This window comes from Dermacentor albipictus, chromosome 3, assembly GCF_038994185.2.
Source record: "Dermacentor albipictus isolate Rhodes 1998 colony chromosome 3, USDA_Dalb.pri_finalv2, whole genome shotgun sequence".
In the NCBI taxonomy this organism is placed as follows: Eukaryota; Metazoa; Arthropoda; class Arachnida; order Ixodida; family Ixodidae; genus Dermacentor; species Dermacentor albipictus.
This window is the reverse complement of record NC_091823.1, coordinates 182,957,580-183,849,540: the sequence shown is the minus strand read 5'-3', so window position 1 is coordinate 183,849,540 and position 891,961 is coordinate 182,957,580. Positions and strand designations below refer to the sequence as shown.

Sequence of the window (891,961 nt, the reverse complement as noted above, 5' to 3'; positions counted from 1 at the left end):
TGTTTATTTGCATGACACACAGTAATGAAAGGATGTTTTTAATCATGTCAGTCACCATTTTGTAAGCAAGACCACAAGTGTGTACAGGGTTTGTACAGACGCTTGGAACAATAAACATGAAGAACAGCAAAACAGGCACACAAAAGTCAATGCCAAGCAAGCCAGCCCACAAACAAAATATCTGTCAATTACATTCAAGCAAAAAAACAAGGGTATCAGTTAACAAAATCTCACTCATATGCTTTACTCTGGGTACTGAATTTGTTTTATTGTCCATGAGTTTTCAACAAGCACTCAATTTTCTTCCTGATATAAACCGCCCAAAACTCAGTTTATTTGCTTTGATTCACTGTGCTGCTTAAAACATGCGGTAATCTTCCAGTGCTGCAGAGTTGCCAGGTTCATCGTTGTCAACCAGTGCTGGCAAATATGAACAGAAATAAAAGCTGAATATCCTTGGGAGGTTGGTCTTTATTAATTCAGTATTATACGTCACCTCAACCAGTACAGTTTTTCTCTTCGTCCATACGAACAAGAAGCAATGCTGCTTTTCGCAGCAGTGCATTGTGAACTGCACCTGGCTGTAGTAGCCTGCACGGCCTATTTGCATAGTTGGTAACCCTAAGTTCCTTTCTTTACATCATACTTCCCGTCATCCAAAAGGGCAGAGCAATGTTCCACATATGGGAACTTTATTTCGAGAACTGATTCAATGTCAACGAGGCCATCAGGGCTTGCACATGAAGAATGGTAGCTGTGAGAGACTACAGTGCCTATCCCTTGCGCCTTTTTTCCGGTCTCTAGCTCAAATGCCTCCCTGGCCAGTGGCTCACACTGATTTCCGTGTTCTGTCGCCTTGTTTCCATAAAAAAGTATCATTCAACAAACGAGCCATTGCATTTTCTGGATTAGTGTGTTTGCGCTTTGGCACTTTGGATGTAGTCGAGGCAGTAATTCTGACGCAGCGACATCCTTGCCATACGTTTCCCCTTTGCTGTACTGTGCCTGTTGCCGTAGTTCTTCTGTTATGGCCACTTATTTCTGAGAGAACGCTTTGCAGCCCAGGCAGTTCTCGGGCCCAGCACTGCTGTGAGTACCATGAGTTGGTCGGCACACAGAAGCGGTTGCTTCAGCTGTGCATGGTTCAGGCACAGATTGGTGATGCGGCGGATTTAATGTGAAATGTAGAAGTGTGCCTTAAACACCAGAAAGGTTTTTGAAGTGGTGGGATTGGAAATGCTGAACAAGGGTGCTATGATCTTTTAACTTCTTAAATTCAGGACAGACTTCTTTGTGGGCCCCTTTGTTTTGTGGCACTCCCTTATACAGCTTGAAATCGATCTTGATAATTCCAGGAACATTTTTCTTTTTTCACCGGTTCCACTTCGAACTTTTATCGGTACAAGCGGCACCGGTCAAGCCAAGGCGTACAGCAAACTCTACCTTCTAAAGTAAAGCTCCTGGAACAAAATACATAATATGCCTAGCTTTTCACAAGACAAAAAGCATTTGCATTTTTCAGTACAAGCAGGTTTAAAAGCACAATGGTGAAAATATCCTCTCCCACACAGCCTAATTACAATAAATTTTCATAAAAGAATGTCTGCCTGCATTTTCAGTGCTGTTAGAAGGTGCCATGATCCCTCTTGTCTGGCACCATTAAAGAGAGGAGTAAGGTGTAACATTACTTGAGCTTACCAACGTGGCTGCAAACACATGCAGCTCCTGTGATGTCACTGGATGTCAAGGAGACCCAAGCTTAGTGAGCAGGTAAGTTAAGTGCTCGAGATCTCTGACTTTCACCCTTAAGAAAAATGTGGTCCCGAGAAATGTCTTTGTGTGCCAACAGGCAGCCAACTTTTTTGCTTACCACATAATTGTACGCTTCTGTACTCTTGGTGGCATTCACTTGTTCCAGATCACAAGCCTTAGTTTTCAGAAGCTAGTAGATGATATGATGCTCCTGCACAGGAGGCCAGTTTCATGTCCTCAGCCCAGTTGGTGGTGTTGGATCTGGAGGACAATCCGAATTGCTGTCCCCCAGATATTCGACCTTGCCGTTGGGTGCGGCAGTTGGCCGAGGTTGAGGAGGACTTTGAGATGAAAACTGGAGGTTTATTTACATTATTTACAGTGAGAGTACAAAGAAATTAAGTCATAAAGTCATTACGGGCCAGTAGCAACTCGGACGCTGCGGCCTGTGGTAAGAAGCTCAAAAGAGATGAATGCAGGAATCCTCTTCTGCAGCTCCCATTCTCTGGCTTTTAACCCCTTCGGTGTCTCGAGGTCACGACCTGTTCGGCCAATCGTCTAGCCCACTCATGTGTCGTCATTTTCGGCCAATGGTAGGCGCCCATGCGAGTGCAAGTCACACTCGGCTCAGAGGGTCGCTCCATTGACTACACTTGTCCGAGGGATTACTTGTCTCCTGTATTGCCTTCCTGGTCTGCAGCTGTCGTCACAAAGGCGGATGGGGGGGGGGTCGCTCCCTGGGCTTTACGGTGCATTACAGCTATCGTTGCCTCGCGGCTTGCAAGCGCTCAGCGGGGGCAGGCGGTTTGTTCTCGAGAGACCTTTCCGAGCCGCAAAGCGTCTTTGCTCGGTACCCAGGTTAACTAGAACAATGCCAGAGTCCCGCTACACTTTCGAGAAGAGTCAAGCAGTAGGGCAATAGCTCCACATGCGGCGCACGAGGTAGGGGACGCTAACTTGTTTGGACGTGCTGTGCGTCGGGAACGTGGTAGATGTATTTCTGCGCTCCTCAATTAGGTGTGACGCGATTCGATGTGGTCTGGTGAACTCGAACGAGGCTCAGGAAAAGGTCCGGTATCTAACAGCGGTGTCAGGAATGGATACAGGACCTGCAAAGTGCAAAAGCAGCATTTCATGGCTGCAACAGCATGCGTCCATGGTGGTCAACTACATGCATGAAATGCTACTAGCAGAACAACATTCAATGAAAAATTAAACTAGGCTATGAGTCAGTTAAGATATGAGAGCTACCACTCGTTGCAAATCTCGCGTTGAGGTAGCTGCTTGTGTGTGTCTGTTTCCCTTTATGTTTCTTCCTAGCTGCCTCGCTGTATGTATATGCTTCTGTATCTGTCTGTTTCTATGTACGTCTATTTCTGCGTGGGTCGGTCCGTGCACGTCTTTTTATCTCTGTATGTGTGCATCTGTGCGTGTCTCTATGTGTACGTGTGTGTCTACGGGCTTAGATTGCACAAAGGCCTGAGGTGGGCTTCGTACAGCAGTTCTCACCATGGAACTCCGCACCTAATTCCCAAGTAAATGCCGCGAAAGTGTTCGCACCGCTACAAAGTTCTGACGCTCATGACAATCGAGCTCATGCATAACAGATTGAATTCCGTGCACTGGCGTTAGTGGCCACGACATTTCGCTATACCTTTCAGTAACTATTCGAAACCTTTACGTGTGAAAGCTGGTTTGTGTTGCTTATCGTAACTACTGGCCAGAGGACAAGGGGGGCGATGTTTGTTAAAAAAGTATGCATACATTGTACAGTGAATTCGCCACAGCTGAACTAATTTTAATTCATTCTTCCACCGTCCCGAGACAGCAAACGGACACATCAGGGCATCCGCACACGTGCGCTACGCTTACTCGAAAGGCTTTCAAGAGGGCGGTCGGCGTTCCACTCAACGCGAGCACGGACAAGTTTCTAGACCTCGGAGTTCACAACTCCCTTAACAAGTTAATCGAGGAGCACGACGTTGCGCAATAAGAAGGGTTATCGCGGTCAAAGGCAGGTGAATGCATCCTCGAGTCGCTCAGCATCGCGTACCACACTCAGCATGGAGAAAAGACGGCGGTTCCCGCCTCTGTTCGCGACCGCCTGATCATCCCGCCGCTTCCCAAGAACATGCACCCGACGCACCACGCCGGGAGACGCAACAAACGAGCAAGCGACCTTCAGAAGAAGTTTGGTAACAGCAACGAGGCGGTATACGTAGACGCGGCGCGATATGAAGGAGGGAGAAGCGCACACGCGATAGCGGTTGTAGATCGCCAGGGGAAGTGCCTCGCGAGCGCCACGGTGACCACGGGACACACGGAGGCGGCCGAAGAAGCCGCGATAGCCCCAGCACTGGTCACGGTGCCGAACGCTGCGATCGCGATCAGAGGCTCGCAGGCGGCAATCCGCGGCTTCGCGCGCGGTCGTGTCTCGCGGGAAGCGGCCCGCATACTTCAAATTTCTGACGACGGCGACTCGTCATCGCCCTCGCAACTCCAAAATTCTACGGTCTTCCTCCTCTGGACCCAAGCCCCGCACACTCTCAAGTTCAACAAATGGCCACAGAGGGCGCAAAAATCAACCGCGCGGTAAAACCCCTCAATTTTGCAAAAGTAGCGCCATTCTTAGATCTTTCCGCCACCCCGCTCACCATGGCGCGTCCTCCTCCACGCCTCCTGTCGCCCCAGCCTCCTCCGCTCCCCCATTGGCCAATGTGTGTCACGTGGAAGCAGGCGCCGCGCTTTTGTATATTTTTTTCTTTCCAGCGCACGCCGACCTCCATTGTTGGGCCTGCGCGACGAAAGTACGGCAGGCGGACTGACGGAGTGCGTTAGCGTAATAGAATGTGCAAGGCCGAGAACCTAATTGCGATGCCATGCTGCTGCGCCTGCGGTTACCGCGACAGACACAGCGAGGGCAAAAAGCTTTTTGCTTTGCGGTCCGGTGGGCGCAACGCAAAAAGAAGTGTGGATTAGCAGGATCGGGCGGGCTGACTTCGAGGAAGTGGCAAAGAGCGCACGGCTTAGTGAAATAAGGGCCACGGCTACTCACAACCTCTTATTTTGAGCCTAGTTCACGCCTTCCACTTCGAAAAAGTGTGTGTTCATGCTTTGCGTGGTTTTTAGCGCGTTGTCTGACTCTTTTATTTTCGAATGTGCTCCTTTGTTTCATGTAGTTTCGTCTTGCGGTGAAATGCACGCATCTGCAGTTGGCCTGTGACATAAAAGCGACTTGTTAGCACATTCTCGACGCTTTTGCAAGGCTCACTATGACTCACGATGTAGTCTTTTAGCTTCGAACGTACGCCCGCATGTATTGATTTGGTTTGTGGTGATTAACGTTTTTAACGTTCCGAAGCGACTAAAGCTAGGATGGAGATCGTAGTAGATGGCTCCGGATAACATTATCTAGCTCGCCTGGGGATGTTTAACTTGCACTTTGATCGTAGAGTCGTACGTGGGCCGGTAAATTCCTCGTTGGCGTTTCATAATACTCGCATGCTAGCGCTGCTTTAGAAGTTGGCGCCTCGGCGCGATTGTATTTCTTCAATTTTATTTACTAGTTGCAACAACTTGTCATTATTACGTATTACTGACGGCGCCTCCAGCGTACCAAAGCGACAACGGGAACACCAAAGCTAGAACCAGGGCTGGATGGGGCTCGCCGAAGCCTGTGCATGCCAAGGGGGTATAAGATCGCGGACAGCCAATTTTGTACGCGAACACTCCCTGCGACGCCTGCATTAGTGTAATGTTACGTGCTCTTTAGAGGCTTCCGTTAGCCATTACATGTGCCCTCCTGGAGCAGTATTTGTAAAAAAAAACAACATATCATCACGATTACCAAAGCACCCCGCAATGAAAAAAAAACGGCCCTGTTGCCAGGCGTTGCTCACCGCATACAGCCGGATTCTCTCACGCGCCGATCGAACAAAAGTGTCCTGCAGGTACGCGAATGAACCTACGAAACCACGTACACATACTTTCACGCTGTCAACACCTGAAACTTTAGTAATTACGCGCGTGTTTGAGTACACCGCGTGCTTGCGTCGTGTTTCAGCAACACGAACTCTCAACGTCGCGCGCTTTACGCCTTAAATACGTATTGAATAATGGTCATTTTCTCTATTTCTTCCGCAATTCCAACACGAAATTCTAAAGGCCAGTTACCGACTGACGAAGAAAGATCTCGATTGAAAAAACTGCTCCGCAAGGCTCGAACGAACTTTTGTGCGGATTAGCCATCGTCTGCTACGGCAGGCCCACCACCGGCAACGCCACCGTCGAGGCCGCGCCGAGCGGAGGAGGAGGGAAGCGAATGGCGCTACTTTGGGAGGTTGAATGGCTTTACCGCGCGGCGCTGCTAAAGAAACAGGCATAGTACACCTATTAAAAAGGTTCTCCATTGAGCGCATTATCTCCCGCTAGAGGCGCCGTAGTAAGGGCAATTTTAACCTACAAACTTTCTTTAACAATAACTGAAGCGTTTCTATTACATGACAAAGAGTACAAAATTATCATTCCTAATTTACATTGTACTCTGTATTACAACCTTTGCTGTTTTTTTTGCCATTTTAAACGCATAATAGCGCTCAGCATTATCGACCTCCCACGTGACCTCTGCCTGGATTTAAAATTTTTACCGGTATGTTCGCGTTCACGGCAGGTATGGATTCTTTGGTTCGTACATCGGTTGGTTATGTTGTGCTAACACCAGTTTATTGCTCTTCGATATCTCGCGTTATTTAACTTGGGGTGTAAGCCTGAAAGCTAGGTTTCAGTCGTGAGCCATGTGGAACACGTCTGCATCGAAATGGGAGCCGGGTCCTGCTGCGACTGGGGACAGCAATATCGGTGAGTCGTTTAACATCACTGCTTCAATCGCTATGTAATTTATTCGTCTCGTTAACTTACAGGCGGAGGTAAGTTATCGAACTAGATGCTGCAATACATAAGGGCAGTCAGCACCCTCCGTTGCTGTTTCCGAAATAAACTTTCAGTTGCGAGACCATCATTAAACACACATTCACGAAAGAGAAAGCGATATCGGAACGCGCGTCACATTTTTCATCTCGTTGTAGCCGTAGCCATTGGTGACTGAATAGCCTTATCGATATATTTTTTGTTTCGAGGCCGCCGGCAACTTCTTTTGATCACAGAACCGAATAACCCTTTTATAAACTGAAGCTAATGTACTTAATTTAATGCATTAAACAGTTGCACGCATGATAATTCATCCATATTTCTTACCTGTTGGTTCCAAATGTTCTTGCTGTTCAGGTTGGTTTACCTCAGAACATTTTTGCAGTAGTGAAGCGGTGCATCACGTTCATGCACAAAAAGAATGCATCATTTCTAACAGCTTCATGTATTTCATCTATTCGCTTGTGAAACCAGCAGCGTGATCTCTTCTAGTGTATAAACGTGCGCACAAAGGTTCACATTTGTGATCTTAATAATAGTTAAGCTATTGATATGCATTGTAGTGATGCAGACATCAATTTTACAGAAAGTAACAATATTTATTTACCATGCTGCTTAAGCACCATGGAACAAACAGTGCACATTTGCATGTGTTCTGTAGCCACAAACTGTTACAATGTATATGTCGCACCTTTTCGCATTTCATATTGCAAAATTGTGCTTATTCAATTTCTGATGCAGTCAAAATTTCTGTTCCAGACATGCAGTAATGAGGATGGCACCAGAGCAACAACACATAAAGCAACACACTCCATGCACTAAACAGACGCTGCTGCCTGCTACAACAAGGTCATTGTGTGGACTTTGGCTGCTACTACAAGGTAAACGACACCTGGTACAGAAATAAATATGCTTGATATATGCTGTATTGGCTCGCTAGTATTGAGATACATGTCATTTGTTTGTAGCAGATGATATGAACGTCTGTTCATGTTTACATTTCAACATAATTGGTTGAAACATAAAAGAAAACACTACATGAGTTTGGATAATCTCTGCTGTATCTCATGTGCCACTATTCTGCCCCAACAGAGTCTGTGCCAAGTACATCTTGGTCATCACGCGAACCCCCATCTACACCAACAGGCAGGGGCTGGAGCCGAATTCGCAAGACCACGAACAAAAAAGCCATTCCAGTATAATTTGGATGAGATATCAAGTCTACGGACGACTGTTTCAAGAGTGAAAAGAGCCTCCGCCATCATTCCACCAGCACAGATATTGGCCAAGTCATCCAGGTACCGCAACAACCAAAATTATGTGTCTTCAGATGTACCTGCAACCTCTGAACAAGCACAGATGATGCTGGCCAAGAGTGTTCCGTCAGCTTGCCCTTCCTTAGTGAGCTTCGTGGCCTTGCCAATTCGTGCCAAGTATAATTTTGTTTCAATGTATGCAAGGTTTTTCATTCCACATTTTTGTTAGAGATCATTCCTCTTTCTCATCCAAACATTGAAGGTCAAATGATTCTTTGCTCATATTTAATACCAGTCACTGTCTAGAAGCAAACATATCTTTAGCAGTATTTTCTAGTGTATGTTGCCAAGTGCAATTCCTCTCCTGAAATAACTGATGCGGCATTGGCGTGTGTCTTGCATTACCATTTAGACTGTGTGCTATGGGGCATTTAACTTTTCTTAATGTTTTTGGCTTTCAGTGCTTGCAAGGTAGAGTGGCTTCTTTCTTGAATGCAAGCTTTCTCATTCCCATATTTAATTCCTAGTCTCATTCAGGATTGTTATTCTTGCTCGACAGCCTGTGTTTTTGTGGAAGCTACATTGAAGTGATTGATTGCAGAATCTGCTTTCGCTGCTGTCCAACTTGGTACTAGTCACCGTGTTACATTTGTCATATGTGGGAAGCTGGTCACTTGCATTGGGAAACAGTCTCTCAAGGCAAGCACCTGCTCCTACAGTTCGCACAGTGACATAGGCTGCGAATTTACACACACCGTGGTTGGTGCTCCCCGTTCCGCCCTTTCCTGCTGCTGCCGTGTGCAAATTTTGCTTGTGGCCTTCGATAATTTGGCATCAACAGAGACCTCATACATGATTACATGGTTCTAAGTTTATGAAGTTGATATCCACATGTGTGGAAAGGCCTGCAAAAGTGGCTGCAAAATGGTGATGTCCACAAAACCGACCATGCCCATATTTAGAGAATGTGGGGCACCAAGTGTGAGTTACACATCAGTGGCATGCGAAAAAACAAAAAGAAACATGCAGGTTGGAAAGGCAGTAACGCTAAAATGCCGGGCACTCCATGTCACTGTGTTGGCTGCGGCAGCAGATGCTTGCATCACCCGATTGCTTCGCAATGCAAGTTGCTCATCTTCAATGGCGACTGTCGGTGCAAACACGTGGGACGCACTGTGCAATCTGCTTGCGCTGCTGGTTGTTGCTTGTTACCAGACTACCATGTGCGACGAAGGCAAGCACCATGCCTACAGTCGGACTGTTGAATGTGCCGCAAGCCACCCGTGTGGGTGTATGCTCGCTGTTGTCATGTGGATCATAGCCAATGTATAAATTGAGCATTATGTTAGAGTATGCTGAAGTGATTTGACTGCAGGGTCTTGTTTCAGTGTTGTCCCACTTAGTCATAGTTGCAGTGTTACATTTCTCGGATGTGGCGGCCTGGTCAGTTGCATTAGCCGACGGCCTCTCGAGGTAAGCACCTGCTCCTGCAGTCCGCACAGCGACACAAACTCCCTGTTTGCATGTATTGCGATTGGTGCTCCCTCTTTGTCCTTTCCTGCTGCAGCCGTGGGTAAAGTGTGCGTATGGCCTTCTTTGGCTGCGATTTGGCGTGTACGGAGACTATCATACATGATTACATGGTTTGAAGCGTATGAAGTTGATATCCACATAGGTGGAAAGGCCTGTAAAAGTGGCTGCGAAATGGCGATTCCCACAAAACAGACCACATCCATATTGAGAGCAGGTGGGGCACCAAGTGTGAGCGACACATTAGCGGCCACCGAAAGAACAAAAAGAAACGTGCAAGTAGGAAAGGAGGTAACGCTAGGATGCCGGGTAGTTCGTGTCGCTGTGTTGGCTATGGCAGCAGGTGGCTGCGTCACCCGATTGATTCGCAGTGCAAGTTACAGCGACTGTCAGTGCAAACAGGTAGGGCACTGTCCAATCTGCTCGTGCTGCTGGTTGTCACTAGTTACTAGACCACCATGTGCGATGTAGGCAAGCACTGTGCCTGAAATCGGATAGCTGAGTGTGCTGTAAGTGACCTGTAGTGCGTGAATGCCCACTGTTGTCATGTGGATCTTAGCCAATGTACAGTGTATTGTCTGAACCTTATGCGGAGATTGAATGCAGAGTCTAATTTGATAATGGTGGCCATGTTATGTTTCTTCGATGTGGCGACCTGGTCAGCTGCACGGGCAACAGTTTCCCGAGGTAACCATCTGCTCCTGCAGTCCATACAGTGACAAAGACTCCCAATTTACATGCACCGTAATTGGTGCTCTCCCCATTCGACATTTCCTTCTAGCCGCCGGCAAATGATGCTTGTGGGCCTTCATCGGCCGTGATGTGGCGTGAGCGGAGACCAGCACACGTTATTACATGGTCCGTAGTTGATAGCCACATGGGTGGAAAGGCCTGCAAAAGTGGCTGCAAAATGGTGATGCCCATATTGAGAATGTGGGGCACCAACTATGAGTTACACATTAGCGGCCCCCGAAAGAACAAAAAGAAACGTGCAGGTTGGAAAGGCGGGAACGCTAAAATGCTGTTTAGTCCATATCGCTGTGTTGGTTGCGGCAGCAGATGCCTTGCATCAACCGATTGCTTCGCAATGCAAGTTACGGCGACTGTCGATGCAAACAGGTCGTGCACTGCCCAATTTGCGTGCGTTACTGATTGTCGCTCGTTACCAGATCGCCATGTGCGACGACGAAAGTGAGCAGTTTACGAGCTCGTATTAATGGTTTCAGCGCATCTCGACATGCAAATTTTATTTCTGATCTTATATGAGAAGGTGCACTGCTTTGCTTCTGCCAATAAAGTCGCACGTCCTGTTCACTCACCTGTGGCTTGTTTATATGGGCGTCAGTAGAGGCTATTTAGTCTCCTGGCCATTTAAACGCGGCAGCTGCGGCATGCCACAAAGCCAGCGAGGCGAGCACGGCGCGTACCCAGCGCCCAGCGTACGCCAGCCACCGGTATAAAGCGGCCATATTGAATATCGCACTAAAAAAAAGACATTTCCGCTTCCTGTTTAAGTAGCGTCATCTGTCGGGCCCCCCGCTAAGTTCCATGCGCTGCCACTTCTTATTTTCGAACCACTGTGGAAGGTACAGTTTCCCTTCTCTAAAGTTGTTTCTTTATTCTATGTGGACCCCGGCACACACCGATGTTCCGCTCGCGGGAAACGAGGCGGCCCACGCCACGGCTCGAGGTCTCACACGCCGAGCCGCCGCTGATTATGTGGCCGCCTCCGTCCCCGAGAGCGGGGCATCGGATCTGCCGGATCGGAGCACCACAACAGAAACACAGCAACAAGAAACACACTGGGCGTGGGGCGATCACCTAACCGCGTTCAGAGACCTCACCCAACACTACAGACTCGAAAGACGCACATTCCCGCCACCGCACGATAACCGAGGCCGTAACTTTACGCTTGCTCCAGACACACACCTACCCTAAGGAATTATTGAGGGACTTTAACCGACCCTATAGTCCCGCTATCTTACACCACTGCTCTCCGCGTTTATATCCAACAGACGCGTGTAAAACATGCGGACAGAGAGCAACGCTGCGACACATGCTCTGGCAACAACGGTAATCAAACCAGCTCCGTTCGCGACGCGTCCGTAATCGCGGCCGTTGCCAGAGTAGGAGAAGGCTCGAGCTCGCTCCTTCCCGACGCCGTCCCGGTTGCGGGAGCCGCCGGCGACCTTCTCCGTAGGCGTCGCCGCCGTTGGGAGGCGGCAATCAGAAGTTCAGGGCTGGCAGACGAGCTCTGGGCAGTCCGGCAAGCTGAAGATGCCGCTCGAATCCAAGGACTTCGAGCCGCCACCTGAGACCACCACAGCAAGAACTGCCGGACTATTCTTTAATAAAGTTTCTTCTTCTGCTCGAACCTACGGCATGTCGCCTATTTTCAAGGTGCGAGCCGCTAGATTTTTCCAGGCACTACAACGCGGAGGTAAACTATATCGCGTACTGCAAGGCGCTTACCAGTTCATGACGTATTGTCAGGTGTGTAAATCCACATGGAATAGCCGCAGAACCAATGTTTCCGCATGCAAAGGTAACTCGGACTTACCCGAATGATCCGCTCCGCCTGCGGACGTTGCGCATGCCATAGCCATTCCGATTTGCAGCACAATCTTGCCGGGAAGCTGAAATTCACTAACTAAATTCGCTAGCTAAAATTCACCATCCCGTCCTTCGTGAGAACGTCAAAGAAAGCTCAAAGCGCAAGCAGCGCAAGCACTGCGTCTACCTGCGGTCGCCTCGCTTGGCAGCTCGGAGCCGTTAGAGCAGGTGGCGCCACCGCGCTTTGAAAATGGCGCCACTCAATTTATTTCTGTGTTCTGCTGTATATAAATTTAGAGAAGGGAAACTGTACCTTCCACAGTGCAACGGAAATAAGAGTAGTGGTAGCAATGTGAACTAAACTATGCGATTGAGAGATGGCGCTAGCGGAATCAAACCTAATGTCATCGTCATTATATAGTGAGCAGCATGTCGGCTACGGTAGCGGCTGGTGCGGCTCGCTGTGCATCTCGCTCGCTGGTTTTGGGTGCTTTGTTGGGCGCTTTCGGGGCGTTATTCGTGTTTACGGTATTCTAATATGACTACAGATATCTTCATTATGTCGCCAGGTGACCTAGAGGTATCAACTGGCAAGAAAACACTTCGAACAAGGAAACTTACATTCTTTATTGTCAATGGTGAATGAAGCAGCACATGCCTACAATTTTTGTACAGGTCAGGTGGACTTACTGCTGTCGGTCACCGAGTTTAAAACATACAGAAACACAGAGAGCCATCCATTGAGTTTTCCCATAGTGTCCGGCTAAAGCTGGGAGAAGGAAGCTTCAGATAACAATGTTTATTCTGTGCTACCCTCCTACTTGTATTGTGTACGATGCTGCTTGACGTATATAGTTTGTGTTCAACGATTTCAGCTATATTAAAAAAGAAACATAAAAACGCTCGGCAAAGCTGTACTGCAAGCAAGATAGGCGCGAGCTGCAATGTCCCATTGTTTTCATAACACATTGGCGAGAGGCACGAAGTGCAGGGGAGAGGCGGGGGGGGGGGGACATGTTACATTTTGTTTATTTATTTATTTATTTACAGATACTGTCGGTCCACGTCGTGACCAAGACAGGAGTGGTAACAATATATCAACATACAGAAAGCAGTGAAAGGAACAATAGAATACAGCGATGCAGCTATATATGCCCTATTGTTGAAAATATTCGGACAAACGTTCGGAGAACTGCTCATAGGTCCTTGCGTTTGCAATGTTTGCAGGGAGACAATTCCAGTCACGTGCTGTCGAAAGAATGAGTATTTGTAGTAATCTTTGTGAAATCGATTTTCCTTAACGTGCCTGCTACGTTTATTTCGCACTATGCGGGTCTTAGATTGATTTAAGTACCGAGATTTATCAACAAGTAGCAGCTCATTAATGATTAAATAGAAAGGGCAAGGTCCCTTTTCTTCCTCCTGACATTAAGTAGGGGCAGGTTTGCCCTCGCGTAAAGTAGTGTTACGGCGTCTTGCCGGCGGTATCGGGAATAAATAAACCACAATGCACGTCTTTGAACTTGCTCCAGTTTTGAGAGCAAATCTTTCGAATACGGATCCCACACTTCACATGCATATTCTAATATTGGGCGCACGAGCACATTATAAGCATTCAGGTTCGTGGCTGGAGAAGCCAGTTTAAGGACACGTCGAATATAACGTAATCTCTTGTTGGCTTTCCCGACTACTTTTTTATGTGTGGTGTCCAACTAAGGTCAGATGTTATTAGAAGTCCGAGATATTTGTACTCGGTTACGCGATGAAGTGGTTCACCCTGTAGAGTGTATGTGTATGACAGAGGTTCATGTTTGTGTGTGACGGTCATAAATACAGTACTTGCTGGGTTAAGAGACATCTGCCACGTTTCGCACCATTGTTGCACTTTTCCTAAGAAGTCATTTAAAAGTATCTGGTCACTAATAGATGTCACTTTTGCATATACGACGCAGTCATCTGTGAATAGCCTCGCTGTAACTGTGGCCGATTCTTCGATTAGGCCGTTAATATATGCCAGAAACTACACAGGCCTAAGAACTGAACCTTGAGGCACGCCTGATTTGACGTCAAAGACCTCGGACCTATTCTCATCAATACTGACGAGCTGTCGGCGATCAGTGAGAGAGTTCTCCACCCATTTGACTACAGCTGTTTCTCCTAAAATAGCCTTTAGTTTAAGTAACACTTTTCTATGATTAAGCTTATCAAATGCCTTTTTGAATTCGAGAAAGATCAGATCTATTCATCCCTTGCCATCGATAACTTTGCTGAAATCGTGAACACTTTCTAGTAATTGTGTTACGGTCGACAGACCCTCGCGAAACCCATGTTGATAGTTACTAAGAATTTCGTTCTGTGACAAAAACTGTCAAATGTACTTAGAAACAATATGTTCCAACACTTTACAACAGCCAGACGTTAGCGCAATGGGCCTGTAATTAGCAGTAGACGTGGTGTCACCGTCTTTAAATACGGGGCTAAGAAGATAGTCAGTAAAATAAGCATAGAAGAGGGACTTATTGAGAATAAAGGTCATATAGCGGGGGCCTTCAATAATATTTTTGCTAGTGTGTTTACCAGGGACGATGGAAAGCAGTCAAAATTTGAGGTACGCCAACTGCTACCAGTTGCAGAGGAACTGCGGGTAACGTATGAAGGAATATTAAACTTGCTGCTGAACCTAAATGCAAAGAAACCGTCTTTACTCATTTTCCATTCTTCAGGAAGTGTACCGGACCATAGTGACTTCGTGAAGATAATTAAGAGGTACTTCGCAGTCCATTCAGCATCATCATCATCATCAGTCTAGTTACGCCCACTGCAGGGCAAAGGCCTCTCCCATACTTCTCCAACTACACCGGTCATGTACTAATTGTGGCCATGTTGTCCCTGCAAACGTCTTAATGTCATCCGCCCAGCTAACTTTCTGCCGCCCCCTGCTACGCTTCCCTTCCCTTGGAATCCAGTCCGTAACCCTTAATGACCATCGGTTATCTTCCCTCCTTATTACATGTCCGGCCCATATGCCCATTTCGTTTTCTTGATCTCAACTAAGATGTTATTTACCCGCGTTTGTTGCCTCACCCAATCTGCTCTTTTCTTATCCCTTAACGTTACACCGATCATTCTTCTTTCCACAGCTCGTTGCGTCGTCCTCAATTTCAGCAGAACCCTTTTCGTAAGCCTCCAGGTTTCTGGACCATATGTGAGTACTGGTAACACACAGCTGTTATACACTTTCCTTTTGAGGGATAGTGGCAACCTGCTGTTCATGATTTGAGAATGCCTGCCAAACGCACCCCAGCCCATTCTTATTCTTCTGGTTATTTCAGTTTCATGATCCGGATCCGTGGTCACTACCTGCCCTAAGTAGATGTATTCCCTTACCACTTCCAGTGCCTCGCTACCTATCGTAAACTGCTGTTCTCTTCCGAGATTGTTAAACATTACCTTAGTTTTCTGCAGACTAATTTTCAGAACCACCCTTCTGTTTGCCTCTCCAGGTCAGTGAGCATGCATTGCAATTAGTCTCCTGAGTTACTAAGCAAGGCAATATCATCAGCGAATCGCAAGTTGCTAAGGTATTCTCCATCAACTTTTATCCCCCCTTCTTCCCAATTCAGGTCTCGAATACCTCCTGTAAACAAGCTGTGAATAGCATTGGAGAGATCATATCTCCCTGTCTGACGCCTTTCTTTATTGGGATTTTGTTGCTTTCTTTGTGGAGGACTACGGTGGCTGTGGAGCCGCTATAGATATCTTCCAGTATTTTTACATATGGCTCATCTACACCCTGATTCCGTAATGCCTCCGTGACTGCTGAGGCTTCGACGGAATCAAACGCTTTCTCGTAATCAATGAAAAGTATATATAAGGGTTGGTTATATTCTGCACATTTCTTTATGACTTGATTGATAGTGTGAATATGATCTATTGTTGAGTAGCCTTTACGGAATCCTGCCTGGTCCCTTGGTTGACAGAAGTCTAACGTGTTCCTGATTCTATTTGCGATTACCTTAGTAAGTACTTTGTAGGCAACGGACAGTAAGCTGATCGGTCTATAATTTTTCAGGTCTTTGGCGTCCCCTTTCTTATGGATTAGGATTATGTTAGCGTTCTTCCAAGATTCCGGTACGCTCGAGGTTATGAGGCATTGCGTATACAGGGTGGCCAGTTTCTCTAGAACAATCTGCCCACCATCCTTCAACAAATCTGCTGTTACCTGATCCTCCCCAGCTGCCTTCCCCCTTTGCATAGCTCCTAAGGCTTTCTTTACTTCTTCTGGCGTTACCTGTGGGATTTCGAATATCTCTAGGCTATTCTCTCTTCCACGATCGTCGTGGGTGCCACTGGTACTATATAAATCTCTGTAGAACTCCTCAGCCACTTGAACTATCTCATCCATATTAGTAATGATATTGCCGGCTTTGTCTCTCAACGCACACATCTGATTCCTGCCTATTCGTAGTTTCTTCTTCACTGTTTTTAGGTTTCCTCCGTTCCTGAGAGCCTGTTCAATTCTATCCATATTATAGTTCCTGATGTCCGCTGTCCTACGCTTGTTGATTAACTTAGAAAGTTATGCCAGTTCTATTCTAGCTGTAGGGTTAGAGGCTTTCATACATTGGCGTTTCTTGATCAGCGCTTTCGTCTCCTGTGATAGATTACTGGTTTCCTGTCTAACGGCGTTACCACCGACTTCTATTGCGCACTCCTTAATGATGCCCATGAGATTGTCGTTCATTGCTTCTACACTAAGGTCCTCTTCCTGAGCTAAAGCCGAATACCTGCTCTGTAGCTTGATCCGGAATTCCTCCAGTTTTCCTTTTACCGCTAACTCATTGATTGGCTTCTTGTGTACCAGTTTCTACCGTTCCCTCCTCAAGTCTAGGCTAATTCGAGTTCTTACCATCCTATGGTCACTGCAGGCTACCTTGCCGAGCACGTCTACATCTTGTATGATGCCAGGGTTCGCGCAGAGTATGAAGTCGATTTCATTTCTAATCTCACCATTCGGGCTCCTCCAGGTCCACTTTCGACTAACCCGCTTGCGGAAAAAGGTATTCATTATCCGCATATTATTCTGTTCTGCAAACTGTACTAATAACTCTCCTCTGCTATTCTTAGAGCCTATGCCATATTCCCCCACTGACTTGTCTCCAGCCTGCTTCTTGCCTACCCTGGCATTGAAGTCGCCCATCAGTATAGTGTATTTTGTTTTGACTTTACCCATCGCCGATTCCACGTCTTCATAAAAGCTTTCGGCTTCCTGGTCATCATGACTGCGTGTAGGGGCATAGACTTGTACCACCTTCAATTTGTACCTCTTATTAAGTTTCACAACATGACCTGCCACCCTCTCGTTAATGCTATAGAATTCCTGTGTGTTACCAGCTATTTCATTATTAATCAGGAATCCGACTCCTAGTTCTCGTCTCTCCGCTAAGCCCCAGTAGCACAGTACGTGCCCGCTTTTTAGCACTGTATATGCTTCTTTTGTCCTCCTAACCTCACTGAGCCCTATTATATCCCATTTACTACCCTCTACTTCCTCCAATAACACTGCTAGACTCGCCTCACTAGATAACGTTCTAACGTTAAACGTTGCCAGGTTCAGATTCCAGTGACAGCCTGTCCGGTGCCAGGTATTCTTAGCACCCTCTGCAGCGTCACAGATCTGACCGCCGCCGTGGTCAGTTGCTTCGAGGCTGCTGGGGACTGAGGACCGGGGTTTGATTGTTGTATTCATATAGGAGGTTATGGCCAAGTACTGCACCAGGGTGGTCAATGCTGCTCTGGTGAGGGAGTGCGTTACCGGTTCTGGTCACCGGGATCAGGCCGCACTCCAGGCCTGCTTGTGCAATTTTCTCAACACACGGTTTTTTTTGTATTTTCCGGTGGAGAATTGCGTGGCACCGGGGTTTAAACCACGGTCCTCTTGCACGGGAGACGGATACTCTACCGCCCCCGCAGGAGTTAAATAAAAAATAAATTATGGGCTTTTACGTGACAAAACCACTTTCTGATTATGAGGCACGCCGTAGTGGAGGACTCCGGAAATTTCGACCACCTGGGGTTCTTTAACTTGCACCTAATTCTAAGTACACGGTTGATTTCGCATTTCGCCCCCATCGAAATGCGGCCGCCGTGGCCGGGATCCGATCCCGCTTCCTCGTGCTCAGCAGTCTAACACCATAGCCACTGAGCAACCACGGCGGGTCCCGCAGGAGTTGTACGCCTCGTTTAACCTACAGTGGTGCCCTGTTTGATCAGTCAAGGTTGACCAATCTGAGCTCGGTTATACCGCACGGATGGCACTCGGCTAGAGAACCTAGTACTTATGACCTGCACATGTGTGGTCATACATAATTGAGGATATATATAATTTTTTAGGAGGGTTCCCATACGGTGATAAAAATAAAGGAAAAGACATTAAAAGGAAAGAAAAAAAAGGAAAAAAGGGGGGGAAGGAACATAACAGGCGATTTGAACTCGTGACCCTTGGATGCTGTCCGGAAAGATAGCTCAGTCGGTTGGTTCGTCAGGCCCCAGGTTACTGTCAAGCGCCATAGCTCCTGCTTTGAGCCTCATACTTACGTAAAAAGGTACTGATGTCCGCGATAGTCGATAGTGGTTGGAAGGCATACTTTCTTGGAAAAATGGCGGCCCGAGGAGAAGAGCGAACTCGAGCGGCTTTAGAGACTAGGAAAACTGCCTTAAAATATATAGACTTGAAGGGAAGGCTTCGTTAACAAACTATAACACGGCAATCAGCACTCGAATACGACGAGAGAAATTATTGAGACATGGAACATTCCCTTGAAATAAACATGGTTTGCGAGACAAATGCTTGTAAGTATTGAACCTGTTAAAAGATGAGGGGGAAATATGCGCTCACCGAGAGGGCATCGTCCGCACGAGACCACCACCAGGCACCTTACTGAGACGTGGAAAGCTCTGCGGCCGGAACAAAGCCTCCCTTCTCCGCCGGCCAAGAGGGGAAAACGCGCTTTCCAATCGCTCAAGGTTGCGCAGACATAGTATAACTCTAGCGTCTAGGAAAGCTTAAAAAGGTGCGAGGGCGGCACGTATAGCGTGGGGAGCTAGCCGCCAGAATAGCTATCTCAAGGACTGCTGCTGACGAGGGCGAAATACCTTCGTGTAATTATAATAACCCTAATAGGACTACTTTCGAAAGAACAAAAAAAGGAAACGGCCCAGAAGGCTATACTACGAGAGCTATGACTGATAATTTTCTATATATATATGTATTCATCTCATCTATGGGATCGCATGCGCGCGCTGTTGCTTTGTCTCTGCGTGTAGTAGTGAAGAGAGCCAGTTTAAGGGCGGAGAAGCAGGAAGGAAAGGAAAGCAAAATTGCAGCGCCGTGGTTTAAAAGCGCACCCGTGGTAGAGAAAGGGAAGGTGATATAAGCGTGCGTGGCTATGATACGCACACGACAAACTGCCTTAAAATATTTAGACTTAAGGGAAAGCTTCGTTAACAAACGATAGCACAGCAATCAGCAGTCGAATATAATTATAACCCTAATAAAAATTGTAAATATTCATCTCATCTATGGGATCTAATGCGCGCGTTGTTGCTTTGTCTCTGCGTGTAGTAGTGAAGATAGCCAGTTTAAGGGCGGAGAAGAATGAAGGAAACGAAAGCAAAATTGCAGCGCCATGGTTTTAAAGCGCACCCGTGGTAGAGAAACGGAAGGCGATATAAGCGTGTGTGGCTATGATACGCACACGACAAATTGCCTTAAAATATTTAGATTATTTAAAATTGAAAATATTTAAATTATTCAGCAAAGGCCAATTCTGAGATAAAGATAATGTAAGTTTGGGCGAATGAATAAATATATCAAAGCGATCAAGGCAGAAAGCTGGGCTAGTTGGTGTATCATCATTATTCAAAAGACTAGCGCAAAATAGCAAGGACAAAGACAGAGAAGACGACAGGACGAGCGCTAAACATCAACTGGTTTTTTACTGCGAGAGAAGGTACATATATAAATTTCCTTGGTGCATGCGCACACAGTGTTAAAATAGCAAAATCTCATTCTAATCAAAATGTGGCAGACTGTTCTGTAAGTACATTTTTTCTTTTTTGGACAAGGCAAGTGAGGCCGTGCTGACACAGTTATCACCTTCCCTGTCTATGTGATATGCCTCACAAATCTCGCGCCCCCACCTTGTGCCTCCCCTACCAAGCACACACGTGGCGTCAAACGCAGGCACGCACCCGCATCGCTTACAGTGCATGGCCAAATGGCCGCCCCCCGCTAATGAATCTACTAGCGTTCGGTGCTCTCGTAGCCGTTCATTTAGGCAGCGTCCAGTCTGCCCCACGTAGCATCTACCGCATGAGAGAGGTATGCGGTATACGACCCCAACAATGCAGGGTACAAACTTGCATTCATGTTTTTTGGCGCAGACCGGTTTATGCTTCTCGTTTACGGCTTTGCGCATGCGCACCGGCTTTTCGGGGGCAGTGAACATCACGTCCACGCCGCACTTTTCACCAACTTTTCTCAGCCGGTGCGATAGCTTGTGCACGTACGGAATAGCTGTACGTTTCAGCTTCTTGCAGCTTTTTTCCGCTGCTACGCCAGGACGTCCACCTGCTCTGATTTCTTTCAGGAGGCATTCCGCCACAGCCGTCACGATCTCTTTCGGAAAACCGGCGTTCTGCAACCGGAGCACTTGCATCTGCAAGCTAACCTCAATCTTATGGTGGCAGGACTTTTCGAGAGCACCACGCCGGCAATTTTTTGCAATGCCCCTCTTAACCAATTTTGAGTGAGCCGAATTATTTGCTAGAATTTCCTTTTTTGTGCGAGGCTGATACGACCAGCAGATGTGCCCTGTGCCAAAGTGCAAACACAGCTCGAGGAATTGGAGACATCCGTTCATCGGCACTTCATGCGTGAACCTTAATTTGTCAGAACAATCACCGAAAATTTCTAAAACACTTTTTACAACCTGTAGTTTGTCGCTGTCATTTTCAACATTCACAAACACAATAAAATCATCAACATATCTAAAACACCTCACAACACGTTTATCCTGTTTTATGCACGCTGCCACGCGCTTGTCAAATTGGCCTAAAAAAATTTCACTAAGTGTAGGAGCTATGCAGGAGCCTATGCAAATACCATCTTTTTGCACGAACAACTTGTCGTTAAAACAAATGTAGGTGGAAGAGAGGTAGCACTCAACTAATGCTACAAAGTCGTTTACGGAAACCCCGCTACTATTTTGGAACTGGACAGCCCCCCAGTTTTCAATCCGCTCTTTTACTGCGTCTAACAACTCTGGCTGGGGAATGGAATAAAAGAGCTCCTCAATATCAACTGAAAAGGCAAAATTGGCTTGTGAAGCACCATCTTGCTCACCCAAAAATTCAATCACATCCTTTGAGTTGCTCACACGAAAAGGATCTTCTATGTCTATTTGGCTAAGATGCTTTTGTAGGTATTTTGATACCAGACCTTGCCAGGCTTCTTTCTCGGATACAATTGCTCTGAGAGGAATGCCATCCTTGTGGGTTTTTGCAGAAAAAAATACGTTCAGCCCCGGCATATTCGCAGCTTTTACAGACTTGTGTAGTCCTGTCAAATTGATCTGTTCACACAGTTTGAGTGCCTCTGCCTTTACTTTCCTGCCAGTTCTTTCCAAGGAAACCAAATTCTTTTCAATAGCCTGCTTAGCCTTTTCAAGATACATCGTTTTGGGCAACACGACGAAACCACCCTCCTTATCAGCAGTCAGCAAAGAGAGATTATTCTTCCTGAGGTAATGAATAGTTTTGCCCACCGCTAGCGTTGCCCCAAGTGAGCATGGTTTCCTACTTGTCAGGCAGTCGACACCTTCAGAAATACATCTAGCTTTCTCTTCTGCATCTGCACATTGCCCAACTTTCCTAACCATAGTAAGGACCCCAAGCGGTGTCTCATTAACCTCATTGCAAAATTTAGGCCCGCAGCTCAAAACCTTTTCAACATTATCTGGGAAACCACATTCCGCTAAACACAACACTTTTTTCTTATGAACATCTTGGGAATCCTCTTTTGCTTTTTTTCAAGCACACAAAGATGGTAGGCCAGAAAACCACAGAAACTCGGTAACATTTGCTGCCTCCCTAGCCCAAGTCCTCATCAAGGCGTCACAGGTTACCTGGCAACTTGTCCTAGTCGCGGCATGCACACGTAGGCACGATTGGAAATACCGGATGTGTCTCCAGAGTTCGGCACGGAAGATCTTGGTGATTCTTCAAGTATGTCACACGGACGCTTGGCAGGGATGGAACAAGGCTTGCACTTCTGGCGGTACCAGTCCATTCTTCAGGGCGAAGGATAGCACTCTTGCCCGGTAGGTAGTTACTGCTACTAGGTTCACATATGTAATTGAGGGATCTCGACACATAAAAGAAGGAAGGACAGGGCCCGATGTACGACAAACCCGCCGTGGTTGCTCAGTGGCTATGGTGTTAGGCTGCTGAGCACGAGGTCGCGGGATCGTATCCCGGCCACGGTGGCTACATTTCCATGGGGGCGAAATGCGAAAACACCCGTGTACTTAGATTTAGGTGCACGTTAAAGAACCCCAGGTGGTCAAAATTTCCGGAGTCCCCCACTACGGCGTGCCTCATAATCAGAAAGTGGTTTTGGCACGTAAAACCCCATATATTATATTATTATTATGTACGAGAAATCAAAGCGATCAAGGCAGAAAGCTGGGCTAGTTGGTGTATCATCATTATTCAAAAGACTAGCGCAAAATAGCAGGGACAAAGACAGAAGACGACAGGACGAGCGCTAAACATCAACTGGTTTTTTTACTGCGAGACGTGATGTTCACTGGACGTGATGTTCACTGCCCCCGAAAAGCCGGTGCGCATGCGCAAAGCCGTAAACGAGAAGCATAAACCGGTCTGCGCCAAAAAACATGAATGCAAGTTTGTACCCTGCATTGTTGGGGTCGTATACCGCATACCTCTCTCATGCGGTAGATGCTACGTGGGGCAGACTGGACGCTGCCTAAATGAACGGCTACGAGAGCACCGAACGCTAGTAGATTCATTAGCGGGGGGCGGCCATTTGGCCATGCACTGTAAGCGATGCGGGTGCGTGCCTGCGTTTGACGCCACGTGTGTGCTTGGTAGGGGAGGCACAAGGTGGGGGCGCGAGATTTGTGAGGCATATCACATAGACAGGGAAGGTGATAACTGTGTCAGCGCGGCCTCACTTGCCTTGTCCAAAAAAGAAAAAAATGTACTTACAGAACAGTCTGCCACATTTTGATTAGAATGAGATTGTACTATATTAACACTGTGTGCGCATGCACCAAGGAAATGTATATAGGTACCTTCTCTCGCAGTAAAAAACCAGTTGATGTTTAGCGCTCGTCCTGTCGTCTTCTCTGTCTTTGTCCCTGCTATTTTGCGCTAGTCTTTTGAATAATGAATAAATATATATGGCCACCTTCAGTCAGGAGCGAATTAACTGGAGTCGAATTAACACATGTCTACTGTATTTTAGTGCGTGCACACCTGCATGTTCCTTTGTCTCGAGCACAAGCCTATGCGAAGACTTGGCAGCTCAATTTCGCAACAGCGACCCGCCACGGTGGTCATAGAAGCCAGCAGGGCAATGCTGCCACACTATTTTATGGCAGAAAATGAAATACAGATGAACCCACTAATAACAATATTCAAGTGCCATGAAAATTCCATTGTTATTACCGATAATTGTTATGACCGGGTTGCATAAAAAAAAGAAATCCAAATCGGGGATAGCCAGCTGTTCCAAGAAAACTATAATGGCGGGGAGGCCAGTTCTCCTTCTCACAACCTTCCTCCATCCGGCTTCTGATTGTGTTGACTCGTTTAATTGTTTACCTCTGCTTCCTGTACGCTCCGAACGCGTGTTGTTAACAAGCCGCAGCTGTCGGCGTTCAAGAATGGCACTACTATAACAGCAAACGGGGTCACGGGTGGCACGTGACACGAGCTCCGCCGCGGCATACCATTCAGCATACCTCTTTAAAAACAAATTTGGTATCTCATCAGGACCTGTCGATTTCCTTGTGTTTAGGTTCAGCAGTAAGTTTAATATTCCTTCATACGTTACCCGCAGTTCCTCTGCAACTGGTAGCTCTTGGCGTACTTCAAATTTTGATTGCTTTCCATCGTCACTGATGAACACACTAGCAAAAATGTTATTGAAGGCCCCCGCTGTATGGCCTTTATCCTCAATTAGGTCCCTCTTCTGTGCTTATTTTAGTGACTACCTTCTTAGTTGTAGCCAGGTACCTCTAAAACTATTGGGGGGATTCACGTAGAAAAGTATCTATAGTGGCACCATAATACTTGTCCCTGGATTCCTTCATCATCAACTTTAGCTGTTTACTTAAGTTTGACATATCACGAAGAGCAGAATCATGTGTACGCTTATAAAGTGCCCTACGCCTTTCCACTTTTCTTGTCAGTTGTATGATCTCTCTCGTAATCCATGGGCTGTGCATTCATTGTTTTACGTTTGAAAGGTACATAGCGGCCTATACATTTGTGAACCGTTCGCTTTTTTACTTATTTATTTATAGATACTGCGATCTTAAACAAGATCTTAGCAGCGTGGTACACTAGTAAGTTCACGAAACAATATAAATACAAAAATGGGGAATTGCACTCAAAAATTCTTCAAACAAGCGCTTCACACAAGCGCAAAAGAAAACAGAAGCAAGGAACAGGCGCAAACACAAGCGCTTCAACGTTACATCAGCGATCTTTCCCAATCATACAGTAAAACAGTGCTATCACTGACAATCTCAGCAAGTGAATAAAAAAGTTAAAGATATGTTTCGAAAAGTGATAATGAGTCCTGTGTTACAGTTTTATCGGCCAGCTTATCCCAACCTACTATAGTTCTCAGAAAAAAGGAATACTTGAAGCAGTTGACACGTGTAGATGGAGTTACAGCTAGTGAGTGTCGCTGTCTGGTAGCGTAACATGTTGCATAGGTGATAATGTCAGACGTGTCGATGTTGTAGTGACCATTTATTATTTGGAAAAAGAATTTTAAACGACTTGCACGATTTCTGTCACTTATAGAAGGCAAGCCGCTCCGAAATAAAAGGTTAGTAATAGAACTACGCCCATATGTACTGTAGATGAATCGAACTGCTTTTTTCTGTAAGCTTTCTAGCTTTCCAATATCGCTTCTAGTGAACGGGTCCCATATAACTATAGCATATTTTAAAACGGGGCGGACTAGTGTTTTGTACGCCAATAGACGTACTGTTTGTGTGGCCCATTTTAATAAGCGTCTTAGAAAAAAAGAACTTGCGGCGACAATTTGCTATTACTGTGTCAAGGTGGTTTGACCAGGAAAGATCCTTTGTAATGTACAAGCCAAGGTACTTATATTGCGCTACCTTTGACAAAAAAGCGTTTTCTGTGCCATAGCGATATACCTGTGGCTTCTTTTTTAAAGTTATCCGCATACATACTGTCTTTTCGAAATTAATGCTCATTTGCCATTGTCTGCACCACTCAACTACCTTATTAAAGTCCCTGTTTAACCTAAGTTGGTCTTCTTCCGTTGTTATTTCATCGTACAGAATGCAGTCGTCAGCGTAAAGCCTGATTTTAACAGAGAGGTTAGAGACAATACCGTTTATATATAACAAAAAGGAAAGGGGGCCAAGAACGGATCCCTGTGGGACAGCAGAATTCACAGCAGCTATATCAGAGGTTGTTTTAGTTACAGTAACAAACTGATGGCGGTTTGTAAGGTAGGCTTTAATCCATGCTAATATTTTATCATTTTTAAGCACAGCTCCTAGCTTATGAAGCAATTTAACATGGGACACCCTATCAAATGCCTCGCTGAAATCCATGAATATCGCGTCTGTTTGTTTCCCTTTGTTTACAGTGTTAGCAAAGTCATGTATGATTTCAACTAGTTGAGTAGTCGTCGAAAGGCCACTTCTAAAACCATGCTGCATGTGTGTGAAAACGGTATGTTCGTCTAGAAAACCAGTTATATGTTTATGAATTATATGTTCTAAGCGCTTACAAGATGTTGATGTTAATGAAATCGGTCTGTAATTATTGATTCGAGATTTATCCTCCGATTTATGTAAAGGTAATTTTCCAGTCTTCCGGTAGTGATCCTTCGTTTAAATGACTTCGCAAATAAAATGTACGGATATTTTGCACACCATTCAGCATAACGCTTTAGAAAACAGTTCGGAATGTCATCGGGCCCTGGAGATTTTTTAATGTCAAGCTTTAACAATACATTTAGAATACCCTGTTCCGAAATAACAATGTTGGGAAGGGAAGGCAGTTCAGCAGAAAAGCATGGTAAACAGCCATCATCACTTGTGAATGCACTCTTAAAATGGTTATTAAAAGCAGAACACACAGTTTTTTCATCCCGCACACTTTCGACGTTTATAAAAAAGGTGTCGGAAGACGAAGAGGCGGGCGTCACAACCCTCCAGAATTTCTCGGGAGATTATATGATAAAGTCTGGTAGTAATGTGCTGTGATAATACTCTTTATCTTTGACAATCTTTTGTTTTTCGGACAAGTTATCAATATCGGCTTTCAGTTCTTCGCCGTCCTTCATTAGGGCGCGCGCTTCTTTTTTAATAGCTTAAGTTTCCGCCTTATCTGTAACGTCTCCCGCGTAATCCATGGATTGCGGCGCTCCGACTTCTACACTATTTTAGGAACGAAGCGTTCCACATAATCAAAAATGAGGTCTGTAAAAAAAAAACCAGAGGTCGTTTACACTACAATCAAGGCCTTGAAAATTATCGTAGTTAAAAGCTAGCGCGTCTATTATAGAGTCATCCTGTGCTCTTGAAAAATTTGGAAAACATTGAACATTATTGGTTCAATTGATTAAAGCACTCTTCAACGTCAGGACAACTGCTTTGTGATCAGAAATACCAGATGTTACTGTATATGAGATGCAGTCTTTAATGGTTCCACTGACAAAAAACAAATCAAGAATAGACCTTGAATCATTTTGAATACTTGTGAAACCCTGCACAATTTGTAGTAGATCAAAAGTAAAAGCTATTTCAGTCATAACACTTTCCGCACTTTGAATTGGATATGAAGAAAAAGTTTCCCAATTGATATTTGGCAGGTTGAAATCACCGGTTAATATTAATTTATCTTCTCGCGTTACATATGAATGCATATAAGCTGACAAGCGCTCCAAGTTATCAGCAATGGAGTGAGGAGGTCTGTACAAACCTGCAAGGATATATCTAAAATTATTGATGTATAATTTACAAAATATGCTTTCTACATCCGGAACATCAGGCATTGTCTGCAGCATAATGGAAGATTTATACAGTATAGCAATACCTCCCCCTCTTCTATCCCGGTCCCTACGTAACACTTTATAATTCTTTGGTACGAATTCACTGTCAAATATATCATCGCTTAACCAAGTTTCGGTTTGTACGGCCACGTCGGGTTCTAGTGAAAAAAGCATGCTCTCAAGCTGGACATGCTTATCCACGACACTGCGGCAATTCATGTTAAGGATTGTGAAAGGCCTGCTGTTTGTCTTCTCAATTCATTTCTTTTTAGTAAGTTTAAAGCGCTTATCTTTAGCTTCGTCCCAGCCAAACATTACGCCGTCCATGCTTAACTTATCAAAGAACAACTTCACCTTAGCATTATTTTCTTTTTCCTGTTTCTCACTTAGCCATAATTTTTTTCGTATTTGACGCACTCTGAATGAAAAGTCTTCTGTTACGGAAAGGTGTGTTCCTTTTAACTTTGAGCAAGACCTGAGAATTAGTAGTTTCTCACGATAATCCATGAATTTAATTATCACTGGGTGGCCTTTTATGCTCTTTTTGCCTAGTCTGCTGTGAGACCTCTCCATGCCACTAGCACTGAGCCCCAGCTTATCCTTGAAAAGATCGTCTTGTAGTATTTTTGTTAGGCTATCCGTTGTTTCATTGTCGTGTTCCTGTATCCCCTAAATGATCAGGTTGTTCCGTCTACCTCTATTTTCTTGGTCATGTAACTTATTCTGTAAATATGACACCTGTGTTTGCAAAGTAGCGAGAGATGACTTCACGTTTTTAAATTCTCGTTCTAAAGATTGCAGAACAAACGAGTTCGCCTCTAAACAGCTTAGTCTTTCCTTCTTATCTGTTATGTCTAATTCCATTCTATTTTGATTCGATAATAGGCTATTCATGGTGGTCATCATGTTATTCTGCCCATCAAGTAGCTTCATCAAGAGTTCCTTCTCAGTCGGACCTGGGTTCACCTGAATATCGCCACGTGATAAAAGATTCAACACAAACGGAAACATCAGACAACAGCAGTGGGCATGGCAGCAGCATCAGGAAACGGTTGTCACTACGATAGCACTTCGTAGGTAAGTAACAACTAACCTGAACCGAGAAGCAGAGCGGATTTTGACGCAACATTCCCGAAGCGCTGCTGCCGAGCCCACAGGGGGCAACTTGCAGGGCGACACGTTTCAAAGGCACTGGAAGTCCCACGTGATGTGACGTCACAGATGAAGGCGCAAGCGCAGGTGTCAGGAGGAAAGGCGGGATGTTCTCACTGATCTCGCACATGTCACCATCCACTGACACCTCGATGACGCTGTTACCAAGATTGTGGCAATGAAGTCCGTCCGATGCACAAGCACGGTGCGGTGACCATACTGTGATTAGGGCAGCGAGAACCTGCACCAAGAAGCAGAGCGGATTTTAAAGCATCATTCCCGAAGCGCTGCTGCCGAGCCCACCTTGAAGTTGAAGTTTAACCACAACTCATCGGTATGCGCAGATTCATCTCGACTTATTTTTTCAAACTTCTCAAAAGAGAAGGCTAGTTCATCTATTAGTGCAGTATCATCAGCTTCATTAAACTGTCTGTAATATGAAACAAGCCTGCGGAGCCTTGAAAAGGAACCTATATTTAAAGACAATCGTGCAACCGAGTGATCCGAGATCCCGGGCAGAATGTCAACTCTACAGTATCTCGATAGAATGCTATTACTTTAGAAAAGAGGTCAAGAGCAGATTTGCTATTACCGCAAACCCTAGTAAAATCACGTACTACTTGTGTAAGTCCATGTGAAAAGCACGTATCTATAATTTCTGAGCCTGTGTCGCGGTCTCGCGTGCCCGTTTCCATTCCATCCCATTCAACGTCTGGAACATTGAATTCCCCCGCTATGATAACGTTCTCGTTCTGAACGCGTAAATCATGCAGTTTCTTATTCGGTGCATCAATACTAGCGGCAGTACTACCCGGAGCGTGATATACGCATCCCACAATCAAGGTCGTAGAAGAATTTTGCAACATATTGCTTAAATGTCGGACCGTTTGTAAGGGACCGTCTATTTAAGGCTGCATTTCAGAAAGATGGCAACGCCCCCACCCCTGCTACTGCGGTCATTTCTGGTAACGTTGTATCCCGGAGGGCATATTTCACAATCTCGGACACCGCCATGAAGCCACGTTTCGGTTACAAATATTATATATGTGTGATGCTCAAGCAAAACATGCTCCAGGTCTGCAGCCTTATTAACAAGGCTATGGGCATTGACGTTCAGTAGCCGAAGCTTGCCCGGATGCGTATGTCAGTCATTTAAAGAAGCAGTGGTTCTTGCAGCTGAATTAAACAGGCTGTCAGTCACCGGATAGCGTTGGTTTGAGGCTTCATCCCATGCCCACATAACTCCGTTTCTCTTCATTTTATCATACACAAGTGCGACCTTCTCTACTCTTTTTCTGGTTTCCAATGCGCTGTTCTAAAGGCATTGTCTTTTCCTTCTTACATCATGCGAGAAGTCCTCATTGATGAAACTGTTCGTGCCCCTGAGCTTATTGCGATTGCGTAGTACATCCTTTATTTCTGTGAGGCTTCTCAGGCGCAGAATAATGCATCTTGGTCGGTTTGAAGAAGGTTTTCCAATCCGATGTATACGTCCGACACTTGTAACTGATAGATTCAGTTTCCCCTGCAGAATTCCCACTACAGCCTCCTGCTTCAAATTTCGTTCCGTCTCATTCTGCGCACCTGGAATGCCTCTGATCACAAAGTTATTACTGCTGCTGTGATTCTCTATTTGGTCAACCTTTTTTATCAGTTTTGCCACAGTGGATCGCAGAGTTAACAGTTCTGTTTCAGCCACTTCTACCCTTTTTACCAGCGCAGGTATCTGGGCCAGAGCCACTTCGGCACTAACATTTTTGTGTTTCATTACCGTCATTTCTGCTTTGATTTCCCTTTGCCTTTCTATCAGCTGTAAGAGCAGTTCCTGTGTTTGAGGGCCAGGGTTTGTTTCCACGTCTCCACTACACGCTAGTAACAATACAATGACCTCCCAACAGTCGGCAACAAGTACACTGATTGCCTATGGGCTCGGCAGCACTACAAGACAACGACTTTCATCTCGAATAGAGTCAACGTAGCGTTTCGCACCAACCTGTGCAAACAGTAAGACAGGGTTTAACGTTCTTGTCTCTCCGGTGCTGCCAAGCCCATTGACGGCACAGATAGCTTCCTGGCTCAAAGAAACCACCCCCGGGGTTGATGCCGATGATCTCAGTGCCTTCGCTGTCCATGCACCTTCGGCGACAAATGGCTATTGCGTAGTTCCGAAGATTTCATGAAGCTTGCGCACGTCCAAAGACGAAGCAGCATGTTCCGACGGAGTAACATCATTATCCGCCTGTCCTGTAGCCGAACGAAGCAGCAGCCGCACCTGTGCAAACAGCAAGACAGGGTTTAACATTCTTTTCTTTCCAGTGCTGCCAAGCCCACTCCCACTTACATCACACATTGTCTCATTTTGATATTTCTGCAGCACATTTAGTGTTCAGGTGCGGCAGTAAAAGCTTCGACACCAGTGGAGTACTCGTAGGAAAGCGAGGAACGCTGTGGAGACAACATTGCTTACAAGGACGTCTGCAAGTATTGTGTGATAAACAAGGGCACTAAATAAACATTTTCACGGATCCTTCGAAAATCCAATTTACAGTTTCATGTTGAAAACCGTGTCGGTTTTCGTATTCAAACAAGTCAAAGAGGTTGCAAGGACATGAACATTTCAGCTGAGTAACAGAGGTGAGCAAGGGAAGTTTCAGCCTGGAACCAACGTTTCAATAAGTAAACATATCTGTGAGGGCCATGACAAAGACATATTCCCACGCTGAGGCTTGCCTCGCTCGTTCACTGTTGATTGGCGCAATGTTAAGCCGAACTTAATATGAGAGTGTATTTCAAAAAGTTTTTGGGAACATACTGCTCAGGTTTGTCATCTGCTGTTTTGAAGAGAACTAAAAAATTCTTCTTAGTGATTTCTCATGTTTCAGAAGCGTGGAGTAAACTGGTTGTGTGCTTTTTGCTTTTCTACCTATATCTTACGATGCAGGGCTAGGCTAGTTATTGATTTTCTGCAAACTTTAAATGAGGCTTTTGTATTTAACAATAAAATAATGCACGTATTCAGATGTAGTTCCAATCCTAGCACTTTCTATCATCTTAACATTATCTTAGATTTCATCATGTCATATAAACATCTTGAAGTACACGTGACAAATAACTTTAATTGAAACATTAATATTGTCACGTGGTAGTGACGGTGAAGAAAGAAGCAGTACGGTGGAATACAAAACTAGCTTTTATTGGGCGAACCTGTGCCCACAAAACAGGCTACACTTATAGCACAACGAAAGCGGCGAACACGCTCGGCGATCGTCGAAAATCTGATCAGCGGGTCAAGCGCGTCTGCTTTTATAGATCAGTCGTCGAATGTTCCAGATTAACTGATGGGACCCGCGTGTCTTCCACAAAGTTCTACACCATTCGTGTCACGCGATGAAATCTGATAACACAAGGTTCGGCGACAACAGACACGCGGATAGAAGCGTCGATAACTTTCCAGAAACGTCGGATACATGCAGTCGCGTCCCTCGCTCTGCGATTACAGTTGTTAAGCGGCGAAACGTGGTTGCGCGATAAAGATAAGTACACGTGTCATTACCCCCCTCTTAAAAAGCATCGACCCGATGCTGCAAACAAACGAAAGTAACAAAGAAAAGCACTCGTAGCAAAGAAAACAACAAACTAAGGAAGTTCATCAGCGCCCGTAAAATGGTTTAAGGCGCACCACGTGGACCACTTCAGATCGTGCGCGGCGCCGCTGTGAGTGCGAAATGCCGTCTGGCACGACCTCATAGTCTAGTGCGCCAATACGTCGGATGACCTTGTAGGGTCCGAAATAGCGTCGCAGCAGCTTCTCACTGAGTCCTCGCCGGCGTATCGGGGTCCATACCCAAACACGGTCGCCGGGCTGGTACTCGACGGAGCGTCTTCGGAGGTTGTAGTGTGGGCTGTCGGTACGCTGCTGGGTCTTGATCCGTAGGCGGGCGAGCTGTCGGGCTTCTTCGGCGCGCTGGAGATAGCTAGCGACGTCAACATTCTCTTCGTCAGTGATGTGGGGCAGCATGGCGTCGAGCGTCGTCGTCGGGTTCCTGCCGTAAACCAGCTTAAACGGCGTGATCTGTGTTGTTTCTTGCACCGCCGTGTTGTAAGCGAATGTTACGTACGGCAGGACGGCATCCCAGGTCTTGTGTTCGACGTCGACGTACATCGCTAGCATGTCGGCGAGGGTCTTATTCAGCCGCTCCGTAAGGCCATTCGTCTGCGGGTGGTACGCCGTGGTCCTCCTGTGCCTTGTATGACTGTATTTCAGAATGGCTTGGGTAAGCTCCGCTGTAAAGGCCGTTCCTCTGTCGGTGATGAGGACTTCTGGGGCGCCATGTCGAAGCAGGATGTTTTCGACAAAGAATTTCGCCACTTCGGCTGCGCTACCTTTCGGCAGTGCTTTAGTTTCAGCGAAGCGGGTGAGGTAGTCTGTCGCCACGACGATCCACTTATTTCCGGTTGTTGACGTCGGAAAGGGTCCCAGCAAGTCCATCCCGATCTGCTGGAATGGTCGGCAAGGAGGCTCGATTGGCTGTAGTAATCCGGCTGGCCTTGTCGGCGGTGTCTTGCGTCGCTGACAGTCTCGGCATGTTCTGACATAATGGGCGACGTCGGCGGTCAGGCGCGGCCAATAATACTTTTCTTGAATCCTCGATAGTGTCCGGGAAAAAACCGAGGCGTCCAGCGGTCGGATCGTCATGTAGGGCGTCCAATACTTCTGGACGAAGTCCTGACGGGACAACAAGAAGGTAATTGGCGCGGACTGGTGAGAAGTTTTTCTTCACGAGTAGACTGTCTTGAAGCCTGAAGGAAGATAATCCGCGCTTAAATGCCCTGGGGACAACGTCGGTGTGCCCTTCCAAATAATCGACGAGGCCTTTAAGTTCCGGGTCCGCTCGTTGTTGTTCGGCGAAGTCTTCCGCGCTTATTATACCAAGGAAGGCGTCGTCATCCTCGTCATCTTGCGGCGGCGGGTCAATGGGGGCGCGTGATAGGCAATCGGCGTCTGAGTGTTTTCGTCCGGACTTGTATGTTACAGTGATGTCGTATTCTTGTAGTCTGAGGCTCCACCGTGCTAGCCGTCCTGAGGGATCCTTTAAATTCGCTAGCCAGCACAAGGCGTGATGGTCGCTGACGACTTTGAATGGCCTGCCATATAGGTAAGGGCGAAATTTCGCTGCAGCCCAAACGATGGCGAGGCATTCCTTTTCGGTTGTAGAATAATTGCCTTCCGCTTTTGACAACGACCGGCTAGCGTAAGCTATCACGTGTTCATGTCCATCTTTTCTCTGGACCAGGACGGCGCCGAGGCCTAGGCTACTGGCGTCAGTGTGGATTTCGGTATCGGCGTTCTCGTCGAAGTGCACAAGTACGGGCGGCGACTGCATGCGTCGTTTGAGTTCTTGAAATGCCTCGGCCTGCGGCGTTTCCCACTTAAACTCGACGTCACATTTAGTTAGCTGCGTCAGCGGCTCAGCGATGCGTGAAAAGTTCTTGACAAATCGCCTGTAGTAGGCGCACATGCCAAGAAATCTACGCACTGCTTTCTTGTCGATGGGCTGTGGGAACTTTGCTATGGCAGCTGTCTTCTGCGGGTCGGGGCGGACTCCAGATTTGCTGATGACGTGGCCTAAAAATAGAAGCTCCTAGTAAGCGAAGCGGCACTTTTCCGGCTTCAGAGTGAGCCCTGATGTCCTGATGGCCTCTAGTACTGTTGCCAGCCGCCTAAGGTGAACGTCGAAATTTTCGGCGAAGACGACGACGTCATCCAAGTATACGAGACAGGTCTGCCACTTCAATCCTGCTAAAACCGTGTCCATCACGCGCTGGAACGTTGCAGGCGCCGAGCACAGTCCGAATGGCATAACCTTGAACTCGTAGAGGCCGTCTGGGGTGATGAAGGCGGTCTTTTCGCGATCTCTTTCGTCGACTGCTATTTGCCAATAGCCAGACTTGAGATCCATGGACGAGAAGTATTTAGCGTTGCAGAGCCGATCCAATGCGGCGTCTATCCGTGGGAGGGGGTATACGTCCTTCTTCGTGATCTTGTTCAGACGCCGATAATCGACGCAGAAACGTAGGGTTCCGTCCTTTTTCTTTACCAGAACAACAGGGGATGCCCACGGGCTTTTCGATGGCTGGATGATGTCGTCGCGCAGCATTTCGTCGACTTGTTCTCTTATAGCTTCACGTTCTCGCGCCGAAACTCGGTAAGGGCTCTGACGGAGTGGTCGAGCGCATTCCTCGGTGATTATGCGATGCTTGGCGACTGGTGTTTGTCGAATCCTCGATGACGTCGAAAAGCAGCCTTTGTATCGTCGGAGCAGACTTCTCAGCTGCTGTTGCTTAATCATAGGGAGATTTGGATTAATGTCGTAGTCTGGTTCGGGAACCATGGTCGTCGGGGTAGATGCGGTGGAATCCGATAGGACAAACGCATTACTTGTTTCCAGAATTTCCTCGATGTACGCGATCATCGTGCCCTTGTTGATGTGCTTGAACTCCTGGCTGAAGTTTGTCAGCAACACTTCCGTTTTCCCTCCATGCAGTCGAGCGATCCCTCTTGCGACGCAAATTTCGCGGTCTAGCAGTAGACGTTGGTCGCCTTCGATGACGCCTTCTACGTCAGCGGGTGTTTCGGTGCTCACCGAAATAACAATGCTGGAGCGAGGCGGGATGCTCACTTGATCTTCAAGCACACTCAAGGCGTGGTGACTACGAGGGCTCTCCGGCGGCATTGCTTTATCTTCCGACAGCGTTACTGACTTCGACTTGAGGTTGATGATTGCGCCGTGTTGGTCCAGGAAGTCCATACCGAGAATGACGTCTCGTGAACACTGTTGGAGGATAACGAAGGTGGCAGGGTAAGTCCGGTCATGAATGGTTATTCTTGCCGTGCAGATCCCAGTCGGCCTGATGAGGTGTCCTCCAGCGGTGCGAATCTGAGGGCCTTCCCATGCGGTCTTCACTTTTTTCAACTGGGCGGCGATGTGTCCACTCATTACGGAGTAATCGGCCCCTGTGTCGACTAAGGCAGTGACTGCGTGGCCGTCGAGAAGCACGTCGAGGTCGGTTGTTCTTTGTCTGGCATTGCAGTTAGGTCTTGGCGTTGGATCACGGCTGCGTCGTGTTGAAATGAAGTTGGAACGTCGCGTCGTCAAGTCGTCTTTCGTCGGTGTAGTTTTGGCTTCCAGACTTCGTCGGGACGGCGGCGTGTCGTCATTAGGTCGTCGAGATGGTTTCTTCGTCGTCTTCGTCGGCGGCGGAGGATCTTCGTCAGTTCGACGAACAGCAACCGCACCTCCATCGGTTGCTGCTTTTAGTTTTCCGGGTATGGGCTCGCTGACCGGCCCCGGGCTGGGCCAGTGTATGGTCGGCGCTGCGGCGACAGGTAGCGGCCTGGTGATGGCGAACGGGACGGCCGTCGAGGGCTCCACTGAGTAGCGGCGAGGTAATCGGCGATGTCACGTGGGCGCTCGCCAAGCTGTGGACGCGGCGCGTTGACGGCGAAACCTCGCAATCCCATCTCCCGGTACGGACATCGTCGGTAGACGTGACCCGCTTCTCCGCAGTGGTAGCAGAGCGGGCGTTGGTCAGGAGCACGCCAGATGTCCGTCTTCCTCGCGTAGGTGCGCTGGGCGACGGGTGGTCGTGCTGGCGGCGGCGGCGGCGGACGACGAAACTGTGGCGTGACAGGGCCCTGGCGCGGTCGCGGAGGGGGTCCTTGACGGCGTGCGACGGCGGCGTAGGTCATCGCTTGCGGCTCACGCTGCGGCGATTCAGGGGCTACTCCAAGTTGTTGTTGGAGCTCCTCACGCACGGCGTCGGCAATCGAAGCCACTTGAGGCTGTGATGATGGGAACAGCTTTTGTAGCTCCTCCCGCACGACAGCTCGGATAGTCTCGCGTAGGTCGTCGGCGGCGAGTGACTGAACTCCGGCGTAGTGGGTAGAGCTTGTACGGCGGTTGAATTGCCGGTTCCGCATTTCGAGTGTCTTCTCGATGCTGGTGGCCTCGCGAAGGAACTCTTCTACGGTCTTCGGTGGGCTTCGTATCATTGCGCCGAAAAGTTCTTCCTTCACACCACGCATGAGAAGGCGGACTTTCTTCTCCTCAGGCATATCCGGGTCGGCATGGCGGAAGAGACGTTTCATTTCTTCCGTGAAGATGGCGACGTTCTCGTTAGGTAGCTGCACTCGGGCGTCCAGCATGGCTTCGGCCCTTTCCTTGCGCACGACGCTCGTAAAGGTGCGCAGGAAGCCGGTACGGAAGAGGTCCCATGTCGTCAAGGTCGACTCCCGGTTCTCAAACCATGTTCTGGCGGCATCTTCTAAGGCAAAGTATACATGCCGCAGCTTGTCGTCGGAGTCCCAGTTGTTAAAAGTCGCGATTCGTTCGTAGGTCTCCAACCAGGATTCTGGGTCTTCAGTCGCTGCTCCATGGAAGCTCGGTGGGTCCCGAGGTTGTTGTAGGATAACGGGGGACGCTGGGGCAGCCATTGGGGTTGTTTTGACCACGATCTTCTTTGTCGACTCAGGTAGAAGTCCGTGCTCTGGGGGCAGTCCTTGCAGTCTGCGGCTAGCACGCTGGTCTTCGGCGATGTTAGTTTTGTCCTCGGGCTTTGGGCTTGGATCGCGGCTTTGCGGGGGCGTTCGGTACATGAACGCACAAGCACCTCCACCAGATGTCACGTGGTAGTGACGGTGAAGAAAGAAGCAGTACGGTGGAATACAAAACTAGCTTTTATTGGGCGAACCTGTGCCCACAAAACAGGCTACACTTATAGCACAACGAAAGCGGCGAACACGCTCGGCGATCGTCGAAAATCTGATCAGCGGGTCAAGCGCGTCTGCTTTTATAGATCAGTCGTCGAATGTTCCAGATTAACTGATGGGACCCGCGTGTCTTCCACAAAGTTCTACACCATTCGTGTCACGCGATGAAATCTGATAACACAAGGTTCGGCGACAACAGACACGCGGATAGAAGCGTCGATAACTTTCCAGAAACGTCGGATACATACAGTCGCGTCCCTCGCTCTGCGATTACAGTTGTTAAGCGGCGAAACGTGGTTGCGCGATAAAGATAAGTACACGTGTCAATATTATAAGGAAGAGAACGAACGTGCGTACAGGTTCAGCAGCATCGGCAGCATCAAGCGCGCGGCAGAGGCTCGAGCTCGGGAACTGCTCAGTGCATCCAAGAACCGGCGGTCGGTACGAACCCTAATAAATCTCCCTTTTTAAGTGGTGGAGGTGCTGGGCAACGTTCCATTCTACCATCCTGGAACTCCGTTCTCGGACGCTACCCTCCGCCATGCCGGACGCCGACCAGCGAACTCTTACATCGCCACCCGTCTCTTGTGCTGGCACTGTTCGCCAGCGGGAGCCTCCCATCTTCAGCGGAACCGACGACGGAACCGACGTTGAAGAGGCTGTCGTCCTACGAACGCGTGAGCGTTCACAACAAATGGAATGACTCGGACATACTGGCTTACGTATCATTCTGCCTCGCGGGCGTGGCCAGTCTCTGGTTCAGAAATCATGAGCGGGATATCCGAACGTGGTCGGCTTTCAAGACGTTGATTACAGAAGTATTTTACCGACCCGCCGTCAGGAAACTCCGAGCCGAGCAGCGTTTGCGTACGCATGCACAGGACACGGGTGAGACATTCGCCAGCTATATAGAAGACGTTCTCGATTTGTGCAGGCCCGTGAATGCTGCCATGACGGAAGCGGAAAATGAATTAATATAATTTATTGATAGGAAAAACAGAGAGGTCGACCTGAGCTAGTGCGCTCTAGTCTGCTACTTGGAAAAGGTCAAACTGATCTGACTAGATCAAAAGATCTAGTCGGATAAGATCAAGCACGTCATGAAGGGAATCGATGATGACGCGTTCCCGATGCTTCTGGCCAAGGACCCGCGCACTGCTGGCGACATCATCAGCTTGTACCAGAGCTATGATGAATTACGCAAGCAGCGAGCTCTGACAAGGCGACATCCCACACCAAATGCGGCGTCACTCTGCAGCGTGACCACCGGCCCAGAGCAAGCCTCCCTGATAACCCAAATCAAGGATTTAGTGCGCGAACAAGTCGCACGACAGCTATCTCTGGTGTCCGTCACTCAGGAGTCTGCCAGCACTTTGCCATCTCATCTGCGTAACGTTATCCATGAAGAGGTCGCGGAAGCGCTGCCAGCTGTTCACCAGCAGGATGTCGGGACTACACCAGTCACTTATGCTATGGTTGCTGCAATGGCCCCTCGCACTGTGCCTGTGCGTCGCTTCCAGCAGCCTGTGCACCGCCCTCCCCCTCCCGTCTCCTGGACCACCACTGCCGTCGATAACCCGTGGCGTACGCCGGACAATCGCCCTATATGCTTCGTATGTAGGTATCCCGGTCATGTCGCAAGGTTCTGCCGCCGCCGATCGCAGGCGTTCGATGACGATCACCGAACGCCCTATGTGCCACCTGATTCAAATGCGCCTTACGGACCCTTCGACCCATCAGCAGCGCGCTCCCACACTGATCGCCGTCCTCGGTTGGAACGCCTCCGACCACCCTCCCCACGTCGCCGATCGCCCGTCTCTAACGAAGAGGGAAACTAGACGACGCAGTTCCTGAGGCAAGAACTGCGCAAGTGTCGCCATGCCAAAGTCCTCTTCCTTTACCTGCCAATGTCATTTATATGTTTAGCGAAGATGTCGCTACAGTCGCCCTCGTCGATACCGGTGCCGTTATTTCAGTTATGGATGCCAGTTTTTGCCGTTCACTTCGTAAAGTGACGGTGTCTCTGTCTGGATTGTCGCTTCGAACGGCGAGTGCTCAAGCCATTTGCCCTACCGCTGCTTGTACTGCCCGTATGACCAACAGGACATTCTGTACACGATTGAATTCATAGTTCATTTATAGTGCTCCCACGCCGTTATTCTAGAATGGGCTTTTCTCTCATGCCACGATGTCATCATCAATTGCGCTCGGGCTGAGATTGAACTTTTCCACCTTGGGGACCTGGCCTCCGTCGATGCTCATCCTGCCGCTAAAATTGCCGCGAAAGAAGACACCTGTATTTCTCCGTCCTCTTCAACATTCGTACCAGTCTTCTGCAGTACCATATCCGACGGGACGGTCTTCTTCATGCCCCTCTCATCACTTTTTTACCCGGAAAGCGCTTCCTTTGCCCTTTGCAGCTCATGACCTTGCCACCGGAGTCAGCACGATGCCCATTTACAATCTTTCATCGCCGCTATCACTGCTCCGCCGCGAATGCCTTGGTTACGTCCAGTGGCGTAGCTAGGTCGTCTGGCACCCGGGACCCTATGCTCTTCTGTCACCCCCCCCCCCCTTTCCCCCCGGGTATAGTCGAGGAAGGCGAGGATATCGACAATTTGCGGGTGTCTTCAGACGTATATGACACCTCCCCCCCCCCTCCTGGCCCCGTGCACCCGGGGCCCACGGCCCCCCGGCCCCCCCCTGTTGCTACGCCACTGGTTACGTCGAGTCGGTCGATTCAACACGATTTGTCTCCATCCTCGACGAAGTGCCTCCTACTGCTGTCCCTGAACTGAGTGCCCTCTCTGTACCCGACTCAACATGGACTGGTGTGTTCAGCCCATTCATCGCCGAAGATCCGACGCATTCGCAGCGATCTCAACTTCTCGCAATTCTTCAGCACTTCCGCCGTTCTTTCGACATTGCGCAAACATCTCTCGGCCGTGCATCGACGGTGGGGCATTACATCCACACTGGCTCTCACTTACCGCTGCGATAAAAACCATATCGCGTGTCCGCTACGGAACATCGCGTAATTGCAGACGAGGTCGATGACATGCTCCGTCGAGGCGTCATTCAACCTTCCCGAAACCCATGGTCCTCTCCCGTGGTCCTCGTCACAAAAAAAGACGGTTCCATTCGCTTCTATGTTGATTTTCGACGGTTGAACAAGATTACGCTGAAGGACGTCTACCCATCACCACGCATCGATGATGCTCTGGACTGTTTGCAGGGAGCCGAGTTCTTTTCTTCACTGGATTTGCCGTCAGGTTACTGGCAGGTTCCGATGGCAAAGGCCGATCGCCCGAAAACAACCTTTGTTACACCAGATGGCTTGTATGAATTCACCGTCATGCCTTTCGGAAAGACAGTTCTAGCGCTGTTCGATTCCGCAATTTCTTCCAAGCTGATGATGTCTCGAATATAGATACGCTTTCGTTTTACTTAGATTCATTTTCTGAGAATATTGTAGACGTGCAGGAACTATGGGAACGCTTTAAGAGTATTGCTGATGAATGCATTGAAAAATATGTACCGACTATTGTTAAGAAAAGAAAGAGGAATCCCTGGATTTCGCGGGAGACGCTGAGACTGAAAAGGCAGATCAAGAGGTTAAAAATTAAAATGAAAAAATCAAGCAATGCTTCACCAGATCAACGGCAGAAATTTCTTTCTTTCATTTAAACTTCGGATCCAACTATTTACTGAGAAACAACGTTACTATGAAGAATCATTGGCTAAATTCATCACAGCGTCTCCAGATAGATTTTGGCGGTAGGTGGCACCGAAACATTACCAATGCGATGTATTTGAAGTTGATGGTATTCACTTGAATGATGAAGAAAAAATTGCTAACTTATTTATTGAGCCTTTTCAGTCAGTTTTTACTTGTGATGATGGTGTCTTACCTATGTTTGCGAAGTTTTCGCCCCCTATTTCTGTTGTATCAATAAGCGAACAGGGTATATTCCACATGCTTTTAAAACATGAAGAAAAGAAAAGTTCAGGCCCTGACGATATACCCAACACTTTCCTAAAAAGGTATGCCGAATGGGTTTCGAAATACTTGTACATTGTGTTTTTACGCTCCTTAGAAGAAGGTCAACTCCCGAATGACTGGAGAACAGCCCGAGTAATACCGCTTCATAAACACGGCGCCAAACAGTCTATAAAGAATTACCGTCCGGTCTATTTAACCTCTAACACTTGCAAATTATTAGAGCACATAATACATAAACATATCGTGGATTTCTTAGATACACAACACCTTAACAAAATGCCAGCATGGATTTCGGAACGGGTACTCAACTTGTACACAGCTAGGTGCTACCATCCATGATTTTGCCGTATCTGTAAATAACGTAAAACAAATTTATGCAATTCTTATGGACTTCTCGAAAGCTTTTGACAAAGTATCACACAGTAAATTGTTATTTGAATTAAACAGTATGCTTAGAAACTCTCAACTTGTCACTTGGATATCAGCGTATTTGAACAATCGCCACCAGTTTGTTGCATTCAACGGCCATCAATCTAACCAGCTACCAATGAAATCAGGTGTCCCGCAGGGCTCGGTCCTAGGGCCAGTCCTTTTTCTTATGTATAGTAGAAGACATCTCTGTCAAAATAAAGCTGTACGTGGACGACTGTGTTCTATATGTGGAGGTTAATGATCAATCTGATCAGGCATTGTTAAACATTGATTTTCAGCATGTTGCTTCTTGGTGTAAGCGGTGGGAGATGTGTATAAACTTCGACAAGACCGTTTTCATGCGGATAACTCGAAAGAGGTCTTTATTGTTTCCGTATAATTTTAACAATGTGCTTTTGTCTGAACTGTCTCAATACAAATATCTTGGGCTATGGATTTCAATGTTAGGTGGAATAAACATATTCACTACGTTACAGCGAATGCTTATAGAAAGTTATTCTGTATAAGAAGAACGTTAACCTTGGCCACCCCTGCTGTAAGAAGATTAGCATACACATCCATTGTCCTCCCAGTCTTAGACTATGCTGCTATAATATGGGACCCCTATACAAAATGTAATATTCTGAAACTAGAGCATGTCCAAAAAAAGCCGTACAGTTCATTTATAACAATTTTCGATGCAGTTTAGTCACTGAACTACAAGCTCGCGCTAACCTAATCCCGTTATCCTATAGAAACCGCTCATCACGACTGAAATGTTTATATCAATTAGTTAAGGGGCACAATAAAGTCGGCGTTAGCGAATGGATTACATTTTCTTCCGCTTATTCAACACGCCATAGACATGAACTAACAATAACACCTTTTCGTTCTCATAATGACTCTTTCAAGTATTCATTTTTTCCACAGTCAGAGACTGGAATAACCTCAGCAGCTGTATCGTTCAAGCAGACTCTTTGCCAGCTTTTGCATCCCTTCTTGATGGCTGAAACATAGCTGGTTATTTTATGGTGACTGTCTATATGATATATGCGTTAAGTGTTCCTCTGTTTCATTTGCACATTTGATAAACGCTTAGCTTAACTGTCTTTTTTTGTTCTTTCTTGACTGTGACCTAGGCATGTACATATATTGTGTTTGCCATTATGTTGTATTTTCTCTCATGTACTGTATCCCACCCTGCTAAAATTCCGGTGGGGATTGCAGTATCAATAAATAAAAAAATCGGCCTCGTTGGAAGGTGAAATATGGGTACAGAATGCTGGCATCTGCATAGGTTCTGGTGTTGCATCAGTGCTCAGTAATATTTTAAGTTACGTTGACCAGCAAGTAATCGAAACCTTAGTGGGCTTGCTCTTAAAATTTTCAGATACGTGGATGATTATTTGAGCAAGTTATAACTTTCGCAGAGCTGTCATCAAAATACTGAAGCTATTTAGAGAACAAGAGCGAGGTTGCAACTTAGCTTTAGAAGTTCCAGAAAAAAATTTGCTGCAACTTCTTATATGAGGCTTACTTTTATGTGATATCACGTATGCTGGGGATATCAGTCGAGAACTTCTGAGTACCTTTTTGATTATAGGTGTACCATTCGAAACTGATTAAGTACAGTATTGCCACTCATGCAATTAGAGATGCCCCAACCAAGAGCTATCCTCACCTTATCCTTGAAAGTGTAAGGAATATGGTGACAAGGCTTGATGAGGCAGGTTATCCAGTTTCAGTGGTTTCTTTATCTTGTAAAGGCTGTTTCACATGCTGCGACTGCAACGACGAAAATCGGGGCTGTCGCACGCGTCGCAATGCGATGTTTTTAGAGGGCTCATTTCACATGATTGCGATTTCAACAATGCGACTGGTGCGACGCCCAGGGTTGCTTACTGCCAGGTTTCGTGGCACACGCTGCATAATTCTTTTATTGTAATGAATAAAACGTTTACAGTATAATATTCTTGACTTTTCTTGATTAGAAGCAAATAATATGTACGTTTACTAATTCAAAAACGTTAATTAAGAGTTGTCTTGGAGTGCGCGACGGCGGTTTCGGTAGTTCAGTGCGGCATGGCGCACATAAACAGCTGTTCGCACGTGGTTCTGCGCCGTGTGTTGTCTCATCTGCCTTCTATGACCGTTTCGTTCTGCCTGCACTACAACAATCTCCAAGATGACCTATCGACCAGTTCATATTGCTACCCTCACCGCATATGCAGTATTCGGAATTCGGCTGCCACGAAGCCGTCGTGTTAGCCCAACAAGATCCTCGCGCTACCCGTGCTCAGCGCCAGCTTCTGAAGAAATGATGCGTGTATATTGCCCGTGATTGCGCATATGTGGTGGCTGCTACTAGCCATATTCTTACGCCAAACGCAACAAGAAGCACCAACTCGAAAGCACGCGTGTGCCACTGAACGAAGCCTCAAATGATCTGTGTGATTACGACGTGGAATGAAAATTGTGTTGTGAAATTCAACCTTAGCGCTATCCTGGTTCGTCCATCGCCGTGCTTGTGCTGCGAATATATATATGGGAGCACTCGCTAAATATTTCTAAAGGCGCAAAAGCCGACGCATCAAATGTTTCGAGCAGTTACCGTCACTTTTGTAGAAACCTGTACGTTGTAACATATCCTTCTAAAGGACATGCTTCTCGTCCACTTTGCTGTTCTGTGTCTCGCGCTGGCAGTATACTCGGAACTTCTAACAAGAAGACCATATCAATACGCGCTATTCATAAAGCAGGATCGTAGGTCTGCGGCATTCGCACTTGCCGTAGAATTTTTCAGCTTTCTGCTCAGCCTCGCACTTCTCTCACGGTTAGCCTGTTTTGTGGAAATAAATTTTATTCTTATATTATTAATGTTATTAGATATTATAGTTTCTTCACTGTAATTTATAGCAATCATCCAGATTTCTTAAGCTAGGCATGCATTTACCCTGTATTAGATAAACATTGTTACGACATGCTTATGGGAGTCGTTTCAAACTGGATTGCTCAGCCAGAGAAAGTACAAATGCAAGTCTCAATGTTTATTCGAATTTGGTATTCCTAAACAGATTATATTGGCAGAATTTTATGCCTGCTTGCATTTCCTGCAATTCAATGTTCAGAGCTGGAAAAACTGATTCCTTTTCTTGCTGTCGAAAGGCTGCTTCAATGTCGATAGCGAGCTATAATTATTGATTTCGAAAGTTTTAAGCAATGACTATGTGCCTAAGCTTATCAATGCGTTTTTGTTCCACGAACACAATTAAGTTTTCTCTCTCCCTCTTTTGACAGCCATGGAATGAAACCGTTCACTTTCATAAGTATCAGGATGCAAACATTCTGAAATTTGTCCTGAGCATTTGCTTGCATTCTATAGTGTGCATGTTTGTATCAAGTTCTGGTGTTACAATCGCAGTGATCTACACTTATTGCTATGTTGCAACAAACAAATTTATTTAACTTTCTTTTCGAATATACAATGTACATTAATAAGCAAAAAAATACTGCAGATTCAGTGTACGTGTTGGAATCTATGCGAAGTGAAGTTTTTGTCAAGTGGTCAATTAAATGCGGTTAAAGTAACTGCGATATATACAATTTGTCTTACTTTCAACAATCCAACATGTCATCTTTTGCAAGGTTTGCTTATGCACCGCATAAGTCACAACCTTAATGTCATGTAATCTTTATGCATTACACTGTTCACAAACCATACCGAAACGCAAATGACAGTTAATGTAGATGCATGCTGCGAGACATCAACACAGTGACATTTGTTGAGCAAGGAATGGTGCGAGGTGTATGCACATGAATGAATGACGTGCTTATGTACTTATTTATTTATATACCTCGCAGGCTGCAAGGTTGGAGTATTATGCAAGGAGCAATAAAAAAGTTGTTACAAAAGGAGGAAGGGCACAACATTAAGAAAAAAAGCAGTACCAATACATTGCACCAACTAGCCCAACATATTTTACTGGCACAACATTACACAATACTTAACAAACAATAACAGAAAAAGTTACTGCCCATGCACCCTGTACAGACGGTAAACCTGCGAAGCTGAAATGTGCGGCCCCGGTGTTTATCACTGAGTTAATTCCAATGGTTTATTCAAGTCTTTCTATATTATTGGTTATGTCTGTGTTTCTGAATGAGGTTATGCCCATGTTTGGCTTGGGTTTATCACATTGTTTGTTTGGAATGCCACACATTGCACTTTGCAAGATCACCATCGTGGAAAGTGCAATGAGTGGTTCATTGTGTTAATCCAGCGGGTACATCAAAGTCTTTCTGGATTATGTTACGCACTTGTGTTTTGTAATGCGTTAATCATAATGTTTATGACTCAGTTATGCACTGTAGTTACGAAGTGACACACCGGGGCTGCACATTTCATTTAATTAAATACAGGGACACATTTTCGAACCTCTTGGGAAGTCAGAGAGAGAATGCTGCACGCGCACTCTGCTGCTAGAGAGAAACGACATCACTATCGGTCTAGCCAATGGCCCACCACACCTTCGCTGCGAGATAATAATGACATCATGATCTTGTCTTAACCCCATCCCTCTCTGTGTCCCTTCCCTGCAATAATATGCAGATAAATGTATGTTTGAAATGCATAAGCATTTCTATGTCTACCCAGCATGAAATGTCTCCGTCCATCATGCAAGACGAATGCAATCGCTCACACCCCCTTAAACAATGGCTCATACCCCTACACTACGGTTTTTGGGATCGGACCATGAGTGTTTCGCCTAGGCATACACAGCTTCACTGTAAAAAGAATGAACACCTTTCTGCTAGAGACCAAGACAATCATAAGGTGTATTAACAAATGAAAGTTTATTGAACATGCCGAGTAAATGCTGTTCGACAAGCAATAAATCAAATTTACACAAAAAGCAGAAGCAAGATCTGATGTGTGTCCATACAGATCCCAACAGGAAACGCATCCATCTCTGAATGTGTAACAGTGACCATGCTGACACAAGATTCTCCCAGTGTATTTGCATCTACAGCATCCATAATTTCTCTAGGCAGCCGATCTCCACAGAATGCTAGCTTCTTCCTCTGCAATGCACTCTCCACATCTGAGCGTGCATTGTAGAGGAAGAAGCTAGCATTCTGTGCAGATCGGCTGCCTAGAGAAATTATGGAAGCTGTAGATCTAAAAATGCGGCGTTCATCTTGTCATCACGGCCTCCGTTAGAATGGATGCATTTCCTGTCAGAAAACGCACATGAATTTTTGCTTCTCCTTTTTGTGTATGTTCAGTCTATTGCTTGTCAGCGAGCATTAACTCGGTGTGTACATTAAACTTTTGATTGTTAGATCATCTCGGTTTTCTTGTTTGTCCTATGTGTTCTCTGGTGCCATTTGCAGCCAGGCTATTCGTTTTTTTTAGACTGCAACAAGTCACTTTATTGGCCCTCATGAGACCTTATAACATCTTTTATTTGGCCAATGTAGCAAGAACGTACAGTGTGAAGCAGTAAGAACAGGTTATGCTAACTTCTAATTAAAAGGTTCATTATGAAAATGCAATGATCTATAAAGGTTACCACAAAGTAGTACAACAATAAAACCTGATAAAGACTAGTACTTGATGAAACCAAACATAAAAGCAGGAAAGGGAGAAAATACATATAGATATACAAGTCCAGGGAAAAAAAAACATTGTGATCACCAAGTGTGCATGTGGCTACCTTCCAGGAAACTCATTTTTTTCCCAATGGCATGGAACTGGAAGGATGTGCTTGCATAAGCAAGCTGTCAGTCTGTCTATTGGAATAACAACAGTGTTTCTTGAAAGGTGCTGGCATGCAGGATTGGCAATTGTAATGATTTTTTCCTGCACTTAGAATTTTTCTCTGTTTTCTTTCTGTAGCATTTTTATTTATGTTTGGCTGCATCAAGCACCAATTTTTACCTATCTTTCAAAGATGTCTTTTTTTTCCTGGGGAAAACTCGGGGAAGGCAGGAGATGGAAATTCAAGACAATGAGCAACATGAGAACAAGGTGAAAGTAGGAGCCAACGTTTCCAACCGTGGACCTTGAAGAAGACAAGTCCACTAGTCGAGACGTTGGCTCCTGCTTTCACCTTGTTCTCGTTTTGCTCGTCGTCCTTTCTTTTTCTGGTAATTTGTATAACTCGCCACATTTTTACAAATGAACCTCAGTTGAAAGTTAGTCCTCATCCATATCTAGTGTCATCCTGTTGATACTGCTTCATGCTATGCACTCTTGCGACATTTGTGTGCGTGTGTGTGCACACATGTGGATTTGGATGTGAGATCGGGCCCTTGGGCAGAGGTATCATTCTTCTCCTGTGCAGCCTTATGAATTCATTAACTATAGTGCAACAGAAATGCAATGGACAGGAATGAAGTGAACACACAGAGCGCTTCGTTCTTGTCTGTTGTCTATCTGTTGCACTTTAGTTAATAATTAATACACAGAAACTCTAGTTTTCAGTTATTATGTCAGGCTTATAAGCCCGCTTGTGTCCTGGAATATTTGCATGGCTATGTATCCTGTAATTTCATTTCTGGCCATGTGCTTGCAAGTCGCGTGTCAATCTCCTGATTTTCCTGACAATCTTGTGTGATGTGCAGGCCCAGACAGTTTCTGGTGAATCCATGCAGGGTGTTGTGCAGGGTGTAATCTGCACTACAAGTGCTGCTTTGATTGCTTTCAGTTCAGCTTTTCTAGGTGTAGGATGACCTGGAATGGTACTCACTTATATGGGTTTTAGTTTTATGTAGTGTCATACTACTGTTACACTGCTATTGCCAGATCAGTGTACTATATGTGCCTTATGTTTGCTTGCATCTTCATGATTAGCAACCTCCTCTGTGTGTTTGGCAGTTGCATATAGTCTCCTGGCCTAATTGTTTGCCCCCATAGTTCACGGTATGGGCCTGTTGTGTTTCAAGTTCAGGTACTCCCGAGGTTGTGTTTCTGAAGGGAGGGGTAGTCGTCTTTGCATCTCATATGCTAGCTGGCATAGTATCTTGGTACGAGGTTCTGAGCTCTTGAGACAAAGAATTTGTGCTGCAGGCAGCAATTCTACTCTGTCTAGGTGCTTGTTTGTTAGCTCTTTCTCATAGAGGTCTTCAAGCATGGTACAGTTGGAAAGACCTGTTATTACTACCCGATGCCTGTATTAGATGAGTTGTCTTTTTTGTGTGCTGCAGGTAATTCATACCGTACCATACCTTGGACACAAGCAAAGCATCTGCGATTTTCTATAGTATCCACTCGTCCACCCCCATTATTTCGAGATTATTCTTTTCACCAGGTGTGGAAGTTGCGTCCAGGCATTGCATAATTGTTTCACCCACGTGCTGGCTCTGCCGTCATGGGCTTACACTTGCTGAGGATTTGTGGACGTTGACTTGCGGGCATACTTGTCCAGCTATGTGGATCACAATGTGCAATCTGGGGTAGTTCTTGATTCTAGTTTTTCTTTTTTTCCGACGTCGATATGAGCTGACTTACAAGAAAGTGAGAGGCCAGACTGGCCAAGAAAGTCTGCAGTGTTGTCGAGGGCTTGTTGCATCATTCTTGATTTCTGTATAAGATAGCTTTCACATAGACTGTAATACGACATAGGCTGTAGTGTTTCTTATAGTATGCCCGTGTTCTTGGTGTGTGGTTCTTGGGCCAAATGTACCTCCAACTCTGACCTGGCATTTTCTGTCTGGCAGAAAGTTATTGTTTAAGTGCTGTACCAGAAATGTTTTTGCTCATCGTTCCTCTTATTAGAGCAGCATAAGGTACTGCTGTTAAAGGCCTCTTCACTCTTTCATAAGCGGTATTACACAATGTCCTGCGATAAAGTTTCTGCTGCTTATGGCCCACTCATAACTTCCAGAAGGGACAACTCTTCAAAAAGGTTTTCTTTGTGCCATGTGTGCGACGTAGTATGAGCATTCATGCCTTGACATTTATACATCTGTAGAACCAGCTTCGTGACACAGTACTTGCTATACCTGATCATGCTTATTTGTGCAGTGCTGTTGAACAATACGTATTGATGCAATGAATATTTACGCACTCGAATTATCACGAAAGATGGTTGTTTTACAATTCTGCCCTCTGCTTTCTATTGCTTTTTTATTGGTGTTAGATTTTGCATAAGCATGCCCCCCTATGCAATAGTATTTTGAAGTCTAAGGGTTCAATAAAAGGTGATGAACTAAATCTAAGTGCAAGAGCTTTTTTCTTTTTTTCACCTATGACTCCCATCGAAATGCGACTTCCATGGCTGGCAAATCAACCCCTCACCTTGTGTTAGCAGCAGAGTGCTATAGACACAGTGGCAGGTGAACAAATTGAAGAACAATATTTCTGTCTATAATTTTTTTTCTTGCCTGTATGCAAGTAAAGTTTGGAATAAATTTGTCATTGCAAAAAAAGCCCAGTTTGTGGTCCTTGATTGAATAAACCACATATTGTGTATTGTTGAAATGCAGAAATTTGTTCTAAGATCCTCGGGTGATATATGTTCTTGCAAGTAGCATGGTATTTCATTACTTGTAAAGATAGTAATCACAGCGGATATCGTTATATGGGTTTACACACTAATATATGTGATCACAAACTTATTAGATACTTACTAGAAACATGTAAGGCATGAATGTTTCTGCACACTTGATCAGCTGTGAACGTGCAAGAACTGCTTCTACTGGCTGACTTTACTGCACAGTTTTGATTTACTTTTCTTCAGCGTGTCGTTTTATACTGTTTTATCCCCACAAGAACAGGCCGTTTGCCTGCTTTGTGCATTGTTGCACAAGTTCTACATGATTGTGCAGGAGGGTACGTTGTCACTGTGCCACTATAGCAAGCAATTTACTTAATCTACTAGCTGTACAGTTAATTACCTTGCAGAGCAAGTGTTCATACAGATGCAATAAGGATACGAAGTCCGCAACATAGTCGATGTTTATTGGTATTTGTGCAAGAAAAAAACATTCTCCAGAGAAGAGGTGCAACTTAACGTGCATGTAATATTTTATTCGAGCCACGGATTTAATGCTATCGCAGCAAATTCATTACGATAGCCTACACTTTTGCTCTGTCAAATTTAATAAGAGGCAAGATGAGCTTTCAAGATGCATCGGGAAATTCATGCTTGAAAACCGACAAGAAAATGCAACTGAACTGTACCGCGTTCAGCGCAACGTTGAAATTTCGGGTACTTTGCTGTCTTGTCATTTGCCCTTGCCGAGGTTGAAATGATTCAAGCTGCTCCGTAAGCGCGATTTTTCCATGCTACTCAACAAAACATTGTAGAGACCTCGTCGTCTGCTGGGGATCGAACATCTCTCGCTAGCACTGACAACTCGCAAAGGCGTATGAAGCAAACGTGAAAATGCACTTCATTTGCTGTGTAGCGTGCCAACAAACGCATAGAAATCGGAGAATGCAATCTGCGGTACAAGTTTTTTATTCTCCCTTTGCGTACGTACCGAATTCGACGATCCACGTCTCCGCGCATAGCACTTGTCAAGCGAGACGCCACTTTCCAAAACAAACCGGCGAAATAGCTCCGTTGACAGCTCTCCGCGCAATTTCGACGGAAAATCGCAGCGATCGGTGCGACGGGGCGACTGTGCGACCAACCGGTTGGTCGCAACCGAAAATCGGGGGATCGGCACTGCGACTGCGATTTTCATCGCAAACGACGGAAATCGCACTTCCGGTGCGACGAAAATCGCATCATGTGAAACAGGCTTAACACGTTAATTAAGGAACTTGAAGTGCACCCATGGTGGAAGAAGCTTAAGGAGCAAGAGCGAAACAAAGTTGCCATTATCACGTCTATGCATTGTCGCACAGGCTGAAAAAGGTGGCTTTTAAGTTCCAGCTCAGGATTGGGTTTTATGAAAAAACAAGCTGAAGGGAATGTGTGAAGCAGTAAACAAGCACATTCGTCACAAGGGGTGTCTGAACAGGGAGGACTGCAAAGTGATACATAGCATACAGTTTGTCTCTTGCACGCGAAATGTTGTTTATTCGGTTCCTTTTTCTTGCAGCCTACAAAATATATATCAGTCAGACAGGAAGGTGCTGATATAATAACCGGGCAAAGGAACAAAAGTTGAAGATCGTTAGTCAGTGTATAGAGTCTGTGAAGGAGTACGTTTACCTAGGACAACTAATCACAAGGAACCCTGACAATGAGAAGGAAATTCACAGAAGAATTAAAATGCATTAGATCGCATATGGCGGACATCGTGAGCTCCTGACTGGGAGCTTACCATTATCATTGAAAAGGAAAGTATACAATCAGTGCATTTTACCGGTGCTGACATATGGCACGGAGACTTGGAGACTAACAAAGAAGCTTGAGAACAACTTAAGGACCACGCAAAGAGTGATGGAACGAAGAATGCTTTAAGAGACGGAAAGAGAGTGGTTTGGATAAGAGAGCAAACGAATATAGACGATATTCTAATAGACATTAAGAGAAAAAACGGCGCTGGGCAGGTCATGTAATGCGCAGATTAGATAACCGTTGGATCATTAGGGTGACAGAATGGGTACCAAGGTTAGAACGACAGAAAGCTGAGCTAGTTGGTAAGGATTCATTATGCAAAATAGAAGTGAGGCGTGCAGACAGGACACAAAAGTAGAGAAGTGGACAACACGAACGCCGACTATCAACTGAAGGGAGCACTGAGGCGAAAAAAGAAAGAAGACACAAAACTCATCTGCGCATGCTCAGGAATGATAACACCACGTGTCAATCGGGTGCACGTGCCGGTCTACGTGAGAGATAACTGTTAAGACACTTAATATCTTCCTTATGTAATGTAATCGAAGGCTGACTCACGCACGCACTTCCACCATTATAGATATGCCATGCCTCTACCAAAAGACCCGTATCTTCATTCTTATGCCTGTACAATATCGCGCATTCATCTAACTCTGACGTGTAGTTACAATCTCGGGAATGTAGCGAAAGATTAGAAGGCGATCCACCGATTAACGACCTTCTATGTTCCATTAGCCTCTGATTGATACACCATCCCGTTTGCCCTACGTAGAACTGGCCACAGCTAAGGGGAATTTTATAAACCACACCCATACGACAGTCAGTAAAACTGTTGTTCTTATTGTGCTTCACTGGACAAATATCTGCTCGTTTTTTCCTTTTACCCACTCCTTCGTATTCTGTACGGCAGTGCATATCTTACCTAGCTTATTGGGAACAGCGAAAGCAACATTAACATCATATATACCAGCAACTTTTTTAAGCCTGTGCGACACTGAATGTATATACGGAATAGCCACTACTCCTTTTTGCTATTACTGCTTTCTGTAAGCACGTCCGTCCCTCTCGAAACCGACTTATTTAGGCACTCAGCCACAATGGCCACCGCTACACTAGGATAACCTGCTTCTAATAGGCGCCGGACCTGCGCATTAAAACTGGCGCTCATTTTGCGCATGTAGGATCTGGTGAGGGAAGACTTAAGGCACGACATGGCAATTCCGTGGAGCATAAACTTAGACCAGTAATATCTGACAAGGAAGGTTATTTCGTAATTATGCCTGATGACATGTTTTCAAGAAAAACGATTTCAGCCATGGAAAAAAATTTGCAGGAAGTAAAACTCAAGCCTTCGGTAGTTAAGCAACGTGCGGTTGACCTCTTGTCAAGACATAATCTTGATAGGCTTGTTTGTAATGTCAAGAAAGCTAAATCTCTCACCTTAGAACTGTTTTTCTCGGCCAAGACCCATAAACAAGAAATTCCTTTTCTTGCTATAGTGTCAGAGAAAGGGACGTGGCAGGTCTGTGTCGCAGTTACCTACAGAACTGCCTAGCTTCACTAGCTTTTTCAGACCCCTTTTGCCTACGTAATTCTCAGGCACTAGTTCAGTATTTGAGAGAGGAATATTCTGGCGATTGTATAACATTTATTATAGATATCAAAGACCTGTATTATTCCTTGCCGCATGACGGGTTGCTAAATTCCGTAAATAAGTGCATTAAAGAACAAGTGCAAGAGTCGGCTTTTATTGACAAATGCGGTGTTTCCACGGGAGCTTTTCTAGAAATTATTTCAATGTACTTGAAGTAGACGCTGATTGGGTGGAGAGATGGCATTTTTCTGCAGAAATCAGGCATTTGTATTGGCTCAAAGGTTGCCCCTGTTCTTAGCAACATTTACCTGAGTTAGGTTGACAACTGCTTAGAGAAAGCCTTAGGTGATAGCGTTATCAAGATATTTCGTTACGTTGATGATTACCCGATTTTCTGCAGTAGGGAATAATTCGATTCCGCTGCTACCTCAGTATAAGCTTTATGGGGGAGGATTAAAGTTTACCAAGGAATTTCCTCAGCGACGCGTAATTCAGTTTCTTGACATTTCCTTGATCTTCGAACAAAATCATGTTTGTTGGCAGTACTCCCCAAGATCTTCGAAGCCGTTGCTAAACTTTCAACCCAAGCATTCCAAAGTAGTAAAAAACGGAATTGCCATGTCGTGCCTTAAGTCTTCCCTCACCAGATCCTGCATGCACAAAATGAGCGCCAGTTTTAATGCGCAGGTCCGGCGCCTATTAGAAGCAGGTTATCCTGGTGTGGCGGTGGCCACTGTAGCTGAGCGCCTAAAGACGTCGGTTTCGAGAGGGACGAACTTGATTACAGAAAGCAGTAATAGCAAAAAAAGAGTAGTGGCTATTCCATATATTCATTCAGTGTCGCACAGGCTTAAAAAAGTTGCGAGTACATATGATGTTAATGTTGCTTTCACTGCTCCCAATAAGCTAGGTAAGATATGCGCTGCCGTACAGAATAAAAAGGAGCGGGTAAAAGGCAAGAAACCAACAGATATTTGTCCAGTGAAGCACAATAAGAACAACAGTTTTACTGACTGTCGTATGGGTGTGGTTTATAAAATTCCCCTTTGCTGTGGCCAGTTCCACGTAGGGCAAACGGGACGGTGTATCAATCAGATGCTAATGGAACATAAAAGGTCGTTAACCGGTGGATCGCCTTCTAATCTTTCGCTACATTGCCGAGATTGTAACTGCACGCCAGAGTTAGATGAATGCGCGATATTGTACAGGCATAAGAATGAAGATACGCGTGTTATGGTAGAGGCATGGCATATCTATAATGGTGGAACTGCGTGCGTGAGTCAGCCTTCGATTACTTTGCATAAGAAAGAGATTAAGTGCCTTAACAGTTATCTCTCACGTAGACCGGCACGTGTACCCGATTGACACGTGGTGTTACCATTCCTGAGCATGCGCAGATGAGTTTTGTGTCTTCTTTCTTTTTTGGCCTTAGTGCTCCCTTCAGTTGATAGTCGGCGTTCGTGTTGTCCACTTCTCCACTCTTATGTCCTGTCTGCACGCCTCACATCTATTTTGCATAATGAAGGGTACCAAGAGAAGGAAAGTGCAAAAGAGGATGTCAGAAGATTAGGTGGTGCGCCGAAATGAGGAAATTTGCGGGTGCTATTTGGAATCGATTGTCGCAGGGCAGGTGTAATTGGAGATCGCTGGGAAAGGCCTTCGTCCTGCAGTGGACATAAATAGGCTGATGATGATGATGATGACGACGGCTACAGTAATCCTGTTTTGGATATGCATTAAATGTTGCACATCCGTCTCGCAAAATTTGTAAATGTAATTTTGTATTAAAACAACTGGAGCACACCTGCTACAAAAATAGGCTCATACTTTTCTCATGCAACTTCCCCAATGTAGTTCCACAGACTAAGTAACGCTACTATGCTTTGAAAGCGTGTGTGCTTTAATTTATTTTGAAACATGTTTAGGATAATATATCTGCATACAAGCTGTAAAAAGTTTTGATAATTGCACAGTTCCCACAGTTCATTTTTATTTGATACTCTAATATTCCAACTGTGTTTGTTAATCTGTTCACGTGGCAGGCAATGCATTTGGGGTTGTATATTCAGTTCATCTTAAAAACATCTCTACAGGCGTGCGGGCACCGTTGTGTGTGCTATTTATAACATGCTTTATCAGTGCCTCAATTAGATTTCTGTATCTCGTATGATGATCTCTACCTGTGTTTAAAAGCCTGTACATCATGCTATTTGGTCTTGTATCTTGTAGGTAGCACAGTGGGATCTATCTGCTGCCTACTAGTCTGGTAAAGAATTCTATGAGTCCGGTAGGAATATCTATCACTCTTAAAAGGACCCGTACAACCTATATATCTCTTGGTTATGTAACGATGTAAATTCATTCCTGCTTGGGACAAGCAATGGCCTGCAGTATTCTGAAATAAATAAATGAGTACATATTCCTAAGAGACTTGTAGAAATTTCTATCAGTTTTTTTACCAGGGTACTGATGTTAGGTTTTTAACTAGTGATGGCACTCCAAAGAGACATTAGTGGAGACATTGCCCCACTGGGCACGTGTAGCAGCTATGCACATTGGGGGTTGGGTGGGAGAGATATGGACCGCGCGCCGGCTTGCAAGAGAAGGATGACGTGGCGTTGCGGTGACGCCCTCTCCCCTCATGCAACACCTGGCGCGCTAGAGCAATGGCAGGTGTACCCTTTCACCCGCTCTACTCCATCAAGGCGCGCTCGCGACGTGGTCGCAACCAATGGGATTTGAGGTGCCATTTTGCTAAGACGACAGACACTGGCTTTGTTGCTCAGTGGGCCATTTGTTTAGTCTGTTCGAACAGAAACGGACCTGCCAGAGTTTGGTTGTTTCACGACAAAACACACAGTCATCAACAGAAAGTTTAATTTTATACGTTAAGTTCTTTGCGAGATCTAAAATAAGAAAAATCAAGGGCCTAAACGCTCAGCATTGTGGCATGCCAGAAGTGACAAAAAACAGATTTGTGAATTGGAGTTGTTAACATAAAAATTGTACTCGGTCCTGACGAAAGCAGCCATTGAATTCTAGTAATTGCATCTGCATCAATATTAGGTTCACTTATTCAGGAGAAGGAGGCAGTAGCACAAAGTAGCAGAATGTAAAACGCTAAAAGCTTCCATTCAACGCAAGAACCAAGTTTATTAGAGGAGATCAAGCAAGTGAACATGACAATAGTTGTGTTTTTCATGAGAGAGAAGGTCTCATGGCAACCATGGGGACATTTGTTGTAGAAGTATTGCGACACAATTTAGGATTGTTGTGGAGATTGAAACAAATGATGTGGCATGGAGGCTTGGCGATTGAGGCCGGCAACTGTTCCGCCCAAGTGTCTCTCATAATATTACTGCGGTAGATCACCCCGTGCATTCTGTTCTAGAAGCTTAAAAGGGAATGCTAATCTGTGTAATGCGTCTGTCAAATACCGACAATAGTATGATGCTGATGCGGTGTCAACGATGGCGTGATCGACGATGGGATGGCAATTCTAGAGTCATCACGATTGAGGCATAACGACTGTGGGATGATGAGTGCATGCATGGCAATGACTGAATATCTACTACACAGCCTGAAGGTAGCAGCATCCGACGGCGTGATATTGCAACTAATTTGAAATGACAATGCAATGATGACGACAGATTGAAGACTGTGAACTGTAAACAATGACGCGTCCGCTTGGCAACTGAATAAAAACATTTGAGGACAGCTAAGCATGTTTTATCTGAGTTGTGATTGCGAAAGCTATAATGCACAATTGAATGCCGCTGAGCAGTCCGAGTTTTGTGCTGCGAGTAATCTACCCTAGAGCTACGTTGCGCCCGATCTAGCAAGAAGCAGCAGCCTGCGGTGCCAAAACGCCGCATGCCACCGACGTGCTGTACGGCCAGAGACCAGGAAACAGCAGTAGCCACCAAGGCCGGTAGGCACGCGCAGCCGCTAAGCCCCGTGGGGGGGAGATACGGACCGGCGGCCGGGTTGCGAGAGCAAGGATGACGTGGCGTCGCAGCGACGCCCTCTCCCCTCACGCAACACCTGGTGCACTATAGCAACAGCAGGTGTATCCTTTGACCCGCTCTGTTTCGTCGAGGTTCGCTCGTGACGTGGTCGCAGCCAATGGGATTTGAGGTGCTGTTTCGCTGAGACGACAGACGCCGGCTTTTTTGCTCAATGGGTCATTTGACGCTTTCGCATAAATAAACGCTACAGAATAAAGACGACGTGGTTATGTTGAGATCGCGTTCACGCTTCGTCTGCACGGACCACCCTACCTGTGTAATTTTTGGTACTGGGGCCAATTCTGTACCATGCAAGACACTCAGCCATGAAGCACTCGCAAAGATCAGGCGATAAGCAAAAAACGCTGTGCTTTAAACATGCACCCATAGAGTGCCCCAATATTGCAACCAGCCGATCCGTGCATAGCGAAGCATCCGCATGGCCGCGTTTGCCACGTGGCTGTATCGTGTTTTATAAAGACATGCGCATCATGTTCAAGTCGGCATTACTACGCATGCCCACTAACGACGGAATCAACGAACATGCCCTCGAAAGCTACCCTAAACTTGTTCCCTCTCCTACCCACAACGCATAAATAGTTGAGCAAATAAAGTAACGGGGTTCTGTGCTGACTGACACTTGGCTCGATCGTTTTCTTTGCGCGAACGGCACGAAACATGGTGGCAGGAGTGCGTGGCCACCCGTGATGGAATTTTTAAAGCCTCCTGAACTGTTACGCCTGAGTGGCGACATTGCCTAACAATGGAAGCTTTTTAAGCACAAAATTCGAGCTTTTCCTAGCAGCCTTGGTGCCAAGAGACAAGCCTCAGGATGATAGCACGAAGACTGACCTACTGCTCAGTTTGGGAGGTGAAGATGTGTTGGAAATCTACAATTTCCCTTTCACTGAAGACGCCGAAAGGATGGACTATGCGACCGTTATCAAGAAATTCAATGAGTACTGCGAAGCACAGGTGAATGAAATGCATGAGTGGTACCTATTTCGACGACGAGTCCAAGCAGAAGGTGAGCCCTTTGAACCATTCGCAAGGGACCTGAGGCACCTGGCGAAATCATGCAGCTTCGGTGTAATGGAAAATTCAATGATCCGTTACCAAATTGTATTTGGAACAAGCGACGACAAATTGCGCCAGAAGCTGCTAAGTGACAAGGAAATGACGAATTGTCGAAAGCTGAGCAGGTGTGCAAATCCGCCGAGTTGTCAGATGGGCAAAATCAACTTTGGGCACGCGAACAGCGCCAAGTTGGCGAACAGCGCCAAGCAAGGCCAAAGGAAACTGTTGCATCCGCAGTATTTAAATGCAGTAGGTGTGGTCGGGAGCACGGCTCGAGGAATTGTCCGGTGTTTGGACGCACCTGTAGACGATGTGGAGGGAAGAACCGTTTTGCTGTGCAATGCAAGAGCAACAGGCAAGTGGTAGAAGTCAATGCTGACGAAGACTTTACGATTCTCGACCTCTCGGTACATACTGTCGAAGGCCATCGTGACTGGGTAGCAGAAGCACTAGTAGACAGCAAGCACATCAACTTGAAAGTGGACACCGGTGCACAAGCCAACCTTCTGCCATATGGTATGTACCGCGCACTACAGCCCGCGGCACAAATAAGAGAAAGTAATTCAGTGCTACGCTCCTATGGGGGAGGAATCATCAAGCAGTTCGGGGTAGCCAGATTGAAGGTCACAGTCGGCAAGACGGCGACTGAAGTCGACTTCTTCCTACGTTTACAAAAATACAATTTCACTCTGCACTTTGTTCCAAGAAAGCAGTTCGTGTTGCCAGACCTGCTATCACGTGCCTCTGTAGGAAAACCGCAAAAGGATGAAGCAGAAGAACACATCGAGATTCACGCCATAGGTGGTGTATCGTCACTTGTAAGCGATGCCACGTTAGAGCGCCGGTCAAAAGAAACGCGAAATGACAGCTACATGCATAGTGTCGTCACGTGCCTTTAGAAGAACCAACCTGTGCAAGGGCGGCCTAAGCATTTCGAAAGTGAACTGTCAACAGTAAGCGGGGTGCTGCAAAAAGGGTGCAAGGTCGTGGTGCGAGCCAGCATGCGCCAAGAAATGTTAAGAATCCCTGAAGGCCACGTGGGACCAAGTAAGTGCAAAGAACGTGCGCGTCGTTTCGTTTTCTGGCCCGGTATGGTGTCAAAAATATGATCGAAAATGCTCGGTATGCCATAAGCACGCTTACAAGGAGAACAGCGAAGCTCTTCTTATCCGCCCAGTGCCTGCGCATGCCTGGTGTAGGATTGGTGTTGACATCTTCCAGTACACTGGGAAATCGTATCTTTGTGCATGTGATGCGTTGTCTAATTTTCCTGAGGTTGAGCAGTTGCAGGATACGTCAGCAGCCGGGGTGTGGTTCATAAACTAAGTGCAATGTTTGCTAGACACGGCATACGAAAAGAAGTGTGCACTGACAACGAACCGCAATTCTCCGGCCGTGAGTTTCTGCCCTTCTCAAAAGGATACGATTTCCAGCATGTCACTTCAATCCCGCGGTTTGCACGCTCAAATGGCTTGGCCGAGAAAGGGGTTTAGGTGGTTAAAAGAATCCTTAAAAAAACAACCGAAGGACGAAAATACTTCTGGCTTGGATTGTTCAGTTACAGGACATGTCCTCTGGAAGACGGCAGATCGCCAGGTGACCTGCTATTTGGTCGACGGCCTCGAACGCCATTGCCGGATTTTGCGGAAGTACCCAGCACGTCTGTGCGGTACCATCGACAGACGCAGCAGCCGAGACGCTCCCTGGCTCCTTTGCGGAAAGGACAAGTCGTGCGAGTGCGCGGAGACCGATGGGATAACAAAGCCAGAGTGATGCGAGCGGAGCATACAAGGTCCTACCGAGTAGAGACAGAAGACGGCAAAATGCTGCGTCGGAACCGGCAGCACCTTCTTGCGACAGCCGAACCATTCAGCATGGAGTCATCCACGGACGACGAAAGCGACAGCGACGGCATTGTAAACCAACATACGTCGTCAAACGGAGGTGGACCGGCGATATCAAATGAGACAAGTCCGCTTTTGAGGAGATCAACATGGCAAAGAAGACCGCCACAGCGCCTCCAATACGGCAGAAATTTTAAGCAATGTTCGTAACCCCTCGCAATGCCTTTCGATAATATGTTCACTTTCGTGTTTGTACAGAAAGGAGGATGTATCGTGTTTTATAAAGACATGTGCATCATGTTCAACTCGGCATTACTGCGTTTGCCCCCTAATGATGAAATCAACGAACATGCCCTCGAAAGCTATCTTGAACGTGTTCCCTCTCCTACCCACAACGCATAAATAATTGAGCAAATAAAGCCACGGGGTTCCGTGCTGACTGACACTTGCCTCGATCGTTTTCTTTGCGCGAACGGCACGAAACAGTGGCCATGCTATGCGAGCGTGTGTCTGACAGTAACAATTAAGTAATCAAAAGACTGCTTCCGAATGCATTTACTAACCAATTTGAGACTGCGGCACTTTTATGTTGAACAACTGCTTGTGGTACCATGGTTCCCGCAGATTTTTTGTTATCCAATGCATGTGACGCGTATTTTAGCAGCAGCGCTCGACGTGTTTCGACTACAGCAATATCATTTCAATTCTGCTCGCCACTCGTGGCGGCTGTAGCGTCTTATAGTTATGCAGTACTTTGCTTATAAAGTACAGTAAGTGTAGTTAATGAATTTTATTAGGACGTGAGGTATTATTTTCCTAAATCGAGAACTTTGTCAAATTGAACCCACTTGATTAGATCATGCAACATGCCATAAAATTGATGCAAGCGCCAAAAATGTCGTTTTTGCCTACGTCCACACTTATTGTAGCAGTTGAACACGTACTCTACCTTAACGGGAGACACGATTAAACATTCTTAAAAGCTGTATGTCAGCGATACTAAAGTCACCAGAACTCAATTAGACTTACTATATCCTCATTTTTTTTCTTTTTAATTATGGAAGATCAGGCAAGATATTAGTTGATTCTAGGTTTTCAGTGCTCATGAGTGTGACAGTGAAGGTATTGAATTGCATGTAGTGTAGTGCTAAGAAAACAAGGACACAAGAAGAAACAAAACATAGACATAATTAGGCGCCTGTGTCTGTGTTTCATTTCTTCTTGTGTTCTTGTTTTTGCTGCGCTGCACTACATGCCGTTCCATGATGATCAACGAACAAGCCCACGCTGCCACCCCCGTGTAGAAAAGAGGAAATTTCATTATCCACTTAAACCTTGATATAACAAAGGAGGTAAAATCGGCAATTCGCTTCGTTATATAGAAATTTTGTTTTGAAATTCGATCTCTTATGCAAATAAGTACAGCCACCGATCGATTTTTGTTGCACGGAAAGGGGCGACACACTTTTCTGAATTATCGGGCAATCGAAAAAAAAAGAAAGTTTGAATGAGTAAACAATTTATTTTGACGAATATAGGAGTCTGCGGTAAATCATACGGTTTCATGCCACGTCGATATCTTCACATCAGCGGTACGAATTAAGTGACGCCATATGCTTTCGCGTGCACTCCGCCCCCAAAGCGTCGCCCGGCCGCACTGCGACGACGCTATCATGAAAAGCGCCGGCAGCAGGGAGCGAATGCATCGTCTGCTTCTCGTTCCAAAGGGTCACGGAAACTCGAGATTGCGCAACCTTCAATACTAAACGCGCGGGAAGACAGCTTACATGATGCCACGCCGTCGTGGCATGCCCGCTCTTTCCACATGCAGCAGATTACCTCTAAATCAGGGTGCGCGCTGCGTATATGTGCGCTCAGCCACGCTTACAGCCACGCGCAGTCATGGCCGAGACGTGCGCCAACACACACCCCACTCCGCCCCCTCGCGCGCGCTTGATCGCGTTACCGCGAGCTCGTTTCCCTCCCCCACTTTGCCAATTCTCGCGTGGGAAGGCGGCACTTATGAAGCCACCATCGTTCTTGTCTCGCCGTCGCCCACTTTCACTCGCACCTAAAGCATAAGTGCGCGGGGCATGATAGGAACTTATCGCACTTGGACTTAATTTATACGGAACGTGATGCGGCTCCAGGCGGTTGTTCTTGTCGCGCTGCACGCAGTTTGAGAGGTGCGTTTGCAAGCAGCCGCTTGTATTTCAATCTTTTGACTATCTGCGTCCGCGCCAGTTACCATTGTCTGACATTCCTTTGCGGCAGAAGTGAAATTTCGTTATATTGAAATCACACACAAACACACTTCGTTATACTGAGGTTTTAAATGCATAGTATTCTATGGAGAAGAGGTTAGGAAAAGTTAAGTACTTCATTATATCGAGCATTTCGTTGTATTGAGGTTTAACTGTATAGAGATTTGAATGTGTATACCTTGTTGTGCAGCTCTTGAGTCATGGTTTCCACGTCGCTCATGGGTGCGAATCCTCTTTGCCTATTTTGTACATTATAGCGGCAAGGAATGAACCACAGAAACTGATCTCGGATCAATTGAGGCTACTTACCCAATGTTACCCCAGTTCACTCACACTGCAGAGTGCTGCTAAAAATGACAGCTTTACTAAAGGGACCATGCAAAGGCAGTTTCCAGCACATGTTCAATGTTTTTTTCTGTCAGCAGTGGCAAGGTAGTTATTTTTTTAATCTGCGTTATGCCTGCACCTAGTAATTCACTTGTTCATGTGGTTTACTTCATGTGGTTTACTACATGTGGTCATATCATACTGATTGTACATGAAGTCAAAACTTTATTACTCTGTATTAATAAGAACTCACTAAACAATGCGGAAAGGATATTCCTGCGATCTCTGCGTCCTTCCAAGAAAGTCTCCAGCTCTGTGAAATAAGCTTATTTGACTTCTACACATTTATTGACAGTGTACGCTAATTCATGTGCAAAGGGACTGTGTATTTTAGTGAGTGAGATTGCAACATTTAAGTCATGTAATATTGCCAGTATATTGCTGCAGCAATAAAGTCCTCATCGACAAGTTCGAAAACTAATCATTCCTATAAACAATTGCAGTATGTAGGTTTCTGGGAACCATTATTGTGCTCTATTTAACCAAGAACAATTAAGTTACTGCACGATACGCTTTTGCAAATATCAGTGCATTATAGGTGTGCAAAAAAGAAAAAGACTGTTACTAATTATAAGCAGCAGACAGCTACATTACCATATTCTGGATATACACTTAGTTGTGAAGATTTACTTTCTATCTGCCAGTTGACAACTGCTATAATAAATTATTATATTATTAATAATTACTATTATTATCATATATTATAAATTATAATATATTTGCCTACGTTTAAAGGGAAACACAATATGAAAAGGATGTAGTACTTTATGCCTATCACTCCGGAATATATATGCACCATTTTGCCTACACCATTGGCAAATTCAGGTGGAGGGCCCTGGAAGTTTGTTTCTTAACCTGAGCCATGCTGGCTATAATTCTGACTCGTATGACTCTGTATCTGTTGCTTAGAAAATCTCTCTCGCCCCATTTCCCTCTTGTTCTCCCTTTGGAGGAAGCTCCCTCTTAATGTTATCCTTGTTGTTCCACTCTTGGCCCACATCATTTCATGATCCAGGCATGTAAGGCCACAGTTCCTTGTGCGATGTAGCTCTGACAACATGCATACCATACAGAATTGTACATGAGCCTGAGCCGATGCTTAACCATTCTTCTGATCAACTGTTATATTTAGACTAACATCCATTCCTCTTGCATGACAGTTATATCTGCTTTATTGTCGCTGCTCTCTCGTGTATGTATACCATTTATTTTAACCAATTTCTTCTTGACCATTGAGTCCAATCTTTGTATGTGCTGGATGTTAATTTTTAAGACCTGTCTTCACAATCTATCTCTGCTTCATCCACCTTAGCATCTTCGATTCTAGGTGACTTTATTAAAATTGTTTAGGTTCCATACAGTATTGCTTGTCATGTATTGTCTTATAAGTTTACTAGACAGTAAAAATCTTTCAACTTGACTGGGACCTGTGTAACAGAAATATTATAATGCATCTTTTCAGTTTTTCCAAACTGTCAATGCTGCTGATTCTGTGGGCTGTCCAATTTTTCCATGTTGGCGTTTTCAGTTATCATTGAACCAAGGTATCCATCTTCTCTATGGTTTACCGTCGAGGCTTCCCTTTCATCTGCTCTGAGAAATTGCCATATGTGGCTACCAGATGTGAACAGCCTGCCTCACAACACATGCACATGCTCAGCTACTTTTGCCAACCTTTGTGCTAGATGTTAATCAGCATGAGTAAAGCAGCGAGAACGGGGAATTATGAAATTAAGGCAGTCGTTAGAGCATTAAGGGAAGTCTACTTATGAGGTGAGTACCTGTGAAGAAAAGTATTGAGAAATGTTGGTAATATGCAGTACCTGTTTATTGGTCAATTAAAGTCTCCCTAGCTATTTAATTTATTTTATCATGTGCTGCAAGTTTTAGTTGCAATATGTTTTTCTTAAGTGCTGCCACACTTACTACTAGAAGTTTGAGAGCCTATATTTCTTATTCATTTGGTTCATTTATACCTACAAGCAGCAGTCTTTTCACTTTACATCAGCTATTGAATGCAATGCCCAGATACGTTGTCAGTCTACTTCAGCGGGAGTCACGTACTAACACAGTGAATGATCATGAATCATGCGTGTTCTTAGAAAGGGCTTTCATGTTATGCAGCTGTAAGTTAAGATATGGGATGGTTTTGAAAGCATGTTACGTGGCTTACATGAGAATTCTCTTATGCCAGAAAGCGTACAAATATTTGTGTTTATTTCTGGTGTTCTTCTTCCTTAATTACGTTCTTGATTCAGCGCATATATATGAAGCAAGAGATGCTGGCTTGTTCTTTCTTTACATAAGCAAATTACATTAATCATATAATAGCAAACTTTACATAATTGAGCACACTAAAAGTCACTTGGCGAGCGAAACATGTACTTGTCTCTTTGAATATCCCAGCTTGATGTTTTAGTGTGTGCAGTTCGGAAGTGATTTTTGAGAAGCACATCTGCTACAAGTATATGAGATATAATTACTTAGCACAGCAGGTAGATCCAAGTTGTTGCAGACTGGTACTTACCACACAATGGAAATCTAATCATGTCTTGGGATATTTTGTTTTTGCTTTATTCGCTTTGTTTGCCACAGGCCATCACTTCAGTATGCTTCAGGATTGTAGAGGTGGATGCCGAGTACATATAAGTTGGGGGCTTTGGCATGAACACTGGTAAAGGAAGTATTATTTGTAGAGGTGGATGAATATTTTAACTTTTAAATGTGAATCGAATATTACAGGCTAACTATTCAGATTCTAAGATATTTACTATTCGGCTTTTTTGATCACACAAAACTAGCCAAATATATTGCAATAACCGAATGTTAAAGTTGTCACTATTGTCCGTCTGCTAACAAAGTATCACAAATTATCACAAGTTCCAACCAATGCAGAAACAATGTGGGTTATGCAAGCTTTGTGTTTGATTTCATGGTGGAGGGCTACATGTCAACCCCTGATTTTTGCTTATCTATCATTTAAATTTATTTTCAGTCTATTCATGTATTTTTTTTATAACCAGTGATTTTTTCCATGCAACGTGTCCTTTTACATGTCTTTACAGCAAACAAGTCCTTGAGCAGCTCTGGTGTTCTATTTTCACCACTTCTGATTTTTTTGGCGACAATTTATTTAGGACTTATTTACAGCTAGTCATAGAGCAGTTGTTCCTTCTTAGAAATCTTGTTTGCCAACCAGGCTCTAAAGGTTTTGAGAGGCTGCTTGTGCAGTTTTTGAATGACAAATAGTAAACTTGTGTTTAAAAATATTCCTGATCTTCCTTGATAGCTGTTTTTTTACTTAACAATACAAACATGGTGCTTAACTCCAAGATAAATATGCCTGCTGTAACTGTATGCATCCGTGTTCGGCTATACAATACCTACTATTCCTATTAGAACAATGTGATATTTGCCAACCTCCAATTATTTGCATTGAAGTAGTGAAGAGCTTGACGGCAGCCTGTCTGGTTTGGTCAAAAGAGGCACGGTAAGTAGTTTAAAATTAGATACCAACCATAAAAATGAAAAATAAAAGCTGGTTCAACTGGAGTTTTGTTCACAATCATTGTGAAAAAGGCTTTCATGTGGGAGCCGAAACATCTCATTTTCTTGTCCAATCTTCATTTGCTTATTATTATTATTTGAATTCATCTAGCCCTAAAGAAGAGGCAATATATTTGGAGTACTACGCTTTGCATTTTGTCTCCATTGCCGAGTTTTTTTTTAAGTAACTTCATGCACCACGCAAGTACAACTCAAACATTTTCATTATTTCAAGGACCTCACAAATACTGGAAGTATTCTGCGCTAACATAATTATTTTGAGATTTCCAGTAAATATGCAGTCTTCATAAAAAGTATCTAAATAATTTTGGCCTAAGCGGTTATATATTAACCATGTAGGCTTCATCAACTCCTGACATCACTTGGTTTTGGCAAACTTGTGAGCTGAGAAGCTTGAGCATGCAGCCACTTCCCTCCATATTTGTTTCGATGAAGGCTTGCACTTTGGTGCTTCTCTAGATCCAACCCCGTTTCCTGTGATTACCACTACGGGTTCAAGGCAGGAAACCCTCAGGAAATATTATCGTGCACAAACCTGGTTCTTTCACACATTTACTAAAACAGACATAGAAAGCAAGGATGGCATAGCAGGCACGTTGGTTACAGAAGTACTCTATAAAATATCTCTGTAAGTCTTCACCTAGTGGACATGTCCATATCCTCGTCTGCTGAAGTGCAAATCAGCGGGGGGGGGGGGGGGGGGGAAGCGGGGAGCTTGTCTCCTTCTCATGCATACCGCAGCCCAGCCAATCAGAAGTTCAGCAGCAGATGAAATGGAAATTTCCGCTAGGTGGACACGGAATACACCTCATGTGCTCTGTCCTAACTTTCCACCCTTCCCCTTGTATTTTACTCAGTAAACTACTGGGCCGGTATTTTGTAGCGATGCCTTTTCGAATTCTATGCTTTTTCAAGGTTTTCGCGCTTGGCCAGTGGCCAGAGCGACGGTCTGCCCACATTATCAACGGCATCGGGCGGCCGTGTGTGGTGGATGATAAGAATAGCATAGAATAAGGCATAAGGCATCGCTACAATATAGCGGCCCTGGTTCAGCATGTTGATCACCTTAATAAGTTTTCCAATAGCTGAGCACTTAAAAGGTATACAATACAAATAAGGCACTGTAAATCCAAGGAGTTAGGCTGGCGATTGCTGCTATTGTGTACTATACAGGCTCAAGCACTGCCTCCACCATAGCTTTCTAAGTTAACATTACAGAACTTTGAACGTAGAGAAGGCAGAATATAAAAACAGACTAGCATTTTTCTAATGTGCTTCACCCGCTCTGCGTTTTTGTGTTACTACAGTCAGTATATTCAACCTAAATGAAGTAAAAAGAAAAGGAAATTGGGACACTAATTTCATTTCACTGTCTTTTTAAAGGTGTAGCAAGATTTTTTAATTGCATTACGAGTTGTTACTTATGTTTGGATCTTAATGGTTCATTTCTCATGCTCCAAATAGGGCTACCACTGTTCCCTCATCCACAGCTATCAAGACCTTATGGCAACTTTGGAAGCTCTCTGAACTGAGTAAATAATATGCACTGCATGATTTTCAGGGCTACCTTTAACGTCTATAGTTTCTCATTAAAGCCAGAATCTCTCTTGGGACCACCTTTAAAGAGCTTGTGGTAATGTATACCTAACAAGAAAGATGGGTGCTTTGTAGTGCTAGTATGCTCTAAGTATATTGCTTCATGCAAAAATTGCTGACATGCATGTCTGACAAATACCACGTCAAGCATTGGTGTTTGCTATTTTGCCTTCTGTTTCAATTTCACTGCATCTATACATTTTACCAGTACACCAGTAGGGTTCAAGGCTGTTCTTTAAAATGCTCAAGAGAACTTATCATGATCAGTTCCCCATATAAGTGATTTTGCCGAAGAGAATACAGGAATACAAGCATAATTAGACAACGAGGAATGTGGGTAGGAACACTTTATTTTCAGCACACGTTTTTTTTAATGAACTGCTGTTATACTCCTAAAATCTGTGCATTTAATAAGAGTACACCACTCTGCTTCATCACTCCATGCTAACTGCAAGTATCCTGTACCAGGAAGTCAAACCAAGATGTGGGATGTTCAGTCTGTGAAAATAAAAATGAGTTTGAAACATTAACGTGCAAAAACTAAAGCACACTCAAGAAAATAAACACAGCACAGGAACAAATCCAATGAATTAAAATTACCTTTGAGAGCTAACATATAGTTTCTATGGCACAGTGAAGAAACCTTATTCCTCCAGCTTTTTTGGTGCGCGAGAAAATATGAAAGTGCATGTGTTCTCCCCATTTTGTGTATCTGCCACCTTTTCACACAAAACAAAGATGTCTCGATGCGCCCAACTGTCTTTGCATATCCATTATTCTGCTTTCATACCATGATACCTACAGTTAGAGGCTGTAGTAATGCTTAGCCTAAATGAACCTACACCTGCTACATGCACTGGGCTGTTGAACATGGCATTGTAAGTAACTTGCCAAGGTTGAGTAAGTAAGATGCATGCACAGCGCGTTCATGTGCTATAAACATTTGATCGTGATTTTAGGCGAGATAAATAAAAATAAGGTATGTAAATAAGAACGTTCTCTAATAAGCTATGCAGAAGCGCTCTTCCATTTGGACAGAAGCCGAGCGCAACTGCAGCGAACAAGAAGACAACTTATACAGCATTTAAAATCTAGGTTCTAAATGTGCTACAGATTTTTCTGAATTCGTGGTAGAAAATCTAGGTGTTAAAGGTGACACACATTTAAACAGGTCTCTGTTTGGACTGGTAATGCTATGTGTCGCCTAGTTTGATAAAATATGCCATACCACTCGCCTCCCAAGCTAAGGCTGCTGTTCAGTTGCAAGTGCAAATCACTCAATTATGTCTAGGGCACGCTTGAGCAAAAGGCAGCCAAGATCACTGTGCCACTGAGGTCCATTTCCCGACATCCGATTTCTTCTCAGAAAGCTACCTCTCTAAAAAAACCTTCACAACAAAATAACCCAAGCCTTTCTTGAGAAAAGCCAACACACAGGTCCTTGAACACTAATTATGCAGTGGCTCCTTGCGATGTAATGTAATGTACGTCAGCACCTTACAAAGTACAGAAAAATTTAATAATGGCAGCATGACAGGTATGAAAAAGTAAAGGGATAAACATCACACAGGCTGCCATCAGCGTTCATGTCTCCATTTTTTGTGGATGTTTTACCAGTGAATATATGCTCTAATTAAACTGAGTGTCATAATATTGTCACGATAGGAAAAGCCAGTCAGTCAGTTCTAAGCGAGCGGCCGTTGACAGTTCGTTTTTGCAGCAGCTGCCACGCTCACTTCTTCCTCGACTTCTAGCGTAACTAGTGCGTGCCATTACCCCTCCCTCCAAAAAAAATATAATGTTGGGGAGATGTTAAATGCCACAAGGAAAAAAATAAAACAAATGAGGAAGACATCGGACGTGACGACAGGGGCCGCATCACAAAGTTTGTGGATGAGAGTCAGCGCGAATGGTAGGGCTTCATCCTGGTAATGTGAACAATGTCAGAGGAACGTGGTCTATGGGAGTGGTGCGAAGTGTCGGCTGGAATAACTTCGTAGTTGACAGGACTTAGACGACGCAAAACTATGTAGGGTCCAAACTATCGGCGCAATAATTTTTCTCGTTGACGAGAAACCGGCCTCGTTGACGTATAGGGGTGCAAACCCATACAAGATCTCCCGGGTTGTTTCGATGGCATATGGCATATGCCATATGCCATCGACGTCTCCATGGCATATGTTGTATCGACGAGCATCTTGACTTTGTCGGGACAGAATTCGTTGCCGCGCAAGGTGCCGCGCTGCTTCGGCACGCTGAACAAAGGCGTCTGTATCTGGTGCTGTACGTTGAGACGAAGTTGGTAGGAGCATCACGTCGAGCATAGTGGTGACGTCGCGTCCGTAGACCAGACGAAAAGGAGAAAACCCGGTGGTTTCTTGTAGGGCAGTGTTGTACACGAATGTCACAAACGTTTGTGCCACTAAACCCAAACTAACTAACTAACGAATGTCACAAACGGGAGCAGTTCGTCCCAATTTTTATGATCCGTGGCAACATACATGGAAAGCATATCCGCAATCGTTTTGTTGAGACGCGCAGTTAAACCGTTAGTCTGCAGGTGATACGCAGTTGCCGTACGGTGCGTTGTTCCGCTCAGCTGCAGAATGTGTCAGACCAACTGGGCAGTGAAGGCCATACCACGGTCTGCGAGGACGACAGCGGGAGCACCATGTCGAAGGACGATATTTTTCATAAAAAAGTTAGCAACATCTGAAGCAGTAGCTCGCTAAACGGCTTGTGTTTCGCAGCATCGAGTGAAGTAATCGGTGGAGACAACGATCCAGCGGGTATAAGCCGAAGACTTGGGAAAAGGGCCGAGTAAATTCATCCCGACTTGTTCAAAAGGTGAACAAGGAGGTCGGACAGGCTGAAGCAGACCGGCTGGTTTCAGTGGTGGAACTTTGCGACGCTGGAAATCTCGACAGCTTCTGACGTACTGCTTCGCGGTTTTTGTGAGTTTTCGTCAAAAGTACTTCTGCTTGATCCTCGCGAGAGTACGCGTGAAACCAAGATGCCCGGACGTTGGTTCGTCGTGGCATGCACGTAGAACGTCGTCGCGGAGAGTAGCGGGAACAACGAGCAGGAAAACGTTTGCCGTAGGGTGATAGTTCCGCTTATATAAGATGTCGCCACGTAAGCAGAAAGAGGACAAGTGACGCGCGAACTGTCGTGGGGGTGTGGACGGCTTCCTTCAAGGTATTCAATCAAGGACTGGAGTTCGGAATCTTGGCGTTGCTGTTGAGCAAGGTTTAAAGAAGGAAGAGTACAAATAAAACCAGAATCGTCGTCAGTATCTAGTGGTGCGGGTTTGACGGGGGCGCGGGAGAGACAATCGGCGTCAGCGGTACGTCGCGAGGGGATGGCGTCGGCGGAGAATATTTGACGGTTCGCATGACAGCGGCCTCACCCCCGGAGGTCGCCGTTTTCAGTTTCCCCGGCGTGGGCTTCCACCGTTGACTCCAGCGGAATCAAAGGCGGGTCAAGCACGGTTTGGTGACGCGTACCGACGAGGTGAAGGCGACCGTGACTGTCTTCGCTGTGGGGCAGGAGGAAGCCGGTTACCTTCTAAGTATTGCTCGATTTCGTGCGGGTGTTCGCCATAGCGCGGGCAACGGGCGTCCGGATGGTATCCCCGCAGACCAATGCGTCAGTAGTGGCAGTCGCGATACATGTGACCAGCCTCCCCGCAGTGATAGCACAACGAACTGTTGTCGGGGCCGCGCCATACTGTAGATTTGCGCGGATCGGGATGAAAGGGTGCTTGCGCATTGGTGCGGTGGATCGGACTTGGGGAGCGTCGAGAAATCCCAGCAGGCGGCTGCGAAAAACGGCCCGTCGACGGCGCGCAAGCACGAAGAGCATCCGCGTATGAGAACGTGGGAGGTTCGGGTCGTGTAGGTGGCGAGGGATGAACCACTTTGCCGATTTCTTCCCGAATGACATCCGTAAGAATCGCGGCACTGGGAGGTGCCGGAGCCGATGCATAGGACATCTGCAGTTCTTCTCGAACAATTTGTCGTATTAGCTCGGCAAGGGACTCCCTGTCATCATTTACAGATACGAGAGAGCATGCAGCAGTCATGGTGGTCTGGCGTTCATACTGCGAGAGCCACTGCCGAAGCATACGTTTCATGACTGTTGCCTCACGAACGAACTGAGAGACTGTTGTAGGAGGATTGCGCACGAGGCTCGCGAAAAGCTGTTCCTTTACGCCTCGCATTAACAGACGCACCTTCTTGTCTTCTGGCATTAGTGAATCGGCCCGACGGAACAATCGCGTCATGCTTTCGACGTACATGGCGACGGTTTCGTTTGGCATTTGGAACCTCGAAGACAGTGCCTGTTCGGCTCTTTCTTTCCTTTCGGAAGTGCTGAAGGCTTCGCGAAGCAGTCGGTAAAACTGCAGCTGGTAAACGAGGCTTCGTGGTCCTCGTACCATACTCTCGCCGCGTCTAAAAGGGAAAAGTAGACGTTCTTCAACTTACGGCGATCGTCCCAGTCGTTAAAGGCGGCGACCCGGTCCAAATGGTCCAACCAGCCTTCAACGTCCTCAAAGACGTCGCCATGGAACGGGTTAGGGCGTGCGAGGCGCGTTGAGCATGCATGGTACGGCAGCATTTGGGATCCCCTCTGTTTGGTTTGTGGTAGTTGTTGACATCTTCCTCACGGAGCTTGCGAGGGGACTGTATTGCGGTGGAAGACCTTGGAGGCGACGGCTGCTTCGATAGATTTCAGATGTCCCCGAGGTACTGGCATCGGTAGCTATTGGTTCAGGACCTGTAGGCATACGATGGGTGCGTACCCAGCACTTCCACCAGTTTGTCGCGAAAGGAAAAGCCAGTCAGTCAGTTCTAAGCGAACGACCGTCTGCAGTTCGTTTTTCCAGCAGCTACCACGCACACTTCTTCTTCCTCGACTTCTAGCGTAACTAGTGCGTGCCAATATCACAAAAGCGCAGTGCAAGGGTCTTTACATTCTAAACAGACAAATGTGCTTTATTACGATTCACCGCTATACACCTTGTGTTCTGCAGTGAACGGTCACGTAAGGTTTTGGCTAACTACAGCGGGCGTGTCCTGCAGTGAGGCCTCTTCTGTATTGCAGTAAACGTATTGCGCCAAGAGCTAACCTGGCATGTATGGCTTTAGCCAACGAAAGTTCTCAAGACATCATGCATCCTGCCGCGAAAATCTGCTTTGTTGAGAGTAGAACATTAGGTTGTCGCTGACTGAAACCATACATTACAGATCCGCGAAAATCCTTCCCAATATCGGCATGCTTCACCGCAACACACAAATATGTTGCGGTGATAACGGTGGTCGAACAGGCTGGTGCAAAAGTTTCGACAGGGAAGCTTGCCTTCATCAGGGCAACTACTTTCCTTTGCAGTTTTAATATACGTTAGTCTCCTCCACTCCAAACAGGGGAGATTTAGCTGGACCTTTTCCAAGTGACGTATCGACAAGTGTTTGGTAGTGGCTGGTAGAGATGCAGGAGTCCAAAAAGCGTTGCGAAATTCGGTTCCGTAAGGTTAGCTTCACCGCAGTACAAATATGTTAAGCGGTTAGACATACAAAATGTTTTGCGGTGAAGCATAGCAAGGGTACCTGGCCTTTGATTCAAAGCAGCTTCCGAAGAGGCACGCTGATCTCATGGCTAGTTATGTAGTTCCTCGCATTCAGTGGTTTCCCAGTGACATACAAAATGACATTGATTGACTGTGTTGTAAATGGGCGACGGCACTATATGCTGGTGAAAAAGCGTCATTTCGCTTTCGAAAACTGCGCTCGGCTAGAGAACACCTTGACTCGCATATGACCAAAGCATTTGGACAGAAAACTACGAAATTACGTAGCTATTATGTAAGAAATCAACAGTTCACAAATAAGATGGCTGTGTAAACATTAAATTGCTTGCGAGGTCGACAAACCAACGGTTCAAAGCATCACAGCTACGTCCAAAAAAGCTCTGAAGGCCAGCCAGTACCCTTACTAGGTGCCTCGGCGCGCGTAATGTGTCAGGAGACGGCGGATGCACACGTACATTATTAAGAAACGCATATTGTATTTGTCGCGTGAAAGCGGTCACTCTTCACTTCTGACATGCTTCACTGCAATACTGTTGGGTGCGCTTCACCGCGTAACTCCAGTCTACTGGGGCGAAGCTGACTTCAGGACGCCAATTCAACTTATCTAGCGAGGCAGGTCCGTTTATCACGCTTGGCAACGTTTGACCACATTTCCTGCATTAATTTCGTTTGTTCTTAATTTTCTTATCATAGTGACCCTGTATCACGCAATAGCAGAGCTGGTGCGGCGTCTTAACTGCGTTAGAAAAAGGAAGCATGTATACAGCAGACACGGCGGCATTGGCCAACACCACCTGGATTTTGCAAGGCCTCCGCATCACCTCCTCGCCCAGCACCTACGTCACTGCAAAGAGATGGCCGAGCTACGGCGACGGCTAACTCTGCAGCGTATTGACATGGCGCCACCTAGGAGCAGGTTGACTAACCAGCAGAACGTAGTAGCAGTTCCCGTACAAAGATGTTATTGCCGGCTACTGCGGCATCCTTGACTTGGATCTTACATGGCTATTCTCTCGCGGCTTCGGCTAGTAGGCATCAAAGCCATTTTTCTTTATTTTCGCCACGTTTATATTACCTATGTTATACTTTTCAAAATATTACCAAGGAAACTGTGCACTATGTCTTGCATATTTGCTGCGAATTCTTGCTGCAACAATGTTTTATGTTGAAATTTATTTGCGCTTCAATGCTCACGTTGGGCTATATCCTGCGTTTGTTGGGAACATTGAGACAAGCAGTAAGCACATGGTACGCACATTGCTGACGCAGCTGACGTGACTGTGGACACATTTTCGTGGATGAGCCGGAGACCTGAGCAAGCTGTTTCATCTGCGAAGGCTTCATTTACATGACGGAACTTGTGTACCCTCAGTTCGGAAATGCCTGGCAGTTGCTGCGCCCCAAACTGCAGGTCGAACTATGGCGGTGGTCCGAACAGTGCGAGTGTCCGCGTCTATAATGTTGAATTCCAATGGCACATCCAGATCGTTTTCCTGCTCTGTATGGAGCAATCCTATTCCAATGGTAGATTGGGACGAGCCGCTGATCCCGGATTGCTCCGTGGAGCAAAAATATTTGCCCCGCCGAAATCGGCAGATTTGACCGGAAGTCCTCGTGACGTATTTCCTTCACCCGCCTCTGCTTCCTGTCACAGTCGCCTGTTTCCGGTCGCGGGCAGCTATGGACGGCATGGGAAACGTGGACGCCGCTTCGCGCCGTGCGATTTTGTTCGCGCTCCTAGACAGCTCCGACTCAGACAGTACAATCTCCAAGTCGAGTGATGATTCTTCTGACACGGACAGTGAAATGGGGTGGTGGTTCCAAGCGCTTGTTCCTCTCTCTATTCTAGCGCCCTCTCACTTGATTTTCCTGTACTAAGTGCCCCCGCGGGAGCGCACGCATTCCTTTCGCAGATATGGTGTGAGCAGATGAGAGCGATCTCAGTCGAAGCGACCCGCTCCGTTCGTGATCCGGCCGAGCGCTCGCGATCTACCATTGGAATTCAACATAAGTTTCCTGCGGACGAGACACAAAGGGCAGCGTGGACAAAAGCTATATCTCGTGAAAATTTCGTGCCGACGAAGCACACAGTGGTAAGCATCGCTTTCTTTTCTGCTTTTCAGAACGCTTGTGCTAAAGTTACGTGCTTCGTGCCGCATTTTTTCTGTAACTTACTTGGGAGAGCAGAACCTTTTTATTATTACGTTGCTTGCCGAGTTTGGTTCTCAGTTATTTAGCTTGCCGAATTGTGTGTGCCTGTTCCCTAGGCATAACTGACCCCCGTTTCACTCTGTTTTTAAGTGTGTGAAAAACACTTTGAGAAGAGTGACTTCGTCACGTTTGCATCGTACACAGACTTGAAGACTGGAAAAATTATTGAAGTGCCGCTGGAGCGTGCACGCTTCAAGCCAACTGCTGTGCCCAGTCTTTTTCCCGGCTGCCCGAAATATATGCCTCAACCAAAGCGAACGCGGGAAGCTCCTGCAGAAAAGAAAGCTTGACTCGAAGCAGCATCGGTAAGAAAAGCGATAGAGATTTCTGTTGCTGCGCAAGAAGAAGAAGATCGCAGGAACAAAATTTGCAGTTTTTACGAACTTTGTTGTACCCTTCCGACGCTAAAGACTTAAAACTTCTGGATTGTGATCACTAGACAGTCAAGGGTTTTGTTTCTTGACCTCTCCCTCGACGGTGCTCCCGCAATGCGCTCGTCACTGGGGGGGGGGGGGGGGGGGTGGCGGTGTTAGAGAATAATTCAGGTTGTTACGTTTCGCCTATGACGCGCGGTGTATCCGGCGCGGATTCAACGAACGCCGGGGCTTCGTTCAAAGCGGCGGACATTTTGGCCCGTTCGGAGCGGCCGCGACGCATCCCCGCCGAGCGCGTCCCGGCATGTTCAGTGCCACGTGTCTTTGTGTGTGCGTGTGTGTGTGTGTGCCCACGCTTGTCAAAGCGCGGCAGCCGGGGAGAGGAGCTTCCCCAGTGTGAAGCGAGGAGGTCTGACCGGCGCCGGCCCGGCTGATGCGTCACCTCCTTGTCTCTACATGTCTCTCAGTCCGTCCGTGCCTCGCTGTCACGTGGTGTCATCACGTGACCTTCCTTCTTGCCCGCGATGCCAAGAGTATAAAAGCAGCTGCTCCCGGACGCCAAGAGAGAGGCTCCGATTTCTTCTGTTGAGTAACGTGCTCTCCCGTCTCTCTACTTCGGTCGACCTGACCGCCCGCTCTTTGCGATGCTAGAATAAACAAGTTGTTCTGTTAGCAGTCGCCTCATGCTTTGCTGGGACCTTCGGATGCTTCCAGTGTGCCCCAGGCCGCCAGGCCAACGCTACCCTTGGGGCTTGCGACCCATTTGCAACAACGGGCGCCAACGGTCCGGTTGCAACAACGGGTGTCAGCACTGAGGTTCCAATAGCTGGTGGCAGCGGTGGGATCCTGTACCGGAAGTATGTAGACCGCAGGGGAGTGGAGTTCGATCAGCTGATCGTGCCTCAATGCTATCGTCAGGATCTGTTGCGCTTGTCGCATGGAGGTTCGTGGTCCGGACACCTAGGAGTTAAGAAAACTAAGGACCGTCTCTTGCAAGAGTACTATTGGCCAGGGTGTTTTCGGGACGCAGACCACTTTGTGAAGACATGCGACACCTGTCAGCGGGTGGGCAAACCAGGGGACAAATCGAGGGCGCCGTTGAAGTTGGTACCTATCATTACGGAGCCTTTTAGACGGCTCGTTATTGATACAGTGGGACCTCTGCCGGTAACAGCCACGGGGTACAGACACATTTTGACTGTGATCTGCCCAGCGACAAAGTTCCCTGAAGCAGTGCCGCTTAAAGAACTCAGCTCAGTTGAGATAGTCAATGCACTACTGTCCATATTTGCGCGAGTTGGTTTTCCTGCGGAAATCCAATCAGATCAGGGCACAGTGTTTACTAGCGCTTTGACGACAGCCTTTCTCGAAAGGTGCGGGGTAGGGCTGTTACACAGCTCAGTGCACCACCCCCAGTCGAATTCCGTTGAGAAGCTCCACTCCGTCATGAAGCGCGTGTTGAGAGCATTGTGTTTTGAACACCAAACTGACTGGGAGCTGTGTCTGCCTGGGGTGATGTTTGCATTACGGACCGCGCCGCATGCGGCTACGGGGTTTTCGCCGGCTGAGCTGGTGTACGGTCGCTCGCTGCGATCTCCGCTTCGCATGCTTCGAAACGGATCACTGCCCTCTCCAATGGCTGCAGAACATCTCTTCCACAAATGGCCGCCTCCTGCACTGGAGCCTCGCTTTGCAACAATATTCTTTTGAGGTGCGTTACAAAAAGGGGAGTCTTAACGGTAACGCCGATGGCTTAAGTCGAAGCCCCTAACGTAGGAATAAGACTCAAAATTGTTTGTTAGGAATGTTTTTCTTCCTGAGGCAGGATTTTTAACATATTGCTTTTGTGTAGTGTTTCAAAGTGATGATGTGCTTTGTAGTGCAATTTTCCGATTTGTGGACTCGTTCTGAGTGCTGCTAGACTACTGTAAGGAACTAGGCAGTAGTATAAAAGGGGAAAGAGCCTGGCATGGCTTAGTGAGGGTTGTGCCGTGCTTGCTGACTGAGCGGCTGAGTTTCGGCGTAGTTCTAACGCTTGCTGGGAACGAGAGAAAAATGAGAACTCTCCCGAAGTCACTTTGCAGTGTCCTGTGTGAACCTGAACGTGAGAACGAGGCCTTCTCGGTGCGCTGCGCTCAAGGCCGAGGGACGACCGAATTCGGTTATGAGCATCATCGAGCGACATCCCTCCGGACAGCGGATGCAGTCCCCTGACCATCGGGATCTCCTTCCCCCGGCGGGGCGGTCTGTTACGTTTCGCCTATGACGCGCGGTGTATCCGGCGCGGATTCAACGAACGCCGGGGCTTCGTTCAAAGCGGCGGACATTTTGGCCCGTTCGGAGCGGCCGCGACGCATCCCCGCCGAGCGCGTCCCGGCATGTTCAGTGCTACGTGTCTTTGTGTGTGCGTGTCTGTGTGTGTGCCCACGCTTGTCAAAGCGCGGCAGCCGGGGAGAGGAGCTTCCCCAGTGTGAAGCGAGGAGGTCTGACCGGCGCCGGCCCGGCTGATGCGTCACCTCCTTGTCTCTACATGTCTCTCAGTCCGTCCGTGCCTCGCTGTCACATGGTGTCATCACGTGACCTTCCTTCTTGCCCGCGACGCCAAGAGTATAAAAGCAGCTGCTCCCGGACGCCAAGAGAGAGGCTCCTATTTCTTCTGTTGAGTAACGTGCTCTCCCGTCTCTCTACTTCGGTCGACCTGACCGCCCGCTCTTTGCGATGCTAGAATAAACAAGTTATTCTGTTAGCAGTCGCCTCATGCTTTGCTGGGACCTTCGGATGCTTCCAGTGTGCCCCAGGCCGCCAGGCCAACGCTACCCTTGGGGCTTGCGACCCATTTGCAACAACGGGCGCCAACGGTCCGGTTGCAACAACGGGTGTCAGCACTGAGGTCCCAATAAGGAGTTCCTCGGAGGGTCCCGTCTTCACAAACTTGGAGATGTCTGCGTGCCATCAGAGTTAGAGGATTTAAGGGAGCTTGACCGAGTGCTGCAATCTGTGGAAAAGATGCAAAGTTGTTGTGCTGATAACAGTGAAAAAGAAAAGGAACACCAGCTACTTTCAACTGTGCTGACGCTCCTGGATGAAGTGAACAATGAATATGAGCTCCAAGAACGTCATGGATGGAACTTAGAGGTACTGAAATTTATAAGAAGCCAAGCCGAGCTTGGGTTGAGAAATACGCCACGATATCGACCAGATGTGCTTGTGTTTTCAGGTCTGCTGTATACCATTTCTTCACATGCGTACAAGTTCATCAGAAGTTCTCTTAAAGTTAAGCAGCCACACCCAGACACCATTCGACGATTATGTTCGTCATACCACTTGAATCCAGCTCTTCAGCAGCAAGGTTTTTGTTTTTTGAACTATGCTAAAACTGTCTTGCAAGCAATGGCCGAGCATGAGCGCACTGTAACAATAATGACGGATGAGATCCATCTTCAAACCTATTTTGAATACAAAGCAGGCTTCCTTACAGGTGCCACAGCCAATAGTTCCAATCCAACTAAAACAGCGTATGTGTTCATGTTGCAGAGCCTTTTGTCGAGCAACAACGATGCGGTTCACATTTTACCAGTCGCACAGATCGATGCAAAAGCATTGCATAAATTTTTGCTAAAGCTCATCATTGACCTTGAGTCACTTGGTTTCAAGGTACTAGCAGTTGTTTCAGACAACAATGCTATAAACCGAAAAGCCATGACATTTTTTGCTAGCCCCCCTAGAGCCAGTATTGTTTACCCACATCCAGCCGATTCCTCTCGTCCACTGTTCTTTATTTTGGACCCTGTACACCTTCTTAAGTCGATTGGCGGCAGCGGCAGCATCGAAGAAGCATCGACAAAGTAACAACCTGCCTTTTCGCAGATAACGCCAGCTGTCCTGTGACGTCGCTACCGTGCTTGCTTCAACCTTGGTGGGCGTAGCCCTGCAAGCGTCTTTGCTGCAAGCCCTCTTTGTCCGGATCACGCCGCAGTCTTCTTCAAGCGCCACCATCGACAGAGCAAGCTATAAAGTGGTGGAAATCGAGGCCTGCTTTCACATTGGCGGCAGCGGCAGCATCGAAGAAGCATCGTCAAAGTAACAACCTGCCTTTTCGCAGGTTAGTATTTCGATACTTAGTACTTTTTTTCCCTATTGCTGATGCTGCTGCTGCTGCCAAATTGTGCCAAACCATGTCCTGCAATATGATATGCGCCACTTGTGAGCTAACGCTTACTGTTTCAGACTCTATAATTGAATGTAGAGAGTGTACTTCTAAATTTCACACCGGGAAATGCTCGGGAATCTCGGACACGACAATTAGGTCGAAAGGAGATGCCTACCGCCTGGCTTGGCGCTGCACGTCCTGTAGACGGCAGAAATTGCGTGTGCAACCTAACAAATCTAGTGATGATTCTGACGCGCAAGACGTGCGGCAGTTGTTAATGTCCATTAACGGAAAGCTTGACCAGCTGTTGCCACTCCGAGAGGTAGTTGAAGGCATTGAAGACACTTTACAATTTCTGAGCGAACAGTACGATGAACTGCAACAACGAACGGAGCGAAATGAAAATGAGATCAAGGATCTAAAACGCAGAACCGATAGACTTGGGGGAAGCGAGAGCGATGTCAATCAGCTTCACGCTGAAATTGTCCAACTTGAATGGAGGAGCCGCCGCTTAAACCTGGAATTTCATGGTATTCAACACTCTGAAAAAGAAAACCTGCTCGAAAAGCTAACCGACGTAGCCGTGCAGCTCGAACTTCCACACCTCTCAGAAAATGACGTTGTTTCAGTTCACCGGCTGCCGTCAAAGAAAGAAAAGATACCGGGTATAATCTGTCGCTTCGCGAAACAAGCAGATAGGGACCGCTGGTGGAAAAGCAGACAGAAGTTGCGTAAATCGAAAGAGGATGTATTCCTGCTTGAAAATGTCACGAAAAGGGCCCGCGATTTACTCTTTCAGACAAAGATTGGGCGAAGCGAGCAAACTACAAATATGTGTGGCACAGCAACGGCGGCGTTCTTGTCCAAAAAACCGACGGTGAACGCGCAGTAGCTGTTTCTACCGGGAGGGATCTTGATAAACTCGCTTAAAAACAGTTCTTGATAACGATGGCTTGTGCAAGTGGGGAGACTTACATATTGCCACAAGTATTCAGTCAGCATTTAGGCAAGAAATTTCAGCAATCCTTTAAATGCTTTCATCTAAACATCCGCGCAGTTTCTAATAAGAAAAACGACCTCTCCTTGTTTTTTGAACAGCTAGGACAATCATTTGACACGATACTGTTAACAGAAACATGGTCAATGAACGATGCGGATATTTTCCGTATCTCAAATTATAGTACCTTCTACTTAAATCGGTCATACTCTCGCGGAGGCGCAGTTTGCATTCTGGTAAAGGAAGTATTCGAGTGTGACTTACTGCCCGAACTTTCCGCAACAACAACTGACTATGAAATTCTAGCAATAAGTATGCATAACACCGTTATAGTGTGTTATCGCGCTCCCAATGGCAGCGTTAGCAAGTTTTTTGATAAATTAGAAGAAATCTTTGAGTTTGTTAATAAACATCGGCTTGATTTAATTTTCGGCGGGGACATCAATATTAATATGATGAAAAACGATTCCCCAATTTTGCCATTAGATATTTTACTGAAGGTGAATGATTTAGTGAATGTAATAGACTTGCCCACTAGAGTTACCGAATATTCATCATCTTTAATTGATATTTTTTTTCACAAATATCATCCCTGAAAAAGTTAAGGCGTGTGTATTTGCTTATGACCTCAGTGACCACTTGCCTATATTTATTTGCGCCAAAGGGCACATTCGAGAGAAGCTAGCGCAGCCAATGCACCAGATGCAAAAAATAACCCCGCGCAATTTGTCTATATTTCGGGAACAAATGGAAAATGCCTGTTGGGATGATGTATATAGATCCAACGAAGCAAATGGGGCCTATGAAACATTTCTTCACATTGTCAAATCAATATATGAATCTAGCTTTCCCTCAGTGCGCGTTAAGCCAAGCGAAAAAATTCGGAAACCATGGATTCTCGGACGAATCGCGCATAAAAATGTTCTCTATGGCAAGTTTATTTCAACTAACGATATCGAATTATTCCGCCAATTTAAAGTGTGCCGTAATCGCCTCGATAAAGATATAAAAAAGGCTAGGCGAGAATATTTTGCAAATTTCTTTGCAGCAGCTGCTGGATGCTCTGAGATTAAGTGGAAAAGGCTCAGCTCTGTATTAAGGCATCATCCGCCTATCAGTAAACTTCTTAAATTAGATATTAATGTATAGAATTACCTGGGAAGCGGCTTGCAGATTCACTTAATACATGTTTCGCAAGTGCAGGTAATACGCCTATGCAACCAAATGATCTTAGTAATATTCCGGTTAATAGCAACACTATTTTTCTTAAACCTGTAGATGAAAACGAAGTAATCCACATAATTAAAAATCTAAACAGCAGCAGTGCGAAAGATATTGATGGGTTACAGATAAAACCTTTAAAATACGTTGTCGATATCCTGGTTCCATGCATTGCATATATTTTCAACCTTTGTCTCAGTCAAGCTATTTTTCCCAGTAAAATGCAAGAAGCACGCATTAGTATCCTATATAAAAAAGGCGACAAAAATGACATGAGCAACTATAGTCCAATATCAATTCTCCCTATGTTCTCGAAGGTACTTGAAAAAATAATTTTAAATCGGTTTATGGATTTTGAGCAAAAACATAAACTTCTAAATGAATGCCAATTTGGCTTTCGCAAAGGCCTCAGCACGGAGTGTGCCTTACTTGTTCAGAAAGAGTTAATTTCAAGGGCGATTGATGAGGGAAAACTGGTTCTGGGGTTGTTCGTAGATTTCACAAAAGCATTTGATTGTGTCAATCATTCACTTCTTATTAGGAAACTAATAATAAGTTACCGCGGGAAGGCTGCATCCCTCATCACATGTTATCTAGAACACCGCAAGCAAAGGGTCGGTATTAATGATGAACTCTCTAGTCCACTGCCCGTTTCTTCTGGCGTACCACAAGGCAGTATTTTGGGCCCTTTCCTCTTTAATTTATATATTAATGATATCATTAGTATCAGTATCAAGGCAAACTATATAATTTACGCCGATGATACTGGCATATTCCTGATAAGAAAGTCGGCGGATGAATTAGTTGAGGAAGCAAACTTAATTCTTCAAAAATTGCATGAATGGACACGTAAAAATTGTCTTAAAATAAACACAAACAAAACAAAAGGAATAATTTTTTGAAGCAAAAATAAAAGCGTAATAATTAATACGCCTATATTGCTAAAATCAACTCCTATCGATATAGTTCCGTACTTTAAAACTTTAGGTGTTATCTTTCAAGAAAACTTACCCTGGGATATGCACGTAAATTCCTTGGCGACAAAATTATCTCAAATAATCGGGCTTGTTTACCGTAACCGTCATACACTGCCAACAAAAATAATGATGCTGATTTTCAACACACTGTTTCTTTCTAGTCTAAACTACTGTCACTTAGTTTGGGCTACTACCACACAGGGAAATTTGGAAAAACTTGATGTACTTCAAAAAAAATTCCTACGAGTCGTAGAAAATGTTCCAAAATATGTTCATACACGTGAATTTTTTATAAAATAAAATGTAATGCCAATTACCAGTATGTACGATTATCGACTCTGTCGAGCGTACAAACAAGAAATAAAAAATGGAGCCAGCTTTCTAAGAACACTAGCCGATTTAAAAATCAACATTACAGCATATGCGACAAGGTCCAGAGAGTTTTGGAAAGTAGAAGCCGTCAGAACAACATACGGACAACAAACTATTCGTAACAACCTGCCAAGGTTACTGAATAAATTGCACAACGAAACCACTGGATTGAAAAATACCTCTCTTAAAGCTCTGTATAGTTATTTCTGCCTGCACTAGATTGCTTCCCCTGGCGTTCGCAAATTTTTCCTTATCGAAAACAACTAGTCCCATTGTATAGCTTATATCCTTGGTTTTTTCATTTGTTTAGTTCGTATGAGAAATGTTATTGTTACACCTTGTGTTACGATTATATCTTTCTCACCCTTGTGTTTCTCCTTTTGTTTTTGAAGAGTTGCGATACCGTTGTGCCTATCATTGTTTTTTGTCCTTATTGGTTAGAGATGATTTTTACTATGACCTGTTAGACCACATCTTTCTTTTTCTTCATTTCCTTCGCATGGTTCGCGATGCTCACTATTGTGTAAAGGACATATCTAAGCAATGATGTACTACCTTAGTGCTCGCTAATGCCGCGCAAACGCCAATGCGGGGGCCTGCGGCTTCGTCAAGCTGTCCATGTGGCAGCTTTTTCTGCATGCTCCTCGCGTCATGTACTGATGCAAATAAACATCATTGTCATTGTCATTGTCATCAGGAACAACTGGCTAAACCAGAGAAATAGTGGAAAGTGCATGTATTACCCTGATCCGAGTAGCAATGACCCAAAGCCACCTGTTCTTACTGCATCATTTAAATCTTTGTCTGATTTACATGACGCTGAGCAGAATAACCTTTTAAAGCTGGCACCAACGCTTTCACTAAAAGCACTGAAACCATCAACTATAGAGCGTCAGAACGTTAAGCTGGCTCTCAGAATATTTAACGAATCGACAGTTGCTGCATTGCAATGCTCCATGGTGCAACATGCCAAAGGAATGGCAGATTTCATTAACACCATTTTGACATGGTGGCGAATAGCAAATGTAAAGACACCGAGAAAGGGTCAACGCTTACGTGATGAAATGCAGTATCCGATTGTGTCAACAACATGTCCACAGCTGGAATTTTTGAGAAAAATAACAGAGTGGCTAGACTACTGGGCTAGCCTCAAGCACGATACCCGCCACCTTCCGAAAGAAACGCAGTTGGCTTTTGGCCACACGAGCCACGCTTTGCATAAGATCTCTCTATACTGCCTGGAAGAGCTAGGATGTCAGTGTGTGCTCCTCGGCAAATTTCAAGCAGATTGCCCTGAAGACAGGTTTGGGAAGTACCGCCAGCTGTCTGGTGCCCAATGCCACATCTCGATCAGGCAGATCTATGAGTCTGAGGACAAGCTTAGGCTTCAAAAAGTACTGGACTTGCCTGACCTGGACGTTATTGCACAGCCAGTCCCTACGAAGTTGATTCACTTTGTGGAGAGTTCACCATAGCAGTGACCGATGCTGATGTCGCTAAATATCGTCAGTGATTCCCGCTGTTACATATGTTGCTGGGGATTGTGCACATGTGACAATGAAAAAGCTCACGTGCTTGTCCTGCAAAGAAAACCTTATACTGGAGAACACCAGTTTGGAACTACGAAGACACACTGCTCATTGCAGGTATGACACGAGAAGGACTGAAGTTTCCGTGTGCTGTTGTAGTGAATGCTGTGCTTTGTACAGAAATAGTTCTGGATAAATTGAGGAGTGAGGAGTTGACGTCAAAATTTCTTGCTCTTCCAAATCAGAAAGAGGCCCTTGTAGCTCTTGTGTCAACCGTTCTGCGTGATTCTGGAAGCCTTGATGACCTTGGTGCCTGTAATTCTGGCCACTCGCCAGGAAACGTCATGCACCATATTTTGAGAGCAGCTGCCAACACACCGTTGAATAATTTGTGCAAAACCAAAAATGACAAAACTGTTTTGCAAACTTTAAAGAGCTGAAAATTGATGTCTGTTTGGTTTACTGGCAACTCTTTTTCAGTAGTGATAGATTCTTGCACATCTAGTTACATGGTTATGATAGCTCTGTATTAAGCCATTTTCTATTTTGTTCACGCTCTTTTTATACTAAGCCACTGCTGCATATAGCACTGTATTGGGTGAGAACTTGTGTTCCAAAATGTATCGCTTTTGTATGATGGACATGTATATGTAAATATCTATGCTTGTTGCTGTTTGACACACTGTGGTGGTCAACAAATTGTACATTTTTATTCTGTGCTTGAGGTATATATCTCACCATGTCACACAACTTGTTCACGGCTGCCTTGTGTGTATGTGTGAAGCGCTGAAATAAACTCTTCAGTCCCTGTATTCATTGCATATCTTTTTGAAGTCTTTCAGGTTTGTTTTGAGATATCTGTTCAGCATGAAGTACTTATAGATCAACACATGAGGGGAGCTAACAGTCACCACAGCCGAAGAAAGTGTAGGGGGTAAAGAAGTGGTGGTAAACAATAGGAAGTGAATATGTTAATCATTTTGTGGCTGCAAGGTAAATGACTAGTTATAATAAAAAAGAAACGACATTGTTAGATATGGCGCCGTTCCCTGCGGCTACTTCGAGTTACCCAAACCACTTCGAATCGCAGCACAGCTAATTGAGGAATGCAGAAGCAGGGGTGCCACATTCCTGAGGCAGGACACTTGCAAACAAGTTCATACGCCGCCGGGATTAGAAGGGGCCCTCGGACAATAGAGCCCAATCGTCACCCCTCTTCGCCTTTGAAGAAGGCATTTGCCACCACTGCGGAGCCGTACCACCGGGAGCAGGTGGGCCCTCGTACAATGGAGCATGAGCGCCCCCCCCCTTCTCCACCTTAGAAGAAGTGCATTGCAAGTCTGCGAGGCAAGACCGCAGAGAGCAGCCGGGTGTGACAACGCGATACGGGTGCCAACCATTGGCTGAAAATGGCGTCATCTGAGCGGACTCTCCCATTGGTCGAACATGAAGCGACTTCCAGTCCTCGAAGGGTTTATAAGAAGCATTCCAGAGAGACCAGAGCATTCCCCGATTCCCTGATTGACCTCTCTCAAACTTCTTGCCGCGGGCCGCAGCGTCCGAGTTGCTGCCGGCACGTAATGACTGCACGACTGTTACTCGACTCTCACCTCTCTGTATATAATGTAAAATAAATGCTCCCAAGTTCCTTTCCATCCCGAAGCCCGTCCTTCAACCCCTACATCTGGTGGCAGCGGTGGGATCGCCTCCGAATGCAACAGCTGGTGGCAGCGCTACGGATGAACCTTCGTCGAGAGAGATCCTAAGGAACCGGGAAGAGCGAAGAAGAGAAAGCCTTCGTCGAAAGAGGTCCGAAGAAACTGGGAGTAGCGAAGAATAGCGAGCCTTCGACCCAGGGAGTCCGGAGGAACCGGGAACAGCGGACAAATGAACCGGATGACAGGGTGCTGCAACCGTAAGTGAGCGCGTGGTTTTTTTCCTTTTGATTCGCCAGACTAAAATGTTGTGTGTTCATTTTGATAGTTCTGGGAATCGGGAGTTTGATGCATTGTGTGTTTGCACAAATTAAGGAAAACAGTTCTAACCACCTGTCGGGGCATCTGCCATGGATCTTAGAAGGTTGACGAGGTTAGACTTGTTGTTGGTGTGCGACGATTTGGGAGTTGAGGCGGACGAACGGATGAAAACGCCAGCTATCATAAAGGCGATTAACGATAGTGGCAATGATGACAAAAGCATTGAGCATGCTTGGGAGGTGATACAGGAGCCACGGGAGCGTGAGCGTCGTGAACGTTTGCGGGAGCGTCATGAACTTAGGAGTGAGCGTAAGCGTGAAGAACGCGAGAATGAACGGAAGCATGAGCTTCAAGAACTTACTCTTAGGTGTGAGCGTCACGAACGTGAGAATGAACGCGAACGTGAGTATCAGGAACGTAAGCCAGAGCGTGAGCAAAAGTATGAGAGAGAGAAGGCAGCACTGATCAAAGAGATACAGTATTGTGATCAGTTATTGGCACAGAGACAACGGCTGTCTGAGAATTCTGTAGGAAGTACAGAGCGAAAGAATGAGGAAGTGTCTAGCGGATTTTCGCCAAAAGCCGACGAGAAGAGTAGTGCCTGTGAGATTGGCTGCCGATTCATAAGTGAAGGGAAAAGGCTAGCTGCTAACGATGCCTTAGTGGCAACAGAGGCCGTTAAAGGCCGCAATGAGAGCGACGAGGTGCTGTGCCAACAGATGACTGTGGAGACAGCTAGGCTAGCTGCGAACAAATTGGCACAGTTACCGCGCGTGTGCGTCTCTGGTAATGTTAGCGAGGTTGCTAGCGAAGAAAAGGGTACTGCTGACCCGACAGATGCGAGCACCCATGTCAGGTCAGATCTGCGTGCAGAAGTGAGGTGCGAACTGGACGATGCAATTGAGAGTAGTTCTTGGGATGGCGAGCTCCGTAGTCCACGAGAGAACAACTGCATTGTTCAGGGATCGGTGCGGCCCTCCGCCAGTCTAGATGGCCTAGATAGGGATGATTCAGTTGTTAATCATTCGGACTGTGCGCGTGAGACAGCGATCGATACCGACGGTCTGTGTGCCGATACACAGCGTGACCTGGGCAATGTAGTAGAGGGCAGTTCGCAAGAGTGCGAGTTGTCTAACTCGAGCAAAGCCTGCTGCATTGTGCCAGAGTCGGTTGAGCTGTCCGCCAGTCGAGGCAGAGAGAATATTGATTTAAAGGAAAATCATACTGTGCGGGTAAGAGACCACTGCGGGCCGACGAAATGTGTACCGGCCAGCACGAGGCACGAGAAGGCGACATGAAAGCGAGTGCAAAGAGAAAGCGCCGTAAAAAGAAGCGCGGTAAAGACCGATAGTCGGTAACTAATGTAGCGCCGCCAAAGATGGCGAGAAACCCAAAAGGGCAGGGCGCGAGGAAGAAGGTGCGGTCATCACGGACGATGTTGACGCATCGAAAACGTTCGAGCCACCGGTCAAAGGGGGACCGCGAAGCATGTTCTGCACGGACGCGGACAAAGGGCACGAGGCAGTTAAACTCCTCGTCGTTCCGTAGTTCTTTTCACAGCTCAGCGTGCAGTTCGAAGAAACGCAAGGTGGCAGGACGAGACCAGGTGGGGAGTAGCGACGCGGTCAGTCAAGGTCATGTTGAAAGCGGGGCGCGGGGACGCAAATTGGCAGGAGACCGTAACGTCTTGGGGGAGCTGATAGTGAGTCAGCCCTTTTGTTGTTCCTCTGTAGCCAGAGTAGCTTGTAAACCGCGACCACCTCGGGTCCAGCTGAAAGTATGAGTCAGTCGTAAGCAATCGGGAACGGGAAGCCAAGAGAGCTTCCATGGAATGAAACGTGTTTTGTTTTATTTTTGAACATTTGCAAATTTTCGCGATTTGAGACTAGCATTTCTTTCAATATGTAAGGTATGAGCTCTGTTTATGATTTGTTTGAGAAGCTCGAGATTTGAAAGACGCGTTTAAAGTAAACCTGTAGTCTCGCGAGGTGTTCATTAATAATTATATAGGCTTTCTTTTTTTGTGTGTGTGTGAGTAACCTGAAGGTCAAGGTTATCGTCGAAAGGCCTATGGTAAAGCGCGTGTGTTATTTAACCTTGTTTCTTTTTAAGTGTTTTTGAATTTTCTAAGGTTAAGCGCGTAGATTTTCAGTAAGTGCGTGATTTGCACGGAGAAGCGTTTTTAGTTCCATTAGCACGTGTCCTGTGTGGACGGAAGGAAGCAGATTTATGACTGGGTTGCTCGTTTGTGTTGAGGGCAGCCGTATTCTGACTTCGCTGATAAGTATGCGTGGAACGAGTTATTAAAACACGCATTATTTTAAGGGTTCTGCGGAGTGTGTAAGTCCCGCAAGTTTAATTGTTCGTTTAAGTCACGTGTCCTGTAGGACTTTCAGGGAAGAAACGTGAGTAAGCGTAAATGAAAAGTTTGCCTACAACGCGTTTTGTTTAGTGACCACAATGCTAGTGCGCTTGTGATTACGTGCTTGTGAGGTTGACCAGATTGTTCAGTGGCACCATTACGTGCGATGAGTACGCCACTGCGATAGATTGAAAACATGCTGTTCGTGTAGTTAGGCCACTTAAGTTATGTTCGGCTGTTTTCATTTGTCGTTTGCATCGTCAACAACCCTTTTGTTTTGCAACAACAATAGTACTCTGGCCTTGTCGGCAATCGAGCAGAAATGGATAGCTGTTTGGAAGGGTGGTTGAAACTGTTTTGTCAAAATTGGGGAAATAAAAGATCAGGGTTCATTTTGACTCAGTAATAGCCTGGCGAGTCAGGGGTGAAGAGCCTGCGCTTACACGTGGGGCAGCGCTGTGTTGTTTTGTTTGTTTGACGTATGTTCTCCAAGGCCCAGGATCCCGAAGTTCGTCGAACGAGGCTCGACCCCAGTACCCTGCAGCTTCTATTAGCGTTCCTCATGGACAGCGAATTGAGTTCACCGGCCATTCAGAACAACCGGGGCGAGGACGATCTGTTAGATATGGCACCGTTTCCTGAGGCTACATCGAGTTCCCCAAACCACTTCGAATCGCAGCACAGCTAATTGAGGAATGCAGAAGCAGGGGTGCCACATTCCTGAGGCAGGACATTTGCAAACAAGTTCGTACGCCGCCGGTATTAGAAGGGGCCCTCAGACACTAGAGCCCAATCGTCACCCCTCTTCGCCTTTGAAGAAGGCATTTGCCACCACTGCGGAGCCGTACCACCGGGAGCAGGTGGGCCCTCGTACAATGGAGCATGAGCGCCCCCCCCCTTCTCCACTTTAGAAGAAGTGCATTGCAAGTCTGCGAGGCAAGACCGCAGAGAGCAGCCGGGTGTGACAACGCGATACGGGCGCCAACCATTGGCTGAAAATGGCGTCATCTGAGCGGACTCTCCCATTGGTCGAACATGACGCGACTTCCAGTCCTCGAAGGGTTTATAAGAAGCATTCCAGAGAGACCAGAGCATTCCCCGATTCCCTGATTGACCTCCCTCGAACTTCTTGCCGAGGGCCGCAGCGTCCGAGTTGATGCCGGCCCGTAATGACTGCACGACCGTTACTTGACTCTCACCTCTCTGTATATAATGTAAAATAAATACTCCCAAGTTTGTGTCCATCCCGAAGCCCGTCCTTCAACCCCTACAACATGCAGCTGGTTGGATCTGAGGCCACGACCTCTGAATGGATTTGTTATTAATTAGTTACTCTAAGGCTAACAAATGGGCTTTTTGCTTCCAAAGCTGAGTTAAAAAATAATTTCAGGGAGAAAAAGAACAAGCACGAAGGCTAAGTTCGCCGTGCAGTAAATGACAAAGGCCTGCGGCTTCTTATGCCTGAATTAGCCTAAAAACCATGTGACGTACTCTCGAGGGGTACATCTGTTAATAGCGACATATTAAATAACAGTAAGGCGGCACAAAACACGCGGTATCATTGAAAACAGGTCCTCTGATGGCAGGCGAGAAAAACCGTGTCGGGTGAAGCTGACTTGCAGGCCGATCCCCTGTGCGTGACGTCACGGACACGTGCGGAGGCATTGAGCTAATCTAGGTGGTGTTGCATTGGCGCTTGTTGTGGTGTTGCATTGGCTCTTGGTCCTGTCGTTTGTGTTCTTCTCCCTAAGTCCTGGTCTTTTGCGCCTTGCCTTTACTACTTCAAGCATGAACCAACTAGCCCAAGCAAGAGTTTTAAATGAGTAGTTCTATAGAAGATGACATGGCCCATTCCACATGCCGGCTGCAATTTGACGCGGCCAGGAGGCAAAATATGCGCACAAGGTACCTAACGGTAACGCATCAAACAGCTTACAGCCCCAAGCTTTTATTACACGCATATAGCGTGGAAAGATGAATTACTCACGTTGTAAGTGGGCACGGAATACGGACCACTTTGCAGCCCAACCCGTCCAGTAAGACAGACGCCATGGAAATGAACAGATGTGACATCATGGGTTATAGCGGACGTGGCGTCATAGGTGAACGTAGTCATTTTGGGCACCTTTCGTCTGCTGTGCCCCGGTCACACCAGTCACGGCCGGCACACATCTAGTGAAGCAAGGTTTGGGTACGGGCTAGTTGGTATTCCATGGTATCAATCGTCACTTACAGCGTATACATAGACGAGGGACAAAAAGGACGACGAAGACAAGCGCTCACTTCCAACTGATTTTTATTTTCAGAAACAAACGTATATATCCTGAGACTCTAAGACAAAAGCGCCCCCTACAGAGCGTCAACCCGACATGAGTATGCATTCAAAATTCATGACCTAAGATGAACGAGAGCGCATGGCCGACCTCAGAAAAACCAGTTCTATGTATGTTAATGCAATTGGTGGCTTACTGAGTCACCATCGGCAATCGCTGCTGCTTCAATGTTAAGTCTGGTACATTCATTAGAATGCCTAAAATAGTGGTTCCTTCGAAAATCGGGACGCAGCCGCATTGTGCGCAATGAACACCTAGAAAGCCTTCCCACCCTTTGCGCACTTTATTGATGTGTTTTTGTAAGCTAAGGTTAAGACATCTGCCTGTCTGTCCTATATAAGACCTACCGCATTTCAGAGATATCCTATACACAACACGTTTCGAACAAACTGTATACTTTTTTCTACGATTAATACTGCAAATAATACGTTTCTTTGCAGTAGGATTGTTTCTGACACAAAGCTGGGCAAGTTTGTTTTTTTTTTTTGAGCAGAGAAAGAACGTCGATACCTGCTCTTTGTCCTATTTTTTAAGTTTGTGGGATATTCCAAGAATGTACGGGATAACGGCTGTTTTGTTTCTTCGTTCATGTACCTGAGGCTCAAATCTGTGAGGATCGGTGCTAAACTTATTACGCAGGTTCTCCGAGACTGTGACAAGAAGGTTGCTCGGGTACCCTGCCGCCCTCAACCAAGCTATCTACGAACTGAAACTAGGTTCTATCAAATGATAACATGATTTCGTTAGTGCATTATGCAAGCAAGCCTGAACGATGCTTCTCTTAACGAGTTTTGAATGGGTAGATGCATAGGATAACAAAGGCTTATTAGCTCGCGGTTCGTAGATCCAGCATAGATGTTGCCGGGTAAAAGATAACCTCAAATCTAAAAACCTGAGGAACCCATTCACCTGAAGCTCATGTGTGAGTGTGAGCGGAGATAAGCATTTTACGAACAAAAAGAAAACTTGCCCAGCTTTGTGTCAGAACCAATCCTGCTGCAATGAAACGTAGTATTTGCAGTATTAATCATAGAAAAAATATACAGTTTGTTCGAAAGGAGTTGTGTATAATATACCTCTGAAGTGCGGTAGGTATTATATAGGACTTACAGGTAGATGTCTTAACGTTAGGTTACAAGAACACAGCAATGAAGTGCCCAAAGGGCGGGAAGGCTTTCTAGGTGTTCATTGCGCACAACGCGGCTGCGTCTCGATTTTTGAAGAAACCGCGTACCAGACTTATCCTTGAAGCAGCAGCGATTGCCGATGGTGACGCAGTAAGTCATCAATTGCATTAACATACAAAGAACTCGTTTTTCTGAGGTCACACATGCGCTCTCGTTCATCTTAGGTCATGAATTTTGTATGCAAACTCATGTCGGGTTGACGCTTTGTAGGTGGCGCTTTTGTCTTGGTGTCTCAGGAGACATACGTTTGTTTCTGAAAATAAAAATCAGTTGGAAGTCAGCGCTTGTCTTCATCGTCCTTTTTGTCCCTTGTCTATGTATGCGCTGTAAGTGACGATTGATACCCATCTAGTGACGTAATCGGCGAAGCGAATGGTTCGTATTACGAAGCGTTATAAAATTCGGCCCCAGCTTTTCCTCTATAAGAGAGTATGGATAAACGGCCCGGACTGCAATCCATACCAGTGGGCTGGTGCTTATCACATGTCAGTGAAGTCTTAAAACCTTTATTCAAGTAATTTAAAACAGGTTTGAATAACGTAGGTTTAATAAAGAAAAATTGTCTGTTTATTTTGCAAAAATTGCACGTTAACTATGTTTGAAGATCACTATATTATTACGATATGATTGAGCGATGCTCATGAGCCGCCGCGAGAACGACGAAGTTTTTTGATTGGGGGGTATGTGCCATGGCCACTCAGGACAACAACAACAACCACGGCACGAGCGAGTGTCAGCCTGGCTGCCTGGCTCCAGTGTAAATAACGTGTATATAGCATCTCTCGTCTGTGTCTTTCCACACGTAACATTTCTGGTGGAGGTGCTGGGTAGGCGCGCAATGTGGTGTGAGATACGGCGGCTCTTGGCCTGTTCTAGGTGACGGCATTCTTTTAAAATGGCGTCGATAGTCGACACGTTGCCGAAAACAAGCAAATTGAAAGCGTCGTCGGCGATGCCTTTTAGCACATGTGCGACATTATCTGCTTCGGACATATGATCCTCAGCTTTACGGCTTAGAGCCAAAACATCGAGGATGTAGGAAACGTATGGCTCTGTAGGTGACTGAACACGAGACGCAAGAGCCTTTCTCGCGGCAGCCTTGCGCCCAATGGGGTCGCCGAATAGTTTCCGTAGTTTTTCTTTGAAACTGTCCCAACTGGTTATTTCGTCATCATGTGTTTCGTGCCACACGCGTGGGGTGCCGCCGAGATAAAAGATGACATTGCCGAGCATAATCGTTGGGTCCCACCTGTTATTAGCGCTGGCATTTTCATAGAGCTTGATGCAGTCGTAGACATCCTGTCCCTCCAGGCCAGGGAACACACCTGGGTCACGATGTGGGGCAACCGTGAAGATTGGAGCAGTCGGACAAGCCGAAGCCGTAGTGGAGGCGGGCTCGTCACCGGGAGGCATGGTGAAGAGCTCGGTGCGCCGACCACTTCGGAGTTCCGTGGTGAGGACGGGGATCGCTGACCTCCCAACACTGCTGCTACGTCGACATGTGAGGGTCGACCACGTCAGACCACCACCTGTGACGACGTAACCCGTGTTGTTCGCCGCGAACTCGAGGCCGCCTGTTTGCCAGCCTTCTCCACGCCACCTCCCGATCCTCCAGCAACCACCATTGCGATGATTCAGGCTGTCGTCAGACAGGAATTTGAAAACATGGGTCTGAACACCATGTGTGCCCCGTCTCAACCCAGCGTTCCCCAGTTCTCTAGCGGCATTCCTCCTCCTCGGCAGTCCTTTTCCGCCACATCTCGCCGCAACCCGTGTGATTGGCGTACCCCTGATGACCGGCCGATTTGCTTCCACTGCTGTCGCATCGGCCACGTTGCTCGTCACTGCCGCAACCGATGGCCACCACCTCCTCGAACATACACCGCCGCTTATTCCCGCACCTTTGGACCTTCCGTTCCCTATACCAGGTGCCATGAATCCACTGCCGCTGATGCTCCTGCTCCGAACCTTCGCTACAGCCGCTCGCCCTCACCCCGACGCCGTCAGTCTCATTCGCCCCAACCCCGCCGCTTTTCTTCACCGCCTATCGCCTCCCGAACCCAGCCGGAAAACTAGGCACTGCAGCTTCTGGAGGTGAAGCTGCGTTGTCGACCCTGCCCTCAAATCCTCTGCTCCCGTTACCTACTAGCCGGAAACTTCTTGACATTGACGTTGATGGCTATCCTGTCACGGCACTCATCGATACAGGAGCACATCTTTCTATTATAAGTGCTGCCTACCGACGACGACTGAACAAGCTCCTCACCCCAGCGTCAGCACGCGTCGTCCGCGTTGCGGATGGCGGTACTGTGCCTATCATCGGCATGTGTACGGCATGTGTCAGCATCGCCGGCCGCCACACTCCTGTCCTCTTCACTATAATTGATCATTGCCCCCACGACCTTATTCTCGGCCTAGATTTTCTCTCCGCCCATTCTGCCCTTACTGACTGCTCTTCCAGTACCCTTCGCCTCGAGTTGCCGATGCTCGCAGAACCTTCTGACGCACCCCACTGCCGCTTACGCTCCACCGGCTTTCTTCGCCTGCCGCCAAAGTCCATAGCCTACATTGAACTGTTGTCTTTCCCACCAGTTCCTGATGGTGAGTACCTCGTCACTCCTCTGCCCGACATCCCAATACAGTATGACGTCACCATGCCTCACAGTATAGTTACTATTACTGCGAACCACACTCGCATGCCTGTCAGTAACTTTGGATTGGCAAAGCAACTTCTACCGCAAGGTATTTGCCTTGCCACCATTGATTGTCTCGGCGACCAATACGTGGCAGCGTTATCGACCGATGGTTCTCGCGACCTTAGCATGCCCATTGCGCCAGCCTCGGGCGTCGATCCCAACATAAAGAAAATGGTTGCGACGGACCTGTCCTCTACGCAGGCTGAAGACCTTTGCGAAGTATTATCGTCCTACCGCGATATTTTCGGCTTCGATGATCGCCCTTTAGGCCAGACGCTCGCGGTCAAGCATCGCATTCTTACTGGCGATGCTGTGCCTATTCACCGACGACCGTACCGAGTTTCTGTGTCGGAACGCCGAGTAATTCAAGATGAAGTGAACAAAATGCTCGATAAAAACATCATTGCGCCTTCATCGAGTCCCTGGGCGTCACCTGTGGTGTTGGTTAAGAAGAAGGACGGAACGTGTCGCTTCTGTGTAGATTACCGTCACCTGAACCGCATTACAAAAAAGGACGTCTACCCGCTCCCACGTATAGACGACGCCCTTCACTGCCTGCACGCTTCCAGACATTTCTCGTCTATTGATCTTCGTTCGGCATATTGGCAGACTGCTGTTGACGATATGGACAAAGGAAAAACCGCGTTCATCACACCTGATGGCCTATACCAATTTAAAGTAATGCCGTTTGGATTATGCAACACCCCTGCCACCTTTGAGCGTATGATGGACTCCTTGCTCCAAGGTTTCAAATGGTCCACATGCCTCTGCTACCTCGACGACGTCATCGTCTTCTCGCCAACGTTCGAGACTCACCTTGAGCGTCTCACAACTATACTTGATGTATTTCGAAAGGCGAAGCTGCAACTTAACTCATCTAAATGTCGTTTCGGCCACCGACAAACTACTCTTCTGGGCCATCTAGTTGACGCTTCCGGAGTACAGCCTGATCCCGACAAAACTCGCGCTGTCCGAGAGTTTCCAGTTCCGAAGACAGCCGCAGATGTTCGAAGTTTTGTAGGGCTGTGCTCGTACTTTCGTCGTTTTATTCCAGATGTTGCGACAATTGCTAGGCCCTTAACTAATCTTTTGAAGAAAGGCGTACATTTCTCGTGGAGTACTGCAGAAGCCGCCGCCTTCTCTCATCCTGTCACTCTTCTAACCTCACCACCCATTCTCGCCCACTTCGACCCTGATGCCCCTACAGAATTGCGTGCAGATGCCAGCGGTCATGGCGTAGGTGCCGTCTTAGCCCAGCGTCAGCGTGGCAAGGATCGCGTTATTGCTTATGCGAGCCGCCTCCTCACCACCGGAGCGCAACTATTCCATTACGGAACGAGAATGCCTTCCTGTAGTCCGGGTGGTTGCGTAGTTCCGTCCTTACCTTTACGGTCGCCCTTTTTTCCGTAGTCACTGACCATCATGCTCTTTGCTGGCTCTCATCGTTAAAGATCCTACAGGCCGGCTTGGTCGATGGGCTTTGAGGCTACAGGAATTTTCATATTCCATGGTGTACAAGTCTGGCCGCCTGCACCAAGACGCTGACAGTTTGTCGCGTTACCCTGTTGACGACTCTGACTCCTCCAATATTGCCAGTGCTTCTTGCGTATTCTCTGTATCCCAGCTGCTTCATTTCGCCGACGAGCAATGCCGTGACGCCTACATCAGAACACTCATCGACCGTTTTGAACACTCTCCGGCCGATGCTACTCTACGCCTCTTCGTCCTCCGCGACGGTACTCTGTACTGTCGTAACCTTCATCCAGACGGCTCTGAGTTTCTGCTTGTAGTACCTAAACACCTCCGCTCCACCGTTCTAGAAGAGCTTCACGACGCACCAACGGCAGGACACCTCGGCGTATCTCGAACCTATGACCGTGTACGTCAACGGTTTTTCTGGCCGGGCCTTGCCCGTTCCGTACGACGTTACGTCGCCGCTTGTGAACTTTGCCAACGACGCAAGAAGCATTCCCAGCTCCCCGCTGGTTACCTGCAGCCGCTCGACTTCCCTGCCGAGCCCTTCCATCGTGTCGGCTTGGACCTTCTTGGCCCATTTCCGGAATCTATATCAGAAAACAAGTGGGTTGCGGTCGCAGTGGACTACGCGACCCGCTACGCAGTAACCCGTGCTCTTCCGACCAGTTGTGCAACTGATGTTGCGGACTTCCTGTTACATGATATCATATTGATGCATGGTGCTCCGCGTCAATTGCTTACAGACCACGGCCGCACCTTTTTGGCCAAAGTCATTGACGACATCATGCGTGCCTGCTCAATACAGCATAAATTTACCACCTCCTACCACCCCCAAACGAACGGCCTCACTGAGCGTTTGAACCGCACCTTTACAGACATGCTATTCAAATACGTTTCAGACGACCACCGTGACTGGGACCTGGCTCTACCTTAAATTACCTTTGCTTATAACTCTTCCCATCTCGACACGGCTGGCTTTTCCCCGTTTTACCTCTTGTATGGCCGCGAACCAACGCTACCATTGGACACTGTGCTTCCGTCCACCACAGCTTCAAGTAGCGATTATGCCCGTGATGCAATCGCCCATGCTGACCATGCTCGCCAACTTGCACGCGCTCGTCTACAAGTGTCTCAAGACAAACAGAAACAACGCTACGACCTCCGTCACCGTGATGTCCATTTTGTGCCCGGCGCTCTCGTGTTGCTTTGGTTACCATAGCGTAAAGTCGGCCTTTGTGAAAAACTGCTTTCCTGTTACACAGGCCCATATCGCGTGATACGCAAAGTGACCGATGTCACCTATGAAATCGTTCTATCCACCCCCACTACGTCCTCCGCTGTGACAACCAGTGACATTGTCCACGTTGCCCGACTCAAGCTCTACAACTCTCCATGCACCTTGGATATTTAACAGCACCGTGACGGTGCTTTTGCCGCCGGAGGGTAATATTACGATATGATTGAGCGATGCTGAAGAGCCGCCGCGAGAACGACGAAGAAGTTGGTTGGTGTCCTTGGCACGAGCGAGTGTCAGCCTGGCTCCAGTGTAAATAGCGTGTAAATAGCATCTCTCGTCTGTGTCTTCCCACACGTAATATTTCGTACATTTATAGATGCAATATTTAGCCGCGTTGAGCACCCCTAGCAGAAAAAAATACAAATGTGACAAAACTACAGTAGCTCCACTTGCGCGATTATGCTGGAACGCACCGCGGTTGATTTTTCGCCCTCTGTAGCATAGAGTTAGTAGAACAACTCTAGAGGAAAAGCTGGGCCGGAAAAGTGGGAACCTCTGGGCCGCCACCCTGTTGGTACTGGTCAATGTGGCCAGCGTCAATGTGGCCAGCGTGTGGCCAATGAAAAAAAGAGGCGGATGAAAAATCGCTGCAGCCTTGGTGGCATGTCCACAACACTTTTTTGAGCGATAGCAATCAGTGGCCTGTGATCAGTTTCGACCAGGATCCTGCGACCATACACAAACTGATGAAACTTTTCGCACGCAAAAACTATAGCGAGCGCCTCCTTTTCGATTTGAGCATACCGCGTTTCACTCTCACTCAGAACCCGCGATGCGTACGTGACTGGACGCCAGTCGTTTCCGTGCTTTTGCAATAAGGCGGCACCAATGCCGGTTCCCGAGGCGTCTGCCGTTACCTTCGTTTCTTTCTTTGAATCGAAGAGTGCTAGAAGCGGTGGGTGTATCAGTGCTTCGCAGATCTGAGCCCATTCCTGCGCGTGCGCTGATGTCCATTCAAACACCACGCTTTCCTTCATAAGGCCACGAAGTAATGACGTCTTTTCACTGAGTGAGGGTACATATTTGCGAAAGTAATTCACGACGCCCAACATTCTTCGAACCGCCTGCTTATCCTTCGGAGGTGGTATGGCATGTATGCTCTCAATTAAGTCTGGGCTGGGACGGACACCATTTTTGCTGATCACGTCACCAAGAAATGTCACCTGTGTCACGCAAAATACACATTTTTTTTCATTAAACGTCAGCCCAGCTTGCTCCGCTCGCTTTAGTACGGCTCGAAGCCTTTCATTATGCTGCTCTGTCGAGTCACCCCAGACCAGAATGTCGTCAATGTATACGCGTACTCCTGTCAGGCCTTCGAATATTTCTGTTAACGTCTTCTGGAAGACCTCGCTCGCGGAAGAGATTCCAAACGGCAGCCTTAAAAACCTGTAGCGCCCAAAGGGCGTTGCGAAAGTGCACACGCGTGACGTAGCATCGTCCAATGGTATCTGATGGAAGCCAGCGTTTGCGTCAAGCCGAGAAAAGCACTTTGCGCCCGATATTTCGCTTTCAATGTCTTCCCGGGATGGCATCGGGTAATGTTCCCGCATTATGCTTTTGTTTATGGCCCTTGGATCCAAACATATGCGAAGCCGGCCATCCTTCTTTCTTACTACAACTAAAGGGCTTACCCAGTCTGTAGGCTCGTCCACTTTCGCAATGATAGAGGCCCCTTCCATGCGGTTCAGTTCTTCGCGAAGCGGTTCCTTCATCGCCAACGGTACCCTTCGGGCAGGCTGCACCACTGGAACGGCATCCCGTCGCAGTACCATCTTGTACAGTCGCTTTACGCAGCCGGTTCCGCGAAATAGGTGGGGAAAAGCCAGCTGGGGAGCGCCTTCTTCGCTCGAGTCTACTGCATTCACTGTTTGAATCAGTCCGAATTCCCGACATGCTTTGAGACCAATGATGGCATGGCGACCTTTCTTCACAATAAAAAATGTAACGTCACGTTCTTGGCCGTTTATGCTCAGGACTTCTGTTGAGACTCCCACATGCTTGATAATGCTTCCGTTATATGCCGTTAAAACTGCTGTGCTTTTTCTTAGCTCCATTGCTCGATTGGCACGCCTGAACACAGACAGAGGTAGTAGGTTGGCTTGCGAGCCAGTGTCTACTTTAAATCGCAGTTCTTGGCCGGCTATCTTGCCGCGAACTGTCCAATCTGCTCCCGCGCCGTCAGTTATGCCGCACACGCCGATATTCAAGATATCGAAGTTATCATCGGCCTTTTGTGCTTCGTCGACTTGGTTTATCTGGCGTCTTCTGCAATATGCCGCGAAGTGGTTCTTTTTCTTGCATGCGTAGCAAAACTTTCCGCGAGCCGGACATTCTTCTGGCGCATGAGTTCTTCCGCATTGACGGCATCGATATTGTTTTTTGCTGTCTCGTTCAGTTTCCCTCGTGTACTCTACTTGCAGCCTTTCCTTCGACCATGATGCATTTTGCTGCGCAGAAACTTCGGCTGCTTTGCACATTTGCTCAGCTTTCTGCAAGCTAAGGTCCTTCTCGCCAAGTAACCTCTGCCTGAGCTTTTTGTCGTTGATGCCAAAGACCACTTGGTCCCTTATCATGGATGGTTCAAGCTCTCCAAAGTTGCAGAGTTTCGCTTGCTTCTTGAGATCCCGCAAAAAGCTTTCAAATGGTTCTGCCTCGTCCTGCACTCGAAGGCGGAAAACGTGCCTTTCATAAACCTCATTTCCTTCGGGGAGACAGTACTCTTCAAACTTCCTGACCAAAGTTTGATAATCTTCTTTGTCCTCACCTTCTGCAAACACGAAGTTGTTGTACACGTCCAAGGCATCGTCACCTGCGGTGCTGAGAAGTATTGCCGCTTTTACAGCTTCCTTCCTCGGCTTGTCTGACGACGTCGCTGTGATGTAGAGTTCCAACTTCTGCTTAAACAGTAGCCAGTTTCTTCTCAAGTTTCCAGAAAGCTGCAACGGCTCCGGGGGCTTGACGGCATCCATTCTGCTGCCGCGACAAACGCTTCTGACACCATGTATCGTGTTTGAAGTAATAGACCTAGGCGACTTGTTGCTGAACAAAGAATGACCAACTGGTCGTTTATTCATACGCTTATGTACTTGCGTAGGCACCGAGGGAAAGGAGAGCCAGGGAAAGAAGTGGCAAACGATATCGGCGCACATGCGCGATAGCCCATTCTGATACAACCTATGAAATCGTTCTATCCACCCCCACTACGTCCTCCGCTGTGACAACCAGTGACATTGTCCACGTTGCCCGACTCAAGCTCTACAACTCTCCATGCACCTTGGATATTTAACAGCACCGTGACGGTGCTTTTGCCGCCGGAGGGTAATATTACGATATGATTGAGCGATGCTGAAGAGCCGCCGCGAGAACGACGAAGAAGTTGGTTGGTGTCCTTGGCACGAGCGAGTGTCAGCCTGGCTCCAGTGTAAATAGCGTGTAAATAGCATCTCTCGTCTGTGTCTTCCCACACGTAATATTTCGTACATTTATAGATGCAATATTTAGCCGCGTTGAGCACCCCTAGCAGAAAAAAATACAAATGTGACAAAACTACAGTAGCTCCACTTGCGCGATTATGCTGGAACGCACCGCGGTTGATTTTTCGCCCTCTGTAGCATAGAGTTAGTAGAACAACTCTAGAGGAAAAGCTGGGCCGGAAAAGTGGGAACCTCTGGGCCGCCACCCTGTTGGTACTGGTCAATGTGGCCAGCGCAATTACTATTGACAGAGCTGAAAACAAGTACAGGTCACCTTATGCTTTGTCATCTAACAACGCATATCTGATGGCTTTATGAAGGTGGTACGTTAATATTAAGTTTACAGAAAGCGATCGCTAAGTCTGTGACTTATGTAAATCACGATGTACGCATTCATGCAATAAAGGATGACGCGAATTTCGGTTTCGAATCTGTTTTTTGGATGCGTAGTAGTTTCGTACAGCTTAGGTTTGACATGCGATCGCGCGTCGACATCGGACGCTATGGCACACTCGTGCCTTATGTGCCACCCAAGCCCCGAAGTGCTCTGGCATATACCTTCACAGGTAAGTAAACGAATGTATCTCCTTGTTGAGAATATCACGTGAGTAGGCAGCTCTTGTGGTGCATCACAATCGTTTGAGAAGCGTCTCAAAAGAGCGTTTTTCTACACGCGGAGCAGTGTTTTTATTTACAGGTTTCCCTTCAGTAGGAAATTGCTGGACAGGCGGACCAGCGCACCGGAATTGTACTGGCGAAGCCACAAGCAACTCAAAGAATCAGTTTAATTGTTGCAATTTGAACAATCATGCTTCTACAAAGGCCACACCAGAAAAACAGCCTGATGCCGAGTATTTCTATGCCACGAAGTAATCAAGAGGCAAGTGCCCAATCTGGACGAAATCGACTGCATCGAGACTTAGAACGACAGAAAGCTGAGCTAGTTGGTAAGGATTCATTATGCAAAACAGAGGTGAGGCATGCAGACAGGACACAAGAGTAGAGAAGTGGGCGGCGCTCGTGTTGTTTGCTTGTAAATACTCTACTTTTGTGTCCTGTCTGCACGCCTCCATTTTGCATAACGAGTGCATCAACCCACATATTAATAGAGAGTTAACGTTTTATTAACTGTGCAATATTTTCAACACTTCCTTGCATGCCATTTCATGTGGAATATCTTTTCTGGTCACAAATTTGTGCAGCGAATCTATTTGCATGATCTACTCCGAGCCTGTGGGACCGTTCACTTGCACTTGTTGCTGAGTCTTTTAAATGTATCCATAAACTGCGGATATGCGCATGAGATCCCTTCGAGCATTTTCAAAATTCCATTATTTTAGACAACAGGCACATACGCAATACTGACATAACCTCAAATACCACTAAGCAGCTGGGACACATCTTTGTTGACCATACTCGCAGGTAAAATAAGTAGATCATGTGGACAGCTCCAGCTTATTTTCCTTAAATCAGTGTGTACAGGGGTATGCAGAAATACTTTTTTCTCGCGCACCGATTATTTTGCTGTATAAGCAAGAGAACCCACCATGTTAGTGTAACGTATCTTGTACATCACACTAATATGTGCTTTAATTTACCAAGTGAGATGAGTTACTTTTATGGCTCATTCAGTCATATCACACTGCAAGCTGCATTCATCAATCTTCAATTGGATTTTGCAAATGTTTAATGAAACATGTTTCGCTTTTATGCAGATATGCAATGGCAAGCCCTTCCGTGTGTTCCAAAGGTAAAATTTAAGCTCTAAATTAAAGAAGGCATTTCTAGTCAGAAACAAGCAAAAATGGTGAATGCAGAGTATCAGAAGCACAAAGTATAGAAATTATGAGAAGTGTCGAATGATTTTAAGGAAAGAGTCGTATTTGAAAATGCATGACTCTTTATTGGAGGTCAAGCAAGTCAATATAGGTAGAATACTCTGCAAAATTATGCGAGTGAGGGGATGTGAAACAATGGGTCAGGAAATGCGTTGTTTTTCTGCAAAACAAAAGCTGATTGTCATTACACAAGTCGCTTTAGCATCATGAGACTGCGGCTTGATAAATTGAGAAATAAACAAAAACAACACACGCAAAAATAAAAATGAATTTAATGATGCTCTGTCCACACTGGCATATATAAAAACAAACTAATCTAATGTGGACATATCAGACGCCTTGTGAAACACTAAAGAAAAAAATTAGTTTCGAGCTATGGCACTTGCCGCATAGATGTGGGGGGGGGGGGGGCCTTGCATTAATAGTGATAGTTACCACTGCATTTAGAAATTGAAAGCATTCATGCAGACAGGATGATTCTTTATATTTTTGGCTACCACTTGAAATGCCTCCTCCAAGTGTTAAAATACTGCACGCAGCCATACTAAAGACCTCGCAGCAACACCTGCAGGTAAAAAGCAGAAGCAGTAAAAGTGCTGGTGTGTACTAGCCACTATGTTTGAAAACTTTTAGGCAAGAAGAGTGCAAGAAGCAGACATACCTGCATTTATTTCCATAATTCCCCATTTGAATTGCCTTTTCTTTTTGCTTAGACAATGCCTACGCCTAGCCACAGCAGCTCCCTCATACAGACTCCGCAAACCAAGAGGCCGTGGAGGCAAATGCAGGTAAGAGGCAAGAAGCACTAGCACTGGTATGGACATTCATCTAATTTCTTTCTTTTTCTTTCGTTTAGGCAGCCAGCACACCTCGAACACCCACCTTGACTGCGGGTGTGTCACCTTAGTCGCCAAGGAAACATTTGAGGGAAAGCAACAGGCAATGTGAACAGCCACTTCTCAATGTAAATGATACCCTTTCTCTCGGATGCCTCCAACGCCTCGCCAACCCAGCACACTTGTGCACAAAGACGCAGAGGCAAGAAGCAGTGGCACTGGTGTCGACATTCACCCAATTTCTTTTTCTTACACTGAGGCAGCCAGCACACCTCGAACAGCCACCTTGACTGCGGCTGCGTCAGTAGATTCCTGTTGTACATATGCTCATAATAAACTTCAGTAAATTTGAACTTGATAATAAACTTGAAGGCAAATGGGACATTGATGCATTGTTTTTTTTTTTGAACATTTATTGTACACATACAATACATGCTGTACTTAGCAGTGCTACAAAGCGTATTTTGAAGCTTCCCCCTATATTTTGCACCTTTACGTATGTGCTGTGTGGCCCTCATTGCAGTTCATGTTGTAGCACCTGCTTTGTCAGTGTATTGCACATTGGCTTAAGCTCGTGATATGTACATACTTCTCTCACATATACAAAATAAGGTTCTATGTAGTCCTCAGTGTTACAGCTAAAAATGAAAGTAAACAATCCGATCGTGGATTTGTGTTTATTACAGTGATTCCTATGACAGTTACTGACAAGTTGACAACTTGAACTGGTCAATCCGTCCATAGCCTCCTCTATTTTTCAAAAATAAAGGAGGCTATGATCCGTCATGGCAAGGAATTGTATGTATACATAAAAAAGGGAGTTAACAGGGTGTTTAGTTCGCGGGTTACATTGGTTTCTTCCATCATATTAATATGGAAATCTCCTGCAGAATGCAGGTGTAAGCTGTTATTGCAAACATATTCCAAAAAAGTTTCAAAGAACTGCAAGAAATTGGCAATACTTCCCCCTGGGGGTCGATACAGTAGAGAAAACAGCTCAAGCTTACAATGAATTGTTAGTATTTCATAGTCATCAGTTACTACAGTAAATTGAGGGACAATATGACAATTCTTTTTTGTTGTAATGAACAGGGCCACACCCCCACCTCGTTTGTTTGGACGATTTAGGGAAAATAAATTGCAACCGTCCAAATTGAATGCCATGATCATCATTTCTTCCCCAAGTTTCCGTCAACATGATAGCGCTAAAGGTTAACTGAAATTGTTCCAGAAGAATTGCGACATCATCTATCTTGTGGTTAAGTGATCTTGTATTAATATGTAGAACTGAGTCACTTGTTTAGTGACGTGAGCTAACACACTGGGGAAGGGCAAGCTCCAGATAATCCATATCAAGAAGAAAAAAAAAGTTACTATAAATACAGGCAAGCACGCTACTCTAGCTCAACAACCGCCCTGCCTTACAAAAATCTTATCGATGTCGCGCTCGCTTGGTATGTGCACAACACGTGTTGCGTCGGACTGTCTAGCATACATCTTTCCGGTAAAGGACCACACTGATTTCCATTTCATTTCATATTTCTTTTTCACCGCAAGTGACAGCAGCCTTTTCAGCGTCGGGCAAAGATGCTCATTGACGTACACAGGCGGCGAAAAAGATGTTGAGCTGCTTATGCCCAAGTCTGCATTGGTGAGACGTGCCTTTTTTGGCTTTTCTCAGTACATTATCGCGCTGTACACGAGACTTGAACTGAACAACAATGTGGCTTTTGTTCTCTATTCTACTTGGTACGCGGTGACATGCTTCCATGTCACCTCTAGCAATCGGCTCACCGATGGCTCCACCAAGTTTGCACAGCAGGTCATCGACACATTCGTTTTCCTTCTTAGTGACACCCTGTAGCTCCAAATTCACATTCCTAGGGTACTGCTCACTGCTAGTTACTCGATGCTCTAGATCATTCAAAGAGTTTTTTGGGGCCGCGTTTTCTTGGCGCAGAGTGGCATTTACAGTTTCGAGCTGGACATTTTTGGCGACAACTTCGTCCAGTTTTTTCTTTAAGTTCACGATTGTGTCATGAGCATAGTCGATACTTTTCGTCATGTTTCTTTGCTCTGTTTTCAATTCTCGTATATCATTTCTGAAATCTCTTTCTACAGTCTCGCGGAACATTTTAAGTTCCTGCTGTATTTCTTCCTTAAATTTCAGGCATTCCATCTTTACTTCCGCTTTGAGTTTTGCCATAACAAATCAGTTACTGACTTTTGAAACCGAGGTATGGAAATGACAAACAGATGCGGCAACACACAGAATAGCACTGACAACTTGGCAGCAGCGGCGGAACACTGAACATAAAAATTCGCTAGAAGAAATGCAATTCGCCTAAACACTGACCTGTACAGAAGCAGATAAATTAACACGACGTTCACAATTCCGTCGCCACTGCCAAGTGAAGCAGCCACTGATGGGAATGCTGCTCTGTACTACTGCCTCATATCACGTGACTGTAGCTTGTCACGTGATATGAGGCAGTAGTAGCACGCAGGCACCCGACAGCACGCAGGCGCAGCTTGTTCCACGCCAACCTTGCATTCAAGCTTGTGCCGCTTTGGTGTCACCGGTGAATGAATGCACGTGAGCCTGTACAGAAGCAGATAAATTAACACGACGTTCACAGTTCCGTCGCCACTGCCAAGTGGCGACGGAATTTTTATTCGTATCTACGCGAAAAATTTCCTTTCAAAACTTTCAAACCTGTAAAAAAGTCTAAATAACCTTGGGTCACCCGTGAGCATCTGAAAATGATAAAAAGTAAAAATATCTGTTATCATTCATTTTTGCGCACACGCTCTATGGAAGTGTTGAAAGAATTTAAGAAAGTTCGAAATCGACTAAATGCAGAACTTAGACGTGCTAGAGAAGCCTATTATCGTCGTATTTTTGAAAATGCTAGTCAACAACGATGAAACGCCACTTGGAAGCTCATCAATAATATACTTGGGCGTGAAAATAAACATGCTCTGCCTGAATCCTTAACACTTGGCGGTCGTGGTTTAACTGGCGCATCACTCGCAAATCACTTCTGTATCGTATCTTGGGCGCCGAGCGCCACACGTGTTCCGCGCAAGCGCATTGTATGTCATTACGCATGCACCATGTGCATGCTGTGCAAACAACTTATCTGTTCTTGATAAATACCCGCCGTGGTTGCTCAGTGGCTATGGTGTTGGGCTGCTGAGCACGAGGTCGCGGGATCGAATCCCGGCCACGGCGGCCGCATTTCGATGGAGGCGAAATGCCAAAACACCCGTGTGCTTAGATTTAGGTGCACGTTAAAGAACCCCAGGTGGTCAAATATTTCCGGAGTCCTCCACTACGGCGTGCCTCATAATCAGAAAGTGGTTTTGGCACGTAAAACCCTAAATATTATTATTATTATTATTAGTTCTTGATAAATAGACACACCCATTCCTAAAACCTATATATGTACACATGTTCAATAAATCGGGGTTCTTTCCCCCACTGCCCCGGCCCAGCATGTTCGTCTTCCTAGGCGCTACGATACATGGTGTCAGAAGGGATGCGTAGTCAAGCACGGCTTTGATCTTCGACGGGCAGCACTGTAGGGACTACGTAATGGATTCATTGAGAGCGCCCCGTCCCTTAAACATGACGGGAGAAGCGAGCAAGAATTGGCAGACGTTCAAGCAGAGATTCGAACTCTTCCTTGCGGCATCAGAGCCGGATGACAAGAAGCGATCAGTGTCGCCGAAGACAGCGCTGTTTCTCAGTGTCGCAGGTGAGGACGCCATGGAGATATTTAATACGCTGAGCTTCGCAGAAGGCGAAGACAAGGCCGACTACGCGACGGTCATCAAGAAATTTGACGATTACTTCAAGCTGCAGACCAATGAAGTACATGAACGCTACATATTTCGGAAGAGAGTTCAAAGCCAAGGTGAGCCATTTGAACACTTCCTGCGGGACCTGAAGCAACAAGCACGGGCGTGCAAGTTCAGCGCGCTTCAGGATTTTATGGTCCGAGACCAGATTGTGTACGGAACCAACGACGACAAGGTGGGAAAACAGCTTCTCAGGGACTGTGAGTTGACATTGCAGAAGGCTGAGCACGTCTGCAAGGCAGCCGAAACATCGGCTCTCCACCAAGAAACTTGGGAACGAGGTCAAAAGCAAGTAGACACCATTCGCAATGCATGCTCGAATCCAGAAATGGCGCAAGCCAAGATGTACAAATGCTTCAAGTGCGGACGCACGCATCAGCCTATAGAGACTGTCCCGCGTGCAGAAAATGCAGGAACGTGCAGAAAATGCCAAAGGAGAAACCACTTTGCGATTTGCTGCAGAGCCACCGAGCTGGTCGGTGAAATTCACGATCACGAAGATGACTTCAGCGTCTTAGAGGTGACTACAAGAGCCGTCATAAGCGAACGCGACTGGATGGTTCGAATGAACATCAATAACGTTTCGGTCGAACTAAAAGTCGATACAGGGTCTCAGGTCAATTTGATGCCCGTTGGAATATACAAAAGGATGCGCCCAAGCCCTGAAATGAAGCAAAGTAGCGTGGTGCTACATTCGTACGGTGGAGACACGATCAAACATCTTGGAGTCATCAAAACGGAAGTAACGCTGGGTGACCGAACTGTTCCTCTCGAATTTTTTGTGGTGCGCAAAGGTCGCGCAATCCTAGGCCTACAAGCAACCGAGTGACTTGGGCTGCTCTCGCGCGTCCACAGCGTATCACAGGACGACTGTGAACAAATCGTGAAAGAATTTCGTCACATTTTCACTGGGACAGGCTGCGTGAACAAAGTGTATCACATGGTTCTTCGAGACAACGCCGAGCCAGTCATTCAACCAGTTCGACGCGTACCGTTGGCCCTGACAGAACCATTACGGGGTGAACATGAGAGGATGGAGCATGCCGGAATCATCACAAAAGTCACCGAGCCTTCTGACTGGGTGAGTCCCTTGGTGATTGATAGAAAAAAAAGAATGGGAAAATTCATCTCTGCATTAACCCTCGTAAAATCAATGAGTGCATAAAGAGGGAGCGCTACATGATGCCGCGACGAGAAGATATAGAAGCTGAGTTAGCTGCTGCAACTGTATTTTCCCGCTTAGACACTAACTCTGGATTCCACCAAAACCCTTTGAATGACTCGACATCGCGCATTTGCACGTTCTCTACCCCATTTGGTCGTTACCGCTTTTTACGATTACCCTTCGGCATATCGTCCGCCCCTGAGGTGTTCCAAAAACGCTGAATGAAATTTTCGAAGGCCTTCCCGGCGTGAAAATATACGTGGACGACGTTCTGCTATGGGGCTCGTCGGTAGAAGAGCAGAATGAACGTCTGAAATCTGTGCTGCTAGCAGCAACACGCGCCGGCTTAACCTTCAATCCTGATAAGTGCAGTATCGGCGTCCATGAAATCGAGTTTCTTGGAGATGTCATCGATAAAGCAGGCATCAGGCCGAGCCAGGCGCTGATCAATTGCATGCTGCACATGCCGACCCCAGAAGACAAGCTCGCGGTGCAAAGGATGCCAGGTGTCAATTATTTCGGCAAGTTTCTTCCATGTTTAGCTCAAAGAACAGCTCTTCTGAGGAGCTTGATCAGACAAGACGTTGTCTTTGAATGGACCAATAATCACGAAAAGGAATGGCGAGAACTATGTGACTACCTCAGCATACAGCCCATGTTGTCGGTATTCGATCCGGCCAAAGCAACAAAAGTGTCATGCGATGCATCCCGAGACGGAATCGGAGCCGCTTTGTTACAGTGTCACAACGACACATGGAAGCCCGTGGCATATGCATCGCGAGCGCTTACCGAAACGCAACAGCGTTATTCTCAAATGGAGAAAGAAGCTATGGCCGTGGTCTTTGGCTGCGAAAGATTTAATCATTTCGTCTATAGTCGACAATTTACTGCTGAAACAGACCACCACCCTTTGATCGCTATCTCGCACAAGGCGATTGGTGATATGCCGCCGAGGTTGCAAAGACTTTTTCTGAGATTGCTGCGTTATGACGTTCACTTAAAATTTGTTCCAGGTAAGCAGCTCCTCCTGGCCGACATGCTGTCACGTGCCACAACCAAGACAACGGCCTGCGACCTCGACAGCAACGATGTAGAGGTGCACGCCGTGAGTACGGTTTTCTCACTTGTTAGCGAGAACACATGGAGGGGTCTGGCTGCGGAAACGGCGCGTGACGAACAGCTAAGAAACGTGCTGTGAGATCTAGAAGCTGGAAAATGCTTGGACGGGCTGTGGAAACGATTCGCAGGCGAGTTATCACACGTGAAAGCAGTGTTGCTCAAAGACTGCAAAGTAGTTATTCCGGCTAGCATGAAAAGAGAGACACTGGAAAGAATTCATCAAGGGCACTTGGGAATCAACAAGAGCAAAGCCAGGCAAGACAGTTAGTTTTTTTTTTTTCGTGCAGACATGTGCAGACATGTTCTGTCTGCAAAAAGTATGCATATAGCCAACCTCGAGAGCCTCTACTGATGCGCCCTGTGCCGGACCAACCGTGGTACCGTGTCGGCATTGACATTTTTAAATACGGTGGGAGGTCGTACCTGTGCGTTTACGACGCCCTGTCCAACTTTCCCGAAGTGGAACTACTCAGACACCATGGCCAAAACAGTGGTTGACGCAACAAGTTCGATATTTGCTAGACACGGCATTCCCATAGAAGTTTGTTCTGACAATGGCCCTCAATTTTCATGTCGCGAATTCGCGTTATTCTCACAATTGTACGATTTTAGGCATGTCACGTCTAGCCCGGGATACCCACGTTCTAATGGGTTGGCAGAAAAAGGTGTTCAGATAACTAAGCGTATCCTCAAGAAAACGACGGAAGCGAAACAAAATTTCTGGTTGGGACTGCTCGCTTTCAGGACAACTCCACTCGAGTGCGGCGCATCGCCCGCTGAGCTGCTGATGGGGCGAAGGCTCCGCACAATTCCCGACGTTCAAGGCAACCCCAGTCACGAGGTGATCCGGCGCCTTCAGACAGTCCACTCTAGCGGATCAGTGGCACGCCTGAGCCCTGGAGATACGGTCCGGATCAAGACAGGTGCACGGGACACGAAAGCAAAGGTTCTCAAGCCTGCTGGTTACCCGGGGTCGTATACAGTCGTCACTGAAAACGGCACGGTGTTGAGGCGCAACCGGCAGCACCTGCTACTGACCCGGGAGCCCTTCCGACGCAGCGTACAGGAAGACGACGACGATGACTTCGAGGGAAACTCGGGCCAAAGAAATGGCTCGGCACCTAGCTACACAGAATGTACAGCCCCGGCTATTCCCTCTGAGCCCTGTGCCCCAATTAGTGTCTCGTCCACACCAGCCCCAAGGAGGTCGCTCAGACAACGTCGACCGCCTCAACGTCTGGCCTACGACGAGAACTTCGCGCAAGTGCCTTGAACTAAAGTGCCTGACAATTTTCATTAATGTTATTTTCCCATTTCTTGTTTTGTTTTTCGTACAAAGGAAGATGTATCGTATCTTGGGCACTGAGCGCCACACGTGTTCCGCGCAAGCGCATTGTATGTCACTACGCATGCACCATGTGCATGCTGTGCAAACAACTTATCTGTTCTTGATAAATAGACACACCCCTTCCTAAAACCTATATATGTACACATGGTCAATAAATCGGGGTTCTGTCCCCCACTGCCCCGGCCCAGCATGTTCGCCTTCCTAGGCGCTACGATACAACTTCGACAACCACTTCCTAAACGCAGTAACTCCGTGTAATGAACATATGCAATTGGCTACAGGACGCGGTAATATGAAGCAGAGCATCTTTTTTGATCCAACAGATAAAAATGAAGTGTGTCGGACTTTTATGTGCTTAAATAATACTAAATCACTCGATGCCGATAACTTGCAGATTTCTCCTATAAAACACGTTATACATTTCATCACAGAAGTTCTTGCACATATCTTTAAGTTAGTTATCGAATCTGGAGTTTTTCCAGAAGCTATGAAAAGAGCCAGAGTATCAGTCATTTTTAAGGGAGGCGATCGTAACATAAAAAGTAATTACAGACCTATTTCTGTCCTTCCTGTCTTCTCTAAGTGCCTAGAAAAAATTATCTTTGTTCAAATTACGCGGTTCTTCAATAAATTTAATGTCCTAACAGACGCACAGTTTCGCTTTCGAAGCGGCAGGTCTACTGAAACTGCAGTGCTGACACTGAAGGAAGCTGTAGTTCATCGCATTGAAAAAAACGAATTCACACTCGGTATTTTTTTAGATGTCAGCAAGGCTTTTGATTCCCTCGACCACAGCATTCTTTTGCATAAACTAGAATTAAATGGCATTAGTGGTAGTTGCTTATCTTTAGTAGAATCTTATCCTCAAAACAGATTCCAGAGTGTGCACATTAATAAATGTAGCTCGTCATTCTTACCTATCACTTGCGGTGTACCGCAAGAGAGTATTCTGGGCCCCCTGATGTTCAATGTTTATATCAACGATATCGTGAACACGGACACAACAGTTAAGTACGTAATATACGCAGATGATTCAACGATACTTATATCTGACATTAACCTGCCTCATCTAATATCCAGAGCTAACGACGTACTTTCGGAGATTTCCTCGTGGTCGAAAATCAATAGACTAAAGATTAATCCAAATAAAACTAAAGCTGTAATATTTCATGCTAAAAATAAAATAGTACCTACTCACCAGCCGTTAATTCTTAATTCACAGCAAATAGATATTGTTGATGCGCACAAAATGGGGTTTACTTTTCATCGAACTTAAGTTGGGATGCTCACGTTAATTACCTATGTAGGAAAATCTCATCTGTAACAGGAGTCGTGTCTCGCTGCCGTAGTCTGCTGCCACTCAAGGCCAAACTTCAAATATATCACGCATTATTTAACTCACGTTTAAATTATTGTACGTTGATTTGGGGCACAACAACAAAAAGAAACATAAATAAAATACCTGTTTTATAAAAAAGTATAATTAGCTACATTGGAAACATTGAACGTCTGGGAACCACATGCAAATCATTTGAAAGTTTCAATATAGTTCGGGTTGACAATATTTACTCATACCGCTTGTTGAACACACTCTACTTTTCGAACAGAGAACTCTCGGACTTTATTACAGCCTTATCATGTCTAGAGCGTCGTGTTATTACAGTACCTACAAGAAACACCCAAATATGGTCTATACCGCGATTTCGTACCACTTATAAATATCAAACTTTGGCATACAACGTCCCAACAACACTAAACACGTATGAAAACATAACCAGCTGCAGTAAAAAACAGTTACGTTCTTTCTTTTGTTCTATTGTTTGCTAGTAAAAGATTCAGTATCTACAATTATCTATTATCTATAATATTGCTTGCAAATCGGTTATTAAAAACATATTTTTTTTGCTGCATTTTTAGTGTGTTTGTGTGAGTGTAAATATGCGGTACTATGTGCCGAAATTTGCATATGCATTTTCATGTGCATCGTATTTCAAGTGTATTTGTGTGATTTATGAATGTTATATTACGCAATGTATTCTGCATCTTTTTCATTTTTGCCTTTGTGACAGTGCATCTTAGTCCTTTTCCTTCGCACCTTGTATAGCCGCTGCCATGTAACGGTTGCCTGGGCCTCGTCAAGCCGTTTTTACGGCTTTTAGCCCAGCGGATCTTCCAGCATATTGTCTGGTAAATAAATTTGAATTTGAATTTGTTTGTAGTGGGGGTATAAGATTAGGGCGGTACGAAATAATGTACCAACACCATCCTCTAGACCCATTCCGTTAAGGTACCGTAACAAAGCATATTATGCATAATGTTCATACAACCAACTCTGATATTACTACAAACGTACGCCAGGCGACGCTAGCTACATTTTCCATGACGTATTCGCGACTGCACTGGATGCCCTCCATATTATTCTCGTTAATCGTGCTCACTGCACCGAGGCAAAAGAAAGGTCATGGGCGCAGGTGCCTTTAAAGTATCTCGACCTTGCGAGGCACTGTGCGGGTGCCAGAGGAGCTGTCCGTGCGAACACTCCCTGGCACACACCTGCCTCGGCGGCACCAACCTACATACCGTTCTGCTTCGAGCTTTGATCCCCCCACTGTCCCTTGGGTGCCCTGGAGTTCCTGCGCCGTCTGCTTTATTATAATCTCAGGTGCTCTCCTGAGACTTCCGTTTGTCGGTTACATGTGCCCTTCAGCTGGATCAGTACTTCTAATAATAAAAAAACTACCTATCGTCGCGACAATAAATCACGAAAACGGCTTTTGCAACATACCGCGCCCGTGCGAAGAGAATTACGGAACGCCAACGAGGAATGACTACAGCTTCGAGCTCGTAACCTCGTCGAGTGACACTCTTGCAATAAGTGTGACCGTTTACCGGTCACGCTTACCGGACCGTTTACCGCTTACTGCCGGAAACTTCAACAGGATCATCCCTCGGTTGCATAACTTTCACCTGTACGGCCAACATGGACCACACCCACACCGTCCCGCAACATAGAATAAAGAACCAACTTATAAAGCCCAAACGCACGGCTGCACGCACACATCACCACACTACAAGTGAGACTCCATACTGCTACACTGCTACGGTAGCCGGATTAAAACTGACTACTGCCACCAAGTCTAGCAAGCGTGTCAGGAGCTGGCAACCTCGGCGCGTAGCAACATGACGGCGCTCTTGCGGTTCCCGATTTCAATGCATGGGGACTATGGGTAGGTTGTCCTCTAGAGTGTGTATAGTAGCACTATGGCTCCTCCCAAAGCTGGCGCGTTTTGCGCCTAGGCACTGAGATGGCGCTGAGGTCGAAGTTTGCGAGAAACCTGTGGGTACACAGACTCCACAGGTAACATGCTGCTAGATATATGTGAGAGGCATAACTTAGTTGTCTGTAACTCTACTGAGAAGTGTGACGGGATCATAACGTGGGAGGTAGGGGGTCGACGCTCGACAATAGATTATGCGTTAATAGAGACTTTAAGCCTCTCCGCTATTCCGGAAAACGGGACCGGTTTCGGCGGATTGCCGGACGGGGGCGTAAACGTGAGCTGCCAGAGCGGTGCAGCCGCCTGGTAGCGTAGAGTGCAACCAGACAAACACAGAACTAAAACTGCAGTAACCCATTGTATCCTGCTTCGCTACAGGTGCAAATTTTCGTCAGCGGCGTAATTGTCGACACGATTACGCCACGGTCGAAAATTTACACCAGCAGCTAAGCAGAATATAGTAACTAGCTTTGTGTTTGTGTGGTTGAGCTTTGCACCACCAGCTGGTGCCACCAATCTGGCCGCTTACGTTTACGCCCCTGCTAAACTGGCAAACCGCCTGCGCTTGCCGGAATACCGGACACGCTAAAGGCCTGTAATGCCACATAGGATGTACGATAGATTAGGAGCCACGATTATACATGAACAGGGCTCCAGAAGTATAGGAAGTGACCACAAGCTTATCAAGTTGAGTTTTAAGAGGGAAACTAGAGCACAAATGACGCTTGATGAAATGCCAGATGGGATTTTTTACTCAGAAGAGCAAGTGGAAATAGCGGCCAAACAAATTGAAGAGGAAATATCAGAGGGTATTGAAACTGATTGGACTTACCTAAAGTTAATGAGACTATTTGAGCGTGAGCTAGATAAGGTGCGAGTCAGGAAAACAAGGCAAGAGATACGAAAACTCAAGAGCTGGTGGGATGAAGAGGTTAGGACGGCCATACAGAAACGTCAGGAAGCCTCCAGGGAACCTCCAGGAATTCTAAGAGTAAGGGAGAACCTGAAGCAGAAGTAAAAAGGAAATGGGTAAACTACATAAATTGCAGAAGGGAAGCATCCTATTTGGTCAACGAGAAAATCAAGACAAAAGGGTCCCAATGTGTTATGTTGCTGCGTGGGTCGTATCGCGAGGCACCATCGCGACAAGGCGTATCGGCAATAACCTTTTATTGCCGTCACTAAACAAACACAGAACAGTGGGAACTTGATAACTGCTACAATATATATATTCTTGAGGCCGGGAGAGGGCGCTCTTCAACACAGGGGTTAACTGATGCAGATACGTCATCCACTGAACTCAGCAGCCAGAATCAGTACACAACACTCCTTCCCGCTTAGTTGGTACTCAACAGTCAGCCAATGCCAGCACAAAGTCCCGAAGATGTTGTGGTGTCTTCCGGGAACGCTGCGAACGGCGTGGGCCCGGCAATTCTACACTTTGCTCTGTTGGTGCTGGCTGAGGTGCTGCTATGTCGTCCGAAGGAAGCATGACTGTTGGTTGCGCCTCGGGAGGTAGCATGGCTGTCGGGTTCTCCTCGGTTTCACTGGGATCTGGTGTCTTGCTGCTGCTCATTCCGCCAGGTGAAGGGCTTGACGAAGGCTGATCCTCAGGCTGTCCTTCAGGTACAGTTTCGGCTGACCTCATGGGAATGCTGCTCCGCCGACGAAGCTGGTCCACGTGCCGGCGACACACACGACCATCCGGAAGAGCAACCTCATAAGAGATCGGGCCAGTTGCTCTGGAAATCACAGCAGATACCCATGGTGGGCCCTGGCCGTAGTTACGTGCAAATACAGGGTCGTCGGGCTGGAATATGCGTGGTGTTGGCAGAACTTCTGCCAACCGGGAGGACTTGTCAGGGGCCCGGTCTGGATGCAGCCGATCCAGCATGGTAGACAGTTGGCGGCCCATCAACAACTCGCACGGGGCGCGCCCCGTGACTGTGTGCGGAGTTACACGCTGCTGTAGAGTGAAGTCTACCAAGCGCGTTGCCCAGCTTCCTCGGATTATTCGAGCTAATGCCTCTTTGGTGGTCCGTACCATCCTTTCGGCCTGCCCGTTCGTGGATGGATGGAACGGTGCAGATGTCACTTGGCGGATGAGGTTGGCATCCAGGAACCCTCGAAATTCTGTGGATGTGAATTGCAGGCCGTTGTCTGAAACAAGGGTATCTGGCAGGCCATCAGTTGCGAACAATCTTTGTAAGGTAGTGATTACAGCACTCGATGTCATTGACGACATTAGTATGACCTCCAGCCATTTGGAATAAGAGTCCACCACAATCAAGAAGGCCTGTCCTTGGAAGGGACCAGCAAAATCAATGTGCAGGCGTGACCATGGTGTCCGGGTCGTCTCCCATGGGTGCACAGGTGCCCGAGGCATCTCGGGCCGTGTTTCCTGGCAAGGAAAACATCGCCGGACCCATTCCTCAATGGCCGCATCCATGCCGGGCCACCATACATAACTGCGGGCAAGCGCTTTCATTCTGACGATGCCAGGGTGCCCGACATGCAGAGCTTCGAGGACCCGGAAACGCAACTTCTGTGGAATCACCACACGGTCACCCCACAGTAAGCATCCCTTGTGGGCGGACAGTTCATGTTGCCTGGACATGAAAGGTGTGAACTCGGAACTCGGAGCGCACCTTGGCCACCCCTTCCACACCCAGTTGAGGACACGGGAGAGGATAGCATCCTTGGCGGAGTACTTAGCTACATCGTCTGCATGGACTGGAGATTCTGGAAGTACGTCCAGAAGCATGACGACCTCTGCTTGCGAAGGGTCATCCTGGCACTGGTCCGCTTGAGGCAGTCTGCTGAGACCATCTGCGTGGCCTAACTGTTTTCCTTGTCGGTGGTGGAGAGTATGCTGGTATCCATTAAGAAAAATGGACCATCGTAACATTCGTGGTGAAAGCATCTGTGGCGTTTGCCGGTCTGATGTGAAGAGCCCCAGGAGCGGCTTGTGGTCTGTATGGATCTGAAATGGACGGCCGAATACGTAGTCATGGAACTTCTTTACTCCGGCAACCACAGCGAGTGCCTCCTTATCAATCTGGGCGTAATTACGCTCCGTAGAGGACAAGGTTCTCGAATAAAAAGCGATTGGTGCTTCCGTGTCATCCGGCATTCTGTGACTCAACACTGCTCCTATTCCGTACGGGGACGCATCGCATGCAAGGATTACCGGCTTCTTCTCGTCGAAGTGTGTCAGCACCTGGTTGGATGCCAGTAGCTTCTTCACATTGTCGAACGCAGTTTGTTGTAGGTTTCCCCACAGCCAGGGGACCTTCTTGTCCAACAAACGGTGCAGGGGTTCAGCGACAGTGGCCTTGTGTGGAAGGAATGCATGATAGAAATTGAGAAGGCCCAGGAAGGCCTGCAGCTCGGCTCTGTTCAACTGCCGCGGTGCATTAAGGATGGCTTGCGTCTTGGCCAGTGTGGGGTGGATTCCCTCAGCATCGACTCGGAAACCCAAAAATTCCACTTGAGTCACTCCTAGCTGGCATTTCTCCTTCTTGACCTTAAGCCCTGCATCTTGGAACCGCTGAAGGACCTCTCGAAGGCGACTAAGTAGCTCTTGGTGCGATGCACCTGAAATGAGGACATCATCAAAATATGGAATGACGCCTGGTAGTCCGCGCAATAGGTTCTCCATTAAACTCTGAAAGATGCCAGGTGCGACGCTGACACCGAACTGTAATCGTCGAACGCGGAAAGCACCCCGATGCGTCACAATGGTCTGCGCCTCTGCAGATTCATCAGTCACTGGGAGCTGTTGGTAGGCCTGTGCTAAGTCTAGCTTCGCAAAGACAGTTCCACCAGAGAGGGATGCCAGCAGGTGGTTGACAGCTGGTACCGGATACGAGTGCTGCTGCAAGGCTTTGTTGATGGTGCACTTGTAGTCTGCACAGATGCGGACGTCCCCATTTGCCTTCAGTGGCGCAACAATAGGGGTTTCCCAACGAGCGTGGTCAACCGGCTCAAGGATTCCTTGTGTTATCAGCTTGTCCAGTTCGGCGTCGATTTTCGGTCGCAGTGCGAAAGGAACCCTTCTTGCTTTCAGGCGGATAGGCACAACCTCAGGGTCAAGTGCAAACTGAACGGGCGGTCCCTTGTAGCAGCCTAGCGTCCCGTCGAACACAGAGGCAAAATCCCGGAATATGCTATCAAGTGAGGATGGTTGCTGATCGATGCGTTGCACTCCCGTGATATTGATACCGAGTGCCGGAAACCAATCCAGCCCGAGAAGACTTGGGCGCTCGCCCTTGACAATGACCAGGCGCAATGGGCCGTCAAAATCTTTGAACTGCACTCGGACGGTACCAACTCCTCGTACAGCGATACGGTTTGCTTGATAGTCCCTCATGACAACATCAAGTGGCTGTAGGTTTCTGACACGCCCCTTTGGAAAAATGCGTCTGGCTGTGGCGTCGGAGATAATGGAAAAAGTTGATCCCGAATCCACCTCCATCTGACACTGTGTGCCTTCGATTTTTACACTCACATGTATCTTCCTCTTGGCGGGTTTAGACACTTCGTTGATAGCAGTAACTGCCAAGTCGTCGCAGTATGAAATGTTTGTGCGAGGAGCGGTCTTGAATTTTTGCATCCGGGCTTGATCTTTGGCATTTCGACGTGGGCTAAGCTGCCTCCGGGACCGGCAGACCTTAGCAATATGACCGGTTTTTCCACATTCCCTGCACTGGGCACCACGGAACCGACACAGGCGCCGTTCGTGCGGGCCTCCACAGCTGGCGCAGGGGCCGCCCGCCAATCTCTCGGTGTCCCGTCGCTGAGTGAAGCTCGCACGTAACCGAAGAACATCCTCGGCGGTGTCTTGCTCGCCATCATCGCCCGTCGTCGTCCCTTGATGCACGGGCTCGAAACGTGGCGCGTTGGTAGTTTGAAACGAGGCTAGGCTGGCTTCCCGGGCAATGGCCTCAGCGGCGACTGCTTCCTCGACAGCACTAGTGAAAGACACCTCTTTTTTCGCCAGTAGTCGCCGCTTCACCGTGTCGTTCTGCAGTCCGAACACGAATCGATCCCGTAGCACGGTGTCGCGGTCGTTGAAGTTGCAGTGCTGTGCCGTCGTTCGAAGAGCAGCGAGGTAGGCGGCGGCAGACTCACTTGGTGCCTGGTCGCGGCGATGGAATTCATATCGTCTGGCAAGCTCCGGTAGTTTCGGCGCTAGGCGGTCACGCAGAACGGCGAGGATTGTTTCGAACGGTGTATCCTTCAGCTGGGCCGGTGCCACGAGCGCCCTGGCTAATTGAAAAGTGGCGGGACCGCAGCGGCTGAGGAATATCGATCTCTTCTTGCTGGCGTCCGTAACGTCCTGCGCCTCGAGGAAGAACTGGAAACGTTCTGCATAGTCCTCCCACTCTTCAGGGTGGGTGATGTCCAAAGGCTCGAGCCCCTCCGTTGTGCTGGCCGTCATTGTGAACGAGTACGGACAGGAGCTAGCTTCCTATTGCGGCGGTCTCAATCAGTCCCACCTTCGTCGCCAGTGTTATGTTGCTGCGTGGGTCGTATCGCGAGGCACCATCGCGACAAGGCGTATCGGCAATAACCTTTTATTGCCGCCACGAAACAAACACAGAACAGTGGGAACTTGATAACTGCTACAATATATATATTCTTGAGGCCGGGAGAGGGCGCTCTTCAACACAGGGGTTAACTGATGCAGATACGTCATCCGCTGAACTCAGCAGCCAGAATCAGTACACAACACAATGGCTGTCGGAAGTAAGCAATAAAAAAGATAAACAGGCAGCTAGGAAATTCTGGCAACATCTGAACTCCTTGGGTAATAGGACAAGCCTAGAGCAGAGGTATATAGTAACAGCTCAAGGTACTCGGTTAGAAGGGGAGGAGGCAATGGAGCATATAGGAACCATGATGAGGGAAAAATTTACAGAACAGATAAATGGTACATGCACTATGTCTGAGAGTGATAGCCCGGTCAATCCACTGCTTTCGCTTGGACAAAGAGAGAGGGAAAGGGCCGAGAAGAGGGTACCAAGTAGCACATCGGCAGGCCCGGATGGCATTCCAATTATGTTAATAAAGAAATTGGGCCTGAAATCTAAGAAAGCATTAAGGGAGGTAGTAAACAAAATGCTAATGGATGGTAAAGTACCTGACTAATGGAGCCTAAGTAGGATGATAATGATATATAAGGGAAAGGGGGACAAAGCTGACATAATTAACTACCGGCCTATAACAGTGCCATCAGTGGTTTTCAGGGTGGTTATGCAGATTATAAAGGACAGACTGCAGGCATGGGCAGAGAACGAGGGGGTGCTTGGAGAGCTACAAAATGGGTTCCGGAAGCATAGGAGGCTAGAAGACAATGTGTTCTCACTAACACAGTGCATTGAAATAGCTGAAAAGGAACACAGACTCCTATGGCTGGCTTTTTTGGATATCAAGGGAGCCTATGACAGAGTACTTCAAGAGGGCTTGTGGGGCATTCTGGAAACATTAGGAATGCAAGATGGAGTAACCAATTTCCTAAAAGATATCTGTAAATGTAAGCGGTGATCATACACTGGGAAAAGCAGGTATCGGAGCCTGTAATGATTCGGCGGGAGCTTAGGCAGGGGTGTCCATTGTCAACTCTGATGTTTATGCTGTACCTACAAGGTTTAGAGGCCAAAATACAGCAAAGCGGACTCGGCTTCAACCTATCATTTTTCAAACAAGGAAAATTGATTGAACAGTCATTAGCAGGACTATTGTATGCGGATGATATTGTGTTAATGGCTGACAATACAGAAGATCTGCAGGGATTGATGGACATATGTGCTACAGAAGGAGACAGATTAGGCTTGAATTTCAGCAAAGAAAAATCAGAAGTCATGATTTACAATGATAACATTTGCGGCGAGCATAATATACAGGAGGCCACACCGGAGATAGTCGATAAGTACAAGTATCTTGGGGTGTGGATAAATAATGGCATTGAGTATCTGACAGAGTACGAAAAATATGTAGCGACTAAAGGTAACAGAAGTGCAGCGATTATGAAGAGTAGAGCATTGTGGAACTACAATAGATACGAGGTGGTATGAGGGATATGGAAGAGGTTAATGGTTCCGGGCCTGACTTTTGCCAATGCAGTTCTATGTATGAGAGCAGAGACCCGTCAACAGTTAGAAACTAGGCAACGTGGTGTGGGTAGGCTCGCTCTTGGAGCACATGGCAAGACACCAAATCTTGGGGTGTAGGGGATCTGGCATGGTCTTCTTTCGAGGGCAGAGAGGCTAGTAGCAAGGTAGCATTTGAGGAGCGATTGAGAAAAATGGGGGAAATGCGGTGGGCTAGGAAGGTTTTCAGTTACTGATACACGAGGAATGTTGACACAAGGTGGAGAAAGTGAACTAGAAATTTGTGAAGCAAATATTTGGGCAGCAGTGGGTGACAGGTAAATAATCATCCGTTAAGAAAAAAGTTAAGGAGACAGAAAGGGTGTGGGGTCTGATTTGGGATATCTCACACCGTACTCTTGGGACAAAGGAACGACAACACAGTAGTGCAAACAGTCACAAGGGCATTTATTGCACCTTTCATACATCAATGCCTGATAGCCGAGTTGCTATCCACAAAACATGCCGATGGGCGCGCGACAAATCTAGAAGTCCGACTTACGGCGACCGGAAGCGAGCGAATATGTTCGCCCCATGCTGGATCCCAACGCCTGGTCGTTCGCGTGTATAGTCACGCGAATCGTGGCGCGTTCGAAGGCGGCCACGCGAGGCGGTCTCGCAGAAGCATGGGTGGCGCGCACGCGGGAGACGTCCCCGCGTGCGTCGACCCGCCGGGAAAGAGCCGCGCTGCACGTGCGGCACGCCCGTCCCGGTCCCTGCCTCGAACCCAAGAGAGGAAGCGCCTTCCTTTCGGCGCCCAAGTAACCTCGCGGCGCGCAACACTAGCGCCATCTCTCGCACTGCGCCTGTACCACTCGGACCGCCGTGTGCGGCGAAGCCGCACTACAGGAAACGCGCCATGCGGGAAAAACATCAGGGGAGGCGCGAGGGTCGTGCATCCCCACAAGGGTTATGTGGAAAACAGAGATGCAAACCAAATCAGCATTAGAGACATACAGGAGGTTTAAGCAAGAAATAGCCAAAGAAAATATTGACGATAACTCTAAGGGAAGCTCATTGTTGTTTGAGGCCAGGACAGGTGTACTGCGGACTAAAACGTACCGAGCCAGATACTAGGAGATAGATTTGTTGTGCGGGCGTGTGGAGCGGAGGAGGAAATGGCTGAACACTTGATACTTTCTTGTACACGACTTCAGCCTGCAGTTGAAGGTAATGTGGAACTATTCTAAGCTTTGGGTTTTAAGGACAGTGAAAGTAAAATAGACTTTGAATAGGTAGAAATAACTAAATGGAGGCTATCTGATAGGTGGATAATAACGCAAAAGTAAAGGAGTAAATTCATAGGTATGCACGCATATAGTACCATTCAAGGCTAGGTGGCGCGCCGCCACCGCCCGATTCAAAGGGTTGAGCCTCATCCATCCATCCATCCAGCGCTACGCTAGCCACGCCACCGTGCAGTAGCACTACCAGCGTAGTAGTAGCCGTGAGCATTTGTGTCGCGTTTTCTTGTCGAGTGGTCCTGATTTTCCCCCGTAAGCGTGTGTGCAATATATTGAGTAGTGCGCAAGTTCCATTTCAGCTGCCTTGGGTGTATGGTATGGTGTGGTCGGTGTGGGCGCTCATGTTGCCCTTGGGACCTGCAAGTATGCAAGTAGCGTGGGCTGCCACTCTTGAACGCCAGATTTTTTTTTTCGTTGTCAGAGGGTAGGTGGTGCGTGTGATTTATCTTCGTTAAAATGTGTTAGGACTGGGCAGCCAAATGTCAACTTGTTTCGTGCCGGGATGTGCCAGCGGGTACCGGCGCAATTAACACAGAGAAGAGGAACTTATCTCCGCCGACCGATCCGCTTCACCTTGCAAAGGGGGAGAGAGCGATACCCTGCGCAGACAAAGTGTTGGTGAAAACATGCAAAGTGTGCGACACCCACTTCCAAGAAGGGGACATTGTGAAGTCGTATAAACATATAATCAGCGGAAAAGTGATTGAAATCGAGCGCGGAGTATGGTCTCTCAGGAGTGATGCAGTTCCTACCATATTTACAAATCTCGCGCAGTACTTATTCACAAATCGTAAACTGAGAAAATGTCCGAAAAAGAGAGAAAATGTCGCGACAAACGCATGGGCAACTCAGAGGACACCGTACAAGAGCAACCGGAGCCCGTGCAAATCAGCTGTTTGAATGGTAATGAGTTGGTGGAGAAAAGCACGTCCTTGCGGTGGCTTCGACAGTGGAGATCGGCAGCTCTCGAAGACGAACATGGGCAGCAATCGCAGATTGTTCTTTACGAGGCAGTAATGGAGCGAGACGTATACACAAAACTGAAGAGTGTCGTAGTTCGCAAAGACATGAGCTATATACGTAGTATCTGCCCGCGGAAACTGGCGTCGACGTTGCCCATGTATATGGCAATCACTTAAAAATCACTTAAAAATGTGGGTGAACGCGAGTTTGTGACTGGCAGCCTTGTTTGTACTTCAAGGAAACTGTAGAAAGTATAGTGTACTAGAATAATTACTACAATACTACAATTAATACTACATTATTCAAGTACACTATAGTAGCAAGCATGTGACGCCCCCGAGGCATAATGTTCGTTCGCCGCCAGGCTCGGTGGCCTGCTAAAGTTCGGCAAGCAACATTGGTCACCGCACCGCAATAAACACCGACGATCACGGCTGCTCGCCGGTCAGTCATCGTTCAGCACCACCACGCTGCGGAGCGTTCGTCTAACGGACGGTGCCTCGAGCCATCCCTTGTTCACGAACCCGGGTGGATCGTGACACTGGCGACGAGTACCCGCGGATCGTCCCACGCCGCCGCGAGCGGCGAAACACCGCCCCCCGTTGTTGTCGAAATGCCGCTGTACGGAAGGCTCGAGCTGTTCGAGGGAGATGGGTCCGCCTGGCAAATTCACGAGGAGGACGTCCACGTGTTCTTCTGGGCAAACGACACACCGGAGGTCAAACAGCGGGACATTTTCCTGGCCAGCTGCGGGACCCGCGTCTTCAGCCTCTTGCTCGATTTTCTCAAGCCAGCCACGCCGCACGTTAAGACGCTGTGTGGGCTGCTTGCCATACTGCGCTCGCATTTTAACCCAGCACCATCCACACTAATCGAGCGTTTCCTCTTCAACAACTGTAGCCGCCGGGAAGGAGAGACCGTCGGGCAATTGGTTGCTACGCTACGAGGGTTAGCGAGTGCCTGCGCCATCGGGGACCAACTGGACTCGCTGCTCCGGGACCGTTTCGTCTGCGGCATCAACAACCCCGCCATGCAGACGCGACTCCTGGAGCTTTCCGACCCCCCGCTGGACGACGCCGTGAAGGCAGCGCTGGCAATGGAAGCTGCCGCCAAAGACGCCGGCGAGATTTCCCGTGCGACTGGCTCACTGTCGGCGGAAGCGGCGGTCAACAAGTCGCGACAAAGGGCAGTACCTGTGGTGGCTGTGGTGGTGCCCACTCCCCCTCACAGTGCCAGTTCTCTCAAGCACAATGCTTCACGTGCGAGAAAATTGGGCACCTGCCACGTGTATGTCGAAGTGGGGGGGACGAACAGCAAACAGCAGCAGCAGCCTGATTCAAGCCCAGGTACCACACAAGCCCGCGGCCAGGGTAGCCGTCGCAAGCGTATGCGGTGGGTGCGTGCGGCAGCAGGATCAAGTTCTTCCGCGGCCAAGCTCCACGTCGTGGCCGAGGACCCGCTGATTTTCGACATGTGGCACACAGGCTTTGTACCGTCGTCTGTGCCGTCGTACATGCTGACCGTCGAAATCTGCGGGTACCCCATTTCCATGGAGCTGGACACAGGGGCAGCGTGTCAGTAATGGCCTGCAAACTCTTCATGCGTACTTTCCCCGGCGTGTCCGTCGAGGCTTCGAGCGTGATGCTGCGCAGCTCCTCCGGGCACCTCTCCCAGGTCCAGGGTCAGGCACAGGTCAGCGACAGGAAGGCAACCCTTCCCCTATACTTAACGAAGGGGTCGTCACCGACGCTCCTGGGCGGAAGCTGGATTCATGAACTGGGCGTTCGTCTCCCACAGTACCATGAAGCTAGCCTGCATGTGGTGCAAGACGTCCTCAGCCTCCTGACCCAGTTCAAGTCCCTGTTCCAGCCAGGGGTGGGCACATTTGCCGGCACGACGCCTGGCACCTGTGTACCTGAGGGAGCCCAGCCAAGTTTTTTCAAGCCTCGCTCACTGCCATTCGCCCTGAAGGACGGGTTGTCAGGATTGGGGGCTCAATCCCGTCGCACGTGATCCGTTGTCAAGATTGGAGTCCGGCATGAATTATAAGGTAGCTGGCCCATGCCGTCGTCCAACTTATCCACGCTGAGGACGTTGATGAAGGGAAGGACTGCTTCTCATCTAGAACGAGGAATATGGGTTTATTTACAATATTTATATCAGTCTGACATGACTGTTTGAGAAAGTATATCAGTCTAATATGACTGCTTGAGAGCGAGTTTCAGTCCAACATGACTGCTCAAGAGAAGTGTGTCGAGCATCCGCACAACAGCAGTTTTTAAACACTCGGTCCTCCGGCCATACAAGGCGGCGAACGTTCGTTTCGTCGGCGCAAACTAGCCGCCTCCCGCAGGACGGCCTACGCACATAAAGGCACACACGTTCGAATGTCCGGAGCCGACGTCAGAGGGGCCCCGTAGAACTCGGAGCCGTTCCGGGTAGCGCGTTGGGGAGTTTGGGAACAATAGTTGGCCCGCCGAACTCATTTCCTCACAAAGTCGATTTAGTCACGCTGTGGCTAGAAGTTGGCGGCGAAGCTCCCGGTATGTTGCCGTCGTAGTCGTAAGCGGGTGGCAATCTTGCAATGCAGCTGGCCATTCTTAACAGCGCCGGGAGGTTGCCGTCATTGTCGTAAGTGGGTGGCTATCCTGCACTGCAGCCTGCCATTCTTAACAGCGCCTCCATGGTCCGAAAAATCTCGACTGTCTAGCGCTGACAACCGCTGGGCAGGAAGAGAATGACTGGTGGTCAGAGGGTGATTGATGCCTTGGCTCGCAGCGACCACTTGTGTATTGATGTCACCGCCCCAAAATATCCAACAAGGACAGGCAACTGGAAAATGAACCCCACAACACGGCTCTGCGCCGAGATGACGTACATTGGCTCTCACTTTAGACCCGCTAGGCTTAAAAAAAAACATTAGTGCAGAAACAAAAAAAATGCTGCAATTCGCTATGCCAATTTCTGAAGCAATTTCGTGCTGACAAATTCAGCAATCATGGAAGGAATCCTGCTAAATGAGAGGAGACCTTCTTGGCTTAAAAAAATAACACTAGTAACCCTAAAATTTGGCGGGACCCCCAAACGCAGAATTCAAATTAGCCTGCTCAAACCATCCGCATTGCTATGCAACTTTCCCTTCTTATATCTAACGGAGAAGTTGTACTCTCGGAGAGTGAGGCTCCATCGGAGCAAGCGGCCATTTTTGTGTGACATTTGATTGAGCCACGTCAGAGGACACTGGTCGGTCTCGAAGATGAACTTCGCTCCGTACAAGTAACACGACAACTTCTGGGCGACCCAAACTAAACAAGCGCATTCCTTTTCTGAAGCGCTGTAGGCTTCCTCCCTTACATTTAGTTTACGGCTGGCATAGAGGATAGGATGCTCCTCGTTATCGTCGCCGACCTGACTAAGTACCACGCCCATACCTCTGTCGCTTGCGTCGCATTGAACTACGAATTCCTTTGTGTAGTCTGGCGCGCGAAGCACAGGACGAGAAACCAATAGCGTTTTCAAACTTTGGAAAGCGTTCTCTTTGTCCTTATCCGAGTGTACGTTACTCGATGCTCCCTTTCGGAGGGCGTCTGTTAATGGACTTGCCATTTGCGAGTAATTCAGAATGTACCGTTGATAGTACCCCACAAGTCCCAAAAATGAACGAAGGTCTGTTTTCGTGCGCGGCTGAGAAAATTCTCAAATCGTAGCTATTTTCAGCTCGACCCGCCGTCTCATGCCCTGACCGACAACATGGCCCAGATAAGTAACCTGCGAACAACCAAACCTACATTTTCCCCCTTTCATCGTTAAGCCGGCTTCCCTCAACCGTGAGAACACCTGTTTGAGGTGCGATACGTGTTGTTACCAGCTGTCCGGAAAAATTGCTACATCATCAAGATAGGGCAAGGCGAACTCCTGCAAGTCGTTTAGGACAATATCCAAGCTAAACGGCGCGTTCTTCAGCCCGAAGCTGAGTGCGAGAGGGCGAAAAGTGCCTACAGGCGAGGTGAATGCGGCATAGCGGCTGGCACTTTCTGAAAGGGGAACTTGCCAGCACCCCCGCACGAGATCTATAGTTGAAATGTATTTAGCAGCGCTAACCCTTTCAATTCGTTCCTCAATGTTGGGCATCGGGTACAGCTGATCCCTAGTGATGGCATTTAACTTCCTGTAGTCAACATACGGACGAGGGTCCTTGTTAGGGGTTTCTACGAGTATTAGCGGTGACGGGTAGTCACTCTCAGCGGGCTCAATAACTCCCAACTCTAGCATGCGCTGTATCTCTGCCTCCATAATCTCTCTCTGTCTTGGAGACACCCTGTAAGGCTTTGATCTTACTGGTTCGGTTAATGTCAGCTCAATTTCATGCGTTATTAGATCGGTTCTACCCGGCCGATCGCTGAATCTGTCGAAATATTCCCCTAACACCTCTTTTAGCTCATCTACCTGCTCGGATCTTAGAGCGTGCGAGCTTAGCGAGTGTTCTACTACTTCTTCTAGGCCGATTTCAGAGTTGGAGGTCACCCTATACTCCTTAAACGTGGTACTAGTGCCATCCTGCTCTTTGATGGTATATAGTTAACGACTCCGCTCCGCTCTATATACGGCTTCATCAAATTGCAGTGATATATCCTCACCTCCTTCCTACGACCGGGAATTTTCAGAGCATAGTATCTGAAAGTTTGTGCAACACTTTAACGGGCCCGTCCCAGTGAACTTCAAGCTTGTTCTTTCTTGAAGGTTTGAGGATCATTACCTGGTCTCCGGCGTTAAACGAACGAAGCCTCGCATTCTTGTCGTAATAGAATTTGGCGTTCTTTTGAGCTACTCCCATGTACTTTCCGACTAGTTCTTGGGTTGCGCTTAGCCGTTTCAGCAATTTTAGCACGTATTGAATCACTGTTGGACTCCCCCCTCTTTCCTCCCACATCTCTCTTAACATTCTTAGTGGAGAACGGAGTGTCCTCCCATACACTAGTTCTGCTGGCGAGAACTCTGTCGCCTCACGTGGAACTGTTCGCAAAGCGAACAAAGTTGCCGGCAAACAGTTCTCCCAGTCCTCCTTGTGCTGTTAACAGAGCGCACGCAAAACTCGCTTAAGCACCCACCTCTCTACACTGTTTGACTGAGGGTGATAGACAGAACTGTGTATTAACTTTACCCCGCACTTCTGCAAGAATGTGGAAGTCAGTGCGCTCGTGAATACTGACCCTTGATCTGCCTGAATTTCGGCTGGAAACACAACTCGTGCAAACACTGTCAAAAGCGCGTCTAATACTTCGGTGGAACTGAGCTCTTTCAAAGGGACTGGTTCTGGAAACTTGGTAGCCGGACACAGCATGGTAAACAAGTACCCGTAGCCCGATTTTGTTTTTGGAAGAGGCCCTACCGTGTCTATTACAAGTCGTCTGAAAGGCTCTGTTATTAAGGGCACTACCTTCAGTGGAGCTTTTCATGTCTCTCCTGGTTTACCAGAACGCTGGCAGGCGTCGCATGATCTTGCAAAGTTTTCTACGTCTTTGAAACAGCCAGGCCAGTAGTATTCCATAAGCAATCTTTCCTTTGATTTGTTTATGCCTAGGTGGCCGGACCACCCATTTCCATGACAGAGACTCAAAAGGTCCTCCCTGTACTTAGTGGGTACGACTAACTGATCTAAAATCCTACCCTTTCGATCTCTGTAGTTCCGATACAACAATCTTCCTCTCTCATGTATCGTCACATTGCGCCTAGCAATGCCTTCTTTAGCTGTGTCATGTAATTTAGCTAAGCTCTCATCATACTTTTTTGCTCGGCTGCCAGTGACTCTCTATCCACACGTAAGAGCTGATCAAAGTTCTTTGAGGCTGGTGATAATAACGATCCTGTCTCGCTTGTGAGTGCGTCAGCTTGCTCTTTCTTCAGGCTAGAACTCTGACACTCTAGTGCTACGCTCTCATCGAGCTGGTCAGCTGGCAGGCTCTCCTCAACTGTTTTTTCCCTCGAGCATAGCTCGGATTCGGGTATTGAAGTTATCCCCTTTTCTGCTTCCGCTTGAGGAGCTTGTGCATTTTCAGCCGAAAGCGCCGCGATCTTACGAGCTTGGCCTCGGGTCAATGCTTGTACTATGCCCTCTCCCAGTTTGAGCCCTTTGTCACGCAGTAACTGATTCGAACGATTCGAAAAGATGTAAGGATACTGCAGTGACAAAAATTTGGAAACTGCAGCCTCAGTCTCTAGATCCCCGAATGGTCCATTAATTTTGACTTTGGCCATGGGCAGACACACGCTGTGTTCTTCTACATCCTGTTTTATCCATGCTACTTCTCCGGTGAAGTCATCTACCGTCACGTAAGACGGATGGACAATGTCCATCGTGGTGGCACTGTCTCTTAGCACTCGGCATGGTTTTCCATTAACTTGCAGGTCGTGAAGATATGGACTTAAAAGTTCCATATTCTCATCTTTTTCCTCCACGTAGGAGAAAACTACGCTAGGCTTCCCGCAGTTTACAGCTATATGTCCCAGTTTGTGGCATTTGTAACAGCGAATTGGTCTAAAAGATTCGAATTTTCTTTTCTGTTATTTTTGTGCGGTTTTTACGTTGAGTTTCTCCTCGCTCTTTCCTGCGGGCTTTTCCGCCATGTCTACAGGCTCCGATCGTCTAGTCTGCGCACCCCTTTTGAACGGAAATGGTTTCCGCGGTCCATTTCGACCGTCCAAGTTTCCGTCTTCGGCGTTCAATTTTCTACTGGTTGCGTACTCTTCGGCTAATTCAGCCGCCCTTTCCACAGTGTTTACATTCCCTCTGTCTGGCACCCACAGTTTCACAGCTTGAGGGATGGTTTTGTAAAACTGCTCTAGACACGTGCATTCAATGATCATGTATTTGCTGTCGTACGCTTCCGCGCTTTTAAGCCACTCAACTAGGTTGGCCTTTAAGCTATACGCAAACTCCGGATATCCCTCGCTATCTTTCTTGCCTGTGCTCCTAAACCTTTGCCGAAAAGCTTCGGCTGAAAGGCGGTATTTCTTCAGGAGACTAGCCTTAACTTTTGCATAATCATATGCATCCTGAGCACTCAGTCTGGCGATTACTTCCGCCGCCTCACACGGCAACGTAGACAGAAACCGCTGTGGCCATGCACTCGGGCCGAAGTTCATCTTTTCGCAAGTCCTTTCAAAATTGCTTAGGAACAAGCCTATGCCGGTCCCGACCTGAAATGGCTTTAATAGCCTGTCCAGGCGGTACGATTCTGCCTCACTTGATCGTCCCAGAGCGCCTTCACTTCCTTGAGACAACTCCAAACGTTTGCTTTCAAGTTCAAGTTGCATTTTTCTTAACTCGCGATCTTTATCGCGTTCCTCTCTCTCTCTGTCCCGTTTTTCTCTTTCTCTTTCCCGTTCTTCTCTATCCCGTTCTTCTCTTTCTCTGTCACGTTTCTCTCTGTTTTGCAGAAGTTCAAACCCCATTTCAATTTCTTCCTCACTGGTCTTTTCGGAAATTAGCTCCAATGATTCCGATTTTAGCATTTCCTTGCGCACATCTAGGCCAAGTTCCTCACCAACAATCAACAATTCGTCTCTCAGCAGTGTCCTTAACTCCATGATTGCTGCTTTACTGCCTTGATCCTGCTCTCTAAATCTAGCTAGGAAAACACAACCTAGCTAACACTCAACAATCTAGCTTCCCTACTGTTCTAAACAGAACAACCACAAAATGAAGCCTAGAGAGTCCAAGCAAGAACCAAGCTCTCACCGCAGTCATAGCACCACGTCGCAAAGTCCATCTCCCCCCCGCTGTCAGCCAGTTGTCAGGATTGGGGGCTCAATCCCGTCGCTCGTGATCCGTTGTCAAGATTGGAGTCCGGCATGAATTATAAGGTAGCTGGCCCATGCCATCGTCCAACATATCCGCGCTGAGGACGTTGATGAAGGGAAGGACTGCTTCTCATCGAGAACGAGGAATATGGGTTTATTTACAATATTTATATCAGTCTAACATGACTGTTTGACAAAGTACATCAGTCTAACATGACTGCTCGAGAGAAGTGTGCGAGCATCCGCACAACAGCAGTTTTTAAAAACTCGGTCCTCCGGCCGTACAAGGCGGCGAACGTTCGTTTCGTCGGCGCAAACTAGCCGGCTCTCGCAGGACGGCGTACACACACAAAGGCACACACGTTCGAATGTCCGGAGCCGACGTCAGAGGGGCCCCATAGAACTCGGAGCCGTTCCGTGTAGCGCGTTGGGGAGTTTGGCAACAATAGTTGGCCCGCCGAACTCATTCCGTCACAAAGTCGATGTAGTCACGCTGTGGCTAGAAGTTGGCGCGAAGCTCCCGGTATGTTGCCGTCATAGTCGTAAGCGGGTGGCAATCTTGCACTGCAGCTGGCCATTTTTAACAGCGCCGGGATGTTGCCTTCATAGTCGTAAGTGGGTGGCAATCCTGCACTGCAGCTGGCCATTCTTAACGGGGTTCACCCAGCAGCTGCAGCGGTTACAATGAGGGGGCATCCTGGTACCTGTGAAAACATCTGAATGGGCCGATCCCATCGTGCCAGTCCTCAAGCGAGATGCCAGTGTCAGGATCTGCGGGGTTTTCAAAGCTGCCATCAACCCAGTCGCTACCATCGAGAAGTACCCGCTGCCCCAGATTGAAGATCTCTGGTCAGCATTGTCCGGTGGACAAAAGTTTACCAAGCTCGACCGCAGAGATGCTTACCAGCAGCTGGTGCTCCAGGATGCCTCCCGGAAGTATGTGACTATAACGACAACTTTGGGACTCTTTCAGTACACGCGCTTACCGTTTGGCATGGCCTGGGCCCCAGCCATATTCCAGAGAGAGATGGACAACCTCTTCAGGGGCATGAGGCACGTGGCGGTGTACTTGGACGGCATCCTGGTTACTGACAGCGACGACGGCGACCACCTGCAGAACCTCCACAACGTCCTGGCAGGACTGCAGGACGAAGGGCCTCAAGCTCAAGCCTGAAAAGTGTGTTTTCCTAGCCCCCAGCATTGAGTTCTTGGGACATGTCATTTCCCAGGCAGGCTTAGCCCCAGCTCCGCGCAAAGCTGATGCTGTGCTCAAGGCACCTAAGCCATAGAACAAGAAGGAGCTTCAGAGCTACCTGGGCCTCATCAACTTCTACAGGAGTTTTCTGCCGAACCTATCGCAGCATCTACAGCCACTCCATCTTCTGCTTCGAGATGGTCAACAATGGGCCTGGAAGAAAGCGCAGGACCAGGCCTTCCAGCGCAGCAAGGAGCTTATCACCAAGGCTCCAGTGCTGGTGCACTTCGATCCTGCCAAGCCTGTAGTCCTTACTGTATATGCGTTGCCGTACGGTGTGGGAGCCATCCTGGCATACCGGGACAAAGATGGCCAGGAACGCCCTGTGTCGTTTCCTTCTCGACGGCTTCATGCTGCAGAGCAACGTTACAGCCAGCTGGACAAGGAAGGTTTGGCCCTCATGTTCGGTGTTGAACGCTTCCACCAGTACCTGTGGGGCCGGAAGTTCGATGCGGTCACGGACCACAAGCCGCTGTCGGGGTTGCTGGGGCTTGACAAGGCAGTTCCTGTGCAGGCATCACCTCGAGTGGTACGCTGGGCCTTGAGGCTGGCAGCTTACAGTTACCAGCTGGTTTGCCGGCCGGGGAAGGACCTGGGACCTGCTGATGCCCTGAGCCGCCTGCCCCTGCCAGATGTGCCCGATGCTTTGCCAAAACCTGCTGAAGTGTTCATGCTGGAACACCCGTACCCGGAGGTGCTCTCCAGATCTGCGGTATCTCAAGCGACCAGCCGGGACCCAATCCAGTCTCAGGTGGTGAAGGCGGTGTCCCGTGGAGAGGAATTGGTGCAGCAGGCGTATAGCCACAACGCCGCTGAGCTGAGCTTGCATCAGGGCTGCCTACTGTGGGGTTCGAGGGTGGTGATCCCACAAAGTCTCCGGTGCAGGGTTCTGCAGTTGCTGCACGCGGGTCATCCTGGCGTAGAAAAGACCAAGATGTGGCCTGGCCTGGACCAAGACATCGCTCACTTGGTGTAGAGCTGCCAAATCTGCCAGGAGAATCAGCGAGCCTCGCGTCGTGTGGAAATCGCCCCCTGGCCGTTCCCACAGAGACCCTGGTCCCGCCTACATGTAGATTTTGGGGGACCCTTTAAGGGCCATTACTTCCTGGTGGTGGCGGACGCATTTGCGAAGTGGGTTGAGGTTCTACCTGTCACCACTCCATCAGCAGGCGCGACCATTGCAGCGCTACGACAGGTCTTCGCCGCCCAGGGGTTGCCGGATGTCATCGTGTCTTACAATGGCCCTGCTTTCGCCAGCACAGAGTACCTGGCCTGGCTGACAAAAAACGGAACCCGCCGGATGATGGTTCCGCCGTAACACCCTGCTTCAGATGGTGCAGCCGACCGGGTGGTGCAAACCATCAAAGAAAAGCTCAAGAGCCATACTGGAGATTTCCGAACGCAGATTGTCCGGATACTGTTCCAGTACCGGACCACACCCCACGATGTCACTGGCCGTGCCCCCTGTGAGCTCCTGCTGGGTCAGATGGTCAAGACATCCTTGGACGTCTTGCATCCGGACCTCCGAGCCACAGTGCTTTTGAAGCAGCTGAAACAGAAGGTGCACATGTCTGCTGACCAAGGGTGCCGTCCCGGGCCTTTGCCAGAGCCGGGAGATCCAGTTTTCGCCAGGAACTTCCGTCCTGCCCATCCTGGTCTGCCTGACAGCCGGTGTCTCCTACCAGCGCCTCATCGCTGCTCGTCCGCATGCCAGACGGGGTTATGGGGCACAGACACGCCGACCATGTCAGGGCTCGCCTCGGGAACTGGCCAGCACCCTCGACTGCCACTTCTGAGCTGCAGTCCGCAGGAAGACTAGCAGCAGCACCAGTCGCTTCCAGCGGAGCACCACCCACCTCGGATGCGGCAACCGTAGCCAGTGGTGCAGCACCCGTTGGACCGGTGTCGAGCCCGGCACCACTCACAAGGCCGACCACTACAGACCCCCCGGATGGAGCGAGGCTGCCTCAGGCAGCACCCGGCGTTGCCACACCCAACCCATCAACACCGGTGCCCAGGCGGAGTTCTCGACGGCGGAGGCCACCAGACGGTTACTCGCCTGGATAGCAGGCACCGTCGACCCAGCTAGGGTGGAGGCAGAGCCTCGTATTTAAAACACGTATGTTTGTTTTTCTTTAACGAACAAACTGGGGGTAAGGGAGTGTAGCAAGCATGTGACGCCCCCCCAGGCATAATGTTCGTTCGCCGCCAGGCTCGGTGGCCTGCTAAAGCTCGGCAGGCAACATTGGTCACCACACCGCAATAAACACCGACGAGCACGGCTGCTCGCCAGTCGGTCATCGTTCAGCACCGCCACGCTGCGGAGCGTCCGTCTAACGGAGGGTGCCTCGAGCCCTCCCTTGTTCACGAACCCGGGTGGATCGTGACAGAAACTGCTTAGCTGCGTGAAAAGCATAGAAGAGACCATTGTGCAAGCACAAAAAAAACGAAGCCTTTGGGAACCTTTCCTGGAGGGTTTTAGATGCCCCTGCCAAGACAGGGACAAACTGTATGGGTTGCCCAGAGCGTAGTTTTGATTTTACAGCACAGATTGTACACTTCTATTCGGTCACACAAATGCACTTTTTTCCCGTGAGAAGAGCCAGCAGAACGACAGTGCCAATAAAGCTCGGAGGGAACGTAAAAAAAGCAAAGCTCGTGTGAATGGTAAATGAAGTGGAAAGGAACGTCTCTGAATGTGTTAAAAGTTTTAATAAACTATAATGACACGTCAACTCCTTTATCTTTTACGGGTGAGCATTTTTACTGTCTAAGAAATGTTATCGCTCAGCGCAGGACGCGTCTACATGTATCGGAAGTTTTTAGAATGTTATCGATGCTTCTATCCGCTGTCTGTTGTCGCCGAACCTTGTGTAATCTGATTGCATGCATGCGCGACGCGAATGACGTAGAACTTTGTGGAAGGCACGCGGGTCCCAGCGATTACTCTGGAACATTCGACGACTGATCTATAAAAGCCGACGCGCTCGACTCGCTGATCAGATTTTCGACGATAGCCGCCTGTGTTCGCCGCTCTCCTGTAGCTTTGAGTGCCGCCTATTTTCGTGGGCACAAGTTCACCCAATATAGTTTCGCCATTCACAGTTTTGTGGCCGTATCCTCGACCGTCACTGCCACGTGACAATTATATGATAATACAAGTTGACTAAAAACGTCTCTGTAATTTTTTTTATTTGATAACTATTTATCAGAGGTAGCAGAGCAATGCCAACATGATATCTATTTATCAAGTAGCCCTCTATATGTGCCTTGAAAACTGAGGAGTCGCTTTATGGAACCTCTCTAGCCGACCCTGGATGGTGTATCTCGTCCTTAATAAAATAGGGGGAAATGTTCAAGCTTTGTTCATTCAATTTTTGTAAATCCTGACTTGCGCGATCTCGTTTCCGGAAAACAGGAATAAAAATTACTCGCGATCAGTGTGATATGGAGAGGTAGCGCCACTTTTCAAGCGCAAGTGCGAAGTAAACTCATTTCGCCATATAGATGCGGGAGGTACGAACGCCAGCGCCGATATGCACAGATGATCAATGAGATTCACGCGACTTATACCATTGCTTATAGATGTTTTGATCAATAAACGTTGATTCACACGCCATATGTGTGACAGCGTAGTTTTCTACAGCAGGTTTAAAGCGTTTCAACGCATTAAAAACCAAAAGCGCGAAATGCAGACGCTCGCTCAAAAGCGACTATTCTGCCGAAAACGAAATCTAATCGCCAATGCCCATCCTTTCCTAAATCACTGCTCGTTTGTATGCATACGTGGGCTAACTCCTAAACGTGTACAGCGCAGATAATGACGCCGTGAAGTGTGAAGTTAAACGCCGTGCGAAAGCACAACGGAACACTATGCGCCCGTAGCAGACGACGCGCTTCCTTGGCGCAAACTTCGACAGCAGCGCCGCGGTGGCGGGCATAGAGGAGCGGGCCGCATACTCGCTGCGGGCGCAGCAAAGAGATGCGGAATTGAACTCTCAAGTTCTAGCGATCGCCACAGAGCATAGAGTTACCATACTGACTCTAGAGGACAAGCTACCCTTAGGGCCCATCACGGAGGAACTAAACTAAGGAGAGGCCCTGACGTCACTCTTTGTGAAGCTAAAGTGAAGCCGGAAGTTGGCGTTGCTCCGCCTATCTGGCCAGCTCCCCTCTCTTGTTTACATTTCTCGAGAAACCACGCCGCGCTGCGCGCAACCGTGCTGCTCGGACCCGCGCGCCCCGCAGCAATACTTAGCAATCGTTAGCACGTTAGCACGATTCCGCGAAAGAGGGCAACATTTCCCGCGGATATTCCTCCATCCGTAGCCATTGCCGTGGCGCGGTATACATTGCGTACAGCGTTGCATGCGCGTTCATTTCACGAACTTTAGTTCCTCCTGTCCCACCTGGCCACAGCAACATCCTGTAGAGCACGATCCAGAAAACAAAGCGCAACAAAACACAGAGACCAACGCAAACCTGCCCGCACGGCGCCTTTGCCACGGTATGAAACCTACGGAGCAACACGTGTAAGCGCACAGAAACTAAAGAAAGCCGCCATTGTGGCCCGAAAGGCGTGGCCGCTACAGCAAAGAAATAAACAGCAAGAAAAAGGAGAACCTACTACGTCATTTCCTCCACACTTTTCTCCTATAGCGGGCGGATGGGGTAGGGCCCCTCCTCAGTTTCCTTCCTCCATGGGGCCCATGCATGGAAATTGGGAACCATAGAGTTTCTCACTATAACACCTAGAGGGTAATCTGGCGCCACCGTCTATGGGAGTTTCTTAAGGGGGCACCGTGCCGTCATGGGAATGACGGTATATGTGTCTGCGAGGCTCGTGTTGGCTGGTGTTGTAAGAGGCTTCGTCTAAAACGTGGATATGGCTACGAAAATAACGCGTTCTCAAAGTAAAATCTTCATAAAATGTTTCCATTGACGCATATTACATCTTTACTCACCCACGATGCACGACCAAGCGAAGACAAGCAAGAACAGACGACCAACTGTTTCAAAGCGAGCGCGAACCTTGTGGTCTGTCCTCCAACTTTAGCGGCCCGCTGATACTTTTTACGTAACATGTAGTCGTACACACAATATCAAGTTCTCATAGTTAAGCAAAACATGTTTTCGCGTAATAATAAAGCTAAAACAGCTTTTTACGTGCTGTTTTAGTAGAAAATTAATCATTGTGACAGACGGCACGGTACTTGCCAAGCGCGTCTTCAAGGTGTCCTGTTTCTACGAGAACGATGCCAATTCGAATCCACAAAATACCGGCATTCCCATGCATACCACAGCGCAGCAGCGCCAGATTTCCCTCTAGGTAATGCAGTGAGAAACTCTATGTTGGGAACCACAAGAGCGCCGCCGGATGGGTGGATGGATGGATGGCGGCTGTGCCCTTTGTAACGGGCGGCGGCTGGCGCCACCTAGCCTTTTGCTCCCCCTCCTATTTTTTTCTTTCTTTATATCCTCTTCTCCTTAAACTAGTTTTCACTCCCCTACTCCCCCAAAATAAATATCTAAAAAAGTATAGGAAACATTATCTCCCCGATTTATGTTATTATCTCTCCCTTGACTTCCTCCGCCAACCCTCTAGCCTCCCCTTCGTTACTGCCACTCTTTTCTCGTCTATTTGCCCTCGTTCCCCGGGAAAACCCAATGCCCCTTCCATATCTGCCACTGTTGCCTCTGCCAGAGTCGGGCGAAGGCCTGTGCATCTCAGCACTATATGCTCAGTGGTCTCCATTTCGGCTCCGCAAGCTGTGCACCAAAGGTCCACATCTTCAAATTTAGCCCTGTATGTTTTCGTTCTCAAAACCCCCGTCCTAGCTTCGAATAATATTGAGCTGCCCCGCGAGTTATTAAATAGGAGCTCTCTCTTAATCTCCTGTTTTTGTGACCTATACATAGATAGCGCTGGCTTTCCGAGCATTACTTATTCCCACATTTTTCTTTCCGTCTCCTTCACCTCCTTTCCCATACTAGAACCACTTTGGACCCCCTCCCTCGGCTGTAGGTATCTATTCCTCAGCTTCCTCGTTCTGAGTGTCCAATTCGTGTTCAAACTTTTCATGCATAGATATTTGTACACTTTTCCTGCCCACCTTCTTTTCCTCCAGTGCTGGGAGTCTCTGCTCATATTTTAGCTTGCTTATTGCCTCTTTACCTTCGGATGACGTCCATCCCATGTCCCCCTGCACTCCCTCATTAGGGGTGTTCCCGTGTGCTCCTAAGGCCAACCTGCCTACACTTCTCTGTCTCGCTTCCATGCATGCCTGAACTTCCGATTTCATGCACAGTACTGAATTTCCGAATGTGAGGCCAGGTACCATAACCCCTTTCCATAGGCCCCTAACCACCTCGTACCTATTATAGTTCCATAGTGCCTTGTGTTTCACTACAGCTGAGTTCCTTTTCGCTTTTTCAATCATAATTTTTTCCTGTTCTTCCAAGTACTTTTTGCCCTCGTTTAGCCATATGCCCAAATACTTGTATTTTTCAACATGATCAATCTTAGTGCTTTGCATTTCCAATGGTCCCCCCCCCTTTCTTCATTGTATACTATTATCCCAGACTTCTCTCTACTTAATTGCAGTCCCAATTTTTATCCCTCCTCTCCACAAATGCCCATTAGTTCCTGTAGCCCTACTCGGGTGTCAGCCAGTAGTACAATATCATCTGCATACATCAGTCCGGCTAGTACTTGAGCTACCTTCTGCCCTTCCAGCATATAGCTTATGTCGGTTCCTATTGTGCTCTGTTCTAGTCTCTTTTCCATTTGGCTCATGTAAATCATAAAAAGCAGAGGCGACAATGGACAGCCCTGCCTGAGACCTCTTCTTATTTTAGCTGGCTTTGTAGTTTCCCCCTCCCATGTTATCTCTACCTCATTATCTGTTTAAACTTGTTGTAAGAACTCAATCATCTTTCTATCTAGACCATATTCCCTGAACTGGCTCCATAACTTTTCTCGGTTTACATTATAGGCTCCTCTAATGTCTAAAAAAGCTGTCCATAGCGGTTTCTGCCTGGCTGTCGCTATCTCTATGCACTGTGTTATAACAAATAAATTATCATCTAGCCCCCTGTTCCTTCTAAATCCATTCTGCAGTTCTCCCAAGATCTCTTCCCGTTCTGCCCATTCCTCCATTCTCTTTTTCACCATCTGCATTGCTAATCTGTATATGACTGATGTGACAGTTATTGGCCTGTAGGATTTAATGTTGTCCTTGCTTCACTTACCTTTGTAAACTAATATCATTCTGCTTGATTTCCAGTCCTGTGGAACATCTCCCCCTACTACTATTTGTTCAACAAGTTGTCGTAATTTTAATTTACTTTTCTGGCCCAATATGCTTATCAATTTCATAGGTATGCCATCAGGTCCTGTCGCTGTTCCCATGGGGACCTTGTGTTCAATTCTGTCCCATTCCTTACTTGTCATCCTTCTGTACTCCTCCTCTAATTCTGTCCTGCTGTTCATTGTTCTCCATTTCGCTACGCACTGGCTCTGCAAATGCTGCCTCTATTGTTAACCTAATATATTCCTGAGCTTCCTCTCCCTCTACCTTTGTGCCTTCTGGTGTGGTGAGTGAGTGCTGAACCACCTCTGTCTTCTTACTCTGTTGCCTTATGTGTTCCCAAAATTTCTTAGATGCATTTCTGTCTTTTTTTCGTATCTCTAACATCCACTGTACCCCAACTTTTGCTATCTTGGCTTGAATTAATGTCAATGCTTCTCTTTTCATTACACGGTAATCCTCCCATTTTGTCTCCACCTCTTCTGGTGTGGCTCCCCTTCGCTGCTCTGTGTTTTCTGCACGCATCTTTGCGTTGCTCTATGGCCTCCTTAACTTCTCGGTCCCACCAGCTTTTCGGTTTATATTTTTCCTGCTTACTTCCTAGTTTCCTAATCTGTCCCTTCTCTAGCTCTCGTTTAAACATACCTATTAACTCGTCGTATGTCCATGCCCTTTGCGGTTGCTTGGATACCATGCTTTCAATGTTTTTCACCACTTCTTGTAGCTGCCTGTTATTCAATTTGCTCATACCTTTCCTTTCTTTAGTTTCTACCAGTGGTACTGTCCTTCCAAAACTGATTTTGATTCGTTTGTGATCACTCCCAGGCTTTTTGTACCTTCCTCATCAATTTCCATACATCCCAACCGTTCATACAGCTTGTGGGACATTAGGCAGTAGTCGATTGTCGAGTGGGTGTTATTTCTTTCCCATGTTATTTTCCCGTCGCATTTAATTTCAGTATTAGCTATCACAAAATCATGAGCCTCACAAAAATCTACTAACATCTGCCCTGTTGCATCTGTCACCCCGTCAAAGTATTCCAAATGTGCTTTCATGTCCCTTAGGATGATTATCTCCCGTAGCTAACTCCCTGATGTCCTTGGCCATACATTTGAAATGTTTTGCATTCTCCTCTTTCGACTCATTGCCCGTTTTCAGATACACAACTCCCAGGACTGTTTCAACATTCCCTACGGTGCCCTTGAGCCACATGTGGTCACTGCAGCTCTCCCTTACCCTTTCCCAGTCCTGTCCCTTCACTAGCGCCCCAAGGCCTCCTCCTCTGCGTTCTTTCCTTTTTCCTTTCCTTTTTCTGAAACCCAGGGGTTTCGGCCACTCCATGTACCTGAAAATTTTCCGTTTGTAACTGTTCTTCTATTTCGTCCCACTTAATTCGATTTCTTCCCCCCTGCATCTTGATGAACCCCACATTTACTGCCTTCTTCTTCCTCCTTCGTGCTCCTGTCCTGCCCCTCCTCCCCTGTCCTTTATTTTTTATGTTTTGGCATGCAGGGTCGCCTTGCGTGCCTGCAAAAAAAGCCTGAGCCCTACGACCCACCCTCGTTCCTACCTGCCATACCGCTGGTGTAGTGTAGTGCATGCCATCCGGGCCGAAAGGGGGGAAGTTTTTCCCCCCGATCATTCTGTTCACCTCCACCACATCACACCTGAGGGCTCGCCCCAACTCCCTAATCATTACATTGGCCATCACTACCTGTTCTTCAATGAAAGGGCCCTGTCCCCTGACCTCTGGGACAGTTCACAGGGCAATGTGCACCGCCTCAGAGGTCGCCCTTAATTTCAAACTCCCTCTTGCATCTGTCTGCCCAGCATTCACCCCCTATTCTACAGGACGTCATTCACACCAGCGTGCAAAATGACCAGGCTTCTTCCCTTTCTGTTTTCATTCAGTTTGTTTTTGGCTCTCTCCGCCACAGCTTCGAATCGAGCCCCCGGCATGCTTTCGACCTTCACCCTGCTGTCATACTGCACTGTTCTGAGCAGTGCTGTTTGCATTCGCGATACGTTGGAGCTTCCAACGACCCAGACCTTACCGTCTTCAAACAAATCTTGCCTCCCTCCTGTCTCTCCTCGCCTTCTCTGCCTCCTGTCGTCTCATCCCTCTGTACCTGTATCTCCCGCGGTCCCCACGTTAACGTGTCCGCCCCCCATTCTGTTCCTCTGGGTGATCCTCCCGCTTCCTTTTCCTTCAATTCCTGCTGTGCCTCCCTCTCAGCTTCTCTAACTCTCATCTCTTTCAATTGTTTTTCCAATTGCTGCCGTTTCTCTCGCTCCTCACTCCATTTCCGCTCTACAGCCTCAATTCTTGAGGCCTACTCCCTCTCGACCCTTTCCTCAAACTTTGCGCATTTCGTTTTTTCTTTCTCGAGTTCCTCGTTTGTCCTCGCCATTTCACTCTTTAGCTGCTTCTCCAAATTCTCATCACTTTACACAGCCTGCACACAAAGCCGTTCGCCTCCGCCACGGTTTTGAATGTCGTTTCATCCAAATAACACCATCGCTCACACCTCTCACACTGGACGAGGTCCCCGCCTTCCTCCTTGGCTTTTCTAGCCGGCCGTCCCATGAATTCTCTTGTCCTACAGTTACTGAGCAGTGTAAAAGCGAGGAAAAAATTAACTATAGTACAAACCACTGGGAATCTCTACAAGAATAAAGAGAGCTAGTAAAATAACCAAACCCATGACCAGGGGAAAAAGGGAAAAAAGAAAAAAAGGACACAGAAAGAAACAGACTTTTAGCCCTAACTATTAAACTTTTAGTCCGAAATGTTATGTGTTGGCCACGACCTACTTTATCACCCTACTTTGGCTAAGAGTTCGCCTGGCTTCGCCGTGATCCTATTCTCTGCCACCTACGTTTCTATGCCGGCCCTATCTCCATTCAGATTTCCCGCCGCTGCAATTAGAAATAAAAATCGAAATAGAACTTAGCTGTCGGCATCCGTCCGTCCCGGCTCCGTCTTCGCAGTCTTCGCATGAGAAACCCACGCCATGTTACTACGCGCCGAGGTTGCCAGCTCCTGAGACGCTTGCTAGACTTGGTGGAAGTAGTCAGTTTTCACCCGGCAACGGTAGCAGCGTAGAAGTATGGCGTCTCGCTTGTAGTGTCGTGATGTGTGCGTGCAGCCGTGTGTTTGGGCTTTATAAGTTGGTTCTTTATTCTATGTTGCGGGACGGTGTGGATGTGGTCCGTGTTGGCCGTACAGGTGGCGGTTATACAACCGAGGGATGATCCCGTTGAAGTTTCCGGCGGTATGCGGTTTTCAACGGTCACGCCTGTTGCAAGAGTGTCATTCGACGAGCTTACGAGCTCGAAAATGTAGTCATTCCTCGTTGGTGTTCCGTAATTCTCTTCGCACGGGCGCGGTATGTTGCACAAGCCGCTTTCGCGATCTATCGTCGCGACGATAGATCGGTTTTTTTATTATTATAAGTAGTGATCCAGCTGTAGGGCACATGTAACCGACAAACGGAAGTCACAGGAGAGCACCTGAGATTATAATAAAGCAGGCGGCGCAGGAACTCCAGGGCACCCAAGGGACAGTGGGGAAATCAAAGCGAAGCAGAACGGCATGTAGGTTGGGGCCGCCGAGGCAGGTGTGTGCCAGGGAGTGTTCGCACGGACAGCTCTCATGGCACGCGCAGCAGTGCCTCGCAAGGTCGAGATACTTTAAAGGCACCTACGCCCATGATCTTTCTTTTGCCTCGGTGCAGTGAGCACGATTAACGAGAATAATATGGAGGGCATCCGGTGCAGTCGCGAATGCGTCATGGCAAATGTAGCTCGCGTCGCCTGGCGTGTGTAGTAATATCAGAGTTGGTTTTATGAACTTTAGACATAACACGCTTTGTTACGGTACCTTAACGGAATGGGTCTAGAGGACGGTGTTGGTACATTTTTTCGTACCGTCCTAATCCTATACACCCACTACAAACACACACATACCCCCTTTTTTTATGTATACATACAATTCCTTGCCATGACGGATAATAGCCTCCTTTATTTTTGAAAAATAGAGGAGGCTATGGACCGATTGACCAGTTCAAGTTGTCAACTTGTCAGTAACTGTCGTAGGAATCACTGTAATAAACACAATTCCACGATCGGATTGTTTACTTTCAATTTTAGCTTTAACACTGAGGACTACATAGAACCTTATTTTGTATATGTGAGAGAAGTATGTACATATCACGAGCTTAAGCCAATGTGCAATACACTGACAAAACAGCTGCTACAACATGAACTGCATTGAGGGCCACACAACACATACGTAATTGAAGGTGCAAAATATAGGGGGAAGCTTGAAAATGCGCTCTGTAGCACTGCAAAGTATGGCATGTATTGTATGTGTACAATAAATGTTCAAAAAAAAACAATGCATCAATGTCCCATTTGCCTTCAAGTTTATTATCAAGTTCAAGTTTACTGAAGTTATTATGAGCATATGTACAACAGGAATCTACTGACACACCCGCAGACAAGGTGGCTGTTCGAGGTGTGCTGGCTACCTCAGTGTAAGAAAAAGAAATTGGGTGAATGTCGACACCAGTGCCACTGCTTCTTGCCTCTGACCTGCACGTGCCTCTGCGGCATCTTTGTGCACAAGTGCGCTGGCGTGGCGAGGTGTTGGAGTCATCCGAGAGAAAGAGTATCGTTTCCATGAAAAAGTGGCTGTTCACATTACCTGTCGCTTTCCCTCAAATGTTTCCTAGGCGACTAGGGTGACGCACCCGCAGTCAAGGTGGCTGTTCGAAGTGTGCTGGCTGCCTAAACGAACGAAAAAGGAAGAAATTAGATGAATGTCGATACCAGTGCTATTGCTTCTTGCCTCTTACCAGCATTTACCTCCACGGCCTCCTGGTTTGCGGAGTCTGTATGAGGGAGCTGCTGTGGCTAGGCGTAGGCATTGTCTAAGCAAAAAGAAAGGGCCATTCAAATGGGGAATTATGGAAATAAATGCAGTTGTTATGTCTGCTTCTTGCACTCTTCTTGCCTGAAAGTTTTCAAACATAGTGTCCAGTACACACCAGCACTTTTACTGCTTCTGTTTTTTACCTGCAGGTGTTGCTGCGAGGTCCTTATAGTCGGATACAACTTTAGAAAAAAGGGGAGGCCCCGCCCAGATGACCGAAGCGGCGAAGTCACCGGCCGTCCGGCGCATGACATCGGTCCAGAGTGCGCGCCCATTGGTGGATGCTCGTGTGATCCGCCTCGGAGGAGTAAACGCCCCCTTTTTTCTAAAGTTGTATCCGACTATAGTATGGCTGCGTGCATTATTGTAACACTTGGTGGAGGCATTTGAAGTGGTAGCCAAAAATATAAAGAATTATCCTTGTCTGCATGAATGCGTTCAATTTCTAAATGCAGTGGTAACTATCACTATTAATGCAAGGCCCCCCACATCTATGCGTCAAGTGCTATAGCTCGAAACTGAATTTTTCCTTTAGTGTTTCACAAGGCGTCTGATATGTCCACATTAGATGTGTTTGTTTTTATTTATCCCAGTGTGGAGAGAGCATCATTAAATTCATTTTTATTTTTGCGTGTCTTGTTTTTTAGTTCATTTCTGAATTTATCAAGCCGCAGTCTCATGATGCTAAAGTGACTTATGTAATGGCAATCAGCTTTTGCTTTGCAGAAAAACAACGCATTTCCTGACCCATTGTTTGACATCCCCTCACTCGCATAATTTTGCAGAGTATTCTACCTATATTGACTTGCTTGACTTCCACTAAAGAGTCTTGCATTTTCAAATACGACTCTTTCCTTAAAATCATTCGACACGTCTCATAATTTCTGTACCTTGGGCTTCTGATACTCTGCATTCACCACTTTTACTTGTTTCTGATTAGAAATGTATTCTTTAATTTAGAGCTTAAATTTTACCGTTGGAACACACGGAAAGGCTTGCCATTGCATATCTGCAGAAAAGGGAAACATGTTTCATTAAACACTTGAAAAATCCAATTGAAGATTGACGAATGCAGCTTGCAGTGTGATATGACTGAATGAGCCATAAAAGTAACTCATCTCACTTAGTAAATTAAAGCACTTATTAGTGTGATGTACAAGATACGTTACACTAACGTGGCGGGTTCTCTTGCTTATACAGCAAAATAGTCGGTGCGCGACAAAAAAAATATTTTTGCATACCCCTGTACACAGATACCCCTGTACACACTGATTTAAGGAAATTGAGCTGGAGCTGTCCACATGATCTACTTATTTTACCTGCGAGTATCGTCAACAAAATGTGTCCCAGCTGCTTAGTGGTATTTGAGATTATGTCAGTATTGCGTATGTGCCTGTTGTCTAAAATAATTGACTTTTCAAAATGCTCGAAGGGATCTCATGTGCATATCTGCAGTTTATGGATACATGTAAAAGACTCAGCATCAAGTGCAAGTGAACGGTCCCACAGGCTCGGAGTAGATCATGCAAATAGATTCGCTGCACAAATTTGTGACCAGAAAAGATATTCCACGTGAAATGGCATGCAAGGAAGTGTTGAAAATATTGCACAGTTAATAAAACGTTAACTCTCTATTAATATGTGGGTTGATGCACTCGTTATGCAAAACGGAGGTGAGGCGTGCAGACAGGACACAAGAGTAGAGTATTTACAAGCGAACAACACGAGCGCCGCCCACATCTCTACTCTTGTGTCCTGTCTGCACGCCTCACCTCTGTTTTGCATAATGAATACTTACCAACTAGCTCAGCTTTCTGTCGTTCTAAGTCTCGATGCAGTCGATTTCGTCCACATTAGGCACTTGCCTCTTGATTACTTCGTGGCACAGAAATACTCGGCATCAGACTGTTTTTCTGGTGTGGCCTTTGTAGAAGCATGATTGTTCAAATTGCAACAATTAAACTGATTCTTTGAGTTGCTTGTGGCTTCGCCAGTAGAATTCCGGCGCACTGGTCATCCTAGGCACTATAACCAAGTAAACCATGCTTCCATCTCAAAGTCATACAAAGTTTATGTAGCGTGTTGTACATTATATAACATACTGCAGAAATAAAATTAGCTTTTACACGATAACATTTCAGTATAGCTTCGTTCACTACGCCGCAAGCAAACGCCACTAGTCTAAAGATCGAAGTCACTCCGAAGCCCTGTACTTCCCATCATTCCCATGTAAGTTGAGGCAACGCTCATGTGAACCCCCATAGACACTAGAGCCACATTTCCCTCTAGGATATTTATTTAGAAACTATATGACCCGCACCACCGTTTATAAAGCTTTTTTAGTTTCGAAACTGTTCCTCCCATAGAGTTAGTAGAATAATTCTAGAGGAAAAGCTGGGCCGGAAAAGTGGGAACCTCTAGGGCGCCGCTATAGTGCCTAGAATGTAATAGCCAGTGTGCCGTGCACCCGCTCTTTTCAATGGAGAAGCGCGGCGCAACCTGCAATGAATGCCCACGGTGGCCGACAGAGGTCGCTGCCATACAGGTGGGTGTAAAGGTCAGTGGGTCGCCTCGCATTGGGCGCTCACGGGAAGACTACAAATGAAGCTGTGCAGGGTGATATGGGCTGGACTAGTTTTGAAGTGAGGGAAGCTTGCAGTAAAATTGAGTATGAAGAACGGCTGAGGAATATGGAAGAAATTAAATCGGCTGGGAGAGTGTTCAGGTATCTGTACAGGAAAAACATTGATTCACAGTGGAGGAAAAGAACTAGGAAGCTTACCAGCAAGTATGCGGCCTGTAGGATGGACAACACAACAACAAAGGTCAAGCGGAAAGTCAGAGAAGCTGAATTAATCTCATGGGTGGCGGCAATGGAAAAGAAACCTGCCATGAGTAACTACTTAAGAGGAAAAAACGAAATCAGGAAAGAAACCATTCATGATAACTCAAAGGGAAGCTCATTACTTTTCGAAGCGAGATCAGGATGCCTTAGAACACTCACCTATAAAGCGAGATATAAGAAGGAAGAAGAAGCATGTGCTTGCTGTGGTAAAGCTAGGGAAACTACGGAGCATGTTTTATTAGAATGTGAAGACGTCTACCCAGAGGTCGATTTAGGCACCACTGGCCTCATTGAAGCCCTTGGGTTCAGAGGGAGCAGTGGTAAAGCAAACATGGCCGCAATAGACATTGGTAAGAGGCGACTGGAGGATTGGTGGAGGAAAAGTAGGGAAAAGACAAAAGACGGAGACGTACAAAAGCACAGTTCGCAATAGGCGATCAGAAAATTTGGGCGTGCTGGTTCATAGTGTTTTTTTTTCTTTTTTCATTGTTTAGCCTAGGTAGAATATTAGGCAATATAGTAGCAAGAGCTTGGTGGCGCAACCCACCGCCCCGTTCCAAAGGGGACACTCATAACATCCATCCATCCATGTAAATCCCCTTGATAATTTGAAAGTAGCGACACTCTCCTCCTCACGGCGCTTTCCTCCTCGCCCGCCGGCTGCGCACGGCGCGCTTTTCCTCCTGGGCTCCCGCGGACGGGCCGCGGGATTCTATGGAAGCGTGTTATTTTGGGCCAGTTGCGCGTCCCACTGGGGTTGAAAATTCTGAGAAATGCTAATAACAGCATCGATAATGCTGAAAGCAACGTTTATGAGGAGGTTGGTTTCTTCTTAAAGTCGCATGAACGGGGTATACCGATGTAAAGGGAGCTTTGGGGCGAGTTCTATACTCCAGACAATTTTTCTGACACATGACCAGATGCTTTACTTCATGCGTCTTATCTAGTATTGCTTATGACACATCCCTTTGTGTGTGGCTTATTAAGCGAAAGCCTTAGACCTCTGTTTCAAGGTCCCGTTGTGAGCTACAGAAAATATCACATGACCGAAGGAAGGCGGGAAGCGAACCAAAGCATGTGCAGCCGCGCATAGGAGATGATTAATGATTAGCAAAGTAATGATTGATTAGTGATTTGATTAAGATGAACTCGGGTATATTAAGGAGCGTTAAGGTAGATTAAAGTTGATGAAAGTGGATTAAGGTGCATAAAGGAGGACAAGGTTGGATTAAGGTCGATGAAGGTGGATTAAGGTGGATGAAGGTGCGTTGAGGTGCATTAAGGACGATTATAGTGGTATAAAGTGCATGAAGAAGGATGAGGGTGGATTAAGAAGGATTAAGGTGCATCAAGGATTATGGTGGGCTAAAGTGAATTAAAGTGAATGAAGGACGATAAGGGTGGATTAAGGAGGATTAGGGTGGACTAAAGTAGATGAATGTGGATTAAGTTGAATTAAGGACGATTATAGTGGATTAAAGTGAATGAGAAAGCAGTAGGGTTGATTAAGGAGGATTAAAGAGCATTAAGGAGAACTCTCGTGGATTAAAGTGAACGAAGAAGGATTAAGGTCAATGAATATGGATTATGGTAGGAGGATTATGGTAGTCTAATCGGTCTTAATACTCAATGAACCCTAATTTACCTTAGTTCACCCTAATCCACCTTAATGCTCCCTCATCCACCTTAATACAACCTAATCAACGTACATCGCCCCTAATGCACCTTAGCCTACCATATACGGTCTTAATCCTCCTTTATCAATCCGGATCCATCATATTCCGCCTTACTCCTCCATCATCCACCTTAATACTTATTCGTGCACCTTAATTCCACTTAATCTTACTAATAGTCCCGATCTACCTTAATACACCCTAATCCACCTCTATCAAACCTAATCAAGCTCAATGGTCCCCAATCCACCTTAATCCTACCTAATCGGTCTTAATCCCCCTTTAGCAACCCTAATTAACTTTATCCACAATAATGGACCTTAATCTTACTTTATCCACCTTAATCCTAGTTCATGCACCCTAATCGCTCTTAATATCCGTTCATCAGCCCTTCACCTTAATCCACCATAATCCGCCTTAATCCTCCTCCACCCATCTTAATCTTTATTCGTGCATCCTAATCCTTCTTAAGCCGCTCTAATCCACCTTACTCTTCTTTAATACACTCTAATCAACATTATTCCTCCCTAATCCACCGTATGCCAATCACTAATGATTCATTAATTAACTTGGTCTTATACAGCGGCGGACATGTTTAGGTCACCTCTGGCCTTCCTTGCCTCACGTGATACTTCCAGTTTACAACGCGAACTTGAAACATAGAGATCTAAATTTAGATTCAAAGGGTTCAAAGATTCAATTCAAAGGGAAGCTAATTATAATGAGCTTCCTTTTCAATTATCATAAATGGTTTCTTTCCTGATTTCGTTTTTTCCTCTTAAGTAGTTACTCATGGCAGGTTTCTTTACCATTGCCGCCACCATGAGATTAATTCAGCCTCTCCGACTTTCCGCTTGACCATCTTTGTTGCTGTGTTGTCCACCCTACAGGCCACATACTTGCTGGTAAGCTTCCTAGTTCTTTTCCTCCACTGTGAATCAATGTTTTTCTTGTACAGATACCTGAACGCTCTTCCAGCCCATTTACTTTCTTCCATATTCCCCAGCCGTTCTTCATACTCAATTTTACTGCGAGCTTCCCTCACTTCAAAACTAGTCCAGCCCATATCACCCTGCACAGCTTCATTTGTAGTATTCCCGTGAGCGCCCAATGCGAGGCGACCCACTGACCTTTGGTTCCCATCGAGTCCTGATTGTACCCCTGATTTAGCGCAAACAACCGCATTTCCAAAAGTAAGTCCTGGAACCATTACACCTTTCCGCATACCTCGGAGGACCTCGAACCTATTGTATCCCCATAGCGCTCTGTGCTTCATTATGGCTGCATTTCTCTTCCCCTTTACTGTTATGGTTTTTTCTTGTGTTTCCATATATCCATTGCCTTCATTTATCCATATACCAAGGTATTTATATTCTGTTACCCGAGGTATTTCTTGGCCCTGTATCTCCACAGTCAGTTCACTGTTTTCATTGAATACCATAACACCTGATTTTCTAACACTAAATTTCAAACCTAAACTGTTGCCTTCCTGTCCACAGATATTAGCCAGACGTTGCAAATAACTTTGTATCACAAATCACCCACCTGCACTGCAGCGCTCCTAGCGGCAGCCGCCGGCATTCATTGCATCCGGTGCCACCCGGGAGGACACGGACGGCACACTAGCTGGTATATTCTAGGCACCATACTATTGTGGCTATAACTATACTATGGTTATGGTGGCTAGAAGGGAAAGGTGACGCCAACGGCGGATGGAAGCCGCTCCTCCATTTCAAGCCAGGCGTAGGTGGCGCTGTTGGCCGTAATGCGATGCATGGTACGCGCCGCTGGCTTTGAGCATGCGCAAGGACGCAGGCCTGCCGTGCACGCAACGCGTCGGCCTTTCAGTGATGTTGCAAGCAATGTAGAAGGATCGACATTTGGGCGAGTTGGTACTGGTTGAACATCTTGAAGGGGCAGCGCAAAAAGACGATGACAGAAGGCAGGAAACATCAACCCCAGCGCTGTCCTGTGTGTTTCATGCCTTCTGTCATCGTCTTTTTGCGCTGCCCCTTCAAGATGTTGCAAGCAATGGTTTAGCTCATTCATCATCATCATCAGCCTGGTTACGCCCACTGCAGGGCAAAGGCCTCTCCCATATTTCTCCAACAACCCCGGTCACCGCTTATTAAACTATCTCATTAAACGCTAGTCGAACGTGACTACGGCTGACAGATTGTAATTTTAAGCCGTGGTGGTGCAGTGATTAGGGCGCCCGATTGTTGTGCCCAAGGATGAGGGATGGCATCCCAGCCGCGGCGGCCGCTTTTCGATGGAGGGGAAAAACAAGGCGCCCGTTTGCTATGCGATGTTAGTACACGTCAAAGCACCCCAGGTAGTCGAACTTTCCAGAGTCCTTCATGCCTCCACTATGGCATCTCCCATAGCCTGAGTCACTTTGGCACGTGAAACCCCACAAACAAAACCATTAAAATCGAGTGGTTGCCTGTGCAATACATCTCTGCGTAACACATCGGCGTATCTAAAGCGTTATTCGCGAATCCTTCCAGTTTCAGGAATTGAAGGGTCCGAATGAGTCCTGCGTGGTCAAGATAGTGCATGACGACAGTAGGAGACACCAAAAGAATTAGGATGGAAATATGTTTCGGGTCCGTGCGATTGCATTTTTTAAATAACGTTGTTTATTGCCTCAGGGCATAAAGGAATATGCAAAAAGGAAATTAAAAGGGGTATTAAATGAGAGAAAAGAAGGTTGGCTGTTTTTTGGCCGGTGTCTTCCATTCCTTAAGTTTCAGTAATATGAAACGTCAGCTTACTCCTAAAAAATGTGAATGGGGTTCAGAACAGGTAATATGAAACGTCAGCTTACTCCTAAAAAATGTGAATGGGGTTCAGAACAGGTAATACAAAGCATAGCAAAACTTTATTGCTCATCGTAGTAATAGCAAAGCACTGCACATCGTACATTCAGGGCAATTCAAAATACAAGATACCACATATACACATGCTTCCGTGTAATTTGAAAGAAAAACATTAAACATTGAACACCCACTAAGAAATGGGGAGGCAATGATATCACTTTCCAGTAAATAAAAAGTTAAGACGTTCGACCTTGAAGAAATACGCAACTTAGAGCACCCTCCTAAGTTTAGAGCACCCTCCCTGCTGCCTCGACGACACATAGCCGGGCGTGCAGCCAGGGGCGAAGCAGTGACGCTGCCTCGCGTTTTTTTGCGTTGCAATTCATCTGTTCGGCGAAGTCCGGCACTCACATTAACATGTCAGCAGCGAAACACATATTGCCATAAACGAGAGAACACTTTGGCAGCCGCGAAGAAACAAGAACGCTGCCGCGCCCGCCGGACACCGCGGGAAGCTGCGCACGCGCGCAACCGCGTGACTGCATCGCCAAGCTGACCGCAGCGCCACCGCGGCCTTTGCGGTAGCGCACGAACGAGAGGCTCGCGCTTTCTCGGCGGATATCATATAGCGTCCTCGATCACCTTGCCCCGGTATCGCCCCGAAACCAAAAAGGTGCGCTTTGCACCGAGGGTGGCGCACTGCGGAGGGTCAACATCGAGGACAAAACTGCACCACTGCACCCCGTACAGGGTGCTTGCATGCAGCGCAACTTTACCCCTGGCGCGCAAAACGTGCGCGAACACGCGCGCGCGCACATTTTATTGTTTGCAGGTGCTGAGCATCCGCGGCAAGCGCTCGAACCTTGTCAAACGGCGTGCTCCGACATACTTGGTTGCAAGCAAACACCAATGGATATTATAAATAATCCTGACGACCCGTTCAACGAACCTGTCCACTTTTGGTTGCTCTTCACCACATTGTTTTTTGGATGAGGTCGATCAGCATGTACGTCGTCTTCGCTGTCAGACAAACTTGAAGAAAGCTCATCGATTGCGGCAACTACTAGCGCTTCCTTTCTCATTGCCGACATCTCCACTAGCTAACTCCGCCAACTCTGTTGCAACCGTAGCAAGCCATCGGGCCAGAGCGTCAGCGGTTCTGCAGTCGGCTGTGCGCGCGCGCGTCCCCCAGTGCTTGCTAGGATTGCACCCCGGCGCACCGCCGATTTTCTCGGTGCGAGACGGGGCAACGGAAAACCGCTCCAGCAGGGTGCGCTTCCGGTGATCGAGGATAGTCGGTGCGCACCGGTGCGGTTGATCGAGGATGAAAGTGCGCACCAAGGCGCCCCGGTGCGCACCGGTGCAGGTGATCGACGACGCTAATAGAGTTACTATACTGGCGGATATGCCGGCGCTGGCGTCATCTCCCCCTTCTAGCCACCATACTATGGTTTATCATTAGGGCACACCAGGGTATGCATTCTTGTGCGAGTCTGTTCCCGATTTAACGCCAGAAAATAATTGTTTATTTATTTTGCAACAGCAATAACAACCGTGCACGTACTTATATAAAATACTCATCAAGTATTTATGGAAATAAAAATGTTGTACTGGGAGAAAGTGTTGCGCCCTTGGGCGGAATGCTACAAGTGTCGTCTGCTACGACGCCTGCTCGCTGCAAACGCGACACTTTTCTCGCAGGCGACAGGTACATGCGAACTCTGGCTCTTTCGAAAGACTGCGTCGGCTGTCACGATTGGTGAACGTCTTCAAGTACTTTTAAGCACATCTGCTGTAGTGCTAGCTAGGACGCTGGTGGCCTCCTACGGGTATGCTTCATCGTATAGTATATTGACGTAGCGCTTCCGAGGCATTATGGCATGGCTTTACACTTACCCATGTTGCGACACTAGACTACAGCCAAGAAGCAGCAACCTTTCCTACCACAAGTAAGATGGTGTTCTCAAAGTCCTAAAACACGCATTTCAATGAGCACATAAACGAGCAACGCATATTGAAGCCCTCAATAAAATTTGATTGTCAAGCCACTAGAAGTACAACTGTCTGTGTCTTGCAGCAGTAGTGCCTTCTATTTCCTATTCTGAAGTTTCAGAAAGCATGTAACGCTACAGCGCCAACCCAACAAACTTAACAAACCAAGGTCCAAACGGTCAAAACATGTTCTTTCATCGTTTACAATGCCGTCGCTTTCTCGTCAGGGTCTCGACACCACGCCGCAACACAAACATTAGAGAGTTTTAGTGTAGGGGACGCAAGCGGCTTACGTACGCAAGAACTAGGGGCGACGGTACTGCGCATGCGCAAACAGCTACGTCTACTTGCGTCCTTCGGTTGTTTGGCCTAAAGCCCTTTGATAATTTAAAGTAGCGGCACTCTCCTCCTCACGGCGCTTTCCTCCTCGATTCTCCGCGCCCGCCGGCTGCACACGGCGCGCTTTTCCTCCTGGGCTCCCGCGGACAGGCCGCAGGATTCTATGGAGGCGTGTTATTTTGGGCCGATTGCGCGGCTGAGTGGGGTTGAAAATTCTGAGAAAGGCTAATAACAGCATCGATAATGCTGGAGGCAACGTTTATGAAGAGGTTGGTTTTTTCTTAAAGCCATATGAACGGGGTATACCGATGTAAAGGGAGCTTTGAGGCGAGTTGTACACTCCTGACAATTTTTCCGCCACATGATCCGATGCTTTACTTCGTGCGTCTGATCTAGTATTGCTCGTGACACATCCCTTTGTGTGGGGCTTATTAAGCGAAAGTCTTACACCTCTGTTTCAGTCCCGTTGTGAGCTACAGAAAATATCACGTGACCGAAGGAAGGCGGGAAGCAAACTAAAGCATGTGCAGCCACGTTAAGAGATGATTAATGATTAGTAAAGTAATTGATTAGTGGTTGGATTAAGATGAATTTGGGTGTATTAGGGAGGATTAAGGTGGATTAAAGTCGATGAAGGTGCATTAGGGTGGATTAACGTACATAAAGGAGGACTAGGTTGAATTAAGGTTGATGAAGGTGAATTAGGGTGGATGAAGGTGCGTTGAGGTGCATTAAGGACGATTATAGCGGATTAAAGTGCATGAAGAGGGATAAGGGTGGATTAAGAAGGATTAAGGTGCATTAAGAAGGATTATGGTGGGCTAGGATGAATGAAGGAAGATTAGGGTGGATTGAGGAGGATTAGGGTGGACAAAGGTAGATGAATGCGGATTTGGGGGGATTAAGATGAATTAAGGACGATTATCGTGGATTAGGGTGGATTAAATTGAATGAGGGAGTATTAGGGTTGATTAAGGAGGAAGAAAGTGCATTAAGGAGGGTTAGAGCAGATTAGGGTCGATGAAGGTGGATTAGGGTGCATTAAGGAGTACTTTCGTGACTTATGAATATAGGAGTATTAAGGTCGATGAATGTGGATTCGGTGGATTAATGTGCATTAGGAAGATTATGGTAGACTAATCGGTCTTAATACTCAATGAGCCCTAATTCACCTGAGTCCACCCTAATCCACCTTAATGCTCCTTCATCCACCTTAATCCAGCTTAGTACTCCCAATCCTCCTTAATACAACCTAATTAGAGGGCACGGCAGCGTTCATCGGAACATGTCACATTTTGCTTGGCTCGTTGTGCAGGTGCTCCTTCTTTTCCGGCCGCTGCCATGTTCTGCGCACCCGGCTTCCACAGAGCAGGCGCCGCGGAACCTTCAATCAAGAAATGCTTGGGAGACTGCGACTTCTTCTGACAGTTATCTGGACTACGACAAGCCAATCAGCGTCTCACTGCACTGGAACCACAGGGCAGTGACGTCACCGGATCCCCCTATAAAGGCTGCAATCAACCCCCATGGGCTCAGAGGGCACGGCAGCGTTCATCGGAACATGTCACATTTTGCTTGGCTCGTTGTGCAGGTCAGTTTTCACAATTCATATCATTGCTTACGTACCAGTTGTTACGGTCTTGTGATGCTGCCGTGCCCTCGGACTTGCATAAGCATTCTTGATGATTGTTGGTCTGTGTTCTTACTTCTGTTATGTGGCGATGTGGAAACGAATCCCGGTCCTCGCGGTGATAATGAACCAACACTTAGCACAATCTTGGCAGAATTAAAGAGTCTGAAACTTGCCGATTCAAAGCGCGACGCTACTCTTGCTGAAATTAACGAAAAGCTGTCCAAACTAGACGAAGTTCTCGCGATATCCAAGGCAAACGAAGAAAAGATACTTAAGCTCGAGGAAACAACACAGCACTTACAGAATGTTCTGGCTGCACAGGGAAAACAACTGATAGATTTTGAGGACCGCAGCCATAGGAATAACTTAGTAGTCTTCGGAATAAAGGAAGATGCTAGTGAAACCCGGTCCGATCTTGAAAGAAAGCTTCTTCAAGACATTTGCAGGGACAAGCTAGGAATGAATATTGATTCTCTGGAACGTATACACAGAATTGGCAAAAAACGCTATAATCAACTAAGGCCTGTTATTCTTCGGCTCTACAATTACAACGAAAAAATAGCCGTACTTACAAATGGCCACAAACTGAAAGATTCCGGAGTGTCAATATCTGAAGACTACTCGCAGGCAACTGCAAAAATAAGGAAACTGCTTTGGCAATCCTATAAGAGCGAAAAACGCCCCGGTGATAAAATAAAGCTCGTCTACAACAAACTGCATGTAAATGGTAACATTTATGCGTGGGACGAGCAGAACAACTGCAGGGTATTGCTGCGCAAAGCAGCCCACACGTCCCAAGATTGACGAACAGATACCACCGCACGCGTTGTGGAAAAATCACTTCGACTAATATGTTTGAATGCGCAAAGTTTGTGCAACAAGCAAGACCGGCTCGAACAGTTATTACTCTTCTATGATCGACACGTGGCGATTATATCTGAAACTTGGCTTCATGCCGACATTCCTAATAGCTGCGCCGTACCGCCTTCATACACATGCTACAGAAAGGACCGCACCACGAGGGGCGGCGGAATTGCGATTCTCGTTAAGGCTGGATTGTCTTCTGTCCTTTTGCCCGATGTTTCCACCTTTCATGAAAGCGTTTCGTGTAGGCTGATGTTCTCAGGTAACCAAATAACTATTGTTGGTATCTATAGGCCTCCTGGGGCGGGACCAGTATATCTACTGGAATTATATGATTACCTAGAAAAGTACTTACATCAGAATATTATAATTGCAGGTGACTTTAATCTTCCTCAGATTGATTGGGGCACCATGAAGTTTAGTCCCCCCGATGCGCATAGTTCAGAAGTATTACTTGATATATTGTTAGCGTATAATCTAGTCCAGACTGCACACTCTCCTACACGCGTAACTAGTTCAGCTTCCTCAATTCTAGACCTCATTTTATGTTCCGCAGGCATAAAAAATTGCATTACTGAAGTTTACGAGGGCATTTCTGGTCACAAACTGGTCTACTTTAACTGCATGCTCCCTCGCCAACTGGGAACGTCCACGCCAAAATTACAAACTGTAAAGCATTTTGACGCAGCAGACAAACCACGCATTATGCATTTTCTGCAAAATGCCCTCTTATCGTTTTGTGAGGACGACGTAAATGCGTTGTGGGCGAGGTTTAAATACCTCTGCGATTACTGCATAAGAAACTTTGTGCCGGAAAAAGTAAAGAAACTAGGGAGAACAAACCCTTGGTTAACCCGAGAACTAATACAAATAAAACGGAAGATCAAGCGTTGCAGGAAGAAAAAGAATAAAAATGCGTAACTAATTACAGAATTAAACGCCTCCCTCAAGCTGAGACTGCAAAAAGCAAGAGACAGGTATTTTTCGGAGACACTTGGTCGTTTTGCAACGGAAAATCCTCGAAAATTCTGGCAGTACCTCTCGAATAAGGACAGTAAAAAGTTAGGCCAAGTAACGGTCGATGGGGAAGTTGTCACGGACAAAAAGGAAACGGCAGACAGGTTCAACCTCCATTTTCAAAGCGTATTTTCCACACCTGATGCAAGGATTGATAACACGTCAGTTAGTGATGGCGCAAGCACCATTACCATCTCTTTGGAAGGTGTTACCGAACTTCTATTGCGATTGGATCCGAAAAAATCAGCCGGCCCTGATAACATTCCCGCAGCATTCTTAAAAAGGTATGCAGAAATTCTGGCCAGATTTCTTGTCGTAATCTTTCAAAAATCTGTAGAGTCAGGCGCCATACCCCATGACTGGCGTGTTGCGCGTGTTGTACCTGTAATAAAGAAAGGAAATCCATCGGAAATCAATAATTACCGCCCTATATCTCTCACCTCTATTCCTAGCAAACTAATAGAGCATATTATACTCAAATACCTTAACAGCGTTTTAGACACGAATAAAATAATTAGCAACAGGCAACATGGCTTCCGGCAACGTTTTTCCACTACTACGCAACTAATTGATACACTACATAATCTAACAAAAACTCTCGACAGTGGTGGTCAGGTAGATATAATTTTTATGGATTTCTCCAAGGCGTTTGATAGGGTTCCTCACTCCTAATTAATAACCAAAATGAAAGAAATGGGTATCCCTTCCTGTATCATCGCTTGGGTTATGTCATATTTACAAAATAGAAAACAATATGTGGAAATTGATGGCAACTGCTCCCGCTTCTTAGATGTTCACTCTGGTGTTCCTCAGGGCTCAGTCTTGGGGCCTGTTTTATTTAATATATATATTAACGACCTGTTAGGTATTCTGGAACTAAGCACGTCGGCCAGGTTATTCGCCGATGACTGCATTATCTTCAAAAGCATTCATTCTGTATCCGACCAACTTGTCCTAAATTCGAACTTACAGCTCCTTGCAGACTGGTGTAACAAGTGGGATATGACAATAAATTATGATAAAACCGTTTATTTATGTGCTACGAATAAGATCAACAAAATGAAATTTACGTATGGCATTGGGGACAACATAATTAGTCAAGTGGAAGAATACAGATACCTGGGCGTGACTTTAACATCTGATCTTAAATGGTCATCCCATATCTCCAACATCTGCTCCTCTGCAAGGAAAAAGCTAGGTTTCTTAAAATATAAATTAGGCAATTCTTCAAGCGTACTTAGACTTCAAGCTTACAAATCAATTGTAAGACCTACTCTTGAATACGCCAGCATAGTATGGGATTCACACACCACAATCAACATAGATAAACTAGAAAAAATCCAGAGATTAGCAGTAAGGTTTATATATAACCGCTATAAGCGAAGGGACTCTCCGTGCGCCATGTTACATCAGGCAGCCCTTGAGCCATTGGCTGAAAGAAGAAAGGCTGCCCGGCTGCGCTTTTTTCACTCTTTGTATTTTCAAAAACTAGGCATTCAGCCACAGGATTACTTCGAAAGGGACACAACCAGACCCTCACGACATAAACATAGCCATAACATCAAGCCACTATTTGCCCGCACGAATTTCTTCAAACATTCATTTTTCCCTAAAACAATATCCGACTGGAATTCCCTGCCTCATGACTCACCTCTCCTTTCTTCAACTTCTTGAGAGCCTGTATATAAGTATCTATGTGTATGGCTAGAAATGATGATTACTTATTAACTGTCCGTGGTGTGCTTTTTTGTCTATGTACCTGTGTTTGGGGCACGCACTCTCACAAATTGTATTTGCTTTGTAACTCTGTTTAGTATTGTTGTTATATTTTCTGGATGTAAATCATAACTTCCCCATTGTTGCTGATCCTAAGGCATAGTGCTTACTAACAAATGTATGTACCCACTCCTGCTTGGACCGATCCGGTCTGCAGTATTTTGTAAATAAAATAAAATAAATAATCAACCTACATTGCCCCTAATGCACCTTAGCCTACCCTATACTGTCTTAATCCTCCTTTATCAACCCTAATCCATCATAACGCGCCTTAATCCTCCTTCCGCCACCTTAATCCTTATTCGTGCACGTTAATCCACCTTAATACTGCTTAATATTCCCAATCTATCTTAATGCACCCTAATCCACCTCTATCAACCCTAATCCAGCTCGATGGTCCCTAATCCACCTTAATATACCCTAATCCATTCTAATCGGTCTTAATGCTCTTTTATCAATCCTAATTCACCTTAACCCACATTATTCGACCTTAATCCTCCCTAATCCTTGTCAATGCACCCTAATCTACCCTCTGTCTTAATACCCTTTCATCAACCCTTCCCCCTAATCCATCATAATTCACCTTAATCCTCCTCCACCCAACTTAATATTTGTTCATGCATCTTAATCCTTCGTAATGCACTCTAATCCACCTTAGTCTTGTTTAATGCACTCTTATCAACCTTAATCCTCCCTAATCTACCCTATGTCAATCACTAATGATTCATTAATTACCTTCGGTAATCATTCTCTTATACAAGGGTGGACATGCTTTGAATAACGTCTGGCCTTCCCTGGGTCACGTGACAGTTTACAACGCGACATTGAAACAGAGATGTAAAGGCTTTCGCCTTAAAACTAAAAAAAACTCGATGTTGACTAGCTAAAGCTCATCACCTGCGATACCACGGGTATAATTGCCACTAATTTTTTCAGGTCGCAAAGCAGAATCTATAATGCTGCACTTCAAACTGAACAACATCAGTTAGCAACTTGCGAAGTGATGGAGCCGCCCCAGAATATTAAGCATACTGAGGACAACCGCAACGAAAACGCTGGTGAGCAGGGCGGATTAATGAAAAAAAATTCAGCATTACGGGATGCTTTGCTACGAGCTATAAGAAAGACGCCTCAGCTCGCGAACAACGCTGTTCTATGTCGCAACAAAGTTATTTCGGCCAATGTCATGCAACCACTGCTTCCTGCGCAAGCCGTCACGCTTTCCTTGCGGTATCATAAAAACGGCATAACCATCGTCAGGCTTCTTGCTGCAGCTATATGCGCAACAGCCCGGCATAGCGCTAACACATAGAGCAGGAAACACAGCGTACAACGTTCGCTACGCCGAGCTAAAGCGCCGAGCCAGCTGTGCTCAGGAGGAAAATGGCGCGAAGGAAAAAGAAAAACGCAAGCAAAACTCAAGATCCGCGCGTTTCCAAGGGCAACGGCAGGGAGACCAATCGTCGTGCAGAAAAACGGGGGCGAAGCGCAAGGGGCGAGGAGGTTGCGCGGCGGCGGCAGAGTTCAAAGAGTGTCGCTACTTTCAAACTATCAAGGGATTTTAGTTTGGCCGGCCGAAAACATCGCTGCCCCTAAGTGGTCACGTTACCCACGTCACTCTCGCGGTGTAGGAGAATTTACGAGCAGCTAGGGGGTAGATAATCTAAGAAATCTTTCGCCAAGTGTCGACAGACGTCGTTTTTATATATATTAGAGAGGTTTAGCATGTCCGGTATGCGGATAAACGCAGTTGGGGCAATAAAAACATCGCTAAACGACGGGACGAGTGAAGGGACACAGACAACGGCGCTCGTCCCGTCGTTTAGCGCTGTTTTTATTGCTCGTAATCATGAACCAACCAGCCCAAATGCGTACTCTTTTGCAGTTGGGGCGTTGGGGCGGAGCCATAAAGGCGAGCGTCTTGCATGGTGCATCCACCTGGCGGCGTAAAGCTCAAACTGCCAAAATCAGCTAATATTGCTGTAACCAAGTCTATTTTACTTCGCTGCTGGTGTAAATTTTCGGCACTGGCGTAATTGTGTTGCTGCAAAAATTTATACCCGCAGCAGTGTAAAATACACTTGGTTACTGCTATATTATCTGTTTTTCTCGGTTTGAGCTTTGCGCCACCAGCTGGCAACACCATGCATGGTGTTGAGCGGCCTGCATGCAGGCTGCTCTAATTTATAGCTTTGCCCCAATGCCCCAGCCTGCGTTTACCCGATTACCGGACACTCTAAACCTCTCTATTAACTGCTTTTAATAAGAATAGTTTTATGTGCTTTACTTCATATGCTTGATTTCATGTTTTAAAAAATGATAATGCATCAAAGATCCGACGTTGATGGCGCTGCGAGCGCATGCGACCTCACTGCGGCTTGCGTTTGGGGCCGCTAACCTATAACGTGTTTCTGCTTGCTTACGCAAACGCACCCAAGCGCTAGGGGCCCCAACGCCTTGCGTCCCCTATACTAAAACTCTCTATTGTCCCAGCCGCTCGCCCAGCGCGCTATCGCCACTTCGAGCAACATAACAAAGGCAGAGAGCTTTGCGTTGCACTGGTTGCACTGTCCCACTGCAGGTTATAGCAATTGCGCTGGGAGCGAAACCAAAGCTGCCAAAAAAATGCTTGTAGACTAGTTCGCCAGTCAAAAAAATGAAAATCCGAAGCCTGTACTTTTTATCATTCTCATCATAGAGTTTCCTACGAAAATTACTAGAGGGAACTCTGGCGCTAGTGTCTACGGGAGCTGCAATGGGAGCGGTTGTCCCAGCATGGGAATTATGGGAAGTACATGGATTTGCCTAAACTTCCTCCTTTTTGGCTTCAAACGGCTTTGTGACTTTGTAAACTCGTCATTTTCAACAGTGTATTGCGTAATAAATAATTAAATAAACATCATTTAAATTGCCTGACGGCAGGATTCGAACACAGGGACTTTAGCACAGAAGCCTGATATGTATCGGTAAGCGAACGAAGCGCCCTTATGAATTTATCGCGGGCATGCCAGTGCCTTGAGACGCTTGGCGCGTTTCAATTGGGCCACCTGGACAAGCTCAATCATTGCAATTAATAGCAATTGTACGCGTTCCCAGCGTCTTCTGCACATCGAAGAATACAGATTGCGCTGAAATATACGACAATAAGATTTATACAGCGTAATATACAAAGCCACAAGAACGTTTGAATCCACAAGCACGAAGATCAGACAAATCCATGTACTTCCCATCATTCCCATGGTGGGACAACGACTGCAGTGCCAGAGTTGCCTCTAGTAATTTTTGTAGGAAACTCTATGATTCTCATGTTGGTGGATAGAGACACTGGAAAAAAATTTCAGAGTACCGCATTCGTTTTCCCCGCGCCGCCGACGCGTTCATTGGCCCAACCGTACCATGTGACCACTGAGGTGCCATATACCTTCCAAGCGCCGGGCGGGCCGGCTGAGTTAGAGCGCAGGCAGCGCAGTTTCCCTACGTATTTTTTCACGCTCGCATTTGACTGCAAGCAAATCATGCCTAGCTGCTGCGCCTTCGGATGCAGCAACCGAACTGAGTCTAGAAAGACTTTTTTTCTAGATTCTGACCGGCAAAAATGACCGAGAGCGTCGTTGGGCGTGGTTACACAGAATCGGCCGGGAGAACTTCAAGCCTACAAAAAACACCCACACCTTGCTTGTGCTTTTCGGCACTGTTTTAGAAGATATTTATCATCCCCCATTGTGACCCTTTTTCTTCCCCTCTTCCCTTTCCCTTACGTAGACTAGTAGGCCAGATGCTCCATTATCCGGCCGACCTCTCTACATTTTCCAATAATTAAAATACTTCTTCTTCTAAGCGAAGTGCACGCGGTGTTAGCGATGCTACGAAAATAGGAGTTCATTGCAGGGATCGTTCGCGTCTTGCACGCTTGACGCGGGTACAAGTGCACGCGTTTGTTGCTCAACACACGCGGTTATTCCGTGCTCGTGGCACGCGAAGGCACACTTGTCGCGCGAGAATTCCACGTCCTCACGTGCACGAGGTACTCGCATGATTTCTCCACGCACGTGAGCGCGCTCTCGCCTCGAGTCACTCGACCCATATGGCACTTGTTTTTCGCAGATCGTGACGATCGCAGTCAATAAAAACATGGTCAATACGAGGCCCATGATACTTCCTTCTTTCCACTTATCCTTTGCTCATTTATACATACGCATTTCGAGCTTGAAACCAATGGCCAGGTGGTATTCACAACACATGCTTCAAATTTTGAGCTTGTAAGCCGAGCACATGCAATGAACTGAAGTCAGCATACATATGTTTTATGTTGAAATACTACGGTGCATAACCAAATAATGTTGTGCTTGATGCATAACAGCAGGAAATACAAAACAGAACACCCAGTAGCTTTGGTTTCACTCTGTCACTATGCATGTTACATAAGCCGCTCTAAAAGCACAATAATTTTATACATCGCCTATTCATTCATTCATTCACAAAACTTTATTAGCGTCCTGAAGCCCGGTCTTTTCAGACCGAGGCGGGCAGCGTCCACGTCGGCATCGCCAGGCCGAGCCTTATGGCGTCATCGTGGACCCTCTGGACAGCCCGTAGCTTATCTTGATATGAAGAGCTTGTTATGAACTTGTGCCAGTAAAGCCATTTTTCTTCGGGGTCGGCGAGAGTCGCGGGACAGCCCCCCAGCATGTGTCTGATGTCAATGATGCCATCGCACACGTTACATTCTGTCCTAATTTCTCTTTCTGGGTGAATTTTATTTATGAAATACGGAGTGGGGTACGTCCCGGTTTGCAGTAAACGTAGCGTCACTGCCTGAGCCCTGTTCAATTTTACGTGTGGCAGAGGGAATTGCCTACGCCCCAAGTAGTAATATTTAGTTATGTCGTTGTAAGTTAGTAAGTGATCTTTATGTTCCCCGGAATGGTAGTGGGCGTCGGTTCGGTTCTGACCGGCACGGCAAGCAAGTCCTCGTGCCAGGTCGTTCGTCACCTCGTTGAGGTTGGGCCGAGTCTCGTCCACTTGTCCCATTTGTGCAGGAAACCATCGGATTTCAGTTTTGATAGTTTCGACCTTGTCGATAATTTTAGCCGCAGTCCCAGCTACATAGCCTTTGTCAAAGCTCTTAATTGCTGCTTTGGAATCGCTATAGATGAAAGACCATTTACGGTTCCTGATGGCTAGAGCAATCGCGGCTTGCTCCGCCACCGTGGAATCCTTAGTGAAGATGGTGATGGTGTCCCGTACCTCGCCCCGGCTGTCGACAACCACGGCGGTGTAGGCCTCTTTGCCTTTGACCCAGGCAGCGTCTACAAGGGCCGCCTGTTGTCCTAGCTGTTCAATTTCTTTCAACAAAGCTTTCGCTCTCGCTTTTCTCCTGCTAACATTGTGTTCCGGGTGCATATTTCTCGGGAGGGGGGTGGTTCTGATCGCGTCTCTAAGTTTCGCGCTCAATTCTACCTCGGATTCCTTCGGGTTCATTGATCTATTTGGGTCTGTCCCTATCGCTTTGAGTATAAGCCTGCCCGCTCGCGTTTTCGTCAGTCTTTCCTGCTGCGCCATCTGTTGCGCTTCCGCCATCTCTTCTATCGTATTGTGCACGCCTAGGTTCATGAGCTTCACGTTCGAGGTGCTGATGGGTATACCTAGGGTAGCCTTCACTAACTTTCTGATCAGAGTGTTTAGCTTGTTCAGCTCGGCCTGCGACCATTTAAAGATACCTGCCACGTAGGTGAAGTGAAAGAGAGCGAAGGCGTGCACTAGCCTTAGAGCGCTGTCCTCACCCAGGCCTCTGTGTCTGTTGCTGATTCTCCTTAGTAATCTGATGACTTGGTCCGTCTTGTTGGAAATGTGCTGAATGGCATTCAGGTTTGTACCTCCCGCTGCTATGTGGAAGCCTAAAACTTTAATATTTTCCACCTGCCTGATCGCGGATCCGTCGTGACAGCGTAACATAATCTTGGGTTCCTCCCCGGGGACGTAGCCCCTGGGTCTTCGACCCCTGCGTCGATGTTTTAGGACCAAAAGCTCCGACTTTGCCGCCGAACAGTTGAGTCCCATCTCGCCTAGCGTGCTTTCCACGGCGTGTATGCTCTCTTGCAGTCTGGTCTCCGTTTGGCCTACGTTACCGTTGGCGCTCCATATGGTTATATCATCGGCGTATATTGCAAAGTGTATACCTTCTATGCTCTCCAGTTTCCTCGCGACTCTGGTCATTGCTAGATTAAATAGCATGGGCGAAAGTACGGCCCCTTGCGGGGTGCCCCTGTTTCCCAGGTTCATCGCCTTTGATTTTAGTTCACCTAGCGTGAGGCTCGCTTGCCTACCGCCCAGAAACGGCTTGACTACACTGTATAGCCTCTCGCCCAACCCCAGCTCGGACAGGACCTCGAGGATGGCCTTGTGCTCTATGCGATCGAAAGCTTTTTCGACGTCTAGTCCCAGAATCGCTCTCGCGTGCACCGGGCTAACGTGTATGAGCTGGTGTTTGATCAGGAGCATGGCGTCCTGAGTCGATAGTCCGGGGCGGAAACCGATCATGTTATACGGGAGTATGTCATTTTGCTCGACGTATCTAGTGAGTCTGTTAAGAATAACGTGTTCCATAGCTTTACCTATGCACGATGTAAGCGATATTGGACGTAGGTTATCCAGATGGAGTGGTTTGCCCGGTTTCGGTATGAGGATGGTGTTAGCTATCTTCCATTCCTCCGGATAGTCTCCCTTTCTCCACAGCTCGGTGAAATGATCCGTCAGGAAAGTGATCGACTCATCGTCTAGATTCATTAAGAGTTTATTGGTAATACCGTCGGGTCCGGCTGCCGATCTACTAGATAGACCATGGAGGGCGGCCCGTACCTCACCCTCGGTGAAATCGCGGTCCATTTCCTCGCACGCTCCTCCCATGTACTCCACGCGTTCGTCGCTATCGCCCGGTTGTTCGAGCGGGAGATATTTGTCCACGAGCTGTCTCATGACTACCTCCTGAGTCATGCACTGGCTGACTTGATGTACCAGTTTTGTAATTGCTGTTCTCTTGTTTGACTTAGTGTCGCTCTCGTTCAATAGATGTTTGAGGATGTTCCAACTGCCTCCATGTTTGATTCTGCCGTCTGCCAAGTGGCAAACTTCGTCCCACTGCTGTTTCACGAGCGTTCTCGAATGCTCCTCGATCTGTCTGTTTAGCAACGCTATCTTTTTCCTGAGCTTTCGGTTCAGTCTTTGCGTTTTCCATCTTTGCAGAATGGATTGTTTGGCCTCGATCAGATGCGCGAGCCTACTGTCCATGCTCTCTATGTTTTCTTCTGTCTTAATTTCTTTAGTGGCCTCCCTGAGGTCCTCTTCGAGCTGGTTGATCCAGGTCTGGAAGGACTGTCTGCCCGCTTCTATCGGTTCCGATTCTAGTCTCTTCGCTCTAACTTTCCTAAAAAGGTCCCAGTCCGTGCACCGAAAGGTTCTAGTCTCTTGTTTCGGCATACCTATACCTATGTGTATGATATAGTGGTCGCTGACTAGATCGGTGCCCGAGTTTTCCCAACTAGCTTGTTTCGAGTTGTTGACAAAAGTTAGGTCGGGCGTAGAGTCCCTGCACGTGGACGTGCCACAGCGGGTGGGGAAAGTCGGATCTGTGATCAGGCACAGTCCCAGGTCCATGGCAAGGTTCCATAACCCCTCACCTTTCTTTGTATTCCAAGCGTATCCCCACGCTTGGTAGGGGGGCATTAAAGTCCCCTCCGATGATGAGCGGAGAGCTCTTTGCGACTGCGAGTGCCTTGTTGAAAAGTGCCCTAAAGCTTTGTTTCTTGTAGGTGGGACTGCTATAAATGTTCAGGCATAAATGTATAAATGTTCATACATCGCCTATGTAACTTAGAAAAAAAGTGCTGCGTCACCAGCGGGCATTCCTGCTTTTTTTTTTACACAGGCAGCAAATCTTGGCAGTCTAAGAAAACAGTCATAAATAAGTTGAGAAAAGTAGCCGCTCATGGGAACGCACTAGACAGCCGCGTTCATAAATCGCAATGTAGCAAACTCTCGCTCATTATCAGTGTCAGAAGTACGTATACGTTGCTGTAATCACGCAAATGGCGCATATTGGCCTTCCACAAGATTTAGTGCACAAAATGGTCATCAAAGTTGGTTTTTACGCCTGCTAAGCACAGATCGTCAGACGATCACGGCCAAACACCAGTGCGCACACTGCAGTCGGGGTGTCGTGCGTATACGGCGGACAAAGTCGCCTTGCAGAATCGAGAACGCGCGGTATCCGTTTACAAACTAAATTAGATGTATCCGATTTAGCTTGTGAAATTATACAATGAACGTACGTGCCTGTGACACTGTCAGGGGTTAGTTTCGTCCTGCTTGGAAACATTCAATAGAAGCCGACGGCGGTCCACGATGTTCATGCCCAAAAGCACAAGCTCGCCTCATTCCGGCTCGAAGCGACGAAATGTTTCCTTCGTAGCTCGCTCCGCGGTAGGGGAAAAAAAACGCGTGCATAAGCTCCCGATAGCAGCGCTAAGCTGCTGCCCACAATCGTAGCACAGTTCCAGCAGTAAACACGATCGAAGTGCAAAACAACCACCGGCTGCATTACTTCGCACAACATAACATTTTATTTTCGTTCTTAGCAACCATTATCTCCGGGCACAAAGTATTCGTACATCAGTAAACACTCAACCCGATGTGTCACCGGCGACCTTCCCGCGACGCAGTCATAGAATAAAGACTAACCTTAGAGAAGGGAAACTGTACCTTCCGCAGTGGTACGAAAATAAGCAGCGGCAGCGCATGGAACTTCGCGGGGGGGGGGAGGGCGCCAGATGGCAATGCTTAACACGAAAGCTTGTTTGTTCTTACTCAGTGTATTGAAATATCAAAAGCAGAAAGCAGACCGTTGTATGTGGCCTTTTTAGACATTACAGGAACCTACGACAACGTGGACCGCAACATATTGTGGGATATCCTGGAAGGGGAAGGCTTAGGTAACGATTGTATACAGCTTTTGAGAGAGATTTACCTATAAAATACCGTTTGCGTTGAATGGGAAGGGATGAGGAGCGAGGAGAAAGTTCATATCAACAAGGGACTGAGGCAGGGGTGCCCTTTATCCCCGCTGTTGTTTATGATGTACATGGTGAGGATGGAGAGGGCGATAGAAGGAAGTTATATCGGCTTTAATCTCTCATACCAACAGGCGGGTACAGTAATAGAGCAGAAACTCCCAGGTTTATTTTATGCGGACGACATTGTGTTGCTAGGTAACAAGCAAAGTGATTTGCAACGTCTGGCTAATATCTGTGGACAGGAAGGCAACGATTTAGGCTTGAAGTTTAGTGTTAGAAAATCAGGTGCTATGGTATTCAATGAAAACAGTGAACAGACAGGGGAGATACAGGGCCAAGAAATACCTCGAGTAACAGAATATAAATACCTTGGTATATGGATAAACGAAGGCAATGGATATATGGAAACACAGGAAAAAACCATAACAGTAAAGGGGAAGAGAAATGCAGCCATAATGAAGCACAGAGCGCTATGGGGATACAATAGGTACGAGGTCCTTCGAGGTATGTGGAAAGGTGTAATGGTTCCAGTACTTACTTTTCGAAATGCGGTTGTTTGCAATAAATCAGGGGTACAATCAGGACTCGACGGGAACAAAAGGTCAGTGGGTCGCCTCGCATTGGGCGCTCACGGGAAGACTACAAATGAAGCTGTGCAGGGTGATATGAGCTGGACTAATTTTGAAGTGAGGGAAGCTTGCAGTAAAATTGAGTATGAAGAACGGCTGAGGAATATGGAAGAAAGTAAATGGGCTGGGAGAGTGTTCAGGTATCTGTACAGGAAAAACATTGATTCACAGTGGAGGAAAAGAACTAGGAAGCTTACCAGCAAGTATGCGGCCTGTAGGGTGGACAACACAACAACAAATGTCAAGCGGAAAGTCAGAGAAGCTGAATTAATCTCATGGGTGGCGGCAATGGAAAAAAAAACCTGCCATGAGTAACTACTTAAGAGGAAAAAACGAAATCAGGAAAGAAACCATTTATGATAACTCATAGGGAAGCTCATTACTTTTCGAAGCGAGATCAGGATGCCTTAGAACACGCACCTATAAAGCGAGATATAAGAAGGAAGAAGAAGCATGTGCTTGCTGTGATAAAGCTAGGGAAACTACGGAGCATGTTTTATTAGAATGTGAAGACGTCTACCCAGCGGTCGATTTAGGTACCACTGGCCTCCTCGAAGCCCTTGGGTTCAGAGGGAGCAGTGGTAAAGCAAACATGTCCGCAATAGACATTAGTAAGAGGCGACTGGAGGATTGGTGGAAGAAAAGTACGGAAACGACAAAAGACGGAGACGTACAAAAGCACAGTTCGCAATAGGGGATCAGAAAATTTGGGCTTGGTAGTTCATAGTTTTTATGGTTCTTTTTTCACTGTTTAACCTAAGTAGAATATTAGGCAGTATTGGCCTCGAGCTCCACCACTGGAAAAGCTGGCGCCACCGTCGGCGTGACGTGCTAGGAGGGATCACGTGGACATAGCGGCCGCGTCGGCTGCTTCGGGCGCGCCGAAGCGAGCTAAAAACGAGTTTAAATTCCCTCGTACGCTGCGGTTTTCATTTAGTGGCGAACTTTTCCCGCTTCGAGTGTCTCCTTTACAACGCTTGAAAGCACTACAATAGGTAGTGGCTGCCTTTGAAGGCGCGCAACATGGCAGGCTACTGCTCGGTGCCGCAGGGCCGGACGCACGTAATGGAGGCCGGTGTCGGCCTTATTCACACGTAGCCGCAGGACAAGAAGCTGTGTGAAGCTTGGCTCGCGAAACACAAAACCGGCAGTCATCGGCTACAACTCGGGTATGCAGCAAGCACAGACGCGAGGGAGATTTCTGCTACGGTGCCCGGTCTGCGATGTTCTGGAAACGCGCACTGAGACGCTCGCCTGAGTCCGCTGCCCGACTAATGTCATGACGGTTTGGTCTATGAACTTGTCGATACTATAGATACTGGCAAGTTCAGTGGAGTGGAAAGGCAGCGGTAAGAAGCACATTTAAAGAAAGCGTGGCATATGGTCATGTTTGTGTTATGAATTAATGCACTGGATTACAAAAAAGGAGCAGCGGGACATTGCACGCTGGGAACGCCGATAAACATACAGTGCGACGCAACTCGAGAAGTAGTAATGAAAGGCCAAAGAATTTAGAAGAAAAAAAGATTGCATCGTCGCGACGGCACATCACAGTCCCCGTAGGCGTCGAAGTCTCTACAATGAAATTATTTTTGAGCAGCTCTGATAGCGCCCACGCAACACTGGTTGCCTGTATACTGTCAAATGCTCATATTCTGCGGCCTAAAGCTCATGGCGCGGTGCGAAAACGCGCGCGCGGAGAAAGCGAAACAGTGCGTGGACAAGTTTGCAGACGCGCAGTCGGTCGTTGCGAATCTGCGCGATCGCTGCATTGAGGCTTCATTCTATTACGCTCCATTTAGTTATACAAACACTATAACAACATATTTCACATAGTTTGCTCTCAGCGTTTACCTACCTTTCACGCAAGAAGCCGATTCGGGAGACTCCATCGCGGCGACCGCGCGCAGTGGCGTTCGCTGTACGTATTAGGTGAAGAGATAGCGGCTGTAAACGATTGTGTGCTTTCAGCTTGCCCAAGATTATTATTTAGACAGTAAGAAACTTCTCTCATTTCGAAAGTACTTACGGAAATGTCGGGCAGAGCTCGCGCGTGGTGTTTTCAGTGAGCGCTGACAGCAAAACCTATGAGGAGCGTGCCACGTGATCCCTCATACTACGGCAGCGAGGCGCTTCCGATAGAGGGCGACTCCGTACCTCCTCGCCGCCAATAGTAGCAAGAGCTTGGTGGCGCAACCCACCGCCACGTTCCAAAGGCGACGCTCATAACATCCATCCATCCATGTAAAGCCCCTCAATTTTTCAAAAGTAGCGCCATTCTTAGATCTTTCCGACACCCCGCTCACCCTGGCGGGTCCTCCTCCACGCCTCCTATCTCCCCAGCCTCCTCCGCTCCCCCATTGGCCAATCTGGGTCACGTGGAAGCAGGCGCCGCGCTTTTGTAATTTTTTTCTTTCCGGCGCGGAGCAGACGCCGCGCTTTTGTACATTTTTTCTTTCCAGTGCGCGCCGACCTCCATTGTTGGGCCTGCACGACGAAAGTACGGCAGGCGGACTGACGGAGTGCGTTAGCGTAATAGAATGTGCAGGGCCGAGAACATAATTGCGAAGACATGCTGCTGCGCATTCGGTTGCCGCAACAGACACAGCGAAGGCAAAAAGTTTTTTGCTTTGCCGTCCGGCGGGCGCTACACAAAAAGAAGTGTGGAGTCGCAGGATCCGGCGGGCTGACTTCGAGGAAGTGGCAAAGAACGCACGGCTTAGTGAAGTAAGGGCCGCGGCTACTCACAACCTCTTTTTTTGAGCCTAGTTCACGCCTTCCACTTCGAAAAAGTGTGTGTTCATGCTTTGCGTGGTTTTTAGCGCGTTGTTTGACTTTTTTTTTCGAATGTGCTCTATTTGTTTCATGTAGTTTCGTCTTGCGGTGAAATGCACGCATCTGCAGCTGGCCTGTGACATAAAAGCGACTTTATTCAGGGTGTGTTTTGAGCTCCACCAGAAGTTAGCACATTTTCGACGCTTTTGCAAGGCTCACTATGACTTACGACGCAGTCTTAGCTTCGAATGTACGCCCCCATGCATTGGTTTGGTTTGTGGTGATTAACGTTTTTAACGTTCCGAAGCGACTAAAGCTAAGAGGTCGTAGTGAGTGGCTCCGGATAACCTTATCTAGCTCGCCTGGGGATGTTTAACGTGCACTTTGATTGTAGAGTCGTACGTGGGCCGGTAAATTCCTCGTTGGCGTTTCATAATACTCGCGCGCTAGCGCTGCTTTAGAAGTTGGCGCCTCGGCGCGATTGTATTTCTTCAATAGATTTTATTTACTAGTTGTAACAACTTGTCATTATTTCGTATTATTGACGGCGCCTCCAGGGCACCAAAGCGGCAACGGGAACACCAAAGCTAGAACCAGGGCTGGATGGGGCTCGCCGAAGCCTGTGTATGCCAAGGGGGTATAAGATCGCGGACAGCCAATTTTGTATGCGAACACTGCCTGCGACGCCTGCATTAGTGTAATGTTACGTGCTCTTCAGAGACCTCCGTTAGCCATTACATGTGCCCTCCTGCAGCAGTACTTGTAAAAAAAAAACAATATAGCGTCACTATTACCAAAGCACCCCGCAATGAAAAAAACGGCCCTGTTGCCAGGCATTGCTAACCGCACACAGCCGGAATCTCTCACGCGCCGACCGAACAAAAGTGTCCTGCAGGTACGTGAACGAACCTACGAAACCACGTACACATACTTTCACGCTAACCCGCCGTGGTTGCTCAGTGGCTATGGTGTCGGGCTGCTGAGCACGAGGTCGCGGGATCGAATCCCGGCCACGGCGGCCGCATTTCGATGGGGGCGAAATGCGAAAACACCCGTGTACTTAGATTTAGGTGCACGTTAAAGAACCCCAGGTGGTCGAAATTTCCGGAGCCCTCCACTACGGCGTGCCAGAAAGTGGTTTTGGCACGTAAACCCCCATAATTTAAATACTTTCACGCTGTCAACACCTGAAACTGTGGTAATTACGCGCGTGTTTGAGTACACCGCATACACCAGTTACCGACTGACGAAGAAAGATCTCGATTGAAAAAACTGCTCCGCAGGGCTCGAACGAACTTTTCTGCGGATTTCCTCCCGTAGCGTGTTAGCCGTCGTCTGCTACGGCAGGCCCACCACCGGCGGCGCCACCATCGAGGCCGCGCCGAGCGGAGGAGGAGGGAAACGAATGGCGCTACTTTGGGAGATTGAGGGGTTTTACAAAGGTGCCATGCTTGCGACGGCCGGGCTCTGACTAGGCATCGCCGGCGGCGTTGACGCTTCGCTGTCCGCTCTGTCGTCGTCTGTGAAATTTGCTTGCAGTGTTGGGTCGTCGCGTTGCCACACGAGGAATGGACTCTTCAGATTCAGACTGTTGGATGTAACGAACCATGCCGCCAAGCCGCTCACGTACGTGCTTTGTATCTAGATGCAAAGGCGGGTATCGATCTTGCTCGCAAAAGCTTTCTGTGTTTAAAGCCCCAACTGACGTCTCCCGAAGGGAGCAATGGGCCCGGAATATTAAAGAGGCTGACAAAGAGCTTACCAACGACAGCGTGGTTTGTGAACGGCACTTCGACGAAAGAATCGTCGAAAGGACCTATCGGCACACAGTCAATGGTGAGGTTAGGGAATTGCCGCATGATCGTCCGCCTCTGAAAGAAGACGCCGTGCCCACTGTGTTCCCTGAGGCACCTAAGTCTTATTTCACAACGAAAGCTCCGATGGAAAGGAAAGAGAGAAATATATGTGAGCAGCGTGGACCTGCTGCAAAACGGCAAAAGCTGAACGCAATCAACAGGCAAGACGCCCAGCAAGAAGACGCCGCAGCGCACACGCAGCTACGCCAGGAACCAGATATTGCCTCATATACACAGCACGCCGTGGAACTTGAGCGTGCGTGTCATAATGTTTGCCTACCTGATGCAACATGGAATAAGGTAGCGGTTCCAAGTGAACGTTGCAGTGTGTTTTTCGGAGTCTGTGAGCTCGAGGGCGAGCAGGTTGACCACATCTTGCTGCCGAATTTAGTGAAATTAAAGTCAGAAAGCAACCAACCGGAATTGTTGTGTTGCTCTGTATTCCTCAGGCGCCAATTGCGCTCACAGTGCACTGTTTCTTCGCCGGAGGAAGCGCAGTCAGTGCTCGACAGCACACATGCACTTGTATTGTGTGGAGGCTGTGGCGTGAAACCAAAAAAGCAAGGAAGATATATATCGTTTGCTGGGTGCTACTTTTCCATCAAGTGCACTTACGTACGTGAAAGTAATGGCCCCTGCATTTTTTGCAAATACTTGAGAAAACTGCTGCAGAATGAATGTTCACGAAAGCGACGGAACGGCAGAGAAACAGTTAAAAAAATAATGAATGAAGATGTTCGGTGCAACAGAGCCCTGGCTATAGCATATCCATTTCTACTCTAAATATATAAGCTCTCCAAGGAAAAGAAAAAATTAAATTTAAATGATTTCAACAGTGAACAAAACCTTTGAGAGCGAAAAATAAACACGGTACACGCGAAGCATTGCTTGTTATAAGAGAAAATATTAAGCAGTTTACACTCCAAACAAAGCCCATAAAAAAAAACACTCAAGACACAGTGTGACTGTGCGGTCACGTAAATGGATTAATTCAGATGAAGTTGGCGAAACATGTCAAATCTGGTCAATGCTGAGAAACATTTATGATAAACTAGACGCCACTTGCCAGTTGTGTCTATCAGAAACATTGTGGTTTTCCTTTATGTTAAGTAGCACCTATTCAAATTTTAAACGCATGCCTTTCAACGAACTAATAAAATGACTAGTTCATGTCCTGCTAACACGGACGTGGCGGGTAATTATTGTAAACAAGCTGAAAGTAAAAACACGCGGCCCAACGCGAAACCGGCCAGCGCCGCTGGCACCTGTCGCGCAGCCAGCGCCATCTACTGGGGCCGCCATCTTTCATCGTGCACCCCTGAGCTCCCGCCCGTCACACTAACCCCCCTAGCCACCATTAGCGGCGAGAATTAGGAGTGGCGCCCTCTCGCGAGTGACGTCACAGCCTGGACGCCGCTCGCTCCGGCTCGCTCGGCTGCCGCGCGCGCTCGTTCCCTTCGTGTATGCTTGGGGTATGGGTGGCTCGAGCCGTACGTATTGAAGAATACGTCGGCTTCTTTCAGCTGCCATACCTTAAAGGGCCCCTGAAACGGTTCGGACAAATTTTGTAGGCGCGTAGGGTACAGCTTAAGTAGAACATTCGCACCACAATTTAAGTGAAGCGTTACGTATTAATGGAGCTGCAAGCGATTAGAAGTTACCCTCCTCCCTAGCTATGCTTTTCCTCCTCAACTCGCTCGCCGAGCGAGCGGCGCTAAGCTCCGCCTTCACTGGTTCAGCGTCACGATGCGACGTCACATCGCTCACTTCCGGTTGTTTAGGAGCACGCCCCCTCCCGCGCGAGACCTCTCCGCTAGCCGCTTGGCCGTCGACCGAGAGCTATCGAAGCAGCGTGCGTTGCGAGCATTCTGTCGTAGCGCCAAACGTGTCCGGTACTCCGCTAAAAACAGGCAAGCTGGTCATTTCGGCAAATGACTGGAGGCATAAACTCAAGCTGATGAAGGAACTTTAGCGTAGACGTACGTGAGCAGCCTGATCGGTCTGCACGGTCCAGACACTTGCTGGCGCAGCGCTTAACCAGTCAAACAAAGCGCTAATATTGCTCTAACCAAGTGTAAAGCATTTTAAACATTTATAAATCAACGTGTTGATGATTACACTCCTGCGAAAAATACACACCAGCAGCAAAGAATACACTTCGTTGCTGCTACTGTGTATGGTTGAGCTCTGTGCCACCAGGTGGCTGCACCGTGCAGACCATTCACATTTGCCCTTCTGCTCATCTCGTGGCTCATCCCGGCACAGTCAAGCGGCCAGACCCTGTCCCCTTGCGCTTGCGTTTGCCCTAATACTGGACTCGCGGTTTGCAGGTTGCTAGGTTTGCAGTCCACAAGGCAACAAAGTCGAATCATAGTGCTCGCGAAAAGACTGAGACCGACTCTGACCGCGGAGCTCTCGTCAAAATGGAGTACGTTGTAACACAAGCAGACGACACTTGCTGTGTGCCGGAAGTGCTGAAGTGTACTAAAAAACTATTCTCGTGTATTCTCTTTAAGTTATTTTCTTTTTACAAAAACAAAGTAACTAACATTCCAACTATTACGAGCATCATTTGTTCACCATAAAGTTGGAAAAATTATCGACCACGCGTCCTGGTCAGCCAATCAGATAGCTCGCCCATGTGACGTAATATGGGTTATTTGCATCATATGGGTAGGGGCGGCTTAAAATTCCACCGAGCAGTGCGCTGCGATCGGCAGCGATGTGTATTTTTAAAACCTTATAATAAATTACACGCTTTACGCAGAGCACTTAGATGCATCAATTAATGATCAGAAGAACCTACTCTAACGACTCAGTACGTTTGTAGAAAATCGCCAAAATCGTTTCAGGGTCCCTTTAAACACAGTTTCTTCTTCAAAAGCGTGTGAGTCGAGAAACTTTGCGGCTTGGATATCGCAAGCTAAGTAGCGTTAAAGGGGTCTACTAGGTTTGGCAATGCATATATGCGCCGTGCCTATCGGTAAATTTTGACTAAAAAAGAATATCTGCAAATTCAACGCGCGAAGTTGTGTATGATGCTTCGCTAAACACTTAACATTACTTTAGTATTTAGCTATGAGAGGCATTGCATTTTACGTGGAAGAAAAATTTGGTAATTGGCGTCAACATGTTATCCGATGTTAGAAAGACACTGCCCAGCGAAGCTGTCGTTATGATTCCTATTACACTGGTGTGTTGTTCTATTCAAATATGGCCATTCATTAATGCGTAAAAAAATAGTTACGCGCGCATTTCTTATGAAAAAGTTTGCTGCTACTTTCATCCCCCTCTGAAACAGGCCTCCAAAAAAACGAATTGCTCATGGCTGCTAACACGACGGCGCGTCATGTAGAGTACATACATAGTTAATTCACAAACACCATAGTAGCAATCACCTGAGAGAAAAGTTTCGTTGTTAAGATCGAGAGCCACTCAATTGAAAGTGACGAAATATTTCATAGTGGCCCTCAGTAGCCTTTATCGACAATATGGCACACCCCTGATCACGTAACGGTAGCAATCGACTGTCCGTATGGCGAGGCACGCTATGTTCGCGAAACCCATCAGTTCACTACAACTTACAATTAAAACCATAAAGCATTTTTTACAGCGCCAACTGGAATGGCTAAAGTATTCTCGAGCTACTACACCGCAGCTTAGATTGCCTACAAAAGGAAAATTCAAGCACTTTCTGTCTCACGATGACTCGATCCAGCGCTATTTAATTATACAAACGGATAACTATTCGCTTCGTCGGTACATAAAAGAGAACCTTGCAGGCTAAATTAAGTTTGCTCCAATACAATCGCAAACATTCATAAAAAAGCACCACAAGCCTTGCATATACTTTCACTTGATTTCTGACCCTCCACCGGGGGAATTTCGATATCTTCAATATGTCCCATACTACTAGTCATTGACGCTTCGACTTCTTTCTGGCTGCAGCTATGCGTCCCAGCAGGCATACTTCACTAAAAAAATTGGGCCGAGCAGCCTGTGTCAGTTCGCCAAACAGATTCGTCATGTATATTCCTCAAGCAACAAGCACCAGTAAATTTCTAAAGTGGGTTTGATTTGATTTATTAATTTCCATTTACACACACACATGTACAGAGGAGTGGTAAATGGAGGTGGATGAGGGAAAAAAGCCGCACAGACGCGGCTTGAGGTAACCTCACCCCCTTAGGTACAATATGGCTGCATGGGGTAACACATCAAGCGCCATATAAATTACATTTATATAGTGGCCATAAAACATTGCAGTTATGCAATATATGAAAGAACAGTGAAATATTTCCACAATAACAATGCAAAACACACTGCGGCATTGAAATAAATAAATGACATACACTTGGTAACATAGACAAAAAAGAGGAACATAACATACATTATTAATCATTAACAAACGCGCTCTAAAGAGGTGAGTTGAACGTGTAGCACGGAAAAGGGAATATATATTGGTACATTCCTATTTGTACTCTGTATATAGCTGTAAGCCTTCATTAACTTTACTTCAAATTTCCGCCGCTTAAAAAAAATAAACATGTGAAGAACCCCCTAATGTTGACAAGTGAGGCGTGTAGAATCTAAGCTCCAGTATTAGTTAAATCCCCGTGCTACTGCCGAGCGTTTCTGTGAGGAAATGCGAAAATTCGATATTATACCATGAACTACTCGTCGTGAGCAAACCTGTTTTAGCGGAATAAAATCAACGTAACTGCTGTAGAAGTCATATATAGCCAGCTTTGTGACATACTTTTTGCACCGCGGCAGGTATGGTATCGTAACTGGATTCCTATAGGCTATGCTTTTGCGATTGCTTATCCGCGTATGAAAAACCCGCAATGGGCTGGTCTGCGTCGCTTCGGCTGGCACTGTAGCGTTGCCTTCGAGAGCTGCATTGTTGTCTAAGAAATTAGCTCTTTGAATAAATGTTCGCAAAGGAAGACGTCGTAAAAATATATAAAGGAAGACGTCGTAAAAATATATTTGAGACGACCACCATAAGTATACAAGCAGAGAGAACGAGGGCGAACAAACGAAAACACCGCAGAAAGCGCCCGGACAACGCCCGAACTGTAGCAGACGACAGGCGCGAGTCCGTGCCCTGACGTCACGCGAGCGGCGCTCGCAGCGCCGCTCGCGTTCGTTCTCGGGGCTAATAGCCTGACGCAGTCGGCTTGGAAGGACCCAAGTGGAAGGACCTGAACATCGCCCCCGCAACAATGTGACGTCACATCCTGCAAAAAAGAGCTGTTCTCCTTTCTCACCTTCTCTCAGCTCACGCATGCGCAGCGATCACGGAGCACTCGGGGGCACCGTGCTCGGGGGCGATGTTCAGGTGCTTGGAAGCACGACCTACTGAACTCCAGACCTGCACAGATCTCCCTCCTCCAGCACGCCTGGTCTAGTTCGCCCCTTTCGCCGCTAGGGATATACCGTACGAGCGGAGTGGCGCTAGTTATAACCTGTTCGCTGTCGTCTGCTTCTGCGATCTGTTCAGCGTTTGTCTTGCCATTTCGGCAGGCACAAAGCTCTTGTATTGGCGGTAAATGTATAAATTCACAAATATACAAAAAAACATATTTGCGAATGCTTTGCGTTTGAAAAGTGAAACTACAAGAGGAGGAGCGATGCAAGAAATGTAAAGAACGAGCATAGGTGGCAGCTGCAGTGCTAGATCGACGGCATAAATTTCCCTTTCCTAGCCTCCATAAGAGACTGGAAAAATTGTCTTAAAAAGATTCATACGATAATCTAGATTTTTTAGTTGTTTACAGATAGCCTAGTGTCGTAGATGACATGAGAATTTACTGCTGTGTGCCGTAATGAATGGCAGATGACCGGGTAAAAGTATATAGTAAAAGTATTCACGAGTATAAGTCCTCCGCCCGATATGTGCAATAGGTTGATCGATTCTGTTTCAAGGAAAGGTGAGCATACCTTGTTTTTATTGTCGTTGGTTGCCTAGCTCAGTAGAAAGCTTACAGAAAATAAAGCGATCCCAGTGCTATAAAACGTGCTGCACTGCAAGCCTTAAATCGTCTCACGGGACTCTTTTCAAACTGTAAAGCTAGCTTTTCTGCGTGTTACGGCGGCAGCATAACGGTGGTGCTTAAGATACGTACGCAGTGAAGCTGTGTGTGTAATTCACTTTTTGAACTCACGACGCATTCACTGACTACTTTTAAGAGTTAAAATGAGTGGTAATCGTTCTGTCGTCGAACATTACGGTGGTTTCAAGTTTCTAAAGAGCGCAGAAGCGAATTTTACAACGTGTAGAATAAAACTGTTGTGTACTTTGCGAACTCTATACACAATGTGATTTATAATAATCTGCTTGAAAAAGGCAATAGGAGCGGCTATTTAACCCTATTTTAGAGAGCAGCGGACTACACGCTCCGACATTTTTTAGGTTCGGGCAGTCAACTTTTGGAGCCAAGTGACCGATCAAAGCCTTGTGACATCACTGTCACTGTGTTAGCAGAAATCATCAACTAGACAAGCAGTTCGTCACTACACAACAGCTGCCGTACTAATTACAACGCCGCACAGCCGCCCACCGCGTAGCAGACGAACAGGTTATAAAAGCGCCACCTACGGCCGTCGGTTGAACGAAAGTGGGCGCAAGCTGCTCCCATAGAAGCCGGATATCTGTGCAGGTCTGGAGTTCCAGTAGGTCGTGCTTGGAAGCATATATGGCGGTGGCCGCTCAGTGTTGCCAGTCAAATCCCGACCTTTGCGGTACTCTAAAATTTTTTCCAGTGACTCTAATGGTGGAACGATCGCAGCGCCAGATTTCCCTCTAGTCAATCTAATATTACTAATATGAAACTCTCTGGCGCGGGGCATGGTGCAGTATGCTGGAACCATAGAGTTTCTCACTATACTACCTAGAGGGTAATCTGGCGCCACCGTCTATGGGAGTTTCTTAAGGGGGCACCGTGTCGTCATGGGAATGACGGTATATGTGTCTGCGAGGCTCGTGTTGGCTGGTGTTGTAAGAGGCTTCGTCTAAAACGTGGATATGGCTACGCAAATAACGCATTCTCAAAGTAAAATCTTCATGAAATTTTTCCATTCACGCATATTAAATCTTGACTTACCCACGATGCATGACCAAGCGAAGGAAAGCAAGAACAGACGACCAACTGTTTCAAAGCGAGCGCGAACCTTGTCGTCTGTCCTCCAACTTTAGCGGCCCGCTGATACTTTTTACGTAACATGTAGTCGTACACACAATAACAAGTTCTCATAGTTAAACAAAACATGTTTTCGCGTAATAATAAAGCTAAAACAGCTTTTCACGTGCTGTTCTAGTAGAAAATGAATCATTGTGACAGACGGAACGGTACTTGCCAAGCGCGTCTTCAAGGTGTCCTGTCTCTACGAGAACGATGCCAATCCGAATCCACAATATACCGGCATTCCCATACATACCACAGCGCAGCAGCGCCAGATTTCCCTCTAGGTAATGTAGTGAGAAACTCTATGGCTGGAACGCGCCTTGGTTGATTTTTCGCCCTCTGGCGATCGCTGGAACTTGAGAGTGTAGTTACTTGGTGCGGGGCCTGGTCTCATCCTCCATGCACCAACTGATAAAAGCGAAAGCACCGTAATTACACCCCAACTCATCTGCCTTGCTTGCGTTTCCTCTCTTAAAAACGCCGCGCCCTCTACTTTCCTGTCGGGAATGCTACGTCATGCTGACAACGCGCATGCCGTTCGTGACTTGGAAGTACCGGGAAAAGGAAACGCGGGCAGGACATATGACGGTTATCGTGGTGTGGCAAATATACACCCCCAAGGGTGCAACTGTTTTTAGAGTGTGACTATGCCTCAGCTACGCAATAAAAACGGCCCCTGCCAGCTTTCTGCGGCGCGCTAGATAATCAGCACTGCGTCGGTAGTAGGTATCTGCTGTGGGAAACGTTCCGCTACGCCCCACATACCGGTATTTTCGGCAAATGCTGTTGCCTTCGTTTTCGCTTATGCAGGGTTTGCACGTTCTTGGTGGGAAATCAAGTGAAACCCGTGAAAGAGGCAAGTTCGACTTACCTGTACTCGTGTAACGTTTTCCAACGATCTCGGTGTACGCAAGCCAGAAATAACTTTCGCCGGTTTGCAAAATGAGTACCAATTGGTACTTATCATTCTCGCCAGGCGACTCTGCCCTTCCGACTAATGCCGCGCCACCTGACGGCCACTTTTGCAACGAGCTCGCCCCAAGCGCGGAGCAGTGCGACATCTCTGGAGGACGCGGGATAGTTCTTGGTGCCGTCACTACAAGCCGTGGATAGTACGGATAAAATGTACGTACGCGTTCAAACTACTGGCAGTATCCGGCTACTGGTGTTAGGTAATATATTTCGTCGGTTCCTGTGAAATTTGCAGCATAAAGCACAACACGCTTGTGCGCTATGCTACGAGAAGCAAAAAAAAAAAAAGATGGCTGTACTTGCAAACTTTTTGCGCCTTACGACCGCAAGACATATCAGCGCCCTAGTGACCGCTGTCGTCGGTGATCATTGTACGTGGTATTTTTCGCCATCGCGAAACAGCGGTGCAGCGTGTACGGTGCTTGCGTTTTAAACGGCAAGACGGTGGGCCAGGTCAGCCATGTTTTAGTTACTTGCGCCGCTTGACGAAGGCTGTCAATCACGTTCCCACGCTCGTCGATGCGGACTCATGGTGCGTTGATTGTGTTTCCTTTGATGCTGACACCAATACGGGCTGGCCAGATACCTGCAACACTTCTTGCTGCGCACTCCGGCCGCAATCGCCTCGCCGTGCACGGCCAAAGCGTGGCAAAAAAACTGCGAGTTCACGAGCGACACCTGTCGACCGGCCGAGCAATGTCGGTGTCTGAGCTCTTGCGCTATCTGCGACCTGGCGCTGGCTGGCTCAACTAATTCATTCTGAACGGAATGATGGTGGATTGTGTGTTGTATATCCGCGGATTTGTACCGATGGACATTGTCCGACCGATGGCGTTCCTCTTGTATTCTTCCTCCGTGGCTCTTGTGCGTGCCCGTTGCCAGGCCTAAGCCTTCCATTGCATTTAGCCAAGGCGCGCATTGAAAGGCTACGCTACGTGCGCTCCTCCTGTGCAATAAACTCGCTTTGTGACAGCATTGTTAATATTGAGGTACACTCTCGCCCCAAACGAACGTTTTACCCCACGTTTTACGTTTAATAAAGAGTTAGCAACGTGCATTGATGTTGCACACTCATTGGGCCACCTTCTGGCAACGAGGTGGTGACCGTCCTGCTTCGTCAATGCTACACCTCGAGCTGCCGGAAACGCGTGTCCTCGCTGCATGGCAGTATCGCCGCAGAACATGTCCGCCCGTATTAGGACCCTTTCGAAAATGTTCTTATATTCCTTCAAACTCTTTTCAGTCTCATCATCATCCGATTTTATGTCCACTGTAAGACGAAGGCTTCTCCCAGCGATCTCCGATTACCCCTGTCCTGCGCCAACTGATTCCAACTAATTTCCCAATTTCGTCACACCACCTGGTCTTCTGCCGTCCTCTACTGCACTTCCCTTTTCTTGGTACCCATTCTGTAACCCTAATGGTCCAACAGTTATCTAACCTGCGCACTACATGATGTGCACAGATCCATTTTTTTCTCCTAATGTCAATTAGAATATCGGCTATACCCATTTGCTCTCTGATCGAAACCGCTTGCTTTTTGTCTCTCAATGTTATGCCTAGCATTCTTCGTTCCATTGCTCTTTGTGCAGTCCTTAACTTGTCGTCAAGCTTCTTTGTCACTCTCCAAGTATCTGCCCCATATGTGAGCACCGGTAAAATGCACTGATTGTACACCTTCCTTTTCAATGATAATGGTGTGCTTCCAGTCAGGAGCTGACAATTGTCTGCTGTATGTGATCCAACCCATTTTTATTCTATGAATTTCCTTCTCATGATCAGGGCTCCCTGTGTTTAATTGACCTAGGTAAACATACTCCTTCACAGACTCTAGAGGCTGACTTGCGATCTTGATTTTCCTTTGCCCAGCTATTCATCATTATCTTTGTCTTCTGCATATTAATCTTCAACCCCACTCTTACACTCTCTCTGTTAAGGACCTCAATAATTTGTTCTAACTCGTCTGCAGTGTTGCTGAATAGAACAATGTCATCGACAAACAGAAGGTTGCTGAGGTATTTGCTGTTGAACCTTACTCCTAAGCCTTCTCAGTTTAATAGCTTGAATATTTCAAAAAAGGTGTTTCAAGGCTCCTTTAGTTTAAAACTCCATGTGCAAATGTGCTCATAATTTCTTCTTAACCTTTGTGCGCGGGGAATTGAACAGACATGCTTGCCAGTCAACTACCTCAATACTATGTGACCACTGAATAGCCATGTTTAAATGGAAATGTGCTGCTGCGTAAATGAAGGGGATCTGCACTGGGCGTACGCGATAGAGGTGTCAGGAGGCCAAGTGGTGGCAGCTGCACTCTTCTGGCTCTGCATGGAGTGTGTGAGGGAGAAGAGCATGCTCTGCCCCCATGGTGGGAACTGAGCTCGTACTGGTCTGTAGATTTAGTTGAGGGCTTTTTTGAGTACAGGCTGACTGTGGCTGTTCGTTCCTTACCATTGTGCCCAAATTCTTTTAGACAAGAACCAAAGTGGCATGGTTGCATATGGACAGCCGTTGCAGAAAGCCTTTGCTGTCTTATTTCCACAGCAGTTGCGGTTGTGCAATGCTTGCATGGAGCTAGCAAGTATTGGAATGCAGATCCAGAAGGTCCTGTAATGAAAAGGATCAGAAGCTTTAAATGTGGTCAGCAACAAGACAAGGGGTGCAAAATCAACCCACAAAGGGAACAGGTGTGCATCATTATATTTTTGGAGAGCATAATCTGGGGCTCTATTATGTAAGGATTCCGTTCTATGCCGTTGGCTTGGTACAATGCTAGATCTTCAATGTTGCCAGCCAGTGCTGCATCGGTTTGGTCCGTTTGCTTGCTGCCTTAATTCACGAATTAACGTCAACTGTATGTGAGATGTGATGCCTCTCAGCTTTCCACAATAAGCCGCATTCCTTGCCCACCCACCTTGTTGATGGACAGTTCCCACAAATTGTTTGTTAGAAGCAGTTCCACGATCCGAGGGAATGCTTTATGAAAATCGCTTGTGATGGAATCCAGAAGTAATCATTCTCTTTAGCGCTTCAATTGCATGTCTTGACCAGGATGCAGTAGAACCCGGAATGATCAGATAGGTGTTATTGCAAGTGGCTTAAAGTGTATTGCAAAAATAACTTAGGAAATTACACCGAAGTTGCTTAAGGAAAGGCACCCCTGGAACAGTCAAGCTGGTACTAGCCAAATGTAGTTCTGCTTTGCCATCCACATAGTTTAGTCAGAGCCACATATTTCTAAAAATGTTTGTATTACAAAATTTCTTGCAAGTCTCACCTCGAAAGTGGCAAGCTGAATCGTCTTTCTCACAACAATCAGAGCAGTGTGTAGACTATAAAGGCTGCCCTGTTGTAGACTCGTCTGTAGAGCGTGTATGTATTTTAATTGTTTCTCATTACTGTGTTTAGTCAGAGCTCACCTCAAAAAAAAAAAAAAAAAGCTTGTTTCTGCACTTTAGGCAATATCTCTTTGCTGATAGTTTTTGCTAGTTAAATTTGGACAATATGCTACTTGGTGCTCTGCTGTGGAGCAGTGGCCACACATTTCGTGCTTGGCTGTTTGAAGAGATGCCTAAAAAAAAAGATGTAAGAGCAGTATGAAAGAGAGGCTGTTTTATTTAATTAAAAAAATGCACTCCAACTGAATTTGCACTTGTCAAAATGGGGGCCTTTTGTTAGCTAGTGGTACAATGTCAAGATGACCTATTGTTTCGGTTTACACTGTCATTGTGGAACTGGAGATTGTTTGACACCAGCTTGCTTTGTCATGCAGAGAAAAATAATTTATTGGCTTAGCTTGTTATATATAAGTAGTTACCTGGAGGAGACTTGTTATTGCAGTCTTTGGAAACAGTGTTTAGTGACAAAGTTAGTGTTGACAATTCTGCAAGAATAGTCTCCTGCGAGTTGGAAGTTTGTTCAGTTCGTGATGTATAGCTAGCAAGTAGCCTTGTAAACGTCTATGGGCAGCTCGCTACACCAGTGGCAGGGCACAGGAGGCCTCAAGCGCAGTGACCAACTATGGCCTCGTGTGTTGTCCCTGTGAACACCTCATCATCATCATCATCCGCCCATGCTATGTCCATTGCAGGACGAAGGCCTCTCCATGCAATCTCCAATTACCCCTGTCCTGCGCCAACCAGTTCCAACTAGCACCTGCAAATTTCCTAATTTCATTGCCCCACCTAGTCTCTTGCCGGCCTTGACTGCACTTCCCTTCTCTTGGCACCAATTCTGGGACCCTAATGGTGCAACAGTTATCTAACCTGTGCATTACATGACCTGCCCAGCTCCATATTTTTCTCTTAATGTCAATTAGAATATCGGCTATGCCCATTTGCTCTCCCATCTAGACCACTTTCTTTCTGTCTCTTATTGTGATGCTTAGCATTCTTCGTTCCATCGCTCTTTGTGCAGTCCTTAACTTGTCCTCAAGCTTCTTTGTCACTCTCCAAGTCTCTGCCATATGTGAGCACCGGTAAAATGCACTGATTGTACACCTTCCTCTTCAACGATAATGGTATGCTTCCAGTAAGGAGCTGACAATGTCTACTGTACGCGATCCAACCCATTTTTATTCTTCTATGAATTTCCTTCTCATGATCAGGGTTTCCTGCAAATAATTGACCTAGGTAAACATACTCCTTCACAGACTAGAGGCTGACTGGTGATCCTGAACTCTTTTTCCCATGTATGGCTATTCATCATTATCTTTCTCTTCTGCATATTAATCTTCCACCCCACTCCTGCACTCTCTCTGTTAAAGTCCTCAATCATTTGTTGTAGCTAGTCTGCAGTATTGCTGAATAGAACAATCGTTTCGCCGATGACATTGACATTCTTCCAAGCACTAAGTGAATCGCAGTGGAGAGATTCTGTCTCCTTGTCTGACCCCTTTCTTTATGGTATCTTCCTACTTTTCATGTGCAGAATCAAGGTAGCTGTGGAATCTCCGTAGATATTTTCCAAGATACTTACGTAAGTGGTCTGTACTCCTCAATTATGTAATGCCTCTATGACTGCTGGTATCTCTACTGAATCAAAGACCTTTTCGTAATCTATGAAAGCCATATAAAGAGGCTGATTGTATGCTGCGGATTCCTTAATTACCTGATTAATGACGTGGATGTGATCCATTCTAGAGTATCCCTTCCCGAAGCAAGTCTGTTCCCTTGGTTGGCTGAAGTCCAGTGTTGCCCTTATTCCATTGCAAATTATCTTGGGGAATATTTTATATAATACTGGGAGTAAGCTAATGGGTCTATAATGTTTTAATTCTGTAATGTCTCCCTTTTTGTGGATTAGTATAATGTTTGCATTCTTCCAGTTCCCTGGGACTCTTGAAGTTGATAGACACTTCGTAAGAGAGCCACAGTTTTTCATTTATTATGTCTCCTCCATCTTTGTTTAAACTGACTGTTATTCCATCTTCTCCTGCCGCCTTTCCTCTTGCAGGTGGCGGCTGTGAGCATGGCGGATGCCTTGGAGGCGATGGCAGCATATGCTGAAGAAGCTGCTCCACTGGACGGCGGCGGTGCTATCATCCTCATCCCACAGGTACCCTTCCCATTTTGATGGGCAGATGTGCTTGAGCATTTCTCTTTGTTTAGCATTAGACCGAATTCTCAAGGTGCAAGCACAAACATGTTCCTCTTATTGGTGCCCACCTCGGTTTGCTGGGCACGTGCAGAAGTTCGCTGGTTGTACTGTTGGACGTATAGAATGTGTTGATCATCCACGTAGCTTTTGTCCTGTCGCCGATGCTGCCTTCTGCTGCTGTCCCACAAACAAAAGATTGCACGCGTGGCAAGAGAATGTCGGGCCAGGCAGAACGTTGGGCAGGAACTGATTTAAATATTTCCAATCTTCTAGACATGGAGCAAGTGATGTCATGTCCATTGGTTACATCGACACTGGGGGTGCACTGTACCATAGTTTAAAACCAAAACCTCTTGACTCAGAGATCCGCAACACCACATCATCTTACTTTAGAAAAGGAGAGACACAGGTACTGTGGCCCATAGGAACTATGGTTACTTAGCACGAATTGGCAAAATAAGGGAATGAAGGGACAAGTTGAGCGCTAACTCTTCACTGTTTTTTGTGCACACAGCTACCTTGCATTTATACCAAAGATCCTTCAAACCACGCGTAAGGAATGCGCATTACACCACCCGCAACATTCTTTCAATAAAATGACTCTTGGAGGGTAACTGACATGTCACTAATACAAGACGCCCCAAGTTTCCTCATGTGATGGGCTTCTAATATCGGGGCCCATTTGTGAGGCACATTTGCTTATCCACTGCCAAGCACATCAGTGTAAGCCATGGCTAGACCACATAAGAATTATGGGCAGAAGCAAGCATGCAGTTGCGCGTGAATCACTAGAAGCCTATCACATTAGGAAACTTGGGGACTCTTGTATCATTGACACGTCAGTTACCCTCTTTCCCGCTGAGAGTTGGAAGAATGTTGCGGATGCTGTAATGTGCGGTTTGAAGGATCTTTTAGTATAAATTCGATGCACCTGTGTGCGCAATAAACAGTCAAGAGTTAGCACTCACTTTGTCCCTTCCTCCCCTTGTTTTGGTCGATTTGTGCTAAGTGGCCATAGTTCCTATGGTCGCTTACTAGCCCCTTTTCAATGTCTTGTTTCCTCTTGCAACCAAAAATAAATTAAATGAATGGAGGGAAAAGCCCGCTCCTACTAATAGCAATAATGTGCATAAGCCAATTAAAATTTAAATGAACTGGGGTTTGAACATGTTTTTTTCTTAATTTATTCAATACTGCCGGCCACCTTTTTGTAGCCAAGGCAGGAGTGGGTACATTACGTTTACATAATAATGGTCCATAAAGAAAACAACGGCAGTAACAACTACAACAGAGAACCACATAGGCACACAGTAACGTTACTGCAAAGCAAAACAGAAACAAACAAAACAAGATGCAAACGCCTTACATTCAAATCTGAAAATAAAGCATAAAAAGCCTACCAGTGAAAAACCGAGCACACGAAACTTATTGGCTAGAACTGATTGCTGAAAAAAATGCATCGGGTGATGATAAGGTGGCCACATTATAAGTTAACTTGTTCCAGTCGGCTATAGTTCTTGGAAAGGACAGCTTCTATGTGTTGGTTCTGCACTCAGGCATTATAATTGTTTTGTCGTGTTTGTGCCCAGTCTGTCGGGTTTTGTTGTACTGCATGTCAGTATGGAATTCTATTTCGGTATGATTATTAATGATTGCGAATAATATATTCAGACGGTGCATTTTTAGACGAGATTCTAAGGTGGGATGGCCGGAGCGGTTGAGAAGATCAGACATTGATACCTGTCTTCCATAGGTGTGGTGCATGAATTGCAGTGCCTTTCTCTGAACCCGCTCAATACTCTTTACATTTGTTTTAGTGTGCGGATCCTAGAACATGTCAGCATATTCCAGTAAGGGACGCACAAGTGAAGTATAAGGCACAAGTTTTGTTTTAGTGGTTGCATGTTTTGACCAGTGTCTTATTAGCCATAGTCTTTTGGATGGCACTGAAACTATGTTTTTTAATGTGGGGGCTCCAACTGAGGTACGCCAAGATACTTAAATTGCCCTACTGGTTCAAGAGAAGCGCTATGAATTTTGTGTAAGAATACTTAGAAAATTCATACACCCAAATTCATGACACCCAAAGCGCATATAGTATTTCTAATAAAAAGAACCAATGGGAAAAAGAAAATGTGGGCACAGTAACAACTGGCATCCTAAGGTCCATTCAGTGAGGGCACAAGATCATTCTCTAGGGCATTTATTGTGCAATAATGAACATAATGTTGATGATGAAAATCGTTATTCTCAGGTGCCAATGCAGTGAAAGGTGGTGATGATGATGGTGGTGGAGGTCTCCAGGAGCCTGTTGTTGCAATCCTTGCTTGTTGGTGGCTTTTAAGGCTGTGATCTGCAAATTTTTTACAAAATATGGTTATGATGTGGTGATGACCGCCCGTTCCACTTCTAGTACTGGGACGGATGTTCACCACCAAATTGGCATGACAAGAAGCGCCTTGTCCTGTCTGTATTCCTTCTTGTGTGCCGTCACTATTGGCGCTTCACCTATTGAAATCATTGTTGATTGTTTTAACTGCGTTATTTAAAGATTTGCTACTGACCCCAAGAGCTGTGTCATCAGCATACATGAAGGCATGTGCTTCATTTAGGCCGTTTGGAAGGTCATTTATGTATATTGTAAATACTATTGGCCCAAGTACTGATCCTTGTGGTACACCCATAGTAATGTCAGAGAGACTTGAGGTATGCTCATCGATGACCACTGCTTGTTTACGGTTATCAAGATAGCTTTTTAAAAAGTCTAAGGAAATGCCTCGGAATCCAAGTCTTTCCAGTTTCATGAACAATATGCAATAGTCGACAGTATCAAATGGCCTTCTTATATCTAAAAATACTCCTATTGATATTTCGTTGTTGTTCAAAGCTTCATTGATTACATTAGTTAAAGACAGAATAGCCGTAGTTGTTGATCGGGACTTCTGAAAGCCGTGTTGACGCGGGGAAAGAATGTTATTTTTATATAGAAATTTTCATAATCTACTAGCCAGTAGGTTCTCAAAAATTATGTTTATGCAGTTCAATACTGACATAGGTCGATAATTACCGAAATCATTGGGGTCCCCACTTTTATAAATAGGCGTCACTGTTGCTAATTTCAATATCTCCGGGTATGCGCCCGTGTAAAATGCTTTGTTAAACAATTTAGCGAGAGTAGGTGCCAAGGTTTTTATGTTATTTTTCACTACGGACACCGCAAGAGCATCAAAACCAGGTGCCTTTCCTCTAACAGATTTGTAGTTGCTATTACTTCCTGGATTGAATGAATGAATGAATAGAATTTATTGATAGGAAAGACAGAGAGGTTGACCTGAGCTAGTGCGCTCTAGTCTGCTACTCTGCACTGGGGAAGAGGGAAGGGGAGTGAAAGTATTGGGATGGATGATGATGATAAGAGAAGTGGTGAGTGCTTATGTACATGAGCCAGTTGCCTCGCTAGAGCCGCTTGTCGAGCTTGGTGTCCTGCAGGAACTTTAACAAAACTTTTGTTGCACGCATTGAAATTGCAGTGTTAGGCCATGGGCCGAGGATAGCATCCTCCGACAGTAGTTGTCTGCCAACGCTGGCTAGGCAACTGTCTAACGTCCTTCGCTCCAGCTTATATGCTGGGAAGTCACACAGTACGTGTTGCAGTGTTTCGAGCATCTGGCAGTGTTCACAATCAGGGCTCTTCGATCGGCCGATGAGGTGTGCGTAGCGACGGGTGAAAGCAACGCCGAGCCGAATCCTGTGCAGCAACGATGTTTTGCTCTGTGTAAGCTTCGGGGGCAAACAGAATTTACCGTCTGCGTCAATCGTATGTAGACGTCTGTGAATGCTATCAGAGTGGGCTCTGTAAGCCTTTGTAAGGTCCTGCATGAGTGCATTGATCATGGAGTTGGTGTCAGGTCGCGAGTAGGCAATCCGTACTTCATCAGAGGAAGAGGAGGCCGATCTTGCCTCACTGTCAGCGAGTTCATTACCAAAAACACTACAATGGCTAGGCACCCATTGAAAGGTGATCACGTGGCCACTTAACTCGGCACTGTGATAAAGTTCTACGATTTCCAGCACGAGCAGACAATATGGTCCTTTGTTTAAAAAGTATTTTAGCGCCTGTAGCGCTGATTTGGCATTGCACAATATTGTCCATTTATGGGGTGTCTGCGTTCTCATAAAACGGACAGCCTCCCGTATTCCTGCAAGTTCCGCAGCCGTAGATGTCGATTTGTGGTCTAATCGAAATCATTGTGGGATGACAAATGCGGCCGTTGTGGCAGATGGCGTGACCGAAGCATCGGTATATACTTGTACAGGGTGAGCTGCTTCAAGCCAATGGAGGAAACATGAGATTTCTTCCTAATTCCGGGTATCTAAAGCCTCACTAGTGGTCTTGGCAATGTCCATGGAGGTGTCACGAGGATGTCGGTTGCCTGGAATCTTGCAGGTGCAATGCTTGCGTGACATGCAATAGCTTTAGAAAAAGCACAGTCAAGGTTGATGCTTGGAAGCGTTGACAGTGGATGGTGTGAGTGTCTGGTTAGCAGGCGAAGATAGGTTCGCACAGGTTCACAAGACCTGTATATGTCGATAGGACAAGCCCGTGCTTCCGCTATTGTGCCCTTAGTTGACGTGCAGCGTGGCAAGCCAAGACATATCCGTAGTGTTTGAGCCTGAAGGCTCTCCAGCCTGCGTATACAAGATGACCCCATGTTAGATAACAGACATGCTGTAGCGTATGTAGCCCACAAAAAGTGCCGGGTACTATGTAGCCAAAGGAACATGAATTCCAAGCAGGCAAAGATTGTTCGAACCTACTTTGCATGCCAAAAAGAAGTTGGGTTCCAACCGTACAAAAGTGATGGTTAAATTTTTCACTTACTGATGAAGCATCACATCCCGTAGCTGTCGATGGAGGAATTCATTTTGAAACTGTAGGTTTAATAATAGAGGTTATAGTAGCCCATAATTTTTTCTGATTGTGAGACGACTCGTTGATCTGGTTACTGTAATAGAGCTTCTTCTGTATTCTCATTGCTGCCAAGGCTTTGTTTCTGTGCTCCTTGTATTGATTAAAGTAGTACGTGTTTTCTCGATATTGTTTCGCTTTAGTATGCCAATAATCTCGTGCTTTAATTAAGTTCAGTACGCTCTGTGTCATCCATGGACATATTGGTTGCGCATATCATATCTTTACTTTTATTTGAGCGCACTCTGCAATTGTACCCTTAAGTCTTTCTATTAGCATAGAACAGTGCATGTTAGCGTTTAAGTCGTCCAAGTCGGAGAACGACATGTTGGAAAGTGACAGTTTTTCATGATCGATTCGCTTTGTTGTACTGGAAAAATTTGTCCAGTTAAAATACGTACCGTCAAGACAATATAGGAACGCTATAGGTAAGCGGTCAGCAGGACCTGTAGGCTCCATAAAGGCTTTCAATTGCATTAAAGTTGTATAAAATGTGATCAAGGCAAGTGGAGGTATGGCTTGTAATTTGCCTGGGACCAGTGATAAGATTACTGAACCCATACAAAGACAGTAAGTTTGAATATTCAGTGTGTCTGATACTAAGAGTGTCAATGTACATGTCGCCGACTATAACAGCTTTCCTATTATTTTCGGTCAGGTGGATGAGAGCATATTCTAGGTTATTTAAAAACATGCTACAATCAGTATGCGGGGGACGGTATACGACACCAATGATGACATTGTGCAACTCTACGAAAAACATCTCCGAGTGTCCGCTAGTAGGTCTATTCAAAGAAGAATAAAGCCTGTACCCGAGGGAGTTTCTAATATAGAATCCCACCCCTCCTCCCCTGTTTGTAGCAATTCTAGGACACCAGAGAAAAACGTAATTTGGAACTTTGTAACTTTCACCAGGCTTTAGCCAAGCTTCTGTGACGGCTATGATGTCATACATGTTATTGTGCTGTGCCAACAGCGTAAGGAGAGCATCAAAATTTTTTCCTCAGCTTCTCACATTGCATTGAAACAATAACTGTGGTTTATGTAATCTATGAAAGTTATCAACAGAAGAAGTCGTCAGCTTATTGGAGATATTATGCCACACGGTCTAGGTCAGCCTCCGTGAAGATGCGGAGGACATCGGAGTTTTCTGCTTTACTCATTGATATTTGTCCTCTCAATACCCAAGCATATTTCCAGTTGTGTTGCTTCTTTGCAGCAATCGCTTTTGCCACTAAAAGTTTGTACTCGGTGCATAAGTGCTCATTTATGAACACTGGTGTACCTTCTGTCAGGCCAAAATAGGCTGCAGTAAGACGGGCTTTTTTCGCACATTGAAGCAAGTTGTCACGGTTGGCACAGGTCTTGAATTTGATAATGATGTTAGATTGATTTTTGTTTTTTGTTAGAACACGATGTATGACATAAATATCAGCCATTGTCACCTGCGCAGGAACTGTTGCTGCCAAGGTGGTAACTGCCGTCAGTGACTCATTGGGTGCCCTGGGGATACCTTTCACTTCAAGATTTGTTCTACGACTGTATTGCTGTACTTCCATCAGTGCATGTCTGGTAGCCTGCAACTCTTTAGAGAGGCGGCTGTGTTCACTTTTAAGTCGACTTTGTTCCGTCTTCACTTCGCCTAATTCCCTCTGCACATTACCAAGTGCTTTCTTGAATTCCTTGAAGCTTTTGCTCATAAAATCTGCAGATTTCTTAAGGGAACCAAGGTCATGGTTTAGGTTCTTATCCATGTTGTCAATCTTTGCACTCAACTTCAAGAACAACACAGCAAGTTCTTTCACCGTAGTGGGCGTTTTTTCGAAGACCATTTCGCCCATATTCTTGCTCCCCGTGTCAGATCCATCATCGCCCATAGCTGGAGGACAACCCAGGCACGAAGCTAATATTTAGTTAATGAAGTTGTTTTACACACCTGTAATGCACAAAAGTGCGGGGAGTAGGCCATCGATGTGAGCGTGCCTGGATTGTCCACAGCAATATATACACAGTCGGGGAACATGTAAACTGTCAATCAGACAAAGATACTGTTCCGCCACACTTAAAAAAATAAAAATAAAAAAGAATTCAGACGGAAAAAAAAAATGATGCAAGTATTTGAACTCACGGCACACCCCGCTCACCATGTGGCATACGCTTTCCCAGGCGTACTCGATACGATCGCATTCCATGTTTTTGCTGCGTGAGCTTTGGTGATAAGCTAAGAGCAGCGCCAATCAAGATAGAAAGCAACTTCCACCGCCCTGCAAGAGAGTGCCGACAAAGAGAAAAATGATGCTTCGCGCGCCTCCGTTGCGATCATGCGGCGAAACCGAAACCGCAAAAGGGGTGTTGCCGCAGTCTGCACGACCCGCTGAAGCTAGAAATCAGTTCTATTTATCTCCCCAAGAAGGTAGCACAAATTTCAAATGCTTCTTGTAAATCCTAAGAGGTGGCAGCACCTCCCAGTGAGCATGTATCGTCATTATGACGCGAAATTTCAAACGGACGGTCGAAACCATACCCGTACGGCAAAGACCTTGCGGGACAGAAAACCGCCGCCGTACATGTATGGCAAAAATCTTCAAAGGGTTAAGTGAGGCCTCAGAAGTATACATGACACTCCTCGCAAACAAAGGGACATGGTAACACTTCATGCTCACCAGCAGAACACCTAAATTCAGGAGGAGACAAGGTTCTTGAAGCAAAAGCTGTGACACATTGGTGTCCGCAACAGGACGAAGCTATTCTCTGTTGGACTAGCACTGAATCCAGACGATGGACACTCGTACATTAAAGCTTTTTAGAAGGCAGAGTTCAATGGAGACTTGCTGCCGGAGCGTGAACAGCAGTCGTCGAAGCTTGGCAGCCACAGGCTACATGCCAGGACGACGTTTCACCTCGTGCAGGTAGCCCTAGTTCCTGGGTGCTGACATTCAGAAGGGGAGTCAGATGGTTGCACTTGTAAGGTCTGACGGGAGCAACGGTAGTACTGTACTTGACACTGGTCTTGAAGCATCCTTCGTTGGGGATGCATTGCTTGGAGTAGTTCCGAAGGACGGTGTGATTGTAGAAGTTTCGTCAGTGGTAAGTACTGCTTGAAGTCAGGCAAGTTCAGCAAGGACACGGTTGTGCCGGTGTCTACGAGGAAAGTGATGTTGGCTTTGCCAGATTGTAGGGAAATCTTCAATGCCAAAGGACGGCTGGAGCATTCGTGAACATTTCCAATTGTAACTGCACTGTGCTGAACTTGTGTGACTTTCTTGAGTATTTCTGGCATTATTTGACAGCATCTGATATACTTTCATCAAATGCGCATTTGATGAGTGGCATATTGCTCGGAAGTGGCCTCATTTCCCACATGCGGCACAAGTATGCTTGCAGGCTACGCATGTAGGAAAATTCGCGTAGTGTTGATCGTATCTGCGTAGGTAACGTACACCCGATTCCGATCCGTGTAGGCGATCACCTTGATGTCCACCATCTCGTCTTCTTGCAGACTCAAGTGGGGAATAGGGATGGGTGCAATTTTGCCCACCGCCATGTTGACTGTTTCCCGAGTCAGGTTGGGGAGGACGAACGCCACGTTGTATTTGTTTTATTGAAAGTAACGGTTGGTGGCCATCTTGTGTATCATCACCCTGATAGTCGACCCTTTCCACTTGAATGTTGGAGAACTCATGCATGCCAAGTTCAGTGCGTTCCTTTCTCTTGGCAATTTGCAATGCTTGGTGTAGGGTGAGCTCAGCAGAAGATGCCAACGTTGCACGTGGGACGCAGCAATGCCACTGTAGAGTCGGTCTATCCTGTACCATGGAGTTTGTGCTGGCCATGGTATGTGATCTAGAAACCAAGTCATTGATAGATTCACCAAGCAACCAGTTACGCATCTTGAAGCTTGAGGACTTCATTGATTGGTGCCTTGAAGTGGTTTTCTAAGGGATCCCGTACTGGCTTACGTTTGTCCTCCACATCCTTGTCCTGAGCTGCCTGTGTCTGGGCATCTTGTAATATCCGGTACAAGTCCAGACCTTCATTCAACTCCCAAGCCATTCAGCAGGAGGATCTTGAGAGTGGGCCAGGTGGTGTCTCCACAAGCAACGTTGACATACGCCTCAAAGATGCGGCACCACTTGTGCTCAGTGTTTGCAAGAATAGTGGCGGAGCAATTGCAGAAGTCATGGTAAAGGTGTGGGGTTTTGAGGAATTGCAGCTGGCAAGCGTTAATGCGACATGCAGTACTGCACTAGGCCAAATTAGGCCTAGTGCAGTATCATGCAAAGAAAGCTGTGCCCCTACTCGCGTCCTGAAGAAGCGGCAAAGTGAGCATAAAAATGGCCAAAACGGCTCAGAAAGTCCGTAGGAGTATGAATTGGCTTAAGCAAATGCAGGAAAAACGAAGTGCTAAGAAACTTGCTGTCTGATCACTAAATAGATGCAGCAGTTTTTGCACATCCTTTGTAAAAAAGTGTATGCATGGTGGTATCATCTGTAAACAAAGTGCCATTGGCTGCAAAGACGTGGCACTGCCTACCGCCAGTGCCTGAGTGAAGTGTGAAGTTGGATCACATGCCAGGGAGTCTGCTTCAGCACTGTTGCGTACTTTGTTTTTCATCGTCCATTGCCGCTGTTGTTCTGTTGGAAAAGTATGGGAGAGGCCTTTGCCTCTCCCATACGACGACGCTGTTCAATCTGTTTTCACCTCAGCTCTGTAATTTTTGCATAGGTTTTGCTATTCATTAAGTGAGTTATTTATATTCTTGGAAGACGGCCGCATCTTTAAGGCGGTACTGTCCCTATGGGAAGGGTACGGCTGCTCTGGCGCTGGCATCTTTAAAGGGACAGTGCCATCCGAAGGAAGTCAGCGTGGCGGAGGCGGCCATGGCCTCGCAAGCTGTGGAGCTGCCAGACATCAGGGACGATAAGCAGTCCAGTGCGTCATCATCGATCAGTGGGGACGACACAACTATCGTCGACCCTGACGAGGAAGTGGCTGATATGGCGGAAGGGGACAGCGACGGCTTCAAGGTGGCGAGTCATCGGAAGCAAAGAACGGTCAGAATCCCAGTGGTAGTTTTGCCAACAGAGAAAGGTGTTGATTTGAGAGAGCGGAACCCTATCAGGCCCTTCGAAGCCATTAAAGTACTGCTGTGAGCTGCCCCGATTCGCAGCCGCTTCACCACGCAAGGCGCTCTTTATTTAGATATCGCAACGGAAGAGCAAGTTGACATTCTTCTCCGGTGCTCTCAGATTGGGGACATAAGAGTTAAAGCCCGGCTGCCCCACTCCTACTTGACTAACACATGTGTTATTAGGGGAGAACCAGTGTGGTATTCGGAAAGCGACCTTCTTGACTTCTTGAAACCGCAAGGTGTTCTGCACGTGCAACGTCTCATGCGCCGGGTGGAGACTCAAGAAAAAGAATGGGCAGCAAAACCTACTAACTCTGTTGTGATAACGTTTGCTCCTAACACCGAGTGCCCCGAAAAAATTTACCTCGGTTTTACCAAGCATGCAGTCAAAGAATTCGTTGAACCTCCTCCCCGATGCTTTAGGTGCCAACGCTTTGGGTATGTAGCTAAAGTTTGCATCAAAGATCAACGTTGCAAACGATGCGGTGGCGCCCACGATTACAAAGCCTGCAAGGCAGATTTTGCTTGCGCTAATTGTGATGGTGACCATCCAGCGAGTTTCGGTGGCTGCCCCTTCCGTGTAAGCACCTTACACCGCCGAGTGTCCTTCATTAGTGATCCCAAACCACAACCTACTGAGAAGCGGATAACTGGAAGTGACGAGTTCCCGGCGTTAGATTCGGAAGTTGAGTTCCCTGCGTTAGAGTCGGAAGTTCGTAGCGTGGTAACAAGCAACGTCAGTGAGTGACCTGAGCCTAGCAAGATGGCAAAGTCCTCTGTGGGTGAGTCGGTTGTTCGATCTGCTGCAGCAAAAAGTGTCCAAGTTTCTCAGCGACCAGATCACAGCCAGACTCGACAACATGGAGGATATTCCCTCGCCTCAAAAGAGAAGAAGAAACCAGCTGCAGTGGCCAAGAGTGGGTCCCAGTCTGCAACCTTTGTAGAAGTTGAGGCAGTGCGTACAGCAAAATAAGGAGCTCAAAAATTGGGACCTGTTCGACCTTCTGCGAGTTTTGTTTGAAGTCCTGTGTTCATATGTTCAAGTGATGCAGACTGGCACCCTGAAGAACTTTCTACAGCTCGTTCTTTCCTTTGAGCCCATGATTACCACCTTCGCAGTGACCTTTACCTTATAATATGGCTAGTCTTCTTCAACCTCGTGCAACAAAAAAATCACCGAAAAGTGCCGTTTATTATGCAATGGAACTGCGCTGGGATTATAAGTCGATTAGCAGAACTTAAATTATTTCTGAAAGATATGTGTGTTCCAGTATTAGCCCTCTCGGAGGCTGGCCTACCAAGCGGGAGATCTTTGACTGGATATGTCGCCCATAAGAATTGCAGCATAAAGTCATTTCCCGCAGGAAGTGCTGCCCTATACATACGAAGAGAGATTCCTCATGTGGCTTTGAACGTCGCTGATCTTTGCACCGATAGTGTTGAGGTAGCGGCTGTGAGGATACGGCTTGGCTTCCGAACTCTTTCTGTTGCATCCGTACAAGTGTCTCCGCGGAAGAAGGTAGCAATGGACTTGTTTCTCCAGCAGCTTTGTGACCATTGCCCAGCGCCCCGAATTATCTGCGGGGACTTCAATTACCATCACTCTGTCTGGGGTGACAGGAACACAGATTCCCGCGGATGCAAACTTGTAGAAGTTATCGACAGTTTGGACCTGTGCGTGGCCAATGACGGAAGTCCCACTTTCTTCCGGCCTCCAGCGTCAGCCACATCTATTGACCTAACCTTGCATTCATCTGACGTCCGCGTGAAGTGGTCAACTGCACCTGACCGCATGGGAAGTGATCACTATCCAATTTTAGTGTTTACTGCCGACTTCCATATGCGCGGCTCTAAAATTAGCCATGTTGTTAATTGGGACAAATACAGGGAGCAACTTGCACGTGTTTCTGGTGATGTGATAGACAAAATGATTTCTGGTAAGATGACTGCTACCACAGCGGTCAAGTTGCCTAATCATTTTCCGACTCCGGATTTAAAACTCGGGAACCTTTGCGCAGCACGCAGAAGGGCGGAGCGACAACTGATGCGGAAGAAGGACGACAGATCCTTGAAGACGACCTTCAATAGGCTTAACTCTGCCATTCGACGCCATACGAATAAGCTCTGTAGGTCGCAGTGGGCGTCCTTCTGCGCTAGCTTGACGGTTTTCTCACCGATGACGAGAATTTGGCGAGTCATTGGCAGTCTTGCTGGAGATTCTCGTCCTAGTAAACCTTTCGAAGCGCTTGCACTGCGCAAGCAGAAAACTCTCGTGTGCTTGGCAGAGTAATTTGCAGATGCATTTGTAAGTGTAAGTTCAGGAATTCATCGCTGCGCTCTGCCTGCAACATCTAAGTCTGTGATGGATGCCCCGTTTACACTTTGAGAGCTATAGACAGCACTCAGCAGCCTGCGGCGTCGATGTGCACCAGGTCCTGACGGTATCACCAACCAGATGATGCAGAACCTACCTCTGGAACACCGGAAGATGCTCCTAAGCTATCTCAATCGAGTGTGGGAGACTGGCGACGTTCCTCCTTCATGGAAGGTGGTTTGCGTTGTCCCAGTGCTGAAGCCCGGCAAAGAAATGACAGACTTGGCCTCGTATCATCCTGTATCACTGACGTCGTGCGTGGCTAAGCTCATGGAGAAGCTGACAAGTAAGCGTTTATCTTGGTGGCTCGAAGATAGAAGGGCTCTGCCAATGCATGACTGGATTCCGAACAGGTTTAAGCGCGCAAGATAGCGTCTTGGACTTGATAAGCCATATTGAACATCGTAGAGCTTTCGACCTTTCAACACTAGTTATTTTCCTAGACGTAACAAAGGCTTATGATAGCGTCTTTCAGAGCTCAATACTAAATTGTTTGCAGGCCATGGGCGTACAGGGCTATCTTCTGCAATTCATTCACTCATTTATCGGTGATCGTAAAATTCAAGTGCGGCTAGGAAGTACCACAAGCACCGAAAGGGCGGTATCGCGAGGTGTACCTCAGGGAAGTGTTCTTTCCCCAACGCTCCTTAACGTTGCAATGGCTGGTCTTCCTGCTGAAGTGCAAAAACATTGCAGGCATGTCCATATGTCGATATACGCGGACGACATTTGTCTTTGGTTAACCAGATATCAACACAAGCGTTTAGCTCTGATAGCTCGACAGGCATTACTTTCAGTTCAAAATTACCTTCAAGGTGTTGGGTTGACTCTCTCGGTTGAAAAATCTGGCTTCGTCATGTTTCCAGGTAGAGAAAGAAGGCATGCGCGGCTGAAGATAGACCTTAATCAATCTTGTCTTCGACAATTGAAACACAAGCGCTTTTTGGGCGTTATTATTGACTACCGCCTACAGTAGTGACGAGCTGTGGACTCGGTTGTGACATCGATATCTTCGCGTCTCAATGTGATCCGTAGAGTTGCAAGTGAGCAATGGGGAAATCACCCTTCTTCAATGATCAGGTTGCACGATGCACTAGTGACAAATCGAATAATGTATCAGCTCCCTTTAATTTCCCCATCGGTATCACAGCTGGAACGACTTGAGGTTCTGCACAGAAAGGGACCAGAAAGGGAGCAGTCTGCGGCGTTCCGCAGACTGCTCCCAACAATGCAGTACTTTATGAATCTCTATCGAGACCTCTTAGCTTAGTCGCTTCACAAAGGTTATTGATGCAAATTGGCCGCCTCAAACAGACGGCAGCCGGCCGAGCCCTTCTACAGCACCTTCGAAAGAGATCAAAGTCCCGAGCGTACTTGGCCCTTAATACTCTTGGTTACCTGGGTCTTGACGCTAGAGGTTGAGCTAAGAGGTTAAAACCACCTTGGTCTTTTGCGAGCCTCGAATGTTCATTGGCAATTCCTCACGCTCGTGCTAAGCGGAGTTCTCCTTTGGCGGCAATGCGTTCGCTCGTACTGGAACATCTTGAAACTGAATATACACGTCATCTTCAAATTTTTACTGATGGCTCTGTGGACAAGGTCAGAGGATCTAGTGCAGCTGCTTTTCACATTCCCTCTTTGAAGTATGATTGGTCCGTTTGCTTCACTGCAGTCGTGTCCTCCACAACGGCCGAAAGCGTTGCCATTGAGGCAGCTCTCAAAAAGCTACGATTTTGTACACCTCAACCTGTTGTCATTCTTACAGATTCGAAATCCGCCCTTCAAAGGTTAGAGCACGGGTTCCCTACTGATGCCTTATCTCTAAGCTCCCTACGTTCGGCGCAAAATCTCTGCGTCAAAGGCTTTTCCATACGATTCCAATGGGTGCCATCACACATAGGTATCACAGGCAACGAGATGGCGGACAGCCTCGCCCATAGAGCGCTGTCTGGGAATCCTTTGAGAAAAGTGCCTCAAGAAAAGAGACTCTTCAGAGAAGCGGTGTCGTGCCACTTCAGTTCTTTGTGGAGCTCACCTCACAAGCCATGTGTGGTCAAGGGTCTCAAAAGAAACCAAGCCACCTTACTGCTCCGTATTCGCACGGGCTCTGCTCGTACCCCTGCATGGATGTATAAGACTGGCCTGGCGTTGTCACCATTATGTTCAATGTGTAGTGTGTGCGGTGACATAGATCATTACCTAATGTGCTGTACTGTGTATAACGCAGAAAGGAGGGTGTTATTCGGATCCCTCAAGAACACAGGACTTCCTCACAGTTCTCTTCAGGACATTGTTTTCCCGTGCGGGAACCGGTTGCGTAGGAAGGAGGTCTCTCGCCTTCTGTTAAATTACCTGCAGGACACGGATTTGGCTTCCACATGGTGAACTGAGGAGTGACCATTTGTAATTGGGAGGTCTGTGTCTGATTATGTGATTTATTTATTTTAAGTGTCGCTACGGTGGAGCAATTGCCGGCAGCAACTGCAAGGCTAATCCCACCAGTAGCCTACAACAACTCAACTCAGGCCTTTGCCCTGCAGTGGGCGTAACCAGACTGATGATGATGATGCCACGAAATTTATGTTGGTGGTAGTTTTTTTAATGCAAGAACACTTGTTCTTTGCTATGGTTTTCAGGTTTTAAACACTGCATGAAAATATCCGGCATTCCTCCATGCCTGCCAGTTTTGGCCAGACCGTGTTCTATGTGCTGTTGCAGAAATAGAAATCCTGGTAGCTTATGCAGAAGTTGAGCTGTTAAATCCCTGTTGAAAATTTTAATCCGCCCATATACATGTAGGAAATAACCATTTTCAAGAGCGAAGCAGTGGAATATGCGATGGTAAAGAGCATAGTAGCATACTGTGAATGATGAAACTAACTTTTATTAAGTGAACCTGTGCCCTGAAAGACAGGCTACACTTCAAAGCACAATGATGGCAGTGAACACAGTCATCGATGGTCGAAATCTGATCTGCGAGGGCAAGCACGTCGGCTTTTATACCCGAGTCATCGAAGGGTCCAGAAAAATCGCTGGTGCCTGCGTGTCTTCCAGAAAGTTCTACAATATTCACATCGTGCATACATGCAATCGGATTACACAAGGTCCGTTGACAACAGACAGTGGATAGAACCATTAATAACATTCAAGGAACTTTCGATACATGCAGGCACGTTCTGCGCTGAGCGATAACATTTGTTAGATGGTGAAACGGGGTCACCCAAGAAAGATAAACAAGTACGTGTGTCAATATACGCGACAGATGCAGCCTGTTGGCACAGTGATATATCTCTTTAATTGATGACCTTTATTTGGGTTGAACATGGGAAGGGATCGTGTTGTAGATGTTCAGAATTATTGGTATTCTTTTCTTTTCTTGTTTCTTGCAGACAATGTACATATCTGCCTGTATTGCACCGTTTGGATTAGTCAGATCGTTATCTTCATTGCCTGTGTAACTTGGTGCTTCATATATCTTAGCACCATTGTCGCTGGTCAATAAATCTGTGTAGCAGCTTAATACAGTGCAGAGCCTTCGGGATCAGCCTTTATTAACCTGCACAAGAAGCATAGTCGTGTGTCATTCACATGCACCCCAGTGCATAATAGCACAGATGATAGCTTGGTGTAGTTTTGTGTATTTAGCTTAGCAGATGCTCGAAAAGAAAAGAAAAAAGAAAAGAAAAGAAAAAAACATAGTGCTGCAAAGTGAGGTAAGTTTGAATGAAATTTTTGTTTTGTACTGTAAAACTTGCCCAATTTTATCTTGTGTTTGTGTATTTATGTAGATGACGGCATTTAGCATGAGGATCTACCGTACTGTTGTCTGCGTCTACGTGGTGCGAGCCCATCTTTATTTGCACTGATGATGAAAAAAGTGAAGAAAAAAAAAGACGAGTAAAATAATTTTTTTTTTGTTTTCACTACAGCAAACCTTATCACTAACTGTAACCCAGGCACATCTTGAACACTGACAACCTTTGACAGCAGATTAACTTACTGGTAATGAGATTCTCAGGAGCGATTTTAATTAGTGAATAGATTCTGTAATCTATTCAGGTGGTCAGAAAATTCTGTGACCAGTTTACTTTTGCACAGACCAGGCCTTTTTGCTGCATTCTAGACAAACAATCCGAACGAAATAACAACAAATCCCTGCTTTGATTGGATATATTTCGTAATGAGTGTACTATAAAAAAGCATTTAGAAGGCTCTTAGCAACTTTCTTGTGTTCTAAGACAGAATTCAGTAATATTCAACTACAGAGGCAATGTTTATGAACACTCGGAATAAAATAAACCTCCTAAATCATGGGAAAATATTTCCGCATGCACTCTCTTTCTATGGCAAAGCAATGTCATGGGATCCCACTTTCAACATAAAAGCAATTGTAGCTCCAGCGCTTTCAGCGGTAGCCCTTGCACCCAACATCATTCTTTGAAAAAGCTCCAGGGCTGATGAAATGGGTGGTATTCTGTCACTTGGTATGTGCTCAATGTTGGCCTAGCATTTGACAACGTTGTTTATTGTGAGTCAGTGCTGTTTGTGTCCCATTCTCCTTTCTGTATCCTGTATCGGCAGTACTGTTTTTAAACATTATGGAATACTTTCTTGCAGACTAGTTGGTTCATATAAAGGCTTTCTGTTGTCTCATGAAATAAAGTTCGTAGTCTGCACACTCTGTCCTGTCCACTTTTTCCTTTTCTTGTGCATCTTTTGCAGGGCATTTATAATTGTTTATTTAATGATCTAATGCATTAGTTTATACAATGCTTGGCTATTTAATGATTTACTATTTACTCTATCATGGCTATTTATTAAAATATCAATTTATGTAACAAACTCGCATGACTGATGAATGTCAACATTTTCGAGAATTGTCCCCTCCCCCCAAAGGGCTTTGCTTGGCTTTGCACAGGCATTTTGGGAAAGAAAATCATGCAAGGCTGTGAAAAAAAGCATGTGAAGTCGTTTGTTGAATGCGTAGTCTGGGTGGTTTATGAGACTCCCCTGTTGTTTAAGAAGTGTTACGTCGGGTAGACCGGTAGGGGGGTGGGATGTGAATTGCCGGGCCCGAGAGCATGCCTCATCAGTAAAAAAGCAAAGGAAATGTGCTCATGCACTGGGAAAGCTTCAACTGCGTGCCATTGTTTGCCGTGCTAATAAAGTCGAAGCAGGGACATTGTGCCACATGAGCTCTTGGAGGCTTTCTTTATCAAGCAGAGGGGTGGCATTTGCGTCAGTGACACATTTGTTAGCTTGAGGAAGGGAGAAGCAGGGTTGCTGGAAACGTTACGAGGCCTCGTAAAGTAGTACGTTTCTTTTGAGTATTTCTGTGACGTTTGTGTGGTGCAGGTGTGGACCTTCCTTTCTATTTTTCCTGAGTGGTGTGAGTAAGTGTTTGTGGTGTTCGGCCTTGTCCATGTCTTTTCTTGTGCCCTCTTAAATTTGCTTTATACCATGAACCAACTATCCAGCCACAAGTCTTGCTAAGTTGACAAGGGTTAAGTGTTTTGGATGAGCCTAGCTTGTCAATGCAATACTAGCAAACATTGCTTTGGATGAGCTCAGCTCGTGCATAGCAATGTTCTCACTTTGAAAGCAGTTTGGACGAACAGAGTGTGTCCACTGTGTTTTTATTTTTCCGCTATGTAGATGGCAGAGCTTTTCGAATACAGTGTGCAGGGCCTGGTGTGAGCCGTGTGGCAGGGCTTCATAACATTTCGCACGCATTTGATGGCCTTCTCTAGCAGAGGAAGCATGGTTCAAAACATTTCTTTGGTGTGAAACTTTGTTTCGCGTAAAGTTGATTTTGACGTACTGTAATAGAAATCATTTTCCTAGTTTCTGAGTATCTTTTGTGGCAATGACAAATACATTTATATTGTTTTAGTTTGCAAGCACAAAATATAAAGTAAATTGGTTTGACATGTGTTATAAGTCTTCGGGGGGAAGGGAAGATTGAAAATATGGCTTAAAAAAAAAGAAACAGAATAGTAGTGTCACTTTTTGTTAGAATAATAAAATGTTTAAGGGGTTAATAAGTGAGAAGTTTTCATGTAAACTCACTAGGTTGCAGAGCTGTGTTTAATAACCCACTGTTAGGTTTGTTGGTGCGTTTAGTTAAACATGACATCAGTGAGGTTGTGTACACAAATCCCAGGCAGAGAGTGAACATTAAGTTATGCATTTGGGGAGATATGAAATGTGATTGAACAAGCATATGATGATGAAGCATTGTCAAGAAGCCATGAATGGCACCAAGGTATTGTGGAGAACAGAGATTTGATTCAAGAAGATCCCAGAGTTGACCACCTGTCAATGTTACATGGAAATTTTGAACATGTGAGGCAGTTAGCACAGGAAAATTGCCATGTTACTGAGTTTACAATACCAGGAGATCTGAAAATGAACAGATATCACAAAATTTTTAACAAGCATGTAGGGAAACTGAATGGGAAAATCATTTACCATGCATTGACAGACGAACAGAACGAAACCAGAGGAACAGTTGCTGCTGAGCTTGAGGAACATTTGTGTTAAGCATCATTGACGCAGATAAAATTTCATGCTACCAATATGAATTAGAGCGTCCTCATCTCGAGACTGTTGCATGAGGACTGCACAGCTACTTCGAGATTTGAGATAACCGAATTCACAAAAGTATAAGCCCCTCGCTGCGCATAGAAGAGTCTCAAAGTAGGCGCCAGTAGCCACTAAATTTCTGGTAAAAGTTCAGTATACCAGGAGCTATATGTTAGCAGTACTTTAAGCAGATCACTTTTGCAAGATGTTGTGTTACTTGACGCTTGAAACATCGGGCGTCTACGGGCAACAGCAATCCTCGCACAGAATCTACCAAATGCTGTTGCACGTTAGCGTCGACTATGTCCTTAGTCTAGTCACTCGAAATATATTGAAAGTCGGTCCAACGTTGGTGGTTTGCACTGCTTGACTGTGGGTACCAAGGTGACTTTAAACGAAGCCACATGTTCGCACAGTCATCGCATATACCCGTACACCCAATGTAACAATTTCATTTGAGTGGGATTTTATATACAGTCCCCGATCGACAATTCGAACTCAAGAGGGACCACCAACAATCGAGAGTCCAAAATGCTGAATTGTCCCTAACATAAATGACTTTATGAGAGTGGCTTGTTGGGCTAATTGGTAAATGGTTACACTAGGAAAATGCCAGCAAACTTGAAAGTAGAAAAAATTGAGAAGCAGGCATAGGCAAAGCGACAGGAAGATGGCTGGACTAACAACTGAACTTCATTCATGAAAACGACGTCCTCCAAGTCCGTACTGAACATGCGCAAGGCACAACAAAACAAAAACATGGTCAACACTTTATCTATACACGTCTAAACTTATCAAGAAATAAAAGCTCTTTCTTGGTAAGGAACACAGATTGCGCTTACACCTTTCGGGGCCAAGTTTATAGATGCGATAGGCTTCAATCAGCTTTCTTTTCTGCTGAGTCTTAGCCTTCCCCAAGATTGAAGCGTCACTGAAGATGGGATTACAACCTCACTTCTTACAATGCAGCAGAAGATTACCTCCTGTGCCTGTGGGTATTAAATTCGCATGCTCACGCATCCAATCATTCACACAGCGACCAGTTTGTCCTATGTAATCTCTACCGCATTTCAAAGGAATACTGTACACTACACATGTGTCGCACATGTGGTGCTTCACGACATGCTTGGTATTGCACGTACTATTTCGCCAACTGTGCTGCAAGACCCTCGTGCAAAGTTTTTGCAAGCTTACACGGTGCAGAACAAACCAAACAGACGTCATTTTTTGCTGCTACCTTTTTCAATTTGTGTGAAATGCCATGTACATACCAAGTTCTTTATTTTGTCTCGAACTTCGCGATCCCCCATTTTTCATTTTCAAACGCTTGTACACAGATTCAGCCACTGCAGTGATCAAAGTCTTTGGATAGCCTGCCGCTAACAGTCTCCTCTCTTGCTGGACTGCACTGTTTTGCATTAGATGCATGCAACTCTTTTCCAGTGCATTCGACAAGCTCAAAAAAGCAATTTCACGCTTGACCAGTTTCGAGTGAGCGGATTGGTACGGTAGCAACGTCTTTTTAGTTCTTGAATTCTAAGCCCAGTAAATGTGACCCTCAGTATGAAAGGTTAGAGTCGAATCTAAAAACCTGATGGAAATTTCTTGTGGTGCTTCGTGGGTGAAACTAAGATGTCGAGAGCAATGCTGAAAAGCTGGTAAGATACTGCAAATGATATCAATGAGACAATCACTTCATCTGATATTTAAGAGAACAAGGAAATCATCAACATACCTTAACACGCAGGCAACACGGTAATCGGTAATGGCATCTGAAAGAGACTTGTTGAATTTCGCTAAGAGAATACCGCACAGTACCGGCACAACACTTGACCCTGTACATATACCATTCTTCTGTAAAAACACCTTGCCATTGAATTTAACAAAAGTTGCCGACAAGTAAAAAGATAACAGTTCCATAAAACTCTCAGTCGAGAGGCCGCAACTACCTTGAAAAGAAGTCTCTCCTTGGCATTCAATAGCTTCCAGCAGTGCCACAAAAAGTTCTTAATGTGGAATAGAATAATACAGTTCTTCAATGTCCACAGAAAAGGCCGTATTCGCTGTTAGCGCTCCCGATCTCAAGGCGTCGATCACTACGTTTGAACTGTCAATGTTGAAAGGGTCCCCAGTCGCTACGGCATTCAAGGAATGTTGCAAGAATCTTCCAACAGGCTTCTGCCGTGAGCCTTCTTCTGTCACTATGGTTCTCATAGGGCATTCAGGCTTGTGTGTTTTTGCAGTTAAAAATGTGGAAAGCACATCACCATTGCTCTTCTTAACAGTCTTTTCTGACTTCAGGTTAAGCCTCTTTAGCAGCTCGAAAGCACTTTCTTTTTTTTTTTCACTTTTTCTGGTTTTACTCACACTGCCTTGAAGTTTTTGTTCAAAGCTTCTTTGGCTTTCTTACTGAACGAAGTATTCGGGAGGACAACAAACCCACCTTCCTTATCGGACTGCAGAATTCTAAGGTCATTGTTAACGAGGAATGTACAACAGGCCACATGAGCTTTTCCGAGGTACTAAATATTCATGTGATGCAAGGAATTCACTGAATTAATTGAATTTCTCAAGCGAAAATACGTGGAAAAATCGAAAACTTCTACTTAAGCACAACCTACAGACATGACAGCTCTCAGATTGTAATTTGAATATACGAGGAAACAAAATTCTGTTACGCAGAAACTCAAACAAACCTCTTTTCCAGCGTTTCTACGAAGCAGACCAGAGACAGATAACGTCTGCCATTTGCGCACGCCGGTGCATAAAAAGTCCACAGAGCAGTGTGCCTACTTCCTTGAAAGACTCCCAGATGGCACTCACCTCCACCGCATTGCGGCCTCCGCAAGAGACCGTGTTTCGACCAGAAAGTCTGCCTTCGTGCATAGCATTCGCCGCTAACGTTTCCCACTAAATATTATGGTTACATACGCTGCAGTTGCCGGGAAGCATGAGAAGCAGTCAGGAATCTTTGAATGCTGTTGCGTTCCACTCTTAAAGGCCAAGCTAAGGTATCCTCCAAATTTTCATCATTTTTCTGAGTACAATTTCTGGATGTGCAATTATTTTAGAACACTGCCAAAGTAACCTTGATTCTTTGTTCTTCGCCCTTACTGTCATGTCATTAGGGCACTCCAACAAATGAATTCGTAAGTAGAATAAATGTAGTAAGGCTACCTACACTTAGTGCAGGTGAGTGTAGTGCTGGGCACAGGCTGTGACGTCATCTGCTACACTTGGCTGACTGTAGCCAATCAGAGCAGACTGCGTGTCATCTTCTGCATAAGAAGACAAAAAGTACCTGACTTTGCACGTTGCCCAAAGCTAAATGTACAAGTTTCAGCAACAAAGCTGGACAAACTGCAGCGAGATACATCACAAATACGCACAAAGTCAACTTCTGAATGCTTATACTACAGCGCACAGTCTGAAACAGCCCAGAGTATCTGTGAGTGTGATAATTTTGTCTACTTGGATTAGCTCACCTTCCTCTGTGACTGTCTGTAACACATGGTCACACCAGTGCTTTGCTGTCCGACTCGGCAGCAAACCTTCGCTATCTGTGTATTTGGTACATGCATACTACGTGTTCCTCGTGGCTAATGCACGCGGGCACCCCGACGAAGACGACGCACGCTCTCTGGCTCTTGAGCTGTCGGCTGAACTGGCTAGTGCTGCATTATCCTTTGTAAGTACACTTTGTAAATAGTCCCCATTTCTTATTCCTTCCATCGCATAACATTTCGGTGGAAGGCACCGTTCCCCGTTCTCGCCACAAAGCTTCGCAGCGGCCGCACCGTCCTGCTTTCCACAATGGCTCCCGGTGACGGCACCTCGTCTGCATCTCCTCCTGCGACCCTGACAACCACCTACGATGTCTTACCAACAAGCCCAAATCACTGCTTTACACCTACGTTATAGTTACCAATCTCCGCGATCATGGCATATTCTCCGGCCAAGATAATGTCGACGTTGATGACTGGCTCAGCCTGTATGAGTGTGTTAGCTGAAACAACCGCTGGGACCCTACCATTATGCTAGCGAATGACCTCTTCTACTTGGGCAGAACTCCTCGTGTTTGGTTCCAGACACACGAGGATGAGATCTCTAGCTGGGATGCTTTCAAGGAGAAGCTCATCGACCTCTTTGGAAATCCCACCGGTCGGCAGCTGGCTGCTAGAAAAGAGCTTGCTACCCGAGTTCAATTTTTTACTGAATCATATGTCTCGTACATACAACATGTGCTCGCTTCTTGCCGAAAAGTCGACGACAAAATGGCCGAGGTTGACAAAGTCGGCCATGTTTTAAGGGGATCTCGGACGATGCGTTCAACTTGTTGGTCTTCAACAATGTGTCCATCATTGACGTCATTGTCAAGGAATGCCGCCGCGACATTCCACAGTTCTCCCAGCTCCCTAACACGGCTGCGACGTCGTCTTGTATCGACTTTACTGCTTCACCACCCTTAAATGAGCGCATCACCCTATCGTTCATCGCGAGATCGAGGCTACAAGTCCTGCGCCGTTCCATCCATGCCCACTTGGCCCCACCACTGACCAACTGGCCCCAGCGATCTCTCTCATTCAGGCACTTGTGCAACAAGAATTTGCCAACCTTGGTTTTTCTGCTGCTTGCTCCGTCTCCCGACCTGACACCCAGCCGGTGCCGACACCTACGCCTCGCAGCGATCAATATTCCCCTCCCAGATACTGCAACCCTACCCAGTGGAGAACTCCGGGTGACAAACCCATTTGCTTCCGTTGCCTCCTCATTGGCTTTGTCGCTCGCCACTGCCGCACCTGCTGGACGTCGCCGTATTCGAGCTTCTTTTCCCCATCTCCTCGCCCATATGCCAACCCGTGCTGTTACTTTCCTCGCCGTATGCCTCCTACCTCAGGTGTGTCTGTCGATGACAGTCGTGCTCACTCGCCGTCACCTCAGAGCTGTTGGTCCCCGTCGCCCCAGCCACGCCGCTATTCGTCACCGACCAATTATGGACCCTCCCGGATGGAAAACCATGTCGTGCAGCTCCTGGGGGTAGTGCTGCATTATCTTTGTCGTGTAGAACTCCCCCATTGATGCTCCCAATGGACCAGAACTTACTTGATGTTCACGTCGACGGTGTCCCTTTGATGGCATTAATATGTACTAGAGCCCAGGTGTCCATAATGAGTTGTAACCTCCATCATCGACTGAGGAAGGTTCTCACGCCTCCTACTACTTGAGCTGTATGTGTGGCTGATGGTGGCACTGTTGACGTCACTGGAATGTGTACTTCCCGTATTAGTATCGCCGACCACCACGTTCCTGTTCTTTTTACTGTGCTGACCAATTGTGCCCATGACCTGATCTTCGGACTCGACTTTCTTATGGCGCATTCAGCTTTGATCAACTGTTCTGCCGGTACCCTTTGCCTCGAACATCCTCTACTCGTGCATATTCATGCCGAACTACTGAACAACTTTAGTACAACTGCCTTCGTCCGGCTGCCGTCTAAAGCCTTGACTTTCGTCGATGTGCTATCATCTTTTCCTGTGCTTGATATGCCTCCCAGTCGTCAATTTTGGCCTGACAAAGGAAGTTCTACCCTTAGGCATATCGGTTGCAATGATGCGTGAGATGACCACGGCACGGCCTTTTTAGTTGACGTCTGCTCAGGTTCTCGGTACACAGGCCCATATCGAGTGCTGCGTACAGTGACTCCAGTTACTTATGAAATCGCCCCAGCCAGTACCAGTGCCTCGTCTGCCCCGAATTCCACTGACTTTGTGCATGCTGCACGCCTCAAGCCATATTACTCTCCTGTTATCACCGATATTGAGACGCACCGGGACGGTGCTTCTGCCGCCGGGGATAATGAAATGAAAAGCATAGAATGAAATGAGCTACGCGATTTTGAGTGGATCCAGTAATTGCTGGAAGTGAAGCGTTCTTGGCGTCCCATATAGATCCACATGCGGAATATAATTTAGGGTGAACGAGCATTTTATATAGGTATAGTTCTGTGGATGAAGGTGATCGGGAAAAATTATCGTAGGTAACCCAGCACGTGGTTTCCCTTGTTAGTAACATAGTCAACATGTATGCACCAAGGAAGATTGCAACTCATGTGGATTGCAAGAAAGGTTGCTGAAAGATGATGTGAAGTAAGCAAACTAGCGTTAATACTGACGTAGCCTTTATACTAATGTAAGGGTAGCCCCATCTCATCACTCTATCCCGGCACAGGTAAAGAATTCACTCCATATAAGTTCATTCATTCCATAATAATTTCTAGCTAGTTTTCATACAACCCTTGACAGATTCCCAAACTATATATATATAATGAGCTCCTTCTGTATTAATTTCATCAACTTGTCACATCACTTATGCTTATATTGTTAGATAACATTGACCATTTGACATTGTTACGGAAGGATAAAAGAAGAGAGAGGAAGAAGATCACGAGACGCTGGCTGCTGCATGTTGTTGGTGGTCAGCCATCCTGACTACTCTGACTCATCTTGCATATATATTGTAAATGCTGTCTTTCTACACTCCCAACATCCCCGTAACAATATTATGCCATATCACGTGTTTATGTTAATTCGTACTTGCAATTTTATTAAGCTTGAAATATCCTTGTTACCTATTGTTGCCATTTAAAGTGTTTCTGCACATATTAATATTGTTCGGGACCCTTTAAATATATTGTTGGGCACTGAAAAGTGTAAAAATGCAAAGTATTCTAAAAAGACCATAATAATCTTCAAACATGGACACCGTGTTAAGTTTGCTTAATTTAAGAAGTAAGTCATGCAACACCCTATCAAAAGCTTTAGCAAAGTCCAAGGATATGCAATCAGGGTCAGAGCTGGTGTCGTTATGGATAAAGGGATCATTATTAAAAGCTAATAGCTGTGTTTCACAGGACATTTTCCTGAAACCATGCTGGGAGTTAGTGAAGAATTAGTTGCGTTCTAGAAATTCAAATAAATTAGAATAAATGTATGCGCCTGTAAAATTAAATCTCTGTCTGTGATTATCAAGAAGATGTGCATTACCTGACTTATGGACAGTAACCACTTTCCCTACCTTCCAATCACCGTGAATTGTAGAGCACTCTAAAGATTGAGCAAAAGTATTGTACAGAATAACAGGAGCCTACTTCGATCATTTTCAATATATTTGATGTGCCATATATACTCGCGCAGTGAATGCACTTTTTTCTCCCAAAACACTGAAGTAAACTTAGAGGGTGTGTTTATTATGCAGGGTAAATATTGTGGTAACTTTTTCAGAACAAAAATTGAGAAATAAAATGAGTCTGATTTGAAAAATGCATTGATAATCTTGCTGTAAAAAAATGCATTGATAATCTTGCTGTAAAAACTCCTATACTATTTGCAAACCGTAGCAGAGTTTTTTTCTACTTTGGATCGGACTATCCAGACTTGTCGTTGAGGTTGCTGGCCGCTTCTAGCCGTCTGCTGCTTTTTTCGCATCTGTTGTTCTGACAACCATGCTGTGTGCATCTCTTTCCCCGGCTGACCTGTTCATTGGCATGTCAAAGTTTATTGGTGCCTGTTCAGCATTTCTGTTTTGTGAGCACATAAACTGTCTGTCCCGCTTGACTTAGGGCCCAGGCACACAGTGAAACCAAAGATGGGGGCAGAAGAGCTAGCCATGCGAATTCGACACTATGCCCGGCTATGCTCACTACTACACTGACCAGGGCTGCCCATTATTCACTCTGACTCTCCCATGCATGTCTCGCCTGGCTGTGCATTGTGTGCTCCCGCATTTCATCAAAGTCTGTAAACTGTGTAAACTAACTGTTACAGAGAGCCAATTGCAGTTTTGTTTTTTTCTCTCGAGTGTGCAAGGTTGCAGTAAGAACAGGCTGAGGATTATCTTGGCTGCTCTTTTTGTCATGTCCAAAGCGAACAGCCTGTTCTTACCACATGCTTACTGTCAGTGTTTGCCATCGGCGTCTTAGTCATCAAGACCACAGCCAGTGTGCCAACCACCGCATGCTTGCCACTAGTGGGGATGTGCAGCCTACATAAGTTAGCTGCAGAATTTCATTTACGTGATCTCGGCATTTCTCATGTGACATCATTATTTCCAACTCCACGACGGGCATTGAGATTAAGTGCACTTGCTCTAAACACATGTGCAAGAGTAAAAGGTTATAGTCTCTCTGGAAAACTAAAGTGCAGCCGTTCGATTGTGGGACTGCACAGGAGCAAAGTTGGTAGTGCCAATATTATGCGAAGGAAAACAAAAATACAACTTTTCCAGAGCAAAGTTGGGGCTGCATTTATGATGCAATCGAGTTCATTCATCATCATCAGCCTGGTTGCGCCCACTGCAGGGCAAAGCCTCTCCCATACTTCTCCAACAACCCCAGTCATGTACTAATTGTGGCCATGTCGTCCCTGCAAACTTCTTAATCTCATCCGCCCACCTAACTTTCTGCCGCCCCCTGCTATGCTTCCCTTCCCTTGGTATCCAGTCTGTAACCCTTAATGACCATCGGTTATCTTGCCTCCTCATTACATGTCCTGCCCATGCCCATTTCTTTTTCTTGATTTCAACTAAGATGTCATTAACTCGCGTTTGTTACCTCACCCAATCTGCTCTTTTCTTATCCCTTAATGTTACACCCATCATTTTTCTTTCCATAGCTCGTTGCGTCGTCCTCAATTTAAGTAGAACCCTTTTCGTAAGCATCCAGGTTTCTGCCCCGTACATGAGTACTGGTAAGACACAGCTGTTATAAACTTTTCTCTTGAGGGATAATGGCAACCTGCTGTTCATGATCTGAGAATGCCTGCCAAACGCACCTCAGCCCATTCCTATTCTTCTGATTATTTCCGACTCATGATCCGGATCCGCCGTCACTACCTGCCCCAAGTAGATGTATTCCCTTACCACTTCCAGTGCCTCGCTACCTATTGTAAATTGCTGTTCTTTTCCAAGACTGTTAAACATTGCTTTAGTTTTCTGCAGATCAATTTTTAGACCCACTCTTCTGCTTTGCCTCTCCAGGTCAGTGAGCATGCATTGCAACTGGTCCCCTGAGTTACTAAGCAAGGTAATATCATCAGCGAATCGCAAGTTGCTAAACTATTCTCCATTAACTTTTATCCCCAATTCTTCCCAATCGAGGTCTCTGAATACCTCCTCTAAACACACTGTGAATAGCATTGGAGAAATCGTATCTCCCTGCCTGGGGCCCTTCTTTATTGGGGTTTTGTTGCTTTCTTTATGGAGGACTACAGTGGCTATGGAGCCGCTATAAATATCTTTCAGTATTTTTGTATACGGCAGGCCTACACCCTCATCCCGTAATACCTGCATGACTACTGAGTTTTCGACTACCTGACGCTTGTAATCTTGTAATCAATGAAAGCTATATATAAGGGTTATATATATATAGGGCTATATATAAGGGCTATATATATTCTGCGCATTTCTCTTTCACCTGACTGATGGTGTGAATATAGTCTATTGTTGAGTAGCCTTTACGGAATCCTACCTCGTCCTTTGGTTGACAAAAGTCTAGGGTGTTCCTGATTCTATTTGCAATTACCTAAATGCTTTGTAGGCAGCGGACAGTAAGCTGATTGGTCTATAATTTTTGGTCTTTAGCATCCCCTTTCTTATGGAATAAGATTACCTATGTTGGCGTTCTTCCAAGATTCTGGTACGTTCGTGGTCATGAGGCATTGCTTATACAGGGTGGCCAGTTTTTCTAGAACAATCTGCCCACCATCCTTCAACAAATCTGCCGTTACCTGATCCTCCCCAGCTGCCGTCCCCCTTTGCATAGCTCCCAAGGCTTTCTTTACTTCTTCCGGTGTTACCTGTGGGATTTCGAATTCCTCTAGACTATTCTCTCTTGCATTATCGTCGTGGGTGCCACTGGTACTGTATTGTCACGTGGTCGTGACGTTAAAGAACACAGTAGCAATACTGTGAAAGGCAAAGCTAGCTTTTATTGGGCAAACCTGTGTCCACAAAACAGGCTACACTTAAATCACAACGAGAACGGCGAACACAGTCGGCGATAGTCGAAAATTTGATCAGCGGGTCAAGCGCGTCGGCTTTTATACAACAGTCGTCGAATGTTCCAGACTAATCGTTGGGACCCGCGTGCCTTCCACGAAGTTCTACGCCATTCGCGTCACGCGATGAAATCTGATAGCACAAGGTTCGGCGACAACAGACAACCGAATGGAAGCATCGATAACTTTCCAGAAACTTCGGATGCATGCAGGCGCGTCCATCACTGTGCGATAACATTTGCTAGGCGGCGAAACCTGGTCGCCCGATAAAGTACGCGTGTCACTACCCCCCTCTTAAGAAGCATCGACCCGATGCTGCATACAAACGAAAGTAATAAAGAAAACACCTGTAGTAAAGAAAACAACAAAATAAGGAAGTTCGTCAGCGTGCGTAAAAGGGTTTCAGACGCACCACGTGGACCACTTCAGATCATGCACGGCGCCGCTGTGAATGCGAAATGCCGTCTGGCACGACCTCATAGTCCAGAGCGCCAATATGTCGAATGATCTTGTAGGGTCCGAAATAGCGGCACAATAGTTTCTCACTCAGTCCTCGTTGGCGTATCGGGGTCCAAACCCAAACACGGTCGCCGGGCTGGTACTCGACGAAGCGTCGTCGGAGGTTGTAGTGTCGGCTGTCGGTCCTCTGTTGGTTCTTGATCCGTAGGTGGGCGAGCTGTCGGGCTTCTTCGGCGTGCTGGAGATAGCTAGCGACGTCAACATTCTCTTCGTCAGTGACGTGGGGCAGCATGGCGTCGAGCGTCGTCGTCGGGTTCCTGCCGCAAACCAGCTTAAACGGCGTGATCTGTGTTGTTTCTTGCACCGCCGTGTTGTAAGCGAACGTTACATACGGCAGGACCGCATCCCACGCCTTGTGCTCGACGTCGACGTACATTGCTAGCATGTCGGCGAGGGTCTTGTTCAGGCGTTCCGTGAGACCATTCGTCTGCGGGTGGTAGGCCATTGTCCTCCTGTGCCTTGTCTGACTGTAGTTCAGAATGGCTTGAGTGAGCTCCGCTGTAAAGGCCGTTCCTCTGTCGGTGATGAGGACTTCTGGGGTGCCATGTCGCAGCAGGATGTTTTCGACAAAGAAATTCGCCACTTCGGCTGCGCTACCTTTCGGCAGTGCTTTAGTTTCAGCGAAGCGGGTGAGGTAGTCCGTCTCCACGGCAATCTACTTATTTCCGGTTGTTGACGTCGGAAAGGGTCCCAGCAAGTCCATCCCGATCTGCTGGAATGGTCGGCAAGGAGGCTCGATTGGCTGTAGTAATCTGGCTGGCCTTGTTGGCGGTGTCTTGCGTCGCTGACAGTCTCGGCATGTTCTGACATAACGGGCGACGTCGGCGGTCAGGTGCGGCCAATAATACTTTTCTTGTATCCTCGATAGTGTCCGGGAAAATCCTAGGTGTCCAGTGGTCAGATCGTCATGCAGGGCGTGCAATACTTCTGGACGAAGTCCTGACGGGACAACAAGAAGGTAGTTGGCGCGGACTGGTGAAAAGTTCTTCTTCACGAGTAGATTGTTTTGAAGTGTGAAGGAAGGTAATCCGCGCTTAAATGCCCTGGGGACAACGTCGGTGTGCCCCTCCAAATATTCGACGAGGCCTTTTAGCTCCGGGTCTGCCCGTTGCTGTTCGGCGAAGTCTTCCGCGGTTATCATTCCAAGGAAGGCGTCGTCATTCCCGTCATCTTGCGGCGGAGGGTCAGTGGGTGCGCGTGATAGACAATCGGCATAGGAGTGTTTTCGTCCGGACTTGTAGGTGACAGTGATGTCGTATTCTTGTAGTCTGAGGCTCCACCGCGCTAGTCGTCCTGAAGGATCCTTTATATTCACTAGCCAACACAACGCGTGATGGTCACTGACGACGTTGAATGGCCTGCCATAAAGATAAGGGCGAAATTTAGCTGTAGCCCAAACGATGGCGAGGCATTCCTTTTCGGTTGTAGAATAGTTGCCTTCTGCTTTTGACAGCGACTGGATAGCGTAAGTAATCACCTGTTCGACTCCGTTTCTCCTCTGGACTAGAACGGCACCGAGGCCTAGGCTACTGGCGTCAGTATGGATTTCTGTATCGGCGTACTTGTCGAAGTGCGCAAGTACCGGCGGCGACTGCATGTGTCGTTTGAGTTCTTCAAATGCGTCGGCCTGCGGCGTTTCCCACTTGAACTCCACATCACATTTTGTTAGACGTGTCAACGGCTCGGCGATGTGTGAAAAGTCCTTGACAAAAGCGCCTGTAGTAGGCACACATGCCAAGGAATCTACGCACTGCCTTCTTGTTGATGGGTTGCGGGAACTGTGCGATTGCAGCTGTCTTTTGCGGGTCTGGACGGACACCAGATTTGCTGATTACGTGGCCTAGGAACAGAAGCTCATCGTAAGCGAAGCGGCATTTTTCCGGCTTCAGAGTAAGCCCTGACGACTTGATGGCTTCTAGTACTGTCGCAAGCCGCTTGAGGTGATCGTCGAAATTTCCGGCGAAGACGACGACGTCATCCAAGTAAACGAGACAGGTCTGCCACTTCAATCCTGCTAATACCGTGTCCATGACGCGCTGGAACGTTGCAGGCGCCGAGCACAGTCCGAATGGCATAACCTTGAACTCGTAGAGGCCGTCTGGCGTGATGAAGGCCGTCTTTTCGCGATCTCTTCCGTCGACTTCTATTTGCCAATAGCCAGACTTGAGGTCCATCGAGGAGAAGTATTTAGCGTTGCAGAGCCGATCCAATGCGTCGCCTTGCGTGGGAAGGGGAATACGTCCTTCTTTTGTGATCTTGTTGATACGACGATAATCGACGCAGAAACCTAGAGTTCCGTCCTTTTTCTTAACCAAGACTATAGGAGATGCCCACGGGCTTTTGGATGGCTGGATGATGTCGTCGCGCAGCATTTCGTCGACTTGGTGCATTATAGCCTCACGTTCTCGCCTAGAAACTTGATAAGGGCTCTGGCGGTGTGGTCGAGCACACTCTTCGGTTATTATGCGATGCTTTGCAACAGGCGTTCGTCAAATCATTGATATCGTCGAAAAGCACTCTCGTTATCGTCGAAGTAAACTTCTCAGCTGTTCTTGCTTAATCATGGGAACACTTGGATTTATGTCGAAGTCTGGTTCGGGAACTACGGTCGTCGGGGTAGATGCGGCAGAATCCGAGAGGACAACCGCATTGCTGGTTTCCAGAATTTCCTCGATGTATGCGATTGTCGTGCCCTTGTTGATGTGCTTGAACTCCTGGCTGAAGTTTGTGCGCAACACTTTAGTGTTTCCTCCGTGCAGTCGAGCGATTCTTCTAGCGATGCAAATTTCACAGTCGAGCAGTAGACGTTGGTTGCCTTCGATGACGCCTTCAATGTCAGCGGGTGTTTCGGTGCTGACCGAAAAAACAATGCTGGAGCGAGGCGGGATGCTCACTTGATCTTCGAGCACACTCAAGGCGCGGGGACTAGGAAGGCTCTCCGGCGGAATCACTCGATCTTGCGACAGCGTTGCCGACTGCGACATCAGTGCGATGATTGCATTGTGTTGGTTCAGGAAGTCCATGCCGAGAATGACGTCTCGTGAACACTGTTGGAGGATAACGAAGGTGGCAGTGTAAGTCCGGTCGCGAATGGTAATTCTTGCCGTGCACATTCCAGCCGACGTTATGAGGTGTCCTGCAGCGGTCCAAATTTGAGGGCCTTCTCACGCAATTTCAACCTTCTTCAACTGGGCGGCGATGTGTCCACTCATTACGGAGTAATCGGCCCCTGTGTCCACTAAGGCGGTAACTGCGTGGCCGTCGAGAAGCACGTCGAGGTCGGTGGTTCTTTGTCTGGCGTTGCAGTTAGGTCTTGGCGTCGGATCACGGCTGCGTCGTGTTGAACTAAAGCTGGGACGGTGCGTCGTCAAGTCGTCTTTCGTCGGTGTAGTCTTGGCTTCCTGACTTCGTCGGGACGGCGGCGTGTCGTTATGTCGTCGAGATGGTGTCTTCGTCGGCGGCGGAGGATCTTCGTCAGTTCGACGAACAGCAACTGAACCTCCATCGGATGCTGCTATCAGTTTTCCGGAAATGGGCTCGCTGACCGGCCCCCGGCTGGGCCAGTGTATGGTCTGCGCTGCGGCGACAGGTAGCGGCCTGGTGATGGCGAACGCGACAGTCGTCGAGAGCTCAACTGAGTAGCGGTGAGGTAGTCGGCAATATCGCGAGGGTGTTCACCTTGCTGCGGGGGCGGAGCGTTGACGGCGAAACCTCGCAGTCCCATCTCCCGGTATGGGCATCGTCGGTAGACGTGACCCACTTCTCTGCAGTGGTAGCAGAGCGGGCGGTAGTCAGGAGTGCGCCAAATGTCTGTCTTCCTCGGGTAGTGGCGCTGGGAAACGGGTGGGCGTGCTGGCGGCGGCGGTGGTGGTCGACGGAATTGCGGCGTTACAGGGCCCTGGCGTGGTCGTGGAAGGGGACCTTGACGGCGGGCGACGGTGGCGTAGGTCACCGCTTGCGGCTGAGGCTGCGGCGATTCAGGGGCTACTCCGAGTTGTTGTTGGAGCTGCTCACGTACGGCGTCGGCAATCGAAGCCACTTGAGGCTGTGATCATGGGAACAGCTTTTGTAGCTCCTCCCGCACGACCGCTCGAATAGTCTCGCGTAGGTCGTCGGTGGCCAGTGACTGAACTCCGGCGCAGTTTGTCGAGCTCGTGCGGCGGTCGAATTGCCGGTTTCTTATCTCAAGTGTCTTCTCGATGCTGGTGGCCTCGCGAAGAAACTCGTCGATGGTCTTCGGTCGGCTTCGTACCATTTCGGCAAAAAGTTGCTCCTTCACACCACGCATGAGTAGGCAGACTTTCTTCTCCTCGGGCATTTCAGGGTCAGCGTGGCGGAATAGGCGGTTCATTTCTTCGGTAAAAATTGCTGTGGTCTCATTTGGTAGTTGCACTAGGGTTTCTAATAGCGCTTGGGCTCGCTCTCGGCGTACGACGCTTGCGAATGTCTGCAGGAAGCCGCTTCGGAACAGCTCCCAGGTCGTTAAGGTGGCTTCTCGGTTCTCGAACCACGTCCTGGCAGCGTCTTCCAATGCGAAGAAGACATGTCGCAGTTTGTCGTCGCTGTTCCAGTTGTTAAAAGCAGCGACCCTCTCGTATGTCTCAAGCCAGCTTTCCGGGTCCTCGAATGTTGAACCATGGAACGTCGGAGGCTCCCTGGGCTGCTGCAGCACGATGGGGGATGCTGGGGCTACCATTGGGATGGACTTTGTGGCGATCTTCCTGGTCGTCTCAGGCAAAAGTCTGCGCTCCGGGGGCAGTTGTTGAAGACGGCGGCTTGCTTGATGGTCCGGGATACGTTGGTGTTGTTTTTGTGTTCCGGGCTTGGATCTCGGCTTGTCGAGGGGCGTCCGGTACATGAACCAAAAGCACCTCCACCAGATGTCACGTGGTCGTGACGTTAAAGAACACAGTAGCTATACTGTGAAAGGCAAAGCTAGCTTTTATTGGGCAAACCTGTGCCCACAAAACAGGCTACACTTAAATCACAACGAGAACGGCGAACACAGTCGGCGATAGTCGAAAATTTGATCAGCGGGTCAAGCGTGTCGGCTTTTATACAACAGTCGTCGAATGTTCCAGACTAATCGTTGGAACCCGCGTGCCTTTCTTGAAGTTCTACGCCATTCGCGTCACGTGATGAAATCTCATAGCACAAGGTTCGGCGACAACAGACAACCGAATGGAAGCATCGATAACTTTCCAGAAACTTCGGATGCATGCAGGCGCGTCACGCGCTGTGCGATAACATTTGCTAGGCGGCGAAACCTGGTCGCCCGATAAAGTACGCGTGTCAGTATAAATCTCTATAGAACTCCTCAGCTGCTTGAACTATCTCATCCATATTAGTAATGATTTTGCCGGCTTTGTCTCTTAACGCATACATCTGATTCTTGGAAATTCCTAGTTTCTTCTTCACTGTTTTTAGGCTTCCTCCGTTCCTGAGAGTATGTTCAATGCTATCCATATTATACTTCGTTATGTCAGCTTATGTACCTTACGCTTGTTGATTAACTTCGAAAGTTCTGCCTGTTTTATTCTAGCTGTAGGGTTAGAGACTTTCATACATTGGCGTTTCTTGATCAGATCTTTTGTCTCCTGCGATAGCTTACTGGTATCCTGTCTAACGGAGTTACCACCGACTTCTATTGCATACTCCTTAATGATGCCGACAAGATTATCGTTCATTGCTTCAACACTAAGGTCCTCTTCGTGAGTCAAAGCCAAATACCTGTTCTGTAACTTGATCTGGAATTCCTCTATTTTCCCTCTTACCGCTAACTAATTGATCAGCTTCTTATGTACCACTTTCTTCCGTTCCCTCCTCAGGTCTAGGCTAATTCGAGTTCTTATCATCCTATGGTCACTGTAGCGCACCTTGCTGCGCACGTCCACATTTTGTATGATGCCGTGTTCAATCGTGTTCATTATGCGAGTATATATGGTAATTGAATCACAGCCAGGCGATGATCAAATTTTAACATTACTAATGAGTTTACCATTGCCTACAGAATCAATGATTACAGGATCCATAAAAGGAAAGTTACCGTAAAACATGGAAGGAACAGGCGTGCTTTAAAAAAAAAAACCACCGCCCAAGTACTCGGTACAGATGGTTAACCAGTGAAGCTGAAACATGTGGCCTCGGTGTTTATCACTAGGTTAATCCCAGTGGTTCATTAAATGGCGGCTTGGTAGGCTGCCAGATACTCGGTATGCAATTGCTGCTTGCGCTTGGCTGCACGAGCCTGCTTTTGTGCCCGGACTGCAGCATTGGCACGTCGTAGATGAGCTCATTCCCGGTTCTGCTCGTGGCATTGCTGATAGAAAGCTGCCTGCTCCTCAGAAGTATATATGACATGTGGCCGACCCATTTCAGAGCTGGGGAGAAACTGCTGCGCGCCCGCTCGGCTGTGACGAAGAGCCACGACTTTACTACTGGTGCAGACAATTGCACGCCTCTCTCTCTTTTTGTGCGCATGGGGTTGCACCGAAGGAGCTTTTAGTGTAGAGGTGACAAACGGACGGCTGAACGAATTGGCTAGCCATATACAGCTATCACTGTAAAAAGCAACAAACACATTGTTAAACACAGCAGCATTGGGGAGGAGGTACAAATATGTTATCATCACATGCTAGTTGGATAAGGCAATTGTCCGAGCCACCGACAATATTCCAGAACTTGCACGGGTTATATGTAATAGTTCCGCAGAAACCTGCAAGGTGGAGAGAAGTAATTAGTCTCAATCGTAGCAGTTCTACCAATTGCTACGAATGTGTTGATGTCTGATTTGCCCTTTATTAATTGCATGAGTTAGTTTGCAACATTTCCGGCAAAGTAGTGTTAAACAAATCCTTTGCATGCTTGATGTTGTTATTTTACTGCATGTTTCCTTGAAAATAAGCAGTCCAGTGACGGGTTATTACTTTGCTTAGTGAGACGAGAAAACTTTCTTTTTGTTTGAAAGCTCCTCTAGAGCAGCAATAAACCAGGGCGACCGTGGGTTAGAAATTCTCTTTCGCTCTCGTATGAAGCGTTGAACTAAAGAACCCAATTTATTTTTTATAGACGCACTAGTGTTCCTCAACTCTACGCCTAGTAATATTGCACATGAAATCAAGGAGGAACCGTTCCTTCCACGTACGCCTCGGTTCAACTCTCTCAAAGAACTTCAGTCAGGAGAATGGGGTACCACAAGGGTGTATCTTAACTACTACCCTTTTTATTGTAAAAATTAATTCCCTAGGACAAATAATTGCGAAATCCATTATGTATTCAGTTTACGTTGATGATCTCCAGCCTGCACATCCTCACACGTATCAGCATGTGAGAGGTAAGTACAGTTAACAATAAATAAACTAGCAACATGGGCAGATACAAATAAATTCCAGCTTTCCCCACAGAAAACAGTGGCTGTTATGTTCTCACTGAAACAAGGTTTACAGACTGATCCCACCCTACATATTAATGAATCCGAACTTCCAGTAAACAACGAGCACAAATTCCTAGGCATTACTTTTGACAAGAGACTTAATTTCTTACCTCACATAAACACTGAAAAACAAGGCCTCTAGAGCACTCAACATACATAAAGACCTTTCACGGCATGCCTTCTACGAATTTATCGCTCCATCATACGCCTCTCCGTGGACGATGGGTGTATAGTGTATGGCTCTGACAGATAATCATATTTTAAAACGATTAGACTCGGTACACAATTGAGGTTTACGCTTCTCAACTGGTGCCTACAGGACATTGGCCGTAACTAGTTTGTATGTAGAAACTAACGAACCCCCACTTGCAGACGGACGAAGCATGCTCACATGCTCAACGCTCTAAAAATCCGTTCTCTGCCAAAACGTATTTGTTACCCAATAGTTACCAAGTGCCCATCTAGAATACTATTCACAAACACCCCAGGCTACCAGACCAATCCTCCGTTTTGAAGAGAAATTCCAAGAGTTAGATGTAACAGACACCCTGCCTAATATTTCCCAGAAACCCGGTCCACTGCCACCCTGTTAATGCTTGCCTTCTGTTTGTGACTTCTCAATAACATGATTTCCGAAAAAAACTAATGCCGCAGGAACATATATTGCAAAAATATTTAGCACTAAAGGAAAAATATGGGGAATATACAGCATTTTATACCAATGGTTCCAAAGGTGCACACTACGTGGGAAGTGCTGTGATACAGAATAGCTGGGAAAATGTAGTACGGCTGCCCCAATGTGCATCCATTCTCACTGCAGACAGTTATGCAATTTCTATGGCTGTGGAAAGAATAATAAATGAAAACATTGAAAATAACATCATTTACACAGACTCATAAAGCATACTTACAGCACTTCAGCCTAGGAATGCAGTTCTGCCAATTATCGGGGACATCCTACACAACATAAGAGCCACAACTGGGGAACAAAACATCAAATTTTGCTGGATGCCGAGCCACGTAGGAATCTGTGGCAATGAGGAAGCAGACGAGTGTGCAGCGAAAGCTCGATATAAGAAAATAAAAAAACATAAAAATTCCTTACAGAGACTGCATGAAATTAGTATGCCATAAACTGAAAGAAAAATGGCAGTCCACATGGAACAATCAAATGGACAATAAGCTATGCCTTGTAAAACCCATCGTAAAAGAGGGGAAGTCATGTTCACACCAAGAATGGTTTATCGAAGTTGTCTTATGTCGCCTCTGCATTGGACATGCACACCTTACCCACAATTTCTTGCTGGCAAAAAAAGACAAGCCTGTTTATGACAAATGTGGAGATGAACTTACAGTAACCCACATATTACTCTCATGCAAACAACTCGAGACATTGCTAAAAAAATATTTGACGCCATTTTACAGTGAACACATTCCTTTTCATCCTTCATTGATTTTAAGGGAAGATGCACTGGTTGAGACAATTCATGTTTTTAGCCAGTTTTCTTGAAAACCTTGCTCTCCTTTACATCCAGTGACACACCTCATCTACTTTCTCAAGTCTGAGAAGAAGGCTGAGGCATTTATTTAATTTGTTGGAATCCTCGGGGCCCTCTATTAGAAAAGGACTTTTCGAGGGTACCCAGCTTTTTTTTATACATTATACGTTGTGGTTGGCACATGATAGCCTTAGTTTCTTATGCGCCATTAAACTCAACAACGACATCAAGGAGGAATGATTGCATTTTCGCTATTATTGATGTTACATCTGCTCGACCATAACCTCGAAGTATCTTACTCTTTTTGTTGTGTAAGGTTCGTGCTTTGATAGCAAAGTGGCTATCGTCACCATGCCAGCACCGACAGTCGTGGACAAAATGGTGCCATGCATTTGCAACACCAGCCTGGTTGCTTCTCATCTGGTGTCTGCACACATCGAAACTGTGTTTCAGAATGTAGTTTTGATACCACACTACTGCTATAAAAATGGCTTCATGTAGGTTTCTCTTCACAAGTTATAGACTCTCCACACAAGTTATAGATAATGGCAACATCCTGCACTACCTCCACTCATGAAGCCAGTGTAGGAGTCCCTAGTATCAAAATGTGCAAAGTGTAAATAGCCTTGTGTGAAATGAGTGAAACGGTTGGTACAAGTTGTGGTCGGTCTCTGTGTGCAGGAGGATGGCCAGCCTGTTCTGCTTGGGGAGGCTTTGGTGGGTGGTGGCTCCCAGCTGGTGCTGGGTCAGCTGCAACCACTGCAGCTCGAAGGAAGCAACCAAGTGGCTGCTGCACCATTGGTATTTGCTCCCGTCAGCACCGAAGGCACCCTGATGACCACAGCGGTGCCTGCCACTACCACCGCCCCTACTCAACAGGAGGAGCAGGCCAGCACTGTCAGGTGGGCTTGGCGTCCACTGGCACACGACAGGTTCAGATGCCAATAGCTTTGGCTCAACATGGACAGCATTGTACGATGCTATGGCACCAGCAGTGTTGATCTGGGTTTTGACTGCCTCAGTGGATCGAGTAATTGATACAGTTCTTTTATCAGAAAACTTGCACGAAATATGTGCTTGTTTTTTGTTATTTGGGCTGCCAGTAACTATTTTAATGCAGTAAAACCTTGTTAATTCGAATTCTGCGGGAATGCTACGAAAATTTGTATTATGCTAAATTCATAATAATGAAAGTCAGAAAAAAAGATCGCTCAGTTAAGGCGTATATATAGGCACTGGCCCAGCCTGGCCCGCACTGGCCCAGCCAACGTAACCAGACGTGGCCAATGCGGTCCGGCGTTCTTGACGTTAAGAAAGCTCTTGCTCCATCCACGCATTCGTCGGCCCGACCCGCAATGCATGGCGCGAAGAAAAATAGGTGCAGGTGCCCATGCTGCTTCATCAATGGTCGCAGGCAGCCGTTCAAAGCGGTGCGCAGATTGGGGATTGTTCTATGCATGCTTCGAAGAAAGCAGCGCTCACAGGTACGGTGCGCGCATCTAGAGGGGACGGCATTTCAGCTGGTGCAGTGTAAGTGGCATAGCCTAACTGGCTGCAAGCGACCCGTGCCCAAAATGTCGGACTATAAATGCGCCTTTGCGCCACCGACGCTCGCCGCCGGAACAAGAGCTGTGCTCTAAAATGCATTTGCGAAACACACCACAACCTGCTGCAGTGTTGGTCTCCGTTGTATTATCGTTGCTGCACTGGCGTCGAAACACGTATCGAAGCAATGCTTTCCTTCGAATAATAGCCATGAATCTCAAAGGCCATGCTTTTTTGGTACTGTGAGTGCCGATAAACGTCATAGCTGCCATTTTTTAGACATTACCTGGTGTCGCTTCTCGGCAGAACACCTCGTAGAGAATGAGCATAGCCTCTATGACATTATATGAAAGGAGAAAGAAAAATAAATAACACGCAGTGCCACGCCCATCTTCTTATCTTGAAGGTACTTGGAGAGGGAGAAAACCAACCTGCAACAGAGGTGTTGGCCGAGCCTGGCCTCGCGCAAGTGCATCTCTCTCCATTCGGGCCTAAACAATTGGCCACAGATGGAAAGAGCAAAGCAATGAGGCCAGCACAGTGAAGCCAGCATCGCCAGCATGCTCTTGCACACTAGCACTCTCCCCATCCACGATGGCGTGAAGTTCGAATTATCGGTGGCGGTGCGGATTTCAGGGTTAATTAGCGGGATGCGTTACATATTGCTTTCAGTGCACCCTTGGACGGACCGTGGTGGCCACTTCGAATTACCCGAAACGTTGAATTAATGAGTGGTGAATTAATGAGCTTTTACTGTATATTGAAAGTAGAAAGACGAGTTGCATGGTCCTGTAAGCACCTTGGGACCAGGGTTGGAGTCGAGCATGAGGTACCCTATTTTCCTGAATCTAATGCGCACGTTTCTTCCGCGAAAATGGGTCTGAAAATTGCCTGCATGTTACAGTCGAATACTAAACCAAAAGCGCGTTTGCTTCATTGGCAACAGGCTACCGTCATATCCATCGAACGCAGTGTCATTGTCATCACGAAATGGCAACAGAGCATGATTTTGTGAAGGTTGCTGTCGGTATGACTTAGTGCTCGACTATAATCTTGTGTGGTATTTTTGTCCAATAATTTTTGGACATAATCACTTGTGCAAAATTTTGTGCAGCTCAGCACTCAACGTGCTGGTGTAATTGGCTGCCAGTGTTTCTGGTGCTGTGCCAAGCTCGCTCTCTGCACATGGTGCCAGGAATGCTGTTGGTAGCATACTTTTGACAAGTCTGGTGCATAGTCTCGTAAAAGTAACAGTAGCAGGGTGTCTACCAACCGGGAAAACCGGGAATTCTCAGGGAATTTGAACAGTCTGGAAAAACTCAGGGAAAACTCAGGGAATTTGGACTTCTATCAGGGAAAATTAGCTGTAACTTTATTGAAAGGGAACGAAAGTCGTGTTGATGCTGGCTCCAGTAACAGAGGAATCGCAACGAATCGTCATTGACACCGTGTCGTCGGCACGATGTATTGCCAGAGTGGTTAACGGCCGATTTTCTAGACGCCCGATTTTTCGGACATGCCCGATAATTTGCACGGTTTTGCGGCACCACCACGTACTCCATATAGTCAATGTATATTGCCTGACTGCAGGTCTGAAATGGCATTAATCAAAGCCGCCACCGCCGCTATTTTGATTATCTCGCCGCCTCGAACCGGCACTCTCGCAGGCAGATCCGCTGGCAGCCGTAACCGCCACCGCGGCAACGTTAGGCCTAGCTGCTTCTATGTTCGCTATTAAGCTTCTTGCCGTGCGGTGCCGTGTTTTTCATTGAAAGAATTCGCCGCTGTCACCAATGGCACCGACTCCGCCTTTGTAATCCTCGCGATTGGCTTTGAAGCTCGCAGAGCACAACGCGTTGCGTAATGCCAGTCTCTGAAAGTTAGCTTCGCCTCATTACATTAGTGTTAGGCGGTGAAGCATAACAAGCGTGGGAAGGGGGCAATTGTCACGGGACACAGTATGTATTCCTTAATTACACATGCGTGCACCCCATCTCCTGTCACAGTACAAGCCCTGATATGCCTAATAAGCGTACTGGCAGGCCTTCAGAGCTTTTTCAGACGTGCCTGTGGTAATTTTAGCCCTTAAAGGCAGTTAAAGACATGCAATAATTTTTTTCAGACTGCCCGTTTTCTTTTCAATTTTTTTTTGCGGCCCCTCGGAAGTCCGAAAAATCAAATGTTGACTGTACAACTGACCAAGAGGATGCTTCAGATGATCCATGTGGTGAAAGCGTGGTAGAAGGAGGATGAGAACAGAAAGGACCGACGCACTGAGGAATCAACGGGAAAGGAAGGGTGCCGGCGCCTTTTTGAAGGAGCTTGAGCTAAAGAAACTAAGTGTTGGCTGATGCTGAGACAGAGGTGTCCCTCATCCAAACCAAAATAAATTGTTTAAGCAGTGAAACCCAACACTAAGATGTGGTGTACGGGCTGAGAGTATGTCAGGACAGTTGAGGTTGACTTCCCAGCTGCTGAGAGAGAACCTTAGTTCAGGACCTCATACAGGACCTCATGACAAAGTTCAGGACCTCATACAGATGAGCTTGCTATCAGTTGATAGAAATAGCTGATATTAAAAATATTTACTTATGTATGCATCTCCTTTTCATTCGTATTTGAAAATGTTCGACTCAATTTGGAATGGGCTTTAGCATTTCTTTCGCTGTGCATTTACTAACACTTTCCTTCTCTTTTCTTTCTAAATAAAATAGATATTACTCGTTACTATTCAAACTGGATTAAGTCATTTTTTTTGTTTCAGCATGCTTACTAGAGAGTGACAGCATCTGGCAACGTGGTGTCAGCCTGTCTTGACATAAAACAAAGTTCTGGCTCATTCAGGGAATTTCGCAAAGGGGCTCAGGGAAAACCTGGAAAACTCAGGGAATTTGGAAATGTCAACTTGGTAGACACCCTGAGTAGTATCTCTAAAACCGATCACTCGAGATTACCGTGTCTCTATGCTTGGTATTCGTGGCCAATGGCGAAGATGACGCGCCACTTTCATTGTTAAAGCTCATTAAAAAAAATGTTATGTTCTTTGAAGGTAAATTCTGCATGTCTTCTTTTGTTCTGGCTGGGAACGTGGGGGCACGCTGTATTTTGGGCATGCTGACTGATTATCTTATAAATCAGGTGCTTGGTACATTCAGCTGTGCTTTTATTTTCTTATTTGAAGCCCAAAAAACTAGAGTGCGCGTTAGATTCATGGGCATGTTAGAATTGGGTAAATACGGGTAAATATGGTAGGTCAAGTATGAGACAGAGGTTGCCCTGACAATAAGAATGTGATTAGAGCAGCTGGCGTTACCAGTGGCTTCGCCAGGGATTGCGCAGCAGCTCGATTGTTCGTGTAATCCACCATGGCGCGAAAAGTAGTTTGCAACATTCGAAATTTATCCTGTTGTAAGCTAATAAAATTGGGCCAAGACTCTGGAAAAATTTGTACTAAACTTGTATTAGGCATGACCGTATCACCACGACTCTACTGTGCTATATCCATGGTGCCTACTGATCATATAGCAATGTCAGTAGTTAAACAACGATATAACGAACTTCAATGTAGCGAAATTCTTGATATAGCAATATATTTAGCTTCTTCATGGGACACCATGTATGTGAACCTCAATACAGTAAAACCTTGTTGATTTGTATTTGGCGGGGCCGAGAAAAAGTCCAAATTAACTGAATGTGAAATCATTGAGGGTACCAGGACAACTATAAACAAATGCTTAATACATTAACATGATTTTATTTAAGGAATAAATCTGCGAATCCTGTTTCTACTTAGCACAAAAGCAGTTCGGAAGCCACAATTCTCGTCATCCTGCCATTGACTAGCGGTCGCAGCAGCTTCTGTCGCATTGCAGCTGTGGCGCAAAACCTGCGTCTTCATCCAAGACATGCTTTTCGCTACTGCGTGCTCATCCTGATTACTTTTTCACCAGTGAGCTGGTCAGCAACAGGTCATCGTCTATTGCAATGTAGCCAGTGAATTTTATGCCAGTGTGGGGGCTGCGGCATGGCACTGAGTCAAAATGAAGCTATTGCTCACTGCAGCTGCTGTGAACGAAACCGTGGTCACTGTCGATGCAGTCATGGATGGGTGGCAATCATGCAGTTCTGAATGCACACAGCCTATTGCTGGCTGTGTCCTCTGCAGGCGAAACCTCCGTTGTGATCGACGGCGCAATCCCAAATGCTGACTGAAGTTCTGAAGGCGCACGGCTAACCTGCCCTCACTCAAAACGAAACCTCGGACGTGCAGAGTGTGTACCAACCGGGAAAACTGGGAATTCTCAGTGATTTTAGGGAAAACTCTGGGAATTTGTGCTTCTATCAGGGCAAATTAGCTGTAACTTCATTGAAAAAAAAAAAAAGCCGCAGTAATGCTGGCTCGAGTAACAGAGAGGAATCGTAACGAATTGTTTTTGACGCCGTGTCATCGGTTGGAGGAGTTGCCAGTGTACAGGCAACAACCAATTTTCCGAACGCCCGATTTTTGGGACATGCCCGATAATTTGAACGGCTTCGCGGCATCACCACGTACCCCATAGTCAATGTAATAAGGATGTGTGAAATTTCGGACTCAAGAACCCTTCGGCATCCGATTTTCCAGACTTTCTGCCATAACCGTGGGTCCAAAACAGCATTAATCAAAGCCACTATTGCCGCCATTTTGAGTCCCTCGCCGTCTCGAACCGGTGCTCTTGCATGCAGATCCTCAGGTAGCCGTAGCCACCACCACGGCAACGCTTGGCCTAGCTGCTTCGACGTTCTCTATTAAGCTTCTTGCATTTGGTGCCGTGTTGTTTCATCAAAAGAATTCGCCGCAGTCAGCAATGGCACCATCTCCACCTTTGCAATCTCCGCGATTGGTTTGAAGCTAGGAAAGTACAATGTGTTGCATAATGCCGGTTCCCGAAAGTCAGCGTCGCCTCATCACAGCAATGTTACACAGTGAAGCATGCACAAAGTACCGTAAAAACCCACATATAATACAAGTTTTTTTTCCTATTATTAGCATTCCAAATTTTCGTTTCGTACTATATGCGGATCCAAACAAAAATTTCAGTCAGAAATTTGGGCTAGAAGTTTTGGTTTCGTTATTGCTGCGTGGCTATGGCTTGACTTCGTTATTGCTGCTTGGCTACAGCTTGGTTTCGTTATTGATGCACAGCTACAGCATCGTTTCTTTATTGTTGAGTGCGCACCTTGGCAGCACACGTGCAAACCACACTTCGCGAAGTGCATCTTTTTTATTCCGCATTGAAGGACCAAGATGTCCGGACCACGAAAACAGTACTTGGCTGCTTTCAATAGAAAGGTTATTTGAGCCGTGCAGAACATCGGCAACTGTGCGGCTGGGAGGCAGTTTGGCGTCCCCGAGGCAAGCATTCGCCGGTGTCGTCTACAGAAGGAAGCCCTTTTCGCATGCACCAGAATGCAAAGAAGCTTTCGCAACCCAAAGAGCAGGACCTTCCTGGAAATCGAACTGGCCCTGACGGAGTTCGTATGTCAACAGCGAGTCGCGCATCTAGCTGTGAGCATAGAGCTTATGCAGGCAAAAGCTAAGGAGCTTGCCAGAGAAAAAGGGCTACCGAGCTCCGCCTTCAAAGCGAGCAAGCACTGGATTTATTGCTACATGTGCCATGCTGGATTTTCCTTACGCTACCAAACATCAATTTCGCAAAAGCTGCCCGAATCGTTTGAAGAGCTGCTTCTGGCTTTCCAGCGCCTCGTTATTTCACTGTGCAAGTCTAAGAACTTCCAGCTGGGGTGAATTGGCAATGCTCACCAAATGCTGGTTTATCTGGACATGCCATCGCCCCTCACCGTGCACGAAAAGGGCTCTAAACAAGTTTATGTCCGGTCCACTGGCCACGAGAAAACGCGAGTTACCATCATGTTGACGTGCACGGCAGATGGACGCAAGCTCCCACCCTATGTCGTCTTCAAGTGCAAGGCAGTAGCTAAAGGTGAGTGATGAATCCGTACCATACACAGTGGTGGCTAGGCCAAGACAACGTTTATTGCTTTGATGCGTGTTAATGTAGGCGTTGTGCTAGACTGTTAGAGAGGGAGTGTGAGGAGGAGGAACCGCGGCGATAACTGTTGCCATAAGCTGGCGTGACGTCATCCCAATGTAGCATCTCGTTCACCCTACGGTACATAGTGGTCTGGGGGTTTTTGTGTCCGGCCTGACCGGGGCAGCGCTGGCGTCGGGGTGCTCGGGGCAGCCTCGCGTTTTCTTGGCCCCTGCCCTGATGTCTCAACTACTTGGGGGCTGGCAGTTCCTTCTTGGCGCTCAGGGTCACAGGCTCCATCATCCAGGTCATGCTCCCCGCTCGTGGCTTGATCTGGTCGCTGTATCGATGAATGTTCTCCCCCTCTGGACCATCGGCGTTCACCATGTGAGTGCCGTCTGATGACGTGATTTGGGCTGGGATCCATGGCTCGCCTCATCCGAAGTTCTTTACCCAGAGAGGTTCCCCCGGCTGCAACGCACCAGGAACGTGGCGGTCAACTGGAGACAATGGCACTGCATTGTCCAGTCTGGAACAGAGCTCATAGCCCATAAAGCCTGGGATACGTGGAGTGGAAAACTGGCGTCCAGGCGACGAAATATGCCCGGTGTCGAATGCTCGTCCCTCAGCGTCCAAAAATGTGACTCCCGCCAGCTACCCGGCGATAATCGCCGGCAGAAGTGGCGAGAGTGCCTCAGACGCTTACCAGCCGTCGCGACGATTGGTCTCTGACCGACTTCCGGCAGCCGCCGAACGTTTTTGTGTGTGTTTTCCTTTTTAGTTGGTGCCTCCATCGGAGCGTCCGTCGCGAGGCCGCACTGGAGCAACATAATGTGGCCATTTGCGCTTGTTTGGCTGCGCACTTTTGGTCTCTCTGCGCTTGAAAAGGGCACCATTGATTGTTACAGCCGAATATTGAATGTTTGAGAGCATTAAATTAAGGGTACAAATTTGTGTATAGTACTTATTTTTCTTCTACAAACTTAAGTGACGTGCTCACGAAAAAGATAATTATAAGTGCGGTACAGTTTTCTTACCAAACCTTTCAAAAATTGCAATTACCACAAAATATCTTACTTGAAACATTTATTCTGCGTAAGTATTGATTATTACTCGAAATGCAGAAAAATAAGTGACAGCAAAGGTAAACTTTGCCCATTATTACAACGTCAAATTGCAGTAAACCCGGCGGACTCCAATAAGTACATCTTGGAAGTCTAAAAAAATTGGTGCCGATGTTTTCAATAACATTTCCTTGTTCTAAAAAGTTAACTTTCATCGGGGATGATGGGGTATTCAACTCTTTGAATTTACTGGTGATGCCAGCGTCACTAGAACCGTCACGTGGCTGCTATAAGCTAGCATTGGCTAATCTGAACTAATATTTCGTCTTTTCGCAACTCTTGCTGGTGTTTGATCACACAGGTTGCACTCTTTTCTTTTCCAAGTAACAGGCTTTCATTCATACTCTGGAACATTGGGGAAGATTGTTAATGGCACCCCATCGTTTGTCGACTGAGGCACATCGTGTGGCATTCCGACTGGCTATAGCACACCTCGAAGTGCCGCTCGCAGATTACAGTGGCATCATCCAAATATTTGTCACCACCTTTGATATTTCAGCCCCACTGTTGCAGTATCTTCTATTTAGGGCTGTGAAAAAGACTGTCATTGTGCAAAATTCATGCTCAGGCACCACTTGCTCCTGTTGCTGCCCGCACACTGAAAATATATTGCACTGATCGTGTCTGAGAAGACAAAGCGCTCAACGCATACGGGGATGCATAGAAACAACCCACTATTATTAATACAATCGCTGCCAAGAGTTATTTCCAAAAATAGCAGGTAACAAGAACGAGAAAAGAAATTAAATGTATGAAAGCAAATAAAAAGAAAATGCGTACACTAAATAAAGTAACTTTTATAAATTACTGACTTCCACGTTGCAGCTCGTACATACTGTTGTCGGCGTCCATATAGAAAAGGCGACGCTTGCAAAGATAGCATGCAAAGGGATAACTGAAGCTACTAGGCAAAAAGCCTAATGAAATCCAGAAGGGTACATGGCAAGCTGTATGCCCTGAGTTGAGCGGTAGACAAAACTAATGAGACACATATGGTGACGCACGGCACAAGTGAGCGTCCTATGAGCGCACATGTGACGATACCGTAGAATTCTGCTTCCTGTGAAATGCCGAAAGGCGTCGGAATAGTTTACAGAAAAAGCAGGTGTTCTAGACAACTACATGACACTGCCAAGCGTTGGTAGGAAGAGGACGCGCTCGCTTGGTATATATAGTTGTCGCAGATTGCATGACCGCTCACTCAACATAGCCAGAATGGCGTAAAGCCAGCCTGCTAAAATGCTTGCAGCTCAATGAAATGTGCAAAAATCTTTCGTAAGCGCCTCTATGAAACATTTTTCAAAGTTGTTTAGTCATTAACAACAAATAATACAATAAAAATCCTACTTCTATTTCTTACCCAGAAAAACATTCGTAAAGTCTGGCAACACTGAGAGACATGCGGCGAGCACTTAGCGACGTCCACCTGTTTGTCGCTGCATGTAAGCGAAGCCAGCGAACCACTGGCGTCGTCCCGCTGCATCTATTTGTGCCGTACAATGTTCGCTGTGAAAGAACACTCCATGTATCCCGGGCTTAAGGAGTTCCGCTGGGGTACTGCCCCCGGCCTGCGGCGTTCTTGGGTACCTGTGCAGAATCCTTGCCAAGTGTGTTTTCAAAGACCCATGGACATTCTTCTTGAAAAACTCTTTAACAGTTCGCACGGTGCGTTCCGCGAGCCCGTTGGACTGCGGATGATACGGTGCTGTCCGGAAATGTGTTATGTTACGCAGCTTCATAAACTCCCGAAATTCAGCACTTGTAAATTGTCAGAAACCAGCGTCCGGGGCAATCCGATTGGCCAAACAAGATGCGCTGGGCTTCTATGGTGTCGCGGGTTGTGGTGCTTCTCAGGGGTACTTCTTCGACCTATTTACGATGTGAATTCACAACGATCAGTAGCATGTGCCCATCGATCGGCCCCGCAAAGTCAATATGCAGCCAGTGCTCGCCCGTTTCTGGCCATGCAACCAGGGATTTCTTGGGGGGCATCAGCGCTGCTTGTACACAACTGGGACATGACTTAACCATGTTCTCAATCTCGTTATCAATCCAAGGACACCACAGCAGGGAGCGGCCTAGCTGCTTCATTGAGCAAATACCTTGATGGGTATCATGCAGCAGGTGTAACATTCCCGCTCTTGCGCTGTTAGGCATGATTACGGGATGGCCCCAGTACAGAAGCCCATGACTCCAGGTTATCTCAACATTCTGGTTGAAGTGTGGGTGCAAATGCAGGTCCTTGGGCCCCAAGTTCCTTGGCCATCCTTCCCGTACCCATTTTTGCACCTTTGCTAAGTCGTCATCATGCGAGGTGAGAGCGGCCAGCTGTTTCACGAACATAACACCGTCATTGAGGTTTTCTGGGAGCAGCACATACTTGCCATCCCCGGTTTCTTCCAGGGTTTCTAGCTGAGACGTTGCAGTCGTCGGGAGTCGGCAGAGGGCGTCTGCTGTAACGTTGTCCTTTCCCGGCTGGTGTTTGATGACGTAGTCGTATGCACTCAGTAGCAGGGCCCATCGCTGTATTCGGGTGGCGGCCATCACTGGTACAGCCCTGTCTGGTCTCACAAGCAGCTTATGGTCAGTCAACAGTGTAAATGGCTTACCGAGTAGGTACTATTGGAATTTAGAGACCCCAAAAACTAGAGCCAGAGCTTCGCACTCCAGCTGTGAATGATTTCGCTTGGCTTCCGTCAATACCCAAGAACGAAAGCATATGGGCCGACGCACCCCGTCCCTGACATCGTGAGAAAGCACTGCACCGATCCGATTTGGGGAGGCATCGCATTCCAGGACAAGAGGCTTGCGTGGTTCAAGATGTGCCAAGAAATCAGCGGACTTGAGGAGGTCCTTCACTTTGCTGAACGCCCGTTGTTGACTGGGACCCCACTCCCACTTGGCTTCTTTGTGGAGCAGTTGATACAGTGGCGCCATGGCCATAAATGCATAGGGAAGAAACTTGTGGTAGTACGTTACCATGCCCAGATACGACCTTAATTCTGCGAGGTTCTGCGGCACCTGCATCTGAAGAATGGCCTCCACGTTTTCCAACTGTGGTTGCCGTTCCTGAGCACTAATTTGATGTCCCAGGAAAACCACCTGTGCTCAGAAAAACTTGCACTTGTCCGCATTTAAGGGCACGACATTTTCCCGAAACCGCTGCAATACTTCGTTCAGTGTGGTGCAGTCATTGTGTTTCTCTGCAATGATGACGTTGTCTAAGTAGACCTGAACCCAGGAAGTCCTTGCAAGATGGTCTCCATGCGGCGTTGGAACACTGCCGGGCCGGAAGCCAGTCCAAATGGCAGGCGAGTGAAGCTAAACAGTCCCTTTATGTGTTTATGGTCATAAGTAGCATGGCTTCCTCATCCAACGGTAGCTGATTGTAAGCCTCCCGCAAATATATCGTGGTGAAAACCTGACTGCTGTTCAACGTTGTCAGGATATCTTCTATCCGAGGCAACGGATATTGCTCAGTGTGACAAGCTTTGTTTACCGTGAGTTTAAAATCACCGCAGAGGGGAATGTGGCTGTTACGTTTTACTACCGGCACCACCGGTGCAGCCCACTTAGAATGAGGCACAGGGACACTAATGCCCACGGCCAAAAGGCACTCAAGTTCAGCGTCTACCCTTGGATGAAAGGTGTACGGAACTTTGCATGCTTTCCATAATTTTGGTACCACATTGTCCTGCATCTCAAAGTCTACTGGCAGACCCCAGATGAGACCTAGGCCTGGCGTGAACACGTCAGCGAATTCGGTTACCAAACAGTGCACGTTAACACTGTCCGTCCCGACAAAAGCCATGCACTCACTTGTTGTGTTCATGTTCGGAGCAACCGTGGACTGTCAGGGATTCGTCCGTCGACCAGTTTCCGCACGAAACCTTAAGCTTGAGTTGTCCACGAATGGGAAGCCTTCGCAGGAAGCAAGTCAGTTTCAATGGCGCACCACGCAGCTTGGGCCACGCTGTTTTGTTTTGCTCATAGGTGGGCCATGTGATGAGCGACACTGGTGAGCCTATATCGACCTGCATGTCCACTGGAATGCCCCCACAATTTAATGTGTGTACAATGGGTTGTGGATGTCGACGGGGCTGACATGACTGTGCGCTGCTTTCCACGCAAATATACCGTCAGTGCCTACAGATGTGCTCTCTTCCCGAGACGATAGGGTATTTACCCGACTTGACAGTGTGTGTGTGTGAAGTGATTTTAGGAAAGGAAACGGAAGAGATGAGTGCAGCGCCGTAACTGTCTCTCACAGGAGGACACCTCAACAGCACTGCACGGGGAAGGGGGAATGGGATGAAAAAGATGAAGGAGAGAAAGACAGGACGAACGTGGCAAGGGGAAAAAAAATATGTGAGTGCGGGGCTCAGAGCCGCGCTCTCAAGTGCGTCGCATTGCAGTAGTCTAGCAGTGCCGAAAGAGCGTGCTTCACGATGGACGAGTGGGCTGAAGGGAATAGCAGCGAGGTCGCCGTATCGTAAGTCAGTCCCAGTCACCGATAGACTGTACACAAGTCCGTGCGCTCCACATCGAAGGCAGGGCAGCGAAGTAGCAAGTGGTCAAGCGTCTCCAAATCGGCGCAGTTGCTGCATGCGGGGTCGCCAATTCCCTGCTGCCTGTGTGTTCTAGCAGCCATCCTGTAGCAGCCGACGCGCAGGTGAAGCAGTAAAGAGCGGTCTGCCCGGGAGAAGCCCACGCGGGGGAGGAGTCGAAGTGACGCACCCGCGGCGACGCGCTGGTCCGGGTGCTGCGCACGGAGCGTTCGCAGAATGGTTGCTTTAGCCACGTCGACGCCGCTGACCGAGGTAGCGAGGGGGAAGCGCAGGGAGTGAGCCTGCTTTGCGAGAGCGTCCGCGGCTTTGTTCCCTAGCAGGCCGATGTGCGCTGGAACCCATTGCAACGCCAAATCGCAGCCCTGGCTGACGAGATGGCGGAGCTTTGAGCCGACGCGCTGCACCAACGGAGGTCCAAGGTAATCCTTCGCCAGCATACACAGTGCCGCGCGCGAGTCCGAAAGGATCGCGGCAGAAACAACACTGCGCTCTTGAAGCAGGAGATCAGCTGCTAAGTCGGCCACCGTCGACGACCACACAACACGAAGGCGGCACTGCCGTGTAGCGCAAATATCCGGCGCCGTGCACGCTGCAGCACCAGAACCATCACTCGCCACGGAGCCGTCGGTGTAAACGAGCAGCCGGCCCCCTAGGCGCTCGTGCAGCAGTGCAGCCGTTTCCTGCTGCATAGCACAAACAGCTGTTTGACGCTTGGACTTGACGCCTGGCACCGTGGTGTTTACATCGAGTAGCGCAGAGGCGTGCGGCGATACCGGCAGAGGTAGGAGTTGCGGTGTCGACGCGACGAGTGCGCTTAACTCGGTGGCACGCTGGCCCATGCCCGAGCCCTCGAGGGTGTGGAGGCGACAAACGAGGCGTTGTCCCTGTGGTGAACGTTGAAGGCGCTCGATGTGGTTCATCGCTTGTTTCCGTGCGCGAAGTGAGGGCGGCCAGTCTCCCGCTTCGGCGAGAGTTGCTCCTACTTGCGAGTTGCGAGGAAGCCCGTAAAGTTGGCGAATTACAGTGCGGTGCTCCATGTCGATGGCGTTCCAGTTGGTGGCTATGTCGTTCGTGAGGGGAAGCGCATAGAGTGCTCGCATTGTTGCGACAGAGTTGTAAACTCGAAGCGCAAGTTGCGGTGTACAACCACGACCATGGGCGAGCAGGGAGCGTGCGGCGCCAGCCACCTTCTTAGAATTCTTGGAGAGCTGGGAAACGGCGGCGTTAAAGTTGACCCGGCAGTCGATGTCAAATCCGAGATAGCGCACTTAGTGGCCTTTCAATGAAATCTTTCTCCAGACGGAAACAGGCTCGGGTAATATGACCACACTGTTGACAATTGAAGCATGTTGCCGAACGAAACCGGCAATTTTCTGGTTCGTGCCCTTTTGCTCCGCAGCGGTTGCACGAAATAATCTATGGCCGGTTTCTTGGGCGATAACACTGTCCTCCCATCACATGTACGCTTCCTTCAGAGGTGTGGCTCCTTATCTGCTGCATGTTTGCTTCTGCCATTTCGGCTGATAGCATGATTTCTTCTGCTTCACTCTTTGTCAGCTGTGGCTTCGCAAGCAACTGTCGACACACTACTGCGCTTTGCAGCCCACAGACGATGCGATCTCGCAGCATACGATCCAACGTTGCGCCAAAATTGCATGTGTCCGCCATTTGATGAATGGCAACTATGAAATCTTTGACAAGTTTGCCTGGCAGCTGGTTGCGTGTAGAGAACTTGTAAGACTGTGCTATTTCGTTTAGTTGCGGCGAAACGTGCTGCTGCAACAAAGCTACCACTTGGGCATAAGAAAGCTTGTTCACCTTGTCTGGCATGCATTGACCACTAAGTAAATCCACGGTGTGGGTCATCAGTGCTGCATCCAACAGGGCTCACTTCTTGTCATCCATGACGCCATTGCCTTCAAAGAAGGCCTCCAGTCGAACTTGGTAAGCTGGCCGCTTGTCAAACTGCAGCGGGCTGGCATATCCTCCCCTGGTGGCAAAGGCTGCGGCGTTCTAAGAAGGCGGCCCATTGTCATCGCATCCTCGTCGCCACTGATGAATCCGCACCATACACAGCAGTGGCTGGGCCAAGACGACGTTTATTGCTTTGATGCATGTTACTATAGGCGTTGTGCGAGACGATTAGAGAGAAAGTGTGAGGAGAAGGAACCGTGGCGATAACTGTTACCGTAAGCTGGCATGACGTTATCCCGATGTAGCAGTGAGAAGCTGCCAAAAAATGTGGTCATGATATGCCATGAGAAAGGCTGGATAAACGAGAACCTTGTGCTCGACTAGATAAAGTCCGTCTGGTGTAGGCGTCCTGGCACACTGTTGTCGTTCCCGTCCTTCCTCGTGCTGGACGCATTTTGTTGCCATTTGGCTGGCTCAGTGAAGAGGCTGTTGCACGAATCCGGCACTGAACTCGTTGTTATCACGGGTGGGATGATGTCTCAGCTGCAGCCTTTAGATGTTTGCGTGAACAAGCCGTTCAAGGACGCGATTAAGCATTGTTATACAGATTAGATGCACTCAGGTGAGCCTGCAGTGACGCCGACCAGGCAGCTGAAGCGGGCTTTGCCAGTCACACTATGCAAGTGGATTGTGGACGCATAGGCCAGCATACCAGAGGACCTTGCATGTCACTCATTCAAGAAGTATGGCACCTCGAATGCGCTCGATGGCACAGAGGATGAGTACCTCTGGGAAGATATGTCCGACAAGGAACCATCCGAAGAGAACGCAGATGAGGAAGACCGCGATTTAAGTGCGGAGTGCAATTTAAATAAATGTTTTCCTCGAGTTTTCCTAACTTGTATTATTCGCGGATAAAACTTTTTTTTTCCATTTCACGTCCCAAAAATTTCACCTCGCACTATATGCAGTTTCGTGTTACAGTAAAACCTCATTGAACTTTACCCGCTTAAACAGCAGTTTCGTTTTAATAGTAGTAAAGTCAAATCCCTGACTCAGCAGCCATTGAACATAATGTGTTTTGTATCCACATAAACCGTACCAGCTTATTGCGTACGTATCGGTTAACATGTAGTGTTTCCAATTTTCATTGCGCAAACACGGCAGTGCGTCATCTCCATCAGACGACCCAGCAGAAGCCTCAGAGATCAGCACAACAGGCTCCAAGCGCCCTGTGCGTTTGCGCGTGAAGCCACATCAACATCATCATTTTGGCGCTGTGTCAGAGACCGTTGTGACGTCGTGCAAGTGAGAAAAAGGCATCAGGTGCTTAGCATTGAAGAAAAATGAGACATTGTTCATGCTATCGAATGTGACGCGAACGGTCGGCGCTGGCATGCGACATGGGTCTACTGTTGACTACGGTGTGTGGCATTGGAATGCGAAGAAGTTGCTCGGCAGTGCTGCTGCGATCGCGAAGAGATGGCGGTTTGCGATTGTTGCCAAAGTGTTGCCAAGCGACAGTGCTCAGGACAACACGAAAAGCAACAGCACGGGTGATTCAGGCCCGACAGTGGCAGCAGCTGCACATTACGTCAGCCTCATGAATGCAATCATCGCGACAAGAACAGCACCCTGCAATGAAAAGGTGCCCCACGACTTCTGCAACGCTACCGCGCCTGTGCACGGAGAATATACAACGCCAACGAGGAATCTGCCATGCGAAGGTTTGCCGAGAAGAGGGGGCTGGCTGAAAAGCTGGCTCACAGCTTCAGCAAGTTTGAGGCCACTGTTTTCGCTGCTAGGCCGCCGCGGCATCAAACGAAAATAACATGTTTGTTGCGCGAATAGCGCTGCTCTTCCGCCTCAGCAGAAGGGACCATCGACCTCCGGGCTGGTGGCCTCAAAGGCCCTGTCTACCGGGACGAGGCCTTCTTGTTAAACACAGTGTTTGGAAGAGCGCATGTTGAGCGCCTCACCAGAGGCGATGGGCACAACAACCAGTCAGATGGCTCCGCCCGTGCCTAAAAGCCCGTTTATAGTCCGACGTTATCGGCGCGCGGGCGAGCGTCGTTCGTGGTCAGTCACGCTACGTCGGTTGCGCTGCGCCAGCCGAGATGCCATCCCCTCTATACTTCAACGCGCGCGCCGTAGGCTGCTGTCTTTGGAGCATGCGCAGAACTTTCGCCAAGTCGCGCGCCGTCCGCAAAAGCCGTCTGCGGAGTTGTGTTGGCGCCTTTTTCTTCGCACGCAATGCATTGTGGGTCGACGCTGTCGGCGGCGCCGGCGTGCGAATGGAGCAGGAGCCAAATTTGCGCCGGGGCCGTTGGGGTGCGCTGGCAGCCGCCGGTTACGTTGGCGCTGCAGTGCGTCGGACTATAGAAGGAGTTGTTTTCGTCAACGTAACGTAGCGTGCGCGAGCGCGCGCGCGCCTTACGTCGGACTATAAACCGCCCTTAAGGAGCGGCGAGACTCGTGATTACATCAAGAAAGACAAACCTTGTGTCACGACGCCTGGAAAGGGCCCGTGAGCTAATCTTCATCTCTTAAACACCCAGCACAAAATACATCATCATGGGAACACAAATAATACAATGGAATGTTAGAGGACTTCTCCATAACCTAGACGACATTACAGAACTTCTACACACACATAATCCAAAGTTGCTGTGTGTTTGAGACACATCTGAAACCCACACACACAAACATTCTTTGTCAGTACACCATCTATCGTAAAGACCACAGCGAGGCAAGCGCCTCGTCTGGTGGTGTAGCAATAGTTGTCGACAAGTCTGTAGCTTGTCATCATGTCTCCCTTCAGACACCCCTTGAGGCAGTGTCAGTTTGGGCAATTCTTTTTATGGAATTGATCACTGTATGTTCCATATACATACCCCCCAAATTATCACCTAGGAAAAAGCGATTTTTATAACCTAATTGATCGGCTTCTGGACCCCTACATGCTCTTAGGCATTCTTAATGCCCGCAACGTCATGTGGGAAAACTCGGGATGCGACACGAGAGGTCGTTCCATTGAACATTTTCTTGTAAACTCCGGTGCATGCCTTTTCAATAAGAAGGAGCCAACGTATTATAATCCTCGTCATAATTCACATTCATCAGTAGACCTGTCGATTGGCCCTGCTTCAATTTTCCCTGACTTGCAATGGAATGTAACCAAAAATCTGTGTGGAAGTTACTACTTCCATGTATGTTAAATTTAATACATCAACCCAAATGCTCTCCGCATGTCCCCCGGTGGAAACTAGCCTCCGCCGAATGGAATCATTTTAAGGAATCCATTTACTTATCATGACATCTTATCACCGATTTTAGTATGGCTGACGCAGTAGCGTATTTTACTTGTTTTATATTCAACGCAGCTGAAAAATTCATTTGCAAACACAAGGTCTCTCATGTAAAAGATGGGTACCCTGTTGGAATGAGCAGTGTAGACTGGTACGAAAGAAACAAACCAAAGTGTTGCGTTTACTGCGTCACTCCATGACTGCGGAAAATCTCATAGAATTTAAACTGGTCAAATCACAAGGGAGGCGCACGCGGAGACAAGCAAGGAGAACTAGCTGGGAGGGGTTTCTCTCGGGCATAACATCCTACACTCAAGAAGAGTCTAAAGTATGGAATGGCCTAAGAAAGCTAAAGGGGCAGCAAATACACCCATTACCCTTAGTTGACGACCAAGGGATTACCTTGGAAGACCAGGCCAACATTCTGGGTGAACACTTCTAGCATGTGTCAGCCCCACACAATACACAAAGTCATCCCTTAAATGTGAACAAGTAGCTGAACTTAAGTCACTGGATCATAAATGCTGTCCGAACGAACCATACAACCATTCTTTTGATATAGCTGAGCTTAGAGTTGCCTTGATCACGTGTAAAAGCTCTGCACCAGGAGCTGATAAAATCATGTATGACATGACGAAAAACCTACACACCGACATACAGATGACACTTCTGGCACTTTTCAACTCTGGGCTGCGGGATACCTCCCATCCTCATGGAAGGAAGCTATTGTTATTCCCTTCTTGAAGCTGGGTAAAGACACTTCCTTTGCGGCAAGTTATCGCCCAATAGCTCTTACAAGTTGCCTGTCTAAGCTTTTTGAAAAAATGGTTAATCGACGACTCATACATTTTCCTGAACTGAACAATACGCTTGCTCCCTATCAGTGTGGCTTTAGAGAAGGGCGATCCTTAACTGACCATCTTGTGCATGTTGAAAGAAATATCCATGGCGCATTTGTACGCAAACAGTTTTTCTTATCCATATTCCTCAATATGGAGAAAACGCACGACACAACATGGTGCTACGGAATCTTGCGAGACTTGTCGGGAATGGGCATCGGTGGAAATATGCTAAACTTAATAGAAAGCTATTTGTCAAATTGTACCTTCCACGTAAACATCGGCAACGTATTGTCGCTACCATTTATACAAGAAACTGCTGTAACCCAAGGCGGCTCAATATCGCACACTCTTTATCGTTAATTAAGATGACCACACATCGTGCTTCATTACCACCTGCCATTTTTTGTCCTGTCTACGTGGACAACATTGCAATAGGCTTCAAATCCTGTAACATCGCAGTATGTGAGAGACAAGTACAGCAGGGCTTGAAAAGGTGTCCAAGTGGGCAGACAAAAACTGATTTAAAATCGACCCCCACAAATGCACTTGTATTCTTTTTACAAGAAAGAGAGGCCTGGTTCCAGATCCTTTTGTAGAACTGTGGGGACAACAAATACTTCTCAACAAAGAGCACAAATCCCAAGCTTACTTTCATTCCACACATTAAAGAAAAATATCTAAAAACAATGAACTTACTAAAATTTCTATCCCACACAACATGGGGTAGCGACAGGAAGTGCTTTATGAATCTTTATATGAGCCTAATTTGATCACGATTGGACTATGGTGCCGTCATATATAACTCTGGACACCATGAGTGCGCTAAAGATGCTAGATCCTGCCCACCATCTAGTTATCTGCTTAGCCACTGGCACTTTCAGGACAAGCCTTATTGAAAGCTTCTATGCAAAATCAAATGAAAGGTCACTCCATCTGCAGAGAACTTACATCAGCCTGACATATTTTCTCAAAATACCCTGTAATCATGAACATCCGTGTTCTAATACCATTAACAACATGTGCTACGCTCTTTCGTAATTGTCCCTCTGTAGATGGCCTTTTTCACTGCGTGTGAGGGAGCTTAGCATTGAAATCTATAGCAGTACACTTTCTTTTGCAGTAGAACACGTTGTGGGGCTACTCGGTTTATAGCTTTCAAAAGATGAAGTGCCAACTGAGACAGCACACTAATGAAGAAAGAACAATGTCAGGACATGTATGACTGCGCAGCGGTCGCTGGGGTGGTGGACGATGGTGCAACAACTTGAATTTCTCTTGTTCTATTTTCTTTTCAAGGATTTCACACTCTCTTACCTTTTGGCATGGACACCCAGCAGCCAGACTTCATCATTGTAACCGATAATGCGGTGTGGGGGCATTGTAGTAAGCTACTAAGCAGGTTATTTCACCATAGAAAACACAAAAGTTGACGGCACAGCAGCTGTTATTATTGTTAAAACCGGTGTCGTTATAAGTAGGTTCGACTGGATTGCAAAACAGAGGTAATCGTAGATCACTAAAGGCATTCATGCTGGCAGTGGACAATAAAATAGGTCGATGACGATGATGATTATATTCGAATAAACATGGTGTTTTTATTACATACAACATTCGATTTAAAATCTACTATTAGGTATTTGCACATCCCTAGAATTTTTATTATATTGAAATCGTGTATAAATACACTTTGCTATATTGAAATTCAGATTTCAGATTGTCTACATGAAACTTCCCGGATTTCAAAATGAAAAAAAAAAACCTGATGCATTGACGCCTGCAGTTCGTCACATTATTTTAATCAACTAAATAAAGGCTGGTGGTTGCCGTAGAAATTCAAATAGACTATTTTGTTGGACAGCAATGAGTGACTTCATTTTTGCATACTACACCACGCATTGAGTGCTCCTTTGAGCTCTCTCTTGAGGTGCTGTCATTTTTGGTATTTGTTCAGCACCTGATACAAAACAAGAGGAATCGTTTAGAAAAAAAGTTTTGAATTTCTTGTATTTTGAATGCCTTGAACCGCATGTTTTTATACTATGTTATAGTTCTTTTTTAATTTCATTTTGAAATCGGGAAGGTTGCATGTGGACACCCTGTATATGCTGTGTGGGCAAGAAGCTTTAAAAAGTTGAGTACTATTTTATATTATAATTTTTCTATTGATGTTTATTAGATTGAGGTTTAATTGTACTTGTGGCTGGAGTGCAAAAAATTAACCGAGTTTCCCACTATGGCATGCCTCATTATCAGTTTTGGTTTTGACAAATAAAATCCCAAAACTTAAAATTTTAATTGGTTTCAATGAATATCTTTCAGGGCACAGTTGATTTTTGCCTTCAGCACTTTCTAAAGACTGAGATATCAGCAGCCATCACTTGTGTGGATAAACAAAAGATCCATTTATGAGTGATCCTGTTCATGAAAGAGCATCATGATATGGCGTACCTCAAGGCAGTGTTCTTTGCCCTTTATTGTTTCTAATACTATAACGATTTGCCCACTGATACATCTTCCTACTTACGACTTTTTGCTGATGACTGCATCATTCACCACTCAGTTAATTCTGTGGATAGTCACCTCGCTCACCAAGTGACCTTAACTACATTTCAGACTGGTGTACCAAATGACAAATGACGCTTAACTCGACTAAATGCAAAGTAATCTCTTTCAGTCGCAAGTGTACAAATTCTAACTTCTTGTACCTGATTGATAGCACAATAGTATCTCCGGCATCAACATACAAGTATTCAGCTGTTCACCTCACACATAATCTTTCATGGGCCGCGTACATTCAGAACATTTCTGCCAAGGCTTCCAGATCACTTAGGTATCTGTGCCGGAACTTGAAAAACTCCCTCAACAATGTAAGAAAATTGGCTTACTTAACAGTTGTGCGACCACAACTAAAATTTGCATCAGCTATCTGGTCCCCATATCAAACTGCATATCAAAACGGCCTAATCAGAATGCTAGAATCTGCACAAAATAGAGCTGCTCATTTCATTACGCAGAACTACAGTCCCCATTTGAGCATAACGCAGATCAAACTTGATATCTTTCTCGAACCATTAGATTTTCGTCGTTCCATTTCTCTTTTATGCCTATTTCGTAAATATTATTACAGCACCAGGCTGTCTGCATTACCTCTGAAAGCACCTTCACGCATTTTGTGTCGACTACATAATTAATTTGGCACAAAGCACATGCACAGAAGGACCGAAGCCTTCAATTCATCGGCACTTCCTTGTGCCATTGCTCTTTGGAATGATCTTCCCGACTATCGCATCCATCTGTGACCACAAATTTATTTATTTATTTATTTCAGTACTCTCAGGGCCAGAGGCATTACAGAGGAGAGGGGCATACAAAATCAGCAGCAGTTTTCTTAAATTTGTTGATGTCGGTAATGGCAGCGATGAAGGCAGGGAGATGGTTCCAGTCATTTCCAGTTCGAGGAATAAATGAATTTATACAAAGGCTAGTTTGGCATTGCGGTATTCCTGCCTTGAAGTTGTGGTCAGTGCGTGAAGATATGTAAGATGAAGAGAGGAGTAACTTGTCTTTGAGAATAGGGTTGGTATAATAAATTCTGTGAAAAAGACATAAGCGAAATTATTTACGGCGCAGAGAAAGAACGGGAAGACCAAGTGCAGATTTCATTGCAGATACGCTTGCTGTTCGGGAATAATTTGAAACAATAAAACGGGCGGCGCGGTTTTGAACAGACTCTAAAGTGGTAAATAATGTTATCTGATTAGGATCCCTAATGGAGCACGCATATTCTAGTTTAGGTCTTATTAACGTCCTATACAGATGAAGCTTAACGGTGCTGTTAGAAGCTATGAAATGGCACCGTAAAGGCCAGAATACATGGAGTGAACTTTCACGACGAAGTTCGGGCGGCAGAAAATCTGCCGCGGCAAGACGCCGTATGTTCGTCGGGCTGCGCTACATGGAGCAAAGACACGGCGGCCGCCGCCGGTGAGTCGCTGCATTGTTATCAGTGCGTCTTGGCAGTTTGATTCGCGCTAAGCCACTACTTCAACTATAGACGAGGCAAATGCGCAGTAGTGAAACACATGACACAAAAAAAAAGAACTTTAACGACAACTATTATCGCTTTTGAATTGGGGAACACTCTAAAAACGCGTAAAATTTTGTTTAGAAATGATTTCTAGTGTTTTTTATGTGTTTGAGAGATTCATGTGCCGATGTAGTTTAAAGAAAGCGGCGATGCTATGCGTTGTGGCAATACTTGGCGGGTAAACAACTTTCGGTACCTCCAACTCCACGGCTCTGTTCTGTGGCTCAACGCGCGCGCGGCCGAAGCAAGCAGACCCGAAAGTAGCGCACGTGAGCTTGTCTAACGATGGCTGTTATTAACTTATTAACCGCTTTGGATGCCATGAGTACGAAAAGCAGGAGACCGGCGTGAACGATAGAGCGGGATCGGGATACACGGACAAGCGGGGAAGCCTAGCCGGAAGTCGGGGCGGATAGTGAGCTGATTGGCTCGCTTTGGGGCGCCGCTCGTTTGCCGCTTCCGGTATCGTCGCCGCCCGACGAACTTTTCTGCGCCAGCTGGATCGGCGGCGAACGACGTTTTCTCCGCCGCCGCGCGTTGCGCGTACGCCGCCGGGCGTCGAACGCCGACTATTCGTCGCATATTTGCTCCATGTATTCTGGCCTTAAAAGTCCGAGCGTGCGGTTAGCCTGGTTAGATATGTAGTTCATGTGCATTTTCCAGCACAGATCGTGTTTTAAGGGAATACCCAGATATTTGGACGACAAGACAGATGATAACGGAGTGTTATTAAGAAGATAGCGAGGGGTGTATTCAGGCGGACGGCTGGAAGTATGCAGGTGTTTGCACTTAGTGGTGTTAAGTGTCATGAGCCATTTGCTGCACCATGAAGAAATTGCGTTCAAGTCCGATTGCAAACATGCTTCATCAGAGGGATTAGTAATTGAACGATAAAGCACACAGTCATCTGCGAAAAGATATATATGGGAGATAACATTATCAGGAAGATCATTAATGTAAATTAAAAACAGGAGAGGACCTAACACAGAACCTTGAGGTACTCCAGAAGTTACGGAAACAAGAGATGAGTCATAATCATTAGCTGAGACATATTGACTACGGTTGGAAAGAAAACATTTAATTCAGCCCAATACCTGATCGTTAATATTAAGAGCACCGAGTTTAATTAGTAATAGATCATGAAATACAGTGTCAAACACCTTAGCAAAGTCTAAAAAATGCAATCCACGATAATGTTGGTATCCATAGCACGAAATAAATCATTAGTGAAAGATATCTCTGTCTCACACGAAAAAAATTTTCTGAAGCCATGTTGACATGAATTGAAAAAGTTGTTAGATTCAAGGAATGTAATAAGATGAGAATAAATAATGTGCCCAAGAACTTTACAGGGAACGCTGGTTAATGAAATGGGCCGATAGTTGAGTACTGAATCGTTACTACCTGATTTATGCAATGAAACCACCTTCCCCTCCTTCCACTCAGGAGGGATGGAACAACTCTGTAATGACTGTTCAAAGATTTCACGAAGAATCAATGACGAGCAGGTAGATGTACTTTTCAAGAACTTCGTTGTAATGCTGTCGATACCTGAACAAGATGAAATCTTCTGTCTTCCAATTAAACATGTCACACCAATGGAATCAATGGGTATTGGATTCATGGGTAAAAAGTCAGATGTACAAGGACGAGGGAAAACATTCGGCAACGTAGAGGAAAAGCACGAGGCAAAAAAAATCACTTAACACTTTGCAGCAGTCACTCTGGTGTATTGGAGTCTTGTGATCATTGCAAAGATGTACAGTATTCGGCTTATTCCCGCTGACCACATTCCAAAATTTCTTCGGATTATCTTTAAGAAGGAGCGGGTGCGTGTGCTGGTAGAATTTTCTTTTTGCTTCAGATGTGTGGGGTCTAATGTGGGAATTCTCCCACCGTACTCTTGGGACAAAGGAACGACAACACAGTAGTACAAACAGTCACAAGGGCATTTATTGCACCTTTTATACATCAGTGCCTGCTAGCCGAGTTGCTATCCACAAAACATGCCGATGGGCGCGCGACAAATATAGAAGTCCGACTTACCGCGACCGGAAGCGAGCGAATATGTTCGCCCCATGCTGGATCCCAACGCCTGGTCGTTCGCGTGTATAGTCACGCGAATCGTGGCGCGTTCGAAGGCGGCCACGCGAGGCGGTCTCGCAGATGCATCGGTCGCCGCGCGCGCGGGATGTCCGCGCTGCTTCGGCGACCCGCCGGGGAAGAGCGTTGCTGCACGTGCGGCACGCTTCCCGTCCCGAACCCAAGAGAGCGCGCCCCGTCTCTCCCCGCCGAGGGTAACCCCGCAGCCGCGCAACACTAGCGCCATCTCTCGGACTGCGCCTGTACCACTCGGACCGCCGCGTGTGCGGCGAAGCCGCACTACAGGAGACGCGCTATGCGGGAAAAACATCAGGGGAGGCGCGAGGGTCGCGCATCCCCGCAGATGAAATTTGTTCTTAATCTGTCTTAGTGGTGGCGTAAGCACGCCAGCGCTTGGCCGTTTGGGTTGCCTTGGCCCACCGGATTAGTCTTTTTTCTTGTTGAGCAGGCGCCGCAGACACGCGTTAAACCACAAAGCATGAGAGTTGGATATAATGTGCTTCTGAGGGATAAATTGATTAATTAAAAAATTTACTTTCCCTTTGAATAAGGTCCAATTTTCATCAACATTGCACATGTGGACACTTGGAATGAAGTGAGTGACAAAATCTATTAGTTCGCGGTTTATAGACTCAAAGTCAGCGTTTTTATAGTCTCGGATAAGTTTTGGCATTTTGGTAGCGGGAATAGACGTGCGCTGTTCAAAATAAATGGGGCAATGATCACTCAAACCAGGTAAATATCTTAAACAGGAAACAAGCTGGGCTGTAGCAGTGAGGAGGAGGTCAAGAATGTTAGCAGCTTGCTGAGTAGATCGTGTAGGCTGAAGGACAAGTTGCTTAAAATTAAAATCCAGACAGAGGTTGGTGAAGAGAGAGCACTCAGATGTGGGAGGAGAGTCATGCCAGGTTATTGCTGGAAAGTTAAAATCACCAAGAAGGGAGAGTGGACATGAGGGGAACCGAACAATTGACTCATTTAATACATCATGTAAAACTGAATTAAATGTGAAAGGCTAACTGGGCGGCCGATAACACACACAAAAAATAATATTGCGATATCCGAGAGTGACACGCGTACACATGATTTCCAAACGAGTAGCAATATCTATAACACAACAACTCAAGCCGTCACGTACGGCGATCAATACTCTCCCACCAGTACGCAAGATACGGTCACAGCGAAAAAATTTGAAAACTCTTTCACATTGAAAAATTTCATGGTCTGCGAAATCACTTGAGAGCCAAGTTTCAGTCAAGATAACAATGTCAGCTGAACACAAGTCAATGGCTGAGGACAGGTCATCACGTTTATTACGCACACTGCGCACAATGGAATAAAGGAAGGAAATTGGTTTAGCGACCGGGTAAGCAGATAGCTGTAGCGATGAAATACTATGTAGTGATAATATTCATGGAAGCCAAAACAGATGTGCCTCTGTTCTTGCCGGAACGACTTTCAGCAATGTCTACTTCACAAACGCGATCGGTGGAGGAACATTAGACATAGCACTTTTTCTTGTTGTACAATCGGTTCAACTGCAAGACATACTTCTCTCCCGAAGCCTTACTGAAATCGGCCAACATTTTACGGGACTGGCGCGTGGCGCGACCGAGAAGTCTTCACTGAATGATACTTTGGAATTTTTTAACTTTGTACGTTGCGATATAATCTTTTCTCTTAATTTGGGAGAATCGAATTTAACTATAGTGGGTCAACATTTCTTTGGGACCTAGGAGCCCAGACTGTGAGCACGATGAATACCTTCGTCGGGAAAAGATAGATACAGTTGGTCTGAAAGAATTTTGTGAACGTGTTCTTCAGACTCTGCCCAAGTTTCAGAGCTAGTGTCCAGGATACCCTAGTAAAAAATCAGGTTATCTTGACAGGAGCGATCCTCGAAATTATCTAGCCATGAATTTATTGCACCTGACTCCGCATGAACAGCCTCGGATATGGCATCATTGAGTGCAGGAGCACGTTCACTGTCCAATGACTGTACCTGAGATTTTGCAAGCCTGTACCGCAAGCCTGTTAGTAAGGTCACATACTTTCTGCTCTAGTTTAAGTTCGTTCGCCTTAAGCTGTGTTAAGGTATCCATCAAGTCACCGGGACGGGCATGCGATTTTTCAGACAAGGCAGCAATAGTAGCTGGCACATCGGCATTTGAATTAGTACCATTTGGTCCCAGGTTTGACTCAATGTCGCCTCATTTCATGATCAGCTGCGGAAACGCTTTTCTAAGGAGTGACGTCGTGACTTCGGTCTCTTCAGTGGGTTGGCATTTTTATTCTCGTTGCTATTGCAGTATGCCTTGTTATCTTGTGTATCTTACATCAATTCTTGCATGACTCCTGTTTTTCTTACGATATGACATTCATGTTCATCTTAATCATCATCATCAGCCTGGTTACACCCGCTGCAGGGTAGAGGCCTCTCCCATACTTCTCCAACTACCCCGGTCATGTACTAATTGTGGCCATGTTCTCCCTGCAAACTTCTTAATCTCATCCGCCCACCTAACTTTCTGCCACCCCCTGCTACGCTTCCCTTCCCTTGGAATCCAGTCCGTAACCCTTAATGACCATCGGTTATCTTCCCTCCTCATTACATGTCCTGCCCATGCCCATTTCTTTTTCTTGATTTCAACTAAGATGTCATTAAGTCACGTTTGTTCCCTCACCCAATCTGCTCTTTTCTTATCCCCATTCATGGTACTCATGGTATAATACAATGTTCCTTGTGCCTATGTTTATTTTTTTGTTATCATTTGGTGTGTACAATTTTTCCCTTTTACTTCATGTTTTGCATCTTGCATCAATATTTGATACTTGTTATTATACTGTTTATGCTGTTTTTTGTCCTCCTTACTCAGTGCCCTTGTAGGCCCTGTAAGGTATTGTGAATAAATAAATAAATATCACTGATCTCTTAAATGGATTTCATGATGGTGACTGGGAATTGATTATTTCTGATGGTAGGTTTGAATACTATACGCGAGTGAAATAAGAAACATAGAACTGTTATACAAGAAGGCAACCATAAGCATCGACCGTGACCCACAATGTCGTGTTCTGGAACTAGTTGTTGCAAGTATCGTGAATATTTTTCTGGGCCAGAAGTGGGATGCGAAACACTCGGGACAACACTGGTGGTTCAACACCCGCACCCCTGTGTACAGCGTGCAGCAATGAGCGGGAAGGCATTTCTCATCCCTGACTGTGCAGGTGGCGTGGCTGTCCACACGAATGCGCAAGTCTGAAAAATTGGTCGGCAACTGTACTTATGAAAGGGTCAAGCATTTCGGCATTTTCACTACACCGGCAGCATAATGTGGCACTATAGCTCAAATCCTGTATACTGATGTTGCTGCTATGTGTGGCTCTCTTGAATGTGCAGGCAGGTTGAGCTTCAGGCGGCTGGTGCAGCACCACTCCTGCGCACCGTGACACAGACGATGAAGGTGCGTTGGCTGGATGAGCTGCTGGCACACAAGGGGATCCACTGCCCAATCCGAGACTGCCCCTTCACCTGCCTCGCCATCACAGCCATGGAGAAGCACTATGCACAGTGTGCTGGGGTGAGGGTCATTTTGAATTTGGTACAGTTGACTTCCATTAGTTCAGCCTTGGTGGATGTGACAAAATTGATCGAATTATCTGGCAGATTGAATTAAACAAAATGCAGAAAAAATGCCGCAACATACTTCTGATTCATTTGGCAGTACAGTAGAATCTCGTTCGTACGTTTTGGGGATAAAAATGGAAGAAACGTATTAACTAGGAAAATGTACGACCCGAACCCACTGAAAGCCATAGCACTCAACAGCGGTAGATATCATTGCTACTTACTTGCCATGGTGGCATGGTGGCTTTGGCGTTGCGCTGCTAAGCCCAAGGGTACCGAATCAAATCGTGGCCACGGCGGCAGCATTTCGATGGGCAAAATGCTAAAAACAAAGCCGGGAAAGAAATAAAATTGTCACATCACGTGCATCGTTAATCAGTTAATCTCGCAGCTATGCAGGGAAACAGAGGGTACACTAACAGAGGAGTTTCCATGCGATTGGATAGAAAATGCTTTGCAAATCTCACGTGCTCCTTGCTCTGTTTATCTACCTTGTCAACTTTCTTGACGAAAACAATTTCTTCTCTAATAGTCAACATGGCTTTTGCAAATTCCTTTCTTCCGAGGCTCAGCTGATAACTTTTACTAATGACTTACATGTATATCTTGATAGCAATTTTTTGACTGATTGCATATTTTTGGATTTTTTTAAAGCTTTTGACAAAGTTGAACATGTATTGCTCCTACACATACTAAGCGCACTAAACATTCACCTGTGTGTGGTTCTAACCCATCCTCTTGGAACAAAGGAACAACACAGTAGTGCAAACAATCACAAGGGCATTTATTGCACCTTTCATAGACTAATGCCTGCTAGTCAAGTTGCTATTCACAAAACATGCTGATGGGTGCGTGACGAATTGCGAAAGTCCAACTCACCGCGACCGCATAACGAGCAAATATGTTCGCCCCATGCTGGACACCAACACCTGGTTGTTTGCGCGAATGGTGGCGCTTTGGAACAATCGTGTTCGTCCATTTTGGGGTAGGCCTCGCAAGATGGGTCTCGCAGAAGCATGGATCAGTGCACGCGCAGAATGACCGCGCCATTTGCCGACGTCAAGCCTAAGAGGAGGAGGTTTCTCCTATTTGCGGCCAAGTAACCCCGCTGTTAGGTGGTGTTGGCAGAGCAACACTCGCGCTATCTCTCGTACTACCCTGCAAGCGTAGCGTCAGCTGCCGTAAGGCCACGCGGCGAAGCCGGATTACAGGAGACACTAACTATGCAGGAAAACAACATAACAGGAGATGCGTGAGAGACATACATCCTCACATCCCCCCAACCTTTAATCACTACATATTCTAACTAAACATGTCACACGGTCTAATATCAACGCATGCTTTGCGAACAAAGTAGTACATGCAGCAGTGGCCGTGCCGAGGAAATGTCCGAATGCTGTCCATAACATGCGAGCTGACATTGTCCTTGGGGTACACCGCTGGCGTCCGCTGGTCACAGCAGCAGTTCTGCAGACTCGATTCCAGGCCAGGACTCCGGGAATGGCGACGCAGTAGTCGGTACGAGCAAGCGTCACTTGCGCCGATGCACCCTGCTGGCAAAAGCCGCAGTAGCTGTTGGTGACCGCCGGCTCTTTTCTCTGTTGCCGAGGGTTGCGAGCTGGATACAGTCGCAACCCTGCTGAAGTTGCTGTGCCAAAGTCGCTGTGCCGAACAGGCCACAGCATCGCCATTGCCCAGGGTGGCTCGATCGTACTCTGGGGCAGTAGTGTAGACGATGTGCAGGTAACAGCAAACCAGGGGTGACTGCACTCACGCTGTGTACACTCAGTGTACTCGGCAAATGTTAAAGTAGTGCAAGGGATAGGAATTCTCCATGCGCATCGGCCACGGGGTACAATGTTCAACTTGGCTAGCAAAGGATCGGGCGGCTACTCAGATGCTAAGTTCACGTGAACGCAGCTCGCTTCCTTGAGTTGAATGAGTAATTTCAATTCGTGTGAGGCTAACTAGAATGAGGGAAGCAAAGTGCAACACCTCAACGCCACGGTCCCCCAGGTTGTGTCCCTCCACGTGCGACAGGCAGCTTCGTAAAGCCTTAGGCCGAAAGCGTCGTGACCCTGACAACAACCTGCATCCAAAAAACAACACCCAGAATGGGCGCAAAACATGCAGCCGCGAGGAGATGTCAGCTCTGTTAGGTGGACCTACCCCGCTCAGTGCACACAGCATCCGAGTTGACGGCGCCCACCGTCCCAGACGGTGTCGGAGCGCCCAGTGCCAGGCTGCAATACCAGTCCGCCCGTAGTGGCACCCGTGGCCTGCGGCCACCCGGCTCCCAGAGCCCCGACTTCATCAGAGTCAAAGAGGTAGAAGCTATTAACATAATAAATTCGGACCATCCACGAGGCTTCCGTACTTCCTCGCTTCAGGCTTGCCAAGCCTCGCTCTCCCAGGATGCAGACCTCGTGGCTCTCGCACTGACGAATGTCATAAAAAAAAAAACAATTGCAAAAAGGTTCAGCATGTTTAAAAGTTCAAACACACTAGTACAGCCACCGTCACCTCGCTCAAGAAAGCACGCCATCGACGCTAACGATCAAAATCCATGCTAGCTGTACGCTCGGTTCAAACAAAGGTCTTGAATGAAGCAAAACTATTAAAACTATCATCCAATGCCCCAAGAGCCCCACGTTGGGCTCTTGGGGTTCTCACCCGTGCTCTTGGGACAAAGGAAGGACAACACAGTAGTGCAAACAATCACAAGGGCATTTATTGCACCTTTCATAGACTAATGCCTGCTAGCCGAGTTGCTTTCCACAAGACATGCCGATGGGCGCGCAAGAAATCGCGCGCCGACTCACCGACTCACGGCGACTGGATAACAAGTGAATATGTTCACCCCATGCTGGACACCAATGCCTGGTCGGCCCTAAAGGGGGGCTTAAAAAAATGCGAGAAGGTTGCCGTGACAGCCTGTCAGCTTGAGAAATCCAGAAGAAACGCTGAGGTGAGATCTCCACAAGCATCTTGCCACGTACTTTAAAATTTTGGGGGGTATTAACAATGATGTTTTTATTAAATTGACTTTTTGAAAATGAGTTTTCTTTTTTTTTTTAAGACTTGCGTAGCAGATTTTTTTTCTTATTTTGTATTTTTTGTAGGAACACAATCTCTTGCGGGAATGTTGCGAAGGTAACATTCTATATTTGACACTCTTTTCAAGTTTCCGTGTGAAATAGAAAACACACAAAGGCACATCAAAATTGCAAAACATTTCTCCTTTGGGCCATGTTTGAAATTTTGAAGTATTTTTTTCATTTGTTGACAGCATAAAATATTCATGGAAGTTATTTACATCTAAGCATACTAAAACAAGCAGGAAATGTTTCGACACAACTTTTTTAGTTTGCATTGAATTAGGTCACGAAGCGAGAAAATATTGTAGTAAACAGTCTTAGGACACCTGCTGCACCACCTTCGAATATTTTATTTAGCATGCTAGGAATGCATATTGCGAATAATGTTTTCAGTGCTTTGCAGTTTGAATGTGCCTATGTAACATAAAAATTGGACAGAATAAATATATCAAGCAGACATGCATGTCCCACCTCTCGGGGAATTACCCTACACCGAGTTGTAGGGCACCATCCAGGGACTGTGTTCTTTTTTATTATTTGAAGCTGAGATGGAATACGAGGAGGTGCCTTGCTGTGTGGCACATTTCTGGGAGTTGCTGCTGTGGCTTGGCAATGCGTGTGCTGTACTTGTGCAGGTGAATGGATCTGGCCTGGACCAGTGCCCGTACTGTGAGGCCCAGTTCCTCACCCACAGCAGTGCCCTGCACGTGCACATAGTGGAGGAGCACCCGACTCGGCGCTCTCTCATGCACTCGCACGTGGGCGAGGGACGCTACCGCAAGTCCCTGGGGACCCGACGCAGCAGGGCCCCCCTGCCACCACCACCAACACCCAAGCGACCCTTGCTGGCCCGGGCGCCTGCCACTGCCGGGGCCACGGTGAGCCTCCCAAGTGACTGTGCCTTATTTATTTATTTATTTCAAGCACTTTCAAGGCCCGAAGGCATTACAGAAAGGAGCGGAGTCAAAACAAGGAGTAATGCAGTAAAAATACAAACAAAAAGTATTAACAAAAGGCATTCTGAACAGCAGTGTTGAAGTTGGTGGAGTTGGTGATGAGTGCAATTGATGCAGGAAGGCGATTCTAGTCCATGCTTGTACTAGGGATGAATGAGTCACTCTACCAGTTTGTGCTCCACAATGGCACCCAGATTTTAAGGTTGTGGTCAGTGCGGGCCGAAATATAAGACGGAGGGGCAAGAAGGGTTTCCTTTAAAGGGGGGGTTCAAGTGAAAAACTTTGCGGAAAAGGGAAAGACGGAAACATTTACAGCGTGACGAAAGATCAGGTAAGTTAAGAGTTCGTTTCATTGAGGAGATACTTGCATAGCGAGAATAATTGGATAAGACAAAGCGTGCACCGCGGTTTTGAATACTTTTCAAGAGTAGAAACTAATGAAGACCGAGTCGGATCCCAAATGGCTGAAGCATACTCCAATTTGGAGCAAACTAAAGTTTTGTAAAGAGTTAGCTTCACGGAAGAAGGGGCAGAGCTAAAATTACGGTGCAAGTAACCAAGCATGCGGTTTTACCCGCCGCGGTTGCTCAGTGGCTATGGTGCTAGGCTGCTGAGCACGAGGTCACGTGATCGAGTCCCGGCCACAGCGGCCGCATTTCGATGGGGGCGAAATGCGAAAACACCCGTGTATTTAGATTTAGGTGCACGTTAAAGAACCCTAGGTGGTCGAAATTTCCAGAGTCCTCCACTACGGCGTGCCTCATAATCAGAAAGTGGTTTTGGCACGTAAAACCACATAATTTAATTTTTAATTAAGCATGCGGTTAGCGTTTTTAGTAACATAGTGAATATCTTTCAAGGGTGGGAAATAAAGGGGGAGATAAGCTGTGTCAGAAACCATCTACTACAGTGGTTGTCAAGTCAGCGATAGCTTTCCTGTGTAAACTGTTGCCTATCCCCATGCCATCTGGGAGTCGCAAAACTTTATTGTCTCATGAATGCTGGTACAGCGGAATCTCAATGATACGATTGCGGGTAATACGAATTTCTGGATGATACGAATTTTTCTGAGGTTCCAGCCAAGCCTTATTACTTTGCAACGTGCTAGAGAATGAGAAAATTCTAAAGTGTGCTTGGCGAAAGCCAGACGCTGCTGCCGTCTGCGCTCCGCTTCCCTGGCTTTGCTGTTCGGTGACATAACCAGTTGCTGCTGCCGTCTGCGCTCCAATTAATTCGCTTTGGTGTTAGGCAATATCGCCTGTCGCTGCTGCCGCTTTCGTTCTGTTTCCCTGCCTTTGGTACCCGGCGACCTAATCAGTCGCTGTTGGCGTTTCTGTTTTGCCTCCTTTGATCTCGCATCTGGTGACATGTTCTGTCGTTGCATGCGCATTCGCTCCTTGATCATCTGGCGTTTGGTGTTGAAAGAATCCGGCGTGCGCTGGCGCTTCCCCGAACCGGTTGGCGCGGAATCACTGGGCCGCTTTGGAGCCATGCTCCTCACTCACTCGACTGCAATGAGATGTCTGGCAAAGGAGCAGCCGTGCGGCTGCCACCGCCGACGCATGGCTGACGCGAGTGCACTCAGTATTCTACTGCTACTGTGTGACGTCATGGTTGCTATGCACAACGACGCCTCCCACCGGCGCGCCAGTTGCTAAGGAGGGGAGGTTGCACCGCTGTGCGGAGGAGAGGCCACAGTTGGCACGATTCCAGTGCACAGACGGATGCGATCGCGAGTATGAGCCAAAGCTTTCGCCTTAATAAATACTGCCCCACCGACGGCCGCGAAAGAGAACACTGCGCAGTCACACGATTTCTCCCTTTCTCTTTTCGCGCGGACGTGGCGCCGGACAGCACGGAGGCCGCGACTGGGCGGGAAGAGTTTGAAGCAGTGGCGCATTTGTTGCTTTTGTGCTTTTCCTCCTTTTCCATGTTCCATCGGACGGAATAGCTGCTGTGCTTCAGACCGCGTTCTTTGTGTTAGGCGTGGGCGACGGCGAAGATCCACAACTGACGGCTGAAGCACTGCACATGCTCGAAGTTCTGAGGCGTGCTATGGCCTGTTACGTTTCGCCTACGACGTGCGGTAAAGCCAGCGCGGATGCAACGGACGCCGGGGCTTTGTTCAAAGCGGCGGACATTTTAGCCCGTTCGGAGCGGCCGCAACGCATCCCCGCCGAGCGCGTCCCGGCATGTTCAGTGCCACGTGTCTTTGTGTGTGCGTGTGTGTGTGTGTGCCCACGCTTGTCAAAGCGCGGCAGCCGGGGAGAGGAGCTCCCCAAGTGTGAAGCGAGGAGGTCTGACCGGCGCCGGCCCGGCTGATGCGTCACTACACTCGTCTCTGCATGTCTCTCAGTCCGTCCGTGCCTCGCTGTCACGTGGTGTCATCTCGTGACCTTCCTTCTTGCCCGCGACGCCAAGAGTATAAAAGCAGCTGCTCCCCGACGCCAAGAGAGAGGCTCCGATTTCTTCTGTTGAGTAATGTGCTCTCCCGTCTCTCCACTTCGGTCGACCTGACCGGCCGCTCTTTTGCGATGCTAGAATGAACCAGTTGTTCTGTTAGCAGTCGTCTCATGCTTTGCCAGGACCTTCGGATGCTTCCAGTGGTGCCCCAGGCCGCCAGGCCAACGCTACCCTTGGGGCTTGCGACCCATTTGCAACAGGCCACAGATGAAATCAGCGATGACACGTGCACACGCTTTTATGGATTTGAACAAAGTCTGCTAAGTGACCTGACAAAGAAAAAGAGGCAGAAGGACATTAGAGACTTTTTCTTCAAGAAATAAATGCTTTTTACATACGTGTGCCTGAGTGAGTTCACCCCTGTCTCTTTAATTCAGCCAGTTTTAATTGTTTCGATGATACGAATTTTGGCTAATACGAATTTTTTGTGACCCCGTGAGATTCGTATAATCGAGATTCCACTGTATAATCTAACACTATTCCAATCTGTATTTAGCCCAAATCCACCATTACAAATTCCAATTCCTATGCAGGGGCGTCTGCATCAGCAGGCGTTTGGTGTGTTGTGACACCACATACCTGAGCACATGAAGGTTGGACCCTCCCATGTTTAACCCTGCATGACTTAGCCGTGTCCGGGGTAAAGGTGATCCTGGGGGTTGAGCCGACGCTGAGTGTTTGAACCTTTGAGGCCCCTTGGCAGAGGCAACACACCCCTTTGGCCTCCCAACACATATGCATTGATAACATCTCGAAAAGTACATTGCTGCACGAAAACAGCCGACACATGCGCAAGTTGTACTTCTCCCAAAACCCGTGTGTTATGTCAGTTTTTAATCACATTTTACCTACCCAATAGGTAAGCACGTTCCTTGTAGGTTAAACACAAAGACTTATCACTTGTGATGTAGTGTAAAAACTGGACTATAGGTCGGACCGAATATACCGTAAAAACCGGAATATAGGTCGAACTTTTTTTTAGAAAACTATCGCGAAAAGTCGATCCTCGACTTATATACCGGACATTGGCGGAAAAACTAGGGAAGTCTTGCAACAATGGGCGGATGAAGTAAACAGCCGCCTTCGCCATCGCCATCATCATCAGCGTGGCGTTGGTTCTTTATTCTATGGCGCGGCGACATTGTGGCACCGGCATTTTGCGTTTCCGCTGTCGCACAGTTATATTAATTAAAGGCTGCATTTTCATTTTGTTTCAAAATGAGCGGAAGCCGACGTCAATTCATTGTCGCCTTCAAGAAAAAGGCGATTGAGTACGCGGAAGCCCACGGCAACCTCCCGGCACATCGTGAACTTGGAGTATCCGAAAATAGCACTCGGTAGTGGCGGAGGCAAAAGCAACGTGTTACAACTTGCAGCAACCAAAAGAAAACGTCATTTCGTGGCCGGATCGCAGCGGACTGCAGAACTGGAAGGCAAGGTTGCGTAGTCCGTCCGAGAGCTGCGTGTAAGATTGCTGCCTGTTGTCGAATGCATTCGTTTGAAAGCGGTAGAGATCGCACGCGCCTATGGACTGGACAGCGAGAAGCACTCGTCATCCGACTCTGTTCAAACGTGTTGCTCTGATTCGGAGTAGTGCTTGCGGACTTCGTGCCCTTCTGTGTACTGTACACCCGACGAATTTTTAATAGTATCGCGCGACCGTCGACCTGCGTGTTTGTCAGCACCTTTTATCATCACGGCACGGAGCGGCAAAATAGCGAAAGTAAGGGCATGTGAACACATGCGCGTATCTCGTTTGTTTCGCTGCTCAGCGCCGTTAATACGGTGTTGACAAGCACGCGGGTTGATGGTCGTGCGATACCGCTAAAAACTTGGCCTGGTGTACATGCGAGAGCAGCATTTAAATAAATACTGTCACCATGTGCAACCCGCTGAGTCGCATTTGTTTATGGGTAAGGGTGTCATGTCTTTCGATACTTTTGCCGCTGAAATAGATTTTTTTCATTTTTAGAATTCGTTAGTTGGGGGATCGACCTATATTCCGGTCCGACCTATAGTCAGGTTTTTACAGTAGGTCAGTCCCCCAACTAACGAATTCTAAGAATGAAAAAAATCTTTTTCAATGGCAAAAGTATCCGAAAGACACCCTTACCTTGAAAGAAATGCGACTCATGCACAATAGTGACAGTATTTATTTAAATGCTGCTCGCATGTGCACCCGGCCAATTTTTAACAGTATCGCGCGACCATCAACTTGCGTGCTTGTCAGCACCATATTAACAGCGCTGAGTGGCGAAACAAACAAGATACGCGCATGTGTACACGTTCGCTTACTTTCGCTACTTCGCTGCTCTGTGCCGTGATGATAAGGTGCTGACAAACACGCGGGTCGATGGTCGCGCGATAATGTTAAAAATTGGCTGGGTGTACAGTACACAGAAGGGCACGAAGTGCGCAAGTGCTACTCTGAATCAGAGCAACACGTTTGATCAGAATGGTCCGAACTAGAGTCGTATGACGAGTGCTTCTCGCTGCCCAGTCCAGAGGCACGAGCGATCTTACACGCAGCTCCCGGACGAACTCTGCAATCTTGTCTTCCAATCCTGCAGTCCGCCCACGATATGACGTTTTCTGTTGGTTTGCTGTTCCTGTCTCCGCCAGTACCGAATGCTCTTTTTGGATACTCCAAATTCGCGCCGTGCTGCGAGGTTGCCGTGGGCTTCTGCGCACTCAATCGCCTTTTTCTTGAAGGCGACGGTGACGTGTCGTCGGCTTATTTTGAAACAAAATGTGAAAAAGCAGCCTTTAACTAATATAACTTTGTGACAATGTAAACGCAAATTGACGGTTCCACAATGTCGCCACGACATGCTGGTGCTGATGGCAATAACGAAGGCGCTTCTTTACTTCATCCGCCCATTGTTGCAAGACTTCCGTAGTTTTTCCGCCAATGTCCGGTATGTAAGACGAGGGTCGGCTTTTCGCAATGGTTCTTTAAAAAAAGTTCGACCTATATTCCGTTTTTTACGGTATCATTTTAGGGAGGGGTTAGACTAGATATGGACGGGAAGTCTTAGAAGCTTTTCATACTGGAAATGAGAACGAAAATTGTCAGTGATACGTCCTTATATTTAACCAACAAGAAACGTGCTTACCTATCGGGTAGGTAAAAGGTGATCAAAAACTGACATTGATGTACGGTCTTGGGAGGAGTTGAAGATGCGCATGCATTGGAGGTTATGTGTGGCAATGTGAATTCCAATAAAGTACGGTTGAAAGTCCAGTGATCATCCGTGTCTAACACCTTTTCCTTGTGTACATGTCCTTTGTGTTTCGCTGGTACCCCCTTCAACTTCATCATGCACCAACCCAAGTGCTTGCGCTAATGCACTTTAATGTCATTTCTACATTAGCTTCTCACTTTGGACACACCAAAAGTGCACGTGCATCTGATTCAAGGGTATGTTAAAATTGGGCAAACACTGTGAAATGAATCAGCGGTATGTTTTGGCATTTTTTCTGCATCTTGTTCAATTCAAACCACCAGATAATTCAATCAATTTCGTTAGTCTCATCAGGGTTGAACTAATGGAAATCTCCTTTATATAGATTTCACTAGAATGAAAAGTAGAAATCAACAACACTGGGCATCTCCTTGCTTGAATGTTGTTTGCAACCACCTGTGTGGTTGATTTTACTGCTACTGCAGCTATATTGGTTGGAACCAAGTGCCTTGGTTGTACTACCGAATGCATTGTTCGATAAAGAACAACTGAGCTCTATCTGGTGGCATTGTAGCAGCAGCAGCAGCAGGCCGGTGGGACCCAGTGGGACTGGGAGCAGCGTCGGCGCACCTACTCTCGCTCGTGGGGCGAGCCCATGGGCCCGACGTCGGAGCTGTTCCGCCGAGCAGGCTCCGAGGAGGAAGACCCGCTGCAGCTGCCCCGGTCAGTGATCAACCGCAGTGAGATCACCATGTCCTCCGAGGAGCTGGCCCTGGATGATCACCAGCTACAGCAGGTGGGCTCTTTCGTAAAGTGCAAGGAAACACTAGACTCAGAAAACCAAAGATTGTTGGCAGGGCTACGTTTAAATTTTTTGCTATGATGTCATGGATTTTGATGCCATCTGCTCGGGCCTAGTTCAGTGTTTATCTGTAGAAATGGGCTTCATTGTATTCTAAGAGAGCTATAGACTGCTCAACTTAGTTTCAAGAACATTTACTGAAGCACAATGGCCAAAATGCAAAAAAGGAATACCGTATTTACTCGATTCTAACGCGCCCTCGATTGTAAGACGCACCCATTTACCGTGACCAAAAAATAAATGAAAACCTTGATTGTAACGCACATCCGTTTTCCATGACCAAAAGAAAAAGAAGAAAGAGTACAATATCGCGCACCTCGTGCTTTCATATAGAAATACTATTTTCTCTCATTTGGAAAAAACAGATTTATTCCCAATACACTAAAGTTGAGATGAATAAGAACACAAGTGGAAGTGGCGTACCTTGCCGCCAAGATTTTCACTGCATCGGTACGAGTCGCGTGGGGCAATAGATATCGCTTGTTGTCGCTATCGGGCAACTCCGTATCGCTACCAGCAGACCAAAGCATTTTGTCCTCGGTGCCGTCCATGGCAGACGGGATTGTGCACCATGCATCTTTCACCCATCCAGCAAAGTCCTTCAGCGAGGCACGCTTCATTTTATTGGCGGGCGTAAATTCGTGGCAGCTACTGACAAGCCATTTGGTGTAGACTGCCCAGATTCTATCTTTCACTGGCTTGTTGAAACAATCATCAAGCAGCTGGAGCTGTGATGTCATGCTGCCGGGTATCAAGGTCGGTGTTGCATGTAGCCAGCTTGTCTTTGATGCGTTGGTCAAGGTGGCACCTGAACGCGCCGAGCACAAGCATCCCACGCAGACCCAAACATCCGCTGGGTCTGTTCCGCCAGCTGTTAACAGTCTAGTCAGTGACCAAGTCTGTGGTTATCTAACCTTTTTCATTTGTGCACACAATCACGCCACTAAGAAACACGATTCCTTTTGGGAGCACATTTCATCTTACACTCTAAGAACAGTTTACACCCTTTGGCTTGCCCCTTCTGCCACACAAAAATAATTGTCATCTGCCTTGATGCGTTTCCTTTCTTTATCGCTGCAAGCCCGGAACTTTCCAGTGACGAACGGCACGGGCGTTATCAGAAGAGGCACTCCAAAGGGTGTAAACTGTTCTATGCTGATAACGCGCGTGCCGTTCGTTACTGGAAAGTTCCGGGCTCGCAGCGATAAAGAAAGGAAACGCATCAAGGCAGATGACGATTATTTTTGTGTGGCAGAAGGGGCAAGCCAAAGGGTGTAAACTGTTCTTAGAGTGTAGGATAAGATACGGGGGCAGCTTGTGCCCATCTGCAGTGCAACAAAGCATCGCGGTGACTTTAGTTTTTTTCGTGGCCGAAAGACGAACCGCGCACTTCCTTCGCCCCCTTCATTTCAGCGTTTGTGGTGGCAGGCATGTCAAAGTAGAGCAGCGTCGGATCGGCATTTTCAATCTGTCCGAAGCGGTAGCCATTTCTGTGGCACAATTTCAAAATGTACCGCTGAAAACTGTGCAATTTCTCTTCATATTCTTCGGGCAATTTTTGGCATAATCCTGTCCGCCTTCCAAGAGGAAAGCCTTTTCTTTTCATAAAATTTGATAGCCAGCACCTGCTTGCTTCAAAGTCACTCCGCATTAGCCCTTTCTGTAGGGCTAACTGCATCGCCTGTACTTTGAGTAGATCTGTCGTCACAGGCCACTGTGCCACTCGCTGCTCTTGCACGTATTCTGCAAGCAGCTCTTCTATTTCGGCGAAGCGGCCCTGCTTCGGTCCACTGAAACCCTTCCTTGTTGCTTTGCTGGCAAAAATATTCTCCTTTTCTTTGCGCCAGTCCTGCACGCAAGTTTCGGGAACTCCGAACGCCCGTGATGCGGCCCGATTTCCGTCTGTCTTTGCGCGCATGATAACTTTCCTTTTAACTGCTGCATCACAGTGGACTCAGACACAGTGTGTCTTTGCAGTCGGCGCTTCCATGCTGATTAAATAAATGCAGAAAATGGGAAGACAGGCGGTACACTAGGTTACACGAGCGTCTGGTTACACATACAACATGGAAGTATACACATGGAGGAAGCTACAGCAGCTAGGCTAGAAGCGCGTACGAGGTGGCCATTTTTCGAATGTTGATGGCGATATGGTAACGTGGATTTAGGGTCGTACTCGATTCTAATGTGCATGCAACTTTTGAACCTGTTTTATCGGAAAAAAGGCGTGGGTTAGATTCGAGTAAATACAGTACTTATCACTTCGTGATGTTACGCTGATGTGTACCGGCCCTGAGGTTTTGACACACAATTTAGAAATGGAACTTCAACCGTAATTTATTTTTCTTATAATAAACCTATTACCAATGTAGTTTCTTACAGTGTTCCCAAGAGATAAATCAGGTGTCACCATCTATGTGAGTTTTCTAATGGATGCTGTGTCATCGTGGGAACGACGGTACTATATTTGTGTGTGAGGCCTGTTTTGGCTTACGTTTAGCGAGGCTTGATCTAAAATGTGGATGTGACTGCACAGGTAAAGCTTTCCTTATAGAAAATCTTCATAAAAGGTTTTCATTCATACGTGTTATATCTTTCATTAATGCTTACTTTGAGGCTTTTCTTTCAAGGAATGTGTATGGGTTTCCTTTGTAGCAATTGCTACGAACGGGTGGATGTCTTATTTTCTCTTTAGTAATTACTTTTCTCCACCTTGCGGGTTTCAGCCGAACTCTTACGTCAAACTCTTGCCTTTGCTTTGAGTTGTTGACAAATTCGACTTCACCCTGCCATCTGCTAGCTGCCTGGTTAGCTCAGATGGAAGAGTGGCTGCCCCGGAAAGGCGGTGGTCCCAGGTTCAAGTAATAAATTTTTCTTCAACTATGAGGCTTTTCTTTCGAAACCCGTATGGGTTTCCTATGTAGCAATTGCTACTGCTAATTGCAATTGCTGTTGCGCGTGTACTCGTAAATGTGCGAACAGTGAAGTTCAGTTGAGATGGAGGAATGATGAAGTGCAATCAGGGTGTTGCATCTGCATTAAATCACATGGAAGAGTGTAAAACACTGTGTCATGGTGGGGGGGCACGTGCAGGAAGGTGCCGCCACAGCCGAGTCGGCGGAGGAGCCTCCGGTGGAGACACCCACGCCTGAGACCATTCGCCTGGAGCCAATGCCACAGGCCCGGACCAGCCGGGGCCGGGGGGGCTCCTCTTCCAGGCGGCTTCCTCGCAGCCGCTACCGAGGGGACAATGTGCGCACCATGCAGGCAAGGCTCCTTACCCCTCACAAAAGCACAATGTGCTTGTCTTGCAAACCATGGGCGCCAATATTTTCAGACTCTAGGAATGTATCTCGCACTGCTACATGCTTACTAATAATTAGGACATGAAAAGAAGGGGGTTAGCAAGTGCGCGGTTCGTCTTCCGGCCACGAAAAAAGCTAAAGTCACCGCGGTGCTTTGTTGCACTGCAAGTGGGCACAAGCTGCCCCCGTATGTTATCTTAAGACGGAATATGCTCCCAAAAGGAATCTTGTTTCTTAGTGGCGTGATTGTGTGCACAAATGAAAAAGGTTGGATGACCACGGACTTGGTCGCTGACTAGACTGTTAACAGTTGGCGGAAAAATCACCGAAAAATAAACCTGCAAACGCAAGTGAAAAAAAGGCAAATGCGGCATTGGGATTTGGCACAGTAATCACGTCGGACACAGGGCGCGCTCCTATTGGCTCTTTCAGATTTGAATTCCAACAGCTTTGTGGCACTGCCATTGGCCCGCCCCATAGGCAGAAGGTATAAGGACAGTGAAAATTTTGAATGCCTTACAGGCGCCCGATTCCATAATTCAGACTCTGCCTGGTCAATCGCACACCAATTCAGCCACCGAGTTGGGCAGAAAGAGGGATATTTTTGTCTTAACGTGTCGCCAGAGTGGTTGTCAGCATAATGTCAACGATGCCACGAGTGCCTTTTGAAAACCAAATTAGCGAAGCCTAGTCTACCCAGTAGTCGCCGATCGTGTACAACCCACGTTACAAGCCGCTAAGTTGTATGGACTACATTTGCTGTTTGAGTTTTGTGCATCCAGCATTTGTTACTTTAACAGCCAGCATTGTAGAGAGAACTTGCCTCCAAATTAGTCCATACAAAAAAACATGAATTGCTTATATTTTGAAAAGTACTTGTTGCATGGGAAAACCAATTGAATATTTGAAATCAGCATGTCAAAATACATAAGTGATGGAAGTTTTATCAAATTGTGGCCACAAATAAAACATGAAAATTTAAGTGGGGTGTCCCCCCTAAAGGCAGACGTGGCAATTGAAGTGGTCAAATTGTCAAAATTTTCGATTTTTTTATTTACTTTTTTCGCAGTCCAGGGACCTTTATTTACCTCGTGGTGAAATATTATAACCAAATACGCAGTAGAAATCGAGAAAACAGCACTTTCCCAGAATGCTATCATAAAAACTTTCGGAAAAATTGGGCTTTGGAAGGTCCCGTCGCACGGGGGATCGCCCGCCTAGCCGTTCACGCAGCGCCGGCATCTTGGTATCATTGTAAAGAGGAGAGATCGGAGCTAAAGATAGCCGGAGCGATGTATTTCTCCACCAAAAAAATAAACCTGCAAACGCAAGCGAAAAAAAGGCAAATGCGGCATTAGGATTTGGCACAGTAATCACGGGGGGCACAGGGTGCGCTCCTATTGGCTGTTTTAGATTTGAATTGCTGACGAACCTCTCTCGCACGCATTTGTGCAGCAGCGAGCTGTGCGTTCCGATCAATGTGATTGACAATCGTGGCAGCTTACGCACCTTTTCTGTGATGAGCCCCAAAGGAATCAAGTTTTGAATGGCCCACATGTACGGAAAACCACGAAAGGTGTGGAAAGGAAGGAGCAAACTACTCATAGAGGCAGATATTGCCGAGCTTGTTGACAAGGCACGACCGGCGCACGTGTGTGACTGGGAAAGCGTGCCTGCGTGTGCCTACACAACCATGAGCTATGGTGACGGCCGTTCCGCACGCTGTGGTGAGGCGTGTCCGCAAGTGATGGTGAAGGCACGACCGCGGGCAATGGTGAAGGCGCTACCACGAGCGATGGTGACGGTGTCTCCACGTGTGGTCATGACGGCAACGCGATATCGGTGGAGCAGAAGTTTTCGCGTCAAATATTCAACTACAAATTTCAGCTCCAACTCTCCTTAATGAAGAGGTTGCTCAACAAGAGACAAGCGTGGACGTTTTGAATGCGCTGTCATCTGCCTCTGCACGACGGATGGATGTACAATGGTCAAAAGGGCAACTAAGGTGCACGAAACGGCTGCAAGAACTCAAAGGCTACATCAAAATATTAAAAAAATCACAGGCAAACGACTAACATCACAAGCAAAGGACTAAAATCACAGGCAAAGGACTAACATCCCAGGTGGATTTTAGGTACTCAAAGTAAAGATTTAAATGTTTACAACAAATGAAACCTCAAGCTCCGTTTTCTCAGCTTTCATTTTTTGTGCAGTTGCTTTCAGTCATCCCAGTGCCATTTCAGAAAGAATGATGACGAAATCATCCTATCTTTTGTACTTAGATACTGAAATATTGATGAACGCAATAAAGCTGACTACTCGTAACTGCACCGCATAAGAAAATTTATAATGGGTTTCTTGCAAAAGTTGTTAGTAAGACAATATGCATAGCAAAGTTAAAAAAATATATTTGTGCTCATTTCGGCATTAAAAAAATCAATAGCTTTATTGCGCGGAATGGGCCTTTATGAACATGCGGTTGTGAAAATCTTGGCAAAATTATGGGTAAATAATTCATTTGGGGATGACCATTAAAAGCTGTCAATTGTTGTAACTCGAAAACTATAATAGATAGAGCACAAAACTAACTTCAGTTATGATATCAGCATAACAAATCACACCTGCATGCCAAATTGCACCATTTTATTCCCATAAATAAAAAAAAAAGCTTTCATTGCCACGTCTCTCCTTAAGTGAATAGCGGCACATTCCAAGCCAACCTCTGTGATTTCTGTTGCTCAGGATCTTGTCGGGCAGCTTCAAGTGACACCCACGATCATTTGGCCATTGCAGCGTTGAGAGGGTACCTAGGGCCGTGTCACTTACTTTAAGACCAAAATCCAAAATTTAGACCAAACTATAAAAATAGCATCACCCCCTACAGTAGGTCTTTAGCAATGATGTCATGCATTTAGTTTTTGGTTTAGCAAGACGGAATCATCAAAAAGCCCCGTAACGAGTTTGAAATTAATTTGACTTCAGACCTCAATATTTTTTGAACTGCTACAGCAATCAGAAATATAATTACAGATCTGAAATCAGCATGAAAAATTACCCCAGGCAGTGGAGTTTATTAAAGATTTACCCAAAAATAAGAAAAACATTTTTAGGACCCACTTCCCCCCTTAAGCAGTGAAGTGCTACAAGCAATATTTTGATCCAAAAACATTTCTTACTTTAGGAGCTCATCAAAGTTCAGTATTTGCGATATGTATGGCTATTAGAGAACAAGAGCAAAATCAAATAAAGAAAACTTTTAGGGCAAAAAAAAAATAATCTAGTTGGAGTTCTTACAAGCTTTTGCATATACAGTCACACCCGTATACATCAAATTATTCTTTATATTGAAAACATCTTTATATCGAAAAATTTCTGAACATGGTACAGTTACAATGAATATGTATAGCAAAAGTTACGCTTACATCGAACAAAAACAGCAGCAACTCCCGATATATTGAATGTCAAGCAGCAGAAAAGTGCCCCCAGAAGGTGGCTTTTCCTGGCGGTGGCGGGGAAACCCAGCGGCGTGGCTCCATCAAACTGCTCTCCCTGCAGTGACCGCATTGCGTCGGGCACGGTGAAAGAAGGACAGGCGATCCGATGACGCGGGGCCACAAGAGAGAAACTTGTCTCACTAATGGGGGTGTTCCACGTCTGCACCGCAGCAAGGCAGCACACCTAAGGAGGTTGGAAAGGTGCGAAATTTGAAAGGGTAAATAGTTATAGCTGCAGGTAAAATGCATTGAAAGAAATAAAAACTAATTTATTTAGTGCATCTTTCATTCAATATTATCATTCAAGTTCTTCAGGTGCCGTAACAGACGATAATGTCTCCGACATTGCGGTTGCGTCGCTTGCTCTAGCAGACGGCATTTGACAAAGCCTGGAAGCAGTCGCAGAAAAGCCGTGCGGGCAGACGATAAGTTATCTTTTTTTGTTGCAATATGTGCTTTACCGTTGAGCAATTAGTCATCCTTGTTATCGGTAGGTGCCTAATAATGGAAATAATGGAAAAGGACGAATAAGCAGAATCGCAAAAGAGGGAAGAAGAGAGTTGCCTGGCGGAGATGGATCGAGCCGGACTATGGGCAAAAAGTGTTTCGTTCCAAACTGCAAGAGCGGCAATGACTCGTGTAAAGACAAAGTACTATCGATGTTCAGTGTCCTTAAAGAGAAGAGTCGACTGCAAGCATGACAGGATGCCATACAGCGTGAAGATTGAGTCCTCCAACCAGGCGACTGTGTGCGAGAAGCACTTCGACCCAGTGCATGTGACAAAAGCATGAATGGCATTGCACATTGGAGTTGTTTTAGCCAGCAGAACCCGAAGAGCTTCTCTAGCTAGAGATACTGTGCCGAGTAATTTTCATGCGTCTTCACACTCCACATTCAAAGAACGGTGTTCCGTGACAACTGACGCTTGCAGAGCACTTCCGAAATAAGGAGCAATAGGCAGAAAAGTCAAACGAAAAGGAAGAAACCGAAAGCAAAATGTGGTAAATCGGGAGTCGGCAACTGAAGTGCCAACAGAAGGCGGCCAGAACCAGATCAGCACTGCCAACACAGGACGCCCTCCAGTTGACAGCAAGCGCAAAGCGAAACCTGAAGGCAGTGAAGTACAAGAACTGCAGGCAAAAGTATGCGTCATGCAAGAGACAAGAGCTCAAGTAACTTCTCCGGTGGACAAGGAAACTTTAGCCATAGCAGCTCAGCAGTCTACAAGACCTCTAGAAATTCAAGACTTCAGTGCAGCGTCGCATGACGGTAAGACCAACAGCATCAACTTCAACGCGCTCTTTCAAAATCCTTGTCTCGCCACACTGCCTACAATATTCTGGTCGTGCAATAGGGTCGGCATGGCCGGTGTGAGAAGTTTAATTTTTCTTCATCTTTAAAAAGTTTCAGCTGGAAGTTCCTGCGGGTCCAACAAGCCTGCTTTGATGTTTATGAAAAAGTACCTTGAAGTCGACGACCAGATGAATGCTCGGGTGATTATTATGGTTAAAGCTGTACCTCCAGAAAAACTTGGAATTATGAGTAAGCTGTCAATGCTAAGGGATTTGAACAGTGCTTTGCGCCGAATCAACAAGGTCAATCCCTGCAAAGGTGGCCCTGGCAGACGTATTTTCCCTGATGTACACCCAGAGTATGTCGATGTATCCGGCCACTGGAGGCACAGGGAACGTTGCATGTGGCCAGGACCCAATGAAAAAACTTGCAGTCGCCGTGAGAGATTGCCGGATACACTTCACATTCACCACAAAAGGCTTCTTCGGAAGAAACAAGAGCGCAGGCCATAGCAGCAATTTCGCATACCATCTAGCCCTCAGCAAATGGCAGCCTTAAGGAGGAACGATAAAGCGAACAAAAAGAATGAAAGAGGAATTAATGAAAAAACGGAGTAAATTTGAGTGCAATGTCTGATGCAACAGTGGAGGGAAAACTTAGCAAGCTCGACTTGCTACCAGCTCAGCGAGTGCTCATAGAAGAGTGCTTGTCAGCGGCCAGAGCCACCACTGAAAGGAACTGGTGTTACACTGAATCATGGCTTATGATGTGCCTGCTTCTCCACGTACACAGTCCGACCTCCTACAAGTTGAGAAGAACTTCACTTTGGCCTAGTTGGTGTTTACTGCACATCATATTGACCACAAATAATGATGGGGACAGAGGGAGAGAACACATAAACGGCACGGGCAGTAACCTTAAACTGTTTTATTCACGGCAGCCACAATTCACAATGGGAGACCCTTTTTGACCATGTTTACTCTTTGCCAGAAGCAGCAGACTGTATAGTCTACTACATAACCGGCTACATGTGCCGCAAGCTGGGGAGACACTGGTTTGAAAAATTTTTTTTTTAATTTTCAGTATTTCCAGCTGAAATTTTTATAGAATATGTATTTTTCACAGCTGAAAACAAATATGCAATTAGATTTGGGCTATCACTCCCACATTTCAAAATATTGACTGTTTCATAAACTTACATTCTGCCCAGTCTTTTGACAGCTTTCCCATAAAAGATTGCTATTAATTTGGTATGACAGCGCTCTATAGAGACCAGGGAGTGCAGGGAAACCATAATTTTATTTTTAGCTTCATTGGTTCAAAAGTTATGGCCTTATCAAGTATACTCATCAGAAATCTGAAACTGTTGCGTAATTTTACTGTTGATTAAATCATTGTTCTAAATAAAAGTATCAAAATTTCTTGGTTTTATTGCACTAATGAATGTATAAGCTTTCAAATGCTGCAAGAATTATCAAAATCCAGCCGCTACATCAAAAGATACTGTGGGCAATAGCCTAGGATGTGATAAAAAATGTTGTTTTGAGAAAACGAGAGAAGAAGTTTAGGAACATGGTGAGCATTTTTATTCAATAGGAGAAGGTATTAATCAGTGTGGTGACGATGCTAGAAGCCACCAGGAACGTAGTCATGATCATTTTCCTTGGTGCGCTTTCTTTTCATTGCACGTCTGAAGTTTTCAGCATGTGCATGCTTCTTATCGGATGCCACTAGTCGGCGACTGTCCTTTTCTGAACATCTTTCGGAGGCTACGGCATTCTGCTGCAGGTGCAGTTCATTTAGTATCGCTGCATCTGCTCTCCCTTTGCCTGCATTAAACCTTGCGACTGCTTCGGCCACAGCAGCTTCCACAGTGAAAAGGGAGGCATGTTTGCTCTTTGACACGAGCGACCAAATGACAGAGTGCAGGCTCTCGTTCGGGTTTTGGGTTTTGCCTCGCTGACAACGCTTCAGCAATTTCTTGTCAGAGAGTCGCGTATACACAGGCCGCAAGGCATCAACAACATGCTCAGGCAGGTTGTAGCGGTGCTTTGGAGGAGTCTCCTTCTTGGCAACAGCCCTGTTGTACTTGCACCAAGATTCTTCACCACTTGGGCAATGCGAGTGATTTGGGCTTGCATCAGTAGATGCTACGTGATAAAGAGTTGCCCAAACAGCATTATGCATGGCTTCAATGTTTCCTTGAGTTTTCAAAGCCCATCCATAATATGTAGTGAGCTTCGTGACCAGCTCGCCCGTGAGTTTTCCTTTACCGCCAAGGCTTGGCTTTCCGTCAGCTCTTTGTTTCTGCAGGAGGTTTCGAAGAGCTGTGCCCATGCGCTTATGCACATGGTTGACACAGTCCTCTTTTTCTATTGGCACAAAGCCATATACCTGTGCCTCTTGCAGGCTATTGAAGGCCCGGCTGTCTCCATCACATAACATGGTTGTGTAGCGGAGCCCATGCCTTTCTAATGAGCGGCCAAATAAAATTTGTGCCGCTTCCACCTCCATTTGGCCTGGCTTACTGGAGGTGTTCTTTTGGCATCTGTGGTCAGCTAGCCACTCGGCATACCTTGGATCGTCCTCCTTCGGCCCTAGCTGGCACCCCAAACAGAAGTTCGATAGGACGACGAAGTCAAGCACGTATCCCGTAAATAGCTCGATCACTGTCCCAACACAAATATGAGATGAGTGGCCCCTGGTCAACCAAGTCCCATCAAAGGAAACAGCGATGTTTCCAGGATTTCCGTAGTCCAGATCGGCATACAGTGTTTTCACCGTGCTCGCGCAGTCGTCAATAACGAACGCGGCAGCCTTCTGCGAGGCAGGGTTCATCTTCAATTTAACATAATCTTGGTAGGTCTTCGTATGCATGCCTCTCCGCGAAATATTCAGAGTGGAAAATATATCGTTTAGCGCAGTTTGTCCGTTCCCTGTGCTCATTGCCACGCGAACCGCGAGCACGTTGACTTCGAAAGGGCCGCGCGCCGCGTCCCCCCCTGCTCTTGGCGAGCTCCATACAGTCTTCAGTTCTCCGCACTCATCACAGGTCAGCACAAGTTTCGCGGCGATGCCATATTCTCGGTCTTCTTTGGAGATGCTGCCAGGCCCGCCACACACACGGCAATTCATGCACTGAAGCAGTTCATTCACCAACGCTAAGCTTACGACGGTGAACGGCGTTCCAGTCATCGCGGCTCCTTCAGAGTCTCGAATAAAAGACCGCTTGCGTCGTGTGGCTGACGTCGACGAAAGGTCTTGCCGTAAATCACTCGCACGACACTCGATGGCCACTTTTTCAGCGGCAGAAACCAAGGGAGTGTCGACGCGCACAGCTCGCGTGTGATCTTGGGTCGCCGCTATCGTGTCCGCGATCGCGGGTGTCGCGTTCGTGATAGCGCCGGCACAGCCCGCTTCTTCCGTGTTCTCGGCGGCAGAAGGTCTCACTGGTGATATGCTGCGTGCCCTCGGACGCCGTTTTCGCTTCTTCCCGAACGCATGAACCGTCCGGAACTTCCGATGACCGCCTGCCATCGCACCTATCGCACAGCCGTCGCTTAGGCCTCTTGGCAAGATGGCGGACTGCGCGCCGCTGTTTAGCAGACGAATCCATTGGCATCCAATAGGGAATCAGGAACTGCCCCACGTGATAGAAACGCACCAATAATGTGCGAGTATGAGTTTTTTTTTTATGCGTGATAGCTGTGCCGTTGCCAGACGGAAAGCGCTCTTCCGCTAGGAACAGACAATAGAAGAATGCGTCTTTCAAATGAGACCAAAATGGCCGCGCTACTCGGCGTGGTTCTCAGGCGTTGCGGCGTTGAATATGACCGTTTTTGAGGTGGTTTCGCGAGCGAAAATGGCCATGAAACTGACTTTGAGACCGAATAACTCGACTAATGCGCATTACATTGCTACAGTATTTTAGGAACAGTTTCTTTAGGCCTTATTAATTATGAAAAAAAATACTTCAAAAAATCGATTTTTTAGAATTTTTTTGGCCTCCCAGACCCGTGTCTCCCCTTAAAGAACAAATACATCATGCAAACAATGCACCCATGGGCTGGCAGTCTTACTTGTAAGGTCCGACCGCCCTGAAGCTTGCTTTGTTAACTTGAAGACTAAAGGCAAGCCGATTCATCCCGCCATTCACATCTTTCGCATGCTGCATTCAGCAGAGAGCGTCTTTCAGAAGAATGCTGCAAAAGGTTCTGCATACTGCCTTATGATAGATGAATTGCTCGAGGAGCACAGCTTTTCATTTCCATGCCCTCTGCAGAAGGTCGATGTGGTTGCACATGTTTTGCACTACTATGTCTCTTCGAGGATGAGGCAATACGCCAAGCAAAAACAATCCAACAACAGCAAGTCGCGCAATTCAAAATAGTGGCTAAGCTCGTTTAAAACCCAGCTATGAAGAATGCCAAAGGGATATGTGTATCCTACATCGATGAACTTCCTTTCTCTTGGTTTGCAAGTTGATTCCAAAATGGGTTTCTGTTGCCTCGTGAATTTTGAATAAAAGAAAAACAAGGAAACGATCAGCGTCTCCTATCATGAACATGGAGGACACACTAAGGAGCACACACCGATTCCATTGAACGCTATAAATTGTGGGGATGTGTGACCCTCGCGCCTCCCCTGATGTTTTTCCCGCATAGCGCGTCTCCTGTAGTGCGGCTTTGCCGCACATGCGGCGGTCGGAATGGTACAGGCGCAGTCCGAGAGATGGCGCGAGTGTTGCGTGGCTAACGCCGCGAGGTTACTTGGGCGCCGAAAGGAAGGCGCTTGCTCTCTTGGGTTCGAGACAGCGAGCGGGCCGCACGTGCAGCAACTCTCTTTCCCGGCGGGTCAGCGCGCCGCGGGGACGTCTCCCGCGAGCGCGCGGCGACCCAGGCTTATGCGAGACCGCCTCGCGTGGCCGCCTTCGAACGCGCCACGATTCGCGTGACTATACACGCGAACGACCAGGCGTTGGGATCCAGCATGGAGCGAACATATTCGCGCGGTTCCGGTCGCGGTGAGTCAGACTTCTAGATTTGTCGCGCGCCCATCGGCATGTTTTGTGGATAGCAACTCGGCTAGCAGGCATTGATGTATGAAAGGTGCAATAAAAGCCCTTGTGATTGTTTGCACTACTGTGTTGTCGTTCCTTTGTCCCAAGAGTACGGTGTGAGATCCCCCACATCAGACCCCACAAAATGCATGAAAGGCACAGCATGGTTCATAAGAAACAAGCAGCCTTTTTATTGGTGCTTTATGAACTCTACTATTCACGGAGCCCATTTGTGAAACGCGCAATATTTAATTTTCGTTTGAGTCTATACAACAATGATGGTACAGTTGCAGAAGGGTTGAAATCTGGGCCAGTTGGTACATACTTGAACGAAAAAACCAGTCAAAAACACAAAGGACAAGAGGAGAGGTTCACACCACAACGATATCCAGTCGTTGTGGTGTGAACCCAACACACTGCTTTCGCAGGAGAAATGAAAATGCAGTGTATAGGTGATGACAGGTGGCAACTCTTCGTCTAAACGGAACTTGCAAATTGAATTGTCAGCTACTCCAACAAATATGCTGACTGCGAGCACCGCGTTGAGCAAAATATAACTCGTGTTTCAGTGTGCAATGTACCCCTATCTCTGTGTATGATGTACCGTATTTACTCGCATAATGATCTCACTCGTGTAATGATCGCACCCCTGAATTTTGCCATCAAAATTAGCTTTTTTTTTTATTTCGCGTGTAATGATTGCACTTGTCGCAGCGATATGTCGTGAGCCAAGTCTAACTAATATTGATCGTGCCTACCATCTGTCGAATGCTACGTGAACGACTCTTCAAGACAAACTAAGCGGTCTGCATGCACCAAACATTCTTAAGTAGACTCCTCATTTCATTACTTTCATCACTTTCCGCACTTCCATGACTAAAAAAAAGCTGCACCCAAGCTTGCCTTTATTATGTGTAGGCTTTATAATGGTTGTGGTCAACAACAACAAAAAAGGCGCCTTTCGATTCTTCTCATCTGCACTCGTGGGCATGCAACAAATCGCGAGCGGCAACGATAGTAGTCACGTTTACACTGATACGTTAAATGTGTACCCTATTCATACGCCGACGCTTGTAACACAGCTGAGATATAGTTAGTTAGATATAGTTAGATATAGTTAAATGCAAGACAGATCGCTGATGATTTGAAAGTAGATTGTTTGAATGCACGCAGTCTGTGCAAGCACTTCAATGAATTCTCCGATCTCGTTTCTTCATTCACCTTCCCATTTTCAATCATCAGAGTATCTGAAACTTGGTTGAGCGACATGATAAACACCTTTTCTGCTTTTCTAGTTTTGTTCCTGAATACAGTCGCCGACCGTTTATTCGGACCTCACAGGGACTGCGGAAATGTCCGAATAAACAGGTGTCCGAAAAAGCAGATTAAGAAGAAAAAAATGAAAACTTTTATTTCCACGCACTTATTTGGGCTCGGCAGTAGGCTTGAAGAAATTGTGAATGCGCCGTTGCACGCTGTTCCGTTTACGCGCAATCAGATATGCCTGAATCTCGGAGTGGGTCGTACGGTCACTATAGGCAGCTGAAAGCACAGTCACTGCTTGTACACGCTCCGCATGCGACGGTAGCATAGCACGTGGTGCGTCATCTTCCGACTCAAGAGTCATCGTCCGGCGGTGCAGCAGAAACCTGACGAATGATCTCGCTGTCATTGAGTTCTGTGCATGTCAGCACCTGTGAAACTGTGAAATGAGACAGTGTCCAGAACCACTGCACAGGTCTCGGCAGAACATTTTCTGCGTCAGTAGCGTGCACATCGGAAGGCGACAAATCTTAGCCTCCCAGCACCCGCTTGCCGGCATTCCCCAGCGCAGTCTGCGCGGGCACTGTCGGTGCCATTAGAGACTTGACGCGATGTTGACAGCACACAAAGCAAACACCACCGTGCCGACACGGGTCACACAAACGAAAAAACGTGGCCTGCCCGCAGCGTCGTGCGCGAAGAAACAAATCAGCTGCTGGATTGTCTTGACATGGCTTACTAAGCTGAAACTGGAACTGCTGCAGAGCCACTCTATCGAACCAGGCAGAAACGATGATGATGAGCGGGGATTTCCAGTAGCGCCACTTCGTGGGGCAACAAGGAAGCTCCGTTCAAAATAAAAATGGCGTTCAGCAAGTCGAAACATGCACTCACACCTCCATGCATGCACCGGTCAGGGTCGGTGCATGCCGCTCTCGACTGAGTTGGCTCAAGGACTGTCCGAAAAATGAGACGAGAGGTTGCAAGGTGTCCGAACTTTCGGCAGTTGTTATACATTATGGTTTATGGGGAGAATGGCGGTGCCGCGAAGCTGACCGAATAATCGGGCATGTCCGAATTTTTAGAGTCCGGAAAATAGGTTGGCGACTGTACTCCAATCGTCCGCTCAGCAACCATGGCGGTGCAGCAATGTATATCTGTTCAGATATTACTTACAACCGAAGGAACGATCTTGAACTTAATGTAACTAAGTGTGAAGACGTTTGGATAGAACTTAAAAATGACTTCCTCAACATAGACCTAATAATTGGTTGCATATATCGTTCACCCTCGTCATCAGCAATAGACTTCTGTACTGCTCTCCATAAAGTCATGGGACTGCTAGCAGACGAAAACAAAAATGTAATAATTATAGGCGACATCAACATTAACCTCGCTGATAGTACGTCTACTAATGCTTTACATTATTCTGATTGTTTTGACAGCTTTGGTTATGAATGTTTAATTAAGATACCGACACGATGCACTAACCACCCCATAGGTACATTAATTGACCATGCATTATCAAATCTGGCATATCCACCAGACGCAGGTGTTATAATGATCGACATAACCGATCACTATCCTATATTTTTAAATTTTCACTATACTCATGGCTCTGAAAAAATCACGTACGCGAAGTTTATATTAGACAAACAGTCATTCCTTGACGCCGTGTCGAACCTCGACTGGTCCCCCATCTTTTCTGCAAATGATCCACAAAAAGCATTTGCACTGTTTATCTCTATGCTTAAGTCATGTGTTGATCGTCATTCGGTTCAAGTTAAATGCAAAAAGAAGTACGCGTCGCTATAAAATCCATGGATAACAGATAAGCTCTTAGCTTTAATGCGCAAAAAGGATAATCTTTATAAGAAAACCAAATGACAAACATTTAACAAGAATTTAGCCATTCGGTACAAAAAGTTTTCTAACCAGCTTTCTGCCACATTGAAAAAAGCTAAAAAAGCATGGTATGAAAGAAAAATTTTGGAATGCGGTAAAAACGTAAAAAAGAAATGGGAAATTGTTAACTCCTTCTTAAACAGAGCAAATAATCGTGAAGCTATAACAGAAATTGCATATCAGGGTATGGTATACAAGACCGCCAAAGAAATAGCTGATGCGTTTGCTGATTTCTTCTTTAGCAGCGAGCTACAGCCACCTGCGCATGACAATCCCGTGCCCCAGCGCCTGCCACATTCTTTATTTTTATTTCCAACTACATCTCAGGAAGTTATAAACATTATAAACATCATGAAAATAACCGGCGCCGGCATCGATAACTTACACCCTTCCCATAATTGCACCCGTAATAAGTGATGTCCTTGCAGACATAATCAACGTCATATTTAAATCAGGCAGTTTCCCACAAGAACTAAAACAACGCAAGATCACACCAATTTTTAAGAAAGGCGACCGCTCTTTAATTTCCAATATCGCCCCATCTGTGTATTACCATTCTTTAGTAAGGTAATCGAACAGCTAATAGAAAAACGTTTGACTAATTACCTTACAAAATTTAACATTCTCTCACCATTCCAATACGGCTTTCACTCGGGTTACTCGACCGAACTGGCTCTCGTTGCTCTAACCAATCAACTGAAACTCGCTATCAATGAAGGGAATTATGCAGCTTCAGTGTTTGTAGATTTAAGCAAAGCGTTTGAGATTACTTCGTAAGCTTGAATCATTGGGAATCACCGGCCCAGCGCTCTTGTTACTACAAAATTACTTAACAGACAGAATGCAAGTAGTAACCATTTCAGCCGTTCATTCTAAAACCATGTTCACTAATATTGGTGTGCCCCAGGGTTCCACATTGGGTCCGCTTTTATTTTTATTATACGTGAATGATCTACCTAACTGCCTGTCCTTTTCGAAATGTATACTTTATGCAGATGATACTACTATTATTCATTCCAATAAATGTATTACAACCTTAGTATCTAACCTTAATGGCGACTTACACAGCCTGCTGGAGTGGTGCCAAACTAACCAGCTACAGATAAACCCATCTAAAACATTTGTTGTATTCACTTCCCACCAACGAACACTTCACTACATTCCTCCTATCTTATTGGGCGGAAGTCCTATCCCTGCAAATTTTTCATGCAATTATCTTGGCATAGAAGTAGATAAACATCTTAAATTTACTGAACACATAACCAAACTTGTTACCACAGTCTTCTCTATTAAATACTAATATTACCAGGGTTGCATTAAATAAGAACTTCATTTTACCTAAAATACATACTAATTATGGCAAACAGAGCGTCCACTTTTCATCTATCGCATTCTGGAACACACTACCAATTTACATAAAAACACTTAAATTTCACGAATTCAAGAAACAACTAAAAGATTACATTCTGTTGAATACTGATGCCTAGTACATACTCACAACCATTCTTTCAGGGTGCCTTCATTTCATTTTCATTGCCATACCGTTAGGTTTCTGTTTCTCCCTCACATATACATTCGAGTTAACAAATTCTACTGTGTTCGTCACGTCATCTACGCAGTTACTTCATCAGTTGTCAACGAGATTGTGTTACAGTGCTTTTTTTCATGACATTTATGCATATGTAATTCTTCAATCATGGTATTCATACTAAAACCTGTAATTTTTTAACAATTTGTTGAAAACTGCTGTACTTTTGTTTTACTATGTTTACTTTGTAAAGGAGGTCCCATTGCAGTCTTTGACTCCAGGACCTCCTCCTGAATATTAACAACTTGTAATCATTCTAATGATTTCAATAAAAACCGATTCTGATTCTGATTCTGATTCTGATATTCACTTACCCTTAGCGGAAGCATGCCGTATTAGGATGGTAGTGAAGACAGATGCCGCAGTTTCCACAGCATGCCGGCCATGTGTTTCTATGTCACTGGCAGATAAGTGCGCCCATCTGTTTCCTTCCCCTCAAAGTGAACATGGCTGCGTTATTGCCGTAAACTTGCCAATATTAACAATATTATTCATTACTGATACGGAAGAAACTGTTTCAATGCACGTAATGTACTCACAAGAAGAAAAAGAAAATCGCGTTTGGCGCATTCGGCTTCCTCTGCTGGCAGCCATGTTTGTTTTGGTGTCGCACAGCAAATGCAGGACAAAAATGTCTTTATTTTTTTCTTTTCGCGGGAAATTTAACCCCTTGAGGGTCGACGCCGTAAATATACGGCACCGCGAACAGGTCCGAAAATGGTCGATGCCGTGTATTTACGGCACCATCTGCATGTTTAAAACGCGCGCTAATTTCCTAACTTTTTCTTGCCTGGCATGTGCTGCCACAGTGTGGGAATACATACATGGATTTTTTTTTCTCGCGTCTCTCTCTTTCAGTTTTCATTGTATACTTTTTTTTTGCTCCGGCGCGTCTGCTACCGCTCGCGGGCGCGCGGCGGTTAGTTTCGGTTTTGTTCCGCACGTGGTTTCTGCTTCTTTCGCTCGCAAAACTGTTGGCTATCTCGTTTTTGTCATTCAAAGGGTGACCGCCTGTTACTCGCTCGTTTGTTGCTCACAGGAGTCCGCATACGAAGGATGCCACCGTGCATGCGTTTCCTTTTTTGGCACTTTATTCAGAAGTTTCCTCCCACGGCTGCTCAGGGAAGCAGTACCAAGAGGAGGTGCCACGTCTGCGCCAACACCACTCAGCAGCAAAAACGTCGCAAGGACACTAGGTACATGTGCACTGAGTGCAACAAACCGCTCTGCGTGGAGCCATGCTTCAAGAACTACCACACGCTGAAGAAGTATTAGTGCAAGAGGAACATTTGAGACTTGCAAAAAATTTTCGTGTGCCCATTCTTCTTGTGTATTTTTCTCGTGTGGACATTGGGTATAACAATGTGCCATTTTTTAAAATTCTTATAACTTTATTTGCTATTTTTTATTGTTTTTCATGATAAACAGTTCATATATGCCAACGCCAAACATTTTTTTCTCACTTTACGGTCACCCTAGAAAAATTACAGTAAATTTTTTTCGAAATAGCTCCCTATGAAGAATTTAAATGTGCCACAAAAAAAATCGACCCTGGGTGGTCGCATGTGGCGAAAAAAATCGACCCTCAAAGGGTTAACTGGCGTAATGATCGCACCCCTGGTTCTGCATAAATTTTTCTGACAAAAAAAGTGTGATCATTATGCGAGTAAATACGGTAGTAGTACTGTTGGGTGTTTGTCTCATTTCCCCTTTATCAATTATCTCTGTGTAGTGATGGCATGCTTTGTGTTCGCGAAAATGCCTAACATTTGTTGGGAGCCTACTTTTTGATCAAGTTACAAGGTTACGTAACTAACCTTACTAAGTCTACTGATTAAAATGCTAGACATACTAATTAACCAAACAAATTTCTTAATTAATAACGAACTATGCCAACTGATCTAGCGATAAACTAAACTTACAAATACCGAACTTCACTGAAGCAAAAAATAAGCCTAACAAACAATGCTAACTGAACTGATTACTCAATTACCCTACTAATAATAACCAAGCGAGTTAAATGGCTCACTAAATTGACAAAGCTTATTGACAAATAACTAATCTCATTAATCTAACTTACAACTAATATAATTAAATTGCCCAATAAACTTGCTAGTAACTTACAACCTAATTAAACTAATTAACTAACCAGCAAATCAGTAATACTAAACTAATCATTAAACTAATAACTAAACTAATCTAAAAACTACATTAAAGGGACCCTGAAACGCTTTTGACGATTTTCTACAAACGTACTGAGTCGTTAGAGTAGGTCCTTCTGATCATTAATTGACACATCTAAGTGCCCTGCGTAAAGCGTGTAATTTATTATAAGGTTTTAAAAATGCACTTCACTGCTGATCGCAGCACACTGCTCGGCGGAATTTTAAGCCGCCCCTACCCATATGACCGAAATCACCCATACGATGTCAGTGGGGCGAGCTATCCGATTGGCTGACAAGGGCACGTGATCAATAATTTTTCCAACTTTATGGTAAACAAATGATCTTCATAATAGTTGGAATGTTAGTTAATTTGTTTTTATGAAAAGAAAGGAACATAAAGAGAATGCACAAGAATAATTTTATGTACACTTAAGCACATCCGGCACACAGCAAGTGTCGTCTGCTTGTGTTACAACGTACTCCATTTTCAGGGTGTCTACCGACCGGGAAAACCGGGAAAACCGGGAATTCTCAGGGATTTTGAGTAGTCTGGAAAAAGTCAGGGAATACTCAGGGAATTTGGGCCTCTATCAGGGAAAATTAGCGGCAATTTTATTGAAAGGGTCGAAAGTCGCGGTAATGCTGGCTCGAGTAACAGACAGGGATCGTAATGCATCGTCTTTGACGCCCTGTCGTCGGCTGGAGGAGTTGCCAGTGTACAGTCAACGACCGACTTTTCGGATTCCCGGTGATTTGGACGGCTTCGCGACACCGCCACGTATCCCATAGGGTCAAGGTATCAGAACTTGTGACATTTCCGACGCAAAAACTCTTCGCCGTCCGATTTTCAGGACGTTTTGCCGTGACCGCAGGTCCGAAACGGCAATAACCAAAGGCGCCAGCGCTGCCATTTTGATTACTTCGCCACCTCGAACCGGCACTCTCGCACGCAGATCCGCTGGCAGCCGTTGCCGCCACTGCGGCAACGCTGACCTAGCTGCTTCGACGTTCACTATGAAGCTTCTTGCCGTTGGATGCCGAGCTTTTTATTGAAAGAATTGGCTGCTGTCAGCAATGGCACGGACTCCACCTTTGTGGCCCTCGTGATTGGCTTAGAAACTTGGAAAACACAGTGCGTTGCATAATGCCTGTTCCTGAAAGTCAGCTTCGCCTCTGTACAGAAATGTTACTTGGTGAAGCATACGCAAAAGTATGGCAGTGAAGCATAACAAGCGTGGGAAGGGGCTATTGCCACGGAACACAGTATGTATTCCTTAATTATACACGCGTGCACCCGGTATTTCCTGTCACAGTACGAGCACCGATATGCCTAATATGTGTACCGACAGGCCTTCAGAGCATTTGCGAACGTGCCTGTGGCGGTTTGAGCCCCTAAAGGCACTAAATGACACGCATTTATTTTTTTTCCAACTGGCCGATTTTTTGGACGTTTTCGCGGCCCCTAGGGAGTTTGATAAATCGGCCGTAGACTGTGCAACTGACCAAGATGCTTCAAATGGTCTTTGGGACGAACGAGTGGCGGAAGGAAAACAAGAACAGAAATGACCTACGCATTAAGGAATAAACAGGAAAGGAAGCTTGCTGCCGCTGTTTTGAAGGAGCTTGAGCTCTAAAAATAATGTTTTGGCTAACGCCGAGATGCAAGTGTCCCTCATCCAAACCAAAATAAACTCTTTAAAGCAGTGAAACACAACACTCAGGAGTTGTGCGCGGGCTGAGAGTATGTCAGGACAGTTGAGGTTGACTTACGAGCTGTTGAGAGAGAATCTCAATTGTGACAGAGTTGGGGCCTCATACCACTGAACTTGCTATCAGTTGATAGAAATAGCTCATATTCGAAAATATTTGCTTCTATATCTATCTCCTTTTTATTCGTATTTGAGAATGTCTGACTCCATTTGCAATTTTTTTCGAAGACACTTTATTTGCTGTGCATTTTACTAACCCCTGCCTTCTATTCTCTTTTTGAATAACACAAACACTACTCCTTAGTATTCAAATTGGATTAAGGCGCTTCTTCATTTTTTCCTTGTGCTTGCTAGAGAGTGACAGCATCAGGCGATATGGTTTCAGCCCGTCTTGACATAAAACATAGTTCTGCACCACTCAGGGAAATTTGCAATGGCACTCAGGGAAAACCTGGAAAACTCAGGGAATTTGGAAATGTCAACTTGGTAGACACCCTGATTTTGACGAGAGCTCTGCGGTCAGAGTCGCTCTCAGTCTTTTCGCGAGCACTATGATTTGACTTTGTTGCCTTGTGGACTGCAAACGTAGCGACTGGCAATGTGTCAAGCTGCGACATCGTGTCCCTCTGCAAGGCAGCGTACGAGCGAACTGGCTGCTGCGCATCGGACTGCCGCTATCCGATCGGCGCCAGGATTTGCGCGTTTGTGGCCATCACTTTACACCGGAAGATTACTAACGCAATAGCGTTTCGCGAGTCCGGTATTACGGCAAACGCAAGCGCAAGGGGACAGGGTCTGGCCGCTTGACTGTGCCGTAACGGGATGAGCCATGAGATGAGCAGAAGGGCAAATGTGAATGGTCTGCACGGTGCAGCCACCTGGTGGTACAGAGCTCAACCATACACAGTAGCAGCAACGAAGTGTATTCTTCTTTGCTGCTGGTGTGTATTTTTCGCAGGAGTGTAATCATCAACACGTGTTTTTTATAAATGTTTAAAATGTTTTACACTTGCTTAGAGCAATATTAGCGCTTTGTTTGGCTGGTTAAGTGCTGCGCTAACAAGTGTATGAACCGTGCCGACCGATCAGGCCGCTCACGTACGTCTACGCTAAAGTTCCTTCATCAGCTTGAGTTTACGCCTCCAGTCATTCGCCGAAATGACCAGCTTGCCTGTGGTTACATGAATACAAGACACGTTCGGCGCTACGACAGAATGCTCGCAACGCACGCTGCTTCAATAGGTCTCGCTTGGGGTCGACGGCCAAGCGGCTAGCGGAGAGGTATCGCGCGGGCGGAGGCAGGCTCCAAAACAACCGGAAGTGGACGATGTGACGTCGCATCGTGACGCTGAACCAGTGAAGGCGGAGCTTAGCCCCGCTTGCTCGGCGAACGAGTTGAGGAGGAAAAGCATGGCTAGGGAGGAGGGTAACTTCTAATCACTTGTAGCCCCATTAATACGTAACGCTTCACTTAAATTGTGGTGCGAATGTTCTACTTAAGCTGAACCCTTTGCGTCTACAAAATTTGTCCAAACCGTTTCAGGGGCCCTTTAACTAGACTCATTAACATAACAAACTGTAGTAAGAAAACTAACTGAACAAATAAACTAATTATATAATAACTATAACATAATAACAGTAACTAAAATAACTAAATAAATGTAGCTAACAAATTTAGGTGAACTAATTACTTAACTAGCGAACTAGAACTATATTTAAACGAAACTGATAGCCAAATTATCCAAATGATATTGTCACGTGGTAGTGACGTTAAAGAACACAGTAGCAGTACTGTGAAAGACAAAACTAGTTTTTATTGGGTGAACCTGTGCCCACAAAACAGGCTACACTTAAAGCGCAACGATAGCGGCGAACACAGTCGGCGATCGACGAAAATCTGATCAGCGGATCAAGCGCGTCAGCTTTTATACAGTAGTCATCGAATGTTCTAGACTAATCGTTAAGACCCGCGTGCCTTCCACAAAGTTCTACACCATTCGCGTTACGCGATGAAATCAGATAACACAAGGTTCGGCGACAACAGACAGCCGGGTAGAAGCATCGATAACTTTCCAGAAACGTCGGATACATGCAGGTGCGTCCCTCGCTGTGCGATTACAGTTGTTAAGCGGCGAAACGTGGTTGCGCGATAAACATAAGTACACTTGTCAATATAACAAAATTATTCACTGACCAAACTAATAACCTACATAACTATAATAAAGAAGTATGATTAACTTACTAAGCTAATAAACTAATAACTAACTTAGCTTGCTGACCGAATATAACTAACTTATCTAAATAACTAGACAAAGTGCAAATACAGTCGACTGACCGAAACAGTTTGTGTGAGGAAGGCTATTAGTGCGGAGGGTGGCATGTCAATCATATAACGGTGCTGTTTATAATTTAAGCACAAACGGATTGCACGGTAAATTATTCTGCCAAGAGTTCTCGTTGCATGTTCACTCGGCAAACATGCTGAAATAAATGTGGGAGAGGTGTGATGATTGTTAGTGTTGTGCAGCTAGTGCCACCGGCTACTAGCGCCACCTACTGCTGCCAGCAAAAGAGGCAGCAACGAGAGCAGGGCTGGGGAGTTGGATGACGCAATAAACAGTTCGTTTGGAGTTCGCTGTAAGGTCGGGTCTCGGCTCCACTTCTTCCGGCAATATGTGACATACTGGTGATGAGAATGCACTGAACTGCATGAGCAACCATGCCAACCTTCGGTAGGATTGAAGCGTTCGAGGAGGAAGGTGACGCTTGGCCTTCTTACGTGGAGCGCGTTCAAGAGTTCTTCGAAGCCAATGACGTCATGCCAGCAAAGAAAAGGTCAATATATTTGAACTGCTGCAGGCCTCGTACCTATGCACTACTTCGCAACCTTGTAAAGCCGGAAACGCCCCAAGGTAAAACACTGGACGAGATACTGGCCGTACTTGGCAGGCACTACGCCCACACCCCATCCGTCGTTGTGCAACGGTTTTGCTTCAATTCAAGGGTGTGTTCCGAAGGAGAAGCTGTCAGCCACTTTGTTGCGGCCCTGAAGTGTTTGTCTGAACACTGCAATTATGGAACCGAACTCAACAACATGCTGAGAGACCGAATAGTATGTGGCATAAACAACGCAGCAGTTCAGACGCGACTACTCGAGAGCTCTGACCTCACATTCGAGGATGCAGTGAAAACTGCCCTGGCAATAGAAGCCGCTAAAAAGGATGCCGGTGAACTGTGTGAGGCAACTGCAAGTAGTTTACCAGGTTTGCCGACTCACCAGGTAGCGTCCGCGACTAAGAGCATGGTGTGTTACCACTGCGGCGACAGAAGTCATTTAGCGTCGGAATGTAGACACAGCAAGTCGCAGTGTCACTACTGCAAGAAAGTGGGGCACTTGGCGGTCGTCTGCAACTCGCGGAAGGCCGACACATTGGTGAAGGAAAACACGTCTGCTGTGATCAACACGTACCGTGCAGGTAAACGCTGTTGACGACGCCGACGTGCTCCATGTTCCTCGCGGCGCTGACGTTTTTGACATGTGGCACCTAAGCAGTGAGCCGAATGTGCCGCCCTTCCTTGTCACCGTGGAAATGTTCGGGAAGCCGTTTCCGATGGAGTTGGACACCGGTGCAAGCGTCTCCGTAATGCCAGTAGACAAGCTTCAACGTGTTTTTCCAGAAGTGAGTCTAGAACATTCAAACGTATTATTACGCGGGTTTAGTGGCGAACTAGAGCAAGTCAAGGGCAAAGCAAACGTTTGCATCGGATACAAGGGGCACGAACGGGTCCTTCCGTTGTACCTCACGAGTGACACTGCTCCAACGTTGCTCGGGCGCAACTGGTTCCAAGCTTTGGGCATTGGCTTCGAGGGATTCAAACAAATTAACCAAGTTAGTGATGTCAGCGAACTGATTGCTCGTTTTCCCGAGGTGTTTGCAGAGGGTATTGGCACGTTCAAGGGATTTTCTTCCAAAATTCTTGTGCCTCCAGATGCAGTGCCAAAATTCTGCCAACCATGCCCACTTCCGTTCGCGTTGGTGGACCTCGTAATGCAGGAGATCCTGAGGTTGCAGCGTGAGAACATTCTCGTTTCTGTGAAGACAGCCAAATGGGCAGCTCCAATTGTGTCAGTTCAGAAAAAGAACGGCACAATAAGAATTTGCGGAGATTTCAAGCAAACAGCCAATGCTGTGTCGCTCATGGAAACCTACCCAGTTACGCGGGCTGAAGAGCTGTCGGCAGCCATGTCGGGAGGTCAGAGGTTTACCAAACTTGACCTGCGAGACGCCTACCAGCAGATATCTCTGGATGCTGAAAGCCGTGAATGTGTGACCATCCACACACACTTAGGTCTCTTCCAGTATACACGCTTACCTTTTGGTGTCTCTGCTGCCCCTGCTATCTTTCAGCAAGAGATGGAAAATCTGCTTCGTGGTGTGCCAAAAACAGCTGTGTACTTTGACGATATTGTTATTACAGGCATCGATGACAAAGACCACTGGGCGAATCTGACGATTGTCTTGCAGAAACTTCGGGAAGTGGGCCTTAGGTTGAAGCTGGAGAAGTGCGTTTTCTTCGCTCCTGAAGTGGAATACCTGGGCCACATTATATGCAAGCAAGGTCTAAAGCCCGACCCCAGGAAGGTAGAGGCCATCATCAATGCTCCAGAGCCACAGAATGTGAAGGAGCTTCAAAGCTATCTTGGCCTGCTTAATTTCTACAGACGGTTTTTGTCAAACATCTCAACAAGACTGCGTCCCTTGCATCAGCTGCTTTGTGAAGGCGAAAAGCGGAGCTGGGGGAAAGAGCAACAGCAATCATTCATCACTAGCAAAAGGCTCTTGTCAGATGCACCTGTTCTGGTTCACTATTGTTCTGAGAAACCATTTGGGCTCAGTTGCGATGCGTCACCGTATGGTGTTGGTGCAGTCTTGGCACAGACTGAAGCAGATGGAACCGAAAGACCTGTAGCTTTTACTTCACGTACTATGCTTGCTGCTGAGCGGAACTATAGTCAGACTGACAAGGAAGGTCTTGCTTTGGTATTTGGTGTCCGCAAATGTCATCAGTACCTGTAACTGCTTCACTGCTGTAACAGACCACCAGCCATTGCTAGGACTCTTTGGCTCAAGTCGAGGTGTGCCAAGCCAGGCATCGCCGAGAGTCCTTAGGTGGGCACTCACGCTATCAGGCTATCAATTCAAGCTCGTCTACAAGCCAGGCAGTATGCTAGGCCATGCTGATGCACTCAGCCGGCTACCTCTTCCCGCAACTGAGGTTCAGGACTCTATGCCTGCCAATGTCTTCATGTTAGAACAAGCATACCCAGATGTCCTGTCACCTGCAGTTGTAAGACGTACTACAGCAAGGGATCCCATGCTGTCACAAGTGGCTGAGGCTGTCCTGACTGGGAGTCCTTTTCCGGTAGGTGGAGACTGGGGCCCTTATGCTACAAGGACCCATGAACTTAGTCTGCATGAAGGCTGCCTCTTGTGGGTAGCCCATGTCATCGTTCCCAAGTCTCTGCAATCCCAAGTACTTAAGCTTTTGCATGCTGGCCACCCTGGAATTGAGAAATCAAAGATGATTGCTAGGTCCCATGTGTGGTGGCCTGGAATCTACAATGACATGACGAACCAGGTGCGGAACTGTCCTGTTTGCCAAGTGCACCAGAAGTCTGGCCGGAGGATACCAGCTATTCCATGGCCATTTCCTGAAAAGCCATGGTCCAGGATCCACGTTGATTTTGGAGGTTCATTTTGGGACACTACTTCCTCATGATGGTGGATGCTTTTTCCAAGTGGGTAGAAGTTCACCCTGTTCAATCACCATCTGCAAAGGCCACAATCTGTGTATTCAGGACTGTCTTTTCTCAACATGGTCTGCCAGACATAATTGTTTCAGGCAATGGGCCAGCATTCACCAGCAGCCAGTACGCTGCCTTCCTGAACAGGAATGGTATCCGTCGCATGGTGGTGCCTCCATATCACCCTGCTTCCAATGGAGCTGCAGAGCGGGTAGTACAGACTATCAAAGGTAAACTGAAGAAAAGCGCAGCAGGTGAATTCAGGACACAAGTGGCCAGGGTGTTCTTCCACTACCGCTCAACGCCTCATGAAGTAACAGGCCGTGCGCCATGCGAGTTGCTCATGGGAAGAAGAATCAAGACACCCCTGGATGTCATGCGCCCAAGTCTTTGATCGTCTCTTGAACTGAAGGAGATGAAGCAAAAACTGCATGCGGACAAGGGTTGCCGCAGTGCGCCAATAATGGACCCGGGTGCCCCAGTGTTTACCAGGAACTTCCGGTCAGGTCCACCATGGGTACCTGCTTCTGTTAGCGGTCCTACGAGCTGCGTTTCATCTGAGGTTGTATTACAAGATGGAACTGTGTGGCACAGACAAGGGGACCACATTTGCCCTAACCTTGTACAGCCACCACCATCTGCAAACACTGTGCCTGTAGATCAGCCAACTGAGCAACAAGCAACAAAGCCTGTGGAGCCTGCAGGAGATGCTGCTGAGCCAGAACAGCCCCAACAAAGTCAGCCTCACAACAGAACTGGACTGCCAGCAGCAGTCATCCTATCAGGAGAAAGCCCTATCGCACTGCGAAAAAGTGCCCGGACAAGACGCCCTGTATTCGCCATGACAAGAACTAAAGAGGGAGGAGTGTGATGATTGTTAGTGTTGTGCTGCTAGTGCCACCAGCTACTAGCGCCACCTACTGCTGCCAGCAAAAGAGGCAGCCACGAGGGCAGGGCTGGGGAGTTGGATGACACAATAAACAGTTCGTTTTGAGTTCGCTGTAAGGTCGGCTCTCGGCTCCACTTCTTCCGGCAATATGTGACAGATTTTGACAGATTTCCTCGTGAAAGATTTGCATAATACATCTGGGCCATCTGCCGCAGCCGATTGTTCCCCTTTAAGGCTTACGCCAGTGCCTCTGGTGCCACCTTCTGGACCGCATGGAAAGAGGACCCTGGACATCAATTGCATCGGAAGCTGCTAATCCTACTGCGGCTGTCCCTGCCGAAGATTTCTTAAGCCTTTCTTACGCAAGAAGCTGAAAAACCACTGGCACTGCTTGTGGCATGCTGAAATTAATAATTACTCTACGTAATAAAACCAGAGTTAGGTGCCTCCACAACGAAAACATGCCACATTGACGTCTCAGGATAGTGTATGGCACCCACAATTTTCTGCTGACTGGTGATGTGTCTCCAACCTGTGGCAGACGTGGCGGGATAGTCGCCATCCTTCATGTTTCGCTAGCATGCCAGAAAGCAGAGCGTCTACATAAAAAGTACTTCCATTTATCTTACAGGAAGCATATTCCTCACCATTCGGCAATGTTCCTTAGACCAGAGCCGTTTCTTTATAGTAAATCAGTTTTAAGCTTTTTAATTGATTTTGGTTTATTGAAAGTGATAAGCACAAGGGATTCGTAGTGCATCCTTTTGCAAGAGGCTACTGTTGTGATAGTATCACTTTTTATTGCACATGCTACCAGGCCGTTGTGTTTCAAAGGCTCAGGTAATGCAGTAGAAATTTTCACCACTGACATATTGTAGTACGTATTATTATCCCTTCACAATGTATGTTTTGTGTTTCTAGTACACTTCATTGGTCATTTCCATAACTTTATTACATATGCATTTTACGGACTTTACAGCGCCTGTTTTTTAGGCCCCTTTAAGCCATGCCACAACCAACTCTCAGTAATTCATTACTCTGTTGTCAACTCATTAACTGTGGCCTGGCACTCTTTGGCCTTAGTTGGGCCTTGAGCCACAAATCACCAAATTCATCACCATCACACCTACTTTTTCTAACCTTTCTTTGATATTGGTCACAGCTTCAGTAACAGTTCTGTTTTCATTTTTAGAACAGCCAAGGACATTGTCTGTTGTGCTAATTCAGTGCGAATGGAACCTTTATTGAGGTCCTTGACCTTCTTTAGCAGCTCTTAAAACACATCATCAGTAGCTGGGCCAGGGTTTGTTTCAGCATCCCCACACAGCACTAACAACAAGAAAGAAAAAGGTTCGAGCAGTGCTTTGGGGCGTGGAAGCATGGTAAAGCGAGGGTGATTGGATCTAAAGCATGCATAAGGTAATTTAGGGAAATTGTTTACTTGTAGTACAAAGCAAAAGTTGATTAAGCATCCCATCGTGTTGGTGCCCACTGGTAAAGCGCAGTGGATTGCTGGGTTTTTTCAGTTTTCTTGGTGATCCACTTGTGTTGTGTTTGTGCAGTTGTGGGGGGTTTGAGGAAGGGCTAGATGTTCTAGCCTTAGAAGAATTTCTTCAGTCTGGTTGAATCTGTAGCAGCCTGGCCCAAGTCCTCGGTCAGGCTGAAGGGCAACTGAGCCATCCGGTTACCAGCCAGCCTGGAACTGTATTGCGATGAAAAAGTTGCACAAACAGCCCATCGGGCCTCCAGCCCGCTCTAGTTGGCTGGAGTTGTCTGCTGGGGCTCACAGCACCAGAGTTCCCTCTGGTGATCGTTGTGTGAAATGCAGTGGTGCAGGTGCTTGTGGTGCCGACAGCTGTGCAGTGCAAGGTGTGCAATGCACAGCTGTGGCACCTTGCTCTGCATGCGTGCAATCAAGGAAACAGAAAGCACAAAGTAACTTAGTTGAATCAAATAGACCTTAATATAGCGCTACTGACACATCGTAACACTTACCTTGGCTTGGCTAAAAGACTTGTATATGACCAAACCAGTTGGTCAGGAAGCTACGAATGCGTGTAGCTATTATTGTAGAAATAGTTTAATAACACTTGAGAAAACATGAACCGCAGGAACATAGGCTTGATAAACCAAATATAACTTTCTTACAGCTAGGGCCACACTTGTTGTCTGTTTCCCACGAATGCTGCCATATAATTGGCATATAATTGCCATTGTGCTTACCTATCACTCTTTCCAGCATGTTTCCGGTGAATTACTACATTCTTATTGCAGGTTGAAAAATTTTGATAAAGAATATCGGTTTCGCGAAGCAAGGATAGTAGTTTTATAGGCCTTATAAACTTGTAAACATACGCTTACTAAATTAACAAGAACGGTGTTACCCACACACAGGCAAACATGACCACTTGACACTCGATGATCGCTGACATGTGCTGTCAAAACACTGGCTTTAGGAAGAGTAGCAGCAGCAGCAGTGAGTGAATTGTCCTTCATGCTGCCTCTCGTCTCAATGCAGACTAAGTGGCGAAAACACAGCGCACATGAAGCCATCAGCCCTCGACGCTGCTAGACTCTGTACTTGCCACAGATCACTTTCAAGACGGGGCCCGCGTGGCCACGTCATACACAGCCATCGCAGGAGTATAACACTTTGGCGTAATCTGTTTTGCTTTGTCTGAGTGTATTTGTGCCCTTTGAATGGTTTGGCACCAACTGAATTGTGAGTATTGCCTGTACAGGTGATAGTGAAGAATGCTTCGGGTGCGGAGAGTACGAATGCCCTGCTGCGCAACCCGCGGGTGCTGCAGACCTTAGGTGACCTGGCCGTGAATGCTGCGACCACAGGTGCTTCGGCAACCGTCACTGTGGCCACAGGGGGGCCACAGGTCGAAGAGGAGGACGACGACCAGGCGGTGGTGGCTGTGCACAGTGCGACGGCCTCCGACGGCCGCTACCTCCAGGTGGAGCGAGCTCTCAAAGCACCCACTCTGCGGGTGAGGGTCCACCCACTGGCATTGTCACTTTTGTTTTATTACTTATGCCACTTTTACATGGTCACTTTAATTGTGATCAGGCCGGATCTGGATTGAATTTCTTTATCGCAAATGATAGCTGCTGCATGGTCCAACAATCCGGGCCCAGTTTGGAGGTGGTCAAGTGCACCAGTTGTTGTTAGCCTGTCCAAAGCACTTATCAAATTTGCCTAATAAGCTGATAAAATTGTATTATAAAACAAATCTGGATCAAATTGTTTGATCAAAAATGATCACTGCTGCACAGTTCATTTATTTGGATCAAGTTTGGATGCTGTCAAGTGCACCAGTTGGTGTTATCGTGTCCAAAGCACTTATTGAATTTGTCTACTAAGCTGGTAAAATTGTATTGTACCTGTTTTTTTCTTTCTTTTTTTGCTATATCATTTGTAATTGCGAGTAATAACGTACTAACTTGGGCCAGTTGGTACATGCCGGACATGACTGAGACAGCTGAAGCGCTGACTTTCAACCGATGTTTTATTTGCGCACACTGCAATACGTACAGGAGCTTGAATAGGCAGAAGGGAGAGCAAAACATGCTAAAGTAGGAATACATTGTCAGGAAGATAGCCATGATGAAAAATATAAAAACCACAACTAAATGGTTGCCATCATCCACGTGCCAGATGCACGAGTTCATTGGTGAGGAGAGGCATCGAAGGCATACTCACGCACATATAGTCTTTTTTTGTCAATGCTAAAGGCCTTGTACCGTATTTATTCGAATCTAGGCCGGTAGTTTTTGTAAATAATCATATTCCAAACTCTAGGATCGGCTTATATTTCAGGATTAAAAAAAAAAAAACGCGCCAGTTTTTCATTGAAACTGCTAAATGGATGGATGGATGTTATGAGCGTCCCCTTTGGAATGGGGTGGTGGGTTGCGCCACCAAGCTCTTGCTATTATACTGCCTAATGTCCTACCTAGGTCAAACAATGAAAAAAGAAAAAAAAACACTATGAACTTCCACGCCCAAATTTTCTGATCCCCTATTGCTAACTGTGCTTTTGTACGTCTCCGTCTTTTGTTGTTTCCATACTTTTCTTCCACCAATCCTCCAATCGCCTCTTACTAAATAAATATGGTGCATAGCTAGCGCCGTCTAGAAAAGTCAGTATCGCAGCCGGTACTAGCCGTGCCAGTAGCCAACCGTACACAAGTGAGGTCGCCATTTTTACTTGCGTCGTGTCGGCCATATTGGTGTGCGGCGTGCTGTTATCACAATGGCACCAAGCAGGAGATGCCACTACAGGGCCACTTCCAAGCGGAAAGTTGTGATAGCCACAGAGGCATTGCTGAACCTTCAAGCTGGGCGGGACTTCGGCGTCAACGAGAAAAACGTCCGTCGTTGGAGGGAACAACGACAGGAGCTTTTTGCGTATGCCGCAACGAGGATGGCATTTAGCAGACAAAAGAAAGGCCGTCACCATGAAGTGGAGACAGTTTTGGCCGACTTTGTTCAGACGCAGAGAGCAGCTGCCCTTCCAGTGATAACAGAAGTGGTCCAAGCGAAAGCTAGGGAACTTTCGAGGGGGCGAGGCCTAACGCCAAAGGATTTCAAAGCCAGCCGGGGCTGGCTTCAGAAATTCATGAAGCGCATCGGCTTCAGCCTCCGACGTCGCACTTCAGTCACCCAGAAGCTGCCAAGTGATCTCGAAGAAAAGCTTATAGCTTTTCAGCACTACGTGCTGCAAAAGAGAGAAGCGGCAGGCTAGAACCTTGCACAAATCGGCAAGGCTGACCGATTTTTATATGCCAGTGGCATACACCGGGAATGAAAAGGGTCCCAAGAAGGTGAAGGTGTGTTCTGCGGGCTACGAGAAGCAGTGCACAAGTGTGATGCTGTGCTGCACAGCTGATAGGCATAAACTCCCCCCCCCCCCCTTATATGATATTTAAAAGGAAGACACTGCCTGCTCGAGAAATTTTCCCAAGAAATGTCATTGTGTGGGCAAATGAGAACGAGTGGATGACGGGTGCGATGGTGAAAGAGTGGGTTAAGATTGTGTGGCGACGGTGTCCAGGAGCCCTTTTGACAAAGTACTCGCTCCTTGTCGTCGACTCTTACCATGGGCACTTGACCGACAACATGAAGGCTGTGCTCGCCCAAGCGAACACGGACCTCGCTGTCATACCGGGCGGCATGACGGGCCAGTTGCAGCCACTTGCAGCCACTTGATGTCTGCATCAACAAACCTTTCAAGGATCGTCTGCAGAAATATTACATGGACTGGTTGACTGACGTAGACCACATGCTAACAGCAACGAGTCGCATCAAACGTGCATCGCTATCGCAGCTGGCGGGCTGGGTAGCTGCAGTGTGGGACGACATCCCAGGTACTTTGATTGTGCACGCCTTTAAAAAGTGCAGCTTATCTAATGCGCTTGACGGTACCGAAGATAGTGCACTGTTTGAAGGTGACAGTGACAAGGAACACAGCGACGACGACGTTGAATGAGCTCTGCATGTTCAATTTCAATAAATGCTGTTTGCATATTGTGAACACTGTCCTCGCTTTTTTTGTTCGGCCTACATTCAAGGTAATATATATATATTTTTTTTGTTGGCTTCAGACTTTAGGGGGTCAGCTTAGAATCGGCGTCGGCCTAGACTCGAGTAAATATGGTATATCTGATGTGCACACTGGTCACCATAGCACCTTAGTATTTTGTATTGGTTAAATAATGAACGACAACCACAACAGGAGCTATGTGCAGGTACGTGGCTGCCAACGCACTGCCTCAAGAAATTGGAATGATCTCTGAGGTGGTCATTTACATAACGGCCAGTCTGGCTGATGTAGCATCAACCATGCCATCTCATACACCACATTGTGGCACCAATCAACAAACCTTTTTTATGTGTTCGTTATCACATGTGCGAGGCCCCATGTCTTCCCTATTCACTTTCTGGTATATGCTGGAGAAATTGACTTTTGCCAAAAAAAAAAGAAAAACTACTCCAATGCCTGCCTTATGGCACGTCCCTTTGTTTGTACCATTGCTCTGTACTGAAGGCACTGGGCAGTGGGCATGGTGCATAGTGAATGAGAAGAAGACGACGAGGAGTGCTTGCTTCCCCGTTTCGATATAGCACCGACCTGTTTAAGCCTACTGCTGCAACCTAGAACTAGTGCTGCTAGGTGAACAACCCCATTGCATTTGGTGTAGCTGCTGGGCTTCTCTTCGACATCCTGGAACTCCACAGTCTAACGCTACCACCAGCTGTTGCAACGGATGAACTGGGACCGTCGCAGGCTGCTGCTCCCATGCCCCCCGGCTATCGTCTGCTCTGGCGTCATCCACCAGCGCGATCCAGCTATATTTAGCGGCACAGACGACCACGACGTGGAAGACTGGCTCACTGAATATGACCGTGTAAGCGCCTATAATAAGTGGGACGACCGCGCCAAGCTCACAAATGTCATATTTTACTTGACTGACATGGCCAACCTTTGGTTGGCCATGTGTCAGTGGTCGAGCTCAACGCCAGGACGAGACCTTCACCAGTTATATTGAAGACGTGCTCTCGCTCTGCAAGCGCATCAACTCATCTATGGACGAAGCTGACAAGTTAAAACACGTCATGAAAGGCATCAACGACCATGCCTTCCAGATGCCCGTCGCGAAAAGTCCCCGGACAATTGCTGAGGTCATACAGCTTTGTCAGCAGTACGACGAGCTGTGCAAGCAGCGTGCATCAACACGCGCTGCTCAGCAGAACACTGCGGACCTATCTCCGTTGGATTTCGGCCGCGACGCTGCCGACATCTCTGCTTTAATGCCGGAGATAAAGCAGTTCATCCATCAGGAAGTCGCGCACCAACACTCTCTGGCGAATAGCGCACCCGAGCCGTCGACTGCCCTGGCTCCTTCGCTTCGTCACGTCATTCAGACGCAAGTTGCTGCGGCGCTGCCATCTGCCCCTCCTCCGCAGCCTGCAGCTGGACCGCTAACGTACGCTGACGTCGCCCGGCCTTACGCTCCTCCGGCTCCTGATGCCTACCGGGCCTCTGGCACCTTCCATGTGCCGCTGCCACCTTCGCGTTCGATTGCCGTCCCTTACTCGGCCGCTGGAGCCCCTGTCGTCAACCCATGGCGAACACCTGATAACCGTCCAATATGTTATTCCTGCCATTTTCCGGGCCACAAGGCACGGTTCTACCACCCTCGCAGCTCCCGTTTACTTGACAGTGGGGACACCTCAAGCTACAGGTCTGCTCGACTTCCGCGACAGACCAATCTAACCTTCCTCCGGACTCGTCTTACAGTCGCCTCCCCTTCGATTCACGCCAGTCGCCTTCCCCACGTCGCCAGTCCATTTCCCCAATGGTTCGCCGACCCAGCCCAGCCCGAGAGGAAAACTAACAGTCGCAGTTCCAGAGGCAAGAACTGCGTTTACGTCAAACATTTCAAGGCCTCATTCTGCACCAGCGAACGAAATTGAACTGTCCGTAGACGGCACCATCGACACCAGAGCTTATCGACACCAGAGCCGGCGTTTCTATTATTAGTGAGAAGCTCTGCCGCAATTTGAACAAAGTGACCATTCCCCTTACCTCTCTTTCTCTGCGTATGGCAACCTCGCATCGCATTCAGCCTTCAGCGTCGTGCACAGCCCAGGTTGTCATTCAAAGCGATATTCATGTTATCGAATTTGTCGTCCTACCACGTTCCTCGCACGATGTTATTCTTGGATGGAATTTCCTATCTGTCAATCAAGCTCTTATCGACTGCGCTCGTTGTGAACTTACGTTATCAGTGCCGCGTTTTGACCCTGACGACCATTATTCGCCTAAAGTTGTTGCCGCCTACAACATCGATATCACACCTTTCTTCACTGCTCTGGTTCCTGTGTTGTGTAGCTCTGCTGCGAACTCATCTGTTCTGTTTACGCCGTCGGCCACTTGTGCGCGCCGCCGGAACTTTCTGCTTCCATTTGCTGTCGTCACTTTTTGCAACGGTTCTGCTGTCCTTTATGTGTGCAATCCGTCCGCCTGCCCATCATCCCTACTTTGCGGTGAATGCTTGGGTACCTCTGAAGCTTTCGATTGCGTTCTCCCTGCCACCATGTTTGGTGATACGGCATCACTTCCGATTTGGGCCGTCACTCCTACCGCCGTGACGAATGCCCCTGTAGACGTCTTCGCTCATGTCGTCGACGCAGAACTCACACCTGCGCAGCACACCGAAATCATCAAGCTCCTCCAGCGTTTTCGTGCTTCATTTGACATTGGCCAACCATCCTTGGGCCGGGCATTCACAGTTGTTCACGACATCGACACTGGCCAAGAAACACTATTGTGCCAGCGTCCATATTGTGTGTCCGCCGCTGAACGCCGTATCATCGACCAGCACGTTGACGTAAAAGGTGTCGCATGCTGGTGACGACTATCGGTAAGGCGACTATCGCCGCCTTAACCGAATAACGTGCAAAGATGTCTATCCTCTGCCGTGCATCGGCGATGCCTTGGACAGTCTACAGGGAGCTGAATTCTTTCCCTCGCTGGATCTACGCTCCGGGTACTGGCTAGTGCCAATGGCAGAGGCCAATCGCCAAAAGACAGCCTTTGTAACTCCTGATGGGCTGTATGAATTCACCGTCATGCCACTCGGCCTCTGCAACGCGCCTGCCACTTTCGAGTGAATGATGGACACCGTTCTTCCAGGGCTGAAGTGAAAAACGTGCCTCTGTTATTTAGATGACATTGTTGTTTTTTGCACCGACTGCGTAGCACCTCAGCCGCCTCGAGCAAGTCCTTGCGTTCCTCTCCACTGCAGGACTGAAACTAAATTTGAAGAAATGCCACTTCGGTGCTCGCACGCTTACTATTCTTGGCCATGTAGTTTCAAAAGACGGTATCCTCCCGGACCCCGCGAAACTTAGCGCCATATCCGAGTTCCCTAACCCAACCACCATGAAAAGGCTTCGCAGTTTCATCGGCTTTTGCTCGTATTTCCGACGCTTCATCCATAACTTTGCCTCTATCATCGCCCCCTTGACGCAGCTTCTCGCCAGCAGTTCTGACCTATCAGCCTGGTCCCCGGCGTGCGACGATGCATTCCAAGAACTGCGACGCATTCTCACCTCTCCTCCAGTACTGCGACACTTCAATCCTTCTGCACCAATGGAGATCCATACGGATGCTAGCAGTGTCAGGTTCGACGCTGTTCTTGCACAACGCAAGGATGGCTTCGAAGAGTACGTCGTCACTGTTGCCAGCCGAACCCTTACCAAAGTCGAGGCGAACTACTTGGATACTGAGAAGGAATGTCTGGCCATCATTTGGGCAATCGAAAAATTTCATCGTTATGTGTACGGGTGTCCATTTGACATCGTGACCGACCATCATGCCCTGTGCTGGTTATCTTCATTAAAAGATCCAACTGGTCGACTCGCCCGTTGGGCATTGCGCCTACAAGAGTACGACCTCCGCATTTTTTATCGCTCTGGCCAAAAACATTCAGGCGCAGATGCTCTATCCCAGTCACCCCTGCCCTCTGGTCCTGTCCACTCATCTATTTCCACCTATGGAGCCTTCACCCTCAACATTTCCGACATGCCATCAGAGCAGCGCAAAGACCCATGGATCTCTTCGCTTATTGACTTCCTGTCTAGCCAGTCGCCAGTGCCGATTTCTCAAACGCTCCATCGTCAAGCCGCGCACTTCCCCATTCGGGATAAGCTGCTGTACTGCCGCAACTACAATTTGAGCAGTCGCAAGTGGTTGCTTGTTATACGCCGACACCTGTGCGCCGACATCTGTGCCACGTACCACGACGACCCCAATGCGGCCACGCTGGTGTATTAAAGACATACTCCCGCTTCCAGCTTCGGTACTACTGGCGCAGTATGTACTGCTTCGTTCGCCAGTACGTCCGGTCCTGCCTCATATGCCAATGACGCAAGACGCCACCTTAACATGCCACCGGTCCCTTGCAACCTTTACCGTGCCCCGCGCGCGCGTTCGACCGCGTCGGCATTGACCTATACGGTCCGCTTCCCAACACTTTAAGCGGCAACCGCTGGGTTATTGTTGCTATCACCCATGTCACGCGGTACACCGAAACTTCAGCCCTAGCATCTGCCACAGCAAAGGACGTCGCCAGTTTTTTCCTTGAAAACCTTATTTTACGCCATGGAGCATCTCGAGAATTACTGAGCAACCGTGGTCGCATTTCTCTCTCAAATGTCATTGCAGCATTTGTAAAGGAATGTCGCATCATTCACCGCACTACCACAGCATATTGTAATGGACAGTTAAGGGAATCTAGATACAACTATTTATTGTGGGCGAACTTGTGCCTGGGGGTAAATAAATATCACTGCCGCATTCTAAACGTGAGATCAGGAAGGCCTTCTTCGTCTCTCTCGAGCGTCGCTTCACCTCGTCTTCTTCTTGTAGACGCCAACAACGGCCACCTGCGATGCGAGTGCGTGCGGCGAAAACACATGCCATTATTTCGTCGTCTTTTCCTCCTATACACCGTTGTCGTCTTGAGGGGGGCGCACGAACCTGCACGCGTTGTTTAAATGTTTCTGCCTTGTATCATTATCCCCCCTCCAAAACGCATCGTCCCGATGCGTAAAGCAACGAAATTGTTCACACATTGTCCATACAAAGTGGTATATGGCATAGAAAAGATGTTTGGTCGAATATTCACTGCCTGTCATAATATGGCTTCAGTCTGACCACATGTACAGTTTCTGTGCAACGCCAGCATCATGATGAGCTCACTTATCCTTCTGGCGTAACTTTGTAGTTTAGGGGACTGATGTGGCGAAGTACTCGATAAGGGCCGAAATATCGGCGCAAAAGCTTTTCTGACAGGCCACGCGTCCGCATGGGGGTCCACACTCATACTCTGTCGCCTGGTGCATACTCGACTTCTCTTTGCCGCAGGTTGTAACGGTCCGCGCCGATGTGCTGCCTTTGTTGAATGCGATGTCGCGCCAGCTGACGTGCTTCTTCGGCCCTCTGTGTAAAGTCACTGAGGTCAGGGTTCTGTTCTGTACTGTCGCTGACAGGCAGCATTGCATCCAAGGGTGTGGTAACTGTTCGACCAAAAACAAGTTGGAATGGCGTTACTTGAGTGGTCTCTTACAAAGCGGTATTGTAGATGAATGTCGCATAGGGTAGGATCTTGTCCCATGTACAGTGCTCTAAGTCTACGTAAATTGACAACATATCGGTCAGCGTCCTGTTCAATCGCTCGGTTAACCCATTTGTTTTAGGGTGATGAGCAGTTGTTTTCCTGTGGCTGGTACGAATCAATATCATGGATTGCGTCAAATTGGCTGCGAACTAAGTTCCTCGGTCTGTGATAATAATTGCAGGGGCACCGTGTCGTAATACTATCTTGGTGACAAAGAATTCAGCCACTCCAACGGCCGTTGCACTGATTAGAGAGGATGTCTTGGCATATCCAGTTAGGTAATCGGTCGCTACTACAATCCATCGTTTCCCTGTTGACGATGTCGGAAAGGGACCCAGCAAGTCCATTCCTACTTGTTAGAATGGGGCTCCTGGGGGTTCTATTGGTTGAAGGAGGCCTGCGGGTTTTAATGGAGGCGTTTTGCGTCTTTGGCAATCCCGACGTTCGTACATAATGCTGTACTGAATTCAGTAGCTTTGGCCAGTAGTACTTCGCATGAATTCGGGCGAACGTTATGTTCACTCTTAGGTGTCCTGCTGATGGGTCATCATGACAGGCTTCTAAGGTTTCCGATTGCAAAGCTGAAGGAACGACGAGTAGAAATTTCTCTGTGCTGTGCTCAAAATTTCTTTTGTAGAGGGCGCCCTTTCTCATCACATACGATGACAATCCCCAGCAGAAAACTCGCGGAACATGGACGGGGTGTCCCTCGAGGTGCCTGATGAGTAGAAGCAACTCGGCGTCAGACTGCTGGTGTTTGGCCATCTCAGATGTGGTCACGGCTCCAAAAAACGGAAATTCGTGTCCATCTTTCACAGGAGCAGATTCAACCGGAGCACATGATAAACAATCAGCGTCACTGTGCTTGCGACCTGACTTGTACACGACCGTTATGTTGTATTCCTGCAGCCTCAGACTCTATCTAGCAAGTCGTCCAGAAGGATCTTTCAGGTTTGCAAGCCAGCACAATGAGTGATGGTCACTGATTGCTCGGAACGGTCTACTGTATTAGTATGGTCGCAATTTTCCTATGGCCCATATTACTGCAAGGCATTCTTTTTCTGTGGCTGTTGGTTTCAGCCCTCAAAAGAGTGCGGCTAGCACATGCAATCACTCTTTCCTTTCCATTTTGCCATTGAACGAGGACGGCACCAAGTCCTAAATTGCTGGCGTCTGTGTGTATGTCTGTTTCCGCTTCCTCATCAAAGTGCGCAAGGACCGGGTGGTTTTGAAGTCGCCGTCGCAGCTCATCGAATGCATCTTCTTGTTCACTGTGCCATAGGAAAGGTAATCTTCTTTTGTTAATCGCGTTAACGGCTCGGCAATCTTCAAAAAATTTTTGACAAAACGCCTGTAATAGGTACAAAGTCCTAGGAATCGCCTAACGGCCTTTTTGTCGGTTGGTCTAGGAAACTTGTCTACTGCTGTGGTCTTAGGGTCAGGATGGATGCCTTCGGAGCTAATCTCATGGCCGAGGAAAAGGCGCTCATGGAAGCCGAGGTGACATTTTTGTGGCTTTATCGTCAGCCCTGCTGAACAAATAGCTTTGAGCACAGTCCTTAGTCATTCCACATGCTGAGCAAAGGTGGTAGAAAAAATCACGACATTGTCAAGATAAACCAGACAGTACTGCCATTTTAACCGAGAGAGCACAGTGTCCATCATCCGCTGAAAGGTGGCAGGTGTGGAACAGAGGCCGAACGGAAGTACCTTGAATTCGTATAGTCCGTCTGGTGTCACGAATGCTGTCTTCTCACGATCCCGTTTGTCCACTTCTATTTGCCAGTATCCGCTTTTGAGGTCGAGAGAGGAAAAGAATTTGCATCCCGTAGTCTATCGAGGGTGTCATCGATCCTCGGAAGTGGATAGACATCCCGCTTTGTGACGACGTTTAGCTCCCGATAATCAACGCAGAAGCGCAAGGCCTGATCCTTTTTCTTTACCAGCACCACAGGCGAAGCCCACGGGCTGTTCGACGGTTGAATTACGTCGTCTATAAGCATTTCTTCGACTTGTTTGCTGATGATCTCTCTCTCCTTCGGTGACACTCGGTAGGGATGCTGGCAAATAGGCCTCACAGCTTCGTCGACAATGATACGGTGTTTGGCGATGGATGTTCTCTGGACTTTCGGTGTCGTTGAAAAACATGAGGCGAATTCTCGTACAAGGTTCTCTATTTGCTGCTTCTGGCTTGGTGATAGTGCAGCTTCGATGTTGACAGATGCGAGTGTGGAGTCTACCTTGTCAGACTCCAGTAGTGCAGCATCGGAAGAGCTCAAATCCATAATCTGTTCATAATCGTTAAAGCGGGCAATGACGGTTCCCTTCGCAACATGCTGGACTTCATTTCCAAAATTAGTCAGGAAGACATATGAACACCCGTCACGCAGCCGAACAAAGACCCCTTGCCATACAGATCCCTTTTTCGAGTAAGAGCCCAGTGTTAATGTCTGCTATTCCTTCATAGTCGCTACGTACGGTGCTTCTTACGGTGACAGCTATGTTGGATCATGGAGGTATCGTGATGTTGTCATCTATAATCTGAAGCACATCGATTTGTTCTTCACACTCAAACGTCATCATAGCGTGCTTCGTTGAGAACGACACACAGGATTCCTGCAAGTTGATAACTGCACCGTTCGCCTGCAAAAAGTCCATTCCAATAATTAAATCCCTTGAGCATTCTGATAGGACAGTGAAACTGGCGACGTATGTAAAGCCGCGTATTCCGATTCTGGAAGTGCACCTGCCCACCGGGTTGATAAGGTGTCCACCGGCAGTTCGAATTTGCGTTCCTCTCCAAGGAGTCAGCACTTTTTTCAGTCTTCTGGCAAGTACTTTGCTCATAACGGAATGGTCTGCACCTGTGTCTACTAAAGCAGTAATTTTACAACCGTCTATAAACACACATAAATTGGAAGCTACGTCACTCTTTTCGCAACTGCTCTCGCGTCCGTCGTCATATTTCAGAATCAGCGCTGGAGGCTCCGTTCTTGCGTTGACAGCGGCCTCGCCTCCACAGGTCGCCGGTATTAGTTTTCCCGACGTGGGCTTTGGGGGCGTCGCCTTGGGGAGCTTGAGGATGGACGCGGGCTCGGTGATCAATACCTCAGCGCCACTGTTGACCGAGGTTGGTGTTGCTGTGAAGTCTGCGGGCTTTGGCGTGTTGACAAATACTCCTGAATCTCGAAAGGGCGTTCACCGTTTCTTAGGCAAGGAGCGTTTACGGAAAACTCCCGAAGTCCCGCTCTACGGTATTCGCACATCCTGTAGAGATGACCAGCTTCGCTGCAGTGGTAGCACAGCGGGATTCTATCAAGAGTGTGCCATATGTCAGCCTTCCGGAATCTCGTCTCTGGCGGAGACGGCAAGAACCGAGGTTCGGGTACATGCGCAGTTGCCGCGACGAAAGTACGTCCTGGAGATCCTCTGAGTACCTCAGCATACGATGCCGTCGGCCGTACCGGTGACGACGCTTGCGGCTGTGCTGGCAAGTGCTGTTCGCGGACTGCTTGTCTCACTTCTTCGCGAACCACTTCTGCTAACGAAGAGACCGCTGTGGGGCCGTTGTTCAGCTGTTGCCTCTGGAGCTCTTCTCGAAGCACAGATCATATGAGTTCTCGTGAGACCTGGACGCTGTTCCCGAACATAGCCGACATCGCATCCCTAGAGGCGACGTTCATATCGCGGTTGTAGAGTCTCGCATGCTGTTGAAGAGTCCTTTCCATAGTTGTCGCCTCAGAGTGGAATTCGGCGACAGTGCGTGGAGGGCTGCGAACCAAACCAGCAAAAAGCTCCTGCTTCACACCGCGCATCAGGTGCCGAAGCATCTTGTCCTCGCTCATGCTCGGGTCGCAGTGGCGTAGCCAGAAATTTTGTTCGGGGGGGGCTACGCCACTGGCCCACTATATATATATATATATATGTAGCTGCACGTTGCAGCTCAGCCTCCTCCTTAAGAGGAAGCTTTAGCTCGGGTGCTCCTATTTAATTACATGTAGAAGGGGAATTCGTTTTTCCCTGCAACCACTTCACCAAATTTGAGGAGGTTTGTGGCATTTAAAAGAAAAAGTTTAATTCTAGCGACTACTGGCTTCGAATTTTTCATTTAGGAGGTCAATTATTTATTAAAAATTGGCCAAAATTAAAAATTTTCAGGAAACGACACTATCAAGTTTAAAGCTCCGTGACTCAACAATGAAAAATGATATCACAATTCTGTGAATTGCATCTAATAGTACATCTACAGCGGACAAAATAGATATGTTACACATGAATCTCAAAAAAATTTAGTATTGTGGAAATACGGCTTTTGCAGAACCCTTGTACACAACGTAACCAATTCACGTAAGATACAAATTGACACAGCAAACTTGTCCGCTTTGACTGTTATAATAAATGCCGTTTACAGATCCACAATATCTGTTCTTCATGCATAGCTATTAGTTTGTAAACGCCGTGCTTCTATTTTTTCAAACTTTCGAATTTTCCAAAATATTTTAAACAAAATTCAGGCCCTAAATCGAAGTTCTGTTTCCAACAGACACTAGGATTTAATTTTCTCTCTCAAATGCAACCAATTTCAATAAAAGCGATTAGCAGAATTATCTCAGAAAAGCGTTTCTGCATTTTACAAGTATTTGAATAGGCCGCGTCGGATTGGGCCCGAGCTAAAGCTTCCTCTTAAACAATTTATCGAGGGATCAAATACATGAATAATAACTGCATTGTCATTGCCAAAGATGCTGCAAATAAATTCTTGAAAGCTACGGTCTGTAAATACAAGTAAAATATGTATTTTTTTTCATAAAATATTATACTCTTATGTGCCAAAAATTGTGCCCAACATAATTGACGTCAATGCTTCCATGTTTTTTGTCTATTTATTAAGTAAAGAAAATATCACGCGAACTTTAGAACTATATCAGTTCGAAACCAGGAACGCAGTGCATGCTGCTGATATGAAAAATTAAAAGGCAATGAACTGAACAAGTTGAGGACAAATATCTTAATGAAACTTTGTCATTCAAGAACCGTGCTTACATTCTTGTATATATGCAATGGCCAGTAAAAAATCTCAATGACGCTGTCGTTTGTTCCAATGTATTACGCAGGAGTAGCTGTCCCTTGTCATGTATCGTGAGTAATTGCACCGAAGTTATAGTCGCGACAGAGAGCACGTATAAAAAGCAGGAGTTCTGCAAGATATATGAGGGCAAGTCAAATGAATGAGCCAACAACGGGGTACTGTATTGAAAAGTAGTCTTCATGAGAATTTAGACACTTGTCCTATTGACTAACGAGTTGCGTGATTCCCGTCTTATAAAACTCCTTGGGTTGCTGCTTGAAAAAGTCTGTATCTGGTTCCCGTGAGCTGTTTTTTCGATTGCCCCAAAATGTAGAAGTCGCAAGGTGACAGGTCTGAGCTCTATGGCGGATGTTGCAGCGTTTCCCACTTGAACTTTGCCAGTTTTGTATTAACCACATAAGCGACGTGGGGACAGGCATTGTCGTGGAACAAGATGACCCCATTCCTCAATTTTCCACGTTGTTCGTTCTTGATTGCGACATGCTGCCGTTCTGGCGTTTCACAATATCGGAAACAATTGATAGCCTCTCAAGATTTAGCAAATTCTATCAGTAATGGACCCTGTCGATCGAAAAAAAAGTCAACAACACCTTTCCAGCCGAAATGATGGCCTTTACGTTCTTTGGGCGTGGTAAATTCGAATGTTTCCGCAGTAAGCTTTGCCGTCGTGTTTCAGGCTCGTAGTAGTGGCACCAAGGTTCGTCCCCGATCACAGTTGCAAACAAGAAGTCGTCATGCTCAATGTGATACCCGATCAGATGAGTCAAGGCAGCGCGAGACTTCTCCGTCTTCTCGCGATGGATGAAAATCATGGGGATCCATTGCGCACCAAAGAGCCGATAACCGAGAAGCTCATGAATTATGGCGTGAACCGAACCGTGACTGATGTTCAGACGGTCTGCCAGTTCATCGATGCTTATCCTCCGTTCTTGTTTCAGCAGCTCATGAACCTTTGAAATTGTGTGGGGGGTGATTGCACGATGGTTTTGGCCCGGTCTTGGAATGTCTTTGCAACGTCCTTTGAACCAATTGCTCCAACGCTTCACAGTGGTCAATGAAATGCAGTGTTCAACGTACACGGCAGTCATATGGTGATTAATTTCTGTTTTGGAAACACCTTCAGCTGTCAAAAACTTCGCGACACCGAGTTGTTCAACTTTTGAAGTGTCCATTATGTGACGCAACCATATTCAACCCAGTGTATGAGAGCATTAAAGAACATTTATCATCACACCTGCGTGTCACTTTTGTAAATGAGACATGCCGTTCTCCTACGCGCATGCCTCGCAGATAATGAACCGAACCATTATTGCGCGGTTAGGGTAGGCTAACTTTCATTTGACTCGCCCTCGTACATTAGAAATGCAAAGATACCATGGGATATGCAAATGCGAAAATACGGCTTGATAAAGGACAAAAAAGTGTCACTGGAAACAAAGTTCACTGCATGTATACACAAAACCTCACAACAAGATATTTAAGTATACGTATAAGTCTCCAATGAGTCTATGTATGTAACTGTATAAGTTAACTGTATATAATGCGTCTAATAACTGTATAACTGTAATAACTGTATAATGCGTATATTGACATGAAACTTTGACATGACGGCACTGTAATAAAGAAGTAACTGTATATAATGCGTCAAACAAGGCAAATAAACATGTTGCACAATCATAGATTCACAGAATCCTAGATTCCGCCCCCATTCCATCCACTCCCCTCCGATGTATTGCGCGCGACGGAAGGCGGTGCGCTTGCTTCCTGCTTTTCTCCTTTGTGCACACAAGACTGAGCCACCATCGTCGGCTCACCCATTCCACCTCCCCTCCTACGCTTTCACTCGCACATACAGCATGCAGCGCATGGTCACGATGTTATCACCCTTGGACTTTATACGAAACATGAGGGCGATGGCAGGAATGCGCCTGGAGTGTCCATATAATTGCTTTCGCAATAAAATGATAAACGTATCCGGCAACTGAAGTGTCCCGTCGCCCATTACTTTCCGCAAAAGAAGTATCAAAATCGAACTTTCACCATGCGAGAATTCGCTGCGCCGCAACAGTGTATTTTTTTTCTGTGAGGCGGAGGCACAGAAATGAAAAAAAAAAAAACGCATAGGAAAGTATCTTGGCCAGAATCTAATGCCTACTTCGGGCACCTAATGGGGCTACGAAAGGAATACCGAAGAAAACATGAGGCGCTTGGTCCACTGAGAACCATACGCATACTGCTCAGTATCCTACAGCGGCGAAAAAAGACTTTCCGGAAAGGTTCCGCTCAAGGAATGCGGTGCAATCCTTCGAGTCCCCACAGTGATGGCAGCGAGCGACCATTGTTTTTTTTTTTTTCTCGTCTGCTAGCCAGAAAGCGTACAAAACTCTGTCCGGTGAAAATCCACTCGGCCAGAGCAAACCGAACGCGCACCGAAGTGTACCGCACGGTGGTTGGGACCATACGAGAAAAATGTATGCGCTCTGGTTGGCTCTGGCAGCCCGCGGGTAGGGTAGCGAGAACAAAAAAAAATTGAAGAGGCTCAATGTGTCTTCGCGAATAAAAGTCAAAGTAGAAAAAAATAAATAAAAACGTATTTACTTTGGCTGGCTTTAGTGTCTTGACATGGATGTTCTGCCGTAGGTTAAAAAAAATGCTGATATTTTTTTATGTGACATGACGGCACAAATGAACCACCCCAACGCTTCGTTGGGGTGGTTCTCGCTGCATTGGACCTCGCTGCCTGCTTTGTCAACTCGTCTGCTAGTGTGTTGATTTGGCTTGTCTCGTTGTATGTTCCGATGTAAGACTTTAGAAAAGTCAATAGACCTTTGGCGTCAAATGTTTATAACAACATTAAACCCACAAAGTTCCGCAATTGAAAATTTAAAGCACAACTTTGGAAATGTCAATGCACCTTTCACATCAAGAGCTTATGAGATTTATACCCATAAAGTTTCGCAATTGATATCCATGCGCTCCATAGATTCCGTGGCCTCAGTGAGATGCCACGGCGAGCCCGCTCACCATCAAAGCGCCCTTGAAACGTTGTGCTCGGATGGGACTGCTTGGCGTTATGTGACTCCCGGTGTATGGGCGTTGCCACGAAATCCAGCCCGAGTTTGCAATCTTCGCGGTTAAATGTCTTTTCGAGCGTCAAAAAGACATTCTAGACAAAATCCAGAGTGATTTCCGGCGCCGGGGGTCGCTTTGGTCGGTGGTGCATAGACAGCACGAAAAAATTTGGGGGGGGGGCTGAAGCCCCATAAGCCCCCCCCCCTCCTGGCTACGCGCCTGTTGGGTCGGCCCGGCGGAATAAGCAGGACATATCTTCGAGATACATTGCCACGCCTTCGTTGTTTCGGTGGTTTCTTGCTTGCAAGGCGGCTTCAGCTCTTTCCCGGTGGTCTGTGCTCGGATATGTGGCCAACAGCTCCCGTCGGAAGTCATCCCATGACCGGAGGATAGCTTTGTAGTTTTCAAACCATGTTCGCACACAGTCTTGCAACGCGAAGTAAACGTTGCGGAGCTTCCGGTTTTCGTCCCATCCATTGTAATCAGCGACGCGCTCTATGCCTTCCAACCAGTCCTCGGCGCCTTCGAAAGTGTCGCCGTGAAAAGGCTCGGGCGTTCGCGGCTGATCAACAACGATGCGGGTTGAGGCTGCCTGGGATGTCATTTCAGTATTGTCTGCTGCTGCTATTATAGTCTGCTCCGGCAAAAGAGGAAACTCGGGCGGCTCACCACGTAGGCGACGGCTTGTGCGCTGGTGGACAGGCGTAAGCTCGTTGGGTCTAAGATGGCGTGGTTCCGGGCTGCTTTCTCCAACTCGAATTGGGCTGGAAATAATTGCCCCGCACCTCCACCAGAATTGTAGCGAACAGTTAAGGGAATCCAGATACAGCTATTTATTGTGGGTGAACTTGTGCCCTGGGGGTAAATAAAAATCACTGCCGCATTCTAAACAGGAGATCAAGAAGGCCTTCTTCGTCTCTCTCGGGCGTCGCTTCACCTCGTCTTCTTGTAGACGCCGACAACGGCCACCTGCGATGCAAGTGTGTGCAGCGAGAACACGTGCCATTATTTCGTCGTCTTTTCCTCCAATACGCTGTTGTCGCCTTAAGGGGGCGCACGAACCTGCGCGCATCGTTTAAATCTTTCTGCCTTGTATCAATATCATCCTCAAAGTAATGGTATGACAGAGCGTTTCAACCGCACCATTGGCGATGTGTTGGCCGTGTGTTTCCTCTGACCACTTGAATTGGGATCGCATTCTGCCTTTCATCGCCTACGCTTACAATACCGCCACGCAAAGTACCACTGGGTTCTCCCCTTTCTTTCTCCTTTACGGACACGAACCTTCATGCACTATGGACACGATTCTGCCTTACCAACCAGATGCTTCGGAGTGCACGACTGTTTCTAGAGCGGCTGCTTACGCTGAAGAATGTCGCCAGCTCGCTCATTCGTTCACATCCCAGGACCAGTGGCGCCAAAAGCATCGCCACGATTCCTCCACTACGGCTACAATCTTTGCTCCTGGCTCGCTGGTCTAGTTGTGGGTGCCCTCTACTCCTCCAGGCCTTTCCTCTAAGCTGATCTCCAAGTACCACGGTCCTTATCGGGTACTGAAACAAACATCCGCGGTCAACTACCTCATCTAGCCAACTTCCGTTGGCTTCCGACCAGCGTCGTCGCGGCCAGGAAATTGTCCACGTCTCCCGGCTCAAGCAGTGCCATGACCCCCCTGTGTTTTCCTGTCCTTAGGTCGCCAGGATGGCTACTCTTTCGGTGGGGAGTGATGATTGTACTGAAGGCACTGGGCAGTGGGCATGGTGCATAGTGAATGAGAAGAAGACGGCGAGGAGTGCTTGCTTCCCCGTTTCGATATAGCGCCGACCTGTTTAAGCCTACCGCTGCAACCTAGAACTAGTGTTGGTAGGCGAACACCCCTGTTGCAGCTCATTCTCTGCAATTGTGGCTAAGGCTACTATCATCACCTGATCGTCTGTAACTAAATGGTCGTCGTCTTACAATGGCAGTCAAGATGCTCGGTCGTGATGCATGGATTGTGATTGTCTGGATACGGATCAAGCAAGCTCGCAATTTAAAGTGACTGTGTAGCAGCACTTGATCTGAACAGGGCGCAATCACCATCAAAAGTGGGCATGTGACTCTGGTATTAAACTAAGCTTTGTTGGTGGTCATAATAGCAATTGAACCAGTTACGAGGATGGCTGCTTACTCATAAGGGCAAGTATCGCTATGGGGGCGGTTCTGTCATAGAGTTTCGTACAACAATTGGTCGAGGGTGGCAGCATCTACAGGAGCTGCAAGTGAGGTAGTTCAGCGAGCATGGGAATGATGGTCGTGCATAGATTTGCCCAAACCTCACCCTTCTGGCTTCAAATGGCTTCGGGACTGTAAATTCCTCATTTTTGACAAAGTACTGTGTCAAAAATAATTAAATAAATTAAATTAAAATTGTAAAATTAATAATTAAATAAATTAAAATAACATTAAATTAAAATTGTCCGATGGCAGGATTCGAACACAGGACCCCTTGCACATAAGCCCGATATCGAAGCCATTATGCCATGGGCTCATGCATCGACAAACAGCGTAGAACGCCATTAAGAATTTTTTGCCGGCAAGTCAATGCCTTGAGGCACTTGCTGCGATTTGGCCTCTTCAACAGGCTGAACCGCTGCATTTAGTAGCGAGTGTGCATGTTCACCGAGTCTTCTGCATTTAGAAAATTATAAATTGCTTTGAAATTTAGACTATTGAAAGCAGATGAAGCATAATAAACAAAGCTGCCAGAATGTCTCAGTCCGTAAAGTTTGGCAACTCAAGCCAAAGCGGTGTGCATCAGGCAAATTCATCTCCATTTTGGCTGAACGATCGCAGTGCCAGAGTTCTCTGTATTTTAGGAAACTCTATTGGTTCTCTGTTACATTGCCCCATCCCCTTGGAAAATTTCCTGTCCATGCCCATGCACAAATGCCACATGTTGAAAAATCAAAACAAGAAACAGTTTTGTTTTCTTGTCGAGAATGAAACAATTTCATCCCAAGAATCGGTGTAGTTTCAAGATACTGTTATTCAGATATTTTCAAACAAAGAATGCAAGTTCAATGCATTTTGTTTATAAACCAATGATGTAAAAAATTAGTCTGCAGGCTTTTGCTCGGTGTTGTCCTTCAATATGCTAGATGTTTTACTATGGTTGAGGCCGTTGCAATGCAGGCTGTGGCACGAAGTGCAGGCTTGACTATGCAACACCGGCAGTATAAGCTGTGTTGCACAAATTTAGGGGTTGTAGTCTCAGGCTATCATTTTTGAGAGATACAGTAGACTTTGTTAATTTGGCTTCGGTTAATTCGATCCTTCGGTTAATTGGATCCCTGTCGAAGGTCCCGGTTAGTGCCCATCCATTTTTATGGGCCCCAACTGTTGTTATTTTGATCCTAAAATTGACTTTCGCCGGATAATTTGAACTTGAACAGCCAGCACGCACACACCTGATCTCTACATGACTGCAATAGCAACCTCTTTAGTGGTAGTGTCTGTCTCGGTGGAGCTTGGGGGACAGTGAATACACATCATTTACCTTCGGAAATGCCTATTTCCAGCCTATATAGAATATTTTCAAGCAATAACCGTAGCTCACGATGTCTGCTTATGGTATATACCTTTTATTTATTTATTTTTTTTAAAGAAAATTGACTTGAAGATGGCCTATGCAGCACAGTTGGTGATACCAAAACCACCTTTTCTGGTAAAGACTTGCATGCGCTGCGATGCAGCAAAGGCAAGCACCATCTGGAAGTGTTTCAAGGAAGTGGGTGCGCCACTCCCGGACTTCGAGATAATTACACGTCGGTGTGTGCAAATGGCAGGCAACGTCTCCAGTCTATGCATTGTGAAAGCGCTCGAAGAGGGGTTTGTTTGAGTTTTCGTGTGACAGAATTATGTTTTCTCATGCATATATTCAAATTACAATCCGAGAGCTATCATGCCTGTAGGTTGCGTGTAAGTCATAGCTTACAATTTTTCCACGTATTTTAGCTTGAAAAATTCAATTAGTACCCGCCGTGGTTGCTCAGTGGCTATGGTGTTGGGCTGCTGAGCACGAGGTCGCGGGATCAAATCACGGCCACGGCGGCCGCATTTCGATGGAGGCGAAATGTGAAAACACCTGTGTATTCAGATTTAGGTGCATGTTAAAGAACCCCAGGTGGTCGAAATTTCCAGAGTCCTCCACTACGGCGTGCCTCATAATCAGAAAGTGGTTTTGGCACGTAAAACCCCATAATTTAATTTTTAATTTAAAATTCAATTAGTTCAGTCAATTCCTTGCGTCACATGGAAGGCCTGCGTACGCATGGTTCAAAAATTTTTTTGCCAGAACGATGTCCGACGTTGGACACGGGACGCCGATGCCAATGCGAGATTTTCTGCAACACAGGCTCCTTAACAGTATCGTGTTAGTAAGTCAAGTTGACCACCAAAGACCATGAGGTACTTCAGCACCGTAACTGTAGCACAAGTGCAGCAAAAATGGTGTCGATTCCAACCAAAAACAAGTTTTGACTTCGGTCGACCTTTTAATGGATTAGATTGAAATGTAAAGGTTCCTAACGTAATTTCAAAAAGTGCAGAATTTACTGATAGTATCGTTCCCCACCTGCGGCAAGTTGTTTTTTCCTCCACTTTCATTGCCATTAATTTATTATTTCTTTAATTCAATTAGTTAGTAAAAGTAATTGCCCCTATGTTGTCCTTGGTGTCAGTGTTTGTGGCTTCTGATGCTAAGACTAATAAAATCAGGCCCCTCGGTTAACCCCCTTTCTTGTTTATCACGAGGGTCTCGAATCCGGCAACATTGGTGCCTTCAGGTAGCATGTGTGGGTTTATTGACCGGTTGCCTTCACCTAGGAAGATCATATTCTCATGACGCCTGCAGCAGAAAGGATGTTCCACGTTCGCCGCCAAGGTCTGTGAGTGGTGGCGCTGGCTAACACTCCCAAGGTTAGTTCTAGTAGTAACACATAAATACACAAGAAAGTAGATGAAGAAACCGCACCATGGTAGCTCAGTTGGTTAAAGCATTGCACGCGTAATGCGAAGACGTGAGTTCGTTCCCCACCTGTGGCAAGTTGTTTTTTCATTCACTTTCATTGCCATTAATTTATCATTTCCTTAATTCAGTTAGTAAGTACAAGTAATTTCCCCTATGTTCTCCTTGGTGTCTGTCTGATGGCTTCTCATGATATGATTAATAAAAGTTGGGCCCCTCGGTTAACCTCCTGTCTTCTATTGCTTTGATCCTGTGCTTTGTGCTGTTTGTATTCCATTTGGCACCTCTCTCCTAAAAATCCTGTGTCCTTGCAGCAAGATAAATTCCTGCATGGTAGCGCATGGACACACTTTATATTTCAGATCGACAAGTAGAGTCGTGCGCTCTTCCATAAACTCTGGGCATTCTAGCGAGTAATGTTTTATATCACCATAGCGGGGCAGAACGAACACGTTGATGAATGTGACAGTCCTATTTTGTGACACCACGCTGGTGTTCTTGCTGACTGGGTGAAAACGCGATGTAATAAGCAGGCTTTCAATTGGCTAAGTCCCTTTGTCACACTGGATTGATATGGCGGGGGACCCCAAGGAGTGAAAGTGGTTTACGATGGTTGTCTCCTTGGATGTTTAACGGTGGTACTCTTACCATCAGTCTGTATGCTAGTGCTTGGTGCTCAGGCTGCCTGCTTCTACATTTCTGGACACGCTAATGTGTGATAGAAGCCACTGAAAGTCCAGGTAAACTTCTAAGCTACATAGGTGTTTGGTGCTGCATAAAGGCTGCTTCAGGCATATGTCCTGTTGAAATCTTTACTGGAGTACTTGGAGTGCTGCCCTGCAGTTCCATATCACTACCAGTTGAACTGAGCAAGGTTTAAGTTTATGCTAGGCAGCTTCAATTGCTATACTTTTGTCTCCTGTTGTAGAAACAACCCACTCGATTCAGGCAGCCTAAGCAGCTCCCAGGGGGAGGGTATTACGATGTAGCGGCACGGCTATCACCTCCTGAGCCAGTGAAGAAGACAGCTCATGTGCATGTACCATGAGCACGGAGCAAAAAAGATTTAGGAGTGGAAATTCTGCTTTTTCCAGCGACCAGAAAAGGTCACAAGCCCACTATCATGCTGGCGGCCGGGAAAGAAATTACTGCCGTTTCGGTTGCCAGGGCAACCGGTCGAGCATGCTGCTCCCGTTCGGCCGTACGTGCCTGACTTCTATTGAGGGAACGGCGGAAGTGGCCGGAGAGCGCGCCAGAGCCACCTGCCTGGGTGCTGCATTTTGTTTTTGTTTTTTCGCTGCGGCTTCTACGCACCGCATGGCGCCGCCACTGCATACGGCCCCGTCGGCACATACAACAATTGTAACCTTATCTGGTTGCCCGCGCTTGCTCGCGCTGACGGGAGTTTCACCTCCTAAATGTCTTCTTCCGTGACCATGAGAAAAAAACACTGAAGCTCCGTGGGTTTGTTCTCCATGGGTGAAGGGCTCTGAAAGTAAAATGCAACCAGCGCCACAATGGTCATTTCAGTTTGTAGAATGCCATCTAAAGATTCCTGGTAACGCCGCCAAGCGTACCACACTTGTGGCACAGTCCTTAGTACTGGAGCAATTACAGTCGCCGAGTGATTTCTCGGACTCCGAAAATTCGAACATGCTCGATTATTCGGTCTGCTTCGTGGCACTGCCATTCTCCCCATAGACCAAAATGTATAACTGCCGAAAGTTCAAACACCTTGCAACCTCTCGTCTGATTTTTCGGACCCTCCTTGAGCCAACTCGATCGAGAGCACCATGCACAGACTCTGACCGGTGCATGGTTCAACTTGCTGAACACCATTTTTGTTTTGAACGGACCTTCCTTGATGCCCCACGAAGTGGCGCTACTGGAAATCCCCGCTCATCATCATTGTTTCTGCCTTGTTTGATAGAGTTGCCACAGCAGTCTGCCGTCAGCTTAGTTAGCCACGTCAAGACAATCCAGCAGCTGATTTGTTTCTTTCTTCGTGCACGACGCAGCGCTGCGAGTAAGCCGCATTTTTGATCTGTGCGGCTGGTGTCGGCGTGACGGCATGGTGGTGTTTGCTTTGTGGGCTGTGTCGAGGTTGTGTTGATCCAACGCGGCATACGGAAACATCGCGTCAAGTGTCTAATGGTGCCGACAGTGCCCGCGCAGACTGCGCTGGGGCATGCTGGCAAGCGGGTGCCAGGAGGCCTAGGATTTGTCGCCTTCCAATGTGCTTCCTACTGACGCCAAAAATGTTCTGCCGAGACCTGTGCAATGGTTGCATTGCGATTTTGGACACCGTCTCATTTGAGAGTTTCACAGGTGCTGACACTGCTGTACTGAGATGTGCAGAATTCAACGAAGGCGAGATCATTCGTCAGGTTTCTGCTGCACCACCGCAAGACGACTCCGAGTCGGCTCCGATGACTCCAAGTACAAGCAGTGACTGTGCTTTCAGCCGCCTATAGTGAGCGTACAACCCTCTCCGAGATTCAGGCTTATCTGATTGCACGGAAACGGAACAGCGTGCAATGGCACATTCACAATTTCTTCAAGCCTACTGCCGAGCCCGAATAAGTGCGTGGAAATAAAGGACTTTTTTTTTTCTTAGTCTGCTTTTTCAGACACCCGTTTATTCAGACACCTATTTATTCCGACATTTCCGCAGTCCCCTTGAGGTCCGAATAAACGGCCGGCGACTGTAGATGAGATGTATAGGCTGACTTTAGGAAACCAGCCCCCATTGTGCAACACATATTAGACCCGTGTACATTTCTTTCTTGCTAAAAAATCTGGTGCTCGTTAGATTTTACTTTGTTTAGGAGCCTTATTCTCATTTTTATGTTCGTTTTCTACTTTGGACACATAAAAAGTGGGCGTGTATTTGATTTGGGGTGATGTTAGAGTTGGAAAAATGCTGCCAAATGAATCAGCAGTCTTCTTTGTAGTTTTTTCTGCATATCGTTTAATGCAACACGCAATATATTTGATCAGTTTTGTCGGTCGTGTCAGGGTTGAATTAACGGATGTCTACTACAATAAAACCTCGTTAATTTGGATCGCACGGCACCGAACACAATGGCCGAATTTACCAAATGTCTGAATTAAGGGTATCAAAAAAACAATAAACAAATGCTTACTGCATCAATACACTTTTATTTACTGAATTAAATGGCAAATCCCGTTTTTATTTTGTAAAAAATCAGTGCAGAAGCTGTAATTCTGATCATATCATGACTGATTAGATAGAACTTGTGGTGGCAAAGGTAAAGCGCAGCTGTGACGCTGCGCTTCATTGGGCACGATTTTTACTACCGCACACGCATCCTGGTTATTTTTTTGCCAGTGAGCTGTTCGCCAACAAATCGTCCACCCATCGCAATGTAGCCTCGAGAGCTTTGTACCAAGTCAAAATGAAACTACTGTTTGTTACAACCGCTGTGGATGAAACCGCAGTCGCTGTCGATGCTACTATCGTGAAGGCATGTGCAAGAATAAAAGCTTTAAAGGCGCACATAGCCACGAAGCTGATGATTATGCCAATGCAGACTTCACCGCTTCGTTTTAGTTGGACGCTAGTGCCATTCTTGCGCCTTTGTGTTGCACATTTGCGGCTCTCTGCACTCGGCGATCTCGTAGAGTTGTCGGAATGAACTGATGTGCGGCCATATACGTCCAAATTAATGGGAGTTTGAGTGCATTGAATAATGCATACGCCTACTGGGACCATAGTAAGACGCCGAATTATCCGTTTTTCTTGCTACGGAGGGTCGAATTAACAAGGTTTTACCGTATACTGTCACATTGCAAGGTTTCATGTGACTGAGCACTGGTTGCATGAAATTTTAAGGCCGGCAGCGTCGCTGGCAATGTGTCATGCGAAATCTTGCGAATGTGATAATATCTCAGGAAGTGATCGTGTGAGAATACTGCTCCAGTTCTTTCCACCTGTTCCATTCAGTAATTGCCTGGACAGTTCTTAGCCTAGCCTGTGTGCATGATCTCAAGCACACGGGCTAGATACACCAGACAGTAATGACTGGTTTCTCCTTTTTTTTTTATATGAGCCATTATTCAATAAAACATTAATTATGTACAGAACACTGTTTGGACCGGTAGCTGCTAAGGCTAGTGGCCGGTTCAATACAATAATTACAAGCAACTCAGCCGCAGAGCGTGAAGGGCTGAAGAACAATTGAAATGTATACAACACTATATTACACAACTGTAATAGGCCATGTTTACGAAGTACACACAACCAATTGAAGAGAAAAATATGACACAGAAAGAAAATTCACACGAGAGTTTCAGACAGAGTTTCATTACACTTGTAATAGAGTATGGTTGTCATTCTAAAATTTCTCACCACTTTAACTTCTATGGGCAGTTCATTCCATATTTTGACACCACTGAACTCGATCAGGTGTTCACGACATACATTGTTACATTTGGGCAGGTTAAAATTGCAATTGGATGCTTGCCTTGTACTATGAGAAGGTCAAACAAAGAGGCTTAGCGGAATTAGTGTTTATGATAGTGTTGATCAAGAACGAAGTTTTATATTTGCGCAAGGACCAAAACAATAGTACCTGATTATCATGAACAACGTTGCTCCTGGAATGACCCGAATTAGTAGTTATCGCGGTCAATGGTCGTTTTTGCAGACGAAGTAAAGGTGAGAAGTAGGCTTTATATGTTTGCCTTTAAAATTCGCAATGATATGTGAATGACAGAAAGGATAGTAGAGGGAGCGTTGTACGTTACATTTCATACATTTGTTACATACATTATTAATTTGTTCTCCCCAGTGTAAACGACTAACAAAAATAACTCCAAGGTATCTGAAATTCGAAACTGGCTGTATTAACAAGCTACCAAGAGTAAGTGTCATTAAATTGTTGGTAGTCTTGTACCCAAGTGAAAAATGACGTACTTAGTCTTGTCTACATTAAGTGTTAAGTGATCTTCAAAAAACCAAGAAGACACGTTTTTCAGTTCACTCATTGTGGTTTGAATTACAGGAAGAGATTCTCGAGTAGCAATGGGAGCCGCGTCAGCAGCATACATTATTAATTGTGAAGAGGCAAGAGCTTGTGGGAGATCGTTTATGTAAAGCGAAAACAATATGGGACCCATAACAGAGCCCTGTGGTACGCCACAAGTTATTTCTTTAACATGTGATATTGTCACGTGGTGGTGACGTTGAATAACACAGTAGCGATACTGTGAACGACAAAACTAACTTTTATTGGGCGAACCTGTGCCCACAAAACAGGCTACATTTATAGCACAACGATAGCGGCGAACACGGTCGGCAATCGTCGAAAATCTGATCAGTGGGTCAAGCGCGTCGGCTTTCATACAGCAGTCATTGAATGTTCTAAAATAATCGTTAAGACCCGCATGCCTTCTACAAAGTTCTACACCATTCGTGTCAAGCGATGAAATCAGATAACACAAGGTTCGGCGACAACAGACAGCGGATAGAATCATCGATAACTTTCCAGAAACTTCGGATACATGCAGGCGCGTCCCGCGCTGTGTGATAACATTTGTTAGACGGCAGAACGTGTCGCCCGAAAAAGACAAGTACACGTGTCAATATGAAATCATTAGTAAGTACCCTTTGCTTTCGGGAGGATAAATAACTACTAAAGAATTTAAGTGAGCTCTCTGTAAAGCCATAGCTTCCTAACTTCTGCAGCAAGATGGGATGATAAACTGTGTTGAATGCCTTTTTAATATCCAAGAAATTAACGACAGCTATCTTATTTTGATGCATTGCAGAATTACGAGCATGAGATGAAGTTAATACAGCCGTGGAAGTAGATCTATCTTCTACGAAACTATGCTGCTGAGGTGTAATAATATTATTCTCTTTAATAAATTTTTTAACCAGTTGCGCAATTATTTTCGAAGAGAGTGTTGAGCACGCTCAGTACTGATATTGGCCTGTAACTACTTGGTTGGTTAAGATCTCCATCTTTATATATGGGAACCACTTTGGCAACTTTGAGTATATCTGGGTAACAGCTATTTTCGATGAAGGATCGTACAGGTAGCATAGGTAAGGACCATTGATATCAGTGTTTTCTTTTATTACCCGCATCTGGATGCCGTCAAGACCCGCTGCTTTATTTACTGCCACCCTACTGACAACAGATCTTAAATCTTCCATAGAAATGTCATGAAAATTGCAGGTTACACATGCAGTTTTGAGCACAGGTGAAGTAGATAGCTGCACTGGGAATTGACTAGTAAGGCCAGAACCAACATTAATGAAGTAATCGTTAAAATCATTAGCAACATGTGGAGAGATATTATTCGGTGAGACATTTTGTTTATCTATTCCAATTGTTTCTGACTACCTTCCATAGTTGTTTCATGTCATCTTTGTTTTGTGTAACCAGTTTTGTATAATACAGTTTTCTTGATATTCCAATCATTGCTACTGACTTATTCCTGTAATGCTTAAACTGCTTGCGGTAATACTCATTTGTGTTATTTTTCTTCCATCTGTTGTAGTATGAATCCTTACTCTTCAGAACAGCAAGTATGTCTCGGGTTATTCAGGCGCACATAGGTTCTTCACAATTATGTTTGAGATATTCGCTTGTAGATGGGGCAATTACATTTGTGATATAAGAAGCAGAATTTTCAAATTCAATATTTACGTTGTCACTAACCAGGTTTTCGAAGTTTTCACACTCAAGTAATGTTCTAACTCTCGTATACTCAATACGATAAGATCACTTTGGGTGACTTTGACAAAGCGGTATCATACAGGCTCGTGGTAGGAACATAAACGTGGGGCAATGATCGGCAACAACAGCATCACACACACCGGCTCGCAAATTCATATCAAGATTGCACAACATGTGATCAACGAGAGATGCGGAATGAGTCGTTATTCGTGTTGGTTGGTGAGTGAAGGACATTTCTTTAATTGAATGACTGAAGAAGAAAGACACAGTCACTGCAGTCGTCCAATAATAGGTCAATGTTAATGTCACCGCAGACTACAATGGGATTGTTTGCTGTCGCATGTGACATGAAAATGGTTTCCATTTCAGAAATGAACTTTTGCACTTGAGAATTCAGTGGATCCTAAATTACGGCAATTATGAGGCCACACTGAAGCTTTACAAAAAGGGCTTCAGTTGCTATATTTCTTAACTTCAGAAGTGCAATAGCCAAGTTCAGCTTTGACGGAAAAAGCTATGCCACTGCTTTGTGTAGAGCTGCTCCTAGGCAGCGAAAGCATTTTGAAGCCCGATATAAAAACAAATACCCTTCCTTTAACCATGTTTGCGTGGCCGCAATGACATCGTATCGGAAAGTAAACTGCGACAGGTATGCCAGGAGATTATCAGAATTTTTACGGATACTTCTTAGGTTGCAAAGTAGAACAGATATGTCATTAAACGCAAGCCTGCCTTGCTCTATTTCAGAAGTGGTATATGCCATCAGACTAAACAACTCTGCTCAGGTCCTCTGTGCATGTCACATGAAGTACGTACTTTTGTTCTGTCTGCTTTCCGCATTAAAATTTTGCCGTCGAAGACCCAAGTATATTTCCAGTCTTTTCCTCATTTTGCTGCCAGAGCCTTTCCTAAAAGTAGTTTATTCGCCGGCCAGAGGAGTTCATTGATGAAGATAGGATCATTTACCTCAAAGCCCAGCCTGGATGTGTTTAGCCGGCACTTCTTGGCTCCTAGCAGGACAGGGCTTCGGACCTTCATGGAGGTGAACTTTACAGTGATATTCTATTTGCTTTTATCTTTTGTTGGAACACAATGTATAACCTCTATACCTGGTTCCTCTATGTCTCTTCCTGCTTCCAAACGCATTTAATGAAATCTTCTCCTTAAAACCTTAGTTAAATGACATTGATGGCCTCAACAGCTGGATTCAAAGGTGGATGTTACGGTCTACAATGCATTAGTGTCCTCTCTGTTGCAGTACTGCAGCATACTGTGGTGTATTACTGGTTTAAAAAATTTGCGCAAGCTGTATTTGCTTCAGAAAAGAGCCATACGACATATTGCTGCTGTACATTATGCTTCTTCTACAAAACTTTTCACAAAGTACAAAATTTTTCCAGTGTTCTGTTTATATAATTATAGGCTGATGTCGTGTTATAAAGCTTTTGTGAAGTTTGGTACTGCTACCATAATTAATCTTGCTAAGTTAAAAGCAAACACAAGTGTTCGTCCAACCAGGCACAAAGAAATGTGGACTGTACCCATGCCTAGAACTACTTATGATCAACAATCTTTGTCCTACAAGCTACCTTTCCTTCTAAACTTATTAAACCATGAAGATTTTGATCCTTCGTGTAATGAAAATTGTCTCATTAAACCCTTCGTCCAGTCCATTTATTTTCAGGAATAGCACATCCTTCTGAATTTCTTTTTATCCCTCCTCATATCGATCGCTGCTTTTCATGTTCATGCCATTTGAAGCCTAGGCAAATAAGTTCTGTTTTATGCTTTGCTACAAAATTTTCTGTTACTCGATGTTATGCAATATTTGGCAATTTATTTGAACACTTCGTGCATGACTGACCATCATCCTGCTGTATTGCCAACTGTAACGAGGTTGGGACCTCGTCAAGCTGCTCAAGCTTTTAGTCCCGTACTCTTTCTACCCAAACAAAATAAAGTTGATTGATTGATTGATTGATTGATTGATTGATTGATTGATTGATTGATTGATTGATTGATTGATTGATTGATTGATTGATTGATTGATGCCAGATTTGATCGAAGAGCAAATGGTCTCCATTATGTCAAACAGGTTCTTGTCCTGTGCTAAAGGAACACCCTTTATTTCCAAATATGTCTTCCGACTGTACTGCTGGAGGTCAACCACCTCGCTCCTTACTTCTTTCAATTCCTTTATAAGGCGGTTGTTTTTCTGTTTAAGATGGTGGTTGTCATCTTTTACAGAAGCAAGGTCTCTTCTGAGTATTACCACGGAATTCTTCAAACTTTTTATTCATGAATTTCATTGACTCTTTCACAGTCTCCAGTTCTCTTTCGATCACTTCTGTCAACGGCTCTTTCAGCCTCTCCTCCTTGCCATTGAATCAAGCCTCATCATCCGAAAATGCTTTTGCCAACTCTTTTATTGTGGAAGGTGTCTTGTCACCCATTTCACCAGAAAAGCACACACTAAACACAACAACACACAGAAAACCAGAAACACTTGGAGCAGACCAGGAGCTAGAAAAATGTGGCTAAAAAACCAACATACCAGCACAGAAATGAACAGTGGGTGAGTCACTGCACAACCCTGCAGCTTGCCTGAGGTTATATAGATGCCATGCCGCCTGCTGTCATGTCGTTTCATGAACAGAGCAATGCGGGCGTTGCAGGGGTAAATCTGAGGTGCTCGCAGCTGCACGTGTGAAACGCTGCAATGATAAGGACTTTGTCCAGTCGTCCGCATCGATACTAAAATCTCGAAGATTCCTTTGGTGGGAACTGCGCAGAGATGAACAGCGGGTGAGTCACTGCGCAACCCTGCGGCTGCCTAGTCTGCAACCTTAGTCAGTGCCTGGTCATGGATCCACGCAAAAAATAGGCACCCATTTCCATTCCTTTCCGTGCTGTTAGGCTTCAGCAGCGCTGCTTCACTGAGTGTCTACGACCCAGGTTACAGCTTATGTCAAGCTGATGCATTTGACAGCATATGCAGGGCTTCCAACAAACCATCTTGCCATTTAAAGTAAGAATATGGTGGATAGACTGGTGCAAACTTTCTTCACTGCCACCATATTTAATGACACCGTGCACGCAAGTCAGGTTCGAAAAATTGACCTGCACAACTTTTGGCATCTGGAACTTTGGTCACCATCATGCACGTCTATAGAGAGAAGGTAGTGGTGCCATGAAATTATTATTCAAATAATCGAGCTGTTCCAAAAGCCACTCGGTGACTGTAAACAAATGTCATCTTTGGCTTGCCTTTGCATGAGCAATATTATGGCAATGAACCTTGTTCATTGAATCCTAAACTGTCGATTATGCGCCATTTTAAATTCAGCCTTATTTGTTCACTTCAAATACTTCACAAACATCACATTTAGAAATTCGAGCTGAAGCAAATATTGAATATCCTATTATGTAATTTCATCTATTTACATTGAACATCTATTCTCGATATAACAAACTTTAGGGGACCACAGCAAATTGTTCGTTATTCTGAAAGGTTCTTAGAGTGAAATACCAAAATGAACCATTTCACCTATCAATTCATCAGTTGGCTCTCAGCCTGTGCTGTTGCTATTTTTCATAGATTCTTCCGCCACGCACCACCGAAGCATCATATCGTAATAGTGGTGCACACAAAAAAGAGATGCTGATGTCAAGAAAGCCACTGACAGAGAGGAAGCTCCATATTCCTTCCAAGGAGCAATGTTTGAGGTGCACAATGTTTGAGTGCTGAGGTGTTGTTAACATGGAAACACGGAAACAGAATTACGATTGTTATTCTGAAATGTTCAGTATTCTGAAGCTCGAAGTACTGAAATATTCTTACACCGAAACTATAAGCAGCCAGCAGGAGATTTCTGACAAGTTTGTTAATCTGAAAAGTTTTTTAATGGGGGTGTTCGTAGTGATGAGGTTTCTCTGTGCCGTATTTATTTGCACAATGATTGCACGTTTCTGTAAAAAAAAAAAATTGATGCAAATTCAGGGGTGCGATCATTACGCAGGTTAAATTTCCCATGAAAAGAAACATTTTCTTTTTTCATCTCGCATTTGCTACGGGATGGCAAGCAGGTGGCTGCCGCGGTCAGTGCGGGACACCAAAACAAAAATGGCAGCCGAACGCAATTATTTTTTTTCTCGTTAGTACATTACACTCATTGAAACAGTTTCTTCCGTATCAGTAGTGAATAATATCATTAATATCGGCAAGTTTGCGACAATGACGTAGCCATGTCCTCTTTGAGGGGACAGAAACAGAGATGGGTGCGCTTAGCTGCCAGTGACAGAAACACATGGCAGGCATGCTGCGGAAACTGCGACATTAGTCTTCACTGCTATCCTAGCACGGCATGTTTCCGATAAGGGTGGGCAAATATCTTAGCTGCGTTACAAGCGTCAGTGTATGAATAGGGTACACTTCAAACGTATCAGTGTAAACGTGGCCGCTATCGTTGCCGCTCGGGACATTGTTACGTGCCCACGAGTGCAGACGAGAAGAATCGAAAGGCACCCTTTATGTTGCTGTTGACCAAAACCATTGTGAAGCCTACAAATAATAAAGCCTAGGCAAGTGTGGTTGTAGCTTTTTTTTTTCATGGGAGAGTGTAAAGTGATGAAAGGAATGAAATTGGGCATCTGATTAAGAATGTTGGGTGCATGCAGACCACTTGGTATGTCTTCAGGAGTCGTTCGCGTAGCATTCGACAGATAGTAAGCGCGATCACCATTAGCTAGACTTGGCACACGACATATCGCTGCGACAAGTTCAGGGTGTGATCATTACGCGGGAAAGAAAAGAAATCTAATTTTGACGACAAAATTCTAGGGTGTGATCATTACGCGAGTGCGATCATTATGCGAGCAAATACGGTATTACTTCTTGCTGCAGTATGGAAGGTACCCCAGCTGCAGCAGGCCAAGTTATTTAAAAAAGAAAGGAACTACAAGATACGATGACAGCACTAACAGCATTTGGTTACAGTTGCCTTGTGCTAACTGGAGAAATGTTCTGTTATCATTGTCTAGCTTATTAGCTAGAATATAATTATTAAAACTAATAAATACTTGCATAATTGTGTAAGCTTGAATGTCAAATTGCATGTTGCATTCGAAAGCACATTTTTCAAAAGTTTTCAGCTTGCTATGCTTTCCATAGAACATTTTTTCATGCTTGAAAGTTGCACCTCAGAACATGAATAAGAATTAAGAATGCGAAATGATTGACCACAGCACTCTCAAAAGGGGTTTCAAAGAACTAATGCTATGAGATGGCTGTTTAACAATGTGACGAGGTAGTAGTGCAACAGCAGCAATAAATAGAAATAATTTTTTGTTGTTGCTTTGCTTTAGTTTTATCACCGCCCTAAGGTGGTGCACAATGATCTAGCACGCAGCACTGCCCCATCACTTTTCCACTGCTGCCAAGTCAGCCATGAAGTTGGTTGTTTGAAAGCTCGTTAATGAACGCCACTGTCTCGCACGCGAGCAACACATTCACTTTGCATCATTCCTGACATTTGGCGACACAACTTTGAAATGGGGAAAAAATAACCAGAAGAAATGTAGCAAGCTGGCAATTGTTGAGTGCGATACACAATGTGACATTCATGTTTGCAAAATTATACTAGTAGTTATTAGTTTAGATAATTAAGTTTGACCATTTTGCTAATCCATGATAATAAAAAAATATTCTCCAGTTTGCTCAAGAAGACTGCTAACCAAACACAGTCGGCACCATCTTTATGTCTCGTAGGCCCCCCCCCCCCCCCCCTTTTTTTAAATGCTATGTTTATTTGATAATAAAGCGGTCATAACTATAAAGCAACAGTGCAGTTGGGGGACTCGAAAAGAAGAACGCCCACTAATATAAAGCAATATAGAGTAGCCAATGATTTATTCAAGCTTGGTGGGTATTGCCCGAAATACAAAATAATCAGAAGCTCCCATAACAATTGGTGCGAGTTTTCACCTTTAAGTTCACTTTACAGCAGCTTAAATTTGGCCTTATGGTGTGCCTTCACGGCAGGGCAGAGCGCGCTGTCGTATCCCATGTTTACTCTTCAATTAAAAAAATTTTTGGTGTGGGTTATCGTTATGTTGTCGGTGCAGTGCCAAAGACATAGTATTCGCACTGTTTCAGTAGAAACTTCAGCTGTTCACAATGGTATTTGGTTAATGCACAGTACGTCACAAGATAGGCCGACACGACACTGATGTTGATAAGAAGTCTACCTGATGCCGACAGGTGGACAGGTGGATAGTTGGCAGGCTGTGTCAGTGGGAGGCCTATATTGTTATACTAGTTTGACTAAGACGCAACTGACAGCAGTGAGTTGTCATAGTGTGACAGGCTTTCATGGTGCCACCGCTGACAAAACCAATGTGCTGGTTGCCAAATGAGAACATTGCACCAACAATGCGAATGTTGCATGAAACTGTGCTTGTTTATGTATTTATTGACGCTCAAATTGAGTCGAAACATACTTCCTAAGTTGAAATGCATTATTTCCAGCCCTTGCCAGCTGTCCACATCGAGTTTGAAGCAGCGTCAAATTCTTGCGTTCAGCGCAGCTTCATTAGGCTTAGCATAGCCTACGAGTTCGTCCTCTATCAGCGGACCTGAAACATAGGATAAGCAAGTACGATGAAGGAAACTGCTTTTATAGTTCACTGCTGGGTGTACCATCCTGATGTAAGTCACTCTTAGCATAGTGCAACGCACACACTAAAAGTGGGAAGTGGCGATATGGTGCAGTGCCAACACCATGGTACATCACCGTTCTTGATCAAAGGCTGTCAGTCGTGCTCGCCGGCATTTCCACGAACAATGTGTAAGTACATAGAGTGGTAGATCTGTGTGTATTGTTAGGCTGACGAATTTATTAGAGATTGAGAAACACAGTTTGCCTCTTATGCCAAACAGCCAACAAGTGATGGCTCTTTCGATATTGCAGCATAAACAACATCACTTGATGCCACACGAGTACGGCAGGCATTGTCATTTTCTATTTGTAGCTATACACGCTCTCTAAATGAGTGCTTATGTGTGCAGATTTTGCTCTAGCAATGCACTATTGAACACACAAGATATATGGATGATGAATAACACGAAAGTGAAGGCTTCCTGTCAAAATCAGCAGTACCCACCTCTCCAAAAACAGTGACTACGTGGTCATATTACGTTCTTGCCATTTTCGAAATGCCCTGAATGCTCATGCCCTTTCATCTCAGTGTGATACAATACTTTTGATATGCACAAGGGAAGTGGCCATATATGTTTTGAACATTTTATCATTGTTTTGTGTCAGCGGTGCACGGTTTATACTGTACTTTAAGCGAACAATGAGCGGTGACCATACATGTGCCTATATAAACGCATGTGCCATTTTTGTGTTGCATAAGAACTCTGCACGCAGTATTGCCCCTTTAAAGAGCTATGGCCACTGTGATCAAAATAAAAGCAGTTTTTATCATCCCACTGGCATATGTTCAGTGCAGGTCTAGCAGTGGCAAATGCCCGAACTCTGCTGCTATACGATATGGCTAACCACCGCCGAGCCAAATCGACCCCACCTCGAACTTGATGTGGGTGGTTGGCAACTGCTCACGATCTTGCATTTCAACGTCCTAAGAATGTTTGGGTTCATATTGAGTACGACTAAATAGGAATACCGTATTTACTTGCATAATGATTTGCACTCGCGTGATGATCGCACTCCTGAATTTTGTCGACAAGTTTCTTTTCGCCGCAGCGATATGTCGTGCGCCAAGTTTAGCTAATGATGATCACGCTTACCATCTGTCGAATGCTGTCGAATGCTACACGAACGACTGACTCTTCAAGACATACCAAGCGGTCTGCACGCACTAAACATTCTTAAGCAGATGCCCCATTTTATTCCTTTTATCACTTTCCACACTATCACGAAAAAAAAAAAAGAGCCACAACCAAACTTGCCTTGGCTTTATTATTTGTAGGCTTTATAATGGCTGTGGTCAACAACAACAAAAAAGGGACCTTTCGATTCTTCTCGTCTGCACTCGTGGGCATGCAACAAATTGTGAGCGGCAACGATAGTAGCCATGCTTACACTCATACGTTAGAAGTGTACCCTAGTACCTTAGCTTGTAACACAGCTAAGGTACTAGTCCCCCACCCTTAGCGCAAACTTGCTGTATTAGGATAGTAGTAAAGACAAATGTCGCAGTTTCCGCAGCATACCCGCTATGTGTTTCTATGTCGCTGGCAGCTAAGCACGCCCATCTCTGTTTCTGTCCCCTCAAAGTGGACATGGCTACGGTATTGCCACAGACATGCCAATATTAACAATATTATTCTTTGCTGATACGGCAGAAACTGTTTCAATACGCATGTTGTACTCGCGAAAAGAAAAAAAAAACGCATTCAGTGCGTTCTGCTTGCTCCGCCAGCTACCTTTGATGTGTCCCGCACTGTTACAGCGGCAGCCGCCTGTTTGTCGACCTGTTGTGATCCCACAGCAAATACAAGATGAAAACATTTTTTTTTTTAACGGAAAATTTAACCTGTGTAATGATCACACCCCTGGATTTGCAGCAATTTTTTTGACAAAAAGTGTGATAATGATGCGAGTGGATACGGTACAAGCGTAGGTGCTGTGGCAATTGTGTCATGGGGCGGTGTAATTGTTCAGAGGCACATTGCATGCGACGGGTTTTGTCGGCACAGTTGCACGAAAACCCGTCGTCATATTTTGACGACTTGTGGTTGTCATCATCATCATCAGCCTGGTTATGCCCACTGCAGGGCAAAGGCCTCTCCCATACTTCTCCAACAACCCCGGTCATGTACTAATTGTGGCCATGCCATGCCTGCAAACTTCTTAATCTCATCCGCCCACCTAACTTTCTGCCGCCCTCTGCTACGCTTCCCTTCCCTTGGAATCCATTCCGTAACCCTTAATGACCATCGGTTATCTTCCCTCCTCATTACATGTCCTGCCCATGCCCATTTATTTTTCTTGATTTCAACTAAGATGTCATTAACTAGCGTTTGTTCCCTCACCCAATCTGCTCTTTTCTTATCCCTTAACGTTACACCTATCATTCTTCTTTCCATAGCTCGTTGCGTCGTCCTCAATATGAGTAGAACCCTTTTCGTAAGCCTCCAGGTTTCTGCCCCGTAGGTGAGTACTGGTAAGACACAGCTATTATATACTTTTCTCTTGAGGGATAATGGCAACCTGCTGTTCATGATCTGAGAATGCCTGCCAAACGCACCCCAGCCCATTCTTATTCCTCTGATTATTTCCGTCTCATGATCCGGATCCGCCGTCACTACCTGCCCTAAGTAGATGTATTCCCTTACGACTTCCAGTGCCTCGCTGCCCATTGTAAATTGCTGTTCTCTTCCGAGACTGTCAAGCATTACTTTAGTTTTCTGCAGATTAATTTTTAGACCCACTCTTCTGCTTTGCCTCTCCAGGTCAGTGAGCATGCATTGCAATAGGTCCCCTGAGTTACTAAACAAGGCAATATCATCAGCGAATCGCAAGATACTAAGGTATTCTCCATTAACTTTTACCCCAATTCTTCCAAATCCAGGTCTCTGAATACTTCCTGTAAACACGCTGTGAATAGCATTGGAGATATCGTATCTCCCTGCCTGATGCCTTTCTTTATTGGGATTTTGTTGCTTGCTTTATGGAGGACTACGGTGGCTGTGGAGCCACTATAGATATCTTTCAGTATTTTTACATACGGCTCGTCTACACCCTGATTCCGTAATGCCTCCATGACTGCTGAGGTTTCGACAGAATCAAACGCTTTCTCGTAATCAATGAAAGCTATATATAAGGGTTGGTTATATTCCGCACATTTCTCTATCACCTGATTGATAGTGTGAATATGATCTATTGTTGAGTGGTTGAGTGGATCTTGTGGTTGTAAGTGGCGCCAGAGTCGTTGCTGGCCTAGGTGTCCTGCCCAGGAAGCGTACAGTCACACAAAACAAAAATTACAATGCCTGACAAATGCACAAAACGATTCCAGCTCACTTAATGCATAACGCAGCGTGCCTCTCTGTGCCCTGTGGTGCCCCGACGCCGTACATTTTGTTTCTCGTGGAACCAGCTAAGGTGGCGCCACAGCGTAGTGCAAGAGCCGGATTAAGCTGCTGTTACCAGCAGACATGGAGGGGACTTTACATGTGGCCGTCAGTTTAGCCCACTCATCTGATCCCATGCACAATTGTTGGTAAGGTTGACGAGTGCAAACATATTGCGGGGAAGCTTATGGAAGATGGCGATTCCAAGGATATCCTGCATGTTCCAGAGATCTTCCCTGTGCTTGCTTAAAGGGGGTATTTTTGTATTTAGGCCTATAAGTTACAAAAAATCTAGCTTTGTGTAATTGCATTTTAACATTATGCATCCAATATTCTTTTGATCTGCAAAGCTTTTAATGTCTTATGTGCACATTTCAACCATTGTATATTAATTTTAAAACTATAGCACAGGCGATTTGATTGTTTTCTTCATTTTCTTAAAATACCAATTTCGCACACCCAACAAGCCTTTCATGATAGATCAGTGCCTATCACAGATAGAAGAATAATTATTTTTGCAGCATGAAGCTAGGTTTTTGGGGCACACTACAAGGGAGCTGATTAAAAGATTTTGTTTTACAGTATCTAAAACTTGTTTTTTGTCTGACCACTGCATGGCCATGTTCGAAACACTGAATACAGTCTGCTATACATACCTGCCAACCCTCCTGATTCGCCTATGAGACTACCAATTTTTTACTGAACTTTCCAATTGTACAATCACCGTTTTGTATCTCCTGAAAAGTGGTCTCAGTTCGCGCTATAATGGTTTTTGCGAAAGCGGCACCGCGGAATGTACAGCGATATTGTAATCATCAACATCACCAACAACCGCCACACTAGCACCATCGGTATCATCGACTAAGCAGCCGACTACGGTGCCTAGTAAGCCGACCAAAGCCAGAGCCAATGTAGCTCTTGCATTTCATGCATGCCTTCCTCCATGGTGCATCTTGTTGCTGCTGCTTGTTTGTATGATTAGTGTTGGCTAGGCCGTGCGTGTGTGGTGCACCGTGTAAAGTTACAATCCTCGTGTGCTTGATGCCTAGCCGCTATCAAAGCCCAAGAAACAATATTTGCAGAAGTTTTTGCGATCTTATACTTCTGAATTTCTGTGCTTTTTGACATCAAGAAAAGGAGAACATTTTCATTTTGTACAACTTGTGGATGCGACGTCAGTGTGTCTTACGGTGGCAAAGACGACTTGAAACTGCACGTTTCTACAGCGAAGCATCAAAGCTACGTTCGCACCGATGAGCAGCAAGACAACATAGTGAACTTTCTCAGGAACAACTGCAATGACAGTGTCATATGTGTGGAGTGCCTGTTTACGGGATTCGTCGTTGAACACAACCTACCCCTTAGGTGTCAGCAACCACATTGGGCCTCTTCTACGAAAAATGTTGCCGAAATGCAATGAGGCGAAGCGTTAAATAATGTGGACACAACTCTGAAACGAAACTCTGAAGAATGCCGAGGTGGCCAACCTGAAATCACAGGCATCGCTCTCGAATCTTCATTTCTTTATTCAGAGTTTCCCTCAGAGTCTGCCCCGAGGTTGCAGTGAATCTGCTGAAGACGCTTTAGATGCTCTCGAAGCTGAGTTTGCCACAGTACAGGCATACAGTCTTCAAGAGGACATTCTGAATTAAGAAAGATGAGACGTGCAGTGGTCTCTCGTAGGAAAAATGAAAAACACTGATGGAAAACATGTTTCATTGAGTTGCTAAGGTGATGCTTGATTTACTCGTGATACCGCATAGCAAGGCATAGTGCAAGAGGATTTTTAGCATGGCGCGAGAAACTAGGACTGAATTCCGCTCTCAATGTGCAGCACAACCCGCCAACACCTGCTGCTAGTGAAGGGCCGTCAGTCTGGACCACGTTTTGAGCAAAGCTACTCTGACAAATTTTTGAAGTGAGCAAAGTCTGCTTCTGCAAGGTCCCTGCAAAAGGATGCATCGAACACTGCCTGAAAGTTTGAACGACCCCCCCCCCCCCCTCCTGTTGGCGCAAATAAAAAGTCTCCCGATTTTTTATCTCGCCACGTTGGCAGGTATGGCTATAAAACGAGAAATAATTACCCAATCATAAACGCGCTTCCAGCATTGTGTCTTATGCTTTCTAGTATTGATCTCAGTGCCATATGTATATCTTTGTGCAGTTGTTATTTGTTCATTGTTCTAGAAAACAATAGAACCGTTCCTTTAATTATCTGACAAAATAATGAACGTACAGAAAAATACTTGCATTCTTAGAATGTGAAGAAAAAATTAAACAAGCATGCCACATCGAATAGGCATCAAAAATAAAGGAAGATAGGGCTAAGACCTATTTTGCCCTCTCTTAATGTAGAGCTTCAGTTGTGAATCTGTGTTTTCCTTGCTCTTTCTTCCTGTTTAATTCTAAGATTGATTACTATTGGTCACGTTTTAATTTTTTACCAACATTAATGAAAATGGATCCTCTTTGTATCCACTGGCAAAGCCAATGAATGCAAAAGTGCGCCTCAACTATTCTTTTGGTGCTTGCAGCCGGCTGAGGTGGACCGTTTCTTTGGGAGGCGTGTGGACTGCTCGTGCCAGACGGATGACCTACCTCCGATGCTGCCTGTCCGCCCTGAGCTACCGCCAGCTGGTACGATTGCTCCTCCGGCAATCCTGAAGAGGACTCGCCTGCTGGCACCTGCACAGGCCAAAGTGGCTGGCAGGCCGCTGGCGGTCAGCATAGTCTGTTCAAGCCGTGCCTCGTCATCTGATGAAGAAGACGATGGCGGCACACCAGTCATGCCAGTGAAGCAGCAGAGCCAGCAGCAGCTGGTTTCCCCTGAGGTGCCAACCACGCAGGCTTCAGCCGTTGCAGAGCCACAGCCTTCACAAGTCGAGCATTCGGTGACACTGCACTCAACTGCAGAGAAGACTGCAGCACCTGAGCAGCTGCTGCAGCAGTTTGTCCTGGCAACAGTTCAAGAGGGACCACCACAGGCAGCAGCAGCAGCAGCAGCAGCAGCAGCAGCAGCAGCAGCAGCAGCAGCAGTCCCAGCCCAACCATGTGGTGTAGCAGAGCTGCCATCCATCCCACAGCTGATGGTGCAGCAGCCGGGCTTGCCCCAGCAGTTTCTGGTGCCAGTGAGCCAGGCTGTGTTACTGGGGCAGCCACTGCAGCAGCACCAGCTAGCCCAGCTGCTGGCCCTGCAGAAGTCATTGGCTGCCTCCCAGCCAGCACTGGAAGAGTGCCTGGTGCCACAGCCTATTCACTTGACTGCACTGCAGCAGCAGCAGCAGCAGCAGCAGCAGCAGCAGCAGCAGCAGCAGCAGCAGCAGCAGCAGCAGCAGCAGCAGCAGCAGCAGCAGCAACAGCAGCAGCAGCAGCAGCAGCAGCAGCAGCAGCAGCAGCAGCAGCAGCCAGTGATTGTGCAGGCAGGAAGCTCAACACAGCCTGTGCAGCCAGTCATGCTGCTGCCAGCAGGACAGGCACTGGTGACTCCACAGCCTGTGTCAGTAGGCCAGCTTCCAGCTGCGCACAGCATTAGTCAGAAAGTGAATGAGCAGCTGCCACCTGAAGTTCAGACAGCCACAGTGCAAACAGCAACTCTCGATGATGGTGCTCAGGCTGCTGGAAAGGTGTTAGTGCAAGAGGCAACTTCTGCTCACACTGAGGATCCAGAATGCAGTAAAGAGCAACAGGGTAGTCCAGTCGAGGTAGAGCCCAACACTGCTGAGCAATCAGGGGAGAAAGTGGCAAGCAATGCAGCAGATGTTGCTGCAGTGATGTGCGAGGCACCACTTGTAGCTCCTCCAATACCAGCTCAAGACAGTTCAGCTTGCTTGGATCAACTGGATGTGGTCATAGTAGAATGTCACCCTGCAGATAAGGCATTGGCCTTGGCTGGCAGCTTGCCTGCGGTAATCAAGTCACAAGAAGACTTACAGCAGCATACTTGTAACGGGAGCACATCAGTATGTAACTCTGTCGAAGGTTTGCCTGTTCCTGGAGAATCCACTGTTCCAGCCGAGCATCTCCAAGAGCAGCATCAAGTTCCTGGAGAGGTGCATCCAGTGGATCCTAGGGCTGAGCAAGAGCCCCAGAGGAGATATTGCAAAGAGCTTTGCAACCTGCATTCATGCAATATTCCACAACAAGAGTTTGGCCAGAGCCTGGAGCCCGAACGTCATCTCAGTGTTGAAGGCCAGTCTGCGTCGCAGTGTGAGGGAAGCTACGCTTTTCACTTGCAGGGGCCGGATAGTTCACCGGAACAGGTGGTTCCTCAACACGATGTTGCTCAACATGAGGCAGGTGTGACCTCTGAGGTTGCACTGGAAGGCACAGGTGGAGAATCACTGGCAGCATGTGAAGATGAGGGTGCTGTGGGACAAGGATCTCAAGCCATGCATGCACAGCAGCAGCAGCAGCAGCAGGCCCTGGAACGAAGCACCAATCAAGTTGAGCTAGAATCTAGGAGGCTGGACCAGCAGGATGCCAGTTGTGTGGAACCACTGGCCTCTTCTGCACGATACCCAGGTGCAGCCAGGGTGCCACTGGGGCCAACCACTGTGACAGAAGGAAGTGTGCAGCAGAGTGCTCAAGACGGCAACACCTTCATAGTTTCTAGTCAGCCGCATCCTATGCATGTTTTAGTGCCATCATTGGACACTGCCTCCACAAATGACCAACAAATTGAGGAGCAAAAAGCTTTTTGTTCAGAGGAGATACTTGCTAAGGTTTCAAGCAAAGCATCTCCAGAAACCAGTGTCAAGCAGACATGTCTTCAGCTCTCAATGCCTGAAGGTGTGCCTAGTCATAAGACTCAGGGCAAAGGCATGTCGGAGCAGCATAGCTTGGCCAATTCTTCTGGGCAGAGTGACTCAGAGAAGCCACCTGCTGAGGAAAGCCCTCTCTCTCCAGCAGCTAAAAGATTCAAAGCATGTAAAGGGGATGCTGCTAAACCAGTTTATTTGACGCTTCCTTGTAGCAGGGATGACAGTGATGTTTTCATGGACGATGCAGACTCTGCATCTAGTTGCGAGGCTTTACACATTGTGGAGTCGGTACCTGAAGAAGACGTCAGAAGTATGGGCAGGGCTGGAACTGGCGAGTCGCAGGCTGATGCGGAAGATGCTGCCGGTCATTTTTTAGTGGTTAGCGGAGGCCGTCGCGTGGCGGCCTCCACTTGTGCCCAGATCCCTGTGCAGTTGGTTGTCTCGGACGGGATGCAGCAGCTGAAGAGGCTGGCTTGCAATGTCACCTGTCGCACATTCGAGCAATCGCATAAGAGTTTTCGACCTGGTAACAAGCCCACCTTGCAGTTCACAGTGGAGCTGAAACTGGGCTCCAGATCGTCCACATTGCGCCCACTTGTGAAACCTTGGTCGAAGATTGCAGGCCGACCTGCAGTGAAGCGTCAGCGACCAAAGCGATTTCAACTACGATTCAAGCCAACTTCATTGCCACAACAGCTCAGGCCTCCTGTCATCAGTGCACAGAGAGAGGACGTTTTACCTGTCGCGTCAGAACAGACAACTGTCGCGGACGAGGAGGCAGGCAGCTCTAGCTCCAGCTCTAGTGCTGGGCAGCACCTTGAAGCTACAGGCGAGGTTGCAGGCCGCAGACTCAAGGGGAAGCCAACCAAGCGCAGCCAGTCGCCACCCCTGGAAAACAGTCCACCATCCCCAGAGCCCAAGAGGAGGAGGGGTCGTCCAAAAAAGAATAACAGCCAAGACGTGAGTACATGCAGAGCATGCCATGTTTCGCAGCCAATGCCACAGCTTTGCGTATCAGCGCTCTGTCAAGGTCTTTACTGTTGCAGGGGCAAGTGCATTGTGCCCTGGTCTCCAGTACTGTCAGTAAAGTCAACGAAGAATGTAAATGAGTCCTAAGTATTGAATGTTTGAAAAATAATATTTTTTTTCTTACACTAGTCACGTTAATTCGATTCTGGCTCATATTTTTTTGCTTAATTTGATCCGGACTTAAGGTCTCAGCTGGTGCCCATGCATTTCTATGGGCCCAAACTTTCATTATCTTGATCCTAAAATTGGCCTTTGCTGAATAATCTGAACTTGACCAGTCAACAAGCATGCACCTGACCCCTTTAGTAGCAGCACGTCTCGGCCGAGCTTAGGGGGCAGTGAACACGCGCGATCTCCTGCCGAAAACTCCCATCTTGTGCCTGCCCTAGGAAGAGTTTTAAACAGTAGCGGTAGCTCACAATGTCTGGTAAAGGTATTTTCTTCATTATAATGCACACTTTTCTTTTTTCATTCTTGGATAAAAATTGGGCTGGAAATTGCTGGCACAATGAAGTTGCACACAAAACCAAAACTGCATTCGGGGCATTTCCATATGCTTTACCGCATAAACTATTTGTATTACAGCCATGATTACTTTAAAAATTAAGCTGTGAAGCTAGAAAACTTGCTGTCACGGTGCGGCAGATATTACACACTTGCCCAATTTTCTTGGAAGAAATCGGGTGCGTATTGGGTTGCTACTTTGTTTACAAGTTTTAATGTAGCTTATACATTAGTTTTTTATTTTTAACACATAGAAAGCAGGTGCATGCTGCATTTGGGGTCGTGTTAAAATTGGGCAAAGACTGCCAAATGAATCAGCGGTGTGTTCTGACGTTTCTTCTTAATCTTGTTTTATTTGACTCGTTGGATAATTCAATAAATTTTGTCAGTCCCAGTAGGGTTGAATTAACGGTATTTGACTGTCTTTACATTTTCAAAGATGCAGCGATGGCATAGAGATAGAGGATCCGCTTCGCGTGCAAGAGGACCATGGTTAAAATCCCAGTGCCGCGCTATTTTCTGCCAAATTAAACAAAAAAAAGAATCCGCGTGTCGATAAAATTACATAAACAGGCCTGGAGTGCGGCCTGATCCCGGTGACCAAATGCACTCCCTCACCAGAGCAGGATTGGCCACCCTGGTGCAGTGCTTGGCCACAACCTCCTATATGAATACAACAATCAAACCCCGGCCCTCAGTCCCCAGTAGCTGCGAAGCAACTGACCACGGCGGCGGTCAGACCTGTGATGCAGCAGAAGGTGCTAAGAATACCTGTGTCCAGACAAGCCACCATTGCAATCTGAACCTGGCAATGTTTAGCGCTGGAACGTTATCTCTTTAGGCGAGTCTAGCAGTGCTATTGGAGGAATTTGAGGGCAGTAAATGGGATACAATACGACTCAGTGAAGTTAGGGGGGACAAAAGAAGCATATACAGTGCTAAAAAGCGGTCACGTCCTGTGCTACCAGGGTTTAACGGATAGACGAGAACTAGGAGTTGGATTCCTGATTAATAAGGGTATAGCTGGTAACATACAGGAATTCTATAGCATTAAAGAGAGGGTGGCGGGTCCTGTTGTGAAACTTAATAAGAGGTACAAATTGAAGGTCATCCAGGTACCGCTCATCCAGTCATGATGACCACGAAGTCGAAAGCATATAAGAAGACGTGGCATCGGTGATGGGTAAAGTCAAAACAAAATACACTAAACTCATGGGCGACTTCAATGCCAGGGTAGGCAAGAAGCAGGCTGGAGACAAGACAGTGGAGGAATATGGTAGAGGCTCTAGGAATAGCAGGGGAGAGTTATTAGTAGAGTTTGCAGAACGGAATAATATGTGGATAGTGAATACCTTCTTCCTCAAGTGGGATAGCTGAAAGGGGATGTGGAGGAGCCCGAATCGCGAGACTAGAAATGAAATAGACCTCATACTCTGCGCTAAACCTGGCGTCATACAAGATGTGGACATGCTCAACAAAGTGTGCTGCTGTAACCATAGGATGGTGAGAACTCGAATTAGCCTAGACCTGAGGAGGGAACAAAAGAAACTGGTACATAAGAAGCCAGTCAATGAGCTAGCGATAACAGGGAAAATAGACATATCATGAGAAGCCAACAAACAGAGGGAAATAGGGAAAATAGAGGAATTCTGGATTTCTGGAATTCTGGAACTCAGGAAGAGGACCTTAGTGTTGAAGCAATGAACGATAATCTTATCGGCATCATTAAGGAGTATGCAATAGTATGCATCAAGGAGTAAGCTATAGCAGGAGACGAATGGTCTGATTAAAGAAAGCCAATGTATGAAAGCCTCTAACCCTGCAGCTAGAATAGAACCGGCAGAACTGTCCAAGTTAATGAACAAGCGTAAGGTAACTGACATAAGTAAGTATAATATGGATAGAATTGAGCATGCTCTCAGGAACGGAGGAAGCCTAAAAGCAGTGAAGAAGAAACTAGGAATATGCAAGAATCAGATGTGTACGTTTAGAGGCAAAGCCGGCAATATTATTACTAATATGGATATGATAGTTCAAGTGGCTGAGGAGTTCTGTAGAGGTTTATACAGTACCAGTGGCACCCATGATGATAATGGAAGAGGGAATAGTCTAGAGGAATTTGACATCCCACAAGTAACACCAGAAGTAAAGAAAGCTTTGGGAGCTGTGCGAAGGAGGAAGGCAAATCCGGAGGATCAGGTAACGGCAGATTTGTTGAAGGATGGTTGCTCTAGAAAAACTGGCCACCCTGTATAAGCAACGCCTCATGACCTCGAACGTACCGGAATCTTGGAAGAACGCCAACATAATCTTATTTCATAAGAAAGGGGATGCTAAAGACCAAAAATTATAGACCGATCAGCTTACTGTCCGTTGCCTACAAAGTATTTGCTTAGGTAATTGCAAATAGAATCAGGAACACCCTAGACTTTTGTCAACCAAAGGACGAGGCAGGATTTCGTAAAGGCTACTCAACAATAGACTATATTCACACCATCAGTCAGGTGAAAGAGAAATGCGCAGAATATAACCAACCCTTATATATAGCTTTCATTGATTACGAGATTACAAGCGTAAGGTAGTCGAAACCTCAGTAGTCATGCAGGCATTACGGGATGAGGGTGTAGACCTGCCGTATACAAAAATACTGAACGATATTTCTAGCGGCTCCATAGCCACTGTAGTCCTCCATAAAGAAAGCAACAAAATCCCAATTTAAAAGGGCCCCAGGCAGGGAGATACGATTTCTACAATGCTATTTACAGCATGTTTACAGGAGGTATCCAGAGACCTGGATTGGGAAGAATTGGGGAAAAGAAATAATGGAGAATACCTTAGTAACTTGCGATTAGCTGATGATATTGCCTTGCTTGGTAACTCAGGGGACTAATTGCAATGCATGCTCACTGACCTGGACAGGCAAAGTGGAAGGGTGGGTGGAAAAGAAATAATGGAGAATACCTTAGTAACTTGCGATTAGCTGATGATATTGCCTTGCTTGGTAACTCAGGGGACTAATTGCAATGCATGCTCACTGACCTGGACAGGCAAAGTGGAAGGGTGGGTCTAAAAGTTAATCTGCAGAAAACTAAAGTAATGTTTAACAGTCTTGGAAGAGAACAGCACTTTACGATAGTAGTGAGGCACTGGAAGTGGGAAGAGAATATATCTACTTAGGGCAGATAGTGACCGTGGCTCTGGATCATGAGACTGAAATAACCAGAAAAATAAGAATGGGCTGGAGTGCATTTGGCAGGCATTCTCAGATCATGAACAGCAGGTTGCCATTATCCCTCAAGAGAAAAGTGTATAACAGCTGTGTCTTACGAGTACTCGCCTATGGGGCAGAAACCTGGAGGCTTACGAAAACGGTTCTACTCAAATTGAGGGCGATGCAACGAGCTATGGAAAGAAGAATGATAGGTGTAACGTTAAGGGGAATAAGAAGAGAGCAGACTGGGTGAGGGAACAAACGCGAGTTAATGACATCTTAGTTGAAATCAATAAAAAGAAATGGGCATGGGCAGGGCATGTAATGAGGAGGGAAGATAACCGATGGTCATTAAGGGTTACGAACTGGATTCCAAGAGAAGGGAAGCGTAGCAGGGGGCGGCAGAAAGTTAGGTGGGCAGATGAGATTAAGAAGTTTGCAGGCGCAACATGGCCACGATTAGTACATGACCGGGGTAGTTGGATAAGTATGGGAGAGGCCTTTGCCCTGCAATGGGCGTAGCCAGGCTGATGATGATGATGACATTTTAAAGGGATCCTGAAACGCTTTTTGAACATAATAAGAAAGCATTTTTAATTTACAGACTACACTGCTGCGAACACGTGAGCTAGATATTGCGCTGCATGCACCAGGGAACTTATAGTGTGTCAAAAATAGCAAAAAAATTGCTTGCTTGCTTTTTTGCATTGTCATCAACAGCTACGTCAGAAGAGGGTGCAACCATCGCAGTTGGCGGATTTTGCGATTCTAAGAACATTCTCAGTAATACCGTCCAAGCCCGTTACAACGAATTTGCATACAGTATACTTTTGAATATATCTGACCATTCTTCTTAATTAGTTTACCTTGCTTATATTATCAGTGCGATGAATTCCGTTTTAGCGGACTCGGCTGTAACTTACTATCGGCTACAACAGACAAATTTTGTGAAAAATTTTTTGCACACACTTATTTCCAGCTACTTGCGTAATTTGCAAAAATGCATTTTTTCTTAAAGGAGTCCTGAACCATCCCTCAGGCTTGGTGAAAGAACATTGTCTGCAGATAGCATACGCTGCTGTGAACATCTCAGCCAGATTTTGCAGTCACTGTTGTGCCCTTACAACCAGCCCGGATTCTGAATCTACAAGATGAAGAATTTATCCTGCGAATGCCCTTTGGACAAACCCGGGGCTGCGCCGAAAGGCACAGCGCCCTAACACTCCCTTGACAAGTCAAGATGCTGTGCCGCCAGGCAGCGGCGTCCTGTGGAGGAGCATCGGCGAGCGACATGTTCAAACATGCAACAAAGTGCTAGACAGCCCGGCGCCATATTTCCTTTCCCCTGGAGGTCACCTGGCGCGGCAAACTTGAAGCGGGTGGCCAGCGCGGTTGCTGGTTGGACCTCTCGGACAACCGTTGAGTGCTGGCTTTGTAGTGGGCCATTTGAGTGACAATCGTTTCTCTGGGGTTTATAAGCCCCAACGCTGCCGCCTGGAGAACCGGATCCACCGAAACACCGTGAGCCGAGTGCTGGCTCTCGAGTGGAGTGAGATGTGTTACGCGTTGGAGTCTCGCCGGACGTCGCCGTGCGGGAACAGTTGCGTTTGCTGTTAGCTCTCGGCCCCCGTGACGATCCGATCTTGTCCTGTATAATGACCTGTATATAGTGTATAACGTCCCTTTTGTTGTTCTCACCAACGCCTGACTCAGAGTCTTCGCTACCGACTAGAGAGCTGGCAACGCTCTGTCACGAAAGAGGTGACGAGAGCTACGGGACCACCTCAATGTCGCAACATTGTGCACGGTGCATGGAGCTTCCAAGTGGAGTGTGAAGTCACGTCTTTCTCAATTACTTTCGTTTGAACAGAAGGTATCTCCACACTCTTTTCAGGCTACCGTAATGTCATGTTATAGTAACGGTGAAGAACACAGAACACAGTAGCGAAAACTATGAATCACAAAACTAACTCTTTATTGGGCAGGCCTGTGCACAGAATAACAAATAAGTCAAGCCCAACGAGACATAGTGGTGAGCACAGCCAGCTATCGGAGAAAACCTGATCTGCGGGTCAAGCGTGTATTTTATACATGACTTGTGCAAGGTAACCGCTGGTGCCCTCTTGCCTTTCAGAGAGTACTACACAATTAGTGTTGCACATACAATCTGGTTACACAAGGTTCAGTGAGAACACACACAACAGGTAGAATAAACGATAACATTCGAGTAAATTCCAAATCGTGTAGGCGTGTCTTGCGCTGAGCAATAACTTTAAGTTAGCAGGTGAAAGGCAGTCCCCAAGAAAAGGATAAATAACTACATGTGTCACAATAGCAGATTGCCATACACGGCAGCTATTGGCCAATTGCTAACATCAATCAAGAAGCTGAGTGTCTACAAACCGGAAAAACTGGGAATATGTAGGGATTTTGAATAGTCCAGAAATACTCGGGGAAAACTTGGGGAATTTGTACTTCTATCAGGGAAAATTAGCCTTAATTTTATTCAAAGAAAATGAGAGTCGCTGTAATGCTGGCTCGAATAACGAAGAAGAATTCTAACGAATCGTCTTTGATGCCGTGAAGTTGGCTGGAGGGATTGGCAATGTTCAACTGACCAAGAGGATACTTCAAATGATCCGTGGAGCAAACGTGCAGTGGAAGGAGAACAAGAGCAAAAAGGCCCAACTCATTGAGGAATGAACGAGAGAGGAAGCATGCTGCTGCTTTTTTGAAGGAGCTTCAGCTCAAAAAACAAAGTATCGGCTGATGCCAAGATACAGGTGTCCCTCATCCAGCCGTAAATGAACTCTTTAAAATGTAACATTGAGGTGTTATGTGGTATGTCAGAACAGTTGAGGTGGACTTTCCAGATGCTGAAAGAGTATCTCACTTGTGACAAAGTTCAGGCCTCCTACCAATGAGCTTGCTATCACTTGATAGAAATTCAAAAATATTTGCTTTTGTACACGCCTACTTTTTATTTTGAAGCGAACTATTGGCCAACGCGAAGAACACAACATGAAAGACAAGGAACATGAAGAAATACAAACGAGCGCTTACTGTTTCTTTGTGTTCCTCGTCTTTCATCTCGTTTTATTCATGCTGGTCAATAATTTCTTTCAAGATCATGAATCAACTAACTTGTACCACAAAGTCCTGCTGAGTCATGCTACTTTTTATTCATATTTGAAAATGTTCTACTCGACTTGAAATGGGCTTTACCATATTTTTGAAAATACTTTATTTGCTGTGCATTTTACTAACCCCTCCCTTCTGTTTTCTTTCTTTAATGAAATAAACACTACTCCTTGCTATCTAAACTCGATTAAGTCATTTTTTCAAATATTTTTAACATGCCTACTAGAGAGTGACAGCATCAAGCGACATGGTGTCAGCACATCTGACATAAAACAAAATGTTCTCTGCCATTCAGGGAATTTTACAAGAGGCACCCAGGAAAAACATGAAAAACTCAGGGAATTTAGAAATGTCATCTTGGTAGACACCCTGAATAAGGGTGTTTGGATCAGTGGGCTTCGTTTATTGACACAGTTTAACCCTTTGAGAGTCAATTTTTTTCTCCATATGCGACTGCCCAGGGTAGATTTTTTTTTTATTGCAGATTCCAATTCGTCTGAGGGACCTATCTCAAAAAAAATTTTCCGTAATTTTTCTAGGGTAACCGTAAAGCGAGAAAAAAACGTTTTGCGTTGGTATATGTGCATGCTTATTCATGAATAACAAAAATAAAAAAGGAAATAAACCTATAAGAATTCAAAATTTGATGCATTGTTATACACATAAGGCTTAGCAAATGTGCATATGAGAATATTTCGCAAGTGTCAAATGTTCCTGGTCTTACACTAATATTTATGTCCATAGCTTAATCGAACTGCGTAGGTGAGCGCACTCAAGAAAACGGTGGTTGTGCGCCCGTCAGAAAAGCAAGATGTGTGACAAACTTGCGCTAATTTTCATCTTATTGCCTACCAGAGGCAATTAGTTTTCGCGAGTCTCCAAAAAAAAAGAAGAAAAAAAAGGAAACACATGCACGGTGGCATCCTTCCTATGCGAACCCCTGTGAGCACTAAACGAGCAAGAAACAGGCGGTTGCCCTTTGAGCGATTAGTCGCAAGATAGCCATTAGTTTTGCGAGTGCAAGAAGCTGAAACTGCCCGCGGAACAAAACCCACAAGAACGCCCGCCCGCGCGTGTGCCAATGCACAAGCGGTAGTATATAGATGCTTCGGAGCAAACTAGCTCTAAAAGAAACCGTGCAATGAAAGCCGAGAAAGGGAGGCATGAGAAAAAGATTTCCTGTTTTCCCACATAGTGGCAGCACATGCCTGAAAAGAAGAAGTTCGAAAATTGGCGCACATTTTAAACGTAGAGACGGCGCCATAAATATATGGCATCGACCATTTTGGGCTTTTTCGCGGTGCCTTATATTTACATCATTGACCCTCAAAGGGTTAATAAACATGCTGAAGTAAGCAAAAATCTAAATTTCAAATTTTAATAAGAATTACGTACTTCCAAAAGTATGACTATCATACTATCTTCTGCTAATGCTTGGCCACACTGCTTGTCATTGTCGTAGCCTTTGAGTCTCGCTAATTTCTATTAGTTTGTGCACTCGACTACCCTCAAACCATGTGAAACTGATCAGGCGTACACTTGCCAACATGCTCTCACTCCTAGCTAGACACTGTCATACTTCACTTGATATTGAGCCGTTGCGCAAAATGTGCGATTACAATGTGGCCACTATCCCTTGGTCAAGATGCTGTGGAACAAAGCTGGTCCACACCACATAGCACTGCCACACTGCAGCATATGAGGGTGAGGATGGACTCCATCACTTTCGCGCACATAGCTAGCCTCTATAGTTGCATGTAGCTGCGTTTGCAGTGTAGAGTAGATACCGTGGCCGTTGGTGGGTGCCGCGACGAGTGCATTTACTGAGCTTGCTGTGGCTCGCTAAGGTGCTCTGATTGGTATCTGTGGGGGACGTGAGACTGAAGATAGGAGCACCAACATCTGATGAACACCTCATCTGCTTCCCGAGTTGCACACCCTCAAGGTATGTTACCATCATGGTACGAAGTGTGGTGTCGATCACTTAGTTGATGTGCCTGCTGCCGACGTACTCGCACAAGCTTACATGAAGATTAAAAGCACTTCTTGTTGGGCTAGTTGGTAGCTGTTCATTATAAAATATAAGGACGCCAAATAAACAGACACACACAAGAGAAGAGAACGGGACAGGGCGCCTAAGACACACTCAGAGAAGGGCCCACTGTACTAGAAATATATCTTAAAAGCACTTCTTGTTGGGCTAGTTGGTAGCTGTTCATTATAAAATATAAAGACGCCAAATAAACGGACACACACAAGAGAAGAGAACGGGACAGGGCACCTAAGACACACTCAGAGAAGGGCCCACTGTACTAGAAATATATCTTAAAAGCACTTCTTGTTGGGCTAGTAGGTAGCTGTTCATTATAAAATATAAAGACGCCAAATAAACGGACACACACAAGGAAAAAGAACGGGACAAAGCGCGTTCTGTCCAGTTCCCTTCTCTTGTGTGTGTCCTTTTATTTGTCGTCTTTATATTTTATTTTACATGAAGATGAAGTTTGTTTGATCCTCGAAAATAGTGTGATTGTTGTAGAGGTTAGTATGAAAGAAACTGCGCTACCCATGTCACTCGGTGCAATAATAGCCATGCCTACCTGTCTTTAAAAGTTCTTTATTGTGCATAGTAATAAGGTTACACATAGGGAATTATACGTACACACATACAGAGAGAGCTCCCATAGTCAACATACTGTACAGGGGACCTCCCATTAGAAATGAGTAGGATATTGACACGTGTACTTGTCTTTATCGGGCGACACGTTTCACCGCTGTAAGATTTGTCGGACGATCCCACCGCTGTCAACCAGATGTAGGAGTTGTCGGACTATCTCGCCGCTGCCACCATTTGAAGGAGTTGAAGGTCGTCGAGAGGAACTCAGTGAACAGGATTTATTTACATATTTTACATTTTAAGCAAGATACATTGGCAGTCTAGCACGACTCCCATATGGAGGCCGCAAAAATAACATACAGCAAACAGTTTACGAGCACACAGCTCACTACTACATTTCGAGCATGACAACGAGCACTCAGCTCCCAACGACGAGCACGACACGAGCACACTCTAGCAGCCGGCAAACGCTGCTTATAAGCTCTCCGCTTGACGTCATAGTTCGACGTCAGCGTTCGGCGTCACTCTTCGAGGTCCACGTGGTTGGAGTCCCAGTGGGCGGAAACGTTCGTCCAGTCATTGTAAACTTGCTGCCGCCCCGCAGTACGGCCCACACACACAAAGGCTCACACGTTCGAATGTCCGGAGCCGACGTCAGAGGGCTTCGTAGAACTCTCGGTGCCGCATAGCTCGCGGTGCCGCAAAGCTCTCGTTGTCGACGTCCGAGGACTTCGTATAACTGTGCTCCGTCCCGGGTGGCGCGGTGGAGTACCACATTCCTGAGCTGACCGCACGCCACGTGGCTGTTGGCCATTCGCAGTTCTCCGAAGTGCGCCCCGTCTGGTGGGATTAGAACACGTGCAGCGGGCTGAAAGCTGGCATGTTGCCACCCCGTACGGCCATTCCTAACAGCTCTTCCATGGCCCGGAAAATCTCGCCTGGCCAGTGCTGGCGACCGCTGGGCAGGAAGAGAATGGCTGGCGAGCAAGATGACGGCTTTGCTCTCTGCAACCCCTGCGTACTTGGAATGCCTTCAACCATCTTACAACAACTAGTACAGAAGAGTCGACCCGGCAACACAATACCGCTCAGGGTTCAAATGCCCGGAATTAGCTGCTAACCCAACTGGAAATCCCAAATTTTGCCCCAAAATTTCGTGCCGCCAAAGCGAGCGTTCACGTTCCTCCTGAGTTCGACCAAACCCGACCGTCGCGTTGCACAAGAGTAAAGGTTTACACAGAATTAAACTGAAGGGTTTCAAACACCAATACCCAAACATAACTTAAGCAGCTTAACTTCACGAACAGCCTGTTCTTACCCTATCACAGTGGCGTACTTATTTCATGTACTGCTGCCACTGAACCGTCTGACCAACTCCACAGGTACGTCAATACAGTTGCGCTAGCTTTGTCGTCTCTATTCCAAACGCGTACTTGCGTCGTAGGCAAAAATGTTTTTTTTACGCTGACTCACATTTGTTACTTTAATCCCCACAGGACACGTTCCTCAAACAAACAACCACACTTGCGTAACTTAAGCAACACAGAGGAACCTTTGAACAAATGTGCCTTTTACTAACTAGCTCTTCGCACGAGTACTAGAGAAGTCAGAATACGGCTGCCCTCGACACACACGAGCAACCCAGTCATCAACGTTCTGCTTCCTTCCGTCCGCACAGGACACGCGTATATGGACCTAAGAGCTCTTCTCAGTGCAAATCACGCACTTACTGAAAATCTACGCACTTAACCTTAGAAAATTCAAAAACACTTAAAAAGAAAGAAGGTTAAATAACACACGCGCGTTACGATAGGCTTCTCAACGATAACCTTGACCTTCAGGTTACTCAGGCATACACAAAAAAAGAAAGCCTATATACTTATTAATGAACGCCTTGCGAGACTACAGGTTTACTTTAAACGCGTCTTTCAAATCTCAAGCTTCTCAAACAAAACATAAACAGAGCTCATACCTTACATATTGAAAGAAATCCTAGTCTCAAATCGCGAAAATTTTCAAATGTTCAAAAATAAAACAAAACCACGTTTTCCTACTACGGAAGCTCTCTTGGCCTCCCGTTCCCGATTGCTCACGACTGACTCATACTTTCAGCCGTACCCGAGGTGGCCGTGGTTTGAAAGCTATTCTGGCTGCCGAGGAAGAACAAAAGGGCTGACTCACTATCAGCTCCCCCAAGACGTTACAGTCCCCTGCCAATTTGCGTCCTGGCGCCCCGCTTTCAACATGACCTCGACTGACCGTGTCGCTACTCCCCACCTGGTCTCGTCTTGCCACCTTGCGCTTCTTTGTACTGCACGCTGAGCTTCGAAGAGAACGACGGAACGACGAGGCATTTAACTGCCCCGTGCCCTTTTTCCGCATCCGTGCAGAACATGCTTCTCGGTCCCCCTTTAACCGGTGGCTCGAACGTGTTTGATGCATCAACATCGTCCGTGACGACCGCACCTGTCTTTTCTCCGCGCTCTGCCCTTCTGGGTGTCTCGCCGTCTTTGGGGGCGCTACATTAGTTACCGCATTCCGATCTTTTCGGCGCTTCTTTCTGCGGCGCTTTCTCTTTGACTTCTCTTTCATGCCGTCATCTCGCGCCTCGTGCTGGCCGTTACACATCTCGTCGGCCCGGATCGGTCTCTTACCCGCACAGTCTGATTGATTTTCATTTAAATCAACATTCTCTCTGCCTCGACTGGCGGACAGCTCAACCGACTCTGGCACAATGCAGCAGGCTTTACTCGAGTTATGCAACTCGCACTCTTGCGAACTGCCCTCTACTGCATTGCCCATCTCACGCTGTGCATCGACATACAGCCCGACGGTCTCAATCGCTGTCTCACGCGCACAGTCCGAATGATTCCTAAAATCATCCCTCTCTAGTCTACCTACACTGGCGGAGAGCCGCACTGATCTCTGGACATTGGAGTTGTTCTCTCGTGAGCTACGGAGCTCACCACCCTGAGAACTATTCTCAACTGCATGGTCCAGCTGGCACTTCTCTTCTGCACGCAGATCTGACTCGACATGGGTGCTCACGTCTGTCAAGTCAACAGTACCCTGTACCTCGCTAACGACCTCGATACCATGAGATGCGACGTACACATGCGGTAACTGTGCCAATTTGTTCGCAGCTGGCCTAGCTGTCTCTACAGTCCTCCGTTGGCACAGCACCTCGTCGCTCTCACTCTGGCCTTTAACCGCCTCTGTTGCCACTAAGGCTTCGTTAGCTGCTAGCACTTCGAGTTCACTTATGAACGTGCTGCTACTCTCACAGGTACTACTACGTTCCTCGGCTTTTGACGAAAATCTGCAATCTACTTCCTCACACTTACGCTGCGTCCAGCCTACAGATTTCTCAAGCCGCTGTTGACTTCATGCGTTTAGCTGCTGGAAATCCTGTATCTGTTTCTTTACTGCTGCAATTTCTTTTTCAACCTCCTGCCGTTTTCGCTCACACTCTTGGCGTTTTCGCTCGCGCTCTTGGCATTCTTGCTTAATTGATTCCTGTTCCTGTCTTTTTCTTAGAATTTGGTTACCTAGGTTTTCGATTAGTTTCAAATCATTGCTACTTGCGAGAATGGTTTTCCGAATTTCTGCTTCCGTCAAGTCTTTCTCTACATCTACCTCGAGCTCTTCACACAACCACAACAGGTGAGCCTCCGTCGGACACATTAGGACCATGGTCGCTACTTTAAGCTTTGGCTCTGCTGTCACACAATACTTGTTGCGATACCCATGCAAATCAGAATACCAGTAAAAGATCCCAGCGAATCAAATCCAAAAACACAGAGAAATTGAAGGTTGGTAAATCTTACTGCCAAAACCAAACACTTACCGACTGAAGCAGCACCATATCACCAGTCCTTCCCCGCCGTATCCAGTCAGTTGCAAGAGGTGGTCAATCTCGAGTCGCTTCCAACTTGATCAGGATGCCGGTCGGTCACCATGTGCCAACGTCCGTCAGCTGCTGTTGCTGTCTCCGAGTCGTAGGCCGATTTAGGAGCCGTAAGTCGGATCTAGGAGCCGTAGGCTGATCTCACCACTGCCATTCAGTTGTAGGATTTGTCGGACGATCCCACCGCTGTCAACCAGATGTAGGAGTTGTCGGACTATCTCGTCGCTGCCACCATTTGAAGGAGTTGAAGGTCGTAGAGAGGAACTGGGTGAATAGGATTTATTTACATATTTTACATTTTAAGCAAGATACATTGGCAGTCTAGCGCGACTCCCATATGGAGGCCGCAAAAATAACATACAGCAAACAGTTTACGAGCACACAGCTCACTACTACATTTCGAGCATGACAACGAGCACTCAGCTCCCAACGACGAGCACGACACGAGCACACTCTAGCAGCTAGCAAACGCTGCTTATAAGCTCTCCGCTTGACGTCATAGTTCGACGTCAGCGTTCGGCGTCACTCTTCGAGGTCCACGTGGATGGAGTCCCAGTGGGCGGAAACGTTCGTCCAGTCATTGTAAACTTGCCGCAGCCCCGCAGTACGGCCCACACACACAAAGGCTCACACGTTCGAATGTCCGGAGCCGACGTCAGAGGGCTTCGTAGAACTCTCGGTGCCGCATAGCTCGCAGTGCCGCATAGCTCTCGGTGTCGACATCCGAGGGCTTCGTAGAACTGTGCTCCGTCCCGGGTGGCGCGGCGGAGTACCACATTCCTGAGCTGACCGCGCGCCACGTGGCTGCCGGCCATTCGCAGTTCTCCGAAGTGCGCCCCGTCTGGTGGGATTAGAACACGTGCAGCGGGCTGAAAGCTGGCATGTTGCCACCCTGGACGGCCATTCCTAACACCGCTTAGCAAATGTTATCGCACAGCGCAGGACGCACTTGCATGTGTGGGAAGTTTCTGGAATGTTATTGATGGTTCTATCCACTGTCTGTGACCGAAACTTGTGTAATCTGATTGCATGTGTGCGTGACGCGAATAATGCAGAACTTTGTGAAAGGCGCGTGGGTCACAGCGATTAGTCTGGATGGAACATTCGACAATTGATGTATAAAAGCAGACGCGCTTGACCCACTGATCATATTTTTCGACGATCGCCAACTGTGTTCGCCGCTCTCGTTGTGCTTTAAGTGTAGCCTGTTTTGTGGGCACATGTTCGCCCAATAAAAGCTAGTTTTGCCTTTCACAGTATTGCTACTGTGTTCTTTGTCATCACGACCATGTGAAATCTGGTGGAGGTGCTTTGCGTTCATGTACTGGACGCCCCCACAAAGCCGTGACGACCCAAGCCCTCACGCGGAAGACAACACCAATGTAGCCAAGAACCAGCGAGGTAGCCGCAGGCTGCAAGGACTGCCCCTGGAGCATGGACTTTTGCCTGAGACGACCAGGAAGATCGCCACCAAGTCCACCCCAGTGGCAGCCCCAGCCTCCCCGATCGTGCTGTAGCAGCCCAGGGAGCCTCCGCGGTTCAACGTTCGAGGACCCGGAAAGCTGGCTTGGGACGTATGAGAGTCACTACATTCAGCAACTGGAACAGCGATGACAAACTGGGACATGTCTTCTTTGCATTGGAAGACGCGGCCAGGACGTGGTTCGAGAACCGAGAAGCCACCTTAACGACCTGGGAACTGTTCCGAAGCGGCTTCCTGCAGAAATTCGCAAGCGTTGTGCACCGAGAACGAGCCCAAGCGCTATTAGAAACCCGGGTGCAGCTACCTAATCAGACAACCGCGATCTTCCCGGAGGAAATGAGCCGTCTCTTCCGCCACGCCGACCCCGAAATGCCCGAGGAGAAGAAAGACCGTCGACGAGTTTCTTCGCGAGGCCACCAGCATCGAGAAGACACTCGAGATGCAAAACCGGCAATTCAACTGCCGCACATGCTCGACAATTTACGCCGGAGTTCAGTCACTGGCCACTGGCGACCTACGTGAGACCATCCGAGTGGTCGTGCGGGAGGAGCTACAGAAGCTGTTCCCATCATCACAGCCTCAAGTCGCTTTAATTGCCGACGCCGTACGTGAGCAGCTCCAACAACAACTCGGAGTAGCCCCTGAATCGCCACAGCCTCAGCCGCAAGCGATGACCTACGCTGCCGTCGCCCGCCGTCAAGGCCCCCTCCACGACCGCGCCAGGGCCCCGTAACACCGCAGTTCCGTCGACCGCGGCCGCCAGCACGCCTACCTGTCGCCCAGCGCAGCTACCTGAGGAAGACGGACGTTTGGCGCGCTCCTGACCAACGCCCACTCTGCTACTACTGGGGAGAAGCGGGTCACGTCTACCGACGATGCCTATACCGGGATATGGGACTGTAAGGTTTCGACGTCAACGCTCCATGCCGGCAGCAAGGTGAACGCCCTCGAGACATCGCCGACTACCTCACCGCTACTCAGTGGAGCTCTCGACGACCGTTGCGTTCGCCATCACCAGGCCGCTACCTCTCGCCGCAGCGCCGACCATACACTGGCCCAGCCCGGGGCCGGTCAGCGAGCCCATATTCGGAAAACTAAAAGCAGGAACTGAGGGAGGTGCGGTTGCTGTTGGCCGAACTGACGAAGATCCTCCGCCGCCAACGAAAACACTGAAGAAACTACCTCGACGACATAACGACACGCCGCCGTCCCGACGAAGTCTGGAAGCAAAGAATACAACGACGAAAGACGAAGTGACGACGTGACATTTCAGCTTCAGTTCAACACGACGCAGTCATGATCTGACGCCGAGACCTAACTGCAACGCCAGACAAAGAACCACTGACCTCGACGTGCTTCTCGATGGCCACGCAGTTACTGCCTTAGTGGACACAGGGGCCGATTACTCCGTAATGAGTTGACACATCGCCGCCCAGTTGAAGAAAGTTAAAACTGCATGAGAAGGCCCTCAAATACGAACTGCTGGAGGACACCTCATTACGCCGACTGGAATCTGCACGGCAAGAATTACCGTTTATGACCAGACTTACCCTGCCACCTTCGTTATCCTCCAACAACGTTCACAAGACGTCATTCTCGGCATGGACTTCCTGAACCAACACAGCGCAATCATAGACTTGAAGTCAAAATCGATAACGCTGTCGGAAGATCAAGTGATACCGCCGGAGAGCACTCGTAGTCACCACGCCTTGAGTGTGCTCGAAGATCAAGTGAGCATCCTGCCTCGCTTGAGCATTGTTATTTCGGTCGGCACAGAAATACCCGCTGACGTAGAAGGCGTCATCGAAGGTGACCAATGTCTACTGCTCGACCGTGAAATTTGCGTCACTAGAGGAATCGCTCGACTGCACGGAGGAAACACGAACGTGTTGCTGGCAAACTTCAGCCAGAAGTTCAAGCACATCAACAAGGGCACGACGATCATGTACATAGAGGAAATTCTGGAAACCAGCAATGCGTTTGTCCTCTCGGATTCTGCCGCATGTACCCCCACGACCGTAGTTCCCGAACCAGACTTCGACATAAATCCAAGTCTTTCCGTAATTGAGCAACAACAGCTGAGGAGCTTATTTCGACGATACAAAGAGTGCTCTTCGACGTCTTTGAGGATTCGACAAACGCCACTCACAAAGCATCGCATAATAACCGAAGATTGTGCTCGACCACTACGCCAAAGCCCTTATCTAGTTTCTACCTGAGATCGTGAGGCTATAAGGCACCAAGTCGACGAAATGCTGCGCGACGACATCATCCAGCCATCCAAAAGCCCGTGGGCATCTCCTGTAGTCTTGGTGAAGAAAAAGGACGGAACGTTACATTTCTGCGTCAATTATCGTCGTCTAAACAAGATCACGTAGAAGGATGCATACCCCCCTCCCACGAATAGACGACGCATTGGATCGGCTCTGCAACCCAAATACTTCTCGTCGATGGACCTCAAGTCTGGCTATTGGCAAATAGAAGTCGACGAAAGAGATTGTGAAAAGACGGCCTTCATCACCCCAGACGGCCTCCACGAGTTCAAGGTTATGCCATTCGAACTGTGCTCGGTGCCTGCAACGTTCTAGCACGTGATGGACACAGTTTTAGCAGGATTGAAGTGGCAGACCTGTTTCGTTTACTTGGATGACGTCGTCGTCTTCGCCGGAAATTTCGACGATCACCTCAGGCGGCTTGCGACAATACTACTATAGGCCATGAAGTCATCAGGGCTTACTCTGAAGCTGGAAAAATGCAGCTTCGCTTACGAAGCTTCTGTTCCTAGGTGAAGTAATCAGCAAATCTGGTGCCCGTCCAGACCTGCAAAAGACAGCTGCCATCGCACAGTTCCCGCAACCCATCGACAAGAAGGCAGTGCGTAGATTCCTTGGCATGTGTGCCTACTACAGGCGCTTTGTCAAGGACTTTTCACGCATCGCTGAGCCGTTGACATGTCTAACTAAATGTGATGTTGAGTTCAAGTGGGAAACGCCGCAGGACGACGCATTTGAAGAACTCAAAACGAAGCATGCAGAGTACACCGATACAGAAATCCATACTCACCTTAGTAGCCTAGGCCTCGGTACCGTTCTAGTCCAGAGGAGAAACGGAGTCGAATAGGTGATAGCTTACGCTAGCCGGTCGCTGTCAAAAAGCAGAAGGCAACTATTCTACGACCGATAAGGAATGCCTCGCCATCGTTTGGGCTACAGCTAAATTTCGCCCTTATCTTTATGGCAGGCCATTCAAAGTCGTCAGCGACCATCATGCGTTGCGTTGGCTAGCGAATATAAAGGATCCTTCAGGACGACTGGCGCGGTGGAGCCTCAGACTACAAGAATACGACATCACTTTAACCTACAAGTCCGAACGAAAACCCTCCGATGCCGATTGCCTATCACGTGCCGCCATTGACCCGCCGCCGCAAGATGATGAGAATGATGACGCCTTCCTTGGAATGATAAGCGCGGAAGACTTCGCTGAACAGCAACGGGCAGACCCAGAGCTAAAAGGCCTGGTCGAATATTTGGAAGGGCACACCGACGTTGTCCCCAGGGCGTTTAAGCGCGGATTATCTTCCTTCACGTTTGAAAACAATCTACTCGTGAAGAAGAGCTTCTCACCAGTCTGCGCCAACTACCTTCTTGTTGTTCTGCGGCGCTGCATCCAGAAGTACTGCACGCCCTACATGGCGATCCAACCGCCGGGCACCTCAACTTCTCCCGGACGCTATCGAGGATACAACAAAGGCATTACTGGCCACGCCTTAACGCTGACGTTGCCCGTTACGTCAAGACATGCCGAGACTGTCAGCGACGCAAGACACCACCCACAAGGCCAGCCGGATTACTACAGCCGATCAAGCCTCCTTGCCGACCTTTCCAGCAGATCGGAATGGACTTGTTGGGACCGTTTCCGACGTCCACATCTGGAAATAAGTGGATCATCGTGGCGTCGGACTACATCACCCGCTTCGCTGAAACTAAAGCTCCGCCGAAAGGCAGCGCAGCCGAAGTAGCGAAATTTTTCGTCGAAAGCATCCTGCTGCGACATGGCGCCCCAGAAGTCCTGATCACCGACAGAGGAACGGCCTTTACAGCGCAGGACAACTGCCTACCATCCGCAAACGAATGGTCTCACGGAGCACCTGAATAAAACCCTCGCCGACATGCTAGCAATGTACGTCGACGTCGAGCACAAGACCTGGGATGTCGTAATGCCGTACGTAACCTTCGCTTATAACACGGCGGTGCAAAAAACAACACAGATCACGCCATTGAAGCTGATTTACAGCAGGAACCCGACGAAAACGCTCGACGCCATGCTGCCACATGTCACTGAGGAGGAGAATCTTGATGTCGCTACCTATCTCCAGCGTGCCGAAGAAGCCCGACAGCTCGCCCGCCTACGGATCAAGAACCAGCAGCGTACCGACTGCCGACACTACAACCTCCGACGACGCTTCCTCGAGTACCAGCCCGGTGACCGTGTTTGGGTTTGGGCCCCAATACATCGACGAGGACTCAGTGAGAAACTATTGCGACGTTATTTCTAACCCTACAAGATCATGCGACGTGTTGGTCAACTGGACTATGAGTTCATGCCAGACTGCATTTCGCAGTCACAGCGACGCCGGGCACGATCTGAAGTGGTCCACGTAGTGCGTCTGAAGCCCTTTTACGCGTGCTGAGGAACTTCCTTATTTTTGTGTTCTTTGCTATGAGTGCTTTTCTTTATTACTTTCGTTTGTTTGCAGCATCGGGTCGATGCTTTTTAAGAGGGGGAGGTATCGACACGTGTACTTGTCTTTATCAGGCGACACGTTTCACCACCTAGCGAATGTTATCGCACAGCGCAAGACGCGCTTGCATGTGTGGGAAGTTTCTGGAGTGATATCGATGGGTCCATGCACTGTCTGTGACCGAAACTTGTGTAATCTGAATGCATGTGTGCGCGATGCGAATAATGTAGAACTTTGTGAAAGGCGCGCAGGTCCCAGCGATTAGTCTGGAACATTCGACGATTGATGTATAAAAGCCGAAGCGCTTGACCCGCTGATCAGATTTTTCGACGATCGGCGACTGTGTTCGCCGCTCTCGTTGTGCTTTAAGTGTAGCCTGTGTTGTGGGCACAGGTTCGCCCAATAAAAGCTAGTTTTATCGTTCACAGTATTGCTACTGTGTTCTTTGACGTCCGACTATGTGACAATATTGCTACGGAACAATATGTGCGATCACGAAAAGGCGAGCAGTGTGAAGACGACGACAACGATTAGAAGCTAGCGCGGGCTGTTGCCTGTTGGCCAAGCGCAGCGGATTTTCTTGTAAATATACTTGTACATAGCTTTTCGTCTGCGTCTTCCTACGTAACAATATGTAAATACAAAGCAGCCATATGCAAACACAAAACAATTACTAATATTGTTACGGGGTGTGTAGAAGGCGTTTATTTCAGGGTGCTGGTACTACACATTGTCCTTCTCTTCATTGCTCTCCTCTTCATGTTGTTGCTGTTGATGCTGCTGCTCCACTACCTTTGACGCACTGTAACATGGGTCCTCTCAAGCCTTCGGGGGGGGGGGGGGGGGGGGGAGTCAGTGGGGCTTTCATTGAGTAAACAAATTCAGGCGGGCTACATGCGTGATGTCGGTCTTGCATGACCGTCTTGCACTGGAAGTGAGGCACATAATTCTATAATTCACCTTGCTGAGACGCTCAAGAACAATGAATGGTCCAATGTAGTGAGCGAGCAGTTTTTTACATATATCGCGTTTATGCGCGGGAGTCCATAGCCACACTAGGTCACCCGAATCGTAAGAAGTGACTTGCTGGTGTTGACTATCGTATCGAGATTTGTACTGCTTTTGTGAAGCTAGAGTACGTAATCGAGCGAGGTGCTGAGCCTCTTCCACTTGGCAGAGGGTTTCCACTATACAAGCGTCCTCGTGCTTTCCAAAAGGAAAGATAGTGTCCAATGTTTACCTCAGTGAACAAGCGTGAGGAAGGAAAAGCGGACTGTATCCAGTGGTCTTGTGTTGTGCGGTGTTGTATGCGTAAGTGACGAACGACAATACTTTGTCCCAGTTCTTGTGGTCAGAGCTTACATACATGGAAGTCATGTTCACAAGTGTTCTGTTCGTGCATTCTATCAGGCCATTGGTCTGCGGGTGATAAGGCATTGAGTGTTGCAGGTTGGAGGCGCACAAGCAGAATTTTTTCTACAACATCAGCTGTAAAGTGACGGCCACAGTCGCTAATGATCACTCGAGGGGGACGATGACGAAATATAATGCAATGCAGCATAAACTTTGAAACCTCGCCTGCAGTTGCAGAGGCTAGTGCTGCCATCCTGTAGAACTGAGTCAGATAGTCAGCACATACTGTGATCCAGCAGTTGCCTTTGGAAGAACGTGGGAACGGTCCTATGAGGCCGATGCCTACTTGCTCAAAGGGGGAACTGGGTGGCACCACAGGCGGTAAGAAACCCGCTGGGGCTGCAGTAGGTCTCTTGTGCCCCGAAGGGGCATCTGCATCAGCAGGCGTTTGGTGTGTTGCAACACCACGTACCAGAGCACACGAGGGTTGGACCCTCCCGCATTTACCCATGCGTGGCTTAGCCTTCTCCGGGGAGAAGGGGATCCTGGGGGTTCAGCCGATGCCAGGTGTTTGGACCTTTACGGCCCCTAGGCGGAGGCAACACACCTCTTTGGCCTCGGCTTCACGTAGCCGGCACGCCCGGACTGACCCACCCGGGGGAAATCCGTAGTTGCCTTTTCCTGTCTCTCTCTCTCCCATCAGCCTTTGTCTTTCTCTCTCTTTCCATCTTTCCTGTCTTCTTCTGTCTTCCCTTTACTTCCAATTTTTCTAGGCAGCAAGGGCTAACCTTGTGTGAGTAGCCAACCTAGGTTATTTCATATTTGGTTATAGTGGTAATGTACAGCTGGCATTTGCAGGCAGTGTTCACAGGTCCTGCAGTGTCCCCTTGTAGGACTTCTCGGTGGGTGGCTGGCGTTACTGCCGAAATTACAATCCCTTATGGCTTCTTCCTTCCCCCCATTACCTGATCGCTCCCTCAAGAGGGGGCGCACCGATGGTGTCTTCGAATTTTTTGCCCGTCAAAAAGAAACTTTTCCTCTTTTCCATGTAGTCCACTCCGAAACACCAGACAAACCCGTGCGAACAATCTCACTTTTCCTCGTGTGCAAGTCTCTTACCCAAGTTTTGGTACAGGTTATAAAGCATCCAGGATGGCAAGTGGTGATCTCCTCTTGGAGCTCCGTAACCAGAAACAATATGAAAAGCTACCCAATCTAGTTTCATTTGGTGACGCCAAAGTAACAGTAACTCTGCATCGTACCTTGAATACCACCCGTGGCATAGTCTCCGATGATGATCTCTTGGAGCTGACTGAGGATGAGCTCTTGGAGGGCTTCAGTGAGCAGAACGTCATAAACATTAAGCGAATTAAGATGAGGCGTGATAATGAAGAAATAGTACAGACCAAACATCTGATACTTACTTTTGGCACAAGTGTTCTGCCCAAGTCCATCGAGGCCGGGTTTATCAAGCTCCGTGTTCGCCCATATGTTCCTAATCCCCTGCGTTGCTTCAGATGCCAGCATTTCGGTTGTAGTTCACAGAGCTGCCGATCACGCCAACCTGCACGAAAGGCAGTGCTCATGAGCACACCTCTGAATCTTGTGAAAACTCTCCAATGTGTAAACTGTGAAGGGAAGCACGCTGCATATTCGCGGTCGTGCCCATCCTGGAAAAAAGAAAAAAAAATTGGGATGATAAAAGTAAGAGAAAACATAATTTTCAAGGAGGCACGCAAGTGGGTATCCTACCTGCCCAAAAACACATTTGCCGAAGTGGCACGTCAGGGGGCAGCGCCACAACGATCTCCGGCTGCTGTCCGGCCCACACCCAGTGAGGCGGCAGTGATGTCATTCGCCCCCCCGGCGACTGCAGCTGGCTCTGCTATGTTAACCCAGCAGGAGGGGCCATCTACCCCCTAGCAGGTGGTCTCAAAGGCCTCGTCCAATGTGCCGAGGCCTTCATGCCAAACAAAGCGAGCGCATGTCCAGCGTCTTGCAAGAGGCGATGGACACAACCACCAGCAAGATGGCACCACCAGCGTTTAAGGAGCGGTGAGGCACTCTCGATCGCTCCAAAAGAGGCAAAACTCCCGTCACGGTGCCTGAAAAAGGCCCGTGAGCTAATCCTCGTGTCTTAAACACACAGCACTAAACACAAATAGCATAATGGATACACAACTACTACAGTGGAGTGTACAAAGACTTCTAAATAACCTCGACGACATTAGAGAACTACTACACAAACACAATCCCAAGTTGCTGTGGGTTCAGGAGACACATATGAAACCTACAAACACAAACTTTCTTCACATATACTTCATCTTCCGAAAAGACCGCGATGAGGCTAACGCCTCTGGCGGAGTAGCAATAATAGTGGACAAATCTGTAGCTTGACGACACGTCGCCCTTCAGACAACCCTTGAGGCAGTGGCAGTTCGGGCCATTCTTTTTAATAAATTAATCACTGTCTGTTCTCTTTATATACCCCCGAACCATCATCTCAAGAAAACAGACTTTTACAACCTTATTATCCAACTTGCCCAACCTTACTTACTTGTGGGAGCTTTTAATGCTCACCACACGATGTGGGGAGGCTTGCGATGCGATGCGAGAGGTCGATTAGTAGAAAACTTTTTAAGTAACGGGAACATGCCTCTTCAATAAAAACGAACCGACTTATTATAATATGTATCACGATTCACATTCTTCCATAGACCTATCTATTGGCTCCGCAGATCTTTTCCCTTACCTAGATTGGAGTGTTATTCAGCATCCACACAGAAGTGACCATCTTCCAATACGTTTAAACTTAATTGAAGAACATCAATGCCCTTCATATACGCCTCGGTGGAAGCTAGCTTCTGCCGACTGGGAGCATTTTAAGGAATCGACTTGCCTATCACGAGATTTATCATGGATTTTAGTATTGATGATGCGGTAGCGTATTTTACCACTTTTATCATCGAGGCAGCATATAACTTCTTCCCACAATCAAGGGGTACCTCATCCAAAAGACGAGTTCCATGGTGGAATGAGGGACGCAAGGAGGTGCGGAAAAAACAAAATAAAGCCTGGGGCATACTGCGCCGATACTCCACTGCAGAAAATCTGATAGAATTTAGAAACATTAAATCACGGGGAAGGCGGACGCGAAGGCAAGCAAAGAATACAAGCTGGGAGAGATTCTTGTCCGGCATTAACTCCTACACACAGGAGGCAAAAGTATGGAACGGGCTGAAGAAACTAAAGAGACAACAATTTCAGGCATTGCCCCTTGTGGATAAAGAAGGAAACAACTTAGAAGACCAGGCTGATGCTCTTGGTGAACACTTCGAGCGTGTGTCTAGCTCCGCTCACTATTCGGAGAACTTTCTTAAACATAAAGCAATAGAAGAACTTAAGCCACTGAATCGGAAATGCATCCCAAACGATCCTTATAATCATCCTTTTACCATTGCTGAACTTAAAGCTTCCTTATCAGTACATCGGAACTCTGCACCGGGCCCTCGATAGAATCATGTATGACATGCTTAAGCACCTGCACTCCCACACACAAATCACGCTACTTACACTTCTCAATACTATCTGGGCTGCTGGTTATCTCCCATCAAAGTGGAAGGAGGCTATTGTGATCCCTGTTTTTAAGCATGGTAAAGACACTTCATTGCTTACTAGCTACCGTCCCGTAGCGCTTACAAGCTGCCTTTGTAAGCTTTTTGAAAAAATGGTCAATCGCAGTCTCGTACATCTCCTAGAGTCCAGTAAAATGCTTGACCCATTTCAATGTGGTTTTAGGGAAGGGCGATCTATGACCGACCATCTTGTGTGCATCGAAGTGAACATTCGCAATGCCTTTGTGCACAAACAATCTTTCTTATCTGTATTTCTGGATATGGAAAAAGTGTACAACACAACCTGGCGGTACGGAATCCTGCGCGACCTTTCGGCGTTGGGCATCCGCGGCAATATGTTAACTATTATAGAGAGCTACCTAGAGAACCGTACATTTCGGGTGAAAATAGGTCCTGCACTGTCACGTACATTCATACAGGAAACGGGGGTACCCCAGGGTGGAGTACTCAGCTGCACACTCTTTGTTGTAAAGTTGGACACGCTTCTGCATCATTACCACCAGCTATTTTTTATTCCGTCTGCGTAAATGATATACAAATAGGTTTCAAATCCTGCATCCTCACAGTCTGCGAGAGGCAGGTACAGCAGGCCCTAAATAAGGTGTCCATGTGGGCAGACCAAAATAGATTTAAAATCAACCCCCACAAATGTTCCCGTGTTCTCTTCACAAGAAAGAGAGGCCTGGTCCCAGATCCTTTTCTAGAACTGGGCGGACAACAAATTCCTTTTAATAAAGAGCACAAATTTCTAGGTGTTATACTTGACTCCAAGCTTACTTTCATACTACACATAAAATGTCTAAAAACAATGAACCTACTTAAAATCCTATCCCACACAACATGGGGTAGCGACAGGAAATGCGTGTTGAATCTTTACAGGAGCCTAGTTCGATCACGAATAGACTATGGTGCCATAGTATATCACTCTGCCGCCCCGAGCACGCTAAAGATGTTAGACCCCGTTCACCATCTGGGAATCCACCTGGCCACTGGCGCATTTAGAACAAGCCCTGTTGAAAGTTTGTATGTCGAGTCCGATGAGTGGTCACTCCATTTTCGGAGAATATACATCAGCTTTAACTATTTTCTGAAAGTGCGCTCTTATAAGGAATATCCATGTTTCACAACCGTTGACTTGACATGTGAAACACTTTCTTTGTAATAGACCCTCTATGAGATTACCTTTCTCACTGCATGTAAGAGAACTTAGCGAAGAAATGGACGTCCTATTTCTTGAACATTGCCTAATGCCTGCAGTTAAGCTATTACCACCCTGGCAGTGGCAGGTGATAGAATGTGACATATCCTTTCTAAAGATCACAAAGCACGCTCCTGAGCTTGAAATTGCCATGCATTTTCGTGAGCTTCAATTGAAGTACTCCTGCTCCGAGTTTTACACAGACGCATCAAAATCACATGCTGGCGTATCCTACGCTGCTGTTGGTCCCTCTTTTACTGAATCTGACGTATTGAACCCCATAACAAGTACCTTCACTGCAGAAGTCTACGCAGTACTGTGTGCAGTAAAACATATAAAGAAACTGAAACTTGACAAAGCCATCATAGTCACAGACTCATTAAGTCTTGTAAAAGCACTCATTTCTTCTCAAAAGCATACGAATCCCGTCTTCAATGAACTCTACTCACTCTTATGTAACATCTACTTATCACATAGGCATGTAGTAATATGCTGGGTTCCTGGCCATAGAGAAATCGAGGGAAATATGCTTGCCGACGAGATCGCCAAATCAATAGCATCGCAAGGTATTCATTCTGCTGCTGTCCCTGCCACAGACATGAAGCCTTTCCTACTCCGCAGCCACTGGCAACGCTTGTGGGACGCAGAAACGAGTAATAAGCTTCACCTAATAAGCTGAAGTTAGGTTTCTGGCACCCAACTACGAAAATACGAAGAACAGATGTCCTATTCACTAGACTGAGAATAGGACACACATTTGTCACTCGCAACTTTCTCTTGACCGGTAACAAGCCTCCAACCTATGGTAGATGTGGCGATCGGCTGACCGTCCTCCATGTCTTCCTGAAGTGCCGGCAAGCCGAAAGAGACAGGAGGAAACATTTCCCTTTTGCATACCGCCATTGTTTTCCCCGGCATCCGGCTATGTTCCTTGGTGACGAACCGCTTTTTAAGACCAAAGCAGTCCTCACCTTTTTGAAAGGTTTGTGCTCCATCTTACAAGCCCATTAATTTCGTAGCGCATCCTCTTTCCAGAGGATGCTGCTACGATAGTTTTCTTTGTAAAGCACATGCCTCTAGGCCCTTGGCTTTCAAGGGCTCTGGTGAAGCAGTAGTGCTCTAGACAATTTTAGCACCTCGCAGATTTTATATATTGCATCATTCTTTCTTTATACATTCTAATGTTCATAGTACATGTCAATAGTCATTGCCATAATTTTACTACACATAAATTTTATAGAATATATATAGACTCTTTTAGGCCTTTTACAGCCACGTCACATTAAGTTCACAGAACCCATCAGTCCACTGCGAATTCATTAGCACTAGCATGGTGCTCTTTGACCACACCTGGTCCTTGCGCCATTAAACATCATATATTTATTCATTCATTAGGTCTCTTGTGACTTTGACACTCTGTGCAAGTAGCTACGTATGTCTCTGTTGTCTTGTGCATTTGAGACCAGTAAAATCTCTTTCGCATGGTGGCGTGTCCGCATGGACCCTAAATTACCTAAAGTTGGATCATTGTGCACAACGCGCAAAACAGAAGAGCCGAGGGCTTCTGGCAGCACAAGAAGAAACCATGCATCTGTCACGGAGTTCTTATACAGCAGTCCATCCTGAACACAAAAACTACATGATGTCAACTTTTTCGCAGCACAGGAAAGTGGCTCTCAACTCAGATCATCACGTTGCTATCTTGCGAAGGTTGTGGCATCTGAGAAATCGTGGTGTATGGATGCGGTGATGTGGTCAAAATTGTCAGCGTCGCATTCCGTTGTACTAAGAGGCGTCCGGGAAAGGCAATCTGCATCAGCATGTCATTGGCCGCTCTTATATATAATACAGTGAAGCTGTACTCTTGCAGACACCAGGCCCATCGAGCAAGGCGTCCAGATGGATTGCGAAGATTCACAAGCCAGCAGAAAGAATGATGATTGGTGACTATCGTAAAGTGACGCTCATACAAGTATGACCGAAATCACTGCACCACAAAAATAACAGCAAGACATTCCTGCTCAGTAATCGTGTAGTCGCGCTCAGGTTTGCTTAATGATCAACTTGCGTAGGCAATGACCTGTTCTTTGTCATCCAAGCATTGAACCAGAACAGCACCAAGACCTACTCCACTCGCATCTGTGTGGACTTCTGTTGGCGTGGAAGGATTGAAGTGTTGGATGATCGGTCGTGACATCAGCAGAAACATCAGCTGTCGAAAGGATTGCAGAACAATCAGGTGTCCACTCGAAAATGTCGTTCTTTTGCAGAAGGCTTGTCAAGGGATCAGCGATGTCAGAAAATTGAGGAATGAACTACCTAAAATAGGAGCAGAGCCCTAGAAAGCCGCGAAGTTGTTTTACAGACTGAGGTGGTTCAAATGCTTCAACAGCCTCTGTCTTCATAGGGTCAGGCCTGACGCCGTCTTTGTCCACAATATCTCCCAACGCCAAGGCTTGGCGCTCACCAAAATGGCACTGTTTAGAGTTGAGCACAAGACAAGCCTTCTGTATGCAGCTGAGGACAATGCCGAGACGCATGTTGTTCTCGTGAAATGTGCACCCAAGGATAATAACATCGTCGAGCTAGCACATGCATATCTCCCACTTTAAACCTTGCAGAATAATATCCATGAATCGTTCGAAGCTGGCGGGTGCATTGCACAAGCCGAATGGCATGACATTAAATTTACAAAGTCCATCTGATGTTACGAATACAGTTTTTTCCTTATCCTCTGCATGCATCGGGATTTGCCAGTAGCCGGATCTCAAGTCAACAGAAGAGAAGTAATAAGCCAAATGAAGGCAGTCTGAGGCACGATCTATACGCGGAAGTGGGTAGACATCTTTCTTGGTAACGTTGTTTAGCCACCGATAATCAACACAGAATTGCCAACTGCCATCTTTCTTTTTCATGAGAATGACAGGCGCAGCCCAGGGACTCATGGACTCCTGAAATATCCCCTGGAGCAGGATTTCCTGAACTTGCTTCCCAATTATCTTGCGCTCAGTTGGGGATACTTTGTATGGCTTCTGCCGTATAGAGTGCGCTAATCCGGTATTTATACGATGGCGTGTTCGAGACGTCGAAATTTGGGACGTCTTGTCAGTCTGTGAAATGTGAAAAGTCAAACACTTGCGAGTGTTTGGATAGAACGTCCAATAACTTGTAGCGCTCACCCGTGCTGAGTGACTTGCTCACCATCTGAAGTAGTTTTGAGTCCAATGGGCAGGGATCAAGGGACTAGTCTGCAGCTTCAAGTACAGCCAGTAATTTCGGTGTCTCTTCCTTGAAGAGAGCGGCTACATTCCAGAAGGGAGAAGTATGGGCTGGGTCGCGTAGTTCATTGCCCATAATCTAGAGTCTCCTCCAACTACTGACATTAAACAATGCGGAACCAAACTATTCCTCTTTACACTGGCCGAATGAAGAGTTGCAGGCCAACAGTTGCAGCTTCAAATCTGGCGAGGTTGGTGCTAGAGCAAATGACCAAAACGCATACCTCGTATAGTGGGGGAGTGATGATGTCTTTGGAAACACAAAAGACACTGTCTTGACGTAGTGAGTTCTCCACGAGTCCTGTCATAACCTCATGTTGTACTGAAAGCTCCCCACTTCGACAGTCAACGGTTGCATCACACTCCTGCAAAAAATCGATGCTTAATATAACATTGTGCATGGATTGAGGAATAACGGCAAATTGAGTGGTAAATACTTTGCCACACAAACACACATGTACACTACAAACACCGACTGGGCACAACATGTCACCACTATCACTACGAAACATAGAAATATTGTTCAGAGAAAACACCACTTTTTGTCCCAGTAGGTCTTTAAAATTTACTCGTCACGGAAATTGTTGCCCCAGTATCCACAAGAGCGATTGTAGGTACGTCGTCAGCAAGCACGTGAACTCTGTTTTTCAGCATAAAAACTGGCGGAGGAATGTCGGTTGGCAGCGAATGGTATCCAGCGACCTCACCCCCATCGGCCGCACTACCTAGTTTTCTGGTGATGGGTATAGCAGGCGATGCCGCGGTGATGGAGACCGCAGAGCACGTGGAGCAGGCGGTGGCGTTAAGCTGTGATTGGAGGCTGGTGATGGGTTCTGGAAGCTATTTTGACGAAGTCCACGATTGGTTGGTGGGGGCGAAGGCCATGACGTGGAATAGGGTTGATAATTTTACTGGTACGTTGCACGTGGAGGTTTTTAGAAAGGTCGGCGGCGGTCGCAAATCCTGGTAATGTGGCCAGGGACACCGCAACTATAGCACACATGATGCGGCTGAAATTCACGGTGCTGCTCAAAGCCTTCATTTCCGCCAGCAAGCATGGGGTATCTGTCATGATCGTCATATTCTCTGCACCCTGAATAAGTGGTATGGTACCGCTGTGCTGGATAAGAAGTGCTATGCTGCTGCTCGTTGTTGAAGCGAGACTGGTTCATGGGTTCAGACGGAAGCACAGCTCTACAATCGTCAACATTTGCTGCATTAATAGAGGGTTGCCACGACGCGGATGGTAGTCTGGGCTCGTTGCCTCGAGAATCGCCGCTACCACAACGGCCCATTTCATAGCACTGGAGGAGCTATTCCCGGACTATCTGTCATATCACCGACGACGGATCGGATAGTGTGCTCGGCTTGGTGCAGGACAATGTCGGCACATTAGCCAAACGGCCAAATTTTGGTGCCACGCGACACATCTTCAGTGCTTCAAACGTACGGCAATGTTGGATTACGTTTGCCACAGATGTCACATTTTCTTTGGCTATCAAGAACTGGTATACATCTTCAGCTATGCCCTTAAGATGACCCACCTTATTTTCATCGGACATACTAGAATCCACGAGTCTACATAGCTTGAGTATGTGCATAGTACAAGTCTCGCCAGAGAGTTGGGCCTTTTGGTACAGGGTCTGTTCAGCTCGCTTCTTCCTCTTTGCGGAGTCCCCAAACCACTTTTTCAGTTTGTGGACAAACGTATCCCAGGTCGTAAGCATGTTCTCATGGTTGTCGTACCACATGAGAGCAGTATTAGTGAGCGAGAACACAACATTCAACAGCTGAGCGGTGGAGTTCCAGCCATTATGTTTGCTCACCTGTCGGTACTGCTTCAACCATTCGTCCATGTCCACACCGCCAGTCCCATCAAAGCTTGGTGGCCCCTTGTACAGTTGCAAAGAGGCCGTTGGCCTTGGAGCTTCAGTTTCTCAGGACATGCCTGCTGTTAAGGATGGTGGAAGTCCCGCCAGTCGATGACTGCGATGAGGTTCAGATGGTAGCGATTCCATCGCTGGATGTTTAGATACCCCACACCTCCACCATTCCATTACGGGGTATGTAGAAGACATTTATTTCAGGGACTGAGCACGTGCTGGTGGGTGAGTTGGTTATACATGATTACAATGAAAGCGCCAAATAAAACAATGGACGAAGGAAGGCGACACTGGACAACGTAGGTGTGGACAGCCACGTACGTGGACAGCCACGTAGGCGCCTACGTGGCTGTCCCATGTCACCTTCCTTCGTCCATTGTTTTATTTGGCGCCTTCGTTGTAATTAGTTATTTCAGGGAGCCGTAGGGCAAGTGGGTGCTGGTACTGCACGTTGTCCTTCTCTTCTTTGCTCCCCTCTTAATGTAGTTTTCATTTTTTGTTTATTTATTCGTACTGTCGATCCCATCGGGGATCATAACAGGAAGGGCATACATAGTTATCTTGCAGTGTAACAATAATAATTAGTGCAATAATAAGATTAGACATATTAGACATGCAGTTAGCAGAGGCAGACAATGTAGTAGGCAGAAAAGTAACGTTATACACTGTAATAATGTTATGAAAAAAAAACAACAGGTAATCAACAGTAGAAAATTTACAAAGGTGAACAAAATGGTAGGCATAAATTATACAATAATACAAAGCATTAAATTTAAGAGTAACAAGGGGTAATGAGGTAGTCTGTCAAATATCAATGGTGGTAAGCAATAATTACAACAGGAAAAGAAGTAAACAATTTGCATAAATAAACAATAGTACTCAGTAATGGCAAGTAATACAAGTTATAAAAATGAGGTACACATATACACAAAAGGTAGTAATCCATAAGATACGTTTAAGGTGTCGTTAAAGAAATTGTGATTAGGTACACAATATAATGAAATAAAATGGCACAAAAATAGATGGTGACACAGGTACATCATAATTGTGAAGCACGCAATTCATTTTCGGCTAATGTCAAAAAAGTAGTTAACGATGGGCTGTCTGTAATACTAGGGTCCAGCTTATTCCATTCACATGTCATTAAAGGGAAAAACGAATGCTTATGGCTTTCCGTATGAAATGGGTGTTCGTTTAATGATAGTGAATCTTTATGTCGGATGAGTCGTGTTTGTGCTAAATATTTGGAACTGTCTATTTTCAAATCATTATGAATAAGTTGATACATAAATTTTAATCATGCAAGCTTGGCTTGTTTTTGTAAGGTCAGTATACCGGCCTGTTTTAGCAATTCTGTGGGTGAGTCTGTTAACCTATGTTTGTTGTAAATATATCTTAGTGCCTTCCTTTGAATTGCTTCTCGTTTGTTAATGAGTTCCTTGGTGAAAGGAAACCAAACAACGTTAGCATACTCTAATACAGATCTGACAAATGTGTTGTATGCTAGTAGTTTTGTGTTTGGGGGTGCTAGTCTAAGACGTCTGTTCAGGAAAAACAATTTTTTTTGTGCGGACGAGGTAACGTTAACATAGCGCGCCCATCTGAAGTCGTGTGTTAATGTTAAGCCAAGGTAGTTGTACTCCTTCACTTTGTTAAGTATGGCGTTATTTATAGTGTAGTTAAATTCTGATGCAAGCTTTTTTCTAGTAATTGATAAAATAGCTGATTTTTTTATATTTAAAGTCATTTGCCATTCGTTACACCATTTGTACACAAGTGACAAAGCGTCGTTCAAGGCCACATGGTCATTGTGGGAATTGATTACCTGATACAGAACACAGTCGTCAGCAAAAAGTCTAACATTGACTGGAATATTAGAAGGCAGATCACTAATGTGTATGAGAAATAAAACTGGAACCAGAACACTTTCTTGTGGAACTCCGGATCTTACGCTAGATTTCATGAAATATTGCTGGTTAACTTCTACAAATTGAGTGCAGTTAGTAAGGTAGTCTTTGATCCAGTTCAGAATAGGGCCCTTTCCCAAGGTAAGTTCAAGTTTATAAATTAATTTCTTATGTGTTACGCGATCGAAAGCTTTTGAAAAATCTAGAAAGATTAGATCGATTTGTTTCTGTTGGTCAATACTCAACGATACATCGTGGACAAGCTCAATTAGTTGTGTGACTGTGGAAACTCCTTTGCAAAAACCATGCTGACAATCCGTTAGTATTTCTTCCTGTTCAAGGTGTTTGTTTATGTGTTTTAAGATAATGTGCTCTAGTAGTTTACAAACAGTGCATGTTAGTGAGATTGGTCTGTAGTTAGCGGGTTCTGTTTTACTTCCCGATTTATGAATTGGTTTCACTTTAGCTGTTTTCCAATCCTTAGGGAGGGTACCTGAGGAGATTGATTTGTTAAAAATTATTAATAAGTACTTGGCCATCCACTCAGCGTATCTGCGAAGGAATGCATTTGGAATATTATCAGGTCCTGGTGATTTCTTTGGGTCTAAGTTAAGCAGTAGGTTAAGTATGCCTGTTTTGGTTAATGTGAGTAGCTCTAGTGGCTTATTTCTAGAGAAGCCTGCTTGTGGTAGTGTGCCGTTGTCCTCAGTGAAAACGGAGCAGAAGTAGTCGGTAAGCAAGCCACCAGAGTTCCTGTTATCTTGATTTGACGCTTCGTTGTCGTTACGATTCTTTTGGTTAATGTGGCTCCAGAACTTTGTGGGAGCAGTTTTCAAAAAGTTTGTGAGTGTATTAGTAAAGTAGAACTGTTTGGCTGTCTTAATTTTTGATTTCATAAGTTGGATAGCTGTGCTGAGATTTTCATGCGTAAATTCTAATGGGTTAGCTTTCAGTAATTTTCGCATTCGGTTTACTTTACGTTTCGCATGCATAACGTGTGGGGATGCGCGACTCTCGCGCGTCCCCTGATATGTTTTTCCCGCATGGCTCCTGTCTCCTGTAATCCGGCTTCGCCGCGTGGCCTGCGTGATGCCCGCGGCGGTCTATGTGGTTGGGGCGCAGTGCGAGAGATGGCGCGAGTGTTGCGCTGCTAACGCCGCCTACAGGCGGGGCTACTTGGGCGTCGGAAGACAAGGCGCTTTCTCTTTGGTTCGAGATCGTCAAGCCGTGCGGACGTACCGCGCGGGCGCCGAACCATGCTTCTGCGAGACCACCTCGCGTGGCCTGCCTTCGAACGCGCCACCGTTCGCGTGACCGTACGTGTGAACGACCTGGCGTTGGGATCCAGCATGGGGCGAACATATTCGCTCTCTATCCGGTCGCGGTGAGTCGGACTTCTAGATTTGTCACGCGCCCGTCGGCATGTTTTGGGGATAGCAACTCGGCTAGCAGGCATTGATCTATGAAAGGTGCAATAAATGCCCTTGGGATTGTTTGCACTACTGTGTTGTCGTTCCTTTGTCCCAAGAGTACGGAGGAGAACCCCACAAACGTCATGCATTATTCATGGATTACGCCTAGTAAGTTTCTTTTTTCTAGTTGGTATGTAATTGGTTATACAATGAGATATAATGATGGAAAATGCGAGCCACAGTGTATCGATGTCTGTAGTGCTGCTATGGGAAAGTTGAAAAACGTGTGGTATTCATTAATCAGGTAATCAAGTATACTAGTGTCATTAGCTTTACTATATTCAGGGTAAGCGATGGTTTGCTGAGGGGTAACGCTGTCATGAAGGGGTATAGTGCAATGGGTAATATTGTGATCCGAAATACCATCTAGTAAGCTTAATCTTGTTTCGTCATTTATGAAGTGATTGCTGAGGAATATTAGATCTAGTATGGAATAGCTGGATCCCTGTACACGTGTAGGTTCAGTTACAATTTGTGTAAGGTTGAACAATAACATAAAGTCAAGTAACACATCCGCACAGGGTGAATGACGCTGCATTGTTTGCAAATTCACTTCAGGAATGTTAAAATCACCTGCGATTATTAATCTGGACCCTGATGCATATTGCTCAGTATATTCATGCAATTGGCGCACATTGTCGAGGCCGGAAGAAGGACTGCGATAGACGCAGACTACGACAACAGTATAAGATGCGAAGCACAGTTTACAAAAGATAGCCTCAACACCCGCAACATCTGGTAACATTAAAAACGGGATTTCTTTCTTTACTAGAATGGCCACGCCACCGCCTCGTGTTGTCCGGTCTTTCCGGATGATAGCGTAGTTGGCAGGGGCTGTCTCAACATCTTTAATATCAGCTGTTAGCCAGGTTTCTGTTAGTGTTAGAAAGTCAGGTTCATATGCAAGAATCAAGGCTTCAAGGGAATCCGTTTTCTTTAATATGCTACGGGCATTTATGTTCAAGAAGGGTAAGTCGGATATTAAGTTCGGCATGAACGTAGGCTTCGAGGGCTGTGTTGCTGGTTTTTGGGATCAGGATTGACGGAACCTGGTTTCAAAGGAGCTACATTATTATTTTCTTCGTCCCAGTAGAACATTTCGCCATTGATTCGTAGTTTGTCATAAATTAGATTAATTTTATCTCTGGCTTCTTTCCTTGCTCTGGCAGAATTCCATAACTTCCTCTTAAGTCTCGTACGCGAGGCGAAAAATCTTCGGAGACAGAAAAACTTGACCCCTTTAGCTTGAAACAGTTTCTCAAGATTTTAGTTTTGTCTCTAAAGTCGAGAAGTTTAAAAATTATTGGTCTTGTTTTAATGGTATCCGGCCTGCCTAATCTATGAATACGTTCGATACTTACAGCTTCGAGTTTCAGGACATTTTTGACAATTTTTTCATTTACTGTGTGTTGTAATGTGTCTTAATTTTCCTTTTCCTCTTCTGGCACACCATACACAATTAGATTGGATCGTCTGGAGCAGTTTTCAAGGTCGTGTAGTCTTAGTTCGAGCGTTGAAACGACTTTCTCTAGTTTAGTTACCTTCTTCGCGCAAGACGAAATCTTTTTGTCTAGGGTTGCTCGAGTTTCTTGCCTATTGCGGTTAAACGCTGTTCCTTAATTTCTTTTAAATCCTTCAGGATTTGTTGTTGTTGACCCGGGTTTGTTTCGATATCTCCAGGTAGTAGCAATAATTTGACGAGATCCACCATGTCAAAGATTAGTTCGCACAGCAGCCCAGGGCACGGCAGCACAACTAAACAAAGCTCGTTCGATTGCATGCAATCTTTAAAATGCTTTCTTACCTGCTCGATGAATACAAAAGGGTTGTCCATGTGCCCCTGCGGCCAGCTGCCGTGCCCTATGGCCCGCGGAAATGTGTCGCCCCTTCTTATAGCACGAAGCGATTGATGCACCACCAACGTCGAGTTGAACCCTGGACTGGCGCTCGGAGTGGTCGAAGAAGTATGTCGATAGTGCGGGCTGTTGCTGTGCAATGCCAGCGGGACTGGCTCGGTGGTGTAGTGGTACGGAAGCGGATGCGCAGCCTGCGTGTTGTCCATCTGGAGGCTTGGTGTTTCATCGGGGCCGTGACCTGCGGCTATCAGCAGCAGAGTTGCGGCTATCTGCACGATGAATACGAAAGGGTTATCCATGTGCCCCTGCGGCCAGCTGCCATACCCTATGCTGCTGCTCCACTGCCGTTGACGCACTGTAACAATATAATGTTAACAATACAATCGTTATATTGAGTGAAAACATTTATGGAGCTTTGATTTAAATGTGTAAAATGTGACAGTATCCTAATATGACATGGTAATGAGTTCCTAAATAGTGTGGCTCAAAAATTTTTAGTAAGATTAAGATTAGTAAGGTAATAGCTGTTGGTAGAAGCGAATCGGGTAGATGTGGAGCGTGTATACTGGCTGTTAGTAATTACAGGGAATGGGAGCTTTCTGTTCACAGATTTATGAACAAGTATTCCAAGTGAGTATTTATTCACTTTCTGTAATGATAAAATACTCTTAGACCTGAGCAATGGGGATGCCTCTGATGTGTAGCTGCTACATGTTATGATGCGAATTGCTCGACTTTGGGCATGCTGCAGTGGGGATAATTGTGTGGGATATGTGCTGTCCCATGATGATATGCGATAATTAACGTACGTGTGAGTAAAAGTGTAGTAGAAGGAGATGAGTGTCTTCAGATTAAAGAAATTGCAAACTTTAATTAATATTGCAATCTCATATGCTGCCTTCTTTGTTAAGGATACAACATGGTCACGAAGTTTTCGGTATTTATCTGATGTGACGCCAAGAAACAGTACACTGTCAGTAGGATGAAGTGTGCTAGACGCAAAGGTTAGCAATGGAGACCCTGAGAGAAGCTTTTGTTTGGCTGAGAAAATGACGATGCTGAATTTTGTAGTATTAATGTATTGTCTGTCTAGCCGGCACCAGGTTACAATGTTTGCCGTGTCATGGTTAGCTTGCACATTAATAAAGGAAGACTTTGTCTGAGGAAAAACTGGTAGTGTGATCAGAGAAAAGGATACAATCGGAGGACATTAGGAGCTGTGAGAGGTCATTAGTGTATATGAAAAACAAGAGAAGTCCTCATATAAAACCTGGCGGTACACCAATATTAGTTGTTTTAGGGTGTGAGTAAGTGGTAGATATTGATACAGTATATTCTCTATCTCTCAAATAGTTACATAATAATTGCAGTGCCATGTTAGTTATGCCAATAGAGTCTAATATAGCAGATGTTTTAGAAAGATCAATAAGTAGCACACCAGCAAAATTTCCAGTGTCAATTGCCCGCCAAATATTATGTTAGAAATATTGATGCTAAATCAGTTGAGTATCCCTCCATAAACCCAAATTGATTTGGTGGTAGGATATGAAATTTTGACAAATAACTTGATAAATGTATAACTATTAGTTTTTTTGCCAATTTTACTAAAATACGAAAGTATAGCAATAGGGTGGTAGTTAGATGTTAGATGGTTGTCTCCCTTCTTGAAAGCAGGGTTTATTTTGGCCTTTTCCAAAAAACTTCAATGGATAAATTTCTTTCTTAAAGATAAGGTTCACTGTGTGACAGAATATTCCAGATATTAGACAGTTTTAGTACTGCTTACGTAGCGTACACAATGCCGTTGCGTACGTAAGATCGCTGCGTTCCAGAAAGTGCGCATGTGCAGAACGCAACACGAACGGTACGTGATGCGTACGCGGCCGCTGCGTACGCACGCATCCGATTCTTGCGTGCGTACATAGGGAGCCTTGCGTGCTGCTCTCGTGGTTCTCGTTTGTTCGGGAGAGCGCGAGACGAAGTTTCGCAAAATGGCGGCGTCAAAGGCGACCACCAAAAGGCTGTACTCTTCAATGGCCTACGATTTGGCTTTGCTGTGTGAAGTGAACGCGCAGAAGCCATTCCTGGATCCTGCGCGGTGGGAATGCATAATAAATATAGGAACTTTGTTTTTGAGAAAGTGTTCAGTGTGTGCTGTTTGCGCGAAAGGCTCGACCTGCTTTTGGCGCAGTTCGTCGCAAATGACCATGCCAGCCTCAGAAAGCAAGTACTCAGTTTTTATTTTTCTCGATATGACTCGTGCATTTCATCCGTATTAAAGGTAGAGTCTCTTAAAGGCCGAAATATAGTTCGACGAAGCGGGAACGCACCCAGACGTTACGTCACATTAGCAAGATCAACAGCATCTAGTTCGACCAACGGTTCGACATACTGGAGGACGCGGCCAATGCACTCCGACGTGCCCGGCCTCTAACTCTCGCCCTCTTACGTAGATAGGCATTTCGCTGTACTAAAAACTCTAGCGCGACACACGCTCCTACGTTCCGCAAAGCACTTGCGTGCTGCATTTGTATCATCATGACGCAGTACTAAAACTGTCTATTAAGTATGCTATCATCTTTATGAGAGATGGGCTGAAGCTATCAAGACCTGGCCCTGTATTTTCTAGACTGGAAATGACTATGAATATGTCATCAGGTGTCGCAAGAGGAAGAAGTTATCAGGCACATGGGGTAAGTCTGGGTCAGTTGGTCATCGGCACCCTTGATTATCTGTACAAAAGAAATTAATGAAGGAGTTCGCAATGTGCAAGGGATTGTCAAGGAGAAGGTCCCCCGATTGTGTCAGAACTCTTACGGCATTACGATTGAATTGACCTAAGAAACAGTTCAATACTTTCCATTATTTTTTACAGCATTGCCAGCACACCTAATTTCGCCCAGGCACACAAAGCCCTCCTTTCCCATTGACGGGCATGGCCCCTGGTTGCAGCCGGCATGATGGCAGTGCTTCTGTGTGAGCTCACACATTGGGCCTTCCAAAATTTGCAGCTTCATCTTAAGCAATACAACATTCCGCTTTGTCGGCACCGTCTTCTGTCAACTGGGCGGTCCACTGCTGCTTCCGCAGTGCATTTTCGCGCTCGCTCAGAAGTGGGTGGGGGCCGCTTCGCTTCCCATTTTTTTTTTTTTCTCCTCACGCGCAGCTCAGTTGTGCGTGGATGTGAGGTGGCTAGCGTCATATTGTGGCGGTCGGGCGGAATTCACTGCGCGGTGGCTTACAAAAAGTGTTCTATTTAAATTGAGGACGACGCAACGAACTATGGAAAGAAGAATGATGGGTGTAACATTAAGGGATAAGAAAAGAGCAGACTGGCTGAGGGAACAAACGCGAGTTAATGACATCTTAGTTGAAATCAAGAAAAAAGAAATGGGCATGGGCAGGACATGTAATTAGGAGGGAAGATAAGCAATGGTCATTAAGGGTTACGGACTGGATTCCAAGGGAAGGGAAGCATAGCAGAGGGCGGCAGAAAGTTAGGTGGGCGGATGAGATTAAGAAGTTTGCAGGGACAACATGGCCACAATTAGTACATGACTGGGGTAGTTGGAGACGTATGGAAGAGGCCTTTGCCCTGCAGTGAGCGTAACCAGGCTGATGATGATGATGAATGGTGGCAGATACAAATGTGCGTAGGCACACGTGTCACACTGCCTCGGCATCATTCGTTTAAGCAGAAATTAGGAATGCAAATTTCACGATTATGCTGCATAAATAATGCCATCCTGAAGACAAGGTTTTGATCGCTATATCCAATATACGATGAATAACATATCGTTATGTATGTTTTTTTTTTCTTATAGCCCTAATGTATGAATCGACACTCTTAAGTTGGCTCATTATTATAACTGATATGTTGTTATGTGCGGTATCGCTGCAAGTGGACTGCACTGTAGTAAGAAAATTAGATAATATGTGGTCGATAAGTGTGCCCTATTTATTTGTGGGACAGTGAGTTGGAAGAGTAATTAGGTTTTGATACCTGGTTGTGGTTAAGCTTAATATGGGATGTTTTCTTTGTTCTATTTTTTCTATTTTTATTGTGTCCATTATTCTTTGTCATTCGTGCTATTATTTGATGCATGTTATTTGACGATTCTCTTAAATAAGTGTAATTACACTTCTGACAAAGTACAGGAGCGCAGATTTTTGGGCTAGTTGGTTCGTTGCATCAATCGAAGTTGTAGCACTGGATTGACAGGGACTGTAGCGCACGTCCTGTCGACTTTCATGTCCCTGTCAATCCAGCGCTATGGCTTCAATTGGTGCCTGACGAAGTAATTTGTTTTGTGCACATGTAAGTGCAGATAAGATTTTGTTTGGTCTTCTTATGTTCTTGTTATATTGTTATATGAAGCTGCTATGTCTGCGATGAGAGTGTCTGTCGCTGCTGCTTTGTATTTCGGGGCTGCGGCCAAGTCAAGCCGTTTAGGACAGCCTTTTCTGCAGCTCCCTTGTCTGTATTTCTTGAGGCAGAAATAAATTATTATTATTATTATTAAACCCAGTTAGGCATTTAACATAGTGAATAAATAGTGAGTTGGATGTATCTAAAAGGTCAATATTAATATCGCCCATGATAATGACATTTTTCTGCTAGAATGTTAGTTTCTGCAGCAAATCACCTAGGCCTAAGTAATACGCGCTTCCAGATGATGAAGGTAAACGATAGATGCGACCACCTATTAGGTTTTTCTTATCTTGTTGAAAAAACTAATCATTAAATTTGACCCAAAACAAATTTGCAGTTAGCCAAGTTGAGCGTCAAGTCAGATTGCCTGTGGAAACGCAACTCGGAGGATTAAAAAAAAAGGCAGCACCACCATGATTACTGTAATGCCCCAACCACTGGCATGCGCCGAAAGCTTCGGCGCGCGCTGGCAAGAGAACGCGTCGTTTTGCTTCGGCTGGAGGGAAAGGGTGCGCAACCACTGGAGACAAGCTCCGACGCGCGCCGAAGCTCGCTCCTCGGCTGCGGCGCATTGTTGCTGGACTATTCCGTCTTCATCCATCAAAGTCCGGCCTAAAACAGCCTGCTGTAAACTAAGCTTGAAACAATAAGTTAGTGATCTGTATGTGCTTTTAGATATAAAAAACACGTTTGAATAATGAATATACACCTGCCGCAACAGTTTGTTATTTTTGAAGTAACAATAGTGTACAAAATATCGACATCATCGCTCGCGCGTTGTCTGTCTGCAAGATCGCTTTGCAAACACCTGCACGACGATGCCATATATCAAAAACTGTTGCACCATTTCATTTTTTGGTAGCTTATTGCACAGCCAACTATGTAAGAATTAGGCCTGCAATGTATAACTGAAAAAAATCTGTGTTGGGAATATTGCCATGTAGTAGTGACGGTAAATAAATAGTGCCGGCTCAATCGCAACGATAGCAGCGAGCAATGTCGGCAATCGTAGAAAATTTCATCTGTGGGTCAAGCGCGTCGGTTTGCATATGGCAGTCGTCGAAAGCTACAGCCTATTCGCTGGTGCCCGCGCGCCTTCCAGAAAGTACAACACAATTCGTGTCGCGTATGCAATCAGATTAGCAAGGTTCTTCGACAACAGACAGAACCATCGATAACATTTGCGAAACTTCCGATACATTCAGGCGCATCCTGCACCGAGCGATAACGTTTAACATGTTTTAGCCGGTGAAATATGGTAATCAGATACAGATGAAGCATCCGTGTCAATATAATTATGCTTGTTGGTGCATGAGAGAAATGTGAAAAGTGGCTTCTGAGAAAATCAGCAAAACAGAATTGAAACACCTGTAGCATTCACACACAAAAAAAAAACTAGAATAGCTACAATGTATGTAATTTGTATCTTGTTGCCCCCCAATTCTTGATTCTGCCAAATCTAGCCCATGGAGCACCTCTGTTATTCTAGGTTGTTTTGATGCATCAACACCGCATCCGGAGGCCTTCACATTGAGTGTATTGCTACAAAACGTTTTCACAGTGTAAGGGCCATGTTCTATTGTAACTGGTTTCCACATATCAAGTTTGCCTTTCTTTACATTAATGAAATGACATACCGTCAGATAATACAAGCTTGAAAATTAGACGGTTTTAATAGGAGTCTTTCATTGCCCTTTGCCAAGTCGTACTATTGAAGCACTTATTCGAATGTATGGGAGCAGCTCATTTGCATAGTATAAGAAATATATGAACAGGTTATTTTCACAATTTATACACTTCATCACCAGAAAAAAAAATTGCAGTTTATTGTTTTCAGCCTGCTATGATGTTTTGACTGAGAAAGATATATTCAATTTGTTCTGCGAGGCACGCAATAATTGATGCGGCATATTATTTGATTGCACAACACTGCATACAGTAGCCAGCCATTATTAAACTCAGAAGAAATTATTAGCACAATGCATATGATCAGGCACATAGCATATTATTGCACTTTCTTAATTCATGCCAGAGCGACGACCACAGGCGTCCTTCTCCAACAAGGTCAGCATCCATCGTGCCTCCTTACCATCGGGCTTCACACCCTCAGCATGTTCAACCTCAGCTTTGTGGTGTTTAAAACAACCTCAAGTGCGTCTTACGGTTCCAGGGATAAGAAAGAAGACCGTCCTGCCTACCTTGGCCTTGAAGCAAGCAGCTCTGGATTGTTTGCACACTTTCTACTTTGATCGAGTCCACATATATACGGATGGTTCTTCCACTCAGACCAGCTCCACCAGCGCAGTGGTTATACCATCACGATCACTAAGCATCCTATACAAAATTTCTCACTTGACAACATCGACCGGTTCGGAGCTTGTTTCCCTCCAAGGTGCCGTTGATTATATTAATAACCAACCGGCTAATCGGTGGGCAATATTCTGCGATTCAAAGGCGGCCTTACAATGTCTTCTGTCATCTCTTCGTCGCGGGTCATGTGAACAACTCGTGTCGGAGATACGAGAAATGCACCATCACATGATCATGAAAGGACACGACGTCGTGTTTCAGTGGCTGCCTGGTCATTGCGGTATCTCCGGCAACGACTTCGCTGAAGAAGCTGCTAGGAAAGCCCACGAAGGGGCAACCCTTGTTTCTGTACCTTTATCGCGGACCGATGCAGCCCAACACTTAGGGCAAGCTAGCGCACTCTTTTGACATTGGAAAAGTGGCACACACCTGAATTCACTCAACATCAATTGCATTCCCTCGATCCCTCTATGCAACTGCGGCTGTTACCAGGTCTTCTGTGAAATGAGGAAACAGTGCTGTGCCGCTTACGTTTCGGTGTCACATTCATCAGTGCATATGCATTTTTGGTTGGAATGGCTGATAGCGCCGAGTGCAATGCCTGCGGTGTCGAGGAAACCATAGAACACCTAATGTGCTACTGCCCATCTTTTGAAAGGCAAGACCTCTGCAGAGCTCTCAATCAGCTAGATGGAAAGCCGTTCACCTTGAACAAGATCTTGGTTCACCTTGAACAAGATCTTGGGACCATGGCCTCGCATATCGCAGCTACAAAAGGCCACAAAAGCGCTGCTGCGATATTGGAAAGATACCAGATTGAGTCGGCGTCTGTGATCCAGACTGAGTGACCGACTGATATCCCCAGTGGACTTTCTATTCTTTTAATCTTTCCGTCCTCCTTTCCCTTTCCCCAGTGTAGGGTAGCTAACCGGGCTCAGTCTTGGTTAACCTCCCTACCTTTCATTTATCATTTTCTCTCTCCTTAATTCATGCCCTTTTTTTAATTGCACGAAAACTACTGCACTAAAATAGTATACTAGTACATACTTAAAAAGCACAATTTTATATTACGATAATAGTCAATCATTCAAATTTTCATTGTAGTGCCCAGGAAGAGCTGGAGAGCCTTTGTACTGGTGCACTTAAAGAGCACTATGTGAGACAAAATGTAGAGAAAACATGAATGCAGTAGACAAAAAAATGGAAGATAGAGAAACAAATAGGGAAAAAAGGAAACATGGAAAAGTAAAAGGGAGTTAATCCTACATGATTATCTACAGATACACAAAACACAGGAAATGAACTCTGAAGTATGTTTTGGAGTCGAGTCTTATTAGCACAGTCGTGTAACAAGCCCAGGCAACGAATGTGGAATGCTACCTGGTTTAGTTTTGTGGCACGAACAAATGCATATCATCAAGAAGCTTTAAGGAATGTATAATGTCATGGACCACCTTATACAGGAACAAAAGGTGTCATTAATTAAGTTTTGAATCTAGAGGTGCGAGTTGAAGTATATTTGAGAAGGCTCAACTGTGGTCTCCAGAATGGCAAAAGTGGTGCTTTAAGATAGACATCAATTTATTCTGGATGCGTTCAATGAGGTCAGAATTAGATTTGCTCATTGCACCCCTTCCTACAGAGGCATACTCTAGTAGTTGAAGGCACACAGCAGAATTTCAGAAACACAACAGGTGAGTGGAAATCATGCAATATAAGGCATGCAATTCCAAGAGCGTGAATGACATGTTGTGTAATTATCTATGTGAAGGGAAGCTTAGCATTTTGTCGAAGTACACACCAAGATCTTTCATTTCATCGATCCTAAGGAGTGGGGCATCACGTAGGGTGTATCGAAATTTCACATGGTGCGTTTTGTGCATGTAACTTAATGTCATAGTGTTGGAAGCACTTAAGAGTACTTATTGTTTCTGAACCAGTTTGAGAATGAAAAAAATGTCTTTTTGGAAGTCGATGCAGTGGTGAACACTGTTGACAGTCTGAAATAGTCTGAAATGTCGGCACACAAAGTCGTGCTGTTCATTTATTAAAATGCTCTTAGCACTAAGAGAAAGCGAGGAATCTCATATCGATTCAAACACCTGACACACTGAAGAGGATAGATATAGGTCGGCAGTTAGTAACTGCACATCTAGCACCTGATTTGTGCATGGGCAATGTTCATGCTACCTTCCGAGTGCTAAAAAAGGTACTAGACTAGGGAACTATTGAAGATGCTTGTGAGAACGAGGAACAAGTATGCTTCCATACGTCTTAACCCTTTCAGACACCACTTTATCCTGTTGATTGAAAAGTTGCTTTCACCACATCTCTTGCATCCCCAGAATCGTAGAAAGTGTACAGCTGCAGCAAATATTAACAATTTTCAATTGTTTAGCGAGTTTTGTCAAGTTTACAAAATTTTGACTCCATGCGAAAACTCACTACAGGAACACAAAATATGAAAACATGTACTATTTCGTGTTTTGAAAAGCTTGAAAAGCACTTATCCAGCCACTTGACAATTATGCCTGGTGCACGACATTGTAAAAAACAATGAAAGAAGTGAACCCGCTACATACAACATACTGACACAGAGTAACAACACCCAGCCGTCTACCTTCCCACTCATTTTGTTAAAACGTTCTGCACATTATTCAAAATTGCAGCACAGTTCCAATAATAAGTGTTTCAAGATGTATGAAACACATTTTAAATATCATTACTTTCATCAGTGCTTTTGCTATTGATGCACTCTTTTGCTGTGCCCAATTGTGTAGACAGCTTCTCAAAGGGTTAAGCTCTGTGAAGGAAATACCATCAGCACCACAAGAAAGGGAAAGTTTAAGGCAAAGCTTAAGGCACTTCATATACTTGGAAACGAGGTTTTCATTGACTGTTAGCATACACTGCGCCAGACTGAGAAGGAAGGTTACTTGAAGCATATTTCACATCATATAGCAAACAGAAATGTTCTGCAAAGGCATCAGCAGTGTTCGAGACAACACCACTATTTTCATGAAGAAGACGTACATCTTTGGCACCCCTTTTAGAAGAGAGAGCCCACAAAGCTTCAGAAATATTTTCAATTATGTGTCACGCTGGCTTCAACACAACCAATGTGGTCAAAGTGATGATTCTAATAATAATAATAATAATAATAATAATAATAATAATAATCTTAGTGGTAACTTGGCACACTAGACTAAAAAGAAGGCTGATGCCTGTATGTTAGAGCATCTGATAACCAGCCATCTAAAGCAGGAATTCGCAGGATGCAGAAGACACTTCCCTCCCCTCCACGTGCACACACACTTGCTCAATAACATAGCACGGCACACACGCACACACTCGACAGGTGCACAACACACAGGAGTGCCAATGAAGTCTGGTTCCAAGGAAGGAGAATCCAAATCGCCAGGGGGTCTGAGAGAAAGCTCTGCATGCCAGATATAATCATAGAGTTGTGGTGTCAGGCCATTCAGGCGTGATGAGGGCTCAGGCTGTGCTGACCACTTGTTCAGACGAACCGAAGAAAGATTAATGCTGTTTAGAGAGACGTCAAACACCCTGCAGCATAGACTAGTGCAATGTTGCGTTGGTATTGCAGGGTGTGCTACTTGAGGGGTTTGAGGCAATCCTCGAAGGCTGGCATGAGCTTGTGACAACCAAAAAGACGGGAGTAAAGGGTGCGTATTGTCCGGTGCTGAACAAGCTTAAGTTTGTTAGCATTGCGAGTTTGGCACGGGAACTATGCTGATGAGCAGTACTCAAGTCGTGACAGAATGATAGAAGTGTAGAGTGCTCGGAAAACCTTAGGTCATCAGGGAAGGGAGACACGGGACACAAACCCAAGAAAGGGCCGGTGCTTACATACAGTGCTGGTGACATATGCGGAAAAGTTGAGAGAACAGCTAAATGCTACACCCAGAATGAGAAGGGCCCGAACAGTCTTTATAGAAGTGCCTCCAAGGAAGAAGGTTGGACGTGCAGCAGTTTTGTTGTGGCTGATACGCATGGCAGCACTTTTTACGGTGCTACTACAAAGTTTGATATTGTAGGCCCAGTCGTTCACCTTTACGGAATGTATTTATTGTAAGCACATATGCTGTGCATCGGCATATTGTTGTTGTGGAAGCGTTAACTTGGTAATCAAACACATTCTGCACAGATGCATTAGTAACTTGGTTTTGAGTACATCTTTGTCCTGACTACAATTTATAGTATTGCAGCAAGAAACATTTTAGTAGAAGCTGAAGAGATTCCAGCAGTTTAAGCATACTGACTGCACATAACACTGATGACACCTTTTCACCTTTCCCACAATGCACTCACATCATCTACAGACAAAGAGGTACTGAAATATATAAATGCTAAATGTTAATTAATTGCTACGAGAAATAACTACATTACAAAATTGCACGGCTAGTACTCAAGATTTAATGATATACGTGATAATGTAATTGCAGTGCCACACGCAGAAATGGGACCAGGCCTTCATCACATCCTTTCTGCATTTATCTTTCAACTGCCCCTTATGGTGCCATGACAATATTTGAAAGGTATATTTCATGCCATTTAGCCTTTTGCTCCAGTTTTTATTCCTATAAATAAAAAAGAAAAGTGTGTTCAAAACCTGCTGGCATGTGAGCCTTGCATTGGACCGCTGAGTTGTTATAGCAGCTTGAAGAACAGACCTACCATGGTTTGCACGTCTTTTCTGTGAGTGTAAGACAAGCTTGTGCTGCTGCAGGAAGGAGCAGCAGAAGGCGGCAGCCCTGACGCCTGGAGGAGGAGCTCGGGCCGCCTTGCAGAGGCTGCTACAAAGGTTGGTCACCATCCTTGTGGACAGTACGCAAGGAACCATCAAAGTGAAAGCCACTGTTGCGACACTTCACCAGAGCCCAAGGGCAAATCTTATGGAGGGCACATTGCATGAACCTTGCAACAATGCTAAGGAACATGTGTAACAAAAAAAGCTTCTTTTTTTTCTGTTCTTTTTATCGTTCAGGAAGATTTTTTGTTTAGAGAGGAAGTGACATGGTTGCCCAATTATTCAGATTATCTTTGTAATTGACACTAGGGGGCCAATATGGTTATCATCACAAAAAGAAAACTGTGTGCTAAACTCACAATTTAATCCGAAATATCAATCTGAAATTGCTGCCTCTAAGCTCTTACTGCCAACAGCGACCACCTAAAGAGTACTGAGACAAAAATTTACTATCTTGTTTTTTTCTGCTCTATTAAGTAGCTAATGACTCAGTAATCACAGCACAAACCTCATTTGCTTTGAAGCACGACAGGTGATTATTTGGAGTCTTGTTTGCGGCGACCAGTCCAAGTTACCGGTTCAGAGAGCAATGAGCGGATACACTAGGTTTGTAAACACAGCTAGACGCATGATCACACAATACTGTGATGTGCGCACTCACTGGTGCATGAGCTTCGTGTTGCTAAGTTCATTTGCTACGCCTGCACATGCTTTGCAGTGTCCTCATCATCATTATCATCATCATCGTCATCCTCGAGCTTGCTTTGGCAATGTAGCATATTCTGGAGCAGGGGGGGGGGGGGGGAGGGGGTTATTCTGTAAGAGTCCACCTAGTGGGATGTCCATTTCGGCCGCTGCTGATTGGCTAGGGCCGCTTGTCTCCTCCTCGCTCATACAGCTGCATCCAATCAGCAGCGGCAGAAATGTCTAGGTGGACTCTTACAAAATACCCCCACCCCAGCATGCAACACAGGTGAAATAGACGGAACAGCACCAGGCTTGGAGGTACTTAGTCTCGGAGGAAGATCGGACTGCACTGAGCTCGCTAGGTTTAATTTATATCCGGCAGGCTTGAAATTAAGGGAGCAGATATGGCTGCCCTTCAATGGGGTTCATTCTGCAGGGCCAAATATAGTCCGACGTAGCGTGAGTGCATGCACACACTACGTCATGTTGCTGAGTACAACCGCATCGATACGTTGATGCACTGGTGCAGCCAATGTAACCGGACGTGACCAACATCCTCTGACTTGCTCGTCGTTGAGATGGTTCTTGCTTCATCCGTGCATTAGTCACGCCAACTGCGCCGACCCACGATGCAATGCGTGAAGAAAAAATGGCACCAGTGCCGCTTTGCCAGCAGTCGCAGACAGCTGGTCAAAGCGGCACACAGCTAGTGAATCGTTTGTGCATGCTCCGAAGACGGCAACCGACGGTGGGCATGTTGAAGTATAGAGGGAGTGGCATTTCGGGTGGTGCAATGCAAGTGACATGACTGGCCGCAAGCGACGCTAACCTGTGCGCCGATAACATCTGATTATAAATGTGCCTTAAGTGTCCAGTGATGCGCACAAACTCGGTCCACTTCTGCTGCCTATCGATGCTGACAGAAGCGAACGAGCAAGCCAAGTGAGCTGGCATTCTCTGGGAAACGGTACAGGGCTAGCTCTCTGGCCCTTGAATCCGGGACTGGCGAACCTTGCAGTCATCCGCAGCTTGTAATAAAGAGCCTATATTTGTGAACAAGTTCAACGTCTGCACATTTATGTTGCTTATAAATGACAATACAACTAGTTTTCCTGTACCAGCAAAAAATAAAGCACCAGGATGATCGGAGCAGCAAGGAACTTGCTTGGCGGCCCCATCCCGCGAGGTCTGCTTCGTGGCCATGACGTACATGCTAGCAGCGCTCTCATTGGCTGTGGCCGTCCGACCAACGTGGCAGTTGTGTGACCTGGTGCAACCGCATCCAGTGAGTTGGTCCTCCATGTGGCGTGCAATGCAGCACGACATGCTGTCAGAACCTGATGAGTGTGTTGAGTGTGGCTATTGATGCGAATGGTCGTACGACAGAGCACGCACAAAACCGCATCATGTGTCTTGCACTCATGGCGGGGAAAATTCTGCATCACTATACCCAACCCTCAATGTGTTGGGCACCAGTCAACAATGCAGTGTGCATGCGGCATTGTGCTGTACTCAAACCTTGCGTGTGGTTAGTGCAGCACAGTCGGGCAGATACTGCAGGAAATGTTCCGACGGACACGACAAAAACTGTTGCAGTGACACAAAGAGCATACCACTACGAGCAACAACTAAGAAGAAGAGCACATGCAAGAAGCATGGTAGCCTACACAAACTCATGCCGTAGCATTTTCTCGGTTGTTTCCAGACCCAGTCTGGTATGTCCATTGACCATTGACATAACAGACCCAGTCTGTTATGTCAATGTTGCAAAGTGTTGCGCTTTGCGATTGGCTGCATACACCTACCTTAACATTGATTTTAAATTTGTTCTGAGCTGTATTTGCCACACAAAATGGTCTGAAGTTGTGTCCACTTCAAAATTTTGTGTCGGTGCTCCTTTAAGCATGCCTTTCACAACACCAAGAAGTGTGAAGCCACTACTATGTCGTCTGTTTCGAAACATTCCAAAACAATGCGTGTGCCTTGCTGGACTTGCATTGCTCCGCATGTTCTGGTTCTGGCCCCCAATGGCACAGCAAGCGTGTTGCTGTGGCATTATGCCACAGCAACACCCTTGCAACCCGCGTCCCCCCAACACAAGGGGGGACGCGGGTCTTGAAATCGCAAAAAAATGGTCCAAAATGGCAATTTTCAAAAATTGCGTTTTTGAAGTCTTTAATGTCCCAACTATGCCTCTACAAAATATTATGGCTCAATTCCTACTTAAAGTATAAAAAAACGGCAATTTAGAAACGCCGGTGAGCCGAAATTGAACGCCAAGCGCGAAGGTTTGCCTCATTTTCAAGCTGCCGTAGCTCCGCGCGATGCAAACTGATCGGCGCCATCTTGGTCTCGTTTGAAAGCTGGTTTCCCGCTCTCCATTCTGGCGCCCCTCGGCACGATATGGCATGCTTAGACCCTCGTGCAGCGGAGCGATCGGCACCCGTTCTCAAGCAAGAAATCGTCGCGAGACAGCTGCTGATTGGGTGAAACGGGCGCCTCCTCGAGGCGCAGCCCTCTGATTGGCCGTGACGCATGCTTCGCCTGCCGCGGCCCCGCGGCAGTGTTGCCAGATTTGGCTGTATATAGCCAAATGGGGCTACAGAAAAAATATTTTTGGCGTCGACTTGGGCGAGTTGGCTACGTGGCTATATTTGGGCTACTGAAAATCTGCGACTTGGCTTTGTTTGGGCTATGTGTGGCACCTTAATCCATGCTCCAGAGGTGACTCTCATAAAGTAGAAACAAATCTTGAATGCTATGTTTTAGCTGGCTGAGCCGGCAGAGCGCGTGTGTGCGCGCGAAATGCTCCCCTTCCCCTCAGTGCATCGTTCTCTGAGCCGATGATTTTATACTTGACGCACTTAAATTTGCACCGTGCTTCACCGTGCTAAAATTTACTCCAGCAATGTCGTCTCATCATCGTCTTATCCCGACCCCCAATCGCCGGGCATCGGGAAGGGCCTGGGTGTGGAGGGTGCTTCACAGTACACTGTACTAACATGGCTATGCTGAGAAACGGAGAGCAATGAGGTTGGGCTATCGTGGGGCCGACATGAAAAAATGGAAGCACGGGTAGATGAAACGCTCCAATGTGCCCATGGCGAAGGCGTCTGGTTGAAGTATCGCGCTGGGCGCAGTTTTCGACCTAGTCCGAGTTTCTCATGGTAAGCTTTTTACTGCCATTTTCCTTTGCATGCGAAATGCACTTTAACGCGACAGGCGTTAAGGGCCCCGTGTCGCAGAAAATCCGGCGTCGACGTCATTGTCCGTGCGAGAAAAATTATCGCGAACAACGTAGGCCTTTCGGCTGGCGCATATGCATTAATGAAGTAATTGTTTTTCTCAAAGTAAAATGCCTCAGAAAATTCGTAAAGTACGACTTACACTCAACCTACAGACATGATAGCGTGGAATTGTAATTTGAATATACATGAAAACATCTTTGCTACGCGGAACCCCGAACACAAATCCCTTTTCCAGCTTCCGTTTGAAGTCTTTGTAGTGGGCCGATGGTTTGGGCTAGTTGGTTTTCCATGAGACTGAGTGATGCAGCGTGGAGCAGGACAGGGGACACTGAAAAAAAAAAAAACGAGGACAAGCGGTTACTGCCAAGTAGGAGCAGCGCGCCCCGCTCGGTTCGATACGACACCATACAGATAGATGGCAGTCGCCTCCGCGGCAGCGGCAGCACTTGCCGTGCAAGTGGAATGAAAAAAAAAAAGAACCAGAAAGCTCGCCTTCGTGCATATTGTTCGCTTCCAGCGTTTGCAGGCAAACGATTATGGTTGCATACGCTGCAGTTGCCGGGAAGCGTGAGAAGCACTCAGGGATCTTTGAATGCTATCACGTTCCACTCTTAAATGTGAATAATAAAGAGCTGAGAACCAATTTTCATGGTACCTATTTTTTATTTCAATAGAAAGTTTACCAGTCAGAGTACGTAATCAAGAAGTAGTAACGCGGAAAATGCCATGAAACATTTTTTATCGGAATTTTTTGTTCTGCAGTGAGGATGTAGTCTTTCACTGGCAGCTTGCTAAAAGCGGTGATAGGTGAGCGCGATAGTGATTATACGCCGGCATTAGTGGGAGGCAGACGAGAAGTGCGGCCGTAATTGTGACAAAGTATTCTGTCAAGCAATTCAAAATTCACGCGATTCATTTTTTCCGAAGTGCTAAGTACTTTTGCGGTAATAGCTACGTGTTTTAATTTTTTCCTGCCGAACTGCTTTGGTATTTGAACAGTCAAAGGGAAACCAATCGGATTGAAAACGAAACGACGATTTTACAAGTGATACGCAGTTCAGCGTGTTGCCGTAGCCATGCGTGCGCTTTTGATTTCCGAAGCATAGAATAAAGCGAAAGTTTCTAATATCACAGCAACTGCAACTTTAAGCTATAGTTATGTTGTACTTAATAACAGCCGACTTACAGTAATCGACTACATCCGAAGTACAAAGATTTCATTGCCAGGCTTCGCCACTTACTGGCCTTTAAGATCTCATTTGTGAATTTAAAATTATAATCCCTACTTCAGTCTCGAACAGCATGCCTGTTTCTATCACCATAAATCATGATCAGTTCATTTCAATCAACGTCTCACAACACTTTCTGGCCAGTTGTCCTCCAAGCGTCCTCCAAGTTCTTTGTTTGAGCTTCCGTTCGACATTCCATTCAATAGGTTCTCCCTCAGCAGCAATTCGCTGGAACTTGAGTTTCCGGGGCCAACAAAAAAGTGTTCTGTGGGCAAGCATTATGTAACTGTTGTAGATGTCAAGGGTTGACCTTCACAGCATCACAGACTTTTTTTCTTTTTCTTTTTTTTTAAATGACGGGTTGTACAAAAAGGGGTTACCGTAGTCGAATGTGAAATGTACATACAGATAAAGCTGAAAATAGCAATGGCTATATTTGGCTACAAATTTGTTTTGCTAATTTTGTGTTTGGCTACATTTGGGCTTCAGTTTCTCTAGCTTTGGGCTACGCCGTGTTGTCCGACCTGGCAACACTGCCCCGCGGCCGCGTTGTTCGGCTCCTTCACGTCGTCAGCTTTCGCCTGCACGCACGTCATTTTTCGCGCTCCTCTTTGTTTCCTAGTATTTTTCGTCCTGCCTTTTTCTTAATCGTTCTTGTAGATATTTTGGCTATTGAGTCGCTTCTTTTAACCACGAATTTCTTGCTTTTGCGTGCCTGGTGTCTTTGTTCCGCGTGTCACGATGGCGCGAGACGCGCGCTTGAAAGCAAGCATGCGAAAAGCAGTCAGCAAAAAGAGACGCGCATGGAATAAGAAGAGCGCTACATCGTCGAGAACTACAGCTTCAGCGATGCCGCAAGCTGCTGTGCCCTTGGTGGATGCGGCTGGATTTGACATGTTTCGCCAACTTCATTTAAATTAACCCATTTACGTGAGCGCACAGTCAAACTGTGTCTTGAGTGTTTCTTTATGGGCTTTGTTTGGAGTGTAAACTGCTTAATATTTTCTCCATAAGAAGCAGTGGTTCGCGTGTAGCGTGTTTATTTTTCGCTCTCAAAGGTTTTGTTCAGTGTTGAAATCATTTATATTTAATTTTCTCTTTTTCTTTTCCTTGGAGGGCTTATATTTTTAGAGTAGAAATGGCAATGCTACAGTCAGGGCTCTGTTGCAACGAACATCTGCATTCATTATTATTATTTTTTTTTACTGTTTCACTGCCGTTCCGTCGCTTTCGTGAAAATTGATTCTGCAGCAGTTTTCTCAAGTATTTGCAATGAATGCAGGGGCTGTTACTTTCACATACGTAAGTGGACTTGATGGAAAAGTAACACCCAGCAAACGATATATATCTTCCTTGCTTCTCTGGTTTCACACCACAACCTCCACACAATACAAGTGCATGTGTGCTGTCGAGCACGCTTCCTCCGGCGAATAAACAGTGCACTGTGAGCGCAATTGGCCCCTGAGGAATACAGAGCAACACAACGATTCTGGTTGGTGGCTTTCTGACTTGAATTTCACTAAATTTGGCAGCAAGATGTGGTCAACCTGCTCGAACCTCGAGCTCACAGACTCTGAAAAACACACTGTAACGTTCACTTGGAAACGTTACCTTATTCCATGTTGCACTAGGTAGGCAGACATTATGACACACACGCTCAAGTTCCACGGCGTGATGTGTATCTGAGGCAGTGATATCTGATGTATCTGGCTCCTGGAGTAGCTGCGTGTGCGCTGCACCGTCTTCTTGATGGGCGTCTTGCCTGTTGATTGCGTTCAGCTTTTGCCATTTTGCAGCAGGTCCACGCTCCTCGCATATATTTCTCTCTTTCCTTTTTATCAGAGCTTTCTTCATGAAATACTTAGGTGCCTCAGGGAACACAGTGGGCACGGCGTCTTCTTTCAGACGCGGACGATCGCGCGGCAATTCCACTACCTCACCGTTAATTGTGTGCCGGTAGGTTCTTTCAACGAATCTTTCGTCGAAGTGCCGTTCACAAACCACTCTGTCGTTGGTAAGCTCTTTGTCAGCCCGTTCAATATTTCGGGCCCATTGCTCCCTTTGCAAGACACCAGTTGGGGCTTTAAACACCTACAGAAAACTTTTGCGAGCAAGATCGATACTCGCCTTTGCATCCAGGTACAAAGCACGTACTTCAGCGACTTGACGGCATGGTTCATTACATCCAAGAGTCTGAATCCGAAGACTCCATTCCTCGTGTGGCAGCGCGACGACCCAACACGGCAGACAAATTTCACAGACGACAGCAGAGGCGACAGCGAAGCGCCAACGCAGCCGGCGAAGCCTAGTCAGTGCCCGGCCGTCGCAAGCGTGGCACCTTTAAACACAGCAGTGCCCCTAGCGGTGGCTAAATTTTCACCGCGTTCCGCGCGCTTCTCCTCCAAGGCGCGGATAAGGCGCCCGGCACACTACCCCCCTCTAGCCACCATAGCTAGACGCTGTCCTGGTAAGCAAACGCAAACTAGTGCTTCAGTGGACTGAAGAGGCCACCGACGCTTTCACAAGAGTCAAGTCTGCCCTCGCCGACGCCACACTGCTTAGACACCCAAAGCCAAAGCCCTGTCGCACCCTGCCATCATGACCGACACTTCAAACACTGCCGTTGGTGCCGTTCTGCAGCAATTCATCGACAATGCGTGGCATCCACTCGCTTTTTTCTCCAACAAACTGAAGCCTGCGCATTCCCGCTACAGCGTGTTCGGCCGTGAATTACTCGCTGTTTACCTAGCTATCAAGCATTTTCGCCATTTCCTCGAAGGCCGTGCATTCACTGTCTTGACTGACCACAAGCCCCTTGTGCACGCAACGAATCGTTCGGCGTCCTGTTACTCACCCCGCGAGATTCGACACCTTTCCTACATCTCCGAGTTTACAACAACGTTCCGCCATATCAAGGGCACCGACAACGTTCCAGCCGACGTCCTCAGTCGTGTCAATGTCGTTTCCACATTGACATCGGAACCTTTCATCATCGAGGCCGACTTACTCACCCGTCAACAGCGTGACAACACTGAACTTCGTACACTCCGGAATTCGTCAACGTCCCTGAAATTGGAAGACGTCGTTGTGACCCCAGATGGCACATCCATCGTCTGCGACACTTCTAACGACACACCCAGACCATACATTCCGGCATCCCTTCGCAGACGTCTATTCGAAACCGTGCACAACCTGTCGCACCCTGGCATATGCGTGTCACAGAAGTTTCTTTCCAGTCGTTTCTTTTGGCCTCGGCTAAACGCGCAAGTTCGCGATTGGGTTCGCTGCTGTTTGTCGTGTCAACGTTCGAAGATCCAGCGTCACCCCATTCCGCCTGCCAAGACTTTTCTTCCACCGGATGCTCGTTTTGACACCGTACACCTGGACCTCGTCGGCCCTCTTCCACCTTCGAAAGGTTACTGCTACATACTGTCATGCAGGCACCGTTATACACGGGGCCAGAAGCTACACCTATATCTGATATCTCAGTGTCGTCTGTTGCAGCAGCTTTCGTGTCTACGTGGATAGCAAGGTTTGGCTGCCCATCCACAATCATTACAGATCGCGGTCGACAGTTTGACTCAGCACTATTCAACGAGCTACTCAACTACTCGGAACGACACGTTTTCGCACCACTGCTTACCACCCGCAGTCCAATGGACTAGTTGAACGTTTTCACCGGCATCTAAAGGCCTCCCTTATGGCACATGAATCGCCGGAGAAGTGGGTCCTACATTTGCCCCTCGTCTTACTTGGCATCAGAGCCGCACTCAAGAGCGACCTAGGTTGCACCTGTGCTGAGCTAGTTTACGGCACTCACCTACGCCTTCCGTGCGATTTCTTTGTCGCCACCCCCCAAACGCCTATGCCATCACCTGCCGACTACGTTGCCGAACTGCAAGCTCTCTTCAGCGAGATGTGCCCCGTGCCTACACGTTCACAAGAAGCAAGGTCCCCGTACGTTTCTCCCGCACTCAGCTCTGCTACCCACGTTTTCGTGCGTAACTGTGCCGTGCGGAAGCCTTTGCAACCACACTACTCCGGGCTGTATTGTGTTCTAGAGCGTCGTCCGACGACGTTTGTTGTCAATGTCAACGGCCGATCAGACACAATTGCCCTGGAACGTCTCAAACCCGCCTACATCGAAGCACCCGCGCCATCAGCTCCACCAGTATGCGACGCGACCCTGCTGCATCTTTCGCCGCCGCCAGTGCATGTGACACCCAAGACCAACGCCAAGACACGCCACGTCACGTGGACTTTCCATCGTTCGTCGAACTTTCCTCCTCTCTAGGGGGGGAGCCCTCTGTAGCGGCAGCAGCATCGGCGTCACACGAGGAATGACGTAGACGCTCGCGTCTACACGAGGCACGAGTGGCTGGCACGCTCCGGCACGGGCTAGCGTTCCGAAGGACATTATTAACAAGAATGCTACGCTAAGCGATCGAGTGTTGGTTCTTCCTCTCTTGCGAGAGCCCGACTTTACCCGTCTACGTGGTCGCCCGTCGCCACAAGGTAATGAATGAAGTCGTAACAAGGCTGGCTTCAGAGGCAGCAATTGAAGTGGGAGGCAAGGCACCAAGGCATCCAGCAGGCAAGCTCTCCCAAGTAACAAAGGACGTAATGAAGAAGCAACAAAGAATGAGTGTCCAATTCAAGAGATAAGATAGAATTCGCGGAAGTGTCAAAAGTGATCAACAAGGCGATAATAAGTGATATTCGGAACGCTAACGTGAGAAAGACTGAAGAAGCCATAAAAAATGGACGCACCCAGAAATCGGTACGAAGGAAACTTGACATGGGACAAACCAAGATATATGCACTGAAAGATAAGGCGGGTGTATGCACTGAAAGATAAGCCGGGTAATGTCATCACCAATCTCGAAAATATAGTAATAGCAGGGGAAGAATTTTATACTGACCTGTACAGTACCCAGAGGAATCAGGATGCCTCAGTTAGAAACAGTAATGAACAGGCTACAGAAACTCCTCCTATACCTAGAAATGAGGTCAGAAGGGCCATGCAAGACATGAAATGAGGAAAAGGGGCAGGAGAAGATGGAATAACAGTCGATTTAATCAAAGATGGAGGAGATATAATGCTAGAAAAACTGGTGGCTCTCTATACGAAGTGTCTATCGACTTCAAGGGCCCCAGAAAACTGGAAGAATGCAAACATTATACTAATCCACAAAAAGGAAGACGTTAAAGAACTGAAAAATTACAGGCCTATTAGCTTACTCCCAGTATTATATAAAATATTCACCAAAATAATCTCCAATAGAATAAGGCCAACTCTGGACTTTCCTCAACCAAGGGAAAAGGCTGGCTTCAGGAAGGGATACTCTATAATGCATCCATTCATGTCTTTAATTGAGTTGTCGAGAAATCCGCAGAGTATATTGAGCCTTTCTATATGGCTTTCATAGATTATAAAAAGGCATTTGATTCAGTAGAAATACCAACAGCCATAGCGGCATTACGTAATCAAGGAGTACAGAATGCTTACGTAAATACCTTGGAAAGTATCTACAGAGGTTCCACAGCTACCTTAATTGTGCACAAGAAAAGCAGGAAGATATCTATAAAGAAAGGGGTCAGACAGGGAGGCACAATCTCTTCAATGCTATTCACTGCGTGCTTGGAAGAAGAATTTAAGTTATTAAACTGGGAAGGCTTAGAAATAAAATTGACGGCGGATATCACAGTAACCTTCAGTTTGCCGATGACATTGTTCTATTCAGCAACAATGCAGACAAGAGACAACAAATGATTGAGGACGTTAATAGAAAGAGTGTACGAGTGGGTTTGGTTAATATGCAGAAGAAAGATAATGATAAATAGCCAGGCAAAGGAGCAAAAGTTCAGGATCACCAGTCGGCCTCTAGAGTCTGTGAAGGAGTATGTTTACCTAGGTCAGTTAATCACAGGGAACCCTGATCATGAGAAAGAAATTCTCAGAAGAATAAAAATGGGTTGGATTGCATATGGCAAACATCGTGAGCTCCTGCCTGAAAGCTTATGATTATCATTGAAAAGGAAGTTATACAATCAGCGCATTTTACCAGTGCTGACATATGGGGAAGAGTCTTGGAGACTGACAAAGAAGCTTGAGAATAAATTAAGGACTGCGCAAAAAGCGATGGAACGGACGAATGCTAGGCATGACTTTGAGAGACAGAAAGAGAGCGGTTTGGATCAGAGAGCAGACTGGTATAGACGATATTCTGATTGACATTAAGATGAAAAAATGGCGCTGGGCAGGTCATGTAATGCGCAGATTAGATGGCCATGGGACCATTAAAGTGACAAAATAGGTACGAAGAGAAGGGAAGCGCAGTAGAGGACGGCAGAAGACTAGGTGGTGCGATGAAATTAGCAAATTCGCAGGTGCTAGTTGGAATCGGTTGATGCAGGGCAGGGGTAATCGGAGAATGCAGGGAGAACCTTCATCCTGCAGTGCACATAAAATATGATAATGATGATGATGATCTCATTGTCGTCGTGCCAGCGTTCTACTGCGTTTGTCATTTCATAGATATCACTTCTTCATCATTCCATTGTCACTGCGTCGGTGTCACACATTCGTTTAATGCCACCATGCTCGTGGGTGACCTTCGCAAGCGAGTGCCATAGCAAAGTGGGACAATATCGGAGGATTCGGCATATAGCTGAAGCGATGGAAGTCTCAGAATTACCACTACATGTGTTAAATAAATGTGACTTCAGGAATGTGGTCTGAAGCTACATTGCTCCATTGCTATTTGCATTACTGTCAAAAGTCATGCTGAGATGAGTTCTGCTGTAATATTTTTATCATACTCCTAATGCATCGTTATGACCGATATAGTGTTATATGTGGTATCATTGTAAGTATAGTGCACTGTAAAGGCACTAAAGGGTAATATATAGCGCCCTGGATGCTCATTGTTGTGTCCGATATATTGTCAGAAACGGCATTTTTGTGAGTGGGGTTGACTCTATGTAACACTTTGCCTGACAAGCAGGGTGAATGAGTGTCGGTGGCTTGTCTGTAACTCTCATCAAGCAAGGCTTCCTTGTGTAGCACCTGGACAGGCATGATGACAGTGAAATCATGTGTCTGGTTTCAGGACTCCTTTACTTGCTCTGCATGTGGCAAGATGTTCACCTGCAGGAAAGAAGCATCGCATCACATTCTTCACGCCCATTACAACCTGGTGAGTTTGCCTTGTGAGGCAGCACAGGCTTTCATTTCTCGTAGACAGTCAGATTTCAAAACAAGTCTCCATTGGAGGGAGGGAAAAGCCTTTTCTCTTGACTGGGTACAAAGGCAGCTACTGCAGCTTCTGTTTGTGGGGCATTATGGCAATGCCCAGGGAGCCCTCTTTGGAAAGGTCTATGAACATTGGAGCCTCATTATAAAGAATGCCACAATACAAACAAGTCCAAACCGACTGTTTCAGTGTAACAGTACCCAACTATTTCAGAATAACAATTATTACGTGATATGTTAAAGGGACCCTCAAATGATTTTTACAATTGTGTGTGAGCGTACTGAATCAGTGGGATAGTTATCTCTGAACATAGAATCTCTCTGAATTGGAAGATACAGATTTAAGAGCTCTCCATAAACCTTGTAATTTATGACAATGTTTTAAAAATGTTCATTGCTACCAATCACAGCAGCGCTGCTCTGAGTTTTCAGCTGCGCCGTCCCCTGCTACGTAGCGGTGGCGCATGACGTCAGTCAGGCAAGCTACCCAGTAGGCTACCCATGCAACATCATCGGAAATGGTAGAACCATATCTCTTCATGGAAGCTTACTTTTTATTGCATGTGTATGCATAGAAATTTTCATGCCCTAAAAAAAAATAGACACATGCAATGAATATATATGCATGTAATAGCCCACTTCCGCCTGAAAATGTAGGATCAACTGCTGTAGCTGAGGTGCAGCAGCCGATAAGGTGCGCAGGCATTCTCTGTGGAAATGGATGGAAAGAACATTAATGGTATTAGTGCTGTATTATGTTCATCTTGCACTGCAGCTGTATATAGGGAGCAAACTGCAGTGATGGCACTCTGTAGACGACGCGAGCACTATGTCAACACCTCTTTCTTGGTCAACACAGTGATCAGCCGCAGTTTTGAAAATAAAGGCGTTTTAGCGACAACTGCAGGATCTACATTTGTCAGAGAGCCAGGTCTTGTGTATAATTTTCCTAGAATGGTAGCAGAAAAATATTCTAACAAGCCAAGATCCGAAAAAAAAAAAAGAAAAGAGTTGCAAAGGGCAATTGAATGTGCTTACACGTCATACGTCTGTCAAAAAGCTACCATTTTGAGTTGGATTTCAGCGCAGTAGTACCATCACTATCTCCCACTCTCAGAGTGTGGGTTTGACTTCTGATTTTAGTTAATTGTTCTTTCTCCCCGATTCCTTTTTTATTTTCTCTAAAATAGAGGAAATGTTATATAAATATATGAAACCCGCAACAATCAAATCACTGGGGAACCCGAAAAATTTCTCTTTCGTGGGAATTTCGTTGGCGCAAGGATGAAAGTAAACACAGTGAAATGCTTTCAAATAGCTTCTGATGTATTCCGGATGTTTAAAATTTAGCTTGATGTTTCTCTTGAGTTTAAAATTCTCTTGATGTTTTGGTCCTTGGTGCTCCTCGGCATCCTCTCCATGTCCTCATCATCTTCATCTGTGCAAATGAACTCGTCGACGCTGAGGCCATCTGGAGGCTCATTTTTCACGACACAAAGTTTGCCCCATGTGTCGGTCAGCATTGGCAGCCTTGTGCTGGCATCACTGTGACTGAGTGCACCTTTGGGCAAATCTTCCTCCAGTGCCACTGGATCAGTGATGCCTTGCTGAGTGGCAATGCCTGCTGCCTGATGCCTGCTCAGTGGCAGTGAAACCAGCATGCTTAAAACAATTTGCAATCATGACATGTTGCAACCCATGCGGCGCCCACCATCTCAAGCACCATGAACATGTCCACGTCAGTGGGACACTTGAGCTCGAGGCTCAGCAGCGGACACTGAATCAGCCTCTCTACACGTGACATTGTGAATGACCCCTTGGTCGAGTGGCTGCAGCATGGAAATGCAGTTTGGTGGGAAAAAAATCCAAGCGCACATTTTCGAGCTCCACCTCATCAACGTGATTGGCACTGCAATTATTTAAAAAAAAAAGCACACCGACCTACCTGCCTTCCGCATGTTGGCATCGAAAGCCTAAAGCCAGCTGCCAGATATGGCGCAGGTCATACGTCACTTCAGGTTGGCAATGTAGTGAATGGGTAGCCTACAATTGCCATTGAAGCAGCGAGGCTTCTTGCTTCTGTTGATGACAAGGAGTGGCTGTTTCTTTGTGTTGTCCATGTTAGCACATAACAGAATTGTTATACGCTGCTTTCTGTGTTTTCCCCCATGGCATTTCTGGTCTATTAAGTCCAGGGTCCTCGATGGAACACCTCGCAGAATAAGCCTGTGAGATGAATAACCCTGTCTCATTTGCGTTGTAGATGTTGGAGGGCTTGTACTGGTCCAGTACTTCTTTTTCGGTCAGCCACCACAAGGACATTGTCACCTGATCGACGGCTGCCTGCCTCCCTGGAAATGACTTTGGCCTCTATGTTGTGGCAGGCTCTTAAACAGCTCAACCAGCCAGGGCTTGCATTAATGTTATCGTGCCTGAGCATGCTCACTAAGTCCAGCACCTTCTGTTTAAGTACTCTGTTGGACAGTGGCACTTTGTTGGCGCGCTCTTCACAAAACCAAGCTAACAGTGCCTTGTCTGAGAACACTACAACCATCACCATTTTGTTCTTTGTCCTTGCTCCATTTCCGAGAGCGCCAAAATTGAATGCCGTGTTTTTCAAAATTGTACACAGCAAGCTGCATGCAATTCCAAATTCTTTGGTGATCTCATCTTCTTCCTGTTCAACCTGGGCAATAATTGCAGCCTTATCTTGTAGATTGTGTGGTACAGCACGAAGCAGGGACAAAAGATGCAAGAAAAATGTGGAGAACCGCTTGGTGCAAGGTGTTATATATAAAAAACACGGAAAATGATGTAAAACATATATATGAAAAAAAAAACACAATACAGATGAAACAACCAAGAAAAATTGACGTTGCCATCATCGCTTACTGTTCGTGCTGTCCTTGTCTAACAATGCTAACTCCCTTCGTGATAAGGCCAAGGATGGCTTGCTTACGCACAGGCATTCTTCATGTGCCATGGTAGCCGATTCAATGATGATGCACTTTCGATCATCCGTTTGTGTGAAAATTACCTTCTGTCTTTTCAAACAGAGGGGTGCAACCGCATGCGCTACAATGCAGGGCTAAAAAACCTTCTTTTTCATTCTTAACATTATTCGCATGTTCACTCAGACGATTGTTCATACACCTGCCTGTCTGACCTACGTAGCATGCGCCGCATTTCAAGGGGATTCTGTACACAGCCCTCTGCACACAATCCACGTAACGATTGTGGTGCCTAACTTCACATTGGACTTTTTGTTTCTTGATAGGGGTGCTTTTTCTTGATAACGAACAAAGCTTCTGTGGGGCAGAAAACATAACACTAACACCAACCCGCTCACCAATTTTTTGTAAGACTACAGCGATTTGATGCTTGTAGGAAATCACTGCAACCTTATGGTACCTTTCTGTGGACTGCTCTTCGGCGACCATCGCTTCGCTGTTTTTTCTTTTTCTGCGGATTGCCTCAACTACTGAGACGAGTAATCCATCAGGACAGCCCGGCACTTTCAGGCGTGTTTGAAAACTGCCATTTAGTCTGTGGTGGCAGAACCAGTTTAAAGCGTTAGAGAAGCAGGCCTGAACAATAGCCCTCTTTACTAATTTACTGTGTGCTGATGAGAAGGGCTGGAATAGTTTGTGCGCACGGGGTTCATCTTTCCAGCAAACATGATTATTAGACAACACAAGCTTGAGGTCAAGGAAGGGCACCCAACATCTTATGGCATTTCATGTGTTAAGACCAGGGGGGATAGACATTCTTCAAATATACTGACTAGTTGTGGTGAAGCTGAAAACAACTCCGAGACACCACACTGTAAAGCTATTAAAAAGTCGTCCCCATATCTGGAGGTTCTCGGAACCTTGGTCCCTTTCCTGTGTCCTTTGTCTTTGCTTCGCGCTGTACCACACAACCTAAAATGGAAAGCCCAAACCATCAGCCTTCTGAGTTAATTGCCTTGTAGCATAAAAATATTTCTGCTTTTTGGCTGGAGGTGGCACTTTGGCAGGCTGGCAAAGCAGATGGTCCAATCTCCACACACAGCTCACTCTGGCTACAACTGCACACACCGACCACACTGTGCATACATAATCATGTGCGCAGTGCACAAAACCCGACAAAGCATCATCGCTGTCTTTGTGTGTCGATGCGGATTTGACTAATCAGTGATTATGGATGAGCAAGCCACCGAGGCGATTCCGCTCCGCGTTAGTCCACGCTGTGGTTGCACACGGGATATAAATGTGCCCACTTCAAGGTCACCTCCACTTTATTTTCTTTCTATTTCTTTTTGAAATTTATATTAACTTTCTGGTCGGGACACTACGTAGTACTCACCCATTCCAAAGGATAAACCACGATCATCATTGTCATTGCTGTCGCTTGTTGCCAGTAAAGGCCCTAAAGAAAACAAGTTTTCAAGGTAGCACCGCTTTTCCTTTCCTGCTCGTTTCTCCCTCCAACCTCCTCACTGTCACTGTGCAGAAACACCCCAAGAAAGATAAAAACTAATCGGGGCACGCAGAAAAGGAAAATAGAAATACAGTTGAACCTGTTTAATAACGAATTTGACAGTTTCGTGAGAAGTAGTCATTATGTCAATTGTTTGTTATATATGGACTTGCCCTTAAAAATGCTCAAAACTTAAGTGCACTGAAGGCGTCAGCAGTTAAAATGCGGCCACACCATGGCCTGAAAACCAGATTCTCAGTGTTTTTTTTCCAGGTGCGTACCCATGCCTAGCTGCAAACTCCCATGAGAAACACCCAGTTAAAGAACGAAGTACAGTGTCTAGCGGAACATGACTGTATTCTGCACAAGAGAGTGAAACATTCTAGTTGGCCGGAAGTGTGAACTGCGGCATGCCACCATTCTGCGAAGGTCTGGGGCGTTGTGGGCTCAGCATTGTGACTACGCATTAGCCACACAAGAGCCATAAAGTTACATTATGAAGATCGCTTTGGGCAAAAAAAAAAAAAAAAAAAGATGTTGGAAAGGTAAAATGGCAACGCGAACCGATATCAGCAATTGGCAAACATGTAAACTAAACAAAGCACCGCAAAACTGTGGTCTCCTGATAATGGTGTGGTTTTTGCAACACTGCGTGGCGGCAGCACATGGTGCAGCGTTCTGACCGACGTGGGCCGCGTAGTGTGGTGTCAACAGTAATGCTTGAGTGGCCATTGTTCCCTTGGTGGAAAGACATAGATGGGCCCTTCAAAATCATTGAAACAGGCTTAATGTACATATTGCCACACGGACAGTTGCACAAAAACGAGTGCAACGCCATCATGGCCTCCGGTATCATACCGGCACACACCCTGCACCATGCTAGTTTGTGCTGTATGTGGTATGCTTCATCCTAGGAGGCATGCCTTGAAAACGCAGGGCCTTCGCAGCTTCTGATATCCATGCAAGGTAGTTGCTCGCTCATGTCAAAGGCCATATTATCATTGTAGTAAGACAGGAGCGGGGCGTGCGCTGCCATGCGCCTAGTTTGGTCACGGTTTTGCTTTGGCACTTTGCGTGTGCCCTCTTTTTACCGTGACTGGGTTTAAAGCATTCACTGTAGCAGTACAGTGATTTAGAAAACTTTTGTTATACCTGGAAGCACTTTCAATAGGCAGGGTAAAAAAATCGTAAATGCACTGTGTGGTCATTATAACTGATAGATCGCTATATCTGGCATCGTTATAAGTGGGTTCGACTGTGTTTCATATTTATTTTCACATCGATTATAATTACACTAAACCTGTTTCAAACATTTTGGAAAAACTGTGGGGAAAAAAACATATTAACCAGGCAAACGCACAATACAAAGTAATTTTTAAAATTTGGCAGACTCGCCTTTGTTGACATCTACGTAATGGGAAGCATCACGCGGATTGCTACGGCATGAGGCGCCGACGCGTGTCAAGCTGGTGGTGCACTCCAGCGGCCCTAGACATGTTTTATTGTTTTCCTGTTGTGTGGTGTTTTTTTTTTAATAGGGTGACAGGAAACCAAAACGAAATCAAGCTGGTGGGCGTTGTCGGACACCGCCAAAGTGAAACGTCATGCCCACATCACCCTGCCTGCAGCAAGGAACGAAGGCGCATTTAGATTATCGCTGACTAAAAGTGTGCAGTACGCTACCAATGGCACTACGCACCACGTGCCGTAACATAGATAGGTGAAGATGCTTATCACAATAGGTTTCAACCCGCCGTGGTTGCTCAGTGGCTATGGTGTTAGGCTGCTGAGCACGAGGTCGCGGGATCGAATCCTGGCCACGGCGGCCGCATTTCGATGGGGGCGAAATGCGAAAACACCCGTGTACTTAGATTTAGGTGCACGTTAAAGAACCCCAGGTAGTCAAAATTTCCGGAGTCCCCCACTACGGCGTGCCTCATAATCAGAAAGTGGTTTTGGCACGTAAAACCCCATATATTATTATTATTACAATAGGTTTGGCAGTGATAGCTGTGAACGCAGCGTGTGACAACCGGGCAGAGATTTGCTAGTACTGGAATAGAAACTGCGCGCCGTCGTTTTCATGTGAGATGGGTAGCTGTATACTGTTATCGATAACGCACACCTCGCACCTTTTCTCGTTCACATGGGATCTAGCGGCCGGGAAATGTATACAACACAGTCTACAGCAAGGAATGGTGGCGTGTTTTGGTTATCATCTGTTTGTGCTACGCTTACGATAGCACCGTGTGCTGTGAAACAGATGAGCGATGATGCTTATCACAATAGGATTGGCGGTGATAGCTGTGAATGCCGTGTGCGACAACTCCGGAGAAGATTTCCTGGTACAGTACCTAGATGAAAAACTGAGCGTACGCCGGTGTTCTCACGTGAGACGAGCGGTCAAGTATTGCGGTGCGGCTGGCGCAGCAGGCAGTTATATAGTGTTCTCGACCGTGCACACCTCACACTTTTTTTGTTTACACGAGATCTTGTGGCCAGAAAATGTGTCATACGATCACAGTTTGGTGACGTACTGGACGTTGGTGCCGAAAAATCTTGGTTTCTGGCAACATATGAACCGGTTAAAAATTAGCGTAACTCTATTGGGTCATTTTTTGTGTTCTTGATCGTGAACAGTGGCGCCATGAAAACATATGTAATGGGAGCATATCAATGAGGTCCTACAGTACTTCTTTCATAGAGGCATTATTTCATGCACAGAGTAAGTGTTGATTTAATTTCCAGTACAAGGTGTTATATATAAAGAAGCATAGTCTGTGCATTCTAACAGGCAACACTGTGCAGGTTGTATTTTACCCCGCTAGCCATGGTGTATTGCATGCTTCCTCTTATACGCAGTCTTTAATTAGAATTCACGCTTGTTACTTGCTCTCTACCCCGATCGCAAGAAATAAATGGTAAAGTCAGCCATTGCTTAGTCTCATCTCGTGCTGAAGGCAGCACATTCAGTGTGTTTTGCTATCGTTATTGAAATCAGCTCTTTGTTTTGACGCTGTCAGGTATACGCATATGACGCCAGGTGTAGTAGTTTGTTTTTAACTTAGCAGATAGTGCCACGGCCTTGTACCGCTGTCAAGTGAACAAGTGCCCTTCCAGGGAGCGTACTTTGGGACCTTGAGTGATACTGTAGGCTACGCGGTGCTAAACGGGAAAACAGAGAGCACGCGCAGCATCGTGTAAGAAGTATCTTAAATGAGAAGATGCCGTCAGAGGGCGTGCTGCGGTAAAGCTATGCTTCTTAGGAACGCCGATAGATGGCGCGGGAAATTGACGCCCTTTTGCCTCTGCTTTCCGCAAGGCCCTTCACTGCGCCCTGCTCATGGTGTTAGAAGCACTTTGCTCAAGGCACTGAAATTTTCCGTTTCAACACAGCACTTTCAACAACTTTCGAACGGTTTGTACTTACTGTGAGGTCTGGGCATTTAAACAATGTTAATAATGAGTTGCATGGTGCCGACAAAGTCTCACACTGAAATTGCAATCCACGTGCAGTATGAAACAAACCAGGCGGAGGAATGGGTACTGGCATGTGGTTGTTTCGCTGGCGGTGGTGCAGCGGTGGCGTAGAGGTAGAACACCCACCTTGCATGCAAGAGGTTCGTGGTTCAAATCTCGGTGCCGCGCAATTTTCCACCGGATTACAAAAGAAAAGAAAATCTGCGTGTTGATAAAATTGTATAAACAGGCCTGGAGTGTGGCCTGAACCTGGTGACCAGAAACGGTAACGCACACCCTCACCAGAGTAGAATTGGCCACCCTGGTGCAGTTCTTGGCCACAACCTCCCATATGAACACAACAATCAAGCCCCGGCCCTCAGTCCCCAGCAGCTGCAAAGCAACTGACCACGGCGGCAGTCATACCTGCGACGCAGCAGAGGGTGCTAAGAATCCCTAGCTCCGGACAAGCCACCATAGGAATATGAACCTGGCAACGTTTAATGCTAGAACGTTGCCTAGTGAGGCGAGTCTAGCAGTGCTATTGGAGGAACTAGAGGGCAGTAAATGGGATGTAATAGGGTGCAGTGAAGTTAGGAGGCCAAAAGAAGCATATACAGTGCTAAAAAGCGGCCACGTCCTGTGCTACTGGGGCTTAGCGGAGAGACAAGAATGCACTAAACACATGGGCGACTTCAATGCCAGGGTAGGCAACAAGCAGGCTGGAGACAAGTCAGTGCAGGAATATAGCATAGGCTCTAGGAATAGTAGGGGCGAGTTATTAGTAGAGTTTGTAGAACGGAATAATATGTGGATAATGAATACCTTCTTCCTCAAGCGGGATAGCCGAAAAAGCATGTGGAGGAGCCCAAATGGCGAGACTAGAAATGAAATAGACCTCATACTCTGTGCTAAACCTGGCATCATACAAGATGTGGACGTGCTCGGCAAAGTGCGCTGCAGTGATCACAGGATGGTAAGAACTCGAATTAGCCTAGACCTGAGGAGGGAACGGAAGAAACTGGTACATAAGAAGCCAATCAATGAGTTAGTGGTAAGAGAGAAAATAGAGGAATTCCAGATCAAGCTACAGAACAGGTATTCGGCTTTAACTCAGGAAGAGGACTTTAGTGTAGTGTTGAAGCAATGAACGACAATCTTGTGAGCATCATTAAGGAGTGTGCAGTAGAAGTCGGTGGTAACTCTGTTAGACTTTCAAAGCCCGGCAGAACCTTCGAAGTTAATCAACAAGCATAAGACAGCTGATATAAGGATGTATAATATGGATAGAATTGAACATGCTCTCAGGAATGGAGGAAGCCTAAAAGCAGTGAAGAAGAAAATAGGAATTGGCAAGAATCAGATGCATGCATTAAGAGACAAAGCCGGCAATATCATTACTAATATGGATGAGATTGATCCAGTGGCTGAGGAGTTTGATGGCGTAGGAGTTCGATAGAGATTCGAGGAGCTCGAGAAGCTGCGAAGTGGCTGAGGAGTTCGATAAAGATTTATGCAGTACCAGTGGCACCCACGAACGATAATGGAAGAAGGAATAGTCTAGAGGAATTCAAAATCCCACAGGTAACGCCGGAAGAAGTAAAGAAAGCCTTGGGAGTTATGCAAAGCGGAAAGGCAGCTGGGGAGGATGAGGTAACGGCAGATTTGTTGAATGATGGTGGGCAGATTGTTCTAGAGAAACTGGCCACCCTGTATACGCTATGCCTCATCACCTCGAGCGTACCGGAATCTTGGAAGAATGCTAACATAATCCTAATCCATAAGAAAGGGCACACCAAAGACTGGGAAAATTATAGACCGATCAGCTTACTGTCAGTTGTCTACAAACTATTTACTAAGGTAATCGCAAATAGAATCAGGAACACCTTAGACTTCTGTCAAGCAAAGGACCAGGCAAAATTCCATAAAGGCTACTCATGAATAGACCCTATTCACACTATCAATCAGGTGATAGAAAAATGTGCAGAATATAACCAGCCTTTATATATAGCTTTCATTGATTACGACAAAGCGTTTGATTTCGTCGAAACCTCAGCAGTCATGGAGGCATTTCGGAGTCAGGGTGTAGACGAGCTGTATGTAAAAATACTGAAAGATACTGAAATACTGAAAGGTACTCGAAACCTCAGTGGTCATGCAGGCATTACGGGATGAGGATGTAGACCTGCCGTATATAAAAATACTGAAAGATATTTATAGTGGCTCCACAGCCACCGTAGTCCTCCATAAAGAAAGCAACAAAATCCCAATAAGGAAAGGCGTCAGGCAGGGAGATACAATCTCTCTAATGCTATTCACAGCTTGTTTATGGAGGTAGTCAAGAGACCTGGATTGGGAAGAATTGGGGATAAAAGTTAATGAAGAATACCTTAGTAACTTGCGATTTGCTGATGATATTTGCGATTCGCTGAAGATTATGTTTGCCAGTGTACCAAGAAGCCAGCCTGTATATGGTGAAAGACGTCCCCAGCCTCCTGGCCGAGTTCAAGTCCCTGTTCCAGCCAGGGGTGGGCACATTCGCCGGCACAACGACTGGCATCTATGTACCCGAGGGAACCTGGCCTCGTTTTTTCAAGCCTCGCCCACTGCCACTCGCCCTGAAGGACGGGGTCACCCAGGAGCTGCAACAGTTGCAGCGAGAGGCCATCCTGGTGCCCGTAAATACATCTGAATGGGCCGCCCCCATCGTGCCAGTCCTCAAGCGAGATGGCAGTGTCAGGATCTGCGGGATTTCAAAGTTACAATCAACCCCGTCGCTACCGTCGAGAAGTACCCGCTGCCCCGGATTGAAGATCTCTGTTCAGTATTGTCCGGTGGACAGAAGTTTACCAAGCTCGACCTCAGAGATGCTAACCAGCAGCTGGTGCTCCAGGATGCCTCCCGGAAGTATGTCACTATATCGACAACTTTGGGACTCTCAGTACACATGCTTACCGTTTGGCGTGGCCCAGCCATATTCCAGAGGGAGATGGACAACCTCTTCAGGGGCATGAGGCATGTGGCGGTGTACTTGGACGACATTCTGGTCACTGGCAGCGACGACGGGGACCATCTGCAGAACCTCCACAACGTCCTGGCAGGACTGCAGGACGAAGGGCCTCAAGCTCAAGCTGGAAAAGTGTGTTTTCCTAGCCCCCCAGCATTGAGTACTTGGGACATGTCATTTCCCAGGCAGGCTTAGCCCCGGCTCCCCACAAAGTTGATGCTGTGCTCAAGGCACCTGAGCCATAGAACAAGGAGCTTCAGAGCTACCTGGGCCTCATGAACTTCTACAGGAGTTTTTTGCCGAACCTATCGCAGCATCTACAGCCACTCCATCTTCTGCTTCGAGATGGTCAACGATGGGCCTGGAAGAAAGCGCAGGACCAGGCCTTCCAGCGCAGCAAGGAGCTAATCACCAAGGCTCCAGTGCTGGTGCACTTCGATCCTGCTGAGCCTGTCGTCCTTACCGTAGATGCGTCGCCGTACGGTGTGGGAGCCGGCCTGGCACACCGGGACAAAGATGGCCAGGAACGTCCTTTGTCGTTTGCTTCTCGACGACTTCAAGCTGCAGAGCAACGTTACAGCCAGCTGGACAAGGAAGGTTGGGCCCTCATGTTCGGTGTCGAACACTTCCACCAGTACCTGTGGGGCCGGAAGTTCGAGGCGGTCACGGACCACAAGCCGCTGTTGGGGCTGCTGGGGCCTGACAAGGCAGTTCCTGTGCAGGCATCACCTCGAGTGGTACGTTGGGCCTTGAGGCTGGCAGCTTACAGTTACCAGCTGGTTTACCATCCCGGAAAGGACCTGGGACCTGCTGATGCCCTTAGCCGTCTGGCCCTACCAGAGGTGCTTGATGCTGTTCCAGAACCTGCTGAAGTGTTCATGCTGGAACACACGTACCCGGAGGTGCTCTCCAGATCTGCGGTATCTCAAGCAACCAGCCAGGACCCAATCCTGTCTCAGGTGGTCAAGACGGTGTCCCGTGGAGAGGAATTGGTGCAACAGGCCTATAGCCACAAAGCCGCTGAGCTGAGTTTGCAACAGGGCTGCCTACTGTGGGGTTCTAGGGTGGTGATCCGACAAAGTCTCCGGTGCAGGGTTCTGCAGTTGCTGGACGCGGGTCACCCTGGCGTAGAAAAGACCAAGATGATGGCCCGGTCCGATGTTTGGTGGCCTGGACCAGGACATTGCTCACTTGGTGCAGAGCTTCCAAATCTGCCAGGAGCATCAGCGAGCCTCGCGTCATGTGCAGATCACCCCCTGGCCGTTCCCACAGAGACCCTGGTCCCACCTACATGTGGATTTTGGGGGACCCTTCAAGGGCCATTACTTCTTGGTGGTGGTGGACGCCTTTTCAAAGTGAGTGGAGGTTCTACCTGTCACCACTCCATCAGCAGGCGCGACCATTGCAGCGCTGCGACAGGTCTTCGCCGCCCAGGGGTTACCGGATGTCATCGTGTCTGACAATGGCCCTGCTTTCGCCAGCGCAGAGTACCTGGCCTGGCTGACGAAAAACGGAATCCGCCGGATAATGGTTCCACCGTACCACCCTGCTTCAAATGGTGCAGCCGAGCGGGTTGTGCAAACTGTCAAAGACAAGCTCAAGAAGTGCCAGACAGGATTTCCGGACGCAGATTGCTGGATACTGTTTCAGTACCGGACCACGCCTCACGAGGTCACTGGCCGTGCCTCCTGTGAGCTCCTGCTGGGTCGGATAGTCAAGACCCCCTTAGACGTCTTGCATCCGCACCTTTGATCCACAGAACTCTTGAAGCAGGTGAAGCAGAAGCTGGCTGCTGACCAAGGGTGCCGTCCCAGGCCTTTGCCAGAGTGTGGAGCTCCAGTTGTTGCCAGGAACTTCCGTCCTGGCCCATCCTGGTCTGCCGGACAGCTGGTGTCTCCTACCAGCGCCTCATCGCGGCTCGTCCGCATGCCAGACGGGGTTATGGGGCACAGACACGCCGACCATGTCAGGGCTCGCCTCGGGACCTGGCCAGCGCCCTCGACTGCCACTGAGTTCCAGCCCGCAGGAGGACTAGCGGCAGCACCAGTTGCTTCCAGCAGAGCACCACCCACCTCGGATGCGGCAGCCGTAGCCAGTGGTGCGGCACCCGTTGGACCGGTGTCAAGCCCGGCACCACTCACAAGGCTGACCACTACAGACCCTCCGGATGGAGCAAGGTTAGCTCAAGCAGCACCCGGGGTTGCTACCCCCAGCCCATCAACACCGGTGCCCAGGCGGAGTTCTCGACGGCGGAGGCCACCAGACCGTTACTCGCCTGGATAGCAGGCACCGTCGACCCAGCTAGGGTGGAGGCAGAGCCTCGTACTTAAAACATGGACGTTTGTTTTTTCTTTAACAAACAAACTGGGGTTAAGGGGGTGTAGCAAGCATGTGATGCACCCCCAGGCATAATGTTCGTCTGCCGCCAGGCTTGGTAGCCTGCTAAAGCTCGGCAGGCAACATTGGTCACCGCACCACAATAAACACCAAAGAGCACTTCTGCGGAGCGTCCGTCTAATGGGGGGCGCCTCAAGCCCTCCCTTGTTCACGAACCAGGGTGGATCGTGACAGATATTGCCTTGCTTAGTAACTCGGGGGACCAATTGCAGCGCATGCTCACTGACCTGGAGAGGCAAAGCGGAAGAGTGGGTCTAAAAATTAATCTGCAGAAAACTAATCTAATGTTAAACAGTATCGAAAGAGAACAGCAATTTACAATAGGTAGCGAGGCACTGGAAGTAGTAAGGGAATACATCTACTTAGGTCAGGTAGTGACGGCGGATCCAGATCATGAGGCGTAAATAATCAGAAGAATAAGAATGGGCTGGGGTGTGTTTGGCAGGCATCCTCAAATCATGAACAGCAGGTTGCCATTATCCCTCAAGAGAAAAGTGTATAATAGCTGTGTCTTACCAGTACTCACCTATGGGGCAGAAACCTGGAGGCTTACGAAAAGGGTTCTGCTTAAATTGAGGACGATGCAACGAGCTATGGAAAGAAGAATGATGTGTGTAACGTTAAGAGATAAGAAAAGAGCAGATTGGGTGAGGGAACGCGAGTTGATGACATCTTAGCTGAAATCAAGAAAAAGAAATGGGTATGGGCAGGACGTGTAATGAGGAGGAAAGATAAATGATGGTCATTAAGGGTTATGGACTGGATTCCAAGGGAAGGGAAGCGTAGCAGGGGGCGGCAGAAAGTTAAATGGGCAGATGAGACGACATGGCCACAATTAGTACATGACCGGGGTTGTTGGAGAACTATGGGAGAGGCCTTTGCCCTGCAGTGGGCATAACCAGGCTGATGATGATGATGATGATGATGTTTCGCTAAAGATTGCATATAATTTACTTTTTCTTAATAACGTAAGCCGAGGCTTCAGTAATACGTTGGTATCAATATGATCCCCCAAATTGCAATTCACATGCAGTATGAAACAAATCGGGCAGAGGAATGATTGCCGGCTTGTGGTTCAGTTTTGTTGGTGGCTGCATATAAATATATATTGCCCTAATGACGTAACGCCTGAGCAATACGGTGGTATTAACATGATGTTATAGGACTTTGGAACAGCTACTGGTGCGATCGTGCAGGCTGTCGCAATCGCTTGATGATACAGACTAACCTTTTTTAATGACGCATGTAATATTTTAATCAACTTTGTTTTGAATCACTTGTTCAAAAGCCTCAGTCGTATCGGTTTGCAATTCCCCGCATATTTAGCATAAGATCACATGAACACGTGGTTTTTTCTTCTCAGTTATTGATTGAATTTTAGAATCTTAAGTAAAAAAGAGATACCAGAAGAAGTCATAATATGTTCGATGAAAGCGCATGGAATGCATAACGGCAAGAAAATTCATGCTCAGTTCATTGAAGAGGTTGTGTTTACACAAACTTTGACATTTTGCGAAAGTCGTGGCTCTTTTTTTCATCATGCTTGTTCTTCGATTGCCTGCAGTACTGACGCATGCATAGGCATATATAGTAATGCAGCAACTTCGCCAGCATTTCTTCTTTGTGCGTACTGCAAGGAAACGAAGTGGAAATTGTCCAGCATGGCATCAGTAGTTTTGTCGTATGCGTCCCTGTGAGCTGCATACCTTGCGAACTTTTCCTCAGTGTATTTGAAGAAGTCAAAGAGGTGCATATTGGGTTGCGTGAGCCAGCCCTTGGTTTTGTAGTTCACGAGATCGGCTTCGGACACATTTGCGAAACCTTTTTTTCCCTCAAGAGCATCCTTGCAAATGGAGCAGGTTGTTCCATTACAAGTATTTCTTGACATGAAGCCTGTAACATAGTAGACAAAGCAGTCTACTACAGCTGCGTCTACATCAGGCTCGTCTAAATCGAAAACGTCATCACACTCCCAGCTTCCTTCATCGATGAGCCCGTCAAGCCTTTGCTTCAATTGAAGCAACTTTCCTGCACGTTGCGTTGTTGACCCCTTATGTATCTCTCTCAACGGCTGCTTGCCTTTTATCAGGCATCGTACAATTCCCAAACTTTGGTGAGGTTACCAAAGAATGCAAGCTCAGCATGCAGTACAGCTGTAGGAACGTGGGGAACATTGGGTGTTCATTCTCACCACCAGCTTGCCTGATTATGCCAAAGAAATGCTCCAGCGGGTCTTGATTTATCTTCGCTGTCAATACGTACTTGAAGCCGCAGTCCTTCAGCAGATAAATTGACAGTTCGCGCACAGATTTCAGTGTCACACGTAGGCCTTCGGCAGTTGACTGCATCAAAAAAAGGTCCTTGTGTATTTCACTGCTCACGACCTGTTGCTCCCATGAGTGCAGCCATTCGGATGCAGATTCTAAAACACAGAAATCCTCGCGTTTCAGTTTTAAGCCTTCTGCGGGGAACCGGCCGTTTAAAGTGTAAAACAGATCATTAAAAAAAAATTTTTAACTCGACCGTCGGCTCAACATTAGTTAAACGAGGCACGACTCTCTTTGCATAGAAAAGAATTCCTTTAGCCACGGAATTGCTAAATATCTGAGTGGCAAGCTTTACCCGCATCCTCAGCATGTTGAAGGGGTTTACGGGATTGTATGTTATTTTGGGGCACACCTTTAGCTCTGCTTTGTTTTTGCCATCCGCAATGAACAGGGCATTGTAGCAGGACCACCTTATCAATTTTCCATCTTTCTTCAAAACTTTTTTATCCAGAAGCCTGTTTCTGACGCACTTGAAGAGATGAGGAGTGTTCGACAGTACATACACTTTTCTAGAGCTGTCCAATAGGTGCTCAAAGGAATTAGGGACTTCACCCAGTGCACCAGTGATGCTGAGATGCTTCTACATCGTACGGCTGGTGGATGCACCATCACACACTACTTCGTCGATGAACACTCCAGCTTTTTGCAGGTGTACAATGCACTGGATCAGGAGTTGAGAAAGCAGCGTCCCCTTAGTTGGTCCTTTAGATGCAAACACGGCTACTGGCTGTAAGTAGGCTTCACCGAACGGAGCAAAAGCGAAGATGAGGCCATGATCTGCCATTTCGTTACTTTGATTATTTTGCTCACCATGATCAACAAGGCCGGGGTATGTCATTGTCTGTGAGTTGACAGCCATTTCTTTCCTTAGTTGAATTTCATCCAGGATCAGGATTCCCCTCCACTGGAACGTGGTCTTTGTGGCAACCTTTATCTTGAGGGCTTTAAAGAAGTTTTCATCAAATCTACACTTTTGACCAACCATGCTCATATATTTTCTCACTGTGGTGACACATGGCAAAGGCAATATGTCATTGTTTCGCAAAAAAGAGTATGTGGCCAGGCTTTGTATGTGCAGCAAAAGGCACAACAGAATCCAGTTGTCTGTGTATTGTCTGCTTGTTTTTGATGCGCACCTAGCCGCTGATATACACTCTTGTAACAAAAGCAGCAGTGGTGGCGGTATATCAAGTCCCGTCAGCTCCTCACTGAGTTCTTGCTCCTGCAAATCTGTTAGCTGCTGCATCGCCCACTGCCCCAATAGTAGCTTGTTGCACTTTGCCAGTTGTGCTCGTGATCGCTGAAGTGCTGACCTTGCATGTCGCAAAGCAGAAAGCTTCTGTTGCTGGGCAGGCACTACTGACAACCTGAAACGCTTGAAAGGTATTTCCTACTTGGCTCGCACAGCTCGGCGATCAGCATGGATCCTAAGGATGTCAGCAAGGCCAGAACACAGACGACAGATTGCACCTTGAGACGTTACCAAGTGGCATTTGTTGTGTCTCCAGGTCCTTTGAGAGCCCACAAAAGCACATTTCAGGGGATACATCAAGGAAGTCCTTTAAACTTAGCCCTCCCCTGCACACATCGGTGCTGTCCATAACTTTCAGCATGAATTCAACTTCAAGGCTTGACGTGGCGAAGGGACTTACCCCCATTGCAGTAGAGTCTATCAACTTGTCTAAGATGTAGACTTGGACTGTCATGTCACTCTTGATATGGAGTACCTTCCTGTTAAACAGTATCGATGATCCGTCACTTGTTCTATGCCCCACCGCAGCGTCAATAAACAGACGTCCCTCACTCCTGCTTTGTCGATGAGATGCGCTGCCCATGAAGGCTGTGGTAGGCTAATGCAAAATACTGCGCTGAAAAGCCGTTCGGACAATGAATTAGATGAGTCATTCTCAATGGACTTTGCGACACAAGTGCTATCGTCGGAAGACGTTTCCATGATGTCTGCCGGAGAAACATCTATGTTGGTTGCTGACGTTGGCATGCTGCTGTTGTCACTGCTCGGATTACTCACAGAAGCAGCTGCGGGAAGCCCTGGCCATCTCACTTGCTTTCGAGGGCTTTTAATCTTCCTGGAGATGTAGCTTGGTGACCCTTCGAAAATTGACAGCACAGCGTCTTTCGAAAGGCCCGCTCTTCTTGTCTTCTTGTTCTTGACGGTCATCAGGAGATGACCATCAATTTATGCTGACCACATCTTCAGGATAAAATGAGATGCAAAATGTTTTTCACAAGCTCGATCCGTCCTTTGGAGTATGCAGTCTTTACGAGGTATAGCCTGTCTCCACGCTTCGTCTTGCTTCTTCGTTTGGCGGCTTGCAAAGCGAGCACTGTTGTTTGCAAGACTTGTAGCCACTGTCGCTAAACGGTACAAAACACTTTCCCATTATGCAGGCTCATGAAACAGTTTGAAGGTTGGGACGTACCCGGCAGGCAAGTGCAAAATGCTTTGACAAAGCATGGTACGTAGAAAACACGTGGCGACGGCACAGCACAATCGGTCAGTGATCTTGGCGTGCGTCAAGTGGGCGCAGCGGGCGTAAAGCCCCTTGATAATTTGAAAGTAGCGACACTCTCCTCCTCACGGCGCTTTCCTCCTCGATTCTCCTCGCCCGCCGGCTGCGCACGGCACGCTATTCCTCCTGGGCTCGCGCGGACGGGCCGCAGGATTCTATGGAGGCGTGTTATATTGGGCCAGTTGCGCGCCCCAGTGGGGTTGAAAATTTTGAGAAATGCTAATAACATCATCGATAATGCTGGAGGCAACGTTTATGAGGAGGTTGGTTTTTTCTTAAAGCCGTACGAACGGGGTATACTGATTTAAAGGGAGCTTTGAAGCGAGTTCTATACTCCAGACTATTTTTCTGCCACATGATCAGATGCTTTACTTCGTGCGTCTGGTCTAGTATTGCTTGTGACACATCCCTTTGTGTGTGGCTTATTAAGCGAAAGCCTTAGACCTCTGTTTCAAGGTCCCGTTGTGAGCTACAGAAAATATCACGTGACCGAAGGAAGGCGGGAAGTGAACCAAAGCATGTGCAGCCGCGTATAAGAGATGATTATTTATTACCAAAGTAATGATTGATTAGTGATTGGATTGTCGTTCATGCACCCTAATCCACCCCAATCGGTCTTAATACTCTTTCATCAACACTTCACCTTAATCCACCACAATCCGCCTTAATTCTCCTCCACACACCTAAATCTTTATTCATGCATCTTAATCCTTCGTAATGCACTCTAATCCACCTTAATCTTCTTTAATACACTCTAATCAACCTTAATCCTCCCTAATCCACTTTATGTCAACCACTAATGATTCATTCATTAACTTGGGTAATCATTCTCTCATACAGGGGTGGACATGCTTTGGGTCCCCTCTGGCCTTTCTTGGGTCACGTGATATTTCCAGTTTACAATGCGACCTTGAAACATAAAGATCTAAAGGTTTTTGCCTTAAAACTTAAAGAAAAGCTCAATTTTGACTTGTTAACGCTCATCACCTAGAATACTACGGGTACACTTGCCACTAAATTTTTCAGGGTGCTAAACAAAATCAATAATACTGCACTTCCGACTGAATAACAACAGTTAACGACGTGCGAAGTGATGGGGCCGCCCCAGAATATTAAGCATACTGAGGACAACCACAACAAAAAACGCTGGTGAGCAGGCCAGAAGAATGAAAAAAAGAAATGCAGCATTACAGTAAGCTTTGCTACGAGCTATAAGAAAGACTCCTCAGCTCGCAAACAACGTTGTTCTTTGTCGGAACAAAGTTCTTTTGGCCAATGTCATGCAGCCACTGCTTCCTACGCAAGCCGTCACGCTTTCGTTGTGGTACCATTAAAACGGCATAACCATCTTCAATCTTCTTACTGCAGCTATATGCGCAACAGCCTGGCATAGCGCTAGCACATAGACCAGAAACACTGCGCACAACATTCGCTATGCCGAGCTAAAGCACCGAGCCAGCAGTGCTCAGGAGGAAAATGGCGCGAACGAAAAAGAAAAACACAAGCAAAACTCAAGATCCGCGCGTTTCCAAGGGCAACGGCAGGGAGACCAATTGTCGTGCAGAAAAACGGGGGCAAAACTGGTTGCCGCGGGGGTGACACGCAAGGGGCGAGGAGGAGGCGAGGAGGTCGCGCGGCGGCGGCAGAGTTCAAAGAGTGGCGGTACTTTCAAATTATCAAGGGACTTTAAGCGGGCGCAGTTTCCAGCGCCCTCTCTTGACACATGAAGAAAGAAGAACTCCAAGCGTTCCCTCCGCTAAGCGCGAAACTCGCGCCGCTCAGTCACCTAAGCTGCTTCTTACAGCGTGACTCGCAGTAAACAAAAATGGTAACAGACGAAGATTGAATTTTGTAAAGATGTAGGTTTTAAAAAAAGCCTTCTAAAATGTCGTTTTACATTGTATTATAAATAAAAGGCAACCTAATCTATTTTTACTCGACAAGGAACGAAAAATGTTTCAAAACCGTTTCAAAATACGACTGGCATAGTCAGCACGTGTTCGCACCAAAACATAAACACAAAGTGAATGAAAAAGGTAACGCCGTAGTGCCGCATCACGCTCGCACCGTTAGTTGCGTTCACATTAAATTCGTTTTTTTATTAGGCTGTTTTGCTTCTCATTAAACACAAATTATTTTGTTAAAAAGCTGCTCAACAACTGAAATGAACTCCTGTGTCCTTTTTTTTATGAATTACATTTTGTACCATTAAAACCGCTGGCGGCGAAGCTACGCACTGAGCCAGCAAAGTTCGTTCCATGAACGCACTCTAACCGGAGTGCACTCTTCTGCAAGTGACACACTCCGTAACTACACTTGCCCGACAGGAGTATTAGCCCTGGTGATGCGTTCATGATGCGAAATGCTTTAAAAGCCTAATTGTTGACTGCGTCATTATTTTACTACTATGCTCTTCTACGGTACACGACGATGGTGACGAGGAAACGACAGCTAAGTGCCGAGCAGACGACGTGGCGTGGTTAGCATTTCAGAGGGGAGTTTGCCGCTGATGTCACCGAAGCAAATCTCAAAGGAATCGCTAAGAAACAGTATAGTGCTCTTGAAACAAAGTGCGAGCATTCAAGTAAGCAGGGCCTATACTTACCATGCCGAAACATTTGTTGCTGTGTTGGACAGTGAAACCTTGTTAAACCATAGCTGGCTGGAGCTCGGAAAAAGTACTTACTAAACCGTAGTGCTGCTTAACAGGAATAGTGTGAGACTGCCCACTTACCTGTCAAAACCGGAACTACGAGAGACTGCAATAAAAGGGCAGAAAACATGCAGTATTTATTCACTTCGAGTGACAAAATCTTTAGTTTCATTTGATGCTGTGGCAGGCTAGCAGCGACGATGGCGGCCTCAAACTCATTTAAGCTACGAGCTAGTTTTTCCGCTAGCCCCCTCTTCTTGGCAAACACCCGCATGAGGCTGATGTAACGTGCAGCTTCTGCCACGGTTGGTCCTGAATCGCCCATACTTTCGCTTTCCGTGTAGTCCCCATCACTGTCTTTAGGCAAAACTTTGGCAATAACAGATGGCGAAAAGTTGAACCTCGAAAAGTCGAACCTCGTAGCCGACGTATTTTCGCGGTCGCATCAGCACTGCTATACAACGTCTTCACATTCCAAATGCCACACACCGCAGTCACCGGTACATCCCTCTCACATGCCAGCAACGACTTCTTCGTGCCATGTTCAATAACAGAAACGTTGTCCAATTTTTCTTCTACACTGAGCACCAGGTTTTTGTCCTAGCTTGCACGACACCTCAACATAGGCCACAACGTTCTTCGACTGCCACTGCGCCGAAATGATGTTGATGTTGATGGATGGATATATGCTATGAGCATCCCTTTAGAACGAGGCAGTGGGTTGTGCCACCAAGCTCTTGTTATTATATTGCCTAATGTCCTACCTATGTTGATAAAGAAAAAGAAAAGAAAGGAAAAAGAAACCCACGATGAATTCCCCTAACCAAACTTTCTGAACCGCTATTGTGAACTTTGTTTTTGCATGCCTCTGTTGTTTGTCGTTTCCCTATTTCCACCAATCTTCTACTGCAGACATGTTTACTTTCCCCCTGCTCTCGCTGAACTCAAGGGCTTCAAGGAGTCCACAGATGCCTAAATCGACTGCTGGGCGACGCGGCAAACATAGTAGCCACATTTACACGGATACGTTAAAAGTTACCCTAGTCATATGCCGATGCTTGTAACACAGCTAAAATATTCGGCCACCCATAGTGGAAGCGTGCCATATTAAGATAGCAGTGAAGACAAATGCCGCAGTTTTTGCAGCGCGCCCGCCATGGGTTTCTATGGCACTGGCAGCTAAGCATGCCCATCTCCATTTCTGTCCCCTCAAAGTGGTCATGGCTGCGTTATTGCCGCAAACTTGCCGTTAAAAATGACATTATTCATTAGTGACACAGAAGAAACTGTTTCAATACACGTAATGTACTCATGAGAAGAAAAATAATCGCATTCGGTGCATTCGGCTTGCTCCACCGATTGCCATTTTTGTTTGGGTGTCCTGCACTTACAGCAGCAGCCGCCTGCTTGTCATCCCACAGCAAATGCGGGATGAAAAAAGAAACTGTTTCTTTTTGTGGGAAATTTAACCCGCGTAATGATCGCACGCCTGAATTTGCGTCAATTTTGTTGACAAAAAAAGTGCAATCATTATGCGAGTAAATACGGTAAGAGGCATGCGGCGCAAAAAGGAAGAAGATGATAAGCACATATCGGTCTGAATGGCACGAGCGCTTGAGGCACGTGACTCGAGCTGTGATCGAGGGAGAAGCGCTGCTGTGCTGGGATTATCGACGTGGCTCTGGGCCAAGAAGGTTGTAGTGTAAGTATTGCGCTGGCAGCGGGAGTCATGGAGGTTCGGTCAAGTCTGTGACACTGGTGGTTCAGGGTGTGGACGTTGACCTTGGTGACATTCGAGCGAGGCTCCTTGGACCTGCTGCAGCCTCTCATGGCAGTGCTGGGCACCAGGAAGAATCCCCCTACAGAGGCAGACCAGCATGTATGATAGTCCCCGAGGTGTTTTGCGGCACTCGAAAAAGAAGTAGCGGTGGAACCCAGAATTAGGCCTAACGGGTGAGGATGGGGTGCCACGTCAGCGACGGACTTCGGGACCACTGGCATCAAACACGGACAAGTTGACTGGCCAACACTAAGGCAGCAACGTTTACAGAGTCGACAAGAACACCGACTATAATGGAGATCCGACACGCTTCAGACTCAGAAGATACATGCGATGACAAAAGTCGGTAAGAACTGTCTTTTCTAGTGGCGTCGCAGCCATAGGCTAGGGTGGCCTAATTTTCACGTAGTAAAAATTGTCACGTCGGTGTGGCCACCATGAATGCCATGCCGGGTACGTTGGGCACACCAGGACGGCGGCCAGAGCGACGCATGGAGACGCAGACGAGGACCAATGCAGAGAATCTTTATTACAAGTGCGCCCGCCTTAAATAGGCTGAGCGTCGTTACGTCAACGCCGCCTGAGGGCGGGTCAGATATGGTCAGATACGGTTTCGGTTTTGAAACCGCCGATACAACACAAATGCCAAAGACTAACGTAGCCCGTAATGAGGACATGTTTAGTGATTATCAAGTAGGTTGCATAAGTGTCAGTATTTCTTCATCTTGTTTTAGTTTGCGTGAGTTTTATATTGAGTTTAGGGTAGAGTGTAAATAAAATCTTCTTGCAGTGCTGCTCTACGTCTCCCAACCCCATCTCTTGTAACATCCGCACGCCCCTGAAGTCGGTGACACACCACATTAAGTAGTTTCTCATAGCAGGTTTCTTTTCCATTGCCGCCACCCATCAGATTATCTCAGCCTCTCTGACTTTCCGCTTGATGTTCTTTTGTTGCCATGTTTATCACCATATAGGTCGCTTACTTGCTGATAAGCTTCCTAGTTATTTTCCTTCACTGTGAAGCAATGTTTTTCCTGTACAAATACCTGAAAACTCTCCTAGCTCAATTACTTCCTTCCATATTCCTCAGTCGCTCCTCATAATCAATTTTACTGTCAGCATCTCTCACTTCAAAGCTTGTCCACCCCATATCACCCTGCACAGTTTCATTTGTAGTCTGCCCGTGAGTGCTTAATGCGAGGCGTCCCACTGACCTTTGCTTCCCGTCGAGTCCTGATTGTACTCCTGATTTCAAGCAAAGAACCGCATTTCCAAATGTAGGTCCTGGAACCATTATACCTTTCCACATACCCTAGAGCACCTCGTACCTGTTGTATCCCCCATAGCGCTCTGTTTTATTGTGGCAGCATTTCTCATCCCCTTTGCTGTTATTGTTTTTTTCCTGTGTTTCCAGATATGTACCGCCTTCGTTTATCTATATACCAAGGTATTTATATTGTTTTACCCGAGGTATTTCCTGGCCCTGAACAGTCACTGTCTGTTCACTGTTTTCATTGAACACCATAACACCTAATATTTTAATGCTAAATTTCAGAACTAAATTAACCCTTCCAAGTACTCTCTGTATTTGTGCTTGGAGGCCATTCCAACCTCTAAGTCTCGTTGTTCTGCCGGACCAATGTACCGCCGTGATTTAGGGAAGAAAAGTGGAAGCACTACGTGTTAACCCTTTGAGGGTCAATTTTCTTCGCCATATGCGACCGCCCAGGGTGGATTTTTCGTTGTTGCAGATTCCAATTCTTCTTGGAGACTTATTCAAAAAAAAAAATTACCTAATTTTTCTACGGTGTCCTTAAAGTGAGAAAAAAATATTTTGCATTGGTGTATATGTACTCTTCATTCATGAATAACAACATAAAAAGGAAATAAAATTATAAGAATTAAAAATTTGATGCATTGTTATACATTAGTCCAAGGCTTTGAAAATGTGGACACGAGAATATTTCGCAAGACTCAAATGTTCCTGCTCTTACTCTAATATGTACATCCATAGCGTAATCGAACTGCGTAAGTGCACTCACTCAAGGAAACTGTGTGGTTGTGTGCCCATCAAAAAAGCAAAACGTGCGACAAACTTCCCCTAATGTTCATCTTATTGCCAACCACAGGCACTTAGTCTCGCGAATTTTCGGGAAAAAAAAAAGAACGCAGTGGAAAGCACGCTCAGCGGCATCCTTCCTATGCCCACCTCTGTGAGCACTAAACGAGTGAGAAACAAGCGGTCGCCCTTTGAGCGATTAGTAACTTTTGTAGTAGTAGATTAGTAGCAGTTGTGCAAGCGCAAGAAGCCAAAACTGCCTGTGGAACAAAACCCAAACCGCATTACCACCATGCGCGCTAATGCGTGAGTGGTAGTACATATATATATATATATATATATATATATATATATATATATATATATATATATATATATATATATATATATGAACGAGAAGAAAGGGGGTTAACCGAGGGGCTCGATTTTTACTAGTCATATCATAAGAAGCCAACAAACACTGACACCAAAGAGAAGTTGGTGTCAGTGTTTGTTGGCTTCTTATATATATATATATATATATATATATATATATATATATATATATAAAGCGCTCGTCCTTGTATTGCTCCTTTTCTTTGTCCCTGTTTGTTTGTGCACAAAAAGTTTTTAAATAACGGTAGTACACTTATAGATGCGTGGGAGGAAACTAGCTCTAAAGCAAACCATGCAATGAAAACCAAGAGACGGAGGCTCGCAAAAAAAATTCCCTGTATTCCCACATATTGGCAGCACATGACAGAAAAAAAAAAAAACGATAGGAAATTGGTGTGCTTTTTAAACGTACAGACGGCACCGTAAATATACGGCATCGACTATTTTGAACTTGTTTGCGGTGCCGTATATTTACGTCGTTGACCCTGAAAGGGTTAACTGATCTGTATGCAATAAGCTGGTATGGGTAATGTGGATACAAAACACACCATGTTCAATGGGCGCTGAGTCAGGGATTTCACTTTACTACTTTTAAAACAAAACTACTGTTAAAGTAGGTGGAGTTTAACAAGGTTTTACTGTATCACTGACGCTGGCATCCGGCTGCATCATGAGCTGTTTTGGGGCTCCGATGCTGGCTGCATTCCGCTCTGAACAAAAGCAGGTTGCCTTGAGTGAACTATGCTCTGTTTCATAAACGGCGGTTAGCAGAGCCAAGGCTGCCAGGTATGGGAAAGCAGGTACTTGCGCATGGTGAATATAATCAGCATGTCTGCTCGTACACCATGCTCGTAGTGTTGCACTACGGATGCTGTGGACCTTTCGGTTGCTACAGGCGTTGGTAGCAGTTGACAAAACTGAGACAAAAACATTTTGATGTGTTCGCCTTCCTCATTGGCCAAGGCGCCATAGAGCTGCACGGAACTTCTGTACAGTGCTGTGTGCATTGTTATGCCAGCTGCCATGATACACTCTCAAACACCATCCTATGTCTTGCTACGACTACACCTTTCCTCACAGTAAGCAAAGATCCGACCAGATTATTGGTGCATGCGCACTAGTTTTGAACCTTCTGCAAAATATTAAATGTCACTTCTAGTCATTTAATACATCACATGCAAGCAATGCACCAGTCACAAACACGAATGAAGAATAATAGATATAGTAAGTGTCAGAGTGAGAAGGACGGCGCAAAGAAGAACGAGTGTCACTACCTTGGAAACATTTTGAAGTAGGGACCTTAGTTGCCAGGTGCAACTACTTCACTGCTGTCCTTTTCTAAACAAAAATGGTGGTGGCTACGGAAGTGCGCATTGGCAGTAGTTTACGCAATTTAAGAGCACAACCAGTCCATTTGAGCACCTTTCGGACACTGTTAGCATTACACAAGTAGATAATATGCGGTTTGCTGTTTCAGAAAATTTTTTTAATGTGGGATTGCTGTCAAAAAAGTTTCATTGTCACGAGATATGAAATGCGTTGACTCCTATGGGCATTCGCTGGAGACTCAAAAATTAATCGTTGCAAGGAGAATTTTGTTGCCTCTGGATTTTTTTATTGTAGGTTTCGACTGTAGCCCATTTTGCCACATTCACAAGGCAGTGGCAGCTCTGGCCTAACCATGGCACTGCTTGTTTTTACCGCTGACAGCTATAAAGAAACCTTACGAGCTTAAACGTATGTGTATATTTACATGTTGCCAGGCTTTTACCAAGCCGAAATAATACTATAAGCAGCTACATTGTAGTTTGTACATTGGACATATGCTCGCAGCAATGCAAGGAACACCCAGTGCGGTCTGCTTCATTTTTTCAAGTAGCGCAAGCCAGTGTATGTTGCACATCGTGCTGTCGCATGTCCATCCACCACATGAAGTTTGTCGTGAAGGTTCACTCCTTGTAACACAGGCTTAACGAGAAAAACTGCGTTGGAAAAAAACACGGGAACACACTCGGCTCAAATCAACTGAAAGTAGACCACAGTTGCGTCACCGCATGAAAGAGGCTAGATATAGTGATGGCCGCCCAGTGTAAAAGTTCAGGGAAAACCATGGCTTGATAGGAGGATAATGTTTAACCACTCCGTCAAAAACTGTGTTCTGTTTGTTGCCTGTACAGAGTGTTTGTTTATCTCCAAGAAAATGTTTAACCACTCCTACCTGTTTTATTTTAGTGCACTGACACAAAACTCCTGTGAGAAAGCATTCCTTGAGATATCCATTATGTCTAGGTGCACGTAGGGTACACCTACAATAAAACATTCGTGCTGCAATTTCAATGAAGCGTCTCATAATAAGAGAGCTATGGACAATTAGAAGTTACCCTCCTACCTAGCCATGCTTTTCCTCCTCAGCTCATTCGCCAAGCAATTAGGGTTAAGCTCTGCCTTAACTGCCTCTGCGTCATGATGTGATGTTGTGTCATGTACTTCTAGTGCCTTGGAGGCAGCACGTGAAGGCTCCAACCTTTCTGCTAGCTGTCTGGCCATTGATCCTCAGTGAGAGCTATCCGAGCAGCGTGTGTTGGCATTCTTTTGCAGTGCCAAGCATGTCTGCTATTCTGGTAAACACAGGTGAGCTGGGTGCTTTGACGGATGGACGGAGGCCTGAATATGAGTGGCCTGCAGGGTGCACCTAATATTTCTGTAACCAAATCTAAATCATATTAAATATTTAAAAAGGTGTGTCCACAATTACGCTGCTGCCAAAAATTTACACTAGCAGCAAAGAAGAATACACTTGGTTATTTGGTTACATATTAGCTCTTGGTTTGTCTGGTTGAGCTTTGCGTCACAAGGTGGCTAGGCATCCTTCAGGCCCCTCATGTTTGTACCTCTACCAGTCTGGAAAAACACCCAGTCCACTTCCATTTACTGGAACACCAGACATGCTAAAACTCTATATTGGGGTTGAAATCCCATTGACGGGAAGTGACAGCTGCAAGCGTGTATATCCTGGAGCAGACCGAATGCCAACAGCCTGATGCACTGCCCCCACTCCGCTCGCCTGTTGCCTTGCAAGGAGACACGAAGTTGCAGCTTCATATGATGCCATTCACTGGATCTTGTGGGGATGCGAGACTCTCGCGCGTACCCTGATGTTTTTCCCGCATAGCGCGTCTCCTGTAATCCGGCTTCGCCGCGTGGTCTGCGTGATGCCCGCGGCGGTTGATGTGGTTGGGGCGCAGTGTGAGAGATGGCATGAGTGTTGCGCTGCTAACGCCGCCTCACGGCAGGGTTACTTGGGGGCGCAGGGGAGAACAGGCTGTCTCTTTCCCAGTGGATCAGCGAACAGCGTGGACGTCCCGCGCGCGCGCCGACCCATGCTTCTGCAAGACCGTCTCGCGTGGCCGCCTTGGAATGTGCCATCGTTCGCGTGACAGTATGCGCGAACAACCAGGCGTTAGGATCCAGAATGGGGCGAACATATTCGCTCGCTATTCCGTCGCGGTGAGTCGGACTTCTAGATTTGTTGCGCGCCCATCGGCATGTTTTGTGGATAGCAACTCGGCAAGCAGGCATTGATCTATGAAAGGTGCAATAAATGCCCGTGTGATTGTTTGCACTACTGTGTTGTCGTTCCTTTGTCTCAAGAGCACAGGAGGAGTCACCCACAATTTGCAGTCCACAATGCAAGAAAGGTGATTCACAGTCCTTGCGAAAAGAAATCTCGACACCAACACTGGCTTCGCAGGTCGCATCAACACGAAGTATGTTGTAACACAAGCACACAACACTTGCTGTGTGTTGGAAGTGCTGGAGTGTAGTGATAAATTGTCGTTGTGTATTCTCTTTCTCTTACTTTCTTTTTTTTTTGGAAACTGATTAACCAACATTAGAAATATTATGAACAACATTTGTTCTCCATAAAGTTGGAAAAATTATTTGATGAAGTAACCTGGGCAGGCAGTCGGATAGCTCGCCCGACTGACGTCCTGCGCGCGCACTATGTACATGGTGACAGGGCAGCTGAAAACTCAAGGAAGCGGTGCCGCTGAAATCAGTAACGATGCACATTTGTAAAAACGTCATAATAAACTACACACCTTACATGGAGTTGTGTCACTTAATGATCAGTAGGACGCACCCTAACGACTCAGTACATATGTACGCTGCCATCAAAATCACCTCAATCAACATATTACATATAAAATGAAAGAAAGTTGAGTTCTCTAATAATACTTCATCAATCTAAACTGATTCAGCATTTCTATTTCCTAACAATTGTACCATTTATAACATAAGAAATTTAAAAGTTAATTGTCTACCGGCTGTGCAAGACACCTTGTTGTGCCAGACAATTACTGTGGCAAGAAGCCCATGATAATCCTTCATTGAATCATTGCAACTTGTTCAACTTCGTTATGTTGCCAGGGGATGAAGATTCAGTGCATGCATTACATGAAACAAGCATTTCATAAAACAAGGCCCATCAGCCGGTGCACCTGGTTAAGAAAGGCGCTCACTACCACACTTATGTGCGGGCTTTTCCTGCGGAAGCTGCTTTATAACTGGTATTAGGCATCCCACGACTGCGCTATAAACTGTATGCATATACAGTGCAGTTCACTTATAATGATGCCACATTTAACGATGTATCGGTTATAACTATGAGTGAACTTAAGAGTATCAACTTATGCATAAGGGCTATGAGAAAAAACTGTATACAGTCAAACTCGCAAGAAAATGCCTATCAGTTCGATATAGAGCATAATTCAATATAAGCCTGCTAAAGAATTTGATGTCATAAAAGTACATACCATTTATAACATCGCTTTATTGATGAAACTAGCTTAGTTTCCCATGAAATAGTCCTGTATTTTCTTCTGCTTGGGCAATTTCGGTGCCTGCGCCGCACGCATTTCTCCACATTGTCTAAGGAGTCAGAGCAGCTGAGGCCGCAACCTTCCGCATTCACGCGGAAGCACTGGACTAGTGCGAATGCACCAGTCACCTCGGAGGATGTTTGCAAAGGACCATCGTTGCTTTCCTCATTGTGCCCACTTTCACTTGTGCTCGGTAGGATGATGGCAATGCAGTCTTCGTTTTAGGGCTCTCCCGTGGTCGCGACACCATCATGTTCACTCACAAACTCGCCGACCGTTGGCCCTTCAATAGCTTCCGGAAATTCTGACAGCTCGCTCCAAACTTCGGCAGCACGGGCAATGGCTTCGTCGCATTCATCAGCATTTACAGTCATCACCGAGCACTCTGAAGCCGACACTTCTGAAGCAATTTTGGATGAACCACTTGTACACAGCCTTGCATACGTGTCGGGTGCCACGGGCACTGCGTCACTAGTTTGGCCGCTTTAGTCCTAATCTCCCCCTTAATCTTCAAGATCGTGCTGAGAGTGCTCCTCGGAATCATTCACGCTCTGGGGACATCCGACTTCTCACCGCGTTCGACCCAATTTAACATAACAAAAGGTGGCTCCTGCCGCTTCCTCATGGCAACACTTCGAAATAAGACCCACAAGGTGCAAACACAATGAACTAGAAAAGCAGCGAGACAACTCGTACTTGCCCCATCTTGCACGACGAGGGCACAAGAGCCTCTCACTGGCTGTCTGAGCAAGTGCTGCGGGCGGGCCAGGATCATTTTTTGCAAAGGGGTGTTGACGGCTCGCCCGAGCCAGTGCCGTCGCGGTTGGGAGAGCGGTTGGATGGAGCCACGCCGCCGGGTTTCCTCGTCACTGCGAGGGAAAGCCAACTTCTGGGAGCACTTTCCCAAAGCTTAAAGTTCAATATATTGCGATCCGCTGCTATTTTTGTTCCATGTAAGCGTAATTTTTGCTACATATACTCATTGTAACTATACTGTGTTCAGAAATTGTTCAATATTGATACATGCACATGTTTATCTTTATCGTGTGACCACGTTTCACTGCTTAACAAATGTTATCGCACAGTGCGGGATGCGCCTGCATGTATAGGAAGTTTTTGTAATGTTATTGATGCTTCCATCCGCTGTCTGTGATGGAACCTTGTGTAATCTGGTTGCATGTGTGCGCAATGCGAATAATGTAGAACTTGGTGGAAGGCATGGGGGCCCCAGCATGCCTTCCATTCGACGACTGATGTATAAAAGCCGACGCGCTTGACCCACTGATCAGCTTTTTGACCATCGCCGAGTGTGTTGCCGCTATTGTTGTTCTTTGAGTGTAGCCTGCTTTTGAGGGCACAAGTTCCCCCAATAAAATGCTAGTTTTGTTAATCACAGTTTTGCTGCCTTCTTCACTGTCACTGCTACCCGCCATGGTTGCTCAGTGGCTATGGTGTTGGGCTGCTGAGCACGAGGTCGCGGGATCGAATCCCGGCCACGGCGGCCGCATTTTGATGGGGGCGAAATGCGAAAACACCCGTGTGCTTAGATTTAGGCGCACGTTAAAGAACCCCAGGTGGTCAAAATTTCCGGAGTCCTCCACTACGGCGTGCCTCATAATCAGAAAGTGGTTTTGGCACGTAAAACCCCAAATATTATTATTATTATTATTATTCACTGTCACTGCTATGTGACATCTGGTGGAGGTGCTTTACGTTCATGTACCGGACGCCCTTGACAAGCCGTAATCTAAGCTCGGTTGCAAGGACAACACCGTCTTCCTGGAACATGGAGCAAGCTGCCGGCTACAGCAGCTGCGCCTGGAACACGGAACACGGACTTCTACCAGAGACAACCAAGAAGATCGTCCAGAGACGACCAAGAAGACAGCCCCAATGGCAGCTGCAGCGGTCATTGGGGCTGACCAATAGTTCTGCAGCAGCCCAGGGAGCCACCAACGTTCCGCCGTTCCACATCTGAGGACCCGGAAAACTGGCTGGAGACATATGAGAGGGACGCTATGTTTAACAGCTGGAACAGCGACGACAAGCTGCGACATGTCTATTTCGCAATAGAAGATGCGGCCAGGACATGGTTCGTGAATCGAGAAGCCACCTTAACCACGTGGGACCTATTTCGAACCGGCTTCCTGCAAACATTCACAACCGTCGTGTGTAAAAAGCACGCCCAAGTGCTACTGGAAACCAGAGTATAGCTTTCCAATAAGACCACAGCGATCTTCACGGAGGCGATGGCCCGTCTTTTCCGGCACGCCGACCAGCCACAGGTCAATGCAATGCAGCCGTGATCCGATGCCAAGACCTACTGTATCGCAAGACAAAGAAGCACCAACCTCAACATGCTACTCGATGGCCACACAGTCACTGCCTTAGTGGAAACGGGGGCCGGTTCATCATGATTGGAGACATCGCCGCCCAGTTAAAAAAAGTTAAGACTGCATGGGAAGGCCCTCAAATTCGGACAGCTGGAGGACACCTCATAATGCTGACTGGAATCGGCAAGGCAAGAACTACCTTTCATGACCGGACTTACCCTGTTACCTTTGATATCCTCCAACAGTGTTTACGAGACGTCATTTTCGGCATGAACTTCCTGAACCAACACGGCGCAGTCATAGACCAGTCGAAATCGATAACGCTGTTGGAAGATCAAGCGACATATCGCCGGATAGCTCTCGTTGCCACCACGCCTTGAGTGTGCTCGAAGATCAAGTGAGCATCCCGCTGCGCTCCAGCATTCTTATTTCCGTCGGCACCGAAACACCCACTGACGTAGCAGGCATTATTGAGGGTGGCCAAAGTCTACTACTCAACCGTGAAATTAGTGTCGCGAGAAGGATTGCTGGACTGCACAAAGGAAAAACCAAGGTGCTGCTGACAAACATCAGCCACGAGTTCAAGCACGTCAACAAAAGCACGACAATCGCGTACATCGAGGAAAGTGTGGAACCCTGCAATGCTTTACTCCTCTCGGATTCTGCCTCATCTACCCTGAAGACCATAGTTCCCAAACCAGACTTCGACATAAATCCAAGTCTCCCCATGAGTAAGACACAACAGATCAGAAATCCTTTATGACAATACAAAGTGTTTTTCGACGTCATCGAGGATTCGACAAACACCAGTCGCAAAGCATTGCATAATAACTGAAGAATGCGGTTGACCACTCTGCCAGAGCCCTTGCCGAGTTTCGACGCGAGAATGTGACGCTATTAGGCAACAAGTCGGCGAAATGCTGCGCGATGACATCATCCAGCTATTGAAAAACCCGTGGGCGTCTCCTGTAGTCTTGGTGTAGAAAAAGGACGGAACCCTATGTTTCTGCATCGATTATCGTTGACTTAACAAGATCAGGAAGAAGGACGTACAGTCAAACCTCGATATATCGAACACGGATATATCGAATAATTGCGTATATCAAACAATTTCTATATCACATGGAAAATCGCATGCATTTTTAATTCTTTATTTCGAACGTGGCCGGATCTAAAATGGATATATCGAACTCCGCCGCCCCAGACCAAGTGCGCTCTGTTGACAAGAGGCGAGCTTTCCTGCAACACTATCGAAGATAGCGGCGGCGCGATGGGCGTTCCAGACTGCTGCGTGCGACAGCTGCCCACATCTGTTGCGCCGAGGGTGCCATTTGAACGTAGCGGCATACATACGCGGCGGCTTGGAGCCAGCCACGGCCGGTCTGGGCCGGTCTCGAGGGGAGCGCGCGCGCTCCCCGGCCGCCTCAATCACGCGCGCCCGCGCACCCGCCGTGCGCACGTGATCGAGGCGGCCGTGGAGCCAGTTGGAGCGCTTTGTCGGTGCTGAGCCACACATCATGTGCATTGAGGACTTTGTTGGTGGTGGCGACAGCACCGGAACAGTGGCGGAGTTAACAGACGTGGAGATCGCGGCAGAAGTGACTGCTGAGCGGCCAAACGAAGACGCTGCCTAGGCTGATCCAGCAAGCGCTGATGTTGCCCCGCTCCCGACTGCAACTGAGGCTGTAGCTGCTTTGGCCGTTGTACGCCGCTACTGCGGCGCAATAGCAGGCACTGGACTGTCTCTTGTGGACCGTTTGGACTGTGTTGAGGACGCCGTGGTCAAGCACGCGGTTGCCAATATGAAGCAGGCTACGCTGCTTCAGTACTTTCAGCGAACTAAATAAATACTTTGAAGCTTCATGTGAGTATCTATTGCACCGTGATTGGTTCATTGATTGATTTGCGCTAGTTTTTGACGCGTTTTCTACGTGATTTTATGTATCGAATTCTGGCTATATCGAACTATTTTGCGGTCACCGCGCTGTTCGATATATAGAGGTGGTTCGACTGTATAACCCCCTCCCACAGATAGACGATGCATTGGATCAGCTCTGCAACGCTAAATACTTCTCATCGATGAACCTCAAGTCTGGCTACTGGCAAACAGAAGTCAACGAGAGAGGTCATGGAAAGACTGCCTTCATCAAGCCAGACGGCCTCTCAGAGTTCTAGGTTATGCCATTCGGACTGTTCTCGGTGCCTGCAACGTTTCAGCGCGTCATGAACACAGTGTTAGCATAATTGAAGTGGCAGTCGTGTCTTGTTTACTTGGGTGATGTCGTTGTCATCGCCGGAAATTTCGACGATCACCTTAGGTGGCTTGCGACAATATTGGAGGCCATCAAGTCATCAGGGCTCACTCTGAAGCCGGAAAAGGGCCGCTTCGCTTGCGATGAGCTTCTGTTCCTAGACCACGTGGTCTGCAAATCTGGAATCCACCCCGACCCGCAGAAGACAGCTGCCATAGCAAGCTTCCCATAGCCCGTTGACAAGAAGGCAGTGCGTAGCTTCCTTGGCACGTGCGCCTACTATAGGCGCTTTGTCAAGGATTTTCACGCATCGCGAAGCCACTAACACATATAACCAAATGTGATGTTGAGCTCAAGTGGGAAACGCCGCAGGTCGACGCATTTCAAGAACTCAAACGACGCATCCACTCGCCGCCGGTACTTGCACACTTCGACGAGGACGCCGATTCCGAGATCCACACTGATGCCAGTAGCCTAGGCCTCGGTGCTGTCCTAGTCCAGAGGAAAGACGCACTTGAGCAGGTGATATCTTATGCTAGCTGGTCACTGTCAAAAGCAGAAGGCAATTATTCTACGACTGAAAAGGAATGCCTCACCATCATTTGGGCTGCAGCAAAATTCCGCCCTTACCTATATGGCAGGCCATTCAAAATAGTCAGCGACCATCACGCGTTGTGTTAGCTAGCTAACTTAAAAGCCCCTTCAGGAAAGCTGGCGCGGTAGAGCCTGAGACTGCAAGAATATGACGTCACGGTAATCTACAGGTCCGGACGAAAACACTCTTGACGCCGACTGCCTATTACACGCCCCCATCGATCCCCTACCGGAAGACGACGAAGACGACGACACTTTCTTGGAATCATAAGCACGGAAGACTTCACTAAACAGCAACAAGCAGACCCGGAGCTAAAAGGCCTCATCGAGTATTTGGAAGGGAACACCAGCGTTGTCCCTAGTGCATTTAAGTGCGGATTGTCTTCGTTACCGCTACAAAACAACCTGTTCATGAAGAAGAACTTCTCACCAGTCCGCGCCAACTCCTTCCTTATTGTTCCGTCAGCGTGGCATCCAGAAGTACTGCACGCCCTACGGGACGATCCAGCCGCTGGGCACCTCGGATTCTCCTGAATGCTGTCTAGGGCACAGGAAAGGTATTTATTACTGGCCCTGTCTGACTGCCGATGTTGCCCATTACTTTAAGACATGCCAAGACTGTCAGCAACGCAATACACCACCTACAAAGCCAGCAGGATTACTACAGCCAGTTGACCCTCCTTGCCGACCATTTCAGCAGATCGGGATAGATTTCTTGGGACCGTTTCCGACATCAACATCCGGAAATAAGTGGATCCTCGTGGCGACGAACTATGTCACCCGCTTCGCTAAAACTAAAGCTCTACCAAAAGGCAGCTTAGCTGAAGTGGCAAAATATTTTGTCGAAAACATCCTGCTGCGACATGACGCCTCTCAAGTCCTCATCACCAACACAGGAACTGGCTTTACTGCAGAGCTCGCCCAAGCCATTCTGCAATACAGCCAGACAAGCCACAGGAGGACAACTACCTACCACAGGCAGACGAATGGTCTCACGGAGAGCCCGAACAAGACCCTCGCCAACATCCTAGCAATGTACGTCGATGTCGAACACAAGACCTGGGATGCCGTTATGTCTTAGGTAACCTTCGCTTACAACATGGCGGTACAAGAAACAACACAGATCACGTCGTTTAAGCTGGTTTACGGAAGAAACCCGACGTCGACGCTCGACGCTCGACGCCATGCTGCCGCACGTCACTGACGAAGAGAATCTTGACGTCGCTACCTATCTCCAGCGCACCGAAGATGTCCAACAGCTCGCCCGCCTACGGATCAAGAACCAGCAGCGTACCGACAGCTTACACTACAACTTCCGAAGACGCTACATCGAGTACCAGCCTGGTGACGGTGTTTGGACCCCAATACGCCGACGAGGACTCAGTGAGAAACTATCGCGACGACGCTATTTTGGATCCTACAAGGTCATCCAACGTATTGTCGCACTGGACTATGAGGTTGTGCCAGATGGTATTTCGCATTCACAACGGCACCGAACACGATCTGAAGTGGTCCATGTGGTGCGTCTTAAGCCCTTTTGCACATGCTGACGAACTTCCTTACTTTGTTGTTTCTTTGCTAGGATGTGTTTTGTTTATTACTTTCGTTTGTTTACAGCATCGGGTTGATGCTTTTTAAGAGGGGTTATTGACGTGTGTACGATCGCCGACCATTTATTGGGACCTCACGGGGACTGCGGAAATGTTCGAATAAACAGGTGTTCGAAAAAACAGATTAGGAAAAAAAATGAAGTCCTTTATTTCCACACACTTATTCGGGCTCGGCAGTAGGCGTGAAGAAATTGTGAATAAGCCGTTGCACGCTGTTCCGTTTATACGCAATCAGATAAGCCTGAATCTCGGAGAGAGTCGTACGGTCACTATAGGTGGCAGAAAGCACGGTCACATCTTGTACAGGCTCCGCATGGGACAGCAGCGTAGCACATGGTGTGTCATCTTCCGACTCGGCGTCATCGTCCTGCGGTGCAGCAGAAACCTGACGAATGGTCTCGCCGTCGTGCAGTTCTGTGCATGTCAGTACAGCAGTGTCAGCACCTGTGAAACTGTCAAATGAGTAGGTGTCAGGAATCGCAATGCAACTACTGCGCAGGTCTTGGCAGAACATTTTCTGCATCAGTAGGGAGCCCATCGGGAGGCGACAAATCCTAGGCTTCCCGGCACTCGCTTGTCGGCATTCCCCAGCGCAGTCTGCGCGGGCACTGTCGGCGCCATTAGACACTTGACGCGGTGTTTCCGTGTGCCACGTTGGATCACCACAACCTCTACGCAACACAAAGCAAACACCATCACACCGACACCAGTCGCACAAACAAAAAACGTGGCCTACTCGCAGCACCATGCACAAAGTAACCACGACCTACCGTACAGTAGGTCGTGAAAGAAACAAATCGGCTGCTGGATTGTCTTGACATGACTTACTAAGCTGACACTGGCACTGCTGTAACCACTCTGTCGAACCAGGCAGAAACGATGATGATGAACGGGGATTTGCAGTAGTGCCACTTCGTGGGGCAGCAAGGAGGCTCCGTTCAAAACGAAAATGGCGTTCAGCAAGTCGAACCATGCACTGGTCAGAGTCAGTGCGTGGTGCTCTCGATCGAGTTGGCTCAAAGAGTGTCCGAAAAATCAGACGAGAGTTTGCAAGGTGTTCGAACTTTCAGCAGTTGTTATACATTATGGTCTATGGCGGTGCCGTGAAGTAGACCGAATAATCGAGCATGTCCAAATTTTTGGAGTCCGGAACGGAAAATCAGTCGGCGACTGTACTTGTCTATTTTTATAGGGCAACCACGTTTTCACCGCCCAACAAATGCAGAGCGCAGAGCGCAGGACGTGCCCGCATGTATTGGAAGTTTCTGGAATGTTATCGATGGTTTCATTCGCAGTCTGTCAAGCCTGTTTCACATGCAAGCGAAAATGCTCGCGAATCCTGCCGCCGCGCCGCAGAAATCTGTTTCGAGCGGCGGCGGCGGCACTAGCGGCGGGAGCGGCGAGGTTCGGACAAGTTGGAATTTCATCGCGGCGGCAGAGCGGCAGCACTGCTTCCGAACGGCCCGTCTCGCCACGTGACCAGTGGAGGACTAGTGCGGGAAAGCCTGCGCATAGGGCGATGTTTATTTACTTGCTACGATCAGCTGTGGAGATTCCCACTCTGAATGCCAGGGCGACATCTTGAATTTGCATCCCCGATGCCATGTACAGGGAACGAAGCAAAGAAGTAAAGCTGGCGTATTCAGATAAGCGATTTATCAATAAAAGGCGGCGAACTACCTAGTACCTCAGTCATTGCAAGTCTTGCGCGTACAACGAAGGGCATCGTGAGCGGCCCTTCAACCAGGTCATAGAGCGCCTCAAACTTTTCTGCCAACATCTTATATTACTCCTGAATACACTCGGTGTCGGTGTTCAGGAGCAGTGGCATCTGCACAAAAAATATGGCACAGTAAAGGACTATTTCTGTGCAAACACAACCCACCGCGGTGTGCAACTCGGATTCCTCCTTCCGATTCTCCCAGATAGGTTTCACCCACCAACGCCGTGGAACCCGGAGTTAGAGCAAAGCCTGATTTTTTTAAAGGCGAGCAGAGGAAGATCTGTGTAGAATCCTCATGTGGAGCACATAAATACATCTCTGTTGACACCATGGTTAACACGCTGGCGTCTGTTATGGCAGCGTACCGAGCCGCTCGCGAGTTTGTGCGCCGCATATGCGCATCTTTTTACAAAAACAATACAAAATATAAAAATAAGCATGATTTAGATACTTAAAGTGCAGGATATGTATTTATAAAAATAAAATTTGAGAATCGGGGACAAAGCAACGCCTATATTGATAGTCGCAAACTACCGAAACTGGCTGAAAGTCCCGTTTTTTGCCAGCAACATTGGTATTCGCAGCGGCGGAAAACGCGCGGCGGCGATGCATGTGAAACGAAACCTCGCGAAAAGCTTCGCAGCACCGCGCCGCTGTTCGCTCCATTCGCTCAATCGCTCGCATGTGAAACAGGCTTCACTGACCCTTGTGTAATCTGATTGCATGTGTGCGCGACGCGAATAATGTAGAAGTTTGTGGAAGGCAATCGGGGCCCAGTGATTACTCTGGAACATTCGACAACTGATGTATAAAAGCCGATGCGCTTGACCCGCTGATTGGATTTTCGACTATCGCTGAGTGTTTCCCCGCTATCATTGTTCTTTGAGTGTAGCCCACTTTTGAGGGCGTGAGTTCGCCCAATAAAACGCTAGTTTCATTAATGAAAGTTTTGATGCCTTCTTCACCGTCACTGCTACGTGACAATATATAGAATAATTCGATGTAAACGGGTTCGATATAGTCGAGTTCGACTGTATGTATTTTATTCGCCGTGTATTGGACATATAGATCAACGTTTTGCCTTCTGGATGACGTTTCCCATGCACAACATTTGTTACATTTGCGTTTCTAAGTTCCCCTTGAACGAATGGTGCCGAGCGGGAGTGAAATACTTGCCTACATGAGTTCGTATCTGCCGCCATTATGCCGCAGCACATCCCTATTGGTCACGCAACTCACATTGCAGGTTGGCGCAGCGCAGCACAAGATGGCGCCAGCATTTTCGCGTCCGCATCGCTCTCAATCATGCTCCACGAATGAATGTCTTGTGTGGTCCATGCATCTAAAGAAGAGAAAAAGAAATTGCGAAAAACGAAGCAGTGCTTGCCCTTTCTGCACCCTCTCAGCGGGCGCGAAAATGCGCCGCGGAAGCAGCCCTGAAGCAGTGGAGAGCCCAGTTAGTAGAAGATGGTGCTATCAAAATGCAAAGCTGTTTCACTTCAGACGAAGCTGCAAATTTTGCAAGAACTATGAGCCCGTGCAGGAACACCACGATCATGACAGCTGTAACCAGTGGCCATGCCGATCACTGGCAAAGTGGGCTTTGTGTGCCATGGCCCCCATGATAGTGAAACAAACACAATGGAAGCAGCTGACATTACCGAGCTCTGGGAGCACTTCACTGCTGATGATGAAGCAGGTGGTGCTTCGATAGAGGAGTTTCTAAGTGCAGATAATGCTACCTCATTCACAAAGAGATAGGCATTGGAATGATCATTGTCACGACAGATGGCGGCGTTGTGTGATGGAGGCGACAACAGCAGAGGCAGTGAGGATGAGATTGACAATGGCCCATCTTTGAGAGCGACTCCGATCGAGTCACTCATTGATTTCATGCAAGCTAACTTATTGCCACCAGTGTTCCCGCAGGAGCTAAGCATGATGCACGCTGTGGTTGTGAAATTGAAGCTCTTGCGAGCGCAAGTGCAGATTTTAGCATGCCTGATGCTTGACATCCTGTTTAGTGGTATAAATAAACGTTTTATTTTTCACAGCCTACTTTCTACATATATGTTTAGGACAAATAGCAAGTTTGGTTTGCCAGCTACAAAAATATGTTCATAGCCTCTCTCTCTCTCTCTCTCTCTCTCTCTCTCTCTCTCTCTCTCTCTCTCTCTCTCTCTTATTTTGTTGTTTACGGCACTCTACATTTGATATCGTTCTAAGTAGACTGCACTGTACATGGGACAGACAGAGAGACAGACAAGAAACTTTAATTGGTCCGACTACGTTGTCGTAGTCGCGGGCCGCACCCGCGCCGGGGGTGGAAGACCGTGATCTTCAGCCCTGTCGCAGGTCCTTTGGACAGCCCGAAGCTGGACTTGAAGGTCGTCGCTCTTGACGGCTTCATCCCAGTCTTCTTGCCTGTTGAAAGGCGAGTGGCGCAACGCAGAACATTACCACAGCATGTGGTTCAAGGTGGACCGTTCCTCGCCGCAGTCTGGGCAGCGGGGATCCGCACCCGAAGTGTAGTGGCTCAGCCTTGAGCGAGACGGAAAGGAGCCCGTCTGCAGCATTCTCAGAACTGTACATGGGAGAGTCATTCGAAGGCAGAAAAGGCTGTGTTATAGCCGGTTCTGCACTATAGGCAGTTGCATTATAAGTGGTCTAAGCTATATGTGGTGAGACCAAGTTTCTTGTCTGTAAATTTTCAAGTGCACCCCCAAACAATAAGTTATATTATGGGGTTTTACATGCCAGAACCACGACCATAATTTGAGACACGCTTTATGGGGGACTCCAGAAATTTTGACCACCTGGGGTTCCGTAACGTGCACCTAAATCTATGTACATGGGTGCTTTCGCATTTTGCCCCCATCAAAATGCGGCCACCGTGGCCGGAATTCGATCCCACGACCTTGTGCTTAGCAGCCCAACACCAAAGTGCACCCTAAGTCATGACAATGCATTGTGATATGCGAGGAAACTATTGTCACGTTTTCATTTTTAGGTAAGTATGGCATGGTTGCATGGCACACTGGTTTTGTTGAAGTCGTTTTGATAGCTTTCCCATTTCTCTGGCATTTTTCTACGGTGGAGGATGTGCAGTAACAATGTGGTCACAAGCGCTGCAGTTAAGTGTTGCTTCTCCTCACCGACATTTGTATTGACCAACAGGACACCAGAACAGCTGTGCATGTTCGTGATAGAATGGTGCCATGTGCAGGCACGACTGAATGATGAGCGGCCATTCAGCGAGCAGGAAGTGCGGGCAGCCCTGCGTCGTGCAGCAGAGTCCCTCGACCAGCTGGTGTGTCGGGGCTGTGGAGGAGCCTTCGAGACCTACATGTCTTTCTATTTGCACCGTAGCCGCTGCCAGTCGTCCCTTGGCAAGGAAGAACAGCAGGTGTGTAGTGAGGCTGTGCTCACAAATATGTGTACCCTCCCGCCATGCCAGAGCGTCTGTATAAATGAGGCACCCTGCAAAACTGTTTGGTCTGTAGCCATGTAGTATTAAAGGGAGACTAAGAACAAGCAGGAAACACTACATTGCACTCACTCAACTTTATTTCAGGAAAATGAACTACTGTGAAACCTTAACATAACAAACTTCAGTATAACGAAATTCTCGATTAAACAAAGTATAACTTTTTGTAACTTGTCTATGAAACACCGTGTTTTTTTAACCTCTTATGTAATAAAGTGTGTTATATGCAATATCATTGTAATGAAATTTCAGTGCTGCTGCAAAACAAAACCAAGTCAGCTGCAAAACAAAACCAAGTCAATAAATGGGAACTGTCGCAGACACAAATGGAATCGCATACAGTTGCTTGCAAATACACCTCTCAATTCAGGCCCCACGTGACAGAGAGTGGCTGCTGAAGCAGAGCAGCATAGTAACAAGACCTTCTTGCCATCATGTTCTGTATAAGGTCCAAGTGTGTCGTATGCTGTGGGTGCAAGGGGAAGCGTGCAAGGGTGAGCCAAGGAAAGCAGCCTGATGTGCGCCATCTTCTCACGCAAGCAAGCTGGTGGGGGGCACATCCAGCATGCCTTGTGGTGGCACACAGCCTGGTGCCCTGGCACTCTGTAGAGCTGCACAAAAGTAGTGGGCCCAGTAAATAAGTAGTGGGCCCAGTAAATGAGAAACTTTCTAAACTCTGCCCAATTAAAAAGCCGAGGCCTCAATAGATCCCTGCATACAAGGACACAAAGTATTGTAGTCCTGACATCATAGGTCAACTGCTTCCAATACATTGAGGCCCAATTTGTTAAAAGTATCTTCATGTCAGCAACTCACTTGTGGAAAGCATAGCACAATGATGGCTGGATCAATTTTGATATTGTTTGTTTTGTTATAATCCATAGATTATGCTGTACATCAATCATCATCGTCATTAGCCTATTTTATGTCCACTACAGGACGAAGGCCTCTCCCTGTGATCTCCAATTTCCTCTGCCTTGTGGCAATTGATTCCAATTAGTGCCTGCGAATTTCCTAATCTCATCGCCCACCTTGTCTTCTGGCGCCCTCGACTGCACTTCCCATATCTTGGCACCCATTCTCTAACCCTAATGATCCACCCTTTATCTAACCTACGCATTACCTGACCTGCTCAGCTCCATACTTTTCTCTTAATGTCAATTAGAATATCAGCTATCCCCATTTGCTCTCTGATCTACACTGCTCTCATTCTGTCTCTTAACATTACGCCTAACATTCTTTGTTCCATCGCCCTTTCTGCGGTCCTTAACTTGTTCTCGAGCTTCTTCGTCAGTCTCCAAGTTTCTGCCCCATATGTCAGCGTTGGTAAAACGCAGTGATTGTAGGCATAGTAAGCTTCCAGTCAGGAGCTAACATTGTCTGCCGCATGCGCTCCAACTCATTTTTATTGTTCTATAAATTTCCTTCTCATGATGAGGGTTCCCTGTGAGTAATTGGCCTAGGTAAACATACTCTTTCACAGGCTCTAGAGGCTGACTGGCAATCCTGAACTCTTGTTCCCTTGCCGGCTATGGATCATTATCTTTGTCTTCTGCATATTAATCTTCAACCCCACTCTTACATTCTCTCTGTTATGGTCCTCAATAATTTCTTGTCCCCACGACATCATCCTCGGCTTACACTTCCTCTCCGCAAATTCTGCTCTCATCGATTGTTCTGCCAGTACTCTCCACCTTGACCTGCTTGTTCTGGATCCTGCTGAACCACACCCCAGTCGCCTCAGTTCCGTCGACTTCGTTCGCTTGCCACCTTCAGCACTGACTTACATCGACTTAGTGTCATCCCCACCAGTACCCTACGGTCACTACGTCGCGGCTCCTATGCAAGACGTCCTACTTACACACGGGACCACAGTACCTCATACAGTTTTATCTATTATGGCGAATTGCGTCTGTCTGCCAGTGGTCAATTTTGGCTTGACGACACAAGTGCTGCCACGTGAGATGTCTCTGGCCCAGCTTTGCTCATTCGAGGATAACTCAGGCGTATCTACTGCAGTAGACGACAATTCAGCTGATCCTCCTCTACCATCGCAGCCGGCAACTTGTACCATCGCCGACTTACAGAAAATGATTGTGCCCAACACGCCATCCGAACACGCTCGTGAGCTCTACCATGTTCTGTTTTCCTACCACAATATTTTTTACTTTATCGATCGTCCTTTGGCCCAAGCTACAGCTGTTAAACATCGCATTAATACCGGCGATACCCCTGCTATTCATCGCCGCTCGTATCGAGTGTCACTGGCTGAGCGTCAAGTTATTCACGCAGAAGTTCGCAAAATGCTTGCCAACAACATTATTTAACCGTCATGTCCATCCAATGAACTGTCCATGGGCGTCGCCTGTTGTACTGGTAAAAAAGAAGGATGGCTCATGGCGCTTTTGCGTGGATTATCGGCACCTTAACAGGGTTACGAAAAAGGACGTGCATCCCCTACCAGATTGATGACGCCCTTGACTGCCTCCATGGTGCTCGCTATTTCTCCTCTATTGACCTTCGCTCCGGCTACTGGCAGATTGCCATAGACGATCTCAACAGCGAGAAGACTGCTTTTGTAACACCAGACGGTCTTTATCAATTCAAAGTGATGCCATTCGGTCTATGTAACGCTCCTGCCACTTTTGAATGCATGATGGACTCCCTTCTTCACGGTTTCAAATGCTCCACGTGCCTGTGCTACTTGGGCAACGTTATAGTATTTTCCCCAATGTTTGCTAGGCACCTCGAGCGCCTCTCACCAGTCCTGGACGTTTTTCGTCGAGCCGGTCTGCAACTCAATGCATCGAAGTGCCAATTTGGCCATCACCAGATTACCGTCCTTGGGCATCTCGACGCGAACGGAGTGCAACCGGACCCAGGCAAGATCCAAGCTGTTACACACTTCCCTGTTCCGAAGTGTGTCAAGGATGTGTGCAGCTTCATCGGCCTTTGTTCGTACTTCTGTCGTTTAGTGAAAAATTTTGTGGCCATAGCACGACCACTAACCGAGCTTTTGAAAAAAGACGCCCCTTTCCAGAGGGGCGATAACAAGGCCTCTGCATTCTCGCATGTAATCGACCTTCTCACAATGACGATCGTTCTGGCCCATTTCGATCCTTCTGCACCTAATGAAGTCCGTACGGATGCCAGCGGTCATGAAATTGGCGCAGTACTGGCCCAACACCAGTGTGGCAATGACCGTGTTATCGCTTATGGCAGCATTCTCCTCTCAACCTCGGAGCGCAACTATTCCATCACTGAGCGTGAGTGTCTGGCCCTAGTTTGGGCGGTTGCGAAGTCCTGCCCATACTTATATGGCCGACCCTTTTCTGTTGTCACAGAGCATCGCATGCTTTGCTGGTTATGCTCACTGAAGGATCCTGCAGGAAGACTTGGTCGCTGGGCCTTATGCCTCCAAGAATATTCGTATACTGCCACCTACAAATCTGGCCGACTACACAAGGACGTTGACTGCCTGTCTCGCTACCCGGTAGACGAGCCTGACGACGCCGATGGTAGTACTGCCAACGGCATTTTCTCTTGTGTCTGCCTTCGCTAACTTTGCCAATGAGAAGTACCGAGACCTATCGCTGCGAGCACTCGATGAGTGCTCGCTTCATTCGTTCGCCAATACGTCCTTCAAGGCGGCATTCTGTACAGAAGGAACTTCCTCCCTGACGGATGTGATTTTCTTCTTGTCGTGCCAAAACATATACAACAGACCGTGTTCTTTGAGATGCATGATTCACCCACTGCAGGACATCTTGGGGTAACCCGCACGTACGACCGCATCCGCCGCCACTTCTATTGGCCTGGTCTCGCTCGCTCTGTCTGACGCTATGTTGCTGCCTGTGATCCCTGCCAGTGTCGGAAAACATGTCAGGTGCTACCTGCCAGTCAACTCCAGCCGATCACCATCCCTGTGGAACCGTTCTTTCGTGTTGGATTAGACCTCCTCAGTCCCTTTCCCACATCATCCTCTGGGAACATATGGGTAGCCGTCGCAACTGATTACGCCACCCGATGTGCTATAACGTGGGCTCTCCCTACCAGTTGCACCACTGATGTCGCAGACTTTCTCTTGCGTGACATTACCTTACTTCATGGCGCCCCGGGACAGCTGCTTACTGACCGTGGTCGTAACTTCCTCTCGAAAGTTATCGTTGACATTGTGCGTTCCTGCTCCGCTCCGCAAGCTGACTACCTCATGCCATCCTCAAACCGATGGCCTGACAGAGCGGTTAAACCGTACTCTTACAGATATGCTCTCCAAGTACGTTTCCAAGGACCACCACAACTGGGACATTACCCTTCCTTACGTAACATTTGCGTACAATTCTTCCCGGCACGACACTGCCGCATTTTCTCTATTTTATCTACTGTACGGTCGCGAACCTACCTTGCCCCTAGACACGGCACTTCCTCCTGCAGCGATCTCAACAAGGGAGTATGCGCGCGACGCCATCGCCATTGCTGACCATGCACGCCAGCTTGCCCGTGCTCGACTGGCGGCCTCACAAACCACTCAGCAGTGTCAGTACAACACCCGCCATCGTGACGTACAGTTTTCGCCTAGTGTGCTCGTGCTCCTGTGGTCGCTCTCTTGTCACGTTGGACTTTCAGAGAAGCTCCTTTTGTGATACACAGGGCCCTACCGTGTGCTGCGCCAGGTGACACCTGTGACGTATGAAACTGCTCCTGTAGGTTCAACTTCGTCCTCTCCTCTGGCATCTAGTGATGTCGTGCATGTCGGTAGGCTCAAGGCCTACTACACTGCTTCCGAGTCTAGACTTTAGTCGCTCCAGGGCGGCACTTTTGCCGCCAGGGGTAGTGCTGTGGAACAGTATTTACGATGACAAAGAGGTGAGCAGTGTGAAGACGACGACAGTTAGAGGCTAGCGCGGGCTGTTGCTTCTTGGCCAAGCGCGGGGTATTTTCTTGTAAATATACTTGTATATAGCTTTTCATCTGCGTCTTTCTACGTAACAATATTACCATGCTTATCTTTCAGTGCATACATTTGAATAGCAATGAATAGTGTGCAGAGGACGAGACAGTAAGTCCTTCTTTGGGCTTATAAAAGTGATGTATGTGAAAAATAAAATTTGTTGGAAGTTATAGTGCTTGTACTGTTCGTGTGTGTCTGAATTTTACAGTCTCGTCCTCTGTGCGCTATTCATTGCTATTCAAATCATGCACCAGCAAGCCCAAATAAGCTACCCTGCTGGAGTGCATACATCTTGGTTTGTCCTATGCCAAGTTTCCCATTCACTTATTTGGTGCTGCATCCATTTCTTACTGCTTCTTTAGTTTTTCTCATGTTATAATTTTGAATATCCCTTATTTTCTCCTTGTTGGTCAGTTTTAACAGTTTCACCAATTCTATCTTATCTCTTCAGTCGGACACAGTCATTCTTTCTCCTTTCTTTATTAGGTCCTTTGTTACTTGGGAGAGTTTACCTACTGGTTGTCTTGGTGTCTTGCCTCCCACTTCAATTTGTGCTTCTGAAGCCAGCCTAATAACGGTTTAATTCATTACCTCTATGTCATCTTCATCTCTCTGTTCTAAGGCTGCATATTTCTTTGCAAGTACCAATCTGAATTGGTCTGCTTTTACTCTTGCTGCGTTTAGGTTGGCCTTTTTCTTCCTGACTAATTTTACTCTTTCTCTCTTCAATGCTAGACCTCACTAGCCTATGATCACATCAATACGGTCTCTGAATTTTTGTTTAGACCTATCTTAATTTATATTATAAGGGGGGACATGGGTCTCAAAAATTGAAAATCACACACAAAAAAATCTATTTTTGGGAACTACTTGTTTCAGCATCTCTAATGCCTAATCTACACTGTATCAACGATTTGCCGAAAAAAAAGTGTCCGAAAGAAATTATTTGGTCAGCATGGACAATGAGAAAGGAGCCAGAAATCACGCAGAAACACAGGAATTCACGGAGCTATTTCTCATCTTTCCCGCTACATAGCGCCACCATCTTGGTATCGTTTGAAAGCTCAAAGTTTTGCCTTTTGGTTCCTTGCATCCTCTTCAACGATGGCCACATAGAAAATATGCAAACATAAAACAATTGGTGGCCATTCTGAAGAAGCTCGCTATGCATGCTGCCCTCCTATTGGCTCAGTAGGCCAGCACACCGAGAGGCACCTCTTGATTGGCTGTTGCTAGGGCATCTAGTACCCTAACACTGCCAGAGCAGAACATTCGATTATGGGGAAAGGACCATTGTAGCGGGGCTGCAAAGAACGAGGTGTGTCAACACGGACAAAAACATGTGAGGATGTTTGCAGGTTTGAGGGTAGGAAAATGTCATGCTTGTTCGTGTGAGCCGTCTGTTCACAATGGACGCAAGTTGTGCATAAAATGCGAAGATGTTGGACGAAAGAAGGTGGATCTGAAACAGTCGGCGCAGATATGGGGTTGACAAAGTCACCGGGCAGATGGAGGGTGCAGCCACAAACCATCTCAGCTACATAGCCAGGCGACTTCTGGTTAGAGTGTTGACCAAAGGCCGAGCAGCACGATTGGAAAATACGATACCCAATCCTTTGCGTGAGGCTGAGCGGCATTTACAGCTTTTCAAGTGTTGATGTAGCCGCTCGACGATGCCGTTGGAGGCAGGATCATAAGCAGTTGCGTGAATGCGCACACAACCCAGAGGGATGTTACAGGCATGAAAAGTGCCGAGTCAAACTCTCTGCCTTGAACAGTGGTTACCATTGATCGCAGGCCAAAACGGCTAATCCAGGTAGACAGAAAAGTATGGGCAACTGTGTCACGGATCTCCTCCGGAGAACACTCTGGCCGAAAGATTGGACTAGGCGACAGGTGTACCCACACAGATGCACATTTAATACAACCCACGCGACACGAACAGCAGCACACAAGATACAAAAGCTATCAGTACACACACGAACTGGTAACACTGCCACTAGCGTTCTATTGAGAGTGGTTGGCATTCGTGCTCACGTCTGGTTCGGTGCGGATGTGGCGTGGTGTGGGTCCCGTAGCCGGCGTCGGAGTGGCGTTCGACGTTCGAGGGCTGGCGTCGCTGGAGGCGTCGTTGGTTGCGTCGTACACGCTCCCAGTCCAAGCGCCCGTGAAGGTGTGGCCGATGACGTCGGCGTTGGGGCACCACCCGGAAGGGTGGCAACAGCGGTAGAGACACCCCTGGCCGTAGCAGGTGGTAGCGTCCTCCGTGGACTCCCCGGAACGGGCTCAGGAACGGCAGGAAGTCTGCGGTGCAAAGCCTTAGAACACGAGCTCACCGGAGCACTAGCCGGCGTCGCTCTCTTCCGGTCGAACCATCCCTGACCCGCCGAGTCTCTGCTGCTTTCTTCTTCCCCCCTGTGTCTCGCCCTTCCTCGCCCTTTTATAGCCTTCTTGTTAGTCCACGCAATCCTCCTCTTTGTCTTCTTCTCTTCTCCACCAATCATCGCTTTCCATCTCACCAGATACTTCTCCACCAATCATCTCTTGTCACCTCACTGAGAACTTCTTCTTTATCTTCTTTCGTCTTCGGTTAATCCACGTCATTCTTAACGCCATCCTCGTCGTCTTCTTGAAACCTTTCTTCGTCTACCATGTTAGTTTATCTTCCCTCTTATATGTGACAAACTGTCTCCGCCGTTATGTCAGGCATTGGAGCTGGTTCAGGCCACCGTGTGCACCTATCAATAGCTGTAAGCAAATACATATAACCACTGCATGGTGGCAAAGGGCCAATGATGTCCAAAATAATGGTGTCGAAACGTGCATCAAAGAGGAGGAACTTGCCCAATTGTGGCTTGGTGTGTCGTTGCACCTTGACACGTTGGCACTCCGGACAAGTGCAGACCCAGTCGCGGATACCAGCACCTATGTGCGGCCAGAGGTGATGTTTGGTGATAAGGTGTTGGATGGCGCATACGCCTGGATGGCAGATTGAGTGCAGTGTACTAAAAATAGCACGACGAAGAAGAATAGGAACACAAATGCGGGTACAGTTGAGTGAAACGTCTCACCAGAGTGCGGCGTCGTGGTCGGGAAAGTTGACTTGCTCCAAGCAGAGGGATATTGAACTTCATCGTCGGATGCTTGAGCCACCGCGAGTGAAGACAAGGAAAGGTAGACAGAACTTGTAGTGGTGTTGATGGTAATATGACTGATAGCATCCACTGCCCTGTTAAGGCTGCCTTTGACATAACATATGTCTGTCATGAATTTGGCAATAAAAGCAAGATGCCGGAGCTCTCTAGGAGCATGAGTGGCACTTCAGGAACGTGAAGCTGAAACAAGTGGTTTGTGGTCGGTAAGAATTATAAATTGGCACCCTTCAAGAAAGTACCTCAAATGCTTCACTGCAAAGTAGGCCGCGAGAAGCTCCCGTGCGAAAGTACTGTATCGGTGTTCAGTGTCGCACAACTTGCAGAAAAAGAAGGAGGTGCAGGCCCATGACCATTAAACCACTGACGAAGCACGGCTCCCACTGCTTCCGAAGAAGCATCCACCGTAAGGCTAGTGGGAGCGGTCGTGAAGAATGGTGCAGGAAGGCGGCTTGTGCAAGTTCAGTCTTAACAGAGGCAAAAGCTTGCTCAACGGCTGTGTCCCAAGAAAGTGTGGTAGACTCAGCTTTCAAAATGCAAAGGAGTTCTTCAAGAGGCTGTACCAACTTGGAGCATGCAGGCATGAAACTGCGGTAAAGATTGATGAGTCCAAAGAAACGCCGTAAGCTGCATGTGGAATTTGGTGGCGGGTAGTTGATGATGGCCTGAGCCTTGTCAGGCAGTGTAGTGATACCATGATTGGTGATCTGATGCCCGAGAAAATTGATCTCCAGAACCCCAAACTGACATTTGTCAACATAGATGACGATATCATAACCACGAAGTCGAGCGAAAAGTTGTTGTAGTTGTGCTTGGTTGGTTTCAGCATCGCTGCTGGCGACGAAAAGATAATCTAAGTAGGCAAAACAAAACGGCAAGCCTCTGGTGACTTTGTGTACAAAACTCTGAAAGGTTTGAGCTGCGTTGTGCAAACCGAAAGGCATGCATAAATGCTCAGGAAAGCCAAATGGGATAGTTATAGCAGTTATTGGAATGTCGGCTGGCTCAACAGCGGTCTGGTGATAAGCTTTCACATGATCAATTTTCGAGGATCTTGTTGTGCCGATTAAAAAGGCAGTGCAATCCTGAATATTGGGGAGTGGGCATCGGTCGGGAACAGTGACCGCATTCAATGTGCGATAATCACAACAGGGCCGCCAGTCATTGTTCTTCTTAGGCACCGTGTGTAGTTCTAACGACCACATGCTTGATGACGAATGAATGATTTTTAGTTGCAACATATTCTCGAATTCATTGCGGGCAACTCTAAGTTCATCAGACCCGAGTCGGCAGGGCCAACAGTGAACGACCAGGCCTATGGTAACAATACAATAGATTACCATGTGCTTAGGGGTTTTATCCATCAGAGACTGTGCAGTCATCTCCGAAACTCATTGAATAGAGCTACATATGGTGAGGTAGGCAGTTTGATGAAAGTAGAATTGAGAGCAGTAGCATGCAACAGAAAACCGTTGACTGACAGACCTGTGATGTTATCCACCAGGCGACAATGGCTGATATACACGAACAGATGAAAACGGCTCAAGAAATCAGGCCCTAAGATGGCATAACAGACGTCTGTTATCCGAAATAGCCATGGCAACCTTCTCCTAAGACTGAGACCGAGGGTAAGAGACTTGTGTCCATAAGTTGCGATGATAGAAGAGTTGATAGCTTTTACGGTGGGTGACTTCGCGAGGATGCACCAGTCAATTTTGAACGTAGGAACTATGCTGACCACCGCACCAGTGCCTACAAACAAACGCAGTCCTGTGGTTCGGTCAGTTATATGGAAAAGGTGGCTTGACATATGGCCATGATCGCCTACCGCTGTTATTGGCGACTGGCCTGAGCATTTCCCATGGGCCTCAAACAGGGTGACACACATAGACGAGCCGTGGCGCGAGAACATCAGTGGTAGTAAGATGGGTGGATAAAACTTTATTGGATCTATTGAAATGTTGTTCGGCCCCTAGACGTTCGGGAGCCCCCTGGCCGACACCTCTAGGCAAGCACAGTCCACCAGCCAGAGCTGGTCATCTGAGCAAGTTGCCCGAAGAGCGGCCTGCCACGAGGAAAAGGAAGAGTTGGGAATAGGCTCTACCGCCATGGGCTTGGGGCAGCTCCACAAGCAGTGGGAAAGATCTTCCTGGGGTGCTCGGCAGCTGGTGCGTTGTGGATTATGGTGTTCAGGGTAAAATAAATGTGCCAGTGATAGTATAATAAATGGTGGTAGTAGCACGGGCCCTGTGATGAAAAACTGTGCTCAGGTTGGTGAAACAGCCATTGCATAGAAGGTGGCGTGAGAGGCTGAGTTGGACAACGTCGGTCATTGATGTTGCGAGTGTTTGTCAATGCAGTGCATTTGAGTGCTCAAGATGACAAACCCAATTGTTACGGCGCGCCTTAGTTTAATGTTTACGTAGAGCGATTCCTGATGCAAGTCGGTGACTTGAGATGCGAGCTCTTTTACCACTTACCAAATGAAATCCACTTCAGGAAGTGGAGGGCTGTGGACAGCATTTATGACTGCCGGAGCGGGCACTTACCTCAAGTAAGCTGTGCCAGTGCAACGTGGCAGGAGCCAGCGCCACACCGGTTTCAGGAGGGTACAGGGTTCATGTCCGGTACTCCTTTAGAAACTCAACCGTCTCCTTAGTGGCTGCAGCCAGTGCTGCTGCTTCATCATCGAAGACAGGCCAGTGGACCGCAGTGCCACAGGGCCCAAAGTTGAGCAGAACTCCACGGCCCGAGACGCACGTCTTGGCGCCTGGCTCTAGGTCATCCAGCACCTCGGAGAAGGCGATGGAGATCGACCCGAAAACCCTGGCATTATTGACACCAAATGATCCGCGCTCCTTTGAGCGTGCCCAGGAGGACGAACTTCTTGTAACTGCGCTGGAAAAGGGACAGGTCACCTGAACGGTTATCGCCCCTAATAAAAGCAATCAGCTTTTTAATACATGTCACCAACAACTTGTAAGCTCACACACATCAGTAAATTTTCCCAATTCCATTCAAATGGCTTTCATCATCCATTGGAATTGCAGCGGCCTAATCTACAATCTAGGTGATATCAAACACATTGTAAATAAGTTATCACCAGTAGCATTCTGCCTTCAAGAAAAGAACTTCGGCCACAAAAATACACATTTTTTTAAAGGTTTTACTGTCATGCTACAAGGCCCACAAGCAGTCCAGCCGTCTATCAGGAGGTTTTGCTATTGTTGTCCAAGGCTGTGGTTTTCACCCTTTTATCATTTGAGACTGTTACCATCTGTTCATTGTACATTCCTCCCTATACCCATTCCACTACTCGAGACCTGGAAAATTTAATTGACCAGTTGCCGTAGCCTTTTTAGTTGGAGATTTTAATGTTCATGGCACCCTTTGGGGCAGGGATAAAAATGACCAAAGAGGACAATTTATCGAAGATTTATTTTAACAAACAAAATCTCTCCTTTGAACCGAGGTGTGCCAACCAGTGGCGTAGCCAGAAATATCGTTCAGGGGATGCTCATGTTCCAGCTCGGCCTACTCCTTATAGAATTTGTCGACTAATCAAATACATGAATAATAACTTCATTGCCATTGCCAAAGATGCTGCAAATGAATTCTTGAATGCTACGCACTGTCAAGACATGTAAAATATGTATTTTTTCATAGAAGAATATGTTCGTACATACCAAAAAACTGCCAGAAATAACTGATATCAATGCTTCCACCGTTTTTGTCTATTTAATAAGTAAAAAAAATATCACATGAACTTTAGAACTATAGAAGTTCGAAACCAGCAAAGCAGTGCATGAAGCTGATATGAAAAATTGTGAAGGCCATGAAATTAACAAATTAAGGACACATATTTAATGAAACCTGGTAATTCGAGAACCTTGTTTATATGAGGTCCAAAATCAAGAAAGGGGCTGGCAGATGATTAGCACACTGTGGTATAAAGGTTATAAACAAGGATCAAGTGCCTCAGAAAGGCTGGCCAACGTTTCGATAGGTGGTCCTATCTTCGTCAAAGGCGGCCACGTTATTCTCGGCATGTTAGTTTTAAAGGGTTAGTGCAGTGATGTCACGTGCGGTTGTTGTCTGTGGTGGCTGGTTGTAAAGGGAGAGACTGCAAAGAGAATGAGCGCTGTCACCTGACAACTGTGGGTGTGGTTCCCAAGACAAGGGGACAAGAGCGGGAGAGGGGGAAGGCGGAGAGAAAAGAAAAAAAAATCAAAGGATAGAAAGGGGGGGGAGGACATCAAGAGGGGGAAAAAAAATTAGAAAAGAAAGGAGGGGCATGGGAGGGTGTTAGGGAAGCGAGAGGTTAGGGAGCATTCAGGTATGTCGTTGCCAGCATGCTTTTGTGGCTTTAGAAAGCCGATCAGGCGGTCAGTGCGCGAGTAACAAAAAGGACCTGTTCTACCATTCATTTGGCAGAATGTGGCCTAGCATTATATTGCTGCAGGATAACACTATTTCGCAGTTTTCCACGACGTTTGGATCTGATTACACATTTCAGTTTAGTTCGCAACACATCACAACAGTTCTCACTGTTCACAGTAGGGTGAAATGAACGGCTACCACACCTTCCATGTCTCAGAATAGTGTTAGCATAATCTTACCAGCTTATGGTCGACGTTTAAATTTCTTAACTTGTGGTGATGATGAGTGTTTTCAAACCATGCTCACAGCCTTACTTTCTGGTCCATGATGATGTACTCAAGTTTCATGTACTACATTAACAATTTGCTGTAAAATTGCATCTCCCTTGTGACGATAATGGGCCAAATATTTGTGAGAGTTATGCAACCTTTGTGCCGTATGCTACGCTGACAATTCTTTTGGGACCCACCTTGCACATGCTTTTTGAAAATTTAGCCTGTCTTGTAAGATGGAATACGCTGAACCATGACTGATATGCTAAGCATTGGTGATTTCATCCACTGTGATACGTCTGTTTTCCATCACCATACCCTCAACGACTTTTAAATTGTCCCCAGTCTTTGCCATCGATGGCCTGCCCAATCTTTCTTCTTCACATAAATAAGTTCTTCCCTGTTTGAAAGGCTCTATCCATTCGTAGATCTTGCTTCGCAGTAAAGAACTGTCACCATATTGTGCTTGCATTCAACGAATAATTTCCACAGGTTTAACACCTTCTGCAAATAAAAGACGAATCACTGCCCTCATTTCCTCCATGGTGCAGATCGACAATTGAGCCGCCATGTTTAACGCTATTCTAGTTGTTAGTCGGCGCTTGCGATATGGTTTTGCACTTCTTTGTGTCAATCTCAGTCGCGCTGCTGCGCATTTTGAATAGCTATGAAACAACTCGCCCAAATGAAAATTTTACTGCCCCTATTTGTAGTGGGCTTGTTTTTTTTTGTAGAGGGTGTGGTTAGGACACTAGGGTGAAGAAATGACCTTCCTGCTGGTAGATTGCTCTGCGCCACTCAAGCCCGCAGCACTCGTATATGGTTGGCGCTCCCTAGTTTGTACTCCCCAGGGGCGATGGACGCGTTTCACCATGGTCAATGGGGTTGGATATTTCTCTGTATTCTGGCCCGAGTCTCCTTATGCCATTTCTGGGCCGCTATGTTGCATGCACGTAAATTTCATTTACGTACACGCAACATTGTTCAGAAAATCTCTTGCAGATTGCATGTTCTTTGCAAATGTTTACACTTTTTTCCAACAGAAACGCTAATTGATCTTTATTGTGCATTTATTTATTCACACACAAACTACTGCAATAATATATGAGGTTGCACGTACGAATCTCACCTGAAATCCATTTTAACTCTCCAGTAAAGAACTGTTTGCACGTAATAACATCTAATAATATAGATATCAGCGGCAACGATTTGTTTACATGCTTTAATGTATTAAGTGTACCCAATCAAGTAACTTACAATATTGCGTCTACAGTAAAAGCTCATTCATTTGAACCGCAAGGGGAAGCCGCTTCAATTTGATTTAACGAAAGTTCGAACTAACAAAAGTGAAGGAGAACAACAGTACACTGCAATTTGGAACAAGTAGGGCATGTCACAAATTTGGCATGTCAGAAAGTGACGGTGTGTGCTGTGGGCACACGCAATCTTCAAGTCGCAACTCTGGGTCCGACCACCGATGTCCATCGAAACTAAAGTTAGCCGAGGCTTAATACCATCATAAAGAATCGCGACGGCTGGTACATCTTAAGCTGAAAACAGACGTGCACAACCGATGAAGACTGCCGAGACAAAGACGCTGAACATGTGAAGGTGGCGAAGGCCCCGATTCGTCGGTTCTTGATTGCAAGCGTTGCTGCGATACACTTGATTTGCTGTGTTTTGGTGCTTGCCGCACCATCTGCTGCGCAACATTAGGAGCTACATTGCAAAGCTTCCGAGATTCGCGACGGGCAAGAAGTTTTGGAGGTCACGTAGGCAGCCGCCGCTGCCTTCTGGCCGATCCCGCACCAGTTAGATTTTTCCGATTTTACCTTCTCTCGCCATTCTCTCCGTTCCGGAGGCGATGCAGCCTTGTGTGTAGGCAGTAGGCGCCAAGCTACTGGTACGGTGGCACGTAGGTCGAATTATCCGTGGCAGAATTTTCTCGCTTTCGAATTAATGGCCTTTTTATTCATAGACTTCTGTGGAGCTTGGCTGGACCAAATCGCACAGTTCGAATTATCCATAAATTTGAATTATTGAAGTTCAAATTAACGAGCTTTCACTGTATAATATACAGAATATTTAATGGTAATCTCAACTTATTGTCAGTGTCTCTTCATCAGTCACCTCGAGCAGACGAGTGTACTTCACGCCATTTACTTTTGCTACCTCAAATTAATACTAATTATAGTCACCAAAGTTTGGAATTCAGAGGAACTATAATTTGGAATAGCCTTAATACTAATGCAAATGTAACCCATCTCCTCACTCTTTCTTGGCACATATAAAGAATTCACTCCATATAAATAAATTGATTAAATCATAATTTTTGTCTAATTTTCATACAGCGCTTGCTGATTTTTAACCTATAGATATATAATGAACTCCTTCTCTATTAATTTCAGCAACTTGTCACATATGCTTGTATTGTTACATAACAGTGACAATTTTATATTATGCCATATTACATGCTTATGCTGTTCTGTACTTGCGATTTTATTAATAATCTTGAAATATTCTTGCTACCCATTGTTGCCATTTAAAGTGTTTCGTCATGTAATAATATTGTTTGGGACCCTTTAACAATTTTGTTGGGTCCCGAAAAGTGTAAGAATGCAATGTACTCTAAAAAGACTACAATGAACTTCAACTTCAACATGCTGAGCGCAGGGTGGTCATAACAGAGCAAGCAGGGAATTTCTCCAACAAATTGCACGCTGGTAGGTGTTATAACTCCTAATGAGCACCAGCATGAGTTTGATAAATTGTACTTATTGGAGCATTTTGAGCTCTCTCAAATGCAACCATTCCTGCTCAGATGGACAAACCTACTGCAGAAGTGCACCTTTCTGAAACTCACACATGAGGCTAAATTTAGCTCCAGTTGTGTCGTGTGGCATGACTATTTTAAAGACATTTTTCATTAAGAACTTTGTATTTGAGAGTGGCACAGAGGAATAAAAAGAGACATAGACAAGTAGCCCACCCTTTTTTGTTCTGTGTACAAAACTGGGGACATTTAGACAAACAAAAAAACTGGTTGCAAGACAGAAAGGGTCCTTTATTGAAAAGGTCCTTTATTGCATGAAAATCAGGCAGCTTGACCTTCTTTGAAGTTGTGCTTCCTATCTTTGAGCAGTTGAATGAAAGGTCAGGTGCTCCTCTGAGAAAGATGGCTACCATGTATGTCTAGCTGAATACAGAGGCCACAACATATCTCTGTCGTACCATATGAAAGTTTGTTGTACAATCCAGTTCTAGCTTAGAAATTTGCAATGAGTGAGAATGGGAGAAGTACTCGCCTTGGTGGCACCAGTGGCTTTGGCACTCAGTGTCTGTCACAGGCGCAACTGCTTTTGATCATTATTAGCCTAATACTGTGTGTTAATGCATAGAAAGCGATGTGGCCTGAAGCACCTTGTCAAAATGTGGTTTAGAACATCGGCCAAGTCTTTGGAAGGAATGCATGCCTTGACCCTTAATGGGTGGTGGGACGCACTTTTGGTATGCCTTGGAAATGTCACCTTTCACGTGGTCTGTGCCCTACTTTGTTAAGTTGGCTGGTTGGCCTTACTTCATCGATGCGCACATACAGAGAGCTGACTTTCTTCACGCCCTTGCCTTAGACGGGAGGCGCTTTCCAGGACAAGAGCTGCAGGGGGAGAAAGCGAGCGGCTGCAGCTCAAAAGTCATTCACCTGTTCGGCGTGCAAGCGTGCATTTGGCTCCAGGCAGGATGCCGACACTCACATCCTGAGCACCCACTACAACTTGGTGAGGTTTGCATAGATTTGAAATGACTGATAGAATGCATAGTGTTTTAAAAAGAAAATATCTGTTATTGCATTTACCTGTTGCTAACGCATACTAAGTGGTTCTAAAGTAAAGAATGTACACCCTGAGCTAAGACACTTCCATTTTTTTAAATATAGTGAGAAAAAAGGGGAGGGGGGGGGTAGCATGTTGCAGTTTTTCTGAGCAGGAAAAGTATTTCTCAAATCAACCAATTTTTCAGTACATCTATCACCACAATCATAAACCAAAATAATTCTGCCGTCTTTACCTTCAGCAACTAACATAACTTTTTCTTTTAAATGAGCTTTTGTAATCAAAACTGCGGGTTACCATCCCCACCCTACATGATGATGATGGTGATTTTTGGCATCACCTTTAATATAGGGCAGTGACAAGTAGTCACGTACCCTACTTGAGTTAATCAGGTATGCTATAGGGTCTGTTTCAGTGAAGAAGGTTTGTGCATGTCTGTTGAAAGAAATACATTTTGCTGTCTGAGTCCCCAGGACCGCAAAGTCAATCTTAGTTTTGCTAAAAATATTTTTGCCTCTGCCAAAAAAAATTCTGGAGTCTACATAAAGCCGGAACTGGCTTTTGCAATTTGCACAAAGATAGGATTCTGATGAGATCCCAGAAAAACTATCGTAGCTGTGCACCTGAAAAATTTGGTGACATGCTATGAATAGCGTGCATTGACATAATCGTAATTGCCTTGTTTAGGAGGTCCTGAACCGCCCCTCGAGATTGGTGAAAAAACACAGTTCACAGATAAGCGTCTCGGCCAAGTTTTGCACTCGTGCACGCAGCTCGCAATCGGAGTACAAAGTTGCCTTTCTCTCAAACGCTCTTTCTTCAACAGAAGCCTGCTCCTCACTTTCTCCTGGACGCTTTATTTCTTAATATTTCATTGTTTTTTCTGGGATCTGATTAAAATTCTTTTTTTGTGCAGTTCGCAAAAACAGGTTGCTGCTCAGTGGAGACTTCGGAATTTTTTTTGGCCAAGGCAAACTTTTTTCACAGAACTATGATTGGTATTCTTCAAAGAAATTAAAAGACGTCGGCGGACATGCACAGACATTCTTAACTGACCACTTTGTGTACATGCGTTTCATTCTAGCATTTTTATGCACATCTCCTTAATTTTCTTTCTCTTCCTCAAAGCTTTTCTATCTACATTGTATCGCTACCTATGCCTGTGAGAGATCCGGTCATATTAAATCTCTACCCTGATTTTTTTCAGTCAATACTCTCAACATCTCTTGCTTATCTTGCCTGCTGACCGGTTGATGCTTCTGTTCAATTTAAATCCAAGCACTTCTGGAAGTTTTAGGTTATGTGTGGGTCTCGCTGCATGAATTCCTTCACAATCCATTTGGATGTGCTGAGTGGTCTCCGGATTTTTGTTGGAGCATACACATGCTTCATCTTGTGAATATGCTCCGGTATGTCCTTAGCCAACCAGCTCGACTCTCAAATAGCAAAGCACTGACCTTTGTGTTAGTATACACTTTCCCTTTCTAATTTCTTTGTCCCCGTTGTTGTATATCTCTATGGTCTCTTTTGTTTTCATTCTTTGCATCCAATTCACTGTTTGTGTTTCTCTTACTTTCTTCTTGATGACTCCTGGTTGTCTATTTGCACTTTCAATTACCTCGTACTTGGTTGGCAACTTTCTTGACCTCAGCTTCCACTCTGTGTCCACGCTTTTCAGGTAAAGATACTTGTTCGCTTTAGCCACTCTTTTATTTTGATCGATTTTCCCGAGTCTTTCTTCAAACCTAATATTGGTCTGCGCTTCAATGACTTCAAAAGAAGCCCAACCTATGTCACCCCCTGCACTGCCTCATTTGTGGTTTTACCGTGGGCTCCCACAGCCAACTGGCCTTCCTATCTTTGCTTTACTTCCAACCCCGACTAGATAGCCTATTTCAAGCACAGAATAGCATTTGCAAATGCTAGTGCTGGCACCATTACTCCTTTCCAGGTTTCACGAACTACCTCATATTTGTTGTGGCCCCAAAGTGGTTTATGTTTAATTATTGCTACATCCCACTTTTTCTTTATGTTCGGATTATCTTGGTGGGTACTGAGCATTTATGTATACGCCAAGGTATTTCTTCTATGGGTATGAATTGTTGTTGGATTGACACTACATAATTACTCGTCCCTTCATTGATGGTCATAATTCCCGATTTCTCTCTGCTAAGCTTAAGGCCTAGATTTGTCACTGCGTTGCCACATATATTCGCAAGTGTCTGTAAATCTCTTGTATTGTCTGCTAGCAGCACTATGTCGTCCACATACATCAGTGCGGGGACCTTCTGTTGCACCGTTTGTTCATTACTCATGTATGATAAATCAAACCCTAATTCACTGTTTTCCAGTCGTCTTTCTATGCCCTTAACATAGAGCGGGAACAACAATGGAGACAGAGGACATCCTTGCTGAAGTCCTTGCTGAAATTCCACCACTTCATTATAATTTTGGCCTTCTCATACTATTTTTACTCAGCTTCCTCTATATATCTCCCTCAGCAGCTCCACAAAATTGTCATGTATGACTTCCTGCTTGAGAATATCCCGTAATATTTCCGTGTCTGCATTTCCGTAAGCTCCCTTAATATTGCCACATGCCTTTCGGGCTTTGCATCTGTGCCAGTGGCGTCCGAATGACGGATGTTAACGCGTGTGAGCACTCCCATGAACCTACCGCGATAGCCTCGTGTCTACGATGGGCCCATCATATCAGGCAGGTCAACTCGCGCTATCTCTCGCGATAGTTCTACGCACATTACTTCACAGCCTTTAAATACTGCCTGCAGATGGGGGATGCTCGTTCTTTGTCGATTGCTGTCCATGCTTGCACATGTTGCTGCTATTGGGCTAGTTGCTTTTGGTTATGTGGGGCACAAGTTCGCCTCAATAAATGGTTGTCTTGCTGTGCGCTCGTCTTCTCTAATTACCGGTGTGTAGCACCACTCGTGACAATATCTAGAAATGCTATCCATAAAGCTTTATCCATGCGCTAAGTCTTATTAACCCACTTCAGGTGTATTGAAGCTATCTATCCTTCTATTTATATACAGTTAACCCTCGTTAACACGAACTCGCTTATCTCGAAATATCGGTTAAGTCGAAAGTTTTCCACGCCGCGCCTTCCCCACCCATAGGTGTTATGTATTCGCACCCGTTTATCTCGAAGCATTTTTCGGGCGTAATACGGATATCTCGAAATTTTGACCGGGACGGCTGAAGGCAAAGGCCGTTACCTAAAGGTGATACAGGGTCCGAGCGAGCGCTTGGTTCCTACTAAAGTGCCGAACGCGGTCACGATCTAAGGGCGAATACAAAATTCCCGCGGATGCAGCCGTTTTCGGTCAACCACGTCAAGTAACCTTGGAAGCAGTCACGTGGTGTGCGCCGCTTGCGCGCGGGGGCTCATGGGTTTTATCGGGTAGTCGTGCCACCGCATTTCGCACGTGCGAACGTTATTGTGCGTGTGCGATTCTGCTGTTCTTTTGTTTCGTCGCGCTGTGCGCACGACGCGTTGACTGCGATTTTTTTTTGTTGTGTGCGTGGTGTGTGGTCAACGGACGACGACGATGTCCCGCCCCAAGCAGTGCAAGTCTCTGACGCTGGAGAAAAAAGTCGCGTTGATCAAGGAAGTGGAGAAAGGGGGAAGATCCAAAACAAGCATCGCCAAAGAATTCGGCATCCCCTTGTCGACGCTTTCGACAGTTGTAAAAAATCGACAGAAGGTCTTCGATGGCTTCGAGCAAAGTTTTTCCAGTGAGCGGAAGCGGATTCGGGCCTCGAAATTCCCGGACGTCGAAGCAGCGCTCATGCTGTGGCTCCGGAATGTCAGGGCAGCCAACCTTCCCGTGACAACCCAAATGATGATGGAGAAGGCAGACGCGCTGGCGTTGCAGATGGGCCACACAGACTTCAGTTGCAGCAATGGCTGGTTTGAACGATTTAAAAAAAGAAATAACGTGGCCTCGAAGCCTATCCACGGCGAAAGCGGCACTGTTGATGAAGGGGCTGCAGACACCTGGCGCAACCACCGCCTCGCTGAGCTGCAAAAGGCTTACGCGGACAAGGACATTTTCAACCTCGACGAAGCAGCACTGTTCTATAAGATGCTGCCTAGCCGCACATACACGCCGAAGGGAGAAGCGTGCTCAGGCGCTAAGCAGCGCAAAGACCGAGTGACGATACTTTTCGGAGCCAACTCCACCGGCGATGAAAAACTGCCGCTGCTTGTTATCGGTAAGTCGCTCAATCCAAGGTGCTTCCGAAATGCACGGCTCCCGAGAGATGCGACTTACCGCGCCAATAAAACGGCCTGGATGACTGCAGCGCTCTTTGAAGAGTACGTACGTGCTCTTGACCGCAAAATGGCAAGGGACGGCCGGAAAGTGTTGTTCGTCGTGGACAACTGCCCCGGCCACGGAAAAATCAACAACTTGGAGGCTGTCACGCTGGAGTTCCTGCCTGCTAATATGACGTCCGTGCTCCAGCCGATGGACCAAGGAGTCATTGAGGTTGCTCGCAAGTACTACAGGAAGAGTCTGCTGCGCCGCATTTTGTGTTCTTACGACAGTGGTAAGAAGTACGAAATAGATTTGCTGGGTGCAGTCCACCTGATCGCCGAAGCCTGGCGACAAGTGCGTCCATTGACGATTGCCAATTGTTTCGCGCACGCAGGATTTTCGCGCGGCGAGAAATCGCTCGAGCCAGACACTGACGAGTTTAGTGATTGCGATGAACTTTGCGACGAAGTCCGCAAAGCTGCCGGCTGCGCCAGCGATGCCGAAGACGGCGAACTCACTTTTGAAGAAGAGTAATGCTATGTGCACTACGGAGTGCGCCTCCAACGGACATGGCTATGTGCACTACGGACCTTGTGGCGCCATCTAGGAAGAGCCTAGGGAAACACAATTGTCACGTGGCCACATTTTGGTTTCGGACCGCCGTTGCCGCGCTGGTGGTCGAAAGCACGCATCTGCTGTCACCTACCGTGTGCGAAAATATTGCTTTAGCGCGCTGGTGGTCGAAATTATTTCGCTTCCACCTTCCCTTACGGCGTGATCGGGTGTCCAATGAAATATGGCCCCAGGTATCGTACCAGAGTGGATGGTAGCAGAAAAGGCTTTTTTTTTTCTTTTTACATGCGATATCGACAGCAGTCGCTGCGCTATTGATAGCGAGGGAAGAACGGACAAATATGTGGGCCAGGCTTGAAAGCAGCATTTACATGAGCCTTCCGCGCTATACGCGAATGATTTAGACGTACTTACAGCTACTTAATGGCAGTCTCATGTTGGCTGTCGACGCACGGCTGTAAATCACTACAAAGTGTGATTGCTGCGATTCAGTTTGAGCACAAATTTCTGGATTTCTAATATTTTCTGCATTCCATTCATGAAGTTATTTCATGCTCATCACATTCTGCAAGAATTTCACATTTTTCCGAGGTCATTGTGGGCAGCATGACCCAATTTGCATGAATTGCAACAAAAGATTCAGGGATACAACATATTTATTGGTTTGCATCAGAGTGCGCTTAATAGCAGCCTTTGCACTGCGTACAGAACCACTGTTTCTGCAAATCGGCGCTGGTTACTGCAGCACAGCACCTGGAAAATACATATACGCAAGTGAAAAAAAGGAGAGAAACCAATGCACTATTGTAATGGTGACCAGACTCTCATAATTGCTCAGATAGTTATGTGAACATGCGAGCTGAAATGCATGTTTTTTTCATTTCACTGCAAGTGCCAGGCAATATTACATGACAAAATTTTGGCTGTACATTGTACTTGACTCTCATTGTGAAATTTTTAGGAAAAAAATAAACTACCATCCCTCACTGAGAAAAAGACTTCACAAAAAAAAAGCGTAGCTTTCCTGTGTAAGTACTTCTCAGGCAGCAAAAAAACAATGACATTCATAACTGTAGTCTAACATGTCTTACCAGTGAAACCACTCCAAACAACGGTCACAGCACACCATTTTCAGCGCACCATCATCCTTTTCCTTGCACAGGCCACAGATCCAGAGTGCATTTTTCTTTTTTACAGCAACTGTCATAAAAAATTCAAAGCTCATGTTAAACACAGAAATATGACAACGAGTAAATACTTGTTGCAGTGCATACCTGAGGCCGTGAGCAGGGACCAAGCATCAGGAGTGCAGTACTTCTTTAGCTTTGGCAGGGAAACCCTGCAGTCCAGCAGTGCACTGGGTAAGGCCTCTGGCCTAACTTCAATGTCAGCCTCGTCGAGCTGGCACGTTCCGTTCAGCACACGATCACAAAGGGCTTTGTCAGAGAATCCAGCCAGTAGCACTGGAAAGACAAAATGTAAAAACAAGTTAGGGAATGTCAAATCGCAATGAGTACTTTGTATTTACATTTTGCTTTGGCCTTTTCAGACAGAGACTTGAAAGCCACAGGCCCTTCTTCATCAGCTTCTCTTGCCCGCTTGTATCTGTTTTGGAGGACTCGCTTGCATGGGCGCCCTCGACTTTTTACCTCAGGGAGCTTCAGGTCACAAGCGCTTCTAGATGAACACGGTTGGCTCCCAACATCACTGGTGCAACTATCAGTTTGTCTGCCACACGGTTGTTCGGTTTCCTTTTGGGATACAGGCGATGCGCTAGGCAGTTGTCCGACTTCATGGGGTACACTTGATGTGGTAGGCAAGATGTCCAGCACAGAGGCACTATCTGCCTGCACAATTTCATCCTCATTATGAGGATGTGTGAAACTGGCATCTCTCTTCAGCCAAGAGGCATTTACAGATTCTAAGAACGCAAGGCGCTCTGCAAAAACATCCGGCTGACAGTCGGCCATGTTGTCGACAAGAGCTTTAAGCGCTCTCAATGCGTAGTTGTAGCGCTGATTTCTGTTCATCTTCTCGAAGGAGGGCCCAGGCATAGAGAGTATTTCTGGTGCTTCGTGATTGGCAGCTTCAGAGTTGGTTTCAACAGCCCCACCCATGAACTTGAGTTGGTAAGATTTAAACCAACGCTTATGAACAGCCTTTGTCAGGTCTGGTTTAATGCCAAATTTCACACAAACATATAAAAAATGTCGGCAAAGCAGCTTCATTTTCGAGTATGTAGTGCAACTGCACGCATGATTATCAAGAGAGACCTCGTGCCATGCATCAGTGCAACTCGATGCCACTGCATAAGTTTGCTCAGACACGATTCTGACCTCTGGAGGGTCATCCTGCATCTTGGCCAGTTCCTGCTTTATTATTTTGCAGGCATAAGGTGTTAACACCTTGGCACATTCCTTCTCTACACCCTCAGATTCTTGATGAGAATAGAACTCGCATGTTTTCAGCAGTATAGTTTTGTGGCATGCCTCTTGCTGCATGCTGCTTGACATTTTTAAAATGTTGCGCACTGTTTCATGCAGTTTTGATGATGATGCTAGGACATTCTTTAGTTTTGCATGATGTGACTCAACACGGTTGGTTGTATTATTTCCGCCTGTAAACTTGCGGTCACATAAGTGTCGGACCCACATTTCAGGAATGTTGCCCCAGTTCTTTGCGAAATAGCTCACAGCTTCTTCACTTGCATACCTTTCAAATTCAGCTTTCGCATCATTGTATCTGGCAGGTGTGGGGGAAAGCAGCATTTCATTGAAACTACTCAATAAACGTTCTCGCTCATCTGATGATTTGGCAAGCTGCCCAGCTGCACTCTTGAAGGCCTTGGTGACATGGAATTGGCACAACTGAACAGCTGGTGAACTTGGAAACGTCGTTCTAATGGCATTGATTTCCGTGAAATCTTTGTCCACAACAACCACTTGTGTATCAGCAGCAGCAGGATTCTCTTGAACAAAAGTCTCCAAAAGCTGATTGACAACATGCTGTTGCTCGGATGCAACGAAGGCATATGCGATTACTTGGGTACTTCCGGACCCATCCTGGACAGCCATCACATACAGGGGCATGCGTAGTTTGTTGGTGCGGTAGGTTGCGTCAAGGAGCACCACCTCTGGAAAAGACCTAAATGCTTGCTGCATGTGTGGCGTTTGAATAAAGAGAATTTGCAGCTCCTTATTCTCGTCAGTGATCGACAGCACTCTAGCACCATAAGTGGCTTGGCAGTGCTTTAGTTCTGCCACTAGTAGGCTTGCTTCATCCTCTGTGCGAGTTGCACGCTTCAGATTGTGCAGATCTTTGGCAATCACTGTTTTTCCTGCACATACAAAAAATTAAAACCAAGGCATGTGTAATAATGCAATCAAAGCTTCACAAACTAAGAAAAAAACTCTCGACTACTTACCACTTTGTTCTTTCAGTTTCTGGACGATCATGCTTGGGGGCACATTTAGCTCCATTAAAGGCTGCACGAAGCTGAGCTCTTCAGTGGCGAGCCGCCGGCATTCAGGATATGCCTTGTAGATTTCAATGCTGACTTCATGATTGTGCTGCAAATTAAGTGCAGTGATTTCCAGTTGTTGCGTCGCACGCCTCGCCGCTAATACCAGTTTTACCGGGCAGTCCTTCTTCATAGTCCTGGAGAAAGAACAAAAGTGCCTTTTAAACTTTTTTGCTGTGCCGAGCCATCTCCGCTGACATGCTACTCTGTGTAGGGGAGGGAATAAGAGTCCCGCGCAACACGTAGCTAGGTAAAATGGCGCAGCCGAAGGGTTACGCTAGCGTGGATACTAGGGAGAACGCAGAACCGCCCGAAGGGTTACGCTAGCGTGGATGCTAAGGAGAACGCAGAACCGCCCGAAGGGTTACGCTAGCGTGGATGCTAATAAGAGCCCCGCGCAACACGTGGCCGGCGTGGATGCTAGGGAGAACGCAGAAATACGGAACATAGGTCGTCGCTATACGTACCGTTGGTTAGGACTAGGGATACTAGGGACAACGCAGAACCGCCCGAAGGGTTACGCTAGCGTGGATGCTAATAAGAGCCCCGCGCAACACGTGGCCAGCGTGGATGCTAGGGAGAACGCAGAACCGCCCGAAGGGTTAAGCTAGCGTGGATGCTAGGGAGAACGCAGAACCGCCCGAAGGGTTACGCTAGCGTGGATGCTAAATAAGAGCCCCGCGCAACACGTGGCCAGCGTGGATGCTAGGGAGAACGCAGAACCGCCCGAAGGGTTACGCTAGCGTGGATGCTAGGGAGAACGCAGAACCGCCCGAAGGCTTACGCTAGCGTGGATGCTAAGGAGAACGCAGAACCGCCCGAAGGGTTACGCTAGCGTGGATGCTAATAAGAGCCCCGCGCAACACGTGGCCGGCGTGGATGCTAGGGAGAACGCAGAAATACGGAACATAGGTCGTCGCTATACGTACCGTTGGTTAGGACTAGGGATACTAGGGACAACGCAGAACCGCCCGAAGGGTTACGCTAGCGTGGATGCTAATAAGAGCCCCGCGCAACACGTGGCCAGCGTGGATGCTAGGGAGAACGCAGAAACGCGGAACATAGCTCGTCGCTATACGTACCGTTGGTTAGGACGAACTCCGGTGGCATTAGTCCTGTGTCGTCCCCCGTGCTTGCAGGTGAAAGTGGCGTTTGAAAATCGAAGCTTGCTGTCCAGTTTTACTGCCTCGCGTGACAAATGAGCGTTCACAACATCTATCGACTTCGATGTTTTCTTGACAAATAAAGTATTTGTCTGCACTTGGAAATGCCGCAGAGCAGTGTCAAATGCATCATACGAATCGAACCTCGCACCTGTAGCAATTTCCATGACTAACGCGCTCAAGAACGTCTGGGCAGCGCTGGTCCGCTCGCCAGCGCACAAGAACGTCTGCTGGGCAGCGCTGGCCCGCTCGTCAGCGCTTTACGCGCAAAATTGGCAAGGTGCGGTCACGTGACAAACGTGTTTCCCTAGGCTCTTCCTAGATGGCGCCACAGGGTCCGTAGTGCACATAGCCATGTCCGTTGGAGGCGCACTCCGTAGTGTACATAGCATTACTCTTTGAAGAATACGCGCTCTACGAGTCGGACGTGCCCGTTACCGGAATGTTGTCTGACGCCGACATTGTTGAAATGGCAGTGAACGACGACGGTGATCACGCTGACCAAGAACCACCTCGAGAAGTGCCGACAACTGCAGAAACGAGAAACCTGCTACGTTTGCTCCGCAACAAAGTTGAATGCAGCGGCGGCGAACAACGGCTCATGCGGTGCGTTCAGCAGCTCGAGGACGCTTTTCTCGCGCCGAATGCCAACGCCAAGCAGGCAAGCATCACCCAGTTCTTTTCAAAACAATAAAATTCAGTTTTTTCCTGGGAATTCTGCGTTTTTTGCAAAAGCTCCCCTCGTGCTGTGGGGCGTTTGTTAGCAGTGCTGGTTGTTACTGGCTCTTTCAGTGACCCGGTCACTGAAATTTTCGGCACTTTGCTTAACTCGAAACTCTGCTTATCTCGAAATTTTTCCCGGATTTTACAACTTCGAGTTAACGAGGGTTTACTGTAGTATCTATCTTGTGCTGACCAAGTTGTCCAACAGCTTGGGTCACTAGGTATGTGCTCGTGATGCCGTCGTGGTCATCCCAACTTCGTAATCTGACTCTCATCATGCTGTCGTTATCATGCCTTATACGCAGACCCACTGGTCCAAGTTATCTGGTAGCTTCGGCCACTAGGTATGTGCTCGTGGTCGTGATGCCGTCATGGTCATCACATCATCGTCATTCCAGCTTTTCCATCCGACTCATCATGCTGTCATTGTCAGACAGTTGTCATGCATTCGTTGTCACATTACCATTGTGATGCCATTGTAGTTGTTCCATCGTCATCACTCCAGCATCATCCAACTGTCTTCGTGCTATCGTCGTGATGCTATAATTGCCATACTGACTTTGTGATATAGTAGTCATCACCACTTGTCTTCATCTTATCGTCCTCATGCCGTTGTCATGCGATTGTTGTCATACAGTCTCATGCATTCGGTGTCATACCGTTGTTGGGATGCCATCACGGTTGTTCCATTGTCGTAATTCTAACTTTATCATCCGACACTCATGTTGTCATCGTACCATCATTATAACACAGTCGTTGCCAACCATTGTCATAATGCTGTAATTGTTCCACTATCATTTTACCTGCGTCATCACTTCAGTAACGTTCTGCCATTGTCGTCATGCCCGAGTCATCATACCGGCTTTCTCACTCCACGCTTGTCAATGCTTCACTGTCATTCAATCATAATCATGCTATTGTCATTCACTCATAATTATGCCGGCTTTGTCGTGCCATCGTCGTCATTGTGTTGTCGTCAGACAGCCGCTATCATGCATCCTTAGTTATATCACTGTCGTCACGCCATCATTCGGCTCATCGTGCTGTCGTCGTCATGCTAATGTCGTTATACACTCGTCATCACAACGTTCTCATTCTATTGTCGTGTGATGTCGTCACTGTGTCGTCGATATACACTTGTCATCATGTAGTTGTCGTCATATCGTTGTTGTAATGCCATCACGGTCATTCTATTGTCGTCATTCTAGTTTCGTCATCGGACTCTTGTCATGCCATTGTGGACAAGCCATCGTTTTCACACAGTCGTCGTCACGCCATTGTCGTTATGCCATTGATGTCATGCTGTCGTTTTACCGTCGTCATTACTTTAGTAACGTTATCCCATTGCCGTTGTGCCTTCGTCGTCATACCACCTTCATTAACCGATCGACATTAATCCTTCTTAGTCATTCTACACACTCGTCACCCGCCGTGGTTGCTCAGTGGCTATGGTGTTGGGCTGCTGAGCACGAGGTCGCGGGATCGAATCCCGGCCACGGCGGCCGCATTTCGATGGGGGCGAAATGCGAAAACACCCGTGTGCTTAGATTTAGGTGCACGTTAAAGAACCCCAGGTGGTCAAAATTTCCGGAGTCCTCCACTACGGCGTGCCTCATAATCAGAAAGTGGTTTTGGCACGTAAAACCCCAAATATTATTATTATACACACTCATCATACAGTCGCCATCATGCATTCATTGTTGTACTGCTATCGTCATACCTTTGCGGTTGTGCAATGTCATCCTTCTAGCTTGGTTATCCTGTTTTCGTCATACCATAGTTGTCATTCGCTCGTCGTCATCACATCGTCCTTATGTCGTCATTGTCACACTGTCGTTATATCACTGCATTGGCGTCATACAATCGTAGTCATGCCGCCATGCTCATAAGAGGTCTTGGCAAGCAAGTTCCATAGCAAACTGGGTCAATACCGAAGCAACGGAAATCTCAGAATGGCCACACAGATGTAAATAAGTTTGAATTCAGATAAACGGTGTATCGCTGCATTGCTTGTATGCTAATTGCATTACTATCGACATTCATCGACATATGAGTTCTGCCGTAATTATTTTTCTCTTTTTTTGCCATTCGACCATTTTTAATGGTTCATTCAAGTTTTGCATTTTGGAAAGGCCGTTTCAAGAAAAGTGAGCCTCTGATGCAGTGTATTGTATTGGCAAAACATTGTTGCAATGCTCAAGCTATCTGTGCCTCACCGTTGCCTCATCTGTGCTCGAGGTAACATATAGCGGTGCTGCATGCTCAATTAGGTCACTTGACTTTCCTCCTATATTCGTTGGCTTCATAGTTGAATGCTAGATACATGAGCTCGCGCAGTCCAGCATTTTCAGCTACTTGCATTTTATCTGTTTGGTTTATGAAGGCCCGCGTAAACGATGACCGGCCGTTGACCGCGCCGGAAGTGGTGTCTGCCCTGAACCAGATCAAGAACCGGTTGCGTGGCTTTGACTGCCTCCAGCCAGGCTGCAGCCACTACGCTGCCAGTGCCTCCGAATACCTGCACCACCTCAACATCTGTGGCCCATATGCTGGACAGATTGCAGCAGCAGACCAGGTATACACTGTGTATCTTTTTTAACTGCTGGAGGTGACAGCATTGAGCTGCAGGGTCACTGTGCATGCACACAAGTTTAAGAAAGTTGCAGCAGCGATGCTGACAGGAAAGGGCATATTGTAAAGCATGCTTCTGAGTGAACTTTACTTATTTATTACAACCTGAGAACTTTTCGAATTGCTGATGTGTTTTACATTAGAAAGAATATTAAGTTATGTGGAAGCTGTCCATCAATATTATTATTAGACAGTGAATTGCGAGTACCTAAATTATGCCACATCTTCTTACGAGTGAATGCTTTGTGTTTTGTTAGTGGCTGTCAGTCTTGGCTTTACCACAGTTATAACGAACAAATCTTCAATGTATTGTTGGCACCCGTCAGCATCACCCAGCTTTGGCAGGCACCATCGAGAACAATGTGACACTAGTCCACACTTACTCAGCACCCAAGTCTGACCACACCAGATTTCAGCGCAAACGGCGGAAGTGGCAGTTGAAGCAAAGGGTCCACTGAGTCAGTGCGACGCATCATGTAGGTGAACTTGGAGGCCATTTACAGGTCAAGCTAATCAAGCATTCAGTGTTGCCGTCCTTGAGGTACATGGCCTCATGGACAGCAGCTATCGTGAGCGATGACTCGCCAAAGGAGTTGCATCGTTGGCTCCAGGGACTTCAGCCCTTGCACATACAGTTTGAGTCGGATCATGCTGAGCCAAGATTAGGCCTATTGTACCACTTCATTCAGAACAGTACTGTAGCTTATTGCAAATTTTGTGCACAGGTTTGGTGTGTATGCTTGATTCAGTGCAGGTTTAGCGCATGGGAAACAAGGGCATATCTGTTCTTTATGCCTTGTGAGTCTGTTGTGAAAGGTATAAAGGGGACTGGCAACCACCACCACTACTATACTCGGTTGTGCCGTGTCTGCAGGCGGTGTCCACTATCCGCAACAAGAGTCGGGCTTTGTCCACCCGACCCAGCCAACCCAAGCGTGTGCCCTGCTTCAAGATCAACCTGGATTTCCCTGACGGGGTGAGTGCACCAGGGGCAACACTGTCACAGATCTAAACCTTTTATTTCACAGCTAGAGGTTGCTCTTAACAAATGGTAAAAGCAAATGCGGCTTCCCATAAAAGTAACACTCTCAATGACAAAGCAACTACATAAAAGATGGAAAGCCAAGCACCCTTTTAGAGGAATTTTCTATCTAGTGCATGGACCTAGGCTGCAAAATGTTCATGGCCTTCCATGACATTTTGTTGGCAGCATAGTGGACGGGAAGAGTCTTCACAGCTTTGAAGCAGCAAGGCTTACTCGATCTCGACCACCTGGCATTGCTTTGTGCCTGTTGCATTCACGGGCTCCATCCTTGCTTTGCTCTTTTTCTTGCCAGCACAGTCATTGCCTCGAAAAGTAAAATTGTTTTGTCATGGAGCAGTTTGCAGTCGAGCACTGTCTCGCCCGCATTAACCCTATGAGGGTTCTTACTGTACATGTGCGGCGCCACAGATTCGCCCCGAATAGTTTTTGGTGTACATGTATGACGCTGATCTTATATTTGATAATTGACAGGTATATGAAACCACTGGTTGTTGAGAGGCACTGCATTCTCTGTGGAGTTGCCCAAAGTCATTTGGAATTGTGTGTCCACTCATCAAGGCATACAACTCGCCCTGTATGCCTCCAAGTGCTTGTTCATAAAGTCACGCATGCATAGTCTGCTACGTCCTAGGCATGTGTGCAGGAGATGCTACCTTTTATTTACAGCCGTAGCTATCCTGCTTCTGGTAGCTTAGATAAGCCCCACTGATGTTCAGAGGTCCTAATCAGTTTTCTTTACCATTAGTTGAGTTCCCCTTTCGATATTCCTGTGCACTGAGGTGTGCGCAGTCATGATTGCTGAAGCATTTCTTCTTCTCACTCATTTATGATGCGTTTTTTCATCTGATGAAACATGTTTTTGGGACAACGAATTGATGGCCATAAAGATTGCTAGTGAAAAGGCATCATTTGGAGTGTGATCGAGCTGCCCTGAGCTCGCTGGCCAAGAGCGACTGCACCGAGCTGTTGCCGTGACTCCAAGAACCCCTACTTTATTTTCTCCGCACAATATACGTATCTGGAGGCCACCACCGTCTAGTTACTTGGAGCATGTCTTTTGTGCCCTCTACATCCCCTCTTTTCAGAACCATGAGTTTGTAACAATGCAAAGCCCACCATATAGGTTTGCACAACGGAACAAACTAAACAAGCACACCCTAACAGCCTGGTAATAGAAAACAGAAACCTCACATATGGAACGGAGAGAGAGAAATTTATTTACAGAAAGGCAGAGAGGTCAGTCTGAGCTATAAACATATGCAACAAATCACAAGTACAGTCTGTGGGGTGTTTTAACTAATGGTTCGAAACTAGTGTACCGTCCCTGCAGAAACCCTGAAGGCACAGGTTTAGCTGGTGGGCTGCCGCTGTCATAACAGTCATGCAGCAACTACACAGTCTGTGGTGCTAGACTGTCATTAGCAGCGGCATTGGCAGGTACAGGTGACTTCTGTTGGCTGGTGCATGGGGCAAGGCATTGGTGACTTCTCCCAGGGGTTCCCGCAGGTGTCTGCATGAAGTGTGAGCATGGCATACTTGCCAACCTTCCCGATTCGCCAGGGAGACTCCCGATTTTTTACGAACTTTCTGATTGTACAATCACTGCCTTATATCTCCCGAAAAGTGGTCTCTATTTGTGCAATAATGGTTTTTGCGAAACCGGCACTGCGAAATCTACAGCCACATTGTAATCGTCAGCATCACCAACAACGGCCGCACTAGCACCATCGGTATCATCTGCTAAGCAGCCGACTACGGTGCCTAGTAAGCCGACCAAACGCAGAGCCAATGCAGCTCTTGCATTTCATGCATGCCTTCCTCCATGGTGCATCTTGTTGCTGCTGCTTGTGTGTATGATTAGTGTTGGCTAGGAATCCTCGCGTGCTTGATGCCATGGCACTATCAAAGCCCAAGAAAAGGTATTTGCAGAAGTTTTTGCGATCTTATACTGCTGAATTTCCGCGCTTTTATCATCAAGAAAAGGAGAACATTTTGCATTTTGTACAACGTGTGGATGCGATGTCAGAGTGTCTCTGGTGGCAGAGGCGACTTGAAACTGCACGTTTCCACGGTGAAGCATCAACACGATGTTCGCACCGCTGAGCAGCAAGGCAACAAAGTGAACTTTCATCCGAACTGCGACAGTGTCATACATGTGGAGTGCCTGTTTACGGGATTCCTCATTGAACACAACCTACCCTTCAGTGTCAGCGACCACGTTGGGCCTCTGCTACAGAAAATGTTTCCGAAATGCGACGAGGCTAAGCGTTATAGATGTGGATACAACTCTGATGAAACGCAACTCTGAAGAATGCAGAGGTGGCCAACCTGAAATTTATTTCACAGGCACTGCTCTCGAGTCTTCGTTTCTTTAATCAGAGTTTCCCTCAGCTGCTGCCCCGAGAGTCCAATGAATCTGCTGAAGACGCTTTAGATTCTGTCGAAGCTGAGTTTGCCACACTACAAGTGACAATCTTCCAGAGAACATTCTGAATGAAGAAAGGTGGGATGTGCAGTCGTCTATGTTTGGAAAAAATGAAAAACATTGATGGAAAACGTGTTTCACCGAGTTGCTAAGGTGAGGCTGGATTTATACCGCAAAGCAATGCAGAGTGTGAGAGGATTTTTAGCACGGTGCAAAAAACTAGGACTGCATTCTGCTCACCAATGTGCAACACAACCCTCCAACACCTGCTGCTAGTGAAGGGCTTTCAGTCTGGACCATGTTTTGAGCAAAGCTACTCTAAAATATTTTTGAGGTGAGGAAAGTCTGCTACTGCAAGTTCCGTGCAAAAGGACTCATCAAACACTGCCTGAAAGTTTGAACGAAATGTTGAAAGAGTGAATGCAACCCCCGCGTGCACGAATAAAAAGTCTCCCGATTTTTCATCTTGCAAGGTTCGCAGGTATGGCATGGCCTTGGGGCTGGACTGAGCACAGTGGGCCTTGTCCTGGTATCTTGAACCCATGCTTCCTTCCCTTCTTCAAGTGTGCAAAAATCAGCAGCATGATATCTATTGAAATCCGGTACTTGACGGAACATTTGCACAGTGTTCCTGTCCTTGAAGTTTGCAACCTGCTGCCAATATGGAGCTAACTTTGCTGTGGAAACTGCAAGACAGGTTAGAAGTGAGTGACCCATGAGAAGTTGAGCAGTACTGTAGCCAGACACTCCAGGGGTGTTCCAGTGTGCCAGCAAAGCCAGGAACGGGTCTTAGGCATTCCGGAGCAAGTCCTTGATTGTGCGGGCCATTCACTCCGCTTCATTATTACACTGGGGAAAGCAAGGGCTGATCATAACAAGCCTCATCCTGTAGCTCTTGGCAAATTACTAGAATGCTTTGCAGGTGCACTGAGGCCCGTTGTGACTATGCACAGTATCGGGAATTCCATGCCTGCCTAGAACACTTTGCAGGCAAACTGAGGCCTATTGTCACTACGCAGTGGTGGAAATGCCATGCCTGGCTTCGGCTTCGGCAGGATGAAGAGGTGCCGAACAGTACGGACGTATCCACGTCAGCTCCCGCGTTCTTAAATGTTTTTGGACGTCTTTTCAAGAAGAACCCTGGAGATATATACAGTCGAACCTCGATATATCGAACAGCGCGGTGATCGCAAAATAGTTCGATATAGCCAGAATTCGATATCTAAAATCACGTAGAAAACGCGTCAAAAACTAGCACAAATCAATCAATGAACCAATCGTGGCGCAATAGATACTCACATGAAGCTTCAAACAAAGTATTTATTTCGTTCGCTGAAAGTACTGAAGCAGCGTAGCCTGCTTCATATTGGCAACCGCGTGCTTGACCACGGCGTCCTCAACATAGTCCAAACGGTCCACAAGAGACGGTCCAGTGCCTCAATTGCGCCGCAGTAGCGGCGTACAACGGCCAAAGCAGCTACAGCCTCAGTTGCAGTCGGGAGCGGGGCAACATCAGCGCTTGCTGGATCAGCCTCGGCAGCGTCTTCGTTTGGCCGCTCAGCAGTCACTTCTGCCGCGATCTCCACGTCTGTTAACTCCGCCACTGTTCCGGTGCTGTCGTCAACGCCAACGAAGTCCTCAATGCACATGCTGTGTGGCTCAGCACCGACAAAGCGCTCCAACTGGCTCCACGGCCGCCTCGATCACGCGCGCACGGCGGGGGCGCGGGCGCGCGTGATTGGGGCGGCCGGGGAGCGCGCGCTTTAGAGAAGCGCGCGAAGCGCGCGCTCCTTTCGAGACCGGCCCAGACCGGCCGTGGCTGGCTCCAAGCCGCCGCGTGTGTACGCCGCCACGTTCAAATGGCGCCCTCGGCGCAACCGATGTGGGAGCTGTCGTACGCAGCAGTCTGGAACGCCCATCGCGCCGCCGCTATCTTCGAGAGTGTTGCGGGAAAGCTCGCCTCCTGTCAACAGAGCGCATTTGGTCTGGGGCGTCGGAGTTCGATATACATATATCCATTTTACATCCGGTCCCGTTCGAAATAAAAAATTAAAAATGCATGCGATTTTCCACGTGATATAGAAAGTGTTCGATATACGCAATAATTTGATATATCCGTGTTTGATATATCGAGGTTTGACTGTACCTTATCAGAAATGCAAAGTTTCAAGAAATCCGCTGATACCAGAGTTTTATCAGTGGCTGGACTTTTCGTCATATTCTGAGGCTTTTGCACTAAGATCATGCTGACGAGGGAGCTAGCCCTAACGGATGCAGCCTGCTCTCGCCGTGGCGGTTCAGGCAGGCCTAGGTCTAGCCCCACACTTGTGTTTTCCCATCTCTGTGCACGACTGAGGCGACGACACGTGCGTTCATCGAAAGCGAAGCCATGCCCGTAGTCGTAACTGTGGAAGGTGTGGACGTAACCCTGGAAGATATCAGCGGTGCTGGGTGGATCACTGCCCTCAGCAACCGTAAAAAGCACGAGATGAAGAGGCCGCCATTGCAAAATGGCCAACGTGGCACCATGAACAAGCTGGCTGGCTGCCGCACAGCCAAGGAACCGGCTAAAAAAGTCTGCTGTTGCAAGTAACGGAAGCTTCGTGACTTCCGAAGCTCCCCAAGGAAAAAATTAAGATTATTGTGCGCCCCAAGGGAGGTTTCGACGTATCACAAGCCGATGTAGTACAGTGCAGTCCACTTATAACGATATCGAGACAGACGAAAAATATAATCGTTATAACCGATGATCGCTATATCTGGACTGCAGTTATAAAAAAAAAAATTTTTTCAACGTGGAACATACCTTTGCAGCTCTGAACTCGAATTCGCTACTTGCTCTAAAAAATAGATGATGTAGACAGTAGGCCGTGAAAAACAAACTTTATTTCTAGCGCCAATGACCGTGTCAAGGGTTAGGCGCACCGAAATAGTCCGAAATCTGCACTTGCTTTTGCGGCAGCTTCAGCTTCACAACTGCGGTGTGCATGAATTACAGCTGCTGCACAAACACTGGCGGCAATCCTTTCGCATGCATAAAATCAATTAAGGAGTCAATCGACGACAGTGCACTTTGTGTGGACATCGTGGTCGGGGTCAAGGAGCCACTGTCGATCTCATTGTCACTGTCGCTGATGCCGTCGCCACCGTCGCACAACTTTGCCGTCTGTCGAGACAGCAAATCTGTGGCGATCGCCTCGTCGGTGACCTCATCGCAGAACGAGGCAGCACTGTCTGCAGTCAAAAACTCCTCCACCTGTGTCACCAGTAGGAACGAGCTCCCAGAGCTCGGTTATGTCAGCGACTTCCACCGGGTCGGTCTCAGCGGGTTGGGGAAGTTCGTCCTTACGCATAAAGCCCGTCTTCTTGAAGCAATTGGTGATGAACCACTGGTAAAGCGCCTCTTCAGCATCGGCGTACGAAGGGTCTCTAACCCTTTTCCGCTGATCGGCATGGCCGCTGATAGCTCCTGCCTTCACAATCGTGGTGCTCCCGGTTTTCGAGATGGTTGATATCATTAACTGGACGAGCTCATACTTCTTCACGAGGGCGCTCACCTTGAAGCCGCATCGAGAGTCCTGCAAAATATCCATCTTCGTGTCAAGCGACACAGCTTTGCGCTTTGTCAGCGCCATCTTCGAACTGGGTTGACCCGTTGGTTGCACGCTGCTTCGGTGGCGTCAGCCTGCTATCGCGAGAGAGACGTGGGACAGGCGCCACCGTGCCGCTTTGCTTGTCGCTTTTTTTTTTCTTTCTCTCTCTTTCGGAGCGACTGTGGCCGACGCGCATGAAGCAGCTAGCGCCATCTTGTGGCGCGCTGAGCCTACTCAGCTATTCTCCGGTGCGCGGGCGGGGCGAGACGCGCTGCGCGGTAATGGCGGCAGATACGAACTTACGGAGGTAAACATCGCCTCGTCTCGACATCGTTCGTTTCAGGGAACTAAGCAACGCAAATGTTACGATTATTTGGCACGGAAAACACCGTCCAGACTGCAAAATTTTGATCTTTATATCCTATATGCGGTGAATAACTTATCATTATAAATGTTTTTTTTCCCCATAGACCTAATGCATAAAATGACACTTTCATGTCGACCCATCGTTATAACCGATATATCGTTATATGTGGTATCGTTATAAGTGGACTGCACTGTACTGCTCGCTCAAGCCCTGGCCATAGTGGTGGCCCTGCCTGAGCAGCAAGCGAAGGAAGACACTGTGTGCCCAAACAAGGTACAGAATATTTTAATCGTCTCCACCTCGCACACCTCTAATGCGAGGGCCTATGCGAGGCTAAATAAAATCCATACCAGTTACGGCGCCTACGAAGTTTTGTCATACATCGCCGCCCCTGAGGATCTATGCAAAGGTGTAATGAGGCACATCGACCCCTCTCACGACGAAGGAACCTCTAGAAAAATGATTGTGAATGAAAGAAATCCCACGGCACTAGAAGCCAGACGAATCAAGAACTCTCACATAGTTGTGATTTCATTCAGAGGCATGTGTGTGCCCAACCACATGATCTGCGGCACGGCCTTGCTGTCATACTCTCTATACCGACGCTTGCGGCCACGTAGGCCACCGTGCCGACGTTTGCATCAGCAATGAGGAAGAGAGAAGTAAGTGCCGTGGTTGCAGAAAAGCGAAAGCGGACAATGAAGAACATCAATGCACCCCCAAGTGCAAGGCATGCAGCAGGCTCCACTTCACCGGGGACCGAACGTGCAAAAAGTGCTATCAAATCCCATACATCGCACGACGCCGATAATGAAGGCGCCGGCAAAGAGCAAGGAAGGCACAACTGGACGAGGAGTCTGGCATCAGCGACACAATTGGTGACAGCTCGTCGGCTACACCAGCTTCGAGGAGGAGACATTGAAATCCTGGTCTCGCTCCCAATCCGTCAAGCGGGCTACATGGGCCGATAAGGTCAAGAGAGTGACGCAGCCGTCTGGGAAGAACGCATCAAGCCAGAGCATAGGATCGATTCCTGTATCCAAGCGCTCAAAGTGGAAAATAGGCAACTTAGACGCGAGCTCGCAGTGCTTAAGGAATCCTTTAGCAGCATGAAAGGAAAATTCATAAACCGGCACATGGTTAGCAAAAGTAACCCTGGACCATTAGACGGGCACTCGAAACGCAAAGCGCTCAACCCAGAACGTTTTAGTGACACGGAGGAGCAAGAAGAGGGTGACATAACCGAGGTCAGCGAGACCTCGTCTGCCACTTTGGCTTCCCCTGTCAAAGACGAGGGTAAATTTAAAAAGACCCTGAGTAGGATTATGGAAGTGCTCTCCGCCATAAAGTTGAGAGTAACGCTACTAGAAAGACCTAGGACTCAGCCCAAAAGAAGACAAACAATGCATACTGAACCACTCCGAACTGGATCAAATCCCTACGGGGGTGCCAAGGGTTTCTGAAGATTTAAGTTAACTGATAGGTCAGGTCACTTTGTCAGATCGGTGGCAGATAAGCCACAAGTCATCTTACTGCAGGAGATGCTCCCGGAGAAGGAGATCACTCTATTGGGGTATCACGCAGTAACTTACAAAAGCGAAACGGGGAGAGGCATCGCCACATTGTTAAAAAGAGCATCTCCTTTGTTGAGCACCCTGTTCCAAAATGTCGCAGTGGACTAGAAGCACAATAGATCAAGCTCGTGCCCAGTCGATCGAGCATCACGAATGTCTTTATTCTTAACATCAACAGCTCGCCTGCGGATAGGAACAAAGACTTTATTGCACTATTCCATTTTGTAATCAGGGCAGCCAGAAACATGCCCCTCTTAAAATTGCGTGGGACTTCAATGCTCTGAACACGCAATGGGGATACGGCTTTAACAGTAAGAAAAGCACAAACTTAGCCAGATGTGCAGCCAATTCTAACCACACATTTGTTATGGATCCTAGGTTTCCCACCATAAGGGGTAATTAGGTCAGTCGAGAGAATGCCAGACCTAGCATTTTTCCTAAATATTGAGGGCATTTGGGATAATCTTCAGGAAGACTTGGGTAGTTACCACTACGTTCTCGAAATCACGGTGCAGGTCAAACCCAAACCTCCATTCAAATATGAATACATCGATTGGGATCTTTTCAGGAAAATTCAAGCCAACACGACCCCTTCAAGCGAATCCTTCAAAGATCTAACTTCCGATCTTAAAGAGGCCATCAACAATGCGACCAAAGAAATCAGCACACAAATTGAAGTCCCCGAAATGGACTCGTGGTTAGCGCTTTTCCTGGAGGCCAAACACGCTCTTGCAGAGAGGTGGAAAATGCACAAATTAAATCGCGGACTATGAGCAAAACTGAGGTCAGTAAACAAGGAAATAGAGTGGTATTCCAGACAACTGGCCCTGCTACAGTGAGACTAGACATGCAATGAAACGGACAGTCGCATGAGAAGAGGTAGTACCGTATAATGTGGGATATAGGTCGAGGCAGAATATAGGTCAACCCCCTTACAGTGAAGCAAAGAAGTCAGCATAAACTTCGTTTTATTTATCGGTGCCGCCAGACTCGTCGCCTGCTTATTTGTTCGAGTTGTCTGAACTCTCATCTGAAGACGACTGCTTCTCACTGGCTGCATCCCACAACATGTCATCCTCGGTACCATCCAAGGAGTTGCTAATGGAACACTTCTTGAAGGCCCATACCACCATATCATCAGGCAGCAAGCGCCAAGGCTGCGATACCCATGTGGCCACAGTGGCGAGATGCGACCTGTGCAGCCGGCCGGTTGGGGTCGGGTTGTCGCCAGCCATCCACTGATTATACTGTTCACGGACATGGTCTTTAAAGGGCTTATTAAGCACAACGTCCAATGGCTGAAGTGTTGACATCATGCCTCCCAGAATGATGGCGAGCTCCATCCTCCCGTCGCGGAGTGCCTGCTTTACACCTGTGGTCAATTGCCCGTGAAAGGCAACCAAGACAAGCATGCTTGGACACCGCAGGAGTGCACTGGGTCGCCGATTCCAGACGGTCTTGATCCAATTGAGCATGAGGGCCTCGTCCATATAGCCCTTTTCGTTCACGAAAACGACAACATCCCGTGGGAAGGCCTCTTTTGGCAGCGTCTTCCTCTTGAAGATTATGTATGGGGACAGCTTTCTGCCATCTGCAGTACACGCGAGCATCACCATGAAATGCAAATGCTCGTTCCCGGTTGAAAGAAGCTTGACTTCTTTCGCACCGCGTTCGCACACCATGGTGCACGACGGCATGTCGAACCACACCAGCGTTTCATCAGCGTTGCCGGTCTTTCCCAACACATAGCCATGCTGCTGCCGGAGATGGAGAACACAGTGCTGGAATTCGACCAGCTTGTCCTCGTATGCCTCTGGCATCTTCTGGCAGATTGATGTGCACCGTCGAAATGCGAATCCCTTGCGTCACGTGAAGCGATGAACCCAGTAAATGGAGCCCTTGAATTCTTCCTTGGATATTTCGGATTCTCAGGTGATCTCGATAGCTTTGATGCGGATACGTTTTACTGTCACCGGCAAGGATCTGGCACGATGCTCGCGGACGAAATCCGCCACCTTGACTTCGAGCTCCGGGTGCACCATGCGGCGCCCGTAAAAGACGTCTTCAGTTGCAGGCAGACAGCTTCACTTTCTGCGTTCGTCAGTACCGGACGCTTTTTTCCGAGATGCCAAAGTGCCGCTGGGCGGACGTGTTCCCATGCATTTTAGCATATTCGATCACTTTTTAAATGCGCGGTGAACTGATGTTGAGTACTAGTACTCATTTTGTGGGTTCTCGGGAAATTAGCAATGCCAGGAACAATTGCTGCACAAAATTTAAAGATGGCGTTGGTCCAACTACGTAGGCCATGTCAACGTTGCACCGTGTCGGTCACCATGGAGGCGATAACGATGCGGATGCCGAAATGTCTGTGCTTCTACATGTTGCCAGACGACTATCCAATATAAGTCGAGGGGTGACCTTTTAGTAATATCTTTTGGTAAAAATCTCAACCTATATTCTGCACTATATGGTAAGTGGAATCTGCTTAAAAGCCTCCTCAACGACAAACAGTCCAGGAATTCGTTAAATCTCACCGTCGATAGGCTCATACATAAGCAGATCATCTCGGGCGTCACAAATGAAGCAGTTGTCAACAACCTAGCGCGAACTTACCTACTCGTCAAGGAAGCAGATTCGAAAGGCATAAACGCGCGAGCGGGTTACATGGGGCTAGACACGTGTTCTTCTAAGCAAACGATGCACCCGAGTCCAAACAGTGGGACATTTTCCTGGCCAGCTGCGGGACCCACATCTTCAGTCTCCTGCTCGACCTCCTCAGGAAAGCCACACCGCATGTTTAGACGCTAGTGAGCTGCTCACCATTCTGCTCTGGCATTTCAGCTGGGCACTGTCCACACTAATAGAGCATTTCCGCTTCCACAACCAGAGCCGCCGGGAAGGAGAAACTCTTGGGCAGTTCATTGCTGCGCTACGAGGGTTAGCGAGTGCCTGCACCTTTGGAGACCAGCTGGACTCGCTGCTCTGGGACCATTTCATCTGCGGCATAAATAACCCTGCCATGGAGACGCACCTCCTGGAGTTACCCTAACCCTCGCTGGATGACAGCGTGAAGGCAGTGCTGGCGATGTAAGATGCGGCCAAGGACGCCGGTGAGATTGCGCATGTGACCGGCTCACTATTGGCGAAAGTGGCGGTCAACAAGTTGGCGACAAAGGGCAGTACCTGCAGTCGCTGTCATCATCATCATCATCAGCCTGGTTACGCCCACTGCAGGGCAAAGGCCTCTCCCATACTCGCCAACAACCCCGGTCATGTACTAATTGTGGCCATGCCGTCCCTGCAAACTTCTTAATCTCATCTGCCCACCTAATTTTCTGCCGCCCCCTGCTACGCTTCCCTTCCCTTGGAATCCAGTCCGTAACCCTTCATGACCATCGGTTATCTTCCCTCCTCATTACATGTCCTGCCCATGCACATTTCTTTTTCTTGATTTCAACTAAGATGTCATTAACTCGCATTTGTTCTCTCACCCAATCTGCTCTTTTCTTATCCCTTAACGTTACACCTATCATTCTTCTTTCCACAGCTCGTTGCGTCGTCCTCAATTTGAGTAGAACCCTTTTCATAAGCCTCCAGCTTTCTGCCCTGTAAGTGAGTACCGGTAAGACACAGCTATTACACACTTTTCTTTTGAGGGATAATGGCAACCTGCTGTTCATGATCTGAGAATGCCTGCCAAACGCACCCCAGCCCATTCTTATTTTTCTGATTATTTCCGTCTCACGATCCGGATCTGCCGTCACTACCTGCCCTAAGTAGATGTATCGCCTTACCACTGCCAGTGCCTCGCTACCTATTCTAAATTGCTGTTCTCTTCCGAGACTGTTAAACATTACTTTAGTTTTCTGCAGATTAATTTTAGACCCACTCTTCTGCTTTGCCTCTCCAGGTCAGTGAGCGTGCATTGCAATTGGTCCCCTGAGGTACTAAGCAAGGCAATATCATCAGCGAATCGCAAGTTACTAAGGTATTCTCCATTAACATTTATCCCAAATTCTTCCCAATCCAGGTCTCTGAATACCTCCTGTAAACGCGCTGCGAATAGCATTGGAGAGATTGTATCTCCTTGCCTGACGCCCTTCTTTATTGGGATTTTGTTGCTTTCTTTATGGAGGACTATGGTGGCTGTGGAGCCGCTATAAATATCTTTCAGTATATTTACATACGGCTCTACACCCTAATTCCGTAATGCCTGCATGACTGCTGAGGTCTCGACTGAATCAAACGCTTTCTCGTAATCAATGAAAGCTATATATAAGGGTTGGTTATATTCCGCACATTTCTCTATCACCTGATTGATAGTGTGAATATGGTCTATTGTTGAGTAACCTTTACGGAATCCTGCCTCGTCCTTTGGTTGACAGAAGTCTAAGGTGTTCCTGATTCTATTTGCGATTACCCTAGTAAATACTTTGTAGGCAATGGACAGTAAGCTGATCGGTCTGTAATTTTTCAAGTCTTTGGCGTCCCCCTTCTTGTGGATTAAGATTATGTTGAAGTTCTTCCGAGATTCCGGTACGCTCGAGGTCATGAGGCATTGTGTGTACAGGGTGGCCAGTTTCTCTAGAACAATCTGCCCTCCATCCTTCAACAAATCTGCTGTTACCTGATCCTCGCCAGCTGCCTTCCCCCTTTGCATAGCTCCCAAGGCTATCTTGACTTCCTCCGGCGTTACTTGTAGGGTGTCAAATTCCTCTAGACTATTCCCTCTTTTATCGTCCTGGGTGCCACTGGTACTGTATAAATATCTATACCTAAACCTCAGCCACTTGAACTATTGTATCCATATTAGTAATGATATTGCCGGCTTTGTCTCTTAACGCATACATCTGATTCTTGCCAATTCCTAGTTTCTTCTTCTTCACTGTTTTTAGGCTTCCTCCGTTCCTGAGAGCATGTTCAATTCTATCCATATTATACTTCCTTATGTCAGCTGTCTTATGCTTGTTGATTAACTTCGAAAGTTCTGCCAGTTCTATTCTAGCTGTAGGATTAGAGGCTTTCATACATTGGCGTTTCTTGATCTAATCTTTCGTCTCCTGCGATAGTTTACTGGTATCCTGCCTAACGGAGTTACCACCGACTTCCATTGCACACTCCTTAATGATGCCCACAAGATTGTTGTTCATTGCTTCAACACTAAGGTCCTCTTCCTGAGTTAAAGCGGAATACCTGTTCTGTAGCTTGATCTGGAATTCCTCTATTTTCGCTCTTACCGCTAACTCATTGATTGGCTTCTTATGTACCAGTTTCTTCCGTTCCCTCCTCAGGTCTAGGCTAATTCGAGTTCTTACCATCCTGTGATCACTGCAGCGCACCTTGCTGAGCACGTCCACATCTTGTATGATGCCAGGGTTAGCGCAGAGTATGAAGTCTATTTCATTTCTAGTCTCACCGTTCGGGCTCCTCCACGTCCACTTTTGGCTATACCGCTTGTGGAAGAAGTTATTCATTATCCACATATTATTCTGTTCCGCAAACTCTACTAATAACTCTCCCCTGCTTTTCGTAGTGCCTATGCCATATTGCCCCACTGCCTTGTCTCCAGCCTGCTTCTTGCCTACCTTGGCATTGAAGTCGCCCATTAGTATAGTGTATTTAGTTTTCACTCTACCCATCGCCGATTCCACGTCTTCATAGAAGCTTTCGACTTCCTGGTCATCATGACTGGATGTAGGGGTGTAGACCTGTACAACCTTCGTTTTGTACCTCTTAAGTTTCACAACAAGACCTGGCACCCTCTCGCTAATGCTATAGAATTTCTCTATGTTACCCTCTATATTCTTATTAATCAGGAATCTGACTCCTAGTTCTCGTCTCTCCGCTAAGCCCCGGTAGCACAGGACGTGCCCGCTTTTCAGCACTGTATATGCTTCTTTTGTCCTCCTAACTTCACTGAGCCCTATTATATCTCATTTACTGCCCTCTAATTGCTCCAATAGCACTGCTAGACTTGCCTCACTAGATAACGTTCTAGCGTTAAATCTTGCTAGGTTCATATTCCAATGGCGGCCTGTCCGGAGCCAGTGATTCTTGGCACCCTCTGCTGCGTCGCAGGTCTGACCGCCGCCGTGGCCATTTGCTTCGCAGCTGCTGGGGACTGAGGGCCGGGGTTTGATTGTTGTGTTCATATAGGAGGTTGTGGCCAAGTGCTGCACCAGGGTGGCCAATCCTGCTCTGGTGAGGGAGTACGTTACCGGTTCTGGTCACCGGGACCAGGCCACACTCCAGGCCTGTTTACGCAATTTTATCAACACACGGATTTCTTTATTATTTTTTTTTTATCCGGTGGAAAATTGCCGGCACTGGGGTTCGAACCACGGACCTCTTGCACGCGAGGCGGGTGTTCTACCTATACGCCACCGCTGCCACTTGTCGCTGTGGTGGTACCCATTCCCCCTCACAGTGCCAGTTCTCCCAAGCACAGTACTTCATGCACAGAAAAACTGGGCACCTGGCGCAGGTATGCTGAAGTGGGGGGATGAACAGCGGACAGCAGCACCAGCAGCCCGGATCCAGTCCAATTTCCACACAAGCCCGTGGCCAGGGTAGCCGTCGCAAGGCTACGCACTGAAGACGTGCGGCAGCAGCCTCGAGTGCTTCCGCGGCCAGGCTCCACGTCATGGCCGAGGACCCGCCGATTTTCGACATGTGGCGCACAGGCCTTGTTCCGTCTGTGCTGCCGTACATACTGACCGCCGAAGTCTGCAGGCACCCCATTTCCATGAAGCCGGACATGGACCTGCGTGTCAGTCATGGCCAGGAAACTGCTCAAGCGTACCTTCCCCACCGTGTCCGTCAAGGCTTCGGGCATGATGCTGTGCAGCTATTTTGGGCAGCTCTCCCAGGTCCAGGGTCATGCCCAGGTTAGCATCCTCTTTGGCAACAGGGAGGCAATCCTTCCCCTTTACTTAACCGAGGGGTTGTCGCTGATGCTGCTGGACCAAAACTGGATTCGCACACTGGGCATTAGTCAGATGGAGTATCAAGAAGTCGTCCTACATGCGGTGAAAGATGTCCCAAGCCTCCTGACCAATTTCAAGTCCCCGTTCCAGCCAGGGGTGGGCACATTCGCCAGCACGTTGGCCGGCATCTATGTACCTGAGGGAGCCCAGCCTCGTTTTGTCAGGTCTCGCCCACTTCCGTTCACTCTAAAGGATGGGGTCACTCAGGAGCTGCAACAGTTGCAGAGAGAGCACATCCTGATGCCCGTCAAGGCGTCTGAATGGGCCGTTCCCATCGTACCAGTCCTCAGATGAGACGGCAGTGTCAGGATCTGTGGGGATTTCAAGGTTCCTATCGCTACTGTTGAGAAGTACTCGCTGCGCTGGACTGAAGATCTCTGGTCAACGTTGTCCTGGGGACAGAAGTTAACGTAGCATGACCTCCGAGACACTTTACCACCAGCTGGTGCTTCATGACGCCTCTTGGAAGTATGTCACAATATCGACAACTTTGGTGCTCTTCCGGTACACGCGCTTACCATTTGGTGTGGCCTCAGCCCCAGCCATATTTCAGAGGGAGATGGACAACCTCTTCAAGGGCATGAGGCACGTGGCGGTGTATTTGGATGATATCCTGGTTACTGGAAGCGACGATGAGGACCACCTGCAAAACCTGCATAATGTCCTGACATGACTCCAGGACGCCGGCCTCAAGCTCAAGCTGGAAAAGTGCAGTTTCCTGGCCCCCAGTGTTGAGTACTTGGGATATGTCATTTCCCAGGCTGGCCTAGCTCTGGCCCCCCGCAAAGTTGATGCTGTGCTCAAGGTGCCTAAGCCGCAGAACAAGAAGCTTCAGAGCTACCTCTGCCTGATCAACTTCTACAGGAGTTTCCTGCCAAACAAGTTGGCGCATCTACAGCGACTCCATCTTCTGCTTCGAGATAGTCAGAAATGGGTCTGGAAGAAGGAGCAGGACCGGGCCTTCCAGCACAGCAAGGAGCTAATCACCAAGGCTTCAGTGCTGGTACACTACAATCCGGCCAAGCCTGTCGTCCTGTAGAGGCGTTGCCGTATGGCGTGGGAGCCGTCGCGGTGCACCGAGACAAGGATGGCCAGGAATGCCCTTTATCGTTTGTTTCTCATCTGCTTCATGCTTCAGAGCAAAGCTCTGAGGCACAACAAAGGTTTGGCCCTCATGTTCAGGTTCGAGCACTCTCACCACTACCTGTGGGGCTGGAAGTCTGATGCGGTCACGGACCACAAGCCACTGTTGGGGCTGCTTGGACCTGACAAGGCAGTTCCCGTGCAGGCATCACCTCGATTGGTACGCTGGGCCTTGAGGCTGGCAGCTTACAGATACCAGCTGGTCTACCGTTCGGGAAAGGACCTGGAACCTGTTGATGCACTGAGCCACCTGCCCCTGCCAGAGGTGCCTGCTGCTGTTCCAGAACCTGCTGAAATGTTCATGCTGGAGCATGCGTACCCGAAGGTACACTAGATCTGCGGTGTTGCAGGTGACCAGCCTGGGCCGAGTCCTGTCTTTGGTGGTCAAGGTGATGCGCCGAGGGAGGAGTTGGTTCAGCTAGCTTATAGCCACAAGGCCGCTGAGCTGAGCCTGCAGCAGGGCTGCCTACTGTGGGCTTCCAGGGTGGTGATCCCACAAAGTCTCCGGTCTGGAGTCCTGCAGTTGCTGCACGCGGATCATCCTGCCATAGAAAAGACCAAGATGGTAGCCCGGTCTCACGTTTGGTGGCCTGGCCTGAACCAGGCCATTATTCACATGGTGTAGAGCTGCCAAGTCTGCCAGGAGCATCAGCGGGCCTCGTATCATGCGGAAATCAACCCCTGGCCATGCCCACAGAGACCCCGGTCCCACTTGCATGTGGATCTTGGGGGGCCCTTCAAGGGCCATGACTTCCTGGTGGTGGTGGATGCCTTTTTGAAGTGGGTTGATGTTCTGGCTGTCACCACTCTGTCAGGTGTGACCATTGCGGCACTGTGACAGGTCATCGCCGCCCAGGGGTTGCCGGACGTTGCCATGTCCGACAATGGTCCCATTTTCGCCAGCACAGAATAGCTGGCCTGGCTGACAAAGAACGGAATCTACCAGATGATGGTTCCGCCGTACCACCCTGCTTCAAACAGTGCAGCCGAGTGGTTGGTGCATACCATCGAGGACAAGCTCAAGAAGAGCCAACCTGGAGATTTCCGATTACAGGTTGCCTGGGTACTGTTTCAGTACTGGACTACACCCCACAATATCACTGGCCATGGCCCCTGTGAGCTTTTTCTGACCTGGTGGTCAAGACACCTTTGGATGTCTTGCATCCGGACCTCGAATCCACAGTGCTCCTGAAGCAGCTGAAGCAGAAGCTGGCTGCTGACTGGGGGTGCTGTCTCGGGCCTTTGCCAGAGTATGGAGCTCCAGTCTTTGCCAGGAACTTCCATCTTGGCCCACCCTGGTCCGCCGGACAGGTTGTATCTCCTGCCAGCGCCTCATCCATGCTCGCCTGCATGCCGGATCGGACCACGTAGCACCAGCACGCCGATCATGTTAGGCCTCGCCTCGGGACCTGGCTTGCACCCTCCGCTGATGCTTTAGAAGTCCAGCCCACGGGGGGACCAACGGCAACCCCAGTTGCTTCCAGCAAAGCACCACCCACCTCGGAGGTGGCAAGCGTTGCCAGTAGTGCAGAGCCCATCGGGCCGGTGTCAAGTCCGGCACCACTCTTAAGGCCGGCCACTGTGTACCCTCCAGACGGAGCTAGGCTTGCTCGGGCAGCACCCAGCGTTGCCACACCTAGCCCGTCAACACGAGTGCCCAGGTGAATTACTTGACCGCAAAGGCCGCCGCACTGTTACTCACCTGGATAACAGGTGTTGTCAACTCGGCTGGGACTCGTGTTATTTTGCACATTAAGCCTGGACATATTTCATTTGTATTGACCTAACAAACTGGGGTTGAGGGATGTAACAATCATGTGACGCTCCCTCAGGTGTAATCTCAGTTGGCCCACCAGGCTTGGTAGGCAACATTGGTCACCGCACCAAATAAACGCCAACAAGCACAGCTACTCGGCAGTCAGTCATCGTTCACCACCACCATGCTGTAGGGCGTCACTTCGACGGAGGGTACCTCGAGTGCTCCCTCGTTCATGAACCCGGGCAGATCGTGACATACACGTGTCAATATACAGATATATTTCCAAGTGCATATGCATGTATTCCTGCCCAGAACAAACAGCTCGTGCCGGGTTGTAACATCGTCCTAATCGTCTTTTCAATGATGATAGACCTGCTCTTGGTCAATGAAATAAACATTCCACAGCAATATTGTTGTTTGTACAGGGTGGTCTACTTATTATGTCATCTATGCTTGATGAATTGCCTGCTACCAACCAAGGTGCTGCCCATGTGGGCACAACATGAAGCGGCGAGTGGCGTTGCGGGTTGTGGCCTGCTCAAGTGAGGAAGATGAAGAGAGTGTCTCAAGTGTGCCTGACGCAGTGGTACAGATGTGGGTGACATTTTTCATAGACAAGGCATGTTCGGAAAGAATTGTCTTCTCTGGCTACCAGGTGCCAGGTGAGGTGCCTGTGGAACTTCCACACCAAGTGAGCACTGCAGAGCTTGTGCACACTGTTTTAGCTTCAAAGGATGTCGAGAAGCAACGAATAACCGGCCACGTAAAGGTAAATCTGCAGCAGTGCACCTTTGCAAAGCTAGTTCTCTGGCCAACACATTTTCTCCTCTCCAGAGAAGAGGCCCATGAGGTAAGCAAATATGTAGGCGAATACATGGGAGATTGAGGTTTTCCACCTCTGTGCACGACAAAATTAGTGGGATGGCACCCACTGTCAACTCAGCATCTCTGGAATAGCTTCAGCGCAATGTTCATTCAGAATGAAATTCATATTTGATTTAGATTGAAGGGCACTGACAGAACAGAGAAAGGGCGGCAGAAAACTAGGTGGGGTGATGAAATTAGGAAATTCGTAGGCGCAAGTTGGAATCAGTTGGTACAGGACAGGGGTAATTGGAGATCGCAGGGAGGGATCGTCCTTCGTCCTGCAGTGACATAGACACAAAAAGGAAGTGGACAGGACAGTGCTTGGCTCTCAACTGATTTTTTCTTAAACAGAAAAGCATTCATAAAAAAGATAGTCTTTTTGACACATGCGCAGCAAAGCAAGATGTGACGAAGGGATAGTTTTTTTTTTTTTTACTGCAAAACATAATTTTCGTCACACATGGCTGGTTCTAGCTGGTAGCAGGTGCCAACCAGCATTATGTAGTTGTAAAAGCCTTGACTCTGTACATGGTTCAGCCCTTACTTTAATAGCGCAGGACCAAACCTAGCAACCCAGCTGCTTAAGGTCTCCAAACTCAGTAATAGATTAGTTTGTTTTTGAAGATACAGTTTGAATCGAGGAGATGGGACTACTGATTCTGTGATTTTTATCAAGTTTGGGCAATAAGTGGGCTTTGGTGGTATTGTTCAAGATAAGCCCTGAGCTCGCTGCTAAGGCTCTGCATTGCTTTCAGGTGCTAAAACTCTGTCGCCATTCACAGTTAGCTTGAAGAGCTGGTAATCTTAATTATTTTTATTTTATTTTATTTATTGGAGTACCCACAGTGCCTTCATGGCATTACAGTGGAAGCAAACAAAGAAAAGTAAGAAGACAAGCAGGTGAATCAATACACAAACAAGAATAGCATTAGTAATATAAAATAATTCAACAACCATAAATCATACTTGCAACCAGAAACCAGATAAACCACGCTGTGCACAACATACGTAAGGCACTAGGAAGAAAGAAAATGCATTACAAACAAAGAACTATGTACACGTCTACCCATAAATACAAGCTTGAAGAAAACACTTTTTTGGGGGGGATAACGACTTCCTGCGTTGATCGATTGCAATTGTGAATTATCTTGGGAAAAAGTAACATCTCAATAATATCTTTTTTGCATCTTATCTCTTTAACTTAGAATGTGTGATCCATATGCGAGGTCACAAGAGAAACATAAGTATACATGTCAATGTCCCCCTCTTAAAAAGTATTGTCCCGATGCTACAAGCACAACAAGAGACCGAAAAAGCACACTTGGTAGAGAATAAGTATACCAAGGCAAACAAGGAAACAAAGGCCCAAAGTTCATTAGCGCTGGTAGAACGGCTTAAGGTGAACAACAAGGACTATTTCATATTGTGTGCAGTGTCGCTCTGATTGCGAAATGCCGTCTGGCACAATCTCATAGTCTAGTGCTCCAATATGTTGGATGATCTGGTATGGTCTGAAATAGCATTGCAAAAGTATCTCGCCGAGTCCTTGTCATCGAATTGGGATCCAAACCCAAACAGGGTCTCTAGGCTGATACTCCAGGTAGTGCCGGTGAAGATTGTAGTGGCGACTGTTAATTCTTTGCTGGTTCTTGCTGGAGATGGGCGGTGACGTTGACATTTTCTTCCTCGAGAGTCGAGAGTCGTCGAGCATCGAGAGTCGTCGTTGGGTTCTTTCCATAAACCAGCTTGAACGGCATGGTCTGAGTTGTTTCTTGCACTGTCGTGTTGTAAGTAAAGGTTACATATGGGAGGACAGCATCCCACGTCTTGTGTTCAATGTCAACGTACATCTCTAACGTGTCGGCGAGTGTCTTGTTGAGACATTCCATTAAGCCATTCGTCTGTGGGTGGTAGAAAGTGGTCCTCCAGTGACTTGTCTGGCTATACTGCAGGATGGCTTGGTAAGCTCAGCTGTAAAAGTCGTTTCTCTGTCCGTGACGAGGACTTTGGCACACCATGTCGTAGCAGGATGTTCTTGACGAAAAATTTGGTTAGTTCCACTGCACTACCTTTGGGCAGGGCTTTCATTTCGGCGTAGCGAGTCAAGTAGTCAGTGGCCACTACTATCCACTTGTTTCCAGCTGTTGACATCGAAAAGGACCCCTACAAATCCATGTTACTCTCCTGAAATGGTCAGCAAACAGGCTCGATTGGCTGTAGTAAACCCGCTGGCCTTGACGTAGCGAGTAACGTCGGAGGTAATGCATGGCCAGTACTTCTCTTGCATTCTTGCGAGTGTGCGAGAAAACCCAAGGTGCCTGGCTGTCTTATCGGGGTGCAGGGTGTGCAGGACTTCTTGCTGGAGTGCTGCTGGCGCAACAAGAAGGTAGTTTGCACGAACATAGGAGAAGTTTTTTTCTTACGAGGACATCATTGTGGAAGGGAAACGGACACAGTCCACAGCGAAATACCCAAGGGACAACATCAGTCTTTCCTTCTAAGTACTCCACAAGGCTTTGTAACTCCACGTCTGTTTATTGCTGTTCGGTGAAGTCATCTCCAGTTATTGTTCCTAGGTAGGGTACACCCGGTAAGGGCTCTGGCGGAGTGGTCGAGCGGATTCTTTGGTTATTGTGTGATGTCTTGCAAGTGTTGTTTGCCGAATTCTCGATGACGTCGAAAAGCAGTCTTTGTATTGTTGGAAAAGCCTTTCGAACTGTTGCTGACTGATGGGGAGGCTTGGATTTATGTCGAAGACTAGTTCGGGAACTATGGTCATCGAGGTAGATCCAGCAGAATCTGAGAGGACAAATGTATTGCTGGTTTCCATAATTTGCCTAAGGTATGCAATCGTAATGCCTTCGTTGATGTGCTAGAACTCCTGGCTGAAGTTTGTCAGCATCAGTCGCTTTCACTCTGTGCAGTGGAGTGATCCCTCTTGTGAGGAAAATTTCAGGATCAAGCAGTAGACGTTTATTACCCTCGATGACGCATTCTATGTCTGTGGGTGTTTCAGTGCCAACGGACATGATAATGCTTGAGTGAGGTGCTATATTCACTTGACCTTCAAGCACATCAAGGCATGATGACTATGGGAGCCCTCTGGCAGTATCACGTGATCTTCGGATAGCGTGATTAACTTCGACTTCAGGTCGATGATTGCACCGTGTTGGTTTAGGAAGTCCATGCTGAGAATTACATCTCATGAACACTGTTGGAGGATAACGAAAGTGGCAGCGTAGGTCTGGTCATGAACGGTAATTCTTGCCATACAGATTCCGGTCGGTGTTATTAGGTGTTGTTCAGCTATCTTGATTTGAGGGCCTTTGCATGCAGTATTGACATTCTTCACCTGGGCGGGGATGAGTCCATTCATGACGGAGTTGTTGGCTCCTTTGTCCACAAAAGCGGAGACTGTGCGGCCATCGAGACAGCTCTCGTTGCAGCTTCGTCTTAGCGTCGGATCACGGCTGTGTCATGTTGGCTTGTGGTAGAAGTGTCAGGCCTCCTTTTGTCGGCATATTCTTTTCTTCTAGGTTTTGTTAGGATGGCAGTGTCTCGTTGATGTCAATAGTGTTTACTCTAAGGATCCTAGATGGAAGACAGATGCATATTCAATTCTATGTTAGGTTAATGCGGTGTAAGCAAGTTTATAAAGTTAAATAGGTGCTTATCTAATGTTACGTTTAAGACGGCCGAGAGAACGATTAGCTGAAGCAAAGGCTGTGTTAATATGGTAATACCATGATATGTCAGATTGTAAATGAATGCCAAGGTACTTGTACATTGATGTATTTTCAATAGAGCTATCGTTTAATTTGTAAGATAAGAGTACACGGCAAACACAGTTAGTAAATGACATGGCCTTTGTTTTACTGTGGTTAAGTAGCAATAGCCAGGATGAGCACCATGAACTTATCATGTGAAGGCCCCTCCTTCGCTCAGGGGGTCCATGAGCCACGACCAGCACGACAAAGGACCAGTGGTGCAAAAAACAGAGACCACTTTAATTTACAATGTAACGAAGCACTCAAACAAATTACCGCGTTCTCGCGGCCGATACCAGAAAAGAACAAGGCGAAGAAGCAAACAGCAGAAGAGTGAGGCAACCGAATGTACAGGCAAAAGGGAGCGACGAAAGAACGACCATTATAAACCATCAGCCACCACAATCTTACGGTCTATAACAGAATGCACCAGGCAAGAAAGCAAGCAAGCACCGAACCGGGCGCGCAGACACAGTCACAACAGCGAACGACAAAAGCACTCTTTCACGTGTACACAATGCAAAAAAACACTTTTCCCTTGCTCTGCAGCACGCTCGGAAAAAAACCTAGATGGGCCACGCCCCACCAGCGCCTCAGCGGGCCCGCACCCCCCAAAAAGCACCGAGTGCCGTCTTCGCTGCCTTCTTATTGGGCAGCCCCTTTCCCGGCAGCCCCTGCTCGAGTTCTTACGCTAACGCTATCGTGCGCATGCTCCATGCGACGAGTGCTGTTATGGCGCGCGTTTCAAAGGCTTCCCCCATGCGCGCTGCAGAGGAGGGCCCAAGGACCCGACACATGTTAAGGTCGGATATTAATGTCAGCTGGTTACATTACAATATATGACATGATCATCAGTGAAGAGTATAATTCCGGATGACTTCATTGTCATCGAGATGGATGATGGTTAATATAGAATAAAATAGTAACGGTCCGGTCACACTGCCCTGGGGGACACCAGGAGGGGTATTCTGTAATAGTCCACCTAGTGGACTGCCCATTTCAGCTGCTGCTTATGTGCTGATTGAATGTAGCTGTGCGAGTGAGGAGGAAACAAGTGGCCCCAGCCAATCAGCGGTGGTTGAAATGGACAGTCCACTAGGTGGACACTTACAGAATACCCCCCTCCCCCCCACCACAAATGACGTGTCCAAAAAAATGAGGTGGTGTTATTAACATCGGTGAATTGCACGTCAGATAAAAAATGTTTTATCCATTCTAGAACGTTAGGGCAAATGTTAAGCTGTTCCAATTTGCTCAGTAGCCGGTGATATAGGACATGGTCTAAAAAAGTTGCATTCACTTTCAAACCTACATCTGTGGAAGAATAAATATTACGGATGAAGCCGACACTATGTGTGTCGCAAGAATGTCTTCTTGGAATGTCCTCTTGGAAAACCATGGTGGTATTTGAATATAATGTCATGTTTTTCAATGTAGTTAATGACTTAAGAATGCATAATGTGTTTTAAATGTTTACAGACCACTGGTTAGTGAAATGGGAAGGTAGTTAGCAGGAGAACACCAATTAGGAGAACACTGGACACTGAATCAGCAGGAGAACACTGGACTTAAAGGTCCCCTCACCTGGCCCATAGCAAATTTCGGTTATACACTGGAAGTTATGTGTCTTTAGGGAGCGTTCTGCCACTGAAATTTTTCAAATCAGCTCAATAATAGTCGAGGTAGAAATATCTCAGTGCCGCAAATCTGTGATTTCAGCAGGGGGGCTCCACTGCCAAGCAAGACGCTCTCTCCACTTGCCCCGTCTAGGCTACACCTTAGAAATTCCCTCCCTGCGTTCTCCCATACCAGACCTCGAGGATCGCATGACGCATACGTCACAGGCCCTGCCTTCATTCTTTTTTTTTTCTTTTTTGCTCCTCGCTTTTTTTTTTGTCTTCTTTGTTTTCGTACGCACTTCTGTTGCCGACATCATGCGCGAGCTGTTGTCTCGTTCACACAGCACACGATTTTGCACGCTGTGCACAAGGAAAGATGACTGGCTGTTTGATTCAGTGCTACACAAATACTAAGGCAGAACAAGCGGATCGCACAGCGTCATCATGTGCTGGAACACAGTAGAAAATCCCATAGTTTCTGTACCTGCGCACGTGACCACACGGCCGTGGGAATAAGCAGACGAAGCGGAAGTACATCTCTCTCGCTTCGGTGCGAAATAAAACAAAAAACACGCAGACATTCTGTTTGTGTGTTTTATTATTTCTCTAAACTTCAATTCGTCAATTCAAGCAACAGATCGCACAGATAACAGATGTTGTCTTGAATAATCCTCAAAGTCGAGTGTCACAACGACTGACATCACACTGTGGACAGGATTACGTAGGTGCAGGGGCATTTTACATAACTACCCGGCTTGGAGCATGGCAGCCGCGAGTGAAGAGGGAAATGGCATTTGGATTGAAATTTCAGATGTTTCCGTGGCGCGTAGTGATATAATACTTTGCAGACACGATTGTTATCGCGCAATGTATGCTCTGCGCTTGTCAGCTCAATATGGCCAGACCTGGTGAGGGGCCCTTTAAAGGCCAACTGCAATGAAATTTTCGCCTAAGTAGAAAGTTCAGTTTTAGATCATTTAGACATGCAGTAGCCTCTGTACAAAATCTTATGCTTGAAATACAACTCAATCCATCACAAAGAGCTCGCAAAAATCTATGTTTTTTATGCCGGAACTGAAATAAACATCGCCATTATTGACCGGCAGAAGTGATGTACAGTGAAGAAAGTAGAGAACCAGCACCCGTTCTGTCTGCTTTCCTTGGTTGTGCAGTAAAACGTCGTTAAACTGTACTTGGCCGGAGCTTGGAAAAAGTTTGTAAAAAGCAGTAGTACTGTTTAACCGAAATAGTATGAGATCGCCTATCTACGTGTCAAAAATGGAACTCGGAGAGAGTGCGATGAAAGGGGAAAAAAAATACATGCCGTATTTATTCACTTCGCGCGACAAAAGTGTTATTTTCGTTTGATACCGCAGCACCCTAGCAGCGATAACAGCGGCCTCAAACACACTGAAGCTGTGTGCCAGCTTTTCAGCCAGCCCCCTCTTCTCGGCAAACACTCACATGGCAGATTACTTGTTAGCGTTACATATTCTCCGGGGACGCGCATGGTAGCGCTGCAGAAGTCGTGGGGTGCCTTTTTCATTGCAGGGTGCTGTTCTCGTCACGACGATTGCATCCATGAGGCTGACGTAACGTGCAGCTTCTGCCGCTGTCGGGCCTGAATCGCCCGTGCTGTCGCTTTCCATGTCGTCTTCATCACTGTTTCTACTTGACACTTCGGCAACGATGGCGAAAAGTCGAACCTCGTAGCCAACATCTCTTCATGGTCGCAGCAGCACTATTGAGCAACTTCTTCGCGTTCCAAACGCCACACACCGTAGTCAACAACATATCCCTGTCACATGCCATCGTGGACTTCTTTGTGTCATGTTCGATAGCACGAATGATTAATTTTTCTTCTATGCTGAGCACCCAGCGTCTTTTTTATCTCAGCTTCGCATGACGCGAGTCCCCGCTTCAATGATGCCACAATGCTCTCTGGCACGACATTGAAATGATGTTGATGTTGATGTGGCTTCACGCGCAAAGCACAGGGCACTTGGAGGCTGTTGTTTTGATCTCTGAGGCTTGTTGTTCTGTTGGACCACCCGATGAAGACGACGCACCACCATGTTTGCGTGACGAAAAGTGGACACACTACACGTTAACCGACACGTACATATGGTGGCTAGAAGGGGGAGGTGACGTCAGCGCCGGCATATCCGCTGAGAAAGCGCGATCCTCTCGTTCATGCACTGCCACAAAGGCCGCGGTGGCGCTGCGGTCAGCTTGGCGATGCAGTGACGCGGTTGCGCGCATGTGCAGCTTCTCACGGTGTCTGGCCGGCGCGACAGCGTTCCTGTTTCTTCGCGGCTGCCAAAGTGTTCTCTCGTATATGGCAATATGTGTTCCGCTGCTGACATGTTAATGTGAGTGCCGGACGTCGCTGAACAGATGAATTCCAACGCAAAAAACGCGAGGCAGCGTCACTGCTTCCCCCTGGCTGCACGTCCGGCTATGTGTCATCGAGGCAGCAGGGAGGGTGCTCTAAACTTAGGAGGGTTTCTTCATGGTCGAACGTCTTAATTTTTTATTTAGTGGAAAGTGATATCATTGCCTCCCCATTTCTTAGTGGGTGTTCAATGTTTTTCTTTCAAATTACGCGGAAGCATGTGTAAATGTGATATCTTGTATTTTGAATTACCCTGAATGTATGATGTGCAGTGCTTTGCTATTACTACGATGGCAATAAATTTTTGCTATGCTTTGTATTACCTGTTCTGAACCCCATTCACATTTTTAAGGAGTAAGCTGATGCTTCATATTACTGAAACTTAAGGAGTGGAAGACACCGGCCAAAGGACAGCCAACCTTTCTTTCTCTCATTTAATACCCCTTTTAATTTCCTTTTTACATATTGTTTTATGCCCTGAGGCAATAAACAACGTTATTTAAAAAATACAATCGCACGCACCCGAAACACATTTCCATCGTAATTATTTTGGTCTGTCTCCTACTGTCGTCATGCACTATCTTGACCACACGGGACTCATTCGGACCCTTCAATTACTGAAACTGAAAGTATTCGCAAATAACGCTTTAGATACGCCGATGTGTTACGCAGCAGGTGTATTGCAAAGGCAACCACTCGATTTTAATGGTTTTGTTTGTGGGGTTTCACGTGCCAAAGTGACTCGGGCTATGAGAGATGCCGTAGTGGAGGCATGAAGGACTCTGAAAATTTCGGCCACCTGGGATTTTTTGACGTGTACTAACATCGCACAGCAAACGGGCGCCTTGTTTTTCGCCTCCATCGAAAAGCGGCCGCCACGGCCGGGATGCCATCCCTCATCCTTGGGCACAACAATCGGGCGCCCTAACCACTGCACCACCACGGCTTAAAATTGCGTTCTGTCAGCTGTATTCACGTTCGACTAGCGTTTAATGAGCTAAACCATTGCTTGCAACAACATCACTGAAAGGCCGACGCGTGCGTACACGGCAGGCCTGCATCCTTGCTTATGCTCAAAGCCAGCGCAGCGCGTACCATGCATCGCATTACGGCCAACAGCGCCACCTACACCCGCCTTGACATGGAGGAGCGGCTTCCATCCGCCATTGGCGTCACCTCTCTCTTCTAGCCACCATAACGTACACAAAAAGCTGGTACGGTTAATGCGGATAAAAAACAAATTATGTTCAATGGCCACTAAGTCGGGGATTTGACTTTACTACTTTTAAAACAAAACTATGGTTTAAGCTGGTACGGTTTAATAAGATTTGACTGTATTCCATTCCGGTGTATCAGCAAACAGGTCCTGCACCTCTGCTAGCTTCTTTAGCTATTCGTGCGCTGTGATAACGCTGTTGCACGCCTGCAATGTTCATTTAATGCGAAGTATTCTCAGAGTCCAGCCGGGTTTCTCTATCTGGTTGTCTACATTCAACAGCAGGGCCTCGATGCATTCTGCCTCCGCTTGAAGACCGCATTGGGGTGGCCAAGCTAAAGGTGCAGTATTGTCAGGCTTCACACGGACGCGATCCACACGTGACGCAGTTACGCTATATTGGTGAAAATTGGACACCCTAGTCTAGTGTGGCTGGCGCAGTGATAGAACATGGTCTATTGCACGCTGGGGCAGCTGGAAGAGGGTGCATTGTGTGCTGCCTTGGTTGACCAACAGCATGCTGTTCGAGTTCACTGAAGCGAGTGTGTTGCATTTGTGCCTTAGGAGAACAAAGAAGTGCTCGCTCGCCACGCACTTGTCCACTAGCTCTTTGGCAACAACTGATCGCCGCGCAACTGCGTGTCACGTTTAAAGTGCAAGGTAAAATTTTAGTAATCTTAGTGTCTCCGGCATGACGTATCCGAATTCACTGGCCGCTACCTTGCATGCTAGAAGCACCGGACTCGTCGACTGTTCGGCCAACTACCACCATCTTTAGTAAAGAATGATAAGTAGCTGAGGCTTGACGCGGCCGGGGCTCAGTGCTGTGTGCCTAAACTCACTGCCAGAAAGCCTGACTGCTACCGTGATAAGGCTTCACCCATTTCGCTCTGGCGGCATTACATTCCTGCATGGCTTGCCGCCACATCTGCACCATGGCTTCAGCGCCGCATTCTCTTTATTGACAACTGCAGCATGCGGTTCCTGCTCGTACCTCGCACTGTGTCAGAAAGGATTTCGTTCGTCTATTTCGACGCGTCCGATGTAGAGATGCATGAAATATCTTGAAGATGATGCACTACCAGAAACGATCGCTCAGGAGTATGGTCCTTCAATACAATTTACCTTTGAACATTACCTTTAGTTTTTGTGTGCCATTGTGGCATATAGTACTTACAGCCACCCCGAGAAAGTGTTTCAAATCTTGATGGGTAAGTGAGTGTGCTCTTTAAATGTAACTTGTGCAGCTTCGTCAACTGCAGTTTTCATGCTTTGGGCACGTTGGCATCTCTGCGTCGCACTTGCCAGCTGCGACGCAGTGCATGCTTTCACTCTGAAAGCTGAGACAGGAAAGATGTGTTCGGCCGTTTTCTAGTCAGCATTGTGAACTGCACAGCCATTAGTCATGTTCGAGTGCGTATTCAAGCACCCGATGGCCATGCAACGCATTGGCATTCTTGCAACAGCTCAAATCACGAACACAACAGCGAGAACACATGCTGAGAGAGCCGCCTGTCAACTCGCAAATGATGAGCGAGCAAGGCGCCTGGCTATCTAGGCACAAATGACATAACTGAGAGATCAACGGTTGCGTACGGTTCTTTAATATTCATCACATCCACTTCGTTACTGCTTTGCCGTCAAGTGCACGCATTGTCTGGATAGGTGCTATTTAATAGCTTCTAATAGCAAAATTAGGCAATCACCAGCCCTGCGGCTTTGCCAAGATTACTTTGAGAGTACACACTAAACCGGTAATGTGGAAAGTTGGGCTCGTCATCATCATCATTAGCCTGGTTATGCCCACTGCAGGGCAAAGGCCTCTCCCATACTTCTCCAACAACCCCGGTCATGTACTAATTGTGGCCATGTCGTCCCTGCAAACTTCTTAATCTCATCCGCCCACCTAACTTTCTGCCGCCCCCTGCTAAGCTTCCCTTCCCTTGGAATCCTGTCCGTAACCCTTAATGACCATCCGTTATCTTCCCTCCTCATTACATGTCTTGCCCATGCCCATTTCTTTTTCTTGATTTCAACTAAGAGGTCATTAACTGTCGTTTGTTCCCTCACCCAATCTGCTCCCTTCTTACTACTTAACGTTACGCCTATCATTCTACTTTCCATAGCTTGTTGCGTCGTCCTCAATTTAAGTAGAACCTTTTTGTAAGCCTCCAGGTTTCTGCCCCATACGTGAGTACTGGGTACCTGAGTACATGAGTAAATTTGGGCTAGTTGGGGATTAATCATCATACCGTGGGGGTGAAGCAGCACACTGACAAGGACAAGGTGTAGACACACAAGACTACACAACATTCGCTACACCTGCACCAATTTTATTTCAGAAGACATACTTTATATTTATATACTTGTGCACCTTCAGACATCAAAGATAAGCAAGGCAAGATTAAAAGCTTTTAATCCTGCCTTGCTTATCGTTGACGTCTGAGGGTGCACAGGTATATAAATATGAAGTATTTAATAAAGAGGAAATGAGACATCCACCGAATCGTAGCAATTGCTACAAAGGAAACCCATATGGCTTCCTTGAAAGAAAAGCCTCGCAGTTGAAGAAAAATTCGTCCTGGTCCAGGACTCGAACCCGGAACCACCGCCTTTCCGGGGGCAGCGGCTCTACCATCTGAGCTAATCAGGCGGCTAGCAGATGGCAAGGCAAAGTCGAATTTATCGACAACTTGAAGCAAAGGCAAGTGTTTGACACTTGCCTTTGCTTCGAGTTGTCAATGGCCAGCAAGGAAACAGTTAGGAAAATGAGAGAGTTCAGAATTTATTGCTGTAAAGGTGGCCCTGCTATAGCATCGTATTTGTTTAGAAATACTTTAGCGCTTGTTTAGTGGACTGTTAAGGTTACCAGCTATAATATTATGATCGAAGAGGCCAGAAAGATTGGTTATGGGTGAAATAATATGAGCATCATTTGTTAATATGAAAAGAGTACATATGACAATGTTGATGAGCTGGCTGGCTGATAAGTTGGCCAAGGGAAAAGTCAAGGCATGTTTGAAGAAATGAGTGCTTTTCATGTGGCCTGATGCAACAGATTGCGTGGGCCAGCATATTTCCGGGAAGTTCAGGTCTTCGAAAATGAGTAATGTACAGAGTTAGGAAATTGCATGGTCAAATGACTTAGTAAGCATTTAAATTCAGTCGCAAAACGTGCCTGCACATCAGGAGAGCAGTAAAGTGTGCAAACAATTACGTGAGTAGTGCTGCACTTAAGTGATACCCACACACACTCAAGAAAGGAATCAATATGAATTAGTGAAGAAACAAAGTCCTTTTATATGGCGCTAAGGACGCCGCCTCCTCTTTGCAGTATTCTATTGTAGCGAAAAAAATTGAACTCTGACCAAGCTAAAATAGAGCTGTCAGATATTGTTTCGTTCAGCCACATTTCAGTCAGCTACACAATAGATGCAGAGCATGAATCTACAAGTGATGACAGGTCAAAGTTTAGGCAGGATGGTTCTAATAGTATACAGAAGGAAGGTGCAAACTTATCGGAACTTTTGTCGGCACAGTGCAGAGGCTTTGACAGGCAAGAGGCAGTGCGCGAGGTGGAAGAAAGCAGGGGTCCATTTTATTTTGAGGCACGACTTGGAATACAACCTTTGTCCATAAAGTTCCGAGACCGAGTCCATTAAAAAAATGTGTTGAACATTAAAGTAATTTCTGCAGCACCCCTTTGAAATAGTCTCCCTTGTAGTCTATACACAGCTTCCAACGCTTCTTGAGGTCTTGGAAACGGTTGGAAAACACTTCTTTTGGCAGGGCTGTCAGCTTCTTTGTCGTGGCATCTTGAATGGCCTCCACGCTCCCCATCCAGCAACCTTTCAGGGCACTCTTCACATGAGGAAACAGGAAAAAATTGCATGGGAAGAGGTCAGGTGAGTATGGCGGATGGGGAAGTACAGTAATGCTGTGCTTGACGAGGAATTTTGTCATGCTGAGAGCAGTGTGCGACAACGCTTTATCACGGAGAAGGCTCCATTGTCCCGATACCCATAAGTCACGGTGATGGCGTCGCAGTGCATCACGCATGTGTTGGAGCACATAGATATAAAACTCCTGATTCACCATCTGGCCTTGTGGGACGAACTCTGCTTCAAAAAAAAAAAAAAACAATCATCATCGTCTTTGTTTTGGTCTTCTGTCGCCACACCTTCCTCGACGCCAGAGAGTTTGTGGACCGACATTCGGCGCTCTGCCTCTTTGTTTAACGATTGTATTCAAAACATGTTTCATCTTCAGCAATGATGCTGTCGATGTATGCAGCATCCTTCTCTGCCTCGGAGAGCAAGTCGGCGCTCACTGATGCCTGCGTGTCCTTCTGGTCCTGTGTGAGGGAGTGCGGCGCAAGTCTGGCATTCAGCTTTCATTTCCCCAAGTTCTCATGCAAAATTTGGTGGCATGTTGGCTTACTAATGTCGAGAGCATCCGATAGCATGCAGACGGTGCAGTCTTGCTGTACGATATCCCTGATCCGAGCCACGTTGTTTTCATTCCATGAGGTTGCAGGGTCCCCTGCCTTGTGTCGTCTTCCACCAACGTTCTCCCCGAAACGAACCTCTTGTGCTGCTCGAAAACTCATGCCCCTGATAATGTCTTGTTGCCGTAAGCGTCACGAAGGAGCTTATATGTCTGTGTCGCTGTCTTGCCAAGCTTCACACAGAATTTTATGCTTACATGCTGTTCAAGGTGGATGTCCATCTCTCCGCATTCACTCACAGTAGAGTGCACAGACGCCTAGTTACAAAATATTTTTCTATATGTAGTGCCATCTAGCAGCTACCACAGCAATTAACATAAATTGTTCAGGTTAGCCCGAAAAGATGGCGCTAAACATATGCACCAACATTTGTTTTGGGGAATCATTTCTAGAGGAGAAAATAAATCAGTCTCGAAACTTTATGGACAAGGGTTGTAGGTACAGGATTATTGGCATTCTGATCCCACACAAGACCCCTATGGTTCACGAGCAGTTTATAAATGCAAGACGCACTCGGTCCCCATCCTCCTTTATCGTCCTGGAGAAGTGCCAGAGCCTATGCCGCTGATTGCATACAGCCTCTGAATAGTCGCATCTAAAGCTTAAGTTCGTATTTTTCAATTTGTAGTCATGCGACACAATAGGCTCGACTTCTTTTAAATTGTAAAGCTTTGCTATGATTGGCCGGCTTGTTCCAGCAGCGAAACAGCCAAATCGATATGCTCTGCCAATGGTGGTGACACCCAAGTCGAGTTGATTTCTGCAGAACTCAGTGATGACAAGCTTGGGAGATTCGCAGTTTTCAAATTGTTCATTGTCTGCAACGCCATAAGACAAGGTGTTCGATCTTTGCAATCAATTTTCCAGATTATTGATCTTGTCCTGAATTACAGATTCCAGCTAAGTGGACCCCACCGGCATATCACTGCGTCAACTTTTTACTGTTGTGGGGGTTCCACTCTGCGTGCGGCTAGGGCTTAAAGCGAGCTCCGGATCTAGCCCCACGCAGTCGCTTCGTGGTACGCCCAACCCGTAGCGTGGGAATCGCGGCTACGCCGGGTTCGAACGAATAAGGCATCCAGCGGCGTCAACAGTAATACAGTCAAACCTGGATGTAACGAAATTGAAAGAAGTTCGTAATTTTTCGTTATATTTAGGTTTTCGTTACATGCAGTTTCAGGTTAAGACTGGTAACGATCATGCCAAAACGAAATAAAAATGCGACAGATATCAATTGAAGTGAACTTGCCATTCAAAGAATTTATTTAATGGAGAAAAACTGCGTAATTTTTGCTTGTTTTTGCCCGATCGAAGCCACTACTCGGTGCTCCAAAGAAACTAAAGCATACAGGGCTGCTTCATCGTCCTGCGAGCCGACGAAACGGCGCAGAACGTCCACCGCGTCCATCAGTTCCTTCGCGGTAGGCACCGCACAAGACGTGTCAGGCTCTGACGCACCGTCACCTTCAAGGCTATCTTTAACTGTTTCAACAAGTGCCGCATCAGTCATCTCTTCCGTAGACACGGCGCCGTTGTCCACGAACAAAAAAATCTCACAGTTTGACACCGTCAGGCACCCCACCGTTCATGCGTAGTTCATCCCACGCTTCTGCGACCTCGGGTGGGCTTGAAGGTTCGTCTTCAGGGACTGTGGCTTGAATGGCCTGATTTACCTGAGCCTTGGCAAAGCAATTGGCGATCACTTGTGATCCCACCTCTTGCCACGACGCAGCAAGCATTTGGATTGCTTGGTAGATATCCACTTTGGTCGGCCGTTCAAGGCGGATGTTCAGGAGCATCTTTTGTATCAATCGACGGCGGTAGCAGCATTTAAAGCTGTTAATAATCCCTTTGTCTAAGGGTTAAATGAGGGAAGTGCAGTTAGGTGGCAAATACTGCAGCTCGACGTTCGAAAGCTGTAGGCCTTCCACATGGTGTGCGGAGCTGTTGTCAAGCAGCAAACAAATGCTGTGGCCTTGTCGTTTGACATCTTGGTTGAGCTCCTTCAGCCAGTCGGAAAAAATTGCCCGCGACATCCACGCTTTGGAGTTTGCCACATATTTTACTGGCATCCGCCTTGTTCCTTTAAAACATCTGGGCCGGGCATTGCGGCCAATAACCAATAGGATTCGCTTGTCGCTGCTATCAGTGTTGGCGCAAAGCAAAACCGTCACGCGGAGTTTGCTTTGCTTTCCACCGCAGCAGTCTTCTCCCTTTAGTGACAATGTGCGGCTCGGTAATATTTGATAAAACAGGGCCGTCTCATCAGCATTATAAATGTCGGCAGCTTTATAGTGGCTGAAAGTGCCGGGAAGCTTCTTGGCCACCCACGAGGCAGCAGCATCGCTGTCTGCGGAGGCAGACTCATCAGATATCACCTTTCCGACGACACCGTACCAGCTTTTATATCCTAGTAGCCAGCCGTTACTCGCTTTGAAGTCATCGTGGCCCAGGATGCAAGCGAAATCTATGGCTTTCTGCTGCGAAATCGCGCCACTTATGGGCACGTTTTGTGCTCGTCTGTCCAAAAACCATGCAAACACGGCGTTGTCCACATCAGCATAGGTTGACGTCTTCATTCTTTTCTTCTTGGCACTTGTGCCCGACTCCATCGCAGTGCGGATGCTTTGTTTTGCAGCAAGAATGGTTGACAGGGAGCTGGCTGCTATATTGAAGCGGGCAGTGACATCCTTCTTTTTTTCGCCAGCGGTAACCGCATTCAAAATCAAGAGCTTATCTTCAAGCGACAAAACCTTGCGTTTCTTCACAGCGGAACTCATCGCAACGAACCGACACTGTAACACGGACGTCAACACACTGACGAAGAAGGCTTATCATAAGTGCGCCGCAAGAGACCACAAAGGATGGATGGATGGATGATTGAGGTTCAACCCTTTGAATCACGCAGCAGCGGCGCGCGCCCCCTAGCCTTTAATGGTTGTATATGAATGCATACCTATGTATTTACTCCTTTACTTTTGCGTTGATGTTATTCACCAATCAGATAGTCCCCGTTTAGTTATTTCTACCTGTTCAAAGTCTATTCTACTTTCACTGTCCTTAAAACCCAAAGCTTTGAATAGTTCCCCGTTAGATTCAACTGCAGGGTGAAGTTGTTTACAAGCAAGTATCAGATGTTCAGCCATTTCCTCCTCCTCTCCACACGTCTCGCACACCAAATCTATCTCCTGGTATCTGGCTCGGTACGTTTTAGTCCGCAGTACACCTGTCCTGGCTTCAAACAACAATGAGCTTCCCTTAGAGTTATCGTAAATATTTTCTTTGGCTATTTCTTGCTTAAACGTCCTGTATGTCTCTAATGCTGATTTGGTTTGCGTTTCTGTTTTCCACATACCCCTCTGTCTCCTTAACCGTTTTCTTGACGGAGGATTCCTTACCTGTCCCCCCACTGCTGCCCAAGTATTTGCTTGTCAATTTTCTAGTTCGCTTCCTCCACCTCGTGTCAACATTCCTCGTGTGTATAAGTAACTGAAAACCTTCCTAGCGCACCGAATTTCCCCAATTTTTCTCTATCGCTCCTCAAATGCTAACTTGCTACTAGCCTCTCTGCCCTCGTAAGAAGACCATCCCAGATCCCCCTGCACTCCAAGATTTGGTGTCTTGCCATGTGCTCCCAGAGCAAGCCTACCCACACCACGTTGCCTAATTTCCAACTGTTGCCGGGTCTCTGTTCTAATACATACATAGAATTGCATTGGCAAAAGTCAGGCCTGGTACCATTACCCCCTTCCATATCCCTTGTACTACCTCGTACCTATTGTAGTTCCACAGTGCCCTACTCTTCATAATCGCTGCACTTCTGTTACCTTTAGTCGCTAGATATATTTCGTACTCTGTCAGATACTCAATGCCATTATTTATCCACACCCCAAGGTACTTGTATTTATCGACTATCTCCAGCGTGGCCTCCTGTATCTTATGCTCGCCGCAAATGTTATCATTAGAAATCATGACGGCTGATTTTTCTTTGCTAAACTTCAAGCCTAATCTGTCTTCTTCTGTACCACATATGTCCATTAATTCCTGCAGATCTTCTGCATTGTCAGCCATTGATGCAATATCATCCGCGTACATCAGTCCTGGTAATGACTGTTCAATCAATTTTCCTGGTTTGAAAAATGATAGGTTGAAGCCGAGTCCGCTTTGCTGTATTTTGGCCTCTAAACCTTGTAGGTACAGCATAAACATCAGAGGTGGCAATGGGCACCCCTGCCTAAGCCCCCACCGAATCATTACAGGCTCCGAAACCTGCTTTTCCCACTGTATAATCACCTGGTTACCTTTATAGATATCTTTTAAGAAATTGGTTACTCCATCTTGCACTCCTAAAGTTTCCAGAATGCCCCACAAGCCCTCTTGAAGTACATTGTCATAGGCTCCCTTGATGTCCAAAAAAAGCCAGCCATAGGGGTCTGTGTTCCTTTTCAGCTATTTCAATGCACTGTGTTAGCAAGAACAGATTGTCTTCTAGCCTCCTATGCTTCCGGAACCCATTTTGTAGCTCTCCAAGTACCCCCTCGTTCTCTACCCATGCCTGCAGTCTGTCCTTTATAATCTGCATAACCACCCTGTAAACCACTGACGTCACTGTTATAGGCCGGTAGTTATTTATGTCAGCTTTGTCCCCCTTTCCCTTATATATCATTCTCATCCTACTTAGCCTCCATTCGTCAAGTACTTTACCATCCACTAGCATTTTGCTCACCACCTCCCTCAATGCTTTCTTAGATTTTGGGCCCAATTTCTTTATTAACATAATTGGAATACCATCGGGGCCTGCCAATGTGCTACTTGGTACCCTCTTCTCAGCCCTTTCCCACTCTTTTTGTCCAAGCGAAAGCAGTGGGCTGACCGGGCTATCCCTCTCCGACGTACTGCATGTACCATTTCTCTGTTTTGTAAATTTTTCCCTCATCGTGGTTCCTATATGCTCCATTGCCTCCTCTCCTTCTAACCGAGTACCTTGAGCTGTTACTATATACCTCTGCTCTAGGCTTGTCCTATTACCCAAGGAGTTAAGATGTTGCCAGAATTTTCTAGCTGCCTGTTTATCTTTTTTATTGCTTATTTTTGACAGCCATTGGGACCCTTTTGTCTTGATTTTCTCGTTGATCAAATAGGATGCTTCCCTTTTTGCATTTTATGTAGTTTACCCATTTCCTCTCTACTTCTGCTTCAGGTTCTCCCTTACTTTTGGAATACCTGTGTTCCCTGGAGGCTTCCTGACGTTTCTTTATGGCCTTCTTATCCTCTTCATCACACCAGCTCTTGCGTTTTCGTATCCCTTGCCTTGTTTTCCTGACTCGCGCCTTACCTAGCTCATGCTCAAATAGTCTCATTAACTTTGGGTAAGTCCAATCATTTTCAGTACCGTCCGATATTTCCTCTTCAATTTGTTTGGCCGCTATTTCCACTTGGTCTTCTGAGTAAAAAATCACATCTGGCATTTCCTCACGCGTCGTTCATGCTTTAGTTTCCCTCTTAAAACTCAACTTGATACGTTTGTGGTCGCTAGCTATACTTCTGGAGCCCTGTTCATCTATAATCGTGGCTCCTAATCTATCGTACATCCTATGTGACATTAACGCATAATCTATTGTCGAGTGTCGACCACCTACCTCCCATGTTATGATCCCGTCACACTTTTCAGTAGAGTTACAGACAACTAAGTTAAGCCTCTCACACATATCCAGCAGCATGTTACCTGTGGAGTCTGTGTACCCATCCATATCTTCAACATTCGCATTCATGTCTCCTAATACAATTACTTCACATCCTTTTCCTAGCTCATTGATGTCCGCTGCTATACAGTCCAACATTTTTTTTGTTTTCCTCTTTAGCATTTGATCCTGTCCAAAGGTTTACAAAGCCTAGAAGTGTTTTCTCCCCTGCTACTTTTCCTTTTAGCCATAAATGCTCCTTGCATTCCTGTTTGACCCTTTGACAATTTGTATTTTTATGAATGAGTGCTCCAATTCCCCCACCCTTTCTGCTACCCTGCACTCTGTTGCAGTATTCCCATGCATAATCAGGGTTACAGGGCGGTTGTTCCATGTCCCTAAGATGTGTCTCTACAAACCCATAAACCATTAAGTTCTCCTGCCTTAGTTGTTCTTCAATTTCCTCCCATTTTAGCCAATTTCTGCCACCTTGCATGTTAATGAACCCTATGTCTGACTTAATTTGGCTCTTGCGCTTATTCCTGTCACCTCTCCTACAGTACCGATGTTTGCGTGTTTGTGGCTCCTGCCTCAAATCGTCCATGCCTACACTGCTTCTTTCAGGGCTCTGAGTCCCCCTAAAAAAGCTGTTGCCTGGCGACCCATCCTGCCCCCTATCCTTTTTCCAGTGGCACCACTGTAGTGAATGCCATCCTGCACAAAAGGCCGGAAGCCAGGTTCGTACACGTCCCTGTTGACCTCCATCACTCTGTACCCGAGTCATCCGCTCAGACTCCTAATGACCCGATTGGCCTCAACCACCCTCCTTTCTACCTGGTAAGCCTGGTCCTGGACCTCTGGGATAGTGCATATGGTCACATGCACCCTCCCGGAGGCTTCTCTAAGCTTACTCAGCCCAGTCTCAATGTGCCTCTCAAGGTCCTGGCTCGTCCCCTTAAGCATGTCATTGAGCCCAGAATGCATAATGACCAAGCTGTCGCTCTCCGTGCGGACCTCAACTACTTCCCGTGCCTTGGTCATTGCTTCCGCCATGCCCTTGCCCGCTTGCGCCTCCACCTGTACTCGCCCGTCCGCCTTCACTCTCACCATCACGCCCTGTTCGGCCCTCCCCACATTGGAGTCCGCTGTCACCAGGACCCTTCTGCGTGCAAACTGTTCGACTGCAGCCTGTGTCCGCTGCCCCTCCCTTTGCTCCCGCTGGCGCCCCTGTGGCTGCAGCGTCGCCTCACTCGGGGCGCGTTGTGCAGCTTCACTATAACTACGCCGTTTTACCGGCGGCGAGCTGACGACGGCTTGCTCTGGCTCCCTGCCTCCCACTTCGCCTGTCATAGAATTTCATAGAATGTCATAGAATCAAAGAATTTGTCATAGTAGTGCCACCAAGTGTCAAGCTACAAAATGAAAGCTTAAAGGTTGCTACGCTTGCCACGGAGCGACGCTAGCGGCGCTCAACATCATCATCATCACCGAGATTTGCTTGTTTGCTGCGATTGCAAGCGCTCTGCTCGCGGTTTATTTTACCTTTTGATATAAAAACTTACTTAAACAATATTCATTAAAGTTGCGCACTGCGCGGTCGAATTTTGGGCAAAACATTACAAGATACAGCTCGATGATCTCCGCCGTGAATTCGTTACATCAAGGTCAACCGCCGCAACGCGTTCGTTACATGAAGGTCGCCTGTACATGAGCTTCAATGGGAGATGTGTTGGGGAATTGAAAAATTTCGTAAAATCCAGGAATTCGTTACATAGAGGTTCAACTGTAACGTTTATTGCTATTAGCAATAACGAACACTCGCAGAGAGAGGTCCTCTCAGTAATAGTAGTCAATCGGCTTGCCTCGTTGCCTGGATGGATTAGACAAACGAGATCACTCACAGGTTGCGGCAGGTGCTTTCGTCCAGGCGGTCCAGGTGTTCGGCGTCCCAAGAGAGAGTCTCCCCCGGTAGTGCGCTTTTATGCCTTTTTACCTTTTTGCGAGGGGAAGTCCTCCTCACCTGCGGGATACGTTTCCCTTTCCCGTGAGCCACGTGGGGTTAGAGGGGCACGCACGTCACAAGAGCAACGGAGAAAGGGAGGGCGCATAGTGCCTCTCTCCTTGTCTACGCCGGCTCAACCCGTCCGCCACGTGCAAACGGGATGATGCGAGTACGCGGGAGGAAATGGGGCCGGGTGCTCCCCACATCCTCTTCCCCTTAAAAGAAGGTCCTCGGACGCCGCTTTATTCGTCAAAAATGGCCCAGAAGTCGGTCTCCATCTCCTGGGGCTCCTCCGCCGCATCCAGATTTATGGCCGCCGCCTCCCTGTCGTCGCTATCGGCCACCGCCACAGCATCTTCGGTCGCTCTGCCAGTCGTTGTCTTCGCGGCTGGCTGCTCCGCTGCTGGTGGTTCTGCCGCTGGCTGCTCCGCTGCTGGTGGCTCTGCTGCTGGCTGATTTGCCGTCCCAGCAGCGGTGCCTGGGTGGCCGGTCGCCACGGGGAGCAGCCATTCCGCAAACCCGGTCTCGTGGGCCGCTCGGGCTAGCATGGCCTGGACCGCTCCGCTTGGTGGTCGTGGCTGCGGCGGTGGCGTGCTTGGTCCTCTTGTCCGGAGCCGGTGCAGGGCCCCTCGGTCGTGGCTCTTGTGGATGCGGACCGCGCCATAACCGCACAGTCTTGTATTCGCCGGCAGGGGCAGGCAGGCGCCCTCCGGTCGGCGTCGCGTGGAGTCCAGCCCTGGAAGAGCCGGAACAGCCGTTCCGGAGGCGTTCCGATTCGGGCCCTCTCCTGCCGGCGCCAGGGTCGGTCGGATACGTACCCGCCTGGCGAGTCAACGCCATCCTTTGACGTCCAGGTAGCCACGTCCCGGGTGCCGCGGCTTGGTTGCCTGGGGTTCGTTGCGCCGGTTTCCCTTGGTGGCCCTTGACTGGGCCTCAGACGGAGAGGTCAGGCGGAGAGGTGATGGGTCCCCGAGGAAACGGTGGACGTCGTCCGTGATGAGCCGGCCCTGCGGGCGTTCGGGGTGAGGCCTGGCGACGCCCCTGATAGGTCGAGGGCCCTCGAGGGGAAACCTCAAATAGTGGGCGTCCCACCACAGTCGTCTCGGTGGCGCTTAGAGTTGGCGTCGTGGTCCATCTGCACGGTGGAAGTCAGCACAGATAAGGTTAACTCTCGCATTGCACGTAACGCCTTGTACTCCGCCAGAAACATCAAACGGGCCCGGTAGTGCTGGAGGGTTTCCTCTTGCTACGCAAGTTGTAGCGCGGTGGCGGGCTCGTCATTCGGTTCTGGCTGCTCTCACTCACCGACCGCGGTTGAGGGAGGGTCTGATCTTCATCCCACTGCTCACCACGCGGTACGTAGCGTTTCAAGTCGCATACGTGTACCGGCCCGCCGATTGTCCTCCCTTTCATGTTCTCGAGCCGGTAAACAAGTGAGGAAACCTCTCGCACTTGATACGGCCCGGTCCACTTCGGCACCAGCGAGGCAGCAAACTGTTTGCTAGAATCGCTGAGAACGTGCTGGCGTCGAAACACCAGATCGCCCACTTCGTAGCGGACGTTCCGATGCAAGCAGTCGTACTGCGCCTTCTGTTGCGTCCTAGCAGTGCGAGGATTATGGCATGCTTTGTGTAAAGCTTCCGTGATCTTGGCACGTAGGTGCGTCGCGTATTCAGCTCGTGCTGCAGGCACAATCGATATTCCGCTGCAATCCGCGAGAACTCTATCCATCGGATTCGGCAGCTCTCTCCCCAGGTTGACAGAAGAATGCTCATACCTAGTCGAGCGGTCCACTGTCGATCGCAATGCAAACCCGATCTCTGGAAGGTAGGTATCCCAGTCCTTATGTCTTTCAGAGAACGCGACAAGCATGTGCTTAATGTTGCGATTGACCCATTCAGTGGGGTTCGACTGAGCATGATAAGTTGTCGTTTTCTTGTGCTTAATGCCAAGTGCAGCGCTTGAGTCGGCGAAAACCTTCGCAGTGAAGTACGACGCTTTGTCCGTTATCAACTGCTCCGGAAAGCCAAATCTGGTGAAAACCTCAATCAACTTATCAATGATCAGTCGTACCGTCAGTTTTCGCAAGAGGAAAAGTTCAACCCATTTACTGAAGTGATCTGTGGCTACAAGCAAGAATTTGTTCCTGCTCGGTGTGGTGAGATACGGCCCCATGACGTCACACGCTGCAATTTGCCAGGGAGTCTTGCTGTCGATAGGCTGCATGAGGCCGGGCGGTCATCCACCTCGGGCCTTCTCGCTTTGGCACACATGACATGAGCCGGCGTAGTGCATCAGGTCCCGTTTCATGCTTGGCCAGGTAGTGAGGCGACACAACTTAACGTAAGTCTTGGGGCCGCTCGCGTGCCCAGCGATACACGAGTCGGGAAAGTAGCGTAGCAGTGCTCCTCGCAACATGCGCGGTATCCCTCACTTGTGTCGTCCTCGGTGAGAATATACCTCAGCAGGAGGCCGTTGGGATTCAGCAGCTAAGAATCCAGCGCACTCACAGCATTGCCAACTGATCCCGAGCAATTAGCACCGACAGCAATACCAGCTGCTTCCATGTGTGCGGCGGCCGCACCACCCTGCTCCTGGAGTTAGTCGAGCACTTTTCGACAAAACGGGTCCTTCTGCTGTGCCCCAAACAGCTCCTCTCTGCTGAAGACGACTGCTGTGGAACCAACAACATCTACAAGGTTCACGCTCTTGCCCAGGATCGACGGCTGTTCCACGTCCCTTACTTGGTCCTCTCCATCGCCTCGAACTGGCGCTCGCGAAAGTGCGTCAGCTGCGGCATTGCTTTTTCCTTTGTGGTAGCGCACGGTGAAGTCGTAACGCTGCAGCAGCAGTGCCCAACGCGCCAGGCGGCCACTCGGCTCGCTCAAGCGCCTCAACCAAGTGAGAGCCAGTCTGGAATGAATTTGCAATAAAAGTTCACCAATCCCAGAAAGCGCCTCAGTTCGCCGACATCTTTCAGCGACGGGTACCTCAGTATAGCCTCGAGCTTATCCTTACTCGGCAGGATGCGGCCGTTGTCCAGTGTGAATCCCAACAGCGCTATTCTGCTTGCAGCTATCTGAGCTTTGTTTGGGTTCAGCGTGATACCCGCGGACCTCAGCCTGTCTAGGACGTCTCTCAAGTGGCGCAAGTGCTCCTCGAATGTTTTCGAATAAACCATTGTCATCCAGATATGTGAGGGCATGTTGCCACTTCATGTCTCCTAGTACTCGGTCCATCAAGCTTTGATAAGTAGCGGGAGCTCCGACCAAACCAAAATACATTCTCTTAAATTGAAAGAGCCCCCGGTGACAACTGAAAGCCGTTTTCTCTTTGTCACGCTCGTCCATTTCGACGCGAAAGTATCCATGACTAGCATCTACCGTCGTAAAGTACTTCGCCCCGCCTAGGTTAGACACTAAAGAGGAAATGGAGGATAGAGGGTACGCATCCATCTTCGTAAGCACATTCAGCCCACGGTAGTCTACACAAAGGCGATAGGTATCGTCCTTCTTTGGGACTAGAACTATTGGGAAGCCCCATGGGCTGTTCGACATTTCCACCACGCCTGTGTCGATGAGTTCGTCTAAGGCGCTATCAAGTGCTTTCCGCTTAGTCAAGCTAATCGGCCGAGGATTACATTTCTATGGTGCAGCGTCACCCGTGAATATACTGTGCCTGACTAGCGTAGTGTGGCCCGGACGCGTCGTATTCGTACAACAGTGACGACAGTCGTGCCCGTTCTCTCTCCGGCATATTGACCTCTGACAAGAGCGGGTGCGCTACTCCTCGCAGAACAGTGGCGCACTGTTGTGCCATAGTGCCTCTCTCCTCGCCTGCGCTGATTGCGGTTCGCTCGCTTGGCTGTGGCCGGGTGTGGCCCATCCGCGCCGCGCCCGGAGACTGGCATATCTCTGCTGCCACGGGCGCTATTGCGAAAAGCTTTAAAACACCCGTTCCGTTCTCTCTGTAACCTTCGTTGCCGATGTCTATTACAATGCCCGACTTGACGAGAAAGTCTCGACCCAAAATAACAGGCACTGAAACCCGGGAGATGTACGAGGCGTTGTCGCCTGACACGTTTCTCCCAACGGATCACTAACCTAGCTGCATCGCTTGATTGTGCTGTGCCGGAAGCAAGTCGGACGGTGGTGTCATTATCTCTCAAGTGGATATTGTTCTCGCGGAGATGATGCAACACCTCGTCACCAAATAATGAAGCGCTTGCTCCGGTATCCAATAATGCAGCGAATTTTTTTCGGGCTATCGTTAGCTCGATGAACGGCGCCGGCGAGTCCGCAACACCTCCTACGCGACAAGCCGCAACACCTCCTACGCACAAGTAACTCGATACCACCGGCTATGTTCGACATCGCCGCACGGGACCCAAGGTGGATCACCAGCGGCCTCGCCCGTTTCCCGAACTACGCACTCGGCCTCGGCCTGGCCTGCGGCCGCAGTCTCGGGCGATGTGCCCTGGTCGGCCGCATTGGTAGCAGCGGCCGCTGAAGCCTCGGTGGCCTGGGCGGCCATCGCTCCACTCCGGCCCACCGTAGCTTCCTTGAACTGCATTCAGCGTGTGCCGCTCCTCTAGTCTCGCATCGGCCTCTCGTTCCTGTCACGGTGCGCTGAGTGCGGCATTAGTCGGTGCTTTTCTTAGCGCGTAGGCGTACGGGTCCAAAGTGCGGTCTGATAACTCCCAACTACGCTGGACCTGCTGCTCTGCGAATGATGCTGACGCATCGACTCTATACGAGTGGGAAGTGATCGCGCTGCCGGTCCACGCGCAGCGAGGCTTGAGTGATAACGCCGCGGATGGAGGCGGACGGTATGCTTACGCCGCGAGAATGTCTCCCTGGATGCGCTTCGCCTCGGCGGCGAGTTCGTCTAGGTCTCTAAACCTATGCCCTCTGAAATAGGCCGAGAAAGTGGGGTGCGTCTGCCGTGTGACGCGCTCAACTTTCTCTTCATCGGTGGCGAGAGGGTTCACGAGACGATAAAGTTCGTCCATCACTCGAACATATTCCAGCAGGGACTCGTCCGGATGCTGGGTACGAAGCACCAGCTCTCTCCTCAAACGCCACTCGTAATTGGCCGGAAGAAATTCTTCGCGGAAGTTCACGCGGAACTCTTCTACTGTGCAGCATCGGTGTCCGGTCAGTCGGAACCATTGAGCCCCCTGGTCGGTCAGTGAAACCGGAATTACGGGCGCGACTAGTTCGTCGTCTGAAAGCCCCGTTGCCTGCTGGTAATACAGCAGACGGTCGAAATACTCACTTGCACTCGTGCGATCGTGGTACCCACTGTAAGTAGGCATGTCTACCTTAATCCGTGGTCGCTCGCTCTGCAACAAGGCCTGCATTGTGCCTTGCAGGGCGCCGGCTAAGCTCTGCATGATTTGCAACGCATTTTGCAGCATTGCCTCGCTTGACGGCAAACTCTCACCCAAAGGGCCGGATGCCTTTGCCGTCCGGGTCGAGTTATTTAGTGGCATGTGTGTCTTTGTGCCCGCGTCGTGATGCGGCTAGGGGCTCGACATGGTACACGTCGTATTAGGGTTAACCTCTGCCCACGTGACATTTGCGCTGTGGGGAGCACACGCGCCCATCTTCCCCCGCGCCGTCGCGTCGACAGCCGGCATAGACAGGAGAGAGGCTCACTATTCCCTCTCCCGATTCTCCCTCGCGACGCGCGCGCGCCCTTCCTCCCCGACTCACGGGCAGGTAGCTGACGGGTGAGGAGAACATTCCCCTCGCCCAGGTAAAAATGTACAAAACAGCGCGACCGGGGGAGACCCTCTCTCTCCGAGGTCGGACTCATAACCTGCCGGACTGGAGTACCTGCCGCAACCCGTGAGTGACCACGTTGCCTGACTATCCCGGCCAACGAGGCCAGCCTATTTATTACTATTACAGAAAGGACATCCCTCTGCCAGTGTTCTTTATTGCCGGCAGCAATAAATGTTCTTACAGTTGACGCCGCTGGTTGCCTTATTCGTTCGAACCCGACGTAGCCGCGATTCTCGCGCTACGGGTTGGGTAGTAACACAAAGCGACTGCGTGGGGCTAGATCCGGAGCTCGCCTTCAGCCCTGGCCGCACGAAGAGTGGAACCCTTGCAGCGCCAGCCTGACTGTTCCGCATGAAACACCCAAAGCCAAAGCTGCTGGTTTGTTCAGCAGCTGCCGCCGCGTTAGCAATAGGCTGCTGACTTTGCATCGCTACATTTGAAAACATGAACAAACCTGAGAGGTCAGACAACCCAGCCGCCATTGTTCGCTGAAACGTGGGTAGCCCTAGCACCAATACACACCAGAAGACTCGCCGTGTTGCCGAATTCGATCCACGTTGGTAGCGCCAAATGTGGGGGCTCCACTCTGTGTGCAGCTAGGGCTTAAGGCGAGCTCCGGATCTAGCCCCACGCAGTCGCTTCGTGGTACGCCCAACCCGTAGCGTGGGAATCGCGGCTACACCGAGTTCGAACGAATAAGGCAACCAGCGGCGTCGAAAACGAAACTCGGAGAGAGTGTGATGAAAGGTGAAAAAAACTTGCACTATTTATTCACTTCGCGCAACAAAAGTGTTATTTTCGTTTGATGCCGCCGCGGCCTAGCACGACGACAGCAGCCTCAAACTTACTGAAGCTACGTGCCAGCTTTTCATTCTGCCCCCTCTTCTCGGCAAACACTCGCATGGCAGATTCCTCGTTGCCATTGCATGTTCTCTATGCACGCGGGCAGTAGTGCTGCAGAAGTTTCAGGGGCACGTTTTCATTGCTGGGTGCCAGAGTTTGGAATACTTTTCGTCTGGAATAGAGTTACGTTATCGCGCCCCTGTTCTCGTCGCAACGATTGCATTCATTAAGCTGACGTAACGCATAGCTTCTGCCACTGTTGGGCCTGTATCACCCATGCTGTCGCTTTCCATGTCGTCCTTATCACTGTCGCTAGGCGACACTTCGGCAACAACAGAGGCAACGATGGCGAAAAGTCTAACCTCGTAGCCGACATGTCTTCGCGGTCACAGCAGCACTGCCGAGCAACTTCTTCGCATTCCAAATGCCATACACCGTAGTCAACAGCAGATCCTTGTCGCGTGCCAGCGCCGACTTTTTCGTGTCACGTTCAATAGCACGGACGATGTCTAATTTTTCTTCTATGCTGAGCACCCGGCGTCTTTTTTTATACAAGCTTGGCAATGACGCGAGTCCTCGCTTGCATGGCGCCATAACGCTCTCTGGCACGGATGGATGAATGGATGGCGGCTATACCCTTTGTAACGGGCAGCGGCTGGTGCCACCTAGCCTTTTGCTCCCCCTCCTATTTTATTTTTCTTTTCCTTTCTTTTTATCCTCTTTTCCTTAAACTAGTTTTCACTCCCCTCCTCCCCCCAAGATAACTATCTAAAAAAGTAGAGGAAACATTATCTCCCCGATTTAAGGTATTATCTCTCCCTTGACTTCCTCCACCAATCCTCTAGCCTCCCCTTCGTTACTGCCACTCTTTTCTCGTCTATTTGCCCTCGTTCCCCAGGAAATCCCAATGCCCCTTCCATATCTGCCACTGTTGCCTCTGCCAGAGTCGGGCGAAGGTCTGTGCATCTCAGCACTATATGCTCAGTGGTCTCCATTTCGGCTCCGCAAGCTGTGCACCCAAGGTCCACATCTTCAAATTTAGCCCTGTATGTTTTCGTTCACAAAACCCCCGTCCTAGCTTCGAATAATAGTGAGCTGCCCCACGAGTTATCAAATAAGAGCTCTCTCTTAATCTCCTGTTTTTGTAACCTATACATAGATAGCGCTGCCTTTCCGAGCATTCTTTCTTCCCACATTTTTCTTTCCGTCTCCTTCACCTCCTTTCACACACTAGAACCACGTTGGACCCCCTCCCTCGGCTGTAGGTATCTATTCCTCAGCTTCCTCGTTCTGAGTGTCCACTTCGTGTTCAAACTTTTCATGTATAGATATTTGCACACTTTTCCTGCCCACCTTTTTTCCTCCAGTGCTGGGAGTCTCTGTTCATATGCCTCTGTGCCTCTCTACCTTCGAATGACGTCCATCCCATGTCCCCCTGCCCTCCCTCATTAGGGGTGTTCCCGTGTGCTCCTATGGCCAACCTGCCTACACTTTTCTGTCTCGTTTCCATGCATGCCTGAACTTCCGATTTCATGCACAGTACTGAATTTCCAAATGTGAGGCCAGGTACCATAACCCCTTTCCATATGCCCCTAACCACCTTGTACCTATTATAGTTCCATAGTGCCTTGTGTTTCATTACAGCTGAGTTCCTTTTCACTTTTTCAATCATAATTTTTTCCTGTTCTTCCAAGTACTTTTTGCCCTCGTTTAGCCATATGCCCAAATACTTGTATTTTTCAACAACATGATCAATCTTAGTGCTTTGTCTTCCCAATGGTTCCCCCCTTTCTTCATTGTATACTATTATCCCAGACTTCTCTCTACTGAATTGCAGTCCCAATTTTTCTCCCTCCTCTCCACATATGCTCATTAGTTTTTGTACCCCTACTCAGGTGTCAGCAAGTAGTACAATATCATCTGCATACATCAGTCCGGCTAGTACTTGAGCTACCTTCTGCCCTTCCAGCATATAGCTTATGTCGGTTCCTATTGTGCTCTGTTCTAGTCTCTTTTCCATTTGGCTCATGTAAATCATAAAAAGCAGAGGCGACAATGGACAGCCCTGCCTGAGACCTCTTCTTATTTTAGCTGGCTTTGTAGTTTCCCCCTCCCATGTTATCTCTACCTCATTATCTGTTTAAACTTGTTGTAAGAACTCAATCATCTTTCTATCTAGACCATATTCCCTGAACTGGCTCCATAACTTTTCTCGGTTTACATTATCATAGGCTCCTCTAATGTCTAAAAAAGCTATCCATAGCGGTTTTTGCCTGGCTGTCGCTATCTCTATGCACTGTGTTATAACAAATAAATTATCATCTAGCCTTCTGTTCCTTCTAAATCCATTCTGTAGTTCTCCCAAGATCTCTTCCCGTTCTGCCCTTTCCTCCATTTTCTTTTTCACCATCTGCATTGCTGCTCTGTATATGACTGATGTGACAGTTATTGGCCTGTAGGATTTATTGTTGTTCTTGCTTCCCTTACCTTTGTAAACTAATGTCATTCTGCTTGATTTCCAGTCCTGTGGAACATCTCCCCATACTACTATTTGTTCAATAAGTTGTCATAATTTTAATTTACTTTTCTGGCCTAATATGCTTATCAATTTCATAGGTATGCCATCAGGTCCTGTCGCTGTTCCCACGGGGACCTTGTGTTCAATTCTGTCCCATTCCTTACTTGTCATCCTCCTGTACTCCTCCTCTAATTCTGTCCTGCTGTTGTCAATGTTCTCCATTTCGCTACCCACTGGCTCTGCAAATGCTGCCTCTATTGTTAACCCTAATATATTCCTGAGCTTCCTCTCCCTCTACCTTTGTTCCTTCTGGTGTGGTGAGTGAGTGCTGAACCACCTCTGTCTTCTTACTCTATTGCCTTATGTGTTCCCAAAATTTCTTAGAGGCATTCCTGTCTTTTTTTCGTATCTCTAACATCCACTGTACCCCAACTTTTGCTATCTTGGCTTGAATTAATGCCAATGCTTTTCTTTTCATTGCAAGGTCCTCCCATTTTGTCTCCACCTCTTCTGGTGTGGCTCCCCTCTTCTTCGCTGCTCTGTGTTTGCTGCACGCATCTTTGCGTTGCTCTATGGCCTCTTTAACTTCTCGGTCCCACCAGCTTTTCGGATTATATTTTCCCTGCTTTCTTCCTAGTTTCCTAATCTGTCCCTTCTCTAGCTCTCATTTAAAAATACCTATTAACTCGTCGTATCTACATGCCCTTTGCGGTTGCTTGGATACCATGCTTTCAATGTTTTTCACCACTTCTTGTAGCTGCCTGTTATTCAATTTGCTCATACCTTTCCTTTCTTTAGTTTCTACCAGTGGTACTGTCCTTCCAAAACTGATTTTGATTCGTTTGTGATCACTCCCAGGCTTTTTGTACCTTCCTCATCAATTTCCATACATCCCAACCGTTCATACAGCTTGTGGGACATTAGGCAGTAGTCGATTGTCGAGTGGGTGTTATTTCTTTCCCATGTTATTTTCCCATCGCATTTAATTTCAGTATTAACTATCACAAAATCATGAGCCTCACAAAAATCTACTAACATCTGCCCTGTTGCATCTGTCACCCCGTCAAAGTATTCCAAATGTGCTTTCATGTCCCTTAGGATGATTATCTCCCGTAGCTAGCTCCCTGATGTCCTTGGCCATACATTTGAAATGTTTTGCATTCTCCTCTTTCGACTCATTCCCCGTTTTCAGATACGCAACTCCCAGGATTGTTTCAACATTCCCTACGGTGCCCTTGAGCCACATGTGCTCACTGCAGCTCTCCCTTACCCTTTCCCAGTCCTGTCCCTTCACTAGCGCCCCAAGGCCTCCTCCTCTGCATTCTTTCCTTTTTCTGTTGCACCCAACCCAGGTGTATCCCGCAATCAATGGTGGCTCTTCCTCATCTCTTAAATTGGTTACGGCAACTTCATATACCTGAAAATTTTCTATTTGTAACTGTTCTTCTATTTCGTCCCACTTAATGCGATTTCTTCCCTCCTGCATATTGATGAACCCCACATTTACTGCCTTCTTCTTCCTCTTCCTCCTCCGTGCTCCTGTCCTGCCCCCCCCCCCCCCCCCCCCCCCCCTCCCCTGTCCTTTATCTTTTATGCTTTGGCATGCAGGGTCGCCCTGCGTGCCTGCAAAAAAGCCTGAGCCCTACGACCCACCCTCGTTCCTACCTGCCATCCCGCTGGTGCAGTGTAGTGAATGCCATCTCGAGTCCTCGCTTGCACGGTGCCATAACGCTCTCTGGCACGGCGTCGAAATGATGCTGATGTTGATATGGCTACACGCGCAAACGCACAGGGCGTTTGGAGGCCGTTGTTCCGATCTCTGAGGCATGTTTTTCTTCCAGGCCACCCGATGGAGATGACGCACCACCATGTTTGCGCGATCAAAAGTTGAAACGCTACGTTTTAATGAATGCGTACGCGATAAGCTGGTACGGTTTATGCGGATACAAAACACGTTATGTTCAATGGTCGCCAGTTTGGGGATTTGACTTTACTACTTTTAAAACAAAACTACTGTTTAAGCGGGTGCGGTTTAATGATGTTTTACTGTATTTTTATTGTCGTCAAAATCCTTCTCACTTTTATTATTCAATTTCTAACAAATTGATTGAGCTAGTACCATCATATAAATATCTAGGAGTCGCCCTCTCTTCCAATTTAGCATGGCGCACCCATATTAGTAACATCATTTCAGCATCGAACAAAGCACTGTGTTTTCTTAAGCACCACCTCCGCCTTGCCCCAGCACATGTTAAGTTGCTCGCATATAAATCACTTGTAAGATCTAAATTATAATATGCATCTGCCATCTTGAGCCCATAGCAAGCCTATCCAATCACAGTGTTGGAAGCCACTCAAAATCGTGCCGTCTGATTCATTCATTACTCATATTCATACAAAGTCCGTATTTCATCTTTGAAAGCAGAATATGGACTACCACCACTCTTCTATTGTCACTGAATTGCTAGCCTCGCCCTTTTTCATGTTTTTTATTCTTCTTACAATCAAGCACCATATGTGTGTCGACAAGTGCTGCTTGATTGTGTCTGCGACTGTTTTTCAATGGCATGCATACTGCTTAAGGTTTCAGGGGATGTGGAGTAAAACCCGGGGCCTGTTTCTGACACCCTAAATGAAATTCTACAAAGCCAAAAAGATATTTTGGCCGAAGTTACTCAAATTCAAGAAAAACAAACTTCATCTGAGGCAGGTATAGTGAAAATGCAAACAAGACTCGATTCCATCGAAGCAAAACTCGTGGTCCTAGAGAAATGCCAAATAAGGCTATCAAATATTGAGACTACTATGAGTGATTGTCAGGCGGAAATCGCTGCACTAGCTAAACAAGTCGATGGCTTGGAAAATCAGTCCCGGCGTAGCAACCTGATTGTTAGAGGTATACTGGAAGAAGAGAATGAAAACGAAGAAACATTGCTGAAAAAAGTAAACGACGATGTTTTTGAGGAAAAACTTGCAAACTTGCAAAATTGCATTAATTATCAAAGACAACATAGCATTTTCTGTACTTCCAGATGTGAATGGCGTAGAAGTGCTATGGGTCAAGATAAAATTAGATACACAAACAGTCTTCGTTGTTTACAGGGCTCCAAATGCTCTGGTGGACGTCCTGGTAAATCTACGAACATTTATGGACACCTACCTGCCTCAGGATAGTAGGACATTATTACTTGGAGATTTTAACCTACCTGGCATTGACTGGTGTTCGCAATTACCTGGAACACGAGAAGTGCCTGGTTGTGAGCAGTTACTTGAACTGACTTTTTGTCATAATTTAGTTCAAGTTGTATCAGATTACACAAGGATATGTCCTACAACATCATCCATACTTGATTTAATTTTTGTTTCTGAACGAATACAAAGTTCTGTCTGCGAATGTGAAACACTGGAGGGCTTGTCAGATAACAGGATGGTATTGTTGTCATTAAAGGCATCACCAGATGTCATAAGTACTTCGTCCAAAAAAAGTTTCTTTAATTTTTATGACGCTGATGACGCTGCTGTGATAGACTATCTTGATTATTCATATTCAGATTTTATGCAGCTGTATGACTTAGGTGCTAGCATGGACCAACTACGGGAATTATTTTCGGAATTAGCAGAACGGTGCCTTAATCACTTTATTCCTAAGAAGACTAAGCGCACCAATAGAAAGAATCCCTGGATAACTAGAGATATACTTAATCTCAAACGAAGACGCAAACGTAAGGCTTACTCACCCAACCCAAACCCCGAAAATAAACGATGTATTCGCCGCATGAGTCAGGATTTAAAGAGACTTCTTAAGCAATCAAAAGAGAGATTCCATAATGTGACGCTCACAAAATTTCTTCGTGAGTCACCTGGCAAATTCTGGCGCTATATAAATCTGCCTAAAGTTCTGCACCCTGCTCAGACCTAGGAGAATGCCCATAAGCGTGCCGAAGATTTTAATCTATATTTTTCATCTGTTTACATACGTGATAATGGTATACTGCCTCCTTTTAATGTTGAAACTGAAAGACCTCCTATTACTGATTTACAGATTGACGAGCAAGGTGTTCTAAATCTGCTAACACATATTGACATTAAGAAAAGCCAAGGTCTAGATTGTATCCCTAATGAGTTTTTATATAGATACGCTGAATGGGTATCTAAATACTTGTCCAAAATTTTTCAGTCTTTTAGTAGCGGATGCTTTCCAACTGATTGGAAGCGAGCAAAAGTTATACCGGTTCATAAAAGCGGAAATAATTCTGTTGGTAATTATCGCCCGATCTCGCTCACTAGTACCATTTCGAAGTTACTTGAACACATCATATCCAAACACCTGCTCGGCTATCTCGACCAGCATGATATCCTGTATTATCGTCAGCATAGCTTTCGAAAGGGACTGTCCACAATTACCCAACTGATAGAAAAAAGTTCATGACCTCGCAGAAACAATAAATTCACGTGGTCAAACAGACATTATCTACCTTGACTTTGCGAAAGCATTTGATAAAGTTTCGCACCAAAAATTGTTATACAAGAATAATGCGGTCTTTAAAGATCAAACACTCGCACAATGGTTTTCTGCGTATATATCCTCTCGTGAACAGTATGTAACTGTTAGAGGTTGTCAGTCCAACATACTTCCCGTTGCTTCTGGTGTACCGCAAGGTAACGTCTTAGGCCCACTCCTATTTTTTATCTTTATTATTGATTTACAAAGTAACATTGATGTTCCATTAAGACTTTTTGCTGACTACAGTGTCACAGTACCGTAAATACAGTTGATGATCAGATTAAGTTAAATTTAAACCTGCAGAGAATAGTGAAATGGTTTAACGACTGGCAGATGGAGTTAAACCTTAAAAAGTCTGTGTTCATGTCAGTAACTAGAAAGAAAAATGTTCTTGATTACAATTATCAAATCAACAGTTATATGCTTGAAAGAGTCTATCAGTATAAATACCTAGGCATAACAATTACATCAGATCTACGATGGAATGCCCACATTGGAATTGTCACTTTGAAAGCTTTTAAAGGAGCACTGACACAAAAATTTGAAGTCGAGATAACTTGTGAAATTGATTTAGTTGGTCACACACACATCGTCTATAATATATCAGCGGTGAATATCGCTTAGAATATATTTAAAATCAATTTTAAAGTATGTGCGCGCAGCCAAACGCAAAACAGAGCACCTCGCGACATTGACATCAACCGGGATTGTAAATAGCCAAGAAACCGCTACATCATGTGGCTACGTCACGAATTTTCGTTGGCTGCCATGCGGCTTGCATGTGCTCTTCTCCTCTGTTGTTGCTTGTTCTAGCTGTTGTAGTGGGACGCTCTCCGTGTCGCTGCAACTGCAGTTTTTGTCGTGTACATCAAGATATTTCCCACACTATCAGCTTGACTGCGCTGCCACAACGTTCAACGCCGATTTGTTGCGTCTTACTATTGATTGTGGCCGATGCGAGGGTTTTGAGGTTCGTCCTCGCCATTGCCGGCCGCAATATCTGAGTCGCTAAGTGATTGGCCATGTCTAAAGCGCGAGACACATGGCGCGATTTTCCGTGTGATCTGTAGTACGGCGCGTCGTGTGCGACTTGCCGCATGCGGTGATTCGGGACACATGGTACAAATGAGCGAGCGACGGCCCAGAACCAGCGCCCCTGCGTGGAAGTTCGGAATGCTGCGTAACTTCAAACAGAAAGTGAAAGCAACCGTATTTGCACAGCTATCTTGTTTGAAACAAACGATGACAATATAAACACGTCTATGCGAGCACTGTAGACGTGTTTCCGCAAGGCCGCGTTAGCAGTATCGGATCCGTTGACAGCCGCCGATGGCCAAGAGCCAGCAGGCATAGCTTGCTGGGCCATCGAATCCGACACCGGCTGCACTTGTGACACGATCGCTTGCAGCTCGTATAACGAAGCGCACATGTTAGTCGGCACAACCTATACACAGTTATGCCACGCTTAAATTGCAGCACATTTGATTTCATTGGCGCCGACAGAACCGAATGAGCATGCCAAGCGAGCCTGCGATCGCTGGGAGACGATGTAGGCCTAGCTCGCGGGCCGTCTATCCGAGGCCGAGGGTCCTTGCGATGCGTCCGCAGCTCGCAATAAAGCGCCTAAATTCTTCAGCACGATCAATGCCTGAACATTTATGTTTCTCGTGAGTGAAAATACGATTAGTTTTCCTGGTGCCGTTAGTAGCGATGAATAAGCTGGCTAGTCAGGCGAGCCGCTTCGTATACAGACCATTGCTGGCGCGTCTGCGCTTACCGCGTCCGAGTAGAAATCATGCCAACGATTTACTATTTCGCACCACGTTTTATAACTCACACTCTTTTGAGGTCACTTTACTCTAGAAGTTATTTCGTGTCAGAAACAAATTGTAGCCCATTTATGTGCCGCCGTCAGTGGCAAAAGAGGCCCGCGTTTCAACCAGGGAGAGAAAAAGACATGATCGGAGCGGCGAGGCGCTCGCTTGCCGGCCCCGCCTCGCCGGGTCTACCACGTCGCCATGACGTCTACGCTACCAGTGCTGTCATTGGCTGCGGTCGTCCGACCGATGCGGAAGTCGCACGACAATATTCAGCAAGGGTCGTGCACGCTGGCTGCGCGTCAGAGCATACGTCATGGCTTTTTGCGAACACGTGACCATTTTGTTTACACTCCCGTTTGTCCCGTCTCGTTGCTCTCTGGAGCCGAAACTTCGACTGGTCGCTACAAAAAAGACTGCATATAATTACCTGTCGCGCTCTGAAGTAAATGAGGTTTCATGCCGTGATTATTGGGTCATTAACTACTTATTAAAGCAGAAAAGACCACGTGGATTTTTTTTTGTGTCAGTACTCCTTTAAAACACTACGGTGCCTGCGACGCACTATGCACAGTGCTACTCCGGATGTAAGGTGGCTCGCTTACAAAACCTTAATCAGACCGATAATCGAATATGCTAAGGTAATATGGGATCCTCACACAGCAACTAATTGTCACAAGCTTGATAGGATTCAGTGACTCGCTGTAAGGTTTATCTTTAATAAATACCGTCGGAACCATTCTTCAACAGAACTCTGCCAACAAGCCCAACTACCTATGCTAGAAACCACAACCAGATATGAAAGACTAAAAACTGTTTACCTCATTATCAATAATTATCTGAAAATAAATAAGTCAGATTACTTTGAGATTAAAACTAATGAAACATCAAGGCATCGTCATAGTAAGTTTATCCCATTGCCGACTATAAAAAATAATTGTTTCAAGTTTAGTTATTTTCCCCGAACTTGTAGAGACTGGAACTCTCTTCCAGATTCTGCTGTTCGGTAGACATCATTAGCTGAATTTCTACGCCACTTAGATAATTTCATCTATGGCACTAGCATAGGGTGATGAGGTCAGATTGCTGCTGTATAAGATTGCTGTTCTGATTTCTGAGTGATGCACTTTTGTTTTGTTTATGTGTGCATTTCACTAGATGATCTTTTTTTTTTCTTTACCTAATGTATAACTATGGTTTTCAATATGTTCTGTACTACTTATTTTGCTGTTCAGTTTCGTTTTGTTTTTTCCACTCCTGTTACAGCCCCTGAATGAAGCTGACAGTATTAATAAATGAAATGAAATGTTACAGCCACAGCATGCGTATCCCATCGCAGCAGTCATTCGTGTCAAGTTGCCCGCCCACCACGGCACACTGCTACTATGTTTTCTCCTTCGTTATTTTTTAGAGTAGCTACAGACTGGAACAGCCTACCCTGACATCGTCTCCATCGCTGCATGATCTGCTTTCAAAGTATGCGTAACTGATCATCTTCAATGTTAAATAATCTTTGTCATTTGTTTTTGTTATTCAAAATGTAATCCCACCCCTTATGTAACACCCCCTGAAATGGGGCCTTCAAGGAAATAAACTGAACTGAACTGAAAAGCTCACCTTCTTGAGCCCCCTCGGAAGTTGTTGATAAAGTAGATCTAGTTCCACATGGCCAGACAGATACCCATGCGTTCACCAGATGTGGTGGGTGGGCCATTAGACGATCCGCCGATTCGGCGCATTTCCTTGTGTCACTGTACAATAAGGTGGCCGCAGTGGTCAGGCACATTTCGTCCAGTCCAGAGTTGAAAAGCACAATTCATGAATCCGATGGCAGTTGGCCCAGCGTGAACAGTGTCACTACCTGTAGCAACATGATTGGTAAGCGCGGCCCAAGAAATCCAGTGTTGTGGCGTGGAATTTATGTTAGATCGCTGGAAGATGCCTTCTTCCTGCAGTGGACATAGAAATAGGTTGCTGCTGCTGCTGCTGCTGATGATGATGACACAGTCATACCTACTTAACTATATCAAGGGCCACGAAAATTCCATTGTTATTATTGTATTGCATGAAAGAAAGCAAAATAGAGGGATGGCAGAGCTCTTATAAGAAAGCTATAAGGGCGGGGAGACCAGTGCCCCTCCCCACCACCTTCCTCCATCCGGCTGCTGATTGTGTTGACTTGTTTAACTGTTTAACTCTGCTTCCTGTACACTCCGATCACATGTAAAAAGCGCGGCTTCTTACATGTGGCATTCAAGAATAGCACTGCTATAACTGCCAATAGGGTCAGTGGCAGCAAGTAACATGCGAGCTCCGCTGAGGCATTGTGTCGCTGGCCCATAAAAGGGCCTTTGAAAAAAATGTGAGAAGGTTGCCGCAGCAGTCCTTCAGCTTGAGAAATCCAGAAGAAATGCGGGGGGAGATGGCCGCAAGCACCTCGCCTTACTGGCTTGCATGAGAAAACCCCATGTCTATCATCCTTGCTTGCTTTACGCGAAGTTTGCCGACATCGTTCCCAAAGGCATCCTGGTGCTCATCATAAACAAAGCCCCAAAGTGACCGAATCATCTGCAGGGCCTCCTGCGAGGATGACGTTGAGGCTGCCTGCCCTACTGCGTCATCGCTGCTGTTACTGTCGCAGACGCTACGCGATGCAAGCACGTTTGTGACGATCGCCTCATCAGTTAGAAGTTCTCGTGTTTGTAATGCGCTGTCTGCATGTAGTAACTCTTTGAATGCTGTAGCATTCTCGTCAGCTGCGGACCAAAGTTCAGGCATCACATCATTAGTGGGAGCTTCACAGGCTGCATTTAAGTCACTTCTGCGTCGGACAAAGCACGCTCTCCTAAACCAGTTCCATACCAGAGAAGCACTTACTTCGGACCATGCACCAAAGATAAACTTAATGGCCATCAAGAGTTTGGTTGCTTCCTGCCTGTCCTTGTGGGCATGTCCATCAACAAGACTACCTTGTTTAAGACCCTGCGACGATACCTCAGCCTAAAATTGGCAATCATGCCAGCGTTCACGAAGCTGCGAGCCTGCCGTCTTGTTCAGTGGCAGGGAAAAAACCTCCACGCTTGAGAGCTTAGACATGGAGTGCTGAGCATTAAAATTATCTAGGATGAGTGCCACCTTCCTCTTTGCTTCATATATTGATTGAACTCCAAGAGCCACTCATCAAAAAATTGTGGCGGTAGTATACTAGTATCCTGACAACACCGCGTAAGCAGCGGGAATCTTATCTCCTGATGACAAATGCAGGGCACTTGTTGCTCCCATCCATGTTGACGCACAAAAACACAGTGAGGCTCAGCATGTTGTGTTTGCTGCCCTTACAGGTGTCTTCTTTGAATACACGTGTCTTAGACGGCAACATCTATAAGAGCAGTCCTGTTTCGTCACCATTGTGTACGTTGGTGTTGTCAACGTAGTTGTCAAGGATGTGGGACATCGTTTCCTCCACCCACTTCTGCTTTGCCTCCATGTCAAGCAAAGCTCCCTTGCCGTTGCTGGCTTTGAATACCATGCCCCTCTTTGAAGTGCTGTACCCAGCCGCCAGCTGGCTGGGAGTCCACATTGTTGATGAGTAAGGCAAACTGCTTTGCCTTTGGGGCCAAAATTGGCCCGGTGATGGGCAAGTTCATGGCAGGAGCACTGAGAAACCACTCGTAGAGGGCCTCTTCCACCTCCTTATAGGCACCTTGACAAACATGTTTGCGCCCGTTGTCTATTGAGCAGTTTTCTTCATCAAACTTCTCTGCTGAGCGGATGATTGTCGACACTGTTGGTTGCGATAGCCCATACTTCTCGACCAAGTCGCACACTTCTTTACCGCCTGCGTAGTCTTTCACGATGCGGCACTTCATTTTCAAATCTATATGTAGCAGTGTGCTTTCTTTTCACCGGCAGTGTCGTGCATTGCCAATAATCAGGGGGCAGATCAGCCGTGTTCTGTTTCGGCAGCAAGTCAAATGAGGCAAAGTAACCACGTGCCGAGAAATGACTTCGATGCAGCCAACAAGGGCGTGCATGAGGGACTTAATCCGTTGGCAGAACTATGCAGAATGAGGGGCCAGGGAGCAATCTGAGACCAGAGCAGTTGGTGCAGTCCATTGGTGTTTCGAAGGGTGGTGCGGCGTAGAGCCATGAGCGCAGCCCATTCGTCTTGTGAGAGGTGGAAGAGCGACAGAAGAGAGGAGCGTGAGACTGGCGATGCAAAGAAAGCTCGAAAAGAGGTGCTATTGTATTAGCGCATTGGGTCAGCGGGCGACGGTGCAGCAGCTCGTATTTCTCATTCTTTTTTCTTTTCAAAAATTTTGCATTCCATTACCTTTCGGCCGGGACAACCAGCAGCCAGACTTCATCGTTACAACTGATAGTGCGGCATGTAGGCATTATAGTAAGCGGGTTATTTCACCATAGAAAACGTGCAAATGTTGATGCTGCAGCTGCTTCTCATTGTCTGTGGAGTTCACCCGCGACGCTCACGGCGCGCCGGACGACCACCACCGCGGGTTCGAGCACTCCGAGCCGCCACGCGTGCAGGGCACCGCGCGCCCGCGCCTGCTCCGGCCCGCTCCGTGTGCCGACGCGCAGCTGCGCGCGTACGCGCCCCGCCGGCCCCACAGCTTAGGGGGAGGCGAGACCGCGCGCGCGCAGCAAGGGAGACCCTAGGCAAAGCTCTCGAGAAGACGGAAAGTACATTTATTACACTGGGAGTCAATACAAACAAATGTTTTAGCATCACGTCCTAATATAAATCTGATTAGACAAAACAAAGCCGAATGGTCGCCGGTGGCCGCTAGAATGGCGCGCCGCGACAGAGAGAGAACAAAGAACAAAGAACCCCCAGCAGTAAGAATTTGCCTATCCTTCGGTCAGCGCCTGCCATCGTGCGCCCCCACAGCAGAGAAAAGGGAAATAGAGAGAAACGACAGACGAACAGATGGGGGCACGATCGGCAGACGCTGCCTCAGGACATCGAGACGACGGAAGAGTGCGCGCACGCCCGCCGAGGCCGGGACCCCGACGAGCCGAAGTAACCATCGGCCGGCGGCGGACAAAGGGGGCCGCCGCCGGCAGAGAGGAACATGTACGCACCTTCCGACGCCCCGATGTGGTCTCCACGGGACCCGTCTTGCGCGCGCTTACCCGGAGTGCACGCAAGCCGGGCCCGAATCCCGCCAATATGTCGGCCAATAGGCGAAGCCTGTTGACCTTCGCGTGGGCGGGGTGACAGCAGAGCGACAGTGTTTTATGACCCGCTGCCACCCCGTCCAGGCAAGGAGGAGAGGGACACGGAGCCCCCGGCAACACAACGCAACGGCTTTACACAACCACCGCGAGAACCGGAAACCCCACATCCCTCCCTCCTTAAATGCTCCCTACCAATGCAAGGCTGGTGGCTCCGATGTCAGTCAAAGAAGAAAAGAAAACAAAGAACAAAGAAATAGTCATTACGTTGCCAATACCGGAGCTATCCATTGGCAGTTTGAACCTAAAATCACCAGCCCCCCCAAAACATAAATAAAAAAAGACATCAAAGTAAGAAAAGCACGTTATTAGAATAAACTAAATAGGGACGTCTGAGGTATACAACAGCAACACAAAAGAAAGCCCACACGACCCACGCTTTAACGTGAACATGCACAATAAAAGCATCCACAGAAGAAAATGTAAGAGCAACAATAAAAGACAAACGCTTAGAGACATAATGACAGTCGGACACAAACGCGGACAAGGGAAAATGACAAAATGTTGGCCTATACAATCAATGAAAACACAAGAGAATAACAAACGGTTAAGAAACTGTTCAGAGAATGTCCGCGCTAAATATCTCCGGCGAGCCACGCGTGCGACTCCAAGCCGTTCTAACAGCGTCCGGCAACGGCCTCTGGTGCCGGTGCTTCTGGCAGTGTCCGCTCCATGGTACAGCCATGATCCGCGCCACTTGTCGTGAGCGCACAGCCCCATCCACAGCACCGCCGTCGCCAGGCTTCGATGGAGGTCGACATCACCCGTTGACGCAACACGGCAGCGAAAACACACGCGAAACATTCCCGAAACGCAAAACACATTGATACACATAAATGACTAACATAAAAGCAACACGAACTATACCTAAGGAAACACATACACAAAAGCAAAACGAAGATGGCTAGGTAGGACACTGAGAAACAAGAAGCCTAACGCAGAAACACTGAACAAAGGGAAAACAAGGACCGAGAAAGACGGATAGCAGCCTGCCTGATTGCAGCGAAGTGGATAGCTGAGAGCTTTTTGAAGAGAAAGGGGCGGCTGATCCAAGGTTGTGGATCCGCATAGGCATGCCTCACCTCAGTATAAATGATTACTCCGTCTGAGTTCAGCCGGACACAGTAAACGTGGTCTTCACTAGCGCGATGACATACGACTTCGACGCTAGCGGAAATTCCTTCCACGGACGCACACTGTTCATCCGCGGCACCAATCAAAATTGACTTCGAATACGCGATGTCTATGTGATGAACAGACGTGGAAGGTTCGGCGATAGACGAAGAGTCGCTCCACGCCGGGCCAAGTCACAGCGCGAATCGATTTTAAATAAAACCTTGGCGCTCTGATGACCGTGCGATACTTGCCGGAGTGGCGCTAAATCGCGTTTCTCCGGCGACTGGGGTTACCACCTTAAACGCAGCTTCCACATTGCAGTGTTAGCGGGTGGCACGCGATCTTGATCGGCCGAGCTCGTTGTGACCCCGCAGAGTGAACCCACCCGGGGCAACAGCGACACACGCTGTATCCGGCCCCGCGCGCCCGTTGCAATACCAGCAACGCTACGGCGCCCGCGCCCGTGCAATACCAGCCACGTTCCAGCGCTCCGCCTCCCTGAGGCCGTCGAAGAACTATTTACAATTATATACAAACGGGTCACTCTGCGGTCCCTTCGGCGCTCTTCGGGCCGTTTGAAAAAAAATAGGAAAAGACGATTCCGACACCCTTTGGTGGGGGTGGCGGGTTTCGTTCCCCCGGCTGGCTTCCCACCCGGGCTGTCCTCCCCGTCATCGCCGCGGGGTAGCGGGGGAGCGTCCCCTTCTGCGCGCGCGACGGAGGGATGTCCGGGGCGCTTGCCTCTTCGCGGAGCGGGCCTGTTTCGTGGCCTTTGTCTCCGCTCGGCTATGCGCTGCCAGCTTTGCCCTCAATTGGTGGTGCAGAAGGCACCACCACTAACCGGTCTTCCTAAAGGTGACAGAGGGCATATTAATAGTGCGTCAGCTATCACGGCTTGAATTTTGCGAGGAAAGGCGCGCATCAACTGAGAACTGCCGGGCAAGCCACCGAGCCGCGCCAACAATAGCAAAACCGAGAACTTCTGCAGAGTTAGCCGGCCTTAGAGGCACTGTACCCGAGCAGTCCGCGCAATTAGCAGCCGCCAGAATGGTAATGATGCTAGAGACCCACGAAAATCCGTCGGACTCACCGAATCGTTGAGCAGATGGAAGGACGGAAAAGTCAGCCCTCCCGGTACGAATCGGCGAGACCTCCGGCCCCGCATGGTCTCCACAATCGATGACGACTGCAGCATCTTGGCGGCCACTTGACTCCTTTCCTCGTCCGCGCTTCGCAGCGAGGAACTTCGAAGCGGTGGTCCAATGCGCTTACCACGCTACTTTTACTGAGGCAAGGTATGACAGAAAGAGTGAGAAGAGAATAGACGAATTCGGCACACGGATGATAGACATGGCTCGGTTGACAAAGCGCGTTCGCAACGCAGCCTCTGCAACGCAGCAGCCCGGACCCTCGGCGGCCAGAGGCTGATTAGGCCCCTGGCCCCACGTTGGGCGCCATTTTGTGGTGTTCACCCGCGACGCTCACGGCGCGCCGGACGACTGAGCGGCGCGCCGGACGACCACCACCCCGGGTTCGAGCACTCCGAGCCGCCGCGCGCGCAGGGCACCGCGCGCCCGCGCCTGCTCCGGCCTGCTCCGTGTGCCGACGCGCAGCTGCGCGCGTACGCGCCCCGCCGGCCCCCCCACAGCTTAGGGGAAGGCGAGACCGCACGCGCGCAGCAAGGGAGACCCTAGGCAAAGCTCTCAAGAAACAACAAAGAACATTTATTAACCTGGGACTCAATACAAACACACGTTTAACCCGCACCGCGACAGAGAGAGAAACAAAGAACAAAGAACCCCCAGCAGAAGAATTTGCCTATCGTTCGGTCAGCGCCTGCCATCGTGCTCCCCACAGCAGAGAAAAGGGAAATAGAGAGAAACGACAGACGAACAGACGGGGGCACGATCGGCAGACGCTGCCTCAGGACATCGAGACGACGGAAGAGTGCGCGCGCGCCCGCGAGGCCGGGACCCCGACGAGCCGAAGTAACCATCGGCCGGCGGCGGACAAAGGGGGCCGCCGCCGGCAGAGAGGAACCAGTACGCACCTTCCGACGCCCCGATGTGGTCTCCCCGGGCGCCCGTCTTGCGCGCGCTTACCCGGAGTGCACGCAAGCCGGGCCCGAATCCCGCCAAAATCTTGGCCAATGGCGAAAGCCTGTTGACCTTCGCGTGGGCGGGGTGACAGCAGAGCGACAGTGTTTTATGACCCGCTGCCACCCCGTCCAGGCAAGGAGGAGAGGGACACGGAGCCCCCGGCAACACAACGCAACGGCTTTACACAACCACCGCGAGAACCGGAAACCCCACATGTCATAACCGATATATTGTTAAAATCAGTATAATTTTAAGTGGGTTCAACTGTGTAACTAACAAAAATTATAACATCACTTGCATAAATGTTGGAATTCTGACAGTCAGATAATTTCAGCTCATGCACAGAAATTCTAATTCTTTATTTGACAATGAAATAGACAGTTTGCTAATGCATGCATTACCCTGGCGAGTTACGGGATGTCATGTGACACCACTTTCCTCATCGTCCGACATGCGTGACGTGCAGACCATCCGTTTTGTGGTGCCCACTGATGCTGCAGTGGGCAGCGCATGCTCGAAGTGTAAGCTCGGCACACTCAGTGTCGTTCTAGAAGCCAGCCATGCTGGTTGCTGCAGCCACCGCTCTACTTGCCACATTCGCCCTTCTCCTGAATTAAATGTAGGGATGATGGCAAGGCTCATGGGCGACTGTCACGTCCTCCTACAGTTTCAATGCCATGATAGGCAATCACACATGGGCAAGTGAAAAATATGTGAGGTCACCTGACAACCTTTCCCATGTGATTTGACATTCGTTGCGTGGGTACCATCGCATAGCTTTTGAGTTTACCGCTGGTTTGATAATCATGTCTGCATGGTTGGGAATTACCTATAGGCTGGCTAAAGTTATGTAATGTCACGTGACTCTTTTTCACATGGTCTGAAGTATGCAATGTGCATTCCATCGCAGAGCTTGTTCGAAGCCCTTTCGTTTGATATCCATGTCAGTATGGTTGGGAATCGTGCATGGGCTAGTGAAAGATATGCAAGGTCATGTGACAGCCTTTCCCAAATGGTTTAACGTTCACTACGTGTATGCCATCGCATAAGTTTTGCAATTCCCATAGTGTTTCTAAATAAATACCCTAGAGGGAAGTGTAGTGCTAATGTTCTCCTGAGCGTTGCCTCAACCTACATGGGAATGTTGGGAAGTACAGGCTTTGGATTGACTTCGATCTCTAGACTATTGGCGTTTGCTTGCGGCGCAGTAAACGAAGCTATACTCAAATATTATCATGTAAAATCTAATTCTATTTCTGCAGCATCTTATATAATGCACAACACATTACGTAAACTTTGTATCACTTTGAGAATGAAGCACGGTTTACCACCAGGGCACACCAGGGTACGCATTCTTCTGCAATTCTGTTCCCGATGTAGCACAAGAGAATAATTATTTATTCATTTTTATAACAGCAATAACAACCATGCATGTACTCGTATAAAAATACTCATGAAGTGTTCATGGAAATAAAAATTTTGTAGTGGGAGAAAGTTTTGCATGTTTGAGAGGAATGCTACAAGTGTCGTCTGCTACGACGCCTGCTTGATGCTAACGCGAGACCTTTGTCACAGACAACGGGCACTTGCAAACTCTCGCTCTTTCAAAATGCTGCGTCGGCTGTCACGATTGCTGAACGCTTTCAAGTACTTTTAAAAAGAAAGCACATCTGCTGCAGTGCTGGCTAGGATGCTTGTGGCCTCCTGCGAGCATGCTTAGTTACATTTTATATTGACGTACCCCTTCTGAAGGGGTACGTCATGCCACAACGCCATGCCATGCCATGCCATGCATGCCATGCATGCCATAGCCATAGCCATGTCACAACGCCAGCAGCTGTTGTGGCATGGCTTTGCACTTGCCCATTTTGCAACAGCAGTCTACAGCCAGGAAGCAGCAACCAGTAAGTTTGTGTTCTCAAAAGTCCTGAAATACGCATTTCAATTAGCACATTAATGAGCAACATGCATGAAGCCCTCAATCAAATTTGATTGTCAACCCACTAGAAGTACAACTATGTCTTGAATCAGTAGTGCCTTCTTTTTCCTATTCTGAACTTTCATAAAGCACGTAACGCTACAGTGCCAACCTAACACATTTAACAAACCAAGGTCAAAACAGTCAAAACATGTTCTTTCAACGTTTACGATGCTGTCACTCTCTTGTCAGGGCTTCGACACCACACCGTGACCCAAACATCATCCCAGCTGCGGGCACAGCACGCTATCACCACTTTGAGCAACAGAACAAAGGCAGAGAGCTTTGCGTTACACTGTCCCACTGCGTGTTACAGCAATTGCGCTTGGAGCGAAACCAAAACTGCCGAAAAGTACCTGTAGACTAGTTCTCCAGTCAACAGAATTCCAATCCGCAGCCTGTACTTCCCATCATTCCCATGATAGTTGAGCGATCGCAGTGCCAGGCTTTCCTCTAGTTATACAGTGAAAGCTCGTTAATTCGAACTTCAATAATTCGAATTTATGGATAATTCGAACTGTACGATTTGGTCCGGCCAAGCTCCACAGAAGTCTATGTATAAAAAAGTCCGTTAATTCGAACGCGAGAAGGTTCCCTCACGGATAATTCGAACTACGCTCGCCTGGCACACGGCCTACTGCCTACACACAAGGCTGTATTGCCTCCGAAACGGAGAGAACGGCGAGAGAAGGCAAAATCGGAAAAAAATCTAACCGACGCGGGGTCAGCCAGAAGGCAGCGGCGGCTGCCGCCTCTCCGTTCTACGTAACCTCCGAGAATTCTTGCCCGTTGCGAATCTCGGAGGTTTTGAAAATCTTGTACAGCTGCTAATGTTGTGCGGAGATGGCACGGCAAGCGCCAAAACACAGTGAATCAAGTACGTCGCGGCTGCGTTTGCAATCAAGAACCAACGAATCAGGGCCTTCGCCACCTTCACATGTTCACCGTCTTTGTCTCGGCAGTCTTCATCGGTTGTGCACCTCTGTTTTCAGCTTAGGAGGTATCGGCCGTCGCGATTCATTGTGACGGTGTTAAGCCTCGGCTAACGTTCGTTTCGGTGGACATTGGTGGTGTGGCACAGTCGGACCCAGAGCTTCGACTTGAAGATGGCGTGTGCCCGCGGCACACGCCATCACTTTCTGACATGCCCTACTGCTTCCAAATCACAGTGTACTGTTGCTCTCCTTCACTTTCGTTAGTTCGAACTTTCGTTAATTCGAACTGAAGCGGCTTCCCCTTGCGGTTCGAATTAACGAGCTTTTACTGTAGCAACATGAAACTCTGTGGTGATTCCCATGTGTTTGACAGTCGTGTCAGTGTGTTTGTGAAACATGTGCGCTTCCGACTGTTGCACTAGTTCACAGGACATCCTTTACCATGTGGTGTGACATGCCCTGCATGAGTACTATCACAGAGCGCCTTCGAAGCCCAATCATTTGATATCCATGTCAGTATGGTTGGTAATCGGGAATAGACTGGTGAATGTTACGTGAGATCTTGTGGCACCCTCTTTCATCTGATCTAAGATGTGCTACGTGGTTATAATGACAGAGTGTGCTTGCTCATTCATTTGATGATATGCATGTCAACGGGGCTTGTAGAAAACAAAATGACGAGATGTCACACGACACTCTTTAAGCCTGTTTTTATCAGCTTTAGAAATCAGCTGTTTGTAGCTGGATGTCCCTTTGTTTTAATGCATGTGAGCAAAGCCATCAAATAGCTGCGTTTTACATGACCTGTTCATGGAATAATATGATGTCTATAACAGCACATTATTTCGATGATGTATTGCGCAGGAAAGGCATTTTTGTTGTCACATGACAATGCTCTTCAAGATATCTCTTCGGTTATGTTCGATTGGTGCAAAATTATCGCATTTCGTCATTTTTTTAACTTCCTAGAGCACCTCCACAAATGCATCTTTACCTTGGAATAAATTAGTAGCATTAGGATAAAATAATAAATGTGTGGCACCTAGATTAGTTTGACTTGTGCTTAGATTAATTTGAGTGGGAAAGCCTGCAGTTGGCTAAAAGCAGAATGCTGCTTTCCTTGTGTAGACTTTTTCGTATGCTAATTTTTTGTGATATTAAACGGGCAACAGTATTTCTTGCTTCCTAATTTGAGGGGTGCAATGTCATAATTTCCCTGCACGTAATGTTGTTTTCAAAAATGTGATAATTCTGACCTCTATTTCAAATTGCCTTTGTTGGTGATGTATGCTTTATTTGGTACAGTAGACTCTTATATGATACTTTGAAGGGACAGGAATATGGCAAGTTCCTTTTATTGAACAGCAGCTTTCTGTTTAACCAAGGTTGGTTAACTTTGTGCCTATCGGTGATTGACGAAAGTTGGCGCCGCTCCTATATCCACTATTTGTTGCCTCGTGTACTATGAATTGTGCATTGCAGTTAGTCTGCCAATGGTCTGCTTCTTGCGCACATTGTCAACTCATTAGACTTGTGATGGTATACCAGTCATGTGGCGCCTGCTCTGTTGCAGACAGCGCTGGTATGCTCAAGCTGTCACAAGTCATTCACCTGCAAGAAGGCTATCACAGAACATGTGCTCAAGGCACACTACAATCTGGTAAGTGGATGCTTCCACCAATTAGGCATAGTGACTGTGTAGCATCTGCATCTCGTTCCATTAAGAAAATGTCAAGTATCGCAAACCGCTGATGCAAGGGTTCTGAGCCACACAATAACCGTGTTGCCAAAACTAGATCCAGGGTGTCTACCAACCAGGAAAACCAGGGAAACCGGAAATTCTCAGGGAAAACTCAGGGAACTTGTGCTTCTATCAGGGAAAATTAGCTGTAATTTTATTGAAAGGGAACGAAAGTCATGGTAATGCTTGTGTCCGTAACAGAGAGGGATTGTAACAAATAGCTCTTTTGACGCCGTTTCTTCGGCTGGAGGAGTTGGCAGTCTACAATCAACGACCAACTTTCTGTACGTTCAATAATTCGGACGACTTTGTGGGACGACCACATCCGCCTTAGAGTCAATGTATAAGAATGTCTGAAATTTCGTACGCAAGAACCCTTCGCTGTCTGATTTTTCACACTTTGTGGTGTGACCACAGGTCCAGAACAGATTAATCAAAGCTACCACTGCCTCCCTTTTAGTTACCTTGCTGCCACAGTGAATGCTAGGCCTAGCTGCTTCAACGTTCGCTATTAAGCTTCTTGCCATTCGGTGCCATGTTCTTAATTGAAAAAAATTCTGCGCCGTAAGCAATGGCACCGACTCCATCATTGTGACCCCCGCAATTAACTTCGAAGCTCGCGAAGCATGGTGCGTTGCATAATGCTGGCTCTTAAAAGTCAGTTTAGCCTCAATACAGAAATATTACGCAGTGAGACATATGCAAAGTAGTGTGGCGAAGCATAATAACAGTATGAAGGGGCAATAGTCACGGGACACAGTCATCACCACCGCCAACCTATTTTAAAGGGACACTAAAGCCAAATACTAAGTCGACGTGGATGTTTGAATAGCATTCCAGAAATCTCGCAATGCTTGTTTCGCGTTAAGAACACACTTAGTTTACGAGAAAATTGCATCTGAAGGGTCCGAATGCCTTTTTTTTTTTAATTCAAATCTCCTGCCACCCTACTGGGCAGTGGTGACGTTGCATACGCCATCACCACCGTTTGCTGCCATCATTGAGTAAAATGCCACCCAACAGACGGTGCTACTGAGCCAAGGCAGAGTGGTCGATTCACTGCTGCAGCTGCTTTTTAATCAAGTGGTGTAGACCGTTCGGGTATCCTGGTACTTGCCAGGCAAGTACCAGGATACCCAGGCAATTGAAATGCCAGGCACTTGAAAACACTGTTTAAGTGAATTTTCAAGAAAATGTGGGTTCTGACAGGTTGACACACTCTAAAAAGGTTAGCAGTGCTGCATGAAATGATGATTCCGTAAGCGAGACAATGTTTGCAGGTAGCGAGTTCCATTCGGCAATAGATAAAACTAGAGGCGAATTTTGATAAGCGTTAGTCCTGGCAAATGTAGGTTTTACTTTATGAACATGGTCTGTACGGGTAGAGATGTGGGGAGCGGGAAGAATATGGGCTCGAGCGAATGCAATGTTGCTGTGGTAAAGGCTATGGAAGAAGGTCAACCGTGATAGTTTCCTGCGCATGTCAAGTGAAGGGAGATTAAGTGATTTCTTTAAGGCGGACACACTCTGATATTGAGAGTATGAAGTTAAGATGAACCGCGCAGCTTTATTTTGAACTGATTCAAGTAGGTTCGTGAGATTAGAGTGATGGGGGTGCCAAATTATTGACGCATATTCTAAAGAAGGCCTGATAAGAGAACTGTATGCGCGAAGTCTAGTATCTGTGTTAGCAAGGTGTAAGTGACGTTTCAGGTAACCAAGTTTTTTGCATGCTTTTGAGGTGATGTGTTCAATGTGAGCATTCCAGCTTAAATTCGAGGTAAACAGGACACCCAAGTACTTGATTGAAGATACTGAGTCAACAGTAATACCGCGTATTGTATATTGGTCAGAGGTAGGTCGAGTTATCGAAGCAAATTTTACGTGTTTAGTTTTGGCTATGTTAATTTCCATCTGCCATGTGTCACACCAGTCAGTTAGTTTTGTTAAATCAGACTGCAACACAGAGATGTAGGCAGGGCAGCTTATTTCATTATACAACATGCAGTCATCTGCGAAGAGACGCATTTGTGAGGTAATATTAGTTGCGATGTCATTTATGTATATTAAAAATAGCAGTGGCCCAAGGACGGATCCTTGAGGAACTCCCGAAGTGACGTGAGTACGGTTAGAAAAGCAGTTGTTTCATTTCATTTCATTTCATTTTATTACCTTAAAGACCCCTTGCGGGGTATTACATAAGGGGTGGGTGGTACAAAAATACAGGAGGTTGCCCACTATCTTATTTTGAAGACAGAATACTCGTTACTTCATCCATGAAGGCAGATGAGGTGGTGATGGCAGCGACGTGGTGGGGAAGGCCGTTCCAGTCTTTAGCTGTACGATGAAAAAATGATGACGAGCAGGTAACAGTGCGCGCGCTAGGGCGAGCAACATTTAGTGGGTGGCCTGTGCGCAGCGATATGCGTGAAGGTGGTACAATGTAAGGTGCGTGGCAAAGCCAGCTGGTGAAGAATTTATGGAATAATGATAAGCTCGCGATACGGCGACGGTGCGCTAATGTGTCCAAGCCAGACTCTACTTTTAATGGTGATACGCTGATATCATATGAGTATGTCGAGTGAATGTATCTTACGGCGCGGTTCTGTATGGATTCTAATGCGTTGCTGAGGTAAATCTGGTGAGGATGCCATATGGGTGATGCGTATTCGAGTTTTGGCCTAACCAGTGTTTTATATGCTAGTAGTTTTACTTGTTGAGGAGCGTTGCGGAGATTGCATTTCAGAAATCCCAAGGTTTTGTTAGCAGATGATATGATGTTAGTTATATGCGAGCACCAGTTTAAATCATGCGTGATCGTAATGCCTAGGTACTTAATAGAGTTTACACTGTCGATTGGAGTGTCATTAATTGTGTAGATAAAGCCATGCCGATTACGGCTGCAAGAAATTGACATAGATTTACATTTATTATTGTTTAGTACCATTAACCATTGATCACACCAGGCTGTAATGTTGGTCAGGTCATATTGAAGAGAAATGCAGTCATTACTATGAGTCATTACTATGACGCAATCATCAGCAAACATACGAATCTGAGAGGAAACATGCAATGGAAGATCGTTAATGTATATTAGGAACAGGAGGGGACCTAAGACTGAACCTTGGGGTACGCCTGATGTTACGGGAAGAAATTCTGAGGTAGTATTGTTAACACTGACGGACTGTGATCGGTTACTAAGAAATTTTTTTATCCATGCTAGGACATTGGGGTGGAAGTTCAAGCGAGAAAGTTTTAATAATAAGCGTTGATGAGGTACTTTATCAAACGCCTTTGCAAAGTCAAGAAAAATATATCGGTCACAGTGTTAGTATCGAGATTTGAGTGTAGATCATGAAGAAATGTAGCTAATTGAGTGTCACATGACAGCCCTTTACGGAAGCCATGTTGCGACGGATGAAAAAAGTTATTACTGTCTAGGAAATTCATTACGTGTGAGTATATGACGTGTTCCATTATTTTGCAAGGGATACTAGTTATGGATATTGGACGATAATTTAAGGGTGAATTACGGTTACCTGATTTGTAGACTGGAACGACCTTGCTCTTTTTCCACTCGTTAGGAAGCGTGCCTGATGACAGTGATTGGGAATACAGCAGGGTTAAATACATGGCAGAGATGCGCTTCGCGTTTTTTAAAAGCTTTGACGTGATATCGTCAACACCAGCTGATGAAGATAATTTAAGATGATCAATTAGTGAGGATATTCCATCTGGCGAAAAATTAATATCTGGCATTGGAGCCATGGCAGCAACAGTGAAAACAGGAAAAGGCACGTGTGGTTCGGTGGTGAACACAGATGAAAATGCATTGTTAAACAGTTTCGCACAGTCAATATCAGGTAAGATTTCACCATCTTTCGAAATTCTGACACCAGGGGATGACTGGGGATTGATAACCTGCCAAAATTTTTTTGGGTTACTGCTGAGCATGCGGGGTAGGTCTGAATGAAAAAATGAGTGCTTCTGTTGCCGGATAGCTATCAGGTAGGCGCGTTCAGATACATAGTATTTTTCCCAGGAGCTAGGGCTTGGCCTCAGTTTAGCGAAGCGAAACTGACGTTTCTTTTTGTTTTCCAGTTTCTTTAGTGCGTTAGTGAACCATGGTTTATTGCGATTAGAGTGAAGTAAGGTGGTTGGTATAAACTGCGCAACGAGGTTAGTCATCTTATTTTGGAAGAGTAACCAGTTTTCTTGCATTGAGCGATTTTCAAAACCTAATTCAAATGATTGATAGAATGCAATTAGTTCGCTGTTTATGGTGGTATAATTCCCCTTTTCATACAGGCGAATTGTTTTCTGATCTGAACGACGTACTGTAGGTGAAAATGAGAAAACAGCATGGATTACTTTGTGATCACTTATTTCGCGTAGGTAGCTAATGGAGGACATGCTTTCAGGATGAGTCGTTAGTATGAGGTCTAGTATGTTAGCCGAGACATGAGTTGCACGCGTTGGCTCTGTTATCATCTGGGATAGGTTAAAATTAAGGCAGATATCTAAGAATTCTCTAGCTCCTGTCGTGCTAGTAACTGTGCTAGAATAATTTGACCAATCGATATGTGGGTAATTGAAATCCCCAAAGAGCAAGATGCAAGCATTCGGGAATTTTTCTGTTAATTGGTTCAAGGTGTTATTCAGATGGCGGGGGAAGTCAGGATTAGCGTTGGGGGGACGATAACAGACGCCAAGAAGTAGTAGCTGCGGATTAGCGCGAATGATAAGCCACACAACTTCTTGAGACTGAGTTGTTGAGACTGATTACTTGAAATCGGTTCGTTAGGAACTCCTCAATCCATCGCGTCGTGTTGTAGTCAAGCTGTAGGTTTCTAACTTTCAGTTTTAGTCGATTATGAGGTATTCGGTCGAAAGCTTTAGAAAAGTCAATAAAAATGGCGTCTGTACTAATCAATCTGTGCAATGAAATGTGAATATCTGTTACAAGTTCATAAAGTTGCGTCTGACATGAGCGATTTTGGCGAAAGCCATGTTGGTTATTGAGGAGCAGGTTATTATCGTTAAGATAGGCTATAATGTGAGAGTATAGGATGTGTTCCAGTAATTTGCAGCAGATAGATGTCAGTGATATAGGTCTGTAATTATTAGGGTCTGCTGTGCCACCAGATTTAAATACCGGTATCACTAACGCTGATTTCCAATCTTCAGGTAGGCACCCTGTATCGAGCGATTGCTGAAATATTAGAGATAATAAAACTGAAGAGTAGTGCGAGGTTAATTTTAGAAGTTTAGCACTTATACCGTCAGGACCTGGACTGGTTTTATGAGGAAGCCTGTCAATGGCACGAGAAACACCGTGTTCCGTTATTATGATGGATGAAAAAGGGAATCGAATAGATGGTTCTTCAAGTATGTGAGTGTTATCAAGTGGCAGTTCGTTAGTGAAAACTGCAGAGAAGCATTTGTTAAATAGCTCAGTGCTATCTTTTGTGTTGAGCACTGCTCCGTTTTCGGAAAGTAGTAAGGGAGCAGTGTGATCTGCTTTTGGGTTTACTACTTGCCAAAACTTTTTGGGATCAGTTTTTATCATATTGGGAAGGGTGCAATTAAAAAACTTGTGTTTAGCTTCGACAATTGTTGTTCCTGTATGGCGTGCTATGGTTTTGTAATTTTGCCAGTCTTCTGGAGCATTTGTTCGGGCAGCTTTTCTGAACGCTCTTTTTTTCTTGTTTATACACTTCTTCACTTCGCGGTTAAACCACGGATCGTTCTGCCTTGAGCTGATGGTCATTCTTGGTATGCATGTAGTTTCAACTTCTTTGAGTTTATCGCGGAACAAGCTCCAGTTATCGTATACCGTTCTGTTTTGAAAATTGTTTGCAAAGTCTGCTGTAAATGAGGCTAACATATCAATCATTCTGCCAGTGTCGGCGCGTGCGTAGTTGAGAATGTATTTTTTCGCTTTATATTTCTTGGCAGGTTTCAATGAAAAGGAACATTGCACCACCCTGTGATCTCTTAATTGTTCAAGCACATGTGTCGCAGCAAGGTCTGGATGATTTGTTAAAATGACATCTAGTATGTGATCACCCCGAGTTGGTTCGTGCACGACTTGAGTTAAGTGATGAAAATACAAGGTTTGTAGAAAATGAAGACACTCAGATCTGTTGCAATTATCCTTTAAGGAAGAGATTGACCACTCAATACCTGGGCAATTAAAATCACCCCCTAATATTAGTATGCATTTTGGAAACTGGGATAAGACCTGTTGTAAAGCATCATTGAAAAAATGAACAAATTCCAAACGGCTATCGGGTGGACGATAGCATGCACCAATGACACATTGTGCATGTCCAATACGTGCAGAGACCCACACTACTTCAAGAGGAGAGTCGTGTATCACTAGAGACAGTTGATAGTCATCTTTAATCGCATGCTGCACTGCAGATGAACTTCGCCGCTTACCCCTCTAAATATGATCGAGTGGAAAAAATACCAGCACAACAAAAGAAAGGATGAGAACAAGAAATTTCCCACTGAACAGCTGTGATCCATTGCTAGCGTTGCTCCCACTGATGAGGCTTTGCGGGAAATGATTAGAACCATATCGCCGGCACATTTTCGCCGGTATTTGAGCCCCCTACCGTGCAACAATTCTTCTTCCTGACATTCTTTGAAGCTTTGGCCACTTACACATGCGAAGGATGTTGCTTATTTTGCTCTGAAAACGTGAACAAGACAGAGAAGCACGATAAATTACGCAGCAAACTACGGTGCACGGCTGGCTCCTTTCCCGAGTGTTCTGCGCAAGGCCGCCACCAGTGACGCGACCATCAGCGTGCACTACGTGCATAACCAAGTAATGGATATAATTTTGGCTCCCCCTTCCTTATAACAAGGTCTTACTGTCGCCATACATACAACGGTACAATGAGGTCTTACTGGCCCTTGTTCCTTGCTATTCGCTTTATTGGAAGTGTGCCTTTCACGTGGTTTTGCATTACGAGCTTTGTAATGCATCTGCTTGTACTTTTGTCCCGAGACGTTGAGCTGAATCCTGGACCTCTGACAGAGGCTCAGGTTGCAAAGCTCATGAAAGTTGTTGATGTCATTCCTCTAATTCAAGAAAACCAGCAAAAACTTTTGAAGGAGGTCTCAGTTATCCAGTCAAATCAATGCGAATTCACGGAGAAACTAGATTGTTTGGCAACAAAGCTATCCAAAGTAGAAGAAGAGATTGAGTCCTTCAGAAGCACACAGACAGCTGTCACGAACCTTCAGTCGACTGTAGAATCTCTGACAAAACAAGTTCAAACTTTGTCAGGAAAAAACGACGACTTAGAAAACCGATCTAGGCGACGCAACCTTGTTTTCTATGGCATTACGGACACTGAAAGGGAAACCTGGGATGAGGCAGAAAAAAATATCTGTTTGTGTAGGGATCTGCTTGGTGTGAGCATCAGTCACAGTGATATCAAACGCGCTTACAGGATAGGGCGATACAGCACGCAAAAGCCACGATTGCTTTTTCATCCTACAAAACTAAACAGAAGGTCTTGCTTCAAGGTCGGAAGCTTAAAGAAACAACCTACGCTATGAGTGAGGACTACTCCGCGCAGGTTCGCTTAGAAAGAAGGCATCTAATTTTATTCGCCAAAAAGCAAACTCACCCCTTTAAGCTTCGGTTTAACCGTTTGAATATTGGAAACAGCACCTACATCTATGATAACGAGGCAAAAGAGGTAGTACAGTGCAAACCAGCAAACCCACGAAGTTGACCGTTCTGCGCATGACAAACAAAGTTTGCAGCTTATAATTATTAACTGTCGCAGCATAAAAAATAAAGCTGACGAGTTCACGCTCGTAATTTCACTGCATTGTCAGGACATTATCATTGGCACTGAATCTTGGCTGGATGACGCAGTTTTAAATGCTGAAGCGTTCCCAACAGGCTACACGGTTTATCGCTCGGACAGGACACAGAGGGGGCGTATTTCTACTTGTTTCAGATAACTTGCAGAGCTGGCCGATCGATCTTTGCAACACAGACTGTGAGCTTGTCCTGTGTAAAGTTGCCTCACAAATTGGTAGGACAATTACAATAGCTTCGTTCTACAGGCCACCTGGAAATGACAGTACAGCTATATCTAGCCTGTCTGAAGCACTGGCGTCAGTTTCTTCTGACGTTGTTCTACTGGGGGGTGACTTCAACCTACCAGACGTGTCCTGGGGCGGCAGTCTGCCGACTTATTTTTCAAACTCATCGTTGCATTCTGCATTGTTGGACCTCACAAGTAGCTTCAACCTGACTCAGTGCGTCGAGTCCCCAACCAGGGTTATTGCTCTGTCATCCAACAACCTCGATCTCCTCTTCACAAATGAAGCTGATCTGGTGTCTCCACCTATCTACGTTTCTGGTATCAGCGACCACACTGTCGTTTTAACCAGCGTTTCTTATCCACACCAAAATAGAGCTCGGCTTACTCCAAAACTTATATACATTTACGGTCAGGGAAACTACCAGGCAATGAACAGTGAATTAACTTATTTTCTTCCGGCTTTTTCACAGGTTTGCTCAGAAAAAAATGTTAACATTGCTTGGAGCGTACTGAAAGATAAAATAGTTGCACTAATTTCAGAGCACATACCATCAAAATTTCTAGCTGCCAAACGTCGGAAAGATAAACCATGGATCACCCCAGAAATCCGTCAACTCCTTAGAAGAACACGGCGTCTTTTTCAGAACCTCAAAAAAAGCAAAATGCCAGTTAAATCTGAAAAATTATTTTCTGTCCAGCAAATTTGTAAATCGAAAATTAGTGAAGCGAAGCGTCATTTCTTCAGTACTTTAGATGCAAAGATTCGAAACAATGACAACATTATATGGAAGCTTGCCAAAAAACCAGGAAAGAGAAAATTGGTATACGGTGTATCACGTCTGACAATGGCACAATAACAAATGATGAATTAAAAGCCACTGCTTTCAACGATTATTTCAGGTCCGCCTTTTCCGCTAATTCAGCGATGAGCAATATCCCTTTACCGTCATGCATCTCAGTTCTTCAGGAAATGCCCGATATCACTTTATCAATTCATGGCATTTTTCAAATCCTTACCAGCCCAGACACAAACAAAGCGACAGGTCCTGACGGCATACCCAATCGCGTGCTGAAAGAATGTGCTAGTTCTCTTAGCAATCTTCTTCATACAATATATGTGACGTCATTATCTGAAGGAATCGTGCCGGACGAATGGAAGTTTGCTCATGTGGTTCCTGTCTATAAGAAAGGACCAAAAAATAATTTAGAACAATATCGCCCAATTTCTCTTCTATGCGGTGCTTCGAAAATTATGGAACACATCGTATACAGCAACCTAATAAGGCACTTGAATTCGCAACCCTTTTTTCCAAAGAACAACATGGCTTTCGCGCCGGATTTTCTTGTGACACACAGTTAAGGGGGGATGAGGGTCTTGAAAACTTTTTTTTTATTTCGTAACATATCTTCCTGAAAATTGGCATGCAGATATATCTTTGAATGCTGATCCCAAATATATATTCAGATTTTATATATCTCATCTATAAATGAAGATATTGCAAAATAATTCATCCCACATAGGTCTTTTCTTACGGGCCATTATGATAATTTCTTAATTAAAAAAACTAGTTTCAAAGAATGGCTGTCATTTCCAAGGGCCCACTGCACATCCTAAAGCTAAAGAAATTTTTAAAAAGTGATCATATAGGTCATGAATGAATAACAAAGTAGGAAGAAAAAAACAATGCGGGAGTAATTAGCTTACATCTGACCTAATTGCTAGTCTAATGGGTTTAATGAAAAATGGAAAGCTTTAGGATGTAGTTGAGGTTTCACTGAAAAAAATGATACCTAATTCAATAAAATCAGTTGATGCAAACATTATGAAAAGTTCCGTAAGGCAAAGGCATTTGATCGAAAAAGCAAAGCTGAGAAAATTGCATTCAAAGTTTTGCTTACTCTGCCACTTTTGTTTACCTATCACATGGAAAAATTTAATGCTTTAGCATGCAGCCCAGTCATTACTGAACACAATAACACCAAACTCAAAGAAATCTGTTCATGTAAAGATTGTGAAAACCTCTGTATTGCATTGGTACTTGGCAAAAAAAAAAAAAAGCTCAGAAAGTCGTCTTTACTTGCTGCGCCGACGTTCATTAGCTCGAACTTGCGGGAAGTCGCGGACTTCTTCGCCAATGAAGTTTTAATGTCTGCGTACTTTTCACGCCCCGCGCACTCCGCGCAAAATACCGCGTCGAAGCGTTGAGCACGCGAGCTCGGTTCAACCGCGTCCGTCGGCACCGAAGCGGCGTTCGGAAACGCCGAAGTCGACGTTAGGCTTAGGTCAGCCGGCTCGGCCGCTTCCGACAACACGGAATCCGAAGCGACTTGCAGCGTTTCAAAAGTTAGCATTTTCGACGGGCTTAGTCCAGGCGCATCCACCGGCACTGCAGAGACTTGCGGTAACACCGAAGTTGACACCGATCGGGACTGTCCGGCCGCGTCCACCGGCGAAGCTGTTGTTGGCGAGCTCACTCCAGCCGCATCCACCAAGGCCACAGCCATATCTCTATGCCACAGCAGCTTGCGGCATCACCGAAGCTGTAGTTCTCGACGATGTAGCGCTCTTATTCCATGCGCGCCTCTTTTTGCTGACTGCTTTTCGCGTGCTTGCTTTCAAGCGCGCGTCTCGCGCCATCGTGACACGCGGAACAAAGACACCAGGCACGCAAAAGCAAGAAATTCCTGGTTAAAAGAGGCGACTCAATAGCCGAAATATCTACAAGAACGATAAAGAAAAAGGCAGAACGAAAAATACAAGAGGAATGCGAAAAATGACGTGCGCGCCGGCGAATGCAGACGACGCGAAGGAGTCGAACAACGCGGCCGCGGGGCCGCGGCAGGCGAAGCATGCGTCACGGCCAATCAGAGGCCTGCGCTTCGGGGAGGCGCCCGCTTCACCCAATCAGCGGCTGTCTCGCGACGATTTCGCTCTTGAGAACGGGTGCTTGGGGTGCCGATCGCTCCTCTGCACGAGGGTCTACAGCGTGCCGAGGGGCGCCAGAATGGAGAGCGGGAAACCAGCTTTCAAACGAGACCAAGATGGCGCCGATCGGTTCGCGTCGCGCGGAGCTACGGCAGCTTGAAAATGAGGCAAATCTTCGCGCTTGGCGTTCAATTTCGGCTCACCGACGTTTCTAAATTGCCGTTTTTTTATACTTCGAGTAGGAATTGAGCCATAATATTTTGTAGAGGCATAGTTGGGACATTAAAGACTTCAAAAACGCAATTTTTGAAAATTGCCATTTTTGACCATTTTTCGCGATTTCAAGACCCGCGTCCCCCCTTAACAGAACTTTCTTTTGACATAACAACTGCATTAGATCAAGGTACTAGCTTTGACTGTTTGTTTTTAGATTTCAAAAAAGCATTCGATCGGGTACGGCATGATTGTATAATACACGATCTTCAGCATTTAAAAATTCCCGCTGACCTAATGAACTGATTAGTTAACTACTTCGTAAATTGCAGACAGATAACAGTGGTAAATGGATGTCGCTCATCAGCTGTTCCAGTCACATCCGGGGTACCGCAGGGGTCTGTTCTGGGCCCATTAATATTTCTTATTTTTATTAACGATATAGCTCAGAACATCCAGTCGAACCTACGATTGTACGCAGATGACTGCGTTGTTTACCGCTCGATAAACAATCCAAATGACAGCAAAATCCTTCAAGAGGACCTTAATAAAATTTCGAACTGGTGTACCACTTGTTGCATGACACTAAATGAATCAAAATGCAACTACATGTGCTTTTCAAGGAAAAAAACTGACGTTTTTACAGGCTAAATAATTCGACCATTTCGAACGTAACAGGAGCCAAGTACCTCAGTGTTCACTTCTCAAGCGATCTTACTTGGCAGGATCACATTGCAGAGATTGCCGTGAAAGGGAATAGTAACACACTAATGTTCTTGGCTAGAAATTTTCATCCCTGTCCTCTGGCAACCAAAAAGTTATTATACACGACATACGTAAGGCCTATTCTTGAATACGCATGCACGATATGGGACCCTTATCAGGACGACCTTAAGTACATCTTAGAGCGCGGACAAAACCGAGTGGCACGCTTTATCACTGGGAGCTATCGCAGATCTAGTAGCGTCACACAAATGAAAATACGCCTAGCACTTACGACGTTAGCCGAACGCCAGCACTGCTTGCGTCTCAAATTTTTTCATAAGATCTCTTACAACAATACTGGCATTAATAAATCAAAATAGATGCTTAACCCGCATTACATATCCCATCGCCATGAACAAACCTTAAAAGTAAGGCCAATGAAGTCAAGAATGAACTTGTTAAAATACTCTTTTTTTCCCCAAGACCATCAATGAATGGAATGCTCTGCCTCAGGATACCGTTTCTAAAACATCAAATTCAGCCTTTTTCAATGAAGTGCTTGACATGTGCTCAGTTCGCATGTTTCGATCTATTCTTTTTTTTTCGCGTTTGCTTGCCTACTATATGTATTTCTGAGTGTATATGTGTTCATATGTTCACGTATGCCCGTGTATGTGTATATATGTACATATAGGCCCTTTTTTTTTCCCCTTTTTGTTTTGAGGTATTTATGCTGCCTGCACTGCATTATTCGTCACCGTGTATTTTGTTATGTAATCTTAATTGCAACTGCTTAACACATGTATTATTTCCCCCCCCCCCCCCCCACTGTAATGCTCTCTGAGCGAATGTGGGACTGTATAATAAATAAATAAATGCATTATAAAAATACTAGGTGTCTTGCAGCAGCTTCCTGTTTTTGACATTGTTGCTGTCTGCTCCATCAAATACACTTGTTCTTTACTGCATTGTTCTTGCTGGACTTGCTCTGCTTTATGTTTTTAACCTTTGTTCAAGTATATATATCTTTTTGCCCATTGTATCCACATTTGTGCATTCATTTTGGTCTGTTTTTAAAGCGAAGCTTTCTTTGCCTCTTCCTTTGACTTTCCCACTGCTGCTGCCCCTGTGGGCTGCTGTGGGCTGCTGGCATGCACACTGCCTCGGGGGGCGGTTCAGAACGCATATATAGATGAAAAGCACAACTAAGAGAGGAAAGGCGACTGGAGAAATTCATTTTCACCCCACCGCGTCGAATGCGCAAAATGCCCTCTGGAGCTCCCTGGGCATCGCCACGTTAGCCTCTTGACAGCTGTAATTCTTCTGTGACTCTCCTCAGAAGCATTGCAGAAACTGGAGTGCTTCCCTTTCTGCTAAGGTGCCAGTCCAGAGGGGACGTAGATAGAACTGTAGGGAGGAGGGAGAAGAGGCAGTTCCCATACAAAGGAGGGGGGGGAGGTGACGTGAGAAGGCAAGCAAACCTTACTACTATATGACGGCAGTTGCGGGGAAACTAGATAAGCTTACATTCAAGGTACGGTACAGTACGTTGCTGCTATTTCTGAAAAAATGATTATCATGGAAGTATGTTAGGCTGACAAACTACGCAGGGCGTGCAGAAGCAGAGTTCCATTAATTAAAGTGCACCGCAGGGTCCAGGTGACTCTACGGAAGCAGTAAACCGTCAAATCAATACTTCTGTGCCCGCCACTTTAGCTCTGCAACTATGGCATTGCTAGAGGCCATGGATTCAATCCCAACAGCGGCAGCCGCATTTCAAGGGGGGTGAAATAGAGAACGCACATGCACTTAGATTTTGGGACATGTTAAAGAACATCACGGTGTCAAAATTAATCCAGAGTGTGCCAATACGGATGCCTCATGATCATGATTATGCCACTGCCTCATGATCTGATTGTGATTTTAGCGTGTACAGCACCATTATCTAATTCAAGTTTAATACTTCTGACATAATGGGATGTGCAATGTGAGGGAATGACTATGCTCAACCCTCTTGGAGGCTATGAAATATGGCGCACAATGCCTCAAGCAAACATCTCTCCGTGTGTGTTCTGCATACTATGCAGACAAACAGCAGTGGTGCCCACAAAATAACATTTAACATCAACTCACCACTGTCTTGCTAGACTAAGTGTCGAAGAAATTAAGTTTTAGCTGTCAACATCACTGCTAATTATCATCAATCAAAGCATCCACCATGGAATGGCGAACATTGTCTAACTGCGCGAGCAAACGAACCACAAAGACAGCGAGGGACAAGGACGGGCGCAGACTTGCAACTAAAGTTTATTCCACAAGGTACACATATAAATACACACCCGACATACACCACTGCGCGTGCGTGAAAAAAAAGGAAAGGTAAAAGAAAAGTAAAACCTTGTATATGCGAAACGCGGCCTACCTACGCTCGTCAATAAACCTAATCTCACTGGTATGTAAATAAACTGAGGTGTCACTGACACATTGTTGTCCCTTCTTTTTAATATGGTACGCCTCGAGTAGCTCTCTGGCTCGGCTATCTCGGCAGCGGCACAAAATCTTTGTTTCCTTCATGATCGGCTTGCACGTGCACGCCAGGCAGTGGACAGGCAGGTGCCCATTCGTGTTATTTCTAATAGACAATTCGTGCTCACGCAAGCGCACATTCACACACCTTCCTGTTTGGCCAATGTAAACTTTGCCGCATGATAGAGGTATCTGGTATACTACTCCAACACTGCAAGCTACGTGGGAAATGGAGTGCTTAGTTCCGCACCCTTGGAAGTTATTTTTACTTCTTTCTATGCGCGAGCATAGCCCAGCGAGCTTGCCGGGAGCCGAGAACGCTATCTCAACTCCATACCGTTTCACAACCTTCTTTAAGTTGTGGGAAGTCTTGTGAACATAAGGTACAACTGTCCGTTTCTTATTTTTGCGCTCCCTTGTGTCTTCAGCAACATTGCCTTCCGTCATTGTCTTCTTAAGCACTGCCTCCACTACTTCTGAAATGACTGATTGCGGGAAACCGGCTTCTTCCAGCCTTACAATCTGCTTGTCAAAGCTTTCCTGTATTTTGTGCGTGCAGGACTTCCTTAAGGCTGATAAGATGCACTGGGTGGCTATTGCCCGCTTTACCGTTTGTTGAACAAGAAATTGTTGCCCTACGATTCGGCTCATTCAAAAACGGTAAAGCGGGCAATAGCCACCCAGTGCATCTTATCAGCCTTAAGGAACTCCTGCACGCACAAAATACAGGAAAGCTTTGACAAGCAGATTGTAAGGCTGGAAGAAGCCGGTTTCCCGCAATCAGTCATTTCAGAAGTAGTGGAGGCAGTGCTTAAGAAGACAATGACGGAAGGCAATGTTGCTGAAGACACAAGGGAGCGCAAAAATAAGAAACGGACAGTTGTACCTTATGTTCACAAGACTTCCCACAACTTAAAGAAGGTTGTGAAATGGTATGGAGTTGAGATAGCGTTCTCGGCTCCCGGCAAGCTCGCTAGGCTATGCTCGCGCATAGGAAGAAGTAAAAATAACTTCCAAGGGTGCGGAACTAAGCACTCCATTTCCCACGTAGCTTGCAGTGTTGGAGTAGTATACCAGATACCTCTATCATGCGGCAAAGTTTACATTGGCCAAACAGGAAGGTGTGTGAATGTGCGCTTGCGTGAGCACGAATTGTCTATTAGAAATAACACGAATGGGCACCTGCCTGTCCACTGCCTGGCGTGCACGTGCAAGCCGATCATGAAGGAAACAAAGATTTTGTGCCGCTGCCGAGATAGCCGAGCCAGAGAGCTACTCGAGACGTACGATATTAAAAAGAAGGGACAACAATGTGTCAGTGACACCTCAGTTTATTTACATACCAGTGAGATTAGGTTTATTGACGAGCGTAGGTAGGTCGCGTTTCGCATATACAAGGTTTTACTTTTCTTTTACCTTTCCTTTTTTTTCGCGCACGCGCAGTGGTGTATGTCGGGTGTGTATTTATATGTGTACCTTGTGGAATAAACTTTAGTTGCAAGTCTGCGCCCGTCCTTGTCCCTCGCTGTCTTTGTGGTTCGTTTGCTCGCGCAGTTAGACAATGTTCGCTAATACCTACCAACTCGCCCAACAACAAGTTCTACTAAACTATGCACCATGGAATGCTTCGCTTACATCAATTCTCTCAGTGCATGGGATCTGCATAATCTTTCCAACAAAGATTCTCTGAAAACTCATGCTTACTTACTTGTTATTTATTTTACCTAGTGCTCATAATTGTTCTGCGATGCAGGCACGGGTGAATGATGAGCGTCCTCTGAGCCTGGAGGAGATGAGATCAGCCCTGCGGCAGGCCAGCTTCACCACATCGCGCTTTGCATGCTCAGAGCCTGGATGCACAGCCAGCTTTGCCTCGTACATGTCCTACTATTCTCACCTCAGCCACTGCGGGCCATTCGTCAAGACCTTCTTAAGCAAGCCAGTTCAGGTGTCTTGTCGTCCTGTAAGTTGGTTTTCACATGTAAACAAAACTATTTATTGGCAAGTGAGAGAAATAAAACAGGCAGTGAAATCTCACTTACTTTATATCTCATAATTCTAACAGATTTCAGCTGCTCAGCTCATCCTGGCAAGGTCACATGTGTTTAAATATGGAAAAGTTCGCAAATGGAAACTAAAAACCACGTGGTTATTGACAAGACTCGCTCCTGCCTTTTGGACGAGGCCCTATGTGCGGCTAGTCATCGAATGATGTGTACCACAGAAATTGAGTGGTTTAGCTTTGCATGATATATTAGGCCCACTGTGCATGCACCTGTGCAAGGATGCTTTCTTCATTACTTGTGCCACACTCAGTGCGCGAGCAGTTGTCCTAGTCTGTTTGACTATGGTGAAACGCCATTCCAAAGGAAAGCGAGAAAAGCATGCTACTAACGACTGTGAATGCTTATTGAAATATAATGGCGGCAGCAAGACACTGAGTGCACTCCGAAACAAGCAAGAAGAACAGCAGACACAAAAACTAGGGAAGGCGTCAAACATTGCATACAGTGCGTGCACAGTCTCATCATGAAATCTGATAATTGGGAAGCACGTGTGTGCCGTCAGTTGCGCACAACTGGCACAAAAGCCATTCAAAACAAAACAGATGGGAATGAACCAGCTTATTTCTAGTTGCAGGAGAACAAATTACCCACGTTTTATGGATCCTTATAGATACATAAAATATAGGTAATTTCATCTCATGATTCACTTCGTTGCATAAGTTTTTTCTATTCACCTGGTTTTTTAGTTATTTTGCTTTAGAGTTAAACCTTGATATAACAAAGTCCGTGAACTTGGCAATTTGCTTCATTGCTTCATTGTATTGAAATTTGGCATTTTATGCAAATAGCTACAGTCACCGATAAACTTTTTTTACCTGGAATGGGCCACAAGATTTTCTGAATGATTGGGCAATAAAAAAAAATAATAATTTGAGAAAAATTTTATTTTGTTGAATTTGAAAGAAGGGGACGAAAAATATAGCTTCATGTGGGGTTGGCGATATATTCACAGCAGCAGTACGAATTAAGTGAAGCCAGCCATGCTTTTTCATTCATTCCACCCCCGCAGCTAATAGTGTTGCCTACATTGGGACATCGCTATCATGAAAAGCAGAGCGAATGCTTCATCTGTGTCTTCCTTCAACGCGTCTCTGAAACACGAGATTATGTAGCCCAGAGTGCTAAACATGCAAAAAAACGGCACACATGATGCCACATCATGTCTGAACAGGGGGCGCGTGGGCTGTATATGCATAGCTCGGCCCGAGAACCATGCGCCACCAACGCAGCCTTCATGTGCACTTGATCGCGTTACTAAAAGTTCTCTCCCTCTTCCCCTTGCTCATGCAAGAAAACACCGCTCACCAAGCCGCCATCCTTCTCGAGTGGCGCAATAGAATCTTATTGCATTTTGACTTTAATGGAACATGACACTGCTCCACTTCAGCAGTTGATCTTGGTCGTGCAGTGCATGAGCTAAGAGGTTAATTTGGAAGCAGCCTCTTGTAATTCAATCATTTGATTGAATTACAATCAATAATTGTAATACAATTACAATTTGCGTCTGCGGAAATTTTCATTTATTGTCTCGGCATTCCTTTGCTGTGGAAGCGATATTTCTTTATTTGAAATCATGTATAAACATACTTCGTTATGTTGAGGTTCTAAATACATGGTGTTCTATGAATAAGAAGTTAATAAAATGTAAATACAGTAGCACATCGTTATAAGTTTTGGAAAAAAATGTCAAAAAAAAAACATACTAAGGGGGAAAACGTACAATCCGAAGTAACTAAAAAAAAATTGACAGACTCAATTATTGTTGACACCTATGTAATGCGAACCCTTGTGCAGATCACCGTGTCACGAGGCGCCGATGCGTGTCAAGCTGGTGGCATTCCGGTGGCCTGAAATGCGTTTTGTTGCTTTCCTGTTACATGGTGTATTAGGAGGGCAACGAGAAGCCTAACCGAAATCAAGCTGGTGGACGCCTATGAAAAGTTTGCACTACACTTCCAATGCCACCATGTGCTGCAAAACAGATAGGCAAAGATGCTTATCGCATTCAGACTGGGATACATAGCGCAAAAATTACACAGGGACAAGCAGAACACAGCAGAAATTATCGCAGTAGTATTGGCGGGGATAAATGTGAATGCCACGTGCAGTGACTCTGGAGAAGATTTGCTTGTACCGAAATGAGAAACTGAGTGCACGCTGGCGTTTCCCGTGAGGCAGGTGGGCGAGTATTGCGGTTAAGCTGCCGCGGCAGGCAGCTATATACTGTCCCCGACCATGCGTGCCTCACTTTTTTGTTTTGTTGTTTACACAGGATCTAGCAGCCGGAAATGTATCATATGATCGCATTTTGGTGACGTACTGAACGTTGGTGCTGAAAAATCGTGTTTTCCGGGAACGTGGGAATCGGTAAAAATTACTGTAGCTCTATTGGGTCATTTCTTGTGTTCTACATTGCAAACATTGGCACTGGGTGAAACATACGTAATGGGAACGTATCAGTGTGGTTCTACTGTACTTCATTATCATGTCATCAATCAGGTAATCGAGAAATCTGGGAAGTACAATCAACCTCTCTATATGGCTTTCATAATTATGAAAAGACTTTTGATTCGGTAGAGATACCAGCAGTAATACAGTCATCGCATAATCAAGGAGTGCAGGAGGCATATGGGAAAATCCTAGAAAATATCTACAAAAATTCCACAGCTACTTTGATTCTCCACAAAAAAAGTAGAAAGATACCTCTAAAAAGTGGCCAGGCAAAGCGACACAATCTCTCCAATGCTATTCACTGCATACTTGGAATAATTCAAGCTATTAAACGGGGAAGGCTTAGGAGTAAGGAATAATGGCGAATATCTCAGCAACCTCTGGTTTGCAGATGACATTGTCCTGCTCAGAAACACCGGGGATGAATTACAACAAATGATTGAGTACCTTAACCAAGAAAGTGTAAGAGTGGGGTTGAATATTAATATGCAAAAGACAGATAATGTTCAATAGCCTGTTAAGGGAACAAAAACTCAGGTTTGCTAGTGTCTAGAGTCTGTGCTGGAGTACATTTATCTAGGTCAATTACTCACAGGGGACCCGATCATGAGAATGAAATTTACTGAAAAATAAAAATGGGTTGGAGTGCATATGGCAGGCACTGCCAAATCCTGACTGGGAGCTTACCGCTGTCATTGAAAAGAAAAGTGTACGGTCTTTGCATTCTACCAGTGCTAACACATGGGGCAGAAACTTAACGAAGAATTTGGAGCACAAGTTGAGGACTGCGCAAAGAGTGATAAATCGAAAAATTTTAGGCAGAACGTTAATAGACAGAAAGAGATTGGGGTTTATCAGAGAGTAAACAAGTATAGTGGAAATTGTAGTTGATATTAAGAAAAAGAAATGGAGCTGAGTAGGCCGTGTAATGTGTAGGGCAGATAACTGGTGGACCATTTGAGCTACAGAATGGGAGCCAAGGGAAAGGAAGTGCAGTTGAGTTCAGCAGAAAACTTGATAGGGTTAGGAAATTTGCTGGTGCAAGTTGGAATCAGCTACGCAATTGGAGATCGCAAGGAGAGGCCTTCATCCTGCAGTGGACATAAATATAAAGTGATGATGATGATGAATATGAAATATTTCGTTATACAGTCAAACCTCGATATAACGAAGTTGTATTTGCAGCGGAAAAGGTTGTTAAATCACAAATTTTGATAATTCAAGGTTTTAAAGTTTCAGCAATAAAAACAAATATATATCATTGCTATCAATCACGCGAAACAATCATTGCTATATCTAGACTGCTGTAAGGAAAAGCTGCTAAACAAACCTTTGTAGTTACCAAAACAAATTTGCCACTTGCGCTAAAAGATAGACGTTGTTGAAATTAGGTTATGGACAATAAAACTTTTACTTATGCCTTCAAACAGCATATCAAGCGTTATGCATGCTGAAATTGTCCGAAATCTGAAGTAGCTTTTGCGTGAGTTTCGTGTTCATAACCGTGGTGCCACTGTTTGTTGTGACAACAATCTCTCTGTTGGAGATTTTTTCACAGAACAAGGCAGCACTATCTGCACTCAGAAACTTCATCATAGGACCACCTGTTTCATTGTCAGTAGTGACGTGCATCCAGAGCTCAGTAAAGTCAGCAGTGTTGACCATGTTGGTTTCACCCATCAGGGGTGTTGCACTGGCGCACCCAGCCCGCCTTTTCCATTGATCGGCATGGCCACTGGTTCCAGCCTCCATGATCACTGAGCTTTCAGTTTTCAGAGTCACTGATATTTAGAACGACAGAAAGCTGAGCTAGTTGGTAAGGATTCATTATGCAAAATAGAAGTGAGGCGTGCAGACAGGACACAAGAGTAGAGAAGTGGACAACACGAACACCGACTATCAACTCAAAAGAGCACTGAGGCGAAAACAGAAAGAAGACACAAAACTCATCTGCGCATGCTCAGGAATGGTAACACCACGTGTCAATCAGGTACACGTGCCGGTCTACGTGAGAGATAACTTTTAAGGCACTTAATACCTTTCTTATGTAAAGTAATCAAAGGCTGACTCACGCACGCACTTCCACCATTATAGATATGCCATGCCTCTACCATAAGACGCGTATCTTCATTTTTATGCCTGTACAATATCGCGCATTCATCTAACTCTGGTTTGCAGTTACAATCTCGGCAATGTAGCGAAACATTAGAAGGCAATCCACCAGTTAATGACCTTTTATGTTCCATTAGCCTCTGATTGATACACCGTCCTGTTTGCCCTATGTAGAACTGGCCACAGCTAAGGGGAATTTTATAATCCACACCCATACGACAGTCAGTAAAACTGTTGTTCTTATTGTGCTTCACTGGACAAATATCTGTTCGTTTTCTGTTCCCCAGATGCTATGTAGTACACAGCGAAAGCAACATGCCAGTAAGAAAACTCTCCCCATTCCTTGTAGCCAAATGCCTGAAAGATAAAATCGAACTGACATACAAATCCTCCAAAATGTCTAGCAGGGACCTCCTCCTAGAACTGAATAATAAAGATCAAGTAAATAAGCTGTCTGAACTTACCAGTATAGGCGAGGTGACAGTGACAGTTTCAGCCCACAGAACACTTAATACAAGCAGGGGAGTAATATCTGAAGAAGACTTCATTGGCTTAAGCGACGAGGAACTGCTGGAAGGTTTCCAGGAACATAATGTTACCAAAGTTTAAAGAACAGTAATCCGCAGAAACGACCAAGAAATCCCCACCAAACATGTTATACTCACCTTTGGAACCAGCGTAATGCCTACTTCACTCGATGCAGGTTATGTCAAAGTCAATGTGAGACCATATATCCCGAATCCCATACGATGTTTCAAGTGCCAAAGATTTGGACATGCTTCACATGCATGGCGAGGACAAAAAACTTGTGCTAAATGCAGCTCCAACAACCACCAATCAGAGAATTGCACCTCTTCGCCACATTGCGTTAACTGCAAGGGAGATCACGCAGCTTATTCGCGGTCCTGCCCTTGCTGGAAAAAAGAAAAAGAAGTCATTGCACTAACTGTTAAAGAAAAACTCTCGTTCTTCGAAGCCAGAAAAAAACTGTCGTACCTTCCCCGAAGAGGTTATGCCGATGTGACGCAGGCGGGGGCAGCGTCACAGAGGCCTCCGGAGTCCTCCGAGCCCACGCGCAGTGGTGCCGCAGTGACTCCTCCCACCCCCGTGGTGGAAGCAGTCAGTACTGCTCCACCCTCTTCGACGGCCCTGCAGACACCAGTCCCGCGGGGCCCTAAAATCAAACGAACCCCAAGGCCCGAGGCACGTGCCTCGGCGCCCAACTCTCGGTCCTCCAGCGCCTCAGAGAGAGTGATGGAGGTCGACACAAAAACCTTGGTGTCATTGACACCGAAGAACAAGCGCTCTCTCGAGCATGGTAAGAGGGACAAAATCCCAATAACTCAAAATAAGAAAGCGTTAACCTAAAGGTTATCGCTCATTTGTATTAGCCTTTTTCAATCCCTGTCACCTATACCACACCTCTTAATTTTTCCGTAGTGCCATTTCTTATCCTTTCCCTTTTAAGATGGCTTTTATTATCCACTGGAATGCTAGAGGGCTTTTACACAACTTAGGTGACATTAAAGACATATTAATAAACTTCTCTCCTGTAGCCCTGTGCTTACAGGAAACAAACCTAGGCGAAAAACACAAAAACATTTTGAAAGGTTTCACTGTTGTACAGCGCGACCGTACTCAGGTGAACCGGCTGTCAGGTGGTGTAGCCATTGTCCTGCCAGGCGGTATAGCAGCCAGAGAAGTTCCCATTAACACTCACATAGAAGCCGTTGCTGTCACCGTTTTAGCTCAGAAAACCATCACCGTTTCTTCAGTATACATTCCGCCGCATTTACATTTTACCATAAGAGACCTAGAGTTCATTTTAAACCAGGTACCCGAACCATTTTTATTAGCCGGCGATTTTAATTCACATAACACATTATGGGGTAGTCAAATAACTGACACCAGGGGTCAAACGCTTGAAGATTTTATCCTAACAAATGACATATGCCTTTTAAACACCGGTGCGGCAACTTACTACTCCCTAAGCACAGGAGCTATGAGTTGCTTAGATCTGGCACTGTGCTCTCCATCTCTCTTTGATGATTTTCAATGGAGTGTTATTGACAACCCCTATGGTAGTGACCATATGCCTGCTATTATTAAAAGAAAATCTCCTCCTACTATACCATTAAGACCACCTCGTTGGAAACTCCACCTAGCAGACTGGCCTCTCTTTACTGAAAAGGCCACTCTGGATGACATATCAGATGAGCTAACAATAGACGAAATGAATGAGCGAAATGAATGAGAAGATTACCGCCTGCATACTCACTGCAGCAGAACCGACAATACGACAATCCTCTGACTTCTTAAGAAAAAACCTGAAACCCAGATGAATGTACACAAACAAAAAAACTACAAAACAAAGCGTGGGGTATCTTTCGGCGATACCCAACACAAGATAACCTACTCTCCTTCAAAAAAGCAAAAGCGAAAGCCAGGTACACACGCAGACAAGCCGAAAGACAGTCCTGGAAGAATTATGTCTCGTCAATAAATAGCTCAATAACCTCCAAAAGAATGTGGGATCAGGTTCGTAAGTTTAGAGGCGACTACGCTTCTTACACAATCCCTATACTATCACCTCCAGGCACGCAAACAAATATAGAAGAACAAGCAGACATATTAGGGCAACACTTCCATGATATATCAAGCTCGGTAAACTATTCAGCTGCATTCCTAAACATAAGCAATTAGCAGAAAAACTAAAGCTTCCGACCACAGGAAGTTCAGAAAGGCTGTATAATGCCGCTTTAACACTACCGGAAATCAATAAAGTACTCACAACTGACAAAAAAACAGCACCTGGTCCGGACAGAGTACATTACGCGATGCTTGCTCATCTATCTCCTAATGCAGTTGAAACCTTGCTTAGTTTTAATTATAGCTAAGCAAGGTTGAAACCTTGCTTAGCTATAATTATCTCTTTCTTGAAAGCTGGAAAACCTCCCACAATAGCAACCAGCTATAGACCCATAGCACTCACAAGTTGTCTTGCAAAGTCCTATGAAGCCATCATCAACATAAGATTGACATACGTCCTTGAAACAGAGAACATGCTAGATAACCATTGGTGTGGATACAAGAAAGGTAGCTGCTCAACAGATCACCTAGTCCGGCTAGAAGACGAGATACGTGCGGCCTTTCTACACAAACAATATTGTCTCCTGTTTTCTTTGATTTAGACACAACATGAAGGTTTGGTATCTTAAGGGACTTAGCAGATTTAGGAATCCGAGGTAGAATGCTCAAATGTCTGGCTGATTTCATGTTGGACCGAACATTCCAGGTGCGTTTAGGAACGGCGCTGTCACGTGTATTTATCCAGGAAAATGGTGTGCCACAAGGATGCGTACTGAGCACAACACTCTTTATAATAAAAATGAACTCTGTTAACAAAGTCATTCCCCCCTCTGTTATGCACTCCATATAATATCATTGATGATCTGCAAATAGCGTGCCGCGCCTCAAACTTACAAATATGTGAAAGGCAGCTCCAGATAACAATTAATAAACTAACCGAGTGGGCTGAGAAAAATGGCTTCCGCTTCTCTACTCAAAAAACCGTTGCAGTGCTATTCTCGCAAAAACAAGGATTGTACTTAGACCCGGCTCTAAAATTGAATGATGTCGCGCTGCTGGTAAAACAAGAATATAAATTCTTGGGAGTAATCTTTGATAAAAAACTGAACTTCCTAGCCCACATTAAAACACTAAAGATTAAGGCAAATAAAACGTTGAATATCCTGAAAGTTTTATCTCATAAGCACTGGGGTTCCGACCGAACCTGTCTTTTACGTATTTACCGGTCTCTTGTGCGAAGCCTTTTAGACTACGGCTCCGTGGTTTACGGATCAGCCAGGCAGTCCTACATCCAACTACTTGATTCAGTACATAACCTTGGATTGCGACTGGCAAGTGGTGCCTATAGAATGTCGCCCATTCAAAGTTTATATGTTGAGTGTAATGAACCCTCATTACAGCAGCGCAGAGCATTACTAACATTGTCTTACCTACTCAGAATTCAGTCATCACCGCAACACATATGCTACCAACATCCTCACACAGTGCAACACACGCTTACACTACACAAATAAACCGAACATGATTAGACCACTTGTCCTGCGGTATGAGCAATACTGTCAGGATTACGACATCCCCCACGATGTCCTCCAGGTTGCCAAGAAACCACAACGGTTGGCCCCATGGTACAATTTCACGCAGTTGTGCAACTGAACATTAACACATTTAAAGAAAAGAAACACTCCACACGAACACATCATACAAGAATTCCGTGCACTTTAAGACAAGTAACAAAATCACATGGAATTCTACACGGATGGCTCCAAAACAAAAGAACACGTGGGTGTAGGGGCCGTAACAGAAAATTCGGAAACAAGTATCCGTCTACCAATACATGCTTCTGTTTTCACTGCTGAAGTTTATGCTGTGTGGGTTGTAGTTAAAAAGATTATCACTGGCAAGCACAAAAACATGGTCATATACACTGATTTCTTAAGTACACTGAAGGCTCTAAATCTGAAATCTGAGTGTGAACCCCTGTTAGGGGACATACCAAACATGGTCGCGCCTAACAAATATGGGAGATCAATCCACTTCTGCTGGGTACCAAGTCATGTTGGGATACCGGGTAACGAAGCAGCCGACAGATGTGCATCCATGGCAGCATTCAAAGACATAATAAACACAACACTTCCATATAAAGATAGTATCCGTGCCATTAGGAAGGCCTTAACGTCAAAGTGGCAACACGAATCGGACCATTGTAGAGAAAACAAGCTATGTCTCACCAAACCCGTACTTGGCGATTGGAAGTCGTGTTATCATCAAGAGCGGTTCATCGAAGTAGTTTTATGCTGACTACGCATTGGGCACACACACCTCACGCACAATTACCTACTTACAAAAGAAGACGTGCCAACATGTGAAAAATGCCGAGAACAACTAACAGTCATGCATATACACTCACATGCCCACACATTGAAGTACAAAGACGAAACTTTTTGCACAACCTATATCAAATGCACATACCTTTACATCCTGCTTTAATTTTAGGAGATGATTCGATAATCCCATTACCTGACCTGCGTAAATTCCTAGACGACACTGGCTTTTTAAACAAAATATACATTAACACGGCCTTTCTTCTCCTAAATGGTATTATAAACACCTCGTGTTTGGCGCAGCATAGCCTTAGCTGCTTTTGCCCCACTAAACCACATTTAACCAACCAACCAACCATTGACCCCCCAGACTCCGGCTGTCACAAAACCCGCTGTACGCAGCCCCTCGTCGGCCAACGAAGCGGGCAGAGCTCGTTGCGAGACTCATTCTCCCAAGCCGAGCGCAGTGCTAGCGGATAGGATTTCATGTAATCCTACGATCGCAAGCGCGCGCAGCGAAATGAACCGCTCGCTGCCGCTTTTGCCTGGCAGTTTGTCGGAACGTGAGAAGGCGCGCCTGTCATCGCTGCTGAACCAATTTCATGAGATGTTTACAGATCGACCAGGACGCACCACTCTTGTGCGACACCGGATCGACACAGGCGACGCGCTACCGTGGAAATGCAAACCTAGGCCCATGAGCAGGTCTAAAAGGAAAGCTGTCGACCTCGCAATGGACAAAACGATCGACGTAATCCGCCGATCTAATAGTCCGTGGGGTTCCCCGGTAGTGCTGGGCTCGAAAAAAGATGGCTCCTCTCGTCTTTGCGTGGACTACCACCGACTCAATAAAGTCACTGCGTCACTGAGTCAATGCTGAGCATTGACTCAATCGTGGCGAGCCTAGGTGGTGCACATTATTTTGCCACTCTAGATGCTAGCCGCGGTTACCTGCAAGTGCAGATGGAGCCAAGGGACGCGGAGAAAACCACTTTCACCTCGCATAGAGGCTTGTACGAGTTCACTCACATGCCCTTTGGCTGCTCGGGCGCAGCGACTTTCCAGAGATTGATGGACAGAGTTCTGGGAAGGGCAAAATGGCAATACGCCCTAGCCTACCTAGACGATATTGTCCTCTTCTCTTTCACCTTTGAGGAACAACTCCGCCACTTGGAGGACATCCTCGGAAGGCTGCACACTGCCAGGATCACTCTGAACCCGAAGAAAGCTCAGATCGCAGAGACCCGTGTCTCACTGCTGGGCTTTACAATAGAGCGAGGCCGTGTTTTGCCGAGCGAGGACAAGGTTCAAGCTATCCTCGAGTACCCAACGCCAACACACATACAGGCCCTGAGACGCTTTTTGGGCATGGTAAATTACTACCGCCAATTTGCGCCCAACTGCGCCGCTCTACAGGCTCCCTTGACCTTGTTGTTGAGGAAGTCTACAAGCTGGAGCTGGGGTCCGGAGCAAGATGTTGCCTTCAGGGCTCTCTCTAAAGCTCTTGTGGACACAACCTGAACAGGGAGTTCATAGTCCAAGCTGACGCGAGCGACCTGGGAATAGGTGTGGTGCTGCTCCAAGAGCATGAGAACGTTCTTCGGCCAGTAGCCTTTACCAGCCGGTTGTTGACACCTACAGAGCGTAACTATTCCGTGACCGAACGTGAGTGTCTAGCGATAGTGTTCGCTCTGCGTAAGTTCGATCGCTACATCGACGGCGTGCCTTTTGTTGAAACGGATCACATGGTGCTGACGTGGCTGAAGCGCTTGCGCGAGCCCTCAGGCCGCCTCGCGCGCTGGGCATTGATGTTAAAGCGCTACAACTTTGTTGTTCGCTATCGGAAGGGGAGCACAAACGTGGTGGCCGACGCCTTGTCGCGCGCCCCCGTTTCAGACCCGGACACCTTTGACCGGCACGCCTCCGCGACAACGCTTCCGAACGAAGCCGGAGCCCTTGTCTCCAATGGCACGGAAGGAGCGAGTTCAGGCGGCTGTGCGGCCTATAAGCTGCCGTCGCCGCGCAAAAGTGCATGCCTGCTGGACCCTGTAACGTCCATGGGTATCGCATTCAGTAGACAGGAGCTGCTGGAAGCTCAGTGGAACGACCCATTTTGTCAGCAAATCTCTGACGAGCTCGAAAAAGAGCACAGCTCCGAAAGGGAGCGAGGCGGCAACGCCGATGGGCGCAAATTGACAGCTGGCATTGCTGTTGGCGCCGGGTGCGACGCAGCTGGTATTGCTGCAGGCACGTTGGATTCGTATCTGCTGGATGCTGATGGAGTGCTCCTGCACTATATCCGATCTGAAGAGGCTCTTCATGAGTCCTTTAAGGTGGTGATTCTCCGCAGTCTACGGAGGGCCATTTTGAGCTATTTCCATGACTCGCGGTTGGCCGGACATGTGAGTGGCCGTAAGACTTATCTTAAGTTGTGCTGCTCCGCAACCTGGCGTGATGTTCTTCATTATTTTCGCTCATGCCACGTGTGTCAGAGTGTGAAGCCCCATGGTGGTCAGAGTGTGAAACCCCCCCGCCTCACGCAGCCAATCGACAGCCAGCTACCCTGGCAAATCGCGGCCTATGACATTATGGGACCTTTCCCAAGAAGCCGGCAAGGTCACACATTCCTTCTGGCCATCACAGATCATTTCACTAAGTGGGTGGAACTTTTTCCCCTTCGAAAGCTAATGGTATGCGCCATATGGGACAAGTTGCTCGAGGTATTCACCCGCTTTGGCTTTCCGGCGGAGCTGATGACGGACAACACATCCTATTTCATGGCCAAGGTGTTCGTCGATGTCTGTGCAGCCTTTGACATAAAGCACCGCAAAACAACGACTTATCACCTTCGCACCAATCCGACCAAGCGGATGAACTGAAATGTGAAGCCTTTGCTCACGACCTTTGCCCAGCAACACAGGGACTGGGACGCCTGTCTCCGCGAGATAGGTTTCTCTTTGCGCACATCGGTGAACCGTTCGACTGTGTACATGCCCACTTTCCTCAAATTCAGGAGAGAGCTACCAAACCCTACGGATCGCGTTCTGTGAACCAGCAGCGGGGCGAGCGCCGCTGCGTCAGGTCTCTCTGATTATGCGGTGCAAGTGCGCGCTAGGATGAGCGAGGCTTTCTCATGCCCGCACCAACCTGGCGAAAGCACGCGCTGGACAAAAGGCACAATACGACCGGTCGCATAGAGAGGTACATTATAAAGTAGGTGACCTCGTCCTTAGGTGCAATCACGTGCTGAGTGACGCAAAAAAGGGCATCTCAGCCTCTCTGTTGGCCAAGTGGTCGAGCCCATACCGAGTGGAGACCAAAATACCACCTCTTGTGTATAAGCTGGTGGACTCAAACGGTACACCATCCGGACGTCCAGTGAACGTTTCTGACCTCAAATCTTTCGTTGCCAGAAGCAGCAACTGGGAAGAGGAAGAGAGACAGCAAGCGCAACCGAGCAAGACGGCGGGTCTCAATCCGCGCACTCGCCGGTATAACTTGTGAAAACGCTCTTAGTCACCGCTTCTCGCTGGTAGGCAGAGGGACCTTATTTGTGCCTATAGCGTGAATGCACGCGTTCGGAAAAAAGGCGCTCATTAGCCGAATAAGACGCTTTTTCGTAGTGCGCAGCTTCTGCTGAGGGCCGTGGTAAACCGAAGTGATCTGCGAGCCCGCCGGTGTGAGCTGCGAAAGCGGACCTAGCCTTTGCCTTACTGCTCTCGCCCGGGGAACTCTATCCTCCAGTGGCGCTCGAGTGACATGAAAGGCACGGTTAGTGTTTCAGCGCTGGCCGGAGGGATGCATGAGGCTACCATAAGCCCAATATGCCCCTTTCTGTGAGCCTCCTCCTTCCCTCTGGGAGCCGCCTGCAAAGGTGAATGCGCCAGAACAATGCATGATTGGCAAGCTGACGGATGCAGTGTGAGCTTCGTGTTCTGTGTATGAACATTGTCGTTGGACTGTGAGATTTGCTGTGGGTGTGTTGTTATTTTAATTGAAGTGCGGATTAGTTGTGTGAAGTGTTAATTGTCAGGCTGGTGCTACACAGACGCCTACAATGAACCCGTCGCAACACGTCTCAAGGACGTCGAGCGACTCGTCCAGGTCTCACGAGAGCCGTCGCCGCCGCCGCAGGCACCTCCAGTCGCAAGCCGTTCAGGAAGCCACTGCGGTCATATTCGCTCCTGAAACCACAGCACGACCCGTGTCATCTAGCACTTCTAGCGCTTCTACCACCTCCGTGCATCTAGTGCTTCTACCACCTCCGCACCCTTCCAGGTGTGGTCGTTGCCTGCGTCTCCACAGCCAGGTCCCCGTTTGCCTTCACACCGCCATGTCACTACGCGGGCCTTCAAATCCGGCTCTGAAGCGTCACTTTGCTTCGTGTCGACGAAACAGTGGAAGGAACAAAGAAAGGTGGAGAACGACATGAGCGGGTGAGAGATCCCGCGCATCTTCCGCGGCCGCACGGTATCAGCCATGGTCGAGGCCTCGTGGGGCGGTCATGGCCCCTGACCCTTCATGGCCCTGACCCGCAGTACACGGCAGTGTACTGTGGCGTCTGCGGTGTGCTGCGGCTGTGCCAGTCCCATGACTCAGCGGGGTGCACAAGCTTTACGTGAGGGGGACACAGCCAGCTGCCGGGGAGCCCGTGACGAATCCAGCCACACAGGTGCTGCAGAACATCGACCCAGACGTCAACCCTACCCTGCTGCGTTCCGTTGTTGGCGCTCTCGTCTCGGACCCTGTGTTCGCAGCAACCATCGCTGCAGCTGTCCAGCAGGCGACAGCGCTGGCGCCCCTCCACAGCTCTGTCCTTTTGCCAGAAACCGGAGGCACCGACCCTGCGGGAGAGAGTCTCGACTTCGATATATTCGCTTGAGAAAACATAACAAATCAGACGTCAGCTTCGCCATTGATTCCAGTCGGCTTCCTCATGGGCCGGCCCAAGTCTTCAGGAGGGGGGGGATGTGGGGACCCCTTTTGGACCCCTGTCTCCTGTTCACGCGCGACTGGGGCCATTCGCCCGTGCGATTGCTGGGGACACGCAGTTCCAAGCCTTATTTTGGATAGCGTACATTCCCCGCGGTCGCTGATGCCGGCGTGACGCGGAACCTGCTGCCTGCACGCGCGGCTCACGTTACGCCGTGCGAGAACAGTGCCTGAAGAGCGGGCCCCTCTCGCCCTCTCTTCTGCTCGTCTCTCCTTCAGCATCGGAGGTGCACGGGCGCTTTCGCCCGGACAGATTGACTTTCGGTGCTCTTGGCTGTCGTACGTGCGGACCCGCTTGGTCCCGCGCCCCTCTGAGCAAGGCGGCCCCCTTCTGTGTGGCGAAGCTGCTCGGAACAGCCAACGTGGCGAAGCAGAATTCCCGAAAGCTTTCACCCGTAGTCTGCGACTGCCACCCCAGTGCCGTATTCCTGTATTGTATGCGCATTTTGTACATAACAGGGAATAAACTCCATTCGTTGGTGCCATGACTGGAGTCGTCTCTACGCCTGGCCGATGAGTCAGCAAACCCGCCACGGTGCCCCTTTGCGTGCGCTGAGGAGGGGGGACGAGCTACGTGTCTCCTTAGACCTTAGCTAGCCGGGTTCGGGCACGTTAGCCCGAAGCCCCACGCTGGATATCTGTAAAGTCTCTTTCTGCGGGACACCTTTTGTGTAAAACCTTGGGGAATAAGGTTTACCCTGCATTGCTTTTATTTCTAATGTCTGCATTTAATGCAAGCTTCGTCTAAGCACGGCAAAGGTTGTTGCAGCACGCTACCTCTGAAGCAAAATGAGCTAACATGATCACGGCACTACAGCCGTCTCTAACATGATCACGCACTACAACCTCCTTCCGGACTGCCGCCATGACCGTCTCATCGACACGACAACGGGACATTCTGCGCCAGGACAGCGAACGACTACCCACCAGCCAAGCATCAAAGTACTCAGCGTTGAACATAATTCACCGTACCACGCCACCCTCGCTGAATTTCCCGGTTTGACGCGCCCCAGCGGGTTGCCACGCGATGTGCAGCACACCACCTTGCACTACATCCGGACCACCCCAGGCCCCCCGGTTTTTTGTCGTGCCCGTCGCCTTGCCCCGGACCGCATGCGCATAGCCAAAGCAGAATTTGAAGCCATGCTCCAGGAGGGAATCGCCCGCCCCTCCGATGGCCCATGGGCCTCGCCACTTCGCCTCGTCCCTAAGAAGACCGAAGGCTGGCGGCCCTGTGGGGACTACCGTGCCCTCAACGCCTGCACAATTCCGGACAGGTACCCCGTTCACCACATACAGGACTTCGGCCATCGCATTTCTGGTTGCCACGTTTTTTCCGTGCTAGACTTGGTCAAGGCCTACACGCAGATACCCGTCAATCCGGACGACGTCCCGAAAACTGCAATTATTACTCCTTTCGGCTTGTTCGAGTTTCGCTTCATGAGCTTTGGCTTGAGGAATGCTGGACAAACCTTTCAACGCTTCATCGACGAAGTCGTCCGCGGCCTCGACTTCTGCTTCGTCTATCTTGACGACATATTGGTCTTTTCCCGCAACGCCGACGAACACCACGGGCACCTTCGTCTGCTTTTCCAACGCCTCGACGACCACGGCGTTCTCATCAATGTCCCAAAGAGCACGCTCGGCACTTCAGTCGTCAAATTCCTCGGCCATGAAGTTTCATCAGAGGGAACACGACCCTTACCCGAACGCATCTCAGACATGCAAAATTACCCTCAACCAACCACCGCTAAAGACCTTCGTCGTTTCCTCGGCATGCTGAACTTTTACAGGCGTTTCTTGCCACACGCAGCCGAGTACCAGGCTCCCCTCCAGGATGCCTTGGCCGGTCTACGAGAAAACCAACCCGTCACGTGGACGTGGCTTTAACGTGGCTTTAACGGAACGTGGTTTTAACGGAACCCGTCACGTGGCTTTAACGGGACTTTTCGAAAAATGCAAAGCTGCTTTTTGCACCACCACACTTCTCTCCTACCCTGTGCCAGACGCTCCCTTGGGGCTCTTCACAGACGCCTCTAGCATCGCCGTAGGCGCCGCCCTTATGCAGCACGTAGACAACACCTGGCATCCCTTCGCGTTCTTCTCCAAGAAACTCTCAGCTCGCAAAACGACCCCTTCTGCGGCCAGTCCCACCAACGAAACCACGACCCCCGCGCCGTCGAGTTCACCAGCTTACTACAGAGAACTTCTGGCGATATACGAAGCAGTTCAGCACTTTCGCCACATTCTTGAAGCACAACACTGCACTATCTTCACAGACCATAAACCTCTGACCAACGCCTTCTCTCGGCGCCGCGACAAACTTCTGCGGGTCCAGCAGAACCAGCTCTCGTTCATCGCCCAGTTTACCACCGACATCCAACATGTCAGCGGGAAGGACAACGTGGTCACCGATGCGCTTTCACATGTGGCAGCTATTAGCCCTTCGCAGATAACAGCTGATGTCCTCGCCGAGGCTCAGACTACAGACGCTGAACTGCAGGAGCTTCTTAAGGGCGGGTCCTCGCTACAGCTGCAGCAAGTCCCCATACCTGAATCGACAAAGACTATCTACTGCGACATGTCAACAGCACGAAGCAGGCCTTACGTGCCCCTTTCCCATCGCCGTGGCCTCTTTAACCAGCTACATAATCTCAGCCATCCCGGCATACGCGCCTCTGCACGCCTCGTGGCTGACCGCTATGTCGGGCCCTCCATGCAGCGGGATTGCCGCACCTGGGAGCGCTCCTGCATTCAATACCGGCGCGCTAAAGTCACCAGGCATGTCACTTCACCACTCGGCGCATTCCCCCAGACCTCTGGTCGGTTTCAACACGTCCACCTTGATATCATAGGGCCCTTGCCTCCAGCTGGACGCTATCGCTACTGCCTCACCGCCATCGATCGGTACACTCGATGGCCTGAGGCATGGCCCCTCGAGGGAATCACTGCGGAAGACGTCGCCTCGGCCTTCTTTGGTGGCTGGATTGCCCGCTTCGGGCCCCCTCGCCGCGTCACCACCGACCAAGGACGACAGTTCAAATCGCACCTTTTCCGGCTGCTTGGGCTGACCATCGGGTTCGAACGCTCGCGGACCACCAGCTACCACCCATGTGCCAACGGGATGATCGAACATTTCCACCGACAGTTCAAAGCAGCCATCATGTGCCACCCGGACTCAACCTGGCCTGAAGCCATCCCAGCCGTCACCCTGGGTTTTCGCGCCACCTTCAGGCCCGACATTCAGGCTAGACCCGCAGAGCTCGTCTACGGGGAACCCCTCCACCTCCCAGGCAAATTTCTCGCTGCACCGCCATCCACAACCGGGACGTCAGATCCCACCGATTTCATCGCCCGGCTCCGAAGCACTATCGCTACCCTCCGCCCGTCACCTGCAGCTCACCACTGTAAGACCGCCCCCTTCGTCTTCAAGGATCTGGCAACGTGCTCGTACACTTTTCTCCGCGACGACACCGTCCGCCGGCCTTTACAGCCACCTTACAGTGGACCCTACCCAGTCGCGTAGCTAGGTCGTCTGGCACCCGGGGCCCATAGGTCTTCTGTCACCCCCCCCCCAGCTGTAGTCGAGGAAGGCGAGGATATCAACAAGTTCCGGGTGCCTTCAGACGTATATGACACCCCCCCCCCCCCCCACTGGCCCCTTGCAGCTGGGGCCCACGGCCCCCCGGCACCCCCCCTTGTGGCTACGCCACTGACCCTACCCAGTTCTCCGTCGCGACGACAAAACCTTCACCCTGCGCACTAAAGGGAACGCAGTCCGTGTCTCTATCAACCGGCTGAAGCTGGCCTACACTGATTCCGCCGAACCAGGGAATACCAGTACACCCACAGACGTCCATCCACGACCGCCGACATCGCAGCCTGCTTCTGTCACTACATGCAGCAGACGTCACGTACGCTGCCCAGATTTTTTCAAGCCCTGAGGGCTCTCCACTCCACGGAGGGTGATGTGGCGACACAATCCGCGCATATTTCTGCGCACCCTCCGTCGTCTTATATCACCTGGCCCAGCATAACACAGCTGCACGCTGGACTGCATGGTCGATAAAACATAGCACCACCACCACGTCACCCGAGGTATGCGTCACGGACGGTGGCTATAAAAACAGGCTGCCTGGCTGAGAAAGACGGCCTTCTACCTTCCGCTACTGTGACGAACGTAGCGTTGGTATGCCTGTCCACTGCCATTGTTAGTCGAATAAAGAAGCATTACGTTTTTATGTTGGGATATGTCCTTTGGCAGACACGACATCCCACAGATGTATTCATTAGGTGTTCTAGAGTGTTTGTGGTGTGTTGATCTAGAGCGATTCAAAAAACTTTGTACGGATGTGTCAATGATTTTGTCACCATGAATAAATTGAAACAAAAACTTTAGTTGTCCTAGTTTTGCCCTACTTTGCAGTGTTAATAAACCAGCTCTTTTTAATAATTCAGTCGATGAATCCATGAACTTGTTTTTATTATAAATGAACCTTATTGCCTTCCTTATTGCCTTCCTCTGCTTCCCCCTATTATGAGCTTTTTTGTGTACATAAATCAAACAATACTGGCGTACTCCAGCACTGGTCGAACAAGCATTTTGTAGGCCAGCAGATACAAATCTGCTGGCGCAAGACGAAGGCGTCTTCTCAGAAAGATTAGACGCTTTGGTACTCAGCATATACTTTGATTTCCACTTGAGGCTATGTTGTTAACATGGGTTTCCCATTGGAGAACACGTGTTACAGTGACACCCCAATATTTAATCTGAAATACCCAAGTGAGAGGTGTCATTAGTAATGTAAGTGAAGTCAAATATCTGTTTCTTTCTACTTACTGTTAGCATTACTTATCTTTGGGCATTCAGAGTCATCTCCCACTCCTGACACAAAGAAAAAGTAGAATTTTGTATATGGCGATCATCATTGCAATTAATTTCACGGTACGAAAAGCAATCTTCACCGAATAGATGGATGTTACCATGTAATCTGTAAGGAAAATCGTTTATGTATATTCAAAACAAAACTGGGCCCAAAACACTGCCTTCTCGCACTCCAGATATAATAGGTGCTAAACTGGAAGCTTCATTCTGAATATACAAGAATTATGAGCGGCAGACAGAAGCACACTCACTCACATTCACTCGCACTCATTGAAAAGGTGTGAGTGCCAGTGAGTGTGAGCGAAGGTGAGCGTGAGGGAGGGCCAGTTAGTGTGAGTGGAGATGAATGCGAGCATGAGTGAGTGCCAGTAAGTGTGAGTAGAGGCGAGTGTGAGCGAAGGTGAGCGTGAGGGAGGGCCAGTTAGTGTGAGTGGAGATGAATGTGAGCATGAGTGAGTGCCAGTAAGTGTGAGTAGAGGCGAGTGTGAGTGAGTGTCAGCGGAGGTGAGTGCGAGCGAGTGTGAGTGCAGGTGAGTGGAGGTGAGTGCGAGCGAGTGTCAGCGGAGGTGAGTGCGAGCGAGTGTGAGCGGAGGTGAGTGCGAGCGAGTGTGAGCGGAGGTGAGTGCGAGCGAGTGTGAGTGGAGGTGAGTGCGAGTGTGTGCCAGTGAGTGTGAGTGTGAACGGAGGTGAGTGTGAGTGTGAACGGAGGTGAGTGTGAGTGGAGGTGAGTGGGTGCCAGTGAGTGTGAGTGGAGGTGAGTGTGAGTGCCAGTGAGTGTGAGCGGAGGTGAGTGTGAGTGTGAACGGAGGTGAGTGTGAGTGAGGGCCAGTGAGTGTGAGTGAGTGTGAGTGTGAACGGAGGTGAGTGTGAGTGAGGGCCAGTGAGTGTGAGTGGAGGCGTGGGTGCCAGTGAGTGTGAGTGAAGGTAAGTGCCAGTGAGTGTGAGTGTGAACGGAGGTCAGTGTGAGTGAAGGCCAGAGAGTGTGTGGGTGGAGGTGAGTGCGAGTGCCAGTGAGTGTGAGCGGAGGTGAGTGCGAGTGAGTGCCAGTGAGTGTGAGTGTGAACCAAGGTGAGTGTGAGTGAGGGCCAGTGAGTGTGAGTGAGTCAGTGAGTGTGAGTGGAGGTGAGTGGGTGCCAGTGAGTGTGAGTGAAGATTAGTGCAAGTGCAAGTGAGTGCCAGTGAGTGTGAGCAGAGCTGAGTGCAAGTGAGAGTGAGTGAAAGTAAGTGCGAGCGTGAGTGGGTGCTTGTGTGAGTGGAGGTGAGCGTGAACGGGACTGCGGGGCCTGGAAAAATTATGGTGAGTGAGTGTGAGTGAGTATTCTCCCACACTGCCGACCTATGGTGCTTGTTTATGTTTATCGGGTGACCGCATTTCACTGTCTAACAATTGTTATCGCTCAGCACAGGACATGCCTATATGGAAGTTTCTCGAATGTTATCAATGGTTCTATCTGCTGTTTGTTGTCACCGAACTTTCTGTAATCTGATTGTACGTATGCGCAACGCAAATTGTGTAGTACTTTCTGGAAGACATGCAGGCACCAGCGATTTCTCTGGAGCTTTCAATGACTCATGTATAAAAGCTGACCCGCTTGACCTCTGATCAGATTTTTCACCCATCGCCGACTATATTCGCCAGTGTCGTTGTTCTTTGAGTGTAGCCTGTTCTTGAGGGCACAGATTCGCCCAATAAAATGCCAGTTTCGTTACTCACAGTTTTGCTGCTTTCTTCACGGTCACTACTACCATGACAATATCATACTATATCGCAATCCTCTTCGAGTTTGATATAGTCAGGATTGACTGTATATACATTCACATATGCATTATACATACGGGAATGTCTAAATCCTTAGCCAGCGGCTAGTTTTGAATCCATGCAAAAATAACTAGTCAGGTCACTCGAATCTCAGGTTAGCTTTGAACCCTAACCAGCACTGCTTCACTGAGTGTTGGGAACCAAAGTTCTGATTTCGTTCCAAGTTGATACAAATCTATTTGCAATGGCCATAGGGCTCTCAGTAAGCCGAGAAACCATCTCGCAGTTAAAGTAAAATTGTGGGTGACAAACTGAATGGTGAAAACTCTCTTTATGGCTCTCATGTTTAATGACATCATGCACTGCAGTCACATTAAAAAAAATTGAGCCACACGACTTTCGGTATCTGGAACTTCAGTCACCATCATACGGGGGATGTTCTGAAAGTAAGTTTCGTTATATTTTTTTTATGAGAAGGTCCATAAGAAGAGAAGAGAAAGAGAAGGCCGTAAGCCGTTTTACCACTGTTAACCCTTTCAGGGTCAATTTTCTCGCCATATGCAACCGCCCAGAGCCGATTATTTTTTTATTGCAGATTCCACTTCTTCTGAAAGACCTATTTTGAAAAAAAAAAGATTACTGTAATTTTTCTAGGGTGACCATAAAGTGAGAAAAAAAATATTTTGCGTTGGTATATATGTACTGTTTATTCATGAATAACAACAATAAAAAAGGAAATAAACTTATCAGAATTAAAAATTTGATGCATTGTTATACGCATAGCTCAAGGCTTAGAAAATGCACACATGAGAATATTTTGCAAGTCTCAAATGTTCCTGCTATTGCTTTAATATTTACGCCTATATTGTAATTGAACTGCGTAGGTGAGCGAACTCAAGAAAACTGTGTGGTTGCATGCTCGTCAAAAAAGTAAAACATGTGACAAACTTCCACTAAGCTTCATCTTATCGCCAACCAGAGGCAATTAGTTTTCGCAAGTCTCAAAAAACAAGAAAAGGAAAGAAAATGCACGCATGGCGGCATCCTTCCTTGCACACCCCCGTGAGCACTAAACGAACGAGAAACAGGCAGTCACCCTTTGAGTGATTAGTAACGAGATAGCCATCAGTTTTGCGAGCGCAAGAAGCAGAAATTGCCCACAGAACAAAACCCAAACCGCCGCCCGCCCGTGCGCCAATGTGCAAGCGGCAGTATATAGACACGCCGGAACAAACTAGCTTTAAAATGAACCATGCAACGAAAACCGAGAGAAGGAGGCGTGAGAAAAAAATTCCCTGTATTCCCACATAGTGGCAGCACATGCCAGGAAAGAAAAATTTTGGAAATCAGCGTGCCTTTTAAACAAACACACGACACCATAAATATACGGCATCAACCATTTTGGACTCGTTCGCAGAGCTATATATCTACGTCATTGATCCTGAAAGGGTTAGTGGACTTTGGGACTTTTGGTGCTTTTGTTTTTCGCTCTCCTGTTATGTTTGCAGCATTGGCACAATGCTTTTTGAGAGCGGGGTATTGACACATGTGCTTGTTTATCTTTATTGGGTTACCTCATTTTACTGTTGGACGAATATTGATTGTAGTTGGTTGCTTTATGCGGAGGTTGGTAATCAACTGCTGCACAAGGTGCTTACGAAATTCTGCTTTCACACTCTCTATAATGCTCTGGTGTAGAGTTTGCTGCAAGGATGTGTTGTTTGGCGGCAGAAACTCTAAGCGAACATGCGTCATGCGAACATTCGCAAGGTGAGCAGAGTACTTGTCGAGGACCAGTAAAATTCTTCAGTCATACCTCTTCATTTGGTCGTCGAGTTTGATGGGCCTCGTGGAAAAAAGTTCTCTAGTTATCGAGGCTCGTTCGCTGGCGCAGTAGTTGTACGGTAACAAGATGACATTTTTCATGCAGCGAGGCTTCACTTCTTGCCGATGACGAGCTGTTTAATCTTCTTTGTGCCTGTTGTATTGCAGCAGAGCAGGACTGTCACACAAAGATGCGACTTGTTCCCTCCTTTTCACTGCTACCCTTTGAAGTGCATCGTCCGGTCTGGCAGGAGCTGATAAAAACACGCGGTTTCATCCATGTTGAAAATATCGTCTTAAGAGGGCGATTCAGCCACCTCTACAAAACGATCATTGCGCCAGGAATTTGCGCCTTCTCTGTCAGCAGCCTTTTCCTCAGCCGAGTCTACCTGCTAAGTTATTCCGTTCCTTTGGCAGAAACAAGAAAGCCAATCAGCACTGGCATCGAACCCGGTTGTTTCAAGTACATCGGCAAATTCGCAGCTTTTTCTTTTAGCATTGGGCCAGATGCGGGAACGTTTACATTTCAATCCAATTTCATTTTATTGCCACTCTTGCCATACAAATCATCAAAACACTGACTGAACCCATAGCCAGAGGTTAGTGTGGGGTTCAGAAACAAAAGTACACCATGGCAATGACACAGCACTTGCGTAAAGTGAAAAGCCCAAAATCACAGCGAAAGATAAAAATACAGCATACAATGAGGAGAAAATAAAATAATATGCATTTTACAGTAGAATGAATAAAGATCTGTCATAAACAACTCACTACAACAAACCGAAAGCGACTATCACATAGATCAAATAAGGCTCATAAAGTATGTTCTTAATGTTTTATTTGTTTCGTGGGGCTGTTTTATATCTGGGGGTAAAGCGTTCCAAACCTTGGCTCCTGAAAACTGCACTAATCTTTCACTGTAGATGTTATTATTCAGTGGCAGATTAAAGCTATGTGTGAGGTTTCTTGTGAGTCGAGAAGGAGAGCAAAACAGGGAGGCATTGAAAGGTTAATTATATTTTACTATGTTTTACACACACCACTATCTTTAAAGACCGCAAAAGGTCTAAAGGAAGGATATTTAATAACTGGAAAATTTGTTTACCTGGTTCAGTATACTTTCTCTGTGTTATAAGTCGGATAGCCCGTTTTGTAATCGCCGGATAGGATCAAGGTAAGTGTTGTATGTCAAACCCCATGATTCTACACAGTATGTTAAATGATTGTTACCGTAAGAAGGGCAAAATAAAAGGTACGCAGTGTGTGTGTGTTAAAACAGTCACGGGCCTATAATAAGGCATAACAGCCAGAAGCCAACTTCAAACAGATGGCGCTAATCTGATTTTTCCTGTGAAGGTGTTCATCTAGAATGACACCAAGATACTTAAATGAGTGTGTTCGTTCGAGTGAATGGTTGTTAATGAAAAGGTTAATTTGGTAGTTGTCAATGACTTTTGCTCGTGAGCTAAATACTATATATTTGGTTTTGCTTGAATTAATTGTTAGCTTGTTGGTGAAAAACCAGTTGAAATTTTTTTTTTCAATTCAGCGTTTGTCTTTGCAGTCTGGCACCTCTGAACCTCATGAGAGCAGCTTGGTCCACATTTTGAAAGTTTTCCAGTCGCATCCATTTCTTCTTAGGAGCGAGTTGCAAATCCCGGTGAAGCTTGACACTCTTGTCTTGGTCTTTCAAAATGATCCTGACAGTCGATGGGGCAATGCCACGCTGTCTGCACGCATTGATTTGCTTTTTCCCTGCATCGATTTCCTGCAATGCGTCCAATTTGTCCTGCAGCGAACACTGCTCTCACTTCTCCTTAGGGCCGTCGCTAGCTGAATTGATCATTGGATCTTATCCGAACATTGCCAAACCTTTGTCGTGAAGTTCTTGGCGAAGTTTGTGGTAAAGCAATTGGCACTTGACATGGTGATGATGTTAGCTACCACACTCGCAGTTTCTGTTTCATGCGAGAGATGCGGCACGGTTACTTTTAGCCGAATTCGTAATACTGATGTTTCTTGGTTATAAAGGAGAAAATAAACTATGTGCGTTTTCTCAAATATATGCTCTATTGAAATTCGTAGTTCTGAAATATTTTTACCTTGAAAATATAGGAAATCTGGCGGGGATATATAAAATATTTGTAAATTTGAAAAATTTGTTAATTTGGGGTTCGTAGTTACGAGTGTTGACTGTATAAGGTAACCTTAAAAGAGCACAAAAATGTGCGCGGACAAGACATGGAGATAGCACTTGTAGTGTTCTGTCTTGTCCATGACCTTTCTTTTGTGTTCTTTTAATTCTAACAAAGCTTGTTGCTGAGCTAGTTGATTCATGACTTATTTTAAGAACAAAATGTATGGCACTAAGCAGATGAGAATGCAGTGGAACAGAAACAACATATACGGTAGCCAACCTCCAACTGTTTGTTCACCAGAAACCACGCAACTTTATACATGAGACTTAGGGGCAGCATAATCACAGTAAAAATAAACCAACAAGTTTGATAGGACCTAGCAACAACAACATGAGCCAGTGATCGTCAGAGTGGATAGACCTTCAGTTCAGTTCAACTCACTTAGGTACATTCCTAAGTGACCTGAACACCCGCCGTGGTTGCTCAGTGTCTGTGGTGTTGGGCTACTGAGCACGAGGTCGCGAGATCGAATCCCGGCCACGGTGGCCGCATTTCGATGGGGCCGAAATGCGAAAACACCCGTGTACTTAGATTTAGGTGCACATTAAAGAACCCCAGGTGGTCGAAATTTCCGAAGCCCTTCACTATACGGTGTGCCTCATAATCAGAAAGTGGTTTTGGCACGTAAAACCCCATAATTTAAGTGACCTTAACTGAACTATCAAGGCAGGCACATAGGAACATGTGTGCATTGCAGACGTAAACCGAATAACCGACCAAATGGGACAGCTACACATTCTAATCTTGGCAGCAATTTCAGGCTATCTGTTATGAATTAATTTTCTTTGTCACCTAATGTTAGTGCCAGCATGCTAACGCACCAGTTGCCTGCTCTTTTTATTAATATCTTCCTTTCAGAGCAGTTTCATGCTTTCCTTAGAAAGGTCGTTTGGTCCAGGAGTGGCACACAGTGGTCTGCCAAGTGTCCACCAGTGTTGCTGTCGGCCGCCTACCGGTGCTCTCTCGCACGATTGTTGAAGCATTGTCGTGTTTGTCCAATACACATCCTGCCCCAGCTTAGGGGAATATCGTAAACCACATCACTTAAACAATTGGTGTATCGTGTTGCAGGCATTTGATGGCTTATTCGCCATCAAAGGGCAAATCTGGTCCAGGTTGCATATTGAAGTTAGTTATATCAAGGTTTAACTGCACCTGCATGCATACACCACTCTAATAGGGCTAACAATGTCAATGCATGGTTGTGCAGGCCTCCCCCATCGTACAGAGCCCAAGCGAGAAGGGCAAGCGTTCATCTGCACTCAGGTGAGTTGGGGTGTTTGTCATTTACACTGACACAGTGCACTGTCAGGCTGTCTTTTTGAGCATCGTTTGGGGGGACGCTTCATTGTCAGCATAATTGATTTAAAACATGATAAATATCATTAGCAAGGCTTTCAGAAACATTTGAAAAAAGGTAAAGTAGCAGAAAGAAATTGCACTTTAGCCCGATTTGAAAGAGCACCAAGGTTTAGTGTTCTGCTCAAGCTCCTCCTGCTCCTCCACTTGATTGTGCGCCTTACATTATGCCTGCTGCTCACATATCTCATCGCACTGGCCATGCACTGCGAGTTACTCAACCACGTTGCTGTTCTAAAACATTTTGTCTCATTTTTTTCCCAGAGCAGCCAAAGACTGGAACAGCCTTTGCCATAGCATTGTTATTATTGCCTGCTCATCTAGCTTCGTGCAAAGCGTAACAAGTGTGCTTTCACATTGAATCACTGTGACAAATATGCCTTCTGCTGTACAAACCCACCCCTTATGCAATACCCCCTGGGTGTCTAAGGAAATATTTTAAAAGGTTAATGAATGTAGAGTGCTTTAATAGTAGGCAGAGGCGACCAGGCACATAGCAAGCGTGTCACAGCTTTGGCGCTGTGAGGCAGTGTTACATGCGGTGCACCTCAAGGGTGCACGAGATGAGAAACCCAAGGAGAGGATGAGATGCTTTGCCATTGTTGACACACACAACATTCAGCAAGTCAATTGTTCAAGCTGCATGCCTTTATTGCATGGCTGGGCTGCAGCCTGGCTGTCTGCTCACAACTGTAAGATCAGATTACAAGTGCGTACATCGAGGCAGCTGCTTATAAGCAAATATGTGAGCAAGGGCTGATAAGCCCAGCACAACAAAGCCATCTGCAGTGCTATCGCAGTGTGTTACTGATATACCACATCCCTCTGTACCTGGGGTGTTGCCAGGGAAACGGGAGGCTTAACACTTTCGGGACCGACCCATAGGCCTTCGATCATATGTGATCAATGGTTTTGCGTGTGCTGCCACGTTCAAATTTCCACACACTTGGACAAGTAGCCCCATCTAGGAGGTCGTTGGGAACTAGACTCTTGGTTTTGGCATAGTTTCTTTTGTTTTCCAGCAGGTGGCGATACGTGAGAAAGCATTTTCTAGAGTGCGGTGGCGGCGGACACAGTGGAAAATGGCGTCGTGCTTGTGTCCAGTCGCTCAAAGAGACTGCCGTCAATCGCGCGATTCGCTGCTTCGGCAACAGATTTTTTTAATGAACCGAGCAGCGAAGAGTCTGAAGACGACTTCGGCAGCTCTGATTTCATTTTGGACTCTGATTCGGGTGACAACGAACTGCGCAGTTCATCTAGTAGCCGAAGGTGAGCGTAGTTCCACATTCAGTTCTCTCTGGAGTTGGTGAACGGGCTCGCTATATGTTCTCGTTATTTTGTCTTTACTTGATGCGGTCTCAAAAAGCTACGGTAATGATCTGCTTCTGCCAGTGCAAAAGCGGATCGAGTTTTCACCGAGACGGGAACCTGGCGTGTACTTGGATGCAGATGTGGGTGTGGCGCTCAGAAGTGTATCAAAAAAATTCCTGACTGCTCTGGACTTCTTTCTTCTGTTTTTCTCGATGAACGTGATCGAAACCATTTGCAAAAACACGAACAAGTATGCTTGGACTCACATTTTGGAAAAACCAACGCATGCTTGTTCTGACAGATCTTGGGAAGAAGTCACCCCAAGTGAAATGCTGAAGTTCATCAGACTCAATTTACATGGGCATTGTGAAGGTTCCTCAGCTAAAGTTGTATTGGAATGTAGGAAATCTGTACAGTGGTCTGCTCCCACCACGGATCACGCGGCGACGCCGGTTTATAGCTCTCCTTGCAATGTTGCATGTTGCGGACTTGGACGATGTAGCTCAAAATTCAAGAGGGAAGCTCCGATACATGTGGCGGCTCCGGGAGCACATGAATGAAGTGTCAGCAAATCTTTTCCAGCCACAATGCGATCTTTCCGTGGATGAGCGCATGGTCAAATCGAAAGGGGCGGTCAGGCATCCGACAGTACATCAAAGATAAAGTAACAAAATGGAGCTACAAGCTGTGGGTCCTAGCTGACCCTGGCACCAGATATACTGTGCAGTTTAGCGTGTATACTGGTAAGTGTGAGCAGCCAGGGCCCCGTGGGTTGGCTTTCGATGTGGTTTGCCAGCTGTGTCACAAATATCTTGATCAGGGCTACAGGATTTATATGGACAATTTTTGCACTTCTACGCGCCTGTTTAGTCTCAGCCGAAAAACATTGGCTTGCGGTACCATACGCAAGGATCCCCGAGGATTTCCTTCTGAACTGAGGGATACATGGTGGGGAAAAAAAGCTCGACGCGGTGACATTCGATGGTTGCGCGATCAGAACATCCTGTACCTTCAGTGGAAAGACTGGCATGTTATCAGCATGATGAGCACGGTTCATACTGCAAATGACGCGGTCATCGCAAAAAAAAGGGGAAGAAGGCAAAACTCCTGGGCTCAGATATCTGTAACAAAGCCTCTGCTGATCCATGATTATAATGGTGGCATGCTAGGCGTAGATAAATCGGATCACATGATTGGCTATTATAATGTTCTAATGAGAAGCGTATGGTGGCAGAAGACTCTGTTCTTCCACTGCGTCGATATTGCATGTGTGAACAGTTTCATACTCTTCCAAGCTCACCGCACATTGCACCCAGAGATTCCTGAGCTGGCAGGCACTGCCGAGTTTGACCACCTAGCTTTTAGGGAAGAGCTCATTCTGCAGCTTCTGAATCTTGACGGTGCCAAGCAAGCACACTCGCCTCCACCACCTGTCGCAAAACATAGTCCCCAGCAGCTGCGAAGCAACTGACCACGGCGGCGGTCAGACCTGTGATGCAGTAGAGGGTGCTAAGAATACCTGCGTCCGGACAGGCCGCCATTGGAATCTGAACATGGCAACGCTTAATGCTAGAACGTTATCTAGCGAGGCGAGTCTAGCAGTGCTATTGCAGGAATTAGAGGGCAGTAAATGGTATATAATATGGCTCAGTGAAGTTGGGAGGACAAAAGCATATACAGTGCTCAATAGCTGGCACGTCCTGTGCTACCGGGGCTTAGCAGAGAGACGAGAACTAGGAGTCGGATTCCTGATTAATAAGGATATAGCTAGTAACATACAGGAATTCCATAGCATTAACGAGAGGGTAGCAGGTCTTGTTGTGGAACTTAATAAAAGGTACAAATTGAAGGTCGTACAGGTCTATGCCCCCCCCTACATCTAGTCATGATGACGAAAAAGTCGAAAGCGTGTATGAAGATGTGGAATCGGCGATGGGTAAATTCAAAACAAAATGCACTATACTGTGTGGGGATGCTCAACTCTCACGCGTCCCCTGATAAGTTGTTTTCCCGCACGGTGCGTCTCCTGTAATCCGGCTTCGCCGCGTGGCCTGGTGCCTGTGGCGGTCGGAGTGGTTGAGGCGCAGTACGAGAGAGGGCGTGAGTGTTGCGCTGCAAACGCCGCAACAGGCGGGGTTACTTGGGCGCCGAAAGACAAGGCGCTTCCTCTTTGGTTCGGGGCAGGAAGCAGTGCGGACGTGCTGTGCCGCGCGTGCGCCGATCCATGCTTCTGCGAGACTGTCTTGCGTGGCCGCCTTCGAACGCGCCACCGTTCGCGTGACCGTACACGCGAACGACCAGGCGTTGGGAGCCAGCATGGGGCGAACATATTCGCTCGCTATCTGGTCGCGGTGAGTCGGACTTCCTAGATTTGTCGCGCTCCCATCGCCGTGTTTTGGGGATAGCAACTCAGCTAGCAGGCATTGATCTATGAAAGGTGCAATAAATGCCCGTGTGATTGTTTGCACTACTGTGTTGTCGTTCCTTTCTCCCAAGAGCACGGGTGTGAGAAGCCCACAACGGATGGGCGACTTCAATGCCAGGGTAGGCAAGAAGAAGGCTGCAGACAAGTCAGTGGGGGAATATGGCATAGGCTCTAGAAATAGCAGGGGAGAGTTATTAGTGGAAGGGTTGAAATCTGGGCCAGTTGGTACATACTTGAAAGGAAAAAACCAGTCAAAAACACAAAGGACCAGAGGAGAAGTTCACGACACAATGACTGGGCGACTGGGACTCTTCCCTGGGCGTCTTTCTAAATGTTCGTAGTCCCGGCAGTCAGGCTATGCTTTGTATTAGCGCAATTGCTTCCATCACTTGTCGAGCATGCGCGCTTTCCCATTGCCTCAAGAATCCAGTCGTTGTGTCGTGAACTTCTCCTCTGGTCCTTTGTGTTTTTGACTGGTTTTTTCCTTTCAAGTATGTACCAACTGGCCCAGATTTCAACCCTTCTGCAAAGCATTTCTTCTTCCCTGGGCGTCTTTCTAAATGTTCGTAGTCCCGGCAGTCAGGCTACGCTTTGTATTAGCGCAATTGCTTCCATCACTTGTCGAGCACGCGCGCTTTCCCATTGCCTCAAGACCAGTCGTTGTGTCGTGAACTTCTCCTCTGGTCCTTTGTGTTTTTGACTGGTTTTTTCCTTTCAAGTATGTACCAACTGGCCCAGATTTCAACCCTTCTGCAAAGCATTTCTTCTTCCCTGGGCGTCTTTCTAAATGTTCGTAGTCCCGGCAGTCAGGCTACGCTTTGTATTAGCGCAATTGCTTCCATCACTTGTTGAGCACGCGCGCTTTCCCATTGCCTCAAGACCAGTCGTTGTGTCGTGAACTTCTCCTCTGGTCCTTTGTGTTTTTGACTGGTTTTTTCCTTTCAATTATTAGTAGAGTTTGCAGAACAGAATAATATACAGATAATGAATACTTTCTTCTGCAAGTGGGATAGCCGAAAGGGGAGGTGGAGGAGCCCGAATGGCGAGACTAGAAATGAAATAGACCTTATACTCTGCGCTAACCCTGGCATCATACAAGATGTGGACATGCTCGGCAAAGTGCGCTGCAGTGACCATAGGATGGTAAGAACTCGAATTAGCCTAGACTTGAGGAGGGAACGGAAGAAACTGGTACATAAGAAGCCGATCGATGAGTTAGCGCTAAGAGGGAAAATGGAGGAATTCCGGATCAAGCTACTGAACAGGTATTCGGGTTTAATACAGAAAGAGGACCTTAGTGTTGAAGCAATGAACAATCCTATGGGCATCATTAAGGAGTGTGCAATAGAAGTCGGTGGTAACTCCGTTGGACAGGATACCAGTAAGCTATCGCAGGAGACGAAAGACCTGATCATGAAATGCCAATGTATGAAAACCTCTAACCGTACAGCTAGAATTTAACTGGCAGAACTTTCCAAGTTAATCAACAAGTGTAAGACAGCTGACATATAAGGAAGTATAATATGGATAGAATTGAACATGCTCTCAGGAACGGAAGAAACCTAAAAGCAGTGAAAAAGAAACTAGGAATAGGCAAGAATCAGATGTATGCATTAAGAGACAAAGCCGGCAAAATATCATTACTAATATGGATGACATAGTTCCAGTGGCTCAAGAGTTCTATAAAGATTTATACAGTACTAGTGGCACCCACGACGATAATGGAAGAGACAACAGTCTAGAGTAATCTGAAATCCCACAAGTAACGGCGTAAGTAAAGAAAGCCTTGGGAGCTATTCAAAAGGGGAAGGCAACTGAGGAGGATCAGGTAACAGCAGATTTGTTGAAGGATGGTGGGCAGATTGTTCTAGAAAAACTGGCCACCCTGTATACCCAATGCCCCATGACGCCGAGCGTACCGGAATCTTGGAAGAATGCTAACATAATCCTAATCCATAAGAAAGGGGACGCCAAAGACTTGAAAAATTATATACCGATGAACTTACTGTTCGTTGCCTACAAGGTATTTACTAAGGTAATCACAAATAGAATCAGGAACACCTTAGACTTCCGTCAAGAGAAATGTGCAGAATATAACCAACCCTTATGTATAGCTTTCATTGATTACGAGAAAGCGTTTGATTCAGTCGAAACCTCAGCAGTCATGGAGGCATTACAGAATCAGGGTGTAGACGAGACATATGTAGAAATACTGAAAGATATCTATAGTGGCTCCAAAGCCACCGTAGTCCTCCATAAGGAAAGCAACAAAATCCCAATAAAGAAAAGCGTCTGGCAGGGAGATACGATCTCGCCAATGCTATTTACAGCGTGTTCGCAGGAGGCATTCAGAGACCTGGATTGGGAAAAAGTGGGGATAAGAGTTAATGGAGAATACCTTAGCAACTTGCTATTCGCTGATGGTATTGCCTTGCTTAGTAACTCAGGGGACCAATTGCAATGCATGCTCACTGACCTGGAGAGGCAAAGCAGAAGGGTGGGTCTAAAAATTAATCTGCCGAAAACTAAAGTAATGTTTAACAGTCTCAGAAGAGAACAGCAGTTTACGATAAGTAGCAAGGCACCGGAAGGGGTAAGGGAATACGTCTACTTAGGGCAGGTAGCGACCGTGGATCCGGATCATGAGACTGAAATAATCAGAAGAATAAGAATGGGCTGGGGTGCATTTGGCAGTCAATATCAGATCATGAACAGAAGGTTGCCATTATTCCTCAAGAGTAAAGCGTAACAGCTGTGTCTTACCAGTACTCACATATGGGGCAGAAACCTGGAGGCTTACAAAAAGGGTTCTGCTTAAATTGAGGACGACGCAACGAGCTATGGAAAGAATGATGGGTGTAACATTAAGGGATAAGAAGAGAGCAGACTGGGTGTGGGAAGAAACGCGAGTTAATGACATCTTAGTTGAAATCAAGAAAAAGAAATGGGCATCGGCAGGACATGTTATGAGGAGGGAAGATAACCGATGGTCATTTAGGGTTACGGACTGAATTCCAAGGGAAGGGAAGCGTCGCAGGGGCGGCAGAAAGTTAGGTGGGCAGATGAGATTAAGAAGTTTGCAGGGACAACATGGCCACAATTTGTACATAACCGCAGTAGTTAGAGAAGTATGGGAGAGCCTTTGCCTTGCAGTAGGCATAACCAGGATGATGATGATGACGATAAGGATCCTTCAAATGGTCTGTGGGGCAAACGCGTTGTGCAAGTTTGACAGGAACAGAAAAGACCGACGCATTGAGGAATGAATGGGAAAGGAAGTGTGCTGCCGCTTCTTTGAAGAAGCTTGAGCTCAAAACACAAAGTGATGGCTGATGCCATGGTGTAGATGTCCCTCATCTAAACGAAACTAAACGCTTGAAAGCAGTGAAACACAACACTGAGGTGTTGTGGATGTGCTGAGAGTATGTGAGGACAGTTGAGGTTGACTTTTCAACTACTGAAAGAGAAGCTCACTTGTGGCATTGTTCAGGCCTCATAGCAGTGACCACGCTATCAGTTGATAGAAATAGCTCATATTCGAAAATCTTTGCTTTTGTGTGCATCTTTTTATTCGTATTTGAAAATGTACAACTTGATTTGTAGTTGGCCTTACCTTTCGAAGTTGGACGTTCCAGAGATGCTCAGTAGCTTAGTCAGCAAGGCGCTGGAACTGCTTAACAGTCACGGTGGCGATGGCAGGTTGAAACGGCAACGCCAAGTACTCCTCTTCGCTCAAAATGTACCAACAAGCCCATTTCGCCACACTTGTCATCTACCGTCTTTGACCTTGGGTACCAAGCTTCTTGCTGTTCGGTGCCGCGTTTTTCATTGAAATAATTCGCCGCCGTTATCATTGGCACTGACTCCATCTTTGTAATCCTTGCCAATGTCTTCGGAGTTCGTAAAGCACAACGCATTGCATAGTACCAGTTTCTGAAAGTCAGCTTCGTCTCTATACAGCTGTATTACCTGGTGAAGCATACACAAAGTATTGCGGTGAAGCATACCAAGAGTGGAAAGGGGCAATTGTCGTGGGACACTATGTATTCCTTAATTATACACACGTGCACCCGCCGTGTAGTGCCGCAGTATGAACACTGATATGCCTAATAAGTGTACTGGCAGGCCTTCAGAGCTATTTCTGTGGCGATTTGAGCCTTTCGGGATAGTAAAAGGCATTCATTTTTTCAGACTCTCTTGCGACCCCAAAGGAGTACGAAAAATCGGATGTTGACTGTATTTCGTACATTTAGTAGGGACACCTGTGCAGTTCTGCATTTTGCATGTGCCGCGGAGCCACTCATGCTTGGTACCAGTCAGGGGGGCATCTCACTTCATTGTTTTTGGCACTAAAGGAGTGCGAAGCGTGTCAGCAGAATGGGCCACTTCGGTCCTGTTGATGCAGCCATCAATTTAGGCTCTGCAAGCGCTTACTTACCCGACATCGGCCTGATGCAGGGATCACACACACAGGACCCAAATGCCACAATCTAGAGAATGGGGCTGCCTCTTTCGGTAGAATGTTTGTCCAGGTCAACAGGACAGATTGGAACAGTAATGCGACGCTGACTGAGGGAATGTCAACAAAAGCAGCATGTATTTCAGAAAATGCAAAAGCATGTGCGATGATCAAGTTGAATGGACACTGGAAGGCATGCAGATCATGTTCGATACATGGCGACGAAATAAAAACGTAGCTTCACGATAGTTCTCAATCTAACACACATGCGTTATCTTGGGTCCAATCGCTGATAAGCCAACAGTTCGAACATACTAGCAGCAAGCATTATGGAAAGGCTTGTGGACCATTACCACGTCGGTCAGCAGTGAATTGTCGTCACAGCCACACTGCCTAGGCCCACTGCATAGCCACACTTGCTGGATTGCGAACTTGCTATAAATCTCCTGATTTAGGAATATTTGACAGGTGGCAATTCAAGCCAAGTCTCACAATGAAAAGGCCACCACCGTTGGCGTCGACTGTGGTCAACATACAGAGCACCAACACGCAGAGTGATTATCGAGTCATGTGGTGCACAGTCCGCACTTTATTCTGTTGCGCAAATTGGCCTTACGATAACCCACCGGCTATAAAGCTGAGTAAGCTCTTCTGTATTTTGGAGGAAAGCTGGAAAGCAAAATTTTCTATGCAATAAAGGATTTCCATAGAACACCAGTCCACTTCTAAGCTCAGAACGTCATTGATATTATGTGCAACATAATGTCACTAATTCTTTAGATTTAGAGGGGGAGAAGCACTTGATTCTATTCAACATACCCGCCGCGGTTGCTCAGTGGCTATGGTGTTAGGCTGCTGAGCACGAGGTCGCGGGATCGAATCCCGGCCACGGCGGCCGCATTTCGATGGGGGCGAAATGCGAAAACACCCGTGTACTTAGATTTAGGTGCACGTTAAAGAATCCCAGGTGGTCGAAATTTCCGGAGTCCTCCACTACGGCATGCCTCATAATCAGAAAGTGGTTTTGGCACGTTAAAGGGCCCCTGAAACGGTTCGGACAAATTTTGTAGGCGCGTAGGGTACAGCTTAAGTAGAACATTCGCACCACAATTTAAGTGAAGCGTTACGTATTAATGGAGCTGCAAGCGATTAGAAGTTACCCTCCTCCCTAGCTATGCTTTTCCTCCTCAACTCGCTCGCCGAGCGAGCGGCGCTAAGCTCCGCCTTCACTGGTTCAGCGTCACGATGCGACGTCACATCGCTCACTTCCGGTTGTTTAGGAGCACGCCCCCTCCCGCGCGAGACCTCTCCGCTAGCCGCTTGGCCGTCGACCGAGAGCTATCGAAGCAGCGTGCGTTGCGAGCATTCTGTCGTAGCGCCGAACGTGTCCGGTACTCCGCTAAAAACAGGCAAGCTGGTCATTTCGGCAAATGACTGGAGGCATGAACTCAAGCTGATGAAAGAACTTTAGCGTAGACGTACGTGAGCAGCCTGATCGGTCTGCACGGTCCAGACACTTGCTGGCGCAGCGCTTAACCAGTCAAACAAAGCGCTAATATTGCTCTAACCAAGTGTAAAGCATTTTAAACATTTATAAATCAACGTGTTGATGATTACACTCCTGCGAAAAATACACCACACCACAAATACACACCAGCAGCAAAGAATACACTTCGTTGCTGCTACTGTGTATGGTTGAGCTCTGTGCCACCAGGTGGCTGCACCATGCAGACCGTTAACATTTGCCCTTCTGCTCATCTCGTGGCTCATCCCGGCACAGTCAAGCGGCCAGACCCTGTCCCCTTGCGCTTGCGTTTGCCCTAATACTGGACTCGCGGTTTGCAGGTCGCTAGGTTTGCAGTCCACAAGGCAACAAAGTCGAATCATAGTGCTCGCGAAAAGACTGAGACCGACTCTGACCGCGGAGCTCTCGTCAAAATGGAGTACGTTGTAACACAAGCAGACGACACTTGCTGTGTGCCGGAAGTGCTGAAGTGTACTAAAAAACTATTCTTGTGTATTCTCTTTAAGTTATTTTCTTTTTACAAAAACAAAGTAACAAACATTCCAACTATTACGAGGATCATTTGTTCACCATAAAGTTGGAAAAATTATCGACCACGCGCCCTGGTCAGCCAATGAGATAGCTCGCCCATGTGACGTAATATGGGTTATTTGCATCATATGGGTAGGGGCGGCTTAAAATTCCGCCGAGCAGTGCGCTGCGATCGGCAGCGATGTGTATTTTTAAAACCTTATAATAAATTACACGCTTTACGCAGAGCACTTAGATGCATCAATTAATGATCAGAAGAATCTACTCTAACGACTCAGTACGTTTGTAGAAAATCGCCAAAATCGTTTCAGGGTCCCTTTAAACCACATAATTTAATTTTTTTTTCTATTCAAAAGGCATTCTATTGCTACAATTTGGCAGAAGCCATCTCAACATGGCTGTCAATGGTACAGTGAAAGCTCGTTAATTCGAACTTCAATAATTCGAATTTATGGATAATTCGAACTGTACGATTTGGTCCGGCCAAGCTCCACAGAAGTCTATGTATAAAAAAGTCCGTTAATTCGAACGCGAGAAGGTTCCCTTACGAATAATTCGAACTACGCTCGCCTGGCACACGTCTGAGAAACGCGCCTACTGCCTACACACAAGGCTGTATTGCCTCCGAAACGGAGAGAACGGCGAGAGAGGGCAAAATCGTAAAAAAATCTAACCGACGCGGGGTCAGCCAGAAGGCAGCGGCGGCTGCCGCCTCTCCATTCTACGTAACCTCCGAGACTTCTTGCCCATTGCGAATCTCGGAGGCTTTGCAAATCTTATACAGCTGCTAATGTTGTGCGGAGATGGCGTGGCAAGCTCCAAAACACAGCGAATCAAGTACGTCGCAGCTGCGCTTGCAATAAAGAACCAACGAATCCGGGCCTTCGCCACCTTCACATGTTCAGCGTCTTTGTCTCGGCAGTCTTCATTGGTTGTGCACCTCTGTTTTCAGCTTAGGAGGTATCGGCCGTCGCGATTCATTGTGATGGTGTTAAGCTTCGGCTAACGTTCGTTTTGGTGGGCATCAGTGGTGTGGCACAATCGGACCCAGAGCTTCGACTCCTAGAGCACATCGTTCTCAATCGGTTACAACCATTCCTGGAGGACTCGGGGAAACTTCCAACAACGATGATAGGATTCCGTCCACAGCTCTCACAACTCAAGACATCCTACTTCAGCTGAAAGAGGAGGTGATTGTACCAGCGACACGCAACTCCCCCACGGCTATCCTCGCCTTAGATCTTAAAGGGGCGTTCGATAACGTCAAGCACACAGCAATCTTACAGAGGCTAAACGCGCTGGGCTGTGGGGCCAGGACGTACTCCTATATCAGAGATTTCCTCTCAGATAGAAAAGCCATCCTTAAGGTCGGGGACAAAGCCACAAACCCCTTCCTACTGGGCGGGCGCGGCACACCACAGGGCGCAGTGTTATCCCCTCTCCTTTTCAATATCGCCCTAATAGGCCTACCGCCGCTCCTCGATAACATCCCAGGGATCCGGCATGGCCTATATGCTGACGACATTACCATCTGGTCGTCCACAGGGTCCATCGGGGAAATGGAGAACCGCTTGCAGGAAGCTGCAGACGTGGTGAGCGACTATGCTAAGTCATGCGGGCTCAGCTGCACCCCCCCAAAAGTCGGAGCTACTCCTGGTCTCACCGCGAAAGAAGCACAGATGCGACTCGCCCACTATCAACATACAGCTGGAGGGCCACACCATCGTTCCGTCTCGGAGCGTAAAGATATTGGGAATGGTTTTCCAGTCGGATCGCACCAATACAATATTACTTCAAAAGCTTAAGAATACAACAGCCCAAGTTACGCACATGATCCGGCGAATAACAACCAAGACAAGAGGCATGGGGGAGGCGGACACGCTTCGGCTTGTCCAAGCCTTCGTCGTGTCTCGAATAACTTACGCTATTCCGTACGCACTACTCAACGAGACGGAACTCAAGAAAATCGACACAATGATCAGAAAGGCATATAAGCAGGCGATGGGTCTGCCAATCAGTACGTCCACAGAACGCCTACTACGACTAGGTGTGCACAACACGGCCGAGGAGCTGATCGAGGCACATTTATCCAGTCAGCGAACAAGGCTGGCGATTACGGAAGCAGGGAGGTCCATTCTCTTACGCCTGGGGCTCTCTGCCCCTCTGAGCCATCCGCCGCCTCAGACTGTGAGCTTACCCCATGCCATCCGGAAAAACATCACCGTACGTCCTCTACCTCGCAATATGCACCCAGTGCACCACGCAGAGCGAAGGGAGGCCCGCGCCCTGGCCATACACAAGCGATACGGAACTTTACCCTCTACAGCCTACACTGACGTGGCTTCTTACTCCAGACGCGCAGCCACAACAGCCACCGTAGTCGTCAACACAGAACATCGGAGCAGCATTTCGCTCACACGAAACAATCCCCTCCAAGCCGAGGAAGCGGCCATAGCCCTCGTTCTCTCCCAAACAGAGGTTGAAGTCATAGTGACCGACTCCCAACAGGCGTGCCGCAACTTTGCTAGCAGCAGAATTCATACCACTACGCTCCGGATCATCAATCAAAAGCCGCCAACGAGATCAGTCATGATCATCTGGGCGCCAGCTCATCAAGGCATTCCTGGCAACGAGGTCGCCAACCACGTGGCTCGAGATCTGACCCACCGAGCCGACGCCGAGGAATCTGAACCCGAGCGCATGCACCCTCTAGTCTCTTGCCAAGACATCACACAACACTACAAGCTAACCCACAGAACATATGCACCCCCACACAAGTCACTACCTAGAGAGCAGGAGCGATTCCTCCGAGCTCTACAGGTTAATACATTCCCCCACCCAACCAGAAATCACCTCATAGACCCTACAAAATTCTCTCCGCAATGCCGCTTCTGCGCAGAGCCCGGGTCCCTCAAGCACATAGTAGGGGGTTGCAGAGCGGCACCATTAAATCATCCGAACCCTTACCCCACTAACGAGCTTTAGGAGAGAGCCTTGACCGGCTCCAACCTCGAGGATCAGCAACGGCTGATTGCGAGGGCCCAGGACGCGGCCCGAGCTCAAGGCATTTTGGAATGAGGACGCCTCTCCCTAGCTGCATTTACCTAATACTAAAAATGTTTATTCTCTCTCTCTCTCTCGACTTGAAGATGGCGTGTGCCCGCGGCACACGCCATCACGTTCTGACACGCCAAATTCCCGACATGCCCTACTGTTTCCAAATCGCAGTGTACTGTTGCCCTCCTTCACTTTCGTTAGTTCGAACCTTCGTTAATTCGAACTGAAGCGGCTTCCCCTTGCGGTTCGAATTAACGAGCTTTTACTGTAATGCGTTTAGCGTAGAATCAACATAGCAACACTGCATATTGCCACCATCGAAACGAGTTATGTATAAAACGTACTGTGGCGGCACTCCTCTTTCACGTTCCCCAAGAACGTTCAGTGCCATCTAGCCATTTATTGTAAAGTGGCACATACCCTGTGCATTAGTCAGACACACAGCCTGCTAAAGTGCCCGGTCCCTGTGGCGATTCTACAATGATCTTCTTTTTTTTTTTTTTGTCATCCTAGAGTAGTGGCACATATCTAGTTACCCAGGTTGGCACCAAAGACGTTCGTTGAAGAGTGGCACACACGCCTGCTGGCACACACGACCTAGGTTGACCTCGACGAGGTTCACTGTGTGAAGACAGACTGAGCGGCACACACTCCAAGTGCACGTACACGGACTGCACCGACTTTTGCTGTTTTTTTTTTATTTGTGGTTTTGTATTTAGTTGGAAGAAATTGGTGCAAAATATTCATGTCTAAAGAGAATTTGCAGTCCAGGACGGAGAAGACTAGGTGGAACAATAAAATTAGAAAATTCGCGGACGCTAGTTGGAATCAGTTGGCACAGGACAGGGGTAATTGTAGATTGTAGGGAGAGTCCTTCGTCCTGCAGTGGACATAAAATGGGATGATGATGATGACAATGATGATTATGATGATGAAAGAGAATTATACACTTTAAAAAATATTTTTGAAATTGGTCACGGCAGTTAGAGGTTAATAAGAGTAGACTGTACTGTATATCTTGATTTCTATGACCTAAGTTACTGATAGCTTGCTACATTTTTCTTATTCTGTGCTAGGAGACCACCAACTATAAGCAGCACCCTGTTTTCTTTGCCAAATTTTGTAAGCTTAAGCTTCTTGATAACTGTTCTAATGTTCGATATTCCATTCAATATTTGGCTCTTGATATCATTCAAAATCTACTATTTGGTATATGCACACCCCTGCTTTCTGTTCTGCACAGCATGGCATTCATTAACACTACCTCTAATTTAGCATATTATTTTCATGCTGGCCACTTTCCTTTCCTGTGTTCTGTGCTGGTGTTGTCAACAAGTTTTCTGCTAGTGCAGGAGGTTTTTAACAGTGGTACATTTTCAGTGGGGCAGCAATTCAAGCCACCTGTTTGCTGCTCGTTCATTTAATTTTGTGTTTTTTTTTTCACATTTTTAATTAAGACAGTGTATTAGGGTTTAGGTTTTCTGCCACAGTATGCCAATTGAAAGATAGACCTCTTCTTTGCACTTATTGAGCAAAGACAGGCAGAGCAATGTGTGCCCCTCCTCCTTTGGTGGCTCATGTCAGCAACATGAGGGTGAAGGGTGTCTGTATTGTGTTCTATTTAGGCTTGTGCAAATATTTCGTTTAGTGTTATGCTATTCTGTCTTCACTTTGCATCAAATTTTTGAATTTAGAAGTTTTTAGTCATTTGCAACGAACGAATATAAGTTTGAAAACATGCCATCAACAGTTTCAGTTTAGGTGAGCAAGTCGCATTACCATGACACTACGCATAGTGAAATGTTTGGCGAAAGCTCATCTGGCAAGGAAACATACTGGTGCCAAAAAAAAACATGCACTTGGCGAGTGCATATTTTCTTTTTTCTTTTTTCACCTGACATCACTCACAGTCTGGATGAGCAAAAGACGAAGCTGTCATACTGTCAACAGATATTCCAGATTCCTTACGGCATCTCGCTCTGTCTCGTTAAATTTTTTTAGACTAAATTGTATGCACAAAGTAGAAAAATGGTGTCATTCTGGTTGTCTCCTATATCCTCACTTTCATTGGCAATGTGGTTCCTTGGAGACAAAACCCGATTGCGGACACCTGCTGAAGCAGTGCTGATAAGGCCATGACAGAAATTTGCCTCTTACCTGTGTGCTGGCACTAAAAGTCGTTGCAAGAAGTTTGCTACGCATCAAGTTGCTCATCAGTGATGCGCTTGAGATGATACACGTGGAAGATCTAAGTAACAGCACTGAAAGTAAATTGCTTTCTAAAATAATATTGTTGCCAACATTGCAAATAAAGGTGCCTTCCCCCTTCCCCTTTTATTTTTAATTTCTCAACTTGTGACGGTTTTGTCAAGGTTTTATGTAAAGACCACAACTATTTGCTCTGAATAAAGAAAACTTTGCGTTTGCACAAACCTCAATTGTACCAAATGCTGCGGCATTTTTCACCGAAATAGGTAGTACACTAAAATTGCAAAGAGCAATGCTATTTGATTTGAAAATTCATCAACTCGAATTACTATTCACTTTGAATTTGATTCAGAGTTGAAATTTACTATTTGTCCGTGCCTAGTCCTATTGTGTCTTAGTGAAGCCTTGTGTATTTCTTTTTTACTCATTGGACAATTGAAATTTTGCATTCCTTTCCTAAATACAAAACATCACACACCACATGACCAGCTGACATGACTGACTTCACCGTGTGTGTTTGTGGATAATTGCCTGTAAAAATTAGAATTTCAGCTGGAACTGAGTGTGTGCTGTGATGAAAAAGTAGGAGCCATGACCCAAACATTCCTACTTAAAGCATGAAAAATGAGGACACAAGAAGGAAAACCAGACAGGACAAGGTCTACTTCAAACTAATGCTTATTCTCTGAAATAACTTGCCTATTTAGCAGTTGACACCGATGAAAAGCAAAGTACATCATCGTGCAAGCGTGGTCCAAATGCACCAAAAAGTTTACAAGAGTTGTCGTAAAAGTTGATTGTGACACAGCTATGAACTCTTTCAAGTATGAATTCTTGCAAAGTCGCCCTTTCAGTTCTAGTATTCTAAGACTGCTGCAGGAACTTTTGTGTGCCTAATATGGTCCACTTTGTTCGGGAATGTGAATGCAGAGCGCTGGCTTCCTTCCGGGCATTGGAGAGTGCAGCAGATAATGCAGCCACTGTCCAGCAGGTCTCGAGGGACTCGGACTTTGCACCGTCTGAAGAGGAAGGTGAGCAGGGGTGTGACAGCTGGTCAGAAGACGACGATGATGACGATGACGATGATGACGAAGAACTGGTGAGCTTTGATGAACAATTTTGTCACGTGAGAATTTGTATTTTGCACAAAGTGCGAGCCATGCGAGGCCTTCACTGCTTGGAGCATTTGGAAATGTTTGCGCAATCCCCACGCGTGCACCTTGCTGCACGTGCCAGCTGGTCATATGTTCAGTGATGTCTCATCCATGGGCATAGACTGTTTAGATATGTTGGCAAGTGCACGGAGTGCTGGCTGTGAAATTAAGCTGTGTAATGTAATCATTGCCAAGCGTTCAAGCAAGCTGTAATCTCGCATGTCAGATTTGTATGCTTTGCCCGCCCTAACAGACGCTTAACGCAGTCAATGCTGAGCTTCAGTGGCACAGCTTGTTGATTGCGGCTTGCAGACTCTGTGAACCAATAGTCATTCTTTTTTTCTGTATTGTGATTCCACCACCTTGCCTGCAGGAGCATCAGATGGTGTGCGAGGAAGAGGAGGAGGAAGACAAGCCAACAGTGGAGGTGATTCTGCAGCGTGCTTGGCAGGGCAGGTACGAGGCACCCCAGCAGCAGCCGGTGGACCACATCGACCCCAAGATGGTGGTCAGCTGGGCCGACACCCTCGCCCACACTCCCCACGTCCAGTGCCCTAACGAGGTGCATGGCTGGCTAGGCCAGTAATATTGGATCTATCTCTTTGGGAGCTCTAACTTTATTTTCACATAGGAACAATAGCGTAAACAGAGGAGGCAAGACAACTCAAGTGTTCCTTTATTTCTTCTACTCTGTGTCAAATTTGCACTATTGTTCCGACGGGATGTACCAACAAGCCCAAGTTCTACCCTTGTGTCTGTTGGTTTTCGACATTGATTAGGATTGGCTAAATCTGCTAAATAAAGCAATGATGTATTCGAGCAATTCTTCTGCTACTTTTCTGATTTGACCCGCCTGATAATTTGATCACTTGTGCCAGTCCCATCAAGGTTGAATGAATGCATGCAAATTTAACACTTACATAAAATTTGCATTATATCTTCCTAAAGTTTTGCTACTGGTATATTTCAGTGCAGTGCCTAATGGGTATATTAATTCCATACACATTAGATGTCTCAATGAGTGCAGAATAGAGAAGTGGTATTGTTTTTTGTTCATCATCAGCCTATTTTATGTCCACTGCAGGACAAAGGCCTCTCCCTGTGATCTCCAATTACCCCTGTCCTCCGACAACCAATTCCAACGAGCGCCTGCGAATTTAATAATTTCGTCACCCCACCTAGTCTTCTGCTGTCCTCGACTGCACTTCCCTACTCTTGGCACCCATTCTATAACCCTAATGGTCCACCGGTTATCTAACCTATGCATTACACCTCCTGCACAGCTCCATTTCTTTTTTAATGTCAATTCGAATATCGGCTATCCCCATTTGCTTTCTGATCCACACCACTCTCTTCCTGTCTCTTAACGTTACGCCTAACGTTCTTCGTTCCATTGCTCTTTGTGCAGTCCTTAACTTGTTTTCAACCTTCACTGTCAGTCTCCAAGTTTCTGCCCCATATTATAGTGCCAGGAAAATGCACTGATGGTACATATTTCTTTTTAATTATATCAGTAAGCTTCCAGTCAGGGGCTGACAATGTTTGCCGTATGTGCTCCAGACCATTTTTATTCTGTAAATTTCCTTCTCATGATCAGGGTCCCCTGTGAGTAATTGACCTTGGTAAACATACTCCTTCACAGACTCTAGAGGCTGACTGGCGATCCTGAACTCTTGTCCCCTTGCCCGGCTATTGATCATTATCTTTGTCTTCTGCATATTAATATTCAACCCAACTGTTATACTCTCTCTGTTAAGGTCCTCAATCATTTATTCTAACTGGTCCCCAGTGTTGCTGAACAGGACAGTGCAATCTGCAAACCAAAGGTTGCTGTGATACTTGCCATTGATCCTCACCCTTAAGCCTTCCCAGTTTAATGCTTGAATACTTCTTCCAAGCATGCAGCGAATTGGACAGATCGTGTCTCCTTGTCTGACCCCTTTCTTTAAAGGGAATACATGGGGAATGCGGGAGATGGAAATTCAAGACGATGAGCAAAACAATAACAAGGTGAAAGCAGGAGCCAACGTTTCGACAAGTGGACTTGTCTTCTTCAAGGCAACTTATGCTTTCCTCGCCACAGTATATATAGGTGGTTTCTTCGAAAGGGGAGAGGGTGTAAGGCGGGAGCGTGCGGCAACAAAGGAAGGTGTGTTAGTGTTTCGAATTAAGAGTAAAGGCCAAGGCCACCCCCCTCCCCCGTCTATCAACCACGTGTCAATGGCCTCGGACACACTGGCAGAAAAAATAATAATAATAACAGAGGAAAGGAAAGGGAAGAAAAAAAAGAAGAGAAAAAAAGAAAAAAGATCCGACAAGAATCCAAACTAACTGTTGTTGCCTATAGCTTGAAATCTAGCATAGCAAATAGATTCTAAAGCTCCCTTTGAAACGTTTATGCCTATTGGTTGCAGTGTCTTGAACACTACAATCACACCTTATCGATAAGTTCAAGACACTGCAACCAATAGGCATAAACGTTTCACAGGGAGCTTTAGAATCTATTCGCTATACTAGATTTCAAGCTATAGGCAACAACACTTAGTTTGGCTCCTTGTCGGATCCTTTTTCTTTTTTTTTCTTCTTTTTTCTTGTTTTTCTTCCCTTTCCTTTCCTATGGATTTCCTTTCTTTTTTTTTCTTTCTTTTTCCCCAGCCAACCTGTTCGAGGCCATTGACACCTGGTTGACAGACTGGGGAGGGGGGGGTGTTGCCTTGGCCTTTACTCTTAATTCGAAACACTAACACACCTTCCCTTGTTGCAGCACCCTCCCACCTTACACCTTCTCCCCTTTCGAAGAACCCCACCTATATATACTGTGGCGAGGAAAGCATAAGTCGCCTTGAAAAAGACAAGTCCACTTGTCGAAATGTTGGCTCCTGCTTTCACCTTGTTTTTGTTTTGCTCATCCCCTTTCTTTAAAGGTATCTTTTTTCCTGCTTTTCTTGTGGAGAATTAAGGTAGCTATGGAATCTCTAGATATTTTACAAGGTATATATACGTAAGCGTCCGGTACTCCTTGATTTCTTAATGCCTTTATGACTGCTGGTATCTCTACTGAATCAAATGCCTTTTCATAATCCATGAAAGCCATATAGAGAGACTGATTTTACTCTGCAGATTTCTCGATAGCTGATTGATGACAAGGATGTAATCCAGTGTAGAGTATCCCTTCCTGAAGCCAGCCGGTTCTCTTGGTTGACTGAATTCCATGGTGCCCTCATTCTTTTGGAAATTATCTTGGGTGAATATTTTATGCAAAACTGCATGTGAACTAATGAGCCTATTATTGTTCAATTCTTTAATGTCTCCCTTTTTGTAGATTAGTATAATGTTGGCATTCTTCCAGTTCTCTGGGACCCTTCAAGTGTTGAGACAAGTCGTACAGAGAGCTGCCAGGCTTTCAAGCTTGACGTCTCCTCCATCTTTGGTTAAATAGACTGTTATTCCATATTCTCCTGCTGCTTTTCCCTGTTTCATGCCTTACAAGGCCCTTCTAACTTCATCGCTAGTTATAGGAGGAGCCTCTCTAACCTGTTCATTACTACTTTGAATGGAGGTATCGTGGCTGCTCTGGGTACTGTACCAATCGGTCGGTGTAGAATTCTTTCGCTGCTTTTTCTATATCTTTGGGATTGCTGATGATATTACTGTGCTTATCTTTCAGTGCATACATCTTGGTTTGTCCTATGCCAAGTTTTCTTCTAGCTGATTTCATTCTGCGTCCATTTTTTACTGCTTCCTCAGTCTTTCTCACATTATAATTGGGAATATCCATTTTTTTCTCCTTGTTCATCAGTTTTGACAGTTCCACGAACTCTATCTAATCTATTGAGAAGCATGGCAGATTGGGCGAGTTGGTGGTTTTCCATAATGTTTAAAAACAGTGCAAAGACGTACACTGGACAACAGAATAGAAGGTGGGAGTGCCGTGTGTGTACCATCCTCTATTCTGTTCTCCGGTGTACGTCTTTGTGCTGTTTTTAAACATTATGATCTCTTGAGTTGGACACTTTCATTCTTTGTCATTTCTTTATTAGATCCTTTGTTACTTGGGAGAGCTTACCTACTTGTTTGGTTGCCTTGGTGCCTTACCTCCTACTTCATTTGCTGCTTTTGAAGTCAGCCTTGTTATGGTTTCATTCATTACCTCTGTGTGATCATCTGTCTGTTCTAAGGCTGCATGATTGTTTACAAGTACCAGCCTGAATTGGTCTGCTTTTACCCTTACTGTGTCTAGGTTGGCCTGTTTCTTGTTGACCAATTTTAGTCTCTGAAGTTGTACACTTTGTTCACCATTGTTCGCCATTTTTTTTTTTTTTCATTTTTCTGAAGATAACATGCGCACTGAAGGTATACTTTTGTAGGCTTTAGCGTGTGGCCCTTCGCCCAATTTTGTGGTGTAGGAAAAATAAAGGCAATATCCCATTTTCAACTTAAATGGAAAGTGGGAAAATACCGATTTAGAATGGAAAGAAGACAATTTTTCCAATCGTATGCACTGCCTGCTTGTAATACATATTTAACAGGGATAGGCGGGCTAGTCGGTCGACATTGGAATGCATCATGTAACCGCGCAAACAGGGACAAAGCGCCTGTCTTGTGTGTTTCCTTCTTTGTGCCTTGTTATTTGAGCGGTTACATGATGCTTGTAATACCCCTGTTACACGGGCAACCTTAACCGTGGTTAGCGTGGTTACACAGCAGGCAAAACTGCGGTTAGGCCGCTAACCGTGGTTGACCGCGGTTGACCGTCAACCGAGCCTGGCAACTTCGATTTAGTGTAACCGACATTCCAGAAACGGGCAAAATGGCGCACAGTACTTCTCCCGAGTGCAGCGCCGGCGCTTCCCAGATCTGGCCGCTCTGCGCTCAAGTAGTCGAAACGCGCGCCTCTACACAGAGATGATGGCTGTGAGCAAATTTCAAAATTTAAAAGCAGCGTAATCAAACTGGACATACGAGACACACACAAATATTGTGTATTGGTGTGCATCTCACTTTCTTGTCCAGTTTGATGGCCCTGCTTTTAAACTTATAACTTACGTATTATTTAACATGTACTTTTTTTATGATAATTTGGGCAATGTGAAATCGCAGTGTACATACACTAACACCTGAAAGCACTGCCTTTTCTTCATTTTTTATTATTTTTTTAAAAATGCAAGCGTATAGTTACAAAGTGCGTTCACGTAAAGTTGTACTCTCTTTAATTATATAACCAATGTTCGTTGTTGAAACATTCATTTGTTCATTAATAATTTTTTTTTACCTTCTTGTTCAGTGGACTTAATTTTATTTTATATTTACCCATTTGTGACCCTTAATTCTGACTTTATATATAGTTGTATGCCCACCAGTCATGCTCACAACTGAGAGCAGGAGTATGGAAAATAAATAACCTACACATGCAAAACGAAGTCTGAAACATTAAAGCTTTCAAATATGACAATTGCGTTGCTGAAAAATAACATGTTTATACCACTGTAATCAAATGTCGAAGAAAAATTATTCGAAATGAAGCCTGTACACAAGAGATGATGTGACACGTCACCAGACCATTAACCGCGATCAGGATAGCTTGTCTAACTCTGGCGGACTACAGTTCGCGTTAACCACAGTTGAGCGAGTTAACCACGGTTAAACTGCCCGTGTAACTAGGGTATAAGACTTATATAAGCTAATAAACTGACAAGTGTGAGCGTCATTGGGGCAATAAAAATTGCAACTTTGACAAGTTGGCAATGCTGCGTTTTGTTTTGGATATGTGCATTATTCTTTCTGTCTGTCTGTCATTCTATGTGTACTGTTTTATATCTGAAATGGTGCATTGTTTATTTATTTAATCATATTACCATACAAGGCCTCTGATTAGAATTGAGTAGGGGTGGCTACAATAAAATAACAATTAAGACATGAAAGAGAATAAACAGGAAACAAGAATAAATATACAAAATTGATTGCAAATGATTTAAAGAAAATACGACTAGGTTTCAGGACTGATATGCGGATAGCTGAAATAATGTTCGATAGCCTGGAAAGAGTGTTTGTGATCGCCCTTTCGAAGCTGTGCTAAATTATCTGGGCCAAGTAACCACAGGGACCATGAGCAGTGAATTTCCAGAGAAACTTAAATGGGTTAGAATGCAGGCATTACCAAGTCATGACTGACGGTTATCCCCATCATGACTGACAGCTATCCCTGAAAAGTGTCGAATCATTGTGTGGTACTACAAACACAAAGAAACTAAGGACTGCACAACATGCAGTGGAAACAAAGGGAAGTAGACATCAGCAGCGGCAACGTGTTTGATGTGCAGGGTTGCACCAAGCAGTTCAGCACAGTGCCAGGCCTGCGGTACCACTTTCGACGATGCCGCCTAATGCAACTGTACCGGTGCCTCAACTGCTCTGACGGCACGTTCGCTCGCCCAAAGTCCCTGCTGCAGCACCTGCGCTCTTGCTACCCGGTTCGTGTTTTGTTGCACTTTGTTACAAAACAGGGTTGTCAACTCGTGATGGTGAACAACCACTGCGCAGTTCACGAAACTGTTTATTGGGTGAACCTGTGCCCAGCAAATCGGGTATCACCATGATTGCGGTGAGCACACTCATCGAACATTGAAATCTGATCTGTGGGTCAAGCATGTCGGCTTTCATATGTGAATCATCGTAAGTTCCCGCTTAATCGCGGCTGCTCGCACATCTTCCAGAAAGTACAACACTTATTAGCATCTTGCATACAATCTGATTAGACAAGGTTTAGCGAGAACACAGGCAACAAATAGAATTGACAGTACATTCAAGTAAGTTTCAAATCGTGCAGGCACGTCTTGCGTAAGCTTTTAGCGTGGGAAATGCTGTCCCCATAAAAGGATGAACAAGCACACGTTGCCCCCCGGGTAAGAAACATTGTCCTGATGCTGCGAGTAGTATAAAAGCGAAAAAGAAAAAGCACAGGTAGTAAAGAAAATTACAATGCAACGACAAAATATAGTCCCGAAGTTTGTTAGTGGGCGTGGAATGGCTTGAGACAAACCACATGGGCGACTTCAGGATGTGCACAGCAATGTTGTGACTGCGTAATGCCTTCCAGTACAACAATATAGTCCAGTGCAGCAACACATCGAAGGATCCAGTAGGGTCTAAAATAACTTTGAAGTAGCTTTCCACTAAATCCACGTCGGTGTATTGCCCTCTTAACTGAAACGCAGTCGCCGGGCTGATATTCTGCGTAGCGTCGTGGACAGTTGTAATGTCGGCTGTCTGTCCTTTGCTCATTCTCGATGAGCATGCCGGTAAGCTGGCTGGCTTCTTTGGCACTCTGCAGATAGGTGGTGACGTCGAGATTATCTTGGTCGGTGATGTGTGGTAGCATGGCATTAAGCATCATTACCTGGTTCCTTTTGTGACCCAGCTTGTCATGTGCGCTGGTTCTTGCATTGTCATGTTGTAAGCGAAGGTTACGTATGAAAGGATGGCATTCCATGTCTTACGTTTGACGTCAATGTATGAGGGCTATTTTTTTTTTTTTTTTCAACATCCGATCAGTCACGAAATGGAAACCATTGTGAAGATCAAAACTGTTTTATTTGGAATATTTAGATACACTTTCCAGCTACTTCTCTACATTGTTGCTGCTCTGATGGAGACATTTGTCGTAGCGTGGTACAGTCGAACCCACTTATAACAATATTCAAGTGCTGCAAAAATTCCATTGTTATAACCAATAATTGTCATAACTGGGTTGCATGAAAAGATCAAAATGGGGGGGGATGGCAGAGGTGATATGAGAAAACTATAGGCAGGGAGGTCAGTGCCCCTCCCCTCCACCTTCCTCCACCTGGCTGCTGATTTTGTTCACTGATTTAACTGCTTTTTGGGCGCTCCAATCGCGTGTACCAAGCCACAGGTGTCGGCGTTAAAAAATGGCACTGCTTTAACAACTGCAAAGAAGTGTCACGGGTGGCGAGCGATATGCGAGCACCGCTGAGGCATCACTTTGGTGGCCCCAAAAGGGGCCTTTATAGTATTGTCACAAGCTGTCATGAACCATGCCTGCCGCGCAAACAACCAGATGAAAGAAAGAAGAGAACGACGTGAGCCAAGCTGCCGCGAGACCGCTCTTCAACAACCGCGCCTATCAACCAGATTCATCTGGTTCTGCATTAAAATACCTCGTGTGTAACATTTGGTGGAGCTGTGCGGGGTAACTCCCACGACCTACAACGGAGCCACCAGCACAAGAGCTACGCCGAAGCCGTCGCCTCGCCGGACTTTCGCCGTCGCGCTCAGTCATGGCCACAGAGCAAGATACCCTCACCAGCAGTGCCTCGGCGAGCCCAGTCCCTATCCAGCACTACCGAGAGCCACGCACGTTCTCGGCGAAGGCAGAGGAAGATGTGGATGAGTGGCTAACCCATTACGAAAGGGTAAGCCAATACAATAACTGGAACGCTGCCAGTCAGCTTAGGAACGTTGTTTTCTTCTTGGCCGGCACGGCGTTGGTATGGTACGACAACCACGCGGACATGCTAACTACTTGGACACGCTTCGTTGAGGAAATCAAAAAGTGTTTCGGTGACTCGGACGCAAAGAGGAAACGTGCGGAGCTCACATTAGCCCAGAGAGCTCAGGTACCCGGCGAGACTTGCACTACCTACATCGAAGAAATTTTGAAGCTGTGCCGCACCGTCAACCCTCAAATGACAGAGGAAGATAAAGTGGGGCACGTGGTAAAAGGAATAGCGGAAGACGTGTACAACTTCCTCATTGGTAAAGAGAACTTGCACACTGTATCAGAACTGATACGGCACTGCCGTACGTTCGAGGTGCTGAAGACTCGCCGAATTACACCAAAGTTTGGACGGCTGGCCAATGTAACGACTGTAGCAAGTGTTGACACGAGTCCTCTGCTACCAGACCTTTCGTCCGCCATCCGCCAGATAGTCCGCGAGGAGCTCCAGCGACATGACGAACAGGCACGTTATGCGGCGCCTCGTTGCAGCTCCTCCGTTTTCCGAGACACTTTTCGGGAACCCCCTTCGGCTACTTGGAACCACTCGGTGAACGTCGCGGATCTTATCGGCTCCAGAGACGAACCGCATTACATTACGACCAAACCACCACGCAATGATTCGCCCCCTCAACGTTTTGATCCACGCCCACGCAACTTTCGTCCACGAAGACTCGCCGCTACCTACGACTTTCAAGGGGAAGAGCCTCGTTACCCTCAACCGATGTCTTCGGCAGATTACTTCAATCCGCATTCTGAAGTTCGCCCTTCGCCAGTGTGTTACTGCTGCGGCATGCCTGGCCATATAGCTAGGTACTGTAGCCGACGCCGAGCATCAAACTACGGATCGTCAGCGCCGACTACGCGGTCTAGCGGTCGTACACTGCGCACTCAGTGGCCAGGAGACTCCTCTTCAGGAAGCCACTTTCGAGAGGACCCATGCACCGCCCAGGAGACCTACTTTGGAGCAGAAAGAACCCGGAACCGCTACCGCTCCCCTGCCTCCGACTGTACTCTGACGCCACCACCAGCCTTCCGAGCCTCCTGATCACCATCCCCTCGGCCGCGATTCACGTCACCATCGCCTCGGCGCCGTTTCGTGTCGCCCCCGCCGGGAAACTAGCCAGCGCGGCCGATGGAGGTGAGGTCGCTGGAAAATGTGTGCTGCCGACTCAACTGCCTCCAACTATTTTCATGCTAAAGAATAAGGTTCATGTACTGATTGATGGGGTCTCCACAATGGCTTTGGTCGACACGGGAGCAACTGTCTCGGTGATGAGTGTGGGGTTTAAAGGCCTTCTGGGACGCAAGGTTATGTTTCGTTGGGACCAGTGCACAAGTTTCCGTGGAGTCAGTGGTGAAGCATTATACCCGGTTGGTGTGTGTAACGTGGATGTGTCTTTGGGTGGGAAAGTTTTTAATGCAGAGTTTACTGTTCTTCCTCGCTCCTCGCATGACGTGATTCTGGGGATTGACTTTTTGCAGTTGTGTGGTGCGAATGTTGATTGCCGGACGGGAGAACTCAGTGTCGACACCAGTGTTTCACCTGTGCTCTTTGAAGGTGAAGCTTGCCCGGAGAGTGTGCTGTGCGTGTCTGAGGATACAGTTGTGCCCGCCTTATCCGCGATGCGTGTTGCCGTCGCCTGCTCATCTCCGACTCCTATCTCGTTCGATGCTGCAGTGGAACCTGTACATCGGAACTGCCTCAAGAAAAACGTATTAGTTCCGCACTGCGTGGTCTCAGTGACCAATGGATGCGCGGGGCTGTGGGCGCTAAACTGTTCCACTGAAGCGGCAGTGCTACCTCAAGGCCTAAAGATTGCCACGTTTCCGACAGACTCTCCCGTATCGGTGGCAGTACTTGCGGAACTCCCCGATGAAGGAGCAACCAGTGTCTCGAGCTCCGGGAGCTCGAAGATACTTTCCATGATTGATAAGTCACTCAGCGATAATGAGCGTCAAGTTTTGATGGCCCTGCTTACGAAACATACCTCGGTATTCGACTTTGCGCAGCACAATGGACCGCCATCAATTCCTGCGTCCAGAACTCGTCACCGCATCAACACAGGAGCCGCCCAGCCAATCCGACAAAAACCCTATCGTGTATCCCCATCAGAACGCAAGATAATCAGTGATCAGGTCCAAGAAATGCTATGCAAAGGCGTCATTCGAGAATCATCTAGTCCTTGGGCAGCCCCCGTAATATTGGTGAAGAAGAAAGACGGTACGTGGCGGTTCTGTGTTGATTACCGTCGCCTAAACGCCGTTACTAAGAAAGATGTATATCCGCTCCCCCGAATTGACGACGCCATCGACTGTCTCTTTGCGGCATCTTACTTTTCCTCAATCGATTTACGGTCAGGTTACTGGCAAATTCCTATACACAAGGACGACAGAGAAAAGACAGCATTTGTAACACCCGACAGACTATTCGAGTTTAACGTGATGCCTTTCGGGTTGTGTAACGCGCCCGCAACGTTCGAAAGGTTCATGGACACGATATTACGCGGCTTAAAATGGGAAGTTTGCATGTGCTACTTAGACGATGTTGTGATCTTCGGGCGAACGTTTAGTGAGCACAACAAACGTTTGGATTTGGTCTTGAACTGCTTGGAGAAAGCGGGTCTTGTGCTCAATTAAAAAAAATGCCGTTTTGGGGAACGGCAAACTCTTGTGCTAGGCCATCTGGTCGCTAAAGAAGGCATCCGACCAGATCCGCAAAAGACTGCGGCCGTAGAAGCATTTAGAGTACCCAACTCTGTCAAGCAGTTAAGAAGTTTCTTGGGCTTGTGCTCCTATTTTCGCCGCTTCATTCCCCGGTTTGCTGACATAGCTCATCCCCTTACACGCCTTCTCCAAAAAGGCGTTCCCTTTGAATGGACTGCAGATTGCGACTCATCATTTCGCCAGCTCAAGTTCCTGTTGACATCCCAACCAATTCTTCGCCACTTTGATCCTTCATCACCAACTGAGATTCACACCGATGCCAGTGGCGTAGGCATCGGTGCTGTACTAGTTCAGCGTGTTGGCGACCGAGAGCACGTGATCTCTTACGCTAGCCGGTCCTTCAGCCGCTCCGAGCGCAACTACACAGTCACCGAACAAGAGTGTCTGGCGGTCATCTTCGCCGTGCAACGGTTTCGTTCGTATCTCTATGGGCACCCCTTCACTGTCGTAACAGATCATCATTCGCTATGCTGGCTTGTGAATCTGCGGGATCCCTCAGGACGACTAGCGCGCTGGGCCCTCCGTCTACAGGAATACGATTTCGTTATTTGCTACAAAAGTGGTCGGCGGCATGCTGACGCTGATTGTCTCTCTCGGATGCCACTTGAAACAACTGAATGTGATGCGGACAATTTTGATGAGTACATCGCTTTTGTGTCCCCGGAATTTCCGGATATGGGTACCGTCATATCCGAGCAGCACAAGGACGAGAGCTTACAACCGCTCTTCGCGGCAGCACAGGAGTCACCTGCGGGCAGTCGCTTTCGCCTACGGGATGGTGGCGCGCTGTATAAGAAGAGCTACTCGACCACCGGTGCACGCTACCTTTTAGTTGTCCCCACGAACCTTCGCCACCAAGTATTACACGCCATGCACGATGACCCAACTTCCGGTCATCTTGGTTCCACACGGACACTCTACCGGGCTCAAGAACGTTTTTACTGGCCTAAGATGCGGAAAGATATCGAACGGTACGTCGCCAGCTGCTCTAAATGCCAGCGCTACAAGCGTCCGCCACAAGCGCCACATGGCCTGCTTCAACCAGTTCCCCCTTCTAGCGTCCCCTTTGAGCAAGTTGGTATAGATCTTCTGGGCCCTTTCCCGCGATCCTCCAAGGGTAATCGTTGGGTTATCGTTTGCGTAGATCACCTTACCCGCTATTGTGAGACCGCCGCATTGCCATCGGCCACAGCTACAGAAGTTTCTATCTTCTTGCTGGCTAACATTATACTCCGACATGGACCTCCTCGCATAGTAATCAGCGATCGTGGGCGACAGTTTACCGCGGACGTGGTTGAAGAAACCCTTCGTCTGTGTTCATGTAGCTTCCGCCATTCTACGCCCTACCATCCACAAACTAATGGTCTGGTCGAGCGCACAAACAGAACGCTTGCCAACATGCTGTCCATGTACGTCGATTCAGCACACAAGAATTGGGACAGTATCTTGCCTTTCATTACCTATGCCTTCAATACCGCGAGACACGAGACCACTGGTTACTCACCATTTTTCCTTCTGTATGCTCGTCCGCCGCGCTACACCCTCGACAGAATATTTCCCTACTTCGCTCATGACAACGAATCAATTGATGAGCTCCTATGTCGAGCAGAAGAAGCGCGACGCCTCGCTAGGCTACGCACCATAGCATCGCAGGACCGGTCCAAGATACGCTATGACGGGCGTCACCGCCACGTTTACTTCGATCCTGGTGACCTTGTGTGGCTCTGGACGCCGTTGCGGAAGCGTGGCTTGTGCCAGAAGTTTCTCGCCCATTACGTCGACCCTTACGTTATTCTGGAGCGCCTCAGCGATGTAAACTACCGCATTGTGCGTCTCACGAGCAGTGGACGACGCTCGGCCAAGGCTGAAGTGACACACGTCGCGCGTCTGAGGCGTTACAATCCGCGAGATGACTGACTCGCCCGGCGGGCTTCGTCTGCCAGCGGGGAAATGTCACAAGCTGTCATGAACCATGCCTGCCGCGCAAACAACCAGATGAAAGAAAGAAGAGAACGACGTGAGCCAAGCTGCCGCGAGACCGCTCTTCAACAACCGCGCCTATCAACCAGATTCATCTGGTTCTGCATTAAAATACCTCGTGTGTAACAGTATTGCAAAAAGGCTGCCCCGGCAGCTGTCAGCTTGAGAAATCCAGAAGAAACGCTGAGGAGAGATCGCCAGAAGCATCTCAGCACGTACTTCTCACTGGCTTGCACGAGAAAAGCCTATGTTCGTCAGCCATGCATGCTTTACGCAAAGCTTGCCAACATCCCTCTCCAAGGCATCCAAACGCTTCACATAGTGCAGCGGAAGGTTCCTCGCGAAAACAAAGCCCCGGAGGGACTGAATCATCTGCCGGGCTTCCTGTGGGGACAACGTTGAGGCAGCCTGCCCTACCGTGTCATCACTGCTGTCGTCGCCATCGCTATCCGATGCAAGCACGTTTGCGACAATCGTCTCATCGGTTAAAAGCACTTGGTTTCCAAATCTATAGCAGTGCGCTTTCTTTTCACCGGCAACGGCATGCATTGCCAATGATCAGCGCGCAGATCAGCCATCTTACATTTTGGTGGCAAGTCAAGCGAAGTTGAGAAACCGCGTGGCTGGGAACAACTTCGACACAACCAACAAAAACGAATAAACTGTTCGCAGAACTGCACCGAATTAAGAGCCAGTGAGCAACATGATGATGATGATGATGATGAGAGTGATCTAAAGAAAGAAAGACACTTGATTCTGCAACGCATGAGGGAGAACAACATGCAAGAGAAGTGATTCTCACGGGGCGAAAAGAGGAAAGGCTGGCACTATCTTCTGCAACCTTTGCGGGAGTACACGAGACGTTCATCTCGGAGATCGCCAGCTGTTTCTGCACAAGCGCGAGTAAATGCAGTTGCGAGAGAGAAAATCTGAGGGCTTTTGCCCCTTGAATATACGATTCTGCCTAGGCACTATGGAGGAGGTTTCTCTTGCGCATGTTGTAGGCGTTTGTCTCCAGGCATTCCGGAATTGCGGAGTGGGGTCAAGTTTGTTTACCCTCGGATGCTGGCTGCCGGCGCGTTAAAATAGGTGAAGCAACGGGCACTGACGCCCGATTTGGCGACCACTGTGTCAGATAGACTGTCTCGCACCTGCGGCGCGCGTTCTAAGTCCGTCGTAGCAGATCATAGCTTGTGACCATTGTAGAGCTCGGACAGCATATATTGAATATCTAGAAGACAGGGAGCGCTTTAGCAAGTCTGCCCAACGTACCTTCAGAGGTAAAGTTCTGACTGGTGTTGCAGAAGTCACGGGGCGCAGTAGTGCTGACCTTAGCGGCACAAGTTGACGGCTGGATGTAAATATAAATCAATCTGGCTTTTTACTAACTGTAACAACGTGTCATTATTTCGAATTATTGGCGGCGCCGCCAGGACACCAAAGCGACAATGAGGACACCAAAGCTACAACCCGGACTGGTCTGCAGGTTGGGGCTCGGTGAGGCCAAACCGTGCCAGGTGTGTATGAGATCAGCTCTCCGCGATAGCAGACAGCCATTTTTTTTTTTTTTTACACGATACGAGCACCACGAAATTGACTCGTCCTGAGATTATTATTATCAACCTATTTTGGTGTCCACTGCAGGATAAAGGCCTCTCCTTAAAATCCCCAATTACGCAAGTTACGCCCTCTATATTTAAAGTGCGGGTCTTAAATGCTATGCCTTTGCTGGTTAAAGCCGCCGGATGCGAAGGCCGCAGCGTTCCAGGGGGGTATAAGATTTGCTGTCCACTATCATGGACAGCCAATTTTTTATTCGAACACCCCCTGGCACGCTTCGGCCTTCGTGGCCCCAACCCACGGGCCGCCCTGCTTCCAGCTTCGATGCCCCCGCTACCCCTTGGGTGCCCTGGAGATCCTGTGCCGCCTGCTTTATTATAACCTTGGGTGCTCTCCTGAGGCCTTTGTTTGCCAGTTACATGTGCCCTCCTGGAACAGTGCTTGTAAAAAGTCCAATCTCTCGTCGTGACAAAAAAAGTGACTCGCAACTTACACAACACCAGTCGGAACCTTGCCCCTTCAGACACAGCAATCAGCGTCCGTGCCCACTGGCTCACTGCGTGGACAGCCATCGGCAGAGCGTAAACCAATTGACCGCACTCCGCGATGCCGGCATGTCTAGGGGACAAACGCATACAACACATGCTGAGAAAACTCCTCCGTAGTGCCTAGGAGCAAGGAGCAAAAACAAGGAGCAAAAACACAGAGACTTTCTCTCTCATGCCCGCTCTTACTCATGCCTGCACACAAACAGCTGGCAATCTCTCAAATAAACGTCTCATGCGGGAGCATGGCTCAGCACAATCTGCTTGCGGTGCAGTTGGTGCGGTCTACTTGTGTTTCGGAGGGTAGGCCGGCATAGAGTTATGGGCGCAGCCCATTCGTGTTCGGAGGGGTGGAAGGGCGACGGGAGAGAGCCGCGTGCAGATGGCTGGAAAATGAGCGCGCGGCGGCTGTTGGAGCAGCGGTCCATCATACAGCTGCTCAAATTTCTCGTTTTCTTTCTTTCTTTCTTTCTTTTCTTTTTTCTTTTCAAGGATTTCGCATTTCACTACCTTTCGGCTCGGACACCCAGCAGCCGGACTTCGTCATTATAACCGACAATGCGGCGTCGAGGCATTGTTGTAAGCGGGTTATTTTACCTTGGAAAACATACAAAAGTCGACGGTGCAGTAGCTTCTCATTGTTATAACCTATATATTGTTAAAACCAGTATCGTTTTAAGTGGTTTCGACTGTACCAACTTTCCTATACCCTTGTCATAGAAGGCAGCCAGCTGTGCTTTCAGCCAATTCTGTGCGTTGGTCTGCAGCTTGTTGTCTGACTCAAACTCTTGGCCTCCTACCAAGCGTTCCATGTGAGCAAAAAGATGGTACTCAGAGGGAGCCAACTCCCGCCTTTACGGTGGCTGATCAAACACATCCCTTCAAAAACATTGCAGGAGCTTCTTGCTTGCAGGTGCAGTGTGCAGCCACACATTGTCATGACGAAGGACAATACCCGATGACAACATTCCTCTTCACTGGTTCTTGATTGCTTTTCGTAGACATTCAAGAGTCATGCTATATGAGGCTACAGTGATGGTCGTGCCATGTTCTGTGAATTCCACCAAGAGAACACCGTTGCTGTCCTAGAACACAGTAGCCATACACTTTCTGCTGAAGGAGGTTAAGTTACAAGTTAGAATACAACTTTATTTCTTTTTGTGGTACAGTTTGAATATCACAAAAGAGTGAATGTCAAGCAAAAATACTACAGCTTAAGACACGCCCTCTGCCTGTAGGTCACACGTCATTCAGACAGATACTTTGTTGTACATACAAAAATGGAGAATAGCAACTCCTATAAATGTTTTAGACAACAATTTAGAAACCAACTTGCTTTCATCTGAAAAAAAATAATGAGCAAGCAAAGTAAATACAATGTCACAGAAGTATCTATGTGACACTTATGTCACATAGATACTTCTACTAAACCAACAGTAGAACCTCATTAAACCGTACCCGCTTAAACACTAGTTTCGTTTTAAAGGTAGTGTCACAATCCGCCCGGGTTCGTGAACGAGGGTGGGCTCGAGGCACTCTCAGTTAGACGCTCCGCAGCTTGGTGGTGACAAAGGATAACTGACCGCCAAGCAGCTGTGCTTGCCGGTGTTTATTTATGCGGTGACAAATGTTGCCTACCAAGCCTGGCAGGCCATCGAGCCTGGCGGGCCAACGAATATTATGCCCGAGGGAGCGTCACATGCTTGTTACACCCCGTTACCCCCAGTTTGTTTGTTAACTAAAAGAAACAAATGTCCGTGTTTAGAGCATAAGCCTCTCTCACCGTCCTAGCCGGGTCGACAGTGCCTGCTATCCAGGCAAGTAATGGTCCGGCAGCCTCTGCCGTCGAGTACTCCACCTAGGCACCGGTGTTGAAGGGCCAGGAGTGGCAATGCCGGGTGCTGCCTGAGCCAGCCTCGCTCCATCAGGAGGGTCTGCAGTGGTCAGCCTTGTGAGTGGTTACGAGCAATAAAAACAGCGCTAAACGACGGGACGAGTGAAGGGGCACGGACAACAGCGCTGACTAACAACCAAAGTGTGTTTATTCCGTCAGTCAGCATATATATGCTCCGCCGCTATCTGAAACCACGGAATCTACAGAATAGGGCATGCGCAGGGGGGATTGCAATTAATGTGATAAGAAGGCAATCTCCTTCGGAAGGAGAGAAATGGACGGAAGGCTTACACATGCTTCGCCACTAACGTGAATGTGGAGGGCTTCGGATATAAGGCGTGCGCGGTCATCACGATATTTTGACAAATAGGTTACACCTTCGAAAGATGGCTTGCAGCCGCATTCATTACAATGCAGTGACAACTGACTATCTTTTGCCCGTTTTTGAAATTTGTTGAAGTGCTCGCACATGCGGTCGTTGATGCAATGCCCCGTTTGGCCAATATAAAAACGCTTGCATGAAAGGGGGATCTTGTACACCACACAGTCACAACAGTCACCAACAAACCTCTGTCTGTGCTGTTTTTTACAACTTTTTTTGTTGTTATTGCTTACCCTATTGACTTGGTGGCACAGGCTACCTAACTTATTTTTGGCAGTAAACAGCAACCTGACACCTGCCCTACTGACAACCTTTTTGAGATTGTGCGCAACCTGGTGAACATAGGGTATGACCGCAACCATTTGCCGTGAGCGATTCTCGGACAGAGCAGCTGCCGACTGCTTTCCTTTAAGGTTCGCTGCAAGGCTTTCAGCGATGCTGGTCAAAAGTGGTACCGAGAAACCTGCGAGCTTCAGTCTGGCTACTTGCTTTTCGAAGCTTACATCCACTTGGTGGTCACATGACCGGATGAGGGCCGCCTTCATGCAGGATCTTGCTATACCGCGCTTGACTATCTTTGAGTGCGCGGACGAAAATGGAAGAAGGTTCTTATGAGACCGAGGAGCGTAACCCCAACATACATGATTGCTTAAGAACGTTAGCTCCAAGTCTAAGAAACGAAGTTTGTTGTCTGACGGATGCTCCGTGGTCAATTCGAAAGAATCTAGAACTGTGCGGAACAAGTCAAATATTATAGCAGCAGCAGGCTGCGCGTCAGTTGCGTTAGTATTGTAAAAGATTAGAAAGTCATCGACGTATCGCATCACTTTTACAGATAGCGGCGGAGCATATATATGCTGACTGACGGAATAAACACACTTTGATTGTTAGTCAGCGCTGTTGTCTGTGCCCCTTCACTCGTCCCGTCGTTTAGCGCTGTTTTTATTGCTCGTAATCATGAACCAACCAGCCCAAATGCGTACTCTTTTGTGAGTGGTGCTGCACTTGATGCCGGCCCAACGGGCACTGCACCACTGGAAACGCTCGCCTGCTCTGACGTGGGCGGTGCTCTGCTGGAAGCGAGTGGTGTTGCCGCTAGTCCTCCTGCAGGCTGGAACTCTGAAGTGACAGTCGAGGGTGCTGGCCAGGTCCCGAGGTGAGGCCTGACATGGTCGGCGTGTCTGTGCCACGTGGCCCCGTTTGGCATGCAGACGGGCAGTGATGAGGCACTGGCAGGAGCCACCACCTGTCCGTCGGACCAGGGTTGGCCAGGACAGAAGTCCCTGGCGAAAACCACCTGCTCAACTGCACCGTTTGAAGCAGGGTGGTACGGCGGAACCATCATCCGGCGGATTCCTTTCTTCGTCAGCCAGGCCAGGTACTCTGCGCTGGCGAAAGCAGGACCATTGTCGGACACAATGACGTCTGGCAACCCCTGGGCGGCAAAGACATGTTGTGGCACTGCAGTGGTCGCACCTGCTGATAGAGTGGTGACAGTTAGAACCTCCACCCACTTCGAAAAGGCGTCCACCACCACCAGGAAGTAATGGCCCTTGAAAGGTCCCCCAAAATCCACATGTGGGTGGGACCAGGGTCTCTGTGGGAACGGCCACGGAGTGATTTCCTCATGATGTGAGGCTCGCTGATGTTCCTAGCAGATATGGCAGCTCTGCACCATGTGAGCGATGTCCTGGTCCAGGCCAGGCCACAAAGTATGGGACCGGGCCACCGTCTCGGTCTTCTCTATGCCAGGATGATCTGCGTGCAGCAACTGCAGGACCCTGGACCGGAGACTTTGTGGGATCACCACCCTGGAACCCCACAGTAGGCAGCCCTGCTGCAAGCTCAGCTCGGTGGCCTTGTGGCTATAGGCCTGCTGAACCAATTCCTCCCCACGGGCGATCGCCTTGACCACCTGAGGGTCCCGTCTGGTCGCTTGAGATACCGCAGATCTGGAGAGCACCTCCGGGTACGCGTGTTCCAGCATGAACACTTCAGCAGGTTCCCGAACAGCGTCGGGCACCTCTGGCAGGGGCAGGCAGCTCAGGGCATCATCAGGCCCCAGGCCCTTTCCCAGATGGTAAACCAGCTGGTAACTGTAAGCTGCCAGTCTCAAGGCCCAGCGTACCTCTCGAGGTGATGCCTGCACAGGAACTCCCTTGTCAGGCCCCAGCAGCCCCAACAGCGGCTTGTGGTCCGTGACCACCTGGAACTTCCGGCCCCACAGGTACTGGTGGAAGCGTTCAACATCGAACATAGGGCCAAACCGTCCTTGTCCTGCTGGCTGTAACGTTGCTCTGCAGCATGAAGCCGACGAGAAGCAAACGACACAGGGCGTCCTGGCCATCCTTGTCCCAGTGTGCCAATACAGCTCCCACGCCGTACAGCGACACTTCTACGGTCAGTACGACAGGCTTGGTAGGATCAAAGTGTACCAGCACTGGGAGCCTTGCTGATTAGCTCCTTGCTGCACTGGAAGGCCCGATCCTGCTCCTTCTTCCAGACCCATTGCTGACCATCTCGAAGCAAAAGATGGAGCGGCTGTAGATGCTCCGACAGGTTTGGCAGGAAACTCCTGTAGAATTTGATGAGGATGAGGTAGCTCTATAGCTCCTTCTTGTTCTGGGGCTTAGGCGCCTTGAGCACAGCATCAACTTTGCGGGGAGCCGAGGCTAGGCCAGCCTGGAAAATGACATGTCCCAAGTGCTCAACACTGGGGGCCAGGAAAATGCACTTTTCCAGCTTGAGCTTGAGGCCGGCGTCCTGCAGTCGTGCCAGGATGTTGTGCAGGTTTTGCAGCTGGTCCCCATCATCGCTGCCAGTAACCAGGATGTCATCCAAGTACACCGCTACGTGCCTCATGCCCCTGAAGAGGTTGTCCATCTCCCTCTGAAATATGGCTGGGGCTGAGGACACACCAAACGGTAAGGGCATGTACTGGAGGAGCCACAAAGTTGTCGATATTGTGACATACTTCCTGGAGGCATCCTGGAGCGCCAGCTGCTGGTAAGCATCTCTGAGGTTGAGCTTGGTAAACTTCTGTCCACCAAACAATGCTGACCAGCGATCTTCAATCCGGGGCAGCGGGTACTTCTTGATGGTAGCGACGGGGTTGATGGTAACCTTGAAGTCCGCGCAGATCCTGACACTGCCGTCTCACTTGAGGGCAGGCACGATGGGAGCTGCCCATTCAGACGTCTTGACGGCACCAGGATGCCCTCTCGCTGGAACTGTTGCAGCTCCTGAGTGACCCCGTCCTTCAGGGCGAACGGTAGGGGGCGAGGCTTGAAAAAATGTTCCCGGGCTCCCTCCGGTACATAGATGCCAGCCGTTGTGCCGGCAAACGTGCCCACCCCTGGCTGGAACAGGGAATTGAACTTGGTTAGGAGGCTAGGGACGTCTTTAACTGCATGCAGGCTGGCATCCTGGTGCTCTGGCAGACGAACGCCCAGTGCATGAATCCAGTTTCGGCCCAGCAGCCTCAGTGACGGCCCCTTGGATAAGTAAAGGGGAAGGGTTGCCTCCCTGTCGCCAAAGCGAACGCTGACTTGTGCCTGACCCTGGACCTCGGAGAGCTGCCCGGAGTAGCCTTGCAGCATAATGCCCGAAGCCTCGACGGACACACCGGGGAATGTACCCTTGAACCGCTTCCTGGCCATGAAATACACGCTGGCCCCTGGGTCCAGCTCCATGGAAATGGGGTGCCCGTACATTTTGACGGTCAGCATGTATGGTGGCACCGATGACGGTACAAGGCCTGTGTGCCATGTGTCAAAAATCGGCGGGTCCTCGGCCACAACATGGAGCCTGGCCGTGGAAGAACTTGAGCCTGCTGCCACAATCCCCCGCCGCAAACCCTTGTGACAGCTACCCTGGCCATGTGCTTGTGTGGTACCTGGGCTTGAACCAGGTTGCTGCTGCTGTCCGTTGTTCGTCCTCCCCCTTCGGCATGCCCGTGCCAGGTGCCCCGTTTTCCCGCACATGAAGCATTGTGTTTGAGAGAACTGGCACTGCGAGGGGGGATGGGCACCACCACAGCGACTGCAGGTACTGCCCTTTGTTGCTAACTTGTTGACCGCCGCTTCCGCCGATGGTGAGCCAGTCGCATGGGCACTCTCGCCTGTGTCCTTGGCAGTAGCTTCCATTGCCAGCGCTGCCTTCACGGCTTCGTCCAGTGAGGGGTCAGGAAGCTCCAGGAGTCACGTCTGCATGACAGTGTTGTTGATGCCGCAGACGAAATAGTCCCAGAGCAGCGAGTCCAGCTGGTCCCCTAAAACGCAGGCCCTCGCTAACCCTCATAGCACAGCAAAGAACTGCCCGAGAATCTCTCCTTTTCAGCGGCTCCGGTTGTTGAAGCGGAAACGTTTCATTACTGTGGATGGTGCTGGGTTGAAATGCGAGCGCAGTATGGTGAGCAGCTCACCCACTGTTTTAACATGCAGCGTGGCTGGCTTGAAAAGGTTGAGCAGGAGACTGAAGATGCGGGTCCCACAGCTGGCCAGGAAAATGTCGCACTGTTTGGCCTCAGGTGTGTCGTTTGCCCAGAAGAACACGTGGACTTGTTCCTCGTAAATTCGCCAGGCAGACCCATCTCCCTCGAACGGCTCGAGCCTTTCGTACAGCCGCATGGCGGCAGCAACAAGGGGGGTTGGGGATGATCCGTGGGTCCTTGTCGCCAGTGTCACGATCCGCCCGGGTTCTCGAACGAGGCAGGGCTCGAGGCACCCTCCGTTATACAGACGCTCCGCAGCTTGGTGGTGACGAACGATAACTGACCGCCGAGCAGCTGTGCTCGCCAGTGTTTTTTCGTGCGGCGACAAAGTTGCCTCCCAAGCCTGGCAGGCCACCGAGCCTGGCGGGCCAATGAAGATTATGCCCTAGGGGACGTCACATGCTTGTTACAAGTAGTAAAGTCAAATCCACGACTCAGCGGCCATTGAACATAATGTGCTTTGTAGCCACATAAACCATACCACCTTATTGCGTATGTATCAGTTAACATGTAGTGTTTCCCCTTTTCGTTGCACAACCACGGCGGTGTGTTGTCTCAGTCTAGCGACCCCAGCAGAACAACAAGCCTCAGAGATCAGAACAACGGCCTCCAAGTGCCCTGTGCATTTGCACGGCGTGCAAACAAGGACTCACATCATGCCGAAGCTTGGATAAAAAGGACACTAAGTGCTCAGCAAAAAGAAAAATTAGACATCGTTCGTGCTATCGAACATGACACGAAGTCGGCGCTGGCACACGACGGGGATCTACTGTTGACTACAGTGTGTGGCATTTGGAATGCGAAGAACTTGCTGGGCAGTGCTGCTGCGACTGCAAAGAGATGTTGGATACGAGGTTCGACTTTTTGCCATCGTCACCTTTGTTGTAGCCAAAGTGTGGACTAGCGACAGTGATAAGGACGACACGGAAGGCGACAGCACGGGCGATTCAGGCCCGACAGTCGCAGTAGCTGCGCGTTATGTCAGCCTCATGAATGCAATCGCTGCGACAAGAACAGCACCCCGCAATGAAAAAGGCGCCCGCGACTTCTGCAGTGCTACTGCCCATGAGGATAACAGCGCTGCAGAAGTCGCGGGCTGATGCGGCTCTTCATGAGGCTCATGTAACCCGCAGCTTCTGCCGCTGTCGGGCCTGAATCGCCTACAGAGAATCGCATGCACAGAGAACACGCAACTTCAACAAAGAATCGGCCATGCGAGTGTTTGCCGAAAAGAAAAAGCTGGCTGAAAAGCTGGCTCGCAGCTTCAGTAAGTTTGAGGCCGCTGTCATCGCTGCTAGGCCGCTGAGGCATCAAACGAAAATAACACTTTTGACGCGCGAAGTGAATAAATACTGCATGCTTTTCCCCCTTTTATCGCTTTCTCTCTTGAGTTCCGTTTAACAGGTTGGGCGATCTCATGCAATTTCATTTAAGCAGTACTACCGTTTAGTACATACTTTATTCGCGCTCTGGCCACCTATGGTTTAACGAAGTTTTACTGTAGTATCAGTAGGCCATAAATGCAAGCCTTTGTGTAGATAAGTAAAGAAGTGACATTTGTAACACTGATCCGCTAAGAACAGGTCAGAGAAATAATCGCTAAACCTTTTCAAACATATAAAGGTGGTTAATCAACCTGCCTTTTGGGATTCTTTCAACAGAAATGTTATTTGCGTTAAAACTGTTAAGGTACCTAGGTAAAATATAGGATGGAGGCTGTTGGCTATATGTAGTGCGACAAAAAAGTTGGCACCATTGGACAGAATGTCAGGTATCGTAAGTTTATATGGAACAGTTTAGTTTGAACAAGGACAAAAGGCCGTCATTATTTCCCAGAACTGTGGTTTTTTGCATGTACGGGTTAGTGTGTGTACCATGGTACAGTCGCCATTAGACGTATTGCTCATTTTCTAGCAAGAATAACTTGTGTTGATTTTGCTTTTTTATTTTGCCCCATATAGTAAAACAGTATGAAATAATTGGAAGTATATATGCATTATATATTAAAATCTTTGCCTCTTGAGGAAGTACGTGTCTATGGCGATTTACTATACTGTTTATTCTGTTTATTTTTAACCTTACACTATCTGCATGCGCATCCCAACTAAGCGATTCAGTAAAAACCATGCCTAAGTATTTTACAGCTGGTATGATCTCATTTTACTGTTCCCTAAAATAAGATCAAAGTTGCAGTAATATATTCTAATCTTTTTTTTTTGGTCTAAATAGAATGTCTTTAGTTTTATTCATATTTAGCTTTAAGCAGTTTTTGAGTGCCCTTTGCTGCAAATATTCCAGCAAATAATAGCCTTTATTAAATAATTCTGACTCTGTTTTAACTGGAATTAGCCTAGTTAGGTCATTGGCGTATGCTATGATATATACTGCTATGGAGGCAAAACATATATACAATGTAAAATGTATACATAGTCAAGAGTTCGACGAAAACTCGTCTGGTGAGGAAACATATTGGTGCCAAAAAACGTGCACTCGCCAAGAATAAAAGAAAAATAAAGACAGTGCATACGAATGTATACAGTGCAATCCATTTTTAACGATATCAAGAACGAAAAATGTGATCGTTATAACCGACCATCGCTATATCTGGACTCCTGTAAGAAAAGCTGCCGAAGATACCTTTGTAGCTCCGAAACCAAATTTGCGACTTGCACTAAAAAATAGACATTGTGTAAAGTACCTTGTGAAAGATGAAACGTTTATTTATGCCTCTAAACAACCTACCAAGCATTTGGCACTCTAAAACAGTCAGAAATTCGCACTTGTTCTTGCGGGAGTTTCATGCATTCACCACTGCACTGTCCAGCTTAGCAGGATGCGTTGTTGGGCAAGTTGGTTCATTGTAATAGGAAACATTGGTTGCGCTTTCTAGACAATCACATGTAATTCCTGTCCTGTCCGCCTGTCCTGTCTTCTTACATGTGATTGTCTAGAAAGCGCAACCAATGTTTCCTATCACTGTCCAGCTGCTGCACAATCACTAGCGACAATAACTAAATGTGCATGAAATCAATGTGCAACTCGATCGATGACAGTGCACCTCTTCTGAATATCGAGGTCGGTGTCAAAGACGGGTCATTGTCAATCTAGTTGCCCCTGTCGCACAATGTCGCTGTCTGTCACGACAACGATCGCCCTGTCAGAGATCTCTTTGCATAACGAAGCAGCAATATTTGCACTCAGAAACTCCTCCATTAAACCACCACCTATTTCATCGTTAGTACCGACATGCTTCCACAACTCGGTAATGCTCCACCGGTAAGCTTCCACTCGGTAAGCTTCCACTCGGTAAGCTTCCACTCGGTAAGCTTCCACTCGGTAATGTTCCACTCGGTAAGGTTCCACACGGTAATGTTCCACTCCGTAATGTTCCACTCGGTAAGCTTGCACCGTATCGGTTCCAGGGGTTTTGCCCAGGCACACAAAGCCCACTTTTTCCATTGATTGGCATGGCCTCTGCTTGCAGTCGTCATTATGGTGGCGCTCCTGCGTGAGCACACACTTTGAGCCTGGCAGAATTTGCAGCTTCGTCTCAACGTTGCACTTTGTCTGCGCAGTCTTCGGTGAACCAGGCTGTCCGCTGCTGCTTCCGCAGCACATTTCCGTGCTCGCTGAAAAGGGGGGGTGCCGCTTTGCTTGTCGCCTTTTTTTTTTCTCTCTCTCTCTTTCCTCACGCGTAGCTCGTTCGTGGGCGCCCGTGGGAGAGGCGGCTGGCAACATCTTGTGGCGTGCTGCGCCAACTACCGATGCTCTTCGTGGCTTTAGCTATCAGTGCGCGGGCAGGTTGAGGCTATTGACAGCAGATACGAACTAGCGTAGCCTTTCCGGTTGATGTATCGCCCCGTCACTGCATTGTTCTTTTTGCAAATTTCACGATTATTCTGCATGGAAAGCGCCATTCAGAAGGCAAAATTTTGATCATTATATCCGATATGCGGTGAATAACGTATCATTACATATGATTTTTTTTTTCTCATAACCCTAATGTATAAGTTAGCACTCTCAAGTTAGCTCATCGTTATAACCAATATATCATTATATCTGGTATCGCCCTAAGTGGACTGCATTGCAGAAGGAACAGTAGAGGCCCTAAAATGCTTCTCTGTGGTACACCGTATCAGATGGGTGCTAGTCTAGAAAATGCATAGTTATGAACAACCATCTGTTTTTGGTTTTTCAGGTAGGATCCCATTTTAGACTATGTCCTCTTATTCCATAGTGTTGGTATTTTTATATTAGCAAGTCGTGATTCAGGAAATCAAATGCTTTTGAAAAGTCTACATATATCCCGAGTACTAGTTCTTTGGGTTCAAATCCATCAATTATAATGTCCTTTTGCTTCATCACTGCTGCTCTTGAAGTTCTTTGCATTCAGGGAATCAATGCATTTACTGTGTGGATTGCTTTTTTGTTTCTTCAGTTTCGAAAGGGACCCATGTCTCGTCCCCTGTGATGATTTTCTTCAAAAAAACTTCATTAGCTCTGTTTTGTGGTGGTCGGTCAGCACCTTGGAAACCCACCTCGCACAGAGTTTGTGGTACTGCAGTCTCTCACTCACGATGGTAAAGAGAGTTGACTGAAATTTCGGGAAACCAATCACTCAACACAGAAATTATGAACCGACGATTTTCTCAAATTGCCTGATCTTCTCGCTGAACAAGATTATTGGTTGACACTCGCTTCTTTCCCTGCCTACCTGCACCATGAACGTGTGTGTGTCCTGCTTCAAAGTTCCTGCACCTTTGCCACACTTTGCTGTCATTTGTAAAAGTTGTACTGTACACATCACTCATTCGTCGATGAATTGTGGCTCCGTTGCACTGCTCAGCATTAGAAATTGAATGACGGCAAGCACTTCACAATTAGCGGGAGACCCTATTGTTCGAGACATATTTACGTGGTCACTGCGGGCTCAGAATTGACAACTGCAGCCTCATGTGATTGACAGGCATACTAGAGACACTGCGCAACGCATCTATGTACAGCGTCATCAGATTTTCACTGTGGTTTTCATTTCGCAGCCGTTAGACCTTGAAAAAAAAAAAGAACTCATACATTGTCAGCACATCAGCGAGGCTCTTATTCGGCCGTTCTGTAAGACCATTTGTTTTTGTGTGGTAGGCGGTTCTCCTTCAGTGACTGGTCTGGGTGTATTCCAGGATGGCTTCAGTCAGCGCCATTGTAAAAGCCATTCCTCCATTCATGATCAGTGCTTCTGGAGCACCATGTAGTCTGTGGTAGCTCCCGCTCTCGGGATGCTGTGGCACCATGGTTAGCCGGCCTGAATAACCTGTGGCAATGACGGCTACCTCTTTGCACTGCCTCCCAAATACCCTTGGGACAAAGTAAATCTTGCCTTCCAAGTACTCAGCAAGGCTCGCTCGCTGCTGCTTGGTGAAGTCATCTGCACTTAGGTATTATTCCTAGCAAGGCGTCCTCACCTTAGTCGTCTTACAATGGCAAGTCAGTGGGGTCATGAGGCAGACAGTAGGCATCATTGGGCCTCTTAGATTTTCCACTTCTGGCTACCCGTGCACTGCCAGAGCCACCCAGAGTGCCTTCGTTTTTCTCGGGTTGTTCCACCGACCATGCGATACACTTCCGCCATGCATTTGTTTTGCTCGGGCTGGATGGTTCTGCCTACCTGCTGGCTGCCATAACCAGCCAGCACGATTTTGGTCGACTGCTCTGTGGAAGTCTCTAGCTAGCAGATGACTAAAAGAGGCAGTGAGTACTCACCACCATTTTTGTGGGGACTTGACGGATTGCGACACGTGTGTTGGAGGACTTTTACCTCGCTGAGCCAACTGGCTACGCTCATCTTCGGATTTCATTTCATTACATAAAATGTTATCTTCTAAGGTTCTAATGTACCATACCACCTCAAGAGGCGGTGCGACACGAGTGGTGTCAAACCATTTGAAGCTTTTTGTGTGTGTGTCTTGTGAAGGCTAGCTTCCCAATCATGAGCAGTGCGCTGCGATAGCTCTCACGCGTGCATGCTATATCTGCATCGTGTTCTGCGTAAAAGACGCTCGTTCCCACAGATAGCAGTGCCTTTTCAGTTAATTTTCTCTGGTGTGGTATTCCCTTTCACATCTCTCACGTATATGTGCGGTGATATCTCCCTTTTGTGTAGTTAGTGAAGCAGCTACCCATTGTTCACTTCGTCTCTCCATCGTATATTTGGTTGGCAGCTTAACACTTTCGGGACCGGCCCATAGGCCATCGATCATATATGATCGATGGTTTTGCGCGCACTGCCCCGTTCAAATTTCCGCGCGCTTGGACATGTAGCTCCATCTAGGAGGTCGTCAGGAACTAGACTCTCGGTTTCGGCATAGTTTCTTTCATTTCCAGCAGGTGGCGATACGCGAGAGAGAATTTTCTCGATTGCAGCGGCGGCGGACGCAGTGGAAAATGGCGTCGTGCTCGCGTCCGGTCGCTCGAAAAGAACGCCGTCAATCGCGCGATTCCGCTGCTTCGGCAACGGATTTTTTTGATGAACCGAGCAGCGAAGAGTCTGAAGACGACTTCGGCAGCTCCGATTTTATTTCGGACTCCGATTCAGATGATGATGAGCCACGGACTTCATCTAGTAGCCGAAGGTGAGCATAGTTCCACATTCATTTCTTTCTGGAGTAGGTGAACGGGCTCGCTATATGTTCTCATTATTTTATCTTTACTTGATAGGGTCTCAACAAGCTACGGCAATGATCTGCTGCCGCCAGCGCAGAAGCGGATTGAGTTTTCGCCGCGACGGGAACCTGGCGTGTACGCAGAAGTGGGCGTGGCGCTCAGAAGCGGATCAAAGAAATTCTTGACTGCTCTGGACTTCTTTCTTCTGTTTTTCTCGATGAATGTGATCGAAACAATTTGTGACAACACGAAGAAGTATGCTTGGACTCACATTTTGGAAAAACCAACGCATGCTTGTTCCGATGGATCTTGGGAAGAAGTCACCGCAAGTGAAATGCTAAAGTTTATCGGACTCGTAATTTACATGGGCGTTGTGAAGGTTCCTCGGCTGAAGCTGTATTGGAACGTAGGAGATCTGTACAGCGGTCTGCTCCCACCACGGATCATGCGGCGACGCCGGTTCATAGCTCTACTCGCAATGTTGCAAGTTGCAGACTTGGACGACGTCACTCAAAGTTCAAGAGGAAAGCTCCGATACATGTGGTGGCTCCTGCAACACATGAACGAAGTGTCAGCGAATCTTTTCCAGCCACATCGCGATCTTTCCGTGGATGAGCGCATGGTGAAATCGAAAGGGCGGTCAGGCATCCGACAGTATATCAAAGATAAAGTAACAAAATGGGGCTACAAGCTGTGGGTCCTAGCTGACCCTGGCACCGGATATACTGTGCAGTTTAGTGTGTATACCGGTAAGCGTGAGCAGCCAGGGCCCCATGGCTTAGCTTTCGACGTAGTTTGCCAGCTGTGTCACAGATATCTTGATCAGGGCTACAGGATCTTTATGGACAATTTTTACACTTCTACTAGCCTGTTCAGTCATCTTCTCAGCCGAAAAACATTGGCTTGCGGAACCACACGCAAGGATCGCCGAGGATTTCCTGCCGAACTGAAGGATGCACGGTGGCAAAAAAAAGCTCGACGTGGCGACATTGGATGGTTGCGCGATCAGAACATCCTGTACCTTCAGTGGAAAGACCGGCGTGTTGTCAACATGGTGAGCACGGTTCATACTGCAAATGACACGGTCACTGCAAAAAGAAGGGAAAGAAGGCAAAATTCCTGGACTCAGATATCTATAACAAAGCCTCTGCTGATCCATGATTATAATGCTGGCATGCTAGGCGTAGATAAATCGGATCAAATGATTGGATATTATAATGTTCTCATGAGAAGCGTACGGTGGTGGAAGACTCTGTTCTTCCACTGCATCGATATTGCATGTGTGAACAGTTTCGTACTCTTCCAAGCTCACCGCACATTGCACCCAGAGATTCCTGAGCTGGCACGCACTGCCGGGTTTGACCACCTAGCTTTTAGAGAAGAGCTCATTCGGCAGCTTCTGAATCTTGACGGTGCCAAGCAAGCACACACGCCTCCACCACCCGTCGCAAAACATGCACTCCACAAGCCGGAAAAAGTGGCAAAACGCAGAAACTGCAAGCTGTGCTATGAGCAGAAGAAAATCGAGCTCAAAACTAATGTCTTTTGCAGCACATGCCAAGTTCACTTGTGTTTTACGACTGCCCGGAACTGCTTCGTCGAGTGGCACAAGAACCGTGGGACCTGAGTGGCTGACCACTGGTGCAAGCTAGATTTCACACAAAAAAAAGACAGTTGTAGATACGCGTGCCAAATTTTCACAAGCAAGAAAGGAGGCATTGTAGCACATTTTGTATATCTTGAATTTTTTTTATTATGTTTTTCCACTTGTATATCCATGACTTTTCCAACTTTTTTATGTTGTTCTTTCAGCAAATCTTGAATTTGAGATTTTTTTAAAAATATTATATATCACTTTTAGGTCTAACCTTTCTTTATGCATGAAAGACCATCTAATTAGCTACATTTTGATAAACATTGCAGCAATATAGCGCAATGACTATTCGTAATAAAAAATAATTTTTGACACCCATCAGAATTGCCTGTTTTTTCCCCAGTCCCGAAAGAGTTAAAGCTGATCTGTTCAAAATAGGCCATTGATGTCAAAAAAATGCACTGGTTGACTAATGGCCACATGTACATTAGCTTATTTCACTCATGATCGACCAATACAGTTTTTCGTGTGAAACATTTCACTGGTCACAGGTGGCACGCATCTTTATGCGCCAGCCGCAGCCCTAACTCATTCAGCACATGGGCAGAAGTGAAGCACCATCAGCTGCAACATACTCTCTAAAATCAAAGTCCAAGCAGATCGATACGAAATCTTATGCATCTAATATGTACCTGATATCCTTATTTTTCGTGTCTCATCTAATAACAAAACACCACCGACTCATAAATGTCGCCAGTGGGTGACATGATCGCTGCAACCAGGCATTCTTTAGTGATTGCTTTCTGGGATTCAATCACTTACGTGCGATTTCATGTTCTCAGAGGCTGTTTGTTACGCTGTGCAAAGTGAGGAGCAGCAGTGCGCGTCCTGTGCCAAGTTGCGTGAAATCTCGTGAAAGCTGGCAATGCATGAATGGGCCGACTGTGGCAAGCGTGTGTCGGCCTCACCACCCACGGCCAGCTGCCCGGAGTTCGATTTTGCAAACTTTGGGCAGCTTTGGGTTGTCTTGGAATCCCAGCCCATGTGACTTTTTCTCAGGACCAGAACTAGGTGGCGGTAGTCTGGCTGCCAGCGGTCTGCCAGCACTCCGAAAATCCAAGAGGCCCAATGTTTTCGACTGGACTTGTATATACCATGGTGATGTCGAACTCTTGGAGTCCGAGGCTTAACCATGCTAGGCATCCTGAAGGGTCCTTTAAATTTGCTAGCCAACACAATGCGTGATGGTCGCATACGACTTTGAGGGGCCTGCTATAAAGGTAATGGCCAAATTTCATGGTAACCCCAAACGACGCCAAGACTTTCCTTTTGCATTGTAGAATAATCGGCTGTCGTTTACTGCAGGAACTGGCTAGCATAAGCTATGACCCTTTAAAGCCCATCTTTTCTCTGAACTGAGACAATGCCAAGGCCTACACTACTTGCATCGGTGTGGAGTTTGGTATCGGCGTCTTCGTCAAAATGTGCAAGTTCCAGTGGCGACGATGGGCATCATTTAAGGTCTTGGAATGCTTCGAGTTGCAGCATTTCTCACTTAAAGTCGACGTCTGATTACGTGAAATGAGCCAATGGCTGAGCGAAGCGACAAAAACCCTTGACAAAGCGCCTGTAATAGTCACAGAGGCCAAGGAATTTGCGCACTCTTTCCTTGGCGAGCTGCTAAAATTCCTCTATGGTAGCGGTCTTGTGTGGATCAGGAAGGACTTCCGACTTGCTGATGATGGGGCCAAGGAATAGGAGCTCATTGAAAAAAGTGGCGCTGTTCTGCCTTCAGGGTGAGTCCGGACGACTTGATTGCTTCTTTTACAGTTACAATTTGGCTCAGGGGATCATCAAAGTTTCTGGGAAAGATGACAACATTTTCGAAGTAGGCAAGACAGGCCTGCCACTTAAGTCTTATCAGCGCTGTGTCCATCGCATGGTGGAATATTGCAAGGGCCAAGCAAAGGCCGAATGGCATGACCTTGAATTTTAAAATACCATCCAGCATAATAAAGGCACCCTTTTCTCTATCGCCCTCATCAGCTTCAATTTGCCAATAGCCAGTTTTGAGATTCCTCGACAAAAAATACTTTGCGTTGCAGAGTCGGTCAAGCGCATTATCTGTCTGTGAGAGTGGGTATACATCCTTCGTCATGGCATTGGTGCGGCGGTGATGATCAATAAAGGTTCTGACGGAGCGCATTTTAAGCATGAAAGGCTTTTGGCTACTGTTGTTGGGGGCCTTCAAGACACCTTGAGCCCAAAGCCAAAGCCGTTATCCGGGTACTCAGGCAAGAATTTCAGGGCATCGTTGCAAGAACAAAATGAGATCATCCAGACAACCACTCAAAACTTAAGAAAATGCACTCACTGGCTCCCAGCCCTTTGCAAGGACCACATTACATATGCTGCTTACTGCCAAAACAAGTTACAAAAAATATTGCTTCTGAGTTCTTCCTAATGTTTGTTCACAATATCACTCAAGCTGTAACTTCTTGTACGTTGAAGTTTAATTTGTCATTTCCAATAGCAATGTTTACAGCAATAGCCCTGTTATAGCAATAGCAATAACAGGGCACCATACATTTGATTGCCATCTTTTGGTGCTGAGACAGGGTTGTCTGTGCTTGTTCAACACCAGCAGTCCGTGAGTTGCGCGGCGCAGCTTTCGCGCCACCTCGAGAGATGGCGCCAAGCTATGCGACCAAGCCGACAGCGTCTGGCGTGCTGCGAACTGTTGTTTGGCCGGGACGAGACTTGCAATGAGGTTCAGTTCAAAACAGATTCATTTCAGTTCAGTGAGCTTTCAGGCCTGCGCCGTGCCATGGCCGCATAAGCTTCTGCATTGTTAATTCCAATGAGGTCGCCATCACAAATGCTTAAGCTGAGCAATGCAGCGCAATGAAAGGAGAGGTAGGAAGCGTTTTCGGAAACCGATCGCTTAGCGAGTTGTATGCCAGAGCAGAAGACTGCTTGACTGTGCCGATAACGCCAGGAGTATGCGACTGTTCATGAAAGGTGACAACACCACCACAGACCATGGCCACCTACCTAAGGTTGCACATTTTCAGCCGACCACTTCGAAGCGACCAGAAAAAAAGTAGCAACAGACGCTGAGTGCGCCGTACTGTTGGAAGAAGAAAAGTGGTTGAAGGAGGCGCCACCACAGACAGAAAAAGACGCCATATGGATGCAATCACCTTTTTCATGGTGCAACGTTGCATGCGCCCTGCCCTAGCAGATTAGTCGCAATACGTTATGGAAGGGTCTCGTGCATCGCCGCGTGCCAGAAAGTCCCCTGAAAAAAAATAATAATAAGCACTCGGATTCATGCTGCTCCAAACACTCGTGCCATGTACTGCTTTGAAACTCCACTGGTAGCTGGACGTCGTTGTGGTGCTGAAAACATGCATGGCATAAGACTGCAACTCCACTTTAAAACAAAAAGCAGCCAGGCCTTGTCGTCCGAGTGATTCGGACTGCACCGTGAGTCAGGTAGTTGCCGCTTTTCATTGATGGCTAGCAAATTTAATGAAAAACCCATGCGTTACACTAGGACGACACTAAAAAACATCACATTGCTAATGAAGTCTTCTTGCAGCGCCGATCCTCACTTGCTGGTCATGGCAGCGCATGCCTGACTTCACGTACTCATTAAGGCATGATAACACTGGGTCGATACGAGACTAACAAGATGCTCACGTCAACGATTGGCCGACTATTCAGTACAGTGCATCACTGAAACCATTCTGTCATACCAGGCCAACAATGACACAATCAACGAGCATGAGTTGTCACACGGCGACGACGGCACTTGTCGACGGCAATGCAAAATAAGCGTTCGACCATTGTTCAACTGAGCCCTACACGATCAGCCATCGAACTGACATCGCGATAGCGACATCACCTTTGCTTGCATATATAATTAATCGGGCTAACAGTGAGTCAAAACATGCCTACGAAGTTGAAATGCACAAGCTTCGGTCCTGTCAAGCCGTGCACATGAAGTTTGAGCCAATGTTGATCCTGTTCAGTGAAGGTTAAGCCTGGTGCAGTCGTGTTTGTGCACCCGCTACTGGCGGACTTGAACTGAAATGTAAGCAGTTAGGACGAAGGAAACAGCTTTGATAGTTCAATTCATAATTCACATCGCTGGTGCAGTGCAGAACTGTGTACGGGCCGAAGTATCTTCGCAGGAGCTTCTCAGACAGCCCCCGCCGACTAATCGTAGTCCAGACCCACACCTGGTAACCGACATTGTATGTGACGGGTCTGTGCTGAAGATTGTAGTGTCGGGCATCGTATTTCTGTTCTTGGATTCGCAAATGCGCAAGCTGCCTGGCTTCCTCTTCGCATTGCGTAAACTCCTCGGCACCAGTCTCGTTGTCACCACACTCATGTGGCAGCATTGCATCCAACATTGTTGTCACTTCCCGGCCGTAAACAAGGTTGAAAGGCGTCACGCGTGTTGTCTCTTGGCGAGCTGTGTTATATGCAAATGTAACATATGGTAAAATCTCGTCCCAGTCCTTGTGGTCGACGTCGATGTACATACTCATCATGTCTGCCAGAGTCTTATTCAAACACTCTGACAGTCCATTGATTTGGGGATGATAAGCCATGGTCTTTTGGTGAGTGGTACCACTTAGTCGCAATACGGTATCCAGAAGTGCAGCCGTGAATGCAGATGCTCTGTCTGTTGTCACCACTGTGGGAACGCCATGCCTTAGGACGGTGGCTTCGATGAAAAATCACGCTGCTTTGACTGCTGTTCCTCGGCCAATAATATTTGAGCCTAATTCTTGCCAATGTGCGGGTGTAGCCCAAGTGACCAGCGGTCGGCTCGTTGTGACAGGCACGTAGGACTTCGTTGCGAAGAGATGCGGGAATGACAAGTAGGTAGCTGCTGCCACTAGGTAAAAAGTTCTTTTTATAAAGAATGCCGTGGCACAAGCTAAATGAAAGCAGCCCTCTGGCGAATAACGTCAGCATGCTGCTTGTTGTTCCCTCTAAGTAAATGAAAAAAGGAACCAGTTCTGCATCCTCGCATTGCTAGCGTGAAACAGCAACAGTATCTAGCACACCTAGAAAAGCCGCGTCATCATCGTTGTGCACTGCAGTCTCAACAGGAAACCGAGAAAGGCAGTCGGCGTCGGTGTGCCATTTCCCCGATTTGCATACAACCATGAAGTCGAACTCTTGGAGCCGAAGACTCCAGCGTGCAAGCCGACCAGCTGGATCTTTTACATTAGTCAGCCAGCAAAGTGCATGATGATCACTGACAACGGTGAAACACCGACCATACAAATATGGCCGAAATTTCAGGACGGCCCACACCAGTGCGAGACATTCTTTTTCTGTAGTGTAGTAGTTAGCCTCCATCCTTGATAGCATCCTGCTGGGGTAAGCAGTCACTCTTTCAGTGCTGTCCTGTTGCTGTGCAAGCACTGCGCCAAGGCCGACATTACTAGCGTCAGTATGAAGAATAGTAGGAGCGTCTTCGTCAAAGTGTGCTAGCACGGGAGGCGTCTGCAGCCGTTGCTGTAGGTCGTGAAATGCCCGTTGCTGGTCTTCACCCCACACGAAGGGGACATCTTCTCTGGTGAGGTGTGTTAATGGCCATGCGAAGCGCGAAAATTCCGCAATAAACCGTCGGTAGTAGACGCAAAGGCCCAGAAAAAGTCGCACGGCCATTTTATCTGATGGAGTTAGGAAATTAGTAATGACAGATATTTGATCAGGGTCAGGTCGGACACCTTCTGGACTAACAACGTGACCGAGAAAGCCAAAGCCAAAATGACGCTTTTCAGGTTTTAAAGTTAGACCAGCTGAGCGTATTGCTTCAAAGACCGCCTTTCGTCTCCGTAAGAGTTCCTCAAACGTGACGGAGAAAACAATCACGTCGTCGAGGTACACCAGACAAGTTTGCCATTCGAGGCCTGGGAGTACCGTGTTCATTAGTCGTCGAAACGTTGCTAGCGCAGAATACAAACCAAAGGGGAGCACCTGAAATTCATAAAGTCCATCGGACGTCACAAAAGCGGTCTTCTCACGGTCTCTCTCATCAACTTCTATTTGCCGGTAGCCGCTTTTCAAGTCCATCGATGAAAAGTAACATGCGTTTCGTAGCCTGTCCAGTGAATCATCGATATGCGGTAGCGGATAAACGTCTTTCTTTGTGATCTGGTTGAGTTTTCGATAGTTGATGCAGAAGTGCAGGCTACCGTCCTTCTTTTTCACCAATACGACAGGCAATTTCCAAGGACTCTTAGCTGGCTGAATACCCCTTCCTCAAACATCGTCTTCACTTGTATTTGTATCGCCTCACGCTCTTTCGGTGTTACACAATAAGGATTCTGCCGAATTGGTCTGGCGTCGGCTTCAGTGACAATACGGTGCTTAGTAAGCAGCGTCTGGCTAACTCGTGACGTGGATGAGAAGTAGCTCTTACACTCCTCGATGAGCTCAAGAAAACTGTTGCATTCGACGGGTGATAAGGTGGGACTGATATCAACCACAGGGGCAGGCATAGCCACGGTGGACATCACGTGCTCCACTGAGTGGCAGTCCTGTATTGAGGTAGATTCGTCAAAGTAAGCAACAGCTCTGCCTTTAACAATGTGTCAACGTTCCCTGGTAAACTTCGTCAGCAGGAGTTCAGCACGTCTGTCGTGTACGTTAAGTACGGCCCTAACGATGGAAACGCCTTGACTCAGTACCAGTGCGTCGATGTGTTGAGCGACGCCAGTCCAGTCCCGATGTTCAAGTTGTCGCAGATAACAGGAACAAGGGAACAGCTTCGCGGCGATACGTAAGCAGGGTCGCTGGTGTTCCGCGGTGTCAACGTCGTCTGAGCTTGTAGAAAATGCGACGAGGTCACGGACATTAATCACTGCACCGTACCCTCTCAAGAAATCCGTCCACAATATAAGTTCTTTACAACACTAAAAGAGAATGACGATTGTGGCAACGTAGGTTGCACCGGCGGTTACTACTCCGGCTGTACATTTTCCAATCGGCGTCATCAACTGGTCGCCAGCAGTTCTGATGTTGGGCCGGTCCACGGCATCTTCACTTTTCTCAGCCTGTCTGAGAAAAGTGAAGATGCCGTGTCACGATAATAAGTCAAAAGCTGTCGGCCAGCTTTTGACTTATTATCGAAAAATTGGCTGAGGCTTAGCTTGGTTAAGCCTAGTCAGATGCGAAGCATATTGGTGGCTAAACTTGGTAAGTAACTTGTCACCGAGCCGCATACTGAGCATGTTGCTTGGCCAGACGTTCTTCCCGCTCTTCATCAGTCTCTGTAGCACGCCACAACCTTCGCTTTTCATTCCAATGAGCAGCTCTGTCTCCAGGAGTCATCTCACTTCGTGAGTGTCTAGCAGAGGCAAGCGCAGCTGCTTATATACCGCTGTGACGCCGCGAGCGACGGCGCGAGTTGGAGCCCCATTTCTCCTCTGTCATGACGTCACGGTGTCACGTGGTCAGCCTTGAAGGCGACGCCGCGAGCGACGGCGCGAGTTGGAGCCCCGTTTCTTTTCTGGTGTGACGTCACGGTGTCACGTGGTATTGAAGGCGACACTGCCGCGCCTGAGGAGCTGGGTTGAGCTCTAGTAATATGCTTCGCATAAAATTGGAATGAGTATCGACGAGAGCGGCCACTTGGTGGCCGTCAATGCAAACGACAAGATCGGCGCTGATGGCGTCTGTTACAGGGGGTTTGGTTGGAGTCAGAGTTTTAGAGTCATCGGTCGTGATGGGGGCTCTTGGAAAGCTAGGCGGTTTGCAACATCACCCCCGGAGGTCGCTGCCTCTAGTTCCCCAGCGTCGGCAATATGGCATAGCTGGCAGCGGCTGTGACTGTCGAAAATAGGGCTTCGGGGGTGGCGGTGATGGCTGCGTCGTAGTGGTTGACAGTGTCAGCAGCATTGAAGTGGCAGGAGGTGGACTACAGGCAGCTTCCACGTAGGTTAATTGTCGCGGCACCGCCTGCCATTCGGGTGACAAAAAGGCCTGTCAAAGTTCCCACCCGAACAATATCAGCAACAGAAGCCACCACTGGTGCTATAGGAGAAATCCCGAGCTGCCGTATCTCCTCTCGCGCAATCTCTTGAGTGACTTCGCGCAGAAACATGCCGCAGCTCTCAGGTAGAATTGAAGCATTCACCAATGAGTTCTTGCGGTCATAATGGCGATACCGTTGCTGTAGTGCCCATTCTATAGCGGTAGCCTCCTCAGTGAATTGTCGTCGGTGGGTTCCTCACGGGTCCGGCAAACAGTTCCCCCTTCGCTTCGCGCAAGAGATAGCATAACATCTTTTCTTCAGCCATCTCAGGGTCTGCTCTGCAGAAAAGGCGGGCCATATCTTCTGTAAACATGGCAATGCTCTCATTTGGTTTTTGAATACGGGATTCGAGCAGGCGCTGCATGTTATCTCTTCCGTCGCTACTAGTGAATGTGTCTAGCAGCTGGGTGTGGAAGGCATCCCATGTGGTCAAACTTCTCTCCCGGTTCACAAACCACATCCGCGCACTGTCTTGAAGCGCAAAATAAACATGAGCCAGCTTTTGCTGAAAGCCCCAGTCGTTGTAACTGCTGACACGCTCAAATTAGTCCATCAAATCTTGGACATCTTCAAAAGCATCACCTGCGATGGAGTTGCAGTAGCCATGGTGGAAGTAGGTAGACACATTCCTGCAGGGTCCTGCAAAGGGTTGAACTCGGGTGTCAGGCCTAGCAGGCAGTGTAGGTAGCAGGTAGCAGGCCTGTACCCGTGGACAGGAGTTCTGATGAACGAAGGTGATTCCGCATTCGACGTGTGGCTCCACGAAGCAGTGCTGAGCATGAGGCAATCCTACCCAACACCTCCACCGGTGTCACAGCCTAGTGAGAGACGGGAAAGCCAGCATAGAGGACGTATGAAAGCACTTTACCAGAGCAGTCAACGCGACGTCGTTGTCGTCTGTTTTTCTACTTGTGCGCTACTTCAGCATCATTTTCATTGCCTGGCGCATACCTGCGGCAACCATATAAGATGTGGCAATATAGCTACATGCATGTGGAATTGGATTGTTTGAACGAGGCGTGTGGGCGCCATCACTAGAGAAAAGAGGAGGAACGCTCTCTGGCTGTCGAGCTGTCAGCTGAACTGGCAAGCGCTGCATTATCCCTTGCAAATATATATATTCTAAATCCTTCGTTCGCGTAACAATATGAACAAGTGCACAATATGGCGTGGTGTGGTGCGGTATGGTGGAGTGAAGTGGGGTGAGGTGTGCCATTGCAAACATGCGCTACACCCATTTTAAGATTGTGGCTAGTACAATCTCCAACCAATCAGCTTTGCCAGTAGCCATTTCATGCTTGCATCTACTCTCGATTACAGGAGAACTGGAATTCCAATAGATGAAGCACCAGTAGTGATGGCACACAGGAAGGAATACAAACAGGACAATTCCTTCCTGTGTGCTGTCACTATTGGCGCTTCATCTATTGAAAGCTATGCACCAACTAGCCCCACAACGTGTTTTACGGAGAACTAGAAATTTCTTTCAGGTATTATGTGATGCTTTGCTATCGGGCGTTTGTCGGATCTTCGATGACGCCGAAAAACAATCTTTCTACCATTGTAGAAGACATTGAAGCCGTTCCTGTTTATGTGTGGAAAGACTTAGATTGATGTCAAAGGTTGGTTCAGAAACAAGGGCTGTCCATGTTGTGGGGTTCTCACCCGTGCTCTTGGGACAAAGGGACGACAACACAGTAGTGCAGACAATCACAAGGGCATTTATTGCACCTTTCATAGATCAATGCCTGCTAGCCGAGTTGCTATCCATAAAACATGCCAATGGGCGCGCGACAAATTGCGGTAGTCTGACTCACCGTGACCGGATAGCGAGCAAATATGTTAGCCCCATGCTGGGCACCAACGCCTGGTCATTAGCACGTATGGTCACGCAAATGGTGGCGTGTTCGAACGATCGTGCTCATCCATTCCGGGGCAGGCTTCGCGAGACGGTCTTGCAAAAGCATGGATCGGCGCATGCGCGGAACGTCCGTGCCACTTGCCAACCTCAAGCCAAAGACGAAGAGCCTTCTCCTTTCTGCACCCAAGTTACACCGCCGTTAGGTGGCATTAGCAGTACAACAATCGCGCCATTTCTCGTACTACGCTTCAATCATAACCACTGCCATGGGCACCAGGCGACGTAGTGAAGCCGGATTACCGGAGATGGGAGCTATGAGAGAAAACCACATATCAGGGGACGCATGAGAGTCACACATCCCCAAATGTATATGTGGTGGAGTCTGTGAGAAGAAACATGTTGTTGGCTTCCACAATTTCCTCTATGTAGGCAATCATCTTGCTCTTGCTAAAGGTGGCTGCAGTTCGTGAGCAGTACGTTCACTTTCCCTTTGTGCAGTCAAGTGGTTCCTCTTTCGACACAAATTCCACGGTTGATCATTAGAAGTTGTTCGCCCTCGACGATGCCTTCTACGTCTGTAGGTGTTTTCGTGCCTATGGGAATGATGATGCTAAAGCGAGGTAGGATGCTGACTTGGTCTTTGAGCACACTAAAGGCATAGTGACTTGGAGAGCACGTCATCAGTATCACTTGGTCTTCAAATAGCATTGTAGACTTGGACTCCAGGTCAATTACTGCACCGTGCCAGTTCAGGAAGTCCATGCGGAGAATTACGTCTTGGAAGCGCTGTGTGAGGATAGTGATGGTCGCAGGATAGGTTTGGTCATGAATGGTAATTCTTGTAAGGCAGACTCCAGTCGGCGTTAACAGGTGTCCTCCAGCAGGTGTCCAGATTTGAGGGCCGTCCCATTCAGTCTTGACTTTTTTCAGTTTGCTGGTAAAGGACCCACTGATGACAGAATAGTGAGCTGCTGTATCTATAGGAGGGGCAACTTCGCAGCTGTCGAAAAGCATGTCCAGGTCATAGGTTCTTTGTCTTGCATTTTAGTTAGGGAAAGGCATCGGGTCATGACTGCGTCGCATTGTTTGAGTGATGTTAGGTCTAGTCGTTCTGTCTTCTATAGGCAGCATTTTCTCGGCGTCGTGTCTTCATTCAGGTGGCATCATGTTATTGGTGTGTCGTCGATTGGTCTTGTCGGCAGCAGCAGTGGAGGATCTTCGGCATTTTAAAAAACAGCAATCACACCACCATTGGTTGCTGCTTTTAGTTTTCCGTATATGGGCTGACTGACTCGCCATGAGTTGGGCCAGTGTATGGTGACAGGTAGCGTTCCAGTGATGGCGAATAGGAAGGTCGTCAGGGTTTTCACTGCGTTTTGGCAATGTCACAAGATCATTGTTGACTCGGAGCGTCTGGGAATCGTGGCGGCTTCCCGCACCTCGTTCCCCAGCTCGCCTGTTGTACTTGGCTCGATCTCCAGTAACCGCCGTGTCAGTGGCAACTAGGCGGACAACACGGCTAGCATGGCTGAGGTCGTTTCCTGCACACACTGTATTCCTTCCTCCCGGCATCAAGTCACCACGCAAGCATATGTTACTGAGATGTGCCCTGATAGACTTCCCAAGTGGCAGCCCCACGTTGGGCAGCAGTTATGTGGAGATCGCATTAGGCGAGGCTCACTCAGTGAGCAATTATCAGGAAAGAGCATGGTGCTCCTCCGCTCTGCAACACGCAAAGACGCTCCAGCATTGTTTGTTGACACTCCAACATGGTGCAGAGAAGACTTCAGAATCAGATGGCCAACAAGCACGTGTTTATTAACCCAAGATACAGCACAGTGTGACAATCCCAGTGGCAGTGTGACAGGCAAAGGCTCACCGCAAGACCAATCGGGTATGCGCACCTAGGGCTAACCTGGTAGGGGTACACCAAGAGCGAGGATGAGAAGTTGCGAGAGCAAAGGTCCCACGTAACCAACTTTCTGTGGGCCTGTGAGCAGCTGCCGCGGTGACAAAGCATTTAGCGGAAGAGAATTGGGTGGAGAAGATGCCAGGGAGCCGTCATTCGGGAAGCCAATTAGGGCGCATCCCTGTGACTTATGATTGCGCATTGACTTGACTCCAGGTGGAAGAAACATGGTTTGCCACCAAATTTCAATCATAGGCCACACACAGCCTCTAAGATCATAGCAGCGTCTGTAGCAAGCCCGGAGGCGTTACCCGTGGTCCGTTTGTGCTTCAACACTGCGCATGTTTGCAGCATCACTTTGCATGTCCAGCACTTGCGCTTTCCCTGTGACACAACAGTCGTCACACCATCGAACGATGCATGTCTAGTTAAGCCTAATCACAGTCATGTCTAGCCACCGACCTAGGCACAGCAGTCACACCTGGCTTAACAATGATTGTATACCTAAGTATAATAATTACAGCTAAATGAAAGGGTAACCATATGAAACGACCCAGTGACAACAATGACATCCACAGGATGTCCTTGGGAAATCTTGAAAGTATATGCGGATATCCCTAGGACGTGCTAAGAAACTCCCGCGGACATCCCTCGCATATCTTTTTGGCCGCAGTTTCTGTATCCCACGGAGGTCCGCAGGAAATCCCTGTGGATTTTCATTGGCCTTGATGAGGACATTGGTCAAATATGAAATGTCCTAGAGGATATTTACAGGACTTGAAGAGAACATATTCATCCTTTTTGTCGAGTGGTATGGGATGTCCATGGGAATTTTTACAGGACTCGACAAGGACATAGTTGTAAATGATTCTTTTAGACAAACAGGTGTTCTTGCAGGCAGCTTGGAGGCATTAAAAGCACCCAAAGCTACCCAGGAAGACAAAGCAGTGTGAGCAGTTAAAAGGAAATAGAAATATTGTTGCCTTGCCTGCACCACTCTAACAATGGGTACAAATATGCCATGTCGGAAGGTTGCTTCAGTCACTAGAAATGCAAGGAAGTTGCATGCAAAACGTGGCAAACATGAGTACATAATTTTTGTAGCAGTCATAATTCTATTCATACAAGTGTAGTGTTGATAGCAGAGTTCCCGTAAATTTCTAGGTATATATACCTTGCTGAACAGAGAGCTTCAACATGAAATATAATTTTATTTTAGGGATTACAAAATTTTCAGTCAATATGACAGGCATGTATACTAATCAAAAGCTCTGCACATAACTTGTGCATACCATGTGCACTTTCATTACGAGTAACCAGTCATTTTGTAAACTGCACAATGATGTTTCCACACAAGCAGATTTCAATATGGCCTATTTATAACAATATTGTGAACAAAACTACCATCTCAAAAATTTACAGAAATAAAGTTTTAAGAAAATATGTAAAGCTAGTTCACTTTGGCATTCAAAAGGGGTACAAAGGTTGTGCACACATCAGAAAGGCCATTTTTTTATTGGCAGTGATCGACAGGCTTGTGATGTAAATAAATGCAATAACAGTTCACAAGAAGCGGAAAGGACTAGTTTCACGCATTGCATAGACACTGTTTTCATGTCAACAGCATAAGGCTAGCTGCTACAAAAACTTTATCTGACTAGGAGGGGACGCACGCGGTAAAGAGAGGCTCGAAAGAGAGGAACTTCTTTCTGGCTAGCAAAAGCAGACCAAAATCTGTGCACACCTTGTGACAGAAGGAAATTTCACGGCATTCGTAATATCAAAATGCGGCAGCTATATTGGTGCTTGTAATATGCCAAGATATAACATTCCTGACATATTGCAAAAGCCTACCAGGAAATGTGCAAGAAAAGGACAACATCTAAAATACGATGCTAAAAACACGTCAACTGAATAAAAACTGAATTGAATGATCTGAATGAAAAAGAATAATAGATACAATTACAAACATAGCAACAAAGGACTTTCAAATGAGGCCTTTCAGCCAATGGCATCGACCAGTTCCGACAATGTCGCGATTAATCTGCTTGCATGAAATCGCAGGTGACTGCAAGTAACTTGGTGGCGGTAAATGGGAATAATGCAAAATCTGGTCGACACCACTGATTGGAGGGTCTCCATAGAAGGGTATTTACCACTGCATTCTTGATCAGCATCCTGCATAAAAATAAGAAAGGCCTTACAGAACACTTGCAAGAGCTGGTAGGCTTTTAGTACTCAGGTGAAGTACATTTGCTAAATTGGGGCAGCCATAAAACTTGAGAAACAAGCCGTAACCTGATCCGCTAATAGGACAACAGGCTAAGGTGAAGTACAAGGGGATGGACACACATTATGCAGTAAAAAATAGTTTTACACTGCCAGTGCTCTTGGTAGTCTGTAAAGAACCACAAGACACCGCGCTGCAACACAAGGAACTACTATGCAAAAACTAAATATGCAAAAAAAATTCAAAAGAAGCAGTTTACCCCATTTTAAAAGTAAACAATAAGTACAAAATAATCAGTGCAATGTGGGGCACCCGAGAGAATGCGCTAAGCAAGATTGTTTGCAATATACTGTCCACGACTAATGGCACACAACATGGAAAACAGAGCTAAATTTACAGGTCAGAATCGTCATTGTCCGCTTCTATGTCCAGCAGCCTGTGGGATGTTTCGTCCATGATGCTTGCTTCTTCCAGGTCAGTTGGAAGTGCTGCTTCGTCATTGGTTCTGCAGGTGAACATCAACATCTCCATGAGGCTAGTGCTATAAATATGTAGGTGTGATTTCCGCAAAGTAAAGTTAAAATACAACCTTCGACTTTACATAATAATTATGTAATCCTGTTTTAAACCTGAGAATTTCTGCATTGTTTTCATTCCAATAGTTATCCTGAAAGCGGCAAGACACACATTTGACACTAGTCTTCACCATGAGTATACATGCCTTTGTGAACAATCATTGGCCAATGACATGCTGCCAATGATTTAAACCCTACCGGACTTTTTTTTTTTTACATTTGCACCAAATTAGTCATTCTGTACCTATGCCACTATGTGTCAGGTGAAGAATAGATGGTGTAGTGTATCAACTGTCACCTGTTCTGCTAATGGCTTGCGCCGACACTACTCTGTGCCTGAAGACAACGCAGTTGCTCCGCTCCCTTGGTGCTCGTTACACCTGAGCACTATGCAAGATTCCACACCGTGTCTCCAAAGACACATAATAAACGCACCCCCTACAACTGCAATGAATGAGCCTTCCCAGCTGTAAACTGGACACATCATCATCACCATCAGCCTGACTATACCCACTGCCATGCAAAGGCCTCTCCCATGTCTCTCCATTAACACTGTCCTTTGCCAGCTGCACCCACCCTATGCCTGCGAACTTCTTAATTTCATCCGCTCATCCAACCTTCTGCCGCCTCCTTCTACGCTTGCTTTCTCTTGGGCACAGAGTCCCACAAAACAGAGGATAACACCTGACTTTACGTTGTTTGTTAAAGCATTAATGGACTGGCAATGAAGAAAAGCAGGCAGTGATACTGGCACCTACAAGCTTTGGTGCCAGCTCACTAGGTTTGTATCCATACCCGCCATCATCTGGGTGTTTAACAGTCTTGCGCTCCATTCTTTCTTTTGCGTGTCGCAACCTTGACTTTGTCACTTTCTCTATTTCAGCCACTGTTCCATCACAAGTAGTTCTGCTTGTTAGGACATCTGAAAAAATAAATACGCGCTCCAGTTTATTGTTACATGACACCCTTCCTGCACAACAATAGCGAATGGCTTGAGAGCACCTGCTTGTTGTGGATATTACCTAAATCATAGATAATTTCCACATCATCCAATTTGTAGCATCAAGACAGAAAATACATTTTTGAAATGAGTACTAGCCTCATTTAACAATGATACATGGAAAAATAAGGCAGAAAAATCTGGTTTAAACTATATGCATGAATTTTCCGCACTACTATACAAGATTTATTTAGACACTGAGTGAAACAATCATATGACAGTCTGCACAGTTATTTGGTACCTCAGGCGTCAGGGAAGACGAGCTAACAGCTCACAGTGGTTTACCAAATAGCTGGCTACCGGTAATTGCGAATAAACAAAGAATGCAATTTTGACCTTTGCACTGTCTTGTGAACCGTCACTAACATTCAGTTCTCCTTTTATCCGTCATGGTATGCGGGCAGAGGCAACTTATTCCTTCTTTTTGGCCCGCTTAAAGCTATCATATTTTGTTTGCTATGCATTTTATAAATGTTAAATAAGGTTATTTTTAATAATGCATGTCCTGTAAACTTAAGGCACCCGTTCCTCACAAATGGAACTTGCAGTTTTCTATCAACCAGCAGTGTACATAAAAACAGCGGTGCTGTACAGTCATTTTGAATTTATGACACCTTAGTAGTTACAAATTCTTTTACGTATGTATATGGTCATACCTAGCATCACTTCGCAGCATGCTGTCTCCCTGAAGTGGCGCTTGCCTTTTCCTCCCTGCCAACTGTAGTGCATAGCCACGTGATCAGAAAGCAGGTCCTTCAGGACCCTCCTTGTAGCATCTACGATGCCAGTTCCCCCTAGTTTCTTCCATCGTGTCTTCTGCAAAAAAAGTGCATCATAGTGAGTTAACGGAGTTAACAGACAATAAAAAGCCTCTCCAAGAAAAACACTACCAAGCACCCACTGACAAATCTATGTGCCAAGCCTTCCTTTAGTAAATATCGATTACCCAAATATTTCTATTATATAATATCTTGCCACACAAGCAGTTTCATTTCTCTAGTCAGATATGAAGTGGTTTTGGCTCTTGCGCTTACATAATGGCCAGAGCTTGATGCTATGCCATGCTAGCCACAGCTTTCTGGAGAAATACATTTCTTAAAATAGGAATGATGTCCAAGAGAACATATTCATGTCATCCAGTCATTCGTTTTTAATTTACAACTACTTCCTTCAGGGAAATTAAAACTGCAGATGATAGGATGGAAAAAAAATTGAAAATTGGGAGTCGGGAGTTTATTGCATTAATCAGCAAGAGCTGCATTACTGTGCTAAGCAGCAAAGCTTGACTAAGTAACTGCACAAGCTGCAACAATGGTGCCGATGTTCTCTGTACTGTGTGGGGAGCACACGCGCCCATCTTCCCCCGTGCCGTCGCGTCAAGCGCCGGCATAGACAGGGGAGAGGCACACTATGCCCTCTACCGATTCTCCCTCGCTGTCACCGCACGCGCGCCCTTCCTCCCCCACTTGCAAGCGGGTAGCTTACGGGCGAGGAGGACATTCCCCTCGCCCAGGTAAAAAGGTACAAAACAGCGCGACCGGGAGAGACGCTGTCTCTCTGAGGCCGGACCCCTAACCTGCCGCAACCCATGAGTGACGACGTTGCCTGACTATCCCGGGCAACGAGGCCAGCCTATTTATTACTATTACAGAGAGGACATCCCTCTGCCAGTGTTCTTTATTGCCGGTAGCAATAAACGTTCTTACAGTTGACGCTGCTGGTTGCCTTATTCGTTCGAACCCGACGTAGCCGCGATTCCCGCGCTACGGGTTGGGGAGTAACACAAAGCGACAGCGTGGGGCTAGATCCGGAGCTCGCCTTCAGCGCTAGCCGCACGCAGAGTGGAACCCCCACAACTGATGTTCACAGTTGGAGGTAATGGGATTTAGTGCAATGGTTAACTGATGACTGTGACCAGTTTTGTGTTTCTGCAAGTAACGACTGCACATTTATGTGACAGCATTTGAAAGTTGGTACAAAAGTGCGAATGAAACGCATTGATGAGACAACCTTGGCAATGCATTCTCTGCACCTTGCCTTTGCTTTGGCAGCTTGCGCAAGGTCTTGCCTCCAGGCTTGGCAAAATTCCTTTTACCACCTTCAGTCATCGCTTTCTTCAGAGTACTATGCAGGTGTTTACCAAATGCATAGCTGTTACTATGCTTTTTTAGTACTTGAAAATCATGCAGATGTGCACAACGCATCCCAAGAGCAACTTGGCAGCACATATGATGGCGTTCTCTACCTTCACAACGTTTGCATGATACACAAGGTACAGCCTGCATACATGGTGTGGTCACCCAACCAAATAAATCAGCTGTGCATGGTCATGTAGGAAGTCAAAGCGAACAAAGGTAGTGCAAAATACAAGCACTCTATATGCCCGTCTCATAATCTTTTTGTGCCGCTTCCAGCCACAGACGCAATGCAGCAAGTGCTACATGTAACGCTGAGGAAGAAGCTAAGTAGCTTCCCTAAGCAGCTTTCGAAGTAATATTTTTCAACTAGTTAGATGCTCTTCTCAAACACTCCCTCAACAGACAGTAGCATGAGGAGTTGTACAGATGTGACCTCGCATGAACACCTTTTGAAGGCAAGCACCACGCAAACATAAATGCTCAGCACTGCCTTTTGCACATGGCATGCAGAATCATGTTATGTAACTAGGAAAGTGTAGTTACCAGTTGCTTTTTCATGGATGCCGAACGTTTCAGCGAATCATCAAATTCCAAAAATGCATCCATGTTTTGTGGCACTTCGATGTCATCCACATCATCATCCACATCATCGTCCACATCATCGTCCAGGATGTCAGGAAGTTCAATTGCGACGAATGTTCAAGCTGCCGGTGCCGGATGCCATGAAGCAGTCTTAGAAGCTCTGGCTGTAGTGCACCTAGACATTGCAACAACACATTAATATCAGAAAGAAAAAGCTTCAAAATAACAGGTAAATTATCCTGAACATGTGTGCACACTTCTTGCAATGCCTGTCAAGCACTTGTGATGCACTCCGCATTGATGTCAATAGAATACCACCTTTGGACATGCAATAAGTCCAAAACTAATATGCTAGCATTCAAATCAAATGAGCTTGCAATACTAACTTTGGTCACATTTTGGTGCTGGTGTCATGTCCTTCCTTCACGTAGATTCTTTAGCAACCTACAAACAGAGGAAAACAATACCACTCTTCTGCACAGTCACCTCAACATACATGTAAAGATCATTACAAGCAATATTAGTAATGTTTATGGCTTTGCAGAGCAAAAAAAAAAAGATCGGGAATCAAAAGCAAAGCAAGCTCAACAGCCGCAGAGACTAGGAACGTTTCCCCATATGTTAGTAGTAGTGAGCCGGTTACTTTTTGAGAGAAATGCATTAGGAGACAGCTCGAGGAATTAAGATAAACCCACCTATGAAAATCAGTAAAAAAAGCTACTTTCTTTCTATAGCCACACAGAACTGATGGCAATAAGGCATTAAAAAAATCAGTTCTAAAAATTTAAGCACACTATACAGCAAATTTCACTTGCACAGAAAACGCATGCAATAAAAACTAGGGTAATATGTCATGTGTAATGGAAGGTTTGTCTGCAGTACTATTTGCACATGCACTTGAAGACAGAGGTTAAAGAAACTACAAAAAGATGACACAGTTCCTAAAGAGTAACACATGCAGTCTATTGAATGCTAACAGGCATTCAGTGTGTTAATTCTTAAACACTCCTATATTCATCAAAAGTACTTCATTGCACGCTATAGTAGCCCACTTATTTATGCCTCTGGCTTTGCAACTGCCAAATATGGCACTATGTTGTAATTAACAGTACAAAACTCGTTACTCTGGCTGCTGTGGCGGTATGTTCCAGCACGAGCAGTGCAGTGACGAGGAGAGGCCTTGCTGCCTGCAGATTGTTGCATAAGAAATGTGTTCATGTTGACCTAAGAAGGTGCACTTAGGATGGCTTACCCTCCCAACCAGAGCACAGGAACAGACTAATATTAATTTCAACAAAGCACAGTGTTTTAATGGCATTTAGGCTTCGAACACAGTGCAGCCAAGGTTCACTAAATGAAAATTAAATGTTATTACCAGTAGCTGCTGAAATCTGGGTGAGTGAGCCCTTTCTTCTTTTCACTAAAGGTTGCTTCTTCGGCTGCTTTACCTGCAAACAGATGGCTGTCAGATCATTTGCCCTATGTTGGTCAACTTGGTATACTTAACGTAAGTGAGACTAGGCTGCAGTTTTCATTTATGCAAAATCAAGCACCTAGCTTGGCTCAGTGCAGCAGTCGAAAAAAAAAGAAGGCGGAATGAATAGTTGTATCAGAGGATGCATTATAGTGAATACATCACAGTAATATACGCACCACAAACACGATCTGGTATGTCAGAGATCATGTAGCAACAATGTGAGAAAATACATTTAATAGCTGTGAGCAAATTATGGCAAGAACAAATGTGCATGGTTAACTATTTTAAGGCTCAGTGCAAGCAAATTCTGGTTGGTTTATGTTTTGGTTTATGGGGTTTAATGTCCCAAAGCAACTCAGGCCATGAGAGACGCCGTAGTGGAGGGCTCCGGAAATTTCGACCACCTGGAGTTCTTTAACGTGCACTGACATCGCGCAGTACACGGGCCCCTTGCGTTTCGCCTCTATCAAAACACGGCCGCCACGGTCAGGATTGAACCCGGCTACTCCGGCTCGGTAGTCGAGTGCCGTAACCACTGAGCCACCGCAGCGGGGCTGCAAGCAAATTCTGGTCAATCCTATGCAGGTTATTGTAACCTGTGATTGAGAATGAAATGCCAGAAACAAGATAGTCATAAACTCAGATGACCTAAGTATTACACTGCTGCTGCCTTAATGACTGATGCGATGGTGCTCCTAAACAAGTTGCATTTAAAGACAAAAGTGAAAGATGAAAAGTTGCTAACATATCAACGATGCATCAAAGAAACTTGTTTTGTCGGCTTTCAATAAGCCTGACGTCATGCAAGTAATGGTTCCAGACTGCCAAAGTATTATATATTGGTTGCATTAAGGACTGGCCTTATAATAACGTAAGATTTGCATTCTTGAAGCTCACATATTTTTTAGGGAAAAAAGATTTTTCCGCAAATACCCAGGTTTTCTTGTAGTGGCTTTGGTTGCAACAAAGTACTACGCTTTTAAACATGACTTGTTAGCAGTAAGTATATTACCAAAATAGTTTATTCAAAACCCTTGCTCAGTGTTGAGTGGTTAAAAGTATTAGGCCATGAAGTAAAACTTCTAATGAACGACATTACAGCATTTCAGTACAATTTGCATTTGAATGACCCCAGATGCAAATCAAAGCGAATGAAGTGTTTAGCTAGTGTGGTACCAAAGGCAATGTAATATTATATAGCAGAGTCGTTCGCATACAGGTGAATTCGCAGGCCTCAGTGTATCTAGCCAAGCATCCTTTAAATCAGATATACTGAGCACACAGTTGCCCACAGGTGAATATGAAATGAAAAGACAGAGTGGCAAAAGAACACACCCACATAGCTGTCGAGGCACTGGCACTGCAAGGAAGAGTCTCCTCTTGTGAATCTGCGCAAGTAAAAATTGCATAAATTAAAACAGGAGTTCAAATTTGGACCCTGAATTTATTATCCATGAAATGAAACAAACTTTGCCTGCTGCAGTGGCTCATGGATCTGGCTCTCAGCTACCCCTCCCTGTGTACTGTGCATTGTCAATGCACATTAAACAACCCCAGACGGTTGAAACTTCATGGCAGCCAATTTCCCCATGACACAGTCCACATGCTTATGGTTTAGAATGCCAAGGCTTTAGAAGGAATGCCCTAGGCAACAACCCAACTCAGCAATGTTGAGTAGTGACCTAGTCTACAATATTTCTGGTTTTGAAAAAGTGGTTGATTAAAAAATTAACTTTAATTACAGGGTTCAGGAATAAAAAGTCAGGAAAACATAGATCACACTGAGAAACAGCTGTTTCTAACCCAATACCATTGAAGCATGTCTTTTCTGACCTGAAAAAAATGTCCACAAAATGCACTGCAGCTGCCAATGCCACTGTCAAGCAACTGTTTTTGTATGCTGCAAACAGACGAGTAATGGGAACCTTGTTAAAAATATTTCAACGCAACGCTTTTAATGTGATCCCCAACTTTGTATTTATGAAACCAAAAATGGGAAAGGTTATTCATCATGATTAATTAACTTTGCAATTCTAGATACCCATCTCCCTCTCAACAATTTTCAGTAGGTTGCCATCACCTAGAACACGTCCTTTCTAAAACCTTGGTTTAGCTTAGTTGAACAGCTAGTGTGCAAAGGTTCACGCAATAATATATTGTGTGTACACATCTCTTACTACATTTTTACATTCTTTTAATTGCCTTAGCTGCACTGAAATTGCAGATCCTTACCATTTAGCAGTTCAAAGGCTGCAAAAGGCATTCTGGGAAGTGTTGATGGAGTTGGAAGACTGTATGGCTCAACAGACTCATCTGAGCTGCTATCGAACTGCCGCTTTTTCCTCCTCCACCTTGGCTCGTCAGGATCTGTATCCAACGTGAGCTCTGCTTTGGAGAGCTTATTTCTTGCTTCTTTATAATTATCTAGAAAAAAATAGATATAATTATCTAGAAAAAAAGCAAACCTTAAAGTGCTGAACAAACTGGTACAAATTTCCTTAATAAAAATGCACAACTTACCATACATACCAAGAACCACACATGTGGTTTGAATCCATCCTGAACCTGGCTCAGTGCAGCTTCTCACCATCTTTTGCACATTTTTAGCCTTTTGTGGCCACATACACATTCCACCACTTATCCAGCTGCGTCGTACTACAGCAACAGCATCACCTTCGTCAGGAAACTTGACAATGGCAAAATCTCCATCTTTGAAGAAAATAATAAACATTAGCGAAACTCATGATTCACCTCTTTACAAATTATATGCGCTCAGTGGCAAGCGGAAAAAATTACTGATAATTAAAGATGCATAGTAGTCTGATAGCAGTCATTCACATGAAAAGACTGTCACCTTTCTGAACCAATGAAATGAATGCAATATGGAACAGGGTGTGAAAATTCAACATACAAGCAACTGCAAAAAAATAATAATAATAAATTGTGCGGTGGTACATTTAACTAGAACAAGAAACAGAGCCTCGCTTAGCCAAAGGGAAGAACTACTGGTTATGGTTGCCACATGGCACCACAAACATTCACATAGCCTTTGCTGACTTCACACATCATTCCCTCCCCACTTGCTCAAGTCCGTGCAACCAAACTCATAATACAACCACTGTATTTTTAAACTACTTCAATTGCAGTCCAGCAACCCAATCATTTAGTTTCAGTTCCCTTCTTGTTTTAATGAAAATAGCTAATCCTTTTACAAGCATAGTTTAGAGTAAGACAACAATATGTACAATAATTATTGGTATAGCAACTGTACAGGCTCACATATCTGCTGGGATATACTCCAAGTATCTGTTAGAATAACACATATCGCTGGGGAAAAAAACAGCAAGGCATCTCTAGAATATAATATTTGCCGAAAAAAAACAAGATGATGTGGAATAAAAACCAAAATTATCATAGAAAGAGGAAAGTCTAAACCCTATTTATAAGCTTCACTGCAAAAAGAGATTTGCCAGTATTACTGAACATGACTTCGCTGACTTATCTCCCAAAAAGAGGCATATCCAGAAAAGCAAACAATCCTAAGTGAAACACCAAGGCAACATTATTGAACATGTAAAAGAGGAAAAATGGCAAAACCATTGCCAAATGGAAGCTTCACACACTTGCACAATACTTCAGAAAATGGCCACACATGAAGGGGAGAGGGGTTAGAGACAAAGAACACACTGAGAAGTGATGACAAGCAAGGGTAGTCATAAGGGTCACGTTTAACAGAAAACTTATGACCAACAAGAAGCACATCTCTAGAGTGATATTCCACCACAATGTTCACAACATCAATCACTGTTCCATCCAAAAGGAGACACGTGTTGTTAGGGCATGCCACAGTCAAATTGAAACATTGGTGTGTTACAAGCTTACGGTACTGTTGGCCCTCCAAATGATCTGTTAAAGGACCGTCATCATGAGGGAAAAGCAATGTTGGCTCTGCCTGCTTCCTTCTTGCCTGTGCACTGCTCTATGCAGCCCTCTCCTCACTAACTCTCCTGCAGAGCTGCTCTAGTGCCTTACCGGGCTTACAGTGAAGCCTCTTTAATCTCTGCATGAAATTCTCAAACGGGAAGGCACTCCAACTGTCTAGATGCCCCAAGTTTCTAACATCTTCTGTGAGGTGTATAAGACCGTGGACGTTATGAGACACAAAGTCTATCCCGTATATGCCCTTAAAGGTGGTCACAAAGTGCTGAAGCAACTGTTCACCATAGTCTACAAACTGTACACACAATCTAGGGGAAGCTAGGATTGTAATTGCACAATGTAAAACCATGAAGTTCTTATGCAAATCACTTCGTGCAAGGTGATAAAAAGTTACAGGCCCCAGGTAAAGCAAAAGGAGTCGAAACTCTGTTGCCTTCCACCTGTCTAGCTCACTCAGTGGCCTTAGTCTGCGGTTAAACTCACATGGGATACAAGCTGCAAGCTTTTCAATTCTTTTAAAAATCTCATCTTTTACTTGAGCGGCCATTCTGAATGAATGTTGACCTTGAAACCAAAGCCGCAGCAGCTTATGCTTAACTCCTATGCACACCAAGTGCATGTAGTCAAGAGGAACCTATTTAACTAAGTCAAATGAGAGGTTCTCAAGAATTGATGTGCCAATATGGTGGTCCTCATCAGTGTGCTCCCTAAAGCTGACATCTGTTCTAGGGGCCGCATTCAGTTCTGGGAAGCACATTCGGCCATTAACAAACCTGCCCTCTGTTACACACTTTGTACAGCTGCTGTATCCACTGTGTCCTTTTACTGACAGCACAAATGCACGGGCAGGGGCATCACAAACTACAGCAACGATTTGTACTTCGACGACTCTTCCCCTAAAAGATACCCCTCCTTCTTGTGCTTTACTGAGTTATGAAACAAACTCCTTCAAGAACTCATTGCTATTTGCAGGTTTGCTGTGCCCAAAGTACACACCAATGAGAAAAGGCTCACTACTTTCAACGTTCTTCATCATCATCATCATCATCAGCCTGGTTACGCCCACTGCAGGGCAAAGGCCTCTCCCATACTTTTCCAACTATCGCGGTCATGTACTAATTGTGGCCATGCCGTCCCTGCAAACTTCTTAATCTCATCCGCCCACCTAACTTTCTGCCGTCCCCTGCTACGCTTCCCTTCCCTTGGAATCCAGTCCGTAACCCTTAATGACCATCGGTTATCTTCCCTCCTCATTACATGTCCTGCCCATGCCCATTTCTTTTTCTTGATTTGTGGGGCTTCGGGCTAACGTGCCCGGACCCGGCTAGCTAAGGTCTAAGGAGACACGTAGCTCGTCCCCACTCCGCAGCGCACGCAAAGGGGCGCCGCGGCGGGTTCGCTGACTCACCGGCAAGGCGTAGAGACGACTCCAGCCGTGGCACCAACGAATGGGGGTTTATTCCCTGCTATGTACAATATGCGAGTACAATACAGGAATATGGCACTGGGGTGGCAGCCGCAGACTACGGGTGAAAGCCCCCGGGAAGTCTGCTCCGCCACGCTGGCTCTTCCGAGCAGGTTCGCCACACAAAAGGGGGCCGCCTTGCTCAGAGGGGCGCGGGACCAAGAGGGTCCGCACGTCCGACAGCCAAGAGCACCGAAAGTCAATCTGTCCGGGCGAAAGCGCCCGCGCACCTCCGATGCTGAAGGAGAGAGAAACCGAAGAGAGGGCGAGAGGGGCCCCCTCCTCAGGCACTGTTCTTGCGCGCGGCGCACGGCGTAACGTGAGCCGCGCGCGCAAGCAGCAGGCTCCGCGCCGCGCCGGCGCCCGCGGCCGCGGGGAATGTACGCTATCCAAAATAAGGCTTGGAACTGCGTGTCCCCAGCGACCGCGCGGCCGAATGGCCCAAGTCGCGCGTGAACAGGAGACAGGGGTCCCAAAAGGGGTCCCCACAGATTTCAACTAAGATGTCATTAACTCGCATTTGTTCCCTCACCCAATCTGCTCTTTTCTTATCCCTCAACGTTACACCTATCATTCTTCTTTCCATAGCTCGTTGCGTCGTCCTCAATTTGAGTAGAACCCTTTTCGTAAGCCTCCAGTTTTCTGCCCCGTAGGTGAGTACTGGTAAGACACAGCTGTTATACACTTTTCTCTTGAGGGATAATGGCAACCTGCTGTTCATGATCTGAGAATGCCTGCCAAACGCACCCCAGCCCATTCTTATTCTTCTGATTATTTCTGTCTCATGATCCGGATCCGCAGTCACTACCTGCCCTAAGTAGATGTATTCCCTTACGACTTCCAGTGCCTCGCTGCCTATTGTAAACTGCTGCTCTCTTCCGAGACTGTTAAACATTACTTTAGTTTTCTGCAGATTAATTTTTAGACCCACTCTTCTGCTTTGCCTCTCCAGGTCAGTGAGCATGCATTGCAGTTGGTCCCCTGAGTTACTAAGCAAGGCAATATCATCAGCGAATCGCAAGTTACTAAGGTATTCTCCATTAACTTTTATCCCCATTTCTTCCCAATCCAGGTCTCTGAATACCTCCTGTAAACACGCTGTGAATAGCATTGGAGAGATCGTATCTCCCTGCCTGACGCCTTTCTTTGTTGGGATTTTGTTGCTTTCTTTATGGAGGATTATGGTTCTTCAATTGACACAATATGGGTCAAAACTGCGCCTTGGTGCTCTTAGTCAGAGGCAAGCCATCTATGTTAACAATGAGTTCTAGAAGTTGAGGTATGGTGCATGTTTCCCTCAAAGCATGTTGTAGGCCAGCCACAAGACCAAAATGGTAGTACTGTTCGTTTCCAATACTGACTATTCCTTCAATTCGCCTGGGCGTTCCTAGCAACGACACAGCAGACCTTGGCAGTTCAGTGAGTACAGCTGGAGATTAATTTCGGAGGTCTTTCAGAAGGCCTGTGAGGCAGCGGTGTGAAACATTGAATTTAACTGGCCAAGACTTCAAACGGTCTTTAAGGCACCCTGTTTTCCTGTCGCTTACACTACACTCAACCATCACCGGCGGCAGCACACGAGAGCGTTGAAGAGCACCAGGCGATAAACATGCATCGAGTTCATGCTGGGGCGTGCACGCCACTGAAACATGCGCTGAGCACGGCAAAAGATCTGAGAAAGAATCACATAACTCAGGTTCTCCGTCTGAGTAGTCTGAATCAATTTCTGCTTCACACGGCACCTGCAAGCTCGTGCACAACAGCTGCGATGATGCAGCTTCGAGGCTGGCATCTACAGCGCCTCTAACGCAACGCTGAAATGAACGTCCAGACTGACCCATGTCGTGTCCTGCGTATTAATCAAGGATGCTCTTGAAAAGGAAGTGGCTTTCAAACCAGAAAAATGTATTAAAAAATCGGTTTTCGAAAAGTTAAAGCTTTCTCTGTCCGAATTGGTATGTCATGCAAGCTGAGATTCACCAGGAAGTGTTTGCAAAAAAAGTCATCTTAAGTGGTCCAGTTTATTTTAAGTGCTCGAAAAAGTGGCAAATTGTACACAATTTTGCAGCGCAGCAAGCGAGCGGCATTTACCCTAAGTGTGCTCGGCACAAAGTTTACGATTCTACACTTTCATATCTGGCGCCATAGTTCCATGCAATCGTTCGGACATAACAGAAATTCAAGCACTTGCCGCGCGTCAATATAATTGGAATAGCTTGGCTTCCGCCCAGTGTTTTCCGCCACAGTTGAATTTGCGCAGGAACTCTACAAAGAAACGCCATGCATAGCGAGTCGCGGTGCCACGGTGATCTTATGCAGCTAAACAACACATGCATACAGTCATGCTCCTTTGGGACGAATACAACACGCCATGCAGGACTAAGACTAAATAACGGCTCCATGGCCACCTAAGGTCCTGCGTGCAAAGGAGGCGTATGAACAAGATGTGAAAAATTACTTACCTTTGGACGTGCTCATGGCCACACCAGCGCCGTTCGCTTCAACGCGTGTTGCAATCGTGGCGCGCGTAGACAACGCAGACAAGCAAAAAGCCCACCAAAACGCCGAAACACACGCAGCCCGCGCTGCCGAAAGGAACAAAATAGCACATGGCAGGACCGCAGCACGTCAAATGCTTCATATGTGCATCAGTTATAATTTGTTTTAACGTAGACATAAATGACAAAACGCATTTGTTTCTAAATTTGTGTCCAAGTATTTTTAATTTGGTTTTTATTTTTATTTATTATCAACTGCCAACATCTGAGCGTGGCAAACTTCAAACTTCGAGTAAAAACCTATAAATAGAATGCGTTGCACACGTGCTGAACATGAGGTCGTGTTTAGATGCCAGATTGATCGAAAAGCAAAGAAACGACTCGAACATTCCCCTCAAGGCTGCAGTGTTTATTATATATCTGACGTGGCGAAAATATATTGGGCAGGTTACTTGAGAGACATGCATCCCTGTAAAAGGTACCTGATATTAAAAGTGAACATATATCCAGCTAAAGGAAGCTACTGCGAGAGCAGGTCTTACAAAGCTTTGCACAAAATTACGGTAAGAATGCATATCACGTAAGTGTCCGCATTATAACCCGAGCGGGATATCCAGGGGATAACGTGTCAGGACATCTAAAAGGAGGACTTCCCACGGACATCCTGCGGAAGTACACAAATGAGCTGGGATATGCGGATATGATTCGGATATCCCTGGGACCTGGTGTTGTCACTGCTGAAGACTTAACCAGGCTGAACCGAGCTTTTGCTTTGCATATCCAGGGTTAGCTGACCTAAGCCGCAGCCAATTTTTTTTCTCGGGATGTATATTTGTACGTTTTTGCACTTTTGTTTTTGATTTGAGGGCACCACATGATGACAGCTGTGGGCCCCAAGCGTGATCAGCCATGTCGTCCATGATTTATGGCAGTGCGCTAGTCTTGAACGCCGTGAGCCACGTGGATGCTCATAATGCACACATGCTCATAATAACCACACTACTTTGGCTCGACCTCCTTGGGATTTGTTTATCAGTGATTACTCACAAAATACTGTCGACCAGGAATTCTCTGGAAACTTGTGAAATTACTTTTGCTGCTGAAACTTTAAAACTTCGAATTAATAAAATTCGAGATTTAACGAAGCTTTTCGCTGCAAGTACATATTGAGGTTTGACTTTGTTAAAATGAACTTTTTACCCCACCACAGGAGCGCCCCGAAGGAGACCAGCCTCGGACCTCCGTGGCGGGAGTGCCACACGGCCATCGGCGCTCAGTCGTGTCTGCTTCCTTGCTCTCTCAGCGGCTGCCAGCACAGTTGCCAAGCACGTTGGGACCCCTGTTCCGCCACTTGCACCAGCGTATGCAACAAATGTGAGCCACACTTTGGGCTGCATCATTTATGTCCTGATGGCCGCCACCACAGTGGCAATCAGATAATATCTTTAATTTTTTAACAATACCTTTCTTGCTCATAAGTTGCAAATAGTTAAAATATGGAGAATATTATTTGTCTGAGCTTGTTAGTTGCACATGGCATAAAGGGTTTCTAGCAGGCAGCACTGACCAGGACAAAAGGGGAAATGACCGACTGGACTGGAATGCTGGTCTAGCTACTGAACATTGTATGTCCATTTTGATACATGTTGCAGCGCAAGTGTCACGAATTTCAGTAGAAACAAGCAGACAGTATGCAAACATATTAAAAAACATTTGTCTCAAGAAACAGTTCTAACCAAGAAAAACAAACAACAAAGTGATCTCACCCTAAATCCTATATACACACAAAGAACGTCCAAAACTAGCTATATATGTACAAAACAACCTAGACCTTAACTCTATGCTGTTCTTCAGTTCGACTAAGCAAGTTCCTTCTATGAAGGCTCCCAAATTCATTTCGCCAGCCGCGTCTTCATGTCAGGCCTTTTTTGCCACACGTGTTTCACCCTGTCACTCGTGATATGGGCCACTTTTTGAGGATATTTTTCAAGGGGTGTGCAAATACCGAATAGGAGATTTTGCATCAAATATCGAATCAAATATTGAAAAATATAACACAACCTTGTTTGCTTTTAAATTTTGTGCAAAAAACACAGTGCATCCCATGCTCAGGAGGCTGGTCACATTACTTAACCCTTTCACTATGGGACCTTTCTGGCCGTGACGCACCCCCAGTGTCGGCTTGGTTTCAGGGAACGAGCATAACAGGGAATGAACATAGCAATTTATTTTTGATTATGATTGGTATACAAATAACATAGTCAATGCAATACGCACATTTCAGTGCTCTGCAGCTATTGTTAGTAAACATCATCATCAGCAGCAGCCTGACTATAACATCCGTTCAACATCGGAATCTAACAATGCGGAACTCATCTCTTCCACGCGTGAGACGCTGTCCGAGTCCAAATCCGAGCTAGGCTCGTATTCTGGATCGGAAGAGTCACCACTCCAAAGAGCAGACAAAGGTCGTGCGCGCTCAGCCATCTGAAAGTAACCGCGTGCAGGGAGGATGTGCTTTCAGTCGCCCGCACAATGGAGAGAAATGGGAGGTTGTGTGATCAAGAAGACAGAGAGAGATGAAAAAAGGCTAAAACAAAGTTCGAAGGGCTTTACGTTTACTGCTGCAAGTCGGAAGCGAGGGTGCGGCAAGAGAGCGAAAGCAGCAATCGAGTCACTCTTTTCGGAGAGGCAACGGCATGTGCGCCTGAACTTGATGCGCCGTAGCACACACACCAACAGAAAAAAAATAAAAACCTTCAAACCAGTGGAGATGGTACTCTTGAACAACTCTTGAACCCATAACCACACACGCGCAACACATGATCCATCGAATGTGGAGCCACCGCGTCACTCAGCAAAGAGAAAGTGGGGAGTGGCAGTCGCACCGTACTCTTCAATACATGGACTAACACAGGTCGAGGTGAAAATACGAATTTGTAGAAAGAATCAACAGATGGCGTGGCCAGTCCAGAAGTGCCAGCTTTGCGCTCAGGCGCGAAATTTTAAACGCACGATAGAGAACGTACCGGTACGTCAGTGACATTGTGTGTGTGGGGGGGGGGGGGGGATGACTTACCTGTACGTCCGTGACAGCAAAAGGGTTAAAGGGCCCCTCACCAGACCTCGTAGCAAATTTTGATTATGTGCTGGAAGTTATGTGTCTGTGTGTTCTCTAGATAGCGTACTACAGAAAAATGTTTTCAAATCGACTCATTAACAGCCGAGATAGAAATATTTTAGTGTCGCGAACCCATGATTTCAGGAGGCGAGCTTCACCGCAGACATTGACGCTCTCTCCACTTTCCCCATCTAGACTCCGCAAGCGAAATTCCTTCCTTGTGTTCTCCCACACCGGACCACGAGGATTGCGTGACGGATATGTCACTGGCCCCACCTTCACTTTTTTTTTTCTCCTCACTTCTTTGCGGCATGGTGCCCTTCTGCTGAGGCCGTCGCATGCGAGCTGTTACAATTGTCTTGTTTCGCACAGCGCACGATCTTGTGTGCTGCGCACTAGAACAACCAACAAGCAGTGTAAGTCAGCGCTGCACTAATGCTGAGGCAGACAAGCGGATCACAGACCATGATTATTATATGTTAGATTATAGATTATTAGATCAGTTGGATCAAAAAAGATGCTCTGCTTCGCATTACCACATATGGCAACCAAGCCCACATGTTTATCACATCTAGTAACTGTGTTTATAAAGGGGTTGTTCCAAATGATTTGCGGGGGATATGCCAGTTAAATCATGACCGCCAAGTGTTAAGAATTGAACCCTTGAACGCTTGAAAATGAAGTAACCCCCAAAATTATCAAGGATAAGCTATGCGTATCAATTTCAGAGCTTGAAAGAATACATAGACTTGGTGCTAGAGGAAAGAATAAAATGCGACCTGTTATCTTCAAACTGGTGGATTACAGAGACAAAATAACTACTAAGAACACCAATAAATTGAAGGATTCGAGCCTTTCAGGGCGTGAAGACTTTTCATTAAGATTATGTACCATAAGTAAAGTAAAGTAAATGATAAATTTTTTTGCTGGGGATGACAGAAAGGCTGATAAGGTAGAAATAAAAAAAAATATGTGCCTGCTCAGCGCAACAATGCACGCAGCACACAGCGCCAACACGATTAACCATCGTTAACATAAATGCGAGGAGCATTGCAAATAAAACTGTCAAACTTGAAGCATTTCTGCTTGAACATGGTCTTGCTATTGTCACTTGTGGGGAACGTTCTCCTCTGTTACTCTTGGGACAAAGGAACGACAACACAGTAGTGCAAACAATCACAAGGGCATTTATTGCACCTTTCATAGATCAATGCCTGCTAGCCGAGTTACTATCCACAAAACATGCCGATGGGCGCGCGACAAATCTAGAAGTCCAACTCACCGCGACCAGAAAACGAGCGAATAAGTTCGCTCCATGCTGGATCCCAATGCCTGGTCGTTGGCGTGTTCGGTCACGCCAATGGTGGCGCGTTCCAAGGCGGCCACGCGACGCGGTCTCGCAGAAGCATGGGTCGGCGCGCACGCGGGATGTCCACGCTGTTCCCCGACCCGCCGGGAAAGAGCCAGCCCGTTCTGACCTGCGCCCCCAAGTAACCCTGCCGTGAGGCGGCGTCAGCAGCGCAACACTCGCGCCATCTCTCGCACTGCGCCCCAACCACATCGACCACCGCGAGCATCATGCAGGCCACGCGGCGAAGCCGGATTACAAGAGACGCGCCATGCGGGAAAAACATATCAGGGGAAGCGCGAGAGTCTCGCATCCCCACACACTATAACCGAAACGTGGTTATCATTGTGCATGCAATCCTCCCATGTTCTTCCTCCTGGATATGGTGTTTTGTGCAAAGACAGGTCGTCACATGGTGGTTGCATTGCGATTTTAGTTAAAGACAGTCTTCGTTTTGTTGCATTGCCCGTAGTTGATGATATCGAAGCACTCTGGTGGGGTAAAATTGTAATAGTCCAGGTCACCATTTACCATATAATGCGGAATATAAGTCGAGGTGGAATATAGGTCGACCCCCTTACATTGAAGCAAAGAAGTCAACATAAAAATTATAAGGCACAAAACTTCGTTTTATTAAGTGGTGCCGCTAGACTCGTCCTGCTCATTCGTTTGAGCTGTCTGAACTCTCGTCCGAAGACGACTGCTTTTCACTGGCTGCGTCCCACAACATGTCATCCTCGGTGCCGTCCAAGGAGTTGCTAATGCAACACTTCTTGAATGCCCGCACCACCATATCGTCGGGCAGCGAGAACCAAGACTGCGACACCCATGTGGCCACAGTGGTGAGAGGCGGCCTGTGCAGCTGGCCGGTTGGGGTCGTCGGGTTGTCGTTGGCGACCCACTGATTATATTGTTCACAGACACGGTCTTTAAAGGGCTTGTTTAGCACGACGTCCAGTGGCTGAAGTGTTGACGTCATGCCTCCCAAAATGACGGCGAGTTCTGTCCTCCCGTCGCGGAGTGCCTGCTTCACACCTGTGGTCAAGTGCCCATGAAAGGCATCCAAGACGAGCATGCTCGGACACCGCAGGAGTGCGACGGGTCGCCGATTGCAGACGGTCTTAATCCATTTGAGCATGAGGGCCTCGTCCATATAGCCCTTTTCATTCACGCGAACGAAATCCCGCGGGAAAGCCTTTTCGGCAGCGTCTTCCTCTTGAATAATATGTATGGGGGCAGCTTTCTGCCGTCTGCAGTACACACGAGCATGGCCGTGAAGCGCGAATGCTCGTTCACCGTAGAAAGAAGCTTGACTTCTCTTGCGCCGCGTTTGCACACTGTGGTGGGCGACGGCATGTTGAACCACACCGGCGTTTCGTCAGCGTTGCCGATCTGTCCCAACATGCCATGCTGCTGCCGGAGACGGATAACATAGCGCTGGAATTCGACCAGCTTGTCCTCGTATGCCTCTGGCAGCTTCTGGCAGATTGATGTGCGCCATCGAAGTGTGAATCCCTTGCGTCGCATAAAGGGACGAACCCTATGAATGGAGCCCTTGAATTGTTCTTTGGGCAGTCCGGATTCTCGGGCGATCTCAACAGCTTTGGTGCGGATGAGTTCTGCTGTCACTGGAAAGATCTGGCACGATGCTCGCGGACGAAATCCGTCACCCTGTCTTCAAGCTCCAGGTGCACCGCGTCATAGAATAAAGAACCACGCGGCGCCCGCAAGTTGGGCCGCGTCGGTCACCAAGGAGGCGATAACGATGCGGATGCCGAAAGGACTGCACTCCTACATGTTGCCAGGCGGCTATTCATGTTGTGCCAAGGGCCGGTATATAAGTCGAGGGGTGAACTTTTTGTAATATTTTTTGGAAAAAACCTCGACCTATATTCCGCACTATATGGTATCTTGGAACAGTGTACCGACCACCAAATTCTAGCACTGACATCCTACACGTGCTGAATGACTATATCGAATGTCATTTTCGTGATTCTAAGACAGTCCTTCTTACTGGCGATTTCAGTCTCCCGAGAATGTCGTGGGATGCACTTGACAGTGGCCATGTTGATCAAACAGATGGTGATGCACTGCTTGACATAGCATTCAATTTTGGGTTGGAACAGATTGTTCGTGAACCTACAAGTGTAACCCCCACAAGCAGTAACACCCTTGATTTGATCTTCATAAGCGATTCTATTCCTGACAATGACATTTTATGTGAAGTAATGGCTGGCATGTCTGACCACATGGCAACCAAATGCGTTATTTCACATCTTGCACCTCGTGCCCGTGAAAAATCTATCTCGGTTTCTAGACTGGACAAATGCTGACGACATCAGTTTTCTTGACTTTTTGGGGCTATCATACCTTGAATTTTGACGCTGTTTTAATGATCCGACTGTGTCTACTAATGACCTGTGGCTGATCTTTGAGGCCCACATACTACAGTGCATATTGTGGTTTGTTCCAACAAAAACGAAGACAGCACGGAAGAATAACCCATGAATATCCTCCGAGATTATTCCTATGAAGCGCCGAATCACGAGGCTAAGAAAAGCTAAAAACAAGCACAGGTCCCCTCACACGGCCAGTCGTGTTCAGGACCTCTCGCGAACACTGAAGGAAGTAATATAAAAGGTAAGACGCAAATATTTAAACGTTACCCTAAGCAACTTTATTGCAACTGCACTGAACAAATTCTGGAACTACTTGCGCAAAAAAGAAAGTGTCAGCATGGCAACCTACCGCCAGACGATGCTTTGAAACTGGCAAACAATTTCAATGAGCACTTCAAGTCTGTGTTCACTCTAGACAATGGCATTATACCTACCTAAGAATCATTAATGCCCAACGAGAAAAAAATAGATGACGTCACACCTTCAGAGTCCGGGATATTTTCATTACTGCTAAATATCGGCACAAAAACATCCTGTGGCCCTGACAACATTCCAAATACATTTCTGAAGCGGTACGCTGAATGGGTATGCAAGTACTTACTCCTTATTTACTCTTAAGTCCCTAGAAGCAGACCAGGTACCCAATGATTGGAAAATTGCAAAAGTTGTGCCTGTGTTTAAATCAGGTGACCGCTCCAATCCTTCAGACTTTTGTCCCATATCTCTCACTTGTTCTGCGTGCAAAATACTTGAGCACATTATTCTCAAGCACATTTTAAGCTTTATTGAGGAATGTAATATACTTATTCCTAACCAACACGGTTTTAGAAAGGGTTTGTCTACTACCACACAGCTGCTAGAAACTATTCATGACCTGGCATCAATTATTGATAAGCGCAGACAAATTGACATGATCTTCCTTGACCTTTCTAAAGCTTTTGACCATGTATCTCACCCTTAATTACTATATAAACTTAACAACCTTCTGGGATTAAAGTCTATTACAAATTGGATAAAATCATACCTATCTGGTCAATACCAATTTGTTCAATATCAAGATCAATGTACAAATTATGTCGAAGTTTCCTCTGGGGTACCCCAGGGTACTGTTCTTGCACCGCTTTTCTTCCACTTGTATATCAACGATATGCTACTCAATGTAGATGTCACAGTTGGCATGTTTGCAGATGGCTGCATTATTTATAAAGAAATTAAAGATCATAACGATCACATTGTTCTAAACAACTGAATGTCTTGTATTGAGGACTGGTGTCAAGACTGTCAGATGACCATTAATTCAGAAAAAAAACTGTATTTATGTCAGTGACAAGGAAGAAAAAACCCCTTAATTTCAAATATAGCATTAACCAAACAGAAATAAAATCTGTGGATGAATTTAAATACCTTGGTGTTATTATTTCATCTGACCTAAAGTGGAGCAAGCAAGTCTTTCACATAACAAGTAAAGCTCTCACCGTGCTCTTTTCGATCAAACTATCTCTTTTCCACATGCCCTACTATTAAGCTACTGGCTTACGCATCCCTAGTTTGTCCGATACTTGAATATAACATTATCTACTGGTTTCCTCATGCAAAACAACTTGTAGCGAAATTGGAAGGGGTCCAGAGGAGGGCAGTTCGATTCATTTATTTTAAATATTGTTACAGGGTTAAAAACAGTCAGACATATATTTACAAGATATTTACAATAATTGTGGCAGCTGACAAGATGGTAGACAGCGCGCGAAGTCCAGAGCGTCGTCATCTTTGGACCAAGCTGAAAACATCTTCTTCGTCAGTGTGTCACATGACCCCCGGTGGCTGAAGCACCGGCTCGGTGCTTGTTAGGAGGTGGGCGAGCGATACAACTCAAGACACGCGACGTAGACCACGTCGGAGCGATGCTGAGCCACGGTTGGCCCAAGAGTGGCGATTTCGTACGTGTTGTCAATTACTTAACATAGGACACGGTAAGGGCCAAAGTAGCGTGACGGTAACTTCTCTGAGAGGCCAACACATCGGGTCACTTTGGCAGCATTACCTCCAGGTGCCCGGAAGCTTGCGCCGGAAGGAGCCAGGGGACGGTGATCGACGAGATGGGGGCAATCGGGAGAAGCGGCGACGTGGCGAAGGAGAGCGGCTAGAGCTGGTAGGCAGATAAGTGTTGCCAGAATTTGTTGGCTGCGTTTGCGGGGGGAACCGAAGAGCAGCATGAGGGCCGTGGGATGGGAGGTAGGGCCAGGGGGTCGAATTCCACGAAGACCGGCAGTGACGTGAAATATGGCCGATACGGCCACAAGTGAAGCATATAGGCTTGTCGTCTGGAGTGCACCATTCGGCCGGGTTGTGATACCGCGTTGGGGTACTCGGGCTGCGGGTGCGTATGACAGTGCTGGATGGAGTGTAGTCAGGCTGATTAACTGAGCAGATGTTGGTCAAGGCAACGTTGGCCAATTCTTGGCGCACGATGGACTGTATCAGTGAGACGGTCGCCTGGCAGTTTTCGGGACCATGGGTTGTGGCTGTAACAGGAGATGCGGCTTCTATTTCATGTCGAATGATATGTAGGATGTCATCAGAGTGATTGGGCGTTGGCAGACTGTGGAGGTCTTCGCAAGAGGATGTACCATATTTACACGATTGTAAGTGAACTCGAATGTAAGTTGACCCCCCCATGTCGCTTGACAGGGGGAAAAAAAAAGCATAGCGGAGGGTGCATTTGATAACAAAAATTTATTAGTAGCTGACGTGGTCACTGGACTACTCGTCTTCACTAGTGCTGCCATCGTCATCGTTGCTATGGTCCCACAGCACGTCGTTGTCCAGTGAAATTTCACATTTTGCAAACAACCACACCACAACATCTTGTGGAACAGCAGCCCACGTCGAATGCACCCAACCACACGCAGCCATCAGGGAGGCTTTTTTGACAGGTCCGGTTGGCGCAATTTCACGGTCTTCTGCCACCAGCCACTCGTTGCACTCACGGCGGAGGAGGTCTTTAAAAGGCGAAGATCCAGACTTGTTTAATGACCATGCTGCACTTCGTGAGCAGGGACCGATGACGTATTTCAGCGATGTACACCACAAGCTTAGCCTACAGCTTGGGAAAGCGTCCAGACTTCAGCACGTGGGAAATTTCTCACTTGCCGTCACAGGTGAAAATTTCGCTTTGCTGCAGTTGCCACTCTCACACCGCCTGTTCAAAAACATCGAACTTGCGGCCTGCTGCGCAGTGATTTGTTTCTTTGGCATAAAGGATGGCAGCCCTCTTGAACGCTGCTGTGAATGAGTGCCGAATAATTAGTGGGCTTGGAGCACTCACGACGACTGAGGAAGCATAGAAGTAGCACGTAGCCGGCAGTCAAGTGGAACGTGTCAAACCAATGCCTTTCATCAAACTATACAGAAAGCTAAGCGCAAAAGGGAAAGAGAAACCCGCGAGCGGTGTCTGCTCTTCCATCAACTACCGATATTCCCCACAAGTGCCACCGTTCTGAGGGTTCCACCGCGAATGGAACAGCGGCACTTCCATCAACTATCGACACCCCGCCATGAGTGTTGCGTGCACTGTAAAACTCTCAAAAATGTTGAAAAACCCTTCCGAAAAGTGAACAAACATGCGGGATAGCGAAAAGCTACGGGTAGGGACATAGAACAAACATAAAATTGTAACTGTGTTGTAGCTCCCGTTGGTCTCCCTTTTTGGTGAGACTGTTGGTCTCACCAAAAAGCGAGACCGAGACTTACAAAAGGGAGACTTACAATCGTGTAAATACGGTAGCAGCCGTGTTGGGAAGACGAGGAAATGGCTGGGCAATGCGGCGACTCTTGACTTCTTCAAACCGGTGGCATTCGGTAATAATGGCTTGCACAGTGGAAGAATTCTTGAAAACAAGGAGGTGGAAGGCATCATCTGCTATGCCCTTAATGACATGTGCAACCTTATCAGGATCGGACATCTTCGGATCCACTTTGCGGCACAGAGCGAGCGCATCTTGGCTGTACGTAAGGTAGGATTCAGTGCACGTCTGGACATGCGAAGCGAGGTCTTTTTGGGTGGCGCGCTGATGTCCAAAAGGCTTGCCAAACAAATCCTTGAGCTTCTGTTTATAAATGTCCCAACTGGTAAGTTCCTCCTCCTGGGTCTTAAACCAGACGCATGCTGTGCCCGCGAGGTAAAATATCAAATTAGCGAGCATGATGGTCTGATCCCTGTGGTTGCTGGCGCTCACCCGCTCATATAGTTGAAGCCAGTCTTCAACATCAGTGTCGTCGGTGCCAGAAAAGGTTCCTGGGTCGTGGGGTTGTGCTAGAATGACAAAGCATCCTCGCCTTGTGCTGGCATTGTAGATGCAGCCAAGGAGTGCCTGCTGCGTAAATCCGTCTTGATAATGATCCCGCAACCTCCATCAAAAATGTTACGGGATTAAAAACAGTCAGACATGTATTTACAAGATATTTACAATAATTGTAGCAGCTGACAAGATGGTAGGCAGCGCGCGAAGTCCAGAGCGTCGTTTTCTTCAGACCAAGCTGAAAACATCTTCGTCAGTGTGTCACAATATCGAAGACAGGGCTCTCCCAGCAATCTCGTTAACCCTTTAAAAGTCGTATTATTTTGAAAAAAACTTTCCCAGGTGATCAAATTACTTTATTGTGGATCTTGAATGTACGAAATGTATAAAGTCGGAGATAAATAGTAAAAAAAAATGAGGAACAGTATTTCGGTGTCAGCATCACTCAGAACTGCAAAATGTTCAATATTATTTCAGAGTGTGGTACTCCTTGAAACACGGGTCTACGCACAGCACCTTATCGCAGTCTGCACACCTAAAATGCGTGTCTGTTCTCCTCTTGGAGCGACGAGTTGTGTTGACGCTGCGGGAATGCGCGACTCTCACGCGTCCCCTGAGATCTAGTTTTCCCGCACAGCTCCTGTTTTCTGCAGTGCAGCGTCGCCAAGGTAAATATACCTGGTAGCGAAGCTTCCATAGGAGCCCATACGTTCAAAACATGGCAGTTCATCGCCAGTTCATGGGGCTTAACGCCATCTGTATGTGGTGGGAACACTTCCGGCGGAAGAAAAAATAACGTGACGCTTATTCGTTAAAAGCAGAAGTGACGTCATTTTGTTTTCGAAGGCGCGCAATTTGTTTGTTGTTCTTCCTTTGGAGCTATATATTCAATTGCCCCGCCATTCGACTTGATGGGCGTTTCGAGCTTTCAGCGTGGAAAGCGATGCAGGAAAAGGCCAGCCGTGCGGTTGTCGAAATCGCATCCCTGCACAGAACATACTTTCTTTGGAGACTGATGAAAGCTTTCGGTGTAGAGTGCTGACCCTATTGTCGGATTCCAAGCCCGCCGGACAGCGCAGTCGCACGAAAACAACCACACAATTATGTGGCGGTTGTAACTCACTACTTTTGACTGAACAGATTAAGAAGCAATGAAGCTACCCACGTCACCAAATTCAGACAAACTTCGACAAGCAAGAAAGCACAAGTTGTGAGGGGGGCGTATTTCAACAGGTGATACGAGTGCGCCTTTCTGCCCATATCAAAACGTGCATTGCACTGCGAGTGATAGTGGCGTCAACGCCCCCTGTAGCGATGGGCGCTGAAAAGAAATGCATTTATTAATAATAATAAAATTAAACGTATTTTCTGAACTCATCACGAATATATAAAATTGACTCGGAATTTTATTTACGTTGAATGAATCTAACTGCGTCTCGTTTGAATTAAAGAACGCCTTTTTCTTTCCCAATGTTTGTTCCCTCCAAACATAGTCGCGTTTCAATCGCTGCTCCCATAACCCCCCATGCTGATGTCGGTGACAATCTGTACTAAACCGCTTTTCGTCCGAAGCTTCGCGACCTATGTGAATCGACCTTGGCGTCGCCGCGTGGCCTGGCGCCCGCGGCGGTCGGAGTGGTTGAGGCGCAATGTGAGAGATGGCGCCAGTGTTGCGCTGCTAGCGCCGCCTCATGGCAGGGTTACTTGGGGGCGCGGGAAGCATAAGGGTCGCTCTTGGGCGGCGGGCTGACAAGTGCCACGGACGTCCAGCACGCGCACCGATCCATGCTTCTGCGAGACCGCCTCACGTGGCCTGCCTTCGAATGCGCCACCGCTCGCGTGACTGTACGCGCGAACGACCATTGGGATCCAGCATGGCGCGAACATATTCGCTCGTTATCCGGTCGCGTTGAGTCGGACTTCTAGATTTGTCGCGCGCCCATCGGCATGTTTTGTGGATAGCAACTCGGCTAGCAGGCATTGATCTATGAAAGGTGCAATAAATGCCCTTGTGATTGTTTGCACTGTGTTGTCGTTCCTATGTCCCAAGAGCACGGAAGAGGACCCCACAGCGCACACATGCCATCTTCTCTGCGTGCGGCTGCCTTGGGCAGAGGTCTGAGGCACCCTCTCGCGTAAGCGGCATAAGCGGTTTGCCGCAGAGAGCGAGAATACCTCGTGAACGGTGGTGATAAACAAGCTGAGAGCAGCGCCAATCAAGATATGAATCAACTTCCGCCGCCCCCACGAGAGCGTGCCGACAAAGAAAAATCATGTTTCGCGCGCCTCCATTGCGATCACGTCGCGGAACTGAAACCGCGAAAACGTGTTGCCGCTGAGACCGAGAATACCTCGCGAGTGGCAGTGATAAAGAAGCTAAGAGCAGCGCCAATCAAGATAGAAATCTACTTCCACCGCCCTGCAAGTGAGTGCCGACAAAGAGAAAAATGACGTTTCGCGCGCCTGCATTGCGATCACGCGGCGAAACCGAAACCGCAAAAGGGGTGTTGCCGCAGTCTGCGCGATGCACTGAAGCTAGAAATCAGTTCTGTTGACTCCCCAAGAAGGTAGCACAAATTTCAAACACTTCTTGTAAGTCCTAAGAGGTGGCAGCACCTCCCAGTGAGCATGCATCATCATTATGGCACGAAATTTCAAACGGAGGGACGAAATCGTACCCGTACGGCAAAGACCTTGCGGGACAGAAAACCACCGCCGTACATGTACGGCAAAAACCTTCAAAGGGTTAATAAAGCTAGTCTTACCACTATCAGCAATTGAGTTCATTTCTTGTGCCATAAGTTCCTCTACCTACTTTTCAGTGGTGCCCTTAAAGTTGACATAAACCAATACCTGTCACCTTCGTCTACAAGAAAGATGCACACAAAGCACTCTAAACAATTAACGTAGTTAAGATTTTATTGCAATACATTTAAGTATTCCTTCTTTCTGCTAGCAGCCAAGGAATGGAACGGACTAACAGATGATAGAGTTAACAGCCCATCACTTGAAGATTTTCTATCCACTCTAAGCCCTGCTCAACCCTCTTGACTCTTGCCATGTATTAATCTTCGCTTTTTCATTTGTATAATTTTATTCTCGTGTGAATATACACCATAAATGCTTTGTTTTTGTATTTACTTTGTATAACTTGTATACTGTGCCTTTTCTACCCTGTACAATTATTCTCACTTAGTATTCAAACTCTGACTTGTTTTATTGGAACTATTTCTTCTCTTAATTCTTTATTTAGGTTCCTAAGCCTTCATTTGCTTGTTTCTGCTTTTGCGTTTCATTTTGGCCCTTTCCTGTAACAGCCTCTGAATGAGGCTAACAGTATTGTCCAAATAAATAAAAATAAATATTTTAAGTTCTTGCTGCATTTCCTCCTTAAGGTCAAGGTGTCATGGCCGCCACCTTGCATGTAGTTCAGGTTCTCCCACCAGGTGACACCACGCAGTCATGTTTGGAAACAGGAAAAAGAATCTCCTCTTCGCCGTCGCAGCATGTTCCGGTCTGTCCCTGTTGCGATGCTATGACAGGTGGTCTGCTGTAGTTGATGAAAATGCCCTCTCCCCCCTCTTTTTTCAGAATGAGTTGGGCCTGACACTATTGTTGTTTTGTTGCACGTGGTGGCCTTCTTCGCACTCATACTTTTGAACAATGGCTCGGTCGAACCTTTCTCCATGTAAAATGGTCAATACTGCTGATGGCGGCCATAGGCGTCGTAAGTGGTTCGTCACTGCCGCTTTTGTCGTGGCTGCCATGTGAGTGCAGGCCGCTGCTTTGAAAGCCGCCTCGCTGGATGACCTGAAGACTGTAGTGCTCACTACCTCGGCGAAACACACCTGTAATAATAAAGACAGATTGAGACTGAAATGGATGAAACGTTGAGCGATGCTGATCATCAACTAGTGCTTTTTTTTTCTTTTTTTTTCTAGTGTCTACTTTCCTTTTACTTTCTTTTTATCATTCTGCATAGTATGGGCCAGCTAAACGAAGGTTGTAGGCTTGAAATTGTAAATATAGCTTTGTGCCTATAAACCTATTGTAACGCCGCAGAACTGATAGTTGGGCAAGTATGTACGAATCCATAGTGAAATATTTAGCGCACACAATCGACAAGGATACAGTGAAGGGGGAATTACGTGAAGGGAATTAAGTGCTTGTGTGTCCCCTTTCACTGTGTCCTTGTCGATTGTGCGCGCTAAATATTTCGCTATGGATATTGTAACGCCGCACCGGAGGAGCGTGTAAGAGAAAAAAGAAGCAGTGCGAGGTTCTCGGAGTGATCGGCTGTTTTAGACCATCCCATGTCTTCTCTATCATTTTCTCTGTAAATAAACCCATTCTTCATTCGTAACAAGTGGTGGAGGTGCTGGGTACTGGTCGCCATGGACAACCCAGTCTTACAAGAGCTTCGAAGAAGCAGACGCCTGGCTGAACTACCACCAGAGCCAACAAGCATGGCTGATGCCCAAGCAGGCCATTCAATAAACACCATCAAAGAAGGCATCATTCAAGCCAGCCATAGAGCAAGCTATCGTAGCTACTGGAAGCCGAAACCACATACATTCTTAGGTAAAACAAATGAAGACGTGGATGACTGGCTGAGACGCTATAAAGAGTAAGCCGGCATGAAGGGTGGAGTACCACTCCACTCGCCGGTACCACTCTACTTTGGTTTGACAATCATGAATGCGTGCTGGCCACTTGGGAAACTTTAATCCAGAAATTGAAAGCTTGTTTTAGCGACTCCGATTACATGAACAATAAAGCGGAACACACACTTTTGCGTAGAGCCCAATTGCCTTGTGAAACATGTACGTCATATATTGAAGAAATATTCAAGCTATACAGAATTGTGAATGCGAATATGTAGGATGAATACAAAGGAAGGCACCTGTTAAATGCCATCGCTGAGGACATCCACAATTTTTTAATAACGAAAGAAAACCTGAACACTCTTTCCGAATTCAGGCAGCAATAATGCACATTTGAAGCTCTGAAGACCCGAAAGATCTTACCGAAGTTCGGGCGCTTGGACAACGTCACCGCAGTTGCAAGTATGGACATCACTGCCTGCAATGGCATCAACTCAATCGTGCATCGAGTGGCTCAAGAAGAGCTAGCATGACTTCAGGGAGTAGGGGATGGTTACCACTACGGATCCCCGGATGCGACAGGCCGTGCAGCAATTAATAAATGTTGCGGCAAAGATCGGGGGCACGAACGGCCTGGCCCTACCTGTGGACGTGTCAAAGCATACAGATCCTGTCAGTCCATCCACCCATTGCAGCTTCAAGACACTGGTTGTGAACTTCAGTAGGTGTTTCAACTCCCCGTCGCTGCGTTGAGCCGTTGTTAGTGCGGTGAAGTTGATGACGCTCGGTAGGCTGATGGCGTTCACTGGGCTGCGCGAAAGAGCATCTGCCGCTGCATTGTCCTTCCCGCTAACATGGCGTATAGCCATCGTGAATTCTGCGATGTACGACATTTGGCAGAGCTCTCATGCCACGTGTGCACCCGTATCTAAGTTGATTGCGCGCAATGCGTAGGTCAGCGTCTTGTGATGCGTGAGTACAGAGAATGCTCGCCCTTCTACATAGTGGCGGAAATGTCGTATAGCAGCGTATATGGCCAGGAGCTCCCTACCGAAGGTACTGTACCGTCGTTCGGATGGACAAAAAATTTCTTGAGAAGAAGGAAATCGGTCGCCACCTTCCGCTCGACTTCTGCTGCAATACGACTCCAATAGCTGCGTCGGAGGCGTCTACCATTATTCATTGCGGAACACCGGGCTGCGGGTATGCGAGCAGAGCAGCACTTGCGAGAGCCTCTTTAATATGCAGGAATGCTTCTACAGCTTGGTCATTCCACTGAATGGCGCTTGCATTATCTCCTGATGCTGCTAGTAGGCTGTGCAGCGGGTGAAGGATGTGGGCGCACTTCGGAACGAACCTATGGTAAATGTTTACGAGTCCCAGGAACTCTCGGAGCTGGCGGATTGTTTTTGGCATTGGAAACCGTCATACTGCTTTGACCTTGTCCTGATGTGGTTGCACTTCCGAGCTTGAAATGCTGTTGCCCAAGAATGGTAGCCACGGTACCCCAAATGTGCACTTGGCTGTGTTGATAATGATGCCGTGCTCTGCTAGTCACTGTAGCACGCAGCATAGATGACTCGTGCTCTTCGGGCATGCGGCTAGCAATCAGCAGGTCACCCAGGTAAACCTTGCAGAAGTCGAGGCCCTGGACAATGCCATCCATAAACCGTTGAAAAGTTTGGCCTGCATCCCTTAAGCCTAAAGGCATCCGTAGAAATTCGAACATTATAAATGGTGTTGTTATTGCAGTCTTGGGAACATCCTCTGGTGCTACAGGTATCTGATGATATGCTCTCACCAGATCTATTTTTGAGAAGGTGTTAGCACCATGCAGGCAAGAGGTGAGGTCTGGACGTGCGGCACTGGCTAACGGTCCGGTACAGTCACACAGTTTAGTGCCCTATAATCGCCACAAGGACGCCAATCGCTGCCTGTTGATTTCAGGACCATGTGCAGAGGCGACGCATATGGGCTGGATGAAGGGCGTACTATGCCGAGTTCCATCATATGCGAAAACACCTGTCGGGCTAGCCATAGCTTTTCGGGTGAAAGACGCCAAGGCCACGCGTAGACTGGTGGTCCTGTTGTTTCTATGTGATGCTGAACATCGTGTTTCACTTCAGCGAATGCTTGTTGTTGTCGCGTCAGCTCTGGGAACTCTTGTACTATGGTGGTGAAGCGCGATTCTGCGGACGGACGCAGTAATGCCGGGCTGAGAGGAGGACGCAAACACGGCTTGCCTTGTACTACTGCACGACATACAGGATCCTCAAGCCGTTTGTTCCGAACATCAGCTAACAGACCAAAGTATTGAAGAAAGTCAGGCCCAGTATGGCGAATTTGACATCAGTGGCTATGAACACCCATTTGAACGTTCTGTTGAAACCAAAGTTCAGCGTGAGCGAACGATGTCCATATGTTCGTATCACCGTGTTATTGACGGCTTTGAGTGGCGATGTACTAGGGTTCTTCCTTTCGGCTTGTGACATGGGTATCATGCTCACCTCAGCGCCTGTGTCGACTAAGAAACACGCCCCGTTGTTACAGTCGGTAACAAAAATACCGAGGGACAACTTGAAGGCAACGTAGAAGCACTGGTCATGCTCAGTGCTTGCCGCGGTCGTTTCCAGAGCACGCGCAGGGTGGAGCACAGTTACGCGCAGCATTCCCGAACTGCCAATGATACCAGCATATATACTCCCGCTGGGTTTGTGATAGCGACATGTTTAGCTCGCTTAAATTTTGTGCTTTCCTGCTTGTGCGCAAAGCTGATAACGTCTCGGTAAGTCGAGAAATATCATCACGCATTTGCTGAAGTTCGTCCTGAGCCTGTGGTGCTCGCACGGCAGCCAGTGATGTGGGCGTAGTGATCACCATGAGCCGATCGGCAAGATCGGCAACCACAGGTAGGTCTTTCTGCTCTGACGCAGCGACAACCAAGTGGACACTTGATGGCAGCTTTTGCAAAAAGAGTTCTCGGAATAATGCTCCGTCTTCAGTGTTCATTCTTTTGCCGCACAATAGTTGCATGTGCCGCAGCAGCTGATTGGGAGTAGGGTCCCCGAGGCACGTGTCGCGAGGCAATTGCTGTAGTCGCTGCAACTCGGGGGGGCATGACATGGCAAATGAGGGTTTCTTTTTTAACGTTGCATATGCTTTTTCAGCAGGCGGGTCAAGTAAAAGATCCCATATTTCACTGGCTATGGGCGGCGGGAGACTGATTACGATGTAGTTGTATTTGGTAAGGTCTGCTGTGATGCGTCGTGCTGCGAACTTCGCTTCTACTTGAATAAACAAAAGTGCGCGGTCCGCGGTCCAAAAGGGGGGCATCTTACCGTCGACTGAAGAGACTATCGGCGTAGCGTCTGTCGTCGACATCGAAGTCATAGTCGTGGAGCCCGTCGATGACATCGAAGTCATAGCGACGTTGATGCTCAACCCCGGTGGCTGCTTATCACGTCCGGGTCACCAATGTTGGAATGCGCGGCTAGGCTAAGCTAAGTGAGTATAAGCAACCACGTGTCCCAAACAACAACTGAACTTTTATTCACTCCGACACTCACGAAGAAAAGTCACGCGGTTCCTCGCGCATGCGCTCTTGGCATTGCGCACGGAAGTGCCGTTTCACGGCGCTACAGGACGAAGAAAAAGCGGTGCCTGCACAGTGAACCAAGCGAAGTTAGATGACATGCTTCCGCAAATGCAAATGTGCCCTTCATCTGTGGACAAAGGCACAATAAGCATAGGATGCGGATGTTTAGCAACTTTGCTGCAATACATCCTTGTCATGTGGTAAAGCATAAGAATGTCGCAAAGGCAGTTTTGTTTTCGTGTCTTACTGCATGGGCAGGCAATTATCTGCTCAATTTTTCTTAATGAAGAAAAGTGCACATTGCAATCTCATAAATACATAATTAGACACTGTGAGGTATTGCTTGAAAATTCTCATAGGGCAGGCCAAAAATAGTCATTTTTGACAGTAGATGACGTGTGTTCAGCACATTAACTGTGCCCTAAGCTCAGCGGAGACAGATGCTGCCACTCATTGAGTTTCATATTAGTATAACTAGAGGGAAATCTGGTGCTACGATAGTTGAACTATCATGGGAATGATGGGAAGTACAGGCTATGGATTGGCATTCTGTTGACTGGCAGACTAGTCTACAAGTATTTTTTGGCAGTTTTGGTTTCGCTCCAAGTGCAATTGCTATAACCTGCAGTGGGACAGTGCAATGCAAAGCTCTCTCCCTTTGTTCTGTTGCTCGAAGTGGCGATAGCACACTGCGCCAGCAGCTGGGATGGTGTTTGTGTCGCGGTGTGGTGTCGAAGCCCTGACGAGAAAGTGATGGCATTGTGAACATTTAAAGAACAGGTTTTGACCGTTTGGACTTTGGTTTGTTAAGTGTGTTAGGTTGGCACTGTAGCGTTACGTGCTTTATATTTATAAAAGTTCAGAATAGGAAAAAGGAGGCACTACTGATTCAAGACATAGTTGTACTTCTAGTGGCTTGACAATCTAATTTTATTGAGGGCTTCATTAAGCATTGCTTTTTTATGTGCTCATTGAAATGCGTGTTTTAGGACTTTGAGAACACAAACTTACTTGTGGTAGGAAAGGTTGCTGCTTCCTGGCTGTAGTCTAGTATCACAAAATGGGTAAGTGCAAAGCCACGCCATAATGCTTCGGAAGCGGTACGTCAACATAAAATCAAATGAACCATACTCGTAGGAGGCCTCAAGCATCCCTTCTAGCAGTGCAGCAGATGTGCTTAAAAGTACTTGAAGACGTTCAGCAATCGTGACAGCCAACACAGTCTTTCGAAAGAGCGAGAGAGTTTGCAAGTGCCTGTCGTCTGCGAGAAAAGTGTCGCGTTTGCAGCGAGCAGGCATCGTAGCAGACAACACTTGTAGCATTCCTCTCTAGGGCGCAACACTTTCTCACAATACGAAATTTTTATTTCTATAAATACTTGATAAGTATTTTTATATAAGTACATGCACGGTTGTTATTGCTGTTGTAAAAAGAAATAAGTAATTATTCTCTAGCGGTAAATCGGGAACAGAATTGCACAAAAATGCATGCCCTGGTGTGTCCTGGTGTAAACCATAGTAAACCGGGCTTCAGTCACAAAGTCATACAAAGTTTTTGTAACGTGTTGTTCATTATATAAGACACTGCAGAAATAAAATGAGATTTTACGCGATGATATTTGAGTGTAGCTTCATTTACTACACCGCTGGTCTAAAGACTGAAGTCAATCCGAAGCCTGTACTTCCCATCATTCCCATGTACATTGAGGCAACGCTCAGGGGAACCCCCGTAGACTCTAGCGCCACATTACCCTCTAGGGTACTCGTTTAGAAACTCAATGGCTGCCACTAAAGGGGTCACCGTAGGAGTTGGGCACATGACTGGTCATGTTGGAATTATCTGGCGAGGGCAAATTTTGGGATCGCAATAACGGAAGCTTTGGCTGATAGAAATGAATGGGCACTGGCTGGGACCTTTGGTTGGGATCGAATTGACTGAAAAATCAAACTAAGTGGAATGAAATTAGTGAAATTATTTGATTCGTGTTGGTATGTTTGAATAATTGCACGCTCCTGGTGTATATTTTTAATTAAAGGAGGGCTTACTTTTCTTTTGCTCCCCCTCGGTTGTCTGACAGGAGAGGCAGTATAGTCTCTCCCTCACTGTTTGCAGGCACAAGCAGAGCCAGTGCTGGGAAGAGACACTCTACCCCGGATGGACTCCCAGTGGCTGGCGACTTTTGGACCAGCAGTGAGCATGTTATTTCATCAGCACTGCATTCATCAGCTGTTTGTTGTTGGATTGACAATAGCAACTAGGACTAGGTGCCACCACTTCACCTTCTAATCAGATCAATCCGCTTTTAACGGTACAGTGGCAGCCGAGTTGAACTTGCCTCTCATCGCAGCTCTCATTTGTGCTAGAGGTTTGACCGTCACTTCTCATGAAAGGTAACATTAAGACAGTCATTTATTTTTATCAACCACTATTTTGCGTGAATTGTAGCTGATGTCATAGGCGATGCACTCAGGCAATATGTGGAGCTAGCACAGTATATCCTCTTTCGACAGCATAAGGACTGTGCTATTGTGCAAGGTATGTCTGCAGCCAGTGGCCAGAAATTGGTGGACAGGAACCGTGCTGCCCGTGTGTTTGTTCGATGGCCCCTTAAATACTGTTTATTTATTTATTATTTATTTAGATTTAGATTTTTTCATCCTGCACCCCACTGCAGCTGTGTCCCCCATACAGCCTATCAGATTTTCTTTGCATTTTTGCAACCTCTGAGCTCCAGTAATCATAAACCATCATTTCACAAGATAAAGTGGCATTAATATTCAATACAATGGACTAGAAATATAACGTCTCTTTTTCGCTACATTACTACAGTCCTTTGTAACAATCGTCACTTCATCTGCTCCACCTCAATCCGTATTTTGGACATGTACTTTAAGGTGATTATTTGTCATGTTGATTAGCGAAATTTTTGCATTTTCTAATGTCACTCTTGTATCGTGCGGTGCCGCAGGCAAGACATGACCAGAGGCTCCAAACAAGTGGAGCAGAAAGCCTCCCCGTTTATTCAACAGCCGTGTATATATGCACTAAGTGGGAGAGGGTGTGTTCCCTCACCACCATGTGTCATGGGCGATACCGATATCGGTCACGTCACACGTGCCGTAGATGCGAAGCCAGCGCTTAGCCAGATACGATACATCCCCTTTTCTTTCAAAGGTGGAAAAAAGAAGCACAGGAAAGAACATTAGTAAAAACGAACACTGAGAACACGATTTAGGGAACTTCCGCAAAGCTTCGATTATAAGTAAGCCTCTGTGGGGGCCTTCGTTCTCGGGTTGACCTTCTGAACGCAGGTTCTTGGTTCTGCTGCAAGCATGCAGGAGCGTTGGATGAGGCGGAAACATGGCCAGTTGTAGCCGGTGACTCGGTGGCGTTGTTGCTGCTGCATGGTGAAGGTCTTCCGTCAGCCCCTTGGCAGAGATCTTCCTCGGAGTCGCAAAGGCGTCTTTGTCGAAAAGCTTCTCTTGTAGGCAGCAGATGTCGCCGATTGCGCCGCAGGAATGTGCCGTCTTCAGTGATTATGTTATACGACCAGGGATGTGTTGCAGCTTGAACGACTTGACCTTTGGTGGCCCACTCTCCTTCTTTGATGCGTACAGTGTCTCAAGGGTTGAGTGGTGGTAGTCGTCGGCTGCAACGGTCGGTCTGACGATGCTTCTGTACGCTGCGACCTGGGCAGGGCCGGACGTCGGGTAACGTTGTCCGTAGTCGTCTTCCTTGAAGTACTGCGCCAGGTGATGGTCCGGATTCCATTGGAGTAGATCTGTAGGCAAGAAGACCTAGCCAAAAATCATGATTCATATGAGTGCTTTTCTTTAAAATCCTCTTAACTACTTGCACACCTTTTTCCGCCAGACCGTTGGACTTGGGGTACCGAGGGCCGGAAGTGGTGTGGTTGAAGTCGTACCTTCGGGCAAATGCAGCAAAAGCGTGGCTCGAAAATTGTGGGCCATTATCCGAACAAACTTCAGCTGGTATGCCGTATCTAGCAAAAATTGCACTTGTTGCTTCAATGACCGTCTTCGCGATAGTATCTTTTAGCAGCTCTACTTCAGGAAAGTTTGATAATGCGTCATAGACGCACTGGTATGACCGTCCACCATGCTCAAAAATATCGATGCCGACACAATGCCACAGTTTATCAGGTGCTGGGCGTAACTTTAACGGCTCTTGGGGCTGTCTGTACGCGTACGTTTTGCATGCAGAACACGTCTGTGAGAAAGCTTCTATGTCACGGTTGAATCCTGGCCAGAAGACGAGATGCCTGGCCCGTGATTTGCATTTATTGATGTCCAGATGACCTTGATGAATGCGTTCCAAAGTTTCTTTCCTCATCGTAGCCGGAATTACAACTTTGCACCCTTTTAAGAGGACTCCGTTCACGTGAGAAAGCTCTCCTTCAAAAGATTTCCAATGGCCTTGGGAGTGCTTTTCCTGCCGCCAAGTCCACAAGAACTTGCTTTAATTCTTCATCCCGACTAGTTTCCGTAGCCAACCTCTTCTAGGTGTTATCGGTGACAAGTGAAGAAACAACACTTACTGCTTGCACTTCACTGTCGTCGTTGATGACGTCGTTTTCCGTGATGGGTCCGGTTGTTGCATGTGACAGCATGTCAGCGAGAAGCAGTTGCTTCCCTGGTGTGAACTGAAGTTTTACGTCATAACGAATAAGGCGCAGGAAGAAGCGCTGCAACCTCAGGGGCATGTCACCAATGGCCTTCTGCGAGATGGTGATCAAGGGATGGTGATCAGTTTCTAGAATAAATGGCCGACCGTAGACAAAATGATTAAACTTCTCGCATCCATATGCCACTGCCAGGGCCTCCTTTTCAATTTGCGAGTAACGTTGTTCGCACTCTGTAAGTGCCCGCGAGGCATACGCCACTGGCCTCCATGTATCCTGGTGGCACTGCAATAGCGCTGCGCCGATTCCGTTTTGCGATGCATCACATGACACCTTTGTTGCTTTTGTTCGATTGAACACGGCTAGTAAAGGCGCTCTACTTAAACTTTCGCAAAGCTGCCTCCACTCTTCAGCTTGATTAGGCGTCCAGTCAAACGCAGTATTCTGCTTTATAAGATTTCTGAGGAGCGTCGTCCTTTGGGCCAGTGACGGCATAAACTTGCTGAAATAATTCACGGTTCCTAGCATCCTCTGTACTGCGAGCTTGTTGGTCGGTGGTGGAATTTGAATCATTGATTTTGTCAGTGACGGGCTTGGTTTGATGCCTTCCTGGTCAATGACGTCACCAAGAAATTCGATTTTACCGACACCAATGGAACACTTGTTCGGATTAAATGTCAGGCCGCCGCGTTCTGCTGCTTGCAGTACCGACTGCAGGCGCCTGTCATGTTCCTGCCTCGACGACCCCCACACCAGTGCATCATCAACGTATACTCTGACCCCAGGAAGGCCTTCAACAATTTCATTTAGCGTTTTCTGAAATACCTCAGGCGCCGATGCTATACCAAACGGTAAGCGCAGAAATCTGTGGCACCTGAATGGCGTTGCAAAGGTGCAAATTTGTGAGGTTTCGTTGTCCAACGGAATTTGGTGAATACCAGAGTTCGCGTCAAGGCGGGTGAAAACTGTAGCGCCCGCTAACTCTGCCTCTATGTCTTCTCATCGCGGCATTGTGTAATGTTCTCTTTTGATGCATTGGTTAATCCTCCTGGGGTCGATACATACCGTACTCGAATTTTCCTGTCTTTCTTTCTAACAATGACCAATGGGCTTACCCAGTCTGTGGGCTCGGTGACTTTGGTTATGATGCCTGCGCGCTCCATGCGTCCCAGTTCTTCTTGCAAGGGTTCCTGTACAGCACTCGTCGGGCTGCTTGGACGATTGGCGTGGCGTCGTCACGTAGAACCATTCGATAGATCCTTTCAACGCACCCGGTTCCTGTGAACAAGTGGCGAAAGTTCCTTGCGACTTCCTCGGAAGTGTTTTGAGAAACTGTGTGTATGCGTGACACAAGTCCAAGATTTTCGCTTGCCTGTAAGCCCAGCATGGCCTGATGCCCCTTGGACACCACGAAGAAGTGGAGGACGGCGCAACGATCACCTAGTGCTAGTTCTGTACGAATGACGCCATTCATGCTTGATAACCCCTCTGCCGTACGAACGTAACACCGCGCTGCTTGGTTTCAGGGGCGGCTTTAGGCGAATTTTGCGATAGCACCCGAAAGGTAGTAGATTTGCTTGCGCTCCTGTGTCGACCTTGAATTCAAGTGGTACGTTCTTGATTTGGCCGAGTACTGTCCAGTCGTGTTGGCTTGCTGCGCAGCTTCACACGTCCAGAATGTCAAAGTTATCATCACCGCCCTGAATTTCGCCAATATCGGCAAATCGTCTGCAGCAGATAGCAAAATGGTTGGGGCGTTGACATTTCCAACATAATTTCCCGAATGCAGGACACCTTCGTGGCGGGTGCATACGTGCGCACTTCTGCAACGCTCAGCAGAAGTGCTGTCTTGCTTGATTCCGTTCACTTGTAATGTCTGGGCAACTCACTTTGTTTACTTGGGTATTCCTTACGCATCGCGTCAATGCGGCTTTCGTCTCGCGCCCAAACTTTTTGTTGCGCTGCCGTCGCTTCAGCTGCTTTAGCAACCTGCTCAGCCTTCAGTAAATTCAGCGTAGTGTCCCGCAGCAACCTTTCTCGAAGTTTCTCGTCGTTAGTTCCATAAACAATTTGGTCCCTAATCATTGCTTCCATTTGGGAGCCAAAGTTGCATGCTCGTGCCTGGTTCTTTAAGTCTCGCAAAAAAGGTTCGAAAAGCTCACCAGGGGCCTGGACTCGCGTACGGAAAACGCAGCGCTCATGGACTTTGTTCTACTGAGCCACACAATATGCATCGAACTTCGCAATGACAGTGGCGTAGTCATTCCTGCTCTCGTCTTCGCCAAAGCTGAACGTGTTGAAGATGTTGATGGCTTCCTCGCCTGCAACGCTCAGCAGAAGTGCTGTCTTGCATGATTCCGTTTGAGGCTTGCTGTTTGGCTGTTCTGACGCGGCGAGAAAAAATTCGAACCTTTGCTTTAATGCCTGCCAGTTCTTGGCAATTTCACCAGCCGAGCTCAGCGGGCCTGGTGGCTTCAGGAAGTCCATGGGGCTGGTCTTGTAGTATAATCGTCGGCTCACCAAGACTGGACGTCGGCGTTCATCCCACTTCTGACACCATGTATCGAGCGGTGCCGCAGGCAAGACATGACCAGAGGCTCCAAGCAAGGGGAGCGGAAAGTCTCCCCGCTTATTCAACAGCCGTGTATATATGCACTAAGTGGGGGAGGGTGTGTTCGCTCACCACCATGTGTCATGGGCGATAACGATATCGGTCACGTCACACGTGCCGTAGATGCGAAGCCAGTGCTGCGCTAGATACGATCCAACTATAATTTGTCTTTCAAGTACTGTCCATATCTTCAGGTAATCAACTGACGGGAGAGAATTGCCATATGTACTAGAGCGAACCTTTGACAAGTCTGTTTCCACTAAAATGGATAACCCAATACATGTGTAGCAAAGACATTTGTAAGAGTGAAAGAACCAAACAAACAAACAAAACATTGCAGAGTGGCCAATGTACCCAAAGACTATATGGAAATTTTGTATTTTAGAAAATGCTCGGCGAAGGCAGGACTTCAAGATTTATAGCACTGCCAAAAAGGAAATGATGTATAATGTCTTTAGCATTCTTTACTGCATAGGGATAGTTACTCGGGAACCTTTTAAAGTGACTGGGTGTTCAATTTTTAAAAAGTGGCAGTATTTGAAATTTGACAGAAAGATTGAATATTTTAAACATTCTTTTCTTTTTTGTTAGTAGGCTGATGAAAGTGGGCCTATTACTTACGTGACTTAAGAGCTTTCTATGTGGCAGATTGTTTTAAAAGCTCAGTTTTTAACATTGAAGATAAAAATCAATTACTAAGGAAAATTTCACAGTGGGCTAGTTGGTTAGACATAATTAAAACTGTTGCGCAAGCGACAGGACTGTTGGACTGTTTGTTTTCTCACTCCACTCCTGTCCCTTTGTCGCTTTGCGCAACAGCTTTAATTTAACAATTGCTGAGGTTGGGACGGTGGCTCTGGCGTTGCGCTGCCGAGCTCGGGGGTTCGACCCTGGCCTCATTTTGATGGGTGCGAAATGCAAAAACACTTGTGTGCTTGGATTTAGGTGCATGTTAAAGCTTGTCCAAATTAAACCAGTGTTTCCCTGCTAAGACATGCCCCATAAACAGATTGGCCTTTTGGCACCCCATATCTTATTTTATTTAATTTGGGACATTTAAACATACAATGTATTTGAGAAGCCCAAGAAAGTATCAAAAGTCTGCTTCTCTTGGGGCCCTAGGTAAATGCTCTTTGTCACTGCTGTTAATATCGTGAGGAATGCTTTCATTTATTCAGCTTGTTACATGACTTTCAAGTTGAGAAAACACACATTCTGTAGAAACAGTGTGTCTTTTGCAGATATTTTCCTGTTTCTAGGTTTTGGGCTTCTGAATAATATTTGAAATTGATGTGAATCTTTTGACATCAGGGAGACACGGCTGCCCCGTTTCCGGGAGAGTCCCTCCCTGCGTGCAGGAAAGCCTGCCACGCAGGAGTGGCAGCGGCTGCCTCTGTTCGGCTGCCTGTCCACACCAGAAAGCTGCCATGTGACCTTCTATCCAGGTGGCGCCATTTGGGCTGCAGCATGGTGTCCCCTGCCACCAGGAGAGGAGGTACCATCTGTACATATGTGTTTAACGGAAGCTTGCAAAAGGTGTAAAAGAATGCACGCTTGGACTCTCGGATAATCTGTGCACTTCTGACCATAATGATTCGAGGAAAGCATCTTTTGAAAATAGGACTTTCTGATTCTTGCAAGAACACTTTCATTGCTCTAACCACAAATAAAAAGAAAGACAAAGGGGGCAGAAACTGAAAGGCTTTGGTCACTGACCACGTAAAAGGTAAACTGACATTTCAATGCATACGCATTGTTTTGTGCTTTTCCTTATATGCAACCTGACCAGACGAGTTTTTGTCATACTCCTGAGTATGTATAAAGACATGTGTCGCTGAACCAAATTGACAGGGTTATCATGGAGCCATAATATGATTCTAAAACCTTGATTTTCTTCGCATAGTGAAGGCAATTCTGGTATGCCATTCTGCCGAATTAGTTGCAACACTTGTGGAATGTGTTGCTACAGGTACCATATACACTCGCACAATGAATGCACTTTTTTTTTAAACCAGAGCCATGTTGGGGGGTGCATTTATTATGCTGGATAAATTTATGGGAACTTTTCCACAAGAGATAAAATTGAAAGGTAAGGCAGTAATGATTATAAAAAAATGCATTAAATAACTTATCTTTGCATTACAGTTAAACCTCAACGTATCGAAGTCTATAAAATTGGCAATTTGCTTCACTATATGAAAGTATTGTTATATTGAAGTTAGACAAATAGATATAGTTGCCGATAAATTTTCTTACATGGAAGGGGCCACGAAATTTTCAGAATTATCGTGCAATCGGGAAAAGCAAGCTTGCATGAGAAAAGCAAGTCATTTTGTTGAATTTGATACTCGGTGACAAAAGACACGGTGTCATGCCGGGTCAACGATATTGTCAAATCAGCGATGCAGAGTAAAGCCAGCCATGCTTTTGCGTCCATTTCGGCCCCGCAGAGTGGGACAGTGCCATCATGAAAGGTGCCGGCAGAAGAGAGTGAATGCTTTGTCTGCATCTCACTTCAATGGGTCTCCAAATATGCCAAGAGCACTCGCCAAGCCTCCTTGCCAGCTCACCCTCACACCTATAGCATACAGGGCGCAGGGCATGGCATGGTCTAGTTGCATTTGGGCTTCGTATGGCTGCTCGAAGCGGTCACTCTTAGTAATGCAGCACGCAACTCAAAGGTGGGTCTGTGAGCAGCCTTACGTAATTTAAACCATTTGGCCATCTGCGTCCAGGGAAGTTTCCATTGTCTCGGTATTCTTTCACGGTGGCAGTGAAATTTCACTATATTGAAATCGTGTTTAAACACACTTCGTTATATTGAAGTTCAAAATAAGTAGTGTCCTACTGACAAGAAATTATAAAAAGGATAAACACTTTGCTATATCGTATTTTCTCACATAATTGTCGCACTTGCGTAATGAACGCACCCCCAAATTTTCTCGACAAAATTCAATTTTTTTTCTTTCCCGTGTAATGATTGCACCCCAAACTTGTCGCAGCGATATGTTGGGTGCCAAGTCTAGCTAATGATGATCGGGCTTACCATCTGTGGAGTGCTGTCAAATGCCACGCGTACGACTCTTGAAGGCATACCAAGCGGTCTGCACGCACCAAACACTCTTAAGCAGATGCTCCATTTCATTCCTTTCATCACTTTCTGCACTTCCATGAAAAAAAGAAAGCTACAGCCAAACTTGCCTTGGCTTTATTACTTGTAGGCTTCAAAATGGTTTTGGGCAACAACAACAAAAAAGGCGCCTTTCGATTCTTCTCGTCTGCGCTTGTGGGCACGCAACAAATTGTAAGCGGCAACTATAGTGGCCACGTTTACGCTGATAAGTTAGAAGTGTAGCCTATCCATACGCCGATGCTTATAACACAGTTAAGATATTCGCCCATCCTTAGCGAAAATGTGCCGTATTAGGATAGTAGCGAAACAAATGCTGCAGTTTCCGCAGCATGCCTGCCATGTGTTTCTATGTCACTGGGAGCTACGTGCGCCCATCTGTTTCTGTCCCCTCAAAGTGTACATGGCTGCATTTTTGTTGCAAACTTGCCGATATGAACAATATTATTCATTACTGATACGGAAAAAACTGTTTCAATGAGCCTAATGTACTCACGAGAAGAACAAAAATTGCATTCGGCGCGTTTGGTATAGTGTACTAGAATAGGGTAGTGTGTCATCCTGCTGCGAAAACGTGCCTCTTCTTGCGATGATTGCTAGCAGTGCTGGAGCATGCCAGTCTACTGCAGCGCCATCTATTGCAGCAGCGTAAAGTCATTGCTGGCAAGAGGAAAAATAATGGTGTAGCACAGGGCCTCCGGGATTGGCAGTTATGGTTGTCATGGAGGTCATGCATGTATATGTGGAGCTCATCGATTGCTTGCTGTGGTTTTTGCTGCCGCGTTCACACATCCTTTATGTGCACAGCAAGCGCTGGGTTTGCAAATGTACTTTGTGTGTGTTTGTTGGTGTGTGTGTGTGTGTGCGCGCGCGTGCGCATGCATTGACGTTCCGGTATAACGATCACAACAACTCCAGGCTGCTTCAGATCGGGCACATTGAGAACATTGGCTGTATTCTTGCCCTTCGACGCCCTTTTACAGAGCGAAATATCTAAGCGTTAGCGGCTGCATTCGTCACAGAGCAGTATTTTTTTTTTTTCTTCAGTGAAACCTGGCGACCGCTTTTCTGGCTGATGCAACCAACCAGGCACAGTGCAGGTGCTCTTTCCGGGCTTTTCATCCTTGTGTCTTTCGAAATACTAAAAACATGTGCATGCTTACCGAACAGAAGGAGCTGACGAGTGTTTGTTTGTCTTCTGCAACCGAAACGCTGAGCCATTGGCTGAGCAGACGATCAGGAACACTCCATGACTTGTTGTCAGAAATGTGCAAGCATAGACAGCGTTATTGATGTATCTTAACAGTTTGTATTACAGTCACCGAACATTTATTCGGACCTCACAGGGACTGCGGAAATGTCAGAATAAACATGTGTCTGGAAAATCAGATTAAGAAAAAAAAAAAGAAATCCTTTATTTCCACACAGCTATTCAGGCTCGGCAGTAGGCTTGAAGAAATCGTGAATGCGCCTTGCACGCTGTTCCATTTATGCACAATCTGATAAACCTGAATCATGGAGAGGGTCGTAGGGTCACTATAGGCGGCTGAAATCACAGTCACTGCTTGTACATGCTCTGCATGCGACAGCAACGTAGCGTATGGTGCGTCATCTTCCGACTCGGAGTCATCGTCCGGCGGTGCAGCAGAAACCTGACGAATGATCTCGCCGTCGTCGAGTTCTGCGCATGTCAGTACAGCAGTGTCAGCTCCTGTGAAACTGTCAAATGAGACGGTGTCTGGAATCGCAATGCAACCACTGCGCAGGTCTCAGCAGAACATTTTCAGCATCGGCAGGGAGCACATCGGAAGGCGACAAATCCTAGGCCTCCCGGCACCCGCTTGCCGGCATTCCCCAGCGCAGTCTGCGCAGCAACTGTCAGCGCCATTAGACACTTGACGCGATGTTTTCGTATGCCGCGTTGGATTATCACAACCTGGGCACAGCACACAAAGCAAACGCTGTCACGCCGACACCAGTCGCACAAACGAAAAACATGGCCTACTCGAAGCGTCGTGCACGAAAAAAGGAACAAATCAGCTGCTGGATTGTCTTGACATAGCTTACTAAGCTGAGAACGTAACTGCTGTAGCCACTCTATCGAACCAGCTAGAAACAATGTTGATGAGTGGCGGCGATTTATGTAGTGTGGTTGAGTGAAAATACAGGTAGGAAGAAACGGAGTGGACAGAACAGATGCTCACTTACAGCTTACTGTAGTTCACAGCATGTGTATTCTGCTGCCGTGAAGGAGTAGTGGCAGGTGTTTAGAACGTAGAGGAAACATTTACTCCCTTAATGAATGCACAAACCCTTCGCATTGCTTTCAAAATTAAGATTTTTTGCCCCTCTCATTATAATCAACCCCCTAACTTTGGTCCCATGCAGCTCTTCGAACGAACGACTGTGCTGTAGTTTCCTGGTTAACTAGCTCCAGCTGATGATGATGATATCACTTGCCACCAGGAGCCATTTTTTGGCAAAAAAATGGTTGTGCTCAACTGTGGTGCCAGTGCAACAGCTAATCAAAATGATGCATAGACAGCTAGAAATGAATGAACCGATGAACCATACATTAGCCCCATTTCTTGCCTACCTCTCCATGATTTGTCATCATTGAGCCTCTTCAATTTTTGAAGTTCTGGCAGCCATCTAGTTCCGGTCCGGATAGGAAGTCATGTGGACTGGGATCCCAAGACAACCTGAAGCTGCCCGAAGTTTGCAAAATCGAACGCCTGGGCAGCAGGCTGTGAAATAAATGTAAACACGCTACCAGCATGGCAGCGCTAGGCTAGACAAGCGCACGCTCGGCACAGTCAGCCCATTTATGCATTGGCAGCTTGAAAAGATGTACAGCTGCATTCAGGGATACAATCGCTTTCGCAAGATTTTGCGCGACTCAGCACAGTGACGAGACATGAAAAAGCAGGATATCACTTGACGAGACATGAAAAAGCAGGATATTGGGTACATCTAATACGGGTGTCACACGGCGCACTTTTGATCACGATCAAGCCCGACCCGACCCAAATTTCACGGCCGGGATTGGTTCCTTTGTGCAAGCTGTACGAGGAAGCCAATCGCAGTCGTGAATTCCAATCCGAATCATGCTTGATCGCTGTCAAAAGTGGTCGTGTGACACCGGTATTATACGCGTAGAACTTCGTGTCGATCTGCTTGGGGTTCAATTTCAGAAAGTTTGTTTCAGTTGATGGTGCTTCTCTTATGACAAGCTGAGGATTTCAGAATAGTGTTTCCCTGAGCTCGTTGGTTGCACAAAGCACAATTGATTTTCAGCAGAACGTTCCGACACGGATAGGAAGAGACGACAACACACGCTGGACTAGCAACTGAATGTTTATTTGGAAAGCATATTTAGTGCCAGCAAACAAGGACAGAAGGGAGATGACACCACAATGTGCTAACTTCAACAACTTGATTTTCAGGAAACACACCTATTTAACAAATGCACAGTGGCACCACCTCATCCAAATCTTAACCATCCAAAAAAGCCACCTCCTTATCTAACAAGTTGACCAAAGGGGCACTAACACACATATCGCTATTCCGACAGATAGCCTGAGCCTCAATAATCTCTTGCACATCTTTATCTTTGCGCTTCACAAGAACCCGGCAAGTTTCAGTCGTATAGGGGCTGCTAAAATGGCGCGGTTCAGACAGCAAAATTCGGGATGTGGCAAATCAACGGACAGAACGCAGGGGGATGGTAGCGGTACTGCTCTACCTGCATAAAATGGCACATAGTCTTAAGAAAATGGCCAGCCGAGTGGACACAAAAGTTGTGTTTTCAGCGCCCGAAAAGCTGGCAAAAATATGTTGATTAACGGACCCATACCGTAAGCCAGCTGTCGGATGCTCTACAAATCATTTTAAAGCACCAGTGTGTTGCGTAGAAGCTGTTGTTTATGAGCTCCCGCTGTCCTGTGGGAAAAAATACGTCGAACAGACAGGAAGGTGTCTTAATGACCGATTACGGGAACATAGCCTAAAAGTGAAAAATAAGCAATACGGTCATCTGTCAACTCACTGTCAGGAATGCGGCTGTGCGCCGGTGTATGGATGCTGCCAAGTTCTTGCGAAGCACAAAGATAAAGATGTGCAAGAGATTATTGAGGCTCAGGCTATCTGTTAAAATAGTGATACAGTTAGTGCCCCTTCGGTCGTCTTTTTAGATAAGGAGACAGCTTTTTTGGATGGTCAAGATTTGGATGAGGTGGCGCCACTGTGCATCTGTTAAATAGGTGTGTTTCCTGAAAATCAAGTTGTTGAAGTTGGCACATTGTGATGTCATCTCCCTTCTCTTCTGTCCTTGTGTGCTGGCGCTAAATATGCTTTCCAAGTCAGTTTACCAACACGGCCAACAAATCGCAATGCTGAATGTTTATTATTGATTTCCTACACTTTTTATAGCACAAGTTAGCCAATGCCTCTTTCTTTTTTGTGTCATGCTGATGACGTTCTGCTGGAAACCAATTGTGCTAAGCTGGAAATGCTGCTAGCATATGAAAATGCGCGCCGCCTGTGACCTGCGAGAAATTTCACACAAAAAACAATGTTGGTCACGATCTTGAGAGCAATAAGCTAGTGTATATGCGCCTTATTACTTAACCATGGCATTCTTAACATCAATGGCCTGCAGTTAGAAACCAAACACGGGCTAGCTGCGGCGCCTTCGCTGACTGCATAAAAAAGAGACATTGCTGCATGTATACGTGAGATATGTGGAAAAGAATGCTACCAGAGAAAGATGAACCGAAAATGCACCGCTGTGTGTGTGAATGAGTGTCTACAACTTATGCACAAGATGACCCAGATAACATGCACGCATGAGAGTGCGGTGCACTGTAAACTGCCACGAAGCCTTCACATGATCACACACACACAAAAACTTGAAATGGTTCACTGCCACTCTTGTCACACTGCCTCACAATGCAGAAGGGTGTGTTAGAACCTAAGATAAAGCTAGAAGTAAGGAAATCCGAAGATGGCTATGTAGCCAGTTAGCTGAGCAAGGTAAAGTCCTCAAGTGCCCCATAGCAATCTATCAAATCCTCAAAAAGATGGCGGTGAGTGCTCATCGCCTCTTTTAATCATCTGCTAGCCAGAAAACTTCCAGAGAGCAGCCTGACCAAAACCATCCTGGCAGGTTCTGGCAGCCCGCAGGTTGCCAGAAGTGGAAAATCGAAGAGGCCCATTGTCGCGGCACTGGTTGTCATCAGCTGTCTCACCAAATGGAAGCTGTCACTATCAAGAAAACAATCACGTTTACGAGTTTTCACGCCTTTTACCTGAATATGCTTCTATGAGGTTTAGCCTGAGTCGGCACCGAATCCATTGGTGTATACGGTCAATAGTATTTCTGGCCCTGTGCCAACTTGACTATTTTTGCAGAATGGCAGAAACGCATTTGGCCATCGTCTTTTATGCATCGAGTGCTGAGTCACACAAAATCTTGCAAAACAAGGAATAGTATCACCTGTAGCGATGTCGCCCCTGAATAAAACCTATGTTTGCTCAGTAAGGTACGCTGCGATGGCTGACTACCATAATGTGCAACACATTCATCATTCTCAGTGTTTTTAACCGTGATGCATGCGCTGTTTCATCCGGCCAGCTCAATAAAGCTTTGCTTACACTGATTCCCACAGTGTGTGGGATCTGCATGATTTCAAAGGCGACCGTTCTGTGACAACATTGTTTGTTGCTCACTTTTCTGCCTGCCTTGGGTATTGCCGCGGACAGTGGGCTGTAATTTCGGTTGTGTGGCCAAAGGTGGTAAACCACAGGAAGTAAAGGGGGATCAGGGGATTGAGTCTAACTTTGTTACATTTTGCTACAGAAAGCTTAAATTGGTATATACATCGAAAATAGTATTTCAAATAAATAAATACATTTTCAAATGAGTTCCTTTAGCAGATATTGTTTTCTTGAATTTTAATATTGCCTGCTTGTAAAAAGCGTAGCATTATCATTGAGACAGGCTAGAGGAGTCAAAAGTGGTGGTCTGGCTGTGCAGCAACCGACCCATCACGAGTGGGTGGCACTGTCGTGCTGCCCGGACCCCGATCAAGAGCACCCGCTGACCGAGGCCACGTCTGAACCAGGCCTCTTGCAGATCTGGGACCTAGGACTCCTGCAGCTCAACAGGTTTGTTGAAATGAATCAGTTTCTACCTTTTCAGCCTCTTTTTTTTTTCTATCTGTGTGAACTTCTCGCTGTCATGGCAAAGTTTTACGCCTATCCAAAAACTATTCAAGCTATCTCCTTCAAGAATAATGTACACTAATTCGTAATTACTATTTGCTTAAAAAGGTTATACATAACGTCACAATATATTGACATGTATACTTGTTTATCTTTCTCTCATGACTGCTTTTTCACAGGCTAACAAAAGTTAAATGTTATTGCTTGGCGCAGCACGCGCCTGCATGCATTGGAAATTTCTCAAATATTATTGATAGTTCTGTCTATTCTATCCGACGTAGCATTGTGAAGGTTGTAGTGTCAGCTGTCGGTCCTCTGCTAGTTCTTGATCCGCAGGCGGGCGAGCTGTCGGGCTTCTTCGGCGCGCTGGAGATAAGTGGTGACGTCAAAATTCTCTTCGTCTGTGACACACGGCGGCATGGCGTTGAGAGTCGTCGTCGGGTTCCTGCCACAAACCAGCTGGAACGGCGTGATATGTGTTGTTTCTTGCACCGCCGTGTTGTAAGCGTAGGTTCCTTACGGCAGCACACCATCCCATGTCTTGTGTTCGATGTTGACATACATTGCCAGCATGTCGGCGAGGGTCTTGTTCAGGCGCTCCGTAAGACCATTCATCGGCGGGTGGTAGGCAGTTGTCATCCTGTGGCTTCTCTGGCTGTATTCCAGAATGACTTGGGTGAGCTCTGCTGTAAATGCCGTTTCTCTGTCGGTAACGGGGATTTCTGGGGCGCCATGTCGCAGCAGGATGTTCTTGACGAAGAGCTTCACCACTTTGGCTGCACTATCTTTCGGCAGAGCTTTCGTGAAGTGAAGTGGGTGAGGTAGCCTGTCGCCGCTACTAACCACTTATTTCCGGATGTTGACATCCGAAAAGGTCCCAACAAATCCATCTGGATCTGCTGAAATGGTCAGCAAGGTGGTTCGATCGGCGACAGTAATCCTGCTGGCCTTGTCGGCGGTGTCTTGTGTTGCTGACAGTCTCGCCATGTCTCGACGTAACTGGTGACGTCGGCGGTCAGGTGCGGCCAATAATACTTTTCCTGTATCCTCAATAGCGTCTGGGAGATTACGAGATGTCCAGTGGTCAGAATGTCTTGTAGGACCTGCCGTACTTCTGGATGCAGCGCTGAGTGAACAACAAGAAGGTAGTTGGCACAGACTGGTGAGAAGTTCTTCTTTATGTGTAGGTTTTTTCGAAGCGAGAACGAAGACTGCTCGCTTAAATGCCCTAGGGACATTGTCGGTGTTCACTTCCAAATACTTGACAAGACTTTTTAGCTCTGGTTCTGCTCGTTGTTGTTTCGCTAAGTGTTCTGCACTTATTATTCCAAGGAAGGCGTCGTCATCCTCGTCATCTTGCGGCGGCGGGTCCATGGGAGTGTGTGATAGGCAATCAGCATCAGTGTTTTTGTCCAGATTTTTAGGTTGCAGTGATGTCATATTCTTGCAGTCTGAAGCTCCACTGCTGCAAGCGTCCTAGAGGGTCGTTTAAATTTGTTAGCCAACGCAACACATGATGGTCGCTGACGACTTTGAACGGCCTGCCTTAAAGATAAGGGCGGAATTTCACTGTAGCCTAAATGATGGCGAGGCATTCCTTTTCGTTGTAAAATAAATGCCCTCCGCGGTTGACAGTGGCTGGCTAGCGTAAGCTATCCCCCATTCAATTCCATCTTTTCTCTGGACTAGGACAGCACCGAGGCCTAGGCTACTGGCGCCTATATGGATTTCTGTATCGTCATCCTCATCGAAGTGCGCAAGTACCAGCAGCGACTACCTGGGTCGTTTGAGTTGTTGAAATGCATCCGCCTGCGGCGTTTCCCACTTGAGCTCAACATCGTATTTAGTTAGATGTTTCAGCGGCTCAGAGATGCATGAAAAGTCCTTGACAAAGTGCTTGTAGTGGGCACACATGCCAAGGAACCTACGCACTGCCTTCTTGTCGATTGGCGGCGGGAACTTTGTGATGGCAGCTGTCTTCTGCGGGTCGGGGCGTACTCCAGACTTGCTGATGACGTGGCCTAGGAACAGAAGCTCATCGTAAGCGAAGCGGCATTTTTCCGGCTTCAGAGTAAGCCCTGATGACTTGATGGCCTCTAGTACTGTCGAAAGCCGCCTAAGGTGATCGTCGAAATTTACGGTGGAGACGACAACGTCATCCAAGTAAACAAGACAAGTCTGCCAGTTCACTCCTGCTAACACCATGTCCATGATGCGCTGGTACGTTGCAGGCAGCGAGCATAGTCCGAATGGCGTGACCTTGAACTCGTAGAGGCCGTCTGGCATCATGAAAGCGGTCTTTTCGCGATCTCTCTCGTCGACTTCTATTTGCCAGTAGCCAGACTTGAGGTCCATTGATGAGAAGTATTTAGCGTTGCAGAGCCGATCCAATGCGTCATCTATCCGTGGGAGGGGGTATATATCCTTCTTTGTGATCTTGTTCAGTCGACGATAATCGATGCAGAAACGTAGGGTTCCGTCCCTTTTTTTCACCAAGACTACAGGAGATGCCCATGGGCTTTTCGACGGCTGGATGATGTCTCACAGCATTTCGTTGACTTGTTGCCTAATAGCGTCACATTCTCACATCGAAACTCGGTAAGGGCTCTGGCGGAGTGGTCGGGCACACTAATCAGTTATTATGCAATGCTTTGCGACTGGTGTTTGCCGAATCCTTAATGACGTCGAAAAGCAGTCGTTGTATCATCAAAGCAGACTTCTGAGCTGTTGCTGCTTAATCATGGGGAGACTTGGATTTATATCAAAGTCTGGTTCAGGAACTGCGATCGTCGGGGTAGATGCGGCAGAATGCAAGAGGACAAATGCATTTCTGGTTTCCAGAATTCCCTTGATGTATGCAATTGTCATGCCCTAGTTGATGTGCTTTAACTCCTGGCTGAAGTTTGTGAGCAACACTCTCGTTTTTCCTCCGTGCAGTCGAGCGATCCGTCTTGCGACACAAATTTCATAGTCGAGTAGTAGATGTTGGTCTCCCTCGATGACACCTTCTACGTCAGTGGGTGTTTCGTTGCCGATGGAAATAACAGTGCTGGAGCGAGGCGGCATGCTCACTTAATCTTCGAGCACGCTCAAGGCGTGGTGACTACGAGAGCTCTCCGGTAGTGTAGGTTCCTCTTCGATAGCGTTATGAACCTCGACTTCAGGTCGATGATTACGCAGTTAGGTCGTGGTGCCGGATTGCAGCTGCATCGCACTGACCTGTGGCTGGTACGTGGTGTTGTGAGGTCGTCTTTTGCCGGCGTATTCTTTGCTTCCAGACTTCGTCAGGATGGCCGCGTCTCGTTGATATGTTGTCGAGACAGGATTTTAGGCATCTTCAGTGGCGGCGGCGGTTGTTCGACGAACCGCAATCGCACCTCCCTCATTTGCTGCTTCTAGTTTTTCGGATATAGGCTCACAGACGGGCCCCGGGCTGGGCCAATGCGTTGGCGTTGCGGTGACAAGTGCCCTGGTGAGGGCAAACAGTATGGTCGTCGAAAATCCCACTGAGTGGCGGCGAAATAGTTGGCAATGTCACATAGGTGCTCCCAAAGCTGTGGACGCGGCATGTTGATGGCGAACCTTTTCAATCTCAAGTTGCGATAGTCAACAGAGCGGGTGGTAGTCAGGTACACGCCAAATGTCCGTCTTTTTTATGTTGCTGCACTAGGCGATGGGTGGGCATGCTGGCGGCGGCGGCAGTGGACAACACAATTGCGGCGTTACAGGGCCCTGGTGCAGTCGTGGAGGGGAACCTTGACGGCGAGCGACGGCGGCATAGGTCAGCTCTTCCGGCTGGGGCTGCGGTGATTGTGGTTGCACCTCAGCAACTCCAAGAAATCACTGAACCTCTTTTTTGATGATGTCAGAAATTGAGGCCACTTGAGGCTGTGACCTTGGAAAGAGCTTCTGCAGTTCCACGCGAAAGATCGCCCTGATGGTCTCTTGCAGATCCTCGCTGCCGAGTGCTTGAACGTTGGTGTAGTTTGCAGCCAGAGGTTGGCAGTAATATTGCCTTGTTCGCATATCGAGCATCTTCTCAATAGTTGTGGCCTCGGAAATAAATTTGCCAACGGTCTTAGGCGAGTTCCGTATCAATCTGGCGAAAAGCTGTAGCTTCAAACCGCACATCAGGAAGCAAACTTTTTTCTCTGCTATGTCTGGGTCGCTATGTCAGAAGAGGCGAGTCATCTCCTCTGTAGAGATAGTGATGTTCTCGTTTGGACGCTGCATGCAGGTTTCCAGTAGAGCTTAGGCTCTCTCCTTGTGCAGAACGCTCGTGAACATCGGCAGGAAGCCGTTGCTGAACAGGTCCCATGTAGTCGGGGTTGATTCTCGGTTCTCAAACCACGTCCTGGCGTCGTCTTCTAAGGTGAAGTAAACATGCTGGAGTTTGTTTTTGGAGTTCCAGCTGTTGATTGCAGCGATGCTTTTCTATGTTTCCAGCAGTTATTTTAGTCTTCAAATGATGGTCCACGGAAGGTTGATGGCTCCCTGGGCTGTTGCAGCATGATGGAGGACGCAGGGGCTGCCATTGTGGTTGATTTGGCGACAATCTTCCTGATCGTCTCAGGCAAAAGTTCGTACTCTGGGGCCAGTCCTTGTAGTCTGCGGCTACCTCGCTGGTTCTTGGCGACGTTGGTGTAGCCTTCCACGTTCGGGCTTGGGTCACGGCTTTGTGGGGGCATCCGGTACATGAACACAAACCACCTCTACCAGGTGTCATGTAGTAGTGACGGTAAAGAACACAGTAGCAATACTGTGAATGACGAAACTAACTTTTATTGGGCAAACCTGTGCCCAAAGAAACAGGTTGCGCTTAAGGAGGGAGGAGGCGATCAGAATTAACTTTTTTGTTTCTCGGCAGAAAGGGTTGAAATTTGGCACACACACTGCACATTGCAATAAAGAGACAAATCTAAAATTTCATTAGGATATCTTAATTAGTTTTTGTTTTATAAGAATTTATAAGTTCCTTGCTTGTGGAAAGCCTGGCACAGTAACGAAACATGATAGGGAACTGGGAATACTTTGCATGTTTGCCCAGATGTCTAATCTACATCAAGACAGTGTCCGATTTTTTTTTTTAGTGCGTTAATAATTTTTTGCTCAACATAACATGCACATGACTGTGCTTCACTGCATGGAGCCATGTAGTAATTGTGAAATAATTAAATAATGGAAAGATAAAGAAACATTTCAAGACTGTCTTTAAGTACAGTACAGCTTGTGGATCACAGCATAACAAACTGGACCAAAATCAGTCCAGCCATTGTTGTGCTACGCTTTCCACGAGCGAGGTGATTGACAAAAGAAGTGCAATTGAGAAAACTGGCTGCAAAGTTTTATAAGCACTGCAAATTTATTAAGAAGCACCAGGGCTGCAATATTTTGAATCATTGCTGTCAGACATCTTCTTACACCTTTGCCTCTTTCTTTGGTGGGCTTTAGATGCCTTCTTCAGGCGTTCTTTATCCTTTTCTTGCGCCGTCTGGAGTAGTGCATGACCACCATTTTCACTGCCAGACCAAGCCTGGTATCGCAGTGCACACCCACAGAACACTGTTGGCATCTTGGGCACAGAGTATTAGCGATCAAAGAGTTCATCGCGGAAACAGGCATAATAATGAAATCACAGTCACAAGAGGCCGAAATTTGTTCTTGGCATTGCTGCTTCCGCTCAGTCGCAGACACTGCGCGAAGGGAGTCGTGAACGCTGCATGCTTGCGCTTCTGCAGTCACCGCTGACACAAAACGCGGCTCGAGGCGACGATTCATCTGGTGAGCCTTGAGTCACCATACAGTATGTAGCTCGTCGACTGCTGGGGCTCACTCGCAGGCTGCGTGTCCCTGTGGCGCGGTGCATCGGAAACGCACACCGTCTCTGCCGGCGATGGAGACCTTCGACCCGCGTCGCCTCCAACACGATCTCGGTTGCTGACTCGCACGGCCATACGCACAGGTGCGAAAGCCCCCGTTGGCACGTCTTCCGGCGGCTTGGTTATCAATGTCACAGGGCGACTGTCGGCTTCGCTGCTGGAATTGCACGGTGCAAGATAACGCGGCACGTTATCCGCGTGTTCAGTCGGGTTCTCCGCTTCTCCCGCTGGCCACCGTCTTTTTCTCGCCATAGGAGGCTTGCGCTTCCATTTTCCGAAGGCATGCTTCATTTAAAGGTTCTTATCGAACGAGCGACGATCCATCACTGACCTGGGAGCTTTCATAAATCCGAATTCTGCAAGTGTCAAACGAAGAAAGACGCCGGCGTGGTTTTCAAAGCAGACAACTGCGGTCCGCTGTGGTTGCCAGCTTGGCTGCTGCTGCAGCAGCAACCAATGGCGAGACGCCTTTCAGTACGGCAACCAATCGGAGGCCCGCTTTCATCGCAGGACCCGTGTGACTGCCTCTAGCAGACCCGCGCTTCTTTTGTGTTTGTGAGTTTGTTACAAGATGGCAACGACCGAAGAATTCAGAAACGGAATGGCGAAGCTTCGAGCTTTCGAACGATGCCAAGATGGCGGCGTTCGGTGGCGGGAAGAGGGCTCCGCGAACTGCAGTGATCTTACGCGATTCAAAGCTGTTTTCTCGCCCTACGCACTGATAAATTAATTTTTTTCGGAAGCCGCGTCCCCCTTCAAGGGGGGACGTGGCTTTCGCATCACGAAAAATGGCCTAGAAATTGATCTTTTGAAAATCATATTTCTATCCGATTCCCAAATATCATCACTGGAAACCACGTAGAAGTGCTCTAAAAAATGTGTTTTATCAGCCAAGGTGGCGAAATTTATTGGAAATCAAGAAAGAACAGCAAATTTCAAGCCACAATCTCTGGAACGGTGCAACCGAGTGCCGTTGGAAAGTGCATTTCTCTGTCTTGAAACTTGTCACTTCAGCTATCTCTTTCATAAAAAACAAACACACAAAAAGCAAATGATTGAAGGTTGTGCTGGGGAGCCTGCGATTGGCCGCGCCTGCCACGTGACTTCAGCGCAGTTTGCCATTGGTCCAGCGCTCTGGTCGTCTGCTCGGCTCTTTACACCTCACAAGCCTGGAAGTCTCGACTTGCTGTAATCTCGACATGTCAAAACGGGCGCTACGCAGACATCGCAGTAGCATGGCCAATCCCTACATCTGTGCACCCGCGGCTAAGCATTCCGAGCATCGGCAATGCAGACTTCAAGACCAAGATTCTCATGCAAAATCCTCGGACATGAGGCTAAGCCTTTCAGCACTCAATGTTTTGGAATTCGTGACCAAGCACATCATGCACGCAATCCTCGTACCACGGCTAAGCATTTCGCTCATAGGAGTCTCCGATTCAGCGATGAAGCACATCACACGCGGACATCTCGGACCCTCGCCAAAAGCATTTTGTGCATCAGCGCCTCCGACTGCATGAATAAACGCATCGAGTATCAACTCCTCGAGCCCGTGACTAGGCACTTCGCATGTCAGCGCCTCGGACTGCGCGAATAAGCACATCGAATGTCGACTCCTCGAGCTCGCAACTAGACATTTCCCGCGTTGCCCCCTCGGACTGCGCGAATAAGTGCATCGTGTGTCGACTCCTCGAGCGCGTGACTATAGGCATTTTGTGTGTCAGTACCTCGGACTGCACGGCTACGCACATCGAGCATCGACTCCTCGAGACCCCGTTTAGACATTTCGCATGTTAGCACATTAGACTACGCAAATAAGTGCATAGAGTGTCGACTCCTTGAGTCCACATCTAGGCATTTCGCGTGTCGGCACCTCAGACTGCACGAATAAGTGCATCGAGTGTCAACTCCTCGCGCTCGAGACGAGGCATTTCGCACGTCGGCACCTCGAACTGCACAGCTAGATATTACGCGCGTCGGCACCTCGAACTGCGCTACTAAGCATATCGAGCATCGACTCCTTGTATCTGCGGCTAGGCATTTCGCACGTCGGCACTTCGGACCCACAACCAAGCATATTGCGCGTTTACTGTATTATCATATTGTCACGATAGCTCATAACAATATCTATCGTACCACCCCTTCATAAAGAGAACCTCATCATGAGCTTTGCTCAGTAGTCCCCTTGGACTGGCACAGACACCTGGCTGCAGAAGTGATCAAGGCATCATACAAAAGTACAATTCTTGAAACCACCTAGCAGCTGCATATCTGTCACTGGCTCTCTGATCCTAAGTTCCACAGCCACTGTCAGGTGAAGATGACTTGTGGGGCTGCTGACACTCAGAGCCTTCATTCAGTAACCTGGTCAATTCTACCAAAAGAAAAATATGCCTCACTGATTGTACTGGAGACTGCTATCAATCAGGCAACCTGCAGATACAACATTGAAACTATATTCATGCCCACACAGAGTTCTGCACCTCACTTGGTTTGAAAACCAGGCACTATGCTCTATGTAGAGCAGCAGCAAAGAATGCCATACAAGAAAAGGGAGGGGGGGTGGACGAAGGCACACCAGACCAGAAGCCGCATATACAAGAAGTCCTACATCACAAAACACCCCAAATACTACAAATTTGGTGCCTTTTAGAGAACTGAAGAGAAGGTGAAAGTTTAGTGTCGTTTTCTCAAAACAGTTCTTTTTTTTTGCCTTAGGCTCAGTTTCTGGAGCTGATTTCTCTGTTGCCGTTTACCATATCTTGACTTCGTTTTTTTTTTTTTTCACCTTCCTTAGGCTACAGTGCAGGTCGTGACATCCTCGCTTTCTTATCTTGACCCTTTGCAAGTTTACTATATGGCTATTCGTCTACCACAAAAGCGCGCTTTATGTGAAGGTAATATAAGATATGTTGCTCCAAAATGTTTGTGTTATGAAAGAAAGAAAGCAACAATGTCACAACGTTCAGCACACATTTAGCTATGCAGTCAATACTTAACAAGCCTTCTATGACATTTTTTAATGTTCCCCAGGCTCTTCAGAAAGTTCAAGGGAGAAAAATTCTGCTCAATAAAATTCAATAAAATGTTCTCAAGATATCGCTCTGAAACTTTTGTGGAAGCATCAGGGAGACATTCTAAACAACTGTGCCAATTTTCATCTAAATCCATGAAGAAATAAGGAAGTTGATTTTCAAAGCCACGTCCCCCCTTAAAGCACAACAATAACAACAAACACAGTCGGCGATCATCGAAATCTGATCTGCCGGTCAAGTGCATCAGCTTTTATACATAAGCGGTCGAATGTTCCAGATTAATCGCTGGTGCCCGCATGTCTTCCAGAAAGTTCTGCACCAATCGTGTCGCATATACATGCAATCAGATTACACAAGGTTCAGTGATAACAGACAGCAGATAGAACCATCAATAACATTCCATAAACTTCCATACATGCAGGCGCGCCCAGCGCTGAGCAATAACATTTGTTCGACGGTGAAAAGCACTCACCCGAAAAAGATAAACAAGTCCACGTGTCAATATTATTAGATTATTTTTGCGATTTGTGTTTTCCAAGTCCTCTACTTTTTTAAAGACTGAGGCTAATGTGTCCCTCCAATTTGAAATCGCTTTTGGGATTTCAATCATACTCTTAGGACAAAGGAATGAAAACACGGTAGTTCAAACAGTCACAAGGTCATTTATTACACCTTTCATAGACTAATGCCTGCCAGCCAAATTGCTATCCACAGAACATGCTGATGGGCATTAGACAAATCTAGGAAGTCCGACTCATTGTGACTGGATATGTTCACCCCGTGCTGGACACCATCACCTGGTCATTCGCATCTATGGTCATGCGAACGGTGACGGGTTTGAACGATCGGGTTCGTCCATTCCGATCCTAGGCCTCGCAAGGCGGTCTCGCAGGAGCATGGATTGGCGCATACGTGGAACGACTGCACGGCTTGCCCTCCCAGAGCCAAAGAGGAACAGCCCTGTCGCGCCTGACTAACCGTGCCGTTAGGTGGCGTTAGCATCACAGCACATACGCCACCTCTCGTACTGCTCTGCAATCACAACGCCACCGTAAAGTCACACGGCAAAGCCAAATTACAGGAGCCATGCAGGGAAAACAACATCAGGGAATGTGTGAGAGAAGTGTATCCCCACAAGCGTCCTCCTGACATGATGTCATTCAAGTCCGGTAAGATGCCGACATTGTGGCATAGGGGAAGGGTACCACGTCATTGATGCACACATTGGCAGGTGTCGCGCTTTTGGGTTCTAGGGCGCACTCCTTGAAAGGCAGCCAATCGGTGAGAGCTGCCCTCTAAGAAAGACGGCTGCAAAGCAGAAAGGGTTGCTCAGCGTTCTGCCCCGTTTGGTGCTGCCGAGCCCAATATGGCATACTTATATGAACTCTTTTGCAAGTATATTTCCACTCTTGCCCAGAATTCAAATTCCAAATAATATTAATTGGCTCACAGGAACAGGACCAACTATGCACCGATAAATTCAAGAAAGCATTATTCTTAACAGATCACTCTTGTTCCCATGCTCGATCATTGATACAACGACCTTTCCACTGTGAGCGGAATTTGGCACATGACGTCAGCAGCGCACATGTTGTGCGGCCTCGCATGTTTCTTCCCACCAGTGGGTTTTCCTTTGATGGCCCAGAAATAAGTGGGCACAGCCCAGCCAGGCACAGAGAAAGGCAAACTCTGTACCTTTTTTGCCATGGTTTTCAGACTGTGAAGCACTGTTCACATGACTTCCAGTGGTCTTAAGAACCGAAAAGTTGCAGAAAAATCACTTTTTTGAAAAGATTGTTTTTGGATTTTACACTGTCTGATGCATTTGCTCAGAAATTTTCACCTATCATGAACCAACATTTTGGTCATAATGGCATTTTATATCACGTCAGCGAGCTGTATTTTTACTAATAAACGCGCAAAAAAGGGCCTTTTTCCGTGATGTGCAGTCGCCGTTTTAAGTTTCTGATCACAGCCATCTTTGGAAGAGCCATTCTTCTCATTCAGTTTTCGCACCACTGCTACTCTGTGCACTCAATGGCTATCAAGAAAAAGTGGGCGATAGAGTTGTCCGGATGCACAATTCTATTCGTCGACTGAGACAAGTGGCCGTAAGCAGGCCATGCCATTGGTGGATTTTCGCCATCGATCTGTTCGGGCGTGCGGAACTCGGCATGAAGTGTCAAATTTAGTTTGCTGCAAGCCATAAATTTGGCAAACAGAAAAATAAAAGAGGGGTTTTAAACTTCAGAAAGTATGCAGTAGCTTTGGAAAATGCCGGCAATATTTTGCTACCCGTGCCGAGTGCTGCCGAAGCCTCCCCCCATGACAGCGGAATAGGCTTAGCAGATGAAAGCGATTCTGGCAGCGGCTGGTGTTCATGCAGCATTCCAGCACAACTACTGCAGCCCAATGATTTGGAGAAAGTGAAGAAGGCTAAAAAAAAACTGCAAAACTTTGCTTTCACACCAGCTACCATGCGAGAATCAGATTTTCTCGCTCAAGCTGATACAGCCACAGCTGGCTCGGATGCGATGGAGACGCACTTCGTTATCGTAAGCCTGGATTATATAAATGCTCTGCTGTCTTGTGTAAAGCGCAAGTTGCGGTGCGGCAGTGGGCAAAGATGAATGTGACTGCGGTTTCATCATTGACATAGTTATTATGTGTGTAATCTACAGCGATGCCGAGTCGGCACAAAGTTTGCCCTGCATAAGCGGCGGCCAAATGTGCACCCCGTTTCTTGTGAACAGTGTTGCTGTGCACGAAATGTGGAGCACCGGTAATTGGTAAATGACAACAAGCAACATATTTTGTGGTTAAAGTTATTGATCTCGTGCGCGGTCTGCGGTGATATTTATTTATTTATACAATACTGCAGGCCTCATTGAGGCCCAGGCAGGAGGGGCAGATGATCACATCACATCGACACATCACAAGGATCACATCGACAAGGAACAATAAAAAGTAACTATTGATAATCTCGGCAGCTACTTTATACATGCAAAATATGATTGGATATTTAAAATAAATGCAAAGCATTGAATGAGCGTATGCAGTTTTATCAGATTTGATCTAGAAATAACAAAGTTATCTCAGTAAGCCATGTCCTCCCCTTAAACAATCGAAATGAAATGTTAGTTATTTTAGCAACTTGTTGACCTACAGCAAAACTAATTACATATTTGAAATCAGCACAAAAATGCCAAGAAGACGGGATAGTTTCATTAAAGGGATACTAAAGTGAAACAATAAATCAGTTTAGACTAATGAAGCATTGTTTAAGAACCCTGCCGGCAGTCATTTAAAAAAAAAACAGTTTGATTATTAGATGAGAAAATGAAGGTCCAAGTATCAGTATTTGAATTTCGCCCCGAAACCCCAGCGCCGGTACGTCAGCGTGACGTCAGGGGTTCCAAAGTATGTTTTCGCATTTGGGCTGCGTTGGCTCAATAAAGGTTCCCGAAACTTGGCCTGTTTAATATTTGGTTCCTTTAGAACACAATGTAGTCAATCTGTACTGCTATATATAATTAGTACGCCCTAGAAGATGCCATCAAAATATAAGACGTCACAGCCCCCAGGTGTGGGAACTTAAGTAGGCTACGCCACCCGTATTTCGTTCTTGCACTTTTTGTGGCTTACCAAACGTCTTATCGCTGTAAGAGTGGTGTTTTTGGTGTTGTAGAACAGTAATTTACTTATGCAGAAGCAATCATTTTTCACTTTGGTGTCCCTTTAATACTGATGAAAAAAAATTGTGAACATTTATTTCAATAGCAGTGACATTTGTTTTTCTTGATCTTCTCTAAATAATAATTTTGCACACCTAGCAAGACATTTACTGTGATATATCAATAGCTATCATAGATAGAATAATAATTCATTTTGCATCATGAAGCTACATGTTTAGAGCACACAACATAGGAAGCAGTTTTCAGTTTTCTCGTTTAAATTTTTTTTTAATTTGTTTTTTTGTGTGACCAATGCATGGCCATGGTGAAAACATTGGAGTCTAGTGTACCATAAAGTAAGAAACATTAACCCAATCATAAAAGTGATCCACATGTCATTTGTATATTTTTGTGTGGCAGTTATTTGTCTGTTGCAGTAAGAAGAAAATACATTGTCTTCTTAATTATGTAATGAAATAATGAACCTACAGGAAAAAAATAATTGCATTTTTAGAATCAGGAGAAGAAACTAAACAAGCATGCCAACTTTGGCAAATTTGGTTCAAAAATAGGTAAGGATAGCTCTTATCGTGTTGTCCCCCCTTAATTCAGGCCACTTATAGGGAAATACTTGCATAAGCATTTCATCAGCAAGGAAGACCTTACTGTTCATGAAATGTTACCTTTATCATGTTCTGCAACATGTCGAATCAGCAACCATAGCAACTGTAATTGCTTAAATAGTGGGGCACACTCATATAAATTGAGAAGCTATGACCTGCACCACCACCTCATGGCAGTGTCACTCCGTCATGGTGACGTCAAGAGAAGATGCCAGCAGCAGCTTAGAAAGTCTTTTCTTGCATGCTGTATGGCTTCAGCATAGGGAGGGTCAATGAGTGCTCGCATCAGTTATCGTGAAACCAGGGTTTAGTGAGGCGGTTGTACAGAAGCCATGCGCTCCACTGCTCGCAATTTGTGCTGAGCCCAAGTGAACAAGAGGTATTGTTACACTGGGCAAGCTTATGAGACGGAGTTCACTCCTCAGAGCTTGCTGCTTATCCAGGGTGTCTACCAACCGGGAATTCTCAGGGATATTGAATAGTCTGGAAATACTCAGGGAAAACTCAGGGAATTTGTGCTTCTGTAAGGGAAAATTAACTGTAATTTTATTAAAAGGGAATGAAAGTCGCGGTAATGCTGGCTCGCGTAACAGAGAGGGATCGTAAAGAATTGTCTTTTGACGCCGTGTCGCCGTCGGAGTTGCCAGTGCACAGTCATTAGCCGACTTTCCATATGCCCGATAATTCAGATGGCATAGAGTCAGTGTATAAGAACGTCTAAAATTTCGGACGCAAGAGCCCTTCGCCGGGACCGCAGGTCCAAAATGGCATTAATCAAAGCCACCACTGCCACCGTTCTTAATTACTTCACCGCCTCGAGCCAGCGCTCGCACACGAATCCGCTGGCAGCCGTAGCCACCACCGTAGTAAACGCTAGGCCTAGCTGCTTCCACATTCGCTATTAAGCTTCTTGTCATTGGGCGCCGTGTTTTTCATTGAAAGAATTCGCCGCTGTCAGTAATGGCACTGATTCCGCCTTTGTGGTTCTCGCGATTGGCTTCGAAGCTCGGAAAGCACAGCGCGTTGCATAATGCCGGGTCCCGAAAGTTAGCCTCGCCTCAATGCAGCAATGTTATGCGGTGAAGCATAAGCGTGGGAAGGGCAATTGTCACAGGACATAGTATGTATTCCTTAATTATACATGTGTCTACCCGCCATGTATGTCACAGTACGAGCACCGATATGCCTAATAAGTGTACTGGCAGGCCTTTTCGGATGTGCCTGTGGCGAATGGAGCCCTTAGTAGCAGTAAAAGAAATGCATCCATTTTTTTGAACTGCCCGATTTTCCTTAATGGAAAAATTTACGGACGTTTTCGTGGCCTCTAGGGAGTTCGAAAAATCGGCCATTGACTGACGAAGAGCATGCTTCAAATGGTCCGTGGGGCGAATGCGCGGTGGAAGCAGGACGAGAACAGAAAGGACCTATGCATTGAGGAATGAACAGGAAAGGAAGCCTGCCGCCTTCATCCAAACCAAAATAACCTCTGTAAGGCAGTGAAATGCAACATTGAAACGTCGTGCATGGGCTGAGAGTGTGTCATGACAGTGGAGGTTGACACACCAGCTGTTGAGTGAGAATCTCACTTGTGACAAAGTTTGGGCCTCATACCAATGAGCATGCTATCAGTGGTTAAAAATAGCTGATATTCGAAAACATTTGATTCTCTATGCATCTTCTTTTTATTCATATTTGAGAATCTTTGGCTCCATTGGCAATGAGTTTTACCGTTTTTTTTTTTTCAAAGATATTTTATTCACTGTGCATTTTGCTTACCCCTCCCTTGTGATTTCTTTTTAAATAAAATAAATGATACTCCTTGCTTTACAAACTAGATTACAGTGGGATCTTGATAATACGAATCTCACGGGGTCACAAAAAATATTCCTATTAGCCGAAACTCGTATCATCGAAACAATTAAAACTAGCTAAATTAAAGAGTCCAAGGTGAACTCACTCAGACACACGTACATAAAAAGCATTTATTTCTTGAAGAAAAAGTCTCTAATGCCCTTCTGCTTCTTTTTCTTTGTAAGGTCAATTAGCAGACTTAGTTCAAATCCATAAAAACGCGTGCACGTGTCGTCGCTGATTTCATCCACGGCCATAACACGCCTCAGAACTTCGAGCGCATGCAGCGTTTCAGCCAACGGTGGTGGTCAAATTCAAAAATTCAAATTCAAATTCTTTATTTGAATTTGAATTTCCGTCGCCCATGTCTAACACAAAGAACGCGGCCCGAAGCACAGTAGCCACTCCATCCGATGGCATGCGGAAAAGGAGGAAAAGCAACAAAAGTGCCACCACTTCAAACTCTTCGCGCCCAGTCGCGGCCTCCACGCTGTCCTGCGCCGCGTCCGCGCCTCCGCACCAAAAGAGAGAGAGAGAAATTGCGTAACTGTGCACTGTTCTCTTTCACGGCTGTTGGTGGGGTTCATGCTCGCGGTCGCGTCCGTCCGTGTGCTAGAATCGTGCCAACTGTGGCCTCTCCTCCGCGCAGCGGCGCAACCTCCGCCCCTCCTTAGCAACCGTCACGCCAGTGGGGGGCGCAGCTGCGCATAGCAACCGTGACGTCACGCAGTAGCGGTAGAAGGAGCTCGCGGGTGTCAGTGGTGGCAGCTGCACCGCCGCTCCTTTGTCAGACATCTCGTTGCAGTCGAGCGAGACCCATAGCTCCGAAGCAGCCCAGTGATTGCGCGCCAAGCGGTTCGGGAAAGCGGCAGCAGACGCCGGATTCAGCAACACCAAACGCCAGAAGAACAATGAGCGAATGCACATGCGACGAATTAACATGTCACCAGATGCAAAAGCAAGGGAGGCAGAACGGAAACGCCAACAGCGACTGACTAGATCGCCGGGTACCAAAGGCAAGGAAGCAGAATGAAAGTGGCAGCAGCGACAGGCGATATCGCTGAACACTAAAGCAAATAAATTGGAGCGCAGACGGCAGCAGCGACCGGCCATTTCACCGAACGGCAAAGCCAGAGCAGCGGAGTGCAGACAGCAGCAGCGTCTGGCTTTCGCCAAGCATACTTTTAAATTTCCAAAGTGTCTTTGGTAATTTTCGTATCAACCGACGCGGGTCGAAAATTGATTCGTAACATCCGTTCCTTAGCACGTTGCAAAGTAATGGGGCTCGGCCGGGACCATAGAAAAATTCGTATCATCCAGAAATTCATATTAGCCGTGATCGTATCATCGAGATTCCACTGTAAGTTGTTTTATAGCATTGGGCAACATGGTGTCAGCCTGTCTTGATGTAAAACAAAGTTCTCTGTCACTCCGGTAATTTTGCAAAGGCACTCAGGGAAAACCTGAAAAACTCAGGGAATTTGTAAATGTCAACTTGGTAGACACCCTGATATCATTCACACTAGAGCATTCAACGGAGTACATGTGAATGTTTCTCGCATGTGGCTTACCTGTGTTCCTTATTACAGCCTTTAGTTGGTCGTAATTGTTCGAGGCACGTCCTCACTGAAAAAAAATGCCTTCAGTGATTAAAAAAAACTTTAAGCAATTGAAGCGAAAAGTGCATACGTTCTTTGGTATCATGCATACAACATACAGCACAGCATTCGTTTCAATAAAGAACAAGCACCTGAACCACATCATTGATGATAAGGCACTCCTGATAACAATGCGAAGAGCGTAGCCTCCCCACATACATTTCCCAGTAGAGACTAGTGCTACGCAAGCTGCTGCGACGATGGCAGCTTGCAATATGGGGAGTGACATCACTAGCTTTTCGTATATAAAAGAACCAGCCTGGCAACTGATTTCATTGTTTAGTAAAGCAATGAGCAGGGCTAGTTGGCGGATATTCATGATTGTCTTGTGCTTAGTGTTATGCTGACAGAAGTAATGGACGAACATAAGGAACAAAATGTGGATATACGTGGCGCAGACTACGAAATTTTTTAATACATTTGAACCCAACTATGTCGAACCTGTTTACATCGATTTATTGTTTTCTTTTTATTTACAAATACTGCTGTCTCAAAATTGAGACATAGCAGGAGTGGGTAAGTACATCAAGATAACGTACTATCAACATGTCACATGTAAACCAACTTCGTCTACAAAATGCTCAAGTGGCAATTCTCGGAGATTAGTATGCAGCGTGTTCCACAATTCAATGGTAAATGGCAAGAAAGAAAATTTGAAGCTATCTAAGTGAGCTCGAAAGGGAACAATATCGAACAATTTCTGGACACGGTATATTTACAATGAGTATATATAGCAAAAATTACGCTTATATTGAACGAAAATAGCAGCGACTTTTGATATATCAAACGTCAAGCAGCGGAAAAATGCCCCCAGAAGTTGACTTCAGCGGCAGCGAAACCCGGCGGCACGGCTCCATCCAACCGTTCTCCCTACCGTGACCGCTCTATCTCGGACGAGCCATCGACACCCCACTGCGAAAAATTATCCTGGCCCGCCCGCAGCGCTTGCTCAGACAGCCAATCAGAGGCTCTTGTGCCCTCGTCGTGCAAGATGGCCAAAGTGCAAGTTGTGTCGCTGCTTTTCTTGTTCATGGTGTGTGTGCCTTATGGTTCCTCTCCTGCTGTGCTGCCGTGATGAAGCGGCAGAATTCGCCTTTCATAGTGAAGCTCCAAATCATAAATCAGGTTGAATGCGGTAAGAAGTCGGATGTCCCCGCAGCGTGCAAGATTCTGAGGAGCACTCTCAGCACGATCTTGAAGAATAAGAGGGAGATTATGGCTAAAGCAGCCAAACTTGCGACCGGGTTCGACCGATAGCCGGGTTCGACTGTACTGTTAAAGAACACACTTATATACAAGCTGATGGGGGGTGGGAGGGGGAGGACATATAAAAAGATATGACAAGGTGACAACATGGGATGGTGCGGTGGGCCGGAAAAACATCGTTCACTTGCACCCGTTCGCCCTGCAAACTCGACCTCAGCTTCGATGAGCATGATAGACGAAGTGCTTATGCACTTCTCTTTTTCTTTTGCTGTCGCAAGTGCTTCCCATGTTCCTCGCTTCGTTCTTTGTTTTTGGTGTGCCAGTGACTATGGTGTTTTCTAGTAGCGGAACGCATTTGCACTGTTTGCTGTGCGCTACCAATTTGCTAGGCTTTGTCAGAAGCTGGCATGTGTATTTGTGCTCCCGTAATCTGTTGTTTAGACAGCGTTTGGTTTGCCCAATGTACACTTTCTCACAGTCCAGTGGGATTTGGTAAACCACTGAACTAGCGCAGCATTCCACACTTTTTCACATGCTTAGTCTGACAGATAGTAGCACATAGTTTTTTCTTCTTTGGATCTTGTGTTCACCATTTTGCACATGCCTTTTAGTTTTTGCTGAGCGTAGAACAGTACTTGAACATCAAGGTGTTGGGCTATCTTTTTTATTCTGTGTGAAAGTCCATGCATGTAAGGCAACACCACGCATTTTTTCGATTTGTCTTTTTCAGTGTCAGTGTAACACTAAGCGCAATACAATTATGAAGGATTTCATTGTTGTTGCTGCACCACTGTGGGTAGACAATGCATAGTTAGGACTCACGAGGAGCAGCTAAGGGAAAAGAAATGGCAATACGACCAGTGGCCAAATGCCAAAATGACTATTACTCTAAAGCAATAAAGTATTGTAAGACCCCCTCAGCAGTTGTAGTGGTGATTTTCAACAGCTTTGCTGGACATCCACTTTCGCAGGGCCAGAATGGCGAGTCAATTTTTGTTCAAATTTTCAACAGCCAGTAAGTGCTGGCTGTTGAGAATTGTATAGAATGTATAGAATTGTACTTGTACCATACAGAAACTTAAAATGTGGTTTTAAAAAAATATTTTTTGGCCATTTTTTTTTACTGCGGAAGCTGCATACTCTCTTTAAGTGGAAATTCTAAAGAGTAGAGGAAGTATGAGTATCTGTGGAAATATGTGCAGAGATTCCAGAGCTGCCATTATAGTGGTTAAGGAGGGCAAATATCTCCATCGTATTCCCTTCCTGCTTGCAATAAGTATTGAAGATGATAGAAGAGCCACGGGTGAGGTTCCTTGTAAACACGGTTCAGATAATATCCGCAACTTTGAAGATGATTAGCAGCAAGGGCAAGCTTTAGGATGCAAGTGTGGTTGATCTTCTTGAAGCTGTACACAGACGTGCCATGTAATAGATGCTAACGAAGGTGAAAAAATTTAAAAACTTGATGTTTTGGCACCCTTGCGGGAGCCTTGTTCACAACTGGCCTAGGGGTAAAGCACCCTTCTTGGCTGTGGAATTGATTCCCTCCATCACAGGGCACTCACTGTTTCATTGTAAAGGGGGTCAGGGCCACTGTCATGGCAGCAATTTTCCCACATGGCGTCCCAAATCACCTATTATCGTGTTTAGTCGAACAGAATGCATGCATGATTGTAACAAGGGGATTGGCTTTCCAGTCACATGAAATAAAATAAAGCCACGAATGTAATGTAAGATAAACTGGGAAAAGAACAGTATCTTTATTTAATTTGTTCTCTTCCCTCGTCTGAGGTGGAGGAGCTTTTCTTGGGGGGTGTTCTCATGCAATCACTTTCGGTGATAAGTACGCTTTTGCGAAATTTCACATCACTCGGCACCAGATGCATCTGCAGCCAAGTTTCTGGCACTGTGCCAAGCTCGCTGTCATCGCACCAAGGGTGTGGTACTGTGCAGTATACAATAGAATCTCGTTCATACGTCTTGGAAAAATATGTACTCACCGGGACAATGTACAGTCCGTAGTCGCTAAAAGGTTTGGTAGATAGAATTGTAGCTCACATCTGCCTAATGCAAAGCATTGCATATCGAGTTGGTGGGATCTGAGTGGCCCGAGACGTGTGTTGTAGTTTTCTTGCAGCTTTGGCAAGCTTACATTCGTGCTCCTCAAATGCAGCCTCTGTCAGGAGCTTCTTCAGGCGGGGCATTTCGGCACAAAGTGTAGACATGCCCACTCTGTGAGAATCATTGCTGTATGAGACGAGGACGTGCTTTGGGCTGTTGGGGCCCGCTTTGTTGTTCTCATATTGTGTAGTGTTTTAAGATGGCAAAGGGATACTGAAACGACATCGAGCTGGTGAGTGACGCCAGAATATGATGCTGGCTGAGCGAAACGCGACGCTCACTTTGCACTGCCTGCAGCAGGGACCGGTGGCACTATGCCACACAAATAAGTGCAGAAGCTTATCGCAATAGAGCTCACGGCAACAGCCACAAATGTGATATGTGAGACCCGCAGGAAAAATTGCTGGTACCGGAAGAGAAAACTGAGTGCGTGCCGGCATTTTCATGTGAGCTGGGCAGGCACGTAATGTGGAGAAGCTGCCATGGCGGGCACATAATTCTCTAGATTGCAGGTGCTTAGAGCATTTTGACTGCTGCGAAATGTACCATACAAGTGCTGTATGGCAATGTGCTGAACGTTGGGGCAGAAAGATTGTGTTTTCCAGGAATGTATTGACTGGTAAAAAATAATATGACTGTATTGAGTCATTGTTTTTGCTCAATCGCAAGCGTTGGTGCTGGAGAATTGTAAGGACCAGGATTATATCAACTAGGTTCTACTGTACTTTGAGGGTTTCGTGCTAAGACAGACATAATATTGCAAATTTGACAGCCTCAGAATAGCGCCCCTTGTTGCTATCCACCTTCCTGATCAAGTCATCATCCGTGCCATTGAGCTCATTTAAGATTGAACACTTCTTAAAAGACCACACATCCATTTAATTCAGGATACCGTACCAGGCAACGATGAGGTCCACAGAAGCCTTTCTGATTGGCTTTGCATTTTAAGAGGGCCTCCTGCTGACTCTGCCATCTGCAAATCATTGAATTGTTAACATCAAGCCGGTGAGCCGCAGCAGAGTTTTCTATTTCCTCAGCCACCAGAATTGCTTGTCTCTTCAAGCAGGCTTTGTACCAATAGTCTGTGTTGCCATAACATTGCGAATGACCAATTTCACTATTATTTGAATGTAACACGAGAGTCAACTTCAAGCAATGAAAATCAAGAAAAAGACTGGTGATACAATCGAGTAAATTCGGTAGGTGGGGGTGCCCTCAGGTTAAAGAGAAACAGGCATTTCTAAGTGTTGAGGTCTCGTAATGGCAGAGCACCAGGCCGGGAGCACGCTTGTACTCATTTAATGGATAGGCAAGCAGCAGCACTTGTCTGCCTCTCACAGCAGCGGCAGATGCTCGACTATTTCACCATCACTGTGGTGGGCCAAGAGATGCCCAGAGATGTTTGAAATCTCTATAATAGAGTCCCCTTTCAAAATAAGAACCCTGGCAAACAACCAAGCACCCATTAGAAGAGTTGGTGGGTTCCCGTTGGCACTGGGACTTGATCTGACTCAAGCCCCGGGCGGACTATTTCACCACCACTGTGGCGAAATCTTGCGCGGTGTCTGTTCCGTTTTTCGCCATGATTCTTCTAGACCATATGAGATTTCTTGAGACTCACAACTTCAGTGTGCCGTGTAGATACAGCGTGTCATGAGGAGGCCACGAGAAGTGAAGTGTTGAAGTGCACTGGTAGGTTATCAACAGCAGCCCATCAATGTTCTGATAAGTTCTCTATGCATTGCTCCAACCTATTGGGCTAAGGAGCCGATGTAATATAAGGAAGATTTGAGCTCCTCACATTCTGGATAACGTTGTGTGGAGTGATGCTCCCCCAATGTGCGTTTTTTTTTTGTGTGTGTGTGTACTTACCCACAGGGGTCCACGTGAGGGAGGCATGTCACCACGGCTGGGTCTGTGCCTTGCGCATGACTTTGGCTTCGTGGCCGGCTTGGATTGGTGCCCTTCTGGCTGCCATCAGGAAGGGGACCGTCTGGGCCTACTGGCACTCGCTTGTGGAGACGGCTGCGCTCGCATTCTCAGGTACGCTTTTTTAAAAGCATCGCTGGTCAGCCACAAAAGGCTGTTAATAAAGCTATGTCCTGTTGGTGTTGTTTTATGGGTGACTGCTTCTGAGCATTGTTTGTGACAGGCTAAGTCACACACTGCATTCCTTACAGGGCTTCACTGGTGGTAATCATTTTCACAAGTGCCTGTGCTTTCTCGCAGGTTGTTTCTTGGCAATCTTGTGCATGTTTGTTTTGACTGCACTGCATACTCGCCATATTGTGCTGTTAAGGCTAACAGCCTTAACACTCAACAGATCATTCACTCCACTTAATTAGTATTACATGTAAAGAGTGGGTAGCATCTACATAGGGAAGAGCAAGTGGTTACGAGAAAATGCTACTCAAAATAGTTCCCTTATGTAATGCCTTCGGGCCCTTAAGGTTGAATAAATGAAATGAAATAAATGAAATGAAAATTCTGAATGACGTGATGATAGCAACATTGCAGGGAAGGTCATTCCACTCTTTAGCTGCTCGAAGAAAAAATGGAGCTTCAAATGTCGTGGTTTGTGTGTGACGACGAGCAACTTGCAGTTGATGGCTGGTGCGCTTTGATATGATGAGGAACGTGGCACAATGTAAGAGGGGTAATTCAGTGAGCTGTAAAAGAATTTGTGGTAAAGAGATAGCTTGGCAAGGCAGCAATGAAAAAGCTGAATTCTGCTTTCAGCAATGAAGCACTGATGTCAAATGAATACGAAAAATGAATAAATCCAGTCGCACGATTCTGTACAAATTTGAGTGAATTAAATGTATGAAAAGGGTTCCTGGTAGTGATGACATATTTTAGTTGAGGTTTGACAAATTATTATTTTGGCTAGGTACTCCCATGTCTGCACCATAGTTGGCACTTCATGTGGCTCTTCGTCCTCGTCGGAACCACCAACAGTATCAATTACCTCTGCATCCTTCACTCGGGCAACCATGGGAGCAGCAGCGTCAGCCAACACGAATGTCTCGAAGTCTCCTTCTATCTCTTGGCCAGCAATATTATGAACACCCTCGTACAGATCGCTGCAAGTCCAGTCATCGTCAGGCTTGTCATCATCATGGTAGCTGACGATGGCACGGGAAAAGCCGGCGCGCGCAAAGCAGTTAGCAACCTTTGAAGGTGCAAGTTCTTTCCATGAAAACTTCAGCGAATGGATCACACCAAGTAAATCAGTGTTGTACCTCTTGCTGGCGTCATACGCTGTGAGCATGCACTGCAAAAGAGCCTTGCGGTACAGCTTACGGATGGTCTCAACGATGCCCTGATCCATCGCTTGCAGTACCACAGTTGTGTTTGCAGGGAAAAATTCCACAGTGATCGCCTTGAGCTTGTTAATCTTCCCCTGGCTCAGACAATCGTAATTGGTAACAATGGCACGGACCGTCGCATCTGCGTTATTGACAAATGTCTAGAAACAAAATTAAAATGACCCTATCGTGCATTTAGACCGTTTGCCTAAAGTCGGATGGCATGAATCAAGCATGACCAGCTCGAGAAAATCGCCGGGGAAACACGAGCTTGCGTTGACCCACCATGTTCACAGCCTGACTCGCCACAGGTGACACTCAGATTTTTCCTGTTTTCGGCAAGTTATTAGTCAATTCGCCCCGTAAAAAGTGCAACGATACTAGGGGCGGTGTTTTATTGCAATGCAGGCCGATTATGGCGAGCGGCAAGCAAATTTCTAGACCGGCTTTCCCAAAGTCGTATTCCCGATTTGTTAACGTAGCTCTTCATGTCGAGCATGGCACTTATAATCGGAGGAACACTTCCTTTGTGCTGTTCAGCACGTTTCAGAGCCAGAAGTACTCCTTAGAGCAGTAAAACATTGCTCATCGAGCGCACCCCATGGAAGCAACATCAGCAGCAGCCTGGTTACCCCCACTGCAGGCCAAAGGCCTCTCCCATACTTCTCCAACTACCCCAGTCATGTGCTAATTGTGGCCATGCTGTCCCTGCAAACTTCTTAATCTCATCCACTCACTGTTGTGTCGGCAGCGGCAGGCAAGTGGGGGCTAGCGAACGCGCGCGAGCGCCGGCGCAGTGAAGGAGACTCGGAGCTAACTGCTCCCGATGAAAACCGGAACAAAGACTCAGCCGACCTGCGGCCGTTTATTCTTAAAAAGGACTTCACATGCCAGATGACACCTCCTGATTGGTCCCAGCTCGTCACATCACAGATGGGGGGTGCGCCATCTAGCTAAAGTACTATGAAACAAATGTATGACAACACAGAGATCTGACTGGGGGCGACACTATACTACATCATCCCCCCCCTGGAAACGAAGTAAGCCTACAGGGAAACACGCACACAAGACGCGCACTTAAGTCCAAAGACAAATTCAGTTCGCTCCCCCCCCCCACGTTCACACACGCGCACCAGTCGCACACAAAGCACGCACTTTAGTCCACAACAAATTCAGTCCGTCTCCGCCCAAGTTCACATACACGCGCACCAGTCTTGGGCACCACAACACAGGCAGTCATTCATACAAAGTCTGACAAGGAACACGGCACAAAACTCACTGCACCGCAACAAGGAGCACTTTATACCTGTGTTAATGAAACATGTGGACTGTCTCCTAAATGTCACAGCGAGGCCCCTAGCCGTGGCATTTCGAAGACTGCAATACGCTCTACACTACAGAAACAAAATCATCGAGCCACGGAGGCCGTTTTCTGTCACGATGAGTACGCGTGCGTACCTCAGAAGAACTTTGGGGGTTGCGGCGCGTATCGGTCGACTTTAAAGACCTAGTCGTCCCACTACTATTTCCCTCCCCCTGGTTGGAAAACTGAATGTGGTTGTCGCTCAAAGCTGGAGAGGGTTGCCCAGGAAGCTCCTCTCGACGTCCCAACAAGTCCTGGGAGGCTACCGATTCCCTCACGGAATCAGAGACGACTGCTGACTGTGTAGACTCGGAAGTGATACAGTCAGACAGGCTACTTAACTGATGCTTATGAGAAGACGATGTCACTACAGACGAGTTATCGGAATGACTATCCAGGTTTGAATATGAGTACAAAAAATTTTTATCACTTGTACACAATGTACTACCTGCTGGATCCTTCATCACTAGGGTTAACTTAGACACATGCCACGTCTTCCCATCACTGAGTGGAAAAGTAGATGGTCCTATCTGGGCCTTGACTTTACGAGGTTTACTGTACTTAAAAAATCCTTTCCTCTTGAATCTTATTCTGACGGTGTCTCCCACCTTGACACGAGTTGCCTGAGCACCTCTACATTTGTCTACACACTGCTTAGTTTGCCACTGTTTCTGCAAGACCCTTTCTTGAACTTGAGGCACAAGACAGTCCTGTTCCTGTAGATCTACACAGAGCCGCATGGTTCTATCCTTCTTGCACACCAGCATGAGTGGAGACACCCACTCAGAAGCCTCGACGCGCTCGATGTCGTCGCAGTCCTCGAGACGTCGCAATTCATTTGTGACCTGGTCACGGAGAGCCAGGGGTAGTCTGCGCAACTTTGAAGATACTGGTTTCGCATCTAGCTGCCGATGAATTCGGTGCACAAGGTGGTTTGCGAAACTCAACTCGTCACTGAAGAGGTGATCAAAACCCGGAGGCACACCTGTGGGGCTCTGTACTGGAGGAAGCGTAGGTAGACGACATGTCAGCGACGTACCATCGATCTGTATGCCTAAGCGTTGGATGGCGTCTAAACCCAGCGGTGATGTTCCTGTAGTCGTTACGTGTAACGTGATGGAGCATCACCTTTGGAAAAACTAGACAGTGGCTTGAAACAGGCCTTGAATGTCGATGCGTTGCTTGGAGAAATTTTTCAAGTCCACTGTATGTGACAGTCTGTGCTGTCGACCAAAGTGCTTTCCAAAATCTTCGGCTGTCATCAATGAGACAGACGCTCTCGTATCCACTGGCAGTTGCATGGAGACACCGTTAACTACGACCGGAACTTCCAAATCTTTTTTAGTTTCAAAAGCACTTACCGTCAAGACAGACGCGGACGGCTGCCCTGCGGAAGTTGAAGACAGCGTCTCTGCGGAAGAGACGTGTTAAACAGTACGGGTTTTTCGGCATACTGATGCAAAATGGCCCAACGTGTGGCAGGCGTTGCACCGCCGGTTCCTTGCTGGACAATTCCTGTACGTTGCAATATTTTTTTCGTACTACCACACCGATCGCATGAACCACGGTTCCCGGAGGAGCCATGTGCGAAATGTCGGCCCTCTTGGCGGCTTCTCGGAAGAAGTCGGTCGTCTTGGCGGCCTCTCGGAAGAAGTCCGTCGTCTTGGCGGTCTCTCGGAAGAAGTCCGTCATCTTGGCGGCTTCTCGGAAGAAGTCCGTCATCTTGGCGGCCTCCCGGACTACATCGGCCATCTTGGCGGCTCCTCGGAAGAAGTCGGCCATCTTCGCCCGTCGACGGAACGCCAAATTGAGATGCCTCGATTCTTCGTACATTTTTGGAGCCGAACGCGCGGTTCGCTCGATGCAAGGCTTCTAAAGAGCGTCCAATTTCTTCTGCCTTGTCTAAGGATAGGGTTTCGCCATGAGCCAATAACTTTTTGCGAACGTTGGCGTTCGCTACCCCATGTATAATTTGGTCTCGGACGCGCTCGTTGTAGCTTGTGCCAAAGTTGCACTGTACCGCCTTCTCCTTGAATGCAGTCACGAATTCCAGGAATCCTTCTCCCTCAGACTGCCTTCGACTGGTGAATTCGTGCCTCTCCTCCAGAACATTTGTTGACGCGGCGAACAGCCGGTCAAGCCGCTGCAAGAGTTTCTGGAACTCTGACGCTGGCGGGACCGCATCACTTGACGATGACGCTGCACTGGTTAACTGCCTTGCGGCTTCCTGCTCCTCATCTGCAAAGTACTTTCGTTGTCCCTCACGCCCGAGAGCGCTGACAAGTGCGGACGCTCGTCGCGCGTCCGTCCAGTCGCCACCGCCGGCCACTTCGAGGTGGGCCTGAAAAATTTTTTTCCAGCGATACCATGGAATTAACGGTAGCCCGGGCAATTCCAGAAAAACGGGAAGGTTCGGTAGCGTGCAGGAGACAGTGCAGAAAACAAGCCGGAGCTCGCAGCAGGAATGGGGCACGGAAGAACAAAGGGGGCGAGAAGGCCTAGGCTCGGAAGCCTCGCGACGCCAAGTGCGTCGGCGGCGTTTGCAGGTTGTGCCGACACGTAAAGGACGCTTCACTTACGAAGCTCGTTGGTTTCCCGAGGCTTCGGTCGGAACCACTGCGGGAATCCCATCCTCGTCACCAAAAGATGTGTCGGCAGCGGCAGGCAAGTGGGGGGCCCCGGCCAGCGAACATGCGCGAGCGCCGGCGCAGTGAAGGAGACTCGGAGCTAACTGCTCCCGACTCAGCCGACCCGCGGCCGTTTATTCTTAAAAAGGACTTCACATGCCAGATGACACCTCCTGATTGGTCCCAGCTCATCACATGACAGATGGGGGGTGCGCCATCTAGCTAAAGTACTATGAAACAAATGTATGATAACACAGAGATCTGACAGGGGGCGACACTATACTACACTCACCTAACTTTCTGCTGCCCCCTGCTATGCTTCCCTTCCCTTGGAATCCAGTCCGTAACCCTTAATGACCATTGGTTATCTTCCCTCCTCATTACATGTCCTGCCCATGCCCATTTCTTTCTCTTGATTTCAACTAAGATGTCATTAACTCGCGTTTGTTCCCCCACCCAATCTGCTCTTTTCTTGTCCCTTAACGTTACACCCATCATTCTTTCCATACCTCGTTGCGTCGTTCTCAATTTAAGTAGAACCCTTTTCGTAAGCCTCCAGGTTTCTGCCCCATATGTGAGTACTGGTAAGACACAGCTGTTATACACTTTTCTCTTGTGGGATAATGGCAACCTGCTGTTCATGATCTGAGAATGCCTGCCAAACGCACCCCAGCCCATTCTTATTCTGCTGATTATTTCCGTCTCATGATCCGGATCTGCGGTCACTACCTGCCCTTAGTAGATGTATTTCCTTACCACTTCCAGTGCCTTGCTACCTATCGTAAACTGCTGTTCTCTTCCAAGACTGTTAAACATTACTTTAGTTTTCTGCAGATTAATTTTTAGCCCCACCCTTCTGCTTTGCCTCTCCAGGTAAGTGAGCATGCATTGCAATTGGTCCCCTGAGTTACTAAACAAGGCAATATCATCAGCGAATCGCAAGTTATGAAGGTATTCTCCATTAACTCTTATCCCCAATTCTTCCTACTCCAGACCTCTGAATACCTCCTGTAAACACGCTGTAAATAGCATTGGAGAGATCGTATCGCCCTGCCTGACACCTTTGTTTGTTGGGATTTTGTTGCTTTCTTTATGGAGGACTATGGTGGCTGTGGAGCGGCTATAGATATCTTTCAGTATTTTTACATACGGCTCGTCTACACCCTGCAGTGGTGGTGCAGAGGTAGAGCATCCGCCTCACATGCAAGAGGACCGTGGTTCAAATCGCAGTGCTGCACAATTTTCAACCGAATTTCTTAAAAATCCGCGTGTTGATAAAAGTGCATTAAAGGCCTGGAGTGCGGCGTGATCCCGGTGACCAGAAACGGTAATGCACTCCCTCACCAGAGCAGGATTGGCCACCCTGGTGCAGTACTTTGCCACAACCTCCTATATGAATACAACAATCAAACCCCATGGAATGCAATAGCACAAACCTGCTCGCAGTCATTTGGCCACTTTTCAGCATGCAAGAGACCACGGTTTTCCGGCATCGCAGCGCATCTCGAAAACTTTATTTTCATGTGGGTTCTATCACAGGGGACACCAGCAATGCCATTGTGACCGAGATTAAAGGGAAGCTAAAAGGTTTTCCAGAAAAAATGAGTGAACATCTGTACATAATGGTTTTCAACCCACCGAATTCGAATATTGTATCGAAACTGAGCGAAAGAAAGCGCAAATATATTTTATTTCGACGAAAAGTGCAGCAGCGGACACGCCCCAGCTCGCGCATCTCGTTTCCGCCTGTGATTGGTCGGGCGCTTCGTGACGTCAACACTAGTGTTATTTAAATGCGATCGTAGGCATTTGTGCACTGTCCGAAGCTGTCCGCAATCTACAAAGACGGTTTGAACGCGTGAAAAGCTTCCCAGTTCATGCAGTACGTGTAGTGACCTTCATCTGTGCGCCATCCGCACACTAGTTGTAACCGAAGTCGTAAAGGCGGCGAATTCCGTTAGCTACGTGAGACAGTCGGTTTCTCGCTGTGCGCGAGAGAAGGGGGGAGCGCAGCGTCCTGGCGTGCACCGGCTTTCCAGCACATGCAAACTCTACATTTGCACTGCGTTATGGTAGCTGCATGAAGGCTGTTTTTTACAACACACGTGCAAATAGAAAATTTGCGGCGCTTTGCGACGAAACCTGCGTCAAGGGCGGGAGATAAACATGCACTTTCCGTTCAGCGTGCTAACACGAAGGAGCTCGCAGTAAATCAAAATCCAGGTTTGGGCGAGTTCGTGTATTCATAAGGCCTTCCAACACCAGTTATCATCACTCAGTCTGCACTCGTGCCGTCTTTGTTTTTGTTGCTCCGATCTTTTCGCGCTGTGTTTAGAAAGCCTGCTAGTGGCAAGTAGTTCTCTCTGCGCCGGGCCTTAGACGAACCGACTTGATTGGCAAACCCAACGCACGCAATAATGATAAATTCTGGTGATAACCGTCGTCACGGAAGTGGTTGGAGCACAGCACTGTTGTTCTTGAGGGCTTGAAATTCTTTCGCTTCACAGCAGCCTCCCACTTCGTTAAAAGCTTCTTGTCTTGTGGGAAGTAATGGAACACAACATCGTCGTGGCCGCTGGTGTTCGTGCAACCGTAGGCTGCACAGAAAGCCGGCATGATCGGCCCACCACTTCAGTTGATGCTGCACATGTTGACTACCACTCTACATACACGCAGACACACCAACAAAGGAATGCAGGGTCGATCGAAGCAGATTACGATGGCACGCACGCAGAAACAAGCACGGTCAGGCACGGTCGCGGAGGCTGCGAAGGAACGGAACACTAGAGTTGACGTCACAACACCGCCATTTCCGGTCTCCGCTCGCATCGTCAGCGTCAGCAGCAGCGCGCGGCATTCAACGGGGGGCGGAGCTACAGCGAAATTTTAACCGACGATTACGTCGCTCCTAACTGAAAAAAAAAAGCAAATTTTACCTTCGTGGTTTATAAGGTTCCCGCATCCGTATATGAGCATCTTATTGAATTTGTGGGGAGCACACGCGCCCATCTTCCCCCGCGCCGTCGCGTCGAGCGCCGGCATAGACCGGGGAGAGGCGCACTATGCCCTCTCCCGATCCTCCATCGCTCTCGCGACGCGCGCGCGCCCTTCCACCCCCACTCGCGGGCGGGTAGCTTACGGGCGAGGAGGACATTCCCCTCGCCCAGGTAAAAAGGTACAAAACAGCGCGACCGGGGGAGACTCTCGCTCTCTGAGGCCGGACCCCTAACCTGCCGGACTGGAGTACCTGCTGCAACCCGTGAGTGACCACGTTGCCTGACCATCCCGGGCAACGAGGCCAGCCTATTTATTACTATTACAGAGAGGACATCCCTCTGCGAGTGTTCGATATTGCCAGTAGCAATAAACGTTGTTACCGTTGACACCGCTGGTTGCCTTATTTGTCCGAACCCGGCGTAGCCGCGATTCCCGCGCTACGGGTTGGGAGTACCACGAAGCGACTGCGTGGGGCTAGATCCGGAGCTCGCCTTCAGCCCTAGCCGCACGCAGAGTGGAACCCCCACATTTGGCGCTACCAACGTGGATCGAATTCGGCAACACGGCGAGTCTTCTGGTGTGTGTTGGCGCTAGGACTACCCACGTTTCAGCGAACAATGGCGGCTGGCTTGTCTGATCTCTCAGATTTGTTCATGTTGTCAAATGTAGCGACGCAAAGTGAGCAGCCTATTGCTAACGCGGCGGCAGCTGCTGAACAAACCAGCAGCTTTGGATTTGAGTGTTTCACGTGGAACACTCAGGCTAGCGCGAATGCCACGTGGGCAGAGGGTAACCCCAATACGAGGCGTACCCCGTCAGGCCCCTCGCCGCATCGCGACGCGGACACAGAGGCACACATGCCACTAGATAACTCAACCCCGACGGCGGAGGCATCCGGCCCTTTGGGCGAGAGTTTGCCGTCTAGCGAGGCAATGCTGCAAAATGCGTTGCAAATCATGCAGAGCTTAGCCGGCGCCCTGCAAGGCACAATGCAGGCCTCGTCGCAGAGCGAGCGACCACGGATTAAGGTAGACATGCCTACCTACAGTGGGTACCACGATCGCACGAGTGCGAGTGAGTACCTCGACCGTCTACTGTATTACGAGCAGCCAACCGGGCTTTCAGACGCCGAACTAGTCGCGCGCGTGATCCCGGTTTCGCTGACCGACCAGGCGGCTCGATGGTTCCGACTGACCGGACACCGATGCCGCACAGTAGAAGAGTTCCGCGCGAACTTCCGCGAAGAATTTCTTCCGGCCAATTACGAGTGGCGTTTGAGGAGAGAGTTGGAGCTTCGTACCCAGCATCCGGACGAGTCCCTGCTGGAATATGTTCGAGCGATGGACGAACTTTATCGTCTCGCGAACCCTCACGCCACCGATGCAGAGAAAGTTGAGCGTGTCACACGGCAGGCACACCCCACTTTCGCGGCCTACTTCAGAGGATGTAGGTTTACAGACCTAGACGAACTCGCCGCCGAGGCGAAGCGCATCCAGGGGGACATCCTCGCGGCGCGAGCATACCGTCCGCCTCCACCCGCGGCGCTGTCACTCGAGCCTCGCTGCGCGTGGAACGGCGGCGCGATCACTTCCCACTCGTCTAGAGTCGACGCGTCGGCATCGTTCGCGGAGCAGCAGGTCCAGCGTAGTTGGGAGTTATCAGACAGCGCTTTGTATCAGATAGTATCACTTGCCTACGCGCTGAGAACAGCACCGACTAATGCCGCACTCAGCGCGCCGCGACAGGAACGAGAGGCCGATGCGAGACTGGAGGAGCGGCACACGCCGAACGCAGTTCAAGGAAACTACGGCGGGCCGGAGTGGAGCGACGGCCGCCCAGGCCACCGAGGCTTCCGCGGCCGCTGCTACCAATGCGGCCGACCAGGGCACATCGCCCGAGACTGCGGCCGCACGCCGGGCCGAGGCCGAGCGTGTGGCTCGGGAAACGGGCGAGGCCGCCGGGGATCCACCCTGGGTCCCGTGCGGCGATGTCGAACATAGCCGGTGGTATCGAATTACTTGCGCCTTCGGCTTGTCGCGTAGGAGGTGTTGCGGACTCGCAGGCGCCGTTCATCGAGCTAACGATAGCCCGAAAGAAATTCGCTGCACTATTGGATACCGGAGCAAGCGCTTCATTATTTGGTGACGAGGTGTTGCATCATCTCCGCGAGAACAACATCCGCTTGAGAGAGAATGGCACCACCTTCCGACTTGCTTCCGGCACAGCACAATCCAGCGGCGCAGCTAGGTTAGTGATCCGTTGGGAGAAACGCGTCAGGCGACAACGCCTCGTACATCTCCCGGGTTTATCAGTGCTTGTTATTTTGGGTCGAGACTTTCTCGTCAAGTCGGGCATTGTAATAGACATCGGCAACGCAGGTTACCGAGAGAACGGAACGGGTGCTTTAAAGCTTTTCGCAAAAGTGCCCGTGGCAGCGGAGACACCACAGTCTCCGGGCGCAGCGCGAGTGGGCCACACCCGGCCACAGCCAAGCAAGCGAACCGTAATCGGCGCAGGCGAGGAGAGAGACACGGTGGCACAACAGTGCGCCACTGTTCTGCGAGGAGTAACGCACCCGCTTTTGTCAGAGGCCAATATGCCGGAGAGAGAACGGGCACGACTGTCGTCGCTGTTGTACGAATACGACGCGATTTTCACTGACCGTCCGGGCCGCACTACGCTAGTCAGGCACAGGATATACACGGGTGACGCTGCGCCATGGAAATGTAATCCTCGGCCGATTAGCTTGACTAAGCGGAAAGCACTGGATAGCGCCTTAGACGAACTCATCGACACAGGCGTGGTGGAAAGGTCGAACAGCCCATGGGGCTTCCCGGTAGTTCTAGTCCCGAAGAAGGACGATACCTATCGCCTTTGTGTAGACTACCGCAGGCTGAATGAGGTTACGAAGAAGGATGCATACCCTCTACCCTCCATTTCCTCTTTAGTGTCTAACCTAGGCGGGGCGAAGTACTTTACAACGCTCGATGCTAGTCGTGGATACTTTCAGGTCGAAATGGACGAGCGTGACAAAGAGAAAACGGCTTTCACTTGTCACCGGGGGCTCTTTCAATTTAAGAGAATGTCTTTTGGTTTGGTCGGAGCTCCCGCTACTTATCAAAGGTTGATGGACCGAGTGCTAAAAGACGCGAAGTGGCAACATGCCCTCGCATATCTGGACGACATAGTGGTTTATTTGAAAACATTCGAGGAGCACTTGCGCCACTTGAGAGACGTCCTAGACAGGCTGAGGTCCGTGGGTATCACGCTGAACCCGAACAAAGCTCAGATAGCTGCGAGCAGAATAGCGCTGTTGGGATTCACGCTGGATAACGGCCGCATCCTGCCGAGTAAGGATAAGCTTGAGGCTATACTGAGGTACCCGTCGCCGAAAGATATCGGCGAACTGAGGCGCTTTCTGGGATTGGTGAACTTTTATCGCCAATTCATTCCAGACTGCGCGGCAGTGCAAGCGCCTTTGACGAAGCTCTTGAGGAAAGACGAACGGTGGACTTGGAGTCAAGAGCAGGAGGCGGCACTGCGCAGCCTCACGAAGGTGCTCGCTGACACGGCCGAATTGCAGCTGCCCGATTTGAATAGGGAGTTTGTGATTCAAACAGACGCAAGCGACCTAGGCTTAGGTGCAATTTTGCTTCAGGAGCACGGAGGCACTCTCCGACCGGTTGCGTTCGCGAGTCGTTCGTTGACGCCGGCAGAACGGAATTACTCGGTGACAGAGAAGGAGTGCCTCGCGATAGTTTTCGCTCTGCGAAAGTTCGACTATTACGTCGATGGAGTGGCATTCCAAGATTGAGACTGACCACATGGCTCTCACTTGGTTGAGGCGCCTGAGCGAGCCGAGTGGCCGCCTGGCGCGTTGGGCACTGCTGCTGCAGCGTTACGACTTCACCGTGCGCTACCGCAAAGGAAAAAGCAATGCTGCAGCTGACGCACTTTCGCGAGCGCCAGTCCGACGCGATGGAGAGGCCCAAGTAAGGGAGGCGGAACAACCGTCGATCCTGGGCGAGAGCGTGAACCATGTAGATGTTGTCGGTTCCGCAGGTGTCGTCTTCAGCAGAGAGGAGCTGTTCGCGGCTCAGCAGAAGGACCCGTTTTGTCGAAAAGTGCTCGATGAGCTCCGGGAGCAGGGTGGCGCGGCCGCCGCACACATGGAGGCAGCTGGTATTGCTGTCGGTGCTAAGCGCTCGGGATCAGTTGGTAATGCTGTGAGTGCGCTGGATTCTTATCTGCTGAATTCCGACGGCCTCCTGCTGAGGTATATTCCCACCGAGGACGACACAAGTGAGGCGTTTAAGGTGGTGATACCGCGCGCGTTGCGAGGAGCTCTGCTACGCTACTTTCACGACTCGTGTATCGCTGGGCACGCGAGCGGCCCCAAGACTTACATTAAGTTGTGTCGCCTCGCTACCTGGCCAGGCATGAAACGGGACGTGATGCGCTACGCCCGCTCATGTCATGTGTGCCAAAGCGTGAAGCCCAGAGGTGGACGACCGCCCGGCCTCATGCAGCCTATCGACAGCCAGACTCCCTGGCAAATCGCGGCGTGTGACGTCATGGGACCGTATCCCACCACACCGAGCAGGAACAAATTCTTGCTTGTAGTCAAAGATCACTTCAGTAAATGGGTCGAACTTTTTCCCTTGCGAAAACTGACGGCACGAGTGATCATGGATAAGTTGATCGAGGTTTTCACCAGATTTGGCTATCCGGAGCAGTTGATAACGGACAATGCGTCCTACTTCACTGCGAAGGTTTTCGTCGACTCGTGCGCTGCACTTGGCATTAAGCACAAGAAAACGACAACTTATCATGCTCAGTCGAACCCCACTGAACGGGTCAATCGCAACATTAAGCACATGCTTGTCGCGTTCTCTGAAAGACATAAGGACTGGGATACCTACCTTCCAGAGATCGGGTTTGCATTGCGATCGACAGTGAACCGCTCGACTGGGTATGCGCCTTCTTCTCTCAACCTGGGGAGAGAGCTGCCGAATCCGATGGATAGAGTTCTCGCGGATCGCAGCGGAATGTCGGTCGCGCCGGTAGCACGAGCTGAATACGCGACGCACCTACGTGACAAGATGACGGAAGCTTTACGCAAAGCACGCCGTAATCTTCGCACTGCTAGGGCGCAACAGAAGGCGCAGTACGACCGCTCGCATCGGAACGTCCGCTACGAAGTGGGCGATCTGGTGCTTCGACGCCAGCACGTTCTCAGCGATTCTAGCAAACAGTTCGCTGCCTCGCTGGTGCCGAAGTGGACCGGGCCGTATCAAGTACGAGAGAAGGTTTCCTCGCTTGTTTACCGGCTCGAGAGCATGAAAGGGAAGCTGATCGGCGGGCCGGTACATGTATGCGACCTGAAACGCTACGTGCCGCGTGATGAGCAGTGGGATGAAGATCAGACCCTCCCTCAACCGCGGTCGGTGAATGAGAGCAGCCAGAACCGAACGGCGAGCCCGCAGCCGCGCTACAACTTGCGTAGCAGGCGGAAGTGATCCGGCGACTATATTTGCGTAGCCCGATGACTGTGAGGACCATTCGTAAGTCCGGGCCATGCTGGCACCTTGTTAGTTCCTGCCGGGAAGCGAACGTCTAGCGACAGCAGAGCGCAGAGTATTGACGTCGAGCCGTCGTTCCAGTCTTCAAGCAACCACGCAGACTACGACGGGAATGTGGCGTGAACGATTCAACGTGTTTGCATGCGGTGTGTGCATTGACTAAAGACTTGCGAGGGCCAGTGCGGTGTGCTGTGAGTCGGTGATGCGGACGACCATTCCCTTCGTAACGGGCGTTGACGGTGTTCCCGGATCCGGCCAATCATGCTGCTTATCACAATTTCGTACTGTGCAGTGGACTAATCCAATTTTGTGAAGCAGGAAACAAGACACGGCCATGCGAACTGCCTGCAGTACTCGCGGGTACAACTGACGCACCGGCAGCGCTACGCTGGCCTTGCAGCCGCATGAACCACTACCTGGCACCCAGCAAGCGACCGCCCGGCTGGTGCAGCCGACACCTGGGGCGCGGCACGGAGAGTCGCTTTCGAGCCCCAACTACGATCCGCCTCGCAAGCCCGAGCAGTGCCGCTGACTGGACACCTTCGAGTCGGCATCAAGTATCTGCCACCTGAGGCCTACAGCAACGCAAGCCCGACGCTCAAAGCCGGCGTGTGCCACGCTGCCTTGATCGCCAACCTTGGCGGGAACTCTAGCAAACGGTCGCCCGAACCCTTCGGGCGTACCTAGGTGCCAGCATCAACGTACGGGGGGCTTCTTAAGGGGAGGAGGATGTGGGGAGCACACGCGCCCATCTTCCCCCGCGCCATCGCGTCGAGCGCCGGCATAGACCGGGGAGAGGCGCACTATGCCCTCTCCCGATTCTCCATCGCTCTCGCGACGCGCGTGCGCCCTTCCACCCCCACTCGCGGGCGGGTAGCTTACGGGCGAGAAGGACATTCCCCTCGCCCAGGTAAAAAGGTACAAAACAGCGCGACCGGGGGAGACTCTCGCTCTCTGAGGCCGGACCCCTAACCTGCCGGACTGGAGTACCTGCTGCAACCCGTGAGTGACCACGTTGCCTGACCATCCTGGGCAACGAGGCCAGCCTATTTATTACTATTACAGAGAGGACATCCCTCTGCGAGTGTTCGATATTGCCAGTAGCAATAAACGTTGTTACCGTTGACACCGCTGGTTGCCTTATTTGTCCGAACCCGGCGTAGCCGCGATTCCCGCGCTACGGGTTGGGAGTACCACGAAGCGACTGCGTGGGGCTAGATCCGGAGCTCGCCTTCAGCCCTAGCCGCACGCAGAGTGGAACCCCCACAAATTCGACAGACTCTTCAGCTTCCCTTTAACAGCGTGGGTGCGCTGCACCATGGAATTTGACAGCTTTCGTTCACTCTGCAGTAAACAGCTGGGAGCCCTCAGCGCTCGCTTGGCACCCATTACTAGGCAGTCATCGGTCGTGGGTTTGGTACTTTTGTGGCCTGTTCTGTGCTTTCATGAGACTAATTCGTCGGCAGTAATAATTTGACACTGCATGTGCGAAAGGTTGCCGCCGCTCAGCGGCGGCGATGCCTCCGCTCACCACTTCCCTCTAAGCGGGTCAAGCTCTTCGTGTGCTTTAAGTAATATGGCTCGACGAAAATTAGATCACACCGGCCAAAAGAAAGGAAAGATGGAATGACGTTTTGGCTCCCCTACGAGAGCCTCGTTCACAATGAGGCAGAACAATTTTGCATTGCCTTTTAAGTACGATACATGATTCATTCCATACACTCATGCGGCATACTTAAAGAGCAATGCAAAATCATTCTGCCTCATTGTGAACAAGGCTCCTGTAGGGGAGCCGAAATGTCATCCCATATGCTCATGCACTGTACTTAAAGAGCGGCGCAAAATCATTCTGCCTCATTGTGAACAAGACTTCCGTGGCGAAGCTGAAACGTCATTCCATCTGTCCCCCCCTTTTTTTTTTTTTCCGGTGGTGCCATCTCATTTTCGTCATGTACCATCACGACCAGAGGAGATTCCGTCAGACCCTTGACTTCAGGTAATACGGCTTAAAATGCGTGCATTTGGGTCGGGACTGGAAGAAATTTTGAGTAAAGCAATTTCATTATAACGAGGGACTACTGTATTTGGTGTTTTTTAATCTTCAATCGAATATATTGCCATTCAATATTCACCTTGGGCCAGGGCCGGATTAAGAAAAATGGGGGCTCTGGGCTAACGCGCATGCAGGCCCCCTTTCCCTATACTGACCCTCCCCCCCCCCTTTCGCTTGCTACGCTACTGGAAATATGCCATGTTTCATTTTAATTCCACCAAATTAAAAAGAACGAAGTGCGATCAACGAGATTATTGTTATTGTTGCTATTATAAGGAAAACAATAAACCTTGCTTGAAACGCGTGCTGTTGTAAACACCAACACATATGTTCACTTTGTGATTAATCTGCATTCTGTTTTCAGCAAAAGCTAGGATTTAAGGAAAAGTTTAGTGCACTCAAGACTGCACTCAAGACGAACAAGAACGTAGAAAAGACAATACAGCTCAGATGTCGATTTTTCTGAAGCTAGGCTTTGTTTGCATCACTAAGTTTAATCCTATGAGGAGACGCATGGCTGTGTCCAAAACATTCTTTATTAAAATTCATGCATCAGACTGTAGCAATCGTTATACACGTTACTCTATAAATATGCAATAGATATATACAATACTTAAGGCAAATCAAACACCATAAAAATGCACTAGAATACAGATGAAAATTACCAACTGTAGTTACAAAACATTACTTGAAAATATTTTTGTTAAAGGTAAGACAAGCAAGGACGACTCCAAATAAACGTGGCACTTTCAAAAACAACAAAAATACAGTTCTTTATAAGCACGCTAAACATCACAAGAAGAACAAACAAGAGACTAACAACGATGATTTGCATATCTTGAATTACACTGCTCAGCATTTCTTTGGCAACTAGAAGGCTGGGAGGCGACATAACGAACTCATTGGAACTATTCATGTATTGCGCAAGCAGTCCTCTATTAAAATGGCATCTTTTGCACCTTCGCTTTGGCGAAATCAGATATAGTCTGTTCGAAGAATAGATTGCTGAGGAGGTCACTTTCAATGGACATGATAGCAAGCAACTTCACCTTGTCGTCAAGGAGGCTCGAACGAAAGCGATTTTTTATCAGCGACAACTTGGAAAATGATGGTTCGGTCTCACAGTTTGCCACAGGTGTGCTTAAGTACATTCGCAAAGCAATAGAAAGGTTTGGAAACACGTCAATAAGCTTTCTTTTGTGTAGCAACTTCATTATTCCCAGGCAACTCGTGTCCTGGCACACAGAACATTTCAGTGGAAAATGCTAGCTCCAAATCATTTTTGTATGTTTTCACCAACTTCTTAGCCTGCTGTGCCAGAGAGGCCTCGCTCCCAACTTCTGTCAGCAATTTTAAGAATCTGAACCTTTCGCAGAGTTCAGTGTAGGCAGCCTTTCACACTCGCAAAGCAGAGCCTAGACTGCCAAGTACAACATTGTAGGTCTCTATGATAAACTTTTTTCTACCTTGTGCGCGCTATCGCTTTTTCTGTCTGGGTGCTTACCCAAGAAGATGAGTTTGCCCTCATCCTGATAACATTGATTGGTACTTAGCGTGCATGCTCTCTCTTCGAAGGGATCAAAGAGAGGTCGCTAAGAATTAACAAGGCCTTCTAGAGAGCTCAGCAGGTCTACAGCAGTTGAAATGTCTAGGCCTGGTTTCTGAAGTGCTACGGTCATTTTGTCTAAGCGCTCCAAGATTTCACTCCAGAAAATCGCCATGAATGCAGTCTCTAGTTTTGTCATTTTCTTGAAGAGAGAGTGCACTTTGTTCCTAGTGTCACCGTTTCCTTTCTCGTTCCTTGATATAGCTTCAAGACAACACAAGACTGCATTGAAATTTTTCAGAATGGCCTTACATGATTCGAGGTGTCTTGACCACCTGGTCTCGGAGTGAATTATCAATTTGCTTCTGGCTAGTTCCGCCCATGCTGTCCAAAAGATACCTCCATCGCTTAGTTGAGGCAGCAGAGAACTACATAAAGTACAGTGAAAAATTTGACTGCCTCAAGGCAACTGTCAACGCTACACGCGCCAACTAAGTTCAGTGAATGACCGGCATGCAGGGACGTAGACTGCCAATTCGTTCAGGTGTTTGATTTGAGCTTGCAGTCCTTTGTATTTTCCTGACATATTACTCGCATTATCATAAGCTTGGCCCCTACAACCATCAATTGAGATGCATTGGTCATCAAGAGGGGCATCACGGTATCGAAAAGATACAAGCCGGTATGCAATTCAATTGGAACAAATCCAAGAAAGTGTTCGTACACTTTCCCATTTAAATAGTATCGTAAACCAACTGACAGCTTATCAACGTGAGTAAGGTCTGGAGTCGAATCAACAATCAAAGAGAAGTATTAGCGCATTTCACTTCGTCTGCAAGACGTTCCTTGACAGCCTTGGCCATATGCTCGATAAATTCATCACAAATGGTTTTTGACAGATACGATGGGTGACCTTTTCCTTTGTTCCCATAGCGTTTGATGTGCTCCCCTAGAAAGGGATCAAACTTGGCAATGGCCTCTAGCACTCCCACATAATTGCCACATCTCGGTGAACCAAAAATCTCCTCACTGCCCCTAAATGCTAGGTTGCACTCAGCTAGAAACTTAACTACGACTACGCGCTTCAACACATCTGTCCAGTAAGCGGTCTCAGTGACAAGATGCTTAACCAGCTCCTTGTCAATTGTGCTGCTTGAGTTAGAGCGGGTGAGCCATTCTGCCACGTAGTTCCGGTGCTCAACGCTATTTTCATGTGCACAAACCTTTTCTTCTGCTCTTTTCCAATCAGAGAAGCCGTGCGTGGTGAAAGCACTGGGGTTGCTTGAAATCGAAAATAGTTTGCACATGAAACAGTAAATGGAACTTTTGGACTCCGAGTACATTAACCAGTGTCGCTCATACGCCTCCCCGTTTACAGCCTTTCGCACGAAGAGATGAGGTGACATATAACATTTCTGAGTTTTGTATTGCCTTTTGGAAGACAGAAAATTTTGTGCCCGATTTTTAAAATACAATGGCCCTTTCTCAAGGCATACACTCCGAAAGCTGTCAGCACTAACGTCCGGCCACTTAGCAGGGTCACTTTGGAGAATATCGTAATGTACCTCTTGCTGTGGGGGTGTCTGTCTGTCTGTTGCCGCAACGAGAAGCCGTGTCATTCGTCCTCTCGAGGCACACTTTGTGGGTGGGAACATGATTATTTGAAGCCAAACTAACAGGAAACAAGTGAGTCAGTTCTTGGAGTGTTGTTTCCTGGTGCTTGTCAGTAGAAGGAGGCTCAACGGGGAGGTTTAGCACCTGTTGATCAGCAGTAGTAGAAATCTGCAAAGCTTTGCATAGGCCTGATGGAAAACTGAAGCGGCCGCCAACTGTTCAGGCTGTGCTCGACTACTCTGGATCAAGCAGCATCATGTCCCATGCCGATGCAGTAACTGCCAGTGAAGCATGTTTTGTTTTGGCTATAACATTGAACTGACTTCCGTAGAGCTGAGCAGACACAGCGGGACCATTGTATCATGCAATGTTTCCAGACTCCAAAATAGCACAAGAATTTTCAAGCAGCAGGAAGAAGGCATCCTACATTGTCTCGGACGGCCTCAGTCCTTACTTTGAAGGCCTTGTCTTGAAAGAACTTAATCAGTCTGCTGTCTTCTACAGCATAGTTGTGGATGAAACACCCCTGCCAGAGTTGCTTTGTCAGCAGCTCAATGTTCTTGTTCGTTACTATTCGTATGTCCCGAAGGAAGTCGTTGTGCAGCATTTGCAATCATTTCGCTTAGGAAGTGCAACTGCTGATATCCTTTTTTAAGTGCATAAATGAGGCACTTGAGAAGATTCCTCGCAGAGGGGTTTTTTTTTTTTTTTTCTCTCCAGTGATGGTCCAAATGTCATGAAGTCATTGAAAAAGAAACTTGTTGATGATAATCCCTCGCTTCTAGATGTTGGGGAATGCTGGTTGCTAGAAGTGCACAATGCGTTTTCGTGTGGACTAGATTTCTTTGGTGTTGAAGTTGAAGCTTGTGGTTGATACCTCCCATTTCTTTAAACACTCAGTGGTGCAGAGCAGTCACCTGAGAGAACAGCAGGGCCTTCTTGGATTGCCGGAGACTGTATTTCTCCGCCACATCAACAGTCGCTGGTTGTCACTTGTGCCAGCTCTAGAATGTCTGCTTGAACAATTGCCTGCTTGGAAGAGTGTACTTAGAGCCCAAACACCGGCACGCAGTGGTGGAAGGGTGAAAGATCGCTGAATAAAGAACATAAATGACAAAAATTTTTATGCAAAGGCTCTGTTTGTAAAAGCGTGGCTGAGGTTTTTACAAAGTTCCTTACAGTATTTCAGAAAAGTGAGCCCCTTATTCACATTCTTTACTCGGATTCTGTGACACTCGTAAAAGAAATTCTTGGAAGATTTCTCAGATTAAGTGCCTTTCATGTCATGTCCGGGTCAGAGCTGGCGTACCTCAACATGGAATGTTCTCAGAACTGGAAAGCAAGTGCTAAAATTGTTGCTGACACTGAAGCGGCCATGGCATCATGGAGCACAGAAGATAAAGCTGCTTTCCGACTTGGAGCAAGGACATTTTACATCAAGTGCGCCAAGTACCTTCTCAAGAGACTTCCCTCTTTGAAGCCATGTTCTTATGCACCTGTCGTGCTTAGAGCCTTGTGCCTCAGTTTCATAATCTTCGAGAGAGGCCTTCAGACAGCTTGCTAGATATGCACCTCAAATCATCCCTTCAAGTGACGAGGCATCACTCTTGGATGAAGTGACAGAATTCAGCTTGGATCCATTACCTGAGCATTTGAATGGGTGGCTAGATAAGTACTGACAAAATGTGTTTGAGCGCAAGAATGCCAATAATCAAACAAAATACCCCTTGCTAACGAAGCTTGCGAAGGCTCTACTCTACTGGCCACAGGGGAATGCAGATGCTGAATGTGGCTTCAGCCAGAACAATGAGGTCCTTCACGAGATGTCTAGTCGTCTCTTCAGAGTATAAATGGTATCTGCCATACACTAGCGTTTGCACAAAGATGTGGCAGTGACCCTTGCAAATTTGCCATTGGCACAGACGTTCTCAGAGCTGTGAGAAATGCTTCAAAATATGCTTCAAAATGCCATTCAGAACGCACTGCAAATGAACAGCAGGCTCTTGAATGGCTGTGCACTGTTCATGAACAATTTTCAACACTAAGATAATCTGAAGCACAGGCACAAAACGAAGCTGTGGATGCAGAGTGTATGCTTAAAAGTGCTGAAATGTTAATTGAGCGGGGAGGAAGATGAAAAATTTCAGTGACATTCAGAGTGGGCAAGCTGTGTTGTTGCAAGCGAGGGAGAAAATGGCAGTTATTGTGAAACAGCTAGAGTTGGTGAATAAGGCAAACAAAAGGCAAGGCAGTGCACATTGAAGTGTATGTACACGAATATGCTTGTGTTCAAATTCAAGCACATTACGAGTTCATTTTGCTAGATGTTGTGCTTTGTTAGTGCTTATTGATGCTACGGACTTCATTATTGAGGCTTGACTGTACGATCAGAGGGGTGATTGCTTTCGAGCAAACTTATTCAGGCAGGTTCCCAAAGTAGGTGAAATTGGCAACAGCAAAAAGCACTCTCCAGACTCTGCTTTTTCAAATTTGCTGCTGCTACATCTGCAGGTAAATCATCATAAACGGAACCCACAAAAGGCATTCACTTAAGGCAAAAGAAACTGTGTGTGGTCCGCCCCTTTTGTTATTTCCGCAGGATGTTCAGTAATATTGAAGTTGATAAATTGGCAGTTAAATTGTTGTTTGTTACCACAAGCTGACCATGGCGTACATGGTCAGCTTGTGGTAACAAACAACAAGGGGCAGAATGTTCCGTGCTGAAAATATTGGGAGGGGGAGGACGCAATGTGGCTTGGCTTCAGTTCTAGCCGGGCCGCTTGCAAGGGTTCCTTCTGGCTGAGAGAGGTTATGGCCAGTCTCTGTGGTGGTTTGTAGGCCCTCAGATACAGGCAGCAGACATTAATATGCGACAAAGATTTACAGACAGGCATGAATGAAATGATATTGTTACGGTTAATGTTAAACCAGTTTTATTTAAGGGATTGATGGTGAAGTCAAGATGGCATCCCGAGGCTGCACCAGCTAACGTCTTCCTTCTCTTCTGCTCACCCGGCTCATACCGTAGCAATCCCCGGTTGCCAGACAAAGCCCGCTGGGCAAATCCAAATCACTCGGGAAGCGTACGGTGAAACCGCTTAAGACGGGCAGCATGTACTAACTGGGTCCGGCTAGACCGACGACCAGCGGACGTCAAGTGGGCCACCATGTACGTCAAGTCATTCAAGTGATCTACAATGACGAATGGGGCCATGTACTGGGGTAAAAACTTTTCGCATAAGCCACGTTTACGTTGTGGAGTCCACAACCACACAAAGTCTCCTTTAGCGTACGAGACAGAGTGGCGTCGGCTGTCATAGCACTCTTTCGATCGGTGTTGCGATGCCACAGTACGAAGACGAGCGATACGCCGGGCTTCTTCGGCAAGACAAAGCGTCTTAAGTCAAACGGTAGTATAGTGTCAATGCAGCTTAGCGGTGAACGTGCGTAAAGGAGATAAAAAGGACTGTAATCGGTCGTCTCATGCTTTGCAATATTATAAGCATAAGTGATGAAGGGGAGTACGTCATCCCAGTCCTTGTGATCGGAAGATAGGTACATGGCCAGCATGTTAGTTAGAGCTCTGTTCGTACGTTCTACAAGCCCATTTGTCTGAGGGTAGTAAAGCGTTGAATGACGGAACTGCGAACTGCAGAGACGAAGCAGTTCTTCTACGGCGTCCGCAACGAGCTGACGACCACGATTGCTAATGATGACATGGGGGGGACCATGTCGAAGAATAATGGATCGAAGCAAGAACGTCGCAACAGACGCAGCTGTTGAAGATGGTACGGCCGCCGTTTCCGTGTAACGGGTCAGATGGTCGATACATACGATCACCCATCGGTTGTCGTTAGATGATCGAGGAAATGGGCCCAGAAGATCGATACCCACTTGTTCAAAAGGCAGGCGAGGCGGCGGCAGAGGTTGGAAAAGACCTGGCGGAGCGGTCGTAGGGCGCTTGTAGCGTTGACATTGTTCGCAACTGGCGACGTATTACTTGACTGTGTCCCGCATTCTGGGCCAGTAAAAACGCTCCTGTGTCCGGTTCAAAGTTCTGATGAATCCTAGATGGCCAGAGGTCACATCATCGTGCTTGGCTCTCAGTACGTCCGTTCGCAGACTCTGCGGCACCACCAGAAGGAAGCATGCGCCTTTAGCCGAATAATTGGTCTTGTAAAGCAGGCCGTCACGGACACAAAATCGACCGGTGGCTCCAGGACGCGATGCGGATACAAATAGAGGTTCCAAACTAATATCATTTTCCTGCTCTGCTTTGAAAGTCATTGAGTCTGGGAATGTAGAAGAAATGAGAGCAAAACAGTCATCAAAATTGTCTTCATCACACTTCGTCGTCGTCAGAGGAAGGCGGGAGAGACAGTCCGCATCTGCGTGGCGACGCCCGGACTTGTAGGAAATAACAAAGTCAAAATAACAAATAACTCCTGCAGTCGAAGAGCCCAACGTGCCAGTCGGCTACTCGGGTCACGGAGATTCACCAACCAGCACAACGCGTGGTGGTCAGTAATGATAGTGAACGGGCGTCCATAGATATAGGGCCGAAATTTTCGGACAGCAAAAACAGCTGGCAAGCATTCTTGCTCGGTCACAGTATAATTGCGTTCCGCCTTAGTCAAAGAGTGCCTAGCATAAGCCACAACGTGTTCAGCTCCTTGATGACGTTGCACTAGTACAGCACCGATGCCAATGCCACTGGTATCGGCGTGCACTTCCGTAGGTGCGGATGCATCGAAGTGACGCAATATGGGCCCTGATGTCAGTAGAAATTTTAGCTGGTGGAATGCGTCATCGCAAGCCGATGTCCAGTTGAAAGGGACGGCTTTTTGGAGAAGACATGTTAGAGGGTACACCACGTCGGCGAATCTTGGGACGAAGCAACGAAAATACGAGCACAGGCCCAAGAAACTCCTCAACTCCCCGCACTGACTTCGGTGCTTCGAAGGAGCTGACTGCCTCAATCTTCCGTGGATCTGGCCTCACACTGTTTTTGTCGACCAGATGCCCAAGTACTAACGTCTCGGTTTCTCCAAAACGACATTTCTTGGCATTTAGGAACAAGCCGGCTTGTTTGACACAATCCAGAACAAGATTGAGACGGCTGTTATGTTCACTCAATGTGCTGCCAAAAATCACCACATCATCGAGGTAGCACAAACAAATTTCCCATTTAAGTCCTCGGAGGATAGTATCCATGAATCGTTCGAATGTTGCTGGCGCGTTACAAAGGCCGAACAGCATAACATTACATTCATAAAGACCATCTGGTGTCACGAAGGCCGTTTTCTCCTTATCATCTGGGTGCATGGGTATCTGCCAATACCCTGATCGCAAATCCAGTGATGAAGAGTAGGCAGCAGAATGTAAACAATCGATAACATCATCAATTCTAGGAAGTGGATACACATTTTTTTTGGTGAGCGCATTCAGTTTCCTGTAATCAACGCAAAACCGCCACGATCCATCCTTCTTCTTTACTAAGATCACTGGTGCTGCCCATGGACTAGAGGACTCTTGAACAGCACTTTTCCGCAGCATGTCTTTCACCTGTTCAGCAATAACTGTCCTCTCTGTTGAAGAAACGCGGTAAGGCTTTTGCCGAATGGGGTGCGCAGATCCAGTGTCAATTCTGTGGCAAGCACGAAAATGCAGAAGTGAAGCCTGCTTGTCGCCTTGTGTGAAATCGATTACAGAAAGATGTACCCGCAAAACTTTTGCGAGAGCGTGGCACTCATGTGAGGGCAGCGCCTTGTTGATCATCCATAGGATCTGCTCTTCAGAAGTGCTTTGGTGAGGATCGCTAGTATGAGACTGCTCCTTCTCGCTTAGAACTGTAATGGAGCTGTAAGTAATCTCGTCAAATACAGCGAGCCATATATCACGCGGAAGAACAGCAGGGACGCAAGAACAATTGAAAGCCCACAAATTTGAGGCGCCATTCACTACTCTCATGACAGAGCGCGGTACAAGCACATCTTTCTTTGCACAGCTCAACGTAAGTGGCTGGACTTGCGCGTCAAACGATGAAAGGTCGGCAGCAGGGAAGTTGACAGCGATACGTGACAGCGACCAAGGCGGTAGCAGTAAATCGTTCGAAACAACACAGTAGTTTTTCACTGGTAAGGATGTGTCGGCAAGGGTAGCGAGAAGCGCGCTATTCAAAGTAATTTCGCCTGTGCCACAGTTAACGGATGCACCACAATCCTGAAGAAAGTCAATCCCGAGAATCACATCATGAGTGCACCGTGGTAGTACGAGAAGTTTTGTTTTAAGATCTTCTCCTCCAAACAAAACACTTGCAACACAAACACCAAGGGGAACTAGGCACTCCCCACTGACACCACGAAACGTCACATCACCATTCCACGGGAACACAACTTTCCGACCCAGCCTCTCTTTGAAAGTCACACTCATGACGGAAACGGTAGCACCAGTATCCACTAATGCTGTTGCAGGTATACTATCAATTAACACATGCACTTTGTTCTTCACCGTCATAATAGGCAGAGGAGTATTTCGCAGAGATGCAGACTGTCCGGCGACCTTACCTCCATCGGCCGCGCCGGCTAGTTTCCCGATGGGGGTGCTGACGTAGCACGTCGCCGTGGTGATGGTGAACGGCGTTGGCGACTGGTTGGGGCCGTCAGGCTGCGGTCTGAAGCTGGCGAGCCACTCCTTCTACTATATTGACGGAAGGTATTCTGGGGTGGCGCGCCTGTGGTGTTTGCAGTATCAGGGTCTGTCGGCCAACGGTCGTCATAACTGTCACGTTCAAAATTAGGCCAAGTTGGTGGTGGGCCATATGTTGTTGTCTGTCGGTGCCGGCGACAAAAACGAGCAATGTGTCCTGAGGCGCCACAGCTGTAACACACAGGCGATGCGCGACCGACGTTGTAAGCCTCGGGGTCAATCCTGGGACGCTGCGAATAAAAAATGCGATCTTCCGAGTTCCGATTCGTGGTGGTAGCTCGATGAGTTCGTTGATTGTGCGCCATGTCGCCGGGAAAAGTACGTCGGTGCTGTCGCAGCTGATCGACTCGACACTCTGCGATGCCTGGCAAGGCAGACAATGCGGACACAGTAGATGCACGTTCTTGAGGTTGGTTGGAAGCGCAGCCAAGCTGTTCGACATCCACCCCTTTGGTGTGTCGTTCAAGTTCTTCGCGGACAATTTGCCTTATAGTGTCCGCAAGGTCAAATTGAAAACTGAAGTTGTCATTTTCGTCAACGCTTGCCACCGTTGTGACATTTGCTAACCTGCCGAACTTTGGCGTGATACGGCGCAGCTTCAAGGCCTCAAATGTGCGGCAATGCTTGATGAGGTCGGCGACCGAGGCGAGACTCTCCTTTCCGATTAAATAATTGTACACATCCTCGGCTATGCCTTTGAGAAGGTGCCCAACCTTGTCCTCTTCGGACATTCGAGGATTGACCGTTCTGCAAAGCTTCAGGATTGCCTCTATGTACGTAGTACAAGTCACACCTGGGACTTGAGCGCACTGAAGCAATGTCTGCTTCGCCCGCTTCCTTTTTGTGGTGGAATCGCCGAAGCACTCTGTGAGGTGAGTAACGAAGCTGTCGCATGTTGTGTAGGTATCTTCATGGTTCTCGAACCACACTAGTGCAGTGTCTGTGAGGAACAGAACCACATTGTCGAGCTGAGCCGCGGAGTTCCAGCCGTTGTACTTGCTTACACGCTTGTCGTGGGTTAGCCATTCCTCCACGTCCTCGCTGAATTTTCCTGAGAAAGGGCGAGGCTCCATTTGGTGCATCCAGGCGCCGGTTGTTCGCACTGGAGCAGCCAGAGAAGGCTGTTGGTCACCGCTGTGGGACATCGGGATCTCAAGTGGTGTTGGAGGCAGTCAAGCGAAGCGTCGGCTCCGGCGTGGCACTTGCTGCAGCAGCTCCATCGTCTTGGTCGAAGTACCCAGCACCTCCACCACAAAGCTGTTACGGTTAATGTTAAACCAGTTTTATTTAAGGGACGAGATTGATGGTGAAGTCAAGATGGCATCCTGAGGCTGCGCCAGCTAACGTCTTCCTTCTCTTCTGCTCGCCCGGCTCATGCCGTAGCAATATGTTAATGGGATGTTATGACCAGCAGTGTGTCGAGGCAATCTGTAAATCATCACGAATGTCCTTTTAACCATACAGGCAGTCTCTGATGTCATGGTCCTCTCAGATGGCGCAATCTCAGAGATGCTGTCGCTGTGCAGCGCTTACAGCAAGGAAGCCGAGCGCGTGCAGGCCAGGCCGTCTGGCATTCTGGCTTCCTCTTGTTGACACACCCTTCTCAATAAAGTGGGATTATTGGATGCACGTTTTCTGCGTGCGAGGTTGTGCAGATAAAAGCATCGCAACAAATGTTTCTCCCTTAGCTTTCCTTGTCTTGGTTTTATGATGGTGTCTTACTACAGTTGCAAGCTCGTGAGCCTTTTGGGAAACAGCGTCGGACATTTCTCCCTGTGCTGTGGAGAAGGAGTGCCAAAATGGGAAAGAAGGCAAAAAATAGAAAATAAAAATATGTCAAGTATGTTTACAAGCATACTGCACCAAATTTGCGCAGATGCCATGGCAGTTTTGATTCAGTGTGAAATTTGTTGCGAACATTGCAAGAGAAAAGCAGAGGAATAAAGCCACTTTGCACAAGGGCAGCCAAAGAAGGTTTCATCCGGCCTGATGTTGCAAGTCACTTCTGTACTTCATAACTGAAGTTTTTTAGCGCACGAAAAGGGACAAAAGGCAGTGGCAAGACGCGGACACAGCGCCACTGTTTTTCGTCCCTTTTCGTGCACTAAAAAACCTAAGTTACGAAATACCAACACGCCCTAACCTACGCTCTGTACTTCAGTCAGTGCACAAGTACTGTGTTTTGAATACTGTTTTAACAAGGATTTGGAAATGTTCTTTCAGCATCCCATTCCCAGACAGCTTGCCTACAGCCGAAGACCAGGCTGCTCCAGTGTACACAGTGGGCGGCAGCGAGTCCCAGTTGCTGCAGCTGTGTGTCCCACCAGGGCCCCTGGGCTTAGTGCCCTGCACCCGCGTGGCCTGGGACGTGGCCAGAAGGCACCAGCACATCGCTCTGGGCTTTGCTGACGGTTCGTCGTTGCTACTATTTGCTTATTATTAACCTGGTAGCATTAAGGTCCTGGTGTCACAGAAAATCTGGTGTCAGCGTTGGCAGTGTTGTCCGTCAGAAATTATCCCGTGCCACACAGGCCCTCCGTGTGGCATATAGGCATTACTGAACTAATTTCTAAAAGTCAAATGCATGAGAAAATTTGTAAAGTTCGAATTACACAACCTACGGACATGACAGCGTTAGAGTGTAATATCAATATATGAGAAAATCATTTGAATATACGGGAAAACATCATTCTGTTATACGGAAACTCAAACACAAACCCCTTTTTTCTTGCTTATGGGGGTATGAACCATTGATGAGTCGCCGGTTGTAGCTTCTGCCTTGCCCTGCACTGATTTTGTGATCTGCATATCATTGTTTTCTATCGGGCACCGTGTTGCAGAATATCTGGAGTTGGTGTAAATGGGGCCCGATAAGGCCATTGTGTTCCACTCTTGAAGACAGCACTTAAGTGTCCCCCAAGATTTCATATTTTATTTATTTATTTATTGGGTAGTGCTAGCCTGTATTTCAGGCCTTAAGCAGAAATGGGTTTTACGGAATGATCTACGGAGTGCAATACTCTGAAATACAGTACAACCTCGTTGATGCGTTCCCATTATGTACGTTTTCCCAGCACCAACATTCGCAGTCGAAAACACAAAAAATGACCCAATAGAATTACTCTCAATTGTTAGCGGTTCTTATGTTCCAGGAAAACACAATTTTTCAGTGCCAACCGTCAGTACGTCACCAAACTGCAATCGTATTTATTTATTTTTTATTTATTGATACTGTCAGCCCATGACGGGCTATTACAGGAGTGGATGTAACATACATAAACAGAGAAGCGCATTAGTAGTGTGATTGAACAATGCAATAATGCAATGCAATGCAATAACACAATGCATGCAATGCATGCAACAACAATGCAATGCAATAAAAAATGAAGTAGCACTGCTAATATGAAACACATTAACAATATAATTACAGAGCACATTTTGACTTATTATGTCACAAAAATTACTACAGAACATCAGGGTGTATCAGGGTACATAAGACAATGTATTGCTTCCAAGAATGCATTAACTTATTTTATTTGGACAATTGAGTCAGGCAAAGAGTTCCACTGCTGAATTGCCCTGGGAAAATAACTATACCTGAAGCAGTCATTGTGCACTGTGGGAGGAGGTATATACATACTGTGTCTGTGCCGTGATGTTTCCTGTGTCTTGATTTGGAAGTACTTGTCGTACCTTATTTTGACATGGTTATGAATTACTAAGAACAGGAATTTAAGCCTTTCATAATCGGTACGTTTTTGCAGAGGTGGAAGCTTTGCAAGTTTGCATAATTCAGTCGGGGAGTGAAAACGGCGGTATTTATTAAATATAAACCTAGAAGTAAGGCGCTGGACCTTATCTAGTTTTAGAGAGTTACTTTGGGTGTAGGGATCCCATACTATTTTTGCGCACTCAATTATAGGCCTTAGCAAGGTTTTGTAAGCTATAATTTTAATTTCAGGGGAGGCACAGTGCAAGTTACGTCTCAGCCCCCACAATACTTTGTTAGCTTTTGCACAAAGCTCATTTACATGAAGATTCCAACGCAAGTCGGGTGTAAATATAAGACCTAGGTATTTATGTCATTTAACTCCAGCAAGCTCATGACAGTTGATACTGTATGGGAAATTTAAGATATTCTTTTTTCTAGAGATGGACATAAAAACCGATTTAGTTGGGTTAAGCTGCATTTGCCACCGATCACACCAGTTCTTAATTTCCTGTAAGTTAAGATTAAGGTCGGCCTGATCACCTGGTGACTCTATTCTCTTGTACAATATGCAGTCGTCGGCAAACATTCTTATTTGGGTAGTGATGTCATTTGGCAAATCATTTATAAAAACTAAGAATAAGAGGGGCCCTAAGACACTACCCTGGGGTACCCTAGATACCAGGGGAGATAAACTAGATTGCTGATGTCCCAATTGAACATATTGTTCTCTATGTTCAAGGTAGGAAGTGAACCACCGCGTAAGGGAAGAATTTTTGAAAGTAACACTGATTTTAAGTAAAAGCTTTTTGTGGGACACCTTGTCAAAGGCCTTTGCAAAGTCTAAGAATATTATATCAGTTTGGCCACGGGCATTAATTGTGCTAGAAAGGTCATGCACAAGTTCAATAAGCTGAGTGACGGTGGACAAACCTTTGCGAAAGCCATGTTGACCTGGAAAAATTAATTTATGTTCATCTAAATAGGTGAGCAGATGCTTTGACACAATGTGTTCTAGCATTTTAGAACAGGTGCTCGTGAGCGATATCGGTCGGTAGTTGCTAGTGCCAGAGGTTGGGCCACCTTTATGTATAGGCACAATTTTGCGCGCTTCCAGGCAGTGGGAAACGAGCCACTAGAAATGGATGATTGAAAAATTAGTGTTAAAAACTTGGATGTCCATTCGGCATATCTATAAAGGAATTCATTGGGGATTTCGTCAGGACCTTTTTTTTATATTAACGTGAAGTAAGAGATTGAAAACGCCCTCTTCTGTAATCTTGATATTCTGAATAGGAAGTCTGTCTGCATAATCATTGATGGTAGGCAAAATACCGTCATCGATGGTAAAAACTGAGGAAAAGAAGGAGTTAAATGCCTCCGCTTGATCCTGGCTACTCTTGTCTGTGTGCATGCTACACGACTTAGCCGTTGGATTCAAGTACCTCCAAAACTTATCTGGGGCTTCTTTGAAAAATCGTTTCAGTGTTGATTTATAAAAGTTATCTTTAGACGTCTTCAGGTTATGCCGGAGCTTTTTACCTAAAAGATGAATGTGATGTTTCTGTTCGATCCTAGGACGGAGGGTGCAAGCCTTTCGCATGCGTTTAAGTTTTCTTTTTGTGTGTATTATTTCCCAAGTTACCCAGGGGTTTCTTTTTCCTACACGTTTAGAACGTTCAGGAATGAAATGTTGTATGCAAAATGTAGTCATATCATGGAAAAAATTCCATAGTTCTTCAGTAGTACGAGATGATCTGCACAACTCCAAAAAAGAATAATATGACTGCTCCAGATGTTCCAGTATTGCCAGGTCATTGGCGGCTTTGAAGTTTGGGATCAGGAGTTTCTCGTTCTCGCGCATGATATTAGCACACACATCTAGTGACATCATAACCATTTTATGATCAGAGAGACCTTCAACAATTTCACACATGTTAACAAATGGGAGCAACCGACCAGATAAGAATATTAAATCAAGGATTGAGGAAGTAGTTGGACCCACACGCGTACAAGCTGAGATGACCTGAGTCAAATCATAACAAAAAGTGATCTCAAGTAGTTGTTCACAATTAGGGACGTCATTTCCCTCTGCACAAAGGGTCGACCAATTAATTCCAGGAAGGTTGAAGTCTCCTAATAAAATAATATTGTCTTCATGCTTTAGGTGTGCGTCCATAAAGCTTCTCAGTTTAATGAGCACATTCACTGGAGAGTTTGGTGGTCTGTATATAGCACCAATGAATACTGTACGATTATTAAGTTTGGTTTTAATCCAAAGAGCTTCGACATCAGTGACATGCGGGAGAACACTGAACAATATACATTCTTTAATTAGCAAGGCGATTCCTCCTCGTCTCGTTTCGCGGTCTCTTCTCACGATTTTGTATCCTGGAGGCGTGACTTCGGCATCTAGTATGTCTTTTTTAAGCCATGTTTCGGTAATTGCCAGAATATCGGGTTCATGTTTCAGTACTAGAGCCTCAATGTCCGTTATTTTATTTAAAATGCTTCTTACATTTATGTTTAATATCTTGAATTGTTCAGAAGCACTGCAACGTCGTCATTCGTTGTTACCGTGCTTGTCGTCTCTTTCGAAAGGTGCCTTACATATGTACCTCAAATTGGTAGCCTCATTCCAACCATACACCACATCATTTATTTTCATCTTGTCAAACATAAGTTTCACCTTGATCCCCCTTTTCCTCTCCTCAGAACTAGAGTTTGTGGGGTCTGATGTGGGATTCTCACACCGTACTCTTGGGACAAAGGAACGACAACACAGTAGTGCAAACAATCACAAGGGCATTTATTGCACCTTTCATACATCAATGCCTGCTAGCCGAGTTGCTGTCCACAAAACATGCCGATGGGCGCGCGACAAATCTAGAAGTCCGACTTACCGCGACCGCAAGCGAGCGAATATGTTCGCCCCATGCTGGATCCCAACGCCTGGTCGTTCGCGTGTACGGTCACGCGAATCGTGGCGCGTTCGAAGGTGGCCACGCGAGGCAGTCTCGCAGATGCATCGGTCGCCGCGCGCGCCGATTGTCCGCGCTGTTCGGCGACCCGCCGGGGAAGAGGGTTGCTGCACGTGCGACACGTCCGTCCCGCTCGCTTCTCGAACCCCCAAGAGAGCAAGCGCCTTCCTTTCGGCGCCCAAGTAACCTCGCGGCGTTAGCAGCGCAACACTCGCGCCATCTCTCGGACTGCGCCTGTACCATTCCGACCGCCGCATGTGCGGCGAAGCCGCACTACAGGAGACGCGCTATGCGGGAAAAACATCAGGGGAGGCGCGAGGGTCGCGCATCCCCGCAAGTTCCATAGCCGCTTGCGGATCTCGACAATTCGTTTAGAAAAGACTTCGTTAATTCTGATGTCCTTGCCCCGGAGCATAAAGCAGTTTCGCGGGATTTTGGTTTTATCACGGAAATCTGAGAGTCTCAAAATGATTGCCCGATCTTTACCATCCTGTCGCTTTCCTAAGCGATGAATCCGTTCGACTGAATCAATTTTTAGCTTTAAGACTGCATGAAAAACATCAACATTGACCTTTTTACGTAATGCCTCTTCAGTTTCATTCACATCTTCCCTTATCCCTCTGATAATGAGATTATTTCTCCGCGAACGATTTTCAAGGTCGTCAATTCGTTTGACGAGAGCATTACTGTCAGGATTTGATTAAGGTCCAAGTAGTCAACTCTTTTAGCAAGAGTTGTCATTGCAGCTTTAGTTTCATTGGCAAACTTCTCAAGGTTAGCAAGCCTGGTTGGGGCTTCGCCCAAGATCTCTAATCTTTCCTCTATTTTCGAAAGCCTGCCCTCTACTCGAGCCTCAGAAGACGCTTGATTTTTTTCAATATGAGTTACTTTTTCCAAGACCACCCTCTGTGTCTTAATCATCTCGTTAAACATTTCTTCAGTGATAGGACCGGGATTTTCTTCAACATCTCCCGAGCGGGCCATTAGCAAACGAGCAACGGAAAAACACTCGGATATACAACATAAGAGAGTATGTGGACACGGCAACACGACTAAGCATAGAAAATCACTGCGAAAGCCATATTTTCGAATACCAACCTGCACAAGGAGCGGGAAAGTCGGTGACATTGCCACGGCAGTGTTGCCGTGTCCACTGGTGTTTGCTGAAACGGGCGTCCCTCTTAAAGCCAGAAAGGCAGCAGGTCCGAGATAGTCAGGTGACATCACAGTGCGTGTCGATGATGCGCTGTAGCCATAGTCCACGTGTGGCAGCCGCGATGTGACGGGATCACCGAAGGGTGCGCCTAAGATGCAATCCAGCAAGGTCAAAGGCGATGCAAGCTGGCAGCGTCCATCCACCGTGAAAGGTGCAGCAGCGCTGATCCAAAAGCACCCAGCCAGGGCCTGCACAAGGAGCGGGAAAGTCGGTGACTTTGCCACGGCAGTGTTGCCGTGTATGACACGCTTTCCAGCCGCTAGACCACATGTAAGCAAGAAAATGAGCGAGGCAGGCGTGTTTGAAAACAGTATGTAGTCGCCCGCCATGACAGCTTCACTGTGATACTTGCCCGTCCCATCTCACATGAAAACGCTCGCGCGCACTCAATTTCTCATTTTGGTAGCAGCATATCTTCTCTGGGGTGGTCGTACGTGGCATTCGCAGCTGTCGTTGCCAATCCTATTGTGATAATCATCTTTGCCTATCTGTATCACAGTGTATGGGGCCATCGCGCACACATTTAATAGGCGATAAACAAAATGCGCTGCTATTTCCTGCTGCAGACTGCAATTGCATACATTTTCCAGCTGCTAGGTCCCATGTGAACAAGAAAAGGCATGAGGTACATGCAAATGAGAATAGTATATAGTCGCCCGTCTCACACGAAAATGTCAGCATGCACTCTAAATTTTCATTTTGGTCCCAGCATATCTTCTCCGGGGTGGTCGTACGCAGCATTCACAGCCATCGCCACCAATCCTATTGCAATAAGCATCTTTGCCTATCTGTTTCACAGCATGTGGTGCCATCGGAAGCATTGCGCACACTTTTAATAGGCAATAACCAAAATGCGCTGCTATTTCCTGCTGTAGACTGCAATTGCATACGTTTTCCAGCTGCTAGATCCCGTGTGAACAAGAAAAGGCGCGAGGCACATAAAAGGACAATAGTATATAGTCGCCTGTCTCACACGAAAATGTCAACACGCACTCAATTTTTCATTTTGGTCCCAGCATATCTTCTCCGGGGTGATCGTACGTGGCATTCACAGCTATCGCCACCAATCCTATTGCAATAAGCATCTTTGCCTATCTGTTTCACAGCATGTGGTGCCATCGGAAGCATTGCGCACACTTTTAATAGGCGATAACTGAAATGTGCTGCTGTTTCCTGCTGCTGACTGCAATCGTACACGTCTTCCAGCAGCTAGATTCCATGCGAACAAGAAAAGGCATGATGCACACACAGTCGAGAAGAGTATATAGCCTCACATCTCACATGAAAATGCCAGCTTGCACTCAATTTCTCATTCTGGTACTAGCATATCTTTTTTGGTGTGGTCGCACACAGGATTCACAGCTATCGCTGGCAATCCTATTGCTATAAGCATCTTTGCCTATCTGTCGTGGTGCGATCGAAAGCATTGCACACAATTTTAATAGATGATAGCTGAAATGTGCTGCTGTTTCCTGCTGCAGACAGCAATCGGATACGTTTTCCACCCGTTAGATCCCTCGTGAACAAGAAATGGTGCAAGGCGCACGCAGTCTAGAACAGTATATAGCTGCCCGTTTCACGTGAAAACAACGGTATGCACAGTTTCTTATTCCGGTACCAGCAAATCTTCATCCGAGTCGTCGCACGCCGCATTCGCAGTTATCACCACTAAACGTATTGCAATAAACTTCTTCACTTATCTATTTTACAGTGCATGGTGTGTAGTGCCATTGGTAGCATACTGCACACTTTTAGTAGATGACATTCCATACGTACCGCCGTTCCCTGCTGCAGGCAGCGCGATGTGGGCATCATGTTTCACTTCCGCGGCATCCTGCATCGCCCTCCAGCTCGATTTCCTTTTGGTTTCTCATCGCCCTCTTAAAGACCATGCAAAGGAAAACAACCAATCGCATCTCGGGCTCAGGGAGCACCACGAGCTCGACGCGCGTTGGCATCTCGTCTCGTGCTGCAACGATCTGCGTGACCCTTCGCATTACGTAGATGTCAACAATAGTTGCACAGATTTTTTTAGTTACTTTGGATCGTACGTTTTTCCCAGTTAATACATGTTTCCTTGCATTTTTTTTCTTTTTTTTTTTTCAATACGTATGAATGAGCTTCTACAGTACTATTGTATACATCTCAGTCAGTCGGTCCGCTCCACTGGGTTGGCGCTCACCTTCCATGTTGAGTACCGACACTCCAAAAAACTAAACGTCCCCATGACATCGCATCTGCACAGGTTCGCACTGGGACATTCCGATACTGACAGGCTACTTCAAATGCTGCAGTTCTTTGTGGAAACCTTGAGCTCAAGTACTACCAGCAGTATTCCAACACGTAGCTTGAGCAGTGAATCACGCAGGTTACAGGTAGGAATGAGCGATACAGGTATCAATAGTCTGGTACAACTTTAGAAAAAAGGGGCATTTTACTCCTCCAAGGCAGCTGCATACAAGCCTCCACCAATCGGCACGCACTCTATACTGACTTCATGACCCAGACGGCCGGTGATTCCGCTGATGGAGAAGATGGCCGCCCTTGCTTCCAACTGAGCCAAGTCACGTCAGTCATGTGCATCTGCCCCTCATCAGAGTGAATTCCCGTACTGTTGCGATGGTCGATCATGCTGGAAATAATATTGCGAGCTTACGATGCACCATTCGTGCCACATGCGTTTATTCTGAGCCGTGATTCGGCAACAAAAGATTGCAGATAGCATCGCTGACACTGCACTACACTTGGTCTGAAAACGGGATCCCACGGCGACACAGCGCTGCAAACAAGCATCCTGCGCCTTTGTTCTATGGTGTTTCGTTTTGCTTCAAACTGAAGTTACGACGAGGAAAATTTGCCAAAGTGTGGTGCCTACTGTTAGTGGTGAGTGTGTTCGTGTACTGTGTTGCTGTGTTTTTCTTCGGACGGGGTGAAGTGATCGAGCAATTCTATTCTCAGGAGAAATGAGAAAAGTGTACGCAGGTGATATAATCCTACAAGTGTCTCCACAGAAAAGATTTGCGAATGCAGCCTCCCGCACAAACATGCGTTGCTGCCACTCAACGCAAATGATCGTCGTCAGCAGTGTTAAAAGATAACCAATCTTCTAGCGGTGTCGTTAGAGCGTTGTGTAGCACCGTCAAGTGATTGCTGCCCACCAGTGCTAACAATCAGTGACACGCACTGCTTGAGCGAATGTCATTGAATTAGTAACGGTCAGATGTTTGGTCGCAGTGTCTGTTTCCTTAATGTCAGCCCCAGTACCAAGTCGTATAAGATCATGATCGTTAAACTGGTGCCTTTACAAGGGCATAAATATGAGTCGCTGTGTGGCTTAGTACTCTTTGCTCACTGCACATGCCAGCTGTAGAGTGCCTGCTGTCACACAGTCACTTATAAGGTGTGCTGCCAGCACTCAGTATGCTTTCCCACAACACAGCTCTGCGCTGCTTTTCAATATTCCTCATATGTTGCTGCTAAATATTCCTGTGACAGTGTTAAGGCAATCTAAAAATTTGAATTTCCGAGGTTACCAAGGAGGCACAACAGTACTCTGAACAACTTGAAAGAAAGAACTGGTATGAAACATGTAACATGCTTCAAGGGACCCTAAGCAGTAAGCACACATGGGCGGTACTCAAGACTTGTAGCGAAGAAGGAGAACAAGAGTGCCACAAAACAGAAAGTGCAGAGACACATACACAACCATCCAGTAAAGAGGAAGGCATTATCAAACAAGTGAAGGAGAAATTCCTCGGAATGGAACGGAACATAACTGTACATTCGCACTTTGACGAGTATCGAGGCAACCCAAACATAGAACATAAAACATAGCTTGTCCATGTCTTTCATTCTGTTTTCTGTGTCTTATTTTTTGCACCTAAAACCATTTCTAAAAGCCATGTACCAACTAGCCCAGCAGCAGACTTTACTAAACTGTATCGACCCTTCACAGAGGCAGAGATTGAAAGGTCGCAGTTTTAAAGTAACGCTATGCTGTAGGAAAACGACAACATTTGTCTCTGGTCGCTATTGCCCTACCAGCTCAACGCACATCCTCGTCTGGTGCCGCAACAATTTGCGCGAAATCGACATGTCAAAACTTCCTGCTAAAATGCCTGGCTTGAAAAAGGCTTGCCGTGTGGAGTGCATGGCACAAAGACCAGCGTGGCGAAGGGGCACATTTTTTTTTCTTTTCTTGGATTTTGCGCTCCTTTTCTTTTCAGCACAGGCACCCAGTAGCCATATTTGTTTGTTATAGCCAATAAGACAACATGGGAGCATTGTAGTAAGCAGTTTATTTTACCCATAGAACACACAGAACTTCACTGTTGGGCAGCTGCTCATCGTTACATCAAAGTATTGTTAAAACTAGTAATGCTATTAGTGGGTTCAGCTGTACTCCTTTCTGTCTAATTAGACTGTTTAAATGCCTGTCCCCTTTGCTTTTTTTTGCATAACCTGGTTATAAGAATTATTATACTTAAAAGAATTATAAGAATTATTTAGGGATGTCAAATATCACATTTTATTTTTCTCACATTTTTTGTATACAAAACCGTGTTGCAAAAGTGCCATATTTTTTTTACCCACCAGGTATGAAGTGAAAGGCAAGTTTATTGTACTGCAAATAACATCCAGGATAATTGTGCTTTGTGGTCCACAAAATTCTCTAGTAGAAGACTTCTTTTTGACAGTATCATAACTGCAGTAATTTAACGTTATCATAAAGGAAGAAAAGCCTCTTGACATGTTGGTAGAGAAGCAACAGCCTCCTGCATCTCACAATTCCTTCAGACACCAAGAACAGCTGCTCACTGGACACACTTGTGTCTGGTATTGTCAGGTATCCCTTCGCAAGCCTAGCCACCTGTTGGCACGATGCTTAAACCGCCACATAAGTGGATCTTCTTTTTGGCCCGAAATTTCATCATGCACAACATCATTCAACCTATGCTTGTGGCACTGACAGCAGCTGCCACAAGCAAGTGCTGCCGGTTGATGGGCTTATCAAAGTCTTTTCACAGTGCCGACTTGGAAAAAGCTTCGTCGGGAGCTTTTATTGTTGACGACAATATCTGGGTTCCTTGGTGTTCTATCCTTGGGCTCTATCTCAAGTTCACCAGTGAAGCATCCTGGTGGGGCTCAACCTTGGAATGAGGGTATAAATACGTTGCCAAGCCTTGATCAAATGTGTAGTTTGGAAACAAGCTGAGGCTCCGTGAGAGTGCACCTTCTTACTTTTAAAATGCTTCATTGCACAGCAAATAGGCTTCATTGCAATACAGTTTGTAAACTTTTCCTCATAACATGACTATTGCGGCGAAGCTGACTTTAAAAACCGACAACGGCAATTTTAGGAAGTTTGAATATCCTGAATAGTAAGCCTTTTTCGAATCAGATCAAATACTAACCGATTCGAATCGAATATTCCAAGTTTTGATTATTCGCACAACACTACAATTATTGGTCATAATGGGATTTTCTTGGCACTTGCATATTGTTAAAGTAGTTTTGGCTGTAGTATCAGAAATGTAACGAATACTGAGCCGGGGCAGAAAGGTAGTGGATTTGCTTGGTGACTCCTTGTTAATGTGGCTGGTGCCCTTGGTGTGTCCCCACCACTGCCTGGCTACAAGATGTTTGTGGATGGAGTCGGTGCTTCATGGCACTTCTTTTATGCATTTGAAAAAGAATGTCATTGGGAAAGATGGCACTGAGAGGGCCTCAAGTTTTGGATGTGTTTCTGCGACCCTGCACTGCATTGCACACAGGACGAGTGGCCGTGTTCCGTGTGGTACCAAGCAGGGAGGAGGAGGAGCCCCTGTGGGTGTGGCAGGCCCACCAGGGTGCCATCACGGGCCTTGGCTGGACACCCCAGGGTCATGTCTGCACGGCAGCCATAGACCAAGCGGCAAAGGTGTGGGACCTGCACAGGCCCGGTGAGTTTGTTGGGCCAGAACCTGCCATTATAATTTCCATAGAGACATTCAAAAGATTGTCCTGCCATTTTACTAAGCTTGTGCAAACACCTCAATGTTACGAAGGCAGTGAAATTGTCACTTTATTTTGTTATATCGAAATTTTTTTTATATCAAAATTTCGTCAAATAGCAATAGAACAAATTTTAAACCTTTTATGCAAATAAGCACAGTTGCTGACAGATTTTTTTCTGTGAATGGGGCCGTAAGAATTTCCGAATTATCAGGCAATCGGAAAACAAATTTCGGTGACAAAAAGGTCGCGGTTCCGCCACAACAGTGAAGTATTGATAGCACTAGCAAAGTGCAGTGTATATCCCAGATATGCTGAACTCAAACGGAATCACGAAATAGTTCGATATATCGATAATTCGAAATAGAAAACATACCCATCTCAAGCTTATCGGAGATCTCCGCACATCTCAGGCAGTTTCCAGGGAACGTGAGAAGTGGGAACTTGCCATTTCGCATTTCCAGGACCATGTTGAACGCACTAAAGTTGACTTTTTTGCTCACAGATGTTGTAAGTCACTCACCAGAAGAACAAGTTGTGGTCCAACCCCGGTCGCATAGAATCCACGGCCAGGATCCTCATGTCTATGTTGCAGATCTGAGGAAAATGTCAAAACTGTCATAACTGTCAAACATAACTCAAAAAGAATCGACACTAGAAGAAGACGTAAGGTCTACTTATTAACATGCAGCTTAGGGCGTAGTATCCTTTGCGGCCCGTGAATGCAGCCTCGCGCTCACCCTTGGGTGTGATAATGGCAGTCCACGCATCCGATAATGCTGGGAATGGCACCACGCCAAAGGAAACCCTCCTTCACGTACCTTTTTCTCGGACATCTTCAGAAAATGGACCCACTTTTTACGGGCCCCTGCGTTCATGACAGACTCTGCCACACGCCACACACACTCGCTCACGTCGACTGCGACACACGGATCGTCTCCTCACTCCTTACGGACGCTTGGAAGCTCCTGGTGGCAAAGAAGCGCAGCACACACAACACCTTCCGCTCTGCCAACAGTTCCGTCGCTTGCTCTGCTTCTAGTTAACCCACCAGTTCCTCGCACAACAACCGTACCGTTTCCTTCAAAAGTAAAAAATGCCGTCCAAAATGGTCATCCGGCATGTCAAACACATCGTCTGGCTCTCCATTTCCGTGTCGGTGACAACTCTGAGGGTACCGGGCCGACACCAGGTGGCGTAGAGTCACAGGCACTAGACGGTAGACAACTGCGTAGAGTAGCAGGCACGAGATGGTAGGCAACGGTGTGTGGCAGGGAGGGAGAACATGGAAGGCATGTGTGCGCAGTTGGCATGCCGAGAGCACGCCACACCAAACTGAGTGAATGAAGTAATCGGCGGAGCAAGCCGTGTGCCGTGCGGCCGGATGAAACACAGACCGCGTGTGTGTGCGTGCCCCGACAGCTGGTGCGCCACTCGCCCGCTTCTACAGGATGATCCCATCGAGGCGTCAGCCCCATGATCGCGTCCGTCTTCATGGCATGTCGCGGCCTGGCTGTCTGTGCCAATCACGACATTTGGCTTGCGTAGATCGTTTCTCCCTCCAACACACCAAGTTATTTGGTTCGTTCCGCTTGCTCAGGCGCCTGTTTCGTCTTTGTGTGACTCAAGAGCATGCCGAGCGAATGAGTGGGCAGTGCGAACGGGGTGCGATAACACTATCGCGTTCCACACTTGAAGGTGACGCTTAAGTGTGCTCCAATTTTTTGTTGTAATACTCTGCCTGGCTGGCTTTTGCCAAAATTTGGTGGTCCTGTGCAAAGGCCTCGGCATCTCGAAGGTACACATCCAGTTCAGCAGCTACGGCGTGAGGTGCAGAAGGGGGCACCTCAGTGCCAGCTGCCGGATTGTGATAGCTCCAAGGCTTCCGTAGTTCCCGCCCATAGCACAACATGGCAAGCGAAACCCCAGTAACTACACTTTCACATGTGCGCATTGCAAACGCAACTTCGGGCAGCCTTTTGTCCCAGTCCCTGTGGGAAGTGCAGTAGCCCACTAGGCATTGTTTAACCATTGCGTTATGGCGTTCCACAGTCTGTCCTGCTGGTCTGTATGGGACTGTGTGGCTCTCCTTGATTCCCCACTGCTGGAGAATGTCTTTCCACAGTTTCCTTATGAATGGTTGGCCATTGTCGCTAGAGATTGAGCTAGGCACACCATGCCGGTGAAAAACATAGATCATTTTATCGGTGATCAATTTCGAGGTAGGAGCATGTAATGGGAAAAGCCCCACAAACTTTGTGAACTTGTCCAGTACCACCAGGATGTACTTGTAGCCCCGAGGGGTTATGGGCAGTGGCCCATTAAGTGCATTGGGTGGGTGGCCCATAAACTGTCCATCAGTCCCTTTGGTTTTTGCCGGTGGCATTTGAAAGCCTGGCACTGCTGACAGCTGCAGGTGCAACGGGAGATATCGGAGCAGATACCGAGCCATGTGAACCGGCTCTTCACACGTTTCGAAGTTTTAAAAAAGCGTAAATGCCCACTTGGGGGGTGGTCATTCTCTATTTTGAGTGCCATGCCCCGTAAGTGCTAGGGAAGCCAAGCGACCTTACGTTCACCGACCGTGTACCTAAGGATATCATTGTTCGAGATTTCGCAGTCATCAGCTAGGTCCTGTACCCTCTTGGACTCTTTAGCATCACCAGGTAGCAGGCCCGACTTTAAGTATTGCAGCAGCTGCAGCAGCAGTGGATCCTTGCGTTTTTCCAACTGCAACCTTGCAGTGTCGCTGAGTGGGGACACATCAATCACGTCAACAGGGGCTGCCAGTTCAAAATGAATGGTTTGTTGTGGCTCTTGCAATTAGATTGGAAACCAGTCCTCCACCAAATAAGGCTGACCAGATTCGGAAGCAGGAAAAGGGATCAGTGGGAATCCCAGCAGATGCACTAAGCATCTGCTAGGATGTTGGCCAATCCTTTACGATGCCTTATGGTACACTTAAAGGCTTGTAATCTCAACACTCAACGTCACACTCTGCACGATGTCTGCTCAGTTGTAAACATCCAAGCCAATTATGCATGTTCACAATGCACCTCAAATGATGTGAATTCTACATATGGTCGGAATCTATCGACAGCTCACACCACTGCGAGGCATTCCCATTCTTGGACAGCATAGTTCTTTTCAGCAGCGCTGAGGGTCCTGCTTATAAATGACACAGGCCTGAGTTCAGCTTCGACTTCCTGCAACAACACTACCGATAAGCCAGTGCCACTGGCATCTGTTTCAATCACAAAGAGCCCATTCAGGTCAAGCACCACAGCCACCACTCCTGCCAGCGTTAGCCTCAGAGTCTCGAATGCTGTCTGTTGCTCGGCACCCCAAACCCAATGGACTCCTTTCTTCAGGAGAGCTGCCAGGGGTCTGGCGTTGTCAGAAAACCAGGGGATAAAATTTCTGTAGATTCCAACATGGCCCCAAAAAGCATTTGGAGCTCCTTGACTGTTTTAGGGAATGGGAACTGTACAACTGCTCGCACTTTGTCTGGGTCAGGTTGACATCTGCCTGGAGAGATTACATGTGCAAGGAACTTCATTGCCTGTTCACAGCATGTAACTTTGCTGGGATTGATTGCCAGACCTGCAGAGCCAATTCTTAGCAGTACCTCATCGATATGTTGTAGGTGGTCCTCAGAAGTTTTATTTTTTTATTTTTCTGAAGTTTCTGAAGAAGTTTCTGAATAAATGGGCACATCGTCAAAAAATGCCATGCAGTAGTCGTGTTATATGCCTTCTAAGACTTTGTCCATGAGAGGCTGAAATGTTGCTGGCCCACCTGCTACCCCAAATGGAATACGCTTAAATTGAAACACTCCTCTATGGCATAGGAATGCAGTCTTTGGTACATCTTCAGGAGCAACCGACACTTGAAAGAAGCCCTGAGCAAGGTCGAGGCCCGTGATCCACCTAGTGCAGCCAAGCTGAGCCAGTACCCAGTCTGTGCGGAGTATGGGATATACTGGCACAGATGTGAATGCACAGATGTGAATGATATCAACTTGCAGTCGGCTACAGACCCTTAGTCTGTAGCCGACCACAAGGCGATATCCTCCAGTTTTCGTCTTTACTAATACAAGGGCGCTGGCCGAGCAACTGGAGCAGGGCTCAATGAGGTCTTGGACCAGCAAATCTTGGATACACCCATCAAGAATTTCTCTGTTTTAGCTGATAACTGGGCGCAGCTTGCATATAACTGGTGGGTGGCTGCCGTTTTCTATTTTGTGAACCACCAGGGGCTCGCAAACTGGCAGAGTGGTAAAAAATATGGCTATGGTCTGCAAGGATGCTATTAAGTTTCTGCTTCTGCTCCTCTGAAAGGTTCTCTAGACTACACTCGCCACTCTCAGTGGTATTGTGGCACACATCCTGCACATCTGCAAAAAGTGTCTGTAGAGAGCTGGCCGTGTTTTCATCAGGCTCTTGACCTTGCTTATCGCATTGCAACGCTGTCTTACAGACTGATAGGGGTCGGTGTGCAGCATCTGACGCACAAGGCCGCTTTGGTGCCTTTTTAAATTTGACGAGCCCATATGGGTCAGAGTGGAGTGACCATCTGCCAAGGCCCATGTGGAGAGAAATACCTGCCACCTCAAGAAAATCCCGCCCAACGACCACATCGTGACATAGCTCTGGCAAAAAGAAGAAAACCAAGAAAGTGTAGTTGCCCCCTGTGTTCGGCGCACGAGCGAACGGCACAGGTGAGGCACTCCGGGACACCAGCGTGAAGCGTTGTTGACCGCGGACACTCAAAAGCCGAAACTGCCACAGGCTGCAGCTGCCATTCTCGTTGCTGGGCTGGGAGGGTTTGGTTGGACATTGCAGTGGTGTGCGGAGATGAATAGACAAAGGCTAAATCAGCTGCTGCTTATGCAATACACAGTGGTGGCGGTGGTGTATAGCGCAGGCAATGCCAAGTGCGTTCCACGATAGGGCCCGCCGCCTTCGTCATTTCTTGCATGTTTGCGAAGCTCATGCTGTCGTTTAGGCCTTGAAATGTTGGATGCATTTGTCTCCACACGTGTTCTGCCTTTTCGGCATCAGAAGCAGGCTCCACTGTACAGTCCTAGTATTCAGCAATGACGTGAATGAACTTCTTGAGGTTTTCTGCTGGATGCTGAGTGCGCTGATCTAGCTCTGGTTTCAGTTTAAACTTGTAGTCGGCGGTGTTAAACTCCACCGTAAATTTGGACGCAAAGAACTGCCACTCGGGGTGCGCACCTGAGAAGTGCCACCATTGTTTGGCTGACCCCTCCAATGCTGCTGGAAGCAACTGCAAACGGCGGTCAGGGGGGATCCCTGCAATATCGCAGTACTCTGAGTACTTCTCTAGAAAGTCTGGCCCCACGCCAGTTGTCTCGTCGTGCCTAGTCATACCGGTTGTCTCGTTGGACCTAGCCATGCCAGTTGTCTCTTCAGGCCTAACTTTGTCATTGAGCGGCGTTGTGCGCAGAATTTTAGCTATATCAGCCACGAGTCTCTCCCTTTTCCATTGTGGTCCCAGAGGTCAAAGCGAACAGTCCTTGGACGATCGAAGAAGGCAGGAGAGGCTGCGCAACTGGCTGGGTGGCACTAGACGATTCTTGTTAGGTTATTGTTAGGCGATTCGTGTTAGGATTCATGTTAGGTCCAGTCAGACGAGCCCCCACTTGTCAAGCTCGTTCTTTATTTCGGGAAATCCTCGGTGCACGCACACACACGCAGTATGCGCTCCGTCCCACCGCACTGCAAGCAGCTTGCTCCGCCAGTTACTTCACTCACTCAGTTCGCTGTCGCGCGCTCCTCGCATGCCGACCGTGCACACATGCCTTCCATCTTCTCCCTCCCTGCCACACACCGTTGCCTACCGTCCCATGCCTGCAACTCTACGCTACACTACACAGTTGCCTACCGTCTCTTGCCTGCGACTCTACGCCACCTGGCATCATCCCGGTACCCTCTCAACATACTGTTTTTTTTTTCTTGTAGCAACACCGCCCCAAGCACTTTCTCTGATGCATCTGTGTGCAAAACAAGCTCGCTTCCTAAGTTGAGTGCCAGCAGAATGGGAGGTTGAGTGTTTCAAATGAGTCCTCCTGCATTTTTGTCCATTTCACTGTATTGCTTGCACCTTAATTCCACCAGGGGATCAGCTATCTCCGCATAATGTGGAATGAAGTCCCTGTAGAACACCCAGAAAAGACTGTAATACTTTCTTGTTCTTCGATCTTCTCTAGCATTTCCTCCTTCGTCAATATGCGTCCCATGCCTAACTTGTGTCCCAGAAATGACACCGCATGAAAACCAAATTCACACTTCCTTGGCTTGGTGGTCATCTTGGCTTCCTGTAACCTATAAAATAATTCTTCTAATGCTTCCAGGTGCTCTTCCCAAGTGTCTGTCACGACTAAAATATAGTCAATTTAATGTTTCACATTTCCCAGACCATAAAGTACTCTTCTCATGAGTTTTGTAAATACTGCAGCGGCTGTCTTTAGTCGAAATGGCATGTACTTGAATTTAAATAGCCCATTTATACTTGAAAATGCCATGTTTTCTTTGGATGTCTCCTTCATGGGTATTTGCCAGTACCCCTTCGCCAAGTCAATCTTTGAAAAGAACTTTCTTTTTGCCAACTTTGCAAAAGCAATGTCCATTCTTGGTATTGGCTCAGAATCGGACACTATTATCATCATCGTCAGCCTGGTTACGCCCACTGCAGGGCAAAGGCCCCTCCCATACTTCTCCAACTACCCCAGTCATGTATTAATTGTGGCCATGTTGTCCCTGCAAACTTCTTAATCTCATCTGCCCACCTAACCTTCTGCCGCCCCCTGCTATGCTTCCCTTCCCTTGGAATCCAGTCCGCAACCCTTAATGGCCATCGGTTATCTTCCCTCCTCATTACATGTCCTGCCCATGCCCATTTCTTTTTCTTGATTTCAACTAAGCTATCATTGCCTCGCGTTTGTTCCCTCACCCAATCTGCTCTTTTCTTATCCCTTAATGTTACACCTATCATTCTTCTTTCCATAGCTCGTTGCATCGTCCTCAACTTAAGTAGAACCCTTAACACTAATACACTGTTTAGCCCCCTGAAGTCTACATAAGGCCTATTACAGCCATCTGGTTTCATTACAACGACCAGAGGTGCATTGTAATCTGATGTAGACCTCTCATTGATGCCTTGACTTAACATCTCATCAACTTCCTTCTCAATGGACTCTTGAACTGCGAGTGGCAATGGGTATTGTTTGACGTACACTGGTGCGTCCATGGTGCATTCTAACTTGCACTAAATAACATTTGTTCTTCTTGGTAGGTCGTAGAATAATTCATCATGCTTTTGTAATAATGTTTTAACTCTGCTGCTTCTTCTGCATCCAGACATGGCTTAATGACTGCTTTTTCTAGCCCCATGGTTTTCTTGTAACTGTGGGTGCGTACTGTGGGGTCTGATGTGGGAGTCTCACACCGTACTCTTGGGACAAAGGAACGACAACACAGTAGTGCAAACAATCACAAAGGCATTTATTGCACCTTTCATACATCAATGCCTGCTAGCCGAGTTGCTATCCACAAAACATGCCGATGGGCGCGCGTCAAATCTAGAAGTCCGACTCACCGCGACCGCAGAGCGAGCGAATATGTTCGCTCCATGCTGGATCCCAACGCCTGGTCGTTCGCGTGTATAGTCACGCGAATCGTGGTGCGTTCAAAGGCGGCCACGCGAGGTGGTCTCGCAGATGCATCGGTCGCCGCGCGCGCGGAATGTCCGCGCTGTTCGGCGACCCGCCGGGGAAGAGGGTTGCTGCACGTGCAGCACGTCCGTCCCGCTTGCTGTCTCGAAGCCAAGAGAGAGCGCCTTGTCTCTCCCGCACCCAAGTAACCCCCGCAGCAGCGCAACACTAGCGCCATTTTTCGCACTGCGCCTGTACCACTCGGACCGCCGCATGTGCGGCGAAGCCGCACTACAGGAGACGCGCTATGCGGGAAAAACATCAGGGGAGGGCTCATCTTGTTGTTACTAACAGCCATAACAAGCGGGCAGGCAATGATGTCAAGAAATGCACAGGGGAAATTAAGGATGTTGTGATGAACTTGTTGTACGCGAGATGGCTCATTTGTGCAGTGCAGTAACTGTCAGATTCTTTCCTGTGAAAACATGTCCTTTTGATTGTGCAGGCCTGGTGCCAGTGTCGGCCATTGTGAGAGGCCCTGCCCGGCAGATGGTGCTGTCCCCACACTGGAATGGCCTCTTCGTGGTCGGGGAGGAGTCTGCTGTGTAAGTAGTTCCATGGAGATTTCGCTGCTCTGCCAGCTTTCCTTGCAATAAATGTGTCTTGCCTAGTGGCTGTTTCGACGCAGTTGTGTAGCTAGAACTGAGGTTGAACAGCACGAATAAAACAGGGACACAAGGAAACAAAAATCATAGACAAGTGCTGACTGCCAACTGAAAGTTTATTTGAAATTATCCAGCCATTTTATGCCTTTTCCACCATAGGCATGCGTGCACCAGTTGCAGAGACATCTGCAAAATCAGCTACATCATAATCTTCCATGCAAAAAAGCTATTTCTTTTTTCAACAAGGCAAAAGAAGGAGCGCTTACACATTTATCTCCTTCCTTTCTAATGTAATAAGCCTCTGTTATTTCCCTTTCCTTCTTAAATTTTTCTTTCCCTGTGAATTTTGTCTTTTCAAATATGGGAGTGCAGGGACACTTGTTACAATGTCCTGCTAAATGACTTCCATTGTCATTCCTTAGGTTACTGCTGTGCTGATGAGCTCTGTCATCGAAACACTGTCCCGTTTGCCCTTTATAAGTTTTTCCACAGCTCAGGGGTATCTGCTAGATAATGTTGCGCCTGCAGTCAATGAAACAAGATTTATGATTTGTGGTACACAGGGGCTTTTCAAGCGTTTTCATATTGTTACAGTGGAAAAGAGGACAAGGTCATCGATGGTAAAGCCGACGAAGTGGCAACAGCTTCTCGGGGTTCTGTGCTGCTGTATATATACGCATCGTGTAAATACATCGTGTAAATAGCTTATACCCGTGATTGCATATTCAGGAAAGCTTCAGTGCCCCGTGCAAGCTTTCCTCAATGTGAGCAAACATAGGGAAAGTGAAGAACGGGAACATAAAGAACAAAAAGAATGTGAAGAAAGGGAACATAGTGTGCAGAAAGAACGGTGAATAATGAGAACCTAGAGAACGAAAAGAACGTAAATAATGGGAACCTAGAGAAAAGAATGTGAACAATGGGAACCTAGAGAACAGAAAGCACATGAAGAACAGGAACGTAAATAACAGAAAAAATGTGAATGACGAGAACATAGAGAACAGAAAGAACATGAAGAACGAGAAAATAGAGAACAAGAAGAATGCGAACGTAAAGAACGGGAAGAACGGGAACACAGAGAACAGAAAGGACGCCACGGCAGCCGCATTTCGATGGGGGCGAAATGCGAAAACACCCATGTACTTAGATTTAGGTGCGCATTAAAGAACCCCAGGTGGTTGAAATTTCGGAAGTCCCCCACTACGGCGTGCCTCATGATCAGAAAGTGGTTTTGGCACGTATAACCCCATAATTTTAACAGAAAGGACGTTAGAAAAGGGAGCACACACTTGAATTGAAGCGAGTCGAGCTTGAAATGGAATGCAGGAGAGCACATATTGTTAAAGATGACAGAGTAAAACCTTTAAGCTTGGAGAGGTTTTTTTCTTGGTGACCTTCAAGTGGACGTGCAAGAAGCAACGATTCTCCCGTGAATCGTGGCCACAGCGTCTGCTCATGCTGTTATCGTGTTAGGCAACGGACGTAATCGCTTGCTTAACCAGAGAGGAAGCTGAGGATTATGATAAGATAAAGTCCAGTTTGCTGAGTAAGTATAGGCTGTCAGTGGAAGCGCTCTGGTGGAAGCTCTGCAAAATGGAAAAGGCTAGGAATGAGTCCTATGCAGAATTCGCATATAAGCTGATGTCAAACATGGAGGAATGGCTCAAGGAACAAGAAGCCTATGGCGATCATGCGAAGGTCATTCAGTGCTTTGCACTTGAACAATTTTATAACGGGTGACCTGAGAATCTGAGGTGCTGGGTTCAAGATAGGTCGGAAGTTAGCACGATAGGCAGAGCCCCTGAACTAGCCGAGGAATTTGTGACTCATTGGGTTCGCAAAGTCAGCGATGGTTGGAAAGGCAATCCCAATTTCACGCTCAGCAGGCCAAAGCTCAGGACCAAGAAAAGAAAGGGCGAGCCTATGATAGAGGCTACCTCGAAATGAAATACAGTGCAGTCCACTTATAACGATATCGAGAAAGACAAAAAATATGATCGTTATAACCAATGATTGCTATATCTGGACTGCAGTTACAAAAAAAAAAACGCGGAACATACCTTTGCAGCTCTGAACTCGAATTCGCTACTTGCTCTAAAGAATAGATGATGTAGAAAGTAGGCTCTGAAAAACAAACTTTATTTCTAGCGCCAATGACCGTGTCAAGGGTTAGGCGTGCCAAAATAGTCCGAAATCTGCACTTGCTCTTGCGGCAGCTTCACAACCGCGGTGTGCATGGATTCCAGCTGCTGCACGAACACTGGCGGCAATCCTTTAGCATGCATAAAATCAATTAAGGAGTCGATCGACGACAGTGCACTTTGCGTGGACATCGTGGTTGGGGTCAAGGAGCCACTGTCAATCTCATTGTCATTGTCGCTGCTGCCGTCCCCACCGTCGCACAACTTTGCCATCTGTCGAGACAGCACATCTTCGGCGATCGCCTCGTCAGTGACCTCATCACAGAACGAGGCAGCACTGTCTGCAGTCAAAAACTCCTCCACCTGTGTCACCAGTAGGAACGAGCTCCCAGAGCTTGGTTATGTCAACGGCTTCCACCGTGTTGGTCTCAGTGGGTTGGGGAAGTTCGTCCTGACGCACAAAGCCCGCCTTTTTGTAAGGTTGACTGCTTTACTTCATACCATGCACCATAAACGAAGCGCACGGCTTTCAAAGGGCTGATCTTCAGGTCAGGGGGCCCATCTGCATGACCCGACGTGCCAAGAGCTGCGTGGTCAATGGCTAAAATTAGCCCCTCCAGCATGTGCCGCCGATACAGGACCTTTAATGTTGGCGATCACGCCAGCGTCCAACGGCTGAAGGCCTGCCGTAGTATTCGGAGGCAGAAACATCAATTCAACAGATGTTAGCTTCGCGTTAACGCTGTGTGTGCTGCAGTTGTCAAGTAGCAACACTACTTTTCTTCCTTGGCCTTCAATTATACTGTCAAACTCGAGCAGCCATTCTTCGCACAGGTCGCGGGTCATCCACGCCTTCTTATTGCTGCGGACCGGGATGTGCTGATTCTTAAACACGTTGGCTTCTTTGATCGTCCGATCATGAAAGGCTTGAGACGATGGCTCCCGCCCATGCTAACGTACAGCAACACGGTAACCCTAAGTTTCGAGTGCTTCCCACCGGAGCATCGGTCTCCTTTAAGAGCGTGAGTCTTCGATGGCAATATTTGAAAAAACAGAGCAGTTTTGTTGCAATCATATATGTCCTTCTCCGCGTACCGCTTAAGCGTGCTGGGCAGGTTTGTCTGCAGCCACTGCTGCTTTGCCTCTGTGTCCAAAGGCGCCGCTTCCCCTACCACGTTTTTGTAAATGCGAAGTTTTTCACTTTGGGGGCAAGTATTGGCCATTATGCGCGCAGGTTGTGATGAACCACTGGTAAAGCACCTCTTCAACATCAGTGTAAAAAGGGTCTCTAACCCTTTTCCGCTGATCGGTATGGCCGCTGATAGCTCCTGCCTTCACAATCGCAGTGCTCCCGGTTTTCAAGATGGTTGATATCGTCGACTGGGCGAGCCCATACTTCTTCACGAGGCCGCTCACCTTGAAGCCGCGTCGAGAATCCTGCAAAATATCCATCTTCGTGTCAAGCGACACAGCTTTACGCTTTGTCGGCGCCATCTTCGAACTGGGTTGTACCGTTGGTTGCGCGCTGCTTCTTTGGCGTCGGCCTGCTATCGCGAGAGAGAGACTGAGTGCAGTACGGGTGCCACCGCGCCGCATTGCTTGTCGCTTTTTTTTTTTCTTTCTCTCTCTTTCGGAGAGGCTGTGGCCGACACACATGTAAAGCCCCTTAAACTTCGTAAAGTAGCGACACTCTCCTCCTCCACCTGCACTCCTCCTCGTTTCTCCTCTCTTTCACGCTCCATCCTTGACCGCGGCGCCACCTACACGGCTCGAGTGTAGCAATGGCGCCAACATGTGCTCCTCGCCACTCTGTAGATGCTTCTCTAGCAAAAATGGCACTGATGCATGGCGCTAGGGCCCGCGTGATGCTATTAGGCCAATGGCGACGCGATAGCGGCCTCGGCCAGAGCGCGCGAGGAGGAGGCGGCATTCTTCAAAGCGTGGCACTACTTTACGAAGTTTAAGGGGATTTACGCGCATGAAGCAGCTAGCGCCATCTTGTGGCGCGCTTTTCAGGGAAATTTTGTTTCAGGGAAATAAGCAATGCAAATGTTACGATTATTTTGCATGGAAAAAGCCATCTGGACGGCAAAATTTTGATCGTTATGTCTGATATGCGGTGAATAACCTATCGTTATAAATGGTTTTTTTCCCCATAGACTTAATGCATAAAATGACAACCTCATGTCCACCCATCGTTATAACCGATATATCGTTATATGTGGTATCGTTATAAGTGGACTGCACTGTACTTCCTTGTTGGAAGGGACCTCTGAAGTTAAGGCATTGCAGCAAAAGAAATTGGAAGCGAGGAAACCCTTTCTTTGCTACAACTGTCACAAACCAGAGCGCATTGCTGTACAATGTAACAAGGCAAAGGTAGTGTTTTTATCGGTCGGTTGCAATGAAAAGAACATGAAGCTGCTCGAACCGTACATGCGTGACCTTGAGGTAAACGGGAAACCATGTCATGCGCTGTGCGACTCCGCGGCTACTATGGACGTGGTTCATGGTTCTTATGTTCACGGGTGAATGTGCCTAGATTAAACAAGCTGTAGAAGCTCACAGTGCTTGTCTTCCAGTTGCAAAGGTATCTACTAAAGGTCCTTTTGGCACGCTGCAGACAGAAGCTGCCGTATGGCCTACGCTTGCTCCGCAGTACCTTTACCTGTTTTCACATAGGTCGGGTCAGATTCTGCGCGAGAAGGGGCCAATGTTCGGGGAGGCTAGCGTGATGACACTAATGATTTCGAAAGCTCGTAAGTTAGCTGCAAAAGCAGTCGCAGAAACAGCACTGAGGTGGATCTCTGTTGCGAACCTTAGAAAGTGGAGATTGAGAATGCCTCCACGTTGGAACAGCAGGCAGAGGTCCTGATAGTGGAAGCAGTCGAGTTATTGGAAGAGCCATAGCCAGATTTGTTTGTATTGCCTACGGCCTTTCGTGATTATGGAACCAGAGTTCGGCAATGCCACTCAGATAAAATATGATGTTGGGGAACTTCACGGCATTGTCCCACTTCTTATGTGCACTCACCCTTTCATAAGATGTAAACCAGTCCTCCACGTCAGTGTCACAGTGGCTGTTAGAGATAGACAGTACAGCCTTGAAGTCCGAGCAAAGTAAGGACCTCAGCCTGCGGAACATACAAGACAACCTAAACGAAGGTGTGGCACAGAAAGTGTAATTTTTACGAGAGAGGTGGCCTACTGCACTGGAAATATGTAGATCGCATGGGTGTCATATTTGACCAGCTGGTCATGTCCCAGGCTTATCGACAGGGTCTTTTGCACTTGTCGCACGGGAACCCTTGGGCTGGTCACTTATATGTCAAGAAAACTAAGGATCGACTATTACAGGAATATTATTGGCCAGGTTGTTTCAACAACACAGAGCAATTCATAAGAACTTGCGGCACATGTCAGTGCATGGGGAGGCCAGGGCCGCTATCTTGTACAAAATCGAAAAGCCGACGTTCGATTTCGCCCCACGCGATTGTCCAGGCATCGCCGATATCGCGGCCTAGGCCAATCTAGTCCAATCGTGTGAGGCGAAATCGAACGTCGGCTTTTCAAACGTGTACAAGAAAGCGGCGCAGGTGAAAAGGCAAGAGCACCGATGAAGTTCGCGCCCACCATCACTGAGCCCTTTCACCAGCTCGTAGTGGCACAGTACACCCGCTTCCAGCAACAACCTCGGGATATCGTCATATTTTGACAGCGATGTGCCCCCCCACTAAGTTCCCCGAAGCAGTTCCTCATAAAGAACTTAGTTTGGTGGAAATAGTTAATGCACTCCTCTCAATATTCGCACGAGTTGGTTTTCCCACCGAAGTGCAGTCCGACCAAGACACTGTGTTTACTAGGGACCAGACAACAACCTTTCTAGAATGATGTGGGGTAAGGCTAATTCATATATATATATATAACACAGTGTACCATCCACAGTCCCATTCCGTAGAGACGCTACACTCTATTATAAAGCATGTGTTAAGAGCGTTATGCTTCGAAAGGAAGACAGACTGGGAGCGGTGCTTGTCTCCTACCATGTTTGCATTGAGGACTGATTTTTTGGACTCCAAAAATTTGGACATGCTCGATTATTCGATCTGCTTCGCGGCACCGCCATTCTCCCCATAGACCATAATGCATAACAACTGCCGAAAGTTCGGACACCTTGCAACCTCTCGTCTGATTTTTCGGGCACTCCTTGAGCCAACCCGATAGAGAGCACCATGCACCAACTCTGACCGGTGCATGGTTCGACTTGCTGAATGCCATTTTTGTTTTAAACGGAGCCTCCTTGCTGCCCCACGAAGTGGCGCTACTGCAAATCCCCACTCATCATCGTTTCTGCCTGGTTCGATAGCATGGCTACAGCAGTTCCGGCCCCAGCTTAGTAAGCCATGTCAAGACAATCCAGCAGCTGATTTGTTTCTTTCTTTGTGCACAATGCTGCGAGTAGGCCACGTTTTTCGTTTGTGCAACTGGTGTCGGCATGACAGCGCGGTAGTGTTTGCTTCGGGTGCTGTGTCAAGGTTGCAGTGATCCAACGCGGCATACGGAAACATCACGTCAAGTGTCTAATGATGCCGACAGTGCCCGTGCAGACTGCGCTGGGGCATGCTGGCAAGCGGGTGCCGGGAGGCCTAGGATTTGTCGCCTTCTGATGTGCTCCCTACTGATGCCGAAAATGATATGCGGAGACCTGGGCAGCGGTTGCATTGCAATTCCGGACACCGTCTCATTTGACAGTTTCACAGGTGCTGACATGCACAGAACTCGACGACGACGAGATCATTCGTTATGTTTCTGCTGCACCGCCGAACGATGACTCTGAGTTGGAAGATGACGCACCAAGTGCTACACTGCCATCACATGCAGAGCGTGTACAAGCATTGACTGTGCTTTCAGCCGTCTATAGTGACCGTACGACCCTCTCAGAGATTCAGGCTTATCTGATTGCGTGTAAACAGAACAGCGTGCAACGGCGCATTCACGATTTCTTCAAGCCTACTGCCGAGCCCGAATAAGTGCGTGGAAATAAAGGATTTCTTTTTTTTTTTTCTTAATCTGCTTTTTCGGACACCTGTTTATTCGAACATTTCCGCAGTCCCTGTGAGGTCCGAATAAATAGTTGGCGACTGTAGTAGTGACAGTGAAGAAGGCAGCAAAACTGTGATTGACGAAACTAGCGTTTTATTGAGTGAACTTGTGCCCTCAAAAGTAGGCTACACTCAACAAACAACGACAGCGGCAAACACAGTCGGGGATCGGCGAAAATCAAATCTGCCGGTCAAGCACGTTGGCTTTTATACACGAGCCATCCAGCATTCCAGGGAAATCGCTGGTGCCCGCCCTTCCTCCAGAAAGTTCGACACCATTTGCGTCGTGCTTACATGGCATCAGATTACACAAGGTTCGATGACGACGGACAGCGGATAGAACCATCGATAACATTCCAGAAACCCCAACTGGGATGTCGTTCTTCCCTTTGTCACTTATGCATATAATACCGCGACACAGTCAACAACCGGCTTTTCCCAATTCTTTCTTTTATATGGCCGCGAACCATGCACCATACTGGACACCACTGTGCCATATCGTCCGAACACCTCCGAATTCAGCCCAGTTTCTGAAATGGTTGAATAATCTGAAAACAGGCGGAAGGCGGGAGAGAGAAATTCGAGACGATGAGCAAAACAAGAACAAGGTGAAAGCAGGAGCCGTTTCGACAAGTGGACCTGTCTTCTTCAAGGCCTTGAAAAAGACAAGTCCACTTTCACCTTGTTCTCGTTTTGCTCATCAGTATGCTGGAGAGTGTCGGCAGCTTGCCTGCTCCTTTACTTCGGACAACCAAGCCCTCCAAAAAGATCGCATGACCAGCAATCTGACTGAAAAAGCTTTCACCGTCGGCTCCCTAGTCTGGCTTCGTACACCGTTTCATTGCCCTGTCCTGGCTCCTAAGTTTGCCCCCAAGTACCAAGGCCCACATCGCTTCGTCAAGTGCCTATCTATTGTCACCTGTGTTATTGAGCTGATCAACCCATCTTTTTAAACGCGTTGTCTTGGCCGTCAGTTGGTCCACGTGAGCCACCTCAAGCCATATCATGACCCCCTTACTCTCACGTCACCTTGAGTTGCCAGGATGGCTTCCCTTCACCGCCGGGGTACTGTAGTGGGGATGAAGCAACGTACACAGCAGTGGGACACTGTTGCTGTTGACGCTGGCTGAGACTGTCTTTGCTATGCCCGTTGTGCGGACCTTCCGCCTGCCATCCAACCTTAATACACCCCCTTTCAGTTTTAACATCGCCTCACCCCTCCCCATAACAAACTGTATCACAGAACAGCAGCTGTAAATTCGAAGGTTACAGGTGCACTTTGGAGATAAGCTTCCTGGAAATGAAATACTAGTAGGGGTGTGCAAATATCCAGAAATTTGAATACCGTATATAAATGACCTATTTGATTTGGCTGTTGAATCGAGTAATTACGGCAGTTAGGCACTGTAACACTTCCTCCAGCCTACAGAGATGGGTGGGAAAATTGAGCGAAAAAATAACCACATCATCTAAGTAGCACAGGCATGTTTTCCATGCAAAATGGTTGAGACCATGCAAAAGGTTGTCCATCATACGCTCAAATGTTGTGGGGGCATTGCAAAGCCCGAAAGGCATGACACGAAATTCATATAGGCCATCTAGTGTTACAAAGGCCATTTTAGGTTGGTCTTCGGGTGCCATGGGGACTTGCCAATAGTCGCTGCGTAAGTCAATAGAAGAAAAGAACTCCGTGCCTTGGAGACAGTCAAGGGCGTTGTCAATTCTCGGAAGAGGGTAAACATCTTTACGAGTTATTTTGTTTAGACAGTGATAATCAACACAGAATCAAATCGATCCATCCTTCTTAACAAGAACAACGGAAGATGCCCAAGGGCTATCCGAAGGCTGAATGACGCCACACTTCAGCCTGTCAGCTCCTTGGTCGTGGATATCACAGCGCTCTATCGGGGATACACGATATGGTCTTTGTTGCAGTGGCGCACTGGTACCCGTGTCGATGCGATGTCAAACAGTTGACGTGTGGCCCAAGGGAACATGCTGGCAGTCAAAAGATAAACGGAACTTGTCGAGAAGGCTTAGAAGCTGGGCGCGTTGAGAAACAGTCAAAGTGTCGGCGATGGAGCTATGTAAAACATTGGGCGAAGTCGGCTCCTGCGCGTGGTTACAGGTCACTTCGGCGACCTCACGAGTGGCGATGGAACCAGTTGGCATGTCAATGATGGCAGCAGGGTCGATGCACTCCCCACAAAGCAAAGTGAGAGGACAGGACAATCGGTTGGCGATGAGCAGTCTGCTGATGCCGGCATGAACGTCCAAAAGAGCGAAAGGCAGCGGGGAACATTTGCGACGAGCGCAAATTGCAGATTGCGTAAAAAGTGCGCTGGCATCAGCAATAATGTTGTATGACACTGTGGCAAGGGCAGATGAGTGCGGTGGAATTGTAACGTTTTCGGCAACAAATACTTTATCTTCACGTTCACGAGCATCAAGTAGTGGGGCATGACACAGCATTTGAAATTCCACTTCAGCACGAGAACAGTCGATGGTGGCCTTGTTAACGGAAAGGAAGTCCCAGCCCAAAATAAGATTGTGGGAACAAGAACACAGCACCAAAAATTCGACCATGTAGAGTAGGCCGTTGATGACAGCGTGAGCAGTACACATAGCTGCAGGTGTGATGCGGTCTGCGCTGGCAGTACAAAGTGACATGTTTGACAGTGGCGTCGTAACTTTTCTGAGTGAACAAGATGGCAATGGTCCGAGTAGGAAGACATCTGGTATGGTTCGGTGTCAAAGCTGTGGCGGTAGGATGTTGCGTGGCAACGACAAAATCGTGCAATGTGGCCAGGTAGACCACACTCAAAACATATTGGCCGGTTCTCAGGAGTGCGCCATTGTCCACTGCTGTGTTGGTACCGCAGCTGAACGAAGTGAGGAGCTGGACGCAGTGGCACGACTGATGGGGATGGTGCAAAGGTCGGAGGTGGTGGCCGTGCGAGAGCCACGGCATAGCTGAGAGGTGCAGTCACCTCGGCAAAAGCAACAAGAGTCGGCACCGGCGGAGTCTCGCAGGCAGAAGGGAGAGCTGCGCAAACTTGCTCATGGATGACCTGGTGAAGGTTGGCCGGCAAAGGCAAAGGTGGTGGCATGGCTGAGGGCAGCAGCGAAAGCTGACAAGCGACCTCAGCACGGACAAACTCTTTTATCTGGCAAAGCAGGGAGTCCATCTCAGGAGCCGCGGTCATGCTCGCGAGGGTTTCGTCGGACGCAGGGGGGTGCCGCGTGAGAAGGCGCTGTCTGCAGAGCTCGTCAAAACTCTAGCAAAGCTCAATGACTTGAGAAGCAGTGCCTGGGTTTTTGGATAGCAGCATATGAAAGGCATCATCAGAAATGCCCTTCATGATGTGACGTACCTTGTCCGCCTCCGCCATCGTCGGGTTGACATGCCGGCAGAGGTCGACGATGTTCTCTATGTAGCTGGTGAACGTTTCACCAGTTTGCTGGGATCGGCTTCGTAGGCGTAGTTCAGCGCAAGGTTCGCGCACGCCAGGGCGGCCGAAAACTTCTGCGATGCCGGTTTTGAAGCTAGTTCATGTGCGGACATCAGCTTCGTGGTTTTTGAACCACAGCTTGGCGACACCCGATAAGTAGAAGATCGCATTGCCGAGCTTGAGGGGATGGTCCCATTTGTTGGTGTTGCTGGCACGTCAATACAATTTCAGCCAATCGTCAGCATCTTTCTCATCAGTGCCGCTAAAGATACCAGGATCCCACTGACGCTGGGCACCGGCACATGCGATGGCTGGAGTAACCAGTGGCGATGTCAGGCTGGGGTCGTCAGGCATGACGGATGGCAGAGTTCGGGTGCATAATTCCAGGTTGGGGGAAAACCGCAGCGCCTCCACCAGAATCTATTATGAATACAGTACAAGAGAGCAGCAGGCAGTGTGTCTCAACCAGAACAGCTCAGGCAATCTCGAGCTATATATATATATATATATATATATATAGTTATTTGTTATCACAAGTGGAAAAGGCAGGCAGTCAGTTCCAAGTGAACGGCTGTTTACTGTTCGTTTCTGCAGCAGCTACCACACACACACTTCTTCATCCTCGGCTTCCAGTGTTACTAGCGCATGCCATTATTTTCCCTCACTAAAAAAGAAAAAGAGAGACGATTTCTCTATGCGACTAGATGAAAGTTAGGCCAAGAAAAGTTGGGAAGATGTTAAGTGCCACAAAGAGAAAATAAAAGAAACGAGAAAGACAACGGACGTGACGACAGGGTTCGCACCACAGTTTGTGAATGGGAGTCAGCATGAGTAGTAGGACTTTATCCTGGTAACATGAACAATGTCAGAGGAACGTCATTTATGGGAGTGGTGCGATGTTTCGGCTGGAATAACTTCGTAGTTGATAGGACTTAGATGATGCAAAACTATGTAGGGTCCAAAGTGTCGATGCAATAATTTCTCTGAGCAGCCTTGTTGATGTATAGGGGTCCAAACCCATACGATTTCCTTGGATCTCCCGGGCTGTATGTGACGTCTCGATGGCATATGTTGTATCAGTGAGCATCGTGACTTTGTCGAGTTAGAATTTGTTGCCGTGCAAGGTGCCGCTTTGCTTTGTCGTGCTGAACAAAAGCGTCTGTACCTGGTGTGGTAGATTTAAACGAAGTTGGTAGGAGCACTACGTTGAGAATAGTGGTGACGTTGCGTCCGTAGACCAGACAAAAATGAAGAAACCCGGTGGTTTCTTGAAGCGCAGTGTTATACGCGAATTTCACATACAAGAGCAGTTCGTCCCGATTTTTATGACCCTTGGCGACATACATAGAAAGCATGTCTGCAATAATTTTGTTGATACACTCAGTTAACCCGTTAGTCTGCGGGTGATACGCAGTTGCCATATGGTGCATTGTTTCGCTCAGCTGCAGAATATCTTGGACTAACTATGCAATGAAAGCCGTACCACGGTCTGTGATGACGACAGCGGGAGCACCAAGAAGTTGGGTACATCTGAAGCAGTAGCTCACTGAACGGCTTGTGTTTCGCAGTATCAAGTGAGGTAATCGGTGGCGACAACAATCCAACGGTTATCAGCCGAAGACATTGTAAACGGGCCAAGTAAATGCATCCCAACTTGTTCAAAAGGTGAGCAAGGAGGTCGTACAGGCTGAAGCAGACAGCCTGGTTTTATTGGTGGAACTTTGCAACTCTGGCAATCTCGACAACTTCACGGTTTTTGTGAGTTTTCGACAGTAGTACTTCTGCTTGATTCTTGCCAGAGTGCGCATGAAACCAAGATGCCTGGACGTTGGTTCGTCGTGGCATGCACGTAGAATGTCATTGCGGAGAGAACCAGGAACAGCGAGCAGGAAAACGGTTGCCATAGGGTGAAAGTTCCGTTTGTATAGGATGTCGCCGCGTAGGCAGAAAGAGGACAAGTGACGCGCGAACTGCCGCGGGGGTTGTTGGCAGCGTCCTTCAAGGTATTCAAGCAAGAGTTGGAGCTTGGAATCTTGGTATTGCTGTTGAGCTATGTTTAAAGACTGAAGAGTACAAAGAAAACCACAGTCGCCAGTATCTAGTCGTGCAGGTTCGATGGGGGAGCGGGAAAGACAATTGGCGTCCGTGTGTTTCTGGCCAGGCTTATAGACAATTGTCACGTCATATTCCTGCAACCAAAGGCTCCATCTTGTGAGACGGCCTGAAGGATCCTTGAGATTTGCCAGCAAACTGAGCGAGTGGTGGTCGCTGATGATGCGAAAGGGGCATCCGTACAAGTAAGGTCAGAACTTCTGCATAGCTTACACGACTGCCAAGACATTTCTTTTCAGTTGCTGAGTAGTTTTTTGTTTTTTTTTCAACAGCAGACAACATTCGGCTGGCATAGGCAATAATGCATTCAACACTAGCTTGAAGATGTGTAAGTGTCGCTCCGAGACCCATGTTACTAGCATCAGTGTGCGCTTCTGTGTCGGTCTCTGTGTCAAAGTGACCAAGGATCGATGGTTTCTGTAGACGTCGCTGAAGGTCGTGGAAGGTGTCAGATTGTGCCAGGCCCCAAACAAATGTGACATTGTTCTTGATGAGTCGTTGCAAAGGTCTGACAATCTCACAAAAATTGGGCACAAAACGGCAGTAATATTCGGAAAGCCCTAAAAATCGGTGGACATCATGCTTTGTCTTCAGTATTGAGAACAGAGCAACTGCCATGACTTTGTCAGGGTGAGGGTGCATACCGGTGCTGCTAAAAATATGACTGAGAAATTTAAGCTCCTCATATCCAAAGTGACATTTTTGGGGCTTCAGAGACAGGCCGGCAGGGGGATGGCTTGAAGAACCACCTCAAGCCACTCGATGTGTTGCTCAAATGTGGTGTAAAAAACAACTACATTGTCTGAGTAGACTAAACACGAGTGCCACTTCAGGGCAGATAAAACTGTGTCCATCATGCATTGAAATGTGGCCGGAGCGGAACACAATCCAAAAGGGAGGACCTTAAATTCCTAGAGATCGTTGGTCATATCATAAGAAGCCAACAAACACTGACACCAAGGACAACATAGGGGAAATTACTTGTGCTTAATAAATGAAAATAAAGAAACGTTAAATTAATGGAAATCAAAGTGGATGAAAAAACAACATGCCGCAGGTGGGAACCGAAGGTGGGTTCAATTCCCGCCTGCGGCATGTTGTTTTTTCATCCACTTTAATTTCCATTAATTTATTGTTTCTTTATTTTCATTTATTAAGCACAAGTAATTTCCCCTATGTTGTCCTTGGTGTCAGTGTTTGTTGGCTTCTTATGATATGACTAATAAAAATTGGGCCCCTCGGTTAACCCCCTTTCCTCTCGTTCATTACATAACGAGGGTCTCGAATCCGGCAACATTGATGCCTTCAGGTAGCATATGTGGGCTTATTGACCAGTTGCCTTCACCCAACAAGATCACGTTCTCGTGACGCCTGCGGCAAAGAGGACGTTCCACGTCCTCCGCCAAGGTCTGTGAGTGGTGGCGCTGGCTAACACTCCCAGGGTTCTACTAGGACACACAAATACCCAAGAAAGTAGATGGGAAAACGGCGCCGTGGTAGCTCAATTGGTAGAGCATCGCACGCGAAATGCGAAGGTTGTGGGTTCGGTTCCCACCTGCGGCATGTTGTTTCTTCATCCACTTTATTTTTCATTAATTTATCTTTTCTTTATTTTCATTTATTAAGCACAAGTAATTTCCCCTATGTTGTCCTTGGTGTCAGTGTTTGTTGGCTTCTTACAACTCCTCCAATAACTAGCGATGAGATCAGCAGGGCCTTGCAAGGCATGAAATGGGGAAAAGTGGCAGGAGAGGATGGAATAACAGTCGATTTAATCAAAGGTGGAGGAGACATAGTGCTTGGAAAACTGGAGGCCGGACAAGGGAACATGAGTTCAAGATCGCAAGCCAGCGTGTAGAATCTCTGAAGGAGTTCATTTACCTAGGTCAACTAATCACACGGAACCCTGACCACGAGAACGAAATTCACAGAAGAGTAAAAATGGGTGGGATAAGCACGCGAGTAGTTGTGCAAGGCTCGCGCTGGGGTCGCCCCGATTGGAACGCACGAGAGTTGCGTGCTAGGCATAACTTTAAGAGACAGAAAGAGAGCAAACAGGTATAGACGATATTCTAATAGACATCAAGAGAAAAAAATGGCGCTGGACAGATCATGTAATGCGCAGATTAGATAACCGTTGGACCTTTAGGGTGACAGAATGGGTACCAAGAGAAGGGAAGCGCAGTAGAGGACGGCAGAGGACTAGGTGGTGCGAAGAAATTAGGAAATTTGCGGGTACTAGTTAGAATCGGTTGGCACAGGACAAGGGTAGTTGGAGATCACAGGGAGAGGCCTTCGTCCTACAGTGGACATAAATAAGCTGCTGCTGCTGCTCTCGACAAAAATTTACCCAAATTTTCCTGGGGGGACCATGTAGTGAGAAAAAATATTTTGCTTTGGTATATAGAGTCGCGGACCGTTTATTCGGACCTCACGGGGACTGCAGAAATGTGCAAATAAACTGGTGTACAAAAACGCAGGCTAAGAAAAAAAAAAAGAAATCCTTTATTTCCACGCACTTATTCGGGCTCGGCAGTAGCCTTGAAGAAATCGTGAATGCGCTGTTGCACGCTGTTCCGTTTACATGCAATCAGAATGCCAAAAAAGCAAAACGTGTGACAAAATTCTGCTAATCTTAATCTTATCGCCAACCAGAGACAATAAGATATCGTGAGTCTCTGCCTCCCCCCCAAAAATAAAGAAGAAAAGAAAAAGAAATGCATGCACAGCGGCATCCTTCCTGTGCTCACCCCTGTGAGCACTAAACAAGCGAGAAACAGGTGGCCGCCGTTTGAGCGATTAGTAACGAGATAGCATCAGCTTTGCGAGCGCAAGAAGCCGAGACCACCCGTGGAACAAAACCCGAACTGCCACTTGCGCACGCGCGCGCCAGTGCGCAAACAGAAGTATATAGATGCGCCAGAGCAAACTAACTCTAAAACAAACATGCAATGAAAACCGAGACAGGGAGGCACGAGAAAAGAATTCCCTGTATTCCCACATAGTGGCAGCACATGCCAGGAAATTGAAAAATTTGGAAATTGGTTCGCTTTTTATAAGTACAGATGGCACTGTAAATATATGGCACCAACCATTTTGGAATTGTTTGTGGCGCCGTATATTTAGGTCATTGACCCTGAAAGGGTTAAAAGAGGCAACCCGGTCAAAATGGCCCAACCAGTCTTCAACGTCCTTAAAGGCGTCGCCGTGGAACGGGTTAGGTGCGTGAGGCCCGTTGACAATGCATGGTACAGCAGCATTTGGGATCCCTTCCATTTGGCTTGCGGTTGTTGTTAACATCTTCCTCGCGGAGCTTGCCAGCGGAATGTATTGTGGTGGAAAACCTTGGAGGCGACGGCTGCTTTGATGGATTTCTGCCGTCCCCGAGGTCCTGGCGTCGGTAGCTTCTGGTTGAGGACCAGTAGGCATAGGGCAGATGAGTACCCCACACCTCCACCAGTTTGTCGCGAGAGGAAAAGGACAGTGCTTTCACGAAGGACAGTTTTTGTACCTCCCCGTGGCATCAATGTCAAGTCCTCACACTGGCCTTTGGAATAAGATCACAGGCTCTACACAAGTAGGCACTGCATAAACAAATTATTTGCTAAAAGTGCGTTTTTCTAAAGGTCATCACTACATTGTCTAAATTGTGCACCTCTTTTCGTCCTTTTTCGTGCCGTCCGGGCTTTTTCTTGTTTTCTTTTCCCTTTTTTTTCCTGCTAATTTCGGAGACTTTCAAATGCATGTGGGCTGGTGCACATGCAATGGCGGAAAAAGCTTTGCAAACAGAAATGGCAGGAAACTCTGCTCGATGGGCTGCAATGCAGGCATTATTACCACAACAAGCAGGCAGCAATCACTGAAGTAATCTTCGAGGGTACAATGATTACTCGAAAAAGAAAGTGGGCAATGCCTGTGTGCGAATACTATGCAACTGCGATGATTACACGGGTAAATACGATATATCTTTGTACAAGAAGACAATCACATGTTTCAAACATCACAGGGTGTCGGAACACTTGACATTCGGTTTATTGCATGTGGATTCTAATGCTACAAGTCACGCAGCCATCTGCACATTTTGCTGCAGTGGGGGAATAAAGGGTCGCTCATTGTTTGCTGCTAATACTATTGTAGTGGGCTGTGATGACAAAGGACAGATCTGGTGGGAAGGAGGGGAAGAAGAAGAAAGAAATCGTGCTTTGGTTCTGTGCATGCTTGTCGTGGAATGATACATTGGCACAGTCTATGACAGGATAGAAGCCTCTGTTATGTGGATAGCGCTGAGTATAGCCAGAGACGTGCAACATCAGTCATATTTTTTACGTGTGAAGTGCATGAAGCCATCAAGTATGATTTGCCCGAAAACTTCACAACTCCCAAGCTTCGTGAGTTCGTCACCCAAAAGGCTGGGAAGATGCTGCAGGAGATTGATGTTCAAGCTTCAGTGAAGATGAGAATGAAGTACTCTGAATTTCAAGAACACATCATGATGCTGCTTGTGCAGTTGACAGCAAAAACTGCACCAAGCAAGACCGATTCTTCCATGGACTCATGTCGCTAGAAATTCTTCGCCTGCCGCAGCAACACGTCAAACGACAGCAGCAACTCATGGAAAATCTTCTGACTGTTATTTAAGCCCAACAACGACAAAACAAGCAGATGGTAAAGCCTGACTTCTTTGATAGAGAGAGCTCACGCCCAGAGACTTCGATCCAGTTTTACAAACAAGCGTGTGTGGAGAACTCCTGGGAGGAACCCTGAGGTCACATCAGGGACATGCGTCAGTTTCTCAGCCGATTTGCAAAAAAGTGGTATGGCATCCATTATGCTGGACATATGATGGATACATGGTAGCAGTGGAGAACGAGCTCTTTGGCAGCTTTTGACGAAAACCCGGCTGAAAGGTGGGACCAAGCTATTTTTTATAACTATCGCTCGGGGAAGCCCCTAGAATATTTTTACGAGAAAAGATGACTTCTTCAGATGGCTAACGAAGAACTACTGGAGTCCGTAGTAGTGCCACTGATTGTTCATGGCTTGCCCAAGGAACTTTAGAGTCAATTGCAAGTAAAGTCGCCTAAAACTATCGAAGAACCGTTGGGATGCTTCAGAGGCATCTGCACTGATTTTACACCACAAAATGTGTGTGGGACAGATCAAACTTTCAAAAGGGCTCCATGGATGTCTTGCGATCTCGAAGATCTTCATGGCCGAAATCGAGTCGTCAACTTAATGTCCACTAACAACAATGACGCTGAACCACTAGCCCCTCATTCAGAGGAAGCGCAACCAAAAAACACTAATAAAATAAGGTGTTCAGTCCCACCTGACAACAAAAATTGAGACTGTTTTTCTAACTGCCCTTAGCCTTGTCTATATTAAGCTCAATATCACTGGAGACAGTGTTAATTCATTGGTTGATAGTGGTGCATCTGTATCTGTAATAAATGAGGATCTTGTTAAAAGTGGCGAAATGATTAGAGGAAGACCGGTGCAGGTACAGTGCTTCGATGGGACGAGACAAATATATGATGAATGAGTGAAAGCAAATGTCTCTTATCAAGGCCGGAGGGCTAATATCGACGCCCTTGTCATGAAGGCATGTGACTATATGTTCTTACTTTCGATACCAGATATGAAGGCACTGAAGTTTAATCTTTATGGACTGATGAAGTAACTGTGGTGCAAGAGAGGTGTGCGTCCTTGAACATCGTGCACCACCTTGTTAAGTGTGAAAAAGACGTTAGTGAAAAATTTCCTGAACTTCTCTGTCTAGGCAACTATCCACTGGCTACAACAAAATTTACTGTTTCCTTTAAGCTGAGAGATGTTACACCGATCAGAAAAAAGCTTTACGGTATATCTCATGAAAATAAATTTTGGTTGAAAAATGAGATCCAGAATATGTTAGATGCTGGAATAATATGGCCATCAGTGTCGACGTTCGCCTCACCTATTACTCGGGCTCCGAAAGAAGACGGATCTCTGCGACTGGGTACTGATTACTGGACCTTGAATAACCAAACGGACATTTTTCCTTTTCCAATGCTATTGATTGATGAGGCAATTGAAGAAACCGGAGGCTGCAAAATATTCTCCCGTATAGACCTTTGCAAAGGATTTTGGCAGCTTCTGCTCATAGAGGAAATAAAATGTATACAGCTTTTGTCACTTCATTTGATGTGTACAAATATAATCGTTTGCCTTTTTAATGGAAAAACACTGTAGCATGGTTCCAAAAGATGATGAATACTGTTCTCAAGCCATTTCTCTGATTATTCTGTAATGTGTATGTAGACGACATCATAGTCTACTCCAAGGATGAAACATCACACACTGAACACTTGACATCTCTTTTGATCACATTAAGTGACGCCAAACTAAAAGTGAATTTTTTAAACACAGAATGACATTTTTCAGTCGCATTTTGCACAGATTCACAAAGAGCACGAAAAAGGAGTCCGTGGAACGTGTACGACAGATGAAGAAGCCAGACAATGTACACACAGTCAGAGTTTTTTTGGCCTCGAAGGACATGTTAGAAATTACACAAAGGATTTCGCAGCACGAGTTTTGCACGGATTTCGCAGCAATGTTACTCTTATACTTTCACAAAATTGGAACAAAACTACAGCACAACTGAAAAGGAGGCATTGGCTGTTGTGCTAGCAATTAGGTACTTTCAATCGTACCTAGAAGGCATGAAATTCAAACTGTTCACTGACCATCAGGCACTTACTCATTTTTTGAATGGTAGTCAACCAAATGCACATCAACTGATGTGCAGCGGTGGCGTAGAGGTAGAGTATCCGGGACCATGCAATTTTCCTCAGGATTAAAAAAAATATATCCGCATGCTGATAAAATTGCATAAAACAGGCTTGGAGTGCGGCCTGATCCTGGTGACCAGAACCGGTAACACACTCCCTCACCAGAGCAGGATTGGCCACCCTGGTGCAGTACTTGGCCACAACCTCCTATATGAATACAACAATCAAACCCCGGCCCTCAGACCCTAGCAGCTGTGAAGCAACTGACCACAGCGGTAGTCAGACCTGTGACGCAGCAGAGGGTGCTAAGAATACCTGAATCCGAACAGGCCACCATTGGAATCTGAACCTGGCAACGTTTAACGCTAGAACGTTATCTAGTGAGGCAAGTCTAGCAGTGCTATTGGAGCAATTAGAGGGCAGTAAATGAGATATAATAGGGCTCAGCGAAGTTAGGAGGACAAAAGAAGCATATACAGTGCTAAAAAGCAGTCGCGTCCTGTGCTACCAGGGTTTAGCGGAGAGACGAGAACTAGGAGTCGGATTCCTGATTAATAAGAATATAGCTGGTAACATACAGGAATTCTATAGCATTAACGAGAGGGTGGTAGGTCCTGTTGTGAAACTTAATAAGCGGTACAAATTGAAGGTCATCCAGGTCATCCAGTCATGATGACTCCAAAGTCGAAAGCATCTAAGAAGACGTGGCATCGGCGATGGGTAAAGTCAAAACAAAATGCACTAAATTCATGGGCGACTTCAATGCCAGGGTAGGCAAGAAGCAGGCTGGAGACAAGTCAGTGGAGGAATATGGTACAGGCTCTAGGAATAGCAGGGGAGAGTTATTAGTAGAGCTTGCAGAACGGAATAATATGTGGATAATGAATACCTTCCTCAAGCGGGATAGCCGAAAGGGGATGTGGAGGAGCCCGAATGGCGAGACTAGAAATGAAACAGACCTCATACTCTGCGCTAACCCGGGCATCATACAAGATGTGGACGTGCTGGGCAAAGTGCGCAGCAGTGACAATAGGATGGTAAGGTCTGAAATTAGCCTAGACTTGAGGAGGGAACAAAAGAAACTGGTACATAAGAAGCCAATCAATGAGCTAGCGATAACAGGGAAAATAGAGGAATTCCGGATCAAGCTACAGAACAGGTATTCGGCTTTAACTCAGGAAGAGGACCTTAGTGTTGAACCAATGAATGAAAATCTTGTGGGCATCATTAAGGAGTGTGCAATAGAAGTCGGTGGTAACTCCATTAGATGGGATATCAGTAAGCTATCGCAGGAGACGAAAGATCTGATCAAGAAACGCCAATGTATGAAAGCCTTTAACCCTACAGCTAGAATAGAACTGGCAGAACCTTTTAAGTTAATCAACAAGCGTAAGACAGCTGACATAAAAAAGTATAATATGGATAGAATTGAACATGCTCTCAGGAATGGGGGAAGCCTAAAAGCAGTAAAGAAGAAACTAGGAATAGGCGAAAATCAGATGTATGCGTTAAGAGACAAAGCCGGCAATATCATTGCTAATATGGACGAGATAGTTCAAGTGGCTGAAGAGTTCTATAGAGATTTATACAGTACCAGTGGCACCCACGACGATAATGTGAGAGAGGATAGTCTAGAGGAATTCGAAATCCCGCAGGTAACGCCAGAAGAAGTAAAGAAAGCCTTAGGAGCTATGCAAAGGGGGAAAGCAGCTGGGGAGGATCAGGTAACAGCAGATTTGTTGAAGGATGGTGGGCAGATTGTTCTATAAAAACTGGCCACCCTGTATACGCAATGCCTCATGGCCTCGAGTGTACCAGAATCTTGGAAGAACGCTAACATAATCCTAATTCATAAGAAAGGGGACGCCAAAGACATGAAAAATTATAGACAGGTCAGCTTACTGTCCGTTACCTACAAAGTATTTACTAAGGTAATTGCAAATAGAATCAGGAACACCTTAGACTTCTGTCAACCAAAGGACCAGGCAGGATTCCGTAAGGGCTACTCAACAATAGACCATATTCACACTATCAGTCAGGTGATCGAGAAATGTGCGGAATATAACCAACCAGTGGCGTAGCCAGAAATTTCATTCAGGGGGGGGGGGAGGGGGGGGGGGCTCACGTTGCACCTATGTAGAAGGTGAATTCGTTTTTCTCGGCAGCCGCTGCAACAAATTTGACGAGGTTTGTTGCATTTAAAAGAAAAACAAATTTTACCGACTTCTGGCTTCGAATTTTTCATTTAGGTTGTAAATTCTGTATTAAAAATTGGCAAAATCGCCTATCTTCAGAAAACGAAACTGTCACGTTTAAACTCTGTAATTCAACAATGAAATATAATCTCACAATTCTGTGAATCGCATCTAATACAGTGAACTCTCACTTGAGTGAACTTCAAGGGACCGAAGGAAATAGTTCACTTAAATTAAAGTTCACTAAACTGAATATTCATTAGACCAACATAAGACATGACATACAGAGTCAAAAGTTTGAAGTGCAATTCATGGAGCAAAATACATGGCATCCATAGTGTTAGAAATGTGTGAAATGGAATTTGTGCATATACACAAGTACAAGGTTCATAACAGTTATAATGCTGCCTTTCTCACTTAGAAAAAAAATCTGTAATCTTCTTCTGCACTTGTACTTTTAAAGCACAGCAAGTAACAAAACTGTCCAAAGAGTCAATGTCTTTGTACACTTATTCTGGCACAGCTTGCTGTTGAGACACAAAGTCTCTCAACTTTCCAATGTACCCTACAACCTGAGCTAGAGTTATAGGGCTTGAAAGTGGCTCGGCAGTTGCCTCTTCGCCTCTTCTCCGCCTCTTCTTAGTCTTCTTCGCCTCTTCTTCAAAAGAAAGAGACGACGACCGTGCCACGACTAGCCGGTCGGAAAAAAACGCACAGCATGTGGTGTGACAGGTCGCCGTTCTGCTCTGGTGGCGTTGTAAGCGCCAGCGATGTTACTTTGTTGATGGCCTCCGAAATCACATGCTTGCTTGTTTTGTGCGGGCTATCTCGGAGGCCATGCCTCGTTGCCGTTCGTTTTCCACGCCGCCGCTTTGCCCCAGGGGCACTGTATTGCCAGCGACGTTACATTGCCGCTGGAGCGGCGGTTTGACGAGGGCGGGCATCGGTTCTGATCGTAAAAATAAGCCTTGGTCCTCCTAGTGAGTTCGCTAAACTGAAATATTCACTGTTCCGAAATTCGTTTGAGGGAAACATTTTTGCGTAAAATCTATAAGAAAACTGCCGGGATTTTTCAAAAGTTCGTTATTCTGAAATATTCGATAAACCGATGTTCGTACAACTGAGAGTTTACTGTAGTACATTTAAGCGGACAAAATTGATTTGTTACACATGAATGTCAAAAAATTTTGTATTATGGAAATACGGCTTTTGCAGAACCCTTGTACACCACGTAACCAATTCATGTACGATACAAATTGACATACCGAATTGGTCCGCTTTGACTCTATAATAGATGCTGTTTACAGAACCGGGATATCTATTCTTGATGCAGAGCTATTAGTTTGTTAACATTGTGCTTCTATCTTTTTCGCACTCTCAAATTTTTCAAAATTTTTATGCAAAATTCAGGCCCTAAATCGAAATTTCGCTTCCAGCAAATACTAGAATCTAACTTTCTCTCTCAAATGCAACAAATTTCATTAAAAGCGATCAAGGGGTTGTCTCAGAAAAGCGTTTCTGTGTTTTACATGGAATTGAATAGGCCGTGTAGGAATTGGGCCCGAGCTAAAGCTTCCTCTTAAACAATTTGTCGAGAGATCAAATACATGAATAATAACTGCATTGCCATTGCCAAAGATGCTGCAAACGAATTCTTGAACGCTATGCACTGTCAAAACAAGTAAGATATGTGTTTTTTTATTTAAAAAAATATACTCGTATGTGTCAAAAATTGTGCCCAAAATAACTGATACCAGTGCTTCCATGTTTTTGGCTATTTCATAAGTAAAGAAAATATCACACGAACTTTAAAACCTAGATCAGTTCGAAACCAGCAAAGCAGTGCATGCCACTGATATGAAAAATGTAATGACGATGAAATGAACAAGTTGAGGACATATATGTAAATGAAACTTTGTCAGTCAAGAACCTTGTTTACATTTTTGTACGTATGCAACGGCCAGAGAAAAATCTCAATGACGCTGACATTTATTCCATCGTATTACGCAGGAGCAGCTGTCATCACCGGTCCTGTATCATGAGTAATTGCACCAAAATTATTGTCCCAACAGAGAGCACGTAAATAAAGCCGTTCTGCAAAATATACAAGGGCGAGTCAAATGAAAGTGAGCCAATACGAATATATGACAAATGGAGTACTTTATTTAAAAGTAGTCTCCATGAGCATTTAGACATTTGTCCCATTGACTAACGAGCCGCGTGATTCCCGTCTCATAAAACTCCTTGGGTTGCTGCTTAAAAAGTCTGCTACTGAATCTTTCCCGTCTTCGTCCGACACGAATCTGTGTCCTTGAGCTGTCTTTTCATTTGTCCCAAAATGTGTAAGTCGCAAGGCGACAGGTCTCAGCTGTATGGCGGATGTTGCAACGTTTCCCACTTGAACTTTGCCAGTTTGTATTGACCACATCAGCGACGTCAAGACAGGCGTTGTCGTGGAACAATTAAAAATAAATTATGGGGTTTTCATGCCAAAATACTTTATGATTATGAGGCACGCCGTAGTGGAGGACTCCGGAAATTTAGACAATCTAGGATTCTTTAACGTGCTCCTAAATGTAAGTACATGGGTGTTTTTGCCCCCATCGAAATGAGGCCGCCGTGGCCGGGATGCGATCTCGCGACCTCGTACTCAGCAGCCCAACACCATAGCCATGTCGTGGAACAAGGTCACCCCATTCGTCAATTTTCCACGTCGTTTCTTGCTAACAACACACAGCTGAACCAGCATTTCACAATATCGGAAACTATTGATAGTCTCTCCAGGTTTAGCAAATTCTGTCAGTAATGGCCCCTGACGATCGGAAAAAACAGTCAACAACACCTTTCCGGCGGAAATGACGGCCTTTGCTTTATTTGGGTGCTGTGAATTCGAATGTTTACGCTGCAAGCTTTGCTGTCGTGTTTCAGGCTCGTAGTAGTGGCACCATGGTTCGTCTCCGATCACAATTTCATACAAGAAGTCGTCACCCTCATTGTGATACCGGATCAGATGAGTCAAGGCAGTGCAGAGCCACTCCATTTTCTGGCGGTGCTTCAAAATCTTCGCCATCCATTCCGCACACAAGAGCCGATAACTGAGATGTTCATGAATTATGGCGTGAACAGAACCGTGACTGATGTTCACATGCTCTGTCAGTTCGCCGGTCCTGTCGTTTGTGTTCTTCTCAAGTCCTGGTCTTCTTCGCCTTGCCTTTACTAATTCAAGCATGAACCAACTAGCCCAAGCAAGAGTTTTACCTGCCAGTTCATCGATGCTTATCATCCATTCTTATCTCATCAGCTCATCAATGTTTGCAATTTTGTTGGGGGTTATTGCACTATGACTTTGGCTCGGTCTTGGATCGTCTTTGCAACTTTCATGTCCTTCTTTCAACCGTTTTTTCCAACGCTTCACAGTGGCCAATGAAATGCAATGTTCAACGTACATAGCAACCATACGGCGACTAATTTCTTTTTGGGAAACACTTTCAGCTGTCAAAAACCTCATGGCACCACGGTACTCAACTTCTGAAGCGTCCATTTCGTCACGCAACCATGTTCAGCCCAGCATATGAGAGCATTAAATAAGATTTACACTCACACCTGCATGTCATTTATGTAAGTGACAGATGTCTGTGTGCCACGCGCATGCCTCGCAGATAATGAACCAAACCATTATTGCGCGGGATGGGTTGACTCACTTTCACTGGTCTCGCCCTCATTCATTAGCAATGCTAAAATACAATAAAGCATACAAATGGTTGATAAAGAGCAAAAAAGTGCCACTGGAAAGAAAGTTCACTGCACATATACACAAAACCTCGCAACAAGTTATTTAAATATACGAACAAGTCTCCAATAAATTTACATATCTAAGAAAAATTCACTGTATATAATGCATCAAACAAGGCAAATAAACATGTTACGCAATCACAGATTCACAGAATCCTAGATCCCACCCCTATTCCATCCGCTCCCCCCGATGTATCATGCGTGACGGAAGGCAGCACCCTTGCTCCACGCACACTAGATTGAGACACCATCGTCGGCTCACCCATTCCACTCACTCACTCCCCCCCCCTTACGCTTTCACTCGCACACACAGCTTGCGGCACGCGGTCACAATGTTATCGCCCTTGGACTTCATACAAAACATAAGGGCCACAGCGACAGCTGGAATGCGCCTGGAGTGTCCATATAATTGCTATTGCAATAATATAGTAAGAGTATCCAGCAAGTGAAGACATTCTAGACAAAATCCAGAATGATTTCTGGCACCGGGGGTTGCTTTGGTCAACGATACATAGACAGCACGAATAATTTCGGGAAGGGGGGGGGGGGGGCTGGACTCCCATAAGCCTCCTGCCCCCCCCCGCCCCCCTGGCTACACCCCTGTAACCCTTATATATAGCTTTCATTGATTACGAGAAAGTGTTGGATTCAGTCGAAACCTCAGCAGTCATGGAGGCATTGCGAAATCAGGGTGTAGACGAGCTGTACAATATGTAAAAGCCGTATGTAAAAATACTGAAAGATATCTATAGCGGCTCCACAGCCACCGGAGTCCTCCTAAAGAAAGCAACAAGATCCCAATAAAGAAAGGTGTCAGGCAGGGAGATACGATCTCCCCAATGCTATTCGCAGCGTGTTTTCATGAGGTATTCAGAGACCTGGATTGGGAAGAATTTTGGATAAGAGTTAATGGAGAATACCCTAATAACTTGCGATTTGCTGATGACATTGCCTTGCTTAGTTACTCAGGGGACCTATTGCAATGCATGCTCACTGACCTGGAGAGGCAAAGCAGAAGGGTGGGTCTAAAAATTAATCTGCAGAAAACTAAAGTAATGCTTAACAGTCTTGGAAGAGAACAGCAGTTTACTATAGGTAGCGAGGCAGTGGAAGTGGTTAGAGAATACATCTACTTAGGGCAGGTAGTGACTGCGGATCCGGGTCATGGGACTGAAATAATCTGAAGAATAAGAATGGGCTGGGGCACGTTTGGCAGGCATTCTCAGATCATGAATACCAGGTTGCCATTATCCCTCAAGAGAAAAGTATGTGTCTTACCAGTACTCACGTATTGGGCAGAAACCTGGAGGCTTATGAAAAGGGTTCTACTTAAATTGAGAACGACGCAACGAGCTGTGGAAGAAGAATGATGGGTGTAACGTTAAGGGATAAGAAAAGAGCAGATTGGGTGGGGGAACAAACGTGAGTTAATGACATCTTAGTTGAAATCAAGAGAAAGAAATGGGCATGGGCAGGACATGTAATGAGGAGGGAAGATAAACGATGGTCATTAAGAGTTACGGACTGGATTCCAAGGGAAGGGAAGCGTAGCAGGGGGCAGCAGAAAGTTAGGTGGGTGGATGAGATTAAGAAGTTTGCAGGGACAACATGACCACAATTAGTACATGACCGGGTAGTTGGAGAAGTATGGGAGAGGCCTTTGCCCTGCAGTGGGTGTAACCAGGCTGATGATAATGATGATGATGATGAGTCAACCGAAAGGGCGGATTGCTCGCCGGATCAGTGAAATTCGACAGTTTGATTTTGAGGTGGCACACAAGAGCGGTCAAGATTTGTCAGATGCTGATGCACTTTCTCGGCTTCCCATTGTTAGTAACTATGGGAACGAGGAAAGCGTGAACTCACCTAAAATGTGGGAAGGCACAGAACAGCTGATGTACTTCGACGGAAAGTTTCACGTACCGGATGGTACACTGAAAACAAAAGTTCTCGACCTCTGTCACGACAGTCCAGAATCAGGAGGGCATGATGGCTTCTGGCAAACACACTATAAAATGAGGAGAAGATTTACATGGCCCGATATGAAGAACTATATTAGCGATTACATTAGCTCTTGTCTACAATGTCAACGAAACAAAGCAAAATATAAGCAGAAGAAGGACAGCATGATTTTTTCACGTCATTCACATGTTCCATTTAAACCGTACATGTTGATTTCGCTGAACTGAAGAAAAGAAGTGAAGGAGTCAAGAAAACGCAGTCCTTTTTAGTGTGCATTGATGAATGCTCAAGGATGCTAGCTGCCAAGCCAGGAAAAGCAAATGCTGATGCTGTCATATATCTCTTGAATAGAGACATGTTTAAAAGATTGAAATGTGTGATATCCGATAATGGCCCTGCATTCAAGAGTCAGGAATTTGCAAGGTGGGCAAAAGACAGAAACATTACCCTGAAGTTCCCCGCAGGGGCGTCTGCGTCAGCAGGCGTTTGGTGCGTTGCGACACCACGGACCCGAGCACACGAGGGTTGGACCCTCCCGCGTGTAGCCGTGCGCGGCTTAGTCGTGTCTGGGGAAAGGGGGATCCTGGGGGTTGAGCTGATGCTGGGTGTTTGGACCTTTAAGGCCCCCCGGCGGAGGCAACACACCCCTTTGGCCTCTGCTTCACATAGACGGCACCCCCGGACTGACCCACCCGGGGGAAATCGGTAGTTGCCTTTTCCTGTCTCTCTCTACCCTTATCTTCGTCTTTCTCTTCCACTTTTTATCTTTCCTGTCTTCTCATCTTTTCCATTCATTTCGACTTTTCCTGGCGGCAAGGGTTAACCTGGTGTGGCTGTCCTACCTTGGGTATACCATATTGGGTTATAGTAACGGCATACTGCTGGCGCTGTGCAGACTTGTTTTCATGTTCTGCCACGTCCCCTTGTTGGGCTCCGTGGTGGGTGGCAGACGCCGTTGCCGAAAAACTCACTTTTTCCATGGGATCCTCCAACCCGTTTTCACCCGATCGTGCCTCGAAAAGGGTACACACCGACGCAACCTCGCTGTTCTTACCCAGAAACAAAGAAACATTCCCGAAATTCCACGTCCTTCACTGTGAACAAACATCCACAAAAGCTAGAGCAATTTCCCCATTCCTTGTGGCCAAGTGCCTAAAAGAGACCATTGGAGCTGGTTATAAAGTAACAAAGATGGCAAGTGGGGATTTGCTCCTCGAACTAAAAGACAAAGAACAGTACAACAGACTCTCACATCTCGTAGCTTTTGGTAACATCCCTGTCTCTGTCAGCGCACATCGAACTATGAACACAGTCAAAGGCGTAGTATCAGATGAAGACTTAATGGCATTGAATGAAGAAGAACTCCTGGATGGATGGAAGGACCAAGGCGTAATCCATGTGCAGCGCATCAAAATCAGACGGAATGACAATGAAATCGCAACAAAGCATTTAATACTCACTTTCAGTTCAACTACTTTACCCGAGACACTTGAAACCGGCTATGTAAAGCTTCATGTTCGACCCTACATCCCGAACCCGCGACGTTGCTTCAAATGTCAGAGATTTGGTCACGCATCCCAGAGCTGTCGAGGACAGCTTATGTGCGCAAAGTGCGGCACAACCGGTCACTCTGCTGATGACTGCAAAAATGATGAGGTACATTGTCCGAACTGCGACGGCAGTCACCCTGCATACTCCAGAGCTTGTTCAGCCTGGAAGAAAGAAAAGGAAATAATTACTATAAAATTTAAGGAGAACATTACATTCCGTGAAGCACGACAAAGGGTATCCTCGTTATTTACATTGAAAACATCTTTCGCTGAAGTGGTGCAACGGGGGGCGGCACCACAACGGCTTCTGGCAGCAGCCCGGTCTACGCCTAGCGTGCCGAGGCTTGCGCCACCCGCCCCTACAATGGGAGCAGCCAACGCTGCCCTGCCCTCTCTCGAAGTGTCCACACCAGTGGCCTCTTCAAGCTCCGGCAGCAGCCAGGGCACCGCAGAGGCCACAGGGGTCTTGTCGACCTCCGGCCTGGTGGGGACGAAGGCTTCGTCGCTTGAGATGAAGTCTACGCGACGCACACATCGCTCTTTGGAGCGGGTGTCCAGCACCTTGCAAGAGGCTATGGACACCAATTCAAGCCAAACGGCGCAGTTAGCGTCGAAGGAGCGGCGAGGTTCTCTTGACCGCTCCAGAAAAGACAAAACACCAATTACAGGGCCTAACAAAGGCCCTGTAAAGTAACGTCACTCTCCTCTCTCTCGAGACACACAGCACTTTTTTTTTTCTCAACATGCATAACATCATACAGTGGAATGTTAGAGGACTATTAAGAAACCTAGATGATGTCCAAGAAATTCTCTCTAAGTTTAATGCTAAAGTGCTGTGTGTGCAGGAAACCCATCTAACGTCCAAGCACACCAACTTCCTCCACCAATATATGACTTTCCGAAGAGACCGCGAGGATGCTCTCGCATCATCTGGCGGTGTAGCTATCATTGCTGATAGAAGAAGTATAGCGTGTCAGCATTTAAAGCTCCAAACGCCCCTTGAGGCAGTGGCCATTCGAGCCGTACTTTTAAATAAACTCATAACCATCTGCTCCTTGTATATACCACCACATTATCACCTTCACAGACGCGATATAGAATCATTAATAGATGAGCTCCCGGAGCCCTATTTGATTCTTGGTGATTTTAATGCACACAGTAGTCTGTGGGGCGATTCACGTTGTGATGCGTGTGGTCGCGTCATTGAACAGCTGCTTTTTACTTCTGGAGCATGTCTCTTGAATGCAAAGGAGCCCACGTATTTTAACCTGGCTAACAAGTCGTATTCTGCCATAGATCTTAGCATTTTATCGCCGATGCTTTTATCTTTTTTTAAATGGAGTGTGCTTAATAACCCGTATGGCAGTGACCACTTCCCAATAATCTTAAGTACCACGGAACAAGATCAACTTCTCCCGCAGGTCCCCCGGTGGAAGGTTGACTCAGCCGATTGGGAACGGTACCGAGCTCTTACTCACATGACGTGGACTGAGATGTCCAGTTTAACCATAGCTGATGCTGTCAGATATTTTACAGCTTTTATACTTGATGCCGCCTCTAAGTGTATTGCTCAAGCGAGCGGCACTGGTTCTAAGCGGCGTGTTTCCTGGTGGAACGATGCATGTAGGCAAGCGCGGAGGAACCAGAACAAAGCGTGGGCACTGCTTCGCAACTCGCCAACAGCAGAAAATCTGGAAAACTTTAAACATGTCAAATCCCAGGCAAGGAGAACACGCCGACAAGCTAGACGAGAGAGTTGGGCACAGTTTATATCAAGCATTAACTCTTACACAGATGAGAGAAAAGTCTGGAATAGAGTTAAGAAAGTTAACGGGCAACAAACGTATTCCTTACCTTTAGTAAACAGCCACGGAGAAAGCCTTGAAGACCAAGCCAACTTTGTCGGTGCACATTTTGAACACATATCGAGCTCCTCGCACTACTCCGAAACCTTCCTAAAGAACAAAACGCGAATAGAACAGCAAAAGTTACAAAGAAAATGTGCTAAAAGTGTGGCGTACAACGAACCCTTCTCCATAGCAGAACTGCAGGCAGCACTGAGCTGTTGTAATACATCCTCCCCAGGTTCAGACCGCATAATATATGAGATGTTGAAACAACTACCCCCCGAAACACAAAAAACCCTCCTTTACCTCTACAAGGTTATATGGTTTTCCGGCGAGATCCCCTCTTTTTGGAAAGAGGCTATTACAATCCCAATTCTAAAGCACGGAAAGGATCCTTCCTCCGTATCAAGTTACAGACCCATAGCATTAACAAGTTGCCTCTGCAAAGTTTTCGAAAAAATGGTAAACTGTCACTTACTACACTTCCTCGAAACAAACAAATTGCTCGACCCATACCAGTGCGGGTTTCGGGAGGGTCGATCCACCAATGACCATCTCATACGTATCGAGGCACGTATCCGTGAAGCTTTTGTTCATAAGCAGTTTTTTGTATCAATATTCCTAGATATGGAGAAAGCATATGACACTACGTGGCGGTTTGGGATATTGAGAGACCTCTCACAGTTAGGTATACACGGTAATATGTTCAATGTTATCGAAAGTTATCTGTCCAAACGCACATTCCGTGTTCGAGTGGGCAACGTTCTGTCACGAAAATTTGTACAGGAAACTGGAGTGCCGCAGGGCGAGGTGCTCAGCTGCACGCTCTTTATAGTAAAAATGAATTCTCTTCGTCTACACATACCACGTAACATCTTCTATTCAACATATGTTGACGATGTGCAGATAGGATTTCAATCAACTTCTCTCGCAATCTGCGAGCGACAGGTCCAGCTTGCTCTTAACAATGTCTCCAAATGGGCGGATGAGAACGGGTTCAGACTGAACCCACAAAAAAGCTCCTGTGTCGTTTTCTCTAGAAAAAGAGGCCTGCATCCTGATCCTGAAATTGTGTTGCATGATGAGCGTCTGCCTGTAAACAAGGAACATAAATTTTTAGGCATAATTTTAGACGCGAAATTAACCTTTATACAGCACATAAAGTATCTTAAAAACAAATGTATGAAAACAATGAATATCTTAAAGCTGCTGTCACGCACAACCTGGGGCAGTGATAGAAAATGTCTTATGAACTTATATAAAAGCCTCATACGCACACGGCTAGACTATGGAGCCATAGTTTACCAGTCGGTTACACCAACTGCTCTGAAGATGCTAGACCCTGTCCACCACTTAGGAATTCGCCTGTCCACAGGCGCCTTCGAACAAGCCCAGTGGAAAGCCTGTACGTCGAATCGGATGAATGGTCACTTCAACTGCAGAGAACATATTCGTCTTTTATGTATTTTCTGAGAGTGAACGCAAACAGTGAGCACTCCGCGTATTCCACTATAAATGATTTGTTCAGTTCTCAACTTTTCCGCAACCGGCCCACAGAGGCAAAGCCTTTCTCACTACGTATTACAGACATAGCTGAAGAAACAAGGGTTGCACTGCTTGAATACCACCTTATGCCCCTGGTTATACGGCCCCCGCCCTGGCAGTGGCAACCTATACACTGTGATACATCTTCCGTAGCTGTCACAAAGCACGCGCCTGTCGCGCATATCCGAATGCACTTCCTCGAATTGCAGCACAAATACTCCTGTCCTGAATTCTTTACAGACGCATCGAAGTGTTATTCTGGCGTGTCTTACGCAGCGGTCGGTCCATCCTTTTCGGATTCCGGTGTATTGAATCCTAGCACAAGTATTTTCACAGCAGAGGCCTACGCGATATTGGCCACCGTTAAACACATTAAAGAATTTAATATCCAAAAGTCAGTTATATACACAGATTCTTTGAGCGTCGTAAACGCTTTGAAAAGTGTCAAAAAATATCAAAACCCTGTCATTGTATCGCTTTACTCAGCATTACTAACCACCTATGCGTCCAAGCAGCATATCGTCGTATGCTGGGTGCCGGGGCACCGAGAGATAGAGGGAAACGTGTTGGCTGACCAGCTAGCCACATCCGTCCACACGAACGCTTCCAACACTTCCACGACTGTCCCTGTAATGGACCTCAAGCCATCAATAAGAAAAAAGCTAAGGGCTTTCTGGCAGCGCTTGTGGGACAAGGAAACAGAAAATAAACTACACGTTATCAAGCCGTATCTTGGCAACTGGCCCCCGGTATCAAAGAACCGCCACACAGAAGTAACACTTTGCAGACTCAGGATAGGACACACATACAGCACACACGCATACCTCTTGTCCAGTGGCGATCCACCCATGTGTGATAAATGTGGTGAGCCACTTACCGTGCTTCACATCCTGATACAATGCAGGGAATTAGACACAAATAGGAAAAAGCATTTTCCATTCCCACATCGGCAGCGAATTCCACTTCATCCTCAAATGTTCATAGGTATAGAACCTCTTTTTAAATATCAGTCGTTGTTCGAATTTTTAAAAGATGTACGTAGTTTTCATGTTATATCACCAGGAAATCCGTAGCACAGCCTCTTAACTGAGGTTTCTGCTGCGGTAACTGCATTAATAGAAAGCGCCTGCCTCCCAGCCTTTGGGCTCAAAGGCCTTCCGGAGGCATAGGAGCTATTTCCATGTTCTTGCATTTTAGCGTCATGATCACTTATCAAGCGTACTATACCCATAGACAACTACATATGTCACTATCATAATTTTATACTATATATCATTTTACGCTTCTATGATACGCATTGATTTTAGGCCACTTTACAGCCATGTTACATCCCACCATCGAAACTCACAAATTAGCGCTTAACAACACGTAATTAGTCATGGCGCTCTTTGGCCATCCCTGGCCCTTGCGCCACTAAACAATACACATTCATTCATTACCCTGAAGTTCACAGCACCATACCATCCATCAGCTAATGGACTAGCAGAGCGAGTTATCTGAGATATAAAACAATATATATAAGTGTGTACCCAGGAAGTGCTTTGTACAAGCAGCTGTGTCGCACCACAATAGATCTCATACGAGCACTCTCGGATGCAGTCCTCAATAGGAGCCTGCCCATTTGCCTGCGGACGACACACTTGGCATAACAGAGAAGCTTAACTTGAAGGAAACGAAGAAGAGCTCAAAACAGCAAAGGAAGCACAGGGAAGCAATGAAGAGAGCATTTGAGAAACGCCATAACACAAATATTCCCACAATTGCATTAGGTGATATGGTTCTGGTGCGGAAAGGATATGGCAATCCTAACACAAAACTTGTAGGTCCGTTTAAAGTGGTGAAATTGGCTACAAAAGGAGTACTCAAGGCCATCGGCTACACGTCGGCAAACAGTGCGATGGAAATAGCAGCCGTTCCCAACGTCATCCCTTATTTACAGCGGATGGATGAAACAAAGCCTGGGAGAATGTAGTGGGCCATGATGACAAAGGACAGATCTGGTGGGAACGGGGGGAGGAAAAAGAAGAAAAATAAAGAGATCGTGCTTTGGTTCTGTGCATGCTTGTCGTGGAATGTTACAACTATCGTTCAACCGGTGTCACACAGAATAGGGCAAACACGGTGCTCTGTTTTCAGTTTTCAGGAGGACGTGAGGGCAAGTTTTGTGTGCCCTTAAAGAACGCTTCCACAGTCACCTGTGAACAAAAGTGAGCACGCAAGGAATTTTTGGAATCTTACTTTATCTGCAATTCTCCTGGGCACAATGACACAATAGCCTAACCTGCTGGCTAGCTGGCATTCACTCATGATGTACCGGGCACTTTCTTTCTTTCTTTCTTTCTTTCTTTCTTTCTTTCTTTCTTTCTTTCTTTCTTTCTTTCATGCTTTCTTTTCTCCTGGTAGCCGCAATTGATAGAGCTCCCATAAGACTACGTTGAAGGTCGGGTTACACACGTGTGCTTGAAGGAATGTGGGGTCGGCGTGGTGACTGGACTGAGCCAAACACTCAAACCTCGAGAAAGAATCTAACCTTGTTTTGCCCGTTTTGTTATGTTTAGTGGCGCTACATTTCACAAATTTTAAAACTGACGTGAAACAACTTGATATATTTTTTGCACAAATGGCGCCACCACCAAAAGAGAGCTTTTGGGATTTATGAATTGGAAATCTTTTGTTTCAAGCACTGCTCATGAGTGCTGGTGATTACAAGACACTGTATGACTCTACTACTGTTCAACGCTCGTAAATTAGTGTGTACATGAAGAAGACTGTCACTTTGCATGGACCTGGCCAGCAAAAATGTTACCTAAATTCACTGTTCTCTTGTAGATTCGTTAATAAACACTAGACAATTTTCTCTTCGTGGAGTTGGGAGAGCAGGTACTGCTGCTTGATTACGGAAAATTTCAGTTATAGTTTGGCCCCTTCGATAATGTGTGACCAAGTATAGCCATAACTGCCAATTTGAAGTTGTAGTAATAACTCATAAACTGCTCATCAGAACACAAAACAACTTCACATAGATGATAAGTGCATTGTATCCTAGAAAACCACTTAGTATTGGTCTGAGTTGAAAAGGAAAAAAAATATTCATTCTTAAATGTTTATTGTTTTTCCCATTTTTATTGGAGCCTATATAAATTTATAATTGGTTTACACACAATATATATTCCTAGAAACCTTGTATAACCTTGTATTTAAGCTTGGGCACAGCAAACTTAATTTTGTTATGTTCAACAGTTTTTCCAGAAATGCAAAACAACACAGGCTATTTAGTAAAGCACTGAACAGGGGGCTGGTTGGTGGACGTTCATGATTATATTGCACTATGTACATCTGCATACTGTCCTTCACGTTCGTCAGTGTAACACTAAGCACAATATAATCATGAACAGGGGCTAGTACAGCAGAAATCCTTTTTTTTTTACTCACACTGTTTTGATTGTCTTCAGGTAACGCTTCAGGCTAGGCGATAATACTATGTGTCATTGGAAAGCGTAGAAAGTACCCTTTTTAATGTGATATGGTTCTAATCTGTCCAATGAGCACAAAAAGCACAGTGAGACCGCAATCAATTAGTAAAATGCTGAGCGCCTATGCTTCGCATGCGCTGCACCTGAGTAGGCAGCGAATGTGGTAACAACAAGCTGAGCATTATTGCAGTTGCTCTTTCTGCCAGGTCCCGAACAACTGTGATAATGCTCAGCCTGTTCTTACCGCATGCTTGCTCCCCCCCGTCTTTGTTCCTTGGTCATGGTTTTGCCTTCAGCTGCTCCATCATCAATCAAACTCATAGCCTCTACTTTGGCTGACACAGCGATAGGCATGGAGATTAAGTGCGCTTGCTCTAAATACATGTGCCAAGGTAAAATAGTCTATTCTCCCTGCAGCACAGCCGCTTAATCACAGGACTACGCAGAACCAAAGCTGAGGGTGGGATTATTATGAGAGCGAAAACAAAAATCCTAATTTTCAAGGGCAAAGTTGGCTTTATCATGCGAGTACGTTCATTATGATAGTATACAGTCAACGTCCAAAAAGTCGGGCACTCCAAAAACTAATTTTATTTTTATTTTTTATTTAATAATACTGTCAGCCCATGAATGGCCATTACAGGAGTGGAAGATACGAACACATACAATAATAGAGTATGACAACAAAAAGCATGTAAATGAGCAACTGCAGGCGTCTCAGCAGGGATGTGAATCAGTTTAAGTGCTATGCACCGTATAGATTCCCCCAAAAAATAAGAAACAAAAAATGAAAAGATACACCTTTGGCAAAGTTATGATATACATATTAGTTAGCGGCAAAAAGAAATGCAAGTCTTTTGCTGCCCCATGGGTTCAAATCACCACAGGCACATCCGAAATAGCTACAAAGGCCTGCCGATACACTTATTAGGCATATTGGGGCTTGTACTGTGACAAGAGATGGCGGATGCACACATGTGTAAAGGAATACATGCTGTGTCCCATGACAGTGGCCCCTTCTCATTCTTGGTATGCTGCACTGCATAAAGCTTATTTCACATGCAAGTGACTTTGGGCCAGAAACAGTGCGATGGCCATTGCGTGAGGAAGCCTCTTTTCCCAAAACCAGTTTTCCGAGTAGCGCACACCGCTGCGATTATGATCGAAACATTTGGAAATTTTGTGAGCGGCAAGAGTGGCAACCAATGGCAAAGCGCCTATGAGCAGTGACGTTAAGGGAGGAGGCAACCCTGGAAGAGCAATTTCTTCTGTTTGTTGAGCTATCTTAATGAAATTGTCAGGATAGGCTCAGAGAAAAATTGTATGAAAACCACAAGTTTTATGCAGTTATGTTCACTGGTTCCCGAGTTACAGCAATATCTCAAGATGGTTCACGTGGGTGCCTTATTCCATGTCTGGAGAAATTGTAAACTGTGCTAGCACTGTGAGATCACTATGAATTTTATTGCTAAAACATTTTAGCAGAGTACTGACTTTAGTGTTGGTGATTAGGCTTTTATCAATCAATTTTTAGTTAAACGCCCATTCCTGCGACGGGCGTTGCCATCCTTCGGCATTGGCAGTGTAATTGAGCAAACAAGCACCACCAAGAATGAAAGTAAACACGGTAGGTGAAAGAAAGGCGAAGAGAGCGCAAGGAAAAAAGTGGAGCAGAAGGGCAGGGCGAAAGTGTGAGGAGGAAAGCAGAGTGCCACACGAGGATACGCCATAGTACCTAATCTGACTGTATCTGCAATGCGGATTGTTTTTTACTTTCTGGAAGCCGCGTGGGCACCAGTGATTACACTGGAACCTTCAGCGAGTCATGTATAAAAGCTGACACACTTGACCCACAGATCAGAATTTCGACGATTGCCGGCTCTGCTCACTGCTATCGTTGCGCTTGAGTGTTACTTATTTTGCTGGGCATAAGTTCGCCCAATAAAAAGCTAAATTCGTTCTTTACTGTCAATAAAAGCTAATATCGTTCTTCACTATCACTACCACATGATATATTATTATAATAGAAAATAGTTCCAGCCAGTTCTTTCTGAACAGTGAGCGGTGTAACCAGTGGAAGCGTTTCATCTGCTGCAGCACTGTATGTACATACTTGTCTCCCTCAAATTCTTTGCCTTAAGATGTTGTGAAATGAAAAATGTATAGAGTTGCACTCATATTTTGCATTGAGACAGGTCCACATAATGTGATATTGCACTGAATTTTTCGCAGCTGCGATTTCCACAAATGCCAACTTCTCATTATTGTTTCACATGCACAGTTTGCGGCAGCTGCGATTGTCGCACTTGCAAGCAACTGGCAGATGACTGAATTTTCCTTGGTGTCAGTTTGCTTCAGTAAGAACAAGCAACTTAGAAAGTGTTTTCGTAAAGGTGTTTTATGTTTAAGCACGTTACTTTATCAAAACAAAAATTAAGTAGGAGGGCCACATGTCTACAATGCACGTTGCAATTGGTTCCCCATCCTTGCTGCATGTGTGTTCTCAAAGAGAAGTTCAGCACTCCAGGCATTGAAGATCGCACGCACAGAGGGTCTGACAGCCCATTTGCCGCAACTGCGAATTTGCAAGTGCGAAAACCTAGTCAAATTCTCACCATGTGAAATGTGCTTTAGGGAGTATCGTAATTGTCGGTGAAATTTTTCTTTGAGAGCTCATATACTATAGCTTGTTATACTGGCACTTGCTATTGCGAAGGCCACAGCCACTGTTCTGCTTTGCCTTGAAGCGTGCTGGACACATGCCTTGAAAGCATGGTTACCCTTGCATAATTAAAAGTGTTGAAAGCGAGTGACTTTCCTCGCGGCTTCTGAAATCTGCGTGCTGCGCTGTCTCATCTCGGCGGTCATATCTCCGTCGCTGTTGGACTGGAGAAGGGAGCACGCTGCCGTGCACCCAGTTCAGTCACAGTTCCGTGCTTCAAAACTTTGCATGCTCCCTCCTCTTATGGCAATAGATTTTGAAGTGTTCATTATAATGCTATGGTGCTGTTGAAAACATTCGTTATATCTGGCCACACTTTCATTAGGCAGGGTCAGAAAATCATAAATACAGTAATGTGGTCATTATAACTGATAACTCATTATATCTGAGATCGTTATAAGTGGGTTCGACTGTATAAATTTTGGAAACCCTGGCAAAGCCGTTGTTTGTTTTGTGGGAGTATGCTCTGCGCTTCCGACTAGTGGTGAAGACGAGCTCCAGATATGGCCACACACAGCCATCCAGCCAACACGCAGTCACTCAGCCCTTAGCGCGGCTAATCGCTGAAGCTATGTCGGGTTCAGACATATAAAGCAACCAGAAGCATAAGCTCTAACTATATATATTGCTGCGAACAATAAGGAACACTCGCAGAGGGAAGGTCCACTCTGTAAAAAGGTAATACATAGGCTTGCCTCGTGGCATGTGATAGTCCAGCAACGAGGCAAGCCTCTTCGAGCGGAATGTCCTCTTCGCGCACCCTTTCCTTTTCCCGCCAGTCTGGGAAAAGGACGCATGTGTCGCAAACGCCATACCAGGTGTAGTGCATGTTTCTTGTGCCTGCCCGCCGGCTCTCAATGTGTCTGCACATGTGCACCCCATAATTTTCGCAGCATGTGGCACACCAAAGGCCACTCTTGTCACCTTAGAGTGGCCACTTTAATTGGTGAATTTGAAAAAGGGTTTACCAGTGAGCACACAAGGACGTGTAGACCAAAAAAGTCATTAGATGCGGACTGGTGTCTGATGCCTCTTTCTTGTGTATGCGTCCTTGTGTATTCGCTGGTACCCCCTTTTACAAGTCCATTGTGCACCAACTGGCCCAAGAGCTCACGCCATGTGCTTTAATTTGTATTTGTGCTGTAATCTGCTGTATTTTCTTGGTGCACGCTTGATTATATGGTGCTCTCCAATTTCTGCCTTGACTTTGAGTGTGGGTCACAACTAGACAGCCCTTGCTTATGGTGAATGGAAGGCACAGCACTCGTGCCAAGAAAACGGAGACCACAAGGCAGGCCAAATGGAAGCTGAGGCAGCAAAGGTATTGCTTCTACATACGGCCTCGATGCGTGGCCTCAGGTGCACCACCATGCTTTGTAATGTTGACAGTGACTCATTCAATGCCATCGATGAAACCAGAGTTTATGGCTTTATTACAGTGCAAAAATAATACTGTACAAATCATGTAGCTGTCAATGAAGAGCGGCAGCCCCAGTGCATTCATGGCACAGCTCTCTGAAGCGTTGACATGAAAGGCGTTCATTGAAAAGCGGCACATACCCAGTGCATTTGTGGCACAGCCTGCTCATGTGTCGAGTTGCTGTCCTTGAGGAGCCCTTATAGCATGGGCTCGATTCCCCTCAGCGTCGGATAAACTTAAGGAATCTTTGCTTTGTTGAGCAGCACATTCCTAGTCACGCATACTTAGTTACCCAAGTTGGCATCGAACACGTTACTTGAAGAGCATCACACATCTACTGGCACAGACCAAGTGATCCAAGTCGGCATCAAAGAGTTTCTCTGAACAGCGCTACCTACCTAGTCCCGCATCTAGTGACTCTCGTCGATGTGAATGAAGTTTGTTGAAGAGCGGCACATCGTTGAAGAGCGGCACATGTGTACCCGTTGCCATCACTGGAACCAAGTCGTTCTGATGGTTGGCTTCGAACCCTGGTCCCTCAGCAATGCAATCTGATGCAGTACCCATTTGCCCGGGGACTACCCAGTGACCTAGGTAGGTGGGAGAATAGTTGCATAGATATAAACATAGCCTCTGGAAAGTGCATGAAATACCCTAAAATGCTAATGCATTAATAATACTCACAAGCATCTAAAACTTTTTGCATAATGCTACTGAAGCAGAAGATACTGTTTGTCAATATGGGACCCCTTTCGGACAATATTGCAGGGAAACAACGTGTCGTATATGGAGCCCTCAAGAATTTTATTTCAGTAAGTAACTTGAATGAGAAATAGCCACTCCTATCTGTACGATGCTAGGCTACATATAGCACACTCAACTAAAAGTTTCTAGTCAATGCCAAAGTGTTGCACAATCAGGCCTGCTTATGTGACATGTGAAAATGAAATATTTTTTTTTTTTTTGTAAAAGCAAACTTTGTAAACAGAGGAACGAGCTCTTAGGCACTCGTTCCTGTGTTGAGCGTTGACCTCAGCGTTGGTGTGATCGGCAGAACAAACAAGCCCCCCGAAGGATCGAAAAAATTTGAGCGAACGCGGAGTGCAGCGGAAGAGCGAAGAAAGTGCGGCACGGATAGTGGTGGAGGAGGGTGCAGCGGAAGCACGAGGTGGAAAGCGGAGGAGGATAATGTGGCAAAAGGATGACGTGGAAAGCAGAGCACCGCACGAGACATGCTCCATGGAGGCAACCCGCTACAAGATGGCGCCATAGTAGGATGTGCTGTTACCCAGTCGCCGATTATGCCATTACTAAGGTGAGAACGTGCACCATTACCACAGTGGAAACAAAGCGCTGGCATGGGCTGGTGCTAGAATGCACTTGTTGCGTGTTCCCATGTTCACACTTTCTTTCTGAACCATGAGCGATACAACCGCTGGAAGAGCTTTTTCTGCCACAGCTGCTAAATGAGCTGCCTGAGCAGAGGCTCAGCGCCACTCCCAAGAAGCCCTTGCTGTTCAGATTCAAATTGTTTGCCTCAATGTATCACAAGTTCAATACACCTAAACAGCTACGTTCAAGTTGCACATTAGGGGGTATAGTAAGCATCGTGGATTTTTTTTTCTCCGGAGTTTGTTGTATCAATGTTTCAGTGCCTCTGCATTAAATAAAATTCACAAAAGCATTCAAAGCAGTTTTGTATAAATTTTTGTAGAATAGGTAGTTATGACCTATAAGCAAAAACTATGTTGAAAAAAATTTTAGTGAAAAGTTGTTTTAGGGAGATCTTACATTAAGGAATGCAAATTTTTCTGGCTGTGGTAAAACCTTTCTCCTGGAATGAACTTAGCATATGGCCTACCAAAATTGATGGTACTTACAGATGCTTTTCTAGTGCCTCAATATGCAGTAACTGTTTCGAGCTGAATCAATCCTTGCAGGTGTGGGCCCGCGCATTCTCTGTTCCTGGAGAGCGGCTACTATGGTTACACACCCAAAATGCTGGTGTCCCACTATGCCACTGTCTGGGTGAGTTTGCATTTGTAGATGCCTCTCACAGGCATGGAATTGTGCAATGTGACAGTGATGCATTCTTCAGGAATTTAGGTAATTCGATGCAATGCCAACCTTAATATTACTGCTCTAAGAAATAAAATGATTAATGTGTTGCATGTATCATCACAACAATGTTCTTGAAAAAAAGGATGTGATGTATTATCATGCTCAATATGAGTTGCAACATGGCATACTCGCACCAACAGCGCGGCATTTTTTTTCTATTGTTTCATTAATTGGAGTGAGCATCTACATTGCCACTTCTACAGGTACGGTGGACTTCTACTTTTTAGTTTATTAATGTTATTATTGAGCATTGGCTTTTGATCTGCTTAAGTATACTATATATACCGTATTTTCCAGTGTTTAACACGCACCCCCCTCAAAGGGGCAGTTTTTCAGAAAAAAAGCATATTGTAGCACTCTTCAATGAAGCACACTAAACAAACTGGTTTATTGTGGGTGAACTTGTCCCCGGAAGCTCAATATTAAGCATTCACACAATTTAAAAGAGTTAACAGGAGCCTATTCCACAGTCAACCACGTCTCCACTCCGAATGCACTTTTCACGCGCCCCGAAGGCCAAGAGCCACGCCGTGTCTTCTCATTATACGGGAGACTTGGGCACTGCCATGTGCGCGTACACGGGAGACACGCGCTGTATAGTCATGCGCGAGGCGTTGCTCGGGCTCTTCTAATGCCAATGCAATGAGTAATGCCAAGGGGCTTTAGCAATGATGCGCTTAGAAGGGTATCTCACCGGAGTGCTCGTAACTGGCATGTGGAGAACTCTCCGTGGCAATATATAAGTCGCCCCGGTGTACAAAATGCACCTGTTCATTCGGTAAGCGATTTAAAAAAAATACAGTGACATTTCACTTCGTGAACGTGGGTCACGCGCAAGCAATGTGTCAATTACATTCTTTATTTTGGGAAATCCTTGGTGCACGCACACACACACAGTGTGCATTTCGTCCCGTCGCACTACACACGGCTTGCTCCGGCAATTACTTTATTTTACTCACTCAATTCGTTGTTGCGCGTTCCCCACATGCCGACTGCGCACACACACCTTCAATGTTCTCCCTCCCCGCCACACACCGTTGCCTACCATCTCCTGACTGCTACTCTACGCCACCTGGCGTTGACCCAGTACCCTCACAGATCCCCCCTCTTTTATCCTGTGAATAGGGCTTCCAAAGCACATGATAAGGGTTCAGCTGGTCTGCATTAGTGAGGCCTTTCTGTTTCCTTGTAGCCGGGTCTCCGAGTCTGTAGGTATTGTGTCCAATGTGGGCAGTCACTCTAAATGGCCCTGTGCGTCGAGGAGCAAACTTGGCTGTGAATCCAATGGCTGCCTTACTTAGCGGGTGCGTGTCCCGGAGAACCAAGTCTCCAACCTGGAAGGTAACTGGAGTGTGCTTTTTGTTGTATTACTTTGCCTGGCTGGCTTTTGCCAATGTTTGGTGGTCCTGTGCAATGGCCCAGGCATCTCGAAGGTGCACATCCCGTTCAGCAGCTAGGGCGTCAGGCGCAGAAGGGGACAACTCTGGGCCAGCTGCCCGATTGTGATGGCTCCAAGGGTTCCGTAGTTCCCACCCATAGCACAAGAAGGCAGGCTTAAAACCAGTAACTACACTTTCAGACGTGCACATTGCAAACGCCACTTCGGGCAGCCTTATGTCCCAGTCCCTATGGGAAGTGCAGTAGCCCGCCAGGCATTGTTTAACCATTGCATTATGGTGTTCCATAGTCTGTCCTGCTGGTCTGTATGGGACTGTGTGGCTATCGTTGATTCCCCAATGTTTGAGAATGTCTTTCCACAATTTGCTTATGAATGGTTTGCCATTGTCGCTAGAGATTGAGCTAGGCACACCATGCCGGTGAAAAACATAGATCATTTTATCGGTGATAAATTTTGAGGTAGGAGCATGTAATGGGAAAAGCTCCACAAATTTTATGAACTTGTCCAGCACCACCAGGATGTACTTGTGGCCCTGAGGGGTTGTGGGCAGTGGCCCAATAAGGTCCACACTTAGCTGCTGCATTGAGTGGGTGGCCCATAAACTGTCCATCAGTCCTTTTGGTTTTTGCCGGTGAGGTTTGAAAGCCTGGCACTGCTGGCAGCTGCGGATGTAACGGGAGATATCAGAGCAGATGCCAAGCCATGTGAACTGGCTCTTCACATGTTCACAAGTTCTAAAAAAGCCTAAATGCCCACTTAGGAGGTGGTCATGCTCCATTTGCTGTTCCATGTCTCGTAAGTGTTGGGGAAGCCAAGCGACCTTACGTTCACCAACCGTGTACATAAGGATACCATTGTTCGAGATTTCGCTGTCATCAGCTAGGTCCTGTACCCTCTTGGACTCTTTAGTGTCACCAGGTAGCAGGCCAGACTTTCAGTATTGCAGCAGCTGCAGCAGCAGTGGATCCTTGCATTTTTCCAACTGGAACCTTGTAGTGTCGGTGAATGGGGACACATCAATCATGTCAACTGAGGCTGCCAGATCAAAATGAATGGTTTGTTGTGGCTCTTGCACTTCAATTGGAAACCAGTCCTCTGCCAAACAAGGCTGAGCAGATTCGGCAGCAGGAATGGGGCACCTGCTTAGTGCATCCGCTGGAATGTTGGCCCGCCCTTTACGATGCCTTATGATACACTTAAATCCTTGTAATCTCAACACCTAACGTCGCACTCTGCATGATGTCTGCTCAGTTGTAAACATCCAAGCCAATTATGCATGTTCACAATGCACCTCATATGATGAGAATTCTGCATACGGTGGAAATCTATCAACAGCCCACACTACAGCAAGGCATTCCCATTCTTGGACAGTACAATTCTTTTCAGCAGCGCTGAGGGTCCTGCTTGTAAATGATTCAGGCCTGAGTTCACCTTCGATTTCCTGCAACAACACTGCCGATATGCCAGTGTCACTGGCATCTGTTTCAATCACAAAGAGCCCATTCAGGTCAGGCACCACAGCCACCTCTCCTGCCAGCATTAGCCTCAGAGTCTCGAATGCTGTCTGTTGCTCGGCACCCCAAACCCAATGGACTCCTTTCTTCAGGAGAGCTGCCAGGTGTCTGGCGTTGTCAGAAAACCAGGGGATAAAATTTCTGTAGTAACCCACAAGGCTCAAAAACATTTGGAGCGCCTTGACTGTTGTAGGGAATGGGAACTCTGCAACCGCTCGCACTTTGTCTGGGTCAGGTTGACATCTGCCTGGAGAGATTACATGTGCAAGGAACTGTTCACAGCATGTAACTTTGCTGTGATTGATTGCCAGACCTACAGAGCCAATTCTTTGCAGTACCTCATCGATATGTTGTAAATGGTCCTCAGAAGCTTCTGAATAAATGAGCACATTGTCAAGAAATGCCATGCAGTAGGTGTGTTTTATGCCTTCTAACAATTTATCCGCAAGAGACTGAAATGTTGCCAGCTCACCTGCTACCCCAAATGGCACTCGCTTAAATTGAAACACTTCTCTATGGCACAAGAATGCAGCCTTTGGTACATCTTCGGGATCAACCAATACTTGAAAGAAGCCCTGACCAAGGTCATGGTTCGTGAACCACTTGGCGCGGCCGAGCTGACCCAATACCCAGTCTGTGCGGGGCATGAGATATACTGGCACAGTTGTGATTGCATTTTAGGGTCTGTAGTCGGCTGAAAAGCGATATCCTCCAGTTTGTTTCTTTACTAATACAGAGGCACTGGCCCAGCAACTGGAGCAGGGCTTGATGAGGTCTTGGTCCAGCAAATCTTGGATATACCCATCAAGAATTTCTCTCTTTTGGCTGTTATCTGGGCGCAGCTTGCATCTAACCAGTGGGTGGCTGCCTATGTCTATTTGTGAGCCACCAGGGACTCGCAACCTGGCAGAGTGGTAAAAATATGGCTATGGTCTGCAAGGATGTTATTAAGTTTCTGCTTCTGCTCCTCTGAAAGGTTCTCTAGACTACACTCGCCACTCTCAGTGGTATTGTGGCACACATCCTGCACATCTGCAAAAAGTGTCTGTAGAGAGCTGGCCGTGTTTTCATCAGGCTCTTGACCTTGCTTATCGGATTACAACACTGTCTTACAGACTGACAGGGGCTGGGGTCCAGCATCCGATGCGCATGGCCGCTTTGGTGCCTTTTTAAATTTGACAAGCCCATATGGGTCAGAGTGCAGTGACCATCCACCAAGGCCCATGTGGAGAGAAATACCTGCCACCACAAGAAAATCCCGCCCAAGGAGAACATAGTGACAAAGCAGTGTTTGGGTATGGCCTAGTTGGTATTCCATTGTTTCAAACATCACTTGCAGCACGTACATAGACAGGGACCAAAAGAAAGATGAGGACAAGCGCTGATTTCCAACTGGTTTTTATTTTTCAGTAACATGCATATATACCGAGATGCCAAGACAAAAGCGCCCCCCCTCCCCAAAGCATTAACCCAACATGAGTAAGCATTCAAAGAAACCATGACCGCCACCTTAAGATGAATGCGATCGCATGTGCGACCTCAAAAAAACAAGTTCTTTATCTGTTAATGCGATCGACGGCTTACTCACCGACCGACGGACTCACCGACGGCTGCGTCCCATTTTTTGAAAATATTGAAAGAAATTTTAGAAAGACAAGGACAAGCGCTGACTTCCAATTGGTTTTTATTTTTTGGTAACATGCATATGTACCGAGACACCAAGACAAAAGGGCCCCCCTCCCCAAAGCATAAACCCAACACGAGTATGCATTCAAAGAAACCATGACCGCCACTTTAAGATGAATGCGAGCGCATTTGTGACCTCAAAAAAACAAGTTCTTTATCTGTTAATGCAATCGACGGCTTACTCACCGACCGATGAACTCACCGACGGCTGCGTCCCATTTTTTGAAAATTATTTTCCATAAATTCAGGTTACTTTTCTCATTGTGTATTTCTCCCCAATTTTTTTTATTTATTTAATTACTTTTCCAGGTGAACCACCTTTTTTTTATAGATAGATTTCATGTAGAGCTCCTTTTTCTTCTTTCTCGATGGAAATCTGGCCCGCTAACTTTGTTAGTGCTGAAATGTGCCGCATCACTGCAGATCCTGCTCTGCAAAACTGTGGTTGCATCTAATACAAATAACAAAGTTTTATAAAAGCAGGCTACCAAGGGCCAAGTGCCAATGTCAATATGCAAGAATATAAAGTGAGTGTATTTAATATTCGTTAACAAATAGAAGGACACTTTAGTTGTAAAATTATGTGGTTACAGAGCTCCAAGTTCTACAGAAAAGAAAAAGACAAGGTTAATACCAGTGAGCCTGCCCAGTTCACTCACCTACAGTTCCTGCCCAATGTAGAGTTACAAGCTTTTCTTTTATCTTCATTGTCCCGAAATAGCGGTAGGAAAGGAATGGAGCTTCTCCAACCCCTCTCATTTCAAAGGCAGGCATAGTGGATGAAAGTAAGACAAAGATTGTACTTTAGTGGCAGCCTGACCTTGCCAGGCTCCTAACGTTGGAGCAAGTCTTTGTAATCAGAAGGGCTGGTTGGTGCTGTCTTGTGCAGAAGAAAATAGAGGAACACTGGCCAAACAAGACAGCGCTCGTCTTTGTGTCACATTACACGTTCATTTAATTGAAGCATTGAAGAAAGGTCTTGCCGACCAGTGGAATCTGGAAATGTGGCATAAAAAGCCTCAAGTTGATGTTGACTGCAGACCATAGTTCTAAGGGCTGGGCTCATTAGCAGTACGAGTGAATAGCCAGCAGTAAATCAATCTAGAGGTGAGCAATGCGGGAAAGGACTTATTACAAAGTCAAGGAAGGCAGACACAGTGCTGATGATCAACTGAGGTTTTTACTGAAATCACACACATGCGCTGAGCAATCCAGTGGAAAAAAATTAATAAAGTAATGGCAAAAGTAAGACACAACACAAATACTCTTAAATGGTGTGCATCCAGGTACTCTACAGCAGCGAATAGCTTAGCCAACTTGTTGTTTGCTGAAAAAACAACATTCAGGGTGTCTATCAACCGGGAAAACTGGGAATTCTCAGGGATTTTGAGTAGTCTGAAAAAGTTCAGAAAAAACTCAGGGAATTTGTGCCTATATCAGGGAAAATTAGCCGTAAGTTTATTGAAAGGGTTGAAAGTCGCGGTAACGCTGGCTCGAGTAACAGACAAGAATCGTAATGAATAGTCTTTGACGCCCTGTCGTCGGCTGCAGGAGTTGCCAGTGCACAGTCAACGACCGAATTCCCAATAATTTGGACGGCTTCGCGTCACCACCACGTACCCCATAGAGTCAATGTATCAGAACGTCTGAAATTTCGGACGCAAGAACTCCTCGCCGTCCGATATTTCCCGGGCGTTTTGCCGTGACCGCAGGTCCAAAACGGCATTATTCAAAGCCACCACCGCTGCCATCTTGATTACCTCAGCGCCTCGAACCGCCGCGCTCACACGATGATTCGCTGGCAGCCGTAGCCACCACTGCGGCAACGCTAGGCCTAGCTTCTTCGATGTTCGCTATGAAGTTTCTTGCCGTTGAGTGCAGCGTTTTTTATTGAAAGTATTTGCTGCTGTCAGCAATGGTACGGACTCCGCCTTTGTGGTCCTCGCAATTGACTTAGAAGCTTGGAAAGCACGTATGGTGCGTTGCACAATGCCGGTTACCGAAAGTCAGCTTCGCCTCTGTACAGAAATGTTACTTGGTGAAGCATATGCAAAAGTATTTCAGTGAAGCATAACAAGCGTGGGAAGGGGCTGTTGCCATGGGAGACAGTATGTATTCCTTAATTACACACGCGTGCACCCGGTATTTCCTGTCACAGTACAAGCACCAATATGCCTAATACATGTACTGACAGGCCTGCAGAGCGTTTTCGAATGTGCCTGTGGCGGATTGAGCCCTTGAGGGCAGTAAATGACATGCATTTATTTTTCCAACCAGCCGATTTTCGGACGTTTTCGCGGCCCTTCGGGAGTTCGAAAAATCGGACGTGGACATTGAAACTGACCGTGAAGATGCTCCAAATGGTCTGTGGGGCGAATGAGTGGCAAAAGGCGGACAACGCGAAGGACCTACTCATTGGGGAATGAACGGGACAGGAAGCGTGCTGCCACCATTTTGAGCTCAAAAAAACAGTGTTGGCTGATGCTGAGATGCAGATATCCCTCATCCAAACCAAAATGAACTCTTTAAAGCAGCGAAACACAACACTGAGGCGTCGTTCGCGGGCTGAGAGTATGTCAGGACAGTTGAGGTTGACTTATGAGCTGTTGAGAGAGAATCTCAATTGTGACAAAGTTCGGGCCTCATACCACTGAGCTTGCTGTCAGTTGATAGAAATAGCTCATATTTTACAATATTTGCTTCTGTATGCATCTCCTTTTTATTTGTATTTGAGAATGTCCGACTCGATTTGCTATTTTTTTCGAAGGCTTTTTATTTGCTGTGCATTTTACTAACCCCTCCCTTCTATTCTTTTTTGAATAGCATAAACACTACTCCTTAGTATTCAAATTTCATTAAGTTGTCTTTTTAAAATTTTTTTCATATGCTTACTAGAGAGTGACAGCATCGAGCGATATGGTTTCAGCCCGTCATGACATAAAACATAGTTCTGCGTCACTCAGGGAATTTTGCAAAGGAACTCGGGGAAAACCTGAAAAACTCAGAGAATTTGAAAATGTCAACTTGGTAGACACCCTGAACATTGCAGCCTTCCCTTGCACCCACTTTTTTAACACTATCCTGTCCACAGGAGAATAAGCAGTTTTGGGTAGTCTAGTAAATGATTTTTATGCGAAGCATATTACGAGGGCTCAACCCAGCTCCTCAGGCGCGGCGGTGACCATGAAATCACGTGACACCGTGACGTCACGACAGAGGAGAAGTGGCTTTGGCTCAACTCTTGCAAGACGGGCTGGGTGGGAATCGAACCAGGGTCTCCGGAGTGTGGGACGGAGACGCTACCACTGAGCCACGAGTACAACGCTTCAAAGCGGTACAAAAGCGCCTCTAGTGAATGCGGTGTTGCCTTAGAAACGCGCTGTTTCTAAGGCGTGCGTCTCTTGCTCAGGCGCACATTTCGTTGCCGCGCCGAACGCTGCTTTGCTCGACGCTCACCGCGTCCAATGCGGGGCGCGTAGTCGCTGCCCTGTAGCCCATTGTCTTACACCCCTTGGCGGGTCGACGGGAACGCTGTCGCGTTCCACTCTTGAAGGCGAAGAAGTAATGCATGAGTTGTTTCTTCGTCTAGCCGAACCAAATATAGCCAAGCAACAGCAGTTCACCAGGCTAAACAGTGGTTCAACAACTAAAATAAAGGCTAGTATGCTTCGCATCCTGGGCTTAACCTTACCTAAGCCACAGCCATTTTTTTTTTACTGCTACAGCAAATGCTTGGCATAAAATGTATGGTACCCATTTGTAGAAGAAGGAGTGTGCTTTATAATGGTATTATTTTCACCAAAGATTTATTAACAATCCTTCAAAAAATTTATTTAATAAACATATTTGTAAGAAGAAAGTTCCATAAAAACATAGGTGTTGCTTTGCACCAAGAAAACAAAAAATTGTTGAAATATACATTGTGAACAAGATTGCTGTATACAACATTCCTATAAATATAAGCTGTCTATCTGTAGAAGTTCTTTATATACAAATGAAAATGTTAGCCTTTGTGGCTATTGTGCTCGTGCCGCAGCTCTTATGAATCGCTGTGTGGTGCTGCAGAGCGCAATAATAGTGCAGTGTCAAGGCCCACTCCCAGCCACCTTCTCATGCAAAACCACACTCTTTGTGCTGCCACCGGCAAGTGGTCCTGCCCAAACTATGTTGACACCCTGCTGATCAGAACTGTGACCTTTAGAACACACTGGATATCTTTAGATATGAGTGCAGCAGCGACAAATTGGTTTGGAGTAGAAAATTAAACCTACGAGCAGATACCTGTTGACGTTCCGGGGCTATTTGATGCATTTTCACCATTCGTGCTGAATTCCAATGGATGGAAATCATCTTCTGAGTCTATGCTGCTCCCACCATAAAAAAATGCTGACACAGACTCATCAACATTCATTGAAATTCGCCATTTCCAAAGGGCAGCTGCACATGACGTCAATGTCATGTTGAAAGCTACAGGCGCCCATCACACCCGACTAAAAGGCAATTTAAAAATTCCCCTGCTGTGAAAAAGAAAAAGAAACACAAAAGCGAAACTAGGAAAATAGTCCCTCATTTATGTGCTGGATGACGCGAGCTGTTCAAAGTGCTGCTAGTGCGGCAAAAATTTGAATTTTAAAATTCCGTTCAGGCACAAAGCTCATTGTTCCTGCTTTTACCCTTTGTAGGATCCTTTCGCTCTAAAAGCCAAGATGTCCTTTGGTTACCACTATTGTTTTAATCACTCCAGTTGCCTTTTCCTCCATACAATGTGGGCACAATGTTTTCAAGGCAGCATTCAGACTGAAAAGTGTAATGGCCTTCATTACTAGCTCTGAATGCCCCACCCAGAAGTCAAGTATGGGCTTAACAGACCACAAGGCATACATCCAGCAAATGTAAAACGCACCAAATTGCATTACAACTTTATTTAGACAATAAAAACATAGTTGTCAAGGTAACTGTCAGCTTAAGTCCAAAACAATTCAGCAGGACCCATCTCATGATGACTGTGAGAGGTAACGATGAATGAATATAGCAACACAACATATTGCCACCGTCAAAAACGAGTTAAGTATGAAGCGACTACTCTCATCTCTGGAACACTTGGCACCACATGGCTGCACCACCTTTAAGGTGCGAACACTGAGAAATGCATCATGCGGCAACCAGGCTTTTCTCCTATGCTTCTTTCTGAACATGCTACACCATCTGGTGGCACTGTTGAGAAACTATAGCGTTTGATAGGAGAACCATGGTGCCTGGGAACGATGAGAATTGCTTCCTCACTTGCCGCACACCCAGTGGCACATTCCCAGTGCATTCATGGCACAGCTCGCTAAAACGTTGGCGTGAAAAACATTCATTGAAAAGCCACACATAGACAATGTACTTGTGGCACAACCTGCTATAGCGTCGGGTTGCTGTCTTTGAGAAACCCTTGTGACACGGGTTCGATTCCATTCAGCATGGCAGAAATTTAAGGGGTCTTTTTCATCATTGTAGAGCAGCACATTCCCAGTGCATTCATGGCACAGCTCCCTAAAACGTTGGCGGGAAAAACATTCATTGAAAAGCCACACATAGCCAATGTACTTGTGGCACAACCTGCTATAGCATCGGGTTGCTGTCTTCACCGCTGCTGCAATAAGTGGAAAAGAAGTTCGCCATTGTTCGCTCATGTGACCATTTTAGGGAAGGGCAAGACTAGATATCAACGCAATATCTTAGAAGCTTTTCACATTGGAAATGAGAAAGAAATTTGTGTCAGTGATACGTCTTTATGTTTAACAAACAAGGAACGTACTTACCTATCGAGTAGGTAAAATACGAATAATAAAAAATTGACATTCATGCACAAGTCTTGGGAGGAGTAGAAGTTGCGCATGCGTTGGCTGTTTTCACACGGTAATGGATCTTCGAGGTGTTATCTATGCACATGTCTTGGGAGGAGTTGAAGATACGCATGCGTCGGAGGTTATGTGTGGCAATGTAAATTTCAATAAAGTACACTTGAAAGTCCAGCGTCCGTCTGAGTCCAATGCCTTTTCCTTATGTGCACGTCCTTTGTGTTTCGCTGGTACCCCCTTTTTTCAAGTTCGTCATGCACCAACTGGCCCAAGAACTTGCACTAATGCAGTGTGCAAAGAGAAGCAGAACTCAACATGCACATTAAATGTCGCAACTGCCTTTCGCATGTTTTTATAATATAGGCTGTGGGCTTTTACAACTGCTTTTATCAGGGAAAAAGATAAAATATAGGAGATAGCCATTCTTTAAATGAAATCATCAGTTCAATTTTTGCGGACTTGCGTATATATAAACAAGACTTTGTATAAGTAAGCACTTGCTATAAATATAAAATTTGTGGTGCACATAGCTGTGTTGCAGACGACTTTCATTATCCAATAGATCTAAGAAAGAAAGCTGCAAAGTAATGGAAAACTGGCTCCGTTAGCAATATTTGTGATTTTTTGGTTGTAAACTAATACATTCGACTTACAATAGTTTGACCATGACGGGAACAAATAAATCGGTTGAAGTATTCGGCAAATCAAATTAAACACAATGCAGAAAAAGCTCCAGAAGACACCACTGATTCATTTGGTAGTATTTTCCCAATTATAACACACCCCAGAATCAAATGCACACTGGCTTTCACTGTGTATAAATCAGTACACTAATGTATAACTGATATTAAAGCTCCTAAACAAACTAGAAATTTAATGTGCATTTGATATTGTAGCAAAAAAAAAAACGCCAATGGTCTAATATGTGTTGCACAATGGTGGCCGGTTCCCTAAAGTCAAGTGTAACTTGACGCGACATGAGGATGAGGACAGGAACCAAAAACAAACACAACAGGATGAACGCTGAATTGCCAAATGAAAAAGGAAAGACCAGCTTTATAACATGCCAAAAATGCCAACAAGAACCAAAACGTTGTAGGGCATGCTTATTGACTACAAGTACAGGTGATCATCAAGAAATTTTATCTCAAGTATTCTTAGACTGAGTGATGCTGCACTGACACGTTTATGTTCTGCTTTAGCAATGTTTCAACAATAGCTCTTTCGTTTTTGTTTTTTGCAAGCTTCAGAAAGCTAGCATCACTTGAACATCAGAGTACATGTGTGTTTGTTGCAATGTGCAGCTAAATGGGTACCGTACACGTGCTTTACATTGTTTTTATGCTGCCTAGCTCTATGCTTCGAACATTGCCCAGTTTGTCCGATGCACAGTTTTCAGCAACTCAACGGTATCTCACAAATGACGTCGGAGGTGCACTTGGTGAATTTTGTTTCGCGATTCATGGTGCATTGCTGGCATTTCCGATTTTTCATGGTAACGCACAGCTTTGAAAGTTTGCAGTGAGTGGAAAAGACTAGGTTGACGTAGTGCCACTTTCTTTACATTATGGGATAACTTGTGAGCGTATGGTGTTACGTGAATGTAGTATATCAGTTTCAGTTTCTGTTTGCCCTTACACGCCACCAGTGGTGCCAGTGTTGTCATCTGTATACATACATGCCTTTGAATAACGAGGGGCTAGTTCCGTTGCAGCCGTGACTGTCTTCGTGGTTCCTCTGTGACTTCCGCTGAAATACAACAATGGCGATAAGGATGGGATCTTTTCGAGGGGCGTAACCGCACCTGCAACTTTTCTACGCCATGAGCTGTATCGGGCTCGCTCCTCCGCCCCCATTCTTGCCTGTATCCGGCCGCCCTCCTGTACCCTGGCTGCAATCGCACCGGATGTTCGAGAACTTCCTGCTGGCGTCAGGAGCATCCAACTTCAAGCCCGAACATCGCAAAGCCCTGCTGATACACAGCCTCAGCGTAGAGGGTCAATGTGCCTTCTCCAGCCTACTGCTTGCATGGATGGATGGATGGAAACAACTTTATTTTAAATCCAGCAAAATTTAACGACCCGGGCTCAGGTCTCCCATGAGGGGACTTCGAGGCCTTGCCTCGTTGCCGCCTCTCGAGCCTGCTGGACAGCCCACTCTTGCGTCTTGAGGTTGTAGTTGACAGAGCGGCGGCCCGCTTCGACGCAAGAGGCTGTGGAGCCACTGCCATTGTAGCTGATACAACATGACACTCCCACAACATGTGTGAGAGCGTCACTCTAGTTTCCAGCCATAATTTGCAAAGAGCACTCGGGTATTGTGCAGGGAAAATGTGCCTCAATCGCACAGGACTAGGAAAGGTTTGTATCTGCAGTTGTCACCATACGACTGCCTGGAGACGTTTCAGTTTGGGGTGAGGGGGGGGGGGGGGGGGAGGAAATAACCACCTGCCTAGCTGGTAGTGCTTGGTGATGTCATTGTATCTGACCGAGTGTTCTTGCATGTTTTGAACCAGGAGTTCCAAACTCGAAGAGGCGGTCTCCGATTCTGCGCGGCGGGTTTGTTCTCGCGCAGAGCGGTGTGCTACCTCGTTCAAGTTGGGGGGCCCTCGTCGGTGGCGGAGGCGACGTGCGCTGGGAACCACATGATCGCGGTACTATTGAAGTGCTGTCGACCAGCTTTCCTTAGGATCTGGAGAGCCTCGAAGGAAATGCGCCCCCGCGTGTAGTTGCGAACTGCGGATTGCGAGTCGCTAAGTGCTACCTCGCAGAGGGGGTCAGTAAGCACTTGCGCAATCGCTACCTCTTCCGCTGTTTCTGGGTATTCCGTTGCGACACTACATACGTGCGTAAGCCGGGAGTTAATGTCTATGACTACCGCCGTGAACCAGTGTTCTTGTGTGTATTCTGCGGCGTCTACGAAGCGCGTAGTCCTCTTCCTGCCTAAGGAGCGCAGCAGTTCCTTGGCATGAGCCTGGCGTCTGATTGGATGCCATCCAGAGCGGTGAGTCAGCTGCCAACGGTAAACGTGAGGGTAGCGAGACGCCGCTCAGCCTTCCATTTATGACGAAGCTATCGAAGCCTTAAAGCAACATTTCACAAGCACAAGCAATGTCATTGCAGAAAGGCACCGGTTTTGCCGTCGTATTCAACAACCGGGGGAGTCTGTACAGGAGTATATGTTGCTGTACTACGTGCTCTCGCCGTAGCATGTTCTTATGTGTCTCTTGAAGACTCGCTTCGCGACCAGTCCATGGAAGAGGTCACATCCCAGCACCTTCGAAAACTCCTTTTTCTTGAGGGCTCGACCCTCTCATTCCCCCGAGCAGTGGCATTAGCTTCACAAGTCGAACAGGCCAATGAGGATATTCGAGAATTTGCTTCCGGCAACGTGCTGCGCATATCAGGGCACTCTCGCTTGGTGCTATACAACCATAGAGGCACTGAAACCCACCACCCTCCTTTGCGTAACGACGTGCCTCTGCGCGCACCTCGTACCGAGGCAAGCCTGCAGCATGACAGCCACCAACCTGCCTCGTATTTGCGCCTATACAACTCATCCTCTCACTTTTATCATTGTGGTTCGTGCCAGCACCGTGCCACATCATCCCGCTGCCCAACCCAAGGTCAACGTTGCTATCATCGTGGGCTCATCGGTCACTTCAGTGTGGTATGCAACAAGAAGCGACAAGTTGTTGCGGTTCATGAGCTTAGCGACAAGACATTGCCCGATAATGAAACTGACAGTGAAGCTGCTGTGAGCATTCTATGTGTGACCACGTCCAGCTGTGCCAGAATTCTAGTCAAGGTAGCAGTTGGTCACGCGACTTAAACATTCCTTATCGACTCGGGATCTTCAGTCTCCATTCTAGTGGGTGATCTTTTTGATAAACATTTTGCCGGACAGGTGCTGCTGTCCACACCCCATATGAAGCTGTTAGGTTAATAAAGAAAACCTGTCCCAGTGCGGGGATGCTTTCTTTCAAAAGTCGCATACAAGGAACACGAGGTGTTCATTCTGTTCTACGTTGTCTCGCAAGGCACATCGCTTCTAGGTGTTGACTCCATTATGGCTCGACTTCCAGATTGATGGCTCGTCGTGGCGCTGCCTTGAGACTACTACATCAACTAACAGTGCTACCAACATACAACTTCCAGTTCAGGAACCAGTTTCATCTGCGTATCTTCCCGCACAGTTGCACAATGAATTTGCATGTCTTTTTGACTCCACCCTCGGCCTAGCCAATGGGTTTGTGCATCATGTCAAAGTGTGGCTCTTGATTTTGCCCGTTGTAGCAAAACTTTGCCGCCTTTCTCTTTCACTCCAAGCTCGGGTATCTGAGGAACTTCGTCGGCTAGAGCAGTTTGCCATGATAGAGCGCATTAACGCTTCAGAATGGGTGTCTCCGATTGTTGTTCAAAAGAAAGATGGAGGCATTCATGTTTGTGTCGACTTACAAGAGCCTAACAAAGTGGTCGTGATGGATAGCTTCCCTCTTCCACACACCAAAGAACTCCTCCACAGTCTTGTTGGGGCAACAAATTTTTCGAAGCTAGATCTCGCATCGGTCTACTACAGTGAAACCTCCACAGTACTAATTAACCGAAATGGCATGTGATCGACCACTTACCTGTCATAAATGGAACTCAAAGAAAGTGCGATAAAAGGGGAAAAAAAACATGCAGTATTTATTCACTTCACGCAACAAAAGTGTTATTTTCGTTTCATGCTGCGGCGGCCTAGCAGCGATGACAGCGGCATCAAACTTGCTGAAGCTGTGAGGCAGCTTTTCAGCTAGCCCCCCTCTTCTCAGCAAACACTCGCATGGCAGATTCCTCATTGGCGTTACGTAGTCTCCGTGCATGCACGTGGTAGCGCTGCAGAAGTCGCAAGGCACCTTTTTCATTGCGGTCTGCTGTTCTCGTCACGACAGTTGCATTCATGAGGCTGACGCAATGCGCAGCTTCTGCCACTGTCGGGCCTGAATCGCCCGTGCTTTCGCATTCCGTGTCGTCCTCGTCACTGTTGCTAGCCGACACTTTGGCAACAACAGAGGTAACGATGGCGAAAAGTTGAACCTCGTAGCCGAGATCCCTTCGCAGTCCCAGTAGCACTGCCGAGGAACTTCGCATTCCAAATGCCACACACCGTAGTCAACAGCAGATCCCTGTTGCATGCCAGGGCCGACTTCTTCGTGTCACGTTCGATAGCGTGAACAATGTCTAATTTTTCTTCTATGTTGAGCATCCGGCGTGTTTTATCTGAGCTTCGGCATGACGCGAGCCCTCGCTTGTGTGACGCCACAACGCTCTCTGGCACGCCGCCGAAATGATGTTGATGTTGATGTGGCTTCACGCGTGAATGCACAGGGTGTTTGGAGGCCGTTGTTCTGATCTCTGAGGCTTGTTGTTCTGCCGGGCTGCCCAATGGAGACAACGCACCACTGTGTTTGCGCAACGAAAAGTGGAAACACTACGTGTTAACGAATACGTACGCAATAAGGTGGTGCTGTTTATGCTGATACAAAACACATTATGTTCAATGGCCACTGAGTCAGGGATTTGACTTTACTACTTTTAAAGCGAAACTGCTGTTTAAGCGGGTATGGTTTAACAAGGTTTTACTGTACCAGGTTTTGCTCGATCCTGAAAGCCATGATTTGACTGCTTTCATAACTCACGATGGCCTTTTCCGCTTTAAATGCGTGTGCTTTGGGTTGGCATCTGCCCCCGCTGCATTTCAACAAATGATGCCGAAAATCCTTCAAGGATGCTCTGGTGTTTTGTTCTATATTGACATCATTGTTTTTGGGAAGAGCAAACAGGAACACTTATTCAACCTGACCGCTGTGCCGTGGGGCAATAAGGAAGCAGGGCTCAAGTTGAATGACAAGTGCATATTTGGCGTACAGAAACTTTCCTTCTTGGGACACAGGATCACACCGCAAGGCATCTCTCCTCTGCCAGAGAAAACTGTTTCTATTATGAATACTTCAGCACCCACTGATAGTACTAGTCTGCGCTCTTTCCTTCGACTGATAGAGTATTGTGCCAAGTTCGTTCCCCGGCTTGCTGATGTGGTAGAGCCAATGCGAGCTCTTCCTAGGAAGACCTAGCCATTCAGTTGGAATGGTGCTGTAGACACCGGTTTCACCTAGGTGAAGTTTCTGCTCTCTTCCAACAAAGTTCTGCACATATTTGATGCATCCCATCCAGTTGTAGTGTACACTGACGCATCTGACTGCGAACTGGGTGCTGTTCTCCAGCAGGTGGATGACCACAGGCTGCGAACTGTTGCCTTTGCTTCATGCACACTTTTACCTGCGGAGAAGAAATACGGAGTTGGAGATCGTGAAGCGCCGACATGTGTTTAGGCCTGTGAGCATTGGCATATGTACTTGGGGGGACGGCATTTCACATTGCCCGTGGACCACCAAGCTTTGGTTTCGCTGCTCTCTTCTCAAGGCATTGGGTGCCACCCCCTTTGCATTGAATGCTGGTCGAAACAGCTGCTTCGCTACAATTATACAGTATAGTATCGGAAGGGGTCTGAAAACCAGGTGGCGGATGCTCTTTCCCGCCTTCCAGTTTCGTCTCCGCAGGAAAATGCCCCATTTGATGAGGTTGTGTCCTTTGTTGAGTTGCCGTGCCTCACCAAAGAGCAGTTTCAACAGGCCCTTGATGAAGACTGCATGTTAGAACAAGTCAAAATTTATGTCACCACATCTTGGCCTGCACGTAAGATGCTCTCAGGCAAACTTCAGCCTTTCTTCTTGGTACGTGAAGAATTGTCTGTCGTTGACAACCTGCTCCTGCGCGGTGAACGAATTGTCGTTCCCTTGTCTCTGACACGGCAGATAATCGCTGCTGCCCATGTAGCTCACCCTGGTATAGTTCGAACAAAAACTCGGCTATGAGAATGCTATGAGAAGGCATGGACAGGCAAGTGGAGCTTTCCACCCAGAACTGCAGCATATGCCAGATAGCTGACAAAAGTACCAAGACTGCTGCTACTCCCTTGCAGCCAGTGCCCCTGCCAGAGCGTCCATGGCAGAAGCTTGCTGTCGACATCGTCGGCCTTATAGAGAGAGCACCACATGACTGCAGATATGCCATTACACTCATTGACTATTTTTCCAAATGGCCGGATGTTCAATTCTGCAGTGAAGTATCATCCCGCACTGTCATCAACTTTTTGCATTGTGTTCTCCCGTGAAGGCTATCCGGACGTAGCGGTCTGTGACAATGGGCCCCAGTTCTCATCTATGGAGTTCATTGAGTTCCTCAAAAATCGCGCCATCCACATTGTGCACTCTTCCGTTTACTACCCCCAAGTGAACGGACTTGTCGAGCGGTTTAACCGGGTCTTCCAAGAATTTTGTGCAGGTCACCATGCTGGAACAGCGTCTGCTTCGCCAAGCAGTAACCGAGTATTCGGGCATATATCGCTGCACACCACATGCCACTACGGGAGTTGCACAGTCTGTTCTCCTACACGGATGGCGACTGAGAACACGCCTTGATGTTGTGAGTCAGCCGTCACCAGCTTTCTTCAGCGATCCTGTTTACGAACTTCATCTGTGCCAACGCGTTACGAACAAGCAAGACTACAGCAAAGAGTACACAGACCATCGCAGTGCCGCGAAGAAGACAACAGTGTCTGTTAGTGATTACGTTAGAATTAAGAAACCTGGAATATCGGTTAAGGGAGACCTCATGTTTAGCCACCCGACAAAGGCAATCCATCAGCAAGGTCCATCACCGTTTCAGCTTGGTGATGGACGAACCTGGAACGCATTGAAGCTATGCAGGGTACCTGCAGCTTCAGCCATATGGAATCTGCAGCATAATGCTGTTTCCGAACCCATGACTCCATTGTTGGCATCTCAGAGACCCAACAATTACGCCTCAACTGCTCTACCCGAAGCCTCACCAGCTAGCCCACGCTACAAGCTCCAGCACCAGCTGTGTTGGAGGGCCCTATGCTTCAACGTCGGGTCCAACCACCAAGGAACAGAAGGCCTCCAGATCGATACCGGGACCACATGTAGCTTGTGCGCAATGTGCAGACAGGTGCAGTGCCAGAGAACTTGAGTGCTGCATGAACTGTGTCCAGACAATTGTGTCTCTGCGAGTGTTTATTTTTTATTTATTTTTTATTGCTTGTTCTAGGCCATGCTGTATAGTTGTTCCATACAGCATTATAGTGATAAGCACATGCCATGTATGGTTGAAGACATTTGTAATTTTTTTGTAAATACTCTATATCTGTATAACAGTACTAATCTACTAATTATTACTTACCTTGTTGTAAGGAGGGGAACATGTAGTATATCACTTTCAGTTTCTGTTTGCCCTTACACACCACCAGTGGTGCCAGTGTTGTCACCTGTATATATACATGCCTCTGAATAAAGAGGGGCTAGTTCCGCTGCGGCCGCGACTGCCTTCATGGTTCCTCTGTGGCTTCCGCCGAAATACAACAGTGAAGTGGTCTCTCTTCTTTTTCCTGCTTTTCGATTTTCAGGAGTGTTTCAGGCACAGCTGTGATGACGGAAGATGGATACCCGGCTGTTTTAAGGTGTTCTTTCTGCTGTAAGAGACCATTTATCATTTGTTGCTCAGAGGGCTTTTTGATTGAAGCTTGAATACAGGTGATGGCTATTCCCCTTTTCACAAGCTTAGAATGGGCACTGTCATAGGGAAGGATGCCTTTCTTTCAACTGGGTTGATAAGCCCAGCAAACGTTGATTTGATGCAAATTAAAGATTTATATGTAAAAACTGAATGTTGTTGTTATTCGACATATAAACGGGGAACTTTAGTAAGCCACCGTGCATAGTAAAAATTCTCAGAATATTTTTCACTTCTTCGTCAAAGCTATAATCTGGTCACTGCTTTAGAAAAACCAGGTAGTCCTCTGGTTCTTCTGGAACCTCAAGCTACTTGGAAAACTTAATCTTGGACCTTTAAAGAAGCTTACAAGCAAAGCAGAATCCGTGTTTCTGGAAGCTTTCTTTACATGAAAAACACACGAGCCAAACTACCCATTAAGGAGAATAGTATCCGAAAAGACTTGGTGGCAGTTGCATGTCAGACATTTTTTGCAAGGCCACCTAAAAAAAGCTCCCGGTGAATGACTGCTACTGAGTGGGAAGTTCCGAAGAATTTGTGAATGAAGTATGCGGACCCTGTGTAAAACATGTTAACGTCATAAACGGTTTTTTTTGATGTGGAAGATCTGTATTATACACTTGCTCGTGATGGTTTCCTTGCTGCTGTTCGTGAAAAACTCAATGAAACAGGTGAACAAGAATTTCAAAACTCGGGAGGCATAAACATTGGCGCTTTCATCACTCTTTTAGAATCTTATTTTCATTCAACCGCAAATAACTACAACGAAAATTTCTGTATCCAGCACATTGATATTAATATCAGTGCATCTATCGCACCCATTCTTAACAATATATCTTTATCTAGTGTTGACAATTACATTTGCGCCGCTTTAGTTTACTCTCCAGTTACTCGCGTTGATCACTACATGGACAGCTACCTGGTTCTTTAAAGCAGTGACTAGATTATTGTTTTGATGAAGAAGTGAAAGATATGCTGAGAAATCTTAGTATGCACTATGGGGGCTGATGTTCGTCTAAATGTCGAATAATAATAACATTCAGTTTTTCTATATTAATCTTTAATTTGCATCAAATCAACATGTTTGCTAGGCTTATCAACCCAGTTAAAGAAAGGCATTCTTCCCTATGACAGTGCCCATTCTACGCTTGTGAAAAAGGGAATAGCGACCACCTGTATTCAAGCTGCAATGAAAAAGTACTCTGTGCACCAAATGAAAAATAGCCTCCTACAGCAGACATAGTGCCTTAACACAGCCAGCTATCCATCTTCCGTCATCACAGCTGTGTCTGAAACACTCCTGAAAATAGGAAAGCAGGTAAAAGAAAAGAGACCACTTCACGTAACACCATATGTTCACATGTTATCCCATAATGTAAGAAAAGTGGCCAACAGGCACTAAGTCAACCTAGTCTTTTCTGCTCACTGCAAAATTTCAAAGCTGTGCAGTGCAATGAAAAATCGGAAATGCCAGCAATGCACCACAAATCGCGAAACAAAATTCACCAAGTGCATCTCTGACGTCATTTGCAACATACCGTTAAGTTGTGGAAGAGTGTGCGTCGGACAAACTAAGCAGTGTTTGAATGATGGAGGTAGGCAGCATGAAAGCAATGTTAAACACATGTACAGTACCCATTTAGCTGCACATTGCAACAAACACACATGTACTCTGATGTTCAAGTGATGCTAGCTTTCTGAAGCTGGCAAAAAACAAAAACGAAAGAGATATTGTTGAAACATTGCTAAAGCAAAACATAAATGTGTCACTGCAGCGTCACTCAGTCTAAGAATACTTGAGATAAAGTTCCTTGATGAACATCTGTACTTTGAGGCAATACGCATGCCTTTCAACGTTTTGGTTCTTGTTGGAATTTTTGACATGGTATAAAGCTAGTTGTTCCTTCAATAAATTTTTTAGTTGGCAGTTCAGCATTCATCCTGTTGTGTTCATTTTTGCTTCCATCCTCATCTGCTTCACGATGCTTCAAGTTATACTCAAGATGGACCAACTTACCCAAATCAAGTTGTTGCCCTGAAGTCAACTTTGCCGCATGGTTTTTAAAGTTTATGCAGTAAAGCATGCAAATGCCACAAAGGCAGTTTTGGTATAGTGTCCAATTGCGCCGTGCCACCAATTTACAGCCCAATTTTGTGGGGGAAAAAAAAGGTGCGTGTTAGAATTGGGCAAATGCCGTAATCAGGCATTGTAAGCTATGGTTATTGCTCGAAAATGTTCTTAAGACAAGCCAGAAATAGGCATTTTTTACGGGAGACGACGCATTGAATGTATTCATTGTCCCGTAAGCTCCGCAAGAACAGACGCTGCCACTTAAGAGGTCACTAGTGGGGTCACCCTATGGGTTAGGCATGTGTGTGCTGACTGGTAAAGCTCAAATTATCCAGCAATGGCCAACCTTAGGATCTAAAAAACGAAACCTTTAACTCACAGGAATGCATCAGCACCGTCTGGGGACCTTCGGCTGTGATCGAATTAGTTGAAAATTGTAATTCGCTGAAATGCAAATAACAAAAGTCTACTGTAGAAGTTTTGCAGAAAATAATTGCTGGTCGATGCTTTTCTGCAAATATATTTTAATATGAAAAATATTATACCTGTACAAGGAATCATTTTTGAGCAAGAATCACCTGGAACTACAAGATAAATGATTGAGCAGGAGCAACATTTTTGTCTTGTCGCAGGGAGTTACTGTGTCTCCATGGAGCAATGTGGTGGCCTCGTGTGATGCATCAGGCAAGGTGGCAGCCATCTTGCTGCCATACATGTCTTCAAACTTGGATTTTGTCAAGCACCACCCCAAAGTGCGCTTGGTAAGTTGGGTTCTATTATTGGTTTCTGCCTATTACGCAGCAATAAGCAGGGGTTTCTGATAGTGCATGCTTCGAGGTCCTGACAATGTTTTCAAATGAAAAAGGGCCAAACAAGTGCAAATGTGGCCAGATGCTGTCATCCACTAAAGTGGTTGTTAGTGCAATGCTGCTTCATCTGTAGCGCCACTGAGTACTAGCACCACCTACGGCTGCAAGCAGAAGGAGAGTCACGAGAGCAGGGCAGTTTTGGATCATAGAATAAATCAGTTGTTATGTGTTTGCTGTTCAGCTTGCGTCTCAGCTCCTTGTTCTTTCGGGCTACATACATGACAAAATTGGCAATGAGGGTGCATGGAACTACATCATGCCTACCTTCGGTAGGATCGAAGTGTACGAGGGAGAAGGCGACACCTGGCCTGCTTACAAGGAGCGCGTTCAAGAGTTCTTCGAAGCCAACGATGTCGTACCAGCAAAGAAAAACTCAATTTTCTTTTAGCTGCTGCGGACCTCGTACCTATGCACTAGTTCACAACTCTGTGAAGCTGGCAATGCTCCACGATAAAGCACTCAGAGAGATACTGGACATACTTGGCAAGCACTATGCCCCCACTCCACCCATGGAAGTGCAACAATTTTACTTCAATTCACGGGGAGTTTCGAAGGAGAAGTAGTCAGTGACTTTGCTGCAGCCCTGAAGTGTTTGGCTGAACACTGCCGCTATGAAACTGAGCTCGACAACATGCTGAGAGACTGAATAGTATGTGGCATAAACAATGCAGCAATTTGGACACAGCTACTCGAGAGTCCCGACCTCACATTCCAGGATGCAGTGAAAACCGCCATGGCAATGGAAGCCGCTAAAAAGGCTACTGCAAGTAGTTTGCTGGGTTTGCCTACTCACCAGTTATTGTCTGTGGCCACGAGCATGACGTGTTACTGCTGCAGTGACAGGAATCTTTTAGCGCCTCAATGCAGACACAGCAAGCCACAGTGTCACTCCTGCAAGAAAATGGAGCAATTGGCAGTCGTCTGCAACTCGTGGAAGACCGACACATCCGTGAAGGAGAAAACGCTTGTTGTGAGGACTGCCCCGCCATGATCAACACGCACCGTGCAGGCAAACGCTGTTGACGCCGACGTGATATGTGGCACCTGAACAGCGAGCTGACGGTGCAGCCCTTCCTTGTCACTGCATGTGGAAATGTTCGAGCATCGTTTCAAATGGAGTTGGACACAGGGGCAGGCGTCTCTGTAATGCCAGTAGACAAGTTTCAGCATGCCTTTCCAGAAGCGAGTCTAGAACCTTCAAAAATATTTTTGCGCAGATTTAGTGGGGAGCTCGCGCAAGTCAAAGCTAAGGCAAACGTTTGCATCAGATACAAGTGGTGTGAACGGGTCCTTCCGTTGTACCACTTGAGTGGCACTGCTCCAACGTTACTCAGGCACAACTGGCTCCAAGCCTTGGGCGATCGAAGGATTCAAACAAATGAACCAAGTTAGTGACGGCAGTGAGTTGATTCCTCATTTTCCTGAGGGGTTTGCAGAAGGCATTGGCACATTCAAGGGGTTTTCTGCCAAAATTCTTGTGCCTCCAGATGCAGTGCCGAAATTTTGCAAACCACGCCCACTTCCGTTCACACTGGTTGACCTCATAAATCAGGAGATCCTGAGGTTGCACCATGAAAATATTCTCGTTCCCATGAAAACAGCCAAATGGGCAGCACCAGTTGTTCCTGCTCAGGAAAGAAACAGCATTATAATTTGTGGAAATTTCAAGCAAACAGTCAATGCTGTGTCGCTCATGAAAACCTACCCAGTTCCGTATGCTGAAGAGCTGTGGGAAGCTATGTCAGGAGGTCAGAAGTTTACCAACCTTGACCTGCGAGATGCCTAGCAGTAGATATCTTTCAATGCAGAAAGCCATATCATGAAAAGCCAACAAACACTGACACCAAGGACAACATAGGGGAAATTACTTGTGCCTAATAAATGAAATAAAGAAACGATAAATGAATGGAAATTAAAGTGAATGAAAAAACAACTTGCCGCAGGTGGGAACCGAAATGCGAAGGTAGTGGGTTCGGTTCCCACCTGCGGCAAGTTGTTTTTTCATCCACTTTAATTTCCATTAATTTATCGTTTTTTTATTTCATTTATTAGGCACAAGTAATTTCCCCTATGTTGTCCATGGTGTCATTGTTTGTTGGCTTCTTATGATATCACTAATAAAAATCGGGCCCCTCGGTTAATCCCTTTTCTTCTTGTTTAATGCAGAAAGCCAGGAATATCTGACTATCAGCACACGCATGGGCCACATCCAGTACACAAGTCTACATTTTGGTGTTTCTGCTGCACCTGCTACCTTTCAGCAAGAGATGTAAAATTTGCTTCGAGGTGTGCCGGAAACAGCTGTGTACTTTGATTACATTGTTATTACAGGCATTGATGACAAAGACCACTTGGTGAATCTCGCGATTGTCTTGCAGAAACTTCAGGTGGTTAGCCTTACATTGAAGCTGGGAAAGTGCGTTTTCTTTGCTCCCAAAGTGGAATACCTTGGCCACATCATACGCAAGCCTAAAGCCCGAACCCTAGAAGGTGGAGGTCATCATCAATGCACGTACCAGAACAACAGAACGTGAAGCAACTGGAAAACTATCTGGGCCTGCTCAATTTTTACAGACGGTATTTGTCAAACATCTCAACCAGACTGCCTCCCTTGCATCAGCTGCCTCTTGAAGAGGAAAGGTACAGCTAGGTGAAAGAGCAACGGCAAGCATTCATCACAAGTGAAGGGCTCATGCCAAATGATTTGATTTGATTTGATTTTATTGAAATTTAGACAATATACAGTTGTCCGGGTGAAGAGGGCTAAAGGTGACACACATGGTCACCTGACTGCATTTGTTCTAGCCCACTACTGTTCTGAGAAACTTCTCATTCTCAGAACAACAGAAGGCTGAGCTAGTTGGTAAGAATTCATTTTGCAAAAAAGAGGTGAGGCATGCAGACAGGAAACAAGAGTAGAGAAGTGGACAACACAAACGCCGACTATCAACTGAAGGGAGCACTGAGGCGAAAAAAACAGAAAGAAGACACAAAACTCATCTGCGCAAGCTCAGGAATGGTAACACCACGTGTCAGTCAGGTACACGTGCCGGTCTACGTGAGAGATAACTTTTAAGGCACTTAATCTCTTTCTTATGTAAAGTAATCGAAGGCTGACTCACACGCGCACTTCCACCATTATAGATATGCCATGCCTCTACCATAAGACGCGTATCTTCATTCTTATGCCTGAACAATATCGCGCATTCATCTAACTCTGGCGTGCAGTTACAATCTTGGCAATGTAGCGAAAGATTAGAAGGCGATCCACAGGTAACAACCCTTCATGTTCATAAAAACATAAAAGGTCGTTAACATAAAGGTCATAGGACCTATAGTCAGATTGACAGAAGTCTTGCTTTGGTTTTTGGTGTCCACAAATTTCATCAGTACCTGTGGGGAAGGTTGTTCACTGCTGCAACAGACCACCAGCCATTACCTCGGACGTTTTGGTTCAGATCGAGGTGTGCCAAGCCAGGCATCACCGAGAGCCCTCAAGTGGGTGCTCACACTATCATGCTATCAGTTCAAACTTGTTTACATGCCATGTTTACATGCCATGCCATGTCAACTTGTTTGCATGCTGGGCCATGCTGATGGACTCAGCCAGCTACCTCTCTGTGGAACTGAGGTTCATGACTCTACACCTGCCAATGTATTCATGTTAGAACAAGCATACTTTCACGTCCTGTCATCTGCAGTTGTTAGATGGGCTACGGCCATGGATCCCATGCTGGCACAAGTGGCTGAGGCCGTCCTGACCGAGAGTGCTTTTCCAGAAGCTGGAGACAGAGTCCTTACACTACGAGGACCAATGAACTTAGTCTGCATGAAGGATGCCTCTTGTGGGGAGCCCGGGTTCTCATTCCCAAGTCCCTGCAATCTCAAGTACTTAAACTTTTGCACACTGGCCACCTTGGAATTGAGAAATCAAAGATGATTGCTAGGTCCCATTTGTGGTGATCTGGAATCGACAATGACATGAGGAACCAGGTGCAAAGCTGTCCTGTTTGCCAAGTGCACCAGAAGTCTGCCCGTAGGATGCCAGTTACACCTTGGCCATTTCCTGACAAGCCCTGGTCCAAGATCTATGTTGATTTTGGAGGTCCATTCATGGGACACTACTTCCTCACGATAATGGATGCTTTATTCAAGTGGTTAGACATTCACTCGGTTTCGTCACCATCTGCAGTAGCCACGATCTCTGTGTTCAGGACTGTCTTTTCTCAACATGGTCTGCCAGACATTGTTTCCAGCAACAAGCTATCATTCACCAGCAGACAGTACACTGACTTCCTGAACAGGAATGGCATCCGTCACATGCTGGTGCCTCCATATCATCTTGCTTCCAACGAGGCTTCAGAATGGGTAGTACAGACTTTCAAAGATAAATAAGAAAAGCACAGTGGGTGAATTCAGGACACAAGTGGGAAGGGTGCTGTTCCACTACCACTCAAAGCTTCATGAAGTAACAGGCCATGCGCCACGCGAGTTGCTCATGGGAAGAAGATTCGAGACACCCTTGGATGTTATGTGCCCAAGTCTTCAATCATCTGTTCAGTTGAAGCAGATTAAGCAAAAGCTGCATGCGGATAAGAGTTGCCGCCTTGCCCAAATAATGGACCCAGGTACCCCAGTGTTCACCAGGAACTTCTGACCAGGTCCGCCATGGACACCTGCTTCTGTTAGGGGTCCTACAAGCTGCGCCTCATCTGAGGTTGTATTACAGGACGGAACTGTGTGGCACATTCGCCCAAACTTCCTACAACCACCACCACCTGCAAACACTGTGCCTCTATGTCAGCCAGATGAGCATGATACAACAGAGCCTGTGGCTGCAGAGCCTGCAGGAGCTGCTGCTGAGCAAGAACAGCCACAAAGTCAGCTCGATAATAGAACTGGGCCACCAGCAGCAGTCTTCCCATCGGCAGAAAGCCCTGTAATGCTGTGGAAGAGTGCCCGGGCAAGACACTCTGTGATCCAGTATTCTTCATGGCAAGAACTAAAGGGGGAGGAGAGATACAATAGTTAGTGCAGTGCTGCACCAGTTGTAGCACGACCGGCTTCATGTGCTACCTACGGCTATGAGCAGGACTAGGGCAGTCTTGTGTCATGGAATAAACCAGTTATGTGTTCACTGTTGAGCTTGGGTCTCAGCTCCATTTTTGGGCTACATACATGATAGTTGTAAAATGCAAAACTGTTGTAACTTGTTTCACTGAGCTTCTTCGGTTTGTTGTCCTGGACTGTCCAAAACTATCCATATATACTGTCCAAGCTCATTGGCTGAAAGCACCTCCTCAGGCCGTCTGGGACTGTCAGAGACAGATAGTGGAAGAAGCAGGAACACACTAATTCTAAGGCGAGAAAGAGGGGGGTTCTGCTCCAGGGCTGCTGCTTATGGCACGACCACTGTATCTTAAACGCAATCTGCGATGTGAACAAAGTGGTAGCCTGCGTGGGCGCCGTATCTTCAAAGCGATATGCGATGTCGCGGTCCAGGGCTGCTGCTTACAGCGCAGCCACTGTAAGCAGCAGCCCTGGAGCAGAACCCTGCTCTTTCTCGCCTCCAACCCGCCTCCTTCCCCCCTGTGCAACGCATGCAAAAGAAGACGGTGTGTTTCCACCCCACCTTCCTCCCTCGCGCGCTATATTGAGCCATGATTGTCAGCTAACCCTGCCAGTCGGTTGTCAGCCCTTGTCGACACGGCAAAAGTACATTTTATACGCCCGATATTGAAAAAAAAAAATTGCTGCTAATTTCATCTGCTGTAGATGTAGTCCACTGTAGCATGGTCCAATAAAAGCTAACTTTGTTGCATTAATAAAATAGGTAGAACAAACTAAGGCTGATGAAATATGGTACGTTGTAAGAAGTGTAGGCTGTACCCATAGTAGCTACAAGACAATGGAGATGAAAATAATTTGATTGTTATGAACAGTAACACCTGAATTTCTTTAGTTCATGCTGGTAGTTAGCGAAGAAAGAATGATCTTGTAGAAATTCAGTGAGATACAAGTATACAGTTTAATACTGCAATAATGAAATCGGTGGGGAAAGCAAATTCACTTTTGCAAGAATTTCGTTGTTGCCAAATGAGACGACATAGACAGGGAATGCACCGAAAAGTGAAAGTTTACTGTCAACATTTTGTTGGCCTGTTTTGGCAAGTCTTGTTCGAGGCTATTTGCACCATTTTTCCAACAGCACAAAGTGTGCCTCATTCTTCGGTCAGTGATGGTGGCATTGGCACAGAGCGACATTCTCTATCACTTTTGCAAGGGTTGGCAACTCAGCACTGGTCTTGTTGGCATCTTCGAGCAACAGCGTTTCTGCAGTGGTAAGTTTGCCGTTTGGCATGGCGCCAGAAACGCTGCTGGCCGTGTGTGTGGAACACTGTTGCCTGTAGATGCATCCAGTGCCAATGTCGATTGTGGTTGCTTGCATTCCCCCTTCACGTCCACTAACATACATATGTGCCTTCCCTTAGAGCAATGAGTTCATCTGCTCTTGTTCATGCTTACCTTTGCTCACACTCGTGCCTGAGTGCGGAGACAGTGTTAGTGCCTACCAATGTAGCATCCACTTCTGTGTATTTTCCAGGCAATTGTGAAAGTATATTGTATATATTGTTCTTGTACTGTGTGAGGTTGACTGTGTTGGATGGAGGCTCCATCTTTTGCATCGTTGTTGATATGGCGATTACCATACTGTTTGCCAATATTTTTTTGATATCACCATGCCATTCTATGTCTTCCTGATAATAAAGCCATAACTGAAGGAGGACCTTGGCACTAATGACAGTATAATTTCAGTGAGCTACAATAGGAGGCATAAGAAGATTCCTCCCTGTCCTCAGTCAAGTCCTTGCCTGCTCCTCACCCCTGGCTGTTATGCTTGACATGGTTTTGTTGCAGCCGCTGTTCCGGGCCCTGTTGGTGCCACAGGGGGAGCACAGGGGCTGCCCCACCCAGCACGGTGGCCACGCTCTGGCCCAACAGCAGTATGGCATTTCTTTTGAGGATGTACCCCTGGTGAGTAGTCACTGTTCTAGGTGCACCTCTCGTGGTATGTGCAATTTACCATTGAGAGGTACTTCCATCAGGCCGAATTGTGGTGCTGTGTCAGCTGCATGAAATATTTCATTTATTCGTACCAGTTCCCAGTGAGGAAAATATAGCGCCACAAAAAGATGATGCACACAGGAAGGGCAGACAGTCAAGCTCAGCTACTCATAGCTGTTTAATAGCAGGACTGTTTCACATATATATCACCTTGTCATGCATGCACACAATAGAAATATAAACACATCACAAGAAGAACAAGTGCAAGTCAAAGACATTTGCACAAGATGTCCAACTCGGTTAAGAAGTGCGATTGACAGCTCACTTACTTATACAATGACCTCTGTTCTTTTTGATAAAAGAAAGCTTCCAATGCAACTCTAGAAGAAGCGTTGCCACTCCTGCCCAGGATGGTAGTCTCCAAAAAACGAGCCTTGCAACCACACACAGTAACGTGGGCCTTTTCCTCTTGCTTAATTTTTTAGAATACTTCTATGGCGAGCCATCGGTGTTTCATCGACAATAGTGAAGTGACGCCTAAGCACGCAGCCCGCACACCACACGCTCGAGTCAGCACTTGAACAAGAAACAAGCGACTGCATTGCATGATTTCATCTTTGTTCAACCGACAAGTAATAAAGAATGTGGGAGATCATAAACCACACGTCTTCCTACAAGTGGTGACCATAGACGCCAGACAGCAACAGGTCACCTGCTCATGCACCCGTGTTCGCAAGGCCATTCTCATTTCCTTGGCTACGCTGGAAACCTCTCGTCACAGCAGACTATGGACAATGCACCCCCTGACAACACCTTAATGAATGCCATGGCAACTGACCCTGTCGTCACCAACATCAAGCTACCCAAACTCTTGCAAACCAGCTCAGAACTCTGGTTTCTGAGCATCGAGCCACTTTTTTGATGGCACCCCATGACGTCACAAGCCGCGAAGTTCGACCACATCATCGGTGCATTACCACCTCCCGTCGCCGGCACCATCAGAAATATTCTCCGCTCCCCGCCTCCTCAAAGCCCATATGATGTTCTGAAGAATGAACTCGTACACCGGACATCCGAGTCCGAACAGCGTAGATTGCAGCTACTGGTCACAGAAGAGGAGCTTGGTGACGGAAAACCCTCGGAGCTTCTGCATCGCATGCAGCACCTCATCAGAGACCGCTCTGCTGCACTGGATGCCTCCATCTTGTTCGAGCTGTTCCTGCAGCTACTACCTCAGCAGGTACGGATGATCTTGAGCACATCGTCATCCGAATCCCTTGACTCACTCGCACAGATGGCTGATAAGATCACAGATGTCATCATCATCATCAGCCTCGTTACGCCCACTGCAGGGCAAAGGCCTCTCCCATACTTCTCCATCTACCCCGGTCATATGCTAATTGTAGCCATGTCATCCCTGCCAACTTCTTAATCTCATCCGCCCACCTAACTTTCTGCTGCCCCCTGCTACGCTTCCCTTCCCTTGGAATCCAGTCCATAACCCTTAATGACCATCGGTTATCTTCCCTCCTCTTTACATATCCCGCCCATGCCCATTTCTTTTTCTTGATTTCAACTAAGATGTCCTTAACTCGCATTTGTTCCCCCACCAAATCTGCTCTTTTCTTATCCCTTAATGTTACACCTATCATTCTTCTTTCCATCATTGTTGCATCGTCCTCAACTTAAATAGAACCCTTTTCGTAAGTCTCCAGGTTTCTGCCCCGTAGGTGAGTACTGATAAAAAACAGCTGTTATATACTTTTCTCTTGAAAGATAATGGCAACCTGCTGTTCATGATCTCAGAATGCCTGCCAAACGCACCCTAGCCCATTCTTATTCTTCTGATTATTTCCGTCTCATGATCCGGATCCGCAAGGCAGTGTCATCAGCGAATCGCAAGTTATTAAGGTATTCTCCATTAACTCTTATCCCAAATTCTTCCCAATCCAGGTCTCTGAATACCTGCTGTAAGCGCGCTGTGAGTAGCATTGGAGAGATTGTATCTCCCTGTCTGACGCCTTTCTTTAATGGGATTTTGTTGCTTTCTTTATGGAGGACTATGGTGGCTGTGGAGCCGCTATAGATATCTTTCAGTATTTTTACATACAGCTTGTCTACACCCTGATTCCGTAATGCCTCCATGACTGCTGAGGTTTCGACTGAATCAAACGCTTTCTCGTAATCAATGAAAGCTATTATATAAGGGTTGGTTATATTCTGCACATTTCTCTATCACCTGATTGATAGTGCGAATATTGTGCCCATATGAACTTGCTCAAACCCAACCATCAACGTAGCATGTCACGCGACTTTCGCCACCCCAACGGTCACATCAGTTCATTAAGTACCCACCGCGGCATGTGCTGGTGCCACCACCGGTACCGAGCCTATGTTAATCAGTGCCGCCAACCATGTACATTTGTGGAAAACGCACCGGCCTCGCACTGAAGGCAGTGAGTGCTTTCGGCCCAACAACCACCTGCCTATTTCACATCACTGACCGTGTCAATAAGGTGCGTTATCTCATCGACACTGGTGCGGAAGTGTGGTTTACCATCTCCCACATTCTTTATTACTCGTTGGTTGAACACAGACAAAATCACTGGACGCAGCTGGACTACTCGTTTCTTGTTCGAGCGCTAGCTCGAGTGCGTGGCGCGCTGAGCTGCATGCTTAGACGCTACATCATTATCATCGATTAAATGCCGATGGCTCGCCATATTCCTCTCGAAATGGGGATGGCATAAACCACACGTCTAAAACACCTAATAAATGGTTTCTCGTGTATAGTACGGCAACCTTGTCTGCATTCACAAATTCAAGGACAAAGCTTAAAAATCTTATTGGGGGCAGAAAAATCTAGAGGCACACCATGATGAATAGCAACCTATTTAGGGTTGTGTGACACTTTGAGCACCTACTGTATAACCTCCAGCCTTTTCAATGTGTTAGCATTGTTTAGGTACTTCACTTACTTTCCGGAAGCTATCTGTCTTTGTATGTTTGTATTTAACTGTTTTCCGACGTACCTGAGTCACTTGGTAGTCTGTGGTTGAATAGGTGGTGCCTTGGGCTGCTGTGCTGAGAAAATGGTTCAAAACCAACCATCAGAACAACTTGGGTCACTGAGTATGTGTGCAATGTGTACGTACGTGCCGCTCTTCAACGAACCTCTTTCGCGTCGACACAGGTTTCGGGTAGGTACCTATGTCGGTACTTAGGCACCTGGGCACGCTGTTCAAAGAAACTCTTAGATGCTTACTTGGAAGATTGGATATGTGCAACTCAGTCAGTGCCGGTCTTCAATAAACCTTGTTGAGGCTAGCTTGGGTCACTGGGTGGGTATGTGCCAGTAGGTGTGTGCCACTCTTGAATAAACGTCTTACGCCAACTTGGGTAACTAAATATGTGTCACTAGGAATGTGTCATCTGTACAATGACAAAAAAAAATCTCTTAAATTTCTCCGATGCTGAACAGAATCGAACCCGTCACTCTCGAAGGCTCCTCAAGGACAGCAAGCTGACGCATTACCAGGCTGCGTCACAAATGCACTTACGTGCCACTTTTCAATGAACGCCTTCTACGCCAACACTTCTGAGAGCTGTGCCATGAATGCACTGGGGCTTGGGTCACTGAGTATGAGCCACTGAGTGTGCTGCAGGCGAGAAAAGAATTCTCAACACTTGCAGTCACCGGCGCGCCACAGTTCTCGTCTCGGAGGCCACGCATGGACTTCCCGGCAGTTCCGCTAGAGGGAGCAGAGAGAGTCCCAAAGAGAATTGGAAGAGGAGAGCCCAGTTGCTACCTGACTAGTTCCTCAGCATTCCCATGCACCAGCGCACCATGCATTTCAGAGGCCATGCACAGGCTTCGCAGTGACCGCACTAGATGGCACGACGCTCTTAGGGAAGCGTGAAAGACGAGTTCAACTGCAGTATACACCTCATACATAACTCGTTACATTGGTGGCAATATGTTGTGTCGCAATGTTGATTCAGTGCTGGCGCATTTCCGTTGACAGTTGTCATTATATGGCTTCTGCCGTGTTCTTTATAAAAAAGAACAGAGATTGTTGTGTAAGTAAGCCGTCATTCGCACTTCTTAACTCAGAGTTTGACTTCTTGTGCAACCATCCTTGCCTTGCATGTGTTCTTGTGATGTGTCTGCATACTTATTGTGCACGTGTGTGACAAGGTGATATAAATGTGATAGCCTCCAGCTGTTAAACAGTTATCAGCCGCACTTCTCCTCCCTTCCTGTGTGCTTTTTGGTGCGCTAATTTTTTCTCATCAGTGATGCAAGACCAACTAACCCTACAGATAATTATTCTCTTCATGCCCGGATGTGGGGAAGGACCATGCTTTCTCATTACTCAATATAAAATTAGCAATATTTCTCCTCAAGAAAGAAATCCTGTTTAAAACATTGTTGTAAACAGTGAACGACAATACAGTAGTTCCTCATTATAACAAAGTCTGCAGGACAGCGAAAAATTCGTTATAAGTGGTTATTCGATATAAGCAACCACTTGAGAAAAGCTAAAGCAGACGAGCTTTAATTGCAGCACAACTGCGAGGAAGTCAAAATACGATGTACAGTAGAACCCCGCTGTTACATTCCTCACTGCTGCATTTTCCCGGCTGCTACGTCGTTTTCATCCGGTCCCGGCATAGCTTCCATAGGATCCAATGTATAAGGAACACTGCTGTTACGTAGTAGCTGTGAAAACGTTCCCGCATGATACGTCGCAACTTAGCACCCCGAACCCACCTGGGGTAAAGTAGGCAACGCGCTCCAACCGCCATTTTGACTTTTGACGAGTTTTGGCCAGGCTTGGCCGGGCTTGGCTATAGAACTGGCTGCAAGAAGCCGCACACTGAGTGGCCATTCGTGAAAAATGCTCTCACTATCATCACTGTGATTACGGTCACCGCATGGTTTTTGGATGGGTCGACTCACGGAGGAAGGAAACTCGGGAGAGGCCCTGACGTCACTGTTTGTGAAGCTAAAGTGTAGCCAGAAGTTGGTGTTGCTCATGGCGTTGCTCCGCCTATCAGGCCAGCTCTCCTCTCTTGTTTACATTTCTCGCGAAACCGCGCCGCGCGCTACCGGGCTGCTCAGACGCGCGCGCCCCGCAGCAATACTAAACAATTGTTAGCACGCTAGCATGATTACGCCAAAGAGGGCAAAATTTCCCGCGGATATTCCTTTGTCCATTGCCGTGGCGCGGTGACGACGAAGAGCACGAGCCGCATGATGCCGGGGAGTTGACAAATCCTAGCTTTGGAGAAGCCGTCGTGGCTCTGGACCTCCTCCGCAGGTACGTTGCACCTCACAGCGACGCTGACAGCAATGCGGCCTTCCAGGCTATTGTGAAACGTGCGGTGATTTCTAGCGAGCGAAAGAAACGGCAAGCCACCATTCTAGCCTTTTTTAAGTCCTAAGCGCACTCTGTGGAAATACATTGTCTATAGTTGAAGCTGCACTTTTTTCATTCGTTTTTGTCGTTTTCCTCACTGTTGCGTTTTCCCGGCTGTTACGTTTTTTTTCCCTGGTCCGGCGAAAAACGTATGAACAGGGTTCCACTGTGCTCAATGAAGCAAAACACTATACAGGTGCCAAAAAAGCAGCGAGCTTTGGGATATTAGAGGTTGGATTGCGCAACATTTTGACGAGACACACAGAAGAGAAACGCGTACCACAGAGCGCTTTTTCTCTTCTGTGTGCCTCGTCAAAATGTTACGCAATCCAACCTCTAATATGCAATGCCAACACGCCCAGTCGTCTACCTTAGAAAGTGAGCTTTGGCTGTTTCAAGTTCCTACCAAGTGCGAGCAACCCTTGCTCTAATTAGACCAAGCATTGCACGAGGCCATGGTCACCGCCCATGCATTCAACCTTCTTTCGCAGCAGGCGTAGGTACTCCCGCATCTGCACCATAGTTGGCACTTCGTAGGTGGCTCTTTGTCTGCCAGAGGGTCAATTAGTATCTCCGCATTTGTCACTAGGGCGACCACAGGAGCAGCAGCATCAGCCAATGCGAATGCCTCGAAGTCGCCTTTTAGCTCTTGGCCAGCAATTTTATGGACAGCCTCGTACAGATCCAACAATCGTACAGATCCAACAATCGACTTCGAGGCCATTGCGTGTCTTCTTGAACCGCTCAAGCCAACCATTGCCACACTTGAAATCTTTATGGCCCATTTTGGAGGACAAGAGCTCCAGCTTTTGCAGTAAGTGTAGGTTCACGTATGGGGAGACTTGCGCTCCTGGTGTTCTTCAGCCACTGTAGAAGTGCACCTTCCACTTTGGGGTATTTCGAATCGCAATTTCTCTTCCTCTTCAAGAAGCCATTTCGTGGTGCATTTCCCAGACTTTGCTTGCACCGGCACGCCATGCATTTCGCAGGCCGTGCACAGGCTTTGTGGTGGCGGCGCTAGATGGCAGCAAAAGAGGAATTCCGCTGCAGTACACGCCTCATACATAACTTGTTTTGTCATCATCAGCAGCAGCAGCCTATTTTATGTCCGCTGCAGGATGAAGGCCTCTCCCTGCGATCTCCAATTACCCCTCACCTGTGCCAACCGATTCCAACTAGCAACAGCGAATTTCCTAATTTCATAGCACCACCTAGTCTTCTGCCATCCTCTACTGCGCTTCCCTTCTCTTGGTACCCATTCTGTCACGCTAAAGGTCCAACAGTTATCTAATCTGCGCATTACATGACCTGCCCATGCCATTTTTTTCTCTTAATGTGTGATGGGTTAGGATCGTCACGTTGCAAAGCGTGTGACGCAAGGAAAATAGAGGAGACGGTGCATGATTAGAAACACACGACAATTATATTAGACGGCACATAAACATGAATATCTTCAACTAGACCCACACATACAAGGTTGCTCGTAAACAAGAAAAAATGTAGTCTCACGAGGTTGCGGTTGAAGTCCAGAGTGTGGTGAGATGTAGAGTCCTTGAGGTGGAACACTTGCTCGTAGAGTGATGACCGGCGTGGAAGAGCAGAAGCAGCAGCACAGGGCCAGAAAAGGTGGACGCGTCCCACAGCTCCGTAGATGGGAACAGTCCACTCAGAAGTCTCAAGCAAGAAGACTGCCCAAGGCTCCGGTTTCGATGATGGACGCCCGGTAACCCGAACCTCGCGCGTAGGAGCAGGTTCCGAGATGTCAGCAGGCCGACCTGAGGCCCCTTGCAAGGCGACGACCCGAGGTGCTCCTCGTCCAAAGGGCGCTCCTTGTACCAGAACCTTGTTTCCAACAGCTAAATGACGTGGTCTGGCCTTCCGGTCGTAGTGTTTCTTCTGTACAAGTTTTGCTTTTTGAAGCTCCTCCTTGGCTAAACGACAAGTGTCTTCAAGATGCTTCCGTAGCTCAACTACATACCCATATGAGGTTTTTGTGTCATTATCAAGATGATCACCTATCCATAATTCTTTCAATATAGCCATGAAACTCTCTGACATAACAACCATACAACAAGTCAAAGGGTGCAAAACCCAGACTTGACTGAGGAACATTGCGATAAGCAAAGAGCAATGGTTCTCTCGGGCTCTTTTGACACATTCGTCTTATCATTTGTTTAAGGGTGCCATTGAACCTCACCACAAGGCCATTTGCCATCGGATGATATGGAGTTGTTGGCAACTGCGTAAAAGAGAGAAGCCGGCTTAGCTCCTTCATCAGGCGTGACGAGAATGATGTGCCTCTGTCACTGATTATCTCCTGTGGGACTCCTACACGAGAGAACATCTCTAGAAGTGCCTCAACTATTTTGTCCGTTTCAATGCTAGGCAGTGCCACAGCATCAGGATACTGCGTTGCCTTATCGACCATTGTAAGAACGTACATATTCCCATTCTCTGACATGGGAGATAATGGTCCCGCAATGTCAATGGCAACTCTCTTAAATGGGAGTATCAATGACTGGAGCGTTACCCAATGGTACTCGACCTATTAAATGTTTGGGAAAAGTCCTCTGGCACGTATCGCACAATTTAACAAACCGCGTAATGTCTGATTGGACTCCAGGCCAGTAGAACTCTTCGAACACACGGTCTGTGGTTTGCTTTATTCCCTGATGTCCTGCAAGGATCCCTTCGTGAGCCATTGTCATCACAAAATGACGAAGGCTTCTGGGCACGACAAGCTGTTCCCTTTGTTTCTTTGACCGCAGTGTGTATTTTCGGTAAAGAATTCCCTCCTTTACAAAGAATTGGACGTCGACGAACATAGTCTTCACCTCTTTGTCCACTGCTTCAAAGCATTTATGTAGACTGCTGTCCTCCCTTTGTGTGGTTCTCAAGTCAATTGGGCTGATGTCTAGGGGGTTAATAGCTGGTACTGGTAACGAATGCAAACCTGATCTTGTCTGTCTCGTTGTCGCTGCCACTTCCGATTTGTCCCTGGTTTCTCTAGCAGCCGATGATGAAGTGTCAGCAGAGATGGATTCATTGATAGAACAGTTTTCACCTTCTGCCCTAAATGATTCATCCGCAGCGATCAATGTATACAGATGTCTTTTTCATTCATTGTCAAGATTGGAGGCATTCCGTACACCTTTCACATTTCCCACGACAATATCATATTAAGGATTGTCCACGCACAAGACCCGAGTCTTGCCTGTGAAGAACGGTGACGCGATCTCCACATTTGCTTCAGGTAGCTTCAACAATCTTCTATCCAGAAGACAGACCGAGGAAATTTTTCCTGTCAGCTTACTGTCTGGTACGAGGGACCTTTTGACAATAATAAAGTCGCATCCTGCATCTCGCAAGACAGTAGCGGGATGTCCTTCAAGCACACTTTCGGTAGTAGGCATGACCATCATGAGTGAACCCTTCGCTGCCCAGTTAAAGAAAGTTAACACTGCATGGGAAGGTCCCCGAATTCGGACCGCTGGAGGGCACCTAATAATGACGACTGGAATAGGACTAATTGTGTAGTTATGTAGAATGAAAAAAAGTAATCTGGGTATCTCCAAGCGACGCAAACAACATCGCCTTGGTTCTATCCAGCTGCGTGGCATTTGCATATTTTTAAGGTTTTGCTAAAGTTATGTGGGACACCCTGTACACACACACATGCACATACATACATACATACATGCATACATACATACATACATACATACATACATACATACATACATACATACATACATACATACATAATATATGCATACATACACAGTGGAATCTCATTGATACAATGTTCACAGTAACCAGAAAATAAAATGTATATTTCAAAAATCTCATTATCTGAAACAAGCTCCATGAAGTATGAAAATAGGCATACTCAGCGAAACAATACTGCTCTGCATAACATGTTATGCAGATCAGCACCACTTGACATTACACGAACCGCAGCCAACACAGTTTTATTTAGCAACATTGAAACAGTTCGTCAGTTTTCACTGAACTTGATCTGTTCAATGTCCATAAAGGCATTATTCTGGAAGTCAACACAAGGCGACCTTTCCTCACTCAGCTGAGCAGCAGCGCATCGCCAGTCGGTGTGGTTGCACTGCCACAGCAGTGTTTTTCCTCCAGCATGACTGGGGCTTAACACACTGTTCCTGGGTTGTTGGAATGTTATTTGGCATGTTATGAGTTTTGTAAATACCAGTAAAAGTACATTTCTGCAGTCGTATTATTCAATTTTAGGTGAAAACACGATCTCAATTACTGTATAAAAATACATTGCTCCTATGGGATGTTAGCTGGGAAAACTAAAGGAAATGTATTATCCCCAAAAAGCATATCATGCAGAATCGTACCAACAAAATTCGACTGTATATTTATTCGGAACATGATGATGACACCGATGGTGAAAATTCGTCTCGAGTGTCCGTGTAATTGCAATCGCAATAATAAAACCGTCATCGTCCACAGGTTCTATGAAGATGCTTGTTTCTGAGCACATCCTTGGTGCATTGTGTGTGTGATTTATTTTTGGGCGTCCACCTGTCTGAATAGCTTACCAAGGGCACTACTACAAGGATGCAGCTTATCAAATGAAATGCACAACATTGGCTTCAGCAGCTTCTCTTCTTGAATGGGATGTACCACTTCTTGCAGGACCAAGAAAGCTTGTTTCTTCAGAAGGCACAGGAGCGTGTGGAGAAGGAGGATTCTTGTGGCCAGTACCAACTCAACTCGTTCACCACGGTTAGTGGGCATTGTTTTGTTCCTTTAAAATGGGCTTTGTTAAGCTCAATTCTTACAAAAATGCAGTGCACTTGTTAATTAGATGGAGATCGGGTGTAAGATCACACCCATGAGCTTAACCAAGAGCAGTGCGCTTGAAGTGGAGTTTGGGTTTGTGGGTGATCAGCTGCAGCAACTACTGCGAATGCTTACGAAGTTTGTATGGTAGAAACGTCTAAGCTCGCATTTGGACATAAAGTCTAAAAGCTCCGAACTAAATTCACAGAAAACAGGTTAAACTGGCAGCGGAGCCAAGGTTGCACGCACAATATCTGCTCTTCATGACGACTTGCATCTCGACAGGCAAATGCAAATCGCACCCACAGCCTCAATTGTTGCAAAATTCTGAATAAGTATAATAACAAGAAAGCACAGCATACAGCAAAATTCTGAAAATTATTTTTCCACTATGTCGTACAGTAAAATCTCGGTGATACAAATTTCACGAGGTCGCGTGAAATATTTGTATCACCCAAAATTCGTATCGTCAAAAAATACGCAATATCAAGAAAAAATTAATTTATTTGCATCAGAAAAAATTCCTAAATATCCGTGCGCGTTTTCTTTTTGCCTAAATCATCAACGTTCACCTCCTGGAAGACATAAAAGTGAGCTTACATGACCTCAGGAATGTTTTCGCACGCCACTGAATGCCTCAGCACGTCGAGTGCAAAGAGCGTCTCCACCATCATGGGCTGCTGCCGCGCTCGTCATTGCTGCAGTGCTCATCTTCTTCCTCACTGGTCAAAGCATCAGGCTGTGATGTGGAAAGCTCTTTGGCAATGTCCTCCATGGTACGCAAACTGCAAGTCAACGAGGTCATCACTGACAGTGACAAAACCATCCTCAGTGCAGATAACTCCGAGCCTGCTTCAATCTTCAATTCCAACTGCTGGCTCTTGTGTGTGGTCTTCAGATGGCTTGCCAAGCTGCATTTCAGTAAGCAGTTATTAATCGGTCTCACGGTTACAACTCATTGCGATGAAGTGTATCGCATGTAGGATGCTGATGTTCAGCTCCATATCTTTCTGCTCCAACCTTTACAAGCAGATGACACACCAAGAGGCTCTTGACATGATACGTGGCTTGCCGTATTTCACGGCAAAGAAACAAGTTTGACATTTGGGAGGGTGGCATCTTTCGGGTGGGCAGTGCACTGACCCAAAATCAAACAGATCTTTTTGTTTTGGCTGCCCATTTTACAGTCGAGGTAAGTAAAAAGCTCTGAACAAGGCAGACGCCATGTAAGCCTTGCGGTTGGCCTTGTAAATGCAAGGCAAATGGCCGGCCATTTTGAAACAACGAGCCTTTTGGCAGCGGCCAATAAGTGTCAGCTGTACCTATTCAGAACCATCAGACTTGCAGCAAAACAAAACCACAATCCGCTGCTTACTCTTTCGGCTGCCTTGGCACGCTTTACCTATAAATGGGCTGACATCCAATATTCTTTTTTTAAGGATCTAGTTTTTTTATGGCTCAACACAAAGCTCGTCCTCGGTAGTGTTTACACCTGCAGTGGCTGCTTCCAAAAGCGCGTGGATATTTTGTTAGCAGAATTTTTCGATTTGAGCAGCCTCTAAAAAAGGAAAAGTCCCTCCTCCAACAACCCTGAGAAGCGAGACCGATGCTGATAGTTCACTTTGCAAATTGTGAAAGTTACCCATCGATCTGCTTTCACAGGAGTGAGTGCAACTGTGGTTAGCCACCCACATTTTGACCCTTTCAACCACTTCTGAAAATAAGAAGCTGGTACAATAAGTTTGTGTAGTTGTAGACATTTCTTATAGTTGTACTGCGTCTTCCCCCAAGTACATGCCTACATCATGACTGGCTGGCCTTTGTCGTCATTGTTCTGGGGATAGACGAGCCAAGCCAACTCAGCGAAAATGAAGGCGAAGGCAGTGCCACTTTTCTATCACTACGAACGAAGGTCTATCTCCACCTTGTAAGTTAGAAAAAATATATATAACAGAAAAAAGTACTGCATTTCAATACTTATAAGAAGACCAGGAACCATGTACACGCAATAGGCCTCTTGTGCATCTTCATGTTTTTGCCACATGGGGCACCAAAGATCATTTTTCGCAACTTTTAGCGAAGAATTCAAACGGCGCGCTGGGGAGGTGGGTGGTATCGTCAAGATTCTCTTCATCGGTGACATGCGGCAGCATGGCGTCAAGAGTTGTCATCGGGTTCCTGCCGTAAACCAGATTTAACGGCGTAATCTGTGTTGTTTCTTGCACCGCCGTGTTGTAAGCAAAGGTTACTTACGGCAGGATGGCATCCCATGTCTTGTGTTCGGCGTCGACGTACATCGCTAGCATGTCGGCAAGGGTCTTATTCAGGCGAAAATGCTTCGTAAGACAATTCGTCTGTGGGTGGTAGGAAGTTGTCCTCTTGTGCCTTGTCTGACTGTACTGCAGAATGGCTTGGGTGAGCTCCGCTGTAAAGGCCGTTCCTCTGTCGGTGATGAAGACTTCTGGGGCACCATGCCGCAGCAGCATATTCTCGACGAAGAATTTCGCCACTTCGGCTGCGTTACCTTTCGGCAGAGCTTTCGTTTCAGCGAAGTGGGGGAGGTAGTCCGTCACCACGATGATCCACTTATTTCTAGTTGTTGACATCGGAAAGGGTCCCAACAAGTCCATCCCGATCTGCTGAAATGGTTGGCAAGGAGGCTCGGTCGGCTGTAGTAATCCCGCTGGCCTTTTCGGTGGTGTCTTGCATCGCTGACAATCTCGGCATGTCTTGACGTAATGGGCAACGTCGGCGATAAGGTGCCGCAGTAATATTTTTTCTGTATCCTCGATAGTGTCCAAGAGAATCCGAGGTGCCCAGCGGTTGGATCGTCATGCAAGGCATGCAGTACTTCTGGGCGCAGACTGGTGAGAAGTTCTTCTTTACTAGTAGGTTGCTGTGAAGCGAAAACAAAGACAATCTTCGCTTAAATGCCCTAGGGACAATGTCGGTGTGCCCTTCCAAATACTCGCCGAGGCTTTTTAGCTCCGGGTCTTTTCGTTGCTGTTCAGCGAAGTCTTCTGCACTTATTATTCCAAGAAAGGCGTCGTCATCCTCTTTATCTTGCAGCGGCGGGTTAATGGAGACGTGTGATAGGCATTCGGCATCAGTGTTTTCTTCCAGACTTGTACATTACAGTGACGTCGTATTCTTGTAGTCTGAGACTCCACTGCGCCAGCTGTCCTGAAGGATCCTTTAATTTTGCTAGCCAATACAATGCGTGATGGTCGCTGACGACTTTGAATGGCCTGCCATGTAGGTAAGGGTGAAATTTTGCTGTAGCCCAAACGATGGCAAGGCATTCCTTTTCGGGCGTAAAATAATTGCCTTCCGTTTTTGACAGCGACCGGCTAGCGTAAGCTAACACCCGTTCAATCCCGTTTTTCCTCTGGACTAGAACGGCACGAAGGCTTAGGCTAGTGGCGTCAGTATGGATTTCTGTATCGGCATACTCGTTGAAGTACACAAGTACCTGTGGCGATTGCATGCGTTGTTTGAGTTCTTCAAATGTGTCAGCCTGAGGCGTTTCGCACTTGAACTCGACATCACATTTAGTTAGATGTGTCAACAGCTCAGCGATGCTGAAAAGTCCTTGACAAAGTGCCTGTAGTAGGCACACATGCCAAGGAATCTGCACACTGCCTTCTTGTCAGTGGGCTGCTGGAACTTTGTGATGGCAGCTGTCATCTGTGGGTCGGAGAGGACTCCAGATTTGCTGATGACGTGGCCCAGAAAGAGAAGCTCATCGTGAGCGAAGCGGCACTTTTCCGGTTTCAGAGTGAGCTTTGATATGATGGCTTCTAGTACAGTCACAAGTCGCCTAAGGTGATTGTCGAAATTTCTGGCGAAGACGACGACGTCATCCAAGTAAACAAAACAGGTCTGCCACTTCAATCCTGCTAACACCGTGTCCATGACGTGCTGGAATGTTGCAGGCACCAAGAACAGTCCGAATGGCATGACCTTGAACTCATAGAAGCCGTCTGGCATGATGAAGGCGGTCTTTTCGCGATCTCTCTCATCGAATTCTATTTGCCGGTAGCCAGACTTGAGATCCATCGACGAGAAATATTTAGCATTGCAGAGCCAATCCAATGCGTCCTCTATCTATGGGAGGTGGTATACGTCCTTCTCAGTGATCTTGTTAGTCGATGATGATTGATGCAAGAACGTAGGCTTCCATCGTTTTTCTTCACTAAGACAACTGGAGATTCCCACGGCATTTTAGATGGCTGGATGATGTCGTTGCACAGCGTTTCGTCGGCTTGTTGTCTTATAGCTTCATATTCTCGCGTCAAAACTTGTAAGGGCTTTGGTGGAGTGGTCGAGCGCACTCTTCGGTTATTATGCGATGCTTTGCGACTGGCGTTTCTTGAATCCTCGATGACGTCGAAAAGCAGTCTTTGTATCGTCGAAGAAGACTGCCGAGCTGTTGCTGTTTACTCATGGGGAGACTTGGATTTATGTCGAAGTCTGGTTCGAGAACTATGGTCGTCGAGATAGATGCGGCAGAATCCGAGAGGACAAATGCATTGCTGGTTTCCAGAATTCCCTCGATGTATGCGATCGTTGTGCCCTAGTTAATGTGCTTGAACTCCTGACTGAAGTTTGTCAGCAACATTTTTGTTTTTGCTCCGTGCACTTGAGTGATCCCTCTTGCGACACAAATTTCACGGTCGAGTAGTAGATATTGCTCACACTCGATGACGCCTTCTACGTCTGCAGGTGTTTTAGTGCCGATGGAAATGACAATGCTGCAGCGGAGTGGAATGCTGAATTGATCTTTGAGCACGCTCAAGGCGTGGTGACTGCGACAGCTCTATGGCGGTATCGCTTGATCTTCCGACAGCGTTATCGACTTTGACTTCAGGTCGATGATTGCGCTGTGTTGGTTCAGGAAGTCCGTGCCGAGAATGACGTCTCGTGAACAGTGTTGGAGGACAACAAAGGTGGCAGGGTAGGTTCGGTGTTGAACTGTAATTTTAGTGGTGCAGATTCCAGTCGGCATTATTAGGCGTCCTCCAGCAGTCCGAATTTGAGGGCCTCTTCCCATGCAGTCTTAACCTTCTTCAACTGGGAGGCGATGTGTCCACTCATGACGGAGTAATCGGCTCCTGTGTCCACTAAGGCGGTGACTGCGTGGCCGTCGAGAAGCACGTCGAGGTCGGTGGTTCTTTGTCTTGCGTTACAGTTAGGTGTTGGCGTCAGATCACGGCTGCGTCGCGTTGACCTGTGGCTGGTACATGGCGTCGTCAGGTCACCTTTCATCAGCGTATTCTTTGCTTCCAGACTTTGTCGGGATGGCGGTGTGTCGTTGTTATGTCATTGAGATAGTCTCTTCGACATCATTGGTGGTGGTGGAGGATCTTCGTCACTTTGACGAGCAGCAACCGAACCTACATCGGTTGCTTCTTTTAGTTTTCAAGATATAGGCTCGCAGAGCGGCCCCAGGCTGGGCCAGTGTATGGACAGCACTGCGGCGACAGATAGCGGCCTGGTGATAGCGAATGGTATGGTCGTCGTGAACTCCATTGAGTGGGGGCGAGGTAGTCGGCGATGTCACGTGGGCGCTCTCCAAGCTGTGGACGTGGCACGTTGACGGCGAACCCTCAGAGACCCAAGTCGTGATATGGGCATCGGCGGTACACATGGCTGGCTTCTCTGCAGTCGGGGGCTTGCCAAATGACTGTTTTCCTCGCGTAACAGCACTGGGCGACAGGTGGGCATGCTGGCGGCGGCAGCGGTGGACAATGGAATTGCGGCGTTACAGGGCCCTGGCGTGATCGCGCAGGGACACCTTGACGGCAGCCGACGACAGTGTAGGTCATCATTTCTGGCTGGGACTGTGGCAATGACGGTTGCACTTCAGTAACCCCAAGTGATCGCTGAACCTCCTCTTTGATGATGTCAGCGATTGAGGCCACTTGAGACTGCGACCTAGGGAAGAGCTTCTGCAGTTCCTTGTGAACGACTGCTCTGATGGTCTCTCGCAGGTCTTCACTGCCGAGTTATTGAATATCGGTGGAAATGCGGCGATTATACTGCCTTGTCCGTATATCGAGCGTCTTCTCAATGGTTGTTTCTTCGGAAACAAACTGAGCAACAGTCCTGGGCGGATTGCATATCAATCCGGCGAAGAGCTCCTGTTTTACCCCACACATGAGGAACCGAATTTTCTTCTCCTCGGGCATATCCTGGTTGGCGTGGCAGCACAGGCACGTCATCTCCTCAGTGAAGATCACTATGTTCTCGTTGGGTAGTTGTACTCGGGCTTCTAGCATAGCTTCGGTCTTTTCCTTGCTCACCATGCTTGTAAATGTTCATAGGAAGCCGCTATGGAATAGGTCCCACGTTGTCAGGGTTGGCTCTCTGTTCTCAAACCACGTTCTGGCGGCGTCTTCTAAGGCGAAGTATACATGCCGCAGCTTGTCTTCGGAGTCCTAGTTGTTGAAAGACGCGATTTGTTCGTAGGATTCTGGGTCCTCAGTCGATGATCCATGGAAAGACGGTGGGTCCCAAGGTTTTTGCAGCCATTGCTGTTGTCTTGGCCACTGTAGCGTATCAGCCGGACGCCAGGGTGGAACAGACAACATTTATTGATGCCGTGCCCTTTTTATAGGGTGATGAACATGTGATCTGCCGACTGCTGCTTGCGTGGCCGATAAGCGATTATCATGAAAATGTAGTGTGACACGCGATATCAGTATACAACATTCCTTTCCCCTAAGATTCGTTACACAATTGCAAAATGTCTGGTTAGTCATCAATGCCATAACGTGCGATAGGCCGTCTATCACGTGTTGATCTTCGCGTCTCGACCGGGTCTTGGGTAGCTTGGCCCGGTCTTGCCCCTGCGGCTGCTTCCGTGCTGACCGGCAGCTGTTATTTTATTATTTTATTTATTTATTTATACATACTGCAGCGCAATTTGCGCTATAGCAGGAGTGGGTTAAGAAAATGTACAGAAAATGCATTGGAGTATACAGCGGTAAACACAAGTGAACACTATTAAAGAGCACAGATGAAAAGGAAAATACACAAAAATACAAGTGAACACTTTTACAAAATCGGACTGGTGAAAGAATACACAAGTTATGCAAGTTATACAAATGCTACAAATGTTGTGGTCGTCTGGCTGTAGGAGGCAGCCTGACGTGGTAGTCTGCACTTGAGACTGGACCGGCTTCGAGCCTCGTCCAGGAGCTCCTCAACGGGTTCCGGTGCCTGTGATGGCGTTCGTCGTTGTCCAGCTGGACGATGTACGACACCGGGCCTCGCACTGCCACAACCCTGGCCGCCTTCCACCTTGGACCTGGACAAAAGCTTTTAGCATAGACCGCGTCACCGACGTGGAACCTCTTAATCTCCGGTCGTTGTGGTTCCGGCACGTATTGCCGGTCCGGATGAAGTCTGTCCAAGGCTGTCCTCAGCCTTCGTCCGAACATCAATTCTGCCGGAGATTTCCCCGTGACCGAATGCGGTGTCGTGTGCTGTTTAAACAGGAACCGCGAAATCTTGCACTGCGTTGAACCTTCCTGTTGCTTCTTTAACGCTTCTTTAACTTTTCTTACCATTCTCTCCGCCCTACCATTACTGGCGGGATTGTAAGGAGCAGTGAAAATAGCATGCACACCATTGCACTTTAAAAACGTTTGCAACTCCGAGCTAGTGAATGCTGTGCCATTATCCGAAACGATAACGTCTGGCACACCGTGTGTCGCAAACATCTTCCTTAAGCTGGTGACGACAGCTGTAGCTTTCATGGATGACATGATTTCGACCTCAGCCCAGTTGCTGTACGCGTCTACCACGATTAAAAATACTTCTCCATTAACTGGACCAGCGAAATCAATGTGTAGGCGACTCCAAGGTTGATCTGGCTTGATCCAAAAATGCACTGGAACCTTGGGATCGCTTTGCCGGTTACTCTGACATGGCTCACAGTGTCGTACAAACTCTTCAATTTCGTGGTCCATTTTCGGCCACCACATGAGCCCTCTAGCTGACGCTTTCATAGCACTCATCCCAGGGTGATTTGCATGTAGGAGTTGAAGCACACTTTCTCTTGCTGCATTAGGAATTACAACGCGATTCCCCCACAGTATGCAATCACGATGCAACGACAACTCCGTCTTCCTCACCTCGTAAGGCGCGAACTTGCTGTCCAGTTGTGTTGACGGCCAGCCACTAAGGATCCATTCCTTTACCATGGATAATACTTTGTCCTTCTTGATCAGCGCAGCGATGTCTGCCGCCTGCAGCGGTGCCACTCGATCGCTTCCAACAGGAGCACGTCCCCAGGTGGCTGTGGCTCGTCTTCGTCTCCCTGAGCTGGCAGACGACTGAGTGCATCGGCGTTGGAGTTTTCTTGGCCTCGCCTCTACTGAAGGCTGTAGTTATTATACGCAGACAAACATAAAATCCAACGGGGCATTCTGGGCGACACAACTTCAGGCACCCTCTTGTCCGTGTTAAACAGGCCCAGTAATGGCTTGTGGTCCGTTATGACCGTAAATTCTTGCCCAGCAAGGTACTGGTGGAACCGTTTCACGCCAAAGACAACAGCTAAGCCCTCTTTATCAATCTGAGCATAGTTACGTTCACTGGCTCCAAGCGTCCGGGAAGCATACACTATGGGCTGTTCCTTCCCATCAATCGTATGATGGGCTAGCACTGCCCCCACTCCCACAGGAGATGCGTCGCAGCACAAAATTAAAGGACGCTTGGTGTCATAGGGCACAAGTACAGAGTCGGAGCTAAGCAATTTTTTTAGTCTCTCAAACGCACGTTGGTGTTCACCTGTCCACTTCCATTCGTGGTCATGGTCGAGCAGTCGATAGAGGGGTTCTGCCACTTCAATCTTGCCCTTGAGAAAACTGCTGTAAAAATTTAGTAACCCCAAGAACACTTGCAGCTCCTTTTTGCTTATGGGTGCGGGCGCTTTATGGATGGCGTCAGTCTTGCTTCGGCTCGGATGTATTCCCATGGCGTGAATCCTGTGACCCAAGAATTCAATGCTCGGCTTGTTGAATTCGCACTTGTCTTTGTTTACTCTTAACTGCGCATTCTGCAGACGCGATAGTACTGTTTTTAATCTCTCGGCGTGCTCTGCCGCGTTACGGCCAGAAATCAAGATATCATCAAGATAGGCTTTCACGCCGGGAATGCCTGCTAACAGCGTATCAATGACTCGTTGAAATACCCATGGTGCCACCGAAATTCCAAACGGTAGCCGTTTGACTTTGTACAGTCCCTTTATCGTGTTAACTGTGAGCACTTCAACCGATTTGTCGTCTAGCATTAGCTGTTGATAAGCTTGAGCTAGATCTAGCTTTGTAAAAAATTTGCTTGAACCCAGAGCTGCGAGCATTTCAGCGGTAGTGGGCAAAGGATACCCGCTGCATTTAATAGCTTTGTTTACGGTGCTACGGTAGTCACCGCACAGGCATAAAGTTCCGTCTTTTTTTCTTACCACTACCAGTGGCGTGGCCCAGTTGGAGTACGCGACGGGTTCCCATACCCCTTGTTGCACCAAGCGATCCACTTCCTTGCCCACATCGTCCTTGAGGGCAAGAGGAACTGGTCGACTTTTGAGAAACACTGGTTGAGCGTCGTCTTTCAGTTCGATGTGAATTGGTGGTCCGTTGAAGCCAGGAAGGTCCCTGCGAAACACCTTGGAAAATCGTGAGGGCACGTCTTCCGCGCTTACTTGCTCGATTCCCCGCAAGCAAATGCCTAACGGCCTAAACCAGTTTCGCCCAATCAGGCTGTTGCCTCGATTCTTTACTACCAACAACGGCAGCTTTGCCTTCCGGCCCTTGAATTCTACCAAGACGGTTGCTCGACCCAGCAGTGGTAACGCCTCCTTTGACCAGATTACGAGAGTTGTTCCAGAATCTTGGAGTGGTATTTCACCCCGATTTCTCTCGATTACTCTAAATGTATCTTCACTCACAATTGAGCACGATGCTCCGGAATCAACCTCCATCGGGACTTCTTGTCCTTGTATCTGTACTTTAACCATAAACTTCTGTTCTTGCTCATTCACTTTGCAAAGTGAAAACAATGCACTCATTTCGTACACGCCCTTGCTCTTTTCAACTTTCCTCTTTTGCTCAGGCGTCTTCCGGGCCGCTTTACTTTCGTCTTTTGAACGACAAGCCCTCGCAATATGTCCAACCCTTTTGCATTTGAAGCATGCCGCTTTTATAAAACTGCATAAATGCGTAGCGTGCTTACCGTTGCAACGGTAGCAACTAGATCCCTCTGCCGTGACGTCTTGCCTCGTGCGGGTTGCTTGTATCATGCCCTGGCAGTCCTTCACCTCGTCTTGGCCGTGCATCCGTGTGTCTCGTTGTTGCTTGGCTGTCGCTTCTGCGGTCGCGGCCATGTCGTACACAACGTTGAACGTAAGGTCGTGTTCTGCGAGAAGTGGCTGTTGAACTGCTTCGTTCTGGAGGCCGCATAGGAAACGATCTCGCATCATGATGTCCAACGGGAGCTGCACGTCGCCAAAACCGCAGTCTTCGGCTAGCTTCTGAAGCGCCGTGACGTCGTCCGCAACTGATTCCTTGGCAGCCTCGTTTCTCTTGTAGAACAAAAACCTTGCGTATAGCTCTGAAGGCCTTGGATGCAGGTGCTTGCGAACCGCCGTCTTAATTTCCTCGTAGGTTGCTGTTGTCGGTCTTGCTGGCTTCACCAGAGTCACGATGAGCCCGTACGCTTCTTTGCCGCAACAACTCAGCAGGACGGCTCTTTTCTGTTCTTCTTTCGCTATCTTGTTAGCTTCGCAGAACATCTCTAGCCTCTCGACGTATTCGTCCCATGACGCGTTTGTGCTGAGACGATACTCGCCGATCCTGCCGACGGCCATCGCCGCCGCTTCCTCGTCGCCAACTGTAGCGTATCAGCCGGACGCCAGGGTGGAACAGACAACGTTTATTGATGCCGAACTGTAGCGTGTCAGCCGGACGCCAGGGTGGAACAGACAACATTTATTGATGCCGAACTGTAGCGTGTCAGCCGGACGCCAGGGTGGAACAGACAACGTTTATTGATGCCGAACTGTAGCGTGTCAGCCGGACGCCAGGGTGGAACAGACAACATTTATTGATGCCGTGCCCTTTTTATAGGGTGATGAACATGTGATCTGCCGACTGCTGCTTGCGTGGCCGATAAGCGATTATCATGAAAATGTAGTGTGACACGCGATATCAGTATACAACAGCCACGCTTGTCTTGGTCTTCGCGGGAAGCAGCTCAGGGGGCAGCTGTTGCAGTCAGCGGGTTGCTCAATATTCCGGGATGATGTTGTTGTTTTTGCGGTCCAGGCTTGGATCACAGCTTGTCGAGGGCGTCTGGTACATGAACGAACTAGCACCTCCACCAGATGTCACGTGGTAGTGACGGTCGAGGACACAGCAACAAAACTGTGAATGGTGAAACTAACTTTATTGGGCGAACTTGTGCCCATAAGAACAGGCTACACTCAAAGCTCAACGAAAGCGGCGAACAGAGTTTGTGATCGTCGAAGATCTGATCAGCGGGTCAAGCACGTCGGCTTTGATACATCAGTTGTCAAATGTTCCAGAGTAATCGCTGGGACCCGCCTGCCTTCCAGAAAGTTCTACACTATTCACGTTGTGTAAACATGGAACAGCGGATGGAACTATCGATAACAGATGTGGGGATCGCACGCGCATCCCAATATCTCTGGAGCGGCCACGCGGTTATCACGTGATAATCACGTGCTCGCTCGCAGAGGGTAGCGGAGAGAGGGCACCTTCGCCGCTCCCGCTGCTCTTTGCGCCTGGCCGCGAAGCTGCAGCCAAGGCACCCCGTTCCCTCCTTTCCCTTTCTTGGAACTGGGAAGACTCCCTCTCCGCCGCGCGGGGAGAAGCACTATTCCCCCGATGCATCTTTGTCTTTCGGCTGAGGAGCTTGCAACAGGCCGCATCTGGATTCAGCCGCTGAGACCGCCGCACGCCGTCCCCCTGCTACGCTCGGCCTTTGTGAGCGACTGACCGCCCCAGGGCCCGAGCGCGGATCCACTCTGGGTGAGCTGAACTCTTATCAGCCTCTTTTGCGGTTCGCACATTGTGCGGTTATTTCGCCCCATACGCGCGGAACGCTCCGCCACTGTGGTTTTGTGTTGTATTTGTATGTGTGTTTGCTGTTGTTGTCAGTTGGTATACTTGTACTCTAAGGTGAATAAACACCTTAGGTCGAGACTCACCCTGTCCCCCCTGGCCTGAACCTGCCGTGGTCGCAACTCACTGCGAACCGCGGGTTAGGGGTCAAAGCTCTGACTGTTAGGGCTGCTGCGAAAGTGCGAGCGAGCGACTGCCGCTCTGCCGGCGCTGTGCGATCCAGAGAAGGGTCAGGTGCGCACGCGCAAACTTGAGTGATACCCCTATACATTCCAGAAACTTCCGACACATGCAGGCGCGTCCTTCGCTGTGCGATAACATTTGTTAGGCGGTGACAAGTGGTCACCCGAAAAAGATAAACAGGTGCACATATCAATATGAATTCACCTTCAATGAGAAAAACATGGTTGATTCTAACCAATACAATAGGCAAGCTTTCCATCAGCAGGGTTATCTCAATTCATGTTCTAAGCGCTTGTCTGTCCTTTTAAAGCAGAGGCTCTTGACCGGCTTCAAGTCATAAAGTAGACTGGCTTCATACACGAAGCTCCTATCCAACGAAGAGGGAAGGCAGGGTGGGTAAAGTCCTCATTGGTGTTACCTATTTCTCTTCCCCTATAGTTCTCCTCACACCTCCGGCCCTCTCCTCTTTCTCTTTTTTCTCCTCTACCCTTCACTGTGGAGCGGGTCACGCGATACTCGACCTCCGGTATGGGAGAATACAGGGAAGAAATTTCACTTCCAGAGGCTAGACGGGGCAACAGGAGAGAGTGTCTATGTTGGTGGTGAAGCTTTTCTCCTGAAACCATGGGTTCACGGCACTGGAATATTTTAGTCTTGGCTAATAATGAACCAATTTGAAAATTTCTCGCAGTAGAATGCTTTCTAGAGGGCATGTAACGACTTCGAACATATAACCAAAATTTTCCATGTGGCCTAGTGAGGGACCCTTAATGAAGAAAGAGTATTAGACCCAGTAGCTGTCTTTGCGGGACACCTGTTCTCACTGTCTTTAGTGAAGGTTCTTTGCATCTAATTACCACATAGTGTTTATGATTTGTTAAATAACTGCATAAAATTTCAAGTGCTTGTCCTTTAAAACCATAATGTTCTAATTTTCATAATGATACACTATGATTTACCAACGTAAACGCTTTTCAAATATCTAAGAATACGCCAAGTGCAAAGTAGTTCTTTTTAAGTGCTTGGTTTATGATTTCTGTTTGGGAGCTTACGACAGTTCTAACAGAGTAACCAGTTCAAAAACCATGTTCTGCATTTTAAAGTATGTGATAGTTTTCAAAATAGTTCGTGGCGTGCTTTGCAATAAGTTTTGGAAGAGCAGTTTCGAAGATCACATAGTTATTGGACGATAGTTTGCCAAGTCAGTTTGGTTATCTACTTTGTGTATTGCTACTACTCTTCCGATTTTGAGCTGGTCAGGATATGTACCTAACAGAAAAGATGTCGATGTTTTTTTTTAGTAAGACATCATCATGACCCATGACCTTATTTGAAGGCATAAGCTTTACAGTATCTGTGATTTCCGCTCTTGTTATTTACAAGAAAACAAATGTGTTAATTTGAGAAGGAGGTAAACCTGAAACAAACCTATCGTGGGCACGCTGGTTAGATGGGGTGGTGGTGCCTGTATTAACAAAGTAGTCATTAAATGATTTGGCAAGACTTGTCAGTTCTGGGCATAGTTCTGAGCGCAACTGTCTGATTATCGGCAAAATTAGAGTTGATTCTTGCTTGGTACATGATATGTTACAGCGATACAGGACATCTTAACACTTTCCTGTCCACGTAGAAAAAGTAGTTTTTGAGCAGCCTTGTAAATAATTTTTTTACTGCTACCGCAAATGCTTGATATTAGAATGTGCAGTATAGATTTGTAGAAATATTTATGAAGGATTCTTTGGAAAATATTATTTAATAACAAAAATGTGTAGTAAAAAAAGAGAAAAACTGTAAAAACATCAATGCTGCTTTGCACGAAGAGAACACTAAAAAATTTCGAAATGTGCATTTTGTACAAAAGGGCTATATGCAACCTTCCTGTAAATATAAGCTTTCTATATGTAGTTCTTTATATACAAAGGAAAATGTTAGCCCTAGTCGCTACAGTGGAATCTCGATGATACAACACGGCTAATACGAATTTCCGGGTGATACGAATTCTTCTGCCGAGCCTTACTTTGTAACGTGCTAGAGAACGGTTGTTACGAATCAATTTTCGACCCGCGTCGGTTGATACAAAAATTACCGAAGACACTTTGGCAATTCTAAAGTGTGCTTGGCGATACCCAGACGCTGCTGCCGTCTGCACTACAATTCATTCGCTTTGGTGTTTGGTGATATCGCCTGTACTGCTGCCGCCGCTTTCGTTCTGTTTCCCTGCCTTTGTTACCCGGCGATCTAATCAGTCGCTGCTCGCGTTTCCGTTCCGCCTCCCTTGCTTTCGCATCTGGTGACATGTTCAGTTAACGCATGCGCATTCGCTCCTTGTTCTTCTGGCGTTGGGGGAATCCGGCATCCGCGTCCGCTGCGTTTCTTCTCTCAGAAGTTCCAACCTGTGGAGACTTGTTACAGTGTTTTTGGCTGTGAACTGCTCCCCTCCTATTCCACCAACCAGCTCGTCCAGCACTTCTTGGAGGGCCAGCCATTTTACGTTCTAACTGATCACAAGCCTCTGGTGTATGTCTTCTGCGTGAACTCTTCCAAGTATGTTGCATGTAAACTTTGTCAAATGGCCTTTACACACGGTGGAAGATAGGCTAGGTGAGAGAACGGAGCGCTGTCAGCGCTCTGTGGGAAGGCGCGGGCGGCCTTCTGGTAACTCGGCGCGATGAGAGAGGGCGCGCGAGACTAGTGCCCGCTTTGCTTCCCGCTGGTGCCCGCACACCTGCCAGTGGGATAGACAAAATTCCAATCAAGTTCATGAACTTGGCCCAAGAAGCAAGGAAACGCTGATAAAAGCATTGGAGCCAGTCACAACAAATAAGCAAAGTCCGCACAGCTGGAGATAGAGTAAGATGAATTTGATTTATAAAGGGAAAGGTGATAAGAAGAACATAAAATCTTTCCGACCAATTACGATAACATCAGTTATATATAGGCTGGCGATGCAGGCGGTGAAATTAAAAACGCAGTCATGGGTAGAAAGTAATAGAATACTTGGAGGACTTCAGAACGGGTTCAGAAGTGGTAGGCGCTTAGATGATAGCCTGTTCGTGCTTACCCAGTGCATAGAAATAGCTAAGGCGGAAAATAGACCTCTATATTTAGCCTTCCTGGACATAAGTGGTGCATACGACAATGTGAACAGGGAACTCCTGTGGAACATATTAAAAGCTGAAGGTATCGGTAATGAGGTAATTGATTTTCTACAGGAACTATATCGAGAAAATAATGTTGAAATAACATGGGAAGGAATCAAGAGTACGACAACTGTCGAGGTTCCCAAAGGATAAAGGCAAGGTTGTCCTCTATCACCGCTGCTGTTCATGCTTTATATGATAAGCATGGAAAGAAGGTTACAACGAAGCAATCTAGGGTATAATCTGTTGTACAGAAAGGTGGAAAGGTGGTTGAGCAACGACTACCGGGTTTAATATATGCTTACAATATTGTACTGTTAGCAGATAGCCAGGAAGATTTGCAAACTCTGGTTACTTACTGTGGAGACGAAGGAGGCAGTTTAGGTTTCAGTTTTAGTGCAGCTAAGTCCAGTGGGATGTTTTTCGACGATACAACTGATCAGGAGCTTACAATACAAGGCCATGAAATACCCTGAGTGGCCGAATACAAATATCTCGGGGTATGGATAAACAAAGGGCAGATGTACATGGAAAAGCACGAACAGTCTCTCATAGCAAAAGGGCAAAGAGATGCCGGGATAATGAAACGTAGGGCATTGCGGGGGTACAACAGGTATGAGGTACTGAGAGGTATTTGGAAGGGAGTAATGGTGCCGGGGCTTACTTTCAGGGATGGGGTCCTGTGTTTAAGGGCAGAGGTTTAGTCGAGACTAGAAGTAAATCAGAAAGCTGTGGGAAGATTAGCACTAGATGCCCACGGGAAAACCACAAACGAAGCAGTACAGGGGGATATGGGCTGGGCATCGTTCGAAGCACGGGAAGCTCAGAGTAAAATCGTATGCGAAAAACACCTGAGGAAATTGGACAATAACAGGTGGGCAGCTAAGGTATTAAATACCTATACAGAAAGAGCGTTTAATCACAGTGGCGGAAAAGAACTAGGAAACTAACCAGTAAGTATGCCAGACACGAGGACGGAGAAAAACAGAGCATTAAACGACAGGTTAAAAAAGGTAAAAATTGGATAAATACAATGGAAAGGAAGCATAGTGTGGAACTATATCTATACTGGAAACAGCAGATTAGGAAGGAAGCGTTTCATGATAACTCAAGAGGCAGTGCCCTGGCTACTCTTTGAAGCTAGGTCAGGGTTTCAAACCCCGTTTCAAACCCCGCTCCTACCTTCCATCCATCCATCCACTTTGCTTCCCGCTGGTGCCCGCACGCCTGCCAGCGCCTGCTCTGTTCTGCTGACACCTTGATCGCTATGAAACAGTCGTATTTGCTTTGTGTGTTAGTAATTTGATCAGCTTTATGCGGCTGTGCGATGGGAAAGTGCTTTGTGCCCTTCTTACTTATTTGCAAACCTGAGAAATAAAGTCTCATCATGATGTTCTGCCCGGGACTGTACATACCTTCTTGGTGGTTACATAAAGCAGCCGGTCCATCAATTTCTCTGCCGGTGCTACATGGGGTGATTACACTGCTTGAAAACATGCTCGTAAGTAGGTTCCATTAGGTGTACAGAACAGATAAAGGATTGCGGAATCGCTTCGTTGAAACTGGCGCAGCCACGTCGGTAAATCGCCTTCACCTCATGCCACACACGGTTTTGACTATTCTTTTGAGACGTACACGAAACATATGAAGCCTTTTCGGTAATTCGTGGAAATAGTATTGCACATACAATGTAAGTGAAATCAAAGCGCCCACTGTAACTATGTAGTATCACGCTCGAAATTTTCAGGAACGCGATCGAGTTCTCGGAAAGAATTTATATGCTGCATAGTCTGCAGTCGCCTGGAATGTGTCAAGGTATGAGGGGTTCGGCATGCGCTATCTGCTTGTAGCAATACAACACAACTAAAGCGGTTTAACTGTAGAGCTACAATAAACATTTTTGTGAAAATATGCGTCCCGTAAAATTTTGATCAGGACTTCTACGTGCTGCTTTTTAACACAGGCTAAAACAGCGACGTTACATGGTTATTTCACCTAGCCCGGCGTTCTTTAAAGTGGGCATATAAGAGCTGTCAATGAACACATATTTGACGGACTTTGCGCGAGCGGCTGAAGTTACAGCTTAAATCGGTACAGGGACTAGCGCGTCAAATTGCGCGTCCGCCGTCTGCTTTCAGGCGCCTACGGAACACCGAGGGCCTCAGTTCGGAGCGCCACTGGTGGTGCGCTTTGAAAGCAGAGCATTGGCGCGCTGCGGCTCCCGGCGTCGTTCGCTCACCTAAAGTATTCTTCCATCGTGCCTTTACAGTAATACCTCGTTAACTCAAAATAATAAGAATCGAAAAAAATTTTGAGGTGAGTGGATTTTCGAGATAAGCAATGTTGCAGAAATTGCAGTGAAAAGACGAGATTTTTCCAAAAGGTTCATCACTACTGACCAGCTTTTCAACAAGAGCTTCTAAACTGGCTCTTCATAAAGGTTTCAAAGAAAAAATAAATACATACCAAAGATATCAGCCCGCTCCGTTTTACAGCACTGTCATTTTATTCAGGGCAGAAAAACTGCGTAAGGCTGGTCTGCTTCGCGGTAGCACTTCGACCTAGAAATGCGTCCTCTAGCTGCTTCACACATTGCATGAGCTGATTGTTCCTGCCCCTGCACTCAACTTTATTTCGCAGCTAGCGAAATAAAGTTTTCGGCACCTCTCGAGGTCTTTGGCCGTCACTGCATTCATCGTCCCCTCTGTTTGTAGCCATTCCAGTGATTCCAGCAACAGTAAGTTCACCTGGTACACCCTTCCCACATAGCGTGTACTTATAAAGGCTCACGTCACTTTCTGTGGCACCATTTGTGGTAAATAAGTGCTGCATGCATTGCGTGCGCATTATGTGGGCAGGATGTATCAGTGTCCTCAAGCTGCTTCACACATACCGTGAGCCAATTGTTCCCTCCACTGCAGTCAACTTTATTTCACAGCAAGCAAAGTATCCCCGCCGGGGCGTCTGCGTCAGCAGGCGTTTGGTGTGTTGCGACACGATGTACCCGTGTAGCCGTGCGCGGCTTAGCCGTGTCTGGGGAAAGGGAGATCTTAAGGGTTGAGCCGATGCCGGGTGTTCGGACCGTTAAGGCCCCCCGGCAGAGGCAACACACCTCTTTGGCCTCTGCTTCATGTAGACGGCACCCCCGGACTGACCCACTCGGAGGAAATCGGCAGTCGCTTTTTCCTGTCCGTCTCTTCAACCTTTTTTTTTCCTAACTTCTTTCTTTTACTGTCCTTTCACCTCTTCTCTTCCGTCACTTCCTAATTTTCCTAGCTGGCTAGGGTTAACCTTCTTGTATGTGCCCTCCCTTGGGTATAATATATTAGGTTGTAGTGGCAATCTACAGTTACCCGTTAAGTGCTGCAGCATCCCCAAGTTGGGCTCCGTGGAGGGTGGCCGCCATTGCTGCCGAAAAGAAAAGAAAGTACTATGGGAACACCCGCATTTCCCCGCATACTTGATCGTCACCCTCAAAAGAGGGGACGCACTGATGACCTAATCACATGCTTCAACAGTACAAGAGAGACCTAGCGAAATACCATGTTGTGCACAGCGAGAACTCTGAAAAACAGGCCAGATTCATTTCCCCTTTCATAGTTGCAAAATCTTTAACCGAAGCCATAGGGTTAGGTTATTAAGTAACGAAAATGGCTAGCGGGGACCTTCTCCTTGAGATCTCTCGGAAACATCAGTACGAGAAGCTTGGAAGTCTTGTGACATTTGGTAACATACCAATTTCTGTTACACAACACCGAACAATTAATAGCTCGCGGGGAGTCGTGTCAGAGGCAGACCTCCAAGATTTGACAGAAGCTGAACTCCTGGAAGGGTGGAAAGAACAAAATGTTACTAATGTAAAACGTATTATACTTAGACGAGATAACAAGGCATCTTGTCCTAACATTCGCATCCAGCGTACTGCCAGAAACCATCGAAACAGGATACATCAGGTTAAATGTGCGAACATATTGTCACCCAGCTATTACAACTAAAACAGTTTACCACCGACAGATTGGCAAAAAAACGTCTGCCTTTAGCGATGGCTGGTCCTCAGAGAGCGTGCGCACAACCACGAACTTCATCATTCTCGCCTTAAGGGTCCCGTGTCATCACGTGCAAACTTATTTCGTGTCATTGCTCCCCTCTCAAAAGCGACCGGCCCAGTTGCTTCAAGGGCAGCGGGCGCGCACTGTGGGCAAGAGTGCCAACATGAAAAGACAAAAAAAAAAGCATACAGGAATGTACACAATCCCTCACGTGCGTAGTATGGCTTCATCCGTACTACGTGGACGACTTCAGCACGGGGACAGCGTCGGTTCGAACCAGGATCAGAGCTTTGAGGCGCCACCTCGTAGTTCGCATCACTGAGGCACCATACAACTTCATAGGGACCGAAATAGCGGCGCAACAATTTCTCTGAGAGCCCATGGTGTCGGATAGGTGTCCACACCCACACACGATTGCCTGGTAAGTACTGGACATTTTGTCGGGTCCGGTTGTAAAGGCCTGCTAAGGCCTTTACAACCGGACCTTAGCAGGCCTTAGCAGGCCTTAGCAGGGAGCATCACATCAGTGCTGCTCCCTGCTTAGGCCTGCGCCGTTGAAAACGTTACCCACAACTTTTGTAAGTTAATCACAGCTCCATTAGCCTGCAGGAAGTCCATTCCCAGAATTAGGTCCCTCGAACAGCTTGGGAAGATAACGAAATCTCCGAGGTACATAAACCCACGAATGCTCACTTGCACTGTGCATCTTCCTTCCGGGGTTAGCAGATGGCCTCCTGCAGTGCGAATCTGCGACTTAGTCCACTCAGTTGAAACTTTCTTCAGCTTACAGGCAAGGTCCATGCTCATAACTGAGGTGTCCGCTCCAGTGTCGGTTAACGTCGTTATTTCTTCGTTGTCTATGGTGACGGGAATGTTCGATGTTACTACCTCTCGTAAGGGGTTTGACTCCATCTGTACATCTGCATCGTTCTGTTTTCGTCGTCGTCGTCGTCGTAGTGAAGGATCTTGCGTACGGTCGTCGTCAGCGGCCTCACTGGAGGTCGCTGAACTCAGTTTTCCCGACCCACCGGGCTAGGCGAGCGGCGTCTCAGAGCGCCACTAGTAAAGGCTTGGCTTGGTGATGGTGACCTGTAACGAGCAGGAGACGACGAACGGCGTTCCTGCCATCGCTGATCAACATTGCGACGATTTGCAACGAAACTCTCTATTTCCGGCGGCCGCTCACCAGGTCGTGGACGAGGTGCATTCGGCAAGAATCCACGGAGCCCCACTTGACGATAAGGACACATTCTGTAGATGTGTCCGGCTTCGCCACAGCGAAACCAAAGGGGCTTGTAGTCTGTGGTGCGCCAGACGCCGCTCTACCTAGTACTTGCTTCGGCGATGTGCGGTGGGCTGCGAGGCGGCCTAAAGCTTACATCCATTTGTTGAGTGGGGTGTACCATGCTGCACGCACTTGAGGGTAGCGGACAGCGTACTGCTTCAGTGTAACTCATTTCGACGTGCGATCCCTGCTGTGGTGCCTCGTACTGTCCAGGAATATGGACGGCCTGTCGGACTTTGGCGTGCACCATTTCCACAATGGAAAGTTGCCCCACAGGGGCAGTGGTCGTCTGCATCCTCTGCAGTTCCTCCTTGACTACAGCCCTGATGAGTTCTCGCAAGGCGCCAACGTCGTTACCGAGGGTAACGGCAGAGAGCTTCCTTGAAATCATGCCGTCACAGTTGTTTTGCCTGGCCCGCTGTTGAAGGGCCTTTTCCATAGTACTGGCTTCGTCATGGAACTCTGAAAGTGTCGTCGGCGGATTTCGAATGCCAGCAAAGATTTACTCTTTGACACCGCGCACAAGATGGCGCACCTTCTTTGTTTCAGTCATAGAAGGGTCCGCACGTCTGAAAAGCCGATTCATGTCTTCTACGTACGCCGTCACTCGCTCATTCGGGCCTTGAATTCTTGCCTCCAACGCTAACTCTGCCCTCTCCTTCCTGTCCACCCTGGCGAAGGCTTTGAGGAACTGCCTACGAAATTCTTCCCATGACGTCAGTGTCACCTCATGGTTCTCAAACCATGTTTTCGCGGAATCCTCAAGAGCGAAGTACACGTAGCGTAGCTTACGCTTGTGGTTCCAGTTGAAGTTGGCAACCCGGTCAAAAAGGTCAAGCCAGTCGTCGGCGTCCTCTGAAGCACTTCCGTGGAACAGATTCGGCGTCCGGATGTGATTGACAACAACGTGCGATGCTGCAGGAGTGGCAGGAGGTGGTTGGTTCGTCATTCTAGTTCGTTCGGGTAGCAGACCGTGCTGTGGCTGGAGTCCCTGGAGACGTCGGCTGGCACGTACATGCACAGGGGTAAGCTCGGCTGAAAAATATGTCTGCCTTTAGCGATAGCTGGTCCTCGGAGAGTGGGCACGCAACCATAAACTTCGTCGTTCTCGCCTTAAGGGTCCCATGTCATCATGTGCAAACTTATTTCACGTCAATATATCCCCAACCCTAGACGGTGTTTCCAATGTCAGAGGTTCAAACATGGCTCGCAGAGCTGCCATAGTCAAATAACTTGTGCAAAGTGTGGAGTCCAGGGCCACCCCTCCGACAATTGCAGTGGCACACCTCACTGTGTGAACTGCAGTGGTGACCATCCAGCCTACTCACGCTCCTGTCCGAACTGGAAGAAAGAAAAAGAGATAATCACCTTCAAAGTTAAGGAAAATATTTCGTTTAAGGAAGCCTGTAAGAGGTGCTCACCTTTCCACAACACACCTTACGCTGATGCGGTGCGTCAAGGGGCAGCGTCGCAGCGGCCATTGGCAAGTGCCCAGGCCCCGTACAGCGAGCAGGTACCTTTGGCTCCTGCCCTCAGGGTGGAAGTAGGTAAGCCTACTCCATCCAACCAGCAAACAGGCCAGGCTACCCTTGGGTTGCCGGCCCCACAAGAGTTACACAACCTGCACTACACGCAGCAATCTCGCAGGACCGATAGCGGCCCCGAAGGTAGGCGCAGCGATGGCTGCCTCAACCTCCTTGTGCCCTTCCAGCGCTGGCAACAGCCAGCGCAGCCAAATCCCACAGGGAGCCCCATCGACCTCTGGGCTGGTGGGCGCAGGGGTCTTGCCTTTCGAGGCGGGACTCTCTCGGAAAACTCCCCACTCGCAAGAGCGCATGTCCGGCGCCTCACAAGAGGCAATGGACACTACTCCTATCCTCACGGCGCACCAAGCGCCTGAGGAGTGGCGAGGCTCCCTTGAACACTTCAGAAAGGGCAAAACCCCCGTTAAGGGCCTCGAAAGAGCTCTGTAATCTAAGGCATCACTACTGTTTCTGTATACACAGCACCAATTTACTTTAAATATGGATGCACAAATCATTCAATGGAACGTCAGAGGTCTTCTTAGAAACCTTGATGATGTACAAGAACTCATCCACAGACACAATCTCAAAGTGCTGTGTTCACAGGAAACACACTTAAAACCAAAACACACAAACTTTCTTCAACAGTATGTTACTTTTCACAAAGATCGCGATGATGTGATAGCATCATCGGGTGGTGTTGCCATTGTAATTCAAAAAAGCACAGCATGTCAACGTTTACAGCTACGGACGGCCCTTGAAGCAGTGGCGGTTCGAGTTGTTCTGCTAAATAAACTTATTTATATTTGCTCACTTTACATACCTCCACATTACAAATAAAACAAACATGAATTTCAGTCCTTTATAGATGAATTGCCAGAACCTTATGTTATTCTTGGCTATTTCAATGCACACAGCTACCTGTGGGGCGACCCTCGTGTAGATGCGCGAGGACATCTTCTTGAACAGTTCCTTTTTTCTTCTGGTGCGTGCTTGTTGAATAAGAAGGAACCCACATATTACTGTCTTGCAAACAAAACTTTTTCTTCAATTGATGTCAGCATAGTTTCCCCGTCTGTACTGCCTGAACTCGAATGGGAAGTTATGAACAATGCTTAAGGAAGTGACCACTTCCCCATACTGCTACGAGCACTTAAAGAAAATGAATATCCATTACAGGCTCCTAGGTGGAGGATTGATACAGCTGATTGGGAGAAATTGTGAACTCTCACTAGTATCTCATGGGATGACATGTCCTCGTTAGAAATTGATGCTGCTGTGGAGTATTTTACAGCCTTCATAATATATGCCACATCTAAATTGATATCGGAAGTAAATTGCTTGGCATGCAAACGGCGTGTCCCGTGGTGGAACGAGGAATGTAGAATTGCTCGTAGGAAACAGAACAAAGCGTGGGGGTTGCTACGCCAACAGGCCAGAAGAGAGTGTTGGCAGAAGTTTTTATCGGGCATCAACTCGTATGCAGATGAGGCCAAAGTCTGGTACAAGGTTAATAGGATAAGAGGGCGACAAACATATCCACTCCCTCTGGTAAATACACAGGGCGATACAATACAAGATCAGGCAGACTCACTTGGGGAGCACTTTGAGCATGTGTCGAGCTCAATCCATTATTCCCAATCCCTTCTTAAACATACAGAAATAGAAGAACGTAAGCCAATCACACGAAAATCCAGACAGAATGAACCGTATAACCGGCCTTTCAGTATTGCCGAGTTGAGAGCTGCCTTGAACACATGCAAAAGCACTGCACCGGGACCTGACAGAGTCATGTATGACATGATCAGAAACTTTCATACTGACATACAAGTTATACTACTCACACTTTTCAACACTATTTGGGCTGCGGGATACCTCCCATCCTCGTGGAAAGAAACGATTGTGGTTCCTGTTCTGAAGGAGGGAAAAAACCCTTCCTTGGCAGCAAGTTATCGTCCAATAGCTCTTACAAATTGTCTGTGTAAACTTTCTGAAAAAATTTATAATCGCAGACTCATACATTTCCTAGAACTCAACAATATGCCAATATGCTCGATCTCTATCAGTGTGGCTTCAGGCAAACGTGATTGACAACCGATCATCTTGTGTGCATTGAAGGATATATCCGCGGTGCATTTGTACACAAACAGTATTTCCTCTTGATATTCCTCGATATGGAGAAAGCATATGCGTTACGGGATCTTGCAAGACTTGTCGGGAACGGGCATACAGCCAAGTCACATCTTCCATAATACATCAGCATTACCACTTGTCATGGCGCTCTTTGGCCAAACGTGGCCCTTGCGCCACAAAACACCACACATCATCATCATCAGGGAACGGGCATCTGTGGAAATATGTTGAAAATAATTGAAAGCTATTTGTCGAATCATATCTTTTGCGTGAAAATCGGCAACATATTATCGCGACCTTTTATACAAGAAACTGGTGTACCCCAGGGAGGCGTACTCAGTTGCACACTCTTTATCGTTAAGATAAACACACTCTCTGCTTCTCTACGGCCGGCCATTTTTTATTCCGTCTACGTGGACGATATACAAATAGGTTACAAATTGTGCAACCTTACAGTGTGCAAAAGACAGGTACAGCAGGGCTTAAACAAGGTGTCCAAGTAGGCAGACCAGAATGGATTTAAAATCAACCCCCGAAAAAGCTCTTGTGTTTTCTTTACTAGAAAGAGAGGCCTGGTCCCTGATCCTTGTGTAGAACTGGGTAGAATTTCTTTCAACAAAGAGCTCAAATTTCTAGGTGTTATACTTGACTCCAGGCTTACTTTCATTCCTCACATAAAATATCTTAAAGAAAGGATCGACATTTGGGCGAATTTGTACTGGTTGGACATCTTAAAGGGGCAGTGCAATAAGACGAAGACAGAAGGCAGGAACAGTATCATCAGCGCTGTCCTGTATGTTCCTGCCTTCTGTTTTCGTCTTATTGCACTGCCCTTTCAAGATGTTCAATCATATTAAATAAAAATGTCTTATAACAATGAACTTACTTAAAATCCTATCCCACACAATGTGAGGTAGCGGCAGACAGTGTTTATTGAATATTTACAGGAGCCTAGTTCGAGCACGACTGGACTATGGTGCCGTGGTTTAGCACTTAGCACTCTGCCGCTCTGAGCGCGCTAAAGATGTTAGACCCCATCCACTGCCTGGCCACTGGCACCTTTAGAACAAGCCTTGTCGAAAGTCTATACGTAGAGTCAGATGAGTGGTCACTCCATTTTGAGAGAACATACATCAGCTTCACCTATTTTCTCAAAGTGCACTCTAATAAAGAACATTCGTGTTTCACAACTGTAAATGACTTGACCTGCGAAACACTTTTTCGTAATAGACCCTTTATGAGACTTTCTTTGTCACTCCGTGCAAGAGAACTTAGCAAAGAAATGGATGTCCCAGTTCTCAAACATCGCCTAATGCCTCCTGCTAAGCCATTACCGCCCTGGGAGTGGCAGGTGATAGACTGTGACTTGTCCTTTGTAGAGGTCACAAAGCACGCACCTGACCTCGAAATCACTATGCATTTCCGTGAACTTCAATCGAAGTACTCGTGCTCAAAATTCTACGCAGACACGTCAAAATCACATTCTGATGTATTTTTTGCTGCTGTTGGTCCCTCATTTTCTGAATCTGACGTATTGAATCCCTTAACAAGTATCTTCACTGCAGAAGCCTATGCAGTACTGTCTGCAGTAAAACATATAAATAAATTAAAACTCGACAGAGCAATAGTGTTTCCAGATGCGTTAAGTCTTGTAAAAGCATTAATTTCTTTACAAAAGCATACAAATCCTGTTTTCATAGAACTTCACTCGCTCTTATGTAACATATACTTATCACATAGACATGTAGTAATATGTCGGGTACCCAGCCATAAAGGCATCGAGGGTAATGTACTAGCTGACAAAATGGCCACATCACTCACATCACTAAGCACTCTTCCTACGGCTGCTGTCCCTGTCACAGATCTGAAGCCTTTCTTAAGAAAGAAACTGCGACAACACTGGCAACGCATGTGGAACACAGAAACAAATAATAAACTGCACGTTTTAAAGCCACAGTTAGGTTTTTGGCCCTCCCCAACAAAATCTCGGCAAACAGATGTCCTATTCTGTCACCTCAGAATAGGGCACACATTTGGTACCCACAATTTTCTGCTTACTGGAACTCAACCGCCAACCTGCGGTCGATGTGGTGAGAGGCTGACCGTCCTCCATGTCCTCTTGGAGTGTCGGAAAGCCGAATCTGAAAGAAAGAAACATTTTCCTCTTGCATATTGACACGTGTACTTGTCTTTATCGGGCGACAAGTTTTGTCGCCTAACAAATGTTATCGCACAGCGCGGGACGCGCCTGCATGTATCCGAAGTTTCTGGAAAGTTATCGATGCTTCTATCCGCTGTCTGTTGTCGCCGAACGTTGTGTTATCTGATTTCATCGCTTGACACGAATGGTGTAGAACATTTTAGAAGGCATGCGGGTCCCAACGTTTAGTCTGGAACATTCGATGATTGCTGTATAAAAGCCGACGCGCTTGACCCGCTGTTCAGATTTTCGACGATCGCCTACTGTGTTCGCCGCTCTCATTGTGATTGTGCTTCAAGTGTAGCCTGTTTTGTGGGCACAGGTTCGCCCAATAAAAGCTAGTTTTCGCCTTTCACAGTATTGCTACTGTGTTGTTTGATGTCACAACCACGTGACATCTGGTGGAGGTGCTTTTGGTTCATGTACCGCACGCCCCGACAAGCCGTGATCCAAGCCCGGACCGCAAAGAGAAAACCAGCGTAGTCCCGGAGCATCGAGCAAGTCGCCGTCTTCAACAGCTGCTCCCGGAGCACAGACTTCTACCTGAGAAGACCAAAAAGATTGTGGACAAGGCAACCCCAATGGCAGCGCCAGCGTCCCCCATCGTGCTGCAGCAGCCCATGGACCCTCCGACGTTCCGCGGATCAACATTCGAGGACCCGGAAACCTGGCTCGAGACGTATGAGAGGGTCGCTACGTTTAACAGTTGGGACAGCGACGATAAGCTGCGGCATGTCTATTTCGCACTGGAAGATGCCGCCAGGACCTGGTTAGAAAATCGAGAGGCCACTTTAACGACATAGGACCTGTTCCGAAGCGGCTTCTTACAAACGTTTACAAACGTCGTACGAAAAGAGCGAGCCCAATCACTACTAGAAACCAGAGTGCAGCTGCCAAACGAGACGATCGCGATCTTCACGGAGGAGATGGCCCGTCTTTTCCGTCACGCCGACCCGGAAATGTCAGAGGAAAAAAAAGTCCGCTTCCTGATGCGGGGCGTCAAGCAAGAACTTTTCGCAGGACTTATTCGTCACTCGCCGAAGACCGTAGCAGAGTTTTCTGCAGAGGCATCGACGATCGAGAAAACTCTGGAGATGCGCACCCGGCAATATAACCGCCAGGGGCTCACGCCGCAGTACGCTATCCAAGGACTGGATTCCGGCGACCTGCAGGAGACCATCAGGGCCATTGTGCGCGAAGAGCTGCGCAAGGTCCTGCCTTCGTCGCAGCCCCAAGTGGCTTCGATCGCCGACATCGTGAAAGAAGAAGTTCAGCGATCGCTTGGAGTTCCCGAGTTACAACCACAATCATCGCAGCCCCAGCCAGAAGCGATGACCTACGCCGCCGTCGCCCGCCGTCAAGGTCCCCCTCCACGACTGCGCCAGGGCCCTGCAACACCGCAATTCCGTCGACCACTGCCGCCGCCGCCAGCACGCCCACCCGTCGCCCAGCGCAGCTACCCGAGGAAAACAGACATTTGGCGAGCCCCCGACCACCGCCCGCTCTGCTATCACTGCGGAGAAGCCGGCCATGTGTATCGCCGATGCCCATACCGCAACTTGGGTCTGAGAGGGTTCGCCGTCAACGCGCCGCGTCCACAGCTTGGAGAGCGCCCACGTGACATCGCCGACTACCTCGCCGCTACTCAATGAAGCCCTCGACGACCGTCCCGTTCGCCGTCACCAGGCCGCTACCTGTCGCCGCAGCGCCGACCATATACCGGCCCAGCCCGGGGCCGCTCTGCGAGCCCATATCCGGAAAACTAAAAGCAGCAACCGATGGAGGTGCGGTTGCTGTTCGTCGAACTGACGAAGATCCTCCGCCGCCGCCGAAGACGACAAAGAAACGATCTCGACGACCTAATGACGACACACCGCCGACCTGACGAAGTCAGGAAGCCAAGACTAGACCGACGAAAGACGGCTTGACGACGCGACGTCCCAGCTTCAGTTCAACACGACGCAGCCGTGATCCGACGCCAAGACCCAACTGCAACGCCAGACAAAGAACCACCGACCTCGATGTACTTCTAGACGGCCACGCAGTCACTGCCTTAGTCGACACAGGGGCCGATTACTCCGTAATGAGTGGACACATCGCCGCCCAGTTGAAGAAGGTTAAGACTGCATGGGAGGGCCCCCAAATTCGGACCGCTGGAGGACACCTCATTACGCCGACTGGAATCTGCACGGCAAGAATAACCGTTCATGACCGGACTTACCCTGCCACCTTCGTTATCCTCCAACAGTGTTCACGAGACGTCATTCTCGGTATGGAATGGACTTCCTGAACCAACACGGCGCAGTCATCGACCTGAAGTCGAAGTCAATAACGCTGTCGGAAGATAAAGCGATACCGCCGGAGAGCCCTCGTAGTCACCACGCCTTGAGTGTGCTCGAAGACCAAGTGAGCATCCCGCCCCGCTCCAGCATTGTTATTTCGGTCGGCACCGAAATACCCGCTGACGTAGAAGGTGTCATCGAAGGCGACCAACGTCTCCTGCTAGACCGTGAAATTTGCGTCGCAAGAGGGATCGCTCGACTGCATGAAGGGAAAACTGAAGTGTTGCTGACAAACTTCAGCCAGGAGTTCAAGCACATCAACAAGGGCACGACGATCGCGTACATCGAGGAAATTCTGGAAACCAGTAATGCGTTTGTCCTCTCGGATTCCGCCGCATCTACCCCGACGACCATGGTTCCCGAACCAGACTACGACATTAATCCAAGTCTACCAGTGATTAAGCAACAGCAGCTCAGAAGTCTGCTCCGACGATGCAAAGGCTGCTTTTCGACGACATCGAGGATTCGACAAACACCAGTCGCCAAGCATCGCATAATCACCGAGGAGTACGCTCGACCTCTCCGCCAAAGCCCTTACCGAGTTTCGCCGCGAGAACGCGAAGCTATAAGAGAACAAATCGACGAAATGCTGCGCGACGACATCATCCAGCCGTCGAAAAGCCCGTGGGCATCCCCTGTTGTCCTGGTGAAGAAAAAGGACGGAACCCTACGTTTCTGCGTCGATTATCGTCGTCTGAACAAGATTACGAAGAAGGACGTATACCCCCTTCCACGGATAGACGACGCATTGGATCGGCTCTGCAACGCTAAGTACTTCTCATCGATGGATCTCAAGTCTGGCTACTGGCAAATAGAAGTCGACGAGAGAGATCGCGAAAAGACCGCCTTCATCACGCCAGACGGCCTCTACGAGTTCAAGGTCATGCCATTCGGACTCTGCTCGGCGCCTGCAACTTTCCAGTGCGTCATGGACACGGTGTTATCTGGATTGAAGTGGCAGACCTGCCTTGTTTACTTGGATGACGTCGTCGTCTTCGCCGAAAATTTCGACGATCACCTTAGGCGGCTTACGACAGTACTAGAGGCCATCAAGTCATCAGGGCTCACTCTGAAGCCAGAAAAATGCCGCTTCGCTTACGACGAGCTTCTGTTCCTAGGCCACGTCATCAGTAAATCCGGAGTACGCCCCGACCCCCAGAAAACAGCTGCCATCGCAAAGTTCCCGCAGCCCACCAACAAGAAGGCAGTGCGTAGATTCCTTGGCATGTGTGCCTACTACAGGCGCTTTGTCAAGGACTTTTCACGCATCGCCGAGCCGTTGACACGTCTAACTAAATGTGATGTTGAGTTCAAGTGGGAAACGCCGCAGGCCGACGCATTTGAAGAACTCAAACGACGCATGCAGTCGCCGCCGGTACTTGCGCACTTCGACGAGTACGCCGATACAGAAATCCATACTGATGCCAGTAGCCTAGGCCTCGGTGCCGTTCTAGTCCAGAGGAAAAACGGAGCTGAACAGGTGATATCTTACGCTAGCCGGTCACTGTCAAAAGCGGAAGGCAACTATCCTACGACCGAAAAGGAATGCCTCGCCATCGTTTGGGCTACAGCTAAATTTCGCCCTTATCTTTATGGGAGGCCGTTCAAAGTCGTCAGTGACCATCACGCGTTGTGTTGGCTAGCGAGTATAAAGGATCCTTCAGGACGACTGGCGCGGTGGAGCCTCAGACTACAAGAATACGACATCACTGTAACCTACAAGTCCGGACGAAAACACTCCGATGCCGATTGCCTATCACGCGCCCCCATTGACCCGCCGCCGCAAGATGACGAAGATGACGACGCCTTCCTTGGCATGATAAGCGCGGAAGACTTCGCTGAACAGCAACGGGCAGACCCGGAGCTAGAAGGCCTGGTGGAATATTTGGAAGGGCACACCGACGTTGTCCCCAGGGCATTTAAGCGCGGATTATCTTCCTTCACACTTCAAAACAATCTCCTCGTGAAGAAGAACTTTTCACCAGTCCGCGCCAACTACCTTCTTGTTGTCCCGTCAGGACTTCGTCCAGAAGTATTGCACGCCCTACATGACGATCCGACCGCTGGACACCTCGGTTTTTCCCGGACACTATCGAGGATACAAGAAAAGTATTATTGGCCGCGCCTGACCGCCGACGTCGCCCGTTATGTCAGAACATGCCGAGACTGTCAGCGACGCAAGACACCGCCGACAAGGCCAGCTGGATTACTACAGCCAATCGAGCCTCCTTGCCGACCATTCCAGCAGATCGGGATGGACTTGCTGGGACCCTTTCCGACGTCAACAACCGGAAATAAGTGGATCGTCGTGGCGACAGACTACCTCACCCGCTTCGCTGAAACTAAAGCACTGCCGAAAGGTAGCGCAGCCGAAGTGGCGAAATTTTTTGTCGAAAACATCCTGCTTCGACATGGCGCCCCAGAAGTCCTCATCACCGACAGAGGAACGGCCTTTACAGCAGAGCTCACTCAAGCCATTCTGAAATACAGTCAGACAAGGCACAGGAGGACCACGGCCTACCACCCGCAGACGAATGGTCTTACGGAGCGGCTGAATAAGACCCTCGCCGACATGCTAGCGATGTACGTCTACGTCGAACACAAGACCTGGGATGCCGTCCTGCCATACGTAACATTCGCTTACAACACGGCGGTGCAAGAAACAACACAGATCACGCCGTTTAAGCTGGTTTACGGCAGGAACCCGACGACGACGCTCGACGCCATGCTGCCCCACGTCACTGACGAGGAGAATGTTGACGTCGCTAGCTATCTCCAGCGCGCCGAAGAAGCCCGACAGCTCGCCCGCCTACGGATCAAGAACCAACAGAGGACCGACAGCCGACACTAAAACCTCCGACGACGCTTTGTTGAGTACCAGCCCGGCGACCGTGTTTGGGTTTGGACACCGATACGCCGACGAGGACTCAGTGAGAAACTACTCCGACGCTATTTCGGACCCTACAAGGTCGTCCGACGTATTGGCGCTCTGGACTATGAGGTCGTGCCAGACGGCATTTCGCATTCACAGCGACGTCGCGCACGACCTGAAGTGGTCCACGTGGTGCGTCTTAAACCATTTTACGGACGCTAACGAATTTTCCTTATTTTGTTTTTTTTCTTTGCTATGTGTGCTTACTTATTACTTTCGATTGTTTGCAGCATCGGGTCGATGCTTTTTAAGAGGGGGGTATTGACACGTGTACTTGTCTTTATCGGGCGACAAGTTTTGTCGCCTAACAAATGTTATCGCACAGCGCGGGGCGCGCCTGCATGTATCCGAAGTTTCTGAAAAGTTATCGATGCTTCTATCCGCTGTCTGTTGTCGCCGAACTTTGTGTTATCTGATTTCATCGCTTGACACGAATGGTGTAGAACATTTTAGAAGGCATGCGGGTCCCAACGTTTAATCTGGAACATTCGATGATAGCTGTATAAAAGCCGACGCGCTTGACCCGCTGTTCAGCTTTTCGACGATCGCCGACTGTGTTCGCCGCTATCGTTGTGCTATAAGTGTAGCCTGTTTTGTGGGCACAGGTTCGCCCAATAAAATTTAGTTTTGTCGTTCACAGTGTTGCTACTGTGTCCTTCAACGTCACCACCACGTGACAATATTATTATTGCGTCCCTCTTCACCCAGCTATGTTTCTTGGTAAAGAACCGTTTTTTAACACCAATGTTGTCCTCACTTTTTCAAATGATGTTGTCCTACCTGTTATAAGCCCATTAAACTCTTTAGAGAGCCCATTAAGAGAGCCCATAAGCCCATTAAACTCTTTCCAGAGGATGCCGCTGTGATAGTTGTTTTGTATAGCACATGCCTCTAGGCCCTTGTGTTTTAAGGGCTCTAACGAGGCCGTAGTGCTCTAGTGAACTTTAGAATCTTATACATTTTTTATATGGTATCATTATTTCACAATGCACCTTAATGCTCATAGTACACGTCTTTTGCCATCGCCATAATCTTATTGCATGTAGATTCTACGCACTTTACAGTGACTATTTTAGGCCCCTTTACAGCCACATCACCTCAACTTCATCGAAGTCATAACTCCACTGCAAACTCATCAACACTGGATTGGCGCTCTTTGGCCATACCTGGCCCGTGTGCCAATAAACACCACACATTCGAAGCAAAGTATGTTTTCTGTTTCAGCTGATGTTGGCGCCTCTCGGGGTCTTTTGTCGTCATCACCATCATCTTCACCATTGTCTTCGTTTGTAACCATCCCAGCGATTTCAGCATCAGTAAATTTACCTGTCACCAGTACATCCTGCTTGCATAGCACATACTCGCTAAAGCTCACGTTGGTTTCTGTGGCACTGTTCTTGGTAAGCTGTGCCATGTGCTCTTCTATTCAATGTTGCATAGAACAAAAAAATCAGTGCTGCATGCATTGCATAGAATAAAATTAAAATGGAAATCACACCTCTGATGGTAAATAGTGTGCACTGCATAAAGTGAACAAAACGAACTGCGTCACGCATACTATTTTGCATGATCTGCCTCTGTGCATGTCTCTCCCATCACATGATGTGCCACATGGTTGCTCGACAAAGTTATACTGCTGGGCCACAACTTCACATTCGGGGAAAGTGTCCGCTTTGTGGTAAGCGTAGCAGCCTCATGCCAAGCTTGTTAAACTTTCCGGCAGCAGAGTTTCTGTTCCAGTTTTGGTGAAGTTTTGAGATATCCTCTATTTTGCCCAAAAGCACTTCGAGACAAAGGACAATAAATACTTGGCATGTATGGGAAATAGTTCAGTGCCACGGAAAATTTAGACTTGGCCAATTTTTCCAGATATGCGAGTTTGAGGTATCACTGTATTTTATTTTATTTTATTTAAAAATGTCCTTACAGGCCTCGTATAAGGCATTGGGTAAGGGGGTATATATTCTTTTAATACAGTAGTATTAGAAGAGTATATAGGGTGTATAACAAAACATAATAGACATACATTATTAATAGACAGTGGAAAGTGGACAGTACATTGGAGTTCACAACAGATATCCGGCACATCAACAGCATTGACAACGAGGGAGCTGACACACTTTCACGCATCACCTCCCTTGGCATTTACCTTGGCATCTGTAAATCTGCTGTAAACTGGGAATGTCTAGCTTGGGCACAGATGGACCCTGAGTTGCATGCGCTGCATGACCACCCCCGTTCCTTCCGTCTGCAACTCATTCCTGATCCGTTTGTGCCTGGCTCACTCTGGCGTGACGTGTCAGTGGCTCCACCTCGCACCTTCATTCTGGCTGCCTTTCGTTGTGGGGTTTCCAATAACTTCACGTCATCTGGCATTCCAGCATCTGAGGCATACAGCGCCTCATACACAGCAGTACGTCTGACCGAGCATTCACATTGATGTTTGCCAGTCGGCCCACTTGCATCTCACTTGCCAGATCACCAAAGTGACCCGCCACACAGAGATTCTCACGCAATATTTCTTGCCACCTGGCTGTCGCTTTGACCATGTCCAATACTTGTTGATTTGGTTGACCGCTTCTTCCTCCTCACGACTGCCAGTACGTTCTGACAATGATGACCACTTTACCCGTTGGGCCGAAGCGGTGCCCATTCCGGACATCACTGCAGAAATGGTCACCAAAGCGTTTATTTCAGCATGGATTTCCCGCTTCGGATGCCTGAACATTGTTACAACTGATTGCCAGCCAGCAGTTTGAATGTACTCTCATTTCCTTCAAATGCCTGCTTGGCACTAAGCACTGCTGTACCACGGCATACCATCCCCGCACATGGTTTGAGCAGCTCCATCGCCACCTCAAGGCTGCCCTCGCTATGCACCTGGATCGAGAGCACTGGGTTGACCTCTTTCCTATGGTGCTTCTTGGCCTACGCATCATCCTTCTTCGCAACCTTGGCTGTTCAGCGGCCGAGCTCGTCTGCAGTGCATCCCTGCGGCTTCCTGGAGACTTGTTCATTCCTTTGGCCCCATCTCCCCAGTCGCTGCAGTGCCTCCAATGCCTGCAGGACTGCATTCAGCAACTGCGCCCTGTCCTGCCTCAATCTTCTGACCACAGCACCTTTGTGCATCCAGACCTTGCGTCTTTGATGCATGTTTTTCTCGGATGAGATGCTGTAAAGGCACCTCTTGCACCCTCCTAGATGGGTCGTACCGTGTCTTCCACAACACACTGAAGTGCGTCACCATCCTCTTGAACGGTCGTGAAGAGATTGTCTCGTTAGACCGCCTCAAAATGGCCTACCTCAAGACACCTCCCACAGAGCACCCCGTAGATGTCACCGGCATGTCCACTGATCTGTATATCACCAAGATAGCGCTATCTCTGCCTTGTTGACGCGTACATTTCGCCATTCCGTCTGGTTGGGGGAGCCTTGTAGCACCGAACCGACACCACACCATGGGTCGGCACTCTTAGCCGGCACCTTGGTGTGAAAGACGAAGAAAACAAAGATGGGCAGTGCGTACTTGATATGCAAGCACAGCACGGGCAGTTCTGTTCTAGAAGCCTGCTGCACTGGTCCTCATGTTCTGGTGGTCCACTGCGACCCCTTGGTTCCCGGCAGCTTCATCTGCCTCGCTTCAACACATCCCCAAAACTCGAGATTACACAATGTCCTCACGACCTCAGCTCGCCCAGTCCTCGCACATATGGCAGATTACCTCTAAAACAGAGCGTGCAGGCTATGCGTATGCTCAGCCATGTGCAGCCATGGCTGTGCTAGATGTGCACCAGCCCACCCCCTACTCTGTGAATTTGACAGGCTATGTGCTGCTCTTCAATGAACCTCTCAGCAACTTGGGTCACAAATGGGGGAATAATTTTCAGCGTTCACAGGCAATGGTGCATCACGCTTCTCGTCTCGAAAGCACATGCAGACTCTTTGGCAGTGCCACTAGATCCAGAGAGGAGCATGGCAGAGGAGCCCGGTTGCCGCACGACATGCTTCGCATGCACCGGCGCACCATGCATTTCAGACAGGCTTTGCGGCGGCAGTGCCAGATGGCAACACTGAGTGTTCTTAGGAAAGCGCAAAAGAGGAGTCCCGCTGCAGTTCATGCCTCATGCATAACTCGTTTTGATGGTGGCAGGACGTCATGTCACTATATTCATTGAATGCATTACCGTCTATAGTCATCATGCGATGGGTTCTGCTGCAATTTTATTGCCTCGGTATTCCTTCGTGGCAGGAGCGAAATTTCGTTACATTGAAACTGTGTATAAACAGACCTCATTATGTTGGGTAACTTCATATTGAGGTTCAAAATGCATGGTGTTCTATGGACAGAAGTTGTGCAAATTCTACCAAATGCAGTCTTTTTATGCCTCTCCTTTTAGTTAGGCTGCCGGATAATTGAATCAATTGTGTTGATCCTATTAAAATTTATTTAATGGAAGCCAACTCTATGCCAAAAATGAAAAGTAACAAAAAAAGATATTTGCTTATAGAAAAAAGAAACATTTAAACCTCGTGAATGAACATTAGCTAGCTGTGTGAAAGGATTTGGGCTTGAACAATAGCTAAAAAGAAGAAAAGCATGCAGTTCGTAAGGCAAGAAAATTGTGAAACAGCTTCATCAAAGGTGCACAGACAGACAGAACAAAAATTTTGTGAAACATGTGAAAAAAAAATAAACACTGCCCAAGCACTCCATACGGATAATTAACCAGCAAAGCTGAAATGTGCAGCCCCGGTGTTTATCATTGGGTTAATTCCAATGGTTCATTAAACAACGGCGTTGTAGGCTGCCAGATCCTCGGTACAGAGCTACTGCTTGCGCTCGGCTGCATGAGCCTGTTCTTGTGCCCGACCAACAGCATCGGCACGCCATAGACGAGCTTATTCCCGGTTCTGCTTGCGTCGTTGCTGAACAAAAGCTGCCTGCTCCTCAAAAGCGCATATGATGCATGGCCTACCCATTTCGGAGCCGGAGAGAAACTGCTGCATGTGCGCTTGGCTGCAACGGAGAGCCAGCGATGTCATTACTGGCGCAGCAATCGCACGCCTCTCTTTCTTTCTTTTTTTTTTGCCAAAGGAGTTTTTGGCATATAGGCGACATATGGATGGATGGATGAATCAGCTAGCATGAGGCTTCGCTGTAAAAGGTGAAAAGCTGGGCTAGTTGGTATGGTTCCTTTGGTATATGACATGCCGACAGACGAAACGCAGAAAAAAAAAAACATAAGACAAGTGCTGACTATGGTTTTCTTGCGGTTTTATTTTCTCTATTTTGTCTGTCATGTAGCAAAAGAAAAGAGTCCTTCAATTTGTTTATGAATTGTTTGAGTGCTTGGTAATGTATGTTTGAGAATTTCTAAACTATAATTTGTCCATTTGCAATGATTTCCCAGCACTCTTCAGTATGTGTCTTGTATGTAATTTATGTTAGCATTATATGGATCATTATTTCTAATGCTGGCATTTATAACGCGGTTGTGCCACTGAAATGGACACGTTGCATGCAGGTGTGCTGGAGCCCCAACTGTGGCAGTGCCAACTGGCTGTTCTCGGCAGGGCAGGCCGGCGTGGCTCGACTCACATGGCTTGGGCTCTATGCTCAGCGCTTGAAGGATGCCGCCTTGTGACGATAATCCTTTCAAGAGCCTTCATTGTGTATGCAGAGCAGTGCAAGAAATGACTTTGGCAGAGCACCTCATCATAACTAATTCCTTGAGTTAAACCTAATGTAAGTTCAGGAAATTGTGCACATCAAGCCATGGCTGTCTTCTTGATAGACGATTTAGATAAGGAGTGTCTCGGATAAAATAATCTGCACTGGTTAGGCTGCATGTATTTGCTGCCTACTGTGGGTATAGGCTGTGTGAAGATGCAGTACACCTATTTGTCATTTCTTTGATATCGAGAACAAAGTTGCTTGGCCATCTTGTAATTATTTGAGTTGGGTCATTTTTGTGTGGCTAAAACAGCCCATACGGGAAGGCATCTAGTAAAAGCTAAAGGTGGATTCAAGCTCGCATTGGTGTGAGTTTTAAACTCGACGTAGCTGAGAAACTAACCAGCGGCAAGCGTTGCAATATCTCCAGTTTATGGGAACTGTTCGGCTGCGAGGAAATAAGGTGAGACAAGGACACACATAATGACAACTTTTGTTTTATTTATGTGACGTTAGGGTTGCCAGTGCGTTGCTCAATGTATTCATATCATGCTCTCAGAAATTTTATGCCATTTGTGCCAGCCTGCTCCAAAATAACATTTAGCAGAGAACTGCACAAAGCATACGTGAAAGAACGAAAACCTTCTATTCTGGGTAGTCAATGGAGTGACTAGAATCGCCACGAATAGCCATCGTCTGTCATTCACTGTTTTTGCACTTTTGTTTTGTTTCTCTCCAGTGGACGTTTTTATGTACTGCTGCTATGCAGTTTTGTTGTTTGTGTCATTTGTGCTGAAGCTCCCACAAAAAGGATGTGTCGGATCAAAAAGAACCCTTGGAATAGGTTCATTTGGACATTATCTTTAGTGGAGTTGTTGGCTGGCTCATTTAACACATACGTAGCGTGACAAGTACCCAACCACCGCATCATAATTTGCTTATTAGAAGTGACCTTCCCTGCAACACTGCGCAGTCTAAGAATAGATTCCATGATTGTCACTTAAAGGGCCCCTCACCAGATCTGGTGATTTTGAGCTGACAAGCACCTTGCACACAATTCATGCTAGTGATCGTGTCTGCTAAGTATTACATCACTATGTGCCGTGGACAGCGATAGAATTTCAAACCAAATGCCATTTCCCCTTTTACGCGAGCATCGCGCTCCCAGCCAGAGAGTCGATGCATATCACACAAGTGCACCTATGTACGTGGCAGGGCTGCGACTCGCTCATAGTGGCACGTGATTTCGAGGATCATTCAAGGCAACATCTGTTACTTGTGTAATCTGTTGTTTCAATTGACGAATTAAAATTTAGAGAAGTAATAAAACACAGACCGAATGTCTACGTGTTTTTGTTTTAGTTCGCACCGCAGCAAGAGAGATGTACTTCCGTTACATCTGCTGCTTCCCACGTCATGCAATCGCGCACACAGACAATGAAACCACATCATTTTCTACCATATTCCAGCATGGGATCATGCTCAGCACTGACTTGTACCGTTAGTCAAGTGTTCTTGTGTGCACAAAATTGTGCACTGCACGAAATGAGACATATTGACCAGCTCACACACGGTGCCGTCAGCGGAAGTGCGTTGCACAGCAAAAAAGCGAGGGAAAAAAAATGAAGGCGGAGCCCGTGACGTATGCATCATGCAATCATCGAACTCCGGTATAGGAGAACACAGGGAAGGAATTTTGCTTGCGGAGGCTAGATGGGGAAAGTGCAGAGAGTGTTTCTCTTGGCAGTAGTTTAGGCAGTAGCATTCACCTCCTGAGATCATGGGTTCGCGGCACTGAAATATTTCTATCTCGGCTATTAATGAACCAATTTGAAAATTTCCTTTGGCTGAACAATTTGTGTCACCTAGTATGTGACTTAGTAGCGTAACTGATTGTGCTAGTTGGTGTTAAGACATCATGTGTGAAAGCGCGAACATTTAACATTGAGGCAGGAGCTTGATGTATGTCATGGGTGTGTGCCACTTTTTCCCTAGAGGGCACGTAACAGTTTTCAGTATATAACCGAAATTTGCAGTGTGGCCTGGTGAGACGCCCCTTAAGGAACTTTTATATGTGTTGCATGGTGCAGTTGTCTGGGTAGAGGTCATGCACCTTAGAAGTAAAGAAACCTATGGACATATTTACTGTAGGTGCAGTTTAGTCATGCCTGTGCATAGTCTCGTTGACATGCCCTCATTCTGCAATCTTTTTTGTTTCTTCATGCTTACCTGAAGCAACCAAGTGAACAATTCGGCTTGCAGGTTGAAAGGTTAGAAGCAGTGTTGTACAACTATATATGCACAGTAAGAGCCATTGTATCAGAAGGGACATAGTTCATGATGGTGCACTTTTGCGAGCCACTGGCCCAATTTTAATAATAATTTGATGACATGATTATAGCAACAGTAAAGGACTGGGTGCCAAATTTATCATTATAGATAATTTCTCAGAGAGCTAGGGCTCCTCAAAAATTCAAGTGACTATGGTTATTTGCAGAAACTTTCAAAAATGTAAGAACGCTTACCATTCTTGTGCCTTATAATAATATTAAGAAGGCACAAGCTAGGCTACTGTGTATTCTGTCTTTAATGTTTCAATAGTGTTCATAGAAAAAAATTACACATATTAGGGGTTATTCACGATGGCAAGCACCATCTGTTTACTTGCAGCAAAGCACCTTCTGCCATCTTGTCTAAGGCACAGTAAAACGAAACACAGCTGCTGCTTGTTCTGTGGTGCACTCCCACTTCTGTTCACTGCTGCTACATGCGCACAAAACAAAGAGTTCATGACAAGCTTAACTTTTAATGCTATTCTTCAGATAGTTCACACACTTTCCAGGATGTTTGTCTCTAACCATTTTCCTGCCAACTTAGGCTGCTGGGTAGCTCTAATGGGTAGAGCATTGTGCTGCTGTGCTGAGGAAACTGTGTTCAATACTAACTATTGGAACAACTTGGGTCACCTAGTATGCGACTTAGTAGCGTAACCGATTGTGCTAGTTCGTGTTAAAGGGACACTAAAGGCAAGTACTAAGTCGACATGGACTGTCTAAATACCAGTCCAGAAATCTCTCAATGTTTGTTTCGTGCCAAGAAAAGACTTGCTTTACGAGAAAATTGCATCTGAAGGGTCCGAATACCTTTTTTGAAATTCAAATCTCCCGCCACCCGACTGAGGGAGTGGTGACGTTGCATATGCCATCACCACCCTTTTCTGTTGCCGGTGAGTAGACAGCAGCACAGAGTCAAGACTGAGCGGTGGATTCGCCACTGCAGCTGCTTTTCGGTCGAGTGGTTCGGGCATTCCGCGACATCACATGGAAGTTGAATTCTTTGCTACTTGCGGTTTGTGCAAGTTTCGCGAGCCAGCAAAACCAGCGCAGCACTATGTAATCGGGAAGTACTTAAACGCGAAAGCGTGGGCAGGGCACAGTCCAGCAAAAACGAAACCTTTCGACCGCCTGTGTCGTTGTCAATGGTAATTTCAGTGTGTTCTTTTTTTCTAAGATTAAAATAAAACTGGGCAAGTAGCATTTTATTTCATCTTATAATACAATACAGGGATCTTTTTGCAACGAGTAGTTGAGTACTAGGGACAGAATTTAACTGAGGAGTGCTTTCGTCGTCCGCCATGTGCTTGAATGTCCCAGGGAGTCTCTAACCATGCCCTACATTTACCTCAATTTCTCAATTAATAAGGCTCTATATGCGATAATATTGATGCTTTAGAGATTCTCGAGCACTAATCTATTGCTTTAGCTTGACTTAGTATTTGCCTTTAGTGTCCCTTTAAATTGTCTTGTGTGAAAGCGGGAACATTTAACATTGAGGCAGGAACTTGGCATATGGCACTGGTTTTGTGGCACTTTTCAGTGTGGAAAAAAATATCCCTTAAGATTTATCAGGTGCGGGGCGGAATCAACACCACATCGTATATATTCAGACACAACAAGGCATCTCTGCTAGGTGATGCAGCGTGTCCAGGGTGCACAGTGCTAGAGAAGCCCAGCTGTATACCTTATGCGTTGAGGCAGTGGCAATGCGGTGTGTCACTACATTTCTTCAATGCTAATTGCAATAACATCGATAATCATTGGATATGGGTTCTGCAGGAAATTTTTGTTTTCAGCAACAGGCACTCTAATTCAGCGGATAAAATAAATTCCACATGCTAAAATTGGGCGATTCATGGTCACAGTATTTGCATGCAAATATGGTAGGCTGACATGAATCCAAAACCAAGGAAGCATATTGAAGTTTTGCCCTGTTAAGTGACGTATGTAATAATAGTCTTGCAGACACAGGTGACCTGGAAAAGCTGCAACGAATGTATCCTAGCACACAGTTAGCATTGTTAATGATGTATTGAATATGAATAGTCCAAAATAGGCTTCATTTTGTAAGAACACATGGTCTAAAAGAGCATAATTTAAGCTGTAGACGGTAACAGGAAGCATGCTATTTGATCAAAATCTTGCACAAGCTTGAA

General features: G+C 47.0%; 4 protein-coding genes and 4 pseudogenes across 12 annotated transcripts; 3 read left to right on the top strand and 5 right to left on the bottom strand.

Moving 5' to 3' along the window:
* The first annotated feature begins 79,523 nt into the window (after nt 1-79,523).
* On the top strand, nt 79,524-86,203 carry LOC139057782 (uncharacterized; annotated as a pseudogene).
* LOC135918075 (uncharacterized) lies at nt 80,391-81,597 on the top strand (annotated as a pseudogene).
* Nucleotides 86,204-184,142: 97,939 nt separating the features above from the next.
* LOC135918099 (uncharacterized) lies at nt 184,143-887,745 on the top strand. 9 transcript variants are annotated; one of them, XM_070536300.1, is made up of 36 exons: nt 184,670-184,992; nt 189,055-189,102; nt 189,452-189,484; nt 189,580-189,681; nt 228,967-229,187; nt 257,206-257,386; nt 261,167-261,409; nt 267,713-267,931; nt 271,091-271,264; nt 299,216-299,470; nt 340,183-343,368; nt 391,119-391,193; nt 403,416-403,502; nt 445,229-445,408; nt 461,874-462,020; nt 474,716-474,907; nt 475,838-475,939; nt 544,341-544,427; nt 560,710-560,919; nt 587,364-587,419; nt 603,959-604,127; nt 604,556-604,744; nt 610,503-610,652; nt 663,481-663,644; nt 683,748-683,825; nt 690,200-690,383; nt 698,056-698,186; nt 720,169-720,333; nt 748,312-748,499; nt 759,769-759,936; nt 768,172-768,271; nt 810,358-810,445; nt 832,317-832,445; nt 839,472-839,588; nt 849,713-849,802; nt 887,321-887,745. In XM_070536300.1, exons 1-36 carry the CDS (start codon nt 184,897-184,899, stop codon nt 887,438-887,440), a joined length of 8,124 nt encoding a protein of 2,707 aa, XP_070392401.1. In that variant the 5' UTR covers nt 184,670-184,896; the 3' UTR covers nt 887,441-887,745. The 9 variants fall into 9 exon arrangements, with proteins under 9 accessions (XP_065307826.2, XP_065307828.2, XP_065307829.2 ...); XM_070536299.1 differs by having other exon boundaries at nt 267,710-267,931; XM_065451756.2 differs by lacking the exons at nt 184,670-184,992; nt 189,452-189,484 and adding an exon at nt 184,201-184,281 and having other exon boundaries at nt 267,710-267,931.
* LOC139057108 (uncharacterized) lies at nt 236,109-248,994 on the bottom strand (annotated as a pseudogene).
* On the bottom strand, nt 466,989-472,002 carry LOC139057044 (uncharacterized). Its single transcript, XM_070534845.1, has 6 exons — nt 471,529-472,002; nt 470,351-470,583; nt 468,455-470,263; nt 468,201-468,389; nt 468,018-468,126; nt 466,989-467,679 (listed from the first exon to the last, which is right to left on the bottom strand). The coding sequence occupies exons 1-6, from the start codon at nt 471,774-471,776 to the stop codon at nt 467,607-467,609; spliced, it is 2,661 nt and encodes an 886-aa protein (XP_070390946.1). The 5' UTR covers nt 471,777-472,002; the 3' UTR covers nt 466,989-467,606.
* Nucleotides 648,990-662,250, bottom strand: LOC135918071 (uncharacterized). Its single transcript, XM_065451735.2, has 8 exons — nt 662,235-662,250; nt 656,889-657,077; nt 656,601-656,792; nt 652,955-653,066; nt 652,853-652,904; nt 650,828-650,987; nt 649,967-650,093; nt 648,990-649,101 (listed from the first exon to the last, which is right to left on the bottom strand). Exons 1-8 carry the CDS (start codon nt 662,248-662,250, stop codon nt 648,990-648,992), a joined length of 960 nt encoding a protein of 319 aa, XP_065307807.2.
* LOC139057107 (tigger transposable element-derived protein 4-like) lies at nt 770,494-771,966 on the bottom strand (annotated as a pseudogene).
* LOC135918097 (uncharacterized) lies at nt 850,708-860,767 on the bottom strand. Its single transcript, XM_070534844.1, has 2 exons — nt 860,099-860,767; nt 850,708-850,770 (listed from the first exon to the last, which is right to left on the bottom strand). Exons 1-2 carry the CDS (start codon nt 860,730-860,732, stop codon nt 850,754-850,756), a joined length of 651 nt encoding a protein of 216 aa, XP_070390945.1. The 5' UTR covers nt 860,733-860,767; the 3' UTR covers nt 850,708-850,753.
* Nucleotides 887,746-891,961: the final 4,216 nt, after the last annotated feature.

Bases quoted from the DNA above. Each gene is read 5' to 3' on its own strand.
- LOC135918099 (XM_070536299.1), top strand. From the start codon at position 184,897: ATGATGGTGGATTGTGTGTTGTATATCCGCGGATTTGTACCGATGGAC. The intron at 604,128-604,555 runs GTGAGCTTTGAT...CCTTGCCTGCAG, and splicing joins ACGATGATGACGAAGAACTG to GAGCATCAGATGGTGTGCGA. The intron at 768,272-810,357 runs GTAAGTAGTTCC...CAATCCTTGCAG, and splicing joins GTCGGGGAGGAGTCTGCTGT to GTGTGGGCCCGCGCATTCTC.
- LOC135918071 (XM_065451735.2), bottom strand. The intron at 650,988-652,852 runs GTAACTACACTT...CTTTTTTTGCAG, and splicing joins CATCCATGAAAAAGCAACTG to AAGACACGATGGAAGAAACT. The intron at 650,094-650,827 runs GTATGACCATAT...TTATTTTTTCAG, and splicing joins ATGCTGCGAAGTGATGCTAG to ATGTCCTAACAAGCAGAACT.
- LOC139057044 (XM_070534845.1), bottom strand. From the start codon at position 471,776: ATGGAAATTGCTACAGGTGCGAGGTTCGATTCGTATGATGCATTTGAC. The intron at 470,264-470,350 runs GTAAGTAGTCGA...TTGTATGTGCAG, and splicing joins GAAACTGAAAGAACAAAGTG to GAAAAACAGTGATTGCCAAA. The intron at 468,390-468,454 runs GTAAATACAAAG...TTGTCTTTCCAG, and splicing joins TGAAAAGGCCAAAGCAAAAT to TGCTACTGGCTGGATTCTCT.
- LOC135918097 (XM_070534844.1), bottom strand. From the start codon at position 860,732: ATGGCCGTCGGCAGGATCGGCGAGTATCGTCTCAGCACAAACGCGTCA.